Genomic DNA, 1,075,071 nt, shown 5'->3' with positions numbered 1-1,075,071 from the left:
CGGGCATGCGAGGTAGGGGTAATGATGGAGTTGTCGACAGTTATAGAGATATTAGGGGTGGAGATTTTGGAAGAAGGGGGGAAAATGAGGAGCTCAGTTTTGGAGAGATTTAGCTTGAGGTAGTGAGAGGACATCCAGGAAGAGATGTGAGAAAGACAGTTAGTGACACGGGTTAGCAAGGAAGGAGATAGTTCTGGTGCAGAGAAGTAGATTTGGGTGTCATCGGCATACAAATGATATTGGAAACCGTGGGACTTAATTAGGGAACCTAGTGATGACGTATAGATTGAGAAGAGAAGGGGACCGAGGACAGAGCCTTGCGGTACTCCGACAGAGTGCAATCATAAGACAAATGCTTTAAATCAGGGGTCACTAACCTTTCGGACCTCAGGGACCACTAAACTCACAATTTTGAATCCCCTGGCCCACTAACATGATTTTTTTTTAAAAAAAGGTACACATAATGTGTAATCTGAGAGAATACTTCCAAATGACAGCTGAAGGGTGAGTGCCAACTTTTAAGCTGCAAACAGAGAGGCAGAAAGTGGGACAAAAAGAATTATGTTTAAAAGAACCACAAGACTTCCAAGTCACCTCCCTAGTTAGGAATTATTCAAAACTACTTATGATCATGGACAGACATCGGATCATAAATTAAGTTTATATCAGAAAGCTCCTAATATGGATGTGAGCTAACCAGGACTGATGTTAATGTAAATTACTATAAAACTGGTGGGATATGGCTGATCTGCTGGATGGCAATTACTGGAATTCAGGTGGAATGGCTTTGTGTGCGGGACAATTATTACAATGAAAAATAATTCATATTTAATAAATAAAAAAGAAGATGGAGGGGAGGAAGACAAACAGTGATGTAAGTCCATCTGAAGGAATTAGGAAAACTACTACAAAGAGACAGGTAAAGGGAAGAAAATAAATTAAATATGAGAAAAACATTTTTTAAGATTTTCTTTTTATATATACTTTAATTCCACTATTTCAAGCCAAGACTATACTAACCTCTGCTGGCTTTAGAATAGAATCATCTTCCTCTGAGCAGCGCGCCGGGCGTGAGGCGTTAAAAATACAATCTAGCTACGCAAGTTGCGCAGTACTACGCAACATGCGTAGGGAGATTGTAATTTAACTCCTCCTCCGTTTTTTTTTACTGATGTCCAGCCAGGCACTGTAGGGAGTTGCGGCACGACAGGGGTGACACCATCAGAGGAGATTAATTCCTGCATGATGGTGTCAAGGATGACCAACATCTTCTCGTGGACCACTGGTTGGTGACCGCTGCTTTAAATGCTTCTCTAGGATCCCTGTGTTTAGAATTAGCAGACATGTAGGGGTTTAGCGTTGCTTATGGTGATCAGAAGGCCGCTAATTGCACCTGCGCACCACACTTCTGAAAGAGAATTTATGTTATGGCAAAGGGTGCAGGGTTAAATTTGAATGACATGACGGCTGCAATTCTCAAAAATGGCCCTCAAAACTATATATATATATATATATATATATATATATATATATATATATATATATATATATATATATATATATAATATATATATATTTATAAAATAGACAGCCCAAGGTGTTGATCTAGGCACATTTTGGCATATTCTATGTGACCAGTTGGCAGTCAGATGTGTGCCAAATTCCATCATATATAAAAATAATAATGCCAAGAGCAGGTAGTCAGATAAATGCCAAATGCAATAATTTAGGGGACAAAAAGTAACTTTTTTACAAACTTTCGGCTAGATTACGAGTTTTTGTCGGTAATGGTGTGCGTGGCTAACGCACAGTTTTCCCTCACCGTTCACCTAAAGTAACGCTGGTATTACGGGGTTTTTTAAACCCGGCGTTAGCCGCAAAAAGGTGAGCATAGAGCAGAATTTAGCTACACATCTCAACTCAATACCGGCGCTGCTTATGGTAGCGGTGAGCTGACTAAATGTGCTTGTGCACGATTTCCCCATAGGAATCAATGGGGCAGAGCCGGCTGAAAAAAACCTAACACCTGCAAAAAAGCAGTGTTCAGCTCCTAACGCAGCCCCATTGATTCTTATGGGGAAAGAAAATTTACGTTTGCACCTAACACCCTAACATGAACCCCGAGTCTAAACACCCCTAATCTTACACTTATTAACCCCTAATCTGCCACCCCCGACATCGCCGACACATACATTATAATTATTAACCCCTAATCTGCCGCTCCGGAGACCGCCGGCACCTACATTATACTTATGAACCCATAATCTGCTGCCCCCAACATCGCCGACACCTACATTATATTTATTAACCCCTAATCTGCCGCCCCCGACATCGCCGACACCTGCATTTTATTATTAACCCCTAATCTGCCGCTCCGGACACCACCGCCACCTACATTATCCCTATGAACCCCTAATCTGCTGCCCCCAACATCGCCGACACCTACTTTTTATTTATTAACCCCTACTCTGCCGCCCCCAATGTCGCCGCCACCTAACTACACTTATTAACCCCTAATCTGCCACCGCCAACGTCGCCGCCACTATAATAAAGTTATTAACCCCTAAATCTAAGTCTAACCCTAACCCTAACACCCCCCTAACTTAAATATAATTTAAATACATCTAATTACTATTACTAAATAAATTATTCCTATTTAAAACTAAATACTTACCTATAAAATAAACCCTAAGCTAGCTACACTATAACTAATAGGATTTATTTTTATTTTACAGGCAACTTTGTATTTATTTTAACTAGGTAGAATAGTTATTAAATAGTTATTAACTATTTAATAACTTAATAGTTAAAATAAGTACAAATATACCTGTAAAATAAACCCTAACCTAAGTTACAATTACACCTAACACTACACTATAATTAAATAAATTACCTAAATTAACTACAATTAATTACAATTAAATTAAATAAACTAAAGTACGAAAAAAACAAACACTAAATTACAGAAAACAATAAAATAATTACAAGAATTTTAAACTAATGACACCTAATCTAATCCCTCTAATAAAATAAAAAAGTCCCCCAAAATAATAAAAACCCCTACCCTATACTAAATTAAAAATATCCCTTAGCTCTTTTACCTGAAAAAAAATACAATACCCCAACATTAAAACCCACCACCCACACACATAAACCTACTCTAAAACACACCCAATCCCCCCTTAATAAAACCTAACACTACCACCTTGAAGATCACCCTACCTTGAGACGTCTTCACCCAACCGGGCAGAAGTGGTCCTCCAGACGGCAGAAGTCTTCATCCAGGCGGCATCTTCTATCTTCATCCATCCGGAGTGGAGCGGGTCCATCTTCAAGCCATCCGATGCGGAGCATCCTCTTCCATCCGACGACTAACACTAAATGACGGTACCTTTAAAGGGACAGTCAACCATAGAATTGTTATTGTTTAAAAAGATAGACAATCCCTTTATTACTCATTCCCCAGTTTTGCATAACCAACACAGTTATATTAATGTACTTTTTACCTCTGTGATTACCTTGTATCTAGGAACCTTCTTCCAGCCCCCTGATCACATGACTGTGACTGTTTATTATCTATTGTCTTAAATTTAGCATTGTATTGTGCTAGATCTTAAATAACTTTCTGTGCCTGAACACAGTGTTATCTATATAGCCCACGTGTACTTTCTGTCTCTTTGTGTTGAAAAGAGATTTAAAAAGCATGTGATAAAAGACAGCCCTCAAAGGCTTAGAAATTAGCATATGAGCCTACCTATGTTTAGTTTAAACTAAGAATACTAAGAGAAAAAAGCATATTTGATGATAAAAGTAAATTGGAAAGTCAATTAAAATTAAAAGTCCTATCTGAATAATGAAAGTTTAATTTACACTTGACTGTCCCTTTAAGTGACATCATCCAAGATGGTGTCCCTTCAATTCCGATTGGCTGATAGAATTCTATCAGCCAATCGGAATTAAGGTAGAAAATCGGAATCAGCCAATAGAATTCGAGCTCAATCCTATTGGCTGATTGGATCAGCCAATAGGATTGAAATTCAATCCTATTGGGTGATTGCATCAGGCAATAGGATTGAACTTCAATCCTATTGGGTGATTGCATCAGCCAATAGGATTTTTTCTACCTTAATTCCGATTGGCTGATAGAATTCTATCAGCCAATCGGAATTGAAGGGATGCCATCTTGGATGACGTCACTTAAAGGTACCGTCATTTAGTGTTAGTCGTTGGATGGAAGAGGATGCTCTGCGTCGTATGGCTTGAAGATGGACCTGCTCCGCTCCGGATGGATGAAGATAGAAGATGCCACCTGGATGAAGACTTCTGCCCATCTGGAGGTCCTCTTCTGCCCGGATCGGATGAAGACTTCTGCCCATCTGGAGGACCACTTCTGCCCGGTTGGGTGAAGATGTCTCAAGGTAGGGTGATCTTCAAGGGGGTAGTGTTAGGTTTTATTTAGGGGGGATTGGGTGGGTTTTAGAGTAGGTTTGGGTGTGTGGGTGGTGGATTTTAATGTTGGGGTGGTATTGTATTCTTTTTCAGGTAAAAGAGCTGATTACTTTGGGGCAATGCCCCGCAAAAGGCCTTTTAAGGGCTATTTGTAATTTAGTATAGGGTAGGGATTTTTATTATTTTGGGGGGCTTTTTTATTTTATTAGGGGGATTAGATTAGGTGTAATTAGTTTAAAATTCTTGTAATTATTTTATTATTTTCTGTAATTTAGTGTTTTTTTTCGTACTTTAGTTTATTTAATTTAATTGTAATTAATTGTAGTTAATTTAGGTAATTTATTTAATTATAGTGAAGTGTTAGGTGTAATTGTAACTTAGGTTAGGGTTTATTTTACAGGTAAATTTGTACTTATTTTAACTAGGAAGTTATTAAATAGTTAATAACTATTTAATAACTATTTTACCTAGTTAAAATAAATACAAAGTTGCCTGTAAAATAAAAATAAACCCTGAGATAGCTACAATGTAATTATTAGTTATATTGTAGCTAGCTTAGAGTTTATTTTATAGGTAAGTATTTAGTTTAAATAGGAATAATTTATTTAATTGTAGTAATTTTTTTTTTATTATTTTAAATTATATTTAAGTTAGGGGGGTTAGGGTTAGGGTTAGACTTAGGTTTAGGGGTTAATACATTTAATATAGTGGCGGCGACGTTGGGGGTGTCAGATTAGGGGTTAATAAATGTAGGTAGGTGTCGGCGATGTTAGGGACGGCAGATTAGGAGTTAATAAAATTTAATGTGTGTTTGCGATGTGGGAGTACGGCGGTTTAGGGGTTAATATATTTATTGCAAACTTTCAGGGATAATTATCATGTCCATATATATGAACCAAGAGAGATGTCTCATAAACTTATTTTGCTAATGGTTTGGGATTGCAGTTTGCGACTCCCATACAAATTGTACCTTATCGTATACGTGAGCTACAGCAGGGTATCCTGTGCATCCTACAGCTCGGTTCCTCCGATAGTGTCCTCGTGTTGTTGGCGTCTGACGTCGCATCCAATGTGTGGGGGCCTGCCCTGCGTCCACCAATCAATGCTTAGCCAGTTTCAGGACACCTTTTTGCATTCGATACAAAGTGTACAATTTTCTTCTTATTTCTGATACTTGCTTGTACCGGTCAGCAGAGGTGTGTTTGAATGAAATAAATTTACCTGCACTTAGTGCTTTTACGCACGCAGGTTCCGATGATATATAATTTCAATGTCTTTTGTTAACAATCAACCCGGGTTGGTTCATTCGGTTCAAACGATAGTTGAGTCAAGGATACAGTCTTTAGCTTCTACGCGTTTCACTCCCTCTAGGAGCTTTATTAAGAATGATTCTGACTGTTTGACTCCTCTCTTTAATAGGTGTATCCAGTGTCTCATTGGTTCAAAGAAATCTCGTAGTTAAGGTGGTATCCATGGTTTGCACTTGCTCCTAATACATTGCTCCATCATAATATTTATCACAAATTTGACCAAACATATTTCAGACCAATTTATTTTAAAACAATTTCATTGTCGTGTTACCTTAAGACAATTTAATTTATTTAAACCTATTATGTTAAGGATAGGTGGATATGTGGAGAAACATATAATAGGATTGTTAGGTTAAGCATGCACTAAAAAATACGTTCTTTAATCTAGAAGAAATGGTGAGATGTCCAATTCTGAATTTAACCCTTTGGGGAATAGCGTGTCAAATTTAAAGATGTACTCTGCCTCTTTAAGGAGCAGTTTCTTCTGTATATCCCCGCCTCTCCAGTGTTTTTCTACTTTGTATATACCCCAATAGGATAGATCTTTTGTGTTGCCCTTATGTATGGTTTTGAAATGTTGATAGAGGTGTGTGTCTTCCATTCCATTCTCTATATTATTGAGATGTTCCCTGATTCTATCTCTCAGAGTTCTCTTAGTTTCACCAAAATAAAAAAGATTGCAAGTGCATTTTAGGACATAGATAATACCTTTGTGTGAGCATCTTATAAGTTCTTTGATTGGTATGGTATTGTTAGGACCTATCTGTATCATTTTGGATTTATTGCTGTGTTTACATGACTTACATGTGTAACATGGGAAGAAACCTGTTAATTTTTGTCCATGGAGGTCTTTTTGTATTAATTTGTTTTTATTGGTTTTTTTTAGGTCACTAGGTGCAAGGGTTGATTTTAAATTACTAGCTTTTTTGAAAACAAAACTGGGGTTATCTGTAACTTTTTCTCCCAGGATATTGTCTTCCTTGATGAGATGCCAATGCTTTTTTATGATTTTTTTCACCATATTATGATCAATGTGATAGTCTGTTATAAATGGAATTTTTATTTTATTTTCATCTATATTTGTTTTTTCTTTGTATGTTAATAATGATTCCCTATCGGTGTTTTTAGCCCTTTCTAATGCTTTTTTGGTATGTGTTGTGTTATAGCCTCTTGAGTTAAATCTTTCTATTAGTGTTCCGGCCTGAATTTCAAAGTCTGCCATCCTAGAGCAGTTTTTTCGAACTCTAAGACACTGCCCTATTGGTATGTTATCCTTCCAAGCATCCAGATGACAACTTTTAGCGTGCAAATAATTATTACAGTCAACTTGTTGAAAGTATGTTTTTGTCTCTATCTTATTGCCCAATACCATCATTTCTAAATCAAGGAAGGTAATTCCTTCTTTACTTTGGTTATGTGTGAAGTGTAGACCTAAAGTATTTTGGTTCATTTTTTCAAACATTTTGATTAGATCAGTCTCCTGCCCTTTCCAAATTATTAACAGGTCATCTATGTACCTTTTGTAGAGTACAAGGTTTGCACCATAGCCGCCAGACCCAAAGAAATTCTCTTCCCAAAGGCCCATAAAAAGATTGGCATAGCTAGGTGCAAACCTTGTACCCATTGCTGTATTAAATGATAAAGAATTTCAATTCTTAACTCCGCACAATCCAAGAATACCGATCTTTTACTTTCTACCAAAAATTCACAAGAGCCTAATCGATCCCCCTGGTAGGCCCATCATATCAGGGATCGATTCCATCTCCTCCAATCTTTCACAATATGTAGACGGATACTTACAAAAATATGTAACAAATCTAAACTCTTATTTGAGGGATTCCACTCAAGTACTCAACATCCTAAATACCTTTCAGTGGGAAGATGATATGTACCTAGCCACATGTGATGTAACGTCACTTTACACTATAATAGACCATAAAAAGGGAATGGAGGCAATTAACCACTATCTATCAAAAGACACAGATATGCCAGAAATACATAAGGAATTCATTTTAATGAGCATCAAATTCATTTTAGAGAACAACTATTTCTCCTTTGATAATAAGTTCTATCTCCAAACAGAAGGAACAGCAATGGGTACAAGGTTTGCACCTAGCTATGCCAATCTTTTTATGGGCCTTTGGGAAGAGAATTTCTTTGGGTCTGGCGGCTATGGTGCAAACCTTGTACTCTACAAAAGGTACATAGATGACCTGTTAATAATTTGGAAAGGGCAGGAGACTGATCTAATCAAAATGTTTGAAAAAATGAACCAAAATACTTTAGGTCTACACTTCACACATAACCAAAGTAAAGAAGGAATTACCTTCCTTGATTTAGAAATGATGGTATTGGGCAATAAGATAGAGACAAAAACATACTTTAAACAAGTTGACTGTAATAATTATTTGCACGCTAAAAGTTGTCATCTGGATGCTTGGAAGGATAACATACCAATAGGGCAGTGTCTTAGAGTTCGAAAAAACTGCTCTAGGATGGCAGACTTTGAAATTCAGGCCGGAACACTAATAGAAAGATTTAACTCAAGAGGCTATAACACAACACATACCAAAAAAGCATTAGAAAGGGCTAAAAACACCGATAGGGAATCATTATTAACATACAAAGAAAAAACAAATATAGATGAAAATAAAATAAAAATTCCATTTATAACAGACTATCACATTGATCATAATATGGTGAAAAAAATCATAAAAAAGCATTGGCATCTCATCAAGGAAGACAATATCCTGGGAGAAAAAGTTACAGATAACCCCAGTTTTGTTTTCAAAAAAGCTAGTAATTTAAAATCAACCCTTGCACCTAGTGACCTAAAAAAACCCAATAAAAACAAATTAATACAAAAAGACCTCCATGGACAAAAATTAACAGGTTTCTTCCCATGTTACACATGTAAGTCATGTAAACACAGCAATAAATCCAAAATGATACAGATAGGTCCTAACAATACCATACCAATCAAAGAACTTATAAGATGCTCACACAAAGGTATTATCTATGTCCTAAAATGCACTTGCAATCTTTTTTATTTTGGTGAAACTAAGAGAACTCTGAGAGATAGAATCAGGGAACATCTCAATAATATAGAGAATGGAATGGAAGACACACACCTCTATCAACATTTCAAAACCATACATAAGGGCAACACAAAAGATCTATCCTATTGGGGTATATACAAAGTAGAAAAACACTGGAGAGGCGGGGATATACAGAAGAAACTGCTCCTTAAAGAGGCAGAGTACATCTTTAAATTTGACACGCTATTCCCCAAAGGGTTAAATTCAGAATTGGACATCTCACCATTTCTTCTAGATTAAAGAACGTATTTTTTAGTGCATGCTTAACCTAACAATCCTATTATATGTTTCTCCACATATCCACCTATCCTTAACATAATAGGTTTAAATAAATTAAATTGTCTTAAGGTAACACGACAATGAAATTGTTTTAAAATAAATTGGTCTGAAATATGTTTGGTCAAATTTGTGATAAATATTATGATGGAGCAATGTATTAGGAGCAAGTGCAAACCATGGATACCACCTTAACTACGAGATTTCTTTGAACCAATGAGACACTGGATACACCTATTAAAGAGAGGAGTCAAACAGTCAGAATCATTCTTGATAAAGCTCCTAGAGGGAGTGAAACGCGTAGAAGCTAAAGACTGTATCCTTGACTCCACTATCGTTTGAACCGAATGAACCAACCCGGGTTGATTGTTAACAAAAGACATTGAAATTATATATCATCGGAACCTGCGTGCGTAAAAGCACTAAGTGCAGGTAAATTTATTTCATTCAAACACACCTCTGCTGACCGGTACAAGCAAGTATCAGAAATAAGAAGAAAATTGTACACTTTGTATCGGATGCAAAAAGGTGTCCTGAAACTGGCTAAGCATTGATTGGTGGACGCAGGGCAGGCCCCCACACATTGGATGCGACGTCAGACGCCAACAACACGAGGACACTATCGGAGGAACCGAGCTGTAGGATGCACAGGATACCCTGCTGTAGCTCACGTATACGATAAGGTACAATTTGTATGGGAGTCGCAAACTGCAATCCCAAACCATTAGCAAAATAAGTTTATGAGACATCTCTCTTGGTTCATATATATGGACATGATAATTATCCCTGAAAGTTTGCTGTGAAACTAATACAAAGGTCTGGTATATCTCGACAGAAAGATACAACTCGATACAAACATTTTTTATGCACAGCTCTGCTTTAAGCTCCATCTTTTTTCAAAGTTTTATCCAGATGGTAAACGAATTTTAAATGGAAGTATGTATGAAATTTTATGAACTTTAAAATACTCACGGAAAATTTGGCAAATTGCCTAGTCACATTACATGTGATATTTCTGAGTGACCAACATAACTAGTAGCATACGAATATTCTCAAATAGTACTACTTGCTCTTTTATCTTATCTTTTATTTATCTTTTCTGTAATTCTGTCAGTTTTTAAATTTTATTGATTTATACTAGAGACGTCTCTATAAGCTCTTTAATCATATTGTAACTAAAGAAACTGTATGTCCTTTACACATAAATAAACTGTATGTTTTTTACACATTTTTTAGATCTGACTTTATTAATACTTTAAACTTTTATCACAGATATACACTTAATAAATCCACATAGTATCTTTAGCTATTAGCGCCCTTACAAACCTCCTTTCTTTTCTCTACATATTACTTTTAGATTGAAGGATCTAAAAACACTGTAAGGAGTTTGATACTTTATTTCACCAGCGCACTATTTACCCACACTTCTGCACATTAATATATTTATTACAGTGGCGGTGATGTCCGGTCGGCAGATTAGGGGTTAAAAAATGTATTTAAGTGTTTGAAATGTGCGGGGGGCCTCGGTTTAGGGGTTAATAGGTAGTTTATGGGCGTTAGTGTACTTTTTAGCACTTTAGTTAAGAGTTTTATGTTACAGCGTTAGCCCATAAAACTCTTAACTACTGACTTTTAAATGCGGTAGGAGTCTTGACAGGAGAGGGTCTACCGCTCACTTTTTCCAAGACTCGTAATACCAGCGTTAGGAAAATCCCATTGAAAAGATAGGATACACAATTGACATAAGGGGATTTGCGGTATGTTCGAGTCGCAGAAAAAAAGTGAGCGGTACACCTGTACCTGCCAGACTCGTAATACCAGCGGGCGTTAAAAAGCAGCGTTGGGACCTCTCAACGCTGCTTTTTAAGGCTAACGCATGACGTAATCTAGGCGTTTGGATTTTTTACTGAAATTATTTACACACAACTTGTGCGTTCATAAGACAAAAGCTTGCAAAATCTTCCCTGGGATCTTTATTAACAACAAAATTAAAGTTTCCAGCGCCTAGGATAGAAATTAATACCTGCTGCACTATAAAGAAGATCCCCTAATTGATCTGGTGGAAAAGGTACAGTATGGAATATATAGGAGCACCAAACCAAGGTTAAGGTATGTCACAGGACTAATACTAATAATATTAACAGGATGGTTACAAATAAACCAGCTGAAGGATAATTCTTACAATAGGTATATGTAAAAAACAATTTATTAAAATACAGACAATTAAGGTTGTAAAAAATGCTAAATAACAACACAAAAACACAAAAAGTTATAAATTACCAATACAATGCAAGAACCTGTATACTCGATTCTATATCATACCTATAATGAACGATATTGAGGATGATGAATTCTTACTAAAACTTTACCTTAAACTGTGAGAAATTACCACTTGTTCCCAATATGTAGTGGACAATGCCTAAACGTACAATGTCCTAACCATTGAATTTTTGTTCTCCTATTGACTTTTACTTCTAAAATTCAACAATAAAAGTGATTATAGTGATCAAGTAACTTCAAGTAAAAAAAGGAGGTGATATAAGACCAAAATACGAAAAAATGTGAAAAAATGTGAGATCCAAACTCGTGGTTATAAGACAGTGCCAAAAGCTATCCTAATTGAACAATACCGGTATGTTCTAATTAGAAAAATATAAAAAATCAAATTAAACCAAAAACGTGTGTCAAAAATTGGGGTGAATAGTGATGGAAAAAAATTGATACTAAACAACAGTGCTAGCTTAGAGATGACATATTGGTCTTATCACTAAACAGCTGTGATATCAACAACTTATGAAATAAACAAAGTGTACAAGGTATGAAATAAACAAAGTGTACAAGGTACCCTCCTCCGCTGACTCAGCGGTTTGTGATCTTATCAGTAAATATACATTCAAATTAAAACATGGCTAACATAGTAATATACACTAACAACAATAATCTAAAAGAAAAAATTAAATAAAATCAAATTAAAGAAAGTCCCGATTTCCAATTTCCCTCGATAGGGTCCAACGCGGTAAAATAATCCTGGGGGTTGTTTGAGATCCAATATCCTAATCTGTGAAGACTAAGACCTGGAGATCCCCTTTGTTCAGAAATAGCAGACATGTATGGACTTGTCATTGGTTTTGGCTATTAGAAGGCCGCTAATTGCAGCTGTGACTCACAGTTCTGAAAGATTATTTCTATGTTCAAGCAAAGGGTTAATTGTATATTTGATATGGTATTATGTCATTTTAGAACCTTTATTATAACATTAATTTAAAAAAATGGGGTTGTTACTAAATATATTTGCACACAGCATAGGGCCAGATTACGAGTGGAGTGCAAACGTTTGCACATGAGTGATAAGGGGTTTATTGCGGGTATTTGCATTTGTTGGTTTTACCGCTGGTATTACGAGTTGAAAGTAAATGGGATTGCTTGAGCAGTATTGCAATTTAGGCTAGAATGATTACCGCGTCCTCAGAGCTCTGATTAACTGTTTTACGAAACAAAAAAGTTGCACAAAACACATCAAAATTACATTACACTTAAAGGATGAAAGTTTTGTGGTGTCATGTGAAAAAAAAGGCAGACAAAGGGCTTTAACATTGAGATAGATACATATACAGGTAGCCCTCAGTTTACGCCGGGGTTAGGTTCCAGAAGGAATGGTTGTAACCGAAACCGTTGTAAATTGAAACACAGTTTATAATGTAAGTCAATGGGAAGTGAGGGAGATAGGTTCCAGGCCCCTCTCAAAATTGTCATAAGTAACATCTAATACATTATTTTTAAAGCTTTGAAATGAAGACTTTAAATGCTAAACAGCATTATATACCTAATAAAATAATCACACAACACAGAATATATAATTAAACTAAGTTAAATGAACAAAAACATTTGCTAAACAGCATTATAAACTTAATAAAATAATCACACAACACAGAATTCACTTGCATTTTTCTGTAAACAGTTATTTCTATGCATTCCAATCTGGACTGATTTATAGACAGGAAGATCTTGTTCTTTTGAAATCTGCTAGGTAGCTCAGGTCTGGTTAAACTGATTCATTTCAGCTTGCTTGGCTTTGCTGAAACACAAGCGGACAGCTCCCCCTACTGGCTATTTTAATAAATGCACTGCTTCTCAATGCTTTTCAATAGCAGTCACATGACTGGAAAAAAAGGTTGTTATTCTGAAAAGGTGTAAATTTAACCGTTGTAAAACGAGGGCCTCCTGTACATGTCTAAATATGTATTTGTATGTATATATATATATATATATATATATATATATATATATATATATATATGTGTGGGTACGTATTTATGTTTAACAAAGGGGTGGGATAGCGTTGGTAGAGGCTGTACCTGATGCGAAGGCCCAAAAATGCACAATTTGTTTGTTGTCAATGAGCAGCAATTATCAACAATTTAAATGTGAGCAGATGACAATAGAAACAAAATTATTCCCAGAGAAAATATGTGCAAATGAGTCTATTGCTTGTCAAAACAGAAGGTGGGAGTTACAGGTCCCAAGATAGATAAATGTGCAGTCTGTTTCTTTAAATGTGGAAAAATAAATCCAATGAATGTAATTCCTAATTACAGGAATTTACCTCAATCAATATGAGGTAAGTGGAAAGTGTTCTTAGAGAACCTCAGTCTGTGCTTGCAAGATATTTGCTGCTGGAGACGTGTTGGGGCTCTTTAGGCTGCCTTTTTGCTTCCTTGAGTTTAGATGGTAGCCCTAGAATCTTTCCTCCACAAAGTAGTAATTGATATGTAAAGAGACAAAAGAAAAAAACAATAGTGCAATACTGAATGTACAATGTGGGTATTGTGCTTACATTTGCCACCCTCAATAAAATATGAGATAATTATGTATGGATATGAAATGTGTCTGTTTAATAACAGTATAACAAATCCAATGTAAGCAATTCCTACTTACAGGGGTTTACCTCAATCAATATGAGGTAAGTGGGGAGCGTTGTTGGAGAGCCTCAGATTGGCTTATGGAATATCCGCTGCTGGACATATGTTGAGAAACTCTATGTACTGCCTTCTGTGTTCCCTGGATTGGAATGATAGCACTAGAAACTTTTCGTCTGCACAATAGAGGTGTGTATGTGAAGAAAGCAGAAACATAGAAAATAGTGCAATATTGTATGTTAACAAACACATCTTAACAAAAGTTTTTTTTTTAAATACAATAAGAGCTTTTAAAAAAGCTCTTTTGTGGTATTTATATATTATACAGGAAGATCTATAGATAGTTCTATAGATCTAACATTGAAAACTCTGCTCCCTCTTTCCCCCTGCAGGCGTCTCACTGGGCAGCAAATAAATCTGAACAGAAAGGCATTGTTTTTTTTTTTTTAACTAAAATAAAAGCTTTTTAAAAAAAGCTGTTGTGTGATATGAATATATATATATATATATATATATATATATATATATACACACACACACACATATATATATATATATATATATATATATATATATATATATATATATATATATATATATATATATATATATATATATATATATATATATATATATATATATATATATATATATATGTTTTATATGGGCAGATAGGTGAGCAGATCCATAGATTGATCTATAGATCTAATACTGAAAATACAAAGTTGCCTACTTAAAAGCTCCTCTTCATGCAATCGTCCACCGCACACTGAAGATTGAATGTGAGGTACCCGTTTTTTATTTGAGGTACCTTGCATTCCTAATGGCTGAATATGTAAAATCAGCCAATAGTATGAAAGCTGCTTAAATCATATTGACTGTTCAAGTCAGCCGATAGGATTTAAGCAGCTCTCATCCTATTGGCTGATTTAAAATTTTCAGCCAATAGGAATGAAAGGTACCCCAAGATAAAACGGGTACCTCGCATTCAATCTTCAGTGTGTGGCGGACAATCGCATGAAGATGAGCGTCCACTTCGGATAACCACGCCGCTGCTCCCTCTCTGCCCCGCCTCAGCTCCACGACACCTGGATGAAGATTGAATATGGCACCACCTCCTCTCTGCGACAATGGAATGAAGATTGATGATGGAGCTGCCTGGAAGAAGACCTTCACTGCTGACTTCAGGAATAGTGAGTACCTATTTTGTGGGTTAGTGTTCAGTTTTTTTTTTTTTTTTTAGATTAGTGCTTTTTATTTTTTTTAATGGGCACTAAAAGAGCTGATTGCCCTTTTAAGGGCAATGCCCTTACAAATGCCCCTTTAGGGGCAATGGGTAGATTTATATTTTATAGTTAGGTCTTTTTTATTTTGGGGGTTTGGGTGGGTGGGGGTTGTACTGTTATTGGGGCTTAGTATTTTGTTAAGTAAAAGAGCTAAAAACTTATTTTTAGGTGATATTTTTTTGTAATGTTAGTTTTTGTGTTTTTTTCCGTAGTTTTATGATTTTTTAAGTTTGTAATTTAGTTTTTTTAACTTTTGGTATCTTTTATTTTTTTTAAATAGTAATGTTAGGATTATTTATTTAGGCTTTTTTTTATTTCACATGTAAGTTTTATTTATTTTAAGGTAGTTATATTGTAACTTTAATTTAAAGTTAGCTGGTGTTAGGTTTAGGGATTAATAGTTTAATTTAGATTGCTGTGATGGGGGGGCAGTTTAGGGGTTAATAGGTTTATTTAGGAAGTTGTGATGTGGGGGGACGGCAGTTTAAGGGTTAATAGGTTATCTTAGGCAGTCGCAATGTGGGCGGTCGGCTGTTTAGATGTCAATAGCTTTATTTAGTGTTGGCGATGTGGGGGACAGCGGTTTAGGGGTAAATAGATTGATTAGGTGTTAGCGATGTGGGGGGATGGTGGATTAGGGGTTAATACTTTAATTTTGGTAGTGGCAATGTGGGTGGACGGCAGATTAGGGGTTAATAGGTTTATTATAGTATTTGTGATGGGGTGGAGGTTTAGGGGTTAATAGGTAGTTTATGGGTGTTAGTCTACTTTGTATTGTATTTTTTGAGTTTTGTGAAACATTTTTGTTTCGCAAAATCCATAACTACTGGTCTTTGATTGCAGAATGGATAGTTGTGGCATAGGCTATAACACTAGTGGAATAGCCGTACCGCACAACTTGTAATATCGAGTAGCTGACCATTCCACACTCAAAGCCGTACCGCACAACTTGTAATCTGGGTAATTGAAAACTGAGGACCACATTAATAAAAATAAATGAAATAAAACAGTTTCTTAGAAACTAAAGCCAAAGCTAGAATATAAGACACGGGAGATACATATAACTACTCATCCTAGGCAAATATTTAAAGCTATAAGAGACACTTGAAATATGAAAACATATGAAAACGGCAATCATTGCAGATATATGAAAAGACCAAGTGGACTCTCACACTAACTACCAACAGTGATAAAAAGTCACCCTATCTCAGTTTTCCAGCTTAATCCAATTATTATTATTTTAATTTATTTGGATAGCGCTACAAACTTCTGTATTTTGGGTAGGATGACAAACAGAGCAGAGATGATAAGCCTTTCTGAATAGGTGGGTTTTCAAAGAGAGTCTGAAGCAATACATGGTAGAGAGAGTGGGGTAGGGTGTTCCAGAGGATAGGAGCAGCACAAGAGAAGGCAAGAGAGGGACATAGAGATAATAGGAGGGGAAAGACATAGGTGAAAGGTTGATCGAAGAGGACGGTTTGGAGAATATTTTGAGATGAGAGAGAAAATTTAGTTGAGAGTGAGGTTGATGAGTGCTTTATAGGTTTGGGTTAATACTTTGACTTGTATTCTAGAGTATATGGGGAGGCAGTGTAGAGGCAGGCGTAGTAGCTGATGTAGATTGGAGACTTGGAGGTGGATGAGTATAGCTGAAACATTCATGATTGTTTGGGAGGGTAATGTTTAGGAAGGGCATTTAGAAGTAGATTGCAGTAGTCAATGCATGACAATATGAGGGAATTAATTCAAATTTTTGTTTCTTGAGTAAGGAAAGGTTGAATTCTGGATGTTGCGTACGGCAGAATTTGGTAATAACTTGAATATATGGAGTGAATGTGAGTTCAGAGTCAAGTGTTAAACCAAGACAGCAGACCTTGGGTGAATTGCTGAGAATAGAGTCTCCAACTGTAAGATAAATGTCAGAGTTAGAATATCTTGGAGAATGAAGAATAAGAAGCTTCTCAGTTTTAAACTGATTGAGTTAGAGGTAGTGTAAAGACATCTAAGAGGAAATTTCTGAGACACAGTTGGCAATCTGGTTGAATAAAGAGGGAGAGATGTCCGGAAAGGAAAGATAGATTCAGTTATTATCAGTATATAATGGTATTGGAACTCAAAGGAGGATACATGTTTTCCAAGGGAGGACGCATAGATTGAAAGAAGTAAGGGACCCAAGAGCCTTGCAATACTCCTACTGAGAGAGATAAAAGATCAGAGGAGACTGTAAACAAGTGTTATGAGAGATAGGAACCAGGAGAGGGCTGTTTCTCAGATGCCAAAAGAATGTAGGATTTGTTAGAGGAGGGGATGGTCAACAGTGTCGAAAGCAGCAGATAGATCCAGAAGAATTAGTAAGGAGTAGTTTCCCTTTGTTTTGGTTGATATCAGATAATCTGTTAGTTTAGTAATAGCAGTTTCTTTTGAGTGTTTAGGGCAGAAACTAGATTGTAGGGGATCAATTAATGAAGAAGTTGAGAGAAATTGAGTTGAGCGATTAAAAACCAGTCATTACAGTAATTTGGAGGCAAAGGGAAGTAAGGAGATCGGATGATAGTTAGAAGGGGTGGTGGGGTTGAGCAAGGCCTTTTTTAGGATTGGTGTTATTGATGCATGCTTGAATGTATCAGGAAATTTGCCAGTGGTTAAAGAGATGAGTTAGGACAGGGGTTAAATAAGAAGAGTGAGAGACGGAAGAGGTCATGAAGGAATAGGGTCATGTGGACAGGTTGTGAGATGAGCATAAAATAAAAGTATTATGACTTCTTCCTCTGTTACAGAAGAAAAGTAACAGAGAGTTTTGTTAATTAAAGGGGTGGGTAGGAGGGCTGGGTTTAATGGGTGTGAAGGATAGGACTTCCTAATTGTGTCAACTTTGTTTTTGAAATGGTCAGCAATAATCTGTGCAGTGAGTTTGGTAGAGGGCGGAGGTGCAGGAAGATGTAGAAGTGAGTTAAAGGTTGAAAACAGCTTTCTTGAGTTGGATACATGAGTTGACACAAGGCTGAGAGCAGAGTTGTATGATCTAATAATTCATTTATAAAGCAGAAAATCAGCATGGGTGTATGATTTTTTTTCACAGATGTTCAGCAGTTAACATCACTACAGGGAGTGCAGAATTATTAGGCAAGTTGTATTTTTGAGGATTAATTTTATTATTGAACAACAACCATGTTCTCAATGAACCCAAAAAACTCATTAATATCAAAGCTGAATAGTTTTGGAAGTAGTTTTTAGTTTGTTTTTAGTTATAGCTATTTTAGGGGGATATCTGTGTGTGCAGGTGACTATTACTGTGCATAATTATTAGGCAACTTAACAAAAAACAAATATATACCCATTTCAATTATTTATTTTTACCAGTGAAACCAATATAACATCTCAACATTCACAAATATACATTTCTGACATTCAAAAACAAAACAAAAACAAATCAGTGACCAATATAGCCACCTTTCTTTGCAAGGACACTCAAAATCCTGCCATCCATGGATTCTGTCAGTGTTTTGATCTGTTCACCATCAACATTGCGTGCAGCAGCAACCACAGCCTCCGAGACAGTGTTCAGAGAGGTGTACTGTTTTCCCTCCTTGTAAATCTCACATTTGATGATGGACTACAGGTTCTCAATGGGGTTCAGATCAGGTGAACAAGGAGGCCATGTCATTAGATTTTCTTCTTTTATACCCTTTCTTGCCAGTCACGCTGTGGAGTACTTGGACGCGTGTGATGGAGCATTGTCCTGCATGAAAATCATGTTTTTCTTGAAGGATGCAGACTTCTTCCTGTACCACTGCTTGAAGAAGGTGTCTTCCAGAAACTGGCAGTAGGACTGGGAGTTGAGCTTGACTCCATCCTCAACCCGAAAAGGCCCCACAAGCTCATCTTTGATGATACCAGCCCAAACCAGTACTCGACCTCCACCTTGCTGGCGTCTGAGTCGGACTGGAGCTCTCTGCCCTTTACCAATCCAGCCACGGGCCCATCCATCTGGCCCATCAAGACTCACTCTCATTTCATCAGTCCATAAAACCTTAGAAAAATCAGTCTTGAGATATTTCTTGGCCCAGTCTTGACGTTTCAGCTTGTGTGTCTTGTTCAGTGGTGGTCGTCTTTCAGCCTTTCTTACCTTGGCCATGTCTCTGAGTATTGCACACCTTGTGCTTTTGGGCACTCCAGTGATGTTGCAGCTCTGAAATATGGCCAAACTGGTGGCAAGTGGCATCTTGTCAGCTGCACGCTTGACTTTTCTCAGTTCATGGGCAGTTATTTTGCGCCTTGGTTTTTCCACACGCTTCTACGACCCTGTTGACTATTTTGAATGAAACGCTTGATTGTTCGATGATCACGCTTCAGAAGCTTTGCAATTTTAAGAGTGCTGCATCCCTCTGCAAGATATCTCACTATTTTTGACTTTTCTGAGCCTGTCAAGTCCTTCTTTTGACCCATTTTGCCAAAGGAAAGGAAGTTGCCTAATAATTATGCACACCTGATATAGGGTGTTGATGTCATTAGACCACACCACTTCTCATTACAGAGATGCACATCACCTAATATCCTTAATTGGTAGTAGGCTTTCGAGCCTATACAGCTTGGAGTAAGACAACATGCATAAAGAGGATGATGTGGTCAAAATACTCATTTGCCTAATAATTCTGCACTCCCTGTAAAGATAGCGGATCTGTTTGGTGTGCCATGGATGTCGTTGAGTGCGAGATGCACAGCTAACAGTGGAGGGTGCAGCTTTGTTAAGTGTTGATTTAAATGCTGAATTATACTGTAAGGAAACAAGGTCTGGGCAAAAGTTGGATGAAATGTTGGAGAGAAGATGTTTCAAGTGAGCAGAAATGTCTGTGAGATCCAAGTCATTTAAATTCCTGTAAGGCAGCAGTTCTTTGGGTCCTGGGAAAATGCTGTAATTAAAGCAAGAGAAAAAGTTAGTAGAAAATCTGTAGAATGAGTCTTGTAAAGGAGGCTTCAGGGAGCATAAACCTTACCTTTCCATTTCAAATGTGTCAGTCACAGTAGCATTGTAGGTGAAAAACAAGCTAAGCCACTTAGCTAGAGAGGCCTTATCCTCTTGTATCCCCCTTGGGAATCTATCAAGTGGCCAAAATCCTTTATGCCGTGACCATCCGTATTCTCTGAAAACATACCATAAGAGCTCTCAGAGACTATGGAAAACCAACCGGTTAAAGGGGATAACCATGTTACTCCAAAGCAGTTATCTGTGGTTCAGTCCATTGCGAAAGTGATTCATCTCCCTTTAGCTTAACAATTTCAGCCAAGCACCAAGAGCTTTACTTATCAATGCAGGTTAGGGCTCCCATGCACTGGTAACACTGAAAGGGGAGATGAAAATATGTCCATTATGTTATTATTATCTTTAAGCCAGTAGACATCTGAGTTATCCCAAGGTGGAGTGTAATGTGGGGCACAGAGTCCAAAATGCCTGTCTCATCAGATAATACAGGGGAGGGCGCTGCAAAGCGCTTTTCCAAAGTTAAGACAATCTTTTCAAAATGATCTTCCAGCAGATGTATGATAACTTCCTCTAAGCCTTGTGTGTTAGACACCAATTTAATGTGTTGCTACAGGTAGAATAGTAGTACAAATAAGTCCCAAATGAAAGAGCAGGAAACATTCTTAGCTTATCCCATATACCAGGGATGTTGTTAAGACCTAACCTGTGGCCACTGCAGGTTCTTAATGGTCCTTCAGATCAGCACCAAGAAGATGCTCTTCAGAATAGCATTAATTGGTTATGTGTAGTTTATATATTCACAGCATATACGTTTCTCGAGATGATGATGATAGAAACAACTAGGAATCGATGGATAATGTGTTTCACTTCTCTGAAGTTGATATTGTTGCCAGCCATGACAGCTGCCCAGACCCCCATCCCACAGTTATTACTTTTACTAGAAGCATTGTTGCTATTATAAGTATATTGCAAAAAATGATTTTCCTTTAAATTGAAATGCACCCATGTTCATTTGAATTTTGACATTTCTACCCCTTTAAGCTCCTTAAAGGGTAGATAAATTCCTGCTTGGGAGCAACAAGGGCTTCTGGTCCAGAGCAAGAAACAGATACTAATCCCACTAGCAGTGGCATTCGCACAACTCCACCAGCTGTGCTTGCAAGTCCTAATTCAACTGTGCTTGCGGGTCTTGAATGGGAATTTATCCATGTAAAGCATGTCAGTTTTCCCTTTAATGAGGATCTTGCTATGTTCTGTTGCTTGTATTTTGGTTTGTAGATAATTTAGACAGACAGATTAAAGGGATACTAAACCCAATTTTTTTCTTTAATGATTCAGATAAAGCATGCAATTTTAAGCAACTTTCTAATTTACTCCTATTATAAATTTTAATTAATTCACTTACTCGTTCTCTTGCTATCTTTATTTTTTTTTTTTTTTTTATAATTTTTTTATTGAGGTAATATATCAGTCAGTACAAGATAAACATTGACATAGGCCCTCAACCCGTAAGGGCCAACAACAGTGATATGCAGCACTATACATAAACCACAAATTATCTCCAAATTATAAAGCATAGAAAAAAACAAAAAACATACAGTTCAAAGTCTAAGATCAAAGAAAATGCTGACATTAAAATTCTACCTATGTGGTTATTAAAGCCTAAGAAAGAGACCTCAAATTTTCTAAGTTAACATATAGGGCCATTGTAAAGCCCTTGGGTCTATATTCATCCATGTGTATATAAAATTATCAAGTAGAGAACCTATAGGGCCATAATTTTAGCCCTTATATAAAGCACACTCCTTAAACTAAAGAGACCACACTCTGATCTCTAACTACTAGAAAATGTATAGTAAAAAAGGAGAGGAGTAAGACTAACAATATATAATATATAGATAGGAATATTTCTAGCCGCTATATTATGGTGGCCATTTGTTAAATGGCAGGATAATTCAAGGGAATCTGTGTTCCTGAGTTTAGTTACTAAACAAATACTGGGGAGAAACCCCCAAGGGGGGAATCGAGGCCAACCAACCATTAGTTCAAAACTATTTAAATAGGACTGTGAAGACAAAATATTCACAACTAACCTGAATAACTTAACTAATGGGTGCTCAGGTATAGACAATTAAGGACTATCTGTGTTGCTTTGGCAAAATATATACGCATATAGTAGTCATTGAGAAATTCGTACCTAGATACATCTTAAAGAGAGCAGCAAGTTTTTATATAGTATGTTGGAATATAAACTTTTTAAAGTTAACTTTAACTTCTATAAGCACAAGGGTTAAGATATGCCACCCCGGCCGTAGGCAGCACACCAGTCCCATGTCGAACAATGATATAACATATGAAGCGCATTAACTATTACACAAAAATTGACAGCCTAGCAGTACTAAATTATACTTAACTATAGGCTTATTATTACAGTATAGGTACACATCAGATGCAATATTAACATATTACTAATAATCTGAGCCTACTGATTAAAAATGGTAAATGGTTCACATATATACATACGGCAACAAAACATAGTACAAAAGGCTCTGCCAACACAATATCGCTAAAAGAAAGATATGTCTTTAAATGACAAGGAGGGTATTAACATTTCTATAAATAACAGCGAACCTTCAGGCAGAAGTCTAGAGTATGCGTTCAGGTTCCTATATTAAATAATGCTTGGCGGTGGGAGACACGAAGAATGTAGCAAGAGTATAGGTACAAATTAAATCCTTGTTGGGAGTCACCATCTAAGCATAAGAAAGGGTCTATAGCACACTAGGATATCAGGACAGGGATAGTGAAACACATAGCAAAACCATTAGTACATTAAATTATAAGCTTATAACTTATTATTTCAAAGGAACCTTTGACAAAACATAATATCCATGTCACAGTATAGGCGTTGTTAATCAGCAAAAGTCAGAGCGGTAAAGACTTGCTCAGTCCGTATCTGCCATTGTCTCTGAATAAATTAACAACTGTGGCGGGAAAGTCTAGCGTATTATATATGACTGCGGTCAGTACATGAATTATTTAAGGGACAAAGGAGATGTTAATTTAAAGTAAGGCTCCATGTTGGAGGGCAAATAATAATAGAAAAAAAATATATAACATTAGGGAAGTGCCTTTCCCATGGAATATTAAGTTTATCTCGTTATCCAATGCCATGCCTGACTTGTGGTGTAGTATCAAACTGGACTCGCACTTTACAGATGGGAGAGATCCTGTGTCCGCACGTCCCCGCAGCAGCCAGGAAACCCTGGGCATGCTCAGTGAGACAGTACCTCTGTATGGCTTTATTCTCTTTAATTTGAGCACAACCGGCAGTAAAAACGATGTAAATGGGGCCAGTAGAACTCCCCTCAGGGGTTACCTCTCCCACGTGGCTGTATTGCATATCATCCAGACAGCTGCTATGGCTGATAGGACCGGTGTCTGGGGTCTTGCAGTCTCCGGCTTCAGAAAATATCTCCAGCGTCATTTCAGCTCTTTCCCCTGCCCATGCTGTGGTTAGTAGAGGTAAAGAATCACATCCGGTGGGTGCTGCTCTGGAGGGCAACTGCCGAGTCATGATAACTCCCTGTGGCCCATACTCCATTGCTCGTTTCATCTCTAGGGCTCTATCTTTTAGTAGTGAGACCCGCGGCTCCTCCTGGCGTAGCAACACACATATTTCAGAGTCGGTATGCTCAGCATCCGCCCAAGGGTCTAGGGACTGGGCCTGAATAGGGTATGTGTCCCACTCACAAAAATCACCTGCCTGTCTTGTAGGGTGCGCTGTTATAAGCCCACAGCGGGCAGCCGGTTCCCCACCTTGGGTCAAATGTGGCTCACTTTTCCATGTGGTCGTCTTCACACAATCTGTAGGGACCCAGTTAAACCACCTAATTATGTCATTTTCAATGTCCCGTAGGAAGGACTGCATTATCGCAGCAATGTCTCCCATGGTGTCGACTGTCACTCTCTCAGAGTTGAGACGGCTTTACACAGTGTCCTAATGGAGACACTGATGCCGCAATCTCTGCTGCTGTAGCTGTGGTAGGCGTCCACACGGTCAGTCTTTAGGACTTAAGTCAGGCTGAATTCATGCCTTAGGTTTGAAAGTTCTTTCAAATGAAATCTAGAGTGCTGTTGCTTATGTGATGCATATGAAAAATCTCAAACAATGCCAAACTCCATTTATAAGCCTCCATTAAAATGGATATTAACAGGAGCTCCTGACATACACGTCCTGCCGCTTCGGTAGCTGGCTCCGCCCCCCTTGCTATCTTTATTTTAAAAAGCAGGAATGCAAGCTTTATGAGCCTGTCTATTTTTGGTTCAGCACCTGTGTAGTGCTTGCTTGGAACTAGTGATGTCCAGATATGTGCGTAAATACAAATTTCTGGAGTCGCCAATTAAAATAAAAAAGCTAACATTATTTAAAAATAAAAAAACCTAAATTTAAATTAATCTAAGATTACAAAAAAATAAAAAAGTCTAACATTACATAAAATAATAAACCAAATTAAAACCTAATTATAAAAAATTAAACCTAATCCCTATGAAAATAAAAAAGCCCCCCCAAAATAAAAATACCCCCTAATCTAATACTAAACTACCAATAGCCCTTAAAAGGGCCTTTTGTAGGGCATTGCTATAAGTTAAACAGCTATTTTCCTTAATAAAATACTAAGTCCCCCTTCTAACAGTAAAACCCCCACCCAGCAAAACCCCAAAATAAAAAAAACCTAACACTAAAAAAATCCTAAACTACCCATTGCCCCTAAAGGGGTATTTGTATGGGCATTACCCTTAAAAGGGCATTCCGCTCTTTTAAGAGTGCCCAGAAATCCCTAATCTAAAAAGATCCCAAACCCCCCAAAAATAAAAAAAAGCCTAAGTTTAACCCCCCAAATAGGTACTCACCGTTCCTGAAGTCCAGCGGAGAAGGTCCTGTTCCATGTGGTGAAGTCTTCTTCCAAGCAGCCGACATCTTCTTCCAAGCGGGGACGTCTTCCTTCTTCATCCAGGACTAAACTGACACAGAGCGGAGATGAGCACGGAGCAGAACTGGCGACCACGGAGTCATGGAGCGTGGAAGATCCTCTTTATACGATCGCCGCCATACACTGAATAGTGAATTCAAGGAATGCGTTTAAATATAGCGTCCCTTACATTCTTATTGGCTGATTTTATTCTTCAAATTCAAATCAGCCAATAGGATGAGAGCTACTGTTTTTTACTCCTAAATCTAAACATAATGACAAGCATAAATCTGAAAAGTTGTTTAAAATTGCATGCCCTATCTGATTTATGAAAGTTTAATGTTGACTAGATTGTTCCTTTAACTCAGTCTTCTGAGGTAAATGTGCAGAATATGCTGATAACTTATAGGTTCAGATTTGATAACATCCTCTATATAGTTATATTTTGCAAGGACGTTTAGGCAGCTGTACACCACAGCACATTCATATGTGATCTACAGTGTACCCAATTTGTTGTGCAATTTTATATTGTACTGAACTTGACATATGGTGCTATTACCATTTATTATAAGCATTTGCGCCATTAATACTTATTTATAAGTCAATTAAGCATTGTATTCACACCATTGCTAGTGGAGGTAAACTGATAGTGTTCTTTTATTTCAGTCTATATTTTATATACTGTTGTACTTTTCATGCTTTTAAATATTATTTTCCGTATGTACATTATGGAAGTTTATTGTACACTATTGGGACATACAAATTGTTATGAGCTGTCTATGTACATTGCATGTCCAGCAGCACAAATACATATTTTTACATAGATAGAACTATATAACTTTACTTAATTCTATAGTATATACCCTTTAGGGATATAACTTTCATGCATTGTACTCTGCAGGTTTATTTCTTAATGCAGTTCTGTATGAACTATCCATATTTTAATACAACAGTGGATATCCTTTAGAGATAAAAATCTATTGGTAACTTTTTTTTGTCTATGTTATGTGTCATTTATATCTATGCACATAGGTTCTATCATGCAGATATTGAACATTGATCATTAATATTTTCATTAACAATGGAGATCTTTTAAGATAAGTTCTATTGGTTTCTCCTATTATGTATTATGTATGGGTCATTTATATATATGCACATCTGTTTATCATGCAGACACAACCAGACTCCGCAGGACTTGGTATGTGTATATAGTGCAGATGTTTCTTGCTCTCCATGGCTTCTTCCTCTGAGACAAGACTTGTTGTCTCAAGGTTCTATTTTCATCAGGAGTTCTAATCTTTACATGTAGTGGCGTGGAGCTTGAACGGCCTAGTTTTGAGGCATAGATTTTTCTCTTATTCGGTTATTGAATCTTTGATGCAGGCCAGAAAGCCTGCAACACAAATAATTTATTACTGGATTTGGAAGGCATTTTCTGAATGGTGTTCTTCCAGAAGGTTTTCTGGGTATTCCCTTCTTAGATTCCTTTAATTTTTCTCAGGATGGCCTTGACAAGGTTTTGTCCGTTAATTTCTAAGAGCTCAAATTTCTGCTTTATATATTCTTTTTTCATATAAAGTTGGGCTAAGATTCCTGAGGATCAGACTTTTGTCCAGGTGTTCTTTAGAATGAGGCTAACCAAGAAATCTTTCAGCCAATAGGAATGTAAGGGACGCCATCTTGGATGACGTCACTTAAAGGGAAACTTCATTTTCCAGCGACGATCGGAAGAAGAGGATGCTCCGCACTGGGTGTCTTGAAGATGGACCCGGATGGATGAAGATAGAAGATGCAGTCTGGATGAAGACTTCTTGCCGCCTGGATGATGACTTTGCTGGCTGGATGAGGATGGATGTCCGGACTCCGATAACTGTATGTGGATCGTCGGGGGTTAGTGTTAGGTTTTTTAAGGTTAAGGTTGGGTGGGGTTTTTTTTTAGCTTAGGGTTTGAGCAATGTAAAAGAGCTGAATGCCCATCCAAATGCCCTTTTCAGGCAATGGTTAGCTTAGGTTTATTTAGATAGGTTTTTATTTGGGGGGGTTAGTTGGGGGGTGAATTTTACTGTTGGGGGTGTTTGTATTTTTATTTTACAGGTAAAAGAGCTGATTGATTTCTTTGGGGCAATGCCACACAAAAGGCCCTTTTAAGGGCCATTGGCAGTTTAGTATAGGCTATGTTTTTATTTTTTTATTTGGGGGGGGGCTTTTTTATTTTGATATTGCTATTAGATTAGGACTAATTCGTTTTTATTTTTGATAATTTTGTTTTTTATTTTTTGTTATTTAGTGTTTAAAATTGTATTTTAATCATTTATTTTATTGTAATGTTAGTTTTTAGTGTAAGGCAGGTTAGGTTTTATTTTACAGGTAACTTTTGGCTAGATTACGAGTTGTGCGTTAGGGTTAAAAAGCAGCGTTGAGAGGTCCCAACACTGCTTTTTAACGCCCACTGGTATTACGAGTCTTGCAGGTACAGGTGTACCGCTCACTTATTTGGCCAGGCTCGGATATACCGCAAATCCACTTACGTCAATTGCGTATCCTATATTTTCAATGGGACTTGCATAACGCCGGTATTACGAGTCTAACCAAAAGTGAGTGGTAGACCCTCTCCTGTCAAGACTGATACCGCATTTAAAAGTAGTTAAGAGTTTTACACTACAACGCCGTAGGCTAAAACTCTTAACTAAAGTGCTAAAAAGTACACTAACACCCATAAACTACCTATTAACCCCTAAACCGAGCCCCCCCCCCCACATCTCAAACACTAAAATTATTAACCCCTAATCTGCCGAACTGGACATCGCCGCTACTATAATAAACGTATTAACCCCTAAACATCGTAGCCACTATAATAAACCTATTAACCCCTAAACAGCCGCACTCCCGCATTGCAAAGACTAATTAAATATTATTAACCCCTAATCTGCCTGCCCTAACATCGCTGACACCTACCTACATTTATTAACCCTTAAATCTGCCGCCCCCAACGTCGCCGCCACTATATTAAATGTATTAACCCCTAAACCTAAGTCTAACCCTAAACCTAACCCCCCCAACTGAAATATAATTTTAATAAATCTAAATAAAATTACTATCATTAACTAAATAATTCCTATTTAAAACTAAATACTAACCTGTAAAAAAAAAAAACTAAGATAGCTACAATATAACTAATAGTTACATTGTATCTAGCTTAGGGTTTATTTTTATTTTACAGGCAACTTTGTATTTATTTTAACTAGGTACAATAGTTATTAAATAGTTATTAACTATTTAATAACTACCTAGTTAAAATAAAGACAAATAAAACCTAACCTATGTTACAATTACACCTAACACTACACTATAATTAAATTAATTACCTAAACTAAATACAATTAATTACAATTTAAATAAATTATGTAAAGTACGAAACCCCCCCACACTAAATTACAGAAAATAATAAAATAATTGCAAGAATTTTAAACTAATTACACCTACTCTAATCCCCCTAACAAAATAAAAAAGCCCATCTGGAGGACCTCTTCTGCCCGTCTGGAGGACCACTTCTGCCGGCTTTGTGGAGGACTTCGGCCCGGTTGGGTCAAGACTTCTCAAGGTAGGGTGATCTTCAAGGGGTTAGTGTTAGGTTTTTTTAAGGGGGGATTGGGTGGGTTTTAGAGTAGGGTTGGTTGTGTGGGTGATGGGTGTTAATGTTGGGGGGGTGTAATTTTTTTTACAGGTAAAAGAGCTGATTACTTTGGAGCAATGCCCCGCAAAAGGCCCTTTTAATGGCTATTTGTAATTTAGTGTAGGGTAGGTTTTTTTTTATTTTAGGGGGCTTTTTTATTTTGTTAGGGGGATTAGAGTAGGTGTAATTAGTTTAAAATTCTTGTAATTATTTTATTATTTTATGTAATTTAGTGTTTTTTTCATACTTTAGATAATTTATTTAAATTGTAATTAATTGTATTTAGTTTAGGTTATTAATTTAATTATAGTGTAGTGTTAGGTGTAATTGTAACATAGGTTAGGTTTTATTTTACAGGTAAATTTGTCTTTATTTTAACTAGGTAGTTATTAAATAGTTAATAACTATTTAATAACTATTATACCTAGTTAAAATAAATACAAAGTTGCCTGTAAAATAAAAATAAACCCTAAGCTAGCTACAATGTAACTATTAGTTATATTGTAGCTAGCTTATGGTTTATTTTATAGGTATGTATTTAGTTTTAAATGGGAATAATTTAGTTAATGATAATAATTTTATTTAGATTTATTAAAATTATATTTCAGTTAGGGGGTGTTAGGTTTAGGGTTAGATTTAGGTTTACGGGTTAATAACTTTATTATAGTGGCGGCGACGTTGTGGGCGGCCGATTAGGGGATAATAAATGTAGTTAGGTTGCGGCGACATTGGGGGCGGCAGATTAGGGGTTAATAAATATAATGTAGGTTCGGCGATGTTGGGGGCATCAGATTTGGGGTTCATAAATATAATGTAGTTGGCGGCAGTGTCCGGAGCAGCAGATTAGGGGTTAATAATATAATGTAGGTGTCGGGGGCGTTAGATTAGGGGTTAATAAGTGTAAGATTAGGGGTGTTTAGACTCGGGGTTCATGTTAGGGTGTTAGGTGTAGACATAAAATGTGTTTCCCCATAGGAATCAATGGGGCTGCATTAAGAGCTTTACGCTGTTTTTTTTCAGCCGACTCTCCCCCATTGATTCCTATGGGGAAATCATGCACGAGCACGTTTAGCCAGCTCACCGCTACCTTAAGCAGCGCTGGTATTAAGGTGAGATGTGGAGATAAATTTTGCTCTTCACTCACTTTTTTGCGGTTAACGCCGGGTTTGTAAAAACCCGTAATACTAGCGTTGTCTGCAAGTGAGCAGTGAGCATAAACTGCTCGTTAGCACAGCACCCCTGTTAACGCAAAACTCGTAATCTAGGTGTTTGTATTTATTTTAACTAGATAGTAAATAGTTAATAACTATTTACTAACTAGTCTACCTAGTTAAAATAAATACAAACTTACCTGTGAAATAAAAATAAAACCTAAGATAGATACAATATAACTATTAGTTATATTGTAGCTAGCTTAGTGTTTGTTTGTTTTTTACAGGTATGTATTTAGTTTTAAATAGGAATTATTTAGGTAATAATTGTAAGGTTTATTTAGATTTATTTTAGGGTTAATAATTTATTTTAGTATATTTCATTGTGGGGGGCTTGCGATTTAGTGGTTAATAGGTTTATTATAGCGGCGGTGTGGGAGGACGGCAGATTAGGGGTTAATAATCTTTAAATAGTGTTTGCGATGCGGAAGGGCGGCAATTTAGGGTTAATAGGTTTATTATAGTGGCTACGATGTCCGGAGTGGCAGATTAGGGTTTAATAATTTTATTATAGTGTTTGCAATGCGGGAGGGCCTCGGTTTAGGGGTTAATAGGTAGTTTATGGGTGTTAGTGCACTTTGTAACACTTTAGTTATGAGTTTAATGCTACAGCTTTGTAACGTAAATCTCATAACTACTGACTTTAGATGGCGGTACCAATCTTGTCAGTATAGTGTGTACTGCTCACTTTTTGGCCTCCCAGGCAAACTCGTAATACCGGCGCTATGGAAGTCCCATTGAAAAAGAACTTTTTTAAAAGTGCGGTACTGATGTTGCGTGACGGCCAAAAAAGGTGTGCGGTACACCTATACCTGCAAGACTTGTAATAGCGGCGTTAGGGAAAAAGCAGCGTTATGAAGCATAACAATGCTTTTTCACTCATAACGCAAAACTCGTAATCTAGCTGAGTATGTGAAGACGTATTTCTATGATTGTGGCTGTCTAATTGTGCTTGTTTGCATGTGTGTTTGAGTGTGCATGTGAATGTCCTTAAATTTCCCCATGCTGATGCCTTTGGTTTACCTGTGTGTCTGTAGATGCTATGAATGTCTGCGGGTGTCTAGGGTGACTGTACATAGGGTAACCTATGTGTGTCTGTGTGTGTTTGCTTCTTGAGCATGGGTCTGATCTGACATCTGGTGTGGGCATATAACTGACAAGTGTTTAGGTCTGGTCTGAGGTCTCATGTGTGCATATAACGTGCAGGTACTTGAGTACCACAGGTATGATGTTCTGGGTTTATTTAGAGAAAATGTAGGTATTTTTTCTCTTTCAACCTTATTTAATTTCCCCCTCTTTTTTATAGCGCCCTCTATTGGTTGTAAGTTATATGCAGCACTCTCTATTGGTTGTTAGTTACATACAGCGCCCTCTATTGGTTGTTAGTTACATACAGCGCCCTCTATTGGTTGTCAGTGATATACAGTCCCCTCTTGGTTACAAACACGATTATAGTATAGATAAGGAAAACAAATTGCTTTGAATTTTGTACTTATAAATACAAATTTAACAATGTTTTGGGCACGTTATATTATGATTTGTACAGGTACTTACACATTTTTTTTTTCTGCATAATTTAATTCCTAATAAATTTTCCAGAAAAGTACGACTTTCACAAAACAATTTCATTATGATTTTAAATGTGATATAGCAATAAAATTTTGCACAGCATCTTTTTGTAATAATAATAATTCACTTATTTTTTTCATATGATTTTTAAATTACAATTATTGTTTGTAAAAATTGCCTTTAGAGAATTCTACCAGGGGTTTCATAGTACTGGCGAGATTTATTAGAAAATCTATTTCTTAGAAATATTTTTTGTTTTGTTCCCAGGGCCTTGTATAAAAAACTCAAAATACTTAATATGTCCATAATTCTTGGTCGGATTTTAATACTTCAGAATTAGAAAAAAAGTTGCACCTACAATAGGCACCTTCAAACAAGCAATTTACTCCCAAATTATTTTTGAACAATGCAATACTGTTATATCGTCTCCTAAACAGATCCAAGCTTTTTTTGATAAATGGCTGGAAATTATTTTGGCATCTCCCCTGAACATTCAATTTCCCCCATCATGCTGCTAAGGGATGGATAGGTGGGAGGTGGTTTTCTTTCCAATTTTTTCTTCTTTTTTTCTTTTTTCTTTTCTTTTTCTTTCCATGTTACTAGTTATAGGTAATCTAAAAACACTCCAACAGTGTATTCCGATTCAATATATTGCTGTTTTATTTTTTATTGATATATTGTCATTTTCTTTTTTTTTTTTTTTTAATTATTTTTTTTTTTTACATTTTTTATTGAGAACATAAGAAAATACATACAGATAAGCAGCGAGGGTTTATGTTACACTTTACAACAATATGTTAGCTCTGACACAAACCCTCAGAAATAATAAAGTCATAATTTTTCTCCCCAAAATATAACAGTATTGGTCGCTCTTGGACCAGAGATAAATTCAATACACAAACATGGGGTATTATGGAGAACAAACAAACGAAAAAAGAAAGGGTAACAAAAAGCTGTAACAATCTGAGTGGTATGAGAGTTTATTACCCTTGGCCCTAATTGTACTGGATATTGTTTAGCTAGGTCAAACAGGATATCAAATATGGAGAAAAGAAAAAAGAAAAGGTGTACATGGGATTATAAAATTAAATCTAAAGTTGTGAGGTCAGGGTAGTATAATTAATCTCCGGGTCATTGCGGGATAAGTAGCATGCTTTATTAAATTAATGTACTCATCTTGCTGTTATGCTGTAGCAGAAATGTACATGTATGGATTTGGAAAGAGTATGCCTGTGTTAATGACCTAGAAGCAGAGCAGGCCAACTATTACTTGTTTGTGTCCCACCCGAAGTCCCGGCCGTTAGACCCAGGGAGGGAACCCACAATATGTCCTAATTCTACACACTGCAATTCCATCAGTTTAATAATCGCTATGTTATTTTATAAGATAGGAGGTAACTCTCTAGGGCCCCCTACACACTCTATCAATCTTCCCTTTGAATTATAAAAATGCGATATGAAACAAACAATATATTTACAGTAGAAAGGCATGTATCAGTTACATTACAGTGCTGAGCATTACAAACCTCTAATTATCAAATTAATAAAGTTAATGTAAGTGGGAAAAGGTGTTCGTGGTATGCCTAGTCAGATAGAGCCGGCTACGCTTAGTTTTTTTATTATTTCTGTCCCGGTATTTTGGCGTCACTCCTTATACCGCTATACTTAATTTGGCTAAAAGCGTGCATTAAAATACAGGCATACTATTTCAATAGGTGACATTACTTTCGCTAACTAATACAGAGTAAATGAGACTGTGTCACCACTTTCCTTCAGGCTATGAAGAGGGGGTACATCTTATTGAACAGGTGAACAGACGTTATCATGCAACAATATTAAACCCATCTACTCAAAAAACAAACAAACTGTCTCAACTGGGGTTCCGGTCGACGAGCGGAAGCCATGAAAAACTCCAGGGAATGTCTTTTTTGTGACTGAGTATGGCTAAAAAATTGAGGTAATAGTCTCATTTGCGAGTCCATTTGCCATATGACTCTGTTACTCCCATCCATTAGTGTACCATGTGCAATGGAGAGATCACTGCTGTGGGTATCCAGCAGCCTGGAAGTGTCCTTCTTTTTGTCACCTTTCAGACCAGTGATCGCAGCCATTCGGGAGCTCCCACCTAGCACCCCCATAAACGCAGCTTGTGCTGGGGTCTGGTCCGGATTTGGTGGCCAGGCTGAAGTTGTCGTTGGTGCTGGTAAGTAAGTGGGGTTGATCATCGGGTGACTTTTTCCCGTATCAGAGCATTTAAGGGCTATGCTGCTTATTGCTGTGTCCAGCATATTACCCTGGTCCGGTATAAATGCCTTTGTGTGCCATAACTTTCCTTATGCTTGGATGCTGCTCTGCTGCATTACAGGGATCTTACAATTTCCATCCTCTGTTATGTGCGTCATAGGATTGGCGCCATTTTGCGTGCAGGGGTCTGTAGATTCTTCCCGGAGAGGGCAAAACATCTTGCTGGCACAAAGTTTGTTCATCAGGTAATCAAATGGGGCTTTTTCCATTAGTTTCTCGAACAGTCTCTCTATTTTCTCAAGCAGTGATGTAGATTGATTTTGCCGCTCCATTTCTACCATGTCTCGGTATTAGGTGCTCAATCCCACAAATAGTTATCTCCCTCTTCAAGCGTAGGCTTCTTAGTATGTGCTAGTTAGGTAAGTATGGGTGCTATGACCTGTTGTCTTTCTAGTATATGCAATTAGGGCTAAACACCTTGGCACACCAAGGGGGGATGCGCTACCTTCATGATAGCCGCTGCAGGTCTTCTTAGTCCGATCTCCGAGCAAAAACTTCAAAAATACAGTTCAAATTTTGATATAGTTTGCACTGCAGAGCTATGCAATTGTATAACAAGCAGAATCTGCGATAAAACTGTAAAAAGCCTCCTGATTTCGGCGGTATATCCAGAGATCAGTTAGAACTCTTGAGAGTTGCGACCGCTCAGGATCGCTGTAGGGACACGCCCCCTGTTGTTTTCTTTTTTTATCTAATCAATATGAAACCTCTCTATTTATAGTGTACTAATTCTTCTCAAATATGAAATTATCTGATGTTCAATGTTTTTGTATATTTTATGATTATGTCTTCAGATATCATTATTTTCTTTTCGTCTTCCAAGGCCACCTGTGTGGTGAGCTGGAGAAGCAAAATGTAATTTCTGTTTACCATTTGCACTGTTGGATTATAAATAAAGAAATAAAAAATAAAAAATATTGCAAGCTCAGAGACATTTAGATAATTGGGCCGAGAATATTAAAAAAAAAAATATGAAAATTATGTGTGACGGACACCGGCTACCCCGACTGGGTAGCTCTGCCAAGAGGGTCCTTCCTGTACCTGGAACTTGTAGCTATAGAGCGGAGAGAAGTGATTATAGCCAGAGCCCACCCAAATAACCAGACAAGACCAGTATTCAGGTAAAACACGAACAGACTTTATTGTGAAACACACACTGCTTATATACACACTGCTCATCATGATAAGGGTCTTATCTGACCCCAGATCTCCCGCAATTCCCACCCCTCCAGACAGACTGGCGCCACATAGGAGCCACAGGCCCATAGAGTCCCGGTAATACAGAGTTGGTGGTTTCGGGGTGATCCTAAGAGAGAGGCGGCTGTTCCCGGGTACCAATGGAGAGATCCAGAACCCAAGGTGTCCCAGTACAAAAAGCGACATGATCCGTCGCTGGTGCCCTAGAGCGGCCTAGGGTAAAAAGTACACCGGGTAAGCTAGGGGGAGTAGGTGTTGTAGGGGGGTCCAAAACCCCAAGTTCCCAAGGGAGCTCCCTTCTGGCAATCACCCCACCTTTTGCTCTCCCCAGGGGGTATTAATCCCCAAAAGAGCGGAGCTCTGGGACAAAGGGCCACTGAAGCGACCTAGGGTAAAGTTCCGTGGGGTGCCAGGGTAGCTCGGACAGTTAGTAGTTCCATGAGCCCAGCCAGCCCGGAAAGGGTCAGGCTGTAAGCAATCAGTTCTTTCATGAGGAGGTACAAACAGTGAGAACACAAGACAGAGAAAGTTTGGGACATCCCGTAAGCCACAAGGAGCCAGAAAATGAAGTAATAAACAGTGAACCAGGTATGGGGGGGGGTGGGGGTAGCCTTGGCACCCCGGTATCATTGACAGTATGAATGGTGGCCTCCATACAAAGCATAGGAAATGTTATTGTGCACGAGCAATAAGTGTTAGTTTTTTTTCCTGTTTGCGCTCTCTATTGAACTCTATGGGGACAAACAGGGTGTTAACGATATCTGAAGTCCTGAAGTTAGTGTGTCACATCTTTTACTCGTGAGTAGTAAGAAGCTACACATGTTGTCAAACTTAATTTGACAGGTACCATGCCCCTGTTATGTAAATCCCCACACCTTTTCTGCCCAAGTCTCCGCTCATATACCTCCCCTTTTTAATATTGATAATGATTTTGATATGGTAATGATATAGTTGCATAATAAATAAAATGTATTTTTATTGATTAAATAATTGTTTTATGAATGAACAAAATGTTTTCACTTTTGCTGTGGTATATGTAATATCCAATAGGTTTTGTAGTTAGTGAATATTTTTAATATCCTTTAAATTATTTATGTTTAAGGATATGGGCAAGACAAAGCGGTAATAAACATGTTCGGACTTGCCCGCAGTACAGAATTCCGTCCTAGGGGCAAGTCAGAACATGTCGAAGCCAGTAGAGTCATGTTCTGTCTTTTCGCTAGTAAAGGAATTTTGCTTTGCGGGCAAATTCAAACATGATTATTACCACTTTGCGTTCCCCCCATAGTAAGTAATTTTGTGCGCATGCTTTTATTTAGACTCATGTATTTAAGAGAGTCCAACTGTGTGGTGTATTACTACAGATTATTAGTTTAAATAATAGCATAATTTAACAGTCACAAATACAAATTTCAATAGTTTTATTATGGAGAAAAAAAACATTCAAAACAATAACAAGCTTACAAAGATAATACAAAGTAGGAAAAAAACATTTAAAACTCAATCATTTATTTACATGTTCAACCAAGTGGTCGGTTGTATAAGTCTACCAGTTCTTTTTTTAGGTAGTAAATAACCAAGAGGACTTGTTAGACCAGGGGGACTTAGTGAGCTGGTCCTTAAAAAGAAGGCTCCCTCATCTCTTTCTTGTGAAGGGTTTTGAACATTAGTTGCTGAATTCTTTAAACCATCAAGGTTTTCCCTGATTGTTGTATTACCAACAACACTCGATGGGATGTTCAGTTCAGCCATTGCACTCAAAAATGTATTCCAACCTTGGGGTCTCTTCCTAATTGTAACATTATTATTTTGTGTAACACCATGAACCAGATCGAGTATATTCTACCCAGGCACAACACGCTCTTTGTATACAAATTATCCTTTGTCATTCCACCCAGCAACGTGTTTAGCCTGAACCATTTTACTGAGTAGAAGTTCAGCATTCTTTTTAAAGCGGTCATTTACACTCAGGGGTGTAACTAGAAACCACAAGGCCCAGGTGAAAGAATCTAAGAAGGGCCCCCCCACACCCCAAAAAATGTGAATTTGACACATACATTTTTTTTTTTAATAATAAAACTGACATTAAAGCTACTACTTAAAGGGATATTCCAGCCAAAATTGGAAACCACATGGGTGTATTTCAGTATTGAACAGAAGAAATTTTGTCTAATAAAAGCTATAGCTGTTACAAAAGTGTATTTAAGTATGCACCGTGCACCAGCATATTAAACATAGCACTTGCTCGGAGAGCATAGGTGCTTGTACCATCTGTTAATGACTCAATGTGTTAATTGCTGACATGATATAAGCCACAGTGATGATCTGAGCAGCTGCAGTATTTAAAATGAGGTGACAATATCTAGATATGCTTCACATGCACGTGCAGAGAAAAATGTTAACACTAAAACAGTGATAACTTTTACTAGAAGCATTTTTCCCAGTACATGTATATTGTAAATGTTTCTATTCAAAGATGTAATTCATCTATGTGCATTTAATTTTGACTGGAATGTCCCCTTTAAGGTAAAAAATAACATGTGCATGGGTGCATTTCAGTTTGAAAAAGAAGCATTTTTGCATTATACTTCTATTAGCAAAAATGCTTCTAGTAAAAAATATTACTGTTTTTTCTGCGGTATACGCACATATCCTGCGAGAGCCAGTGCACCTGTATTCAAACACCACACCTACTCATATATGCACACCACAATCAATTCTCTGAGCATGCATAGTGTTTGAATACTGGTGCACGGGCCCTTACAGGATATATGCATTTGTCACTGAAAAACAGTAATAGCATTTATTAGAAGCATTTTTATAATGGAAGTATATTGCAAAAATGCTTATATTTCAAATTGAAATGCACCCACACGTATTTCTATACCTTTCTATCCCTTTAAGACAGACCTAGTCAAATACCGCCTTAGGATTTTATAAATGGCCAGCACAGCTCAGACCATAAACAGATTGATAACCCAGACCATCAGGCCCATTTATCAAGCTCCGTACGAAGCTTGAAGGGCCGTGTTTCTGGCGAGTCTTCAGACTCGCCAGAAACACAACTTATGAAGCAGCGGTCTAAAGACCTCTGCTCCATAACCCTGTCCGCCTGCTCTGAACAGGCGGACAGGAATCGCCGGACATCAACCCGATCGAATACGATCGGGTTGATTGACAGCTCCCTGCTGGCGGCCGATTGGCCGTGAGTCAGCAGGGGGCGGCGTTGCACCAGCAGCTCTTGTGAGCTGCTGGTGCAATGTTAAATGCGGAGAGCGTATTGCTCTCCGCATTTAGCGAGGTCTTGCGGACCTGATCCGCAGTGTCGGATCAGGTCCGCAAGCCCTTTGATAAATGGGCCTGCATGACTGTGATGTTCCAAAACACATCACCAAGTTTAATTAGAAGCTACAGGAAATTTCATTTTGTTTTTATAATAAAAAGGTCATTTTTTTAAATAAAGTCTGTGACATGTGATTAAAAGGTTTGCTTAAATCAAGTTTTTTTCCATAGAGGCACAGCTTTTATACCCAACAGATCTCTCTCTGTGGAGCTCCTGGATAATGTAAAATGTCTATTGCAGCACTTGATGTAATTATATATATATATATATATAATATAATATATATTTACACACACACACACATTTCACCATAATCACTAAGTTGTATTGAATCAGATTTTGTGATTGCTGAAAAGTATTGTCATACACCCCACTGACAGAACAGACGTGTATGTAGATCTATATATGTACTGTATGTATTATAACATCTACTGATTATAGAGTTTTGTGAAATATTTTGTGGCATCTTAAATCCCCCCCCCCGGCTACTTCATAATGCCTCCCATCTGCTAAAATGTTCTATCTGGAACAGTATATATACTGCAAGACCGAAATTAGCAACATGACAAAATACCCACAGCAAAGTAAACCAAGATCCTAGTTTCAAGGATTCACAAAATGAAAGCAGCCAGTCAGGTGCGCCCCAGGGACCTAAAACACAGACAGAAATTTTCAGCGTCAGACCCCTGGCTGGGTGAGGCCGGGTCAATAAAGAAAGTTTGTGCTGGAATTGGAAAAAATAAAAAATAAAATAATTAAAACCATAAACAACTTTCTCACATGCTGAACTTGGGCTCCCTCTGACGGAGGGGCCTTCTGGGCCCGGTCACAATTACGACGGCTGCACCACCGGTAGTTCTGCCCCTTTTTACACTACTAACCACTTCACAAATTATAGTATTAGTTTCTGTATCTGTTGTATGTAAAGCCTTTTCTTCTGGTGGTGGATTAACAGGCGGCATTCACAGCTTTAAACTCATTTTTCCCCCTCATTTTGTTTAGCACTCACCAAGTATTTCTGCAACACAGTTGTATACCTCTTTATTTTTTCCCCATCAGATAAATAATTTTTGCATCCAAGTTTTGCACCATTGACTCCTGAGAATTTGCTACAGAATTTGTTATATTTTGTAAACGGTCCATATCTTTTTTAGGAACAAGATACATTTACTCTCTATAATCCATTAGCGGTTAGTCAAAAGACCAGTTAGCAATGGTATAGCAAAGCCAAGCAGTGACCCAATAAATCCTCCAGACTGTCTCACTGATCGTTTCTTTTTAACAATAGATATTTTTTTGTTGCTCAAAGCTTTTATAATTTTGTGCCACTTTTTAAGTGCTCCTATTTGTCTAGTCGATAAGGGTATTTTACCTTTTAGAGTATTGAGCGCAATCTCACATATTGTAGTGACTAGATCATTAGACGCTGAACCCAAAATCTTTTTTCTTTTAGCTGCTGATGCACTCAATCAAGCTTTTAAAGCTGGCCAATTGTTATGGAGTCTTTTAGACATGTCTGCACCTCGTCAGTTGTTACAATAAATGACTAAAGGCGTCAATTCTATCTCTTTTTAGTGTTTTTTTTAAAGATATACACAGCTGGTAATTCAGGGGAAAAGGTACCGGTTCTTAAACGGTATTCATCAGGTGTAGTAGATCTTAAATCAACTAATAAGTAACCGTAACTCTAAAAAAAATTGTGATTTACCAGGATACATTTGGCGGGCTAATAATGTAATTTGTAACTTATACCTAGGATTTTTAAAAAGGGCCATATATTTAGTATTTAAATGAATTGTTCTGCTTTTTTTACCCTGACAAAACACGTTCTGTACAAGGTACATTATACTCAGATTTCTGTGATGTACATACTTGGTGAATGCCTTTTCAGTTACAGAACTATCACTCGCAGCATCATCAAATCATCAACCGCCAGATTAATTTTTCCAATGGGGAAAAGTGTATCATCATTAAAAGTGTCTGGCAAACCTTCTATAAATCTGATATGAGGCACTGTGAGTAATAGTTTGTCATACATTTTTTGCCAACATGTATAACCACACAATATTGTCAACCCGATGGGATAAAAGTGTACCAGCATTTTGTAGTAATTTTTTTTACAAAAAAAACTTTTTCCTGAATTAGATGGACCTGCCAAACTGCATGAAAATGGATGTTGTAGTCTGACGTCCATAGCTTAATAACCAAACGGAAGAGTTGTGAAGACGTCTGTCAGTTGTCTCTTAGGGGCATATGTATCAAGCTCCGAAAGGAGCTTGATGCCCCGTGTTTCTGGCGAGTCATCAGACTCGCCAGAAACAGCAGTTATGAAGCAGCGGTCACAAAGACCACTGCTCCATAACCTGTCCGCCTGCTCTGAGCAGGCAGACACACATCGCAACAATACAACTTGATCGAGTACGATCAGGTTGATTGACACCCTCCTGCTGACGGCCTATTGGCCGTGAGTCTGCAGGGGGCGGCGTTGCACCAGCAGGTCTTGTGAGCTGCTGGTGCAATGATGAATATGGCGAGCGTATTGCTTGCCGTATTCAGCGAGGTCTGGCGAACCTGATCCGCACTGGAGGATCAAGTCCGCCAGACTTTCATAACTAGAGGCCTTAGTGTATACACACTTTTGAGTTTTCTGTAATTGTCTTGTCTCAATTTGCCAGTACCTTTTGTTTCGCACAATACCGTTGTGTTGAACTATAATTTTTTTCTGTTCCTCAGGGTGCAAGGGATAGTCCAATACTAATTCTTTTAAACTATCAAAGTTTACTAATTGTACATTAGCAGCATCTAGAGTGATTCCTTTAACTTTTATACATGTTTTACCCATTGTCATTCAATAGCCATAAGGTTTTGAACCTGCAGAAACAAATTCTGTGATGTGTGTTTCAGGGGGTAATTCACTAGTCAGGTCCCCTAAATAGTCACCCAAAGGAGGAGTCCAGTCACCGGGTCTGCTGACAAAAATGACAGTCAGTGTTGTGGTAAAGACAACGGTCTTGCAGTCTGTCTAAAGGTTTTTATAGTTCCAGTTGTGCATAGGCGGTGGTGAAACAAGCTATGAAAATGTTTGTGTTACGTGCTAATATATGAGAGTCCTTAGTGTATTTCCAACTGACCATAGCAGGAAATACACTAAGGACTCTCACACATTGGCATGTAACACAATCATTTACTTAGCTTGTTTCACCACCACCTATGCACGACTGCGACTATACAAGCTTTTAGACAGACTGCAAGACCGTTGTCTCTACCACGACACTGACTCATTTTTGTCAGCAGACCTGGTGACTGGACTCCTCCTTCGGGTGACTATTTAGGGGAACTGACTAGTGAATTATCCTCTGAAACACACATCACAGAATTTGTTTAGGCAGGCCCAAAAACTTATGGCTATAGACTGACAACGGGTAAATCATGTATAAAAGTTAAAGGAATCACTCTAAATGCTGCTAATGTACAATTAGTAAACTTTGACAGTTTAAAAGAATTAGTATTGGACTATCCCTTGCACCCTGACAAACAGAAAAAAATTATAGTTCGACACAACGGTATTGTGAGAAATAAAAGGTACTGTTAAATAGAGACAAGACAATTACAGAAAACTCTAAAGTGTGTATACACTAAGAGACAACTGACAGACGTCTTCACAACTCTACCGTTTGGTTATTAAGCTATGGCCGTCAGACTACAACATCCATTTTCATGCATTTTGGCAGGTCCTTCTAATTCAGCAAAAAAGTTTTTTTTGTAAAAAAAAAAAAACTACAAAATGCTGGTACACTTTTATTACATCGGGTTGACAATATTGTGTGGTTTTATGCATGTTGGCAAAAAATGTATGACAAACTATTACTCACAGTGCCTCATATCAGATTTATAGAAGGTTTGCAAGACACTTTTAATGACGATACACTTTTCCCCATTGGAAAAATTAATCTGGCGGTTGTTGATGATTTGATGGATGCTGCGATTAATAGTTCTGAAATTGAAAATGCATTCACCAAGTATGTACATCACAGAAATCTGAGTATCATGTACCTTGTACAGAACGTGATTTGTCAGGGTAAAAAAGCTGAACATTTAATTCAAATACTAAATATATGGTCCTTTTTAAAAATTTTAGGGATAAGTTACAAATTACATTAGCCCGCCAAATGTATCCTGTTAAATCACATTTTTTTTAGAGTCTTTTAAAGATGCCACAAGTAAACCTTACGGTTATTTATTAGTTGATTTAAGATCTACTACACCTGATGAATACCGTTTAAGAACAGGCATCTTTTCCCCTGAATTACCAGCTGTGTATATCTTTAAAAAAAACACTAAAAGGAGATAGAATTGACTCCTTTAGTCATTTATTGTAACAACTGACGAGGTGCAGACATGTCTAAAAGACTCTATTGCAATTGGCCTGCTTTAAAAGCTTTATTGAGTGCATCAGCAGCTAAAAGAAAAAAGATTTTGGGTTCAGCGTCTAATGATCTAGTCATTACAATATGTGAGATTGCGCTCAATACTCTAAAAGGTAAAATACCCTTATTGACTAGACAAATAGGAGCACTTAAAAAGTGGCGCAAAATTATAAAAGCTTTGAGCAACAAAAAAATATCTATTGTTAAAAAGAAACGATCAGTGAGACAGTCTGGAGGATTTTATTGGATCGCTGCTTGGCTTTGCTATACCATTGCTAACTGGTCTTTTGACTAACCGCTAATGGATTATAGTGAGTAAATGTATCTTGATTCAAAAAAAGATATATCAGTGGACAGTGAAACAGTCTGGAGGATTTATTGGGTCGCTGCTTGGCTTTGCTATACCATTGCTAACTGGTCTTTTGACTAACCGCTAATGGATTATAGTGAAAAAATTTATCTTGATCCAAAAAAAGATATGGACCGTTTACAAAATATAACAAATTCTGTAGCAAATTCTCAGGAGTCAGTGGTGCAAAACTTGGATGCAGAAATGACTTCTATTTTACAGAGTGATTTATCTGATGGGGAAAAAATAAAGAGGTATACAACTGTGTTGCAGAAATATTTGATGAGTGCTAAACAAAATGAGGGGGAAAAATGAGTTTAAAGCTGTGAATGCTGCCTGCTAATCCACCACCAGAAGAAAAGCCTTTACATACAACAGATACAGAAACTAATACTATAATTTGTGAAGTGGTTAGTAGTGTAAATGACCGCTTCCAAAAGAATGCTGAACTTCTACTCAGTAAAATGGTTCAGGCTAAACACGTTGCTGGGTGGAATGACAAAGGATAATTTGTATACAAAGAGCGTGTTGTGCCTGGGTCAAATATACTGGATCTGGTGCGTGGTGTTACACAAAATAATAATGTTACAATTAGGAAGATAAACCAAGGTTGGAATACATTTCTGAGTGCAATGGCTGAACTGAACATCCCATTGAGTGTTGTTGGTAATACAACAGTCAGGGAAAACCTTGATGGTTTAAAGATGTTAAATGAGAATTCAGCAACTAATGTTCAAAACCCTTCACAAGAAAGAGATGAGGGAGCCTTCTTTTTAAGGACCAGCTCACTAAGTCCCTCTGGTCTAACAAGTCCTCTTGGTTATTTACTACCTAAAAAAAGAACTGGTAGACTTATACAACCGACTACTTGGTTGAATATGTAAATAAATTATTTAGTTTTAACAGTTTTTTTCTTATTTTGTATTATCTTTGTAAGCTTGTTATTGTTTAAATGTTTTTTTCTCCATAATAAAACTATTGAAATTTGTATTTGTGTCTGTGTTAAATTATTCTTATTATTTAAACTATTAATCTATAGTAATACACCACACTATTGGTCTCTCTTAAATACAGGAGCCTAAATAAAACATGTGCACAAAATTACTTACTAAAGGGGGCACAGTAAGCGGTAATAATCATGTTCGGACTTGCCTGCAAAACAAAATTCCTTTACTAGCGACAAGACAGAACATGACTCTACTGGCTTCTATATGTTCTGACTTGCCCCTAGTATGGAATTCTGTACTGCGGGCAAGTCCGAACATGTTTATTACCTCTTTGTCTTGCCCATATCCTTAAATATAAATAATTTAAAGCGTATTAAAAATATTCACTACAATACCTATTGGATATTACATATACCACAGCAAAGTAAACACATTGCACTCATTCATAAAACAATTATTCAATCAATAAAAATACATTTTTTTTATTACACAACTATATAATTATCATATTAAAATCATTGCAATCAATAAAAGTACATTTTATTTATTACGCAACTATATCATTACCATATCAAAATCATTATCATTATTAAAAAGGGGCGGATTCTAAGGGCGGGTATATGTTCGGAGACTTTGGCAAAAAAGGTCAGATATTTACATAAAAGGGGGCGTGGTACATGTCATATTAAGTTTGACGACATGTGTAGCTTCTTACTACTCTTGTGTGTAAACAATTTGCTTTTAACTTGTAATACACATGCATTAAAAGTTTACTTTTTGCTGTGTTTGTGCGCAAGGGAAAGCGCTAAATAGTGTGCCCCTTTTAATCCGGCCCTTAGTGAGATAAACAGCTTTCCAGCTAAATTTTCCCTAACTAAAATTCTTTAAGGGATTTTGCAGTACTGATGAGACATCTTAGACAATCTTGTCATAACAGAGATCTGCTCTCACTCCATTACAAACGTTAAAAAATTATTTTGCTGTTTTTATTTTTTTGTAAATACCTGAAGAGTGTTGACTTCCCCTTTTCATGATGATTTTTAAGAGACAGCAAAGATAGCATTAAACTTTCATGATACAGAGAATGTAATTTGAAACATCATTCCAATTTACTGCTATCATCTACTTTGCTTCATTCTTTTGGTATCCTTGAATAGCATACCTAGGTAGGTTTAGGTACAGCAATGCAGTACTGGAAACTAGCTACTGATTGGTGGCTGCACATATATGCTTCTTGTCACTGGATTACCTGATATTTTCAGCTAGCTTCCAGTAGTGCATTGCTACTCCTTCAACAAAGGATGCTAATAGAATGAAGCTAATTTTATTTTAGAAGTAAATTGGAAAGTTATTTTATTTCTTCTATATATGAATCATGAGAAAAAAATAGGTATCATATTCCTTTAATGATCACAACATTCTTCTTTTCTGTTTGGTTTATTTCCATGTAGAAATCTTTATCACTGACATTATTTTGATCATTTGCTTTTTAAATTGTTAACATTCAGATTTTAGACCTTTTCCATACAAGTTTTTTAATGTGTGGCCCTCAACAAGGCTGAGCGGAAAACAGACAATAGTAATTTATTATTTAAAAAATAGTTCCCTACTTATTATTAGGCAATTAAGAATGTGTATTTTTAGCAAGTGTTGAAAATGTGGGTATTATATACAATGAATATTTTTCCTATGTAGTTTTGAACTAAAATGTGATAAAAATGTAATTTTATTTTGAGGTTTTAGCATTGGCATAAGTTTGAATAAAATAATAATTTGCCACCTGGCTAATCTCACCATTAGGGACAGGCCCACCCATCCAGAAAATAAATAAATCAATTATTCTCTAAAATTCACTGTTGTCCTGTAACCATTTCAGATCACTAGCCAATTTTTAATGTTGAATTAAATTGATAATTATTTTTCAGAATCAACAAAAGAAAGCCTAATATTACCACAGAGTTGCAGAGAGTCATTTAGCATAATTGTCAAATATTAAATTAAAAAAGTAAAAAGAAAAAAATCCATGGACTAATCCACATTTGATCTATAAAGCCAACTCTGATTAGACCACAAATACATCCTCTGGGTAAAAACCACATTCTAGGAGAATATTAATGTATTCATATTGATAGATATTTTTGCAATGGGTGGGCTTAGAATAACATTAAAGCGGGAGTATGGAATGTTAAATGACTGAAAGTACAGATAACTAAAGAATATATACTTAAAGTGACACTGTACCCAAAAATTTTCTTTTGTGATTCAGATAGATCATGCAATTTTAAGCAACTTTCTAATTTACTCCTATTATCAATTTTTCTTTGTTCTCTTGCTATCTTTATATGAAAAAGAAGGCATCTAAGCTTTTTTCTTGGTTCAGAATTCTGGACAGCAGTTTTTGATTGGTGGATGAATTTATCCACCAATCAGCAAGGACAACCTAGGTTGTTCACCAAAAATGGGCCGGCATCTAAACTTACATTCTTGCATTTCAAATAAAGATACCAAGAGAATAAAGAAGATTTGATAATAGGAGTAAATTAGAAAGTTGCTTAAAATTGCATGCTCTATCTGAATCATGAAAGAATTTTTTTGGGTACAGTGTCCCTTTAAAAGTAAAATGTACAAAGAAAATAAAAAGAGAGGGGAAAATGCAAAGATTTTACCAATATAATGAAAAATAAACTTTTCAACTACTAATATCTCGGAAAAAAAAAGAAAATCTAGATGCACCATTAAAAACAAAAACAAGCAAACATATATACATAAAATAAACACAACTTCATGACACAGATATATTTTGATTTTCTAAATAAGCTTTGAAGACCTCTTGAAGGTTGTTATAGGGCAATCACAGTAGAGTTAAATATCACATGATGTTTCCTAATTGCATGCACATTTTACTGTAATGTGTGTGATATTATGTGAGGGTTAACAGGATATAAAAGTCAAATCTAAACGTTTATTGTTCAGATAGAGCATCCGAACAGAGCTGGACTGGGATGAAAAAGCAGCCCTAGAAAATTTTGAAGTCCGTACTCGCCCCATTTTTTTCAAGGAGATTACGAGGATACTCTTTCCACTATTAGTTTCTAAAAACCAAAATGCCAGATTGTTGTTATGTAGGTATTCTACAACTCAATTTCATCCATGACTCCGTTCCTCAGTGGAAAATATTATTAATCCAGAGTGTTATCTGGAGAATGCACTCAAAACTATATCATATGTGTGTTGACTAGACACTTGAAACCATTCAAAGGAGGAAAGGAGGGCTACTAAAATTGCACAGGGTGTAGAAAATAAAACTTACCCAGAATCACTCTGTGACCTTAATACGTATAGTTCAAAGGAGTAAAGAAGGTGATACAGCAGCACCCCCCCCCTCAGAATGTACCGGGCCAGCCCACCAGGACATCTCCTGGTATTCTGGTAGGCCAATACGGCCTTGCATCCAGTTTTAAGACACTTTTCAATTTACATCTATTATCAAATTAACTTTGCTCTTTCACAACCCTATAATTTAAAGCTTGTTGTAGCACTGTAATGTTGTTAAGCTATCTGCTTTGCAATTGGAAAGTGCATGTGTAATGTTCAAAATTGTGTGTGAGGCATGTTAGTATTTTTTGCTGTGTGATGTGTGTGTTCTGTTATATTTGCAGAGTGTTCTATACAATCCCCCTTAATTAACTCTTTAACAACAGTTACGTAACCTGTATATCGATTGTCGTGTGGGTCTTCCAGGGTTTTAACAGCGAGGATTTCACTGAAAGTTTACTTCATCATTCTCCCCAGGACCTTTATAATGGGCACACCACATGGATAATTTACTAACCACCATGCTAAAATTGAAGCCAATATTAAGCTAAAATTACTTAATAATATGCTTTTTTTAATGTTTGTTGTATAAATTATCATTGAACCAATGGTTAAATTATGCCTTTAATTTGTGCTTTAAATACCTTAAGTAATACAGTATGTATAAATGCCAGAAAATGTTTAAATATTGCAAAGTATCAATCTGCCCCACACAGCCACTTCATAATGCCACCGTTTTGGCAACATTTTCTGTGGAGAACACGCACACACATACAGAAAAAGAGAGAGGCATTCTTCTTCAAAATATTAATATCCTGTATTGTTAATATTCATTCAAGGGAAAGTCTTGCAAAATATATATTTTTTTTTAAATCACATTCTACACACAAGCCCAGTATACCCACATTGCCCTAGCTCAAATATATTAATTCATAATGTGACAATTTTTTAAATTTTTTATTTTATTTTTATTACCAATAGTCATTCCAATAAATAGCAAAGATATAGATGTTCCATGGGTGTAACTTGTATTACAATGAGAAAGCATTGCAGGAATATTTGAGTGATCTAATCAAAATACGACAGCAAAGTTAAATATCTTTACATATACATATACACCACTGCTTCATTGGTGAGATGAGTATTTTTAAGAAATATGTGTAATTTACTTATGTAGCAAGGCCTATACTTTCTATTAAAAGCCACATCCATTATCATCTGTACAGTAAGGGAAAGACCACTTTTAGTACATTTCACGGAGTGTAAACAGCAAAACTGGGGAGAATCAAAGCTTTCTCTCTGGATGGCGGATGCAACAATATTTTTAATATCGGGCCCTTAGTATCCTTTGTTAAAAAGCTTATCTAGGTAGAATCAGGAACAGCAATAGACCACTGAGAGCTGGTTGGTGATTGGTGGCTACTCACATATGCCTCTTGTTATTGGCTTACCAGTTGTGTTCAGTAAGCTTTCAGTAGTGAATTTCTACCATGGAGCTGACTTTAAAGGGACATGAAACCTAAATATTTTCTTTCATGGTTAAGATAGAGAATACAATAGAAATAACTTTCCAATTTATTTCTATTATCTAATTTGTTTAGTTCTCCTTGTATCCATTGATTAAAAGTATACTTAAAGGGACACTAAACACAACATTTTTCATTCATGATTCAAGTAGAGAATACAATTTTAAACAACATTCCAATTTACTTCTATTGTCTAATTTGCTTCATTCTTTAGATATTCTTTGTTGAAGAAATAGCAAAGCACATGGGTGAGCCAATCATATGAGGCATCTATGTGCAGCCACCAATCAACAGCTACTAGGCCTATCTAGATATGCTTTTCAGCAAAGTATATCAAGAGAATGAAGAAAATTAGACAATACAAGTCAATTAGAAAGTTGTTTAAAATTGCATGCTCTTTCTAAATCATGAAAGAAAAAATTTGGGTTTCATGTCCCTTTAAGAAGGCCCAGAAGCTGCTAATTATTCGCTGCACACACCTGCTTCTTGTCATTGACTTTCAGCTAACTCCCAGTAGTTCATTTCTGTTCCTTCAACAAAGGATATCAAGAGAATGAAGAAAATTTGAAAATAGCACTGAAATGTAGAGTTGTTTAAAATGATATGCTATCTGAATCATGAAAGAAATTTTGTGTTTCATGTCCCTTTAACTATGTTTTAACCACTGTGCAGTTGTATGCAATTTATATGCTATTTTTGCACTTTTTAAGTATACAAATCATTGTAATAAAACGTTACTTCCAGAAATATTTTACTTTTGATTGCATTCATCAACTACAGATGAATCTTTCTTATAAAAAAGGAAATTAGGAGAAATTCTTCTGCATAATACACAGCCAGATATTATAGTTCTGTCAAAGTAATTCCCTATTGGTTGCCATTCTCCTCATCAGACAACAATGCACTGCACATCTAATTAAAAGTAACTATATATATATAAAATTGTAGAAATCGCACTCCCACTCACTGTAAAGACAAATACCACGGTGCAAAATAACGAAGTATAAAAGATCCAATTATTGCACTCTCTGGATTAAAACCACAGCGCAACTTAAATGTGTGACGTTTTGGGGAATTCACTATTTTAATTGCAGGGCTCTCTTTTTGTCTTTCAATATGCAGACTATAAAAATGTTCTGTCAGTGACAACACTTTACATCATTTGCACCTCAATGTATGCTTTGGCTACAGGATATATTGTCAACAATTGTTTCAGCTTCCTTGCTCCATAGTATCAAACTGTGAAATATGGTTTTCAGTTCACTTGCTCAGTGTAGGTAGATTTCAGAAGCTGTGTTCTGTACTAAATATGCTCTGGACAACACAGCAAGAATTATTTTAACCTTTCACTGCGCCACGGAGTAACCTTGACATGCAATAATTAAAGCAGTGAACAAAAAACAATAAGAAAATTGTTTTCATGCATCTTAATTCATGTTACAATTTGGCTACAGATTAGAGTGAAATTTTTAACTTTTTATGAATGTGCATCAAATGCTGCCTTTTATTAATGTTCATCATTATATTTTAAATAACGTTTATACTGCCTTAAACAGTGGGTATCAGGGGTCAAGTCCTACAAAAAAAGTGTGGAATCTCACCAAGACTTTCACCCCCCCTCAAAATGAATACTGTTTTATATATATATACACACACCCACACTGTATTTATACATATATAATCTATACACTTTTTTTAATGAAAGCAAATTAAATCCAAAGAAGGGTTGAATCCTCCTCTGTCACAGAGTCTTGCCCACTTAGGTGTAATAGTCCTATTTCTGCTGATGGAAGCTAAATAACCCCCGAGCAAGCCACACAGAAATGTAAGCACCATGTGTTATACACATTAGAGGGTGATCACACAGCAGGACCGCTGACAGTAATACATTTAGTGTATTGTAAGTGTTACTCTCCATTACTAGAGGATCTCACTATCCCTCTTACCAGACTGTGCTCCAGCTCCTCCCACCAGCAGCAGCAGTCTTTATTGAAGGAAGTGCTTCTGTTCTATGTCCAGAGGGAATTTAGTTCCACTTGCAAAAATAGTGCAGGAACTCTGTTCCCATGAGTTCCCGCTCGGCTTGACCCCTGGTGGGTATATGTGTAATTTCAGCATTTGCCGTTCATTATTGAGATGAAATCAGTAGTGGCATTGCTAGGGGGGGGGGGGGCAGTGGGGCACTAGCTTAATGTGGGCCCATCCTATGTGTACAAACCAATAGTGGCTTACCACCATCACTCTCCCCAGGCACTGAGGCAGCTCCAGCTGGTCCCCCTGCAGCACGCCCAATGCCACCACTTGAAACACCCCAAATCCTGCTAACACATGCATGGTGCCACAACACACCCAGTCTATGCCCCGCCCATAAATCATTAGTTGGCCTCTATTCCGAAAATGGCTTATTTCTGTGCTGGATTTATTAGAGTAATAGTGCAATACACAAATATCTGTATTTGCACAGATATTTTTGGTTATTACTTTCACTCTAATAAATCCATCTCCAAAATGAGCTGAATGCTGCAGTGGCCATTTTCAGCATGGTAGCGCTATGGGCTCATCGCTACAGCGCAAACCATAGAGCTTCCATTTTTACTTCCACATTACAAATGGAAAGTAAAATATTAGATCTTGAGAGTCAGGCTAGAGAGCACTAACATCTGGAGGTTGGATAGTGCAGCCTTGATAAATCCCTCACATAATACACTTACAGTAGGTCCTGGCTATCACTCGAGCACTAATCTGAAGGTGCACTAAAACAAAGGAAAGATAGTGTCGTTTTTCAAAATTTTAATTTATACTTTTAAATTTATATATGTCTGTGTGTATGTGAATTACTTTATTTTAATATATTATACATGTGTTTTGGTTTAATTCTGATTTTCATGTCTCTTTAACTATAGAAATCAAATACTAGGAAATGTTTTTGTAAAAAATAAAATAATAATAAATAAATAAAAATGCAACAAATTAAAATAGGGTTCATATCTATACAATATTTGCGGTTGTAACTTGTCTGTCGCCAGCTGCACACACATCCTCAAAGGAATGTTGGCTGCGCGAGGCAGCCAAAAGAATGTTGGCTGCACGCGCAGCCAAAATAATGCACCTAGATGTAGTGTAGGCAAACCCGAAGCCTTAAAAAAAACACGTAACCGCCTGCACGAAGTATAACAAACAAAACTAACCTCCCGCATAAAGTATTAACAAACACCTAAACCGCTAACCCCCACATCGCAAAACAATAAAGTAATTAACCCCAAATCCGCAAATAACATAATTAAAATATGAACCCCTAAACCCCCAACCCCCCACATTGCAATAAACCTAATTAACCTATTAACCCCTGAACCACCAAACCCCCCATCGCAATAAACCTAATTAACCTATTAACCCCTAAACCGCCAAAACCCCACATCACAATAAACCTTATTAACCTATTAACACCTAAACCACCAAACCCCCACATCGCAATAAACCTAATTAACCTATTAACCACTAAACCGCCAAAACCCCACATCACAATAAACCTAATTAACCTATTAACTCCTAAACCACCGCTATGAAAATAAAAAAGCCCCCCAAAATAAAAGAACCCCCTAATCTAAACTTAACTACCAATAGCCCTTAAAAGGGTCTTTTGTAGGGCATTGCCCTAAGTTAAACAGCTCTTTTACGTTTAAAAAAATACTAAGTCCCCCCTAACAGTAAAAAAACCCCACCCACCAAACCCCCCAAAATAAAAAACCTAACACTAAAAAAAACTAAACTACCCATTGCCCGTAAAGGGGCATTTGTATGGGCATTGCCCTTAAAAGGGCATTCAGCTCTTTTACAGCCCATTAAATCCCTAATCTTAAAAAAAAAAAAAACTAAAAAAAAACTAAGCCCCAAATAGGTACTCACCATTCATGAAGTCCTGCAGAGAATGTCTTCTTCCAGACAGCTCCATCATCTTCTAGCTTCATCTGTGGCGAAGGCAGCGCAGCGCAGAGGTGCAGAGCTGGCTTCCCAGATGCACGGATCCTCAGTGGCGGTTCTGAGCGGCGGTCCTCAGTGGCGGTCTTCAGTGGCAGTGGTTCTCAGTGGCGTAAAGGTTCCTCTTCATGCAATCGTCCGTCGCACACTGAAGATTGAATGCAATGTACCCCATATTTAGTGGGGTACCTTGCATTCCTATTGGCTGAGATTTTGAAATTAGCCAATAGGATGAGAGCTATTGAAATCTTATTGGCTGATTTGAACAGCCAATAGGATTTCAGCAGCTCTAATCCTATTGGCTGATTTCAAAATTTCAACCAATAGGAATGCAAAGTACCCCAAATTGAATGCGGTACCTTGCATTCAATTTTCAGTGTGCGACGGACATCGGATGAAGAGGAGCCTCCAGGCCACTGAAGACCGCCGCTGAGGACCGCCACTCCGGATCTGCACATCGGAGAAGACCGCTCCGCACCTCTGCTCCGCGCCACCTTCGCACAGGATGAAGTTAGAAGATGATGGAGCCGCCTGGAAGAAGACCTTCTCCACTGGACTTCAGGAATGGTGAGTACCTATTTAGGGCTTAAACTTATTTTTATTTTTTTTATTATTTTTTAGATCAGGGATTTAAGGGGCTGTAAAAGAGCTGATTGCCCTTTTAAGGACAATGCCCATACAAATGCCCCTTTAGGGGCAATGGGTAGTTTAGTTTTTTTTAGTGTTAGTTTTTTTTTATTTTGGGGGGTTGGTTGGGGGGGGTTACTGTTAGGGGGTAATTTGTCATTTCTGTAGGTAAAAGAGCTGTTTAACTTAGGGCAATGCCATACAAAAGGCCCTTTTAAGGGCTATTGGTAGTTTAGTATTAGATTAGAAGGTGTTTTTATTTTGGGGGGATTTTTATTTTTATAGGGGTATTAGTTTAGGTTTACATTTTTTATTTTGGATAGCTTTGTTTATTTTTTTTCTGTAATTTTACTTTTTTATTTTTTGTAACTTTAGCTTGGAGGGTTTGTATTTTTAAAACATAGACTGCCCTCTGGGCAGGCTTATCACCTAGTTAATATAGAGAGCAATTTTTATGACAACGGGTTATTACAACTTTTTGATTGATATCCGGTAAACTCTCCAACATCCGCACTCCTAACTTCTCCATGTACAAGTGGGAAACAGCACAGTCTATAGTTTATTTAGACCATTAAAAACAGGCAATAAAAAATATGAATGAAAGGGGTGAACGATAACTCAACACATGCACTTTTCATGTGGATACCCACACTGCACTTTTTAAATTGACGTTTTATTATCAAATGTACTTTGTTCTCTTGACATCCTTGGTTGAAAAGCATATGTGCATACGCTCAGCAACAGCCATGCATTACTGGAAGCTAGCTGGTGACTACACGTTTGACTTTTTTCATGGGTTCACCTGATGCATTCAGTAGTGAATTGTTGCTCTGGAGCTGGGTTTAAACACATAGGCCCTGATGATTAAAGGGACAGTCTAGTAAAAATAAAACTTTCATGATTCAGATAGGGAATGCAATTTTAAACAACTCTCCAATTTACTTTTATCATCAACTTTGCATTGCTTTTTTGGTATTCTTTGTTGAAAGCTAAACCTAGGTAGGCTCATATGCTAATTTCTAAGCCATTGAATTGCCTCTTATCTTAGTGCATTTTGACAGTTTTTCACAGTTAGACACTGTTAGTTCATGTGTGTCATATAGATACCATTGTGGTCACTCCCGTGTAGTTATTTATGAGTCTGCACTGATTGCCTAAAATGCATGCCTGTCAAAAGAACTGAGATAATGGGCAGTCTGCAGAGGCTTAGAAACAATGTAATCAGAGAGGTAAAAAGTATATTAATATAACTGTGTTGGTTACGCAAAACTGGGGAATGGGTAATACAGGGATTATCTATCTTTTAAAACAATAACAATTCTGGAGTAGACTGTCCCTTAAAAGCATTGTGGTAATGGTGATATTTTAAAAAGAAATCCAATATGCGATCAAGATTGCCTATAAAATTTTAAAAAGGGCTCAAATCAGTTTTTGAAGGCAGTGTCGCCAAGGGGCGTTTTACTATAAATCTCTGTAGGTGTAATGTAAATGATCCATTTACAGAATATTGAATGGCAATGCAATTTACTTGTCTCAACAAAAACTCAACTCCTTTTGTTACAACACAATAGTAAAACTAGAACATCAATAACACAAGTACAGAAGCTGGGGGATTGTGGGTATATTATACTTGTATATACATTGCTTTATGTATATGTATTTTATTGTATAATGCTATAATATGTATTTTAATTAGCGGTGGGCGAATGTGCTAAAAGTACAATTTGTTTGGTACAATGAATAATCCTGTGGAGAATCGAATGTTGATAAGAATAAAAATCCATTAAGATTCTGTAATTGAATGTTATTTCCAGTTTTTAAATGTTACTTTTGTTTTTGAATGTTCGTAATTAGATTGAATATCAACATTCAACATTTCAAATGTAACATTCGATTTGACAAATATTATTCAGACGTTCAATAGTTCATGTGGTAGGGAATTTAGCAAATTAATACTTAACAAATAAATCAGTTCAAATGTTTATTTTTAGAATATTGCATTATTTGAATATTACTTTTTTTTTTAAAAAAAATGTCAAAAAATGCTTTATTGAAAATTGTATAAACAGTACAAACCATAAATGAAAATTTACAAATGGCGTAGAGTCCAGGTTATGTATGAGTCACAAGGCTGTATAGGTCTTCTTATACATATAAGTTGAGACAGGATTACAAATAAATAATTTGTTCATTGATAAGTAAAATTATAGTTAAACATAAATAACATAAGGTATAAAGCTTAGTGAGCAATATGTCTTCGCTGTGGATGAAGATGATGGACCTGCCTGGAAGAAGACCTTCTCTGCCGTACTTCTGAAACCTTGAGTACCTATTTGGGGCTTTAGTGTTTGGTTTTTTTAAACATTTTTTGTGGGTTTTGTTTTTTTAGATAAGGGTTTTTTTGGGCAAATTTTAAAAGAGCTTAATGCCCTTTTAAGGGCAGTGAAAAAGAGCTGAATGCCCTTTTAAAGGCAATGCCCATACAAATGCCCCTTTAGGGGCAATGGGTAGTTTAAGTTTATTAGTGTTAGTTTTTTATTTTATTTTGGGGGGTTTGGTGGGTGGGGTTTTTTACTGTTAGGGGGGACTTAGTATTTTTTAATCTTAAAAAAGCTGTTTAACTTATGACAATGCCCTACAAAAGGCCCTTTTAAGGGCTATTGGTAGTTAATTCTTAGATTAGGGGGTGTTTTTATTTTGGGTGGGCTTTTTTATTTTCATAGGGATTAGGTTTAATTTTTTAATGTTTGATAATTTGGTTTATTATATTCTGTAATGTTAGCATTTTTTATTTTTTGTAATTATAGATTAATATAATGTGATCTTTTTTTTTAAGTAATGTAGTTTTTTATTATGTTATGTAATTAAGAGGTTTATTTAGGGGGTTGTTAGGTTAGGGGGTTTAGTCTTTAACTTATGTATTTGCGTTGTGGGGTTGGCGGTGTAGGAGTTAATAGTTAAATTAGTTTATTGTGTTGATGGTGGATGGCAGTTTAGGGGTTAATAATTTTATTAGTTAGTTGTGGTTTTTTTCTTAATACTCCGTGCTGGCGGTTAGTTTTTTTTTAAAATACTTATTGCGGCACTTAGTTTTCTTTTTTAAAATACTTATGGGCGTTTTTTTTAATACTTATTGCGTGCGGTTCTTTTTTTTTTTAATACTTATTGCGGGCGTTTTTTTTTTTGTAATGCTCTGTTTGCCTTCGCTGCATCCCGGTGGATTCCGAAAATGACAGGGTTGTACCCTGCCATTTTCGGAATCCACCAGTATGTAGCTTCACTGAATCCAGGTGAATTCTAATGGCTGCCTCACGCTGCCAACATTCCTTTGAGGATGCGTGCGCAACTGCCGGCAGCGATAGACATTAAAATCGCAATTATAGTATAGGTGGTACTTTAAGGGGAAAACATATAACTACACATTTAAACCTTGTGGAGGATTATCTTAACATTTTAAAGTAGAATTGAAGGGTGAACTTTTATAAAATTTAGTTAACTCAAAAAAAAAAAAGATTTCAGGGTCATCAGAAATTCATTGATCCCGGTAGTAAATTATACAAAACAGTGCAAATGGTAATATATATGTAAACCATTGGTTTAAACATTATGGGCTAGATTACTAGTCGCGCTGTATTTTTTTTCCCGCAATCGCAAAAACTCAGGTAGAGTTAAGCTTTTTGCAATAGTTGGGTTGCGTTCGTATTACAAGTTACAAAACAAAATTATTTTGCGCAAGCAGTAACCCAAATAGCGCAAAAATCCTAGCTTAAGTTTTTGCATTTGCGTGCATGTATCCCCCGTATAAATCAATGGAGAAAAAGAGGAGAAAAAAAAACCTAACGCCCGAGACATGTTCGCATTTTTGCATTCCCCATAGAATTCAATGGAGAAAAAAAATGATGAAAAAAAACACATTGCGCAAACAACATAGCGTATTCGCAATAGCAAATGTGAAAGATTTACAGTAAATGCATTAAAATCTTTATTAAATATGAATATTGCATATATATATATATTTTTACTTCTTTCATCTACTTAATAGCAAAGGCCTCTAATTTCATTTATATATATGTCTAAATATGTGTACATACCTGTATATATCTATGTGTTTATATGTGTATATATGTCTGTCAATACATATTTACACATATAAATACATTAATATTTATTCACATATATAGACATATCTATATATATATACAAATACATATTTAGCAATGTATATGTATGTATCTTTGTGATAAAGTCCTTTTGTGTTTTTTTCTAACACCCGAGATCTCATATCTTTGAGCCTTTATAATTTTTTTGTGCAATCATTTTTTGAAATATTTTTTATTAGACTGTTTTAATATGAGTTTAACTGTACTTTGTAATGTATTTTTGAAGTGTTTTGTGCAAGTTTTTTGTTTTTGGAAAACAGTTAACCAAAGCTCTGAGATCACAGTAATGATTAATCGCAATTTCGCTCAAATTGTAATATCAGCGCAATTAGAAAGGCTTGCAAAAAGACGATATTGCTTGCGCAAAACAGTTTGCACCTCACTTGTAATCTAGCCCTTTATTTCTATCTGGATCTGCTGTAGCCTTCCTCAATATCTGAAGCTTCTGAAATAACATAAGTACTCCTGAGGAAGCTATTGTCAAACTGAAGATTGTAGAACTGTTGTGTGAAGCTTTTTATTTCTGTATTTCCTTTTGATGGAAATTACTTTAGTATTTTTACACTCATCAGTGAGTGGGTGGCTTTATACCTAGATCCTCTGATATTGAGAGGTTTATATTGAGGAGTTCATATTGATGGTCACATCATATCTTGGAATCTGTGAGTTTTTATATTATTGTGACTCATTGGAGGTGCTTTGTTTCTTGTTTTGGACTCTTATTATGCTCCTTTTGTAGTTTTTGTCCATAGTAAATTACAAATGCACATTTGTGCTTAGATACACAATAAAACATTTCACTTCCCAACATTTGTATTCTTCACCCAAGAACTGGAGGTAGGGGGCCAAATCTTAGCAAACTGTGGAAAAGTCTGGATTATTGGGGTGGGATAAGGGCAAATCCGTAAGCAGGAGTGGCGCCACTAGAGTTTGTAGGAGTGTCTGGGGGTGTGGTTACATATTTTTGGTGGTGTTTAGCTGGTTCCTGGTTTCACTTTGTGAAACCAGCACCTATAAAGCTTGGAGAAATAGGTGAGAAGGACAGAGAGGTACATCTCCTAAACTATGATAATCCTGCAAAATATCTGACATTTGGGAGGCTGGAGCTCTGTAATAAATAAAAGTTTAAGTACTTAGAACAGCACAACTTCCTCAAAGCCTATTGCCTTTGTAACTAGCTCAAGTAATTAGTCATCTATAATCCACTCCAAAAAACAAAACATCCTATTTTATCTGTACAAATGTGAGCACCAGTTTATCTGAGTAAATGTGAACACTCAGCCACATAAAAAAGCAATCATAAGATGTATCTTGAAATTGAAATAATTTAACATTCTTATATTGTGCATCCAAGAGAAACTGGTTGAGCTAAAGCAAGCTTAATTTTGTTTACCAGTGAGAGTTTGCTACATGTACTGAAACACAACAATTGAAATTTCAACATAATTTGTTCCAAAAGGGTCATTTACAATTCAAGCACATATTTTTATTCTCTTCACCTGAAATGATTTGGCTGTGTTTTTATCTGCGTCCCAACTGGAAAACACTTCGGCTTAAATTATACTTAGTACAAAAATATGTACTTTTAATGGTCTGTGGTCTTTCCATTTGTTATTGACTTAAATAGCTTTTTGCAGCCCAGCTGTTTCCAGGCGATACAAAGAAATGTATTGATTGATTTAATTTATTAAATACTGCTACTGGGAAACATTTGCGCTAACCCACTGCGCTGGCAAATAGCTCCTGGTGAGCGAACAGGAGAGGGCAATAAGATATTTGTTACACAAAATATCCTAAGTAACCAGCTTAGATCCTACGGTTTGTACACAAATAAATAGGAAATACAAATATTAGTCAGACATTACAAACCAAGGCCTTTTCATATATGTGTATTCTTTAGTGTTTGAATTTGTTTCCTTTTTTCTATGGCAATGGTGAATTTATAATAATTCATTTATACAACATAAAGGGGTATATGTATACACAAAGTGTATTATTTACTGTAGTTTAAAAATACTGCTGTACTTCTATGTAGTATGTCTATTGTTGCAAATGATACTTTTATAGCAAGCAGTATGGGGTTTATTAAAGGGATATGAAAAACATTGAGATTGTGCTGTAAAATGTTTAATTATATATGGTTACAACAGACTTTGCAGTATACTTTAATTTACTTATTTTGGCCCCTCTTACTATAATTTACCTCTGCAAAATGTTGGGCTTCCTATTCCTGGACGTACAGACTTTAGACTTAACACTGCTGGAACCTTTATCTATCTACAGGTTAATGTGGAATTCTAAGTGCTTGTTTAGCAAGACAAAAAGCAAATTGCTGTTTTTAATGCAATCTGTTTCTTTTTGTTTACTTTGATTTAACATATGTATTTGTTTCCTAAAGGAGCACTGTTTCATATTCCTTTGCGTTCTTGTTATCAAGATCAAAAACCAAATAAAAATGACAAATACACTGACGACTTGGCAGCTTTAATATGACAATTGAAGTTTTTGGATTATACAGTGTGTCATGTTAATAATAAATTACATGTATAAAATTAACCTTTTCTGATCCCCAACCATAGCAATGTTTCTAAACCATTAGTAAAGTAATTTGAATTGGGACATGATAGGCTTGTGTGGTAAAATACTTATTTATATTGATGATAATTCTGTAAATGTGCTTTTTATACATTTGTATATTCATTGAGAACATTCTAACTGTACAGAATGGGCTTTCCTTTAAATAATGGCCATGAAAAACAAATTAACATTTTTTTAATTTAAAAAAGTGTACTTTAATAAAGTAGATATAGTTTTTAAAAAAAATCTTGATATTCAGAATCTTGCTAAAGAACAAGACATACCCCCCCCACCAAAATAAATAAATAAACATTGTATTTATGTCGATATTTAAAGAATAAAAGTGCTGTTACTTAACATTACAGAAATGTGGGTTTAACTAAAATTTAAGGTTGTGGAAGCCAAATTGGTTTTCTAGATGCTATGATAAAAAAAAAGTTCTGCATTTCCAGCAGTTTTTGTCTGCTCTACAAACTATTATGGTTAATAAATACAATTACATATGTACATTTCTGGAATGACAACTAGTGATGTACTATACAAGACCATACGTTTTCATAAACGAATGCAATATGGCATCAATGGCAGCGTCATGGAATACTCGCTAATAACTTAAAATAGTCACTTTGGCATATTATCAAGACCCTTTAGCTGTCAAATTTGAAAAGTGAAAATGGTACAAAAAATCTGTTTAATAGGATCAGGCAATTGGATTGTGATCACCTTAAACAGGACTGTCCCATACTATTTATAGGGCCTTTTTATGCAAACTGTCAATGAGTTTTGGAGCTAAAAACAATGGACAATAGATTGCGATTGATACCTATGTTTTATATAAATAAAAAACAACAATTACATGGTTCCTTAGAATATTTATTTTACTTCTATCTGGGAAAAAGTACTTCTTTTATTTGCTTTTTACAGAAATAATTTAGAATAAATTAACTAGAAAGGGTTTGTAACCCTGCATTATATGCACACAACAACTACAGCTATCAGTATTTGAGTATTCTTCTGCAATGTTGTCTATATATATGAGCACCATTGTCATTGTAACAAGCTTTCGTAGTGTTTTTATGTGTTGTAGTTATGCTGACTGTTAGGTAGATGGCGCTATCTAAGCAAGCTTCAGTCTAGCTAGTTTACATACAGTGTCACACATTGATTATCTTGGAAAAACATTTTTTACTTTTTCAAATAAAGTGCCACATTTCTGCTTCGCAGAGAGAAAACTTAACAAATACAATACAATTGACTGAAACATATACTTCACTAACAATATTTCCTTGCTATGGGAAAAATAATAATTTGCAATAAAAAAATCTACATGTAAAAATGTATTATATTATATACAATGTTTTTATTTTCTCACTCTCTCATCCACTTAAATTTTCTTGTGCTTCTGTTTTTCATGCACTTCATTCTAATTTGCTTTTTCCTATTTCTAATTTGCTCTTCTCTCGAACTTGCTCTAAACATTAATTTGGATGAGACTTTTGTCACTTGCTGTGTGTCCCCTCTCTTTAAACAGGTTCCACTCTGACCCCAACTTAATCACCCCTGTCTGCCACCTGGTACCCCATTTAGGTCTCCTCTTTTGTCTTTCAATTAAAGCGATGGTAACGTTTATACTATATAGAAGTAAATGCTAAACCTGTGTTTTATTTAATTTTTTATAAACATTTTTTAAAGATGGGCAAAACATTTTTTTCATCATCTATAAGTTTGATAATTTTCTGTCCAGCCGCCCTCTACAACTGTTATTTTTTTCTCCAGGTGATGTTTTCACCTCTTATCCAATCTGCTTTGCAGCCATACGGCACGGATGTGCTCTGAGCTCTCTTAGTATGTGTCTCTTTGTTTTTTTTATTTCCATACCATCTTTAATTTTTTTTTTTTTTTATAAATGAAAGTACTTTTAAAATAAAAGGTAGATTTGGAATTTAATTTTATGTAGTATAAACGTTACCACCTCATTCAGTTTAAGGAATGTCTGAACATTGGAATTTTAAAGGGACATAAAACTCAAATTTTGTCTTTCTTGATTCAGAATATGTAAGTTTAAACAATTTTCCAATTTATTCTACTATCAAATTTGCTTTATTCTTTTGGTAATCTTTGTTGAAAGAATATCTAGGTAGGCTCACAAGCAGAAATGTGCCACTGGAAGCTAGCTGCTAAATGGTGGCTGCACATATATGCCTCTTATGATTGGCTCACCCAATATGTTCAGCTAGCTCCCAGCAGTGCATTACTGCTCCTTCAACAAAGCATACCAGGAGAACTAAGCACATTTGATAATAGGAGTAAATTGGAAAGCTGTTTAAAATGTCATGCTCTGTCTGAATCATAAAGAAAACAAAAATTGGGTTTCATATCCTTTTAAAAATTGGTAGTTTCTGCCACGCTAATATTTCTACAAAATGAATATGTGCCATAAAACTGTCTTGCTTGGCATTTCATGGGTTTTCAAAACTTAGGGTATTCTTCAACATTAGAAAATCATTAGAAATCCCAGTTACCATAATGTTTTCCAGGAGCTTCACACTGCATTAACGTCACTAAAAGGGGCAGTTTTTCTAATGTAAATTTACTGTTGGGCACTAAGATTAATATTATTACTCCAAATGTTGAAATAAGAAATTTCAAATATTTTTTTTTTTTTTTTTATATATAAGTAGTTAGTTTTGTCAAGCTTTATAATGCCATAGAATGGGCATTTATGTTCTTCATCTTTGAAGCAGTAATTATTTACTTTTACAAAAACTCTGTGCTGCTCTACTGTTTGTCAAGACCTTCTAAGCAGACACAGGAAGATGTTTGATGTTTGTCAGGGATAAGGGTGAATCATGCACATACATAGGGCAGCACAGCTGTCCATTATCCGTTGACCCTCTTACTCATACACAGCTCCTGCACTCAGGGCCCGCCTTAGCATTTGCAGGGCCCTGGGCAATACAAATTTGTGAGGGCACCTCAGCCCAGTACCCTTATTCCCATCACCCTTTATGCCCCACCATTGTGTCAACATTTCTTTATAAACTAAATACAGGATGTACATTGCTCTTTCTTATTCCCTCACCCCTGACATTGAGGGGCCCCCCAAAATGCGAGGTCCTGGGGGTGCTCCTCTTTCCCTACCTAAAGAGCAGGCCAGTCTGCTATACATATACTGGGATTTCAAACTACACATGCGCTTTAGCTCATGGAAATCGTAAATATGCTACAGACTAATGGTGAATAAAACGAATGCTACAGACTAGATGAATATAAATCATACTTTAAAACCATGAAACTCGAACACAACTTTAAGAAACATAAATTGCAAAACAAAAATGCTCTAATATGCTGGAACATTTTATTATTTCTTGGCTGCTTTTTACAAATCTATGGAAACATAATAGCAACCCACAAGTATTAACAATTATAAAAGGCAATACATAAAACAATATTCCTTGACAATAAACCACCAATGTAATATGAGTAGCTATGCAAAATGGAAATAGATAGTCCAAAAGTCACATGAAGTTCCAAAGCAGATTTGTTGAATGCATCTCATAGGTAGTGTTCTCTCTAAGGCCAGTTTTGTGAACAGCCTGGCAGTGAAACAGTTAATTAGAGCAATTAGCAAGCACATGCTGGCTGAGCATCATGGGAAATGTAGTTAAAAAAACCTCTGGAGGGCCAAGTGTGAGGCTGTCTGCACTATGCAATGCAGAAGCCAAGGTTTGGTGTCCATATTAACTGTTTCACTTCTGGGCTAGTCATAAAACTGGCCTTAGAGGACATACAGTAAATGTTGTCGCTTTTCCACTGACCAGTGCTAGTCCCTTTACAATGGAACAATGGTTTAAAGTAATAGTTCTCCTTCTGAAAAACAAAAAGCGTGGCACCACATAACGTATCCTGTGTACACATAATAATGTCCTATGTCTTTCCAGTTACCCCCAAATTTCTATACTTATGTCTGTAGGCACCAAAACAACAGTGCCTATATGCAGACTGGAACTTCTGAGTTTCCCAGCTAACTCACCCCTGACAGACAGAAACAAATTTTCAAGTAACTAAAATGGAATCAAATATTTATTAAAATGTTTATATAAAACATATATTTAACATAAAATATGATCAATAAAAAGCTCTGCAACTCATTTCTCCCTGAGGCAAATATTGTCTGTTCTTAAATGGCCATAATACCCAAATGTTTAAACACTTGAAAGTGATGCAGCATAGCTGTAAAAAGCTGACTAGAAAATATCACCTAAACATCTCTATGTAAAAAAGAAAGATATTTTACCTCAAATGTTCCTGAGTAGCCACATCCCATTGTAAAGGATTTCTAAGCAGCATATTAGTATGTCTGTCCTGGGACAGCTAAGGGGATGAGCCTCGTGCACTCTCATATTATTTCCCTATTCAGTTTACTATGAAATCTCACAAGAGTTAAGTCAAATCTCATGAGATCACAGTAAAAGAGTTCATGACCTCAGCATTGCTGATGCTGATTGGCTGCTGTTCATTTCTTCATTATTATTTTTTTTACCTGCAGCTGGGAGCAGCTGAGTATAACTTTTTACACAGAACTTACTCTGCTGAGCTGAGGAGATTGTGAAGTAAAATATCTTCCTTTTTTACATAGAGATGCTCAGGTGATATTTTCCTGTTAGCTTTTTACAGTTATACTGCATCAGTTTCAAGTGATTTAGCATATGAGTATTATGTCCCTTTAAGGGATCTCTTTCTTGTTCTTTGTTTGTCATCACTATATTTGCACTAACACTACGTTAGTTTACTATCTCTGATTCATGATTCTGTCTACTTATACCAGTTTTAAGCCTTTCATTCCCCTGTCTTTCAGACTCTAAAGCTCTTCATTTAGGTGAGATTATCTAAAAAGATCCATCAGAACTATGCAATGCCTCACCGGCTTCTGTACTGAAACACTACATTGTATCTCACTTAGACCCGATTATCTAAATCTCCCTGTCATGGAAATAAATCATGCAAAAATGTAATGTAGTTTCTCCTTCACATCCAGAACTCCACTTAGTGACATAACCAACACTAAGCTAAAATTTGACATTATAAAATTATTTAAGGGACCTCACAGTACTGAGACTTCTTTGATAATCCATAATTAATAACACACTGACAAAGAAATAGGTGAAAAGGCCGCAGCCCGTATTTATTAATTCTTTAACATCAAAACATGTAAACCATATAACTTCAAGTTTTAGAAAGGTGCTTGCCCCCTAACAATCATGTGCCCTCCACTGGCTACAAGCCAGGCACACACACCAGGAGTTAATCTCTCCCCCTAAACAGGGAGGTACCAGCTCTCAACTTAAATTAAAGCCACACCCAAGGCTAGCACCCTGCCACAGCTGCACCAGCCACAAAATAAAGGGCGGGAGGGCAGCTCCTTTTCCTGCATAAAATGGTGCCAGCTTCCGCTGTCTACCTTCTTTTAAAGTCTCCCCTCCTAACACCACCCCTTTATAAACCCTCCTCACTCAATAGCTACAGTGGGGTCAAAAAAAACCTTTACTAATTCTTTATTCCGGGGTAACATTTACAATCATTTGTGTTATGATTGCACTGTGCACAAGTGGTATGTATATAATTGCCTTCAATTTTCACATTGTCAGACTGTCTGCCAGTACCTAAGATGGGAGTGACCAGTGGGGGTGAGGGAGGAAAGATAGCTGTTTGGGAGGGATCAGGTAGGGATCAGGTGGGAGGGTAATCTCTACACTAAAGCTAACATTAAAGGGACAGTATACACTAATTTTCATATAACTGCATGTAATAGATACTACTATAAAGAATAAGATGCACAGATACTGATATAAAAATCCAGTATAAAACTGTTTAAAAACTGAATTAGAAGCTCTCAGTTTAGCTCTGTTGAATATGTAGCTGGAAAGCCCACTGTAAGTGGGAAATAAGACACTCCCCCCTCCACCTTCTTTTGTATATGAAAAGACCCTTTACACAAACAGGAGCAAGCTGGAGAAGGTAGCTGACAGTATTCTCATAAAACTTTGGGGCTTGGTTAGGAGTCTGAAAATCAGAGCAATGTTATTTAAAAATAAGCAAAACTATACATTTAAAAAAAAAAACAAAAAAAAACTTTATTGGCTATAAAAAAAGATCATCTACAAAACATTTATGCAAAGAAAAAATAAGTGTATAATGTCCCTTTAACCTTACAAACTACCTGATTAACCCCTTCACTGCAGGGAATAATAGAAGTGTTATGCGCGGCTGTAGTTAACAACCTTCTAATTACCAAAAAACAATGGCAAAACCATATATATGTACTATTTCTGAACAGAGGGGGTCCCAGGGAAGCTTTTACAATCATCTATGTCATGATTGCACAATCTGTTTGTAAATAATTTCAGTGAGAACCCCAAAGTTTGTGAAAAAGTTAACAATTTATTTTAATATGATCGCATTTTGCAGCAGAATGTTGGCATGAAATACACCAAAATGGGCCTAGATCGATACCTTGGATAGTCTTACATATATATATATATATATATATATACTAGTCCTAAAGCCGTGTACACGGGACATTTTTTGAAGTACAGCGGTCCCACCCCTTGCTCTCTCTCTATCCCTCTCTCTCTTTTGTGCTCTCTCACCCTCTCTTTTGTGCTGTCTCTCTCCCCCTCTCTTTTGTGCTGTCTCTCGCCCCCCCCTCTTTTGTGCTCTCTCCCCCATCTCTTTTGTGCTCTCTCACCATCTCTTTTGGGCTGTCTCTCTCCCCCTCTTTTTTGTGCTCTCTCCCCCTCTCTTTTTTGCCCTCTCCCCCTCTCTTTTGTGCTCTCCCCCCTCTCTTTTGTGCTGTCTCTCTCCCCTCTCTTTTGTGCTGTCTCTCTCCCCCTCTCTTTTGTGCTGTCTCTCTCCCCCTATCTTTTGTGCTGTCTCTCTCCCCCATCTCTTTTGTGCTGTCTCTCTCCCCCATCTCTTTTGTGCTGTCTCTCCCCCTCTCTTTTGTGCTGTCTCTCCCCCTCTCTTTTGTGCTTTCTCTCTCTCCCTCTCTTTTGTGCTGTCTCTCTCCCCCATCTCTTTTGTTCTGTCTCTCGTCCCTCTCTTGTGTGCTGTTTCTCCCCCTCTCTTTTGTGCTGTCTCTCCCCCATCTCTTTTGTGCTGTTTCTCTCCCCTTCTCTGTTGTGCTGTCTCTCTCCCCCTCTCTTTTGTGCTGTCTCTCTCCCCCATCTCTTTTGTGCTGTCTCTCCCCCTCTCTTTTGTGCTGTCTCTCTCCCCCTCTCTTTTGTGCTGTCTCTCTCCCCCTCTCTTTTGTGCTGTCTCTCTCCCCCATCTATTTTGTGCTGTCTCTCCCCCTCTCTTGTGTGCTGTTTCTCTCCCCTCTCTTTTGTGCTGTGTCTACCCCCTCTCTTTTGTGCTGTTTCTCTCCCCTTCTCTTTTGTGCTGTCTCTCCCCCCTCTCTTTTGTGCTGTCTCTCTCCCCCTCTCTTTTGGGCTGTCTCTCTCCCCCATCTCTTTTGTGCTGTTTCTCTCCCCTTCTCTGTTGTGCTGTCTCTCTCCCCCTCTCTTTTGTGCTGTCTCTCTCCCCCATCTCTTTTGTGCTGTCTCTCACCCTCTCTTTTGTGCTGTCTCTCTCCCCCTCTCTTTTGTGCTGTCTCTCGCCCCCCCCCCCTCTTTTGTGCTCTCTCCCCCATCTCTTTTGTGCTCTCTCCCCATCTCTTTTGGGCTGTCTCTCTCCCCCTCTTTTTTGTGCTCTCTCCCCCTCTCTTTTTTGCTCTCTCCCCCTCTCTTTTGTGCTCTCCCCCCTCTCTTTTGTGCTGTCTCTCTCCCCTCTCTTTTGTGCTGTCTCTCTCCCCCTCTCTTTTGTGCTGTCTCTCTCCCCCTCTCTTTTGTGCTGTCTCTCTCCCCCATCTCTTTTGTGCTGTCTCTCTCCACCATCTCTTTTGTGCTCTCTCTCCCCCTCTCTTTTGTGCTGTCTCTCCCCCTCTCTTTTGTGCTGTCTCTCCCCCATCTCTTTTGTTCTGTCTCTCGTCCCTCTCTTGTGTGCTGTTTCTCCCCCTCTCTTTTGTGCTGTCTCTCCCCCATCTCTTTTGTGCTGTTTCTCTCCCCTTCTCTGTTGTGCTGTCTCTCTCCCCCTCTCTTTTGTGCTGTCTCTCTCCCCCATCTCTTTTGTGCTGTCTCTCCCCCTCTCTTTTGTGCTGTCTCTCTCCCCCTCTCTTTTGTGCTGTCTCTCTCCCCCTCTCTTTTGTGCTGTCTCTCTCCCCCATCTCTTTTGTGCTGTCTCTCCCCCTCTCTTGTGTGCGGTTTCTCTCCCCTCTCTTTTGTGCTGCGTCTACCCCCTCTCTTTTGTGCTGTTTCTCTCCCCTTCTCTTTTGTGCTGTCTCTCCCCCCTCTCTTTTGTGCTGTCTCTCTCCCCCTCTCTTTTGGGCTGTCTCTCTCCCCCATCTCTTTTGTGCTGTCTCTCCCCCTCTCTTTTGTGCTGTCTCTCCCCCTCTCTTTTGTGCTGTCTCTCTCCCCCTCTCTTTTGTGCTATCTCCCCCCCTCTCTTTTATGCTGTCTCTCTCCCCCTCTCTTTTGTGCTGCCTCTTTCCCCATCTCTTTTGTGCTGCCTCTTTCCCCCATCTCTTTTGTGCTGTGTCTCCCCCTCTCTTGTGTGCTGTTTCTCTCCCTCTCTCTTTTGTGCTGTCTCTCCCCCTCTCTTTTGTGCTGTTTCTCTCCCCTTCTCTTTTGCGCTGTCTCCCCCCTCTCTTTTGTGCTGTCTTTCTCCCCCTCTCTTTTGTGCTGCCTCTATCCCCCATCGCTTTTGTGCTGTTTCTCTCCCCCTCTCTTGTGTGCTGTTTCTCTCCCCCTCTCTTTTGTGCTGTCTCTCCCCGCCCTCTCTTTTGTGCTGTTTCTCTCCCCTTCTCTTTTGTGCTGTCTCCCCCCTCTCTTTTGTGCTGTCTCTCTCCCCCTCTCTTTTTGTGCTGCTTCTCTCCCCCATCTCTTTTGTGCTGTCTCTCTCTCCCATCTCTTTTGTGCTGCCTCTCTCCCCCATCTCTTTTGTGCTGTCTCTCTCCCCATATTGTTTGTGCTGTCTCTCTCCCCCATCTCGTTTGTGCTGTGTCTCTCCCCCTCTCTTTATCCCCCTCTTCTGCTCTCTGTCTCCGATGTCTCGGCAGTCGGCCCCGCATGACCACGCCCACGCCACACCCACGTTGCGTCCGACCGCACCTGGTCGTGCCCACGCCACGCCTGACCACGCCCACGCCGCACCCAGCCACGCCCACTCCCCCACACGCTGACTATGACACCAGATGCTAGGTCAGTCGGAAGGCCAGGTGTGTTTGTCCTCGCGCGCAGTTTCTACTGCGCATGACAGCTTCGGACAAACACACTTGGCCTTTTATTATATAGGATATATATATATATATATATATATATATATATATATATATATATATATATATATATATATATAGTTTTGATAGGTAAATACAAAAAAACAAGGCTCTTTTTCTGTTTAAATGAAGTAATAGCAAAAATGCTCTGGTCTTTTGAGTACGTTTTAGTCTGAAATGCCCAGTCCTTAAGGGGTTAAAACTGATTAAATAATTTCATTACATTGTTATCTATCGCATAGTGATGAGAAAAGAAAGATGATATGATCAAATCTTTAAGAATATTAAGGTATTTAATAAAGTTTAAAACATTTTTCACAATAATAATGACCCATCAAAACAAAGGGTCATGATCTCAAGTTGGTGGGTAGTAGGTTTTGGAATAATTTTCTTAGGCACTTCTTTAGAAGAACTGTGGTTTATTCATAGAATAGTCTTCCAGTAGAGTTGGTAAGAACAAAGATTTTTAGCAAATTCATATCTGTGATAATTATAGTGCTATCCTAAAAATGTATTAAGCATGATATATTGGCAGATTCAATGGGGCTTTTGCCATCATTATATATGCTTCCATGTTTCTTTATATCTTATTTTCTAAACCTATCCTGATTGGTTAAGGGATTAGACAGAATGCATAAAAGCAGGCAGCAGAAATTGTACCTCTGTAATATTTTATGCCCAGGATATATAATTCTTCTTAAAAAAATATAATTTTAAAGTGCATTTCCATTCCATAGATAAAACTCATGTCTGCCACTAAACATATCAAGCAAAGGCAGAAATGAAATGTTAATAAATAACCAGCAATTTAGTCTGACAATGATAGACCGATCACATTGATTACATTGATTATCTTTCATAAATTCAGAATATATACGCAGACAAGGCCAATTTACTGCATAGAGCTCAAAATAGTGATCATTAAAGAAAGAAAAGCAAATAGAAAGGGTCTTAATATTTTTTAGTTCTAGTTGAAGTGATTAAAACTATATTCTTTACTAAATTTTATAGAAAACAAAACAGTAAATGTTCAGGTCACTTAAAAAGATGACCCTTTCTTGAACAAAATAAAGCAGTACTTATCTATTACATAAAAGGCTGCTTATTTGTGTCAAATACATATAGACAAAGCACATAGGAATGAATCATCTATCTCTAATTTTGTCAGTGTTACAGAGTAAGGTATTTGTAAATCCCTTATCACATTAGTAGGTCAATCCATTTATTGCACTTAAAGGGACATTCTAAAGTGACATGTTCAAGCTTATTAGAGCATGTCATTTGTGGGTCACTGGTCCTATTTGTTTAAAGGTATATGAAACCCCAAATTTTTCTTTCATGATTCAGACAGAGCATACAATTTCCAATTTATTGTATTTCTCCCTCTCTCACACCTTCTGATTTCCCTTGCTTCTCACATTCTCCCTCGCTTACACTCTCTTATTCCCCCTGCACTTTGAGATTCTCCCTCTCTCATACCCTCTAACATTCTCCCTCTCTCACACCCTCTGATTCCCCCTGCCCTCTCACATTCTCTCTCTCACACCCTCTGAATCCCCTTCCCTCTCACATTCTTCCTCTCTCACACCCTCTGAATCCGCCTGCCCTCTCACATTCTCCCTCACACCCTCTGATTCCCCTTTCAGTCTCACATTCTCTCTCACACCCTCTGATTCCCCCTTCCCTCTCACATTCTCTCTCCCACACCCTCTGATTCCCTCTTCCCTCTCACATTCTCCCTCTTTCACACCCTCTGATTCCCCCTTCCCTCTCACATTTTCTCTCTCACACTCTCTGATTCCCCCTGCCCTCTCACATTCTCTCTCACACCCTCTGATTCCCCCTTTCCTCTCACATTCTCTCTCTCACACCCTCTGATTCTCCCTTCCCTCTCACATTCTCTCTCACACCCTCTGATTCCCCCTGCCTTCTCACATTCTCTCCCCCACACCCTCTGATCCCCCCTTCCCTCTCACATTCTCCCTCTCTCACACCTTCTGATTCCCCCTTCCCTCTCACATTTTCTCTCTCACACTCTCTGATTCCCCCTGCAATCTCACATTATCTCTCTGACACCCTCGGATTCCCCCTTCCCTCTCACATTCTCCCTCTCTCACACCCTCTAAATCCCCCTTCCCTCTCACATTTTCTCTCTCACACTCTCTGATCCCCCCTGCCCTCTCACATTCTCCCTCACACCCTCTGATTCCCCCTGCCCTCTCACATTTTCTCTCTCACACTCTCTGATTCCACCTGCCCTCTCAAATTATCTCTCTGACACCCTCGGATTCCTCCTTCCCTCTCACATTCTCCCTCTCTCACACCCTCGGATTCTCCATTCCCTCTCACATTCTCCCTCTCTCACACCCTCTAAATCCGCCTGCCCTCTCACATTCTCTCTCTCACCCTCTGATTCCCCCTTCCCTCTCACATTCTCCCTCTCTAACACCCTCTGATCCCCCATGCCCTCTCACATTCTCTCTCTCACACCCTCTGATTCCCCCTGCCCTCTCACAGTCTTTCTAACACCCTCTTATTCCCCTTTCCCTCTCACATTCTCTCTCTCACACCCTCTTATTCCCCCTTCCCTCTAAAATTCTCTCTCTCACACCCTCTGATCGCCCCCTGCCCTCTCACATTCTTTCTCTCACACCCTCTGATCCCCCTGCCCTCTCACATTCTCTCTCTCACACTCTGATTCCCCCTTCCCTCTCACATGCTCTCTCTCACCCTCCGCTTCCCCCCTGCTCTCTCACATTCTCTCTCTCACACTCTCTGATCCCCCCTGCCCTCTCAAATTCTCTCTCTCACACCCTCTGATCCCCCTGCCCTCTCACATTCACACTCACACCCTCTGATCCCCCCCTTCCCTTTCACATTCTCTCTCTCACACCCTCTGATCCCCCCTGCCCTCTCACATTCTCCCACTCTCATACCCTCTGATTCCCCTTCCCTCTCACATTTTCTCTCTCACACTCTCTGATTCCCCCTTCCCTCTCACATTTTCTCTCTCACACTCTCTGATTCCCCCTTCCCTCTCACATTATCTCTCTGACACCCTCTGATTCCCCCTTCCCTCTAACATTCTCTCTTTCACCCTCTGATTCCCCCTTCCCTCTCACATGTTCTCTCTCACACTCTCTGATTCCCCCCTGCTCTCTCACATTCTCTCTATCACACCCTCTGATTCCCCCTGCCCTCTTACATTCTCTCTCTCACACTCTGATTCCCCCTTCCCTCTCACATGTTCTCACTCTCACCCTCTGGTTCCCCCTTCCCTCTCACATGTTCTCTCTCTCACTCTCTGATTCCCCCTGCTCTCTCACATTCTCTCTGTCACACCCTCTGATTCCCCCTTCCCTCTCACATTCTCTCTCTCACACTCTGATTCCCCCTGCTCTCTCACATTCTCTCTCTCACACCCTCTGATTCCCCCTGCTCTCTCACATTCTCTCTCTCACACTCTCTGATTCCCCCTTCCTTCTCACATTCTCTCTCTCACCCTCTGATTCCCCCTGCTCTCTCACATTCTCTCTCTCACACCCTCTGATTCCCCCTTCCCTCTCACATGTTCTCTCTCTCACTCTCTGATTCCCCCCTCCCTCTCACATGTTCTCTCTCTCACCCTCTGATTCCCCCTTCCCTCTCACATGTTCTCTCTCTCACCCTCTGATTCCCCCTTCCCTCTCACATGTTCTCTCTCTCACCCTCTGATTCCCCCCTGCTCTCTCACATTCTCTCTGTCACGCCCTCTGATTCCCCCTTCCCGCTCACATTCTCTCTCTCACACTCTCTAATTCCCCCTTCCTTCTCACATTCTCTCTCTCACCCTCTGATTCCCCCCTGCCCTCTCACATTCTCTCTCTCTCACACCCTCTGATTCCCCCTTCCCTCTCACATGTTCTCTCTCTCACCCTCTGATTCCCCCCTGCTCTCTCACATTCTCTCTGTCACACCCTCTGATTCCCCCCTGGCCTCTCGCATTCTCTCTCTCACACTCTGATTCCCCCTTACTTCTCACATGTTCTCTCTCTCACTCTCTGATTCCCCCTTCCCTCTCACATTCTCTCTCTCTCACTCTCTGATTCCCCCTTCCCTCTCACATGTTCTCTCTCTCACTCTCTGATTCCCCCTTCCCTCTCACATGTTCTCTCTCTCACCCTCTGATTCCCCCTTCCCTCTCACATGTTCTCTCTCTCACCCTCTAATTCCCCCCTGCTCTCTCACATTCTCTCTGTCACACCCTCTGATTCCCCCTTCCCTCTCACATTCTCTCTCTCACCCTCTGATTCCCCCTTCCCTCGCACATTCTCTCTCACACCCTCTGATTCCCCCTTCCCTCTCACATTCTCTCTCACACCCTCTGATTCCCCCTGCCCTCTCACATTCTCTCTCTCACACTCTCTGATTCCCCCTGCCCTCTCACATTCTCTCTCTCACACTCTCCGATTCCCCCTTCCTTCTCACATTCTCTCTCTCACCCTCTGATTCCCCCTTCCCTCTCACATGTTCTCTCTCTCACTCTCTGATTCCCCCTTCCCTCTCACATGTTCTCTCTCTCACCCTCTGATTCCCCTTCCCTCTCACATGTTCTCTCTTTCAACCTCTGATTCCCCCCTGCCCTCTCACATTCTCTCTCTCACACTCTCTGATCCCCCTTCCCTCTCACATTCTCTCTCTCACACTCTCTGATTCCCCCCTGCTCTCTCACATTCTCTCTCTCTCTCACACTCTCTGATTCCCCCTTCCCTCTCACATTCTCTCTCTCACTCTCTGATTCCCCCTGCCCTCTCACATTCTCTCTCTCACACTCTCTGATTCCCCCCTGCTCTCTCACATTCTCTCTCTCACACTCTCTGATTCCCCCTTCCCTCTCACATTCTCTCTCTCACTCTCTGATTCCCCCTGCCCTCTCACATTCTCTCTCTCACACCCTCTGATCCCCCCTGCCCTCTCACATTCTCTCTCTCACACCCTCTGATCCCCCCTTCCTTCTCACATTCTCTCTCTCACCCTCTGATTCCCCCTTCCCTCTCACATGTTCTCTCTATCACCCTCTGATTCCCCCCTGCTCTCTCACATTCTCTCTCTCTCACACCCTCAGATTCCCCCTGCCCACTCACATTCTCTCTCTCACACCCTCTGATCCCCCCTTCCTTCTCACATGTTCTCTCTCTCACCCTCTGATTCCCCTTCCCTCTCACATGTTCTCTCTCTCACCCTCTGATTCCCCCCTGCCCTCTCACATTCTCTCTCTCACACTCTCTGATCCCCCCTTCCCTCTTACATTCTCTCTCTCACACTCTCTGATTCCCCCCTGCTCTCTCACATTCTCTCTCTCACACTCTCTGATTCCCCCTTCCCTCTCACATTCTCTCTCTCACTCTCTGCTTCCCCCTGCCCTCTCACAGTCTCTCTCTCACACTCTCTGATTCCCCATTCCCTCTCACATGCTCCCTCTCTCACACCCTCTAAATCCGCCTGCCCTCTCACATTCTCTCGCTCACCCTCTTATTCCCCCTTCCCTCTCACATTCTCCCTCTCTCACACCCTCTGATCCCCCTGCCCTCTCACATTCTCTCTCACACCCTCTGATCCCCCCTGCCCTCTCACATTCTCTCTCTCACACCCTCCGATCCCCCCTTCCTTCACACATTCTCTCTCTCACCCTCTGATTTCCCCTTCCCTCTCACATGTTCTCTCTATCACCCTCTTATTCCCCCCTGCTCTCTCACATTCTCTCTCTCACACCCTCTGATTCCCCCTTCCCTCTCACATGTTCTCTCTCTCACCCTCTGATTCCCCCCTGCTCTCTCACATTCTCTCTGTCACAACCTCTGATTCCCCCTTCCCTCTCACATGTTCTCTCTCTCACTCTCTGATTCCCCCTTCCCTCTCACATGTTCTCTCTCTCACCCTCTGATTCCCCCTTCCCTCTCACATGTTCTCTCTCTCACCCTCTAATTCCCCCCTGCTCTCTCACATTCTCTCTGTCACACCCTCTGATTCCCCCTTCCCTATCACATTCTCTCTCACACCCTCTGATTCCCCCTTCTCTCTCACATTCTCTCTCACACCCTCTGATTCCCCCTGCCCTCTCACATTCTCTCTCTCACACTCTCTGATTCCCCCTGCCCTCTAACATTCTCTCTCTCACACTCTCTGATTCCCCCTTCCTTCTCACATTCTCTCTCTCACCCTCTGATTCCCCCTTCCCTCTCACATGTTCTCTCTCTCACCCTCTGATTCCCCTTCCCTCTCACATGTTCTCTCTCTCACTCTCTGATTCCCCCTTCCCTCTCACATGTTCTCTCTCTCACCCTCTGATTCCCCTTCCCTCTCACATGTTCTCTCTTTCAACCTCTGATTCCCCCCTGCCCTCTCACATTCTCTCTCTCACACTCTCTGATCCCCTTTCCCTCTCACATTCTCTCTCTCACACTCTCTGATTTCCCCCTGCTCTCTCGCATTTTCTCTCTCACACTCTCTGATTCCCCCTTCCCTCTCACATTATCTCTCTGACACCCTCTGATTCCCCCTTCCCTCTCACATTCTCTCTTTCACCCTCTGATTCCCCCTTCCCTCTCACATGTTCTCTCTCACACTCTCTGATTCCCCCCTGCTCTCTCACATTCTCTCTATCACACCCTCTGATTCCCCCTGCCCTCTTACATTCTCTCTCTCACACTCTGATTCCCCCTTCCCTCTCACATGTTCTCACTCTCACCCTCTGGTTCCCCCTTCCCTCTCACATGTTCTCTCTCTCACTCTCTGATTCCCCCTGCTCTCTCACATTCTCTCTGTCACACCCTCTGATTCCCCCTTCCCTCTCACATTCTCTCTCTCACACTCTCTGATTCCCCCTTCCTTCTCACATTCTCTCTCTCACCCTCTGATTCCCCCTGCTCTCTCACATTCTCTCTCTCACACCCTCTGATTCCCCCTGCCCTTTCACATTCTCTCTCTCACACTCTGATTCCCCCTTCCCTCTCACATGTTCTCTCTCTCACTCTCTGATTCCCCCCTCCCTCTCACATGTTCTCTCTCTCACCCTCTGATTCCCCCTTCCCTCTCACATGTTCTCTCTCTCACCCTCTGATTCCCCCTTCCCTCTCACATGTTCTCTCTCTCACCCTCTGATTCCCCCCTGCTCTCTCACATTCTCTCTGTCACGCCCTCTGATTCCCCCTTCCCGCTCACATTCTCTCTCTCACACTCTCTAATTCCCCCTTCCTTCTCACATTCTCTCTCTCACCCTCTGATTCCCCCCTGCCCTCTCACATTCTCTCTCTCTCACACCCTCTGATTCCCCCTTCCCTCTCACATGTTCTCTCTCTCACCCTCTGATTCCCCCCTGCTCTCTCACATTCTCTCTGTCACACCCTCTGATTCCCCCCTGGCCTCTCGCATTCTCTCTCTCACACTCTGATTCCCCCTTACTTCTCACATGTTCTCTCTCTCACTCTCTGATTCCCCCTTCCCTCTCACATTCTCTCTCTCTCACTCTCTGATTCCCCCTTCCCTCTCACATGTTCTCTCTCTCACTCTCTGATTCCCCCTTCCCTCTCACATGTTCTCTCTCTCACCCTCTGATTCCCCCTTCCCTCTCACATGTTCTCTCTCTCACCCTCTAATTCCCCCCTGCTCTCTCACATTCTCTCTGTCACACCCTCTGATTCCCCCTTCCCTCTCACATTCTCTCTCTCACCCTCTGATTCCCCCTTCCCTCGCACATTCTCTCTCACACCCTCTGATTCCCCCTTCCCTCTCACATTCTCTCTCACACCCTCTGATTCCCCCTGCCCTCTCACATTCTCTCTCTCACACTCTCTGATTCCCCCTGCCCTCTCACATTCTCTCTCTCACACTCTCCGATTCCCCCTTCCTTCTCACATTCTCTCTCTCACCCTCTGATTCCCCCTTCCCTCTCACATGTTCTCTCTCTCACTCTCTGATTCCCCCTTCCCTCTCACATGTTCTCTCTCTCACCCTCTGATTCCCCTTCCCTCTCACATGTTCTCTCTTTCAACCTCTGATTCCCCCCTGCCCTCTCACATTCTCTCTCTCACACTCTCTGATCCCCCTTCCCTCTCACATTCTCTCTCTCACACTCTCTGATTCCCCCCTGCTCTCTCACATTCTCTCTCTCTCTCACACTCTCTGATTCCCCCTTCCCTCTCACATTCTCTCTCTCACTCTCTGATTCCCCCTGCCCTCTCACATTCTCTCTCTCACACTCTCTGATTCCCCCCTGCTCTCTCACATTCTCTCTCTCACACTCTCTGATTCCCCCTTCCCTCTCACATTCTCTCTCTCACTCTCTGATTCCCCCTGCCCTCTCACATTCTCTCTCTCACACCCTCTGATCCCCCCTGCCCTCTCACATTCTCTCTCTCACACCCTCTGATCCCCCCTTCCTTCTCACATTCTCTCTCTCACCCTCTGATTCCCCCTTCCCTCTCACATGTTCTCTCTATCACCCTCTGATTCCCCCCTGCTCTCTCACATTCTCTCTCTCTCACACCCTCAGATTCCCCCTGCCCACTCACATTCTCTCTCTCACACCCTCTGATCCCCCCTTCCTTCTCACATGTTCTCTCTCTCACCCTCTGATTCCCCTTCCCTCTCACATGTTCTCTCTCTCACCCTCTGATTCCCCCCTGCCCTCTCACATTCTCTCTCTCACACTCTCTGATCCCCCCTTCCCTCTCACATTCTCTCTCTCACACTCTCTGATTCCCCCCTGCTCTCTCACATTCTCTCTCTCACACTCTCTGATTCCCCCTTCCCTCTCACATTCTCTCTCTCACTCTCTGCTTCCCCCTGCCCTCTCACATTCTCTCTCTCACACTCTCTGATTCCCCATTCCCTCTCACATGCTCCCTCTCTCACACCCTCTAAATCCGCCTGCCCTCTCACATTCTCTCGCTCACCCTCTTATTCCCCCTTCCCTCTCACATTCTCCCTCTCTCACACCCTCTGATCCCCCTGCCCTCTCACATTCTCTCTCACACCCTCTGATCCCCCCTGCCCTCTCACATTCTCTCTCTCACACCCTCCGATCCCCCCTTCCTTCACACATTCTCTCTCTCACCCTCTGATTTCCCCTTCCCTCTCACATGTTCTCTCTATCACCCTCTGATTCCCCCCTGCTCTCTCACATTCTCTCTCTCACACCCTTTGATTCCCCCTTCCCTCTCACATGTTCTCTCTCTCACCCTCTGATTCCCCCCTGCTCTCTCACATTCTCTCTGTCACAACCTCTGATTCCCCCTTCCCTCTCACATGTTCTCTCTCTCACTCTCTGATTCCCCCTTCCCTCTCACATGTTCTCTCTCTCACCCTCTGATTCCCCCTTCCCTCTCACATGTTCTCTCTCTCACCCTCTAATTCCCCCCTGCTCTCTCACATTCTCTCTGTCACACCCTCTGATTCCCCCTTCCCTATCACATTCTCTCTCACACCCTCTGATTCCCCCTTCTCTCTCACATTCTCTCTCTCACACTCTCTGATTCCCCCTGCCCTCTAACATTCTCTCTCTCACACTCTCTGATTCCCCCTTCCTTCTCACATTCTCTCTCTCACCCTCTGATTCCCCCTTCCCTCTCACATGTTCTCTCTCTCACCCTCTGATTCCCCTTCCCTCTCACATGTTCTCTCTCTCACTCTCTGATTCCCCCTTCCCTCTCACATGTTCTCTCTCTCACCCTCTGATTCCCCTTCCCTCTCACATGTTCTCTCTTTCAACCTCTGATTCCCCCCTGCCCTCTCACATTCTCTCTCTCACACTCTCTGATCCCCTTTCCCTCTCACATTCTCTCTCTCACACTCTCTGATTTCCCCCTGCTCTCTCACATTCTCTCTCTCACACTCTCTGATTCCCCCTTCCCTCTCACATTCTCTCTCTCACTCTCTGATTCCCCCTGCCCTCTCACATTCTCTCTCTCACACTCTCTGATTCCCCCCTGCTCTCTCACATTCTCTCTCTCACACTCTCTGATTCCCCCTTCCCTCTCACATTCTCTCTCTCACTCTCTGATTCCCCCTGCCCTCTCACATTCTCTCTCTCACACCCTCTGATCCCACCTGCCCTCTCACATTCTCTCTCTCACACCCTCTGATCCCCCCTTCCTTCTCACATTCTCTCTCTCACCCTCTGATTCCCCCTTCCCTCTCACATGTTCTCTCTATCACCCTCTGATTCCCCCCTGCTCTCTCACATTCTCTCTCTCACACCCTCTGATTCCCCCTGCCCACTCACATTCTCTCTCTCACACCCTCTGATCCCCCCTTCCTTCTCACATGTTCTCTCTCTCACCCTCTGATTCCCCTTCCCTCTCACATGTTCTCTCTCTCACCCTCTGATTCCCCCCTGCCCTCTCACATTCTCTCTCTCACACTCTCTGATCCCCCTTCCCTCTCACATTCTCTCTCTCACACTCTCTGATTCCCCCCTGCTCTCTCACACTCTCTCTCTCACACTCTCTGATTCCCCCTTCCCTCTCACATTCTCTCTCTCACTCTCTGATTCCCCCTGCCCTCTCACATTCTCTCTCTCACACTCTCTGATTCCCCATTCCCTCTCACATGCTCCCTCTCTCAACCCTCTAAATCCGCCTGCCCTATCACATTCTCTCTCTCACCCTCTGATTCCACCTTCCCTCTCACATTCTCCCTCTCTCACACCCTCTGACCCCCCTGCCCTCTCACATTCTCTCTCTCACACCCTCTGATCCCCCCTGCCCTCTCACATTCTCTCTCTCACCCCCTCCGATCCCCCCTTTCTTCTCACATTCTCTCTCTCACCCTCTGATTTCCCCTTCCCTCTCACATGTTCTCTCTATCACCCTCTGATTCCCCCCTGCTCTCTCACATTCTCTCTCTCACACCCTCTGATTCCCCCTTTCCTAGTTTTCAGGGACACCTGGCTCCACCCCCCAAAAAAAGCTAGTGGATCACTGCCCACATGTTCTCCTCAGCTCTCTATCCTGGAAAACCTAAAGAAAATGGGAGGTATGCAAAACTGTGTCAAGTGTTTTCACACAATTTTCCTTTAGTTGCTTATTATATCCACCCATAAATGTCTACAGAAAGCCTAGGGAAATTATTTTTTTAATGTGCATAAAAATATTCAGTAATTCACTTATATAAACATATTTACTTGTAATATATTGCAGTCCTAATAACCCCAGTCAGTGAAACTGCTTAATTCATTTAGAGAGACAGATTGTTACAATATATCCAGGTTTCTGGTATTTTATTTGTTCATTTGTACATAAAACAAAAAAACTATAAGGATCAGAGGTATCACATGATTTTAAAGTAGGCTATTACATGGAAATTCAAATATCTTAAAGGCAGTAAAAGATATGCCACCCAAACAAAAGTAAAACATGATATCTATTTAAGTCAAAATTGATGATTAGATTTACTATATGGCTAAAAGTATGTGGACACCACTACTTATTACTGAGTTCAGGTAATTCAGCCACACCCATTAGAAACAGGTGCATAAAATCAAGCACCTAGCTTTAAAGGACCAGTAAATACAGTAGATTTGCATAATCAACATATGCATGATAAAAAGACAATGCAATAGCACTTAGAGGCCCATTTATCAAGCTCCGTATGGAGCTTGTGGGCCCGTGTTTCTGGTGAGTCTTCAGACTTGCCAGAAACAGCAGTTATGAAGCAGCGGTCTAAAGACTGTTGCTCCATAACCCTGTCTGCCTGCTCTGAGCAGGCAGACAGGAATCATAGTAACATAGTAACATAGTAGATAAGGTTGAAAAAAGACTGAAGTCCATCGAGTTCAACCTATACAAATCTAAAATACTTACAAAAAGCTCCAGTTAAGCTTAAATAACCCCATTAAAATGTGACCCATTTAATACTAGCAATCATATCCATGAATTTTGTTTATATACAGAAATTTATCCAGACTATTTATATGTATCTATGGTATTGGCATTCACTACCTCCTTTGGTAATGAGTCACCACAATTCAACCCGATTGAGTACGATCAGGTTGATTGACACCTCCCTGCTGGCGGGCAATTGGCCGCGAGTCTGCAGGGGACGGCGTTGCACCAGCAGCTCTTGTGAGCTGTTGGTGCAATGCTGAATATGGAGAGCGTATTGCTCTCCGCATTCAGCAAGGTCTTGCGGACCTGATCCGCAATGTCGGATCAGGTCAGCAAGACCTTTGATAAGTAGGCCTCTTTGTCTGAACTTCATATGAGTAGTAGATTTTTTTCTGACAAATTCCAAAGTTATGTATATTTCGACTCCCCCTGTATCATGTGACAGCCATCAGCCAATCACAAATGCATATACATATATTCTGTGAATTCTTGCACATGCTCAGTAGGAGCTGATGCCTCAAAAAGTGTGCACATTTTGTTAATGGAAGTAAATTGAAATGTTGTTTAAAATTGCATGCTCTATCTGAATCATGAAGGTTTAATTTTGACTTGAGTGTCCCTTTAAAGTCTCCATAGGCATACACTAGCAGTACAAAGGGCCATTGTTAGGCTAGCTATAGTGTTTGTGCGGCACAAGCTATTGAGGCTCAGATGCACTGTGTCTTATAGTAGAGATGTACTTTGAAAAATAAGTTGCGCTACAATGTTCAGGTGCGCTATGAGAATCAAGCACTCTACTAGTCTGATAATATTTAGTAGGAGCACTGTTTATATTTTGTGGTCCGTTATAGTTTTAGTATAGGTGCTCTGTTTAGATTTATGAAGGTACTTCTGGGTGTTATACAGCTGCTGTGATTTAGTTTTGCTAGATGCAATGTGATATTTTGTGCGGGCGCACTGTATATTTTTAGGATACATGTCTGCTATACTCATACGTCCAATGTCTCCATTTGGTGAGCATGCTTTTACTGGCATGGTGTTTTATATTGTATATTGTTTTGTCAGATGTGCTGTCAGTGGTCAGGAGTGCTAATTCTTTTTCCTGCTGCTGAAGCAAACATCCTTGATCTCTGCCGGGGACAACAATCTATGGCTCTATACACTATAGAGTTCCACACATTAGCGGCAGAGACATCCTGGGATAACAGCACTCTCTAGGTTGCCTTACATAGGGGCCTTGCTGATCATATCAAAGGCGAGCTAACCTTTTGTCCCAGAAAACTTGGAAGATTTAATCAATTTGTGTATTCAACTAGACGCCCGTTACTCTAAACACCTAGAAGAAAAATAATTCCAGAGGTGGTATGTCCCTCACAAGCCTGCTTACACACCAGTTTCTTGACAATCACCGCTTCCAGTCACTTCTTCTTCTGTTATTCCAGAGGAGGAACCAAGGAATGTAAAAGCTGTCTGTTTGTCTGCTACTGAGAGTGCTAGAAGCAGAATTTAGGGGCTCTGCCTCTATTGTGGTAAAAAGGGACCCTTCCTACTCCAATGTGTTGGACATGCAGAGAAACTATCAGGCTTAATAAGTGAGGGAGGAGCCCTATTAAGCCACTCTACTCAAGGATCTCCTCATTATGGACTTTTAGTTTGAGTTACTTCGTCTTGGAAAAACAAATCCTTTTCTACTGTGGCTTTTGTAGATTCTGGTGTTAGAGGTGTGTTCCTAGACATTGCACTTGTACAAAGACTCCAGATTCCTAGGGTAATGAAGAATTCTTCACTATGTGTTGCCATCTTAGGAGGAGATCCTTTGGGCACTGGGCTCATTACTCATTAGACCAAACCTCTCAGTCCTGGCAGGTACCCTTCACCAAGAGATTCTGTCCTTCAATGTCATCTTGTCCCCTAGACATCCAATGATATTGGGGTATCCTCGGTTACGTAAACATAACCCCTCTATTGATTGTTCCTCTGCAGAAGTCTCAACTTGGTGTTTTTTTCTGTGAAGTTCAATGTCTCCAAAAAATTATATGTAATGCCGTACTTTTCCTTTTTGTTTCTACTGAACCCAGAATACCTGCTGCTTACACAGATTTTGCTGATGAGTTCTCTGAAAAAGAGGCTGAAGGGCTTCCTCCACATCACCCTTATGATTTTACCATTTAATTACTTCCAGGAGCTCCTCTACCTAAAGAAAGAACATACCCCCTCAACCTTGCAGAGACAAAGGCGATGGAAGAATGCATTTAGGACAGTCTCAACAAGGGTTTCATTCTTACTTCCTCCTCACCTGCAGGAGTGGAGTTTTCTTTCGTAGGAAAAAAGGACAGAGGACTCAGACGCAATATGCTATCTCTAACAGTACAGGAACATAATTCTCTATGCATTTTGCTTAAAATGTTCTCCTTTCTAAGCTGCTCTTGGGTATCAACCTAAAGTGTTACAATTCCACTCTTCTATGGTTGAGGTGCTATTATGGTATCTTATCCATCTAAGCATTGGAAAACCATAAGGAGTGTTTTACTTCAGTCTTCTTGTAGACATAAAAAGTGCTGATAGTCATTGGAGACCTGCTTTCAGATATTGCTGGAATCAGCTTGTATGGTTATCCACAAACAATATTAAACTTAAGCAATCCTCTACAAATCTAGGTCCAAGATTTATAGGTCCCTTCCATGTCTTGAGTCAAGTAAACCCTGTAACTTTTACATTGAGTCTACCTAAACATCTTCATATTCTAAATACCTTTAATGTGTCCTTACTCAAACCCTTTTGCAAGAACTGATCTTTTAAACCATCAGGACATTATCCTCCTTCTGTGTTTGTAGAGGGTCATCCAGAGTATGAGATTCACAAACTATTGGATTCCAGATGTAAGAGCAGACAGTTGCAGTATCTTGTAGACATGAAAAAAACTGTATACCAGCATGTGATGCACATGCCCCTCAACCTATCGAAGCATTCCACAAAAGTATCCTACTAAGCGCAAATAACCGTCACCATCCTTGTGAGGGGGGATGGGTAATGTTAGTCTTGCTGCAGTGTTTGTGTGGCATGTTGCCTCCCTTTTGGCTAGAAGTTTGTCCCTGTCTCCACCCCTTGCCTTACAAGTTACTTGTTCAATGATTGTCCACCTCAAAAAAGGAAAAACATTGGCTAATATTTTAACTCCCACACAAATAAGCACCACAAAACCTGATCAATCATCATGGTTAAGATTTAAAGGAGTCTTTAAATGTAGCTACACATCATGTATAGCCTGTGGATTCCTACAGTGTGGGGAAGGTTTTTCAAGCTCAGTAACAGGGGAACAATTCAGGCACTATTCATGCATGAACTGTCGAGCCACTTATGTGGTTTACCTGCTGACCTGTGTACAATGTGGGGTTCAATACATAGGACTCATATCCAGAGAAACGCGGGACAGAATACGTGAACATGTAAATAATATCAAAGCAGGGAAATTGACAACGCCATTAGTGCTACATTTTAAAATGACACATAATAAAAATGCAGAAACACTGAGGTGGACAATCATTGAACAAGTAACTTGTAAGGCAAGGGGTGGAGACAGGGACAAACTTCTAGCCAAAAGGGAGGCCTTCTGGATACACAGACTCAGGACTAGAATCCCCACAGGTTTAAATTCAGAATTTGATATAATCAATTTTTGGGAGTAATAGTTCTTGGATCTGTGTGCCCGGGGGCATCCCCTGAGTCTGGCTAGAATTTAATATACATTTAAAATACATTCAGAATATATCTAAAGCACATTAAAAAAGTTTATTTAATTAAATACTTAATTTTTGGCAACAATAGTCTTTAGCAAAGAGATAAGAAAATAATTTTCTGCAAAATGTTTTTTTGTAATTCTTTGCAAAGTTGTGTGGCTTCTTCAGTTTTCAAATGACTCAATTATTAAAACAGCTTGGAAAGGGATTTAAAAGCAAAAGCAAACATTAAGTTAGAGTAGTTTAGAGCTTAAAGAATGACAGGGATATGTTGGCAAACTATGTAATTAAGACAAAAGAAGTTTTGAAATCGTAAAGTCTAGAAATATACTATTCCAGCTTTAAGTCTACTGCAAGTCCTTACCAAGAGTTCATCTGAAAATAAGCAATTGCATAATGTTTACATTACTTATTATTATTTATTAAACATTCAGGAATAATGTTTCATATTGGTGAATATATATAAGAGGTGTGTTTTTAGAAAACGCCCAGGATAATTCTTTTATCCAATCACAATTTAGCACAATGTATTTAAAGGTGGATTGGGATTATGAGCATTATGCTACGATTACGGCCAGTAAGGCTGAAATGCGTCAACGATAAGCTCTTTGGGCGATTTCTACACACACCACGATGTCCTTTGTTGTTGTGTAGCAATGCTTCTTGAGGGGAGTTTTCTGTGACCTGCAATAAAAGTTTTTTAACAAGTACCCTGGTGCAGCTCATCACTTTTTGTCTTGGAATTAACTGAAACGGAGCGTGCACAGTGGTAGCTTGTATCCGCTATCTATCCAGCCAGCACCCATCGGACAGATCTGACAGCTGATCGAACAGCTGAGGAGAAGGAAGCCGGATGTGGAGATTCCGGTGACGTCAGACGCCAAGTTACCGCGAGTGGAGAGGGGCCCAGGAGGAGAGCGGAGGATAAGCCAGAGGCAGAAAGAGGGGCTCTGATTGATACCATCCCATTGCCCCCGGAGTATGAGTAAGCTCTCTGTGGACGGGCCAGACTCTGCGAGTAGCGGAAAGCGGCAAGAACCCGGGAATATTCTCCAAGCAGGGGTGAGTCTATTTACAAGACATCTCTACCTTGGTGTATTACAAGATTGGGATTGCCTATTATAACAAGTAAAAAGACTGGGCAGTTACATTAGGTGCTCACACAACTTATGACTTTTGTTCACTGTGTCTTATAGTAGAGGCGCATTGTAGAGAATTAGTTGCACTAAAGTGTTCAGGCACACTATTAGAATTAGGCATGCTACTAGTCTCTCACACCCTCTGATTCCCCCTATCCTCTCACATTCTCTCTCTCACACCCTCTGATTCCCCTGCCCTCTCACATTCTCCACCACACCCTCTGATTCCCTCTTCCCTCTCACACCCTCTCTCACACCCTCTGAATCCGCCTGCCCTTTCACATTCTCCCTCACACCCTCTGATTCCCCCTGCCCTCTCACATTTTCTCTCTCACACTCTCTGATTCTCCCTGCCCTCTCACATTCTCTCTCCAACACCCTGGAATTCCCCCTTCCCTCTCACATTCTCTCTAACACCCTCTTATTCCCCCTTCCCTCTCACATTCTCTCTCTCTCACACCCTCTGATTCCCCCTTCCCTCTCTCATTCTCTCTCTCACACATTCTCTCTCTCACACCTGAATCCCCTTGCTTCTCACATTCTCTCTCTCACAACCTGATTCCCCCTTCCCTCTCACATTCTCTCTCACACCCTCTGATCCCCCCTGACCTCTCACATTCTCTCTCACACCCTCTTATTCCCCCTTCCCTCTCACATTCTCTCTCTCACATCTGATTCCACCTTCCCTCTCACATTCTCCCTCTCTCACACCCTCTGACCCCCCTGCCCTCTCACATTCTCTCTCTCACACCCTCTGATCCCCCCTGCCCTCTCACATTCTCTCTCTCACACCCTCCGATCCCCCCTTCCTTCTCACATTCTCTCACATTCTCTCTCTCACCCCCCTTGCTTCTCACATTCTCTCTCTCACAACCTGATTCCCCCTTCCCTCTCACATTTTCTCTCACACCCTCTGATCCCCCTGCCCTCTCACATTCTCTCTCACACCCTCTGATTCCCCCTTCCCTCTCTCATTCTCTCTCACACCCTCTGATTCCCCCTTCTCTCTCACATTCTCTCTCTCACACCTGATTCCCCTTCCCTCTCACATTCTCTCTCACACCCTCTGATCCCCCCTGCCCTCTCACATTCTCTCTCTCTCTCTCTCTCTCTCTCTCTCTCTCTCTCTCTCTCTCTCTCTCTCTCTCTCTCTCTCTCTCTCACATCCTCTGATTCCCCCTTCCCTCTCACATTCTCTCTCTCACACGCTCTCTGATTCCCCTTGCGTCTCACATTCTCTCTCTCACAATCTCTGATTCCCCCTGCCCTCTCACATTCTCTCTCTCACACCCTGAGATCCCCCCTGCCCTCTCACATTCTCTCTCTTATACCCTCTGATTCCTCTGGCCCTCTCACATTCTCTCTCTCACACTCTCTGATTTCCCCTTCCTTCTCACATTCTCTCTCTCACCCTCTGATTCCCCCTTCCCTCTCACATTTTCTCTCTCTCACTCTCTGATTCCCCCATGCTCTCTCACATTCTCTCTCTCATATCCCCTGATTCCCCCCTGCCCTCTCACATTCTCTCTCTCACACTCTCTGATTCCCCCTGCCCTCTCACATTCTCTCTCTCACACTCTCTGATTCCCCCTTCCCGCTAAACACCTAGAAGAAAAAGAATACCAGAGGTGGTATGTCCCTCACAAGCCTGCTTACAAACCAGTTTCTTGACAATCACCACTTCCAGTCACTTCTTCTTCTGTTACTCCAGAGGAGGAACAGAGGAATGTAAAAGCTGTCCGTTTGTCTGCTACTGAGAGTGCTAGAAGCAGATTTTAGGGGCTCTGCCTCTACTGTGTTAAAAAGGGACCCTTCTTACTCCAATGTATCGGACATGCCAAGAAACTATCAGGCTTAATAAGTGAGGGAGGAGCCCTATTAAGCCACTCTACTCAAGGTTCTCCTTATGATGGACTTTTAGTTAGAGTTACTTTGTCTTGGAAAAACAAATCCTTTTCTACTGTGGCTTTTGTAGATTCTGGTGTTGGAGGTGTGTTCCTAGACATAGTACATGTACAAAGACTCCAGATTCCTTTAGTAATGAAGAATTCTTCACTATGTGTTGCCATCTTAGGAGGAGATCCTTTGGGTACTTGGCTCATTACTCATGAGACCAAACCTCTCAGTTCTGGCAGGTACCCTTCACCACGAGATTCTGTCCTTCAATATCATCTTGTCCCCTAGACATCCAATGATATTGGGGTATCCTTGGTTATGTAAACATAACCCCTCTATTGATTGTTCCTTTGCAGAAGTCTCAACTTGGTGTTTTTTTTCTGTGAAGTTCAATGTCTCTCCAAAAAATTATATCTAATGCCGTACTTTTCCTTTTTGTTTCTACTGAACCCAAAATACCTGCTGCTTACACAGATTTTGCTGACGTGTTCTCTGAGAAAGAGGCTGAAGGGCTTCCTCCACATCACCCCTATGATTTTACCATTTAATTACTTCCAGGAGCTCCTCTACCTAAAGAAAGAACATACCCCCTCAACCTTGCAGAGACAAAGGCGATGGAAGAATGCATTTAGGACAGTCTCAACAAGGGTTTCATTCTTCCTTCCTCCTCACCTGCAGGAGTGGAGTTTTCTTTCGTAGGAAAAAAGGACAGAGGACTCAGGCGCTGTATTGATTACAGAGCTCTGAATCATATTACAGTAAAAAACATTATCCTCTTCCTCTAATTCTTGAATTATTTAATTTTGTCCATGGGTCCACAACGTTTACCAAATTGGAGCTTCAAGGAGCATACAACCTAATCAGAATCATAGCTGGAGACAAATTGAAAATTGCTTTTAAAGTAATGGTGAACTTGATCAATTATATGACCAATATTTATAATCACAAACGGCGAGATCACGAGTTTTGCGGTAACAGGGGTGCGTTGCTAACGAGCCTTTTTTCTTACCGCTCACTTAAGCCAACGCTGGTATGATGAGTTTTCTGCAAGCCAGTGTTAGCCTCAGAAAAGTGAGCGTTGAGCAAAATTTAGCTCCACATCTCACCTCAATACCAGCGTTGCTTAAGTCAGTGGTAAGCTGGCAAAACATGCTTGTGCACGATTTCCCCATAGGAAACACTGGGGCTGAGCTGGCTGAAAAAAACCTAACACCTGCAAAAAAGCAGCGTTCAGCTCCTAACGCAGCCCCATTGTTTCCTATGGGAAAATGAATTTTATGTCTGCACCTAACACCCTAACATGAACCCCGAGTCTAAACACCCCTAATATTACACTTATCAACCCCTAATCTGCCGCCCCCACTATCGCTGACACCTACATTATATTATTAACCTCTAATCTGCTGCTCCGGACACCGCCGCCACCTACATTATACTTATGAACTCCTAATCTACTGCTCCCAACATCGCCGACACCTACATTATATTTATTAACCCCTAATCTACCCCCCCAACGTCACTGCAACTATATTAAATTTATTAACCTCTAATCTGTCGCCGCCACTATTATAAATTTATTAACCCCTAATCCTAAGTCTAACCCTTACCCTAACACTCCCCTAACTTAAATATAATTTAAATACATCTAAATAAATTTACTACAATTAAATAAATTATTCCTATTTAAAACTAAATACTTACCTATAAAATAAACCCTAAGCTAGCTACAATATAACTAATAGTTACATTGTAGCTAGCTTAGGGTTTATATCTATTTTTCAGGCAACTTTGTATTTTTTTTAACTTGGTACAATATTTATTAAATAGTTATTAACTATTTAATAACTACTTAGCTAAAATAAGTACAAAAGTACCTGTAAAATAAACCCTAACCTAAGTTACAATTACACCTAACACTACACTATAATTAAACTAATTACCTAAACTACCTACAATTAATTACAATTAAATTAAATAAACTAAATTATCCAAAAAAAAAGCAAACACTAAATTACAGAGAGAAAAAAAAGAATTACAAGAATTTTAAACTAATTACACCTAATCTAATCCCCCTAATAAAATAAAAATTGCCCCCAAAATAATAAAATTCCCTACCCTATACTAAATTACAAATAGTCCTTAAAAGGGCCTTTTACAGGGCATTGCCCCAAAGTAATCAGCTCTTTCACCTGTAAAAAAAATACAGTACCCCCCAACATTAAAACCCACCACCCACACACCCAACCCTACTCTAAAACCCACCCAATCTCCCCTTAAAAAACCTAACACTACCCCCCTTGAAGATCACCCTACCTTGAGCCGTCTTCACCCAGCCGGGCACAAGTGTTCATCCAGAGGGGCAAAAGTCTTCATCCTATCCGGCCAGAAGAGGACATCCAGACTGGCAGAAGGCTTCATCTTGGCGGCATCTTCTATCTTCATCCTTCCGGAGCGGAGCGGGTCCATCTTCAAGACATCCGACGCGGAGCATCCTCTTCATCCGACGGCCGACGACTGAATGACTGGTCCTTTAAGTGATGTCATCCAAGATGGCGTCCCTTGAATTCCGATTGGCTGATAGAATCCTATCAGCCAATCGGAATTAAGGTAGGAAAAATCCTATTGGCTGATGCAATCAGCCAATAGGATTGAAGTTCAATATGATTGGCTGATCCAATCAGCCAATAGGATTGAATTTGCATTCTATTGGCTGTTCCAATCAGCCAATAGAATGCAAGGTCAATCCTATTGGCTGATTGGGTAGGTTTTAGAGTAGGGTCGGGTGTGTGGGTGGTGGGTTTTAATGTTGGGGGGGTATTATATTTTTTTTACAGGTGAAAGAGCTGATTACTTTGGGGCAATACCCCGCAAAAGGCCCTTTTAAGGGCTATTTATAATTTAGTAAAGGGTAGGGAATTTTATTATTTTGGGGGGCTTTTTTTATTTTATTAGGGGGATTAGATTAGGTATAATTAGTTTAAAATTCTTGTAATTCTTTTTTTTCTGTAATTTAGTGGGTTTTTTTTTTTTAGTAATTTAGTTTATTTAATTTAATTGTAATTAATTGTAGGTAGTTTAGGTAATTAGTTTAATGATAGTGTAGTGTTAGGTGTAATTGTAACTTAGATTAGGGTTTATTTTACAGGTACTTTTGTACTTATTTTAGCTAGGTAGTTATTAAATAGTTAATAACTATTTAATAACTATTGTACCTAGTTAAAATAAATACAAAGTTACCTGTAAAATAAATCTAAATCCTAAGGTAAAGTATTTCGTTTATAATAGGATTAATTTATTTAATTATGGTAAATTTATTTTGTTTAATTTAAATTATATTTAAGTTAGGGGGGTTAAACTTAGGTTTAGGGGTTAATAAATTTAATATAGTAGCAGCGACGTTGGGGGCGGATGATTAGGGGTTAATAAATGTAGGTAGGTGTTGGTGATGTTAGGGATGGCAGATTAGGGGTTAATAAAATTTAACTAGTGTTTGCAAGGCGGTTTAGGGGTTAATACATTTATTAAAGTGGTGGCGATGTCCGGTCGGCAGATTAGGGGTTAAACATTTTATTTAAGTGTTTCCGATGTGGGGGGGGGCTCGGTTTAGGGGTTAATAGGTAGTTTATGGGTGTTAGTGTACTTTTAGCACTTTAGTTAAGAGCTTTATGTTCCGACGTTAGCCCATAAAACTCTTAAATACTGATTTTTTATATGCGGTAAGAGTCTTGCCAGGAGACGGTCTACCGCTCACTTTTTTAGACTATCGTTATACCGGCGTTAGGAAAATCCCATTAAAAAGATAGGATACGCAATTGACATAAGGGGATTTGCGGTAAGCTAAAATCACGGAAAAAAAGTGAGCGGTAGACCCTTTCCTGCCTGACTCGTAATACCAGCGGGTGTTAAAAAGCAGCGTTGGGACCCCTCAACGCTGCTTTTTAAGGCTAACGCAAGACTCGTAATCTCGCCGAAAGTAAATGATGGGCACTTTCATTCATGAAATGCATTATAAACACTAAATTATTTAAATAATTAACCTTTCATGTTTTTAGAAATTGCGCCATTCCTCCACCCGTAATGTATACTCTATTTCTGTGTTCAATGACGATTCAGGCTGTAACCAATTGTATCGCACCCCCCTTGGTGTCCAGCTAAATAATAACAATGCCTCTGGTTTTGTTTGTTCATGTGTTGTTATTATTATAACTTGCTGTACGCCAAATTTGATGATATATTCAGAGATCTACTCCAGTCCTATGTTATAGTCTATTTAGATGATATTCTGATCCATTCAAAAGATTTAAAGGACCACCGTCTTCATGTATGTTCTGTTTTCTAATGGCTAAACTTTCCAAATTCTCTTTTAAACAGAAAGAAATCCCTTTTCTGGGATACATAACTTTTATGCAATTTTACAGTGGCCCAGACTCTCTATTTTAAAGGAGATTATGAGATTTAGCGCTTTATTGGTTTCTCTTACTATTATAGATTTTTTTTTTAGGAATTTTTCCAAGGTGTATGCTCCTATTGCAGCTTATACTAGGATGGGGAAAATTGCTCTGAGTGGCCTCCAGAAACTTTGGAGAAATTTAATTGTTTAAAAAAGTACATCCAGTCACCTGCTTTTACAAACAATTTTCTGATGCTGAACAAAATTATGACATTGGAAATAGAGAGCTTCTGGCTATAAAATTACTTTGAGACATCTTGCGCTTCCTGTAGTGGCTCAAATGACTATAAAAACCTGACCTATCTACAGACAGCCCAAAGACTTCACGCAAGACAGGCCTATGGGCATTCTTTTTTAAACAAATTTTTTTGTAACATATATTCCCAGAACTAAAAATACCAAGGCTGATGCCTTGTCACGCAAATTACCTTGTGAGGATCTATGTTACACTCCTACTCATATTATGCTTCCTGAACATATTATAGTTAAACTTTCTACTGATTTGCAAAGACATGTATTGGCCACTCAAACATAGATCCCCTCTAATTTACAAGTTCCTGCTAATACTTTGTATTCAAAAAGCTTCGTAAAGGCCTTTTGGAATGGACTCAAGAACATAAGGTGTCTGTACACCTGGGGTGACACAGACAACTTTACGGTTAGAACCTTTTGTTTAGTGGCCTACTTTGAAAAAATATATCTTTGCCTTTGTTAACGCCTGTTCTGTCTGTGCCATAATTAAGAAACCTTGTTTAGTCTCTCAAGGTTTACTTCAACTATTATCAGTCCCACATTCTCCTTGGTCTCATATTAGTATGGACTTTGTTGTTGATCCGCCTGCTTCTAAGAGCAATATGATCATCTAGGTGATTGTTGACCGGTTTTCTAAGCAGGCACAATTTCTATGACAACACTTACCATGGCTCCAAGTTTGTTATCCTTTATTGAGAATGTAATTTGGTTGCACGGTATCCCAGAACATATTTTCTCAGATAGGGACCCTCAATTTGTATCTGCTTTCTGGAGAGCGATCTGCAAACATCTGGGCATTAAAAACTCTCTTCTGGGTATCATCCTTAATCTAACGGCCTGATTGACAGAGGTAACTAGGATTTAGAGACCTACCTAAGTGCTTATGTTAATGCTCAACATGACAACAGGAGCAATATGCTATCTCTAGCAGTACAGGAACATAATTCTCTATGCATTTTGCTTAAAATGTTCTCCTTTCTAAGCTGCTCTTGGGTATCAACCTAAAGTGTTACCATTCCACCCTTCTATGGTTGAGGTGCTATTATGGTATCTTATCCATCTAAGCATTGGAAAACCATAAGGAGTGTTTTACTTCAGTCTTCTTGTAGACATAAAAAGTATGCTGATAGTCATTGGAGACCTGCTTTCAGATATTGCTGGAATCAGCTTGTATGGTTATCCACAAACAATATTAAACTTAAGCAAACCTCTCCAAATCTAGGTCCAAGATTTATAGGTCCCTTCCATGTCTTGAGTCAAGTAAACCCTGTAACTTTTAAATTGAGTCTACCTAAACATCTTCATATTCCAAATACTTTTAATGTGTCCTTACTCAAACCCTTTCGCAAGAACCAATTTTTTTTAAACCATCAAGACATCCTCCTTCTGTGTTTGTAGAGGATCATCCGGAGTATGAGATTCAACAACTTTTGGATTCCATTTGTAAGAGCAGAGAGTTGCAGTATTTTGTAGACATGAAAAAACTGTATACCAGCATGTGATGCACATGCCCCTCAACCTTTCAAAGCATTCCACAAAAGTATCCTTCTAAGCCCAAATAACCGTAAAAGCATCCTTGAGAGGGGGGAAGGGTAATGTTAGTCTTGCTGCGGTGTTTGTGTGGCATGTGCTATTAAGACTCAAGCACTGTGTCTTATAGTAGAGGCGAATTGTAGAGAATTAGTTGCACTACAATGTTCAGGCACACAATTAGAATCAGGCATACTACTAGTCTGGTAACATTTAGTAGGAGCACTGCTTAATTTTTTGTGGTGTGTTTTAGTACAGGCGTAATTTTTTGATTTATATAGGTGCTTTGGGATGTTATACAGGCACGCTGAATTAGTTTTGCCAGATGCACTATGATATTTAGTGTGGGGGTATTGAATATTTTTATAAATGCACTATTCTTATTTAACTAAGATAATATTTTAATTTGGTGAGCGTGCTTTTACTGCGCTGTTAGTGTTCATTTTGAGCGCACTATATTTTATTTCAGGTGTGCTATACTATGTACCAAATTAATTTACACCTTAATACAGACACACTATCGTCTTGCTTTATGTGCTCCATGCATCGCTTCTGTTTAGCACCTTAAATCCTTTATAAGGTGCTACATGTTTCCTTTTGTTTTCCCATGTATACATTTTGCTTCTTGCTTCCTGGGTCCACTATTCTGGTATTTGGATTAATAGCTTGGCTTGTCTTTTCATCTGTTCTTGGATTTTCCCCTAGTACCTCTCCTTTCTGATATTTTTGCTGACCCAGTTTGGACATTGGGCTTGGTTTGTTTATCCCTTGGTACTGCAAAACTCTGCCTTTCTGTTGCTGACCCTGGCTTTGTACCCAACCATGAGTTTGTCTAAACCTTTTCCTGTGCTTAGCAAGACTTTGGCCTTGTATAGACTGTCTGCAACCTCCTTATCTGGGTACTTTTTTTCTTCGCTATGGGATTTCCTACCTTTCACTTCAACTGATGCTGGGATAAAAAGACTATTGGTGGAATTTCTCAGCTGGCCTGATAGTCATACTAGAAATGCCTTGGACAACTTTAATTGCTATTATTGTGATGTGGATGTCTCTAGTGACAACAACACCTCAGCCACAAAGTGGTAGACAACACAAATTTTTGGAGCAGGGTTGCTGAGTATTTAGACGCATAGTATGGCAAAAGTGTATTTTATCTGTTGCATCACTCTCTAAATAGTTGGAAACTAATACTGGAAATAGCAACATCAACTGGAAACAACAACAACATCAGCAAAAGAACTGTGTGTTGGGAGCTTCATGTAATGGGCTTCCATGGCCGAACAGCTGTACACAAGCTTCACATCAGCAAGCACAATGAAAAGCATCAGCTGGAGTGGTGTAACACATGCTGCCTTTGGACTCTGGAAGAATGGAAACATTCTCTGGAGTAATGAATCACACATCACCATTTAGCATTCTGATGGAAGAATCTGGATGTGGTGGATGCCAGGATAACTCTACACACTGAAATACATAGTTCCTACTGTAAAGATTTGTGGAGGATGGATAATGATCTGGGTTTTTTTCAGGGTTTGGCAAGACCTCTTAGTTCCAGTTATTGTTCATCTTAATGCTATAATATACAAAGACATTTTAGACAGTTGGGTGCTTCCATCCACAGTTTGGGGAAGGCTCTTTCCGGTTTTAGCAAGACTGTGCCTCTGTGAACAAAGCAAGGTCCATGAAGACATTATTTGATGAGTTTGGTGTGGAGGAACCCAAGTGGCCTGAACTGAGCCCTGACCTCAACCCCATTAAACATCTTTGGTATGAATCGGAATGCGGAATGTGATACCGTCAAATTCCCACAGACACACTCCAAAATCTTGTGAAAAGCCGCAAATTCCAACTCCATATAAATGCCCATGGTTTTGGAATGTGATGTCCAACAAGCTCATATAGGTTTGATGATCAGGTGTCCACATACATTTGGTGTATGTTGTTTTATTTTTTATTAATTATTTTTTTATTAATGTTTATTGAAGTATTAAAAAGAAAAAATACAAACATTTAAACTTAGAGGTTATCCAAGCATGATATTTAATATACAGTTGCTTGAGAAACATCCATAAAAGCAAAATATATTTAACATCTAATCTATATCTCTCTTATACAGAGGAGTGTGGAAAAACTAATAAAACTCTATTTTATTATAATAATGTATGATATTAAAGGGATAATAAAAGTGCAAAATGTATGCTTACCTGATAAATGTTTTTCTTTCCAGATATGGAGAGTCCACTACGTCATTCAATTACTAGTATAAATATCACTCCTGGCCAGCAGGAGGAGGCAAAGAGCACCACAGCAAAGCTGTTAAGTGTCACTCCCATACCCAGTCATTCGACCGAAGGGAAATGGAAAAATAATAACACAAAGGTGTAGAGGTACCTGAGGCTTAGTAAAACATAACTGTCTTAATAAAGGGTTGGGTCGTGGACTCTCCATATCCGGAAAGAAAGAAATTTATCAGGTAAACATAAATTTTGTTTTCTTTCCTAAGATATGGAGAGTCCACAACGTTATTCAATTACTTGTGGGAACCAATACCCAAGCTAGAGGACACAGAATGAACAGGGACGGAGAACAAGAAAGTCAGACCTAAACAGAAGGCACCACCGCTTGAAGAACCTTTCTCCCAAAAGAGGCCTCAGCTGAGGCAAAAGTATCCAATTTGTAAAATTTGGAGAAAGTATGCAGAGAGGACCAAGTTGCAGCCTTGCAAAGCTGTTCTACAGAAGCTTCATCTTTGAAAGCCCAAGAAGAGAAGACTGCCCTGGTGGAATGAGCTGTATTTCTCTTAGGAGGCTGCTGTCCAGCAGTCTTATAAGCAAAAAAATCATACTTCTCAACCAGAGGGAAAGAGAATCAGAAGTAGCCTTATGACCCTTACGCTTTTCTGAGAAAAAAACAAACAGGGCAGAAGACTGGTGAAAATGATAAGTCATCTGTAGGTAGAATTCTAGAACATGAACAACATCCAAGTTGTGCAACAGTCGTTCTTTATGAGAAGAACGATTGGGACAACAATTTCCTAATTAATATTTCTATCCGAAACCACTTTAGGAAGAAACCCCAAATTAGTACGAAGAACCATCTTATCCACATGAAAGATAAGGTAAGGTGAATCAGACTGCAAAGCCGAGAGTTCCGAAACTCTCCGAGCAGAAGAGATAGCAATAAGAAACAAAACCTTCCAAGATAGCAACTTAATATCCAGTGGCGTCACTAGGCTTGGTGTCACCCGGTGCGGAAACTCATGGTGTCACCCCCCTCCCATTGTAATTTAAAAAAAAAAAAAAATTATATATATATATATATATATATATATAGATATATATTTACATACACACACACATATATATATATATATATAGATATATATTTACATACACACACACACACATATATATATTTTCACTCACACAAACACACACATATGCACATACTCACACAAACATGTACATATGCACATACTCACACAGACACACATATACACACATATACATATGCACATACTCACACAAACATGTACATATGCACATACTCACACAGACACACATATACACACATATACATATGCACATACTCACACAAACATGTACATATGCACATACTCACACAGACACACATATACACACATATACATATGCACATACTCACGCAAACATGTACATATGCACATACTCACACAGACACACATATACACATGCACATACTCCCACAGTGACAGACACACATATAAATATGCATGCTCACACACACATACATATGTACATACTCACAAACACATACGCACACAAACACATACATATGCACACACTCACACAAACACATATACACACACAAGCACATAGTTTTAAGGGCAGAAGTAGTTTGCTCCGTTGATGCTCTTAGGTTAGAGTGTAAACGTATAGGATTAATGAGTGAACCTTTTTAAATTAATTTAATTAATATCAACTTCTCTATAAACATGTTATTACCGATGCACCACTCAAAAAAAATACCAAGCTGACAAAGGAGATACATGTTTAATACTGACCATTGCTATATAATTATTTACAATCTGTTGGAAAAACCACCATCTTTCTTTTTATTTTGCCCTAAATAAATTATTTAAGTGGAAGTTTTAAAAAAAAAAATATTATTTAAGACCCATTTTTCTCTCAGCTTTTATTTTTAATTATTGATAACAAAGTTGACTATTTTAACAAGTGTGCAATTATATAGTTACCCTTACTCTTGTTATTGCTTCATTTTACTCAAAAGGCCAATGCTTAAATGCTTGAAATTAATCTGTGAAATTGATTCCTATGTAGAAATGTCTTTTTACGCCACCAAAAGTTTTACTTATATTTTTTTTAATGCACCTCTAGCAAGTAGCTTTCAAAAGAACATTGATGAAAATTAGAGATGAAAAATGATGAATCTTAATAACAAATAATTGTTTTAAAGGCACACATAGTTTATATTGTGGTATTTATTTTTCATTAAAAGGTAAAACTAATCAATTGTGCTGAATCCTGTCAGAGGGAATCTTAAATAACCCTATTTGATAGGAGGCAATAATGTCTGGTTTTAATAGCCCATACTATGTCAAGGACAGTACCCCTTAGCAAAGAAAATGGCAGTCTTTCATTATTTTAAGAAATTAAGGTCACTGGTCAATAAATAAAGAAAAAATCAAGAACTTTGAAACACTCATTCAATTGCAGTGGCAAATACTAAAAGTATATCTTCTATTATATCCATAATCCATACAGTATGTAAGTATCATAGATTCAGTGACAGACTCAGAGAATCAGAGTCAGACAGTGTGATGCTGCAGTCACAGACAGAGTGAAAAGTGACTCTCTAGTCTGACTCTGAGTGGCAGTGCATTGTAGTTTACTTTAAGTACTTACAAGTAAGGTAACAGATCCGGATTCCTGTCCCCAGTCCACTGTCCAGATGATCAGAAAACTTCACACAGAGTCACACGCTTATTGCTGCAACTCTGTTGTCCCGCTCTCTCTCGCTCTTCCTCCTCACTTGCGCGCGCAGTCAGTGTTGCTGTCTTGCTCCTCCCCCCTTAGCTAGCCTGTTCGACCGGTCTAAAGGGGAGGGTAACTGAGGTGATGGCTGCTGCTCTGACTCTGAGATCATCATGGTGGGTTCACGGTGGGGCCATGCCATGATGAGATGAGACCCGAGAGTGATTGATCCAGCTTATCGCGCACATGCATGGTGCACTCTGACTACTCCTGTGGCTTCCCCAGACTGAGGCCATCACTGACTGTCAGTCATGTGTACTGTGTGTCAGACTGTTGTATTTGGGGCCATGCCACTTGCCTTGCTGGCGGTGCTGCACTGCGCAAACACTAGTACCGTCTACTAAATAAATTACCTAACAGCTTAGCCTGCGCACAGTGCAGTGCACGCGTCAACACTGACTGCCTCACTATAATAAATAATAAAAAACGTATTACACACAATTACAGCTGCCTGATGGTGTGGTGTCATCCCCCCTTAGGGTGTCACCCGGGTGCGGTCCGCCCCCCCGCCCCCCCCCTAGTGACGCCACTGTTAATATCTATGGAATGCATTTTGCTCAAACGGAGTCTGCTGCAAAACTTTAAGAACAAGATTAAGGCTCCAAGGAGGAGCAACAGGTTTAAACACAGATTTTAAATACATTAAAAGAGAGAAGCGCTCAACCTGGGAACGAACAATAGCATAATAGCTTGTTCTATGGCTAGTTACCACCCTAGAAGAAGCCTCTTTTTGCTCAATGTGTGCCTTTCACAGAAAAGAACTTTCCTGTAGCATATCAGTCTGATCCTGACTTCACAGTACAGTCCAGCCCCGAAATACCAGGCAATCCCTTTCTGAACAAGAGAAACAGCAAAACCCCAGACGTACGTTTCGGCCTATTGTGGGCCTCGTCAGTGAGGTGCAGCCATATCCCTCTAGGCACACTGAGCAACGGGTCCACGTCTGGATTCCTGCATCACACTTAGGGAGACTTCCCTAAGTGTCATAATTTGCATACATTAAAAGAGAGAAGCGCTCAACCTGGGAACGAACAATAGCATAATAGCTTGTTCTATGGCTAGTTACCACCCTAGAAGCAGCCTCTTTTTGCTCAATGTGTGCCTTTCACAGAAAAGAACTTTCCTGTAGCATATCAGTCTGATCCTGACTTCACAGTACAGTCCAGCCCCGAAATACCAGGCAATCCCTTTCTGAACAAGAGAAACAGCAAAACCCCAGACGTACGTTTCGGCCTATTGTGGGCCTCGTCAGTGAGGTGCAGCCATATCCCTCTAGGCACACTGAGCAACGGGTCCACGTCTGGATTCCCGCATCACACTTAGGGAGACTTCCCTAAGTGTCATAATTTGCATACATTAAAAGAGAGAAGCGCTCAACCTGGGAACGAACAATAGCATAATAGCTTGTTCTATGGCTAGTTACCACCCTAGAAGCAGCCTCTTTTTGCTCAATGTGTGCCTTTCACAGAAAATAACTTTCCTGTAGCTTATCAGTCTGATCCTGACTTCACAGTACAGTCCAGCCCCGAAATACAAGGCAATCCCTTTCTGAACAAGAGAAACAGCAAAACCCCAGACGTACGTTTCGGCCTATTGTGGGCCTCGTCAGTGAGGTGCAGCCATATCCCTCTAGGCACACTGAGCAACGGGTCCACGTCTGGATTCCCGCATCACACTTAGGGAGACTTCCCTAAGTGTCATAATTTGCATACATTAAAAGAGAGAAGCGCTCAACCTGGAAACGAACAATAGCATAATAGCTTGTTCTATGCCTAGTTACCACCCTAGAAGCAGCCTCTTTTTGCTCAATGTGTGCCTTTCACAGAAAAGAACTTTCCTGTAGCATATCAGTCTGATCCTGACTTCACAGTACAGTCCAGCCCCGAAATACCAGGCAATCCCTTTCTGAACAAGAGAAACAGCAAAACCCCAGACGTACGTTTCGGCCTATTGTGGGCCTCGTCAGTGAGGTGCAGCCATATCCCTCTAGGCACACTGAGCAACGGGTCCACGTCTGGATTCCCGCATCACACTTAGGGAGACTTCCCTAAGTGTCATAATTTGCATACATTAAAAGAGAGAAGCGCTCAACCTGGGAACGAACAATAGCATAATAGCTTGTTCTATGGCTAGTTACCACCCTAGAAGCAGCCTCTTTTTGCTCAATGTGTGCCTTTCACAGAAAAGAACATTCCTGTAGCATATCAGTCTGATCCTGACTTCACAGTACAGTCCAGCCCCGAAATACCAGGCAATCCCTTTCTGAACAAGAGAAACAGCAAAACCCCAGACGTACGTTTCGGCCTATTGTGGGCCTTGTCAGTGAGGTGCAGCCATATCCCTCTAGGCACACTGAGCAACGGGTCCACGTCTGGATTCCCGCATCACACTTAGGGAGACTTCCCTAAGTGTCATAATTTGCATACATTAAAAGAGAGAAGCGCTCAACCTGGGAACGAACAATAGCATAATAGCTTGTTCTATGGCTAGTTACCACCCTAGAAGCAGCCTCTTTTTGCTCAATGTGTGCCTTTCACAGAAAAGAACTTTCCTGTAGCATATCAGTCTGATCCTGACTTCACAGTACAGTCCAGCCCCGAAATACCAGGCAATCCCTTTCTGAACAAGAGAAACAGCAAAACCCCAGACGTACGTTTCGGCCTATTGTGGGCCTCGTCAGTGAGGTGCAGCCATATCCCTCTAGGCACACTGAGCAACGGGTCCACGTCTGGATTCCCGCATCACACTTAGGGAGACTTCCCTAAGTGTCATAATTTGCATACATTAAAAGAGAGAAGCGCTCAACCTGGGAACGAACAATAGCATAATAGCTTGTTCTATGGCTAGTTACCACCCTAGAAGCAGCCTCTTTTTGCTCAATGTGTGCCTTTCACAGAAAAGAACTTTCCTGTAGCATATCAGTCTGATCCTGACTTCACAGTACAGTCCAGCCCCGAAATACCAGGCAATCCCTTTCTGAACAAGAGAAACAGCAAAACCCCAGACGTACGTTTCGGCCTATTGTGGGCCTCGTCAGTGAGGTGCAGCCATATCCCTCTAGGCACACTGAGCAATGGGTCCACGTCTGGATTCCCGCATCACACTTAGGGAGACTTCCCTAAGTGTCATAATTTGCATACATTAAAAGAGAGAAGCGCTCAACCTGGGAACGAACAATAGCATAATAGCTTGTTCTATGGCTAGTTACCACCCTAGAAGCAGCCTCTTTTTGCTCAATGTGTGCCTTTCACAGAAAAGAACTTTCCTGTAGCATATCAGTCTGATCCTGACTTCACAGTACAGTCCAGCCCCGAAATACCAGGCAATCCCTTTCTGAACAAGAGAAACAGCAAAACCCCAGACGTACGTTTCGGCCTATTGTGGGCCTCGTCAGTGAGGTGCAGCCATATCCCTCTAGGCACACTGAGCAACGGGTCCACATCTGGATTCCCGCATCACACTTAGGGAGACTTCCCTAAGTGTCATAATTTGCATACATTAAAAGAGAGAAGCGCTCAACCTGGGAACGAACAATAGCATAATAGCTTGTTCTATGGCTAGTTACCACCCTAGAAGCAGCCTCTTTTTGCTCAATGTGTGCCTTTCACAGAAAAGAACTTTCCTGTAGCATATCAGTCTGATCCTGACTTCACAGTACAGTCCAGCCCCGAAATACCAGGCAATCCCTTTCTGAACAAGAGAAACTGATTCTGGCCTGGACCTAACAAAAAGAACTGTCTGACAATCCTTTCTCCAGACCTTCCTAGAGAAAAGACAAAATTCTAGGAATCCTGACTCTTCTCCAAGAGTAGCCCTTAGATTCACACCAATAAAGGTGTTTATGCCATACCTTATGGTAATTTTTTTTGAGTAACAGGCTTGCGAACCTTGATCATGGTCTCAATGACCGACTCAGAATATCCCCGCTTAGAGTGAACTAAGCGTTCAATCTCCAAGCAGTCAGCTTCAGAGAAACAAGATTTGGATGGAGGAATGGACCCTAAGTTAGAGGGTCCTTCCTCAGAGGCAACCTCCAAGGTGGCAGAGAAGACATCTTCACTAGGTCTGCATACCAGATACTGCGAGACCATGCAGGAGCTATTAGAATTACAGATGCTCTCTCTTGTTTGATACAAGCAATAACTCATGAAAGGAGCGCAAACTGAGGAAACAGGTATGCTAGACCGAAATCCCAAGGAACCGCCAGAGCATCTATCAGAGTGGCCTGAGGATCTCTTGACCTTGAACCGTACCTTGGAAGCTTGGCATTTTGCCAAGACGCCATCAGATCCAACTCCGGCACCCCCCATTTGAGGGTTAACCTGGAGAACACCTCTGGATGGAGAGCCCACTCCCCGGGATGAAATGTCTCTCTGCTCAGGAAATCCGCTTCCCAGTTGTCCACTCCAGGAATGTGGATGGCAGATAGACAACAATCTTGAACTTCCGCCCACTGAATAATCCGTGTCACCTCCTTAATGGCTAAGGAACTCTGAGTTTCTCCCTGGTGGTTGATGTAAGCCACTGAGGTGATGTTGTCCAACTGAAACCTGATAAACTGGGGTAAGAATTGAGGCCAAGCCATCAGAGCATTGTAAGTCGCTCTCAACTCCAAGATGTTTATGGGGAGAGTAGACTCCTCCCAAGTCCATAGTCCCTGCGCCTTTAACGAGTCCCAGACTGCTCCCCAGCCTAGCAGGCTGGCGTCCGTGGTCACAATCACCCAAAAATGTCTCTTGATACAGATGGTCCTGAGAAAGCCACCACGGGAGAGAGTCTCTTGTCGGCTGGTCTAGATCTTTCCTCTGAAACCGATCTAAATGGTATCCGTTACATTGTCTGAGCATGCCTAATTGCAGACCTCTCAAATGGAATCGAGCAAAGGGAATGATATCCATGGAAGCGACCATCAGACCAATTACCTCCATACATTGAGCCACTGATGGCAGAACAGTAGACTGAAGAGAGGCAAGAGGAGAGAATTTTGGAATTTTTGACCTCTGTAGGGAATCTTTTATGGTCCCTAAGAAAACCACCCTTTTAGCTGGAACAAGGGAACTCTTTTCCAGGTTCAATTTCCAACCGTGGGAATGTAGAAAAGACAACAAGATCTCTGAATGAGAGTTTTCTTGTTGAAAAGATGGTGCCTGAACTAATATGTCCGTTGAATTCTATTTTGTAACCCTGAGATACTATGTCCACAGCCCAAGGATCTGGGACATTTCATCTCCACACTTGACAAAACAGGGAAAGTCTGTCGCCCACTTGATCCGAACCCTGACCGGGGCCGACCCTTCATGCTGACTTAGACTGAGCTGAGGGTTTATTTGATTGCTTTCCCTTATTCCAAGACTGATTGGGCTTCCAAAAAGACTTAGAATGTTCCTGTTTGGAAGCGGGAGACAAAGACTTTTTGCCTTTGAAGTTACGAAAGGAATGAAAATTACTTTGATGTCCTTTGAGTCTGTTCTTTTTGTCTTGCTGTAGAAAAGACCCTTTTCCACCCGTAATATCAGAAATTATTTCTGCCTAGACCAGGTCCGAACAAGGTCTTCCCCTTGTAAGAAAGCTCCAGAAGCTTGGACTTAGAGGTAACATCAGCTGACCAAGATTTTAGCCACAATGCCCTGCGGACTAGGACAGTGAAGCCAGACATCTTGGCTTCCAGTCTAATAACTTGCATGTTAGCATCAGAAATAAAGCAATTGGCTAGTTTGAGAGCCTTAATCCCATCTTGTATCTCCTCCAATGGAGTCTCTACTAAAATTGATTCAGAAAAGGTGTTGAGCCAATAAGATGCCGCACTTGCTACTGTGTCAATGCAAACTGCAGGTTGCCATTGAAGACCTTGATGAACATAAATCTTCTTCAAATAAGCTTCCAGCTTTTTGTCCATGGGATCCTTAAAGGAGCAGCTATCAGAGGTATCATAGTTCTCTTAGCCAGAGTAGAAATAGCCCCATCTATGTTAGGCACTGTGCGCCAAGAATCTTTAATGGAGTCAGCAACAGGAAACTTTTCTTTTTAAATACGGGTGACAGGGAGAAAGGAATCCCTGGCTTCTCCCATTCCTGTAAAAAATAATCTCTGTCACATGGTCTGGGGCAGGAAAAACTTCCACAGAGGAATAAATAGTATTTATTAAGTTTACTAGACTTCTTAGGGTTGACAATGACAGAAGTATTGGAGTTGTCCAAAGTAGCCAATACCTCCTTTAACAGTACACAAAGGTGTTCAAGCTTAAATCTGAAGTTTACTTCTTCAGTATCAGATGAAGGAATAATACTGTCCGAATCTGAGATTTCACCCACAGAGGCCACAGACCGGCAGAGAGAGGAAACTATGCAGCAGTTAAAAGGCGCGCGTTTTCCCTCTGTCTACAACATAAGATGCAAGTAGCTGCAGCTGGTTTCAAACTCAAGCAGTTTGTCAGTTAGCCTGTTCTAGCTAAGCAAGCAAAGAAAACCAACTTCTAAATTTTAAGTTTATAAATAAATCCTTGTATAAAACATAAGCCATTCACATACTAATAAAGCATTTCAACAAAATTAGCTCAAAGAGGAAAAACGTCCCAATAAAGGGAAGATTAACCCCTAGTCTCAACATACATAATGTGCCTGCCCACTGCCAAAGAAAATCCTGTTAAAGGATTTCAAAAATGTATCCATCTACTGCATATGACGTATTCTTCTGCAGTTCAAATCTCCAATACCTAGAAGACAAAAGCACTTACCTGCAATCTAGCTGTCTGGCAGGAAGACAGCTCACAAAGGACACATACTCCTTACAGAGACCTGAAGAAAAAAAAAGAACAGAGTAACCATGGGAGTACCATGGGCAGCAATGTGTTAGGAAAAACTTCCTAACTGCTTAAAAACCACCACTACTCTACTGAAGAGATTGACATGGACTCAGCTAAACCCAAATCCTTGCTTGCAGGGAAAAGTATCCGAAAAAGGAATTAATTTCTTCAGACACCAAACTTCAAAGGCAAAGAGAATGACTGGGGATTATGGGTAGGGGAGTGACACTTAACAGCTTTGCTGTGGTGGTGTTTGCTTTCTCCTGCTGGCCAGGAGTGATATTCCCACTAGTAATTGAATGACATTGTGGACTCTCCATATTTTAGGAAAGAAATAGAAATCTACAAATTACACATACATCACATTCATATACTACGTTTCAACTTGAAAGCAAAAAAGCAAATATAATCTCTTAATCAGTTTTTATTTTAGTGAAATATATTGGCATAATTCTCTCATCAGGTGTAGAGAGAGGGAAAAAAATAAAAAAAAAAGACAAAAAAGAAAGAATTAATAGTAAATAGGTGAAAAGATATATCTGTAGGGGAGGCATACTGATTCTAACTGTAAATAGGGCCACATTCCCAAATTAAGAAATGGAGCTCCTCAGTGTTATGTACTCGAGAGACATATGATTCCATTGATTTAACATATAGCAGAATGTCTACTACTTGTTCTCAGGTTGGTGGAGTTTGTTTTAACCACAACCTAACCAAGGTCAGTTTCACAGCCAAGAATAGATAGATGCAAAATAATTTCTGCGGGAGTGGTAGGAGCTTAGGTAATATATGGAAAAGTCCTATACTTGGTGAAAGTGTAATGGGTATATCTAATGTAGTGCAATAATGAAAGGCCTTCTGCCAAATCGAAGTAATTTGGAGACAACTCCACCAAATATGTAGAGTACCTAAGGCATCACAACCTCCCCAACATGAAGGCGTATTAGTGTGTGAAATTTTGAAAAGCCTAACAGGTGTCAAGTGCTATTGTAACAACACCTTCAAGAATAGCTCATATAAGCTTATACAATGGATCGCTTTTTTAGTTAATCTTATGACTAACCTCCAAGAGAGTGGGCTATGAATAATTTCTAATTAAGTTTCCCATTGTCGGCTGGGGGGAGATTTGAAGAAAAGTTGGGGGTTTAGAATATCCTGATAGGAAAGTGAAAGTAGTTTCTTCAAAGAATCCCATCTTGTATCCCATCTAGTTTTATCTCGTAGAGGATCGTTTGCAAAACCCCAAGATCTCAAAAAACCAAGAAGTCTCCAATACTCAAAGAGTAATGGTATTGGTGGGTCAAACTTTTAGAGAAATCAATTATGTTATCTCCCTCGTATATATCTGTTATAGTTATGATTTTTTTTTTTCAATCCAGAGTACAGTGTGTGTATCTGGAAGAGTCGCTAGCAATCCCTTTATCATGTGTGAAGGGGAAGGATGAGGTGCTACTGTGGGTAAACTGCAAACTTTATCCCAAAATTTGAGATTCAAAGCGATTATGTAATTAGAGAAAAGAGATTTTGGTCTAGTGTGCTTAGGTATCCAGATAAAGGCCTCTAGTTATCAAGCTCCGTAAGGAGCTTGATGGCCCCTGTTTCTGGCGAGTCTTCAGACTCGCCAGAAACAGCAGTTATGAAGCAGCGGTCACAAAGACCGCTGCTCCATAACCTGTCCACCTGCTCGCCGGAAATCAACCCGATCGAATACGATCGGGTTGATTGACAGCCCCCTGCTAGCGGCCTATTGGCCGCGAGTCTGCAGGGGGCGGCGTTGCACCAGCAGCTCTTGTGAGCTGCTGGTGCAATGCTGAATACGGCGAGCGTATTGCTTGCTGTATTCAACGAGGTCTGTCGGACCTGATCCGCACTGTCGGATCAGGTCCGACAGACCTTGATAACTTGGGGCCACTGACTCTTAAGCAGAATCCTATTGGTAGGAATGCTTGTTCCAATTCTAGCCACTTACTCTGAGTAGTGGTTCCCCATTGGGATATTTGCGATAGCTTTGCAACTTCATGGTAGTGAAGTATTTTAGGAGCTGCTGCTCCATCAAATTTCTCATGGACTGCAAACATATATGTCCAGTTTACCCTTTCGAAGGCTTTCTCTGCGTCTAACAACAGGGTAACACACAGCAAATTCAGTCTCTTAGTATCAAGATAAATAGTAAGGAGTCTCCAGGTATTATCCGGTCCCTGACGGCCCATAGTAAAGCCTACTTGATCTTTATCAATTAAGGATGGTAGAATAGAATTAAGACGTGAAATAATGATTTTAGCATATAACTTAACATCCAAGTTCAATAGTGAAATTGGTCTATAGTTAGTACGATCCATAGTATCCTTTCCTGGTTTTGGAATGGTAATAATAGTCGCTTGTAGAAATTATTTAGGGAAATATCCCTGTTTGCTTGCTTTTGTAAATAACCTCGAACGAAGGGGAATAAGTTGCTTCTAAAAATTTTTTTATAAAAAAGATCTGAGTAGCCATCTGGTCCTGGTGATTTAAAGGGTTTAAGAGTTTTAATATCTGATTTTATATCTGTTACAGTTATAGGACTATCTGTTTGTGTCTGTGATATGGAGGGGAGATTTAATGTAGAGAGGAGGTTATGGATTATTTCATGGGTAGGAGGTATTTGTGCGGGATCTTCAGCGAGATTATAGAGAGATGAGTAATACTCTGCAAAAGACTTTCCTATATCTTTTGGCTTAGTAATTATTTGCTCTTTAATTTTTAGTGAATGTATGTGTGCTGCTGCTGTTCTCTGGCGTGGCATGTTGGTTAAAAGTCTATTGGCTTTGTTGCTTTTATAGTAATATATTTCCTTTAATCTAAACAATCTTTCTGCTGTTCTCTCATTCTCTAATTGTGTTATATGTCTCTTAAGCTCTAACAACTGAGTGAGGAGATCAGAAGTAGGGTTAGCTTTATGGGCTTTAGAGAGTTTATGGAGTTGCACTTACAATTGTGCTAGGGTCATTCCTTTCCAGGCTTTTTTTTTATTAGCGGCTATTTTTATAAATAATAACCTAATATATGCTTTTAGGGAGGCCCACAAAATGAAATCATCTACCTGGCCATTGTCATTTAATCTTAGGAAGATCTTTGGTGATTAAATCATTTGTCCCAGGAGCCGAAAACAGATTGGATGAAAGATACCATGATAGGTATTTTTGTAGTTCAAGAGAAGATCGTAAAGTAAGAAGGACAGGATCATGATCTGACCACGTACACTGAGAAATCCAGGATCTGGAGATATTGTCTAGAAATCGTGGGTCACAAAAAAGGAAATCTATTTGTGAATAAGCATGGTGAACAGTAGAAAAATAAATATAGACTCTTGACGAGGAGTTGAGGGCACACCAAACATTAAAAAGATTGAATTGGGACATTAATTTTTGAAATTTATGGGAAAGTTTGATTTTCAGTTTATCAGGCTTGTGGTTATTATCAGATTTTTTTGTCTAAATAGGGGTCCCAAACTAAGTTGAAATCCCCAGCGATGAGAAGATAGGCCTGGTGTAAGGTCTCTAATCGTAAGAGAAATTTGCAAAGAGTCAGAATATGTTGTTTATTAGGTCCATAATAGGAAGACAGAGTATAAAGGACATCATCTAGTTTGCAGATAAGAATAAGATATCTGCCTTGAGTATCAGCTTCCACATGAATATTTTCATAAGGAATGTTTTTGTGTAGTAGAATAGCAACCCCTCTTGATTTTTTAAATACCAAGCTGTTTCAAGAATTGTTAACAATTTAGAATGGAGTGGAATATTAGCGTCCTTTATCCAATAATTTGAGCTGTACTCTTGTAGAAATACACTACTTTTTGTTGGGGAATTAGGTCCCCTTACATTTTGGGATATACAGATTTATATACTCCATCACGAAATAAGAAATAAAACCAATATAGATAGTAAGAAAAAGTAAAAACAAGAGAAAAAGCGCAAAGAGAGAAAGAGAAAGGGAGAAGATGAAGAGAAAAAAAGACATCTAACGGAGACAATTAATTGATCATCTCAGATAATGAAGATAAAATAATCGTGCAGTATAAGAAAAAAGAAAAAACCCATACGTAGTCTCTGAACTTATAATCAGAGTTCTTTATAAGGGAGAGTGAGGGCTAAAAATATCTACAAACAACAAAACTATAAATAAAGTGAATAATTAAGGGAGTACCCCAACACTAAGGGGGGGGAGAAGGGGGGGGAAAGAGAAAGAGGGGATTGGTGTTCCACCCATACAACCTACATAAGTGGAGGGAAAAAAAAAGACAGTATTTATATGAAAAAATAACATAATTTGGTGTATGTTTTAATGCAGGCATGTGTGCTTAAAGGAACGGACTACACCAAAATTTGTATTGTTTAAAAAGATAGATAATCCCTTTATTACCCGTTCCTAAGTTTTGCATACCCAACACTGTTATATTAATACACTTTTTACATCTGTTATTACCTTGTATCTAAGCCTCTGTTTTTGACAGACTTGCATTTTAGCCAATTAGTACTAATATGACACACATTAACTAGTAGTGTCTAACTGTGAAAAACTGTCAAAATGTACCGAGATAAGAGGTGGCCTTCAAAGGCTTAGAAATAAGCATATGAGCCTACTTAGGTTTAGCTTTCAACAAAGAATACCAAGAGAACAAACCAAATTTGATGATACAGTTAAAGTTGTTTAAAATTGCATGTCCTATCTAAATCATGAAAGTTTATATTTGACTTGACTGTCCCTTTAATAGATTTAATTTAGTTGAGCACTTGTCTTATGTATTTGAGTCTCGCTAATGGGAGCAACCAGACTTGGACCCCTTGCTCACTGTACCTAGAGGGATAGCCCTGCACCTCCACTGACGTCTGGGGTTAGCTGTACAAATCCTTTGTTAAGATGAGAATTGCCTGGTATTTTGGGGCTATTTAGAATATAGCAGTTTAAAGTCTGGAGTCTGCAGCTCATAATTTTCAGAATTACATTATAGGGAAAAGGGACAAAATAAATAATAAAATTATAATGCAAATGTGTATTTCTTATAGGAAGTACCCACAAAAGAGAAAGGATACATACAAAAGATTTGCTTTTCTGTAGCATCACAATCCAGGTACAAATAATGATTTGCAGTCAGTTTAAACTATATTAGCTCTAATGTGAATTGGTACTGCAGAGCTCTTACACCACCCCCACCCCCCTTGTGCCCTGCTATTGCCCCATTCAAGTCACTACTTCATAAGTGAAACTGGGAACTACGTAAGCTTTGCTCCCTGATTTACCTTGGATCACCCTAAATCATTTGAATGGACATAAAATTGCAAAAAGAAAATGATCTAAAATGTTACAGTATTTTATTATTTTGTTTTCATAGTATTGTTTGTTTAACCCCGGCAAAAGGATTCAACACATAGATAAATTCAGTGTAAGAGCAACAATGCACTGCCGGGACTTAGCTGAACATATGTGGTGAACCAATGACAAGAGTCATATGTCTGTAGCCATATCTAGCCTCCACTATGCACTGCTGCTCCCAAGCCTATCTATGTATGTTTTTCAGCAAAGAATACAAAGAAAACAAAGTAAATTTGATTGTATAAGTAAATTTAAAAGACTCTTATTATTGAATGCTCTATCTGAACCAAAAAAGTTAATTTTGAGATATCACTTTAACTGCTGCTCTTTTATATTCAACTTAAAGTAAAAATGTGCCCTTTATGTGAAAAAAAATCTACATAAATAAAATATATGAGGCAGTTATTATCAACACTGAATAATTTAGCTGTCATGTTTAACGTTTGCTTTGACAGTGAAAACCACTGTAAGACCTTTGAAATTTCTGGTTCTTATAGGTTTTCATGTGTTTAACCAGATTTTCCTATTATATAGTGAACATAAATTCAGCAGTTTTATTAATTAAAGTGATAGTTTATGCAACTGATTGTAATGGTTTAAAAAAAGGTTGTAAATAAAATAAAAAAATCATCCAAACTCACATACAATTGCTGATGGATTGAAAATGGGACTACACTTAGGATAACAAAATAAAAGAGGCCCTTAGATAGGCTGACCATATTGCCGCTTTAAGAAGGAACACATATGAAAAATACATATGTCAGGGTTCTTATACAAAACATTTCTTTAAACAGCCCTGAAACCAGCCCTGACATATGTATTTTTCATATGTGTCCCTTTTTAAAGCGGCAATATGGTCAGCCTACCCTTAGAGAATAAACCAGCAGTTATATATCAACAACTTTACTCATTAGAAACTCTTGCTTTGAGGTTTATTGATGTTCATTTGCATTTGATCTGTGATTTCTCTGCCAGATCCATAACGTAATGTTATCATGTGATCTTTGCCATATTTGAAGAATATTTAAATTGCACTGGTTTGCACTTTTTTTCTCTCTCTTGATAATGTTTATTGAATTCAATGTATAGCTGAGTTGTTCCTATAAATTGACAGCAAAGTCATTTTATGTTTTCAGTTGAAGCAATTAAAAGATCATGGAAATCAGGTATTAACTTTAATGTGTCACTTTAATTCCAAAACCAAATTGTAGTTAAAAAGAAATAAAAATAGAATGTTTTCAGTTTGTTGAATAAACTTGTAATATTCCACTCTGCTGGATAATCTGGGATTTAGCACATTTATAAGCAAATCTCACAGCTGTTTGGCTAGATGGTATTTCTAATTCCATTATTTTGCAGAAGTGAGCAAAAGGCAAGTCCCAAACATGCAAAGGTGGAAACCCAGTTAGAGGTTCAACAAGTTGCAGTAAAGAAATTCTCTCTGATATTAAAGGGACTGTACAGTCAAAATTAGACTTTCATGATTAAGAAAGAGCCTACAATTTTAACCACTTTCCAATTTACTTTTATTATTAGATTTGCTAAAAAAAAAGTCAGCTCCAGATCAACGATGCACTATGCAATACATAGAACAGAACAAGATAGAAAATTAGGAGATTTAAAAAAGTACTGGTTCTGTATATTTATATATATAGTAGTACAAGCAGGGACTGCACTCACTGGATTTGGATAAATAAATTGTTATTTATACATGCAATAAATAACACTTTATTTATCCAAACCCAGTGAGTGCAGTCCCTGCTTGTAATACTATTGAAAATGTCACTCTGCACCCTGGTTGATGTCCAAAGGGAATTGTGAGTGCAAACACATGAGGAGAATATACAGTATATATATAAATATATATATGATAATGCTAATGTAAAATATATATATATATATATATATATATATATACGTATAGAAATAGATATAAAGGTATAGGTATATATATATATATATATATATATATATATATATATACTATAATCGCGTTTGTAACATGTCCGTCGCCTCAAAGGACTGTTGGATGCGCAAGGCAGCCGAAAGAATGTTGGCTGCGCGTGCAGCCAAAATAATCCACCTGGATGCAGCAAAGCTGCATCCCGGTGGATTCCAAAAATAGCAGGGTGGTGAAAGAAGGTGGATTCTATCGCCACCCTGCCTTTTTCAGAATTCACCTGGATGCAGCGTAGGCAAACGAAGCCTTAAAAAAAAAAAACGCAACCGCCCGCATGAAATAACTAAAAAACACACGCAACCGTCTGATTGAAAAAAAAATGAACTGCCCGCACGAAGTAATAAGAAAAAAAAACTTAACCGACCGCACGAAGTATAAAAAAAAATTAAACTTACCGCCCGCACGAAGTATTAAAAAAAAATAACCACCCACACGCGTGTATTAAGAAAAAAAATAAACATAACCGCCCGTACTAAGTATTAAAAAAACCCTAACCCACAAAACCCCCACAATGCCAACTAAATAAATTACAATATTAACCCCTAAACCGACAAACCCTATAACGCCAACTAACACAAATTATACTATTAACCCCTAAACCGACAAACCCCCACATCACAATAAACCAAATTAACCCCTAAACTGTCAACCCCCACATCGCAATAAACCTATTTAACCTATTAACTTCTAAACCGCCAACCCCCCCACAACACAAATAACTAATTTCATTACTAAGCCTCCTAACCTAACACCCCCTAAATTAGCCCCAATTACTGCTAAATTACAATTAAAATAAAAAATCCTAACATTAAATTACAAAAAAATAATCTAACTTTACAAAAAATAAAAAAGTCTAACATTACAGAAAAAAATAAACAAAATTATCAAAAATTAAAAAAATTAAACCTAATCCTTATGAAAATAAAAAAGCCCCCAAAATAAAAACACCCCCTAATCTAAACTAAACTACCAATAGCCCTTAAAAGGGCCTTTTGTAGGTCTTTGCCCTAAGTTAAACAGCTCTTTTATGTTTAAAAAATACTAAGTCCCCCCCTAACAATTGAAACCCCCCACCCACCAAACCCTTAAAAATAAAAAAGCCTAACACTAAAAAAAACTAAACTACCCATTGCCCCTCAGCGGCGGTCTTCAGTGTCGGCGGTCCAAAGCACCTTGGAGCTCCTCTTCATGCGATCGTGCGCCTCTAAATGCAAGGAACCCCATATTTATTGATGTACCATGCATTCCTATTGGCTGAAATTTTGAAATCAGCCAATAGGATGAAAAATACTGAAATCATATTGGCTGATTTGAACAGCCAATAGGATTTCAGTAGCTCTAATCCTATTGGCTGATTTAAAAATGTCAGCCAATAGGAATGCAAGGTACCCCAAATTGAATGCGGTACCTTGCATTCAATCTTCAGTGTACGACGGACATCGGAAGAAGAGGAGTCTCCACGCCGCAGAGGAATGCCACCGCCACCTAGGACCGCCGCTGTTGAGGACCGCCGTTCAGGATCCACACATCGGGGGAAGACAGCTTCGCACCTCCCCTCTGTGCCGCCTTCGTTCCGGATGAAGCTAGAAGAAGATGGAGCTGCCTAGAAGAAGACCTTCTCTGCCGGACTTCAAGAATGGTGAGTACCTATTTGGGGCTTAGTCTTAGGCTGTTTTTTTTTTTTTGGGAGGGTGGCTTTTTTTTTAGATTAGGGTTTTTTAAGATGGAAAAGAGCTGATTGTCCTTTTAAGGGCAGTAAAAGAGCTGAATGCCCTTTTAAGGGCATTGCCCATACAAATGCCCCTTTATGGGCAATGGGTAGTTTAGTTTTTTTTTAGTGTTAGGTTTTTTTCTTTTGGGGGTTTGGTGGGAGGGGGGTTTACTGTTAGGGGGTAATTAGTAATGTGTTTAGGTAAAAGAGCCATTAAGGGCTATTGGAAGTTTAGTATTAGATTAGGGGGTATTTTTATTTTTGGGGGGATTTTTTTAGGGGTATTAGTTTATGTTTAAATTTTTTATTTTGGGTCGCATTGTTTATTTTTTCTGTAATTTTACATTTTTTATTTTGTGTAATTTTAGCTTTGGGGTTTGTATTTTAGGTGTTTTTTTCTTCTGCGCTCTCCATTAACTTCAAAGTTCTTTCATTAGTGCGCATCGAACAATGCACTTTTCAGTATTATAACATCATAAGATCTATATTCATCAGCATTACTGTATAGAAATGTCTTAATTCAACATTTCAATAGCAAGAGTCCCCATTATATATAGCTATCAATATTCAGTGTTCAACATTACAATAGAAATACTTATATTGTCAGAACCAAAATACTCTAACTTTGCAATACCGGAAAGGGACAGTCTACTCCAGAATTGTTATTGTTTAAAAAGATAGATAATTCCTTTATTACCCATTACCCAGTTTTGCATAAGCAACACAGTTATATAAATATACTTTTTACTTTTGTGATTACCTTGTATCTAAGCCTCTGCAGACTGCCCCTTATTTCAGTTCTTTTGACAGACTTGCATTTTAGCCAGTAAGTCCCCTCTCATGAGTAACTCCACAGGAGTGAGCACAATGTTATCTACATGGCACACATGAACTAGCTTTGTCTAGCTGTGAACAATCTCAGAATGTTCTGAGAAAAGTTGTTTAAGATTGCATGCCCTATCTTAAGCATGAAAGTTTAATTTTAACTAGACTGTCCCGTCCCTTTAAAATTGTATGGAGTAATTTTATGTAGAAGTAATTAAACTTAGGTTGACAGGTATAATTGTAATGTGACCTAAGAAAGTTATGATTATAGTAAGAAAACACTACTATATTTTTATTATCAATTTAAACTGAAAGGGTCAATTACCACATTTTCTTTCTTTCATGACTCAGATAGAGCATGCAATTTTAAGCAACTTTCTAATTTACTCCTATTATCATTTTTCTTCATTCTCTTGCTATCTTTATTTGAAAAGGCAGGAATCTACCCTTAGAAGCCGGCCCATTTTTGGTTCAGACCTGGGTAGCTCTTGCTGATTGGTGGCTAAATGTAACAGCAATCAGCAAGCCCTATCCAGGGTGCTGGAACAAAAATGGGTCAGCTCATAAGTTTAGATTCCTGCTGTTGCAAATAAAGATAGCAAGAGAACAAAGAAAAATTGACATTAGGAGTAAATTAGAAAGTTGCTTAAAAGTGCATGCTCTATCTGAATCATGAAAGAATAAATTTGGGTTTAGTGTCCCTTTAAAAATCTATTGCTCTGATTAACAGATATAACATTTAGAATATTTTACCTTTGTCTGGACCATAAATCTCAAGAAATCTGTTTAGGAGGTTTGCTGTATACACTCCACCATGCAGGAAACATATACTTGTTTGTGATATAGCTTTATCTGAAAGTCATAAGCACTCAAAACTGTGTTAACATGCTACAAACTTTCAAATCTAATAAACAAATATAATGATGCATGGCTTACAAAAATGCAAAAATAAAAAGCCAACAAGAAAAGATATTTGCAAGATTAATATAAACAATACCAAAAAAGAAGAGATGATATCATAAGTAATAAGACAGAAAAAACAATTAACAAAGTGTCATTTGAAGCTGGTGGATTTTAGATTTATTTAATATGAGAAACTATCACTTCTGAAAGGGTGGTCGATACATAGAATAGCTTTACAGACTGTCTGGTAATATTTTTTTTTTATAATATATATGAATAAATAACCTTAAATTTTTGGTACATATGAATTTAAGTAAAAATATGTGCATATTAAATTTGCTGTGTGCATGTGTTTGGCTTTGTGTGTGTGTTTATGTGTGCATATTTTGTGTGATATTTGTGTGTATGTATGCACATATATGTGTGTCTTTATGATCATATATGTATGTATGGCATTGTGTGTGGTTGTGTGCATGTATGTATATTTGTGTGTGTCTTGTGTATGTATGTCTTTGTGTGTGGTTGTGAGAGTGTATGTATGTTTTATGTGTGCCTGTTTGCATGTATGTATGGCGTTGTGTTTGTGTGCATGTATGTATGTTTTTGCATGTCTTTGAGCATGTAAATATATTTTTGTGTGTGTCTGTGTGTATGGTGTATGCCTTTGTGTGTCTGTGAGCATGTATGTATTTGTTTGTGTGTGTTTGTATGCATGCATGTATGGTTTTGTGTGTGTCTGTGTGCATGTATGTATGTTTTGTGTGTGTTTGTGTGCATGTATGTATGTTTTGTGTGCCTGGTGTATGTATGTATGTTTTGTGTGTGTTTGCATGCATGCATGTATGTATGGGTTTGCGTGTGTTTGTATGCATGCATGTATGTATGTGTTTGTGTGTGTTTGTATGCATGCATGTATGGTTTTGTGTGTGTCTGTGTGCATGTATGTATGTTTTGTGTGTCTGGTGTATGTATGTTTTGTGTGTGCATGTATGTATGTTTTGTGTGTCTGTATATATGTATGTATGTTTTGTGTGTGTCTGTGTGCATGTATGTATGTTTTGTGTTTGTCTGTGTGCATGTACACATGGCTTTGTGTGTGTCTGTGTGCATTTATGTATGCTTTGTGTGCCCGTGTGCATGTATGTATATTGTGAGTGTGCATGTGCACACGTATGTTTTTGTGTGTCTGTGAAACTTGATGTGTATATATGCTAATAAACTGTTGATAATAAATATTTAGGCACAAAATGATTAGTTTTATTCATACAATAGTAAAACATATTCTGTTCTGAATTTGCATTACTGTAACTGTGCAGTAAAGTTGATTTTGTTTTATCTATAGTTTCCTTTTCTCACTAATGGCATGTCATATTTTGATCTTTTTCTACTTTTAGATTTTAAACAGCAATAACTTTTTCATGTGCTCATGATACTTTTCTGTGTTAAAGAGGAACAGGAAACGACTAACCCCGGATAATCTATAAGTTGCATGTAACATCACAACAATATACCACGGATAATCTATAAGTTGCATGTAACATCACAACAATATTTTGGATGGTGTGTTATACAGTACACACAAGTGTTTTCACGTGATCTCTGCATATTATATAGGTCTTGTTCTTCACTAGATTTGCTGAGACTGAGGACCTATTTCAAATTGGTCTCATGAGAATTTTCTTTGTCCAGTGCATTATTGTCTCCTCTTTATTATTTTCTGACCCTTTGATCTCTCGCCAAAAGCAAATTTTTTAAGAACCACTTTGCCTCCTGTATAGTCACCCCCAGTTTTTTTGTTATGGTCTGACACCCTCAGTAGCAGAGAAGTGTTTTATTTAGTAATTAACAGTGTAAAGAGGAGAAAAGCTGTCATGTTGGTTCTTAAGCTAGGGAATGTGATGAAAGATGATATCAGCGATCCCATCCTTTCCACTTGTTTAGGATTGTCAGGATGAGAAATGTCAGCATTATGAAAGCTCAGCTCTGCTCTTGATATGATAAAACCCTTCAAAAGCTCACTCCTACCTCTCTCTCTCCCTTTCTCCCTCTCTCTCATATGTTTTATCCCCTCCCCCTTCTTTCTCTTTCCAACCACATTACCTTTTTTTTTTCTTCTTCTTTATTTATCTTGTTTTATTAGATGGCAGAAATATATTTCTTTTCTCTCTTCCTATTAAAAGCTACCATTTTTGTTTTATTATATGTTTCACAACCTCTAATGCTGCACTGAAAATTACCTTGTTAAATGACAGTGTTTCAAAGCCATGAATCCTTTCCAGCGTCCCCTCAGAGGTTTGAAACAGTCAACAGACTGTAAAGAATAAATAATAAAAAAGTATTGATTATTTTGATGACTGTGAGATTCAATTAAGTATTAATTTTGCCCTCCAGTGGACCTATCAAGGTATTCAAACAGGAGGATTCGACTCAGCTAAATGCATGCTGAGTGCTCTAGCCTTAAATAGGGAGAAAATGTGTTTACCTACAGTATTTGAAGGAGAGCATTGATGCAGTGTCCCATATTTAAGTGCTGTGCAAATGAAGCCTCTATGACAGTGGCATTGTTTGCAGCTATATGAGTATTGACTAAAAAAGTGCATTTGATGACAGCTTAAACTATTTGTATTGATTAACATTTTCATAGATTATCATGTGTCATATCAAATTCACTTTTCAGACATGAATACATTAAAAAAAAAGCCACAGGCACGCATCGACCAATATAATCATGGGGCATTAGGAAGATCAAGCCAGCCTCCAAGTAGGTTGGTCACCTGTTCTCTACACAGGAATCATTTAGGCATGAACTTTGCAATATAAAGCTGACAGATAACGCCACAGGGTCATATGTTCTATCATCTGTAGTTAGATTTTTTTTTGTGTGTGTGTCTATGTGAGACCCACGATCCCGCACAATCAGAAAACTCATATGATTGTGCTAACGGAACATAGATTTTTTTTAGGAAGTGACCTTGACCTTACAGTGACCTCTGACTGAGATGAAGATAACGTAGATCCTATCGCCAAGAAAAAAAAATATTAATATTATTTTTTTTGGGGGCCCTTTATGCATCCTAAAATAAGAACAATTGCTGTAGTTTTGTAAGTATCATTACTAATTTCATTTTGTTCCTCTCATTGTTATCATATGTCTTTTTTATGTGCTTAAGAGGCGAATGAAAATAGCGTACAAGAGGTTTTGTAAATATCTTTATTGAATTTATAATCTAAATATGTTATGGCTCGCTTTTTTAGAAACATAAACTTTTTTTGTAACTGTTTTGGTCGTGGAGTAAAGTGGATTATATGATGAATACAAAATGCTTTATGAGACAGATATAAAAAAAATTACTATTATAAAATCATGAACGTAAACTTTTAACATTGTACATGTGACTTTATTTTTTTTTTATTTTTTTAGCTAGATCATGTTTTAGACATTTTAGACATTTTAGATGCCTTGATTAGGTTTTATTTTCTTTGCAACTGCTATGCCAATTTACACATTAAATTGTGTTATTTTATGTTATAGCTGCCAAACGAGTAGCACAGAAAAGTAGGTTTGTTTGTTTCAAAGGCTTGGTGTTAAATTAGTTTTAAATTGGCTTGTTGCTGCTGTTTTCGTAGCACTTACAGAGCTAAGAAATAAAAGAAAAGTGTATCAATACTAATATTTAATATACATTTCCATTTTCTTTTAAATTTTTAAATTGGGGTAATAGAAATATAAATAATAATCATAACATTATTATTATTATTATTATTTTCACCTATTTTATAAAGTGAAAATACACTGGAAATCCAATCTTATTAATATTATTATTAATAACAATAGTAGTAATAATAATAATAATAATACAATAATAATAATAGTGATAATAAAAATGGAATTGCTAAATAAAAAACAATTGCTTAATACACTTTTTCTACACAAACATATTGCCATTTATTAGCATTATACGATTGTTATGGTAATAAAAAAATGGGGCATCCACACACTAATGTGACAAGAATAGATCCATATTTAAAGTTGAAGGTGCCTTATTGCATCACAAGGAGCATGGCATATCTCACATTTAAAGAAATGCTACTAAAACATGCTTTCAAAGAAGTTTGCACTCCCGTAAGCATTCTGAATTTCTAACATGCTAGTTGAGCTTTAATAGGGTGGGGAGTAATGGAAAACTCATTGTATCTGTAATAGCTCTTCACTTGACTGCAGCTAGCAATAACAACAGGAGCAGCTGGGGAGATAAGAGAGAGAGAAGAGAGTGTGTTTGTAAGAGAGAGACAGGGAGAGGGGGGAAGGTGTTGGAGAGAGTATTCCAACACCAAAATCTTCCACTTTAGTTTTTTCTTTCCCTCACTCTATATTTCCCCCCCCATTCCTAGGATCCAATGATAGCCGGAAAAGTCAGTAAGCCCTTGCTGCTGCTGCGGAGTGAGATGAATGCAGAGTCGAGAGGTGAGGACAAGGCAGCTACTTCAGACAGTGAGCTGAACGAGCCCCTGCTTGCTCCTGTGGAATCAAATGATGGTGAGGACACTCCCAGCAAGCTTTTCGGTAAGTCTGTCTAGGTATTTAATTTCACTTCTACCCTATTGTCCAGAAGAGCAATGTCCCTTGATCTTTATTATTATTAGGCTACGATTTTCTTTTTCCCTTTAACCTTTACACTTTCCAATTCATTCTATGTGAGCTGTCTATAAGAAGGAGCTTGCGGCAGCAAAGCCTTAATATTGTGATCTTACAGAAACTGCAATAGACTTACATTTAACTCTTAGAGTCATGGAGTGGCCTGTAGTGCTTATATTTGTAATTCCCTCCAGCATAGAAAAAGATTCAAATTGGAGGACGTACGGTTAAAGCCTAGTTTCTTTATTTATGGATTTTCTGTTCCTGTAACTATTTTGAGTGTTTTATTTGTGTGCGTCTAGTTGGTTAGGTGCTGAAAAAATAATTTATCCTTAAAATTCCCCTAAAGTATGCCAGATATAGATAACTTATCCACAAAGAGGAAAGTGCTTATAAATTGTGGCTGAGATTTGCCTGTCCTGATTTTAATAAAATATCCTAAATACTTCTGGTCATCATGTAAATAAATGAGTATTACCACTGTCAAAGGTATAAGCAGTGTGGAAGAACAGCAGGCAGTGTATTGCACTTTTACACAGGCATTTGTCATTCAAATGGATAGCACCCTGGAAGTCCACTCTGGCACCTGTGATCTCCAATTACAAAGAAGATCTAAGCCTAGGGTGACTGATATTACTCATAGAAGATACATCAGGCTTCAAAGTCTCATTTTCGTGTTGAGATGAGGTAATCAAGAAATGCTTTCTGATCATTTATTTTCTCACCAGATCAATTCTTTTTTTTTCTTTCTTTTTTTTCTAAGTAAGGCAACTCCAAACTATTTCGGATTATATAAAATAATATTGTATATGAAATTCTGCATGTTGACTTTATCCTGATGTAATCTTAAAATAAATTCCTAACCTTTAGAGCATATTTTTCTACTAAAATGCATTTAGGATGTATAGGGGTGGTATCCAAATATTTTGTTTTACAAATAGCGTAAATAAATTGTTTTTTTTTTTAAATTTTTTATTATCTTGTACAGAGTTTATCTTATAGCTGTGCTTTTCATAAATACTCTTATTTAACATGATTTGAATCTACTTTTATCTAATTGCTTTTCTAATAGAAAAGCTAGGTGCAATACAGAACTGATATGGTGTCTGGACAAGTGGTGTCTGGAAAATTCTGAAGTACTGTATACTTTTGAGTATTATTGTGCTTTTTTAATAGGATATGTATACATATGTATACACATTGCCTTACAAAAAAACGTATACTTGTGTATTCAAATGTCTAAATATATAAATATGTTCAGCTATATATTTAGATAAAGCAATAGATTGATAGATAGATTATAGATAGATAAATAGATATTAACCACATGGCTACCTAAAATGTTAATCTTTATTCATAAATGTCATACTTTTTTGTTATTCAAATATCTATATGCTATCATTTGTTTTTTGATTTGGCCATTCATAAAAGTTTCATAAAACACAAAGAAGTTAAGCTCATGTAATACAATTTATGTATTTTCACAAACTTTTTAATTGTATTTAAGTGTTTTGTCCTTCCTAGTCATGGATATTTAAAAAAAAAATATTATAAAGACTAAAAAGAAATAGGTCTGTGTAATGTTACTATTGATGATTATTCATTTAGTGAAAGAAAACTTGTGTATTTATACATAAGGAAACTTTTTATGACTTTTCAGAATGAGACAAATGTCATATTGTGTTCTTTATATTTAAAGAGTTTCTCTATAACAATATGTATGTAGAATTTTGTAAAATTAAATCTATTGCATATTACTTATTGTTTCATTTTGATGTTAGCACAGGTAGAAAATGAAATATTCCTAATTTATTTTAATCACTTAGCTCATATATCTCATTGTTTACTTTAATATTTTAAAAAATTAAAAATAAACAGAAAGTAAAAAAACAGATGACAAATTTCTTACATAATTGTAGATTTTAGTTAGAAAATAACAATGTCCTACATTGATTAAAAAAAAAAAAATCTCAGTAAAATAAATAATAATTGTAATACAAATTTGAATATAAAGCCTGTGGTTAAAAGATTTACAAGTAAATTGTAAAAGAATTTTAAGCTTATGAACCCAATAAAAGCATTTTTTTAAAATATTTTAGATGCCTCAGTATATAAATACACGTGAATGAGTGCACGTTCAATTTTTATTAAAATTAAAATGTAATATGCTCTCTTTGCTTTTATTTGAACTAGACTTGAGGCGAATAATTATTTAAAGATGTTTCAAAATTAAAATAACATTCTAAGTTAAATTACATTCTTTTCTATGACTGGTAAAGCACATAAGCTACTATTCAAGAAAGATACAGGGTGATATTTTTGAATGTAACTAGCTTTATTTGAGATAGGGCACTTAGAGTGTGTCATGTCTCATAGTTCCTTTTGCATTTAATTGGAATACTAGTAATGTTGCTTTCTAACAAATGTATTTTAAAATTATAATACACAACAAAAAGGTTAATTTTGTTTAAACATATTTCAGCATTTTAGATGTTATAATCGCAGATAAGCATATTAACTTTGCAGCATTTGAAAAAAATATATATTTATTTTATCAAATTTGTTTTTATATATTTACAAATAAAAATATTTTTACTGTGTTTGTGAGTGCATATTCAGAGTATGTAATCTTTCATATTATTTTAGAAAGTAACGGTCTTCTTTTTCTACTGTCTAGTATGCAACATCTCATAAATATATTTTAATAATTTATTTTTTACTTATCATTAGCTTAATGTTTATGGTAGCAATAATACTGCATTTTGTTTATCTCAAAAAGTTATATTTTTTGTAAGTGAGCATTTTCTGTCAATTTCAAATGCTATAAATTCACTTTTTAAAACACAATTTAAAATGTTTTAAAAGGACATTGTTTGGTTTATAACAAATTCTATACCAGGTTGACATTTCTGTCATTTGGCCACTCTCTGATTGGAATTTCAAAGAATTAAAGATTTTTGGCAACAAAAAAGGCTGAATTTTGAAGTGCTGATTTCAATGAGATTTGAGCTTTTCAACAATACAGTATATTTTACAGTCATACCATGCAAAAAGTGAAACGTCACTAACTTTATAGTACTGTTTTTTTTGGAACCAAAATGATGTACTAAATATCCCTTGCCTAAACTTTTATAACACGTATCAGGTGCTTGAGATGAAAGAAGAATTAATTAGTCCAAAGTGTGTGTCCTTTATTTTCTAATTTTTACTGTATCAACAATATAACCAATACGTATTTGAGATTTATTGGCCAAAATAAGATGAAGTCGATCAAAAGATGGGAAAAAAAACATTTTAAGAAGGTAACATTGTGTGATTTATGTAATTATGTTGTGAAGAAAACTGCACACAATGTTGGCCTATATTTAAAACATATGGTACCTCTAGATATGAACATATTAGAATTTAATTCAGTCTTCGTAATTTATTCAATTTTGAGAGTTATGGGCATACCTGTATCCTCCTGGATGTCAAAGTTGGTTTGAGAATACTGCTGTGAAAGGCTTTTTAGCCTTCTCTGGCAGCCAATGGGTTAAGCCATGTTATTATCTAATCATTTGTACATGTTAAAAATTTTATTACACAAGTGACAAGTAATGTATTTGTTAGGGCACTAAAAAAAGCAATGATGCAGATGGATATATTAGAAGATAATGTGGCATCTATTCATATTGACATAACACAGATATACATTGTGCTAATTTGTATAGACCTTCAACATTATCATCATGGGCTTCTTCAGAAAATAATGAAAGTTGTTTATTTTAAAGTAGGGCTAGTAATGGTAATTTACTTTATATATCCTGTATGATATTAATGTTAGACACAAATATCCTCAATATGATCTCTCTGGACAAGTCAGAGTGTAGATAAAGGATAATTATATGTATGGTTAACAAAACTTAATATAAAAGCGTTTTAACTGCTGAGCTGCCAGTGAGGTTTGCAGTGCATCTTTCTCTATATGTCAAGAGCTGAAAATAAAATAATCGTTTCGCATTTCTGAACTTTTACCTTGTGTGCATTGTCTAATTTAGCATTATCTCCCTGTTTTTGGTTGGCGCTAAAATGTTAACAAAGGTGACATAGATATTAAAAGGTATTTGCAGATAGTTTTATTGCATGTATTTTGACTTCTTACAGCTGGAGAAGTGCAATTGCAATAGCATCAGTATATACAAAGATATATGCCCCCTTATTCACATTAATGTACTAATATTATAACTTTTATTATGTAGGGCCCTTGCAAAGTAGCCAGGTAATACTTTTGTTTTGCAGCAAACATTCATTACAACTTCTCATGCAACCACACCAGTAGCTCATTTTATTTCTGTTTTTTTCCAATGTTAAACTAAGTATTATTTTGAGATCTACATCAATGGATGTCACATTTTTAACTATCCATAAAAATCACCATATTATGCTCATAAGAATAACTAAATAGTAAATGTTCAGCAAGGGCTGCCTCAAGGAACTGCAATAATATTGTGCTTCCTGGGTCCAAGAACAAAATTATGTTCCCACAACTATCTTTCCACTACCGCAGGGGTCAGCAACCTTGGCACCCCAGATGTTTCAGAACTACATTTCCCATGATGCTCAGCAAGCCTAAAGAATGTCTGAGCATCAAGAGACATGTAGTTCCAAAACATCTGGGGTGCCAAGGTTGCTGACCCCTGCACTACAGTATAACCACAACCATTGCACAGCATCCTAAAGGTAAAAGAGATACATAAATATATACAAGTGACTGGGGCATTTTTATATTGTTTAACACAACCATATTCTTCCCATGTTCTGCCCCTATTAAGTACTTACTGGTCCCATTGTCCCACCAGGACCCATTATAGAGCTGGCTCTGCATTCAGCTCTACTTGTAGGAGTCTCTGTAAATATTTTTACTTATTGAACAAAGTTCAAATGCCAAAATAACTAGAGTAGTGATATATTTTATTGGGTTAACAATACATTACAGTCCAATAAAAATATATTCCTGCTTACTTCACTACTTTTGGCGTCTGAATCACTAACACGGTTGCTCCAATCTGCTTGAACAAAATTAAAAGCTGAATTTGTAAGACTACAATTTCTGGGTTATATTATGTTATGCTGGTTATTCATCATATATATATCACTATACCAGAGGTGTGTAATTTATCCACCATGAATGAACACTTTGTACATTTTTATTACAGTCGGTATAGGCGACTGCAGACATTTTTGCCAGGGGAGGGGCAAAAGAATAAAATGCCCTAAGCAAAAAAATATTAATGGCAAATTGTATCTTATTGACATAACAATGTGTCTCAAGTGAGCTCTTCTGCTAGGATATGAAGAGGGATTGGCATTTGCCCCCTCCTGCCCCCCCCCCTTCATCCAGACACCCATGTAAGAAACATTATTTCTTAAAAGAAAAAAATATGCACTGCACTTATGTAACTGTTATCATACAGATCCAGAAAGGCGCACATAGAGGATCTCTCTCCTTCACTCATATCCTGGATTTTTTTTTTGTACAAAGTTAATGCTTGAAAAATAATGTAATTATATTTTCATAGTACTAAAAATTCTTTGGTTCAGACACTTACAGTCTTATAGTTGGAGATATAAAGGGCGAGATGAAATAGATTAGATGCCAGCACTGTGGCTCATGAGTCGGTCAAGCCTGCTTTATACATTAACATAAAATGACAATGAAATTGGAGTTGACGTCACAATGTAAACCCATTTTTATCTTTTGTTGACAAATAGATTTGAGAAATAATTTATTGTATTCCAGAAAAATAAATGTATATAAATAGCAATAAATGTTACTACGGTCTATAGTTATCAGGGCATTACAATAAAAATACACTATTTCATAAGAATTTTAATCACAATTATTCTCCTTTCTTGGGACCCTATTTACTAACAAGTGGGCAGACAAGGTTCTCAGCTGTGGAACCCCTTAGACCCCTGCTTCTTAACTTGCGGTTTACGGGCTAGCATGAGCAAGGCTACGTATGCAGCTTGAAGCTCTATGCGTTTAACCCCTATAAAGTTTTATGCACATAGTTAAAGGGACATGAAGCTCAAATGTTTTCCTTCATGGTCCAAATAGAGCATACAATTTTAAACAACTTTCCAGTTTGCTTCTATTATCAACTTTGATTAGTTTGCTTGGTATCCTTTGTTGGAAATCATACCTAGGTAGGCTAAGGAGCTGGGAGCTAGCTGCTGGTTGGTGGCTGCACATACAGTATATGTCTCTTGTACTGAAAGAAAAAAAGTGTGTTTATGTCCCTTCAAGTAACGCTAGGGTATTCCAGGAATATGATTTCAACATGAGGATGCAACAGTTATTAGAGCATGCTTACATATACAGACTCCTGATTGGCTAACTGTAGTGTATACATATTTGGAGTTAGTAGAATTGCCTGACTTTAATTGTCTGTAAAGTATTTTTTTTTATTTCAAGGGAATTTCAGGTTGTTAAAAGTGCTATAAAAATGATTTGTGAACTGACTTAAGGCTAGATTACGTGTGGCGCACTAACTGTAGAGCGGTAACGATATGGGGATTTTGCACCTTTTTGATCACAATAGAAATTGTGTGCGTATTATGAGTTGATAGTAAAGACGTTTGCTTGGCATAATCAAATTTAACGCATGTCGGGTTAGCGCAACTTCAGAGCTCTGGATAACTGTTAATGAGAGACAAAAATAGTTGTACAAAAAACATCAAAAATATATTTAAAAGTAAAGTTACACTCATAATAATACTGTCTGATAAAAAAAATATTTAAAAAAATATTGTTTAAAAAGGTTATAAGGGCTCAAAGATATGAGATCTCAGGTGTTAGAAAAAAAAGTAAGCAAAGGGCTTTAACATAGATTTACAAACATATACATGTCTAAATATGTGTATCTATCTATCTATCTATCTATCTATCTATCTATCTATCTATATGTCTGTGTGTGTATCTGTGTGTACATATGTATTTATGTATTTATATGTGTATTTACAGACATATATAGACATATAAACACATAAATACAATCTTATATATATATATATATATATATATATATATAATCACATACACTCATACATATATATATATATATTTATATATATATATATAATTTTTTTGTAAAATATAATCTATCTGACTATCTATCTTTCTATAGTTATAGGTATATATTTCCCAAAAATCATATATATGAATATTTATATATATATATATATATATATATATATATATATATATATATATATATATATATATACATATACACAATCACCCGCCACTTTATTAGGTACACCTTGCTGAAGTTCAAACCGAGTATCAGAGTGGGGAAGAAAGTGTATTTAAGTGACTTTGAAAGTGGCATGGTTGTCGGTGCGAGACGGGTTTGTCTGAGTATTTCAAAAACTGCTGATCTACTGGGATTTTCATGCTCAACCATTTCTAGGGTTTACAGAGAATGGCCCAAAAAAGAGAAAATATCCAGTGAGCAACAGTTGTGTGGATGAAAATGATTTGTTGATGTTAGAGGTCAGAGGAGAATGGGCAGACTGGTTCGAGATGATAGAAAGGCAACAGTAACTCAAATAGCCACTCATTACAACCAAGGTATGCAGAATACCATCTCTGAACGCACAACACGTCGAACCTTAAAGCAGATGGGCTACAGCAGCAGAAGCTTTCACCTGGTGCCACTCCTGTCAGCTAAGAACAGGAAACTGAGGCTACAATTCACGACAGGCTCACCAAAAGTGGACAATAGAAGATTGGTAAAACGCTGCCTGGTTTGATGAGTCTCGATTTCAGCTGTGACATTCAGATGGTAGGGTCCGAATTTGGCATAAACAACATGAAAACATGGATCCATCCTGCCTTGAATTAACGGTTCAGGCTGGTGGTGTAATGGTGTGGTGGATATTTTCTTGTCACATTTTGGGCCCCTTAGTACCAATTGAGCATTGTTTAAATGCCACGGCCTACCTAAATATTGTTGCTGACCCTGTTCATCCCTTTATGACTAAAGTGTACCTATCTTCTGACGGCTACTTCCAGCAGGATAATGCACCATGTCACAAAGCTCAAATCATCTCAAACTGGTTTCTTGAACATGACAATGAGTTCACTGTACTCCAATGGCCTCCACAGTCACCAGATTTCAATCCAATAGAGCATCTTTGGGATGTGATGGAATGGGAGATTCACATCATGGATGTGCAACCAACAAATCTGCAGCAACTGCGTGATGCTATCATGTCAATATGGACCAAAATGTCTAAGGAATGTTTCCAACACCTTGTTAAATCTCCATTCCATGAAGAATTAAGGCATTTCTGAAGGCAAAAGGGGTTCCAACACGGTACTAGCAAGGTGTACCTAATAAAGTGGCCGGTGAGTTTATATGTATATTGAAATATTCATTTAAGAATAAATAGAATATATTCTTCTATGTGTAGAACTTTGGAATGTGAAATATTCATAATTCATGTCTGGTTTCAAGTTTTTTACAGTTTTCGGGCTCCATTGAAGTCTATGGGAGAATATGTTAAAGGGATATGAAACCCAAATAATTTATTTTGTGATTCAGAACATACCATTTTGTTTGTTTGTGTTTTACTATGAATTGTGACACAATTTATGGGGGGTACATTTTGAGTTTATTAGGCTTTTGAAGGGACAGTCATATATATGTAAAAAATAAACTTTCATGATTTAGATAAAGAGAAAAACAAAGAAAGCAATATGGTAGATAAAGATATTACTCCCCTCTGGAACGTAGAACCGCTGCCGTTCAACAGTCTCTCCCAATGCCATTCCAAGAATGTGTGCTTGAAAGGAGTCGCTGGTTCACAAAGGGCAAAACACTTGCTGGAATGTAGTGTCACATGGTATCCCCAGATACTGGCTTCTCTTCAATCACTATAGGAAGATTTCACAATAGTGTAGCATACCCAGACATCATAGACATCAAAAGGAAGATACTCACAGATACAAAAGGAAGATACTCGAGTTCAGCTTTTTTCTTACAAATATAAAAAGCAGCTTTATTTTGCTCAAAGCGTTTCAACGGTCTGTGCCGTCTTTTTCAAGAGCTTGTATGAAGTATTTTTAATTTTATAAGCTCTTGAGAAAGATGGCACAATCGCTGAAATGCAGTGAGCAAATAAAAGTTGCTTTTTTATGTTTGTAAGCAAAAAAAGGCGCACTCGTGTTTTTAAAGAGGCTGAATATTCGACTTTATCCTGTGAGTATCTTCCTTTTGATATCTATGATATCTGGATATACTACACTAGTGTGAAATCTTCCTATAGTGATTGAAGAAAATCCAGCATGTGGGGATACCGCGGAACACTACACTACAGCAATTTTTTTCACCCTTTATTAATGAGCGCCTTCTTTCAAACACATGATTTAGATAAAGCATATGATTTTCAACAACTTTCCGATTTACATTCTCAAGTTATCCTTTGCTGAAGCCTAAACCTTGGTATGCTCATAATAGCTCAGCAAAACTCTATGGCAGCAGTGTTTGTAACAATGTTTGTAGCAATATTTTACATTGTTGCAAAAACTGCTGCCATAGAGTGCTGAAGACACATGCACATTCCTAAGCGCCTAGGAATCTACCTAGGTTTATTATTTAACAACGGACACCTTGAGGACACAGCAAATTTCATAATATAAGTAAATGTCAATGTTGTTTAAAACTTCATGCACTATCCAAACCATGAAAGTTTATTTTTGATTTTACTGTCCCTTTAAGTCCTAACTTTTGGCCACATTGGCTGCATCTCTGTGCCTTATGGGTAGTCAACCTACTAAATTTGTGCTAACTAGTCAGTTATATGTAGACCTGTATCACAGACACTAATAATTTGTTAGTATAACATTTCAACTTTCTGATATTTGTTTGCTAAAAATTTCTATAATGTGTAGAGTATTAGATAATATTTTGCTTTTTTTAAATAGCTATCAACAGACTGTGTACATTGTATTTTTATTAACACATTAGAATTAGCACTCAAAACAAATCACAAGGTGTTTCTCTTTAAGGCCGTTCTTGAACTAGACTAGGGGGCATATTTAACAATGTGTGAGCGGACATGATACGAAGTAGCGCATCATATCCGCTGCACATCGATAAATGCCGACAGCACGCGCTGTCGGCATTTATCATTGCACCAGCAGTTTTTGTGAACTGCTGGTGCAATGTCACCCCCTGCAGATTTGAGGCCAATCAGCCGCTAGCAGGGGGTATCAATCAACCCTATCGTATTCAATCTGGTTGATTTCTGTCCTCGGCCTCAGAGCAGGCGGACAAGTTATGGAGCAGCGGTAGAATGCTGCTTCATAAATTCTGACATATAGTTCCATACGGAGCTTGATAAATATGCTCATACGGGTTAATTATATGCTTGATTTATATTGGTGTACTTTCCTTTATAAGGCCAACACCTTGATCCCTCAGATCCCTCAGATTGATTAGTAATCAAGTGCTTACCCAGCATGAAACGCGTCTGATGTTAAGGGGCCTGGTCACCCCATCTCAGTCTTGTTCTTTACTTTATATGTATCCGTGTGTTGGTTCTATGCATGCTTTTAATCATTGGATGAAATAAATGTTTTTTGAATTTTATCCCCTCTGTTTGGGAGTGTTCATTCAGAGGTGCCAGGGCCTTTGGGTATTTCTTCTACTCTTAGGCCTTACAGGGGCCTTTCCTGGAGCACCTGGAATCTCACTATCCCCATTAGTGTGTACTTTTGGGGCACAGAAAAAACGCCATGGTAAGAGAGCTTGGCTTGAGCATCCCGTACCTTTGTTTGTGACTCTATTTTATGACTACACCTGATAAAAAAAATACACCTTTAGCAAATTTGTTAAACATGAAATTTAACAGTAAACTTGATTAAATGGATATTAAACAGTGCACCTTTGGTAAAAGCAAATATGTTAAATCAAAGTAAATCTAAAAAGAAAAAGATTGTGTATTAAACAGCAAATAACTTGTTTTCCTGCAAAATTCTCAGTGTAGCCCTGACCCAAGTGTTTTAAGAGCAGATGATTTTCAAAACCTAAATTTGTATTCTGTCAGTTCTGGGCATGAGCAAATCTGACTCCTCCTTATCTAGTCTACTCACTAGCCTTGACGTTTTGTGACATCAGGCTAAGATAAAACTTCCTGCAAAGGCCTCGTCCTCCATGTAGAGGTGTGACAGGAAGCACAAATGTAGTGTAAACAATAAAAATAAAAGGTAAAATCAAGTTAAATAGATTAATAATAGATATTGCAATGATTTACATTAAATATAAGCAACTGCTTAGTGCTTTTTTTATTACAACAATGAAACAGACTATTAAACAGACTATTTAACGTTCATTTAACTAAACAGTATTCATAAAAAGTCAAATCTAGCATAGGAAAGGCAGTGAAAAGTACTGGTTAAGCAACACACACGTCAGGGGTGTAACTACAGTGGTCTCAATTGCAACGCTAGGGGACCATCTTGGCCCTAAAAACAGTAGTGGCATCACTCCACCTGCATCATGTCTGGCCCCTCTTTGTGCCCCCTGTAAAACAGGACTCACAGTGTAAGTAAAGTGTATGCATTTGCCCTTTAAATATGGTGGCAGGGTTTCCAAGATGGCCCCCAGAGTGTTGCTGTATAGAAAACCCGGCCACAATATTTGTAAAGAAAGGCTGTGCATATCCTCTGGAACAGACAAGGGAAATGATGGACATTCTTAATGAAGGGTGCTGTTGAAATGAGGGGCCCTGCCACAACTTTTAACCCAGAGCCCAGCAAGCTCTAGTTACACCCCTGACCCACATTTACAATATACACCAGTGTTGTTCCTTTTATGAGATAAAAACAACCTTTATTACTAATACAACTGGGTCATGTACAAGGCAACGTTTCAGGCACCTGGCCCTTAATCATTGATGATTAAGGGCCAGGTGCCCAAAACGTTGCCTTATACATGACTCAGTTGTACTGGTAATAAAGGTAATTTTTATCTTCAAAAGTGCTGCTGTGTGTGAATGCATATATAACTCTACGGGAGTGAGCACAGTGTTATCTATATGGTACACATGAACTAGCACAGTCTAGCTGTGAAAAGCTAACACAATACACTGAGATGGCCTTAAAGGGCTTAGAAATTAGCATATAAGCCTACATAGGTTTAGCCTTCAACAAAGAATACCAAGAGAACAAAGCTAATTTGTCTAAAAATAAATTTGAAAGTTGTTTAAAATTGCATATCCAATCTGAATCATGAAAAATTAATTTTGACTTTACTGTCCCTTTAACTCTGTATAACTGAAAACATTCCCCAACATACTTTAATGCTTGTGTTTTGCTATGTGGTGCATGAGAGACATTATACAATGTAAGTGGAATATAGAATCTCTTAAAATCTCTCAAATGGTTTTATGGATGATAAAGAAAAAGTTGAAAGGGTCCCACAGGAGGGAAAAAATATTGATGTATTTATAAGGATTTATTCAGATGTTTGGAATCTTGCAGATGGTAGTTCTTACGTGATTCTTCACTTGATATAAACTCATGTCTCTGCTGTTGATTATTTTTAAGTAATAATTAGTCTTGGCCTAAATTAATATATACATGTTTATTGGACAATATTATAATTATATCAACTGCTTTTTTTTAGGGTTCAGTCAATGATGCCATTCTAAATATCGAGTCTGAATTAAAGATACACTAAAGTCAAAATTAAACTTTTATGATTCAGATAGAGCACTCAATTGTAAACAACTTTGTGCACAATTGTTTTATATGCACACATTTTGAGGCTCCAGCTCTTACTGACATTGTGCAAGAATTAACTGTGTTTTGTGATTGTCTGATGGCTGTCACCTGATGTAGAGGGAAGGAAAATTGAGCTAACTTTGAAATTTGTCAGAAAGAAATCTACTAATCGTTTGACTTTCAGAAAAAGTGCTTTTGCATTGTCTTTTGTTATGTATCTTTTGGTTATGCATTTCTACTAAATGAAATGTTTTTTTAATTCACTTTTGTTTAAACAGAAAAAAATGTTAAGTACCAACCTATTAGGAGCCCTTAGGGACAGGCTTTTGACAACCCTGTGATGTATATTTGAAGTCAGAATAGAGTAGTGACAAGTATTATAACACTTTTCTGTGGGTTGTTGATCTACGTTATTATTGTTTTTTGTTTATTCTGATTGAGATTTATTAAATAAAAACATTGAAATAATGTATATTATTTAAGACCTGACATAATAGCATGATTTTCAAGATTTACTTATGTTTGCTTACTACCGAGTTACCTTTAGTGGCCCAAAAAATGTTTTTGCATTAGGGCCCTCTGTTGAGTATGTCTGTTACGGTGCTGATTGGTGACTGCACACATAGGCCTTTTATCATTGGTTCACCCAATGGGGTAGATTTATGAAACGTTGGACGGACATGATTCGCTGTGTGAACATGTCCACCTGACATCACTAAATGCCGACATTGCACAAGCATTTCTAGTGCAATGCCGCCCAATCGGCCGCTAGCAGGGGGTGCCAATCATTACAATGGTGTCTGATCGGGATGATTGCTGTCCGCCACCTCAGAGGTGGTGTTTAGTTAAGGAGCAGCGGTCTTAAGATTGTTGCTCCTTCAACAAATGATACCAAGAGAATGAAACAAATTTGATAATAGAAGTAAGTTGGAAAGTAGTTTACTAGAAATGATGTAGTACTTGCTAATAAATATGTCTGCACTTTACAATGTTGTCCTAGGTTGTTCAGTTAAACATTTTTTTTTAAAATTGACAACTGTCAATTCCTGGAATATTCTGAACTGCTCTTTATGATGGAGTCTGACTAAAATACGCCAGAGAAGATTCTCCTCTGTGAAAGGCACAATAAGGGGCCTATTTATCAAACTCTGTATGGAGCTTGATGCCCCACGTGTTTCTGGCGAGCCTTCAGGCTCTCCAGAAACACAAGTTATGGAGCAGCGGTCTAAAGACCGCTGCTCTATAACCTGTCTGCCTGCTCTGAGGACAGACATCGCTGGAAATCAGCCCCATCCAATACGACCGGGTTGATTGACACCTCCTGCTAGCGGCCAAAAAGATTGGCCGCAAATCTGCAGGGGGTGGTATTGCAACAGCAGTTCACTAGAACTGCTGGTGCAATGATAAATGCAGAGAGCGTATGCTGTCGGCATTTATCGATGTGAAGCGGACATGATCTGCAATATCGGATCATGTCCGCTAGCACATTCTTAAATAGGCCCCTAAGTGTAAAAGAGGCTACACCCTGGTTGGGCACTATCCCTTAAAACATTGTTTCACAACTCCAGTCCTCAAGTACACCGAACAGGCCAGGTTTTTATGATATCTTAACTACATCTATATCTTAAGTGATATAATCAGCCGGTGGGTGAGAGCTGGTTAATAACTCCTATTAATAACTCCTACTATCAATTTTTCTTTATTCTCTTGATATCTTTAATTGAAAAAGCAAGAATGTATGCATAGGAGCTGGCCCATTTTTGGTTTAGCACCTGGGTAGAGCTTGCGGAATGGGCCGGTTCCTAAGCTTACATTCTTGCTTTTTCAAATAAAGATACCAAGAGAATAAAAAAAATTGATAATAGGAGTAAAATAGAAAGTTGATTAAAATTGCATGCTCTATCTGAATACTGAAAGAAAAAAAAATGTGTTTCATATCCCTTTAAAACAAGGAGTTCACAGAAGCTTTGTTAAGATACATCCCTGCATAATAGGACATTTAGGTCAGAGGTTTTCATTTTAGTGTTGACTGGTACTGTCCTCCAACTCTTGTTGATGGTGTTTTCCTATGAGCATAATATACTCAACACAGCTCGCTGGAACAGTATGGGTTAAGTTAAAACGTTACTTTATAAAATACAAATATAAAAATTAAAATACATGGTGGAATTGAGTGTGTATGTAATTCATTTCAGTCTCAAAAGACCTCACTCACTCAATTGGTACTCTCTCTTTTTCACTAATCCTATTGGTCAAACTATTAAATGGCCGCTTGTAAAGTTAATATCTAATAACACAACCTAACAAAACAATCCTAAAAATATAATTAAATTTATTCTCAAAAAAGAGTTACTCTCTCTTGGGATTTGAATGTCTAATTTAAAAAGCCTTAAACTAGTCAATAATCTTCCATATCCTGTTCATTTTTTCCTGTCTCAAGTCTACCAATACTGATTTTGGATTGTCTCCAGTTGTATAACTAAGATATTTTCTAATATAGGACTTGGAGTCTCGTGCTGTCATGCAAGAAGGACATTGGTTACAGAATATTAAAGCAGCCTCTTGGTTCAAATGTTGACAAGTCACCTATGATGTAAATTGACCACTCAATGATAAATGGTTGCAAGAAACATATATATGGTTTCCATAACAGTACATTATTTTAGTTTGATAATAAGATGTTATTAAAGGGCCATTAAATACAATAGATCTGCATATTCAACAAGTACTTAATAAAAAATACAATGCAATAGAATTTACTCTGAATTTTAAATGAGTAGTATTTTTTTTCTGATTAATTTTAACATTTATTAAAATATTTCCTCCCCCTGTATGATGTGACAGGCATCAGCCAATCACAGACTCATAAATGTATACACTGTGAACTTTTGCTACTTGCTCAGTAGTAGCTGGAGCGGCAGATATTGTGCATAGAAAAAGACTGTGTACAATTTGATAATGGAAGTAAACTGGAAAGTTGTTTAAAATTGCTTGCTCTATCTAAATTAGGATTGTAGGGCCCCTTTAAAGATCCCTTTATAACACAAAACAAAGATAACTTAGAAACAACATTCCAAATGTACTTCTGTCTATTTTGCTTCATTCTTTAGATATCCTTTGTTAAGGAAATAGCAATACACATAGTTGAGCCAATCACTCAAGGCAACTATGTGCAGCCACCAATCAGCAGCGTCTGAGCAAATGTAGGTATGCTTTTCAACAAAGGATATCAAGAAAATGAAGCAAATTAGATAATAGAAGTAAATCGGAAAGCTGTTTAAAATTGCAAGCTCTTTCTAAATCATGATTGAAAAAAATTGGGTTTAATGCCCCTTTAAATAAACAATACAACAATAATATACATTGTGCAAAGAATTTAACATGCTCATTACCAAATTGCATCACAAACACAGTTATCATGATGTCATTTTGAGAAAAACTTCTCCTGCACTCAGTTGTTTAGTATGTCCTCCTCATACTTTTAACTTGCTAATAAGATTTAGTTATCAGTCTTCTAGCGGGTCTCAATGAAATAATCCATCCTTCAGTGTTTTACTTTCTACTCAGAAATTTACCTTATTTGAGCAATTAAGCCTAATGCTAATAAATTCCACATCCCAGAAAGGCCCATGTCTAACATGGCTACTCTTAGGGGCCGAATTATTAAGCTCCGAATGGAGCTTGATGCCCCGGTTTCCGTGCAAGCCTTCAGGCTCGCCGGAAACAGCAGTTATGAAGCAGCGGTCTAAAGACCGCTGCTCCATAATTTGTCCGTCTGTTCTGAGGTTGCGGACATCAATCCGCCAGATCCTATACGTTCGGGCTGATTGACATCCCCTGCTGGCTGCGAATTTGCAGGGGTCAGCATTGCTGTCGGCATTTATCGATGTGTGGCGGATATGATACCCTACATCGTATCATGTCCATCCGCACTTTAATAAATCGGCACCTTAGAATGTAATTAAAGGGACATGAAACCCAATTTTTTTTCTTTTGCAATTTAGAAAGAGCGTGCAATTTTAAAATCCTTTCCAATTTACTTCTATTATCTAATTTGCTTTATTCTCTTGATATCCTTTGTTGAAAAACATGTCTAAATAGGCTAAGTAGCTGCTGATTGGTGGCTGCACATAGATGCCTCATGTGATTGGCTCACCCATGTGCATTGCTATTTCTTCAACAAAGGATATCTAAAGAATTAAGCAAATTAGATAATAGAAGTAAACTGGAATGTTGTTTAAAATTGTATTCTCTATCTGAATCATGAAATAAATATTTTAGATTTCATGTTTTTGCACATGACAGGCTTACGATATAGGTAAGTATGGTTGGGACGATCAGTGGAATTTCATACAAATGTCACATTCAAATAATTTATTCATGGAAACCAAATTTGAATGGAAAACTCAATCCCTAAATGGTTATTAAGACACTAACATAGTTCTTAGAGCATTTGAAATCACTATGCCAAGTGAAAAACTAATCTCTTATATAGGCTGTGTAAGGTAGCTAATGAAATCAAGTAGTAGTCCAGAACCAAAGTGCCAGCACACCTTGGACACCTGCACTATAGATACACCACATCTAGCTCTTTAAATGGATACTAAACCCAATTTTTTTTCTTTCATATTTCAGATGGAGCATGCCATTTTAAGCAACTTTCTCATTTACTTATATTATTGATTTTTCTTCCTTCTTTTGGTATCTTTATTTGAAAAAGCAGGAATGAAAGCCTTGGAGTCGGTTCATTGTAGGTTCAGCACCTGGGTTACGCTTGCTGATTGGATGGCAAAATGTAGCCACCAATCAGCAAGCACTATCCAGGGTTCTGAACCAAAAATAGGTTGGCTCCAAAGCTTTCATTCCTGCTTATTTAAATAAAGATACCAAGAAAACAAAGAAAAAATAATAATAGTAAATGAGAAAGTTGCTTAAAATTGCATGCTCTATCTGAATTATGAAAGAAAAACATTTGGGTTTAGTATCCCTTTAAGAATAAAGGCAGTGACTTACCTTATGTTAACCATTCAAACTCTTAATAGTAAAACATCTTGACTATGTGAAACAGTCAATGGCTATAGTAGTCCATTGTATAATATTGTTTGAAAAAAGTATATCAGGGTTTTTAAAAAGGGTTAAAAGCCAGTCTATAGACTAAAGAATGAATATCCACGTTCACACAATAACACATCAGCTGGATACAGATATATCTCCTCCTGTCTCTTTCTACTGTGTTTTATCATCTATATGTAAAAAATAACTTGCTGTGATAATGGGGAAAAATACATTTCAGCATATCATGACTGTGTGCTAGTTCAGCTGTAGTTTAAGGTCAAACAAGCTTTCCATGTTTAAAGATTGAACTGAAAATTTTAAGAAAATTAGTTCTTTGCTTTTCAAGATATGTAGATTAAAAACTGACATTTTTTAAAATCTGACACATGAAAAAGTTTATGAAAAGCTACAGCAAGAAATAATATACTTATCTTCATGAAATTTTGCATGATGGTAAAGCTCATAGGTAGTAAGTACTGAATCCAAATGTTTTATTTCCCAAATCAGATAGAGCATGCAATTTTAAGCAACTTTCTAATTTACTCCTATTATCCATTTTTCTTCGTTCTCTTGCTATCTTTATTTGAAAAAGCGTTTTTTTGTTTTGTTTCAGTACTCTGGACAGCACTTTTTTATTGGTGGATGAATTTATCCACCAAAAAAATGGGCCGGCATCTAAACTTACATTCTTGCATTTCAAATAAAGATACCAAGAGAATGAAGAAAATTTGATAATAGTAAATTAGAAAGTTGCTTAAAATTTCATGTTCTATCTGAATCACAAAAGAAAAAAAATTGGGTTCAGTGTCCCTTTAAGGTAAAAACTGATTCATTGGTATTGGTGAAAAACCCAAGAGAATCTTGCAAGCTCAGAGACATTTAGATATTCTGGTCCTTGGAGCTGAGAGACTGTAGAGGGTTGATAGTTAATCTCTCCCACTTTGAGTTTATGTTAGCGCAGATAGTACAACTACAGCTAATTAACAGCAAACACATGAGGATCTCCCTTGTTTTTATGACTTACACACAATCACATATATTATTAAATGTCACTTTTTTGTGATTTTTCAATCTGAAGTTCTTATCTATATACTTAAAGGGACATGAAATCCATGATTCAGATAGAGCATACATTTGTAAATAACTTTTCAATTTAATTATATTATCTTTTTTTATTCTCTTGTTATCCTTAGTTGAAGGTGCAGCAATGCACTACTGGGAGCTAGCTGAACACACCAGTAAACCAATCACAAGAGGCATATATGTGCATCCACTAATTAGCAGCTAACTCCCAGCTCCTCAGTATAAATATGTACATTTTTCAACAAAGGATACCAAGAGAACAAAGCAAATTAGATAAAATACGTGAATTGGAAAGTTTTTTTTAAATTGTATGCTCTATGTGAATCATGAATGAAAATTTTTTGGTTTCATGAGCTTCTAATTCCCTGTTTGTCAATCATGGAGTTTGGTCTACTAATTAAAGGGATATGAAACCCACATTTTTTCTTTCATGATTCGGATAGAGCATGCAATTTAAAGCAACTTTCTAATTTACTTCTATTATCACATTTTCCTTGTTCTCTTGGTATGCTTTGTTGAATGAACAGCAATGCACTACTGGTTTCTAACTGACTACATGGGTGAGCCAATGACAATCGGTGTATATACAGCCACCAATTAGCAGCTAGAACCTAGGTTCTTTGATGCTCCTGAGTTTTCCTAGATACACCTTTCACCAAAGGTTAACAAGAGAAAGAAGCCAATTAAATAATAGGAGTAAATTGGAAAGTTGTTTAAAATTGTATGCTCTGTCTAAATCATGAAAGAAAATTTTTAGGTTTCATGTTCCTTTAACTCAAGCATTTATATCCTAATCATCTACTATCATATAATCTAAATCAGTGATGGCCAGCTTCCTAACACATGGGGGCCGCAGGTAAGGTGACCACGTGTCCCGTATTGCCCGGGACAGTCCCGCATTTTAAAGGTCTGTTCCGGGTCCCGGGCACCTTCATACTTGTCCCGGACTCCTGAAACTGACACTCTGACAGCATTGACAGCACTGACAGCAGCGCGCGCGGATTGACTCAGTGAGAGGTCTGACAGCATTAAGACTCTAGGGCGGCAAGGTGCAGACTTCCCGCAGCGCACGTAAGAGTGGTGGTGACTGGTGAGACTCCTCCAGGCTCCTAGAGTCTAGACTACATCATCACAGGGGGCCAAATTCCAGAGCAGGCTGCAGACAGAGGCGCCGGCGCCGCCCGCCAGTGGCTACCTGGCCAGTAAGTTGAGAGGGCTGCTTCCTTCCGGATATTAATTTAATTGTGTATTAATTTATTATGTATATATCCCCACGATTCCCTGGACCCCGATCCGCCCCCTCTAGTTGCCGCCACGTGCGGCTCTGTGTAGTCTAGCTCTAGCCTCTATCTGTACGCTACTCTATACACTACCTGTCTATATAATGCGAGTGCAACAATGTGTGTGGAGTGGACGGAGTCGAGACTCGAGAGAGACCGGTGGAGGAGTGCTGTCACTGACACTGCCGTGCTGCCCTAGAGATTTTGGACTGGAGCCCAGATGAGCCGGCCCGACAAGGAGGAGAGCGTGCAGTCAGACTGTCACATCTATCTGCATTCAATTCACCACAATCGCCAGGTGTGTGTGTATGTGACATATCATGATTATCACAGGGCTTGTTAGTTACTGTTTGTAGTTGTTTATTTTACACATAGCGTAGGTATCCAAGGCAGATCGTTTTACAGCCTGTGGTTTATATAAATAGTTTGTTGCTCCTTGCAGTATACCTTTCTCAGTGTGTTAGCAATTGCATTTGATATTTTTTTTGTGTATATTCATCATCAGGCACTGTGCATGTATGTGTAACTGCATGTGCCTCCCTGGTATGTACATCGCAATGTCCAGTCTGTGTGTAAGCAGTAGCACATACATTTTTGTCACAACGTGCCCTGCTTTATTGCATACACTCAATTTTGCATGTAGTATTTCTAGCAGGACAAAGGGTTATAGTGCAAAAGGTGTGTTTAAATACGGAAGAAATGTGTTTATACAAATGTTGAACCCCTACAATACTTGTAGGGGTTCAAAATGTGTATAAACACATTTCTTCCTTATTTAAACACTGACATATGGCACATTGGCACTATGTATGTTATGTTGTAATGTAGTCTGTTAGTTGAAATTGCCATTGCCAAGGGGGGCTTTAAAAAAAAAAAGTTATTTGTTTAGAGATAGTTGAGATAACAAGGATTGCTCTCCCTGCAAGCTCAGCCCTTTAGATTGGATTGCTGTTTGTTTCATATTCAAACTAAACCTAAAGGAGCAATTTCTCTTCCTCTTTAAACTAGAGCTGATATAGTTTAGCTGTTTTGTTAACTTATTACTTAATATACATCTGTCATAATAACAGTTGATTGTGTATATGTATAAAACACACTTTTGATTTTGGAACTTGTAATATAAACATTTTTGTGTGTTTATATAGTTGCTGTAAAGGAAGCAGTTATTGCAAGAACCCCAGTAATGGAAGTTTAACATAAAAGGTATTAAGCAGGTTGTGGAAAGTATGAGAACTCATTAAAAACAATGTATTAATAGCATAGCCCATCATTTAATCACATTGTTAAAGGGACACTAAACCCAATGTTTTTCTTTCATGATTCAGTTAGAGCATGCCATTTTAGGCAACTTTCTAAATTACTCCTATTATAAATTTTTCTTTGTTCTCTTGCTATCTTTATTTTAAAAGCAGGAATGTAAATCTTAGCAGCCAGCCCATTTTAGGTTCAGCACCATGGATAGTTCTTGCTTATTGGAGGCTTACATTTACCCATCTATAAGCAATCGTAACCCGGTTATGGCCGGTTCCTATACATCACATTCCTGGGGGTTGCGGTCCAGGGGGGGGGGGGGGGGGCGGCCCAAGGGGGGGGGCGTCCCTGAATGGCAGTTTGAATATGTGGTCACCCCCGCAGGTCAATATGGTAGAAGCCTTAATGGGGCATTAAGCCCACCTCCTTTTCTTTCATGATCCAGATAGAGCATACAATTTTAAACAACTTTCCCGTTTACTTCTATTATCTAATATGTTTTGTTCTTTTGCTATCCTTTGTTGAAAAGCAGATATGGTGGCTGCACATATATGCCGTTAATCATTGATTCACCTGATTTGTTCAGCTAGCTTCCAAAAGTGCATTGCTGCTCTTTCAACAAAGGATAACAAGACAATTAAGCAAATTTGGTAGTAGAAGTAAATTGATAATATGATGAAAGAAAATGTCTGGGTTTCAGGCACCTTTAAGGGCCACATATAAATTTATGGCTATTAAACACACAAATAATAATATATTCCTAAAAATGTCCAGTTGTATAAGGTCACATTTAGATAAGTTTGCATGGTACCCTATATCGGCTGTTTTGAGCTGTAGCCACCTTATTTGCTTACCTAACAGAAGCCCCCAAAGAACACATTTTTAGTTTCACTTGAACTAGTTTCCTGGATCTAAATAATGCAGTGTTAACACTACCTGTGAACTGATGTTGGAAGAATAAAAAGGTGTAGAGCAGAAGTAAGCTAAAACGACTGCAGTATTATTAGACACAATCTCATAAAATAGAAGTAGTAGGATCATGAACAAATAAATGAAACTTCCAATATTTAGATAGAGCATGCCATTTTAATTGTCTTCAATTTAATTCTCTTATCAAACTGACTTTGTTCTCTTGGTATCCTCTGTTAAAAAGGAAACCTATGTTGGTTCATGGAGAGCAATGCACTACTCAGAGCTAGCTGTTGATTGGTGACTACATATATATGCTTCTTGTCATTGATTCACAACTTTAACTATATTTTAACCCCTTTTCTGGGGGGGTTAAAAGCATATTGTTATTCAAGCAACAATGCATCAGTAAAATGCTCTAACATATTAGACCAATTTGTTTGTGCACTTGTGCGTCCCTTAAAGTCTGTTCACTTAGAATTTCACTCATACATTGTTATGCTTGCATTCAAATGATCTTTATAGATTTGTCTCCCTGAGGAATGTATGTGTTATGGGTTGCTGGCTACCTGTACCTAGAGTCACAGATTAAAGGGACACTGAACCCACATTTTTTTCTTTCGTGGTTCAGATAGAGCATGCAATTTAAGCAACTTTCTAATTTACTCCTATTATCAAATTTTCTTCATTCTCTTGGTATGTTTATTTGAAAAGCAAGAATGTAAGTTTAGATGCCGGCCCATTTTTGGTAAACAACCTGGGTTGTCCTTGCTGATTGGACAGCACCAATAAACAAGTGCTGTCCATCATGCTGAACCAAAAATGTGCTGGCTCCCTAGCTTAGATGCCTTCTTTTTCAAATAAAGATAGAAAGAGAACAAAGAAAAATTTATAATAGGAGTAAATTAGAAAGTTGCTTAAAATTGCATTCATGAAAGACAAAATTTGGGTTTAGTGTTCCTTTAAGCTCTTAGACATGGCCTAACAAGACAGTGATATACATTTGTTTATAAACTGTTTGTATGAATCAGAGTAATGATGCTTAGAATTTCAGTGCTGGACTGTTCTTTAAGTATACTTTTCACAGATTAAGATATAAATAAGAAAGCATAAGTAAGCTAAGAGAGGCTCTCAAAAGTAAGGACCATCCTATACATGAAATCTGCCATGTACTTAGCTTTGCTCTCAGTTGAACATCTTTAAAACTATTAAAACTCCCGAAAGAGTCAGGTTGTCTTATAAATAGAAAATCATCAAATAATATGTTAGTATACTGTTAGAATGTCTGCATATCATTTAAAGACACTGTGTCTGCTTTCAGTGCATAAATTAGTGAAAGTTTGTTCATCTTTACAAAATAGTTTAAGATGTTTAATTTAATATGTCTGAAGTGCCTGGTAAACACCTACAAATTTACAGCTATAATTAGGACTCAGATTGATAGGGAACAGCAATTTAAACAAGTTGTATTTATTTGAATTATAGAGTTTCCATTGATTTCAGATGCAATCCTTGTAAGTAATGTGTCACTAATGATAAGTAACCAAAGCAACACAACGCATTTTACTTTGAAGTACTTGGCATACACATAGAGATATCAGCTTTCTCCTAATTATCAGACTTCAGTTGAGAGGAAAAAAATTTCTGCTTTATATCCGCAAACGCTAAAGATTTGAGCTTGTTTTCAAGTTGATTCCTTGTAGGAAAATAATAAACTGATAATTTGTATGAAAACTAGTGCTTTCAGTTGATTGGTATCTTTGCCGGCGCATGTCTTGAGATAAATAATACATCAGACGTTCTTACGTTAAAAGGCAGAAAACATGAAGAAGAAAAAAAAGATAAGTTGAATTTCTTCACAGGAGGCTTATGATTACTTAGAGCTCTCCTAGGAAATGAGCAGAATAGAGAATGATCATGCAGACCTCTTTGTGTAGATATGTTTATTGAAAGTAGAATTCTGTTGAGGAGCAAGACTTTCTATTAGGAACCTCTCAGTGAGAAACTATGTCGCCTGGTGACTTCAAACCATCAGTGTTACAGTGTCCAATGACTTGAACTGTAAACCTTTTTAATCTTGATTTGAAAACTGATTTAACAGGACCCTGGATAAAACCAAATAATTATTGGGGCATCCCTGTGGCACCCTAAGTAAGTTGATTGATTATATCACAAAATTGATGTATACAAGTTGATGACACTAAGATTATTAATTTAAGAGAAAGACAAATAACTGTATGGAGTCTCTTTTTTTGTCCTATTTGATACCAGATCATTTTACCCACCCTTAAGATGATTAACTTTTCTTTGTTAATAACTCAATAGTAATGTACCCATCTCCCACTTTATATGCTATCACGATGAACACTGTGGATTTATGTACTTCAATTCTTCAACTTTCTCATTTACTTCTATTATTGAACTGACCTTAACCGTATCCCTACAGAGATTTCTTAATATTTGTCATTTGAGGCCCGGATCAGGTTGTATTACTGCTGTTTTAACTTTAACATTTAGAGCTCAATTTACCAAGCTGCAGATACAGCTTGGCAGTTGCCACTGTGCTTCGTAACCTCTCTGCCACCTCAGAGGTGACAGAGTTTAAACATCCCTGACTCAATTGTCCACTCAGCTTTTGCACAGTTGGTTACATGAGAGTAGGGAGCAGGGCACTAAATTCTGTCAGTGGATGCTGCGTCTCTTGCCCCAAACATGACACAGGAGTAAGGAGTCAGCCACCCCTCCATATCAGCAAATCTTGTAACTCCAGCCTTGGCAGGTTTAATAAAAGAAAGACCTTTATTGTACCTTGGTCCACACAAAAGCAACAGTGTTTCAGACCTGTGCTAGGTCCTTAGACATGACTAAGGACCTAGCACAGGTCTGAAACGCTGTTGCTTTTGTGTGAACCAAGGTACAGTAAAGGATATTCTTTTATGAAACATGCCAAGGCTGGAGTTACTTTTTTAAAGATGTCCCAAACATGGGCAGACAGGTTCCCTGCATGGAAACATTGCACACCCACAATATAATAAATATGGGTCTTAGATGGATGCAGAGTTTTTATATTTTTAAAGATAGTGATATTTTGATGTTGCTCTTTCAATTACAATATTTTCTTGTTGACTTTTGAATAGAATAACATGCAAAAGACAATGAAGTAATAAATTAGAGTACCGATAGAAGATTACATGGACATAAAATAAATAAATAAATAAATAAATGACCAAGGTGGGATGCAACATAATGGTATAGGAAAGCATAACATCTAATGTATCTCTCTCAAATATGCTATGACAATGGCAGTTTATGAAACAAAGCATTGGCTCCACAGAAAGTCTAAACCAGATAGCGATCTTATAGTATAGATTTTTATTAGCAAGTAGGGCCTGAACTAATGCAGAATTAAATAAACACTGAAACAAGATATAGAAATTTGTTATGGTGTTTATAAAGGTGATTGCAAACTCTCTCCTCTGTACATATCACATTGAAATAAAAAAAACATTTCCTTGCAGCATTTAAGTAAAAGGCTTTTCCATTATTTTGTAGCCAACCATAACTAATTTGATATATTTTTGTGTTGTACTTGGTATTACCTGTAAGTTTTCTTGTTTACTATTGTGTTTGGTCGATTGAGAAACTGGGATTTATGCCGTGTATTATAAAAAATAATCACATTTATTCTTTCACATAAATTTTGTTAATTTGTTTTTATATATAACATTTAAAATTAAAAAAGGACATTATTTTTGTGTTGTGTTCTAGAGATGAAAAACAAACATGTCTTATAAAAATTATATAAACAGTCATACGATTTTGAGCTTTCAGTTAGATGAGTGTCAATGGCTTATTTTGTTGTATAAAGGTGACAATGTAAAAGGAAACTGTACTCCAAAATTCAAATGAAAGTAAAGTATCTAAAGTTGGATTTTTTTAATGTGCAGTAACTTTGTAAATTGAAACAAATATAGCTGTATCAGTTATGCACTTCCTGCTAATGCGTATTGGCTAATAAGCACTTTATACTAATACTCATTGGCTGATAGGTACTTTCTGTTAATATTCATTGGCTGATACGTACTTCCTGTTAATACTCACTTTATGATAGGTACTTCTCGCTAATCCTCATTGCCCCCTGAGAGCATTTAAATTTGCAGTTAAACAGCTGTTGCTTTAAGTTTTTTATTAGACAAAAAGAATGTCACCAAGTTTAAATTTTGTACTTTTATATGGATAACTAAAAAAAATTGAGTGCAATGTCCTTCTAAAATAACAAATTACAAATTGTCTATGTATATGAAAAAGTTAAACATATTAAATATATGTTACGTAATAAAAGGTTAAGAAAAACTGTTTGAATTTAAGAGGAAACTAACGGAAATGCAGCTGAATCTGAGGATTCTACTGCTCACTGAAGGCCAAAACATGCCTGCATGGCGAGTAATGCCATCACACTTCCTGGTCCCTGACACATTTTGAAATATTCTCTTTTAGATGGAACATTGAACATTTTTTTATGTATGTTGTCCCTTTAAGTATTTTTTTTTTTTTTAAGTCCAGAGACTACAATATATACTGATATGAAGCAGGACATGAAACCTCTTTCTTAATATATGGGTGAAACCCCAATATCTAAATATAACTAAACTAATTTTGTCTATGGTGCATTTGCTAATACTTGGGGGTCGATTTATGAAAGTGCAATTGGACATGATCCGCTGTAGCGATCATGTCCGCCGCACATCGATAAATGCCAACAGCATACGCTGTTGGCATTTATCATTGCACAAACATTTCACTAGAAAAGCTTGTGCAATCCCTCCCCCTGCACATTCGTGGCCAATTGGCCACTAGCAGGGGGTGTAAATCAACACGATCGTATGCGTTTGGGCGAATTGCTGTCCGCCACCTGAGAGCAGGTGGACAAGTTAAGGAGCAGAAACAGGTGTATATGGCCCCATTCGGGCAGTGATAAATTGGCCCCTTGGTGTTCTAAATTTTAAAGGGAAATACAACATATTGGAAATAGGGGCTTCATTTAATAGGGGCGAGATTATCTAAAAAGTCTTTTCAATGCTGTAAAATTTAAGAATGTAAAATTTTAGCTTGAGAGAAAGATTTTTCATGATTTCTACCCAAGCTGGCAGGTTTTTGAGAATGTAAGCTAAAAAGTGTCCATATATGTGCAAATAAAATAAAAAGGATTCTTAGTGTCCCGAAAGTTTCCAATAAAGGTCCCGAATATAAATGGGTTACTATAGATTCCTCAAAGAAAATAGAAAAAAGGAAACATAGCGTAACTCTGTATTAACAAATATCAGAAATCCATACTAGTCGTATTCACACACGCCAGAGCTACTTTAGCACTAAGATATGCACTTTGTAACAGAAATACCACTGGATAACAGGATTTCTTCAAATGTTTTTTTTTTTTTTTAAATAAAACATACTTCATTAACACTTATGAAATACTTATAGCACTTCAAATATCTCAGGGTACAAGAGTTAACATCCGCAGCAGGTTATAGTAAACCAAACTTCTAGATTATTATCTCTTCCTCACCAAGCATGTGTACATTACAATGCATTTCCTAGACAAGGAATGGAACACTGCAAAGAAAAAGCAGATTCTCTGCCAGCCCTGGCACGTCACCAGATATTTGTCTGACTATAACCTGCTGCCTGAGTGACTTGAAGAGCTATATGTATTTTATAAGGGTTTTTGAAGTATGTTCTATTAAAAAAACATTTGAAGAGATCCTGTAATCCAGTGGGATTCTGTTATAAAGTGCATATTTTAGGGCTAAAGTAGCTCTGATGAGAGTGAGTGTGAACAGTATGGATGCCTGATATTTGTTAATACAGAGTTACGCTTTGTTTCCTTTTTTCTATTTTCTTTCAGAAATCTACAGGGACTTAGATTTGGCACCTTTTTTTCAAACTTTTGGGATGCTAAGCATTATTTTTATTTAATTTGCACATTTTTGGACACTTTAGTTTATATTTATTTACCTTTTTGGTGTCACTTGTGTCACATTGTGTTATAGGGGTAAATTTACCAATGTCTGTCCGACATGACATGTTGTAGCATATCATGTCCGACAGACATCGCTGAATGCCGACAGCATAAGCGGTCACCATTTATCATTGCACAAGTAGTTCACCAGAACTGCTTGGGCAATGCTGCACCCTGCAGATTCATGGCCGCTAGCAGGGGGTGTCAGTCAGCCCGATCATATAGGATCTAGCAGATTGAAGACCGCAGCCTCAGAGGAAGCGGACCAGTTATGGAGCATTCGGCCCTTGTTTAATCTACCCCAAAGTGTTTTATATAGATTTAAAGGGACGGTAAAGTAAAAATGAAATGTTCATATTTCAGGTAGATCATGCAATTTTAAACAACTTTTCAATTAACTTCTATTATCAGTTTTGCTTAGTTCTCTTGGTATTTTTCCATCTGACTAACAGATAGTGAATTGTGATTCATCACTCCAAAGAACACATTTCCACTGCTTCAAAGTCTAGTGGCAGCATCCTTTATGCAAATTCAGCCGGAGCTTGGCGTTGCCCAGGTTGATTTGAATCCTTTGTATAGGTGCTCGGCCTAGGAAATCCTTTTAATGAAGCTCCTGGTGCACAGTTATTGTGCAAGTGTTGCTTCCAGAGGCAGTTTGGAACTCTGTAGTGAGTGATGCAACAGATGATAGGCGATATTTACGCGCTACTCGCTTCAGCACTCAACGAACCAAATTTGAGTTTGCATGGTATACTGATTTGTGACCGGACTGTTGTTGCACCTAGGCACTTCCACATCACAGTAATAGCACTTACAGTTGACCGGGACAGAAATTTCACTACCTGGCTTGTGGAGAAGGTGGCATCCTATGAAAGTGCCACATTTAAAGTTACTGACTTCTTCAGTACTACCCATTGTACTGCCAATGTTTTTTTTACGGAGATGTCAAGGCTATGTGCTGGATGTTATACATCTGTTAGCAATGGGTGTGGCTGAAATTCCCAAACTCAATGATTAGTAGGGGTGTTTATATACTTTTGAGATATATATATCTATATATCTATATATATATATACACATTCATACATTCATACATACACTCAGAGAGGATTGTGTGGATGGATTTTAAACTAGGAATTTTCTGTATTTTAAGCATTGGAATGAGAACTAAGGAGCTAAATGGACACAAAGATTCCTTGACCTCACGTACAAATTATTAAAGGGATGAAAAGGACAAAATTTAAATGTGCATGGGTGCATTTAAATTTTAAAGTTATTGCTGTTTTTCTGCAGCATACACACATATCCTATGAGGGCCTGTGCACTAGTATTCAAACACCACACCTTCACAGAGAGTCAGCAGTGGGTTGTATGACACAAATTATGTCACAAGAAATACACACTGGTAGCTCTTTGAGCAGGCATGGTGTTTGAATACTGGTGCACGGCCCTCACAAGATATATTGGGGCATATGTATCAAGCTCCGAAAGGAGCTTGATGCCCCGTGTTTCTGGCGAGTCATCAGACTCGCCAGAAACAGCAGTTATGAAGCAGCGGTCACAAAGACCGCTGCTCCATAACCTGTCCGCCTGCTCTGAGCAGGCGGACACACATCTCAACAATACAGCCCGATCGAGTCCGATCGGGTTGATTGACACCCTCCTGCTGGTGGCCCATTGGCCGCGAGTCTGCAGGGGGCGGCGTTGCACCAGCAGCTCTTGTGAGCTGCTGGTGCAATGATGAATACGGCGAGCGTATTGCTCGCCGTATTCAGCGAGGTCTGGCGGACCTGATCCGCACTGGTGGATCAGGTCCGCCAGACTTTCATAACTAGAGGCCATAGTACCAACATACTATTAGATATATGTAGAAATATGTATTTATCAATAAATAGTACATATTCTACCATGTGAAGAACATTGGAATGTGAAATATTCATATTTTCATGTCGGGTTAGTGCACTTGAGGGTATCAGGTTTGCACGAGAGTGGGGTGTTAGGTTTTTTTTTACTTTTTTTCTATATTGACTTGTATGGGGGAATAGGTTATTGTGTGCGCGATACTGGAAGTTCAGCTTTTTGGGTTAGTTGCAAGATCAATAACATTTTACTTTCAACTTGTAATACGACCGCAACCCGACGCATGCAAAAAACTCACTTCTAGCGCAAATAGCATTCCACTCATAATCTGGCCCATAGTGTTTTGTAAAGACAGTCCTATAAACTGTATACGCAGCAGTAAAACATTTGCACTTGTAGTTTGCAAGCAGTGATGAGCAAATGTACTTGTTTTCAAATTACTGTATGATTATTATTATTATCATCACTTTTTGTAATGTGAAATTTTGAATGTTTTGGAATCATTCAACAGTCTTTAATGAACGGTGACTACATTTATTCTTTCGTATTTTTAACAAACTTTAGAAAACATTCACCATTCTTGTTTAAAGGGACAGTCTACCATAGAATTGTTATTGTTTTAAAAGATTGATAATCCCTTTATTACCCATTCCCCAATTTTGCTTAACCAACACAGTTATATTAATGTACTTTTTACCTCTGTGATTACCTTGTATCTAGGAACCTTCTTCCAGCCCCCTGATCACATGACTGTGACTGTTTACTATCTATTGTCTTAAATTTAGCATTGTTTTGTGCTAAATCTTAAATAACCCCCTGTGCCTGAACACAGTGTTATCTATATGGCCCACGTGTACTTTCTGTCTCTTTGTGTTGAAAAGAGATTAAAAAGCTTGTGATAAGAGGCAGCCCTCAAAGGCTTAGAAATCAGCATATGAGCCTACCTATGTTTAGTTTAAACTAAGAATACCAAGAGAAAAAAGCAAATTTGATGATAAAAGTAAAGTGGAAAGTTGATTAAAATTAAAAGTCCTATCTGAATAATGAAAGTTTAATTCATACTAGACTGTCCCTTTAACAGACATAAGCATAAACTTTAACTTTTAGGTCTAATGAAGTGAAAACTAAAGACTGAACATTTTATTTCCATTCAAATTTCTTCATTTTATGATATAAAATTGATTGTAACATCTGGTTGAGAAAAATGTAATAAAATTATACATAGACAGACAGGGAGACAGATAGACTAGAGATATAGATAGATAGAGAGATAGATAGAAAGACTGACAGACAAGCACAGGCAGACAGACAGACAGATAGATAGATAGATAGATAGATAGATAGATAGATAGATAGATAGATAGATAGATAGATAGATAGATAGATAGATAAAGAAAATGTAATTGAACAGACATAGTGCAACAGTAACTTTTTATTGTCAAAATAGTAATGCTGATTTATATAAGAACTACACAATTTAAATAACTGTATTTTTAATTAAGCATATTTTAAGGCTCAGTTGCTATTTTCAAGCAAATACAAAATATATATATGCAGCAGCATTTAAGAATACACCTACATTGAATATTGAGAACTCCTGATATGTGATGTTTTAAGTGCTGAGAAGTTATTTAACATGGAGATTTAATTCAATGACTTACAGATGATGAATTATTTGCAATAGCATATTATGGCTAATAAATGATGGATGAAATCTAAGTTTGACTTGCTACTTAACAGCGCACCTCTTCCTAGTAATGACAAATACGTTCTTACATTAATATACTTAGAAGAAAAAAAAAGAAATGAATGAATATGATCCATTTAATGATTGAAGGAAACTCTACCTTTTGAGGTAAAGAAACAAACTCACAGGAATGAACAGTAATGAGTAATCACTTGACTAATATCTGCATAACGATTTCAACCATTTTAACTTTTTTGAAATGGTGCTAATTTCCAGTGCTTTTTAGAAACTTGCTTCCACATGAACTCTCACAACACATAAAAAGCCTGGCATGTAAAGCAAATTGTTTGTCCCTTACTGACGGCCTGACATATTTATTGTCAGAAAAAAATGGACATTAGTGGGAAAAGCAGTTGTTAAAGGCCAAACAGATTTTATTTTCTTTCTAAACGCCGCAAAGATGTGCAACGGTTCTCGGGGTTTTTTTTTCCCTCCCCAACAATGAACCACCCCTTCAGACATCAAAAGACAAGATAATAAGACACTTCAAGCACAATTCAAGATTATATTCAACATCTAAAGGCTCATCTCTTGTCAGTTTGCATTTACTCTCCCAGGGATGTGATGCTTCTATCATCATTCTGTCAAAAGGAGTCTGGCAAAAGTGATGAGGCCTCTCATTTCACACACTTAATGTTTTATCAAATAGCCCACGCTCTTTCTGATTCAGCCAAAATGGAGGGATAATTTGAGGAAGGTCATGCACAAGTACAAAAATCTTGTATTGATTTGTGTGATTAGAAGGCATTAAAATTGCACGTTTATGTTAGTTTCCAAAGATGTTTTGTCACTTTATTTAGTAATACACTTTTTTTCAAGTATGGAAGAAAAATGGAAATTTTCTTTTAGTCTATTTGAGGTGTGATGTTAAGATTAAATAAAAAAAAAACAGGTTTATCGCTGACGCAAACCTTTAATTTATTTTCCTATATCTTAGATGTTTACTAACAAACAAAGCAAAAACAGCAATAAAGAATTTTTATAGGATAACAGCAAAATATAGACAATGATAGATAGATAGATAGATAGATAGATAGATAGATAGATAAACAGACAGACAGACAGATCGATAGATAGATAGATAGATAGATTGATAGATAGATTGATTCAATATAGATGTCTCCATAATATGTTTGAAATAAATATTTTTTCATGCAATTTTTTTTAATTAACATCCCTTAAAGGGACATAAAACCCACATTTTTCCTTTTTTGATTCAGACATAGGGGCATATTTATCAATGTGAGAGCGGACATGTTACAAAGTAGCGTATCATGTCCACCGCACATCGATAAATGCCGACAGCATACGCTGTCGGCATTTATCATTGCACCAGCAGTTCTTGTGAACTGCTGGTGCAATGCTGCCCCCTGTAGATTTGCGGCCAATCGGCCGCTAGCAGGGGGTGTCAATCAACCCGATCTTATTTAATTGGGTTGATTTCTGTCCGCAGCCTCAGAACAGGCAGACAGGTTATGGAGCCGCGGTCTTTAGACCACGGCTTCATAAATTCTGTTTCCGGCGAGTCTGAAGGCTCACCGGAAACAAGGGGCATCAAGCTCCATACAGAGCTTGAGATAAATATGCCCCATAGCATTCAATTTAAAAAAAAAAAAAATCTTCAATGTGCTTCTATTAGCAAATGCAATTCATTATTCTTTGTTGAAGAGATATCTAGATAGGTAGCGTGCACATTTGTGGAGCATTACATGACAGGAAACACTGCTGCCACCTATTGTTTTTGCAAATGTATAACATTTTTTATAAAAGACACAGAGTACAAAGTCAATTTAATAATTCAAATAAATTGGAGAATTTTTTAGAATCATGAAAGAAATGATTGGGGTTTTATGTCCCTTTAATGTCTTAAGAATTTATCGTCTGACTGGGGAGACTGACGGCTCCTGCCTGCGCGTGTTTGGCTGTGCATGGGCAGGGGACAGCATTGCACATGAGCGCAAAATAGCACTTGTGTGCAATGTTGAATTCCACCAGCGGATTGCTGCCCACCAGAGGCGAGCTGGGGCGGAGAGGGGCGAATATGTCCGCCCTTGCTTGATAAATCTAGGCAGATATATCAGCAATTAATAAGATTTGAAACCCCAAATTGTGAATCAAATAATTTTAAAAATGTCTTCAATGTTATCCTGTTATTACATTTGCTTTGTTTTCATAGTATTCTTTGTGGAAGAGCGTAGTTAGTGTTCACATGTCTGGACACATTATGGCAGCAAACACTGGTGCTATCTAGTGCTCTTGCAAATGTATAACATTGTTAAAGGTAGTCTTTATAAAACTACTGCCATATAGTGCTCCTGAGCCAACCCTCATGCTTTTCAACAAAGGATACCACAAGAAATAAAGTGAATTTTACACTAGAAGTAAATTGTATTGTTTTCTTTAATTGTATGCTCTATCTGAAACATGAAAAAAAAAATGTCATGTACATTTAAGCTTTAATTGGCTTAGATTTATAATAAAAATAACGTTAATATTTCCTTAAAGGGACATTAAGCACTAAATACATGCTAGATAGAATGATGCATTCAAAGAAAAGATTAGTCCATGACTAACCTGTAGATGTATTTTTTAAAGTTTCATTAGTTGTTTAAAAAGTGACAAAATAAGTGTAAAGTTTTAGTGTCTATAAAACACTGGGAGCTGCCATGTTGTAAATTGTGTTACCTTCTCTGCTGTGGCCAATTAAGGACAGTTATAAATAGGTCACTAGAGTGTGCAGCCAATGGTTGTGCTGGATTTAACAGTGTTCTGCACTTCAATTTCTAACAGGAACTGAAAAGCTCACAATTTCAGAATGGAATTACAGGCAAAGAGGACAAAATAAATAATGAAAGTATATTGCAGAGTTGTTTTATTATATACAATTTATCATTTTATATTACCATCTCAAAGTGTTTAATGTCCCTTTAAGGGACTAGGGGAACTCAAGAGAATTTTTTTTTTTTTATTGCGTATGGGTATGCTGCCCCTCTCAGACACCTTTGCAACACCTATAGGAATATTATTGCGCATTTAATAAATTTCAAAAGCTTATTATGAGTAAATTTTTATGGCTTTTGTAGTGGATTGGAATGACAATTTTAGAGAATTTTTTGGACAATAAGCAGTGTGAGTTAAAAATAAGGGTTACATATGGTGTAAGTAGCTACAAAAGTAAAAAGCTCTTCATAAACCTGCAGCCAATCTTTACATTGTTTTTTTAAAAAGTTTACTGTCCCTTTAATATATCAGCAGACTATGACCGGATATCTGTGTTAAAGAAATAGTCTAGTCAAAATTAAACTTTTGTGATTCAGATAGAGAATGCAATTTTAAGCAACTTTCTAATTTACTCCTATTATCAATTTTCTTTGCTCTCTTGGTATCTTTATTTGAAAAAGCTTTACGTTGTAAATTGTAAGCTGCAATTTTAAGAGTTGGCCCATTTTGGGTTCAGACCCCGGGTAGCATTTGCAAAAAAAATGGGCCAGCTCGTAAGCTTGCATTCCTGCTTTTTCAAATAAAGATACCAAGAGAACTAAGAAAAATTGAAAATAGGAGTAAAAAAGAAAGTTGCTTAAAATTGTATGCTCTATCTGAATCATGAAAGTTTAATTTTGACTAGACTATCCCTTTAAGAGACATTAAAAATGTGCCTGCTACAGGATAAATTAGTCGCTCTGTAACTATAGATTTATAATATTAATACTGAAGTGCTTAGAAGACATGCAAGCGTTTATTCATTAGCCATGTAAAAGAAACAGTTACTTTGTGAGAGATGCTCACATTTGCTCTCATTATTCCATCTGTCTGTGATGTCTTGGAAGTGACTGGTAACAGAGTAAATTTTGTGCCCCAGGAAAATTAACACAATGTACTCATGCATAAAAAAAAAATGTTAGCAGACATTTACATAATGCTGCTTGCATCTGCTTGAATGAGCTGTAAGATTATTGTACTGACTCAGTTCAAATGTTTCCGCTTGCACCAATCTCAATGGATTAGTAAAAAATAATTGTGTATCTTGACAGCAGCATTTAGATTGTTATTCAGTTTTTTTTGAGCAAACACCAGAGAGTTAAAATGCATTATAGACTCTGAGAACTCAACAAGATAAAGAAATGATGCATACATTTTTTTTTAATTGTTGATGTTGTCCTTGAAATATATAAATGTATTTGTAATCATGTGTGGCACTTTTTCTTTCAAATTGTTTTACTAAATTTTAGCGGTTTGTCTTATGTCATGCTTTGTAATATAATTTCTGATATTTCTTCAAAAGTAGTTTTCAAAGACGCTTTCAATTCAGTAAATAAAAAATTAAATTTTTTGTTACTAACTCAAACGTAGTAATTATTCGATACCTAACCCAAATTTTTTTCTTTCATGATTCAGATAGAGCATGCAATTGTAAACAACTTTCTAATTTACTAAAATTATCAATTTTTCTCCGTACTCTTGGTATTTTTATTTGAAAAAGCAGGAATGTAAGCATAGGAGATGGACGATTTTTGGTTTAGAACCCTGGATAGCACTTACAATGCTGTTAAAAACTGTAAAATGTAGCCACCAATTAGCAAGCGCTACCCAGGTGCTGAACCAAAGATGGGCCAGCTCGTAAGCTTACATTCCTGCTTTTTCAAATAAAGATACCAAGAGAACGAAGAACATTTGATAATAGGAGTAAATTAGAAAGTCGCTTAAAATTGCCTGCTCTATCTAAATCATGAAAGAATTGCATATTTACATAATTACAAGGTGTTTTCTGGTTGGCAGCTATCCAGTCTGGATTGTTGAAGTCTTGGCGGCCCTGCGAGGGAACACTATCAACCCCCAGTAATACAGGGTTCAAATAAGAAGTTGTATGCACACAGGACATGCAAGACATTGGCGAGATATTACAAGTCCTATTGAAGAATAGAAATATTAACCAGCTATTTGATAAATGTTTAGCTGCAATATCACACGCACAAAGTAATAGAGGAAAAAAAAAAATGGGCTCCCTATTCTACCGCAGAAGGAGGATATGGATTATAGGGACAAGATAACTAGGATTGCTGAGCAGAGAGATAAGGGAGATATGTGTTGAGACAGAGTTAACTACTATTACACCACAAACAGTGAGCGGAGACTACATGCAAAGCATCTCTTTTACTGCTCATCAGATTAGATGAGAACAGTCTATGGAAAGAGATGTTGAGTTAGAGACCCCTGTTGAAGATCACTTATATGTGACTGATATGCGGTGGCCACTGAGCTAGCAGGGCAACACCTTATTAGTCAACGGCACCTCAAAGAGCAGCATTAGATGACCCATGTTTTACAGATTGACGCTTGCAGAAGAGTGGCCTTCGGCATAAACAGCAACAATTCTCCTTAAACCTACTTGTTCAGGACAGTGCCAGTTTTGAGTTAAAGTTCTCTCCTTTATTTATCTTTGGGGGATGCTCCAAAAGACCCTTGTATGTGCAGGGTATTCTGGATGATATTACTTCTATCTCTGGGCAGAAAAGTGAGAAGAGCCGTTTGCAACAGACTTATAAGCGGGACTTGACACTTCTTCAAAGGACTTTTCCTGTTATCTCATATCCTTAGAAATATTTTTGCATAGTATTGAGTTACTTATACTTCGGTTAGAGGTAAAAATGCTTATGTTAAAGGGACACTCAAGTCAAAATTAAACTTTCATTATTCAGACAGAGCATGCAATTTTAAATTTTTTTTTTTCCAATTTACTTCCATTAAAAAAGAGTGCACAGTCTTTTTATATTTGAACTTTTTGAGTCACCAGCTCCTACTGAGCATGTGCAAGAATTCACAGAATAAGCGTATATGCATTTGTAATTGGCTGATGGGTGTCACATGGTACTTGTATGCATTTGTGATTGGCTGATGGCTGTCACATAATACAGGGGGAGTGGAAATAGACATCACTTTTAAAATTGTTCTAAAAAAAATCTACTATTTATTTGAAGTTCAGACTAAGTGCTATTGCATTGTCTTGTTATCTTGCATTTGTTGATTATGCAAATCTACTGTGTTGACTGGTCCTTTAATGTCTCATTGTTTTGCTGTACAATTATTTACCCATGTTGTGATGTTTAATACAAAACCTGGCTCTGGTTAATTGGGGCTATAATATAACTAACTATTATGTTCTAAGTAATACTGTATGTCAGAGAGATAAGCATGTGAATATTAACGCTTGAAGTAAAATGTATTACCTTGTCTGTTTTATATGTTGCTTTGTAAATGGGACTGTTATTTATTATTTTTTGTTTACAGATTTACACACTCCCCCTATTATGGTGTGTTTGGTTTTCCTGTCTAGTATATAAATAATTTTTCCTTGCTAACTTGTGCGCATTTTTTATAGACAAAGCCAGAGCTTGCTTTTATCACACTTGCAATAGCCAACCTGACAATAAGTACAGCTTCTGTCTTGTTACCAGCGGCTGGGCATCTTTAGCCTAAAGTCACATATTGTAAACTTTAAACTATTAACTGGTGGATATTTTCAATGAATGGTAGATTTGATGGGTGATAAGATGTCATTGGCTCATATCACTAAACATATATCTTTATTATTAAGGGCAGGTGTTAATAGGTATATAGATCTACTAATTCATTCCTATTACATAATTATACATAGGTGTATTAGCTAGAAGGGGCCTTACATATAATCCCTCCTGCTAATTTATTCATTTGAGTAAAGGTGAGGCTTCCCTTAGTCGAGGGAGGCAAAAACAACGTTTTATTCAGCTTTTTTTCCCTAGAAATCTCTTTTCAGATATTACTCTATAGTCTATGTTTTAACAATGCAATAGGTTTAGATGATTGTTACAGTCTTGCATGGATTTGTGCATTAATGTGTATCTGTTGACATGTTTAACAGATATAGGGGCCGATAAATCAATGTCTATCTGACCTGATACGATGTAGCGTATCATGTCTGACAGACATCGCTGAATGCCGACAGCATACGCTGTCAGCATTTAACACTGCACAAGCAGATTCGTGGCCGCTAGCAGAGGGTGTCAATCCTATATTATAGCTGTCCTTGGTTGGCCTCAGCAGAGAAATTAAAAAAAGGAAACCTAGATTACAACATGGTGGATCCCATCTGCATTATGTCTAGTGTTTGTTTAGCATCTAATATTCTTTTAACTGTTTAAATAACTTTAAAGGGACATTAAATACATTTTATAAACATAGTATTGAGGTTATTCCCTGCCTCCCTCTAGTCATGGGTGCTGCCATGTTGAAATCCGTATTTTACTACATTCCAGTGCTGATCTGTTTGCATATGTGCAGTAACTCTCCTGCAGTGTAACCCAAGTTCCAAAGTGGCACCATCCATCATTAGAGGGAGGTGCATGAAAACGGATAGCAAAGAAATTACAAATTGTATTCTACCGTACTGTAGATGTCCTATACAGAACTATTTTGTTGTGTCCTCTAATGACCTTAAAGGGACATTAAAACCAAATTTTTTCTTTCATGATTTAGAAAAAGCAAACAATTTTAAACAACTTTCTAATTTACTTCTATTATCTAATTTGCTTCATTCTATTGATATACTTTGCTGAAAAGCATATCTAGATAGGCTCAGTAGCTGCTGATTGGTTGCTGCACATAGATGCCTTGTGTGATTGGCTCCCCCATGTGCATTGCTGTTTCTTTAACAAAGGATATTTAAAGAATGAAGCAAATTAGATAATAGAAGTACATTGGAATGTTGTTTAAAATTGTATTCTCTATCTGAATAATGAAAGAAAGTTTTTGGGTTTAGTGTCCCTTTAACCTTTTGTCCATTCTACATGGTAATTACAATTATTTCACATACAGTATTTTTTTAAATGATTCCAAGTAGGATGAAATATCATATCAATCATTTAGAAAGCCCTGCAAACACCCAGTTGTCATACTGTTTTACCGGAACTCTGCACCATGTTAACTTCATTAATACTTGATGAGATTGAGATAGTTCTGTAACTGCATTCCAATCTATGATAAAATAATTTTCGAGCAGATTTTTAAAGAATTATTGGACTTTTTTTATTTTAACAACATTAAGCTCTCGAAAAGCCATTTTTGCTTGTTTTGAACATTTTTAAAATGGAAGGTAAATGTAGTATAATAGAAAGACCCCTCTATCAATACAGTTACTTCAGATGAGCTGTTTAAACAAGACCACACATGCAAATATATAATTTTTACATCTAAAACCGCAGTGTTTATCTCCAAACGTAGTATTGTTTGCTAATCATCAGACTTTACATTTTTTAATATGCCATCTGACAATACGACCTTTCAGAATGAGTACTGCCCTAACACAATGAGGCCCATTTATCAAGCTCCGAATGGAGCTTGAGGGCCCGTGTTTCTGGCGAGTCTTCAGACCGCTGCTCCATAACCCTGTCCGCCTGCTCTGATGAGGTGGACAGAGATCGCCACAATTTAACCCGATCGAATATGATCGGGATGATTGACACCTCCCTGCTGGCGGCCAAAAAATCTGCAGGGGGCGGCGTTACACCAGCAGTTCACAAGAGCTGCTGGTGCAATGCTGAATACGGAGAGCGTATTGCTCTCCGCATTCAGCGAGGTCTGTCGGACCTGAGCCGCACTGTTGGATCAGGTCCGGCAGACCTTTGATAAATAGACCTCATGGTGCGCTATATTCTGCCCTCCGAGCACTATTAAGAAATTGCAAGTATGGGCTCTTAAGCTGCAGTTCAAACATGCTATAGAAACAGTGAATTGCAATGATTTTGCTTTTATAATTTCACTGTTTACATTACTGTGTTTTAAACTGCAGCTTCAGAGCTGTGTGCAGTTTCTTTAAAGCAGTTGGTGGGGACACAAGACTATGTACTGTTTTGGCTAAAAGGGACAGTAAAGTAAAAAAAAAACTTTCATGATTTAAATAGGACATGTCATTTTAAACCACTTTCCAATTTACTTTTATTATCAATTTTGCTTTGTTCTCTTGGTATTCTTAGTTGAAAGTTAAACCTAGGAGGTTCATATGCTAATTTCTTAGACCTTGAAGACTGCCTCTAATCTGAAATCATTTTGACAGTTTTCACCACGAGAGGGCGTTAGTTCATGTGTTTCATATAGATAACATTGAGCTCAGGCACGTGAAGCTCCTAGGAGTCAGCACTGATTGGCTAAAAATGCAAGTCTGTCAAAAGAACTGAAATAAGGGGCCAGTTTGCAGAGGCATAGATACAAGGTAATCACAGAGGTAAAAAGTATATTATTATAACTGTGTTGGTTATGTAAAATTGGGGAATTGGTAAAAGCTATTATCTACCTTTTTAAACAACAAAAATGCTGGTGTTTAATGTCCCTTTAATGACATAGGTATTATGGATTCTGATAGGCTGTTGCCCAGTGATGTATTAGATAAAAAAATAGCAAAGACAGATGGGCGGTCAAACAATACTAAATATGGAGATAAACAATGCTGTTTTAAATGTTTCATGTGGTGTATTGTTCAAACAACTTATCTAGGGCAAGTGTTCTAATGGGATTTCTATTATGTGTTTACTGTTAAAGTTTTTGTCACCGTTTAGTTCACATGTTAAAGGGAAAGTTAAAAGGATGCTCATATCACAGTTTTTAGATTTGTACACTTTAATACATTCATCTTTAGCTTTTATGAGTGTCTGTGAAAACCTTTTCAAAAGTCTGTTTCTCATAGTTTTGTGTGTTTATCTAGTGTTTCCTCTGATCTTATATGCATAATGCAGGTAGTTTTAATAATTCCTATAGCTTTGCTTCAACTGGATTGAAATGGCTTAGAAATTTAAACCCGTAATACGTGTATATAATGTTCTATTTGGAGTGGTTTGTGTTTATCTGTAAGGCCAGAAACTTGTGCAGTCATGCGGCTTATTTATCTTATCCAACACAATATACCCACAAACACACTCACCATACACACATATACACACTCAAACACCATATAAACACACACACACCATACATACACACATATACATACACACACATATATACACACACTCAAACACCATATAAACACACACATATACACACGCACACCATACATAAACACACTCACCATATACACACACACACATGTACCCACAAACACACTCACCATACACACACACACACACATATACACACTCAAACACCATATAAAAACACACACACACCATACATACACACATATACATACACACATATACACACACTCAAACACCATATAAACACACACATATACACACGCACACCATACATACACACACTCACCATCTACACACACACATGTACCCACAAACACACTCACCATACACACACACACATATACACATACATACACACTCACCACACACACACACACACATATACACACTCAAACACCATATAAACACAAACACACCATACATACACACATATACACACACACACACACATATATACACACACTCAAACACCATATAAACACACACACATATACACACGCACACCATACATACACACACTCACCATATACACACACACACATACACACACACACAAACACACCACACACACACACACACACATTTACACACACTTGCACTTGAACATGAACATTTACTTTGGGAATGCCATGAAAAAAAGCCAATTTACACCCTCACCAAAAAGTATTAGGGACAAAAACTGCAGAATTTTAAGTGCCTAGGGCAGCACAAAATCTATATACACCCCTGCACCTAAGGTTTATGTTCTACAAAGCATACCTAGAGAACTAAGCAAAATTGACGATAGAAGTGAATCGGAAAGTTGTTTCAAATTGTATGTTGTATCCAATATATTTAAGTTAAATTGTGAGTTTACTGTCCCTTTGAGTTAAAAGAAATGTAATATTGTGTTTTACACAGATATATTCTACACTGTTACTAAGCTGTGTGTTGTAAGTACAATAAGCAATATTTTGAAGCCCAATTACACACATCTTGAAAAGCTTTTTGAATATGTTTATCTTATCACTTTCGCTGTGACCAGAATAAGGATGGATATGAATGAGTACTTGCACTTATCAAAAAACTGTAGCATGTTGAAGAGTCAGGGTTCTCAGTTTTGCAAGTTTTCAAAAGTAAATTGCAGGAAAAGCAGACATATTAAAGTATGTTGCATTTTTCTTACACATAATTAGAAATGTTAAGTTTATAGTAGTTCAGCACCTGAGTTGATGGGTATGTCATAATACTGGATTAGTAAGAGTAGTATCATAGACAAGAGTTTCTTAATTGCATTTCTCAGGGAATACTAACAGGGCAGATTTTCAGGATATATGAACTAGAGCACAGGTGAAATAATCAGCTGATCTGTACCCATGTTTATTAATTGACTCTCACCCAATGTAATCCTGAAAATCAGACCTGTTAGTGTGTCCTGAGCATTGGAAACACTGTCATAATTTATTTAATTTTTTTTAATAAAATGACTGTTTGAAAAAGTCTATGAGGCCCATTTATCAAGCTCCGAATGGAGCTTAAGGGCCCGTGTTTCTGGCGAACTCGCCAGAAACAGCAGTTATGAAGCAGCAGTCTAAAGACCACTGCTCCATAACCCTGTCCGCCTGCTTTGATGAGGTGGACAGAGATCGCCACAATTCAACCCGATTGAGTACTTGGCCGCGAGTCTGCAGGGGGCGGCAATGCTGAATACGGAGAGCGTATTGCTCTCCGCATTCAGCGATGTCTGTCGGACCTGATCCGCACTGCCGGATCAGGTCCCACAGACATTTGATAACTAGGCCTCTATGAGTGGCATTGGATCAATGATCAATGAAGCTCCTCCATCTGGTATTGGTGAGAGAAGACGAGTATAAAATTACATCAATATGTTAACTGTCATAGACTTTTTAGCTGATGGCATCCTTAAATAAATCAAATCTTTATTTGCTTCCATTCATTGTCATTTTTTAATTGGCTTTACACACTTTCATATATTTTCAACCTTAGAGAACACTGAGTGGAAAAGTATTTTAATTAGAAAAATGAAAGCGTATAATCTTTTAATACACAATTAACTGTAAGATGAAGTATATGTTTCATGGGTACTTCTAACAAATGTTGGGTGGTTTCAGTAGCATTGCATTATGGGTATTAGGCTAATTACACAGTTGTTCAAATATCAGGCATGCAAAACAAGGAAGCTGGCTGCTTATTTCTGTTACTGAAATTAGAAAATATTACCGCTGTGTTTTTTTTAATCTCCCTATTTGTTCTAGTGATCAGAAATATAAATAGTTTTACCTTTCAATGTTTTGAATGTTCTATATATATATATATATATATATATATATATATATATATATATATATATATATATTGAAAACAGATATATTCATAAATATTGTAATTTTCCTCCTGTACGGGAACACTTAAGAGCACATATTGTCTAGGTAATAGCGAAGAATAATGTTATATGTCCTTGCTTGGCTGCCTAAAAGCCTTATTTTCACGCTGACATCTGTCTAAATAAGCAAGATTATTTCACATTTCTGTCACTACAAATACAGTCTTTTAGCATGATAGCCAGAGCAAAAATATACAGATAACACCTGTCTCTATGAAGGTGTCATCTCATTTGTATTTTTCAGTGGAACAATTGCATATTTTATTTAAAGATTCCTTTGTGACTTACACTTACTGAACTATTTGCTGGATCTGAAAATCTCAGATTTTTACATCTCAAAATAAATTAGCTGTATTATTTGGGCAGTAAAAGACTATGGGCTAAATTACAAGTTGAGCGCAAATCAGTGTTCCCGTTCTCGCATTAACTTTCCTAAACTGAAGCTTTTTGAGCTTGTCGGGTTGTGCTCGTATTACAAGTTGAAAGTTTGCACACGAGCACTAACCTGACACGTGCAAAAAGCCAAACTTCATATATACCTCATGGACTTCAATGGAGCGCAAAAAGTGGAAAAAAAATCTTACCCGCATGATAATCTGATCGCATTTACACAAGTGTGCTAAACCGACATGAAATATGAATAACACATTCCAATGTTCTTCATATAGCAGAATATGTTCTATTTATTCTTAAATACATATTTCTATATATATTTCTATTCGGTATTGAAGAAAAAGTTTTATAGAATGCCGGTGTGCATTCTTGCTTTGGATTATTACTGCACGGTGTGGGGTATAAATATTTAATAAAGACTTACACTTTATTAAATATAATATTCCATAAATATTTTTTTTTTCTTCATGTTTTCAGCTACTTGACTGCAAAGGGCTCCAATGCGCACACACACACACACACACACACACACACACACATATATATATATATATATATATATATATATATATATATATATATATATATATATATATATATATATATATGTGTGTGTGTACGTATGTATGTGTTTATATGTTTGTAAGCAAGCAAAAAGAGGCAGTTGCACTCTCACAAACAGTTCTCCAAGGGCCAGGGTGCTAGAGTAGGTGAAATGTAGCAAGCAGGAAACAGCACTCTCTGGACTTAAGTTTAAACAAATAGTTTATTCAGTAACGTTTCGGGGAATGCTCCCCTTCATCAGACGTTTATATGTTTGTAAATATATGCACATAAATACATATGTACACACATATAAACACACACACACACACACATATATATATATATATATATATATATATATATATATATATATATATATATATATATATATATATATATATAAAAATATATAGATATACATCCATATACATATTTAGACATGTGTATGTATGCCCTTTGAAAAAAGAGAACTCAAAAATTCCCCTGGCATATCAGCGAGCAATCACATGTATAACGAATATATTAATTCGTCACAGTAACATCCGAGCCATTACAAAAATCGCAACATGTAGTGTGCAATGTGCAATACTATGCAATGAACATAAATCAGGTCAGGAAACAGAGGGAAATGAGACCATAGCCTCTACAAACCCTAATATGTATCCAATGTCCCAGTTCAAAAGAGTAAGATATTTGTAGAAACGAAGGAGGCAAACAATCCAATCAAATTAAATTTAGCAAATCACCAAGTCCCAGTCTTAGCTATATAAGGACGATCCGGGAAGGGAATGTCCGCCTAGAGCAGCAAACAAACTCCAACTCACTGACCACTAGTCCACAGTGCTGGTCCCTTGGCTGCAGAAAAACCTCTGTAGATGAACTTTAGTGCGATCAAGGAAGTCCAAGTCGGTAATTCACCCCGCACTTTTAGACAGACGGAACGTAAGGCAGGCAACCTCCGTAATCCCAAAGCACACTACTCAGCTCAGAAGTGACATCACAGGCTCTGGAAGGAAAGGTCAGTGTGAACAGCAACTCCCACAGGTAACAGGTCTGTTAGAAAAATAGGAGTCCCACTACTCCAGATAAAGATATACAAATATATTAAAAAAAATGGATAACAGTCCAAGTTAAAAAAAATCCAAAAAGTATTTATTGAGACATCAAATAAAAACAATAGGCAGACTACCTAAACAGGGGTAAGGAGAATAAAGTCTGACCGGTTTCGGTCTCACAGACCGTAGTCATAGACATAAAAAAAGGAACACAGGTGTACAATATTTAAAAACCAAGCAACCACTCCAATTGGGGGTACCTTAACAATCTCATTAACCCTATAGTTATCCTAATATTGACAAAGAGAACAAATGTAAATTGAGATACTGGAGGAGACCATGTGAAGAAAAAACAACAATAATAAGGCAATATTAAGACAATCTTAACAAAGATGGCAATGAGAAATTATATAATATAAGGCATGTTTTATATTAATCATAAAGTTTATCCTAGATAGATAATTATATTATATATACATGAGACATAAGATACACATAATTAGTGAATATAATACAAATAAGAAAGATATGTATATTGTCCTATATTAAAAATATATAACATGAACAATACTGCATGTAAGTATACACACAAATTAGATATCCTCACTTAACTTATCTTGTCAATGAATCTATCATATTAACCCCAATATTATAGAAGAGTGGTATAAAGAAAAAATACTACACATGATAATTCACACAAGTTAGGTTTCCCCACTTATCTTATCTTATCTTATCAGTAAATATATCAAAATAAAAAACTAACCTTATCGCAGCCAGTAATTAATAATGTCAAATTCAGAGTTGAATCCGACAGGAGACAGGCTATTCAATCTATGTATCCAATAAATCTCTTGTCTACATAATATCTAGAACTTTTTGCCACCCCTCGGTGGCTTGGTAATTTGTTCAATAGCCTGCCACCTGAAGTAATTCACACTACCCCATGGACCTCCAAAAAATGCCTGGACAGTGCTGACACTGCTCTATCATTAGTGATATATGAGAGATGCTCCTTTATGCGTGTACCCACCTCTCTAGTGGTTCTACCAACATACTACCTGGAACAATGTACACATTCTACCAAGTTAAGTAGACTAGGAGATAAAATGTTACCTAAGGACAAATTCTTCCTATATACAAAACCACAACCCCCCTCTATTGTATTACGCAATTGTTTGTCTCCCATAAGAATAGGTAAGTTCTTTATTATAATAAAGCATACTTGATTGTATTGGTTAGAGTAAGCAGTAATAAATAATGGTTTTTGCTTACTCTCAGAAAGAGAACCCTGATCCGTTCTCACTTTAGGGACAAACAAAGTGCTCCTGTCCAACTTATTGACCTCATGAAAGGCTCTATCAACCGATTTTTTTGGATATCCCCTATTTACGAGACATCTAGTAAGTTCCATACTTTCACTAAGGAATTCACTGTTCATGGTACAATTGCGCTTAATCTGCATAAATTGCCCTTTTGCAATCCCTTTAAAAACATGTTGTGGATGATTACTATTAGCATGCAAAAGGGAATTGCCAGCAATAGGTTTCCTATATAAAGTTGAAATAACTTTTTTCTTACAGGTGTCTGCAGATAAAGTTACATCTAGATAGTGTATATGATTTTTATTCCACTCAAAGGTAAATTGAAGACCACATTGATTGTTATTAAGATAGTTAACAAACTCTTGATCTTCAACAAAGTTGCCAGACCAGATGATCAATAGATCATCTATAAATCTTATATATTTAAAAAGATTGCTAGAAAAAATACTACTACCTCCATAGATGTGGAACCGTTCCCACCACCCCATAAAGAGTTTGGCGTAGGATGGGGAAAACTTAGCTCCCATCGCGGTTCCATGCCTCTGGAGGTAGAAAATGTCTGAAAACATGAAAAAGTTGTGTTCAAGGAGAAATCTTACTACCCTGATTATATACTTCTTGTAATACATAGGAAGATCAGTAAATAAATCAAGAAAAAAGGCAATCGCTTCCAAGCCCAAATCATGGGGGATCGAGGAATACAGAGAGACGACATCAATTGTCACCCAACTTTATTCCTCTTCCCATACTGTCTTCTCTAATTTTGTTAGAGTATGTGAGGTGTCCCTAAATAGCTAGGCAATCTCTGAACCAGAGGTTGTAGAAATTGGTCGATCCACTTGGAGAGCGGCTCCATCATTGAGCCGATGCCTGCCACAATAGGCCTGCCCTTAACCTCACTCAGGCTTTTATGGACCATAGGAAGGTGGTGAAAGATGGGCATCACGGGGTTATCCACCAAGAGGCAGTCAAAAGTCTGCCTATCCATGATGCCCATCTCCAAACCATCATCCAAAAGGTCTCATAATAATATATTATTATTAATATATATATATATATATATATATATATATATATATATATATATATATATATATATACGTATATATATATATATATATATATATATATATATATATATATAAAAATATATTTTACTACACTCATTAGTTGGATCACTTCTCAAAGGCAAATAAGTATCAAGATCTTGTAGTTGTCTTTGGGCTTCATTAACATACATAGATCTGTCCAAGACAACCACACTACCACCTTTATCAGATGGACGAATGACTATATGTAGGTTATCTTGCAAACTTTGGATGGCCTCCCTCTCCCTCCTTAACAGGTTAGAAGCACTTCTAGAGTCAGATTTTGAGAGAGCAGTTAGATCTTCTACCACTCTCTTATGAAACACCTCTAGACTCTTGCCTCTAACCTGTAAGGGATAGAAATTAGATTTAGACATCAGTCTGCATGGAACAGTTTCACTATTCACTTAGTCCAAGTCAGTCTCCGCCTGAATAGACAGGTCTTCCAAATCATTGAGCGCACAAATATCAGCAAAGGATGTCAGGTCAAAATCATCCCCAGCTACAGTATCACTTAAAATAACATTAGTGGTTGAGATCTTGTCCTTAGGTAACATTTTATCTCCTAGTCTACTTAAGAAGGAGGGTTCTAGGAGCTCTTGGCTACACTTTAAAGTGACATTTAGATGTGGCAAAAGGAATTGATGGTGATATGATCACATGAATGTGTCTACATCTTTTAGGTATACCACTCTGTCTGAGATTTTTGAGACTGAGTTAAGTGCAGAAACAATTTTTTTTCTACTTGGTAGAATGTGTACATTGTTCTAGGCAGTATGTTGGTAGAACCACTAGAGAGGTGGGTACATGCATAAAGGAGTATGTCTTATATATCACTAACGATAGAGCAGTGTCAGCACTGTCCAGGCATTTTTTGGAGGTCCATGGGGGTAGTGTGAATTACTTAAGAGTGAATTAAGAGTTTTATGGGCTAACGCCGTAACATAAAGCTCTTAACTAAAGTGCTACAAAGTACACTAACACCCATAAACTACCTATTAACCCCTAAACCGAGGCCCCCCCCACATCACAAACACTATAATAAAATTATTTAACCCCTAATCTGCCGACTGGACATCGCCGCCAGTTTAATAAATGTATTAACCCCTAAACCGCCGCACTCCCGCCTCACAAACACTAGTTACATTTTATTAACCCCTAATCTGCCATCCCTAACATCGCCGACACCTTCCTACATTTATTAACCTCTAATCTGCCACCCCCAATGTCGCCGCTACTATATTAAATTTATTAACCCCTAAATCTATATCTAACCATAACCCTAACTTAAATATAATTTAAATTAAACGACATTAAATTACTACTATTAAATACATTAATCCTATTTAAAACTAAATACTTACCTATAAAATAATCCCTAAGGCCTAGATTTGGAGTTCGGCGGTAGCCGTCAAAACCAGCGTTAGAGGCTCCTAACGCTGGTTTTGGCCGCCCGCTGGTATTTGGAGTCAGTGATTAAAGGGTCTAACGCTCACTTTTCAGCCGCGACTTTTCCATACCGCAGATCCCCCTACGCCATTTGCGTAGCCTATCTTTTCAATGGGATCTTTCTAACGCTGGTATTTAGAGTCGTTTCTGAAGTGAGCGTTAGAGCTCTAACGACAAAATTCCAGCCGCCTGAAAATAGCAGGAGTTAAGAGCTTTCTGGCTAACGCCGGTTCATAAAGCTCTTAACTACTGTACCCTAAAGTACACTAACACCCATAAACTACCTATGTACCCCTAAACCGAGGCCCCCCCACATCGCCGACACTCGATTAAAATTTTTAACCCCTAATCTGCCGACCGCCACCTACGTTATATTTATGTACCCCTAATCTGCTGCCCCTAACCCCGCCGACCCCTGTATTATATTTATTAACCCCTAACCTGCCCCCCACAACATCGCCGCCAGCTACTTAAAATAATTAACCCCTAATCTTCCGACCGCAAAGCGCCGCCACCTACGTTATCCCTATGTACCCCTAATCTGCTACCCCTAACACCGCCGACCCCTATATTATATTTATTAACCCCTAATCTGCCCCCCACAACGTCGCCGACACCTGCCTACACTTATTAACTCCTAATCTGCCGAGCGGACCTGAGCGCTACTATAATAAAGTTATTAACCCCTAATCCGCCTCACTAACCCTATCATAAATAGTATTAACCCCTAATCTGCCCTCCCTAACATCGCCGACACCTACCTTCAATTATTAACCCCTAATCTTCCGATCGGAGCTCACCGCTATTCTAATAAATGGATTAACCCCTAAAGCTAAGTCTAACCCTAACACTAACACCCCCCTAAGTTAAATATAATTTACATCTAACGAAATAAATTAACTCTTATTAAATAAATGATTCCTATTTAAAGCTAAATATTTACCTGTAAAATAAATCCTAATATAGCTACAATATAAATTATAATTATATTATAGCTATTTTAGGATTAATATTTATTTTACAGGCAACTTTGTAATTATTTTAACCAGGTACAATAGCTATTAAATAGTTAAGAACTATTTAATAGTTACCAAGTTAAAATAATAACAAATTTACCTGTAAAATAAATCCTAACCTAAGATATAATTAAACCTAACACTACCCTATCAATAAAATAATTAAATAAACTACCTACAATTACCTACAATTAACCTAACACTACACTATCAATAAATTAATTAAACACAATTCCTACAAATAAATACAATTAAATAAACTAGCTAAAGTACAAAAAATAAAAAAGAACTAAGTTACAGAAAATAAAAAAATATTTACAAACATAAGAAAAATATTACAACAATTTTAAACTAATTACACCTAGTCTAAGCCCCCTAATAAAATAACAAAGCCCCCCAAAATAAAAAATTCCCTACCCTATTCTAAATTAAAAAAGTTACAAGCTCTTTTACCTTACCAGCCCTGAACAGGGCCCTTTGCGGGGCATGCCCCAAGAAGTTCAGCTCTTTTGCCTGTAAAAAAAAACATACAATACCCCCCCCCCAACATTACAACCCACCACCCACATACCCCTAATCTAACCCAAACCCCCCTTAAATAAACCTAACACTAATCCCCTGAAGATCTTCCTACCTTGTCTTCACCATCCAGGTATCACTGATCCGTCCTGGCTCCAAGATCTTCATCCAACCCAAGTGGGGGTTGGCCATCCATAATCCGGTGCTGAAGAGGTCCAGAAGAGGCTCCAAAGTCTTCCTCCTATCCGGCAAGAAGAGGACATCCGGACCGGCAAACATCTTCTCCAAGCGGCATCTTCGATCTTCTTCCATCCGGAGCGAAGCGGCAGGATCCTGAAGACCTCCAGCGCGGAACATCCATCCGGACCGACGACTGAACGACGAATGACTGTTCCTTTAAGGGACGTCATCCAAGATGGCGTCCCTCGAATTCCGATTGGCTGATAGGATTCTATCAGCCAATCGGAATTAAGGTAGGAATTTTCTGATTGGCTGATGGAATCAGCCAATCAGAATCTAGTTCAATCCGATTGGCCGATCCAATCAGCCAATCAGATTGAGCTTGCATTCTATTGGCTGATCGGAACAGCCAATAGAATGCGAGCTCAATCTGATTGGCTGATTGGATCAGCCAATCGGATTGAACTTGATTCTGATTGGCTGATTCCATCAGCCAATCAGAAAATTCCTACCTTAATTCCGATTGGCTGATAGAATCCTATCAGCCAATCGGAATTCGAGGGACGCCATCTTGGATGACGTCCCTTAAAGGAACAGTCATTCGTCGTTCAGTCGTCGGTCCGGATGGATGTTCCTCGCTGGAGGTCTTCAGGATCCTGCCGCTTCGCTCCGGATGGAAGAAGATCGAAGATGCCGCTTGGGGAAGATGTTTGCCGGTCCGGATGTCCTCTTCTTGCCGGATAGGAGGAAGACTTTGGAGCCTCTTCTGGACCTCTTCAGCACTGGATTATGGATCGCCAACCCCCGCTTGGGTTGGATGAAGATCTTGGAGCCAGGACGGATCGGTGATACCTGGATGGTGAAGACAAGGTAGGAAGATCTTCAGGGGATTAGTGTTAGGTTTATTTAAGGGGGGTTTGGGTTAGATTAGGGGTATGTGGGTGGTGGGTTGTAATGTTGGGGGGGGGGTATTGTATGTTTTTTTTTACAGGCAAAAGAGCTGAACTTCTTGGGGCATGCCCCGCAAAGGGCCCTGTTCAGGGCTGGTAAGGTAAAAGAGCTTGTAACTTTTTTAATTTAGAATAGGGTAGGGAATTTTTTATTTTGGGGGGCTTTGTTATTTTATTAGGGGGCTTAGAGTAGGTGTAATTAGTTTAAAATTGTTGTAATATTTTTCTTATGTTTGTAAATATTTTTTTATTTTCTGTAACTTAGTTCTTTTTTATTTTTTGTACTTTAGCTAGTTTATTTAATTGTATTTATTTGTAGGAATTGTGTTTAATTAATTTATTGATAGTGTAGTGTTAGGTTAATTGTAGGTAATTGTAGGTAGTTTATTTAATTATTTTATTGATAGGGTAGTGTTAGGTTTAATTATATCTTAGGTTAGGATTTATTTTACAGGTAAATTTGTAATTATTTTAACTAGGTAACTATTAAATAGTTCTTAACTATTTAATAGCTATTGTACCTGGTTAAAATAATTACAAAGTTGCCTGTAAAATAAATATTAATCCTAAAATAGCTATAATATAATTATAATTTATATTGTAGCTATATTAGGATGTATTTTACAGGTAAGTATTTAGCTTTAAATAGGAATCATTTATTTAATAAGAGTTAATTTATTTCGTTATATAAAAATTATATTTAACTTAGGGGGGTGTTAGTGTTAGGGTTAGACTTAGCTTTAGGGGTTAATCCATTTATTAGAATAGCGGTGAGCTCCGATCGGAAGATTAGGGGTTAATAATTGAAGGTAGGTGTCGGCGATGTTAGGGAGGGCAGAGTAGGGGTTAATACTATTTATGATAGGGTTAGTGAGGCGGATTAGGGGTTAATAACTTTATTATAGTAGCGCTCAGGTCCGCTCGGCAGATTAGGGGTTAATAAGTGTAGGCAGGTGTCGGCGACGTTGAGGGGGGCAGATTAGGGGTTAATAAATATAATATAGGGGTCGGCGATGTTAGGGCAGCAGATTAGGGGTACATAGGGATAACGTAGGTTGCGGCGGTTTACGGAGCGGCAGATTAGGGGTTAAAAATAATATGCAGGGGTCAGCGATAGCGGGGGCGGCAGATTAGGGGTTAATAAGTGTAAGGTTAGGGGTGTTTAGACTCGGGGTACATGTTAGAGTGTTAGGTGCAGACGTAGGAAGTGTTTCCCCATAGGAAACAATGGGGCTGCGTTAGGAGCTGAACGCTGCTTTTTTGCAGGTGTTAGGTTTTTTTTCAGCTCAAACAGCCCCATTGTTTCCTATGGGAGAATCGTGCACGAGCACGTTTTTGAGGCCGGCCGCGTCCGTAAGCAACTCTGGTATCGAGAGTTGCATTTGCGGTGAAAATGCTCTACGCTCCTTTTTTGGAGCCTAACGCAGCATTTGTTTGAACTCTCGATACCAGAGTTAATTTTATGGTGCGGCCAGAAAAAAGCCTGCGGAGCGTTAACAGACCTTTTACCGCCGAACTCCAAATCTAGGCCTAAGATAGCTACAATATAAATAATAATTACATTGTAGCCATCTTAGGGTTTATTTTTATTTTACAGGCAACTTTTTATTTATTTTAACTAGGTACAATAGTTATTAAATAGTTATTAACTATTTCATAACTTCCTAGTTAAAATAAAGACAAATATACCTGTAAAATAAACCCTAACCTAAGTTACAATTACACCTAACACTACACTATATTTAAACTAATTACCTACGCTACCTACAATTAAATTAAATAAACTAAATTACGAAAAAAAAACCCACTAAATTACAGAAAATAAAAAAAGAATTCCAAGAATTTTAAACTAATTACACCTAATCTAATCCCCCTAATAAAATAAAAAAGCCCCCCAAAATAATAAAATTCCCTACGCTATACTAAATTACAAATAGCCCTTAAAAGGGCCTTTGGCAGGGCATTGCCCCAAAGTAATCAGCTCTTTCACCTGTAAAAAAAAAATACAATACCCCCCAACATTAAAACCCACCACCCACACACCCAACCCTACTCTAAAACTCACCCAATCCCCCCTTTAAAAAACCTAGCACTACCCCTTTAAGATCTCCATACCTTGAGCCGTCTTCACCCAGCAGGGGAACAAGTGGTCCTCCAGAGGGTCTGAAGTCTTCATCCTATCTGGCCAGAAGAGGACATCCAGACCGGCAGAAGGCTTCATCCTGGCGGCATCTTCTATCTTCATCCTTCCGGAGCGGAGCGGGTCCATCTTCAAGACATCCGACGCGGAGCATCCTCTTCATCCGACGGCCGACGACTGAATGACTGGTCCTTTAAGTGGAGTCATCCACTTGCATCAGCCAATAGGATTTTTTTTCTACCTTAATTCCGATTGGCTGATAGGATTCTATCAGCCAATTGGAATTCAAGGGACGCCATCTTGGATGACGTCACTTAAAGGACCAGTCATTCAGTCGTCGGCCGTCGGATGAAGAGGATGCTCCACGTCGGATGTCTTGAAGATGGACCCGCTCCGGAAGGATGAAGATAGAAGATGCCACCAGGATGAAGCCTTCTGCCGGTCTGGATGTTCTCTTCTGGCCGGATAGGATGAAGACTTCAGACCCTCTAGTGGACCAATTGTGCCCGGCTGGGTGAAGACTGCTCAAGGTAGGGAGATCTTCAAAGCGGTAGTGTTAGGTTTTTTAAAGGGGGGATTGGGTGGGTTTTAGAGTCGGGTTGGGTGTGTGGGTGGTGGGTTTTAATGTTGGGGGGGTATTGTATTTTTTTTTACAGGTAAATGAGCTGATAACTTTGGGGCAATGCACCACCAAAGGCCCTTTTAAGGGCGATTTGTAATTTAGTATAAGGTAGGGAATTTTATTATTTTGGGGGGCTTTTTTATTTTATTAGGGGGATTAGATTAGGTGTAATTAGTTTAAAATTCTTGTAATTCTTTTTTTATTTTCTGTAATTTAGTGGGGTTTTTTCCGTAATTTAGTTTATTTAATTTAATTGTAATTAATTGTAGGTAGTTTAGGTAATTAGTTTAATTATAGTGTAGTGTTAGTTGTAATACACTGCTCAAAAAAATAAAGGGAACACTAAAATAACACATCCTAGATCTGAATGAATAAAATATTCTAATTAAATACTTTGTTCTTTACATAGTTGAATGTGCTGACAACAAAATCACACAAAAATTAAAAAATGGAAATCAAAATTTTCAACCCATGGAGGTCTGGATTTGGAGTCACACTCAAAATTAAAGTGGAAAAACACACTACAGGCAGATCCAAATTTGATGTAATGTCCTTAAAACAAGTCAAAATGAGGCTCAGTAGTGTGTGTGGCCTCCACGTGCCTGTATGACCTCCCTACAACGCCTGTGCATGCTCCTGATGAGGTGGCGGATGGTCTCCTGAGGGATCTCCTCCCAGACCTGGACTAAAGCATCCACCAACTCCTGGACAGTCTGTGGTGCAAAGTGAAGTTGGTGGATGGAGCGAGACATGATGTCCCAGATGTGCTCAATTGGATTTAGTTCTGGGGAACGGGAGGGCCAGTCCATAGCATCAATGCCTTCATCTTGCAGGAACTGCTGACACACTCCAGCCACATGAGGTCTAGCATTGTCTTGCATTAGGAGGAACCCAGGGCCAACCGCACCAGCATATGGTCTCACAAGGGGTCTGAGGATCTCTTCTTGATACCTAATGGCAGTCAGGCTACCTCTGGCAAGCACATGGAGGGCTGTTCGGCCCCTCAAAGAAATGCCACCCCACACCATTACTGACCCACTGCCAAACTGGCCATGCTGGAGGATGTTGCAGGCAGCAGAACGTTCTCCACGGCGTCTCCAGACTGTCACGTCTGTCAAATGTGCTCCTTGTGCCCCTGCTTTCATCTGTGAAGAGCACAGGGCGCCAGTGGCGAATTTGCCAATCTTGGTGTTCTCTGGCAAATGTCAAACATCCTGCACGGTGTTGGACTGTAAGCACAACCCCCACCTGTTGACGTTGGGTCCTCATACCACCCTCATGGAGTCTGTTTCTGACCGAGCAGACACATGCACATTTGTGGCCTGCTGGAGGTCATTTTGCAGGGCTCTGGCAGTGCTCCTCCTGTTCCTCCTTGCACAAAGGCGGAGGTAGCGGTCCTGCTGCTGGGTTGTTGCCCTCCTATGGCCTCCACCACGTCTCCTGATGTGCTGGCCTGTCTCCTGGTAGCGCCTCCATGCTCTGGACACTACGCTGACAGACACAGCAATCCTTCTTGCCACAGCTCGCACTGATGTGCCATCCTGGATGAGCTGCACTACCTGAGCCACTTGTGTGGGTTGTAGACTCCGTCTCATGCTACCACTAGAGTGCAAGCACCACCAGCATTCAAAAGTGACCATAACATCAGCCAGAAAGCATAGGAACTGAGAAGTGGTCTGTGGTCACCACCTGCAGAACCACTCCTTTATTGGGGGTGTCTTGCTAATTGCCTATAATTTCCACCTGTTGTCTATCCCATTTGCACAACAGCATGTGAAATTGATTGTCACTCAGTGTTGCTTCCTAAGTGGACAGTTTGATTTCACAGAAGTGTGATTGACTTGGAGATACATTGTGTTGTTTAAGTGTTCCCTTTATTTTTTTGAGCAGTGTAGTAACTTAGGTTAGGGTTTATTTTACAGGTATATTTGTCTTTATTTTAACTAGGAAGTTATTAAATAGTTATTAACTATTTAATAACTATTGTACCTATTTAAAATAAATACAAAGTTGCCTGTAAAATAAATATAAATCCTAAGCTAGCTACAATGTAACTATTAGTTATATTGTAGCTAGCTGAGGCCTAGATTTGGAGTTCGGCGGTAAAAGGGCTGTTAACGCTCCGCGGGCTTTTTTCTGGCCGCACCATAAATTTAACTCTGGTATCGAGAGTTCAAACAAATGCTGCGTTAGGCTCCAAAAAAGGAGCGTAGAGCATTTTTACCGCAAATGCAACTCTCGATACCAGAGTTGCTTACGGACGCGGCCGGCCTCAAAAACGTGCTCGTGCACGATTCTCCCATAGGAAACAATGGGACTGTTTGAGCTGAAAAAAAACCTAACACCTGCAAAAAAGCAGCGTTCAGCTCCTAACGCAGTCCCATTGTTTCCTATGGGGAAACACTTCCTACGTCTGCACCTAACACTCTAACATGTACCCCGAGTCTAAACACCCCTACCTTTACACTTATTAACCCCTAATCTGCTGCCCCCGCTATCGCTGACCCCTGCATTACACTTTTAACCCCTAATCTGCCGCTCCGTAAAACGCCGCAACCTACGTTATCCCTATGTACCCCTAATCTGCTACCCCTAACACCGCCGACCCCTATATTATATTTATTAACCCCTAATCTGCCCCCCACAACGTCGCCGACACCTACCTACACTTATTAACCCCTAATCTGCCGAGCGGACCTGAGCGCTACTATAATAAAGTTATTAACCCCTAATCCGCCTCACTAACCCTATCATAAATAGTATTAACCCCTAATCTGCCCTCCCTAACATCGCCGACACCTACCTTCAATTATTAACCCCTAAACTTCCGATCGGAGCTCACCGCTATTCTAATAAATGTATTAACCCCTAAAGCTAAGTCTAACCCTAACACTAACACCCCCCTAACTTAAATATAATTTACATCTAACGAAATAAATTAACTCTTATTAAATAAATTAATCCTATTTAAAGCTAAAGACTTACCTGTAAAATAAACCCTAATATAGCTACAATATAAATTATAATTATATTATAGCTATTTTAGGATTAATATTTATTTTACAGGCAACTTTGTATTTATTTTAACCAGGTACAATAGCTATTAAATAGTTAAGAACTATTTAATAGTTACCTAGTTAAAATAATAACAAATTTACCTGTAAAATAAATCCTAACCTAAGATATAATTAAACCTAACACTACCCTATCAATAAAATAATTAAATAAACTACCTACAATTACCTACAATTAACCTAACACTACACTATCAATAAATTAATTAAACACAATTGCTACAAATAAATACAATTAAATAAACTAGCTAAAGTACAAAAAATAAAAAAGAACTAAGTTACAGAAAATAAAAAAATATTTACAAACATAAGAAAAATATTACAACAATTTTAAACTAATTACACCTACTCTAAGCCCCCTAATAAAATAACAAAGCCCCCCAAAATAAAAAATTCCCTACCCTATTCTAAATTAAAAAAGTTACAAGCTCTTTTACCTTACCAGCCCTGAACAGGGCCCTTTGCGGGGCATGCCCCAAGAAGTTCAGCTCTTTTGCCTGTAAAAAAAAACATACAATACCCCCCCCCCAACATTACAACCCACCACCCACATACCCCTAATCTAACCCAAACCCCCCTTAAATAAACCTAACACTAATCCCCTGAAGATCTTCCTACCTTGTCTTCACCATCCAGGTATCACCGATCCGTCCTGGCTCCAAGATCTTCATCCAACCCAAGCGGGGGTTGGCGATCCATAATCCGGTGCTGAAGAGGTCCAGAAGAGGCTCCAAAGTCTTCCTCCTATCCGGCAAGAAGAGGACATCCGGACCGGCAAACATCTTCTCCAAGCGGCATCTTCGATCTTCTTCCATCCGGTGCGGAGCGGGTCCATCTTGAAGCAGGCGACGCGGATCCATCCTCTTCTTCCGATGTCTCCCGACTAATGACGGTTCCTTTAAGGGACGTCATCCAAGATGGCGTCCCTCGAATTCCGATTGGCTGATAGGATTCTATCAGCCAATCGGAATTAAGGTAGGAATTTTCTGATTGGCTGATGGAATCAGCCAATCAGAATCAAGTTCAATCCGATTGGCCGATCCAATCAGCCAATCAGATTGAGCTCGCATTCTATTGGCTGATCGGAACAGCCAATAGAATGCAAGCTCAATCTGATTGGCTGATCGGATCAGCCAATCGGATTGAACTTGATTCTGATTGGCTGATTCCATCAGCCAATCAGAAAATTCCTACCTTAATTCCGATTGGCTGATAGAATCCTATCAGCCAATCGGAATTCGAGGGACGCCATCTTGGATGACGTCCCTTAAAGGAACAGTCATTCGTCGTTCAGTCGTCGGTCCGGATGGATGTTCCGCGCTGGATGTCTTCAGGATCCTGCCGCTTCGCTCCGGATGGAAGAAGATCGAAGATGCCGCTTGGAGAAGATGTTTGCCGGTCCGGATGTCCTCTTCTTGCCGGATAGGAGGAAGACTTTGGAGCCTCTTCTGGACCGGATTATGGATCGCCAACCCCCGCTTGGGTTGGATGAAGATGTTGGAGCCAGGACGGATCGGTGAACCTGGTATGGTGAAGACAAGGTAGGAAGATCTTCAGGGGCTTAGTGTTAGGTTTCTTTAAGGGGGTTTGGGTTAGATTAGGGGTATGTGGGTGGTGGGTTGTAATGTTGGGGGGGGGGGGGTATTGTATGTTTTTTTTTACAGGCAAAAGAGCTGAAATTCTTGGGGCATGCCCCGCAAAGGGCCCTGTTCAGGGCTGGTAAGGTAAAAGAGCTTGTAACTTTTTTAATTTAGAATAGGGTAGGGAATTTTTTATTTTGGGGGGCTTTGTTATTTTATTAGGGGGCTTAGAGTAGGTGTAATTAGTTTAAAATTGTTGTAATATTTTTCTTATGTTTGTAAATATTTTTTTATTTTCTGTAACTTAGTTCTTTTTTATTTTTTGTACTTTAGCTAGTTTATTTAATTGTATTTATTTGTAGCAATTGTGTTTAATTAATTTATTGATAGTGTAGTGTTAGGTTAATTGTAGGTAATTGTAGGTAGTTTATTTAATTATTTTATTGATAGGGTAGTGTTAGGTTTAATTATATCTTAGGTTAGGATTTATTTTACATGTAATTTTGTTATTATTTTAACTAGGTAACTATTAAATAGTTCTTAACTATTTAATAGCTATTGTACCTGGTTAAAATAAATACAAAGTTGCCTGTAAAATAAATATTAATCCTAAAATAGCTATAATATAATTATAATTTATATTGTAGCTATATTAGGGTTTATTTTACAGGTAAGTATTTAGCTTTAAATAGGATTAATTTATTTAATAAGAGTTAATTTATTTCGTTAGATGTAAATTATATTTAAGTTATTTAAGTTAGGGGGGTGTTAGTGTTAGGGTTAGACTTAGCTTTAGGGGTTAATACATTTATTAGAATAGCGGTGAGCTCCGGAAGTTTAGGGGTTAATAATTGAAGGTAGGTGTCGGCGATGTTAGGGAGGGCAGATTAGGGGTTAATACTATTTATGATAGGGTTAGTGAGGCGGATTAGGGGTTAATAACTTTATTATAGTAGCGCTCAGGTCCGCTCGGAAGATTAGGGGTTAATAAGTGTAGGCAGGTGTCGGCGACGTTGAGGGGGGCAGATTAGGGGTTAATAAATATAATATAGGGGTCGGCGGTGTTAGGGGTAGCAGATTAGGGGTACATAGGGATAACGTAGGTGGCGGCGCTTTGCGGTCGGAAGATTAGGGGTTAATTATTTTAAGTAGCTGGCGGCGACGTTGTGGGGGGCAAGTTAGGGGTTAATAAATGTAATACAGGGGTCGGCGGGGTTAGGGGCAGCAGATTAGGGGTACATAAATATAACGTAGGTGGCGGTCGGCAGATTAGGGGTTAAAAATTTTAATCGAGTGGCGGCGGTGTGGGGGGACCTCGGTTTAGGGGTACATAGGTAGTTTATGGGTGTTAGTGTACTTTAGGGTACAGTAGTTAAGAGCTTTATGAACCGGCGTTAGCCAGAAAGCTCTTAACTCCTGCTATTTTCAGGCGGCTGGATTCTTGTCGTTAGAGCTCTAACGCTCACTTCGGAAATGACTCTAAATACCAGCGTTAGAAAGATCCCATTGAAAAGATAGGCTACGCAAATGGCGTAGGGGGATCTGCGGTATGGAAAAGTCGCGGCTGAAAAGTGAGCGTTAGACCCTTTAATCACTGACTCCAAATACCAGCGGGCGGCCAAAACCAGCGTTAGGAGCCTCTAACGCTGGTTTTGACGGCTACCGCCGAACTCCAAATCTAGGCCTAAGTGTTTATTTTATAGGTAAGTATTTAGTTTTAAATAGGAATAATTTATTTAATTTTAGTAAATTTGTTTAGATGTATTTAAATTATATTTAAGTTAGAGGGGTGTTAGGGTTAGACTTAGTTTAGGGGTTATTAAATTTATTATAGTGGCGGCGACGTTGGTGGCGGCAGATTAGGGGTTAATAAATTTAATATAGTTGCGACGATGTTGGGGGTCAGATTAGGGGTTAATAGCTATAATGTAGGTGTCGGCAATGTTGGGGGCAGTAGATTAGGTGTTCATAAATATGATGTAGGTGGCGGCGGTGTCCGGAGCAGCAGATTAGGGGTTAATAATATAATGTAGGTGTCGGCGATGTCGGGGGCGGCAGATTAGGGGTTAATAAGTGTAATATTAGGGGTGTTTATACTCGGGGTTCATGTTAGGGTGTTAGGTGCAGACATAAAATTCCTTTCCCCATAGGAAACAATGGGGCTGCGTTAGGAGCTGAACGCTGCTTTTTTGCAAGTGTTAGTTTTTTTTTTCAGCCAGCTCAGCCCCATTGTTTCCTATGGGGAAATCGTGCACGAGCACGTTTTGCCAACTTACCGCTACCGTAAGCAACGCTGGTATTGAGGTGAGATGTGGAGCTAAATTCTGCTCTACGCTCACCTTTTTGCGGCTAATGCCAGGTTTAAAAAAAAACTGTAATACCAGCGTAACTTTAGGTGAGAGGTGAAGGAAAACTGTGCGTTAGCAACGCACCCCTGTTACCGCAAAACTCGTAATCTCGCCGTAAATGCATAAAGGAATATAAAACATCAACAGCTTCTATAATGCATTAAAATATCCTTTAAAACAGAAACAATGGAAAAAAGTACATGATCCAAAGTATTTATTTTGATTATAATTTCTATTCTTAATTTTTTAGTACAGTAATACAAACCGTCATCCTCCTGCACTCTCTGAAGATTGTTTTGATTTTCTCAGTCAGGTAGGAAGCCATGATTTCCTGGACAGCTAAGAATTACACATGCTGCAGGGTGTGCAGGGAGGAACATGTATAGTGCCCCTGAACAGCACACGAATAATGCCCCTGAACAGCTCTATCCATGTTCTTCCCTGCACACCCTACAGCATCTGTAACTTAAAACTGTCCAAAAAAACATTGTCAAGATGGCAACCCTATTTTCTACATTACAGTGTTGTACTAATGACTAATGTTCAAGTCCCTTTGATCTGTGGTTGGTAGAACTGGGGTAAAAATAAAGTATATTGGGGATACAAGGTAACAGCTGGTTACAAGAAGTTATACAGAAGGAAAAAGGATGCAAAGAGTAAATAATAAAGAAAGGAAAAATTATTAAAAGAGGGCCATTTTGACCAAGAATAAAAAAGATGCTATTAGACTGTTGCGTATCCCATCTATCTCTGGTTAATCTACCCGTCTTATAGTTCCAAAGAGTCTATAAATACGATTGACCTTAATGATTACGTAAGTCTGCTGACCCCTCATTAATAAAGTCTTAACTTAACTTTGTTAAAATATCACATGTATTGCCAACTCCCTCATTGTCTCTAAAATTATCTAAGATCAAATGTGTTTATGTATCTGTTTAGTGAAAAGATGTGAATATTAGTGCTTGAAAAGCTGGTGTTGATCACAATCAATTACGATTTTCTCCCAAAATTGCTTTTGACTTTCTAAATGAATTGGTTGTTTCTTGATTGACCACAATGAAATATTTTTTGTTTGTTTAAAGCCAGCAGCCACAAACAGTTTTTCAACAAAATTGCTATCTTTTCACGAAATAGAAACTGGAAGGTCACTCAAAACTGACTGATACAATAACCCATTAACACCAAGGTTTATTCATGTAATCTCTTTATTCATGTACAAGGTAAATACTCATTTACATATATGATATTAACCTACTGTAATCAGAAGCCATCTTCATCATTAATTAACCATATATATGCCATTAGTATCTTGGCATGATGGGCATAATTATATAGTCATTTCAGGACCCCAACGTCTACAAATGGTGTGTTCTTATTTTTTATTTTGTTAATATTTGATTAAAAAAATTAAAAGGGGATCATGCAATTGCGTCTTTCATCGGAACCTATTGTAATCCATTTCCATCCGCGCTACTACTAAACAATAAATGCATCTTTTATTTTGTCAGGATGAACTCAAGGTCACAAAGGCCTTTTCTAGTTTACAAGTTCAATAATTTAGGGTTTCCTAAGCAGATAATATGTTGCAAGACAGTGGGTTCAAACTTTACAGTTTTATTTATTTTAAAATTATTCCAGTATAAGAAGATATTGTAAGTCTTTTCAATAAAAAACAGTAGTTGTTTTCAGATAATGCCAAACAGAAATAGTTCTTTAACAAACAATAGAAAAATTATTATCAAAACAATACTTCCCAAAGTTTAAAAGTGACCAGATAGCGTTAGAAAAATAGTGCAAGTTTGCCCATCCTAACAACATGAAAGATGCATTCAGATGGTATAGCAGTGGTGTGGATGGAAACGGATTACAATAGGTTCCTAAGAAATTTGCGATTGCACAATCCCTTTTTAAAATTTGATTTTAAAGACCCCAGTATTGTTAGTGACAAGCACAACAGTGTAAGTCAAATATTAAAGGGACATGAAACCGATAATTTTCTATCATGATTCAGTTAGAGAATAACATTTTTTAAAAAAATGTTTCCAGTGTATTTTTATTATCCTATTTGCTTTGTTCTCTTGTTAATCTTTGTGGAAGAGGTATCTAGATAGGTAGGGTCACATGTCTGGAGCACTACATGATAGGAAATAGTGCTGCCATCTAGTGCTCTAGCTAATGTATAACAATGTTGCAAAACTGCTGCCATATAGTGCTGCTGACACTTGCACACTCCTAAATGTACCTTCCTGCTTTTCAACATAGGATAACCAGAAAATGAAATTTTGGGTTTTATGTCCCTTTGACATGAAAAATAACATAATGCCATTTGTAGATGTTGGGTCCTGAAGTGACTTTTCCTGTATCTCCCCTTAGCTGTACAGGATATCACATACTCAGTGCATATACATACATATTTGAACCTATACATATGTAAATGTTTGCCCTGCCCACTCTATATAGCTTCTAAAATAGGGTTGAATGGAGCTTTAATGAATTGATACCCTGTATGTTAATAGATCTCTAAGAAGAGTAGTTTATAGGAAAGGGTGCTCTAAATAGAGCCAATACCTTATGGAGATTTTATATAAAAAATGTAAATAGAAATCTATTCTATGACACCAGATAAGATTTTGTTCAGAATAAAAATGTATTTTTATTTTAGTAAAAACAATAAAACATAATTTATGTAAGAACTTGTCTGATGAATTCATTTATTTCATATTGGCAAGAGTCCATGAGCTAGTGACGTATGGGATATACAATCCTACCAGGAGGGGCAAAGTTTCCCAAACCTCAATATGCCTATAAATACACCCCTCACCACACCCACAATTCAGTTTAACGAATAACCAAGTAATGGGGTGATAAAGAAAGGAGTAAAAAGCATCAACAAAGGAATTTGGAAATAATTGTGCTTTATACAAAAAAACATAACTACCATAAAAAAATTATGGGCCTCATGGACTCTTGCCAATATGAAAGAAATGAATTTATCAGGTAAGTTCTTACATAAATTATGTTTTCTTTCATGCAATTGGCAAGAGTCCATGAGCTAGTGACGTATGGGATAGCAATAAAATACCCAAGATGTGGAACTCCACCCAAGAGTCACTAGAGAGGGAGGGATAAAAATAAAAACAGCAATTTTTCGCTGAAAAATTAATCCACAACCCACCCAAAATATAAGTTTATTCTCATGAATGAAAAGAAAAAACTTAAAACATAAGCAGAAGAATCAAACTGAAACAGTGCCTGAAGAACTCTTCTACCAAAAACTGCTTCCGAAGAAGCAAATACATCAAAACGGTAGAATTTAGTAAATGTATGCAAAGAAAACCAGGTTGCAGCTTTGCAAATCTGTTCAACCGAAGCTTCATTCTTAAAAGTGGAGACTGATCTTATAGAATGAGCTGTAATTCTCTGAGGCGGGGCTTAACCCGACCCCAAATAAGCTGAATGAATCAAAAGCTTTAACCACGAAGCCAAAGAAATGGCAGAAGCCTTCTGACCTTTCCTAGAACCAGAAATGATAACAAATAGACTAGAAGTCTTCCTGAAATCTTTAGTAGCTTCAACATAATATTTCAACTCTTACCACATCCAAAGAATGTAAGGATTTCTCCAAAGAATTCTTAGGATTAGGACATAAGGAAAGGACAACAATTTCACTATTAATGTTGTTAGAATTCACAACCTTAGGTAAGAATTTAAATGAAGTCCGCAAAACCACCTAATCCTGATGAAAAATCAGAAAAGGAGATTCACAAGAAAGAGCAGATAATTCAGAAACTCTTCTAGCAGAAGAGATGGCCAAAAGGAACAGCACTTTCCAAGAAAGTAGTTTAATGTCCAAAGAATGCATAGGCTCAAATGGAGGTTCCTGTAAAGACCAAATTAAGACTCCAAGGAGGAGAGAATGAATTAATGACAGACTTGATACAAGCCAAAACCTGTACAAAACAGTGAATATCAGGAAACTTTAGCAATCGTTCTGTGAAATAAGACAGAAAGAGCAGAGATGTGTCCCTTCAAGGAACTTGCAGACAAAACCTTATCCAAATCATCCTGAAGACACTGCAAAATTCTAGGAATTCTAAAAGAATGTCAAACAAATTTATGAGAAGAACACTATGAATATAAGTCTTCCAAATTCGATAATAAATCTTCCTAGAAACAGTTTTATGAGCCTGTAAAATAGTATTAATCACTGAGTCAGAGAAACCTCTATGACTAAGCAAGCTCTAGGCATTCAATTTCCATATCTTCAAATTTAAGGATATTAAATCATGATGGAAGATGCCAAGGTTGGCAACTGGACATCTGAACAAGATCCGCATACCAAAACCTGTGAGGCCATGCTGGAGCTGCCAGCAATACAAATGACTGTTCCATGATGATTTTGGATATCACTCTAGGAAGAAGAACTCGAGGCAGAAAAATATAAGCAGGTTGGCAACACCAAGGAAGTGTCAACGCATCCACTGCTTCCGCCTGAAGAACCCTGGACCTGGACAGGTACCTGGGAAGTTTCTTGTTCAGATGAGAAGCCACCAGATCTATTTCTGGAAGACCCCACATCTGAACAATCTGAGAAAACACATTTAGATGGAGAGACCACTCCCCCGGATGTAAAGTCTGATGGCTGAGATAATCCTCTTCCCAATTGTCTACACCTGGGATATGTTCCACAGAAATTAGAGCTGGATTCCACTCAAGAAAGTATTCAAGATACTTCTTTCATAGCTAGGGGACTGAGTCCCACCCTGATGATTGACATATGCCACAGCTGTGATATTGTCTGTCTGAGAACAAATGAACGGTTCTTTTATAACAGAGGCCAAGCCTGAAGAACCCTGAAAATTGCACGGAGTTCCAAAACTATTGATTGGTAATCTCGCCTCTTGAGATTTCCAAACCCCTTGTGCTGTCAGAAATCCCCAAACAGCTCCCCAACCTGAAAAGACTCGCATCTGTTGTGATCACAGTCCATTTTGGACGAACCAAAGAGGCCCCTAGAACTATACGATGGTGATCTAATCACCAAGTCAGAGATAATCGAACATTGGGATTTAAGGATATTAATTGTGATATTTTTGTATAATCCCAGGATCATTGATTCAGCATACAAAGCTGGAGAGGTCTCACATGAAAATGAGCAAAGGGAAGTACGTCCGATGCTGCAGTCATGAAACCTAAAACTTCCATGCACATGGCTACTGAAAGGAATAATAGAGACTGAAGGTTCCGACAAGCTGAAACCAAGACAGAGTCATGGATACTGAATCAATCTGGAAACCTAAAAAAAAAAGACTTAAAGACTGAGCAAGTACCAAGATATCGTCCAAATAAGGAAACACCGCAATACCCCACTCTCTGATAACAGAGAGTAGGACACCGAGAACCTTGAAAAGATTTCTAGAGCTGTCGCTAGGCCAAAAAGGAAGAGCAACAATTGGTAATGCTTGTCTAAAAAAGAGAATCTCAGAAACTGATAGCAATCTGGATGAATCAAAATATGAAGATATGCATCCTGTAAGTCTATTGTGGGCATATAATGCCCTTGCTGAACAAAAGGCAGAATAGACCTTATAATCACCATTTTGAAAATTGGTACTCTTACATATCGATTCAAAAATGTTTAGATCCAAAACTGGTCTGAATGAATTTTCTTTCTTTGGGACAATGAATAGATTTGAATAAAACCCCAGACCCTGTTCCTGAAATGGAACTGGCATGATTACCCCAGATAACTCCAGGGCTGAAACACACTTCAGGAAAGCCTGAGCCTTAACTGGGTTTGCTGGAATGCGTGAGAGAAAAAAACTTCTCACAAGCGGTCTTACTCTGAATCCTATTCTGTACCCCTGAGAGACAATTATCTGAATCCAATGATTTTGGACCGCCAAACATCTTAGAAAAATCTTAATCTGCCCCCTACCAGCTGAGCTGGAATAAGAGCCGTGCCTTCATGCGGACTTGGGGGCTGGCTTTGATCTGTTAAATGGCTTGGATTTATTCTAACTTGAATAAGGCTTCCAATTGGAAACAGATTCCTTGGGGAAGAATTAGATTTCTATTCCTTATTAAAGAACGAAAATGGTTAGAAGCTTTAAATTTACCCTTAGATCTTAATCTTGAGGCAAAAAAACTCCCTTCCCCCCAGTGACATTTGAAATTATTCAATCCAACTGTTGAACCAAATAATTTATTACCTTGGAAGGAAAAGAATAGCAACCTCGACTTAGAAGTCATATCAGCATTCCAAGATTTAAGCCACAAAGCTCTTCTAGCTAAAATAGCTAAAGACCTGGATTTAACATCAATTTTGGTAATATCAAAAAACGGCATAACAAATGAAATTATTAGCATGTTGAATCAAGTTAACAATGCTAGACAAATCAAAATACTTTGCTAGACAAATCCGATACTTGTTCCGCTAAAGTTTCCAACCAAAAGGTTGAAGCAGCTGCAACAACAGCCAAAGAAATTTCAGGCCTAAGAAAAAGACCTGAAAATAAATAAACTTTCCTTAGATAAGATACAAGTTTCCTATCTAAAGGATCTTAAAAGAAATACTATCTTCCATAGGAATAGTAGTAAGTTTAGCAAGAGTAGAGATAGCCCCAACTTTGAGGATTTTTTCCCAAAACTCCAATCTAACTGCTGGCAAAGGATACCATTTTTAAAACCTTAAAGAAGGAATAAAAGAAGTACCAGGTCTATTCCATTCCTTAGAAATCATATCAGAAATAGCATCAGGAACTGGAAAAGCCTCTGGAATAACCACAGGAGGTTTATAAACAGAATTTAAATGTTTACTAGTTTTAATATAAAGAGGACTAATCTCCTCAATATCCAATATAATCAACACTTCTTCAACAAAGAACAAATGTACTCCATTTTAAATAAATAAGTAGATTTGTCAGTGTCAATATCTGGGGAAGGATCTTCTGAATCAGATAGATCCTCATCAGAGGAGGATAATTCAGTATGTTGTCGGTCATTTGAAATTTCATCAACTTTATGAGAAGTTTTAAAAGACCTTTACATTTATTAGAAGGCGGGATAGCAGACAAAGCCTTCTGAATAGAAACAGCAATAAATTGTTATAATTTTGCAGGTATATCGTGTACATTAGATGTTAAAAGAACAGCAGCAGGCAATGTATTATTACTGATGGACATATTCTCTGCCTGTAAAAGTTTATCATGACAACTTATTACAAACCACAGCTGGAGATATAATCTCCACAAAATTACAACAAATCTACTTAGCTTTGGTAGAACTGTTATCAGTCAGCAGGATTCCAACAGTGATTCCTGAAACAGGATCAGATTGAGACATCTTGCAAATGTAAGAGAAAAAACAACATATAAAGCAAAATTATCAATTTCCTTACATGGCAGTTTCATGAATGGGGAAAAAAATGCAAACAGCATAGCCCTCTGATAGAGAAAAAAGGCAAGAGGCATTTAAAATAATGAAAATATTTGGCAACAAGTATGACGCACAAACAGAGAAAACATTTTTTAGTGCTAACAACATCCGGAAATGACACACTCGCATCATTGAAGACGCCACCTTGTGAAAGGACTCAGCATCAACAAAGACAAAGGAAATGACGAATTTGCGTCATCGAACGTAACTTTGCGCCAAAAAAATCTTGCGCCAAAAATGATGCAATATAGTTTGGCATTTTGCGCCCTTGCAAGCCTAATTCTGCCCGCGAATTTGAAATGACAGTAAATTGAAAAAAGACTATACCCCAGGTAAGAAATAAGTTTTCCAAAAAAATGCATTTCCCAAGTATGAAACTGACAGTCTGTAAAAGAAAATATACTGAAACCTGAATCATGGCAAATATAAGTACAATACATATTTTTAGAACTTTATATAAATACATAAAGTGCCAAACCATAGCTGAGAGTGTCTTAAGTAATGAAAACATACTTACCAGAAGACACCCATCCACACATAGCAGATAGCCAAACCAGTACTGAAACGGTAGGAGATGAATCTCTACGACCGATAACAAAGAACCTATGAAATAGATCCCCATGAGGAAAACCATTGCATTCATTAGGTGATACTCCCTTCACATCCCTCTGACATTCACTGTACTCTGAGAGGAATCAGGCTTCAAAATGCTGAGAAGCACATATCAACGTAGAAATCTTAGCACAAACTTACTTCACCACCTCCATAGGAGGCAAAGTTTGTAAAACTGAATTGTGGGTGTGGTGAGGGGTGTATTTATAGGCATTTTGAGGTTTGGGAAACTTTGCCCCTCCTGGTAGGATTGTATATCCCATAAGTCACTAGCTCATGGACTCTTGCCAATTACATGAAAGAGAGTTTTTTTTTTAAAAAACATGTGAGTTTGAAATTCTTATGTACAACTACAAATGAGTCTGATAGGTTGGCCAACCTTGTAATCTAAATAATCTTAAATTGATCTAATATTGATTTCTTGCGCATCAGTATCAATAGTATCAATATTTGACAAATTTCAACAAAGCAATTTTAAAACCCACAGTTATATGATAGGCTGTTGATCTAATCAGGAGTTTAAGACTGTATGCCTGAATTTTAATTGTATAAACAAAATTGCAATTTTCAAATGAAGTTTATAGAGTCTTTATAAAAAAGTCTGTTTTTTTTCAAGACTAAAAATCCATCTTGAGGTAACCCTTAGGTAATACCCAATATGAGAGTCTATGATGTTTCTAAGAAATTTTCTTGGCTGCAGCCTAAGTTTATAGAAGATATTTTTTAAGATACTATGTACCTATATCAAATGCGGTAAGGTAAGCAGGTGTGTAGATCTAACCTTATTATCCTTGCTGAGAGACGTTTTTGAGACCAGCTTTTCTTCCTTGATCTTTAAGTGGTGTGATACACAAAACCGCCTCCTATGTCTTATGGGGGCTGAGTCTTTGTATATTATGTTGCAGGTAAGGGACTTCCGCACTTCTACTGTTATTTCCAATAGTAACTTCGGATTGTCCGTAATAAAGAGTAGATGGATTAGTTCACTTCTACAGATGCCAGTCCTGGAGCGTTTTTGGCAGCATTTGGTGGCAGCGTTTGGTGGTATTCTTAGCTTACTCAGTCTGCTTATGCTTCCTCTGCTCTGCGGCTCCTGTGTGAACCAGGTGTTAGGGATGAAGGATCAGTGCAACGCGTTTCAGCTGTGATAACCAGCCTTTTTCAAGCATATGTCTTTTGACATATATTAATAGACCTCTACAATGTCTCCTGTGGCCATTTCAGATTGTTGTGCCCACATGCAAGATAATAGACTGTTTGCAAAAAGCCATGAAATAATTTTAAAGAGATCTAAAACGCACTTTTGAGGACTTATTAAGTTCCTAGAGGTGTCATATCTAAAAGTCAAAACTGGCCTAGAAAGTGTTGAAAAATGATTGTGGAGAAATAGAGATTTTAGCGAGGATCTGAAAACATGTTTGCTAGTTTGGGAAAGAGCTGAAAATGCACTACTGTGATTGGGACGAATCAAAAGTAGCCTTGACACCTACAAAAAGAACCAAAAAGCCTTCAGCCGATAGATTGTAATCAGGGCCACTTTATTAAAGGGACAATAAATGCGCTAAAATTGTGCAAGAACAAAGTGTAACAACTCAGTTTATTCAATGTACCATTCTCATAAACATGAGAGAATTCATTCAATGTGACTGTTAATAGCTAAAGGGTTTCATAATGGTTTGTCAAAAGATGATGATGACCTTCTAAAAAATAGTAAAGGTTCTAAAATATTTTATCAAGATATTATTGTACTACAACCTTTTCTTTGCCAGGCATTTATTAGCATTTAATTTTTCTAAATTAATACAACAAAAAACAGAAAAAATGTATACTTTTGTAAGCACTGTTTTTTCCACTACTTTTCCAGACTGATACGTTATAAAACTCCTTTTCATCATGTTTCGTCTACAAAATATTAAGTGCATGGCCAGATTACTATTACTTATACTGCTGAAATATCATAGGTTTATTAAACCTGATGTCTGTAGACCACAACAAGACCTTGTAATGTATTTTATCTGGCTTATGCAATTGCTTGCATATAACTATGTATCCCTCAACCACCAAACTCCACCACAGATCACAACCCAGTCTTTGCCCACAAAACACTCACAAATCTGATAAACAGTTGCTGGACCTGCCGCTATTGGGGTAGCCTAGCAACTGCAGCATCCCTTTGTAGATACATTTTTTTTTAAAGCACTTTATAGGTGAAATTAACTTACAACCAACGTTGCCTACAGTAACAACATACTGTCATCACACTCAGAGGTTCTAGGCTAAGCTAACATTGCAGTCAAGCAGTGCAAATCTACTAGCTCTGACTCTGTAAATAAAATGTGGACATCACGATCTAGTAAACTAGGTCATTTTAAAGAAACAAAAGACAGCCCTGCTAGGATTCTGTTCACAAAGTTCATTTGTAAAACATTGAAATGTTTATACTGAATTAAAGTTACTGTGTGTTTTAAGCTCTGAGCAATACCATTTAATTTGTATGGACACCTTACAATATGATCTGAAGGCTGTAGCTGAGATTTGTAAATAATAATTTATGTAAATAAAAAAAAATTTTTTTTGTTGTTTACCTTTGTTCTGAATTTGCCAAGATCACTGCTCATAATGTGGCTGAATTACATGCCCCTAACCAAAATGAAAATTTTTTTCCCAGTGAAAATATAGAAAAATATCTTATGAAATATAAACATAAGTAATTAAACTTCAAAATTACAGTTTTGGGCTGGAAAAGCACTTTATTTCTAGCTGGAAACTTTAACATTATTCCATAGACTTCTAGAAAAATGCTCCATAATAATACATTAGTTGATGCATTAATCGTAAAAAGCAGGATTCTACAGCTAAAAAAGAAATAGCCTGAAAAATACATGTTTTCTAACACACAAATTTATTTAATTCTGTATTAGATTAAAACAAATCTCTACTGTATCAATAAGATTTTTGCTTCACAGATCACTAAGTAATGTATTACTATAAAAGCACTGTGCATTTTCAAAAGTATATGCTTAGATCACAAATTATACCAAGAGATTTACCTTCTATTGAAATTCACTTTGCAGATATTTTTAAATACTTTATAACTTGTTGTACAAAAGTGATATCTGCTGTTATATGCAGTAAGATGCTATTAGGTAGAGATGTAGAAAATGTGTATTAGAAAAAAAGCATGCGGCTCATTTGTACATAAAAAGGATATACATTTCATGATAAATCTGCAGTGCTTTGCAGATTTATTCTGTATTACTTTATTAAGGTACATTGAGCTTATACACCTACATAATTTTAAATATTTAGCAATAACACTTTTTATCTATCTATCTATCTATCTATCTATCTATCTGTCTGTCTGTCTGTCTGTCTGTCTGTCTGTCTGTCTGTCTGTCTGTCTGTCTGTCTGTCTGTCTGTCTGTCTGTCTGTCTGTCTATCTATCTATCTATCCTGTATATCTCTATGTCTATGCTTTCTATCTATCTATCTATCTATCTATCTATCTATCTATCTATCTATCTGTCTGTCTGTCTGTCTGTCTGTCTGTCTGTCTGTCTGTCTGTCTGTCTGTCTGTCTGTCTGTCTGTCTGTCTGTCTGTCTGTCTGTCTGTCTGTCTGTATCTGTTGCTGTTATTTATATCAAGCTAAATTTCTGGATTGCTGTTATTTTCTTAGTTAACATCTAAGTTTGGAGAAAATAAATGAAAACTTTTTCTTTTTTTTCAATGCTCGAAAAAAGTATTGCTAAATAAAGTGACAAAACTTGAAAACAAACATAAACGTGCAATTTTAATACCTTCTAATCACAAAAATCAATACAAAATGTTTGCACTTGCGCATGACCTACCTCAAATTATTCATCCATTTTAGCTGAACACAAAATCATTATCTGCATCAATAAATCTCTTGATTTTGTAATCCAAAGATCAAACTTTAATTGATTTAGAGGATAGTGTTGGTATTTGTTTGGTGACGTTGCTTCCAATTGCCATCCAATATGGTGGGGATGATTTTACTGTTTTGCATATGTGCAAAACCAATGTTAAATTGCTATTTTTTTGGGGTCACTATTGGGAATGGCTTTAAATAAACCAATAGGGCACTATTGGGGTATTAAGTGAAAACATAAACATAAATTATGCTTACCTGATAATTTCCTTTCCATCTGTATGAGGAGAGACAACGGCTTCATTCCTTACTTGTGGGAATTCAGAACCTGGCCCCCAGGAGGAGGCAAAGACACCGCAGCCAAAGCCTTAAATACCTCCCCCACTCCCCTCATCCCCCAGCCATTCTGCCGAGGGAACAAAGAACAGTAGGAGAAATATCAGGGTACAAAAAGGTGCCAGAAGAGCAAAAAATGTAGGTCCGCACTACGGAGAAAATGGGCGGGGGCCGTGGACTCTCCTCATACAGATAGAAAGGAAATTATCAGGTAAGCATAATTTATGTTTTCCATATTAATATGAGGAGAGTCAACAGCTTCATTCCTTACTTGTGGGAAACATATATCCAAGCTCCAGAGGATACTGAATGAAAACGGGAGAGTAAAAGAGAGGCAGACCTTATAATGAGGGCACCACAGCCTGCAAAACCTTTCTCCCCAAATCTGCTTCAGCCAAAGCAAAAACGTCAAATTTGTAAAACTTTGAAAAAGTATGTAAGGAGGACCAGGTAGCCGCCCTGCAAATCTGCTCCACAGAAGCCTCATTCTTGAAGGTCCAAGATGAAGCCACATCTCTAGTTGAATGAGCCGTAATCCTCTGAGGAGGCTTATGTCCCGCTATTTCATATGCTAAGCGAATAATGCTCCTCAACCAGAAAGATAGGGAAGTGGAAGAAGCCTTATGCCCTCTGCGCTTCCCAAAATAGACAACAAGCAATACCGAAGTCTGTCTAAAATCCTTCATGGCCTGAAGATAGAATTTCAAAGCCCGAACCACATCCAGATTATGAAGTAATCGTTCCTTCGAAGAAGAAGGATTAGGACACAAGGAAGGAACCACAATCTCCTGATTGATGTTACGATCAGACACAACCTTAGGGAGCAAACCCAACCCAGTGCGAAGAACAGCCTTGTCAGCATGAAAAACTAGGTAAGGAGGCTCACATTGCAAGGACGCCATCTCAGAGACTCTGCGTGCTGACACAATAGCCAGTAGAAAAAGAACCTTCCAAAACAGTAACTTTATGTCAACTGAATGCATGGACTCAAACAGAGCACTCTGCAAAACCTTAAGAACCAGATTTAAACTCCAAGGAGGAGCGGAATGTCTAAACACAGGCCTGATTCTAGAAAGAGCCTGAATAAAAGACTGTATATCAGGAAATTTGTCCCTTTAAGGAACTAGCGGCAAGTCCCTTCTCCAAACCATTTTGTAAAAATTAAAGAATCCTGTAACACTGACCTTATGCCAGGGGAATCCCCGCTCTTCACACCAGAATAAGTTGGTCCTCCACACCTTATGATAGATGCGACAAGTGACCGGCTTCCTAGCTTGAATGAGAGTATTAATCATTCGCTCAGAAAAACCTCTCTTGGCTAGGACTAAGCATTCAATCTCCACGCAATCAGCCTCAGAGAATCTAGATTCTGATGAACAAAGGGACCAGCAGATCTCTGCAACAAGGCAAACCACATCCTTCGCAGCCACGATGGAGCAATTAGGATCACCAAAGCTTACTCCTGCTTGATGCGGGCCACTACACGAGGAAGAAGTGGTAGCGGTGTAAAAACGTAAACTAGTTTGAACCTCCACGGCACTGCTAATGCATCTATCAGCTCTGCCTGTAGATCCCTGCACCGCAACCTGTATCTGGGTAGCTTGGAATTGAGTCGGGACGTTATGAGATCTATCTCTGGTGTCCCCCATCTGTTGCAAATCTCCACAAACACCTCGGGATGGAGAGACCATTCCCCCGGATGAAGGGATTGTCTGCTGAGGAAATCCACTTCCCGGTTGTCCACACCCAGAATGTGGATCACTGACAGCGAGCAGTTGTGGGCCTCCGCCCATTCCAGAATACGGGATACTTCCCTCATTGCTAGGGAGATCCTTGTTCCCTACTGATGGTTGATGTAATCCACCAAGGTAATGTTGTCTGATTGGAATCTGATAAACTGGGACAAACCCAGAAGAGGCCAAGCCTTCAGAGCATTGAAGATCTCTCGAAGTTCCAAAATATTGATCAGGAGAAGAGATTCATCGTGAGTCCACTGGCCCTGTGCCTTGCTGGCACCCCATATGGCTCCCCATCCAGAGAGACTTGCGTCCATAGTCACAATCTCCCAGGATCGTCTCAAGAAGGATGTTCCTAGGGACAGGCGATCTGGATGGAGCCACCAAGAGAGCCATTCCATTGCCTCAGCATGCACAGCTGAATAGATCTGAGATGGAACCTGGCAAATGGAATGATATCTATGCTGGACACCATGAGCCCAATTACCTGCATACACCGGGCAACAGATGGCCCTGAGGAGGTCTGGAGGGCAAGACAATTGGAAGTAATTTTGCAACGTCTCTGGTCTGTAAGGAATATCCTCATGGATATGGAATCTATTATCATGCCCAGGAATTCCACCCTGGTACTGGGGACCAGAGAACTCTTTCCTAAGTTTATATTCCATCCATGAGATTGAAGAAAAAGAAGAAGAGCTCTTGAATGGCCTTCTGCCAGCCAGCAGGACGGAGCCTGGACCAGGATGTTGTCCAAGTATGGTGCTACTGCAATAACTCTGGACCTTGCCACCACAAGCAGAGCCCCCCAAAACTTTCTTAAAGCCTATTTGTGCAGTAGCCAGACCAAAAGGAAGAGCCACAAACTTGAAGCGCTGGTCCAGAAAAGCGAATCTTAAGAACATGAAGTGATCCTTGTGTATTGGCATATGAATGTAAGCATCCTTCAAGACTATCGTAGTCATGAACTGTCCCTCTTGAACTAAGGGCAGAATAGACCTTATCATCTCCATCTTAAACGATGGGACTGACAGAAACTTGTTTAGGCACTTTAGGTCTAGAATCTGGCAAAACGTACCTTCCTTCTTTGGGACCTCAAAAAGGTTTGAGTAGTACCCTAGACCTCTCTCTGATAGAGGTACTGACACAATTACTCCCAGGGAGGAGAGATCCCTCACACACCCTAGAAAAGCTTCTTGTTTTTTTTCTGGTCTTGAAGATAGGTTTAATAAGAAGAATCTGCCCCTGGGCGGATGAGATTTGAAACCTTTCCTGTAACCCTGAGCGATGACCTCTAGAACCCAAGGGTCTTGTACATCCCCCAACCAAGCCTCCAAAAAGAGAGATAGTCTGCCCCCAACACGATCCAATGTCAGATCGGGGGCCGCCCCTTCATGTCGACTTTGTTTCGGCAGGCTTCTTGTTCTGCTTGGATTTATTCCAAGATTGAGATGGTTTCCAAGTTTCCTTGTTTTGATCAGGCTTCATGGAGGGCTGCTGGCGTTGGGGTTTATTCTTCTTATCCTGCAGTAGGAAGGTCCGCTTGCCCCCTGTGACTGTGGATATGATAGAGTCCAGGCCAGGACCAAAAAGAATCTTCCCCTTAAATGGAAAGGAAAGTAATCTAGTTTTTAAGTCATGTCCGCAGACCAAGATTTTAGTCAGAGAGCCCTACAGACTAGAACAGAAAAACCTGATGTTTTGGCATTCAGGCGAATAATCTGCATGTTTGCATCACAGATGAAAGAATTAGCTACCCTCAAGGCCTTAATTCTTTCCTGGATCTCGTCAAGGGGGTTTCCACTTCGATCATCTCCAATAGAGAGTCACACCAATAGGTAGCGGCTCCAGCTACCGCAGCAACCGCCGCTGCAGGATGAAACAAGTACCCCGTGTGCTGAAACATTTTTTATCAATAGAGTTTCAAGCATCTTATCCATGGGCTCCTTAAATGACGAACTATCCTCCAGCGGGATAGTGGTGCACTTAGCAAGCGTGGATATAGCTCCATCCACCTTAGGAACAGACCCCCACAATTCTAATTGACAGTCTGGAATGGGGAACAATTTCTTAAAAGAAGAAGAAGGAGAAAAAGATGATCCAAGTGTCTCCCATTCATTCTTAATAATATTTGCCATCTTTACGGGAACCGGGAAAGTCTGTGGCACCACCCTGTCCTCATAAACTTTGTCAAGTTTAGGAATAGAAGGTTCCTTGGCTAATTTAGGTTCCGAAACATCTAACGTAGCCAAAACTTCCTTTAACAGAAAGAGTAAGTGCTCGATCCTAAATCTAAAGTTCTGATTCCTCTGCAGCTGGAGGTTTAGAGGCAGCAGATTCCAACCCAAAAAGAGCCTCCTCTGATCAGCAGATAATCTAGTATCAGATAAATCCAGCAAATTGGTAGATGACCCCTGGGAAGGATAGCAATATTTGACCTTTCACTTGCGCTTAGCAGGGCGAGGTAAAGCACTGAAGGCCGCAGACACTGCCGTTTGTAACTATTCAGAAAAGTCTGGCAGTAAGAGGGCCCCTCCCGAAGGAGGATTTGCAACACAATTATCATGTGAAATAAAATGAAACTATCTTACCAGAATCTCTGCCGTGGAACAGACACACAGCCTCTCAAGTTTGACAGTCTCTAACATTTGTCAATGCTCTCACTGAGAGGCTGACAAGACTACTTTTTTTCTCTCTGACAAAATTATTTTTTCTCTCATTTTCCAGCCTCCTGCATCATGTAACAGACATCAGCCAATCACAGACTAGTATACGTATACCCTGTGAGTTTGTGCACATGCTCAATAGGACTTTGTTTCCCTGAAAGTGTGTATATAAAAAGACTGTGGAAAATTTGATAATGGAAGTCAATTAGAAAGAGTCTTAAAACTGCATGCTCTTTCTAAATCATAAAAGTTTATTTTGACCTGAGTGTCCCTTTAACCTCTCTATAGGTATCTTTTCACATCGCATACACAGTAAAAAAGATAAATCTTAGTGTGAAATGACCCTCCAAAATAAGAAAAACACACAAGATATAAAAAAGGAGTACTCTCAAATATATATTTCAGATAATATGGGGGGGTTTTTAACCCACAGTGGGATTTACATTATTTAAAGTGAAGGTAAACTTACCTGTATATCGAAATAGAATTCAATTATCTGTCACAAATAAATATGAGTTTCATTCATCAACCTGTATGAAATCATCTTTGAAATAAAGTTATCGCTGTATAAAATCTCTATTTTAAGATGATAACAATCAACCCGTTTTTTTTGTTTTTTTTCCCCTCTTGATCACGTTCTTATAAGTACCAATTGAATTTCTGGCCGTTAGGTGGCCGTGGATCTACGTCACCCGCCTACTATTCCAAAAGCGCATGCGCTACTGTCCTATTCTATATTTTGTACTCCAGCGCGCGCTCCCGTTCGCGCATGCGTAGTAGCTTTAAATAGGACCACCTACACTAAATATTGTTACCAACTTGTCCGGTCTTAAACAAAAACTGCTAATCTCTCAATCGCACAACATAGCACTGAATGAACACTATATAGTTGTTCCTTCAGCGCTATGTTGCAAACGGCGATTAACGCATGCGCATTGTTGTTTGTGATTGAGGAGTATCGCATGCGCATTGGTGATAGACATCTGAGGTTTGCTCATGCGCAATGCTTACGCTCGTCGTGTACGAGCTTTGGAGATGCGCATAGAGCGGGTGGGGCCGCTCTATACGTAACAGCATCCAAAATCCAGAAGCTGAGGTGGGGTGGAGTTTAGACGCTAACGGTAGGCAGCTTAGTATAATAAAAAAAAAATGAAATATGTCATATAACATGGAATAAATTTAGCGAACAGCTTATTATATTAGCCAATGATGCATTAATGTCTTGAACACATGTAAACTTAACCTTCACTTTAAAGCAGATAGAATAATTGTAGCCTTGTCCTGCTGAGATGGTAAAGGTACCATTTTGTACTGTTTTGCTTTTATTATAACCATTTATGAATAACCATTAAATTCATAATTGAGCTTATTTTGAGAAAGACAACAATTTTTAATACAGAGAACAATGTGAGGCAAAAGGTTTCTTTAACAGCATGGGGACTATTAGTTTATTTAAAGTCATTCCAATCCATTAGAAGTGTTGTAGTCTATATTAGGAAAACTATTTATTTTTTTTTTAAATGAAATATCTGCAAAATCTAGTTAAAAACACAAAAAAGCAAAGGAAAAACTTTGAGAAAGCTTTTCAGAGAGATTTTTGCAAGGATCAAAGCAAACATATAATATGACAGTTTATTAATTCAGTGTTAAAAATATATTAAATGCCTCTGACTTTTGTAAAATGTTCTTTATCCCACATTCCCTAGAGAAGACAAAAAGCTAATTTTTCAACCAGGTTCAGACAATTTGCAGCATTCTGAAAATCTAGGTTACAGATTTTGCTTCTTAGGCCTCTTTAGGGAGCGTGGAACAAAGCACAATTTTACACAAAAGCATGATTTACTTTCACTTTAATGGCTACCTAATAGGTTTTACTGCAGTCTTCTTTTTTAACGTAACCTTAAATATAATTTTTGACTTGAACAATAATTATTTTCATATAATATTGAGCAATTTTAAAATGTAAAATTTTTTTAAAATGTCAAACACATCATTGTAATCATAAATGAAAATTGTGATGATCACTAGGCAAATGTTTTGCAACATTTGAAAAATAAAACAAACAGTAACACATTTATTAGTTTGTTTTGAATTTTGAATGTTTGTTTAACATTCTAACATTCATTTAATGTAATAGTATTTCTAATACTTTCTTTAAATGTAATATTTGATTAAAATTTTTCTAATAATTCAATATACAATATTCGAATTTGAAAAATTTGAATCAATATATTTGTAATAGTATTTCTAATTTATTCTTTAAATGTAATATTCAAATGATGTAATATTTGAAATAGTAACATAGTAGATGAGGTTGAAAAAAGACCGAAGTCCATCAAGTTCAGCCTATGCAAACATAAAGTAAAATACGTACAAAAAGCTCCAGTTAAGATTAAATAAAAGGTGACCCATTTAATACAAGCAATTATATCCATGAATTCTGTTTCTAGAAAGAAATGTATCCAAACAATTTTTAAATTTATCTATGGTATTAGCATACAGTGAAAAAACGTTTCCCAAATTTTTTCTTTCATGATTCAGATAGAGCATGCAATTTTAATCAACTTTCTAATTTACTCCTATTATTAATTTTTCTTTGTTCTCTTGTTATCTTTATTTAAAAAGCAGGAATGTGATGCATAGGAGCTGACCCATTTTTGGTTGAGAACCTGGGTTATGCTTGCTTATTGGTGGGTAAATGTAAGCCTCCAATAAGCAAGCGCTATCCATGGTGCTGAACCTAAAATGGGCTGGCTGCTAAGATTTACATTCCTGCTTTTAAAATAAAGATTGCAAGAGAACAAGTAAAAATTGATAATAGGAGTAAATTAGAAAGTTGCTTAAAATTTCATGCTCTATTTGAATCATGAAAGAAGAAATTTGGGTTCAGTGTCCCTTTAAATAAAGTAATCAGGTCACTTCTCAAGCGCCTTTTTTCTAAAGAAAACAGACCCAGTTTGGCTAGCCTCTCATCATAGCTTAAATTCTCCATTCCCCTTATTAGCTTTGTCGCCCTTCTCTGAACTTTTTCTAGTTCTGCTGTATCATTTTTGCGATTGTTCCCCAGAACTGCACTCCATTCTCAAGGTGAGGTCTTACCAGGGATTTATATAGTGACAGAATTATACTTTCCTCCCTTGAATCAATGCCTCTTTTAATACATGCTAGTATCTTATTAGCCTTTGAAGCGCTGCCCTGCATTGTGCACCCATCTTTAGCTTGTTATCTATTACTACTCCCAAATCCCTTTCCTCCTTTGTTTGGCTAAGTCTTGTCCCATTTAAATAATAAATGGCCTGCTTATTTTTACTTCCAAAATGTAGAACCTTGCATTTTCCCGTATTAAATCTCATTTTCCATTTACCTGCCCATAATTCTAATTTTTGCAGATCCCTTTGTAACGAAAGTTCATCCTGCTCTGACCTAATGACCTTACTTAACTTAGTATCATCTGCAAAAATAGAGATGTCGCTATTTAATCCTTGCTCCAAGTCATTTAAAAAAATATTAAAAAGAACAGGACCCAGTACTGATCCCTGGGGGACTCCACTGATTACCTTTGTCCAATCTGAGTATGATCCATTCACTACTACTCATTGCTCCCTATCATTTATCCAGTTATTTATCCATGAGCTAACATTTTCAGCTATTCCCAGTCCCTTAATTTTGTTCATTAATCTCTCATGTGGCACTGTATGAAACGCCTTTGCAAAATCTAAGTATATCACATCAACTGATTCCCCTCCATCTATATTTTCACTTGCTTCCTCATAGAATCTTATTGGATTATTTTGACATGATCTATTTCTCATAAAACCGTGCTGATTTGAATTTATAATCTTGTTTACACGAATATGCTCATCAATATAATCCTTTATAATCCCTTCAAATATCTTCCCCACTATTGATGTCAGACTAACCGGTCTATAGCTTCCTGGATCATCCCTGCTTCCCTTTTTGAAGAGTGGCACCACATCAGCTTCACGCCAATCCTTGGGTACTATGCCTGAGGATAATGAGTCTTGAAAAATTAAGAGTAGAGGTTTGTCTATAACAGTGCTAAATTTCCATAATACCCTTGGGTGAATTCCATCTGGGCCTGGAGTTTTATTTACTCTAATATTATTCAGTTTTTTCCTGATATCCTCTATGCATAACCCAGTTAATGGTATGTGCTGGCAATGTTCTAGTTTGTTCCAAAGTATCCTCCATTGGTTCCTCTCTTGTGTATACTGAAGAAAATAACTGGTTTAGTACCTCAGCCTTCTACCTATCACTATTAATTATGCTACCCTCCACACATTTTAATGTACCTATATCGTCCTTCTTAGATTTTTTGCTATTTATGTACTTAAAGAACCTTTTAGGGTTAGACTTAGAATCCTTTGCAATTAATGTTTCATTTTCATTTTTGGCTTAATTGATTGCTTTTTTGCATGCATTGTTACATTCCTTATAAATATTGTATGTTGAACCATTAACAGTCCAGTTCAGTCCTATCCATTTCCCTTTCAAGTGTCTGAATTTCATGCAGTGTTGCAATTCGTTCCTCCAAAACTCCAATACGAGTTTCTAAAGAGACAATATGCTCAAACTTGCCACAAACATATAATCCCTGAAGTGGATGCTCCAGTGATGCAAACATGTGGCAAGCTGTACACTGAATGAGATTCTCACACATTCTTGCTAAAAGGTTTAAATTGAAAATATAAAATAATTATATTTCCCGTTGGTTACTCCAAATCCTTGTTTGCCTAACTACCTTGTTTAGCTAACTGCTATACTTAAACAGACAATCTGACTTTAACAGATAATCAAGGCAGCAGACCCTCTCAGAGCAGGCTCCAAGAGTTACTGTGCTAAATTTATAGTCTAGGTAGGCCCAAACAGGTTAAAATAATCCCTCCTCTAATTACCCACACAGGAAACAAAAATAAAAAAAAAATAAACTTAAAAACAAAACAAAAAAGTTATTTTTTTAAAAAAATATTAAAATTTATATCTTTTTATCTATTATGTATCAGTTTACTAAATGCCCTACCACAAGAACTATTGAATTTCTGGTAATTTTTTGTTAAATCGAATGTTACATTTCAAATTTCAAATGTGGATATTCGATCTAATTATAAACATTTGAAAATGAAAGTAACATTAGAAAAGGGAATAACGTTTGATTAACAAATTTTAATGAATTTTCATTCTTACCAACATTCGATTGACTAAAACGAATGTCCACAGGACTATTTGTTCTACTAAACAAATTACACTTTCTGCACATTCGCCCATCTCTAGTTATCACATTTAATTTGAGTTCATTTTTCATAGTTGTTTTCAACAAATACTTTAAAATATGCTATAAAAAATGTCTTACATTTTCCTTCAAATAAATACTGAACTAAACAAGGAAACGCTCTGAACTTGTATATGAGAAAACCCTTTGACATGGTTGCATATAAGGATAAATATATATATATATATTGCTTTTCTTAAAATTGGCAACTCTCAGTAGGGAACATGTAAAGAAAAGTCTAAGCATCTGTTTCTTACCAGAGTCAGCATTTTCTCAAGGATGCATACATTGAGTGAAACAACTCTGATCATTATATAACCATTATTTGAGGCAGTGATTGGAACAAAGTGAGCAGGTAAGAGGAACTGTCATGCACATTATGACTATTCTTTTTAATTTATAAAGCACCAACAGGTTATGCATTGCTGAGTAGTGGGAATGCACATAGGTAACATTAGATGTCATTACATGACAGGAATGTCAGCTAGCGACTGAGAAGGCAGTGAGATATGAAAATACTGAGGGTCTTCCTTAGAAGTTAGCTTGCGATCTAAAGTAGTTACTACTGCAGTAAGAAAGGAAAAAACTGGGTTGTAGACAGTGACAGTTGGAGTATGGGAATTTAATGGGGAAATTTGAATAACCATAACTTTAATAGCTAACAGATAGGAAACACAATTGCAAATTGATCCAACTCCCTTCTATATGCAGTTAAAGGGATAGGAAAGTCAAAATTAAACTTGCATGATTCAGATAGAGCATATCATTTTAAGACACTTTTAAATTCACTTCTATTTTCAAATGTGCTTCGTTCTCTTGGTATCCTTAGTGGGAGATAGTTGCTGATTGGCGCCTGCACACATTTGTCTCTAGTGATTGGCTAACAAGACGTGTTCAGCTAGCTGCCTGTAGTGCAATGCTGTTTCTTCATCAAAGGATAACAAGATACATTTGATAATAGAAGTAAATTGGAAAGTTGTTTAGAATTGTATGTTCTTTCCAAATCATTAAAGAAAATGTTAGAATTTCCTGTCCCTTTAACTCATACATGATTAAAAGAGTAGATGTGTTTGGTAAAAAAAGAAATTGAAAATGAGAAAAGATAAGTTATTGGTGAGGGAAGTGCTATTAAAGGGACAGTAATCACTGTAATTACAAGACATTTCTGTTGTGTTGCTATAGAATAACATAGCAGCCAAGTCTAAACATATTTAAAACCAATTAACATCTTGTTTGCTGAAATTGTTTTTGAAGAGTCAAACTACCACTTGCCTTATTTGGAGGAGCCAATCTGGGCTTGATTTTGTAGACAATGCTACATTGTTTTGCTGTTGTTATTTGTTAAAGCCAATTAGGGACATATATGTAGATTAGCTTTGAGAAGTCAGCTAGGTTGCAATTCAAGGTCTGAGAATTAAAGTTTCTGAGCATTTTATATAGAAACCTCAAGGTGTTTATTGTCCCTTTAAAGGGACAGTCTACACCAGAATGTTTATTGTTTTAAAAGATAGATAATCCCTTTATTACCCATTCCCCAGTTTTGCATAACCAACACAGTTATATTAATATACTTTTAACCTCTGTGATTATCTTGTATCTAAGCCTCTGCAAACTGCCCCTTTATTTCAGTTCTTTTGACAGACTTGCAGTTTAGCCAATCAGTGCCTGCTCCCAGATAACTTCACGTGCATGAGCACAGTGTTATCTATATGAAACACATGAGCTAACTCCCTCTAGTGGTGAAAAACTGTTAAAATGCATTCTGAAAAGAGGTGGCCTTCAAGGTCTAAGAAATTAGCATATGAACCTCCTAGGTTAAGTTTTCAACTAAGAATACTAAGAACAAAGCAAAATTGGTGATAAAAGTAAATTGAAAAATTATTTAAAATTACATGCCCTATCTGAATCATGAAAGTTTATTTTGATCTAGACTGTCCCTTTAAGTGATTTAAAGGTCAAATCAAGCAGCTTAAAGGGATATATTAAAAAATGGCAAATATGAATTTGTTAACGCATGTAATATATGCATTACTCACCCAAACCAACTATGGGATCAGTTCCAATCTATCAGCCGATTTGTCTTCTGCAAAAAAAAGGGCACTTATTGTTTTAATGTGAATTCTTTAAGTTTAATAGCACGTTTTCAGCTCTGCAAAAAAGCCATATTTTTAACATGGAGCCAAGTATAATTAATTTTCTTAAAACTTTTCCATAGGTTTCCCAATACCATTTTACTGTGATTAAATTTAACACCTTAAAGGGATAGAAAGGTAAAAAATAAAATGTGCATGAGTGCATTTTTATTTGAAAAATAAGAATTTCTGCAATATACTTCCATTAGCAAAAATGTTTATAGTAAAAGTTATTGCTCTTTTTCTGCAGCATACGCACATATCCTGTGAGGGCCCGTGCACCAGTATTCAAACACCATACCTTCTCAGAGAGTCCACAATGGCTTATATGACACAAAAGACGTATTCACAAGCGATACACACCACTGCCAGGTCTTTGAGAAGGTGTGGTGTTTGAATACGGTGCACAGGCCGTCACAGGATATGTGTGTATGCTGCAGGAAAACAGTTCTTTTACTAGCAATTACTAGCACTTTTGCTAATGGAAGTATATTGGAATTTCATTGTTCCATTTCAATTTTGACATTTCTATTCCTTTAAGGCACTTTATAAAGTCCTGAACTGGCATTTTTGACATATTTGCAAGAGTTTCAAGAGAATTTGAAATCATTCTGTAATGTTGCTTTTGTACAAGACACTCTGAAATTGCCACAGAAGACATTTTAGAGGTGTATTTGTATATATTGTCTAGATTCATTAAAGTTTTATTCATCTCTAGTTTATTTAGAGTGCACAGGGCACACATTTACATATGTATATGTATTTAATGAGTGATATCCCATACAGCTAACTGGATTTGCAGGAAAAGTGAGAAAATGGAAATCACAACCTCAAAATTTAGAAATGGCGTGTAGCAACTGTGTTCTGTAAATGTTTGTTTCTAATTCACACTTCCATTGTAGTGATTGCCAGTTTCAGTGTAGTTTTTCTTCATAAATGGGATAATAAATGGGATTGCATCTTTGTGACCAGTATTTCAAAAAGGGTTGTGCATTTGTGAACGGGATTTGAAACGGAATTGTGCCTTTGTGAACGGAATTTGAAATGGGATTATGCCTTTGTGAACGGGATTTGAAACACGATTGTGCCTTTGTAAACGGATTTGAAACAGGATTGCATGTTTGTGACTAAGCTTTCACTGTTTGCCATTTCAGCTTGTTTGTTTGAGACTGAGATTAAAGTTTTCTTTTCTTTTTTTAAGAAATCGAAGGTAAAGCAATCTTGTTTTTTTTAAAAAGCAACTTACAATATGCAAAACATTGTGCCACAATCTAGTTACAATACTAGAAACAATAACAAAACTTGTTCATGACAGGGTGGTTTTTCAGTTTTGGTGAAATTTTTGCAGGAAGCAAACATTGCCAGTTAGCGGTTTCACAGTTTACAGCATGAGAATTGTTAAACCCGTAGGGCGCAATCAAATATACGGCGCAGGTTTCGGAGCAAGCGGGGGAAGCTGCGCCGCCTGTAATTTCACCTCACACATCGGGGTATTACATAAACCCCGCCGGCAGTTCATAAAGAGCCGTAAGTCGGATAAACTAGCGATGTCCAGAAATGAGCGTAAATTCAAATTTCTGGAGTTGCCAGTGACTTACGGCACTTTAGAGACTGCCGGCGCCTAAGAAAAGTAAAGAAAATAACAAATCTCCCGTAAAAGTCTAACACGCCTCCCAAAAATAAGCCCAACACGTAAAACCCCTATATCCGCAATCCCCCCTCTCATTACTAATATTAAATGTATTAACCCCTAGACCGACAACCCCCCACAAGGCAATATGCCTATTTAAACTATTACCCCTATATCCGCCATCAAACCCACACCACAAGTAATAAGTAAATTATTAACCCCTAAACTGCCATAGCCCACAATGCAATTAACCTATTCAAGTATTAACCCCTAAACTGCCATAGCCCACATAGCCTATTAAATGTATTAACCCCTAATCTGCCACCGCCAACGTTGCCACCACTATAATAAAGTTATTAACCCCTAAACCTAAGTCTAACCCTAACCCTAACACCCCCTAACTTAAATATTATTTAAATAAATCTAAATAAATTTACTATTATTAACGGAATTATTCCTATTTAAAACTAAATACTTACCTATAAAATAAACCCTACGATAGCTACAATATAATTAATAATTACATTGTAGCTATTTTAGGATTTATTTTTATTTTACAGGCAACTTTGTATTTATTTTAACTAGGTACAATAGTTATTAAATAGTTATTAAGTATTTAATAGCTACCTAGTTAAAATAAATACAAATTTACCTGTAAAATAAATCCTAACCTAAGTTACAATTACACCTAACACTACACTATCATTAAATAAATTAAATTAATTAACTACAATTACCTAAAATTAAATACAAATAAATAAAATAAACTAAAGTACAAAAAAAACAAAACACTAAATTACAGAAAATATTTTTTTTTTACAAGAAGTTTAAACTAATTACACCTAATCTAAGCCCCCTAATAAAATAAAAAAGCCCCCCAAAATAGTAAAATTCCCTACCCTATACTAAATTACAAATAGCCCTTAAAAGGGCTTTTTGCGGGGCATTGCCCCAAAGTAATCAGCTCTTTTACCTGTAAAAAAAGAAATACAACCCCCCCAACATTAAAACCCACCACCCAACCTTATTCTAAAACCCACCCAATCCCCCCTTTAAAAAACCTAACACTAACCCCTTGAAGATCACCCTACCTTGAGCTGTCTTCACCCAGCCGGGCAGAAGTCTTCATCGAATCCAGGCAGAAGAGGTCCTCCAGACAAGCAGAAGTCTTCATCCAAGCGGCATCTTCTATCTTCTTCCATCCGACGAGGAGCGGCTCCATCTTGAAGACATCCGACGTGGAGCATCCTCTTCGTTCGACGTCCAACTGAAGAATGAAGGTTCCTTTAAATGACGTCATCCATTGGCTGATAGAATTCTATCAGCCAATCGTAATTAAGGTAGGAAAAATTATTTTGGCTTATGCAATCAGCCAATAGGCTTGAGCTTGCATTCTATTGGCTGATTGGAACAGCCAATAGAATGCGAGGTCATTCCTATTGGCTGATTGGATCAGCCAATCGGATTGAACTTCAATCCTATTGGCTGATTGTATCAGCCAATAGTGTTTTTCCATCTTGGATGACGTAATTTAAAGGAACCTTCATTTTTCAGTTGGACATCGAACGAAGAGGATGCTCCGTATTGGATGTCTTCAAGATGGAGCCTCTCCTCGTCGGATGGAAGAAGATAGAAGATGCCACTTGGATGAAGACTTCTGCCCGTCTGGAGGACCTCTTCTGCCCGGATTCGATGAAGACTTCTGCCCGGATCGGATGAAGACTTCTGCCCGGATCGGATGAAGATGGCTCAAGGTAGGGTGATCTTCATTGGGTTAGTGTTAGGTTTTTTTTAAGGGAGGATTGGGTGGGTTTTAGAGTAAGGTTGGGTGTGTGGGTGGTGGGTTTTAATGTTGGGTGGATGTATTTCTTTTTTTACAGGTAAAAGAGCTGATTACTTTGGGGCAATGCCCTGCAAAAAGCCCTTTTAAGGGCTATTTGTAATTTAGTATAGGGTAGGGAATTTTATTATTTTGGGGGGATTTTTTATTTTATTAGGGGGGTTAGATTAGGTGTAATTAGTTTAAACTTCTTGTAATTTTTTTCATTTTCTGTAATTTAGTGTTTAATAACTATTGTACCTAGTTAAAATAAATACAAAGTTGCCTGTAAAATAAAACTAAATCCTTAAATAGCTACAATGTAATTATTAATTATATTGTAGCTATCTTAGGGTTTATTTTATAGGTAAGTATTTAGTTTTAAATATGAATAATTAAGTTAATAATAGTAAATTTATTTAGATTTATTTAAATAATATTTAAAATAGGGGGGTGTTAGGGTTAGGGTTAGACTGAGGTTTAGGGGTTAATAACTTTATTATAGTGACGGTGACGTTGGCAGCAGCAGATTAGGGTTAATACATTTAATAGGCTATGTGGGCTATGGCGGTTTAGGGGTTAATACTTGAATAGGTTAATTGCGTTGTGGGCTATGGTGGTTTAGGGGTTAATAATTTCATTATTACTTGCGGTGTGGGTTTGATGGCGGATATAGGGGTAATAGACTTTATTAGTTATTGCGGTGGGGGATTGCGGTTGACAGGTAGATAGACATTGCGCATGCGTTAGATGTTAGTTTATTTTTGCAGGCATTTTCGGGAGTTACGGTGCTCCCATACTCAGCGCAAGGCTTGCTGCGGCTGCCTTTTATAGCGAGGTAAAAATGGAGTAAGATTTCTCCATTTTCGCCACATAAGTCCTTGCGCTTGATATTGGATACTGATTTGCAACGTGGTTCTATGTCAGCTTATAGGAGTAATAATTGCGGGCGATGGGTGAAATATACGTGCGTAACTTGTATGCTACGCCGTATATGTAATACCAAAATCACGTAAAATCTGGCAGCGGAGGATTTTGCGGGCGACGCTGCATATGTAATGGAGGCCGTAGTGTTTTTTTTATTTGAAAGGTATATCTTGCCAGACTGGAAAGCAATGCTTTCTCAATCAATATTTGTAAATAATGAAAAAAATATATATTTTTGAAATATTAAAGTGTTAGTGTAATCACTGAGCAAGCATAGCCAGTATACCCATCATGCATATATACAAATGGAATTCATATTATTTACCAGTTATCAGGATAGATTCAGATTACAATAGTAATAATCTCACACACGTAAATAATAATTTCCCTTACACACTGTACAAAAGGCTTTACTTAAAACAACTGTAATGTAACCTAAAGAGGTGGGAAATGGATATTGTATAGGTCAGTTTCAGTTTAATTCCTAGTTTCATTCCTGATGACAAGTATTTAACAACCGAAAACACATTTTTCAGGAAATTATTTAATGAAAACTTGTTTGCAGTTGTGGAGTTTTAGCCGCCAAATCCATTTTGGATTGTATACACCTCTAGATAATGAGCCACGTCACAATGCATGTATGACCTCAAACTGCTTCCACAAGCACAATAGTGACTTTAAAGTGACATTACAACACTAAGGGCCAGATTACGAGTGGAGAGCTAACTGCGCTAGAAGTATACTTTTTTGGGTGCGACAGGTTACGCTGATATTACAAGTTGAAAGTAAAAAGTTATCGCACTCGTGCTAACCCGACACAGCTTACTTCTAGTGCAATTAGAATATCGCACATGCGATAACGTATTCCCCATAGAATTCAATCGAGCAAAAAAAGTAGAAAAAAACACCCATCTCCCGCGCTAACCCAAACTAATGTTCTCAAGGCGCTAACCCGACATGAAGAGAATTCAATGTTAAAGCCCTTTGCTGCCTTTTTTTCCCTAACAGTGCAATTTTTTTCAATATTTTTATTAGATGTTGTTATTATGAGAGGAACTGTACTTTGTAATGTATTTCTGATGTGTTTTGTGCGGTTTTGTTTTTCTCCAACATTATTTCAACCTCTAAGATTAACTCCATTAAATAAAGGCATTACTAGGAGAGTTACATTGGTCAAAAGGAATATTCTTCCAATTTTTGTATAACATCCAAATAGGATCCATTACAGATTATCATCACAAAGGCTTCTGTAAGATTATATTGGTAGTTTGTATGAAAGTATTACTTGCTACTAATTAACCCACAGCTTTTTAGCTCCATCTGATCACATTAAATTTTCCAGTACTATAACAACTACCTAGGAAGGAGGTAGTCTTTCCAGATAGGCTAGGTGGGTAAGGTTTTAGCGCTGCACTTATATTTAGTAATTAAAGCGGTTTTGTTTTTGCAAAACAGTTAACCACAGCTCAGAGTAAGCGCTAACCCGATGAGCTTTAACGTGAATTGTGCTCAATTGAAACCAATACCTCTTGCGCACAAACGTTAGCACTTCACTAGTAATCTAGCCCTAAATACATTTTATCAGCATAGTATTGAGGTAATTACCCGCCTTCCTCTAGTCATGGTTGCCGCCATGTTCAAATATATCTTTTACTACATTCTAGTGCTACTGCTGACCTGTTTGCGCATGTGCAGTAACTCTCCTACAGATACCTGCAGTGTAACTTAGGGTCCATAGTAGCTGCACCCAGGATTAGAGGGAGGTGCATGAAATGCATTTAGTGTCCCTTTAATTTACTCTACTGTCCGTCATAGTCACATGATCTCATGTGATTTGAGGTGGAATGATATGTTTGCATATAATGTTACGAAAATCCCTAGAGAATATTTCAGGCACCTTGTTGAATCCATATTGCAAAGAATTCAGGTTTGAGAGTGTTGTTTTGAACAAGACGTGTGACATAGAAATTTACATTAGTAATTTATTTTTTGTTCAGTTACATTTTTTAATAACATCATGATCATGTGATCATTATAATAGGGCATAGCCAATGTTTGATTTTTGTATAATAATGTTATGTATGACATATGCAGTGATAGCAGTGACAACTACTTATATGCAGGGATAAATAAGAACCAAAAGTATTTTGAACTGTATCAATGCCTCATTGAAAAAAAGTGCTGATCAAGAAACAAATTAATTTTAAATCATCCTTTCCTTCTTAGATTGTTGTCGGTTTTAATATAAGCAATAAAGTTTATTTCATTTTCAATACAGTGTTATGCTCAACTTCAGTTTTACATCACTGCACATTACTGTAAACAATAAGACCCCATGCTCTGTTAATTATTAGTTTATTTGTGCAGAATGAAATGAGTTCAAACTATTGTGAGCTCACTGATATTCTGTGTCAAGATCTACACAGCCATTTAAACATAATGACCTTTGCTGAAGTTTTTCTTTTGTTTTAATTTAAATAATGTGTGTGTGTAAAATATCACACTAAACATAATGAGTACTTCACAGAAGTGTTCCATTCAAATGACTTTATGCAGAAGGTTACAATTGATTTCTGTTATGGGTTGGATTCTATACCTAATAAAACATGACATTACCTATTTTATAATGCTTACAAGCATGGAAGTGCCAAGAGAAATATCTTGTTTTAATAAGAAAAAAAAACAGTTCTTGGATCATAGAGATCACTGCACAGTGTAAACCCTGCTTGTGACATAAGCCGTTCCCTCATTCTTCAAAACCCAATTTTGTACTCATTCTCTACAAGGCACAGGCTACTGTTCCCTCTGATGATTTGTCCAGCTAGGCGTTACTTTTCTTTCTTATGACTTGGATGACTGTTTATGGATCTTTGTAGGGCAAACTCTTCACTTGTCTATCATGCTTGTGTTGTACTGGGCAATTAAAATAAGGCATGCATCACAGCTAATAATTAATTCCTCTAATTTTAGGTTCTCAGGTCAGTTGGTAATAGTGTTGGCTGGACTGACCTTACTTGGCGGGATCAGACTGATATACTTCAGGAAAGTTTTCTTCTGTGAAAAGCACACTGGTCTAAAAGAGGCTGCTTCCAGGTGGTAAATCGCCATAGAACAAGCCACTGAGCTGTTGTTCGTTCCTGGTAGAGCGCTTCTCTCTTTGTATGCAAATTATTATGACCCTGGGGAAGTCTCCCTATGGGTGATGGGGAAACCAGACGTGGACTCCTTGCCCAGTGTGCTTAGAGGAATGTGGCTGAACCTCACTGACGAGGCCCATAGAAGGCCGAGGCGATCGTCTGGGGTTGTCATGTTCCTTGTTCAGAGGAGAATTGCCTGGTATTTCGGGGCTGGACTGACCTTACTTGGCGGGATCAGACTGATATACTTCAGGAAAGTTTTCTTCTGTGAAAAGCACACTGGTCTAAAAGAGGCTGCTTCCAGGTGGTAAATCGCCATAGAACAAGCCACTGAGCTGTTGTTCGTTCCTGGTAGAGCGCTTCTCTCTTTGTATGCAAATTATTATGACCCTGGGGAAGTCTCCCTATGGGTGATGGGGGAAACCAGACGTGGACTCCTTGCCCAGTGTGCTTAGAGGAATGTGGCTGCACCTCACTGACGAGGCCCATAGAAGGCCGAGGCGATCGTCTGGGGTTGTCATGTTCCTTGTTCAGAGGAGAATTGCCTGGTATTTCGGGGCTGGACTGACCTTACTTGGCGGGATCAGACTGATATACTTCAGGAAAGTTTTCTTCTGTGAAAAGCACACTGGTCTAAAAGAGGCTGCTTCCAGGTGGTAAATCGCCATAGAACAAGCCACTGAGCTGTTGTTCGTTCCTGGTAGAGCGCTTCTCTCTTTGTATGCAAATAGTGTTGGTGTACCTGTACTTTTTTTTAAAAACAGATACGGAATGTTAGTGATTTTGTAGGTGGAGTTTAATTAATCAGTTGTTATGAAGTTACGCTATAACTTACTTTTTAATATAGATATGAAATTTAAATACCCGCCCACTTCAAAAGTTCAATTATTCTGTGAGCTAACAGTTTAAATTGTTGTCCAATCAGATCTCTTCCCAAAAGCCACTTTTGTTGTAGCTATAGGGCTGATAGCCAACAATTCAAACTATTAGGTTGAAGAAAAATTGACTTTTGAAGTGGAAGGTGGAGCGCGGGTTATTTGAATTTCAGCGCTATGTAAAAAATAAATTATAGCACAACTTCATTACAACTGATTAATTAAACTCTATCCAAAATATCACTAACATTCTGGCTCTTTTTTTTTTTTTTTATAAAGGAAAGAGTTTACCATCACTTTAAATAAAGATTAAAGGGACATACATTATATTTTGTAATACAAGATTTTTAACTGTGCGTAGCAAACAAACTTTGCAATATACTTTCATTTTTGTCCCCCTTTCCCGTAATTTTATTGAGCTTCTATGCAGTAATTCATGTTGAAACTTGTCTTTCCTCTTATGTAATCTCTTCTGATGAGAACAATTAGAGATATCAAACAGCAATAAAAGAGAGTATACGCAATATTGCTTGTCAGGTTAGCATGACTGAAGACCTAGGAACCAGTTATCTAAACCTCACCAGATCAGACATAGTTTTTTATGTCGACCCTCGCAGGGACTGCCCAGATGGCATTATCTTAAAAAAGGGGCAGTTACTGCAAGTGGCGAGAAGTCTCCTATTGAAATTAAAGGTACAGTCAAGTCCAACATTTTTAATGTTTAAAAAGATAGATAATCCCTTTTTTTTTTTGCCCATTCCCCAGTTTTGCATAACCAACACGGTTATATTAGTATACTTTTTACCTCTATGATTACCTTGTATCTAAGCGTCTTCTGACAGCCCCTTGATCACATGACTTTTTATTTATTATCTATTGACTTACATTTTAGCCAATTAGCGCTGTGTTGTGCTGACTCTTAAATAACTCAACGGGCATGTGCACAATGTTATCCTTATAGTCCACATGAACTAGCAATCTCCTGTTGTGAAAAGCAAATAAAAAAGCATGGGATAAGAGGCTGTCTGTAGTGGCTTAGAAACAGGCAGAAATGTAGAAGTTTAAATATGATAAAGTATCTTAATATAACAATATTGGTTGTGCAAATCTGGGGAATGGGTAGTAAAGGCATAATCTATCTTTTAAACAATAACAATGTTAGTGTTGACTGTCCCTTTAATGGAGCTCGCTGGAAAGGGAAACTTTGCTGTGTAAGGCAAAATTAGTAGTAAGCAGGGGGTGCACTTTAAAAATGTAATCCTGCAGCAATATAAATCACCATATGCTGCTTTCTGCAAATAGCATCTTACAATAGCCTATATTTTCATATGCATGTGTTATTCTATTAGGGTATTAAGTATTTTGAGTACTTTGTCACAACCTTGCCCCCTTTTAATTTGCAAGAAAAAACTCTGAGAAATGAAGGGCGGAAATGTTAAGATAATTAAGATGATTTTAGATCATTATAATTTTAATTGATATATAAGTATGTATTTGTTTGTATATGTATATATATATATATATGTTTGTGCATACATACTTACACATATACACTGGCTGTAGCAGTGCATGGCAGGACAACATTCTTGCAAAACTGCTTCCATAAAATTCTCCAAGTCACATGCACACTCCTGAGCTTAGGTTCTTGCTCTTCAACAAAATATATCAAGAGAACAAAGGACATTTTATAATAACAGTAAATTAGAAAGTTGTTCAAAATTGCATGCGTTATCTGATTAATGAAAAAAAAATGTGTTTCATATCCCTTTAATGTGCAGAGAGGAATGTTGATTAAATAAAATCTCAAATATTATCCATATATTTTTTTCTAAATAATATCAAGGTGTCATTTTGTTTCTATAAATAAAATCTGTAGTTATATATATATATATATATATATATATATATATATATATATATAGGATATAATCTACCTCTTTGTTTAGGAATTCACCAAAACTTCAGATATCTATGATATATAGAGAATATTTACCTTATCTATATAGATGTTAAAGGGAAATTAAACCCTAAGTTTTTCTTATATTATTCAGATAGAGCATACAATTTAAAACAACTTTTTTATAATACTTCTGGTATCAAATTTGCTTCATTCTCTTGGTGTCCTTTGTTGAAAGAGCAGCAAACACTACTTGGAGCTAGTAGCTGACTGATGTATGCACATATCTGCCTCTTGTCATTGGCTCACCCAATGTGTTCAGCTAGCTCCCAGTAGTGTATTGCTGCTCTTTCAACAAAGGATAACAAGAGAATGAAGCAAATTTGATAATAGAAGAAACATTTTAAAAAAAAGTTGTTTTAAATACTATGCTCTATCTGAATCATAAAAGAAAAAAAAAAATGGGGTTTAATGTCCCTTTTATATTTAAATAGATTAGTTAAATATTCTGTATCTCGGTATCTAAATTACTTGGTAATTATATTGCTCATTTGCAGACATTGTTATTTCTCATGGGTCAATTATGTCATTTTTATGAAATAATATTTACATAAATTAGTAGCACGTTTATATTATACAAGATATGTACTAGAATGTCCTTTTCTATATGAGTGTGAAGGACAGATGTCTAAAAAGTCAGAATAATAAATGTGACAAGTGACATTTAACTGTTGTCAGTATGAACATATAATTATTTATTCATGACTAAGTACAAACAAATTACTTGTTTTGCAGTTGGTAACCTAAGTATATCTATTGCTTTTAGATAAATAGTATTAAACAATAACTCATGTTCACTGATTAGATTAATGGGGCATTCTAGTGTGAAAATAAGCTGCTTTATTTTGTTAGAGTATTTAAAAACGATTTTCTTTTATTGTGCTTTTAACACCTGCAAAATCAATGTCGTGATCTTGTGGCACTCCTGCTGAGGATACATCTGGTGAGCAAATGAGAATGAGGCATACGTGTATATGCGCAAGTTACTGGCCATATCCTAATATGGAGCAAAATGGGAATGTTCCAGGAGTGCAATGGGTTAAGTGTAGAGGAGGTTAAAAACCTTACTTGTTTTCTTGTTAAATTAGCTCTTAGAAATTCTCAGTGTAGCCACTGCCAGCAGCTAGAAAGGAGAGCTACCACCTCAGAAGTTAAAGGGACAGTCAAGGCCCAAAAAAACTTTTATTTTTCAAATAGGGCATGTAATTTTAAACAACTTTCCAATTTACTTTTATCAACAATTTTGCTTTGTTCTCTTGGTATTCTAGTTGAGAGCAAACCTAGAAAGGCTCATATGATAATTTCTAAGCCCTTGAAGGCCGCCTCTAATCACATGCTTTTGTATTTGCTTTTCACAGCAGGGGAGAGTAGTTCAGGTAAACCATATAGATAGCATTGTGATCACGCCCGTGAGTTGTGGCAGACACTGCACTAATTGGCTAAACTGCAAGTCAATAGATAATAACTAAAAGTCATGTGATTAGGGGCGGTCAGAAGATGCTTAGATACAAGATAGTCACAGCAGTAAAAAGTGTATTAATATAACAGTGTTGGTTATGCAAAACTGGGGAATGGGTAATAAAGGGATTATCTATCTTTTTAAACAACAAAAATTCTGGTGTTGACTGTCCCTTTAAGTTCTATTGTCACATTATTTCATTATTTTATAAAACTCCTCTACAGAGCATGTGCAATAAACAAACTGTAGCTATTTTTATGGTGTCTTTTAGAAACAATTCAAAGTAAAACCTGTCACTTTGCCTTCCTGTAAAGACCACAGCCCCTGATGGGGCTGTGACAGGAAATAATGGACCATTTGCAAATGAGGTTTAAATTGGAGTTAAAAAAAAAGAAAAGGTAAACTCATTTTAAAATGATGTGTAATGCATATTGCTATCATTATTAAGTATAAACCACTGGTTAGTGCTTTGTTATTACAATGAAACAGACTCTACTGCGTCTCTTTAAACACATAGCACAAGGAATGTGTTCAAAATAAGATGTTCTAATGAAAAAAACACCCTGTGTTTACACTACAATGCCTGTTAAATTACTGTAATAGTGTAATCATTTACACCAAAATATAGATGCCATTAAATACCAATGATATTTAAGAGACATTAAAGGTACAGTCTAGTCAAACATAAACTGTCATTATTCAAATAGGGCATGTAATTTTAAACAACATTCCAATTTACTTTTATCATCAATTTTGCTTTGTTCTATTGGTATTCTTAGTTGAAAGCTAAACCTATGAGGCTCATATGCACATTTATGATCCCTTGAAGGCCACCTCTTATCTAAATGCATTTTGACATCTTTCCACCACTAGAGGCCGTTAATTCATGTTTGCCATATAGATAACATTGCACTCACGCCTATGGAGTTACCTAGGAGTCAGCACTAATTGGCTTAAATGCAAGTCTGTAAAAAGTACTGAGAGGCTTAGATACAAGGTAATCACAGAGGTAAAATGTACATTAATATAACTGTGTTAGTTATGCAAAACATGGGAATGGGTAATAAAGGCATTATCTATCTGTTTAAACAATACAAATTCTGGTGTGGACTGTCCCTTTAATGTCAACATTTCATTCACCATAAAGAATTTAATTGTCCATAAATTGCACATTCATTATTTTTTTTTGTCTGCTTTTCCTGTAATTTAACTCTGCAAATTGTAGTGTTTTCACTCCCATAGAGGCTGGAGCTTATTTTTGTGGAATGCAGAAACCTGACACTCCTATATGTTGCATAGTGATTGGTTGTTATGTGCCAAAGTTAGTTTATATGTGTCCCTAATTGGCTACGTCAAATGAAGTACGACAACAAAAATATTGAAGAGGTTTTCCAAAGGGTGTCTCCCAGGCCTGGAAAGAAAGTGAAACTAATGATTTATTCATCTGAACCGTGAAAAAAAACTATGGTAAAATGATTAAAGGGTTATGAAACCCAAAAATGTTCTTTTGTGATACAGACAGAAAATACTATTTTTAAAAAGTTTCCAATTTTATTCTATTTTCAAATTTGCTAATTCTGTGTTGAAGAGATACCTAGGCGGGCACCTGGAGACTGGCAGTAAATAGTGCTGCAATCAATTGCAAATGGATAACATTCTTGAAAAACTGCTACCATATAGTTCTTCAGAAATGGGCCAGCTCCTAAGCATATGTCCCTGATTTTCAACAAAAAATACCAAGAGAACAAAGAAAATGTGATATTAGAAGTAAATTACAAAGTTGTTTAAAATCACATGCTATATCTAAATCACGAAAGAAAATTTTTTGGGCTTTATATCCCTTTAACCCCTTAATGACAAGTGACGTACCAGGTACGTCCTGCAAAAACTTGCAGTTAGTGACAATGGACGTACCTGGTACGTCACTTGTCTAAGAGAGTGCTGGAAGCGATCGCAATCGCTTCCAGCAGCTCTCAGGGTATTGCAGTGATGCCTCGATATTGAGGCATCCTGCAATACCCTTAGAAAGCATCCGATGCAGAGAGAGCCACTCTGTGGCCCTCTCTGCACCGGTAGCGATGCGGCCGGTTCGTTGGTGGGTGGGAGTGCAACAGGGAGGCGGGTGGGCGGCCCATCGCTACCCGGCATCCGGCTCCACGCGCGCGATTACCTACCCACACTGACACCAATGAGTGGGAAGAGGGGGGAAAATATATATATATGAGGATCTGGGAGGGGGAGGGGGTTGGGGTATTGTGGGGGGCTGCTACACTACAGAAAAAAATAAATTGGTAATAAAAAATAATAATAAAAACACTTTTTTGGGGGGCAAATTGGGTACTGGCAGACAGCTGCCAGTACCCAAGATGGCGGCAATTAGGTAGGGGAGAGGGTTAGATTGCTGGGGGGGGGGGATCATGGAGGTTGGGGCTAAGGCAGGAGTCCATCACAGCTAAAACATTTTATTTTTTTTTATTAAAAAAAATAAAAACTCCTTTTATTTAGTACTGGCAGACTTTCTGCCAGTACTTAAGATGGCGGGGACAATTGTGGGGTGGGGGAGGGAAGAGAACTGTTTGGGAGGGATCAGGGGGTGGGATGTGTCAGGTGGGAGGCTGATCTCTACCCTAAAGCTAAAATTAACCCTGCAAGCTCCCTACAAGCTACCTAATTTAACCCCTTAACTGCTGGGCATAATTTACGTGTGGTGCGCAGCAGCATTTAGCGGCCTTCTACTTACCAAAAAGCAACCCCAAAGCCATATAAGTCTGCTATTTCTGAACAAAGGGGATCCCAAAGAAGCATTTACAACCATTTGTGCCTTAATTGCAGAAGCTGTTTGTAAATAATTTCAGTGGGAAACCTAAAGTTTGTGACAAAATTTGTGAAAAAGTGAACTTTTTTTTTTATTTGATGACATTTGGCGGTGAAATGGTGGCATGAAATATACCAAAATGGGCCTAGATCAATACTTTGGGTTGTCTTCTAAAAAAAAATATATACATGTCAAGGGATATTCAGGTATTCCTGACAGATATCAGGGTTCCAATGTAACTAGCGCTAATTTTGAAAAAAAGTTGTTTGGAAATAGCAAAGTGCTACTTGTATTTATGGCCCTATAACTTGCAAAAAAAGTAAAGAACATGTAAACATTGGGTATTTCTAAACTCAGGACAAAATTTAGAAACTATTTAGCATAGGTGTTTTTTGGTGATTGTAGATGTGTAACAGATTTTGGGGGTCAAAGTTAGAAAAAGTGTGTTTTTTTCAATTTTTTCCTCATATTTTATATTTTTTTTATAGGAAATTATAAGATATGATGAAAATAATGGTATCCTTAGAAAGTCCATTTAATGGCGAGAAAAACGGTATATAATATGTATGGGTACAGTAAATGAGTAAGAGGAAAATTACAGCTAAACACAAACACTGCAGAAATGTAAAAATAGCCATTGTCATTAAGGGTAAGAAAATTGAAAAATGGTCCGGTCATTAAGGGGTTAACCCCTTAGTGACCAGAGCACTTTTCCATTTTCTGTCCGTTTGGGACCAAGGCTATTTTTACATTTCTGCAGTGTTTGTGTTTAGCTGTAATTTTACTCTTACTCATTTACTGTACCCACGCATATTATATACCGTTTTTCTCGCCATTAAATGGACTTGCTAAAGATACCATTATTTTCATCATATCTTATAATTTACTATAAAAAAATTTATAAAATATGAGGAAAAATTGTAAAAAACACACTTTTTCTAACTTTGAACCCCAAAATCTGTTACACATCTACAACCACCAAAAAACACCCATGCTAAATAGTTTCTAAATTTTGTCCTGAGTTTAGAAATACCCAATGTTTACATGTTCTTTGCTTATTTTGTTACTTATAGGGCCATAAATACAAGTAGCACTTTGCTATTTTCAAACCATTTTTTTTTTTAAATTAACGCTAGTTACATTCGAACACTGATATCTTTCAGGAATCTCTGAATATTCATTGACATGTATATATTTTTTTTTAGAAGACATCCCAAAGTATTGATCTAGGCCCATTTTGGTATATTTCATGCCACCATTTCACCGCCAAATTCGATCAAATACAAAAAATCGTTCACTTTTTCACAAATTTTTTCACAAACTTTCAGTTTCTCACTGAAATTATTTACAAACTGCTTGTGCAATTATGGCATAAATGGTTGTAAATTCTTCTCTGGGATCCCCTTTGTTCAGAAATAGCAGACAAATATGGCTTTGGCATTGCTTTTTGGTAATTAGAAGGCCGCTAAATGCCACTGCGCACCACACGTGTATTATGCCCAGCAGTGAAGGGGTTAATTAGGGAGCATGTAAGGAGCTTTTTTGGGTATTTTTAGCTTTAGTGTAGTGTAGTAGACAATCCCAAGTATTGATCTAGGCCCATTTTGGTATATTTCATGCCACCATTTCACCGCCAAATGCGATCAAATTAAAAAAAACGTTAAATTTTTCACAATTTTAGGTTTCTCACTGAAATCATTTACAAACAGCTTGTGCAATTATGGCACAAATGGTTGTAAATGCTTCTCTGGGATCCCCTTTGTTCAGAAATAGCAGACCGCGTTACCTTCTACACCCCTACCGGACAACTTTGATCGGCCAACCAAGCTCTCGCTGTCATCCCCCGCATCAGGAAAACCACAGCGGGAGGCAGATCCTTCTCTCACCTGGCAGCCACCAACGCCTTGAGACACTTACGGGTGAATAGCTGTGCTTTACAAGAACCAAATAGATAGATATATAGATAGATAGATAGATAGATAGATAGATAGATAGATAGAATGTATTTTATTGTTACTTTTAAACTTCATACTTTATTTTTTGTTTTTAATGCATTTAGATCTTGTATACAGTTTCTTGTAGAAAGTTTCAATGTATCTTTAGCATATTATAATCATACTTTACATTGTACTTTATAATTTTTCTGTAAAATTAGTCTGGCTATTTCAGACAGTGGGCTGGACAGGAAGTTTGGACTGGAAAGGAGTGTTCCTTGGGCGTAACTGAAGTTTTCTCACAACTATCAATATATTCTCTAAGCATTTTATACCTGAAGATGATACTGATTCATTTCACCACTGCATGCTGGGGTAATAATTTACACTGCTCTTATTTAGCTAACATAAGAGTAATGCATTCTAAACTGGGAGCAAATACAAGTTAAACTTTAGTGAGAACATTTCAGTTTTATTTTATTTGCTGCAAAAATATATTGTATATCAGTCTATGTGCTTCCCTATTAACCTCACTCTTTTATATGAAATGCGGTATCCCAATTTTTTTGAAATGCGGTATCCCAAGTCCTTGTTTCATTAATTAATGAGCTTTCATAACAAAACAAATGGACATATATAATATATATAAACACACATAACATGTTGTGCTGTTTTTAAAATAGAAACAGAGTTACTAAGTGTTAAGAGATACCTAATAAGCTCACAGAAAATGCATTTAAATTAGTAATTCTTGAGAGCTCAAGGTGATCAGACTGTTAATTTCTTATTTTAGCCATTGAATAATTAATAATCTGCTGTTGATTAATCTTCTGTAATAATACTTTACAAGAATGCAAGGCACTGTGTTGTATTCTCTTGAGAGGAAATACTTGATGTAGTCTTAATAATGTTTTTTTACAAAACTGCACAGCATGGGCTGATTCCACCTTTTTAAATATAAACTATTAAATGCTTGTTTTTGTAGCAATCCCTCCGCTAACAACAATGAGAGTAAAGGCTTTCAATTTATTTTTAAATCAAAAATATTAAAATAATTTAATGTATTCTAAACCGAATCCTTTATGATTTATTCAGTCTGGTCATTGTTGTTTTGTTTTTTTAAACTAAAATAGTATATAATTTATATGATATAACAGTAATTACAATGTATACATGTTTGTGTCCTTCATCAATACTGATATCAGTGAAAATTAAGACTGAATTTAAAGGGACAATATACTCTTATTTTTTAAACTTTAATTTAAATAAATAGATAATCCCTTTATTACCTATTCACCAGTTTTGTATAACTAACACAGTTATATTAATACATGTTTTACCTCTGTGATTACCTTGTATCTAAGCCTCTGCAGACTGCCCCCTTATCTCAGTTTTTTTGACAGACATGCACTTTAGCCAATCAGTTCTGACCCTTAAACAACTCCTTTGGAGTGAGCACAGTGTTATCTATATGACACACACAAACTAACAGTGTCTAACTGTGATGCCACACAGGGGCATAACTACATGGGACTCAGAGGTTTGAGTTGAGACAATGCCTTCACCCCTAGGGGGGCCCATGTGGTCTTGCAATCAATGGTGGTGTAACCACAGGAGGACTGATGAAGCCTGAGCCCCACCTTTCATCATGTCTGGCCCTTCTGTATGTATGAACAAGATCTCATAGTTTAAAGGACCACTCAATGCAGTAGAATAGCATAATTAACAAGTACATAATAACAAGACAATGCAATAGCACTTACTCTGAATTTCAAATAAGCAGTAGATTTGCTTCTGACAAATTTATTTTTTTCTCCCATTTTCCACCCCCCTGTATCATGTGACAGGTATCAGCCAATCACAGACTAGTATACGTATATCCTGTGAGCTTGTGCACATGCTCAGTATGATCTTGTTTCCCAGAAAGTGTGTATAAAAAATAGACTATGCAAAATGTGATAATGCAAGTTAATTGGAACGTGTCTTTAAAACTATATGATCTATCTGAATCATAAAAGTTTATTTTGACTTGAGTGTTTAAGGAAAGCATATGAATTTGTTTTCACAACATCTTGGCATAGTTTCCAAGATGGCCGTCCCAGTGTTGCTGTATAGAAAAACTTGCCACCATATTTGTTCAGGAAGACTGCACAAGTGCATATCCTCTAGAGCAGGCTAATGTGAGAATAATGATTAGGTCACAGAGAAGCAGCCACTCTTTCTCCTATGTGTAAACTGTTCATTTTGCTGCATTCTTTAGGAATATACATGTATTTAACATTTGCTAAGCATTGTCCTTTAAAGTGAATGTAAATTTTAGTGAATGAGTGCCCGTTTTTTAAAAATACTATTAAAAAACAAAAGGACTTTCATTCATTAAACTTTACATTGCAGTGTTGTTGGTTTTTTTTAAAAAAAAAAATACTTACCTTTTTCTTTAGGAAACCAAAACCGGCGATCCTCTGCCCGCAGCTCCTCTATACTTAGCATATCGATGATGAAACCGGCATCACGAGATGGACGCTCCGGGGTGCACGCCATGATTGGAGGAAGCCGGTTTCATCATTGCTGAGGTAAGTACAGAAGAGCTGCGGACAGAGGAACGCTGGTCTGGGTTTCCTAAAGAAAAAGGTAAGTATTTAAAAAAAAAAAAAAAAAGACGCTGCCATGTAAAGTTTAATAGTATTTTTAAAATCCGGGCACTCATTTATTCAACTTTACATTCACTTTAATGTATTTGAAACATAAAAAAAGGACTTCAGACTATTTTAAAGTATGTTGGTTTATTAATTGTATTAACATGATATGTAGTTTGACCTAAAAAACGTTCTGTCTGAGGTTTGCTGTCAATAAAAAACAACTTTTTGTTGTGATTTCTTGTTTTATACAGAGTGTGGGTTAAAAGATATGTTTAAAGAAGGTTTTATTACTGTAATAAGTATTCAATGTTCTAATATCTCTTTTATGGGAATGTTCAAGCTGCACAGTATTGCCAAGAACTGATCTGTAACTAAGCTTCAAAGTGACCAGGCTTTTTCAAGCCTAGAAATAAATTTCATTTCTTTTGATTATTTCCTTTCAGTCCCCCAAGTTATATTTTAGTTGTCCTTCACCTGCTCCTTTTTTATTATTTATAACAAACACACTTTGAGCAATGACCAGTATTAATTTGCGACCTTCTGTCCTTCTGCTTGATTCACTTCTTTTTGATATCCAAAGATTGAAGCGAATATTCTGAGACTTACTGTGAGAAAAAAAATTAAATAAATAAAATACAATTACTTTGCCAATGCTTTCATTTGGAGAAAATAGGTAACTTTTTTAAATGCACATATATATCTAGTTTTATCATGTGCTTGCTCAATAATGTCGGCATAAAAGAATAGAATTGTGATAATACATTGCTGAATGTTATCATTCTGGGAGACATATTCTTGTATTGTGGACACATGCTAACCCAAAGAAAAATAGGTTCAGACTGTAAGTACTAAGAACAATGTAGGTCCAACCACAGGAAATAACTAGACACTTGTATAGGATACCAGGCATTCAGCACTGCTAAATACTATGTTACAAAAAATCTTAAACTTAAAATAAGGAAAAATATTAAACTTTGCATAATTAAAATGTAAATATTGTTTCTTTATTTTTCACAGACATTATCTGTATTCATGAGTGTATGAATACTGCATGTATACATTGAATATGAATGATTTATTTATATATTTATCTATATACATATAATATATATATATATTATTTTTATTTTTTTACATATTTTGTATACATAAACATGCTCTGCAGTAAAAAAAATATATTGTTTTTTTATGCTTAAATATATTCTGGAATAAATTTGTTTTGCCATCAATTACTTTAAATGTTTACATATTTGTGTACCTAAAATGGCTGAATATTGTATATGCATTATTTGTGAATATCTTGTTTCAGAATGTACAACAGCCTATATATATATATATATATATATATATATATATATATATATATATATATATATATATATATATATATATATATATATATATATATATATATATATATATATATATATTGTATATATATATATTGGTTTGTAAGCATTATTTTAATGACAGATAACATTATATCAGATAGCTAAAGCTGTATAGAATATACTAAATAGCATTTTATAAAAAATGTTTTCTGGCACAAACAGGGACTTCACATTTTAAAAGGTATATTTTTTCCTATAAATACTAAAGACCAGATGATGAAAAGCTATAATATATTTTAGTGAGCTATTGCTTTAATTGCATAACTATACCAGATAAAATAATTCATTTGTTTATACAGCTCAACATAAAGAAATGGGGCATAAAACAGCATTAGAGGTGAATTCCCCTGAGGTCTAAATAACCAAACAGGGGTCTGGGCTTTTGACTGTTATCTGCCACATTCTCAAAGCTAATATCTGAAACAGGATCCAGAGACACTGGGAGCTTTTAATTTTCTTGTGTTGTGTTGATTGTCCTGATGCAATGTAAGTTGACAGCTTCCAATTCAGAAGTGCACTATAATAGCTGGTTTAAAACTGGTTTAAAGCTGGTTTAAAGCTATGGAAAAAGGGGAGCTGTGTAGGTGTTTTGTGAAAATCTGTCTGACATTTTCTATCATCTATCTATCTATCTATCTATCTATCTATCTATCTATCTATCTATCTATCTATCTGTCTGTCTATCATCTATCTTTCTATCATCTTCTATCAATTCTATCTTATATCTATCATCTATATGTCTGTCTATCTATTTATCTATCTATCTATCTACCCGTCTGCCTGTCTGTCTCTCTCTCTCTCTCTCTCTCTCTCTCTATGTATGTATGTATGTATGTATGTATGTATGTATGTATGTATGTATGTATGTATGTATGTATGTATGTATGTATGTATGTATATATATATATATATATATATATATATATATATATATATATATATATATATATATATATATATATATTGATCAGTTTTACTTTGTTTGATCTATTCCAAGGAAAAAAACTGGTATACAAATAGCAGTCTAATAGATAACAGTGGAACAATATGAGACAATTATTGGGGGGTAATTATGAGCTCTCCCTAGTCCTTAAAAAAGTGTAAATCAAAGAAGATTATTTAAACAAGTAAAAATATATTTGTGCAAGAGAAGGGGTCACGGGTACTGGACACACAAAAAAAAATGTTTTATTTGTTAGAGCTTGTCATTTTAGCACTACTACAATCAACTTTATTTGTTTAACCTGCACATTAGGGATTAAACAGATAGACCAAGTCTAACTCAGGAGGTGCACAGAAATAAGCTAATAGCCAGCAGCAGTTGCACTACCCATTCAGTGGATGTATTCAGCCTGGGAACTGCAGTGCTTTTAGCTCCTGAACGTGACATGGACTTTAACAATGTAGTAATTGTATTTTCTCTCCCTTCCTTTAATTCTGCTTTACTTTTAATTACACTTCACTACATCCAAACGAGAGATTCTAAACATCCATATTGTGAGTCTCAGATTGTGAGCTGAAAGAAGTTAAAGCGACACTGAACCCAAACATTTTCTTTCGTGATTCAGATAGAGCATGCAATTTTAAGCAACTTTCTAATTTACTCCTATTATCAATTTTTCTTCATTCTCTTGCTATCTTTATATGAAAAATAAGGCATCTAAGCTTTTTTCTTGGTTCAGTACTCTGGACAGCGGTTTTTTATTGGTGGATAAATTTATCCACCAATCAGCAAGGACAACCTAGGTTGTTCACCAAAAATGGGCCGGCATCTAAACTTACATTCTTGCATTTCAAATAAAGATACCAAGAGAAAAAAGAACATTTGATAATAGGTGTAAATTAGAAAGTTGCTTAAAATTTCATGATCTATCTGAATCACAAAAGAAAAAATTTGGGTTCAGTATCTCTTTAAGTGGAAAATCTATGCAGGGGTTTGGAAGCTCTGATACTTATGAATTACATCTCAATACAACTATAAAAGCACTAGAATGAGGTATGATTTTATGCAACAAGGTTTCAGTGACAGCCCATCTTGTTATGGCACAGTTTATGCCATTAACCCTTTGCTGCCAGGACTTATGTGTCCACATTGGAACAAAGTTCCAATGTCAACAAATAAGTCAAAATTTAAATAAACGATCATGTGATTTCAATGATGGGATCAGGTCAAGGGGTGAGTGCCTACGACGCTAGGCACCCCCTCTAGCCTGTGATCCCATTTAGGAAGCAGTTATAGCTTCAGGACAAACAAACATCTAGGCTGTTCCATGCCGTCCTAATGGCGCTAAAGCCCAGCGCAGCTAGGATAGCATGGAACATCCTTATGGCGGTAAAGGGTTAATGACTGCAGGTCATGGTTTTCCAACCTAAACTCCAGGGATCAAAATGCATCCTATCTCTTTGAGCAACACAGAAATTGCTCCTATTCTCTGCAGTCAGCTAATTACTGTTCTCACAAAAAAAAATTGTAAAATGGGCTGAACATCGATGTTCCATGGGCGTATATGAAATTGTCTGTCTAATGTCAGCGAAATGCTGTAAAGATTTTCACACTAGAGATCTCACAGTTTTTTCTCGCCAACTAAAATGTGGCGAGCTTTTCTCATAACACTCCAAATACTTAATACCCTAATAGAAAAACACATACATATGAAAATATAGGCAAATGTAAGATGTTACACGCAGAAAGCAGTGTAATGTGATTTATATTGGCTGCAGGCTTTACTTTTGAGAGTGCGCCCCCTGCTCGCTGCTAACGTTGCTCATGGAGTGCAGTGTCCCTATCCATTGAGCTCCATCACTTTCAATAGGAGCTATCTCTCCACTTGCAGGAACTGCCCCTTTTTTGCGATCATCCCACCAGGGCAGCCCCTGCGAGGGTGGGTCAGAAAAACCACATCTGATCTGGTGAGGTTTAGATAATTTAGTCCATAGTGTTTATATAGGTTGTTGTCTGTATATTTACCCTAATGAAATGTTGCTTGTTTGAAAATTGTTAACATAGACGTTTTCCTTTTAATTTAAAAAAAACCCTGTTTTTTGACCTTGTGATTAAAAAAAGAAAAATCTAGAGACTAAATTATAATAGTTGGACACCTCTTATCTAGTTTGATACAAATACAGAACTAGGGAGGCAAAGATGGCCACAGGGATAGACGGACAAGCTGCCTGAAAGACAGACAGACTTAGAGGGAGATTAATAAAGTTAACTCTTTTTGAATGACTTAACACCTGAATGGCTGCTTTGTATTTTGATATTAGTAACAGATGTTTAGGAGCTAATCCACTTTCCGAACACTGAGTTATTAATAAACATTTTATTCTTCTGTAAAGAGAAATTATTAAACCTCTCTAAATGGCAGCTTTATCAGTTATCTGGTAAAACAGAGAAGTTTCGCCTGTGGACAATACACAATGCGTAACTTGGTCACAGACAAAATAAATGCATCTTTGAGACAGAAAATATGTTTAAGATAATCAAGAGTTATTTCAAGCTTTTTTCTCGGGGCAAAAACAATTATGTCTTATAAAGTAAGAAAGATAAACCTTAACTTGCATTTTGCCTGACAAAATCTCTGGGTCAAAGGACATAGTATAGGAGTCCAGGGAGCAATGCTGTCGAGGACATACAGGAGATGTCACATTGATGGGGAATAAGGCAAGAAAATAATTGGAAAAACATTGGAATATTTAGATTCTCTGAGGGACAATACGCTATGATGGTTTGACCATCAAATGTTGACAGGATAACTGAGAGGCATCTTAATGTATGTACCGTATGTCTGCCTTCCACTCCCTCACTGCCTGTAGTGGATGGATAGTTTTCTGCAAGCAGATTCACATTCTCCATTCCCTTCCTCCCAGTGGCCGTACTTCAATGAGTATTGATTTTATCCTGCCTGCTGTGTCCAGCCTCACTCAGCATAAGAAGTCAGATATCATATTTTTTTTTGTTCTATGTCAGCCATGATTCTTACTTTACTGGAAGCTCTGCCAAAATTAACCAATTGTGTTTTTCACAACATGAGGGTGTAAACAATTGTTATTATTTAATTAGCATTTAGATCAAAGCAGATTTTTAGATTTGTTTTAAATTCTCTATATATTACACATTAATAATAAGTTAATGAATATAGATATGGGGAAAATGTCTGCATTTGATTTAAAGAACTGTTGTATTTTTTAGATATATAAATTATTGATGAATTTTGAATAAAACAGTATTATTCGGGATTTTTATTTTTTTTACAAGCAAAGGTTATTTGTGTATTATTCATTTAAAATTATAGAGGATTTTTTTGATGGCAGTGGTCACATATGGCTCTCAAATAAATCATATTGTAGATGTTATGTTGTCTAAGATATAGGGAGATTCTGGCATGCTAGCACAGCTTTGTGTCATGCTGTAACAGGTTTATGTATCATATACATGGGCATACTATGCCTTTTGTGAGAGATCTTGCATCCACTTTTTGTTAGTACACAATGTTCTAACATACTTTGATATAAATCATATTTTCAAGCAATTTCTTTTTAAAGGGATATACTGAATAAATAGACTGCGCAATTTGTTTAGAGTAATTTGCTTTTTCTCAAAAAAAAAAATGTTAACCTTGTGCTAAGAGGTTGTGCCTAAGATTTCTGGGGTGGGGCATGAGAGTACCTGGTATACTACATTTAATGCCCCTGTATCAAGAGATAAATACATACAGGCCCATTTATCAAAGGGCTTGCGGACCTGATCCGACACTGCGGATCAGGTCCGCAAGACCTAGCTAAATGCGGAGAGCAATACGCTCTCCGCATTTAACATTGCACCAGCAGCTCACAAGAGCTGCTGGTGCAACGCCGCCCCCTGCTGACTCGCGGCCAATCGGCCGCCAGCAGGGAGGTGTCAATCAACCCGATTGTATTCGATCGGGTTGATTTCCGGCGATTCCTGTCCGCCTGCTCAGAGCAGGCGGACAGGGTTATGGAGCAGCGGTCTTTGTGACCGCTGCTTCATAAGTTGTGTTTCTGGCGAGTCTGAAGACTCGCCAGCAACACGGCCCTTCAAGCTCTGTACGGAGCTTGATAAATGGGCCTGATAGTGCTTAGAAAACTAACAAATATTGTTAATATGTCCTTTTAAATAAAGCAATAATATTTCAAAAAAATTACATCATTGCATGTAATCCTGGTGAAATACACAATAAAAAAATATGTTTAGAATTCTACATTTGCCTTTTTTTGTAGTATCCGGGTTGATGAATCTGTCATCTCTGATTGACTAAGCTTCTTGTGCCCTAGGAGTGTAATTCCATAACCCTGGCCTGTCTGTGGTTCTCATGCATCAGATCTTAATATCCCTGAGCTATGCTATATGATAGATTTCAGCCTTGACCACCAACACTTTCTGTAATAAATTAAACAAAGAGGCTACTTAAAATGCCTAATTGATATTCTTATTATTATCAGTAATAATAATATTATTAATAATTATAATATAATAATAACTTATCAGCATAGTCCACAGTGCTATAAATGGTTCTTCGCCCTATGGGGGCTTCGAATCAAGAAGGTCTTTTAGTTAATTTTGTTTTGGCATTTTTGGCTGATACTGGACTGATAAGATAAATATTATTATGATATTCTGTAATATGCTTATTATTATTATTATTTTTACCTAGTTAGAGATGTATTTTGGTGAATAAGTGGGTTTTAATGAATCATTTAAAGATATGAAAAAAAAATAATGAACTGAGTTGCACAGAAAAGTTGCAGTAAAATCTTTTGCTATTGGGCATGAGAATCAGCCTGGGTATGTATTCTGTTACTACAAAACAGATATAAGGGGAAGTTATGTTAGGATCATGACTGGGCATATAGCAAACCATGGAATGTACTATTAACCATCAAGTTAAATATTCTAATTCGATGGTTGAACGTGTTCCCGTAAACTTAATATTTTCAGTAAAAGAGTCTAAGGGGGATATTTATCAATGGTCTGGCGGACCTGATCCGACAGTGCGGATCAGGTCCGCCAGACCTCGCTGAATGCGGAGAGCAATACACTCTCCATATTCAGCATTGGACCAGCAGCTCTTGTGAGCTGCTGGTGCAACGCCGCACCCTGCAGATTCGCGGCCAATCGGCTGCCAGCAGGGAGGTGTCAATCAACCCGATCGTACTCGATCGGGTTGATTTTCGGCGATGTCTGTCCACCTGCTCAGAGCAGGCGGACAGGTTCCATAACTGCTGTTTCTGGCGAGTCTGCAGGCTCGCCAGAAACACAGGCCCTCAAGCTCCGTATGGAGCTTGATAGATCGGCCCCTTAAACTTTGTGAATTTCTTACCTTCACATTTTTGGAGATCACTAAATGTAGAACATAAATATATTAGCACGTGCCAGAAGTTTTGTTCTGTTAAGTGTTGAAGAATATGCACTCATTCCAGTGAGAAGATTAAGGTAATTCATAGGTTGGCCTAGATTATTAGATGTTTGTGAAGTTGTGAACAAACCATGTTGTGAAGGTGCAATTCATTTTCCACTGTTTTGTTAGTGTTCCTAGTTCACTAAAAGATATTGTTGTATGAGTTGTCCATTACAGGATATATTGTACATCAAACAAGAACCACTGGCAACTAGTGTTGCTGGGTGTCCAGTATTCTACCAAATAGCCCAGTATTTTAGCAGGCTGTCCAGTAAAATCTTCACAAAAATACTGGGCACTTTAATTTTTTAAATCTTTGTTTATTAGCTAAATGTTAAAGAACTCATATGCCCCAATACATTACAAATATTGTGCAGAAAGAAGCTAGAGGCAGTCAAGGGTCAAATCACTTCTGTTTATGTGCGTTATTGGCAACCAAAGAGGTAAAATGATTGATTTATATGTTGCTGGCAACCAAGGGGTACAATGACTGCTCTGTTGTGAAAAATATGCATGGTGAGATCTTGAGTGGTGGCTAAGGTAAAACTTTTATTGGGGAAAAACAGTAATGAAAATTGGAACATATAGATAAAATAATAAAAAGTTTTATGTAATGATTTATTATTGTATAATAATCACATTGTTTGTGTTGTTAGGATATAGTAGCCTCACTGAATAGGACAAATAGAGGGCCATGACCCATGGGCTCTCTGGGGCCCTCTAAAGGTGTGACTGGAACTTGTCTCTTACACTTAGGCCCAACATGTGGAATTCATAAACGCTCTATTGGCTTTAAAAATTATCTTGCCTACTGGTTGTTTTGGGGGATTTCAAAACTAATAAGGGTATTTCCTTTCATTTTTCCTATATTTCTCTTTCAAAGTTTTAAAGTTTTCTTTTTTGCATATATTAGTGTAGACCAATTTATAGATGTAGTTTATTTTATTTATTTTTATTTGTTTTTGTGCCGCTTGTATTCATTACAGTGGAACTTGGTCTATGCATCAAAACGTAAACTGTTACAAGACAGATTTGTCTTCATTAATTATAATGGAGAGTTGCCGATGTAATGAGGGTCAGTTACAAATCTTTAAAAATTCTGCAAATGTTGATGTTGAGGTGAGTTTTTTCCACAATAGTTTTAGTTTAACAAAAAATGGGTTTTATTCAATCTGTCATTTTTTCATGTATGCAATTTATCACTACACTACAAAAGATCTGCATGGAAAAATAAATGTTTTCAAAGAATATACAACTATGCAAAATTTCAATTGTTTGCAGTCCAGGGAGATGCCTCTTGAAAAGTCTCTTGACTAAGGGCTAGCTTTATCAAAGCCATTCTCCTATAATTCCGTCCAAAATAGCGCATACAAACTGATCGTCATATTCATTAAAGCACTCTGCATCTATAATTGTGCAAATCTGAAAGAAACTTCTTCGAACTCCGCTTGCATTCCCCTAGGCGCATGGGCGCGCTCCCTAGTGCAACAATATACATTATTAATAGATGTAATTTAACAGCCCGACCTACAGATATGCCCAGTTTCTTATTTATCATTGCGGCGATAGGGAACAGAAATTTCGGCTTCAATTGCTTGTTGTATATTTCGCCATACAGAATGAGGCGAACACCATTCTAATACATGCTTTTACATCTTGTGATGCAGTACTTTCTTCTTTTAACTAATTTTTCAAAGGCTCAGCACCAAGAAGAGACTGTTATTGCCAGAAATGTGCGCTTCCACAGGCGCATATGGGTACCAACAATTATATATATATATCTCAATATATTAATATATTTATTTTTGTGATCTTAAATTATCAACATATGGCAAAAACAGGACAGAAACATTATATAATATAAATATAAGCTAAATAGTTACCTAAAAAAACGCTTTTTTAATAATCAAAACATGGTGGCGTAAATATTTATAGGGATGTACTGTGATAAATAGGGAGTAAATGCTTTTTCCGACAGGTAAAATTTATCATTATTACGCCCCAGCTCGCCTGCACAAAGTTACGTCTATTTTTTTGATTAATTCAGGCGCACGTGTGCGCTTCTCCGGAAGTGAGCTGAGGCGCAGTTACAGGCGAAGCACATACAGAGTTCGCCTATCCTTTGAAAAATCTAACCCTATGTTTATCGTATCTTCTTTGCTGTGGCAAGTAAAGGGCAGATATAAATGAGCACACTGATTTAACAATCACTGTGTAATAATTGGGTAGAACAAAAAGAAGACAAATTCTGTAACCAAGGTTTTCAAATTTCCAAAATAGCTATTTGATTTTCATCATTTTCTGGTTACATTTATGGGCTCTCTAGGGACTGTGGGAAAAATACAATATTACACAAACCTAAGAGGTGTTTAATGTGCTTTTAGGGACAGATATGGTGCAGGGTTAGGACTGTGGAGCCTACCAAGTGTACTATCAGTTATCATAATTTAAAAACTATTAATTTTAAATTTAAAGAAAAGTTGTCAAAATAAATGTCAACATTTTATAACAAAGCATTTTTACTACATGTAATTTAACATTTCATAAGTTGAAAGTAAAAAGTGTTTGCATGAGCATTAACCGGGCGCACGCAAAAAGCAGAACTTTGAATATCGCACTCACATTAATGCATTCCCCAATAGACTTCAATATAGTATGAAAAGTGGCAAAAAACTGACACACAATAAGTTGCGCAAAAAATATACTGTATATATATATATCTATATATATATATATATATATATATATACATATCTATTTATAAATACTTAGAACATATTTCCTTTTGTGAAGAACATTGGAATGTGAAATATTTATTGTACAAACACAGTTAAACACTTTATTAAATATTAATATATTTGCACTTATATATATATGTCTATATGGGTGTACATATGTATTTATGTGTGTACATATGTCTGTAAATACATATATACACACACACACACATATATATATATATATATATATATATATATATATATATATATATATATATATATATATATATATATATATATATATATATACATATTTAGACATGTATATGTATGTATCTCTATGTTAAAGCCCTTTGCAGCCTTTTAGTTTTCTATCACCTGAGACCTCTGGGTCAATTTATTAATGTGCGAGCGGATCACATATGCCGCTGCACATTGATAAATGCCGACAGCATACGCTGTCGGCATTTATCATTGCACCAGCAGTTCTTGAGAACTGCTGGTGCAATACCGCCCCTGCAGATTCACCGCTAGCAGGGGTATCAATCAACCCGATTGTATTTGATCGGGTTGATTTCTGTCCGCTATACGGAGCTTGTAAATTGACCCCCTCATATCTTTGTGCCCTTATAATTTTTTATTGAAATTTATTTAAAAAAAAAATATTATTAGATACTATTATTATGAGTGTAACTGTACTTTTAATTTTTTTTTTGTGCAACTTTTTAGTCGAGCATAACAGTTAACCAGAGCTCTGAAGTCGCTCTATCCCAAAGCGCAATAAATTCAATTGTGCTCGAGCGAACGCATTTACTTTCAACTCGTAAAATCACGCTACTACCAACGCGCGCAAAGAGACGCGATAAACCCCTTTTCACTTGCGTTCAACAGCGTGCCACTCGTTATCTAGCCCAAAATTGGAAAACTTACAATTTTAAGAGTTGTATTGCACAAGCCAGGTGGGGCAACATAATTAATAAAGGTATATTGCAATTATTTTTTTTAAACTGATACTTAAACATTTTATATTATTACCTCAAAGTATTATATGTTCCTTTATGAATAATTTGCTTTGGAAAGGAGTGATAATAGATAGTAACTTTTTTTGGGTGGGGATTAAGAGGGTACATTTTAAAACTGGAATCTACTTATCAAAACAGAAATAATAATCACAAAATTGCAACCTGCAATTTACAAGCATTTGGTAATGGCATAAATAATTTAACCTGGGCGACTCTTTATAAGAATGAAGTTTTTTGTTTTTTACAGCACAATATTCCTACTGCTGTGCCCTCAAGATTGATAGATGTTCCTTTAAATGGAAAAAATATAGATTTTCTGCACGTTTTTTTCTGTCCCTCTGGAAAATGAAATGAGTTACAGTGTACTATAGCACAATAATGTGTTATTTTGTACATACCATATGTTCTTTAGCTGACCTGATTTTTTTTTACTCCAGTAGATTTAATAACTTTCAGTCAGAAGATGAGTTTAATTCATTATTTTTAAACAAAACTGACATTGTAACATATTGTTTATTAGCATGACAATGTGTGCCTAAAAATTAGTTCATGGAACCGCAACTTAAATATGGTAAGTGACATTGGGGCATATTTATCAATCTCCTTATGGAGCTTGAGGCTCCTTGTTTCCACCGGAATTAGAAGTTATGAAGGCGGCCGACAGAAATCAACCCGATCGAATACGATCGGGTTGATTGACACCTCGTGCTAGTGGCCGATTGGCCGCAAATCTGGCGGGGGCTGCATTGCACCAGCAGTTCACAAGAACTGCTTGTGCAATGATAAATGCCAACATGATACGCCACTTTGTATCATGTCCGCTCGCACATTATTAAATATGCCCCATAGTGAAAATTTGAAGAAAATTTAATAATTACAGCTAATCATGATAATGCATCTTCTGTGTTCTGTCCAGTTCAATTAAAGTTAAAGGGCTACTGAACCCAAATTTGTTCTTTCACGATTCAGATAAAGCATGCAATTTTAAGCAACTTTCTAACTTACTCCTAATATCAATTTTTCTCCATTCGCTTGGTATCTTTATTTGGTATCTTTGAAGACCGCTGCTCATTAGCCTGTCTGCCTGCTCTGAGGCGGCGGACAGACATCGCCATAAATCAACCCGATCGAATACGATCGGGTTGATTGACACCACAGGCTGCAAATCTGCAGGGGGCGGCATTGCACCAGCAGTTCACAAGAACTGCTGGTGCAATGAAAAATGCCGAGAGCGTATGCTGTCAGCATTTATCGATGTGCAGCGGACATGATCCGCAATATCGGATCATGTCCGCTCGTACAATGATAATTCGGCCCCTCAGACTTTCAGAAAACTATACATTTAAGTGTCCAATATTTTTATGAAGATTTTACTGGACATCCTGCTAAAATGCTAGACTGTCAGGTTGAATAGTGGACACCTGGCAACCCTACCCGTTACTGATCTTGGAAGTAGCGTGCTGGGGAGGAACTGGAGAGAGTACTCCTCTGCAATGACAAGTGTTACATCCATGGAACATGCCTGCAGTGCCAAGCAGTGACTGGCTGCAGCAGATTGCGCTTCTCACATTCATCCCACTCACTGCATAACCACTGGTTTATTGTCTGTCTCCTACATCAAGGATAAGCCTGAGCTGTCAAATGTGGGGACCTGGTTGACACTTCCCCCTGGAATGGCCTAAGAAAAAAAAGAAATGTTTGTGTTATTGCCTAAATCAACACTATAACATGTGGAACACAGTTTAAATCTGTGACTCCTGGAAAGGAATGCAGTGCATTTCAGCCCTTTTGGGTATCCATGGGGTTAAATTGTGCTCCGCATGTTACAGTGTTGTTCTATGCATGCTGCAGGGCACAGGGTTATGTGGGAGGGGATGATCAATGCCTAGTTGTATCTGTAGGAAGCTGCCGGTTTAGATTTACAACTCTTTGCATGGCACTTCAAGCAGAAACCCTGTGATAGAAGTCAGTCTGTGTCAGTTGCTAGAAGTTCTAATTCTCTGACAAAAAATATATTCTGTGATAGTTTGTTTCAGAAGAAGGTTTAACTCAGAACGTCAATAAACTGTTTTTATTGAGTTATATCTATCATCAGTCTGCAGTGTTGTCTGTCAGTCACAGAAAACAAACTAGGTGCTAAAATGCTGAATATCAAGCAAATTCTATTCTCACAGGATTTAGGATATAAAATAATCCAGGCGATGTTTTGGGAATATTGATCTAATTTCTCAAAACCAGAGTGAGTGTAAATGGCAAAATACAAAACAAAAACTCAGTGTTTAACTGTTTACCCTCATTAATTGCACCAAAATAGTACAAATAGCACCAAGTTATGTCTTTAGGGCATAGTATTAGTAGCAATTCTCAAAAAATATAATAATCAACAATACATATATATGTTTAATTTATGCACATATATGTCTACTAGTACATCAGGTTGCTGAGGTAAAGACCATGTAACCTCACCTCAGCTTACCACAGGGGGAGTGATAAGGATGCATTTTTGTGTCTGTGTGTATATATATGTATGTATGTATATATATATATATATATATATATATATATATATATATATATATATATATATATATATATATATATATATACACAGTCACACACCATTTATAATGGTACAATGGTGAAATTGTTTTAGCAGTATTTGTTGAAAGCACATAATAAGATAAATTAATTTACACTAATTTATTTTGCAGATTTACAGTAAATAAAAAACATAAAAGATTAAAAAAAACACTATTTTCTTAATACACTGCATAATGTTTATGAAATTATATGGGTTATTTTTATCAAAATATATTGCCATTGAAAATTGAATGAATGAATATATACACTCACCGGCCACTTTATTATGTACACCTTGCTAGTACCGGGTTGGAACTCCTTTTGCCTTCAGAACTGCCTTAATTCTTCATGGCATAGATTCAGGGTGTTGGAAACATTCCTCAGAGATTTTGGTCCATATTGACATGATAGCATCACGCAGTTGCTGCAGATTTGTCGGCTGCATATCCATGATGCGAATCTCCCGTTCCACCACATGCCAAAGGGGCTCTACTGGATTGAGATCTGGTGACTGTGGAGGCCATTGGAGTACAGTGAACTCATTGGCATGTTCAAGAAACCAGTTTGAGTTGATTTGAGCTTTGTGACATGGTGCATTATCCTGCTGTAAGTAGCCATCAGAAGATGAAAACACTGTAGTCATAAAGGGATGGACATGGTCAGCAACAATACTTAGGTAGGTCTTGGCGTTTTTAAATGATGCTCAATTGGTATATAGGGGCCCATTACACCACCACCACCAGTCTGAATTGTTAATACAAGGCAGAATGGATCTATGCTTCCATGTTGTTTACGACAAATTCTGACTCTATCATCTGATTGTCGCAGCTGAAATTGAGACTCATCAGACCAGGCAACTTCTTTCCAATTTTAGTGAGCCTGTGCGAATTGTAGCCTCAGTTTCATGTTCTTAGCTGACAGGAGTGGCACCTGATGTGGTCTTCTGCTGCTGTAGCCCATCTGCTTCAAGGTTCGACGTGTTGTGCATTCAGAGATGGTATTCTGCATACCTTGATAACCAGTGGTTGTTTGAGTTACTGTTGCCTTTCTGTCATCTCAAACCAGTCTGCCCATTCTCCCCTGACCTCTGACATCAACAAGGCATTGCTGTCCACACAACTACTACTCACTGGATATTTTCTCTTTTTCAGACCATTCTCTATAAACCCTAGAGATGGTTGTGAGTGAAAATCCCAGTAGATCAGCCGTTTTTGAGCCCGTCTGGCACCAACAAACATGCCATGTTCAAAGTCACTTAAATCCCCTTTCTTCCCCATTTTGATGCTTGGTTTGAACTTCAGCAAGTCGTCTTCACCACCTCTAGATGTCTAAATGCATTGAGTTGCTTCCATGTGATTGGCTGATTAGAAATTTGTGTTACCAAGCAATTGAACAGGTTTACCTAATAAAGTGGCTGGTGAGTGTATATATATATATATATATATATATATATATATATATATATATATATATATATATATATATACACACACAACTTTATACCAGAGTAAATAGCAGAAGTACAAAAATACATCCTTCTCACCCCCCCCTTCTGTATTAGCTGAGGTCAAGTGGGGCCAATTTATTATGATGCGGGCGGACATGATCTGCTGTAGCATACGCTGTCGGCATTTAACATTGCACAAGCATTTCTAGGGGGGTGTCAATCATCCTGATCGTATCTGAGATGGCGGATCGAGTTAAGGAGCAGCGGTCTTAAGATCGCTGCTTCTTAACTTATGTTTCAGGCGAACCTGAAACTACAGTGGTAGATTGCAGCATCCACTTGTTAAATCTACCCCATGGTCTTTAACTCTGCAACCTGATATAGTAGTAGATGTATATCTGAATATGAAAGATATGAAAATACTGGCAATTTTTCTTCTTAAATGGAAAGAGTCCACAGCTGCATTCATTACATTTGGGAAATAAGAACCTGGCCACCAGGAGAAGGCAAAGACACCCTAGCCAAAGGCCTAAATACTTCTCCCACTTCCCTCATCCCCCCAGTCATTCTTTGCCTTTCGTCCCAGGAGGTTGGCAGAGAAATGTCAGAAGTTTTTTCTTTTTATTATTTTCTTTTTTCTATATTTATATATCAATATTATGTTTCTTATGGAGGATGCTACTCTTCAACAAGAAACTTGAGTTTTAAGTAGTCCTTTCAGTCTCTTGTGTGAAGGCTTGGGCAAAAGTGAGAGTCCGGAGATGAAGTGGGAGCTTCCCCTGTGACACCATCCCGAGTCATATTCATAGCTCCCTTTCAGCACTTGGCGTTGTCGAACTTTGCTTCGCTACCTGCTGTCCTCTCTCAAGTTCATGGCGGAGGCGATGCTACTATTCGTCACACTTGAAGGGCTGTGTTCCTGTTCCACGGCATGGATTCCGGTAAGATCGTTTTATTTACCTTCTCTGATTGCACTGTAACGCATTTGTTAGGTCAAATTCAGGGTCTTAATGGGACTCCTTTAGTGTCTTGGAATCAAGGGTTAATATCTCCTGAGGGGGGTTATTGAACAGGGTTTGTTTTTTTAAATCATGTTTTTATTATGTGATTTAATCTGCTTATGTGTAGTGTTTTTTTCTGGCTCTTGGCTTGGAAATTATAGGCTTTCAAAGTGACGCAACCTTACGGTTGGGCGGGCTTTTTATTTTGGACTGTATGGTTCACCTGGTGACCATGTGTTTTACATCTGTGTCTCCCATTTCCACATTCCTGTCTGTGTGGCGTCTGAGTAATAGTCTGCTGCAGTCTGGTTATCAATAGGGGTGAGTTCCCCAGTCATTGGGGTTGTCTGGTTCCGTTTTTATTTTTGTTTTATAGTCCACTTTAATTATCCAACTATGGAGGATACTGATGTTGAATCGGGTCAACTTTCGAAACTGGTCAGACTTCTCGTCCTGTGATGAGTGAGAATTGGACCCTTGGACACAGGTCCATCAGTTATGTTCCTAAGGCCATTCTAGAGCTCCTTGTTCCTTGAACTCGGGGATTCAAGTGACTGCTGAGCCTTCCACCTCTGAGTGCCCTGTCCTCCGGGAGGCAAGTTCCCTACCACTCCCTTCTAATACTACACATGTGGGCAACCAAAGTTATGTCTTTCCCTCCTCAGATGGGAGTCTGTTCCCCCCGGAGGTGGTGGCGCATTTTCGTTTCTACATCCTTTTGATGTTGGCTCAACTGCAGAGTCCGGATTTTTGTTTGCAATTGTGCTCGTGCCCGATTATCCCGGGTCTCTCGGCCCTGGGAGGACATATGCAGCTCCCTGAGGTAGTAACCTTTCCAGAGTGCTGTGTTTTTCATTACAGGTGGGCTCGCCTTAGTGTCTTCCTCAGACACGTTTTCGGGTTACTGGGGGACCCTACCCTTATGGGTTATGGGACTCTGTAGCTTTTTCTTTGAATGACACAACCTTGTTAGACATGAGGGGGTGGTATAATCTCCTCTACGTCTTGTTATCGAGATCCTTCCCAGTTGGGCGTGGTTGGGCGCGTTTTTTATTTTGGACTGTATGGTTCACCTGGTGACCGTGTGTTTTACATCCGTGTCTCCCATTTCCACATTCCTGTCTGTGTGGCGTCTTAGTAATAGTCTGCTGCAGTCTGGTTATCAATAGGTGGTGAGTGCCCCAGGATGATTTTTGGTCTCCTTATAATAGTTAATGTGGGAACTTTTTTTTCTGGGATCTATGCTCGTGGTTTGCTTCCATTGAAGTTGTTAGGAACATGTTAGTTCCATGTTAATCTGTTAAATATTTTCTGCCTCTCTCTGAGAGTAGACTAGTCTGCTTGGCAGTGGTAACCCTATTGCAGGCTGGCCCTGCTTGGATTCAGTTCTGCTGTCATGTGACTTTTCAGACACGTGGCGACTATCGGCCTAGCTGGTCTGGTAGGGGCACTAATTTCTCACAATAATGTTTGTGTTATTTTGCTTCTAGTTAAGCATTTACCAGGACTCTCGGGTCTGAGTGGTTCTTGGGAGTGTTTCGATTTTTTATAACTATCTCTCGGGGGACCGGTCAGCAAAAATGCTGCGTCTCTCTACGTTGTTCCTGCTTTTTGGGGAGCTGGAGCATTCCTTACACGTGGTGCGAAGGATAGAGGCCCTAGCACCTTTTTTTATGCCCATCAGGGTGGGTTTTAGCCTTTTGGAGGCCTTGGAATTTGTCCTTTTAGGACTTGTGCCATTGGGGGTCCTTCTGGACTATCTCTGTTTCTCCTTGGGGACGAGTCATCTTCGGGGATCTGGTTTCTCTTCAGGAGTTATTTTGTGACCTCTTAAGGACATCTGACAGTGTAGTCTGGCGATCTATAGGTCCTAATGTCCTTTCTCATGTGGTTTAGGGATTGCTGCTTAAGTGGCACCCACAACCACGTATTTCTGCCCTATGGTTTATCCTGAGGGGTATAGAGTCCTGCAGTGTTCTGTGGGTAGCTTGTCCTCACTGTCCCCTTGTTTCTGGGGTTCGTGACTAGCTGGAAAGCTAGATCAGAATGCTATTTTCTGAAGGTGCTCAGCATCGTGGTAACCTGATGGGATAGAGTTTCGATCCACAGTGAGGTGTGTTTAGCTTTTGTGGTAGTTTTACGAGGTGGCACTTGATCCCTGGTAGGTCAAGCACATTCGTGTTCATGTCGCTTAGTTGACTAATTATCGAACGTCTTTATACATCCTTGAGAGTCCTTGCTACTTTTATAGCATTGGTCTTTTGTGTGGAGGTCTCTTCCCTTTGGATTGGGACTTGCAGAGCTCTTGCTCTTGTTATCCGGCTTCGTCCGGATGTTTCTTGGGAGGTCTATCGGTCTCTCGGATCAGGGATTCCTGTTCCTGCATGATGGTTTAGTTTAATCTTTTTAGGACACAGGGGACTTATCCTGATCTTCCAGTTGTCGAGGAGTTGTTCTCGGCTCCTTCTTTTGGATCCCGCCATGGGATGTTACCGGATGTAAGATTCTAGGTCGGACCTGGGAGTTCAGCGGTCCGGGTTCCTTGGCCTTCTTCCTTGTTCTGGCTTTTTCTTTGGGCCAGCTTTTCTAGGAACCGGGTAGCTGTGGTTCCCTGGGGTCAGCCGCCTTTTGTCCCTTGTTGGTGGCAGTTCCGGCTTCACAGGGGACGGTTGCAAGGGCAAGGTTTTTATTTCCATGCCTGAAAGGTGCGCTGACTCGATTGGGTTTTCACTGAGGGACTCTGCTGTGATACAGTGGAGTGACCTTATTTCTCCCGGTTTCCACCTTGACATTCCTGTTCCTTGGGCAGGTGTCTCTCGATGCTCTCATTTCTGGGGTTTTCTATGTCTTTCTTTCCTCTCTTTAGAAGTGTAGTTCCTTTGTGGGAGCTCTCCGGTGGGTGGAAGGTTGAAGCAGGTTTTTTTCTTCAGTTCGAAAAATGGTCAACTTCTGTTGTTTTTTCCTAACTGGGCTCTTGTCCGACATTGAGACTTTAGTTGGTTGGCTCACAAGTTTTCTTTGGATCTCGTGCCTTCTCAAGTGTCTCTAGATGGAGTAGCTGTGTCTACTCTTTCGCTTTAGTGGGTCGTTCCTTGGTTACCTTGTTTCCCTGCTCAGATCTGCCATTGCTTGGGCTGGTCCGGCTGGGGGTACGATCTGAGATCGGTTCTTCATTTGCAGGTCTTTGGGCCAGTGGACTTTTGGTTAGTCCGGTGCCTTAGTTTGCTGGTGGGTACCCTCTGTCTGCAATTTGGTATTTGCCTTGTTGGAAGTTTTCCTTGCGGATGTCTAGGAATTGTACCAAGGATGGTGAGTTTCTGGACTCAGGCATTTTTTACTGGGTTCCTACCGTATCGTCATTGCTCAGTTTTTTCTGAGATCCGATGTCAAGGACTTGGTTTAAAGCTGTCATTTTTTATGCTTCTGTACGATCCTTGGGCTCTTATTGTCTACAGGAGATGGTTCCTTTAGGATCTTTATACCTTTTGGGTATAATGTTGGCTTCCCTTATCCTTTTCTTTTTGGGGGATTTGGGTATTTGTACTAGTACAGGGAGTGTGGGACTGCCTATGGGGCGATGGTCCTTTTGGTGGAGTGTTGGTTCAGTGAGTCTGCTTGGGATCTCTGGTTGGACGTTCGGACTATCTATGAGTCTGTGTCCTCAGGGGCCTTTTTCACTCTTAATTTTCTGCCCGGCTCTGAAGAAGCAGGGTTTAGGATGGTTTGTGTTTTTCTGGCTGGGTGCCCTCAGAATGGGCCGCCTATTGTACCCTCCCATTTTGGCATTCAGTGTCCTCTATAGCTTGGGTATTGTTTTCCCAAAAGTAATGAATGCAGCTGTGGACTCATTTCATTTAAGAAGAAAAACATAAACTATGCTTACCTGATAATTTTCTTTTCTTCTGATGGAAAGATTCCACAGCTCCCCACCCGTAATTTTATGTGGGGCATCCTTATTTTATTCTTCTGGCACCTTTCAGCCTGATATTTCTTCTACTGTTCCTTGATGTCACGCCGCGCCGCTCTAGCCATTGCTAGGGGTGCAGAGTCTCCTTCCCTGCTCATTGTCAGGGGCAGTGTCGTTGCCGCACGCTTCGGATGCCGGTCGGAGCTCAGTGGCATCAATCTGCGCCTATTTAAATGTTTTTAGTACGATCTGTCACTGCCCAAGTATAGTTGTTACTTTGTGTGCTCCTGGGTGTGACAGATTGTTCTTTCTTGTGCCTAATACCCTTACTAAACCTGCCTGCCTGACTACTCTACCTGCCTTAACCCTTAAACTGCTGGATTGATCACTGTTGCTGAACCTGCCTGTCTGACTACTCTACCTGCCTTAACCCTTAAACTGCTGGACTGCTCTACTGTTGCCAAACCCTGCCTGCCTTACCATTCTAGTGGCTTATCCTTGGACTGATGTGCTGTTGCCAAACCCTGCCTGCCTGACCATTCTAGTGGTTTATCCTTGGACTGCTTTGCTGTTGCCAGACCCTGCCTGCCTGCCTGACCATTCTAGTGGTTCACCTTTGGACTGCTCTGCTATTTCTGCTGGGGACTGTCCTGCCTGTGGTGAGTGCCGCTTTCCTCATCTCACTAACTTTCTCTGCTCTGGGATATTTCCTATCATTCCGGCTTGACACCGGGATAACAAGACTATTAGCCGAGTTTGGTCTGATAGAGGAGTATCCCACAAGCCTTACACTTGTTCCTCGGCAGAATGACTTGGGGATGAGGAAAGTGGGAGGAGTATTTAAGCCTTTGGCTGGGGTGTCTTTGCCTCCTCCTGATGGCCAGGTTCTTATTTCCCAAAAGTAATGAATGCAGCTGTGAACTCTTTCCATCAGAAGAAAATAAAATTATCAGGTAAGCATAATTTATGTTGGTTTTTTTTATAATTGCTTCTAGTACTATATTTCAATACAATTTGCATATATATGTAACTATGAAGCCTTCTAAAATGTTCTGGCTTTAAATAAAGCATTTTACATTACAATCTCAAAGTGTTTATTATCCATTTAAATTCTTAGCTGTACACAATCATACACTTCTTGTTCATTTGACTTATATCCCTAGTCAAAAGAATGATCTTTTTGGAGTAATTCTGAAGTAATTGATGACTCCAGACTAGTCATCAGAAGCCATCCTGAAGTCTGCCCACAGGCCGAAATATTTAAATGAGTTGACTCTAGAGCTATTCACTGGCTGTTCATGCTTGTGAAGTAATCAATAAAGTAATCTGCTAATTATACTGAAGTAATCACACAGATTTTTTTTCACCTTAGCTGATGACTTTACAAGACTGATGATATCTGATGATGCAAATGACTTCTAAAGTAGTTTGATGATTATCAAATGACTCCAAGATGGTCTCTAAAGTAATCCTGTTTCTCTTGGAATGTTTAACTGATGCTCTTTCATATGCATAATAGAAACATTTTGAGTGATATATAGGTATAAAAAAGTGTACAAAATGACATGATCTAATTTGTTACAGCATGTATTTTTTGTTCTACTTTCTGTGGAACTCCTGTCTTTAACCTTTGCAAAGGGTTAAACATATAGGTCTGACTCAGGAGCCACAGGCAGTGATTGGTGGGGTTGTGCGACTACAGCTGCTAATTAGCTCCTACTCAGTACCAGCTGACTTTATGGTACATAGAGTACCCCAGAGATTAGTGAAAAAGTACACAATCTAAAGAATTAAATAATGTAATTTTATTCACTACAATGTCTCTCTCTCTCTCTCTCTCTCTCTCTCTCTCTCTCTCTCTCTCTCTCTCTCTTTCTCTCTCTCTGTTGATTTCTGCTGTTGAATCTTGTTTACATAGCTTTTCTCTAGCCAATCTTGGAGTGTTTACTATATGTGGGGGTTTCAATAGGCTATTTAAAATGACAATAAATGTAAACAAGCTATTTGTAAGCAATTTAATACTCTCTAGCATGTAAAATGGACCATAAGGAACACATTAAACTGGATTATTTATTTTTTTACAATACACTGTCTCTTTAAGTTGTCCTCCAATCAGATAACTTATTTGGTCCCCTGTTGCTTCAGTTGCGATTTGACACCCTAAGCTAAGTAAAACTGCTTCTGATTATAATACACTTTTAACATTTCCAAGGAGTTGTGATTTCAGATTTTTTTTTTATCTTAATTCAGAGACACATGAAAACATCTGTGTATTTAATAAGAATCTAATTAAAGTGAAATGGCATCTAAAAAAACAAGCATCATTTTAACATTAAAATATGCAACAATATATAGAATCAAGCAGATATTTAATTAAAAGGCAGCACTGTAGATTCTATTAGGTTAGAATTTCAGCCTGCACCTGCCACCTGCTGCCAGGCTTAGCTTCCAGCATTCTTAGCACTGCTGCGGGTTACAGATGCAGGTTAGCTGAGTGCTGAATTATTTTCACAGCCCAAAAAGCATGTCATTCCTTCTTACCAGTGGGAGGAAAAAGCTAAGTGAGAACTGTGTATAAGAAACTGTAACGATGAGTAGAATTTACATTTATTGATTACAAGTAGTGCCCCCTTTTCTCATTTATCGCCACCAGCAGCTGTGAAATCTTTTCCTGTGGCTCATATTCCTGCATCTCTAGTTTATTTTTTTTATTTTTTTTTTCATTGCATTTTTTTTTCTTCCTGGTCCCTTTTATTTACCAGAATAGAGATGAGCCAGCTGGAATGGGTTTGTAATTACTCCAACACCTTCAGCACCTGCGGCAAACGCCAAACTGCTGGTGTGAAAAATTCCATCCGTTTTTTTTTTTCTTCCCAGTATTACCACCGCATAATCATAGTTGACGAATAATTAACCCAGGTTAATACTTCAGGGAGCCATTTGCAACTAAATTGGATAAGCGATATAGGTGTCTCTTTACACAATCAGATTGTTTAACCCCTAGAAAGTGAGAACGATTATTGTATTTTAGTCTGCAAGCTTAATTTATTTTCCTGTTATCAGCACTTAATTAATTACAATAGGGTACATGTACTAATATGACAGCTAATTGTAATGCCATTTCACACTATATAAAATAGAATATATTTACATAAAGAGTAGAACTGTGTTTTTATTCCTGTAAGATCAGAATTAAAGGGACACAAAACCCAAAAATGTTATTTAATTATTCAGATAGAGCATGCAATTTTAAACAAATTTCAAATTTACTTTGTTCTCTTGATATCTTTTGTAAAAAGCAGGAACATAAGCTCAAAAGTGTGCACATGTCTGGAACTTCTATTACATTTTCTTTATTCTCTGGAGCACTATATGGCAGCAGTTTTGCAAGAATATTTTCCATTTGCAAGAGCAGTAGATGGCAGCACTATGTCCTGCCATGTAGTGAACCAGACACCTACCTAGGTATCCGATCTTTAACAATGATTACCATAGGAACGAAGCAAATTTGATAACGGAAGTAAATTAGAAACTTTGTTAAAATTGTATGCGCTGTCTGAATCACGAAAGAAAATTTTTGGGTTTCGTATAACTTTAACCCCTTCATGACCAGAGCACTTTTCCTTTAGTTGACCGTCTGGGGCTATTTTTACATTTCTGCTGTGCCGGGTAGCGATGGGCCACCCACCTGCCTCCCTGCTAATGCTACCGGTGCAGAGAGGGCCACAGAGTGGCTCTCTCTGCATCAGTGTGTAAAAAAATGGTATTGCAGGATGCCTCAATATCGAGGCATTACTGCAATACCATAAAAGCATCTGGAAGCGATCAGGATCGCTTCCACCGCTTGAAACCCCAGAGGACGTGTCAGGAACATCCTTGGTCACAAAGGGTATTTTATTGTAGGACGTTCCTGGCACGTCCTCGGTCGCAAAGGGGTTAAAAAGTCCCTCTAGTGCAAAAATTGCATGATCTTATTTGTTCGACCATGGTGTTTTTCATTAGTGACTCTTACTATGGTCCAGATTATGAGTGGGGCAGCAACCGTTACGCACAAGCGAAAAGAAGTTTCTCGCGGGTGTCGGAGTTAGTGCTCGTATTACTAGTTGAAAGTAAATGCAAATGCATGAGCACAATCGTAATTTACGCTAGAAATATTACAGAGCCCTCTGAGCTCTGGTAAACTGTTTTGCAAAACAAAAAAGTATCACAAAACATCAAAAATACATTACAAAGTACAGTTAAACTCTTAACCCCTTAACGACCAACGACGTATGGGGTACGTCCTGCAAAAAAATGCAGTTAATGACCAAGGATGTACCCCGTACGTCGTTGGTCTTTGAAAGCAGTGGAAGCGATCCTGATCACTTCCAACTGCTTTCATGTTATAGCAGTGATGCCTCAATATTGAGGCATCCTGCTATAAAAAATTTTAGCCGTCTGATGCAGAGAGAGCCACCCTGTGGCCCTCTCTGCATCGGCCATCAATGGCCATGTTCGTTGGTGGGTGGGAGCTGATCCAGGGAGGCGGGTGGGCGGCCATCGGTGGGAAGGGGGGCGGGATCGAGTGCGCGCGCGTGCATGCACGTGAGCATGTGTGCGCGTGGGTGCACGGGAGCGGGTGCGCGCGCGGGGGGGGGGGTGGGAAACCTACACTGTGGTACTTGGTGGGAGAGAGGGTGGGAACATTAAACATTTTAACGATCTGGGAGGGTGGGAGGTTGGGGGTTGAGGGGGGGCAGCTACACTACAGAAAATAGTATTTTTAAAATAATAAAATAAAAAAAATTATAAAAAACATATTTGATTTCAAACTGGGTACTGGCAGACAGCTGCCAGTACCCAATATGGTGCATAATAAGGCAGAGAGGGGGGTTAGAGAGCTGTTTGTGGGGATCAGGGAGGTTGAGGGCTAAGGGGGGATCCTACAGAGCAGAATTATTATTGTTTTTTTTTTTTTTAAATCCCCCAAAAACTCTTATTTTAGTACTGGCAGTACTTAAGATGGAGGGGACAATTGTGGGGTGGGGGAGGGAAGAGAGCTGTTTGGGAGGGATCAGGGGGTGTGATGTGTCATGTGGGAGGTTGATACCTACACTAAAGCTAAAATTAACCCTACAAGCTCCCTACAAGCTCCCTAATTAACCCCTTCAATGCTGGGCATTATACACGTGTGGTGCGCAACGGTATTTAGCTGCCTTCTAATTACCAAAAAGCAAAGCCAAAGCCATATATGTCTGCTATTTCTGAACAAAGGGGATCCCAGAGAAGCTTTTACAACAATTTATGCCATAATTGCACAAGCTGTTTGTAAATAATTTAAGTGAGAAACTAAAAATGTGAAAAATGTAACGCTTTTTTTTTTATTTGTTTGCATTTGGCGGTGAAATGGTGGCATGAAATATACCAAAATGGACCTAGATCAATACTTTGGGTTGTCTACTACATTATACTAAAGCTAAAATTAACCCTACAAGCTCCCTACAAGCTCCCTAATTAACCCCTTCAATGCTGGGCATAATACACATGTGGTGCGCAGTGGCATTTAGCGGCCTTCTAAATACCAAAAAGCAATGCCAAAGCCATATATGTCTGCTATTTCTGAACAAAGGGGATCCCAGAGAAGCATTTACAACCATTTATGCCATAATTGCACAAGTTGTTTGTAAATAATTTCAGTGAGAAACCTAAAGTTTGTGAAACAATTTGTGAAAAAGTGAACAATTTTTTTTATTTGATCGCATTTGGTAGTGAAATGGTTGCATGAAATATACTAAAATGGGCCTAGATCAATACTTTGGGATGTCTTCTAAAAATAAATATATACATGTCAAGGGATATTCAGGTATTCCTGAAAGATATCAGTGTCCCAATGTAACTAGCGCTAATTTTGAAAAAAAGTGGTTTGGAAATAGCAAAGTGCTACTTGTATTCATTTCCCTATAACTTGCAAAAAAAGCAAAGAACATGTAAACATTGGGTATTTCTAAACTCAGGACAAAATTTAGAAACTATTTAGCATGGTTGTTTTTTGGTGGTTGTAGATGTGTAACAGATTTTGGGGTTCAAAGTTAGAAAAAGTGTGTTTTTTTCCATTTTTTCCTCATATTTTATATTTTTTTTTATAGTAAATTATAAGATATGATGAAAATAATGGTATCTTCAGAAAGTCCATTTAATGGCGAGAAAAACGGTATATAATATGTGTGTGTACAGTAAATGAGTAAGAGGAAAATTACAGCTAAACACAAACACTGCAGAAATGTAAAAATAGCCTTGGTCCCAAATGGACAGAAAATGGAAAAGTGCTGTGGTCCTTAAGGGGTTAATAATACCATCTGATAACAATTATACAAAAAAAATATATTGTTAGTTGGTGGTAGTTTCAAGTGCAGTATGAAAAGTCTTTTCAAAGCAAAGTTGAATGATAATCAAAAGCAGGCATGAAGTTCAAACCATATGTAACGCAATAACACATAATAAAATACAATTGAGTCTGCACAGGCAGAACAAATTCTCCAGCTTTTACATAGGTTGACTATTAAGTGATTCAATCATTATGTTTAACCCAACTTCTACTCAAGCAGGAAAATCTTTAAAATACAGCCTTATTGATCCTTGTAAAATTTTTTATAGTTGGGTCTTTTAATCCTTTAAAACTGTAATTTTGTTAGTAAAATTTGCTTGTTTGAAGTCCTTGGGCATGTCACTTGCATAGTTGTCAACTGTCCCGTTTTTTCTGGAACAATCCTGTTTTTTGGCTTCCTCTCCCTGCCTTTCCCTGTCCCTTGTTCAATTTAGTCTGCATTTAGTTTAATATTGTGTGCAGTGCAGTATTCCAACCACAGAGGGCGCTGTGGCTTTTAATTTACTCTATTGCAGTGGTTTTCATACCTGTCCTCCGGCCTACCTTAGGTGAGAGCTACATTTAGCCACCAATCAACAAGCACTACCCAAGTGCTGAACCAAAAATGGGCTGGCTCCTAAGCTTACATTCCTGCCTTTTCAAATAAAGGTACCAAGAGAATGAAGAAAAATTGATAATATGAGTAAATTAAAAAAATGAAAACCCCTGCTCTATTGTGATTACAAGTCTCATTGCTTCAAGTATGTTTTTACTGTAGTTTTCTTTATCTGTGGTCTTGATGAAGTAAGGAATCTCAATAGTGTTGCACAATTTGGAACATGCATAATTGCCCCCATTTATAGACTGAGGCTTTTTTTTAGCAAGGGCTTAAGACATCAGGCTCTTCATGTGCTGGGACTGGAATTCAGAGCACATAAAAAAAAATCCAAATTTACTTAGGCATTTCTAGGTCTATTATCCTAATGCTCACACTCACTGCAGCAGCAAATATGACAAATGAATAATTACCTCATAAAATGCCACCTACTTTTGAAACTTTTATTAGTGTTTTAGCAAAAGTAAAACATAAAGAAACAAATCCACAACATATCTACAAATACTGTTCTTCATTGCAGCAGCCCTAATGCAGTAATCAGCAGGTTAAACATATTCCGGTAACATCACTGCCTACATTTAGGCTGTATAACATCTATATAAACTAATTTGCTTTGTAGTGTCCTGTTATACAAATGATGAATGGTTAATGATTTAAACCTTGCTTGCTTCTTTTGGTACTTGCAGTAAAAATATTTTTCCTATGACAATTATGTGCTTAAGAGTAAGGAAGATGATGAGGAGCTTGATAATTTAACCTGCATTAAAGGGCTATAACAGTGCTAAAAAAAATGTTACAGCAACTATTGCACAATTGCTTGCATATAACCATGTGTTTAACCTCTGCAAAGTGATTAAACACATAATTAAAGTCATTGTCATAGTAGCAGTGCACTATTGGGAGCTACCTGAACACATCTGGTGACCCAGGGACAAAAGACAAGTGTTTGCAACCACCATTCAACAGCTAGTTTCCACTAGTGCATTGCTGCTGAGGATATGTACATATTATTTTCAACAAAGGTACTCAAGAGAACCAGAGTATATTGGACAATACAAGTAAATTTTAAAATGACATGTTATATCTGAACCATGAAAGTTTAATTTTAACTTTACTATCCCTTTAAGCAATCAGTATGGCTACATTTTACTACAAGTATGTTTGTAGTGGCCTGAGCTATGTATACCATGACATGCCACAAAATGCCCTTGGATTTTTTTTTAATGTGGGCAACTATGCACTTGTATATTAAGTAATCACTGTGCAGATTGTATAAGGGCTCAGAGTTCCCCAGAATGCTTGTCGACTACTTCCATAATGCTTAATTTTATTGCCTGAAATTATAATGTTTAATTTAGTATTTTTCTTATACATTTTTTTGTTAAAGCAACAATTGATGATATATATCTTATGGATTTAAAATTAAAATTAACTAGAGCATTTCTTTAATGACCAATTAAATTTAAAAAGGAATGTTGGGTAATTGAGTTTTTTTTGTGTGAAGATTATAGCCAAATTGGGCACATATTCTTGCAGAGGTTTACCACCCCTGTTCTAGTACAAACAAATTTCCTTTTAAAAAAAAAAAGTGGGTTGTTTTGCTGATATAGGAGCGTATATAGGGGCTGATTTATCATGCTGCAAATGCCGCAGTTTCCGCGTGAGCCTAACAAAAGTTAAGAAGCGGCGGTCGTAACTCAGGTGGAAGACAGCAATCATCCCAATCAGATACCATCGGGATTATTGACACCCCCTGCTAACGGCCCATGGGCCGCGAATGTGCAGTGGGCGGCATTGCACAAGCATTTCACACAAAATGCTTGTGCAATGATAAATGCAGACAGCGTATGCTGTCTGCATTTATCGATGTCGGGCGGACATGATCCACTACAATGGATCATGTGCACCCGACACTTGATAAATCAGCCCTCTGTTTATTGTGTGTGTATGTGTTCTGTGCACAAGCTTGATTGACAGGCAAGCACACACCAATCAGAAGACTGGAACATCATACACATGCCTGTTCTGAAATTGGATTTAGGTTTATGACAAGGGTAATAAAAAACATTCTGATGCTATAAAACCCAAGATTACAATGGGGTCGATTTATCAAAGGCTTCGCCAGCCTTCGACTCCCTACGACAGCAGGTTCTCACAAGAGAACCTGCGGTCCGTATTCAACAAGCAGCGGACATCAGACCGCTGATTCCCTAACCTCTTTGCCACCTTTTAGGGGAGATTGACAGCTCCTGCCTGTGCGTGATTGGCTGTGCGCGGGCAGGGGGTGGCATTGAGCAAGAGCGCAAAATTGCGTTCTTATGCAATGCTGAATTTCGGCAGCGGAATTCAGCCCGTCAGAGGCGAGCTTCGGCAGACAGGGGAGCGTATGTACGCCCCTGTCCACCGCAGCTTGATAAATCGACCCCTATGTGTTGAGTGTGCCTTTAAGAAATAAAATGGATAATTGTTAACACATTAAAGGGGAGAAAATGTTACAGTACAATGTCTCTTTAAGGACATAAGCTAGAAGACACTACCCTAAGCAACTGTGTGTATGGATCAGTCCAGTAATTACCTATGACTTTGCTAAATACATGAAACTGAGAGCTATGGAATGGCATTTAGATCATTACTCTTAACGAGTCTGTCTTTGAAGAAGTGTCACTGTCTGCTAATCTTTGATATTTTGTGACATTTGTGCTGTTAGCATTATTCTTATACTCTTGATCTTCTACACTGTAGGTGATTTTGCTCTTTTCATGAATCAAACACAATAAACTCACAAAATAATGAATAAACATAGAACTAAAAATATTGTACAACCTGATACCACAAAACAGTTGAACTTGTTTTGAAGTGCTATTTCCTACTAAATTGTTTAGTAATTAATGGGACCTTAAACACTAAATAAACACAAGATAGAATGAAGCAAACATTAGCCTGAGAATAATACACATAGGTATTCTTTTTAGGATTATATCAGTTGTATTAGTTGCTTAAATATTGAAAAAATAACTACTTTTTTGTGTTTAAAGCAATGAGCGCTGCCATTTTGTAATCTAGGTTTCCTTCTCTTTTGAAGCCAATTAGAGATAGTTATAAATGGTTCATTAGAGAGTGCAACCAATGACTGTGTGGAATATAGAAGTGTAAAGTCTGAAGTCTGCACTTTCAATTTTAACAGAAATTTTTACTACATACTATTAAACATTTAAAATTACAATCCCAAAGAGTTTACTGTCCCTTTTAATTACTGGGTTGTATGGAGTTAGAATAAGTAGCAATAAACACAGTGAATGAAGCCTTAAAGGGACACCGAACCCAAATTTTTTCTTTCGTGATTCATAGAGAGCATGCAATTTTAAGCAACTTTCTAATTTACTCCTATTATCAATTTTTCTTCGTTCTCTTGCTATCTTTATTTAAAAAAGTAGGCATCTAAGCTAAGGAGCCAGCCAATTGTTGTTTCAGAACCCTGGAGAGCAATTGTTTAGTGGTGCTGTCCAATCAGCAAGGACAACCCAGGTTGTTCACCAAAAATGGGCCGGCATCTAAACTTACATTCTTGCTTTTCAAATGAAGATTCCAAGAGAATGAAGAAAATTTGAAAGTAGGAGTAACTTAGAAAGTTGCTTAAAATTGCATGCTTTATCTAAATCACAAAAGAAAAAAATTGGGTACAGTGTCCCTTTAAGCAAAGATGTTTATTACCTAATAAAATTGGGTTCAAAGTGCTTAAATATAATGGGCTTGATTACAAGTGGTGCGCTAACTGTTGCGTGCAAGCAATATCGGGTTTTTCACGGCTCTATACACGCTTCGGAAGGAGAGCGTGCGTATTACAAGTTGATATTAAACGTGTTCACTTGAGAGCAATTGAATTTAACATGCACCAGGATAGAGATCTGAGTAACTGTTACACCCAAATAGAATTTAGCACAAAACACATGAAAATACATTGAAAAGTACAGTTACACTGACTAATAAAAATTATTTTAAAAAATATTGCATAAAAAAAACATATGAGGTCTCAGGTGTTAGAAAAAAAAGGTATGCAAATGGCTTTAAAGGGACAGTCTACTCAAAAAAATGTTTTTGTTTAAAAAGATAGATAACGCCTTTACTACCCATTCCCCAGCTTTGCATAACCAATATTGTTACATTAATATACTTTATAACATCTAAAACTCTAAATCTCTGGCTGTTTTTAAGCCCATTGCAGGCCGCCTTTGTCTCTGTTAATTTTATTAGATTTTCACAGCAAGACAGAGCTAGTTAATGTGCTCACTCCTGTGGAGTTTCAAATGAGAACGCACTGATTGGCTAAAATACAAGTTGTAAAAACAGCCCTGAGATAAGGGGGCATTCTGAAAAGGCTTAGATACAAGGTAATCATAGAGGTAAAAAGTATATTAATATAACAGTGTTGGTTTTGCAAAAAAGGGATTATCTATCTTTTTAAACAATCACAATTATGGAGTAGACTGTCCCTGTAACATAGAGATACATACATACACATGTCTATGTATATGTATGTGTGTGTATATATATATTATATATATATATATATATATATATATATATATATATATATATATATATATATATATATATATATATATATATATATATATATATATATACACACACATGTGTATGCAGGGCCGTCTTTAATATTGACTGGACCCTGGGCGAAAATTTTCTTGGGCCCCCCCCATGCAATTTTGCTCTCCACCCCAACATCCCAAATAACAACTAAATCAATTTTTTTTTAAATTATTAGCCCAGCAGTGGATTATCCACTGCTGAGCTAATCATTTAAAAATATGAAATAAATTGCAATATGTGAAACTGGACCTAAGCAGTACTAATAAGTAAATAAATATATAAATTCCTCCACTGTGGATTAATTTAATATTCTTTTGAATGTGATTCTGGTGTGAGGTTAGCTGGTTAAAGAGATTTAGGGCAGCCAACAGGAGCAAAGCAAGGTAAAGACTGAGGAGGAGCATGGAGGTGCAGTATAAGTTTACTGACTGGAACAGCAGAACTACTAAGGGAAGCTGTAAAATCTGAGACAGAGAGAAAACAAAAACTATAAAAATAAACCTTACATTAATGTGTGAAGTATCAGCATGACACTATACATCAGCCACAGCAGCACATGTCACTTCTATGCTAGGAACAAGTTCCCTCTCACCTTGCACTAGACAATGCTGCATGGGGAGGGGTGTGTGTGCACTCACTTATTCTTCCCACTGACACCTTTCTACAAAGCACTGTTCCCCTAACAAACTTCAGTTAGTTGATCTTAGGGCCACAGCAGTAAGAGCAGGGCTAAGGGGACCAGCAGACTGGATGCTGTCTGTCCAAGTCTGCATGGATACAGTGTGAGAGGAGTCACACAGCCTCAAGACTGAAGAGAGCAGTGTATGCAGCTGCACAGATGCTCAAATCCTCATGTGCTTGCTGCTCCAGCTTTCTGCTGCATGCGCTTACAGTCAGCCCTACCCAGAAACAATCCCTACCACCAGAGCAGTTACCTGGTAACAGTGGTAACCCCAGTAGGACCTTTTATGAGGCAGTGGGAATGGCTGGATGCCGAGTTAGGGCTTTGCATTCAGTGCTGCACAGTGCACATCTAAGACAGCACATGGCAATAGCTTGGCATATCACATGACACCGGCACGGTCTGGCACAGTTTAAAAAAATATATATATAAGCAGAGTACTTTTGACTGTCACAGTATTAGGACTGAATGTGTGTGTTCCCCATGTCAAATCAGCAGTCTGGTATGAACCATAAAAAAAAAAAAAAAAAAAAATAATTTTTTTTTTTTGGACTCTTGGGTCCCTCAACAGAAACTGGGCCCTGGGCAGCTGCCCCTTTTGCCCTGTGTTAAAGACGGTCCTGTGTGTATGTACATATGTATTTATGTATTTATATGTGTATATCTGTATTTACAGACTCGCAAGGCAGAACATGCTGTGATCTAAGATGGCATCATAGAAAATGCAGCATGTCTGCAGAAAGAATGGAACACATGCAGGAACTGTTAGCACTTTAGCTGTGCAATGCTGCTCCATATCAGACTGTACTCTTCAAAGAGCGCTGTGCTGTGGCGGCACTGTGTAAGTTTTCTTTAAAACTGTGCAGCTGGAGAGAAGCGCTGTTGGAAGAGAACAGTCAAATATGGAGCAGTGCCGCAAAGCAGCAGCACTTTGAAAGAATGACCCTCTCTGCCCCCTAGCCTTTCCCGTTCTGTAAATCTGTGACTCCTGAATGTATATTTATATTTTGTGATTGGGCTGGTGCTTTAGTGTAACTGCCTAATTTAAAATTTCATTTCATTTCAAAATGACCTGCAAAAATGTTTCACAAAAAAATCTCATCACAGAAAGTAAAAAAAAGTTGTGCTTCTGGGTTATAGACATATATACACATATATAAACACATGAATACATATGTATACACACACATATATATATATATATATATATATATATATATGCAGTCAAGTAGTGGAAAACATGAAAAAACATATTTATGCAATATTCATATTTAATAAAGTGTTTAATTATGTATTTACTGTAATTTCACATTCCACTGTTCTGCACATAAGGGAATATGTTCTAAGTAATTATAAATAGATATTCCTGTATAGAACCAAAATACCATTAGATATATGTAGAAATGTGTATTTATGAATAAATAGGACATCTTATACTATATGAAGAACATTGGAATGTGAAATATTCATATTTCATGTCAGGTTAGTGCACTTAAGAATATGCGATTGGGTTTGTGCATGAGTAGGGTGTTTCCCCCACCCCCCCTCATTTTCTTGCTTAATTGAAGTCTATGGGGGAATATATTAACGCGCTCGCAATATTCTAACTTTTTAACCTGACACGCGAGTGAAAACATTCTATTAAATTGTAATACATGCGCTGCCCGACACATGCTACAAAAAAACATATTTAACCCCTTTTCAGTGATTAAAGGGACAGCAAAGTCAAAATGAATTAAACTTTCATGATTCAGATAGATCATTCAATTTTAAACAACTTTCCAATACATTATTTGTAGCTTTGTATTACAATGTTGCAAAACACTGCTGCCATAGAGTACTAAAGACATGTGCACACTCCTGAGCTCTTATGATCCTACTTAGTTTTACTCTTTAATAAAAGATACCAAAAGAACAAAGCAAACGTGATAACACAAGTATATTGGTAAGTTGTTTAAAATGGCATGCTCTTTCGGAATAATACAAGTTTAATTTTGACTTTACTGTCCCTTTAAACATATAGTAAAAGAAATTACTCACTGCGCCTAGAGGGATATAGCTGCATATAGCTACTGTTGAGGCCCATATAGGCCAAAACATCCGTCTAGGGTTAGCTGTACAAATCCTTCATTTAGATGAGAATTGCCTGGTATTTCAGGGCTGGACTGTGTAGACTGATATACTACTGGAAATTCTCCTCTGTAGAAAGCACACATTGGGCAAAAAGAAGCTGCACCCTGGGTGGGTACCATCCCATAGGGTGGACTATTAAGCACCAACCGTCCCCAGTTGAGAACTTCTCTTATGTATTTTCATCCTCAATATAAGTTGATTTGTTTTAAAATACAAAGCTCTAATAAAACAGGACTTTTTTGTTTACAGTAGAATGTCCCTTTAAGTTAGTCACTACCAAACCTTGCCTCAGGGCCACATTAACAGGCCAAAAATTGCGGATATACCTACATGAGCACATGTGTCTTGATTAAAATGATTGAGCCATTAATTAAAGGGATATTGTACTGAGTTGTACCTGTTCCATCTCGAAGAGTGTATTATAATTTTCATTTTTATTATTTTTTTTAGAACTGAAATGCAGTGCTAAATAAAGCTACTTTTTGTTGTCAGAATTGTGGAGGCTTATACCTATCAACCAACAGAGAATTAGCATTAGATATCGTTGCACTGGTTTTACACAGTCATGTACTTTCTGTCAATTCCAGTTCAAATAACATTCATTTAAAGTGAAGGTAAACTTTGGTGAATGAAAGTCAGTTTTTTAAAAATACTATTAAAAACAGGGGCACTTTCATTCATGAAAGTTTACAAAGCAGCAGTTTTGTTAAAAAAAACTTACCTTTTTTTCTTTTCATAGCTAGAGCAGCTTCACCCACCTAGAGAACCTCTATTCACACATCAGCAATGACTAATCCTGCTTCCACCAATCACAGCTTTCCCCCCAGGGTAGTCATTGCCTGAGGCCATGCTGTGATTGGAGGAAACCGGATTAGTCATTGCTGACGTGTGAATAGAGGATCTCTAGGTGGGGGAAGCTGCTCTAGCTGTGAAAAGAAAAAAAGGTAATTTTTTTAACAAAACGACTGCTTTGTAAACTTTCATGAATGAAAGTGCCCCTGTTTTTAATAGTATTTTTAAAAAAACGGGCTTTCATTCACCAAAGTTTACCTTCACTTTAACCTTTTTTTCTGCAGAAAATATTATATATATATATATATATATATATATATATATATATATATTATTTGTAAATAAATAAAAATATTTGGCTACTCAAAATATTTAACTAATAAAAATAACACAACTTTGTAATATGCTTTCTTATTGATTTCACTCACTTTTCCGGTAGATTAAAGGTCAATAATAGTTGGAAAATGAAAATTACAGCCTTGGTTCCAAAACATTATAGACAGTGAACATTATATCTGTTTCTAACTGGCTATATTAAAGATTGAAGTAAAAGTACCCAAGAGCCTTTTCAAGGGGATTGTTCCAGAACTGAAAATATGCAAACAAAATTGTAGCCCTAAAATAAATTACAATTTCAAATGCTTTAAAATGTACCTTTTTCTATTCAGATAATTTACAATGCAGTGCTGATACGTACTGATTTATAAAATATTAACTCTTATGTCACTTTAATTAGAAGTCATAGGTTTATCTAGCATCAGCGTAGAACCTGTTAATAAGCACTTGATTATTGGGTTGGGATCTACTAATGTGAAGGGACATTATTATTATTTTTAAACTAGTATATCATTATTAGCATTATTAGTAATAGGTCCCACCTCATTTGAAGGGACATCCTAACAACATTTTATTTTTAAATTAAATCCCCAACCCAAATGAGTATGCTGCATTAGATTGGAGCATACATGTTTACCTGTTTCTGATTGGCTCATAAGTTGTATCCTGTGCAAGGGTTTAATAAAACTATAAAAATGCCATTTGTTTAAAAATAAAACGTTCAAACAAAAAACAGCAATTTATTTTTACACTAAAATTCCCCTTTAATTACTGACCCTTTAATGTTACAGGCACCTAAACAAAATGCATTGGTTACCTCAACAGCTTTATTGTGCAATACACTCAAAGGGGCCGAATTATCAAGCCCCGAATGGAGCTTGATGCCCCTGTTTCCGCGCGAGCCTCCAGGCTCACCGGAAACAGTAGTTATGAAGCAGAGGACTAAAGACCGCTGCTCCATAACTTGTCCTCCTGCTTTGAGGCTGCGGACATCAAATTGACCGATCCTATACGTCCGGGCTGATCGACACCCCCTGCAAGCGGCCGATTGGCCGCAAATCTGCCGGGCGGTATTGCACAAGCAGTTCACCAGAACCGCTTGTGTAATGATAAATGCTGACAGCGTATGCGGTCTGCATTTATCGATGTGCGGCGGACATATGCTACATCGTATCATGTCCGCTCGCACATTAATAAATTGGCCCCATAGCCTCATTTGTTTTGGGTGTAGTGAACAATAGTGATAAGTAAAATAAAAATAATAAATTATGAAGTAGAATAAAAAAAATATTATTTATCCGATCTTATAATTATTTATTAAAGGTCTATAGCACATTGATTAGATTGATAGATGCTTGTGAAGGTGAAATAAATCGAGAATCACTTCACCTACAATATATATGCTACAGTTTCATTAGTGTGTGTACCTCACATTTACATTTATTCATGGAGGATTTAATTTAAATCACTAGTCTGTAAGGGGGATATTTATCAAAGGTCTGGCGGACCTGATCGGATCAGGTCCGTCAGACCTCGCTGAATACGGAGAGCAATACGCTCTCCCTATTCTTGTGAGCTGCTGGTGCAATGACGCCCCCTGCAGATTCGCGGCCAACTGTGTTTCAATCAACCTGATCGTACTCGATCGGGTTGAATTGCAGCGATGTCTGTCCGCCTGCTCAGAGCAGGCGGTCAGGTTATGGAGCAGGTTATAGAGCAACCTGCCCGAAACACGGGCCCTCAAGCTCCTTCAATTTAAATCATGGTTTTCTACATAAAGGTTTCCTTAAAGGGACACTCAGGTTTTATTAAATTTTCATGATTCAGATACAGCATGTAATTTTAAACAACTTTCCAATTTACTTCCATTGAAAAAAATGTGCACAGTCTTTTATATTTACACTTTTTTTGAGTCACCTACTCCTACTGAGCATGTGCAAGGACTCAGACTATACGTATATGCATTTGTGATTGGCTGATTGCTATCACATGGTACAGGGGGAGTGGAAATATACATAACTTTGAAACTTGTTAGAATAAAATCTACTACTCATATGAAATTCAGAGTAAATGTTATTGTATTGTCTTGTTATCTTGCATTTGTTGATTATGCAAAATCTGCTGTGTTTACTGGTCCTTTAATAGTATCATAACTTTTCAGAATATTTTTCCAATTATATCAGAAAATGACTAATTTAGTGATATTCCATTAGAAATAGATAATTATAAAATTATTTGGAGGTGCTATCTTCAGTTTATTAACTTTTTAGCTGTACTTTATTGGAAGGAGAAAATAATCTTTACTTTAATAATGATGACTTAAATACTTTTACTTAACTAAAGGAAAGTAATTATTACCTTAATGATAACAATTAAATAGTTTATTTAAACTAAAACAATAACATTATAGGTTTCACTTTCATGTTTAATGCTTGCCCCCTCCCTACTCACACTTAGGTCCTTGTGCAGATCTATTCTACTCCAATCAATGTTCTATTCATTGAGCTTCTTGAAACTTAGTAAGGGGTTTATTCTGTGTACATATAATTGCAGGGAAACAATGGCATTAAAGGGACAGTAAAGTATTACATTTTCATTATTCCGGTAGAACAGGGGTCGCTAACCTTTCGGACCTCAGGGACCACTAAACTCACAATTTTGAATCCCGTGGACCACCAACATGAATTTTTAAAAAAATGTACAAACCTCTATAATGTGTGTGTGTATATATATATATATCTATATCTATATCTATATATATATATATATATATATATATATATATATATATATATATATATATATATATATATATATATATATATATATATATATATATATATATTTATATATATATATATATATATATATATATATATATATATATATATATACAAACACACATACTATATATAACTAGTATAACTAGTATAACCATAGCTAAGTTTACATTATGTATATATTTACACATTTTTAAGAATTATTTTTTGGAATTAACTAACTGAATTACAGAACTGAGAGAATACTTCCAAATGACAAATAAAGGGTGAGTGCCAACTTTTGAGCTGGAAACAGAGAGGCAGAAAGTGGGAAAACAAATAATTATTTTTAAAAAGACCACAAGACTTTCACGTGACCTCCCCAGTTAGGAATTATTCAAAACTACTTATGATCATGGACAGACATTGGAGTCATAAATTAAGTTTATATCAGAAAGCTCTCAGAAAGCTCTCAATATGGATGTGAGCTAACCATGACTGATATTACTGGCAATTACTATAATACTGGTGGGATATGGCTGATCTGCTGGATGGCAATTACTGGAATTCAGGTGGAATAAAATTATTACAATGAAAAATAATTAATATTTAATAAAAAAAAAGAAGATGGAGGGGAGGAAGACAAACAGTGATGTAAGTCCATCTGAAGGAATTAGGAAAACTACTACAAAGAGACAGGTAAAGGGAAGAAAATAAATGAAATATAAGAGAGAATTTTTTTAAAAAGATTCTCCTTTTTTATATACTTTAATTCCACTACTTTAAGCCAAGACTTTACCAACCTCTGCTGGCTTTAGAATGGAAGCATCTTCCTCTGAGCAGCGCGCCGGATGGGAGCAGTTAAAAATACAATCTAGTTACGCAAGTTGCGCAGTACTAAGCAACGTGCGTAGGTAGATTGTAATTTAACTCCTCCTCCGTCGTTTTTCACTGATGTCCATCTAGGCACTGTAGGGAGTTGCAGCGTGACGGGGGTGACACCATCAGAGAAGATTAATTCCTGCTTGATGGAGTCAAGGACCACCAACATCTTCTCCACGGACCACTGGTTGGCGACCGCTGCGATAGAACATGCTGTTTTAAACAACTTTTCAGTGTGCTTCTATTATCTCATTTGCTTCATTCTCTTGTTATACTTTGTTGAAAAACATACCTTGGTAGGCTCAGGAACAGCAATGTGCTACTGGGAGGTGGCTTTTGATTGGTGGCTGCACTTACAGTATATTCCTTTTGTCACTGGCTTACCCAATGTGTTCCGCTATCTCGCAGTATTGCATTGCTGCTCCTTCATCAAAGGATAAAAAGAGAATGAACACATCTGATAATAGAAGTAAACTTGAAAGTTGTTTAAAATTATGTTTATGCCCCTTTCTTTCTCAACTTTGTATGTTTATTTTAGTACATTTTTGCTGCGAAGAAAAGGTATATTATTTCTGCAGATGCAAATTCACAGTTGTGAGAACTGCAAAACCAAAAATCCCTCCCACCTCTCTGATATCCTAGTCTTATCTTTGCCTCCCACGATGAAAGTGAAGAATTGAGGTGCTCCAGATTCTTCATTGAGAGTGGAGAGTTGAGTACTGGGCAGTGACAAAATTACTCCCAGTGAGTTGTTAATCACAAGCCTGCACAGGTGTCGCTGGGGCCCAGTCCCTTAGCCTTTTCATGTTGGGTTGCCGATATACTCCTTGCATAGATTCTCTGAAAGAAAACATAAATCATGCTTACCAAATAAACTAATTTCTTCCATGTGGTGAGAGTCCATGAGACTTGCCCATTTTCATTAAATCTACGTAAATATTTCTAGCGGCAGTTCTAGTTTGCACCTCATTTTCCCTGCTCCGTCCTTTCCTACTTTTCTACTTCTTCTTGCTTGGCTATACATAAGACTAGCACACCAAAGAGGTCAGAGAGATTAAGTACTGTTGGAGTTTAAGGAATCTTTGCTTCCTCCTAGTGGCTAGGAGTTGAATCCAATGAGTATTGGATTGCGTACTCTCACCATCATGAAATAAATGAATTTATCAGTTATGCATAAATTATGTTTTTGTGAGTTTTATTACGTGAGCATACAATAAAAACACTTGCTTGGTAGAAGGTGCCTTTCGCCAGTTGCCTACATCACTGATAAGGAAATTCCAGACCAACTCATGTTAGGCCTTTGAGTTTCTTTATGATAATATGTACTGTATGTTTTATTTAATATCTCTTTGCATAGCCATTTTTTGCTAATGTTAAAAACAACAACACACTGTGGAAGCATTTTTTTCAGGATTTCGGTTTAAAAAACAGACAACAAATGAGACTTTCAACTAATTGACAAATTTAATAATTCACTAATCAACAAAAAATGTCTTTCATTGTTTATTAATTTGTTAAAGGGATAATCAAGTATAAAAAATGTTTATTTTGGTGAACAAATGCATCAGCTAATTTTCATTTATTTGTCGATTTGTGAATTTATTAATTTCCCTTAAAGGGACATGAAACCCAATTTTTTTTTCATGATCCAGACAGAACATACAATTTTAAACAACTTTTCAATTTACTTCTATTATATAATTTGCTCCCTTCTCTTGTTATCCTTTGCTGAAAGGTTTATCTAGGCAGGCTCAGGAGCAGCAAAGAACCTAGGTTCTAGCTGTTGATTGGTGGCACTGGCTGCATATATCTATCGATTGTCATTAGTTCATTGCTGCTCCTTCAACAAATGATACCAAGAGAATTAAACAAATTAGATAATAGAAGTAAATTAGAAAGTTGTTTAAAATTATATGTTCTACCTAAATCATGAAAGAAACTTTTTGGGTTTCATGTTCCTTTAATGTGCTCCCAATAACTACCAGCTGCATAGTATAAAATGGAAGGGGAAATTGTTTCTTTGGGTTTATTTCTGTATATGAAATTGCTAGTTTTGTTCTTTGAAACCACATTCCATTAAGATAGATTGAGCTTGCAGGGAAATCAGATCTTCTTATTTTATTGCACACATGCTTATTTATATTAACTCTGTATGTATAGCAAAGCCTAAAGGCTGTGACACACTGCAAGCGATGCGGTGCGCAGTGTGATGATGCAGCTGTGCACGCTCAGTGTGTCCTGCCTTTTCATCTCTGCGCACTCTGTCACGTCAGATCATGTAGCTAAGCACTCAGAGTTGAAATATTTGAACTTTAGAAGCGATACAATGCGGCACGAAGCAGGCTGTGAAACACTGCAAGCGATGCAGTGTGAGGCGAAGCAGCTGCTTCGCTCCGCTTTGCATCGCTTCTGAAGATCAAATATTTAATCTCTGAGCGCTCAGCTACGCGACCTGATGCAACTCAGTGCTCAGAGATGAAAAGGCAGGACACACTGAGCGCGCACAGCTGCAGCTACACGCTGCGCGTTGCTCCGCTTACAGTGTGTCACAGCCTTAATACTTAGAGAGTACAATTGAAAATTAACATTATATTACTTATCTATCCTTACCCCCTCTGGAAGTGTAATTTCTTACACTCAGTATAGGTAGAGATACCGCAGGCAACATTAGTTATTTATTATGCTGAAATAAAGGTAAAGGAGCTATTCATAAACAATTTAATATACTCCAGCAGTAAAAATGGATCATTGGGAACAAATTGAAAGGGAGAAAAAAATAAGGTACACTGTCCCTTTAAAATTTGCATTTGTTCAGTCTCCCTTATTTATCTGCTCTTATACATTTTTTTCTCCCTTATGTTTTTACAACATGTAAAATTGTAATTTCAAGCATTTTCATTGTGCTCTAATTTAGTTAATTATTTTGATGTATCTGATAGTTTAATATCTTTATTCCCACTGTGACTTATGGGAGAAATAGAATTCATGTATTTGCAGAAAGTTGTTAAATCTATTAAAGGGACATTCTGGTCAAAATTTAAATGCTTATAGATATACAGGTAGCCCTCAGTTTACGCCGGGGTTAGGTTCCAGAAGGAATGGTTGTAAATCGAAACCGTTGTAAATTGAAACCCAGTTTATAATGTAAGTCAATGGGAAGTGAGGGGGATAGGTTCCAGGCTCCTCTCAAAATTGTCATAAGTAACACCTAATACATTATTTTTAAAGCTTTAAAATTAAGACTTTAAATGCTAAACAGCATTATAAACCTAATAAAATAATAATCACACAACAAAGAATATATAATTAAACTAAGTTAAATGAACAAAAACATTTGCTAAATAGCATTATAAACCTAATAAAAAAGTCACACAACACAGACTTCACTTGCATTTTTCTGCAAACAGTTCTTTCTATGCATTCCAATCTGGACTGATATATAGACAGGAAGATCTTGTTCCTTTGAAATCTGCTTGATAGCTCAGGTCTGGTTAAACTGATTAATTTCAGCTTTCTTGGCTTTGCTGCAACACAAGCGGACAGCTCCACCTACTGGTCATTTTAATAAATGCACTGCTTCTCAATGCTTTTCAATAGCAGTCACATGACTGGAAAAAAAGGTTGTTATTCTGAAACGGTGTAAATTGAACCGTTGTAAAACGAGGGCCACCTGTATTACATATTTGAATTGAAACATATTTGCAATATACATTTATTGTCAAAATAGATTCTAGTAAAAGCTATCACTGTTTTAGTGTTAGCATTTATATCTTGACTGTGCATATTTTCAGTGCATCAGCATTTCAAATACTGTACTGCAGCTGCTCAGAGCACCAGTAGGGCTTGTGTCATGTCAGAAATTAACAAATTGAGTCATTACCAGATGATACACACATCTTGGGCTCCCTGAACCTGTGTTTAAAATGCTGGTGCACAGAAAATACTTAAAGGGACATGAAACCCAATTTTTTTTGTTATTTAAAAAGAGTATGCCATTTTAAACAACTTTCTAATTTACTTCTATTATCTCATTTGCTTAATTCTCTTGACATACTTTGCTGAAAAGCATATCTAGATAGGCTCAGTAGCTGATGATTGTTTGCTGCACATAGATGCATTGTGTGATTGGCTCCCCCATGTGCATTGCTATTTCTTCAATAAAGGATATATAAAGAATGAAGTAAATTAGATAATAGAAGTAAATTGGAATGTTGTTTAAAATTGTATTCTCTAATTGAATCATGAAAGAAAATATTTGGGTTTAGTGTCCCTTTAAATACACTTTAGAAACAGCTGTACCGTGTATTAAAAGCATTTTTGTTAATACATGTATATTACAAAAATACTTACATAACTGAAATGCTTCCATGTGGATTCCAATTATGTCTGGAATGTCCCTTTAAACTCGACTGTGTGAATGAAGATGATCTGTATGAAGAATGTTGTACCAAATTTTGAAATTTCTCAATTCCTTAGTTATATATATATATACACACACACACACACACATATATATATATATATATATATATATACATATACACACACACATATATACACACACACTTTTATATATATATATATATATATATATATATACACACACACACACATATATATATATATATATATATATATATATATATATATATATATATATATATATATATATATATATATGTACACTTTCCTTTGTTACTGTGTAAACCAACAACCAAAGTCTGTCACTAAACAAAATCAATGAGCAAACAATCTAATACAATTGGTAACATATTGATAGAATTAAACGCCATTGTTAATGTGACTTGTTATTGATCAAAAAAAAAAAAAAAGAAAAAGAAAAACAGCCCGGGTTAAAAGTCGCCTGCAGCCTTCAGAGACTTTTCTGTGCTCATAAAGCGAAGGTTACGGAATGATCTGCATTGATTGCAACAGACTTTATTATTGTAATATTGCATTAGCCTTTTTGCCATCATCAAACACAAAATCCATTCACCTTTTGAGTAATTTCTACCATTTAAATCTTGACCATACAGATAATATATCAGGAAACAAAACATTCTACTTCAGAGTTTTCTGCTCTTTACAGGAAAAGTCCAACTCAAATTAAATTGTTGCACATTTATATGTATAAACCAATGAACTGCTATGCACTATAGCTAGAATGTTTTAGTACGGTAATAGGGACACTATTAATTTAATCTACTCAAAATCAAGGCAATAACAACATTTGTTTATAAATGTTTTGGTGAAATAATAAATCTATAAAGGATAAACAGGTTTCAGTTTATGTCATTTAAAGGGACAGTGTATTGTAAAAATGTCTTCACGTTAATGAGTTCTCAATCATCTAGTTTACCTGCTGGGGTTTATTAAATTTTTTTACATATATATCTTTTACCTTTATTGTGTCATTTAAATTGTTTATTTTGCTTTTTGAATCCACGCCTATTCTTAAAATGTCAGTGCTAATGTACTAGTTATAGAAAAACTATGTAAACAGGGAAGGTGTAGAAGAAATTATGCTCCCATTGTGGGGGTGGAACAGGGAAGTACTTAAATGTTTATTTTCCATTGTTATCTCAGACAGAGATAAGATAAGATAAGGAAGCGTTTGTGTGTTTATATAGAGTGATACAATAATGAGATATGTTCTCCATGAAGCTCAGCCATGGGATGTGGTTTCAAAGAGTTAAAACAGCTATTTAATTTACAAAAAAAATGTTCCTTTAACAATAACTTTGCAGAGCAGGGTTGCAACTATCCCCTGGTGCTAAACCAATGCATTGCATTTAATCAAGCCAAACGTCTGTCATTGGAGATTTCCGTAGTAGTTTTCATTAGTAGGATACATAAAGAATTAAGCAAATTAGATGATAGAAGTAAATTGGAATGTTTTTTAAATTTAAATTCTCTGTTTAAATCTTGAAAGAAAATGTTTTGGGTTTCATGTCCCTTTAACTAGCCAGTAGGAGATTGACAGTAGTCCACCTCTTTATTGGGTGCCCACCTGGGTGATGGTCTGCCTGTAACATAAATAGGCAAGTCAAAAATGAACCTTTCATGGCTCTTAGGCTAGGGGCTTATGGGGGAACACATGCATGCACATGCGAAAACTCTGCTAGCATTTTTCAAGCGTCTTTTACTACCCCTAGCAAAAAATCTACATTTTTTCAACTTGTAATCAGAGAAGCGCAAAAAGCATAACGCTAGCGGTGTTTTCCCTAGCGAAAAATATAGATTTGCTGCGCCACTTGTAATCTAGCCCTTTATGTTTTAAAAACATAATTTTACTTTATTTTTTAACAGCCAAGCTCTACCCACCATTTGCCTTATTGTAGGAGCCAATCTGGGCTTTAGTCTGCAGACAACAAGGCTACTCTCACAGTTATAAAGTTAGTATAAAGTACATTGTTTTAGAGTTCTTAAGTTCTGAGAACTAGAAATGTTCAATTTTCAAAGCTAAAATACATGAAAGGGGAGCAAAATAAACAATGACCATATCTCTCAAAGTTGTTTCAATAAGCATAGTTAAACATTTTATATAAAAGTCTCAAGGTGTTACTGTCCCTTTAAGAACAGGGAGAATTAAGATGTCATTTTATTTGTAAGCATTGTCTCGCTTAAGGGACAGTAAAGTCCTGTATTTTGGCATGTCACTTTAAAAATCTTTCCAATTTATTTCGATGATCAAATTTGCTTTCTTCACTTGGTATCTTTTTTTAAAGAGTAAAACTAGGTAGGATTGTAAGGGCTCAGGAGCATGCACTTGTCTTTAGAACTCTATGGCAGCAGTGCTTGGCCACACAACACAAAAAGAAAACCAGACCGGCTCTATCTCCTGCACAATTTATTATTGAGTACAAAGTACCAACGTGGGCATAAGCATACAAAAAGACATTAAAAACACACAAAGCATAAGCACGACAACATCCCAGTTATAGGACTCCTGAGCTCTTATAATCCTACATAGTTTTACTTTTCCACAAAGGATACCAAGAGATCAAATCAAATGCTACAATAGAGCTAAATTGGAAAGCTGTAAGCAATTGCATGTTCAGTCTTCTAAACCATGAATGTTTCATTTTGACTTTACTGTCTCTTTAGTGATTAGTGTTATTAAAGTGAAGGTTAAGTTTGAGGCTTCTTCTTTCATTATTACACTTGTATGCATAAAAGATATACAGGCCCATTTATCAAGCTCCGTACGGAGCTTGAAGGGCCGTGTTTCTGGCGAGTCTTCAGACTCACCAGAAACACAACTTATGAAGCAGCGGTCTAAAGACCGCTGCTCCATAACCCTGTCCGCCAGCTCTGAGCAGGCGGACAGGAATCGCCGGACATCAACCCGATCGAATGCGATCGGGATGATTGACACCCCCCTGCTGGCGGCCGATTGGCCGCGAGTCAGCAGGGGGTGGCGTTGCACCAGCAGCTCTTGTGAGCTGCTGGTGCAATGCTGAATATGGAGAGCGTATTGCTCTCCGCATTTAGCGAGGTCTTGCGGACCTGATCCGCAGTGTCGGATCAGGTCCGCAAGCCCTTTGATAAATGGGCCTGCTAGAGTCGCTTTTTTTTTTGTTTTGGAATTGCATGTTATTTTTATTTTTTTATACTTAGTTTTTTCCTTACCGTTCACTCCTAATCTCCTCCCATTAGTTATTTCCTGGTTTTTGATGCATTGACGTATAGAGCGGTCCCACCCGCTCTATACGTGTCCAGTAGGCTTGTGCATGGAAAATAGCAAAAAAACTGCGCATGCGCATCTTTCTCTGACTCCCATCAATGCGCATGCGGTAATCACGTCCATTGCCCATTTGTAATGCGCATGCGCGAAACGGGGCCACGCTCGCTGTGACAATGTGAACAGAAACACTGACGCATGCGCATATCCTCACAGTAACTGCTGACGTCAATTGACGGCCGCCTAACGGCCAAATAGTCAATTGGATGTAGAAACAACGTGATCATCGTTTGCAAAAAGAAAAAAAAACAGGGCTGATTTACAGATAGCAAACTTGACAAGCAAGAAGGGATATATCTAAGGAACTAGGTAAAAGTATAACTATTGATGAATGAAACTCACATTTATTTCTAGTGATACATACAATATCTCATTAGAAACGATCAAAGTTAACCTTCACTTTAAGTCCAACAAACTCTTTTTAGTACAGTCTGTACAGCTTCTGTAGTCTCTCTCTGTCGTTCTCTCATGCAGCAAAAAATATAGAAAAAAAAAATAAAAAATTGACGCACCATCATTAATATTTGAATATTGATTTAAATGCAAATTCATGAAATTTAACATAAAAATTAATTTAACTTTATTTTAAATGTTTTAAACAAACGTTATTGAGAGTTAAAGGGACATGAAACCCATTTGTTTCATGGTTCAGAGCATACATTTTCAAACAATTTATCAATTTATTTCTGTTGTCAATTTTGCTTCATTCTCTTTGAATTCTTTGCTGAAGGAGCGGCAATGCACTACTGGGAGCTAGCTGAACACATTTTTAAGCCAATGGCAAGAGGCATATATGTGTAGTCACCAATCAGCAGCTTGTTCCCAACTCTTAAGCCTACCTAGGTATGCTTTTCAACAAAGAATACCAAGAGGCCTAAGCAAATTAAATAATGGAAATAAATTGGAAAGGTGTTTAAAATTGTATGCTCTATCTGAATAATGAAGGAATTGTTTTAAGTTTCATCAGGGGTGGAAATACCATTGGTGCAGCAGGTGCAGTGGCATCTGGGTCCAAGTGCTGGGGATCCCAAGGTAGCCAATCTACACACAAGCGTTTACAGAATATGTACAAACCGAATATAGGCGATGCTTTTATTTGTGCAGGTTGCAGGTACATCTAGCTATCCTCAAAATCATTATACAGAGCAGCATGTATATTATTACTATTAATAAACAAAAAAGCTACATCCTATATGTCTAAGCACTAATAATGCAATAAATACAGGCAGCTTCTAGGTTAGGCAGTGCAGCATACACTGGTAGTTGGAGCTCAATTAAAGTTCAATCAGAGTTTGGTTTAGATAAGCGCCAATGTCTGGCGAAGACGCTTACTGGTAATGCCTTTTACCAATCCGGTTATGCGGAGCAAACAAACAAAGGGTATTACAGTGAGTTCTGGTAGCTATGTTTGCGTGCAGCGGTGTATAGCTGCTGTGCTGTGAGTCAATCTCAGTGTAGCCCAGGAATGTTGCAAGTCCCTGTTGGTCCGTGCTAGGTAAATAGTCTGTCGGCAAGTAAGTAAAGTTGGCGTACCTCTAGGTGGTGTGTGAGATAAGCTGGATCCAACAGCAAAGTGGTGGATGTCCTCCTCAACTCGTCAGAGCCGCTCCCCTTCTGTTCCATGGTGACTGTTCAGGTTGGGTAGTGCGCCTCCGAAATCTTACTGTGCCGCCGCTGGAATCCTAACCATGGGTAGCCACTCCCTCATTTCCAGGAGGAGTATGGGTAACAAAGCAAGACAAAATCAGGGACTGTTCAGGTCAGCTGTGCACCGCAGGTTTGCTATCTGAATATGCATATTGAACCAGTCCTAAATGGCTGTCTCTAGCCAGAATCCAAGAAAGGGAAAAAAGCTGGGACTAATTCTTCAATGTAAGAGCGTTTTATTCAAATATCACAAAAAGTTTAATTTCCTGTTGTAAAAAAACATGGTAGAAAACATGAAGAAAATGAAAAGAAAAAAGAAAAAAAAAGAAATGAAAAATAAAAATGTTTAATTTTGAAAAATAAAACAGTTTCATCAGTAAACATTTTTACAACAACATGAAACTTTTTTAATTTCCTGTTGTTGTAACAAAACATGGTACAAAGCATATGAAAAATCCACTTATGAAATATAAAAATGTTTAATTTCCTGTTGTTGTAACAAAAACATTGTAAGAAACATAAGTGTTTGTGTAATCCAAAATAAAAATGGTTCATTTACTGTTGGTGTGGTGTGTTTTCCTAGCATTACCCAGGTAAACCACATTAATGATTTTATTAACTTTATCCAGAAGCATTTGGGTAATGCTAGGATTACCCAGGTAATGTCCAAAGTATGATCTTATTTCTGGCTTTATCCGTAACATATATACTAATAATTTTGCATTGAAGAATTAGTCCCAGCTTTTTTCCTTTTATTCTATTATTACTATTAGTTACTACTGAGATACCTTTGGGGGGTCCCAAATGTTTTTTGCACCAAGGCCCTCTAATGAGTAAGTCTGCCACTGGGTTTCATGTCTGGTTAATTTTCTAAAAGTGCCCCAAATGCCCTCAAAATAGAGGATATTATAGTTCTTTTAACTTGTAATACCATTAGCGCATGCTGGTATTACACAGTGGAGCGCTAATATAATTTTCTTGAAAGCATTATTTAGCTCTCCATTTGTAATCTGACCCTAAGTTAGAATCAGTTAGAAACAAACAGGCATACAGAAATCAAATGAGTTCACAATACATGCCATTCTAATGCCAAAACGACATATTCACCAGTCCCTAAGGGCTACATTATTAAGAATTATTGTTTTGAAACATCTGAAAATATAATGTATAGCAAGATTTAAATTGACATTCTTTTGGTATTCTAAAAAAATATATTAATCATTCTGACAGTTGGCAAAGTAGTGTCTGTTTTTGAACAATGAATATTATTTTTTGATAACTAGCTGGCAAGATCAAAATGAATATAAAAATAGACTGAATGGGACTCTGTGCAAAATTATTTTGAATTTTAAATAGTATTAGTCATTATACCTTAATAGCTACAGCACACAATTGGTTAACTTATTAAAAAAAAAAAAAGTGTGTAGAAATATTATGTCAGCTTAGCAACTGGTTTTCTTTTGACATTTCTCTGAATAACCAGAATTGGTAAATTACTTCAATGCTGGTGAATTGCATCTATTATATGATAAAGATTATGCAAATAGATTAATCTGCTTACACTTTTGCTATTTTATGAGAATTACTTTGGGGCCTATTTATTAATGTGCGAGCGGACATGATCCGATATTGCGTACGCTGTCGGCATTTATCATTGCAGCAGCAGTTCTTGTGAACTGCTGGTGCAAGGTCGCCCTTGCAGATTTGCGGCCAATCAGCCGCTAGCATGGGGTGTCAATCTGCACGATCGTATTGGATCGGGTTGATTTCCGGCGATGTCTGTCCGCAGCCTCAGAGCAGACGGACAGGTTATGGAGCAGCGGTCTTTAGACCGTTGCTTCATAACTTGTGTTTCTGGCGAGCGCTCGCCAGAAACACGAGGCATCAAGCTCCATACAGAGCTTGATAAATAGGCCCTTTTGTATCTAGACGTCTGCAGACTGCCCACTTATCTCAGTTCTTTTGACAGACTTGCATTTTAGCCAATTTAGCTGACTCATAAGTAACTTCACAGGAGTGAGCACAATGTTATCTATATAGCAAACATGAACTAGTATTGTCTAGCTGTGGAAAACAGTTAAAATGCACAAAGATAAGAGGCAATAAAAGTTTAAAGGGACAGTCTAGTCAAAATTAAACTTTCATGATTCAGATAGGGTATGCAATACATTTAAACAACTTTCCAATGTACTTTTATCATCTTTGTTGTTCCTTTGTTATTCTTTGTTGAAAGCTAAACCTAGGTAGGCTTATATGCAAATTTCTAAGCCCTTGAAGGTCGCCTCTTATCTCAGTAGATTTTGACAGTTTTTCACAACTAGACACTGCTAGAGCACTTGTCATATAGATAACATTGTGCTCACGTTTGTGCCGTTATTTATAAGTCAGCACTGATTGGCTTAAAAGGCAAGTCTGTCAAAAGAACTGAGATAAGGGGGCAATCTGCAGAGGCTTAGATACAAGGTAATCAAAGAGGTAAAAGGTGTATTAATATAACAGTGTTGGTTGAAACTAGGGAATAGGTAACAAAGGGATTATCTATCTTTTTAAACAATACAAAATTTCAAGTAGATTGTCCTATTAATTTTGACTAGACTGTCCCTTTAAGTGTTAGGATGTAGAATAATTATATGAATTATTTCATCACTTGAGAGTACTTACTATATACTGAGTTAGCGCTGCAGAATCTGTTGGCGCTCTACAAATAACCGATAATAATAATAATATTAATAACAAGAAGTGTTATTCATTGATTGTGATTGACTAGACATTTAGGTGTCAGTTTTGCATAATGTAGTTCTTATTTAATAAATATTGTACATATCCAGTACGCTACTGATTTATGTATATCTTTAAGACTTATACATTAGAATCAGTTGAATACTTGTATCCAATAAGCATTTGTTGATAGGGATAAAGCCCACAACTCTATTAATGGAGAAGGGCACGCTTCTGCAAGGCTAAGTATACAATTTTGTATATTAACGCCCGCTGGTATTACGAGTCTGACAGGTACAGGTGTAACGCTCACTTTTCTTCCGTGACTCGAGGCTACCGCAAATCCCCTTACGTCAATTGCGTATCCTATCTTTTTAATGGGATTTGCCTAACGCTGATATTACGAGTCTTGGAGACTCCTACCGCATAAAAAAGTCAGTAGTTAAGAGTTTTATGGGCTAACGCCGGAACATAAAGCTCTTAACTAACACCCATAAACTACCTATTAACCCCTAAACCCCGCCCACATCGGAAACACTTTAATAAATATATTAACCCCTAATCTGCCGATCGGACATCGCCGCCACTTTAATAAATATATTAATCCCTAAACCGCCGCACTCCCGCCGTCCCCCTAATCTGCCGTCCCTAACATAGCCAACACCTACTTACATTTATTAACCCCTAATCTGCCAGCCCCAACATCGCTGCTACTATATTAAAGGTATTAACCCCTAAACCTAAATCTAATCCTAACCCTAACCCCCCTAACTTAAATATAATTTAAATTAAACGAAATCAATTTAACATAATTAAATAAATTAATCCTATTTAAAACTAAATACCTATAAAATAAACCCTAAGCTAGCTACAATATAACTAATAGTTACATTGTAGCTAGCTTAGGATTTATATTTATTTTACAGGCAACTTTGTATTTATTTTAACTAGGTACAATAGTTATTAAATAGTTATTAACTATTTAATAACTACCTAGCTAAAATAAGTACAAAATTACCTGTAAAATAAATCCTAACCTAATTTACAATTACACCTAACACTACACTATCATTAAATAAATTACCTAAACTACCTACAATTAATTACAATTAAATTACATAAACTAAATTACGAAAAAAAAAAAAACCACTAAATTACAGAAAAAAAAGAATTACAAGAATTTTATACTAATTACACCTAATCTAATCCCCCTAATAAAATAAAAAATCCCCCCAAAATAATAAAATTCCCTACCCTATACTAAATTACAAATAGCCCTTAAAAGGGCCTTTTGCGGGGCATTGCCCGCCCCAAAGTAATCAGCTCTTTCACCTGTAAAAAAAATACAACCCCCCCCCTCCCCCCAACAGGTCCTCCAAGCGGCAGAAGTCTTCATCCAAGCGGCATCTTCTATCTTCATCCATCCGGAGCGGAGCGAGTCCATCTTCAATCCAGCTGACACGGAGCCATCCTCTTCAGACAACGTCCTAACACTGAATGAAGGTTCCTTTAAATGACGTAATCCAAGATGGCGTCCCTTGAATTCCGATTGGCTGATAGGATTCTATCAGCCAATCGGAATTAAGGTAGGAAAAATCCTATTGGCTGAAGTTCAATCCTATTGGCTGATTGGATCAGTCAATAGGATTGAGCTTGCATTTTATTGGCTGTTCCAATCAGCCAATAGAATGTGAGCTCAATCCTATTGGCTGATCCAATCAGCCAATAGGATTTTTCTTACCTTAATTCCGATTGGCTGATAGAATCCTATCAGCCAATCGGAATTCAAGGGACGCCATCTTGGATGACGTCATTTAAAGGAACCTTCATTCAGTGTTAGGACGTCGTTTGAAGAGGATGGCTCCGCGTTGGCTGGATTGAAGATGGACCCGCTCCGCTCCGGATGGATGAAGATAGAAGATGCCGCTTGGATGAAGACTTCTGCCGCTTGGAGGACCTCTTCTGCCCAGATCGGATGAAGACTTCTGCCCCTCTGGAGGTCCACTTGTGCCCGGCTGGGTGAAGACGGCTCAAGGTAGGGAGATCTTCAGGGGGGTAGTGTTAGGTTTTTTTAAGGGGGGATTGGGTGGGTTTTAGAGTAGGGTTGGGGGTGTGGGTGGTGGGTTTTAATGTTGGGGGGGTATTGTATTTTTTTTACAGGTGAAAGAGCTGATTACTTTGGGGCAATGCCCCGCAAAAGGCCCTTTTAAGGGCTATTTGTAATTTAGTATAGGGTAGGGAATTTTTTTATTTTGGGGGGATTTTTTATTTTATTAGGGGGATTAGATTAGGTGTAATTAGTTTAAAATTCTTGTAATTCTTTTTTTTCTGTAATTTAGTTTATTTAATTTAATTGAAATTAATTGTAGGTAGTTTAGCTAATTTATTTAATGATAGTGTAGTGTTAGATATAATTGTAACTTAGGTTAGGGTTTATTTTACAGGTAATTTTGTACTTATTTTAGCTAGGTAGTTATTAAATAGTTAATAACTATTTAATAACTATTGTACCTAGTTAAAATAAATACAAAGTTGCCTGTAAAATAAATATAAATCCTAAGCTAGCTACAATGTAACTATTAGTTATATTGTAGTTAGCTTAGGGTTTATTTTATAGGTAAGTATTTAGTTTTAAATAGGATTAATTTATTTAATTATGTTAAATTTATTTTGTTTAATTTAAATTATATTTAAGTTAGGGGGGGTTAGACTTAAGGTTAGACTTAGGTTTAGGGGTTAATAAATTTAATATAGTTGCGCCGACGTTGGGGTCAGAAGATTAGGGGTTAATAAACTTAATATAGTTGCGGCGACGTTGGGGGGAGCAGATTAGGGGTTAATAACTATAATGTAGGTGGCGGCGATGTTGGGGGCAGTAGATTAGGGGTTAATAAGTATAATGTAGGTGGCGGCGGTGCCCGGAGCGGCAGATTAGGGGTTAATAAGTGTAAGATTAGGGGTGTTTACACTCGGGGTTCATGTTAGGGTGTTAGGTGTAGACATAAAATTAAATTCCCCATAGGAAACAATGGGGCTGCGTTAGGAGCTAAGCGCTGCTTTTTTGCAGGTGTTAGTTTTTTTTCAGTCAGCTCAGCCCCATTGTTTCCTATGGGGAAATTGTGCACGAGCACGTTTAGCCAGCTCACCGCTGACTCAAGCAATGCTGGTATTGAGGTGTGATGTGGAGCTAAATTCTGCTCGTTGCTCACCTGTTTGTGGCTAACGCCAGGTTTAAAAAAAACCTGTAATACCAGCGTTGTCTTAAGGGAGCGGTGGGAAAAAAAGGCTTGTTAGCCCCTCAAGCCTTACCGACAAAAACTCGTAATCTAGCTGAATATGTTTTATTGTGATCTTTATTTTAAAACGTATGGGGCCAGATTACAAGTGGAGCACTATTTAGCGCGTTCGCTACAGCGCTAATTACGCTAGAAGTAAACTTTTTGTGTGCAACGGATTGCGCTCATATTTTGAGTTGAAAGTAAAAAGTTATCGATCTCATGCTAACCCGACACATGCAAAAAGCCAAATTTAGAATATTGAGAGTGCAATAACCTTTTCCCCCATAGAAGTGAATAGAGCAAAAAAAGTGGGAAAAAAAAACCTTAAACCCACTCGCGTGTTAACCCGATTGCATATTCTCAAATTCACTAATCTGACATCAAAATATGAATATATAACATATATTTGTATACCTATATGCCTACATGATTATATAGGTATAGATATATACAGATATACTGTATATAGGAATATGCACTTCTATATACAGGGAGTGCAGAATTATTAGGCAAATGAGTATTTTGACCACATCGTCCTCTTTATGCATGTTGTCTTACTCCAAGCTGTATAGGCTCAAAAGCCTACTACCAATTAAGCATATTACGTGATGTGCATCTCTGTAATGAGAAGGGATGTGGTCTAATGACATCAACACCCTATATCAGGCGTGCATAATTATTAGGCAACTTCCTTTCCTTTGGCAAAATGGGTCAAAAGAAGGACTTGACAGGCTCAGAAAAGTCAAAAATAGTGAGATATCTTGCAGAGGGATGCAGCACTCTTAAAATTGCAAAGCTTCTGAAGCGTGATCATCGAACAATCAAGCGTTTCATTCAAAATAGTCAACAGGGTCGCAAGAAGCGTGTGGAAAAACCAAGGCGCAAAATAACTGCCCATGAACTGAGAAAAGTCAAGCGTGCAGCTGCCAAGATGCCACTTGCCACCAGTTTGGCCATATTTCAGAGCTGCAACATCACTGGAGTGCCCAAAAGCACAAGGTGTGCAATACTCAGAGACATCGCCAAGGTAAGAAAGGCTGAAAGACGACCACCACTGAACAAGACACACAAGCTGAAACGTCAAGACTGGGCCAAGAAATATCTCAAGACTGATTTTTCTAAGGTTTTATGGACTGATGAAATGAGAGTGAGTCTTGATGGGCCAGATGGATGGGCCCGTGGCTGGATTGGTAAAGGGCAGAGAGCTCCCGTCCAACTCAGACGCCAGCAAGGTGGAGGTGGAGTACTGGTTTGGGCTGGTATCATCAAAGATGAGCTTGTGGGGCCTTTTCGGGTTGAGGATGGAGTCAAGCTCAACTCCCAGTCCTACTGCCAGTTTCTGGAAGACACCTTCTTCAAGCAGTGGTACAGGAAGAAGTCTGCATCCTTCAAGAAAAACATGATTTTCATGCAGGACAATGCTCCATCACACGCGTCCAAGTACTCCACAGCGTGGCTGGCAAGAAAGGGTATAAAAGAAGAAAATCTAATGACATGGCCTCCTTGTTCACCTGATCTGAACCCCATTGAGAACCTGTGGTCCATCATCAAATGTGAGATTTACAAGGAGGGAAAACAGTACACCTCTCTGAACAGTGTCTGGGAGGCTGTGGTTGCTGCTGCACGCAATGTTGATGGTGAAAAGATCAAAACACTGACAGAATCCATGGATGGCAGGCTTTTGAGTGTCCTTGCAAAGAAAGGTGGCTATATTGGTCACTGATTTGTTTTTGTTTTGTTTTTGAATGTCAGAAATGTATATTTGTCAATGTTGAGATGTTATATTGGTTTCACTGGTAAAAATAAATAATTGAAATGGGTATATATTTGTTTTTTGTTAAGTTGCCTAATAATTATGCACAGTAATAGTCACCTGCACACACAGATATCCCCCTAAAATAGCTATAACTAAAAACAAACTAAAAACTACTTCCAAAACTATTCAGCTTTGATATTAACCTCTTAAGGACATATGACGGAATTTTTCCATCATAAAACAATTGAGCAAACTGAAAGCTCTGTCCTTAAAGGGTTAGTGAGTTTTTTGGGTTCATTGAGAACATGGTTGTTGTTCAATAATAAAATTAATCCTCAAATATACAACTTGCCTAATAATTCTGCACTCCCTGTACAGTATGTCCTTTGTGTACATATGTATTTATGTGTTTATATGTGTATATATGTCAGTAAATACATATATACACAAATACATATCTGCACAGATATATAGACATATATATATATATATATATACATACATAGACATCTTTAGACATATATATGTATGTATCTCTATGTTAAAGCCCTTTGCCTGAGACCTCATATCTTTGAGCCCTTATAACTTCTGTGTGCAATTTTTGTTTAAATAATTTTTAATTAGATAGTATTAATATGAGTGCAACTTTATTGTGTAATGTATTTTTGATGAGTTTTGTGAAACCTTTTTTTTTTTTTTGCGCGAAACAGCTAACCACAACTCAGAGGACTAACCCAGCGAGCATTAATTTGAATTGCGCTCAAGAGATCGCATTTACTTTCAACTTCTATAATCGCAATTTAACTTGTGCGCAAGCAAACAGAAAAACGCAATATCACTCTTGCGCAAACGTAATCTGGCCAATAGCGAGGGATTTAACAAGAATATTAATTATAAACAACATAGGACAAGTATAGATTATTTCCAAAATAAAATGCCATACAATAACATAGATTCCATTTCTGCTATAGGGCTAGAATATTGCGCTAAAAACAAGTGTATAGTTAATTTGTTAAACCAAATTATTTTAAATGATAATTAAATATAGTAGAATCCCATAATGAACAGATGCATAATAAAAAGACAATGCAATAACACTTAGTTTGAATTTCAAATAAGTAGTAGATTTTGTCTGACAAATTTCAAAAAGTTCATTTTATTTTCCTTCCCCTTGCATCACGTGACAGCAATCAGCCAATCACAAAATGAATATACCTATACACTGTTAACTCTTGCACATGCTCAGTAGGATTTGGTGCCTCAGAAAGAGTGAATATAAAAAGATAGTGCATATTTTAATAATGGAATTTAATTAGAAAGTTCTTTACAATTGCATGCTCTATCTGACTCATGAAAGTCTAATTTTGACTTCAGTGTTCCCTTACCCCAGTTAAAACTTTTCTAGCGCACGCTATAGTTTTGGATAGCCCAGGAAGCGTTATTAGCAGGCTCATTGAGCTCGTATTGCAAGTGGTAAATTTAGTGTTAAGCTTGAGCACAATACAAATTACCACTGTAAAACTTAGTGCTTTTTAAGACCTGAAAGAAACCATTATTGTTAATAGTATAGCACAGAACTACAGGAAAAACTTCAATTACTTGTGCACTGTCGGCTTAGCACACCCTCGGCTTAATGTTCAAGTAATATTTAACATGAATTTTACTGCACACCCCCCATAGAAGTTTATTATGGTAGGGATTTAGAGCACCCGCGCTATACACCATACGCCATACGGATCATAATGCGCATAAGACTATCACTCAAACAATAAACAATAACTTTTGATGTTAATACACAATAGTGCTAATGTTTTTGCTCTCCACTTGTAATCTAGGCCATAATATTTAAAACATTTAGACAGTGTATTCCGTCTAAACCAGGTCTCTACAAACCAAGGAACCTGGGAGCCACTGGCTCCAATAAATTTTACCCCTGGCTCCTTACTTTTTGGGTTAGTCTCCATATATCTATATACAAATCCCACTGTCTGGCTCCTAAATATTCTTACTGGCTCCTAATTTTTAAACACATTTGTCAAGCACTGATGCTGGTACAATTAATATTAGATATTTATATGGATATCACAAATATAAATACAACTAATGGATTAGAAAATGTAGTAATTAAAGAGACATAAAACCCCAAATGTTCCTTTCATGATTAAGAAAGAGCACATAATTGTAAACAGCTTTCCAACAGCTTTCCAATTACTACTGGGAGCTAGCTGAATACATCAGTAAGCCAATAACTCCCAGCTCCGGGGCCTACCTAGGTATGCTTTTTAATAAAGGATACCAAGATAATGAGGTAATTTAGATGATACAAGTAATTTGGAAAGTTGTTTAAAATTGTATGCTCTATCTGAAACATAAAATAATTTTGGGGGGTTTCATGTCCCTTTAAGCTTGGATCAATTGATATCCAGTATGTGCAATAACCTTTAAGCTTGGATCAATTGATATCCAGTATGTGCAATAACCTTTAAGCTTGGATCAATTGATATCCAGTATGTGCAATAATGGTTGCAATGCTGAGCAACAAATAGATCTATGATCAAGCAACATTTTAGATAGGAAACATCATGAATTCAGATAGTATCATTGAAGCAGTAATCAACAATAGAGAAATAGATCACATAAAAAATAAATTTTGACAGCAGATAACCAGAAAACCTGTTTCTTCTGACTATATTTCCTCTTAAATGGTTAATGAATTTTTAGGATAGTCTTATGTATAACCCAGGCATTCATAAATTCCCCTTCAATATTTGTTCTTACCACCTCTATTAGGGGCGCGATCCGATATAGATCGCAGTTTGCGGCGCAAGCGAGGGAACCGGCGTCGCCCGCAGTTTCAGCTCGCAACTCGAGCTATCCCATATATGGCGCCGTCAGATGCTAACGTGCCGTAAGTCTGACAAACCAGCGATGTCCAGAAATCTGCGGAAGTACAAATTTCTGGCGTCGCCAGTGACTTGCGGCACGTTAGAAACTGCCGGCGCCTATAAAACCTGACTAAAGTCTAAATCACCCGCACTGTCTAACACGCCTCCCTAACATAGCCCGACACGTCTAACCCTCTATCCGCTATCCCCCCTCACTAGCCTAACAATAAAATATGTATTAACCCCTTAACCGCCGCTACCTAATAAAGTTATTAACCCCTAAACCGGCGCCAGCTATATTAAATCTATAACCCCCTAAAGTGAGCCCCTAACACCGCCGCCATCTACCTTACCTACCCCCTAAAGTGAGCCCCTACCCCGCCGCTATCTATTTTAAAATTATTAACCCCTAATCTAATCCCCCTACCCCGCCGCCATCTATATTAAATTATTCAACCCCTAAAATACTAAACTATCCCTACCACTAAACCTAAGTCTAACCCTACAAATAGCCCTGAAAAGGGCTTTTTGCGTGGCATTGCCCCAAAGTAACAGCTCTTTTGCCAGCCCTTAAAAGGGCTTTTTGCGGGGCATGCCCCAAAGTAACAGCTCTTTTGCCAGCCCTTAAAAGGGCTTTTGGCGGGGCTTTGTCACAAAGTAATCAGCTCTTTTGCCTCTAATCTAAATCCCCCTACACCGCCGCCACCTATAATAAATGTATTAACACCTAATCTAATCCCCCTACACCGCCGCCAGCTATATTAACTATATTAACCCTAATTATATTAGGGTTAATATAGTTAATATAGTTATTATATTATATATATTAACTATATTAACCCTAATTATATTAGGGTTCATATAGTTAATATCGTTATTATATTATATATATAATAAGTATAATAACCCTATCTAACTCTAACATCCTAACTAAACTCTTATTAAAATAAATCTAATATTAATATTATTAATTAAAATATTCCTATTTAAATCTAAATACTTACCTATAAAATAAACCCTAAGATAGCTACAATATAATTAATAATTACATTATAGCTATGTTAGGGTTTATATTTATTTTACAGGTAAATTGTTAATTATTTTAACTAGGTCTAATAGCTATTAAATAGTTATTACCTATTTAATATCTACCTAGTTAAAATAATTACCCAATTACCTGTAAAATAAATCCTAACCTAAGTTACAAATACACCTACACTATCAATAAATTAAATAAACTACAAATATCTATCTAAAAATACAATTAAATAAACTAAACTAAATTACCAAAAAAAACAAACACTAAATTACAAAAAATAAAAAAAAGATTACAAGACGTTTAAGCTAATTACACCTATTCTAAGCCCCCTAATAAAATAATAAAGCCCCCCAAAATAAAAAAAATTCCCTGCCCTATTCTAAATGAAAAAAAAGTTCAAAGCTCTTTACCTTACCAGCCCTTTAAAGGGCCTTTTGTGGGGCATGCCCCAAAGAATTCAGCTCTTTTGCATTTAAAAACATATACAATACCCCCCCCCCATTACAACCCACCACCCACATACCCCTATTCTAAACCCACCCAAACCCCCCTTAAAAAAGCCTAACACTACCCCCCTGAAGATCTCCCTACCTTGTCTTCACCACACCGGGCCGAACTCCTCATCCGATTCGGGCGATGTCTTGCTCCAAGCAGCAAAGAAGAATTCTTCCTCCGGCGACGTATTCCTCCAAGCAGCAAAGAAGAATTCTTCCTCCGGCGACGTCTTCCTCCAAGCGGCAGCAAAGTCTTTTTCCTTCCGGCAGCATCTTCCATGAAGCGGCATCTTCAATCTTCTTTCTTCGCTCCGCCACCGCGGAGCATCCATCCCGGGCGACGACTGAACGACAAATGAGGTACCTTTAAATGACGTCATCCAAGATGGCGTCCGCCGAATTCCGATTGGCTGATAGGATTCTATCAGCCAATCGGAATTAAGTTAGAAAAATCTGATTGGCTGATTGAATCAGCCAATCAGATTCAAGTTCAATCCGATTGGCTGAACCAATCAGCCAATCGGATTGAACTTGAATCTGATTGGCTGATTCAATCAGCCAATCAGATTTTTCTAACTTAATCCCGATTGGCTGATAGAATCCTATCAGCCAATCGGAATTCGGCGGACGCCATCTTGGATGACGTCATTTAAAGGTACCTCATTCGTCGTTCAGTCGTCGGCCGGGATGGATAGGGGTATGTGGGTGGTGGGTTGTAATGGGGGGGGGGGGTATTGTATATGTTTTTAAATGCAAAAGAGCTGAATTCTTTGGGGCCCTTTTAAGGGCTGGTAAGGTAAAGAGCTTTGAACTTTTTTTTCATTTAGAATAGGGCAGGGAATTTTTTTTATTTTGGGGGGCTTTATTATTTTATTAGGGGGCTTAGAATAGGTGTAATTAGCTTAAACATCTTGTAATCTTTTTTTTATTTTTTGTAATTTAGTTTTTTTTTTTTGTAATTTAGTTTAGTTTATTTAATTGTATTTTTAGATAGATATTTGTAGTTTATTTAATTTATTGATAGTGTAGGTGTATTTGTAACTTAGGTTAGGATTTATTTTACAGGTAATTGGGTAATTATTTTAGCTAGGTAGATATTAAATAGGTAATAACTATTTAATAGCTATTAGACCTAGTTAAAATAATTAACAATTTACCTGTAAAATAAATATTAACCCTAACATAGCTACAATGTAATTATTAATTATATTGTAGCTATCTTAGGGTTTATTTTATAGGTAAGTATTTAGATTTAAATAGGAATATTTTAGTTTATAATATGAATTAGATTAATTTAATATAAATTTAGTTAGGGGTGTTAGGGTTAGTTAGAGTTAATATAGTTAATATAAATACTATAGTAACTATATTAACTATATTAACCCTAATATAATTAGGGTTAATATAGTTAATATATATAATGTAATACCTATATTAACTATAATATACTTAGGGTTAATATAGATAATATAGCTGGCGGCGGGGTAGGTAGATTAAATTAGGGGTTAATAATTTTAATATAGATGGCGGCGGTGTAAGGGGCTTACATTAGGGGTTAATAATATTAATATAGCTGGCGGCGGTATAGGGGGATTAGATTAGTGGTTAATAATTTTTATATAGGTGGCGGCGGTGTAAGGGGTCAAATTAGGGGATAGATAAGGTAGATGGTGGCGGTTTTAGGGGTTCACATTAGGCGATAGATAAGGTAGATTGCGGCGGTTTTAGGGGCTCACAGTAGGGGGTTAGTTTATGTAGATGGCGGCGGGGTCCGGGAGCGGCGGTTTAGGGGTTAATAACTTTATTAGGGATTTCGGGGGGGGGGGAAAGCGGTTGACAGGTAGCTAGACATTGCGCATGCGTTAGGTGTTAGGTTTTATTTAGCAGATCGCGGTTGACAGGTAGAAAGACATTGCGCATGCGTTAGGTGTTAGGTTTCTTTTCTAGTTAGTTTAGGGAGTTACGGGGCTCCAATAGTCAGCGTAAGGCTTCTTACGGCTGCTTTTTGTGGCGAGGTGAAAACGGAGTAAGATTTCTCCATTTTCGCCACGTAAGTCCTTACGCTGCATATTGGATACCAAACTGCGCTGGTTTGGTATACCTGCCTATGGCCCAAAAAACTATGGGCGACGGCAGAAATATACGCGCGTAACTTCTAGGTTACGCCGTATATGTGATACCAAACCAGCGTAAATATTGGTGTCGCCGGCTTTTGCGGGCGACGATTTTTATCGGATCGACCCCTTGATGTCTATTCCATTAATTAACCACCCTTTCTGTAAAGAGGTGCTCACAGAAATAAAGTTTAAAACAAATCTCACCCAAGAAAGCACAAGCAGTACTGTATGGTTAAAGGGGAATTATACACTCATTTTTTCTTTGCATAAATGTTTTGTAGATGATCTATTTATATAGCCCATAAAGTTTTTAAAAAAAATAAATGTATAGTTTTGCTTATTTTTAAATAACATTGCTCTGATTTTCAGACTCCTAACCAAGCCCCAAAGTTTTATGAGAATACCGTCAGATACCTACTTCAGCTTGCTCCTGTTTGTGTAAAGGGTCTTTTCATATGCAAAAGAAGGGGGGGAGTGTCTTATTTACCACTTGCAGTGGGCTTTCCGGCTACCTTTTCAATAGAGCTAAACTGAGAGCTTCTAAGTAAGTTTTTAAACAGTTTTATACTGGATTTTTATATCAGTATCTGTGCATCTTATTCTTTATAGTAGAGTCTATTACATGCAGTTATATGAAAATGAGTGTATACTGTCCCTTTAAGTTCAAGTGACTGCTTTAGCATTGTTGGAATTAGCTTTAGGAATGAAGGAGCGGATCCCTAAATAAAAAGAATATATTACATGTTGACAGCTACTTTTGTACAATACATGTAATTGTTCAAGATATGTGGAGATCTCATCATTATCTGTAATCTGGATATCTTAACCTCAGCATTTTGGGTACACTTTTTTACGAAGATCATATATTTAAACTTTGCATACAAATTTCTGAAACTGCATTTTTATGCATAACTTGTAGATCACTATTTTAGGAGTTGAGAACAAAATGTATCCTTATACTCTTTAATAGTAATTTTCTATTGATAATCATTGATACGTTTTTCTAAAGGACTATGATCAAACCCTTAATTTCTGTGTGTTCAACCAATCATAATTCATACACTGGTACTGCATTTAGTTCTATATGAGAAATCACAGACTAGAAGTTTTCTCCTGACATTCTTCTTTTTATAATTTAAACTGTTATTTCTTTCTTATTTCCATTCTTGTAAATGTTACCAAAAGTCTATCTTGCCTTTTTTATGCTGACAGTCTATCAGCTTTCTTGGGCCTGGGGAGTTGTAGAAAATCTTACCTAAAGTTGTGAATAGATTCTTCATAAATTAACATGAACAAAGCTTTCACAAATCCCAAATTTGTATTCAACTGTGTTTGCTCCTTGTTCTACCGCTAATTTAAAGGACCAGTCAACATTGTAGATTTGCATAATCAACAAAGGTAAGGCGACAATGCAATAGCACTTAGTCTGAACTTCAAATGAGTAGTAGATTTTTGTTAAATAAATTGCAAAGTTATGTCTATTTCCACTCCCCCTGTATCATGTGACAGCCATCAGCCAATCACAAATGCATATATGTATATGCTGTGAATTCTTGCACATGCTCAGTAGGAGTTGGTGACTCAAAAAGTATAAATATAAAAAGACTGTGCACGTTTTGTTAATGGAAGTAAAATGGAAAGTGGTTTAAAATTGCCTGCTGTATCTGAATCATGAAGTTTAATTTTGACTTGAGTGTCCCTTTAAAAATCGCACTTATATTTTTGCGATCCACTCAGTAATACCAGGTAATATATATTCATAGAATATACGTATATTAATTTGAGATTGGCTGACGGCTGTCACATGATACAGAGGGAGTGAAAATAGACATAACATTGAAATCGGTCTTAATAAAATTCATTTGAAGTTCAGACTAAGTGCTATTGCATTTTCTTTTTAGCATGCATTTGTTGATTATACAAATCTATTGCATTTACTGGTTCTTTAATAGGTACCCTATATTACAGTACAGTACAATATTACAGTCAGCTTAATGATTAATTATTCAGATAATTTTATTGAAAATTGCACATTTTGAAATCCCATTTGTAAAGGGCATTTTAACACTTTACACCTAGGAAAGTGAGGAATAAAGTTGGAGACATAATTGGCCCTATTGGAGAAGCCAGAATCCATTGAAGAGCTCATTTTCACTGTGCACAGTACACAAATTATAATTGTATTGGCTTCTATAGGCTTGAATGGGAAATGAAAAAGCCTTCCACATCTGTAGTTTGGCTAGCACAAAAAAAAAAAAAAATCTGATAGCCTTGTGAACTGCCAAAATATGTTCGTTTTTTTACAGCTGTATAAAGACTTGCCCATAATTTATACAATTTGCAACTCCAGATAGGGAAAACTAACATAAATCTACTCAAAGGGACAGACTAGTCAAAATTAAACGTTCATGATTTAGATAGGGCATGCCATTTTAAACAACTTTCCAATTTAGTTTAAGCATCAAATTAGCTTTGTCCTCTTGCTATTCTTAGTTGAAAGCTAAGCCTAGGTAGGCTCATATGCTAATTTCTAAGCCCTTGAAGGCAGTTATGTCAGTACATTATGACAGTTTTCTTTACAGCTAAACATTGCTAATTCATGTGTGCCATATAGATAACATTATGCTTAATGCTCGTGGAATGCATGTCTGTCAAAAGAATTGAAATAAGGCAGAAGTCTGCAAAGACTTAGATACAGGGGTGAAACTACAGGGGGTGCAGAGGTTGCAATTACGACTGGGCCCCCAAGGGTGGGGGACCAGCTTAAAAAAAAAAAATGTTGACCTGCCACTGCCTGCACTGATATCATGTGAGTGTGACATGATGCTTCCCTGGTGTCTCTGACTACAGGGGTTAGTCTGTTTTACCCATTGGTGTACAGTGTCACTATACAGTACCACTATATACAGTATGTGGGGGCTGGATCATGTCACAGACTACTGTGGTCACTTTATAAAGTACTGGGGCGGGTAGGGTCAGGCCAGCCATCTCACCGGCACATTACAGACTGTGTCACTAACTCACTATATACAGTACTGGTGGGTTACAGTAATAAGGGGTCAGACCATCACACAGACTGTGGGCACAGGGTACCTCCTTTTGCAGACGTAATCTGATTCCTATTTTTTCTGTGTTAAATGTTAAAATAAAAAAAGTATCAAATTCACTTTTTTGGGGGGTGGGGGGGGGGACCCTTCTTAGATTCTTGCACCTGGGCCCTGTGGTTTCTACTCACACCTCTGCTTAGATACAACGTAATCACAGAGGCAAAAAGTATATTAATATAACCGTGTTGGTTACACAAAACTGAGGAATGGATAATGTCCCTTTAAAGAAGTATTATTGTCTTATTAATCAGAGTGAACACTTTCCAGGCTAAAAACAAATTATTATTTTTTTGTGATATGTCATATTGAAATCAGAGTTAATAAACTGATCTTTTTTTTTTTTTTTTTTTTTGCTAAGAACATTTTATCTTCAGTACATTTCTATAACTATTTGATTTTTTCTTGTTAACACAATGCAACTCCATTCTCTGTGTAGACATTAAAGGTGCACTAAATATTTAGTAATGTATTTTAAACATTGTATGACATTGATATGAAAAAAGAGATATGCAAAGTGTAATCTAATGTATAGATTATCCGCAGGTTGGGGCATTTATACCTCCATGACTGGTGCTCATAGGTCCAAAAGTTTTTCTATACTGTGTCGGTGGACAATGCATCTAATCAGATGACGTAGCTGATCAGATAGCTGACTGTGTCCCTTTAATTTCTACAAAAAGAATGGAGTTGCACTGTGGAAGAAAATACAATAACAAATAAAAAACAGAAATGTACTGAAGAAGTCAATAAAATGTACAGGTTTGCCAATAAACTCAGCTTTCAAGATGACACGTTAAAAAAAGAACATCTTTTAGCCTGAAATGCTTACATTCACTCTTTATACTGTAAGTAGATTTAAAGGGTCAGTTTACTGAAAAATTGTCCCTACTTTCATTTATTTAAAATTATTCCTTTCACCTGCTGTAATTTATCATTTTTTTTTATAAATTGACCATTTATGTTTATTTTGGGTATTAGAAACAGCTGTTTTTGCCTGTGGTATCCCCACCTACAACTGATAATTTTAATGGTTATAGAAAAGCTATGAAAAAACATAGGGCTCACTTTCATTGAGTCATTAAAAATTGAGTCATAAGCTACCAAAGTGGCCGACAACTAAAAGTAGTTTACTGCTCTATTTTAGCACCATGCTTCCATTTAAATATTTTGTGCATTGTGTGCAGTCGCTCTTTTCATGTAGGTGTAAGTTCTGTTAACGCTTCCATCTCACATCAGATTTCTTGAAATTCAATTAGTTGCTATAGTAACCCGACCTTATGTTTAATAACGTCTGTGCTCCTTACCTGTGATCACTTCTAAAGAGAAACAAAAAACAAAGATACACTTATTTATTACACATATTTTTTTAACTATACTATTTTTATTATAATTATAATTTCCACTTTATTAATATATGTTATATGTATTGCTGCCCTAGGCATAGGTATAGTTTGAATTCTGTAGATATGTGCTTGCATATATTTTTATATTTGAATATATGCTGATGTTTCCAAAAGAACATAAGTGCTACTATTCCTATACATGATGGGACAACAATAAATATTACATATTACAATTTTTTTCTACATTGAAACACTTACATTATTTGCAAGTTTTAAAATGTCAATGCAAAATAATGTCTCAAAAAGCTAAACTTTTCTATTTTACACCTACTTGAGCTGGGTGTAATTTTTCCTCAATGTATCAACAGACATCAGGGGGTCGATCCGATATAAAGCGTCGCCCGCAAAAGCCGGCGACGCCAATAATTGCGCGGATTTGGTATCCTATATACGGCGTAAGCTAGAAGTTACGCGCGTATATTTCTGCCGTCGCCCGCAGTTTTTTGGGCCATAGGCAGGTATACCAAACCCGCGCAGTTTGGTATCCAATATGCAGCGTAAGGACTTACGTGGCGAAAATGGAGAAAACTTACTCCATTTTCACCTCGCCACAAAAAGCAGCCGTAAGAAGCCTTACGCTGACTATTGGAGCCCCGTAACTCCCTAAACTAGCTGCTAAAATAAACCTAACACCTAACGCATGCGCAATGTCTATCTCCCTGTCAACCGCGATCTTCTAAAATAAACCTAACACCTAACGCATGCGCAATGTCTATCTCCCTGTCAACCACGATCTTCTAAAATAAACCTAACACCTAACGCATGCGCAATGTCTATCTCCCTGTCAACCGCGATCTTCTAAAATAAACCTAACACCTAACGCATGCGCAATGTCTATCTCCCTGTCAACCGCGATCTTCTAAAATAAACCTAACACCTAACGCATGCGCAATGTCTATCTCCCTGTCAACCGCGATCCCCCCCCCCCAAATCCCTAATAAAGTTATTACCCCCTAAAACGCCGCTCCCGGACCCCGCCGCCATCTACATAAACTAACCCCCTACTGTGAGCCCCTAAAACCGCCGCCATCTACCTTATCTATCCCGTAATCTGACCCCTTACACCGCCGCCACCTATATAAAAATTATTAACCCCTAATTTAATCTACCTTCCCCGCCGCCAGCTATGTTATCTATATTAACCCTAAGTATATTATAGTTAATATAGTTATTACATTATATATATTAACTATATTAACCCTAATTATATTAGGGTTAATATAGTTAATATAGTTACTATAGTATTTATATTAACTATATTAACTCTATCTAACCCTAACACCCCTAACTAAATTTATATTAAATTAATCTAATTAATTTATAAACTAAAATATTCCTATTTAAATCTAAATACTTACCTATAAAATAAACCCTAAGATAGCTACAATATAATTAATAATTACATTGTAGCTATGTTAGGGTTAATATTTATTTTACAGGTAAATAGTTAATTATTTTAACTAGGTATAATAGATATTAAATAGTTATTAACTATTTAATATCTACCTAGTTAAAATAATTACCTAATTACCTGTAAAATAAATCCTAACCTAAGTTACAAATACACCTACACTATCAATAAATTTAATAAACTACAAACATCTATCTAAAAATACAATTAAATTAACTAAACTAAATTACAAAAAAAAACAAACACTAAATTACAAAAAATAAAAAAAAGATTACAAGATTTTTAAGCTAATTACACCTATTCTAAGCCCCCTAATAAAATAATAAACCCCCAAAATAACAAAAATTCCCTGCCCTATTCTAAATTAAACAAATTTCAAAGCTCTTTACCTTACCAGCCCTTAAAAGGGCCTTTTGTGGGGCATGCCCCAAAGAATTCAGCTCTTTTGCATTCAACAAATACAATCCCCCCCCCCCCATTACAACCCACCACCCACATACCCCTATTCTAAAACCACCCAAACCCCCCTTAAAAAATCCTAACACTACCCCCCTGAAGATCTCCCTACCTTGTCTTCACCACACCGGGCCGAACTCCTGATCCGATCCGGGCGATGTCGTCCTCCAAGCGGCAAAGAAGAAATCTTCCTCCGGCGATGTCATCCTCCAAGCGGCAAAGAAGAATTCTTCCTCCGGCGACGTCTTCCTCCAAGCGGCAGCAAAGTCTTCATTCTTCCGGCGGCATCTTCAATCTTCTTTCTTCGCTCCGCCGCCGCGGAGCATCCATCCCGGCCGACTGCTAAACTTGGAATGAGGTACCTTTAAATGACATCATCCAAGATGGCGTCCGCCGAATTCCGATTGGCTGATAGGATTCTATCAGCCAATCGGAATTAAGTTAAAAAAATCTGATTGGCTGATTGAATCAGCCAATCAGATTCAAGTTCAATCCGATTGGCTGATCCAATCAGCCAATCAGATTGAGCTCGCATTCTATTGGCTGATCGGAACAGCCAATAGAATGCGAGCTCAATCTGATTGGCTGATTGGATCAGCCAATCGGATTGAACTTGAATCTGATTGGCTGATTCAATCAGCCAATCAGATTTTTTTAACTTAATTCCGATTGGCTGATAGAATCCTATCAGCCAATCGGAATTCGGCGGACGCCATCTTGGATGACGTCATTTAAAGGTACCTCATTCCAAGTTTAGCAGTCGGCCGGGATGGATGCTCCGCGGCGGCGGAGCGAAGAAAGAAGATTGAAGATGCCGCCGGAAGAATGAAGACTTTGCTGCCGCTTGGAGGAAGACGTCGCCGGAGGAAGAATTCTTCTTTGCCGCTTGGAGGATGACATCGCCGGAGGAAGATTTCTTCTTTGCCGCTTGGAGGACGACATCGCCCGGATCGGATCAGGAGTTCGGACCGGTGTGGTGAAGACAAGGTAGGGAGATCTTCAGGGGGGTAGTGTTAGGATTTTTTAAGGGGGGTTTGGGTGGTTTTAGAATAGGGGTATGTGGGTGGTGGGTTGTAATGGGGGGGGGGGGATTGTATTTGTTGAATGCAAAAGAGCTGAATTCTTTGGGGCATGCCCCACAAAAGGCCCTTTTAAGGGCTGGTAAGGTAAAGAGCTTTGAAATTTGTTTAATTTAGAATAGGGCAGGGAATTTTTGTTATTTTGAGGGTTTATTATTTTATTAGGGGGCTTAGAATAGGTGTAATTAGCTTAAAAATCTTGTAATCTTTTTTTTATTTTTTGTAATTTAGTGTTTGTTTTTTTTTGTAATTTAGTTTAGTTAATTTAATTGTATTTTTAGATAGATGTTTGTAGTTTATTAAATTTATTGATAGTGTAGGTGTATTTGTAACTTAGGTTAGGATTTATTTTACAGGTAATTGGGTAATTATTTTAACTAGGTAGATATTAAATAGTTAATAACTATTTAATATCTATTATACCTAGTTAAAATAATTAACTATTTACCTGTAAAATAAATATTAACCCTAACATAGCTACAATGTAATTATTAATTATATTGTAGCTATCTTAGGGTTTATTTTATAGGTAAGTATTTAGATTTAAATAGGAATATTTTAGTTTATAAATTAATTAGATTAATTTAATATAAATTTAGTTAGGGGTGTTAGGGTTAGATAGAGTTAATATAGTTAATATAAATACTATAGTAACTATATTAACTATATTAACCCTAATATAATTAGGGTTAATATATATAATGTAATACCTATATTAACTATAATATACTTAGGGTTAATATAGATAATATAGCTGGCGGCGGGGTAGGTAGATTAAATTAGGGGTTAATCATTTTAATAGAGATGGCGGCGGTGTTAGGGGCTCACTTTAGGGGGTTATAGATATAATATAGCTGGCGGCGGGGTACGGGAGCGGCGGTTTAGGGGTTAATAATTTTATTAGGTTGCGGCGGGGTAAAGGAGCGGCGGTTTAGGGGTTAATAGCATTTTTATTGTTAGGCTAGTGAGGGGGGATAGCGGATAGAGGGTTAGACAGTGCGGGCTATGTTAGGGAGGCGTGTTAGACAGTGCGGGTGTTTTAGACTTTAGTCAGGTTTTATAGGCGCCGGCAGATTCTAACGTGGCGCAAGTCACTGGCGACGCCAGAAATTTGTACTTACGCAGATTTCTGGACATCGCTGGTTTGTGAGACTTACGGCACGTTAGCATCTGACGGCGACCTATATGGGATGGCTCGAGTTGCGAGCTGAAACTGCGGGCGACGCCGGTTCCCTCGCTTGCGCCGCAAACTGCGATCGATATCGGATCGCGCCCCAGAAGCAGTCAAAAAACGAAATTGCTTCCAACAGCATTTTTATCATTTTGCAACCTCGCGCAAACCTAATTACGGCTCAATGGAAACAAGTCCATAGTCTTCTGGAAAAAAACTATACTACCACTGGGAGGTAGCAGTGATAAGTATTAAAGGGACAGTCTACTCCAAAATTGTTATTGTTTAAAAAGATAGATAATCCCTTTATTACCCATTCCCCTGTTTTGCATAACCAACACGGTTATACTAAAGGGACAGTATACACTCATTTTCATATAACTGCATGTAATAGACACTACTATAAAGAATAAGATGCACAGATACTGGTATAAAAATCCAGTATAAAACTGTTTAAAAACTTACTTAGAAGCTCTCAGTTTAGCTCTGTTGAAAAGGTAGCTGGAAAGCCCACTGCAAGTGGGAAATAAGACACTCCCCCCTCCTCCTTCTTTTCCATATGAAAAGACCCTTTACACAAACAGGAGCAAGCTGGAGTAGGTATCTGATGGTATTCTCATAAAACTTTGGGGCTTGGTTAGGAGTCTGAAAATCAGAGCAATGTTATTTAAAAATAAGCAAAATTATAAATTTTTTTAAAAAACAAACTTTATGGGCTATATAAATAGATCATCTTCAAAACATTTATGCAAAGAAAAAATATGAGTATATAATGTCCCTTTAATATACTTTTTACCTCTCTGATTACCTTGCATCTAAGCCTTTGCAGACTGCCCCCTTATTTCAGTTCTTTTGACAGACTTAAATTCAGCAAAGCAGTGCCCTCTCATTTGTAACTCGTGGTAACAATGCTATCCGTATGACACACATGAACTAACACCCTCTAGCTGTGAAAAACTGCCAAATTTATTGAAATAAGGAGCAGCCTTCAAGTGCTTATAGATTAGCATATGAGCCTACCTAGGTTTAGCTTTCAACCAAGAATACCAAGAGAACAAAGCAAATTTGATGATAAAAGTGAATTGGAAAGTTGTTTAAAATGGCATTCCTTATCTGAATTATGAAACTTTAATTTTGACCAGACTGTCCCTTTAAGTATTTTTTGGACACATGGATAAATAAGATAAGGAAGCATTTGTGTGTATAGAAAGTGATAAAATAAGGAGATCGAATTTCCCTTTAAGTTCAGCCCACTTTACTTGGTTTTGGTGTTAAAGAACAAAACATTTTTTTAAAATACAAAAATAAACCTGAAGCAGTTTTGCATACGTTTTATACTCTGCTGCTGGTATAACAAATCATTGAAAACACATTAAGGGTAAAACAATTTTACAGTACACTGTCCCTTTAAGTAAAGTTTTCTCTATATGAAACTGCCAGTTGTACAAATCATATTTGCTAATTGCACAGTCTCCTTCACCTTCCAGAAATATTTTTTTTTCTCTAATAGTGCTACATATTCTGATTCAAAACTACACAATTAGAACATGATATCCTATCCCCAACAGTTTTACTTACTACAGGATTGTCACAGTTTTGTCCCTCTTCCAGCCACCCCTTCTTTAGAGATATCATGATTTCCAAAATGAAACCTGCAGACACTTTCCAAGCCCTGCCCAGGACTTGCCCATGCTTCACCTGACACCACCCACAAACACCAATAATTCCACCCACATGTCTTTATCACTAAGTCAAGGTCTCCAAGATCTGGGAGTCATTGGGCAAATGTTCTGATGTATGGTTTATATTTCTTGGAAACACAAATTTCCCCATATTACATTTATATATATTTTTTTATTATTACTTGTGGTTAACAGTGAACTAAATTTATAGATACGTGTGAGATTTTCGAGGTAAATCATGTTTTAATTGTATTAAGGCTTAATTAGCCTATATTCTTCATTATTTCATGAGTGGGCCTTCCAGCTGTCAACATCTATAGTTGAGCAATGAGCCCAATACATGATATCTCACATAGCAAACAAGAAATGCTACCAATGTAAAAAAACCAATAATTACAACCGCAACACTTTCAAAACACTCTTGAAAAAAAGGTTCATGTAAATATTTGTGTTTGGTAAATATTTACGTCTTTTTTTGTTATGGCAAAATAGTCTTGCTGGATAGAACACAAGTTGTCTCATCAATCTCGCTTACAAGAGGCCAATCTGAGGGGGTGGTTAGGATTTTTCACTTAGGCCCGTCTTGTGAAATTCAGAGTCTATTGCCCCTGTCAGGTATCTTGTCTCATGGTCATGTTTCACTATTTCAAAACTGACAAGATTGTCTTGTTTTAAACATTTTTTTAATTCTTTGACTTTTTTCAAGGTTTAATTATCTTGTTATGTAACATTTTGAAGGTGGTGTTGTGATACAGGTATCTTTTCACAGTGGAGCCAAGAGGTGAATAGACGTTACACCATTGTTTTTAAAAGAGAGTGATTTGTGGATGAATTGTAGAGCGGGAACATATCTTTTATACATTCCACCATTTTTAAGTTGTGATGTTGTGCTGAGATATTGGATTCCCAAACATGTATGTTAAACATGTAATATAGGCCAGTGCATCTCTAAGCACAAGTTTTCCATTTTGTGTTTTAGTAAATTGGTAAAGTAAGTAAAATTCTCCGTCAAAACCGAAAAAAGGCAGGAAAACTTTTGAGCCATTTATTTACCACAACTAGATAATGGAAGCAACACCCACTGACGATTAGCTAGGAAAGATAAGGGAAATGAACCCCAAAAAGCTCCCAGAACAACAAGCCGCTAAATAAAATGATGTATCATTGAATCTAACCCAATGCCTCACAACCCCTCTTCAATACTTCCTGTGCTTTTTAAAAATGTATACTATATATATCTAGGACACACCACAACTAAAAAATATTTTGGCAAATTTAAAAAAACAACAACAATTACTCATACATTCTGAGGAAAAAAGTTACTTGTCTAGGAAAAAACATAAATATTTGCCCATAGACACCATAGATATTTTTTTTTTTTAAATAAACTTTCTTTGTTTGAAAAGCACAAACAAGAACAATAAAACACAAATCTATTTTAATATCTAGATGTTTGAATAATAATAGTAACAATAAAAAAATGAACAAGTTGTCTTTCTGCTTTACTTAATGTACCAAGGCATTGCTTGTCTCGCAAACAAATTTCTTGCTTTCAACTTTTGTTTTTTGTTATAATCTGTGGATATTGCATTTAATATCCTGTAAATTAAATATCGGATTTAATGTACTGGAAGAACATAGAGTGTTAAAATGCTTAATTCAAGTAGGTAAAAGCCTCAGGGCATTTAAAGCCTAGCTCATATCATGTTAATATTACATTAAGCATGCTCTTATTGTTCGGGATGCTTATTCGTAATGTCTTTGGGGAGAATTGTTTTCAGAGATTTCAATTTCAATAAACAGATTATGCAGTTGCACAATATACAATAAGGAAGGTAGTAATGAATTGGTTAGAAAGTCCCTTGTCAATCCTCTGGCATTTTTTAATTTTGTAAATAACATCAACAGTGTTCCGAGGGTAAGTGTTTGCGTATTTATTTATTATTGATTTTTTTTTTTTTTACTAAAATGCTTTTAACATGAGAACTTATTGAAAACCAAAAAAATAAAAAAATATGCAGCATCTGGTAGAAACTACTGTTTGCAAGAAGCAAAAGGAATTTAAAATATAAATATGTAATAGAAAGCATAGATAATTTAAAGCATGTATGCACCCATACATATATAAACACATACAGTACATATACACATTTCATATACGCACACAACCACACAGATACACATTAGACTTATGCATATGCACACGTCTACAAACAAATTATACAAATGTGCACAAACACTCTACACACACATTCTGCATATACACACACACTATAAATACAGGTATCCATACTACATACACACACTATACATACAGGCACCCATACTACATACACACACTATACATACAGGCATCCATACTACATACACACACTATATACATACAGACACACATACTACATACACACACTATACATACAGGCACCCATACTACATACACACACTATACATACAGGCATCCATACTACATACACACACTATATACATACAGACACACATACTACATACACACATTATACATACGGGCACCCATACTACATCCATACAAACAAAGTAGAAGCCCAGACCGGCTCATCCATTAAATAATTGAAATCCAGAAAACACACAAATCACACCGTAAAAAATCCCCCTAGGTGCACCTACAGGCTAGATAGGTTAGAAACAATGATCAGGCACTCGTCACATCTGACGTGTTTCGGTTGTACTCGTATTCATAGATAGTTGCTACTAGCACTATCTCTTCTGATTGGTTCCTACATTACACTCCCCTTTGCTTTTATTATACGCTTGTTCACCCATAGACTTAAATTCTGCAAAAACTAATTTTCAAGTGCAGATAAATGAGTTATACCTGAAATTGGGTAGAATGAATAAATAGTGATCAATTACTTTTTCACGGTTGTTATAAATTAACATCAACTCTAAGATCTATTAGTACTGTGTGAGAGATGATTAACTTCTTATTAAACTCTTTTTTACATGATTCTTTATGGCTTCATACCATGAGAACAAAATGCATATATATACTATTATACACTCTATCTCTATGCTGCAGTGAAGGCTTAGTTCTCATATCCATTATTTTTCTATTTTTCTATTTATAAGAGAGCTATATTACACCTCACATTAAACTTAAACTCAAGTGGTCTTTACCGCTCATACTCCATGCAGATAAAAAATGATCAAAACATTTTACACTTAGTGTTACATTACTGGTGAGCAAAACACTAATGAGTCCCTCAGTGTAATCCTCTTTATTATGTCTTTTATTTACTTGCATATTAATATTGCTCACCACAGAATTCAAAATCCGGAAAAGAGAATGTTAATTACTCCAAAATCAGTTTAGATGGAGCAAGGGATAGGACTGACACACCTCCTATTAACCTAAGAGAGATCAAAGACAACCACTCATACATATTTTGCTCTTAAATATGTGACTCATGTCATTAGTTATTATTATCTGTAGATAGAATAAATTACATTCTGTTATAACCTCTCCCATATATATATGAACTGCTCATTTTAAAGCTTGATATGAATTTGCCACTACGCATTGTACTCAAATTATTTTTCTCAAATTATTTTTTCCAATGTTTTATAAGATCCCATTCTGAATTGAAGCCTTTTGGTATCCTTGTACACAATTTAAAGATCCAAAAGGCCTCTCGCTTATAGAGTACTTTTTCTCTATCGCCTCCTCTTACTGGCTGTTTAACATGTTCCACTGCTTGCCATTTAAAAGTACTTACATTCTGATGATGTTCTCGTATAAAATGAGACGCCAAGGCTGAGCACTCTTTACCACATCTGATATTACTAAGATGCTCTCTTATCCGGGATCTCACCTCCAGAGTGGTCAAACCTACATATTCGCGTTTACATTCTACACATGAGATCAGATATATTATGAACCCCATGGCGCAGTTAATACATTGTGAAGTCTTAAACCTTTGACCTGTAACATATGATTCAAAGTGGCGAGTGACCAATATATGGTCACAAGCCTTACATAGCGCACTGCTACATTTAAAGGTGCCCTTATGTAACAACCAGGAACTTGCACTTTCCAATCTAGGCAGATGAGTTGGAGAGAGCATGTTCCCTAATGTCATACTCCTAGGGTATGAGTATCTGCATCCTTATCAACAATAGGCTTTAATTTTTCATCAGTTCTCAATATTGGCAGGTTCTTTTTGATAATCTCACATACTTTGCTATATTGGTTACTATAGTTTGTAACAAAAAATATCTCAGGGCTTCTTTCATTACTTTTCCTTTGGCCTTTCGCTACTTTCTCTAGCTCACTCTTATCTCTCAGAGTATCTTCTCTCGATATTCTATCAGTATGTTTTTTAGCATTTTGTTTGACATGTCTGGGATAACCCCTTTCTTTCAATTGTGACGATAACTTTCTGCATTCATCTTCATAATCTTCTTCCCAAGAACAATTCCTCTTCATTCTTAGGAATTGTCTTTTGGCTAGTGCCATTGGTACCTGTTTCAGGTGATTACTTGATGCATGCAGTAAATTATTCTTAGAGATAGGTCTCCTATACGTTTTAGAACTAATCTCCCCCTTAATAGCATCTCCCTGTAGTGTGATGTCTAAATAATTGATTACATAGGGGTCAAGTTCCATTGTAAAGCTTAAACCTATCTCATTAGAGTTAAGAAAACTCAAAAATCCTTGTGCTTCATCAGGCTGACCCCTCCAAATCAGGATAAGGTCATCTATAAACCTGCAGTATAAAACTATCTGTTCCTTAAAGGGATTTCTATCTCCAAAGATGTGGGTCTCCTCCCACCAACCTAAGAACTAGTTGGCATAGGAGGGGGCACATTTTGCCCCCATAGCTGTCCCACACCTCTGGAGATAGAAATTACCCTGGAATTCAAAATAATTATGTTCCAGTAAGAACTAAACAATGCATACCACAAAATTAACCTGTTCATCCACAAACCGGGTTCTGGTATCCAAAAAATACTTGATAGCTTCTAGCCCATATCTGTGGGGGATCCTAGAATATAGCGAGACTACATCAATAGTAACCCACATATATTCCATGTCCCATTTGAGCTTTGAACATAGTCCCAGTAAATGTTTGGTGTCTCGTAAGTAACTCCATAAGGTACTCACAATAGGTTGGAGAATCAAATCTACCCATTCGGATAGTGACTCCAAAAAAGAGCTTATACCTGACACAATCGGTCTTCCACTAATGTTCTCCAATGATTTGTGAACCTTAGGGAAACAATGAAAAAGTAGTGTCTGGGGGTGTTCAGTATATAAATTTTCTGCTGTTTTTCTGTAAAAAAAAAAAATCATTTTTCTACTCCATCATCTATTAAAGATTTTATTTTCTTTTGGAAACATTTCATGGGGTTTGATGAAAGTTGTTCGTATGTAGAGGGGTCTTAGAGTCGGTTAGCTTCTTGAATGTAATCTCTACGTTGCATTATGACTGTGCTACCTCCCTTATCTGATTTTCTTACAACAATATTTTTATTCTCTTTTAATTCCTTAAGATCCTTATTCTGCACAGTATTTAAATTAAAATCTCCTTTTCCCTCAGTATAGTACAGGCTTGTTAGATCATTTTCTATTGATTTCTGGAATTGTTCCAGAACAGTGCCTCTACTGTGGATAGGATAAAAGCTCGACCTTTTGGACATAATGGCAGTTATCACATTAGAGCTGCCAGTGTCAGTATTTGTCTCACTGATTAAATCTGATTATTTCAGGAGATCTTTCATATCTTGGACACTACACAGTTCACTGAAATCCATACCACTCTGACCATTTGAATTAGTCAAGGCTGCACCCAACATAGGTTCATCATTCATTTCTGTATTTATACATGAAAAATGTCTTCTCAATGTTAGGGTCCTAATTTAACCTGTTTACATCGATTAAGTTTCAAATAGGTTAAATTTACAGGACGAAGAAAAACCTAATCCTAAATTGAGTACCTCATACTGGGCCATACTTAAATCCTGTTCAGATAAATTGATGACATTCCCCACTTTATATACAAATGAGGTTGTCAGTAATTCTTTATTTAGTTGTCTATCCTTTGGGTTCTCAATTGATATCGCTCTCTCCCTCTCTGCTCTTTTTCTGACCCCCCCTTCGGGTTTTCCTTTGGGTATGTGAAAAACCTGTTGCATCATATCTGTGCTCTCTCTCTCTCCTCAGGGGGTTCCCTCTCTTTCACATAACCTGCCTTCTCCCATACTTGGCTGTTATATTTAAGGGCTGTATCTACTTTCTTGACAGACCCTTGCTGTTTAGGTATAGCGCCTGAATCTTTAAGATTGGAGCCACTATCTGCTTTTGACCCCCCATTTCTATGTGATTGCTCAACCCCATGTTGGTATTGGGCTTGGTTGTTCTTAAGTATAGAGGAATGGTAATATCCTTTCTCTGGCAAATATACGCCTAGATTACGAGTTTTGTCGGTAAAGACCTGCGGTGCTAACTAGCCTTTTTTCAAGTGCACCCTTAATACAACGCTGGTATTACGAGTTCTCTGAATGGCTACGTTAGCCTCAGAAAAGTGAGTGTTGAGCCAAATTTAGCTCCACTTCAACTCTCAATACCAGCGTTGCTTACGGTAGCGGTAAGATGGAAAAATGTGCTCGTGCACGATTTCCCCATAGGAAACAATGGGGCTGAGCTGGCTGAAAAAAAACCTAACACCTTTAAAAAAGCAGCGTTCAGCTTCTAACACCCTAAAATGAACCCTGAGTCTAAACACCCCTAATCTTACACTTATTAACCCCTAATCTGCCACCCCCGCTATCGCTGACACCTATATTATATTATTAACCCCTAATCTGCCGCTCCGGACACCGCCGCCACCTACATTATAGCTATGAACCCCTAATCTGCTGCCCCTAACATCGCCGACACCTACATTATATTTATTAACCCCTAATCTGCCCCCCCCAACGTCGCCACCACCTACCTACACTTATTAACCCCTAATCTGCCTACCGGACATCGTCGCCACTATAAAAAATGTATTAACCCCTAAACCGCCGCACTCCCACCTCACAAACACTATAATAAATTGTATTAACCCCTAATCTGCCCTCCCTAACATCGCCGCCACCTACCTACAATTATTAACCCCTAATCTCCCATCCCCAACGTTGCTGCTACTATAATAAAGTTATTAACCCCTAAACCTAAGTCTAAACCTAACACCCCCCTAAATTAAATATAATTTAAATAAAACGAAATAAATTTACTATCATTAAATAAATTAATCCTATTAAAAACTAAATACTTACCTATAAAATAAACCCTAATATAGCTACAATATAACTAATAGTTACATTGTAGCTATTTTAGGATTAATATTTATTTTACAGGCAACTTTGTATTTATTTTAACTAGGTACAATAGCTATTAAATAGTTAATAACTATTTAATAGCTACCTAGTTAAAATAATTACAAAATTACCTGTAAAATAAATCCTAACCTAAGTTACAAATACCCCTAACACTACACTATCAATAAATTAATTAAATAAATTAACTACAATGATCTAAACTAAAATATAATTAAATAAACTAAACTATAATACAAAAAAACCCACTGCATTACAAAAAATAAAAAAATTACAAGAATTTTAATCTAATTACACCTAATCTAAGCCCCCTAATAAAATAAAAAAGCCTCCAAAATTATAAAATTCCCTACCCTAAACTAAATTACAAAGTAATCAGCTCTTTTACCAGCCCTTAAAAGGGCTTTTTGCGGGGCATTGCCCCAAAGTAATCAGCTCTTTTACCTGTAAAAAAAAATACAATCCCCCCGCCAACATTACAACCCACCACCCACACACCCCTACTCTAAAACCCACCCGATCCCCCCTTAAATGTGTGAGGTCAATTCTATTGGCTCATCCAATCAGCCAATCGGATTGAACTTCAATCCGATTGGCTGATTAAATCAACCAATCAGATTTTTCCTACCTTAATTCAGATTGGATGATAGAATCCTATCAGCCAATCGGAATTAGAGGGACGCCATCTTGGATGTTGTCATTTAAAGGGCCCTTTATTCGGCCTTAGGATATTGGAAGAAGAGGATGGCTCCGCATCGGCTGGATAGAAGATGGCTCTGCTCCGCTCCGGAAGGATGAAGATAGAAGATGCTATAATATAGGTGGCGGCGGTGTCCGGTCGGCATATTAGGGGTTAAATAATTTTATTATAGGGTTTGCAATGCGGGGGGGCCACGGTTTAGGGGTTCATAGGTAGTTTATGGGTGTTAGTGTACTTTGTAGCACTGTAGTTAAGAGCTCTATGTTCCGGCGTTAGCCCACAAAACTCTTAACTACTGACTTTTAAATGCGGTAGGAGTCTTGGAGGTAGAGGCTCTACCGCTCACTTCTTCCAAGACTCGTAATACCGGCGTTAGGCAAATCCCATTAAAAAGATAGGATACGCAATTGACGTAGGGGATTTGCGGTAGCCTCGAGTTGCGGAAGAAAAGTGAGTGGTAGACCCTTTCCTGCCTGACTCGTAATACCAGCGTTAGATAAAAAGCAGCGTTAGGACCCCTTAACGCTGCTTTTTAAGACAAACACAGAACTCGTAATCTAGGCTTTTGATTCTTAGAGTTCTTGTTCTCTTTTGCTTCCCCTTTCTTTTAAACTGCACCTCTGTTTCCTTCATGTGAGTAGTTTGTGTCGTCTTCACAAGACTCTGCCTCTGTATCTGAGAAGGCGACTTTCTTCTTCTCTTCCCCTTTTTTGTCATCATGGTTCTGCAATGCTCTGGTATGTGATCTAGAGAGTGACCTGTTCCTCCTCCTTCTATTCCCGGTCAATTTAAACTGGGATGCTCTTTCTCTTCTATTCCAGATAAACACTTTATTATTTTGATAATCCTCATTATCTTGCAGGTACTTAGAGTGTTTAATAGCAATAATGTCCTTTTAAATTTCCTCTATTGTCGTTTTAAAGATAACATCCATCTCATAGTATCCATCCTCTACAGCATATTTGTCTAAATCTAGCTGTATCTCTTTAATCTTCTCCCTGGTTTTAGAGAGTTCTTTTGTTTTATATTTGATAATCAGAGCCAAGAGTCTAATTGAGGAGACAATCACCCACACTACAAACACACTATACATATGGGCACACATACTCCATACACACACACTATACATTCGGGCACCCATACTACATACACACACTATACATACAGGCACCTATGCTACATACACACACTATACATACAGGCACCCATACTACATACACACACTATGCATACAAACACACATTCTACATACACACACTATAAATACGGGCACACATGCTACATATACACACTATACATACGGGCACCCATACACTATACATACAGGCACACATACTACATACACACACTATACATACAAGCACCCATACTACATTCACACACTATATATACACGCCCACCCATACTACATACATACACTATACATACGGGCAACCAAATTACATACACACACTATACCTACGGGCACACATGCTACATACACACACTATACATATAGGCACTCATACTACATACACACACTATACATACGGGCGCCCATACACACACAATACATACGGGCACCCATACTACATACACACAGTATACATACAGGCACACATACTACATACACACACTACACATGCAAGCACACATACTACACACACACACTATACATACGGGCACCCATACTACATACACACACTATACACACAGTCACACATACTACATACACACACTATACATACAGGCACCCATGCTACAAATACACACTATACATACAGGCACCCATACTACAAATACACACTATACATACAGGCACCCATACTACAAACACACACTATACATACAGGCACCCATACTTCATACACACATTTGCAGAAAAAAAACGTGTTAATCTTATTTAATAATGTTCAGACTTTGCTGATATGTTAATCGATTAGAAAACTGCTGAAAAAAGTTGTTATTATCAGGTGTTTACTAGTCCTTTAAGAACTATATGACATCAATCTTTGCAGCAATGTTTCCTAGAATGTTATACTTAGAGTGCTTAAGACATACTCAGGCTTCTGAACTTACCTCATTATATTCTCATGGAAAGTATCAATAAATGATACCTAGAGAAAGAGGTCATTTTAAAATGTATATGTTTTTAAAACTGTAATAAATCTAACATAATTATGAAAGCTTAATTTTGACATTTCTAAAGTACTCTTTCTCTTACAGATTACATAGCTGCATTTTTATTTCAGATGTGATGTACCTTTAAATTTTCTGAAACCATTGTAACAACATATCCTTCATAAATATTATGGGCTCCATTTATTAAGAAGCGAATGCTGCTCCGGAGGCCCATCGTTTCATGTTCTTCACATAGAAAAAAATTGAATACACACACGTATATATATAATATATATATATATATATATATATATATATATATATATATATATATATATATATATATATATATATATATATATGTGTGTGTGTGTGTGTGGGGATATTAATGTAAAATATATATACCTCTATAGCTGTAGGAGTGGATATATATAGGTATATAAATATATATTGAAATTGGAAAAACTTAATTAGATAGACCATGCTATTTTAAACAGCTTTCCAATTTACTACTATTATCAAATAAGTGCTGTTCTTTTGGTATCCTTTGTTGAAGAGTATACCTAAGTATATTTGGGAGCAGCAATGGAATTAATTGGACAGTTGTTTAAAGTTGCATGCTCTGTCTGAATCTTGAAAGTTCAATTGTGACTGACTTTACTGCTTTACTGTGACTTTAAGCCTGCCATTCTATGAATATGTATATATACACACACCAAAAAATGACACTTTAGTGAATATACAGTGTATGCTAGAAATCAATATCTTAAATGCAAGTAATTCTATACCATGTAAGCATAAATAGAATAATCATGAATTATAATCAAACAAAAGGACCACATTTGTACTGAATGTGCTGTGTAGGCTATCATCAAACTCTCTTTATGTTGCTAGTCCATCACTGCTATTATAATATAAGGTTGTTTTTATTTTATAAACTCTTTACTAAACTGTAACAACACAAAGACAAAAACCAGCACAACCTAGATTCAAGGTAACTCTTAATAAATAAGCAATTACAAGCAAAAAACAATACACACTTATAAAACAGTAAATTTCAAATTAGAAAGCCTATATAAAAAGTCTGACAGGAAGTCAGATGAAACACACTGCAGGTCTGGCATTTCCTGGCTCTGTTTTTATATGAGGATACATACTTCCTTGAAAGCAAAATTTGAGGTTGACAATTCTTCCATCCAGGCTCCCATAGTTACTTTTACCTGCATGAGCTAACACAGAGATCCCAACGTGCAAAAACTCATTTCAGGGAGGTGGCTTCACCTGCTACTGCGCCGCCACCCCCCCACACACACACACACACTCACCGTTATATATTTGACACCTTGAAACCCTAAATAAGATAGAGACTTATCATTAAAGTAGCTTCCCACTAAAGTCACATTTAAAAAAAAAATGTAGCTTTATTGCACAACCACATACAATAAACCTATTTTCCAGTGAATGTATGCTTGTTGAATGCTTAAATATTTTATAATATAAATGTAATTACGTGCAGTAAATAAGGTAGCATTTGTGTTTTATTTTATTAGAATCAGTGGGGGCATTTTGGTTACTGATGTATGCTTTAAGGGTTCTATAACTTCCCAGCAACTAAAGGCATTCCTTAAAGAAACACTTTTCTGGATTTGGGCCACATTGGATCATGGTACTTGGAATTTCAGGGAGATTGCATTCCATTTGCAGGCATCAGAGAGCCGCTATTACAATCAGGGAGACTCCCTGAACTTCAGGGAGAGTTGGGATGTCTGGCTAACAGATAGGAGAGACATTACCTGGTATATGAACATCCCTTACAGTAATGTATTGTATTTTGTAAGTATGTATTTTTGTGTCAGTGTTTATTAAAAGAGTTACATTGAGTCCAGGTTGTGCTGAGCTCAGGGCTTCATTATGACTTTTGTGGACCTGACACTTTCTCCATTTAAAATAAATAAATATAATGATATTGTATGTCTGTGTTGGTATAATGATGACTTTAATCCAGGCTGGATTATATATGTCTTTATTTCAAGTATGTATTTCAGTTATTGTGTGAAGTAAACTGAGTTGGGGCTAAATGAGCTTCCTATGCTCTATCATTCAGTTGGCGCCTAGGGCCAAGAACTTGCATTGCTAAAGGTGTCAGAGCGCACTGCAGCACAGGCTCAGCCTCAGATCACGGAGTGAGGTTCATGGCTGGAGGAGCATAAGGGGGCGGGGCAAGACATTATGCAGATGGGGCCAGTTATTTAATCGATAATTTATCATTTATTAGAGTAGGGATTGTGAATGTGAAGGAAAAATAAATTTTCTCTACACTCATTTTTTTCTTCTGATTTTTATGTCTGAGGCACTGATCCTGTTGTGCCTAAGGGATCATTTTGCACTAGTTTGTTTCTGTTTTTAAGTAGAAATGCAAATATGACTTTAAGACATTTTTTTTGTTATGTTATACAATAACATGTCAGCCAAAAACAAATTAACATCCTTTTACTAATTATTGATCTATAGCCAAACAACACCCACCATTTGCCTTAATTGGCAGAACCAATCTGGGCTTTAGTCCACAGACAACAAGGCCATCCCTAGTAGTTGCTTTCTGATAAAGCCAATTAGGGATAAATATGTGTCAATGTTAGCCTTTTATAATTCAGCAAGGTGCGGTATAAATTCTGGGAATTAGAAATTACTCACTTTCAGAGCTATATTACATGAAAAGGGGACAACATAAATAATGAAAGTATGTTGCATAGCTGTTTCACTACACATAACTAAACATTGTATATATATAAATCTCTAGGCGTTTACTGTCCCTTTAAACAGTATGTTCTTCTGTATAAATTAAAAGCTTATACATGTGTTAAAGGGATAGTCTAGTCAAAAATAAACTTTCATGATTCAGATAGAACATGCAATTTTAAGCTATTTTCTAATTTACTCCTGTTATCACATTTTCTTTGTTCTCTTGGTATCTTCATTTGAAACAGCAGGGATGTAAGCATTGGAGCCGGCCTATTTTTGGTTCAGAACCTTGGTAGCACTTTCTGATTGGTGTCTAAATGTAGCCACCTATCAGCAAACGCTACCCAGGTGCTGAACCAAAAACGGGCCAACTTCTAAGCTTACATTCAAATAAAGATACCAAGAGAACAAATAAAAATTGATAATATGAGTAAATTAGAAAGTTGCTTTAAATTGCCTGCTGTATCTGAATCATGAAAGTTTAATTTTGACTAGACTGTCCCTTTAACCTGAAATCTGATACCATAAATTAAACATTAGTGATGCTCAGTTCAGGTTGTTCTGCTACAGTTGGAATCTTACCACCCAAACTAAACAAGTTGTTCTCAAGAATTCAATTTCCTCAAGGATAATATGAATGCAAGAGTATTGGGAAGTGAAATGATTTGTTGTGACACTTCAAGCAATATAAATATGAAGCACTGCAGCTGTATACATTTTAAATAAAATATACATTATTTTACATGTAGATGTTAGCAATATATTTCCCTGACGTGGTTTATTATTTTGTTTATACTTTTAGACTTGAACAATGTTTTTTTATGTTATTAAACAACCTGCTAACAAAATACACATAAAAAACAATAATAATAATATAATTTAACACTTAAACAAACGTGCATTTTCTTGGTAAAAGAGTGTAGTCTACAGATATTCTGTAGCAATAATCATTCAAACATTCATATAACTAAGCAACACATGAAATACAGACAACACCAATGAAAATGGATTTAGTTTGCAACTCAAACTTGAAATAAAAGCCGCAAAATTCATATTAATTTGAACTCATGCTATCTATCTATCTATCATATATCTATCTATCTATCATATATCTATCTATCTATCTATCTATCATATATCTATCTATCTATCTATCATATATCTATCTATCTATCATATATCTATCTATTTTCATTTGTCTGTTAAAGCTCAATATTACATTTATTTTGCTTTATTTATAACCAGAGTCCAGACTAAAGCATACTAAAACAATGAATCAGACATTAATTTACTTCCAGCAAATTTAGCTGTTTAATACTTTGCTTACATTTTTCAAGAAGGTTAAAAAATTGTAACCATCATCTATAATTGGTAGTGCATGAAGTTATATCTACATAGCCTTCATATTTTTGACATACACTTATATTACACATTTGGTATTCATATCATAATCCATCCAATAATTTAATTTTACTTTTTTTTTAAATAAATAAATAGATACATAAATAAATAGATAGATACATAAATAAATAGATAGATACATAAATAAATAGATAGATACATAAATAAATAGATACATAAATAAATAGATAGATACATAAATAAATAGATAGATACATAAATAAATAGATAGATACATAAATAAATAGATAGATACATAAATAAATAGATACATAAATAAATGAAGCGGCTTTTTGGTTCTTTATATAGAAACATTCTGGTTGGCTACTACTCTGGAAGAACAGAGCATTTATTTGTTTATTTATTTATTTGGAACATGTTAAATGTTTAGCCACTAGAATTTCTTCCATTTCACATTACAATGCAATAAGGTTTAGGTTATGTGGCATGCTCTAATGCTATTAGTCCTTGGAGTAATTTACACTGAAGCTTAATTTGACCAATGCCAAATAATGCTAATTGCATATCTCACATAAGTATGACAGTTGGTTAGATTCCCTATTTGCTATTTTTAAGTCATTTATTTTATACTTACAGTATTTGTCATAGAGCACACAAATCATTTATATTCAGTTCTTTCAATCACTGTGTCTGTGTTATAGTAAACATTTTAATAAAGATATTCTACTGTGCAATGTCAACAATAATAGACGTGTGGGGCGCTCAGATAAATGTTAAGGTCAATTACCTGTGGATATAGATTTAATTGAATATCTTTAAAATCATTACAGTAGTGAAAGTGAATATTTGGATGTCCTTTGCCTAACAGGGCACCTGGCAACAAATTTAAGTACTGGCTATTCAAGGTCAATGTAGCAGTGACAAGCTTAATATGACTAAACAATGTTACAGTCTTAAGTAATGAATCTCAATGTCAAAAATAAATGTAGGTAGGTTGTAAAAGGTCCAGAAAACTCTGGTAATTATAGATTTAAGTTCACCAGTATTCAACAATATGATTGTATTTCATGTATCAGAGTAGGCTTGCAAAAGTCTAATTTAGAGATTGGATTCAGTTAGTTGTGAATTCTTATGCATATTAACTAACATCATCAGCATTTTTATATAATTTACTGTTGCAGTCTTAATCAAATTGTTACTGAATTTCAAAATGGAGGTAGGAATGGGATGCAAGTCACATGACTCTATGAAATAGGTAATTATACACAGTGCATGCTAGTAACTTTGGATCTGCCTTCTTTGGGGTGTATGCAAAGGTATGAACTAGAGAAGCCCATTGCATTGTACTGCAACAAAGATGTTGCCCTTCAGGACAGGATTGCTGAACAATTTGGCATAGTTCCTTTGTCCTGATCATTTACAGTTGTCCTAATCAGTTGACTCTAACTAATGGAGGAAGATAGACCTTTACCTAGATGGCAGCACTATTTCCTGTCATGCAATGCTCCAGACACCTACCTAGCAAATTTGATAATATAAGTAAATTGGAAAAAAAAAATTGTATGATCTGTCTGAATCACAAAAGAACATGTTTGGGTTTTGTATCCCTTTAACCCAAGTGAACGGATATATACGTCATGCAGTACTTTGCCTATTGCACCGCATGACGTGTATATATATATATATATATGTATATAAATCAATGTAAATATTTGCATAGGAAATTATCTAGGCAAGAATCCCTGCTTGCTTTTTCCCCAGAAATAACTCATATACAATGTTACTAATGCACAAGAGAATTATGGGTAAGCTATGCAAATTAGATATGCAAATTCTGATTTCTGATTTGCTGCTATAATCCTGTTAAAAGGATAGCTGTGTTAAAACAGTATTTTTGAAGCAAACAAAATGAGAATTTGCAAATCTAATTTGCATAGCTTGCCCAGAATTCTCTTGTGCATTATTAACATTGTATATGAGTTATTTCTGGGGAAAAAGCAAGCAGGGATTCTTCCCTAGATGTGCTAATTTCCTATGCAAATATTTACATGGATTTAATTTTGAGATATGGAGGATTTTAATTTCAGTTTTTTATCTCCCCTCATAATTTTAATGAATGTATGAGTATATATATATATATGGAACAAGAAGTGAAAAAACTAGGGCGCTAGAAAATGTGAGTCTGAAAAAAATACTAGGAGGCAGAAATTCCTAATTAAACAAAAACCGAACCTTTAAGCTGCTATCCCTTTAAGGAGAATGGAGACTGAAAGGAAAGAAAAGTCTTCTTCCCTTCCAGTACACACCCTCCAAGGGAAAAATGGGAAAAGAAAAGAACAAGAAAAGGGGATCTAGTAGCGCTGGTTCTATAGTGTAGATTCTTAATAAAAAATGGATATATAGGTTAAAATTAAATATGCTCTAAGAGATACATGAATACAGATATCAACATAAATTCATGGGATACATATGCTGTTGTGTTCAAATTTGGAAAAAACAGTCTGTTTATATATAATTATGGTGAATGTGGCAGCAATTCAAACTTACAGAAAAAAACCTCAATCTTATGAGGTAAGGTGTTTGCACAGCACAAATCCACTCCTCTAGAAATCTGCTTCCCTCTTGGGGTAAGGTGAAATCTTCAAAGCACTGACAGCAGTCAGTGTTCCCTCCCTCTGCCTCTTTGTATCTGTTCCTTCTCAGAGTATGGTAAATCCCTCCAGGAACGAATATGCAAAGAAAGAAACCACAAATAGTGTGATACTGTTTTAAAAATATAATACACTTTATTCACAAAAACATTCACACTCTAAAAATGCCTGCTTACACTCAATAACCTCAAAGATGTGAGGTATTTAAAAGCTCTTGGGGGTCTGTATATACAGGTAATGATCACTCTCTGTACACACCGTACTCAATTTTTACCCTTAAGCCAAAAAAGTCCTCCGTAGCAGGAATACAAACAACCCGGGTCCTCCGGTATCTGGATGAAGTTTGACTTGTCTAATGCGTTTCAAAGGCTTTATAATAATGCCTTCTTCCTCATAGACTACTTCTTAAATGAACGGCTGTTCTTTTATTGCAAAAAAATATCTTGCAATCTTTGCGCAGTTTGATACATGCGCTTCTATTGGCTACAAAGCACACACCTCTCCAGCATCTAAACATCACAATGATTGGCTGATTTCGAGGGTGTGTGTGGCTATAATATTATTCGTGGCCGAAAAGTGATTTATAATCAAAATCAGAGAAACCTGAAATTTCTTGTATAGTTATTTACAAATTGCTGAATATTTTTTAACATCCTAAGAGTTCTAATATTCATTATTATATTATGTCTGAGTTTCAATTAAATAAACTTAAAACGGAAAAAAATGATTGCTTTAATATTCCATTCTATTCATACTGGGTATAATTCCTCTATATCTACACACATCTAGTACAATAATCTCATATATAATAAACAATTGATATAATTTATAAAGGACAATCAGCTTATCAAAAAATGCATCTTTTTATATATATATATATATATATATATATATATATATATATATATATATATATATATATATATATATATATATATATATATATATATATATAAAAATGTTATTTTAAAATTCATTATATATTTAAAATATGCTAAAAACATATTAAAATGTAAACATATATATAACAATACAAACACTACAGTACATGAGTAAGTATGAATTAACTAATACTTATAAATTAGTACTGTATCTGATGATAAAATTTGTATATACATTTTAAAAACCTTTCTAAGGATTGTCTATCCATCATTGATTTTCTAAAAATGCAGCAAGATCTATATCTTTATTAAGACCATTGGGTATAAGAGTATTCATAGTATGTATCCAGAATGTTTCTTTTTTTCTTAAGGCACTTGTTCTATTTCCCCCACGTTTGTGGGTTTTAACATGTTCAATTATAGTTCCCTTTAAACATTTTGGATCTTTATTATGGAATGTAGGGACAAATTGTGTGATGTCTCACCTGCAGTTATATTGGTTAGATGTTCAAGTAACCTCTTCTTATAGGGTCTAATGGTCCTGCCAATATACTGCAAATTACAACTGCATTGCAACATGTAAACTACATATTCAGTTTTGCAGTTACACAATGTTTTTATATCAAACGCCTTCCCAGTGCTGCAAGACTTACATTTTTTTGTTGGCTTAAAATAATGGATGCATGCTTCGCAATTCTTTCTATTGCATTTAAAAAAACCTTCAGATTGTTTCCCTAGTCAGTTAGAATTGTTAGTCATATTAGTTTTTAACTGACTAGGTGCAAGGATAGATTTTATATTTTTATTTTTATTATATATAACTTTCGGGTTATCTTTCATTATTTCCTTTAAAAATTAATATTTTTTCAAAATGTGCCAATGTTTTTTTAAAATTCTATTAATTTCTTGGGCACCCTCATTGTATGTAGTTACTAAACTACAAGATGTATTATTATGCAAATTGTCCCTATTTTTTTCTTTTAATAGAGTATCTCTTGGGATTATTCTTGTTTTGTTATCTGCCTGTTCTAAGATTTTGTAATTATAACATTTTTTCACAATTTTTTTCTTAAGATCTCTAGATTCTCGTTCATAATCCTCCATTTTTGAGCAGTTGCGACGAATCCTTTGAAACTGTCCAAAAGGGATATTTTCTATCCATTTTGGATTATGACCACTATTCGCATTTAAATAGCTATTACTATCCGTATTTTTCATGTATAGCTTTGACATAATATTATTACCTTCCTGAAAGAACACTAAATCTAAAAACTCAATTTCCATTTGGTTTGTTTTTTTCGTAAAAGACAGATTAAAATAATTTTTACTGATAAAAGAAATAAAATCCTCTAAAATTTAATTTGTTCCTGAACAGATTAAAATAATATCATCGATAAATCTGCCCCAGTAAACAATATGCACTAAAAAAAGATTATTTTCCCAGATTTGAGTTTCCTCCCATGCCCACATATACAAATTTGCGTAACTGGGGGCAAAGCGGGTACCCATTGCGGTACCACTTATTTGTAGAAAAAAATGATCTTTAAATATAAAATAATTTTTTTCCAAAATAAATTTAATTAATTCAATTAAAAATGTTTGTTTTTCAGGTTCTATATCCGTAAGTTTATTAAACCAAAATTTCATGGCCTCCATACCTTTATAATGTGGTATACTAGTATAAAGTGCACTAACATCTAAAGTTGTCCACAAGTAATTTGATTTCTATTTAATATTGGTTATTTTATTTATTGTATCTGTAGAATCTTTTAAATATGACTTTAATAACGAGACCAATGGTTGTAAAAAAGTGTCTATAAATTCTGATAGATTTGATGTTAAACAATTTATACCAGACACTATAGGTCTAGCTGGTGGGTTTTCCTTGTTTTTGTGCACTTTAGGCAAATGATAGAAAATAGCTATTGAAGGATTTTCATTTTTTTTAAAAATAATATTAATTTTCATTTATAAAGTTACTTGTTTTTGCCATAAAAATTAGTTCTAGATATTCATTTAGAAAAATCTTTGTTGGATCTCCTTTGATTTTTTTTTATAAGTCGCCTGATCCTCCAATAAACGTAATGCTTCTATCACATAATCTGTTTTTTCTTGTATAACCAGACCCACCCCCTTATCAGCCACTCTAAAGACAATTGAGGGGTCTTCCTGTAAATCTTTTAGAATCGATTTTTCTCTTGTATTTAAATTGTCTTTTTTGATTCTATAATTTTTGTAGAATTTATCTAAGTCTTCCTTTACTAGATTGTAAAATACTGGTATAAAATTCCCCTTTGATTGTACTGGGAAATAAGTTGAAACTGGTTTGAACATAATATGTGCAGCATATTATAATGTTATGTTATCATCACTATTTTTCTCTGTATACATGTTTAATTCCTGGAGGGTGATTAATGCCTCAAGGTCCGAATCTGTCAATGATTTTGTATTATAATCATTTAAAGTTTTTTGAACATCTTTTCTATGTTTTTCAAAATGGCATTTTAAAGTGAGTTTTCTAATGTATTTATTTAGATCAATAAACATTTCAAACGGATTTGACCCTTTAGTTGGGGCAAAAGATAACCCTTTATCTAGAATATTAATTTCCTCAGTTGAAAGAATTCTATTTGAAAGATTAAATTTTTTTGTCCTCAAATCAATATCTTTTTCAGCATCTAGATGTTGCGATCTAGGGATCTTATCCTTTGCCTTCCTTTTTCCCTTTCCTCCTCTACATCCTCTCTGCCTCTTTTTGTTTTTATTGAATCCCTCTGATTCCATTCTAGGAATGGGGGAATTATTTGTTAATTTTCGGTTAGTATACTGCCCTCTTTTTGGGGTTTTCTTTGTGGTGGCACCAGAAAATTTATATTATCATCAGTATATTGATTTCTATTTATGTGAACAGGAGTCATTCTTTCCCTATTGTATTGATCCTGAGAATTACTTTCCTAATTTTGATAGTTCCAGTTGGGCTTATATCTACTTCCATTTTGTTGGAAATTACTGCTATTTCCTGTTCTATATTGATTATGGTACGGTCTTGTACCTTGGTAATTTCTATTAAAACCTCTTCCCTTATTATTAAACCTCTTTCCTTATTATTAAATGATCCATCTTCTCTATAACTATCCGATGACTTATTATTGAAGTGTATATAATCATATGCATTACTATAATGATTCCACTTTTTTACCTGATTTCTATGATCATAATTATTTGTTGTGTCGATTGTTTCCTATATGTACTGTTATGATTATACTGTCTTACTGTACTGCTGTATCTCTTATTCTGTAAAGGAGTGGGATCAGCTTTCCTATTAAAAGAATCCTCCTTCAGCGATTCAATCCTATTCCTAGTTTTCTGTTGGAAATTTCTATAGGTATGGTTAACGGAGAAATCTGGGGAATGGGAATTGGACCAATAATTACATTGCTCCACTTGGCTTGTGTCCTCTCCTAGGTCTTTCCATATCTCCTTATCTTCCTTCTCCATATCTATTTTAGTTAACCTTTCTTTTTCCTTTTTTTCCTTTTGATATTTAAATCCCTTAAGAATGTTTTATTCTGTTCAAATTTCTCTATCTTTTTTTTATTTTCTTTGTCTAATTCTATATAATAGACATCCCCTTTAAACATATTAAGCTTAGCTCTAATATCTTTAATTTGGTCAGTACATTGCTCTATCTTTTTGGTTCTAAACTTAATCAGAATATTCATTAACTTTATAGATATTTCCTCCAAAGTTGAATCCCATTCAGAGAGCAATTCAATTTCTGTACTGTCAATAATAGTGTTTTTTTCAAACTGTAAACCTTTGGAGATTATTTTGTATTTCAAATATCTCTCCAGACTATTGATGTCATACCAATGGATTAACTGTTTTTTATATAAATTTTCCAATTTCTCAAATAAGGTTTCTGGATCAGTTAATTTATAATTATCCAAAAGATTAATCGGGTCCTCATATATATACTGTCTAGTTGCAGGAAGCTCCTGGAGTTCCTGAGCTCCAGGCATCTACCTGCATATGGAACTGGAGCATGATCGGTTCTCGGGTTCCATATGAAGTCAGATGCCAGTGTCACTGTCTATGACAATAATCTGCTGTTGCTGGTGGGAGGTGTGGAAGGGAAAGTAGTCGGTGGTGGGCGGTTCAGCAGCGGAGGGAGGAGGAATGGGAAGTAAGTTGGATGGGCCCTACACTTCTATAAAAAAAATGAGGGGAGAGGGTGGGATGGGGAGCAGCACTAAAGAAAAAAAGGTGGGGTTGGGGAACATAGCTAAAGATTGCCAGAGCCCCCCACTGGCGATCGTTAGCTATGTTCCCCAACCCCACTACACTACAGAAAACTACAAAAATAGTATTTTAAAAAAATATATGTATGTATAGGTACTGGGAGACAGCTGCCAGTACTAAAGATGGCTACAATTAGGAGGGGGGGTTAGAGAGCTATTTGGGGGGACCAGGGAGAGTTAAGGAGGATCACTACACTGCGGAAAAAGCATATATATATAAAAAAAAAATAATAATTAAAAAAAAAACTAAACTGCATACTGGCAGACTGTCTGCCAGTACCTATGATGGAAAGCTAAAATTAACCTTACAACCTGATTAAAAACGTCACTGCCAGGAATAATACAAGTGTTGTGCGCAGCTGCAATTAAATGCATTCTAATTACCAAAAAACAATGGCACAGCCATGCATGTCTGCTATTTCTGGACAAAGTTGATCCCAGAGAAGCTTTTACAATCATTTGTGTCATGATTGCAGAAGTGGTATGTAAATAATTTAAGTGAGAACCCCAAAGTTTGTGAAAACAATTTTCTTGATATAATCGCATTTGACAGTAAAATGGTGGCATGAAATATACCAAAATGGGCCTAGATCAATACTTTGGGTTGTCTACTTAAAAACAATATATAGTTATGACAGGTAAATATGAAAAAACAAGACTCTATTTCTGTTTAAATGGAGTGAAAGCAAAAATGCTAAAAATTCTCTGGTATTTTGGGCAAGTTCTTCTCCTGGTAGTGAAAAGGTTAAGCTGTCCTAAAGGGGCAGTAAAGACATAATTAGACATGTTTCAGACAGCGCATAGAATTTTAAACAACTTTCAATTTTACTTCTATTGTTTTATTTGCTTCCTTCTTTTGTAATCCTTTGTTAAAGGGTTTACCTAGGTAAGCTCAGGAGCAGCAAAGTACCTGGGTATTTGCTGCTGATTGGTTGCTGTATATATATGCCTATTGTCATTGACTCACCCCATGGGGCCAAATTATCAAGCTCCAAATGGAGCTTGATGCCCCTGTTTCCGCTGCTCCATAACTAGTCACCTCCTGCTAATGGCCAATTGGCAGCGAATCTGCAGGGGGCGGCATTGCAAAAGCAGTTCACAAGAACTGCTTGTGCAATGATAAATGCTGACAGCGTATGCTGACGGCATTTATCAATGTGCGGCGGACATCGCACTTTCATACTTTGGCCCCATAAGTTAAATTAGCAATCAGTAGTGCATTGCTGCTCCTTCAACAAATTATACCAACAGAATGAAGCAAATTTAATAATAGAAGTAAACTGGAAAATTGTTGAAAATTGTATGCTCTACCTAATCATGAAAGAAACATTTGGGGTTTTAATGTCCCTTTAAGAAAGGCAAATGTAAATGAATATACAAAATGTAAAGCAGACTATAAGAAATTCAAATAAAAAAATAAAAAAAAAACATTCACACAAAAAATCTATAGACAAGCAAGTTTAATGAACAGAACAAGTATGTGTCATTTAATGCGCCATTAACAGTCTATCAAAGCAAACAAGGAGCGCTGAAAAGAGAGACATACATGCCCAACAGTATACTATTGATTGTATTGACTGGCCTGTTAGCCTCTGACAGCACAACATTACTTATATGGTCCCAGAATTCTCAGTTACATTGATACATATCATTTTATCAATAGGAGTATTTACAAGAAAATTACAGCTCATTGACTATGTGGCTTCGTATAATCTTATTTTGGTCTTGATCTCCCGATGGCGAATGGACTGTACTCAGATGCAATGAACAACAGGGGAGTTATACCACATGGTTTGAGAGAAATCAGATCATTGTATAAAGTGGTACCGTTTTCTTAGAGTGGGAATTCTGTTATTATTTTTAAAGGGACATAAAACCCACATTTTTGTCTTTCATGATTCAGATAGAACAAACTATTTTGAAATTGTCTTTGTTTTCTCGTTGTCCTTTGTTGAAAAAGCAGGGACGTAAGCTCAGGAGCGTGCACGTGACTGCAGTACTATATGGCAACAGTTTTTCAACAATGTTATACATCAACAAGAGCACTAGATGGCAGCACTATTTCCTGTCATGTAGTATTCCAGACATGTGCACACTACCTATCTAGATATCTCTTCAACAAAGAATAACAGGAGAATTAAGCAAATGTGATACTAGAAGTATTAAAATTGTATTCTCTATCTGAATCATGAAAGAAAAATGTTGGGTTTCATTTCCCTTTAATAATAGAAATCATAATACAAATCATAGCTTGAAGAAAATCCCATATTATGAACATTCACAATATTCCTAGGAAACAAGTTTGGTTTGCATGCTTAACTTTTTGTTCTTTTAATGTTATTGAAGAACAAAATCTTGTTGGTAGTTTATTGTATTTTGATATTGGTGGATCCTATCCATAACTATGTGTCTCCTGTTATTTTTTTTATCTTAAAAAAGATTAAAAAAATGGCTATGTAAAGGGCTAGATTACGAGTGGCACACTAACTGTTGCGAGCAAATGAAAAGTGGTTTACCACGGGTCTTTACGTGCGCAGGAAATATAAACACATAAATACATATACTGTATATATATATATATATATATATATATATATATATATATATATATATATATATATATATATATATATAGACATCTTTATATTTATATTTGATTGGAGCCCATTGCAGTCAAGTAGCTGAAAGCTTGAGAAATCATATTTATGCAATATTCATATGCAATAAATGGTTTAAAGGGACAATCTAGTCGAAATTAAATTTTCATGATTCAAATAGGGCATGCAATTTTAAACAAATTTGCTTTGTTCTGTTGGTATTTTTTGTTGAAAGCTAAACCTTGGTAGGCTCATATGCTAATTTCTAAGCCCTTGAAGGCCGCCTCTTATCTCAGTGCATTCTGGCAGTTTTTCCACAGTTAGACAGTGCTATTTCATGTGTGCCATATAGATAGCATTGTGCTCACTCCTGTGAAGTTACCTTGGATACAGCACTGATTGGGTAAAATGCAATTCTTTCAAGATAACTGAAATAATTGGCCAATCTGCAGAGGCTAAAATATAAGGTAATCACAGAGGTAAAAAGTATATTAATATAACAGTGTTGGTTATGCAAAACTGAGGAATTGGGTAAAAAAGGGATTATCTATCTTTTTCAACAATACAAATTCTGGAGAAAACTGTCCCTTTAACTATGCATTTACTCTAAATATTTCATATTCCAATGTTCTTCACATAGGGGGATATGTTCTAAGTATTTTTATATAGATATTCCTATTTACAGCTGTATATATCTATACCTATATAAAATCATATATAAAAATAAATAGGTATTGATATATATTTTTCCCCAAAATATTTCTATATCTATATATAAATATGTATTTAATAAATTAAACATATTCTGCTATGTGAAGAACATTGGAATGTGAAATTAATATATCATGTTGAATTAGCGCACTTGAGAAAACGTGATTGTTTTGCACGACTTGATTGGGTGTCCCATTGAAGTCTTTGGGGGAATAAGTTAACGCGGTCGCTATATTCCAAGTTCGGCTTTTTCTGTGCGTCAAATTAGCACTTGTGTGAAAACGTTTTACACACACGCACACACATGTATATATATATATATGTCCCGGTAGGTACTGTAGGTAGGCCAGGAACAGTGCTCATAGAAAGGGAGAGATAAAGAAAACAAAAACGACTTACGGTGTTCACAGTAAATTGTTACGAAGCATGTAATTGAAGACTTGCTCACCCTTTTCAACCTCAAACATGTGAGGTATAGGGGCAGATTTATGAAAGTGTCAATCTCTGTGCATTCGTTGGCGTCAATACGCTTTCCAGACATCGCTAGACATTGCTGCCACAAATCTACATACACCGCCCTTATTTATTAAAAACTCTGTCAAAAACACGTCCATCAAGTACGGCGCAATGAATATCGGACTATTGATAAATAAGAGTCATCGATGTTGCGGATATTCTGTTTTTTCCAACTTTATTTATACCATTTCATTAATGTCCATGAACAAGCACATTTCTCTAAAGCTAATCTTTTAATTTTCATCTGTTAATGTCCAAGAAATAGCTAGATTTATACCTGAACAAACAATAATATATCATAGATAGTTATTTTCTATGTATTTGTTATAAAAAAATCTGATATACGATATTTTCACATAAATTAATGTATATTTATATTTCTAGAAATCATGAATGATATGCCTATCTCATGTTTATTTTTTTTAAATGATTACTAAGGCTAGAATTTGTACATATATCTTTGCACATACTTGTGTATATATATATATATATATATATATATATATATATATATATATATATATATATATATATATATATATATATATATATATATATATATGCAGATATCTAAAAAGACAAGCGCACAAAAACACCTCTCATAGTGCAGATCAGTTTAATTAAAACAAACAAACACATATAAAAGAACCTTCCCCTAGGGTATTCCCTACTCACAAAAAGAGACCTCAATCATATGAGGTAAGGAAAGGCAGATGGATATATGAGTGTCCCCACTCATAATGATCTTAAAGATTGGCCAGCTGTGTCTCAAAGGACATTTGGAGAAAACCGGAGCTCTAGCGTGTTTAGGAACTCCTGGCGATATCGATTGTGGAAAAAGTGGGGACACTCATATATCCATCTGCCTTTCCTTACCTCATATGATTGAGGTCTCTTTTTGTGAGTAGGGAATACCCTAGGGGAAGGTTCTTTTATATGTGTTTGTTTGTTTTAATTAAACTGATCTGCACTATGAGAGGTGTTTTTGTGCGCTTGTCTTTTTAGATATCTGCAGCTGTACCTCTTTACTCAATCTGAACCTTGAGTTTATTTTGGATGAGCAGCACTGAAGTGAACACCTCTTCTTGATACTACAATACTTCACCAACAGAAGGATAAGATTTTTTTTATATTTATTGTAATTTATTTATATTTAAAGGGACACTGAATTCAATTTTTTTCTTTTGTAATTCAAAAAGAGCATGCAATTTTAACTTTCTAATTTACTCCTATTATCAATTTTTCTTTGTTCTCTTGCTATCATTATTTGAAAAAGAAGGCATCTAAGCTTTTTTTTTTGGTTTCAGTACTCTGGACAGCTCTTTTTTATTGGTGGATGAATTTATCCACCAATCAGCAAGGACAACCCAGGTTGTTCACCAAAAATGGGCCGGCATCTAAACTTACATTCTTGCATTTCAAATAAAGATACCAAGAGAATGAAGAAAATTTGATAATAGGAGTAAATTAGAAAGTTGTTAAAATTTCATGCTCAACCTGAATCACGAAAGAAAAATTTTGGGTACAGTGTCCCTTTAATGTTATTAGTTTTATTATTGTAATATACTGTATTTACAGATTTTATTTTGTTTAAAACTAATCAAATTGATTTTATATACCAAATCATTTGAATAATTATTAATACACATTGGGAGTGTGTGCAACTCTTTCTGTATTAGTGGAAACATCTAGGTGTACATACATCTATAGTTCTTTCTAACACACATATATATATATATACAGTATATAATTACAAAATGATGGGGAGAGACCTTTTGCATCTTAATTATCTTTATTGTTGTAGACCCCTTAAATACTTTCCAAATTGAAGAAAATATTGGTGTAGACCCTTAGAATAATTATTTAATTAATTTTAAAAGAGAGGTATGGATGAAAGTAATAATCCTCCTCCTGTTGTCCAAAAGTAAGGGGATTCAGCACTCTTTAAATTTGAAAAAAAATTGGCTTTTTATTTCATAACATTTCTCACAGTCATCCACCTGATGCGAAGACTCCTCTTGGCAGAGGTTGCTACAAACTCATCACAATATACAAAGTAGCGAATGTTTACATATCTAACATTATCCTAATTCACTAAAAGTAGCAAGTAATTCTACATCTAACTTGATACTGATAAATATAGTGCCCTTTAAGGTGTACAGATATAGATACAAAATGATCTTGCAAAATTGCAAGCAAAATACATTACTACTGCATTCACATAAAGAGGAGAAATATCTTAAAGGGACATGACACCCACATTTTTTCTTTCATGATTTAGAAAGAGAATGCAATTTTAAACATCTTTCTAATTTACTTATATTATCTAATTTGTTTTATTCTCTTGATATTCTTTGCTGAAAAGCATATCTAGATATGCTCAGCAGCTGCTGATTGGTTGCTGCACATAGAAGCCTCGTGTGATTGGCTTACCATGTGCATTGCTTTTACTTCAACTAAGGATATCTAAAAAATGAAGCAAAATAAATAATAGAAGTAAATTGTAATGTTGTTTAAATTTCTATTCTCTATCTGAATCATGAAAGAAAGATTTTTGGTTTAGTGGCCCTTTAAGCTTTATAAATATTATGGTTTCACATATGTTGAAATTTATAAGTGTTCTTTTCATTAAAGATAGTCCCACAGATTATGGAAAGGGGTGAACCTCATAATATTAAAGCTCACATAGGGAACTTAAGGGGTCCACCGCATTTAAGGTCTATAGGCTTCTTCTTTTTTGTAAATCACTTATATGTCTAGTTTCCCACAGTTCTGAGCGATTCATTCACAACAGATCATAAAGCAAGCCACAGTAAGTAACACATACCACCTCCACGGAACACCTTTTACGTTGTGTATTCCTCAAAGACTCATCCGTGATACTGTTGGTAACTTGATCCACGCTGATTCAACACACAGCTTTGCAACATATGCTGCAAAGCTGTGTGTTTACTTTTATTATCTAATATGCTTCATTGTCTTGCAGCATCGAACATAACCTTTATGTGTTTTCAGACTCCCATTGATTCCTATGGCATTCGTGGCCTCAAGGGTGGCGGTTTGAATGATAGGTATGCTGCATCGGAATAGACACGAGCGTACCTGTTGAATGTTTGATAAATTGGGAAGAGGGTCAAATAGAGTTGAATGTGAATTTGAAACATCTGGAATGATGCAAGCATCGGTCTGCGACGTATTGATATCGCGGGAGTGTATATTACGTCACATATTTCAACATTATCATTTAAAGCTTTGCTAAATCGGCCCCATGGAATGCACACTGTGGGGATGTATATCCCAATCTGTGGTAAAGTTGACAGTCTCCTACCTCCCGCTTCTTGGAGTATGGTATTCTCGGCTCACTGGAATATGGTAGCTTCCATGTCTTAATAAGACAATTGAATTTGTGGTTGGATAAAAGAGTCACAAGTTTATTTGACTCACACAATGAATCTAAAAAGGTTAATATCGTTTAAAGTGCTAATGCTGGAACAATGTCCATATTTCACTGTTAGGTGTCTATAACACTCTAGTAATCCTTTCCTGCTGAAGTAAAATGTCAGTTTCTCTAGGTGTAGTTGATTCCTAAACACCAAGTAATGGGAGCGGTGTGATGCTAAAAGTCCTCCTTGAGACGCAAACATGGCTAGTCTGTGTTATCTCTGCCATATATTGTGTGTATGTGTATAGTTTGTGTGTGTGTGTGTGTGCTAACACGTGTGTCTATGGTACAGACAACTGTTGTTTTGAATAAAGTTTTTTTCAAGTGATCTAATATAAATAACAATGATGCTAAGTATTGGTAATTACTTTGCCACCTGGCACATACAAAATATATGTGCAAAATGTTACTTCTTTCATTCTAAGTATACAGACATCTGATAGACTTAGTAATATTTCTTCAGTCATTATAGGGTTACCCATTTGTGCATTTTGCTGTGATACAATGACATTTGCCATGTAATTACATATGATAGAAGTGAGCTTTGGGGGCTTTTTCTTGGGAACTGACAGTCCAAGTTTAGTCAGCTACAGTGCTGCATATGGATATTACATGCTATTGTTTTTTTTTATAGGCACTTAAAGCAAAATAACAGCAAAATATTATTAACTCATTAAAAACTCTACATGCTCCGTTACTCAAACCCAATATATTTGTTTCTTAAGTCTAGATAACCCTGCCAATGCCACCACTAGTAACCACATCTACACAGGACTACTAAAGTATGTTCATGACCCTTGTTGTCACATGTGCCTTTTTCACAGTGGTGTTGAATTTTTTTATTTTATTTTTTTAAACGTTAATATTTTATTTTTGTTTTATCTATCTATCCATCTATCTGTCATCTATCTATCTATCTATCTATCTATCTATCTATCTATCCATCTATAATCTATGTATCTAGCTATCGGTTTATCTATCTATCCATCTATCTTAGGACATACATTTTTATGAGAAATAATAATTTACTATTATACCCCTTTATCATTAAAGGGGACATAAAAGGGCAAAACAAATGTGTTTGAGCATTTTATTTTTACATTATTGGTTGCATTTAACTACATTTAACCCTGCAAAGAGAATAAACACATACGGCTAGATTTAGAGTTTTGCGGCCAAAGGGGTGCGTTAGCTACGCCTGTATTTTTCCCCCCGCACCTTTTAAATACTGCTGGTATTTAGAGTTCACAGAAGGGCTGCGTTACGCTCCAAAAAGGGAGCTACAGCATAATTTACCGCCACTGCAACTCTCAATACCAGCGGTGCTTACGGACGCGGCCAGCTTCAAAAACGTGCTCGTGCACGATTCCCCCATAGGAAACAATGGGGCAGTTTGAGCTGAAAAAAAACCTAACACCTGCAAAAAAGCAGCGTTCAGCTCCTAACGCAGCCCCATTGTTTCCTAAGGGGAAACACTTTCTATGTCTGCACCTAACACCCTAACATGCACCCTGAGTCTAAACACCCCTAACCTTACACTTATTAACCCCTAATCTGCCTCCCCCGCTATCACTGATCCCTGCATATTATTTTTAACCCCCTAATCTGCCGCTCCGTACACCGCCGCAACCTATGTTATCCCTATGAACCCCTAATCTGATGCCCCTAACCCCCGCCGACCCCTATATTATATTTATTACCCCTAATCTGCTCCCCTCAATGTCGCCGCTACCTACCTACAATTATTAACCCCTAATCTGCTGACCGGACCTCACCGCTACTCTAATAAATGTATTAACCCCTAAAGCTAAGTCTAACCCTAACCCTAACACCCCCTTAAGTTAAATATAATTTTTATCTAACGAAATAAAATAAATCTTATTAAATAAATTATTCCTATTTAAAGCTAAATACTTACCTGTAAAATAAACCCTAATAATTATATTGTAGCTATTTTAGGATTAATATTTATTTTACAGGCAACTTTGTATTTATTTTAACCAGGTTCAATAGCTATTAAATAGTTAATAACTATTTAATAGCTACCTAGTTAAAATAATTACCAAATTACCTGTACAATAAATCCTAACCTAAGTTACAATTAAACCTAACACTACACTATCAATAAATTAATTAAATAAACTACCTACAATTACCTACAATTATATCAACTAAACTAAATTACAAAAACAAACACTAAATTACAAAAACAAACACTAAATTACAAAAAATAAAAAAGATTACAAGAATTTTAAACTAATTACACCTACTCTAAGCCCCCTAAAAAACATAACAAAGCCCCCCAAAAGAAAAAAATGCCCTACCCTATTCTACAATAAAAATTGTAAAGCTCTTTTACCTTACCAGCCCTTAAAAGGGCCTTTTGCGGGGCATGCCCCAAAGAATTCTGCTCTTTTGCCTGTAAAAAAAAAACATACAATACCTCCCCAACATTACAACCCATCACCAACATACCCCTAATCTAACCCAAACCCCCCTTAAATAAACCTAACACTACCCCCCTGAAGATCTTCCTACCTTGATTCGTCTTCACTCAGCCGAGCCGAATTCTTCATCCAATCCGGGCGATGTCTTCATCTAAGCGGGGGCTGAAGAGGTCCATCATCCGGCTGAAGTCTTCATCCAAGCGGGGGCTGAAGAGGTCCATCATCCGTCTGAAGTCTTCTATCAAGCGGCATCTTCAATCTTCTTTCTTCCGGCTCCATCTTCATCCCGCCGATGTGGAACATCCTTCCTCCACGACGAATTCCCAACGAATGAAGGTTCCTTTAAGGGACGTCATCCAAGATGGCGTCCCTCGAATTCCGATTGGCTGATAGGATTCTATCAGCCAATTGGAATTAAGGTAGGAAAATTCTGATTGGCTGATTGAATCAGCCAATCAGATTCAAGTTCAATCTGACTGGCTGATTGAATCAGCCAATCAGATTGAGCTTGCATTCTATTGGCTGATCGGAACAGCCAATAGAATGCGAGCTCAATCTGATTGGCTGATCGGATCAGCCAATCGGATTGAACTTGAATCTGATTGGCTGATTCCATCAGCCAATCAGATTATTCCTACCTTAATTCTGATTGGCTGATAGAATCCTATCAGCCAATCAGAATTCGAGGGACGCCATCTTGGATGATGTCCCTTAAAGGAACCTTCATTCGTCGGGAGTTCGTCGTGGAGGAAGGATGTTCCGCGTCGGTGGGATAAAGATGGAGCCGGAAGAAAGAAGATTGAAGATGTCGCTTCATAGAAGACTTCAGCCGGATGGAAGACCTCTTCAGCCCCCGCTTGGATGAAGACTTCAGCCGGATGATGGACCTCTTCAGCCCCCACTTGGATGAAGACATCGCCCGGATTGGATGAAGAATTCGGCTCGGCTGAGTGAAGACGACTCAAGGTAGGAAGATCTTCAGGGGGGTAGTGTTAGGTTTATTTAAGGGGGGTTTGGGTTAGAGTAGGGGTGTGTGGGTGGTGGGTTTTAATGTTGGGGGGTTGTATTTTTATTTTATAGGCAAAAGAGCTGTTTACTTTGGGGCATGCCCCGCAAAAGGCCCTTTTAAGGGCTGGTAAGGTAATAGAGCTGGTATCTTTTAAATGTAGAATAGGGTAGGAAATTTTTTTTATTTTGGGGGGCTTTGATATTTTATTAGGGGGCTTAGAGTAGGTGTAATTAGCTTAAAATTGTTGTAATATTTTTATAATGTTTGTAAATTATTTTTTTATTTTTTGTAACTTAGCTCTTTTTTTATTTTTTGTACTTTAGTTAGTGTATTTATTTGTATTTATTTGTAGGTATTTGTATTTAATTTATTTAATGATAGTGTAGTGTTAGGTTTAATTGTAACTTAGGTTAGGATTTATTTTACTGGTAATTTTGTATTTCTTTTAGCTAGGTAGTTATTAAATAGTTAATAACTATTTAGTAGCTATTGTACCTAGTTAAAATAAATACAAAGTTGCCTGTAAAATAAATATTAATCCTAAAATAGCTACAATATAATTATTATTTATATTGTAGCTATATTAGGGTTTATTTTACAGGTAAGTATTTAGCTTTAAATAGGATTAATTTATTTAATAAGATTTATTTTATCGTTAGATAAAAATTATATATAACTTAGGGGGGTGTTAGGGTTAGGGTTAGACTTAGCTTTAGGGGTTAATACACTTATTATAGTAGCAGTGAGGTCCGGTCGGCAGATTAGGGGTTAATAATTGAAGGTAGTTAGCGGCGACGTTGGGGGGGGGTCAGATTAGGGGTTAATAAATATTATGTAGGTGTCGGCGGTGTTAGGGGCAGCAGATTAGGGGTACATAGGGATAATGTAGGTGGCGGCGGTGTGTGCGGTCGGCAGATTAGGGGTTAAAAAAATTTAATAGAGTGGCGGCGATGTGGGGGGACCTCGGTTTAGGGGTACATAGGTAGTTTATGGGTGTTAATAGAGCACAGTAGTTAGGAGCTTTATGAACCGGCGTTAGCCCATAAAGCTCTTAGCTCCTGGCGTTTCTCTGCGGCTGGAGTCTTGTCGTTAGATTTCTAACGCTCACTTCAGCCAAGACTCTAAATACCAGCGTTAGAAAGATCCCATTGAAAAGATAGGATACGCAATTGGCATTGTGGGATCTGTGGTATGGAAAAGTCGCGGCTGGAAAGTGAGCGTTAGACCCTTTCCTGACTGACTCTAAATACCAGCGGGCGGTAAAAACCAGCGTTAGGACCCCCTAACGCTGGTTTTGATGGCTAATGCAGAACTCTAAATCTAGGCGATAGTTAAACCCAGCTAAATATGTACAATTTACTTCTGGGACCTAGCAAAACACATATTGTGAGCCAAAGACAAGAGGCATACATATGTGCATATCCACCAATCACCAGCTAGTTTGCAGTAGTGCATTGCTGTTTCTAAACCTATCTAGGTATGATTTTCAGTAAATACCAGGAGAGCAAAGTTAATTTAATAATAGAAGTAAATTGAAACATCTCTTAAACTTGCATGCTCTATCTGAATAATGAAAGTTTATTGATAAATGTGATATAGCTTTAAATGTATGGCTGTTCATTTATGCAACCATAACAGCAACACTAAAGGCCAGATTTATCATGAGCGAACTGGCAGCCGAGAGTTAAGAAGCAGCGTTCATCAGACCGCTGCTACTTAACTCACTTAACCACCAGTTATGTGGCGTATCTCAAACCCCCCAGACTTTTCTGACCGCGGAAATAGACAGCCCTTGCTCATGCGTGATTGGCTGCGCGCAAGTAGGGGGCGGCAATGCACAATAGCTGTTATGTGCAATAATAAATGTGGGGACATGATGCCAGGCAGACAGGGTGGAAGATGTACGCCCCTATCTGCTGGACTTTAATAAATCTTACCCTAACTAGAGTTTAATCTAAGGACATGACATTGCCTTCTTTATTTAAACTTGAGATATGCAGTGTCTTCTTGTGTCTTGCTCATAAGTTAATACCTCTATATTTGTTCCGGGTCTTTGCTTTTTTCTGGTGCATTATGTTATGTTTATGTTAAATTTTGTCAAAAATGTTCTTATCACTTTGCTCATTCTCTTGCACAAACTGTCCACTTCTAAGGCCAAGCAGTGCTTGTTTATTTGCTGCAGGGTCAAACTCAATATCATTAACTGTAATGATTTCAAGCAATAATGGTAAGTGTTTTCAAATCACAGCTAAACAAAAGGAACAGGGTGATTTAGACTGACTACAAATTATGTCTACTTGGCACATACTGACAGTCTGAAAACTGACATAATCCTCAAGAATAAATAATATGACAAATGGAAGTTGATGCCAATTTTATATTGTATAATGTAGTTAAAGTAATGACAGGGCAATAACATAATAGAATTCAGTGAAGCTTTCACTCTGCTTTTCCTTAAGTGGAGTAAAAGTCTTACAAATGAAAGGACAATAAAATAATGATTTGTAAAAAGGATAGAGGAATATTGTTAGCTAAGTCTATTAGTGACATAGCGCACTACAAATGCACTTAAATTAATAGCATCTTTTTACCACTAGATAGTTTTCAATTACTTGTAATGCTTAAAATAAAAAAAAAAATATTTTCATGATGGAAAACACTAAAAGCTGAGATATAACCATTTACTTTTCTATTTATGTGATGTGGAAGGTTTTGTCTATTGTGTATTTTCATTATGTTTAAATCTTATTATGTTCATCAGGGTTCACCTTCATTTTTTTAGACGCTGTTTTTTGTTCATCCTAACATCACTATTATATACGGAAAATGGATAACACGTAATTGTTTTCAAATCTCTTTTTTATTCCTAATATTCGTTTGAAGCAAAACATCTTAACAAAAAAGATAAAATAAAAAAAATAACAGTTACCTTCAATGTACATCTGACTTTTATAGAATTAAAATGCTTTAATAAACAATTGAGAGAATAAACTTTCTTTTAGATGCCCGTTCACTTAACACCATAAATGAGGGGTTTTGTTTATAGAAATATGAATATAATTTAATTACTATGGACCATGTCCATAATATTTATATAATTATGAACTATTATGCAGCTAAATTTAAGTTTTCCTTTGCTTTAATATGGAAATGTAGAAACAGTATAATGCATGCTAATAAATGTTATAATGCATTATAACAAATACTTACTGAATATATTTCACCTGACTGATGCTGAATTTGATGTGTAAAATATTTAACTGAAATCCTAGGGAGTATTGTAAAAGACTTTTGTCTTGCAGGCAACGCACCTATTTTTTTCCTCATTAATAATAATGAGAGCTCCCCATTTTTGCATCATATTATTCACTGCTACATAATTCAGTTGTTTACAAATAGTAATTGTACCTTTATTTTGTCATTTGAAACAGCTGATTATGCCTTTTGCTTCTGCACTTACAAAGGGACATGAAACCCATTTTTTTCTTTCTTTCATGATTTAGAAAGAGCATGTCATTTTAAACAACTTTCTAATTTACATCTATTATCTAATTTGCTTCATTCTCTTGATATCACTTGCTGAAAAGCATATCTAGATATGCTCAGTAGCTGCTGATTGGTTTCTGCACATAAAGGCCTTGTGTGATTGGCTCACACATGTACATTGCTATTTCTTCAACAAAGGATATCTAAACAATTGAGCAAATTAGATAATAGAAGTAAATTGGAAAGTTGTTTAAAATTACATGCCCTATCTGAATCATGAAAGTTTAATTTTGACTAGACTGTCTCTTTAAGTACTGGATCTAGAAAAACTATGTAAACAGGAAGGTTTAAATTAAATCATGCTTTCTGCTGTTCTCTCTAAAAGCCCAATTATCTAAACCTCTCTGCTCATTTGAGATGATCTAAAATGATCTTTCAGTACTGCAAGATCTCTCACAAGATCTGGAAAGAAAAATGTTGCTATACTCTTAGGGGCGATCCCTGCATTTCTGTATGTGAAGAAGAGACAAGTCTAGTGCAGTATAGAATTGCATGACATGACAGTTCTGCTGCATTTACACTTTGTGCTTTGTATTTTATATTTTAGACTTCAGATTTTGTCCTGTGTATCTTTTACAAATTACATTGCACTTTGAGTTTGCTCTATGTGAAATGAGCCTCACCGTTTTGAAAAGTGGGAGGGAAAGTGGAGTTACCTGGGCTGAACAGAGGAGTTCCCAGAGTGTGATTGAATCTCTCTTACAACTCCCATGATATTCCATGAAAAAAAAACATAAAGCTCCCTTACATATAAATATAGGCCTAGATTACCACTGGAGAGGTATTTTGCCCAAGATTTCTACCATAAATTTAGATAGAGTGAAATTCATATGGTGAGTACATAAAGATCATCTTTGCACTCCTATTTGAAGTTGAAAAAACTTTTCTCACTCACGCTTTAGTATTGTTCAAATGCAGGTTACCAGAGCTGAAAGTAACCTGTGATTCCCATTGTGAAGTTATGAAAAACGTATACGAATCACTATACTATGACCGTTCAGCAGGTCTATTCTTTACAATGCAGGGGTTTACATTGATACTGTTTCACAGTGTGAAATGACAATAGCAATTTACCATGTGTGAAATTAACCTTTTCACTTCTAAAATGATAACTTGTAAATTAATTAGCCATACATTTGAACTGGGTCTTTATGAGTATACAGTACATGTGTGAAGGATGTGTAATTTATACACATTATATTCTTAATTATACATTTTTCACACTTTAATGTGTTCCCAATGATCCATTTTACCTGCAAGAGTGTATAACATTTTTTACATCTATTTTGTCAGTTGAAATAAATAATTTTGCCTCTTGTATTCACACCTACACTGTAATTTTAAATACTCAAGTACTGGTTATATTACTTAAAGTTTGGGATGTGGAACAGAAAGATAATGAACTGTTCATTTTTCCATTGCTCCCTCCAAGTACTTGTCTTACTGTGTATACAGTTAGAGTAAAGAGAAGGAGGATTTTGTGTAAATATAGAGATAAGATAATGAGATCTGCTCTCCTGGCAAGCTCAGCCAATCTGACTGGGTTATGGTTTAAATTAGCAGAAACAGGTGTTTCAAATATAAAATATACCTTAAAAAAAGCAGTACACTGTCCCTTTAAGTATATCTTAAAATGGCATAGGTGTATGAGCAGTCACAATGATTTTAACAGAGGTTTTCACTTTGGTTAATATATCCAGCATTCATGTTATTATTGCTCGAGTACAAGGGTTAACCATGGAGTTATAATACAAGCGAGTTTCCACTTTGCACTCATCATTGAAAGTGTTGAGAGTGTCAGTTACCGCAAGATTACAGTATTTTTATCATGTCGGACTTGTGATCACGTTTTTGCTTCTAATGCTTCACTTAAACTAATATTTGTAAATCATGAACATTTTATTGAGTTATACAAAAGTTAAAAGTTCAATACATTAAAATGTGGTGAATCGAAGCTAAATGAATTTGGAACAGGATCTCACCTTTACAATGAGGCTCCTCAGGGGCCTCACAACCTTGTTATTATTTCATTTGAGTCCGTTTTATAGTAAAAAAAAGTGTGAACTGAGCTAAAACGAAAAAATATTATTATGTAAAAAAATTGCTATTTAATAAATTGTTAGCTGTGAAAAATCTTAAACCCTGAAAAAACAAACAGCAAGCGTAGTCGTGCCCTTTAAAATATGCCAAAATGTGTTCTAAAGAGATCAAGGCTGTTCAGTTTGAAAAGTTAAAAAATCCGGAAAATATGCTGTGTAGATTATACCAGTGATTTGTGGTATTTTCCTGCGGCCAAGCAGTTAAGAAGTTTAAGGTAAACATTTTATTGTGGGGTTTTCAAATGGATTGGAGTTGGAATGAATTTGGAAAAACCCAAGAAAACCAATGGGCAGAAATCTGGTGCATTCAAATAGACCTTGTTCAGTCTTAAAGGTAATTAAACACTAAATAAATGCTAGATAGAATGAAGCATTCAAAGAAAAGATTAGTCTGAGAATAATTTGTAGATGTATTTTTTAAAATTTCATTAGCTGCTTAAATATTGACAAAATAAGTGTAAAGTTTTAGTGTCTATAAAACAATGGGAGCTGCCATGTTGTAACTTAGGTTACCTTCTGTGCTGTGGCCAATTAGGGACAGTTATAAATAGGTCACTAGAGTGTTCAGCCAATGGCTGTGTGGAATATAACAGTGTTCTGAACTTTCATTTCTATTAGGAGCTGAAAAGCCCACAATTTCAGAATGTATTTACAGGAAAAGGGGACAAAATAAATAATCAAAGTATATTGCAGTTTTTTTTATAAATACAATTGTATTATATATGGCATTTTAATTTAATAATTGTATTAAATTAAATAGTGTATTCAAAATACAAAATCAGATGTAAAATATAATATCAAATTGTGAATTAAATAAAAGAAAGTTGAAATTAGTTACAATTAAAATAGATGCTTAAAGTGAATGTAAAGTTAACCCTATTTGTTTAGGGCATTGGGTAGAGTTTCAAAAATGAGGCAGAGTTTAAGTCATCAATTTTTTTATATTTATTTATTTACTCACATGTTAACCTTTTTAAACCTCTGACGATAAGCGCAGCTCTCCTGTGCGCAATATTGTCAAATTGATTGACAGATGACGATATTTAAAAAACTAACTTCCCATTCACAAATAGGGTTAACTTTACATTCACTTTAATTCAGTAATATGTTTTCATAAATGTATTATTTGACATTATAACATTTTGAAATCAATATTATTGTATTGTTAAGTTGCTGCTATTTTATTTTACATTTGATTTAATACATGCATTTGGGTTTGCTGATTAGTTTTCAAATTACAGTTTCAAAGGACTTTGCAAAAGTTTAAAATTCTTTGAAACCATGCATATTTATAACAAAACAAAAGTAAACTTACTTCACTTGGACGTTATACGGTATACTTTTCTCCACTTTAATTTTTTACCTATTATCAGTTTTACATTCTGGAATGTATTAAATTGTTTATAAATAGCTTATTTAAAGGGACAGGCAATTTGAAAATGTTTATTTAAAAGATAGATAATCCCTATTTCCTTTATTACCCATTTCCTAGTTTTGCATAACCAATACTGTTATTAATACACCTTTTTACCTCTGAGATTACCTTGCATCTAAGCCTTTGCAGACTGCCCCCTTATCTCAGTTCTTTTGGCATTTTAGTCAACCAATGCTAACTCTATATGGCACACAGGAACTAGCGCTATCTAAAGACCGCTGCTTCATAACCTGTTGGCCTGCTCTGAGGCGGCGGACAGACATCGCTAGAAATCAACCCAATCGAATACGATCGGGTTAATTGACACTCTCTGCTAGCGGCCAAATGGCCGCAAATATGCAAGGGGCGGCATTGCACCATAAGTTCACAAGAACTGCTGGTGAAATGATAAATGCAGAGAGTGTATGCTGTCGGAATTTATCGATGTGCAGCGGACATGATCCGCAATATCCGATTGTGTCCGCTCGCACAATGATAATTCGGCCTCTTAATGTCTATAAAACAATGGGAGCTGCCATGTTGTAACTTACTAAGGTTACCTTCTCTGCTATGGCCAGTTAGAAACAGTTATAAATAGGTCACTAGAGTGTGCAGCCAAGGGTTGTGTGAATATAATAGTGTTCTTTTAGCAAATTTGCTTTTGTTAAAGAGTAAGCTCAGTAACAGCAATGTACTACTGGGAGCTAGCTGGTGATTAGTGGCAACACACATTTGTTTCTTGTCATTGACTCACCAGTTGTGTTTAGCTAGCTCCCAGTAGTGCATTGCTGCTACTGAGCTTGCTCTTTAACAAAAGCAAATTTGCTAAAAGAAATACATTGGAAAGTTGTTTAAAATGGTTCACTGTGGGCTAGATTACAAGTGGAGTGCTAATTTATTGCACATTACAAGTGGCTGGTTATTGCTACCCCAAGCTCGTAAGATTAACCAGACATCAGACCTCTGGTTAATTTTAAAATGTCCTTCAATTGCCCCCAAAATAAAGTATAGTGTGCCTTAATAAACTAAAAAATTAGTAGCATCTTTATTTTTATTAAAAATAACTAAACAATGTGGGGTGTTAGAAAAAAAAGGCACTGAAAAGTGCCTTTACATTGCGGCCTTTGGGAACTGTGTGTTCTCTATAAATATATATGTATATGCTTATAGTCATATATATTTATGTGTTAATATGTGTATATATACACATAAATATATATGTATATACATTCATATACATATATATTTAATATTTGCTTCCCATCGCTTTGTGACTTACCCCCTTCGCTGCACTAGGTTCTCAGCCATGTCTGACGGTATAAGAACGAGGCTTCCTTTGGAACTTATGGAAGCGTGCTCTCGTGAGTTCAAAGCTTCCATGCAATGCCAACAAGTGCGATGGTATTACTGAGTAGAGCGAAAATATTTTGCTCGTAAGCGATATTTTGCGCTCCACTCCACTGGCCCTGTATCTGAATCATAAAAGTTTAATTTTGACTTTACCGTGAATCAGAGCAGAAACAGTTAACTTAAGATGTTATTTCTTAAAATTGTGTTTGATTTGATTTAGTGACAAATACATTATCTTGTCATTCCTCAGAACATAGATCATTATTTGTATGCTTGTTTAAATTTTTGTTGAGAAAAATAAAGACTTATAATTGACATCATTTATATCTGCTACAATTTTAGGATTTCAAAATGTGAAAAAGAACATTTTCTCTCAATAAAATAAAAAATGCATAAAAAAAGCAAGAGTAATATTTTCAGATGAAGAATGCATTTTCATGCATGTTCCTAAAAGATTACCATTTAATTAATCAGAGTCAGATTACAGTAAAAAATTAAATCTGTGATATATTGCGTTTAGGAGTAACCACTATTTTTATTTGATATTTATTTTGATTGACGAAATTAAAAAAAAAAAGTTTAATTTAGAAATTAATTTTGTTTCTCCCAGCTAAAGATTAGCTTTCTGACATTAAATAATAGTGTGTCAAACCATTGCTAAAAATTCACTTTTATTACCATCATAGTCTGCCCCAGTGAGTGTAAATTTTTTCTTAAATACCTTGGGAGTTGCTGGGATGTTTGTGACTCTAATATGATTATGAAGGTGTTAATACATTTGGTAGAGAATATAGCAGAGTCAAAGGGGACTTTTTTTCCCTTTATGCCTAGAATGAAAACTTTTGGTTGTACATCTAGATGTTATTTTCCCCCTAAAAATGTGTTTATGCTTAAGACATTTGTGCATCCCTGGTTTTCAATCAAGAGTTATTAGTTGGTGCAAAATAAAACAGATCATAACTAATAGTCTCTCTTAAATATATTATTTTATTATATCAGTACATATAGGAAGTTAGGCTGATGTGGTCTCCCGTGGACTCATGGTTTGCAGCCTTTTGCCTTGCCTTTGAGCCACTGGAGGACTCTGTCTTGGACTGATGTTCTTGAAGACCTCCTGCCTGCACTGGCTGTGCTCTTTAGCTCCACCTGTCTGCCAGCTGCAGGTAGTTTTCTAATCAGTCACTATAAAATGCTGCTTCACAGTCTCCTCCCTGCCCTGACATTGTGGTTAAACCCCTTTGCTTAGTAATAACAACAAAGATTATAGGGTCGTGTGCATCAAATACATACCACCCAAATAAACATAAGGAGGCGCTCCCTATGTAACAAAGTAAATCTAATCAAAAAAGCATTGAATGGAACGCATACATCACCTACTGAGTGAATATATACTACAAAGTAAAGTAAGAAAGTCCCAATAGTCTGATATGGTGTATATTCTCTGTGGGGCACTTGTGACTCTGACAGCTCTTTGTCTTGAAGATGGTCAGCTCCTCTGGTAGCAAACTGTCAGTGGCAGATGACAACTCGCAGTGAGCTCACAGTCTCCTATGTAGGAAAGGCACATATGAACATGGCCCAGCACAGAAATGAAACGGTGATATATAGTGGTGTACAGGATACTTACAGGATGTATAGCACCTAAAGGGTGCTAATCATAGCAGGCCAGAACTTCACAGCCGTCCGGCAGACTGTCCTCCAGGAATATGCTGAAACTTGTCTCATAGGGTAAAAAATCCAAAAGATATGTGGCAAAAATATATACGCAAGGTAGTGGTATATGAATAAAGTTAAACTTTATTAAAAATAGCAACGCAATTCTCAGTCATACAAAGAAACAGTTTAATATATTTTCTGGCCTGCTGTGATTGGCACCCTTTAGGTGCTATACATCCTGTAAGTATCCTGTACACCACTATATATCACCGGTTCATTGCTCTGCTGGGCCATGTTCTTTTGTGCCTTTCTTACATAGGGAACTGTGAGCTCACCGCGAGTTGTCATCTGCCACTGACAGTTTGCTGGACAACGAAGATGCTCCAGCTTTTGTTTTCAGCACCTGTCAGGTGCATTTCTCTTGTGAGTTGACCTACTTCTTACTAATTCATCTGATTGTCATAGCTGTGGTAGGCCATTTGGTGCCTTTGTGTTGTTGTTTTTCTAGACCCCTTTGTTTATGCCTCTGCTCTGTATCTGCATTCTGCTGCTATTTTATTTCCTGGCTCCTCAACTTGGCTTATCCTTTGACCATCCTTGTGATTTTCTCCTGTGTAAGATGAAAGATTGGACTGATACCTGGTTTCCTGACCTCTGGCTTGAACTTTGCTGTTGGGTTTCTGTTTTATAACTTCTGACTGTGGATCCCGCAGACCATCGCTATCAATGAAGCACAGACCCTGTTCCAGTGTATGCTCTCTTGCCAAGGCACAGACCCTGTTCCAATGTATTCTTTCCTGTCAAGGCACAGACCCTGTTTCAGTGTATGCTCTCCTGCCAAGGCACAGGCAATGTTCCAGTAAATGATTTCCTGCCAAGGCACAGACACTGTTACGGTGTATAATTTCCTGCCAATGCACAGACACTGTTCCAGTGTATGATTTCCACCCAAGGTACAGACACTGTTCCAGTGTATGCTCACCTGCCAAAGGCACAGACCCTGTTCCAGTGGGCATTCGTCCTGTCTAGTGCCCTGGCACAGGCATTCCTCCTGTCCAGGGTCCCTATGCAGGCATTCCCCCTGTCCAAAGCCCTCTGTGGGTCCTGCCAAGCCCTTTGTCTCCTGCCAAGTCCGGGGACCTGTACAGCCTCCAAGTCCTGTCCTCTGTGCACAGTCTCCAAAACCTGTTTCTCTTTAAGACTTCAATAAACTTGTTTTCATAAGTGTTTGCCATAATGCATAAAAGGGGAATTAGCTCAAAGAAACACATCCCACTGGCCCCTTTATACTCACAAGTGACACCTAAGTCTGACACCTCAACCATTGGGCTCCCAACACCAAACAATGCTCCAGTGAGCGTGACAGATATTTAATTTCATAGTTTGTGAATCAGTCAGCTTTCTGTCTGATCATCCCCTGGAACTATATATAAGCAAGGCCTCTTAGTTAAACATTAAACCAAATTGTTTTACTACATTTTACTGCTTTAAGCAAATATATTCAGGCATGTGCACAAAAATATTGCATCGTTTTGATTTTTGACCAACCATCTATATTTCTTTTAACACTTCTAATATTCATCTTCCTGGAATGTTTTAGGTTGAACTGTTCAGCCATTTAGGCTGTAAGTATGACTAAGCATTTCTCACAACATCCCATGAAGAAACAAAAAAATGGACTTATTTTTGTAGTCCACAAAGAGATACCAAAATGTGTTTATGTTGTTCATGAGATGTAAGCAGATACGTATCAGAATTGGGAGATTTATGCATTTGATCACAAACAGGAGGCTCATTACCTGTGGAAACCTAGAACGTTTACTTCCATGTTCCTGTATTAGAACTGTGTTTGTGTTATTTTCAGCTTGATAGGGGGGTACAAATACTTTTTATTGTGACTGACAAACAGCCAAAGGGGTATAAAATGACTGATCTGTTTGTGTTACTGTCAACCAAAAGAGGGCTAAAATTACTGATCTGTGTGTTACTGACAAACAGTAAAGGGTGCAGATGACTGATTTGTGTATTACGAACAGCAAAAATGGGGAAAATGACTGATAGGTGTCTTACTGACAGACAAATCAATAAAAGGGAGGAATTTATGGATTTGAATGTTAGTGACAAAAAATGGGGGGAATTACTGGCTTGCTTCTTACTGATAGCCAAATGGAAAAGGGAGGGAATTACTGATTTGTGTGTTACTGACAGCAAAAATGTTAACATCTGTGTGTGTTACTGACACAGCCAATTAGAGATGTGTTTTACTTATAGTTAAAAAACGTGGGGTAAAATTATTTAAATTATAGACAAATATCAGTTTTTGTAACATAAAAATGTAGGCATGGGTAAGTATATACAAGGTGGACATTTTTTGTTTTGGGCACTGTCAAGAAAAACTGCTGACCTTCTTTTGCCCGGGTACCCTGTAAACTATCATTCTAACCCTAGATAAAGGGGCCAATTTATCAACTGTCTGGCAGACATGATCCTCTGTAGCGATCATGTCCGTCAGACATCGATAAATGCAGACAGCATAAGCTGTCAGCATTTATCATTGCACAAGCACTTCTGGTGAACTGCTTGTGCAATTCCGCCCCTTGCAGATTCGCGGCCAATCGGCCTCTAGCAGGGGTGTCAATCAACCCGATCATATTAGATCGGGTGGATTGATGTCCGCAGCCTCAGAGGCGGTGGACGAGTTAATGAGCAGCGGTCTTAAGACTGCTGCTTCTTAACTCCTGTTTCCGTCGAGCCTCAAGGCTCGCGCGGAAACAGGGGTATACGGCCCCATTCGGGCCGTGATAAATCGGCCCCTTAGTAACAGATATTTTAATTTATTTATTTTAATTTCTTTATTGTGTGAATTGCATAAAGAGTCAAAGGTGCAATATACAAATGTGTGAAGCGCAGATCACCAAAAGTTTCATATTCATTCAAGTGCATGAATATCGCAGATCACCAATAGCAATAGTTTTCATACCTCACATATATCAATATAAATAATATAAACACAAGAAAACATATCAGAACATAGAAACCTAAAATTCAAACATAACAACTGAGTCCTTATAATAGAGAAAAAATATATCTAGAATAGTATCAGATTTTATTATAATTTGGCCAAGGATGCCTTCCTTCTCCTTGTTAAATCCGAACCACAAATAACATTTTGCATGATGAAGGCCTATGAGGCAGAAACATTGCATGTTTTCTGTTGAATAAAGGTAATATCCTTTGAAGATATTTGTGATTCTGTGGCTTTATTATTTGAATTGATGCTCTATATAAGAATGTAGGGGAATGTAGTAACCCCTGCTACGTGCACCTACCACAAAATTGGAACTAAGAAAGATTGTGTTCAGTGGGCCTACTTATTATTCTTAATCTGAAATGTGCTGTACATATTACAATTGTAATAACCCAAAATATAAACCCCAGTGCAGAAGAGAGGGCTCTTCTGTGACTTCCAGGAATCATAACTTTAAATGTTGCCAAGAAAATGCTGTGTGCAAATCTAGTTTAAATCAGCACAGTGGGCACCATGTACGAAGCAGCGAAAGCTGCTCCGGAGCCTTTGCGGGGCAGGTTCGCATATGCGAGCCTGCTTCCCGCAATGTAAGAAGCAGCGGTAATTAGACCGCTGCTTCCTACACCCTACGCCACCTCTTAGGTGGCGAGGCAAAATCACAGAGAGGACGTGATTGACAGCCCCTTCAGTCGCGTGATTGGTCGCGCGTTTGAAGGGGCGGGCATTATACACTCCGATGAGTGTGTAATGATACATACCGGCAAGTGGATCAACAGATCCGCTGCCCGTGTGTAGCGAAGGCGGGCGGACAGCTTTGCGAGTTGAGAAGCTGTCCACCTGCCATTTATTACATGGAGCCCAGTGCCCCTACATTTACAGAGGAAGTCCAGTCATTGATGGTCTGTGTTAAAATCCTATTTATAACTAAATTTTAAAATTTATTTTATAGTGGCTAACTAGATCACACATAAAAAATGCAAAGCTTTTGCCTTTTCGTGTTTCTTTATGATTGAGTTTTTTTTAACCAATTATGATAGGTCATCTTCTTTAGGTTACTGAATGACAGTGGTCATTTAAATGCCAGACGTAGTTTGACAAAATTCACTTTATAAAAATGTCAGCAAGGCTGTTTTTATTAGTTTGTTCCAAAATCAATTTAGAAATTTCAGCTGAGTGCTTGTAAATATTCCCAAAGCAATGTCCATTTCTGACTTTCTGTACAAAGGATATTACAGATTAATCAGATTTTTCAAATTTGCGCATAATAGCCTTGCACATTTATTACTTAATCCTATTACGTACTGCTGCTGTGATTGACATAACGCCACAGAGATACAAACGCTATTGAATAATATGTAGCAGTCAATTTTATTGGCACTTTAATGTGCTCTACTGATTTTACATTATTTATAAGTCTATCCCTTCTCAGCATATATATTAAGAATGTGTTTAATGGCAGGTTTGTCTTTAATAATTAATAAATGTGTTTACTTTTACTTTTCTGCTTTTATTGCAATAATATTTTGTTAATATGCTAGTGGGTAAATGCTATAGAGTTTTATTTATAGTGGTCACCATAAAGTCTCCTAAATATGTATTTTTTAAGGGACAGTTGCACTTTTGAAAACAAAACCATCATACAATTGCCTTCATTTCCTTTAAAATGCAATAAACATTGATATAGACTAGGGGCTTGGTATTCAAAACCTTGCCGCTCATAAGTATCGTCGGTATTCTAAGAATTTAGAAACACAAATTTTTATCTTGAGAAATGTTTATGTTGTTATGTAGTGTTCTGAGACTCCTACATTACTATACAAGGTCTAAAAAAATCCCAAAGATTTTGTGTAATTTCTCTCTATGGCGGCAAGGTTTTGAATATCAGGCCCTAGACGTCAAAGTGTGTCTGACTGTAGTATTTGTGAGCATACAGCAATTTTTGTGTGCATACTTTAACACCAGTCTCTAAACCCAGCCCTAACTCAAATCACTAACCCAAGTCCTTAACACCAACCCTAGCCCTAAACCCAGCCATAACCCCAATCCCTAACCCTAGCCTTAACTTTACTCCCTAACACTAACCCTAGAAATAACACCACTCCCTAAACCCAGTCCTAACCCAAATCACTAGCCCTAGCCTTAACTCCACTCCCCAACACTAACCCTAGAACTAACACCAATACTTAACACCAATCCTAGCCCTAAACCCAGCCCTAACCCAAATCACTAGCCCTAGCCTTAATTCCACTTTCCAACACTAACCCTAGGACTAACACCAATCCTTAACACCAACCCTAGCCCTAAACCCAGCCTGTAAACTAAATCCCTAACCCTAGCCTTAACTTCACTCCCCAACACTAACCCTAGAACTAACACCAGTCCCTAAACCCAGCCCATAACCCAAATCCCTAACCCTAGCCTTAACTGCATTTCCCAACACTAACCCTTGAACTAACACCCATCCCTAAACCCAGCCCCAAACCAAATTCCTAACCCTAGCCTTAACCGCACTCCCCAACACTAACCCTCGAACTAACACCAATCCAAAAACCCCAACCCAAGCCCTAAACCCAGCCCTAACCCAAATCACTAGCACTAAATCTAGTCCTAACCTTTAAACCCTAATACTAACTCTAGCCCATTATTACCCATTGCCTGATTTTTCATAACCAACACTATTATATTAATACACTTTTTACTACTGTGATTACCTTGTATCTAAGCCTCTGCAGACTGCCCCCTTATCTCAGTTCTTTTGACAGACTTGTATTTTAGTCATTCAGTGCTGACAGTTAAATAACTCCACGGGAGTGAGCACAATGCTATCTATATGACACACATGAACTAGCACTGTCTAACTATGAAAAACTGTCAAAATGCACTGAGAAAAGAGGCAGCTCTCAACAGCTTAGAAATCATTTTGAGCCTACCTAGTATTAGCTTTCAACAAAGAATCCCAAGAGAACAAAGCAAATTTGATGATAAAAGTAAATTGGAAAGTTTTTTAAAATTGCATGCCCTATCTAAATCATGGAAGTTTAATTTTGACTAGACTGTCCCTTTAACTACATTTAGTACATACATTAAATATAATAAAGTTAGAGCAATTTTACTCAACTTTTCACCAATCTTTGACAAGCAGTCATTTTTTATTATATAGAAAATTTTATGTAATGCCTTTACTTTGACTGGCATTTCAGGTCACATCAGACTGCAACGTTGTCCTTTATGAATCTGACACAAAGGCCAAGACTTATATTATAGAAATAGTTTCAATGCTCACCATTTCGGCATTTAAAAAGTTCTGGTTAGGCTTTAAAAATAAATACCTAATTTCAAAATACAGCTTGCAGTTATTCTTATTCAACACACTATATATATATATATATTTACTGTAAATACAGGCAGTCCCAAGGTTACGAACAAGAAGGTTCGGTACGTTTGTTCTTAAGTTGGAACAGGCTTTTTTTTAGGTGAAACTCTAGCTAAATATTTTTTTAGTTTTGGATAGCATAGGGAAAAGCTTGTTTTGCTATCTGTGCCCCTGTTCAGAAAATTTTACATCACTTTCTGTCCTTGTGACAATTGGATTTTTGAGTATTTTGGGTTATCCTGGAAAGAAGGATTGGCGATAAAGTTGTACTTAAAGGGACACAGAACCCAATTTTTTTCTTTTGTGATTCAGATAGAGCATGTAATTTTAAACAACTTTCTAATTTACTCCTATTATCAATTTTTCTTTGTTCTCTTGCTTTCTTTATTTGAAAAAGAAGGCATCTAAGCTATTTGTTTGGTTCAGAACCATGGAAAGCACTTGTTTGTTTGTAGGTGAATTTACCCACCAATCAGCAAGAACAACACAGTGTGTTCACCAAAAAATGGGCCGGCATCTAAACTTACATTCTTGCATTTCAAATAAAGATACCAAGAGAATGAAAATAATTTGATAATAGGAGTAAATTAGAAAGTTGCTTAAAATTGCATCCTCTATCTGAATCACGATAGAAAAAATTTGGGTTCAGTGTCCCTTTAAGTTGGATGTCTGTAACCCGGGGACTGTATATATATATATATATATATATATATATATATATATATATATTATATATATATATATATGCTGTATATATAAGCTGTTGTTGTTTTTCTCAAATACATGTATTGATTTTGCTTGATTGCCACCAGCTGTATCATTAAACTACAGGAGTCCTTAATATATTTATAAACTCTGTAATTTCACAATTCATCAAATATTTAATAGGTATAGTCCCATTGGAAACAAAAATATGCACAATTTGCAAAATAAATGCATGACAATTGCTAGTGATTATTATATTAACTATTTGCCTTCCTTTTATACTTATAGAGACAGAGAGTAATGCATAACCAGCATGCAATGATGTGTATTTTTAGAATCAATATTTTAAATCATACCAAAAAAAAGTCTGTTTTTGTGTTCTCTAGACATATTTTTCTTTATTTTGTAAAATAAAAAATAAAAGCTATAATACGGTTGGAACTGCGCTGTGTGTTAGCAAGATAAAGTATGTGCCAAATATTTAGGAGGAAAAAAAAAGTATCTTTATGTTTGCCTTGTTTTGTAAATAGTATGAGGCGCTCACATTATATATATATATAAGTATATTAGAGCATAGATCAAAACATGTAGTGGGAGAGTGATATGTGTTTTAATACTACAGGAATACAGCAGGGACATCTTATGACTTTAACACTGTCACTGGAAATAAAACAGTAAAGCACTCAGTAGCAGATCAAACAGATATGTGAGACAAATATTTCAAAGGTATTGGCAGAGTAAAAGGTGATAGGTGTTGGTGTATATACTGTAGCTGTTGGAACTACTGAACAAGGGATCCTACATCTGGTACACAGAGTCAGGGACTAGAACCTGTAAATATATTTATTTCCTTGCTCACAAGGAAGTTCTTAAAAATGTAATACATTTATTATTTACCATTACAGAAACTAAATATAGTGAAAAGACATTTCTATATGATAAAAATACCATCGTTTTGCTCTATTTTTATATAGGGTAAGGGCTTTTCTAACCTTTACAAAAGTAATTAATGGATTAATTTAAATGTGTCTAAAGTTTGACGAATATGGGCCACAGTTTATGTTGGGATTTTGAAGGTTATAATGTGACACTTTTAAACCGTGTAATTAAAGGAACAAAAAACACCAATAATAATAATATCCTTTAAAGGGACACTCAATCAGAATTAAACTTTCATTATTCAGATAGAGCATGCCATTTTAAACAGCTTTCCAATTTACTTCCATTAACTAAATGTGCACAGTCTTTTTATATTTAAACTTTTTGAGTCACCGGCTTCTACTGAGCATGTCCAAGGATAAGTGTGTATGCATTTGTGAATGGCTGATGACTGTCACATGGTACGTGTATGCATTTGTGATTGGCTGATGGCTGTCACATGGTACAGGGGGAGTGGAAAAAAGACATAACTTTTAAAAATGTCAGAAAAAAATCTACTACTCATTTGAAGTACAGACTAAGTGCTATTGCATTGTCTTGTTATTTTGCATTTGTTGATTATGCAAATCTACTGTGTTGACTGGTCCTTCAATGTGCTAGAGCATTTTATAATTTCAGTGCTGTATTCACAGAATTAAATTCTGCAACATGATATAAAGTCAACTCCAGTGCACTACTGGCAAAACACAGCTGGTGATTGGTGGCTATGTAAATATGCCATTGTATTTTTTGCGTAAGAGATACCTAGGTAGCTGTCTGGAGCTCTACATGACAGGAAATAGTGCTGCCCTCTAGTGCTCTTGCAAATGGATAACATTCTTACAAAACTGCTGCCATATAGTGCTTCAGAAACCTGCGCTGCACACTCCTAAATTTACATCCCTGCTATTCAACAGAAGATCCCAAGATAACAAAGAAAATTTGATAATAGAAGTAAATTAGAAAGTTGTATAAAATTGCAAGCTCTATCCGAATCATGAAAGAAAAAATGTTGGGTTTCATGTCCCTTAACCCCTTAAGGACCACAGCACGTTTCCATTTTCTGTCCATTTGGGACCAGGGCTATTTTTACATTTCTGCTGTGTTTGTGTTTAGCTGTAATTTTCCTCTTACTCATTTACTGTACCCACACATATTATATATCGTTTTTCTCGCCATTAAATGGACTTTCTAAAGATACCATTATTTTCATCATATCTTATAATTTACTATAAAACAAATTATAAAATATGAGGAAAAAATTGAAAAAAACACACCTTTTCTAACTTTGACCCCCAAAATCTGTTGCACATCTACAACCACCAAAAAACACCCGTGCTATAAATAGTTTCTAAATTTAGTCCTTAGTTTAGAAATACCCAATGTTTACATGTTCTTTGCTTTTTTTGCAAGTTATAGGGAAATAAATACAAGTAGCACTTTTCTATTTCCAAACCACTTTTTTTCAAAATTAGCGCTAGTTACATTGGGACTCTGATATCTTTCAGGAATACCTGAATATCCCTTGACATGTATATATTTTTTTTAGAAGACATCCCAAAGTATTGATCTAGGCCCATTTTAGTATATTTCATGCAACCATTTCACTACCAAATGCGATCAAATAAAAAAAATTGTTCACTTTTTCACAAATTGTTTCACAAACTTTAGGTTTCTCACTGAAATTATTTACAAACAACTTGTGCAATTATGGCATAAATGGTTGTAAATGCTTCTCTGGGATCCCCTTTGTTCAGAAATAGCAGACATTTATGGCTTTGGCATTGCTTTTTGGTATTTAGAAGGCCGCTAAATGCCACTGCGCACCACACGTCTATTATGCCCAGCATTGAAGGGGTTAATTAGGGAGCTTGTAGGGAGCTTGTAGGGTTAATTTTAGCTTTAGTATAATGTAGTAGACAACCCAAAGTATTGATCTAGGTCCATTTTGGTATATTTCATGCCACCATTTCACCGCCAAATGCGAACAAATAAAAAAAAGCGTTACATTTTTCACAATTTTAGGTTTCTCACTAAAATTATTTACAAACAGCTTGTGCAATTATGGCATACATTGTTGTAAAAGCTTCTCTGGGATCCCCTTTGTTCAGAAATAGCAGACATATATGGCTTTGGCTTTGCTTTTTGGTAATTAGAAGGCAGCTAAATGCCGTTGCGCACCACACGTGTATAATGCCCAGCATTGAAGGGGTTAATTAGGGAGCTTGTAGGGAGCTTGTAGGGTTAATTTTAGCTTTAGTGTAGGTATCAACCTCCCACATGACACATCACACCCCCTGATCCCTCCCAAACAGCTCTCTTCCCTCCCCCACCCCACAATTGTCCCCGCCATCTTAAGTACTGGCAGTAAGTCTGCCAGTACTAAAATAAGAGTTTTTTGGGGATTTAAAAAAAAAAAAACAATAATAATTCTGCTCTGTAGGATCCCCCCTTAGCCCCCAACCTCCCTGACCCCCCCCAAACAGCTCTCTAACCCCCCCTCTCTGCCTTATTATGCGCCATATTGGGTACTGGCAGCTGTCTGCCAGTACCCAGTTTGAACTCAAATGTTTTTTTATCAATTTTTTTTTATTTTATTATTTAGCTGCCCCCCCTCAATTATGTAGCTGCCCCCCCTCAACCCCCAACCTCCCACCCTCCCAGATCGTTAAAATGTTTTATGATGCCACCCTCTCTCCCACCAAGTACCCCTGTTGTTCCATAGTGTAGGTTTCCCACCCCCCGCGCGCGGCGCACGCCGCACGCGCACGCCGCACCCGCGCGCGCACACCCGCTCCCGCGCGCGCACCCGCGCACGCGCGCGCACTCGATCCCGCCCCCCCTTCCCACCAATGGCCGCCCACCCGCCTCCCTAGATCAGCTCCCCACCCACCAACGAACATGGCCATTGATGGCCGATGCAGAGAGGGCCACAGGGTGGCTCTCTCTGCATCGGACGGCTAAAAAATGTTATAGCAGGATGCCTCAATATCGAGGCATCACTGCTATAACATGAAAGCAGTTGGAAGTGATCAGGATCGCTTCCACTGCTTTCAAAGACCAACGACGTACGGGGTACGTCCTTGGTCATTAACTGCATTTTTTGCAGGACGTACCCCATACGTCGTTGGTCGTTAAGGGGTTAAAGGGACAGTATACACTCATTTTCATATAACTGCATGTAATAGACACTACTATAAAGAATAAGATGCACAGATACTGATATAAAAATCCAGTATAAAACTGTTTAAAAAACGTACTTAGAAGCTCTCAGTTTAGCTCTATTGAAAAGGCAGCTGGAAAGCCCACTGCAAGTGGGAAATAAGACCCTCCCCCTTCTTTTGCATATGAAAAGACCCTTTACACAAACAGGAGCAAGCTGGAGAAGGTAGCTGACGGTATTCACATAAAACGTTGGGGCTTGGTTAGGAGTCTGAAAATCAGAGCAATGTTATTTAAAAATAAGCAAAACTATACATTTTTTTAAAAACAAAACAACTTAATGGGCTATATAAATAGATCATCTACAAAACATTTATGCAAAGAAAAAATTAGTGTATAATGTCCCTTTAACTGCTTATAAGAGAAAGTACTTGCTAGGCATTTCATTATTTGAAATGCAAGTTTTTTAAACTTTATTTAAAAAGAGACATTCTAATGTAAAAAAAAAATATGAAATAAAAAATGTCATGCTCTAATTGGTCACCAAAACATAACTATCAATTGGCTAGCTGGTCATGCAATTGCTGCTCCAGATTGGCTGATTGACTGTGCACTGAAGGAGCTGCAGGCATTATAGGGCTTAAATGGAAAGTAAACACATGTTTAGTTATGTGTATTAAAACTACTTTACAATATAGTTTTGTTATTTTTTTCCCTTTTTCGTGTAATTTAGCTCTGAAAATTGTATATTTTTTTAATTCTGAGAGCTGGAAATGCACACTGCTGACTTCACAAGGCTAAACCCTGCTACATATATTGCCTAATTGATTTTAATAGATAACAACTGCAAAACAATGCAGTTTATATATGGCTAGGCGTGTTCTCTGCAGAAAATAAGAAATCTCCCAAATAAGACAAATGGTGGCTTTTGTTTTAAACAAATATTTACATTTGGCTGATATGTTTTTCTATAGAAAGACAACAGAAATATCCTGTGATTATGAGGTGTTTACTATCCCTTTAACACTCATTGTACTCATTGTACTTATGGCAGCAGTACTGACCCTAGATAAGTAACAAATTAGAGCATGTCAGTTTAATGAGAATAGTACCAACCAGAAAAAATAGTTGATCGTATTTGCTACAACCAAATTGCAAACAGTATGGAATAAGTGATAATTATGAGGTCCTGAATGGCTAAATGTAGCCACTATTCAGAAAGTGCTAGCCAGGGTACTGAACCCAAAATGGTCTGACTCCTAAGCTTAGATTCCTGTTTTTCAAATAAAGAGAACGAGAGAAAAAAAATGATAATAGGAGTAAGTAGAAAGTTGCTTAAAATTGCATGCTCTATCTGAATCATGAAAGAACAAATTTGAGTTTAGTATCCCTTTAAGTTACTTTAACATAACAAAAGGACATTCTATAAACATTAAAGATTCTTTAGTTTAAATCACCTAACGCTGCTTAGCAACGGACATAAACTACCGTTACCCTCTTTTTATTTTTTATCTCTATAACCTGTAATCATAGAAACATATCTCCTGTATTTCTCTATGGAATGTGCCGACTAGAATTTGCTGATCAGAGGGTTAGTTTAGATTACATGTGTGAAATACATTAAAAGGATATAAAACAGTCTGCCTAATTGTTGTAATAAAAAAGGCACTGAGCAGTAATTAGCAATATAGTATTAATAATTTTAAAAGGATTTTGCCTTTTATTTCATTTTTTAACTTCATTTGTGAAGGTTCTATTACTTCCTTTTCACAAAGGGGTTGGGGTCTCAGTAGGAGGACACAATAACATATTTTCCTTTGAAGTGTTGCTAGGAGACACCATAAAGTAGCCACATTCAGTTTATTGCCCATGCTTAGTAGAGGGCATTTGCTGCTAAAATATTGTGACAGTAGAACTTAAGTTTTGTAATGGTAGGACCCTGATCTAACTGTAGGTAGTCGAGACACTGAGAGTTTCTAAGTGCTCAATTTGCAAAAAAAAACTAATAAGTTGTTTGCTGTTTTAAATGCTATCTGTTTCTTTTTATGTTTACTTTGATTTGACATATATATATATATATATATATATATATATATATATATATATATATATATATATATATATATATAAAAGACCACTGTTTCACATCCCTTTAAATAACCAGTGTATAGAATGAATGAGTTCAAACGGTTGGTATTATCATAGAAAGGACATCAGGTTTTGTGGAGGATAGCAACATTTTAAGGAGTAAAAGTTGATTCTATGGGCCCTATTTAAGAACGTGTGAGCGGACATGATCCGATATTGCCGATCATGTCCGCTGCACATCGATAGAGGCCGACAGCATACGCTCTCTGCATAATACCGCCCCCTATTCATGGCCAATCGGCCGCTAGCAGGGGGTGTCAATCAACCTGATCGTATTGGATCGGGTTGATTTCCGGCAATGTCTGTCCGCCGCCTCAGAGCAGGCGGACAGGTTATGGAGCAGCGCTGCTTCATAACTTGTGTTTTTGGCGAGCCTGAAGGCCTGCCAGAAACACGGGGCATCAAGCTCCTTACGGAACTTGATAAATAGGCCCCTATATATTCCCATTATCTCTATATATTTTATTAATTTATTGTAAATTCATAATCTATGGTTGTCTATTGGGGCGCATCAGTCCCTCAATGCATTCTTGGCCTTAGGTTAGGAGAAATATATGAAACATTATCTAATAGTTATGTTGTACGGAGGTTTGGGGGAAGCATATTTTCCAGTGCCTAAAACAGAGTGAAAACTAAATACTTTGTTGAATGGCATTTAAATCAGTGTTTCTCAATTCCAGTTACCATGTTCCTTTAACAAGTGAGGCCCTAGAATATACTGTGATTCAGTGAATCCCAGTGATTGACTCATCTGTAAAGAAATATATAATAGCTGACTCATTAGGAGTATGTGAGGACAAGAGTTACTGTAATAAGTCCCTCCTGATCTGCTGAAAAGAGGGACATCTTTGCTTCTATAAAAAAGGTATTTTTTAGTTATTATGGATAGAAAATATATCAGTCTCAGTTATGGTGCAAGTTTGTGTCACAAAAGCCATAGGAAACAATTATTATATATTGAGATTTTTTTTAAAACAATTGAACAGAATGTAATTGTTTAAAAAAGAAAATTTCTCCAAATATTTACAGTTAAAAAAGAAACATCAATTAAGCGCAGTATACATCAAAATAATTATACACACGCACAAACACACACATATATATATATATGTGTGTGTGCGTGTGTGTCTATATATATATATATATATATATATATATATATATATATATATATATAACACACACACTATATTTATATATATATATATATATATATACAGGTACAGTATATATAACACACACATACTATATATATATATATATATATATATATAGGTACAGTATATATAACACACACATACTATATATATATATATATATATATATATATATATATATACAGGTACAGTATATATAACACACACTATATATATATATATATATATATATATATATATATATATATATATATATATATATATATATATATATATATATACAGGTACAGTATATATAACACACAGATACTATGTATATATATATATATTTATCAGATTTTGAGGCTCACACTTAATGGACATTTGTCAATATACTGTACTGTATATGTTTATTGACAAATTTCATTGTGTTCAAGCCTCAATCAGATATTATTACATTTCCTTTCCCTGATGCTGGTTGAAAATGAATAAAGAGAGTCTATATCTCATGCACATATATTATAAGTATATATTAATTATAGCTTTATACAACATATATTATGTGTGTATATATATTAATTGAAGCTTTGTACTAAATATACAGTATATATATATATATATATATATATATATATATATATATATATATATATTATATATATATATATATGTATATATATGTAGGATAGCACAATACATAATAAATAAAAAAAGAGATTTTGTGATTGTGCTATAATTTTAATTTGCTTTTGTAAATAATAAAATAACTACGATTTATAATGCATAAGCTCAGGATCATATTTCATCCAAGTGATGCTGATGTTACATTCATTTGATGTCTTAAATAATAAAAAACAAAAAAACTTGTTTTGCTCTACACAGCATCAGATTACAATTCCAAATTTAAGATAATTATCCACAAGAACATTTTCTATTATGCATCAGTAAATGTGAAGAACATTCTCACACTTTAATGCATTTTTTTTATTTGTTTCATGTTGAGAAATTACCCCAGCTCTTATTCATCTGAGCATGAAAATAAATTATGGTACCCAGTCACACTGGGAAGTCATGTATGTAAATTGATGTATAATGCGACCCACATTAGCCTTGCTGATGATAGGTTCAGTTTCTCTGCTGTCAGATCTCTGTATCTCCTTGAATGAGCTGGCTCTGCTGAATGGATGTTAACATAATTTATGCAGCTGATAAGTGATTTGAGCTCCCCAGTTATTGATAAACCATTTAAGCATATCATTTTCAGCCTGATACTGTGTGACATCACGAGAGCAATGGAACATGCTGATCTCTGGTCTAGATAATAAGACAGATCTTCTGTTTGCATTTCAGGGGCCAGAGGCAACTCTGTACCGGGTGAATCAAACGATTCGCATCAACCCAGCCAGTCACATCCAGGATTCCCTGTTGGGCCTCAAGTAAGTAAAATATTTTCATATATTTTGATATATTAAAAAAAAATACAAAATAGAATTTTGTTCTAAGGAATGAAACACATTTTGTTAGTCTCCTGACTTGTCAGTTTTACATTTGATGCATTTTTTAGAGTTTTTTTTTTTGTTTGAATAATTATTGAAAAAAAAATCAACTTTATCAAAAAACCAATGTGTTCTCACAAAACAGTATCCTTGCAAGTTCATTTTCATGTTTGATGTACAAAAAGATAAAACAATGATTTTTGTTTTTTTCTCAACCAATAAATGTTTTAATACAATCAAACTACCTATTTGATATGTATAAAGGGACAAAACATGTTTTTTATTGAGGTCTGGGATATGTATTACTATGATTGTAACCTTCACTTTTTGTTAAATAAAATTCATTATGACATTTTGTAATGAACACTAAATCTAATTTGAGAAAATATTGTTCAGTTTACTTAATTATTGGAAGGATTTTTGTTATTAAGTATTTGTTTTCCATTCAAATGCATGGAAAAAAGGTGATTGTTTTCTTTATATACAGATGTAAATAGAGATGTGTCACATTAATATAATTTTGTATCAAAATTATTAATTTGGCTATTTTATAAATCACAAAAACATTAATTGTCTTTGGAAAAAAAACAATTTAAAAAATCAAATACTGAGGCAGAATATTAATTACTAATTCTCTTTCTTGTTCTTTCTGGTTTATCATTACTAAGCCCTTGTAAATAAGAGTTATATATGTAGTGCTTCTGTCAATTTCAGTACCAGGCAGACTTCCTAAATGTATATTTGCAAAACATCATTTAAAATGTTTAAGACCGTTTTTACTTGTGTTTCATTTGAATACACCTCAAATAGTCTGTGACTTTACAGACTCCAATCCAGTCAATTAGAAATCCATTGCAAAGTGATTTTTTTATGAACTTTCAATCTCAATTCATACTTATTCCAAATCATTTGAAAACCTGAGATAGAACAATTATTATGTACTACTGTTCAAATGCATTTGTCCCATAAAAATCTGCTTTACGTTATATGAGGACAGTTTATCACAGTTAGAAAATACTGTTAGTACTTTTGAATGATTTTTGGATTTTTAGAATTCAGCACCTTGGATACTAGCACATATATTTGACTTTTTCAAGTGGTATTTCTTGACTGCTTTCGTGTTTTTTTCCTCTCAGTTAAAGGGACATAAAAGCCAAATGTGTTCTGTAATGATTTAGAAAGAGCATGCCATTTTAAACAACTATCCATTTTACTTATATTACCTAATTTGCTTAATTCTCTTGATACACTTTGTTGAAAAGCATATCTACATAAACTCGGTAGCTGCTGATTGGTGGCTGCACATAGATGCCTCGTGTGATTGGCTCGCCCTTGTGCATTGCTATTTCTTCAACAAAAGGATATCTAAAGAATGAAGCAAATTATATAATAGAAGTAACTTGGAATTTTTGTGTGCACTGGTATTACTAACTTGAGTGCAAATATTGTTTTTGTGGAAGCGATATTTTGTGCTCAACTTGTAATCTAGCCCTTTGTAATGAAATATTTCTATTGTCTTTCTATAGAATAACATTTCCACCTCGTCTAAACATTTTTAAAGCAAATTAACATATTGTTTGCTGTAATTGTTTTTCAATAGCCAAATTTCACCCACTACTTGCCTCATTTGGAGGAGCCAATGTGGGATTGAGTATGCAGACAACAAAGCTAGCCACTGTCATTATGTTAATATAAAGGACATTGTTTTGCAGCTCTTGTCTCTTAAAGTGACAGTTATGTAGCAGGGTTAGCCTTCATATGTCTGCAGTGTGCCTTTTCAGTTCTAAGATTTAGAAAAAAAAAATACAATTTCTGAACTAATTACATGAACATGGGGCAAAATAAACAATGAACACATATTGTAAAGTTGTTTTACTACTCCTAACTAAACCTTTTATATTAACATCTTGTGCTTACTTTATTTAATTTTTTTACTTTTACTTTGGGTACATTTTTATCTTCCATGGTGATCTCTAAAAATCCTTGCTACAACCTCAATCTTGCAATACCACGGTTTCCTCTAGTTTTATTATGAGTTAATCAAGATTTTGCTGTTACAACATTTTCTAAATTAAACATTTCTACTAATTCAATTGGCTGCTCTTAGTATTGATTGACGATCAATAACAAAAAATTGTAATTCAAACTGATTGTATGGAGCCTAGTAATGTGATTGTCTTTTTTGGTGTGATTAAAAAGAACAAGTTTAAATTATTAACTTAAAGGGACAGAAAAAAACAAAATTAAACTTAAATGGACTGGATAGAGCACGGCATTTAGACAGCGTTTTAATTTACTTCTATGATCAATTTTGCTTAATTCTCTTTGTATCCTTATTTAAGGAGTAATCCTAGGTGAGCTCAGGAGCGTGCACATGTCTTTAGTGATCTGGCAGCAGTGTTTGCAACAATGTTTATAACAATATTAGAAATAATTTCAACAACTACTACCATAGACTTGTGAAGACACTTGGATGTTCCCAAGCTTCTATCAACCTCTTTAGGTTTGTATTCAACAAAGGATACCAAGAGAACAAAACAAATTTGATAAAACAAGTAAATTGGAAAGTTGTTTAAAACTTCATGTTCTATCTGAATCATGACTGCTTAATTTTGACTTTACTTTCCCTTTAATATTAAAAATAAATTCTGATATAGTGATCTTACTGATAACCTGCAGCACAGAGATCTCCTTTAGGGATCATCCTACAATGTTTTAGTTTTGCACAGTTCATTTACAAACATATTTGGCTTCATATCCACTTTCAATGAGCGATTAAATATTTCTCTATCAGCCTGGAAGAGCTTAAAGGGATATGGAAAAAAGTCACAATTAAGCACACATGGTTCAGACAGAACATGCATTTTAAAATTGCTTATTTTATCAAATTTACTTTGTTCGTTTGGTGTCCTTTATTGAAAATCATACCTATTTAGACCCATGGGCAGCAATGCACAAATGGAGGCTAGTTGTTTATTGGCTGCTACCCACAATTGCCTCTTGCCACTGGCGCACAAGGGACCCAGTTCTATAAAGCTCTCCAGTCTGGCAAGATAGCTAAGAAGATTAATCAGCACTGCTTTTTTGAAAGGAAATTTTTATCTGTTTCTCTCTATCGGCTAGATTATGAGTGGCACGCTAACCACGTCATGCAAGGGAAAAGGGGTCTAGCGCGGCTCTTTGTGCACGTCGGAAGTTGTGTGTGTATTACAAGTTGAAAAAACGCAATTAAATTTAACTTGCGTTGGGATAGCGCGACTTCAGGGCTCTGGTTAACTGTCACACAAGTCAAAAAAGTTGCACGAAATGTATGTTTATATGTGTATACATATGTATTTATGTATTTATATGTGCATAAATTTATTTACAGAGATATATAAACATATGAACACATAAATTCATATACATATTTATATACACATATAAACATATACATACGTACATTGGAGCCCTTTGCAGTCAAGTAGCTGAAAACATAAAAAAAAATATTTATACAATATTTATACGAAATAGAGTGCTTAACTGTGTTTATACTGTAAATATTTCACATTCCAATGTTCTTCACACAAATTGCGGAATCAAGCACTCACGTTTCTCCAGTATGGCCAGGGTGCAGGTACATAAATATCATATACAACCTTCAAATAGAGACCGCACACTCCGGACTTGTTTAAACCAGTGATTGTTATTTGAATACAAGTCCGGAGTGTGCGGTCTCTATTTGAAGGATATATATATATATATATATATATATATAGATAGATAGATAGATAGATAGATAGATAGATAGATAGATAGATATACTGTATATACTGTATATATATATATATACACACATGTATATTTTACCAAACAATCATTAGATATATTTATATATAAAAATATGTATTTAAGAATAAATAGAACATATTTTGCTATGTGAAGAACATTGGAATGTGAAATATTAATAATACATGTTGGGTTAGTGCACTTAACAAAATACGAAATAGGTTTGCGCACAAGTAATGGATGGTGTTTGTTTTTTGTTCCACTTTTTGGTGCTCCATTGAAGTCTATGGGGAATACGTTAACGATATTCCAAGTTCGGCTTTTTGTGTGTGTCAAGTTATCGCTTGTGTGTTTCAACTAGTAATACGCACACTATCCAATGCGTGCAAAAAGCTTACTTCTAGTGAAGTTAATGCACAAGCGAGAGCGATAAATAATGTTCCACTCATAGAGGCATATTTATTAAATGTCTGTCGGACCTGATCTGACAGTGCGGATCAGGTCCGACAGACATCGATGAATGAGGAGAGCAATATGCTCTCCGTATTCAGCATTGCACCAGCAGCTCACAAAAGCTGCTGGTGTAAAGCTACCCCCTGCAGTCTAGCGGCCGATCGTCCACCAGCAGGGAGGTGTCAATCAACCCGATCGTACTCGATCGGGTTGAATTGTGGCGATTTCTGTCCGCCTCATCAGAGCAGGCGTACAGGGTTATGGAGCAGCGGTCTTTAGACCGCTGCTTCATAACAAGTGTTTCTGGTGAGTCTGAAGACTCGCCAGAAACACGGGCCCTCAAGCTCCATCCAGAGCTTGATAAATGGGCCTCATTATCTAGCCCTATGTAGGGATCTGTATATCAGAGACACTTACATTACAATATAATGCTAAAAAAAAAAAGAACATCAGGCCGCAGATATTTTTAGCTAGGTCCCAGTAGTGTATTTTTGGTCTAGAGACGACATTAATTTCATCATATACAAACAATAGTGCAGTAATAAAGTGATCTAACACAGTAGAGCAGTTCCTTACTGCAATTTCTTTTGCAATGAACTACATTTGAGTGTGTTGCAAGGTCAGTTTAATTTATTATATGTGGAAACATGATCAAAACCAAACTATTATGTATTCAAATACACATTTCTTATAATACAAAGTATTTAATAAACTAAACATTCCTTAAATGGACAGGGTACTGTAATTTATATAAATATATATATATATACCTTTAAATGGGCTGAGTCTGCAAAATAAAAACACACACACACACACACACAAAAACTCCACAAACAGAGCAGCAGATCCCGTTATCTTATGTCTCTCTCGCTTTACACAGAGGCGATACTTTTTAAAAAAATGTTATTTATAGGTTATGGTTTCTCTAAGCAAAAGCAGCTTTTTTAAGAGCAAAAATTAAGCTAAATTAGCTATTCCCAATACATTTAATACTATGCAGCTGGTTTGCTCTTACTGTATATACACACACATACACAACTCTCTCTCACATATTGTACACATACACACACTCATACACTGTTCCTTGCTCTCAAATACTGTATACATACCTCCCTGCAAAAAAATTTAAATGTGGTGGGCAGGAGCAGGTACGGGGCTTAAAAAAAATCATAAGACCAAAAAGTAATATGAATAAAATTCTAAATAAAGTCATATATTTTAATACTCTTAGGCTACAAATCAAACACAAGCTCAAACCACTGGTATAGCTATATGAGCTCTGTATTTAATTAGCCTTTGCAGAGACAGTGCTAAATATTGTTATCTTAATTGGACATTTAATAAAAGATTCTTTAAAACTGCTCTATGCATTCCCCATTAATATTCTAGATTCTGGCCTTTAAAGTCAGCAAAAATGCACAGTAACACACTACATAGCATACACTTATACATGTAGATATATACACACTACATAGCTTATACTTACACTTGCACATACACTACAAAGCATACACTTACACATGTAGATACACATACACACACACACACACACACACTACATAGCATATACTTATACATTCAGATACACACACACACTTTTGCATACATTTACACATGCAGATACACACACACTACATAGCATACACTTATACATGCAGATACACACTTATACATACAGATACACACACTTCATAGCTTACATTTATACATGCGGATACACACACTTATACATAGCTTACATTTATACATGCAGACACACAAACACACTACATAGCACACACTTATACATGCAGATACACACACACACACTTATACATACAGATACACACCCACACTACATAGCTTACACTTATACATGCAGATACACACACACTACATAGCATACACTTATACATGCAGATACACACACACTTATAGATACAGATAGACACACACACTACATCATGTATGGGTATCTGTAAGATATATGCTAGTATTATCACCAGGGGTTAGACGTCATCACTACCAGAGGTAGGTTAGAGGTTACCATTACCTGAGGTCAGAGGGTATACAGCCTTCTTACTCCTGCTTAACCCACACACCATTCCTTTTCCACAGGGAATCTAACGGGTATCTAACCCTGGAAGAGAAAAGCCAGCTGCTTCTGAGTATGGGCCCAATGTAATAAAAAAAAAAAAAATCAATGCATGGGGCAATGTGGGACAGATGGCTATCAACCCGGGACAGCGGGGCAGAACCCTAAAATTGTGACTGTCACGCGAAAATAGGTACAGTTGGGGGGTATGTTCAGACTTTCACTCTCTCACATACTGTACACACACACACACATACACACACTTTCATACTGTATACGTGCACACACAATTTTTCTCTCACATACTGTATACACACACACTTCCTCTCTCTCACATACTGTATACACACACATACGCACTCTCTCTTACATACTGTATACACGCACATACACAATTTTTCTCTCACATATTGTATACACACACACTTCCTCTCACATACTGTACACACACACATATACACTTTTCCTTGCTCTCAATATACTGTATACATACACACTTCCACTCTCACATACTGTATACACACACACTTACACACTTTCTCTCTCTTACATACTGTATACACGCACATACACTCTTTCTCTCTCACATACTGTATACACACACACAATTCCTCTCTCTCATACTATATTCACAAACACACATGTGATGATAGCAGGATGTGATGTCACTAGCATGTGGGCGGGGCTTAGGTCCGGTGTCTGTGTCGCAGTTAGTTTAGTACAATCAACCTGTCTGGATGTGTATTGTTATGCTCTGTAATAAAATAGAGTTGTACCATCATTGCTGTGTCCTGCATATGTCCTGCATCTCATGACATGGTGTCAGAAGTTCTGGACTGCGCTTCTGTTCCTGATCGATTGCAATGTCAAAGTTTACCCCACCTGAGCCTTTTGACTTTTCTCAGCCTGCAGCTTGGCCCACATGGCGTCAGCGGTTTCAGCGCTTCAGGATTGCATCCAAACTGAACAAGGAGAGTGGTGAAGTACAAGTTAATTCTCTTTTATACTCCATGGGGGAAAGATGTAGAGCCAGTGTTCAATGCTTTTACTTTTCAAGAAGGGGAAGAAGTTAACTTTGATATAGTTATGGATAAACTCAGTGCCCACTTTGTGCCCAAAAGAAATGTGATTCATGAGAGAGCTTGTTTTCACAAACGTAATCAGCGTGTGGGAGAATCTGTGGAGTCATTTGTGCGCAGCCTGTATGAATTAGCTGAATTCTGTGAGTTTGGTGTTGCTAAAGAAGAGCAAATCAGAGACAGAATAGTTATTGGAATTGCAGATGCTGAAGTCTCCCTGAAGCTGCAGTTAGAACCTGATTTAACGTTAGAAGGGGCTATTAGGATGGCCCGCCAGAGTGAACTGGTGAAAAAGCAAAGTGCTGATCTGAGGTCTGAGAGTATTGTGGATGAAGTGCAACAGTCTAGAAAAATTACTAGTGAAAGGCACAGTGTGAGCGGTAGATCAAAAGTATTGGAAAGGCCTAGAAGTGGATGGGTGCAACATGGCCGATGCACACGGTGCTACCGGGCTCATGATCAGAGTGCTATATGCCCGGCCAGAGATAAAAGATGCAGAAAATGTAACAGAATAGGCCATTTTGAAGTGGTGTGTAAAACTGAATACATTAAGGAGATGCAGGTGGACAGTGACCAGGAGGGTCAGGAAGTGTCTTTTGTGGGGTCTGTTGTGGAACGGACAAGCTCAGAGGAAGATTGGAAAGTTACTTTTACTGTAATGGGAGCCAAAGTTGATTTTAAGATTGACACAGGAGCTGATATCACTGTAATGTCTTTTGCTGAATTTATGAAACTGCCTAGACAGCCCCAGCTGGCGAAGGTTACTACAAATGTTCATAGTCCTGGTGGCCGCATTGATTGTGTGGGGAAATTTCTTGCCAGCTGTGAGTACAAACAAAAAAAGTTCACCATGTGGGTGCATGTGATCCGAGGTCAGTGTGTTAACAGTTTATTGAGCAGAAAAGCAGCCTGTGACTTGGGCCTCGTGGCCAGAGTGAATGAGATCTCTGAAGATATGTTTGGCGAGTTGGGCCTACTGAGCTGCAAACCTGTCCGTATAGCACTTAAAAGTGACGCAGTCCCGTACAGTATTTCTACTCCTCGTAGAATTCCGTTCCCGCTCATGCCTCAAGTGGAGAAAGAGCTCATGCGCATGAAGTCTATGGGGGTTATTGAAGAGGTTGTTGAAGCAACTGATTGGTGTGCCCCCATTGTTCCTGTTGCAAAGAAAAAACGGAAAGGTGCGCATCTGTGTGGACCTGAAAAGGTTGAATGAGGCAGTGAAGAGGGAGAGATTTGTGCTGCCGACATTGGAAGATATAGCCCCGAAGTTGGCTGGGGCGAAGTTCTTTTCCACATTAGACGCTTCTAGCGGCTTTTGGCAGATCCCCCTGGATCCAAAGTGCCGCAAACTGACTACCTTCATCACTCCGGTAGGTCGGTTCTGCTTCTGCAGACTTCCCTTTGGGATATCCTCCGCTCCTGAGATCTTTCAGAGGGAAATGAGTTCTCTCCTGAGTGGCCACGTGGGCACAGCAGTCGTCATGGACGACATTCTAGTGTATGGGTCTACAGTGGAAGAGCATGATCAGCGTTTGAGTTGTGTGCTGCAGGCTATCAAAGAGTCTGGGCTGAAGCTGAATAAAGAAAAATGTCATTTTAGGAAAACTGAATTATGCTACTTTGGGCATATCATCAACGGGGATGGCATCAAGCCGGACCCCGAGAAAATTCGGGCTATCGAACAGATGAAAAGCCCTTCGGATGTACATGAGCTGAGACAGATATTGGGCCTTGTAAATTACGTGGGCAAGTTTCTTCCAGATTTATCTACAGTTTTGCACCCTATCACAGAGTTGCTTAAGAAAGATGTTGCCTGGGTCTGGGGACCCTCACAAGAAAAAGCGTTCCTGCATGCTAAGTCCCTGCTGGGGTCTGCCCCAGTGCTGGGGTTCTACGACCCTTCAAAAAAGACTGTGGTTAGTGCTGATGCAAGCAGTTATGGGTTGGGGGCTGCACTCCTGCAGCTGAATGACAACAAACTACAGCCCATCGCCTACTGTTCCCGCACACTGACGGCTGCGGAGTCAAAATACGCTCAAATTGAGAAAGAGTGCCTGGCTGCAGTTTGGGCCTGTGAACGCTTTCAGCGTTATCTAGTGGGTTTGGAGAAATTTAGTCTGGAAACTGACCACAAACCGCTAGTCCCTCTTATCAATTCTTATGACATCGACAAAACACCCTTGAGATGCCAGAGACTTTTAATGAGACTACTCAGGTTTCAATGTTCAGGCAGTGCATGTGCCGGGGAAGCAGCTGGTTGTGGCAGATACACTGTCCAGGCTCCCGCTGGCTGCTGCTGAAGAATCCTCCACAGAATCGGATGTAAAAGTGTATGTTGATTCAGTTCTGGCCTCTAAGTCCATTTCTTCAAGGAAACTGGAAGAGATAAAGAAAGAGACATATTTGGACACAGATCTGCAAGAAGTTATAAGGTACATAAGAGATGGCTGGCCCGAGAGCCGGGCAGCCTGGATGTCTTTAAATGCTTACCAGCCAGAGAGGTCGCAGCTCACGGAGCTGGAGGGGTTGGTGCTGTTCCAAGACCGTATTGTAATTCCTGTCAGCATGAGGAAGGAGATGTTAAACAGGATTCACGATGGCCACTTAGGCATTACAAAGTGCAGAGAAAGAGCAGCTACAGCTGTGTGGTGGCCTGGGATCAGCTCCGACATTGCAAATCACGTGTCTAAATGTGCCTTTTGCCGGGAACGCCGGCCTACTCAGAGAAGGGAGCCCTTAATGTCTACTCCGCTGCCTGCGGGGCCGTGGCAGAAAATAGCTGCTGATTTGTGCGAACTGCACGGGAAAAAGTTTCTTGTTGTTATCGACTACTATTCCAGGTATTTGGAAATAGCACCCCTGAATGATATCACAAGTCAGGCCGTTATCATTCGCCTGAAGAGCTTGTTCGCCCGCTGGGGCATTCCAATGGAGCTAGTGAGTGATAATGGCATGCAGTTCGCTTCTACAGAGTTCAGTGCTTTCAGCAGGGAATATGATTTTGTACATTCCACGTCAAGTCCACATTATCCGCAGGCCAACGGAATGGCTGAAAGGGCAGTTCAAACAACAAAATTCATTCTAAAGCAATCTGAACCGTACCTAGCCCTCTTGTCATACAGGGCGACGCCCATTCAAGCCACCGGGTTTAGCCCGGCACAGCTGATGCTAGGACGCCAGATTCGCACTACTTTACCCTCAGTGGGTGTCTTCAAGCCGCCTGGCCCTGTTCCTCGGGACGAAGTCCTTAGGAGGGATGAAGAGGCCAAAAAGGGTTATCGTTTCTTCTACGACAGGAGACATTCTGTCAGGCCTTTACAGGAACTGAAAGCGGGCCAAAGTGTCAGAATTAAACTGGATGATGAGAAGAAATGGAAGACGCCTGCTACGGTAGTGGGCCGCTCTCCAGAACCAAGGTCTTACACAGTCCTTACAGAGGGAGGGACGGTTACACGCCGTAACCGAAGACATCTTCAGCCTGTACCTGAGAGTCTGGAACCGGATACCTCAATACCACCGCCGGTGGGATCCCCTGTTCTAAGAGAGGTGCCTTCCCCTCAGCAAGATCATAGCGGGGATATATCTTTGCCTCCAGCAGACTCTTGTTCACCATCTTCTGTATCAGAGGACAGTTCATGCAAAGTTACATCAAGCGGAAGAGTGGTGAGGCTTCCGGCCCGATACAGGGACTGACTTTAGCTAGAACAGTGACCGGAAGTATGGGCAGAATAATCCCATGGTCACTGTGGACTAGGGTAGTCTACCCCGATGTCCAAGTCAGGATGTAATTTATTTGTTCATGTTTTCTAATCTATCTGTTTTTATAATGTTCTAAAACAAAATGTTGTTGTATACCCTGTTGGTGTACCTTGTTAGTTAATATATGCGAATGTATGCTTTGTCTTTGAAAAAGGGGAAGATGTGATGATAGCAGGATGTGATGTCACTAGCATGTGGGCGGGGCTTAGGTCCGGTGTCTGTGTCGCAGTTAGTTTAGTACAATCAACCTGTCTGGATGTGTATTGTTATGCTCTGTAATAAAATAGAGTTGTACCATCATTGCTGTGTCCTGCATATGTCCTGCATCTCATGACAACACACATATGCGCTTCCTCTCACATACTGTACACATACACACTTCCTCTCTCTCACATACTGTATATACACATACACACTTCCTCTTTCTCACATACTGTACACATACACACACACACATTCACTTTTCCTTGCTCTCATATACTGTATACATACACACTTCCACTCTCTTGCATACTGTATACACACGCACACATACACTTTCTCTCTCTTACATACTGTATACACCCACATACACATTTTCTCTCTCACATACTGTATATACACACACACACACAATTCCTCTCTCTCACATACTGTATATACCCATACACACTTCCTCTCTCACACATACTGTATATACACATACACATTTCCTCTCTCTCATATATACACACACACACTTCCTCTCTCTCACATACTGTATATACACACACACTTCCTCTCTCTCACATATTGTACACACACACACTTCCTCTCTCTTACATACTGTATATACACATACACACTTTCTCTCTCTCACATACTGTATATACACACACACTTCCTCTCTCTCACATATTGTACACACACACACTTCCTCTCTCTTACATACTGTATATACACATACACACTTTCTCTCACATACTTTATATACACACACACTTCTTCTCTCTCACATATTGTACACACACACACTTCCTCTCTCTCACATATTGTACACACACACACTTCCTCTCTCTCACATACTGTATATACACACACACTTCCTCTCTCTCACATATTGTACACACACACACTTTCTCTCTCTCACATACTGTATGCACACACACACACTCAAAAATCAGCAAATGACTATAGAAACAAAAATCTCCATTAAACTTGTTATAATCTGTTGCTGAATTTACAGTTGGTATATTATATATCTCTCAACCTTAAAAAAAATATTATTTTTAAAAAGTCATTATCTATAAACAGGCAGCAATAAAAAATAAAACTGTCCTGAATCAACCTGAATCAATTTAAAATTGACTTATAGGGACAGTGAACTGTAAAATTGTCTCCCCTTTAATATGTTCCCAATGATCATTTATTTTCCTGCAGTAGTTTATGTAATTGTTTACAAATAGCTCCTTTACTTACTTTTGTAATTTAAAATATTTTATTTTGACTGTTAAAACCACCATTTATACTGAAAATATGAATACTTTTGTTCTCTCTAAAGAAAATCTATGTAAATAAGATTCAGCAGCAGCAGCCCAGTAGAGAGTGAGATACATAGGTTCTGAAATGTTCTTTCTCAATTGCTTTTTCTAAGTAGCAGTTTGTGTGTATAGAGAAATAGATACAATAAGGATGTCTGCTCTTTCTTAGAGTTTAGTCTATTTAAATGGGTTGTGTTTTTAATGAGGAAAATAGCTATTTCATATACAAAAATAAACCTAAATAACAATTGTCCATACATATAATACTCTGCGGCTTGTACAATAAGTCATTGGAAATATATTCAAGGGCCACTAAACACAGTAGATTAGCATAATAAATAAATGTATAATAAATAGACAATGCAAAATCAAATGAGTAGTCAAATGTCAATGTTAGTTACAATTTCCTTCCTAATGCATTATGTAAGAGCCATCAGCCAATCAAAAATGATATATATATATATATATTCTGTGAATCTTGCGCATGCTCGGTATGAGCTGGGGCCTCAGGAAGTGTGCATATAAAAAGATTGTGCACATTTAGATTATATAAGTGAATTGGAAAGTTGTTTAAAATTGTTTGATTTACTGTATCTGAATCATGAAAGTTGAATTTTGACTTGACTTTCCCTTTAAGGGGAAACTAATTTCCTTTAACCTGACCTGTCTGTGTTAAATTTATTCTGATTAGTTGTACAGCATTTGCTCAGCTTGAATAGTTCAATGTTTCATTGACTTAGAAAGCAATTCATTAAAAGTAGGCTGAACCCTTTCTATTAAATGGTCTTACTTGCAAGCTCACAGCTGAAATGCAAAAAATAAAAAAGTCTAAATTGTATTTAAAGGGACAAAATTAACATTAAACTTTAATGAATTAGACTGACTATGCAATTTTAAACAGCTTTCCAATTTAATGTTAATTTAGACGTTAATGTCCCTTTAATTGCCGTTGAGTAACACAAAGTTGTTGTAGATAAAGAGACACTGTATTGTAATTTTCCGATTTAATGTGTTCCCAGTGACCTGTTATAGCAGCTGCATAACACTAAACATATTGAAAATTGGTCTTTTATGTTTATTCATGCAATTAATATTGGTGGTTTTCTTAATACCATTCATACTAAAATGTCAATAAATGAGCATTAGCCTATGTGTATATAAAGACAGATAAAAATAACTAGGACTGCTTTTCCGACTGGTTCGGCCCATTTGAATGGCATCATCTTGAGAATAATGGATGTTGGTGTCATTAAGCAAAAAAACAACTATTCCAAATATATAAATACAAAACTAAATGTAAAGGATGAATTTCCTATACACCTGAAACTCTGTAGCTGGTAGAATAAATGATTGTAAACAAAACAAAGTCTAAATATTTTACAGTAAAGTGTCCCTTTATTACCTAAATATGCAAGTTTGTAAGACAATAGCCAGATTTCACTGTTTGAACACAGTACCACCCAGAAGTCTTCCATGTTTGACACAGACTACAGGCACTTTGCTTCCACAAATATCAGTTCAGTCAAACTTTTTTAATTAAAACTGACCTATATTTTTATAAAATAGGATCCGACATTAAAATGTGAACAATAAGATCTCACAATGAGATCTTAGTTCAATTTCATTGTGAGATTAAATCATTTAATGTCGGACCCTGTTGTATCCAAATGAAGGTCAGTTTCAATTAAAAAGTTTGTCTGGAGTGATATTCATGTATGCAGCAATCAACAGCTGGTGAATAGAAATCGTGATCTTAGACTTCACAAGCCAGTATCAAGTTTGTTCTTTGTCAACCGATTATTTGCTTAGCTTTTACAAAGCAAAGTCCTCTTAATTTAGCTTGGGCAGGTTGACTTTTAACATAATTGCATTTGGTAAATAGCTGACTTATTTCACCTGACTTGAAAGAAGTCAGTATCTAGTCACTTCTAGTTCGAATCTCTGTGAATAGGCCCCATAACATTTAGCTATCATGTTATTTGTAAATTAAAGGGACATGAAACCCAAATTTTTTCTTTCTTGATTTAGAAAGAGCATGTCATTTTAAACAACTTTCTAATTTACTTCTATTATCTCATTTGCTTCATTCTCTTGATATCAATTGCTGAAAAACATATCTAGATATGCTCAGTAGCTGCTGATTGGTTGCTGCACATAGAGACCTTGTGTGATTGGCTCACACATGTGCATTGCTATTTCTTCAACAAAGGATATATAAAGAATTGAGAAAATTAGATAATAGAAGTAAATTGTAAAGTTGTTTAAAATTGCATGCCCTATCTGAATCATGAAAGTTTAATTTTGACTAGACTGCCCCTTTAATGAATGAGGAGGGTATAGCCAATTTATGTCTTGCAAATTACTTTTTTTTTTTTTCAAGGGCACCACTTTCTGTAATAACACATTCTTTGATGTCAAAGGCTATGAAAATTAGTGCATACTGCAAAATATTTTTAGACAGCTAGATGTGGAGTATTACAGCTCAAGTATATTAAGATGTCTAGTGGGATTTTTTAAATCATATTGCTTTTGGCAATCATTAAATTTGTATTATTAGTGGCTGTTGAGATAGACTTCGGCAAACATGTTCAAGTGTAGAAGAAAAAAAAAAGGATGCAAGTAGCATAAAAGCTTTGATGAAATGTTGTGTTTTTAAAGTGCAGTCCCCCCAGAGTTTAAAGTTAAGTTTGCTAAGAAACAGAAAGCAAATATTATACTTGAAAAATGATGGGCTTAGTAAGTAACAGACGCTGACTTATGAGAAATTGAAGAGTGTACTATGAAAACAAAAAGTCATTAATCAAAAAAGAAAGAAAGAAAACAGGTATTGGCATACTGGTATATATATATATATATATATATATATATATATGCAAAGAAATTGATAAGTATATATATATATATATATATATATATATATATATATATATATATATATATAAAATTATATATATACTTTATACATACTGTATATGTAAGTGTGTGTGTATTTTAACCATTCTGCATCACTCTGGCTGTCAAGCAATTTAATAATTTGTAGAAATTTTACATTAGTTGTTTAGATATTGAAAAATAATCATAAAGTTTTAGTATCTGTAAAATATTGGGGCCCACCATGCGGAAAACTAGGTTTTCTTTTCTGCTAACCCCATGAGAAGGGATAGTTTTAAATGGGTCTCTAGAATGTGCAACCAATGAATTTGCAGAATATAACTGGAGTCTACACTTCCCCTTTTTACAGGAAGCTCAACATTTTCACTTTTAAACTGCTGAAGAAGAGGATAAAACTAAATATTGAAAGTATATTGCAAATTTGTTTTTGTTTTGATTTTTTACTAGATGTAATTGAAATTTTATATAACAAGATTCAATGTCCCTTTAATGGTGTAGTACAGGGAATACTTTAATTGGAACCTTATTAAAGCTTTCTGCACCAATATGCTGAGCTTTTACCTAATGGGATATGAAAATGCTTTGTGAAGGGATAAATGACTTCACTGTCTTCTGTCCAGAGTTAATGGGAGCATAATCTATTTTATGGCCTTCAAATCAAATACAATATTAGCTTAAGTTTTCAAATAAACCTTTTTTTCCCTGAAATGTAATAAACTAAATGTAGTTTTGTTTATATAAAACATAATGGATTCATGCAAAACAATTTGGATGTGGTTCAAAGTGCAGCTTGCTGGTTTGTAGGGGAATATATTATGCCTACAATTGTGCTTCGGTCTGGACTGGGAATAAAATGGGAACACCAGCCCTATTTTTTGTTGAGTCCGTAGAATGTACAACCTTCCCCAAATTCCCCCCCCAGAATTTAATTATATCAGTTTGTAAAAAAAAAGTACCAGATTGTTGTTATAAAGATATCCTACAACCCGAATTTCACCCATGATTCCATTTTACAGTGTGAAAATGTTTATCCATAGTGTGATCTTTAGAAGACAATTAAAAACAGTGGGGCTGATTTATCAATGTCTGGCGGACATGATACGCTGTTGTGTATTATGTTCGCCAGATATCGCTGAATGCCAACAGCATACGCTGTCAGCATTTAACATTGCACAAGCAGTTCTCGTGAACTGCTTGTACATTGCCGCCCCCTGCAGATTCTTAGCCAATCGGCCGCTAGCAGGGGTTGTCAATCAACCCAATTGTATGAAATTGGGCGGATTTATGTCCGCAGCCTCAGAGGCAGCGGACGAGTTAAGGAGCAGCGGTCTTAAGACCACTGCATCTTAACTGCTGTTTCCAGCAAGCCTGAAGGCGCAAGCGGAAACAGCTGCTTTGGGACTTATTGACAGCTTGTTAAATCGGCCCCAGTGTGTCAATCTGTATCATACTGTGACTAGACTAGACAATAGAAAGCATACAACGGAGGGCTACTAAAATAGCATATGGTCTAGAACAGGGTTCTTCAAACTTTTTCCCCAAGACCCAGTGGCATGATATTTACATACCTTCCCGACCCTATTTTTATACTTGGTCTGAACATTTCTGAAGTAATATTCAACAGGATAGCTGCAATTCTTGGCAAAGTGACTAAAATATGTGTGTACTTTTATTCCTATATGTAGTCAAACTTTAAAGTGCTGTAAATGGTAATAACAAACACTCTTAAACAACACACAAACTCCACACACTTAACACACACACACTTATACAACACACACACCACACACTCTCATATTATACATACCCCACACACAGTAAACATGGTGTTGCGACCCAGTAATAGGTCCCGACCTGTGGTTTGAAGAACCCTGGTCTATAAAATAAAATGTACAAAGAAATGCTTTATTACCTTAAAGGACAGTCTAGTCAAAATTAAACTTTCATGATTCAGATAGGGAATGCAATTTGCTTTGTTCTCTTGGTATTCTTTGTTGAAAGCTAAACCTAGGTAGGCTCATATGCTTATTTCAAAGCCCTTGAAGGCTGTCCCTTATTGCAATGCATTTGGCAGTTTTTCACAGCTAAAGGGCGTTATTTCAAGTGTGCCATACAGATAACATTGTGACCACGCCCATGGAGATACAAATGAGAGGGCACTGATTGGCTAATTGCAAGTCTGTCAAAATAACTGAAATAAGGGGGCGGTCTTCAAAGGCTCAGGTACAAGGTAATCACAGAGGTAAAAAGTATATTAATATAACAGTGTTAGTTATGCAAAACAGGGGAATGGGTAATACAGGGATTATCTATCTTTTTAAACAATAACAATTCTGGAATAGCCTGTCCCTTTAATATGTATAGCTCAGAGGAGGTGATACAGTTGCATAACCTCACCACCAAATTGTAGATGGCCAGGCCCAGCTGCTCTGGCCTACCGGGAAATCTCCTGGCTAATCCAGTTTAGTTTGTGATAATGGAGAGTCATATTTTGTGTTTGCCTTTACTTATGAACCATAGCACTGTTCATGTTGAGCAATGAATATATGAGATTTAAAAGGACACTGAACACTAAATACATTTTATGCACTTACCTCTAATAGGCGTGTCACCTTTTAAGGAAAAAAAATATAGGCCATGCTCATTAACATACATTTGCATAAATAATTATCTAATATAACTAAGGAACTAAAGTTGCTAGGACTTTTATTTAATAACCACTGGGTTTTGGACATAAAAACAATCTTGTACAGAGACATATTTTGGCCTAAGGATTTTGGGGCAGCAATTTTTGAGGGATTCTTCTATGGCAAATATTTTATTTATTAATTGTATTACAAATCAGTGGTTTGTCTAGTGGGGGTTCCTGTGCCCCTGTCCCCTGGTTGTGAGAAATATATGAGGTAAGTATGAGCTAATATTTCTGGGGGTGGGGGACAGCAGAATTGCTAGTGTGCTGGGCAGGAATAAAACATAGTAACAGTAGCTTTTGCATGCCAGAATATGATTTTAGGATGTTTTGACTGCAGGATTTTAAATAAAAATTAACTGAACGAAGAGGCTATTGGGTATCTCTGCTTCCCTCCTTTCTCTCTTTTTTGTCTCTCTTTAAAGGGACATTCCAGTCAAAATGTAAATGCACATATATGAATTACATGTGTGAATAGAAACATATTTGCAATATACATGTATTAGCAAAATGCTTCTAGTAAAAGTTATCACTGTTTTAGTGTTAACATTTTTCTCTGCACGTGCATGTGAAGCATAGCTAGATATTGTCACTGCACCCAGATTTTAAATACTGCAGCTGCTCAGATTATCAGTGGGTCTTGTATCATGTCAGCAGTTAACAAATTGAGCCATTATCAGATGGTACAAGCACCTTAGGCTCTCTAAGCAAGTGCTTAGTTTAAAATGCACGGTGCATACTTAAATACACTTTTGAAACAGCTATAGCTTTTATTAGAAGCATTTTTGCTCATGCATGTATAGTACGCAATTGCTTCTGTTAAATACCGAAATGCACCCATGGGGTTTCCAAATTTGGCTGGAATATCCCTTTAACTCTCCATTCTGGAGCCTCTTTCATCCTTTCCCCCTCTTAATGCTGTGACAAACTTCAAGCGAAGCGGTGCGCAGCGTGTAGATGTGGCTGTGCGTGCTCAGTGTGTCCTGCCTTTTCATCTCTGAGCACTCTGCTGCGTCAGGTTGCGTAGCTGAGCTCTTAGAGATGAAATATCTGAACTTCGGAAGCGAAGCGAAGCAGCTGCTTTGCCTCGTGCGGCATCGCTTGCAGTGTGTCACAGCCTTTACTCTCTTCCTTGTCACTATCACTCCCTTCTCTCTCACTAACTTGTTTCTCTTTCTAATACTTCACCTCTAACTCTTTCTCCTTACTTCAGCCCCTTCTCCCTCAATCTCCTACCCCTATGCCACCTTTTTCTCCCTCTTCAATCTCGCTCCCCATTCAATTCTCTATGTTTGTTTTCCTTCTCTATCCCGTTCTGGTTTTCCTGAGGAAAGCTGAAAAACCTGATCAATTTCTGCCTGATCAGTTCTCATTGTTGTATAGTGGTTTTTAACAGAACATGGGACTGACGCATATTTAAAAGTCCTACCTCTATCTCTGCAATTTCCTATATTGCCACTAGAGGCCGAATTAGACATTGTACTGTTATAATACACTACTGGACTATTTATTCTGTGAGGAAGATTTTAAAATAGATTTGAGACCACTTCATTGTTGTTTTACTAAATAATTACTGGCCCTTCCTTCTCTGCTTGTAATTCACTTTCTGATTCAACTTCAGAATTAGTAAATGACACATTTTTATCAATTACCCTTCTTCTGCTTCTACCACTAGAATTGTTTCTACGTTCACGTCAACCTGATCTACTCCTGGACGTGGTAACCCAATTGCAAACAGTACCAGTTGTGTAATCTGTCTGGTCACGTACATATTTAAAGTGTTTAATCTATGTTAGCTCTTTTTTTGCCTATAGTGTCTTTAAGAATCGTATCAAATTCCCTATAATTGCTCTCAGACTTATAAATGTCCAATTACAAGTACAAAGCTGCTCTACATTCTCTTACTAAACTTAATTGTTTGTCCTTAAATTCTATGATCAGTGACATCAATTTTAATGACCAGTACAAAAGTGCATTGGTCTAGTGATGAAGTCTTTATCTTCAGTCATAAATGTCAGAAATGTCTTAATCCTTAGTCCCCTTGGTATAATCTGTAGTTTTATATGCCATTTTAGTGTCCATTTATCCCTTTTTAGTTTGGTCTCTTTTTTCATTAATTCCTTTAATTCCTGGAATGTGTCACCTAAGTGGTTAATTTCGCTTTCATCACTAAAGATCTTTTCCGAGTCAGTTGTTAATTGATCCAACTCGTTTATAGATGTTAGTGAGTAACATTCCCTGTTGTGATTCAATAGGTATAGGTAGGAAATATTTATACAAACAGTTCCTCGGGTCACAATAACACTATATGAGTATAGGGAAAATCCACATATAAAGATCCTGTGAGCACCAAGCTTGCAGCATGTAGAGTTCCACACTTTGCGGATAAAACAGAACAAAAGGAAAATCAGCTGTACTCCAAAACATGGACATAAAGGATATCCACAACCGTGACATCACTTTTTTAGGGCTTGAATATCTCTCAGATGCCCATGTACACTGTCATTATTTTATTCAGAGCTTTATGTGTTTACTTATAGAGAGATGAGGAATCTGAAATCCAAATGTAATTTTGTGAATTTTCTTATCTTTATAATACAAAGTAAGCAGAATAATTGATTAGTAGTGATCCATTTATCCTTAGAGATAAGTTGTACACAAACATCTATTTCCTGTTAGTTTGTATATGAAAGGGACCGTAAAACATTACAATTAACTTTAGCTCAATAGATTCATTTGGGCGTAAAATATATAATAGCTCTGCATATGTTAATCTAAACCAAAGGATTTTATGTTTAATTTACCTCCTAATATCTTATTTTAACGATCCCCCTGTTTACCCCCATTTTCTCCGGCTTTTTAATTGTAATCAGGCACAATCGGTTCATCTTAACTGATTTTATACAGTAGCGCAGCGGAATCTGTTGGCGCTCTACAAATAACCGATCATAATAATACAGCGCATATAGTCCTGCCGTGTTTGTGATCTCTATATAAAACCAGCTGGGGTAAGTGGGCACCTTCTGAGTGGCTGGACCACTCTTACCTGATTATAATAATAATACAAAAAAAAATAATATATATATATATATATATATATATATATATATATATATATATATATATATTTTAAATGAAGCCATTAAGATGTGTAAGAAATGCATGTATTTACATTATATATATTAATGTGTTGCCTCTTTAGTAAAACATATTCTATTTATTCCATATACTTTCCCCATAATCTAAAGCATTTAACGTTGATTAGTTTGTAGCCACTTTTATTATAATTACAAAAAAAGTGAGAATATCACTAACACAGTATAATATGTAAAAAATAAAAATAAAGGATATAGTCTAAAATAAATTATTTTGAACTATATTCTTTTTTTCACATATTGCACCGTGTTGTTGATATTCTCACTTTTTGTTGGATTTATATTATTTTTTTGTGGATTCACATATTTAAGTGAACACTAGTTATTGTACACATTTTTATTATCATTTTTTTAATTCTACAAATAAGCATAAAATATTATGCCAAAACTAGTGTCCATAGTAGGCAGACACTTGGACCTACAGTATATGCCAATAATAAAATAAAAACCGGTCAAGCATTGTTAAACTGTAATCAACACCTCACTTTATATAATGTTAAATAAAATATAGGCAGCTAAAATTGCTTAAGATGTTAGCTAAGCATTATGCTATTGAATATAAAACAATTTGAGTGATTTAAGTGTCCTGTGGGATGTTATTGAGTGTTAGAATATGCTTGTTTCTCTGTATATGCAGCATTTGGTAAATGACAGTGGTTACCACAAATAGGCTGCAAAATGGAAAAGTAGAATCATAATTTGCTTTAATACAGTCGTAGGCATGTGAGTGATTTTAAATAAATATGATTTTGTCATCTCTCTTGTCCTTGCATACCCCTCTGCATATTCATGTCGTTGCATATGCTTTGCATACTTCTAAAACACACAATTGCAGGCCATAATGTAATGATCAAAACAGAGGTGTAAAATGACCAAAGCTTTAATCATCTGTATACACCTTAAATAGTGGCATTGACATCAGCCAACATGTCATATTACAAACAAGTGAGCCAATAAGGTGTGGTATATGTTAATATTCACCAATCACAGGCCTAAGCATGCAAAGTGCACAACATTTAACCCAGAACTATATTTAGTTTTTGTGCTACACTAGTCACTAGAAAATCTACTGCCCCAAACCCGATGTCACAAAAATTTGTGACCCATTTTGCCTCGTTTCACAACCGTAGTTGAATAAATAGGTCATGCACCCCCTTTTAGACAACAAGGGATCATTGATCAATATTTACATTTGGATAATGTAGGAGTAGGTAGCTACTGTGCTATAGAACTATCCCTCAAAAATTTACAGCACCCCCTAAACCGAACTGTTGTAAGCAGTGGCCTAGTTATCCTACACCAGAAAACACAGCTGGTTTAACGCCGTTTCAGTTCTTAAACCCATAACAAATAAAAGAACTAGTTAAAAAAAAAAGAAAAGAAAATGTTATCAAAATTATTGTTTCTGTTTACTGTTGTTCAGGTGAAGCTTCATTAAAGGAAATTAAACACTTAAAAACATTTTGGGCCAGATTACAAGTTGAGCGCAAAGTTATTACGAGTTAGGTGCAAAGCATGGAAGCAGTGTGCTCACGAGAGCGCTTCCATAGGCTCCAATTGGAGCCTCGTTCTCATGCCGTCAGACAGGGTATGAGAACAAGTGCAGCGAAGGGGTTAAGTCGCTCAGCAATGGGCCGCAATGTGTAAATATATATGTGTATGCTTATATACATATATATTTACTGGGAACACACAGTTCCTATAGACCACTATGTAAAGGCACTTTTGAGTGCCGTTTTTTTCCCCAAACACCCCACAGTCGCCAACTTTAACCCCCAAAACTGCCTAGTGCAGTTATATATTTTTTTTAAATAAAACTACTATCTGTTATTTTAAAAAAAAAAGCATTACACACTGTATTTTGGGGGCATTTGGGGCACATTTAAAAAATTGAGATTAGTCCTTACCTCCCTCTAGTGATAGATGTCACCATATTGAAATCTAGCTTTCACTGCATTCCAGATATCTGCAGTAAAACCCAAGTCCCAAAATGGCAGCACCCATTAGTAGAAGGAGGTGTATGAAATGAATTTAGTGTTTAAGTTCCTTTAACTTCACATTAAGTAGTATATATTATAAATATGGTTGATGTAATTGTTTGATAGAGAAAATAACTTTAATATCTAAGCATCTTTTGGAAGGATTTTACCTGATGGTGTATAATAGGAAGGATTTTACCTGATGGTGTATAATGAGAAGGATTTTGCCTGATGGTGTATCATGGGAAGGATTTTACCTGATGGTGTATCATGGGAAGGATTTTACCTGATGGTGTATAATGAGAAGGATTTTACCTGATGGCGTATAATGGGAAGGATTTTACCTGATGGTGTATAATGAGAAGGATTTTACCTGATGGTGTATCATGGGAAGGATTTTACCTGATGGTGTATAATGAGAAGGATTTTACCTGATGGCGTATAATGGGAAGGATTTTACCTGATGGTGTATAATGAGAAGGATTTTACCTGATGGTGTATCATGGGAAGGATTTTACCTGATGGTGTATAATGAGAAGGATTTTACCTGATGGCGTATCATGGGAAGGATTTTAACTGATGGTGTATCATGGGAAGGATTTTACCTCATGGTGTATCATGGGAAGGATTTTACCTCATGGTGTATCATGGGAAGGATTTTACCTCATGGTGTATCATGGGAAGGATTTTACCTCATGGTGTATCATGGGAAGGATTTTACCTCATGGTGTATCATGGGAAGGAGTTTGGGAAATGAACATAATGCTTTAATTAGAAATTATGTAAACTTGTATGAGAATGAGACAACAGCTGGACAATGTAGCACAGTGGGATAGAGTAGACTATAGTATGGCACAAAGCCAAAATCTAAACAACATAAACTGCTAAAGTGAGTATATAGGTGGGGAGAGTCAGGAAATAAGTTTATGGATATCAGAGAAATGAAACTGTTCTTAATGATATGTACTTAAAGGGAAAGTAAATACCTTGAGATTTTTATGAAACATGTTTCGCTATTCATAGTTAAAGTGCAATACACTATTTCATTATTTATTTAGCTCATTCTCATGTAATTTAGTCCTGAAATTGTGACTTTTCTAATTCTTAGAGCTGTAAATGCTCAAGGCTAACCCTCCCCTAATTAGATTTAGCAGATAACATCTGTAAAACAATGCACTTTATACTGACAATATGACTGTGTCTAGCCTTGTCAGCTGCAGAATCAAGTTCGGATTGGTTCCTGCAAATCAGACAAGTGATGTTAATCATTTTAAAAATGTTTAGATTTGGCTGATTTTTTATTCTATAGCAAAACAATAGAAATGTCTTTAAATTACAAGGTGTTTACTGTTCTTTAAACTGATATTAAAGACACTTTTCATATTCTTAGCACGGGGTATATGTCAACAAAAGATCTGCATACACAGTATAAATCAACAAAATGTCTGCATATAAAATAAGTTTTAAGAACAGTTAAAATTATGATTTGTTAGCAAACTTTGAACTGTCTGCAGTCTAGGGGCAAGCTACTTGGAAAGAGGCAAACCAACTTAAAAGGCCTTGATTATTGTTTATCTAATCTTCTATGCCAGTTATGGCTGACCTTGGCACCCCTGATGTTTTGGAAACTACATTTCCAATGATGCTCAACTGCAGGGTGCCTAAGAATGATGGGAAATGTAGTTCTAAAACATCTGGGGTGCCAAGGTTAGCGATTACTGTCATATGCTGCGCTCAATTAGGGACAGAATATTTCAAGAAATAGCTGTGCAGTATATACAGTAGCAGGGTCAGAGCTCTGGGTAGCATTATAAACTCTCTGGAAGCAGTAAAAAAAAAAAAAAAAGCATAATAATAATCTTTACTATAATCTCGTTTGTAACGTGTCCGTCGCTGTTGCCAGTAGCGCACGCATCCTCAAAGGAATGTTGGCTGCGCAAGGCAGCCAAAAGAATGTTGGCTGCGCGCAGCAAAAAGAATTCACCTGGATGCAAGAAAGCTGCATCCCGATGGATTCCGAAAATGGCAGGGTGGTGAAAGAATCCACCGCAGTGTTGGCAAACCTGAAGTCTTAAAAAAAAAAAAAAACATGCACCTGCCCGCAAGAAAAAAATAAAAAACAAGTAACCGCCCGCACAAAGTATAACAAAAAAAACCTAACCTCCCGCATGTATTAACAAACACCTAAACCACAAACCCCCACATCACAAAATAATAAAGTAATTAACCCCTAATCCGCAAATAACATAATTAAAATATTAACCCCTTAACCGTTAACCTCTCACATCGCAATAAATCTAATGAACCTATTAACCCCTAAACCGACAAACCCTCACATCGCAATAAACCTAATTTACCCATTAACCCCTAAACCACCAACCCCCAAAATAGGAATACACCTAATTAACCTATTAACCCCTAAACCGCCAAACCCCCACCTCACCATAAACCAAATTAACCTATTAACTCCTAAACCGCCAACCCCCCACAACGCAAATAACTAATTTAATTACTAAGCCCCCTAACCTAACACCCCCTAAATTAACCCTAATACTAAGTTACACTTAAATAAAACCTAACATTAAATTACAAAAAAATAATAAAAAATTACAAAAAATAAAAAACTCTAAATTACAGAAAAAAATAAACAAAATTATCAAAAATAACAAAAATTAAACCTAATCCCTATAAAAATAAAAAATCCCCCCCAAAGTAAAAACACCCCTTAAACTAAACTACCAATAACCCTTAAAAGGGCCTTTTGTAGGGCATTGCCCTAAGTTAAACAGCTCTTTTACATTTAAAAATTACTAAATCCCCCCTAACAGTAAAACCCCTCACCCACCAAACCCCCCAAAATAAAAAAAAAACTAACACTAAAAAAACCTAAAGTACCAATTGCCCCTAAAGGGGCATTTGTATCGGCATTGCCCCTAAAAGGGCATTCAGCTCTTTTACTGCCCTTACAAGCTCAATCAGCTCTTTTTCCGCCCATTAAATCCCTAATCTTCAAAATAAAACCCCCCCCGCAAAAATAAAAAAAAAATCTTAACACTAAGCCCCCAAATAGGTACTCACCGTTCCTGAAGTCCGGCGGAGAAGGTCATCCAGGCGGTTCCATCATCCATTGAGGACCGCCGCTGAGGATACACGTGTCAGGGAAAACAGCTCCGCACCTCCGCTCCGCACCGCCGGTGAGGACCACCACTGAGGATCCACAGCTCCACACCTCCACTACGCGCCGCTTTTGTTCTGGATGAAGATAGAAGATGATGGAGCTGTCTGGAAGAGACCTTCTTTGCAGGACTTCAGGAACGGTGAGTACCTATTTGGGGCTTAGTGTTAGGCTTTTTTAATTTTTTTTTTTAATTTTTAAGATTAGGGATTTAATTGGCTGAAAAAGAGCTGATTGCCCTTTTAAGGGCAGTAAAAGAGCTGAATGCCCTTTTAAGGGCAATGCCCATACAAATAAATGCCCATTTAGTGGCAATAGGTAGTTTAGGTTTTTTTAGTGTTAGTTTTTTTATTTTGGGAGGTTTGGTGGGGGGCTTACTGTTGGGGGATAATTGTTCATTTGTTTAGGTAAAAGGGCTGTTTAACTTAGGGCAATGCTCTTCTAAAGCCCTTTTAAGGGCTATTGGTAGTTTAGTATTAGATTAGGGGGTGTTTTTATTTTGGGGGGATTTTTTATTTTTAAAGGGGTATTAGTTTAGGTTTACATTTTTTATTTTGTTTATTTTTTTCTGTAATTTTACAGCATTGGGGGTTGTAGTTTTTTTTTTTTTTTTTAAATAGACTTCCCTCTGGGCAGGCTTATCGCCTAGTAATAATAATAAATACTTTTTTCAGAGTTAAATTACATGAAAGGCAGATAAAATAACTAATGTAGAGTACAACGTTTTTTTTTTAAACTATTAATAATTTACCATTTTTTTCAGAATTACATTTTTGAATGTATTGTCCTATCTAGAAGCGCTGAACAATCTATCCCATCTGGTTGTACTACTTGAATTGTGCAGAAATGCCTAAAACCACTCTAGAAAGTCACCCAAAACTGCTTGTTTAATTAGGACTGATCATCACTTAATTAATCTATTTATTAATAGAACAAGAAAACTATTACCCTTCAACCTATGTATAGGTGTGCTATTTATTATTGCAAAGGTTTAATGTGTAAGGCTGTCATCTATTCATATTTAACAGAAAATCTAATTTGTTAAATGGACAGTAAAGTCAAAATGAAACATTTATTATCAGATAATTTGAAATTTGCTTTGTTCTTTTGTTATCCTTTATTGAAAAGCATGTCTAAGTAGGCTCAGGAGCAGCAATGAACTACTGGGAGCTGGTGATTTTTGGCTGCACATATATGTCTCTTGTCATTGGTTTACAAGATGTGTTCAGCTAGCTCCCAGTAGTGTATTGCTGCTCCTTGGTTTTTCCTCTTCACCAAAGAATACCAAGAGAACAAAGAAATCAATAATAAAGTTGTTAATAATTGCATGCTCTATCTGAATCATGAAAGTTTAATTTTGACTTTATATACTCTTTAAAGGGACTGTCTACACCAGAATTGTTATTGTTTAAAAAGATAGATAATCCCTTTATTACCCATTCCCTAGTTTTGCATAACCAACACAGTTATAATAATATACATTTTACCTCTGTGATTATCTTGTATCTAAGCCTCTGCAGACTGCCCCCTTATTTTGACAGACGCATTTTAGCCAATCAGTGCTGACTGACTCCTAGGTAACTCCAAGGGCGTGAGCACAATGTTATCTATATGGCACACATGAAGTAACGCCTTTGTGAAAAAATGTCAAAATTAATTCAGATAATAGGGGGCCTTCAAGGGCTAAGAGATTAGCATATAAGCCTACCTAGGTTTAGCTGTCCATTAAGAATACTAAGAGAGGAAATCAAAATTGATGATAAAAGTACATTGGAAAGTTGTTTAACATTACATGCCCTATCTGAATCAAAAAAGTACATTTTTGACTAGACTGTCCCTTTAACCCCTTAACGATGCATGTCGTACAGGGTACGTCGCACACAACCTGGTCTTAAAAGACCAGCGACGTACCCTGTACGACATTAGGGGTTTAAAACGGCTGGAAGCAATCCTGCTCGCTTCCAGCCGCTTTCCGGTTATTGCAGGATGCCTCGATATCGAGGCATCCTGCAATAACACTCCTGGGCCATCCGATGCAGAGAGAGCCACTCTGTGGCCCTCTCTGCACCGGACATTGATGGCCGGTATCGTTGGTGGGTGGGAGCCGACTTGGGAGGCGGGTGGGCGGCCATCGATGGGCCGGGAAATGTAGAGGGGGGCGGGATCGGGGCGTGGCCGAAGGGGGGCACGCACGGGGGGCGGCGGGCGCGCGCGTGCACGGGGCAGGAGTGGGTGGGAACCGCTACACTACAGAAAAGTTTTGTTTGTATAAGTGGGAGAAAGGGGTATTTTAATGTTTAAAAAAAAAAAATCGAAGGTATCTAGGAGGAAACAATCGAAGGTATCTAGGAGGGGGTGGGGGCATGGTCTTTGGTGGGGGGGGGGAGCTACACTACAGAAAATGGGAACATTTTTAAAAAACAACAATTTTATTCTAAACTGGGTACTGGCAGACAGCTGCCAGTACCCAAGATGGCGCCCATTAAGGCAGAGGGGGAGGGTTAGAGAGCTGTTTGGTGGGGGATTGGCTGAAAAAGAGCTGATTGCCCTTTTAAGGGCAGTAAAAGAGCTGAATGCCCTTTTAAGGGCAATGCCCATACAAATAAATGCCCATTTAGTGGCAATAGGTAGTTTAGGTTTTTTTAGTGTTAGTTTTTTTTATTTTGGGAGGTTTGGTGGGGGGCTTACTGTTGGGGGATAATTGTTCATTTGTTTAGGTAAAAGGGCTGTTTAACTTAGGGCAATGCTCTTCTAAAGCCCTTTTAAGGGCTATTGGTAGTTTAGTATTAGATTAGGGGGTGTTTTTATTTTGGGGGGATTTTTTATTTTTAAAGGGGTATTAGTTTAGGTTTACATTTTTTATTTTGTTTATTTTTTTTCTGTAATTTTACAGCATTGGGGGTTGTAGTTTTTTTTTTTTTTAAATAGACTTCCCTCTGGGCAGGCTTATCGCCTAGTAATAATAATAAATACTTTTTTTCAGAGTTAAATTACATGAAAGGCAGATAAAATAACTAATGTAGAGTACAACGTTTTTTTTTTTAAACTATTAATAATTTACCATTTTTTTCAGAATTACATTTTTGAATGTATTGTCCTATCTAGAAGCGCTGAACAATCTATCCCATCTGGTTGTACTACTTGTATTGTGCAGAAATGCCTAAAACCACTCTAGAAAGTCACCCAAAACTGCTTGTTTAATTAGGACTGATCATCACTTAATTAATCTATTTATTAATAGAACAAGAAAACTATTACCCTTCAACCTATGTATAGGTGTGCTATTTATTATTGCAAAGGTTTAATGTGTAAGGCTGTTATCTATTCATATTTAACAGAAAATCAAATTTGTTAAATGGACAGTAAAGTCAAAATGAAACATTTATTATCAGATAATTTGAAATTTGCTTTGTTCTTTTGTTATCCTTTATTGAAAAGCATGTCTAAGTAGGCTCAGGAGCAGCAATGAACTACTGGGAGCTGGTGATTTTTGGCTGCACATATATGTCTCTTGTCATTGGTTTACAAGATGTGTTCAGCTAGCTCCCAGTAGTGTATTGCTGCTCCTTGGTTTTTCCTCTTCACCAAAGAATACCAAGAGAACAAAGAAGTCAATTATAAAGTTGTTAATAATTGCATGCTCTATCTGAATCATGAAAGTTTAATTTTGACTTTATATACTCTTTAAAGGGACTGTCTACACCAGAATTGTTATTGTTTAAAAAGATAGATAATCCCTTTATTACCCATTCCCCAGTTTTGCATAACCAACACAGTTATAATAATATACATTTTACCTCTGTGATTATCTTGTATCTAAGCCTCTGCAGACTGCCCCCTTATTTTGACAGACGCATTTTAGCCAATCAGTGCTGACTGACTCCTAGGTAACTCCAAGGGCGTGAGCACAATGTTATCTATATGGCACACATGAAGTAACGCCTTTGTGAAAAAATGTCAAAATTAATTCAGATAATAGGGGGCCTTCAAGGGCTAAGAGATTAGCATATAAGCCTACCTAGGTTTAGCTTTCAATTAAGAATACTAAGAGAGGAAATCAAAATTGATGATAAAAGTACATTGGAAAGTTGTTTAACATTACATGCCCTATTTGAATCAAAAAAGTAAATTTTTGACTAGACTATCCCTTTAACCCCTTAACGACGCATGTCGTACAGGGTACGTCGCACACACCCTGGTCTTAAAAGACCAGCGACGTACCCTGTACGACATTAGGGGTTTAAAACGGCTGGAAGCAATCCTGCTCGCTTCCAGCCGCTTTCCGGTTATTGCAGGATGCCTCGATATTGAGGCATCCTGCAATAACACTCCTGGGCCATCCGATGCAGAGAGAGCCACTCTGTGGCCCTCTCTGCACCGGACATTGATGGCCGGTATCGTTGGTGGGTGGGAGCCGACTTGGGAGGCGGGTGGGCGGCCATCGATGGGCCGGGTAATATAGAGGGGGGCGGGATCGGGGCGTGGTCGAAGGGGGGCGCGCACGGGGGGCGGCGGGCGCGCGCGTGCACGGGGCAGGAGTGGGTGGGAACCGCTACACTACAGAAAAGTTTTGTTTGTATAAGTGGGAGAAAGGGGTATTTTAATGTTTAAAAAAAAAAAAATCGAAGGTATCTAGGAGGAAACAATCGAAGGTATCTAGGAGGGGGTGGGGGGTTGGTCTTTGGTGGGGGGGGGGAGCTACACTACAGAAAATGGGAACATTTTTAAAAAAACAACAATTTTATTCTAAACTGGGTACTGGCAGACAGCTGCCAGTACCCAAGATGGCGCCCATTAAGGCAGAGGGGGAGGGTTAGAGAGCTGTTTGGTGGGGGATCAGTCAGGTTGGGGGCTAAGGGGGGGTCCTACACATCAGCATATGTAAATATGCTTTAAAAAAAAAAAGCCTAAATATACCTTTTATTTTAGTACTGGCAGAGTTGCTGCCAGTACTAAAGATGGCGGGGACAATTGTGGGGTGGGGGAGGGAAGAGAGCTGTTTGGGAGGGATCAGGGGGTCTGATGTTTCAGGTGGGAGGCTGAGCTCTACACTAAAGCTAAAATTAACCCTGCAAGCTCCCTACAAGCTACCTAATTAACCCCTTCACTGCAAGCCATAATACACGTGTGATGCGCAGCGGCATTTAGCGGCCTTCTAAGTACCAAAAAGCAACGCCAAAGCCATATATGTCTTCTATTTCTGAACAAAGGGGATCCCAGAGAAGCATTTACAACCATGTGTGCCATAATTGCACAAGCTGTTTGTAAATGATTTCAGTGAGAAACCTAAAATTCTGAAAAATTTAAAGTTTTTTTTAATTTGATTGCATTTGGCGGTGAAATGGTGGCATGAAATATACCAAAATGGGCCTAGATCAATACTTGGGGTTGTCTACTACACTACACTAAAGCTAAAATTACCCCAAAAAGCTCCCTACATGCTCCCTAATTAACCCCTTCACTGCTTGGCATAATACACGTGTGGTGCACAGTGGCATTTAGCGGCCTTCTAATTACCAAAAAGCAACGCCAAAGCCATATATGTCTACTATTTCTGAACAAAGGGGATCCCAGAGAAAAAATTACAACCATTTATGCCATAATTGCACAAGCTGTTTGTAAATAATTTCAGTGAGAAACTGAAAGTTTGTGAAAAAATTTGTGAAAAAGTTAACTATTTTTTGTATTTGATCGCATTTTGGCGGTGACATGGTGGCATGAAATATACCAAAATTGGCCTAGATCAATACTTTGGGATGTCTACTAAAAAAAAATATATACATGTGAATGGATATTCAGGGATTCCTGAAAGATATTAGTGTTCTAATGTAACTAGCGCTAATTTTGAAAAAAAATGGTTTGGAAATAGCAAAGTTCTACTTGTATTTATGGCCCTATAACTTGCAAAAAAAGCAAAGAACATGTAAACATTTGGTATTTCTAAACTCAGGACAAAATTTAGAAACTATTTAGCATGGTTTTTTTTTGGTGGTTGTAGATGTGTAACAGATTTTGGGGTCAAAGTTAGAAAAAGTGTGTTTTTTTCCATTTTTTTCTCATATTTTATATGATATGATGAAAATAATGGTATCTCTAGAAAGTCCATTTAATGGCGAGAAAAACGGTATATAATATGTGTGGGTACAGTAAATGAGTAAGAGGAAAATTACAGCTAAACACAAACCCCGCAAAAATTTAAAAATAGCCTTGGTCCCAAATGGACAGAAAATGGAAAAAGGGCTGTGGTCATTAAGGGGTTAAAGGGACACTGAACCCAAATTTTTTCTTTTATGATTTAGATAGAGCATGCAATTTTAAGCAACTGTCTAATTTACTCCTATTATCATTTTTTCTTCGTTCTCTTGCAATCTTTATTTGAAAAAGAAGACATCTAAGCTTTTTTATTAGTTCAGAACTCTGGACAGCACTTTTTTATTGGTGAATGAATTTATCCACCAATCAGCAAGAACAACCCAGGTTGTTCACCAAAAATGGGCCGGCATCTAAACTTACATTCTTGCATTTCAAATAAAGATACCAAGAGAATGAAGAAAATTTGATAATAGGAGTAAATTAGAAAGTTGCTTAAAATGTCATGCTCTATCTGAATCACGAAAGAAAGTTTTTGGGTTCAGTGTCCCTTTAAATACACAGACAATTGCAGTTAGTAAAATTGTTTTAAAAAATGTAACTGTGTTTTTTCTTAAAAAATAACATGCTAAACACATTTATTTTTCATTGTTACTTTTCAGTCATTACTGGCAGCACAGCAGCTGGCTTCAGCGGTGGCAGGAGTGATGCCAGGTGGCGCTCCGGCCCTCAACCAACCAATTCTTATTCCATTTAACATGGCTGGGCAGCTTGGAGGGCAACAAGGACTGGTCTTGACGCTGCCTACAGCCAACCTTACCAACATTCAAGGTCTGGTGGCAGCTGCTGCTGCAGGAGGAATCATGACGCTACCACTGCAAAATTTACAAGGTAAGACACAGAGTAGGGCGGTCATAGAACTTGTCAATATGTATGTAACCTTTTTAATGCTTTACCAAGATGAATTCAAAATCTCCACATCTCAACAAAACAGATTGAGTGTTACCCAGCTCAGCTGTCACCAGTTTTCTTTCTTTTTATCCAATATTAATTATTAACAAATATTGGTCTCATTGGGACAATTATGTCCACATTTCAATATTTAATTGTTTTGTAAGAATTTGTTTAGTAACTTACTGCTATAAAAAAAATGTTTTGTTACCAAAAATATTGTTTTTCCTCAAAAGAATTTTCACATTATGTATCAATTTCAATTTCTGTATTACACAATAAAGCATGTCATAATTAAATCATAATTAAAGGGATGTATAGTCAAAATTATACGTTCGTGATTCAGACAGAGCATGCAATTTTAAGCAACTTTCTAATTTACTCCTATTATCAATTTTTTTTCATTCTCTTGGTATCTTTATTTTAAAAAGCTGGAATGTAAACTTAGAAGCTTATTTTTGGTTCAGCACCTGGGTAGCGCTTGCTGATTGGTGTTTAAATGTAGCCATGTAATCAGCAAGCACTACCCAGGTTCTGAACCAAAAATGGGCCGGCTCCTAAGCTTACTTTGCAGCTTTTTTAAATAAAGATACCAAGAGAACGAAGAAACATTGATAACAGGAGTAAATTAGAAAGTTGCTTAAAATTGCATGCTCTATCTGAATCATGAAAGTTTATTTTTGACTAGACTATCCCTTTAAGTCATTTCTATATATAAAAATTGCAATTTACATATGTTGATCTTTAATTATAAGTGAAAAAAAAAGTGTAGAAATAAGTGTCTAAATTTGAACTGGAAAGAGTGCATCAGTTATATATGTGCACTTTCTATTAAAGCTCATTGGCTGATAGGTCTTTACTACTGTTGCTTATTTACTGATAGTTATAAAGTGCTTAATCACTGATAGTTGTAAAGAACATTTGTACATATCAGCCAATGAGCATTAGCCGCAGTTATCTATTGGCAAATAAAAATTAGTAGGAAATGCCTTTTTCAGAAAAAAAAAAATTGGTATGTTTATATAGTGCTCATTTTTACCTCTGAGAGTGATTTTTTTAAGTACTATGTTCCTTTTAATGAATAGCACACCTCAGTTTGTTTTTTAATTATCTGCTTTAATTGGTACTTCCACAAATCTCAAGCAAATCCAAAGTACAAAAAATAAAATGGTGATTGTTACTAAGGGGACGATTTATTAAGCCCCTGTTTTCGCGCGAGCCTTCAGGCTCGTTGGAAACAGAAGTTATGAAGCAGCGGTCTAAAGACCGCTGCTCCATAACTTGTCCGCCTGCTCTGAGGCTGCAGAGAGAAATCAACCCGATCGAATACGATCAGGCTGATTGACACCCCCTGCTAGCGGCCAATTGGCCGCAAATCTGCAGGGGGCGGCATTGCACCAGCAGTTCACAAGAACTGCTGGTGCAATGATAAATTCCGACAGTGTATGCTGTCGGCATTTATCGATGTGCAGCAGACATGATACGCCACATCAAGAGTTCATATAATTCATGTGAAGGAAAACAGTTTTCTTTGTAGCAGACGAGAGGAAACTCCCATCTGCTGAACTGGACCCACTGTGTGGAGTGAATGAGAAAATTCTGGTAGATAAAAAATATGTGTAGGTAAATATACCCATATTTAGCTTTTATGGGTCAGTTTGATAGATCTTGGGGCCGATTTATCAAGGGCCGAATGGCCCCTGATGCCCCTGATTCCGCGCAAGCCTTCAGGCTCGCCGCAAACAGCAGTTATGAAGCTGTGGTCTTAAGACCGCTGCTCCTTAACTCGTCCGCTACCTTTGAGGCGAATCTGCAGGGGGCGGCATTGCACAAGCAGTTCATTAGAACTGCTTGTGCAATGTTAAATGCCGACAGCGTATGCTGTCGGCATTCAGCGATATTTGTTGGACATGATCCACTGAGCGGATCATGTCAGACAGACACTTGGTAAATCGGCCCACTTGTTTCTGATGAGTGCTCAAGCAAATACACTTGTCACAGTTCCCTCCACAAATAGCACTGATTGAATTCTTAAAATTGTGAGTGGTACCTTAGTTTTTGCTTGCATGAGTGTGCATACTCACATATCTTTAAAGTAAGATGATTTATTACCTCAAATTAATGACAGAACATCAATCTCAGACTGGTAAATAAATTGTAGTTTTGATAAGCAGATTTTTGAAAAACATTTTTTTATAGTTACAAACGTGGGTTTAGACATTAATAATTTGGGGTACTAAGGTGGCCACTAAACAACATATTAAGGAGGAAGTATGGTTTTGGGTTGGGTGTTATTTTCTACTGCTTTTTTTCCCTCTGTTCCTCTTTGCCCTGAGAACAGAAGAACTAAAATAGACTGAATGGCAGATTTTTGACTGTTCAAACCTTAGAGATGTGGTTGCTAAAATAAGGATGGGTGGTGCTTAGCATTCCCCAGTATTCCCTACTACCACCCCTGTATACAACTAATGCAGAGGCAAGGTTTTGCTCACCTTAACTAACATCCAATTTAAAGGGACATTAAAGTCATTGTTTATGCTTCAGAAATTATTTAAAGAATTGCAAAATATCTATATGATGTCATATTTTAGAAACATTTAAAACTGTATTTTTGTTAGAAAAATATACATTTTTTTGCAGGCCCAGGACACACCCCTTTAATGTTATTTCTGTTATTTAATTTACTTAATTTTGCGATGGCCAATTAGGGGCAGACATAAATGAACTTATATAAATTAGCATATATTAAACAAATATTGTGCTTTGTGGTAGGAGTGGAAACAATACAATTTTTAGTCTTAGAGGCCCATTTATCAAGCTCCAAACGGAGCTTGAGGGCCCGTGTTTCTAAAGACCGCTGCTCCATAACCCTGTCCGCCTGCTCTGAGCAGGTGGACAGAGATCGCCACAATTCAACCCAATTGAGTACGATCGGGTTGATTGACACCTCCCTGCTGGCGGCCGATTGGCTGCGAATCTGCAGGGGGCGACGTTGCACCAGCAGCTCACAAGAGCTGCTGGTGCAATGCTGAATATGGAGAGCGTATTGCTCTCCGCATTCAGCAAAGTCTGTCGGACCTGATCTGCACAGTCGGACCAGGTCCGACAGATCTTTGATAAATAGGCCTCAGACTACAGGCAAAAATAAATAATAAATATACAGTATATTGCAAGTTTTTTTTCCGTTTTTTTTTTTAACTATGCATAATTAAGCATTCATGGGTAACAACATCTGTGAGTCCCTTTAATTAATCATGACAAGTTGTCCTTATCCATGGTGCTGAATTCTGGGCGGTGTATCAGTAACATTGTACATAGTATGCTGCTATGGTGATAACATAAAGAGAACAACTAAATTCAGGGAAAATAAGCAAACTACCAAAACCATTATCAGCACTGATGTTTCTAGGGTCTCAGCTACAATTTCTCTAAAGAAAGAACATAATGCTTATCAATGAAACCCCTTTGTCACTTGGGTTATATCCTCTTTGTCCCTTGGGCCCACCTGTTGTCGGAGTACAGCTTGGCTTTACCTTGTGGCTATTTTAAACTTTAATGTCAACAGACCTTTCTTATCATACTTGTAAATGCTTTTCACTTTAATGTTTAAAATAATGTCTCTCTCATACCATTAACTTGCAGCACGGAACCTGTCAGTCATAAATCATAAATGAAAAAGGGCAGCTAATGCACAAATTTTACTTGTTTAAAATTTGAGAGTGCATGTAAAGTAGGAAGCCAGAGATTAAAATAATGCAGAAACAGCATTGAGTAAAAAGCAGATTTAACAAAGTGAAGGAAGAGGCTTTTTAGTGGAGGTGGATGATAAAATCTTAATGAAGAAACAAGCATTATAAAAATGCGTTCCTCCGCTTGTTTTTGCTTATGTGTAAATATAGCATTATAAATAAACATAAAGTGAGGGAACTTGATATGTCATGAATTCATTCTGCTTATCTATTCTAGATTCCATACTGGGTATACTAAAAGCACGGTTGGCTTGCTTCAGTGAACTGCTTAGTGCAGAGTATTTGCCTGATTTCTTTGATGCATTTTTTTTATGTGACCTCTTTATATTTTCAATAAACCCTGCAGAAATTATTTAAACAGGTTATTAGTGTGTGTGTGGGGGGGGGATCTCAACAGTAAAACTGTGAAAAACAATACCGTTTATTTTATTTTGATAAAAAAAAAAATCTTGGGCTATGGGTCAACACTCACTAAACCTTTAGATTTATTATGCTAAAGAATATATTTATCAGTATATTTCTGTATAAATTAAGGTCTTTCTTACTACTGTGAGCTTAGGGAATTCTCTCCAAAAATAACAAGAATAGATTTCTCTTCCTAGAAAGTCTTTTAGTGGACATAGGCACTCATTTTAAAATTGGTTATATTATCATGCATTTTATATGAAACATAAACATGTGTCTAAAGTGGTAACATCTTAATTTCATTACAGACAAGGTGGATTAAATACATTTGTTAGCAATCACTATCACTGAGACATGGTATTACAAATAAAGCTTTATAAATTCAAGTTAGAACGTACAAAGATAATTTAAAAGGTTACGTTTTGTGTATTATCATTTACAGTATTTATTCTGCTACTTGAAAACTTCTAAAAACATGTAAATATATAGGAGAAAGCTAGTAGCAGAAAGTCAGATAAATCAGGTAGATACACCAAAACAAAACTGAAGACCTTTTTTAACAGAAACTTTTAGAATAATTTAAACAGCGTTTACAAAACTTAGTAATTTTATACAAATGCAATGGAACTCATGTACATATGGATCCACAGTATATCAAGTACATTGGATCTATTAAAATAAAATATTCAATAAAATATTGTATGTTCAGCCAATATTCAGCATTCACATTGAGCAAACTAATGCAACCAATATTTAATATTTTTTAACCAATGTGCAGAAACATTCACCTATAGCTGAAGTCCTTAGTCAACAGATTTTACACCATAAACAATTTTTATATACAAAATATCATAGCGATATATGAATGCTAAACAAACAAAAGATCCTACTAATTCTCTATTGGCTGGTACCATCTTACCAATAAAATAATTATTATAAAAACAAGTTTTGTGACCTAACAACTATATTCTTCATGCACCATGCTATAGATTAAAACGCGTTCGATTTAAGCACTGAAATCTTTATGACCCGTCTGAGATAATGTACTTAAAGTGCATTACAACCATCTTCTGAAAGGAATTACTGACTGATTGATTGATGTAGCTAATTATATATTGTCTAGTCATACATGTAATTATAGTACTTGCCTAGTCGTACTTATTATGCTTTGTATTATAAAACAGTAAAAAAAAAAATCTATACTAAGCAATTCGTTCTTCCACAGCATCAAAAAAGAAATAGCCTTGCAGTAGCAGCGAGTGAGTTAATGTAGTTTAATATTTTTTACTCAGGGAAAAAATGTACAGTAAGGATATTTGCAAAGCTTTTAAAAGTGGGTACAAGAGAACTGTGTTACTGTAATAATGTTCATTACTACAATTTAACACAAATTACAATGAGTGGGCCATTGTTTAAAATTGGCTGCAAATATCACTCCGGGGCTTTACAGTTGTAATGCAGACAATAACAGTGAATTGAAATAAATTGTCTTCTTTAAGTCTTAGGCACTATTAGTTTAGAGTAATAAAGAAAAGAAAAAGAAAAAAGGTGAGAGTGGTTTAATTTAAACATTGTTTCTTCACTTTTTCAGCTTCTCAATTACAGCACTTCCAGGTAGTTGATAAAGTTTAATTTATATTTCACATTTGTACTTTCCTGAGAAAGGAAAATAGTAAAACTAGAAGTTTACCACAGCATTTATCGATCACATTTAATCAAGCACACTTTCTATCCTCAGCTTCAAGAAAGGTCCTTACTGTACAAGTATTTGTTAGCTTTTTAATAGGGTGCTCTTCTGGATCCCATAATGCTTTGCTGTTGACTGGGACATCTACCTATAAGAATTAAGTGTACGTGAGGAGAAGGGAAAGTCAAAAATATAAGTAGTGTGTTTCCTTTTTTTTTTGTAAACCAACAATGTCTTACAGCGTATGAGCTTTTGATCTTTGCAGGGTGCTTTTTAGGTTGGATGCTATCGCTACAGCAGGTCAAAGAGTGTAGCGGTTTGTTTTACAATGGCTTTCAATGGAAGTTAGAAAAAGGAACATGGTGCGCTATAAATTGCAAATAGTAGTTAAAAGATGCAGGCTGTCTTCTGTCTTGTTTTATAAAGATTTAGGGAGAATATGAAGGAAGCTTTTAAATACACCATGGGATCCAACATAGGAAAAATAATGTAATGGTTAAAATATAAATATGGTTTGGTGGGGATGCAGGTGAAATTCACATAATCTATCTAGAAGCATTCATAAATAAGTAATGTGAATAATTCTACTATTGCAGCCATAATTTATAGCAATACAATGTAACCTTTGTTGACTTTCAAATCTGTTTAATAAATGATAGATAATAATTATTATAATATTCCTCTTTTTGGGATGACATTCAAAACTCATTGGTTAAATGGAATATGCTCATATTACAAAACCTTTGAAAAGACTTTCCTCAAAGTTTTCCAAAATGTTTCTATAGATATAGACACAAATACCAGTAAAATCATTTTATGCCCCAAAATAGATATTAATAGAGAATTCAGTTAACTACATTTTTAAGTTTTAGCTAGCATACCTTACTGAACTGACTGTTATCACATTTATAATTGTCCAGCTTTCCATAGGTTGAATGATGGATCTTACTGAGCTGTGCCAAGATCCATCTATCAGTCTATGCTAATTGTGAAAGAGGATGCGGGGCATTACTCTGCTGCTTTACAGTATAGAAGGTGAAGTAAAATGCATTCATTTGCAGGTCCCAGACAGGGTCAAAAAAAGGTTGCTTACATTTTTTTAAAACATTGCTATAGTAAAGGGGAGTTTAGTGTACCTTTAAACTGTGACATTTTAAGTTCCCAATTAATTTTATATATATGCAAAATTATACTTTGAAAGTTAAAAGGACAATGTACACAATGTTCATATAACTGCATGTAATAGACACTACTATAAAGAAAAATATGCACAGATACTGATATACAAAATCCAGTATAAAACCTTTTAAAAACTTACTTAGAAGCTCCCAGTTTAGCACTGTTGATGAGGTTAGGCTGGGACACCCAGTGAAAGGGGCTGGGAAAGATGAAAGAATAGACACTTCCTCTTCCCCTTAATATGAAAAGACAGGATACACAAGCAGTAGCAGCAAGAATTTGTATACCTGGGTCTACATCTGATACTTTGGAACTTAGTTAAGAGTCTGAAAATCAGCTCAATGTTATTTAAAAAATAAACAAAACTATACTTTGTTACAAAAACACTCCCAGACGAGATATATAAATGGATTATCTACAAAACATTAATACAAAGAAAAATCTAGTGTACAATGTCCCTTTAAGAAAATGTGGAACTTATCAAAATAATAAGTTAAGATTAAAATGTATGTGGTTTTTGTTTATTGTTTTCTTTCCTAAGATATGGTGAGTCCACAACTTGAGTAATTACTGTTGGGAAATAACACTCCTGGCCAGCAAGAGGAGGCAAAGAGCACCACAGTTAAACTGCTAAGTATCATTCCCTTACCTACAACCCCCAGTCATTCTCTTTGCCTTCGGTGCATGGAGGAGGTGAAGTTTAGGTGTCTGAAGAAAAATTTTGATTTCATCTACAAGCAAGTTTTGGGCTATAGCCATATTCCGCGTCATTCCTTTGAGTCAGGTAGTGGTGGCTTTAAAGCAGTTAGGAACTTGTAAAGAGGTACTTACTGCATTTTCATAACAATTGCTGCCCTAGTTTAGAAATCCAGAGTTGGCTACTCTGTTCTTTCTTTTTCTAAGGTCTCTGTGAAGAACTGTGTCTTCTCATACCTTGTAACTGTCTACATGCCGGAACAGTGGAGCAGGTAAGTGTTTTTTTCTGCCAGTTGGAGAGACCATGCACTTAACAAATTAAAAGACACTGCTTTTTTTATTGGCACATAGATAATCCCGTTGTATGGGTTACACTGGGGCATGAAGCAGGCACTGTAGCATGTGTGAGACTAACATTTAAACTCTTTTAAAAAGAAAGGGTTTATTTTCTGACACATTAACTTGATAAAACAATAGAAGTTTAAACTATTTCAGCAGCTTATTCTTTTCCTCTTTGATTTAAAATAAAACAATGCAACATTTTAAACTGTCCGGTTTGAAAAAACTGACATTCCTGGTACTCAGTGTACCAGGAAGGTATTTTTAGTGCCTCTCTGTGTCGCAGAAGTAATTTGAGCTCAGCAGTTAGTCACATGACTTTACTTCATAACGTTTCTGAGGAAAAAGTTGTTTTTCTCCATTTCTGGGTGATCCGGTCTTAATTGGTAGTGGTAAGGAACCTCAGTAATTGAGGTGTAGGGTTGCCTGAGCGGTATTTTAGAAGTTTATTTGAAATTTATTAAATGTTTTTTTCTTAACTTTTCTCACATATTTTTAGCAGGGTATCGATCCTAAATTGGGAGAAAATTTAAAGTGTATTTTTTCCTTGGCTTTTTTAAATTGAATATTAAAATCTTTGAAACTTATCTGTACAAGTTTATTTACTGTTTCACAACATGTCTATATATGGAGCAAGAGCCTGTTCTCAAGAATTCATGTTTATTATGTTTAGATGTACAAATTGCAGCTCTTATGCAATTTTGTTCTTTATGTGTCAAGAAAACCTTGCAAAATAAAGGTAACATTTTTGAGCCTAATGTCTCTCAGGATGATACTGTTAAAATAATACCTCAGCTTTCTCCTGCTACGTCCCAAGCCTCAATGGCGTCACATGCAGTGTCCTGCAGTTCCTAGTGGAGTTTATTTAAAAGCACAAATTGCTGCCCAGGTATATTCAGCGATATCTGCAGCATTAGCTGCCATTCCCAGATTACAGGGAAAAAGCAAGAGGAAATCTAGAATTCTGAAAGTAAGGTGCCTGTCCTCAGTTGTGCTTCCCAAGTTGCCCTTTCTCATAAGTCTGATGAGGAAGATACGGGTCTTTCTGAGGGGGAAATCTCAGATTCGTACATTATAATTCCTTCTTCTGAGACTGAGGTGGTATCCTTCAGATTTAAGCTTGAACACCTTTGTGTTGTTAAAGGATGTTTTATCTACTTTAGATGACTTTGATACCCCTGTCATTGTCACTCCTAAGAAATCTAGTAAATTTAATAGTTTCTTTGATGAACCTTCCACTTCGGAGGTTTTCCCTGTGTTGGACCGTGCTAGGGAGATTATCTCACAGGAATGGGAGAAACCAGGTGTGTCTTTTTCCCTGTCTCCCATTTTTAATAAAATGTTTCCTGTTGAGGACTCCATTAAAGACCCTTGGTATACTGTACCCAAAGCTGAGGGGGCCATTTCCACTCTGGCTAAGAGAACCACTAGGATAGTTGCTCTTTTAAGGATCTGATGGACAAGAAGCTGGAGGCTTATTTGAAAAAGATATATGTTCGTCAAGCTGTGGTGTGTATTGCCACCGTGACTAGTGCAGCATCTTATTGGTTTGATGCCTTGTCTGATTCTCTTTTCTAGTAGAGACTTCACTGGATGAAATTCAAGATAGGATTAAAGCTCTTTAGTTTTACAGGTTGTTAGACTAGGAGCTAAAACTTCTAGTTTTGCTGTCCTAGCCCGCAGGGCGTTATGGTTGAAACCCTCGTCTGCAGACGTTTCCTCTAAAGTCAAGCTTCTGGTGATTCTTTACAAGGGCAAAACCTTGTTTGGACCTGGTTTGGCAGAAATTATCTCTGATATTACAGGTGGAAAAGGGGTTTTTCCACCTCCAGATAAGAAGAATAGGCCTAAAGGACGTCAAAGTAATTTTCATTCCTTTCGTAACTTCAGAAGAAAGTCTTCCCCTTCTTCTTCCAAGCAGGAACAATCCAAGTCTTCTTGGAAACCCAATCAGTCTTGACACAAAGGGGAAACAATCAAATAAACCTGCAGCTGATTCCAAATCAGCATGAGGGGTTTTCCCCCAATCTGGGATCGGATCAGGTGGGGGGCAGACTTTCTCAGTTCTCTCAAGCCTGGATATGAGATGTCCCAGATCCCTGGACTGTGGACATAGTATCCCAAAGTTACAAATTAGAATTCAAGACTTTTCCCCCAGAGGCAGATTCCATCTCTCAAGATTATCTGCAGACCAGATAGAGAGAGAGAGAGGCGTTCTTGAAATGTATACATCTTTCCTGGGAGTGATAGTTCCAGTTCCAGTGTAGGAACAGGGTCTCGGGTTCTACTCGAGCCTATTTGTGGTTCCCAAAAAAGAGGGAATGTTCTGTCCCATTCTAGACTTGAAGTGTCTAAACAAGTTTCTCAAAGTTCCATCCTTTAAGATAGAGATATGCTCCATTCTTCCTTAAGTACAAAAGGGTCAGTTCATGACAACCATAAACCTAAAGGATGTGTATCTTCATGTTCCTATTCACAGGGACCATCACAGATTCCTGAGATTTGCCTTTCTGGACAAACATTTCCAGTTCGTGGCCCTTCCATTTGGTCTAGTCAGCCAATTTTTTCAAACGTTCTGGGGGCTCTTTTGGCAGTGATCTGTTCTTGTGGAATTGCTGTAGCACCCTACCTTGATGACAGAGTTGTCAAGGTCCTCTCTCCCATGGTGGATTTCTCAGGAACATCTGTCTCAGGGTACATGCTTTCAGAGATTTACCTAGGTGATCATGACTACGGACGCCAGCTTGCTGGGCTGGGGAACTCATTAAAAGCTCAGGGTCTTTGGAATCAGGAGAAGTCTGCTCTTCCTATCAACATCTTGGAGTTGAGGGCGATTTACAATGCTCTATTGGCTTGGCTTCAGTTGTACTCAGCCCAATTTATCCAGTCAGACAAGATAACCTCTGTGGCTTACATCAATCATCAGGGAGGAACTCGGAGTTCCTTAGCCATGAAGGAGGTTACTCGGATTCTTCAGTGGGCAGAGACCCACAATTGCTGTCTATCTGCCATCCACATTCCAGGAGTAGACAACTGGGAAGCGGATTTTCTGAGCAGACAGACTTTTCATCCCGGGGAGTGGGAACTCCATCTGGAAGTGTTTTCCAGCTTAGTCCTCAAATGGGGGGTGCCAGAGTTAGATCTGATGGCATCCCATCAGAACGCCAAGTTTCCAAGATACGATTCAAGGTCAAGAAATCTGCAGACCGTTCTGATAGATGCTCTGGCGGTTCCTTGGGTTTTCAGGTTGGCATACCTGTTTCCTCTGTTTGCTCTCTTTCCATAAGTCATTGCTCTATCGAACAGGAGAGGGCGTCAGTGATTCTAATAGCCCCCGCGTGGCCTCTCAGGATCTGGTTTGCAGACCTAGTGGAGATGTCATCTCTCCCACCTTGGAGACTACCTCTGAGGAAGGACCTCCTGATTCAGGGTCCCTCCCTTCATCCAAATCTCATTTCTCTGAAGCTGACTGCTGGAGATGGAACGCTTAATTCTGTCTAAGCGTGGTTTTTCTGAGTCGGTCATTGAGACCATGATTCAGGCTCACAAACCTGTTACTAGAAAGATTTACCATAAGATATGGAATAAATATCTTTATTGGTGTGAATCCCTGGGCTACTCTTGGAGTAGAATTAGAATTCCTAGAATTTTATCTTTTCTTCAGGAAGGCCTGGAGAAGGGATTGTCAGTCAATACCCTGAAGGGTCAAATGTCTGCTTTATCAGTTTTACTACATAAAAGTTTGGCGGATGTGCCAGATGTGCAATCAAAATCAGGCCTGTCTTTAAGTCTGTTGCTCCTCCTTGGAGCCTTAACCTTGTTCTTAAAATTTTACAGCTGGCTCTGTTTGAGCCGTTGTATTGCATAGATATTAAGTTCTTATCTTGGAAGGTTTTGTTTCTTGTTGCTATCTCTTCTGCTCAAAGAGTCTTGGAATTCTCAGCTCTGCAGTGCGATTCCACTTATCTTATTTTTCATGCCAATAAGGTGGTTCTTTGTAGTAAGTTAGGTTGAGTTCCCTTCCTAAGGTTGTTTTTAATAGAAATATCAATCAGGAAATTATTGTTCCCTCTCTGTGTCCTAATCCTTTTTCTTCGAAAGAATGTTTGTTACACAATTTGGATGTTGTACGTGCTCTTAAATTCTACTTACAGGCAACTAAGGATTTTCGCCAGTCCTCTGCCCTCTTTGTCTGTTTCTCTGGGAAACATAAAGGTCAGAAAGCTACTGCTACTACTCTTTCTTTTTGGTTACGAATTATAATTAGTTTGGCTTATGAGACTGCTGGTCAGAGAATTACGGCTCATTCCACAAGAGCTTTTTTCTCTTCTTGAGCTTTCAAAAATGAAGCTTCTGTGGAACAAATTTGCAAGGCTGCAACTTGGTGCAAGGTTCTTCAAGTGGTGGTGCCTTCTGTTTAGGACTGCCTGTCTTGTCCCTCCCTATTTATCCGTGTCCTCTAGCTTGGGTATTGGTTGCCAACAGTAATTACTCAAGCCGTGGACTCACCATATCTTAGGAAAGAAAAACAAAATTTATGCTTACCTGATAAATGTATTTATTTCCGGATATGGTGAGTCCACAGCCCCACCATTTATTTTAAGACAGTTGTTCTTTTTGACTATAACCTCAGGCACCTCTACACCTTGTGTTACTCCTTTTTCTCCATTTCCCTTCGGTCGAATGACTGGGGGTTGTGGGTAAGAGAGTGATACTTATCAGTTTAACTGTGGTGCTCTTTGCCTCCTCCTGTTGGCCAGGAGTGATATTCCCAACAGTAAATACTCAAGCCGTGGACTCACTCACTCAGGTAAGCATAAATTTTGTTTTTTTTGTGAGATAACAAAAATGCTAATAATATATCTGATACATTGTTACGTTGTTAAAGGATGTAACAACGAGAGTTGAATTTGTCAGCAGGTTTATAGATAACAAGCACATATCAACTAGAAACAGAAATGTCAGCTACTCACATTGTACTTTATGCTTGTCACTGTGTCAGCTTTTAAGGTAGGTGCACTTAAGTCCTATAAATAAACCAAGGATTTAATAGAAAGAATATGATGAACAGGAGACAAGAAGAAGGTTAGAAACTGGGAATATTGTAAGAAATAAGCCTTAAAATACAAACAACTAATACAACTAAAAAACTCTTCAATAATAGGAAGTATTGTTTTTTTATGGCTGTTTCAGTTTGAAGTTTTAGCTATGCCTTTATGAAGTTGCATTCATAGCTTTAAAGCCCTTATGATGAGCCTGCATTTAAGGAGCAAGACTGCTACTTCTTCACCTCTCCACCACCTCAGCGGTAACAAGCGCTGCCCTTGTGTGGCTGCTTGTGCAAGAGCAATGGACGATATTGCACAAAAGAGTTTGTATTAAATTTTAAATTTAGCCAGCTGAAGCTGCATCACCAGTGGCAATTGTGGCTGGACAGGTTTCCTCTCTGGGAACTTGCCTGCCCATACCTTCTTAAATATACCTGTTAGTCTGATTTATATAAATAACATATGCATACTTTCTACATGTTACTTCAGTTCTAATACTATATAGCGTGTTAATCTTTGATATTGAAAGGCAAACCAGCTATGAGTTTATCAGAGAATTTGAGATGACTGCAGTCGTCATGAATTTCAATATCATTATTTGCCTTATATTATCACATGATATGGACTTTGTATAAAATAATTAAATACTATACATTTTAAAAAGGGTCAAATTACAATATTTAAATATACAATACATTCAGTGTTAAATTATGTTTTAATTTATTTTGTAGATAATTTGAATGACTAGCCTGGTTGTAATAAAAATAGATAAATATATATAATAAACAACTGTCCATATTGGAATCACTAGGTATCGTTTCTATGTTTATAGTATTTCAATATGAAGATATATATTCTGTGAGGAAAGAAGAGGATGAATGGGTATGTAGTTATCATAAAATACATTATCAAACAAAAAAATATATATTTAGGAATCAGGTTAAATCACACCCAAGCTTTTTTTTTTAAAGAAAAGTGAAAAAGCTAAATTTCTCTAATGTCTTAGAACATTTTATTATTACTTAAATATAACTGTATGTTTAACCCTTTCAATCAGGTTGATTGACAGTCCCTGCTCGTACATGACTAATAGGAGCCGGTGCTGCACAAGAAAATGCTTGTGCAATGTTAAATACAGGGCAGTGGACATAGAGTTCGCTGCCCACTCCCTCCAAACAAGGAAACCTGTCTGTCAGTGATTTGATAAATGGGGCCCATCATTTAAGTCTGCTCCAGTGCAGCAATACACTACTGCAACCTACCTGAATACGTCTAGTGAGCAAATGACAAGAAGCATATATGTATAGTTATCAATCAGCAGGTGGCTCTGAAGAAATGCATTGCTGCTTATGAGCTTACATAGATATGCTTTTCAACCAAGAGACTAAAGTAAATTTGATAATAGAAATACATTTAAAAGCCTCTTAAATTTGCATGCTCTGTCAGAACCATTTATATTTAATATTTCATTTAATGTCCCTTTAACTTACAGTTTTAACTCATTATCTTATACTACATTCTTCTGTTTCCTCATAACCTTCAGAAATATTGAATGCTTTAAACAATAAATAAGGATTATCTTAAAGCAAAATGTAACTTAATATTATAATTTACTGCTGCTTTTTTACTAATGTAAGTCGTGTTGCTGTCTTCTAATTAAATGACAGATTCTTTGTAATGTAAGTGTATATACACAGTGTTAAAGATTACGGTAGGCTGCTGTAATGTCTGAATCCTAATTACCATATACCTTGTATATGTTATGATAAGGAAATCGTTCTTTGAAATTACTGCATGAATGCACAGCACTTACCTTGTCAAAGGTTTCCATGTAATTATAGAATTATCACCAGCCTCTGTTTGCCCTGTAATGTAATTTGAAAGAAAGTTTGTCAAATATGACATGTTAATGTACGTAAAACGCTTTGCCCTTAGCAGTCTGAAACAGATGGTTTTTAACCTGTAGAAAACGGGGATCCATCGCTAGTGCAGGCACCTTAGGGGCATGTAGCAAATGAGATATGCACAAGTTATACTTTGACAAGCCAGGAACGTGACACACAAACTTAATAAGCCTTGAAAAGTCATAGGTACCCACTGTAAATTGCAAATATAAAAATGACTGACAATCATTCTGCAATTTCTTGCATGTGTTTTAGCTGTTCCCAAGTGATTTCGTGCAAGCAAAGCAGCTGCGAGCGCACTTAGATGGGCTCATTCTATTGCAAGTCTTTGAGAATCATGGCAGCTATTTGTAAATTCTGCTTTAAGTTGTACAGTGGAAGCATTCAATCCCAAAAGCTAAAATGTATTACTGTCCCCCCCCCCCCCCCCCAGAAATAACAAGTATTGTAAACCTGAGTCTGCATGTGTGTTTGTTTTTTGCGGTGCATGTTGGACGGGGGGATACTTTGTTTATGTGTGCTTATGATTGCATGGGGCTATTCCTGTGTTTTGTACATGTGTGTGTGTGTATATATATATATATATATATATATATATATATATATATATATATATATATATATATATATATATATATATATATATATATATATATGTATATTTGTGTGTATGTTTGTGTCTTATATATGTGTGTGTGTGTATATATATTTATATATATGTGTGTGTGTGATGTGTGCATACATATATATATGTGTGTGTGTGTGTGTGTTTTGTATTATATATATGTGTGTTTATATTTATATTTCAATATTGTGTGTCTGTCTTTGGGATATGTGTATGTTATATTCATTAGTTGTAAGATTGTATGTATGTGTTCATATGCATACATGTGTGCAGATTGTAATGCATTCAATGTCACATTAAACTGTCATATCCCATGAAAATTGGCAATATTACTTTATGTGTAAGGAATCGGATATACAGTATATGTATCTATATATGTATCTATATGTATATGAATGTGTGTGCATAAGATAGTATATTATGTTTATTTTAGCGTCTATTTCATAAGCATGTATTCTTTATTGTAATATGTATATTATTTTATTTTTATTTTTTAAAGTTTTTTTTGCAATCTGTAGGTGAATACGACATAATATACATACGCTTCCTAGAGCGTCTTCAGCCTCTCTAGTCTAAACAATCCTTATTTTATTAAATAGTATTTAAAAACATAAGGGCTGGTGAGGCTAGAGAGGCTAAAGACGATCTAGGGAGCCTTAAAAAAATGATATTGCACTTGCGCTACAGTTAGCGCACTACTCGTAATGTAGGGATAGAGAGCAGCGCACTTTCAGGAACAAACAACTAGCTCAATAACTTGTTAACTTCTATGGCGATTTGCCATCTGCAGCTTCTTTTTATCTCAGTTATGCTTTTCACAGAAAAGAACTTTGCGGTAGTATATCAGTCTGATCCCGCCTATTACGATCAGTCCAGCGCCAAAATACCAGGCAATTCCTCTCTGAACAAGCAACACTGCAACCCCACACAATTGTTTCGGCCTTCATTAGGCCTCGTCAGTGAGGTGTAGACATATTCTTATAAGACAAATATTTGAATAATACAAACATCTGACTATTATGTCTGTTTTCTGTTCAGTGGTCCTGAGCAGCACACAGAAACCATTGGGGGCTGGATCTGGCTAATGGGTGGTAGGTTGGACAGCCCTGTGCTAAAAGAAATAATATATAAGGTTCAGGTCAGGTAACATATTTTATTTGTATATTTCTTTTTTATATTTAAAGTTTTTGCATGGCACAGAATGAAGGAAGGGGGATATAGCTTGGTCATTGCATGGTACGTTGGACTGACTCTTTTGTAATGAGAATCTGACCACTACTAAAATACAGTTTTATAATAAAAAATAATAATAATACAAACCGTATTGGAGATTAACAGGGAAATTCCAGAAACTATATTTATGAGTTGACTGATTCCAGCTTGTCTGTGGATGTATTTAAGAAAATAGCTCTGGCTTACTGTAAATATTATACTGTGCTTTCTGCAAACTCAAACCCAATTTGTGATTTATTTATTTATTTGTCTGCTGTGATAGAAGTAAAAAGATGATTTTATTAAAAAAAAAATGTATTTGTTTTGCGTATTAGAGCTTAGTTTGCATTGATTTCCCTATGTGATGGTGCATAGGAAGACTATTTATTTTTTAGCTCTTTGATTGTGGTAAATATCTTTGAACAATGGCAGCTTCAGAAAAACGTAGGACACAGGGGTGTACTAACAAATCATGGGTTACCCAAGCCAGTTTACTGAGTAATATTCAGAATTAAAGGGACATGATTCAGATAGAGCAATTTTAAATAACTTTCCAATTTACTATTATCAAAATGGCTTCATTCTCATGGTATCCTTTATTAAAGAAGCAGCTATGCACTAGTGAGAGCTAGCTGAACATTTCTGGAGAAACAGTGATAAGAGACATTTTTGTGCAGCCACCAATCGGCAGTTAGTTCCCTTTAGTGTATTGCTAAGCCTAAGCCAACCTAGGTATGCTTTTCAACAAACAATATCAAGAGAATGAAGCAAATTAGATAGTTGTGTAAAATTACATGCGGTATCTGAATCATGAAAGAAAAAATGATGTTTCCTATTCCTTTAACCCTAAAGAGAAGGCTAAAGTAAGCAATTTCAGGACAGAACTCAGTAGCTTAGTTCTGCAGCCATTAATTAACTGGCCCTGTGAAAATATTTTTTTTGTGAGTGTCAAATGGTTGTAATTTTGTTTCACAATCTGCTGTTTTAAAAGTAAGCACATTAAATAAAGAATGTATATTGCATACATATTTGCAGTCACATATTTATATTTACTTACTTATATATGTACACACACACATACACATCTATGCATATATAAATATACACACATACATAAACACCCTTCCCATTACAGCATCTTGCCATATACCATATCACTTTAAATCACTGTGAAACAATTTATTTCAATAATAAAGCTTTATTTTATATGCAATATATAATAATATGAGTGAAACACTTTATTTTAATATATTAAACATGGTTTTTGCTATACATATTTTCAAGCGGTAATACTTTACTTCAGGCCTTCAAAGGTGTTACATTTTCCAGCACTATTTTGTTTTGTGCACAAAACTTAACTCACCACTTGCAAAGTGAGGGATAATAGCGCACCCTGTGCTATCAAAGTATAGGGCATACTAAATAAATGCTGACTGCTAAGGATAACATATACTGAAATGTGCTATGCAGGTGCATAAGGCTCGTACTGTGAGTCGTGACATCCCTGATGAAGTTTGTAGCCTTACTTTGACGGCATTGCACCGGCCCATTGGGAAAAGTCCCGAGAAACTTGCACTGCTCTGCGCCATCTGCCCCAATATCATTCTGCCAGAAGATCTGTGCCTTAATTTACGCTGATTCATTATAATTTGGATGAGTTACTACACACCTACGGCTAGATTTAGAGTTCTGCGGCCAAAGGGGTGCGTTAACTACGCATGCTTTTTTTCCCCCGCACCTTTTAAATACCGCTGGTATTTAGAGTTCACAGAATGGCTGCGTTAGGCTCCAAAAAAGGGAGCGTAGAGCATATATACCGCCACTGCAACTCTAAATACCAGCGTTGCTTACGGACGCGGCCAGCTTCAAAAACGTGCTCGTGCACGATTCCCCCATAGAAAACAATGGGGCAGTTTGAGCTGAAAAAAAACCTAACACCTGCAAAAAAGCAGCGTTCAGCTCCTAACGCAGCCCGATTGTTTACTATGGTGAAACACTTCCTAAGTCTGCACCTAACACCCTAACATGTACCCCGAGTCTAAACACCCCTAACCTTACACTTATTAACCCCTAATCTGCCGCCCCCGCTATCGCTGACACCTGCATATTTTTTTTAACCCCTAATCTGCTGCTCCGTATACCGCCGCAACCTACATTATACCTATGTACCCCTAATCTGCTGCCCCTAACACCGCCGACCCCTATATTATATTTATTAACCCCTAATCTGCCCCCCACAAAGTCGCCACCAGCTACCTACAATAATTAACCCCTAATCTGCCGATCGGATCTCGCCGCTAGTCTAATAAATGGATTAACCCCTAAAGCTAAGTCTAACCCTAACACTAACACCCCCCTAAATTAAATATAATTTAAATCTAACGAAATAAATTAACTCTTATTATATAAATTATTCCTATTTAAAGCTAAATACTTATCTGTAAAATAAACCCTAATATAGCTACAATATAAATTATAATTATATTGTAGCTATTTTAGGATTAATATTTATTTTACAGGCAACTTTGTAATTATTTTAAACAGGTACAATAGCTATTAAATAGTTAATAACTATTTAATAGCTAAAATAGTTAAAATAATTACAAAATTACCTGTAAAATAAATCCTAACCTAAGTTACAATTAAACCTAACACTACACTATCAATAAATTAATTAAATAAACTACCTACAATTACCTACAATTAAACCTAACACTACACTATCAATAAATTAATTAAATAAAATACCTACAAATAACTACAATGAAATAAACTAACTAAAGTACAAAAAATAAAAAAGAACTAAGTTACAAAAAATAAAAAAATATTTACAAACATTAGAAATATATTACAACAATTTTAAACTAATTACACCTACTCTAAGCCCCCTAATAAAATAACAAAGACCCCCAAAATAAAAAAATGCCCTAACCTATTCTAAATTAAAAAAGTTCAAAGCTCTTTTACCTTACCAGCCCTGAAAAGGGCCCTTTGCGGGGCATGCCCCAAAGAATTCAGCTCTTTTGCCTGTAAAAATAAAACATACAATACCCCCCCCAACATTACAACCCACCATCCACATACCCCTAATCTAACCCAAACCCCCCCTTAAATAAACCTAACACTAAGCCCCTGAAGATCTCCCTACCTTGTCTACACCTCACCGGGTTCAGCGATCGGTCCAGAAGAGGGTCCGAAGTCTTGATCCAAACGGTGGCTGAAGAACTCCATCATCGGGCTGAAGTCGGAAGTCCATCATCGGGATGAAGTCTTCTATCAAGCCGCATCTTCAATCTTCTTTCTTCCGGAGCGGAGCTATCTTCTTCCCAGCCGACGCGGATCCAACCTCTTCAAGCGACGCCTACTCGCCGAATGACGGTTCCTTTAAATGACGTCATCCAAGATGGCGTCCCTCGAATTCCGATTGGCTGATAGGATTCTATCAGCCAATCGGAATTAAGGTAGGAATATTCTGATTGACTGATGGAATCAGCCAATCAGATTCAAGTTCAATCCGATTGGCTGATCCAATCAGCCAATCAGATTGAGCTTGCATTCTATTGGCTGATCGGAACAGCCAATAGAATGCGAGCTCAATCTGATTGGCTGATTGGATCAGCTAATCGGATTGAACTTGAATCTGATTGGCTATTAAATAGTTATTAACTATTTAATAGCTATTGTACCTGGTTAAAATAATTACAAAGTTGCCTGTAAAATAAATATTAATCCTAAAATAGCTACAATATAATTATAATTTATATTGTAGCTATATTAGGGTTTATTTTACAGGTAAGTATTTTGTTTTAAATAGGAATAATTTATTTAATAAGAGTTAATTTATTTCGTTAGATAAAAATTATATTTAACTTAGGGGGGTGTTAGTGTTAGGGTTAGACTTAGCTTTAGGGGTTAATACATTTATTAGAATAGCGGTGAGCTCCGGTCGGCAGATTAGGGGTTAATGTTTGAAGTTAGGTGTCCGCGATGTTAGGGAGGGCAGATTAGGGGTTAATACTATTTATTATAGGGTTATTGAGGCGGGAGTGAGGCGGATTAGGGGTTAATAACTTTATTATAGTATTGGTGCGGTCCGGTCGGCAGATTATGGGTTAATAAGTGTAGGTTGGTGGCGGCGACGTTGGGGGGGCAGATTAGGGGGTAATAAATATTATGTAGGTGTCGGCGATGTTAGGGGCAGCAGATTAGGGGTACATAGGGATAACGTAGGTGGCAGCGGTGTGCGGTCAGCAGATAAGGGGTTAAAAATTTTTAATAGAGTGGCGGCGATGTGGGGGGACCTCAGTTTAGGGGTACATAGGTAGTTTATGGGTGTTAGTGTACTTTAGAGCACAGTAGTTAAGAGCTTTATAAACCGGCGTTAGCCCAGAAAGCTCTTAACTCCTGTTTTTTTTCTGCGGCTGGAGTTTTGTCGTTAGATTTCTAACGCTCACTTCAGCCAAGACTCTAAATACCGGCGTTAGGAAGATCCCATTGAAAAGATAGGCTACGCAAATGGCGTAGGGGGATCTGGGGTATGGAAAAGTCGCGGCTGCAAAGTGAGCGTTAGACCCTTTCCTGACTGACTCCAAATACCAGAGGACAGTAAAAACCAGCGTTAGGAGCCTCTAACGCTGGTTTTGACGGCTACCGCCCAACTCTAAATCTAGCCGCAAGTGAATCAATTCCATAGGATAACAATAGGAATTGAAGAGATTTTCATCTCATGAAAGTTCTTCAAATTCTTGATGTGCAATCTGGTACCCAGGTAACTGGAAGAGATGATATTTCTTCAAGCACAATCTAAAACAGCAAAATCAAACATTATTACATTGCAAAGACCTTGCCATGGTATTGAACGTGCGGGCGGTCAGTGACCAATATCCTATTTGCTTCAGTTCAGTAGCAAGAAAAAATTGTTCCATTTTAATGTAAAACTAGGCATTGTCCTCTGAAATTTAAAAGGATGCAGTCAAAGGTATAAGTTTAACAGTATAGTGAGAAAGTTTACCGCAGCATTCCCATATTTCTATCTGAATTTTACAGTAAAAAATAATGCTGAATTAATACTTGCGTTTTTATTTTTCATTATGCTGGAATAACAATAAGTTTTTACAGTACACTTTCATTATTTATTTTGTCCTGTATGTAAATGAACTCTGAAAATTTTATTGTGAAATGCAGATCCCTGATACTCCTAAATGCTGCACAGTGATTGGTTGAAACGTGAAGGAGATTATATCTGTCCTTAATTGACCAAAGCAGAGGATATAAGATAATCAGATTTTAAGGGTGTGCCCTGGGCTTTCAACACAATGCATATTTTTCTAGCAAAATTACAGTTTTAAATGCTTTTATAGAATGTATTTGCATGTAGATCATTTGCAATGCAGTGAATAATTTCTAATTCTGTTTTTTTTTTTTTTACTATAATGTCCTTTTAATTCATCTTGCTAAATCATGCTACCACAATTGAAAAAAGCAATACAATGTAGCTGAAATACTCTAGAGTCTTTCAAGAGCCGTCATCCCCTGGCTCTTGAGTTAGTAAACACCATTTAATGTGACACAAACACACCACAAATTTGTAAACCAGACATTAGTACTGCTACCCTGCATTGTAAGGGGAATCCCATTTAAATTTTGGACTAGAGATGTACCAAATCTAGTCATCCATCAGATATCTTCTATTATCTAACAAAGAACAAATTATAAGCAATATGTATGGAAAAAAAAAAGAAAAAGCAGCCCTTGGAGCAGATCTCTTAAACAAACCATAATTCTGTATTATGTTTACAGAAGATAATCATGGGTTTCAAAGACCAGGCTTCTCTAAGCAATTATTACATGAACATTATCAAACAACTGTCATCAATGGTTATACATGTTAAAATATATATTTTAAATTAAAACAGATTTAATAAAAACTCTTTAAATATAACTTAAAACTATCAGGAAATGCATGTGTGATGTATCTGATACCTATGTAATGATTCTCCCTTGCTGATAACAACAACTCACACAGCTGTATTGGTGGAGAAAGGACACATCTGCTCAGGGTTAAAGGAATATCATTTTTGCAATGGGAGCCTTTAGATGGAACAAAGAATGTTTTCTGAATACAGCACTCTAAAGAGTCTGGGGGCATGCCCTACACTATTTGTGAGTAGCTACTAACTATGTCTCCTTTGAATTTCTATTTAAGTTGCTACTTGGAAGATGAATCATTTCTGTTTATTTATGTTGTTATAACCAGGGGAACAAGAAGCTTCTGTGTCTAAGGCTTATTAGCTGTTCCTTACAGGCCAGGTTCACAATTAGGGAATCTTTCTGCTCTATGATAGTGGGCAGCAATGTAAGACTGTGTCTCCTACCCCTGGTTTTATTTTATTTAATTGTTGTATTTGTCTTCATTAATGACCTTAATAAATATTCACTCTTATTTTCCTTACATCTGTGTCCGCTCCTTCCTCTTGAGTAGTTGGCAGTATTTTTCTGCCTGTATTTATCAATGAATGAACTGTTGCTCATGCAACACTACCCTCTGCTCTCGTGTGGCCATCAATCACACAAAGCTGAACTAGTCCAGGGTGAGTTTAAACCGCCAGTTTTTTGCTGGATGAGACGCTAAGAAAAAGCAGTCTGATGGCCGCTACTTCTTAATTGCCTTAAAACCTGCACCAAAGGAGCTCAAAAGCTGCATTCACTGTGTGTCAGTAGAATGGAATGGTAGGAGGACAGTGTTTTCCCCAGGACCCTTTCAATGGGTGCACCACCTGGCTGATTTTACTGACCACTCAGGTAAACTTTTAGCCAAATATAAGCTTTCTGTGGAGAACACTGGAGCTAAAGTATGGCTATGGCCAGACCTATACAAGTGGGCACCACATGAAGTTTGTGTTTTTAGCTAAGTTAACAAAAGAGATAAATATTAAGGATGGATGATGATTTTGGTAGGAACAACATTGTTTTCTAACCAGGCCCATATTTTTATTTAGTTCTCCTTTCTTTTTTCATGTCTTATTTCAATATGAAATGTCCTCCCTTTCACTCTTCATTTACCTATAACATGTTATTCTGAGGTTGAACATGGTGTGCTAATTTACCAGCAAACAGCAGTCACTTAGCAAGCTGAGCATAGCTCAATATAGGTAGGCAGCGTGTCCAGTTTACAATCAGACAATCTAGTATTTCAGCAGGCTGTCCAGTAAAATGTATACAAACATACTAGCTACTTTAGCAGCCTCTGTGTATTACAAACATGGACCAGATAGAAGTGATACTGCACGTGCGCTATTTAATGTTGCTAGAAGCCAAGAAGAGTAAACAAAAACCATTGTCTTATGTGTTACTGTTAATCATTGGCGTATTAAAAAAACACTTTGTGTGTATGTTATGTGTAGCCACTGAGTGTTCTTTTGGCAGTCAGGAGAGGACCAACTCACTAACTGGCAGTTAAAAAGGTACAATTATTGATTTCATTTAAACTGCCAGCCAAGGGATAAAATCACTGCTCAGTTGTCAAAATATGTATAATGGGTGTCAAGGATGGGGCTTGAGGTAGAGCTTTGGGGAGGTGCCATTTTTTTAACCCTACCTACCCCCTGTGCCAAGTCACCTACAGTTCACTTACATGTCCTCCAGTATTTTTGTGGAGGACATCTGGCAACACTAGCTGTGGCAAAGTAAAAAAGTTGTATCTGACAAATACAGGGCTGCTACAATAAAGTCTATAAGAGCTAAATCATCTCTAAGACAATACCTAGAATTGCTACTAACTGCAGGTGAGAAGAATCCGTACGTCCTCCATCTTTTCTAATCATAAAAAATAATATAACCAAAAATATCAATCAAAAAATGTATTACTTTGTTTTAAATATAAGTAATTTCCGCATTCTATATATTACATTTAATTTATAATGAGGGAAAATAATATGGCAATGATGTAATATGAAGTTATTGTGGTTATTCATAAATAGCCTTATAAAGATGTAAATTGTATTTCTGTCATATTTATTGCTCTTATAGCTCCATACTTTATACAATAGAGTTTTCTTCTCACATTCTGCATGTCTGAGTGACATGTGGCGACTCAGTTTGTTAAGAATATACCTGTTCTTGCAGAAAAAGCTGAAAGTATACTTCAGTGAAGTCTCTGTGTTTCAACAGCATCTTGTTTTTCTTCCCCCTTTAATTATAATCTTCCTCCGTGGGTCACATGTCCATATTTCAAATTTTCTTTTAAGCAAAGGGAAGACGTCTCTATTCATTTGTATACCCCTTCAAGGAACATGAAATAGCTTTCAGAGCCTACAGAAATTCAGTGTCTAACTTATGTATTTTAATGAGCACCAATGTCAGTAATAATAAAAATGATGTTTCACTTAGAGGAATAGTTTATGCCCAGGTACTGCTCTGTGCTAACATAGCCAGAACGTGAATGACAAGGGCCAATAAAAGCTACATTTGGTAACGATCACGCGGATGCTTCTAGTGCTGCAGCCACTATCACAAGCTGTAGAGCTTTTGTATTCATCTGTTGTGTTAAATTGAATCTGCCAGCTTTATTAAACTCATACAACATGCAGACTTGCTTCTGAAACAGCCAGAAGCAATGAAGTAGTATTTTTTTTTAAATAACCTGAAGAGAACTTTCCTGTTACATTTATATTTTAAAGAGGTTAATTATGTAAGCATGAATAAGAGATTGTTCTTCGGACTAAATGCACTGAGGAAGAGAATTTTGTACAATTATTTCAGAGGCTCCATAGCATAACATATTAACCTAAGAAAATTTTCTCACTTAAAGGGACACTAAACCCACCTTTTTTCTTTCATCAATCAGGTAGAGAATACAATTTTAAACAACATTCCAATTTACTTCTATTATCTAATTTGCTTCATTCTTTAGATATCCTTTATTGAAGAAATAGTGATGCACATGGGTGAGCCAATCACAAAAGGAATCTTTGTGCAGCCACCAATCAGTAGCTACTTAGCCTATCTAGATATGCTTTTCAGCAAAGGATATCAAGAGAATCAAGCAAATTAGATAATAAAAGTAAATTAGAAAGTTGTTTAAAATTGCACGTTCTTTCTAATTCATGAAAGAAAAAAATTGGGGTTTCATGTCCCTTTAAGTGCATTTGTTTTTTAAAGGCCTGTCTAGGTTCTTATGTTTTTTGTGATCTGCTAATAAGTAGTTTTCAAAGTTATTTCCGAAAATATGGTCTGTTGAGCCCTTTTAGTGAAGTTATATAGTTATATAAAGTGTGTGAGTTACATAGGGTAAATAGGGAGTACCTGGGGTTGTAAAGTACCAGTTGTGTGGCATTGAGGCAGAAATATATAAGAAAATATATTCTTTATGCTTAGGAGAACTTACTGGGTCTAGGTACTGCATCAATACATTAAAAGTAAACAAAGAAAGGCTCCATGGCTGAATTTGCTAGGGAAATACTGTTATGTAAAGTTGCTCAGTTTACCCATGATGCTCTCAGGCCAGAACAATATAAGCACCATGGAAGGAACCAAAAACAAGACAAAAGAAACTCAAGTTAATATAATAATAGAAAAAAATCCTTTAAGCCCATGTTTTCACCTTCACTTCTTTTTCATCTGTATTTCTGAACCACCTTTAGCTTCACCAAACATTCCTAAAGATATATAATTGCAAGATGTTTTCTTACTCTTGTTAGCTAACACAATAAACCTTCATTTTAAAGACAGAGACAGTATTTATTTATTTTAATTTTTAAAGGTGTTTTAGTAGATTTTAGGCATGATACTTCAAATTATGAAAAAACAAAAATCATTTACAAACCCTCAAATCCATGACATTTTGGATAAAAAAAATTCAATATCTTTAACTTATTTTTGATAACGTTTTGAATAATGTTGTTTAAACACGTTTTATTAATATAAAGATTTCATCTGATTTACCACAATGTGTATGTGGTGTAGTTGAATTATTTTACTACCCATTAAATGATTATTTTACACATTGAGCTTCAAATATTGAAGAAAACCTATATTTGTAATTGCAAAGAGCCTCTTAAACATGTATGCACTAGACATTGGCATTCATCAGCTTTGTTCGCTGCCGAATGCAGAAGCAGGTGTCTACTCGTTGACTTTGGCACTTTTCAGAGCTGAATTTAAGCTTATGGAAGATCACTACACTAAGATCTATGCAAATCCAGATCTCGTTGACTTCAGCTCTTTTCAGAGATGGATTTAAGCTTATGAAAGATCACCATACTAAGGCTTGTGCAACTCCAAATCTTAGTGTGGTGATTTTTCACAAGCATAAAGCCAGCTCTGAAAAGAGTGGAAGTTAACGAGGGGCTGCCTACTTCTGCATTTGGCAGCTGCCAAAGCTGCCAAATGCCCATGTCTAGTGTTTTCCCTCACTTTACATAAATTGGCTCATTAGCTTAATGTAATGGTGGTCAGTCGAAAAGAACCTTCATAAATCTTTTAAAATATAATTTCTTTTAATGAATAGTCCAGATATTGTGCTTGTATCATGCAGCATTTGGTGCAGATATGAATGCACATATCTACCCATATGGTGAATGTTGTTTGTATGTGTTCATTACACCTGGTAGCTATCTTGGAGTGCACAAACCACTCTATAAACAACAGGGTTAAAAGATTAAATGTTGTTAAACTGTAGCCAATGTTGAGATGATTTGTGATACTACCCTAGTTTCTAACAGTACCAACAAAATAAAAATAATGCAACCTTACCTCATACAATGTGAGGTCTCAACACCCTTTTTCCCTCTATGTACTTGTGTCTTTGTCAAAATCTTAGTCAGTTCCTATACATATTTGAGAATTTGCAATAGTGATGCAAATTTTTTTACAAATAATTTTAATAGTATTACACCATGTCATCAACTATTTGAAAGGACAGCAGACATGTACAAAATGTTTCTTGGTTGCCATGGTGCCAGTGGGTACCATTTTGCAAATCTTAATCAACAGATTTATGTTGATAACATAACTCACACTGCATACATTATTACAAAGCTTGTATGTTTTTGGTTTACAAAATGTAAATACAATAAAGAACAGTACAATTTGTTAGAGGAAACATTTATATCAAGCTCTAGGTGAGTGAAGATCAGGGAGCAAAACAGATTATGAATGGTCTATGGAGAGAAAAGACAAGACAGTCTATAGATAGATGGAGAAAGCGCCATATGCTTGAACAGCTCCTATATCTTCTGACAGAAAGATTGAAAATGATGCTTCAGGCTGGGTCAGTTTGTCATTGTTATATATAACACTGACTGCATCATTATTGCTATGGAAAACAAAACAAAACTACCCAGAATCTTGAGAGTTTTTTTTCACTCTGTTTTATTTTAGTTGAGAAAAAGCCCCAGTGGTACCCTATAGTGCCTCAGAATTTGACATCTAATACATAACAAGTATTTTCCCCCTTGAATTGATATCCCTTAGAGCAAAATAGTTGTTTAAACTACCTTTCTATGTGATGTAAACTATTTAAAATGATGAGAGGTTGAAGGCTTTGCATGTATTATTTATAAAATGAATGCAAAATGCCAAATAAGGTTATTGGATATGCAGTACAGGCATAATATTGTATGTAGGGCACTGCTTTTTGGGTTTTGAAAGCATTACGTGTTTGTTAACAGCTGTAAAAACTTCATAGACAATCATAATAATAATAAAGCATCTCCGAAAGCTTCTGTTTTTAGAACTTGAAGGGCACCTCATCTTATTTGGTTTACTTAAATAAAAAAATGCTCTTGTGTATTTAAATCATTTATTTAGCATCAGATTCCTAGCTCAGAGTTTGCTTTTTGGCTGTCAAGAGAACTTATGCAGCTTTTAGACTGATTAGCACTCAGGAACCTTTTTCTATTAGGGACTACATGCACATTTTGACCTGTCTGTTTCTTATAATGGTATTATATGTTTTAAAGAACATGATATATATGGATAGATAGAAAGACAGACAAATAGATTGATAGACAGACAGGCAATAGATAGATAGATAGATAGATAGATAGATAGATAGATAGATAGATAGATCGACAGATTCATAGATAGATAGATAGATAGATAGATAGATAGATAGATAGATAGATAGATAGATAGACAGACAACAAATAGATAGATTGATAGACAGACAACAGATAGATAGATAGATAGATAGACAGACAGACAGATTAAAAGATAGACAGACAACAGATAGATAGATAGACAGATAGACTGATAGATAGATAGACAAATAGATTGATAGATAGATAGATAGATAGACTGCTTTATACACACACACTACACAGAATCCTCTTTATCCACTCTTTTATTTTATTTTATTATCGGTTATTTGTAGAGCGCCAACAGGAAGTTCTTATGCAGCGCTTGTGCAATCAATCATGCGAGAACAGGACTTGCCAATCAACCCATACAAACAAGGGTTAATTTAACTCCTCCACCTCTTAATTTGTGGTAAGCAGGGCTTGATAAATGGAGCATATATTATATAAAAGCAGTTAAGCACTATATTGTAGATCTGCATTTAAAACAATTGAACACTAAATTACAGAAAATCTGAAACTAAAACTATCATTTTGTTAGTAAGATATGAATTGTTTAGTAGACCAGGGACATATCACTGAAAAATCATCTTAAAGGGACAGTTTACTAAAAAATGTTCTCCCCTTTAATTTGTATTTTCCTTACCCTTATATTGGCATATGAAATAGTTTATTTAGCCTGTGGTAGCCCCACCCATCCTGAAAGTTTGTGGCCTCAAGGCCAAGTTGTGTTAACATAGCCAGTAGAAGAAATTACAGTTCCAGTGAGTTATAGAAGAGATAAGGTAATAAAATGTTAATTTTCCATTGTTCTCTCCAATATTGGTGATTGGTTTATGGACAGATATAAGATAAAGAAGCAGGTATATGTACACAATGTGATAAAGTAATGTGATCTGATTATACCTACAAGCTCAACCCAGTTTATTAGGTTGTGGCTTCAAAGCACAAAATCATCTAATTCATAAACACAAATAAGCCTTAAAGAGCAAATTCATACATTTTATACTCTGCAGCTGGTAAAAAAAGTAATTGGAAACGCATTAAGGGATAAACAATTTTACAGTATACTGTCCATTTAAAGGGATATGAAACCCACATTTCTAATTTTCTCATATTATCAATTTTTCTTTGTTCTCTTGATATCTTTATTTGACAAAGCAGGAATATAAGCTAAGGAGGTTCAGCTTGCTTATTGGTGACTACATTTAGCATATGAGCCTAGAAAGCAAATCTTTGTGTGCCATAAACCTCCCATAGCAATACAGGTAGCCCTCAGTTTATGCCAGGGTGTTGTTCCTGAAGAAACAGTTGTAAAAAATAATAATGTTTTTTTAGTTTTAAAGGTACAGTCTAGTCAAAATGAAACTTTCATGATTCAGATAGGGCATGCACTTTTTATCAACTTTTTAATTTACTGTTATCATCACATTTTTCTTTGTTCACTTGGTATTCTTTGTTGAAAGCTAAACCTAGGTAGGTTCATATGCTAATTTGTAAGCCCTTAAAGGCCGCCTCTTATCTCAGTGTAAGGGTTGAGGAAGGATCCCTACACTGCAGAAGAAAAATAATTCAAAACATTATTTAAAAAAAAAAGGTGCTAGACTGCATGCTGGCAGACTGTCTGCCAGTACCTAAGATGGTAGTGAGTAGTTTGTGTTCAGGGAAGGGGGGAGGGGTGCACATTTTGCCCCTCCACTATAGGTGACTTTGTATAACCTACCATTACTGCTTCTTAACAAAATGTTCTAGAGATGAATTAAGCAGATATAGATAACTATTTTATTTATAATGACAGAGAAAATAGATTTCCGATAATTTTCAATTAATCACATTTATTATAATTATACTAGCTGTATTAGTAAAAATGGACAGCCTAGTCCAAATTAAACTTTCATGATTCAGATAGGGTATGCAATTTTAAATAAACAACTTTCCAATGCACTTTTATCATCAACTTTGCTTTGTTCTCTTGGTATTCTATGTTGAAAACTAAACCTAGGTAGGGTCATATGCTAATTTCTAAGCCTTTGAAGGCCACCTCTTATCTCATGCATTCTGACAGTTTTTCACAGCAAGACACAGCTAGGTAACATTGTGCTCACTCCCGTGGAGTTATATATGAGTAATCACTGATTGGCTAAAATGCAAGTCTGTCAAAAGAACTGAGTTAAGGGGCAGTCTGCAGAGGCTCAGATACAAGGTAATCACAGAGGTAAAAAGTATATTTGCTTATGCAAAACTGGGGAATGGGTAATAAAGGGATTATCTATCTTTTTTAAACAATACAAATTCTGGAGTAGACTGTCCCTTTAATTGCAGTTCTGTTTTTTTTTATTAAAATCGAACATAAATGGAAACAAAAAGCTCCATTACACTCAGTGCAGCTCAGACAGAGCAGGAGCGAGCTGCACTGAGTGTAATGGCGTGGTCGGGCCGGGCTGTGACTAGAATGCTGGCCAGATGCGCTCAGTGTAAAAAACAGACCCACTCAGTAGAGCACAGAGAGCGGGTCTGGAAAACACTGTTTTTAAATAAAAGTTCACAGGGAATATTAGATTACATAAAGTTAGCACTAATATAATGCTATATAATTCTGCACTATGTGCAGAATTATATAACATTATTTTCTATGTTTACTGGCCCTTTAATTGTCTATTTAAACTTGGAAATGTTGTAAAGGTAGTAACATACACACACACAGACACACTCATACACTGAAACACACAAACACACACTCACACATAAGGATTCACATATAGACACTCTAGCAGACACGCAAAGAAACACACTCAGACACAGACACCCAAACAGACACTTAGCACTAGTTTACATTGACCTGACAAGTAATGAGGCAAACTACAGTTTTGTAAAAAAAAAAGGAGATTTAGAAAACAAAATATGGAGTTCTGATTATCTTTTTGTAAAGGAAGATTCTAACTAAATGATGACATTAGTATGCATTGGCTGAAAGGAAGGGCCCTGAACTGCCTAAACAATAATTTAAAGGTTAAATGGTAGATTGGTGACTTCTGGAAAGGTCTTGTTATTCTCAAAGTCTGTAGAAAGATGTGAATAATCAGTAGTAAGGTCAAAATGTCCTAAAAAGGAACAGACAATGGACATACACACACACACACAAACTCAAACTTGCACATACACCCAAAGAAACATCGACAGAGACAGCCTCAGAAAACACACAAAGACACACCCTCACTGAGACATCCACAGAAAACACACAAAGACATACACACACCCTCACAGAGACACCCACAGAAAAGACACACCCTCACAGAGACATCCACAGAAAACACAGACATACATACATACACACACACCCTCACAGAGACATCCACAGAAAACACAGACATACACACCCACCCTCACAGAGGCATCCAGAGAAAATACACAAAGACAAACATACACACACCCTCACAGAGACACCCATAGATAAAGCTCAAATACATATGCACACACCCTCACAGATATCCACAGAAAATGCACAAAGACATACACACCCACCCTCACAGAGAGACCACAGAAAAAAAAACATACACACTCATAGAGACACAAACCAAAGCACAAAGACATAAACACAGACACCCACAGAAACACTCACAGGAGGAAACATTTATGCACCTTGCATCCCCTAAATCAACAGTGTGTGACATTAATGATAAAAAAAAAAAATCACTTTATAAAGAATCATATTTGTAAATGTGCAAACAAAAATAATTCTGTGAATTCAAAATTGTACATTAATGATCTGGGTAGATGGCTAGATGAAGAAAAGTACGTTTAAAAGGTTTGTTTTTTCCCCATTTTCCCCAACCAAGAGCACCACTTCAAATATAGTGTACAAATGTTCCCATCTGTCAGCTGTACTTAAGGATTTTGAAAATGCTGTACTCTATATGGTCTTGGTGGAACCATAAGCTGTGGTACTCATACCATTAGATCTGGTTAAATGCAGACTTTAGGCTTGTTGGTATGTATTTCAAAATTAAGTCAGCTGTAGTGTAAACTGAACAGTTTTAAGTTAACCTGTCTCATTTCAAACACTGAGCAATCTTAGTCTGAGAGTATAACATTTTATACAGATGTATCAATCTTAGATAAAATGCCTCCTTGCATCTGGAAAGTCCTTGCATAAAGGGGCAGTAAACTGGAATGTAATATATATATATATATATATATATATATATATATATATATATATATATATATATATATATATATATATATATATATATATATATATATATAAATTAAAAAAATGCATATCTGCCAAAAGGGTACATACTATTTGTGTGTTGAGGAGGAAACATTTCTGCATGGTTTTAAATATAGAATTTCTACAGCATTGTCAAATAATCATAAATACACTGCTGCTAAATAAATGTGTTTTTATGGACCCCTGGCCCCACCATACAACTGCTACCACACTGAAGTTACAATCTGAAATTGCACAAAGAAATAAAAAACATTTGCTAAGTAAGTCCTACCTCCTCTGCAAATGAAAGTGATCTGCCATCTGACTGCACACTGTACAAATGAAAGTGTGCATTGTGGTTTAGTGCACACTCAGAAATTCTCTCAAATGCTAATACTTTACTCCTTGTAATAACATTTCCCATGCTCAATTAGCACTCTGCTGTAATACCCACTGGTGGCTGCCAAAATTAAAAAAATAATAATTTTTTTTTAGTTCTTGACTCATGGGGCCCCCCTGGCCCATTGGGCCCCTGACAGGAGTCACCCCTGTCACCCCCTGATGGCGGCCCTGGTTGCACGGTATACATCATTGGACAGTTTATCTTTGCTAGACAGGAAAGCCAACTGTGGTCAAAATCCAAAATGGTGGATTTCTTCTAGCAGAGCAAAAAACTTTCTCAGTATGTGAGAACTCATTATATGGAGAATTGTATTACCAAGTGCTGTCATGCATGGCTCACTTTCTGTAGTTACACTGCATAGTTTTCCAATTTAAAGGCACAGTCTACCATAGAATTGTTATTGTTTTAAAAGATAGCTAATCCCTTTAGTACCCATTCCCCAGTTTTGCATAACCAACACAGTTATATTAATACACTTTTTACCTCTGTGATTACCTTGTATCTAGGAACCTTCTTCCAGCCCCCTGATCACATGACTGTGACTGTTTATTATCTATTGTCTTAAATTTAGCATTGTTTTGTGCTAAATCTTAAATAACCTTTTGTGCTTTCTGTCTCTTTGTGCTGAAAATAAATTTAAAAAGCCTGTGATAAGAGGCAGCCATCAAAGGCTTAGGAATTAGCATATGAGCCTACCTAGGTTTAGTTTAAACTAAGAATACCAGAAGAACAAAGCAAATTTGATGATAAAAGTGATTTGGAAAGTTGATTAAAATTACATGTCCTATCTGAATAATGAAAGTTTAATTTTGACTAGACTGTCCCTTAGGCATCTACTTATCAAGCCGTCAACTTACTTGCATTCGACGGCACCAATACGCTCGCCTAAGATCGCCTAACATTGCTGCCGCACACCTGAATACGCTCTCCAAAGTTACCAAAAAAGCTGTCAAAAAGCCGCGCACCAAGTACGGGGCGATGAGCAGCGGACTGTTGTTAACTAACAGTCATCGATCTTGCTGCTCTTCGGCTTTTTCACAGCTTTATTGGTATACTGTCACTAAACACCCACACTATACTACACTGTTTTACCCCTATACCACCGCTTCCGGACCCCAACGCAACTCTAATAAACTTATTAACCCCTAAACCGCCGCTCACGGACCCCGGCGCAACTAAATAAAGTGTTTAATCCCTAAACCGCCGCTCCCGGATCCCACCGCCACCTACATTATACTTATTAACCCCTAATCTGCCGCCCCCTACACCGCCGCCACCAACATTATGTTATTAACCCCAAATCTGCCCTCCCTACACCGCCGCCATTTACATAACACTTATTAACCCCTAATCTGCCGTCCCCAACGTCGCCACCACTATATTAAATTTATTAACCCCTAAACCTAAGTCTAACCCTAACACCCCCTAACTTAAATATAATTTAAATAAATACAAATAAAATTACTATCAGTAACTAAATTATTCCTATTTAAAACTAAATACTTACCTTATAAAATAAACCCTAAAATAGCTACAATATACCTAATAGTTACATTGTATCCAGCTTAGGGTTTATTTTTATTTCACAGGCAAGTTTGTATTTATTTTAACTAGGTAGAATAGTTACTAAATAGTTATTAACTATTTAATAAACTACCTAGCTAAAATAAATACAAAAGTACCTGTTTAATAAAACCTAACCTAAGTTACAATTACACCTAACCTAACCCTAAAATGAAATACAATTAAATAAATTACATACAATTAATTAAATTATAAACAATTATCTAAAGTACAAAAAAAACAAAACACTAAATTACAGAAAATAATAAACAAATTACAGAAATTGAAACTAATTACACCTAATCTAATAGCCCTATCAAAATAAAAAAAGCCCCCCAAAATAAAAATAGAATTCTATCAGCCAATCGGAATCTAAGGGAAGCCATCTTGGATGACGTCACTTAAAGGAACCTTCATTCGTCGGGTAGTCGTCGGCCGAAGAGGATGCTCCACGTCGGATGTCTTGAAGATGGACCCGCTCCGCGCCGGATGGATGAAGGTAGAAGATGCCGTCTGGATGAAGACTTTTGCCCGTCTGGAGGACCTCTTCTGCCCGGTTTGGATGAAGACTTCTCTCAGCTTCGTTGAGGACTTCAGCCCGGCTTGGATGAAGACATCTCCCAGTAAGTCGATCTTCAGGGGGTTAGTGTTAGGTTTTTTTAAGGGTGTATTGGGTGGTTTTATTTTTAGGTTAGGGACTTTGGGCAGCAAAAGAGCTAACTGCCCTTTTAAGGGCAATGCCCATCCAAATGCCCTTTTCAGGGCAATGGGGAGCTTAGGTTTTTATAGTTAGTTATTTTTTGTGAGGGTTGGTTGTGTGGGTGGTGGGTTTTACTGTTGGGGGGTTGTTTGTATTTTTTTTTTCCAGGTAAAAGAGCTGATTACTTTGGGGCTATGACCCGCAAAAGGCCCTTTTAAGGGCTATTGGTAGTTTAGTTTAGGCTAGGGTTTTTTTTTATTTGGGGGGGGCTTTTTTTATTTTGATAGGGCTATTAGATTAGGTGTAATTAGTTTAAATTTCTGTAATTTGTTTATTATTTTCTGTAATTTAGGGTTTGTTTGTTTTTTGTACTTGTTTTTTGTAGATAATTGTATATAATTTAATTAATTGTATGTAATTTATTTAATTGTATTTAATTGTAGGGTTAGGTTAGGTGTAATTGTAACTTAGGTTAGGTTTTATTTTACAGGTACTTTTGTATTTATTTTAACTAGGTAGTTATTAAATAGTTAATAACTATTTAATAACTATTATACCTAGTTAAAATAAATACAAACTTGCCTGTAAAATAAAAATAAACCCTAAGCTAGATACAATGTAACTATTAGTTATATTGTAGCTATCTTAGGGTTTATTTTATAGGTAAGTATTTAGTTTTAAATAGGAATAATTTAGTTAATGATAGTTATATTTATTTAGATTTATTTAAATTATATTTATGTTAGGGGTGTTAGGGTTAAGGATAGACTTTAGGTTTAGGGGTTAATAAATGTAATATAGTGGCGGCGACGTTGGGGATGGCAGATTAGGGGTTAATAAGTATAATGTAGGTGGCGGTGGACTCCGGGAGCGGCGGTTTAGGGGTTAATAATATAATGTAGGTGGCGGCAGTGTAGGGGGCGGCAGATTAGGGGTGTTTAGACTCAGGGTACATGTTAGGGTGTTAGGTGTAAACTTTACCATAGGAATCAATGGGATATCAGGCAGCAGCGAACATAAGCTTTCACTGCTTTCAGACTCACATTGATTCCTATGGCATCCGCCGCCTCCAGGGCGGCGGATTGAAAACCAGGTTCGCTGGGCCGGAATAGTGGCGAGCGTACCTGGTAGATTTTTGTTAACTAGCAAAAGTAGTCAGATAGTGCCGAACTTGCATTCGGAACATCTGTAGTGACGTAAGCATCGATCTGTGTTGGACTGAGACTGACAGATCGTATGTTACGTTACAAAATTCTACTTTTGCCGGACTGTAGGCTTTGATAACTAAGGGGAATCAGGCTTGCCACAAATACGCTGCGGAATTCCAGTGTATTTGCAGTTGACGGCTTGATAAGTAGATGCTTTTAAGTTCAACATTTCTGCCACTTCCTCAAGTATGTAGGTTTTGTTGTACAATGGACACTGCTCAGTCTTAGTTATTTTGTTGTTGAGAAGTTGCATTCTTATAAATTTCAGTAGCTGGACAGTATCAATGAAAGGGACATGAAACTAAAAATAATTCTTTCATGATTCAGATAAGAGCATGCAGGGCTAGATTACGAATATCGCAAGCGATATTGGGTTTATCGCACCTGCTTGCGCGTGCCAGAAGTAGTGCGCGTATTACAGGTTGAAAGTAAATGCGATCACTTGAGCGCAGTTTAATTTAATGCACATGTATTTATGTGTTTATATTTATTTACAGATATATATATATATATATATATATATATATATATATATATACACACACATATAGACACATAAACACATATGTATACATATATAGACATATATATATAAGTGCATTGGAGCCCTTTGCAGTCAAGTAGATGAAAACATGTAGAATCATATGTATACAATATTCATAGTTTTTGAAGTCTTTAACTATGTTTTTACTGTATATATTTCACATTCCAATGTTCTTCACACATGGGAATATGTTCTAAGTTTTTTAAATAGACATTCCAATATATATCGATAACTTTATATAATCATCTATACATACTTTAGGTATAGATATATATTGTACAAAAATACCTTCAGATATATGTAGAAGAAATATGTATTTATTAATAAAATTAACATATCCTGCTATGTAAAGAACATTGGAATATGAAATATTAATATTTTCATGTCTAGTTAGGGCACTTGAGAAAATGTGATTGGGTTTGTGCAGAAGTTTTTTCCACTTTTTCCACTCCATTGAAGTCTATGGGGGAATAAGTTAACGTGGTCGCAATATTCTAACTGACTTTTTGTGCGCATCGAGTTAGTGCGCAAGCAAAAACTTTTTAATTTCAAATTTTAATATGTGCGCAACCAGCTTACCTCTAGCGAAAGATATTATCTTTTTTAAAAATACATTATTTTAAAGGGATAGCAAACCCCAAATTTTCTTTTATGATTCAGATAGAACATACAATTTTAAACAACTTTCCAATTTAATTCTATTATCAAATTTTCTTCATTCTCTTGTTATCCATTGCTGAAGGGACAGCATTGCACTACTGACAAGAAGCTGAAAATATCTATTTAGCCAATCACAAGAGACAAATGTGTGCAGGCACCAATTAGCAGCAGCTCCCACTAGTGTGTGTTTTCATTTTTTAACAAGGGATACCAAGAGAAAGAAGCACATTTGAAAATAGAAATGAATTTAAAAGTGTCTTAAAATGACATGCTCTGTCTGAATCATGCAAGTTTAATTTTGACTTTCCTTTCCCTTTAACCCCTTAACGACCGACGACGTGCAGGGTACGTCCTCTAAAAAAATACAGTTAACAACCGAGGACGTACCCTGTACGTCGTCGGTCTGGAAAGCAGTGGAAGCGATCCTGCTCACTTCCAGCCGCTTTCCGGTTATTGCAGGGATGCCTCGATATCGAGGCATCCCTGCAATAACCTTCCTTGGCCATCCGATGCAGAGAGAGACACTCTGTGGCCCTCTCTGCACCGGACATCGATGGCCGGTATTATTGGTGGGTGGGAGCCGCTCTGGGAGGCGGGTGGTGGCCATTAATGCATCGGATGATGCAAGAGGGGGGCGGGATCGCCGGGGTGCACACGGGCGCTCGCGCGCACGGGGGCGGGGGCTTGCACGGAGCAAGAGCGGGTGGGAACTGCTACACTACAGCAAATTTGTTATAGAAAAGTGGGCTAGAGTGGGGTAATAATTTAATTTTAAAAAAAGGATGTAAGGGATCTGGGAGGGGGTGGGGGTTTGGTCTTGGGGGGGGAAAGCTACACTACAGGAAAAAAAAATTAAAGTAAAAAAAAAGCATTTTTTGATAAACTGGGTACTGACAGACAGATAAGGCAGAGGGGGAGGGTTAGAGAGCTGTTTGGGGAGGGATCAGGGAGGTTGGGGGCTAAGGGGGGATCCTACACAGCAGCATATGTAAATACGCTAAAAAAAAATTAAGCTTCCTTTTATTTTAGTACTGGCAGACTTTCTGCCAGTACTTAAGATGGAGGGGACAATTGTGGGTGGGGGAGGAAAGAGAGCTGTTTGGGAGGGATCAGGGGGTCTGATGTGTCAGGTGGGAGGTTGATCTATACACTAAAGCTAAAACTAACCTTGCAAGCTCCCTACAAGCTACCTAATTAACCCCTTCACTGCTGGGCATAATACACGTGTGATGCGCAGAGGAATTTAGCGCCCTTCTAATTACCAAAAAGTTACGCCAAAGCCATATATGTCTGCTATTTCTGAACAAAGGGGATCCCAGAGAAGCATTTACAACCATTTGTGCCGTAATTGCACAAGCTGTTTGTAAATAATTTCAGTGAGAAACCTAAAGTTTGTAAAAAAGTGAACTTTTTTTTTTATTTGATCGCATTTGGCAGTGAAATGGTGGCATGAAATATACCAAAATGGGGCTAGATCAATACTTTGGGTTGTCTACTAAAATACACTAAAGCTAAAATTAACCCTAGAAGCTCCCTACATGCTCCCTAATTAACCCCTTCACTGCTGGGCATAATACATGTGTGGTGCGCAGTGACATTTAACGGCCTTCTAATTACCAAAAAGCAATGCCAAAGCCATATATATCTGCTATTTTCGAACAAAGGGGATCAAAAAAAAGCATTTACAATAATTTATGCCATAATTGCACAAGTTGTTTGTAAATAATTTCAGTGAGAAACCTAAAGTTTGTATAAAATTTGTGAAAAAGTGAACATTTTTTTTTTTAATTTGATCTCATATGGCAGTGAAATGGTGGCATTAAATATACCAAAATGGGCCTAGATCGATACTTTGGGTTGTCTTCTAAAAAAAAATATATACATGTCAAGGGATATTCAGGGATTCCTGAAAGATATCAGTGTTCTAATGTAACTAGCGCTAATTTTGAAAAAAAGTGGTTTGGAAATAGAAAAGTGCTACTTGTATTTATTTCCCTATAACTTGCAAAAAAAGCAAAGAACATGTAAACATTGGGTATTTCTAAACTAAGGACTAAATTTAGAAACTATTTATAGCATGGGTGTTTTTTGGTGGTTGTAGATATGATGAAAATAATGGTATCTTTAGAAAGTCCATTTAATGGCGAGAAAAACGGTATATAATATGTGTGGGTACAGTAAATGAGTAAGAGGAAAATTACAGCTAAACACAAACACTGCAAAAATGTAAAAATAGCCTTGGTCCCAAACGGATGGAAAATGGAAAAGTGCTGTGGTCATTAAGGGGTTAAGAAGACTGTCCCTTTTATGCTTTGTCATTTTCAGCAATCAACCTTGAAACTTCATAACTTGCTCTCTTTATTTCTTGGTTTTAACTTCCACCTTGAAGTAACAGTTCTTGTTGTTCAAAAAGGTTTATTTGCCTTCACCACAAATCCATGTCCCATAAATTTATCAAAAGCAGCAGTTTTGTCTCTTAATATCTTTAAATGTATATTTTTCATCAATAGCATTGTTGCAAATAGCACACATCACTTGGTTTTCACATACTTTCACACAATAACTACCAAGCTAACGTTCATTAAACTTCCTATATTCACTATCAGTTTTGAGACATATAACCCCTATTTCTCCATCTCCCATTGCCACAGAGAGGCAACCGCATTGCACTTTTTCTCCCATATTGTCAAAGTGTAAAGCAGGTTTTTTATGAAAGTATGGTATTATAAACTGATGTTGTATTGTCTTCATCTTTGCTGATATCATGCTGTCATATGCTACCAAACTAAAACAAAAATAATCAGGTTCCACATTGTTGTTAATAATTTCAAGTATTCATTTTTTATTTATTTTTTTAAGATCAGAAGTGGATCCCATAGCAAATTTTATTGGACCAGCTGTGGTCCAGGTCCATAGCCTGGTGTGATTGTTCACTGGTCAAGAGGAAAATATTTCGTTTTATAGTATCTAAAAAGTCAATGACAATATTTTGGACTATTCTATTCATATTCTTATTGTTAAAAGCTTTTTTTAAAAAAAATATATTATGATATAGTAGATATATTTAGCTGATTATTTTGGCTTAGGCAAACTAGGCCTGTGCTTAGGCTGTAGCAGGATTTGGGGGAGCATCATATTTTGAGGAACAGCTTGTTTTCATGATACCGTGCTACTCTAATGCTCTCTAAGGAGATAGAAAGGGTTTATAACTGGTCTAATGGTGACTTACAGAAGGGCTAAACACGTTCACTCGATTGTATATGCAATTCTGTCAGGAATGGGTGAATAATGATGTGCACAGGGAGTTTGTCAGAAACGCATATGAGGGACATATAAACTAAAATAGCTGGATGGACAGAATTGGGGGTGGCAGAAGATTTAGATAGTGCCTAGGGCAGCACTAAACCTAAATACATTCCCTGGTTATAGTACAACTGTACCATAATACAGGCAGTAATGCATGTGGTTAAAATATATCTTGTAATACATATTATATTATAAAAAGATGATCCTGAGATAATTAATGTTTTAAATGAATGAGATAAATAAACCGATATGTGGCAAATAATTACAATATCTATTTCTGCATTAATAAAAAGTGAATACTTTCTTTTTTTCTGCTTACATAAGCAAATTTTACAATATAAAAGTAGATATTCTGAATAGAACCGAATACAATAAAAATGGATGCGTTGCATTTTACAATTCTTCCCTGATCAGTCATATTTCAGTGAGCGGTATTAAATTTGGTTGCGATCATCCATGTATGTACATAATAAAGCATACAACATTGGACACTAGTGGTAATAATGCAATAAAATATATTTTTTTCCCATCATACAATGATTTTTTTTCCAATGGCACATTCCCCGGTGTGCTGTGATTGAAAAAGCACATTTTGTAGCAGAACTATATTCAGTATTTGACATAAGATAATTTAAATTTGCCATGCTTGTGAGGTAACTCATCGGGGAGAAAGCAGTGTTAAATAAATAATACAGATAAAAATGTATACTTCCTTCTATTTTAAAGCTAATGTAGCTAACTTACAATGGAACTGTAACGTGAAGACACAGCACTATAATTTGATGGATTTATTTTGACAGGAACCAAATAATTCAGAGTGAAAGGTGTCAGCATAGATGATATATTGTATAAGCCACATTCAGGAGGCTACCCCAGCAGCAACTGCAACTAGAGTATTATTTCCTTTGATATCCCACTGTTACTCACTTCCAGTGAAAGGTATGCGGTTTTACAGATCAAGAAGGCGTATCCAAGGAGAGGATAACATGCAAGTAATCTTAGAATTAGGACAATGCATCTTGACAAATGGATCCGTTCTAGATAAGCAGAAGAATTGCAGGGATCTACTAGATGGCAAAGCAACACTACCATCAAGAAATATTTATTAAAGGGATGTTAAACTCAAATTTTGTTTCATGATTCAGACAGAGCATGCAATTTGAAATAACTTTCCAATAGTTTTGTTCTCTTTGTATGCTGTGTTGTAATGTATGCTTAGGAAGGCTTAGAAGCTGCTGATTGGTGGCTGCATATATATATATGCTTCTTGTCATTGACTTTTAGCTAGCTACAGTAGTGCATTACTGCTCCCTCAGCAAAGTATACCAAGATGACGAAGCAAATTAAATAATAGAAGTAAAGTGAAAGTTGTTGAAAATTGTAAGCTCTATTTGAATCATGAAAGAAAAATGTGGGTTTCATGTCCCTTTAAGCAATATTTTTCCAAATAAAACTATATTGAAATATACACAGTATATATATATATATATATATATATATATATACAGAGAGAGAGAGAGAGAGAGAGAGAGAGAGCAGCTATGTAGATGGAGGGCACTCACAGGACTTTTTATAGTTTATGTTCTTTATTTATGTTTATCAATTTCACATATTAAAGAATGTCGACTTTTCGGCCTATCCAGAGGCCTTCTTCAAGACAATTCATATTCTTAAATAGTGCGTACCGCACTGTCAGACGAACTCCCAACAATGAAAACGTTTTCATTGTTGGGAGTTCGTCTTACAGTGCAGTTTTATGACGGAAAAATTCCGTCATATGTCCTTAAGAGGTTAGGCTGGTCTCTCTCTTTCACACCCCTCAATATGATATTGACTAAGTTCTTCTGATGTCTTTTTGTTTATATGGTTTTTGTGTAGCCATTACTGCAGTGTTGCTATTTTTAGTTTAGGTGGAGGTTTCAACAAGTAAAAGACAAAATAAATGTAACAGAAAATGTAATACATTCCAGCAGGTAAAATGGATTAATGGGAACTCTTTAAAGGGGAGAACATTTTACAGTATACTGTCTCTTTAAAGGGGCACAAAACCCACAAAACAATTGACTTCCAATAGCCAGATCACTATAAATAAGTTTAGTTTTTAATTACAATAGCGCATCATATATTTACCGTCTAGTAGTATTTGTCTTCAGAATTTTTCTAATCCTCCAATCTTTATCGATAACCCCAGTTATCAACATGGCAAATTTTCGCCGCTATGCGCATGCTCGATTTAACCTTCACATCATAACAGACGTCACCGCAGGAAAACATGCAGACCAGATTAATGATATTTAGGAATTGTATGCATGTAACAACACTAAATGGATTTTTAACAATTATATATCTATATTTATATATTTAAAAAACAAACTATTATTAATTAATTTTAGGAACCGTATTAATACAAATTAGGAGACAGGTATTACCTGTTATAGGATGTTGAGTTAAAATCACGAGATTTAGTGTTAATCTGAGAAATGTATGTTAGACATTCCTTTTACTAATTTACTAACGGCTAGATTACGAGGTTTTTACAAACCCGGCGTTAACCGCAAAAAAGTGATCGTAGAGCAAAATTTTGCTCCACATCTCACCTCAATACCAGCGCTGCTTAAGTCAGCGGTGAGCTGGTGTAACGTGCTTGTGCATGATTTCCCCATAGGAATCAATGGGGGAGAGCCGGCTGAAAAAAAACCTAACACCTGCAAAAAAGCAGCGTTTAGCTCCTAACGCAGCCCCATTGATTCCTATGGGGAAAATACATTTATGTCTACACCTAACACCCTAACATGAACCCCGAGTCTAAACACCCCTAATCTTACACTTATTAACCCCTAATCTGCCACTCCCGACATCGCCAACACCTGCATTATATATATTAATTCTTAAATCTGCCGCTCCGGATACCGCCGCCACCTACATTATACTTATTAACTCCTAATCTGCTGCCCCAAACATCGCTGCCACCTACATTATATTTATTAACCCCTAATCTGCCGCCCCCAATGTCGCCGCCACCTACCTATACTTATTAACCCCTAATCTGCCACCCCCAACTTCGCCGCCACTATATTAAAGTTATTAACCCCTAAACCTAAGTCTAACCCTAACACCCCCTAACTTAAATATAATTTAAATAAATCTAAATAAAAATAACTATCATTAACTAAATTATTCCTATTTAAAACTAAATACTTACCTATAAAATAAACCCTAAGCTAGCTACAATATAGCTAATAGTTACATTGTATCTATCTAAGGTTTTATTTTTATTTTACAGGCAAGTTTGTATTTATTTTAACTAGGTAGAAAAGTTATTAAATAGTTATTAACTATTTAATAACCACCTAGCTAAAATAAATACAAATTTACCTGTAAAATTAAACCTAACCTAAGTTACAATTACACCTAGCACTACACTATAATTAAATTAATTTCCTAAATTAAATACAATTAAATAAAATTATCTAAAGTACAAAAAAAAAAAACACTAAATTACAGAAAACAATAAAAAAAATTCCAAGATTTTTAAACTAATTACACCTAATCTAATCCCCCTAACAAAATAAAAAAGCCCCCCAAAATAAAAAAACGCCCTACCCTACACTAAATTACAAATAGCCTTTAAAAGGGCCCTTTGCAGGGCATTGCCCCAAAGTAATCAGCTCTTTTAACTGTAAAAAAAAATTACAAATCCCCCCAACATTAAAACCCACCACCCACACAACTAACCCTACTCTAAAACCCACCCAATCCCCCCTTAAAAATCCTAACACTAACCCCTTGAAGATCACCTTACCAGGAGACATCTTCATCCAACCGGGCAGAAGTCTTCATCCAAGCCGGGCAGAAGTGGTCCTCCAGACGGGCAGAAGTCTTCATCCAGACGGCATCTTCTATCTTCATCCATCCGGCGCGGAGCGGGTCCATCTTCAAGACATCCGACGCGGAGCATCCTCTTCTTCTGACGGCTACGACTGAATGAAGGTTCCTTTAAATGACGTCATCCAAGATGACGTCCCTTCAACTCCAATTGGCTGATAGAATTCTATCAGCCAATCGGAATTAAGGTAGAAAAAATTGCATCAGCCAATAGGATTGAGCTCGCATTCTATTGTCTGATTGGAACAGCCAATAGAATGCCAGCTCAATCCTATTGGCTGATTGGATCAGCCAATAAGATTGAACTTCAATCCTATTGGCTGATCCAATCAGCCAATAGGATTTTTTCTACCTTAATTCATTCAGTCGTAGCAGTCGGAAGAAGAGGATGTTCCGCGTCGGATGTCTTAAAGATGGACCCACAGGTAAAAGAGGTGATTACTTTGCCTTGCAAAAGGCCCTTTTAAGGGCTATTTGTAATTTAGTGTAGGGTAGGGCATTTTATTATTTTGGGGGGGCTTTTTTATTTTGTTAGGGGGATTTTTTTTATTATTTTCTGTAATTTAGTGTTTGTTTTTTTTGTACTTTAGATAATTTTATTTAATTTAGGGAATTAATGCAATTATAGTGTAGTGTTAGGTGTAATTGTAACTTAGGTTAGGTTTTATTTGACAGGTAAATCTGTATTTATTTTAACTAGGTAGTTATTAAATAGTTAATAACTATTTAATAACTATTCTACCTAGTTAAAATAAATACAAACTTGCCTGTAAAATAAAAATAAACCCTAATCTAGATACAATGTAACTATTAGATTTAGGGGTTAATAACTTTAATATAGTGGCGGCAACGTTGGGAGCGGCAGATTAGGGGTTAATAAATGTAGGTAGGTGTCGGTGATATTAGGGATGGAAGATTAGGGGTTAATAATATTTAACTAGTGTTTGCGATGCGGGAGTGCGGCGGTTTAAGGGTTAATAAATTTATTATAGTGGCGGCGATGTCCGGTTCGGCAGATTAGGGGTTAAAATTTTTATTTTAGTGTTAGCGATGTGGGAGGTCCTCGGTATAGGGGTTAATAGGTAGTTTATGGGTGTTAGTGTACTTTTTAGCACTTTAGTTAAGAGTTTTATGCTACGGTGTTGTAGTGTAAAACTCTTAACTACTGACTTTAAAATTCGTTACCAGTCTTGACAGCAGGGGGTGTACCGCTCACTTTTTGTCAGACTCGTAATACCGGCGCTATGCAAGTCCCATTGAAAAAAGAGGATACGCAATTTACGTAATTTTGCGGTATTTCAAAGTCTGGCCAAAAAAGTGAGCGGTACACCTGTACCTGCAAGACTCATAATACCAGCGGGCGTTAAAAAGCAGTGTTGGGACCGGCCAACGCTGCTTTTTCAGTTATCGCAAAACTCGTAATCTAGCCATAAGTGAAGTCCTGATTTAAAAATCTACACCGTAAACAGCCATAAATCACTGATATAGATAAGGAGCAAAGAAAGCTTATGGACTTTTTATTCACAAGGAGCCCAATTCAGTTAGAACAGGACAACCTATGCCATCGATTGTCCTGTTCAAAGCGCTTGCGTTATTCCCATAACATTGTATGGGTAAATGAGGAGTCATTGTACGCATATGCGCATGCGTGGGTAGACAAATCGATATGCACATGCACATGGTCAGAAGATCGCACAATAATGAGATGCAAAAATTGTAATTTCTATTGTTAAATTTGTCGGATCGTGTGCCTCCCATATTTGAGGGTTGTCTGATATGACGTAATACCCGAAAATTTTAATTAATTTTTCTCAAGTTTAGAAGCTTTGTTACAGGCAGCAAATAGGTATTTTATAATATTTATACATGCAAAATTGAATATTTATGGTGTGTTGGTGCAAAAAATGAGAAAGTTTTGGAATCCTTTAAGCACTGCATTAGACAACATCTTCATTCAAAATAAATGTTTTAAAAGTATTTAAAACTGTACTTTAGTTAGTAAGTCTAACATTCTTTTGCAAATGAAATTGCCCTTGAATAGCCTTTTGAGTATTTTTCTATCATATCTTCTTGTGACCAAGGACAGATATAAATAAGCTCCTGCAGTGATCGAGCAAACATAATATAGCAATTTGCAGGGTCAGTATTCTTAATCCTGCAGGATGCACAGGACAAGGTAAACGCTATAATTTTCATAGTTAAACTACAGGAAATACAAGTAAAAGAAACTATTACATTGCTGTGATTTTTTTTTGTAGCTGCACATAATTAAAATGTTATGGGAAAGTACAATTGTAGTTTAATGTCTCTAACTAACTGTTGCTGATGTTTGAATTTGTCCTCTCTGTTTGTAGTACAGCACTGTAAACACAAAACAATTATAGGTTATATGTACCATAATGAAAAACAGATGACAATTTGCATTCAAAAGTCTCTAGTGACTACATGCTGCCGCTTCACATTTTGACTTCTTAAGGAACCAAAAAAGTAAAAGAATAAATGTCACTATTTAAAAATTTTCAAAAAATAGATTTTGTATTTGTACACAGGAAGTGCATGCCTGTGTGCAACTGGTCCTTAAGGACTGCTTGCTCACAGGCTGATAAGCTCACTGCTTTATTGGTGAAAACACCTCACAATATTAAAAACATCTGTTTTAATAAACAGGCTATAATACATTTTAACATGCTCTCTATTAGATACAACAAAGAAAATATGACTTGTTACCCAGCCTAGGTTTGTGTTGCATACACATAAATAAACTTCTACTTTGAGTATTTAAAGCAGTGGTTCCCAACGTAGGTGGTACTAACCCCTGGGGTTGGTGGGATGACTGAGAGTTGCACTAATAGGTATAAGAGGTGGAAGGGGGGCAGTGGGATTACCATACGGAACGCTAGTAGGAAAGAAGTGAAAGAGGATGCTAGTGAGCCCCTCCAAGAATTTCTTACTTTGTGTTTGAAGTTTTACTGCTTTTTACCAAGCAGCTTACACTTTCTCTCACTACAATAAATTGCAGCCACTTGTAATGTACACTTGCATTTTTTGTTTTGCCAGTGTTGTACATTAGCACAAATTATTAACATTAACTGCACAGTATAGAATAATTGTGTAGTAGCAGGAAACACAGCAAATGCCAGTTTTGCTTGTCTGAGTAGCGATGTACACAGTCAGCCATCTACGGTTTTTAAGTCTTCTGGTGGTACACTACATTAAATTACATTAAATGGATGTTAAACAGTCAGCTTTATTGTTGCATTAAAAAGCATCGAATATGATCGGGTTGATTGACACCCCCTGCTAGCGGCCGTTTGGCCCCGAATCTGCAGGGGGCGGCATTGCACAAGCAGTTCACTAGAACTACTTGTGCAATGCTAAATGCAGACAGCGTATGCTGTCGGCATTCAGTGATGTCTGACGGACATGATATGCTACACCATTATTTTTTTTATTTCAAAATTCTTTATTGGTGAAATAATATTCATACAATATTAGAAGAAACAGCATAAATACTGCAGGATTTGTACATTAGAGCTGCCCTTTACATAACCTATGTCCATTTATAACATATTAAGCGAAAGTGCTCAGTAAGGCTGAGTCCTGGACATTTGTGTATAGTGTAGTCCTTTTGTTTTTCTCATTCAGGGTTTTATGGAGTGTTCCAATATAAAAGTCCAATAAGATGCAATACTGAGATTTGAATAGCTAGTGCAAAAAATGAGCAATGATTATTCCTATTCTGTATTCTGACTGTTCATAAAACAATTCAATATCTATTTTGAGTGTCATTATTGCTATATTGCCGTATTATAAGATCCTGAAAATCAGAGAAACTGATTATCAAAGATAAATTGAGGTCATAGGGAGAGCAAATGAAGGACAAAGAAGAGAAATAAATGGAAAAGAGTAGGAATAATGCCAAAATATGGGAGGGGAAGGGGGAAGCAGGGAGAGAGAGGAAAACGTGAACCCGGCAGGCCCTTTTGGGGGGGAGGAAGGGAGGTCCAGTTCAGTGTTTTGATGTTTTATGGAAGGGTGGTATGCATAAGAGATTCCCAATAAAATATGACCTCCTGGAAGGAAGCCATATTTCCTGTTTCAAAGTATGAGTACTCCTCATAACTGAGGAATTCCGATGTGTTGAGTATCAATTCTTGTATAGTGGTTATGTGTGGGGTTTTCCATTATCTGGCTATTAATCATCTTGCACTGTTGAGACCAAACTGTAATAATTCCTATCTAATCCTGCAATGTGTTCCCACTTTGTGATTAAAAAGTGAAGTTGTTGGTTTTAATGTAAAGGAGACCCCAATCGCTCTTTAAAGTGTGCTTCTATTTTTTCCCAGAATGGGGCAATGTATTTGCATTGCCACCAAATGTGAGTCATGGTTCCTAGTTCACCGCATCCTCTCCAACATGAGGCTTTAGCGTTTTGGTATATTTGTTTAATCCTGTTCGGGGTAAGATACCAGCGGAACAGGATTTTGTGGTTCAGCTCGAGTACTCTGAGGGAGTGCGATGATTTGTGTGTGTGATAAAATATTTTATTGTGCCTCTGTTAGTGTAATTCCAAATTCCCTATGCCATTGAGGTGCAAATGATGGAAGGGGATGTGTGGAAGAGTCATCTAAAAGTTTCTTAGCTAGCGACAAGGATCCTCAGGTTAGTGTGTCCATCAGACATAGACGTTCAAAATTAGTGTGTTCCCTGAGCAAGTCTTGTTTATGTGTTGATGTTCCTATCAGGTGTGTTAGCTGGGCATATTTGAGCCATGGTGTGAAAGAGCCGCCCGCAATGTCTGCTAAATAAGTGCGTTCCTTTGGTTTTCCCTTGTCTGTTAACCGCGCGAGTAGGATGGTTGGTCCTAGTCCCTTGTCTAGTAATTCATTAGGTATGATCCCGCCGGTGAATTCCACATTAATGGGTATCGGGGTCAAAAATAGATGTTATCCCTTTCCGTCTAGCTTGGATCTGGTCCCAAGTCTTAAAGAGATGGGAGTACAATGAGGATTGTCTCGCTAGCGTTGGTCTATTTGAGTGTTTAATCCAACATAGTGGACCTATTTCCTGAGTATTTAATAGAAAGGCATCTATGGTCATCCATATTTTTGAGTAAGGTTGATCATGCCATTCTAACACTCTTTGAAGGACAATCGCATAGTAGTTTTGTTAAATAGATGGTAGGTCCAATTTATAGATGTTTTATTAGACAGCAGTATACATTTTAGATACATCTACACTAACTTTAAGCAGAACATATAGTTAAGTTAATATTAATTTGAGTGTAGACAATAATGTAGACAGATATGATGAAAGCAGGTGCCTGACACTTCTACCATGTGGCACCAGAACTATCCCTATCTGCAAGTACAGAACTGATAAATTCCCAAAACCCAAAAAATGTCAGAAGGGTGGGAAAATAACAAAAGCAGAGACACATTCATGCTACTATAATGACAACAGGCAGATCTCATTTTGCTGGTAGATAGGTACATTTCACTTGTTCCATCCTTAGCACTTGAATTACAAAAGAGCTATGTAACTTTTCAAGCAGAAAATCTTAGAAATCATGGAGAAATACAATTTATGAACTGGTGGGTAGTTGAGATACAATGTGTAGACGAATCTACCTGACATGCAGTTTAAGTGTGCTTGAAAAACTCATAGATCATTGGTGATGTAATGAATATCAAGTGTAATGTCTAATTTACAGAGAGATGCAGTGATGGCTGCAGTGCATTTGCCTGTGAAAAAGGAGGCATCCTATCTGAAATAAGATCTAACATTGCCCATTTTATTCCCATTTACATCAAACCTTATAGATAGGTTATTGTGCACAAATGACTCATGTGCGCAAATTGCTGTTCCTACTCATTTATATATATGCACAGGGTTGGAAGGGTCCACTATTTATGTCCTCTTTTTTTTAAAGGGTGGCCAATATCATTGAACAGTTATGTTCAATCAAACATATCTTAGCTCTTGCCCCCTTGAAATGAGCTGTAATGGTGTATACATTTGTTGTTGTTTTTTCCTTTAAAATGATAATATATAACATTGGTTATAACCTACTCCACATATTTTTTTAAGTAACAGTTGTAAACATGAACACATGAAGCGTGATAAAGTTCTAAGTGTTTTGATTCTAAAAGAAAAAAATATGTTATGGTTGGTTTAGTCAAAGTTGATCATTTTTTGTTGAACTTTTTTTTTTTTTTTGGTTAGTAATGTCTACGTAAAATAAAATAAAAACAAAACTATTTTTACTAGCTACTAAAGGGTTGATGCAACTTCTAGTGGGATATTAATAGCTTTAGATAAGTGGATATAACACAGTTCAAGGAAAGCTAATAGACTGGAATAAATAAAAATGAAAACACTATACAATATCATATAGGTTCTATTCTCGCAAGTGATATAAAATGTGGGTGCACAATATGCTGGCGGGTCCTCCCAGTCTCCCTGTTTATCCAGGATCAAGGAGATGATAAATACATTGTTAACATTCTCACAAAGGACATTTTCAACAAGTGGACAATATAGAACTTTTTTTGATAGTAATTAAAATATCTTTATTAATAATTCTAGACAAGCTTGAGATTGAAAAGGATTTTATCTGGCATACAAACACAATATAAATAAAACAAAGTTATGGAATTTGCTTCATATATTTTTGATATTGTATTTGTTTTCCAAATAAAAGCCTTTTTGATCTTAATTTGGCAAACATTTTATAACACGTGCTGCTTAACATGAATAATCTGTAGCATGCTATGTGAATGTAGCCAAAAATGAGCAACCTCATGAAACACAATATTTAATGTTAAGAGACTTTTCAGTTTACTTATGTTTTCAATTTTACTTTGTTCTCATGGTATCCTTTGTTGATGCTCTATTGGATTAGCTGGCAATTGGTGGCAACACACATATGTCTCCTTTCATTGGCTCACGAGATATGTTCAAATAGTTTTCAGTAATGCATTGCTGCTCTGGGGCTGATTTTAACCATGTGTTTAACTGTCCAACACAGTTTTATGTAAGCATCAGTGCAATAATAAAATGCTCTAACACATAAAATCCTTATCTTTTTGCACTTTTATGCCTCTTTAAGACAAAAGTGAAGACTGCAAATGTAAAAAAAAACACTGCTCTCACAAGAAGCTGTTTAATGAGCTATATTTAAAGAGACAGTATACACTCAGTTTCATATAACTGCATATAATAGACACTACTATAAAGAATAAGATGAACAGATACTGATATAAAAATCCAGTATAAAACTGTTTAAAAACTTACTTAGAAGCTCTCAGTTTAGCTCTGTTGAAAAGGCAGCTGGAAAGCCCACTGCAAGTGGGAAATAAGACACTCACCCCTCCCCCTTCTTTTGCATATGAAAAGACCCTTTACACAAACAGGAGGAAGCTGGAGTAGGTAGCTGACGGTATTCTCATAAAACTTTGGGGCTTGGTTAGGAGTCTGAAAATCAGAGCAATGTTATTTAAAAATAAGCAAAACTCTACATTTAAAAAAAAAAAAAAAAAAACTTTATGGGCTATATAAATAGATCATCTACAAAACATTTATGCAAAGAACAAAATGAGTGTATAATGTCCCTTTAAGTGACCTATTAACATGTCATTAGTTCTATCACTCCCAGCACACAGTAAGACTCAACAGTCATCACTCAAACTAGCTTTACTTCAATGCATTTCCTAAATCTTCTTCAGTGTAGGTTACAGTAGGTAGTAATCTGTCAAAGCATCACAGTAATTAGAAACAAGCTCTGAATATTTAAATTGTAAGCATGTCCATTTGTTAAAATGTAACTTACATGTCAGTGCACTGCTAGAGGCCAATCTATATAGATGTAGGGCATGTATCATATATACCTCTGTTTTCTCAAAGAAATAATTATGAAAAATGTACACTTCACCGGGATAAGTAAGTTGGGGTCTAGATTCAGAGTCAAAGTTCCAAGACAAAACTGTGTATTGTTTTTGATTGCAAGCGTGTTGGGGTAAGTGACCAGAACCAAATACTCAATTGGGTATAGAATAAAGATTAATTTAGACTTAATTAGAGTTATAGATAGAATATTAAAATTGAAAAATAAGATGTTAATTGGACAATTAGATAATTGAGAGTTAACAAATATTTAAAATCAGTTTACACAACAGTAGATCATTGTCTTACAACAACAAGGCGACCCTTAGGACTTTGGCTCGCTCAGGGGCTAGGCATAACATGGACACTAGCACAACATTTTTAGCAAATATGAGAAAGTAACATGCATGTATATCAGTAACAGCTTTCAGAAAATTACAACAATGAACAAAAATGCCCTTTGTCATTACCTCACCAGATGTGTTCAGCTAGGTCGCAGTAGGTCAGACCGTCAAACTGCCCTGAATCTTGTGGGATTGTCATGGGTTGAAGGCCTGTTTCACTTCCCGCCTACAGCTTCTTTGTCAGGGCAAATGTCCTAGTTTTCAGGGAGTGTGAGGCTCCGCCCAGGAAAAACCATCTCCCAACCATGATACGTTTCCACCCATACCTATGAAACACCTCAGCCCCACGCAAGCACATCATTTTATGTAAGCAATAGTGCAATAATTAAATGCTGTAACAAATTAGACCAATTTCTTTGTATTCCTTTGACTCAGCCATGTGATGCGGAGACTGTGTGATAACAGTCTTTTATACTGATAGTAGGTAGGAGATAGATACTTCTTATCATTGTTTATGCTGATGCTCATTTTCAAGTTGCTTTGCAGAACAGAGGCCTAAGCAAGAAATATAGATCCGTTTTACAGATGACCAAATAATATTGTTTATTAAATTTGAGTAATCGAACCCTTTATGTGATATAAAAGAAAAAAACTTAAAATATGCATGAATGCCTTTCATTTTTGATAGAATGTTTTTGCAATATACTTGTGAAAGCAAAAATGCTTCTAATTAAAGGTATTACTCTTCCAGGTGCATATGTTGTGCATGCCCAGTGCTTCCACGCCACAGGTGCAGGTGCAGTGTTTAAATTTGGATGCATTGGGCATGCACAGCATATATCCAAATACCCTAAAACAGTATTCATTATACTAAAATCATTTCAGTTTTAACTATTATGTCGCTTTACGTTTCTAATCTCTATCCTATAGAAATAAAAACAAACCTATATTGATAGAGACAGATTTCTGGCCTTCTACTCTGTTCATATATATTTCTAGGTTTTAATCTTTATTAGACTACAATGGTAATTAATTACCAAGTAGCTCCCACACCTGCTGAAAGGCTCTTCTGTGTATCTACTACACATGTGCACTCAGCAACTTCTTTAACTGTCGAATGCGTAAGAAGGCGGCTGATTATGGTATTCGGCTCTTTCCGAGGGCCAAATTACTTCTTGTGAAGTGTAACTCACTAAGACCTGTGCAAATCCAGATCTTAGTGTGTTGCGCTTTCACAATAAGAAATTAGACTCTGAAAAAAAGCCGAAAGCTTCTTCCTCACATGTCTACCAACCTTTGCTTCCCTTGTTCAGAAAGACTTCTGCTCTCTCAGTTTACAAAGTAGAACAAATGAAAACTGACTTTTCCTGACCTTGCAGTCCGCTTAAAGGGACAGTAAACACTTTCAGATTGTAATATAAAATGATTAATTAAGCACAGTAAAACAACTTTGCAGTATACTGTACTTATTTATTTTAATCTCTTTTCCTGTAATTTAAATCTGGAAATTGGGGTTTTTCCAGTCATGAAAGAATGTAGGAGAGGCCTCACAAGCCTAAACGTATCTTAACACACAAAAAAATTTTAATAAAAAATTTAAAATATATATATATATTTTTAAACATTAATAAAAATCTTAAAAACTGTAATTGCACTCATAGGACAGGGGAGGCGCTGCCTCACCTGCCTCCTATGACTGCACATCACTGTTGGTATCTCATCATTTCTGCTGAGGCCAAATAATGAATATATTGTTAACACAATAGCAGTGGCAAGCCCTGTCCTCTCCAGAGGTAAGACCAGATTGTCTCCTCCAAATAAGGAAACTTTTAGGTAGAGTTTGATCTTTGATACACAACTGCAGCAAACACATGGCTAGATTACGAGTTTTGCGTTATGAGTGAAAAAGCAGTGTTATGCTTCTTTTTCACTAACCGCTGCTATTACGAGTCTTGTAGGTATAGCTGTACCACACACCTTTTTGGCCGTAACGCAACGTAACTAGCGCACCTTTCACCGGTATTACGAGTTTGCCTGTCCGGCCAAAAAGTGAGCGGTACAGCCCATATCTTCAAGATCTGTACGCCACCTGAAAGTCAGTAGTTATGAGTTTTACGCTACAAAGCTGTAGCATAAAACTCATAATTAAAGTGTTACAAAGTACACTAACACCCATAAACTACATATTAACCCCTAAACTTATTTTTATTTCACAGGTAAGTTTGTATTTATTTTATCTAGGTTGATTAGTTAGTAAATAGTTATTAACTATTTACTAAATACCTAGTAAAAATGAATACAAATTTACCTGTGAAATAAAACCTAACCTGAGTTACACTAACACCTAACATTACACTAAAATTAAATACATTACATTAATTAATGATTGGAACAGCCAATAGAATGGGAGCTCAATCCTATTGGCTGATTTGATTAGCCAATAGGATTAAAGCTCAATCCTATTGGCTTATTGCATTTGCCAATATGATTTTTTCCCTTTAATTCTGATTGGCTGATAGAATTCTATCAGCCAATCGGAATTCAAGGGACACCATCTTGTATGGCTGGGAACGTATGAAGAGGATGCTCCGCGCCGGATGTCTTGAAGATGGAGCCGCTCCCCGTCGGAAGGATAAAGATAGAAGATGCCGTCTGGATGAAGACTTCTGCCCGCCTGGAGGACGACTTCTTTCTGCTTGGATGAAGACTTCTCCCGGCTTCGTTGAGGACTTCTGCCCGCTTGAATGAAGACTTCTCCCGGCTGGATGAGAATGGATGTCCAGTCTTCAAAAACTGTAAGTGGATCTTCGGGGGTTAGTGTTAGGTTTTATTAAGGGTTTATTGGGTGGGTTTTATTTTTAGCTTAGGGTTTTGGGCACCGTAAAAGATCTAAATGCCCTTTTAAGGGCAATGCCCATCCAAATGCCCTTTTCAGGGCAATGGGGAGCTTAGTTTTTTTTAGATAGGATTTTATTTGGGGGGTTGGTAGTGTGGGTGTTGGGTTTTACTGTTGGGGGGGGTGTTCGTATTTTTTTTTTACAGGTAAAAGAGCTGATTTATTTGCGGCAATGCCCTGCAAAAGGCCCTTTTAAGGGCTATTGGCAGTTTAGTGTAAGCTAGGTTGTTGTTGTTTTTTTTTGGGGGGGGGCTTTTTTATTTTGATAGGGCTATAAGATTAGGTGTAATTAGTTTAAATATTTGATCATTTATTTTTTATTTTGTGCAATTTAGTGTTTATTTTTTTGTCATTTAGTTAATTGAATTTAATTTATGTAATTTATTTAATTTTAATGTTAAATTAGGTGTTAGTGTAACTCAGGTTAGGTTTTATTTTACAGGTAAATTTGTATTTATTTTAACTAGGTAGCTAGTAAATCGTTAATAACTATTTACTGACTAGTCTACCTAGTTAAAATAATTACAAACTTAACTGTGAAATAAAAATTAAATCTAAGATAGCTAAAATAACTATTAGTTATATTGTAGCTAGCTTAGGGTTTATTTTATAGGTAAGGAATTATTTAGGTAATGATAGTAAGTTTTATTTAGATTTATTTTAATTATATTAAAGTTAGGTGTGTTAGGGTTAGACTTAGGTTTATGGTTAGGTTTAGGGATTAATATATTTATTTAGTGTTAGTGATGTGGGAGGCCAGAGGTTTAAGGGTTAATAACTTTAGTATAGTGGCGGCGGGGACGACGTTGGGGGCGGCAGATTAGGGGTTAATAAGTGTAATGTAGGTGTCTGCGATATCGGGGGTGGCAGATTAGGGGTGTTTAGTATCTGGGTTTATGTTAGGGTGTTAGGTGTAAACATAGATTTTGTTTCCCCATAGACATCAATGGGGCTGCGTTACGGAGCTTTACGCTCCATTATTGCAGGTGTAAGGCTTTTTTTTTTAGCCGGCTCTCCCCATTGATGTCTATGGGGAAATCGTGCACGAGCACGTAACAGCAGCTCAAAGCAGCGCTGGTATTTGTGTGCGGTATGGAACTCAATGCAACCATATCGCCGGGTTTTTGCAAACCTGTAATAGCAGCGCTATTAAAGGTGAGCAGTGACAATAACTTGCAAGTTATTACCGAGCCACTCATAACGCAAAACTCGTAATCTGGCCGACAGTGTTAATAAAGTCTAATAACACACAGACTCTTCTAATATGTTAAAGAGACATGAAACCCAAACAGTTTTCTTTCATGATTCAGAAAGAACATACAATTTTAGAATCTTTCCAATTGACTTCTATGATCTATTTTGCGTTGTTTTCTTGGTATCCTATGTTCAAAAGCATACCTAGGCAGGCTCAGGAGCTGGGAGATAGCTGCTGCACATATATGCCTCTTTCAATCGGCTTACCCAATGTGTTCAGCTAAGTCCCAGAAATGTATTGCTGCTCCTTAAATAAAGGATACCAGGAGAATGAAGCAAAATTAGTATAGAAGTAAATTGGAATGTTGTTTAAAATTGTATCTTCTATCTGAATCATGAAACAAAAATTTGGGTTTTATGTCCCTTTAATTTATCGGAAGACTGGAGAAAATGTTGTAATTACAATCCCTTTAAAATATGTACTTGCTAGGGTTGCCAGGTGTCCAGTATTTTAGTAGCCTGTCCAGTAAAATCTTCACATAAATATTGGACACTTTAAATGTCCAGTTTTGTTTAAAGGGATGTGAAACCCAAATCTTTTCTTTCATGATTCTGATAGAGAATACAATTTTAAACAACTTTCCAATTTACTTCTAATGTTTAATTTGCTTTCTTCTCTTGTTATCCTTTGCTGAAAGGTTTATCTATGAAAGCTCAGAAGCAGCAAAGAACCTAGGTTCTAGCTGCTGATTGTTGGATGCATATATATACCGATTGTTATTGGCTCACACGTGTTCAGTCAGCAACCAGTAGTGCATTGCTGCTGATTCAACAAAGCAATGCAAAATGCCTTCTATGCTTCAATGAATTACAAATATGGAGCAGAAAGAAGCGACGCGTAGCCAATGGGTCAGATCTCTACTGTTTGTGTGTTATTGGCAACCAAAGAGTTAAAATAATTGATTTTTATGTTAGTGGCAGCCAAGGGGTAAAATGATTGCTAAAAAGTGAAAAATATAAATGGTAGGACTAAGAGTGGCATCTAAATTAGTGCTTTGGCTGAAAAAACATTGTGTGACCAACAGACCATCGCACCTGGCCACTTACATGTTATCCAGTTTTTTTATGGAGGGCTTCTGGCAACCTTTGTACTTGCGGAAGTTAATTTTATGTTTAACAGAAAAGCTGTTCATTGTAATAGACATTTGTATTGTATATTAACACACACACAAATATATATATATATATATATATATATATATATATATATATATATATATATATATATATATATATATATATATATATATATGTATATAATTGTATTATCCCATAATAAATAAAATATATACTGTATATATATTTTTTAATTAAAAAGAAAAAAAAAAATTTTTTAATGCATATTACAGATGCCTTGGAGTTCATTCATGCGTATGGTCTGAGCTTTCAAGAACAATCCGTAGTCAGGCATTTTAAATGAAAATTGATTTGTGATTTACATGGTCACTAGAAAGAAAATTAACTTATGGAAGCCTGTAATGAAATATTAGACAAGTAAAAAAAAGTGCATGATGATCTAGTGGAACTAAAAGCCCCATCTGGAAGAATTCTGTGACATTTTTACATTTATCTGCGTTCTGCATGAGTTGTAATGTTAGTAGTAATTTTATAGGACTGAATTGAAATGAAAATGGTGTTATCATAGATTGCGTACATTACAATATGAGAATGTGTTCAGTGGAGAATCCTGTATCCTTTTCTCCATATTCCTTTAATATGACTCACTGCACTTTTTTTTCTGCTACTGTTGTTAAATCTACTCAGCCTTTTAGTGGGTGTTATTAAGCAGAATATCAAATATGCTCTAGTACAATTTAACTGCTGACTGAATTTGCTTCAGCAGTTCGAAAAGCAATGTCCAGAATGTGAACTTGTAGTGTCAAGCGTTTTCTCGACAGATTTTGCTTCCATTTTTCTTAATGCTATTATTTTAGTGGTTTATGCTTATTATAATTGTAACAACTAACCTTGAATTTCCAGGACATTAAAGCTTATTTCTGATTCGCTGCATCTTCAAACTGATCACCCGTAAAGTAAGTAACTATAAAGATTATATACTAACAATGGTTAATGGACCAAAGAGAGAGTATTAAAGAACAAAAAATCTATGTCCATTAAAAGACTTTATCTCTATAAATATCTATTTTAGAATTTTAATAATCCTTAGTGTCTCTCTTAAAGGGATAGTACACTCTACAATTAAAGGGACACTCAAATCAAAATAAACTTTTATGATTCAGATAGAACAGGCAGTTTTAAGACACTTTCCAATTTTTACTTCCATTTTCAAATTTTGCACTTTTTATATTTACACCTTTTGGGGAAGAAGCTCCTACTGAGCATGTGCACAAGCTCACAGGGTATACGTATACTAGTCTGTGATTAGCTGATGTCTGTCACATGATACACGGGGCCGGCAAAATGGGAGGAAAAATAAATTTGTCAGAAAAAAATCTACTGCTTATTTAAAATTTAGAGTAAATGCTATTGCCTTGCCTTTTTATTATGCACGTGTTAATTATGTAATTCTACGGCATTGAGTGGTCCTTTAGTCGCCGTTTAAAATGTTTAATGAACCACTTAACAGGTATGTTGGCAAGAACGCTCTATGGGGTAGATTTAGCAATGTCCGCCCGACATCGCTAAATGCCGACAGCATACGCTGTCGGTATTTAACATTGCACAAGCATTTCTAGTGAAATGCTTATGCAATGTCGTCCCCTGCACATTCGTGCCCAATCGGACGAAAGCAGTGGGTGTCAATCATCCCGATCGTATCTAATCGGAATGATTGCTGTCCTTCAGCTCAGAGGTGGCGGATGAGTTAAAGAGCAGTGGTCTTAGACCGCTGCTTCTTAACTTTTGCTTCCGGCAAGCCTGAAGGCTCGTGCGGGAAACAGCTACATCTGCAGCATAATAAATTGGCCCCTGTATCTGCATGCTTCCGGAAGTGAAGCGTGCAATCCTAAGTGGCGAAGCTAGTAAACCCCTTAATGACCGCGCAGCAAACAAGGTACGTCAGTCGTTAATGAAAATGTCCTGCCTGAAAATTGTCCTTGTTACACTTCTTCCCATTAAGACTAGAGTGTTTTTCATGATTAAAGGGACATTAAAACAGTTCTTGTTTTCTTGTTTTTGTGCTTTTTCACTCGCTCCCTAGAGAAGCCAAAAAACAAATTCTGTAACATATGTTTTTAAAATGCTGCAAGTTGTCTAAACCAGTTATTTTATTTGCCTCCTTTGCAGGTTACACACTTTGCTTTTAGGTCTCTCTAGGGAGCACAGGACAAATAACATTTTGGCAAACCCCCCCCCCAATTGGACGTAGATCGAAGTAATGCGGTACAAAGTCCATCGTACCACATAATGTAGATCTATGTCCAACATGCTGGATGTACAAGCAGTCTTGGTTGTCAAGTGACAACTGATGCTTTCTGTTTGTGGGCAGCAGGCATCTGCCTTCATATGACACCTCCATTCCACACATGAAGCCAGATTGCAAAATTGTTACAGACAGTGACACTGTCTGTGTCATTGTTTGTAGCGTTCATCCATTGGTGCTTGTCGGAGGTGTGGGGGTGAAGGCAGGAGGCGGGTGGGCAGCACAGCGGCGGAGGAGGAAGGAGGGGCGGGACCCTACATTAAGCAAATATGCTTTTGAAGGCAGAGTAAAGTATGAGTTGCTACACTATAGAAAAAGATAGAAAAGTGGGGTTCCTACCTAATGATCATGGGGAGGTGCCTTTAAGGATTTTAGAAACACACATTTTAGCTTGAGAGATGTTTATCTCGCTGTGCAGGGTTATGAATGTGAAGGAGAGACTCCTATATTACAATAAAAGGTGTAAAAAAATCATAGATTTTGCATGATTTCTTTCTATGCCGGAGAGTATGCAAACAGACATAAGATAAGGAAGAATTTCTGTGTGCAGAAGATATGGAGGTCTAATCTCCCTACAAGCTTTTTGTGGGTTGTGGTTTCAGAGAGCAACGCAGCTATTTAATATACAAAACATAAACCTAAAGGAGCAATTTACCATACATGTTTTACTCTGCAGCTAGTATAACAAGTCATTGTAAGCACATTAATGAAAATCTGATTATACAGCACACTGTCTCCGTAATGTCATTTTAAAGGGACATTAAACACTTTGAGATTGTAATGTAAAATGTTTAATTATATGTAAAACCAATATATTTGCTATATACTTTCATTATTTATTTTGTCACCTATTCCTCTAATATGTAATATTGTGGTCTTTCCGATTCCTGTTGAAAAAACAAGTGCAGTTTCCAGGCTTAACCCCTTAACGACACATGTCGTACAGGGTACGTCGCACACAATCTGGTCTTTAAAGACCAGCGACGTACCCTGTACGACATCAGGGTTTAAAGCGGCTGGAAGCGATCCTGATCGCTTCCAGCCGCTTTCAAGGTATTGCTGTGATGCCTCAACATTGAGGCATCACTGCAATACCTTTTTTCCCAAACCGATGCAGAGAGAGCCACTCTGTGGCCCTCTCTGCACCGGTAGCGATGGGCCCGATCGTTGGTGGGTGGGAGCAGTTTCAGGGAGGCGGGTGGGCGGCCCATCGCTACCCGGCATCCGGTTCCTGAATGTGCAATGTGCACGCCGGGTGCCGGGAGCGCGCGGGGGCCTGCAGGGAGCGCGCGTGCGCGCGCATATGTGCGCGCGATCGCGTAACAGCCACTGCCACCAATGAATTTATGAATGGGAGAGAGGGAGAGGGAGGGGGGGAGAGAGGGAGAGGGAGGGGGGGAGAGAGGGAGAGGGAGGGGGGGAAATAATTTTCAAAAGGATCTGGGAGGGGGAGAGGGAGGAGGGTATTAGGGGGGGCAGCTACACTACAGAAAACATTTAATTACATGAAAAAAAATAAAAATAAACATTTTTTGGAGGCAAATTGGGTACTGGCAGACAGCTGCCAGTACCCAAGATGGCAGCAAATAGGATGTGGGCAAGTGTTATAGAGCTGTTTGGGGGGGATCAGAGAGGTTAGGGGCTAAGGGGGGGTCCATCACAGCTAAACATATATTTTTTTTTAAAAAAAAATTCATAAAAAAAAAAAAAAGCCTTTTATTTTAGTACTGGCAGAGTTTCTGCCAGTACTTAAGATGGCGGGGACAATTGTGGGGTGGGGGAGGGAAGAGAGATGTTTGGGAGGGATCAGGGGGTGGGATCTTTCAGGTGGGAGGCTGATCTCTACACTAAAGCTAAAATTAACCCTGCAAGCTCCCTACAAGCTATCTAATTAACCCCTGCACTGCTGGGCATAATACACGTGTGATGCGCAGCAGCATTTAGCAGCCTTCTAATTACCAAAAAGCAACACAAAAGCCATATATGTCTGCTATTTCTGAACAAAGGGGATCCCAGAGAAGCATTTACAACCATTTATGCCATAATTGCACAAGTTGTTTGTAAATAATTTCAGTGAGAAACCTAAAATTGTAAAAAAAATTAACATTTTTTTTTATTTGATCGCATTTGGCGGTGACATGGTGGCATGAAATATACCAAGATGGGCCTAGATCAATACTTGGGGTTGTCTACTACACTACACTAAAGCTAAAATTAACCCTAGAAGCTCCCTACATGCTCCCTAATTAACCCCTTCACTGCTGGGCATAATACATGTGTGGTGCGCAGAGGCATTTAGCGGCCTTCTAATTACCAAAAAGCAATGCCAAAGCCATATATGTCTGCTATTTATGAACAAAGGGGATCCCAGAGAAGCATTTACAACCATTTATGCCATAATTGCACAAGTTGTTTGCAAATAATTTCAGTGAGAAACCTAAAGTTTGTGAAAAAAAATTATGAAAAAGTGAATTTTTTCTTTATTTGATCTCATTTGGCGGTGAAATGGTGGCATGAAATATACCAAAATGGGCCTAGATCATTACTTTGGGATGTCTTCTAAAAAAATATATACATGTCAAGGGATATTCAGGGATTCCTGAAAAATATCAGTGTTCCAATGTAACTAGCGCTAATTTTGAAAAAAAGTGGTTTGGAAATAGCAAAGTGCTACTTGTACTTATTGCCCTATAACTTGCGAAAAACGCAAAGAACATGTAAATATTGGGTATTTCTAAACTCAGGACAAAATTTAGAAACTATTTAGCATGGGTGTTTTTTGGTGGTTGTAGATGTGTAACAGATTTTGGGGGTCAAAGTTAGAAAAAGTGTGTTTTTTTCCATTTTTTCCTCATATTTTATAAAATTTTTTATAGTAAATTATAAGATATGATGAAAATAATGGTATCTTTAGAAAGTCCATTTAATGGCGAGAAAAACGGTATATAATATGTGTGGGTACAGTAAATGAGTAAGAGGAAAATTACAGCTAAACACAAACACAGCAGAAATGTAAAAATAGCCCTGGTCCTTAAGCGAAAGAAATTGAAAAATGGCTGTGTCCTTAAGGGGTTAATACTTCTACATTCCACACAGTCATTTGCATATTATTTTGAGGTTAATCTTTAAATTGACTATGTCATCCTGTCTTGCACTTATTTAGTATGTAAGGTGACATTTACCTGAGCCTGCACTATTCTTTGCAGTGATTGGTTAGGGATACAGTACTGTAAATGTATATCTCCTTTAATGTTTATCCAACGAGTCATTGCACCTGCTGAAGGATACTGCCTTTTATTTTACAAATAGCATCTTTGCCATTATTTTGTAATTTGAATTAGCTGACTTTGCCAGTTAAACTGCCAGCTATATGGGAAATATAAATACTTGTATAATCTATAAAAGGTAATGTAGCAGTAGCCCAGAGGGGTGGTAGAGATAAGTACAAAATGTTAATTTTATTTTTTTTCTCTTGAAGTACTAAGATACGACAAGGATCATTGTGTACATAAAGAGATAAACTAATGTGGCCTACTCTTTCTGAAAGCTCAGTCCATTTAAATGGGTTGTGTCTTTAATAAGCAAACATTTATTGTATATACAAAAAAATGACCACAGCAAAGGACAGCAGGTACATGAATACCACTAGACTTTTAACTCGGTATGTCATTTTCATTTGCAAAACCTTGTAAATTGTGTGCTAATAAAGCAATGTAGTGTTTGTTTTATGCTGTTCTTTAATGTCTGTTTAACAAATGGGATACATTTATTTGGAATTTATTCTTTGTGTTGGTGTTATTATAGGTCTGTAAACAATGTTTAGCACTCATAGTGTAATTGTATATGTTTATAAAAAAATCTTAAAATTACAGTAATATCAATAATTCAGATTATGTTTTGTTTATATATATTTTTGGAAACTTGTTTTTAAGAGATAACTTTTTTCTGTATTATATTTATTAACAATCTAGGCACACTTGTCTAAATAAGGGGTAAGTCATAATCCTTTAGAAAAACTTATCAAATGATTTATCTATAACTCTATAGCAATTAATGGTCATTTTCTGTAGGAAAAAAATTAGATATGTTATTCTAAGGATGGTGATCGACACCTAAGTGTTTAAATATTTTAGTCTTTCCTTTGCAACCAATCTACTTGAGTTGCACAAAGATTTCTCTGTTAAACATTCACAATGAATCCTTATTGTTTTCTGTGTCTTCCAATATTTATTTGTATATGTTTTGTTCTGCTATAAGTAGCATTTACATTTTGTATACTTTATCCTGTAATACTGAACATACATGATTTCTAATTAACTTTTTCAACCTCAAAAAAGCATACATTTTCTAGATTTAAAAAAAAATACTTTTTTGTTTCAATATGCATAGTACTTAGTGTTAAAAAGATGTTAAAGTTACTTAGTGGCCCCTTGAAAATGTTGGCAGCAACCTAGTAAATGTAACTGTAATCTAAGTTTGGTGTCCCAAATTCTATGCTACAGAAAACAAGTTTGGAAGGGATAGGGAGGGATGGGGGACATCAGGGTGTGGGGCCTACATTATTAATGATCACTGGAAGGGGGAGGTTGAGGTGGACTCCTACACCACAGAAAAGATATTAAAGGACCAGTCAACACAGTAGATTTGCATAATCAACAAATGCAAGATAACAAGACAATACAATAGCACTTAGGGGCCGAATTATCAAGCTCGCCGGAAACAGAAGTTATGAAGCAGCGGTCTGCTCCATAACTTGCCTGCCTGCTCTGAGGCCGCGGACAGAAATCAACCCAATCGAATAAGATCGGGTTGATTGACACCCCCTGCAATCTGCCTGCTAGATTGGCAGGGAATCTGCAGGGGGCGGTATTGCACCAGCAGTTCACAAGAACTGCTGGTGCAATGATAAATGCCGACAGCGTATGCTGTCAGCATTTATTGATGTGCACCGGACATGATATGCTACATTGTATCATGTCCGTTCGCACTATGTTAAATATACCCCTAGGTCTGAACTTCAAATGAGTAGTAGATTTTTTTCTGACAATTTTTAAAGTTAAGTCTATTTCCACTCCTCCTGTACCATGTGACAGCCATCAGCCAACCACAAATGCATACACGTACCATGTGACAGCCATCAGCCAACCACAAATGCATACAAGTTTATTCTGTGGATTCTTGCCCATGCTCAGTAGGAGCAGGAGACTCAAAAAGTTTAAATATAAAAAGACTATGCAAATGTTGTTAATGGAAGTAAATTGGAAAGTTGATTAAAATTGCCTCTCTATCTGAATAATGAAAGTTTAATTTTGACTTAAGTGTCCCTTTAATAAATAAATAAAATGAAAAAATAACTAAAAACTGGGTGCTGGCAGACAGCAGCATGTACCCAAGATGGCTGCCACTAGAGAGCTGTTTGGGAGGAATCAGGGAGGTGGAAGGATCCCTTCACTGCAGAAAAAAAAAAAAAAAAAGATTAAGAGAAAAAAAGCCCTAAATTGCATACTGGCAGACTGTCTGCTAGTACCTAAGATGGTAATTGTAACCCTACCATTACTGCTTCTTAGCAAAATGTTCTAGTGATTAATTAAGCAGGTATAGATAACTATTTTATTCATAAAGACAGTGAAAATAGATTTCTGTTATCTCATAAAATTCTATTAATCTTGGGCTAGATTATAAGTGGAGCGTTAATGTTTCGCACAAACAAGCAAGTAATTGGTTATTGCTACCGCGAGCTTGCGGTAGCAATTAGCGCTTATAAAATTAAACAACATGTCATATAAATAACATTCGCTAGATTACGAGTTTTGTGGTAAGAGCTGCTCAGTGCTAACTTGCAAGTTATTGCCACAGTTCACCTCCCTATAGTGTTGCTATTACAGGTTTGCAACCCGGTGTTAGCAGTCAATAAGTAAGCGTTGAACAAAATTGAGCTCCATACCGCACTCCAATGCCAGTGCTGCTTTGAGCTGGTTTTATGTGCTCGTGCACGATTTCCCCATAGACATCAATGGGGAGAGCCGGCTAAAAAAAAGCCTAACACCTGCAATAAAGCAGCGTAAAGCTCCGTAACGCAGTCCCATTGATTCCTATGGGGAAACAAAATTTATGTTTACACCTAACACCCTTAACATAAACCCCGAGTCTAAACACCCCAAATCTGCTGCCCCCGACATCGCCGACACCTACATTACAGTTATTAACCCCTAATCTGCCGCCCCCAACATCGCCGCCACCTACATTACAGTTATTAACCCCTAATCTGCCGCGCCCAACATCGCCGCCACCTACATTACACTTATTAACCTCTAATCTGCCGCCCCCAATGTCGCTGCCACCTACCTACACTTATTAATCCCTAATCTGCCACCCCCAACGTCAGCGCCACTATACTAAAGTTATTAACCCCTAACCCTAAGTCTAACCCTAACACCCATAACTTAAATATAATTAAAATAAATCTAAATAAAAATTACTATTATTACCAAAATAATTTCTATTTAAAACTAAATACTTACCCGTAAAATAAACCCTAAGATAGCTACAATATAACTAATAGTTACATTGTAGCTATCTTAGGTTTTATTTTTATTTCACAACTAAGTTTGTATTTATTTTAACTAGGTAGAATAGTTACTAAATAGTTATTAACTATTTACTTACTACCTAGCTAAAATAAATACAAATTTACCTGTAAAATGAAACCTAACCTGTCTTACACTAACACCTAACCTTACACTACAATTAAATAAATTACATTAATTAAATACAATTAACTAAATTACAAAAAAAAACCCCCACTAAATTACACAAAATAAAAAAGAAATGATCAAATATTTAAACTAATTACACCTAATCTAATAGCCCTATAAAATAAAAAAGCCCCCCCCCCAAAATAAAAAAACCCTAGCCTAAACTAAACTGCCAATAGTCCTTAAAAGGGCCTTTTGCGGGGCATTGCCCCAAAGAAATCAGCTCTTTTACCTGTAAAAAAAAATACAAACAACCCCCCAACAGTAAAACCCACCACCCACACACCCAAACCACCCAAATAAAAACCTATCTAAAAAACCTAAGCTCCCCATTGCCCTGAAAAGGGCATTTGGATGGGCATTGCCCTTAAAAGGGCATTTAGCTTTTTTTCAGCCTAAACCCTAATCTAAAAATAAAACCCACCCAATAAACCCTTAAAAAAAACCTAACACTAACCCTCGAAGAACCACTTACAGTTTTTGAAGACCGGACATCCATCCTCAATGAAGCGGCAGAAGTCTTCATCCAAGCGGCAAGAAGTCCTGAACGAAGCCGGGAGAAGTCTTCATTCAAGCGGGCCAAAGTCTTCATCCAAGCCGGCAGAAGTCTTAACTCAGACGGCATCTTCTATCTTCATCCATCCGGCGTGGAGCGGCTCCATCTTCAAGACATCCAGCGGGGAGCATCCTCTTCTTTCTACGGCGACTGAAGAATGAAGGTTCCTATAAGGGACGTCATCCAAGAAGGCGTCCCTTGAATTCCGATTGACTGATAGAATTCTATCAGCCAATCGGAATTAAAGGTGAAAAAATCCTATTGGCTTATGCAATCAGCCAGTAGAATTGAGCTCACGTTCTATTGGCTGTTCCAATCAGCCAATAGAATGCAAGCTCAATCCTATTGGCTGATTGGATCAGCCAATAGGATTGAAGCTCAATCCTATTGGCTGATTGCATCAGCCAATAGGATTTTTTCACCTTTAATTCCGATTGGCTGATAGAATTCTATCAGCCAATCGGAATTCAAGTGACGCCATCTTGGATGATGTCCCTTAAAGGAACCTTCATTCTTCAGTCGCCGTGGAAAGAAGAGGATGCTCCGCGCTGAATGTCTTGCAAATGGAGCTGCTCCGCGCCGGATGAATGAAGATAGAAGATGCCGTCTGGATGAAGACTTCTGCCAGCTTGGATGAAGACTTCGGCCTGCTTGGAATGAAGACTTCTCCCAGCTTCGTTAAGAACTTCTTGCCGCTTGGATGAAGACTTCTGCCGCTTCGTTGAGGATGGATGTCCGGTCTTCAAAAACTGTAAGTGGATCTTCGGGGGTTAGTGTTAGTTTTTTTTAGGGTTTATTGGGTGGGTTTTATTTTTAGATTAGGGTTTGGGCTGAAAAAGAGCTAAATGCCCTTTTAAGGGCAATGCCCATCCAAATGCCCTTTTCAGGGCAATGGGGAGCTTAGGTTTTTTTAGATAGGTTTTTATTTGGGGGGTTTGGTTGTGTGGGTGGTGGGTTTTACTGTTGTGGGGCCCTTTTAAGGGCTATTGGCAGCTTAGTTTAGGCTAGGGTTTTTTTTTATTATTTTGATAGGGCTATAAGATTAGGCGTAATTAGTTTAAATATTTAATCATTTCTTTTTTATTTTTTTATTTTGTGTAATTTAGTGTTTGTTTTTTTGTAATTTAGTTAATTGTATTTAATTAATGTAATTTATTTAATTGTAGTGTAAGGTTAGGTGTTAGTGTAACTCAGGTTAGGTTTTATTTTACAGGTAAATTTGAATTTATTTTAGCTAGGTAACTAGTAAATATTTAATAACTATTTACTAACTAGTCTACATAGTTAAAATAAATACAAACTTGCCTGTGGAATAAAAATAAAACCTAAGATAGATACAATATAACTATTAGTTATATTGTAGCTAGCTTAGGGTTTATTTTACAGGTAAGTATTTAGTTTTAAAAAGGAATTATTTAGTTATTAATAGTAGGTTTTATTTAGATTTACTTTAATTACATTAAAGTTAGGGGTTGTTAGTGTTAGACTTAGGGTTAGGTTTAGGGGTTAATAACTTTAGTATAGTGATTTTGGGGGCAGCAGATTAGGAGTTAATAACAGTAATGTAGGTTGCGGCGATGTTAGGGACAGCAGATTAGGGGTTAATAATATTTAACTAGTGTTTGCGATGCGGGAGTACGGCGGTTTAGGGGTTAATATGTTTATTATAGTGGCAGTGAGGTCCAGAGCGGCAGATTAGGGGTTAATAATTTTATTTTGGTGTTTGCGATGCGGGAGGGCCTCGGTTTAGGGGTTAATAGGTAGTTTATGGGTGTTAGTGTACTTTTTAGCACTTTAGTTATGAGTTTTATGTTATGGCGTTGTAGCATAAAACCCAAAACTACTGACTTTCAGTTTACGGTATGGATCATGATGGTATAGGGTGTACCGCTCACTTTTTGGCCTCCCAGGCAGACTCATAATACCAGCGCAAAGGAAGTCCCATTGAAAAAGGACTTTTGGAAAGCTGTGGTAGTTACGTTGCATTACGGCCAAAAAAGTGTGCGGTACAGATATACCCGCAATACTAGCGGTAGTGAAAAAGAGCCTTAACGCTGCTTTTTGACTCATTCCGCAAAACTCGTAATCTAGCCGATTGTGCGCTCCCGTGGAGTCAGAACTGATTGGCTAAAATGCAAGTCTGTCAAAAGAACTCAAATGAAGGGGAAGTCTGCAGAGTCTTATATACAACGTAATATAAGGTAAACATTGTATTAATATAACCATGTTGGTTAAGCAAAACTGGGGAATGGGTAATAAAGGGATTATCTATCTTTTTCTACATTAAAAATTCTGGAGTAGACTGTCCCTTTAATTTCTGCATGACATAACATACCAACGTGGTGGCTCTGCACAGCATAGTAAATCAATGGTGTCTCTGCAAAATTAATCAAACAGTGTTGACAATATATAAAACACCAAATTTATCAAGCTGCAGGCAGAAAAGTTCTCAAGCAGAGAACCCATACACCTGAAATCACCACAATTGCAAGAGCAGGGCCTGTCAATCACCCAGAACAAGGAAGTTTGAGTGGTTTTCTGCTAGGATAAGTAGCAGAGACTGATTCTTAAATTTGTGATTGCAGATTCACTCTTGCAAACCTGAAGTTCTCAGAATCTGTAATTGCATTGTGATAAACTTTCACATAATTAAAAATTTTCAAGCCCTACAATATATCACATAAACCTGCAGGTCACACTTATTTTGGACAAGTTTTACTGTATATTGATAATAATGAACACTGATACACTAGTAAACACAACACTCTGCACTATATAATAATGCAAGGCATCTATACACTAATAAACATGCTGCACTGTATAATTAGTGCAGAGTACCCATACACTGATTGCATTTATGCTGCACTGTATAATGGTGTTGAGGATTCCTACACTATAAAACCCTGCCCTTTAAAATGATGATGAGTGCCTTACACTGATGATGAGCACTCTGTGCTGCATTATGATGCTGAATATTTATACATTGAAAATGAAAACACAGCACTGTATAATTATGCAAGAATCGAAAAACTGAAATAGAACGTTTTGTGCTGAATGATTATGGCAATCTATACACTTTAATGTAAATGCATGCATGTAACGTAGACAGATAATAGACTTTAGATAGATAAACAGGCTATATATATACACATTATCTATCTATTTATCTATCTATCTATCTATCATCTATCTATCAGACACCATGCAGGAGAAGATAGTGCACTGATATCTTCCTTGTATATCAAAAGTTGGAGGAATGTCAGTTCTTCTGCAAGTGCCCATCAGCCCCAGTAATAGCCATAAGGCTGTTGGTGAAGGCGATTCCCACTGCTGTCATCAACTCCACCAACTTTTATGAAGATGCTTCAAGCTGTTCTGGCTTACCTGAAATCTCAGCCTCCCTATGTTTCAGTGGAGTCCACTCCCAGCCCATATAGCCCCAATTATGAAGCCCAAGTTATGCAGCAAAAAAATAAATATGTACATTAAAATAATGGTCATGCCCCTACCTGTAGGGGTGCCCTTAGGCAGTTGCCTAGGCTGCCTCTATTGTAGTACAATCCCTGGGGGACGGTAATCCCTACATTGCAATACTATTACCCTTACCAGCTAACTAATTAACCCATTCACTGCTGGGGATTTCAGAAGTGGGGTGCACAGAAGCAGTTAGCCCCCTTCTGATTACAAAAAAGGTAATAGCAAAGCCATGCATGTCTAATATTTTCTACAACCATTTGTGTTATGACTGCACAAGCGGTATGTAAATAAATTCAGTGAGAAACCCAAAGTTTGTAAAAAAGTTAAGGATTTTTTTTTTATATATGATTGAATCTGGCAGTGAAATGGTGGTATGAAATATACAAATATTGGCCTAGATCAATACCTTGGGTTGTCTACTGTAAAAATATATAATTTTGATAGATTAAAAAAACAGAAAAACAACAAAGCTTTAATTCTGTTTAAATGGAATGATAGCAAAAATGCTAAAAATGTTCTAGTATTTTGGCCAAGTTTTTCTCTGCAATTGCCGGTAGCAAAGGGTTTAATACTGACATTACTGTTCCTTTAATACACTACATGGTGCACTTTATCTTGGTTGTTTCATTGGAGCAATTAAATTGTCAGAGGCCATGGCTATTTGAGAAGAATATTACCCCATGCAATGGGAGCATATTTGTAAAACTACTATAACTTTTGGTACAGTGATGACTATTTCTTTAACAATTTGGGAAAATATGGTTTTGAGATTACATTAGATGAGAACAGGTTAAATAATCACAGCTACCACGAATATTGCCTGTTAAATTGATATTAAACACCTCCTGCACACACTTTCTTTCTTTTTTTTAAAACTCTGTTATATTTTACAAAAGAGTCAGCGCTCTAACTTTAGTCTGATGAGTAATTACTCCTGTAAGATCATAGCAAAAAAGTAAAAAAAAAAAAAATCTTCATAAACATACCTGCAAAATCTGTTTTTATTCAGCACAGTTGTGGTTAAATGGGAAGACAGTCACATGACTCATAATGGCTGGACATGCTCTCATAACCACTATACCCGGTATTGGTTTTCAGTTATGCCCTTTTTGTAACAATATACTACAGTTTATTTAATCAGTAAATGGTGGTAAATGAACCTTTCAGAAGCATTAGCATTGCAGAAAGACAAGACCTGAGAATAGATGCTAAGTGGGCCTTGTGGTTTGTAATTGCAGCCCTGGGCCTAATCATCCTAATTAATAGCTGCTAACTCAGGACCTTTGCTCTTCTACTTATGTGCAAATTAATGATCCCAGCCTAAAAGTGTATATTTCTGGCAGATTTGCAAAAGAATGTCAGAAGGGTAAAAAGGCTCTGGGGAAGAGCAATGGGTCTCAAATGATCCTTGGAGTCCCCTCCGTTTACAAACCACAAGCACATCAGTGCATGATCAGATAGCATCTACACAGACCACAAAAAAGGGAGTCGTGGTTGCTGAGATGAAGAAAGAGATTGATTCATTTTCTTCCTGATTATGGCAGAAAACATTAAACACTTTATTCTTAGACTACATAAAATGCTAAATCCTGTGAGATTAAATTACTGTGTTACTACCTCAATAATTTAATAGTTTTAGTCTCAAATCATATTTTACTGCATAATCTTTCCTTCACAATATTTCATGGTCTTATAGAAACAAGGGGTAATGTGGCCTTAATTATTATTACTTATTAAAATGTTTAAGTAGATTTTTTTTACCTCATTAAATACAAAATTGATTAGATGTTGATGTTATATATATATATATATATATATATATATATATATATATATATATATAAATATATATATGACACTTAGTGAGTTTTTATACAAAAGAAAATAACATTACTATTGATAACTTACAAAGATATGCAAGCATGACATATTAAAGGGACATTCTATGGCAAAATTATATTTACATTACTTACCATAGGTAGCTAAAGGTTGATCATAATGTCAGTTCTTGTCTGCTAAAAATGATCTCAACATTGATATTTTTAACCTGTTATTCTCCAAATCATAGCTTTATGTGTGTAAGACTCTCTAAGGGATTTGAACAGGAGCATTATGGGTAAAGTGGGCACGTGTATTTGTTGGATTACTTATTTACTTTCATTAGTTTAAAGGGTTTATTTTTTTATTGTTTTTAACTTAAAGTCAAGCGTTTATATTTATTTAATGAAGTCATCCAAAATGATGGGGTAATGCTAGTGTATTTTGTTCATGCACAAAACCAATGTTTTGATCAGTAAATTTTTGTGGTTCCCAATAACAAGGCAAAAAATTATGTACGTAAGTTTATCAAGTATTTTTTTGCTGTGGAATTATACAAGTTGACTATGTCTCTAAACAATCTGATATTTAATTGTGATCAGAAAAATTGCGACTTACTCATGTTAAGTATAGAGACATTTTTCTGCAAACCAATAATGAAATTGTGATGCCAAAACAAAATGGAAAATGTTTTTTAATAAGCATCAAAAAGGGCTCATCTGCAGCCGTTAACATGTAGATAATTATCAAAGATAGATCAACCCTTATGTGTTTAACTCCAGGAAAATGGTTTGGGACCATAAGCATAGCAGATTATGATCCAAAAGAAAAAAAAATAGTAAACAAAACTCTATTTTTTGGGGTTTTCCAATAGTTTAAACTGACCATTAATATGTATATAGGGAAATTAGAACTTTGAATTAAAATATGATTTTGCAGCCTCTATCATTTATAGAAACATAGATCTTGAAGCAGACAAGAACAAAATGTCCATCAAGTATGCCCATATTTTCCATAAAGTATTAGCTTAATTCATTTTCATATTTATGTGCATCCTAGGCATTCTTGAAGTTCCCCCACAGTGTTAGTCTTTACCACCTTTAATGGAAGTTTATTCAATTAATCAGATTCTGTAAATGCACACTTAATGCTAAAGTCTAAGATCTGATTTAACACTCAAATTTTAATCCTAACTTCCCAACCATCTTAGAGATGTTTTGTGTGATATCATCAATGATATCTCTAATGACATCATAAATTACACAAATTCTGAACTGACATATTACCACCTTCAACATTACTAATTATATAATGTATTACATTACATGCCATGACTAAAGCTGTCATGTACAGTCAGGTTAATAATATTACCAATGATATTACAAAAAAATTCCAAGGTCTCGTTAAACAAAAAAAAACTCTTTACCGTGATATTCATCATTTCCTTATATGATTCATATTTTGCTGTTATACCATGTTTTCTTTGCAGTAGACTGTTATTGTACAGTGTTTCAAGTTCCCTTTCAGAGAAAACTGAGTGACACAGGTGAACTGAACAAGTAAGCCAGTTGAATCACCAAGTATAATAGGTATAGACTACTTGGTTTCAAATAATTACAGGTCAAAAAGCACAGATCATAGTCTGCAAAATGCTGGTAACATGAACAATATGGTAAATATGCATTCTGCTGTGAAGTAATCTCAGGCTTGTGTCTGAATATAGGAGATTTCCTCTGAGGATGTCCAGAATTTCTTGCTCAGTCAATATGGCTAGACAATTCCTTCAACACCTGAGCTCAAGCAGATAGAATCTTAAATAGTGACCTCTTGTTGTGCACTTAAAGGGACATGAAACCCAACATTTTTCTTTCATGATTCAGATAGAGAATACAATATCAAACAACTTTTCAATTTACTTCTATTATTTAACTTGCTTCCTTCTCTTGTTATCCTTTGCTGAAAGGTTTATCTAGGTAAGCTCAGGATCAGCAAAGAACCTAGGTTCTAGCTGCTGATTGGTGGAAGCATATATATATATATATATATATATATATATATATATATATATATATATATATATATATATACTGATTGTCATTGGCTCACCCATAATGTCAGTCAGCAACCAGTAGTGCATTGCTGCTCATTCAACAAAGCATAACAAGAGAACATAGAAAAATTGATAATAGGAGTAAATTAGAAAGTTGCTTAAAATTGCATGCGCTAAATGAATCAAAAAAGAAACAAAATTTGGTATCATATCCATTTAAATGTGATGTTTAGAACACTCCTCTACTGTTTAATTATGTATGGGTAATATACAGATGTTTGTAGCAGGTTACACTTGTATCTTAGGTGAGGAATCAAAATCTTGCATTGACAGAAATGATTTAATTATTAGTTTAGACTAAAAACATATTTATCAGACTCACTTTAAAGGGACCACAACACTTTCTTTTGTAATTCAGAGAGACATACAATTTATTTATTTTTTCCTAATTACTTCTCTTATCAGATTTGCTTCTTTCCGTGGTATTCTTTGTTAAAGAGATACCTAGGTAGCTGTCTGTAGCACTACATGGCTGGAAATAATGCTGCCGCCTAGTGCTCTTGCGAAAGGGATAACATTCTTGAAAAACTGCTGCCATATAGTGCTACAAACATGTGCACGCTCCTAAGCTTGCATCCCTGCTTTTAAAACAAAAGTTACCAAGAGCAGCGTATCCTTTGTTACTTAACGCAACCTTATTTTCTTTTTGTGGAGTGAGACTTTACACACCCATGCTACTGAGACATTCTCACATTAATCTTTTTCTTATTTATGCCAGCTGCTGCGACAGCTTCATTGTCCTCAGGTTCATAGCCTGAGGTGGAGTGTGATTCTATATTGCTGCCTTAATCATACATCTTTCTCCCACAGGTTTTTGGGTGTTTCATGATAAGTACTAGTGTAACTTTTCTCTTGCATGAGGTGCTGACAGTGAGGCTAAGAAATACTGGTCTCTCACAAAAGGCTCTCGTGACCTAACCTGACATATATATTTACCTAAACCTACCAAGTAGTTTCACCAACACTTACTCCCTGGGGCGCATACACATAGACACACATATTGACACGCCCCCCTAGCCACACACACACTGACACGTTGCTGCACCCACACTCACTACACATAGCCTGATCTTCCCACATAGTACCACCCCTACTGAAACACACCTTTTGAAACCCTATATCTTGAAGAACATCATCTACACCTGCACTCCTGACCCAACAGCTTAAGGTCTTAATAGCAGGGTATCTTAAACACCCCTATTCAGTATTCTGCTGAGTCACACTGTCTGTTAATCCTCTCTGGCACCTCTCCCTTTCCGGCCCAGCCAGTCTGGGTTGGTCACTTCCCTTTTCCTTTTTCCCTTCTGCACAGTCGTATCCCATCACTCCCTGGGGTGCCAGTGACACATCTATTTACATTTGTATGTTGGGACCGAAAGGTTCAATTTCTACCCATTATGTGATGCTGCAACAAAATGTCATAAATATAGAAGGTGTTATTGACCTCTGCTCCGCAGTCTAGCAATACATGTCAGAATTAGTAAACTTTACTATACGGTGCTTTATGCTTTTTAGATTGTTTTCAGAGTGCTCTATAATAGAAGGTTGGTGTTAATTTTTAACTTACAGGCATACCTAACAGTCTTAACAAAATGCCCCATGGGTCCAGACGACAGGGGAAACCCTCCACTAACACTCAGAAGACTGTTTATGATCATTTTACTCAATCAGGAAAGGAATCTAACCCTATCACCAATGAGGAGATGAGCGACCCTGAATCGATAGATGCTGAATCTCAATCTAGTGTGCGCTCAGAAGCGCCATCACATCACTACATTACTAAAGCTACCCTACAACATATGTTGGCCAGTCAAACACGCTCTATCACCCAGGAAATTCAACGATCCTCTGCGGAACTGAAAAAGGAAATCTCAGAGATTGGAGAAAGGGTCGAAGCACTAGAGCGGAAACAGGATGATTTAGCAGTAGACCAATCAAACCTGCTCAATTACTCTGAAACCCTAGCAGATCAGATGACTCAACTTGAGTTTAAAATGGCAGACATTGAAGACAGATCTCACAGAAACAACATCCGGTTTAGGGGCATCCCAGAAACTATAGAGAATGCCCAACTCCAACCCTACCTAAAGGAGCTATTTACAGAACTCGTGGGCACCCCAGATGGACACACTGATACAATGGAAAGAGCCCATAGAGCCTTAAGATCACGACTTACTCCCGCCGACAAACCAAGGGATGTAATTGTCTGCTTTCACAGCTACATATATAAAGATAAACTTATACAAGCAGCCTTCAAAAGACCGCCTATGCCTGAAAAATTCAAGGATGTTCAACTCCTGCCTGACCTTTCAACTCATACACTACAGTACCGTAAAACCTTTCAACAAATCACTCTGACACTCAGGAAGGCTAATATTAAGTACAGGTGGGGCCATCCTACAAATCTAGTAGTCACCAGAAATAACCAGAGCCACACAATCAACTCCATACCTCAAGGTATGGCTCTCCTGGCCACGTGGGGCTTACACGAGGAGCAACCTCCACCGGTACAGCCGACCTACCCAAAGCTAAGAGCTTCGGCTCCCGAATGGACTATCAAAGAGCAAAGAGCTAAGAAACCTAAAACTAACCCACCGTAAACACACGTCTGGTAACCTTTAATGGAACTTATCTAGACTTCATTTAATCTGGAAGTTTGACCTGTCTTCAACAGATCATAACTGAGATTGAGTTAAAGTTTAAAAAGTTTACTATTAGATAGTACAATTAAGTTATGTGTTTGATTGTTATTTTAAGGTTGTTGTCTTAATCTAAGTATTGCTCATATGTAATAGCAAGTTAATTTACAATGTTTACTGCGGAGCAGGGTCCACTTCAAAGACCCCTGTTTTTGTTCGCTTCTCGCCCCCCCACAGGCAGCCCACACTAGGGCTCCACCATAGCGAACTATTTTCGCTAACTCTCCCTCACTTTATCTGTTGCATATTCCCCTCCCCTTATCCTCCCCACCTACACTGACTCTTATTATTAAAAGACTTGACCTGCTCCCCACACCTCCCTATGCCACCCCTCAAAATACTAACCCATAATGTAAGAGGCCTAAATTCCCCACATAAGCGAAGCCTTTTAGCTAGATCACTCAAATTTCATAACCCTGACGTAGCATTCCTTCAGGAGACACATTGGTCATCAGACAACCCTCCCTACACAATATCTAAAGATTACACTGTCCTCGAACACACCTCTTTTTCAAAAAAAGCCAGAGGTACGGCAATTTTAATCCATAAAAGAATAGCTTATGAACCAATCCAAGTCCTAAAAGATCCCCAATCTAGATTTCTCATTCTAACATGTAAGCTAGACCACACTGATCATACCTTAGTCTCTATCTATCTACCTAACTCACATCAGCCTAGATACCTCAAGCGGATCCTACACACAGTTGACCGGATAAAAATAGGCAGAGTCTTACTAGCTGGGGACTTCAATATGACTTGGGACCCAATACTAGACAGAAAAAGAACTTCCCGGACAAAACACACTACCCCTCCTGCTCAACTCTCCCAAAAGTTCAGACAAATCATTACTCACTTCTGCTACTTCGATGTATGGCGTTCACTTCATGCTAGGGATAGAGACTACACTCACTTCTCATTTCCTCATAAAACATACTCCAGACTCGACTATGTTTTTTGCTCAGCAGAAACCCTTGACCAAGTCAAACACTCTACCATCTCCCTATGCCCATGGTCTGATCACGACCTAGTCACAGTAACCCTCCGCTCAGCGGAACGACATAATGTTAAGCCTTCATGGCGCCTCCCGCATGACATCCTACAGGATGCTGCATTTAAGGAAACCTTGAGAAAAGACATAGCCTTCTACTGCCAAACTAATGACAATAATCAGGTTAGAGACGACACACTATGGGGGGCGGCAAAGGCCACCTTTAGGGGTCTCATAATTAAAAAACAAGCTCATCTCAAAAAACTATCTGGCCTACCCCTTTCCAAATCTCATATCGAATTACGTTGTCTAGAACTCCTAAACAGAAATACTCCCTCAGATGAAAACACAGCTCAAATTATACAGATTAAAAATCATATTAACCAACTAGAGCTAAAACGCACTCAGGCTAATTTATTTAAACTGAAACAGATTACTTACCACAAGAGTAACAAAGCAGATACACTATTAGCAAATAAACTTAAAAATAGGGCGAGCACCTCAAGAATACATCAGATTCAATTTGAGAACCAGACATACCGCAAACCCTTAGACATTGGTACTTGCTTTGAGAGATTTTACTCAAACCTATACAATCTAGAAAAAAATGCAAGCGACAAACTAACTCCTGTTGACAAGATTAGCTCCTTCCTTCGCAACTTAAATCTCCCCTCATTGTCGCCTGACGACCAAGAAACACTCTCATCCCCCTTCACCTCTAAGGAAATCAAATACGTAATAAAGCATCTAAAACCTTTCAAAACTCCGGGCCCAGATGGCTACTCGGCAGCCTTTTACAAAACATACACAAACGAACTAACCCCACTACTCTTAAGATTTTTTAACTATGCTAGAGAACAGGGTAGGTTTAGTCAGGAATTCCTGGAAGCAACGGTGATTACTATTACTAAGCCCCAAAAAGACCCATCTTTATGCTCCAATTACAGGCCAATCTCCCTAATTAATTTAGACATTAAAATTTACGCTAAATTATTTGCTACACGCATATCTAAATTACTCCCGAAACTCATAAACCTAGACCAAGTAGGATTTATCCCTCATCGCGAAGGACCAGACAATACTAGACGTCTCTTAAACATCTGCACTGAATCCACCAGACTAAATAGGCCATTCTCTGTAATCTCATTAGATGCAGAGAAGGCTTTCGACCGCGTTAGATGGTCCTACTTATGGGAAACCCTTAAAATCTTTGGTTTCCCAGATCAAATTATCAAAGCGATACAGGCCCTTTACTCCACTCCCACAGCAGTAGTTAGAGGCCTAGGCTTTGCCTCACCCCCCTTCCCAATATCTAATGGCACCAGACAAGGGTGTCCGCTCTCACCCCTTCTTTTTGCCCTGGCAATTGAACCACTAGCAGAACAAATCAGACAAGATATAAAAATTGATGGCATCCGCCTACATGGCACTATCCACAAAATTGCACTCTTTGCAGACGACATCACAATATTCTCATCAGACCCCCTATCTTCATTCCCGAGACTGATAGAAATCTTAGACTCCTTTGGAGATATGTCACATTACAAGTTAAATCTAGATAAAACAGAAATCTTTACTTGGGGAATCCCACAGAACACAGTTGACACCCTCAGAGTCCGATATAGAGTCCACTGCGTCAATAATTTTATCTCCCATTTAGGCGTTAAGATATCGAATAATATCCCTCAGATGATCAAAGACAACTACCTGCCCCTTTTAACCGAACTGCGTACCCTGAAAGACAAATGGGACTACACTTATATCTCATGGATAGGTAGGTTAACAGCCCTTAAAATGTCTTTTCTACCTAAAATTACTTATTTATTTAGATGTCTACCTCTCCGTATCCCGGGATATCTCCTTCGTCAATTTCAGAGTGAATTTACAAAATATATATGGCAACACAAACCCCCCAGAGTGGCGCATAAAATCCTTCAAAGCCCCCTTAGTAGAGGAGGTATAGCCTCCCCATCAATAACTAGGTACTATGAAGGAGCCATGCTCACCCATATCTCGCAATGGGGTGCGAAAGATTCCCCTAGCAAATGGAAAACCATAGAACAAGCCTCCCTCCCAAGCCATATATTTTTACCCGATTTATTTTGGATCCCTGCCCATCTAAGACGTACCACAGACATTAGCAATAACATAATACGAGAATGCCTCACCATATGGGATAAGCTAAGACACTACCCACACATCGCCCCACATCCTTCACCTATTACCCCCTTGACAGGTCTCCTACGAGGCTTACCTGACTCTCATCCTAATACTTGGACAAGAATTGGAATACAAACAGTAGCTGACCTCTGGGTTACTTCACCTTCCCCGCACTTCGTGACACTCTCAGAAATAAAAGCTAGCTCCAACTTACCCAGGTACATGACATATGAATACACAAGACTAAAGAGCTTTCTTATTAGCTGGGGATTTCGACCTGAGTTACACCGACCCCGTACACTCTGGGAAACGACTTGGCAACAAGGTAACAAACTTCACAGACCATTGTCAATGCATTATACCTTAATAGGAAACACAGACTCTGAGAATAAACTTCCTCACTTGCTCGCATGGGAATCAGTGCTGAATTTGACCCTGCCCCCACAAATATGGCATCATGTAATTTCCCTCACTAAAAAAGCACTACACTGTGTCACACTCTTCGAAACATATTATAAACTCTTAACGAACTGGTACCTTACCCCTGCGAGACTTAACAAAATGTTTGTCTCTACCTCTCCTTTATGCTGGCGTAATTGTGGCAAAAAAGGAGACTCTCTACACATATGGTGGGAATGCCCCAAGTTAAAACCCTTATGGAGTACCTGCTTCCGTACGCTAGGGAGACTAGGCATAACACTTCCTATAACTCCTTCTAGTGCCCTCTTACACATAGGCATTACTAAACTACCTAAACATCAAGCATACCTAACAATCTATTTGCTAACAGCTACTAAAGCGACAATAGCCAAGGCTTGGAAAACCGAGACGCCCCCAAAATGGTCATGCATCCTAAACTATATGGCATACATCTACAATATGGAGAAACCTATCTTTTACTCTCTGAATAATTCAGACCTATTTGAACTAGTGTGGGCAGACTGGCAATCTAACCACTCCATTACTTGGACCCCGAACCCTAGAGTAAACGCACACTAGGCAACCTTCTCCATGTACCATCCGCATATGAACTAAACCTCTGCCTCTAATAACAACCCCTCCTTTCCTCCCTCCCCAGTCCCTCCCCCCACCCCAGTCAACTCACCTCATCTGACTCGAACTATACTTTGTTCATTTTCCTCATTTTATGAACACACTCTGACCTGGCACATTTTTAGTGTATCATTTTTTCTGTTCATACTTTCTGTAGGAGCCTGCGAGCTCCAAATTGTTTATTATGTCACTATCATATTTGAGAAATCTTCACTAATAAAAATTTTGAAACTAAAAAAAAAAAAAAAAAAAAAGTTACCAAGAGATCAAAGAAAATTTGATAATAGAACTAAATTTAGAAAGTTGTTTAACCCCTTAACGACCGAGGACGTGCAGGGTACGTCCTCAAAAAAAAGGCAGTTAATGCCTGAGAACGTACCCTGCACGTCCTCGGTGTGGAAAGCAGCTGGAAGCGATCCTGCTCGCTTCCAGCTGCTTTCCGGTTATTGCAGTGATGCCTCGATATGGAGGCATCCTGCAATAACCTTTGGTAGCCATCCGGTGCAGAGAGAGCCACTCTGTGGCCCTCTCTGCACCGGAGATCGGTGGCTCCCTGCGCTGTTGGGTGGGAGCCGGACCGGGAGGCGGGTGGCGGCCATCGATGGCCCTGGTTATGTGCAGGGGGGGCGGGATCGTGGGCGGGGACGAGCAGGGGCGCGCACGGACGCGCGCGCGTGCACGGGAGGGCGGGGGCGGGCGCGTGCACGGGGAGGGAGCGGGTGGGAACCGCTACACTACAGAAAATGAATTAATAAAAAATGTATAAATTTCGAAATATTTAAAAAAAAAAAAGATCAGCAAGGTGGTGGGGGTTTGTCTGTGTGGGGGGGGAAGCTACACTACAGAAAAAAGCCCCCAAAAAATAAAAAAAGCACTTTTTTTTGCAAACTAGGTACTGGCAGACAGCTGCCAGTACCCAAGATGGCCCCCAATGAGGCAGAGGGGAGGGTTAGAGAGCGGTTTTGGGGGGGATCAGGGAGGTTGGGGGCTAAGGGGGGGATCCTACACCCTAGCATATGTAAATATGCTAAAAAAATTTTTTTTTTTTTTAAAAAACCCTTTTATTTTAGTACTGGCAGACTTTCTGCCAGTACTTAAGATGGCGGGGACAATTGTGGGGTGGGGGAGGGAAAGGAGCTGTTTGGGAGGGATCAGGGGGTGGGGTGTGTCAGGTGGGAGGCTGATCTCTACACTAAAGCTAAAATTAACCCTGCAAGCTCCCTACAAACTCCCTAATTAACCCCTTCACTGCTAGCCATAATACACGTGTGAGGCGCAGCAGGATTTAGCGGCCTTCTAATTACCAGAAAGCAACGCCAAAGTCATATATGTCTGCTATTTCTGAACAAAGGGGATCCCAGACAAGTATTTACAACCATTTGTGCCATAATTGCACAAGCTGTTTGTAAATTATTTCAGTGAGAAACCTAAAATTGTGAAAAATTTAACTTTTTTTTCAATTTGATCGCATTTGGCGGTGAAATGGTGGCATGAAATATACCAAAATGTGCCTAGATCAATACTTGGGGTTGTCTACTATACTACACTAAAGCTAAAATTAACCCTACAAGCTCCCTAAAAGCTCCCTAATTAACCCCTTAACTGCTGGGCATAATACACTTGTGGTGCGCAGTGGCATTTAGCGGCCTTCTAATTACCAAAAAGCAACGCCAAAGCCATATATGTCTGCTATTTCTGAACAAAGGGGATCCCAGAGAAGAATTTACAACCATGTATGCCATAATTGCACAAGTTGTTTGTAAATAATTTCAGTGAGAAACCAAAAGTTTGTGAAAAATTTGTGAAAAAGTGAACGATTTTTTGTATTTGATCGCATTTGGCGGTGAAATGGTGGTATGAAATATACCAAAATTGTCCTAGATCAATACTTTGGGATGTCTACTAAAAAAAAATATATACATGTCAAGGGATATTCAGGGATTCCTGAAAGATATTAGTGTTCTAATGTAACTAGCGCTAATTTTGGAAAAAAGTGGTTTGGAAATAGCAAAGTGCTACTTGTATTTATGGCCCTATAACTTGCACAAAAAGCAAAGAACATGTAAACATTGGGTATTTCTAAACTCAGGACAAAATTTTGAAACTATTTAGCATGGGTGTTTTTTGGTGGTTGTAGATATGTAACAGATTTTGGGGGTCAAAGTTAGAAAAAGTGTGTTTTTTTCAATTTTTCCTCATATTTTATATTTTTTTTATAGTAAATTATAAGATATGATGAAAATAATGGTATCTTTAGAAAGTCCATTTAGTGGCGAGAAAAACGGTATATAATATGTGTGGGTACAGTAAATGAGTAAGAAGAAAATTACAGCTAAACACAAACACCGCAAAAATGTAAAAATAGCCTTGGTCCCAAACGGACAGAAAATGGAAAAGTGCTGTGGTCATTAAGGGGTTAAAATTACATGTTCTATCTGAATCATGAAAGAACAATTTTGTGTTTCATGTCCCTTTAACAAGTAAGGATGGACAAATATTGTCACACATAAACAAGGTTGATAAAGCTTTGTTAATTCTAAACAAATGTTAACTTTTTACTGAACATTTCATGTTTATTTATTGCAATTTGTTGCAAACAGATGTTACCTTTCCCTTGAATAAATTTAACATTTGAATTTTCAAATTTTTAAAAATGTACATTGAAATTTTGATACGTCAAAGCAAGTCTATGAGATTCAATATTCAAATGTGATATTCAAATATGGCACATTAATATTCTGTTACATCATTTATAATGTTAACATTTGATATTTGAATGTTACATTTGTTTCCAAAAAAATGTTTGAATTGTAAAACAAATTGAATGAACAAGTGTTCTGTCCTTAAGAAGTTGAAATACAGCCAATTGCTAACCCCAACAGCATATTTAGTGATTTAAAACTACATATAAATTGTTTCATGCACTCAATAGAGCTTTTATGTATCTTATAAATATAAATATATCATATGTGAAATAATTAAATAACTTTTTTTCACATTGCTTTGATATTTGCTATTCTATAAGGAAACATATAACCAGCATATTCTTCAAACCATTTAAGAGAAGTGCATTCAAATTACATGCAGGCTGCTACCTTTCCCTATCTATTAATGATACGGAGATAACATAGCAGTTCCCATACAACATGCAGGGAGTTGCTGCTATTTTTTTTTTTTTAACTATTGAAACTTTTGCAACATCTCTGTGGTTGATACTAAATGGACTGAACTCTCCAGACCATACCCCAAAATGTGTTCCAGATTTTTGTAGAGTGTGGGGCTGGGGGCTGGGGTGGAGAAAGAAGATTTGAGAATGACAGCAAATTAAAATTGCTGCCTGTTGACACAAAGGGATATATTTATTAACTGTCGGGCAGACATGATCCGCTACAGCATACGCAGTCGGCATTTAACATTGCACAAGCATTTCTATTTCTAGTGAAATGCTTGTGCAATGCCGCCCCCTGCACATTCGCCGCTAGCAGGAGTTGTCAATCATCCCGATCGTATCTGATCGGGATGATTGCTGTCCGCCATTTCAGAGGTGGCGAACAAGTTAAGGAGCAGCGGTCTTAAGACTGCTGCTTCTTAACTTACATTTCCGGCGAGCCTGAAGGCTCGTGCGGAATAAGCAGCATCCACTGCTTCATAAATATACCCCTTAGAATGAACAAAAGGGTTAAAGGGACCTTATAGAAGATGAGATCCTGCACTGAATGATACAGGGCAGGTTGCAGGCATTTGCAGGATGCACCTCTCTGAAGGCAGTGAAAAAATAAAACTATTTTCAGATTTGTTTCAGCAAAAGAAATTAAAATAAATAGTGATAGTACAATGCAATTTTTTTATTGCACATAAATATATGTTATAGGGAATTAAATGTTGGGTTTAAAGCCCTTTAATAGAATCAGGAAAAACACAAGATTGGGATAACATGATCCAGGTATAGCCTGCAATTTTAACAACTTTCCAACTTACTTCTGTTGTCCAATATACTTTGTTCCCTTGTATTTATTTGTTGTTGAAAATCATACCTGTATTTTAAGCACTATATGGTAGCAGTGTTTGAAACAATGCCTGTAACAATGTTATACATTGTTGTAAATGCTGATGTCTTTTCATGCTCAATGATGTATCATTTTGTTAAAACATTTTTACAAACACTGCTGCCATATATTGCCTTAGGACGTGTACATTCCTGAACCTACCTATCTAGACTCATCAACAAATAACTCCAAGAGAACAAGGTACATTTTCTAATAGTAGTAAATTGCAATTATTATTTTTTTTTAAATTGCATAGTCTTTCTAAATCACAAAAAATGTAATTTTGACTTTAAAGGGACATAATACTCATATGCTAAATCACTTGAAACTGATGCAGTATAACTGTAAAAAGCTGACAGGAAAATATCACCTGAGCATCTCTATGTAAAAAAGGAAGATATTTTACCTCACAATCTCCTCAGCTCAGCAGAGTTAGTTCTGTGTAAAAAGTTATACTCAGCTGCTTCCAGCTGCAGGTAAAAAAAAATGAAGAAATGAACAGCAGCCAATCAGCATCAGCAGTGCTGAGGTCATGAACTCTTTTACTGTGATCTCATGAGATTTCACTTAACTCTCATGTGATTTCATAGTAAGCTGAGAGTGCATGAGGCTCATCCCCTTAGCTGTCCCAGGACAGACATACTAAAATGCTTCTTAAAAATCCTTTACAATGGGATGTGGCTACTGAGAAACTTTTGAGGTAAAATATCTTTATTTTTTACATAGAGATGTTCAGGTGATATTTTCTAGTCAGCTTTTTACGGCTATGCTGCATCACTTTCAAGTGTTTAAACATTTGGGTATTATGGCCCTTTAATGTCCCTTTACGTTATCACAAGGGTATAAAATTGTAAGCTAATTATTATACATCATAAGTATTATTCATACTTATTTTAAAGCACATAATAAATGTATTAATTATTTAGCAATTGTTGTTTCATACAATAACAATCTCCATACTTAAAGGTCTTGCAAGTCCCAGGACTAACATCTTGATTGGATGCTGAAAGTCCCTTTTTAATGGGATGTGTCTACTGCACAAATTTAGAGGTAAAATATATTCTATTTTTACAAAAAGATATTCAAGTGATATTTTCAAGTCAGCTTCTTACAGAAATGCTGCATCACTTTCAAGTGCTTTAACATTTGGGTATCATGTCCCTTTAAATAACTGTTGCAAATAAAAATTAAAATATGACATGCCCTCCAGGATCTGTTGGCGCTCTACAAATAACCGATAATAATGATAATAATAACGTATATATCTGTACTGTAGCAGCAACAACTATATATAATTATTTGTGTACTACTTATTTAACAATTGTTATACACAAATATATATATATATGTATTTTCATTGTTTTGTGTGAACTAGACACAGTAAAGTTTTTTTTTATTATTTCAAGAAAGCAGCATATACATAGTTAATATAAAATAAAATTAGAAAAAAAAGGTAAAAATGAATTATTTCTTCAACCAATTGCTGAGGGGAAAAAAGGTAGAAGCCCTGTTGCTCTACAAATGGTAATATATTAAAAATATTGAACTTCAGCCTTTGAAGCTCTCTTTTAATATAAGCATTTAGATTCTCACAGTCTCAATATTTTAAAGATTCCCAACAGAGATGCAAAAGAAATATTTGCTTTTACAAAAAAAATAAAAATGTTTTCAGGGACCTAAAAATATCTGTTTACCTTTTATTTATTGTCTTGTATCTGCCACACACAGCATCAGAAAAAGGTAACTGCAACCTATATGAAAATATGGCTGCATTTGAAATCACCAGTATTCCATTTTCTGCTGATCATTTTTTACCATTTCACACCTTTACTCGCATCCAGAACGAGCTTGTAAGTTTTCAGTGCATACATTTCTTCTGATGATATATTGTCCTGGTGGAAAATTTCATTTACTGAATGTGCCCTTTGCTGAACCTGTTGCTAGTCAGAGACCATGATAAGCGTATAAGTAGCATGCTACTTCATTTATCATAGATCGTTTGAGACACTCAAATATCTCATATGCAATTCTGCATTTTGCACAGGGGGAATCTACTAAACTAGCAGCGGTAAAAAAGAACCTAAAAAGTAATTTGCCGTTTTATAATATATGAATCATTCATCCAAAAAAATATATTAATCATAGTTTATACCAAACTACAATTTTATTTTATTTATTTGTGTAGCTTTTCCATCCACTTACTATCTGAAGTCTGTTGCAATACTGCATAAAGAGATAAAAAGCATTTATGATAATTGAATGAATTTATTAAATAAATCATAAAGATTTGAAAATATTTTACTGTGCTTTGTTCATGCAATTCTTCTTTAAAGGGACAGTTTACAATAGAATTTGTATTGTTTTAAAAGATAGATGATCCCTTTATTACAAATTTCCCAGTTTTGCATTACCAACATATTATATTATTATACTTTTTACCTCTGTGATTACTTTGTATCTAAGCATCTTCTGACAGCCCCCTGATCATATGACTTTTTATTTATTATCTATTGACTTGCATTTAATACTGTGTTGTGCTAACTCTTAAATAACTACCCTGGCGTGAACACAATGTTTTCTATATGGCCCAGATGAACTAGCAGTCCCCTGTTGTAAAAAGCTAATAAAAAAAGCATGTGATCACTGATAACAGGCTTAGAAACAGGTAGCAATTTAGAGGTTTAAATGCTATAAAGTATATTAATATAACAATGTTGGTTGTGCAAAGCTGGGGAAGGGTAGTAAAGGCGTTATATATATTTTTAAACAATAATAATTTTAGTGTAGACTGTCCCTTTAATATTTATGTTTATCTGAAACCACAATTAAGACTTTGAGGCTGAATTATCAGTGCGGATCAGGTCCGCAAGACCTCGCTGAATGCGGAGAGCAATACGCTCTCTGTATTCAGCATTGCACCAGCAGCTCACAAGAGCTGCTGGTGCAGCGCCGCCCCTTCAGACTCGCGGCCAATGGGCCGCCAGCAGGGAGGTGTCAATCAACCCGATCGTACTCGATTGGGCTGAATTGTGACGATTCCTGTCCGCCTCATCAGAGCAGTCGGACAGGGTTATGGAGCAGCGGTCTTTAGACCGCTGCTTCATAACAGCTGTTTCTGGCGAGTCTGAAGACTCGCCAGAAACACGGGCCCTCAAGCTCCATACGGAGCTTGTTAAATGGGCCTCTTTGGGGCCTATCTATCAAGCTCCGTATGGAGCTTGAGGGTCCGTGTTTCTGGTGAACCTTCAGGCTCACCAGAAACACCAGTTATGAAGCAGCGGTCTAAAGACTGCTGCTCTATAACCTGTCCTCCTGCTCTGAGGAGGTGGACAGATATTGCTGCAATTCTATCCCAATCCAATACGATCGGGTTGATTGACACCCCCTGCTAGCGGCCGTTCACAAGAGCTGCTGGTGCAATGCTGAATGTGGAGAACGTATTGCTCTCCGCATTCAGCAAGGTCTGTCGGACATGATCCGCAATGTCGTAAATAGTTGACTTCATTTTTCATTGTAGTAAACCAATTTTTTTTTTTATTAGAATATAGACAGGTCAAAAGTATTTCTGTCTAGAGAAAAAAGAAAGAGTTGAACCAATTAGGAAAAAATGCACTTACTGCTGTCTGAATAAGCAATGTTAAACTATGTGGGACACCATCTCTTGGAGGGATGTCTAACTGACTGTATTCATTCATTTATTTATATTTGTACACTTGACTGTCTAGTACAGTAGTACAGTAAATCAGAAACAGTAATGGGAAATGTTAGGATTCTCTTAAAGGGACACTAAATTTCTGTCATTTTATCATTGCACTATAATTAACACAAAGCAGCATTCTCAGCAAGGTCCTAGTAGTAACATCCCTTCTCTGGAGCTGACTGATGCAGTTATATGCAAGAAACAGTTCATTAATAAAATACTATAGAACATTTTCTTTTTGCACTGTTATCTCCCTTTAAAATAATCATTTCCTATAAATTAGTGTGACTTTAAGTTATTATATAATTGATGAGTTATTAGAAATAGCAAAGGTAATCAAATGTGACCTTTTTTCTGTGCAGAGTTAAAATCTGTGTGCACAATAGAAACAAGCATCCACAAGCTCTACATCTGTGGAGCAATAGAAACAAGCATTATATTTTATGGATTGATACATTCTTTAATGGATGAGATTTAGACTTCATGGATGTCCCACAGCAGCCTCTCTTATAATAACCAAGACGTTCAGTATGAGTCACAGACAGACAAACTATTGTCTGGGTTTTACTACCTTGTCTCTAAGGCCCTTTGTAGGTCAAATAATTATGTGTCAGGAATAAAGGACAAATATATGCATATGCTGATATTGTTTGTTTTATTGGATAATATACACTTCTAGTCTCTGTGTATAATCATAGTGAGTTCGGTTCTACATAATTTTGGTTATGAGTTATGAATAGCTAATGTTTCAGAATCTGGATCAAAGCCATGTTATTGAATTTTAATCAAGACTAGGTGCAGTTTTTTAATGAATAATGTGTATGAGTGTGTGTGTGTATATATAGTGTGTGTATATATATATATATATATATATATATATATATATATATATTGAGAATTTAAAGAGAAAAAGAGAAATACCCTTATTCCAGCACTAACTCATGAACCAAAATAGAAATTACCCCTGGTGAAATATGCAAGCCAGTGATAGACACAAGAACCAGTAGTCTCAGCAAATTAGAAAGATAACCATTTATTAGAACAAATCTAATACAAATGTAAATGCGTTAACCCTCCTAGTTGGTTCATCATCAAATTGAACCACTTTGAAGTATGATATCAAATTAAAGACATATACAGCTGGTAAAATTTCTTTATATATATATATATATATATATATATATATATATATATATATATATATATATATAGATAGATAGATAGATAGATAGATAGATAGATAGATAGATAGATAATAGATAGATCGATAGATAGATATACATACAGCGTGTGTATGTGTGTATATATATATATATATATATATATATATATATATATATATATATATATATGTATATAGATAGATAGATAGATAGATAGATAGATAGATAGATAGATAGATAGATATACAGTGTATTTATATTATTTTTATTTTCTTGGGTGAGAAACAATATAATGCATGGGTGTGAATGTATGCATATATATATATTTGTAGTAGATTCTTGCTCTAACTATACTGCAACATCCATATACCAGGGAGGCAGGAAAGTCATCATAGTAGTTAACAAATAATCTGATTTACACTCATCAGTTATTTGCTAGCAACTCTCTCTGTAATATTTACATGTAAGCTCAGCCCATTTAGCTGGGTTGTGGTTTCACTAAGCTGAAACAGATATTTTAAATACGCAAATAAAACTAAAGGGGCATTCTCCTGTGCATTTTAAACTCTGCAGCTGCTATTTTTTGGAAACAAAATAAGCTTTTCTTTCTGGTCCTCAAGCTTGTTGTTTTGATAATTATTCAATAAATCTTCTAACCTTTTGTTAGCAAAACTTAAACGGCCAATAAACCTAGAAAATAATGTTATATAATTCTGCACATAGTGCAGAATTATATAACATTATATTAGTGCTAGCTTTATGTAACATAATATTGCCGCTGCAATTTTTATTAAAAAAGAGGGTTTTTCAGACCCGCCCTCTATTGAGGGGGTCTGGTTTTCCCTCTGAGCGCATCTGCACAGCTGTCTAGTCACAGCCCGGTCCGATCGCGCCATTACACTCAATCTAGCTTTCTCCTGCTCTGTCTGACAGCGGGAGCGAGCTACATTGAGTGTAATGGTGCGATCAGGCCGGGCTGTGACTAGACAGCTGCCCAGATGCGCTTAGAGGGAAAACCAGACCCGCTCAATAGAGCACAGAGGGCGGGTCTGAAAAACCCTCCTTTTTAATAAAAATTGCAGCTGCAATATTATGTTACATAAAGCTAGCACTAATATAATGTATGTGCAGAATTATATAACATTGTTTTCTAGGTTTACTGCCCCTTTAAGATTGTCATTGTTTTGCAGTACTTTATTTTATCACTACTGCTTAAGCCAATTAGGTAGAGACATGTGAAGGCTGCAGTGTTCCAGTTCAATTACAGGAAAAGGGGAAAAATGAACAATTTTTTATAACTTCACATAATTAAAATTTTTATATTACAACAATCATGTGGTGTTTCAAATCCCTTTAGTGAGCTTTTATTTGTTGCTGTCATGGTGGCACTTTGTCTGAAAGTTGGATACATTTAGGACTACACGAGTGCAGCGATAACTTAACACGCAAACAATATCAGCTTTTTGCGCACAAAGGAAGTAGTGTGTGTATTACGAGTTAAAAGTAAACTTGTTTTCTTGAGCGCAATTGCAATTTATGTGACGTGAGAGTTTGCATAAATTGTAGGGGAGGAAACAAGTTGCATTAAACTCAACATAAATACATGTAAAAGTATAGTTATAATTAATAAACACTATTTGATATATATACGTACATATACATATTTAGACGTCTATTATTATTATTATTATTATATATATATATATTTATATATTTGTGTGTACAGATGTATTTATATGTATGTATATATATATATATATATATATATATATATATATGTATATGTGCATCGGAGCCCTTTGCAGTTAAATACCTGAAAACATAATAAATATAAAAAAAAAATATTTATTCAATATTAATATTATAAAATGGTTTTTAATGTAAATATTTCACATTCCAATGTTCTTCAAATAGGGGAATATGTTCTATGTGTTTTTAAATAGATATTCCTATATATATATCTGTATTTATCTATACCAATTTATAATAGATATACAGTATATATAAATAAATATATATATATATATATATATATATATATATATATATATATATACATAAACAGTGTTAGAGATTCAATGCTGGTTACCTTTATTTGCACTAAAGAGAGTAACGCTGTCGGCCTGCAGTGTAAAAGGAGTTACACAAGGAGTTATACAAAATTGCAAACTGGATGCACAGGGGAAAACTTCCGTAAGTAGAAGGGAACAAAGAACAGTCTCCTTGCAGGCAGTCATAAGTTAATAATCCTTATACTTGAACGATGGACAGTATGCACAAGCCTTATTTAAAAATTTGAAACATTTATTAGGTATGCTTTAAAAGTTTGTAACTCACATGAAATCACAAAAGACACAAACAAGATACGTCACTTGACGCATTTCACGCCCCACTTGAGCTTTCTCAAAGATAGCCTGGGAGTGTCAACACACAGGTATATGTGGCTACGTAAATGCCATACCCCCAGACTACTGACGTATAGGAAGATCTCTTTTTACACTACCATGAGTAATGGACAAACTAATTAATTCTCTATGGACAGCCCTAAATTAGTCACGGGAGTGATAACAGAGTTGTAAATACATGTAATAGACAATCATTACAATAAAACAATACAAAACAACGTAACAGTAGCACTGACTTTAGTAACTTACTACTGATGTTACATATTTTATTTTATATTGTAAATTAATTTGCAAATTTATTTGTAAATAAATTTATCCTTGAAAAGAGAGCAATTAGTAATGGCTAGTATCTATTAATATGAAAATTCAAAACTTCAAAAATTCATAAGCCAAATGCGATCTAGGTTAACAAACCATGTAAATGTGGGGGGAAATGGTAGTATATACGTACAGGAAAAAGTGTATTATTATAGACCCTGGTTCAGGTCCAAGTCCCATCTTAGATTAATACCTTTCGGTTCTCTGGTCTCTAGTTTAAAAATCCATTGGACTTCTCGATCCAGCAGTTTCCTATATGTATCCCATCCTTTCTTGTTTGGAGGGATATAGTCTTGCTTGAAACATTAGTGCACTTTTTCCTTCTTTATGAAGGTTAAAATGTTTGCCTACTGGTGTCTTGGGAGGATCTTTATCTATTGACGTGAAATGTTCACATATCCTGTCCTTCAGATTTCTACTAGTTGAACCTGTATATTGTTTTCCACAAATTTTACATGTGATCAAATAGATCACATATTTCGAACAGCAGTCTAATCTGTACTTGATATTATATGTAGAGTTGGCAGTTCATTACCAATCTTACAGTGAATGCACACGTTACAGTGTCTACCACAGCAAAAAAAAACTTTTCTTGTGAGCCAAGTTTCTCTGGTGGGGGTTTCTATACTATATACATATTTGATTACATGGCTCCCTATAGTAGCTGCTTTTTGGAATAAATGTAATTCCTTTGTCCAGAATATTTTTACATTAATGGTCCAAGGTTAGAATCTTGGTTACTAAATTGGGTTATAAATCTAATATCATCCTTACTCTGTATCTTAGTCATATTTTTTTGCTCTTTATTTTGTAAGAGATTCGATCTATTCATATTCCTTATCTTTTGTCTTAGTTGTAATAAGGACTCTTTATTATAACCTCTCTTTTCTAGTCTATAAACTAGGTCCAACGAGTGTTTATCACAGCTATCTGTGTCTGTACAGATCACCCTGATATGAATGAGTTGGCCCTTAGGAATTCCAATATTTAAGTGTTTAGAGTGACAGTAGTCTGCTCTTAGGATAGTATTCCCTGCAATTTCCTTTCTATATAACTCTGATGTTATCTTCCCATTTTCACCTTGTAACAAGATATCTAGATATTCTATAGTATGATTACTCATATTGTGGGTAAATTTCAAGTTCATAGAATTAGAAGTTCATAGATAAGTTAAAAAACTCTCTGCTTGTTCATGTGTACCTGACCAAATTATTATCAAGTCATCGATATATCTTATATATGACTTAATAAAATTATTATAAATGTATGCAGATTCGAACCACCCCAAGAATAAATTAGCATATGCGGAGGCAAATTTTGCCCTCATTGCCTTACCACATATTTGTAGGTAGTAGTTTGAGTCAAACATAAAAAAATTATGAGTGAGCAGAAATCTCAATACTTCCAGTACAAACTCAATCAATTTATTTGCGAAGACACTTCTAAGTTATAAATGATACTCGACTGACTTGATCCCCAAATCCTGTATGTACATACTACCATTTTTCCCTACCTTTCGCAATCTCTTTTCTCTTTTGGAAAAATATGGAAAAAGAATTTGCGGATAACATAAGAGCGACTGAGTTCAAATGTAGGGTCATACTTATTGAACATAATGCGCTTTCTCTTTCCTTTACCCTATTTGTGGTATATAGTTTCAAATGTGAGCAATCTTTACAATATAGTTAACTATATAGTACAAATAACATATACACATTAAGGAAAAATTAACAATAAACCAGTTCATGTTATGTTCAAAATACACATTTACATGGTTTATTAACCTAGATCGCAGTTGACTTATGAATTTTTGAAGTTTTGAATTTTCATATTAATAAATTCTAGCCATTACTAAGTACTCTCTTTTCAAGGATAAATTAATTTACAAATTAATTTACAATATAAAATAAAATAAAATATGTAACATCAAGAAGGATTGCTATCCACCGTTACCTTTTGTCTGTTTAGTTTTTTAAATACATGCTTTTACAATGTTCTTCGATTAATTAGTAGTAAGTTACTGTATTGACTAAAGTCAGTGCTACTGTTATGTTGTTTTGTATTGTTTTATTGTAACGATAGTCTATTACATGTATGTACAACTCTGTTATCACTCCCGTGACTAATTTAGGGCTGTCCGTAGAGAATCAATAAGTTTTTAGCACCAAAGTGTCTTGCTGATTCACGCAAAGGTGTTTGTGGAAGTAGGACGGTCCATTACTCACGGTAGTGTAAAAAGAGATCTTCCTATATGTCAGAAGTCTGGGGGTATGGCATTTACGTAGCCACATATACCTGTGTATAGACACTCCCAGGCTATCTTTGAGAAAGCACCAGTGGCTGGGGTGTGAAACACATCAGATGACGTATCTCGTTTGTTTCTTTTGTGATTTCATTTGAGTTATGAACTTTTAAAGCATAGCTAATAAATGTTTCAACCAGAAATCACTCACTAGACAAGCCTGTTTCGTTCTTTTTGGAACTCATCTGTAGGATCAGTAGTTACCAAGGCAGCAACCAGAAATCTATCTCCTACTGATGAGTTCCAAAAAAGAACGAAACAGGCTTGTCTAGTGAGTGATTTCTGATTTGCTGTAATAATCCTGTTAAAAGGATTGCTGTGTCAAAACAGTATTTTGAAGCAAAAATACTGAGAATTTGCATATCTAATTTGCATATCTTACCCACAATTCTCTTGTGGATTGGTAACGTATATTAAGAATTTCTGGGGAAAAGCAAGCGGGGATACTTGCTTAGATGTGCTAATTTCCTATGTAAATATTTACATTGATTTAATTTTGAGACATGGAGGATTTTAATTTCAGTTTTTTATCTCCCCCCCATAATTTTAATGAATTTTGGTTTAACCATGAAAATAGCTTTACCAATGGAGCAACCAGAAATGTATCTCCTACTGATGAGTTCCAAAAAGAACGAAACAGGCTTGTCTAGTGAGTGATTTCTGGTTTGCTGTAATAATCCTGTTAAAAGGTTCGCTGTGTCAAAACAGTATTTTGAAGCAAAAAAACTGAGAATTTGCATATCTAATTTGCATATCTTACCCACAATTCTCTTGTGCATTGGTAACATTGTATATTAAGAATTTCTGAGGGAAAACAAGCGGGGATACTTGCCTAGATGTGCTAATTTCCTATGCAAATATTTACATTGATATATATATATATATATATATATATATATATATATATATATATATATATATATATATAGTTATAGATATATACTTTACCAAAATATATAGAAATATGTATATAAGAATAAAAATAACATATTCTTCTATGTGAAGAACATTGGAACGTGACATATTCATATTTCACGTCAGGATTAGCACTCTGGAATAAACGATATCGTGTAAGCGCACAAGTATGGGTGTTAGTTTTTTTTTCCAGTTTGCGCTCTCCTTTGGAGTCTATCGGAGAAAATGTTAATGTGGTTGCGATATTCAAAGTTCAACTGTTTGCGCATTTCGAGTTTTAGCTTGCGTCTTAAATTTTTACTTTCAACTTGTAATAAAGGTACAACCCGACGTGCACAAAAAGTTTACTTCTAGCGAAGTTAAAGCTCGAACGGGAACACTAAATAGTGCTCCACTCATAATCTATCCCTTAGGTGGGTACCCAAACATCTTGTTTTAATAATTATTAATTAAATCTTGTGGCCTGTTTACACCACAATCTTTGCATTATTGTTTACTGATGGGTTATTTTTCTACTGGGGGTTTGGCAGTGAGAAAGGGTACACTGTCATCTCACATTCTAATAAACCATCAATCTCTGTCTGCAGTGGAACATTTATGTTGTTCTTTGTGACCTCCCACAATGCAATGCTGTGTTTACCAAAGCTTACATATTGTGTGCTCCTGCTCCCACTTAAAAAGACACAGAAGATTTTAAGATGGGAATGACTATTAAATGAGTTAGTCATTTAACAAGTTGCTTATAGAGATATATAATGAGAAATACAAATTTATTAGTACATGATACAGAGCTGTTTCCCCACCGTTCTAATAAAACAATGGTTAGCTGATTTAATTGTGACCATAGCAAGATTTTTAAAATGACATTAAAAATACTTACACTGAGGATAGACAATTAGTAATTACTCAAACAATATATATATATATATATATATATATATATATATATATATATATATATATACAGTATGCATACATTTATAGTGTAGCAAGTTATATACAGAAGTAAAGTGGAATGTTGTTTAAGATTACATGCTCATGATTCAGATAGAGCATGCAATTTTAAAAGACTTTCTAATTTATGTCTATTATCAATATTTCTTCATTCTCTTTGTAACTTTTGTTGAAAAGCAGGGACGTATGCTTAGGAGCCAGCCTATTTCTGGAGCACTATATGGCAGCAGTTTTACAAGAATGTTATACATTTGCAAGAGCACTAGTTGGCAGCGCTATTCCCTGTCATGTAGAGCTTCAGATGCCTACCTAGGTATCTCTTCAGCACAGAATATCATCAGAACGAAAAAAAATTGATAATGGAAATTTTTTTAAATTGTATGCTCTGTCTGAACCACAAAATACATTTTTTGGGTTTGATATCCCTTTAATTATACAGATTTGCAGCACAGAAGTATTGAGAAGTTACAGCATTAATTAAGCCCATTCCAAGGCCCGAATTTAATAAGCAGTGGATGCTGCTTTATCGGCCCGAACTTTCCGGCTCACCGGAAACAGCAGTTAAGAAGCAGTGGTCATAAGACCGCTGCTTCTGTAACTTGTCCCCCACCTTTTAGGTGGCGTATTGCACTCATCCCGATCAGATATGGTTGGTATGATTGACACCCCCTGCTAGCGGCCGATTGGCCACGAATGTGCAGGGGGCAGAATTGCACAAGCATTTCACAGCGTATGGTGTCAGCATTTAGCGATGTCAGGCGTTCCTGGTTTGCTATAGTGAATCATGTCCGTCCGACATTTGTTAAATGGAACCCCAAGGCTTAATGGTCCACCAAGAGGTGTAGAACAGGGTAGAGAAGCAGTAGTCTGATGACCACTGCTTGATAAATCCTGACTGCAGGTTCTCTTGTGCAAACCTGCAGTCAAAGTGAGGAGAAGGGCTTGATAAATCGAGCCCTAAGAGGTCATTCAGGGAATGCTCTCATGGCAATATCATTAGGGGGGTTTAGTCATTTACTCTATTTAAAGGAGAGACACGTACATACAATAAAATGCTGATTATTTCTTTATTTCCCAGCAAGTTTTTGAGAATCAAACCCATTATCTACAGCTTTCTGGTCTGGTGAGATTATATAAGAAGTTTAGTCAGTACTGCTTAGGATCCTGAAAGATTTTTAGAAAGGCAAATTTATAAAAAACATTTTTATTTTTTTTTCCCTTTAAATATATATATTTTCTTATTGAGGTTTATTGCAAGGCATACAAATAACCAAAGTAGCAAGGAATTTACAATACAAAATATCGTCTGATAATCAACAATTCGATTGACAGATAACAATAAGATTTCAAATGATGATTTGCAATAAAATGTCCTGAAAAGGAAAAAAAAATATGCATATATTGAAACAACAATCTTCTTGCCATTAACTCTCCACTTCCTAAATTACTCATAAGGCCACTTTTGGACCTTCACCCAATACAGAATGGTGAAAGTGACAGGAAGTACAATAAAATAAACTCATGGGTCTCTATACATAAACCTCATTTTTTTCATTTTAAGTTTAGTTAATTTTAACCTGTGGAATTCTTTTTCTGCCTTTTTAATGTGGGATTACTCATATTAACAACAGTAAATAAACAGACCAGAGTAAAACAAAACATACACACTACTACCCTATTGGATGGCTGCTATATGCAAAAGTATGTTAACATGAAAATAATATTGTGTTCTGCAAGTCCTTGCGGAGTATAAGTGCACCAGAGTTTACCTTAAGGGTTATAAGGTACATATGGAGAGGATAATCAATTAGATTAGTATTTGTCTGCCTTGGTAAATAACAAGCTAAGACTCTCAATAATAAATGTGATGGTTGCTACAAAATAAGGACATTTAATGTAACTAAAGCTTCCCAATCCCGGCAGCAGACAGGGAACCAGAAATGAACACAAATATCCCTATTATCTAGATAAAGCTATGAAGTGTTGTTAGTCACATTAGTGAGGCAGCCTGTCAGAATAATTTTGAGCTGTTCAGAAACTATATATTGGTAAACCTGGTCAAACAAAACAATCATATGAGAGTAAATGTGTAAGCAGCGTCTGTGGGGGAGAACAATGCTAGACACATATAGTAAACATGCTAAACAACTATAACCTAGAAGAGAGAGGGAAGAAGAAAAAAAAAAATAACAGTGTAATCTTAACTCTAAAATAAGTATGAGAATTAGAAGCTTCCAACATAAATTGCAATTTAGGGCACCATAATATTATAGTGGAACTACTGCCAGCTAGACTTATATTATAGTTTGTTTACCCCACTCCAGTCCTCATAATAACTTGGAAGATGTTTTTGTACATTAAAGTGTGGTGATGAAGAATCAGACTAAGTCCAAGCCTGTAGAGTTCCTTCTTTAGCGGCAGGTCAAGAGCTGGAATTGCCACTGATTCTCTTTTAAAGACCGGATCCCCCACGCTCTCTATGTTATCTTTGAAGTGCAGAACAGTCTCAAAGGGTATCAGAGTTCCATTGGTGGGCGACATTAGAAGTTTGGGAATAGGAGCTTTTGGATCTTCTAGCCCAGGCGTATGATCCATTGATCCATGCAGCTGTTCGCTCACAGAATAGAGTGGGTCACTTTGGAGAACCAAAGCATCATCTGTATCTTGCAGGACAACAAAAGTGTTCGTGATGACAGCTATAGGAGGCGGCTTATCAATTGCAGCTTGCAACGTGGCATCAAAGGCTAGCAAGTACTCATCCAACAGGGCCCGGATTGTGAAAATTATTTCCATGAGAGATCCCTAGTTAGATTTTTCGATAAGCAGGCAGAAATGCTGAGTATAATTTTGTAGCAATACTGGAGCAGTTATATGCACTCAGTGCTATGTAACGACAGGGGCCATGCAGCTCCCTGCCGGGGGGTATATTAAAGGCCGAAACCTCTAAGATTGTTCCAGGTTCTGATGCCAGCAGCAATCTTGATAGTAATAAGCTCCTTCAACAGATTTTCCTAAGAAGATTTCAGTACTGTTGTTTTCTGTCATAGTGATATTTATCAGGATGAGATATTTAGCAGGTATCTCTGGGAAGCTGGAGCAGCATGCAGTTGTGCGACTTATCATGGCCGCAACACGGTTCCCCGCAAATTTACAATTTAAGAGCTGTTTATGTCAATATGTAGAGTTCTGATGTAAAAGGGATACACCTACATAATAATATAATGCTTAACAGATGTTTGATTTATCCCCATGCCGGCGAGTTTTTGATCAGCACGCCCTTAGAAACAGAATTGAATACTGATGGAAGCTGAACAAAAATAGAATACAAGATTAACATGAAAAAGGGCAGAAATTATAGGGAGTGGGTGGAAATGGGACCAAATCCATGTTGTAAAACAAGTTGAAAACAGGACAGTGATCAGGACATGGTGCCAGGTGGAAAAAAGGTAGGGACAGTTACAATCAGGACAAGAAAACAAATCACACAACTTCCCAAAATCAGCACAGAATTCATAAAAAGAACTTAAAGAATACAGAACAGATATCCAGGGGAAAAAGGTTTGCAGGTCACAAAGCATAGGGTAAAAACTGTCTGTGTCTGGCAAAGACTATAGAATAAATTCACAGTAGGGTGACTGCACTTATTATGGAAACGAGTTAGTCTGCATTGACTGAGCTGAGTTTGAGAAACAAATTTCCAAGACTGCTTGTAAAGTCTGAGGAAAATACACAGAAAGAGGTTTTTTTCCTGTAATTTTGTGCAGAAGATTTGCAGCCCTCTCATATATATTTTATTGTATGTTACTATTCTTGCCAGCAACTTAGGGAGTGACATCTTCCCTGTCCTTAGTCAGAGATAATACAGATTAAAACCTCTAATTAACACTTATTGTGTCCTGCTTTAACTTCTGGAACTCCTTGCCCTTTGGTCTTTCTGCTGCCCAGCTGCTATCACTTTATTTCAGCTTGAATGGAAATGTCAAGCTCAGCCACCTAACCTGCCACTCAATATCTTGTCTATTTTTCACTAATTTCATCCTAACCCTATTGTTTTAAGCATTTTCTATTAAGTCCTGGATAGTGCATGTTTTTTCCAACAATAATATTCGTTGCTCTTTTGGTTTCTTCATGGTTACAGACTAATATGTTTTAGAAAGTGATTGTTAGGTAAAATTACATGATTAAGGGGAAAAAAAAGTAAAATGTATGGCACTACTAAAAAAGACAACAATTAAGATTGGTACGGATTATAGTGTTATATCTCAATCCTGATGAAAAATGTGGTGCTATTGTATGACACTCTAGTCACTAATATTGAGTATTAGATTACAACAGTGTCTACTAGAATTGATGAGCAGTCTTTCAAAAAAGTGGAGGATCTTTCCTCACTTATGCTGTTTTTATATAGGTACTAGTGTTTCTGCCATTTAACAATAAATCATAACCTCTTAACTCTTTATAGATCTTCATTGCGACAACCCTGCAGCACCTAGGATGCCCACCTCAATTAACCCTAACTGGAGGCCCTCATATTAACCCTAACCCAAACTTCCTCCATCCATGGTAAAACCCATGCTTCATGACTCCCCACTGAAAACCCTTATACAAATAACTACTCCCCAAGGAAAATGTATGTGGTTGGAAATTAAAAAAACCTTTACTAAATTACCCTATAACTGATTAGCTGTCCTCCAGTTACATACCATTTGTTCTTCCTGATCATCAGCAACAGGTTCAATGTAGGTAATTTCCATGTCTTCTTATTTACCTTATCAACCAATTAGGATTGTTCATATTAGCTTAGAGATGAGATATTGAAGCCTTTATGTATATTAAGAGATTTATTAAAGCTGAGACTGAAAGCATGTTTGACCAAAAAGAGAAAGGCTAGTTGGTTCAGATGTAATTTGCATTAGCATTTATTTACATAAAGAGTGGTTGATTCAAGGAATAGACTTCCAATAAAAGTAGTAAGGAATACATGAATGCCTTGGATATGCACAAGGCTTTCCAAATAATTAAACTAACACATAGTTGCCAACTATTCCCCGGCATGTTTTTTGTTATTCTGTCCCTGCCTGTCTCTCTTTCATCATTCAGATAGAACATACCATTTCAAACAACTTTCCAATTTACCTCTTTTTTTGCTTCATTCTCTTGGTATCCATTATTGAAGGAGCAACAGTACACTACTGGGAGATAACTAAATACATCAGTAATCCAAAAAAGTATTTGACTTCATTTTACTCCTATTAACTAAGCAAATGAGATAATATAAGTAAAATGGAAAGGTGTTTAAAATTGTAGGCTTTATCTGAATCATGAAAGAAAATTGTTGTGTTTTATTTCCCTTTAATAATTTTTGGTGCAGTGCAATACTCCCACCACAGAGATCACTGTTTCTTTTGATTTTACTCTTTTACTATTGTTTCATTGCTTACAGCATGTTTTTTTTTATTTTCTGTATTCTTCTTTGTCTCTGAAGGTTAGTAGTGTGTGGATTGGTGTCAGGTAAGCCGGAAGCCATGAGATGCAATATATAATACCAGAGAGGGTAAGAGGCAAAGGGGCGAGTTAGCAAGGTATTTCAATACTGTTGCACAGTTTGGGACATGTGCATATGCCTCTATTTACAATATATACTGAAGCTTTGATTAGCAGTGAATTAAAACATTCACAGAACAGATTTACTAGAATTCACAGAACAGATTTACTAGAATTCACAGAACAGATTTACTAGAATTCACAGAACAGATTTACTAGAATTCACAGAAAAGATTTACTGGAATTCACAGAACAGATTTACTAGAATTCACAGAACATATTTACTAGAATTCACAGAACAGATTTACTAGAATTCAAAGAACAGATTTACTAGAATTCACAGAACATATTTACTAGAATTCACAGAACAGATTTACTAGAATTCACAGAACAGATTTACTAGAATTCACAGAACTGATTTACTAGGATATTTCTGGGTCTATTGAAGGAGCAGCAGTACACTACTGGGAGATAGCTGACCACATCAGTAATTCAAAAAGGTATATATGTGCAGCCAAATGAGCAGAATAAAAACAGTGCTAAGGTCCTATTATATAAGGAACAATAAGTAATAGATGCCAATTGTAGCAGTGTCGCTACAAGAAATATCAATGTATAAAAAATAACTTAATTATTAAATCATAAATTCATGACACTACTATATAGCTCAAGACAGTCCATATAAAATCAATATGCTGCTTGAATTTTCCGGTGCAGCTCTTTTTCACTTGTTTTTCTTCCTTTTGATGCAGTAAACAGTTCTGATAAAATAAAAATGTATTATATCACATGCAGCATGAAAACATATGAAGATTTACATCTGAGGTAAGAAGTAATAGATGTCCGGATGTAGTCTTATGTACTGGTAAAGTCTTACAGACCATTCATCTAAAGTTTGTTACTTTTGTAACACGCAACAGGGCTATCCGATGCAGGAGTAACCCTAAGTGTATCTATATTCGCTCGTCAAGAAGCCATGGGACTGGGGCTACAGATGTCAAGTCAGGACACCACACCTCAGAAACCCTCTACGCATTTCATTTGGGCTACGGAGCCTTTCACATTTAAATCAGTATGTAAATACGCATCACTATAATAATTAACTCATTTTGCTTGTGGTAAGGTTTTTATGAAATCTGTGGTCTTTATGAAATCTGTGTTTTTATGAAGCCGGTTTTTATAAGATTGTTATTGTATTTTTATTGATGTAAAAATGTTATTATGTAAATTTCATTTTATATTTTGTTCTTCCCTGGTTTGTTTATCACAAAACTCCTATTTAGGGGCATACACATTATTGTATTTAAGGGATCGGCAAGTGCTAACTTGCACTTGATTCCCAGATTCCTCTTGAGAAAGTCTGATTGTAGCACAGACGAAAAACGTAAAGGGTTTCTGAGGTGTGGTGTCCTAACTTGCCATCCGTAGCCCTAGTAACAAGGCTTCTCGACGAGTGAATGTGGAAACGCTTAGGATTAGTCCTGCATTGGATAGTCACGTTGTGTGTTAATAAAGTAGCAAACTTTGCCGGACGGCCTGTCAGACTTTACCAGTGCATAAGTCTACTTCTGGATGCCTATTACTTCTTACCTCAGATATAAGTCTGCATATGTTTTTATGCTGCATGTGATGTAATACATTTAGCTGAATTGGAGCTGCGCTCTCTGGGGCCTATTTAACAAATGTCTTGCGGACTTGATCTGACAGTGCAGATCAGGTCCACAAGACATCTCTGAATGTGGAGAGCAATACGCTCTCCGTATTCAGCATTGCACCAGCAGCTCACAAGAGCTGCCGGTGCAATGCCACCCCTGCAGACTCGCGGCCAATCAGCCGCCAGCAGGGGGGTGTCAATCAACCCGATCATACTCAATCAGGTTGAATTCCAGTGGTTCCTGTCCGCCTGCTCAGAGCAGGCAGACAGGGTTATGGAGCAGCGGTCTTTGTGACCGCTGCTCCATAACTTGTGTTTCCGGCATGTCTAAAGACTCACCAGAAACACAGGCCGTCAAGCTCCATTCGGAGCTTGATAGACAGGCCCCCTCTTAATTTTTATTTTATCATATATATGCCACACCCAATCAGTAGCTAGCTTCCAGATCCGTAGCTTACCTAAGTATGCTTTTCTACATAAAATACCAACAGAACAAAGCAAATTAGATAATAGAAATGAAATGGAAAGTTATTTAAAATCGTATGCTCTATCTGAATCATGAAAGAAAAATGTGGGGTTTCATGTCCCAAATAATATTGGGTGCAGTGCAGTACTCCCACTACAGAGGTCACTGTTGCTTTTGATTTTACTCTATTGTTTCATTGCTTACAGTATACAGTGTCAGGTAAGGGGGAAGCCATGAGTTGCAATATATAATACTAGGGAGGGTAAGAGGCAAGGGGTGAGGAAGCAAGGTATCTCAATAGTGTTACACAGTCTGGAACATGTGTATATTCCTCCATGTACAATATATACTGAAGTTTTGCTTAACAGGGGATTAAAACATCAGGCTTTTCAATACTGGGACTGAAATTCACAGAACATACAAAATATCCAGATTTACTAGGATATTTCTGGGTCTATTAACCTATTGCCTACAATCACTGAAACAACAAACATAAAAAAAAATGAATCTTTACCTCATATGATGCCACCTACTTGTAAAACTCTTAATAGTGTTTTAGGGTAATTAAAACATAAATAGACTAATCCTCAACATATCTATATATACTGTTCTCTATTCCAGCGGTTCAAAGACAGTAGTTAGCAGGTTAAACATTATGAGGTAATATCACTAATTGTGGGTTGTGTAACAGCTATATAAACCAAGGTGCTTTGTGGTATCTTGCTATAGAACGAGGTTCCCATAGGAGCCTATGGAAACGTGCTGAGGATATGTACATATGCTTTTCAGCAAATGTACTCAAGAGAACAAAGCTAATTTGATAATAGAAGTGAATTTAAAAATGAAATGCTCTATCATAGTTTTTAATTTGAACTCTCCAATCCATTTAAACAATCATTATGGCTAAATGATACTAATAATATTTGTTGTATCTCCCATAAAAATATTCTGTATGTTTCTATTTTTCTGCTATACATTTTTTTGGGTTACATAAATTATATATACATTACCATCTCTACAACTTATCTTTAGTTTTTTTCTTCATAATAGTATTGAGGTAGCCCTTTTTAACAAAAAATGTATAACACTTATATATCAGATACACCATTCTTCCTAGTAGAAGAGAAACATAATTGGAAGGCTGTTGTAGTGAGAAATATATGACAGCTTTACACGGATATAAAAAGCAGCTTTTTTCTTTTGCAATAGTGTAATTGCTTTAAACCCCACAATCATAATTGTTATCAAAACATAATCCCACAGCAAGGCTAATATAGGGGGAAAAGGCTATTATAAAACTCTCATACATTGGATTTCTTGAACAAAAAATGCCGCCTCTCAATCTTTCTGTGCTTTTAGTGTCAGTCAGAGAGCACTCACTCAATTCTGTGCATCAAGTCTGCAGTATTGATTTTCCCACTGACTGAAACAGCCATATAAGCATAAATTTTGCATGAAGCTTTCACTTTGTACGCTAGCCTTTGGTTAGATGACACATGATGTGAACATACAGTCTGTATAATAACAGTGCATGGTCAACCTGCAGGCATTAAAGTCTCTACAGCTTTAAAGGACAATAGATTGCAGATAAAAGAAAGCAGTCTTGTCTCTAGAAGTATATTTTTATCTGTGATCATTTTTAAAAATGAAAATGACACAACTTTTCAAATGAAGACAAAAGACACTTAAATATGTTGCATCATTTTCTAAAGAAATTCTGTTTTGGGTAATCTTTGACATGTGCATAATTTTACATAACAGAAAATGTTGATAACATTTGATGTTTGTATTGGAAATACGTCAATTTACAATAATAATACCGGTAATTACAGGCGAGCAATAGGAATGCATAATTTCACAGATGTAGAACAGCATAAATCCTGAAAAAATCGTGCAGTGTTTCCCATGTGAACATGAACAGATCAGAGGACCTCATATACGACTAGATTACAAGTGGCGCGTTAACATTAGCATGCAATATTGAAATATGGTGCCCGCTTGCACACATATTACAAGTTGAAATAAAATGCAACCGCGTGAGCACAAACTAAATTTGCGCTCATCGGGTTAGTACGACTAAACTCCTTGTGTAAAGGGTTAGAGCTAAAAAAAAAATGTTGTATTAAACACAACATAAATACATTAAAATAATGTGATAGGGGTAGATTTATGAACGTGCGAGCGGACATGATACGATGTAGCGTATCATGCCCGCCGCACATCGATAAATGCAGACAGCATATGCTGTCGGTATTTATTATTGCACAAGCAGTTCTTGTGAACTGCGAGTGCAATTCCACCCCCTGCAGATTCGCGGCTAATCGGCCGCTAGCAGGGGGTGTCAATCAGCCCGATCATATAGGATCGGGAGGATTGAAGACCGCGGCCTAAGTGGCAGCGGACAAGTTATGGAGCAGGGGTCTTTAGACCACTGCTTCATAACTGCTGTTTCCGGCGAGCCTGAAGGCTCGCACGGATATAAGGGTAACAAGGGCCACTTGTTATCTGGCCTTTACTATATAAAGATGCTAGTATAACCATAGAATTTGAAGCTGACAGATCCTATCAGTTTATGAAGGACCCCAACTTATGCAGTAAGTCATTTAACTATGGATTTTTTTTTTGTTTATGTTTTTTTAACCATATTTTACTGTATTAACTATAACTTGAGGCGTTTTCCTTTCTATTTTATACTGTACAGTATTCTTTACTTAAATTAATGTATATTACAGCTTTTTGGAGCCGCAATAGTTCTATAAAACTGTCCATTTCATTTCCTAAATGGCTTTAAAAGAAAACATTTTGGCGTCTCTCCTGTTAAAGTTGACTTGAATGGGGCCTATTTATTATAGTCAATGGGGCCTATTTATTATGGCTCCTAGCGGACATGATCTGATATAGTGGATCATGTCCGCTGCACATCGATAAATGCAGACAGCATACACTGTCGGCATTTATCATTGCACCAGCAATTCTTGTGAACTGCTGGAGCAATTCTGCCCCCTGCAGATTCACAGCCAATCGTCCGTTAGCAGGGGGCATCAATCAACCCGATCGTATTCGATCGGGTTGATTTCTGTCCGCCGCCTCAGAGCAGGCGGACAGGTTATGGAGCAGCGGTCTTTAGACCGCTGCTTCATAATTTCTGTTCCTGGCGAGCCTGAAAGCTCCCCGGAAACAGAAGTTATGAAGCAGCGGTCTAATGACCGCTGCTCCATAACCTGTCCGCCTGCTCTGAGGCGGGGGACAGAATCAACCAGATCAAATACGATTGGGTTGATTGACGCCCCCTGCTAGCGGCCAATTTGCTTCATTCTCTTGGTATCCTTTTTTGAAGGAGCAGCAATGCACTAATGGGAGCTAGCTGAACACATGGAGTGAGCCAATGATTTCTTGCACAATGAGAAGAGGCATTTATGTGTAGTCACTAATTAGCAACTATCTCTCAGTAGTGAATTGGTGCTCTTAAACCTATCTAGGTATGCTTTTCAACAAAGTCTACCAAAGGAAAGAAGCAGATACTAGATGTAGATTGAAAAGTTGTTTCAAATTGTATGCTCTATCCGAATCATGCAAGAATATCTTTTTGGTTTCATCTCCCTTTAACACGAAGCAGGTCCCTTGAAAATGTACTATATGGACAAAAGTATGTGGATACCTAATTATTACACCAATATGAAATTATTGAACATCCTCTTTCAAAACCATGGGTATTAATATGGATTTGGCTCCTCTTTGTGGCTAAAACAGCCATCACTTTTCTGGGACGGTTTTCTACAATTATTTTGGTTATGTCTGTGGGAATATTTGCCCATTCAGCCAAAATTGAGGTCAGGGACCAATTCATTCTAAAGGTGTTCAGAGAGGTTGAGGTCAGGGCTCCGTGCAGACCACTTGAGTGTCTCTACACTAAACTCATTAAACCATGTTTTCATGGACCTCGCTTTGTGTACAGAGGCACAGTCATGCTGTAAAAGGAAAGTGCCTTCCCAAAGCTGTTACCCCACATTTGGAAGCCCCCCAAAGCTGTTGCCCCACATTTGGAAGCCCCCCAAAGCTGTTACCCCACATTTGGAAGCCCCCATTTGTGTAAAATGTCCTTGTATCCTTTAGCATTAAAGTGACAGTCTTCTCCAGCATTTGTATTGTTTACAATGATAGATAATACCTTTATTACCCATTCCCCAGTTATGCATAACTAGCACACGGCTAGATTACGAGTTTTGCGTTATGAGCGGCTCGGTAATAACTTGCAAGTTATTTCCACTGCTCACCATTAATAGCGCTGCTATTACACGTTTTAAAAAAACCTGCGTTTGTGGGCAATATGGTTGCGTTGAGCTCCATACCGCACACAAATACCAGTGCTGCATTGAGCTGGTTTTACGTGCTCGTGCACAATTTTCCCATTGACATTAATGGGGAGAGCCGGCTAAAAAAAGCCTAACACCTGCAATAAAGGAGCATAAAGCTTTGTAACGCAGACCCATCGATTCCTATGGGGAAAGAAAATGTATGTTTAAACCTAACACCCTAACATAAACCCTGAGTCTAAACACCCCTAATCTGCTGCCCCTGACATTGCCGACACCTTCATTACACTTATTAATCCCTTATATGCCACCCCAGACATCGCTGACACCTACATTACACTTTCTAACCCCTAATCTGCCGCTCCCGACGTCGCCGACACCTACATTACACTTATTAACCCCTAATCTGCCGCCCCCAAAGTCGCCGCCACCACTATACTAAAGTTAATAACCCCTAAACCTCTGGCCTCTCACATCACTAACACTAAATAAATATATTAACCCCTAAACCTAACCCTAAGTCTAACCCTAACACCCCTAACTTTAATATAATTAAAATAAATCTAAATAAAAATTACTATCATTAACCAAATAATTCCTATTTAAAGCTAAATACTTACCTATCAAATAAACCCTAAGCTAGCTACAATATAACTAATAGTTACATTGTAGCTAACTTGGGGTTTATTTTTATTTCACAGCTAATTTTGTATTTATTTTAACTAGGTAGACTAGTTACTAAATAGTTATTAACTATTTAGTAACTACCTAGTTAAAATAAATACAAAGTTACCTGTAAAATAAAGCCTAACCTGCCTCACACTAACACCTAATATTACACTAAAATTAAATAAATTACATTAATTAAATACAATTAACTAAATTACAAAAAAAAATAAACACTAAATTACACAAAATAAAAAAGAAATGATCAAATATTTAAACTAATTACACCTTATCTAATAGCCCTATCAAAATAAAAAAGCCCCCCCCCCCCAAAATAAAAAAACCCCTAGCCTAAACTAAACTGCCAATAGCCCTTAAAAGGGCCCCAAAGAAATCAGCTCTTTTACCTGTAAAAAAAAAAAATACAAACAACCCCCCAACAGTAAAACCCACCACCCACACAACCAAACCCCCCCAAATAAAATCCTATCTAAAAAACCTAAGCTCCCCATTGTCCTGAAAAGGGCATTTGGATGGACATTGCCCTTAAAAAGGCATTTAGCTCTTTTTCTTTGCCCAAAGTCCCTAATCTAAAAATAAAACCCACCCAATAAACCCTTAATAAAACCTAACACTAACCCCCGAAGATACACTTACAGTTTTTGAAGACCGGACATCCATCCTCATCCAGCCGGGAGAAGTCTTCATCCAAGCTGCAAGAAGTCCTCAACGAAGCCTGGAGAAGTCTTCATCCAATCTTCTATCTTCATCCTTCCGACGCGGAGCGGCTCCATCTTCAAGACATCCGGTGCAGAGCATCCTCTTCATACAATCCCAGCTGTACACTGAAGGTTCCCTTTAAAGGGACACTCAAGTCAAAATTAAACTTCATGATTCAGATAGAGCAGCAATTTTAAACAACTTTCCATTTTACTTCCATTAACAAAATGTGCACAGTCTTTATATTTACACTTCTCCTACTGAGCATGTGCAAGAATTCACAGCATATATGTATATGTATTTGTGATTGGTTGATGGCTGTCACATGATACAGGGGGAGTGGAAATAGACATAACTTTGCAATTTATTTAACAAAAATCTACTACTCATTTGAAGTTCAGACTAAGTGCTATTGCATTGTCTTCTTATCATGCATTTGTTGATTATGCAAATCTACAGTGTTGACTGGTCCTTTAAGGGACGTCATCCAAGATGGCGTCCCTTGAATTCCGTTTGGCTGATAGAATTCTATCAGCCAACCGGAATTCAAGGGACGCCATCTTGGATGACGTCCCTTAAAGGGAACCTTCAGTGTACGGCTGGGACCGCATGAAGAAGATGCTCCACGCCAGATGTCTTGAAGATGGAGCCGCTCTGCCTCGGAAGGATGAAGATAGAAGATGCCGTCTGGATGAAGACTTCTGCCGGCCTGGAGAACGACTGTTGGCATAGTGCATTGTGTACAGCTGCTCAGCCATGGAAACCTACTTCATGAACTTGTGCTGATGTTGCTTCCAGAGACAGTTTGGAGCTCTGTGAAGTGATTCAACAGACAGGAGATATTTATGTGCTACACGCTTTAGCAATCGATCTGTGAATTTGCATGGTCTCCCACTTCATGGCTGGGCTGTTGTTGCTCTTAGATGATTTCACTTCACAATAATGGCACTTGACTGGATCATATCTAGTAGGGTAGAAATTTCACAAACTGACTTGGGACAAAGATGGCATCCTATGACAGTACCATGTTTAAAGTACTGAGCTCTTCTCTTAGAGCCTCTGTTTTTTTGATTTACCTATAAAAACTATATATTTTTTGGCATAAAAAAAAGCTTTCAGTGGATGACAATTTAAACTACCTATTTATTCACAGAATTAAGACATTACTGTAAAATTACTACAAAAAAGTAAAAATACACAAAGAGATTAATTATTACATTCCACAAAATCCTGCAAATTTCTAACTGAAGAAAAGAAAATCTTAAAATGTGTTTATTGGCATCCTCTGATTCAACAAAAACTAAACATTTATATATTGTTCATTATTTTTGATTATTTTAAGGTCTTAATCTGCAGCTACAGTATGTCTAAAAGTATCCAATGGGATTACTCTCATTTGGTATAGTAGAGCTTCCCAAAATTCCTTAAATTGACCCCCCAAAACTATATATAGTTTTAAAGTTGACAAACCAATTTATTTACCTGGCTATTTTGGTAAATTTCATGCCACTATTGAGTCACAAAAGGAGATCATATTTTTTAAAAAATCTAATTATTTACACACAACTACTGCAGTCATAAGACAAATGGTTGTAAAAGTTTCTATGGGATCCCTTTTGTTCAGAAATAGCAGACATGCCTGGCTTTGCCATTGGTTTAGAAGGCTGCTAATTGTAGCTGTGCACCACACTTTTGAAATTCACGGCAATGAAGGGGTTAAATAGTTAGCTTGTAAGGTTAATATTTGCTGTAGTGTAGAACTTACCCTCCCGCCTGGCACCTCTCACCCCCTGATCTCTCTCAAACAGCTCTCTTCCCCCCCCCCACTTGTCACCATCTTAGGTATTGGCATACTGTCTGCCAGTATGCAATTCTCACCCTCCCACCTCCCTGATCCCCCCAAACAGCTCTCTCACCCTCCAGCCTTCAAATGTTCCCCATCATCATTGTTACTGGCAGCCAGTCTACTAGTAACAAATTATTATTTTTTTAAATGTATTTATAAATACTGTATTAATTATATTGTTTTTTTCTGTAGTGTAATACTTATAGTACAGGTAATAATAATTATAATGTTTTTTGATATAACATTTTAGTCTTAATTTTCCTTGTGAGTCTATTGCTTTTTTTTATTTTTATTCTTAGTATTTTAACAATTTTTATAATAATTTCCTGTACCTGATTGAATGTAGGACGATTGCTTTATTCTATACTAGTGCACTGGGAATTCAATATGGCTGCCTGACAATATACACACAATGGTCCTCATACAGATTGACTGTCTGAGACAGCAAATATATTTGGGGATCTCTCAGAGGTATAAATACTTTGTTACTTTTCCAATATTTATATAGAATTTTTTCTATGAATTCTTTGGCCAAAACCCCCCCAATATTAACAAATAGAGATACAAACAAAAGCTTTTACTGCAACAATTTCTTCCCCTCAGAGCCCATGAGACTAACAATGGCACAGCCGCCTCCGATAAATATCTTGTATTGCACTATAAAAAAATCCTCTTATCGTATCACCATGTACAGTGACAGACAAGCAGTAGTGAAATTGCTCATTAGCTGAACAATTCTTTGCTATCCACGCTGTACTCCAGCTCACTGCTGTTCATTAACATTCAGCCAGCTTGGGTTTTTATTATCTCTTAAATGTTGCTCTTTAAACATAATCTTGTAACGTTGTGATTTATTCCGTTGATCTGGATACTAGACACAAGGGTAAACTTAACAAAGATGAGTCTTGAATAGGCACATCGTTTTGTAGAGTGATTTAGCACAACCATTACTTGACTGAATGCCTTGCATGCTTCAAACACAATAAGTACACATGTTTAGATGCTTTTCCCTACTATTCACAGCAAGGAAGGAAAATGGACACTTAGAAATGCATAAACCTCCATTAATTTAAATACAGTTTATTTGCCTTATAAATTGAATTTTCATTTGTTCATCATATGGTGATGAGTCTTGTTTATAAATCTCAGTGCACTTCCAGATGCTGATGGAAAAATGTTTAATAAAAAGGGATCATAATCACTGTTGAGAAATAAATATTTTTGCTACACGGTATAGATGTATGTGTGTGTGTGTGATATATATAAATATATATATATATATATATATACTGTATAAACAGTATATATATATATATATATATATATATATATATATTATTTTTTTTAACAATAGGGATGTGCATAAGTTTTCATAAGAATTAAAGAAAATAACGTAAATGTAATTTGTTATTTTCTTTGCATACTCAAAACAAAAACATCTGAAAATGAAAATAAATCTATTCTGCTGCTCCTTCCTGGTTTGGACTCATTGGATAATGCGTGCTTGCTTCATAAAAAAAGCATACACCAACCGAAAAACGAAAATTTTAAAAGAAAATAAAGAGTTTTTTTTTATTTTTTTATTTTTTTCATTTTCGATCAGTTTAGTTCTCAGTAAAGCAATGAAAATAGCAAAAATGCAATTTTTGTTATTTTCTTTGATTTCTTTGAAAACAAATGCACGTCTAATATATATACAATTCACTGGGAAAGTCTATCAGCTAGATTACTAGTTTTGCGTTATGAGGGGTGCGGTGCTAACTTGCACGTTATTGTTATCGCTCACTTTCCTACAGCGCTGGTATTACAGGTTTTTACAAACCCGGTGTTAAAAGACAAAAAGTGAGCGTAGAGCAAAATTGTGCTCCATACCACACTCCAATACCAGAATGCGAGCTCAATCCTATTGGCTGATTGGATCAGCCAATAGGATTGAAGTTCAATCCTATTTGCTGATTGCATCAGCCAATAGGATCTTTTCAACCTTAATTCCGATTGGCTGATAGAATTCTATCAGCCAATCAGAATCTAAGGGATGCCATCTTGGATGACGTCATTTAAAGGAACCTTTATTCCGAAAGAAGCCGTCGATTGAAGAGGATGCTCCGCGCCGGATGTCTTGAAGATGGACCCGCTCCGCGTTGGAAGGATGAAGATAGAAGATGTCATCTGGGTGAAGACTTCTGCCCGTCTGGAGGACCACTTCTGCCAGCTTCATTGAGGACATCTTGCCGCTTGGATAAAGAATTCTCCCGGCTTCGTTGAGGATGGATGTCGGCTCTTCAAAACTGTAAGTGGATCTTCAGGGGGTTAATGTTAGGATTTTTTAAGGGTGTAGTGGATGGGTTTTATTTTTAGATTAGGGGTTTGGGCCACAATAGAGCTAAATGTCCTTTTAAGGGCAATGCCCATCAAAATGCCCTTTTCAGGGCAATGGGGAGCTTAGGTTTTTTTAGTTAGGGTTTTATTTGGGGGGTTGGTTGTGTGGGTGGTGGGTTTTACTGTTGGGGGGTTGTTTGTATTTTTTTTTCAGGTAAAAGAGCTGATTTCTTTGGGGAAATGCCCTGCAAAAGGCCCTTTTAAGGGCTATTGGTAGTTTAGTTTAGGCTAGGTTTTTTTTTATTTTGGGTGGGCTTTTTTTATTTTGATTGGGCTATTAGATTTGGTGTAATTAGTTTAAAGATCTTGTAATTTGTTTTTTATTTTCTGTAATTTAGTGTTTTTTTTTTGTAATTTAGCTAATTGTATTGAATTTAGTTAATTGTATTTAATTTAGGGAATTTATTTAATTGTAGTGTAAGGTTAGGTGTTAGTGTAACTTAGGTTAGGTTTTATTTTACAGGTAACTTTGTATTTATTTTAGCTAGGTAGTTAGTAAATAGTTAATAACTATTTAGTAACTATTCTACCTAGTTAAAATAAATACAAACTTGCCTGTAAAATAAAAATAAACCATAAGCTAGATACAATGTAACTATTAGTTATAATATAGCTAGCTTAGGGTTTATTTTATAGGTAAGTATTTAGTTTTAAATAGGAATTATTTAGTTATTAATTGTAGGTTTGATTTAGATTTAATTTAATTATATTTAAGTTAGGGGCGGTTAGGGTTAGGGTTAGATTTAGGGGTTAAAAATTTAGTATAGTGGCGGCGGCGTTGAGGGCGGCAGATTATGGGGAAAATAAATGTAGGTAGGTGGCAGCGATGTTAGGGGCGGCAGATTAGGGGTTAATAATATTTAACTAGTGTTTGTGAGGCGGGAGTACAGCGGTTTAGGGGTTAATATGTTTATTCTAGTGGCGGCGATGTCCGGAGCGGCAGATTAGGGGTTAATAATTTTATTTTAGTGTTTGCAATGCGGGAGGGCCTCGGTTTAGGGGTTAATAGGTAGTTTATGGGTGTTAGTGTACTTTTTAGCACTTTAGTTATGAGTTTTATGCTACAGCGTTGTAGTGTAAAACTCATAACTACTGACTTTAAAATGCGGAACGAATCTTGACGGTATAGGTTGTATCGCTCACTTTTTGGCCTCCCAGGACAAGCTTGTAATACCAGCGCTATGGAAGTCCCATAGAAAAAAGACTTTACGCAATTTGCGTAAGTTGATTTGCAGTAAGGCCAAAAAAGTGTGCGGTGCCCCTAAATCTGCAAGACTCGTAATACCAGCGGTAGTAAAAAAGCAGCGTTATGAGGTTTAAGGCTGGTTTTTCACCATAACGCAAAACTCGTAATCTAGCCGTATGTTTTTAAACCCCCTGCAAAGGGTTTAAATGTAGATGTCTAAAGGTGTGTATATAAATGTAAGAGAAGAGTGCCACAACAAAACAGGGCTAAAGTGTACATAAACAGCAAATACGGTGATTATATAAAATCGTGTTTAATATGCATACAAAAAATAATCACAATTTTATATAATCAGTACCTTATTTGCTGTTTATGTACACTTTAGCCCTGTTTTGTGGCGCTCTTCTCTTACATTTACTTTCTTTTGAATCTGATTAGGAGATTTTAGAGCAGCTTGTGTATATATGTCTCATGGCACTATAATATATATTTTTTTATAGATTCTTTCATAAAGTTGAATATATATGAAAGTTGTTGTCATAGAAAGAACTTGACATTAATAACAGATATTGTCATTATACTATAACAGGGATGGAAACCGGTGGTAAAATAAGTGACCTCAATGCCACCAGCAAGAAGAAGCTAACAACAAGAGCTTCATGAGGTTGGTATCTACAAGTGTGAGGGATTAATATTCTGTATAGAGTACAACGTATCTTAAAATGTTGTACATTAGGTACATTTTATGGCGAAAAACAACAGTTCAAGTGCCTCATCTATACAATATACCATCAAAGGTTTGGATCTTAAAGAAGGTCTCCAGTCTCCCAACCACTGTCACTAGACAGTAGCTGGGGCATAACTAGACCTCACTGGGTCCTAGATCAAAAAACAGTGGCAGAGCACCTCAAAATAATAGTTCTGGTTGTTTGCAAAAAACTGAGCGAGCAGCCATATGGAGGAGCTGCTTCTCTGTGACAGTGAGTCATCCTTTCCCATTGGTTAGTTGGCACCAGGGAATATGCACGTTTGCAGCCTTCCTCTGCAAATATGGGGACAGGTTTTTCTGTATAACATCACTATGGCAGCCATCTTGGAAACACAGTTGTTATATTTGTAAATGCAGAGCCATACACTGTGAGCACTGTTTTGTAGGAACGGGAGGCACACATAGGGGCCCAACATGATACAGGTGGAGTCCAGGACCTCTGTAGCAATGCCACTACTGATTGCAGGGCCAGATGGGTTTCTTTTGAGACCTGGCCTGCACCTCTAGGGGATGGCCTTGCAACAAATTGGTGGCAGTGTTTCTTTAAAGAAAAACCTGCCCCACATATTCGTACATGAAGGCTCCAGAAGTGCATACCCCATGGCAGGTTTCTTCAAACCTTTTTTTGCCAATACCCAGTGCAATGCTACCACATACCTTCACAACCCTATTTTTATGCTTGGTCTGAAAATGTCTGAAGTAATATACAACAAGATAGCTGCAATTTTTGGCAAAGTGAGTAAAATGTCTGTATATAAAATAAGGGTTGTAAAAGGTAATAAGATACACACCACTCTCTCATACAACACACATACTACAGACTCTCATACAACACACACACACACAAACTCTCATTTAACACGCACACACCACACACACACTCTCATATAACACACACACACACTATACACTCTCTCATACAACACACATACTACAGACTTTCATACAACACACACACACTCTCATATAACACACACACACACACACACTATACACACTCTCATACAGTACACATGCCCAGCATGATCTTGTTACACCTCTTTCTCACACATCAAACCACACATCAAACCCAAACAGCTAGCAACGCAGAAAACCAGTAAGTCCAACTGCAAATACTTATGAAATACAATGGGTTATGCAAATATTTGTAATTCCTAAAATATTCTCATGTCTGGTTTTCTTATGATATTCCCACTGAATAGACTGATGGCTCCAAGGGATGGCTGTGAGCATTCCTAGGCATTCTATACATGTGGTCAGTCTTTATCACTTACACCTCGGCCCAGCATGTGGAATTCATAAAAAAATCTATTGTCCTTGTGAAGTATCTCATCTCGCTGCTCATGGGATATTTCCCGATCAGCCCAATCCTGGCCAGTAGTCTTCTTACCCGGCGTCAAGTGGCAAGATTAGGAAATATCCCAGAACAAAAAAGAAATAATAAATGAGGATGCAATCCAATACTCACAGAAGAGATGAGAAAACAGGGAAGTGGTCCCAGACAGGGTGAGTAAGGCACCAGGAAGACAGTCCAATCCTTCAGGGTACCAAAGGATAATGCAGAGAGTGCGCTCCATTGATGTCTATGGGGAGAAGAAGTTAGTACGGTTGTGGAATCCAAAGTCCTGAAGTTTGCATGTGGCAGGTTTGGTCGCGCACAGAAAAATTACTTTCAACTTTTTTACTTTCAGTGGTATTAGCACAAGAGTATTTTTGGGTTTATCAATATAGATTTCTGCCGCACGCAAGAGGTTTTACTTGCATACTATCAGCGGTATTAGCTCTCGAACGGGAGCCTTAAATACCGCTCAACTTGTAACCTAGCCCATAGTGTTTAAAAACATAGGAGGTTCTACAGACATCTTAGAAACATATCACACCACATCAAAAATGTACATAATAAGCTTATTTGTGATATCATAGTCTCAGGACTATGGGGAACATTAGTTTGGCTATTTTTTCCTTTTATAGTCAGATACAGAAACAATATATGTTTTGAGTCATTTAAATGAAAATTGTGTTTTGGCTTTGTTTTTTTTCTATTTAAATAATTTAATGATTGTTTCTTTATAAATTGGGTTGGTGATGGAATAAAATGGCTAGGGTTGTTTTATTTTTCATGTAGTGATTTAGGATAACATTTAGCTGTGTATCTGTTAATCTACTGACTGTATCATTTTATTTTCTTTGAGTAGTGTGGAACTCATAGTAAAATATGTACATTCCAAGCTGTTTCTTTAACATGGGAAATAATTACTTTGCTTACCAAAATACAGTATACTAAATAAATAATATGTTTGCAGTAAAATTAAATATAAAATAGATAGGTGATAGCACTTAGGAAAGTATATTATTTTACTTTAGCATTGAATTACTTCTGTTTAGGACATTATTTGGGTTGATACCAATAGCTTGTGTTATGACATTAAGGAACCAAGTCGGGCTAGTTTCCATTGAGTTGTTAAAGTTTGGAAACTGGTGGTAACATAAAAGTTCCCCATAGACTTTAATAGAGATAAACGTTTTTATCACCAGTTTCCAAATTTTACCACCTCAATGGAAACTAGCCCTTATGCCTAGTTTCAATTGAAGTGGTTAAGTTTGGAAACTAATGGTAACATAAAAATTCTCCATAGACTTTAATGGAGATAAATGTTTTTAGCACCAGTTTCCACAATTTACCACCTCAATGGAAAGTAGGCCCTAGTCAAGGCTAGTAACCATTGAAGTGGTAAAGTTTGGAAACAAATGGTAACATAAAAATTCTCCTTAGACTTTAATAGAGATAAATTGTTTTATTACCAGTTTCTATACTTTACCACCTCATTGGAAACTAGGCCCATATTTGAGCTAGTTTCCTTTGAGGTGATAATGTTTGGAAATTGCTGGTAAAAACATTTCTCTCCATTAAAGTCTATGGAGAATTTTAATATTACCACCAATTTCCAAACTTTATAACCCCAATGGAAAGAAGGCCTCTGTGATTAAAGTGATGGTTAACTAAGCATCATTCAAATAGAAATATGAAATCCTGCTTGAATAAAATGTATAGCGGTACCTATAATTCATTGTTAAATCGTTCCTGAAGGGGTTTAAAATTCTCCTTAGTTAATTATCCTTGCCCACACTACTGATGGCCAACTTTGAACAAAGCTTTTTTCAAGTGTTGATGTATTAGCCACTCATCCAATGTTTGTGCATTGTTACTGATTTAACCCCTTCAGTAACAATTTTACAATGAATTAAAGGTACCGCTATACATGTGATTCAACCAGGATTTCACATATCTATTTAAATGAAGCTTAGTTTGCTGTCACATTAATTTTAGGATTTGCTTAAAGTGGTGGAATCTGGATATTATTAATTTACCAAATATCCTGTTATCAACCAATTCTTTCAAGAGAACGCTACAATGCATTTCTGCCATTGATGGCATCTAATGAACTCTGAACCCTGAATGTTGTTTTTAAGACACTATGAAGCATTGAGTTGCTGACTTTTCTGGAAACAATGGGTTTTGTTTTGATTATAAAACTTATAGAATTGAAAAGCAATGGGGTAAATTTTCCACAGCATAAATATAATGTTGTTTTGATGGCTGCTTCTTCCAATTTTAAATTTTAAATGATGAAAATTCAAAGCTTTTATTATATTTTGCCCTCCATTCATTTGTTCATATAATAAAAAATGGAAGTATATGATTTGTAAAATAGTATGACAATTAAGCATATAATATTTAAATAATATTAGTTCATAGACCTTGGAAAGGTGAAAAGTCAAACTACAATATCCTGTAACATATTCTTTTTAAATGGGTATTTTTGCAACGATTTGTTTTAAGTTTCATTACATTTTGTTGTTGTCCACCATGGTTTAGAGGACATATTCATTTTTCACAGTAATTGCACAAAAAGCACAGGGACTCAAAACTTATTTAACCATGATAGTTCTTTGATAGTGTTACCTAGTAATCACTTTATCAATAGAGGTTGATGGCACACAAGACACATTGGATAGAGACACAGAGAGCACTGCTGATTGATAAAGATACATCTAGGGAATTATTGTATGAAACTCCATCAATTTATTATTCTACAACAAATACTGGAAATCTAATGCCTAATGTTGCACAACTTTATAATATACATTGATGCCTGAACTTAGGTAAGTGCTGTTTTTTTTTACTTTCTATGGTGGCAGGATATATATGCTTAGCAAAGGGATTTACAACAATTGGAAGAATGGGCTGATAAATGGCAAATGAGATTTAATGCTGGTAAATATAAGGTTGTACATTATGGAAGTAAATCAAATTGAACTAGACTTAGGAGGAAAGGAATTATGGAGTACTTATTGATAAACTAAAAATAGGTGCACAATGCAGAGCAGTGGCTTCTAAGGCTGATACGATACTAGCATATATTAAAAGAGGCATTGATGAAAGGGAAGAATGAATTCTGTTGCTAAATAAATTCCTGTTAACCTTACCTTGAGTATGGAATGCAGTTCTGGGGACTTAAAAAAAGACATTGCAGAAATAGAAAAAGTTAAAAGAAGGACCACAAAATGAATAATGGGAAGGGAGGGTTTAGACTATGAGGAGAGGTTAGCTAAACTGAGTCTGTTTAATCTGGAAAAAAGGGCACTTGGCAGGTGATTTGATCACTTTATACAAATATATTCAAGGCCCATTTAGAGAGTTGGCAGAAGCTCTGTTGACTTCAAGGCAAAAGGTCACAATTAAGGTTAGTGAAAAGGACATTTAGGAGCATATTTATCAATGTGTGAGCGGACATGATAAAAAGTAGCGCATCATGTCTGCCGCACATCGATAAATGCTGACAGCATATGCTGTCGGCATTTATCATTGCACCAGCAGTTCTTGTGAACTGCTAGTGCAATGCCGCCTCCTGCAGCCGCTAGCAGGGGGTGTCAATCAACCCGATCATATTCGATTGTGTTGAGTTCTGTCCACGGCCTCAGAGCAGGTGGACAAGTTATGGAGCAGTGGTCTTTAGACCTCTGCTTCATAACTTCTGTTTCTGGCGAGCCTGAAGGCTTGCCGGAAACAAGAGGCATCAAGCTCCATATGGAGCTTGATAAATATGCCCCATTATCTCCAGCAACATAAACAATATTAAGCAATCAAATTGTGGAACTCATTGCCTAAAGGAGTTAGTGACTGCTGATACCATAGATATGTTTAAAAAGGGCTCAGATACAGATATAATTGCTTGTGTTAATTGGGTCCACGCAGAGAGCTGGCGGTGGTGTGTTTTGCTTCTAAAGACATAATTTGTGTTATAACAGACACTGCTGACAGGATATGTGTGTATGCTACTGAAAAAGAGTTATACATTTACTAGAAGCATTTTTGCTAATAAAAGTATATTGCAAAAATGCTTCTATTTCAAATGGAAATGCACCCATGCACATTTCATCTTTGACCTATATCACTTTAACGAGAAAATTAACTTTTTTTTTTCTTTTTTTCTTTTTTTTAATAATAATAAGCAAATATAATAAGCAGTGTTTGTAATGACATAGGATCATATCTTACAGCTAAAGTTATCCATTAAGCATCATAATCACTCAACAAAATCTGCAGTAAGTAAAACCAGCATTCCATAATTCTTTGATATAGTTAAACGTTTTGATAAACAACATTGATGAGTAATGCAACATCTAGGGTTCCCTCTTCCAACACTGAAAATGGGTGATAAGGATTTTAGAATAATTAACCTTAAAGATATTGAATTTGCTGATAGAACTAATGGTTTACATGTCCTCCAGATACTGGCTTAAAGCACCATTAAATACAGTTTAATTGCATAACCAACAAGTACAAAAAAAAGATAATGCAATAGCATAGAATTTTAAATTGTCAGATTTTTTTCCTGACAAATTTAAAAATCTACTTTAATTTGCTGGCTCCCTGTATCATGTGACAGCCATCAGCCAATAAAAGACTCGTATGTATATACATTGTGAACTCACATACCCAGTAGGAGCTGGTGCCTTAGAAAGTGTCTATATAAAAAGACTGGGCACCTTTCGATAATGGAAAGTCTCTTAAAACTGCATGCTGTTTCTGAATCATTAAAGTTTTTTTCCCATAAAAATTGTAACAGAATCAATATATTTAATTTATGTGGGTCACTCACTGAAACTTGACTTGTTAAAATAGTAATTAAATGCAAGTAGCAAAGAAGCTCAATATTGGCTTGGCACAGGGGTATTAAAAATGCATAGCATCAAAAGGGTTAAAATGAAAGTAAACATATTGAGATTTTGACCCCTTAAAGTGAATGTAAATTTTGATGCTAAAGTGCCGGGTTTTTACAAATTTTGATTAAAAACAGGGGCACTTTAATTCATCAAAATTTACATTTCACTCCTGTTGTGAAAAAATACTTACCTTTTAAACTTCACAGCATCTCCAGCTTCCTCCGGTCTCACAAGCCATTTCTGATGTCAGAAATGATTGATAGGTCATCCTCCAATCACAGCTTTCCCCCACGGGGGAATCAGTGTCTGATTCAACGCTGTGATTGGAGGAAGCCGGATGCCTCAGGCTTTGAAATGGGTGGAGGAAGCTGGAGCTGCGGTGAAGTTTAAAAGGTAAATTTTTTTTCACAACAGGAGTGAAATGTAAATTTTGATGAATTAATTGAAGTTTGAAAAACCGGGCACTTTAGCATCAAAATTTACATTCACTTTAAGGACTGAGGATTTTCCCAGTTTCTGTTCTTAAATGACAAAAGTAATTTTGGCATTTTTCTCACTGTTGGTTTCACCTTAATTATCTGCGTTCTTGTTAATTGCACCCATACGTATTATATACTGTTACAGACAAACAGGGCTTTCTTATGATACCTTATATGGGTATAAAAAAAAATTAGGAATTAGGAAAACACCTGCATATAAATTCATTATGTTGTCTTGATTTTAGGACTACCCCATATACCTAGGTTTCAAAGTTATTTATAGCAAATATTGGCCAAATACTACAAAGATGGAATTATTGGTTTAAAGGGGCAGTATACACCAATTTTCATTTAACTGCATGTAATAGACACTACTATAAAGAATAATATGCACAGATACTGATATAAAAATCCAGTATAAAACGGTTTAAAAACTTACTTAGAAGCTCCCAGTTTAGCTCTGTTAAAAAGGTTATCTGGAACACCCACTGAAAGTGGTTCTATAGCAAAAAAGCAGACACTCCTCCTTCCCCCTTCCTCTGCATATGAAAAGACTCTTTACACTAACAGAAGCAAGCTGTAGTAGGTATACATCAGTATTCTCCTAAAACTGTGGATCAGCGCAATGTTATTTAAAAATAAGAAAAACTATACATTTAAAAAAAAAACCAAAAAAAAAAAACCTGTATAGACTATATAAATGGATCATCTACAAAACATTTATGCTAAGAAAAATCTAGTGTATAATGTCCCTTTAACGCTAAAATTTAATTCTATTTACAGAATTTAGACACCTAGAGCTATTTTGATACTTTAAATGTAACCCCTTCATTGCCAGGGGTAGAAAATAAAATTATGGGGCAAAAAAAAACTATTAAAAAAAAATGGTAACAAAAAATACATTTTTTCAATATATATAGAAAAGAAAGAAAAGCCATAAAAAATAGTAGAAAAATACTGCGGTCTTGTAGAAAAGAGTGCCAAACATGTTTCGGGTCTATCCCTGGCCCTTTATCACTGGCATCATATATTCATCATCAGATACTCAGTAATATATCTGCTGGCGAGTCACCCAGGCTGTTCAGGAGTTAACTGCCTGGGTTGCTGGGAACTGTGCAGCTGTCTGTCAGTGTTCAGGGCTGTGGAGTTTGCTGTGGCTTAGGATGTGTACCCAGTCCAGTCTGTGAGTGCGGTCCATTTCTGTGTTTTGTATTTACATAGGGGAGGTTACAAAAGCATGTGACATCCTGGGAGGTTGCCAGTTGGATTGTTTGAAAGTATGCATTGTGTGGGTGCTGGTTTAGGGTCCCAGGAAGGGGGAGACCTTGACGTGGTCCTGAGATTGATCCTTTGGCGCCAAATGTAACTGACTTCCCCCAATTATGCTTTTAAACATTACTGAGTATCTGCTGGCGAGTGCCAGGTTTTCTATGTGTTGTATATATATATACTTTACTAAAATAAATTTTACCTTTTTTACTGTATGTTTTCAATGGGACAGAAGGGGAAGGTCCAAGACAAGCCATTGTTAACAAATATTGATATGTGATCGCTGTGACTGTTTGTCACAGTGATCACATGGCCATGGGACACTTTTTTGGGCATTACTGGGCTGCCTCCAGTGATTGTCCACTGAGCCTGATACCAGCATGCATTGCAGCATGCTGGCATCCAGGCTGCTTTTACAGTATGCAATCACTGTGACTGGCTGTCACAGTGATTGTATGCAGTAGCAATCAAACTTGCTGTTTCTGCACTGTTGCTGGATGCCTTGCTATGTTATGGAGGCACCCCACATCTGAGCACAAACAGGCATGCGATCACAGGGACATGCTGTGATTGGTAGCCTGAGGTGGCCTCCATACTGCTATTTCTGCACTACATCACTAGTGGGGCATGCAGAAATAGCACAGTCTCGCTACTGTCAGCAAAACTCCTGCTTTAAGAACCCAAGACCTCAGCGCCGTACAGGGTAGGCCACTGGTCCCTAAGGGCTAAACGACCAGTGCCCTAAACTATATGATGCTGGTCATTAAAGGGTTAATATACATTTTGTAGTTATGCCCAGTGAAGAAAATTTGAAATACTAATTCCATTACTTATTTTGACACCTTTTCATCTACCTTAGCTCTGACAATTCTGTTTTTTCTAATTCTCAGAACTGACACTGCGGGCATAACAAGGCTAACCCTGCTACATATATTTCACTAATTTACTTTAACAGATTAAGTACTGCAAAACAAATGTATGCTAATTTTTGTTTTTAAAAAAAAAAAGGCTTTTGATTTGGACAATATGTTACTCTATAGCAAGTAACACAACATAATCGTCTTGTAATTACAAAGCATTTATTGTCTTTTTTTTAAATAGCATTTGATATGTGTTTTTACAACTAGATTTGGACTTAACAAAAGTATGTGTATGCTTGGTGTTTATTTAATCAAGTAGTTGTCTTCATTCTATTCCAACAAATGGAAGTATAGTCAGAATTATCAATAACCTGCCTTTTCACTGTCCTTTTGTTTGGCTGAAAACCAATCCACTTCACCAGTGGTTTCTAAACGTATATTGTTCAACTCATCGCCTACAGATCGGATTAAAGACGATAGCAGCAATTTGAATCATCTTGTCATTAATGCGCATAGAGTTAGTAGAAATAAAGCGTGTAATGTGGGGATAAAAGATTTCTAGGGATCATGAAAATAGCAACTAAAAATCATATTGTAACATAAAGGCACAGCATATATCTATTTGCTTTGTAGCTTACCCTGTAATGGCTGGGCTCAGAGGTGAAATTTCAAGATTCCTAAGGACTGAGAGTTGTAATAGCTCTGAAGTCAAAGCCAAGTATGTTGTGCTTGTCAATAGCTGCATTATCTGTATACTAGGTGGTGTAATAAGTGGATGTACTGAGGAGACCTATTTATATTTATCTCTTTGCAAGTTATTTTTTTTTTCCAGTTATGATTTTATACTAAACTGAATGCACCATATATGAAAATGGTATCTGTGCTAACTATGGTAAGTCTGTATGTCCTGATGTTTCTGGTGAAATGTTTTGGTTTAAAAGTTAAAGGGATACTAAACCCAATTTTTTTCTATCATGATTCAGATAAAGTATGCAATTTTAAGCAACTTTCTAATTTACTCCTATTATCTTTTTTAATTCTCTTGGTATCTTTCTTTGAAAAAGCAGGAATTTAAGCTTAGGAGTCAGCCTATTTTTGGTTCAGCACCATGGGTAGTGCTTGCTGATTAGTGGCTTCATTTAGACTCCAATCAGCAAGTGCTACCCAGGTTCTGAACCAATAGAGTGCAGTCACTTTTTTTCTTAGTAACTGTTAGGTGTTAAAGGGACAGTCAACACCAGAATTTTTGTTGTTTTAAAATATAGATAATCATTTTATTACCCATTCCCCAGTTTTGCATAACCAACACAGTTATATTAATATACCTTTTAGCTCTGTGATTACCTTGTATCTAAACATCTTCTGACAGCCCCTTGATCACATGACATTTTATTTATTATCTATTGACTTTCATTTTAGCCAATTAGTGCAGTGACTGCCACAATTCACAGGCGTGCTCACAATGTTATCTATGTGGCTTACAGGAACTAGCTCTCCCCTGTTGTGAAAAGCAAATACAAAAGCATGTGATTAGAGGCGGCCTTCAAGGGCTTAGAAATTATCATATGAGCCTTCCTAGGTTTAGTTTTCAACTAAGAATACCAAGGGAACAAAGCAAATTGGTGATAAAAGTAAATTGGAAAGTTGTTTCAAATTGCATGCCTTATTTGAAACATGAAAGTTTTTTTTGGACTTGACTGTCCCTTTAAAGCTGAAGTCCCACTGCATTTTGGTAGTTGTAGTCCCTTCCTCTTTCCATTTTTAGTGAAGTAATTTGTGGAAGGTCTAGCAGCAGCAGCAGTGTTTTTGCATTATAGATGTATTATACTCAGGTATATAGAATATTTTTTACACTAAAATAGGAATAAATGTAAGATAGTGTAGTTTAATACTATTGAACACCTTTTATTAAAAATGTTAACATCTGAATTACAACAACAAATCATTCTCCCCTTAGAAACTCAGATAACATATTAGCAGAAAGGTCACTGGCTATTTGAGTTAGGGAATATTATAACATTTGATTTTAGCTTAAAAAATGAATGAAGATAAAATTGCAAATGGCTCTATAGATATTAACTCTTGTGGAGTTTCCAAAGCTCATTAAAAAGTATAGAATTCATTGAAAAATGTAATTCATTGAATGTTTTTTTCATAACAATTATGTATTATTAAAAGGAATTGTAGTTGAATACTGTACATTTAAATCAATCTAACTTATAAAAAGAAACCTTTAGAAAATAAATGTAAGCATAGGTCTTTGACTAGGATATCACAAATTAACACTAACACTTTGCATAAATTATGACCTACATATAGACAATTAGCTTGAGTAAAGTATTTCTAAGTAGCTCATTAGATCCTATGATAATACGTTTTAAAGACAGTCATGGTGCTTGATAGATAGACAAACAGATAATCGCAGAAAATCTGCACTCACTAGTATTAAAGAGAATAGACAGTATTTATTGTAGTTACTACCTGGGGACAGAACTTCATTGCTCATAAGTAGGCAGTTATTTGAGACATTGGTTTGAATATGAATCATCTGGACTGATATGTGTGTGTGTGTGTGTGTGTGTATATATATATATATATATATATATATATATATATATATTAGACATGTGCATGGCAAAAAAATTTGGTTCGGTTCGGTTTAGATCGATTCGTATTTTTTCGAATTTCGTAGCGATTCGAATTCGGAAAAATTTGAATCAATTCAGTTCGGATTTGTTTTGGATTCATTCGGATTCGAGTAAATTCGGCTGGATTCGGTTCGATTCGGTTCGGAAATTCGGAATTTCGGTAAGTGTTAGGTGGGATTAGACTAGTATTATGTACTGTACATTAGGTGTAACCCATAGCAGAGTGATATAACCTAATATACTGTACAATACTAGTGTAATCCATGGCCATCTGAATCTACCGAATAAATCCGAATAAATCCGAAGTAATTCGGATTTATTCGGTAGATTCGGCACTATTTTAATTCGGAGATTCGGTTCGATCCGAATCTCAGAATTTGCAGAATTTGCAGAATTTCCTAACAGAACCGAACTGAATCGCACATGTCTAATATATATATATATGCGCATACATAGAAATCTATATAGCTTTCCCTCTCAATCTCGCTCTGTGAATTTCTGTTAGATCTCAATATAAAGCTTCTTCTGCACTATTGAAGCGAAAAAGTTTGCTTCAAATGTGCAGATGATAAAAAAACGAATAGGGTATATTGAGTATTTCAATGTATGGTGTACTAAAACAGCATTTTGGTGAATTAGCAGTACTTAATCTTATTTTCCTTATAACCACCTTCTAATTTGTTTGCTGCTACAAGTACTTTAAGTAAAAATCAATGTAAAGTACTTTGATAAATCGATGTGAAAAAAGGATAACACTAAATTACTCTTTTGCCAGTCAGCAAACTTGACACATAGCTGGACACTGCAGCGATTACAATAAACTATGCCTACACAAATAGACAGAACAGAAACATAAAAACAACTGTGTTCTTTTTTTTGCTGAAATCTCCGTTGTATTGTTTGCCAGCAAGGCTTATATTTATGTATCCATCACATACAGTAGAAAGTCTACTTCTAACACAGCCATTTGATAAGAAGTATATATCACAGTTGCATTGTATAAAAATAGCACACCTCTAAACTATATACACACTAGCTACATTAGAAAACATAAAAATTGATGATAGATAGGGAAATCTTTGCAGATTTTGAATGATATTTCCTATTTCCTAGTTTCCATTGCTGTTCCCTAAATTGATGTTAACAAGAAGTATATCAGTTAAAGGGACATGCCAGCCACATTTTTTCTTTTATGATTTAGAAAGAGAATGCAATGTTAAACATCTTTCTAGTTTACTTATATTATCTAATTTGTTTTATTCTCTTGATATTCTTTGATGAAAAGCATATCTAGATATGCTCACTAGCTGCTGATTGGTTGCTGTACATAGAGGCATCATGTGATTGGCTTACCATATGCATTGCGTTTTCTTCAAATAAGGATATTAAAAAAATTAAGCAAAATAAATTATGGAAGTAAATTGTAATGTTGTTTAAATTTCTATTCTCTATCTGAATCATGAAAGAAAGATTTTGGGTTTAGTGGCCCTTTAAAGTCTATGGAGATATGTTATAGCTAGTTTGCACAGTTTGCAACTGACATGGAAACTAAGCTTACATATGCTAAATAAAATTACATTTAATAAATAACCTTTTTGCATTCTGAATTTCTGAGTGGATCACTTTTTCTGTGTATATGTTTAGGGTTGCCAGCTGTCCCCCACAAAAATACTGCACAATCTATTGGTGAGTGGGCACAATGATAGGTGCGGTCACACAATGCCCCCCAAAAAGCTTTACCCCCGCTTTCGATCCCATAATATATATATGTTTCACAACTGAGCAGTCGTTTTACCCCTTGGCTGCAAGTAACATACAAATAAATCATTTAAAGGGACAGTAAACCTTAAAAATAATGTTATATAATTCTGCACATAGTGCAGAATTATATAACATTATTTAGGTGCTATAGCCATAAAAGCATTTTTTCCTTTTATATTTTGCTAAAATACGGCGCTTTTACAGACCCGCTCTCTGCTCTCTGCTGAGCGGGTCTGTAATATTCAGTCAGCGCATCGGGCCAGCTGTATAGTCACAGCCTGGCCCGACCGCGCCATAAGACTAAGTGCAGCTCGCTCCTGTGACAGGAGTGAGCTGCACTTAGTCTTATGGCGCGGTCGGGCCAGGCTGTGACTATACAGCTGGCCCGATGCGCTGACTGAATATTACAGACCCGCTCAGCAGAGAGCGGGTCTGTAAAAGCGCCGTATTTTAGCAAAATATAAAAGGAAAAAATGCTTTTATGGCTATAGCACCTAAATAATGTTATATAATTCTGCACTATGTGCAGAATTATATAACATTATTTTTAAGGTTTACTGTCCCTTTAAGCTCTTTGGCTGCCAGTAACATATGTAAACAGAAGTGATTTCACCCCCTTGAGTGTCCTCACATCTTTCTACTTCATATTTGCAAAACATTTAGGCATAAGAGGCCTTTTATATTTAGCTAATACTCATGGACTGGACATTTCAGTGTTAAGTATTTTTTGTGACGACTTGATTGGACAGCCTGCTAAAATACTGAACTGTCCGATTGAATACTGGACACCTGGGAACCCTATGTATGTTAGAGGTTCTAAAAAACACTTATAATTTGCATGGGGAATTCTATGACACATAAAAACAGTGGAATCAATATTTAAGTAAATTAGACTATCGTTTAAGTGTGGCTTCACCACAGGGTATAAAAGGGCTCTATAATCATACAGACAAACTATATGAGACACCCATTGCCCATGCCTAGAAGTTATTTGACTGTATACTGGGAACTACTGCCTTCCAAAAAATGGCAGAGAGCAAATAATATTTTGAAGCCAAATTTCTAAACGTAATACAGACTGCAGACCAAAATGATCAGTTATTGATGAACAGCAAGTAATGCATTATCGCTAGCTATTTTAATTTGACTATCTCCTGAGACCGATGTTCGTAATATTAACACACTTTATTCCCTTGAGCTGGAGTATTTGAGAGCAGTCTCTACAGAAGTGCTAATTCACAAAGAGACATCAATTACAAACCATTCTAAAGGTTTTAAAGAGTAATCCTGCAGCGCTGCTTAACTAAATGATTCCTGAGAAATGATCTCCAGTGAATTAATAGAGCTATATGAGGAGAGCTCACTAGGAATCTGACTCATTGACGGAAGAAGATCAAATTAATTACAAGCATCCATAGGGAGTTTAGCGGAATTGCCTCTTTATTATCTGCTTAACTTAATTTAAGACAGAAAAAGAACAAAGCCAAGTGCAATTCATGATGTAGAGTATTAGAAACAGCAACTAGAAAATATAAATGTTATAATTATCTTTGCGTTTTTCTTATTATTATTTGTTTTCGTTGGGGCATTGCTATAACTGTTGTTAATATGGCTTCAAATGCATTGTTACATTGAACTTTGATAAATATTTAGTTATATTATGTATCATTTATTTTAACTGTTATGTCTAATCGACTACACAATAACATATATTAAAAAGACCATCAAAAGATAATTTACAAATCTATACAAAGGCAATTTTTTCTATATTCTTTACATGCAGTAGAAACAAAGCCCTTAGAAAAATGTAGCCTTACAGGGACATGAAACTTAAAATATTTATTTTGTGATTTAGGCAGAGCATACAATTTTAAACAACTTTCCAATTTACTTCTATTATCTAATTTGCTTCATTCTCTTGGAATCCTTTGTTGAAAATAAAATACATCGGTAGGCCCAGAAGCTGGGAGCTAGTTCCCAATTGGTGGCTGTCATATATACCTGTCATTAGCTTACAGATGTGTTCAGGTAGCTCCCAGTAGTGCAGTGCTGTTCATGCCTTAAAGGATACCAAGAAGATGAAGCAAAATTGATAATAGAAGTTTATTAGCAAGTTGTTTAAAATGTCTGAATCTTGAAAGGAAAATGTTGGGTTTCATATCCCTTTAACATCCTCTGTTTTCAATGGTTGATAGTGACAGGGTCACTGCATAGCAACCGCCCTTTTGTTATTAGTGCAGCTTGTGTGATAAAACTTCAGTTGACAATTAATTAGACAACAACCATATTGTAACAGCTTCCAAATAATAGTGTTAACTACAGGGATAGGCAAGGTGTCCGTACACGAACGCTGGTGTCCGTGACTAGCCCTTGCAGTGTCCGCCATAACCTTAGTATATCTTTTCTTTCTGATTAAATAATAGGAATAAAAAAAAAATGTAGTGTGAATAAAGTTAGTGGCTTGTCAAGAGACTGCTAGCGATATTGGGTGATAAGTTATGGAATAAATAAAGCCTGAGTGAAATACTGGATGTGCATCTGCATCTGTATAATAACACACAGCTCTATACAAAGACACAGTAGTGACACTGGCACATGCGTATAGCCAGACAAGGGCTGGTTATAGGATCAGTGGTATCTGCATCAGTATAATAACACCCAGTACTATACAAAGACACAGAAGTGACACTGGCACATGTGTATAGCCAGACAAGGGCTGGTTATAGGATCAGTGGTATCTGCATCAGTATAATAACACCCAGCGCTACATAATGATACAGTAGTGACACTGGGACATGCGTATAGCCAGAGGAGGGCTGGTTATAGGGTCAGTGGTATCTGCATCAGTATAATAACACCAAGCACTATACAAAGACAAAGTAGTGACACTAGCTCATGGGTACAGCCAGAGGAGGGCTGGTTATAGAATCAGTGGTATCTGCATCAGTATAATAACACCAATCACTATAAAATAATGTTTTTAATTTTAAATGTACCTTGGTGTCCTTTACTAAGGTCTGTACTTTGGAAAATGTCCACCACATCCTTTGTCTGTGCTTATCCCTGGTTACCTATAGATTTCTATAGGAGCCACTAAACAATAATACCTACAGTATCGTATGCATTTTATAAAAATGGTAAATTATCAGATTTCTGGATTTCCTTGCACACTTCTAAAGGTATTTATTTTTTATTATCTTGTGTAATAAAGAATTGTCTCCAAATAATTGTATTTCAAGAACTGGAGCATGCACAAAACATGACTTTTTATATTTTTTAGCATGTAAGCAGTGGATATTTCATATGCAAATTTATGAGTCAGCTAATATAATTAATTTTGATTAGTTTGGTTTTAAATTTGCCATTAATAGGCCTGGATGATGTATAGTTACATGAACTTGGCCAGACCTAGTTGACCTCACTGGGTGATTATCAACATTAGAGAGAGTTTTGTTTCTATGTTAATGAAAACCTCTTTAAAAAAAAGTGATTAGATCCAAAATAGATTTTGTAATTAACTTTTTTTGGGGTATGGTTTATACTTAAAAAGATCTATAGGGAATATAATTTGCATAGAGAGTTGAATCGATAATTAATCATGTAATACAACAGGAAATGGAGTACTGCTGTCAAAAATGAGTGCCTAAAAACAACAGGTTATTTCATGAAAAAACATTACATTAATGCCAGTATTGAATTACTATATATCATGTAAATTCTTGATTTTATGTTTTTATTTCATGGAAATTTGAAACTTAAATAATGAGCGCCCTAATAAACCATTAGGACTTCTTATTAAATTAAGTGGCTGTAAGTATTGAGGTATAGTAAATTCATTGTTTCGGGGAAGCAGAGTCTAACATTAACATTTTGCATATATTAAATCAAAGTTAACATACAAAGAAACAGATTGTGTTTTTTTAAAAAAAAAGCAATTAGTTTTCTTGCTAAGGGCTAGATTACACGTGGAGAGCTATGTATAGTCCCGCTCTTTGTGCGTGTTGGGTAGTGCATGCATCACAAGTTGAAAGTAAAAGTGTTTTGCTTGTGCGATAACCTGATGCCTAAGTTACAATATTGCGACCGTGTTAACATACCCCCATATAGACTTCAATGAAGCAAGAAAATCAGAAAAAACACCCTTACTCGCTCTCTATCACGAATGAGCATAAGCCTATTCTAATAACCCCTAAACCACTACATAGCCCACCGCAAGTCCCCACTGCACTATTAACCCCTAAACAGCCACATAGACCACCACAGAGTCCCCACATTACACTATTACCCCTAAACCGTCACACCTCAACATTGCCCTCTACACTATTAACCCCTAAAACACCACACCCCCACATCACAAACTACCCTGCAACACTATTAACACCTAAACTACAACACCCCCACATCATAAACTACCCCACTACACTATTAACCCCTAAACTGCCACAAACCCCATCACTAACTACCCACTAACCTCTAACCACCCAAACCGGCTAACAACCCTAATCTAATACCCTCTAAGTTACCAAAGCAAAAAAACAACAACATTACATTAAAAATAAAAAAAAATAAGATTACATTTATATAAAAACTAATATTACATTAAAAAAATAAAGCTTTTTATTACAGAAAAAAACTAACATTAAAGAAAAAAAAATAACATTACCGAAAAAATAAAAATAAAACAACATTTAGAAAAAACAAAAACAAATTACCAATAATAAAAAACCCAGTTACGCCTATTCTAAAACTAAAGGCCCACTTGGAAAAAAAAAAACCTATACTATCACTAAAATAAACTATAGCAATAGCTCTTAGAAGAGCTTTTTGTAATGCCCTAAAGTGATTTAGCTCTTTTTCACACAAAAATATAAGCCCATTCTATGATACAATTTACCCCCCACCCCCCAAAAACAAGACAATCTAAAAAAAACTACTCCAAAAAATGTCCTATGACTAAACCCCAAAATTGGTACTTACCAAACTTGAATCTGGTTCCTACATGATCACCAACTGCAGTGCTCCTTTTCTATCCTTGCGGCGGTGGTCTTCTATCTTCATCCTGGCGGCAGCGGTGGTCTTTGTTTTCACCCTGGTGGTGGCGGAGGTCTTCTATCTTCATCCATCTTCTTATTTTTGGATCTTCGGTCCCTGACATCCACTTCATGTGGTCAACAATCACACGCTTTCAATCTATTGGCTGATTTGAATTTGAAAATGAAAAACAGCTAATATGAATGCAAGGGTAACCCTGTATAAAGGGGGTACCTCAAATTCAAAATTCAGTGTGCGGCGGGTGACCGCATGAAGAGGACGTCTGGGATGGAAGATTAGTAGATAAGAAGAAAAGATTATGGATGAAGATGGATAAAGATAGAAGACCTCAGTTGCCACCACTGGAATCAAAATAGAAGACTACTGCTGCCAGAATAGAAGAGGAGCACCACAGTCAACGATAGCGTAGGAGCCAGATTCAAGTTTGGTGAGTACCATTTTTGGGGTTTAGTGATAGGCTTTTTTTTTTTAAGAATTAAGGTTTTGGGGCAGCAAAAGAGCTTTAGGGCACTACCCTAACAAATGCCTTTCTAAGGGCAATGCCCAACCAAATGCCCTTTTCAGGGCAATGTTTAGAGTAGGTTTTTTTTTAGATAGTCTTTTTTTGGGGGGTTACTTATATTGTAGAATGGGCTTGTATTTTTTTTGTGAAAAAAGAGCTAAATGCCCTACAAAAAGTCACTCTAAGGGCTCTTGCTATAGTTTATTTTAGTGTTAGTATAGTTTTTGCTTTATTTTGGGTTGTTTTTTTTTTTAAGTGGTGCTTTAGTTTTAGAATAGACATAACTGTTTTTTTAATGTTAGTTTTTTATTTTTCTGTAATGTTAGGTTTTTTAATGAATTTATTTTTTATTTTTAATGTAACGCTAGTTTTTTTTGCGATGGGGGTTGTGGAGGTTTAGGGACCAATCGTGTAGCATTCTAGTTTGCGAAGTGGGGGTGTGGCAGTTTAGGGGTTAATAGTGTAGTGGGTTAGTTTGCGATGTGGGGGTGCAGCAGTTTAGGGGTTAATAGTACAGCTGGGTAGTTTGCAATGTGGAGGTATGGCGATTTAAGGGTTACTTTGAGCAATAAATGCTATTGCGTTCGAGCGATTGCATTTACTTTCAACTTGTAATATGACCAAACATTGCCGCTCCATGCTGCCCATAGAAAATATGGAGAGTGTAAATTACTGCAAGTTCACATAAACGAATTTGCGGTAATTTAAACAGCGCACTACTTTTAATATGGATTAAAGCGTAAAAAACACAGCAACCTCACAAAAACGATAAAGCACCACTGATAATCTGTCCCTAAATATTTTCCATCAGCACAATATAAGAGAAAATGTTTTGACAGTTTTCCTATAGATATTGTACCACAGATCACATCATATTTCAGTATTTATTTTTTGTGAATGAAAATGTAAGTTAGGACATATGATTATAAATATAATGTAGATCACATTACATTGTTTAATACATATGTAATGTAAAGATTGGTTTGTTTTGTTTTGAAATATTACATCAGATGCTGGAGATAATGGCATCTACATGACCCTTTTGTTAAACAGCAGACTCTGATCAGCAATCTCTGCCACAAGAAGCTGACATTTGTCAGTACACTGCAAGCTATGTTGGCACTAATCTGCAATGTATTCATTTTTATGAATATAAAATGTGCCTAAGTGGCAATCCTCTCCAGTATCATGACTTTGTTTTTACTGCTGAGCTAAATGACATCTATTAATATTTCAGTAAACAAGGTCCTCTGCAGAACCCAGCTGTGAATGTACGATCGTTCATTTTATGGATGGAGATAAGGAACTCTATAAGCTCATCTGATTTGTGTTTCTTTCATGTGAGCTGAGCACTTTGTCAAACACCACTGTGATTTGCCTGAACTGATGCACAGCATTATTTTCAACATGCTTTATAGTCTTTATTCGGAAAAGGAATTTCCTATGTAAACAACCAACATGTTTGTTTGGAAGCTCCAGTGGTTACAATAATGGGGAACAAGTCTATTTTAACTTTTCCCGAATGCTCGGTTGTTTGTATGATCTGTGACCTACAGTTTTTGAAATGTCATTTTTTTTAACTGAGGTTTATTAGCTATATATAACCTAAATAGCTTATTGGTAAGACTAAAAGGACCACTCAGTGCAGTAGAATTGCATAATTAACAAGTGCATATTAAAAAGACAATGCAATAACACAGAGTTTGAATTTCAAATGAGCAGTAGATTTTTTTTTCTGACAAATCTATTTTTTCTCCCATTTTCCGGCTCCCTGTATCATGTGACAGCCATCAGCCAGTCACAAACTAGTATACATATACCCTGTGAGCTTGTGCACATGCTCAGTAGGATCTTGTTCTCCAGGAAGTGTGTGTATAAACAGACTGATAATCTGATAATGGAAGTAAATTGGAAAGTGTCTAAAACTGCATGCTCTTTCTGAATCGTAAATGTTTGTTTTGACTTGAGTGTCCCTTTAAATTATGGAACTTGTAGTATGGCTCTGGGCTAGATCCTATGATTGCAGAAGATGATATTGACACAGTTGCTGCAAAACAAATGCCATTTTATTATCTATTATCAGTTGTGACTTGTGTGTGATTAAACTACAGACAACAACCACATTGTTACAGCTTCCAAAAAAAAATCGTTACTGCTCTAGATTTCTGTGGGAGCACTTTACAACAATTGCAGTGTTTTATGCCTTTTGCAGTTAATTGCGGCAGGTGGTAGGGCACATAACCCCCTCTGTCTAAGCAGTTGTATTACCCTTGTGTAAAGTAATTGAAATGTGGACCGATCACATAATATATTGCTTTATACTAATACCTATATTAAAAAGGCAGGTTTCCTCCTACATGCACCTTCCTAAAGCTAACCCACAAAGCATAGAAACATATGCTTTGCATTAAACAAAAATATATCTTCAGCCAGCAGCAACAGGCTCCCTCACTGTCCTCTTACTTGCTGGCCATTTCCCTCTCTATTTATTTTAATTTTTATAGTCAGGATTACAGGTACTTTAAGTTTTTATACTCTTCCAATTGGTTATCAATTCTTAATATTCTAACCAATCAGGATTGCTTGAAAAAAAGATGATAGATAGGAGGTAACCCCAGACAAACTATGAAGATAAAGTCATTGAAGGAACCTAATGCTGATGAAGAGGCTCATCATAAGAATGGAATATTTATGTATTTGACGGTCCCTGGGTGTTGGGGGAAGACTGTTGTGAGTTTATTGCATTGGGGTCATGTAAATGGTGGGGTATTAAGGTAGAGGGAGGTTTCATAATGGTTCTAAGAAAGGCTAGTGAATCTGGATCAATATTATGACAGGGTGTCAGATCATGTCAGATGATGTAACATCAATTGCAGTTGTAGAAGGTCATTTTTAAGGTTAAATGCAGCGAGAACACTGCACAGTAACTTGTGTTGGGGAAAAGAAAATTAATATCCAAAGCTTTTTCTAGAATAGTTTTTAAAAAACAATGATATGACAAAAGCTCAAATGTGTGTTTGAATTAACTAAACACATCATATGACATATAAAACAAACAAACATATAAATAACTACAGGCATATGAGTTGTTTCCAATCCAATAGAACAATTATGCAAGTGTTTCACATGATTTAGAGAAAGAAGCAAAAACATTTCCTTAGTTTGCATACAATGTTTTCTCAAGCCAGTTCAAACAAATTGAAATGGGGGCCATAGACAGGCACACCCAGTGCTGGATATACAATTCTATGTTGAGTGACATGACTATGACATCCATTCAATACTCATGCATAAAGTCTTCATAGAATGTCACAGAACTGATCCCATTTCAAATTCAATTCCTGTAACACCTGTTTATCTAAGGTTCTCTGGTCTGGCAAGGTCCCTCAAATAATTTTACAAAGGCTGTTTATCCCACTATGCGGGTTTGATGTGAAGGAGAGAAATCTAAATTAATATATAATTCTAAAAAGAAAAAAACTAAAGACTCTCCCCCCCCCATACTGACAAGTTTTTGAAAATCAGAACATAACAACTTTAGAGAGTAAATACTCTCCCTCCCATCCGCTTTGCTCTGCTCATGACCTCCTTCTCTCTTCCTCTCTTGTTACCTCCTCACAGTCCCATATACAAAACTTCTCCAGACTGGTCCCTATTTTGTGGAACCCTCTGCCTTGCTCCACAAGACTTTTCCTTCATTTTCAGACTTTAAAGCGCTCCCTAAAGACTCTACTGTTCAGGGATGCGTACAATGTAAACTAACATTTTCTTATCTTAGTTCCTCTCCTCCTTTAGTTATCCCCTTGAACCCCCTTAGCATGTAAGCCTACAAGCCTAGCTGCTCTGTAGATCACTTTCATGAGAGATGATTTACAACAGTGCAACTCCTGACAGGGACCTCTATCCCTTTGTCTACCATAATTGTTACCTTGCATATTAGTCCCATGTTTTTAGCGCTGCAGAATCTGTTAATAACTAAAAATAAAAATAATATTAATCCTTCTGTTCCAGCTTGTTTATCCATTCCTTGGAACCCCTGTACATCACTATAGAATATTACAATGAAATCCTAATGATGATGTTTATATTATTTTTATTATTAATAATAATAATAATAATAATAATTTCACATATCTTATCTATAAATAATGTCTTTAGATTTCATAAAATTTCAGTTTAGTGCAAATTTAATGAGGAACATATAACTAATTATCAAATCTATTAAATAAAAGTACAGATTTCTTAATGAGTCAAGGAGAAAAAAATATATAATTTTATTAAGTGATTCCTTTCAGAGGAGCCAGTGACAGTTCTTCATAAAACACAATACATTTTGTATAAAGTAATAGAATGAACTTGATTTATTTGGTTGCTAATTTCTTAAAACCTAGTGATACAGATGTTGTGGAAATCACAAATATCTTGTGAAAATGCAAGATATGAATAATGCATTTCATTGATTTGTTATAAGGAACAAACATAGACAGAAAGGAATAAAAGGGGATTTTGAAAGTCCCAGAGGATAGTCATCACCTCCATATACATGGAAATTTGGCAAAGAAAATCACTTTATTTTATTATTCACAAAAACCCATGGGATTCCTTAACAACTCTGAAATCTCTCAGGATCCTTCTATTTGTATTATTATCTTTTACTTATTTTTCTATATTTTGCAAAATTGCTCTTACATGTTAAAAGTAAAAAAAAAAATACTTGGTTTCATGCTGAATATTTTATATTTGTCATTTTCAATTATATTTATTAAAAAGTAATAAAGTGATAACTGACAAATTAATGGGCATGCATAGGGTATTCACATATAGACACTCTTGCAGAAAGGATATAGCTACTATCTATCTATCTATCTACCTATCATCTATCTGTCTATCTATCAAATATCTGTCTGTCTATCTGTCTGTCTGTGTATCCTAACCTCCAATGTATTTGGTATTATTTATAACTAGATGAAAACAATGGATCTGATAATCCACACTCCTTACATTAATATATGTCCAGCAAATGAAACTGTTTGCTTTACTAATAAGAATTCAGCACTGCAGTTTAGAACGTCTGTCTAATTTGTCTGTCTAATACAGAGCTTTCCAAACTTTTCATGTTGGTGACACACTTTTTAGACATACATCATTTCCCGACACAGTAATTCAGTTGTACTGGCAAACAGGAGGTTAAACTAACTTGTTTTTAGAGATACGGACGCACACATAAAATATATATAAAATTTATTTACAAGTAACAGTATGTAAGTATGTGCAAGAATTAAAAAAAAAAGTTTAATAACAATAACACCAATAGCTACTTACTATTTTAATAGGATGTATGAGGTTGATGGGATGAACAATTTCTGAATATTTGGTGGAATATTAGATAAAGACACTCGCATTTTATTATCAAGCATTTTTAAGCTTCCACTTCCTATCCATATATCAAGAGCAGGAGCAGCAATGCACTACTGGGAGCTTCAGCTGCTGCCCTCAGAGCTCTGCGAGTCCAACTGACTACTGCCCGCACTGCAAACACACTGCTGTCCCACTCACTGACTACACATGCAGTCACGAGCCATTTGAGGAGACTACACGTGCAGTCAGTAGCCAATGTGCCGCCAATGGGAATAGTTTCAGTTCCCACTGAGCTGCGCCAATAGGTTAAGATGATCTGTGACCCACTAGGTATCAATCACGTGATAATCATGTGATATGCGTAGAAGGCAGGCGGAAAGTCGAAACCCCCCCAAAAAAAATTAAAAAAATTAAAACTTAAAAGAAATAAGTACTGAAGCAGGGACACACCTACACACTGCCGCCGACACACTAACGTGTCACGACACACAGTTTGGAAAGCACTGGTCTAATGGCTCCATTAATCAACTGGCAGGCAGACGAGATTCGTTATCATGAACCTTGTCTACCTGGTCTTGCACAAGCAGGCAGCATTCACTAACCGCAATGAACTATGCACAAGCTGATGCTTTGCAATGCTGCCCCTTCTTGCTCTCAGCCAATCGCACGAGCGGGGGCTGTCAATCATCCCAATTAGATCTGATCAGGATGATTGAAATCCGCCACTTAGAGTAAGAGGTTAAGTAGCAGCAATCTTAACAAGGTTTCATGCTATCTCACACGAACATGAAAACACTAGGGCTCTTAAGCTGCTCTTGCAACTTGATAAATGAAGACCTATCTGTCTATTTGTCTGTCTATCTATGAATTTATTATTTAATTTAAAATGTCTAAACATACACACATGCATACCCACACACACATATGTATGTCATGGGCAGTGCTCTCATAATGCCCTGGGTGAATTTCTCTCTAAAGTGGTTGTACAACCTCATTTATACAGGCAGCCGTATTGGTAGCAAAAGCCACAAGGATTGATTTTTTTTTTGTCAAGAACAAAATTAGCTTTGTGAGGATAGAAGTTAAAATAAAAGCAAGATGCATTAGTAACAATGGAAAACTTAAATAATATATAATACATTAAAAGTAAGGATTTATTTTAACAAAAATTTACTAACATAATATTTTAAAAGCTGTGTAACAGAAGCTAATAAGAAGCATTCTGGGTTCCCATTTCTAAAATACAGCCATACTTTAATATGAAGGGAAATTACTTTCTAGAAATATACTAGTGTAATGTTCATTTACCTAATTTCCTTGTATGGACACTCTGTAAAACCAAAATGGGCAGTGACCTCTTTTGTTTGAATTATAATGTTAGTAATGTTCTTCCAATTCACCTTTATGGTAAGTGTTATGAAAAGAACTTGATAATATTTTTAAGTAAATGTGAGAGATGGACATATTTAAAAAAACAAAAACAAACAAAAAAAAAACCCTTAAAGCCGAAGGCCAACTCTAAAGCACAATTTCATTAATTCTGGATGGCAGGAGAGAAGCCACGACTAAGTTAATGAGGAAGGAGTTGATTTTTTTTTTCTAACGCTATCTACTGACAGGGAAAACAAAAATGACATTCAGCTGACGAATAAGCAGAGCCTGACCTAGCCTTACGACCCCTGACAATCAATCTTACCTGCAACTTCATAAAGAATTATAGCTGTGCCAGTCACATTTGACTCCAGAACATTAGAGTTCCCATTCTGTGCTTCTTTATCCTATTCAATACATGGGCTAAAATGATAAACACCTGTAAACATGAGATTATGCAAGACATGGTACATTTTTTAAAGTAAGACAAATCTGTGCTTTAAATATTCTATTGTCTGAAATAATTTGGGTTCTCTGACAATTATATATAAATAAGGTTTGTTTTTACACGATTTTACCTACTAACTGAAAGAGAATGTTTTCTAATAAATACTTTCTTAGCCAAAAATGTATGTCCTTTCAGATGTAAACTATCAAGTTAATTGAATCTGTAAAACATAGATATACATGCAAAATTGCTTTGTGAAATGTTTATATATCACTGCACTGCATTTATGCTCATCAAATGCCTGATACTTTTGAAATAAAAATTTACAGCTATGCAATTTGAAGTTGCATGGGCATAATTAGGAGGTTGACATATGATGGAATGGCACATTAGGGAAGGGCCTAATGACAGTGTCACTTATTTGGATTTGCTATGTGGGACTCTTGGACTCGTACAAAGACCCTCTTTCTCTGACCTTGTAATATTTGCATGAATATTTTAGCCTACAGTTAAAATGAGGGGTAATTGAATCCCCCCACCATGCAAGTGATTGCTATAGAGAAGGATGATCTCCTGCACTACAGGACCTTAGGTGTTTATTTTTTTTTTTATGAAGGCAGGAGAATATTTTGGTGACTTTATCCTAAATTTACCTTGAGTGGCATAAGTGAAGTCCAAGATGTAGTTATCCATTACAGAAAAGTCCCAAGCATAGCTTGGAACCATGGAGATGTTGGAAAATTTAAGGGTGGCTTTTATGAAGACTGTCTTTTTCCCCAGTACCACATAAAGGGAAAATCGACTTTTAATTTGAAAATGGGAAATATTTCTCTTGATTGATGGAATAATTTTTTCCCCTGCGATGCAGTAGTTTTCTATATGACTAGACAACAGGTATTTTTTAATGGAAAGGATGACTCTTATGAAGGATACAACATTTTATTGTTCACCTATATAAGCAGTAAAAATGGCAATAATGATGTGGACAAAGAAAAATTGTGTGGGATTTTCTAAAGGAGCATTATCTTCTGGGTTACTAGCTTTGACCAGTAAAATTAAAACTAGGTCATTATAAGATAGTAGGGTTATCTTTAATTATTATATGCTCCTCTGTAATACACATGAAGAGGCTATAAAGAGGAAACCTAGTCAGCTGCTTAGCGAGAGGTGTATTTGAGTGTATTGTCATACAATTGGTTGGCCAACTATCTGCTTGTTGAATACATCACAGTGTCCCAAAAGCTTGAAATCTAAAACTTTTTTTAGTCATTAAAAGTTATCACCTTTGGTCAACTTGCCTCTTGCTAAAGGTAGATAATTGATGGGAGACGTTTAACGAATACACCAAGGTGAATCCCCCTCAATCATCTTGTCATTACTTTGAGATTAGTAAATCCCAATTTGTTAAGAAAATGTAAATATATCAGAATAAATATAAAAATTATAACTGAATTAAGATTAATAATGTACACTATATCACTCTTTAAAGGGACAGTAAAGTAAAAATTAACTTAAATAATTAAGATATAGTACACAATGTTAAGTAACTTTCCAATTCATTTCCATTATCTAAAAGTGCACAAACTTTTTATATGCACATTTTCTGAAGCACCATCTCCTACTGAGCATGTGCAAGATTCACAGAATATACGTAGATGAATTTTGTGTTTGGCTGATGGCTGTCACATGATGCATTGGGAAGGAAAATGTAACTATGAAATTCAAACTAAGTGCTATATCTTTTTTATTATGTATTTATTGATAATTCTACAGTGTTTAGTGGTCCTTTAATACATACGGCTAGATTTAGAGTTTTGCGTTAGAAGGGGTGCGTTAGCTACGCATGCTTTTTTCCCCCCCGCACCTTTTAAATACCGCTGGTATTTAGAGTTCACAGAAGGGCTGCGTTAGGCTCCAAAAAAGGAGCGTAGAGCATAATTTACCGCCACTGCAACTCTCAATACCAGCAGTGCTTACGGACGCTGCCAGCTTAAAAAATGTGCTCATGCACGATTCACCCATAGGAAACAATGGGGTAGTTTGAGCTGAAAAAAAACCTAACACCTGCAAAAAAGCAGCGTTCAGCTCCTAACGCAGCCCCATTGTTTCCTATGGGGAAACACTTCCTAAGTCTGCACCTAACACCCTAACATGTCCCCCGAGTCTAAACACCCCTAACCTTACACTTATTAACCCCTAATCTGCTGCCCCCGCTATCGCTGACACCTGCATATTTTTTTAACCCCTAATCTGCCGCTCCGTACACCGCCGCAACCTACATTATACCTATGTACCCCTAATCTGCTGCCCCTAACACCACCGACCTCTATATTATATTTATTAACCCCTAATCTGCCCCCCACAACGTCGCCGCCAGCTACCTACAATAATTAACCCCTAATTTGCCGACCGGACCTCACCGCTACTATAATAAATGTATTAACCCCTAATCCGCCTCACTCCCGCCTCAATAACCCTATAATAAATAGTATTAACCCCTAATCTGCCCTCCCTAACATCACCGACACCTAACTTCAAGTATTAACCCCTAATCTGCCGACCGGACCTCGCCGCTACTCTAATAAATTTATTAACCCCTAAAGCTAAGTCTAACCCTAACACTAACACCCCCCTAAGTTAAATATAATTTTTATCTAACTAAATAAATTAACTCTTATTAAATAAATTATTCCTATTTAAAGCTAAATACTTACCTGTAAAATAAACCCTAATATAGCTACAATATAACGAATAATTATATTGTAGCTATTTTAGGATTAATATTTATTTTACAGGCAACTTTGTAATTATTTTAACCATGTACAATAGCTATTAAATAGTTAATAACTATTTAATAGCTACCTAGTTAAAATAATTACAAAATTACCTGTAAAATAAATCCTAACCTAAGTTACAATTAAACCTAACACTACACTATCAATAAATTAATTACATAAAATACCTACAAATAAATACAATTAAATAAACTAACTAAAGTACAAAAAATAAAAAAAGAACTAAGTTACAAAAAATAAAAAAATAATTTACAAACATTAGAAAAATATTACAACAATTTTAAGCTAATTACACCTACTCTAAGCCCCCTAATAAAATAACAAAGCCCCCCAAAATAAAAAAATGCCCTACCCTATTCTAAAATTAAAATAGAAAAGCTCTTTTACCTTACCAGCCCTTAAAAGGGCCTTTTGCGGGGCATGCCCCAAAGAAAACAGCTCTTTTGCCTGTAAAAAATAAAATACAATACCCCCCCCCAACATTACAACCCACCACCCACATACCCCTAATCTAACCCAAACCCCCCTTAAATAAACCTAACACTAAGCCCCTGAAGATCATCCTACCTTATCTTCACCACGCCGGGTATCACCGATTGGTCCAGGCTCCGAAGTCTTCATCCAAGCCCAAGTGGGGGCTGAAGATGTCCATGATACGGCTGAAGTCTTGGCCCAAGCGGGGGCTGAAGATGTCCATGATCCAGCTGAAGTCTTGGCCCAAGCGGGGGCTGAAGATGTCCATGATGCGGCTGAAGTCTTGATCCAAGCGGGAGCTGAAGAGGTCCATGATCCGGATGAAGTCTTCTATCAAGCAGCATCTTCAATCTTCTTTCTTCCGGATCCATCTTCATCCCGCCGACGCGGAACATCCTTCTTCACCGACGACTTCCCGACGAATGACGGTTCCTTTAAGGGACGTCATCCAAGATGGCGTCCCTCGAATTCCGATTGGCTGATAGGACTCTATCAGCCAATCGGAATTAAGGTAGGAAAATTCTGATTGGCTGATGGAATCAGCCAATCAGATTCAAGTTCAATCCGATTGGCTGATTGGATCAGCCAATCGGATTGAACTTGAATCTGATTGGCTGATTCCATCAGCCAATCAGATTTTTCCTACCTTAATTCCGATGGGCTGATAGAATCCTATCAGCCAATCGGAATTCGAGGGACGCCATCTTGGATGACGTCCCTTAAAGGAACCGTCATTCTGTGTTAGGATATCGGAAGAAGAGGATGGATCCGCGCCGGAGGTCTTGAAGATGGAGCCGCTCGTCGTTGGATGGATGAAGATAGAAGATGCCTCTTGGATGAAGATGTTTGCCAGTCCAGATCTCCTCTTCTGCCCGGATAGGATGAAGACTTTGGAGCCTCTTCTGGACTTCTTGCCGGATAGGATGAAGACTTCGGGACCCTCTGGAGGACCGATCGGTGATACGCGGCATGGTGAAGACAAAGTAGGAAGATCTTCAGGGGCTTAGTGTTAGGTTTATTTAAGGGGGGTTTGGGTTAGATTAGGGGTATGTGGGTGGTGGGTTGTAATGTTGGGGGGGGGTATTGTATATTTTTTTTTACAGGCAAAAGAGCTGTTTTCTTTGGAGCATGCCCCGCAAAAGGCCCTTTTAAGGGCTGGTAAGGTAAAAGAGCTTTCTCCAACATCGGTGTGTCCGGTCCACGGCGTCATCCTTACTTGTGGGATATTCTCTTCCCCAACAGGAAATGGCAAAGAGTCCCAGCAAAGCTGGTCACATGATCCCTCCTAGGCTCCGCCCACCCCAGTCATTCTCTTTGCCGTTGCACAGGCAACATCTCCACGGAGATGGTTAAGAGTTTTTTGGTGTTTAAATGTAGTTTTTATTCTTCTATCAAGTGTTTGTTATTTTAAAATAGTGCTGGTATGTACTATTTACTCTGAAACAGAAAAGGATGAAGATTTCTGTTTGTAAGAGGAAGATGATTTTAGCAGACAGTAACTAAAATCGGTTGCTGTTTCCACATAGGACTGTTGAGATGAAGTAACTTCAGTTGGGGGAAACAGTTAGCAGACTTTTCTGCTTAAGGTATGACTAGCCATATTTCTAACAAGACTGTGTAATGCTGGAAGGCTGTCATTTCCCCTCATGGGGACCGGTAAGCCATTTTCTTATTCAAAAACAAACAGAATATAGGGCTTATTATGGGCTAAAAAACTGGTAGACATTTTTATGGGCTAAATCGATTGCTTTATTTGTGCATATTATTCAAATTTAGGCTAACAATTGACATTTATAATCTTGGGGAACGTTTATAAAACGGCAGGCACTGTATTGGACACCTTTTTCAGTCAGGGGGCCTTTCTAGTCATAGACTGAGCCTCATTTTCGCGCCATTAATGCGCAGTTGTTTTTTGAGAACAGGGCATGCAGATGCATGTGTGTGGATCTAAGAATCTCTGAAAAAGCTTTTAGAAGGCGTCATTTGGTATTGTATTCCCCTCAGGGCTTGGTTGGGTCTTAGCAAAGACTGTATCTGGGACTGTATATGGGTTAAATTGAAAAACGGCTCCGGTTCCGTTATTTTAAGGGTTAAAGCTCTGAAATTTGGTGTGCAATACTTTTAAGGCTTTAAGACACTGTGGTGAAAATGTGGTAATTTTTGAACAATTCCTTCATACTTTTTCACATATTCAGTAATAAAGTGTTTTCTGTTTGAAATTTAAAGTGACAGTAACAGTTTTATTTTAAAACGTTTTTTGTGCATTGTTGACAAGTTTAAGCCTGTTTAACATGTCTATACCTTCAGATAAGCTATGTTCTATATGTATGAAAGCCAATGTGTCTCCCCATTTAAATTTATGTGATAATTGTGCCATAGCGTCCAAACAAAGTAAGGACAGTACTGCCACAAATAATGATATTGCCCAAGATGATTCCTCAAATGAGGGGAGTAAACATGATACTACATCATCTCCTACTGTGTCTACACCAGTTTTGCCCATGCAGGAGGCCCCTAGTACATCTAGTGCGCCAATACTTATTACCATGCAACAATTAACGGCTGTAATGGATAACTCCATAGCAAATCTTTTATCCAAAATGCCTACTTATCAGAGAAAGCGCGATTGCTCTGTTTTAAACACTGAAGAGCAAGAGGACGCTGATGATAATTGTTCTGTCATACCCTCACACCAATCTGAAGGGGCCATGAGGGAGGTTTTGTCTGAGGGAGAAATTTCAGATTCAGGAAAAATTTCTCATCAAGCTGAACCTGATGTTGTGACATTTAAATTTAAATTAGAACATCTCCGCGCACTGCTTAAGGAGGTGTTATCTACTCTGGATGATTGTGACAATTTGGTCATTCCAGAGAAATTATGCAAGATGGACAGGTTCCTAGAGGTTCCGGTGTCCCCCGACGTTTTTCCTATACCCAAGCGGGTGGCGGACATAGTAAATAAAGAGTGGGAAAAGCCCGGCATACCTTTTGTTCCTCCCCCTATATTTAAGAAATTATTTCCTATGGTCGACCCCAGAAAGGACTTATGGCAGACAGTCCCCAAGGTCGAGGGGGCAGTTTCTACTCTAAACAAACGCACTACTATTCCTATCGAAGATAGTTGTGCTTTCAAAGATCCTATGGATAAAAAATTGGAAGGTTTGCTTAAAAAGATTTTTGTACAGCAAGGCTACCTTCTACAACCAATTTCATGCATTGTTCCTGTCACTACGGCAGCGTGGTTCTGGTTCGAGGAACTAGAAAAGTCGCTCAGTAGAGAAACTCCATATGAGGAGGTTATGGACAGAGTTCACACACTTAAATTGGCTAACTCTTTTATTTTAGATGCCGCTTTGCAATTAGCAAAATTAGCGGCGAAAAATTCAGGGTTTGCTATTGTGGCGCGCAGAGCGCTTTGGCTAAAGTCTTGGTCAGCGGATGTGTCATCCAAGACAAAATTACTTAACATTCCTTTCAAAGGTAAAACTTTATTTGGACCTGATTTGAAAGAGATTATTTCAGGGGGAAAGGGCCACGCCCTTCCACAGGATAGGTCTTTTAAGGCTAAAAATAAGCCTAATTTTCATCCCTTTCGCAGAAATGGACCAGCCTCTAATTCTGCATCCTCTAAGCAAGAGGGTAATGCCTCACAACCCAAACCAGCCTGGAAACCAATGCAAGGCTGGAACAAAGGTAAGCAGGCCAAGAAGCCTGCCACTGCTAACAAGACAGCATGAAGGAGTAGCCCCCGATCCGGGACCGGATCTGGTGGGGGGCAGACTCTCTCTCTTTGCTCAGGCTTGGGCAAGAGATGTTCAGGATCCTTGGGCGCTAGAAATAGTTTCTCAAGGTTATCTCCTGGAATTCAAGGAACTACCCCCAAGGGGAAGGTTCCACAAGTCTCACTTATCCTCAAACCAAATAAAGAGACAGGCATTCTTACATTGTGTAGAAGACCTGTTAAAGATGGGAGTGATACACCCAGTTCCAATAAAGGAACAAGGAATGGGATTTTATTCCAATCTGTTCGTAGTTCCCAAAAAAGAGGGAACGTTCAGACCAATTTTGGATTTGAAGATCCTAAACAAATTTCTCAGGGTACCATCGTTCAAAATGGAAACTATTCGAACGATTCTACCCACCATCCAGGAAAGTCAATTTATGACTACCGTGGATCTAAAGGATGCGTACCTACATATCCCTATCCACAAGGAACATCATCAGTTCCTAAGGTTCGCTTTTCTGGACAAACATTACCAGTTTGTGGCTCTTCCATTCGGATTAGCCACTGCTCCAAGGATTTTCACAAAGGTGCTAGGGTCCCTTCTAGCGGTTCTAAGACCAAGGGGCATTGCAGTAGTACCTTACTTGGACGACATTCTAATACAAGCGTCGTCCCTGTCAAAGGCAAAGGCTCATATGGACATCGTTCTAGCCTTTCTCACATCTCACGGATGGAAAGTGAACAAAGAAAAGAGTTCTCTATCCCCGTCAACAAGAGTTCCCTTCTTGGGAACAATAATAGATTCCTTAGAAATGAGGATTTTTCTGACAGAGGTCAGAAAATCAAAACTTCTAAGCTCTTGTCAAGTGCTTCATTCTGTTCCTCGTCCTTCCATAGCGCAGTGCATGGAAGTAATAGGATTGATGGTTGCAACAATGGACATAGTTCCTTTTGCACGAATTCATCTAAGACCATTACAACTGTGCATGCTCAAACAGTGGAATGGGGATTATACAGACTTGTCTCCAATGATTCAAGTAGATCAAAAGACCAGAGATTCACTCCGTTGGTGGCTGACCCTGGACCATCTGTCCCAGGGAATGAGCTTCCGCAGGCCAGAGTGGGTCATTGTCACGACCGACGCCAGTCTAGTGGGCTGGGGAGCGGTCTGGGAATCCCTGAAAGCTCAGGGTCTATGGTCTCGGGAAGAGTCTCTTCTCCCGATAAACATTCTGGAACTGAGAGCGATATTCAATGCTCTCAGAGCTTGGCCTCAACTAGCAAAGGCCAAATTCATAAGGTTCCAATCAGACAACATGACGACTGTAGCTTATATCAATCATCAAGGGGGAACAAAGAGTTCCCTAGCGATGAAAGAAGTGACCAAAATAATTCAATGGGTGGAGGATCACTCCTGCCACTTGTCTGCGATCCACATCCCAGGAGTGGAAAATTGGGAAGCGGATTTTCTGAGTCGTCAGACATTTCATCCGGGGGAGTGGGAACTCCATCCGGAAATCTTTGCCCTAATAACTCAATTATGGGGCATTCCAGACATGGATCTGATGGCGTCTCGTCAGAACTTCAAGGTTCCTTGCTATGGGTCCAGATCCAGGGATCCCAAGGCGACTCTAGTAGATGCACTAGTAGCACCTTGGACTTTCAACCTAGCTTACGTATTCCCACCGTTTCTTCTCATTCCCAGGCTGGTAGCCAGGATCAATCAGGAGAGGGCCTCGGTGATCTTGATAGCTCCTGCGTGGCCATGCAGGACTTGGTATGCAGACCTGGTGAATATGTCATCGGCTCCACCATGGAAGCTACCTTTGAGACAGGACCTTCTTGTTCAAGGTCCATTCGAACACCCAAATCTGGTCTCCCTCCAACTGACGGCTTGGAGATTGAACGCTTGATTCTATCAAAGCGTGGGTTTTCAGATTCGGTGATAGATACTCTGGTTCAGGCCAGAAAACCTGTAACTAGAAAAATTTACCATAAAATATGGAAAAAATATATCTGTTGGTGTGAATCCAAAGGATTCCCATGGAATAAGATAAAAATTCCTAAGATTCTCTCCTTTCTTCAAGAAGGTTTGGCGAAAGGATTATCTGCAAGTTCCCTAAAGGGACAGATCTCTGCTTTATCTGTCTTACTACACAAAAGACTGGCAGCTGTGCCAGATGTTCAAGCATTTGTTCAGGCTCTGGTTAGGATCAAGCCTGTTTACAGACCTTTGACTCCTGCCTGGAGTCTAAATCTAGTTCTTTCAGTTCTTCAAGGGGTTCCGTTTGAACCCTTACATTCCATAGATATTAAGTTACTATCTTGGAAAGTTTTGTTTTTGGTTGCAATTTCTTCTGCTAGAAGAGTTTCAGAGTTATCTGCTCTGCAGTGTTCTCCTCCTTATCTGGTGTTCCATGCAGATAAGGTGGTTTTGCGTACTAAGCCTGGTTTTCTTCCTAAAGTTGTTTCTAACAAAAATATTAACCAGGAGATAGTTGTACCTTCTTTGTGTCCGAATCCAGTTTCAAAGAAGGAACGTTTGTTACACAATTTGGACGTTGTCCGTGCTCTAAAGTTCTATTTAGAGGCTACTAAAGATTTCAGACAAACATCTTCCTTGTTTGTTGTTTATTCTGGTAAAAGGAGAGGTCAAAAAGCGACTTCTACCTCTCTTTCCTTTTGGCTTAAAAGCATCATCCGATTGGCTTATGAGACTGCCGGACGGCAGCCTCCTGAAAGAATCACAGCTCACTCCACTAGGGCTGTGGCTTCCACATGGGCCTTCAAGAACGAGGCTTCTGTTGATCAGATATGTAAGGCAGCGACTTGGTCTTCACTGCACACTTTTGCCAAATTTTACAAATTTGATACTTTTGCTTCTTCGGAGGCTATTTTTGGGAGAAAGGTTTTGCAAGCTGTGGTTCCTTCCGTTTAGGTGACCTGATTTGCTCCCTCCCTTCATCCGTGTCCTAAAGCTTTGGTATTGGTTCCCACAAGTAAGGATGACGCCGTGGACCGGACACACCAATGTTGGAGAAAACAGAATTTATGCTTACCTGATAAATTACTTTCTCCAACGGTGTGTCCGGTCCACGGCCCGCCCTGGTTTTTTAATCAGGTCTGATGAATTATTTTCTCTAACTACAGTCACCACGGTATCATATGGTTTCTCCTATATATATTTCCTCCTGTCCGTCGGTCGAATGACTGGGGTGGGCGGAGCCTAGGAAGGATCATGTGACCAGCTTTGCTGGGACTCTTTGCCATTTCCTGTTGGGGAAGAGAATATCCCACAAGTAAGGATGACGCCGTGGACCGGACACACCGTTGGAGAAAGTAATTTATCAGGTAAGCATAAATTCTGTTTTTCAATTTTAATTTTAGAATAGGGTAGGGCATTTTTTTATTTTGGGGGGCTTTGTTATTTTATTAGGGGGCTTAGAGTAGGTGTAATTAGTTTAAAATTGTTGTAATATTTTTATTATGTTTGTAAATTATTTTTTTATTTTTTGTAACTTAGCTTTTTTTATTTTTTGTACTTTAGTTAGTTTATTTAATTGTATTTATTTGTAGGTATTTGTAGGTAATTTATTTAATTAATTTAATGATAGTGTAGTGTTAGGTTTAATTGTAGATATTTGTAGGTAATTTATTTAATTAATTTATTGATAGTGTAGTGTTAGGTTTAATTGTAACTTAGGTTAGGATTTATTTTACAGGTAATTTGGTAATTATTTTAATTGGTAGCTATTAAATAGTTATTAACTATTTAATAGCTATTGTACCTGGTTAAAATAAATACAAGGTTGCCTGTAAAATAAATATTAATCCTAAAATAGCTACAATATAATTATAATTTATATTGTAGCTATATTAGGGTTTATTTTACAGGTAAATATTTAGCTTTAATTAGGATTCATTTATTTAATAAGAGTTAATTTATTTCGTTAGATAAAAATTATATTTAACTTAGGGGGGTGTTAGTGTTAGGGTTAGACTTGGCTTTAGGGGTTAATAAATTTAATAGAGTAGCGGCGAGGTCCAGTCGGCAGATTAGGGGTTAATACTTGAGTTAGGTGTCGGTGATGTTAGGGAGGGCAGATTAGGGGTTAATACTATTTATTATAGTAGCGGTGAGGTCCGGTCGGCAGATTAGGGGTTAATTATTGTAGGTAGGGTTATTGAGGCGGGAGTGAGGCGGATTAGGGGTTAATACATTTATTATAGTAGCGGTGAGGTCCGGTCGGCAGATTAGGGGTTAATTATTGTAGGTAGCTGGCGGCGACGTTGTGGGGGGCAGATTAGGGGTTAATAAATATAATATAGGGGTAGGCGGTGTTATTGGCAGCAGATTAGGGGTACATAGGGATAATGTAGGTGGCGGCGGTTTGCGGTCGGAAGATTAGGGGTTAAAAAAATTTAATAGAGTGGCGGCGATGTGGGGGGACCTCGGTTTAGGGGTGCATAGGTAGTTTATGGGTGTTAGTGTACTTTAGAGCACAATAGTTAAGAGCTTTATGAACCGGCGTTAGCCCAGAAAGCTCTTAACTCCTGGCTTTTTTCTGCGGCTGGAGTTTTGTCGTTAGATTTCTAACGCTCACTTCAGCCAAGACTCTAAATTCTGGCATTAGAAAGATCCCATTGAAAAGATAGGATACGCAAATGGCGTAGGGGGATCTGCGGTATGGAAAAGTCGCAGCTGGAAAGTGAGCGTTAGACCCTTTCCTGACTGACTCTAAATACCAGCGGGCGGTAAAAACCAGCATTAGGGCCTCCTAACGCTGGTTTTGACGGCTAACGCAGAACTCCAAATCTAGGCGATAGTTTCCTGAATTAAATATCAATGTTTTAATTTTATTTTTAAGTTAGCAAAATGTTTAAAGGACATGAAATTCATTTTTTTTTTTAAATTTGCTTCATTCTCTTGGTATACTTTGTTGAAAAGCATACCTAAGTTTGCTCACCCGATGTGTTCAGCTAGCTGCCAATAATTCAATGCTGCTCCTTCAACAAAGAATACAAAGAAAATAAAGCAAATTTGATAATAGAAATAAATTGGAAAGTTGTTTAAAATTGTATGTTCTGGGCTCCATGTACTAACAGACGGACAGCTTCTCGACTTGCGAAGCTGTCCGCCCGCCTTCACTACATGTGGGCAGCGGATCAGTTAGTCGGCTGGCCCTTATGTATTATTACACACTCATTCGAGCGACTGAAGGGACTGTCAATCACTGAGAGCGAGCAAGCTCTCTGTGATTTTCCTTCACCACTTCAGTGGTGGCGTAGGGTGTAAGAAGCAGCAGTGTAATGATCGCTGCTTGTTACATTGCAGGAAGCAGCCTCGCATACGTGAACCTGCCCCGCAAGGGCTCCAGAGCAGCTCTCACTGCTTCGTACATGGAGCCCTCTATCTGAAAGAAAAAAAAAATGGCATTTATGTCCCTTTAATCTCTTTCAAATAATCCATAGAATATATCTATATTTTTACAGTATGTAAAATAATTTAAAATAATTTTTAATATTTTCTTTTAATATTTAATATTTCAATCACGTGCATTGAAGATAGCCATTCTTCATGTGCGCTAACTTGACAGTGTTAGTCATAAATTGCGGACCCTGATCCACTCTACACATATTTTACATTCCTATGTTCTTTACATATATTTTTTTTTAATTTTTATTATTATATATTGTTTTTTACATATATATCTAATACTGTTCATGTAAAATACATATCTATACCTTTATATCTATAGGAATAGATATACAGGTATAGGTAGTTATATATATACAGTATCTCACAAAAGTGAGTACACCCCTCACATTTTTGTAAATATTTTATTATATCTTTTCATGTGACAACACTGAAGAAATGGCACTTTGCTACAATGTAAAGTAGTGAGTGTACAGCCTTTATAACAGTGTAAATTTGCTGTCCCCTCAAAATAACTCAACACACAGCCATTAAGGTCTAAACCATTGGCAACAAAAGTGAGTACACCCCTAAGTGGAAATGTCCAAATTGGGCCCAAAGTGTCAATATTTTATGTGGCCACCATTATTTTCCAGCACTGCCTTAACCCTCTTGGGCATGGAGTTCACCAGAGCTTCACAGGTTGCCACTGGAGCCCTCTTCCACTCCTCCATGATGACATCACAGAGCTGGTGGATGTTAGAGACCTTGCGCTCCCCCACCTTCCATTTGAGGATGCCCCACAGATTCTCAATAGGGTTTAGGTCTGGAGACATGCTTGGCCAGTCCATCACCTTTACCCTCAGCTACTTTAGCAAGGCAGTGCTCGTTTTGGAGGTGTGTTTTGGGTCCTTATCATGTTGAAATACTGCCCTGGGGCCCAGTCTCCGAAGTGAGGGGATCATGCTATGCTTCAGTATGTCACAGTACATGTTGGCATTCATGGTTCCCTCAATGAACTGTAGCTCCCCAGTGTCGGCAGCACTCATGCAGGCCCAGACCATGACACTCCCACCACCATGCTTGACTGTAGGCAAGACACACTTGTCTTTGTACTTCTCACCTGGTTGCCGCCACACACGCTTGACACCATCTGAACCAAATAAGTTCATCTTGGTCTCATCGAACCACAGGACATGGTTCCAGTAATTCATGTCCTTAGTCTGCTTGTCTTCAGAAAACTGTTTGCAGGCTTTCTTGTGCATCATCTTTAGAAGAGGCTTCCTTCTGGGACGACAGCCATGAAGACCAATTTGATGCAGTGTGCAGCGTTTGGTCTGAGCACTGACAGACTGACCCCCCACCCTTTCAACCTTTGCCTCATTGCTGACAGCACTCATACATCTATTTACCAAAGACAATCTCTGGATATGACGCTGAGCACGTGCACTCAACTTCTTTGGTCGACCCTGGCAAGGTCTGTTCTGAGTAGAACCTGTCCTGTGAAACCACTGTATGGTCTTTCCCCCCGTGCTGCAGCTCAGTTTCAGGGTCTTGGCAATCTTCTTATAGCCTAGGCCATCTTCCTGTAGAGCAACAATTCTTTTTTTCAGATCCTCAGAGAGTTCTTTGCCATGAGGTGCCATATTGAACTTGAACAGTGACAAGTATGAGAGAGTATGAGAGCAATAACACCAAATTTAACACACCTGCTCCCCATTCACACCTGAGACCTTGTAATACTAACGAGTCACATGACACCGGGGAGGGAGGGAAAATGGCTCATTGGGCCCAATTTGGACATTTCCACTTAGGGGTGTACTCACTTTTGTTGCCAACTGTTTAGACATTAATGGCTGTATGTTGAGTTATTTTGAGGGGACAGCAAAAGTACACTGTTATACAGGCTGTACACTCACTACTTTACATTGTAGCAAAGTGTCATTTCTTTAGTGTTGTCACATGAAAAGTTATAATACAATATTTACAAAAATGTAAGGGGTGTACTCACTTTTGTGAGATACTGTATATTTCATGTGCAGTGAATACGAAACAGTCTTGACAAAGGTCCCTGTGAGGACCGAAACGTTGAATGAACCTTTGTTGATGAATTACTAATAAAAATAATGTACATTAAGACCTATGAGTGCCTCTTCTTTTTTTGAAATTTATATATATATATATATATATATATATATATATATATATATATATATATATATATATGTATATATATATATATATATATATATATATATATATATATCAAGTACAGTATCCTGTATGGAAAGAACATTGTAATGTGAAATAAGTACAGCACATATACTGTAAAACACATAAAGAAATAGATATATATGTATACGTATATATATATATATATATATATATACATACAGTATATATCATTTTATCTATATCTACATATAATCATATAGATATATATGTATAGATATACATTTTGCCAAAAAATCTTCAGATATTTTTAGAAATATTTAAGAATAAATAGAATATATACTTCTATGTGAAGGACATTGGAATGGAAAATATTCATAATTCATGTGAGTGCACTTGAATAAGCATGGTCGGGATAGCGCATGAGTATGGGTGAAAGTTTTTTTGCAGTTTTCGTGCTCGGTTGAAGGCTAAGGGAGAAGAAGTTAACATGCTCACAATATTTTTTAAGTCCGCGTCAGGTTTTCCCTTGCACTCAAACTTTAACTTTCAACTTGTAATACGTGTGCAACCAGACGCATGCAAAAAGCATCTAGCCGTTAATTTAAAATTGGCATCAGTGATGTGAAAATTAGCCTATGCATCCTTCAGCATGTATTACACCCAAAAGCACCCATAAAGGAAATGCACGTTTGGTTTATCATTATAGAAAAGGAGAACACATGCATTGACAGGTGAAGAAAATATTTTTTTCAAAACTTCATATTATGCTTGCTGCCTTTAAACATTGTTGGATTTTTAGTCATTATTTCATATTTTGAGAGTTGCACAGATTGTTTACATTTTTCATTCTAAGGGGCCGATTTATCATGGCCTGAATGGGGCCATATACATCTGTTTCCACGCGAGCCTTCAGGCTCGCCGGAAACAGGAGTTAAGAAGCAGCGGTCCTAGGACAGCAATCCGGCCGATCGCATACAATCGGGTTGATTGACACCCCCTGCTAGCGGCCGCGAATCTGCAGGGGACGGTATTGCACAAGCAGTTCACCAGAAGCAGGCCAATGTATGTTTGATTGTCGACCTGAATGCCAGATGCTTGTTCCCTCCAGCTTTCTGTATCACCAGATATTATCACTTGGATAAATTGCATTTCCATTAAATCCCCAAGTACTGCCAATTCTCAGCCCTCAAGCTGGGTGCAAAACCCTGTATGGTCAGTTGCTATCATCTGCAGCATCCTGTTTCTTATTACCCCTGTTTGTCTAACTTGGTGTCCTTTGTCCAGGTCCACACCCCCTACACACTCCATTTATATCAATTTTTTTTTATTTGGCCAGGTACATGACCTCTGCACCCATTGTATATGGCCAGTGTTCTTCCTTTAGGCCATGTGCATCTCCCTTATGTGGCTAATTATCAACCTTTAGGTGAAGTGCCTGTAACAACTCCTTTGGTGCTTCCGCTGCTGCTTTCCCTGGATCTGATTTTACTTAGCACAATATTCAAAGATGCAAACTTTTGAATGAAAGGAAAATGAAGGGAGGATGCAGGGACTGGCTACCTCAGTGATAAATCAGCCTGGATGTTACACTAAAACAAAGTCAATTTCGGCACATAGTCCAAAAGAAAAAAGTTCCACTACTGAGTCTGTAGCCCTGCTGCAGTATGGGTTTTGTAGTTCCCTTTCCATTCCAGTTCCGGATTGAGAATGTAAAGTCCCCTTGCATCACTATTCAAGTTCAAAGGGTGAAGACTTAAAGGGACATGATACCCAAATGTTAAAACACTTTAAAGTGATGCAGCATAGCTGTAAAAGGCTGACTTCAAAATATCACCTGAACATCTCTATGTAAAAAAGAAAGGTATTTTACCCCATTGTAAAAGACTTTAAGCAGCAAACCAGTGTGCCTGTCCCGGGACTTGCAAGGGAGCATGCCTAATGCACACTCATGTTATTTCCCTATTCAGTTTAAGGACGTTTACTATGAAATCTCATGAGATCACAGTTCAAGACCTCAGCACTGCTGATGCTAAACTTTCAAGTGATTTAGCATATAAATATTATATCCTTTTAATATGCGTCATTCAAGCCACTGCTGACTCTTGGTGGTGTTAAAATACATTAATAACTTTTACTAGAAGTTTATTGCAAACATGCTTTTTGTTTAAAATTGAAATGCACATTTCAATGTTGACCTTTCTATCCCTGTAAAGAATTTAAATTATAGATTTTTGGAGGGATTTCACACCAAATTAATTATCAGTAACAGTAACAGTACAGCACTATTTATATGTTTTTGTGATATTTCTAGCTACAATGCCTATAACCATATCAGGTTTATATGGTACACTGTTATGTTATCTAAGTTTTTAAAACTGAAGACAAGATCAGTTCAGCCTTGAAACATTTGCAATAAAATAATGTGGTAATTGGATTTGTTGATCTGCCAGCAATGTACACTATTTACTGTGACATTGTGCAGTTTATACTGAAAGATTTTAGGATTATTACTCTTTGAGGCTTCTGATGGCTAGTGTTTTTTTTTTTTTCTTTTTATTGTCTTGGACAGTTTGCTTTAAAACCTTAAAGCTGACAATATTGTGCTGCAGTTCACAAGCTTTTGAGCTGACCACAGGGAGTTCTCTTAACCTTTATAGAGAAAATATTTTTAGTGGCTGTACTTCAGTCTTGGCAACTGCCGCAGTGTTGTACAACGAAAAGAAATAAACTAGAAACATATTGCCAGAAAAGATGTTTTTCAATTTCAGAATATATATAAGGACTGTAGGTATTGAAGGATACTCCAGGCTTGTCTTTCCAGCAGGATGTGATGAATATTGTATGTTTTGGCTAACATATTGTCTCGTTTTGGTTGTAGTTTGTTACTCCAATAACAGAAAATTATTCCATTTTATTTTTAAAAGTAAATAAAAATTAAACTAGCTAACTGATTCTAACTTTCCATTTAAAGGGACACTAAACTCAGTTTTTTTCATGATTCAGATAGAGCATGCAATTTTAAGCAACTTTCTAATTTACTCTTATTATCAATTTTTCTTTATCTCTTGCTATCTTTATTTGAAAAGCTTGAATCTAAGGAGCCGGCCCTTTTTTTGTTTCAGCACCCTGGATAGCGCTTGCTGATTGGTGGATACATTTAGCTACCAATCAGGAAGCGAAAACCAGGTACTGAATAAAAAATGGGCTGGCTCCTTAGCTTAGATGCCTGCTTTTTCAAATAAAGATAGCAAGAGAATGAAGAAAAACTGATAAAAAGAAAGTTGCTTAAAATTGCATGCTCTATCTGAATCATGAAATAAACATTTGCGTTCAGTATCCCTTTAAGGAAAATAAATTCATGTTCAATAATTGGGGAATGATTTATTAAAGGGTGAGTGAGCCTCCTTTCCCAGCTGCAGTGGAGGGGGTACCCATAGGGCTGTCCTTGTGAAATTTTCTGTCCTTGCAAGTTACAAGATGCCTCCTGCATAAAATAATGGAGTTGGCAGGGAACGGGGGGGCACACATTAAAAATTGTATTGTGGGGGGCGGAGCCAACTGAGGAAGGGAGAAGACGTACATTACAGGAGCTCTTCTACTAAATAATTTAATTGGGTACTATTCTGCTAAAAATTACACTAAACAGCCTAAAAACAATGATCGCTTTAAAAAGACTTAATGCAGCAGCACAGTAGACAACTAAGGGGGTCATTAACATCACTTTGAGATTGCACTCATATGGCGCGAATCGCCATTTTGGCTTGAATCTGTGCTGTATATCACTCCTGGCACCTACATTGAATTATACAACAGTGGCGACACCTATACTGTGCAACCAGTGTCAGCTACAAGTGAGACCTCAAACCATGGAGCTGGAGATCTCTCTCCTGAGAGCGCTATTGGATCGGCTGGACGAATGCCGGGCGGATCTGGTAGACACTTTACACACCGTTATGGCATCCTCCTCTGGCACAGGCCCTGTCACAATTCCCTATGGTAGCAGCACCGGAGCCATGATATTAGATGCACCAGGTGAAATTGCCGCTAAGCCCACTTCACAAAGAGAGCAGGAGTCGGATGACACGCCGCAGCCTACGGGTTCAGTGTTCACAGAAGGCCTTCTACCCGGTCGCTTTGCAGATTCACCCACAGACTGTGAGTACATGCAGAGAGATGCAACTCGCTCCTCAGGGACCCGTTGCGATCTTACTTTAAATGGCCTGCTTGCTGAAGGGGAGACACGGGGAGCAACCCAAACGAAAGAGCCTGCAGTACTACCAACCTCGAAATCACCTAGGTGCTGGGATTCAGCTTTAGGCTTATGCCTCCACATTGCCCTCTTAGACTCTGTGTCCAGCTACGCAGCGGCTCTCAAGAACAGCCATCTAGCTCAATTTGTCCCATTTACTAAGCGTGTACAGATCTCCACAATTTGTCATAAACGTGGGATTGGTTAGCCCAGCAGTTATTAAGACCATCACATTACTGGATACCTGGTTACCTGTTTGTCGAACATGAGCCCTGACTGACTGAACATTATGTGACATCCCTTATTATAGGGTTAACTTTAGCAATTGCTGTCTAATTACGATGCTTCAAAGTGCATTACACTGTGATATACCCCAGGACTGGGGATATAAGCCCAATTTAAAGATTTATTGAGAATAGTATGTTCTTCTGATATGTTTCAGTCTCATAAACTAAGGCTGAGATACATTTATTTTATTGTTGTAATACCAGGAATGTCTATCCCTCATAGATCAGGCTTCAAAGTTTACCAATATTACATTAGCACATAGATAAGGTGAAGTAAATATTTATGCATTGCATAGTCAGAGTTGAAAGATAGGTGCAGCTCTCATACATTTGAGTCCTATGCATATTATATGTGTCCCACATGTTTTTCTAAATGACAGAATTGATGCTCTGTATATATGCACAAATTCATATGTTAAATAATTGTTATACACTCTTATTTCACCCCTATATGAGTCTCTCTTCTAACAGTAGATTAAGGGTTATGTATTAGACTCTGATGCACACCTTGCATACTTTAACTAGCAGAGTTGCAGCTTACTAAAGTCATGTAGAACCTACGCAGGGAGTCAGCATAGTATACCTAATAAGCCCAATTTAAAGATTTATTGAGAATAGTTTGTTCTTTTGAAATGTTTCAGTCTCATGAACTAAAGTTGAGATACATTTATTTTATTATTGTAATATCAGGAGTGTCTATCCCTTATAGTTCAGGTTTAATGCTTACAAATATTACATTAGCTCATAGATAAGCTGAGGTAAACTTATCTGCATTATATAGTCAGAGTTAAAAGATAGGTGCAGCTTTCATGCATTTGAGTCATATGCATGTCATATGTGTCCTACATGTTTATCTTAATGGCAGAATAGATGCTCTGTATATACGCACAAATCCATATGTTAAACAATTGCTTTACACTCTTACTTCACCCCTATATGAGTCTCTCTTCTAACAGTGGAATAAGGGTTATGTACTAGACTCTGATGCATACCTTGCATACTTTAACTAGTAGAGTTGCAGCTTACTAAAGTCATGTAGAACCTAAGCAGGGAGTCTAAGTTGGTAAGTTTGCTTTAGACACCCTAATTGTGAGTCAGGATGTAGCAGTATATATGGATAATGTATGTTTACTTAGAAGGGTTCGGTATACCAATCTAGGCTTGTTCTGCTGGTCGCGGCCGGGCCAGTGGAATTGGCATTATACGTAACTAATACAGAAGTGACTCCTCTCCTCCCTTTCCCGTCGGTACTTGTTGCCTATGGGTCATACCCCTACTCCCTTTTCCCTTGTCGCCGGTAGATGGCACCTCCCCAGGAGAGGAGTCCCTCTAGAAGCCCTTTATATCTCGTTTTATACTATGTTTCATATTATCTACCTCATATTTCATGTTACATACATCCTGATACTTTGCTATGAGAATAATTGTTCCAGAATATAATCTGACCCGTATTATACACAAAAACCTAGGATATTTGGACAGGTCTCTACGTAAGAGTATGTATAGAGTTCAGCTTTAATGATGACAGCCTGGAAAGTTTGTAAACTCCAATTGAATCTATAACTCCGTCCTCCCCGCTCCCATAGCTATAATCCACTTTTACAGCCATTGCTGCAGATCTTAGCTGGTCATTGGCTTGCAGCTCAAAGTGATTTTTGGGTTATCTCACCTAGAATTAAGGATCTTCCTTCTCTTTTGGATGTGCACATCTCCCCCCCCCCCCCCCCCCCCTCTCCCTACCTCAATTTTAAGAGTAACTTCACTAATGTTGAATGTAGTGCTCCAAGGTGGTAAAACCTACTTAGTTATTTCATATCTATACATTCACTTCCTGGAGGGGGTGACTCTATATTATTTCATTATTGTTCACCCAATATGGTGAATTCTATTGCGGTATTAATCCGCTACTTTCCATATATTTAAGCCAATTTTCCTCTTATGTGCCATGAATATGAATAGGTTCTAGAGTAACCTTATTTGTTAAGTGAAGAAACATGGTTTATGGTGTTAACTATATTGTGTATTCTATCTTTTTATTATTACTACTATAATTTAATTAGTATTTTGCACCCTACGGGGTAAAAATGTATCTCTCATTTATAATCTTTATTCTACATATAACAGTTGAAAATATCATACTAACGGGCAGAATGCTTTGCTAATGAGGTACTATAGTACTATTATGTAAAAAAATAAAAATATAAGGTATCACGGTAAATCTTACAATATATATATCCGAAATATACAGGTGATATAGTAGGATATGCATGTTCTCAATATGTCTAACATGATTTACTATTGATATTAGCCATGTTCATTTTGTAATAACTTGTTTTATTGTCAATATGTGGCTCTTGTTTGTTTTGCTAATTACCTTAATAAAAATTTTTGATTTAAAAAAAAAAATTGTATTGTGGCCAATACAAATTAGGGTATATGATCTTACGACTGCCTCTGTTTCCATATACATGTTTTTATTATAGGGTATTAAAGGGGTATGAACCCCAAAAAAATATTTTGTGATTCAGAGCGAACATACAAGCAAATAAAATATTCCAGGTTACTTCTATTAATTTTCTTCATTCCCATGATATTCTGTGTTTGAAGAGATACCTAGGTAGATTTATGGAGCACTATATGGCAGGAAATAGTGCTGCCATCTAGTGCTCTGGCAAATGGTTTACATTCAGTACTGCTTTCTGTCACCAGTACTATAAAGCACCTTATGGAATCCTCTAAATTACATTTTTACCTTGAGATGTTCCCTGTATATTTAGTATTAAAAGGAGATGCATTCATTAAAAAAGGGGCTCACAATAAAAACGCAATTTAAAATTGTATGGAACGAATAAATGAAATATAAAAATATTAAGATGCAGTAAGAAATTTTGGGCCAGATTGGTTTGCAAACGTTTGCGCGCAAACAATATCAGGTTTTTGTGTTTGGTAAATTAAGATTATAATTAAAATTAAACGCGATCACATGAGCACAATTTAAGTTAGCACTAGTCGGGTTAGCGCATCCTCGGAGCTGTGTTTAACTGTTTTGCAAAACAAAAAATTGCCACAAAACACATCAAAAATACATTACACAATACAGTTACACTCATAATAACACTATCTAGTAAACATTATTTAAAAAAATATTGCACAAAAAAGTTACAAGGAGAAAAAGTACGTTTGGCATCTAGAGCTTTATACATCCGCTTCTCATCAGAATCTGATTATCTCTTTTCCCAATACAGAAATAGTGTTATTGTTTGCATTGAAAGCTCGCCAAGCGTAAAACATATGTATCAGGAGCTGATAAACAGCCAATAAATACGATCAGAAAGATTAGAATTGTCCTTAAAGGGACCTTAAACACTAAGGGCCAGATTATAAGTGGAGAGCAAAATATCACTTTTGCTACAGCGATATATGTGCTCCAATTTGTAATACCAGCGCACGCAAATGTGCGCTGGTATTCCTGGTGAGGTGTAATGTGAACACATACTGCATAGATTGCATAGAAGCATTGCTCTCCTGAGTTGACAAAATACGTGTAAAGTTTTAGTGTCTTTAAAACAATGGTAGCTACCATATTGTAACTAAGGATAACTTCTCTGCTGTGGCCAATTAGGGAATGTTATAAATAGGTCACTAGAGTGTGCATCCATTGGCTGTGTGGAATATAACAGTTTTCTGCACTTCCATTTCTAACAGGAACGGAAATGCTCAAAATTTAAGAATGGAATTACAGGAAAAGGGGAAAAAATAAACAGAGAAAGTATATTGCTTTTTGTTTATATATACAATTTTTCATTTTATATTACCATCTCAAAGTGTTTAATGTCCCTTTAAAGTGTTGAAAAGCTTTCCTCAATAATTTCTTTTCTACCATCTTTTGGATTCAGTTTTCTTTCACTTGATGTGACTGTCATTGCAAATATTTTATGAAATTATGCTCCATATTAAGTAGAGTCCAAATTAATTATTTCTAAATTTGATTTTGATATATTTCTCATAGTCTCAGCCTTGATATTGGCAGGTTTTCTTGTTGCTCTGTCACTCTCCAAACTCAACTGTTTTTTTTTTTGTCAACTTGATGTGTAGAGTAAGGGATAAAATGACATATAATTTATAGGGAGGTTTTACAGCAGGGCTTAATACTGGTGCCTAGACCATGCCACAAAAATATAGTTCTTATGTGTTATTGTACGGAGTGTACTTAATTTGCTTTAACTGCAAGGGACACGTTATTGATGTCCAGGATATAACTGTACCTAAAAGTATAATTGACCCAAGAATACAATAATAATTCTATAACACGTATCATTTTTGATATTGCAGTGTACCGTGTGATTTTTCTTTGTACAAATTCATATTCGATGTTATAAAACAACAGAACACATTCAGTTATTTATTTAAAAGTAATGTTATACAATTTTAAGTTTAAGATCTTATAATGGTACATCATGGTTATTTTCAGTTGTGTATTTAGCTTGCTTTACCGAGATAAGCTTTGGTGTGTTGTAAATGTAGCTAAATGGGCCACACATATTAGCATTTAAATAGTGGTACAACAAAATTGTGTTTCATTTAGAACTCCATGAACAACTGTATTGTTTCCCAACTCTATTCCTCAAGTAACCCTAACAGCCAGGTTAGATATTCATGATCAATGTAGAAATCTAGCGGCAGCACAACAGTGGATATAAAAAAAATATATATTGGGACATATTAAAAGTACAAGCAATGGACAAAAGTCTGACGTGTTTCGCGCCCCCTAGTGATGATTAATGATAGACTATAGACACTGTTGTGTTGCCGCAAGATTTCTACATTGAGCACTTTATTGCAGTAGAGTTTGTTGCTTTTGTCCAGTATTGCACCCTGCCTGTGTGATTTTGTTGCCGTTGTCATTTGCTTGGGCGTCTGACGTCATCAGCTGGAGCCGAGAATCGCATGCTGCTGGTGAGTTTAGAGTGGCAGTGTAGAAACGTTATCTTAGATATTCATGATATCTGATCTAGAACACGGGAAATAATCATCTGATCAGTCACCATGGTTACTAACCTGCTCTTACTCACCAGCTGATTATTTCACTTGTGCTAAAGTTAAGATAGCATGAAAATCTGGCCAGGCTGATGGGGGGTACTTGAAGACTGGAGTTGAGAAACACTAAACTACTGGATCTTCTCTGATGTAAGATATCTCGGAGCTAGATAATAATAGAGGTAGTACTGTTGTACATTATCTAATTATTAGATGTAAGGTTACCCGATGTAAGGTTATAGAGGTTATTTGCAATCTTTCATTTGATAATTATTGTCATGTTAGCGGCTGCAGATGAGCCCTTTTGGATCACAATCAGCTATTTTTTTTCATCAGCAATACTTTTTATTGTTTTGGCGAAAAATGTTCCTATACTTAACTTGTGCCAGTCCAGTTTGCCTGATCATAATCTATATTTTCAAAACATCAATATTCTCGAAACATTTAAAAAGCCATTTTTTCACTTTTTACATTTTACAAGTGAAAGAACTTGCTAATTAGGTATGTGCAAAATTCATTATTTGGATTTTCGTTTGGCAAACAAATTCCAAATATGGTTGCAAGTAGCATAATTGGGCTATTTTCATTGCCAGATATGTTAGTGTTAAAGTGCAACACAATTTTGCACATACCTATTGTTAACCTCCCAGACAATACTTTCAAATGATTAAACTTTGCAAATGTAACATTGGGTTTGTGTGTGGGCAAAACACGCAAAAGTTGCCAAATAGTTGCTATATACAGAGAAAATGATTCTTATATGTGTGCGCCTGTGTATAAAACACTGGCCAAAGATCTACCAGAAACAAATGGTAATAAATGGGTAACGTACTAATATACCGTTATAAGTGAAAATATATATATTATATATATATATATATATATATATATATATATACTAATAATATATAATTTGTAAACTTGCACTGATAATGCTGTTTTAAAATTACATAATATTTATTCACATTGAAATTTAAATTTATGTCTATCTAAGTTGGTACCAACAGTATAAATATATGTTAAAAAATAATATTATAAAATAAAACTAATTCAGAATCTTATATACAAACTTAATGCAGCTCTAGAAACTCATATTATACAGTTTCGTTTAAAATTTCACATTAGAAAATAGTATATCACTTTCCAACAGAATGTGTTATAGTTACAAGTATATAACACAATTTGATCTTATAGATGCGTCAGTGTTGTGGTTATAGAGGTCTTGGTTGTAGCTATTTAATTAAAGATGGTATAGCTAGCATGCATATGCCACAATATTTCAAACCAACTTCTTTTGGCAACTTAGTATTTACAGTCAGTGTAGAGTTGCAAATAATCTTTTGTGGTTATCACCCCCTCTTTTTTGTTCCTGCAATTTGGCTATGCCCATATAGTTAAAAAAAATTAAATTACCTTTTATTACAAAGTTTAAAATGTTTTGGGACCGGTAGGTCCTTATTCCTATCCCTGTTCATATTTTCAATTGACAGGATATGTTCATGAATTCTCTCTCGTAAGGGTCTTTCTGATTCGCCCACGTACTGCATTCCACATTTGCATTGGATCATATATACAATATTGTTATCTGTGCATCTAATACAGTCATGGATCTTAAATTCTTTTTTGTTTACATTTGAGATGACAGACTTACTTTTTCTGGAGTGTCTACACGATTTACATATAACACAGGGAAAGAAACCTTTTAGATCCCTTCCTGTCAGATCTTTATCTATCTTCTTTTGTTTCTTAATTAGGGTGGGTGCAAGTATATTTTTTAAATTGTTCGCTTTTCTATATATAAAATCGGGTTTTTCAGTATGGGCAAAACACACAGAACTTACCTACCACTATATTGGGTGACATTAAGAAGCAATGTCACCCAAGCAGATACAAACATTACCTGCTCAAAAAATTAAAATTAAAAAATTAATTAAAATAAAACACTTGTTCACTAATAAAAATGTGAAATTGATAACCTAGCAAACATGCCACTAAGGGTTCCATTTATCAAAGCCTTGACTATCAATCTGCCTGTGTTCATGCGTCAAATACGAGTGTAATCAAGCTCTCAGATTTATCAAGGTACAGACACTATTCAAAACAGTGTTTTTTACCTGGAGCCAGTTTCAATTATGATGTGGATTCGCGACAGACCGATTTAACGTATTTTCCGCCCGTACAAAGCCAAATCCAATCAAGTTCTCTAAGTTATCACACTGTTTTGTCTGCAACTCCCATCTACAAAAATATGCCCATATAGCAAATGTGTATTCTGCACCTTTCTTGCCATAAACACATTAGTCTGGAAGTCTGTCTGAAATTAGTCAATTTAGATCAAAATGTCACATAACTAGTGCATACCAAAATGTGTATTCGGCACCAGTTTTCCTTCAATTACCATAGACAACAATATGTATATAAGTGGGATCTAAAAAATAAATCACATAACTTATATAGCTTTGAGAACAGTTGCAGTAATATTACTACTACTAATGTGCTGTAGACCATGTCTCTACAGCAAAGGAAAAAAGTTATCAGTCAAAGATAGCACATAAAAGTGCCATGATTATTTTTGCCCCATTGTGGTCTGGAAGCTCTTACAGACAATGAAATATTGCAGCAGTTTAGACTGTGAAGGCAATTAATCATGATGATTTTTTTTATGTAATTCAGGACTATTGTCTGGTCATCTTCAGAACAAGGGTTATTCCTGATATGCTAAATTTTTTGGCCATCCTTCATTTCATGGCAACAGGGTCTTTTCAATCTGTGTCCATTGTTGTGGTCGGTATGAGTCAACCGACGCATAGGCACCTAAGAACTGTTTCATCATCTTTGTCTCCCAAAAACCACAGAGGAATGGAAGTCAGTAAAATTATTTTTTTGTATTGCCGGTATCCCAAATGTGTTAGGATAGATAGACTGCACACATATTGCATTGCACTTATCCACCTGTAGATTGGCTTCTAATTTTTCATCTCAATTATCACTCCTGAATGGACGCAAATACATCTGACTATTTTTTATAAGTTTTGAGGTCAGACTGCAATTCTTGGCACTCTAACTGACACAGAGATTTTCATACAGATTTAATTATACTTATAGTAATTTTAATAACTGTAGTCCTATACTGATAATGCTCCTGTTCTTAAAGAGGCAAACACACATCTTAATGGTATTGAAGCACAACAGGTTAATTGCACACATGTCATCTATTAGCATCATTACTGACTCCTTAACCTGTTATATAACTGGAAAAACTAGCCATTTTTGTTTGTCCTTAATCATGCCCATTAAGCTTTTGGATTACAAAATCAAGCAATTAAGTATAATGATAAAAATGTGTTGTTTTTGAGAGGTAAAAATGTTAAAGTGCAGACTCTGTATTTAAAGAAGAAACATTTTAGGATTGTGATTACAGGAAAACACACTGACAAGGTTCAGAAATTGTTATCTTCCATAAGCGCAAGATTGGAGCAATGGTGGAGTAAAGATTTAAGATAAAGTACATAACTGATCAAATACTTTATTTATTTTTGACCCTGTTCTTGCTCTCTAACTCTGACACTTAACACACCTATATTCCAAACACTCATTGGTTGCACACTCTATAACTACACCATTTATAACTGTCCCTAATTGGCCTCACTAGAGTCAGAAACCTAGGTTACAATATGGTGGTGTCCATTGCTTTACAGACACTACAATTTTACACTTATTGTTTCAATACTTAAACAACTAATACCATTTTAATACATACATCGGCATATTCTTCTCAGGCTAACATTTGCTAATCATTCTATCTAGCACTTATCTAGTATTTAATACATACAAACTTCACCTATAGCTTGTATTTTTGGAACAGTCTCCCTGTGTATCAGTGTGTTCATTTATTTAATTATCTAATGTTACATATAATTGCAAATTCTTGACCTTCCCTATGAAATATGTTGACCTTTTATAACTATCTAACAAAATTGTTGTTGAATTTGACATTTAGGAAGAATGGTTTAGTATTTGATAATAGATTAAATCATTGTATTTGTTTCAACACAGCTACCTCATCTCTGAATACACAGCTTCAGCAGCTACAACACCTTCAGCAACTGCAACACCACCACCATCATCATCACCATCAACAGCAAGGACAGCATCAGCAACAGCAATCACTTCAGCCGCAACCGCAGTCTACAAGCCAGCATCCACAGCCATCTCAGCAGCCATCACATCCGCCACAACAGCCATCACAGCAACAGAACCAACATCAACAACAGCAGCAAAACCAAACACAAACACAGAGTCAGAACCAACATGCTATAAGCCAGCAGCCCTCCAGCTCTCCTCAAAAACCCAATCAATCACCAGGACATGGCCTTCCTTCACCAATGACACCACCAAATCCATTACAGGTATGTTTTTCCTTTCACACACACATACATACATATATATGAAGACACAACTTTGGATTAATGATAACAGTAGTAAAAACATTTTTTGTGTTATTTTTATACCTGTAATTTGTTTTTTGTGTGTGATACAACAGAAAAATACATGAAAAATACAAATATGCAGACTAGGTCATGGGTATGCAACACAAATTAATTATGGCTAGTCACAGAACTTACCATAAAGGAACATTTAATACACATTTTTCTTTCATGATTCATATAGAGCATGTGATTTTAAACAACTCTCCAAATACTTCTATAATCTAATATTTGTTGTTCTCTTAGAAAAAGACACCTAGGTAGGCTCAGGAGCTGACAATTGGTGGCTGGATATTTATGCTTCATGTTATTGGCTCACTCAATGTGTTCAGCTAACTCCCATTGCAGCTTCTTCAACAAAGGATGCCAAGAGAATGAAGCAAATTAGATAAAAGGAAATGGGAAAGTTGTTAAAAAATGTATTCTCTATATGAATCGTGAAATAACATTTTTGGGTTTCATGTCCCTTTAAGTAGATATTTTGTGTGAGACGGAAAGATAATCTATTTACCCCACTTTTTCTCTACCCAGCACTTGCCTGATCAGTGAAACAAATAGGTGTATTGTGATCCAAATAATCACAGTCCTTCATTCCTTGGTTGCATATGAGTGCGCATACACATTGTTCAGGTTGTTTACTAGCCATGTGCAATTTTTCTTTATTTAGAGTTTTCATTTGCAAAAAAAAGGCACTTTCAACTAATTAATAAATCAATTATTTGTTAAAAGGGTGATGTAATATAAAAAAATATGTTTGATTATCTCTTTAATGAATGAAAAAACAAATTAACAAAATAACAAATCAGCAGTAATTAGTTGATTAGTTAAAAGTGTAGTTTGTTATTTATTTATGAATGCAAACTCAGAATAATGGAAAATGCCATATTTTTCAAGATAAAACTTATATTTATTTACTTCATGTTGAGCTAAATATTCAAGTGTTACTTTGGCTTTCGCTCAAGCGCAACCTATAACTTTCAACTTGCAATATAAGTGATTAGGGACAGTCAACCATAGAATTGTTATTGTTTTAAAAGATAGATAATCCCTTTATTGCCCATTCCCCAGTTTTGCATAACGAACACAGTTATATTAATATACTTTTTACCTCTGTGATTACCTTGTATCTAGGAACCTTCTTCCAGCCCCCTGATCACATGACTGTGACTGTTTACTATCTATTGTCTTCAATTTAGCATTGTGTTGTGCTAAATCTTAAATAACCCCCTGTGCCTGAACACAGTGTTATCTATATGGCCCACGTGTACTTTCTGTCTCTTTGTGTTGAAAAGAGATTTAAAAAGCTTGTGATAAGAGGCAGCACTCAAAGGCTTAGAAATTAGCATATGAGCCTACCTATGTTTAGTTTAAACTAAGAATACCAAGAGAAAAAAAGCAAATTTGATGATAAAAGTAAATTGGAAAGTTGATTAAAATTACAAGTCCTATCTGAATAATGAAAGTTTAATTTATACTTGACTGTCCCTTTAATTTGATGTGGCAAATTAGGGACAGTGCTATATAAAATACTGCATTTCATGTAATTAATGATTCAAAGGAAGTGTGTATAGACAGAGAGACAGACAGATAGATATATAGATATATAGAGATATTTTTTTATATAAAATGATAGCATAATGAGTAGTAACCATACTGTTAAAATAGTGCCCAGAAGTGTTATGCCCCTTTATAGGCTTGCATGAAAATCCACCCTTTTTTATAGCTCTACCCTGCAAGTTAAAATTCAACTGATTATTCTGAGCTTTCATAGAATAACATTTCCTAAATTCATAAAAGGTTATTTCGGTAAACTTGCTGAAAAAAATGCAGCAATATCACCTCTAGAAAACAACAATATTCAAAGTAATTTGCAACCGCCCCTTGTCAAACTGACAAGTGGTAGGATCAGCTCCATTGAAATAAATGGAGCCACTTATATCTTGCAGACGTTAACTTCTTACTTTATAGAATACGTTTTACTGTGCCAAATACCGGCATCACAAAAATGTATTAAAAACATTTCTAAACAAATTACTTAAAACAACATAAAATAACCCTCTAGAAAACAGTCCACTCTAGCAAGTGAAAGTCCCGAAATCCCCTGGAAAGCCCACTGTCATATATTTTTTTTTTTTTTGCATCTGTGGGATTGGCTAAACAAATACTGTTTAGTCTAAATCCATAAATATTTTCCTTAATTTACATATGTTTTTGTGCTTACCTAACCATATGCAAATATGACACATAAAGTAGTCAATTTCAAATGGTTTGTGTTGGCTTAGCAAATAAAAATAAAAGCTCTTCTGATCAAATGGATTAATAGTTTATCCATTTATATACATACATATATATATATATATATATATATATATATTTATATATATATATATATATATACAGTATCTTACAAAAGTGAGTACACCCCTCACATTTTTGTAAATATTTTATTATATTGTTTCATGTGACAACACTGAAGAAATGACACTTTTCTACAATGTAAAGAAGTGAGTGTACAACACACAGCCATTAATGTCTAAACCGTTGGCAACACAAGTGAGTACACCCCTAAGTGGAAATGTCCAAATTGGGCCCAAAGTGTCAATATTTTGTGTGGCCACCATTATTTTCTAGCACTGCCTTAACCCTCTTGGGCATGGAGTTCACCAGAGCTTCACAGGTTGCTACTGGAGTCCTCTTCCACTCCTCCATGACGACATCCCAGAGCTGGTGGTTGTTAGAGACCTTGTGCTCCCCCACCTTCTTTTTGAGGATGCCCCACAGATGCTCAATAGGGTTTAGGTCTGGAGACATGCTTGGCCAGTCCACCACATTTACCCTCAGCATCTTTAGCAAGGCAATGGTTGTCTTGGAGGTGTATTTGGGGTCGTTATCATGTTGGAATACTGCCCTGTGGGCCAGTCTCAGAAGGGAGGGGATTATGCTCTGCTTCAGTATGTCACAGTACATGTTGGCATTCATGGTTCCCTCAATGAACTGTAGCTCCCCAGTGCCGGCAGCAATCTTGCAGGCCCAGACCATGACACTTCCACCACCATGCTTGACTGTAGGCAAGACACACTTGTACTCATTTCCTAGCTGCCGCATGCTTGACACCATCTGAACCAAATAAGTTTATCTTGGTCTAATCGGACCACAGGACATGGTTCCAGTAATCCATGTCCTTAGTCTGCTTGTCTTCAGCAAACTGTTTGCGGGCTTCCTTGTGCATCTTTAGAAGAGGCTTCCTTCTGGGATGACAGCCATGCAGACAAATTTAATGAGCACTGACAGGCTGACCCCCTACCCCTTCAACCTCGACAGAAATGCTGGCAGTACTCATACGTCTTTTTCCCAAAGACAACCTCTGGATATGACGCTGAGCAGATGCACTCAACGTATTTGATCGACCATGGTGAGGCCTGTTCTGAGTGGAACCTGTCCTGTGAAACCGCTGTATGGTCTTGCCCACCATGCTGCAGCTCAGTTTCAGGGTCTTGGCAATCTTCTTATAGCCTAGGCCATCTTTATGTAGAGCAACAATTCTTTTTTTCAGATCCTCAGAGTTCTTTGCCATGAGGTGCCATGTTGAACTTCTAGTGACCAGTGTCAGAGAGTGTGAGAGCGATAACACAAAATTTAACATGCCTGCTCCCCATTCCCACCTGAGACCTTGTAACACTAATGAGTCACATGACACCGGAGAGGGAAAATGGCTAATTGGGCCCAATTTGGGCATTTCCACTTAGGTGTGTACTCACTTTTGTTACCAAAGGTTTAGACATTACTGGCTGTGTGTTGAATTATTTTGAGGGGACAACAAATTTACACTGTTATACAGGCTGTACACTCACTACTTTTACATTGTAGCAAAGTGTCATTTCTTCAGTGTTTTCACATGAAAATATATTTATATATTTATATATATATATATATATATATATATATACTAGGCATTAAATCTATAGTTGTAGAGTGAGGTTCCTCTTGGGGAAGCAAGGGATCTCACCACCCTGCCATTTTCGGAATCCACCTGGATGCAGATCAGGGGGGGCGATTACATATGTGGCGTAGGTTTTAGGGCAACTGCTGAAACCCACACCGCCCGTAAGTTCACCTCGCACATCTGGTGAATCACATTTACGGTGCCGGCAGATCATATACTGCAGTAAGTCGGATAAACTGGTGATGTTCAGAAATGTGCGGAAATACACATTTCTGGAGTTGCTAGTGACTTATGGCAGTTTATGAACTGTCGGCACGTGAGAAAAAAGCATAAATGTTGTATTGCCTGTAAAAGTCTTACCTGCCTCCCAAAAATTAACGTGGCACGTTAAAACCCCTATATCCGCCATCCCCCCCCACATCGCAACTAATAATAAAATGTATTAACCTCTAAATCGCCATCCCCTCACATCTCAACTGTATTAACATCTAATCCGCCACATCGTTATCTACCTAATACAGTTATTAACCACTAAATCACTAACCCCCCACATCGCATTCCACCTAATAAAGTGATTAACCCCTAATCTGCCATTCACCCACAACGCAAATAGCCTAATTAAAATATTAACCCCTAAACCACCAACCCCCCACAACGCAATCTACCTAATTTTAAACCCTAAGCCGCCATCCCCCAACAAGCAAAGTATTAATCTAATCACTTAGCCCCCTAACCTAACAACCCCTAAATTAACCCCAATTACATAAAATAAAAAAGACTACCTTACCAATAAATTAATTAAAAAGTACCAAAATAAAAAAAATCCTAACTTAAAATTAAAATAAAAAAACCTTACATTACATAAAAAACTAATATTAAATTAAAATAATAAAATCTAATATTACAAAAAATTAAAAAATCTAAAATTACAGAAAAAAAATAAATGAAAGTATCGAAAATATTTTTTTTAAACCTAATATAATACCCCTATCAAAATAAAAAAGCCACCCAACATAAAATCACCCCCTAATCTAACACTAAACTACCAATAGCCCTTAAAAGGACCTTTTGTAGGGCAAACAGCTCTTTTACATTGTAAAACTACAAATTACCCCTTAAAAGTAAAAACGCCCATCTATCCAACCCCCAAAATAAAAATAAAAACTAACGCAAAAAAAAAAAATAAGCTTCCCATTGTCCCTAAAGGGGCATTTGTATGGGTATTGCCCTTAAAAGGGCAATCAGCTCTTTTGCTGTCCATTAAAATCTAAAAAAAAACCCAAGAAAAAACCTCTAACCCCGAAATAAGAACTCACAATTCCTGAAGTCCGGCGGGGAAAGTCTTCTTCCAGACGGCTCCTTCTTCATCCAGGGTGGGGACATCTTCTTTCTTCAGCCAGAGCAAAGACAGCATGGAGCAGGACCGGTGGCCGTGGAAAAGGACTGGTGGCCACGGATCAGGACTGGCGACCGCGGAGACATCCAGCATGGAGGATCCTCTTTATGCAATCGCAACCGCACACTGAAGATTGAATGCAAGGTACCCATTTTATAGTGAGGTAGCTTGCAGTCCTATTGGCTGAAATTTTCAAATCAGCCAATAGGATGAGAGCTACTGAAATCCTATGAGAGCTACTGGTAGTTTAGTGTTAGAATAGGGGGTGCTTTTATTTTGGGGTGGCTTTTTTATTTAAATAGGGTATTAAATTAGGTTTAATTTTTTTTTATTTTGAAAAATGTATTTTATTTTTTTTCTGTAATTTTAGAATTTTTTTAATGTAATGTTAGGTTTTTTATTTTAATTTTAAGTAAGATTTTTTTTTGTTGGTACTTTTTAATTAATTTATTAAGAAGATAGTCTTTTTAATTTTATGTAATTGGGGTTAACTTAGGGGGTGTTAGGTTAGGTGTCTTAGTGATTAGATTAATTCTTTGTGTTGTGGGGGTTGGCGGTTTAGGGGTTAATAGTGTATTAGGTAGTTGGCGTTGTGGGGGGTTGGCGGTTTAGGGGTTAATAGTGTAATTAGGTTATTTGTGTTCTGGGTGAATGTCAGATTAGGGGTTAATAATTTTATTAGGTAGATTGCTATTTGGGTGAACGGCGGATTAGGGGTTAATCACTTTATTAGTTAGATTGCGATGTGGGTGAATGGCAGATTAGGGGTTAATAACTTTTTTATGTACTTTGCGATGTGAGAGTTGGCGGATTATGGGTTAATACATTTTATTTAGTTATTGCGGTGGGAGGATGGCGGTTGAGAGGTACATATTGCGAATGTGTTTGGTGTTTTGTTAATACTTCTAGGCAGTTCATATTAAGTCTCGGCCCAGGTGGGTTTGTTTGGCTGTGCGTGCAGCCGACATTCTTTTGGCTGCAGGCGCAGTTGGTGATGGATGCGTTACAAACGCAATTATAGTATAGATATGTAATAGTTAATAGAATGGTAACCAACTTTTAAAACTGACACCCTCAATTTAATTCTAGAAATTTGTATTCCTTTTTCCTGTTATCTGCACGTTTTATCCTGTTACATTATGCAGAATCTGTCTGAAAGATATTAGTTTAGAACGATGCAAGTATTGTCAAGAAAAGACAGTAATTCAGAACAATGATATTGTTTGTCTCAAAATTCTGAAGGCTAACAACAATTATTTGTAGAATGATGTAAACAATTCTCTTTCTACCAAAAGAAAATTAAATAAAAGTGACTTGCCTACATGCTATGACTTAGTTTCAGTAGGTGAGCAAATATTAATAATGTAGAGTCATCTTATAATATACTGAAATTCAGTGTTTTTCATAAAATGTTTTTATTAAACCAAACATATTATAAGAGCCTACATTCCATTGAATGAAACATGTTTAATTTAAGAAGAGACTTTGCTTTTACATGTAGTGGTGGTTTATTGATTTACTTTGACATTTCTTATCCATTATGGCAATAACAGTGTCAATTTGTACATATAACTTCTTAGCAAGATAGAGTCTTAAAAGCTGTGAAATGCGTGAGTTTATTGTATGTGCTTACTCAGATGTCTGAAAGCCAACAAATACATGGGAGAATTTATTTATGCAAATGGAAACAAAAGTGGAATTGAAGAATTTAGCTTTTTGATGGTCTTAAGTGTGACATTATTATTAACATGCATTATATTACATAAAACAGGACTTGACCAATCCCAGAATTTAGGAGAGAATGTTCTATGAATTTTATATCTTACCCTAAATTTCTGAATTATATCTACCCTTATCTGGCTCTAAAAATAGCCTGTCTGGTTCCTGTGTATTCTTACTGGCTCCTGCATTTGATATAGGTTTGCCAACTATTAATATAAGGTTATCACATGACACATGACATCACAAGAACATAAGTGATGATATAAAATATTATGTGAACTAACAATATATCATTGGAAACGGAATCCTACAGGGACTATATTTTATCAAATTAGTCCTGGAAAACACTTTTACCAACAATTTATAAATGATCAAACACTGAAACTTTAGTGGAATATGTACATAATGAACTGTATTTTAACTATACCTAATGATACCTTCCTTGACCTTCAGACTGTGGTCCTGATGACATAAAGCTCTGTTCTCAAATGGGATGATATAAAATCATCCTCCAGCACTGCAAGATCTCTCACAAGACTCTAAAAAGGCAGATTTTTATATATTTATATATATATATATATATATATATATATATATATATATATATATATATATATACACTTTGTACTTTGTATTTTATACTACTTTAGATTACAGATTATGTTTTATTACATTTAAACTTTGCATTTTCCATTTTGTATTTTAATGCTTATATATTCTGTATACAACATTGTATTTAGAATTGGGGTCTAATAAATTTGTATTATGCTTTTACAGTTTCTATATAACTTTGATAAATTAAGGTCATACTTTGCATATATATGTTTATCTTTTAAAAATTACATTGCACTTCATATTTCTTCTATTTAACCCCTTCTAGAGAAACTTTTACAATTATTTGTGCCATGATTGCACAAGCAGTATGTAAATAATTTCAGTCAGAAACCCAAAGTTTGTGATTTTTTTTTTTTTTTTTTTTTTAGTTTAGTGGTGAAATGGTGGCATGAAATATAACAAAATGGGCCTAGATCAATACCTTGGGTTGTCTACATTAAAAATATATATAGTTTTGACAGGTAAATAAAAAAAAACAAGGCTATTTCTGTTTAAATGGAGTGATAGCAAAAATGCTAAAAAATTTCCGGTATTTTGGACAAGTTTTTATCTGAAAGTCCAGGTAGTGAAGGGGTTAAAATAAAATAAGAGCTTCCATTTTCCATAGAGTTTTGTTACCTTCTATGGGTACAATGAGCATAGATTCTCTATTTTAGGGAGAAATTATAGTGCAAACTTCACAAGGGCTGAACTAACTGAATTCTATAAGCAAAAGGACAGAACTTGGAAGTCCAAGAGAGATAAGAAATACCTACTATAAAAAGTAATGAGGCTCTCTGGGATACAGAATTTTATAGGAGAGCATGAAGTTAATAGGAGAACAAACGTAACTTCCAGGCTGAGTTTGCAGCAACTACAAATTAAGCTGAAATGTTTTCACTGAAATGTAACTAACTTTTGCCTTAAGTATAGTATATATAAGTTAATTGTATTGTGAATGTGGGGCAAACCACACCTGCATACAGCTGGCTAGATAATTCAGTAAGACCAAAAGAAAAAGGGCACCTCTTGGTACAGACTTAATTACAGACTCCTCCACCATATACACCTGACAGAAAAATACTCACAAATAAATAGCACTGATATGTGCTAAATGGAGCATCTCCCAGTGTCTCAGCTCACTGTCCGGCTTCTCCCTGGATTCTCTGCATACAGACCAGCAATCACCCAGGTAGTATAATCTGGCACAAATCTCTGAATGATATTCCTATCATGATTCATTACTCGTCCCTAGATTCACTTGCCAGTGAGGTGGTCCTGGTAACAGGTCTGCTCTCATAGGCTATAGACTCCAAGGCGTATGTTTAAAAAGCTATAAAATCTTCAATATATAGTTAAAAACAAATAGAAGCATTTCACAACATGCTATGCATTTCTCAGCGTATACTCACTGATTCATCAGGCATGTGTTTAAATTACAGTTGGAGTCTAATTAAAATGTTTAACCACCAATCAAAATCCTACCACACTATGCTATTGACCATTCTCATTGCTTCGCTATAATTATGTCAATCACAATCCTTCCTATCGATGCTGGATTGTGTGTCGCATAAGGGTGTATTCCCCTCCCCTAAAGTTTTGTGTCTCTCACATTCACAATAATTGAATATCTCAAACAATTATTTATGGTCACTTGACATTACCGCATCCCCAATTCGCAGTCCACATTCTTCACAGACTACACACCTTCCATAGATGTATACTTAATCTCCTTGTGTCTGTATCTCTTCGCAGTTTCTAAAGTGCTGCCTAATATTCGCTATTTACTGCAACCTAATAACAATCATGTGACCCTCTCCTGTTACCTATACACTATTCTATTGTAATGCCAATATAAATGATCTGCCATTAGCTATCAGATCAACACAATTACCATCATACATCTACTCACCCAATACAAAATCTATTATGTGTGGCCTTCTCTTTTGTGAAATTACCAATGCTCCACTAACTCTTGTCCCCAAATAAGTGATGTTATAAGCATGTTATAAGCATATCGGTGCTAATTGCTTTGTGAGTATTTTTCTGTCATTTGTATATGGTGGAGGATTATGTGATTGTCTGCAGAAAGAGGCGCCCTTTTTCTTTTTCTTTCAGTGATATTTGAAGACATGAAGGTCACGTAAATGAGTTGCCTACGTACCATGATTGTAGCATCGCAAGAGGATTCACTCACACAAACCCTAGTTTATTTAAGACCAACTTTATGTCTTAGCCTATAATGGTGTATTTCTGACCTAGTCAGTATCATTATCATTTTAATATATGTGGTTCATTGTCGGTAACTAATATTGGGTGTTGATACATATACATTGTAGAAAATAACGGTGGATGCATATAAATATATCACAGTTGGTCTGAAATAGGCAACTTTTAGCTGTGAGTGTCACATTTGTAGGTTTGTGACATTGTTCCATCTTTAAAATGCTTACAGTTATTCATGAGAATTGTGAGAGAGTTTCAGTCATTCCTTGGTAACTCCCCTGTTCAGCCCAGGGAATTCCCCTGTCTCTCCCACTTTCTGAAGCTGTCATTTTTATTTTATATTTTAAAATATGGCAAATACAAAGTGCAATGCAATTTGTAAAAGATACACAGAAATATAAAAAGTATGATCCTAATTTGTTAAAATAACACAGAAACTTTCAAAACATAATCAGAATTTATTAAATCACTGCTGTATCTAAATGCACTAAAATACAAAAGAGTCCAAAGCTTAAATATAATAATAGTGAAATAAACTAATCTGAAGTGTAAAATAATATAACATACAAAGCACACAATGTATGTGTGACAAAACTCTCATGTCATGCAGATCTATATTGCACTGACTGGGCTTGTCTCTCCTTCACATACAGAAATGCAAGGAACAACCCTTAGAGAATTATGGCAACATTTACCTGTCTAGAATCTTGTGAGAGATCTTGCAGAGCTGGAAGATCATTTAGATCATTTCATCTGAGTGGAGAGCTTTATGGGTGACATCTCAGATCTCTGTGAGACTTCCAATTTTCGCCTTTTTTCTTATAGCATCCAGTGAGTTCAGCCATTTTGAAGTCTACACTATAATTTCTCTCCAAGCAGGAGAATCTTTTATCATGAAGTCCTGTATCTGACTACTGAGTCTGTTCTGCTACCCCTATCTTCAGCCTGTATCTGACCACTGAATCTGTTCTGCCACCCTTACCTTCAGCCTGTTTGAGACCACTGAATCTGTTCTGCCACCCCTACCTTCAGCCTGTATCTGACCACTGAATCTGTTCTGCCACCCTTACCTTCAGCCTGTATCTAACCACTGAATCTGTTCTGCCACGACTACCTTTAGCCTGTATCTGACTACAGAATCTGTTCTGCCACCCTTACCTTCAGCCTGTATCATTCCACTGAATTTGTTCTGCCACCCTTACCTTCAACCTGTATCTGACCACTGAATCTGTTCTGCCACCCCTAACCTCAGCTTGTATCTGTATCTGACCATTGAACCTGTAATACTTGCCTTGACCTTAACATTAAGTGCATTGGAAGTGCGTTTACAAACAAAAGTTGTATTCAAACAGTTTGTCAGGCCTTAGAATGATTGTCACAGGAATTAGATAGTATTAGGTATCTTTGATATTGTATGTTAATCAAAAGAGGAACTGTTACTGTTGAGTTAATACAAGTGATTTCTGGACAAAATAAAGATATTCCCAGCTATTTACAAAAACAAAATACCATGTCACACCACCATAGGCAAATATTAAATATTACAAATTTCAATAATATTTTTTTAGTGAAAGTGTATAGGGTTTAGGGAAGTTAGTAGCAAGATAATGATCTGGATAACAATTCAAGGGTTCAAGGTAGTCATCATCCTTGATAAGCAATAAATTCATTCAAAATCAGGGCAAGAAGGAAACAGACCAATACTCAGGGTCATTATCATAAGTAAAAAGGTAGTAAGAAAACACTAGAGAAACTAACACTAATCATCAAGTCATCATCTAAAGTTGATAAATAGTTGTTGATATATTAATTGGTTGAAGATTTTATTTTGCATAAAAAGCAGTATATATGCGGCAGCCTTTTAGAAGAAGTGGTTAATACAATGAAAACAAAGGAATTTAAAAAATACCTGAAATATGCATAATTGTATTCTTAAGACATTACTGGAACCATAGTAAGGCAACTCAATTAAACTGTACTGTACCAAATCTCTAAAGCAGAGCTTGTATTGGTTGTAACTCGTTACTGATATATTTTACTTATTTTACGGTAAGGATAATATATATCTAGTACAGACCACCTACAGACCTAGTTGTGTTCCTTAGTTCTTAAATCGAAAGCAGTTTACTACAATTATTTGGTAATTGAGTTCATGCACTGTATAGATTGTATTAGTACATATATTGTCCTTTGCTGGTAATCCCATATTAGACATCTATCCCCCAGGTCCTATTACTACCAGAAATGATTCTTCAGCAGCTCCAATTCCCATTTTATTTTCTCCAGCCAGCAAACTAAAACATGAACTGTCAAGTGAATTTTACTGGATAGGCTACAAACCATAGCTTGCAATTAGACCACATAGTCTGGTCCAGTCTTAGTGAAGCCAAGGGAATGTTAGTCATTTTATGATTGACCAATAAAACTGAGCTTTGGACAATGCTAACTAATTGCATGCATAGAGCTCTAGCTAAGGGTTTATGGAAATTAAAAGTTGACATGTAAAGAATGCACATGTGTAGTTCTTAAACTTACAACTTTTTGTTCCATTCATCCAACTATTGTATCTCAGAAACATCAAGTTGATGTAGATTTATTGAGTTTCAACTATGTGGTGAAGCTGGCCCAATCATAGGGGTCGATTTATTAAGAGTCGGAAGGACATGATCCGCTGTAGCGATCATGTACGCCCAACATTGTTGAATAACATTGCACAAGCAGTTCTCGTGAACTGCTTGTGCAATGCACCCCCCTGCAGATTTGCGGCCAATCAGCCACTAGCAAGGGGTGTCAATCAACCCGATTGTATAGAATCGTGCGGATTGCTGTACGCCGCCTCAGAGGTGGCGTACGAGTAATAGAGCAGTGGTCTTAAGGTAATCATAGCAGAGAGGTTAAAAAAAGTACTGGGGGAGATCATACATACAGATCAGGCAGGATTTATGCCAGGAAGGAATGTTGTGATAAACATTAGATGGGTTCTTTTAACTCTGGATTATTACCATAACAGAGATCAGCGAAATAAGAAACAAAAAAGGGGAGATATGGCACTGTTAGCGATAGATGCGGAGAAAGCATTTGTCGCTATTAATTGGGACCATCTATTCACTGCATTACCTAAGTTCGGCATTAAAGGTAACTTACTTAATATGATTAAACTTATATATAACAAGCCTAAAACACAACTGCTGTCTAGAAATTATAAATAACTATAGTAAGTTTTCTGGATATAAAATGAATATGAAAAAGTCTGAATTATTATGGATTTCTAAAAACTATAACAGTTTTAGTAATCATGGATTTAAAGAAGTCCATTACATAAAATACCTAGGTCTTAACTTAAGTAAAAATCCCAGTGAATGGTACCTTCTTAACTATAAAGAGGTATTGGGTAGGCTGCCGGAGGAGCTAGCAAGATGGAACGGGTATAATCTTTCATTGTCAGCAAAGATTATGCTCAGAGGAAAATCGTCCCAATAAAGGGAAGATTAACCCTCTCGGACTTCCGGTGGGAGGAGCAGGAAGCGCAGGTGTACTACGCGCTCCTCTGACTAAGGCAGCACGAACACGCCGACACACCAAGTTGCCATAGGCCGTGGTTTCATACACCACAGCCAGGACCTGGGCGCTGTAATCCGCCTGAGTGTGTGGAAGTCGCGGAGCAGCCAGAGGCCGGTTTGCTACGGCCGTTTGCCAAGTTTTGTTAGCTGACGGCGGGGTGAGATCTGAGGTGAGATCTAAGGCAGAAACCCAGTAACTAGGCTGAGTGACAAGACAAGAGCCGTGATTGCAGCAGAAAGATTGGGAAGCCCCCAATGAGGAAGTTATGTTCTGAGTAGCATTGGAAACATTGAAGGGGCACTGGCTTGACCCAAGACAACACCGCCACCGCTAGCTGCCTAACCTGGCATTTCTGGAAGGTAGGATGCCCCCCGCATTTGACAAGTAAGAAGTCCCTGACCTGGTACAGGGTGAAGGTAAGAGGCGGGCTGGCCGGGACTGTATATTGGGGATTGAAAAATAATGGAAGTAAGTCCCTGACCTGGTACAGGGTGAAGATAGTAAGGTATAGCAAGATGTGCAGCGGAAACATATACCTAAAGCCAGTCAGCGGATGACCCGTGACTATAAAAGTTTATGGTTGAAAGAGTTGGCGCTGTTAGCCTTTCTTGCCCCTCATATTACAGCTATTGGATTAGATTGCTTATAGGGGCGCTTTTTCTAGTACTCCTGGCTCGCTAATATAATCCCATGATTATGTGTTCCAAGGACATACCTAAAGTTTATTATTAACCGCTATACATATGCCGTAAGGTCACTAACATCAACAAAAGAACTGAGACATAAGGAGAAATTACTTGTGTTTGGGTGTGAATAATATCTAAGACATAAATGACTAAAATTTATTCGGTGGCTTGCTCTGGCCAATAGCAAAATGTAACACTCCTACAACTGATCGTTTCTCAGTGATCGAAACAGAATGGCGCACTTAGGATCTGAGTGACATTTACTGAAATTTAATGAAAAGGGGAGAGAACGGAAAGGAACTTTTTTTCCATTTTTTTTCTTTTTTCCCTGCCTATCTTTTTTTATTTTCTTGTTTTATTCTGGCCTCCTGTTTTTCTTTTTTTGTAGTCCTATTATTTCCCTACTTTTTTGACTAGCAATTTAAAGGCGGGTGTTGCACCCTTATATAGCTGGTGAAATAATGTGCTCTGATGGATATATAGATTATAACAAAGGTTGAGAAAAAAAAAGAGAAAAAAAAAAAAAAAAAAAAAAAGCTGTTGTAAATTGTTATGGTTTGATAGATGTGCAGCACATACCAAATGTTGAAAAATGTTTCTTTTTCTCTGTTTTGCTCTGATGAAAATATAGTATATATTAATTGGTTTACTAGAATATTAGAGTGTTAGGCCTACTGATATATTGGAAAAAGTATTTTTTTTTTTTTTTTTTTGAATTTAGAGTATAGTAGAGGAAGGAGAGAGGAGCAGTTGAGTTACAAATTTTACTGAAGTAGATGACAAATTGTTGACCATTGCATATTCACAAACTCATACAGGAGAACACTCCCTAACACGTAACATAATCACCTATACTAGAAACACCTATGCACTTTTTTTTATCTATTTTTACTTTCCTCCTCTTTCTTTTTTTCTCTTTTCCCTCTTTCTTTCTAGGTCACTATTAAACACAGGCTCGACACTTTACACACTCTGTCACTCTCACATATTCTATTTCTTACTTCTGTAAACACCCTAATTTTTTTTTTTTCTGACACATGGACAAATATTTTGCACCTAAATCACACGCAATGCCAGCAAAACCCAAGGATAGAAAGCCCAGACATAGTATTGAAAGTATTAGTGATATTAGACCTGAAATGACCACTGTAAATATTTCTAAAGATGATATAGAAGAAATTTCTAAACAGGTAGCACTATCTCTATCACCTCAACTTGACCATATCAAAACAGAACTATTTACACTCTCAGTAGAAATGAAAAACTTTACATCTAGACTTACAGAAATTGAATCAAGAATTTCAGATACTGAAGACTCTGTGACTAAGCAAAGCCTCTCTATACAACAACATGATATAAAAATCTCAGAAATTACTGACAAAATAGAAGATTTAGAAAATAGATCACGTAGGAACAACTTAAAAATAGTAGGCCTTCCAGAAACCACCAATTTTCAGGATTTAATATATTTTGCCTCAGTGACTTTGCCACAAAGTCTAGAGATTGATACTAAACTACATAATTTTACGGTTGAAAGAGCACATCGTGTAGGTTTTATTAGAAACACATCAGAAAATACTATTCAGAAACGAGCTATCCTAATCAAATACCTGAACTTTCAGGACAAAGTACTAATACTTAGAGCATTCAGAAAAATGAAAAACCTAGAGATTGACAATAATAGAATTTTAATCTTTCAAGATTACTCAGCCCAGACAGCAACAAAACGCAAAAGTATGGCTCCATTCTGTACAAACATGATAAACTTGGGCCTAGCCGCACACTTAATTTATCCCGCTAAAATTAAGATCTATATGGATAATGAGACAACTACACTAGAAACAATTGCAGAGGCCAAGGCATTTTTGAATAAGTTCCAACCTAGGTAATCACTAAAAAATAAGGAAAATGCTCCTCCTTTTCTCTCCTTTCTTTTTTCATTTTTGTGCTCTCTGCTTATTGATGTATGGGCAGTTAATATTATGGCAAGCTGGATAATTTTATTTTACCTTCATATAATAAACGAGATAACTAAGGCTAAGAATTGTATAAAAATGAAAGAATGGTCGAAAACAAGGACAGTCTACTTTTCCTTAAATACTTTAAACACTTATGTTTTATTAAAGATAAAGGTTCGGGTTAGAGGGAGGGGCAAGGAGGTTAGAATTTATTTTGATCCCCCTTTTTTTTTTTTTTTTTTTTTTCTGTTGTTGGTTTGTTATCTTAAAATAAAGTATAAATGGCAACACTAAAACTAATCTCGTGGAATGTGGGAGGGGTCACTAACCCGATTAAGAGAAAGAGGATCCTGACATATCTCAGAAATAAAAGAGTGGATATTGCACTCTTACAAGAAACACATCTGACTGAAATAGAACATAAAAAACTTAAAGTTAACTGGGTTAGTGAGGTTGTCTATACCCCATGTGCAACACGTAAAAGGGGGGTCGCAGTTTTAATCAGCAAAAATTTAGATTATCGAATTATAGGGCAAGAGATAGACCCAGGGGAACGATTTATTATTCTGAAAATTATTATAAATTCACGTATGTTCACGTTATGTAATGTCTATGGCCCAAATGTGCCAGATATAAAATTTTGGGAAAAATTAAAATTAAAATTACATGATTCTATAAATACGAATCTTATAGTTGCAGGAGACTTCAATATGGTTTTTAACAATATTGATAGATCACAGGCAACTGGAAATAAAACTAAACAGATCCCAAAAAAATCCTCCAGGATTCTTAAAGTATTTGCTAGCGCATTAAACATCAAAGACATCTGGAGATTGCTATATCCTAATTGTAGAGATTTTACGTGTGAATCTAAAAAGTACCGGACATTTTCACGGATAGACTTTTTTCTGGGGTCAGACAAAATCATTAACTCAGATATAAAAGCACAAATAGATAACTTCACCATTTCAGACCATGCCCCGATATCATTAGAGACACGGTGGGATACAGACAGATATGATCCAGTTAAGAGTTACGGCTTCCCACGTTACTTAGCAAACAATTTAGAATTTAGAAACCGACTTATTGCTATTTGGCACGAATATGTTCAACAGAACAAAGACTATATACATAAGAAAGAGATCTTCTGGGAAACTGCTAAGGCAGTAGCCAGAGGAGAAATTAAAAAATTTACTATTAGGTTTAAGAAAAAGCTATATTTAAGAGAGACTGAAATTTCTAACTATCTAAAAAACAAATATAACGCATACATTGCATCCCATACACAGACTAACTGGCAAAATTACATGAAGGCTAAGCAAGAATGGGAAGTTTTTCTATCACAAAAATTTGCTATCCAAGAACTGAAGAATAAAAGTAGATTTTACTGATGGCAAAAAAATATTGAACCTTGACACAATCAAAGCAGAATTTTATAAATACTTCAGGGATCTATACTCAGTAGCGGATATTAATGTAAAAAATAAACAAGATTTTTGGGAAAAAATTACATTACCTAAGCTTTCGGCGGAAGATTTAGAGAAACTTAATGCACCAATTAAAGAATTGGAAGTCTTAAACGCAATAAATAATTTGAAGTTGGATAAAGCCGCCGGACCTGACCTGCTACCAGCAGAATTTTATAAAATTCTCAAAAACGAAGTAATAGGTGTACTTACGGAATTATTTAATGACTATTTAATTAACTATAAGATTCCATCTCCTAACTTTGCAGTCTCAAAAATAATATTACTCCTAAAAAAAGGGAAAGATCCTGAATCAATAGACTCATATCGTCCAATCTCATTACTAAACTCCGATTACAAACTATTTACTGCAATTTTGGCAGATAGACTGAAGTTAATTATGAGTCCATTAATACATCAAGATCAGGTTGGCTTTATGTCTAAGAGAAATTTGTCAGCAAACATACGCAAAATCTTTCTATTAATAGACTTCTTAGCAGATGTTAAAAATAAAAGTGAACAAAACTCCGCCATTCTTGCAGTTGATGCCCACAAAGCATTTGACTCTATTATCTGGGACCATTTATTCTGCTCTATGAAGAATTTTGGGTTCAAAGATCAGTTCCTTGAATGTATTCGTGCCTTATATTCCAATGCAACCTCTATTTTGATGGTTAATGGCTCAAACACTATATCTTTCCCTATTTTATCTGGAACACGACAGGGATGTCCAATTTCACCGCTTTTGTTTAATTTAGCAATTGAACCCCTTGCAGTTACCTTAAGAGATAATTTAGGGGGGATTAAGATAGGCAAAATCCCTGTTAAACTTCTACTTTACGCAGATGACTTGATTTTACTTTTAAAGGATGCCCAGATTGAAATTCCCAAAATTTTGGAAATTATAAAAAATTTTGGTTCTTTTTCAGGTTACACAATTAATATATCTAAATCAGAACTTCTCTGGTTGAGTAAACATCACCAAAACCAATATACACCCCCTTTTAAAGTAGCCCCGCAATACATTACATATTTAGGAATCCAGATCAGTGCCAATCCAGAAGATTGGTTTAGTTTAAATTACCCACCCCTATTTGCGAAAATCAGATTTGAGATGATGAAATGGGATAATCTTCCACTCTCAATTACCGCAAGAATCAATGTAATTAAGATGATCGTCTTACCTAAAATATTATACTTAATGCAAAATATCTCTCTAATCATACCAAAAAAATATCTTAGCAGGTTAGACCAACTAATGAGACGATTTATATGGGGGAGGGGTGCGAACCGAATATCATTATATAAACTGTCACAACTAAGGCAATATGGTGGATTGGCACTACCCAACTTTGCTATTTACAATAGTGTAAGTCTTGCAAAAATCGCAATGGACTGGATTACGGGCGGGAACTATATTGCATTTACAGAAGCAGAACAAAATTTAGTATACCCTCTCTCATTAAAAGCGCTTCTGCACTGCCCTAAAAAAGTAATTCCAAAGGGTATTAAAAATAGACAATCATTATATCATATTATAATTGCATGGCAAGACATACGACGCAGAGTAGATAGTGACCCTCATTTTTCAGATTTACTTCCTATTAGAGGTGACCCACGCTTTCCGCCTGGTATTAGCAGTCAAGTATTTAGGAAATGGGCCACAGTAGTACTTATTTATTTAACACAACTTAGAGAACCTAATCTACAGAGTATAATGCCATTTGAGACTCTTAAAGAGTCTTATAATGTACAGAATGTGGATTTTTTCGCATACCTTCAAGTGAGACACTGGTTCTTTAAAGCTATGGAAGATAATAAGCTTCCATGGACCCATTCAGGAATGAAAATGGGGCTAGCATTATTTAAGGCAGGTAAACGCTCTATTAAATACTGGTATAATATGATCATTACTAAGACAGGGGAACTAAATATTGTACAGATCTGTTCAAAATGGCAAACAACGATTGTAGATCTAAAAAGGGAACAAGTAAAACAAAGTATAATTCTCTTGGACGAGGCCACACTCGCGGCAAGCTGGCGAGAAATGCATATAAAACTTTTACATAGAATATACTTCACGCCTGCTAAAATAAATAAATGGTCGACACAAGGTTTAAGGGTATGTCCACGTTGCTCTTTAGTCGATGCTGACTTAACCCATATGTTTTGGAGTTGCCCAAAAATCAACCAGTTTTGGAAACGGGTACAATTTTGGTTAAATAAGGTGACAGCTACAAATCACATATTAGAACTACAACACATAATTTTCCTACTAGACACATCAGACAGACTGGTAAATAGAGCTTTCTGTAATACGGTAATTCTGGGTGGAAGATATCTCATTCTTAAAAATTGCCATCAAAAAAATTCACCGACTATAAATAATTTAACATTTTTATTACAAAGACAATATACAATAGAACAATTTGATAACGCAAATAACTCTGAACAGCAACATAATAGATTTAATTTAAAGTGGTTAGATTTTGTTAAACACTACAAAAACATCAATTTACAGAATCAGTTACTATCACCATTAGAGAATATAAGTTAAGATGCAAACCTCTTTTTTTTTTCCCCTTTTTCCCCTTTTTCCCCCCCCCTTTTTTTTTTTTTTTTTTTTTTTCTCTCTTCCCCCCTCCTTTGCCCCCCCTAGAAAAATTCAAAAGCCAAAAACTTTTCCTTGAAGCCGGTCAGGAATTTGATAATTAATTTGTAGGTGGCTCCACCTTTCTTAATAATTTAAAGGCTGAAATTATTTAAAATTTACACTGGACTACCCGAATTTATCATTTATTACTGTAAAGACTTGTTTTCTTGTTTTTGTTTTTTTTTCTTTGTTTTTTAAGGCTTATAATAATGAAGTTAGGGTAAATCCCGTGTTAATGACTATTGTGATAAAGGAAGAAAAGTGAAATATTCAATATCTGAAAAGGTTATGATTTTATTTTCATGTATATCTTATCTGTATGTCTGCTCCATGTTTTCTGGTTCCAAATGACATAAGTGTACCATTGATTATGTAATTTTTTGCCTTTTCCTTTTCTTTCTTATTTCTGTATATTCTTTTTTTTGACCTTTAATAACAATAAAAACATTATATCAAAAAAAAAAAGATTATGCTAATTAAAACAATCATTTTTCCCAAAATTCTGTTTTTATTACAAAACTTACCTCTAAGGCAGATCTGCTTAAATACAATAAAATTATAGCACAATTTTTATGGAATAATAAGAAACTCTGGCTAGCAGTAGATAAGTTAATACAGAGTAAGAAAGAAGGAGGCCTAGCGCTCCCGTGTCTTAAATATTACAACTGGATAATGATGGTAAAATTTGCAGTAGATTGGCTAATGGAAGGAGAATATGTAACATATCACAACTTAGAATCAGAAATAATTGCCCCATTCGATCTTAAGGCAGTTTTACATTTGGAACGAAAGAAAATCCCAAGTAATATTAGTGAGATGTTGACCTTTACTAACATTATTACGGCTTGGCAAAAATACTGTACCATAATGAATTGTCAATTTCAAGTATCACAATATTGTCCAATAGTTGGCATGGTGGATTTTGTACCAGGTATCTATGAGCATGTCTTTAAAGAGTGGAAAAGGAAGGGTCTAATCTATTTAACACAGCTCAAACAAGAGGGTATACAGGGTATACAATCATTTACAGAGATAGCAGCGAAATTTCAGTTGCCGAGAAGAAATTTTTATGCATATCTGCAGATTAGGAGTTATGTTAATCAGCAATACCATTTATATGGTAGGGACTGGAACCTACAGGGAATAGAAGCAGGATTTGTACTATATAGAGGTGGGGTAAGATCAATTGCAGTTTGGTATAACTTACTAATGGCCAAATTGGGGGTCAACCATCTAGACAATATTAAAGAACATTTGAATAAGTTTTTTCCCCAGGTTCAGGAACAGGACATACAAAAATGTCTTTGTAATATGGAAGTAACTTCGGGTGTTTGTAGCTGGAAGGAATCTCAGTTTAAATTACTAAATAACTTCTATTTAACTCCCGATAGAATAAATAAATGGGCATATATAGCACAGCACTATAAATGTTATAAATGTAAGGCAGATAAGGCAGACATCATACATTGCTTATGGGATTGCCCAAAAATTAAACAGTTTTGGGGGAAAGTGAATTATTGGCTTAATAAATTTATGGAGATAAACAACTGATAAACATGACTATCATGGCAGGGAGCAATATAATATTTAGAAACCGGAAGGCTGCAGAAGCCCCCAGATTAAATGAATTGGTAAATACTATGGCCTAGATTTAGAGTTCGGCGGTAGCCGTGAAAACCAGCGTTAGAGGCTCCTAACGCTGGTTTTAGGCTACCGCCGGTATTTGGAGTCACTCAAAATAGGGTCTAACGCTCACTTTTCAGCCGCGACTTTTCCATACCGCAGATCCCCTTACGTCAATTGCGTATCCTATCTTTTCAATGGGATCTTTCTAACGCCGGTATTTAGAGTCGTTTCTGAAGTGAGCGTTAGAGCTCTAACGACAAAACTCCAGCCGCCGGAAAATAGCAGGAGTTAAGAGCTTTCTGGGCTAACGCCGGTTCATAAAGCTCTTAACTACTGTACCCTAAAGTACACTAACACCCATAAACTACCTATGTACCCCTAAACCGAGGTCCCCCCACATCGCCGCCACTCGATTAAATTTTTTTAACCCCTAATCTGCCGACCGCCACCTACGTTATACTTATGTACCCCTAATCTGCTGCCCCTAACACCGCCGACCCCTGTATTATATTTATTAACCCCTAACCTGCCCCCCACAACGTCGCCGCCAGCTACCTACAATAATTAACCCCTAATCTGCCGACCGCAAAGCGCCGCCACCTACGTTATCCTTATGTACCCCTAATCTGCTGCCCCTAACACCGCCGACCCCTATATTATATTTATTAACCCCTAATCTGCCCCCCACAATGTCGCCGACACCTGCCTACACTTATTAACCCCTAATCTGCCGAGCGGACCTGAGCGCTACTATAATAAAGTTATTAACCCCTAATCCGCCTCACTAACCCTATCATAAATAGTATTAACCCCTAATCTGCCCTCCCTAACATCGCCGACACCTAACTTCAATTATTAACCCCTAATCTGACGACCGGAGCTCACCGCTACTATAATAAATGGATTAACCCCTAAAGCTAAGTCTAACCCTAACACTAACACCCCCCTAAGTTAAATATAATTTACATCTAACGAAATTAATTAACTCTTATTAAATAAATTATTCCTATTTAAAGCTAAATACTTACCTGTAAAATAAACCCTAATATAGCTACAATATAAATTATAATTACATTGTAGCTATTTTAGGATTAATATTTATTTTACAGGCAACTTTGTAATTATTTTAACCAGGTACAATAGCTATTAAATAGTTAAGAACTATTTAATAGTTACCTAGTTAAAATAATAACAAAATTACCTGTAAAATAAATCCTAACCTAAGTTATAATTAAACCTAACACTACACTATCAATAAATTAATTAAATAAAATACCTACAATTACCTACAATTAACCTAACACTACACTATCAATAAATAAATTAAATACAATTTCTACAAATAACTACAATTACATAAACTAACTAAAGTACAAAAAATAAAAAAGAACTAAGTTACAAAAAATAAAAAAATATTTACAAACATAAGAAAAATATTACAACAATTTTAAACTAATTACACCTACTCTAAGCCCCCTAATAAAATAACAAAGACCCCCAAAATAAAAAATTCCCTACCCTATTCTAAATTAATAAATGTAAAAGCTCTTTTACCTTACCAGCCCTGAACAGGGCCCTTTGCGGGGCATGCCCCAAGAAAATCAGCTCTTTTGCCTGTAAAAAAAAACATACAATACCCCCCCCCAACATTACAACCCACCACCCACATACCCCTAATCTAACCCAAACCCCCCTTAAATAAACCTAACACTAAGCCCCTGAAGATCTTCCTACCTTGTCCTCACCATCCAGGTATCATCGATCCGTCCTGGCATCCGGTGCTGAAGAGGTCCAGAAGAGGCTCCAAAGTCTTCCTCCTATCTGGCAAGAAGAGGACATCCGGACCGGCAAACATCTTCTCCAAGCGGCATCTTCGATCTTCTTCCATCCGGTGCGGAGCGGGTCCATCTTGAATCAGCCGACGCGGATCCATCCTCTTCTTCCGGCGTCTCCCGACGAATGACGGTTCCTTTAAGGGACGTCATCCAAGATGGCGTCCCTCGAATTCCGATTGGCTTATAGGATTCTATCAGCCAATCAGAATTAAGGTAGGAATATTCTGATTGGCTGATGGAATCAGCCAATCAGAATCAAGTTAAATCCGATTGGCTGATCCAATCAGCCAATCAGATTGAGCTCGCATTCTATTGGCTATTCCTACCTTAATTCTGATTGGCTGATAGAATCCTATCAGCCAATCGGAATTCGAGGGACGCCATCTTGGATGACGTCCCTTAAAGGAACCGTCATTCGTCGGGAGACGCCGGAAGAAGAGGATGGATCCGCGTCGGCTGATTCAAGATGGACCCGCTCCGCACCGGATGTAAGAAGATCGAAGATGCCGCTTGGAGAAGATGTTTGCCGGTCCGGATGTCCTCTTCTTGCAGGATAGGAGGAAGACTTTGGAGCCTCTTCTGGACCTCTTCAGCACCGGATGCCAGGACGGATCGGTGATACCTGGATGGTGAAGACAAGGTAGGAAGATCTTCAGGGGCTTAGTGTTAGGTTTATTTAAGGGGGGTTTGGGTTAGATTAGGGGTATGTGGGTGGTGGGTTGTAATGTTGGGGGGGGGGGTATTGTATGTTTTTTTTTACAGGCAAAAGAGCTGATTTTCTTGGGGCATGCCCCGCAAAGGGCCCTGTTCAGGGCTGGTAAGGTAAAAGAGCTTTTACATTTATTAATTTAGAATAGGGTAGGGAATTTTTTATTTTGGGGGTCTTTGTTATTTTATTAGGGGGCTTAGAGTAGGTGTAATTAGTTTAAAATTGTTGTAATATTTTTCTTATGTTTGTAAATATTTTTTTATTTTTTGTAACTTAGTTCTTTTTTATTTTTTGTACTTTAGTTAGTTTATGTAATTGTAGTTATTTGTAGAAATTGTATTTAATTTATTTATTGATAGTGTAGTGTTAGGTTAATTGTAGGTAATTGTAGGTATTTTATTTAATTAATTTATTGATAGTGTAGTGTTAGGTTTAATTATAACTTAGGTTAGGATTTATTTTACAGGTAATTTTGTTATTATTTTAACTAGGTAACTATTAAATAGTTCTTAACTATTTAATAGCTATTGTACATGGTTAAAATAATTACAAAGTTGCCTGTAAAATAAATATTAATCCTAAAATAGCTATAATATAATTATAATTTATATTGTAGCTATATTAGGGTTTATTTTACAGGTAAGTATTTAGCTTTAAATAGGAATAATTTATTTAATAAGAGTTAATTAATTTCGTTAGATGTAAATTATATTTAACTTAGGGGGGTGTTAGTGTTAGGGTTAGACTTAGCTTTAGGGGTTAATCCATTTATTATAGTAGCGATGAGCTCCGGTCGTCAGATTAGGGGTTAATAATTGAAGTTAGGTGTCGGCGATGTTAGGGAGGGCAGATTAGGGGTTAATACTATTTATGATAGGGTTAGTGAGGCGGGTTAGGGGTTAATAACTTTATTATAGTAGCGCTCAGGTCCGCTCGGCAGATTAGGGGTTAATAAGTGTAGGCAGGTGTTGGCGACGTTGAGGGGGGCAGATTAGGGGTTAATAAATATAATATAGGGGTCGGCGGTGTTAGGGGCAGCAGATTAGGGGTACATAGGGATAACGTAGGTTGCGGCGGTGTACGGAGCGGAAGATTAGGGTTTAAAAATAATATGCAGGGGTCAGCGATAGCGGGGGCGGCAGATTAGGGGTTAATAAGTGTAAGGTTAGGGGTGTTTAGACTCGGGGTACATGTTAGAGTGTTAGGTGCAGACGTAGGAAGTGTTTCCCCATAGGAAACAATGGGGCTGCGTTAGGAGCTGAACGCTGCTTTTTTGCAGGTGTTTGGTTTTTTTACAGCTCAAACAGCCCCATTGTTTCCTATGGGAGAATCGTGCACGAGCACGTTTTTGAGGCTGGCCGCGTCCGTAAGCAACTCTGGTATCGAGAGTTGCATTTGCGGTAAAAATGCTCTACGCTCCTTTTTTGGAGCCTAACGCAGCATTTTTTTGAACTCTCGATACCAGAGTTAATTTTATGCTGCGGCCAGAAAAAAGCCCGCGGAGCGTTAACAGCCCATCTACCGCCAAACTCCAAATCTAGGCCTATGAAAACACAGATGTCCATTGAGTTACTTGAGGTCAAACCTTGTACAGAGAAACGATTAATAATCTTTTTTTCCAAGTGGATAAATATAATTAACATGGCCCCTTACAGCGCAGATTCAATTTATCCTTTGCGGAATACCCCTGAATTTATACTTTTGTTTGATATTAAAAAGATTTCTCCCACAACAATGGGGATCCAGGGATTACTATCAATAAGACAGGGTTTTTTTTTGGGGGGGGGGGTTCTCACTGTTATGTTTTTGTCGTGTTATATGATGTTTGGTTGTTCATATTCATTCAGGGATAAAGAAGATATTATGGTAAATTGTAATTTAATACAGCATGTGTAATGCTGTTTTTTTGTTGTTGTTGGAAACTGCATGGAATTCATCTTACGCTTGTGGGTTTATAATGGGGGAATCTGGTTAGGGTTGATTTTTAGCCATGTAATATATGCCAAATTTGGAGCTACTTTTTATTTTCTCTGTTTCTTTTTTTCTTTATAAAATTTGATGTGCAAATGATCCCCAAGTATGTAAATAGTGTAAATATTGTGATAACAACCTATTCTTTTCTTCTGTACGCTGATTTGGATTATCAATAAAAAAAAAAAAGACTGCTGCTTCTTAACTCCTGTTTGCGACGACTCTTAAGGCTCGTGCAGAAACAGATGTATCTGGCCCAATTCGGACCATGATAAATCGGCTACAGTTAGGTACTTCGGAAGCCTTGAAGCATTGAACATATCAAAACTTCTTGGTTCTCAGCAGTAAGGGATCCATACTCTCATGTAGTGGAATGTATAAATTAAAGGGATATTCGGATAGAGCATACAATTTTAAGCAACTTTCTAATTTACTCCTATAATCAATTTTTCTTTGCTCTCTTGCTATAAAAAGCAGGAATGATGTAATGTTAGAAGCCTGCCCATTTTTGGTTTAGAACCTGGGTAGAGCTTCCTGATTGTTTTTCTACATTTAGCCTCCAATAAGCAAGCGCTATCTAGGTGCTGAACCAAAAATGGGCTGGCTTTTAAGCTTACATTCCTACTTTTTTTAAATAATGAAAACATGAGAACGAAGAAAAACTGATGATAAAAGTAAATTTGAAAGTTGTTTAAAATTGTATGCTCTTCTGAATCACGAAAGAAAAAAATGTGGGTTTAGTATTCCTTTAAGATTATGGCATTATTTAATAGTCTATTCCACCAGATTGTGAGGGTATGCTGAGAGAGAATACTGAACAGTGATTTATGGATCAGGCTTAGGACCCCACTCAGAGGAGAAGGCCTTAAAACAAATTTGACTGTGTGAGATTAATATTCTACCTAATGTGTATATTTGGCACTTTAAAAGTGAGTTAATTTACAGTAAATAGATCTTAATATATTTTTAACACTAGTATGCTTTAAAATATTGAATGCAGAATTTTGTGGTTTGGAAAATTATTTATTTTTTATTTTTTTGCATGGTTTAAGAACAAACACATTAGTTATAAAGATATTTTGTATATAAATATCTTCTTTTTTATGTGACCGTATTATAAAATACAAAAATGTTGTAAGATATATTAAGGATCTAGAAAGCAAAAGAGATAGAGCACCGTAAATACCCCTTAAAGCAGTTTGTATTTTCATCTTTTTGTATTTGTTTTATTTATTTTAATGTAAAAGAGCACAGACTGGCATGTCCTATACAAAGGGATTAAGAACTCCTTCTCTGCATGGTTTGAGAACAAACAAAACTGTCTACTGAAGATGCTTTGCATTGAGAACTTGTTTGTTGTCCATCGGAGTGAATGATATGGCACTGGCACACACAATTCAAAATATAATAGGATCCCCTTTCCTTTAAACAAGTATATATAGCACTAGAGTAATGAACTAGGTTCTTGTCACATACCTTATGTGTCTATGATGGGACTAAAGCTGACTTTCTAAATTATGTCATTTTAAAATTGAACACACCAAAAGGAATTGCTGTGTGTCCAAATGTCCTTCCTGTCCATCCTTGTAAATGAATCTTCAGTCTGTATTGTATGGTAATGTAACGGAGCTCAGACTGAAAAGTCCCACATTTACAAGACTTACAGCTCATTAAAAAAAAAATATAATATCAAAATAATTTACACATATAGTTTATTGTAATCATAATTAACCTCTCTAAATGAGTATCTAATGTGAATGCATTATAGAATGTTAAACTACTATCAAGGTCGTTATAGCTCATAGCAGCTCTAACTTTTTTCTATAAAGTTCTTGATTTGAGCAACTATATATGCACAGCTACAAATAGATGCAAATAATTTTTTTTGTCTCATATTGTAGTGAGGCCTAGGAATTAAAGGTATGACAAAGCATACAAGGGACATTCTACTTGAAAACTGTTATTGTTTTAAAAGATAGATGATCCCTTTATTAACCATTCCTCAGTTTTTCATAACCAACACTGTTATATTAATATACTTTTTACCTCTATGATTACCTTGTATCTAAGACACTGCAGACTGCCCCTTATTTCAGTGCTTTTTACAATCTTGCATTTTAGCCAATCAGTGCTGGTTCTTGAATAACCATTATCATTCACCACGGGAGTGAGCATAATGTTATCTATACGGTATTTAGTGTAACCTCCCCTTAAACTTGAGCATTAGCAGGAACCTGGCTTTCATAAACCTAAATGGAATGGAACCCTAATTAATGTAATTGCTAACACCTGTATTTGTCATACTATTTCTTTTCAAAATGACTGCTGTGAAAAAGGTCTATTACACCAGGTTTGTGCAAGAAATGCTTGAGCATTACATACACGTGTGGTATGAGTTTAATTCATTGGAAGCTTGCTAATAAGACCAACATTCAATCACATCATTCGATTCAAAATGCCAAAGATCACAGAATTTGATAGACATAAAATCATACTTTTGCATCAGCAAGGCCACTCTCAAAGGGAAGTCAGCAAGCATACTCAAGATGTGGTATTCAAGCTGTCTGAAGAAGCTTGATCAGGAATGGTGTTTGTGGAAGTATAGCAGCCAAGAAACCACTTTTTTTGGAAGGGGAACAGGGCGAAAAGACTAAGATATGCTAAAGCTTACAAAGATTGGAATGAAGATCAGTGGACAAGAGTATTATGTAGTGACAAATCTAAGTTTGGGTCCAATCGTTGACAATATGTGAGAAGAAGAGTTGGAGAGAGATGAGAGAATGAGTGTTTGCGGCCTTCAGTGAGTGCTTGCGGCCTTCATGGTGGAGGATCTGTCCTGGTTAGGGACTGCATTTCTGCCAGTGATGTTGGCAATATTGTCCAAATTGATGGGATCATGAATGTTGAAAAGTACAGACAGGTTCTAATTCATCATGCCATTCCTTCTGGAAAGCTCCTGATTGGAAATGGTTTTATTTTACAGCATAATAATAATCCCAGGCACACAGCAAATGCAGTGACATCATATTTGGAGAGAAAAACAGCTGATAAAACACTGACAGTTATAGACTGGCCTCCACAGAGTCCAGACCTGCATATCCTAGAGGCAGTATGAGATCGCCTGGACAGAGAAAGAAATAAAAGATGACCTAAATCTAAAGAGGAACTCTGGGAAGTGCTGAAAGAAGCCTGGTATAATATACACGAAGATTACTTCAGAAAACTGCAGGACAATCTCCCCAAAAGAGTTCAAGATGTTCTTAGCGCCAAGGGAGGTAAACACTATTCACTGACTTTTCCCTGAAGAAGCCATTTTGTTTTGAAAATTGCGTTTTTTTTAATATTTTGTGTACATATTCCCTGTATTTTCTGTTTGTATCTTAATAAAGAGACCCAAAAAATAACTATGGATGGTCATTAAAACTTTGCTAAAACAACAAATCTAATACGACTTTTGCACAGTACTGTATATTATTTATATTCCTTGTGCTTCTGTTCTGTGTAATGTATTTTATGTATTCTAGCTTAGTTCAGAGTACAGATCCCCTGATACAATTTTAAATACAAGTTTGGAAACTTGGCTAGGCAAGCTATTTGAATTTTCCTGTTCACTTGCTAAATCTGAGCACCATGTTTTGCAGACCAAACCGCCCTCATTATAAGCATCAGTAGCTAGGGACAACTTGCTGATAACTCTTGTTTAGTTTCAAGACAAATCAATTGGAAAGGTACTGCATAATATATATATTTTTCATCATTGAAGTCTAAGGGCTGCTAGAATAGTCATGGAAGCTTATGGCTATTTGCTCTTGCAGCTGAACAGTGATCATACAAATAAAGTAGTATTTTTCTCTTGCCAGAATGTTTTAGGTGAATGGCTAAACAGTACCAGAGAATGGGAAATTTGCTTAGGTATTAATGGGTTGATTGCTGAGTTAAAGTCCTGCATATTTTCTTTCCAGAATTTGATTGATTAGTGCCTCTGGTCTTCACACTTGAAGCTCGGATTTGACTCGAAAATTCTGCCAAGTCTTTTACTCTGAAATTTATCTTAATTAGATCTGAAAGACCTGTCACAGCAGAACAGTCGCACCGATTAAAATGAAAAACAGGAGAAATTACTGATCAAATTAATCATAATGTCGGGTTACAGCTGTAGGTTTGATGTAATTTGCCACTCCAGTGAGTTACATCAGCACAGGCGGAGAGAAGGAAGCTGAAGTCTGGTTGATCCGTAACACAAGCCAGCTTTTGGGCAGCTCATCAAGAAGCTTATTCCATCTTTTTTGGGGCTTTTTTCCAGTGGTTGAGGACTAATAACATTATACTTATGGACTATATAAACTGCAACTATACTTTCTTTAACTTAATGTTTTTTTAATTTTTATAAATTAGTATCTATTTATTTATGGCCTTATATAAGCTAAACATAGCAGTAAATGCAAAATGAAACAAAAAATGAAATATGAAAATTAGAGAAAATAAGAACATTATCTAATAATATTTAAATGAAACAAAGTATATAATAAATATTACATTATTATTTATTCTGCATCGTATTCATTTTATTTCCAGTAAATTATACATTCCCAGAGAGCAAGCATATTTTTAACATTGTGCTGCAAGTCTATTTTGTTTATGGGCCAGATTTAAAGTGGAGTGCTATTTAGCGATTTTGTTAGAGCTCTAATTGCGCTATAAGTAAACTTTTTTACGTTCCTATTACAAGTTGAAACAAGTAAAAAGTTATTGTGCTTGCACTAACCTGACGCGCACAAACAACTTTCTTCTAGCGCAATTAGAATATCGCACGTGCAATAGCGTTTTTCCCGTAGAAGTCAATGGAGAGAAAAAGGTGGAAAAAAACCCCACCCTATTCGCGCTCTAACCCAAACTCATTTTCTCAAGGGCGCTAACTTGACATGAAAAGATCTCAATGTTAAAGCCCTTTGCCTGCCTTTTTTTTCTAACACCTGAGAGTAGACCTCATATCTTTGAGCACATATAACTTTTGTGTAAAACATTTTTTTTAAAATAATTTTTATTAGATGGTGTTATTATGAGTGTAACTGTACTTTGTAATGTATTTTTGATGTTTTGTAAAACCTTTTTGTTTCGCAAAACAGTTAACTACAGCTCTGAGTACACGCTAACCCGACTAGTGTTAACTCGAATTGTGCTCAAGCAACCACATTTACTTTCAACTTGTAATACTAACACAATTTAACCTGCGCACAAATTATTGAAAAACACAATATTACTTGCGCGCAAACATTTGCCCGCCACTTGTAATCTGGCCCTATATGTGTTATGCAATAAAGATAGCAAAAAAATATTTTAAAATAATTCAAATTCAATCATTAAAAGTCAAATAAAGCACTGATAAAAGCTTATATTTATTTGTAACCAACATAGGTCACAAACTATAAATAATGTAAATGATTATTTTTACTCACTTAACTGAAAACTCACTACATGCCTAAACTATATCACAGTATAATCCACTCACCTATTGTATCTTCACTGAAATTACCTTCATATTGTACCACAATTACTTACAACTGAATTTTTTTCAGAAAGAAAAAATATCACACAATAGACCAATCCCTATTTCTACCCTATTTCTTATCTGCTTCTTATCATTCTTAATCTTTATCTCTTCTTCTGTATTTTAACTCATCCATCTCAACATAACTATTCCCCTGTGTAATATCATGTCTTTCCCCTGCATTTATTAGCTACTCTTACCCCAATGTCTCTTATTACGTACATCCTCAATTATCTCCCTGATTATCCCATTGTCTCTTTTCTACCCTACATTTCCTTATCTGATGACAATATCACTTTCTGATTCCCTCCCCATTGAACCACTGTTACAAGCTGCCTGTCTAGTCATCCCTTTATCTATTATCTTCCATTTGAGCTTTTGTTTTCCATCATTCTCTTCATCTTTTCTTCACTTCTTGCCTTTAACCCCTAGATCTCATAACTTCTAAATATCTCCACCCCCAACATTACTCTAAAACTGGCATTCCCCTCCGTACTACTTTTATCTCCAAAAGATGTATGTTTTTCCTTCTTCTCCATGTCTTCTCCAACCCCTCTATTTCCTTTTTTACTTAGAATCTCATCATCTTATTCCTACCATCTCCTTGCTTTTTCCACAGTACTTAATATTTTCCCATCAGCTGTTTCCATCTCTTTATTACCTCTTTCCAACATGTATTATCATTATTATCACCTGCATGTCATATTTACCCTTTAGTCAGTCATCTTCTCTCTACTTTAATATCCATCCTCTCATTTCCTATCTCTTGTCCTCCCTCCACTTCTTCCACTACATTCAACTTCTTACTCCAAACTCTAGTCCACTACATCTCTTTCTCACCTCTTTGGTTTTCCTCCTACCATCATCTCCAGCTCTTCCACCCTTGAAAGCATTTATTTCACCCACTATAAGCACCATCTCTCTCCCCAATGACTAATATATTTGCCATTTCTTCATTTACATTTAAAAGTTAAAGCATTTCCAATAGTTCTTCATCATCGCCAATTCTGCTGCTTATTAACAGAAAAGTAAGCTGCTTAATTTTTATAAATATGTCCTTAAACAAAACTAGCTTATAAGGAAGTTATAAAGTATTTGCAAAGCAAAGAAATGTGGTTGTTGTGTTTGTTGACAAAAGTAAATAGACATTCAACACCAGAATTGTTGTTGTGTAAAAAGATAGATAATCCCGTTATTACCCATTCACCAGTTTTGCATAACCAATGCTGTTATAATAATACATGTTTTACCTCTGTAATTACCTTGTATCTAAGCCTCTGCAAACTGCCCCTTTATTTCAGTTCTTTTTATGGACCTGCATTTTAGCCAATCAGTGCTCACTCCTTGGTAACTTCATGTGCATGAGCTCAATGTTATCTATATAAAACACATGAAAAAACACCCTCTAGTGGTGAAAAACTGTCAAAATGCATTTAGATTAGAGGTTGCCTTCAAGGTCTAAGAAATTAGCATATGAACTTCCTAGGTTTAGCTTTCTCACTAAGAATACCAAGAGAACAAAGCAAAATTGGTGATGAAAGTAAACTGGAAAGTTGTTAAAAACGACATGCCCTATTTGAATCTTGAAAGTTTATTTTAGACTTGACTGTCCCTTTAATGTGTCTTCAGTAAGGAAACGCAGCAATTTTGCATGTTTGCCTTTTGGTAGCTTGAACATAAGCTGGCTACTTTATTGATAATAGTTTTATTATCACATACGTGTATTTCTTAAAACATATTTATTGGTAGCATTAAACACAGTAAAAAAACAGTTCACAATTTCAGAAGATCTAGGCCATAATATTGCAAGATGAAAAAAAAAAGTTAGGACCTATTCCCCTCAAGAAAGATTTTATTTGTGCTATACTTCATTTTTTTTTAAGTAAAAATAGTTTAAAAATATTATCAGTCTTACAGTATTAAATAAATAAATCTATCTTATGTGTAGGCCTTTATAGCAGTGAAAGAGTTGAACAGAAGATGAGTTCAAACGTATAAAACTAAGAGAGAGGATCTTAGCTGATAAGTCTAGCAGAAGATCAATAGTAAAGCAGTTTTTTCATGATTTATTTTCTCTCGTCCTTAGCTGTAATTTCTTGACTTTATAAAACAAATTGCCCAACTAGGAAAAGCACAATCTTTTTCTACAGTTCTTCTTCTATCTGAATTATGAGTTATCAAGCTTAATTGGACTAATCCATCATGTTTTTTGGACTATGAAGGCTTCCTAAGTCATCACAAAGGCGATATTCTAAGGTTGTCAAACCTGTCTTTAAAAAAACATCCCTAAATGAACATCTTTGCTTATTTTGCGGCCATTTTTATGTTCCTCTTTGATGTATTTTGAAATGTCTCACTGATAAAATCCACCTTTCATTTGACTTCCGTCAGTAAGGGGATCATAGTTTGATATAGATTTTGTTTAAACCTATGCTTCAATTGTACAACGTTATCTTCATTAATGCAATTGTATCTACTAATCAAATCCAGAGTGACGTTAAACTGACTTTTCATTTATAAGAAAACATATTTAGGCACTCTTAAATATTTTCTACAATACTAATTTTTAAATGATCTTATGAAAGTTAAAAAATATTGTCAATGCCGATGTTATTTTTAAATGGGAAAAGGGGCAGTGGAAATGTGGGTCTAACTTTTCTTTCTCCCATTGCTCTTATATTCTCTACAGCCAAGTTGCTCTGTTTTTGAGGATTACAGTATAAACATGACAGTACTCTATTAGAATAAAGAGTTTGACAGGTACTGATTAAAAGCTGTAAAGCGTTGTTGATGATAAAGATTTACAACCCCAATTCTGAAAAAGTTGGGACAGTATGGAAAATGCAAAAAAAAAACAAACAAACAAAAACCAAAAAATTTAATTCACCCTGTACTATATTGAAAACACATTATTTCATATTTTACTTTGTGAATTGAATCTATTTTTGAAAATATACACTCATTTCACACTCCAAAAAAGTTGGGACAGGGGCAATTTAGGACTAATAGCGACGCGACAAGTTGAAATAAGAAGGTGATGTGCAATGGGTGAGGCAATCGTGTAATCATAGTATAGAAGGAGCCTCCAAAAAAGGCCTAGTCCTTCAAGAGCAAGGATGGGTCGAGGCTCGCCAATCTGCCAACAGATGAGTCAGCGAATAATTTAACACTTTGAGGACAACATTCCCCAAAGCCAAATCAGTAGGATTTTGGGCAATTCACCTTCTATCTACACAATATAATCAAACGTTTCAAGTAATCCCATGGTATAATTGTCCTGGGAGTCTGCACTGAGGTGTAGGTTTGACATTAATGTCTGTGGCTGTGGGAATCAGATATGTATATATATATATACTGTATAGTGCTTGACAAATGCGTTTCAAATTTAGGGGCCAGTAAGAATATTTAGGAGCCAGACAGTGGGATTTGTATACAGATATATGAAGAATAATCCAAAAAGTTAGGGACCAGGGGAAAAATTCTAGGAAAAATTCTAGGAACCAGTGGTCGAGCCCTATATATATAAACAAATGCTGTAAAGTAAGAATGCTTTCACAAACAGAAATGTTAATAGTTTATTTTTATCAATTAACAAAATGCAAAGTGAGTGAACAGAAAAAAAATCTAAATCAAATCAATATTTGGTGTGACCACCCTTTGCCTTCAAAACAGCTTCACTTCTTCTAGGTACACTTGAGCAAAGTAGGGGATATAGTCAGGTACATGATTAAACGATTATACGAAACAGGTGCTAATAATCATCAAGTTAATATGTAGGTTGAAACACAATAATTAACTGAAACATAAACAGCTGTGTAAGAGGACTTCAACTATGTGAAAAACAGTCAAACTCTGTTAACAAGCTGATGTTGCTGAAGACAAATTAATGTCAAAAGACATACACCATGGCAAGACTAAGCACAACAACAAAACACAGAGTAGTTACACTGTATCAGCAAGGTCTCTCCCAGGCAGAACATTTAAGGCAGACAGGGGTTTCCAGATGTGCTGTCCAAGCTCTTCTGAAGATGCACAAAGAAACGGGCAACACTGAGGACTGTAGACACAGTGGTCGGCCAAGGAAACTTAGTGTAACAGATGAAGGAAACAACATGCTTCCAGTCCAGCAGTGCAATTAGCTAAAAATAGACAGAAACCAGTGGGACCCTAATACACCCATCTACTGTCTGTAGAAGCCTGGTCATACATGTCCATCAGGGAAGATGTGTGCCCAAAAATCCATACCTCCAATGTGGAAACAAGGACAATTGACTCAACTATGCATAAAAACATGAGCTGGGGTATAGAAAAATGGTTTCAAATTTTTTAAATATTTTGCTGTAGCAGAATGCAATTTATTCAGCAAAGTGCCGAGAAGAGTACATGAATTAGTGTCTGTAGGCAACAGTGATGCATCGTAAACGTTTGGAAGGCTCCAAACATACAGTCATTAAGAGCTATCTGCAGTGTAAAGAAGAACAAGGAATCTTGGAATTGATTGTATGGCCCCCACAGAGTCCTTCCCTCTACATCATTGAGTCTGTCTGGGATAACATGAAGAGACAGAAGCAAATGAGGCTGCCTAAATCCGCAGAAGAACTGTGGTTAGTTCTCCAAGATGTTTGGAACAACCTACCTGTTGAGTTATTAAAAAAAAAAAAAATGTGTTCAAGTGTACCTAGAAGAATTGATGCATTTTTGATGGCAAAGGGTGGTCACACCAAATATTGATTTGATTTAGATTTTTCTTTTGGTAATTGATAAAAATAAACTATTAATATTTCTAGTTTATAAAGTATTTTTAATTTACAGCATTTTCTACTTGCCTAAAATGTTTGCATAGTGGTGTGTATGTATGTATGCATATATATATATATATATATATATATATATATAAAATATCCCGCAGACTAAAGTTTTGATCGATTAATACAATATTTCCTATTTTGTGCATATTAGTACCGTGAAGAGAAAAAGAGTGGGTGGAGCTATTGAAACTAATGGTGGCCATGACAACAGTCCCATAACCTGCTTACTTGATTGCTCTGCTCCAGAGTGTCTCTGGAAATACATTTTAAAATGTTGCCGTCTTTGGAAAATTAAAGGGACAGTATACACCAATTTTCATATAACTGCATGTAATAGACACTAGTATAAAGGATCATATGCACAGATGCTGATGTAAAAATCCAGTATAAAACCTTTTTAAAATGTACTTAGAAGCTCCCAGTTTAGCACTGCTGGTGAGGTTAGACTGGAACACCCATTGAAAGGGGCTGGAAAAGCATGAAAGGCAGATACTCCCCACCCTCCCCCCTTCCCTGCATATGAAAATACTATTACACAAACAAGAGTCTGTAAACATCAGTATACATCTAAATCTTTTTAGGCTTTATTAGGCATCTGAAAATCAGCACAATGTTATTTAAAATTAAGCAAAACTATACATTGTTACAAACACACTGCCAGATAGGCTATATGACTGGATCATCTACAAAACATTAATGCAATAAAAAGGTACAAGGTCCCTTTAAATATTTTCACAGCTCATTTTAGTTAAAACCATGTTGCCCCATAATTAGGCACTCACAAATAAATACAACACATAGCTTATTGTAGGAATGATTACAAGTTGCGCAGCAAATCAATTGCAAAAACTCTGCGCGCTATGGCTTTTTCGCATTTTGGGTTGCACAGCCATTACAAGTTGAGAAATAACTTATTTTGCTCGCGCGTTAAACCATGTAATGCAAACTGCAAAATCGCGTTGGTGTATTCCCCATAGAAGTTAAAGGAGAAGAGGAATAGAAAACCCCCTCACAAAAACCCTAATGTGTTGCGCAAAACCCATGACATATTTTCCTTGAACAGTGTACATGAAAATGCGAATATTTCATATTGCGAAAATGTTTTCTCAATGGAATATGTTCTATCTAATTAAAAATAAATATTTTTCTATATATGTGATGATTTTTGGACAGATATATCTATTTATTGCGAGATATGTATATGAATATTTATATGTCTACAGTAGATATCTCGAGATCTATATGTGAAAATCTCTTTGAAAATAAATCTGAGATATTGTTTAATGTGCATAAGATTGTAAAATTTCTGCGTCAGCTTTTTTTTCTAACGAGATGTATATTTTAGCTCTTATAACTTTTGTGTGCAATATTTTAAAATAATTTTTATTAGACAGTGTTAATATGAGTGTAACTGTACTTTGTAATGTATTTTTGAAGTGTTTTGTGAAACTTTTTTGTTGCGCAAAGATGTTAACTACAGCTCTTCGAGCGCGGAAAGGATTGTTGCGTAAAAGGCAAATGTGCGCAATATCGCCATTTTTTCAAGACTTGTAATACCTGTGCAATGGAAATTAATTGTGAAAAGACCACATTGTGGGCCGAAAACTCATAACGCACTACTCGTAATCTTGCCCTGTGGGTTTTAAAGGCTACAGCTTGTGTATTACAAATTAACATAAACAGTTAACAGGACATAAGATAACATACATAAATAATAACCACCTGTATGGTGCTTGTCTGATGATCATCAGTTTCTCAGGACTACAAAACCCAACCACATCATAACTTCTCCTGACCCACAGGAGGTACCCCCATAATTAGGGTTACCATATTGCCGCTTTAAAAAGGGACACATATGAAAAATGCATATGTCAGGGCTGTTTAAAGAAATGTTTTGTATAAGAACCCTGACATATGTATTTTTCATATCTGTCCCTTTTTAAAGCAGCAATATGGTCACCCTACCCATAATATGCCTCCATACTGCCAAAGTCAAGCATCCTACCAGCCGTGACTAACTCTAGCTAACCTAAAGCAGGGAGGGTGGGCAGGAGCGTCTCATGTGCTGGGTCTGGAAAAGAGGATACCCTTCCATTTTCTCTTTTTCTTAAGCCTTCTCACTCTCCAATCTTCCACCTTTAGAAAATGAGCCCCCCTCCCAGCCTTTCCTACATGGGGGTCAAATGCCTCTCCCTAATAATCATTGCATCTGGAGCACTACATGGCAGGAAATAGTGCTGCGATCTAGTGCTCTTGCAAATGGATAACATTGTTGCAAAACCGCTGCCATATAGTGCTGTAGAAATTGGCCAGCTCCTAAGCTTACATCACTGCTGTTCAACAAAAGATACCAAGAGAACGAATAAACATTTATAATAGAAATAAATTAGAAAGTTGTCTATAATCACATGCTCTATATAAATCATGAAAGAAAAATCACAATGGTCAGTATGTCCAGATTTATTAGTAGAGCAGTACTTGATTCTAAATAGGGTTGCTTTAAGAGTTATTTCCATAATTATGGCTCATAATAATTGCTTCTATATCAGTCATGATTAAAGGGATATGAAACCCAATTTTTTTCTTTCATGATTTGGATAGAGCATGCAATTTTAAGCAACTTTCGAATTTACTCCTATTATCAATTTTCTTCATTCTTTTGGAATCTTTGTTTGATAAAGCAGGAATGAAAGCTTAACCCCTTAATGACCACAGCACTTTTCCATTTTCTGTCCGTTTGGGACCAAGGCTATTTTTACATTTTTGCGGTGTTTGTGTTTAGCTGTAATTTTCCTCTTGCTCATTTACTGTACCCACACATATTATATACCGTTTTTCTCGCCATTAAATGGAATTTCCAAAGATACCATTATTTTCATCATATCTTATAATTTATTATAAAAAAAATTATAAAATATGAGAAAAAAATGGAAAAAAACACACTTTTTCTAACTTTGACCCCCAAAATCTGTTACACATCTACAACCACTAAAAAACACCCATGCTAAATATTTTCTAAATTTTGTCCTGATTTTAGAAATACCCAAGGTTTACACGTTCTTTGCTTTTTTTGCAAGTTATAGAGCCATAAATACAAGTAGCACTTTGCTATTTCCAAACCATTTTAGTCAAGATTAGCGCTAGTTACATTGGGACACTGATATCTTTCAGGAATCCCTGAATATCCCTTGACATGTATATATTTTTTTTTAGAAGACATCCCAAAGTATTGATCTAGGCCAATTTTGGTATATTTCATGCCACCATTTCACCGCCAAATGCGATCAAATACAAAAAATTGTTCACTTTTTCACAAACTTTCGGTTTCTCACTGAAATTATTTACAAACAGCTTGTGCAATTATGGCATAAATGGTTGTAAATTTTTCTCTGGGATCCCCTTTTTTCAGAAATAGCAGACATATATGGCTTTGGCATTGCTTTTTGGTAATTAGAAAGCCGCTAAATGCCGCTGCGCACCACACGTGTATTATGCCCAGCAGTGCAGGGGTTAATTAGGGAGCTTGTAGGGAGGTTGTAGGGTTAATTTTAGCTTTAGTCTAGTGTAGCAGACAACCCAAAGTATTGATCTAGGCCCATTTTGGTATATTGCATGCCCCCATTTCACCACCAAATGCGATCAAATAAAAAAAAAGTTCCCTTTTTCACAAACTTTTTGTTTCTCACTGAAATTATTTACAAACAATTATGGCATAAATGGTTGTAATTTTTTCTCTGTGATCCCCTTTGTTCAGAAATAGCAGACACATATGGCTTTGGCGTTGCTTTTTGGTACTTAGGCCGCTAAATGCGCAACACACGCATTATGGGTAGCAGTGAAGGGGTTAATTAGGTAGCTTGTAGGGAGCTTGCAGGGTTAATTTTAGCTTTAGTGTAGATCTTAGCCTCCCACCTGAAACATCAGACCCCCTGATCCCTCCAAAACAGCTCTCTTCCCTCCCCCACCCCACAATTGTCCCCGCCATCTTAAGTACTGGCAGAAACTCTGCCAGTACTAAAATAAAAGCTATATTTGGGCTTTTTTTTTTAAAAAAAGGCATATTTACATATGCTGCTCTGTAGGACCCCCCTTTAGCCCCCAACCTGACTGATCCCCCACCAAACAGCTCTCTAACTCTCCCCTCTGTCTTAATGGCCGCCATCTTGGGTACTGGCAGCTGTCTGCCAGTACCCAGTTTAGAATAAAATTGCTGATATTTTTTAATCTTTCCCCTTTTCTGTAGTGTAGCTCCCTGCCCCACCAAAGACCAACCCCCCACCCCCTCCTAGATATGTTCGATTTATATTTTTTTAAATTAAAATACCCCTTATTCAAACTTTTTAAAACTTATATTTTCTGTAGTGTAGCGTTCCCACCCGCTCCCGCCCCGTGCACGCGCCCGCCCGCCGCCCCCTCGTGCACACGCGCGCTCCCGTGCGCGCCCCCATCGGCCCTGCCCCCGATCCCGCCCCCCTCTACATTACCCGGCCCATCGATGGCCGCCCACCCGCCTCCCAAGTCGGCTCCCAGCCACCAACGATACCGGCCATCGATGTCCGGTGCAGAGAGGGCCACAGAGTGGCTCTCTCTGCATCGGATGGCCATCTAGAGTTATTGCAGGATGCCTCCATATCGAGGCATCACTGCAATAACCGGAAAGCAGCTGGAAGTGAGCAGGATCGCTTCCAGCTGCTTTCCACACCGAGGACGTGCAGGGTACGTTCTCAGGCGTTAACTGCCTTTTTTTTGAGGACGTACCCTGCACGTCCTCGGTCGTTAAGGGGTTAAGGGACACTGAACCCAACATTTTTATTTTGTGATTCAGATAGAAGATGCAATTTTAAGCAACTTTCTAATTTACTCCTATTATCAATTTTTCTTCGTTCTCTTGCTATCTTTATTTGAAAAAAAAAGTCACAGAAGCATTTTGTTTAGTTCAGACCTCTGGACAGCACTTTTTTATTGGTGGATGAATTTATTCACCAATCAGCAAGGACAACCCAGGTTGTTCAACAAAAATGGGCCGGCATCTAAACTTACATTCTTGCATTTCAAATGAAGAAAATTTGATAATAGGAGTAAATTAGAAAGTTGCTTAAAAGTGCATGCTCTGTCTGAATCACAAAATAAAAAATTTAGGTTCAGTGTCCCTTTAGGAGCCAGCCCATTTTTTGGTTCAGCACCTGGGTAGTGCTTGCTAATTGCTGGCTACATTTAGCCACCAATCAGCAAACGCTACCCAGGTGCTGAACCAAAAATGGACCGACTCCTAAGCTTACATTCCTGCTTTTCAAATAAACATACTAAGAGAACGAACAAAAAATTGATAATTGGAATAAATTAGAAAGTTGCTTAAAATTGCATGTTCTATCTAAATCATGAAAGAAAGAAATGGGTTTCATATCTCTTTAATGCGCTAATATATTATTAGGGATGTACTTTGAAATCTGCAAACATAAGGTCTTATTCCCCTCATCAAACAGCATAAACAAATTTGCTTAAGCGCATGAAAAATTCCATCCAGAGCAAGTGGGATCAGTTGCTTAATCCTAAAAATGAAAGGCTATAGCATGCAATGGAAAATAATTACATGTTAATATTAAATAAAAAAATACACTTTTTTTTCAGTTGTAATGTGTAGGCATTTATGTAATTAAAGTCTGATGAAGCATGAATGCTGCTGACTAAACCATAAAATTAGTTGGTTAGAGACTCATATTGTGATGTAAATACCATTTGTGTTTAATTAGTATACAGCTAGCGAAAAGATACCATACACAGATTAAAAAGCAAATAGTACTGATAATAAATATGTATCAGATTGAGTGTGCAGGACAAGAACAAATTTAATATGTCATAGCCACCACATCTTCCTATTAAATTATGTTTTTTTGCATGATTTCTTCTAATTGTAAATCATTTTCTTTTCTTCTTTAAAAAAATACATTGGAGTTATTTTATTTCCATAATATAATGCATTTTACAAGCTGCTATGCCACTCCAAGTTCCCCAAAACTTTTACAAAGAACCTCTTCTGCTTCCATTTTCTTAGAGAAACGTTGAATACTTCAGGCAGAACTACTCGCTCTACAGATGATTTTTAAAACATAATTTTATATTTTGTTTTTTTAAAGAAACACCATTTTGTTCTGTACATTTTTGTTTTGTTTGTATACTATGGGGCTGAATTATCAAGCTCCGAATGGAGCTTGATTCCTCTGTTTCCGCACAAGCCTTCAGGTCTAAAGACCGCTGCGCCATAACTTGTCCGCCTGCTGTGATTCTTTACGATAGGGCTGATTGACACCCCCTTCTAGCAGCCGATTCGCTGCAAATCTACATGGGGCGACATTGCCCAAGCATTTCAAAAGAACTGCTTGTGCAATGATAAATGCCGACAGCATATGCTGTCGGCATTTATCGATGTGCGGCGGACATAATACACTACATTGTATCATGTCCGCTCGCACTTTTATAAATCGGCGCCTTTGAATGAACTAGAAAAGTATTACATATTATCAACATTAGGCCTATTTTAACATATTTGTTTCTTTTCTTCACCTCATACCATTCTTTTAAATTTGAATAACAGGTTGCCTTGTTACTTTACGTATTATATTCTAGTCTGAGGGTTCCAAAAAATCTAAGATGTTACAGAACCATAAAATGAATCAAAAAGCTTTATTCACATACACTTAGATTTCAAGTTTTGCGCTATAGAGGGTGCGTAACAAATGCAACAAAAGTTGCGTTATTTCACCCTCCATAGCGCTGCCATTAAGTCAATCAATGGGGAGAGATTGTTAGAAAAAAAAATAACACCTGCGATCACGGAATGAAAAGCTCTGTAACGCAACACCCTAACATAAACCCCAAGTCTAAACACCCTAATCTGCCAACATCGCCAACACCTAAATAAAGTTATTAACCCCTAATCCGCCGCTCCCCGACATTGTCGCCACTATAATAAAGTTATTAACCCATATTCCCCCACACCCCAACGTCTCCCACACTATAATAAATATATTAACTCCTATTCTGCCGCTCCAAGACATCGCCGCCACTAAATAAAGTTATTAACCCCTAAACCTCTGGCCTCCCACATCACTGCCACTAAATAAACCTATTAACCCCTAAGCCGACAGCCCCCCACATTGCAAAAAAATAAATTAAATTATTAACCCCTAAACCTAACATCCACCTAACTTTAAATTAAAATTACAAGATCCCTATCTTAAAATAAATAAAAACTTATCTGGGGAATTAAAAAAGCCTAAGTTTAAACTATAAATTATCTAACATTACTATTAAACTAAAATTAAAATAACTATCAGTTAAATAAATTAAATTACGCATTAAAAAAACCTAACACTACTAAAAAAAATTAAATCTACAATTACAAAAAATAAAAATACTAAATTAAAAAAAAATAAAAAATACTAAATTACAAAAAATAACAAATACTAAATTATGAAAAATAACAAACGAAATTGTCCGAAATAAAAACAATTATACCTAATCTAATAGCCCTATAAATAAATAAAAAATATAAAAAATAAATAAAAAAGACCCCCAAAATAAAAAACAAACTAGCCTACAATAAACTTAAAATGGCCTTTTGTAGGGCATTGCCCTAAAGAAATCAGCTCTTTTACCTGAAAAAAAATACAAAGACCCCCCAACAGTAAAACACACCATCCAACCAACCCCCCAAAATAAAAAGCCTTCATCGCCGCCTGGATGAAGACTTCGCCACCTGGATGTCCGGACTTCAGAAACTGTAAGTGGATCGTCAGGGGTTAGTGTTAGGTTTTTTTAAATTTTTTTTTGGATGGTTTTTTTTTTTAGATTAGGGTTTGGGCTATCTTAAAAGAGCTGAATGCCCTTTTAAGAGCAATATCCATACAAATGCCCTTTTCAGGGCAATGGGTAGCTTAGGTTTTTGTTAAAGTTAGGTTTTTTATTTTGGGGGGTTGGTTGGGTGGTGGGTTTTACTGTTGGGGGTCTTTGTATTTTTTTCAGGTAAAAGAGGTGATTTCTTTAGGGCAATGCCCTACAAAAGGCCCTTTTAAGGGCTATTTGTAGCTTATTGTAGGCTATGTTTTTTTTTTATTTTGGGAGGTCTTTTTATTTTTATAGATAGATTACGTGTAATTGTTTTTATTTTGGATAATTTTGTTTATTTTTCGTAATTTAGTCTTTGTTATATTTTGTAATTAAGTATTTTTTAATTTTGGTAATTTAGTATTTTTTATTTTTTGTAATTGTAGATTTAATTTTTTTTAGTAGTGTTAGGTTTTTTTAATGTGTAATTTAATTTATTTAATTGATAGTTATTTTAATTTTAGTATTAAAGTAAAGTTAGTTTAATTTATAGTTTAAACAGTTTTTTTTAATTTCCCAGGTAAGTTTTTATTTATTTTAAGATAGGGATCTTGTAATTTTATTTTAAAGTTAGGGGGTTGTTAGGTTTAAGGGTTAATAGTTTAATTTAGTTTTTTGCGATATGGGTGGCTGGCGGTTTAGTGGTTAATAGGTTTATTTAGTGGCAGTGATGTGGGAGGCCAGAGGTTTAGGGGTTAATAACTTTATTTAGTGGCGGCAATGTCAGGTAGTGGCAGAATAGGGGTTAATATCTTTATTATAGTGTGGGCGACATTGGGGTGTGGGGGAATAGGGGTTAATAACTTTATTATTGTGGCGGCGATGTTGGGGAGTAGCGGAATAGGGGTTAATAAATGTTTTTAGTGGCGGCGATGTCGGAAACGGCAGATTAGGGGTTAATAACTTTAATATAGTGTTTGCGATGCAGGAGGGCCTTGGTTTAGGGGATAATAGGTAGTTTATGGGTGTTAGTGTATTTTGTAACGCTTTAGTTATGAGTTTTGTGTAACAGATTTGTTGCGTAAAACTCATAACTACTGATCTCAGATTGCGGAACGGATCGTGTCGGTATAGGCTGTAACGCAAGCTTTTTAGCCTCACCGCAAAACTTGTAATGGCAGCACTAGGGAAATCCCACGCAAAAAGTCATGTTTTTGTGTGCGGGACTGACGTTGCGTTACAGGCTAAAATGCTTGCGGTACAGATATACCGACAAGACTCGTAATGGCTGCGTTACTGTTTTAACGTTGAAATCTAGGAGGTGATAGCTACAAAAATATAATGTTCCACTATTACTCCCTTAACGTGAAAAGTGATCCTAAAACGTCAATGTTATTCTACTTTTGAATCATGTATGTATTCCTGCGCAAATATTAGAAGTTGAAAGTAAAAAGTTTGTGAGCAAGCTAAAGACTCAGGTGCGCTATCCTCTGGAGGTCGGATAGCACAACCCTGCTAATTCTCTTTCACCAAATACTTTTATGAGAATGGAACCTGCTACAAAAAGCCTTTTCTGTCTTTCGCTTGTGCACTAACTCAAAGGTGCGCTAGACCAACTGCACTAAAGCCTATATGGTTAGATAAAGAAAATAAAAATAATAATAATAAAATAAATATATATATATATATATATATATATACACTGTATATTATATATATATATATATATATATATATATATACTGTATAGAAAGTAGTGTATATACAGTATTTGTATATATTTGTGTATGTACAGTATATACATATTCTTTTATGTTTTAAAGAAAGAAACCCTTAAAAAATTAAATTCTAAGAAAACAGATATAAAATTAGATTACAAGACTTGAAGTAAATATTTATGGCTTTCTAGTTTGAAATAAAAAAAAAACATGAAAACTTTGGAAATAAAGGATTTAAGTTATATTAAATGTTTAATAAAGAAAAGATGGTTTTGTGACAGAATTAAAGATATATGGTATATAACAAGGGTGTTGCTGCAAAGTATTCAAAGGTATAAGTGTGTGTGTGAGGTGCTTTATGCCTGTTACATTAAAATAGTATAGCTTAGCACTCGAGCATTATCTGACATATATATTTACTGCTTGTCCCCATAGAAGTCTATTATGTGAGTGATTAACTCATCAGCCCTATTGCACATATTAGTTAGCAATAGACTTTGTAATATGAGAGCAAAAATGAAAATGGAATGCATTGCATTCTATAGTTATTTCTGGACCTTACCGCTTGCATTTATGTGCTCCACTTGTAATCTAAGCCATAATGTGAAATGTAATCATAAATATGGGTGTAATTTTTTATGGTAGCTCTATGGTTACAATTAAAGGAGAGTGCACAATTCTACAAGCCAAAGTTTAAAAAATATAGCATATAATTTATATAACCATGAGTTACTAACAATAACATACAGAAAGAGAAGTCTTCCCTCGGGAACAAACAACAGCTCAGTAGCTTGTTCTATGGAGATTTACCACCTGGGAGCAGCCTCTTTTAGCCCAATTGTGATTTTCACAGAAAATAACTTTTCCTGAAGTTCAGTCTGGTCCAGCATAACAAGGTCAGTCCAGCCCAGAAATACCAGGCAAATCTTCTCTGAACAACGAACATGTTAACCCTAAACAATAATTTCAGGCTTTCTGGGTACTTGTTAGGGAGGTATAGCCATAGTCCTCTAAGCACATTAGGCAAAGAGTCCACGTCTGGTTTCCCCCATCACAATTAGGGAGACTTCCCTTGGGTCATATAACAAATACATTCATACTTACAATAATGCTTATTAAACTAAAATGAATCACATCACAAGGCACCGATTTAATATGATCTAAAGGAGGATATTCCAATTTTAAACACTATGATATACAAATCTATAGCAATGAGCACAGCCAGAAAGATATTTTGTCTGTTTTATTTTTTTTAATAAATAAAAAAAAATTGGTTAAATATAAAGTGACATTATTTGTATATATTTATTTATTTTAAAAAGTTCCTATTTTTATGTCATTTTTTTATATATTTTTTATATTTTAATGTTTATTTTAAAAAAAATATGTTTAAAAATGTTTTTTATATATATATATATATATATATATAAATGTACTGTGTGTATATATATATAAATGTACTGTGTGTATATATATATATATATAAATATATATATATATATATATATATATATATATATATATATATATGTATATATATATATTTCAGTAACATATTAGTAGCTGATAATTTTGTTATTGATTGATCATTTTTTTTTCTTTTTTTTTTTCTTTTCTTGGTGCAGCATGAAGGTTCAGAAATGTTATTCAAGCATATTTTCATATGGTAAATAAATAATGTGACCAGGGATGACTGGTGAATATGCAACAAAAGACATTTCTGCATCATGGCTTCATAATACAAAAAGGTACAAAGGCTTTGGCCCCTACTTATCAAGCCGTCAACCGCAAATACACTGGAATTCCCCTTAGTTATCAAACCGGCAAAAGTGGAAATTTGTGACGTAACATACGATCCGCCGGTCTCAGTCAGACACAGATCGATGCTTACGTCACTACAAATGTTCCGAATGCAAATTCGGCACTATTTGACTACTTTTGCTAGTTAACAAATACCTACCAGGTACACTCGCTACTATTCCGGCCCAGCGTACCTGGTTTTCAATCCACCGCCTTGGAGGCGGCGGATGCCATAGGAATCAATGGGAGTCTGAAAGCAGTGAAAGCTCATGTTCGCTGCTGCCGTGCCCAATATTCCATTGATTCCTATGGTAACGTTTACACCAAACACCCTAACATAAGCCCCGAGTCTAAACACCCCTAATCTGCCGCCCCGACACCACCGCCACCTACATTATACTTATTAACTCTTATTCCGCTGCTCCCCGACACCGCTGCCACCTACATTATACTTATTAACCTCAATGGGAGTCTGAAAGCAGTGAAAGCTCATGTTCGCTGCTGCCCAATATCCCATTGATTCCTATGGTAACGTTTACACTAAACACCCTAACATAAACCCTGAGTCTAAACACCCCTAATCTGCCGCCCGCCACCGCCGCCACCTACATTATACTTATTAACTCCTATTCCGCTGCTCCCCGACACCGCTGCCACCTACATTATACTTAATAACCCCTAATCTGCCACTACCTACACCGCCGCCGCCTACATTATACTTATTAACCCCTAATCTGCCGCCCGACACCGCCGACACCTACATTATACTTATTAACCCCTAATCTGCCGTCCTGACACTGCCGCCACCTAAATAAAAGTTATTTACCCCTATCCCGCAACTAACTAAATGTATTAACCCCTAAATCCCTGGCTTCCCACATCAGTACCACTTACTAAACCTATTAACCCCTAAACCGCCAGCCCCCCACATCACCATAAACTAAATCAAACTAACAACCGGCTAGCTTTATATTAAATATTAACTCATCCCTATCTTATAATAAATTTTAACTTACCTTTAGATTTAAATTAAACTATATTAAACTATTATTTAATCTACCCTAACTATTATACTAAAATTACATTAAATTATATTAAACTAATAATTAATCTACCCTAACTGTTAGACTAAATTACATAAAACTACAAATTAAATTAACTATATTATATATTTAAACACCTAACCCTACTCAAATAATTTAAATCTACACTAAAAAATTATAAAGTTACAAAAAACTAACAACTAAGTTACAAAAAAATAACAAACACTAAGTTACAAAAAATAAAATAAAACACTAAGTTACACAAAATAAAAACGAAATTATCAAAGATTTAAACTAATTACACCTAATCTAAGGGCCCTATAAAAAATAAAAAGCCCCCCCAAAATAAAAAAAAAACCCTAGCCTACACTAAACTACCAATAGCCCTTAAAAGGGCTTTTTGCGGGGCATTGCCCCAAAAAAATCAGATCTTACCTGTAAAAAAAAATACAAATGCCCCCCCAACAGTAAAACCCACCACCCACACAACCAACCCCCCAAATAAAAACCTAAGTAAAAAAACCTAAGCTCCCCATTGCCCTGAAAAGGGCATTTGGGTGGGCATTGCCCTTAAAAGGGCATTTAGCTCTATTGCAGACCAAAACCCTAATCTAAAAATAAAACCCACCCAAAAAACCCTTAAAAAATCCTAACACTAACCCCTGAAGATTCACTTACAGTTCTGAAGATCCGACATCCATCCTCCAAGAAGCCAGGAGAAGTCCTCATCGAAGCTTGGAGAAGTCTTCATCCAAGCGGCCGCAGTCTTCATCCAAGCCGGCAGAAGTTTTCACCCAGATGGCATCTTCTATCTTCATCCATCCGGCGAGGAGCGGGTCCATCTTCAAGACATCCAGCGTGGAGCATCCTCTTCTTCCGACGACTCCCGATGAATGAAGGTTCCTTTAAGTGATGTCATCCAAGATGGCGTCCCTTAGATTCTGATTGGCTGATAGAATTCTATCAGCCAATCGGAATTAAGGTTGAAAAAATCATATTGGCCAATAGGATTAATCTTGCATTCTATTGGCTGATTGGATCAGCCAATAGAATATAGGCTGATAGGGTTTTTTATTTTGGGTGGGGCTTTTTTATTTTCATAGGGCCCTTAGATTAGGTGTAATTAGTTTAAAGGTTTGATAATTTCTTTTTTATTTTGTGTAACTTAGTGTTTTATTTTTTTTTGTAACTTAGTCTTTGTTATTTTTTGTAACTTAATTGTTAGTTTTTTGTAACTTTGTAATTTTTTAGTGTAGATTTAAATTATTTGAGTAGTGTTAGGTGTTTAAATATATAATATAGTTAATTTAATTTGTAGTTTTATGTAATTTAGTCTAACAGTTAGGGTAGATTAATTATTAGCTTAATATAGTTTAATGTAATTTTAGTATAATAGGGTAGATTAATTATTAGTTTAATATAGTTTAATTTAAATCTAAAGGTAAGTTTAAATTTATTATAAGATAGGGATGAGTTAATATTTAATGTAAAGTTAGCGAGTTGTTCGGTTTAGGGGTTAATAGGTTAATTTAGTTTATGGCGATGTGGTGGGCTGACAGTTTAGGGGTTAATATGTTTAGTAAGTGGTAGTGATGTGTGAGGCCAGGGGTTTTGGGGTTAATACATTTAGTTAGTTGCGGTGGGCTCCGGGAGTGGTGGGATAGGGGTTAATAACTTTTATTTAGGCGGTGGCGGGACAGCAGAATAGAGGCTAACAAGTATAATGTAGGTGGCGGTGGGCTCCAGGAGTGGTGGTTTAGGGGTTAATAACTTTATTTAGTTGTGGCGGGGTCCGGGAGCGGCGGGATAGGGGTTAAACATTTTAGTATAATGGCTGTGTTTAGTGACAGTATTCAAATAAAGCTGGGAAAAAGCCGAATAGCATCGAGATCGATGACTGTTTAGTTAACAACAGTCCACGGCTCATCGCCCCGTACTTGGTGCGCAGCTTTTTGACAGCTTTTTTGTTAACTTTGGAGAATGTATTCAGGTCTACGGCAGCGATGTTAGGCTAACGTATTGGTGCCGTCGAATGCAAGTAAATGGACGGCTTGATAAGTAGACCTCTTTATGTTATCCCAAATAGCCTAGGCGGTTGGAATAAAAATGGAAATGCATTCCCAGATTCCTTATTCTTGATCTGGACACTTCCCCCAGAAGTATCAAGTTGTGTAATAGGGTATGTTAATACAAAACATCAAGAAAAATCTCACAAAAACGTCAGAAAAATAAGACATAAACATTTCTAATGCTTTATGATAAATTCTAATAAAATTCTAAAAAAATCTATTTTGTGCTTTCTGAATGTCATAAATTCTACATGTCCATTGCCAATTACACTAACTTTTGTATAGATCTTTATTTTTCAAATAAAACATTTTTCAACTGGATATTGAAAACCAACTAATTAAACATTCTGGAAATTGAATGATTGGTTCTTATTGCTTTAATAAGTTTTTGCATCCCATGACCCTTAAAATATTGAATTTACACAGCAAAAATACCACTTGTTATTGATTAAATGGTCATGAATGTCAGTCAAGTGCAAAATTTATATGTCAAATATGTGTACTTTTTCCTGTAAGGAAAATAACAGAAAAGAAGATAAATGTTAATAAAATTACAATTTGAAACATAGATTTTTATAATTTACTTACTGTATAACTTATGTATACAGTATATAAATAATATCATGCACATATTACGCTATTCTGTATTAAAGATATATTAAAGGGTAAGTTGTACCTCAACTTTGTCCTGGACCTCTTTGGTCTGGTTTTAAAGGGACATTATACACTAGATTTTTAGTTGCATAAATGTCTTGTAAATGATCCATTTATATAGCCCATACAGTATGTTTGCTTTTAACAAAAATGGATAGTTTTGCTTATTTTTAAATAACATTGCTCTGATTTCCAGACTCCTAACTAAGCCCCAATGTTTTAGGAGAATACTGACATATACCTACTCCAGCTTACTTCTGTTTGTGTAAAGGGTCTTTTCATATGCAAAGGAAGTGAGAGGGGGAGTGTCTGCTATTTCCCACTTGCAGTGGGTGTTCCAGCTAACCTTTTCAATAGTGCTAAACTGTGAAATTCTCAGTACGTTTTTAAACAGGTTTTATACTGGATTTTTAGATCAGTATCTGTGCATATTATTCTTTATAGTAGTGTCTATTGCATGCAGTTATATGAAATTTGGTGTTTACTGTCCCTTTAATAACATTTGATTGTAAACCTATAACCTCTCTGAAAAAAATTGACCCAATATTGCAACTTAAAAATTAAACAATTCAAGGGCAGCTATATTATAATTAACCTTTTTACTGCTGAGCCATTTTCACACACACCCCTGTGCTATTTTGTTATGAAAGTAAATTATACCTATTTTTTTCAGCAGACCAATCAATTTTAGATAATACATTTGTAGAAGTATCATAAAATGAGAAAAAAATCAAAATATGAAGAGCAAAAAATTAACAAAATTGTGTATTTTTCTCTGGAGAACATAGTAAATAGCAGCACAAGAGGATTATTTCCTAAATATTGCAAACTCACATTTTACTGCCCCACATTCATCATTCGTTCACATCTAGGATTTTATACAGATATTGATCAATTAAAATTAACAATCAAAGAATCAGAAGGAAAAAAAAAATGTTGTTTCTATTCACCATCTTGCAATATATTCAGAAAATTAGTAGGTATAAATATTTAACCATACTAATATGAAATACATTTAAAATGACACAAAATTCAATTTTTACAATGTATGCATTTTTCTACCCCTGTCTGAAATCTCTCAGCATTGCAAAAATATGTAAATAAAAAACCCCAAAAAAACATAAAATAGTTCTACCAAAAGTCATCTTAAATAGAATTTGCACAAAGTATCAGATATTTTCCATCCACACTGTTTATTTTCAATCCTATTTTTTTTTTTTTTTTATTAGTTCAGAAAAACATGATTCTTTGAGCCATAACTTCAACAACATAATAAAGGAGGCACGCAGTTACTGTTAGGTTCTCATTCCTACTATGGTGATCATTTCATAGCTATAAAGACATGAAAACCCTTATTTAAATTATGAAACTTCACTCTTTCAAATGTGGGGTTTTATAATATATGATTATGGTGAGGGAAATAAACATCTCTTAAAAAGTGCCAGGACCCCCAAAATGGAAAACTGAGAGGTATTTGTCATTGTTATGACAATCAGCTCTCAGTGTGCGAACAAAGGACCACTTCTTTAAAAAAACAGGACTGCTGCTTTCATATTACAGTTTTCAAGTTTGTTTATGTATAGTGGAAGGTGTAACATAGGGGATAATCCATCCCCCTTGTTATTATTCCATATGATCATGGTTCTGTCAGGTAATCACTGTTAACACATTGGTCATTGGACAGCAACATGCGACCCCTCCTTTGAAAGTGCAGCCTTTCATCTTTCAAAATGGTCACTTGGCCTGGTCCCTTTTATAGCCCATAGGACTGTTAAAGCCATCCAGTACACAGGTGATTGCTATATATATGGCAATCACCTGCTAAAGGGGCATGAAACTCCTCATTTCCTTATGGGTAATCCCCTCTTTTATTTGAGGGGTATTGTGTGTGTATAATGTGTTGTATGCTGTATTTAGGGGCCACTGCCCCATACTGTAAATACATGAAGAAGGTGATTGCCATGTTTATGCTAGTCACCTACTAATTACCACAATATAATATTATAGAACTAAGTCTATGGTGCAATAATATAAAGAGGGGCGCCTAACATACAACAATATAACAATATATATATATATATATATATATATATATATATATATAATCCAAAAATAATGGTCGCACTCTCAGGTCTTTTAGTGAAAAAAACGTAGTAAATTTTAATGAAACGTTTTCGGGGTAATCTACCCCATCATCAGCATAAACAAACAGTGCATCAAACAAACTTAAATAGAAGCATGTTGCTCATTAAACAAATCAAAAGTAAATCAGAAATACCTGTGTGTATAAATTTCTCAGTGTGGTGTCTCCAAACAGTGTGTGTGTGGACCGCTTACTTTGCGTTCCACTGTGAGGACCGGAAGTGTAAAGTGTAGTATTGTATCCGGTGTCCTCGATTTTATAAAAGACTTATATTGTTATTATATACATGTAAAGATCCTGTGTTGCTTGTTCTAAGCTACTAAATATGTGATAATGTTTCAAACTCTGTGTCTTTCTTGACAGTGTATCACACTCTAAGTGTATTGTAGCATTTGCGTACATTTATTTAGCCAGTGCCTAATATATTACACCTAAGCTCTTATATACATATATACATTACTTCCTGTCATCTGGATTACATCTCCCTTATTCGCATGTTACTGCTGCCTGTTGCGATGATCTGCGTGACAGGTTCGATAGAACTTGCTGTCATATTGTAGTTGTCATGGTGACCATTTGTTGTGCCGGTTCTACTTAGGCGGATTGATCTATTGGTTTACCTGTCTCAGTTTACGTTATCCTATAGCCGGTACATATTGCCTTCATGCCTCACTGTTAGCCTGGTTTTCATACATCTATATATCTCTTTTGCCTGTCCTAAAGTGTGTTAGTTAAAGGCATATATAGGGGCTGAACAGTATGCTCTGGCTCTTATTGTATATAGTGTCTGTATATTATCTCGAGTATGGGACATGTATTTCTAGAGCTGGCTATGTGGATTATGTGGTAGGTCCCCACCACTGAACTTTGATAACAGAGAAATAAAAGCATCAAACCATATAGCATGGATAGAAAATACAAGAATCCAGAAATAACTAGTAAATAAACAAATAAATAAACAGCAGCCTCTTTGTTGCTGCTGCATTGCACACTTAACTTTAGTAATGTATAGTTGGTTTTTGATCTTGTTGTAAATTATACTGTATCTATCTCTATTATGTCTGTATACACTTTACATCTAATACACACATCTTAGCTCTCTTAATGTATAATAAAGAAAGCTATTGTTGCCTTATAAGTCCATTTAGTTGCTCCGTATCATGTTGCTTATATAGTGATGTCCATCCTTAATGCAACCATTGGTTTCATCGTAGTTAGACAATCCTAGTGCAGTGTCCCTATTTCGTGATGTAGGCACAACCTGACCCTAGGGTGTATGGGGTATCATCCTTAGTTCCATGGTTGATGTCATCTCTTGTCATGGTTATATGCCCATGGTTCCTCGGCCTATGGCTTTTCTGATGTTCCTATCGGTTGTTCTCCGCACCTTGATGTTGTCACCTTAGATTGGTGTTAATGGATAATCTCTATGTGATTGCCATGGATGTAAAAGAAGCTCAGTGTTTTAAGACTACATGAGAACTTGTTGGCTATAGGCATTAATATACCGAGTATTATTGCATTGGAGGAATCATTACCATGGCTCCCCCAACACCAGATAGTGCACCCTGCCCTGCGTGGTCTACCCCCCACGAGGCCTGACCCTCAGTGCATTGTCACCAATTACTCCAGGTGTATCTGCCATGGCCCAGTATGTATCTCAGCTTAAATGAGCGTTCTAAAATCTGGGGGTGAGTTTAACCCTCCTGGGGCCACCGTGCCCAATCTATAGATCCATTCAGCTTCTCTTCTAAGCAGGGCCTTGTTTCTGTCCCCACCCCTATCGAGGGGGGGGATATGGTCAATCAGGATATATCTGATGGTGGACACCTGGTGCCCCATTTTGGCACAGTGTCTGGCCACTGGTTGATCCGATCCTCCTTGTTCTAAGGCCAATCGTATTGCCCGTCTGTGGTTAGCCATCCTATCGCGGAGTGTTCCGCTCGTCTTGCCCACATAGAACCGGGCACATGGACAGAATAATAGGTAGACTACAAATGTTGTAGTACAGGATATTGAGTGCTTGATCTTAAATACTTTATTCGTATGAGGATGGTGGAAGGTTTTAGTTGTTATGAGTCCATTACATGTTGTGCACCCTAGGCATCTGTATGAGCCTTTGATGTTAATATGGGCAGTATCCATGTAGCTTGATTTAGGGTCTGTGCGTACCAAGCTGTCCTTGAGGTTACTTCCCCTCCGGTATGCTACCATTGGTGTCAGGTTGTGCGTGAAGGTCAATTTAGGGTCAGACTGTACTATTGGCCAGTGATCTCTTAATATGTTACCAGTTTGTGTGGTGTTTGGTGAAAACGTTGTTGCCATTATCAATTTATTCAGCTTCTCTGTCGGATTCCCCTTATATATCAGACTGTCCTGTGTATATGGAAGGACTTCTCTTAGGGTACTATCCAGTATCTGTTGCTTGTATCCCCGCTGTAAGAATTTGTCCCGCATGAGCTGTAATTGTGAGACCCCTGTGGCTCTGTTTGAATTATTGCGCATTACTCTAGTCATCTGTGATTTGACTATCCCTTTTAGTAGGGCTGGGGGGTGACAGCTTGTTGCACTTAAAATGGAATTTTTATCAGTAGGCTTACTGTAGAGTGTGGTGCCTAGGGAGTTTCCATCTATGTAAATTGTGAGGTCGAGGAACTGTATCTCCTTATGGTGGTGCGTGATCTTAAATCTCACTGGTGTAGGGGTATTGTTCCATTTCATAAACCATTCTAGTAGCGCCTGTTGTCCGCCACGCCACACCATGAACACGTCATCGATGTATCTTGCGTAGTAAACAACCTGCGATGTGTCAGTGCTCCATAGGAATTGGTTCTCAAATTGAGACATATATATGTTGGCGTACGATGGGGCCATATTGGACCCCATCGCAGTGCCTGTGAGTTGCAAATAGAAAGTTGTCTCAAAGCGAAAATAGTTCCTAGTGAGGCAGTATTCCATTAGTGTCAACAAGTAGTCAATAGGCGGTCCCTCATATAGTGTACTATCTATGAGGTGTTGTTTAGTAGCCAAGAGTCCTGTATCGTGTGGGATGATAGTGTAGAGACTGTTGACATCCAGGGTGACCAGGATGTCACCAGTCTCCACACGCACATCCCTCATCTTTCTAATGAGGTCGTTGGTGTCTGAAATGAATGATCTGACAGTCTTGACAATGGGTTGAAGAAATATGTCTATTACCTGTGCCACTGGCTGTGTGAGTGATTGTACCGCGGAGACTATGGGCCGCCCTGGTGGGTGGTGTAAGGTTTTGTGTATTTTTGGGGTGGTGTATAGTATTGGGATTCTTGGATGTGTTGTAGTGCAGTATTCAAAGAGTTGTTCCGTTAGGTATCCTTGTTCAAATCCTAATTTAAGGATACTATCCAGTTCTTGCTTGTATTTGACCGTAGGGTCACCTAGTAGCTTACTATAGGTGTTGTTGTCAGTCAATTGCATAAGTATGTCCTCTTTATAATCCTCATAATTCATTAGGACTATTGCCCCGCCTTTGTCCGCAGGGCGGATGACCAGAGCATGGTCATTTTGTAAAGTTTTGATAGCTGCTCTTTCTGTGTCTGTGAGGTTGTGTCTCCATTTATTGGACTTGATCTGTGTTTCCATATCCTGTGCTACTAGCCTCATAAAGGTCTTGGTGCTAGCACTACTGTTTGTTGGCTCAAATGTACTGGGCTTTTTGCACTTATGGATAGGATCAGTAAATTCTGGTCTAATTGGGGCGTTTTGAAAATATTCTTTAATTTTCATTGTACGGTTTAACTTATACAAGTCTAGTTTAAGGTCCATTTCATTGGTCGTGTGACTAGGTATGAATGATAGACCTTTATTCAGCATGGAACTCTCTGCTGCTGTGAGAGCATGCCTACTAAGATTGATGACTATGTCCTCTGTCTGTTGCGGCGCGTGGGTCTGTGTCTGCCCCTTAGCCCTCCTGATGTGTGGTCTATAATGCCTCCCCCTCCTCTGCGTGACCTCGTGGTAACCCCTAAAAAATGATGGTCTGGGGTGGATTGTCCCCTATGTGTGTATGGGGGGTGGTATGGGGGTTGCGTCTGGTATGTATTTGGTGATGTGGGTGTATGTCTTGTAATGCTAGTGTCTGTTTCAGATGAATCAGCACCGCTGGTGTCAACCGTTGTGAATTGTACTCTCCTAGGTCGGAAGGGTCTCCTGGCTCTACCTTCTGAGGAACTAGTTAACCACTTATAGACTCTACCATTACTGTAGTCTGCTTTCACTGACTCAAGTTTTCTATTTTTGAATACTGCTAATTCGGTTTTATATTTATCAACTTGTTGCTGTAATTTGGTGAGCCAGTTCTCTTGCTGATCTGCTGCAAGTGTTTCATTATGTATTAGTTCAAATGCCACTATCTCATTTTTAACCTTATTGAGTATTGTGGTGACTTCCTCTATTACTAGTAAGATAAGATCTAGGGAGCACTTATTTAATATATGACACCATTTCCTTCTAAATTCAGGATTATCACGGCCTATTGTGGGGATATTTTTTACCCTGAACCCCCTAGGGATATGATTCAACCTGTGATATTCTGAGAGATAGCTACCGTGTAGTGTTAGGTCTGTTTCTCGTTTTTTAAGTTTCAATAGGTTATGGTATATATTAACAGGGGTCTCACCAGTCGTTGCTCTGCTGATAGGGGCGAACAGGATTCTTGCCGCATCATCTGGGGTGTACGTGACTGTGCCGATCTGGGCCCCACGGGCTTGTGCTCCTGCAACCGGGTCGTGTTCAATGGTATTTGTCCCAGTGGGAGGAAGGGTCAAAGAAGTAAGGGGAACTGGTTCCATATCTGCACTTGCTGTAAACAATAACAATGTTCAGCGTGAATCCCAATATATTATAGTGTATGCACTGACAGCGAGGATCAAATGCCAACTCCAAAACTATAGTTCACCGAGTGAAAAAATCAGGCTGAGGGGGTCACTTGTATAAAAATATCAAAACCCATCAGTTACACAGTGTTACCCTCCAATGGTCATCCGCCTGGGTGCCAACATGTAATCAATAATCCAAAAATAATGGTCGCACTCTCAGGTCTTTTAGTGAAAAAAACGTAGTAAATTTTAATGAAACGTTTTCGGGGTAATCTACCCCATCATCAGCATAAACAAACAGTGCATCAAACAAACTTAAATAGAAGCATGTTGCTCATTAAACAAATCAAAAGTAAATCAGAAATACCTGTGTGTATAAATTTCTCAGTGTGGTGTCTCCAAACAGTGTGTGTGTGGACCGCTTACTTTGCGTTCCACTGTGAGGACCGGAAGTGTAAAGTGTAGTATTGTATCCGGTGTCCTCGATTTTATAAAAGACTTATATTGTTATTATATACATGTAAAGATCCTGTGTTGCTTGTTCTAAGCTACTAAATATGTGATAATGTTTCAAACTCTGTGTCTTTCTTGACAGTGTATCACACTCTAAGTGTATTGTAGCATTTGCGTACATTTATTTAGCCAGTGCCTAATATATTACACCTAAGCTCTTATATACATATATACATTACTTCCTGTCATCTGGATTACATCTCCCTTATTCGCATGTTACTGCTGCCCGATAGGATGGCTAACCACAGACGGGCAATACGATTGGCCTTAGAACAAGGAGGATCGGATCAACCAGTGGCCAGACACTGTGCCAACATGGGGCACCAGGTGTCCACCATCAGATATATCCTGATTGACCATATCCCCCCCCTCGATAGGGGTGGGGACAGAAACAAGGCCCTGCTTAGAAGAGAAGCTGAATGGATCTATAGATTGGGCACGGTGGCCCCAGGAGGGTTAAACTCACCCCCAGATTTTAGAACGCTCATTTAAGCTGAGATACATACTGGGCCATGGCAGATACACCTGGAGTAATTGGTGACAATGCACTGAGGGTCAGGCCTCGTGGGGGGTAGACCACGCAGGGCAGGGTGCACTATCTGGTGTTGGGGGAGCCATGGTAATGATTCCTCCAATGCAATAATACTCGGTATATTAATGCCTATAGCCAACAAGTTCTCATGTAGTCTTAAAACACTGAGCTTCTTTTACATCCATGGCAATCACATAGAGATTATCCATTAACACCAATCTAAGGTGACAACATCAAGGTGCGGAGAACAACCGATAGGAACATCAGAAAAGCCATAGGCCGAGGAACCATGGGCATATAACCATGACAAGAGATGACATCAACCATGGAACTAAGGATGATACCCCATACACCCTAGGGTCAGGTTGTGCCTACATCACGAAATAGGGACACTGCACTAGGATTGTCTAACTACGATGAAACCAATGGTTGCATTAAGGATGGACATCACTATATAAGCAACATGATACGGAGCAACTAAATGGACTTATAAGGCAACAATAGCTTTCTTTATTATACATTAAGAGAGCTAAGATGTGTGTATTAGATGTAAAGTGTATACAGACATAATAGAGATAGATACAGTATAATTTACAACAAGATCAAAAACCAACTATACATTACTAAAGTTAAGTGTGCAATGCAGCAGCAACAAAGAGGCTGCTGTTTATTTATTTGTTTATTTACTAGTTATTTCTGGATTCTTGTATTTTCTATCCATGCTATATGGTTTGATGCTTTTATTTTTCTGTTATCAAAGTTCAGTGGTGGGGACCTACCACATAATCCACATAGCCAGCTCTAGAAATACATGTCCCATACTCGAGATAATATACAGACACTATATACAATAAGAGCCAGAGCATACTGTTCAGCCCCTATATATGCCTTTAACTAACACACTTTAGGACAGGCAAAAGAGATATATAGATGTATGAAAACCAGGCTAACAGTGAGGCATGAAGGCAATATGTACCGGCTATAGGATAACGTAAACTGAGACAGGTAAACCAATAGATCAATCCGCCTAAGTAGAACCGGCACAACAAATGGTCACCATGACAACTACAATATGACAGCAAGTTCTATCGAACCTGTCACGCAGATCATCGCAACAGGCAGCAGTAACATGCGAATAAGGGAGATGTAATCCAGATGACAGGAAGTAATGTATATATGTATATAAGAGCTTAGGTGTAATATATTAGGCACTGGCTAAATAAATGTACGCAAATGCTACAATACACTTAGAGTGTGATACACTGTCAAGAAAGACACAGAGTTTGAAACATTATCACATATTTAGTAGCTTAGAACAAGCAACACAGGATCTTTACATGTATATAATAACAATATAAGTCTTTTATAAAATCGAGGACACCGGATACAATACTACACTTTACACTTCCGGTCCTCACAGTGGAACGCAAAGTAAGCGGTCCACACACACACTGTTTGGAGACACCACACTGAGAAATTTATACACACAGGTATTTCTGATTTACTTTTGATTTGTTTAATGAGCAACATGCTTCTATTTAAGTTTGTTTGATGCACTGTTTGTTTATGCTGATGATGGGGTAGATTACCCCGAAAACGTTTCATTAAAATTTACTACGTTTTTTTCACTAAAAGACCTGAGAGTGCGACCATTATTTTTGGATTATTGATTACATGTTGGCACCCAGGCGGATGACCATTGGAGGGTAACACTGTGTAACTGATGGGTTTTGATATTTTTATACAAGTGACCCCCTCAGCCTGATTTTTTCACTCGGTGAACTATAGTTTTGGAGTTGGCATTTGATCCTCGCTGTCAGTGCATACACTATAATATATTGGGATTCACGCTGAACATTGTTATTGTTTACAGCAAGTGCAGATATGGAACCAGTTCCCCTTACTTCTTTGACCCTTCCTCCCACTGGGACAAATACCATTGAACACGACCCGGTTGCAGGAGCACAAGCCCGTGGGGCCCAGATCGGCACAGTCACGTACACCCCAGATGATGCGGCAAGAATCCTGTTCGCCCCTATCAGCAGAGCAACGACTGGTGAGACCCCTGTTAATATATACCATAACCTATTGAAACTTAAAAAACGAGAAACAGACCTAACACTACACGGTAGCTATCTCTCAGAATATCACAGGTTGAATCATATCCCTAGGGGGTTCAGGGTAAAAAATATCCCCACAATAGGCCGTGATAATCCTGAATTTAGAAGGAAATGGTGTCATATATTAAATAAGTGCTCCCTAGATCTTATCTTACTAGTAATAGAGGAAGTCACCACAATACTCAATAAGGTTAAAAATGAGATAGTGGCATTTGAACTAATACATAATGAAACACTTGCAGCAGATCAGCAAGAGAACTGGCTCACCAAATTACAGCAACAAGTTGATAAATATAAAACCGAATTAGCAGTATTCAAAAATAGAAAACTTGAGTCAGTGAAAGCAGACTACAGTAATGGTAGAGTCTATAAGTGGTTAACTAGTTCCTCAGAAGGTAGAGCCAGGAGACCCTTCCGACCTAGGAGAGTACAATTCACAACGGTTGACACCAGCGGTGCTGATTCATCTGAAACAGACACTAGCATTACAAGACATACACCCACATCACCAAATACATACCAGACGCAACCCCCATACCACCCCCCATACACACATAGGGGACAATCCACCCCAGACCATCATTTTTTAGGGGTTACCACGAGGTCACGCAGAGGAGGGGGAGGCATTATAGACCACACATCAGGAGGGCTAAGGGGCAGACACAGACCCACGCGCCGCAACAGACAGAGGACATAGTCATCAATCTTAGTAGGCATGCTCTCACAGCAGCAGAGAGTTCCATGCTGAATAAAGGTCTATCATTCATACCTAGTCACACGACCAATGAAATGGACCTTAAACTAGACTTGTATAAGTTAAACCGTACAATGAAAATTAAAGAATATTTTCAAAACGCCCCAATTAGACCAGAATTTACTGATCCTATCCATAAGTGCAAAAAGCCCAGTACATTTGAGCCAACAAACAGTAGTGCTAGCACCAAGACCTTTATGAGGCTAGTAGCACAGGATATGGAAACACAGATCAAGTCCAATAAATGGAGACACAACCTCACAGACACAGAAAGAGCAGCTATCAAAACTTTACAAAATGACCATGCTCTGGTCATCCGCCCTGCGGACAAAGGCGGGGCAATAGTCCTAATGAATTATGAGGATTATAAAGAGGACATACTTATGCAATTGACTGACAACAACACCTATAGTAAGCTACTAGGTGACCCTACGGTCAAATACAAGCAAGAACTGGATAGTATCCTTAAATTAGGATTTGAACAAGGATACCTAACGGAACAACTCTTTGAATACTGCACTACAACACATCCAAGAATCCCAATACTATACACCACCCCAAAAATACACAAAACCTTACACCACCCACCAGGGCGGCCCATAGTCTCCGCGGTACAATCACTCACACAGCCAGTGGCACAGGTAATAGACATATTTCTTCAACCCATTGTCAAGACTGTCAGATCATTCATTTCAGACACCAACGACCTCATTAGAAAGATGAGGGATGTGCGTGTGGAGACTGGTGACATCCTGGTCACCCTGGATGTCAACAGTCTCTACACTATCATCCCACACGATACAGGACTCTTGGCTACTAAACAACACCTCATAGATAGTACACTATATGAGGGACCGCCTATTGACTACTTGTTGACACTAATGGAATACTGCCTCACTAGGAACTATTTTCGCTTTGAGACAACTTTCTATTTGCAACTCACAGGCACTGCGATGGGGTCCAATATGGCCCCATCGTACGCCAACATATATATGTCTCAATTTGAGAACCAATTCCTATGGAGCACTGACACATCGCAGGTTGTTTACTACGCAAGATACATCGATGACGTGTTCATGGTGTGGCGTGGCGGACAACAGGCGCTACTAGAATGGTTTATGAAATGGAACAATACCCCTACACCAGTGAGATTTAAGATCACGCACCACCATAAGGAGATACAGTTCCTCGACCTCACAATTTACATAGATGGAAACTCCCTAGGCACCACACTCTACAGTAAGCCTACTGATAAAAATTCCATTTTAAGTGCAACAAGCTGTCACCCCCCAGCCCTACTAAAAGGGATAGTCAAATCACAGATGACTAGAGTAATGCGCAATAATTCAAACAGAGCCACAGGGGTCTCACAATTACAGCTCATGCGGGACAAATTCTTACAGCGGGGATACAAGCAACAGATACTGGATAGTACCCTAAGAGAAGTCCTTCCATATACACAGGACAGTCTGATATATAAGGGGAATCCGACAGAGAAGCTGAATAAATTGATAATGGCAACAACGTTTTCACCAAACACCACACAAACTGGTAACATATTAAGAGATCACTGGCCAATAGTACAGTCTGACCCTAAATTGACCTTCACGCACAACCTGACACCAATGGTAGCATACCGGAGGGGAAGTAACCTCAAGGACAGCTTGGTACGCACAGACCCTAAATCAAGCTACATGGATACTGCCCATATTAACATCAAAGGCTCATACAGATGCCTAGGGTGCACAACATGTAATGGACTCATAACAACTAAAACCTTCCACCATCCTCATACGAATAAAGTATTTAAGATCAAGCACTCAATATCCTGTACTACAACATTTGTAGTCTACCTATTATTCTGTCCATGTGCCCGGTTCTATGTGGGCAAGACGAGCGGAACACTCCGCGATAGGATGGCTAACCACAGACGGGCAATACGATTGGCCTTAGAACAAGGAGGATCGGATCAACCAGTGGCCAGACACTGTGCCAACATGGGGCACCAGGTGTCCACCATCAGATATATCCTGATTGACCATATCCCCCCCCTCGATAGGGGTGGGGACAGAAACAAGGCCCTGCTTAGAAGAGAAGCTGAATGGATCTATAGATTGGGCACGGTGGCCCCAGGAGGGTTAAACTCACCCCCAGATTTTAGAACGCTCATTTAAGCTGAGATACATACTGGGCCATGGCAGATACACCTGGAGTAATTGGTGACAATGCACTGAGGGTCAGGCCTCGTGGGGGGTAGACCACGCAGGGCAGGGTGCACTATCTGGTGTTGGGGGAGCCATGGTAATGATTCCTCCAATGCAATAATACTCGGTATATTAATGCCTATAGCCAACAAGTTCTCATGTAGTCTTAAAACACTGAGCTTCTTTTACATCCATGGCAATCACATAGAGATTATCCATTAACACCAATCTAAGGTGACAACATAAAGGTGCGGAGAACAACCGATAGGAACATCAGAAAAGCCATAGGCCGAGGAACCATGGGCATATAACCATGACAAGAGATGACATCAACCATGGAACTAAGGATGATACCCCATACACCCTAGGGTCAGGTTGTGCCTACATCACGAAATAGGGACACTGCACTAGGATTGTCTAACTACGATGAAACCAATGGTTGCATTAAGGATGGACATCACTATATAAGCAACATGATACGGAGCAACTAAATGGACTTATAAGGCAACAATAGCTTTCTTTATTATACATTAAGAGAGCTAAGATGTGTGTATTAGATGTAAAGTGTATACAGACATAATAGAGATAGATACAGTATAATTTACAACAAGATCAAAAACCAACTATACATTACTAAAGTTAAGTGTGCAATGCAGCAGCAACAAAGAGGCTGCTGTTTATTTATTTGTTTATTTACTAGTTATTTCTGGATTCTTGTATTTTCTATCCATGCTATATGGTTTGATGCTTTTATTTTTCTGTTATCAAAGTTCAGTGGTGGGGACCTACCACATAATCCACATAGCCAGCTCTAGAAATACATGTCCCATACTCGAGATAATATACAGACACTATATACAATAAGAGCCAGAGCATACTGTTCAGCCCCTATATATGCCTTTAACTAACACACTTTAGGACAGGCAAAAGAGATATATAGATGTATGAAAACCAGGCTAACAGTGAGGCATGAAGGCAATATGTACCGGCTATAGGATAACGTAAACTGAGACAGGTAAACCAATAGATCAATCCGCCTAAGTAGAACCGGCACAACAAATGGTCACCATGACAACTACAATATGACAGCAAGTTCTATCGAACCTGTCACGCAGATCATCGCAACAGGCAGCAGTAACATGCGAATAAGGGAGATGTAATCCAGATGACAGGAAGTAATGTATATATGTATATAAGAGCTTAGGTGTAATATATTAGGCACTGGCTAAATAAATGTACGCAAATGCTACAATACACTTAGAGTGTGATACACTGTCAAGAAAGACACAGAGTTTGAAACATTATCACATATTTAGTAGCTTAGAACAAGCAACACAGGATCTTTACATGTATATAATAACAATATAAGTCTTTTATAAAATCGAGGACACCGGATACAATACTACACTTTACACTTCCGGTCCTCACAGTGGAACGCAAAGTAAGCGGTCCACACACACACTGTTTGGAGACACCACACTGAGAAATTTATACACACAGGTATTTCTGATTTACTTTTGATTTGTTTAATGAGCAACATGCTTCTATTTAAGTTTGTTTGATGCACTGTTTGTTTATGCTGATGATGGGGTAGATTACCCCGAAAACGTTTCATTAAAATTTACTACGTTTTTTTCACTAAAAGACCTGAGAGTGCGACCATTATTTTTGGATTATTGATTACATGTTGGCACCCAGGCGGATGACCATTGGAGGGTAACACTGTGTAACTGATGGGTTTTTATATATATATATATATATATATATATATATATATATATATATATATATATATATATATATGGAAATCAGGAGACAGCACTCACTGGTCTTGACAATACTGGATTTATTCAGTGACGTTTCGGGGAATACACACATCAGTGAGTGCTGTCTCCTGATTTCCATATTCTACACCATATTCTAGCACCCTGGCATTTGGAACTAAAGTGTTAGTGAGAGTGCACCTGCCAATACCTGCTGTATATATATATATATATATATATATACTGTATATATATATATATATATATATATATATATATACATATATACTGTATATATATATATATATATATCCTATATTATAAAAGACAAGAGTTTGTCTGAAGCCGTCATGCGCAGTTCAGACAAACTCTTGCCGCTGCACGCGCACCCTTGGCCAGCTGTTCGCACGCGCAACCCACTTAGCATTGTTTGTTAGCACCCCGCACGCGCACGCGCCTTACCGCACACTCTCAAAACTGATTTGAGCCCCATTGTTTGTGAACCTTACCGCACACTCACACTCACAAACTGATTTGAGCCCCATTGTTTCACACTCACAAACTGATTTGAGCCCCATTGTTTCACACTCACAAACTGATTTGAGCCCATTGACCCCCCTTGCTGCGCACGCACACTTTGAGCCCCCCGCACGCGCACGCGCACGCGAACCCGTGAAGCCCTAGCCATTGACAACCCCTTAGCCGTTAGACTACTAGCAATGCGCACGCGCACGCGCATGCGAAACAACCCACTTAGCCTCAATGCGCATGCGCACGCGCACGCGAACCCACGCGCACGCAACAGAGACCGGGAGGTACGGGGGGAAGTGCAGGAGCGCCATAAAACATAAGATTTTCTCTTCGGAGTCGCTCACACTTCTTGGCCCTCCTGCATAAATTCTACATAGCCGGTCCACGTGGTACATTGGGGCCTGGGCTGCCGGGCCTGTGGGAGACTTCTTATAAAGTTAGCTTGGCCTCCTTAGCCCCTGCCATACATCTGAACCTCCCTGAGGACCCCTTAACCCCTTAACCCCTCAAGTAATTGCAGAAAGTGAAGAAGGCCTTAGGCAACCCTATAGGCCCCTTACATAGAGAGAGGGGGGGAAAAGAGGGGGAGAGAGAGAGGGGGGGAAAAGAGGGAGAGGGGGAAAAGAGGGAGAGAGAGGGGGGAAAAGAGGGAGAGGGGGAAAAGAGGGAGAGAGAGGGGGGGAAAGAGAGAGGGAGGGAGAGAGAGGGGGGAGGGGGGAAAAGAGGGAGGGAGAGAGAGGGGGATAGAGGGGGGGAAAAGAGGGAGGGAGAGGAAGGGAAAAGAGGGAGGGAGAGAGAGGGAGGGAAAAGAGGGAGAGAGAGAGAGGGGGGGGAAGAGGGAGAGAGAGAGAGGGGGAAAAGAGGGAGAGAGAGAGAGGGGGGAAAAGAGGGAGAGAGAGACAGGGGGGGAAAAGAGGGAGAGAGAGAGAGGGGGGGGGAAGAGGGAGAGAGAGAGAGGGGTGGGGAAGAGGGAGAGAGAGAGAGGGGGAAAAGAGGGAGAGAGAGAGAGGGGGGAAAAGAGGGAGAGAGAGACAGGGGGGGAAAAGAGGGAGAGAGAGAGAGGGGGGGGGGAAGAGGGAGAGAGAGAGGGGGGGGGAAGAGGGAGAGAGAGAGAGGGGGGGGGAAAGAGGGAGAGGGGGAAAAGAGAGAGAGAGGGGGGGGAAAGAGGGAGGGAGAGAGAGGGGGGGAGGGATGGAACCGCGGTACATAAAAAATTGGCCCGTGTACACGGGCTTTAAGACTAGTATATATATAATATACAAGTGCTGGAATAGTATAGACCATAGAGATATAAGCCTAGAAGGATGTAAAGTCTGACCAAGATTCACAGGCAGCTCTTCAGTATTGCTGGGCCATTAACAACAAAGTAGTCCTGAAATACAAATCAAAGAAGGTTTCTCATGGTGCAAACCTTCTCTAGCCAAAAGCACAACACATACAGAGATAAACTCACATGTGTAGATGCACCACACGTGAGCGACGAGAAACTTGTCTATTGCAACATTGTATTCTTGTTTAACATATTTTTATTGAAACAGCTACTGTTACCATTCACATTTGCCATTGAGCAATCCACAGTGTGTTATGGGATAACAGACAGCACTTGCTACACTGAAGTGTTTAAAGATGTGTGATTGGAGCCTGGGGCGAGAGGCAAGTCTACTGGGCGACTCTGAGGATCCAGTTTGCCTGATCTGTACTTGTTGGTGCATCTATACATGTAATTTCATCTCTGTATGTGTTGTCCTTTAGGATAGAGATTGTTTGCACTATGAGGCACCTTCTTTGATTTGTATTTTACCTACTAATAACAATGCCTGCTATAGCCCTACTTAACATACAGCACAATGTAAAGCCATAAAATTATATTTGCAGGTAAAAGTGATATATTCCCAGGAGTATAGTCTGTAAGAATACTAAGTTCTAAAGTTCTTGGTTACTCTGCATTTATACATAATCATATACCATTTTCCCAAATTGTTGCAGGAAACACTATGGCCTATCACCTTTTACTCCTCTGTCAGGTATATTGTGTAAAACAGCTATTCAAAAACCCGGTGGACATTTCATGGCCACACAAAATTATGCTGCGAAAGTTGTTTTTGTAGCAATAAAAAAAAGGTAAGACAGTGGTACAAACAGAAATATTTATTCTTTTTATGGCACATATTTTTCATCTGAGGGTCTTGTAAAAAAAACCTACATAGAACTGTAGCAGATATTTGTTGTTAACTTAAAAACTAAAAATAAACAGAATACATCGTAAAATGTAAACTTATGTATGGTTTTTACACAAAGACATGAACATTTACATGGTTTTGACACAAATATACGAGTTTTAGTTGTTTTCTTTGGAAAGCACTGAGTTTTGTACAATAGGATTCCATAATAATGAATTACAACTTGAGTGTATTTGTTGTACATCTTTTTTGAATATACATGCAAACATACATATGGTTTGACCCGCATGGATGCATATTGTAGGAAAATACTGAACAGTGTATCTCTTTGAATCTAGGCGACTGTATTTACATGGTAGCTATTCATCCATGAGATATAACATATGCAATGGTAACAATATTTCTTTCAAATTACCTCATGCACAAACAAGGCCAGATTGGCCTACCAGGACACCAGGAAATTTCCCAGTGGACTGCAGCAGCTGGGGCTGGTCAGCTATAATTTAAGGGAGTGGTGCAGTTATTTTTTTTCTCCTTTGAGCTATACGTGTTAAGTCCACAAAGCATTTCCTTGTAAGTTTTATTTCCTAGACCATGTACCATTTTAGTAGCCCTCTTTTAAATGGCTTATAGTGTCTAATCGATTCACACTGTGAGACAAAGTGACAGTATAATAATTTTTTCATACTGTGAAAGGGAATCATAGATGAAATTGGGTTGTATGGTGCCTATATAACAACAATCTGGCATTTTGTTTAACAAACAAATAATTTAATTCTGAATAAAAAAATATTGGGAAGGAGTATCCAATAATCCCCTTGAGAAAAATGGGGCATGTGCATTCTACTGAATCAACAGAAAAAATGGCTGGTCTTTAAAATTTCCCAGGGCTGCTTTTTATTTTCAATCTGGCCCTGTGCACAACCAATATATAAGGTACTTTAAAGGGCTCTGCCAGCAGTTATTCTTCAGCTACTTTTTACGGTCATTTGCATGGTGAAAACAACCCAGCTTCCATAGTACTGAGTTCATAGTTTGCTTCACTGTGATCTTGTAAGATTTCCCCATAAACTTGTGAGATTTCCTAATAAACTTCCTTAAACTAAGGAGGAAAATCAAGTGACTGTGTCTTCACATGCCAGATGCTCGCTGTCTTGTAATTTCTGTCAATGGCTTACTGAGGAAATTTAAGATGTCCCTTTCAATATGTGGTGTTATCTTCAAATGATTGATTACCCTTTTTTGGGGCAATTATTTGACATCAACTGGCACATTATAGCTGTAGTTTGAAAAATATACTCACTTCTTTTTTCTTTTTAATAAATAGGCCTCCCATTTGTAAGACTGAGTCAGAATTACAGACTGTTTTAAATGCCCTCTCACCAAAAAAGTCCCAAATTCCATGGTTATCAAAATAAATATGAATTTGATTGGGCCGGAGGATAACAATAACACAAGATATATACAAATAAAATGTATAAAAACATATCTATAAAGAAGAAAATAAATGAATAAAAATACACATATGATATCAATGGATAGTTAATCAAATATATTAGAATGATCTTCAGGGCTTAAACAAAGTTTATAATACATTAAAACCTGTTGTGAAATAATTATGGAAAAGCTCAGTTCACATCCATTCCACTACATTAATGTAATATATGCTGAAACACTGTGTTCTTCACCATGTACTTCAATTAGTGCATACCATTAATTTCAGTATAGAATAGGATTTGGTAGGTCGATGAATAATATTGAATAATTTTGAAAGGATTTACAGAGCATTGAGTATAACGATATTGCCTCTAATGACATTCTGGCATGCAGAGTCTTAGATCTCTGAAGACTTCTCTCCATTAGCAAGTGCTTTCAAATTAGTAAACGAAAGAAACCTTTAGCCAACCACTGGGGAGTCTTTATAGTCGAGTTTCGATTGGAGATAGAGTAAGACTGTGAACAGGAGGTGTTTGTAAGCATTTCTAATGGCTTTTTGATGTACATGTATAAAATTGATGTTGGAAGGATCACTGTAGCGCCCCAAACAGGGGAATATTGAGGATATTTTCAGGTGGCAGTCAGATTCTGGCTGGATGAGCCCAGTATATTTTCTCATGTCACAGTTGATTAGGTTCACAGGGAAGTGGAAAGAGTAAAAAAATTCTCTTATTATAGCAGCCTGCCGTATCAGCCTCTTTTCCTTTTCAATGCAACATTAGTTTTTGTCCAGAACTCTAACTGCTTTCTACAGTTTGGGGAATTGTAAAGCAGAAACAATTTTCCCAGCAAGGTTGACCTTCACAGTAATGAGAAATGACTGGAATTTCTCTGTTTCTCTAAAAAAAAAAAAAAAAAAAAAAAATTTTTAGGTTACATTCTGCAAATGGGATAATATGCTTGTTTTACCGAATATTATGACCTGAGTGTCTATTTCGTACTTTCAACCTAATTCCTTTCCATTCTCAAGATTACACGGACTGTTGCACCCACTGACCAGGTAGTCAGATGCCAAATGTATTGGGAAATGACAGTAATACATTTTCAATCTCTTATTACAGTTGTAGATATGGTCCTCTTAGTTTTACCATTAGATAAATACATATCTTTTTTTTATTTGGAAATAGCTTTTATTTGCTCTCATTTTATGTAAAGACATTCGCACGCTGAGCAGTGGTGCCAGGAAATTTAAAGTTTTGATATAAATAATAAACTTAGCTGCTGCACATACCTATACCATTCAATAGTATGGTGCATATGTTGTTTTTTTTCTTCTTCAATATTTAGTCTTATGGGCACATTAAACTCAAAATTAAAGGAATATAAAAGTGCAAAAAGAAAATGCTCTAATATGTTAGAACATTTGTTATTATTGCACTATTGCTTTCATAAAACTGTGTCTTTAACCTCTGCAAAGGGATTAAACACATAGTTAAAGTCAGCTCCAGAGCAGCAATGCACTACTGGGAACTAGCTGAACACATCTAATGAGCCAATGACAAGAAACATGTTTGTAGTAACCAGTCATCAGCTAGGTCCCAGTACTGCAGTGCTGCTCCTAAGCCTGCCTATGTACGTTTTTCAGCAAAGGACACCAAGTGACGTAAATTTGATAATAGAAATAAATAGAAAATTCCCTTTAATCATGTATATAAAAAAAATGTACTTTCATTATTTATTCTGTCCACTTTTCCTGCTATTTAACTTTTGTGAGTATTCTACTGTACCTGGGTAATACATTTACAGTTTTATTTTCCTTTTATGACAATAATTTAATGTTCAGATCTTCTGCAATGTAATGCTGAATTGTATACATAGGTAATGCATGTATAAAGATTATCTTAAAGGGATATGAAACCCAAATATTTTATTTTTTGATTGAGACAGAGCATACAATTTTTAAAAAGTTTCCAGTTTACTTCTATTATCAAATATGCTTCGATCCCATGATATTCTTTGTTGAAGAGATACCTAGGTAGGCATCTGAAGCACTACATGACAGGGAATAGTGCTGCCCTCTAGTGCTCTTGCAAAGGAATAACATTATTGCAAAACTTCTGCCTTATATAATTGGCTGACTCCTAAGCTTACTTTCTGCTTTTAAACCAATCATGCAAAGATAACAAAGAAAATTTGATAATAAACGTAAATAAGAAAGTTGTCTATAATCAGATGCTCTGTCTGAATCAAAAAAATTTGGGTTTCATATCTATTTAATGTCCCTTCTTTTTTACAGTCATTATTAAACATAATTTATATAGTTTATGTATTTTTTTTCTTTTAATTACATTATACTTTTAAATAAACTTTTTATGAATTTTCTATTCATTTTGGTAGAGAGTTTTCATTTAAATTATTCATAACATTTATGGTATAGTTTGTAAAGGTTTTAAGTTTTATATCTCTTAAAAGGCATGATATTATAATGCTGTTCAAGTTAATATTGCTGATGTAAAAACACGGAGGTGGGGGGCGTGGCCAAGCATCCGTTGTGGCAGGCAGCAAAGTCCTGGAGCTCCACTATCACTACAGACAATCCTTTCAATATCTATAAATAACCCATGCATCTGAAGAAACAAGCTTTAGAAATACGCACAGGAACTCTTGCTGAGTTAATTAAAGCTTTTATTTGTGTTCCAAAACCAACAAGGATTGTAAAACTATCTTATTTAAAGCAGAGGTGGCTGCCATCCTTTTGAAACATCTACCCCCCCCCCGGCTCTTCCAGGTAAAGCACCCAGCAATGGAGAAGGACCATGGGAGGCTGCTCAGTACCCTTCTTAGAAATCTGGGGCAGCAGATGGATAGCAGATTTGAGGAACTCATGTATACTTTGAGAGCGGAGTACACTTCTAGTTGCAGCCCCACCATCAAGATGTCGGATGACTCAGCGCAAAAAGTAAATCTCAGAGAGAGTGAATACTCCCAACACAAGAGTGAGACACAGAGTCCTACCCCTCACAAAGCGACACTTGAGAACTCGGGTGGAGCGCTTCATCCCTGCACAGATACGAGGGATAATGGATCGGATGAGTTATTGAGTACAGCTACATTTCGACATGGCGAGGCCGGCCTTCCGGCGCGTAGCAGCACAGCCAGAGCCCCGAGCAGAAGAAAACAGAGCGTGGAAACCTAGAAGAGACGCAGGGACATACGATCTCCCACTGGAAGTAATATGAGGCAGCTTTCCGCAAAGTACAGATTACCTATCTCTGTCAGCTTCTTGATCCGGTGGCAAGAACTCGTTCTTAATATATGGGAGTTTTTCATTAAATTAATTTGGCTTTTTAAGGTTCCTACTTCCGGTCTGGCCCTGCTACTGGAGTGTAGAGTGGATCGTCTGCATGGCTGCTATACAAATACAAGGTCTGGAGTGGGGTAGAAGGTGCTAATATGACAGTGCAATTTTGTGGAGGGTGATGTGAGTTATCATGGGCTTGCTAATCTATGTTTTGAAGAAAGATCCAGCCCTATTCACCCCCTTTAACATTGACAGTACAGAACCTTCAAGAACTAGATTCAATATACAATGTTTAACTAAAGTTCATGCACCAGAACTGTATTGTTTTACTCCCAATATTATTCACTGCTAAATTATAAAAGGATGTTATAGGTTGCATGGGAGTTACCGTATGTTCTCACTTATATTTCTTCTTTCTCCCTCAGCTGGCAGGGGAGAGGGTAACCCTGTAGCAGCCAGTAGCAATAGTTACTAATATTGACTGCCTAGCTGCTCGATAATATTGAATATTTCTACCTTATTGAGCTAAGATTTCCTTTGTAGTCCTCTATAGTACACTTTATTACACTCACTAATTTCATGTTGACTTATTTTATATATGAGCCTTAATGCTATTTCATACTCTCTAAAATACCTTTGTCCTTGTACAAGAGTTGCCATGGGGTAATTACCCTCTGTATCAGCTTTTTATATGTCCTGTTTAGATACTGGTGGCCCTTTTGTCAGCGGCCGAGACATTGGGGTCCACTATGCTTAACCCTGAGTAGTCTCTAACACAGGATTTTCCTTTAATCACCTCACAAGCAAAGGTCATGGTCTACTCCTTTTCACAAGAATACTTAATATAACCTATACATACTCTCAGGCTCTTATGTCCTATTGCTAATCCTGCTCACCCTCCACTTTTAGCTTTTGCATCAGACCCCTTACAGGTTGTTTATGCTCAACGTAAAATTAGTCCTGCAGTAATAGAAAGTCACAAAGTCTACCCGGTGCGTTTCTATTCTTCACACCTAAGCTTGTTTTATGTTAATAGATGATAATGGGCACTCAGGTTTATTGTTGGCCCCCACAGTCTCAATAATTGCATATCATTCTCTGTTTTAATTTATATATACAGTCTCATTATATATCCGCATATTGTATAGCCTATTACATCTATTTGTATACTAATTATTCGCTTTGTTTAATTGCTAAATTTCTTTTTATTTTTATCATATCAGTTAATACAACACTCCATTAATATTCAACCATAAGCGGTGATTAACCACTGTATCCCATCAGCTATTATGTTTATCAGAAAAAACACAAATAATCCAAGAGCGCCAACTATAAGGCAAAGGAAAAATCTAACAAATACATCAGTGATTATAAAACATTATCAAACATTTAATTCAAAAACATATAGTTAAAAACATGGATCCATGTAACAGAATATACTTGAAAAATGGAATTTCACAGTACTAGCAGATAAATACTAAAAACACAATGGTAGCTAAAAACGATAAAGGGTATAAGGGTATGTCACCAATTACGTAATTGGTGACATACCCTTATACCCTTTATCGTTTTTAGCTACCATTGTGTTTTTAGTATTTATCTGCTAGTACTGTGAAATTCCATTTTTCAAGTATATTCTGTTACATGGATCCATGTTTTTAACTATATGTTTTTGAATTAAATGTTTGATAATGTTTTATAATCACTGATGTATTTGTTAGATTTTTCCTTTGCCTTATAGTTGGCGCTCTTGGATTATTTGTGTTTTTTCTGATGTTCTTACTAGGGTAAGCTAGATACCCTCTATCCAGGAGCTATAAGGAACCGGGCTGAGCGCTGTTAGATATCTTGTAAGCTATTATGTTTATACCAGGTCTCTTGAAGCCTAGAAGTTATTTTGTTATAGCCCAGCCCTTTATCTAAACTTTGCTGTTTCAGAATTTTTGTAACCTTTATAACGCAGCCCACGCCCCCCCCATTCAGATATTAAGCGGTGTTTATCCGCTGAGAATCCAACTAGCACCTAACATAAGTTTGTATTCCAACAGTCAACTATGACCTTGCTTTATTTCAATGTGTATCTTGATCAATGTTCCCTCTAAGGCCAGTTTTGTGAGCAGCCCAGCAGAGAAACAGTTAATAAAGGAACCACACCTTGCCGTCTGCATTGTGTAGTGTTTGCTGATTGCTCTAATTAACTGTTTCACTGCTGAGCTGCTCACAAAACTGGCCTTAGAGGGAACACTGATCTTGATATTGTCATTAAGCCTCCGTGGGTCCTTAATATGTCACTATCTTACTCCTCCCCTTTCCTAAATCACTTGGTCCATAAGTGGCCGGCTAAATAGTCACTCAATTATGCAATTAATATAGAAAAAATAGAGGTTTCAATAGCCCACTCTGTTTATTTTCTCTTTTTTGTCAGCCATTACCTGTATGGCTGTTATTGTTGTTACATGGCATTCGTTGTATGTTTTATTTTCTGTACTTTCACAACCTCAATAAAAGAATATTCAAGAAAAAAAAAAAAAACAGGGAGGCAAAGAGTTAAAAAAAGCAGTTATGTTATCAGCTTTGTTTTGTATTTTCTAGTAAGTTTACATACTTCATCTGGTTTGCAAGTGCATGAAAATGTTGTCAAGTGTTAAGCTTAACCCTACCTTTATTTTTATTTAATGTTCAGCAATGCATATGTAGAACAAAATAGCGTCTTACAGTATGTTGCCTAGCAATGTTTAAGAATATTGGAATGATCATGTATATGTCAAATCACATTGTTCATAAACTGTAATGCTCTTACATACATAAACAACTTCATTATTTGTAGGCAATGATATGTGCATGTGTCTTAAGTATTTTTAGTCCCATATTAGATAGATAGATAGATAGATAGATAGATAGATAGATAGATAGGATGGGACAAATAGACAGATAGATACAAGACAGATCGATAGATAGATAATAGACAGATCGATAGACAGATAGATAGATAAATAGATAGATAAATATATAGATACAGGTAGATAATAGACAGATTGATAGACAGATAGATGATAGATAGATAGATAGATAGATAGATAGATAGATAGATAGATAGATAGATAAAGGTAGATAATAGACAGATAGAAAAAAACTGAGCTAAGTAGGCCAAAAAGACAAATGCAATTTTAGAAATTACAATTTTAATTGTACTGAATTGTACAAAACACTAAATTTGTCTAATACTAAGTCTAAATATTAAGTTTTTCAACATGTGGGTGTTGTGGCCCTTTAAGGTGCATAGAATATTTATATATATATATATATATATATATATATATATATATATATATATATATATATATATACAGGGAGTGCAGAATTATTAGGCAAATTAGTATTTTGACCACATCATCCTCTTTATGCATGTTGTCTTACTCCAAGCTGTATAGGCTCGAAAGCCTACTACCAATTAAGCATATTAGGTGATGTGCATCTCTGTAATGAGAAGGGGTGTGGTCTAATGACATCAACACCCTATATCAGGTGTGCATAATTATTAGGCAACTTCCTTTCCTTTGGCAAAATGGGTCAAAAGAAGGACTTGACAGGCTCAGAAAAGTCAAAAATAGTGAGATATCTTGCAGAGGGAGGCAGCACTCTTAAAATTGCAAAGCTTCTGAAGCGTGATCATCGAACAATCAAGCGTTTCATTCAAAATAGTCAACAGGGTCGCAACAAGCGTGTGGAAAAACCAAGGCACAAAATAACTGCCCATGAACTGAGAAAAGTCAAGCGTGCAGCTGCCAAGATGCTACTTGCCACCAGTTTGGCCATATTTCAGAGCTGCAACATCACTGGAGTGCCCAAAAGCACAAGGTGTGCAATACTCAGAGACATCGCCAAGGTAAGAATGGCTGAAAGACGACCACCACTGAACAAGACACACAAGCTGAAACGTCAAGACTGGGCCAAGAAATATCTCAAGACTGATTTTTCATGGTTTTATGGACTGATGAAATGAGAGTGAGTCTTGATGGGCCAGATGGATGGGCCCATGGCTGGATTGGTAAAGGGCAGAGAGCTCCAGTCTGATTCAGACGCCAGCAAGGTGGAGGTGGAGTACTGGTTTGGGCTGGTATCATCAAAGATGAGCTTGTGGGGCCTTTTCAGGTTGAGGATGGAGTCAAGCTCAACTCCCAGTCCTACTGCCAGTTTCTGGAAGACACCTTCTTCAAGCAGTGGTACAGGAAGAAGTCTGCATCCTTCAAGAAAAACATGATTTTCATGCAGGACAATGCTCCATCACACGCGTCCAAGTACTCCACAGCGTGGCTGGCAAGAAAGGGTATAAAAGAAGAAAATCTAATGACATGGCCTCCTAGTTCACCTGATCTGAACCCCATTGAGAACCCGTGGTCCATCATTAAATGGGAGATTTACAAGGAGGGAAAACAGTACACCTCTCTGAACAGTGTCTGGGAGGCTGTGGTTGCTGCTGCACGCAATGTTGATGGTGAACAGATCAAAACACTGACAGAATCCATGGATGGCAGGCTTTTGAGTGTCCTTGCAAAGAAAGGTGGCTATATTGGTCAATGATTTGTTTTTGTTTTGTTTTTGAATGTCAGAAATGTATATTTGTGAATGTTGAGATGTTATATTGGTTTCACTGGTAAAAATAAATAATTGAAATGGGTATATATTTGTTTTTTGTTAAGTTGCCTAATAATTATGCACAGTAATAGTCACCTGCACACACAGATACCCCCCTAAAATAGCTAAAACTAAAAACAAACTAAAAACTACTTCCAAAACTATTCAGCTTTGATATTAATGAGTTTTTTGGGTTCATTGAGAACATGGTTGTTGTTCAATAATAAAATTAATCCTCAAAAATACAACTTGCCTAATAATTCTGCACTCCCTGTATATATATATATATATATATATATTTATGTATACATATCTATTTACATCTATGTCTATCTATCTATCTATCTATCTATCTATCTATCTATCTATCTATATATATATATATATACATATATACACACACACATACATATACCGTATATACACATACATATATACGCACACACACATTTTAAACCCACACACAAAAAGAACAACCCAACAATAAAAAAATTGTAATATATTTTAAAATGCCCTGCGTAAATGCAACCCTTTAATAGCCACGGTTCTTTGGACTACCAGCCACATTTTAATGGAGCAATTTAGTATATATTATAATTTATCAATTGCTCTGTGAAATGGGATTTATTTTTTTACCTGAAACCTCTCAAAATCAAAGCAAGAATTTGAACAAAACAAAAAAGTACAAAGCAAAATGTGAAACCAGCGGCAAATATAATACATTATTAGAAAGACTCGTAGAAATCTATTTATTTATTTTTAGAACTGATTAAACAAACATGCATTAACAACAAAAAAAGATCATGTTAATTTATTTTGTCAATGACATTGATTTACAAAAATCTTGAAAAGGTCAGAGAAAATGTTCAATACTAGAGTCTATACTCATGTTTGTAACAAAATCTACATTCTTTATAGTAAGTTTGGAAAACATTAGTAAGTGCTTACTGTGGTATTTTTTTTTTTCTAAAATAATTTAGTGTGGGGCAAAAAAAAAAGCTTTAAAAAATAAGAAACATCAGTATTTTTATTCCTGTGATCCCTTAGGTAACAGCTCACAGTATGTGTCAATGGGAGTGCTATGCTGTTCTATAGATGTCCCCTTATTAGATCCTGCTGTGAGTTATTTGCCATAGTAAATTGTGCTTGCACGTGATTTTCAAATCTAACATTATCAAGATAGAAAAATGTGATAGTGAAGAGAGACAGAGGCAGCAGAATAGATTGGGGATAATAGTCACTGATAACACAAGCAAGTTAAAAAAAAAATAGCAAGTTTGAAAAGAAAGCGGAGATGAAAAGTGTTGTAAATTTTCTATGATGGCAAAGGATAATTCAATGCCTAGGAATTGTGTGTGTATCAATACTGGAAACAAGTGTAATCTTGCATTTAACAAATACACACAAAGGTCTATATTCACTAACGGAAGAGAGAATCTTAAAGGGACAGTTAAGTCAGAATTATACTTTTATGATTCATATTGATGGAAGCAAATTAATTGCATACAAAGCGACTGCCTGAAATGTTTCAGCACAATTTTTCATTTGAAGAGATATTAAAAGCAAAATTAAACTTTCAGGATTCAGACAGAAGATGCCATCTTAAACAGTTTTCCAATTTACTTCTATTACTAAATTTGTTTTGTTTTTTCTCGTGGTATCTTTTGTTGAAAAGCATACCTAGGTAGGTTCAGGAACAGCAATCCACTGTTCAAAAAGCCACTGATTGGTGGCTGCACATATAGGACTGTTGACAAAGGCTCACACATTGGGGCCGATCTATTAACCACCAAATTGTGCCTAATGCACCTGTTTCTGCACGAGCCTTCAGGCTCTTAAGACCAGAACTGCTTGTGCAATTTTAAATGCACATTTAGCGATGCTATAGCGAATCATGTCCGCCCGGGGTATGATAAATCTACCCCATTGTGTTCAGCTAGCTACTTGTAGTGCATGGCTGTAGTGATGTCGCAAACCTAAAATTTTGCGTTTGCGAACGGCGGACGCGAACTTCCACAACTGTTCGCGAAAGGGCGAACCGGGCGTACCGCCATAGACTTCAATAGGCAGGCGAATTTTAAAACCCACAGGGACTCTTTCTGGCCACAATAGTGATGGAAAAGTTGTTTCAAGGGTACTAACACCTGGACTGTGGCATGCCGGAGGGGAATCCATGGCAAAACTCCCATGGAAAATTACATAGTTGATGTAGAGTCTGGTTTTAATACATAAAGGGAATAAATCACCTAACATTGCTAAATTGTTTGGAACAACGTGCTTTAAAACATCAGGTATGATGTTGTATCGATAAGGTAGTGTAAGGGTTACGCCCGCTTCACAGTGACAGACCAAACTCCCCGTTTAAAGGGACAGTCTACACCAGAATTGTTATTGTTTTAAAAGATAGATAATCCCTTTATTACCCATTTCCCAGTTTTGCATAACTAACACATTTATAATAATATACTTTTAACCTCTGTGATTATCTTGTATCTAAGCCTCTGCAAACTGCCCCTTTTTTCAGTTCTTTTGACAGACTTGCAGTCTAGCCAATCAGTGCCTGCTCCCAGATAACTTCTCTTGCACGAGCAGTGTTATCTATATGAAATACGTGAACTAACACCCTCTAGTGGTGAAAAACTGTTAAAATGCAATCTGAAAGAGGTGGGCTTCAAGGTCTAAGAAATTAGCATATGAACCTCCTAGGTTAAGCTTTCAACTAAGAATACCAAGAGAACAAAGCAAAATTGGTGATAAAAGTAAATTGGAAAATTGTTTAAAATTACATGCTCTATCTGAATCATGAAAGTTTATTTAATCTACACTACTGTTACACCAGATATGAGTTGCACTGGGGTGACACTGTGCCCTGGCAGGCATGCACTTAAACGCACACGTGTGAAGGAAACTGACTGCTATTATTTAACACAGTCAAAAAAGTGTTTGTTTTTTTTTAAATCTACACTACTGTTACACCAGATATGAGTTGCACTGGGGTGACACTGTGCCCTGGCAGGCAGGCACTGAAACGCACACGTGTGAAGGAAACTGACTGCTATTATTTAACACAGTCAAAAAAGTGTTTGTTTTTTTAAATCTACACTACTGTTACACCAGATATGAGTTGCACTGGGGTGACACTGTGCCCTGGTAGGCAGGCACTGAGACGCACACGTGTGAAGGAAACTGACTGCTATTATTTAACACAGTCAAAAAAGTGTTGTTTTTTTAAAAATCTACACTACTGTTACACCAGATATGAGTTGCACTTTGGTGACACTGTGCCCTGGCAGACAGGCACTTAAACGCACAAGTGTGAAGGAAACTGACTGCTATTATTTAACACAGTCAAAAAAGTGGTTTTTTTTTTAAATGTACACTACTGTTACACCAGATATGAATGGTGGCACTGGGCAAGTGGGCACAGTATACGCTGTGAGCCTGACACACACGCTGGCAGGCAGGCAACTGCAATTAGATTACACAGGAAAAAAAAAAAGTAGCCCTTAAAAGGGCTTTCTGGGGTGCTGTCCTTACATCAGAGATCAGATGAGTCCTTCAGGACTGTAGTGGACACTGAATACACTAGCCTAGCTATAGATTTCCCTACTAAATCAGCAGCAGCTACACTGTCCCTCCTCTCACTAACAATGCAGCTTCCAAATGAATCTAAAATGGATGCTGTCCAGGAGGTAGGAGGGTCTGTGAGGGAGGGTCTGCTGCTGATTGGCTGGAATGTGCCTGCTGACTGTGAGGTACAGGGTCAAAGTATTACTCAATGATGACGAATAGGGGGCGGATCGAACATCGCATATGTTTGCCCGCCGCGGCGAACGCGAACATGCTATGTTCGCTGGGAACTATTTGCCGGCGAACAATTTGCGACATCACTACATGGCTGCTATTTAAACAAAAGACAACAAAAGAATAAAGCAAATTTGATAATAGAAGTACACTGGAAAATTGTTTAAAACTGCATTCTCTATCTGCATATAATACACCAGTATAATTTGTCTTCCTTCTTCTGATGTTCATTGGCTGATAGGCACTTTCTAATATTAGCCATTAGCTTGATAGGCAACAAGTTTCATAGTAGAAATTACAAAACTGAAGTTTAAATTTAAAATTAAATAACTTTTATTTATGTTATTATTAAAAAAAATTATATATTTTGAACAAACTTTACAAATGAGCATCATACCAAAGATTTATTTTTACATGCTAGAACATATTTAATACAATGTATCTGGAGTGGCTAGCTCTTTGGGTGTCAGAAAGGGGGAGCACACATTGCGCAGTAATATACAGCAGCTATCTTTCAATGAAGGATAAACTCTTACCTTAGGTGTAGAAATTAAAACTTGATTTTCAATGTGAAGCTGATATTTCTGTTACAAGTATATCTACGCATCAATGTCGTTTTTTTGTCATTGGCTGTCTCAATATATTCTGCCCTTTATTCATTTGTTAAGTTTGGTTGCTTTAGCATCATACAGGGCTAGATTGCAAGTGGAGTGGTATTTTGCGCTCCCGCTTATGCATTAACTGCACTAGAAGTAAGCTTTTTGCTTGTGTCGGGTAGCATGCGTATTACAAGTTGAACGTTTTCACCAAAGCAATAACCCGTCAAACGACAAAAGCTGAAGTTATAATATTGTGACCGAGTTATCGTATTCCCCATAGAAGTTAATGGAGAAAGAACAATGGGGGTGGTGAAAACCAAATACCCTACTTGCACGCAAACCTGATTACATTTTCTCAAGTGCGCTAACCCGACATGAAAATATGTCACATTCCATTGTTCTTCACATAGAAGAATATGTTCTATTTATTCATAGGGCTTGAAATTTCCAATGGTCCCGGACAAATTAGAAATTTTACTTTTTCCTATCATTAACATTGAATTGACTACTAACTTTTTCCTCTGGGCTACTAGGTTTTAACCCCTGACTAGTAAACCATAGTGATATTTTTCAACCCCCTCGTGATTTTTTGGTAAAAATAAATATATCTATACCTATTTATATATAGATGATTATATATAGGTATAAATATACTGTATACACACACACACACACACACAGTATATGTGTGTGTGTATACATAGGGATATGTATACACACACACAATAGGAATATCTATTTAAATATATAGAACATATTATGCTATCTGCAAAACATTGGAATGTGAAATATTTACAGTAAATAAACAGAATATTTCATAAATATGCTTTAACATGTTTTGAGCTACTTGATTGCAAAGGACTCCAATGCTCTTTTATATACTGCATATGCATTTGTATTTATGCTGCTGCATTTATATGTGTGTATATGTCTGTTAATACATATATACACATATAAATAGGTAAATACATATGTACACTCATATAAACACACAGACACACAATATATTCTTTTTTTATTGTTTAAAAAGATAGACAATGACTTTAATACCCATTCCCCAGCTTTGCACAACCAAAATTGTTATATAAATATACTTTCTAATCGCTAAACCACTAAACATCTGCCTGTTTCTAAGCCTCTACAGGCCACCTCTTATCGTAGTGAATTTTAATAGCTTTTCATAGCAAGACAGTGCTTGTTCATATGTGTCATATAGCTAACATTGTGCCCACTCCTGTGGAGTTATTCATGAGTCAGCACTAATTGTTGGTTATGCAATACTGGGGAACACAGGTCATTCTTAAGATGTAGATTTAGATGTAGATGCACTTTAAATTATATCAAAGTTTGATCTTATAAGAATACGTCTGTATTTTTTTTTTAATGTCTTTGAATACAATGAGAAGATACTTTTGTGTCTTGGAGATGAAAGGGCAATAATTTCAGCTACTGCAAAAGCAATATGTCCTGCTCACTTACAATGGAAACCAGATCACTTTCCACACCTTGATCACAGCAGTAGTTTTCTATGAAAAATCAGCAGTTTAATAGTATATTTATGTTCTTCTACAAACATTAGATATTGTTTTTATGGTGTGCTTCTCTTTTAATATTTGTTCCAATGAACAAGAGAATATTGTGCTAGGTTACTTTTTGCTGTGAAAATAATGGTAGGTGCTTATAGATAACATTCAATATTTTTCAGTATTTGCTGTTTATCTTTTCTTAGACGTATAAAAGGACATTCCAGTCAAATTTCAAATGCACTTAGAAGAATTACTTTTTTTTTTAAAGAAACAAATTTACAATATACATGTATTGGCAAAAATGCTTCTAGTAAAAGTTATCACTGTTTAAGAGTTAAAAATTTTCTCTGCATGTGCAGCATAGCTAGATATTTTCAGTGCTCCATCATTTTAAAAACTGCAGCTGCTCAGAGCACTAGTGGGGCTTGCATCATGTCAGCAATGAACAAATTAAGTCATTACCAGATGTTACAAGCACATTAGGCTCTCTGTGCAAGTGCTGTTAAAAACTACTATATCAAGGATATTTAGGGACATAATGGATGTAGCTGGCACGTCCATTTTGAGTTTTAAGTAGTGGTGCAACGCTTAGAAACAGATAACAGACAGGTAGCTAGTAACCCACGGCGCAAGCTATAGAGTTATGTGAGGCGAAGTTGTATAGATTTAATGTATAGATTTATGTATCATCAGCATAGAGGGAATACTAAAAGCCATATTAGTGGACTATGATTGCCAATTATCAGATGTATAAAAAGTACAAAAGGTGGAAAAAAAGGGCTTTGTGAAATAACTGACAAAAGAAGTGGAGATATGATATTAATTCCCATTAACTTGTTACTGATAAGATACAGTGTTGTGAAATATTTATATTTGGTCAACTTTACTACTGAAGTTTATGCTCATTTAATTATTTTAGGCATTAAAATTATTTCTTTCTGCTCTGTAGCCCTTTAAAAAGTTGTTGTTTTTTTTGTTATTTAAAGGAAAATTAAACTCATCATTTAATCTCAGTGTAAAATGATTAATAACGGAAAATAAAACACTAAACATTCATTATTTATTTTGCTTGCTTTTCCTGTGAAATTGGTCTGAATCTGTAATTCTCCCTCCACAGAGGCTAGAGATCCCCATCATACATAAATAACCATGCTTAAAGGGACATTAAAATATTTTATAACCATAGAGCACATGAGTAGTCAACTACTGATTTTCAAAAGATCTGGCTACAAAATAAATTATTTAAAAACATTTAAAACTGTTATTTTGTTAGCAATATGTAAATTGTTTTGCATTTTGAGAACTAACCCCTTAAAGGGACATTAAACCCAATTTTTTTCTTTTATGGTTTAGAAAGGGCATGCAATTTAAACAACTTTCTAAGTTACTTCTAGTATCTAATTTGCTTCATTCTCTTGATATTCTTTGCTAAAAAGCATATCTTGATAGGCTCAGAAGCTGCTGATTGGTGGCTGCACATAGATGCCTTGTGTGATTGGCTCACCCATATGCATTGCTATTTCTTAAACAAATGATATCTAAAGAATGAAGGAAAGATAATAGAAGTACATTGAAATGTTGTTTAAAATGTTATTTTCTATCTGAATAATGAAAGAAAAAAATGTGGGTTTAATGTCCCTTTAAGAAGCCACTAAAGTATGCTAATCTTAACTCTTCTGCTGTGACAGGACAAATACAAATGAGCCCCTACACTGATTAAGCAATCACTGTGCAGAAATTTACAGGTTCAGGGTTCTGGATCTTGCAGAATGCATGCAAGCAGGCAGAATAAATAAGTAACACAAATTGCAAATTTGTACTATCCATAATAAGCATTTTTGCTGGAAATTAAATTTGTATTATAGTGATACTCATTCATTTGCATAAAAGGTTGTTTTATTTTTTTTAATTAATGTACTTATATTTTTTAGAAGATGTAACTTTAAATGGACATTTTTGTCTCTCTATAAAATAACATACCAGCCAAGTCTAAACATTTCTAAAACACATTAACAACTAATTTGTTGTATTTATTTTTCCCACACCACTTGTCTCATTTGGAGGAGCTGTGGTCAGTATAAAGTGTATTGCTATGCAGTATATTTATCTGCTGAAACAAGAAAGAAAAATATATGTAGCAAGTTTAGCCTTGATTAGTCATCATGATGCACTTCCAGATCTGAGAATTAGAAAATCCACAATATTCAGAGCTAAATTACATAAAACTTGGGGAAAATAAGTAATAAAAGTATACTGTAAACTTGTGTTACTATACATAACTAAACATTAACGTGAATCTTACTGGAAGGATTGATAATTAATTTATATAATTTACACTTACATAAAAGTTCCCCAGGGAGGCGATGCAGGTTCAATCACTTTGACTTCTCTTAAAGTTATTGATTTATGGGCAATAAAAAGGTTCAATTATGTACTTATAAATCAAAGTATTTGTTTTTTTTTCAATAGCCTAGATTCATACGTGCTTGTGAAGAGACCAAGAGGCCTTATTGTAAGGGTGAGATTATGTTAAAAGTTTATTGAGCATCACTTTACCTATCTTTTCCATTGTTTTGTTAATGGGGGTAACTTCCATTAACATCAATAGTTGTGTTATCTCGCACATCAAATAAGAACCACTAGCAATGTGAGAAAACAATAATTACAACTGTTCCATTTAGTAAACACACTTGCAAATGGTTTATGTAAATGTTTTGTAATTGTAGAAGATTCTATTTCGTTAACGTAAGGTAGTCTCACTGGATAGAACCTTGCAAATGGTTTATGTAAATGTTTTGTAATTGTAGAAGATTCTATTTCGTTAACGTAAGGTAGTCTCACTGGATAGAACCTTGCAAATGGTTTATGTAAATGTTTTGTAATTGTAGAAGATTCTATTTCGTTAACGTAAGGTAGTCTCACTGGATAGAACCTTGCAAATGGTTTATGAAAATGTATTGTAATTGTAGAAGATTCTATTTCGTTAACGTAAGGTAGTCTCACTGGATAGAACACAATGTGTCGCCAGGGGCTGACCATGAGCATTCTGGGTACTCTAGAGGCATGGTCTGGATTTTTCACCCACACCTCGGCTCATCCTACAAAAGACTCTTGTGCCACCTGTGAAGTGTTTTGTGTCACAATTATGTCTCACAGTTTCAAAGACGACAGTTTTTAACTTTTCTATACCTGTCCTTTTTTGCATATGTTAGAGTGGGCTAATTTATAGAGTAGGGTTTGCACCTTGACCATGTTAACCTGGACAGTTATGGATTACACATGCTGCAGGGTGCTGCAGAGTGGAAGATGAATGTACTGTCCAGCAGCTGTATTTATCTGCTACCCAGAGGCACAATACATGTTCCTCCCTGCACACCCTGCAGCATGTGTAACTCATAACTGTTCAGGTTAACATGGCTAGGGGGCTTTGTGTGTTTTAATTAGCTTGTTCTGTAATGTTGTGAGGGTATTTGTGTAAATCATGTATCCTTCACAGTGGAACTTGTTCTATCTGCCAAAAAGTGACCATGTGAAAAATAGACGCGGCTCCATTGTTTATAACTGAGAGTGACTGTTGTCTGTGATGAGGAGCTGTAACAAATCTTTATGAATTCTGTAATTGTCCAGTTGATATGTAGCAGCAAATATTTCTATAAGATATTCATTTCATGAATGGATTTTATTAAATCTAGACCATTCAAAATATCTTTCACTGGTATTACAATAGGGCTAAAGGGACACTAAAGTCAAAATTAAACTTTCATGATTCAGATAGAGTATGCAACTTTAAGACACTTTCTAATATACTCATATTATCAATTTTTCTTCCTTCTCTTGTTATCTTTATTTGAAAAGCAGGAATTAAAGCATAGGAGCCGGCCCATTTTTGGTTCAGAACCTGGGTTGCATTTGCTTATTGGTGGCTTAATGTAGCCACCAATCAGCAAGCGCTAGCCAGGGTGCTGAACCTAAAATGGGCTGGCTCCTTAGCTTACATTCCTACTTTTTAAAATAAAGATACCAAGAGAACAAAGAAAAATGATAATAGGAGTAAATTAGAAAGTTGCTTAAAATAACATGCTCTATCTGAATCATGAAAGAAAATAAATGGGGTTACTATCCCTTTAACTGATAATTTAAGTTTTCATTATATATAAAAACATAGGGATACAAGGCTTATTCACAAGATACAATTTAAGCCTGTTGAGATAAATAGGAACCTAATGAACTAGAGCACACTGTTTTAACAATAGAATAACACTAGTGCAAAGAGCAGTCTTCTGCTTCCTGTCTATTACATAAGAAGCATGACCTCTGCTGAAGAAAAAGTTCTATTCTTCATATTTAAAAAAAGAAGAAGAAAAAAAAAGATCAAAAGGTTTACTGAAAATAGGAAAAGTGTTCAAAGTAGGTAGTTATATCCTGAGGGAAATGAAACATATTCCCACTGTGCAGAATGGATGCCCATTAGTTGGACATCAAACTAGATATGACAGTTCTTCCTGAAAGGCAAACAAATAATTCTGTGTTTTTTTTCCATAAAAGAATGGTTAAAATTTATTCTTAGAATTTTTTTAGCAAGTATTTAAGATGCCATAATCCACCGATTTTACATTGCAAGCCATAAATAAAAAACTGAAAATTTAGATTATACAGCATATTCCCACTGTCAATATCCCTTTTATTTTATGTCTAAAAAGAAGAGAAAATAATTGGCTCCTATATACATTTGCTAGAAAATAAGTGGTAAAAAATGTACACAGTACATATGGTTAAACATTATTAGGAAGCATGGCCCTTTAAATGAACCATCTCTAGCAAAATAAAATCTTCCAACAAATACTCAGCTCTCAAACGATGAGCTATAAGATCTGGATTAGAGTAGTATAATTTGATAGCTCTGTCCTTCACCTTTTAATGTCCCAGATTTACTTGGTAAAAATGGAGGCCATATAAAAAACATCTAGAAATACCCACTCTGCCTCAAATCCTGCTCATGGACCACCTATAAATGATATGGATTGCCCAATCCCATCAGTGCTATCATGACTCCGCCCTGCTTGCCAAAACTCCACCCCTTCCCCCCAGTCCCACATTTAAATACTGGAAATAAATGCTGGAAATTATGTTTGATTTATATGTTCATATTACTATAATAATAAAATGTAAGATTGTAGATACTGTGCTAGATTCATAGATGTTCGTAAGATTGCTGAAGGCTCTTGTAAAGGCAAATCATATTCTAAATTAATTGAGCATCACTTCACCCTATATTTTGTTACTGAGTCCTCCGGTCATTCACATCTATAGTTGCATGAGATGCCCAACATGTCCAAGATATCTTACAAATCAAACGCAAACTGCTAGCAAATTGGTAAAAACAATAATTACAGCACTTAGGACCACTAAATACAATAGAGTTGCATAATTAATAGATGCACAATGAAAATACAAGGCAATAGAACTTACTCTGAATTTTAAATAAGAAGTAGTTTTATTTCTGACAAATGTATTTTTTCCCATATCCAAGACCCCCTGTATCATGTGACAGCCATCAGCCAATCAAATACGTATACTCTGTGAACTTGTACACATGCCCAGTAGGAGCCAATGCTGCAGAAACTGTGCATATAAAAAGTTTGTGTAAAAATTGGTAATGGAAGTAAATTTGAAATGTCTCTTAAAACTGCATGCTCTATCTGAATCTGAAAGTTTAATTTTGATTTTAGTGTTCCTTTAAAATTTGGCTGTAAAATGGTCATCCCTTTATTACCCATCCCCAAGTTATGCATAACCAACACTGTAATATTAATATACTTTTTATCACTGTGATTACCTTGTATCTAATCATCTGAAGACTGCACCATATCTCAGTTCTTATGACATACTTACATTTTAGCCAATCACTGCTGAATCATAAATAACTCCACAATGTTATCTATATGACACACATGAAAAAGAGCTGTCTAACTGTGAAAAGAATGTCAAAATGCACTGAGATAAGAGGAAGCCTTTAAGGGTTTAGAAATTAGCATATGAGCCTATCTAGGTTTAGCTTTCAACAAAGAAGCGAACATAGCAAATTTGATGATAAAAGTGAATTGGAAAGTTTTTAAAATTGCATACCATTTTTTAATCATGAAAGTTTAATTCTGACTAGACTGTCCCTTTAATGTAGTTTATGTAGCTGTGTTTTTTTTTTTAACTAAGATGAATTATAAGAAATAAAGCATTAGCAGGCTTCCCAGCATTATCTAATAATGTTGTGCACCTGACTCATAAGCACTCAGGAGCATACATATGTATTTAGCACTTAATGGCATTGGTGTTTGCAACAATGTTTGTATTAATGTTATACAATGTTGCAAACACTACTGCCATAGAATGCTAAAGACTTGTGCAGGCTCCGAAGCTTCTATATGCATACCTAGGTATATTATTTAACAAAATATAACAACAGGACAAAGCTAATTTGATAACAGAATTACATTGGAAATTTTTTAAATCACATGTTCTATCTAGATTCATGTAAATTAAATTTGACTTCACTGTGCCTTTAAGCTCTGTCCTGTCCCCTCTTAGGTGGGATTGGTTTATAGATTATTTATAGTAATAGTAATACATTTTGTAAAATGACTGATTAATCCAGAGTTCTGTATATTTTAAAAAACAGTAGTTTATTATTCTTAGACATTCCAATTTATGGACCAGATTGCGAGTGGTGAGCTAATAGTTGCGTCTGAGTGATACCGGGTTTATTGCACCTGTTTGCACACATTGGTTATAACGCACATATTACAAGTTGAAAGTAAACGCGTTTGCTTGACTGCAATTGAATTTAACGCACGTCGGGTTAGCGCAATTTTAGAGCTCTGGATAACTGCTACTCTTGTATACAAAGTTGCACAAAAAACATCAAAAATACATTTAAATATATAGTTACACTCATAATTTGCATACAAAGAGAGAAGCGCTCTACTGCTCTATGAGACAGTGTTACTCATAATAACACAGTCTCATAAAAAAATATTGAAAAAAAACTACAATAAAAAGTTATAAGGATGTCGGATTAAAGGACTTGAAAGGGCTTTAACATAGGGATACATACATATGCCTGTCTAAATATATATATATATATATATATATATATATATATATATATATATATATATATATATGTGTGTGTACATATGTATTCATGTGTTTTACTGTATATTTACTGTACATATTTCACATTCCAATGTTTACTTACAGGATAATGTTATTTTTAATTCTTAAATACATATTTATATATATATATATATATATATATATATATATATACACATGTCTCTCAATGCGAATCTGCCCTCCTTGAGTCAACCACCTGAAGGTTCTGTGCAATAGACAATCCTCACCAAAAACAGGAACCAGACAGGATTTTTTCAAAAACAGGGGTCAAATTTATTGACGATGTTCTGAGGAAGGGGAGGTTTACTCCCCGAAACGTCAATAAATTTGACCCCTGAAAAAAATCCTGTTTGGTTCCTGTTTTTTGTGAGGATTATATATATATATATGTGTGTATATAACTATACCTGCATATCTATTCCTACAGATAAATAGATATGAATTTTACTTGACCAGTATCAGATATATATAGAAATATATATTTAATAATAAAAAGTACATTATTTTCTATGTGAAGAAGATATAAATGGAAAATATGTGTTTTGCTCATCGTTTTTCTCGATTTGTATCTTAAAGAGGTCAGGTAAGCGCACATGAAAACTTTTCTTAAGGCGTGATATTGAAATATTAATAAGAAAATAATTAAAACAATTAAAAATTATTAAACATACTTTAAAATGTATAAATATATTCTATGGATTATTTAGAATATTTTACAGTATGTAACTTTGGGTTTTTGCTTAAAAGTCGAGCGCAGTTAGAGCACGAGCAGGAGCGACACATAGAGCTCCACTCGTAATCTATCACTATATGTGCAATAATTTGACCCCTAAACATCTCCATAGTTTAGGATAGACTTTCGTCTAATGAGGTGGTTTTAATCTGATATTTTTGGAATATATGAAAATACATTAAACACCTCTTGGGAGTGGTGACATCTCACTTTTCACTGAGCTAATAATGTCACATTCACTTTATTGCAGTATCAATATCATAATCTTCAATTACCACTGCTTTCTTAGTGTTTACTGTAAATCTTCTAGTATAAGATTTCAGATAAGAGTAATTAAGTTTAGCTGCATGAAGAAATTATGTACTTATCCTGCACTAATAGAGTCAATACCATACATTTTCCCCCAAGTTTTTGTAGAGTATATTTAAACTCATAGAGAATTTAAAATTATAGGATTTTTGTGGCATCAAAAATTCCCTCAAGAAATACAATTTATATATGTTTTGTGAAATGTTTTGAGCTTAAATACCATGAGTGTTTTTTATTATACACAATCACTCCTAAGTTTAATTAATGTAACATATTATATGGAATTTTATAAATACAATTAGGCTAATATTTTTGTTTTTGCATGTCCCTCTCCATAAATAGAGGTGTGGATGGTTTTTCTATCAGCAAGCAGGAAATTGACCCCTGAGTACCATGTGTGCACGAACATTCATTTCATGTTTGTTTCAATATCCATTTGAACAGCTTTAACATAATCTTTATTATGCAAAAATATGTAATATTTAAATACTAATGTTTTATATATGTATGATGGAATTTCTTTTAGTAAAGCCCTTTAAGACTTTTTTGAGTGACTGTGGTATAATTTGTATATAGGTAGCAAAATTAAGGGGATACATGCATTAAAAGGGACATAAAACACTGAGATGATAATATAAAATGATAAATCATATATATATATATATATATATATATATATATATATATATATATATATATATATATATATATATATATATATATATATATATATATATATATATATATATATATATATATATACAAGTTATAACACAAGCACTCACTGGACTTGATACAGGTGAAATAAAAAGTGTTTTATTCCATATAAATAAGCAATGTTTCGGGGTGTTCACCCCTTCATCAGACCAACGTTGGTCTGATAAAGGGGTGAAAACCCAGAAATGTCACTTGTTTATATGGAATAAAACACTTTTTATTTCACCTGTATCAAGTCCAGTGAATACTTGTGTTATAACTTGGATATTTGAACTTTCTATAGCACCCCGGCAGAATTTAAACTTACTGTTCGTGGGAGTGCACTTATTTCAGTGAATTATATATATATATATATATATATATATATACATATATATATATAGTTTGCAATATACGTTCATTATTTATTTTGGCCCCTTTTTCTGTAATTACATTCTGTGAGCTTTTCAGTTCCTTTTAGAAATGGAAGTGCAGAACACTTATATTCCACACAGCCATTGGCTGTTCACTCTAGTGACCTATTTATAACTATCTCTAATTAGCCACAGCGAAGAAGCTAACCTTAGTTACAACCTGGCAGCTCCCATTGTTTTATAGACACTAACATTTTACACTTAATTTGTCAATATTTATACAGCTAATGAAACTTTTAAAAAAAAAATATTCTCAGACTAATCTTTTCTTTGACTGCATCATTCTATCTAGCATTTATTTAGGGCCAGATTACAAGTGGAGCGCTAAATATCGCTTTCGAGAAAGTGATATTAGAGCTCCACTGAGTAATACCAGCACACGCTAATGTGCACTGGTATTACAAGTTGAGCGCAATACGAATGCGAGCTTGAATTTGCATTGCTAGGAAGGATTGCACTCATGAAAGCGTGCTTCCATAGGCATATATGGGAGCCTCGTTCTCATGCCGTGAGACACAGCATAAGAACTAGCGCAGCTATGGGCAGCAATTTTAAATACACATATTAACACATAAATATATATGCATATAAACATATACATATATATTTACAGGGAACACACAGTTCCCATAGACCGCAATGTAAAGGTACTTTTCACCCCACACCTGCCACTTTTAACTCCTAAAAACTGCCTGTGGAGAGATAAGTATTAAATGTTAATTTAAGTTGCTTGTGCTAAGTGCACATTTTTTGCAGTACCAAAGAGATAGGAAAATGAGGATTTTGTGTAGAGGGAAAAATAAGATAAAAGAGCATACGTTTTCTGCAAGCTCAAACCATTGAAATGGGTTGTGGATTTAATTATCAAAATAATATATTTCATATGCAAAAATAAACATAAAGGATCAATTTCCCATGTATTTTAGGCTCCGCAGCTAGTATAACAAGTTATTTCAAGCACATTAAGGGGAAGCCAATTTTACAGCAAAGTATCCCCTTTAGGGTTTAATTTGGAAAGTGACACAGGGAATTACACCTATTACTTACCATAGTGAATGCAAAGGGATGCAATTAAATTTGTTTATCAAAACAAACATAACACTTCTTGCCAATAAAAACAAGTGAAAGCATTATATACTTTATGATGACAGACTTTATTAATGGAATAGGCAGAAGGAGATATTGTAGAGCTCCTGTGAGATTTACTTGATCATTACTGCTGTTCCTGCTGTTTAGTTGATGTCCAGGGGATTCTCAAAACCAGTATGTTCTATTTGTACCACAATATAGTGCTGAGGAATGCTGTGGGGACTTGCTAAGTGTATTACTACAAAGATACAAAGAGAGAAAAGCGTTTAACCAGGAACAAACAACGGCTCAGTAGCTTGTTCTTTGGTGGGTCACCACTTGGGAGCAGCCTTTTGTAGCCCAGATGTGCCTTTTTACAGAAGATATAATTCCTGAAATATATCAGTCTGATCCCACCTAAAAAGGACAGTTCATCCCCAAAATTAGAAGCAATCCTCCATTAAATGAGGAACATGGCAACCCTACACTCTCGTTTCGGCCTTAGAGACTGCTCGCAGGTGGTGACCCTCCAAATAACAAGCTACTGAGAAATTGTTCCTTCCAGGTTGATCTCTCTGTGCATTATTGAAAAGCCTTGGTCAAGAGTTGCAGATAATTATCAAGGGCTAACTGTAGCATCATATTTGTACAGAGTTAAAGGGTTACTAAACCCAATTTGTTTCTTTCATGATTCAGATAGAAGGGTATATTTATTACAGTGCGAGCGGACATGATACGATGTAGCGTATCATGTCCCCTGCACATCAATAAATGCCGACAGCAAAAAAATGGTCTGGCTGCTTAGCTTACATTCCTGCTTTTCAAATAAAGATACCAAGAGAATGAAGAGAAATTGATAATAGGAGTAAATTAGAAAGTTGCTTAAAATTGCACGCTCTATCTGAATCATGAAAGAAATAAAAATTGGGTTTAGTAACCCTTTAACAGCATGATTTTGATATAATCTTAGTACTTTGTGCTGATGAAGTATGAGTCCATTTATTATTATTATTATTGGTTATTTGTAGAGCGTCAACAGATTTCGGAGCGCTATATTTAGAAGAGAGTTCAATGTAATTTCATGAATGATAATGATATACATCGAATGTATTTATACATCTAATGAAACTTTAAAAAAAAATACATCTACATGTTAGTCTCAGACTAATCTTTTCTTTGACTGCATCATTTAATACCTTTAAAACCTTCCCAAAGCCTAAAATCCTTTAACCCCTTAATGACCAAGGACGTACGCCACACGTCCTCAAAAAAAATACAGTTAATGACCGAGGACGTGTGGCGTACGTCCTTGGTCTGGAAAGCAGCTGGAAGCGATCCTGCTCGCTTCCAGCTGCTTTCCGGTTATCGAGGCATCCTGCAATAACCCCCCTTGGACACTCTGTGGCCCTCTCTGCACCGGACATCGGTGGCCGGTATCGTTGGTGGGTGGGAGCAAGTCTGGGAGGCGGGTGGGCGGCCATCGATGTGCCGAGAAGAGTGGAGGGGGGCGGGATCGGGGGCGGGATCGGGGGCGGGAGCGCGCGCGTGCACGGGGGGCGGCGGGCGGGCGCGTGCACGGGGCGGGAGCGGGAGGGAACCGCTACACTACAGAAAAATAAAGCTGTCAAAAGTAAAAATATTAAAACTTTTGATAGTTGTAAATTAAAAGCTAAGGGATCTGGAAGGGGTGGGGGGTTGATCTTGGGGGGGGGAAGCTACACTACAAAAAAGGGCATTTTTGTTTTAAAAAAGGCAAATTTTTTTACTAAACTGGGTACTGGCAGACAGCTGCCAGTACCCAAGATGGCGCCCATTAAGGCAGAGGGGGAGGGTTAGAGAGCTGTTTGGTGGGGGATCAGTGAGGCTGGGGGCTAAGGGGGGATCCTACACAGCAGCATATGTAAATATGCTAAAAAAAACACACAAAAAAAGCCCAAATATAGCTTTTATTTTAGTACTGGCAGAGTTTCTGCCAGTACTTAAGATGACGGGGACAATTGTGGGGTGGGGGAGGGAAGAGAGCTGTTTGGGAGGGATCAGGGGGTCTCATGTTACAGGTGGGAGGCAGAGCTCTACACTAAAGCTAAAATTAACCCTGCAAGCTCCCTACAAGCTACATAATTAACCCCTTCACTGCTAGCCATAATACATGTGTGAAATGCAGCGGCATTTGGCGGCCTTCTAATTACCAAAAAGCAACGCCAAAGCCATATATGTCTGCTATTTCTGAACAAAGGGGATCCCAGAGAAGCATTTACAACCATTTGTGCCATAATTGCACAAGCTGTTTGTAAATGATTTCAGTGAGAAACCTAAAATTGTGAAAAATTTAACGTTTTTTTAATTTGATCGCATTTGGCGGTGAAATGGTGGCATGAAATATACCAAAATTGGCCTAGATCAATACTTGGGGTTGTCTACTACACTACACTAAAGCTAAAATTATCCCTAAAAGCTCCCTATATGCTCCATAATTAACCCCTTCACTGCTGGGCATAATACACGTGTAGTGCGCAGTGGCACTTAGCAGCCTTCTAATTACTAAAAAGCAACGCCAAAGCCATATATGTCTGCTATTTCCGAACAAAGGGGATCCCAGAGAAGAATTTACAACCATTTAAGCCATAATTGCACAAGCTGTTTGTAAATAATTTCAGTGAGAAACCAAAAGTTTGTGTGTGAAAAAATTAGTAAAAAAGTGAACGATTTTTTGTATTTAATTGCATTTGGCGGTGAAATGGTGGCATGAAATATACCAAAATGGGCCTAGATGAATACTTTGGGATGTCTACTAAAAAAAAATATATACATGTCAATGGATATTCAGAGATTCCTGAAAGATAATGTAACTAGCGCTAATTTTGAAAAATAATGGTTTGGAAATAGCAAAGTGCTACTTGTATTTATGGCCCTATAACTTGTAAACATTGAGTATTTCTAAACTCAGGACAAAATTTAGAAACTATTTAGCACGGGTGTTTTTTGGTGGTTGTAGATGTGTAACAGATTTTGGGGGTCATAGTTAGAAAAAGTGTGTTTTTTTCAATTTTTTCCTCATATTTTATAATTTTTTTTATAGTAAATTATTAGATATGATAAAAATAATTGTATCTTTAGAAAGTCCATTTAATGGCGAGAAAAACGGTATATAATATGTGTGGGTACAGTAAATGAGTAAGAAGAAAATTACAGCTAAACACAAACACTGCAAAAATGTAAAAATAGCCTTGGTCCCAAACGGACAGAAAATGGAAAAGTGCTGTGGTCATTAAGGGGTTAAGAGATCCCTCTCTACATATCTCAAAACAGAATGCACCTGTCATGGTTGATTATATATTTCCTACCTGTTCTATGTTAAATTTTGCCTATATTATATATTAATATTGTTTTTGTATTTTATTGTACCCTATTGTATCAATGCAATGTTTTGTGGACCCAGGACATACTTGAAAACGAGAGAAATCTCAATGTATCCTTCCTTGTAAAATATTTTATAAATAAATGTATATATATATATATATATCAGGGCTCACAATTTCCACTCTTTACTAGTCATTGGCGAGTGGAAATGTAATGGTTGGCGAGGGAAAGTTAGTGAGTGAATGTTCAATCAACATTCACTCATGATCCAAAGTATGGTGGCATGTTGTAAGTAGCAAAGTTAGCACATTTTTAAAATGTACACTCCTATTGCAGCATTGACAAACACACATGGGCTATGTACTAAAAATATTATCTGAAGGTATATTGTATATCCTAGAACGGGCAAGGATATGCTATTCCTCTAGGGCTGTAGGAGCACCATTAGTGCTCAGACTGTTACTTCCGAGAGGATAAACTGGGGCAGAGAGAGAGAGATTGGAGAGGAAAAGTTAAAGTGTAGAGGAAGATAGCTTTACGAGAGAGTAGAGAAAAAAAAGAAAGTTAAAAGATATGAGAGAGGGGAAAGAAATAGTGTAAAGAGAAGATATGGCCTGATAGATAAGGGAGAGGGTAAAAAGAGAGATTGAAGAGAGGAGGGAAGGGAGAAAAATAGTTAAGAGAGAGAAAGGAGAGATGATAATTATTAAAGAAAATCTCCAGGTCTGCTATGACCTTCCATTAAGGTTAGCACTATCTTTATCCACTCTCTCACTTTAACAGCTTCCTATTTCTATCCAGCTGTTTTCTTACACAGAACCACCAAGTTGATGTTGCTAACTGTTATGCACTTATTTTTGTTAATCTATTACTGTATGTGGCATTATTTAGTTTGTTAAGGTATAAAATAAAAAACATTTAAAATGACTGCACAATAATGTGTTTCACAATGGCTAAAAATATGCAAGGAGGGAATGGAGTAGTGGGTGTGGTGTGGGCAGGTAGTGGGTAGAATCAGAGCTAGTAGCTAGTAGCTTACGACCTGAAATTTTGAGCCCTGTAATATATATATATATATATATATATATATATATATATATATATATATATATATATATATATAAATATATATATATATATATATATATATATATATATATATATATATATATATATAAATATATATATATATATATATATATATATATATATATATATAGCAGCCAGCTTGTTTCAAGTGCACTCACTATTCCAATAGTCGAATACCGGGGTGCTGTTTATTATAGCATAAGCGTTCTATTCCATTCATTCCAGAATAGACACTGCACTTACCAGATTTTCCAATATAAAACGTCACTTTTATTGCATTCACATTAAAATGGCATATCCCCAAACGTTTCGGTACCAACCAGGCAGCTTTTTCAATGGGACACCAAGTGTGCAAAAGCGTTCTGTGTTGAAACATATCACTCGCCTCTATTTAAACTCCTTGTGTCTCCTATTTCCGGTCTGCTGAGCCAATGGTCAGAAATCTGCTTTTAGCTTGTACCCTGCCCTCTTAACAGCAAAAGCGCATAGCTTACGTCTTTGGTACTTCAAGCCATTCAGAGACTCAGGTGATCAGTCTAAAACCTGTGTATATATTAAAACAAAACAACCCAATACAAACTCCTACCAATGTTAAAAACATAGTATTGACAATAAAAAACAATTATTACTGACCTAAGCTTATTCACGACAGACTTCTTGCCTCCCATAGTATGGTAGATAACTGTGGCAATCTTTTATATGTATAAGACACTTCTTTTATTGTGGCACTTCTTATTATATTTTTATCATGACCATTTTTTGTCCTACAGCAACAGGGCAATATTTCTTATAATAGAAAAAATGAATCCTAGACCGCCCAGTCATAGAAACACTCTTCTTCACAGAAAAACACTGAAATTCAGCAGTGTATTCAGTCCTTTCAGGGCCACAGTATACAGCCGATAGATCCATTGGGTCTCAATCTGCAATAGCCTTTTGTGTCTATCCCCACCTATCTTGAGAGGGGGCACATGATCAATTAGCATAATCCTTAGGCTCACCGCTGTCTGTCCCTCCTGTAGAAAGTGCCGTGCCACCAGCTGATCCGAAGTACGTTCTTAATTGCTTCACGAATGGCACAGCGATGGTTCGCCATTCTCTCCCGAAACATTGTAGAGGTTTTTCCAACGTACACCAGGGAACACGGACATAAGAGTGTATAGATCACATATTCGTTCATGCATGATAACCTGCAGTGAATTTTATATTTTTTCCCAGTGTAGGGATGATGAAACATTGGTCCTGTAATCATACTGTTACAGGTGGTGCAGTCACCACATTTGTAGCACTCTAATTTTCTTTTCCCATCCAACCAAGACCCCTTTTGGTAGCATCTCACTGGGTCATTGTGAACTAGTTTGTCTCTTAAATTAGGCTCCTTTCCATCTATACTATCATGGGAGCTTCTATGTGTGTGAATGGCAGGATTTGTCTGATTTTACAATTTCCCAATTCGATCTTACTGATTGTTCCATCACTTTGTGTAGGGGGGTGAACGTGGTTTTAAAGTTTACTTTCTCAGTAGCCACTTTATTAATATGTGCCTTGTTTAATAAGGAGAGTTGATCATGCTGTGTCACCTTGTTGTAAGCCCTATTTATACCCAGTCTCCTGTAGGCCCTTTGCTTCCATTTGGCTGTCATGTCATCTTCCTGGTTAATTTTTGTATCATCCAGCGTATTGTTTTGTGCCACCCTCATGAGCTGAGAGGAGCTCACACTCCTTTTTTGATGTATGGGATGGAAACTCTGTGCAGACAGTAGAGAATTTTTATCTGTGGGCTTCAAATAAAGTGAGGTGGCAAACCTCCTGGCAGACATATTGTTTCTGCCAGGGGATCTCTCTGTTCCCATGTAGCCGAATTCATTGACTTTCATCTACAACCGGTTGTAAAGGAGTCCTTTTCCCATCTACTGGACTCCTCCACCATTATCAGAAAACTTGCCGATATTACCTGGTTGAAACATGACCTATTGGTCACTATGGACATAGACAGTCTGTACACGGTTATCCCTCATGTTGAGGATGTACAGGCTGTCAAATCCATCTTATGTACCTCTTTGACATATGCAAGACCTCCCATTGAGTTCCTATTAGATCTATTAACTTTTTGTTTGGAAAGGAATTATTTCAAATTCGAAAAAGAGTTTGGGACTGCTATGGGTTCCAACATGACTCCCACATATGCCAATCTCTATTTGCTATGGTACAAGACTCATGTCATGAAAACATTGTTGGTACCCAACATTAAGTTCTATTTAAGATATATAGAATATGTGTTTCTGGTATTAAGGGCTTTGGAGGATACACTCACTTCATGGATAGATATGCTTAAAAATCTTGATTCACCTATTAGGTTTAAATTTAAATATATTAATGGTAGAATTCCTTTTTTGGACTTAAATATATTTAAATGTGAAAGTGATGGTATCTCGAGGTTTGCCACCTCGTTTTATTCAAAGCCCACAAATAAAAATTCTCTACTGTCTGCACAGAGTTTCCACCCCATACATCAAAAAAGGAGTGTGATCTCCTCTCAGCTCATGAGGGTGGCACGTAACAATATGCTGGATGATACAAGAATTAACCAGGAAGATGACATGATAGCCAAATTAAAGCAAAGGGGCTACAGGAGACTGAGTATTAATAGGGCATACAACAAGGTGACACAGCATGATCAACTATCCTTATTGAACAAGGTACATATTGATAAATTGGCTACTGAGAAAGTAAACTTTATAACCACATTTACCCCCCCTACACAAAGTGATGGAGCAATCAGTCAAATTGAATTGTAAAATCAGACAAATCGCTGCCATTCACACACATAGAAGCTCACTGGATGGTATACAGGAAAGTGCCTAATTTAAGATGCATACTAGTCCACAATGACCCAGTGAGATGCTATCAAAAGGGTTCTTGGATGGATGGGAAAAGAAAATTAGGGTGCTACAAATGTGGTGACTGCATCACCTGTAACAGTATGATTACAGGACCAATGATTCATCATCCCTACACTGGGAAGAAATATAAAATTCACCACAGGTTATCATGCATGAATGAATATGTGATCTATACACTCTCATGTCCATGTTCCCTGGTGTACGTTGGAAAAACCTCTACAACATTCAGGGATAGAATGGCGAACCATCGCTGTGCCATTCTTGAAGCAATTAAGAACCGTACTTCGGATCAGCCGGTGGCACAGCACTTTCTACAGGCGGGACACACCACGGTGAGCCTAAGGACCATGTTAATTGATCATGTGCCCCCTCTCAAGAGAGGTGGGGATAGACACAAAAGGCTATTGCACATTTAGACCAAATGGATCTATTGGCTGGATACTGTGGCCCTGAAGCTGGATTTCAGTGTTTTTCTGTGAAGAAGAGTGTTTCTATGACTGGACGGTCTAGGTTTCATTTTTTCTGTCATAAGAAATATTTCCCTGTTGCTGGGTGGACAGAAAATGGTCATGATAAAAATATAATAAGAAGTGCCACAATAAAAGAAGTGTCTTATACATATAAAAGATTGCCACAGTTATCTACCATACTATAGGAGGCAAGATGTCTTTTGTGAATCAGCTTAGTTCAGTAATGATTGTTTTTAACATTGGTAGGAGTTTGTATTGGGTTGTTTTGTTTTAATATATACACAGGTTTTAGACCGATCATCTGAGTCAAATTGAGCAGTCTCTGAATGGCTTTAAGTACCAAAGACGTAAGCAATATGTGATGCGCATTGATAGGCTATGCTAATTAGCAATGCGATTTTGTTGTTAATAGGGCGGGTACAAGCCGAACACAGATTTCTGACAATTGGCTCAGCAGACCGGAAATAGGAGACACAGAGAGTTTAAATAGAGGCGGGTGATATGTTTCAACTTTTCCACACTTGCAGTGTCCCATTAAAAAAGATACCTGCTTGGTACCGAAACATTTGGGGATATGCCATTTTAATGTGAATGCAATAAAAGTGACGTTTTATATTGGAAAATCCGGTGAGTGCAGTGTCTATTCTGGGATGGAATGGATCACACATATATTATTATTTTTTTTTTTTTAAAGTATTGAAGATCAGGGGTCATTTATCTGATTTTTATCTTTTATACAACAAGGCATAAAGTCACTAAGGATTTAATTAAGCTTTTGCCAATATAATAAAGTGATGATACAAAATTATTATTATTATTATTATTATTATTATTATTTTAGCTAAAAAATATACATTAGTACACTATTATTTTTTTGGTTGTGGAAAACACTTTCCTACAATTCACCCAAGCATTAATTATTATGGGCTAGATTATGAGTGGAGTGGTATCTTACGCACCCGTTCACGTGTTACCTTCTGCTAGAAGTAAGCTTTTTGCATAAAAAGCCGAACTTCGAATAGAGCGATTGTTTTAAGTATTCCCCCATAGACTTCAATGGAGCGTGAAAAGTGGGGAAAAAACTAACACCCAACAAATCGCACAAAGCTGAATGCCTTTTAAAAGTATATATACAGTATATATATATATATATATATATATATATATATAGGATATATATATAGGAATATCTATTTAAAAATACTTAGAACATATTCCACTATGTGAAAAACACTGGAATTTGAACTATTTATTGTAAATGCATAGTTTTCAGCTTCTTGACTGCATGTATTTATATGTTTCTATGTGTATATAAATACATATATACACATATAAATATATGTGCACACACACATATATATATATATATATATATATAGATATACATACATATACTTATTTTAGACATGTATAAGTATGTATCTCAATGTTAAATCCCTTTGCATGCACCTGAGACCTCATATCTTTGAGTCCTTATAACTTTGTATTGCAATGTTTTTATAAATATTTTTTATTACATAACTGTACTGTTAAATGTATTTTTGATGTTTTTTCAACTTCTTAGTCGAGCGTAACTTTTTTAGTCAAGCTCTGAAGTCGTGCTATTCCGACATGTGTTAAATTAAATTGCGCTCAAGCAAACATGTTTACTTTCTACTTGTAATCTGCACGCTATTTCCAACGTGCGCAAAGAGCTGCGATTAATCCCTTTTCGCTTGTGCGCAACAGTAAGAGCGCCACTCCTAATCTAGCCCTATATGTATTGTTACGAACCAGCTTTAACTTGTTTTCCCGCTTACATTTTCTAGATGGTAAATAATCCATTAGCAAACCAAGCGGCGGCAGCAGCAGCGGCAGCAGCAGCAATGGGCTCAATAGCTAGTTCACAAGCCTTTGGAAATGCACTCTCCAGTCTTCAAGGGGTTTCAGGCCAATTAGTCACAAATGCACAGGGACAGGTAAGTAAAACATTGCATTCTAATATATTTTATACATATGCAAATGTTTTGGGTTGAATCATTTGCTTTCATGTTCTCTAATTTACTATAGAGTTTCACCATAGAGTGAATACTGTGCTCTAAAGCTCCCTCTGCAGGTTGTTTGTATAACAATGATACACCAAATGCTCAAAACGTGCACACTCCTGAGCCTACTTTAGTACGCTATCATGTAAAGAGGCTAAGTTTAAACCAAAGAGACTGAGAGTTAGTGGTACATTTGATAAAATAAGTAAACTGGAAACTTTTTATGCTTGATCTAAATTATGAACCTTTCATTTTGACTTCCATGGCCCTTTTAGTATGGGATACAAGAACGATTGACATTGTAGGTAGGAAGCAGAAAAGAGGGGAATGCTATAAGGAGGAATGCATGAGATAAACAGAGAGAATGATGTCATGGGAAGATGGGAATGAAATGTAAGAAGAATAGAGGGTAACTCTATTCTTTCGTTTGTACACTGATACACTGTATCACTATATTTATTGGTTTTCCAAAATCCACTTAATGTTACTATTGCTTTATTAGATGCCCTCCTAGTGGATGTACTAGTCTCACAGATATCATGAGATATTTTTAAATTGCGTTTTAGGTTTTTTAAATTGTATGTTGCGCATAAAAGGGACATGCACAGATGTTTTTCTAATTTGTGTTTCTAATTTGTGTTTGTTAACCTGATAATATATATATATATATATATATATATATATATATATATATATATATATATTATCTTTATCTGAACCCATCGATTATTGTATCAAATATATTTTCAAAACATATTTTTGAGTGATTTATTTTCTATCCAACTAGTGGCTAATCCATTAACTATACATTATCATCTTTAAACTACATTATAAGTACTATAGCCTCCTTGTTTGGTGCTCCTTCTAAATTCTTTCCATTCCTTGCCATAGACATAATTAAATATAGGTCACACTATACTATAGTATTATTTTGAGTGTTAGATTATATTTCATTTTTTAATGTAACATTATGTATTAAATTCTATGCAAGATTCAATTCTGAAACATTAACAGATTCTCCCTACTGCTCATTCTACTTAAATCAAACTCAGGTTAATTCCAATGTCAAGTTACAGAGTGTAATAAGCTCATATGTCTGCAAACTGCATATTTATAGAGTAATATACATATAATTACGCCCATGTGTCATCTTTAATCCAGTCTTTTCTTATAAAAGCATATTTGGCCAATGCAAATGATGATATGCGTGTATCATTACTAACCAAAAACTGGTAGCCATCATTCTTGTTTTAACTAATAAATTTGTATGCTCTAATTATACAACATCCTGTTGTCTGCAAGTTACACGCACAGTCTCTAATTACTATGCCGATAAGATATTTAAAAAAAAAAAAAATATTTTAAATATAAATCAATTAATATATTATTATTATTGTTGTTTCTAGAAGATATTTCAGGGTAAAAACTTACCTCAACATCGTAACTAAAAAATAATGGGAATTCCAAAAGATTTGTATCCGTTCCAACTCACTGGCAAAAGTTTAGACACATGCCCCATTTTTCTCAAGGGGTTACTGGGAAACTCCTTCCCCCAATTTCTTTTTTAGAATTAAGTTATATTAGTTTGAAGTAAAAAAAAAATCAAGATTGTTGTTATTATATAGGCACCCTTCAATCCATTTTCATCCATGATTATTTCACAGAGTGAAAATTATTATCCGTACTGTAATCTGGAAAAGACACCCAAAACAGTGTGTCATTAGACACTAGAAACTATTCAAAAGAGGGCTACTAAAATGGTACATGGTCTAAGAAATAAAACTTACAAGGAAATACTTTGTGACCTTAATACGTATAGTTCAGAGAAGAAAAGAGATACAGCGGCATCCCCTCACCAGAAGCCCCATCCCTTTAAATATTATCTGGCTAGCCCCAGCTGCTGCGGCCCAAGGAATATCCATGTAGAAAAATCTGGCCCTATCCATTACAATGAGTGGAACAGCATCTGTATTGTACCCAGGCATAGAATGAGTTCCACTGTGAAGATCACTGCAACACAAAAAAAAACAGCCTTCAAAATGTTATAGAATACATTTAAATAAAAAATAGCCACTCCCTCTATGAAACAGTTCACAGTAAATGATGCAAAAAAATTAAATTAAATTAAAACAGGGGGAATAAAATAAAAATGAGACAACCTCATCAGCTTTGAAATAGTGAGATACAAAATACAACAAAAAAGTTAATCTTAATCACACCCTATCACGATAACTATACCTCCAGTGCGGTTTAACTTCACAGATACCCAAGATGGGGATAAGTGGAAAACTGCGCCTTGCACAGTGTTAGTAAAACTGGTGACCTTCCCTTGTCACTTGGCTGAGTTGAGTGACAACTTCCACAAACAGGTACAAACAGCAATATTAGGCCTAGATTTAGAGTTTGGCGGTAGCCGTGAAAACCAGCGTTAGAGGCTCCTAACGCTGGTTTTAGGCTACCGCCGGTATTTAGAGTCAGTCAGGAAAGGATCTAACGCTCACTTTTCAGCCACGACTTTTCCATACCGCAGATCCCCTTACGTCAATTGCGTATCCTATCTTTTCAATGGGATCTTTCTAACTCCGGTATTTAGAGTCGTGTCTGAAGTGAGCGTTAGAAATCTAACGACAAAACTCCAGCCGTAGAAAAAAGTCAGTAGTTAAGAGCTTTTTGGGCTAACGCCGGTTTATAAAGCTCTTAACTACTGTGCTCTAAAGTACACTAACACCCATAAACTACCTATGTACCCCTAAACCGAGGTCCCCCCACATCGCCGCCACTCGATTAAATTTTTTTAACCCCTAATCTGCCGACCGCCACCTACGTTATCCTTATGTACCCCTAATCTGCTGCCCCTAACACCGCCGACCCCTGTATTATATTTATTAACCCCTAACCTGCCCCCCACAACGTCGCCGCCAGCTACCTACAATAATTAACCCCTAATATGCCAACCGCAAAGCGCCGCTACTTACGTTATCCTTATGTACCCCTAATCTGCTGCCCCTAACACCACCAACCCCTATATTATATTTATTAACCCCTAATCTGCCCCCCACAACGTCGCCTCCACCTGCCTACACTTATTAACCCCTAATCTGCCGAGCGGACCGCACCGCTATTATAATAAAGTTATTAACTCCTAATCCGCCTCACTAACCCTATAATAAATAGTATTAATCCCTAATCTGCCCTCCCTAACATCGCCGACACCTAACTTCAAACATTAACCCCTAATCTGCCGACTGGAGCTCACCGCTTTTCTAATAAATGTATTAACCCTAAAGCTAAGTCTAACCCTAACACTAACACCCCACCTAACCAGGTACAATAGCTAAAATAGTTAAAATAATTACAAAATTACCTGTAAAATAAATCCTAACCTAAGTTACAATTAAACCTAACACTACACTATCAATAAATTAATTAAATAAAATACCTACAATTACCTACAATTAAACCTAACACTACACTATAAATAAATTAATTAAATACAATATCTACAAATAAATACAATGAAATAAACTAACTAAAGTACAAAAAATAAAAAAGAATTAAGTTACAAAAAATAAAAAAATATTTACAAACATCAGAAAAATATTACAACAATTTTAAACTAATTACACCTACTCTAAGCCCCCTAATAAAATAACAAAGACCCCCAAAATAAAAAAATGCCCTACCCTATTCTAAATTACTAAAGTTCAAAGCTCTTTTACCTTACCAGCCCTGAGCAGGGCCCTTTGCGGGGCATGCCCCAAAGAATTCAGCTCTTTTGCCTGTAAAAAAAAACACATACAATACCCCCCCAACATTACAACCCACCACCCACATACCCCTAATCTAACCCAAACCCCCCTTAAATAAACCTAACACTAAGCCCCTGAAGATCTTCCTACCTTATCTTCACCATACCAGGTTCACCGATCGATCCAGAAGAGCTCCTCCGATGTCCTGATCCAAGCCCAAGCGGGGGGCTGAAGATGTCCATGATCCGGCTGAAGTCATCATCCAAGCGGGAGCTGAAGAGGTCCATGATCCGGCTGAAGTCTTCTATCAACGGCATCTTCAATCTTCTTTCTTCTAGATCCATCTTGCAGACCTCCGACGTGGAACATCCTGCTTGCCCGACGGACTACCAACGAATGAAGGCTCCTTTAAGGGACGTCATCCAAGATGGCGTCCCTCGAATTCCGATTGGCTGATAGGATTCCTACCTTAATTCCGATTGGCTGATAGAATCCTATCAGCCAATCGGAATTCGAGGGATGCCATCTTGGATGACGTCCCTTAAAGGAGCCTTCATTTGTCGGTAGTCCGTCGGGCCAGCAGGATGTTCCGCGTCGGAGGTCTGCAAGATGGATCCGGAAGAAAGAAGATTGAAGATGCCGTTGATAGAAGACTTCAGCCGGATCATGGACCTCTTCAGCTCCCGCTTGGATGATGACTTCAGCCGGATCATGGACCTCTTCAGCTCCCGCTTGGATGATGACTTCAGCCCGGATCATGGACATCTTCAGCCCCCCGCTTGGGCTTGGATCAGGACATCGGAGGAGCTCTTCTGGATCGATCGGTGAACCTGGTATGGTGAAGATAAGGTAGGAAGATCTTCAGGGGCTTAGTGTTAGGTTTATTTAAGGGGGGTTTGGGTTAGATTAGGGGTATGTGGGTGGTGGGTTGTAATGTTGGGGGGGAGTATTGTTTTTTTTCAGCTCAAACAGCCCCATTGTTTTCTATGGGGGAATCGTGCACAAGCACGTTTTTGAGGCTGGCCGCGTCCGTAAGCAACTCTGGTATCGAGAGTTGCAGTGGCGTTAAATATGCCTGTACGCTCCCTTTTTGGAGCCTAAAGCAGCCATTCTGTGAACTCTCAATACCAGAGTTATTTAAAAGGTGCGGCCAGAAAAAAGCCAGCGTTAGCTACGCGGGTCGTTACCGACAAAACTCTAAATCTAGCCGTTAGTTTGTGTGGGAGTGAGTATTAAAATCAAAATGGACTCATACACAGTCAATATCGGACTCAATACACTGCAATGTTTCGATACAAAAAAAAATATATATATATACTTTAACTGGACAAACATCCATCCGGCTTACCTTAGATTGCTCCGAATCAGCTTGTTAGCTCAAGCGGTATCTCCATACCTGTAATGTATATTCTAGAGTCCTCCATATTGCTTTCTCTCGTGGCTCACCTCAGTGACGTCACTCCGGATCGGCCAAATCCTTTAACCACTTATCCCCTTAAGAAATCCGCATTGGCTATGAAAACTGAAAACTTGGTGCATTCTAACATCCAACCGCCAACCACAAAATACTTCCAAGAAAGTGATGATGGAGCTCAGGATCAAAAGTTAAAAACCAAACTTCTTGAAAACTTCTTAAAACACTGTAAACCACATGACAGAAAATTTCCAGAATAGGCTATTCATCATCACTTCATTGGAAGTTTTTTTAAATAGACACATCATTGTGACAGGATACTTTACAAGGGCAATATAATCTTTATGAGTATAGGAGAAGCATCCCACTCACGCCTCTAGAGGGCCCCATTAGCGAAGGGCCAGCCCCTTGTTTGAGTCTACATGATCACCAAGACACCTTCTATCCAGTAAGACTACTTTCCATGACCAAACAGACATGAGAATATTTTGCAGTTACTAACATTGATATAAACTGTTCTACAACTGTGTGTTTCTGTAGTTATTGTTTTTAATGTGTTGCTAGCAGTTTACATTTGGTGTGCGTGATATAATGTACTGGACACCTCCTGCAACCATAGATGTCAATGGCAGGAATGCTCACTGACGAAAATATGGAAAATTTAGGTGAAGTGATGTTCAATGAATTGTTGAGCATGATCTTGCATTTACATCTAGGCCCCTTTGCAACCTTACACACCTTTATTTATCTAGCATGATATATTGCATACATATTCCTAGTTTTCAGGTCACTGTGTTGTACACCACAAAAGACCTATTGTCATATTGTAACAAATGTATGCAGTCAATTTACTAAAGTTCTCTCACCTTTCAATTATTTAGTGAAATATCTTATTGCATAACAAAGAAACTGATAAAGCTGGAGAGGTTGATGAAGCTGGATAGACTGAAGATACTTCTTAGGGACATTTGGCCAGCAACAAGGTGAATTACCTCTGATTCACTAAAGTACTAGTTGCTCTCCAAAGTTTTTGAATTGTCTCCAAAGGGCAATTTGTAGAACATAATTTTTCACACAGAAGAATATTTTCAGCAAGTAATGAACCAAGGCTCTATGACATGTATTTTTGTGACTTTTTGTATATATTTATAAAGTTCTGTAGTATTATAGAAAACATTGTACACATTTTGCAGATGTAGCCTGTTTAGCTGAACACATGCATTAATTGATGATTTAATTTCATTAACAAGTACAAAGTGCTGTAAAAATATAAGTTTGTGTACCAAATTTTCTGTTTAAAAAATTCACCAGTAGAGAATTCTGAAAAAAATTTGCATATTCAAATAATTTAAAATATACTTTTGTCTATCATCTATCTGTCTATATCTATATAATTCTATCTATCTATCATCTATCTATCAACTATCTATAATATATATATATATATATATATAGAAAAGAAAAAAAAGAAGCACTCACTGGATTTTCATCAAAAAGTGACCAGAAATTTAATGTAGTTTGTGACGTTTCGGGACAACAACAGTCCCTTCCTCTGACAAATAAACACTGAACAAAAGCTGCCTTAAATAGGCTCCCAAATACACTCCCCTCAGGTTCAGCCAATCAGGCTGAATAATTACACACACCCATTAAGTGACCAATGAAAAAACATAATCCAAATTGTGCATGTGACTGTTATAACGTTATTGGATCCATCCTCAAATAACCCTACTATCAGCACCTTCACTGGTTTTCTTTCTAATAACATCAAAGACAGACCAGACATGTCAATAAGAGACAATCTAACAAAAGACGAGAGATTGGCCCTTAAATCCTTAAGTGAAGATTCTTCAATCGTGATTCGCCCTGCAGATAAGGGTGGGGCTATTGTGATCATGGACGTGTCATACTACAAATCCGAGATTCTCAGCCAGTTGAGAGATACAAATACCTATCTAGCTTTGGATAGGGATCCCACTTCAAGATTAAAGAGGAGAATTGACACAACTTTGATTGAGTATAAAAATAAGGGTCTGATCACACAAGATGACTACAACTTCTTACGTCGAGAACATCCACTTATTCCCCTATTATACACCTTACCTAAGGTTCATAAAAATGCACAACAACCACCGGGGAGACCCATTGTTTCGGCTAGAGGGTCTTTACTTCAGCCTTTAGCCCAGTTTGTGGATTTCTATTTACAACCTCTTGTTAAATTAACTCCATCCTATATACGGGACTCTCAGGATTTCATCACGAAGATTACTAATTTAAGAGACATCACTGATCAAGATTTATTGGTCACCTTAGACGTGTCAAGCCTATACACTGTAATTCCCCACCATGAAGGCACCAAGGCAGTTATACAGACCTTAAGAAAAGCGGTATATATTGGTCCATCTGAAGAAGTACTTGTTGGCCTGCTCACTCTATGCTTAACAGAGAACTATTTTTTGTTTGATACTACATTCTACAAACAAATTTTCGGGGACAGCAATGGGGTCAAATGTGGCCCCATCTTTTGCCAATTTGTTCATGGCTCAACATGAGTCAATCCTGATGAAAGTATATGATGACAATCGCATCAGACACTATTGTCGCTACATCGACGATCTGTTCTTAATATGGAGTGAGAGCGAGAACAGTCTACTAGAATGGATTAACCATCTTAATTCATTGGCAAGTCCAATTAAATTTACACACACAGTTAACAACAACAGTGTGGACTACCTGGACGTGAGAGTGTTCAAAGTAGAAGACAGACTGGGAACAACGCTATTCCGTAAAGAAACTGACCGCAATTCATTATTACATGCGAAAAGCTGCCATCAACCTAGCCTCATCCGTAACATTCCCAAGGCTCAATACCAACGTGTAATTAGAAACAACACGGATGAAACAACATGTGAACAACAACTACAGGAGATGACAAAACGTTTTATCCAGAGGGGATACAAAGCAAATGAGTTAAGAGATATGAAAACTCAAGCATTAAACACGGGAGACACAACAGTCATTACATCATCTGACAACACCAATCAATTGACTTTTGTGACCACATATTCCCCTGGAGTAGTACCACTAACGAGAATGGTTAAGGAAGAATGGAAACTAATAGAAGCAGACAACACCTTACCATTCAAAGATTGGAAACCACCAAGAATAGGTTTCAGACGGGGCAAAAACCTTAGAGATATCTTGGTAAAGGCCGACATCAACCCAGATGGTGGTTCACAAACGTGGTTAAAAACAAAGAAAAAGGGCTGTTATCGATGCATCAGCTGCGTGACCTGTAGTGGGATGCTCACCGGCTCCCAGTTCCACCATCCAGAAAGTAACAAAATCTATAACATCAGATATTTCCTGACTTGCACCACGAAATATGTCGTGTATTTATTAAACTGCCCGTGTGGCAAGTTTTATGTCGGTAAGACGACAGATGATGCCAAAACCAGGATGGCCAATCATAGATCTAGTATCAGACTGGCAATACGAAATGGAAAGGCGGACCAACCGGTGGCGAGACACTTTTTGGAGGCGGGGCATTCAGTCAACGACTTGAGATTTAGACTCATTGACCATGTACCAGTCCCTAGGAGAGGGGGCAATAGGGGTAATCTCCTACTACGCAAGGAATCAAGATGGATCTATGAATTGGGGACTATACACCCTAGAGGACTCAATACCCACACTGGATGGCAATGTTTTCTGTGATCTTTGATTTTGACTTTTTTGGTCTTTTTGATTCTTTAGGAATCCATAAGAGATTCTATGCCTCTGAGAGAGTCCATGATATCCCACTGTTACGTATATGAGAGTCCATGAGTCCATTATCAGCAGATTTTTTTCAAAAATTTTTCAATTTTTTTGATTTTTAATTGTTTTGGATTCTATTTCTGATCCATTGTTATAAATTTTGGCCTGTTTTTTGATTCTATGCATATATTTTCAGTTTTTGGTCATCATTATTATGATTTATTTTTATTATTATTATTATTTTTTTGATTTTTTTGATTTTTTCTATAGATTCTATTTTTGACTTATTTTTATACTTTTTTGGCCTTTTTTATCTATTTTTCATTTATTTTTATTTTTTATTTTTGATTATTTAGGAATCCCCATGTGATTCCATGCTTTGGTGAGAGTCCATGATAATCCGCTGTAACATATTTGCTTTTTCTAGAATAATTGTCCTTTTTTTGATTAGATTATATTGATATTTTTTCAATAGGTAATATTTGTTCTTTGTCAGTTCTCCATGTGCAAATTTTTGTTTTTAACTGTTTTATTTTAATTGTACTGTCCGTGTGGTGTATCACTCCAATGGAGTGATTACACGATTCCTATTGGATCCTTCTGCAGTTTTGTCATGCCCTACATGATGCAGCCCCTTTTTGTCTTTCCTTCCCCCCCCCCCTTGTTTCCCTTTGGGGGTACAGTTGGATGCCCGAGATTGGGGCAAAGACATGGTGTGGTTGACATGTGGGGATATATGTTTTTATCTTCTAGATTCACTTATTTTCTAGATTCACTTATTTTTTAGGTTTATGCACTCTTTAGGTGATAATTTTTTAGGTTCAAACATTTAGACAGATGTGTTAATATCCTTTAAATAAATTTTTGCAATTTTTTCAGTCCCCTTTTTTCCTAGACAGGGATTGTATAATCTTTAAGTGACAATAGTTCTTGTTAGGATTTGAGCAATAGACTCACTTTTTAGGCACTATGAGTTAATAAACACGCCCTAGTAGGGCTAGTCTTTTAGTGATTGGCTTGATTTGTTTCACTGATTTATAGATGGCAATATTTGAGAAAACATATTAAATATGCGGGACACTAAATAGGTGTTCTAGAGGTAAATCATAGCTATAAGTTTAGTTGTGTGCACCCGGGGGTGTGTTGCACTGGATGTGGCTGATCTTTGCTTTATGTGCATCTTGACAATTTGGACATTGCAATTGCGCTGTGTATGATGCTGTCGCCGGTACACAGAGGGATTGGAGCGGTGTGCTTGTGTTGGCTTATGCATTGGTGCATTTTGTGTTGTTGTGATTTTTGTTTCCATTCATTTTGGGTTTTCGCTTGTGGTTGCGATGTATCGGACGTCAGTGTATTTACGTTTGAGAAAGGCAAGCCTCTATGTATACGCCTATTTTCTATCGTGGCTCCTTGCTATTGGCTTACTGGTAGATGATGCATTAGACATTAGCATATCTACTACTGAGGCATACACGCTCCTTTACATACGCCCATTTTTACATGGCATCTTGCCATTGGACGATTTTATGTTTACATGTTTGTTAGTTTTTCACAAGGCGATCGGGCACAGAGTATCTAGAAAGATGCAGACAATAAGGAATTTAGCAGTAGATGCGCTATTGTGTGTGATGATGCGCATTTGATTTTGAGGGTTAGAATTAGACCGAAGTCTGTGTGCCTAGTAATCAGGGGCTGATCTGTAACTTTAGTTGATGGCTATAGTCTTACAGCTGATTGCGTCCCTGGCAACAAGGGGCGGATCAGGAGCTAGAGGAATGACGAATTGGAATCTATTACAAGTTGAGTTTTTGTAATCCAATGTTTGATTGGATGTTTAATAATAGATGATTTTATGATCTTTTGCATTGATTTAGACGATTGATAATTACATATGATGTTTATTTTCACTAGAGGGCATGACTAATAGCATTGGGATCCAAAGGGAATGTGTTTTTAAAGTTTTTTTCCAATAACGTTATAACAGTCACATGCACAATTTGGATTATGTTTTTTCATTGGTCACTTAATGGGTGTGTGTAATTATTCAGCCTGATTGGCTGAACCTGAGGGGAGTGTATTTGGGAGCCTATTTAAGGCAGCTTTTGTTCAGTGTTTATTTGTCAGAGGAAGGGACTGTTGTTGTCCCGAAACGTCACAAACTACATTAAATTTCTGGTCACTTTTTGATGAAAATCCAGTGAGTGCTTCTTTTTTTTCTTTTCTATCATACACCGTATAGCACCCTGGTAGTTGCTGAACGTTGGTGAGAGTGCGCATACACCAATTTTTTGCCTATATATATATATATGTATGAAAATTAAATGTGAGTGTGTGTATATATATATGTATATATATATATATATATATATATATATATATATATATATATATATACTGTATATATATTTATATATATATATAATATATATATATATATATATATATATATATATATATATATATATATATATATATATATATATATATATATATATATATATATATATATATACAGGTAGCCCTCAGTTTACGCCGGGGTTAGGTTCCAGAAAGAATGGTTGTAAATCGAAACCGTTGTAAATTGAAACCCAGTTTATAATGTAAGTCAATGGGAAGTGAGGGAGATAGGTTCTAGGCCCCTCTCAAAATTGTCAAAGCTTTGAACTGAAGACTTTGAATGCTAAACAGCATTATAAACCTAATAAAATAATCACACAACACAGACTTCACTTGCATTTTTCTGCAAACAGTTCTTTCTATGCATTTCAATCTGGACTGATTTATAGACAGGAAGATCTTGTTCCTTCGAAATCTTCTCGATAGCTCAGGCCTGGTTAAACTGATTAATTTAAGCTTGCTTGGCTTTGCTGCAACACAAGCGGACAGCTCTACCTACTGGCTATTTTAATAAATGCACTGCTTCTCAATGCTTTTCAATAGCAGTCACATGACTGGAAAAAAAGGTTGTTATTCTAAAACGGTGTAAATTGAACCGTTGTAAAACGAGGGCCACCTGTATATATTTATGTACAAGCAAGTAGAATGTCCAAAAAAGCAGAACACAAAGTGGACTGAATCCTAGAGCAAGCAGCACTGCAGAACATGTGCTAGTAAATGTAGAAAAATCAGCAGCTGTAAAAAAGACAAATAGGTGTGTAGTATAATAAAAGTGAAAACTTCTATTATCACCTATAAGTAAAAGACCATGTAACAGAGAGGGAAACCGCGCTAAAAAATCTATACTAAGTCAGAAAGAACAATTCAATCTTCCAAATATTAATTGTGGTAGTTCATAATGAATCCGGAATGATGAGAAAAAGTGAAGGTATTCCCCTTACCAGAAATTACCTCAAGCTAATGAGGTAAGTTGCTGCATCTGTTAGGGAGAGACCTCCACCGTGCTTATTCCTTTTAGACAGTTTGAAGTAGTTTTCATCCACCTCCTGAGTAATGGTTCTCCTTCTGTCCTATTCTTCAGCCAAAGGTACTCAGAATAATAGAAGGAGAAAGCCAATAGTGTAATACTGTAACTTTAATATGACAGATATATACAAGTAAAAGAAATACACTCACATTGTGGACCTCAAACAATATGAGGTATGAATAGTGCATAAAACAGTCACTGGAGCCAATATAACAGGTAACAACAAAAGTGCTGAAAAGATCCCAGTCGGCTACAAGCAATAAAATAGTTCAAATACAAGAAACACCAACAGGTGCTCAGCTCCAAAAGGTAAATGTATGCCCTGACGTGTTTCAAAGGTTCACTCTTTATTCCTTCTTCCTCAGAGGGATAGAGTAAGTAAGCTTTCTAAACGTCTGTTCAAATAGAGGGAGCGGCAGCACGCCCCCTTTCCCATTGGACGGATTGCGAATCACCTGCCATATACGTAAAACTCGTTATTCAGATCGGCACTGATTCTGAAGGCTAGTAGTATTCATCTCCTCACGCTCGTGAATCAGATATAGTATTTTCCAGTCTTTCTAGTGGTAAGTGTGGGCAATAACGTTTCAATGTACCATCATAGATAAATAGTATAAGAATATGTCATGTACCAGCTATATTGATACATAAATCCGGTAAAACTAACATTAGAAAAAAAGAGATAACACTATAATTCATAAATGCATTACAAATAATTAAATAGTATAAAATCACAATACATTAATCACAGTTTAAGAAAAAATATATATGTATAATAAAGGAATTCATACTAAATTTAAGAAATCCTAATTACTTAAAAATATATATTTTTAATAAATATAGCATATCATAAAATTCATATAAAATAGTTCATAAGGGATATGTATATAAAAATATCATACTAGGGATAATAAAACAGGGTGAGCATCGACTAATTATAGATCCTCAAAAGACAAAGTGATATTAAAATGTATGTTATTATTTGGACTGATCACCAAAACATATCCAAACATATATTAAAAAGGAATCCTAATGGGAATGGGAGGATTAAAAATTAAAATTCCTGAAATATTATTTCAATATATTTTAAACAAGAGTGGGGACTCTAGCTTATTGTATCAGAAAGGCTGCTATTGCTATATCTTTATTGAGGCCTCTAGGGGTCATAGTGCCCATTTTATGTATCCATGAGGTTTCCATTCTTCTTAAGTAGAGTTCCCTATCTATACCTGCAGGTGGTGCTTTTATGTGTTACAAGATAGTCCCCCTAAGACCACTAGGATCTTTGTTGTGGTGTGTTCTAAAATGATTTGATAAACTGTGTTTCTTGAAACCCATCTCAATAGTGCTATCAGTAGGTTTTCTATACAATGTGGTTTTTATCTCATCATTGTCTTTATAGAGGATCAGATCTAAAAATTCTATTTCAATACAGTCTATTTTCTCAGTAAAAGTCAGGTTAATTTCATTTTTGTTTAAATAAGTTAAAAAGTCTTTAAAAATGTCCATACCCTCCCCAAATTAATATTATATCATCGATAAAACGGAAGAATGTTTTAATGTGTTCACAGAAGGGATTATTATTCCATATGAACACTTCCTCCCAAAGGCCCATGTAGAGGTTGGTGTAGCTGGGGGCGAATTTTGTCCCCATAGCTGTGCCCCCCACTTGTATGTAAAAATCCTCATTAAAAATAAAATAATTATTTTCAAGAATGAATTTAATAGATTCTTCAATTAACCTTATTTTAAAATCTCCAAGATTCGTAAGTCTGGTGAGCCAATATTTAACTGCCTCCATACCCTTCGCATGAGGGATGTTGGTATACAATGAATTTACGTCAAAAAAAAAAAATCAACAAAATTGTAGACCCTGTCCCCGATAATTCTAATGTAAAAATTAAGATATTTAATTTATCTACAAAGGAATTGTCAATAGAATAATCTAATGTTTTAACCTCTTAAGGACATATGACGGAATTTTTCCGTCATAAAACAATTGAGCAAACTGAAAGCTGTGTCCTTAAAGGGTTAAGGAAGGGATTAGCATTTGCCCCAGTAAGAGGGCCAAATTCATTTAATCTTTTTAGCAATTTACATAAATATATAAGAAAACTGACCTTGAATAGACATTATCAAAAATTGAAAAAGGACAGCATTAATGAAATAAATAGGGTCAATACTGAACTACTAGATGATAAGAATCTAGAAGCCCCTATCAATCTAGAACACCTCCTTATAGAGAATCATATGGAGTATCAGATAATAAGTGACACGATTGAGATAACAGGAGGTAGTTAGGACTCGCTTGTTAAGTTTACTAACCATACCAGTTTTAAACCCACCTCTACCTTCTTTCCTACTCAATCTAAGGGCTATTATATACCTGTATTTGCTAAACTAGTACAGGAAGATTTACTTGATATGTGCACAAAGTATAAGATTAAGAAGGATAACCTTACTAAAAAAGAAAAAATCCTATTGAAAAAACTTGAAGATGCTAAACATCAGGGAATTTTAAATGATCATGAATTTCATTTTTTAATTCAAAACACAGCAAAAACAGCTACTTTTTACCACCTCCCAAAGATCCACAAAGATCAGACTAACCCTCCAGGAAGACCCATTATTTCGGGTATAGGGTAACTTACAACTAAATTATTTGAATTTTTGGATCACTTTCTCCAACCAGTGGTACCTAAATTGAAGTCATATATTAGGGATACTCCAGATGTCATTCAAAAACTTTCAGGGATTAAGTGGCAGGAAAACTATAGATGGGCTACCCTAGAAGTAAGTTAATTGTAGACCAACATTCCTCATGCGAAAGGTATGGAGGCAGTTAAATATTGGCTCACCAGACTTACGAATCTTGGAGATTTGAAAATAAGGTTAATTGAAGAATCGATTAAATTCATTCTCAAATTTTATTTTTTTATTTTTAATGAGGACTTTTTCTTACAAGTGGGGGGCACAGCTATGGGGACAAAATTCGCCCCCGCTACACCAACCTCTACATGGGCCTCTTGGAGGAAGTGTTCATATGGAATAATAATAACCTTCCGTGAACACATTAAAACATTCTTCCGTTTTCTCGATGATAATATATTAATTTGGGAAGGGGAGGATATGGAAATTTTTAAAGACTTTTTAAGTTATTTAAACAAAAATTATTTTAACCTGACTTTTACTGAGAAAATAGACTGTACTGAAATATAATTTTTAGATCTGATTCTCTATAAAGACAATAATGAGATAAAAACTACATTGTATAGAAAACCTACTGATAGCAATAGTTATCTGAATGCCCATAGCGGTCATCATCCAGATTGCATACGCAGTATCCCATATGGACAATTTCAGAGAATTAAAAGAATTTGCTCTAAAACAGAGGATTTTCTTAAAGAATCAAAAATCTTGGCAGAAAAATTAATTAACAAAGGATATGATAAGGATAATATAAAGAAGGTATTCTTGAAAGTGAATAAGATGAGTAGACAAGATCTCCTTAAACCTAAAATAACAAAAAAAAGTGAGAAATCTAATTCCCACTATGATCTTAACTTATAATGAGTGAGCCCATGATATTAAAAAAATCTTAAACAGGGGGGGCGGAGCTAGCTCTGTTGCCGAGCGGTCGCATATCACTGTGGCTCCGGCAATATTTTGCTGTGTTATACTAAATTGATCATTTAACCATCGGTGAATTGCTTTTAAAAATGTGACTGGAAACTTGGAGACTTGTCCTGGACAATTAAGTATCCAGAGGACTGGATGCACTTTACCAGCGGGGCATTTAATGCAGAAGCCAGTGTGTAGCGGCCATTTCCTCACCCTCGTGGCGTACCATCGCCCTGCTAAGCTAAAGCCTACGCAACTACTGTCTATATAGATTTTTGAGACACACCAAAAGAGACACTATTGCATCTACTTGGCCCTCACCTGCAGCGGCACACCGGTTTGGCCGGGGTAAAACGCTCCAAATACCTACCGTTATGGAAGACCTCTGCACTATAGTGGAAGTAGAGCTGCAGGACCTTAGGAGGGAACTTAGTCTCTTGATAATGGAGCTTGTTCCTCCTCGAAATCCTTACAGCGTGGAACCAATGAACCAGATAGAAGAACCTTCCTATACTAGTGTCCCCTCTTTGAAGATTGACCGGAGCAGCAATATACTTCACAGTGAACAGCACCAAAGAGTAAAATTGAAGATGGGGCCATCGGGAACGGATATTTACTTAAGACTCTGATACTCTGGAGAGTACCATCAGTGATACATACCCATGGAACGATCAAAGACAGAGGCTTCATGAGGGATATTGCCCCAAACCTGCAGGGGAGATACAACAATTGGACTGCCCAGGACAGTCCCCTGAACGAACATTTTTACAAACCTGGAGGGGGACACGCATTTAAAAAAGGAGTTGGCTAGGTACCCGGTTACACTCACAACCCCACCAAACGGATCCATATTGATTTTTTGTGGGGACTTATAATCACTGTTTTTTCATATATGTATTGTATTTATGCTGACATTTATAGTTAAATATGCCAACTTAGGTTACCATATTTTGCCTCTAAATATGTTTATATGTTACTTCAGCATTAAGGGTGATTACTATATTGGAGCTAAGTTACAAATAGCTCCCTATTGTAAGATCTATAGATAGAATGTTAGTTGTTTTAATATAACGCATTCCAGCAGGTTTCTTTCTTTTCACATAGGATTGTTTTATATGATATATTACCTTATCTGTCTTAGGTAGTGGTTACATAGATATTTTCCATGCAGCCAAAATTATAATTGTTTTGATAGCTCCAATATAATACATGCGATCAGACGCAGCAGTGCTTCCCTATATATAGTTTGCTCCCTGGTGGATGCGTGCTAGCTTATGTTTACTCTATTGTAGACTTGGTAACAATATAAGGTTTCTACAGCTTTATAGCACTGTGAAATGATAAAAATAGTCAAAAACTAATAGGTATTGCTGTTGTTATTGATAATAATAATAATGATTATAATTGGTCATTTCTTAGCATTTATTCCCCTAGAACTGGTTCATGTCCAAGTCTAATTTATCTTTTGTTTTGCTTCTAGATTAATTTTTTATATTAATAGACCCCGCCCGCCCCCCCAGGGAGCTTATTTTCTAAGCGTTTACATGCCTGCCTTCTAACTAGTACTGAGCTAAATAATTTACCTAGCGTCAGACTCTCCTGCTTGGGGGAGAATTAAATGTTAATATAGATGTAGTATAGATTTTAGATGAAATTCGCCCAGCCCTACATACACTCCTAGTACTAGTCCAGGTCCAACTCTACTATCTTATACTCTTTGTTTTTAGTTTGTTTTTATATTACTAGGCTCCGCCCCCCCTTTTTGGAGCTTATTTATTAAGCTAAGGGACACAGATCCCATCGATGACCCCCTAAAAACTACATAAGAGTCCTTCATTATAGTTATGGTTGATAAACTTTTCTAAAATATATGTATATGTTTATAGTCTGGAGGACCCAAAAAGGGCCCTATAGGTTGTTAATCTAAAAAACTTGAGGTCAGTTTTTCTGTTTTTTTAACCACACAGGAAGCATTACAATTTTATACATTATCTTTGACTATTTGTTCTGTAACACCTATTGTTTTTGAAATGTAAGTTTTCATTAATGATTCAAAATATGGCATGTCATGCTTACTGTATTGGCAGCGTTATATACTTTTGACAATTGCCCTTACGGGTTAAGGGCCTATGTCTGTGGTTACTATGCTCTGTACTATTTTATTATTTGCCTCAATAAAAATATTAAAAAAAAAAAAATCTTAAACAAACATTGGCACATATTAAAAAAGGATAGTTTATTGAAGGAAATCACAGACTCTAGACCTCAACTCATTTTCAGAAGAAACAGAAACCTAAAATCTATCCTAGCCCCAAGTAAACTCAAACAAAAGGATAGGGGTACTAAGGAAAAAAAACAAAAAAGTGGCTACATACCAGCACCAAAGGTTTTTTTAAATGCAATTGTCTGAAATGCGAATCATGCAAACATCATTTTAATAAAAAATAAACCAACAAGATCTATTACCTCAACCTCTAACAACAAAACCTTTGAAATTGAAACCCTCTCTAATTGTAAAACTGATCATGTTGTATACCTGTTAGAATGTAAAAGTAGGTTACAATATACAGGTCGTATGATTAGACCCAATAAGACTGGAATATTGGAACATATAAGAAATATTGAGATGGGTTTCAAGAAACACAGTTTATCAAATCATTTTTGAACACACCACAACAAGGATCCTAGTGGTCTTAGGGGGACTATCTTGGAACACATAAAAGTACCACCTGCAGGTATAGATAGGGAACTCTACTTAAGAAGAATGGAAACCTCATGGATACATACAATGGGCACTATGACACCTAGAGGCCTAAGTAAAGATATAGCTTTAGCAGCCTTTCTGATACAATAAGCTAGAGTCCCCACTCTTGTTTTAAATATATTGAAATAATTTTTCAGGAATATTATTTTTTAATCCTCCTCTTCCCATTAGGATTCCTTTTTAAATATGTTTGGATACGTTTTGGTGATCAGTCTAAATAATAACATATGTTTTAATATCACTTTGTCTTTGAGGATCTATAATTAGTCGATACTCACCCTGTTTTATTATCCCTAGTATGATATTTTTATATACATATCATTTATGAACTATTTTATATTAATTTTATTATATGCTATATTTATTATTAATATATATTTTTAAGAAATTAGGATTTCTTAAATTTAGTAAGAATTCCTTTTATTATACATATATATTTTTTCTAAAACTGTGATTAATGTATTGTGATTTTATACTATTTAATTATTTGTAATACATTTATGAATTATCTCTGATGGTACATTGAAACGTTATTGTCCACACTTACTACTAGAATGACTGGAAATACTAAATCTGATTCACGAGCGTTATGAGATGAGTACTACTAGTCTTCAGAATCAGTGCCGATCTGAATAACGAGTTTTACGTATATGTCACATGTGATTCACAATCCGTCCAATGGGAAAGGGGGCACGCCGCCGCTCCCCCTATTTGAACAGACGCTTAGATAGCTTACTTACTCTATCCCTCTGAGGAAGAAGGAATAAAGACTGAACCTTTGAAACGCATAAGGGTATAAATATACCTTTTGGAGCTGAGCACCTGTTGATGTTTCTTGTATTTGAACTATTTTATTGCTTGTAGCCGATTGGGATCTTTTCAGCACTTCTGTTGTTACCTGTTATATCTGCTCCAGTGTTTTATGCACTATTCATACCTCATATTGTTTGAGGGTCCACAATGTGAGTGTATTTATTTTGCTTGTATATATATCTGTCATATTAAAGTTACAGTATTACACTATTGGCTTTATCCTTCTATTATTCTGAGTACCTTTAGCTGAAGAATAGGACAGAAGGAGAACCATTGCTCAGGAGGTGGATGAAAACGACTTCAAACTGTCTAAAAGAAACAAGCACGGTGGAGGTCTCTCCCTAACAGATGCAGCAACTTACCTCATTAGCTTGAGGTAATTTCTGGTAAGGGGAATACCTTCACTTTTTCTCATCATTTTGGATTTATTATGAACTACCACAAATATTTTTTATAAGATTTAATTGTTCTTTATATATATATATATATATATATATATATATATATATATATATATATACTTAAAGAAGCTATCAAAAAGGTATTATTACCCTATTTATCTGTGTAAAAGTCTGTTTTGAATAGCTTTTTTTCTTCACACTTTCATGCTGCTTTTTTTTTGTCTAGTACTGATAGTAAACAAAGATACATTTTAAGCTGCTCTACCCCCATTCAAGACCCAGAAAATGTGCTGACCTTGTCATATTTCTAGGGTGGGTGCAGAATTGTTCCATCAACATGCTGGGTGTTGAACGATGGAGCTTGTCAAAGTGAGACCATATCTAATGAATCATCTTATCGCAGGTGCACACCACACATATTAAAAGAGGATTGTATGAACAATGTGCCCTCTGCAATAACCTTTCAATGTCTACTTTAACCCATCTTTCAATCCCTTTCATCAAACAAGTATCTTATACAGCAGATCTTAAACTGTGTCTCTTCAAAGATTTCTAAAACATAGTCAGAGAGAGTATAGCCTAAATATCCCATGATGCATTATGCCTGTAACTAGATTTTAACATTTGGAAACAAAATTACTCTGATCTGGCGCCGTGGTGTCGCATCAGAATATTGTAATTTTTTTTTATATATATATTATAACTTTAATAATGTATTGCTTTGTTACAATGCAATAGAATTTTAAACATGTATGTAAATAAAAGTTATTGAAGAGCAATGGAGAATGATAACAAAATCCTTGGTATATAATAGAGAGAGTTTGTCTTATTCCTTTATCTCCCATCACATTTTTCATCTTTAAAGGTAAAATTAATTTAACCTTTAATATTCATGTAAAATGTTGAATGAAGATATATAAAATAACATTGCAATATAATGTTCTTTATTCATGTGCCTTTGTTGTAAAATACCTCTGAAAAATGTATGTGTTTCACCTTTTCCCAGAGAAGCTGTAATTTGCCCATCATATTCAAAGGGACAGTCAAGTCAAATTAAAATTTTAATAATTTAGATAGAACATGCACTTTTAAACAGTTTTACTTTTACAATTAATTATCGGCTAGATTACGAGTTTTGCGTCATGGCTCATAATGCTGCTTTTTCACTACCGCTGCTATTACGAGTCTTGTAGGTATAGCTGTACCACACACTTTTTTGGCCGTAACGCAACGTAACTACCGCAACTTTAAAAAAGTCCTTTTCAATGGGACTTCTATAGCGCCGGGATTACGAGTTTTGTCTGGGAGGCCAAAAAGTGAGCGGTAAAGCCTATACCGACAAGATTCGTACCGCCATCTAAAGTCAGTAGTTATGGGTTTTGCGCTACAAAGCTGTAGCATAAAACTCATAACTAATGTGATAAAAAGTACACTAACACCCATAAACTACCTATTAACCCCTAAACCAAGGCTCTCCCGCATCGCAAACACTATAATAAAAAATATTAACCCCTAATCTGCCGCTCCAGACATCGCCGCCACTATAATAAACATATTAACCCCTAAACCGCCGCACTCCCGCATCGCAAACACTAGTTAAATATTATTAACCCCTAATTTTCCGCCCCAACGTCACCGCCGCCACTATACTAAAGTTATTAACCCCTAAACCTAACCCTAAGTCTAACCCTAACACCCCTAACTTTAATATAATTAAAATAAATCTAAATAAAAATTACTATCATTAACTAAATAATTCCTTTTTAAAACGAAATACTTACCTATAAAATAAACCCGAAGCTAGCTACAATATAACTAATAGTTAAATTGTAGCTATCTTAGGTTTTATTTTTATTTCACAGCTAAGTTTGTATTTATTTTATCTAGGTAGACTAGTTAGTAAATAGTTATTAACTATTTACTAACGATCTAGTTAAATAAATACAAATTTACCTGTAAAATAAAGCCTAACCTGAGTTACACTAACACCTAACATTAAACTAAAATTAAATCAATTACATTAATTAAATACAATTAAAATTACAAAAAAAATATTTAAACTAATTACACCTAATCTAATAGCCCTAGCAAAATAAAAAAGCCCCCCCAAAATAAAAAAACCCTAGCCTAAACTAAACTGTCAATAGCCCTTAAAAGGGCCTTTTGCGGGGCATTGAACCAAAGAAATCAGCTCTTTTACCTGTAAAAAAAAATACAAACAACCCCCCCAACAGTAAAACCCACACAACCAAAATAAAAAAAAAAACTAGCTCCCTGCTCAGGAGATGTTTTCAGTGATAGGCGCTTTGCTGTTAACCTCGCCCTCCCCTGTGAGATTCTCCTTGCCAGGCAGATTTATTACTTTCTTTGAGAGGCATCTCTCTGGGACTTCCAGGTTCCGCCCCTTAGATAATTCAGTGAGTTCTGCCCCTGTGAATTCGGCAAACTTATTTCAGTCCAAGCTGGAGAGTTTTTGAGAATGGAGGCACTAAGTAGTGTTCCTACATTTCTGGATACAAAATGGAGATAAATGCATGATAGCGTTATGGCTGCTTGCTAATTACATGTACGTTATTTTCACCGCTCACCTTTCATAGCGCTGCTATTACATGTTTGCAAAAAAACAGCTTGTGCGGGCTAATATGGTTGCGTTGAACTCCATGCTTCACCCAAATACAAGCAGTGTTTTGACGTGCTCGTGCACGATTTCCCCATAGACATCAATGGGGAGAGCCAGCTAAAAAAAAGCCTAACACCTGCTATTGCGGAATGAAACACCTAACACTACAATAAAATTAAATAAATTAAATTAATAAAATACAATTATCTAAATTACAAAAAAAATAAACACTAAATTACACACAAAAAAGAAAAAAATATTAAAAATAAAAATGAATTACTCCTAATCTAACAGCCCTATCAAAATAAAAAACACCTAGCCTACACTAAACTGCCAATGGCCCTTAAAAGGGCCTTTTGCGGGGCATTGCCCCAAAGAAATCAGCTCTTTTACCTGTAAAAAAAAAAATACAAAAACCCGCCCCAACAGTAAAACACACCACCCACACATTGGATTGGAACAGCCAATAGAATGCAAGCTCAATCCTATTGGCTGATTGGATCAGCAAATAGGATTTTTTCACCTTTAATTCCTATTATCTGATATGTCTATCAGCCAATAGGAATTCAAGGAACACCATCTTTGATGACGTCCCTTAAAGGGAACCTTCAGTGTACGGCTGAGACCGTATGAAGAGGATGCTCCGCACCGGATGTCTTGAAGATGGACCCACTCTGCTCTGAATGGATGAAGATAGAAGATGCCGTCTGGATGAAGACTTCTTCTGGCCGCTTCGATGAGGACTTCTGCCCGCTTGGATGAGGACTTTGCAGGCAGGATGAGAATGGATGTCTGGTCTTTCAAAACTGTAAGTGGATCGTCGGGGGTTAGTGTTAGGTTTTTTAAGGGATTTTTGGGTGGGTTTTATTTTTAGGTTAGGGTTTGGGCACTGAAAAAGAGCTAAATGCCTTTTTAAGGGCAATGCCCATCCAAATGCCCTTTTCAGGGCAATGGTTAGCTTAGGTTTATTTAGAGGGTGGGTGGTGGGTTTTACTGTAGGGGGTTTGTTTGTATTTTTTTTTTTACAGGTAAAAGAGCTGATTTCTTTGGGGCATTGGCAGTTTAGTGTAGGCTAGAGTTATTTTTATTTTGGGGGGGCTTTTTTATTTTGATAGGGCTATTAGATTAGGAGTAATTCATTTTTGAAAATATCTTTTTTTATTTTTTTTTATTTAGTGTTTATTTTTTTTGTAATTTAGATAATTGTATTTTATTAGTTTAATTTATTTAATTTTATTGTAGTGTTAGGTGTTAGTGTAACTCAGGTTAGTTTTTATTATACAGGTAAATTTGTATTTATTTTAACTAGGTGGCTAGTAAATAGTTAATAACTATGTATTAACTATAAAAAAAGAGGAAAAAATTAACTGATTCTCACACTAATATTAAACGAAATAAGCTTTAATCCATGTTGATTAAAAATAGGAGACAAAAAGCACAGGACAAACAGAACGCAGCCAAGCAGAAACGTCTGACCGGTTTCGGTCACACAGGACCGTAATCATAGACATAATTGTACACACATGTTGCTACCCCTAATAAGGGTTAAAAAACACACTGATTGGTTAATAACAAATGCTGCGTAATAAACACCTACAAAACATATAGATGTAATGCTTGTGATAAGATAAGAACCTATAGACAATATATAAAGACCTGAAATTTGTCAAAAACAGATATTAGATAACAAAGATAACATAAAAACAGTTATATAACAGTTGGGTATGTCAAGGAAAGGGAATAGACACAAAGGATTATGATCACATTGATATCATGGACACAGTCAAATAGCAGCAAAAAATGAAATAGATTTTACATTAAATAGTCAGTATATCCTAAATAAGAAACTACAAAAATAAATCATAAAGTACCTTATTCTATATTGCCTCTAACAGCAATGATGAGTAAAGTCAAAAAATGTGAATAAACTACATATGGTAATAGAAGTTACAAAGTAACCTGCAATTTCTAGAGGTATATAATTAGGTCTAAAAAAAAAAAAAAAACCCCACCAATTCATGGAAAAAATTCCAAATAATACTATTATACACTGTAATATTACACTTCACATCAAATACCATATAACTTATAATGCTGAAAATGGTACCAATATAAAGAACAAGTGTGTAGTCACTAACTTATCTGTGCCTACAGTACACAGTAGTGTGGATATAAAGACTATTGATAATTCAGCTTAAATCTTAAACTCGGATGGTGACTGACTTATCTGTGCCAAAAGTTTAGAATGTCATGTTCAGAATTGAAACCCACTGGCACCAAGCAATTTAACTTAAATATCCAGTAGGTTTCCTGTCTGCACAAAGATGTTAGTCTGTCACCTCCCCTGGGGGATTTAGGAATTTGCTCTATCGCTTGCCACTTGAGAGTTGTCACATCACCATGGTGCATATCCAAAAAATGCCTGGAAAGAGCCGAGCACGGCTTCTCACCAGAGATATAGGATAAATGCTCCCTGATCCTAGTGCCAACATCCCTAGTGGTTCTACCTACATAGGATTTCAAACAGCATGTACACTGTATGAGATAAACTATGTAAGTACTCTTACAATTGATACATCCCTTTGTATTAAATGTCTCACCAGACTGGCTTGATACAAATGATCTGCCCACACTGATGTGATCACAGGAGGTGCAAGTGCGTCTGCCACATCTATACGTACCCTCATGCGTTAACCATGAATTGTTGACAATTGGCTCTTTGAGCAAACTTGGAGACAGTATGTTTCCCAAAGTGGCAGCTCGTCTCGCTACAAACATACAGCCATCTTCAACCTTGCCCCTCAATTTTTTGTCACCCATCAGTATCGGAAGATTTTTTGCAATAATATTACAAACATCTCCGTACTGATTTGAAAACTGTGTGACAAATTTAGGTTTGGTGTCAGTAGATAGATGCTTCCTATTTTTTGGAGGACCTCTGAGCAAAGATGCCCTGTCCATTTTGTTTACCTCGGACTGGGCTTTATACACAACATCTCGCGGATAGCCTCTTTGTCTGAGTCTCTTGCTCAAGTCCTTACTCTCCTTCTGGAAATCACATTGCTGGGTACAATTGCGTCGCACCCTCATAAATTGGCCCTTGGCTATACCGTCAAAGACATGCTTCGGGTGACTACTTTTAGCGTGTAGCATGGTGTTACCAGCAATGGGTTTCCTATAGAGAGAAGAAACAACCTTATTCGCATCTGGAATACCCTTGAGGGTAATATCCAAAAAGCAGATATCCGTTCTATTCCACTCAAAGGTGAACTGGATACCTACTTCATTGGTATTCAAATATTCCACATATCTCATGGCAGAAACATAGTCACCCGACCAGATCAAAAGCAGGTTGTCAATATAACGTACATACTTAATAACCTGATCAGAGGGATTCATACCACTACCTCCATAGATGTAGGACCTCTCCCACCACCCCATAAAGAGGTTGGCGTAAGAGGGGGCAAATTTAGCCCCCATAGCGGTCCCACACCTCTGGAGGTAGTAACGACCCTGAAACATGAAAAAATTGTGTTCAAGCAAAAATTTGACTGACCCCACAATAAACTCCTTTGTTCTATCAGAAAGATCTGTATATAGATCTAGATAGAATTCAATAGCCTTTAAGCCATATGTATGAGGGATGGATGAGTACAGGGAAACAACGTCAATCGTCAACCAACTATATTCCTTTCTCCAGGCTACATCCTCCATCACACACATGGCCTGAGTGGTATCCCTGATATAGCTTGGCAGCCTTTTCACCATGGGTTGAAGAAAATGATCTACCCACTTAGAAAGTGGCTCAAGTAGGGAGCCAATACCGGCCACAATTGGCCTACCTTTCACATTTACTATACTCTTATGCACCTTGGGTAAGTGGTGGAAGATGGGAACAACTGGATTAGTAACCATCATAGTGTCTGCAGTTGTATGATCAATAATCCCATCTTCCACCGCTTCATCCACCCAATGTCGTAGTTCATTTGAGTATTTCAAAGTTGGATTACCTGGTAATTCAAAGTATGTGTCACTGTCATTTAGCTGGCGGAGGGCCTCTGTCACATAGTAGTCTTTGTCCATGACAACCACATTGCCACCCTTGTCGGATTGCTTGATCACAATCTGATCATTGTTTTTTAAATCAGTTAAAGCTGATTTCTCCTTTAAGGAAAGATTGTGGGGTCCCCCTGTGGCCGTCATGGACAATTTGGTGAGATCCTCCACTACTCTCTTGTGAAACACCTCAAGTGCTTTGCCCCTCACTTGCATGGGATAGAAGGTAGATGGTGACCTGAATTTGGGAACACTGGTTACAGAACCGATTGCTCCCATATCACTCTCATTGGACAAACTTTCGAGGGACATGAGTGTACAAGTATCAATAAAATCCAAATTGCCTGTTTCTTCAGTATCTGGCAAAATAGTTCCAATGTCCAGAGCTTCAGCGTTGTGCTCTGAACCTGAAAAATATTTATGAACTGTAAGGTCCCTAATCAATTTGTTAACATCAACAATTGTTTGAAAAAGATCAAACTTCTTGGCTGGCACAAAACCAAGACCATAATTGAGAACCTTACGTTCAAAGCCAGTCAGACAATATTTGGAGATATTTATAACAGCATCTAAACATACTTGTTTTGTTTCCTGGTTCTGGTGGTTCTCACAGGATATCTCTGTTGATCCTGATCTCGTATTTGGGGGTTTGAGTTTCTCACAATTTGTTTCCCCCTTCCCCCCCCTTCCGGTGGGTCCTGAGCCCCCTGAAAAACCTGTGGTTTAGAGAGCTGTAACTGATTAAGCCCTGATTTCGATTTTGATTTTGCTCCTTGCTGAACAGAGCTCTTTAATATACCTTTTGAGGGAACATTAGTGGAAACTGAGGCACATGCTATTTCTATTTGATTTTCAATTTCAGATGTCTGATCCTCACTAGAACCCCCCTCATAGCTTGAGGCAAATCTGTCCTCTTCAGAGGTATCACCTCCTGAATCTAGAAATGACACTCTCTTAGCACCATCCTGTCCTTTTTCCAACTCTGTTAATTTACTCTGTTTGTTATACCTCTGACCCTTTCTTTTATTCCTATTCCTATTCCTTCTCTTTTTTTTCTTATGTTTGTAGATATTTTTTTAGTTTTTGTAACTTAGTTCTTTTTTATTTTTTGTACTTTAGTTAGTTTATTTCATTGTAGTTATTTGTAGATATTAATTAATTAATTTATTGATAGTGTAGTGTTAGGTTTAATTGTAGGTAATTGTAGGTATTTTATTTAATTAATTTAATGATAGTATAGTGTTAGGTTTAATTGTAACTTAGGTTAGGATTTATTTTACAGGTAATTTTGTAATTATTTTAACTAGGTATCTATTAAATAGTTCTTAACTATTTAATAGCTATTGTACATGGTTAAAATAATTACAAAGTTGCCTGTAAAATAAATATTAATCCTAAAATAGCTACAATGTAATTATTATTTATATTGTAGCTATATTAGGATTTATTTTACAGGTAAGTATTTAGCTTTAAATAGGAATAATTTATTTAATAAGAGTTAATTAATTTCGTTAGATTAAAATTATTTTTAATTTAAGGGGGTGTTAGTGTTAGGGTTAGACTTAGCTTTAGGGGTTAATACATTTATTAGAATAGCGGTGAGCTCCGGTCGGCAGATTAGGGGTTAATGTTTGAAGTTAGGTGTCGGCGATGTTAGGGAGGGCAAATTAGGGGTTAATACTATTTATTATAGGGTTAGTGAGGCGGATTAGGGGTTAATAACTTTATTATAGTAGCAGTGCGGTCCGCTCGGCAGATTAGGGGTTAATAAGTGTAGGCAGGTGGAGGCGACATTGTGGGGGGCAGATTAGGGGTTAATAAATATAATATAGGGGTCGGCGGTGTTAGGGACAGCAGATTAGGGGTACATAGGGATAATGTAAGTAGCGGCGGTTTACGGAGCGGCAGATTAGGGGTTAAAAATAATATGCAGGGGTCAGCGATAGCGGGGGCGGCAGATTATGGGGTTAATAAGTGTAAGGTTAGGGGTGTTTAGACTCGGGGTACATGTTAGAGTGTTAGGTGCAGACGTAGGAAGTGTTTCCCCATAGGAAACAATGGGGCTGCGTTAGGAGCTGAACGCGGCTTTTTTGCAGGTGTTAGGTTTTTTTTCAGCTCAAACAGCCCCATTGTTTCCTATGGGGGAATCGTGCACGAGCACGTTTTTGAGGCTGGCCGCGTCCGTAAGCAACTCTGGTATCGAGAGTTGAAGTTGCGTTAAAAATGCTCTACGCTCCTTTTTTGGAGCCTAACGCAGCCTTTATGTGGACTCTCAATACCAGAGTTATTTTTATGGTGCGGCCAGAAAAAAGCCGGCGTTAGCTACGCGGGTCCTTACCGACAAAACTCTAAATCTAGCCGTTAGGGTTTATTTTACAGGTAAGTATTTAGTTTTAAATAGGAATTGTTTAGGTAATAATAGTAAGTTTTATTTAGATTTATTTTAATTATATTTAAGTTACGGGGTATTAGGGTTAGGATTACGTTAGGGTTAGGGTTAGTTTTAGGGGTTAATAGATTTATTATAGCGGCGGTGTGGGCGGACGGCTGATTAGGGGTTAATAATATTTAAATAGTGTTTGCAATGCGGGAGAGTGGCGGTTTAGGGTTTAATAGGTTTATTATAGTGGTGACGATGTCGGGAAGTGGCGGAATAGGGGCTAATACATTTTTTAAGTGGTGGCGATGTCCGGTGCGGCATGATAAGGGGTTAATAATTTTATTATAGTGTTTGCATTGCGGGAGGGACTCGGTTTAGGGGTTAATAGGTAGTTTATGGGTGTTAGTGTACTTTTTAACAGTTTAGTACAGATCTTGTCATTTTAGGCTGTACCACTCACTTTTTGGCCTCACAGCAAAACTCGTAATAACGGCGCTATGGAAGTCCCATTGAAAAAATGACTTTTCTTAAAGTGCGGTACTGATGTTGCGTGACAGCCAAAAAAGTGTGTGGTACAGCTATTCTGACAAGACTTGTAACAACAGCGGTAGGAAAAAAGCATCGTTATGGGCTAAAACGATGCTTTTTGAGTCATAACGCCAAACTCGTAATCTAGCTGTTTCACTATTCACTATTAGGAGATTATGTATTTTACGTTAAATTACATTTAAAGTAAATATTTTTTTGTTTGTTTTGTTTTTAATACTTTCAAATTTTGTAGACTTTGTGCCTAGCATTGTGTTTAGGATTGTGATGTGTACAAATAATAATTGTCCTTTTTAGTGGTCTGTGTATATTTTATAAATCATGATCATACTTTTTTCTGTGTACATTGGATCTTACTGTGTCATTCTGTGGGCTATAGTGTTGTTCCTTGGGCAGGTGTAAATCTCTGTCACAGTGCTCATAAAATCCTCTAAGCCAGTGCATTTTAACCAGTCCTCATGTCACACCAATGGGCTAGATTGTCACAATATTTGAACTAGAACACAGATGAAATAATCAGCTGATGGGTGAGAGCATGTTAGTTACCATGGTTACTAATCAGCTGATAATTTCTCCTGTGCTCTAGTTCAGATATTATAAAAATCTGGTCTGTTGGTGTGCCTTGGGGACTACAGTTTAAAACCCCTGCTCTAAGCATTACCCCTGTAGGTCTCAGTCTTTTATTTCACTATTTGCATGTTAACAAGTTTCACATTTAACTGAATAAGTTATGATTATAAAACTAGATGAGGACACAAGCTGTTCTGAAATGTTGTAGTATGATTTGTATTCACTTCAAACTAAGAGTTTGTATCAATGCCAGGTGCTCCTTTATTAATCTTACTGCTACCTACACTATGCTGTTTTCCTAGAGAGCCTCATTACTTTATATGGGAAACAGCTCACACCTTGTTGAAACTTTTATTAGAGAATTCAGTGGGACTACCCAGTAAGATCTGCGAGATGATTTTACTCCAAATGCATATACATTAGGCAATATTCGCTAAGAAATCTCTACAGCGTTTGCAGTAGTTATTATCAATATATAGGATCTTAAAGAGAAATATGAATGTATGTATAAATAATGTGTATATATATATATATATATATATATACATTATTTATACATACATATATACATTATTTATACATACATACATATTTCTCTTTAAGGTCCTATTAAATTTTACAAGGAAAAAAATACCTGATAATAAATTGTCTTTTTTCATCTCAGCAGTTTTTGCTTTGTAAGGGCTAAAATCCTTGACTGGTATTGCTGAATTTGAAATATGCTATAAAATATGATTAAAGGGACATTAAAGTAATTTTATTTCTTTGATGCATTGAAAATAGCTTTTTAAAAAAATATTATTATTTTTTTTAAAAAAAAAAGGAAAAAAAGGATATCACTTTACTGGAATAGAACACTTTCTGTTTTTATGCTTTTGAGCATGTGAATATTTACCAGCAGTTTACCTAACTACTACTGAGGTATCTAGCCATGTTTGTGAGTTGTGGTTTCAAAATAAACATAAATAGCTTAACCTCTTCATTAAAAAAAATAAAGCTTTTTAAAGAATATTCCACATGAGCATAGTTTGTAACATTTAAACATATTGGGGTTGATTTAGCAATTGTCATACACTGTCCGCATTTATCATTGCACAAGCATTTGCACAATGCCGCCCCCTGCTCATTGGCAGCCAATCTGCCGCTAGCAGGGGCTGTCAATCATCCCGATCGGATCAGATCGAGATGAGTTTAATCCTCCACCTTTTAGGTGGTGGAGAGGTTAAGGAGCTTTGGTCTTACGGCCGCTGCTTCTTAACTTCCGTTTCAGCAAGCCTAAAATGATGGGCCTCCGAAGCAGTATCCGCTGCTTAATAAATGGAGTAGAATGTATATGATTGCAGAATACAGAACTAAATCTTAAAATAGAACTGCATTTATGCTCTATTACTATCTAAATAGAGAAAAACAATATGCAGTAATGTTAATCAATAAACAAAGATGCTGAACAGCAATATCTATATGGTATATTAGAATAAAGTTTCTTATTCTGAAACTATCTTTAGTTTAGTTATACCAATAATGGGTTAAATTGCTAAGTAATTTGTAGTGCCACCAAGAAAAAAAAAGCTAAAATGACATTTACCCTGGACAAATTGAACCTGTGTAGGATACAGCCTGCAAAGCATTTTAATACGCAATTAGCTGGAAGGGCTAAATGCATGTGCCAGCCGTGTTGATCCAATTAGATAACAGAGCGAGTGCTTTTGTTCTCATTATTCTTATGAAGGGGGCATACATTTTGCTTTCTGAACATCTTGATGGTAAATGGTGCTAATAAGGCCTGATAAATTGTGGGCTTCTAATAAGATTTGCAGAAGAGCAGAGTGATTGCCCTGAAAATAGATTTGATGGGATGCAGTGCCTTTTGTAGTCTCTAGGGTTCTGACACTCTGTGACATAATCAGGTCACAAAGCTGGTCAAAGCCATCAAAGAGAGTTATCTCTTCCTCCCTCATTACAGAGATACATTAACTTAGTTTTATGCCCCAAACAAACTGCTAAGGGCTTTTTTTTTCTATCGGAAGCATTAACTCTAATGCACAGGGGTTAATGAAACACAAAGTTTGACTTTCTCAATAGGATCTTTAATTAATGGAAAATATACAGCAAGCTATTCAGAATCAGTGGAGGGTCACAATTAGACAAATGTGCTCAACAAAAAAATACATAAAGCATTCAAAGGAGATAGACATAAGAACATAGTAATAATAGTCTAATCCCCCCCCCCCCCCCATCTTCAGGGCATATGCAATGCAAAGTTTCATTCTAATGCTTTCTGTTTTGTCACTGGTGTTTTGCCTCAGGTCCATTTGACCAATTTCTAGTTATTAGGACTATTATACTACACAATGGCAGAGCCATAGAAATAATCAATTGATGCAAGTGTAGAGCAGACATTACGTTAATTTATCTGCATGACCCCTACATAGCTGCCAACATGTAGGTCAAATTGAATTGGAAATTGAAATATTCAAGGTTTTAAATTGTAATGTATTTTATAAGGTCAGCATAAAGCAACAGTGATCATGTTCTGGGGGGGGGGGGGGGATTGTTTGTTTGGTATTGTTGCGGGCAAATTTCCATTTCTTGCAAGACATATTTTTGAAAAAGTCATACATTAGCAGTTATAAGCAACCTTATAAGCATTAAATTTAAGGGGGGGTATGAAGGGTATTCATGTAGGAATAGGTACTACTAAAGGGTTAAAGACATAGTAAAAGTCAGCGCTGGAGCAAGAGTTCAATGTAAACTAAACATAGCCTGTGATTGATGGTTATGCACATATACCGCCCCTGATTGGCTTAGTGGCCATGTGTTTAACCCATTTGTGGGAGTTAAAAAATAGGTATTCGTAAGCAGTAATGCGATACAAAATGCACTGATATATTAGAGAATTTTATTTTGCTCCTTTTGTCCTTTTAAAAAAATTGGTCATATAATAAAATTATTATGTTAAAGGATAATTCTTTTTTTATATATATTTAGATAAAAAAAAAGCAAAAAGAAGAAAAAAACACTTGTTTCATGTATGTTCTCATTTCAGTAGCCAATAGTTATGAGGATTATGGGTAATTGCTCTCCATATCAATGCTTTTAATAAGGAAACAACAAGTGATTCTGAATGTTTCAGTTCTGGGTGAGGACTTCAGAATGATTAGCAGATTACTTTATTGATTACTTCACAAGCATGAACAGACAGTGAATGACTTTAGAGTCATCTCATTTAAATATTTCGGCCTGTGGGCATGCTTAAGTATGGCTTCTGATGACTAGTCTGGAGTCATTGATTACTTCAGAATTACTGCAGGAAGATCATCCTTTTTGACTAGGGCACACATTAGCTTCCAAGCAGACAAAAGGAGATACAGCCATAACATATAAACCTTCATTCTTGTGTTGAGATTGACAATTCAATGACTTGCATCAATTTAATTTAAACACAATCTCAAGTTGTTCTCAACCTAAAAACACTTCCTATTATCTAGACATGGGTATACTACCCTAATGAGGCCCTGAACATCAACTCCCAATTGCAACCTCTGAGGCTAAGCATTCCAAACGAAGATGCTGGATAGCGCTTGTTTATTGGTGGCTACATTTAGGCACCAATAAGCAAGCGTAACCCAGGTTCCGAACCAAAAATATGCCAGCTCCTAAGCTTTACATTCCTGCTTAAAATTGCATGCTCTATCTGAATCATTAAAGAAAAAACTTGGGTTTAGTATCCCTTTAAGTTATTTTTTTCGGGTGTACTAGAGGGTTTATCCTTTTCTCTTTTTTTTTGCATATTAAATCACTACGTTATATTTACCCAGGCACCCCCACACTCCTGGGAACTACAGGATTGTATGGGATACCAATAGATTTCATTAAATTGTTTGGTTCTCTACATTTTCTAATTAATTTGAAAACCCACAGTTGTCAGAGTGCAAGTTTTTAAATTGTTTTACCTATTTTAAAATGGTTATTCTAAATGAAAATGTAATATTGTATGTATTTGTTTTCATTTCAATAATCATCTGTCCCTAACTCATTAAATATATCATATTGATACATACTTTATAGACTTTGTTTTTGTGAAACTTACTTGTAACTAATACACTTTTATAAAAGTTCAAGAGAAAGTTAAAAATGCTCTCTCTACTCAGAAATAAATGTCTTAACTAGAAATAACAGAATCAGCATAATTCTTTTGCTTTGCAATAATGAGAAGCCTTAGACTGTCAAACCAAAGAATGTTTAAGAGATGGAAACAGGAAATTGAAAATAGTATACATATTCCTGAGAATGATAACTATTTTCTGATGAAACAAAAAGAAAAAAATGTCATGCAGCAATGCACTTGTATATCTAAATATTCACCTTAGAAATGTAGCCTTAAATTTTATTAGACAAAACTATTTAAGATATGCACCAGTGAAAACTGTCTTTGCATATTTGTATTTCACACAATAGAGTGAAAAGTATTACATATTTATTTTTACATGTAGTGTTCTAAACATAAAAAATATATTCTGTATTAAGAGGTCAGTTTGCATTGGTATCAGACAAACTGTTTTCATTTTCATGTAGAAGACAAGGAATTAGGATAAATTACTAATAATAATTAAAGGGACACTCAAGCCAAATTTAAACTTTCATGATTCAGATAGATCATGCAATTCTAAACAATTTTCCAATTTACTCGCATTAACAAATCGTTAAGTCTTTTTATATTTACAGTTTTTGAGTTACCAGCTCCTACTGAGCATGTGCAAGAATTCACAGACTATACGTATACATTTGTGATTGGCTGATGGCTGTCACATGATACAGGGGGAGTGGAAATAGACATAATTTGAAATTTGTCAGAAAAAAATCTACTACTTATTTGAAGTTCAGTGTAAGTGCTATTGAATTGTCTTTTTATCATGCATTTGTTGATTATGCAAATCTACTTTATTTACTGGCCCTTTATTAAAGGGACATGAAACCCATTTTTTTTTCTGTCATGATTCAGATAGAGCATACAATTTTAAACAATTTTCTTATTTACTTCTATTATGAAACTTGCTGCATTCTTTGGTATTCTTTGTTGAAGGAACAATAATACACTACTGGGAGCTAGCTGAACAGATCAGTTGAGCCAATAAAAGGAGGCATATATGTGGAGCCACCAATCAGAAGCTAGCTCCCAGTAGTGAAGTGCTGCTCCTTAGCCTATCCAGGTATGCTTTTCAATAAAGGATACCAAGGGAATAAGCTAAATTAGATAACAGAAGTAAATTGGAAAGTTGTTTAAAATTGTATGTATATTTGAAACATGAATGAAAAATATGGGGTTTCATGTCCCTTCTAAGTAATATGAAATGGTATCATCAGGTAGTTCAATTTGTACATTGCAACACCATCCTGTATTATACATGTAGTTCATTTCATTGTGTTTGAACTCTAAAAGAAAAAAGCGCAAAAAAGACTCAAGTGTAATAATAAACAACACCCAGTAGCGCACATTAAAGATTGCACTTACAATGTTTAATAAAATTAATGCAGTAAAACCGTTTTTATTAAACATTGTAAGTGCAATCTTTAATGTGCGCTACTGGTTGTTGTTTATTATTACACTTGAGTCTTTTTTGCTCTTTATTCTTTTAGAGTTCAAGCTTCTGCCCTACTCCATTTGGTGTGAAGGATACATTTGGCAAAAACAAGCAGCATTAGACTCCATGCATAAGCGGATCTTATAAACTGGACTTTGTGTTCTGGTAAAGTTGAAAACACTACACTACTTTTGTTAGGCTGACCATATTGCCGCTTTAAAAAGGGACACATATGAAAAATACATATGTCAGGGCTGTTTAAAGAAATGGTTTGGAATAATGTTCCATTATGAGAACCCTGCCTTATGTATTTTTCATATGTGTCCCTTTTTAAAGCGGCAATATGGTCAGCCTAACTTTTGTGCATAATTGTATATGAAGTATGTATGTATATAACACGGCATAGGGATTGTTTGTGCTTTGTTACAACGGATTAATTTATATATATATATTGTACATTTTAAGATCAAAGTAGTGCATTTTTAGATTATTTATAAGAATTTTATTTAGTGAGGGCTGTTAGCGCCAATTAGTCTTTGTGTGAGTGTGTCATTTCATTGTGTAATTACATTTTGTAGACATGTTAGATATAGTGAATTCTAGGTGGATCTGAATTGCATTCATTTACTCTTAATTTTTTGCCAAACACTCAACTTATATATTTTTTTGCAAATGGATATATAATTTCAGATGTTACATTTACCATACGCACTTTAAAAATATTACACTTAATATTTGAATGTTGATTACCTCAGACTGTGTGACAAATAACATTCAGTTGTTAATCCTTATATTGTGAATGGGATTTTCTCATAAAAGAAAAGTCCAATATTCAAATATTACGTTTGTTCCATAGAAACATTGTAACAGTAGAATGAATGTCATAGTGAACATTTGTTTTACTTGTCAACTTGTCAAAATAAAGACATCTGCTATGTCCCTACGGATATACTAACCGATAACGTATGTCGTAGGCAAATCATAGCAAAAAAAAAAAAAGTTCAATTATATGTTAAATCTTGACAATTTAAGTAATATGGTAACATGAAATACTTGGCTCATATAAACCTAATTGCTATGTTGACATATTTCATACACTTTGTGGTATGCCTTGAAATTACATAGAAAGCTTACATTTATGTTATGCATTTAAATATCAAAATGTAACATAATAAAGTGTGACTTTTTATTTATTTTTTTTAAACTTGTTAGTTTCCTATTTTAAGCTTACAGTACAAGTGGCATGTATAGCAATCAGTGATTTTTAGTGGCACTCAGAGTGCTACACTGACTGCAGATACAGCTTAATGTTAATGTTAATATTTGCCTGGCTGTTAAGGAGTATGGCAGCCAAGCCCAGTTATAGCCTCCTCTTCACTCCCCCTGTACAGGCCTTGCACAAAGTGATTGAATTTAAGATGGCTCATTACCTGTACAGGAAACTGAAGGAACATGCAAGACAGCAATTATTACCATTACGGTACAGTGTTGAGATACTAGTGAGAAAGTGGATTCTAGGGGGCCAATTTATCAAAGTGCAAACGGACATGATCCGCTGTATTTATCATTGCACAAGCATTTCACTAGAAATGCTTGTGCAATGCCGCCCCCTGCAGATTCACAGCCTATCAGCCGCTAGTAGGGGGTGTCAATAAACCCGATTGTATGTGATCGGGCGGATTGCTGTCCGCTGCCTCAGATATGGCGGACGAGTTAAGGAGCAGAGATCTTAAGTCTTAACTCCTGTTTCCGGCGAGCCTGAAGGCTCGCACAGAAACATCGGCACAATACGGGGCTTGTTAAATTGGTCACAATGTTAGAGTTAAGAGATCTGAGGTCTTATATGATTCACCATTTTGGATACATGATTTTCTATTAGGAAGATGTTTTACAAATGTGGCAATTGAATAGAACATATATATATAGAGGGCATATTGCCCTTTTTTGAAAATGGCAGCAATTAGATGATGACATCACCTTTGGAACTATAAACAAAGGAACATGAAGAACACAAAAGATCCTTGAAAAAGCTATACGTCTATGGTGAAATGTATGTTGGATAATCATATTGTAGACTCTGATAATGGTTTTAGATTTCTTTGGAGTGGCAAAGTATTGCAATCCGCATCCATTTCTCCACACACATAGCTGTTTCTGCCCACTAATTCAATATAGTGGTTTGGGATCTTGGTGACTAATAGTTGGTAGCAATATTGTGGCATTTTAATTTGTTTGAACTACTTTATTGTTATTTTAATAAATTTGTATTTACACCACGGAGCTGTTGCTGCATGAATACTGGGAACCTGGCAGTATAAAATCAGCTGTTCACTATCACAGGAGCCAGTCAGGCTCAGGAATAAGTGAGTAGCCTTGTAGCAACCTTGTTAAAGACGGATATAGTTATACAGTATTTCACTATGTTCTTTCTTTAAGGCATAAAGACTCCATAGGATTCTACATCAATTCCTTGTGGAAGATTCCTTGAATAATTCAGACTATACATACAACCTTACAAATATGCTCTAGTAGAAAACTGCTGTAATAATCCATTGTTATTTCTTTTGTTCAAAGGATATTCAAATTTAGTTAGAGACTTAGGGGCCGATTTATCATGCCTCGTATTCAGCTCTATGCATCTGTTTCCACCGGCGGTGTCTTAAAACCGCTGCTCCTTAACTCGTCCACCATCTCTGAGGCGGCGGGCAGCAATCATCCCGATCAGATACGATCAGGATGATTGGCAACCCCTGCTAGCGGCCGATTGGCCATGAATCTGCAGGGGACGGTATTGCACAAGCATTTCACGAGAAATGCTTGTGCAATGATAAATGCTGTTCATCCGCACAATGATAATTCGGCCCCTTATAACTTTTCTTAATGTATTTCTAAGTAACAGCCACAATTTTATGCATGTGTACTAAATTGGTATCTATCTATTTATCTATCTATCTATCTATCTATCTATCTATCTATCTATCTATCTATCATCTATCATCAAGTAATGATAATTGTTCTTAAAGATGATCCTTCTTGCTATCTATGATCATCTAAGTAATAAAAATACAAATCATTTCACACAATGGGGCCTATTTATCAAATGTCTTGCGGACCTGATCCGACAGTGCGGATCAGGTCCGCAAGACATCGCTGAATGTGGAGAGCAATACGCTCTCCGTATTCAGCATTGCACCAGCAGCTCACAAGAGCTGCTGGTGCAACGCCGCCCCCTGCAGACTCGCGGCCAATGGGCCACCAGCAGGGGGTGTCAATCAACCCGATCATACTCGATCGGGTTGAATGCTCAGAGCAGGCGGACAGGGTTATGGAGCAGCGGTCCGTTCAGAGCTTGATAGATAGGCCCCTATATTTTAAGTAACAGAATATTTTTTATTTAACTTTCACTCTGAGGTGGTGGAGAGGTTTTGGAAGCAGCATTCCTTTTAAAGGACCATTGAAGCATGCAATTTTCACACTAGTGACCCTGCTACTGTATGTGTTTTACCCCAAATGTGTTAAACACATGGTTAAAGTACCACTTGGGAACCACAAAGAACTACTGGTATCAAGTGTAAACTGCTGCTGAGGTTTATACACATAGAGTAGCAGGGTTGCTAGTGTAACAAAATAGAACAGGTAATCTTTTCTCTATAATGGCCCTTTAACTTGCGGTAAGCTGGCTTTTATGAGTGAGCCTACACGGCAGCAGCTCCAAAACAGCCTCTGATTCTTCATAAATGGAACCCTATAAGTCAATCTAGCCCAGCATATTGCTTTTTGCATTACACTTGAGTAAGTCATACTGAATATTTTTTTCTGCTTTAAATAAAGGGCAAGTCTGTTTTGTTGCAAACAACTATTTACAGCAATACAGCATTCAATACATAGATTTCAGAGTCAATATCCTGCTTTAACGATCTTCTGTTCCGAAACTCTAATGCATCTCAAGTGCCAATATTATAAAATCCTCAACTCAGACTTTTACGTTCACTCTTCAGTTTCGTAGTAAACAAATCTTTTATTTAATTTTGTTTTTTTATTTACAAAAGCAATTATTTCTTATGTCTGATTACACTAATCTATATTTATTAGTGTTCTTCCTTGTCCTCCCTTATTCCTCTTATTGTCTCTTACTTTCCAAGTTCTTCACACCTACTATAACTCTGGGATATCCTTTATAGTCACTTGTATGGGTAAAGATTCAGTGACTCTAGAGCAAGCTAAAGATTCAATATTCAACTTTTACCTATACAGTTAGGATTCCTACTATCGGCATTTGTCATTAAGAAGAGACTGAGTTTGAATAGACATTGGGAAGAAGGGACATTATGTGATTCTTTTAGAAGTTAAATCTACAAATTAGGAGTAAACCTGTAATTATATAACTTGTGGAACCAGGCAAAAACTTTTCTACATATTATTCAGTACATAGTGTGTCTACTGATGCGTCGGATCCGGGTCTAGACATGGATATAAAAAATTCTCCATGCTTTACTTGCTTGCATCTTTACCTTTTATGCATTTGGCATTTTTTAAAGATGTATTTTAATATAAAGTATCATTACATAATCACAAGCTGGACTCAGGGGCGGAGCTACCATTGGTGCAGCAGGTGCAGTGGCACCAAGGCCCAAGTGCTGGGGGGGGGGGGGCCATATCAGCCAGTCTATACATAGGCATGTGCATAATGGTAATGTTGTATATGTTTTGTGATAGAACAAGTATCCTGATTTTTCTTAATGAGTAAAATGTTACATAATCAATTGATTATTTGTATTTATTTTTTACATTGGAAAGGTTTTTGGTCACCTGTATTTAGTTAATCATAATCTCCTCTGTAACATATATTTGCATGCATGCAATCAAACATAGCATTGCAAGCAAACCCTTAAAACAGTATCTATTCAGGTTTTGAGATGTCAGCCTTTTTGTATTTTCATCCAGGATGTTGAGATACAATATTGTACCTTCCTGAGGTTGTCACACAGAATTACAGTTTGAAGGTACATATCTTGTTTGATAGAAGAAAGTCCTGGGGCTCCACTTGAGTTTACAAAATGAGTCAAGGATGTCACAAGGTTGAAGACCGCTGATATATAAATAGCTCTAATGATCAGAAAACAAATATTTTGTAAACCTAACAAAGTATATAACTAGTGGCTTTAAAAAAAAAAAAAAATATATATATATATATATATATTAATGGGGTAGTATAGTCAACATTAAACTTAAATGGATTGGATAGATCTTGACATTTTATACAACTTTCTGATTTACTTCTATTATCAATTTTATTTAATTCTCTTGGTATATTTTGTTAAAGAGTAATCCTAGGTGAGATCATGAGCATGTCTTTAGCTGTCTGGCTTCATTGTTTGCAACAATGTTTATAGCAATGTTATACATAGTTGCAAATACTGCTGCCGTAGACTGCTATAGATATGTGAACAGTCCTAAGCTCCTATCAGCTTACCTAGCTTTACTCTTTGATTGGAAAGTTGTTTTAAACAACATGCTCTATCTGAATCATTAAATTATTAAAGGAACATCAAACTCCTGGGCACAAATACAGTAGGATGGTTATTGGTGCAGATTGGTCAAGCTCCAAATCTTCATACTGGATGCCCAACAGGTACTCTTGTGATAGAAACTGTAAACAATGGCGGATCAGTGATGCTGTAGTGTGCCCTTCGGGTTAGCATGCTTGTGAAAGGGCGGGTGCTTAACGTTTTCCAGTGGTTGCATGGCTCTGGATTATTCATGCAATGTTTTTATATATATTATGTAACATTTAAACATTCTGCACCTAGTTACACTGCACTATATGTATATACACAAAAACATATGTTATACAGGTTGTCTTCTTTGTGTGGCCTGTTAAAGCTACACGTAAATAAACTTGTACATTTATCTAAATAATTTCTGTGGAGCTTATTGGACGGTCAAGTAAAATGCAGCATTCTTATATATATAGTGCTCTATTTATGAAGCTAAAGATGCAGTTTTGTGGGCCTTTGTGCAGCCGGCTCAGACATGGGAACATGGCACTTGTATATTTATTATATAAAATGTTATATATATATATATATATATATTAAAACAACTTTGCAATATATGTTCATTATGTATTTTGCCCCCTTTTCATGTAACCTTTGTCTAATAATTGTAGGTTTTTCATTTCTGAGAATTAGAAGTGCACCCCTCACTTTACAAGTCTAACCCTGCTATATGCCTAATGCATAATTGGCTTCAGTAAAAAATGATAATGTAACTGCAAAACAATGGAAATCGCTTTTAACTATCCTCAACTACAAAACAATGTATTTTATATTTAAAATTATGACCATGGCTAATCTTGTTGTTTGCAGACTCAAGCCAGAATGGATCCTCCAAATAAGGCAAATTTGGTGGGTGGAGACTTGGCTATCAAAAACTACTGCAATAAGAAGGATGTTAATTTGTTTTAAAATGTTAAGACTTAGATGTTGTTATTCTATAGAAACACAACAGAAATTACTTCTAATTGCTAGGAGTTTACGGTCCCTTTAAGAAGACTTCTTACCTCTTAAGACAGCTGGTTCTATACTTCAGAGGTGCTGGAGTTAAAACATCTTGGATTTATTCGTCCAGGATACTTGACAAGCACTGCTTTTGTGCAATTGGTTGCTCAAGACCAGGAGCGAAGGCTGCATAAGCAATTGTTTGTCCAATGATAAATTAAGGTGGTGGATGCCGTCTACTCCCCTAGAACAGGGATGAATAGGTTCTCTAGCTGGAAACTTTGTCCGCTTGTATTATGATAAATATAAGCCATAGTCAGGTTTCAGAGGTAGTAGCGAAAGCAGGCAAAGGAAATAATGAATGTACACTACATTTTTATTACCTTGCCTAAATAAATCTTTTAGAAGATTTAATTTTAAAGAGATGTGTAACTCAAAATGAAATAAAATAAGCTATTAAAACAAAAAAAGGAAAAAACATCTGATAATTGAAGTGCACTGAACTTTTTTTTTTAACTGAAGGACTTCTTTTTGACTAGGGATGGGTGAATGTGGTGAAAGTGCAATTCGCTTATTAGAATAAATAGTTTTATGGACATTTGTTTTGGACAAAAGAATGTTGATAAAAAGGAAAATCCATTAAAATTCGATAATTGGATGTTATTTCCGGTTTTCAAATGTTACTTTGGTTTTCAAATGTTTATAATTAGATCAAATATCCGCTTTTGAAATTTCTAATGTAGCATTCAATTTAGTAAATACTAAGCTGATTATGTCCCGCCAGACTGTTCGTCAAAGAACATGCTGCCTGGACATAATTAAGGCCAACACTAATATGCCCATGATAGAATTGAAAGAAGCAGTCAAAGATCGTAAAGCATAGAGAATATTGATCCATAAAGTGACCAAAAGTTGGCCTTGACTAAACAGTTAAATCATCATCATTGAGAAGTCCAATAGTTCATGTGGTAAAAAAGTTTGTAAATTAATTCATAATAAAAACAAATATATTTATTCAATTGTTTCCATTTTAAACATTGCATAATTTAAATATTACATTTAAAGAGAGTATTAGAAATATAATTACATATATCAATTCAAAATGTTCTTATTTGAATATTACATTTAAAGAAAGCATTAGAAAAACTAATGTAAAATAAGGTTTATTATCTGTCCTGATCAATGGGTGGAATCCTGCACACCTTTAATAAACTTTCCCACTAGTTTATAGAACTAAATATAAATATAAGGTGGCGCAAAAGGTTGCTGATTCCTATTGCACACAATTGAATATATATATATATATATATATATATATATATATATATATATATATATATATATATATATGTATGTATGTATGTCCCTTTCTCAATATTTATCAATACTTCTTAAATATAGATATTCCTTGTACTTGCACAACTTCAATATTAAGTATACAGGTGGTGGCGATTATATAAATACGTGTATGTGTGTATTTACCCCTTCTGTCCACCTTATAGATTTTTACTCTCTTTTCTTACCACTTTAATAGTATGGGTTAAATCCCCTGTTTAGGTTCTGCTTTATCTTCTTAACCACTTTACAATTCCAATCTTATACATAGACCACTATATTCCAGATTATTTAAATGGGTTTATTATACTAAACATTCGTAAAAACATATATTCCTCTTATGATTCTAAAATTACTAAAAAGACACCGGTGTCTGTTGATAATATGTCTTTGTAAGGCTGACTATTATAAGACCTCACAAATGCTTGCTTCTAATTCACTATAAATTATCCGAATATAATTATATTAAAATACAATGTTATACAATATAAAATATAAACCAGTGTTCTGTTTTGGAGTGTTTTCCCTTTGTACTTGTTAATCATATAACATCCCTTATATTAGTTTAAAAGGCCTTTTTCGACTACAAGTAAAAAAGTTAATGTGAAAAATATCCTTTTCCAAGGTTCCTTTAAAATGTAACTTTCCTGGCAAATTACTCAAAGTAACAATAGCAGTACTATATAGTTGCACTCGTTTGGTCCTGTAATACAGTTCAGTGTGGAGGAAGTTCATTTAAGAAAACCAATATTTCTGTGATAGCTGTTTAAGATGTTATAATCTTATTTACATACGTTTTTTTCAGCTGTTGTTTCTTCTCGTTGTTTTCCTCAGGTTTCTACGCGTTTCGGCTGTCAGCCTTTCTCAAGATACCTGAAAAGATCGATCTTCTGCCTTTTAAACTTTGCTTTTACAGCCTTCATATTAACTGTTTTGTTGCCAGTATTTTTACAAGTAACATTTTTGTCTTTTTTCATTTATCATGGCATTTTTCATGATGTTTTGATCTTAACAGTTTAAGACCTCATCTTTTTGGCACATCTTTGTTATTTTTAAAAGGTTTATAGATATTATCTATTATGTCTTTTTACTAAAAAATCTTTTGTTTAAAGAACACAATTCTACAAGTTATCTGGAAAATTAATCAGCTAGAATATTAACTCTCTTCTTTTTCCGAGAGGTGGATATGTTTGTTTATCCCTTATGATTGGATTGTTTCTAATATATTCTAAAGTATCTCTAAGGTGTAGTTGAATAGCTTTAAAAAAAGAAAAAAGCAAAAAAGAAATCAAAGTAAAACCAAAAGGGATTTTCAATTTAAGTCAAAAGGCCCTTAGTCAAGGACAAACAGAAATTCTAGGCAAAGGATAATCTTTTGCTCCTGCAAATAAAATAAACAAATTTGAGACACTAATAAATGTAAACCAATTCACTAGAAAACTAGCCCTCAAGAAATAGTTCATGAAAAATTTAACACTAAGCAGCTCTATGAGCGAATCTACCTATATACTTACCAGTTTTAAACAAAAATCTAGTTTTTTTCCAACACAAGAAAAAGTCAGTGCTATAGAAATGTTTGAAAAGAAAGTAAAAGAGGACATAGACAAGTTAGACACCACTAAATATATTAAATGGAACATGACAAAAAAAGGAAACCAGATCCTAAAAGAACTAAAAGAGAATAAAAACATTAAGATTAAACAAGCAGATAAAGGGGCGGGGTTGTAATTATGGATAGTGAGAAATACCTCAAGGAAGTTCATAGACTATTATGAGATTAGGAAACATATAAAAAACTATCAAGTAATCCTATTCAAAGGATGAAAAGTAATTTAGATAACATGATACTGGAGGCTAAAGAAAGGGGAATAATAAATAACCAAGAATCCAAATTCCTCACAGTAGTTTATCCTAGGACACCAATTTTGTTTTCTTCTGAAAATCCACAAAGATATAATAAACCCACCAGGCCGTCCCATAATACCATCACACATAAGAGATACAAAACATTTTCTGACCTTAATACAAAAAGTAGATTGACAAGAAAATGATATACTCGCAATGTGCAATGTAAGTTCTCTTTACACTTGCATAGAACATTTTAAAGGGTTAGAAGCCACAGAAAGATATATAGAAAAAGACGTAGATATGTCTAACATACAACAAGGATTTATTTTAGACTGTATGTCTTTTATTCTGCGGAATAACTATTTCAAATTTGATGGTAACTATTACCTACAAATGAGAGGAACAGCTATGGGCACGAGATTTGCACCCAGTTATGCGAATTTATTTGTTGGACATTTTAAGGAGAATTTTTTGTCCAAAACGCCATGGGGTGCGAATCTCATGCTCTATAAGCACTTTATAGATGATGTGTTTATCATCTGGAGAGGGGGTCAAGAATGATTTGACCAATTCATAGAAGACTTAAATAACAATGACTTATGGCTAAGGTTCACTCATGAATCATAACAAAAACAACATCAGTTTCCTAGATCTAGAGATAAAGATATTTGATAATAAAATCACAACCACTACTTTTAAAAAAAAGTAGATGCAAATAACTACATTGACTATAAGAGCTGTCACCGTGAAAAATGGAAATGAAATATAGCAAAAGGGCAATTTTTAGGATTCGGAGGAACTGTACAGATATTTTAAATTATGACAAACAATCATTAATCCTACAAGAGAGATTTGAGGAAAATGGTTATAATCCAACCAAAATAAAAGATATAAAAAAGATGGTGAGGGAAATAGACAGAAAATAATTGTTACAGGATGGTTATAAACAAATAAAACAAAATGGTGATTGGGACACATTTAATATTCCCTTTATAACAACCTTTTCAACCCAACATATACAAATCCAAAGTATTATTAAGAGACACTGGCACCTAGCAAAAAGTGACCAATTAATTGGTAAAAGATTGAAATATCAACCAGACAAAATTTTTAAAAAGCAAGACATTTAAACATTCTTTCACCAAATGAATATAAACCAAAACCATCAAACAGACAATGTAACCTAAGGGGTGAGAAAATAGCAGGTTTTTTTTGCTTGCCATGATTGCAAGTCCTGTAAATGTAGCACTAAAACCAATACAGTAAAAGCCACTGCCACAAATAGAATATTGAAAATTGATGATGTAATTAGATGTACGGATAGTAACATAATATACTTATTACAGTGCTCATGTAAATTACAGTACTTGGGACAAACGAGCAGGAGACTCAAAGACAGAATTAGGGAGCACATTAGGAGTATAGAATTAGAAAAAGATAACACCAGACTGTACACACACTTTAAGGAATATCACAAGGGTAACCCAAAAGAAATGGCTTATTGGGGTATTAAAAAAGTAAAGGAAGATGGGAGGGGTGGCAATATAGAGAAAACACTACTCCACCAAGAAGCTGAATTAATTTATAAAATGGGCACACTATTTCCAAAAGGACTAAATAGTGAACTGGACCTGAACTCAATAATTTAAAGATAACTGCAGCAAAAGAGATTTTACAAAAAACTAAAAGTGTATGTATAGCACAAAATATAGACTCATCTAAATAATCCATCATATTTGAATAGATCCAATATAAAATACCACTTATTCAGATTCCCCTAGAAACAAACAACTACTAGTTCTATAAACATAGATGAGTAAAGATAAAATATATATTGTTCTATATATAGACATAAAAGAAAAATGAATATAAATAATAACAAATAGGATTTGACACCAACCAAAAGGACATATGAAATTATGACTAAGAAAATATCCCATTGAAAGTTTCCCAAACTCCAATACAATAGATCATAAGAAAATGGGACCTATATATATAAAATAAGAAACTAATATTCAATAAGTAAGAAAGAACAAGGAATTAGATAAGGTAATGAATACAACATTCTCAAGAATTTATAGTTAATATTAGGCAATCAACCTATAGGGACTAAGGGTATAATTTCAAAAGAAGAATATCTATATATGTAGCGCATATTGCTAATTTAGGGGTACACCAGAAATTGTTATATTAGATAGGTTTAGTATAGAAAAGCTATTCAACTATACATTAGAGATACTTTAGAATATATATTAGGTACAATCCAATCATAAGGGATACAACAAACATATCCACCTCTCAGAAAAAGAAGAGCGTTAACATTCTAGCTGATTAATTTTCCAGATAACTTGTAGAATTGTGTTCTTTTAAACAAAAATTTTTTAAGAAAAAGACATAATAGATAATATCTATAAACCTTTTAAAAATAAAAAAGATGTGCCAAAAAGATGAGGTCTTAAACTGTTAAGATCAAAACATCATGAAAAATGCTATGAGAAATGAAAAAAGACAAAAATGTAACTTGTAAAAATACTGGCAACAAAACAGTTAATATGAAGGCGGTAAAAACAACGCTTTAAAAGGCAGAAGATCGATCTTTTCAGGTATCTTGAGAAAGGCTGACAGCCGAAACGCGTAGAAACCTGAAGGAAAGCCACCAGCTACACGCTGCCATCACGAGGAGAGCAAGAACCTGGTAAATCAAAGTCCCTGAAGAGGGAACAAAAGCCAGCTAGAACCAGGGTCCGGAAGAGCGGATCTTTTCCACCTACTATGGTTACCTTGCCAGCAAAAAGAAGCTAAAAACATCAAAGCTGCTGACAAGAAGTCTGTGAGTTTTACCAGCAAAGAGAAACCGGCAGACACAGACCGGCATCACTCGCATGAGAGATTGAAGCCTCCTTTACATTGTCCGGTTAACAGAGGCTGGATGACACAGTACTCCACCGGAACCATCTATTTAGGAGAAACATCTCATTGAAACAGAGCACTGTTTACACGGAGGAAAACAACGAGAAGTAACAACAGCTGAAAAAAACGTATGTAAATAAGATTATAACATCTTAAACAGTTATCACAGAAATATTGGTTTTCTTAAATGAACTTCCTTCACACTGAACTGTATTACAGGACCAAAAGATTGCAACTATATAGTACTGCTATTGTTACTTTGAGTAATTTGCCGGGAAAGTTACATTTTAAAGGAACCTTGGAAAAGGATATTTTTCACATTAACTTTTTTTCTTGTAGTCGAAAAAGGCCTTTTAAACTAATATAAGGGATGTTATATGATTAACAAGTACAAAGGGAAAACACTCCAAAACGGAACACTGGTTTATATTTTATATTGTATAACATTGTATTTTAATATAATTATATTCGGATAATGTATAGTGAATTAGAAGCAAGCATTTCTGAGGTCTTATAATAGTCAGCCTTACAAAGACATATTATCAACAGACACCGGTGTATTTTTAGTAATTTTAGAATCTTAAGAGGAATATATGTTTTTACGAATGTTTAGTATAATAAACCCATTTAAATTATCTGGAATATAGTGGTCTATTTATAAGATTGGAATTGTAAAGTGGTTAAGAAGATAGAGAAAGCAAAACCTAAACAGGGGATTTAACCCATACTATTAAAGTGGTAAGAAAAGAGAGTAAAAATCTATAAGGTGGACATAAGGGGTAAATACACACATACACATATTTATATAATCGCCACCACCTGTATACTGTATTCCAGTCATGTGACTGCTATTGAAAAACATTGAGAAGCAGTGCATTTATTAAAATAGCCAATAGGTGGAGCTGTCCGCTTCTGTTGCAGCAAAGCCAAGCAAGCTGAAATTAATCAGTTTAACCAGACCTGAGCTATCGAGCAGATTTCAAAGGAACAAGATCTTCCTGTCTATAAATCAGTCCAGACTGGAATGCATAGAAAGAACTGTTTGCAGAAAAATGCAAGTGAAGTCTGTGTTGTGTGATTATTTTATTAGGTTTATAATGCTGTTTAGCAAATGTTTTTGTTCATTTAACTTAGTTTAATTATATATTTAGTGTTGTGTGATTATTTTATTAGGTTTATAATGATGTCTAGCATTTAAAGTCTTCATTTCAAAGCTTTAAAAATAATGTATTAAGCGTTACTTATGACAATTTTGAGAGGGGACTGGAACCTACCTCCCTCACTTCCCATTAACTTACATTATAAACTGGGTTTCAATTTACAACAGTTTCGATTTACAACCATTCCTTCTGGAACCTAACCCCGGCGTAAACTGAGGGCTACCTGTATTTAAGAAGTATCGATAAATATTGAGAAAGGGACATACATACATATACAGTATATATATATATATATTCAATTGTGTGCAATAGGAATCAGCAGGCTTTTGCGCCACCTTATATTTATAATTAGAAAAACAAATACAAATATATCTATTCAATTTTTTCTGATTTGACTATTGCATAATTCGATTCAAAATATGCAATATTGGAATTAGAAAAAATGTAATTGAATATTACATCTATTACTATTAAATTAAACGAATCTTAGAATGTAGTAGAAACATTCAAAATTTAAAACGAACAAACAAATGTGTTAAAATTTGTTTCATTTTTTGAATTAAATATTCGCCCATCCCGAATTTTGACCTTCCATGTAATTTTATGTGGAAGGCTCCTTTAAGTGATAAATTCACATTTTCTTTCTCTATACTGGTACACTTTTATAGCAAGAAAAGCTAATATGTTTTACAGTAAGAAATAAACACTAAATGGTTTTAGAAGATAAGGAAATCTTTATTTGTTTAAGTGAATTAAAAAAATATATAATTGAAAAATCTGCAGAGCATTGAGTGACAATATTAAAAACAATATATTCAAATCAAATATTAATGAGTTGTTTTTTCAAATATTTGGTAATATTCTCAGCAAACACTAATAAACTACATAGTTTAACGTACTAAACCAGCAGAGGTTTTATGCAGTACATTAAATTTTCAATTTCTTATAAGTTACTAAAGTGCTTCAGTGCTGAACAAATGCGAGATCAGTCAAATATATAATTCTGCTCTACAGTGCTTGCATTAAATAAAACTAAATATATTAAAGGTAAAATAGATTACGTGCTAATTCTGCTATGCATTTTTATACTGTTTATTTCAGTATGAATGCTAGTAATATTTTATTCACTACCTATGAATTTAAGAGGTCCAGGCTATGCAATTTTTGAAGATACATTTATTTAGTAACTTATTACTATTATCTGAAATAGTACTTGAAAGGCAAAATATGTTATTTGTAACGTGTTGTTAATAAAATATACAATGCTGAAAACAATAGAATGTGTGTAATTATAGTCCTATGATAGTGCAAAAAACATTTAAAGGACATTACAATGTCTTATTTTTCTGTACAGAGTGTACTTTGTCATGTTAATGAGGGCCTGATATACAAAACCTCGCTGGCATGTAGAGCAATCATGCAAAATCTTTGGGATTTTTTTTAGATCTTGTATTGTAATGTATGAGTTTCTGTTTCACATGAAGAACACTACATATCACAATAAACATTTATTAAGATAACATTTACATTTGTGTTTCAATTTTTTTTTTTTTAAAGGGACATTAAACACTAAATAAATGCTAAATAAAATGATGCATTCAAAGAATAGATTAGTCTGAGAATAACATGTAGATGTATTTTTTAAAGTTTTATTAATTGTTTAAATATTGGCAAAATAAGTGTAAATTTTCAGTGTATATAAAACAATGGGAGCTTCCATGTTGTAACTTAGGTTACCTTCTCTGCTGTGGCCGATTAGGGACAGTTATAAATAGGTTACTAGAGTGTGCAGCCAATGGCTGTGTGGAATATAACAGTGTTCTGCACTTCCATTTCTAACAGGAACTAAAAAGCTCACAATTTCAAAATGGAATTAAAGGAAAAGGGGGGCAAAATAAATAATGAAAGTATATTGCAGAGGGTTTTTTTATATATATATGCAATTTAATATTTTATGTTACCATCTTAAAGTGTTTAATGTCCTTTTAAGGTCCTCACCTTACCAACAAGACCTCTTAGATCATCTCACCTGAGCAGCAAGGTTTTGAATATCAGGCCCCTAGAGAGGCCACAAAGCAAATTCTGAAACTTGTTTTTTTTTTCTCAAAATGCTAGGTTACTTTTGGTTTTTGGTCTCTCTAAGGAGTGTAGGGTATGCATCATTTCTACACACAGGCAAGAGATGTTTGTGTCACTCTTAAGTAGAATAGAATTCCACAATAAATTAATATAAACAAACTCTGGATCATTTAATTCTGCACTTAATAACTGGAGGTGAACTGGCTCAGTAAATTATTACCTATTAATGGGTAGATTACGTCACAATGACCATAGCAGTCACAACCTTACATAAGAATTTGCATTGAGTCTAAGGGGCATATTTATCAAAGTGCGAGCGGACATGATACAATGTAGCGTATCATGTCCGCTGCATATCGATAAATGCGAACAGCATACACTATCGGCATTTATCATTGCACAAGCAGTTCACCAGAACTGCTTGTGCAATACCGCCCCCTACAGATTTTCGGCCAATCGGCCGCTAGCAGGGGTGTCAATCAACCCGATCGTATTGATTTCTGTCCGCCACCTCAGAGCAGGCGGACAATTTATGGAGCAGTGGTCTTTAGACCTTCATAACCTGAAGGTTCGCCGGAAACAAAGGGCATCAAGATCCATTCGGAGCTTGATAATTCGGCCCCTCGGTATAGTGGTAACTTGTCATTCTTCATAGAGCACAGAGTAGTTAGCAAAGAATATTGCATTAATCTAGACAGTCTAGAGGTTGTGAATATTGTATCTCATTCTTAGAAATTGCTATTAATGTGATTTACTGTATTTTTAACCATTTAAGGTACATTAAACTTTGAGGTACAGCTATGGTAGCAAGGTTACTGCTTACCATGCTATTATTTTTCCTCCTGTGTCTGCAGCTCTCTTTAAAGCCTTCTCTTATTTTAATCTCTTACAGGTGCCGTTTGCAGAAGCTGCACATTTTCATACTCAGCACGGCCATTTTGAAGCTCACATATACTTGCACCTTGTGACAGAAGCAGTGCACATACAAAGATCAGTGATCATTTGTGCACAATACCAAGTGGAAGCTTTACAATTCAGGGGCTACATTTCTCTATATCACTGATTTTCAAACCTGTCCTCATGCCTCCCTACCAGGCCACATTTAGAGGATATCTAAACTGGAGCACAGGTGAAATAATCAGCTGATAAGTAAACATTGTTATTTTACCTGCTCTTATTCAAGGCAATCCTGAAAACCTTTCCTATTGGGTAAGGCTGAGGACAGGTTTGAAAACCAATGCTTTATATTATCCCTGAAGTTTTTTGCTTCTGTCAAAGGGAGTGAACATACGTAAGCTCCAAGATGGTGGCACCTAGAATGAAGCTGCAGTGCTTCATCAACCGGCACATTAAAGGGGTTCATTTAAGGGAACCACTTTGAAGAAAGCATCAGAAAGTTGAGGAAAAACAAAAGCATGGTAAATAGAAGTCATACTTCCTTTAATTAAAAAAAATCCATGGATTGACTTTACGAGCAATCTGGGAGGTGGATATATATTAAGATGTAAATGATTATTGAGTATTGGTTTTGCTAGCATATTGCTCTTTAAACAGTAGCATGGATTTAACCGAATGCCTTGCAGAGAGGATCAGGGCACAAAGTAATCACTTGCATATTCTAGTAATTGTAGTGATTGTTGTGGCAAGTTTTATTTCCAGGTACATTGTACATTTGTGCCTTAAAGGGTTATGAAACCCACAATTTTTCTTTCACGATTCAGATAAAGCATTCAAGTTTAAACAACTTTTTAATTTGCTTCTATTATTAATTTTTCTTTTGTTTTCTTGGTATATTTTGTTAAAAAGCAGGGACGTATGCTTAGGAACCGACCCATTTTTGGAGCACAATCAAAGTAAATTGGAAACTTTTTTTTAAATGGTTTGCTCTGTCTGAATCACAAAAGAAAAGTTTGGAGTTTTATATCCCTTTAATGTGAAAGTCTCTACTGTTTCAACATTGCAAACATACTCTTCATCATGATCATCATCATTATTATCAAACACAGTTTGAAACAACAAGTTCTTCTCCATGCAGATAATTGGAACTATTCCACTTATGCCAAATTCGGTATCATCTAATCAAGCTGGAGGAGGAGCTCAGGGACTTCAAGTACAGCCAATAACCCCACAACTACTGACCAATGCCCAGGGTCAGATTATTGCCACAGTAATCGGGAATCAAATCCTGCCCGTGATCAACACCCAGGGAATAACGCTGTCACCGCTCAAATCGGGACAACAGGTAATTCATTTTCTTCTTGTCTACAACTTCCTGGTTGGTAAAAAAAATAAAAATAAAGCATGAGGAAGCCAAAATTTTAGTCTATATTTTTGCTAATAGTGACCTTTTTAGAAGGCTTATCAGGTTCAACTGAATGCTGAATATTTGATAGATATATTAGTAAAGGGCAAGTTTAAAAAACTAGCTGACAAAAATGTAATTCACAAAAATGTGAAACAGTATAAGATATCAGCATATCTAGAAATCACACTGTTTGAGAGGTATGGCCTACTTCCTGCCTGCAGCCTATTTGGAGTTTTGTGTTACATCAACAAACAACAGTTTCTCATTATACATTTAAAATGGTTGTCTAGAACTGATAACATATAAATTAGCCATCTCTGGTAACCAAAACTTTCACCAAACAAAACAATTTAAAGTAATATACTATTGCAAACTTGACATGCTTTCCATTGTAAGATCATTTCATTTTTGAATTACTTATCCTAACTTGATCAAAATCCTTTAGAAAAGCTTATCAAATGATTTATCTACAAAAATCTCCATATACTTTAATGGTGTTTTTTTTCTACATTTTATTATATAGGATTTTCTAAAGAATTTTGAACAACCCCAAGTAACCTAGGATCAGTAATGCAAAAATGACACACTATAACAAAGTAAAAGAGGTCTCTGTTTCTTTAAATGTCATTTAAAGGGACATGTAATTTAAAGTTTTTCTTTCATAATTCAGAGAAAGCATAACATTTTTAAAAACATTTCCAGTTTGCTTCTATTTTCACATTTACTTTGTCCTCTTGATATTCTTTGCTGAAAAGCAGTTAGGTAGTCTCATGAGCATGAATGTGTCTGGAGCACTGTATAGTAGATATTGTGGCAAAATACTTTTTAAAATTTTTAAAAATGATATATATTGGCAAAATGTATATCATGAGTGTTTGCTGCCATATAGTGCTTTAGGCACATGCATGCTACCTACCTTGGTATCCTCTTCAACAAATAATAACTTGAGAGATAAGAAAATGCCATAATTAATAAAAAGCTAGATTACAAGCGGAGCGCAAAATTTTAGAGCTACTATGTGCTAACATTGCTTGAGTTAAATTAAATAGCGCTTTATTTTGATGCTCATGTTAAAAGTTCAAAGTAATATTTTATCACGAAAGCGAAAATATAGGGAGCACTAACATCCGGATATTAAATAGCATGGGTGCTCTAAATCATTTAGATAATAGACTTTTATGGATGTGCATTTAAATACCTCATGTTGGAAATCATGCAAGAGCAAAGCTGGAGGTGGGTTGACCTCCTCTCCGGTGGTAGAGTTCTTTACTTATTTTTATACTATGGTTTTATAATTAAATATAGTTAAAAACCCTGTGCACATACATGCATATACACCTTTGAACTTTTCCCAGTCTGTACCATGTAATATAACATATCCCTTTAAATGAGTGTTAAGCCATTTTTTTAATTAGAAAATTGAGGGGCCAATTTATCAAGGGCCGAATGGCCCCTAGGAATGGGCAAATGTGTTTATATTCGAATTTGAATGTTAGAACGCATGTTATTGTAGAAATTCGATTTACATAATAGAATGTTGATAAGAACGAATATTCTTAAAAATTCGATTTTTGAATGTTATTTACAGTTTTCAAATGTCACATTCGAATTCGAATGTCACATTCGAATTCGAATGTCACTTTCGAATTCGAATATTACATTTATAAAACACAATTGTAGACTAGAAACACTATTTCGAATTCGAATGTCACATTGAATCGAATATCACATTCGAATTTGAATATTACATTTATAAAACACAGTATTAGATTAGAAATACTATTTCGAATTCGAATGTCACATTCAAATCGAATATCCAATTCGAATCAAATATCACATTCTAATCGACTATCACATTTATTAAACACAGTTGTAAACTAGAAATACTATTTTGAATTTGAATGTCACATTCGAATTTGAATATCACATTCAAATTCGAATATTACATTTAAAAAACACAGTATTAGACTAGAAATACTATTTCAAATTCAAATGTGACATTCGAATGTAGCATTCGAATTAGAATATTATATTTATTAAACACAGTTGTAGACTAGAAATACTATTTCGAATTTGAATGTCACATTCGAATTCAAATATTACATTTTGAAATTGAATGAATACATAGCTAAACATTCTATTATTCTAACGAATATTTTAGAATTTTATTAAAAAATTCGAAAGTGAAAATTTGAAAATAGAATATTAGAATGTTATTTAAACATTTGAAATTCGATTCGAACGAACGTATAAAAATTTGTTTTAAATTTCGAATTTTTAGAAACTTTCGCCCATCCCTACCCCTGATGCCCCTGTTTCCGCACAGCATTAAGACCTCTTGGTTTTAAGGTTTGTAGCTTATTATTTCAGTACATTTCCCTGGCCTTAAGGAGGTGCTCCCTGTCGCCACCCCTCCTAGGGGTGTTTATACTTTCGATAATTTGAAAGCGCAACTGTCTGATGTTATGACCATGGAAGTGTGAGGAGACAGGGGCATCTTTTTTATTACACCTTATGTTAAATTTGTGTTCCGTGATGCGCTCCCTGGCTTCTCTACATGACTCGCCAATATAATAAAGGCCACACGGACATTTTATAAGGTATATTATATACTTTGATCTACATGTTAGAAATTGTTTTATTTTATATTTTGTACCTTGTATAGGATGATAAACATATTCTCCCTTAATCATGGAGTTGTAATAGCTGCAGCTTAAGCATGGATAGCAACCTGTCTTTCCTGGGCCTATAGTTTTTTGTATGCACTGCCCATTGGTTTATGGTCTTTTAAAATGTGCCAATGTTTTTTGAGGATTCGATTAATTTTGTTACTCATATCGTTATATTTACTTACAAAGATTAACCTCTCATTTTTCCCTTCCTTTTTCCCCCCTCCACCTGTGGGGAAATAGCATCCTGTTTTTGTTGATTTAATAGGTGATTTGGATAGCCCCTTTTTTTCAATTTATTTGCCATTTCTTCTAGTCTTTTGTCACACTGTTGAGGACCACAAACTATTCTCTTTACCCGTGTAAACTGACTTTTGGGCAATGCTTTAAACACATTTGGGGAGTGATAGCTATCGTACCTCAAAAGGCTATTTTTATCTGTTGGCTTAGTATATAAATCTGTTTTTAGGAAACCATTCTCTTTATAGACTATTGTGTCCAAAAAATTAACAGATGTTTCACTAGCCGTCAAAGTAAATTTTAATCCCAAGAGAGAAGTATTGAGATCATCAACAAAGGCTAATAGATTCTCAATGTCACCCCTCCACACACCAAAAATATCATCTATGTACCTCCACTAGGAGGCGCCATAGAGCACGAACAGTTTGTGAGTGTACACAAAGTGCTCCTCACAGCTGCCCATGAAAATCTTGGCGTATGTAGGGGCGACATTGGAGCCCATAGCTGGGCCCTGTTTCTGCAGGTAAACGGTATCTTTAAAGAGAAAGTAATTTTGATATGGAATGATGTCAAGTAACTATATAAGGAAGCTAATTTGATCCTCAGTGTAAACGCCCTCAGATCTTAATAAAGTTTGTACTGATGCTGCTCTATTCACATGTTTAATGATGTGTACAGGCTACATACATCTAGAGTATAGATAATACATTTATCACCCACATAGCTGCAGCATATCATGTCGGACAGACATTGATACGTCGGCCCCAATTTATGAAATATAAGTGAAATTCTTTATTTTTATTTATGTTCTTATGTTGTATTATGCATGTCACTGAAATGGTGTGTGCCAATTTGACAGTGATATCTCTCTCTCTCTCTCTCTCTCTCTCTCTCTCTCTCTCTCTCTCTCTATATATATATATATATATATATATATATACACAGTACATATATATATATATATATATATATATACTGTATATATATATATATATATATAGAGAGAGAGAGAGAGAGAGAGAGAGAGAGAGGGGATATATATATATATACATGTACTGTATATATACAATATATTTTACCTACCTTATCAAACAAGAAGCTGAAATTCTGCTTTGGTATGCAGTATGCAATACCATCTATTCTTCTATGCACAGTTGTGTGATTGTTTTTTTTTTTTTTTACTAACAGCAGAAGATCAAGTTCTTATTATATATGTTTAGTGGTATGGTTTTCATGGTTGTAGAAAATTCCTTAAAGCATCATTAAGTAGGTGATGAGATATGTGACATCCCTTGCAGCATGGACCAATTGGATTTAGTGTGTAAGACTTTATATAAAATATTCTTGCTGCATTAGTAGCCCTTAGGCAGTCATGGGGATAGCTGTTTACAGGTTATTGGCTTTGCATTTCATAATAAAAGAAATGAATTTTACTCATGCTGAGTACTGCTGAAAATACTTAGGCGCTCATTCATCAAAGTCCAAAAGAAGTCACACTGAATGACTCTGCATCGTTCCTGACTGGTGCAGGCAGTTCTTTATATTAGAGCCAATTCTTTGTCAAATATTGATATGAAATGTCTGGGATTTTATAAGCTGTGTCAAACTGGTATATTTTCTATGAATTAATTTACACAGCTTTTAAGGTAAGCGTATTATGTCATCCAATGAGAAAATAATGTTTATAGTTATATACAATAAAGTTTTCAAACAATGAAGAGCCAAATCCATCACGTTAAAGGGACAGTAGATGTTAAATAGTTGTGTCTTTGTTTCTAAAGTGTATACCTTTGACTGTATCCTTGATGTGTACATTATAAACTGAGGTGCATTTTAATATGAAAAAAGCCTCATTGTGAATTTGCTGTTTACAAAGTGAACTGGATTGAAGGGTGGATGTGGGCAGCAAGTCTGCAGAAGCTAGTCGGATACTCCCATTGCTGTGGTAATTAAATGGGATGATGGGTACATTTCTCACTAGCTTATCTGAAGGCTCGCTGGAAACAAGGGGCATCCAGCTCTATACGGAGCTTGATATATTGACCCCATTGTGGCAGCAGTGACTGTAACCGCACTGTAACAAACTTGTTCCATATTAATAACACGTTTGTTACAGTGCGGTCACAATATTAAAAGTATAACACGTTCAGACAGTGAGGAACTTATATTGACAATAAATAAATGAATGAAATTAGAAAGTCTTCTATGAAACAATATCACATACACTAAAACTTCTTGCTAAAAAAGACAATGCGCCAAAAGTAAAATACAAGATTTTTAAAATCAACATGACTTAGAATACGTATTATAGCATTATACAATAAAGTACATATAAATACCGCATTGTATATGCATGTATATGATACCCACAAACCCCCAGCTATTATAGGCTTATAATTGATGTCCTAGTTTCACTATTGTATTGTAACAAAAGGTATTGAGTTTCTGTTGACACATGTAAATTGTATTTCCATACAATACTGTGTAAAGGGATAATTTTACATTACATCTTTAATGTATACAAAGATGTATAGTAAAATGTCTGTCGGTGAGACTGCAGCAAACATTGATTTAGCCCTATTGAGAAATTTCACCGGCAATCTCAATCCTGTGAAAGATCCCTTCTAAATATATAGCCACTTCAATGATGCTTCCATCATCGGGTGCCCATAGCGAGCTAAAAATACGTGCATGCTCCTGAGCTAATATAAGCCTACCAAGGTTTATTCTTCAATAAAGGATACAAGAGAATAAAACAAATTGCTAACAGAAGTTAGCAAAAATTGGGGAAGTTGTTTTAAATTGCATGTTCCATCTGAACCATGAAACTTTAGTTTTGACTTTACTGTCCCTTTAAGGGTTTTGCTACATACCTTCTTGCAAGTGAGTTATTTTATTTATTTTAGCAAAGCCATTTTATATATAACAAGCTGACCAGCCATGAAGAACAGATTTGTAAATAACTTTAAACCAACATATAAAAGTTTGGTATTTATAAAACATTTTTAATTATTATATATATGTCTAATTTTTATCAGATAGTGTTTATATGAATATAACACTATATTTTAATGTTTGGTCAAACTTTTTTTTATTGTATCTCTTTATGTGAGGTCTTTAGTCCTGCTACCCTGACTCACATTAAATTCGATTGTGTAAATGTGTTTACTCACATTAAATTCGATTGTGTAAATGTGATTACTTTCAATTTGTGTACTGCGCAGATTAATGCGCCTGCGATATTCTGATGTTGCTTGTGCATAAACATTAGCATGCCATTTGTAATCTAGCCCTGTATAATTAAGAAACATGAAATCCATTTTTTTCTTGATTCCTGAAGAGTAAGAGTAAGAGTGCCAAACCCAATGCACGCAGAGTTGGACTTCAGATATCATGACCGCGTTAACATATTTTCCTCATAGACTTCAATGGAAAGCGCAAACTGGAAAAAACTAACACCTATACTCGTGCACTAACCCGACCGCGTTTAACCAAGTGTGCTAAACCCAACATGAATTATGAATATTTTACATTCCAATGTTCTTCACATCGAAGAATATGTTCTATTTATTGTTATATATTATATATATATATAATTATTATTTTGCAAAATATATATATATATATATATATATATATATATGTTAGAGTCCTTTTTTTGTCAAACACCTTATACCTCTTATACCATATATCTCTGAGGCTCTTATTAATTATTTTTTAAAAAATATTTGTTATCAGGTAGTCTTTATGTGAGGATAACTGTACATTTAAATGTATTTATGTTGTGTTTAATACAACTTATTTTACTCACTACCCTTTACGCTAGTTCTTCAGTCATGCTAACCCAAAGGGAACAAATAACTATTTTTTTTTTGTGATTCATAGAAAAGTTGATGATGCTATGCAGTTGAATATTTTATTTTTAAACATTTTAAAAATATTAATAATCTTTAAAATGCAAAAATAAGTGTTTATTTATTTGGCCTATTAATTAAGAAGGATTTTGTACAGCATATCTTTTTTTTTCTTTTTTTTTTACTGAAAATTCAACATTCAAATGAAATCACTGTTGACGGATGGTGAATATCTCTCTCAAATTACCATTTATTACTTAGAGGAAGCTTGACATCTGCTACATAAGTATCCATTATAATTTAGCATTTTTTTAAATTTGCTTTGTTAGGTGCTTAATGGTTGTGGTTTGTAAACTACTTTATAGAGAGTTTCTAATGAAACTTTGACATTATAGCAGGGGGAAAAATACATTTAGGCAACTGAGAAATGTCAAATAATGTGTTTTATTTTTGTACAATTTCCCCCTTGACTTTTTTCAGCAGGAAGTCCCAGATATGGCCCTTCTCAGCAAGAGATCGCCTCGCTTATTACCACTCTCAACGTAAACAAAGCCTTGTTGGCATGGCAACCCATTCTTTTGAAGTACTAAAAAAGAGCAAGATTAAAGTGTACTGGAAAAATATATATATATTTTTTTCTTTTGCCAAGTTACTCATCAGATATTGGCAAAGCACAAAATAAGTCTGAAAAACCTAGTTTGAAAGTACAGTAAATTGCTGATGATGCTAATTTACAGCAAATAACATGTTTAAAGGCTTTTAGTAGCTAAGTATCAAGTGTGATGTTGTAATGTAATTGATGATTTTTACTGTAGCGCTAGTTATTCCAAATATCAATAGAACGGAAACGCCAAATTAAATGTTTTAGTCTTTGGGGTCTATTTATGAAGCAGCGGATGCTGCTTCCAACCCACTCCACTTCAGTTTCACCTGAAGCGGAAGTAAAGAAGCAGCGGTCCTAAGACCAATGCTTCTTAACTCGTCCGCCACCTCTGAGGTGGCAGACAGAAATCCGCCTAATCGAATACGATCTGGCTGATTGACACCCCCTGCTAGCGACCAATTGGCAGCAAATTTGTAGGGGGTGGTATTGCACAAGAACTGCTGGTGCAATGATAAATGCCGACAGCGTATGCTGTCAGCATTTATCGATGTGCGGAGGACATGAGCCACTATATTGGATCATGTCCGTCTGCAAATTAATGAATGGACCCCTATATCTCATTATAGGTAGTATCAGAACTCTTCAAATGCTTTATAGTTGATTATTGTTGTCAATTCAAGTTTCTAAATCTGGAGCTATAAGTTACAGCTGTAATTATGTCTAGCTAGTGGTGTATTTAGTATTTATGCTGATATATATATATATATATATATATATAAATATATATATATATATATATATATATATAAAACACGGAAGAGGACTGCACTATCATACCAGACCGGGTGCACATCCCATGACCCTGCAACATGCTCAGCCCTGGGTGCTCACGGGCACTCACAGGAAGCTGTGCTGTCCCCCAGAGTCACAGGCAGTTAACCCCAGACAGGTCTGGGTGCAAGAACCATAGGGAAAATTACAAAACAAATTAATACAACACACAGAGAAAGTCCAGCACTCACTTACAAGCTCTCAGCTAAGATTTAAAAGCAAAAATGGAAAGGTTAGTTATCGCATTTGGCCAAATGGGACAAGCCCAGGTCCAGTCTTAGCTGAGAGCTTGTAAGTGAGTGTTGGACTTTCTCTGTGTGTTGTATTAATTTGTTTTGTAATTTTCCCTATGGTTCTTGCACCCAGACCTGTCTGGGGTTAACTGCCTGTGACTCTAGGGGCAGCACAGCTTCCTGTGAGTGCCCGTGAGCACCCTGGGCTGAGCATGTTGCAGGGTCATGGGATGTGTACCCGGTCCGGTATGAGAGTGCAGTCCCCTTCCGTGTTTTGTATATGTCAAGGCTAGGGTGCTTACATAAGCCTGTGCACCCTTCCCTTGTTCCCAGTTTGTTTGGATTTGAGAGCTTGCATTGTGTGGCTGTTTTAGGGTCCCAGGTATTGAAAGGACCTTGATGTGGTACCTGGGCTTGTCCCATTTAGCCAAATGCGGTAACTAACCTTTCCATTTTTGCTTTTAAATCTTAGCTGAGAGCTTGTAAGTGAGTGCTGGACTTTCTCTGTGTGTTATATTTATATATATATTCACAACTAAAGGTGCACCACACTAGATTGCAGTGGCTCAATTAATTATAATAAATTTAATAATTAGAGAGCATAGGAATGGGAACATAAATGCTTGTGCAATGCCGCCCCCTGCACATTTGCAGCCAATCGGTCGTTAGCAGGGGGTGTCAATCATCCTGATCGTATCTGACCACGATGGTTACAGTCCGCCCCCTCAGAGGTAGCAGGCGAGTTAAGGATCAGCATCCTTAAGACCGCTGCTTCTTAACTCGTTTCCATCGAGACGAAAGGCTCACACAGAATAAGCAGCATCCGCTGCTTCATAAATGTACCCCCTTGAATCTAGCCCATTGTATTTATTAATATTAGGTAAGAGGGAGGCAATATAGTTAGTCCACTTTAGTCCCCTGATGCACCTATAAAATAAATAGGCATTTGAATGTTTACATATTCTCTAAACAGGCAGTTTATGGCATTGTTGCTGACAGATGTTATTTAAACTATTTAACATTTATATTATCCAAATTAGAAGTTTACTGTTGGTTTTGATGTGTGTGCATGCAGGTGTGTGTATGTATCTCAATTGGACCAGGTATTCTCTTAGGGAATTATAGAGCACCTTATAGGCATTTTCATTCTTAGGGTCTCCTTCATGACCAATGAAAGGACCAGTAAATACTGCAGATTTACATAATTAACAAATGCATAATAAAAAGACAATACAATAGCACTTACAGGCCAAATTATCAAGCTCCGAATGGAGCTTGATGCCCCTGTTTCCACGCGTACCTTCAGGCTCGCCGGAAACAGCAGTTATGAAGCAGTGGTCTAAAGACCGCTGCTCCATAACTTGTCCGCCTGCCCTGAGGCTGCAGACATGAATCCGCCCGATCCTATACTATCGGGCTGATTGACACGCCCTGCTAGCGGCTGATTGGACATGATATGCTACATCGTATCATGTCCGCTCTTACTTTCTTAAATCGACCCCTTAGTCTGAACTTCCAATGAGTAGTAGATTTTTTTCTGATAAATTTCAGTTATGTCTATTGCCACTCCCCTTGTATCATGTAATAACCATCAGCCAATCACAAATTAGTATATGTATGTTCTGGGAATTCCTGGAAATGCTCAGTAGGAGCTGATGATTCATAAAGTGTAAATATTAAAAGACTGGCGCACTTTTGTTATAGAAAAATTATTGGAAAGTTGTTTAAAATTGTGTGCTCTGTCTGAATCATGAAAGTTAAATTTGGACTTGAGTGTCCCTTTAAGTGATATAGTTTCATACTCTGCTCTTGTTTTAAAATGAAAAGGACATAAAATACTTATTTCTATTTATTTATTTTTCTAAAAAACTAATGGTGAACTAAAACCTTTTTTTTTCTTTTCATCTCTGGTGGGCTTGCCCACTAACAGAGCTATAGGAACTGTACTTATCAGCCAGCAAACTATTGTCCCCAAGGATGAGTTGTACAAAAACATACACTTTCTGTTAATTTCATATACAGTACATTTAAACAACATTAACTTAATATTTTTTCTATGCAAACAATAATTTATAACATTTAAAAGAATAGAAAGGGGAATATTGAAATTTGATCATAGGGCATGGAAGAGAAAAGTATGAAGTTTTTTTTTTATACAGTGTTTTTATTAATATATATATTAATATATGTCTTAATATTTTATTTATATATATATTTATATATGTGTGTGTGTATGTATATAGATAGATAGAAATATAGCTATAGATATTTATAAATATATAGATATATATTTTATTATTTGTTTATTGTTTAAATTTTTGCAGTTCTGGTTTGCATCTTGCTTTCTTTTATTGTATGCTTCCAGAACGTTTCCCTTCTCTCACTCATCTGATATTGATGAATATTCCAGGGTAGAAAGCAGAGTATATGGGTCCTGTACAAATGCATGAAGAATGACAGAATACTTTCTCGTTTGGCAGTTGTAGCTATAGCGTTTATATGAGGGGATGCAAGCAGATTAATTAAAAGTGCCCTCTAGTGGTCAAAATTCTCTACCAGGCTCATTATTTTCGTTCATGTGCTATTCTGTGCAGATGATACAAATACATATAGAAAGAAAGCTACTAAGTTGTTGTTCATTCCTGGCTGAGGGCTTCTCATTCAGTATCTATGCAGATGATTAGTTAATACAGTATATCAATCAGCTATTCATTAGTGCCTGATTATTCAAAGATCTTACAGATTTAATGATTCTCTAGTAAATCTCACTACTACTATGAAGCTCCTGGTGGAATTTTCAAAAAACAGTTTTACCTTTAGAACAGTGTGTCTCAGAAATTGTTCTCTGCATTAAAGTATATGACAGAGATGCATATCTTACAATAATGCTCACAAACAGTAATTTAAAAATCATATACAACTAAGTATAACATTGAAATAAAAAGATATAAAGTAAAAGCGTTATGCTTAAATCCCATTAAGAACGTAACAAACTTGTTCCACAAAAATAATATTTTATGGAAAAATGAAAATTCAAATTGAAATTACACAGGAATTTTTTTTTAATGTACACAAAAAAAAAAAACACTTTAAAAATGTATATTTTTGTAACACACAATTAGAAGAATTAAAACGAGTTTCCCGGCCTCTACTAGTAGGAGTTGCATAGGCATAGCTGAAAGTTCTCATCCAAGTCTTCTGTATTCGCTAAACTTTTATACCTGGTGACCTTACTGTTTCATTTGTCTGATTATCTGAAAATACGCGAAACACTTATATATAAAAACACATGCATTAAAAAAATAGAGGCAATTATAAGATATTATTTGCTGAAAACAGGTAATCGAATTTGTATTGTCTGCCGTATTAAAATGCGCCTTCTGCTCTCTTTTTATAGGTAAATAATACATAAAAAAACAGCATTTTTTCTAGTTCTCAAATTTCTGCAATCCCTATTTTTTTTTTAAAAGAGATTTTATTGATGTAAAAATTCCTTTGGCTTTTGAGTCATTTAGGGGTCACATACATCAAGCAGAATGATTTGTAATTTTGTGGGATCTGTCCATCCTTTTAGTACTCAAAACTATAAATAAGACAGATCTCAAATATAAAAGTGACATCTATGTATAATACAATTTAATAAGCTTTTCAAAATCACAGTACCTTCTAAATGTATTATAACTGCGGAACAATGTAGTTGAATTATTATTATTATTTGTGTTTGACCTTCGGTCATCAAATATAAAATACTTCATGCTTAAAGTTCCTTTATTTGTCTGAAGCATTCGGCGTGCTGAGCGCCTCAAGCAGCCCACAGCAGAACGCTATTTTGCTGTGAGGTGATCTTAGCTGATAGCTATTCGGCATGTCGCCAGCTGGCCTGCACGGCTATTGGCTAAGAGGTGGAAACGTCACCTCTCAAGCAAAATAGCATTCTGCCGTGGGCTGCCGTAGGTGCTCAGTGCGGCAAACGCTTCAGACAAACACAGGAACTTTCAGCATGAAGTATTTTATACTTCATGACTGAAAGACCCCTTTATTTGTTCCACCGGTAAATACTAGCGTTTAAAAAAAACTAGGATTTACTATCACTTTAATGTCAGGTAGCCAGCTCATCTGCCTTTTTCTCCTTAGATCCTCTACTACAAATTTTTACTACCTCCTTATGTCTGTTTTTTTAGGTCCTGTTGGTGTTGGCTTTGAAAGCTTAATGGCTCCATTAGGGTTGCTGGTAGCTACTGTAGCTGGAGGTGGGGATAGGGTTATTTTATCTTATCTTAGTAAGTCCTCGGCCTGTAACATTTGCACTCCCAAGGTTGATAATTTTCTGTATGGCTCATTACATTGGTGTCTTATGGTTTAGAGTTTGCTGGTATATCTCCTAGCGGCAAGAGATCATGGCCCATTTTTCTGAGTACAAAGTCCTTAAGATTTACATTCAGGCTAATGGATGTCCCCAGGTGGTGCCCTGTGTGTCCTGCCCTGTCGTCTGCTGGCTGAAGATCCCCTGGTGGGTCTCAGTAGGCTCCGCACTGGGTAATGCAGTCCTTGACCTCTAGCTGAAGGGGTTTTGTTTAGCGCCTCAGTTGCTGCCACCAGTTAAATTGACTTCATGATAAGTCTTTACTCCTGTTATGCTATTTATTTAAATAAATGTGACCATGACATGGTCGTATGCCTAGCTCTGTGTCTGCCTTTATTTATTGACTTTGGTTAAGAGTTTGTAATGTAACAAATGGGGTCTTAGCTCTTATGCATTTAACCCCTAATGCTCATAATAAAAGCATGTAAACAACAATAAATGTGAGGTGGGGTAGATGTAGGGATATAACCCAAACATTTGATATTAAAGATAAGGAGATCCTGTATTTTAAAAAAAAAATCTGCCCATGAAATGATAGATTCATTTTTTTTTGCGTTGAATTAAAACAACTTTATAGTTTTTTATGTCTATAAAACTGAGTATTTTGTTTGCTATTTAAAGGTAGGAATACCATATGAACAGCCAGAACAAAAGTTCTCTTATCTCTCAATTTAAAACAATTTTCCACATATGAACCAGGACTATTAAGCTTTTCAAAAATTGGGTTTTAATTTGAAGCTTTGATAAAAGTAAAGAAGGGTTGATCTACCCTTCAAATGTTGGTCTATATTCATAGATGCTAGTGAGGTGCTGAAGGGCTTATCGTGTTCAAAATTAATTTTGCATTTCTTCAGCTATATTTTCTACAGATTAATTAATGGACATTCCAGCCATAAACAACTATAGTTGCATTAAAGGGACAGTAAACATCTTGAACTTTAGTTCAGCATACTAAAAACACTTTGTACTATACATTATTTATTTTGTCCCCCTTTTCATGTTCTTTAGCTCTGAAAAGTTTGCCTTTACTAATTCCCAGAAATGAAAAAGCACCTTGAAGACTTCTTAAGGACAACTCTGCTACATATGTTTCAATTATATGCCTTAACAGATAAAAATTGCAAAACAATTCACTATATACTAACAATATGACTGTGGCTAGCCTTGTTAGCTGCAGACTAAAGCCTTGATTGGCTCCTACAAATGAGGCAAATGGTGGGTAGAGTTTGGCTATTGACAATTGCAGAAAACATGATATTAATTTTTTTCCCCCTTTTTCCAAACCCCTCGCTGGCTGTCCAGTATGTTTGTGGAGGACAGTTAGTGAAACTAGCGGTTGTGTCTTGCTATTTCAAAGCTGACAAGGATTTCATTTTTTTTTAACTTTATTTCTTTTACTTCTTTTGCACATATTAAAGAGGACTGCTCTATTGAGAGGGTTTTATCCTGTTTTACTTCATTTGTTCTGTAAGGATCTGAAGGTGTTTTCACAATATCAGTTTGTTTCACAGTAGAGCTTGTTCTATGTGCTGAAAGGTGAAAGGTTTTGATAGTAGCATCTCCATTGATATTATAATGGAAAGTCACTTGCATTATGGGGACATGTAACCCGTATGCTATTTGTCTTGAAAGTGATGCAGCATATCTGTAAAAAGCTAGAAAATATCGATGAACATCTGTATTTAAATAGGGAAGACATTTTACTTCAAAATTTCTTCTACTCATCGGAGTAAATGCTTTTTGAACCAAGCAGTTGGCATCATCTATTCACACTTTGGGGCCGATTTATCAAGGGCCGAATGGCCCCTGATATCCCTGTTTCTGTGCGAGCCTACAGGCTCGCCGGAAACAAAAGTTATGAATCAGCGGTCTTAAAACCGCTGCTCCTTAACTGGTCCAATGTCTCTGAGGCTGCAGATATACGATCGAGTTGATTGACACCCCCTGCTAGCGGCTGATTGGCCCTGAATCTGCAGGGGGTGGCATTGCACAAGCAGTTCACCAGAACTACTTTTGCAATGTTAAATGCAGACAGTGTACACTGTCGGCATTTAGCGATGTCTGTTGGATATGATAGCCCCATTGGCTTACTGTGATGTTGTGAAAGTTCACCATAATCTCAAGACATTTCCTACTAAACTTCCTTAAACTGAGAAGGGAATTAATATTACTGTGCCTACACATGTCAGATGCATGCTCCTTTGCAAGTCCCAGGACAAACATTCTGATTGGATACTTAAAATTCCTTTACAATGAGATGTATTTACGAAGGAAAATTGAGGTAAAATATCTTCCTTTTCTACATAGAGATGTTCCTGGGATATTTTCTTGTCAGATTTTTACAGATTTGATGCATCATTTGATTTATCATTTGGGTACCATGTCCCTTTAAGTCTCTCCTTATAACAACATAGCCTTATTAACATTATACCAAATTCTTTGATATAGAAAAATTATCCATTTATTGCAAATTCAGACTAGTTAGCACAAATGCAAGATATATTTACTGTTGACAATAATATATTACTATCTACATCATGGAGACAGAACAAAGACGTTCACATATTTCAAATCTAATTCTATTATAATATTAAAGTAGAAAGCCTCTTTGTTACCATCTGTTATACATATATGCTGCCTTCACCACCCTCTGCAATGCTAGAATTCCCATAATTTCTTATGCATATAATCTATTTGCAACTCTCTTTCATTCCACATGTAGCTCCATCAACCAGCACAGACACAGGTGGGACAAATGGCATCACAAGCCAATCTTCTGCACTTGGGTCATAATCAAGGATCTATGTCTCAGAGCCCAGTCCGTCAAGCTTCCTCTTCTTCCTCCTCATCTTCGTCTTCTTCAGCTTTGAGTGTTGGTCAGTTAGTAAGCAGTAAGTATTTACTTTCTATTTAAACTTAACTTTTGGTTGAATTGGTTCTTGTCTTCTTTGCTTTACCTAAAGGGACACGGAACCCAATTTTTTTCTTTCATGAACCAGATAGAGCATGTCATTTTAAACAATTTCTATTATCTAATTTGATTAGTTCTCTTGGTATTATGTGGTGAAAAGTATACCTTGGTAGGCTCAGGGGATTGGAGCTTGCTGTTGATTTGTGGCTGAACATATATGCCTGTCTTCATTGGCTTACTTATGTGTTCAGCTAGCCCCCAGTAGTGCATTGCATACTCCTTCAATAAAGATACCAGAATAAAGCAAAATTGATAATAGATGTAAATTGGAAAGTTGTTTAAAAATGTATGCTCTATCAATGTATGCTCTATCAATGTATGCTCTATCTGAATCATAAAAGGAAAATGTTGGGTTTCATGCCACTTTAACTTGCATGCATCCTTTACACAATCAGCAAATTTTCTATTTTTTTTTCTTAAACAGATAGTTTAAAGAAATAGAGATATTTGACATAGTATGACTTTTCTAAAGGGGCAGTTTAACTTATAATTGTCTGTTGGGATGTATTATGTTATTTACACATATCTTAATCACCTTGATTTGGTTATTTTAAATTTCCTGTTGAAACCACCACCTATACTGAAAATTCCAATAATTCAGTATTGAAATAGAAATGATATGTAAACAAGAATCAGAAGTACAAATCAGCCAACCAGTTGAGGTGGGGAGAGGGCCCAGTCCATTTGAAAGGGTGTCAATGCAGCAACTTTGAATACAATAAACTCTAATCTGCTGATTGCTTGTGTTTATTGTCCTTTAAAAATAAACAATTCCAAATATGATTTACAGGATATATATATATATATATATGTTTTATTTTCCACTTTAATATGTTTTGATTTGCCTTAACTTGTATTTTCCTTTAAGATTCCAGCAGCTTCTTTAACCCCTTTGCGACGAGGACGTGTCAGGCACGTCCTACAAAAAAATACCCTTAAGGACCAGGACGTGCCTGACAGGTCCTCTGGGGTTTGAAGTGCTGGAAGCGATAATGATTGATTCCAGCTGCTTCCAGGGTATTGTAGTGATGCCTTGATATTGAGGCATCACTGCAATACCCTTTTTAAACCACTGATGCAGAGAGTGCCACTCTGTGGCCCTCCCTGCATCGGCCATTGATGGTCAATCGTTGGTGGGTGGGAGCAGCAGCAGGGAGGCGGTGAGCGGCCCATCAAGTGCTGGTTCCGGTTCCTGTGTACACTGATGTGTGTGTGTTCATATGCGGGCGTGGCGGGGTGTGTGTGTGTGGCGTGTGCCCGCGCGCCACATTTACACATGACAAATTTAAGAAGGCACATAAAGGAGGGAGAGGGAGGGAGAGGAAGGGGGGATATTAAATATTGGCCAAGGGATCTGAGAGGGAAGGGGGAGGGTATTGAGGGGAGGCAGCTACACTACAGAAAAAAAACTTTATTTTTAATATAAAATTAAAAAACCACACACTTTTTTGGGCAAACTGGGGTACTGGCAGACAGCTGCTAGTACCCAATATAGCGGCAAGTAGGTAGATGGTGGGGGGAGGGTTAGAAAGTTTGGGGAGGGAAGAGAGCTGTTTGGGAGGGATCAGGGGGTGGTATGTGTCAGGAGGGAGGTTGATCTCTACACTAAAGCTAAAATTAACCCTACAAGCTCCCTACAAGCTACCTAATTAACCCCGTCACTGCTGGGCATAATACAAGTGTGGTGCACAGCGGCATTTAGCGACCTTCTAATTACCAAAAAGCAAAGCCAAAGCCATATATGTCTGCTATTTCTGAACTAAGGGGTTCCCAGAGAAGTATTTACAACCATTTGTGCCATGATTGCACTAACTGTTTGTAAATAATTTCAGTGAGAAACCTAAAATTGTGAAAAAGTTAGCAATTTATTTATTTGATCGCATTTGCGGGTGAAATGGTGGCATGAAATATACCAAAATGAGCCTAGATCAATACTTTGGGTTGTCTACTACACTACACTAAAGCTAAAATTTAACCCTACAATCTCCCTACATGCTCCCTAATTAACCCCTTCACTGCTGGCATAATACACGTGTGGTGGCGCAGCGGCATTTAGCAGCCTTCTAATTACCAAAAAGCAATGCCAAAGCCATATAAGTCTGCTATTTCTGAACAAAGGGGATCCCAGAGAAACATTTACAACCATTTGTGCCATAATTGCACAAGTGGTTTGTAAATACTATCAATGAGAAAACCTAAAGTTTGTGAAATGTTTGTGAAAAAATGAACATTTTTTTTTATTTGATCGCATTTGGCGATAAAAATGGTGGCATTAAATATACCAAAATGGCCCTTGATCAATACTTTGGTTGTCTACTAAACAAAATATATATACATGTGAAGGGTTATTCAGGGACTCCTGACAAATATCAGTGTTCCAATGTAACTATCGCTAATTTTTGAAGAAAAAAATGGTTGGAATAGCAAAGAACATGTAAACATAAAGTATTTCTAACTCAGAAAAAAAATTAGAAACTATTTAGCATGGGTGTTTCTTGGTGGCTGTAGATGTGTAACAGATTTTAGGGGTCAAAGTTATAAAAAGGTGTGTTTTTTTCCATTTTTTATCATATTTTATAAAAAAAATTAGAGTAAATTATAAGATATGATGAAAATAATGGTATCTTTAGAAAGTCCATTTAATGGCAAGAAAAACGGTATATAATATGTGTTGGTACAGTAAATGAGTAAGAGGAAAATTAGAGCTAAACACAAACACTGCAGAAATGTAAAAATTAGCCCTGGTCCTAGACGGTCAACTAATGGAAAAGTGCTCTGGTCGACGAAGGGGTTAAAGAAGTTATCTGAAAAGTACAGATATAAACTGCATATTAAGATATAACCACTTCGCACTAAGCTTTTGACAACATAGCTTCTTACATAAAACAGAACACGTTAGTACCCAGCTAGGAGGTTGCTAATGCCTTTATAAAGCAGACAGTTTGTATGAGAACTAAATGCATTATAAAAATGCAATGCAATAGTACTTACTTTGAATTTCAAGTGAGCATAGATTTTTGTATGACAAATTTCAAAGTTTCCTTTTAATTCCCTGCCCCCGTATTATGTGAATCAATCAGAGACCCGTATACAAATATATTAATGAACTCTTCCACTTGTTAACTAGCAGCTGATACCTCAGAAAGTGTGCGATATAAAATATTTAGCAAAATGTAATGTTTAAAAGTTGTTTTTTATTGTATATTCTCTCTAAATCATAAAAGATGATTTTGACTTAAGTGTCTCTTTACAAATGATCAATTATTATGGTAGAAAATGTTTTTTTTTCAGCATTTTTTTTGCATGCAACTATTCTTCAGGGATAGATTATACATATACATTGCATTTACTTTCATAAACTCATACAAATTATTTGACCTATATTTAGGTGGCCAAGCAACGTAGTTGCTGGACAACCTATTGTTACTGTCAGGATTATTATTAGGTGGCCATGCAACGAAGTTGCTGGACAACCTATTGTTATTGTCAGGATTATTATTATTATTACGCCAAACTTTTTCTATTGTCCATAACTCTTGAACTGCTAATGCAAAGCTCTTGAAATCAGGTATGCTGGTCAGCCTATTGCGCTGCTACATCTCAAGCAACATTAAACTCATAGGTCACATGCTCTGGCAGCCATATTTACTTTTTGGCGACTAATTTTGACAAAAGGCTTAAAAATCTTTAGCTCTGGAACTGCTTTTGTTACTACTTTGAAACTTGCTGTGCTTATTGCTGTTATGATCTAGATTTGAGCATTGAACTCATAGGTCACATGCTCTGGCAGCCATATTGCTTTTTGCAACTAATTTGACAAACGCTTTAAAAATCTTTAGCCCTGGAAACTGCTTATGTTACAACTTTGAAAACTTGCTATGCTTAGTGCTGTTATGACCCTAGATTTGCTATTGCTCAAAAGAAGTGAGTCAGTCACATGCTGTAGCAGCCATCTTCAATTTTGCAAAAATATTCAAACATCTTCTTCTCTGAAACCACTAAGTGCAATGAAGCATAATTTTGCACATGTGCTCCTTGTACGGTCCTCTAAGAAGTTTGTTCAAACTAAGGCCTAGATTTGGAGTTTGGCGGTAGCCGTGAAAACCAGCGTTAGAGGCTCCTAACGCTGGTTTTAGGCTACCGCCGGTATTTGGAGTCAGTCAGGAAAGGGTCTAACGCTCACTTTTCAGCCGCGACTTTTCCATACCGCAGACCCCCTTACGTCAATTGCGTATCCTATCTTTTCAATGGGATCTTCCTAACTCCGGTATTTAGAGTCGTGTCTGAAGTGAGCGTTAGAAATCTAACGACAAAACTCCAGCCGCAGAAAAAAGTCAGTAGTTAAGAGCTTTCTGGGCTAACGCCAGTTCATAAAGCTCTTAACTACTGTGCTCTAAAGTACACTAACACCCATAAACTACCTATGTATCCCTAAACCGAGGTACCTCCACATCGCCGCCACTCGATTACATTTTTTTAACCCCTAATCTTCCGACCGCCACCTACGTTATCCTTATGTACCCCTAATCTGCTGCCCCTAACACCGCCGACCCCTATATTATATTTATTAACCCCTAACCTGCCCCCCTCAACGTCGCCGCCAGCTACCTACACTTATTAACCCCTAATCTGCCGTCCGCACACCACCGCCAGCTACATTATAGCTATGTACCCCTAATCTGCTGCCCCTAACACCGCCGACCCCATATTATATTTATTAACCCCTAACCTGCCCCCCTCAACGCCTCCACCTGCCTACACTTATTAACCCCTAATCTGCCGAGCGGATCTCACCGCTACTATAATAAAGTTATTAACCCCTAATCCACCTCACTCCTGCCTCAATAACCCTATAATAAATAGTATTAACCCCTAATCTGCCCTCCCTAACATCGCCGACACCTAACTTCAATTATTAACCCCTAATCTGCTGACCGAATCTCGCCGCTATTCTAATAAATGGATTAACCCCTAAAGCTAATTCTAACCCTAACACTAACACCCCCCTAAGTTAAATATAATTTAAATCTAACAAAATAAATTAACTCTAATTAAATAAATTATTCCTATTTAAAGCTAAATACTTACCTGTAAAATAAATCCTAATATAGCTACAATATAAATTATAATTATATTATAGCTATTTTAGGATTAATATTTATTTTACCAGGTAACTTTGTAATTATTTTAACCAGGTACAATAGCTATTAAGATAGTTAAGAACTATTTAATAGCTAAATTAGTTAAAATAATTACAAAATTACCTGTAAACATAAATCCCTAACCTAAGTTACAATTAAACCTAACACTACACTAGCAATAAATTAATTAAATAAAATACCTACAATTACCTACAATTAAACCTAACACAATATCTACAAATAAATACAATGAAATAAACTAACTAAAGTACAAAAAATAAAAAAGAACTAAGTTACAAAAAATAAAAAAATATTTACAAACATCAGAAAAATATTACAACAATTTTAAACTAATTACACCATACTCTCAGCCCCCTAATAAATAACAAAGACCCCCAAAATAAAAAAAATGCCCTACCCTATTCTAAATTTAAAAAGTTCAAAGCTCTTTTACTCTACCAGCCCTGAACAGGGCCTTTGCGGCGGCATGCCCCAAAGAATTCAGCTCTTTTGCCTGTAAAAAAACACATACAATACCCCCCCCAACATTACAACCCACTACCCACATACCCCTAATCTAACCCAAACCCCCTTAAATAAACCTAACACTAAGCCCCTGAAGATCTTCCTACCTTGTCTTCACCATGCCAGGTATGACCGATCGTTTCCAAGCTCCGAAATCTTCAATCTAAGCCCAAGCGGGTGCTAGACATCCATCATCCGACGGCTGAAGAAGTCCAGAAGAGGCTCCAAAGTCTTCATCCTATCCGGGAAGAAGAGTAGATCCGGACCGGCAACCATCTTCTTCCAAGCGGCATCTTCTATCTTCATCCGATGAGGATCGGCTCCATCTTGAAGACCTCCACCGCGGATACCGATCAGCCAATCAGATTGAGCCTCGCATTCTATTGGCTGATCGGAACAGCCAATAGAATGCGAGCTCAATCTGATTGGCTGATTGAATCAGCCAATCGGATTGAACTTGATTCTGATTGGCTGATTCCATCAGCCAATCAGAATTTTCCTACCTTAATTCCGATTGGCTGATAGAATCCTATCAGCCAATCGGCATTCCGAGGACGCCATCCTTGGATGACGTCCCTTAAAGGAACCGTCATTCGTCGGAAGTCGTCATCGGAAGAAGATGAGTCGCCGGTGGAGGTCTTCAAGATGGAGCCGGTCCCTCATCGGATGAAGATAGAAGATGCCCGCTTGGAAGAAGATGGTTGCCGGTCCGGATCTACTCTTCTTCCCGGATAGGATGAAGACTTTGGAGCCTCTTCTGGACTTCTTCAGCCCTCCGGATGATGGATGTCTAGCCCCCGCTTGGCTTAGATGAAGATATCGGAGCCAGGACGATCGGTGTGATACCCGGTGAGGTGAAGACAAGGTAGGAAGACCTTTCAGGGTGCTTGTGTTAGGTTATTTAATGGGGGTTTGGGTTAGATTAGGGGTATGTGGGTGGTGGGTTGTATTGTATGTGTTTTTTTTACAGGAAAAAAGAGCTGAATTTCTTGGGGCATGCCCCGCAAAGGGCCCTGTTCAGGGCTGGTAAGGTAAAAGAGCTTTGAACTTTTGTAATTTAGAATAGGGTAGGGCATTTTTTATTTGGGGGGTCTTTGTTATTTTATTAGGGGGCTGTAGAGTAGGTGTAATTAGTTTAAAATTGTTGTAATATTTTTCTTATGTTTGTAAATATTTTTTTATTTTTTGTAACTTAGTTCTTTTTTATTTTTTTGTACTTTAGTTAGTTTATTTCATTGTATTTATTTGTAGGAATTGTATTTAATTAATTTATTGATAGTGTAGTGTTAGGTTTAATTGTAGGTAATTGTAGGTATTGTATTTAATTAATTTATTGATAGTGTAGTGTTAGGTTTAATTGTAACTTAGGTTAGGATTTATTTTACAGGTAATTTTGTAATTATTTTAACTATTTTAGCTATTAAATAGTTCTTAACTATTTAATAGCTATTGTACCTGGTTAAAATAAATACAAAGTTACCTGTAAAATAAATATTAATCCTAAACTAGCTATAATATAATTATAATTTATATTGTAGCTATATTAGGATTTATTTTACAGGTAAGTATTTAGCTTTAAATAGGAATAATTTATTTAATAAGAGTTAATTAATTTCGTTAGATTTAAATTATATTTAAGTTAGGGGTGTGTTAGTGTTAGGGTTAGACTTAGCTTTAGGGGTTAATCCATTTATTAGCATAGCGGTGAGCTCCAGTCGGCAGATTAGGGGTTAATGTTTGAAGTTAGGTGTCGGCGATGTTAGGGAGGGCAGATTATGGGTTAATACTATTTATTATAGGGTTAGTGAGGCGGATTAGGGGTTAATAACTTTATTATAATAGCGGTGCAGTCCGGTCGGCAGATTAGGGGTTAATAAGTGTAGGCAGGTGGAGGCGACGTTGTGGGCGGCAGATTAGGGGTTAATAAATATAATATAGGGGGTCGGCGGTGTTAGGGACAGCAGATTAGGGGTACATAGGGATAATGTAAGTAGCGGCGGTTTACGGAGCGGCAGATTAGGGGTTAATAATAATATGCAGGGGTCAGCGATAGCGGGGGCGGCAGAATAGGGGTTAATAAGTGTAAGGTTAGGGGTGTTAGGTGCAGACGTAGGAAGTGTTTCCCCATAGCAAACAATGGGGCTGCGTTAGGAGCTGAACGCGGCTTTTTTGCAGGTGTTAGGTTTTTTTTCAGCTCAAACAGCCCCATTGTTTTCTATGGGGGAATCGTGCACGAGCACGTTTTTGAGGCTGGCCGCGTCCGTAAGCAACTCTGGTATCGAGAGTTGAAGTTGCGTTAAATATGCTCTACGCTCCTTTTTTGGAGCCTAACGCAGCCATTCTGTGGACTCTAAATACCAGAGTTATTTTAAAGGTGCGGCCAGAAAAAAAGCCAGCGCTAGCTACGCGGGTCGTTACCGACAAAACTCTAAATCTAGCCGTTAGATTTTTCCATAATCAACATAGCTGCTATGAGTCATTCGCCTTTTTATCGCTGTTTAATTGCATAAATTTGCACTTTATGCATTATGTTTACACTATTTAACTAATTAATTACAGTGTAGTAGACAAACAATTACACATAGTCATGACCCCTAAAGGCAATATTGCAGTTAAAATTCGCACTGCGCAGTCGTCTTCGTGAAATGAAACATTTGCAAATTTTCATGAAACTTTTGGAACTTGTAGAGGTCTATAGTGAGCATTAGTATGTGCAATTTGAAAGCCATACATTGCATAGTTTGGCGGCCATTTTTTTCTATGCACTGTTTTTAAAAACAACAAAATCTTCTCCGAAACCGCTTATGGGACAGACTTGAAGTTTTGTTTATAGAGTTATCTTATGACTAACATTCAGATTTGTTCAAGAGACGTTTATAGATCATGTGGTTTGGCAGCCATTTTGAATTGTTCAAAAATGCTTAACGATATTTTTTAATTAATAATAAAACTGTATTACAAAAATGCTTTATTTTCTCTGCAACCGCTTATTTTAGAACTGTGAAACTTGCTGTATAACCTTATATTGTGACCTACAGTCACAGTTGTTCATGTTGAAGGAATTGAGAACAAGCTGTGGCAGCCATATTGGTTTACACAAAACTTTAGAAAATGTATTTTCTTTGCAACCGCTTATGTTAAAGCTTTGAAATTTGCTGTATAACCATATTTTGCTATCTAGAGTTACATCTTTTCATGTTGAAAGTATTGGTCATATGGTGTGGCAGCCATCTTGAAAAACGCAAAATTTTAAAAATGTGTTTTCTTTGCAATTGCTTATGTTACAGCTGTAAAACTTGCTGTATAGCTTTATATTGTGAAGTAGCTGTGTGTATGCCATTGCAAAGGGAATGCACTTGGCCACCTCTATTGCTGCTTGCAGCTAATATATTTTTTAATTGATTTTAGCAATTAGATGTAAAAAGCAAAGTGAAGTGTGAAATTAATTATTTTAAGCATAGCTGCACGTTTTAAACAAATAGACCTTCAACATATTTAGCTTTTATGTCTTGGTTTCATTGGCTTAAGAATTATAGTTAACATACAAAATTCACTCATATTCTATCACTTTTGCTTTTATACATTATAAACATGGATTCCGTCAACATGTAAATAATAGTCTTTAGGGACATGTGATTAAAATGAGATTAAAAGGATACGAAACAGTGCTCCTTTAGTAAAAAAAAAAAATAATGTTATATGAAAGTAAAAATAAAAAAACTGTTGTTTTTTTTTAAAAAAAAATCCCAGTAAATAACTTGTTTTCTTGAAAAATTAGCACTTAAAAATTCTCATTGTAGCCACTGCCTTAAGTGAAATAAAGCTACAATTATAAAACTTTCTACTGTCACATGATTTTTGCAGCAATAGTCCTCTACAGCAGTGTTTCTCAACAGCCGGGCTACGGCCCACTACCGGGCCGCGACGGCCCTGCTGGTGGGCCGCGACCCGACATAGCCTCCAGACACTCACTCTGACAGGCCCGTCTTTACACATGTCCAAAATTTCGGACGGGCCTGTTAGAGTGCCACTGCGCATGTTTGTATGCGCCACTGCGCATGTCTGTATGGGCAGTGTGAACGGCTAGCGGCGCACTGTGAGGAGTGGTGGGCGGCGTGCAGAGCGGATCGGCTCCTAGGTAGGGAACTCCACTGTCCCCAATGTCAAATAATTATGGCCACTGACACTAACATGTATATTTAGGGCGGCCACTGGACACCAATGTGTATGTGTACACTATATATATATATATATATATATAAACCACTGACACCAATGTGTATGTGTATATATATATATATATATATATATATACCCACTCCCGATGCTTACCGGGCCCTGGACAGGTCCGGTTAAAACTTACCGGGCCTTGAGGTCACTTAGGTTGAGAACCACTGCTCTACAGTGCATGGGCAAGAAACTGACTAAAGCTAGTGCAGGTGTTACCTAGCAACTACTTCAAAGGTTAAGCTACTCCTTTGCCTTCCTGTAGATACCACAGGCCTTTGTGGGGCTGTGACAGGAAGTAATGGACCCATTTACAAATGAAGTTTAAAAAATAAAAGGTAAAATCCACTTGCGCTAATTTGCTATGCTCAAATTTAGTCTGCACTTGCGCAATCACTTTTACTTTCAATTTGTAATACGCACGCAAATTAGCGCAGGGTTTAATATTGCTTATCGTGACCCACGCTCACAATAGCACACCACTTATAATATAGCCCTATGTGTTGAATTGGAATATAAGTTAAAGCACTGCACACATACATACATACACATATATACATTCACAAACATATATGTTTACATGTAAAAATACACTCAGACATATACAGGTTTTGAGCCATTCACAGATCAGCACCTTGTAATAGACCATATACCTGTACCTGTAAGTCACTGTTAAAACATTTTTCAAGAATAAAACTTTATTTTACGTACAATATGCATATACTGTATATAGCTAAAACTACAATATTGTAATATGTAGTTTGTTATGCATAATTTTAACACTTTATGCCAGGCCTCCAAAAGGGCAACATTTTTTAGTGCTATTTTGAGTTGTGCTCGAGCTTAACACTTGACTCAACACTTGTAAAATGAGGGTTAAAGAGACATTCCAGCCAAAATTGGATTCAACATGGATGCATTTCATTTTTGAATAAAGGTTTTTTGTAATATACGTGTATTAGCAAAAATGCTTCTAATAAAAGCTATAGCTGCTTCAAATGTGTATTTATGTATGCAACGTGCACCAGCCTTTCAAACACAGCACTTGCCGAGAGTGCCTACGGTGCTTGTATCATCTATTAATGACTCAATTTGCTAATTGCTGACATGATACAAGCCCCACTGATGATCTGAGCATCTGCATATTTAAAATGCTGTTGTACTGAGAGTATATACTGTAGCTATGCTTCACATGCACGTGCAGAGACAAATGTTAACACTTAAACAGTAGTAACTTTTACTAGAAGCATTTTTGCCAATGCATGTATAGTGCAAATATGTTTCAATTTAAAGATGTAATTCATCTATGTGTATTTCAATTATGACTGGAATGTCCCTTTAATATTGTTCCCTGCGCTATCCATTAACCCCTGCGCTATCCATTAAAAGTATAAGGTAAGCTAAACAAAATGTCAACCGTGTACCACTTGTAATCTATCCACGGTATGCAAATCAGGGAATTTTTTTGTTTAATTTCCAATCACACATGGGTAGATTACAAGTTTTGCGCTAAACATGTGCAAAACTAACGCACTGACTTTTTTTTTTTATAGATTAGGGCTTTGGCTTTTTTAAAAGAGCTGAATGCCGTTTTAAGGGCAATGCCCATACAAATGCCCCTTTAGGGCAATGGGTAGCGTAGGTTTTTTTTTAGAGTTAGGTTTTTTTTAATTTGGGGGGTTGGTTGGGTGGTGGGTTTTACTGTTGGGGGGGACTTTATATTTTTTACAGGTAAAAGAGCTGTTTAACTTAGGGCAATGTCCTACAAAAGGCCCTTTTAAGGGCTATTGGTAGTTTATTGTAGGCTATTGTGTGTTTTTTTTATTTGTATAGGGCTAGAAGATTAGGTGTAATTGTTTTAATTTTTATGATTTCGTTTATTATTTTTTGTAATTTTAGATTTTTTTATTTTTTTGTAGTGTTAGATTTTTTTAAAATTTGTAATTTAGATTTTTTAATTGGTAGTTTTTTTTTATTTTATTAGAATAGTTATGTTAGGTTAATTTATAGTTTAAACTTAGTTTTTTTTTATTTCATAGGTAAGTTTTTATTTATTTTAAGATAGTTATATTGTAATTTTAATTTAAAGTTAGAGGAGTGTTAGGTTTAGGGGTTAATAGTTTAATTTAGTGTTTTGCGATGTGGGGGGATGGCGGTTTAGGGGTTAATGGGTTTATTTAGTGGTGGTGATGTGGGGGGGCAGAAGGTTTAGGGGTTAATAACGTTATTATAGTGTTGGCAATGTCCGGGTGCAGCGGATTAGGGGTTAATAGCTTTATAATAGTGTTGGCGATGTCTGGGAGTTTTAGGGGTAATTAGGTTTATTTAATAGTCGCGATGTGGGAGGCAGATTAGGGGTTAATAAGTTTAATATAGTGTTTGTGATGTGGGAGGGCGGCGGTTTAGGGGTTAATAGGTAGTTTATGGGTGTTAGTGTACTTTGTAATAGTTTAGTTATGAGGTTTTTTTTAAACTTTTTTGTTGTGCAAAATTCTTAACTACTGGTCTCAGATATCGGTATGGATTGTGTCTGTAACGCAAGCATTTTAGCCTCAAAGCACAACCTGTAATACCGGCGTTATGAAAACCCCACGCAAAAACGTCATCTTTTTGAGTGCGTAATTATTTTGCTTTACAGGCTAAAATGCTTGCGGTATAGCTATACCGACACGACTCGTAATATGCGTTCCTGGCTATTATGCTGGAATTGCCATTTTTCAGCATTAAAAGCCGTAATGTAAAACTCGTAATCTACCTGATAATTAGCAATTGTTGAAATTGAAACAGAATTTCAAAGTCTTCTCAACATGTTTTTTTTCTCTGATGTTTATTCATGAAAGTAAACAACTGGTGGACCAGGTTGGATAAAAAAAAAAAAAAAAAAAAATATTTATTTTTTATTAAGAATAAAAAAATATCTTTTTTTATTACAATCATTTTTTTTATTACAATCAGTTTTTTTATTTAAATAGGATCTGATATAAATAAAATTATTTTTGAGGTAAGATTTTAAGATAGTCTCTCTTGAAGATGCATTATAATACAAAGATTATTCGTCCTGAAATAAGGATTTATTTGTAATTATATAGAAAGATGCTGTATATTCATGGCTATAATGTTTATTTATTTTGTTGTAAATTAATTCCATTAATCCATTTACAATGTCCTGCTCTCCCAGAAGTTTCCGTAAGATTATTTGGGACATTTTTTTCTGCCTAAAAGATATTATCACATATTATTGGTTTTGTAGTTCTCAAAACTGTGAATTTGTGTCTGCAGAAATAATATGCCCCTCCTTCGCAGCAAAATGCTATAAAATAAACATAAAGACCTTAAAGGGGCATAAACCCAAACACTTTCTTTCATGATTCAGATAGAGCATACACTTTTCTGATTGGCTTATTTTATTATTTTATTTTGGTATTGTTTGCTGAAGGAGAGCAATGCTCCACTGGGAACTAGCTGAATACATTGGGTGACAAGTAGCTAGCTCGCAGTAGTGCATTGCTCCTGAGCGTTCCTATGTATACTTTTCAACAATGGATACCTAGAGAAAGAAGTATATTAGATAACAGAAGAATATTGGAAAGCTGTTTAAAATTGCATGTCCTATCTGAATAATCAAAGTTTAATATTAATTTACTGTCCCTTTAATGTTATTGCTCCCCTCTCTATACACATAATCAACCCCATACTAAGTTTTAATAAGCTCAATAAATAGAAGATGGTTTGAGGAAGGAAGGGCAAGCAGAAAAAAATATATAATCTTAAAGTTTTAGTTAAGTGAAACTATTTAAAATTGTTATTATTAATTAATCATACATTTTCACCTTCCACTAAAGTACAGCTGAAAAGCTGATCAAATATGAATGATTAACCTATTAAGGGCAAGATTACAATTTAACGATCCCGCTTGCACGCTAATTCTGCTAGAAGTAAGCTTTTTGCGTGTTGGGCAGCGCTCGTATTACAAGTTGAAAGTAAAAAGGGTTTTCTCATGCTCTAACCTGATGCACGCAACAAGCCGAATATTAGAATGTCTTGACCGCATTAACGTATGCCCCCATAGAAGTCAAAGGAGCAAAAAAAAGTGCACTAACCAGACATAAAAATATTTCACATTCCTGAATATGTTCTTTTTTATTAATAAATAAAATTTTCTACATATATCTGATGCTTTTTTTGCTAAAATATATATCTATACCTATATATATATATTCAGGTATAGATTTGGAAAGATATATATATGAATATCTACATAGAACATATTCTGCTAAGTGCAGAACATTGATATGTGAATTATTTACAGTAAATACACAGTATAGCACTTTATTAAATATGAATATTGCATAAATATGGTTTTTCATGTTTTCATCTACTTGACTGCAAAAAGCTCTAATGCACACACACACACACACACACACATATATATATATATATATATATATATATATATATATATATAATATCAATAGTAGCAAGGATGAATCCGGTGTAGATCCAGTGGATCCACACCGGATTCATCCTTGCTACTATTGATATCTATGGAGTTCTAGCCGTGCACTGAGTGGTTGATATGGTTGGTGAGTGCTGATTTATTACTTCATGTTATATATATATATATATATATATATATATATATATATATATATATATATATATACATATATAAACATATAAATACATATGTATATACACACACAAATACATATATTATATATACGTATATATACACATATTTAGAAATGTATATGTATGTATCTTTATGTTAAAGCCCTTTGGCTGCCCTTTTTTTCTTCTTATATCTTTGAGTCATTTTAATTTTTTTGTGCAATTTTTTAAAATAATTTTTATTAGATAGTGTTATTATGAGTGTAACTTTACTTTTCAATGTATTTTTGATGTATTTTGTGACACTTTTTTATTTTGCGAAACAGTTAACTAGAGCTCTGAGGACTTAATGGTCGCATTATCTTTCAACTTGTAATTCGAGCGCTACATAAGATGCGTGCAAACAGCCGTGATAAACCGGAAATTTGTTTAACTGTTTAGCACAACACTCATAATCTTGTCCTAAACTGGAGATAGTTCACCTCCCAATAATTTCATTCATTTTAATGATCTATCTATGTATTTCTATATATAGGTATAGATATATATATATATATATATATATATATATATATATATATATATACACATACATACAGGAATATCTATTTAAAGATACTTAGAACGTATTCCTCTTTGTAAAGAAGATTGGAATGAGAAATATTTACAGTAAATACATAGTTAAACACTTAACTAAATATAAATACTCCATAACAATTATTTTACAAGTTTTCAGCTACTTGAGTGCAAAGGGCTCCAATGCACTTATATATACAGTATGTCTATATATGTACACATATGTATTTATGTGTTTGTGTGTATATGTCTGTAAATACATATATACACATATAAATATGTAAAATAGATTTTTTAGATGGTGTTCTTATATGTGAAACTGTACTTTTGACTTTCACTTCCCTTTAAATTCTTTATCAAAAATTATTTTGTCCTCTTTAATGTTCACTATAGAATCATGTTAAATTTTCCTACTACATTTCCTATACACTCTTGTTGAGAGCCCTTTTTCAATGTGAGGCTTCAAAAATTAACGTCACTTCTAAGCACTTCAAATGGATTTAGCATAGTAAATTATTCTTAGCAGCATTCTATTATAACATTGATTTTTCAGATTGTCAAAATGTGCAGGAAAGTTCCACATAATATTTTACTCAAATGCAAATTGAATGCTGATGGGAGGTTTTCTTTAATAAAATACTTGGAATTATATAAAACAAGTGTTATTTTCCTAGGCTGTGCTTTTAATACAAATTTTGGAGATATAACACTTGAACAAACTAAATGTAATATTTGAATGTAATTGAAAGTGCTGAGAAAAAATAATCTTTTAAGCATATTGAACAGGTTTAGGGTAGTAAAACATCAATAGTTTACTCTAATATTATATTTTTTATGAGCAAACTTTTGTAAAGAAACATTTTACACAACATTGGTCCCATATACAAAAATGCTGATATAAATGTTTTACTACAAAACCACTGGAAATATGTCAATCAATCAAACATTCAAAATTTGAATTGACCAAATGAGAATGGACAATATTTGATATTAAACTAATGCTGTGAAGCCGCTATTCATTTTTAAATTGAAGTAAATAAATAAATTGAAGGCTCTTTAGTGTGTGAGGGCATTCATCTGACTTGAGATCTCATTTACGTATATAGCTGTTATATAGTGTGTGAGGGCATGCATCTCACTTGAGATCTCATTTACGTATATAGCTGTTATATAGTGTGTGAGGGCATGCATCTGACTTGAGGTCTCATTTACGTATATAGCTGGTATATAATTTGTGCAGGGGAATGCATTTCACTTGAGATCTCATTTACTTATATAGCTTTTATATAGTGTGTGAGGGCATGCATCTGACTTGAGATCTAATTTACGTATATAGCTGTTATATAGTGTGTGAGGGCATGCATCCGACTTGAGATCTCATTTACGTATATAGCTGTTATATAGTGTGCAGGGTCATGCATCTAACTTGAGATCTCATTTTCATATATAGCTGTTATATAGTTGTTGTTGTGGGGGCATGCATCTGACTTGAGATCTCATGTATGTATACAGCTGTTATATAGTTGCTGTGGGGGCATTCATCTGACTTAAGATCTCATTTACGTATATAGCTGTTATATAGTTGGTGTGGAGGACTGCATCTGACCCGAGGTCTCGTTTTTATGTATATAGCTGTTATAAAATGGTTGAGGAGGTATGATGCAACTGACCTGAGATCTTGATTATGTATATAGCTGGTATATAGTGGGTGCGGGGGCAAGCATGTGACCTGAGGTCTCATTTATGAATATAGCTGGTATATCATGTGTGTGGGGGTATGCATCTGACCTGATGTCTCATTTATGTATAAAGCTGGTATATTATGTGTACAGGGGCATGCATCTGACCCAAGGTCTCATTAATGTATATAGCTGTTATATAGTTGGTGTGGAGGAATGCATCTGACCCGAGGTCTTGTTTTTATGTATATAGCTGTTATAAAATGTTTGAGGAGGTATGATGCATCTGACCTGAGATCTTGATTATGTATATAGCTGGTATATAGTGGGTGCGGGGGCAAGCATGTGACCTGAGGTCTCATTTATGAATATAGCTGGTATATCATGTGTGGGGGGGGGCATGCATCTGACCTGATGTCTCATTTATGTATATAGCTGGTATATTATGTGTGCAGGGGCATGCATCTGACCTGAGGTCTCATTTATGTATTTTATGTATATAGCTGGTATATAATGTGTGCAGGTGCATGCATCTGACCTGAGGTCTCAATTATGTATATAGCTGGTATATAATGTGGGCAGGGGCATGCATCTGACCCAAGGTCTCATTTATGTATATAGATGGTAGGGCTGGGCGATATGGGTGGGAAAAAGAAAACGCGATTGCAATTTAATCGCGATTTTATTAACAATTACTATAACACCTTAATTTTTCAATAAAACGTTTATTTAACACTATAGAATCTTACTGTACATGTTTCTCAATGCCCAATACACTCTTGGAGAATAAAAATACAAACCACAAAATAGTTAAAATAAAATTAGCTAGTGCTACCTGTGCTGTGGTTACATAGATAGTATAAAGTCCCTTTATTTAACAGTACACTACAGAATCTTACTGTACATGTTTCTTAATGTCCAATGCACTCTTGGAGCATAAAAATACAAACCACAAAAGAAGTTAAAAAAAAAAGTCAGTAAGGCACTATAAAGTATTTGTACAATACTCACTTTATTGTTCACAACTTTTAGCTGTCCCACCGCCACACCACTGCTTGACCACCCCCACACTACTCCCAGATGACTCCCACACACTCTTCAATCTCTTCCAAAATGGCCATTTTGCGGACATTCTCAGGTCCGCCCACGGCCGCACACTGGTCTCCCACTCATCCTCCCTCTCTGCCTCTGTTTTCAGGACAATATGAGGATTTTTTTTTTAAACCACATCCGCGATTAATCGTGCAGCCCTAATAGATGGTATATAATGTGTGCAGGGGCATGCATCTGACCTGAGGTCTCATTTATGTATATAGCTGGTATAATAAAATAATGTGTCAGGGCATGTGTCTGATCTGAGGAATACTGTTTGTTTTGTTCAGTAGCTAAATATATTTCTATTTTGCTTTTTTATGAATCAAAGTTTCCAAATTTCTACTTTTATAATTACCAGAATAGTAAAAATGTCAGGTAAATCGCATCCTGTTTAATGCTGATCATGGAAAGCGTTGAAGGAAATAAGTAAAAAAAAACACTAAGCTGTAACCTGCACATTGCAGGAGTTTGATCCATAGCACTTGTTATGCTTTAATAGAGCATCCAGATTTCTGTTCTTGGGACCCCAGAGTTATTTTTATGTATAGTGTGTTTGCCTAATAAAGTGGAGCCCCTGAACACCATTCTCTATTATTACTGAGCACGTATCCTAAAGTAGCACTCTTCTGTGTGAGTACAGTTGCTTGACACAATATTGATACATATACGCTATGGGACTTTCCTTGATTAACATCAAATAGGACACTATATACCTGACAATTCTCCTATCTTGCAATATGTTCTTTCTGGCTGCTACACAGTCTTGAGTATATTTATAAGTAGTTTTTTTTTCTTTTCTTATTATTTGTTCAAATTTCCATCACTGAGGTGTATTTGATTAATATATTGCATTTGTCTCCTAAATATGTTGTTGTGCTGAGTCAGTATGGCAAATAGATGCTGATGATGTTTGGACTTTTAAAGTTGGGTGACAAATTTGCTTGAGTGACATTTTTATGGGGAGAAATATAGAATACTGGTGGATAATGCAAGGTGAGAAATATATACATAGACAGAGAAATCGAACAAACAAATGCATGCAACAAAAAATCTATCCTGACCTGACACCATTACAAAATAAATAAATATAAACATGTTAAAGAAAAAATAATTGTTTGTACTGCTGCTGGCTTGCATCAGTATCACTAGCTGCTATCTTAAAGGGGCACTAAACATCTTGTAATTACACATTTCTGTTGTCTTTCTATAGAATAAACCTATCAGCCAAGTGTAGACATTTTTAAAATAAATTAACATCTAAGGTGCAGCAATTCATTTTTCTAGCAAAATTCCACCTACTGCTTGCATTATTTGGAAGAACTAATCTGCTAGTCTGCAGAAAACAAGGCTAGTTTATTATTATGCTAGGATAAAGTGTATTGTTTTTAAGTTGTTATCTGATAAAGCTTACTAGGGAAAGATATGTAGCAGGCTTAGCCTTAAAAATGAGGCAGTGTACGTTTTCAGTACTGAGAATTAACAAAAAAACATAATTGTCAGAGTGAAAATGAAAAATAAATAATGAATGTATATTGCAAAGGGATTTTACTATGTATAACTAAATATTTCAAATAAAATCTCATTGATGCTGTCTAACTGCTCCTTTGCTACCCTGAAGATGTCCCCTATAGGAAATAGCAGGCAAACAAATTTACCTTTTCAAAACAAATTCAGAATTGACCCTATTTACAGATATGAGATAAATCAAATTATTTTTTTTTTGCTACAAACACTTTGCCCAAAATAATTGATAGATGGAAAGATTAGACAAATAGAGAGATAGAGACAAACAGACACAGGGGTGGAACTGGTGCTGCAGGTACAGTGGCACCAGGGCCCAGGTTCTGGGGGGGCCTGTAGCGGCCAGTCTATACACAGGCGTGTGCAGATTATTTGTAATCCTAATACAAGGGAGCCTTTAATTAGGGCAGGTTACAGCTCCATCTATCTATCATCTATCTCAAAATCATTTTACAGAGCAGCAGATAGGTAAAAAAATAGGTAATTAGATACAGATAGATAAATAGATATATCCCCTAATATTTAACATTATACCGCTTGTCTAGAAAGAGTACCATGATCGCGCATGCTGAAAAATGAACATGTACAATATGTGGTATTAAAAAAACAACATCCAACACTGGATTGAACCTATTTCTGGACACGTTATATGTATGATAAATGTGACATATGCCAGATCAATGTGAATGTTACTCATGATAGAGCATAGCAGAGGCAATCAAAAAGAATAAGGAATGTGTTTATTTAACTGTATGTAGGAAAATGTATGTCAGTCTTCATTTTTGATCTAAAGTGACTGCCTACAAAAGAACTGCATACAATGATAGGATCCCAATAGTCAGTCTTTCATATACTGCCAATTAAAGTAGAAGATACATTGATTTGTCCCTGGTATTATAGTTTTGTGTGTAAGTCATCCAATAAGTTTTCTGCATCACAGTGTTCTCTATTTAAATCAAATATATACACGATAGTGCATTAAAGGGACATTAAACACTTAGAGATGGTAATATAAAATGATAAATCGTATATATATAAAAAAAACTCATACTCATACATAAATATACTTTCAATATTTATTTTGTCCCCCTTTCCTGTAATTTCATTCTAAAATTGTGAGCTTTTCAGTTCCTGTTAGAAATGGAAGTGCAGAACACTGTTATATTACACACAGCTATTGGCTGCACTCTCTAGTGACCTATTTATAACTGTCCCTAATTGGCCACAGCAGAGAGGTAACCTAAGTTACAACATGGCAGCTCCCATTGCTTTATAGACACTAATATTTTACACTTATTTTGTCAATATTTAAATAGCTCATGAAACTTTAAAAAATATGTCTACATGTTATTCTCCTTTCTTTATTTACTGTAAATATTTAACATTCCAATGTTCTGCAAATAGCAGAATATGTTTTATGTATTTATAAATAGATATTCCTATATGTATCTGTATATATCTATACCTATAGATAATACAGAGACATGCAGTGAGGTCAGAGGCTGGTGAGGCACTTGCTATGATACGCCCAAGAAGCCCATATATGAACCTTATAGATGTAGCTTAAATATACGATTAAATTAGCAGGTTGCACAAGGACAATTAGCATTATTTGCAACACACGCATACAGGTACATTATTCAGATAAAGCAGCAAGTTTAATAAATTTTCAAATTTACTCCTATTATCAATTTCCCTCACCTGCCTTCTATGACTGCACCTCCCTGACATAATCATGTATATATACAGGTATAGATATACCGTCATATATATATAAAAAAATATTTATTTCTGAATAAATAGAACATATTCTGCTATGTGTAGAACATTGCAATGTGAAATATTCATATTTTCAGGTTGGGTTTAGCGAATATTAGAATATGAGTTTGGGTTATCGTGCGATTCTGGTGTTTTTACCCACTTTTTTTTCTCCATTTACTTCTATGGGGGAAGAGGTTATCTTTTGTACGACACTCTTGTTGCGCTAAAAGTAACCTCTGCGCCCGTCAGGTTAGTGCGAGTGCAATAAATATTTACTTTCAACTCATAATAGCAGCGCAACCTAATGTGCACAAAAATAAGCGATAAATACCGCTTGTAATCTGGCCCTATATGTTTAAATATGTGTTGTAAAAAAAATCTTGCAATAAACATTTTCATTATTTATTTTACCCCAAAGTAATGGGTGCTGCCATATTGAAAGACAGGTTTTCCTTATCTAACCTCTTCTGCTGTGTTGTGGACAATTATAAACACATAAAGTGTGCAAACAATGGCTGTCTGGAGGTTGTGTGGGATATAAGAATGGTAATAAGTAAAATTACTTTAATATTGGTATATTTCACACAGCCATTGTTTGCACTCATTAGCTATACCTAATCATCCTCTGCAATAGAAATTAGATAAGGAAACCTGGTGATATCTGCCCATTACTTTCTACAAACTAAAACTTTACCCTTATCTTTTAAATATTTAAGCAACTAACATAATTTTTTTTTTTAAACTACATATTTTCAGGCTAATCTTTGCTTTGAATATATATACCATTAAGGGATGTAAAACAATGCTCCTTTAGTAAAGAAAATATGTATGTTAAACACTAACACCCTACTCACGCACAAAGCGAATCGCATATTTTCAAGTGCACTAATTCGACATGAAAATATGAATATTTCACATTGTAATGTCCTTACATAGCAAACATTTACTTTTTATATGAATGATGCACTGGCAACTTCTGAATGTAGACTGACACTTTATTTACTGGATTACATAACAAGGTGGCTCCTGTAGATTTGCACATAGTAATATGGATATATACACATATATAGTCCTTTATAATGAAGGGCTGCTGCACTCCTTATATTATCAGTCCTGTACACTGTGTATGCAGCACTATAGTAATCTCAGTATCAGGTAGTATGCAAGATGACAAGGGAACTACCTGACCAGCTGTATAAAGTCTGTTCTGTAGACAGTAATCCAGGGTAATTTATAACTGTATAACTACAATATAACTTATAATGTGTAACTGACAGTTTTTACTCTTGACTAGCTGATGCTGTATCCTGCTGCAGTGATCTGTAGCTGACGTTACACTTCTTATTAGCAGTACTTGTCTGATCCTGAGGTTCAGTCCTTGTTACTTGTACTTAATAACTGCATCACAAAACTGTCACAAGATGGCTTCTGAACTGTTCTGATTCTAAGCACAGCTCACTTGATGACATCATCTTTGTAACTATGGAAGCTTCAATGGGCCATCTAACCAAACCAGGAAGTAAGCACAACACTACATCTCCTTTCCTACTTTTTTTTTTTTTTTTATAATTTTTATTGAGGTTGTGCAAACAGAATACAACTTATGAAGAATAAACAGACATGTACGACACAATATAATAATTCTGCATACATAAAGACAGATTACATTCCTATCAAAGGCAACGTTATACGAAAAACTGGAACCTCTTTTCATTTTTTCCATATTCAGGACAAGATGAGTTTCCTCACTTAATACTAAGGCCTCTTCTATATTAACAGTAGGAGAGGAAAGTGGGAAATGCGAATGATCTTACAAAAATAGAGTAAATACTTACATATGCTATTAGGTAATGTTAATGTTTAAAGAACATAGTAAAATAAAGGGATGTGGAACAAAATATAAAGCATGGCGACTGAGAATAGGATGGCAATTAGATTGTCAAACATTAAATACAGTAAAGGCGCCATTCTCTTGCTGACCTAATATGATATGCGATGTAGGTATGGAATTATATTAAAATGAAAGTTATGCTCCTGAGGACCTGAAGATTCTTATAGCAATAGACAGGGGGGGTATTAACTGGGAATAATATTGAATCTACAGGACTACCCATAGATTGTGTAGATTTCTAAAGCAGTGTAAGTCAGTAGATTAAGGTAATTAGTAGCTAATATTATAAACTATAAGTAGGTTGCGGCATGGACAAGAGAAGCCGCGTAGTTAGACCTCCTGAATTAGGAGGTTCATTATGGAAGTTGGGGGGGGGGGAGGAGGGAAATTGAATGCGATGAATAGGGTATGTAGCTAAGGAGGCATTTAAATTATAGAGTATCACAGGCAGGGCAGGTAAACCTCCAGGAAGGGCTCATCCAACATTTTAGGGGAATATCAAGGCTAGTAACCTGGAGTCTAATGGGGACGTTCTAACAGTACTAATGGTATATTATGGATTTTAAGTCTGTTATTACCTTAGTAGACAATCAGGACCCTTATGAATTGAAATATGAGTATGAGAACATGATAAACAACTTGTGGTGAAGCATTAAGAGAAGGAGCTGATGAAACGCTGGGCTGATGCTGTACTTGGCATATTGAGGCATAAGATCTAAACTTAAAGATTGGGCACTATACATGCATCTCAGCTAAAATAATGCGGATAAGGAAATTGTAGATAATACTAGGAGAGTAGGTCCAAAAAATAAGAGCGTTACTTATACTATGAAGTACATAACAGTGCAGAACTATGTCTGAAACTATGGAGCTATGTGTTTATAAAATATGATTATCCCGCCGCCCCGGCCGCTGGCAGCAAGATGCCATGTTTAGAAATCATAGTTAAACTCCAAATATATGTAAACACATAGGTGTTGTAAGATGAAGTGCTTAAATGCTATTTCTATAACAGTGGGTATAAATAGTCAGAGAGGGACCTGTAAGCATAAAGTAGTATCTATACATGCTAACTAGAGAGGTGATGGACTGGCCCCATTCAAATATACATCAATCACATAATACAGTAGACCACAAGTAGCTGGATTTATAACACATTAGGCAACACCTGAGTAATATATGCAACTTGTAGTGAGCTGCTACTTTGCAATAAGATAGTTCAACTGTGAGGGGTATAACTGAATTAGTAGCCTATAAATGGACTGGGATAACAATAAGCTCAGCTTCTGTTATGGGTAGGTGATTTCTCTATAGTGTATTATATCTCTTAACAAAGAAATGGAGTAGTGTATAGCATATAAGGTGCAGCTTTAAATAATATGGCATCAGCATAAAAATAGTTATCACAACTCATTGGTACTTTGTAAATCTTTCAACCTTCATTTGTAAGACTCCTACTGCACCATAATGGCAATCAAAATTTCAACCAAAAAATAAATAAAAATAAAGAGAAGTTATAGTATTGTATATACTCCACAGAGGTATAACATTGATAGATTATGGCTAAATATTAGTGAGGCAGTTCCGTATAGTCAGGGCAGGCTGACCATATTAAAAGACATGTTATGCTAAATTTCAGGCTGGGTGAGAGGGGTATTATGATGCGGTATGTCCATGTGAGAGCTCCCTTACCCCACACCAGCCCGGGAAGCTGAACAGCGTCTCTGTGTGACCATGCTGGAGCTCTGAATTGTGAGCATTAAGCCAAACTGAGTTAGGCAGTCCGGAGGCAAAGAAAGTTCTAGTAGTAGATTGAAATGTCCCCTCCAGCCTGCGCGGTCTTGCACTAGAGATGGTAAGGGAGGCTCTGAGGCATTGTGTAAAACATGCGGGACCGATGTGAAGATGAGGAGCTGTGCGCTATGCAGACTAAGGGTTATGTCGGTGCGGCCATGCGGTACGGCTAGACTGAGCGCTCCAGGCGTGATCATTTTGGCTTGAGGTATGGCTTCCAAGATTTCGGGATCAGTCCCCAATCCTCCGGTTGTCGCATAAGCGCGGTGGTCCTCTGCATCGTCGGGAACAGGTAGTTGCGCAGCCTGGATCGTGATTGCAATTGCTGTCTGTTTAGGCTCTGTTAGAAAATGGCGTCCAGATAGAGCACTGCACCTCTCCAGGAAATTGTGAATTTGCGCCATAATGCAATCCGCTTCCTCCATTTTTAGGTAGATTAGTGGTCCTCGGCTTAAAGATTTCAAGGCGATAGTCAGCAGGCAAGTGTTACTCACAGTTGGAGGTACTGAGTAGGCCCCAAGATGGCTGCTGCAAATAGTATGCTCAGCGTTGGACGTAACAGTATTTTAGTGGTCTATGATTGTAGTAGTGCTCCTTTTCAAGAAGGTTATTAAGAGCAGCCAAGGCTTCAAATCATCAGCAATAGGTAGTTGATTGAATATTGGAGCACAGACAGTCGCTAATTTTAGATTTTAAACACCGTATGGAGAGAGCTATAGAGATGTGCGACCGTCCGGCTTCACAGTTGGCTCCGCCCCCCCTACTTATTTTTTTAAACTTAACTGCACAACAACAACCGTAATTTAAATCAGTCTTCTCCAGCATCCTCTTGTATTGTGGAAGTGAAAGCTGCTTCTTGTTTCTTCTGTTGACTAAAGTTTTTCTGATATGTTGCATGTTGTTTCCGGCAAGTGTTTCTGAGATTCACTTCAGGAGACCAACGAACAACAGGTGTTCGTTGCCTGGGAGTACGAGCATGACTATTGTGGTACTGGATAGAATATCCTGACTCGTTATTACAAGGTTCTTCTATAGAGGCTGGTATTTCTGAGTCATCTTCTGTAGCTGAGTCAGAGCCTGTGTTTGGATCATGCCAAACACCATCCCAGATATCAAAGACATTGACTGATTGCTTTCGTATGTGATGGTCCTCACCAGCCTGTTCTCTCCTCTCAAGCCGTGGCAATAGTTGGTACACATGGCAGAGACACACACTTGATTGTGTAGTTATCACATACATCTTTGGGCCCTAAACCTGGGAAACTACACCTGGTGCCCACTTTTCCTCTGTATGGTACACCCTATACCCGAAAAAGTCTCCTTCTGTGTAGGTTCATGAAGGTTTTCCCACTCTCATTTTATCTTGCATGATGCGGACTGTTTCTGCTACATCTGGTGTGATTAAATCCAGATTTGTACGGATCTTTCTGCCAAACAATTGTTGAGCTCGGGCAAATCCCGTGGTGGGGTGTTAAGTAACCCTATATTAGTGATGTCGCAAATAGTTCGCCGGCGAATAGTTCCCGGCGAACATAGCATGTTCGTGTTCGCCGCAGCGGGCAAACATATGCGATGTTCGATCCACCCCCTATTCGTCATCATTGAGTACTAATTTGACCCTGTACCTCACAGTCAGCAGGCACATTCCAGCCAATCAGCAGCAGACCCTCCCTCCCAGACCCTCCTACCTCCTGGACAGCATCCATTTTAGATTCATTCGGAAGCTGCATTGTTAGTGAGAGGAGGGACAGTGTAGCTGCTGCTGATTGAATAGGGAAATATATAGCTAGGCTAGTGTATTCAGTGTCCACTACAGTCCTGAAGGACTCATCTGATCTCTGCTGTAAGGACAGCACCCCAAAAAGCCCTTTTTAGGGATAGAACACCAGTCTGCTTTTTTTTTTTTTCCTGTGTAATCTAATTGCAGTTGCCTGCCTGCCTGCCTGCCAGCGTGTGTGTCAGGCTCACAGCGTATACTGTGCCCACTTGCCCAGTGCCACCACTCATATCTGGTGTAACAGTAGTGTAGATTTAAAAAAAAAAAAAACACTTTTTTGACTGTGTTAAATAATAGCAGTCAGTTTCCTTCACATGTGTGCGTTTAAGTGCCTGCCTGCCAGGGCACAGTGTCACCCCAGTGCAACTCATATGTGGTGCAACAGTAGTGTAGATTTAAAAAAAAAAAACACTTTTTTGACTGTGTTAAATAATAGCAGTCAGTTTCCTTCACACGTGTGCATTTCAGTGCCTGCCTGCCAGGGCACAGTGTCACCCCAGTGCAACTCATATGTGGTGTAACAGTAGTGTAGATTTAAAAAAAAAAAAAAAACACTTTTTTGACTGTGTTAAATAATAGCAGTCAGTTTCCTTCACATGTGTGCATTTAAGTGCCTGCCTGCCAGGGCACAGTGTCACCCCAGTGCAACTCATATGTGGTGCAACAGTAGTGTAGATTTAAAAAAAAAAAACAACACTTTTTTGACTGTGTTAAATAATAGCAGTCAGTTTCCTTCACACGTGTGCGTTTCAGTGCCTGCCTGCCAGGGCGCAGTGTCACCCCAGTGCAACTCATATGTGGTGTAACAGTAGTGTAGATTTAAAAAAAAACATACACTTTTTTGACTGTGTTAAATAATAGCAGTCAGTTTCCTTCACACGTGTGCGTTTTAGTGCCTGCCTGCCAGGGCACAGTGTCACCCCAGTGCAACTCATATGTGGTGCAACAGTAGTGTAGATTTAAAAAAAAACAAAAAAAAAACACTTTTTTGACTGTGTTAAATAATAGCAGTCAGTTTCCTTCACACATGTGCATTTAAAAGCCTGCCTGCCAGGGCACAGTGTCACCCCAGTGCAACTCATATGTGGTGTAACAGTAGTGTAGATTTTAAAAAAAAAAAACACTTTTTTGACTGTGTTAAATAATAGCAGTCAGTTTCCTTCACACGTGTGCATTTCAGTGCCTGCCTGCCAGGGCACAGTGTCACCCCAGTGCAACTCATATGTGGTGCAACAGTAGTGTAGATTTAAAAAAAACAAACACTTTTTTGACTGTGTTAAATAATAGCAGTCAGTTTCCTTCACACGTGTGCGTTTCAGTGCCTGCCTGCCAGGGCGCAGTGTCACCCCAATGCAACTCATATGTGGTGTAACAGCAGTGTAGATTAAAAAAAAACAACACTTTTTTGACTGTGTTAAATAATAGCAGTCAGTTTCCTTCACACGTGTGCGTTTTAGTGCCTGCCTGCCAGGGCACAGTGTCACCCCAGTGCAACTCATATGTGGTGTAACAGTAATGTAGATTTAAAAAAACAACACTTTTATGACTGTGTTAAATAATAGCAGTCAGTTTCCTTCACACGTGTGCGTTTAAGTGCCTGCCTGCCAGGGCACAGTGTCACCCCAGTGCAACTCATATGTGGTGCAACAGTAGTGTAGATTTAAAAAAAAAAAACAACACTTTTTTGACTGTGTTAAATAATAGCAGTCAGTTTCCTTCACACGTGTGCGTTTCAGTGCCTGCCTGCCAGGGCGCAGTGTCACCCCAGTGCAACTCATATGTGGTGTAACAGTAGTGTAGATTTAAAAAAAAACATACACTTTTTTGACTGTGTTAAATAATAGCAGTCAGTTTCCTTCACACGTGTGCGTTTTAGTGCCTGCCTGCCAGGGCACAGTGTCACCCCAGTGCAACTCATATGTGGTGCAACAGTAGTGTAGATTTAAAAAAAAAAAAAAAAAAAACACTTTTTTGACTGTGTTAAATAATAGCAGTCAGTTTCCTTCACACATGTGCATTTAAAAGCCTGCCTGCCAGGGCACAGTGTCACCCCAGTGCAACTCATATGTGGTGTAACAGTAGTGTAGATTTAAAAAAAAAAAAACACTTTTTTGACTGTGTTAAATAATAGCAGTCAGTTTCCTTCACACGTGTGCATTTCAGTGCCTGCCTGCCAGGGCACAGTGTCACCCCAGTGCAACTCATATGTGGTGCAACAGTAGTGTAGATTTAAAAAAAACAAACACTTTTTTGACTGTGTTAAATAATAGCAGTCAGTTTCCTTCACACGTGTGCGTTTCAGTGCCTGCCTGCCAGGGCGCAGTGTCACCCCAATGCAACTCATATGTGGTGTAACAGCAGTGTAGATTAAAAAAAAACAACACTTTTTTGACTGTGTTAAATAATAGCAGTCAGTTTCCTTCACACGTGTGCGTTTTAGTGCCTGCCTGCCAGGGCACAGTGTCACCCCAGTGCAACTCATATGTGGTGTAACAGTAATGTAGATTTAAAAAAACAACACTTTTATGACTGTGTTAAATAATAGCAGTCAGTTTCCTTCACACGTGTGCGTTTAAGTGCCTGCCTGCCAGGGCACAGTGTCACCCCAGTGCAACTCATATGTGGTGCAACAGTAGTGTAGATTTAAAAAAAAAAAAAAAAAAAACTTTTTTGACTGTGTTAAATAATAGCAGTCAGTTTCCTTCACACATGTGCATTTAAAAGCCTGCCTGCCAGGGCACAGTGTCACCCCAGTGCAACTCATATGTGGTGTAACAGTAGTGTAATTTAAAAAAAAACAACACTTTTTTGACTGTGTTAAATAATAGCAGTCAGTTTCCTTCACACGTGTGCGTTTCAGTGCCTGCCTGCCAGGGCACAGTGTCACCCCAGTGCAACTCATATCTGGTGTAACAGTAGTGTAGATTTAAAAAAAACAACACTTTTTTGACTGTGTTAAATAATAGCAGTCAGTTTCCTTCACACGTGTGCGTTTCAGTGCCTGCCTGCCTGCCAGGGCACAGTGTCACCCCAGTGCAACTCATATCTGGTGTAACAGTAGTGTAGATTTTAAAAAATGGGGAGTTTGCGGTTGTGCAAATTGACTGTTTGCGGTTGTTTGCGGTGCGTTAAAGGTACAGTCTAGGCCAAAATAAACTTTCATGATTCAGATAGAGCATGTCATTTTAAACAATTTTCCAATTTACTTTTATCACCAATTTTGCTTTGTTCTTTTGGTATTCTTAGTTGAAAGCTTAACCTAGGAGGTTCATATGCAAATTTCTTAGACCTTGAAGCGCACCTCTTTCAGATTGCATTTTAACAGTTTTTCACCACTAGAGGGTGTTAGTTCACGTATTTCATATAGATAACACTGTGCTAGTGCACAAGAAGTTATCTGGGAGCAGGCATTGATTGGCTAGACTGCAAGTCTGTCAAAAGAACTGAAAAAAGGGGCAGTTTGCAGAGGCTTAGATACAAGATAATCACAGAGGTTAAAAGTATATTATTATAAATGTGTTAGTTATGCAAACCTGGGAAATGGGTAATAAAGGGATTATCTATCTTTTAAAACAATACAAATTCTGGTGTAGACTGTCCCTTTAAACAGGGAGTTTGGTCTCTCACTGTGAAGCGGGCGTAACCCTTACACTACCTGATCGATACAACATCATACCTGATGTTTTAAAGCACGTTATTCCAAACAATTTAGGAATGTTAGGTGATTTATGCCCTTTATGGATTAAAACCTGACTCTGCAGAGTTTTGCCATGGATCTCCCTCCGGCATGCCACAGTCCAGGTGTTAGTACCCTTGAAACAACTTTTCCATCACTATTGTGACCAGAAAGAGTCCCTGTGGGTTTTAAAATTCGCCTGCCTATTGAAGTCTATGGCAGTTCGCCCGGTTCACCTGTTCGCGAACAGTTGTGGAAGTTCGCGTTCGCCGTTTGCGAACGCAAAATTTTAGGTTTGCGACATCACTACCCTATATTGTTGCAAAAATTGTAAAATGTTTTTAGTACTCAGCTGCTTCTCTGCTTTTAGAGCTTTCAGTGCCCTTTTAAAGGTTTGGACAAATCTCTCTGCTTGTCCGTTGGTTGCTGGGTGATATGGTACCGTCTGATGATGGTGAATTCCATTCGTATGTAAAAAATTCTGGAAGTCTTGTGACACAAACTGGGGGCTGTTGTCTGTGACCAGTTTTCTTGGCATCCCAAATACTGAAAACAGTGTTTCTAATGCTGATATGACTTCAGTAGTTGTAGTCCTTGTCATTGGAATTACTTCTGGCCACTTAGAGTGTGCATCAATTATGATTAAGTATGAGATTCCATCAATAGGACTGGCAAAGTCCAAATGTAGTCTCTCCCAAGGAGTAGTAGACCAGTCCCATGGTTGTACAGCTCCTTGTGGAAGCTGACTTTGAGCTTTAACACACCCTTTGCATGTCATAACATAGTTCTCAATGGCCGGCCACCAAACATGACTCCTAGCCTTATGTTTCATTCTGACAATGCCTGGGTGTCCTCAGGGCCGCCATCAGGGGGTGACAGAGGTGACTCCTGTCAGGGGCCCAATGAGCCAGGGGGGGCCCATGAGTCAAGAACTAAAAAAAAAAAAAAATTTGGGCAGCCACCAGTGGGTACTACAGCAGAGTGCTAATTGAGCATGGGAAATGTTATTACAAGGAGTAAAGTATTATCATTTGAGAGGATTTCTTAGTGTGCACTAAACCACTATGCGCAGTGTGAGACAGACTTGGCACTTTGTACAGTGTGTGCCTGAGTCAGACGGCAGATCACTTTGATTTGCAGAGGAGGTAGGACTTACTTAGCAAATGTTTTTTATTTCTTTGTGCAATTTTGGATTGTTACTTCAGTGTGGTAGTAGTTGTTTGGTGGGGCTAGGGGTCCATGAAAACACATTTTTTTAGCAGCAGTGTATTTATTTGACAATGCTGTAGAAATTCTATATTTAAAACCATGCAGAAATGTTTCCTCCTCAATACACAAGTACAGCTGACAGATGGGAACATTTGTACACTATATTTGAAGTGGTGCTCTTGGTTGGGGAAAAAAACAAACATATGTCAACCTTTTAAAGGTACTTTTCTTCATCTAGCCATCTACCCAGCTCATTAATTTACAATTTTGAATTCACAGAATTATTTTTGTTTGCACATTTACAAATATGATTCTTCAAAAAGTGATCTCTTAATTTCTAATTTTTTTTATCATGCATGTCACACACTGTTGATTTAGGGGATGCAAGGTGCATAAATGTTTCCTCCTGTGAGTGTTTCTGTGGGTGTCTGTGTTTATGTATTTGTACTTTGGTTTGTTTCTCTAGGAGTGTGTATGCATTTTTTATCTGTGGGTCTCTCTGTGAGGGTGGGTGTGTATGTCTTTGTGCATTTTCTGTGGATGTCTGTGAGGGTGTGTGCATATGTCTTTGAGCTTTTTCTGTGGGTGTCTCTGTGAGGGTTTGTGTATGTTTGTCTTTGTGTATTTTCTCTGGATGCCTCTGTGAGGGTGGGTGTGTATGTCTGTGTTTTCTGTGGATGTCTCTGTGAGGGTGTGTGTGTGTGTATGTATGTATGTCTGTGTTTTCTGTGGATGTCTCTGTGAGGGTGTGTGTTTTATGTGGGTGTCTCTGTGAGGGTGTGTGTATGTATGTCTTTCTGTGTTTTTTATGTGGTTGTCTCTGTGTGTGTGTGTGTGTATGTCTTTGTGCGTTTTCTGTGGGTGTCTCTGTGTGTGTGTGTATGTCTTTGAGCGTTTTCTGAGGCTGTCTCTGTTGGTGTTTCCTTGGGTGTATGTGCAAGTTTGAGTTTGTGTGTGTGTGTCCATTGTCTGTTCCTTTTTAGGACATTTTGACCTTACTACTAATTATTCACATCTTTCTACAGACTTTGAGACTAACAAGACCTTTCCGGAAGTAACCAATCCACCATTTAACCTTTAAATTATTGTTTAGGCAGTTCAGGGCCCTTCCTTTCAGCCACTGCATGCTGTTGTCATAATTTAGTTGTCATCTTCCTTTACAAAAAGATAATCAGAACTTCATATATTGTTTTCTAAATCTCCATTTTTATTTTATTTTTACAAAACTGTAGTTTACCTCATTACTTGTCAGGTCAATGTAAACAAGTGCTAAGTGTCTGTTTGGGTGTCTGTGTCTGAGTGTGTTTCTTTGCGTGTCTGCTAGAGTGTCTATATGTGAATCCTTATGTGTGAGTGTGTTTGTGTGTTTCAGTGTATGAGTGTGTGTGTGTGTATGTGTGTGTCACTACCATTACAACATTTCCAAGTTTAAATAGACAATTAAAAATAAAGTGCATATACGTTTTAGTCACTTGGTCAAAAATTGCACATGTCAAAGGAAGGGGGGGGGGGCCCTCATCAATGGTTGAGTCAGGGGCCCCAAAATTTCTAGTGGCGGCCCTGGGTGTCCTTCATGAAGAAGTTTTAACATAGCTTGCTGTAGCCCGTTAGGAACCATAACTCTCTCACCCCATAAAATAGATCCATTTCTGAGTGTGAGTTCTTTTGCTCGTAGTATGTATGCTCGCTGTACATCACAGGCATCAGCATTACCATGGGAATTATGGGCCCGGTATTTGATGGAGTAATTATATTCTCCCAAAGTTAGAGCATACCTTTGCAATCTAGCTGCTGTAGTGGTTAAAATTCCTGTCCTTGGATTAAAGATAGTCAGCAGTGGCTTATGGTCAGTTAAAAGAGTACATTTTCTACCATAAATATAGTTATGGAACTTCTGAACAGCCCATACAATGGCCAATGCTTCCTTGTCTAATTTAGAATAGTTCTTCTCTGCCGTTGTTAGAGAATGAGAAGCAAAGGCTACCGGTCACTCTGTCCCAACTGGCATTGTGTGTGACAAGACAGCCCCTAAACCATAAGGGGAAGCATCACATGCTATCATGAGAGGTTTCTGAAGATCATAGTGCGTTAACATGCGGGAACACAGGAGTAGGATCTTGGATTTCTGGAAGGCTTTATTGCATTCACTGCTCCACAATCAGGGTTGATTTGTCTCAAGAAGCTAATGTAGTGGGTGTAACGTATGGGCTAACTGGAAGAAAACGATGGTAATAGTTAAGGAGACCAAGGTATGATCGTAGTTGTGATGCATTATGTAGTATAGGAGCTTATTGCAAGGCTTTGACTTTGTCATCAGCAGTGTGTAGACCATGACAATCTATAACATGGCCACAAAATTCTAATTTGAAAGCACACTTCTCCAAGTTGACTTTGAACCCATAAGTAGGTATTTAGCCGCTGCAGTACCCTCTCTACATTGTGTCGATGTTCTTCCTCGTCCTGCCTGGGATTAACATGTCATCTAAAAGGCATTGGGCATGGGGTAGTGCATTTAACAGTTCTTCCATGGTGCGTTGCCAGATGGTTGGTGCAGGAGCAATGCCAAAGACCATAAGATTATATTGAAATAAACCACAGTGAGTATTGATTGTGAGTAACTTGCGAGAATATGGATGTACTTCAAGCTGAAGGTTAGCATTTTTTAAACCAAGCTTTGTGAAATGTTGTCCCCCAGCTAAATTAACAAAAATCTATTCTGTCCTGGGTAATGGATACTTATCCACTGCTAACTGTTCATTCAACACCATCCTAAAGTCTCCACATATTCGGATCTGTCCATCTTTCTTCCTTACCGGTACAATAGTAGAAGCCCACTCACTACGATGCACTGGGGTTATAATCTTTAACTCTTCTAACCTCCTCAGTTTAGCATCAACTCCTGCCCTTAAAGCAAATGGCACAGTTTGTGATTTGAAAAACTTTGACCTAGCTCTAGGTTTTAACTGTAACTGTACCCTTTTGTTCTTAACTTTTCCCAGAACATTTTCAAACACCTGGGCATATTTGGTCTTAATGTTCTGAATCCACTGGGCACGATCAACTCCAATATGATGAACTTCACTATTTTTAAGGCTCTCAAGCATACCAAGGGCCCGTATCCAGTCCCTTCCATAAAGAGGTGGGCCACCTGATTTTAGTATATATAGTGTAAGATTGGCAGTTTTACTGTTTATACACACAGATACAGATGCACACTCCAGTGGCGTCAAGACTTCTTTGGAGTATGTTTGTAGCTTCAAGGTAGTGGGCTGCAGCAGTACTGGAATTTTCAGCTGTTTCCAATCTTTAATCGTCATAACTGAAACTGCAGCCTCAGTATCTAAGTCCATGGTCAAATCTTTTTCTTCAATATTAACATGAACTGTCAAAGGCTCGAACCCTGCTGCCATATTGTATACAGTCAAACTCTGAACTGTCATTTCCTCTTCTGAATCTGATGTGGCGCCACTATAAACCATGTGGGAATTTCCTTTCTTATGTGTTTTGCTTGAGACACTCTGCTGAGATCCTCTTCTTTAAGTGTCCTATTTTACCACATCCATGACAACGAGCATTTTGAAATCTGCATTCAGAAGCTACATGATTCTGTGCTCCACATGTGTAACAGTTAATAGGCGATGCTGCTTTTGCTGAATTTACTGGCTGGTTTAGTCTGTTGCTTTACATTGGAGAAAAATACATGGTCTTCCTTAGGCCTAGATTTGGAGTTTGGCGGTAAAAGGGCTGTTAACGCTCCGCGGGCTTTTTTCTGGCCGCACCATAAAATTAACTCTGGTATCGAGAGTTCAAACAAATGCTGCGTTAGGCTCCAAAAAAAGAGCGTAGAGCATTTTTACCGCAAATGCAACTCTCGATACCAGAGTTGCTTACGGATGCGGCCAGCCTCAAAAACGTGCTCGTGCACGATTCCCCCATAGGAAACAATGGGACTGTTTGAGCTGAAAAAAAACCTAACACCTGCAAAAAAGCAGCGTTCAGCTCCTAACGCAGCCCCATTGTTTCCTATGGGGAAACACTTCCTACGTCTGCACCTAACACTCTAACATGTACCCCGAGTCTAAACACCCCTAACCTTACACTTATTAACCCCTAATCTGCCGCCCCCGCTATCGCTGACCCCTGCATATTTTTTTTAACCACTAATCTGCCGCTCCGTAAACCGTCGCAACCTACGTTATCCCTATGTACCCCTAATCTGCTGCCCTAACATCGCCGACCCCTATATTATATTTATTAACCCCTAATCTGCCCCCCTCAACGTCGCCGACACCTAACTTCAATTATTAACCCCTAATCTGCCGAGCGGACCTGAGCGCTACTATAATAAAGTTATTAACCCCTAATCCGCCTCACTAACCCTATCATAAATAGTATTAACCCCTAATCTGCCCTCCCTAACATCGCCGACACCTAACTTCAATTATTAACCCCTAATCTGCCGAGCGGAGCTCACCGCTATTCTAATAAATTGATTAACCCCTAAAGCTAAGTCTAACCCTAACACTAACACCCCCCTAACTTAAATATAATTTACATCTAACGAAATTAATTAATTCTTATTAAATAAATGATTCCTATTTAAAGCTAAATACTTACCTGTAAAATAAATCCTAATATAGCTACAATATAAATTATGATTACATTGTAGCTATTTTAGGATTAATATTTATTTTACAGGCAACTTTGTAATTATTTTAACCAGGTACAATAGCTATTAAATAGTTAAGAACTATTTAATAGTTACCTAGTTAAAATAATAACAAATTTACCTGTAAAATAAATCCTAACCTAAGATATAATTAAACCTAACACTACCCTATCAATAAAATAATTAAATAAACTACCTACAATTACCTACAATTAACCTAACACTACACTATCAATAAATTAATTAAACACAATTGCTACAAATAAATACAATTAAATAAACTAACTAAAGTACAAAAAATAAAAAAGAACTAAGTTACAAAAAATAAAAAAATATTTACAAACATAAGAAAAATATTACAACAATTTTAAACTAATTACACCTACTCTAAGCCCCCTAATAAAATAACAAAGCCCCCCAAAATAAAAAATTCCCTACCCTATTCTAAATTAAAAAAGTTACAAGCTCTTTTACCTTACCAGCCCTGAACAGGGCCCTTTGCGGGGCATGCCCCAAGAATTTCAGCTCTTTTGCCTGTAAAAGAATAAATACAATACCCCCCCCAACATTACAACCCACCACCCACATACCCCTAATCTAACCCAAACCCCCCTTAAATAAACCTAACACTAAGCCCCTGAAGATCATCCTACCTTGTCTTCACCATACCAGGTTCACCGATCCGTCCTGGCTCCAACATCTTCATCCAACCCAAGCGGGGGTTGGCGATCCATCATCCGGTGCTGAAGAGGTCCAGAAGAGGCTCCAAAGTCTTCCTCCTATCCGGCAAGAAGAGGACATCCGGACCGGCAAACATCTTCTCCAAGCGGCATCTTCGATCTTCTTCCATCCGGTGCGGAGCGGGTCCATCTTGAAGCAGGCGACGCGGATCCATCCTCTTCTTCCGTTGTCTCCCGACTAATGACGGTTCCTTTAAGGGACGTCATCCAAGATGGCGTCCCTCGAATTCCGATTGGCTGATAGGATTCTATCAGCCAATCGGAATTAAGGTAGGAATTTTCTGATTGGCTGATGGAATCAGCCAATCAGAATCAAGTTCAATCCGATTGGCTGATCCAATCAGCCAATCAGATTGAGCTCGCATTCTATTGGCTGTTCCGATCAGCCAATAGAATGCGAGCTCAATCTGATTGGCTGATTGGATCAGCCAATTGGATTGAACTTGATTCTGATTGGCTGATTCCATCAGCCAATCAGAAAATTCCTACCTTAATTCCGATTGGCTGATAGAATCCTATCAGCCAATCGGAATTCGAGGGACGCCATCTTGGATGACGTCCCTTAAAGGAACCGTCATTAGTCGGGAGACAACGGAAGAAGAGGATGGATCCGCGTCGCCTGCTTCAAGATGGACCCGCTCCACACCGGATGGAAGAAGATCGAAGATGCCGCTTGGAGAAGATGTTTGCCGGTCCGGATGTCCTCTTCTTGCCGGATAGGAGGAAGACTTTGGAGCCTCTTCTGGACCTCTTCAGCACCGGATGATGGATCGCCAACCCCCGCTTGGGTTGGATGAAGATGTTGGAGCCAGGACGGATTGGTGAACCTGGTATGGTGAAGACAAGGTAGGAAGATCTTCAGGGGCTTAGTGTTAGGTTTATTTAAGGGGGGTTTGGGTTAGATTAGGGGTATGTGGGTGGTGGGTTGTAATGTTGGGGGGGGGGTATTGTATTTATTCTTTTACAGGCAAAAGAGCTGAAATTCTTGGGGCATGCCCCGCAAAGGGCCCTGTTCAGGGCTGGTAAGGTAAAAGAGCTTGTAACTTTTTTAATTTAGAATAGGGTAGGGAATTTTTTATTTTGGGGGGCTTTGTTATTTTATTAGGGGGCTTAGAGTAGGTGTAATTAGTTTAAAATTGTTGTAATATTTTTCTTATGTTTGTAAATATTTTTTTATTTTTTGTAACTTAGTTCTTTTTTATTTTTTGTACTTTAGCTAGTTTATTTAATTGTATTTATTTGTAGCAATTGTGTTTAATTAATTTATTGATAGTGTAGTGTTAGGTTAATTGTAGGTAATTGTAGGTAGTTTATTTAATTATTTTATTGATAGGGTAGTGTTAGGTTTAATTATATCTTAGGTTAGGATTTATTTTACAGGTAAATTTGTTATTATTTTAACTAGGTAACTATTAAATAGTTCTTAACTATTTAATAGCTATTGTACCTGGTTAAAATAATTACAAAGTTGCCTGTAAAATAAATATTAATCCTAAAATAGCTATAATATAATTATAATTTATATTGTAGCTATATTAGGATTTATTTTACAGGTAAGTATTTAGCTTTAAATAGGAATAATTTATTTAATAAGAGTTAATTTATTTAGTTAGATGTAAATTATATTTAAGTTAGGGGGGTGTTAGTGTTAGGGTTAGACTTAGCGTTAGGGGTTAATACATTTATTAGAATAGCGGTGAGCTCCGCTCGGAAGATTAGGGGTTAATAATTGAAGTTAGGTGTCGGCGATGTTAGGGAGGGCAGATTAGGGGGTTAATACTATTTATTATAGGGTTAGTGAGGCGGGTTAGGGGTTAATAACTTTATTATAGTAGCGTTCAGGTCCGCTCGGCAGATTAGGGGTTAATAAGTGTAGGCAGGTGTCGGCGACGTTGAGGGGGGCAGATTAGGGGTTAATAAATATAATATAGGGGTCGGCGGTGTTAGGGGTAGCAGATTAGGGGTACATAGGGATAACGTAGGTGGCGGCGCTTTGCGGTCGGAAGATTAGGGGTTAATTATTTTAAGTAGCTGGCGGCGACGTTGTGGGGGGCAGGTTAGGGGTTAATAAATGTAATACAGGGGTCGGCGGGGTTAGGGGCAGCAGATTAGGGGTACATAAGTATAACGTAGGTGGCGGTCGGCAGATTAGGGGTTAAAAATTTTAATCGAGTGGCGGCGATGTGGGGGGAGCTCGGTTTCGGGGTACATAGGTAGTTTATGGGTGTTAGTGTACTTTAGGGTACCGTAGTTAAGAGCTTTATGAACCGGCGTTAGCCAGAAAGCTCTTAACTCCTGCTATTTTCAGGCGGCTGGAATTTTGTCATTAGAGCTCTAACGCTCACTTCAGAAACGACTCTAAATACCGGCGTTAGAAAGATCCCATTGAAAAGATAGGATACGCAAATGGCGTAGGGGGATCTGCGGTATGGAAAAGTCGCGGCTGAAAAGTGAGCGTTAGACCCTGACTCCAAATACCAGCGGGCGGCCAAAACCAGCGTTAGGAGCCTCTAACGCTGGTTTTGACGGCTACCGCCGAACTCCAAATCTAGGCCTAAGTGTGGGAATGCGTCTGCAGTAAACTAGTGTCTCGTGTGGCCTGTTCCAAAACAGAAGCAATCTCTAGTGTTTTATGGAAGGTCAGGCTCTTCTCTGTCAAAAGTCGCCTTTGAATAGATTCTGTACTGATACCCATAACAAACTGGTCTCTAAGGGCCATATTCAGATAATCCCCAAAAGCACTAGCCAATTTCTTTAAACTGATTGCAAATGTAGATACAGTCTCTTGTGCCTCTTGACGCCTGCTATAAAACTTGAACCGTTTAGCAATCTCTAATGGCTGTGGTTGGAAATGTTGTGTTAAGATTTGTATTATTTCAGACAAAGACTTTGTGGCTGGCTTTTCTGGGTGTAGCAGGTCTTTTAGAATCTCATATGTTTTAGCACCAATAGTTGTCAGACAGACAGCAACAGACTAAGGGGCCTATTTATGAAAGGCCTGTCGGACATGATCCGACATTGCAGATCATGTCTGACAGACCTCGCTGAATGCGGAGAGCAATACGCTCTCCGCATTCAGCATTGCACCAGCAGCTCTTGTGAACTGCTGGTGCAACGTCGCCCCCTGCAGATGTGCGGCCAATCGGGGGTGTCAATCAACCTGATCGTATTCGATCGGGTTGAATTATGGCGATCTCTGTCTGCCTCCTCAGAGCAGACGGACAGGTTATGGAGCAGCTGTCTTTAGGCCGCTGCTCCATAACTTGTGTTACTGGCGAGCCTTCAAAAACACGGGGCCAGGGTGCTGCGTGTTCAAATACACAAATTTATTTTATCCTTCTAGAGAATAAAACGCTGCACTCACCGTTTTTTGAGAAAATATATTACAATTTAATCACATCTTATCACATGTTTATGAACAAATACCACCAGACGTTTTGGTTCTAGACTGGTAACTTTCTCAATGGGTAGTCAAACTGTATCCAAGTGTTCTTGGATACAGTTTGACTACCCATTGAGAAAGGTACCAGTCCGGTACCAAAACGTCTGGGGGTATTTGTTCATAAACATGTGATATGATGTGATTAATTTGGAATATATTTTCTCAAAAAAACGGTGAGTGCAGCGTTTTATTCTCTAGAAGGATAAAATACATTTGTATATATACATATATATATATATATATATATATATATATATATATATATGTTTATATATATATATATATATATATATATGTTTATATATACATACAAATACACATTTAGGCATGTATATGTATATATCACTATGTTAATGCCCGTTGCCTGCCTTTTTTTATTAGTGTTATTATGTAACTGCACTTTTCAATGTATTTTTATGTGGGGTTTTTTTTTTATACTTTTTGTATGTGTTTTCTGAAACAGTTAACCAGAGCTCTGAGGACACACTATCCCGATGCGCATTAACTTCAATTGCGCTCAAGTGATCACTTTTACTTTCAACTTGAAATACGATCCCTACATCCTACAAGCTCATAATAGAGCAGTGATGGCTAACCTTGGCACTCCAGATGGTTTGAAACTACATTTCCCATGATGCTTAGGCACTCTGCAGTCTAGTTGAGCATCATGGGAAATGTAGTTCTGAAATACCAGGGTTGCCAAGTTTAGCCATCACTGTAATAGAGCATAGAAACATTTAAGTGTTTGGGTAAATATAAGGAAACAGGTGTAAGCCCAGCTGTTTCCTAATTATAGTAAGTCAAAAGGCCTTTAATTTGTAATGAAATATTTGAATAGTGGTTCAAATGTATTTCCCAATTAATTAGTTCAATTGTTGTTATTTTTTATGCTTTGTGCTATGCTATGGCTGTAAGCAATACTCATTTTTAGTAAAAAAAATCATTGTTTAGAAAATATATAAAGCTAAGTCTCCTCCAGCAGCTATGTCATTTCCCTTGGTAAGTCTTAAATTGACTGTGTTATCCGACACCAAAGGAATCATCTTCACCTAGTGTGTGTGTTCAATTATTTGCTCTTTTTTATGGAAAATCTTTTTCTCCACGCGTTTCACTGCAAGATAAGCATTATAGGCAGATTTAATCTTGAAGCTTGTCTGGAATCTTGCATTGTTATTGCATTGTAAATCAATAATAACATTTAAAAGGATGTTCAATGAGATAATTGAACGGTTATTGCATTTTACTCACTTAAAGGAAAATTAACATGCTACAGGTTTACTTGCATTTGTTTAAAAGTGATAATAAACTTCTAAAAATGCTATTATGAAATGTTTACAGTTATTTTCACTTAAGTTCAATTTTTCAATTTAGCATATGATTTAATTGAACTGAAGACACAGTACAACGATGATCTGCAATTTTGCTAAATATTTAATAGTTGTAATTCAGAAGTAAAATTGGTAGCAGCATTTTTTTAAAGGCAGTGCTTTAGCAACTTTTAAACTGTCAATGAATGGTAACTTTAAATGGTAACTTTCGATTTAGCTAAAAGTTATCACTCCCTTCTCACAAACAAACAAGCAAGGTTAAACAAGGCTCCCAATAATGAAAGGAAAATGAAAGACACATTTGCTTCTTTCCTGATTCAGATAAATCTTGCAGTTTAAAATAATGTTCCAATTTATTTTTAATAACAAACAGCTAGATTACGAGTTTTGGGTTATGGCTCATAACGCTGCTTTTTCACTAACGCTGGTGTTACAGGTGTTGTAGGTATAGCTGTACCGCACACCTTTTTGGCCGTCACGCAACGTAACTACCGCACCTTTCAAAAAGTCCTTTTTCAATGGGACTTCCATAGCGCCAGTATTACGAGTTTTCCTGTCCGGTCAAAAAGTGAGCGGTACAGCCTATAACTACAAGATCTGTACCGCCACCTGAAAGTCAGTAGTTATGAGTTTTACGCTACAAAGCTGTACCATAAAGCTCCTAACTAAAGTGTTACAAAGTACACTAACACCCATAAACTACCTACCGAGGCCCTCCCGCATCGCAAACACTTAAATAAAATTATTAACCCCTAATCTACCGCTCGGGACATCGCCGCCACTTAAATAAACATATTAACTCCTAAACCGCTGCACTCCCGCATCGCAAACACTAGTTAAATATTATTAACCCCTAATCTGCTGCCCCTAATGTCGCCGCCACTATACTAAAGTTATTAACCCCTAAACCTAACCCTAAGTCTAACCATAACCCTAACGTAACCCTAGCTCTAACACCCACTAACTTTAACCTAATTAAAATAATTCCAAATAAATATTACAAGTAATACCTAAATTATTCCTATTTAAAGCTAAATAAATACTTACCTGTAAAATAAAACCTAAGCTATCTACAATATAACTAATAGTTATATTGTATCTAGCTTATGTTTTATTTTTATTTCACAGGTAAGTTTGTATTTATTTTAACTAGGTTGATTAGTTAGTAAATAGTTATTAACTATTTAATAACTAACTAGTTAAAATAAATACAAACTTACCTGTGAAATAAAACCTAACCTGTCTTACAGTTAAACTTAACATTACACTAAAATTAAATAAATTACATTAATGAAATACAATTAACTAAATTACAAAAAATAATAAACACTAAATTGCACAAAATAAAAAAGAAATTATCAAATATTTAAACTAATTACACCTAATCTAATAGCCCTATCAAAATAATAAAACCCCTAGCCTACACTAAACTGCCAATAGCCCTTAAAAGGGCCTTTTGCAGGGCATTGCCCCAAAGAAATCAGCTCTTTTACCTGTAAAAAAAATACAAACAACCCCCAACAGTAAAACCCACCAACCACACAACCAAATAAAATCCTATCTAAATAAACCTAAGCTCCCCATTGCTCTGAAAAAGGCATTTGGATGGGCAATAGAATTCTATCAGCCAATCGGAATTCAAGGGACGCCATCTTGGATGACGTACCTTAAAGGGAACCTTCAGTGTACGGCTGGAACCGTATGAAGAGGATGCTCCGCGCCGGATGTCTTGAAGATGGAGCTGCTCCGTGTCGGAAGGATGAAGATAGAAGATGCTGTCTGGATGAAGACTTCTGCCTGCCTGGAGGACGACTTCTTGCTGCTTGGATGAAGACTTCTCCCGGCTGGATGAGAATGGATGTCGGGTCTTCAAAAACTGTAAGTGGATCTTCGGGGGTTAGTGTTAGTTTTTTTTAAGGGTTTATTGGGTGGGTTTTATTTTTAGCTTAGGGTTTTGGGCAATGTAAAAAAGCTAAATGCCCTTTTAAGGGCAATGTCCATCCAAATGCCATTTTCAGGGCAATGGGGAGCTTAGATTTATTTAGATAGGATTTGATTTGGGGGGTAGGTTGTGTGGGTGGTGGGTTTTACTGTTGTGGGGTTGTTTGTATTTTTTTTTTAAAGGTAAAAGAGCTGATTTCTTTGGGGCAATGCCCAGCAAAAGGCACTTTTAAGGGCTATTGGCAGTTTAGTGTAGTCTAAGGTTTTTTTTTATTTTGGGGGGCTTTTTTATTTTGATAGGGCTATTAGATTAGGAGTAATTCGTTTTTATTTTTGATAATTTCTTTTTTTATTTTGTGTAATTTAGTGTTTATTATTTTTTGCAATTTAGATAAATGTATTTTTTTAATTGAATTTATTTAATTTTATTGTAATGTTAGGTGTTAGTGTAACTCAGGTTAGGTTTTATTTTACAGGTAACTTTGTATTTATTTTAGCTAGGTAGTTAGTTAATAGTTAATAACTATTTACTAACTAGTCTACCTAGTTAAAATAAATACAAACTTACCTGTGAAATAAAATTAAAACCTAAGATAGCTACAATGTAAATATTAGTTATATTGTAGCTAGCTTAGGGTTTATTTTACAGGTAAGTATTTAGTTTTAAATAGGAATTATTTAGTTATTAATAGTAGGTTTTGTTTAGAATTATTTTAATAATGTTAAAGTTAGGTGTGTTAGGGTTAGACTTAGGGTTAGGTTTAGGGGTTAATATATTTATTTAGTGTTAGTGATGTGGGAGGCCAGAGGTTTAGGGGTTAATAACTTTAGTATAGTGGCGGTGGCGACATTGGGGGCGGCAGATTAGGGGTTAATAAATTTATGTAGTTGGGGCGGCAGATTAGGGGTTAATAAGTGTAATGTAGGTGGCGGTGAACTGCTTGTGCAATGCCACCCCCCTGCAGATTGGCCGCTAGCATTTGAACGGGTTGATTTCTGTCCGCAGCCTCAGAGCAGGCAGACAAGTTATGGAGCAGTGATCTTTAGACCGCTGCTTTATAACTTCTGTTTCCGGCGAGCCTGAAGGCTCGTGCGGAAACAGGGGCATCAAGCTCCATACTGAGCTTGATAAATTGGCACCCATATAGAGTAGACTTGTGCAGCTGCGAAAAAAGTCGGGTGTTAGTTTTTTTTTTTTCCACTTTTTTTTCTCCATTGACTTCTATGGGGGAATATGTGAACACACACACAATGTTGTTCAGATTTTTGCACTAGTCGGGTTACCGCTTGTGCAAAATAATGTTTTTTTTTAACTAGTAATTAGAGTGCAACTCAGCTAGCACAAAAAGCTTAACTCTAGCGGAGTTTTGCATTTGTGAAAACGCAATATACCACGCCACTTGTAATCTAGCCCATTATCTTTATCACCCCCTAGTGTCCCAAAGCAAGCAGAGTTGCTTCTGTTCCCAACAAGTTTAAGGAAGTTTACTATGAATTCAGTGAAATCTCATGAGATCACAGTAAAGTGTGACTTCAACACTGATTAATAAACTGCACTGAATGTATATGAAGGGAGACAAATTAAGGTATGGGCTTCTGTGTCAGGAATAGGTTTAAATTTCTTTTTTGGCATCAGAGGTCACTCCCAAAGGTGTGGGAGTGACTTCTGGTGCAGCTAGCTGAATAAGGCAGTGATTTTTAACCTTTTTTTTGTCGTGGCACACTTTTTTACATTAAAAAATCCTGTGGCACACCACCATCCCAAAATTTTAAATAAAATCACACATTGTAGCCTAATACAGCATATATATATATATACACATACACACAAACACAAACATACTGTATGTATTGTGCTGTTATGCCATGCCTCCTACAAACTACCCCTGCATCGGGAGTAAAAAACAAGCAAAGTTTAAAAAATATGTCACACTGTTGTTAGTCTGCCGTGGCACACCTGAGGATCTCTCACGGGACACTAGTGTGCCACGGCACACTGGTTGAAAAACACTGGAATAAGGGTATGGTGTGAAAAGGGTATGGGATAAGAGTACAAATAAAGGGTAGTAAGCAATTAAGCTAATTGGCTGCTGTTTTTTTTTTTCCAACATGCAGCTGAAAGCAGCTAAAGTATAACTGTTCACAGAGCACTTACTATTGTGAGCTGAAGACATTTTAAGGCAAAAAAACCTTCCTTTTTTACATAAAGATGTTCAGGTGATATTTGCTTTTCAGATTTTTACAGTTATACTGCATCACATTCCAGTGATTTAGCAAATGGTTATTATGTCCCTTTAAATAAAATATTTTACCCTCTTCATGCTGTTAGGCTTTTCCATACTGCCGGGCTTTAAGGACGTTAGGACGGCATAGAACGGTCTAACGTGTGTGGCTCCCTGTTCCCCTCTTTGTTAAAAAAATCTGGTAGATCCAACGAAGGCAGTCCCCTCAGGAGTCAGTTAGCTCCATTGGAGTCATGTGATTGCAGCAACGAACATGTGACATCCTGTCTGCACTGTTCTTTACTTTATTAACTTGGACAATTGCATTTATCCTGAAGGGGTTAAAAGGGGTAATGGAAAATATTTCCTTTTAAAACTAAAATTCAAAGGTTGCTAGGAAAGCATTTTTTTAATATATTTGCTTTAATGTTAAAGGTACAGATCACTGGCTAAGATATTTTCATAGACTTAACCCGTTAAGGTCCAGGAATTTCAGACAAAAACATACTCAAAAGACCAGAGCATTTTTAGCATTTTTGTATTTTTTATTTTATTTACCAAAAACTATATCAAAACTATATATTTTTTTTTAGTAGAGAACATTTTGGTATATTTCATGCCACCATTTCTCTGCCAAATGCAATCAAATTAAAAACAATTGTTAACTTTTTCACAAACTTTGGGGTTCTCACTGAAATTATTTACATATCACGTATGCAGTCATAACACAAGTGGTTGAAAAAGCTTCTCTGGGATCCCCTTTATTTAGAAATAGCAAATATTCATAGCTTTGCTATTGGCTTTTGGTAATTAGAAGGCTGCTAATTGCAGCAGCGAACCACACATTTGAAATTCCTGGCAGTGAAGGGGTTATTAAGACAGCTTGTAAGTTTAGGTATAGTGTAGAGAATGAGATTACCCACCCACCTGATACCTCCCACCCCCTGATCCCTCCTAAACAGCTCTCTTCCAAACCTCACCCCCCACTGGTCACCACCATCTTAAGTACTATCAGACAGTCTGCCAATGTGAAGTTTTAGGGCATTTTTTTCCTGCAGTGTACCCTCATACAGTTACACCCATAATAACACTATCTAATAAAAATTATTACAAAAAAATATTACCCTCCCCTCCGTGATCCCCCAAACAGCACTCTTAACACACACCCCCTCTAACTAGTATCTGCCATCTTAGGTACTGGCAGCTTTCTGAAAGAACTCAGTTCATATACATTTTTACCTTTTTTTATGTATTTCAAAAAAATAAAAATAAATCAACAACATTTTTCTGTAGTGTAGCAGCCTCCCCTCCCCCCTCAAAGTGATGTTCTGTAGGGCCCCCTCTCCCAACACATTTTCTGTAGGTAGTGGATCCCTCTCTCTTTCCCTCCATCCCTCTCGCTGTGTAAATGTTTAACTGCAGTGTAGTGGTCCCACCTGCTCCCTCCCTCTCTTGCCCCCTCTAACGATGGGCTGCCCACCCACCTCTCACCTGACCCTCCCATACCACAAACTAATGCAGAGAGGGACATAGAAATAGCGCAATCTCGACGTTGTCAGCAAGATTGCTGCAGAAAGGGCCCAGGACAGCAGCACCATAGAAGGTATTGCATTGGTCCTTAAGAGCTAAACAACGGCACTGGTCATTAAGGGGTTAAAAACAAAAATAAGACACTTAAAGGTACACTGTAGTCAAACATTTGCTATCACAGCATATGAAACTGTAATTAAACAAATGAAGGTAGATAAAAGTGCTAATGTATTATAACATTTTAATATTACACTGTTGTTTAAACACTGCAAAAGGGTTAAACACATAGTTGAAGTCTGCTCCAGAGCATTATTAAGACAATAAGGATTGCTATAACTTTATATACTTTTTACAGATCCTCAAACTGCAAGTGGAGAGGTTGATGGAGTAAATCTTGAAGAAATACGAGAATTTGCTAAAGCTTTTAAAATACGACGCTTATCACTTGGCCTGACCCAAACTCAAGTGGGCCAAGCATTAAGTGCAACAGAAGGCCCAGCTTACAGCCAGTCTGCCATTTGCAGGTAACCTATAACATCATTTTCATTCCAATCTCTGCATGTTCTGCATGATACTGTTTGTTTGTTAATTGTCTTTTAGCTATTTTCTTCAAAATAAAAGGCTTAAAATATAAATGCCTTTTAATATGCTGCCCTTTAACTGTCTATGTAGTATTTAGTTTAATAAAAGTATTTTAGAAGAAAAAGATCACAAAACTATTTTTTAACAGTAAAGAGATCCAATTTGAGAAAAGTGCAAAGCTGAACAGAGGTTAGCTGACTAGAATTCTCTGTTTTTCCATGAGAGCTACATTTTGCCAAATATGAAAAGCAGGGTCAACTACCAAAAACAGAGACGGAGTACATATTTGCTCTATGAAACTTTATACGTCCAATTTACACTTATTGCAGCTAAATTTGTTTTAAGAAAAATATTTCAGTGAAAGACAAAAATAAACAAGTACAATTCTGATTTCACTCGCCTTTTAATAGAAATTTGTTATAACTGCAATAAAAGTTGAATAAAATAAAAATGTTATGCTTCCCCCCCAAAAAATTAACCTACTGAATAAGGTCGTTCAGCCATTTTTATAGTTGTAGAGTTTAAGTCCATTAACTCCTTTAGTGTAAATGACATTTCAGGACCGTTTTCTGCTTTACCTGCCTGGTGCAGAGGCTACGTTTATTCTCTAGAGGGACTGGAGATCCCTTATAGTTCACCTGTATTGCCACATTACTGGTAATGTGTGGTGATATCATCATATTATGCCCGATTTCACACACAATTTGGAAGTGTTCAGGGGCAGGGGCCACCTTCATTGTTTGTGATGTAGGGGTTCTCCTCTTACAGAAGTTATATCTCAGCCCCCATACTTTATAGAGTGACATGGAAACCCTCATTTGAAAGAGGATAATCTCCCTTTTCAAATGCATATCACCTTCAAAGGATCACCATAAACACAACAATAATTCACAGCAGAGAACACTGGTGGATTTTTGGTAAAAACAATCAACATTACGAGATCAAGTCAGTTCAGATCCATTATATTAATATTAAACAATTCTTTTAATTAATATTAAAAAATAAAGAAAAGAAAATAGTGGTATAGTATTAAGTATAGCAAGTCAGTCATCCACAAAGTCCTACTTGCCACTTCAAGTTGCATGATCTTCTACTGACTTTCTATAGGTAGGACTAAAGGCTGGATGATCTAAAGCTCTCTGCTCTGGCAAGATAATCTAAGATGAGATAAGAGGAGAGATACGTATATTACAAAATGATACGCAACCCCCCCCCCGAAAGATTTTGTGTGATTTCTTTCCGAGCCACAGATCATCAGGCCCTTAAAGAAGTAACTATAGCAAGCTTCATGTGTGAAGCTATTTAGAAAAAACAAGAGGCATCATAACAAAGAATGAGCTAATTAAATAAAGTTAATAAAACACCCCCTTGTAATTGTTTGCATTTAAAAAATAATATATTATACATTAAATTAAATATATAAAATTAATTAGATGTTTGATAACACAGTATTTGTTAGTGTATATTATAATTTAATGTATAATATAATAATGTTACATTTAAAATTGAATAGTGTTAATGTATTATATTTTACTTCAATAATTGAATTTGTCTTTTGCTGGCTAATGTCAATTTGGTAAGTTGGTTTCAGAATCACTTGAAACTGATCAGATTCTTTGCAGCCAATCAAAATCAGTCAGCTTAAAGGACCAGTAAACACAGCAGATTTGCATAATCAACAAATGCAAGATAACAAGACAATACAAAAGCATTTACTCTGAATTTCAAATGAGTAGTAGATTCTTTTCTAACACATTTTAAAGTTATGTATATTTCCACTCCCCCTGTACCATGTGATAGCAATCAGCCAATCACAAATGCATATATGTATAGTCTGAGTTCTTGCACATGCTCAGTAGGAGCTGGTGACTCAAAAAAAGTGTAAATATAAAAGACTGTGCACATTTTTTTAATGGAAGTGAATTGGAAAGTTGTTTAAAATTACATGCTGTATCTGAATCATGACAATTTAATAAAACCTGAGTGTCCCTTTAAGCACGTTGGATGAGATGTCAGTTAAAAGGACATGAAAATTTTTTTTTCTTTCTCTTCATCATTAGATAGATCATACCATTTTAAACAACTTTTTTTTTAACTTTTGGCCAACTCCACATTGCCAAGTTTAATCACCTTGACCCAACTTTTTTCCATTACATAGGTTGGGAAGTTCGTATTTAAAGCTTTGTTGCTTATTTAAACCAGCAATCAAATAACTCTTCTGTTTCAAGTGATTCTGATAACTTCACGAATAGTAATATATAGGGAAAGAAAAATTAGTGAGTAACAATAGGTAGAAAGAGACAGGTAGAGTTTGAAATATAGGAAGAGCACACAAAGAAACTGGAAAACTCAAAGCAACTTACTCAAAGTGAGAATATGGATAATTATACATAACACATGTGACGTGGAGGAGGAAAAGGTAACGAAATATGGGGGAAGGAGAAATATATTATTAGTCAAAAATGATGTAGAATATAAAAGAAATGAACAGCGTATTTTTACCATTGATTTTAATTACTGCCAATTACAAAGATGTTTAACCATATATTGTCCAGGTATAACACAACTTCATAAAACTAATGGCAGCATGTGTTTACCTGACATCTTCATTAACCCTTTGGTTGCCAGAGAGGGCTAACAACTATCATAATAAATGCAACCAGATGTAACCAATATAACTTCCCAAACAAAATTAAATAAATAAGAAAAAATATATATATTTTAAGACAGGCAGCTGCAGACATGTTGCGTATTTGCATGAATATGTGTTTATGCATGAAGACCCTGAGGTAAGATGTTTTTTTATCCTTTAACAAAACCTTGTTACCTCAGACCCCCCCCCCCTCCCCCCACTTTCCATAAGAAAACAGGCAACAGAATCTTAGCTCATTTAAGTGTTTTTTTTTTTTTATGGTGATCCATGGAATTCTCTGTCTTTTTATCAGCTTTTATATTTTTAATGTATTCCCTGTAGAACAGAAGTCTACTTTTCCCGCAGTTTAAGACTAAGGTTATAAATAACATCAGTATGGGGTACTGAGCTTGCCGCTCACATTTTGCTCAATGATTTTCCATAAAACCCATTGATTGTTGTTAAATACAAAACGCTCCATAGGATCCTCTCACTTCTATGACATCCCCTACTGTTTTTTCTTATAAGATACCTCCCTGTAGAAAATAACCTTTATTCAGTCTATACAAGGATACCACTGCTGGGAAATTTGTTTCATGACTTGTATATTGTTATACCAAATATCATGTAGTGAAGAATCAACACAGATAAAGACCTTCAATGATATGAATTTCTACTTTTCTTTTTGTTTGCCAATAATTTTGCACTTTATCTATATCATACTCACAGAAAAAAAAATCTTAAACGGAACTTTGATTGCTCTGTTAAGATGCTAATTTGAATTTAATTGCAAAGCATTAATTACTCAACCTATATTGATGATGAAATTACCCACCGTAAATCTATTGCAGTGCCTAGGAAGCGTCCATGTTATTCAAAAGATCAGATACTTGTTCCTTATTATACAGTTTTAAACTAATATCCTAGTTTGCACCAAATAATGCTTTGGATTTCTTCAACATTTAAACTAATAAACATTCTTCAAAACTAGTTATAACTATCAAGTATTAATCAATAATATATTGAAAAACTATTGATTTTGGTTTAAAATGTTCTCTTTTTTAAAAATTTACACTGCAATGACAAAAAAAAGGCATGGAACTTGTGGTCACTTCATACAGGATTTTTTTTTTCCATAATAAGGTTAATTTAAAGCATATAACTGTTTTAACCTGTGGCAAGGAGGTTAGAGTCAGATGATCAAGGTTGGAATCTCTATGTTTTAAGTTTTATTATGGAATGCAAAGCAGCAAGAGTGTTGTGTGTGTGTGTGTGTATGTGTGTGCTTGTATGGGTGTGTGTGTGTCTGTATATTTGAGTGTGTTGTCTGTATATGTGAGTGTGTGTGTATATGTTTGTATAGGTGTGTGTGTGTGTCTGTATATGTGTGTGTTTTTGTGTATGTGTGTTTGTGTGTCTGTGTGTGTATGTTTGTATGGGTGTGTGTCTGTATATGTGTTTGTTTTTGTGTATATGTGTGTGTGTGAGAGAGACAGAGCGAGAGCAATAAATACATAGGGGCCGATTTATAAAGCTTGATGCCCCTGTTTCCGTGCGAGCCTTCAGGCTCGCCGGAACTTCCCCCCTCCCCCCCGCCCCGCAGCAAAAATTTGAAATGTGGTGGGCGGGAGCAGGGCAGGGTTTAGAAAATCATAAGACCAAAGTAATATAAATAAAATTCTAAATAAAGTCATATCTTTTAATACTCTTAGGCAGCAAATCAAACACAAGCTCAAACCACTGGTATAGCTATGTGAGCTCTGTATTTAATTAACCTTTGCAGAGACAGTGCTAAATATTTTTTATCTTAATTGGACATTTAATAATAGATTCTTTAAAACTGCTCTCTGCTTTCCTCATTAATATTCTAGATTCTGGCCTTTAAAGTTAGCAAAAATGCACAGTAACACACTACATAGCATACACTTACACATGCACATACACACACACTACATAGCATACACTTACATATGCACATACACACACACTACATAGCATACACTTACACATGCAGATACACACACACTACATAGCATACACTTAAACATGCACATACACACACACTACATAGCATACACTTACACATGCAGACTAGGGATGAGCGAATGTGTAAATTTCCGAATTCGAATGTTAGAACGATTGTTTTTACCGAAATTCGAATTATAAATCCGAATGTTGATAAGAACGAATATTCTTAAAAATTCTATAATCAAATGCTATTTACAGTTTTCGAATGTCACTTTCGAATTCAAATGTTTATAATTATATCGAATGTCCACATTCGAAATTTTGAATTTAACATTCTATTTAACAAATACTATTCAGAAGTTCAATAGTTCATAATAGGGAGGGAATCTAGTAAATTGATACATAATAGATACAAATATATAATTTTGAATGTTTCTATATAGAATATTGCATAATTCGAATATTACATTTAAAGAAAGCATTAGAAATACTATTACAAACATATAAATTTGAATTTTTCGAATTCAAATATTGCATAATTTGAATATTACATTTAAAGAAAGCATTAGAAATACTATTACAAATATAAATTCGAATTTTTCGAAACATATATTTTCGGATGTAATTGTAAAATTCGAAACCGAACATTCAAAAATCGAATGTTAGAATGTTATGTAAACATTCGAAATTCGATTCGAACAAACAAATGTATTAAAATTCGTTTCATTTTTCGAATATTGCGAAACATTTGCCCATCCCTAATGCAGACACACACTACATATCATACACTTATACAGGCAGATACACAAACACTACATAGCTTACACTTATACAGGCAGATACACACACACTACATAGCTTACACTTATACAGGCAGATACACACACACTACATAGCTTACACTTATACAGGCAGATACACACACACACGCACTGCTCAACTTATAAAACTGAAGGCCTGCTAGTATTATCACCAGGGGTAGACGTCATCACTACCAGGGGTTAGAGGTCATCATTACCTGAGGTGAGAGGGTATGCATCCTTCCTACTCCTGCTTAACCCACACACTATTACTTTCCCACAAGGAATCTAACAGGTATCTAACCCATTATTTTTAAATGCATGGGGCAATGCGGGACAGATGGCTAGCAACCCGGGACAGTGGGACAGACCCCTAAAATCGGGATTGTTGGGGGGGGTATGTATTTATACAATCAGCAGCTTGTTCCCAGTAGTACATTGTTGCTCCCGTGCCTACCAAGGTATTCTTTTTTTTTTTTTTTTTATTCCAGGAGAACAAAGTAAATTAGATAATAGAATTACATTGAAAGTTGCTTGAAACTGTAAGTTTTATCTCATTCATGAAAGAACATTTTTGGCTTTCCTGTCCCTTTTAAACATACACTTTTCTGTATTAGCTTTAAAAAGTGTGTTTGAAAAAACATTAACAATTGCATTTAAAGTGACAGTAAGAACAAATATGTTCCTGCTTTAATTAAATATATACAACCCATCTCCTCTCACTGACTGATGAAGGTATTGTTTCACGGTAGTAGACAGCTGGAGGGGGCAGTTTGGCTTCAGACTGGCTGTATGGCAGATTACAACAAAACAGTTTGTGATCACTTTAACTTCTCATGTCACCAGCCATAAATTAGCAAGGCAGTCCTGTTTTTAAATATATTTTGCTCTACCCAGGGGAAGGAGAGGGGTAAAAAGGGAAAGGAAACACTGTGGTAAGTAGTAGAACATTATGATCCCCCCATCAGTAACACCCATCAGCCCTGTAGTAAAGTTAATTTGTACCCCCAATTTCCATGGTCTAGAACTATCACCATGGTAACGTAATGAAGGGCTTCAGTTTTGTAGTCTAATGCTGCAAGTGTTTGTGGGTAATGTTAGTACCCATGGAGACAAATGGTAGTACAGTCATGTTTTAATGCATAATGCCAGTGATAGAACAGTTTTTTGTTTAAAGGGATATGAAACACCAAATTTTTCTTTCATTATTCAGTTACAGCATATAATTTTAAACAACTTTCCATATTTGTATTATCAAATCTGCTTCATTCGCTTTGTATCATTTGTTGAAGGAGCAGCACTGCACTTCTTGAAGATAGCGGAATATATCAGCTGAACCAATAAGAAGAGACATATATGTGCAACCACAGCTGCTAGCACCCAGTAATTCAATGCTGCTCCTGAGCCTACATAGGTATTCTTTCAACAAAGTATACTAAGAGATCAAATCAGATAATAGAAGTACATTGAAAAGTTGTTAAAAATTGCACGCTCTATCGAAATCATGAAAGAACAAAAATTGAATTTCATGTCCCTTTAAAACTTAATAAAACCTTGACTATGTAATTGAGGATGACCTCTTCACCAATAAGGCCTGTACCTTTAATTTTAAACTTTGTTATCAGCCTTTGACACCCCCCCACATTTTATGGCGTAGACAGAGTAGAGCCATGCCTGGTCCCATATACTGCACCATAATATCTTATTGGTACCACTGTCCCAGATAAGGTTGCCACCTGTCCCTTAAAATACAGAACACTTATAAGTTAAATATGCCGCAGGGTGTGCAGGGAGGAATGCACACCCTGCAGCATGTGTAACTCATAAGTGTCCAGGAAACATGGCTGAGGTGGCAACCCTAGCCAGAGCTTCTAGTGTTCAACCCATTACACAAAACCCAACCCAGACTGTGTTCCCATTTTACAAGCTCAGAATGTTGTGAGTTTGGCTTAAGTAAGCACAGTAAACACTGTATTCCCCACCCTTACCTACACTTTCTTAAAGCTTTTTTTTTCTTTTGAATACAGAGGTAAACACTAGATAATCTGCCTCCATAAATGATTAATTTGTTGAACTATATACACTTCAATCTCCAAATGCTATAGTTAATAACACACACACACACATATATATATATATATATATATATATATATATATATATATATATTTACATTTATTGATTAGTTACACCTGTAGATGTATTCTACATTATTATAAAAATATTATTATTCTGTGGCACCAAATATTTATTTTGCTCTGCATACAAATGATCAGAATACAGAATTTGAATAAATATACAAACACAGGAATTGGGCAGCATCAATTTAAATTTATATTTGAAAATTTAATTTATGGATTGTGTGAGTATTTGCATGTAAGAAATCATACAGAGGAGCTGGATAATTATTATGTTTTAGTTTACAGCATTTCCACAGTTATAAACCATTGTAAATGATCTCTGTCAGTACAGTAGTTAGGCAAGCAGGAAGTCCCTCCCTGGCAGAGCATCAGTGTAAGATTGTTCTTTTTCAATTTTCCCCTCAGACACACCATCCTGAGAAGCCACTTTTTCCTACCACAGGAAGCCCAAGAGAACACTATAGCTAGCAGTCTGACAGCCAAACTGAACCCTGGCCTTTTGTATCCTGCCAGGTTTGAAAAGCTGGACATCACCCCTAAAAGTGCCCAGAAGATAAAGCCTGTCCTTGAGCGGTGGATGGCAGAGGCTGAGGCCCGCCATCGAGCAGGTATGCAGAACCTGACAGAGTTTATCGGCAGCGAACCATCAAAAAAGCGCAAGAGACGCACTTCGTTCACTCCACAAGCCCTAGAGATCTTGAATGCCCATTTTGAAAAGAACACACATCCTTCTGGCCAGGAAATGACAGAAATTGCAGAGAAGCTGAACTATGACCGGGAAGTTGTTAGAGTTTGGTTCTGCAATAAGCGGCAAGCTCTCAAGAACACAATTAAACGGATAAAACAGCACGAGCCAGGCACAGCCGTTCCTATGGAGTCTTTAACGGACTCAATGGAAGAAAACTCCTAAAACTTTGAACTTGAACTCTGTGAATTGCCTGTTCATCACCTTGTAAGTAAAAAAAGACTGAAAAGCAAACAAAGACAAATGGACAGAAAATGATTATTAATGTATTCATGAGTTTTCCAAATACAATGCACAGCACTTAGTGTGTATGTGTGTTCGTGATAGATGTAGTCCTAGAAAATATAAAAAAAGGATAAAAAAAAAAATTACTTTTTATATGGACTTCACAAAAACCAAATAACTGCGTACGTTCTTTTTTTCCCTGTATATTATGACAATGTGAACAATAATCTTAAAGCAAAGAACCTTTTATCTATTTAAAGAAAAAGCAAGCCTGCCACCTGGAGGATCAGTTGTAGACTTTCAGGGACTAAGTGCTTATTCAATAGGAAAACTTCAGTATTAACCAAAGTCTGAAACATGGCATTGCAAAACCAATTTGTTGGTCCTCTCTTTATTAAATGTGATGTTTTGTTACAAATTTTATTATTTATTATATGATTTTTTTTAGCACAAATTTTTTTGGTCTCAATATTATGTTATTGTACAAAAAAAAAATATGGTTAAATAAGTATTGATTTTAAAATATATTTTAATTATTTCCTTGTCCGGCAATTTTAATATGAATTTTTTTTTATGTCGGGGCACATGTTCATATTTAAAGTCATCCAAAAGAAAAAAAAATAAGGGCATCTGGTATATACCAATCACTGCCAATGATTTAAATAATATTATAAAACGTTAACTGTGTTTCTCCAACCATGTTCTGCAACCATGTTTTGGTTCTCTGATTTCTCTCCAAAGTCTTATAGCCAAAGAAAAATTCAGAGATTTTGATGAAAAATAAGCAGAGAAAGAAAAACAAACCAAATCAAATATTTGAACGGTTTACAAATTTTACTTAAATGGCTGTATATTGATATAACATAACGTTTATGTTTTCTATTTTTGTTTTTTGTTTTATTTTGGAAAATGTATGTAGTTGATCTGATGTGATTAGTTTTCACACTGTTGTTGGTCACAAACCTTAGTTATGGTATCACACAATATGACACTTATGACCTAATATACCAAAATAGTATTAGTCTACTATATGTAAAGTCCCCATAGTCTAAGTGGTTTACAATTTATAAGGGTTTAGAACTTTGAAAAGTAATGTGACATTTATTAACTGTTCCAAATGTTTTCTTTAAACCAAAAATAGAAAATATAAGTAATACATACATTTATGACCAACCATTTATTTTTTGTTTCCTAAAAATATTAAATAGCACAGTAAAGTGTCTTGCTATTTGGGAGACATATCTAACAGTAATTGCCCATGGGTTTATGTCCTCCAGATGAGCTATTTGTCTTAATTGATATTAATGTTGACGAATATCTTTAATACCAAATCAAACGTAATACAGGGACAATGGAGCAAAGATCTTACCATAGTACCCAAAGTAATTGTACCCATTTATTGTTAAAAAACAATTTGTATCTTTTTCATAACATTTTAATTTAGTTCAAAGGAAGTTGAATGTCAAACCATGTACATAGCTTAAATTGTAAGCTTATTATACAGCTGTGTAGGTCATATTTTTTTCTAGGGCTACCTAGGTTCAGTTGTCTTCATATTTAACCAAGTTATATCATATTTTTAGAACTTATGAAATTACCATACAAGTGTGGTGTTGGATAGTATAGTAGTTTTAATGGAAATGCGGATAGTTAGATAGCATCATAATGATTTGTCAAAGTCAAGTAATTATGACTTATCATTATCAAAAGCAAGATGTTGAGGCAGAATATACATTTTAGAGGAGTGTTGTCCAACCTAAGGTACAAGGCACAACCTGTCCTTCTTCCCCATCCTACATTACCCCTTAAAATAGCTATTTTTTCAAGATTTTGTTTAATTGAACTATATAATTTATTTTTGATGGCTAATATTTACATTTTTAAATCAGCAAACACTGTTGGCTAACAATCTTTTTTTCATTTCCAATCAACAGAGCTGTGGAAAATGTCTTAAGGATGAAATAGTTAGGGTTATAAATACTTAAATAAATAATTATACTTTATCTATTAATATTTTTTAATTTATTCTGTTAAAAGTTTCATTTGCTTCAACCAACTTACTTAAAGGGAAAAAAAACAGATTTCAGAGAAAGTGAATGCAGCTAACTTTAAAAAGTTATACTTGCTTAATATAGATGTATTTAATTAACAAATAAGGACAAACTGGCACAACAAACCAAAAAAGTGTGAAAAACGTATCAAATAAAAATATTTCTATGAGATAAGGTGCTAATCCTCAAAAAATAACAATTAAATTACACAAAAGAGAGAAACTATGGGGGCTTACAGCACTGTTTTCTACTTATAAAACAAAGCCTTTATTTATAAATTAAAATAATTGACAGATGGTAATATCACATCTCATCAATCTGCTCACATACCACCCTCCTACTGGGTAAGGTTACATAATACTGAAAAAAGCAGAGTGAATAAGAAAATAAACAGAAAATGTAAAAAAAAAAAAAAAAAAAAGCATTACACTAATCCCAAAGACTCCTGGCCGATATACTGGAACCTCTGCATCAGGTGGGATAGTGGAGAGGCAAGTTAGAAAAGATAGTGCAGCAAACAAGTTTCGGCACAACACAGCCTTTTTCAATGCAAAAATCCTTTTTAGCATTGAAAAAGGCGGTGTAGGTCCTTTTTTTAGTACTATATAACCTTACCCAGTGGGACTGCAGTATGTGGGCAGGGTGATTAGATGTGATATTAACTTCAGTTAATGATTTTAATTTATAAATAAAGGCTTTGTTTTATCAGTAGGGAATAGTGTTGTAAGCCCCCCTACTTTCTATCTTTTGTATAATTTAATATAGATGTAGTAAACTAACTGAACATGCTTCCAGTACCATTAATACAAACTGTAACACTAACAGTCAGGTGTACCAAAAAAGTAAATCAGGATGTACCAGTAGATTTCATAAGGTTTGACCAGTAGCCCACTAGACCATTATGTTAATTCCTTTTTCCCTCTCAGCATGTAGTAATAACATGGGCTCAAGTATGTTCTGCTCAACTTCACTATTGGGTCAGTCTCTGCCATTTCTTCCTTTGTCATCTATCTATCTATCTATCTATCTATCTATCTATCTATCTATCTATCTATCTATCTATCTATCTGTCTGTCTATCATCTATCTATCTAATAATTTCAAGTTCCTAATTTTCTTTAAAGCCAAAACTTTAGAGTATCCCTCAAATAGAAAAAACTACAACAATTTTGTATACAAAGGTATGGCTAATTCTTTGTGAGGACACAACACATGTTTTTAGTGTAGATTGTGCAAAACAACACTATGTAATTGTAAATATTCTAAATACAAAAGCTGACTCATACACAGAACAAATATTATTTGTTTTCATTAATTTTTTCACATAAAATGCCTAAACAAATATATTAAGTAGTTTATATCTGCCAAATTCAATTAGGGCAATATTCTAATGAATAACCTAAAAATACAACCATATTTTTTGTAGTTATTAAAGTTAGGTTAATTGAATTTATTTTGAAAAGAACTAACAAAATGGACAATAAAATATATTAATCATTTTTTAATAAACCAAAGCATTCTTGAGATGCAGAGGTTTGTTTTCAAGTGGTCACTAATGCTAATTATTTGCTTTTATAGAAGTAATAAATAATTAAATGAACTCCTTTACGTTGCCAAAGTTCAAGCAGATTAGCAAATCATCAACAAAAGTGTGTTCTGCTGCATCTTTTTATTGGCTGATCTGTCCATATTATTTTGTAGGCGCAACATTAGTAATGTGTTGAACATGTTCCTTTTGAATTTTAATATATGCAATCTATTATATAAAGCAGATTATTTTTATTTTTATTATGTTTAGGTCCCTCTAAGTTGCAAGTTTTTTTTAACAACTATCTGTTTTATGCAGTTTAGAACCCAAACTCTCTGGGGTTTGGAGGTCTGCTTGTTGTGCCTCTTGGAACTTACCCCCTTAGAACAAATGTCCTGGTTTCTTGGTGCTGACCTTGCTTCACTCAAACGCGCCCATGATATGCCCAACCCTACCCATAACACACCTAGTGTACTACTCCACCTACCACTGCTCCACCAACAAAACACAAGTGGATAACTTTCCACAAGTCCCTTTCAACTCCCTGTCCTGGAGATATTGAACCATATGAAACCATGAGAATTCTATGCAGAACATTAGCACACAGTACACACAGTGTAAATATATATCTCAAGAATGGTTTAGTTCATTAAAAATGGCTACATCTTTTCATTTGCTTCCAAATGTATTGATTTCTTAATTTCTTCCTTCTTTCCTTCCTCCCATAGATGTCATTTAAGACACAACAATTCTGCTAATGTGTTTGTGTTCAAGGATAGAGAAACATTAATTTACACCATTCTCTCCTCTAGTGTAGTTCATAGCTAAATTAATGGCTAATTTTAAATTTATTATGCAGTTTAATATAAGGAATAAAAATTAGTGGTACATAGGGGTAAATTTATTAAATGTCGAGCAGACATGATTCGCTATAGCGAATCATGTCCGCTCAACATCGTTAAATGCCATTGATAGGTCAATCACATAGTTTACATATAAAACCTGATAAATAAATATCTGTTATCACAATCTTAATGGGACACTGAACTCAAACTTTACTTCCATATTAAATATAATAATAAACAAACACTTTGCAATGTAGTTTCATTATTTATTTTGTCTGCTTTTCCTGTATTCTTTTTAAGACTCACTTAGAGGTAGGAGTTAACCCTGCAAAATTCAGATCCCTCCCCTCATGGGGTTTGCTTGATCAGAGCAAAGGCTCATTTATATAAAAATTACTTTAGTGTCCCTTTAAGAATATTTTTTATTTCTGGTCTACAAATTTATTTTTTGAAAAAATAAATCTTGCTTAATTTAGCTTTAATTAAATGGTATATGTTATGGTAATTTCAATTGTTTTAATTTTTTCAACTATTCTCTAGCTATAGTTGACCCTAAAAGGTCCATAATCTTTAAAGGTAATTTATATTTATTGTTTAATATATTTAAATCAGCTGTTAGTGAACAATATATATATATATATATATATATATATATATATATATATATATATATATATATATATATATATACCGTATATATATATATATATATATATATATATATATATAAAAAAAATAATATTAATGAAGAAATTGAATAATTTAGAATTGAATGCATTTTCTCTTATTTATATACTAAGATCTTATTAAAATTTGTTACCACAGCCTCTGTTCCAAATACAAGTTTACATTTACCAACAGTTGTAATAAATGCCAAACCACAAACTTTTCAATATCGTGTCCTTGTGACACCGGTGGCCAAAAACTAAACTTAAAAGGGTATTACATACCTCTTGTTTTTTTTAAAGTTGTGTTTGTCCCACTTTCCCTAGAGAGGCCAAAAAGTAAATAATGTTACCTGCAAATGCTGTAAATCAAGTAACTGGCTTAGGCAATTTGCAGAATTTTGAAAACCTTAGTTACAGATTTTGCACGAGGCAAAGTCATTATTTTACACAAATGCAAAAGATGTGTAATGTCTCTTTAATTTTGCAACCCCTGACACACTAAGGCATTTTTGTAGTTTAATAATTTTGTATTATGTTTTTTTTGTATTTTTTGAAAATGTTATGTAATGCTTCCTAAATTCTTTTTTTTACTGATTTAGACAGTTTGCAAATAATTACCAACTAAAAAAAAAATCTTTGAAAATGTACATATGTAAACCATGCATCTTTGTTATCACTAAATTCCTTTTTCTCATAAGTATATAAATATCTGTATACTTCAATTTTGTAAAAATGTATAAAAACAGCACATTTTTAATGCATTTTTGGCTGTGTTAGGTTTATGGGGTAGATTCTTTTCCAGTTGAAAACCTTATTGTATAATTTGTCTACAAAAATTCCCATATGTTGGCAGACATTTCAATTGAAAAAGAATCCCCTCTTATGTAAGGTGCTGTAGATTGAATGAATACAAGCATTTTGCATCAGTGTTTATTGTTTCACTGTGAAAATATGTTTATAGCAGCAGGTCCGCTTGTTTGTTGGCAAATGAAATATAAGCACAATCTTAAAAAACTGGCATTTATTTTTTACACGTTTTATTTATTTATTTATTTGCCGGTATTCATATAGTAAATGCCACTGGGATGTTGCATATCTCTGTTTTCTATTAGCATTTGTCTGTCACATGAGATTAATATCTAGTTATATTTTTTCTGTACAATTTCAAGAGAATGAGGTAGTTTATTGCACTTTACCCCATTCTTAGACACTCAATGTTCCCAAATTACGACAAGTACATAAAGATGAGTTATAAAGGCTCCAGCTTATGTTATTATTCATTTAATATCAGTTAACATAGTCGTCACTAAATAACTGATAAATAATACCCACCCACAGTGCTTGATTGATGAGAACCTTTTATCAGAACTACAAAACCAGGACCTTTTTTGAGCTCCAAGAAGTACATCGATTGTTAGGCCACCAGTCCGCCAAATACAAGCACAATCCAGCTGTAAGAAATCAACCCCTACCACTTAAAAACAGGGAGGGAAAGAAGGAGCTTCTCCTCACACTTCCAATCTGGAAAAGAGATTCCTCCTTCTTCTCTCTCCCATCTTTAGGTCATTGCATCAAGGCCTGCAAACCTTCTTCCAGACCTGCTCTCCAACTTCTCCCCACGGCCTGCCTTGGAGTCAAAAGTCCCTCCTTCATATTCATTGCTACAGGGCTGCCTGTATTGGTCATATTGATAAGCAAATGGGGTTGTAAGTGGAAAGGCATTTTAACAATACATATAAAGTTACAGTTTTCCATAGTTGACAGCCACTAGAATGCATTGAGGTATATGATTCTAGCATTCTTTTAAAACAACTTTAATCCTGAATTTTATTCACTAGTTGAAAGTTTTGATCTTATATAAGATATACCAATATTAGTCTAGCTTAAGAGTTTAAAGGGGCATTATAGTTATATACAGAGGTGGAAAAATATCACTATAGTTTACCATTCAGAGAGAAAAGTTACTTATCAAAAGGGAAAAAAAGTTACTGGTCCTCTCAGTGTTAAAAAAAAATAGGCAAAGGCAAAAAATTGTACTCATCCTCTGCAATTTCTCACTAGCCCAGGACAACCATCATACATATCTAAGATATCTCAGTTTCCATAGAGAAAACCAGAGGCTGGACCTGACTCTGCTCATGGCCCTTACTTAATCCGCCCCAAATCAAAACATATGACCTCACTGTGGACATACTTGCCTGACCTCACTGTGCACGTACTTGCCTAACCTCATTCTGGGGTTCCCTGCTGCACAAACAAGGTGCCTATGAATAAATCTCACTCAAGACTGGTTCTATAGTTTTCCTGTACAATATTAACCTATTTAATGTCAGATAATATCCCATCTATGAACTTAATTGGTAGTAACAATATAAATCTATAGAGACGTTCATGGACACATTTGTTTCCACTGACAGTTGTTAAATTTACCATGCCTTGACTCAATCTACCTAAACCTCTAATTTAAAGAACAAAATAATCAAATTTATGGGTTAATTTGTTATTTTAACATTATTTAAGATTAAATCAGCAATGCAGACAGTTTTTGGACTGGTAATAAAGCAAATCTATCATGAATTAAATTTCAAACTTTCTGGTTAAAACTCATGCATTTGTATCATTTTCTCTACAAGCAATTTGGATCTGCTGCTTTAAAACAGTTGCCACGTTATCTTTATTTTTTTTAACAAATTAGTACAATTTAGCAGTCCTGTTTTACACAATCCTATTTTTGTCAAATAAGATTACAAAGAAAAACAAAAAAGTTTTGGTTTCTCAACAATGATACAAAGTGGAGCGCTAAAAGAACAAGTAAAGGTTTTTCAAAGAACTCAAGCTATTACCAAAAAGAAAATATGTACAAATGCCTTTGCTTGTCTTAATGCTGGACCAAAGCTCAGTGTATGTAGGTATATGCACATGTATAAATATGGCAAAATGTTGCTGACAATCTTGCAATAGTAAATTGTTAATAAAGTCAAACACACATGATTATCTTTGTTTTGCCTCTGAAGTCTATATTAAAAGATGGATGTGATCAGTGCTGGAATAGGCTCTAATGATGTGATTCTATGTTGTCAGAAATACATTAGAACATTCTACAATACACAAAAAAGTGATTTATAATTATAAAATACGAGCAAGACATTTAAAGGGATATTCCGTAAAAAAAATGTACTAGAAGCAAATTCTGAAATATGCCTGTATTAAGAAATATACTTCTAGAAAATATTACTATTTTCAGTAAGAACTTTTATAGTGCATGGTCAATGCACCAGTATTTTTAAACAGTTTCTCACTATGTTCAGACAGCCACCAGTTCCATGTATAATATACATGCAGTCATTACTTACCAGATACAAGGTATTGCCAGCTCTCTGAACGGAAATGCTTTTTAAAATGCTGGTGAGTGGAGCATATCTGGATATGTTCCACATGGCCATGCACAATATAAAATCTCACTGACAGTGATCACTTTAACTAGAACACTGGTTTTCAAACCTGTCCTCAAACCTCTCTAACAGGCCAGGTTTTTTAGGATTACCCTGGATGAGAGCAGGTAAAATAACCATGGTTACTAATCAGCTGATTATTTCAGCTGTGCTCCAATTCAGATATCCTCAAAATGTGGCCTGTTAGGGAGGCCTGGGGACAGGTTTGAGAACCAGTGCACTAGAAGATTTGTGTTAATCCATATGTAGTGCAAAAATACTTCTCAAAACTGAAATATACGCAAGTGCATTTCTGTTTCATCTGGACTGTACCTTTAAGATGTGTATTATATATTACACAGATACATTGTGGTAAATGTATCATGGTGAGGACAGACATGATCCGCTATAGCGAATCATGCCCGCTGCACATCGATAAATGCCAAGAGCATACGCTGTTGGCATTTATCATTGCACCAACAGTTCTTGTGAACTGCTGGTGCAATACCGCCCCCTGCAGATTCGCGGTCAATTGCCCACTAGTAGGGGGTGTAAATCAACCCGATCGTATTCGATCGGACTGATTGCTCTCCGCCACCTCAGAGGTGGGGGACGAGTTAAGGAGCAGCCTCTTTGAACCGCTGCTTCTTAACTTCCTATTCAGGCGGAACTGAAGCAGAGTAGGTCGGAAGCAGCATCCGCGACTTCATAAATCGACCCCATTGTCTCTATATTAAAACAACATGTTCTTAGGCTGCATTAAATGTACAAGTTTGACACAAGAACTGTTTACTTTCTATGATTTCTAAGAACCTCACAATATATTTGATCTAATGCGTATTATTTATACTTGATTGAATTAAAATGTAAACAGCAATGCAACTTTAACCCAGCACTGATCAGTTCAATTACAAATTAAAAGCAAACAACTTTACTTTTCACTGCAAGATATTTTTTCTTTTCTTTTTCTTTTTTTTTCCTTTATTGTTTTGTGTGTAACACGTGCATTTTTTCACTGTTTAAACCAAAGTTGCTATACGTGTTGATGTGCTTATTAGCTGCAGAATGGTCATACTAATACAAATAAAAATAAAAATCAATAAAAAAGCAAAACAGTTTATGTTCCCAGCATTGAGTGTGGTAATAAGACAGCAATAAGGGATATTTGATGTTTCCACTGCAGTTGGATTTTGATGGTGTGGAATGGAGGAACAAAAAAAAACAACAACAAAAAAATAATGGAAATTTAAAAGCTCCTTACTGCTCTGAAACTGAAACCAAAGCTAATTTACCTGCACAGTTTGCTTTAAATTTTAAAGACTGAAATAAAAAAAAAAAATACTATAATTAATATAGAGCAATATCTGTATGGTCAGTATAAGCTGCACTAAGTGTATTTCTAAACAGCTTGGAACCTGTCACTTTTCATTTGTACCATAAAAATAAAGAATTGTTTGACATGAAAACATAAAGAGTTTTGTGAAATGTTATTACATTTAATAAGAATTTATTTAGATTTTTACTGAGCTGAGCTTTAAGTATTTTAAAGGTCATTATATATTTTTTCTTTTACTGTTTCAAGATCTACATCAGCATGAGTGTTCTATAAAAATAATCAAGAGGGCAGAATATTTGTTATGGAATATCCTTAATTTAGTGTAATTTCGGCTTCCTCTAAAGAACGGCCATATTCTTAAAGGGACCACCCCAGGTTCTACTGTGATTAAGCTGCATTTAATAAAAGGCTACATGTGTACATAGTGCAGATCTCTCTGCTTGCTCCACTGCAGAATGGTAAGTGTGCTCCTTGGACTTTGCGCAGAGCATCACGACTAATAAGTGACAGTGCCTGTGCATAGGGCGGGTGTTTCTCCCATTGATAAAATTATTAGCAGCATTTTTTGTAACTGTACTTTCATGTATACTGTATCTATCAAACATACAGGGGAAGGAACTAAAGTCAAAATTAAACTTTCATGAATAAAATGTGCGCAATCTTTTTTATATACACACTTTCTGAGGAACCAGTTCCTACTGAGCATGTGCAAGAATTCACAGTATATGCATTTTGTGATTGGCTGATGGGTGTCATGTGATGCAGGGGAATAAAAAAATAACTAAATTTGAATTTGTTAGAAACAAATCTACTACTCACTACACATACTGAAATGCAGACCAACTGCCAGATTACTAGTAACGCGATATTGTTAGCGCGGGTCTGGATAACTAATATCATGCCAGCGCTAACTTACACGTATTACAAGTCGAAAGTAAATGGATTCGCTCAAGAGCAAAATAAATTAGCATGCGTCAGGTTTGTAAGCATAAAGGGTAAGAGTTAACTAAAAAGTGCACCAAACACAACATAATTACATTGAAATAAAGTGTTACACTCATGCATACACTATCTAATAAAAAATAGTCATAGGACTGCTAATAACAGTGCTGTAGTCATAGGTAAGGCTGCTAATAACAGTGCTGTAATTATGGGAGATTTTAACTACCCTGATATAAACTGGGCCAATGAAACTAGTAATTCAGCTAAGGGGGATAGATTGTTAAATGTTCTCAGGGATAACTTCTTGTCACAATTAATAGAGGAGCCAACTAGGAGTAAAGCTATATTGGATTTAGTGCTATCAAACAATACAGATATAATATCAAACATAGAAGTTAAAGAACATTTGGGTAACAGTGATCATAACATGGTCACATTTGAAATCTCTTTTCATATGCAGTGTTTTAAAGGCTTAACTAAGACTTTTAATTTCAAGAAAGCAAAATTCAACGATTTAAGGAAATCATTAAATAATATAAATTGGGACAATGTATTTTCTAATAAAAATACAGAGGATAAATGGATAATATTTAAAAAATTGTTAAATAAATATACATATCAATACATACCATATGGTTATAAAAATAAAAATAAAAAATACTAAGCCGTTATGGCTAAATAAAAATGTGTTAAAAGAAATTAGGAAAAAACGTAGGGCATTTAAATTATTAAAAGAAAATAGTACAGACTCAGCATACAATATTTATAAGGAATGTAACAAAGCATGCAAAAAAGCAATCAAATTAGCCAAAATTGAAAATGAAAAATTAATTGCCAAGGATTCTAAGTCTAACCCTAAAAGGTTCTTTAAGTACATAAATAGCAAAAAATCTAAGAAGGATAATATAGGTACATTAAAATGTGTGGAGGGTAGCATGATAAATAATGACAGGGAGAAGGCTGAGGTACTAAACCAGTTTTTTTCTTCAGTATACACAAGAGAGGAACCATTGAATGATACTTTGGAACAGAATAGAACATGCCAGTCCATACCACTAACTGGGTTTTGTTTCGAAGATATCAGGAAAAAACTAAAAAATATTAAGGTAAATAAAACTCCAGGCCCAGATGGAATACACCCAAGGGTGTTAAGTGAATTTAGCACTGTTATAGACAAACCTTTACTCTTAATTTTTCAAGACTCATTATCCTCAGGCATGGTACCCCAGGATTGGCGTAAAGCTGATGTGGTGCCACTCTTCAAAAAGGGAAGCAGGGATGATCCAGGAAGCTATAGACCAGTTAGTCTGACATCAATAGTGGGAAGATATTTGAAGGGATTATAAGGGATTATATTGATGAGCATATTCATGTAAACAAGATTATGAGTTCTAATCAGCATGGCTTTAGGAGAAATAGATCATGTCAAACTAATCTAATTAGATTCTACGAGGAAGTAAGTAAAAATATAGATAAAGGGGAATCAGTTGATGTGATATACTTAGATTTTGCAAAGGCATTTGATACAGTGCCACATGAGAGATTAATGCACAAAATTAAGGGACTGGGAATAGCTGAAAATGTTAGCTCATGGATAAATAACTGGATAAAAGATAGGGAGCAACGAGTAGCAGTAAATGGATCATACTCAGATTGGACAAAGGTAATCAGTGGCGTCCCCCAGGGATCAGTACTGGGCCCTGTTCTTTTTAATATTTTTATAAATGACTTGGAGCAAGGATTAAATAGCGACATCTCTATTTTTGCAGATGATACTAAGTTAAGTAAGGTCATTAGGTCAGAGCAGGATGAACTCTCTTTGCAAAGGGATTTGCTAAAATTAGAACTATGGGCAAGTGAATGGAAAATGAGATTTAATACGGAAAAATGTAAGGTTCTACATTTTGGAAGTAAAAATAAGCAGGCTATGTATTTTTTAAATGGGACAAGACTTAGCCAAACACAGGAGGAAAGGGATTTGGGAGTAGTAATAGATAACAAGCTAAAGATGAGTGCACAATGCAGGGCAGTGGCTTCAAAGGCTAATAAGATACTAGCATGTATTAAAAGAGGCATTGATTCAAGGGAGGAAAGCATAATTCTGTCATTATATAAAGCCCTGGTAAGACCTCACCTTGAGTTTGGAGTGCAGTTCTGGGGACCGATTGCTAAAAAAGATATTGCAGAACTAGAAAAAGTTCAGAGAAGGGCCACAAAGCTAATAAGGGGATTGGAGAAATTAACCTATGAGGAGAGGCTAGCCAAACTGGGTCTGTTCTCTTTAGAAAAAAGGCGCTTGAGAGGTGACATGATTACTTTATATAAATATATTCAAGGCCCATATACAGAGATGGCAGAAGCTCTTTTTATTCCAAGAAAATTGGTTCTGACAAGAGGTCATAATTTAAGGTTGGAGGAAAGGAGATTTAATCTCCTGCAATGGAAACGTTTTTTCACTGTAAGAGCAATAAAATTGTGGAACTCATTACCAAAGGAGGTAGTGAATGCCAATACCATAGATACATTTAAAAATAGTCTGGATAAATTTCTGTATATAAACAAAATTCATGGATATGATTGCTAGTATTAAATGGGTCACATTTTAATGGGGTTATGTAAGCTTAACTGGAGCTTTTTGTAAGTATTTTAGATTTGTATAGGTTGAACTCGATGGACTTCAGTCTTTTTTCAACCTTATCTACTATGTATGTTACTATGAATATTAATAAACACATTTTATATGGGTTAAAAGGTATATGACAAGGTGCTTGAATAGAAAGGGCTATAATGCTTGTATGTATGTATATATAAATATATATATATATATATATATATATATATATATATATATATATATATATATATATATATATATATATATATATAAAGGTGTTTGGGTGTATATATATGTGTATATATTTCTAAATACATTTGTATTTATATATGTAAATACATACTGTATATACACATATAAACACAAATATTTATATATATATATATATATATATATATATATATATATATATATATATATATATATATATATATATATATATATATACAGATACATACACTTTGGAGCCCTTTCCACTGAAAAAGCATTTTTAATCAATTTTAATATTTTATAATATGTTTTACTGTGTATTTACTGAAAATATTTTACATTCCAATGTTCTTTGTATTTTTAAATATGTATCCTTTATAGTTCTGTATATATATCAATGCAATTAATCATATATAAATATAAATATATATATATATATATATATATATATATATATATATATATATATATATATATATATATATATATATATATAAATAAAAAGAACATTTTCTTCTATGTGTAGAACATAGGAATTTAAAATATTCATAACTACCTTCCGGTGGGAAAGAGAGAAAATAACTCATTGTGTAGTTCATTAACAAATCTAGACAGGCCAGAAGGCTTGTTTTTCCCACAGAAAACCTCTGGAATACATTCGGCTAGATTACGAGTTGTGAGTTAGGCTTAAAAAGCATCGTTGGCCGGTCCTAACGCTGCTTTTTAATGCCCGCTGGTATTACGAGTCTTGCAGGTACAGGTGTACCGCTCACTTTTTTGGCCAGACTTGGAAATACCGCAAATCCACTTACGTAAATTGCGTATCCTCTTTTTTCAATGGGACTTGCATAGCGCCGGTATTACTAGTCTGCTAAAACGTGAGCGGTAGACCCTCTCCTGTCAAGACTGATACTGCATTTTAAAGTCAGTAGTTAAGAGTTTTACACTACAACGCCGTAGCATAAAACTCATAACTAAAGTGCTAAAAAGTACACTAACACCCATAAACTACCTATTAACCCCTAAACTGAGGCCCTCCCGCATCGCAAACACTAAAAAAACTTTTTAACTCCTAATCTGCCGAACCGGACATCGCCGCCACTATAATAAATATATTAACCCCTAAACCGCCGCACAACATTAGTCAAATATTATTAACCCCTAATCTGCCGGCCCTAACATTGCCGCCATCTACCTACATTTATCAACCCCTAATCTGCCACCCCCAACGTCGCCGCCACTATATTAAAGTTATTAACCCCTAAACGTAAGTCTAACCCTAAACCTAACACCTCCTAACTTAAATATAATTTAACGAAATCTAAATAAATATTCCTATCATTAACTAAATAATTCCTATTTAAAACTAAATACTTACCTATAAAATAAACCCTAAGCTAGCTACAATATAAATAATAGTTACATTGTATCTAGCCTAAAAAGGGCCTTTTGCAGGTCATTGCCCCAAAGTTATCAGCTCTTTTACCTGTAAAACATTTTTTACAAATCGCCCCCAACATTAAAACCCACCACCCACACAACCAACCCTACTCTAAAACCCACCCAATACCCCCTTAAAAAAACCTAACACTAACCCCTTGAAGATCACCTTACCAGGAGAAGTCTTCATCCAACCGGGCCGAAGTCCTCAACGAAGCCGGGAGAAGTCTTCATCCAAGCCGGGCGAAGTGGTCCTTCAGACGGGCAAAAGTCTTCATCCAGACGGCATCTTCTATCTTCATCCATCGTGGAGCGGGTCCATCTTCAACACATCCTACGTGGAGCATCCTCTTCATCCGACGGCTAACACTGAATGAAGGTTCCTTTAAATGACGTCATCAGAGATGGCGTCCCTTCAATTCCAATTGGCTGATAGAATTCTATCAGCATTAAGGTAGGAAAAATCCTATTGGCTGATGCTATCAGCCAATAGGATTGAGCTGGCATTCTATAGGCTGATTGGAACAGCCAATAGAATACCAGCTCAATCCTATTGGCTGATTGGATCAGCCAATAGGATTGAACTTCAATCCTATTGGCTGATTGCATCAGCCAATAGGATTTTTTCTACCTTAATTCCAATTGGCTGATAGAATTCTATCAGCCAATCGGAATTGAAGGGATGCCATCTTGGATGACGTCATTTAAAGGAACCTTCATTCAGTCTTAGCCATCGGATGAAGAGGATGTTCCGCGTCGGATGTCTTGAAGATGGACCCGCTCCACGATGGATGAAGATAGAAGATGCCGTCTGGATGAAGACTTCTGCCCGTCTGGAGGACCACTTCTGCCGGCTTGGATGAAGACTTCTCCCGGCTTCGTTGAGAACTTCGGCCCAGTTGGATGAAGACTTCTCCCGGTAAGGTGATCTTCAAGGTGTTAGTATTAGGTTTTTTAAGGGGGTATTGGGTGGGTTTTAGAGTAGGGTTGGTTAAGTGGGTGGTGGGTTTTAATGTTGGGGGGGATTTGTATTTTTTTTTACAGGTAAAAGAGCTGATTACTTTGGGGCAATGCCCCGCAAAAGGCCCTTTTAAGGGCTATTTGTAATTTAGGGTAGGGCTTTTTTATTTTGGGGAGGCTTTTTTATTTAGTTAGGGGGATTAGTTAGGTGTAATTAGTTTAAAAATCTTGTAATTTGTTTATTATTTTCTGTAATTTAGTGTTTTTTTTTTTTTGTACTTTAGCTAATTTTATTTAATTGTATTTAATATAGGGAATTCATTTAATTATAGTGTAGTGTTAGGTGTAATTGTAACTTAGGTCATGTTTTATTTTACAGGTTCTTTTGTATTTATTTTAGCTAGGTAGCTAGTAAATAGTTAATAACTATTTACTAATTATTCTACCTAGTTAAAATAAATACAAACTTGCCTGTAAAATAAAAATAAACCCTAAGCTAGCTACAATGTAACTATTAGTTATATTGTAGCTAGCCTAGGGTTTATTTTATAGGTAAGTATTTAGTTTTAAATAGGAATAATTTAGTTACTGATAGGAATATTTATTTTGATTCTTTTAATTATATTTAAGTTAGGGGGTTTTAAGTTTAGGGTTAGACTTACAGTAGGTTTAGGGGTTAATAACTTTAATATAGTGGCGGCGACGTTGGGGGTGGCAGATTAGGGGTTAATAAATGTAGGTAGGTGGCGGCGATGTTAGGGCCGGCAGATTAGGGGTTAATAATATTTAACTAATGTTTGCGAGGCGGCAGTGAGGCGGTTTAGGGGTAAATATGTTTATTATAGTGGCGGTGATGAGGGGTGCGGCAGATTAGGGGTTAATAAGTGTAGGTAGGTGGCTGAGACATTGGGGGCGGCAGAGTAGAGGTTAATAAATATAATGTAAGTGTTGGCGATGTCGGGGGCGGCAGATTAGGGGTTAATAAGTGTAAGATTAGGGGTGTTTAGACTCGGGTTCATGTTAGGGTGTTAGGTGTAGACATAACATGTATTTCCCCATAGGAATCAATGGGGCTGCGTTAAGGAGTTTTACGCTGCTTTTTTGCATTTGTTAGACTTTTTTTCAGCCGGCTCTCCCCTTTAATTCCTATGGGGAAATCGTGCACGAGCACGTTACACCAGCTCACCGCTAACGTAAGCAGCCCTGGTATTGGAGTGCGGTAATGAGCAAAATTTTGCTCAACACTCACTTCTTGTCTAGTTTGTAAAAACTCGTAATACCAGCGCTGTCTATAAGTGAGCAGTGAGCATAAACTGCTCGTTAGCACTGCACAGTCTCTAACGCAAAACTCGTAATCTAGGTGATAGTTTCCAATGCAGCAAAGGATTCTGGGTAAGATATGCAAATTAGGTACACAATTACACACCTTTTTACTTCAAGTCTGCTTTTCAGCAGATTCCCTTAACGCCAAAGTATTGCTGTTCACACAGCTTATAAACTTAGCTAGGGTTAGTGCAGTTATTCATAACTATCCCAGGACAGACTGTTTCGTAGTTGTTGGTACTCATCAGCTGGGGGAAAGTTTGAATCACTGCTGGGTGAAGTTGATTCCGGGCAAAATACAACAACATTTTAAATTAGGGGGAGGTAAAAGGTGAGTTTAAAATCCTCCACTACGCACAAAATAGAGAAAATAACTCATTGTGTAGTTCATTAACAAATCTAGACAGGCCAGAAGGCTTGTTTTTCCCACAGAAAACCTCTAGAATACATTGTTTCCAATGCAGCAAAGGATTCATTGTGAACCTAATTTGCATATCTTACCCAGAATCCTTTGCTGCTTTGGAAACAATGTATTCCAGAGGTTTTTTTGTGGGAAAAACAAGCTTTCTGGCTTGTATTATGCCCGGAATCAACTTCACCCAGCAGTGATTCAAACTTTCCCCCAGCTAATGAGTAGCAACAACTACGAAATAGTATGTCCTGGGATAGTTATGAATCACTGCACTAATCCTAGCTAAGTTTATAAGCTGTGTGAACAGCGATACTTTGGCGTTAAGGGAATCTGCTGAAAAGCAGACTTGAAGTAAAAACAAAAGGTGTGTCATTGTGAGCCTAATTTGCATATCTTACCCAGAATCCTTTGCTGCATTGGAAACAATGTATTCCATAGGTTTTCTGTGGGAAAAACAAGCCTTCTGGCCTGTCTAGATTTGTTAATGAACTACACAATGAGTTATTTTCTCTATATTTTGTGCATAGTGGAGGATTTTAAACTCACCTTTTACCTCCCCCTAATTTAAAATGTTGTTGTGTATATATATATATATATATATATATATATATATAAATCACTTCACACACCTGGCATCATGGCTTGTAACTCAAACACCAAGTAGAAACCTTGCGGCACCCGGAAGTGACGTTAGCAATGCTTTTGGTCCGGAGCTAAAATACAAAAAACCTATTAAAAAAAAATCTTGTCCCCAGTATAAAACTTATCATTTGGGGCATTGCCAATCAGTGGGCCATGCAAGTCCCAACATCTAAGTTAAATTAGATCACTGAAAACCGGCAAAAAATTGTTGCCATGGAAACACACCACAACAGCTTAACAGAAGGCCCTGACGTCACTTGCGGTATGTTTTTACAAACATATTTGTTATCATCGCATTATCTTCCCACAAAATTATTTACATTACAGAACATTAGAGGGTATTATTTAAGTCCTAATATAACACATAATCATTTCATACTGCTCCAGTGTCAAGTGGGGCTCTAGTTAATCGCAAGTTATGCATAACAATGTATCACAATGTAATGTAGACACCTGCATAATCCCAGGTCAGACCCCCCACCCCCACCCACATAGGATGCACTATCTTTCAGTAAGGAAGCAGGATAGTATCGTCTGCTTATTCAGAGCATTAGGAGACGAAGTCCCTAGCTTGTAAATCCATTGTATCTCCCTCTGAAGTAACTAATTCATGTCACCTCCTCTTGGTGGCCTCATAATCCTGTCAATTGGCATACATCTAAAGTCTACCCCTGCTGTGTGTCTTGATCTCAGAAAATGTAGTGCAACAGGGTGTTCACTACTGCTCTCCTTCAGGGATGCTTTTTATTGTTAAGGGGATGCTGCCTACTTGCCACAAGGCTGGATGGATAAGGTTCATGACGTGAACCTTGGTCACCAACCAGTTAATAAACGGAGCCCTAGGGGTGTGTACAAAGTTGCAGAGGTAAAAAATAGGGTAAGGTGTAATTTTCACATATTTTATTATAATTTAATATTTATTATGGTCTCCTTCATACATTTGCTGCCTAGGATAACATAACTTTAAAGGAATACTAAACCCAATTTTTTTCTTTCATGATTTAGATACAGAATGCCATTTTAAGCAACTCCTATTAGGAGACTGGTAGTATGTTGAGAGATGATTTCGTTTCTGATGGAGTCAATTTTGTTATTGAAGTGGCTGGCAAAATTTTGACCTGAGAGAGAAGTTGTATTAGGAGGAGGTGGTGGTGGGCGGAGAATAGTATTGAAAGTGGAGAACAGACATTTTGGGTTTAAAGATTAGAGATAAGAGTAGAGAAGTAATGTTGCTTAGAGAGATTAAGGGCAGAATAGTAGGAGTTCAAGATGAACTTGTAGTGAAGAAAGTCATCTTAACTCCGAGATTTTTTTCTAGTGTCGCTCAGCAGTACGGGAACATCTGCATAGGTACCGTGTCAGAGGAGTATGCCAGGGCTGAGGATGAGTGTGTGATTTCCGACCTATGGTAGGAGGGGCCAGATTGTCAAGGACCGAAGTAAGGATGGAATTATAGCGACAGATAGATTGGTCAGGGCAGGAAAAGGTGGAAATGAAAGAGAGGAGAGGTTCGAGAGAACTAGCGAGCAGTTGCTAATCAAATGGCATAATGCTTGTGTGAAGTTTGGTGTGAGGGGTAGAAGTAGGGAGAGTTGTAGGGAGGGATGTGATGTTGTAAGTGAGTAGATGATGGTCAGAAAGAGAAAAAGGGGGAGACTGTGAAGTTTGAAATAGAGCATTGATAGCTAAAGATCAGATCAAGGGAGTGACCATCTTTGTGAGTGGGAGAGTCAGTCCATTGTGACAGACCGAAAGAGAAAGTAAGTTGCAGCAGTTGTTTTGCCGAGCAGGCAGTGGGATTGTCAAGAGGGATGTTAAAGTCGCCAAGTAGGAGGGCAGGGGTGTCTGAGGAAAGGAAATAAGGTATTCAGGCAGCAAAGTGATCTATAAATTGAGTTGAGGAGCCAGGGGGGGGCGGTATATGACTGCAACATGTATAGAGAGCAGAGAGAATAAACAAATTATGTGGGTTTCGAATAAAGAAAATGTGAGGGGAGAGAAGGACAGTATTGGTTGAAAGGTGCAAGGAAAGGAAAGTAAAATACCTATACCACCTCCTTGTCCATTACCAGACCTAGGAGTATGGCTTAAGTGGAGACTCCCATGTGACAGTGCAGCAGTGGATGCTGTGTCTAAAGGAGAGAGCCAGGTTTCTGTGAGAGCCAGAAGGTTGAGGGAGTGGGAGATAAAGAGGTCATGGATAGAAGTGAGCTTTTTGCAAACAGAGCGAGAGTTCCAGAGTGCACAAATGAAGGGGTAGTGGTTTTAGATACAAGAGGAATGTTAGTAAGGTTACCAGAGTTTTGTTTTATGAGTCTATGGAAAGGCACACATGGATGTGCACCGCTAGAAAGTTGTTTGGGACCATAATTAGAGGAGATGTCACCAGCAGCTAGTATGAGCAAGAGGGAGAGTGACATGAGATGAGATGCAGATTTGCAGTAATGAGACAGTTTTTGGGATGAGGTGCAGAGGGAAGAGAGAGTGTTTAGAAATGTGTAAAGTTCATGAGTACAAAAGTAAGGTGAGGTTAAGAGAGATGGGCTAATGAACAGTGCAGGTGGTGAGGGGGTAGGGGTAATTAAGTAAAGTAGTGTGTTACAGAGACAAGAGGTAGCAAAAAGGAATATGAAGATATCGAGCATTTTTACAAAAGAGGGAACCAATGAAACACATAAAACACAGTATTATGGCAGCACTTGCCTAGTGTTCTGTCCCTTGTCCAATTCTTGTTCTGTTCTTGTATAATTATTTTGCCCAATTGTTAATTCCTCACTTATAAATGTTCACGTAAGAGATGTGAACATATGATGTTACAATAATGCTAACAAAACCAGCAATGCAATACCCCAGCCCATATCTCAGTATAGGAGCATAGCAGAGCTGAATCTACTATAATACATATAGTGCACTGACACATTTCTGCTAATCACATGAAAGTTAAAAGGCAGACTAATAATAGGTGCATCTGGATGGAGAAAGCTAGTCATAGATGGTGAATGTGAAGTATGAACTTAATTAGCAAGAGCTATCTATCCTGTACGCTTAAAGCAATAAAGAATTGAAATGTGGGTTATAAGAAAACAGAGGTTGCAGCAAGCAACTTAAACAATATTCATATAACCGCGCATAACACTATCCAATTATATAGGAATCAAGGTAAATTGAAAGCAGACAGGTCTATGGGAAATGTCCCCTAGGTCAGTTCAGAGAGTGTGGCAAGAAAAAAGGGAAAAACAATAATAATTGAGGAAGATTCACCTTTACAGAAAGTGAAATAGGACATAGGAGTGCTATCTCAGTGAAACAGGCTGCCACTCAATGACCATCTCTATAGCCTCACCACAGAAAAGCTGTCTGCCAAAATTTTAGAGCATTATGTATGAAAATGATGACTATTAATTAACGTCTGATTTCCAGTTCAGATGAGGAACATGTAATTAAGAGAAGAACCTCAGTAATTTTCAAGCCTAAGGCTGTCATAAATAGAGGCATTAACACATCCAGTATAAATTAAAGTTATAGAAATCACCTGCATCATGTAGTCATCTAGCATGATGTCTATCTGGGCAGGAACAAATGAGAGAGATGTTGAGATCTATAGTGAATGTTCTGTAGGTACCAGTCCAACTGGCCAAAGTCAGTATGGTCTTTAGCCTCTGTACCATTTTTTCTGTATTGTCCCATTGTAAGGTGACTAATCATGTTGATTGATTGAGATTTTATTCCTAGTAATGACTTCTGGCATTTTCTTTGTATGGACAGTCCAGATAGGTATCCCATGGAGGCTAGTGAGAGTGGGTAAGGATGAAGAACTCAAAGTGATTAAGGAGCTCAAGCATGGAGATAGAGTGTATGCTTCACCATTACACTGCTATACTGTCCCCTTTTTTGACACAGGGTCAATAACCCTTTATCTCTCCATTTCTCTACCAGGGTAACTGAACTGGTCCCACGCCTGCACCTGGATTATCTTCTCTGGAATTGTGTTGGCAGCAGATATGTGTGCCACACAAGCTTTATATGAGGGCTTCCTTGAATCAGCATACATCTTGTGTGACATAAGATCTTGAGACTTGCAGAGTCACTGGCTTTGTTTGAGACTTGCAGAGTCACTGGCTGAGAATCTGCTGGTTTCCTTTGCAGCCAAGTACACTTGCTGGCCTGCCATGATCTTTGGACATAGAATATCCTTAATGTGTGCTAGTCAGTTACCTAATATTGATGTCGCGAACCTAAAAATTTCGGTTCGCCAACGGCGGACTCGAACTTCCGCTACTGTTCGAGAACCGCACAAACTCCCATTGACTTCAATAGGCAGGCGAACTTTAAAACCCACAAGGACTCTTTCTGGCCACAATAGTGATGGAAAAGTTGTTTCAAGGGGACTAACACCTGGACTGTGGCATGCCGGATGGGGATCCATGGCAAAACTCCCACGGAAAATTACATAGTTGATGGAGAGTCTGGTTTTAAGCCATAAAGTGCCTTAATCACCTAACATTCCTACATTTTTTTTGAATAACGTGCTTTAAAATATCAGGTATGATGTAGTATCGATCAGGTAGTGTAAGGGTTACGCCCGCTTCACAGTGACAGACCAAACTCCCTGTGTAACGCACCGCAAACAACTGCAAACAGTCCATTTGCACAACCACGAGTTAGATAGATTTGATAGTTAGATGGGGGGCGGAGCTCGGCCAAGATGGCGATCGGTCACATGTAGGAGAAGCTCCGGGTGTAAAGACACTGACACCTTCCTATATGCGCTACGAAGGAACTTAAGCTGGCTCAATCTCATGTGAGAAAGCACCCAACAAGCAGCCGCAACCCAGATAGGGGCAATAACAAGCACCAGAGGCAATTAAAACTGGCGTTCCCACAACCCGCAGCTGCGGCCTAGTAACGGCTGGTACCTACGCATCTGGAGTACCCTCGCACGGGACCCCAGCACAGTGCAGCCTGCCCATGTCGGACAATCAAGCTTAATACCGTGACTCACAGAGGAGACAGGTAACCAAAACTTATTCTACAAAAGACTGTAAAACTAAGTATAGGCACTTAGCACTTGGGCCCTGCTCACACACACGCAACTGCGTCATTTATTTTTTCAGTGAACTTTCAAGTCGCTCCCTTGTGCACACTCTCTGAAATGGCTTTAACAGCTTTTCCATGAATATACCCATGTCTAAGCTCATAGCATGGTGCTAAATAGCTCTCTTTTTATATTATCATATGCACTGTACTAAGCAGCGAACACTGCCAACATACCAAATGCATTTAATTATTAAGGACTCGGAGTAAGAAGAACACAAAGGCCTCACATTGCAGCTGAGATCTCCTACACATATGCACTTAATGTGACCCATCCCTGCTCTCACACATACTAATACAATCTCTTGAGACCAGAACCTATCAGCATAAGATTTGCACATAACTAACCATGGCTTCTAAAAGGAATCAGAAACTGGACAAAATAAATAAATCTCAACCCAGTCAGCAAGCCACTGTCAGTAGTTTCTTTCAAGCAGCGTGTAATGACTCTCAAGAGACTGAGGAACATAACTCTCCAGAACATTTAGCACAATATCCCTCTGATACTCCAGTGTCTATCACAGCGGACTATGCATGCCAATTAAAAGCAGACATTGCCAACCTGCCTACTAAGGCAGATTTTGAAGCTCTAAAATCGATAATAACCACAGAAATTTCTAACATGAAGAAAGATATTAAAGATATTGGCAACAGATTGGAATACGTAGAGGAGGGACAGGATTCTTTAAATACCCTCTTTGACAGTATAACGACTCAAACTAATGTTCAGGCCTCACAAATAGAAAGCCTCCAAGATAAAATCAAAGATCTCGATAACAGAGGCCGGCGTAACAATTTGCGGATCAGAGGCGTCCCAGAAGCAGTGTCTGCATCAGATCTCCACGGATACATACAAGATTTATTCAGATTCATCCAAAAAGTTCAGCAAGCTGAAGATATGGAGTTAGAAAGAGCCCACAGGGCCCTCCGTCCTCCACCTGCACAGAATGCCCCTCCCAGGGATGTAATATTAAGATTTCGCAGATTCACAGATAAAGAAATCATATGGAAGGAGGCGAGATCTTCCCAATCCATTCATTTTTTGGACCATGACATTCAAATTTATCTTGATTTGAGCCCTACAACTATCCAAAAGCGGAAAGATATCAGATTTATCACAAGAACTCTCCAAGAAAAAAACATACGATACAGATGGGGATTCCCTTTTTGCCTACAAGTAATGCATAAAGGCCGTACATATACATATAGATCAGAACAGGACCTTAAACCACTCTCAGAGGCACTACAAGTTCCTTTTAAGCAACCGCATCCTGCTGATGTTCCCCTTGATAGTGACCATTCTTCATCACCTGGTCTCCCGCAAAGAATCCGCCACCCTGGCTGGACAAAAGTGCCTTTAAAAAAGAAAAAGAGCAACCAACCTGCATCGGCAGATGACAGAGATATCACACATAAAACCTGAACTACCTAGTGATCTGCCTCATAGGCGCTTACATAGCACCCGTGGGCCCCAGTGTTCCTTGTACTAATACGGTATGTTTGTGTAGTGTTTGTTAATTGTTCTCTTTTAAGTTAAACTGTTCAATACAGGTTTACCATTGGACATGTTAAAATAAGTTATACAGGTTAAGTCTGACACCTATTTCAAACTGTTGACAATAAGTTCCTAAATGTTGTGTACTTAATATTGGTGTTGGTGTCTTACACACAATCTCCCTTATATTTGTGTCTTTCCCAGACACAGTTACTATGCAAATGTTTATGTTTATTGTTACATACATGTGGCGTACTCTATTAATTTTTTTTGTACCAGGCGTATACTCTCTCAGATTTTACACATACATCCTCAATCACACTCCCTACCGCATATTAGTAATATACATTCAACTACTACTCCACGTATCCCCCAGACTTATCTCCATGTGCACCCACAGACACTCGGCCGCCTTTAAGAACATTTCTCACACATGATTGCCTCAAATAATGATCTTTTAACCCTCCTCACAGTTAACTCACAAGGCCTAAATAGCTCCTATAAGAGGAATATTGCTCTGCGTGATTTTAAAAAAAAGAAAGCAGATATTATATTCATCCAGGAGACCCATTTCCTAAAAGGGTGTGAACCCAAAACTTTTTTATGCCTCTAATTCCAACAAAACCAATGGGGTGGGGATACTCCTGAAAAGCAGTGTTCCATTCCAGCTAGTTAAAAAGCTCTCCGACAAAGAAGGGAGGTATATAATACTGATAGGTAAACTGTATAACACCATGGTAACCCTAGTGAACCTGTAAGCCCCCAATTCCAAGCAAGGCTCCTGTCATGAATTACCGTTCATCGCCGTGTCGCCGCGGCTCCCGGATCTCTTCTGGGGTTCTACGTCACGTTGCTAGGCAACGTGACGCATTCTCTGACAACCCCTATGACGTGGCGGCCTCTCTCTGCCTTTAAAATCTCGGCGGGAGATTTACTCGGTGCCCGTTTGTTTTTCTCTCTCTCTCTTCTGCCGGTCCCTGTCTGAGTGAGTACAATTTTGAAACCTGACCCTATCCTCCTCAACTTTGTTTTGCCAATGCCTCTTGCTTCCAAATCTTGATTGCCTGCTAACCTGCCTAAAAGGACATTATCATTTGTTTGCTGACACCTGCTTAAAGGGACATAATCTTTGTTTGCTTTAATCCTGCTAATAAGGACCTTATCATTTGTTTGCTTACAATCTTGCTTTAAAGGACATTATCATTTGTTTGCTGACACCTGCTTAAAGGGACATTATCTTTGTTTGCTTTAATCCTGCCAATAAGGACATTATCATTTGTTTGCTGACACCTGCTTAAAGGGACATAATCTTTGTTTGCTTTAATCCTGCTAAAAAGGACATTATCATTTGTTTGCTGACACCTGCTTAAAGGGACATTATCTTTGTTTGCTTTAATCCTGCCAATAAGGACATTATCATTTCTTTGCTGACAATCCTGTTTAAAAGGACATTAACATTTGTTTGCGGACACCTGCTTAAAGGGACTTTATTTTTTGTTTGCTTTATTTCTGCTAAAAGGACATTATTATTTTTTGTTTGCTATAAACCTGCTTAAAGGGACATTCTTAGTTTGTTGCAAACCTGCAAGAAAGAAGCATATTCATTTATCCACTATCAACCTGCTTAAAGGGACATAAGCTTTGTTTGTTTCTATTTTCCTGAGAAAGGAACACTATCTCCTGTAAAATAATTCTATCCTCAAGAAGATATTTTGAATTAATATTCTTTTGGGAAGTTCTGATACCTTCTTATTTTGTTTCCTGAGTGGGTCACGTCCTGGATATTTCTCAGTGTGTTAGCGTGTGTTTTAATATCCACGCTAGCAGTTGGGTTAAATCCTGAACTGACCAAATACGGCTGACATTACAAACGGGCCATAAATGGACCCCACTGAATTATCCATGGCCGTGACTCACCAGGGACAGTTACTGGGATCTCATGCTACCCACTTGCAATCCTTGGATACTAAGCTGGATCAAATCACTACATTATTACAGAGCTTGGTTGCTCCTATCCCTCCCAATCCTAACATTGAGGCATCCTCTCCTCCTATTCCCAACAACCAATCACAAGGACATTTGAGTCCTAGGATTCCTCTTCCAGATAAATATGATGGGAATCCTGAAGATTGTAGGGGTTTTTTGAATCAATGTCGACTTCACTTTCGTAACAGTCCTACCCTTTTTTCTACTCCCTCATCTCGGATTACATTCCTTATTTCCTTAATGAAAGGAAGAGCTTTGGCCTGGGTATCACCTCTGTTAGAAAAAGATGATCTTATACTTCAGGATGTGGATGCTTTTCTTTCTGTTTTTTCTAACGTGTTTGACAAACCTGGAAGGACTTCCGCTGCTGAAGCTTCTCTATTAGACCTACGTCAGGGTGGTCAATCAGTGTCTCAATATGCCATTGAGTTCCGCACTCTTGCATCTGAAACTAATTGGAATCAGGGAGCTCTTAGAGCAGCTTTTCGCAAAGGACTTTCAGAACGTCTCAAAGATGAATTGGTGTATCGGGAACTTCCAGACTCCCTAGAAGCCTTAATAAATCTTTGCATCAGTCTTGATTCTAGATACCGTGAACGCCAACAAGAAAGAGAAAGAAATCAGAGGTCCTCAACTCGAACTCCTTTTCGTCTGGCTCCTCGTTTTTCTAACCCGGTAACAACTGCCTCTCCTTCTCCTGATCAAGCTGAACCTATGGAAGTAGGAACCATAAAATTAACCGAAACTGAGCGGTTGAGAAGACGTTCTCTTGGCCTGTGTCTATACTGTGGCCTTAAAGGGCATTTATTAAGGGATTGTCCTACCAGGCCAGTAAAAGCCAGGGCTTAACTTCTGTCCAGGGAACTAAGTTAAGCCAAAAACATGTTCATTCCCTCTTTAATAAACTCTTTGTTCCTGTAACCCTTCAATTGGGTGATAACAAGATTCATACCCAAGCTCTTATTGATTCTGGTGCTGGAGGAGTGTTCATTGACTCCACTTTTGTGTCCACTCACACTATTCCCTTACTAAGAAAGAAGTTTTCAGTTTCCGTCTCTACTGTTAGTGGAGATCCTTTGGGTTCCGGACTCATCCAGTTTACTACTATACCCATACTTTTTTCTGTCGGAGTACTTCATTGTGAGAGGATATGTTTTGATGTGATTACTACTCCTCAATTTCCCATAATCCTGGGTCTTCCGTGGCTTCAGTTACATAATCCTACCTTTTCTTGGACCCATGGTGAACTCACCTCCTGGGGATTATCTTGCCATACTAACTGTCTTCAACCACTTACTAAAATACCACTCACTATTGCTCTTACTACCGATACTTCTGGTCCTCTACCTACGCAGTATCAAGATTTTGTCGATGTCTTTTCTAAAAAAGAAGCAGAACGCCTTCCTCCTCACCGTTCATTTGATTGCCCTATTGATCTTCTCCCTGGAGCTCCTTATCCTCGAGGCAAAACTTACCCACTTTCTAGGCCTGAAAATGTAGCCTTGGAAGAATATATCAAAGATAATTTGGCCAGAGGATTCATTCGACCCTCCTCTTCTCCTGTAGGGGCTGGGTTCTTCTTTGTGGGAAAGAAGGATGGCGGACTGCGACCTTGTATCGATTACAGAGGCTTAAATCAAATCACCATCAAGAACAGTTATCCTTTACCCCTAATACCTGAATTATTCACATATCTTCAAGGTTCCACCATTTTTACCAAGCTCGATCTCCGTGGAGCATACAATCTTATCCGTATGCGCAAGGGTGATGAGTGGAAGACAGCCTTTAACACTAGATTTGGGCATTATGAGTATCTTGTCATGCCGTTTGGGCTGTGTAATGCCCCTGCTGTTTTTCAACACTTCGTGAATGAGATTTTTTCGGGATTTCTTGAATATTTTTGTTATCATTTACCTTGACGATATATTAATTTTTTCTCAGAACTACCAAGATCATATACATCACGTCAGGAAAGTACTTCAACGTTTAAGAGATAACCATCTATTTGCCAAACTGGAGAAATGTTCTTTTCATCAAAGGTCCATTCCCTTTTTGGGATATGTAATCTCTGAATCAGGATTTGAAATGGATCCAACTAAACTCTCTGCCATTTTGGAGTGGCCTAAACCTGATTCTCTTAAGGCTCTGCAACGTTTCCTGGGATTTGCCAGTTATTACAGGAAATTCATCAAAGGTTTTGCTACTATAACGTCACCTCTTTCGTCTCTCACTAGGAAAGGACAAAACTGTAAAGATTGGCCTCCTGAAGCTGTTGAAGCTTTTGATTCTCTCAAAAAAGCTTTCTCTTCTGCACCTATCCTGCGTCACCCGAATCCGGATTTTCAATTTATTCTTGAAGTGGATGCTTCATCAGTTGCTGCTGGGGCTGTTCTTTCCCAACGTATACCCGACACAGGAAAGATCCACCCTGTGGGATTCTTCTCCAAGAAATTTTCTCCTTCTGAATTAAATTATGATGTAGGTAATAAGGAGTTACTTGCTATTAAAATGGCACTGGATGAATGGAGGCATTGGTTGGAAGGCACTTCTTTGCCGTTTACTATACTCACAGATCATAAAAACCTTCTCTATCTTCAAACGGCCAAACGACTGAACTCCAGACAAGCACGTTGGTCTCTGTTCTTCTCACGTTTTCATTACAATCTGTCTTATATTCCCGGTTCTAAGAACATCAAGGCTGACGCCCTTTCCAGACAATTTCAAGACACTTCAACTCCTGAAACTGGTACCATACTTCAACCTCATAAAGTCTTAGCCCAGTTATCAACCTCGTGGTTGCATGACTTACAATCTGCTCAAAAGGATCTTCCTTTGTCTTGCAAACCTCCTGATGGCCTACTCTTTGTTCCTAAACGTCTTCGTTCCAAGATTCTATATTGGGCTCATGACAGTCCTCTCTCTGGACATCCTGGCATCAGTAACACCGCTCGAAAGCTCAAGCAACATGTCTGGTGGCCTACTCTGTCTCAAGATGTTACAGATTATGTCTCAGTATGTACACAGTGTGCCAGCAATAAGACTCCTCGTCAACTTCCCTCCGGTTTGCTTCAACCGTTACCCATTCCTCATCAGCCTTGGACCCATTTATCCATGGATTTTATTACCGATCTTCCTCTTTCAGCTGGAAACAACACTATCTGGGTGGTTGTTGACAGGTTCACTAAGACAGCTCACTTCATTCCTTTACCTGGTTTACCATCTGCCAAAAGACTTTCCGAACTTTTTCTCTTACACATTGTGAGATTACATGGCTTCCCTCTGAACATTGTTTCGGATAGAGGAGTACAGTTTGTTTCTCGGTTTTGGAGATCACTCTGCAAACACTTTGGAACAACTATCTCTTTGTCTACGTCACATCATCCGGAGTCTAATGGCCAAACCGAAAGGGTTAACCAGTGCCTTGAAACTTATTTGAGGCATTATGTGGATCATCATCATTCTAATTGGACTGGTTACCTTCCACTAGCAGAATTGGCTCATAACACACGTTACAACTCCTCTCTTCGGACCTCTCCTTTTCATGCAGCCTATGGATTTCAACCCAGAACGTTTCCTCTACACACCTCTTCCACTGAAAATCCTGCTTCTGATCTATCCGCCAGGAGGTTAACTCGTCATTGGAAGAAAATACACCTTCTTCTTTCCAAGGCTTCTGAACGTTATAAGTTCTATTCTGATCTTCGGCGACGGAGGGCTCCCAAATATCGGCCTGGCGATAAGGTTTGGGTTTCTTCACGTCATCTTCGCCTCAAACAGCCTTCCACCAAATTGGGGCCACGATATGTGGGTCCTTTCCGAATACTGGGTCAAGTATGTCCTACTGCTTACCGAATTGCTCTGCCCAAGACCCTCAAAGCCCATCCGGTATTTCACGTATCTCTTTTGAAACCTGTATTATCTAATAGGTATTCTAAACCTCTGCTCAAACCTCCACCTCTTTTGGTTCAAGGCCTACCTGAATTTGAGGTCAGTCACATCCTGGATTCCAAACTTCGTGGGAAGAAACTGTATTATCTCGTTCATTGGAAAGGTTATCCTGTTACTGAACGATCTTGGGAACCTGCCCGGCAGGTGCATGCCCCTGCCTTAATTAAGGCCTTTCACAAGTTCCACCCTACTAGGCCTGGTCCTGTCCCCCGGAGGGGTCCTTGAGGGGGGGGTGATGTCATGAATTACCGTTCATCGCCGTGTCGCCGCGGCTCCCGGATCTCTTCTGGGGTTCTACGTCACTTTGCTAGGCAACGTGACGCATTCTCTGACAACCCCTATGACGTGGCGGCCTCTCTCTGCCTTTAAAATCTCGGCGGGAGATTTACTCGGTGCCCGTTTGTTTTTCTCTCTCTCTCTTCTGCCGGTCCCTGTCTGAGTGAGTACAATTTTGAAACCTGACCCTATCCTCCTCAACTTTGTTTTGCCAATGCCTCTTGCTTCCAAATCTTGATTGCCTGCTAACCTGCCTAAAAGGACATTATCATTTGTTTGCTGACACCTGCTTAAAGGGACATAATCTTTGTTTGCTTTAATCCTGCTAATAAGGACCTTATCATTTGTTTGCTTACAATCTTGCTTTAAAGGACATTATCATTTGTTTGCTGACACCTGCTTAAAGGGACATTATCTTTGTTTGCTTTAATCCTGCCAATAAGGACATTATCATTTGTTTGCTGACACCTGCTTAAAGGGACATAATCTTTGTTTGCTTTAATCCTGCTAAAAAGGACATTATCATTTGTTTGCTGACACCTGCTTAAAGGGACATTATCTTTGTTTGCTTTAATCCTGCCAATAAGGACATTATCATTTCTTTGCTGACAATCCTGCTTAAAAGGACATTAACATTTGTTTGCGGACACCTGCTTAAAGGGACTTTATTTTTTGTTTGCTTTATTTCTGCTAAAAGGACATTATTATTTTTTGTTTGCTATAAACCTGCTTAAAGGGACATTCTTAGTTTGTTGCAAACCTGCAAGAAAGAAGCATATTCATTTATCCACTATCAACCTGCTTAAAGGGACATAAGCTTTGTTTGTTTCTATTTTCCTGAGAAAGGAACACTATCTCCTGTAAAATAATTCTATCCTCAAGAAGATATTTTGAATTAATATTCTTTTGGGAAGTTCTGATACCTTCTTATTTTGTTTCCTGAGTGGGTCACGTCCTGGATATTTCTCAGTGTGTTAGCGTGTGTTTTAATATCCACGCTAGCAGTTGGGTTAAATCCTGAACTGACCAAATACGGCTGACAGCTCCTTTTTTAAATCATTAACTAACTTACTCTTAGAGACCACTAAGGGCACCTTGATAATTGGAGGAGACATTAACCTCACCCTCAACCCTCTCTTAGATAATTCGAACAAACTGTCATCTGTCCCACATAGAACCATCTCTAAAGTAAAGCATTGTTTAAAAGAACTAACTGTGCACGATATCTGGAGAATTCGTAACCCAGACTGTCTGGACTACACATTTTATTCCCATCCCCACCGTAAATTTTCTCGTTTAGACTATCTCATGACAGATGTTAACAGCCTGGCTAAGGTAGATCGCATAGATATCATCCCCAATTCTTGGTCGGACCACTCTATACTACAATGCTCATTTAAGTGGCCGCACAGACCCCTCTCCTCCTACACCTGGCGGTTAGATGATTCCTTATTGGCAGATCCCATAATACTTCAGTGATTAGAAAAAGCTCTGGAGGAATATTTTTCCTTTAATGAACCATCAGTTAGCGACCCAAAAACCCTGTGGGAGGCCCATAAATCGGTCATTTGTGGAGACTTAATTAGCATTAAAGCACGCCAACATAGACAGACAAACAGAATTCTTAATGACGCGCTAGTAAATCTCCCCAACCTAGAAGACCTACTTAAAACCCAACTGTTAGGAATTATCCCGGGGCAATATTGGAAGATGAGTCTTGGAGGAAAGCAGTGACCTTCGCGGACGTCCGGGGAAACAATTACCAAAATAACACACACAGGCAGGTTATCATTAGCAAATGTTCCGTTTATTGTGGGACCCAAAAGCACAATATATAGACGTGGATACACGTGGGCATTTCTGGTGCGTAGCATCATCTTATTGGCTAAGCATAACACAGTAATATATTTCCTAATGGCCTTATTGGCATGCAGCATAACATATATGAAAAAAAAGAACTGACATGAAGAAGAGAAAAAAAATATATATTTTGCAGCTTACAGGAAATAATGTAGGTGGGTGCTGCTCTGTAACAGTTGTGGTTTTGGCTTACAAAAAGTCCCTAGGTTTGTTTGGCTTTGAAAAAAAGTACCTTATTTCCTGTTGAAATACAGACAGATCAGCACTGAAATTTGCAAGTGTCTCAGAGAAATGATATTACGAATGGAGTGCAGAAAAAATACATCAGTGCATAACATTATAGATAATGTAAAATAAGTACATAGGTAAAGTGTGCAACACAAATAAGTGATGTTCCCTGACAATTCCCCTCTTTAGTCATAACAATGACTACTACTGGACTAACGTCTGGAGTGGAATGGGACATTTTTGTATGTGGTATTAGCAGGATGGTATCGACGATGTTGTGGATTTCGATTAGGTTGGTGTGGTAGAACCTGTAGGTATTGTGCACACTGGGAGATAGGGGTTGGGGGTGGCAGGCGTGTATGTTTAGCAATGCAGAAAACAACTATCTTAAAACAACAATAACAGAATTGTTACAAACTGCTATTTGTGACTGGCCCTTTAAATGGAAGGTTGCCCTGCTTCCCTGGATTTTGGAGAAGCCTATTTGCCAGCCTCCTTCCTCATGACTATGGCCCCTGGAAGATTGTGCCCCTGAGAGTATATTGACTTTTGTTGGGTGTGTGTGGCCCTTTGGGAACCGTCTGGGGACATATTGTGACTTTGGTGAACAATGCCCCCTTTAAGACTATGTCCCCAGACCTGTGAAATGACTTGTCCCTGGCTTTCTCCCACTTGGTTCAGTTTCATTGTGTGCCATTAAGAGTTAAATTTTGTTCAGCTTCAAGAAACCTATTCTAAATACAAGTCTGCTGGGATTAGCTCTAATTAGGTTTAGTGATCAACTTTCCCATTGTCTAATCAGACTAGTATTGATAAGGTGGACTGCATTGTTTTATTGTGTGTTATGTTATCTGCTGAAGTAAATGTTGTGGCATGTCAAAGGGAGTGTCTCTCTATCTAATATCAAATGTGTGATGGGGGATTTTATGCCTCCCCCTGAGAGTGTCCTGTTTGCATGTAACCTCAATAAAAAGGAGGCTGTGTGCTCCAGCACATCAGACCTATTTTTGACCCTCTAACTTGCAGCTTTGACTCATGTTTGTAGGGGACAGCTTATAATCACTACAGGGATTGCTATGCTCTTCATACTCCCTTAGCTACAGGGATTGCTACAGAAGGAAGAGGTTCACCTACTGGAGCCTGGTCATAGGTCCAGGGCGCAGAGCAGACGGCGAGATACCAGCCCAGCAGCGGTGGTTCATAGAGTCTGCATTACTTATGGTGGCTACGCAGCAGTTATAGAGTGTCCACGGTGCTGCTGCTCCTTTGGTGAGCGCTAGGAGCATCCTTTTCTACGGTCCAACTTCCAGCCAGCCTGGAGGCAACCGTAACATTTGGCGGCAGCGGTGGGATTGGCGTCCTAGTGCAAGGAGCAGCACCACAACAGCACTGGTATTGTAGGAGAGTAATTGAGGGCAACGCTAGCCACTGCGCAGCGTCCCTACCTACAGCAGCATGGAGCTGACAAGATACTGGTCAGAACCATGTGAAGAGCACCTCAACCGGATCCGTCGCTATGAGGGCGCGGATTTTGTTCCAGAGGTAAAGAGGCGGCTAGTCCGATATGGTCCAGACCCTGCGCAGGAGGTAGTCAGTCGCATCATCCGGGAATTGGATACGGAGAACAAAGCGGCACGAGCCTTTGAGCGCCAACTGTGGAGTTTGAGGGTATGGACACCTGGTCTCTCTCCCCAGCCGCAGCATGTTCCACAGGGAGAGGAGAGCAGCGACCTCCCTCCCCAGCGGCAGTATACTGTGCAGAGGGAAGAGACAACCGGTCTCCTTCCCCAACCCCAACCAGAGATACCAGAGGCAGCAGGCCTCATAGACTGGTCCTGGGAGGACCCCCAGCAGGCAGGTGGAGATGGGACTGCAGTCTCTCTACCGGCCCTACAGGGATGCTGGGCAGGCGGCCCAGATCCCCAGCGACAGACCCAGCTACAGGGAGGGGAGAGCATCGACCTCCCTCCCCAGCCGGAGTGTGCCTTCCAGGGAGAGGAGACAACCGGTCTCTCTCCCCAGCCGCAGCATGTTCCACAGGAAGAGGAGAGCATCGACCTCCCTTCCCAACGGCCGCCGGAGTATCAGGAGGAGGAGGTAAGCCAATCTCCCCCTCCCCAGCTAACTCCTAACTTGGGCCCAGGGTTTACAGTGGAGATGTTAACCCCCACTGACCCCCACGTTCCCTTTGCCACCGGGCAGGACTATGCCCCAATTCCCCCAGCAGAAGAGCTGGCATCTGGACAGAGCGCTGCTGGCCTCTGCCCTACAGACCCCCTTGTTACAGGACTGGCCTGCAAACCCCTCACCCCAGCAGAAGCGCTGGCACCAGGGCAGAGTGCCGCTGGCCTCTGCGCCCCAAGTACCATCAGCTATTTGCCCAGCTGCGCCAGGAAGGCAGAGGATGCTACACTTTCATGCTATAACCTGGAACCTACAGGCCAGTGCTACTTGTTGTGGGGGGGCTGCTTTGCTGCTAGTGTTTATTTGTGGGTGGGTTGCGAGACTAACTTAGGCACTGACCGACAGAAGGTCAGGTGCCTTGTTAGTCTCCCTCCAAAAGGGGAGATATGTTACAAACTGCTATTTGTGACTGGCCCTTTAAATGGAAGGTTGCCCTGCTTCCCTGGATTTTGGAGAAGCCTATTTGCCAGCCTCCTTCCTCATGACTATGGCCCCTGGAAGATTGTGCCCCTGAGAGTATATTGACTTTTGTTGGGTGTGTGTGGCCCTTTGGGAACCGTCTGGGGACATATTGTGACTTTGGTGAACAATGCCCCCTTTAAGACTATGTCCCCAGACCTGTGAAATGACTTGTCCCTGGCTTTCTCCCACTTGGTTCAGTTTCATTGTGTGCCATTAAGAGTTAAATTTTGTTCAGCTTCAAGAAACCTATTCTAAATACAAGTCTGCTGGGATTAGCTCTAATTAGGTTTAGTGATCAACTTTCCCATTGTCTAATCAGACTAGTATTGATAAGGTGGACTGCATTGTTTTATTGTGTGTAATGTTATCTGCTGAAGTAAATGTTGTGGCCTGTCAAAGGGAGTGTCTCTCTATCTAATATCAAATGTGTGATGGGGGATTTTATGCCTCCCCCTGAGAGTGTCCTGTTTGCATGTAACCTCAATAAAAAGGAGGCTGTGTGCTCCAGCACATCAGACCTATTTTTGACCCTCTAACTTGCAGCTTTGACTCATGTTTGTAGGGGACAGCTTATAATCACTACAGGGATTGCTATGTTCTTCATACTCCCTTAGCTACAGGGATTGCTACAGAAGGAAGAGGTTCACCTACTGGAGCCTGGTCATAGGTCCAGGGCGCAGAGCAGACGGCGAGATACCAACCCAGCAGCGGTGGTTCATAGAGTCTGCATTACTTATGGTGGCTACGCAGCAGTTATAGAGTGTCCACGGTGCTGCTGCTCCTTTGGTGAGCGCTAGGAGCATCCTTTTCTACGGTCCAACTTCCAGCCAGCCTGGAGGCAACCGTAACAAGAATAGTATAAACAAAGCAATGAAAACAATAAAGGTACCAATATTTTTTAGCCACTCTAGGAAGCCTAAGCCAGTGAAGAATTTATCCCAGGGGTTATCAATGCCTGAGTTTTTCTTTAATTCAATGGATAATTCTTCCAATTTCTTAATAGCAAGCGTTACTTTTCCAGTGGGACCTGTATTATCTGGTATGAATGTACAGCAAGACCCACCAGTTTGATCATCAATAACTTTACACACCCCTCCTTTCTCTGCTAAAAGCATGTCTAAGGCCATGCGGTTTTGGAATGTCATGTAAGAGGTTGGGCCGAGTTGCTCAGCAATGCCTTTAAGGGCATCTCTGGTATAATTAACAAAACGTTGTTGATTATAAAATATATAGTTTATCCAGTCTACATTTTTATTGGCAGTTATGATGGGGAAGACGGATTCAAATCCAGCTTTAACCTGGTCACGGGCCTTAAATTCATTTGGGACCCCCCCTTGGGACCCCTATAGCGTCTATGTATACATGGGGGTCAAAACTACCTGGGATAGCCTTAGTCTGTCTCCGTGTACGATGAGAGGAGGTGCGGTGAGTGTGTATGTGTATGTCATCTACACCTAAAATGTGGAGAGGCATGATTACTTTTGCTAGAGCACATTCCCCAGACCATTGTCCCTCTAGCCTAATGCGGATTTTCATATTCCCGCAAATCCAATATATGTCACTGTGGATATAGATGTTACAGAAGGGACTGTGTGACCAACTTCACCCCTCTTTGGACTGGCAGTCGAGAATGCTACAGGTGTTACAGAAGGGACTTTGTGAACACTTCACCCCTCTTTAGGCACAACTGTTGTCTGAGATGTCCTGGACTGGTGGTACAGATGTTTCAGAAGGGACTAGACAGCCAGCTTCACCCCTCTTTGGACAGAGTTTTACCCTAGATGCGTGGATCCAGATGGGCTCCTGGGCTGTGAGGATGGCAGTACGAGTGATGGCCACAACTTCGGTAGGTGGACCGTATGGGAAACCTCCCTTCTTTGCTTTATTCAGCTGTCTGATGCACACTGTGTCTCCGACCTTGAAGCTGTGGGTTGGTTCCTGTGAGGGAAGAGGAAAACGAGAAGCCACATCACCATAGTTGCCATTCAAAACAGAGATTAATTCATGTACATATCGTTCCCTGATTAAATCTAAATCACCAGTGACTATGTGTGGGTTCCTGACCCAGGGAGTGGGGAACGGTCTACCCATTAAAATCTCAAAAGGAGACAGCTGAGTGGATTTGCTTGGGGACATCCGTACCTCAGCTAAGACTGCAGGTAAATGATCCTGCCATTTGACCCAATTCCCTCCCGTGGCCTTAAGGAGTTTTTCCTTAATGGTCCGGTTCATCCTTTCTACCACCCCTGAGCTCTGGGGGTGATATGGTATGTGAAACTTCCATTTTATCTGTAAGTGAGTTACCAATTCCTGCAATACCTTACTAACAAAAGCTGGGCCATTGTCTGAGTTAATCTGCAGGGGGCAACCAAATCTGGGAATGACATCAGTGCAAAGGTGTTTCACTACTGTTTTTGCGTCTTCCCTAGTGGTAGGAAAGGCCTCAGGCCAGCGAGAAAATTGGTCAACTATGACCAGCAGGTAAAACTGTTTGGTTCCTGTTTTAGGTATGTGTGTGAAATCTATCTGCAGGTGGGTGAAAGGTGCGGATGGTGGTGTTAGGTGTTCATGTTTTGCAGGTTTATTGTTGTGTTTGGTTTGCAGACAAGTGATGCAACAGTTAATGTAAGATTGTACATGTAACTGTAGATTTTGTATGCAGAAGTAAGGTTTGATTAACTGTAAAGTGTTGTGGATGCTCAGGTGACTGACACCGTGGGCTTGTGAAATAAAAATGGGTGCACTAGTTTCAGGGATACCAATGATTGTCCCATCTTTCCCCTCTTTTGAATAAAACCCTTGAGGGTTTAATTCGAGCTTCTGAGAGACCCAGTATTTGATATCAGTGACAGTGGCAAACTGCTGTAGTGACGATGTGAGCACATCATCAACCAGAGAGGGTGCCACAAGTATGGGATAAACACTGTCTTGCAATGGAGAGATCTTAGCTGCTTGTTTGGCTACTGTGTCAGCTAATGCATTACCCCTAGCAATAGGATTGTTAAGGTTAGTATGTGCTCTGCAGTGTATGACAGCTATTTCTTTTGGGAGCAGGATGGCTTGTAAGAGTTCTGTGATAAGTGTGGTCTGACTGATGCTTTTACCGTCGGCAGACTTGAAACCTCTTTGTTTCCAAATCATGCCAAAATCATGTACCACTCCAAAGGCATATCTGGAGTCGGTATAGATATTTACAGAGGCATCAGCAAAAAGTTCACAGGCTCGAGTGAGAGCTATTAATTCAGCTGCCTGAGCAGAATTATGCATGACACAGGAAGATTCAATAACAATGTCGGGAAGCTGGACCACTGCATATCCTGCAAGGTACGTGTGGTCATCTGGGCGGCGACATGAGCCATCCACAAAGACGTCAGGGACCCCCGGAATAGGGGTGTCCCGGAGGTCAGGGCGTGGTGTTGTGCTGGAGTGAATGAGTGCAATGCAGTCGTGAAGGGGGAGGTCAGATTGTGGTACGTCAGAGGATAACAAGGCCTTGAGAATAGACGCAGGGCCTGAGTTAGTTGCACAGTTCTTAATGGTTAACTCAGAAGTACTGGTAAGCAGTATTTCATAACCACTAAGTCTCTGGGCAGTCATGTGTTGTGTTTGCAGATTGTTAAGGAGGTGCAAAACCTGATGGGAGGTATGTAAAACAAGTGAATGTCCCAGTGTGATAGGTTCGCACATCTCAACGGCCATGGCACACGCTGCGAGGGATCGCAGGCATGAAGGCATACCCTGCACAGGGATGGGCAGCTTTTTAGATAAAAAGGCTACAGGACGGAAAGAGTTACTACCATGCTCTTGGGCACAGACAGCCGCCATGGTTTTACAATTTTCCCTTGCGTACAAATGAAAAGGCTTTGTGTAGTCAGGGAGGCCGAGGGCAGGGGAAGTGGTGATGGACCTGGCAAGTTCATTGTATGCATGGGTCAGAGTCTCTGTCCAGTGAATTGTGGGTGGAGAGTCACTGTGGCAAACGGTGCGGAGGATTGAGTCGTAGTGGGAGCAGTCTGGTATCCACTGTCGACAATAGTTTATTATCCCAAGAAAGGTCAGCATTTCTTTGGGAGTGGCAGGCTTTGGCAGTTTAGAGAGGGCTTTTACTCTTTTTGCACTGAGTTCTCGTTTGCCTTTGGACAGGACAAAGCCTAAGTACTCAACTTGTGGCTGACAGATTTGCAGTTTCTGTTTAGACACCTTGAGCCCTTCATGGGCGAGGAACAACAAAAGGTCCACTAGGTCCTTTTCCCCTGCCTCGCTACTACACAATAACAGGTCATCAACATATTGCAAAAGGACGGAACCACAGGGGCTGGTCCAGCTCTTGAGCATGGTATTGAGGACTAGGCCGAATGCGGCCGGGCTGTCCGTAAATCCTTGGGGCATTTTTGACCAGGTCATTTGAAGCCCTCTGTACGTGAAACTGAACAACTGCTGAGTGTCCACATCAACGGGTACAGAGAAGAAAGCATTAGCCAAATCAATGGTAGAAAAAATTTCTGCATTGTGTGGAATGGCCGTAAGTAGTGCGGTCACATCCGGGACTAAGGGAGGGAGAGGTATAATTAATTTATTCACGGCCCTTAGGTCTTGAATAAAACGGTAACCGCCCGCCGGCTTAGGCAAGGGGTTAATGGGCGTGTTATACGGGGAGATGGTATGTTTCAGAATACCTTTCTCCAGAAATACCTTAATCATGGGGCCTATGCCCTCCAGCTTGTCGTCACTAATAGGGTATTGTTTGATGAAAACTGGGGAGCAGTCTTCACGCAACGTTGCCCTATATGGGGTGCAGTCGATGGTCCCTGTATCATATGGTCCTGTTGACCATAAGGTAGGGGGAACACCGTCAAAGAGAGTGTCAAAATCTGTGGTTGAAGGCAGATTACGGACATGGTCAGTAACCTGATGTATCTGATTGCTTAACATGGCCGTCTCCGACGACAGTGATTCCTCGGGCGATTCGCCTGATTCACTGAGGTCAAAGTCGACCGTCATGCCACCGTTCCGTGATATTGTCATCATTATTCCCAGTTTACCCATCAAGTCTCGACCAAGGAGACTAAAGGGGCAACCCCGGATAATGTGGAATGAGTGGGACAAAGTTTTGGGAGAGTCGGGTATTTGAACTGTGAGGAGTGGAGTGCGGAAGGTAGGAATTGGCACACCTGTGATTCCCACAGAGGGATTAGACTCTCGCAAGGGTCCATCGTATAATTCGCCCGAGATAGTGGAGCAAGTAGCTCCCGTATCTACGAGGAATTGTAATTCGGAGCCCTCTATGTTAAGAGTAACGAAGGGCTCACGATTATAATACGATGTAACCTTGGGTAAGAGTAGGGTGCCTCCCTCCGGGCAGCCCTATGGCCATTGTATTCTGTGTTGTGGTGGTCGGTTGTCACGTCTAGGTGGTGAGTATGAGTGTGATCGGTGGTTGTCCCTGGGATAAAAGTTATCCCTGCCCTTACGGGGCGGATGGGGACATTCATTTTTCCAGTGCCCTGTTTCCCCACAATTAAAACACATGTTGCGTCTGTGGTCCTGATTAACTCTACCCCCCCTTTGCCTATGGCGTGGAAGTGTGTTATCATTAACCTGAACATATGCACCCTTAACACTTTTATCAAAACATCCTGCAGCATGACGGGACTCAATAGCTGATAATAATTCCTTTGAGGTCATTTTGGGCCAATCGGGTATGAGTTGTTTTAACAAAAGACTGTCTGTTGGTGTCATACACCCTAACATAGTCTGATTCTTTAATACAGCCATTCCATCCCCGGAGGATAAGCCTCCTTCCTCTGCCCAACATTTAAAAAATCTTTTAGCAAAGTCTAAAATTGCCTCGCCAGGTTTCTGCTTGCATGCTAAAACTGCACTCATAGATTGCTGTGTCTTACTACAGCGTTTTATTTCAGTTTCTAATTCTGTCCACATGATTGCCCTAGTCACTGGGTTTGCTAAACCATATGAAGTGACTGAGGTGCTTGTGTCATTTGTGTGTATTGTAGGAACTTTAGTCCAATCCCATTCATCATTTTCGTGATAATTATACAATTTATCAATTATCATTTTAATGTCAGTTTGTGTATACATGGCTCCCTGTAAATATTCTTTAAGGTGAAGGATACAGGCAGCAGGTTGTCTTAAAGGGTCGGGGCAGTCCCTGGTAATATCACTTAATTCACCTGCCGTGAGGGGTTTGATAATCATTTGGTCCCCAGCAATTAAATATGGCATAGTACTTATGACACTGGTGCCAGAGATGCAGCGGGGGTCTGCCCAATTTGCATCTTCATGTTTTTGAATAGGTTGTGGTACCCAAGGCATTAATTGTTGTTTGGTCTCATTGCGGACAGAGACGTCCGGAGACTCGGGAGTGTGAATTCCATGGACTGGCAAAGTTACATTCGGACGTGGGCGGTAGTCGGAGTCACTATATCTCCTTGGGCGAGTACTAACACGGCCACTAGATGTAACTACAAAATTTGGTGCTTCTCTTGCAGGCTCAATTCTATGAGGCTCCTGGACACTTAAGTCATCAGGTGCCTCAGCCCCCTGTACATCTCCATGAAGTGGAGGGGGTGGACGTGTTCTGGTTGTATTGTAAGCCACAATTAAATCATCGTCATTATAATTAGTAACACTTGGATATATTCCTGCATATGGCGGTGGCGCAGCCATAGGGGCAGTGGCTATTGTATCTGGGACATTTTTCGCATAGACTATTGGAGGAGGACGTAAAATAATTCTAGAAAGTTTAGATTTATCTATTTTACTGTGTCTATTATTACCACTGGATTTATATCCGTCACAATATTTTAACCAATACTCAGCAGCTTGTCTCATGTATTGCATGTCCCAATCGGGATCTCCTGTATACAAATCAAATGCTTTTTCATTTCCCAAACACAAACCTCTTAACATGTCTTTATGAAATTTACAATTACAACCACCCCTAGGAAATGCATTTCTTGGATCTATATACTCTGTATAGCCACTGACGTCATCTACGAATGGGATGACCATTGCCCACCCTACATCCTCCTGTCTAGCCACAAATTGTTTACATGTTTCTCCCTCAGTTTGGCTTTGTTTACGTTGACTGGTCCCCATGACCCCTGACCAGTAATAGCCTTACACACACACACACAATCAAAGGGATTTAGCGTCTAATGGAGGCAAGTTCTGACTAATCCGTCACTAACAACAGCTGTTTCATACACTGTTACATGTAGTCTTCAAAACTGCTAGCCAGGACGGAGTATCTTAGTACTTAAAGTCAGTTGTTGTCTCCACTAACTCATGCAATAGTAGACACAAGATGAACCTTATGTTCTTATAATAAAATAGCAGCAATAAAATATACAATGAAAATACAATAAGAAATGGTGAGCGATAGTGAACACAGGACACGAGTTGTGTCTATGTCCTCATAATAGAATCGCAATATTAAAATACAAACAGTATACAATATGAGTAGTACACAACATATAAGACAAATAATTTCATGATACATATGACTCAAATAACAGAACAATTACAATATGAAGCAAAAGTGCACATTCTATACAGGTGTCACCGTGCTATCGTTTATCCGTGCATCATTAGGCAGTGACTTTCGACACGGTAAACGGTGCGTCTTACACCTGCGTATATGTACTTATAATAGAGTTGCAATAACAAGACAAAACATAAATAGCAGCAATAAGGTACTGGTCTCAACCAAGACTACAGAGGGCCAAATTAAACCTTAAACCTAACCTTAAATTCCGCGGAGGTCTCCCTAGACACTTTTTACCCACCCGGGTTCTACCAAAGACAAAAAAATTCCCCAAATAACTGGATATCGATCTTAATGGGCCTTCTACAGGGCACAGAAATCAAGTCACAATATATAGACAAAATTACTCACCCTGTTGAAGGCTCCCGAGATTGATCCCACTTCTGATCACCAGACTGTTAGGAATTATCCCGGGGCAATATTGGAAGATGAGTCTTGGAGGAAAGCAGTGACCTTCGCGGACGTCCGGGGAAACAATTACCAAAATAACACACACAGGCAGGTTATCATTAGCAAATGTTCCGTTTATTGTGGGACCCAAAAGCACAATATATAGACGTGGATACAGGCATTTCTGGTGCGTAGCATCATCTTATTGGCTAAGCATAACACAGTAATATATTTCCTAATGGCCTTATTGGCATGCAGCATAACATATATGAAAAAAAAGAACTGACATGAAGAAGAGAAAAAAAAAATATATTTTGCAGCTTACAGGAAATAATGTAGGTGGGTGCTGCTCTGTAACAGTTGTGGTTTTGGCTTACAAAAAGTCCCTAGGTTTGATTGGCTTTGAAAAAAAGTACCTTATTTCCTGTTGAAATACAGACAGATCAGCACTGAAATTTGCAAGTGTCTCAGAGAAATGATATTACGACTGGAGTGCAGAAAAAATACATCAGTGCATAACATTATAGATAATGTAAAATAAGTACATAGGTAAAGTGTGCAACACAAATAAGTGATGTTCCTTGACACCAACCAGACAACACCAAACTGGCACAACAAGTTGCAGATTGTAAGTCACAAATAAATCAGTTATTAGGTAAAGAATGCAAAAAGAATGCCCTCAAACTAAAACAAAAATATTATGAAGGTGGAAACAAGAGCGGTCCCCTCCTTGCCAGAAAACTGAAAAGAAGGCTACATAAAGGCTACATTATGACATTAAAAAATAGTCGAGGTAAAGAATTAGCTACATCAGAAGAAATAGCTGAGGAGTTTAGACTATACTACTCACAGTTATATAACCTCTCCAACACACCCCACAGCCATGCACAAATAATTCAAGATAACAAAATCACCTTGATAAGAAAGTACCTTTCAAACATATCATTACCAACAATCTCCTCAGACCAACAAAAAGCCCTTAATAACCCGATCTCGCAAGAAGAGCTGTTAGAAGTGATTAAATCTCTCCCCAATAATAAAGCCCCAGGCCCGGATGGTTTTTCTGGCCAGTATTACAAAACGTTTAGGGACATACTTACCCCCCACATGCTTACCATGTTCAACTCAATAAATGAAGAAAACCAGTTTTCAAATTCCTCTCTAGAAGCTCACATAGTATTACTCCCAAAACCTGGCAAATCCCCAGACTCAGCCCCAAATTTTCGACCTATATCATTGCTCTATGTGGACTTGAAAATTTACGCAAAAATACTGGCCAATAGGCTCAACAAGATCCTTCCACACATCATTGATAATGATCAGGTGGGCTTTATCCCATCCAGGGAGGCCAAGAATGACACGGTCAGAGCAATACAAATCATTCATCATGCCAATTCCACACAAATCCCCCTCGCGGTGGTGTCGGCAGACGCAGAGAAAGCCTTCGACCGCGTCTGTTGGTGCTTCCTCCGTGAAGTATTACACAGATATAATTTGGGTGAATCCTTCGTCTCTAAAATAATGGCCCTTTATACCTCCCCTTCCGCTAAAGTAAGAGTTAACGGGATAACCTCAAATTTTTTCCCAATATCAAATGGCACTAGACAGGGATGCCCCTTATCCCCACTCCTGTTCGCATGTGTGGTCGAGGCACTTGCCACAGCGGTACGCACCAACCCTAGCATAAAGGGACTACATATACAAGACACTGACCACAAGATACTACTATATGCAGATGACATCCTTTTCTGCCTAACTGACCCAATAAACTCTATTCCCCCCTTAATGACTGCACTGGAGGCATTCTTAGAGGTCTCTAACTATCTAATAAACACTTAAAAATCTGAACTCTTATTAGTCCACTGTAACAAGTCTATCTCCTCCCGGATTACTGAATTATGCCCCCTTCGTATTCTATTGCCCAAGGTTCACAAGTCCTTGGACAATGTGACTGGTCGACCAATTGTCAGCGGTATAGGTTCGCTCCTTGAACATACCTCAGAGTGGTTAGATAAAATTCTACAACCGATGGTATTAGAACTTTGGAGCTACCTAAGGAACACTATGCATGTCCTAAAATTGTTGGAAGACTTAGAGTGGAAGGAGGAATATATTTGGCTCACGGTAGACGTGAAATCATTATACTCATCTATACCCCATAACAAAGGGTTACAAGCAGTAAGGTACTATTTAAACAAGTACTTTGGTGAAGATCCAGATTACTGCGAGTATGTGACACAAGTGACCGAGTTCTTGCTTTCACATAACTATTTCGAGTTTGAGGGGGTGTTCTACCTCCAGATTTGTGGGACTGCAATGGGGGCCAAGTTTGCCCCCTCCTACGCAAACCTTTTCATGGGTTGGTGGGAGCAGGACCACATATTTGGAGGTGGGAACCCCCTCTGCTCGAATATAGTTTTTTACAGGAGGTTCATTGATGACCTCCTGTTTATTTGGAGGGGCACTGATAGTGAACTGTTGGATTTTGTGGAGCTTCTGAACATCAATGATTTGGGACTGAGTTTCACCTCAGAATCCAATCGGACAACCATTAACTACCTGGATGTCACTCTTTCAGGTGTTGCAGGGGAGAGGGTGTGCACCACAGTATACATAAAGCCAATTTCAGGCAACACCCTGTTACATGCCAACAGTTGCCACCCCAAAGCCGTATTTAGAGGCATTATCAAGGGCCAATTCATTCGTTTAAAACGAAACTGTTCAGAACCGGCACTCTTTGAGAAGGAAGCCGCTCAACTCTCTCAAAGACTCTTATGCAGGGGGTATAAGAAAGATCTGATAGCCTCAGCATTTGAAGAGGTAAAAACCATAGATAGAAAAAATCTTTTGAAACCAAAAGGTAAAAATAAATGTAACAACAAGGGAGCCATAAAGGATGATCTTTTTTTTGTTACTGATCATTCGGAACAATACCCACAGGTTTGTGAAATCATCAAAAAACACTTTGACATGCTGAAGGTGGATGAGGATTTAGCCAATCTATCCGTGAAATCATGCCATTTCACATACCGGCGCAGTAAAACCATAGGGAATATGGTAGCCCCTACCAGAATTTCCACTAACAGGGTTCTAGAGACGTCCTCCTTGCTGACCCAGAAGGGCATGTTTAAATGTCATTTCAGAGACTGTGTGGCTTGTGAAAAGGTGGAGTTGGGGAGCACTTTTTGCTCCACGGTAACAGGACAGGTATTCACGAAAAACATGTGTCTTAATTGTAGGTCCACCTACACTATCTACCTTGCCACTTGCACTTCATGTGCAAAACAATACGTAGGCCTCACGACCAGAGAGGTCAGGTCAAGAATTAGAGAGCATCTCTCTAATATTAGGACAGGCACAGCTACCACCCCCTTGATCCAACATTTTACCAATTTACATGGTAAAAGTTCTGACACTTTTCGTTGGACCTGCATTGAACAAATCACCAAATCACCAAGAGGGGTGGACAGGGACAAAATCTTGTCCAAACGTGAGATCTTTTGGATATTTAAATTGGGAACTAGATACCCCTCAGGTCTTAACTCCATGTATGATTTAATTAACCATTGGGAGTAAATTGGACCTGATAAACAATCCCTCCCACCCTTCCATTTGTACATTCTCCCTTTTGCAATTATAAATACAAATTTACTGAGCACATAATTTGTGCTCACCACAGAGGGACTCTGCACTTTAGCTTTTCTGCTTCAAATTAACCCTTCATTCTAACATTTAAAATTTAGTAAAGACTTTAATTAATTTGGTTTTCCCAGATCATATGAACTTTTTGTCTAAATTTTTTTAAATATAATTGTAATGTATTCCTTTCTGCTTGAAATCGCAGTTAACCTTGAATTATCATATAGTTGTCTGAAATCATAGTCACTTTCTGCTCTGCAATAATAGTAAGAGTTAAAAACAAGAAATAAAAGGCTCTTTGCTGCACATTTCTGTTTTGGTTTTTGTCTCTGCCAATTAGATGCACACATAGTGTTTCCATATTTTATCTTCAGGGACACGTTTAACCCATAAGTATGTGGAAACTTTCCCAGTTATTGATGCTTACTATCATCTATATGTTTAATATTTGGTTTCCCTGCACTCTCCCAGACTTGTGTCAGTACATTATAGAAGTCTCATAGAGCTCATTGTATATTTAGACAATTGCATAATTAAACACTTAAGGCTCTTTTTCTATTATGTTTATTTAGAGACTCATGCATCTATAAGTAGTATATATATATTTTGTTCAGATTTGTCTTAGTCACAGGGCATTGTTATTGTCATTATATCCTGAAGTAAGGAACTGGTTAATTTTCAATTGTGTAATTAACCACTATCCAATAGGAGTCAATGTTCATTTCTTTTAAAGGGCAGGTTTACACCTGCACAGACAAGCAGCTTTGATAACGGCAACAGCCGAAACATGTCAGCAGCTGTAGGAGCTGACTCCTTTTGGATAATGGCACCCTGTCGTTTTTCTGTTTTATCCTGATGTCAAATAAAGATTATTTTTATTTTACTATATTGGATTGGTGCTCCGCTACCCTTTTTTGTCTTTTCCCTTCGTATCCAACCTGTGTCCCTGAAATACTTGGGAATTTACCTCACCCCTAATACACAAGACCTGTTCCAGGCCAATTACCTACCTCTTCAACACTCACTGATAGCAGATATGTCATCCTGGAGATCCAAAAACATTTCGTGGTTAGGCAGAATCAATTCAATTAAAATGAATGTCCTCCCCAGGATCCTGTACTTACTCCAGACCCTCCCAATTCCTCTGCCCCCTAAATATTTACCAAATCTCCAGAACAAGATATTAGACTTCATATGGGACAAACGCAAAGCTAGGATTAATAAACATCTCATGAGCAAACATATAAAAGATGGGGGGGTTAGGGGTCCCAAATTTACAAAACTACAGGAAGGCAACATTCCTCCAACAAAAAGTGTGTAAAAATGGAACATGACATCACACATTCCCAACACTTAGGGTCTCTCTGCTGGCAAAGCAAGGTAGGACTACTCCAATTAAATAATAATCATTTTATAATTCAGGAAACCTTTTGCATCTGGGAAAAAAACACTAGCAGAAAATCCTCTTCTCTCCTCTAGATTTTCCCCCCTAACGCCCCTCACAGATAATGTAGATTTCCCCCCTGGACAAAACTGGGGGGGCGTTAAAACACAGAGCTCAGCACAGAGCGGTCATGTCTCATCAATTAGGAAATGAACAAGCCTTTTTCTTACTAGATAGACTAATTGATAATGGCCTTCATATGTATTCGAATTGGCTCTTCCTGCATCAATGCCACTCTTATATCATCAAACACCCTGACAGGAACAACATCATACGACCATCAACCCCCTTCGAATCCTTATGTAAGTCCCCCAATCCGATGAAACACACCCTTTCTTTGACATATTCCCTCTTACAGGCTCCTCCACCAGGTTATATTCCCCACTACATTAATAGGTGGGCAGAGGAACTCAATGTAGAAATCTCTCAGTTTGATATGCTATGTATGTTTAATAACATTACTAAAGTATCTTCATCGAGCAGACTCATAGAGACCAACATAAAAATTATCCAGAGGTGGTATTTAACTCCTAGCAGAATACATAAGCTTTTCCCCTCTGCCAGCAATAAATGTTGGAGATGCGAACACTCATTAGGTACTATGGGCCACATCTGGTGGTCCTGCCCTCTCATTCAGGCATGTTGGAATTCTATTATAGAGATTACATCTAGAATGCTAAAAACAAACCTGTCACCAGACCCCTTGATGTGGCTGCTTAACAACCTGCCGCGTAAATTTCCCACCCATCAGAAAAAAATTATATTCATGGCCAGCAATAGCATGAAATCCCTCATTGCCCAAAGATGGAAAAGTAAGGAGGTGCCAAGCCTGTCTTTATGGTACAATAAATTTAGTCAGATACTTGAGCTGGAGGAGTAGGCTTATATGCTACGTAGACAAGACTCCCTATATGTGGAGTTGAAAGTGTCTTGGGAGTCTTTCGTACAAGAAGAGTTTCAATATACACCTACGAATTCTTAGGCCTCTAGACAGAGTGTGTAGTGTGATGAGATACTCTCTCAGCCATTTTTATTTTTGCATTACTTGATGTACGCCACAATAATTTCATAATTTCATACATGTATGTTTTATTAATACCCCTTTGTTTCCTGTTTTCTGTATATCTTGAATATGCGTTTTTTCCCCATTGTTTTATATCAGCGATGTCATGAAAGCACAGATTGTCAAGTACATTTATTTTCTATCTTTGTAACACTGATCACATTCTGTACTGCTTCGTTTTAATCTATTAATAAAGCTGATTTAAAAAAAAAAAGATTTTATAGTTAGATACATATATTACATAGATCAATAGATGCAATATACATATGATGGATACGAATTACATAGATCAATCGATGCAATATACATTTGATAGATACGAATTACATCGATCAATAGATGCAATTTATATTTGATACATACGATTGATAGTTAGATAGATTTGATAGATAAATAGATAGATTTGATAGATAGATATACATAGATTGATAGTTAGATAGAATTGATAGAAGATAAATAGATCGATTTGATAGATATATAAATACCCTTACAAAGCATAATAATAAAACATGCGTTCTGGGAGTGATGGTAACTAGGTTGTGTTACGTAGTACTATTCTTAGCAGTTTAATCCCTGTAACTCCCCCTATCGGGGGAGGTCTATATGGCCTGCATGATCACCCTGACAAATTAAATAACAACAAGACATGCGGTCTGACACCCATGGTAACTAAGTTTTGTTTATATTAGTACTATTCTTAGCACTTTAATCCATGTTACTCCCCCTATCTGTGTAGGTCTATATGGCCTGCATGATTACCCTGAGAAAGTATAACAACAAGACATGCGGTCTGGGACCCATGGTAATTAGGTTGTGTTTAGTAGTACTATTCTTAGCACTTTAATCCCTTTTACTCCCCCTATTAGGGGAGGTCTATATGGCCCGCATGATTACCCTGACAAAGTATAACAACAAAACATGTTGCCTGGGACCCATGGTAACTAGGTTGTGTTAAGTAGTACTGTTCTTAGCACTTTAATACCTGTTAGTCCCGATATCGGGGGAGGTCTATATGGCCTGCATGATTACCCTCACCAAATATAACAACAAGACATGCGGTCTGGGACCCATGGTAACCTGGTTGTGTTTATATTAGTACTATTCTTAGCACTTTAATCCCTTTTACTCCCCCTATCGAGGGAGGTCTATACGGCCTGCCTGATTAGCCTCACCAAATATAACAACAAGACATGCGGTCTGGGACCCATGGTAACTAGGTTGTGTTAAGTTGTACTATTCTTAGCACTTTAATCCCTTTAACTCCCCCTATCGGGGGAGGTCTATACGGCCTGCCTGATTACCCTCACCAAATATAACAACAAGACATGCGGTCTGGGACCCATCGTAACAAGGTTGTGTTAAGTTGTACTATTCATAGCACTATAATCCCTGTAACTCCCCCTATTGGGGGAGGTCTATATGGCCTGCCTGATTAGCCTCACCAAATATAACAAGACATGCGGTCTGGGACCCATGGTAACTAGGTTGTGTTAAGTTGTACTATTCTTAGCACTTTAATCCCTTTTACTCCCCCTATCGGGGGAGGTCTATACGGCCTGCCTGATTACCCTCACGAAATATAACAACAAGACATGCTGTCTGGGACCCATGGTAACTAGGTTGTGTTAAGTAGTACTGTTTTTATTAGTTTAATACCTGTTACTCACCCTATCGGGGGAGGTCTATATGGCCTGCCTGATTACCCTCACCAAATATAACAACAAGACATGCTGTCTGGGACCCATGGTAACTAGGTTGTGTTAAGTATTATTGTTCTTATTAGTTTAATACCTGTTACTCACCCTATCGGGGGAGGTCTATACGGCGTGCCTGATTACCCTCACCAAATATAACAACAAGACCTGCTGTCTGGGACCCATGGTAACTAGGTTGTGGTAAGTAGTACTGTTTTTATTAGTTTAATACCTGTTACTCCCCCTATCGGGGGAGGTCTATACGGCCTGCCTGATTACCCTCACCAAATATAACAACAAGATGCGCGGTCAGGGAACCATGGTAAGGTTACTTCCTTTTGCACAATCAAGTATACCAGTTACAGAGGTTCTGACCCTGCATTATGGCTGCACCTGTCCCTAAAAGAGGGATCAGTTACAGAGTCTGTGGGCCTGTATGCAAAGAGCTGTCCTGCCTGAAAGGAGCAGCAAGGCAGATCAAAAGATGCAATATACATTTGATAGATAAGAAATACAGAGATCGATAGATGCAATATATATTTGATAGATACGATTGATAGTTAGATAGATTAGATAGATTGATAGATTAGATAGATAAATAGATAGATAGATTTGATAGCTATATTATTTCAATGACAGAGTATTACAAGACGTGTGGTCAGGGAACCATGGTAAGGTTACTTCCTTTTGCATAATGGAGTACAGGTTGGGGTCCGGGATTGCCTTTTTGTGCTGTTTGATTCTTTCAGGTATACCATTTGCAGAGGTTCTGACCCTGCATTCTGGCTGCACCTCTCCTTGCAAGAGAGATCTGTTACAGAGTCTGTGGGCCTGTATGCAAAGAGCTGGCCTGCCTAAAAGGAGCAGCAAGGCAGAGGGATTGATTCATGCCTATAAGAAACCAGAGGGCATGATACCTGCTGGAAGTGTGCAGTGAGGCAGAGGGATCTATTCCTGCCTAGAAGCAGACAGGCAGAGGGGACACTACCTGCCTGGGAACCCACTGAGACCAGCCCAACTGGGGGAGATACAGCCGCTGGCTTGACCCCAGTCTCAGCCACTATAGCCCTGGTCCCACTATTTGGAGGCAGAGGGATCAATTCCTGCCAAGAAGCAGCCTGGCAGGTGGATTTATTCCTGCATAGAAGCAGACAGGCAGAGGGGACGATACCTGCCAAGAAAGAGCTGCAGTGCAGAGAGGATGCTACCTGACTGGGAGTCCACTGAGACCAGACCAGCTGCGGGAGAGACACCTGCTGGCTTGACCCCGGTCTCAGCAACTATATCTCTGGTCCCACTGTACGGTGGCCACCCCTGGGTTTGGACAGAGGAAGGGAGACCCCCTAGTGGAGTAACGCTACATCCCGGAGATGCAAAAAGATGTTTGGACACCCAGTATAGGTCGTTCTCCTTCAGCCTTTTTAGACGAGGGTCCAGGACCCTCAACAGAAACTACAGTAGGAAACAGCACATATACCATCCTTTTGAACAATAGAGTACAGGTATGGCATCGATTATAGAAACCCGGAGATAATTTTTAGGAACCGGGAAATTGAACAAAAAACATGATTGGACACCCAGTACACTTTGTTTTCCTTCAGCCTTTTTATACGAGGGTCCCGGACCCTCAACAGAAACAACAGCAGGAAACAGCACATATGCCATCCTTTTGAATAACCCAGTACAGGTATGGCATCGATTTTAGAAACCCAGGGATAATTTTTAGGAACCAGGAAATTGAACAAAAAACATGATTGGACACCCAGTACACTTCGTTCTCCTTCAGCCTTTTTATACGAGGGTCCCGGACCCTCAACAGAAACAACAGCAGGAAACACCACATATGCCATGCTTTTGAATAATCCAGTACAGTTATGGCATCCATTTTAGGAACCCGGAGATAATTTTTAGGAACCGGGAGATGGAAAAAGATGCTTGGACAGTACACCCAGTACAGGTCGTTCTCCTTCAGCCTTTTTAGATGAGGGTCCAGGACCCTCAACAGAAACCACAGCAGGAAACAGCACATATGCCATCCTTTTGAACAATAGAGTACAGGTATGGCATCGATTTTAGAAACCCGGAGATAATTTTTAGGAACCGGGAAATTGAACAAAAAACCATGCTTGGACACCCAGTACAGGTCGTTATCCTTCAGCCTTTTTATACGATGGCCCACGACCCTCAACAGGCACAACAGCATGAAACACCACATATGCCATCCTTTTGCACAATAGATTACAGATATGGCATTGATTTTAGGAACCCGGAGATAATTTTTAGGAACCGTGAAATTGAACAAAAAACATGCTTGGACACCCAGTACAGGTCGTTCTCCTTCAGCCTTTTTATATGATGGCCCACGACCCTCAACAGGCACAACAGCATGAAACACCACATATGACATCCTTTTGCACAATCGAGTACAGGTATGGCATCGTTTTTAGGAACCCATAGATAATTTTTCGGAACCGTGAGATGGAAAAAGATGCTTGGTCGGTCCTCCTACTTCAAATTTGGGGCACTGCACATGCAATCTACTGTGCCACCAGATATGAGTGGTGTGTTAATGACTGAGTACTATTCTTAACAGTTTCATCACTGTTATGTGCCGTTTTTTTGGTTTGGGTTTTGTAGCCACAGTGCAGCACCAGAGGCCAGAAAAATTAGGCATGTCCAAATGCCTGAAAAATTTGGTATTGTTGCAGCCGCTGCTGTAGCAGCGGCCAGAAAAAATTATGTTTGCAAAACAGTTAGAAAGTGCCCTAAAACCTTGCGGGTTGAACAATAGTTGTTGGCGGATAAGTCACGCAAGTCATCCTGCATTCTAAGAAAAAATACGAAAGCGTGTGTACCATTTGTAGCCCAAGGCAGCTCATCTCATCATCAGGCCTTTTTTACTCATATGTATCGTCCAATGTCAGTCCCTTCGGCATCCATCCCTCATTCATTTTAATAAAGGTGAGATAATCAAGACTCAGTGACAAAACCTCCTGCTGCACAGAAGGTCCTTTCTGACAGGACACTTGAAGCTGGGCAGGCCAGAAGTTTGATTGCAAATTGGGATAGCTCAGGCCACAGGTTAAACCTGCACACCCAGTAGTCAAGGGGTCCATCGCTCCTCAGAGTGTCGAGATCCGCAGTTAATGCTAGGTAGTCTGCTACCTGTCGGTTGAGTCTTTCTCTGAGGCTGGATCCCGAAAGGCTCTGGCGATGCATAGGAGTTAAAAAGGTCCGCATGTTCTCAATCAACAACACGTCAGGAAAGCATCCTGTCCTTGCCACCGTGGTCGTGGGAGGAGGATTCATTTCATCTCTTCCCCTGTTAGATTCCCGTTGTGCTGTGACATCACCCTTATACGCTGTGTAAAGCATATTTTTTTATTTATTTTGAACTGCTCCATCCTTTCCGACTTGCGGGAATTTGGTAACATTTCAGTCACTTTATGCTTATACCGGGGGTCTAGGAGTGTGGACACCCAGTACAGGTCGTTCTCCTTCAGCTTTTTTATACGAGGGTCCCTCAACAGGCACGACAGCATGAAAGACCCCATTTGCACAAGGTTGGATGCCGAGCTAATCATGTCCCGTTCCTCATCCTCACTGATGTCACTGAAGGTATCTTCTTCCCCCCAGCCACGTACAACACCACGGGTACCAGATAGGTGACAACAACGAGCACCCTGGGATGCCTGTTGTGCTTGGTCTTCCTCCTCCTCCTCCTCAAAGCCACATTCCTCATCTGACTCCTCTTCCTCACAATCCTCTTCCTGCGTTGCCGCAGGTCCAGCAAGCGATGCTGATAAGGCTGTTTCTGGTGGTGATGGACACCACAACTCTTCCTCTTCCTCTTCACGCTCATCTACGGCCTGATCCAGCACTCTTCGCAGGGCACGCTCCAGGAACAAAAAAATGGTATGATGTCCCTGATGGTGCCTTCAGTGCGACTGACAAGGTTTGTCACCTCCTCAAAAGGACGCATGAGCCTACAGGCATTGCGCATGAGCGTCCAGTAATTTGGAAAAAAAATCCCCAGCTCCCAAGAGGGTGTCCTAGCACCCCGGTCATACAAATACTCATTAACAGCTTTTTCTTGTTGGAGCAGGCTGTCGAACATTAGGAGTGTTGAATTCCACCGTGTCGGGCTGTCGCAAATCAAGCGCCTCACTGGCAGGTTGTTTCGACGTTGGATATCGGACAAGTGCGCCATGGCCGTGTAGGAATGCCTGAAATGGCCACACACCTTCCTGGCCTGCTTCAGGACGTCCTGTAAGCCTGGGTACTTATGCACAAAGCATTGTACAATCAGATTACACACATGTGCCATGCACGGCACATGTGTCAACTTGCCCAATTTCAATGCCGCCACCAAATTACTTCCATTGTCAGAAACAACCTTGCCAATCTCCAGTTGGTGCGGAGTCAGCCACTGATCCACCTGTGCATTCAGGGCGGACAGGAGTGCTGGTGCGGTGTGACTCTCGGCTTTCAGGCAAGTCAACCCCAAGACAGCGTGACCCTGCTGTATCCGGGATGTTGAATAGTACCGGGGAGCTGGGGGGGTGCCGTTGATGTGGAGCAAGACGCAGCAGCAGAAGAGGACTCAGCCGAGGAAGAGGTTATGGAAGAGGATGGAGTAGGAGGAGTAGCGGAGGTAGCAGCAGGCCTGCCTGCAAGTCGTGGTGTTGTCACCAACTCCTCTGCAGAGCCACGCATTCCATGCTTGTCATATGTCAGCAGGTTTACCCAATGCGCAGTGTAGGTGATATACCTGCCCTGACCACGCTTTGCAGACCAGCTATCAGTGGTCATATGGATCCTTGCCCCAACGCTGTGTGCCAAACATGCTATTACTTCCTTTCGCACAATCGAGTACAGGTTTGGGATTGCCTTTTGTGAAAAGAAATTTCGGCCAGGTACCTTCCACTGCGGTGTCCCAATAGATACAAATTTTTTGAAAGCCTCAGACTCCACCAGCTTGTATGGTAAAAGCTGGCGGGCTAAGAGTTCAGACAAGCCAGCTGTCAGACGCCGGGAAAGGGGGTGACTTTGGGAAATTGGCTTCTTACTCTCAAACATGTCCTTGACAGACACCTGACTGTGGGCAGATGACCAGGAACTGCTACGTAAGAGAGACTGAGTGGAGGATGGTTGAGTGGGGGCAAGGTTGATGTGGCTGAAGATACTGGACCAGGAGGAGGAGGGCGGCTTTGAGTTTGTGTGCTGCTTCTACTCATGTGTTCTTCCCATCGGTGTTTGTGATGTGAGACCATGTGCCTTCGCAAAACAGTTGTACCTAGGTGGGTGTTGGACTTCCCACGACTCAGTTTCTTTTGGCACAGGTTGCAAATGGCATCGCTGTTGTCAGAGGCAGACACACACAAAAAATGCCACACTGCTGAGCTCTGCGATGACGGCATTCTGGTGGTGTCAACAGCATGCGTTGATTGGCGTCGGCGTGCTGTCTAGATGACCCCGGGTGCTAATGCATGCTGTCTGACTGTGCCACTAGCTGCTTGCGACGACCTCCCGCTGCTTCCAACTCATCTCCTCCTCCTCCTCTCTGTCTCCCCATCTGAACTTTCCCCCTCTTCTTCTTCTCTTCTAGCAGGCACCCACGTGAGATCCACGGACACATCATCATCAACCGCTTCACTTGTATCTGACACATCAACAAAGGAAGCAGCAGCGGGTACAACATCATCATCATCATCATCACACCGTACCTCCATGTCTGTAATGCTGCCTGACTGAGACATATCACTGTTATCTACATCCTCTGTCAATGATGGTTGCGCATCACTCATTTCTTCCAACTGATGTGTCAATAACTCCTCTGACAGATCAAGTGAAGAGGCTGTGGTGCTAGTGTTGGTGGTGGCGACAGGCGGGCGAGTGGCACTGTTCACTTGAGAAGAGGTGCCCAAAGCACAGCAGGAGGTGGATGATGCGTCAAGGTTAGGACTAGGAGCGGAAGCTGTAGAAGATTGGGTGTCCTGTGTTAGCCATTCAACTAGGTCCTCCTCAGAACTTTTCGCGTCCCTGGCACCTGGCCTCTGAACAATGTGCATAGTTGTAGGGTCTAAAGGAATCACAGCACCACGACCACAATGGCACCTGCGGGGTGGCCTGCCTCTGCCTGTCATTTTTTTTAAAATGTACTCTTACAATACTATTAAACAAATTATGAGTGGTGGCACTGGGCAAGTGGGCACAGTATACGCTGTGAGCCTGACACAAATAAACAGACTGATGTTTCAAAGTCAAAAATGTTTATTTTTTAAATATTAAAAGTACTGTGACAACAAATATGATTGGTGGCACTAGTTGGCAAGTGGGCCTGGCACACACGCTGGGAGGAAGGCAACTGCAATTAGATTACACTAGCTGACTGATGCTTCACAGTCAAAAAAGTTTATTTTTTAAATATTTAAAATACTGTTATAACAAATATGATTGGTGGCACTCGTTGGCACTTGGCAAGTGGGCCTGGCACACACGCTTGCAGGCAGGCAACTGCAATTCAATTGCACTAGCAGACTGATGATTCACAGTCAAAAAAGTTTTTATTGTAAATATTTACAACACTGTTATAACAAATATGATTGGTGGCAGTAGTTGGCAAGTTGGCTTGGCACACACGCTGGCAGGCAAGCAACTGCAATTCAATGGCACTAGCAGACTGATGATTCACAGTCAAAAAGTTTTTATTTAAAATATTTACAATACTGTTATAACAAATATGATTGGTGGCACTAGTTGGCTAGTGGGCCTGGCACACACGCTGGCAGGCAGGAAACTGCAATTCAATTGCACTAGCAGACTGATGATTCACAGTCTAAAAAATGTTTATTTTAAATATTTACAATACTGTTAGAACAAATATGATTGGTGGCACTAGTTGGCAAGTGGGCCTGGCACACACGCTGGCAGGCAGGCAACTGCAATTCAATTGCACTAGCAGACTGATGATTCACAGTCAAAAAAGTTTTGATTTTAAATATTTTCAAAACTGTTATAACAAATATGATTGGTGGCAATAGTTGGCAGCAAGTGGGCCTGGCACACACGCTGGCAGGCAGGCAGGCAGGCAACTTCAATTAGATTACACTAGCAGACTGATCTTTCACAGTCAAAAAATATTTTTTTAAAATATTTACACTACTTTTATAACAAATATGATTGGTGGCACTAGTTGGCAAGTGGGCCTGGCACACACGCTGGCAGGCAGGCAGGCAACTTCAATTAGATTACACTAGCAGACTGATCTTTCACAGTCAAAAAATATTTTTTTAAAATATTTACACTACTTTTATAACAAATATGATTGGTGGCACTAGTTGGCAAGTGGGCCTGGCACACACGCTGGGAGGAAGGCAACTGCAATTAGATTACACTAGATGACTGATGTTTCTCAGTCAAAAAAGTTTTTATTTTATATATTTACAATACTGTTAGAACAAATATGATTGGTGGCACTAGTTGGCAAGTGAGCCTGGCACACACGCTGGCAGGCAGGCAACTGCAATTCAATTGCACTAGCAGACTGATGATTCACAGTCAAAAAAGTTTTTATTTTAAATATTTACACTACTGTTATAACAAATATGATTCGTGGCACTAGTTGGAAAGTGGACATGGCACACACGCTGGCAGACAGGCAACTGCAATTAAATAACAATAGCAGACTGATGTAAAAGTTTTTTTGGCACTCAGGATAGAAGTAGACACAGTATGTGCTGGCAGCCTGACACACAGGCTGGCACTAGTGGCAGGCTGGCCTGGCAACTAAAATTAAATAACACTAGAAGACTGATGTAAAAGTTTTGTTTTACAAAATTTAAACTAATGTTACACCAGATATAAGTGGTGGAAAAAAGAGCTATTAATCACACTATATGATGTGGGCCTGACACACAGGCCTGATGGAAAATGAAATTAGATTACACTAGCAAAATGATTTAAATTTTTTTTTTTAAATTTACAATAATGTTAAGCAGATATGAGTGGTGGCTGGCACAGCAATTAACCACAGTATATGCTGTGTGAGACTGACACACAGGCCTGATAGAAAATGAAATTAGATTACACTAGCAAAATGATTTTTATTTTTTTTTTAAATAATTTTTATTTGAGGAAAAACACAAGATACAAAAAATACGATGCAGTTGTGACATTTTCAAAGAAAAAAAGAAAAAAAGAAAACACAGAGGCGCCAAACATGGCCTAGTATAGCCAGATACCAGATATAACAATTAACAGGGTAGCAATTGGATACTCACAAAGGAGACGCACCCAATGGTGCTATTGAAGCAGACTGGAGCCTCTCAGTGGTCCAGCTCACTGATGTGTCTCACGTATCAGTTGTGGTCCTTGGTGATGGTGATTAACAGGTTCCTGAGTGAACAAAAAATATGCAAACCATAGCCCAGTAACGTTTGTACAAGTGAATGGCAATCTGAGCAATCCTACTTACAAGATCCAAAGCACCTGCAGGTGCATACACTGCAAACTGGAACCAAACAGTCGCCCAGTAGACTGATCCCTCCAGGTGAAAGCAGATTAACTCTCAGGTGCCAATCAAAGTTTGAGCAGCATGTAAATGATATAAAGATTGTCCAAAAAGCAAGTGTATTTCTGTAAAAATCTTTATTAAAATGCGACGCGTTTCTCAGCTATAACAAGCTGTTTCATCAGGCTAAAAAATTATAAAAACACATTCAGAATACACTTGCTTTATACAAAACTAGACCTACTAATTAGCCAATCAGATGGCTCCAACCTTGATGGTCATTAAGTGTTAGCACCTGTCTGCTAGAAGGTTGGTATGGCAACCAACAGCCCAAACATAATTTAGTACAGATACCAAACTTCAGCAGACCATACTAGTGACCAAATCATCGTTTGTGTGCATCAAAATAAATCATCATTGTGTATTGATGATAATAAAAAACATAAGCAAAACACTGTTAAGAACAGGAACACATTTCCTATAAAATTGTACTTCATGAAATATAAATAAACAAACTAATACATATAATGATATGTTTCCCATACCTATTCAGTCTACATAAATCGTGCTTTTATAATTTCAGCCTTAACTTCCTCTTAAAAAATGTTAAATTAAATATGCGACTTAATAACAAGTTAAGGACAGGCAAAGCAATGCTGTCAAACTTATTGTTAAACTAATGTTGCAAACCCAAGTGTTCGTTAATACGACTCCTGCTTCCTGATGTCAAATAGCACAATAGCTGATTCTTCAAAAATAAATGGGTGGAATTTGTTTGACGAAAATCTTGTGAGACCTTGATGACAGGTGTATATTAACAGCCGCTGGGTATAAGGCTATTTTATGTGCGATCCTTGTATGTCAGTGTGTTTACCACTGATCCGGTGGCTTGTCGGTGTTTAACCGGGTTTATCTCTATATGCGGTATTGCCTAAACATTTGGGTGTAAACTATTTGTATAGCATAGAATCCTACACCAATGGCTGCTTTGGCCTGTGTGGGTGGGTGTGAACTATTCCTATAACGTATAAACATGTACCAATGATTGCATAGGCATGTGCAGATGGGATTGGCTTAACCTGACAACGTCAGCATACTGTGTGTCAAGCGTACAACCTCAATCTTGCGTGTAGAGGTGTCAACCCACGCAATCTCCGTGAACGACAGTTCAAATAACATTATGCGATCCTATCTATTTGGCAGGGGATGTTATATCCAAAGTATATCTAGGCTGCCTGCACTCATAAATAGAGCGTGGCCGCTATATTGATGATCTCCTTTTCATCTTTAAAGGCACTGAGGAAAATATCCATAACTTTGTCACACATTTGAATAATAACAACTTCGGGATATCTTTCACATATAACATTCAAAAGGAACAAATTGAATTTCTTGATTTAGTCCTTGGTAGTTCTCCAAATGGACACGTATCATCAAAAACCTTTTTCAAGACAGTTGATTGCAACAGTTTTCTCCACTTTGAGAGCAACCACTATAAATGTTGGAAAACGAATGTCCCTTACGGACAATTTAGACGGATTAGGAGAAATTGTTCATCAATTGATGATTATGACACACAGGCCAAAATTATTGGCGAGAGATTTCTTGAAAAAGGCTATCCACCAGACCTGATATCCAGGGAGATGGATAGGGTCAGGAAAGAAGATAGGTCGAATTACTTCATTAATAAAGCTGGAAACCAGACTGTCTTCAAGGATACTAATCCCCCCCTCTTCATTACCAGATATAATTCTAACCACCTTGCAGTAAATAAAATTCTCAAGAAACATTGGTCTATCCTCACCAATGATCCTACCCTTAAGCAACTTTTGGGTGACAAACCCAAGGTAGTTTATAGGAGGGCACCAACCCTAAAAACAGCTCTAGCGCCGAGCAAAATTGTCAGGGACAAATACACCAACAATAATTTATTCCCAGGCATTCCACGGGACATTAATAAACAGAAACTTATGGTATCAAAATGTTTTAGAAAACGTTGTGGTATGTGCAGTTTCATAACACACAGAGTATCATCGTTCACATCTTTTGTTACAGGAGAATCATTTGTGATTCAGAATCGTATAACATGTGAAACATCTTTTGTAATATATTTGCTTAGCTGCAAATGTGGGGTGCAATATGTGGGCCGCACTTGCCGCAGGGTCAAAAAAAGATGGGGGGAACACTCATATAACATCAAAAAATTATCTAAATCTCACAGTGTCTCAAGACACTGTCTGAATCTCCATAAAACACTCAAAGACCCCATGAGGATAACACCCATAGAGATGATATCCAGATCCAATAAGGATGCTTTTATAACTCTCAGGAGAAGAGAATCCTTTTGGATCAAGAAATTAGTCACATTACAGCCTTATGGCTTGAATGAAAATCTAGACATGGCTTCTTTTTGATCTGACCTATTACCAGCGTAATCATCTCTAAGGCAGATCTAACAAGTTATGGTTACTCAGAATATATAGGGAACAATCCTGTCTCCGTTCAACGGTTAGGGAACTCACTTGCCTCTGCCTAATTTCTATTGGCACAGGAAGAGTCCCTTCCATTATCCCTTCACGTTCACCTTAGGGTGTCCCGACAAGGCAGACTGCTCCCTTGTATCATGTACCATATAGGGTCCTATATCAACCATTCTCAAATAATGGTTAGTTAACCCAGGTATTATTCTTTCAGATGTGTAATTCTTTATATATGGCCTCCACGACTATGCTGATGCATGGACCGAGAAAGCAGACCTAAGCTGTGCCTATCCCTATCCAATGGATTTAGAAAGCAGACATATGCTGCGCCTACCTCTATTTACTAGAAGACGGTATCCCCTTACACTAGTGAAATGACCAGTGCCTTAACTTATTATTAGTTTTTTATAAATAACATTGACTGCTTATACGTCACAAATATGGTTTTAATACCCACTTAGACCAATAAGGTGATGGTATAGGTACCTTAATTCCTGCACCTGAACCCCTTTGTTTTAGCCCTATAGCCAGGGCTAATATCTGGTTTAGAAAGTTCTTTTATTTTAACTTTTATATTCTGGTATGAGAGAGTCCTCCTTTTCTCTTCATATTTTCCTTCCCCTATATCTCTAGCAGTATGTTATTCATACACCACGTAGAGAATATCACTATTAGAAGTGCCCGTTGGATTGGGCCATCACTCACACGTTTGCACAGCACATTACATTCTCCTTAAAGTATGATCCACACACCATTCACAGTAGAATACACACTAACACCATACACATCACACTTATAATATTCACTAAGAACGATCTAACACTACATGTTGTTAATCACATATTAATATCATACACTTCCCACTCATAACCATGATGATGGCAGATCATTATAGCACAATCTGCACATCACCCTATCTCACATCACTAATCTCACTATATCATCACATCATGGATAAACACAATTTGATATTTTATTATCAGCATATGATTACAAAGGTCGGATAAATTCAACATAATAATACTATATGTTTTGATTAGAACCGAGTGCCTACTAGATGTCTATGACAGTATTACATTTGGTGCTCAGAGTTGTGACACAACGCTCTATTTATGAGTGCAGGCAGCCTAGATATACTTTGGATATAACATCCCCTGCCAAATAGATAGGATCGCATAATGTTATTTGAACTGTCGTTCACGGAGATTGCGTGGGTTGACACCTCTACACGCAAGATTGAGGTTGTACGCTTGACACACAGTATGCTGACGTTGTCAGGTTAAGCCAATCCCATCTGCACATGCCTATGCAATCATTGGTACATGTTTATACGTTATAGGAATAGTTCACACCCACCCACACAGGCCAAAGCAGCCATTGGTGTAGGATTCTATGCTATACAAATAGTTTACACCCAAATGTTTAGGCAATACCGCATATAGAGATAAACCCGGTTAAACACCGACAAGCCACCGGATCAGTGGTAAACACACTGACATACAAGGATCGCACATAAAATAGCCTTATACCCAGCGGCTGTTAATATACACCTGTCATCAAGGTCTCACAAGATTTTCGTCAAACAAATTCCACCCATTTATTTTTGAAGAATCAGCTATTGTGCTATTTGACATCAGGAAGCAGGAGTCGTATTAACGAACACTTGGGTTTGCAACATTAGTTTAACAATAAGTTTGACAGCATTGCTTTGCCTGTCCTTAACTTGTTATTAAGTCGCATATTTAATTTAACATTTTTTAAGAGGAAGTTAAGGCTGAAATTATAAAAGCACGATTTATGTAGACTGAATAGGTATGGGAAACATATCATTATATGTATTAGTTTGTTTATTTATATTTCATGAAGTACAATTTTATAGGAAATGTGTTCCTGTTCTTAACAGTGTTTTGCTTATGTTTTTTATTATCATCAATACACAATGATGATTTATTTTGATGCACACAAACGATGATTTGGTCACTAGTATGGTCTGCTGAAGTTTGGTATCTGTACTAAATTATGTTTGGGCTGTTGGTTGCCATACCAACCTTCTAGCAGACAGGTGCTAACACTTAATGACCATCAAGGTTGGAGCCATCTGATTGGCTAATTAGTAGGTCTAGTTTTGTATAAAGCAAGTGTATTCTGAATGTGTTTTTATAATTTTTTAGCCTGATGAAACAGCTTGTTATAGCTGAGAAACGCGTCGCATTTTAATAAAGATTTTTACAGAAATACACTTGCTTTTTGGACAATCTTTATATCATTTACATGCTGCTCAAACTTTGATTGGCACCTGAGAGTTAATCTGCTTTCACCTGGAGGGATCAGTCTACTGGGCGACTGTTTGGTTCCAGTTTGCAGTGTATGCACCTGCAGGTGCTTTGGATCTTGTAAGTAGGATTGCTCAGATTGCCATTCACTTGTACAAACGTTACTGGGCTATGGTTTGCATATTTTTTGTTCACTCAGGAACCTGTTAATCACCATCACCAAGGACCACAACTGATACGTGAGACACATCAGTGAGCTGGACCACTGAGAGGCTCCAGTCTGCTTCAATAGCACCATTGGGTGCGTCTCCTTTGTGAGTATCCAATTGCTACCCTGTTAATTGTTATATCTGGTATCTGGCTATACTAGGCCATGTTTGGCGCCTCTGTGTTTTCTTTTTTTCTAGTTACCCATCTTTCAGGAAGACCATCCTAAGACCGAGAGCTGCCTACTACTGTTTTTTTTGGACTTACCACTGATTGGGACTATATCTATATCACTTACTGGACTTTATGTTGGTACACTTTTATATATATGTATGTTTCTGTATATATATATCTCTTATAAGTATTAATTTAGTTAACTGATATTGTTTGAACATATGTTTAGTTGTTAGGCTATAGGAGGCGCCCCCTAAGGGCAGTAATACACATTGATGTGTATTACACCCTCATTTCATCCTCTATACATTTTCAAAGATACAATCAGCAGGTGATAGTGGTAACAACTAATGTAGAGTCAAGAGTATCTTTATAAGCAATATTCTAATGTAGCATAATATGTCAGATAACCTTTTCCTCATTTTATATTAATAAAGAACATTACGATAACAGTAAAGGTAAGTGGGGATATATGCTCTCATAAGGTAGTCTCAAATAGTGCAGTAGGGTAGCAAATGTAGAAACATAAACACAGAAGAGAGGTGACGCTAGAAGAAAATAAATAAATAAATGGATGAATAGATAAGTAGGATATTGAGTCAGAAAGGAAGGTGATAAATAGTATATAGTAGGAGAGCATTAGTTAGATGTTGCATTGGTGGGAAGTTTTCTCAGAAGGAAGCGGCCAGGATTAAATTAATGTTAGACTGGATTAGTTGGAAACTTTTTCCCACAAAGGGGCCCAAGTAGCTTGGTAAAAATCTAGCTTATCAAGTGCTGAATGAGAGTAAGCTTCCATTTTTGATACGTAGTTGACTGTAGCTATAATCTGCGAGGTGTTAGGAGGAGAAAGTTGTTTCCATGCTTTAGCAATTTCTAACTTAGTAGCCATCAGGAGATAGATGGATAAAGCTTTATGTATGGGCGAGAGTGGTGGGAAGTTGAGGTGAAGCAGGCCAGTTTGGGGACTAAGTTGAAAAATTATGCCCAGGGAGTGTAGTAGGTTAGTTACCCAGAGCCAAACAGAGGAGAGCCGGGGGCAAAACCACCAGATATGTGCCTGGGTTCCAAGTTGACCACAGCCTCTCCAGCAGGCAGGAGAGTGGGAGGTAAATATCCTGTGAAGGGTTGCTGGGACTAGGTGCCAACGGACTGTGATTTTGTAATGGAGTTCCCAAAGGGAAGTGCAATGTAACAACTTTCTAGTGGACTTCAGTTCTCTATACCAGGAGTCGGCGTCGGCTGTGAAGTTGAGTTCAGTTTCCCAGGCTATAAATTGAGATACTTTTGGTTGAGAGGAGGGGTCTAGTAATATCTCATAGTGGAATGACAAGGTGCCTTTAGTCTTGTGAGATAAGGACCATCGCTGTTCCCATTTTGTAACCGTTCTGATGTGTTCTCTAGGGAATCCCCAAGACCTGACTATGGAAGAGAGTCGGAAGGCCTCAAATTGTAACTGAGCTAGAATTCGGAATTTATTACATATTAACGTATGAGAAATACCACTAGAATGATCATAGAGATCCATAATACGGTCAGCTCCAAAGGAGGACCAGGAATGGACATGAGGGTCAGGTAAACAAAAGAGAACACTAGCTATAGTTTGGCACGGGGAAGGGTGAGGAGCAATCAAGGTCGAGTGTCTAGTCTGATCCCAAAACTTAAGGGTGTCCAGAATCACAGGGTGTGTGGTAACGAGATGTTCCCAATAATGAGAAGGAATCCAAGGAAGGTCTATTAATCTCACTCCCGAAGGGAGAAGAGACTGTTCAATATCCCTCCACCGGGCAGAGCTATGAGTGCAACCCCATTCGATCAAGTGGGCTAAGCGTGCAGCTTGGTAGTTAAGAATGATATTAGGCATACCTAGGCCTCCCCTGTCACAAGGTCTTTGAAGGGTTTGTCTCTACGTACGAGGTCTCTTGCCTTTCCAAACATAGTTTGTGATAAGGCTCTGGAGTTTATTTAGTAGCGGGCGGGGAAGGTTAAGTGGGATCATGCAAAATAGGTAGATAAGCTTTGGAATATAAGACATTTTAATGGCCGCGATTCTACCAGTCCAGGAGATATCTCAAAGATCCCATGAGTCTAATAACTTTTTCCAGTCAGGAAGTCTTTCTGTAAAATTCTTAAGGATAACTGTGGAGACATTGGAAGAAAGATGGATACCTAGTAATTTTAGGGAATAGGGGGACCACTGGAACCTATATCTTTCGCATAGAGTGATGAGATCCTGCGGTTCAACATTAATGTATAGAGCTTGGGTTTTAGCTAGGTTAAGTTTGTAATAGCTTAGGGCCCTGAACTTAGAGATGAGTTTGAAAACAGCTGGGAGTGACCTAAGTGGATCAGTGAGTAAGAGAGTGGCATCGTCCGCATATAGAGAGATGGTGTGTTGACTGGAACTAACAGGAAAGCCGGAGATATTCGGATCAGTTCTTATGGCTTGTGCTAGGGGCTCGATGGAGAAGGCGAACAGGAGCGGGGAGAGGGGGCAGCCCTGTCTCGTCCCGTTGGTAATGTCAAAACTATTGGATTGAAAACCTATTCCCTTAACCCTGGCAGACGGACAAGAGTATAATTTTTCCGGTATTCCAAAGGCGCGTAGGGTTTCCCATAAGTACTCCCACCTCACCCTGTCAAAGGCTTTCTCAGCGTCCAATGACAGGGCTAACGTGGGGGCATCCCAATTAGCGCTTTCCAGAAGTATGTCTAATATGCGCTGTGTGGCGTCAGGGCCTTCTCTTCGGTAGATAAAACCCACTTGATCCGGGTGTATCAGAGTGGGTGTAATTTGGGCAAGCCGATTTGCTAATATCTTGGCGTAGAGTTTAGTATCGATATTAAGCAAGGAGATTGGGTGGTAGCTCCCACAGTCTTGGGGGTCCTTACCCGTTTTTAGAATAGTGGTAATTGAGGCCTCAAGGAACTCCTTTCGGAAATTTCCTTTGTTGAACACCTCTTTGAAAACCTTGCAAAGAATCAGAGAAATTTGAGGGGAAAAAGATTTATAAAATTGACTCGTGAAACCATCTGGGCCCGGGGACTTGGCAGTTTTAAGATCTCTAACAGCCAAGGTGACTTCTTCAAGAGAAACAGGAGAAATAAGAGCCGCTGTATCCGCATGGTCTAATTGGGGAAGGTCTAGGGAGGCTAGATATCTGCGTATGTCAGCTGGGTCGAGAATTTTTGTAGAGTCTAAGGAGTCTAAATTATACAGTTGGTAATAATAAAGTCTAAAGGCATCTCCTATATCAGCTGGAGACGTAACACAGCCAGAAGGGGTGTTTATGGAGGTGATTTTGGCTTGCGCTGTCCTATTTCTCAGTTTCCTGGCTAATAAGGTAGAGACCTTGTTATTATTATGGTAATAAACTTGTTTGAGTTTATCCAACAGACGTTTCATCAATCTCCAAATCTTTTATCTGTTTGGAGATCTCCAAGAGTTGATCACTTACTATAGAGGAGTAGGAGTTAGAAAGTTCAAGTTTCAGGGTTCTGTGTTGACAGTTAAGAGATGCAAGTGGGGCTCCTCGCGCTTTCTTAATCTGGTTATGCTTGCTAATAAAGAAACCTCTAAGATATGCCTTGAGAGTGGCCCAAAGCACCTCCTCCGAGAGAAGAGGAGTGCGATTGATACTCAAAAAGGTAGTGAGTGTTGATAAAGTCTCCACCTTGATCCAAGGGATGGTGACTAAGAAGTCTCTGAGATGCCATGTCATACCCAAAGCAGGCGCAGGTGGGTTACCTATTTAGATGGTCAGGGAGTCGTGGTCCGACCACGAGATGACTGAAATTGTTGCGTCCGATACCGTATACAAGAGACGTGAGCTTAAGAAAAAGAAATCAATCCGGGTGTGTGATTTATGGGGAGCTGAATAAAAGGTGTACTCTCGTCTATTCGGGTGTGTCGCTCTTCAGACGTCATAGAGGTCATACTGTTTAATTAGGTTTTGGAAGGCATTAGCAAGCGGCCGTAGCGTCCTCTCCGAGGTGGAGATTGGGGGGCCCATCCTATCAACTAGAGGATTCCAAATAAGGTTAAAATCTCCACCCAAGATCAGTTCCCCCTGGGTCACAGCCGAGACCGACTCCAGAAGTAATCTAAGAAAACGAATTTGTCCTGAATTGGGTGCATAGATATTTACCAGTGTAAATAATTTGTTATTGAGTTTACAAATTGAAATTAAAAAGCGTGCTTGGGTGTCTTTTTCTACATAAATCTCTTCATACGTAATAGAAGAGCCTATCAAAATAGCAACCCCTCTAGATTTGGAGTGAAAGGACGAGGTGATTACCGTAGGAAATTTCCTGTATGTATGTGTGAAATCTGTGCTATTTAGCCAATGTGTCTCCTGAATAAAGGCTACGTCAATTTTGTTACGTGCAAGCATGTTAATCATTAAACTACGTTTGGTCGGGGAGTTAAGCCCTTGGGAATTAAGGGTAATAAACTTCAATTCTGACATTGTGGAAGTTAGATTATGTTTCTTCAGGTTAAAGTTTAGGAGACTACTGGAGAGTGATATTAAAAAGAATTAATTCTTATTAGTTACGAAGAGCCCACTTAAATGAGTTAAGGGAAAGGGATGCAGCGGGCAAAAGCCGCTCGAATTGGGGGATAAAAGGGAAGTGGGGGGGAGAGCAACGGGAGGCAAGAGTTGCTAAGCTTATAGACTTTTGATGAGAATGTTACGTGGCGAAGAAAGAGAGATGCAGACCTTAGAGTATGAGAGAGGAGTAAGGAGAAAGATAAAGAGAAATCTGGAGGGGAGGGTTAACAGAAAGAGGGGGCTTAGAGTTAATTACTGTGAGATAAGATTAGTGGAGGCTATAATTGGAAAAGGTCTAGTGTTATAAAGTCTCTAGCGAGAGCACTATGCGCCCACGAGAGGGAGGTAAGGTGATGCAATTAGTATATGTGGAGTATAGTGAAACTGAAACAAAAATAGCTAAGAGAGGTGCCTGACTGAGGCTCTACTAGACTTGAAAGGTTGAAGTGAGGAAGAAAAAGAATGATCTAAGGATAACAATGTTGAGTAGAGACTAACTATGAATGGGAGTATACCTGCACATTACTAACAGAGTGTGATACAGTAACCATAAATAACGTTTCAAACATTGCAATCATTTTAAAAATAACATACAAAACAGGGTAAGAATACACCAAAACAAAAATGTCAGAAGGAGGACTTCATGAGAGAATTCACTGCATTTCTGTATTAAACAAATAAGGATTGAGAAAATAGGATTACTGTGATGTATAGATCAGGAGAGTAGCTTTACCTGGTGTGTAACAGTGAAGATGGAATAAAAACTTAGGAGGTTAGAACCACTATGTGGAGAATGAGGCGTGTATTAGCTTATTGGATGGAATTTGGTTTATCTTAATGTGGTAAAGGTGTAGTGAAGAAATGTAAGTGGGGTAAGAGGGTATAAGGGCAATGTGTAGGGATAAACCACTTTTCAGATAGTTCAAAATAATAAGTACAGATATGTTTTCTATAGTAAATGGTGGTCGATGTTAGTTAGATGATTAGAGACTAGGGGAACACCGCTATAGATATGGTTGCCTGCTAATGTTATAAGGGGAAAAAAAAAACCCTCTAGAGATTAAAATAGAGTGTCTATAACTGGTGGGTTGTTAGAGCTAGAGGATGTGACATGTAGGAAGTATTAACGGTGTTTTCTCAAAACAAAAAAAAAAAAAGGGTAAGTTAAGTGAATGAGTACATGCGATCTGTAAGCGTACTCGGGTCTGAGCTGAGAGAGAGCTCTAAAAGTAGAGGTAGGGATTGAATAAGCAGATTGTATGTAGTGTAGAGTGGTTAGGTGTAACCATGTAATATGAACTACGAAACAATAAGAATCAGGAGATATAAGCTAGGGGAGGAATTCCAAACATTAATCATTATGAAGTACATTTACATTACCCATCTATCCACTTCAAGTCTCTGTAGGCTGAGAGTCCAGGGAAATAGACAGAGTCTTTGAGAGGGGAACCTCCGAAGGGAGGGAGGGGCAAGAATAACATATGGAAATGGTAAATGAAAGGGGGGCAGTCCAGTAGCTAGAGTACTTTGTAGGATTCAGCAAGGTGAGTTACAGCATATTGCGGATTGAGAGTTCCTCTTCACATCTGGGATCTCTTCAGGGGTGGAGGTGGTGAGAGTCCGCCCCTGGAGGGACGAAAACTGAAAGCTCGTTGTTGAGATCGCCAGGGGGCAGCTGTGGGGTTGAGCTCCTTTGAGGTATCCTGGGGGACAGAAGGAAGGTTGTCAGCTGTAAGAAGTTTCAGGGACTGTAGAACCTGGAAGCCTTGTTCAAGAGTAGTGATGGTGTAGGAGGAATCATTGAATTGAAAGAATATGTGAACAGGGAAGCCCCATCTGTATTTGATGCCATTATTACGAAGACATTGAGTAACTTGGTGAAAGAGTCTTCTTCTAGACAGAGTATGGGTAGAGAGATCTGGAAAAATCTTTATGTCCTGAAATGGCTCTTTCAAAATCTTATTCTGGAATGAAGCCCTGAGGATCCTTTCTTTAAATGTAAAATAATGTAACCTCACAATTACATCTCTAGGGGAACCCATGGGGGCGTTCCGTGGTCTAAGACCTCTATGAGCTCTGTCAATAAGGCTTTCCTGAAGGGGAGTGGGACCCAAAAGCTCTGTAAAGAGGGATTGTAGATGAGTAGGTAGGTCCGATGGATTAACTTCCTCAGAAATACCTCGTATTCTGAGGTTGTTGCGGCGCGATCTGTCCTCCTGATCTGCCAGTTTGGTCTCCAGACCAGATATCATTTCAGCAAGTGACTGGGCGTAAGTTAACAGATTGGAATGGTCGACATGAAGATCCTCTTGCTTCTTTTCCAGAGAATCTTTTCTCTCCCCTAATTGGGAGATATCCCTCTTCAGCTCAGACACTGATGCTTTAAGCTCTTGCTTCAGAGAGGTGTAGTGTGAGTCCATTTTGGTTGAGAGATCTTTAATGGATTCAAGAATTGAAGAGGAGGAGTGGGACACCCTTTCTGCAGAGAGGGAGAGAGGACGAGATGAATCCTTGGTAGAAATGATGGAATCTCTTGAGTCGTCATCCGATAGATCTTGGTCAAATGTATTCTTGTGTGAGAAATTATCTGAGAGAGTCCTTTTTGGCATGTCCCCATGTTTCTGTTTCTTTTTCTGTGAGTGGGCCATCTTACTCATAATAAATCCAGTAAATTGGAAGTGCTGTTGAGAGGTTCTAATTATGAGATCAGTAACGTGTCGTGAAGCAGAGAGTAAATGTCAGTCACCCCTCCAGGCAGTGATGCCTAGCCCAACATGGGAAAGTGAGCTGCTAGTGAAAAATTAGGTGTGCAGGCTAGTAGTAATCTCTCACTGACACAGATTTATTCCTTCCCTGACTTCATGCAGATGTTGATTGAAGGCGTGCTGTGAGGGGTTAGTTTGTCAGATGACTCTCTCCCTGGGGAAATGCTCTCTGCCGAGCGAGTAAGGAAAGGGAAGTATGGGGTATGACCCGTGGGCACAGTGGGCCAACGGGAAAGGGGGGGGAGAGAGGTCTGATGTGTATAGCAGCGGTTAGCTTCACCTTATGGGACAAAGGAGCAACAAAAGTCAATATAAGGAAATAAGTGGCTGTGGAGGGTAGAAAAGGATCAAAGGGGGACCAGTTAGGATTTAGGAGTTTCCACAAGTGATATAACAGGTAGAGTTCAAGTTACTGCGTGAGGCTTAGAAGAGCAAACAGTACTCAAGGAGCCAAATACTGTGGTGACCTCTGAGTAAGAGCCGTACGAATAAAAGAGGCAGCAGGTATACTTCTGTGAATGTTGCACTTCCAGAACAAGTGAAGTACTTGCAGTAGTAAAAAAAAAATGAAAAAGAGAATAATATCTCTCCTAATTTGGTGCTGAAGGGTGATGATCAAGCCAGCTATCTGTATAAATGCCAAAGGTGTTTGAGGTGTGGAGTTTCCTGGCCCTAGACCTGTGGTACTGTGTGCTAATATTAGTGGCTGATGGAGGTGGTTAGAACACAGAGAGGTAGGGTAGATATAAATAATGCACAAAGCCCCACTCTGATTTATTTATTAGTTAATAAAGTGTCAGCAGCTCTTATAACAGAGATTCCAGGAAGGAGCTATAGTTGTAGCCTGATCTTATGAAGCAGGGTAAAAGATCTGTTGTCTGTTATGTATAGGATGTAAGTTTATCCCATGTGGGAGCTACTTTTCATATTGGCTGGATCTGCCACCGTTTCTGTAGTCTTGCTGGTCTGGATAATGAATGGGGCCACACTATAGTTAATTTGTCAGGTAGTGGAGCGTCAGGGAATTTTACAGGGGATTATATAGCAATGTTTTCAGCCAAAGTTCAGCAGTTATTGTAGCCTGTTTTTATCTAGCAATAGTCTGTTAGGTCCAAGGCAGTAACACCGGAGAGCTGGATATAGGCTGCGGACATAAAAGTTATAAGTCCGGAAGTTTGTAGTGCAGAGTGAAGAGCGCCACAGGGACGTGTGGCGCAGTAAAAATTTCCCAAATAAATTAGGATATCTGGGGGTTTAAGCGAAATCTGAGTTCGCAAATCACAGGGTGATAGTCTTTAAGCAGTTAGAGAAGTAGGGTGGGATAAATAAACAACTTTTAAAGGGTAAAAGGAATAAAAAAACAAGATTGGTCTGCAGAGCTCTTCTTTAGTGCGACCACTTCCTAGAACGGCAAACTCCGCCTCCTAGCAAAATGATTTTAAAGTTTTTTTTTTAAAATTTACACTAATGATTGTTAAGCAGATATCAGTGGTGGCACAGAGCAATTAACCACAGTCTATGCTGTGTGAGCCTGAGACACAGGCCTGATAGAAAATGAAATTAGATTACACTAGCAAAATGATTTAAAAGTTTTTTGGTTTAAATTTACACTAATGTTAAGCAGATATGAGTGGTGGCTGGCACAGAGCAATTAACCACAGTATATGCTGTGTGAGCCTGAGACACAGGCCTGATAGAAAATGAAATTAGATTACACTAGCAAAATGATTTAAAAGTTTTTTTTTTTAATTTACAATAATGTTAAGCAGATATGAGTGGTGGCTGCTGGCACAGCAATTAACCACAGTATATGCTGTGTAAGCCTGACACACAGGCCTGATAGAAAATAAAATTAGATTACACTAGCAAAATGATTTAAAAGTTTTTTGGTTTAAATTTACACAAATGTTAAGCAGATATGAGTGGTGGCTGGCACAGAGCAATTGACCACAGTATATGCTGTGTGAGCCTGAGACACAGGCCTGATAGAAAATGAAATTAGATTACACTAGCAAAATGATTTAAAAGTTTTTTTTTTTAATTTACAATAATGTTAAGCAGATATGAGTGGTGGCTGCTGGCACAGCAATTAACCACAGTATATGCTGTGTAAGCCTGACACACAGGCCTGATAGAAAATGAAATTAGATTAAACTAGCAACATGATTTAAAGGTTTTGTTGTTTAAATTTACAATAATGTTAAGCAGATATGAGTGGTGGCTGGCACAGAGCAATTAACCACAGTATATGCTGTGTGAGTCTGAGACACAGGCCTGATAGAAAATGAAATTAGATTACACTAGCAAAATGATTTAAATTTTTTTTTTTTTTATTTAAAATAATGTTAAGCAGATATGAGTGGTGGCTGCTGGCACAGCAATTAACCACAGTCTATGCTGTGTAAGCCTGACACACAGGCCTGATAGAAAATTAAATTTGATTACACTAGCAAAATGATTTAAAAGTTTTTGTTTTTAAATTTACAATAATGTTAAGCAGATATGAGTGGTGGCTGCCTGGCTGGCACAGAGCAATTAACCACAGTATATGCTGTGTGAGCCTGAGACACAAGCCTGATAGAAAATGAAATAAGATTACACTAGCAAAATGATTTAAACATTTTTGTTTTTAAATTTACAATAATGTTAAGCAGATATGAGTGGTGGCTGCTGGCACAGCAATTAACCACAGTCTATGCTGTGTAAGCCTGACACACAGGCCTGATAGAAAATGAAATTAGATTACACTAGAAAAATGATTTAAAAGTTTTGTTGTTTAAATTTACAATAATGTTAAGCAGATATGAGTGGTGGCTGGCACAGAGCAATTAACCACAGTATATGCTGTGTGAGCCTGAGACACAGGCCTGATAGAAAATGAAATTAGATTACACTAGCAAAATGATTTAAAGTTTTATTGTTTAAATGTACAATAATGTTAAGCAGATATGAGTGGTGGCTGCTGGCACAGCAATTAACCACAGTCTATGCTGTGTGAGCCTGAGACACAGGCCTGATAGAAAATTAAATTAGATTACACTAGCAAAATGATTTAAAAAGTTTTTTTTTTTTAATTTAAAATAATGTTAAGCAGATATGAGTGGTGGCTGCTGGCACAGCAATTAACCACAGTATATGCTGTGTAAGCCTGACACACAGGCCTGATAGAAAATAAAATTAGATTACACTAGCAAAATGATTTAAAAGTTTTGTTGTTTAAATGTACACTAATGTTAAGCAGATATCAGTGGTGGCACTAATCACAGTATATGCTGTGAGCCTCACACACAGGCTGAAAGCCAGGCAAATGCAAATAAAATTACAAATAAAAAAAAATAAAAAAAACGACTGAAGTTCTGGCCCTAAAAAGGGCGTTTTGGGGTGCTGTCCTTACAGCAGAGATTAGATGAGTCCTTCAGGACTGTAATGGACACTAAATACACTAGCCTAGCTATCTATTTCCCTATAATGTCAGCAGCAGCAACACTAAACCTCCTCTCAATAAGAAAGCAAGATCGTAATGAATCTAAAATGGCTGCTGCCCAGGAGCTGGGAGGGTCTGTGAGGGAGTGTCTGCTGCTGATTGGCTCAAATGTGTCTGAAGGCTGTGAGATACAGGGTCAAAGTTTCCTCAATGATGACGAATAGGGGGCGGATTGAACATCGCATATGTTCGCCCGCAACGGCGAACGTGAACAAGCTATGTTCGACAGGAACTGTTCTCCGGCGAACTGTTCGCGACATCACTATTACCTAATGCTAGGGTCATAAACCGCCATTACAGGCTTTCTGTCAGGTAGCTTAGAGATAGGCAGTGTCCTAACAGATAAACCGAGGATGGTTTAAGGGAAGGCCAATTATTTGACTCTGCAGACCTTCTGATTAGTTCCGGAATGCTGCAGATATTCACAGGATAATATATTAATTATTTGATTCGCTGGTGTGTATGTGAGAAGTATATATAAAATTATAAAGTCATTGCATAAGATATTTAAGAAATTGTATATCTCACACGCTCAACAAGCAGCATTGCTGCTGCACTGGCCCCCTTCCCCATTTTGCTTCTTTTATTAAATGTACCTATTTTTCTTGCTCAAAACTTAGTTCCTTCCAACAAAAAGCACTCTGTGGCAGGCTCAGGAGCATGCACAATTCATACAGAAGTAGGCTTAAAAGCTTGTCATGATGCCCGTGAAAGTTGTTTACCTATTATGCATTTCATTGAAAGGGCAGCTAAAACTCAGTGCAGACAATGAAAAATAAAGCTAATGTTAAGTAGATCCTATGATTTCCCATAACCCCAACATTAATAAACCTTAACACTTCCCCCAGTGTACCACATGCATTGCATACCCCCACCATAATTATCCTAACAAAATTATCCTATCAAAATTATTCCAACACCAAAAATAAAATCAATTAATAGAGTAGAAAAGATCAATTTTGATGACTTCACCATAATAATGTGTGAATCTGATAACCAATCGTCTTTGCTTAAAAATAGATTGGAAGAAACCCAGAACACAATAACTGTGGTAGAAAGAAGCACTGGGAGAACAGTGTTTCTGCTAAATGGAAGAGGCTGAAAATAGACAGTGCTGCATTATTGCATAACATTTATATTTTATTAGGATTTTTGTTGCTACAAGGGTGTTGCAGTAGGGAGATAATGTAGAGCAATCCCTTGGTAATGGGTTCATTGTTTTAGGTAAGGCTGTGTAGGGCTGGATCGGGGGCGCGATTACATATATGGCGCAGGCTTCAGCGCAAGCGCTGCCACCGGCGCCTCCCGTAATTTCACCTCGCACATCCAGGTATTACATAAACCCCGCTGGCAGTTCATAAAGTACCGTAAGTCGGATAAACTAGCGATGTCCAGAAATAAGCGTAAAAATACAAATTTCTGGAGTCGCCAGTAGCTTACGGCACTTTAGAAACTGCCGGCGCCTAAGAAAAGTAAAGAAAATAACAAATCTCCCGTAAAAGTCTAACACGCCTCCCAAAAATAAGCCAGACAGGTAAAAACCCCTATATCTGCAATCCCCCCTCTCACTACTAATAATAAATGTATTAACCCCTAAACCAACAACCCCCCACGCAATAAGCCTAATTAAACTATTAACCCCTATATCCGCCATCAAACTGATTTGAATAGCGAATAGAATTTCAGTAGCTCTTAACCTATTGGCTGATTTGAATTTGAAGGCTTAAATCAGCCAATAGGAATTCAAGGGACCCCATTTTTAATCGTGTACCTTTAATTCCTATTCAGTGTTTGGCGGAGATCGTATGAAGAGGTTCCTCCACGCTCCATGGTTCGCCGGTCTTCAGTTCCAGGCTCACCGGTCTTCAGTTCCAGGGTCGCCGGTATTCAGCTCCGTGGTCATCGGTCTTCAACTCCACCCTCCGCTCTGCGCCGGCTGGTTCCTGGAAAGAAGAGGTCGCCGCTTGGAAGAAGACTTCATCGCCTGGAACAGGACCTTCTCCGCCGGACTTCAGGTCAAGTGAGGACCACTTGGGGGTTAGACTTAGGGTTTTTTAAGGGGTTTTTGGGGGGTTTATTTTATTTAGATAGGGTGCACAGAAAAAGAGATGAATGCCCTTTTAAAGGCAATGCACAACAAATGCCATTTTCAGGGCAATGGGTAGTTTAGGGTTTTTAGTGTTAGGTTATTTTATTTTGGGGGGTTTGGTGGGTGGGGGGGGGTTACTGTTAGGGGGGTGTGTATTTTCTTGAAAAAGAGCTGATTATCTTGGGGCAATGCCCTGCAAAAAGCCCTTTTAAGGGCTACTGGTAGTTTATTAGATTAGGGGGTGTTTTTATTTTGGGTGGGGGCTTTTTTATTTTATAGGGATTAGGTATAATTTTTGTAAAATTTGGTAATTTTCTTTATTATTTTCTGTAATATTAGATTTTTTCATTTTCTGTAATTGTAGCTTAAAGGGACAGTCTACGCCAGAATTTTGATTAGACTGTCCCTTTAATTTATACTTAGTTTATTTGTATTTTTAAAGTAGTGTTATTTTTTTTTTTATTTAATAGTAACTTTAGTATTTTGTTAATTAGGTAATTTGGATTCATTTAGGGGGTGTTAGGTTGGCGGGGTTAGGTTAGGGGGGGTTAGGGGTTAGGTTTATTGTGTTATGGGCTTTGGCGGTTTAGGGGTTAATACTTTAATAGGTTTATTGCATTGTGGGCTTTGGCGGTTTAGGGGTTAATACTTTAATAGGTTTATTGCGTTGTGGGCTATGGCAGTTTAGGGGTTAATACTTTAATAGGTTTATTGCATTGTGGGTTAATGGCGGTTTAAGGGTTAATAGGTTTAATAGGTAGTTTGCGATGTTGGGGTTGGCGGATTTAGGGGTTAATAATTTAGTTATTACTTGCGGTGTGGGTTTGATGGCGGATATAGGGGTTAATACCATTCATTAGTTATTGCGGTGGGGTATTGCAGTTGACAGGTAGATAGACATTGCGCATGCGTTAGGTGTAAGTTTATTTTTGCAGGCATTTTCGGGAGTTACGGTGCTCCCATACTCAGCGCAAGGCTTGCTACGGCTGCCTTTTATGGCGAGGTAAAAATGGAGAAAGATTTCTCCATTTTCGGCACGTAAGTCCTTGCGCTGGATATTGGATACCGATTTACAACGCGGTCCCATGTTAGCCTATGGGAGTAAAACTTGCATGCGACGTCTGAAATATACGTGCCGCATTTATATGTGGTGCTGTATATAGGATACCAAACCCGCGCAAAAACCTGCGTTGCCGGCTTTTGCGGGCGACGCCGCATATGTAATGGGGCCCCAGGTATTGATCATTGTAGTGGGGGGCAAAGACACAGTTATAGCTAATAGAGGATAGGGGGGCCGGGTGATTGTTTATTATGGTGGGTATAAGACTTTGGCTAGGTATATTGTCAAATGGGACAACAGGTAAGCAATAGGCTTTATGGAAGTGGGGATTTACTCAATGTGGAGGATCATTTTATTTTTTTTATCAATGAGCACTGTACAGCAGGTCACTGCAAACATAATGAAAAAAAAACTGTGCATATTGTGACCGGCTTCCCATAATAGCATAGGATACTGTCACTATTAAATAAAGGCTCCCATAGCAAGTAACAACTGCCTCAATTAGCTGGGAGCTGTAGCAATATGTCTATCACTATAATTGTGTACAGCTCGATGTTTGACTACATGTGAACTGCAATTGATAATGACGCGGATGTCAGTATGTAGTCACCCTGTCACTATAAAGTGCAGCTCAATTGTGATCCAGCCCTTTTTGTCTTTTTTGGCAGCTTTGGGTTTCCACAGCTGCTTCATGAGTTTTCTATGTTATTGTATCTTTGTTCTTCTCAATGGCTTTATATTTTTTGACAGCTTTTGGTTTTAGCTTCTATTTGCTTTTTGTCTTTTTGCCATTACAGCATCTTCTTTATGACATTATTTCTTTACTTAACACCATCTTTGTATCTTATCAGTTGCTTCTAACCAATCTGTGTTTGCTCATCGCAGTTTATGATCTTGTCAATGGCTTGTTTATCTCAGGCTGTTGGGTCTTTTCTGATGCTTCTGTTGATTGTATTCAGCTACTTTCAATTCTGCGTCACTAATCTTCAAAGTATTAGTTTGCTGAAATTTAAGTTTCAAATGTTAGTGCATCTTACATAGTCGCATCTTATATGGCAAAAATATGGTATTAATATGCAGGTCTTTAAAGGGACATAAAACCCAAATCTTTTCTTTCATGACTCTTATAGAGCATGTGATTTCAAACAAATTTCCAATTTACTTCTGTAATCTAATTTGTTTTGTCCTTTTGGTTTCCTTTGTTGAAAAGGATACCTAGGTAGTCTCAGATCTGCCGATTGGTGGCTGCACATATATATAGATAATGTTATTGGCTCACACAATGTGTTCAGTTAGCATCTGGTAGTGTATTTCTGCTTCTTCAACAAAGGATACCAAGAGAATAAAGCAAATTAGATAATAGAAGTAAATTGGAAATGTGTTAAAAATTGTATTCTTTATCTGAATCCTGAACTACAAATGTGGGGTCTTGTGACCCTTTAGGCATAAATAAACCTCAACATTTAACACTGAAACATTTTTTGTGGAGAGGTGTAATCTAAATGCACTTTATTACTTTGGCTACGTCAGCAGAAATGCTTAGAAATGATTTTGAAGGTTTAATGGTGTGTCCATAGTTTCATATAGAAAGATATAAGTGCTCATAAAATTAAAGAGACATGAAAGTAAAAATCAAACTTTCATGATTCCAACAGAGCATGTTATTTTAGGACACTATCATATTTTCTCCTATTATCAAATTGACTTTGTTCTTTGGTATTCTTTATTGAACAGCATAGGTATACATGCTCAGCAGCAACAATGCACAACTGGGAACTAGCTAGTGATTAGTGGCTACACACATTTGTCTCATCATATGTGTTCAGCTAGCGCCCAGTAGTGTATTGCTACTCTGTAAATGACTTTAACTATGTGTTTATATTTTTTTGCAGTAGCTAATAATAAATGCATAGTTATATACAAGCAAAAGTGTAATAATAAAAAGCTTTTATGTTGCACTTTTATGTCCCTTTAACCAGACTTACTGAAATAACACTGGCACTGAATTTCCCTTTATTGCAGGATAGTTGTGAGAAAAGGATGACATCATCCTGGCAAAACCAATTAACTTGATACCCAAGTGATTGGTAAATGAAATAAAAATTGAAATCCAAGATTCTTTCCTTAAAGTTGTTGACCCTTTAATATTTATAACAGACAAATCACTAACATATAACATTAGTATTGATTAGCTTTGTCTTTAAGCTAATCAAGAAAATCGCATCTGTTAAAGATGGCCATAAAAACACCAAAAAGTATCCTAAGCAAATGCAGTTAAGTGAAATTTTTCATTTGCAGCTAAGAACGGTTTGGTTTAAAATTCTTTACTATTGTAAAATAAATAAATACTTCTTGGGCTAGATGACGAGCGGAGCGCAAAATTACGCTTTCACAAGCGCAATATTTGCGCTCTACTCATAATACCAGCACATGCAACTGAGTGCTGGTATTTGAAGTTAAGTCATGTGAGCGTGACCTCGCAATCTTATTCCATGGAAGCTTTGCGCTCACAAGAGCGTACTTCCATTTTCTCCAATGGGAGCCTCGTTCTCATGCCGATAGTCACGGCATGAGAACCTAGCGCAGTGAAGGAGGTAAGTTGCTCAGCGATGGGCAGCAAAGTGTAAATATATATGTATATCAATATATACTGTACATATATATTTATGTGTTAATATGTGTATATAGACATATTAACACATAAATATATATGTATATAACCATATACATATATATTTTGAGAAATAACAGTCCCCATAGACCGCAATGTAAAGGCACATATTAGTACCACATCTGCACACTTTAACCCCTTAAAACTGCTTCGTGGAGATATGTTAAAAAAATGCACAGATATTTTATAATAATAAAATTACAATACTCTCTATTTTGGGGGCAATTGGGGTACATTTTTAAAATTAACCAGAGATCTGATTTCTGGTTAATTTTCAGAGCAAATTACTATTGCGAGCTTGTAGCAGCATTAACCAGCCACTTGTAATGGCTGGTTATTTAACATGCACCCATAAATGGGCAAAGTTGCCCATTTAAAGGGGCACATTAAACTAGTGCTCCACTTGTAATCTAGCCCTATATAAGTAAAAAATAATATTAAAGGGACAGTTTACTCAAAAATGTTCTCTCTAATTTGTTCCAATGCTCCACTTTACCTGCTGGAGTCTATTAAATTGTTTACAAGTGTTTCCATTACCCTTATATTGGCATTTGAAATAGTTGATTTAGCCTGTCGTATCCCCACCTATTCTGAAATTTTTTGGCCTTAAGGCCAAGCTATAGATAAGCTGTGTTAACACAGCCAGTAGAAGAAATTACACTCACAGTGGGGTATAGAAGAGATAAGGTAATAAAATGTTAATTTTCTTCAAAATTGTTTATGTAAATTAATGTTAATTGGTATCACATATTTTTAATTTGTTTTATTTTTTTGTTTTGTTTTTTTGTCTACTGGTATATTAAAAGGACAGTCTACACCAGAATTTGTATTGTTTAAAAAGATAGATAATCCCTTTGTTACCCATTCCCCAGTTTTGCATAACCAACACGGCTATATTAATATACTTTTTACCTCTGTAATTACCTTGTATCTAAGTCTCTGCAGACTTCCCCCTTATTTCAGTTCTTTCGACAGACTAGCATTTTAGCAAATCAGTGCTGACTCCTAGGTAACTTCATGTGCGTGAGCACAATGTTATCTATATGGCACACATTAACTAATGCCTTCCAGTTGTAAAATAAATGTCAAAATGCATTCAGATAAGAGGCAGCCTTCAGGGGCTAAGAAATTAGCATATGAGCCTACTTAGGTTTAGCTTTCAACTAAGAATACCAAGAAAACAAAGTAAAATTGATTATATAAGTAAATTGGAAAGTTGTTTAAAATTGCATGCCCTATCTGAATCATGAACGTTTATTTTTGACTAGACTGTCCCTTTAACCCTAATTCAGACCAGATTTATTATCTCATTTCTGCTGTTTCTAGAGATATATATTGATAAATTGATGCATTAAGGATGTGCTTTTAGCCTTTTCTTAATGTATTATTACAGTTGAGAGCAAACATATTTGCCAACATTTGAAAAAAAAAATTCCAGGGGCACTTTGCAGCAGAGTCATGGTCAGGAATAATTTGCATAGCTCTGCCTATTTCAATTCACCCCAAACAAGCACATAGAATTCTAGTATAATGTATTCATACTGATTGCTTAAAAGGATACAAAATGTAAAAATGTAACTTTCAAGATTCAGATAGAGAATGTAAATTTAAAGGATTACTTTATTTTAAACAATGAACTTATTAAAAGTAATAAACAATAATTAAAACCCACTGACCTATATTTTCTCCAAAACAAAGCTTCTGAACATTATAAAAGTTATATCTTTTTATCTATTTGCCGATGATGTCACGTTATCCTGCCCACTATTTTCGGTACTGAGTGTTCAAAATACTTAAAACAATTAAATTTCTTTTATTTGCATCTCATTATATACCTAATCGTTCCCACTACGCATGGGCTTAATGGCAGCTCTAATGCGCATGCGCCATATCACTGGTTGAAGACAAGGTTACCCACAAACAATTACAAGTGACAATTGCGCATTTGTCCATAAAAACGATGTAATCGGTTATCCAGACTTTCTACGTCCAATACAAAAACTATTCGCTTTATAGCATCAAGATTTAAAAATCAAACAAGGATATCAGTAGAATATAATTATTAAAATTGCTCGTTATTACTAGGGAAATTCTATGAGCAGACACGATTTACCTGTCAAAGTGGAGATAAATCTTGTGATGTCCGTTCGATAGAGCAGGTCTACTATGTTCCAGGCAGTCTTCCAGGGAGTGACGTTAGCGCTGATGTTTGCAGTGACGTTTCACTAACTTGTGCATGCGCAGACCAAAGTTTAAGCGCCATTTTGAAACCTAGGTATTGAAGACGGATTGGTACTGTGCGAAGGGTACCCACGGAGGTGGTTTGGAAAACAATTAAATTATCACACAAAATTGCTGTTATACGGTAAATATATGGTAATGATATGCTATTGATAAAAAGTGTATTTGGGGTAGTTAGTTAGTAACAGGCATAGAAAATATTTACTTACAGTGGCCCTTTAAAAATTCACTTCTACTTTCTTCTCTTGGGTCTAACCCCTTCTGATTGCAATCTATTTTTTAAAAAAACACCCCTTCACAGGTGTTAGAAAACAGGCTGGAATATAAAATGACATTTCTTACTGAAAAAAAATTCAAGAGAAGTAAAAAATACACTAAAAAAAACATGCCAGTAAAGAGGGGATTTTAATTTCTGCTGTATCTGATTCATGACAGTTTAAAGTTAGGTGGGCTATCCCTTTGAGCTATCAATTTAAGATTATATTGAATCAAACATCAATTCAAATTTTAAAATCCTTGTCTAATATATTACACTGTGTGTCTTAATGTCAGCATCAATGTTTATCTTTAATAATAATTTCACACATACATTCTTTCAAAGTATAATACACAATGTAACAAATGGCGCTTACTAGTTCTGATGAGTGATCGGATCAATGACAGAAGTATTGAGCAATTTGATTCGTTAGTGATAGTTTATAATGTGTATTTGAATCAGATTGGCTGATGCCATAAATCATGTGACTATGCATATTCCAATCAAAAGTGGTGGAAAAATTCACTAGTGTGGGTTATTTAGGATTTTGCGTCATAATTGGTGCGAAAAGTGTTGCGTCAAATATGAAGCGAAGTGGAGAGTGGCACATGTATTACATAAACATGGTGCACATAGATTTTTCCAAAAAAATAAAAAAGAAGTTAGCTATATTATGTTGTGCATTTATTTCATTTTTATCTCTATATCTATTAGTGTGCCAAGTTTGGGGCAAAACTTTGCACCAAATATGTAAAAATAATATTGTCCCCTTGTTTTGTAATGAGCGACAAAGTTGTAGCATAATCCATCAGTAGTAATGTATTTTTCATTTTTATCCCTAAATCTACTAGTGCACCAAATGTGGAGCAATAATATTATTTGATTTAGAAAGGGTATACAATTTTAATAAAGTTTCTAATTTACTTTTATTATGTAATATACTTCATTCTCTTGCTGTCTTGCAGCATCGAATACAAGCTTTCTGTGTTTTCAGGAACCCATTGAGTTCTATGGCATCCGGGACCTGAAGGGTGGCGGATTGAAAACCAGGTACGCTGAGTCGGAAAAGACGCTAGTGTAACTGGAGAAATTTTGATAAATTCATGAGAGGTTCAAATAGTGTTGAATAGGAGGGCAAATGAACACGATTCCGCTCGAATTCCACGGGTTTTCAACTCGCATTGATGTGCGTCGGATTAAGATCGTGGGATCATATGTTACGTCACAAATTTTAACGTTTGCCGATGTTGACGCTTTGAGAACTACGGCAGATCAATCTTGCGACAATTACGACGTGGAATTCCAGCGTATTTTCAGTTGACGCTTTGATAAATATCCCTCAATGCGTGGGTACAGAAAATGAGTAAGAGGAAAAATTACAGCTAAACACAAACACTGCAGAAATGTAAAAATATCCCTGGTCCCTAACGGTAAGAAAATAAAAAAATGGCCTGGTCACTAAGGGGTTAAAATTTCATGCTCTTTCAAAATCATGAAAGAAAAAAAAAGAAGGGGTTTTTATGTCCCTTTAAAGACATGCCAATATTAAAGCAAAAACTTTTGCTAATATTACTCAATAATACCAGATTAATTATCTAGTTCTGGAGAAATATGCATGTCTCTTACATGCCATAATTGAGTAATGTGAGTATTTTAAATTCACTCATCAGAAATTACACAGTTAGGTTATAATATGGATGGATGTTCCTATTTCATTGCACCCTTGCTTATCGCTTTTGGACTATGCTCCTCCTAATGGACCGCTTGCTGTGCATAACCTCTGCACCGTTACTTGTTCTACGAGTGGGCTTTGATATCATTATATGCCAGTAGGGTGGTTTATACCCTTTTCTGCATTGTGGCCAGAAACTGCATTTTTATATTCTCTCCTTTTTTATTTCAAAATTGGTAGCATCTGCAGGGCATTGCTTAATGTGGTAGCAATATAATGTGAAGGCCAGGGAGCTGTATTAAAGGGACAGTCTAGTCCAAAATAAACTTTCATGATTTAGATAGAGAATGTAATTTTAAACAATTTTCCAATTTACTTTTATCACCAATTTTGCTTTGTTCTCTTAGTATTCTTATTTGAAAGCTAAACCTAGGAGCTTCAAATGCTAATTTCTAAGCCCTTGAAGGCCGCCTCTTCTCTCATGGCATTTTAACAGTTTTTCACCACTAGAGGGTGTTAGTTCATGTGTGTCATATAGATAACACTGTGCTCATGCACGTGGAGTTCCAGTGAGCCAGCTCTGATTGGCTAAAATGGATGTCTGTCAAAAGAACTGAAATAAGAGGGCAGTTTGCAGAGGCTTAGATAAAAGGTAATCACAGAGGTAAAAGGTGTATTTATATAACTGTGTTGGTTATGCAAAACTAGGTAATGGGTAATAAAGGGATTATCTATCTTTTTAAACAATAAAAATTCTGGTGTAGACTGTCCCTTTAAACATGCATTACTGTGTGAGGTATAGGGTGCAGGAGATCGGCAAAGGCCTACCTTTTAAACTTCTTCACTTTCCCTATCCAGGATATATTTTCTTTGTTTTGAGGGCCTAATCATTTTCCAGAATATGTTATCTTTCACCATTTCATTTTTTATTTATTCACACAGTTTACCACAGTTCCATCATACATTTACTTTACATCACGCATTACTTTTCATGTCTGTGTATCCTACAGAATGCAACTGGTTTCTGAATTCCCATATAACATAGCCTAAATGTTATGAATAGCGTAGAGCCCTTAATGGGCAAGAAGCTGCTTTAAAGGGACAGTTTAGGCCAAAATAAACGTTTACGATTCAGATAGAGAATGTAATTTTAAATAATTTTCCAATTTACTTTTATCACCAATTTTGCTTTGCTCTCTTGGTATTCTTAGTTGATAGCTAAACCTAGGAGGTTCATATGCTAATTTCTAAGCCAGGGGTGAGCAAGAGGTAGATCGGGGTCTACCAGTGGACCGTGAGGGAAATTTGAGGTGACCGCCTGGAAGATTTCAAAAGTCTGCATAATAAGAGAAACATTTCTCACACATCTAGATTCTGAGTGAAGAGCCTCGCCACCGTAGATGTATGAGAAATGCTTCTCTTATACAGACTTTTGAAATTGGCTATGAGTCTATGACGGTGGTATGTGTACTCAAGCATACGCGACACGGCTGTAGCTGAACTCGCTGCCCCAGCTTATTGCTTGTCCCAAATTCTCCTACTTTTTTGTCTCAAGAGTGGTCAGTCAATAGTGCAGACTCTTCATGAGCCAGGCTGAGATGCTGCTTGGTTTCCCTGGGTTTGGGAGTTCCAGGTCCTGCTCTGTCTGATATTCTGCTGCTACTTTCTAGTTCTTTCCTCCATTACTTGTCACCAGGCTCTGCTGGGTGAATGGTCTGGTAGTGTTTTTATTCCCAGGGTCTGTTACTCCCCCTCAGGTTCATTTACTTACTCTGTACCAGGTTTTGATGCTGCTCTCTGATACTTTCTCTGACACACTAATATTAGCTATACTGTGCAAGTATCTGCAGCTTTCTGTCCCCAGAATTTGTTGTCACCAAATTGTGCAGGTCACTGCTGTTGCTGCTATATCAGTCTCTGGTTGCTGTGTAAGGCGGTACAGAGCCTGCAGGTCCTGCCGCTGTCACTGTCCCAACTATTTGCAGTAGTCTTCAGCTAGTAGCGGACTGATGGAAAGCAGCCAACAGGACCTGACCCGTAATCAACCTGACATGGCGTCCAGCCAATAAAATTACTTTGTAGAATGAGTCTATGATTGGCTGAGAATAGTTCATTGTCATAATTGTACCTGAGCTGTGGGGTTCTCATGTGTTCCAGGCTTGACTACTCCGCTAGCCCTAGACTCGAGCCGTCTTTATTGTGAGACTACTTATTCATATGCAGGCGCGGTACACAGATAAGGTTGCTTGATTGTCCCAGCGTGACGTAAAGAGAGAGCTCTCGCAGTAAGTAAAGAGCGCGGCTTTATTTATTATTAAAGAGCGCGGCTGATTTTTAAAGCTGTATTATTTGTGGCAAAAATACAATTTTCAGCCAGCAGTTCCTATCTGTGGCAAAAATAAAATTTTCAGCTAGCAACTGGTGTTTTTTTTTTTTTTAGTTAGGTGACCATGTCACTTGGAATAAAATTAGAGGTAGTCCTTGCCTTACAAAAGTCTGTCGACCCCTGCTCTAAGCCATTGAAGGCCGTCTCTTCTCTCAGGGCATTTTGACAGTTTTTCACCACTAGAGGGTGTTCATGTGTTTCACATAGATAACACTGACTCACGCACAGGGAGATCAGGGGCGAGATCCGATATACGGCGTCGTTTTTGGCACAAGCGAGGGAACCTACGCCGCCTGTAATTTCACCTCGCACATCAGGGTATTACATATACTGCGCCGTCAGGTGCTAAAGTGGCGTAAGTAGGACAAACTGGGATTCTTCCGAAAAGTGCGCAAATACACATTTTACTCGTCGCAAGTAACTTACGCCTGTATTTTGTTCACGTAAAGTCTCAATAAAGAGTAGTTTTATGCAAATTAGGCTAACACTCGTAAAAATCACCCGTGACTCCATCTAAAAATGCGCAACGTAATTACGCTATTCAAAAGTCATATATAAACCCATGCGCAGCCGCCATTTTCTTCAGTTTGGATGGTTTGTTGAGCTACAGCACACTACAGTGGAGTGGAGGATTAGTCAGAGTAGAGAGAGAGGCGCAAACAGAGGAGTTAGTTAGGTCGCATTGTTGGTTGGTTAAGCTTGTACACTTACACATATTTTTACATATTGTATACATACATATACAAAATACATAACACTTTTTTTTCTAACACCTCACACATTTTTTTTCAATTTTACAGTGTGATAGGCTGGGTGTTTGGTTTGTGATTGTGTGTGATTAAACTGGGAGTGAGTGTGAGTGTGTGAGTGTGTGTAGTGTGAGGATGGCAGGGAGAGGGTAGGGCGGAGGGGAGGAGGGGAGAAGAGTGGCAGGGAGAGGAGTATTGTAGAGGACAGGAGGAGCAGCGGGGTACACGTCAGGGAGTAAGTGGAATGGGGAGAGGGAGAGCTAGAAGGGATGATGGTAGGGGAGATGCCCGAGAGCCCCAGAGACCAGGCACATCAAGGAGAGGGACAGAGGGTGCACATGGGGACAGAAGGGGGGAGGAGGGAGAGGATAGGGAGGAACTCACACCAGGGACATTGCAGGGAGCAACCCAGGTGTCCACAGAGGATGAGAGGATGAGATGTCCTAACTTCTCATTCGATAAGAATGTTGCCCTAGTCCAGGCCATCATGGACAACCACAGTACCCTCTTTGGCCAGGAGAAGGGCAAAAGTGTTGCCAGAAGGCGTGAAATGGCATGGTTGGTGGTAGAGGATGCCGTCAACAGTGTGGCCCCACAGAGGAGGGAGGACTGTTGAGGGCCTTAAAAAAAGGTGGAATGACTGTAAGAGGCGGGTGAAAGAGAAGATGGGGCAGGAAGCCATGCACCAGAGGGGAAGAGGCGGTGGTCCACCCCTGGACACAGAATACAACACCTGGCAGGAGATGATATGCAGGTCCCTGAGTATCACAGCAGTCCGTGGACTTCCAGGGGCTCGTGACTCAAGGGCTGCAACCACAGCACATCATGCTGGTGAGTAACATCCCACACACCAGTATGATATGTATTTGAGATATAACATCCTTTAATGTCACACATTCATGTACACAATGAGGAGAATGGTATTTGGCCTACTAACAAAAACATCTCCAATTATATTTGACATTAATGCTACTTAACACAATGCAATTCATGATATGAGATGGAATAGTGCAATACTAACATGTCTCAGAGTAACACAGGCCACAAGCCACATGTAGAGTTTTCTTTAAATGAACACTATAGCCATCACAATACTTTTAGCTCAAGAAAGCAGGTTCTGTGCCTACATCAGGCTAAAGTGACCATAGTGTGTGTCACTTAAAGAACACATTTCTTCCATCATTGACATGTACACATAACTATTGTATGAAACACATACCTGTATAATGCGCATATTAAAATCCCTCATATCACAAATCACAATGTGCACATGCATGTTATAGAGTTTGACATGAGAATCAGTATAGGCCCTAGCATGTATCAATGTACATTGTATGCCCACATGGACATATATATGACTGTACTAATCCCTATCATCATTTGACTCCTCCACAGAACCTCCTGTCACCAGACTGCAAACAGGCATGCCGCCACCTCCACCACCAACACCAGTCACAGGCATGCAGCCACCTCCACCACCACCACCAGTCACAGGCATGCAGCCACCACCACCAGTCTTCAGGCAACAATGTGAACATTATGCTCCCAGGCATAAGCAGGGATGGAAGGCTTCAGTAGAGGACCCGGAAGTTATGCCACCACCATTGACATATGACCCCTGGCCAGAGGAATATTCTTCTTTTGGCTTTGAGGGGGAGCCAAGTCAGCCACAAAGGGTCCATGTCTTTACCCCCCCCCCCCAACACAATATCAGGGCAGTCATGGATTTTACACACAAGGTATGTCCCAAGAAGTGCAAACTGGACAGGCTGAGTGGTCACACACTGCTCATCAATGGGACTACCAATCCACCCTGAGAGCTCCACCATCCTCTTCCCTTGGGAGAGCTCCACCATCTGCAGATGAGCATATAGCTGGAATTACTCAAGTACCAGCAGATGCAGCTGAGGATGTCCCACCAGCAGATGCCGCTGAGGATGTCCTACCAGCACCAGCAGATGAGGATGTCCCACCAGCACCAGCAGATGCAGCTGAGGATGTCCCACCAGCACCAGCAGATGCAGCTGAGGATGTCCCACCAGCACCAGCAGATGCAGCTGAGGATGTCCCACCAGCACCAGCAGATGCAGCTGAGGATGTCCCACCAGCACCAGCAGAATCAGCTGGACCTGCACCTGAAGCACCTAGAATCCCTGCTGCTAAAGAGCCTGTGGATGCTCTGTATTCTCCCCTGGGTGAGGAATACATTTCACTACAGAGGAGGCTCATAACAAGCTGCGAGAGCATGCAAAGAGGCCAACAGAGGTTTCACAGGAGCCAAGAGAGGTTACTCAAGCGTAGCATAGACCTGCAGAGGGACATTGCAGCATCATTAAATGGAATTGTACAAAACCAGTCGCAGATGATGAGAATTCAATCTGATATGCAGATGCAGATGGACAATAGATGGCGGGAACAAAATCAACTCTTGGGTGTGTTGGTTGAGCACTTTACACACCAGCAGGACACTGCCTCCAGCCTATCATCTGTGGTCAGCACACCAGCAGAAACTGAAGAATCCTCTCAAACCAGGAGAACAAGGAAATCCACTACAGCCACCTCAGCTCCCTCATACAAGAAGCCAAAAAAGAAATAAATATTCTTATCGTTCACCATAAATCTTGTCCTCTGTTATTTACCATATAATTGTCATCCACATCCATGTGAGGTGTGTTTTAGTACACTAATATTGTTAAAACATATAATATGACCTGTGTGGAAATGGCAAACAAAGGTAATATTATCATGTTTATGCAATATGCATGTTCTATAAAACCCATCACATAGTTGTGTATGAAGGGTACATATAGTAATATTCACTTCTAACATGTAAATCAAGGTTTCTCACATCCAATATAAATTGACACATGGGTTTATATATAAATAATAATGTATTTACAGAAGGTGTGAACATAAGGTATAAACATCCATTTTCATTCTTCTTAATGATAGTCAATAAATCCTAGTGACATAAACATAAATTAAACAAATGAGACATTTTCAGTAATTAGGGTGGTTAAGGGAAGGGGGGTGGGATGTAGTAGTTTCACTTACATGCAGTGGAAATCCGCAGTATGTAATTCTGCTAGACATGATATATACACATGCAATGGTTGGTGAGGTACAGTCAAACATCATAATAAATGTGAATGTTATGGTTTACTGTACTTATGAACAAGTAACTTACAGGTGAAGTATTGACGGATGACAAGGTCCCTCACTTCATTCCCCCTCAGTGTCCCCCTGTCCACATCCTCAGGTACAGGAACCAGCTGCTGATCTTGTTCTGGTTCCATGTCCCCCAATATACGTGTGTCCACAGCAATGTTATGTAGAATACAACATGCATTGACAATGGAACACACTTTGTTGGGGTTATACTGTAAAGCTCCACCTGTCAAATCCAGACACCTGAATCTGGTTTTGAGTAGGCCAAAGCTCCTTTCTATCACATTTCTGGTCCGTATGTGGGCCTCCTGGTACCTGTGTTGTGGCTCTGTAAGGGGGTGTACCAAGGGGGTTAATAGCCATGGTCTGCAGCCGTACCCTGCGTCGCCTGTCATGTAACATATGTATTCTGATTACTACAGGTTCATCATGTGCTTAAAGGGACATAACATGGATTTAATTCAAAAGATATATTTTTCAAATACATTAAATTGGTGCATTGTAAGCAATCTACTTTTATGCCAGGATTAGTCTAGACAAAATTCTATTTTCATGATTCAGATAGAACATTCCATTTTAAGAAAATGTCCTTTTAAGTGAAAAACTATTTATAGTATACTGTCCCTTTAAAGAGACATGAAACACACATTTATTCTTTCATGAGTTAAAAAGAACCTGCAATTTTATTCAACTTTATAATTTACTTCTATTATGTAATTTGCTCCATTCTCTTGATATCATTTGCTGACAAGCATATTAGATATGCTCATTAGCTGCTGATTGGTGGCTGCACATAGATGCCTCATATGATTGGCTCATCTATGTGCATTGCTATTTCTTAAACAAAGGATATCTAAAGAATAAATCAAATGAGATAATAGAGGTAAATTGCAATGTTGTTTAACATTGTATTCTCTATCTGAAACATGAGAAAATTATTTTGTGTTTAGTGTCCCTTTAGTAGAAATATACAGATAGAATGAAGGTAGTGCATACTCACCAAGCAGCCAACCTCCCAAGAGTGTGCCAGATTCAAAAAGTTGGAATAAGGAGGTCTGGCGCAGGATGTAGGAATCATGTACACTACCTGGAAAGCCTGCATAAATATGTGTGAATTTGAGAGTGGTATTGCAGACCATCTGGAAATTCAAGGAGTAAAACCCTTTCCTGTTAATATAGAGGAATGGCTCCTCATGTGGGGCCACGATACGCACATGTGTGCAATCAATTGTCCCCATGACATTGGGAATACCCCCCAGTCGATAGAAGCCTTGTTTAAGACTGTTTCATTCCTGGGGGGTACTGGGGAAATGAATGTATCGCTGTGTCTGGTTATCTAGAGCAGTCAAAACCTCCCCTAGAATCCTGGAGAAGGTGGACTGCACTAGGCCAGACACAAGCCCATCTGTTGACACAGCTTCTGCATACCAGTCAGAGCTTGGTTCCTATTCGCTTGAGGGTCAATATCATCCTTCAAGACCTCATATAGGTCAATGAGGCTTGCAGAAGTCAAGCGATACTTTTCCCTGACCTCCCCTTCTGTCATCCCAAACAGGGTGACCCTAACCCTGTGTACCCTTGCTGCCCTTGCTCTTCCCCTCTGCTGATGTCAACGTCTTATAGGCCCTGCTGGCCTATGACCAGCTGCAGCAACAACAGCAGCAGGGGCAGCACCAGGAACAGGGACAACAGCGTGAGGAGCAGGGACAGCAGCAGCAGGAGCAGGGACGGCTACAGCACCATGACCAGGGACCTCAGCAGCAACTATATCCTCCACAACAGGGGCTTGTAGGGCTTCCAGCACCCCTTGTGCTCCACGATTCTGTCTCTGTATGTATTGCAGATAATGCAGGGGAAACATGGTGGCTAATGAGGGTGTGCATTGCCAGGTGTTTTAAGGCTGCAGGTGAGAGGTTGTGCTGTTTGTGATTGGTTTGACACACTTGCAGGGGCAGGAATTCTGAATGCTTAGAAGAGGTTTAACTGTTTGAGATCTGCTGCTGATATGTATGTGATTGAGCATGCGTTTGTTAGGCCTTCAGGGAGTTACGTTGTTTTTTTAGTCAGTGCAAGGGTTCCTGCGCCTGCAATTTGTGGCGAGACGAGAATGGAGTAGATTTTCTGAATTCTGCGCACGTAAGTCCTTACGCTGTATATTGGATACCAAATTGCTCGTTTTCTATGTCAGTCTATGGGTAAAAAAATACGGGCGAAGGTTGAAATATACGCGTGTAACTTGTATGCTATACCGTATATGTGATACCAAACCCGAGCAAAAAACGGCGTCGCCGGCTTTTGCGGGCGACGCTGCATGTCGGATGGGGCCCCAGGTGAGCCAGCTCTGATTTGACAGACATCCATTTTAGCCAAAGACCGGAAATAAGAAGGCAGTTTGCAGAGGCTTAGATACAAGGTAATCACAGAGGTAAAAATTGTATTTATATATCTGTGTTGGTTGTGCAAAACTAAGCAATGAATAATAAAGGCATTATCTAACTTTTTAAACAATAAAAATTGTGGTGGAGACTGTCCCTTTAAGGATTAAGGCATGGAGGGAGGTTCAGAAAGAAGTTTGGTTTGTAACTATGTTGCAGGTTGTGGGGAGTGTCAAATTTACCTTTAAAAAAGGCTGCTGCAGAAAGTTCTGGGCTGCTGTAGCTAAAGATCCTGTTTGCCCCCAAACACAGGGCTCCAGTTCAGATTCTGCTTGAGTGGGCCTTGACCTCTTTCTTACTTGAGCTATTGGGGACTTATTTGCTGCCATCCCTATTTAATTTAATATGTTTTTATGCATTTAATTTTTGTGGTGATGATTTAATACATTTAACCAATATGGTCATTCTCTCCAGTTGTTGTCTGCTTGTCTTTATTATTATTCTGAGGATGTTGTATTACGGTTGCACTACACTGAGAACTCCTTTACTTGGGCTTTTAATCCCAAGAGTTTTCATAGACTGACATTTTTAAAATGACTAATCTTTTCAATAAAGTTTTTTTTTTTTTTTAAATACTCAACTCCTGGATCCATGAAAAAATGTCCAGCCAGGATATCAAGGCATCAAAAAGTACTCAAAAACAAATACAAAAACATACAAGGGACTCATTGATCCCCTGGAAATAGTGGTCTTAAAATAAAATTAAAAAAAAATGTATGCTTACCTGATAAATTTCTTTCTCTGTGGTGTATCCAGTCCACGGGTTCATCCATTACTTGTGGGATATTCTCCTTCCCAACAGGAAGTTGCAAGAGGACACCCACAGCAGAGTTGTCTATATAGCTCCTCCCCTAACTGCCACCCCAATCATTCGACCGAAGACAAGCAAGAAAAAGGAGAAACTATAGGGTGCAGTGGTGACTGCAGGTTAAAAATAAAAAACACCTGCCTTAAAGTGACAGGGCGGGCCGTGGACTGGATACACCACAAGAGAAAGAAATTTATCAGGTAAGCATAAATTTTGTTTTCTCTTGTAAGGTGTATCCAGTCCACGGGTTCATCCATTACTTGTGGGATACCAATACCAAAGCTTTAGGACACGGATGAAGGGAGGGACAAGGCAGGAACTTAAACGGAAGGCACCACTGCCTGCAAGACCTTTCTCCCAAAAATAGCCTCTGAGGAAGCAAAAGTATCAAATTTGTAGAAATTAGAAAAGGTATGAAGCGAAGACCAAGTCGCCGCCTTACAAATCTGTTCAACAGAGGCCTCATTTTTAAAAGCCCATGTGGAAGCTACTGCTCTAGTGGAATGAGCTGTAATTCTAAGAGGAGGTTCCACAATGGCTTCCAAACATATTGAACAAGGAGTTTCCTCTATGTCAAACATGTTTAACAGACTAGTAATGAGACAAGCAAGCTTGGAAAACACTTTAATAAAGGTGAAACAGCAATTAAACAAAAACGTTACTGTGCCTTTAAGAGAAAAAAACTAGCACTTAAACTGCAAAACAGTGAAAAAATACAGTAACATTTTTACAGTGTGAATAAGGGACTAAAGCAGCATTGCACCCACTTGCAAATGGATGATTAACCCCTTAGGCCCCAAACCGGATTGAAAAACATTAAAAAAACGTTAAAAATCAATTGAGCACCATGCCACAGCTCTTCTGAGGCTCCTACCTGCCCTTAAATACGATTTTGTGCAGAAATAACCCCTTTGAAATGGTTCTCAGATGCCAGAGGACTCTTCTAGGGAAGCTGGATGTCTCAGTCTGTATTAAAACTGTGCAGTTAGAGTGCTAAAATAGGCCCCTCCCACCATGTACTGGATGTCAGAGGGGCCTTAAGAAAATACTCCTAGGAGTATCTGACTAGCCATGTGGAAACTAGGCCCCAAATAAAGACTTATCTCCCTCAGAGAAAAAACATCCTATTTATGAAATCATGTAAACGTTTTGTCACTAAGCAATATGAATATTAACATGAGTATTACCCTGTTATGTAAGCATGATCCCAGTCGATGTTAAATCACTGCATCAGGCTTACCTCAAATACACAAGGCTCTATCAGCATTTTCTAGAACTTCCTCTCTCTAGAAATAAAAATACTGAACATACCTCAAAGCAGGTAATCTCCAGGCCGTTCCCCCAACTGAAGTTTTCCCATATTCATCAGTTATGTGTGAGAACAGCAATGGACCTTAATTACAAACCGCTAAGATCATCAAATCTCCAGGCAGAATTTTTCTTCTAATTTCTGCCTGAGAGAAAAACAGTACAACGCCGGTACCGTTTAAAAATAACAAACTCTTGATTGAAGGTAAAACTACACTAAGTCACCACATATCTCTTGATACTTCCTTTCTTGTCGAGAGTTGCAAGAGAATGACTAGGGGTGGCAGTTAGGGGAGGAGCTATATAGACAGCTCTGCTGTGGGTGTCCTCTTGCAACTTCCTGTTGGGAAGGAGAATATCCCACAAGTAATGGATGAACCCATGGACTGGATACACCTTACAAGAGAAATCACATTTTTTCCTATGATCTCTAGTTCTGGTAATCTTTAATTCACACTGGAATCCAATTTTCCAATGAGATCAGCCTTGCCTTCAATCTAATGCAACACCTGCTCCAGAAACTTTGAAAGAACCACTCATGCTCTATATAGGCATTCTTTTAGTTCCTTCACTTAAGGTCAAATTGTAAGAGAGACACTTTCTTCTTTGCTAGTTTAAAATGTTCAGTTTTCTAAATTGTAGATATTATTTTTCTGTCCCTCGTTCATTGTGTGGTTTTGTGTGACACATATTATACTATAGATTTATTTCTGGTGCTCACTTTTTTCAATATATGTATATTGTACAGAGCAATTGGGGAACCTGTGTGCAAATGTTATTTTTTTTTCTGAGTGATAAACCAGAAATGTGTTCAGTCACAGCTGAGAGTATTTGAAGTGTATGCGTTCGAATGGGCATATTTTGATCAAGTAAATAGCCTGACATTGCTCTTGGATTTTTATGTATATTTTTTTGGTCACCATCCCAATCTGTAAAAAAGAAACTGTTTTAACTCAGATTGCTGATAAGCGTGATTCCCAGCACAGCCCTCTAGCTATTTTGCCCTTGGGAGAAAATATCTTTAGAATGGTATGGGATGACTGCCAGAAAAATCCTTCAGGTTGGTTTTGATTAGGCCTTTACATAGATTATATTATATTACAATTATGAACTGTGGACTTTTTGTTGGTATGGAAACTAAACAGAGGTACATCTGACAGAATTGAGATCTCTATATATCAGATGATCTATTTAGACAGAGTTACTATTAAGGGATTAAATGCTTATCAGATCCTTCCCATCAGAGAAGGGGAAATTAACACTCATACTTAACTTAAATAACTTTATACATATGAATGCTGTGCATAAATAACAACAGACAACTTTATGTGGGAAAATTTTTACCGTCACAGTTAAGAAATTTTTATTAAACTTTAACTTATTATTAAAGAGAACCGATAGAACAACCAAATATGGCAGCATAGAGACCAACTAACCCAGTACAGCAAGGAGATCAACCGGTCCAACGGAAACAGCAGCAGAGGGGTCTCTGCTTTAACGGAGATGACGCTGAGGGGTTGCAGAGATCACGTGACCATCCCTCAAGAGGGAGGGAGAATGGTTACCGTCACGTGCACGTAAGGCCTACCGCTCTTCCCTGGAAGTCTGGTCATCACTCACCCCTAGCGACCTTCTCCTGCGCAACAGGACCAGGATCTCCCGCCGTCAGAGTGCATGAAGATCTCCACCTAAGGATCAGGAATCTATGCTACCAAGCTGCTCGAACCGCATAGACAGAGATAGGAGATCCATACCTTACTACAATGGGCTTATAGAGGCCTAGGGTGAGTAGCCATAGCCCTGCCATTGCGTGCCGTCAGTTAACAAGAAAATAAAATAAATAAGGGGATGGGAGGGAGGGAAAACTGCCTCAGCCAGGATCCGATGGAGAAGAGGAAGTTGCTTGGGAGGAATCAGCTTTTCTACTGGTAAGGAGGGGCCTTCTCTGATCTGCAACAATGTTGCACCCCAATACCAACCCTCTCTCTTCTAACCCACTCTCCTACAGCCTTAACCCTTAGTCTGCTCCAGGCTCATGCTGAGCCATACACTGTTTTAAGGGATTAAATGCTTATCGGATCCTTCCCATCAGAGAAGGGGAAATTAACACCCATACTTAACTTAAATAACTTTATACATGTGAATGCTGTGAATAAATAAAGACAGACAACTTTATGTGGGAAAATTTTGGCTGCCACAGATCAGAAATTTTTATTAAACTTTAACTTATTATTAAAGAGAACCGATAGAACAATATGGTGGCATAGAGACCAACTAACCCAGTACAGCAAGGAGATCACCGGTCCAACGGAAACAGCAGCAGAGGGGTCTCTGCTCTAACAGAGATGGCGCTGAGGGGTTGTAGAGATCACGTGACCATCCCTCAAGAGGAAGGGAGAAGGGTTACCATCACTCACCACTAGCGACCTTCTCCTGCGCAACAGGACCGGGAACTCCCGCCACAAGGAAGCATTTTAATGGTGCACTTGCCGCACAGACTGATTTAGAGGAGGGGTGAAATGGCCCTTTGAATATCCCCTATGAATAAATCCAGCCCTAGATCGGAGAGGTGTACTTTATCCCTTCTGTAAAGCTCAGTTCTATCAGCCGAGATGGCCTTGTGCTGTATCACAAAGCCACCAGACTCTGTGACGGTTTTTGCTAAAGAGGCATTCATTTTTTTCCTGATTCTATATGCTGCCGTATGGGCAGACATATGTCTCCAGTGGAGGTGGGGAACTATGTTTGACCACCCTATAGTGACCCCAGGAACACGGACTTTCAACCACTTAATGTCCGACTGCATAATTTTTACCAGCTGGAGCACCGGAATGGTACCCACATCATTACCCCCTAAGTGAAGGATTAGAATATGAGGTTTCCCCCAACGTACAAGGGCCTCAGAGATTTTTCCTGCTAGTTGTGGCCAGCACATCCCCCTGTCACCTAACCACCTAATGGAGGCTTTGTGGGAAGGGAAACCTAAGGATAAGGGATGCACAGCGGAGGGAGGCCCAGTGGACGAAGGAATGGCCCACAATCCAGATTCTCTTCACTCCGGGGTTAGCTTCTGTGGAAACAAAGAATTTAGTATTTGGGAAAAACAGTTGAAAATTATACTATTGGGCGGACATAGGTTTTGAAACAATTGGAGCGCCAACGCCCCATGCGTTTAATGTCCTCGCTCGAGGAACCTGCTTGCACCACATTCGTAGCTGCCCCGATACGAAAAGAGTGCGGAGCGAGTTTGCTAGCATCCAACCCAGCCTTCACTGCTGCTAGCTTTAAGACCCTACTGAATTGAAATTTGGAAAGGGACCTGCCGTCTGCATAAATCAAAAACTGGCCTAGAACTTGCGGCCTATGCACCAAATACAAGTTTACACACTGAACGGGGCAGCAAGCACTGTATACCTTTGGTGGGATGGGGATCCAAGTTCCTTTCCCTGACTGGTCCGTCTTAGAACGTGGGATAAAAAGTAAGAGTGAGTCAGCTGCCACCCTAACATGATCAAGTTGAACCCCCCTTCCGGACTCCTGCTTAGAGGGGGCTACTCACTCGCTGACTCTAAGCGCACCCGCGAAGGCTAAAATGAAGGCTGTTTTAAAAAGCAAAGCCTCAAACGCCAAAGTACAAATGCTGTCAAGCGCCTGCACCAACTGTTCAAGGCGCTCGGTAGTAATGGGCTCGCGAGTATCGCTTTTCATCGGCTGGATTCTACCCCAACCGTTAACCATGTGTCTAATAAAGAAGGAATTCGTTGGGTCAGGAATGGATAAAGTCCTGTAAAAAAATGAAAGTGCGGCTAGCTTGGACTTAATTGCGCCCTGGCGAACCCCCGAGGTGTGCAAACTCACCAGCCAATCACACAACGTTTCCTGAGATCCCTGAGCAGCTTCGACTCCCCTGGACAGACAGTAATTGTCCCTATCGGTCCACATTCGTACATAAGCATGCCATGTGGATGGGGCCAAGGAGGAGCAAACCAGAGGAAGCAAAGCTATCCAGGAACTACCAGCTGCCAAAGGAAATCAGGACAACGTAAGCCTACTGTGGATGCCCTGGGAAATAGCTGTCTAAAAGTCACCCATTCAAATCGTGACAAAGCGTCCGCCACTACGTAGTTCACCCCGGGGACGTGCCGTGCCTGGAACTGAATGTTAAGTTCTAAACAGCGCAACACCAAGTGACGCAACAAAGTTATTACCTTTGCGGAAGTGGCAGATAAGTTGTTAATTGCGTATATGACACTGATGTTGTCTGTCCAGAACACAACAGTCCTGTCAGCCAATTTTTTACCCCACAGCTCAACCAACAAGACCACGGGGAATAGCTCCAGGAGGGTTAAATTACGAGTAAGGCCCGCCGGGGCCCAGGAGCTCGGCCATGGCTCTGTGCTCCACTCCCCCTGAAAGTAAGCCCTGTAGCCGTGCAATCCAGCTGCATCCGTAAAAAGGTGCAATAACTGACTCGAAATGGATCTGAGCGCCAAACCCGTACGCATTAAACTGAATGAGTAATTTTTCCCAGACTTTGAGATCCGCTAGCAAATCTCCCCCTAGTGTAAAATTGGAGTTGGGGTTGGACATACCGCTAAGCTGCCTTTCTAGCCTACGGTTAAAAATCCATCCCATAGGGCAAAGTTAAGCAGACCTAATAGCATTTGCAGCTGCCTAAGTGAAATAATTCTATTGGAAACAGCCGCTCTAACCGCCTCCAGCATGGTAGCCTACAGAGCATTGCAATAGTGTCAATTTCAATACCTAGAAAAACTAAGCATGAAGTGAGACCCTGGGATTTTTCTTCAGCTAAAGGCACCCCAAAGTGGTTCATGATGCAGAATTATGCATTCATTCGATCCTGCCCTCCCCACAATAAGAAAATCGTCAAGGTAATGTGCTATGGAATCACTGCCCACGTCAGAGGCAACTACCCAGTGCAGGAAAGTGCTAAACGCCTCAAACAAGGCGCACGACAGAGAGCAGCCCATGGGCAGGCAACGATCCACATAATACAACCCCAAAAACTTACAACACATGAGGTTAAAAGCTGAAGGATGAAGTAGCAAAAGCCGGAATGACGACTCAATGTCCAACTTCACCAATAGAGCCCCTACCAAAGGATTGGTAGCGCACTGAACTGAGTTGTGGGTTGATAGCATCATTAACTGAGCTACCTTTTGGGTGCAACAGGTGCTGAATAAGGCAAAATTTTCCAGAGTCTTTCTTGGGAACCACCCCCAGTGGGGAAATAACCAAATTGATTAAGGGGGGTGAAGGAAAAGGTCCAGCCATTCGGCCCATGGCCAATTCCATATTAATTTTTTTTTCTCTCACTACATCAGAGTGTTGATAGGCCAAAATAAGGTTTCTATGAAACGGCTAGATTTGGAGTTTTGTCGGTAATGACCCGAAAAACTAACGCCGGCTTTTTTCTGGCCGCACCATAAAAATAACTCTGGTATTGAGAGTCCACATAAAGGCTGCGTTAGGCTCCAAAAAAGGAGCGTAGAGCATTTTTAACGCAGCTTCAACTCTCAATACCAGAGTTGCTTACGCAAGCGGCCAGCCTCAAAAACGTGCTCGTGCACGATTCCCCCATAGGAAACAATGGGGCTGTTTGAGCTGAAAAAAAACCTAACACCTGCAAAAAAGCTGCGTTCAGCTCTTAACGCAGCCCCATTGTTTGCTTTGGGGAAACACTTCCTACGTCTGCACCTAACACCCCTAACCTTACACTTATTAACCCCTAATCTGCCGCCCCCGCTATCGCTGACACCTGCATTTTATTTTTAACCCCTAATCTGCCGCTCCGTAAACCGCCGCTACTTACATTATCCCTATGTACCCCTAATCTGCTGTCCCTAACACCGCCGACCCCTATGTTATATTTATTAACCCCTAATCTGCCCCCCTCAACGTCGCCTCCATCTGCCTACACTTATTAACCCCTAATCTGCCGACCGCAAAGCGCCGCCACCTACGTTATCCTTATGTACCCCTAATCTGCTGCCCCTAACACCGCCGACCCCTATATTATATTTATTAACCCCTAATCTGCCGAGCGGACCTGAGCGCTACTATAATAAAGTTATTAACCCCTAATCCGCCTCACTAACCCTATAATAAATAGTATTAACCCCTAATCTGCCCTCCCTAACATCGCCGACACCTAACTTCAATTATTAACCCCTAATCTGCCAACTGGAGCTCACCGCTACTCTAATAAATGTATTAACCCCTAAAGCTAAGTCTAATCCTAACACTAACACCCCCCTAAGTTAAATATAATTTAAATCTAACTAAATTAATTAACTCTTATTAAATAAATTATTCCTATTTAAAGCTAAATACTTACCTGTAAAATAAATCCTAATATAGCTACAATATAAATTATAATTATATTATAGCTATTTTAGGATTTATATTTATTTTACAGGTAACTTTGTATTTATTTTAACCAGGTACAATAGCTATTAAATAGTTAAGAACTATTTAATAGCTAAAATAGTTAAAATAATTACAAATTTACCTGTAAAAGAAATCCTAACCTAAGTTACAATTAAACCTAACACTAGACTATCAATAAATTAATTAAATAAACTACCTACAATTACCTACAATTAACCTAACACTACACTATCAATAAATTAATTAAATACAATTGCTACAAATAAATACAATTAAATAAACTAGCTAAAGTACAAAAAATAAAAAAGAACTAAGTTACAAAAAATAAAAAAATATTTACAAACATAAGAAAAATATTACAACAATTTTAAACTAATTACACCTACTCTAAGCCCCCTAATAAAATAACAAAGCCCCCCAAAATAAAAAAATGCCCTACCCTATTCTAAATTACTAAAGTTCAAAGCTCTTTTACCTTACCAGCCCTGAACAGGGCCCTTTGCGGGGTATGCCCCAAGAAATACAGCTCTTTTGCCTGTAAAAAAAAACATACAATACCCAAGCCCCCCAACATTACAACCCACCACCCACATACCCCTAATCTAACCCAAACCCCCCTTAAATAAACCTAACACTAAGCCCCTGAAGATCATCCTACCTTGTCTTCACCTCACCGGGTATCACACCGATCCATCCAGAAGAGCTCCTCCGATGTCCTGATCCAAGCCCAAGCGGGGGGCTGAAGAGGTCCATGATCCGGCTGAAGTCTTCATCCAAGCGGGGCAGAAGAGGTCTTCCATCCGATTGAAGTCTTCATCCAAGCGGCATCCATCCGGAGCGAAGCGGCAGCATCCTGAAGACCTCCACCGCGGAACATCCATCCTGGCCGACGACTGAACGACGAATGACGGTTCCTTTAAATGACGTCATCCAAGATGGCGTCCCTCGAATTCCGATTGGCTGATAGGATTCTATCAGCCAATCGGAATTAAGGTAGGAATATTCTGATTGGCTGATGGAATCAGCCAATCAGAATCAAGTTCAATCCGATTGGCTGATCCAATCAGCCAATCAGATTGAGCTTGCATTCTATTGGCTGATCGGCCATCAGCCAATCAGAATATTCCTACCTTAATTCCGATTGGCTGATAGAATCCTATCAGCCAATCGGAATTCGAGGGACGCCATCTTGGATGACGTCATTTAAAGGAACCGTCATTCGTCGTTCAGTCGTCGGCCAGGATGGATGTTCCGCGGTGGAGGTCTTCAGGATGCTGCCGCTTCGCTCCAGATGGATGCCGCTTGGATGAAGACTTCAATCGGATGGAAGACCTCTTCTGCCCCGCTTGGATGAAGACTTCAGCCGGATCATGGACCTCTTCAGCCCCCCGCTTGGGCTTGGATCAGGACATCGGAGGAGCTCTTCTGGACGGATCGGTGTGATACCCGGTGAGGTGAAGACAAGGTAGGATGATCTTCAGGGGCTTAGTGTTAGGTTTATTTAAGGGGGTTTTGGGTTAGATTAGGGGTATGTGGGTGGTGGGTTGTAATGTTGGGGGGCTTGGGTATTGTATGTTTTTTTTTACAGGCAAAAGAGCTGTATTTCTTGGGGCATGCCCCGCAAAGGGCCCTGTTCAGGGCTGGTAAGGTAAAAGAGCTTTGAACTTTAGTAATTTAGAATAGGGTAGGGCATTTTTTTATTTTGGGGGGCTTTGTTATTTTATTAGGGGGCTTAGAGTAGGTGTAATTAGTTTAAAATTGTTGTAATATTTTTCTTATGTTTGTAAATATTTTTTTATTTTTTGTATCTTAGTTCTTTCTTATTTTTTGTACTTTAGCTAGTTTATTTAATTGTATTTATTTGTAGCAATTGTATTTAATTAATTTATTGATAGTGTAGTGTTAGGTTAATTGTAGGTAATTGTAGGTAGTTTATTTAATTAATTTATTGATAGTCTAGTGTTAGGTTTAATTGTAACTTAGGTTAGGATTTCTTTTACAGGTAAATTTGTAATTATTTTAACTATTTTAGCTATTAAATAGTTCTTAACTATTTAATAGCTATTGTACCTGGTTAAAATAAATACAAAGTTACCTGTAAAATAAATATTAATCCTAAAATAGCTATAATATAATTATAATTTATATTGTAGCTATATTAGGAGTTATTTTACAGGTAAGTATTTAGCTTTAAATAGGAATAATTTATTTAATAAGAGTTAATTAATTTCGTTAGATGTAAATTATATTTAACTTAGGGGGGTGTTAGTGTTAGGGTTAGACTTAGCTTTAGGGGTTAATACATTTATTAGAATAGCGGTGAGCTCCGGTCGGCAGATTAGGGGTTAATAATTGAAGTTAGGTGTCTGCAATGTTAGGGAGGGCAGATTAGGGGTTAATACTATTTATTATAGGGTTAGTGAGGCGGATTAGGGGTTAATAACTTTATTATAGTAGCGCTCAGGTCCGGTCGGCAGATTAGGGGTTAATAAGTGTAGGCAGGTGGAGGCGACGTTGAGGGGGGCAGATTAGGGGTTAATAAATATAATATAGGGGTCGGCGGTGTTAGGGGCAGCAGATTAGGGGTACATAAGGATAACGTAGGAGGCGGCGCTTTGCGGTCGGCAGATTAGGGGTTAATAAGTGTAGGTAGGTGGAGGCGACGTTGTGGAGGGCAGGTTAGGGGTTAATAAATATAATACAGGGGTCGGCGGTGTTAGGGGCAGCAGATTAGGGGTACATAAGGATAACATAGGTGGCGGTCGGAAGATTAGGGGTTAAAAAAATGTATTTGAGTGTCGGCGATGTGGGGGGACCTCGGTTTAGGGGTACATAGGTAGTTTATGGGTGTTAGTGTACTTTAGAGTACAGTAGTTTAGAGCTTTATGAACCGGCGTTAGCCCAGAAAGCTCTTAACTACTGACTTTTTTCCTGCGGCTGGAGTTTTGTCGTTAGATGTCTAACGCTCACTTCAGAAACGACTCTAAATACCGGAGTTAGAAAGATCCCATTGAAAAGATAGGATACGCAATTTACGTAAGGGGATCTGCGGTATGGAAAAGTCGTGGCTGAAAAGTGAGCGTTAGACCCTATTTTGAGTGACTCCAAATACCGGCGGTAGCCTAAAACCAGCGTTAGGAGCCTCTAACACTGGTTTTCACGGCTAACGCCAAACTCCAAATCTAGGTGATAGTTTTTTTCCCTTAATGTTTCTGACTGTTGGGATTTTAAAACCAAAGGAAAACCCTTCCCATAATATTTTTGCGGTAGCTTGATCGGGGTAGGCCCACAACCAGGGTTCCATCGCGCGGACCCTAGCTGGTGTTTTTTGCCTTTTTGCCAGTCGCTGCCTGGGTGGGGACCTGAGCAGAATCTACAGACATGTCTAAAGGGGCATGCGCTACCCTTGTCACACTTCTTGTCCTGAAAGGGCCAACATGTCCCTCCCCTTTTCCTAATTCTATTTGGACGAAATGGCTGCGGCGTAGTGTTTAATGAAGAGGTGGATCCCCCTCTGGGGTCCATCCGCTGCCACAGTTGATTGTCAGTGAAGTCAAATGTTAAGGTTGGGTTACCCGCCATTTTCCTTCTAAACTCTGCATCATATTATCTCCAAACCCCCTCACTATGGTTATGCTGAATCCAATGAATTGTGTATTTTAAGATGGCCAAGATGGTACTTTTCTATATAACAGGAAGAGTATACTCTAAAGCACTGAAGCCACTCATCGAAAGTGTCAGGGCGTTTATATTTTTTAGGGCCTGTTGCATCTGCACTCTTCTCCCTCTGCCTATAAGCCTACACGGAGAGATCGAATATGTTAACATACTTTCCTCGGTGAATCCTGTTTACCACTTTTCTGCGCAAGTGCCTATGTAATGAATACATTTTACCCGGACTGGTGTCCCCATACAGAGTTGCCCGTCTTTCCAAAATAGCCCTAGCTGGAGGGTGTTCTGATATAGCCTCTGCGGAGGAGATGGGAAGGGGTAATGTTGGATGTTTTGAAGTGTCTTGTTTCTTATCTGCCCCAGTTCCTCTCTTTAAAATCTTTTTTATAATTTTAAACATTCTCTTCTGCCCTGTCCCCTGTGGACCCAATGAAAAGTCACTGCCTGATTCTATGTCAGTGGTAGAAGAGTCAGAGGAATGATCAGAGTGTGTAAAAAGATTTGTCTCACCGTGGGTGCCGGATGGCAAAACCTGCTCTGCGGAGGTCACATCCTGGTGCCGGGTCTGATGAGGCAGAGCCACAGTGTTTGATGCCCTCGGCTGTCCTTTAGATGGACCTGCGGCTACGACGCTGGCTTCAGTATTCATTGTTGTGGTGTTGGATTGCTGAGCCTTTGATTTTTCTGTGGAACACAGCACTCCTTGTAAAAGAGATAATAACTCGCGAGGACTTTGTACATTGATGTGGCTGGGTTATCAATAGTAAACAGGGAGGCATTTACATTCTCTTAATTCACAACATTCACAGCATCAGTGGTATAGTTAATGTGGGAATGGGGAGTATGATTTCCCTGACTCTCAGCATGCACACCTGCACCGTGCACACCTGCATTCACAGTAATGGAGGATGAATCATGTAATTCAGGGCTTTCATTCACAATCACATTACTATTAGACATTTGGGGGTTAATGACAGAAGCAACTTGCTTTGAGCCCGTTTGACTCAGTAATGAACTATCTCTATTCCCCCCACATACAAATTCAAGTGGTCTCTTGGCCCTGGTTATATTTGATGCTTGACGAACACCCCTCCAGCTGGTGTTAGGCTAAGGCTTTCAATAGTTCTGCTGTGCAAGAAAGTCATTGGATATCTATCTCACCTTTTATAGGGTTCTGTTGACTTCCATTAGACTGAGGTATTTGGTACACGAATCATGTGCACATCTGAAGGTAACTTGAATGCTGGAAATGATTATTAGGTTCAATTCAGCAACACAGAAATGTAGTCTATGTATAAGCCAAGGTCAGGAGCCAGAAGAACAGAGGTAATCAGGCAACAAAGCAAGAGGAGCAGGCAGAAGGATAATGATAGTGGAGGGCCCTCTAGTGGGCCTGTAACAACATTAAGAGACAACTAACTCGAAGTCTGGAGTGCTCTAATGTGGGGTTTGTTACATTGTTGCAAGTGGGGAGGCGGGTGTTTGTGCTTACCTTTATAGGTCTCTGCAGCAGAGATCCTGGCCTCTTCCTGTTCCAGACTTCAAGGAGAAATCTCCTGCCCACCCTTCCCATTGGTTGAAGAAGGTGGCGGCAACGATGTGGCTTGGTGAGATAGTACAATGCCCCGACTGGGGTAGGTTTAGTTGAGCCAGCCTTTTGTAAGCCCAGGTCTTAATATAGCTTCCACCTTTTGCAGGGGGGTTTTACGACTCGCCAGTAGAAGGTCGCCCTAGAGGGCTGGGAGAGATTTGCCCTAGCTGGCAGTCGGGCAAGGCTCTAGGTGCAGGCATTGAGAGAGAAGAGTCTATGGTCTAGAAAAAAGGGGGGGTTATGTCCACTAGGTGCTGGCCTAGGGATCCTCTCCCTTACGAATGCAGGCCGAAGATCTGTCTTCACAGCTCTCTCTAATGCTATGGGGTGTGAACAGCCGGGTGTCCCGCTGCCAACCTCAAAGGTGCCTTGGCCGTCTGTCAGTAGGGGTTAATTTTAGGGTTTAGATGCCGCCACCATTTAGTTACAAACTTGTTACAAGTTCTAGTTATGTTTATATATATTGAAATGTGAGTGCCTAATCTTGGATAATATTACCCAGCAGTTAAATAATTTATTGAATAAACGTAACCGTGACCGGTCTTTCTCCCACTAAAAGTTGTTGTGTGTTATTTCTTAGAGTTTAAAGTAAATTAGATAACGTTTGACGGAATAGGTGGTTTGTCTCTTATTCAGTAAACAGTTCAATAAGTTATTAGTCAGAGACAAGCAACAAAGCAGAGGAGCAGGTAGGCAGCATAATCTAAGTAACAATCCAGGGTCAAACAAGGATAAACAGCAGGGACAGGAATGTCAAGTTCTCATGACAGAATAACCAAGCACCAAATGGTACCAACACATGCCTTTTAAACTACCCACACAAAGTAACAAGGGCACTATTCAGGCAAACTTCTCACCAATTCAAATTTTTCTTTGGATACTCTTTATATCAGTATCTCTATTAAGTTTCTCCTGTGAGAAGTGGTGCTAGCATTAATTTACACACACATTAGCAAACAAATGGGATTGAGGATCCCTGAAAGAATAATGCACTAATAGCACTCTATGCCCAGACTTATTGGTAGGGGCAAAAAAAGATTTTAAAATTTAACTTTTATTATTTATTTAAAACATGGGTAAACACACACATTTAAAATTGTAGTCTAACCTTGGTAGCTGTATCTTAAGAGCACTATTATCAATCAATCTGGCCTTTAAACCATTATTATTATCTAGTCTCTTCAGTGTAAATGGTACTATTGGTCTCGGTTGCTCTATACCTTGGTAAGTGTGATTTTGCTTAATTCACACCTTACCCGGACAGTAAATTAATATGTTATCTGGTCTCTAGGGTGTCAATATAGTTGAGTGGATATATGTGCTCTTATTTGAATAATTCTGGCTGACGTCACTTGTTACCAAACATAATATAATATGCTTCCCGGACTATTGGACTGTAGAATATGCCAGTGGCTAATTTAAGGTATAATTCTGATTGTGATTCAATATTAATAAAGCTTATATCCAACCTAGGTTGTGGTTGCTTTAAGGGATATGCGCTATTATAATTTGTATTCTGGGGTAATCATGCAGTTCTGCATTATGTAGTTACAACTGTCGTTATTTTGTCATAGACTCCTGTGATTTTAAATCACTCGTAACATCAGTTGCTGAGTTTACTATACCCTCATTGGTGTGCACATCATCCTGTATTTGTATTACTTGAACCACTTCATTTATTATTTGTTCTACACTCAGTAGTTGCAGTTCTCTTATTGGCTGTATATATCGTTCTTTTATGTAATCGTGTGTTTTGCATATACGTTCTGTATTTGTTATCTTAACTTTGTTTTTGAGCCCCCTCAAGCATTTGCATTTAAATGTATTTTGCGCTCATTAGATATGCGCACCATTCATTTTCTTGTTTTGTGATAACTATCGATCTGGATCTATGATATCTCTGATGTGATCGATGTAATTCTATCTCTTTATTTGGCAAGTATGTTCTATTTGGGTTGACTCTTAATCAATTTCAATGTTAAGATAAAATGGTAAACTGTGTCTACAATCAACAAATGTGATTTGAATAGTATTACTAAGTAATCTGTTCTGGTATCCACAGAAAGACCGATACTGTTCTTACTCTTGTAACTGTGATTCTATATTAAGTTACAACGTATCATGCACTCAATTCATACACACCTCATTCGTTTTTCTTACATACTAAATTATAAAATATATATACAGCTGTCTATATTTCCATAAGCATATATATTTGAGTATTGTTGAACTTTTTTATTTTTTATTTTTCCTGTTTGGTTTATATCAAGTGGTTTCAGTCGAGTTTGTCACTCTTTATATCCACAGTTTGTCTATCTCTGTATAGAATTGAAGCTGTGAGGTTTATATCAAGTGGTTTCAGTCGAGTTTGTCACTCTTTATATCCACAGTTTGTCTATCTCTGTATAGAATTGAAGCTGCGAGCTATATATTTATACTTTCTTTCTATAATTAAATCTTTAGCTCGCTTCAATTAGTTGTAACAAACTGTGCTGTTTGTTATCGTAATCGTCAGCACATTGTTTATCAGGCTGAGTCTTTATGCTAGGCTCCTATATCCCCTCACAGTTCTCCACTATTTACCGGTATTACCGTCAAACATTATTAAATACTATTATCTTAGTACACTTAGCTAGGTTAAACTTTTTTTAAAAAACATAACAATTGAGGGACCCCATTGTCCCACACAACCCCCCTGACGCGTTTCGCCTGTTTAGGCTTTATCAAAGGCCAACTTTTTTAAAAAAACATAACAATTGAGGGACCCCATTGTCCCACACAACCCCCCTGACGCGTTTCTAATTATAGAAAGAAAGTATAAATATATAGCTCGCAGCTTCAATTCTATACAGAGATAGACAAACTGTGGATATAAAGAGTGACAAACTCGACTGAAACCACTTGATATAAACCTCACAGCTTCAATTCTATACAGAGATAGACAAACTGTGGATATAAAGAGTGACAAACTCGACTGAAACCACTTGATATAAACCAAACAGGAAAAATAAAAAATAAAAAAGTTCAACAATACTCAAATATATATGCTTATGGAAATATAGACAGCTGTATATATATTTTATAATTTAGTATGTAAGAAAAACGAATGAGGTGTGTATGAATTGAGTGCATGATACGTTGTAACTTAATATAGAATCACAGTTACAAGAGTAAGAACAGTATCGGTCTTTCTGTGGATACCAGAACAGATTACTTAGTAATACTATTCAAATCACATTTGTTGATTGTAGACACAGTTTACCATTTTATCTTAACATTGAAATTGATTAAGAGTCAACCCAAATAGAACATACTTGCCAAATAAAGAGATAGAATTACATCGATCACATCAGAGATATCATAGATCCAGATCGATAGTTATCACAAAACAAGAAAATGAATGGTGCGCATATCTAATGAGCGCAAAATACATTTAAATGCAAATGCTTGAGGGGGCTCAAAAACAAAGTTAAGATAACAAATACAGAACGTATATGCAAAACACACGATTACATAAAAGAACGATATATACAGCCAATAAGAGAACTGCAACTACTGAGTGTAGAACAAATAATAAATGAAGTGGTTCAAGTAATACAAATACAGGATGATGTGCACACCAATGAGGGTATAGTAAACTCAGCAACTGATGTTACGAGTGATTTAAAATCACAGGAGTCTATGACAAAATAACGACAGTTGTAACTACATAATGCAGAACTGCATGATTACCCCAGAATACAAATTATAATAGCGCATATCCCTTAAAGCAACCACAACCTAGGTTGGATATAAGCTTTATTAATATTGAATCACAATCAGAATTATACCTTAAATTAGCCACTGGCATATTCTACAGTCCAATAGTCCGGGAAGCATATTATATTATGTTTGGTAACAAGTGACGTCAGCCAGAATTATTCAAATAAGAGCACATATATCCACTCAACTATATTGACACCCTAGAGACCAGATAACATATTAATTTACTGTCCGGGTAAGGTGTGAATTAAGCAAAATCACACTTACCAAGGTATAGAGCAACCGAGACCAATAGTACCATTTACACTGAAGAGACTAGATAATAATAATGGTTTAAAGGCCAGATTGATTGATAATAGTGCTCTTAAGATACAGCTACCAAGGTTAGACTACAATTTTAAATGTGTGTGTTTACCCATGTTTTAAATAAATAATAAAAGTTAAATTTTAAAATCTTTTTTTGCCCCTACCAATAAGTCTGGGCATAGAGTGCTATTAGTGCATTATTCTTTCAGGGATCCTCAATCCCATTTGTTTGCTAACATGCCTTTTAAAGCCTACTGTGCCACTTCTGGCTCCAGTTCTGCTGCAAGGCTATGCTGTCACCACAAATAGTGCACAGTCACACAGTTACCACAGTCACATAGATAATTGTGTAATATAATTTCAGCATGGATATGAATTTGAAATGGATATGAAATTTAGTGCACTTAGTCTCCATGGTAGCAATAACTTTAGAACTCTTAGCAAGAATCAGACCAGCAATAGTGCACTACACTGACCACAGACTCATAGTGAACCTGGGTCATTTCAGAAATTAAAAGATATGATAGTGCTTTAATAATACATCTCTAAAATCACTGGTCTATAAGGCTCATTACTGATAGCTACAATTTCACAACAGTGCTTTAAGCACTGAACTGGGGTTGGGCTCCATTTTGAGAATAAGCCTGCCCATTCACAATCCTGATTTTATTGTTATGTGACTTACATAATGTTTAAATGTTCAGGGGAAATCTTAGGATCCAATTTATTCTGGGGCTTAATTGTAGGTGGAATGTTCATTTTAAGGCTAGGGTTAATTATATGTGGCAGGTTAATTTTAGAAGAAGTTAAGAGTTCATTTTAGTAGGATTTATTTTAGGGTTGAATATTATGGGTGTGGGTTAAATTATGAAAGGGAAAATTGGGATAGAGATGTTTCAGGTGGAAGGGTTAGTTGCAGTTGTGGTAGGGAGGACCCTATGGTTGAAAGAAAAGAAAAATAAAATTAATTAAAGATTCAGATAGATCATGTAATTTAAAAAAATCATATTTACTGTTATCTTCTCTTAGTATCTTTTGTTGAAAAGTATACCTAGATAGACTAAGGAGCAGCAATGTACTAATGGGAGCTCTTGTCATTGGTTTACCTGATGTATCCCACCTAGCTCAGAATAGTCCATTGCTGCTCCTTCAACAAAGAATACCAAGATAATTACGCAAATGTAATAATAGAAGTAAATCTGTTATATAGATAGATATATTGGTTGTCTAATATTTTGTGAGGCCTAGTCAGAGGAATATCAGGGTTAGAGAAGGTGGAGGTAGGGGTGGTTGTGGCTAGGGTCAGCTTGAGGTGGGTGGTTGTAGTTTTGGTTAACTAATGGTAGAGATTCATAGTTGAGGTTAACTTATGGTCATGGACAGTAGGAGGGGTTGGTTAGGTTTATTACTGTCATGGAGTGACATTTATTTTTCAGTTACCTGCCAGTAGCAAGCTCTCATTAAGTAGTGGCAGCCCATGTATGATCTGGCCACTAAAGGTTTTGTAGTGGCTCTACTGAAGTAATCACTTCATAGGATGTACTTAATTGTTTCTAAAATGTTTACACTTGTGTGTGAGATATAAAGATAACTGGTTATGTAAATATTTTGTATTGATTTTGTCTACTAAATTTAGTAACAACTCCCTCCAGCTTCCTGAGAATCACCAGCATCTACAGCAGTTGTTGTTATTCTTTGCGGCAGATTCACTAATGGTCACTCATTTTTTCTATTCATTGGTAAATTAGTTGCATAAAATTTTTAATTTTATTTATTTGGGGGTCCTAAGCCTTCAGTTTGTATGGCTTTGGCTGAGCCTTCTCAGTTGTGCAGCATCTATATGCCGGCTGGACAACTGCAGACTCTCTTCAGTGATTCACATGATTGATAAACAGAGGAACAGAGAAGTCAGCAAGTACTTCCATGCAGATGATCTGTGTATAGCGCAGTAAGTTAAAAGAAAACTACATGGATGCTTTTAGATTGCAGCCCGCCTGTCAGTGTCAACGACAGCATGAGAGAGGAAGCCAGCCAGGACAGCAATATCACAATGATGGCATAGTAAAGACTTTACAGTGGGGGAATAATGTCATAGCCTTTAAATTGCTGTATTGGATTTTTTGTTGGTGGTGATATATTTTGTATGTATGTATGTACTGTATGTGTGTGTGTATATATATATATATATATATATATATATATATATATATATATATATATATATAAAATATATATATATATATATATATACACACATATATACATAGCTGTTATATAGATAGATATATTGGTTGTCTAGTATTTTGTAAGGCCTAGTCAGAGGAATATCAGGATTAGAGAAGGCACAGAGACATCCCAATCGTTAGACCAAAAAGGTGACCAACTTGTGCCAGGGAATAAGAATATTATTTTAATTTCTCTCTCAAACTTTCTCTCCCCTTTTCCCTCCACTCTTTATCTTCTATCTCTCTCTCTTCTTCTTCTCCAGTCTTATCTCTATCTTTTTATCTCTCTCCACTCTTTATACCTGCTCAATCTCCCATCTTTTTCTCCAGTATATCGTCTTGTTCCACCACAAATCTACTCTCTCTCTATCCCTTCTACATGTCTCTATCCCCTCTATCTCATCGCGCCCTCATCCTCTTTCCATGCTCTCCACTCTCTTTCCTCTATGATTTCTCCTCTTGCTTTTCATTCTCTCTCTTCACTCTCGTTTCCCCCTATGACTCCCCTGTATTTCTTTATTACCCCCTCTCTATCTCTACCACATTCCCTCTTCTTCCTCCCTCTAATTTTCTATTCTCTCTCTCTCTCTCTCTCTCTCTCTCTCTCTCTCTCTCTCTCTCTCTCTCAATAAAGGGGCTAATCCTCTACATGACTGTTACAGAAGCATTAGTTATTTTGTTGTGAAGAGCTTATTTCCCAGCAGCAATGCCTGAACCAGCCAAGCCAGCGCCTAAGAAGGGCTCCAAGAAAACCGTAACAAGTATCATTTCATAAAGAGTTAACTTTTTTTCAGCTTTTAGAAACTATTGTCTAATCACCTCTGGAGCCAGACTGCTAATTGATAAGATGAACTTGTAAACTTGTTATCTTAAGTACTGTAATCCTATTGTGGCCTGTCAAAGGACATTGCTCTCTATCTAACTGTGTGATGGGGGATTTTGTGCTTTCCCCCCCCCCCCCCCTGGGAGTGCCCTGTGTGCATGTAACCTTAATAAAAAGTAGGCTGGGCATCCCAGTCCTGAGTTCTTGTTTGACCCTCAATCGCAGCGTTGACTCGTTTTTGTGGGCAGAAGGGTATCCTAGCTGTACTGCAGCTAAGGGAGATTATTCTATATTTGCGAGACTCATATAGAATACTATGGAAAGCAGCTTCTCCCCTCTTTAGCAATAGGGATCCAGGCTACTAAGCGGTCCATCTCTCAGCGAGACTAAGGGTAACCGTAACATTTGGCGGCAGCGGCGGGATTTTCCTGGATTTCCTAGGAGAGGTACAGAACGGATGGAGAGCGCTTACGAAAAATTGAAGCGTACAACCCTAAAGGATTTACTTGAAAGCAGAGGGGGGTACGCCAGCAACCGGCCGAGGAGAGAGCTGATCGCAGAATTGACCGAACTGGATCAGAGCTTCACAATGGCGGAAACACCGACCACGATTAGTGACGAAAAAACCAGGATTGTTCGGGAAAGGCTCTCATTATACGGGCCGAACCCCTCCATGGAATTGGTACAGCAGTTGATGGCGGAGGCGGACGAGGATATACGAGAGACTCGAGCCCACGAACTCAACCTAGCGAACGCACACCGCAATGCTGAAGCCCCGCAGGTAATCATCCCTGTCGAAAATGCTGGGAGGCCCAAGATACCCTATGCGGCATTTCGACCCTTCCTAGAGAGCGAGACAGGGATTGATGAATATTTGGCGGACTTCGAAAGGCAATGTGCCCTGCACCAGATTCCCAACAGAGAGTGGCCCACGATATTGTCTGGGAAACTATCCGGGCGAGCCCTGGAAGCCTTTCGTACTCTGGGTGCTGAGGAAGTGACACAGTATGAGCTAGTTAAGGAGACACTGTTGCGACGGTACGCTGTAACTCCGGACACGTATCGCCGACAGTTTCGGGGCACGGAAAAGAAGCCTAACGATACCCATATGGAATGGGCGCACCGAATGCGGAGAGCGGCAAATCACTGGCTGAGCGGAAGTAAAGCGGTGACTGGTGAGGAAATTTTACAATTGTTTCTCTTAGAACATTTTTATAATGGCATGGAACAGCAAGGGAAGGAATGGCTGCGAGACAGGCGGCCTTCTACCTTAGAAGAAGCAGCCAAATTGGCTGATGAACATTATGACTCCCGTCTTCACGAACCCATGAACTACCGAGCTCCAGCACGGGTCGAACCCAGAGAGGTTTACCGTGCACCCCCTCGTGCTGAATTCCGAGCCCCGGTGCCCACAGGGCCCGTCCGACACTCAGGACCACACAATAACAGCTCTGAGCGTCCCAGACCGACTTGCCACCGATGCAAGCAACCAGGGCATTTCATGGCTAGCTGCCCCCTTAATACGCACCAGACACCCAGGAATTACAATTACCCCTCTGGGTCCTATCGTCCGGCCCGGGCCCTCTGTGTTAACCAAGAGGCCCCTATGGAGGGATATGTGGGGCCGCTTCACGAGGTGGACCCTGTATATGCTGCCTCAGATAACCGCCAGCACCATCGGCAGAAGGTATGGCTCGAGGGGCGATCTACAGAGGGATTGAGAGACACAGGGGCTACTATCACGCTGGTACAGAGTCATTTGGTGCCAGAGCACAAGCGATCCGGACAGACTGTGGCCGTTAGAGTGGCGGGCGGGGATGTGTACAAAATTCCAACAGCTCAAGTGCATCTTGATTGGGGAGCGGGAAAGGGGGCTGTGAACGTGGGCATGATGGATAATTTACCTGCCGAAGTACTACTGGGCAACGATTTGGGCCCCATGACTTCTGCCTATGCTCCAGTATGCAACAACGAGGCGGACCCAGTGACTACACGGGCCCAAGCCCGGATGGAGCGAGAGCTTTCACCAGTGCGGGAGACACAGGTAAGACCTACCCCGACCTTGCCTGACATGTTAGGCCCCATACCCTGGGACACCCCAGATGCTTTCGAGACAGAGTCTAAGACTGACCCGACTTTACAAAAGTACCGGGAACGAGCAGAGACCGGAGGGGGCGGGGCAGATAACGAAACATTCTTATGGGAAAAAGGGAAAATATACCGCTGGACAGAGAAAAGGGGACAGCGTAGGCGACAGCTGGTAGTGCCCCACAAATACCGTCAAGAAATCCTCAAGATAGGCCACGACATCCCCTTAGCAGGCCACCTAGCCGTAACCCGTACCCTACACCGCATTACTCACACGTTCTTTTGGCCAGGGGTGCACGCTGACGTTAGAACTTACTGTAACACCTGCGATGTGTGTCAACGAGTAGGAAGGCGAGGCGATCACCCTAAAGCCCATCTAGTAAATATGCCCATTGTAGAGGAACCCTTCAGCCGGGTTGCTATTGACCTAGTGGGACCACTGGCTACCCCTAGTCCCTCCGGTAAGCGCTACATTCTTACCGTAGTGGACTACGCTACCAGGTACCCAGAGGCTGTCGCCCTATCCAACATACAAGCGGATACGGTAGCAAATGCACTAGTACAGGTGTTCTCCCGGGTAGGATTTCCAAAAGAAACCCTATCCGACCGAGGCACCCAATTTACGGCTGAATTGACCCAACAACTCTGGCAGGTTTGCAAAATTAAGTCCCTCCTGAGCTCCCCATACCACCCCCAGACGAACGGGCTGTGTGAGAGGTTCAATGGGACCCTCAAGCAAATGCTCAAGACGTTCACTCAGGAATACCGAGACTGGGAACGCTTCCTGCCGCACCTCCTATTTGCTTATCGGGAGGTGCCCCAGGAAACGACAGGGTTCTCTCCCTTCGAGTTGCTCTACGGAAGAAAGGTACGGGGACCCCTAAACCTGATCCGGGAGCACTGGGAGGGAGAGATGGAGGCTGACGGTGTCCCCATTGTGCCATACGTGCTGGAACTCAGGGACCGAATGGAGCAATTAGCCAAATCCGTGCGGGCTAATCTCCAGTTGGCCCAGAGAAGACAGAAAGTATGGTACGATCGGGGGGCCCGAAAGAGAATCTTCACCATAGGACAAAAGGTGTTAGTACTTAAGCCGGTGAAGACAGACAAATTGCAGGCGTCCTGGCAGGGTCCCTACCAGATCGTAGAGAAAAGGGGAGACACCACTTATGTGATAGCTAGCTGCCATGACAACAATCTTAGAAAGACATTCCATGTAAACATGCTCAAGGAATATTTTGAGCGACCAGAGAACGTGACGGCCGTATGTTGTTCCCCTCAGGAAGACCCCGACAGTCTACCCATTCCAGACCTATTAGAAAAGAGTTTCCCCACAGGTATAGTGGCTCAGGTTCAGATAGGAGACCGACTTAGCCCCACTGAAAGGGAGCAGCTCCGCCAACTCCTCCAGTCCAAACACCTCACCTTCTCCCCGAAGCCAGGGTACACTACTTTAACCACCCACCAGGTAGATACTCCGGGACAAGCTCCCTTGCGCCAGGCTCCGTACCGAATCCCCGAAGCAGTTAGGACAGGAATGAAGAAGGAGATCGATGAGATGCTCCAGCTCAGGGTAATTGAGCCCTCCGATAGTCCCTGGGCCTCCCCAGTTGTCTTGGTGCCCAAGAAAGATGGGACCACCCGGTTCTGCGTAGACTATCGGAGGCTCAATGAAAAAACCGTGACGGACGCTTACCCTATGCCCAGGGTAGACGAGCTACTCGATCGTATAGCCAGGGGAAATTACCTGACCACTATTGACCTCTGCAAAGGTTACTGGCAGATTCCCCTGGCCCCGGAGGCTATCCCCAAGTCGGCATTCGTCACCCCATTCGGCTTATATCAGTTTAGGGTAATGCCGTTTGGGATGAAGAATGCCCCAGCTACATTCCAGCGCTTGGTGGATAGGCTCCTGGATGGCTTCCAGAGTTTTGCTTGCGCCTACCTGGACGACATAGCGATCCACAGTGAGTCCTGGGAGGACCACTTAGCTCATGTAGGAATGGTTCTGGATCAGATCCGGGCTGCTGGCCTGACTCTGAAGCCAGAAAAATGCCACTTTGGGATGGCCGAGGTACAGTACCTGGGTCACCGGGTGGGGTGTGGAAAGCAGCGACCAGAGCCGGCCAAGATAGAAGCTGTCGCCAATTGGCCCACCCCCATCACTAAGACTCAGGTCCTAGCCTTCCTGGGCACGGCAGGGTACTATAGACGGTTCGTACCAAACTACAGCACACTTGCCAAACCCCTGACTGACTTGACCAAGAAGAACTTACCTCGACAGGTCCTGTGGTCTCCCCACTGTGAAACGGCTTTCCAGGCTCTCAAAAATGCTCTAATTAACGCTCCTGTCTTGGCGGCCCCAGCCCTTAACAAACGTTTTATCGTCCATACAGATGCTTCCATGTTCGGGCTGGGAGCCGTCCTCAGCCAAGTAGGCGAAGATGGAGGGGAGCATCCAGTTGCCTACATCAGCCGGAAGCTCCTGCCCCGCGAAGTCAGCTATGCAGCGGTCGAAAAGGAGTGTTTGGCTTTGGTGTGGGCATTAAAGAAATTGACTCCCTATTTATATGGTCAGGAGTTCACCCTGGTCACCGACCATAACCCGTTGGTGTGGCTGAACCGGGTCTCTGGAGATAACGGCAGGCTATTACGTTGGAGCTTATCGTTGCAACCCTTCAATTTCACCATTACTTACAGACCTGGGAAACAGAATGGCAACGCCGACGGGTTGTCCAGACAAACCGACCTCAGCCCCGCATAACCAGCGGTCTGGACAGCCTTAGTCTGCCCCGAAAAGGGGTCAGACCGTGTCTGCCAGAGTGTTCCACAGAAAGGGAGCACTGTTACAGAAGCATTAGTTATTTTGTTGTGAAGAGCTTATTTCCCAGCAGCAATGCCTGAACCAGCCAAGCCAGCGCCTAAGAAGGGCTCCAAGAAAACCGTAACAAGTATCATTTCATAAAGAGTTAACTTTTTTTCAGCTTTTAGAAACTATTGTCTAATCACCTCTGGAGCCAGACTGCTAATTGATAAGATGAACTTGTAAACTTGTTATCTTAAGTACTGTAATCCTATTGTGGCCTGTCAAAGGACATTGCTCTCTATCTAACTGTGTGATGGGGGATTTTGTGCTTTCCCCCCCCCCCCCTGGGAGTGCCCTGTGTGCATGTAACCTTAATAAAAAGCAGGCTGGGCATCCCAGTCCTGAGTTCTTGTTTGACCCTCAATCGCAGCGTTGACTCGTTTTTGTGGGCAGAAGGGTATCCTAGCTGTACTGCAGCTAAGGGAGATTATTCTATATTTGCGAGACTCATATAGAATACTATGGAAAGCAGCTTCTCCCCTCTTTAGCAATAGGGATCCAGGCTACTAAGCGGTCCATCTCTCAGCGAGACTAAGGGTAACCGTAACAATGACTAGGCATGAAATGCAGTAATATGACTGAGAACCAAACTGTTATGCTGCTATTTTTTTTCTTTCTTTTAATCTTATGTTATTACAGTAGGGCAGGTTGTTGCATTGTTTTCTGGCACCCCTACTACTTACAATAATAATTTGTTAACCTCCTCTTCCCTGTGTTTAGTGTTCTCATTGACAGCTTGATTATCACAAATTGTCAGCATGGATAAAAATCACACAAAATTTTTTTTAGAGCATCATATTGTAATGTGTGTGCATCTCCTTCATATCTAGAACCTGCATAGCTAAATAAATAGCTCTCAAGCTAAAATGTGCTTTTCTAAAATCATTTGAGGGAGCTTGCAGTACTGATGAGATCTTAGATCAGACATCCTCAAACCCTGATATGCTGGCTGAGCATCATGGGAAATGTAGTTCCAAAACCTCTGGAGGGCCAAGTTTGATGATGTCTGTCTTAGATAATCTCGCTAGAGGATTGATTTTTTAGAGAACAGTGCTTTCAGTGAGACATGAAAGGCCAAAGGAGAGGGAAGTCTTCAAATAAAAACTTGCATCACTCCAGATAAAATCTTTCATTACGGCTAGATTACGAGTTTTGTCAGTAAAAACTAGCTCCTTTTTTTTCCAGCGCTCATTTTAAACAACGCAGGTATTACACGTTTTCTGAATGGCTGCGTTAGCCTCAGAAAAGTGAGCGTTGAGCAAAATTTAGCTCCACTTCTCACCTCAATACCAGCAATGCTTATGGTAGCGGTAAGCTGGAAAAACGTGCTTGTGCATGATTTCCCCATAGGATACAATGGGGCTTAGCTGGCTGAAAAAAGAACCTGCAAAAAAGCAGCGTTCAGCTCATAACGCAGCCCCATTGTTTCCTATGGGAAACACCCTAACATGAACCCCGAGTCTAAACACCCCTAATATTACACTTATTAACCCCTAATCTGCCGCTCCGGACACCGCCACCACCTACATTATACCTATGAGTCCCTAATCTGCTGCCCCTAACATCGCCGACACCTACATTATAGTTATTAACCCCTAATCTGCCACCCCCAACGTCGCCGCCACCTACCTACAATTATTAACCCCTAATCTGCCGACCGGACATTGCCGCCACTATAATAAATGTATTAACCCCTAAACCGCCGCACTCCCGCTTCGCAAACACTATAATACATTTTATTAACCCCTAATCTGCCCTCCCTAATATCGCCGCCACCTACCTACAATTATTAACCCCTAATCTCCTGCCCCCAACATCGCTGCTACTATAATAAAGTTATTAACCCCTAAACCTAAGTCTAACCCTAACCCTAACACCCCCTAACAAATATAATTTAAATAAAACAAAATAAAATTACTATAATTAAATAAATTAATCCTATTTAAAACTAAATACTTACCTATAAACCCTAATATAGCTACAATATAACTAATAGTTACATTGTAGCTATTTTAGGATTTATATTTATTTTACAGGCAACTTTGTATTTATTTTAACTAGGTACAATAGCTATTAAATAGTTAATAACTATTGAATAGCTACCTAGTTAAAATAATTACAAAATTACCTGTAAAATAAATCCTAACCTAAGTTACAAATACACCTAACACTACACTATCAATAAATGAATTAAATAAATTAACTGCAATTATCTAAACTAAAATACAATTAAATAAACTAAACTATAGTACAAAAAACAAACACTAAATTACAAAAAATAAAAAAATATTACAAGAATTTTAATCTAATTACACCTAATCTAAGCCCCCTAATAAAATAAAAAAGCCCCCCAAAATAATAAAATTCCCTACCCTATACTAAATTACAAAAGTAATAAGCTCTTTTACCAGCCTTTAAAAGGGCTTTTTGCGGGGCATTGCCCCAAAGTAATCAGCTCTTTTACCTGTAAAAAAAAAATACAAGACCCCCCCCAATATTAAAACCCACCACCCACACACCCTTACTCTAAAACCCACCCGATCCCCCCTTAAAAAAAACTAACACTGTAGTTAAGAGCTTTATATTCCGGCATTATCCCATAAAACTCTTAACTACTGACTTTTTTATGCGGTAGGAGTCTTGGAGGTAGAGGCTGTACCGCTCACTTTTTCCAAGACTTGTAATACCAACGTTAGCCAAATACCAAATTCCAAAAAGATAGGATACGCAATTGACGTAAAGGAATTTGCAGTAGCCAAAAGTGGCGGAAGAAAAGTGAGCGGTACACCTGTACCTGCCATACTCATAATACCAGCGGGCGTTAAAAAGCAGCGTTAGGACCCCTTAACACTGCTTTTTAAGGCTAACACAGAACTCGTAATCTAGGCTTTAGACTGGTAAAACCATAACAGTTGCAAACACCTTAAAAGGACAGTAAAGTCAAAATTAAACTTTCATGTTTCAGATAGAGCATGCAATTTTTAACACCTTTCCAATTTGGGTCTGTTATCAAATTTGCTTCATTCTCATGGTATCGTATATTGAATAGTAAAACTAGTAAGGCTCATAAGAGCTCAGGAGCATGCACGTGTCTTTAGTACTCTACAGCCTAGATTTAGAGTTTTGTCGGTAACGACCCGCGTAGCTAGCGCTGGCTTTTTCTGGCCGCACCTTTTAAATACCTCTGGTATTGAGAGTTCACAGAATGGCTGCGTTAGGCTCCAAAAAGGGAGCGTACAGGCATATTTAACGCCACTGCAACTCTCGATACCAGAGTTGCTTACGGACGCGGCCAGCATCAAAAACGTGCTAGTGCACGATTCCCCCATAGGAAACAATGGGGCTGTTTGAGCTGAAAAAAAACCTAACACCTGCAAAAAAGCCGCGTTCAGCTCCTAACGCAGCCCCATTGTTTGCTATGGGGAAACACTTCCTACGTCTGCACCTAACACTCTAACATGTACCCCGAGTCTAAACACCCCTAACCTTACACTTATTAACCCCTAATCTGCCGCCCCCGCTATCGCTGACCCCTGCATATTATTATTAACCCCTAATCTGCCGCTCCGTAAACCGCCGCTACTTACATTATCCCTATGTACCCCTAATCTGCTGCCCCTAACACCGCCGACCCCTATATTATATTTATTAACCCCTAATCTGCCCCCCACAACGTCGCCTCCACCTGCCTACACTTATTAACCCCTAATATGCCGAGCGGACCGCACCGCTATTATAATAAAGTTATTAACCCCTAATTCGCCTCACTAACCCTATAATAAATAATATTAACCCCTAATCTGCCCTCCCTAACATCGCCGACACCTAACTTCAAACATTAACCCCTAATCTGCCGACTGGAGCTCACCGCTATTATAATAAATGTATTAACCACTAAAGCTAAGTCTAACCCTAACACTAACACCCCTCTAAGTTACATATAATTTAAATCTAACGAAATTAATTAACTCTTATTAAATAAATTATTCCTATTTAAAGATAAATACTTACCTGTAAAATAAATCCTAATATAGCTACAATATAAATTATAATTATATTATAGCTATTTTAGGATTTATATTTATTTTACAGGTAACTTTGTATTTATTTTAACCAGGTACAATAGCTATTAAATAGTTAAGAACTATTTAATAGCTAAAATAGTTAAAATAATTACAAAATTACCTGTAAAATAAATCCTAACCTAAGTTACAATTAAACCTAACACTACACTATCAATAAATTAATTAAATAAAATACCTACAATTACCTACAATTAAACCTAACACTACACTATCAATAAATTAATTAAATACAATATCTACAAATAAATACAATTAAATAAACTAACTAAAGTACAAAAAATAAAAAAGAACTAAGTTACAAAAAATAAAAAAATATTTACAAACATTAGAAAAATATTACAACAATTTTAAACTAATTACACCTACTCTAAGCCCCCTAATAAAATAACAAAGCCCCCCAAAATAATAAAATGCCCTACCCTATTCTAAATTACAAAAGTTCAAAGCTTTTTTACCGTACCAGCCCTGAACAGGGCCCTTTGCAGGGCATGCCCCAAGAAATTCAGCTCTTTTGCCTGTAAAAAAACACATACAATACCCCCCCACATTACAACCCACCACCCACATACCCCTAATCTAACCCAAGCCCCCCTTAAATAAACCTAACACTAAGCCCCTAAAGATCTTCCTACCTTGTCTTCACCTCACCGGGTATCACACCGATCCGTCCTGGCTCCAATATCTTCATCCAGCCCAAGCGGGGGCTAGACATCCATCATCCGACGGCTGAAGAAGTCCAGAAGAGGGTCCAAAGTCTTCATCCTATACGGGAAGAAGAGTAGATCCGGACCGGCAACCATCTTCTTCCAAGCGGCATCTTCTATCTTCATCCGAAGAGGACCAGCTCCATCGTGAAGACCTCCAGCACGGACCCATCTTCTTCCGACGACGTCCAACTGAAGAATGACGATTCCTTTAAGGGACGTCATCCAAGATGGCGTCCCTCGAATTCCGATTGGGTGATAGGATTCTATCAGCCAATCGGAATTAAGGTAGGAAAATTCTGATTGGCTGATGGAATCAGCCAATCAGAATCAAGTTCAATCCGATTGGCTGATCCGATCAGCCAATCAGATTCAGCTCGCATTCTGAATCCGATTGGCTGATCCGATCAGCCAATCGGATTGAACTTGATTCTGATTGGCTGATTCCATCAGCCAATCAGAATTTTCCTACCTTAATTCCGATTGGCTGATAGAATCCTATCAGCCAATCGGAATTCGAGGGATGCCATCTTGGATGACGTCCCTTAAAGGAACCGTCATTCTTCAGTTGGACGTCGTCGGAAGAAGATGGGTCCGCGCTGGAGGTCTTCAAGATGGAGCCGGTCCTCATCGGATGAAGATAGAAGATGCCGCTTGGAAGAAGATGGTTGCCGGTCCGGATCTACTCTTCTTCCCGGATAGGATGAAGACTTTGGACCCTCTTCTGGACTTCTTCAGCCGTCAGATGATGGATGTCTAGCCCCCGCTTGGGTTGGATGAAGATATCGGAGCCAGGACGGATCGGTGTGATACCCGGTGAGGTGAAGACAAGGTAGGAAGATCTTCAGGGGCTTAGTGTTAGGTTTATTTAAAGGCACACTGTAAGCAAAATTTAATGATGCTTGTTACAATATAACTATCCAAAATAAGCATCTTCTCAATAGGATCTCATTAGCAGTTCTTTACCGTATCGCCGTAATCTTCTTTCCAAAAAATATTTTTTTCCAAACCCACTCCGTGGGTATCTTTTGCTCATTATCCAATCCTGGCTGCAAACTGCAGTTTGAATATGGCGCCTAAAATTATCACTGCGCATGCCCAAGATTGCGCAACGTCACCACAAACGTCACTCCCTGCAAGACTGGCTGCAACATAGAAGACTTGCTCTATCGAGCGTACATAAGATCCAGCAGCGCTTTGACAGGTAAGTGGTGTAGGCTTCTCCCTAGTAATAACGAGCAGTCTTAATAAATATTTGAAATGAAATAGAAAATTTCGGCATCAATATTTGCAAATGCGCATGCGCTATTTCACTCGATTTTGTGCGCATGCGAATGAGGAGTAATTCATGTTATAATGACATGCATAAACTGCTAATCTGATTGGTTTTAGATGTGGGCTGGATATCATGACGTAATCGTCAAAAAACAAAGATGCCTTTTCTAAGGTTATGCGGCTTCAATTTGCAAAAGTAATAGGTCAGTAAGTTTTATTTTATATATGTAACTTATGATGTGTTTTTTTTTTACTGAATTTGGTAAAAGTTAGTATTCCTTTAATTAAGGGGGTTTGGGTTAGATTAGGGGTATGTGGGTGGTGGGTTGTAATGTTGGAGGGGGGTATTGTATGTTTTTTTACAGGCAAAAGAGCTGAATTTCTTGGGGCATGCCCCGCAAAGGGCCCTGTTCAGGGCTGGTAAGGTAAAAGAGCTTTGAACTTTTGTAATTTAGAATAGGGTAGGGCATTTTTTTATTTTGGGGGGGCTTTGTTATTTTATTAGGGGGCTTAGAGTAGGTGTAATTAGTTTAAAATTGTTGTAATATTTTTCTAATGTTTGTAAATATTTTTTTATTTTTTGTAACTTAGTTGTTTTTTATTTTTTGTACTTTAGTTAGTTTATTTAATTTTATTTATTTGTAGATATTGTATTTAATTAATTTATTGATAGTGTAGTGTTAGGTTTAATTGTAGGTAATTGTAGGTATTTTATTTAATTTATTTATTGATAGTGTAGTGTTAGGTTTAATTGTAGGTAATTGTAGGCATTTTATTTATTTTATTTATTGATAGTGTAGTGTTAGGTTTAATTGTAACTTAGGTTAGGATTTATTTTACAGGTAAATTTGTAATTATTTTAACTATTTTAGCTATTAAATAGTTCTTAACTATTTAATAGCTATTGTACCTGGTTTAAATAAATACAAAGTTACCTGTAAAATAAATATAAAACCTAAAATAGCTATAATATAATTATAATTTATATTGTAGCTATATTAGGGTTTATTTTACAGGTAAGTATTTAGATTTAAATAGGAATAATTTATTTAATAAGAGTTAATTTATTTCGTTAGATTTAAATTATATTTAACTTAGGGGGGTGTTAGGGTTAGGGTTAGACTTAGCTTTAGGGGTTAATCCATTTATTACAGTAGCGGCGAAATTCGGTCGGCAGATTAGGGGTTAATAATTGAAGTTAGGTGTCGGCGATGTTAGGGAGGGCAGATTAGGGGTTAATACTATTTATATATAGGGGTCGGCGGTGTTAGGGGCAGCAGATTAGGGGTACATAAGTATAACGTAGGTGGCGGTCGGCAGATTAGGGGTTAATTATTGTAGGTAGCTGGCGGCGACGTTGTGGGGGGCAGGTTAGGGGTTAATAAATATAATATAGGGGTCGGCGGTGTTAGGGGCAGCAGATTAGGGGTACATAAGTATAACGTAGGTGGTGGTCGGCAGATTAGGGGTTAAAAATATTTAATCGAGTGGCGGCGATGTGGGGGGACCTCGGTTTAGGGGTACATAGGTAGTTTATGGCTGTTAGTGTACTTTAGAGCACAGTAGTTAAGAGCTTTATAAACCGGCGTTAGCCCAGAAAGCTCTTAACTACTGACTTTTTTCTGCGGCTGGAGTTTTGTCGTTAGATTTCTAACGCTCACTTCAGACACGACTCTAAATACCGGCGTTAGAAAGATCCCATTGAAAAGATAGGATACGCAATTGACGTAAGGGGATCTGCGGTATGGAAAAGTCGCGGCTGAAAAGTGAGCGTTAGACCCTTTCCTGGCTGACTCCAAATACCGGCGGTAGCCTAAAACCAGCGTTAGGAGCCTCTAACGCTGGTTTTCACGGCTACCGCCAAACTCTAAATCTAGGCCTATGGCAGCAGTGTTTTGCAACATTGTATAACAAAGCTACAAATAATGCTGCAAAACACTGCTGCCATAGAGTGCTAAAGACATGTGCACGCTGCTGAGCTCTTATGAGACTACCTAGTTTTACTCTTCAATAAAAGATACAAAAAGAACAAAGAAAAATTAATAACAAATACATTGGAAAGTTGTTTTAAATTACATGCTCTATCCAAATTATTAAAGTTTAATTTAGACTTTACTGTCACTTTATGCACTCTGAAGCATGTCAGCTGCAATGAACCATAGTGATAGATGGGAAAAGATGCCCATAATATTTGGTTGTTTTTTTTTGGGGGGGGGGGGGGGCAAATTTTGGAATTTTGCACTGGGAGCAAGATTCCATAGAAATGGCCCTGTTGGTAACATTCTATAGACTGGTGAAGCCAGTGAATATAGACAGGCTTGAGAGAACCGTTAGTGATTTTTTTGTGACATTTATATTTCTTCCAGTAAAAATAACGAAACAGGAAAATGTAATTTATAATTAGTAGTCATAAACATTTTACAGATATATTATGTGCAAACAAAAAGATGAATATAAAAAAAAGTCAACATTTTACATGCTCAGAAAATGACATAAAAGATGAGAAATAGATAAATGGGTTTTGCTTTTCTCCGGAGACCAATTTAGCCGTGTAACAGTCCATTTAAGCATTTTGCCAAGAAAATGTTACTGTGTGGTTTAAGCTGTTATCTGTGTTGCCAATAGTTAACCTAACTTTCAGTGCATGGGGAAATATTTATCTAAAATGCTTAAGACAGCAGAGTACTCTAAAATGTAGGACATTGAGGTTGTAAATCTACATTATACCAAGCTGAGAGGCATCTGGCCAATCAACAGTGAGAAGTGGAAGACAGTAACATACGGTATTGTCTGCATTTAATGCCCTCTAGAGATCTTTATGCCTGCATGAAAAAAACAACAAAAGAATCATTTTTCCCAACTTCTCTTAGTTCAAGGGACTTGAACGATTTATTACTGAATCCAACAAGCAGATATTAAAGTGAAAATCAACCATAGCGTTTTTTGAAACGCTAGGGTTGACTGTTGAAATAAATAAATGGCATTTTCATTCATGAAGTATAAGATACTTCACGCAGAAAGTGCCTTTATTCGTTTCAACCGTTCGCCATTCTTAGCTGCTACGGCAGCCCACGGCCAAAACATTTTTTTGCTAGGAGGTGAAGTTTTCACCTCTTAGCCAATAGCCGTGCGGTAAATCCGGTTTGGCGCCCATGGGAGCCGGATTTACCACACGGAATTGTTCCTGGAGTTCAATATTGTAAAATGCCAAGTACAACTAATCTGTCTGTCTGTCGGAGAGATTACATATGCGGCGCAGGATTCAGCGTAACGCCCGTAATTTTACCTTGCACATTGGGGAATCACATAAACCCCGCCGGCAGTTCATAAAGTGCCGTAAGTCGCATAAACTAGTGATGTCCAGAAATGTGCGTAAATACACATTTCTGGAGTCGCCAGTGACTTACAGCACTTTAGAAACTGCTGGCGGTTAAAAAAAACCCACAAAAAAGTTAAATATTCCGTAAAAGTCTAACACGCCTCCCAAAAATAAACCTGACACGTCAAAACCCCTATATCCGCCATCACCCCCATATCGGAACTATTAATAAATGTAATAATATAACCCCTAAACCGACAACCCCCACAACGCAATATGTCTAATTAAACTATTAACCTCTAATCCAACATTCACCCACATCACAATCTACCTATTAAAAGTATTAACCCCTAAACCGCCAAACACCCACATCGCAATCAACCTAATTAATCTATTAACCCCTAAACCACCAAACCCCCACATAACAATACATCTAATTTAATTACTAAGCTCCCTAACCTAACACCCCCTAAATTAACCCTAAATTACATAAAATAATAAAATACAAAATTTAAATTAAAATAAAAAATCGTAACAGTACTTCAAAAAACAAACTAAAATTAAATTAAAATAATCCAAAATGACAAAAAATAAAAAAGTTTAACATTACAGAAAATAAAAAACCAAATTATCAAAAATAAAAAAAATAAACCTAATCCCTATGAAAATAGAAAAGCCCCCCCAAAATAAAAACACCCCTAAAATAATACTAAACTACCAATAGCCCTTAAAATGGCTTTTTGTAGGGCATTGCCCTAAGTTAAACAGCTCTTTTACATTAAAAACAATTTGAAGTCCCCCTAACAGTAACCTCCCCACCCACCAAACCCCCCAAAATAAATTAGCTCTTTTCCTGCCCTTAAAGGGACATTAAACCCAAAAGTTTTCTTTTATAATTCAGACAGATAATACAATTTTAAAAAACATTCCAATTTACTTCTATTATCTAATTTGCTTCATTCTTTAGATATCCTTTGTTAAAGAAATAGCAATGCACATGGGTGAGCCAATCACAGGAGGCATCTATGTGCAGCCACCAATCAGCAGCTACGGAGCCTATCTAGATATGCTTTTCAGGAAAGAATATCAAGAGAATGAAGCAAATTAGATAATAGAAGTAAATTAGAAAGTTGTTTAAAATGGTATTCTCTATCTGAATCATGAAAGAGAAAAATTGGGTTTAATGTCCCTTTAAAAAGGCATTCATCTTTTTTTCAGTACCCAAAATCCCTATTCTAAAAAAAAAAAAATATATCATAACTCTAACCCCCAAATAGGTACTCACCGTTCCTGAAGTCCGGCGGAGAAAGTCTTCTTCCAAGTGGTGAAGTCTTCTTCCAAGTGGCGATATCTTCTTCCATCACGGCAATGTCTTCTATGTTCATCCAGGACCAATCCGATGTGGAGCAGAGATGAGCGCGGAACAGAAGACCGGCAACCGCGGAGCCATCGAGCGTGGAGATCCTCTTCATATGATTACCGCCGCGCACTGAGGATTGAATTCAAGGTACCCATTTAAATATGGGGTACCTTGCATTCCTATTGGCTGATTTTATTCTCTAAATTCAAATCAGCCAATAGGATGAGAGCTACCTATTTGGGGGATAGAGTTAGGAGTTTTTAATGCAAAAGAGCTGTTTAACTTAGAACAATGCCCTACAAAAAGCCAATAGGATTTTAGAAGCTCTAATCCTATTGGCTGATTTGAATTTGAAGAATCAAATCAGCCAATAGGAATGCAAGGTACGCCATTTTGAAATGGCTACCTTGTATTGAAGCTTCAGTGTACAGCGGGGATCATATGAAGAGAACGTTCCGCGCTGGATTTCTTCGCCGCTCCGCCGGGATCAAGATAGAAGACGCTCCCGCGATGGATGAAGAGGTCGCCGCCTGGATGAAGACTTCTCACTGCCTGGATGTCCAGACTTCAACAACCGTGAGTAGATATTCTGGGGTTAGTGTTAGGTATTTTTTTTTTTTTTTTTCAGATTAGGGTTTGGGCTTTTGAAAAAGAGATAAATGCCCTTTTAAGGGCAATGAAAAAGAGCTGAATACCCTTTATAAGGAATTGCCCATACAAATGCCCCTTTAGTGGCAATGGGTAGCTTAGGTTTTTTTTAGACTTAGGTTTTATTATTTTGGGGGGTTGGTTGGGTGGTGGGTTTTACTGTTGGGGGACTTTGTATTTTTTTACAGGTAAAAAAACTGTTTAACTTAGGGCAACGTCCTACAAAAGACCCTTTTAAGGGCTATTGGTAGTTTATTGTAGGCTATGGTGTGTTTTTATTTTGTTGGGGCTTAGGTTAGGTTTTTTTAAATTTGTAATTTAGATTTTTTAATTGGTAGTATTTTTTATTTTATTAAAATAGTAAGGTTATGTTAATTTATAGTTTAATGGTGTCTGCAAATGGTGTCTGCGTTAGTAGCAGCCCCTATACGGAATGAATGAGGGGCTATCTTAGACACATCCAAACCAGCGGGGGAGGCTGCCCTGGCTAGAATTCTGTGGAACTGGAACAGTGATAGCGAAGTTCCATTGGCGTGCATTAAAAGGGGGGCTTGCTTTGCTGACCTATGCTCTAGAAACTGGTTAATGGAAAGCACTGGGCAGCATTGCCCATCGGATTTTGGTATAGGAATCCACGCGCCCTTGCCATCCTGATCCGTTTTTGATCTTGGTAGGTAAAGCAATAGAGAATATGCAGCGGTTCTAACATGGCTGAATTGAACACCCTTATCTAACCTAGTCTTGGATGGCGACACAAGCTCACTTATCGGGAGGGCTGCCGAATAAGCTAACACGAATGCAGCTATAAAAAATAAAAACTCATAGTTGGTAGAGCAAACATGCCTCAAAGCCTCTACCAGCCGCTCAAGCCAGTCATGCGTGATGGGCTCCCTAGAGTCCTTATGTTGTGGTTGCAGCCTGCCCCAACCTTTCACAACTTGACGCACAAACTTAGAGTTAGCCGGATCCGGCAAGGCGAGTGTGCGGTAGAAAAAGGATAAAGCCGCTAAGCGTGAGTGAACGGCTCCCTGACGGGTGTCTGCATACCAAAGACTCACCAGCCAGTCACACAGAGTGACCTGTGACGCCTCTGCTGCCTCAATGTTCTGATGATGGCAAAATACTTCCCATTCCTGCCACAGTCTCACGTAGGAGCACCAGGTGTTAGGGGCTAGGAATGCCTGCACTAAAGGGAGCAGGGATATCCAGGATGGAGGAGCTGCCAAAGGAAACTGGGACAGGGTAAGCCTTCAGCGGCAGCCTGAGGGGCTAAACGTTGAAATGTCACCCAATCAAACCTCGATAGAGCGTCCACTAGGACATTATTAACCCCAGGGACATGCTTTGCTTGAAACTGGATGTTGAGTTCTAGACAGCGTAATACCAGATGTCGCAACAGACAAACTACAGCGGCTGATGTGGTCGAGAGACCATTAATGGCGTGTACAATGCTAAGATTATCTGTCCAGAAGATAACTGTCCTGTTAGCAAATTGAGTTCCCCAGAGTTCAATGGCCAATACTATCGGGAAGAGTTCTAAAAGGGTAAGGTTACGGGTTAAACCCCTGATTCTCCAATCCTCAGGCCACAGTCCCGCACTCCAATGACCTCTGAAATATGCCCCATATCCCTTGGATCCCGCTGCATCTGTAAACAGGTGCAAAAGTTGATGTGAAATGGGTTCAGACTGCCATAATCGAATCCCATTGAACTACTGGAGAAAGGTTTCCCAAATTTGTAAATCAGCTCTCATACCCTCAGTTACCCAAATTTTGTCGGATGGCTTAACTTTGCCTTTGAGTTTAGCCTCCAATCTATGGTTAAAGACCCTTCCCATCGGGATGACTCTACCCACAAATTTTAGAAGACCAAGAAGGGACTGCAACTGCCTAATTGTTAATGTTAATTTAGAAACGGCCGCTTTAACCGCCTCCAGCATATTTTGAACTTTATCGGAGGATAACCTGCAAAGCCTGTATATGGTATCAATTTCGATAACCCAGGAATGTAATGCAAGTTCCTGGGCCCTCAGACTTATCCTCCGCTAAAGGCACCCCAAATTGCAACATTAATCTATGCATGGACTCCATTAATTGCTGACACTCATCGGTACCATGTCCTCCTACCAAGAGGAAGTCATCAATGTAGTGAGCTATATGATCAGTGCCCGCTTGATGAGCTACTGCCCAGTGCAAAAATGTACTAAATCTTTCAAACAAGGCACATGAGATGGCACAGCCCATGGGCAGGCACCTGTCTACATAGAAACCACCCTCAAACTTGCAACCCATAAGATGAAATGATGAGGGATGCAGTAGCAACAAACGGAAGGCAGATTCAATGTCCAGTTTCGCCAACAAAGCATCTGGTCCCACCCTACACACCAATTCTACTGCGCTATCAAAGGATTGGTAATGCACCGAGCTAAGCTCCGGGTCAATTGCATCATTGACTGAATTGCCTCTAGGGTGGGAGAGGTGCTGTATTAGACAAAATTTACCTGACTCTTTTTTAGGCACTACACCCAAGGGTGATATTATGAAACTCGGCAATGTGGGGGGAAGGGGCCTATAACACGCCCCAAGGTAATTTCCTTTCTAAGCTTTTCCCTGACCACCTTCGAGTATTGGTAAGCTGATTTCAAATTACGAGCACATGAAAAACCTTTAATGCCAGTTGTTACTGGGATATGGAAACCACTAGAGAAACCGTTGGATAGCAGTGTTGCTGCTTGACGGTCCAGATACACCCTGAGCCAAGGCTCAAGGGCGTGTACCTTCACCAGTGTTGGAGCTCTTTGGAACAAGAGCAGGTTTATTTTGTGGTCTGCTGGATGCAAAGTCATGCTTCTTTGCACATTCGAGCCCTGCATGGGCTCCGCCACAATACCTGCATGCGTGTCTAAATGCGCAAGAACTACCTCTGTCATATTTATTTTCTTGGAATGCCCAGCAAGTACCCCCCCTACGCTTAGCCTTAGAGGAGCGAAAGGACTGATTAGAAGAATTGTTGGAGGAGGAGGGAGACCCATAAGAGCCAAGGCGTTGCCACAGATGTGTATCTGTTGTATCAAAGGTGAGAACTGGGTTCCCAACCATCTTCTGCCTAAATTCAGCATCATACTCTCTCCATGCTCCTTCATCAAATTTCCTCTGAATCCAGTGTATATTGACTGTATATTTGAGAATGGCATGGCACTGGCTAGGGTATTTTTTCCAAGTAGCATGATGTAAAAACTCTAAAGCATATCAGCCACTCCTCAAAGGTTTCAGGGTGCTTAAATCTCTTGGGCCCAGTACCATCTGCACTCTTTTCCCTCTGTCTACAGGCCTCTGCTGATAACTCAAATATATTTACCCTGTTGTATTTTCCTAATTGTCTTAGGTTTTAAGTGAACGTGTAAAGAGGGGGTATAAGATGGCAAAGAATCGCCATGAAGAGCAACTTTTCACTCTGAAATTAAGCTAACCGGTAGGCGCTGCTCAACCTGGGCATTTTGGACTTGGGAGGATTCTGGTGCTGCAATTGCCAGTTGTAGCTGATTTGTTTTCCTGACTGAACCTGATTGGAATTCCTGCCACATTCTTTTAACCATGGAAAACATGCGTTTTTGACCCTTACCCCTCAACCCCAGGGAAGCGTCACTGTCACATTCTGAGTCTGAGAATTACAAGTCATCTAAATCAGGTCTGTCATGAGTAAATGTGCTTGACCGACACTGTATTGTCTTGCAATGGTGTAGATGATGTAGAATCCCCGGGCAAAGGACCACCATCTTGCTGGTTTGAAGTAGTAGGAACACCCTGCTGCAGGCATGGCCTTAACTGCATGTCAGCTGATGCTCTGGGCGGGATACCGGGGGCTATAGAAGAGACAGATGTACCAGGCTTGTCAAGCATTTGTGCCTCCGGCTGAGCTGCATTCTGTAAAAGAGAAAACAAATTGCGAGCACTACAGACAGAGGGAAAGGAAGGATTAGTAGCCCCTAAACCTGTCAAATTCTGCACACTCGCACTCACATGCTCAATGCCTGACTCACTCCTAGTGCCCGTGTTAGGGACTTGAAAAATTGCTGCCTGTTGAGCTCCCCCAACTGCCTGGTGTATGTTAGTGTCCCTTGCAGAATCACTCCTAATTTGGGCATTAATAACATTAACAGGCCCTGTTTGAAATTGCGATGGAACAGACACATTCACACCTCCATTATCAACATATGCTCCTGATGCATCATTCATATTGTGCACATTCAAATTCCCCCTATTCGTGGCTGATGCTTCGTTCACAGTTTGTGTGATTGTGCCAAACTGAATTGTACCTTCGTGCAAGTTAGCAATGTGCTGTGCTTGCATTTGCATCACACTTAATTGCCCCTGTGCTTGCGTCTGCATCGCACTTATTTGCCCCTGTGCTTGCGTTTGCATCGAACTTATTTGCCCCTCATTATCCTGTCCAGTAACCTGATTCGTAAGCCTGGCTCCCCTTCCCATAGGGTTTGAGATATGGGCCAGAGTTGTATTGCCCCTTTGCCTTTTTAGCCCTTTATTGAGATTTCTGACTGCCCCTGCTGTATTCTTAAGTCCCCGGGCGTTATCGCGAAGAGCCCCACCCCCTCTTAACATGGATGCTGAGGAACCCCTATCGGAAGCCTTCTGCCACCATACATTGGACCCCCTTCTACCTACTAATCCTCCCCTGGCCGGCATTCTCTTTTGGCGCTCAACTGCAGAGACATTCAGAGGACCCGACCACTCGCTGCCGCTCCCGACGCTGAAATGACAGACGGACCAGAAACCGGAAGTTGGAGCCCACGTGACGGCCACTTCCGGTTGCGCAGTTGCGGCCTGTACTGGAGGACTCACCGTGGAGGAGGCCTGGATTGGGACCCGAGGACCCACCGAAGACATCACCGCCACGATGGATGCCAGGAGCGAGGATACAGCCGACGCAGCAGAAGGAGGGATCGCGGCAAACATTGAGGATACTGCCAATTCAGGTAAGGCTACCGTAGGCATAAGGGCTGCTGCTGGGGGTATACCGGGACCTGCATGGGCAACATCTGAGGTACTGGGGGTGGACAGTGGTGGCACCATCATTCCCCCACCAACCGGAGGAGGGCCTAATAGCAGTGAAACAGGCCCTGGGGACGCCATGTGGGGGGCCTGTTGGATTGAGGCCTGGAACCATCCGAGTAGGCCGGAGCCTCATTTGGAGTTAGTATATGTATAAGGGGCCTAGCAACCAGATAGGCCATTGCATTGTTTGGATTACCCCCAGGACCGCCCTGATTGACTGAAGTTTCTGGGGGCATATGGGAGCTAACAATCTGGCCTTCATTTTGGGGATAGGCCGATTCCTGATCAGGCCTAGCCATTGCAGTGATTGCATAGGACGAATGATCCCCCTCACTAAGGGCATGAATGTCAGCCCTACTAACTGTATGCACTACTTGCTTTGCCAATGCAGGGGGTTTAATCAATTGAGCTTGTGTGTATTGTGTAAGAGGTATGATATCATCTAGCTCTTCAATGGTATCTAATGCACTTATCTGTTTTTTCTGCTTCTCTGTTCCAGGTTTCCTGAACTCCAACTCGTGGAAACGCTGTGGAGGGAGTGTGGATCATCTGGAACGCTGCATTGTCAAGAGAAATTGGAAATTTCCCTGAACAATCACAGAAAAAAACGTCTCTGCACCGGATTCCAGGAAGAAGAGGGCCAGGAAGCTGAATTTTCCACTTTTTAAGGTGAGCAAGGGGGCTCCTCCCTCCTAAGCAACATTGTTGCCACTAACCTCCCTAGCCAGCCCTCTTCTCCTATCACTCCCTACGGCCTTAACCCTTAGCTTGCTACAAGCCCAATTGTGCCCTACACTACCTTTTCCCTCAGTGTTTGTTGCGGGCAGAACTTCCTGTGAGGTCAACATGTCAGTACATGATGAGCACACAGGGCTGTGGGTCTTGCTAGTGGCATAGGATGTGTACTCATTCCACTTTGAGCATTCAGTCCATTTCTGGGACAGATATAGTGGTGCACTAAATAACTTTTGCTTGCATGCACATTTTTAACACGGGCGGGTTAGCATGCACATTGCAAGTCGAAAGTAAAAAGTTAGCGCTTAAGGGATAGTCTGTTGAGCGCTAACTTCGGCATTTTGGATATTACAACGAGTTAACTTCTTCTTCCCCCAGACTTTAATGGGTTATGCTGTTAAAAAAAATAACTTTTTTGCTCGCCCAACACTGCATAAAACCAACAGTGCTAAAGTCGAAGGTAGTTATGAATACTTTATATTTCAATGTTATTCACATAAAATGTTCTTTTTATTTTTAAACAGATATTTCTATATATCTGATTCTTTTTTTTGTAAAATATATATCTATACCTTTATATCTACATATATGTATACAGGTATAGATATACAGAATATACAAATATATATTTAGAAATATATGCTTAAGAATAAAAAAAAAAACATTAAAGTGAAGAACATTGGAATGTAAAGTATTTCTATATTAAATATGAATACAAATATTTAATGTTTCAAGGTATTTAACTGGAAAGGGCTCAAACGTGTTTCTAAATATATATGTGTGTGTTCATATGTATATACATGCGCATATATGTGTTTATATTGTAGATATGTTTTTTTTTATTAATATGTACTTATTTTTATCAGAAAGTGTATATATGTGTGCAATAGATTATTTTAATGTGTTTGTGATGTGTTTTGTGCAATTTTTTTTTTTTTACTCTTACACTTTACGCTAGGGGTAAATTTACCAAAGGTCGAGCAGACATGATTTGCTGTTCCTCGCTGAAATGGTGAAATGCTTGTGCAATGCCGCCCCCCTGCTCATTTTTGGCCAATCGGTCGCTAGCAGGGGGGTGTCAATCACCCCGATCATACCAAAAAATTTGGTGGAGAAGTTAAGGGGCAGCAGTCTTACGACCTCTGCTTCTTAACTGATGTTTCAGGTGAGCCTGAGATGATGGGCATAGAAAGCAGCTCCGCTGCTTAATATATCCACCCCTAGGTCTGAAGTCGGGCTAATGCTTTGAGTTCAATTTCTGCTTGCGCTGGAGTGCAACCATTTTTTAAACTTCTAATATGCACATTAGTTAGCATGGTCGCAATATTGCTTATAGTGAGGAGCACTAACATTAGTGTGCAACTTGTAATTTAGCCCTCTGTGTTTTGCATGTGTCTAGGTAGAGTGCATAGGCATTTGTCACCCTTGTTTGCATCTCAGATTATTAGGTTGGAAGTTAGCATGTGTGGCTGCAGGACCCATGGAGGAGACCTTGATGCAGTCTTGGGCCTATCACCATTTGGCCAAATGCTGCAACTGTTCTGGTTTGCTTTTAATCTAGCTGTGTGTACACAGGGCTGTGAGTTGTACTAGTGGCAGGGGATGTGTACCCATAGTGGTTTGAGAGTGCATTTACATGTATTATAGATGGATATATAGATAAAAAAGCCAGTACCAGGCTTTCAGTGATAAGCCCCGGAACCACTTCACAACCTCTTCTTAGGTTGGCACTAACCAATAGCCAACACAAAGTTTGCATTCTCCCACTTAAATTTGGTCTGTGGGATATGTTAGCTCTCATCATTAAAGGATGGCATTTATTAGTTTTGTTGTCTTAAGCAGGGTTCTTCAAACGCTTTTTTCATGAGACCCAGTGCCATGATACCACATACTTTCACAACCCTATTTTTATGCTTGGTCTGAAAATTCTGAAGTAATATACAAAAGGATATCTGCAATTTTTGGCAAAGTGACTAAAATGTGTGCATACTTTATGTCTGATTGTAGTCAAACTTGAAAGTGTTGTAAAAGCTAATAAAATACACAACAATCTCATGCAACACACACCACACACACTTTAATACAACACACACACATAGTCGCAATCCAGTAAACATGATGTTGCGACTCAGTAATGTGTTCCATGGTTTGAAGAACCCTGGTCTAAAGTATAGCATGCTGAAAATTTATGGGCAGTGTTAGCCATGAAGTTAAAAAATCATTTGATATCTGTGTATGTTCAGGAGACATTGGGTATTTTCTTTAAGAGATAAACCCCCAATTACGTCCTATCACGTATTATTTATTAGGCACTCTTAAATATAACATAACCCAAACTTGAAATCAAGTTCGCCATAACTGGTGGCTGCATCTAACCCTAACCAAACCCGTACCAACAGACGGACAAGGGCCCTTTCGGTGTTTGCAGCTCGACACCCAGCTGTTCACGCTCAATGACACAGAGAGAGAGCTGTAATGTGTAGAGATCTTAGGTCTGCATCTGCAAGGGAGAGGACCCCTAGGCCGGCACCTAGTGGGCGTATTCCTTCCCTTTTTCGAGACCGTCACACTTCTGTCCCGTGCCCGCTCCCAGGTCCTTGCCTGCACACTAGCTAGGGCATATCCCTACCAGCCCAATAAGGCAAACCCCACAGATGAATCGTACAACCCTCCTGAAAGGGGTGAAAGGCTATATTAAAAACCTGGGCTTACCAAGACTAGCTCAATTAAACCTACCCCAGCCAGGCTACTCTCTCACCACATACTGCCGCATAGTTGCCGCCACCATCTTCTTCTCAGGGATGGGTGGGCGTGGAAACATTCTCGTTGAAGTCTGGAACAGGAAGAGGTTGGTATCACTGCTGCTGGACCCTATAAAGGTAAGCACAAACACCCGCCTCCAAACATGCAACATTGTAACAACACAACTTGGCACACTCCAGACTTCAAGTTGGTTATCTCTTAATGTTGCTACAGGCCCACTAGAGGGCCTTCCACTGTCATAAGAGATAAACCCCCTATTACATCCTCCGTACTCTAATACTAAACTTAACATAAATAAGACATGACAACTTAGTTGGGAGAAAGACCAGTCACGTTTATTCAATAAACGATTAACTTATGGCTAATATTATTTATTAAGCACTCTTAAATATAACATAACCCAAACTTGAAATCAAGTTAGTCATAACTGGTGGCAGCATCTAACCCTAACCTAACCCCTACCAACAGATGGACAAGGCCCCTTTTTGTGTTTGCAGCGCGACACCCGTCTGTTCATGCTCAATGGCACAGAGAGAGAGCTGTGATGTGTAGAGATCTTGGGTCTGCATCCGCAAGGAAGAGGACCCCTAGGACGGCACCTAGTGAGCGTATCCCTTTCCTTTTTCTAGACCGTCACTCTTCTCTCCCATTTCCACTCCCAGGGCCTTGCCCGCCCGCCACAAGAGCAAGGATCAAATTACTCTTGCCGCTACCACAGCCAACAGGTACCTATTACTAACATAACAAAAGTAGCAATTTCAAAACTCTCTCTTATTTTTTTTTTTTTTTAAACAACTGTATATATTTTTTTTATATTATCTTTAACAGTGCACTCCTGATGTCCTTCATAAATAAATCCAACCCAGCATCCGTTAGGTGGACCACATCAGGGCAATATAGTTTCTTTTTGTCGGCTGTAATCATATCGTGCCTGATAATGAAGCCCCCCCAGGGCTGTGACCGTTCTTCTTATCTCCCTATTAACCTTTTCAATGCAGCCGAGCAACCACATTGGACCATCCTAACCGCACATCACAGAGCTAAGCACGCACCCACTTCAAATCAGCTGCCATCCTCCTAATGAGATCCAAAGTGGGTACGGATCCCAAATCATTCCCCCCTAAAAACAGCACAATAATGTGTGGCTGCCCCCACCTCCTGTGTTCTTCTGGCAGCAGGGCTGGCAATTCCTCCTATGTTAAGCCCCTATGCCCTAACCATCGAAAGTTGGCCATGGAGATCAGAAATCCAAGCTGCTGACCTTCTGGGGAACGCAGCGCCCTGATGGACGCCCAGTGGATAAAAGAATGCCCTATTATCCACACCCGAACTGGAGGGGAATTCAAACCTAACGTACCTGTCAAAACAATATTAAACCACATTAAACCTTTTTGCCCACCATCAGATGACAGTCCCTGACTGTCACTTTCCCCAACTATCGCTTAAACTTTAAACCCCAACTGTTATAAGTTTCCAGCTCACAACATTGTATCTACCATTTTTACATTTTTTTATACATTGTGCGTTGGCCTGATGTATGTTTTATAACTTCCAGCGCCCTTTTAATCTTGGACGTGGAAGCCCTTCGCACCGCCAGCCTAGTAGCCGCTCCTATGCGAAAGGAATGTGGATCTATTCTCGCAGGATCTAACCCCATCCTCTCTGCTGCCCTCACAAGCACCCTGCGGAACTGAAAAACTAACAATGAACTGCCATCCTTGTGTACCAGGAATTGGTGACCGCCCACAGGCCTCACTTTGCTAAATTCCCCGACGCATTGCAAATTCCCTGACGCATCGCACCGGACAACATTCCCGGAATTTGTGTCTTGCCAGGCCAAAAAAGTCCCTCTACAGTCTTGGTCGGTCTTTGACCTCGGTACTAGCAGAAACAGCTCCTCTTCTGACATTCTTATATGACTCGCTTGAATCCCCCCTGAATCTGGATGATGCTACCAGCTCACCCAAACGTAATGCCCCTGCAAAAGCTAATGTTAACGCTGTACGGAAAAGCAACACTTTGTACAAACTGACTCCCAGCTCCAACACCGGCTGCCTCAGGCGAAGCAGTGTGATGGGTTCCCTTCGATCGTTTGGGGCGAGGGTCCAGCCTACCCCAACACTTCAAGACCTGCCAGACTAGAAAAGATTTAGAGTGATCATCATTCCCTAACGCTCTATTAAAGAAAGCTACTGCAGCCAATCTTCTCCCCTCTCCTGATCCTAATCTGGTGATCCCCTCCTGTCTCAAAGCTGCTAAATCAAGCACCAGTACCTGCGATTCCTGCTGCACCTGGAACCCTCTCTGGTGACAAAATTACTCCCATCTTTTACAATGGTCCTTGTAAGCTGTCCAAGTCTTCGGTGCCAGTGATGCCCGGACTAGGGGAAGGACGGCTTCCCATCCTGTATAAGCTGCCAAAGAAAAGGAGGGCACGTTAATCCATCTGCTGCCACCCTGGGTGTTGCTTTTCTAAACTGCTCCCAATTAAATCGAGAGAGTGCATCCGCAATTACGTTGTGCACCCCCGGGGCGTGTCTGGCCGTGAAGCAAATGTTAGGCTACAAGCAGTGTAACACCCAATGCTGTAAGTAAGTCACTACCCCCGGGGAGGAAGCATACAATCTGTAAACTACACTCATATTGTCCTTCCAGAACCCCATCGACTTGTTCGCTAGCCGCTTCCCCCAAATTTCCACGGCCACTATGATCGGGAAAAGCTCCAACAAGGTCAGGTTTTTTGCCCATCCCGCGGCTGCTTACTCCATAAGCCATGGAGCAGTGCTCCATCACCGATTTAGGTATGCCCCATACCCAAAGCCACCAGCTGCATCTGTGAATAGATGCAACGTCTGGTTCGAAATGGGCGGGGCTCTCCATATGCAGACTCCGTTAAAGTGGACCAAAAATCTTTCCCACACTCCCAGGTCTTCCCTCAACTCAGGGGTGAGCCTAATCCACTTAAGCTGACGCCTAGGCTTAGGAGATGGCCCTTCCCGTGAAGTTAAGGAGGCAGAGCAAGGACTGAATATCCTTAATGGACACCCTGTCCTCCCTGCACACCCTTTGCACGACCTGCAAAAGGTGGGACACCTTGTCCTGCAGCAATCTGCATACTGATTGTACAGTATCTATCTCTATTTCTCGAAATGTGAAACAGGTGCAAGGGCCTTGCATTTTATTGTCCGCCAGTGGCACACCAAATTTTGCCATCATGTCCTGCATTACACCAATTAGCAGTTCACATTCTGCGGAACCCGCTTCCCCTCTAACAAAAAGTCATCTAGGTAATGGGCCAATGCCCCGCCCCCGACACCTTCTGCACCACCCAGTGAAGGAATGAGCTGAAGTACTCAAATAGGGAACAGGGCAGGGAACACCCCATGGGTAAGCATCTGTCCCCATCAAACTTCATCCCGTCAGCTGAAATGATAATGGGTGGAGGGGCAGAAGCCGAAAAGCCAATTCAATATCCGGCTTCGCCATCAGCACCCCCGGGCCTCTAGCTCTCACTATTGCCAATGCTTCATTGAAAGATTGGTAGTGCACTGAGCTCAGCTCCGGATCAAGGGCGGATTTGTGGAATGACAGATGGTGAATCAATCTGAACTTCCCTGTCTCCTTTTTTGACACCACTCCCACTAGGTCCTGGAAAGGTGGGGCCCCAAAAGGACCAGCCACCCTGCCCAACGCCACCTCTTTTGCCAACTTCTCCCTGACCACCTGTGGGAATTCGTACGCCGTTTTAAATTGCGATAAACCGATGACCCCAACACCTGGCTTAGCACCGTAATCCTAAAACCCTCTTCCAACCCTGACCGAAGTAACTTTGCAGCTCCCTGATCAGGGTAATGTGCCATGGTCCCATGGCCACCAGCCTAAGTAGGGTTGGAGCCCTTGACACCAACTCCCGGCATGGAGACGGGCCATTCGGGCCCCTGTTCCTTCTTCTTGTTACACTCAATTCCCGGGTGTGGGCAACTACAGTGTTTTCAGATGTGTCAAAAGGAACAGCTGCTCCCCCTGTCACGCTGCCGATCCTGAAATTTCCAGCAGTCCCTGCCTCACCTCTTCTGGCGAAGTCCGGAACGTACCTTTAAGTCCTGACACCGGAGGAGGGGAATCCCCCTCCAACCCCAATTTAGACCACAGGTGCATGTCCTGCATCCCAAAATGCAACAATGGGTTTCTCACCATCTTCCTGAGGAAGGCCATGTCGCAATCACGCCATGCCCCCTCCTTAAATCTGTTATGGATATCCTCTATGGTATCCTGAAATTTAAATAGGTTGTGCCCCTGAATAGGTTATTTGTCCACGTAGCATGCCGCCAGGACCCTGAAGCATTTTTGCCATTCCTCATAAGTCTCTGGTCGGCGAACTTTCTTAGGGCCAGTGCTGTCAGACGCGTTTTCCTTAGCCCTGTAAGCGTCTAACAGCTAAAATACATTCACGTAGTACCCTTCGTAAATCTTCTTTATAATTTTCACCTTAAGGGGAGACTGTACAAAGAGTGAGCCAAACAAGGATATGTATCCCCCTGGGCTGCCACCTTTCTCGATACCGGCCCTTGAAGCTGCACAACGCTCCCTACTGGTTAAGCCCCTGCAGGGGCCTCCACCAACCCAGTAACTGCTACCTTTGCTTTTGCATGCCCTGCTGCCATCTTCTTAATCCACCTGAACATCTGCTGCTGCCCTTTACCCACCAGCCCCAGATTCTCTCCACTCTCTGAACTTGACTCACTAGTAGATGACCCTGTGTCAGTGTGTGTGATGTCTGGTGCGCAGTGCTCACTGTTTGTGGCCTAGGCTCCCTTCTTCTCTGCCTGAGGTTCTGATACCGTTTCTGCCAGCTGTTCCCTGCTGGGTCCCGTGACCACCAGTGCACTAGACGGTCCTGCTTCCATAGTTGTTGATCCTATCTCTCGTACCTTTGGGTCAAAACATTTTGGGGAGTACTCTGAACCACGAAAGAGGCCCCAGAGGGACCGCTCATATTCACTGCCCCCTGCCCTCGCCCTTCATTCATCCCCAGTGCTGCTAATACCGCCCTTCTTATCATTTCCTCTTGTCCCATCCCCTCCTGGGCATGCATATAAAACCCAGGAGAGGGCTGCGGCCTATTACCCTCACCGCCCTCTTGATAATTTCCTTAGTCATTCCCAAGGGTTGTACATTCACATTTGTATCTGCTAGCAATTGACGCCCTGCATACACATGTCTCCCATGCGCACCGTGCCCCACCGACCCATCCTGTGCACCAGTCAGACCAAAATGCGTTATCCCCACACCAAAATGCATTATTTGGCTTGACGCTCATAATCCCCCCCTGCACCTGGACCCATGCTTCCCATGTTAACAGTCGCCGTGTGGGGCAGACCACGCATCTCAAGTGACCTCTCCTGTGACCATCCGCTCACATTCATGCCCCTGGCACCCTGACCATCATTCACTCTGCCATGCCCATTGGGTCCCCCATCCACGCTCATCATTGGAGTAGCCTCCACATCACAAACATCTGTCTCCTGCCAGTTGCTGCTAACCGGCTGCACACCACCCCTGCCCTTTGAGGCCGCATCCGCGACCCAGAGATTCCCCAACCTACCTTGGGTGCTCCAGTTGCGTGTGCTGAGTGTGCCTCTCTGACTCCTCCCCCCAAGAGGGCGGCCGCACTCCTCCCCACTCAAAGATCCAGAGGGGGAAGCCGCCCAAGACGCGCCATGCAAGGGGGTGTGGCTAACTACCGCTGGTGGGCCTGCAGGCCCTCCCAACCCTGTACAACCCCCACTGGGCTCATCACCACGGCCAGGGACTGAGCAAGGGCCAAGACGGTAAGGCGGGCAATGGCTGTGCCACGATCCCCCCCGCTTGCCACACCTGTCCTATGCTCATATCAGCTGCTTGTGCTGGCCCTGGGAACTGATTAGCCGCTGGGGTGGGAGGGGGGATCTTATGCACTGCACTTGTCTGTTCACTAAGGATGGGAGCTGCCTGCTGGGGACCCACATTAGGGCCTTGGCCTACATCTACTACCCTAGTACTCCTCTCCTGGACTGCTGGGCCTAGCTTCTACCCTCCCCACCCTCCTTCCCATATTAAAAGATCTACTTGGGGGGTCTGGGGTGTGGGGTGTACCACCGCCTCATCAGATTACTGTTCCTCTCAGTCTCCTGCAGGTTCACTCTTCCCGGCTGTCATCTCCACCACCTCCCAATATCTCTTTGGTGGCATTGACTTCCTCCTGGCTCTATCCATAATCCACACGCTTCTCAGGACACAAAGAAACTTTCTCCTTGAAGTCTGGAACAGGAAGAGGCTGGTATCACTGCTGCAGGACCCTGTAAGAGTAAGCACAAACACCCTCCTCCAAACATGCAACTTAGCACACTCCAGACTTCAAGTTGGTTATCTCTTAATGTTGCTACAGGCCCACTAGAGGGCCTTCCACTGCCATTCTTTCTCCCTACCAATATCTGCTCATAAAAAAATAATATCGCTGATTTTACAGTTGATCTTTTAAATCCAATTCCTGGGAAAGTATTTACATGGATATAAAAAAATGTATATTCCTTAAGATGCTCAGTCTTATGAAACATATACACACATACATTTAAAAGGTTAAAATGTATATGTAACATTGCTTAGTTTTGGTAACTAAAAGATTGTATGTTTTAGTTTGGTAATGAAAAACTAGGCCTAGGACCTGTAGCAAGTTTGTGGACAATGCTAGCCATGGGGATAAGAAAACATATAAATATTTGAAATCTATGTGCTCAGGAGTCATAGAGCATTCTCATTAGGCCCCCTTTGTATTTTTACCTAGCACTTTGTGCTCAAATAGCTGCAAAGACTCTAAAGGAGGAAATCTTATATAAATAAATCTAGAACACCAATCTTTGTAGCCAATTTTTGAGTAAGTGTTTCTGTGGATCAAGACCTACTGTGGAATTTAAATTCCTTCAGGTGAGCATTTTTACATACTTTTTTGGGTTAAATAGGGCATATAGGATAGTTTACCCCTCCCTCATAGCGGCTGCAAAATTGTGGATTGTGCTAATCATGTGATGAAGAAACATGCATGTCTGGTATCTATGTTCCCGCAGAGACATAGAATTCGTTTAGCCCACTACCCATACCTGTATCAACATCAAGGAGCTAAATAAATAAGTGTGCAGGTTAAACATAATATTTATACATTGCATGACCACTGTTTATATAGTAAATGCGACAAGGTATTACCTTACACTGCTATTATCTGGAGACCAGTAGTTAAATTTATCTCCAGGAGTTACTACTGACAGTACTGGCTGTATTATGCTGTGCTTGTGTCTGCTTCTTCTTCATCACTGGGCTTTTCTGCATACCATGTGACATATACCTCCATTCCTCCCACTTCCTGTTCCTCCCATGCAGCAACTCAGGCAGGTAGAGATGGTGGATCACAAGTTTAGTTTTCTGGCTTCTGCTTAAGGTTTGTTCATCGCTACTTCACCTGCCATCTGTCACTCAAGGTGCCTGGGTATTCTAAACCTATGCATGCGCGGGAGATTGAGGACCAGGAAGAGGCATAAAACAGAAGCTGGAAGACAGGGGGAAAAAAATCTGTAAATACGGGTTGAACCTGGGAAATACGAGAGGGTTGGCAAACCTAATTTGTGGGTAAAAGAAATGGGGCATTCTAAATAGACATGTGCAATTCGTTAAGAATACTACATTTGGACGAATTTTGGCTGATTCAGAGATTTGGACGAAAATCCCCAAAATACTGAAAATTAATAAATTAATTTCTTAATTCTCGGATCCAGTCTTTATTCATATTCATTCTAATCTAAACCGCTGTCCCCCCACATCGCCAACACTAAATAAACCTATTAAACGCTAAACCGCTGTCCCCCACATCGACAACAACTAAATAAATCTATTAACCCATAATCCGCCATCCCCCACATCGCCAACACTAAATAAACATATTAACCCCTAAACCGCTGTTCCCCCACATCACCAACACTAAATAAACCTATTAACCCCTAAACCGCCATCCCCCACATCCGGACTCCCTAAATACAACTATTAACACCTACACATCACAAACATATTTTTTATTTTTTGTAATTCTAGTGTTTACTATTTTCTGGTTTATTTAGTGTTGGCGATGTGGGGGGATGGCGGTTTAAAGGTTAATAGGTTTATTTAGTGTTAGCGATGTGGGGGGGGGCGGCGATTTAGAGGTTAATAGGTTTTTATTTAGTGTTGACAATGTGGGGGGACTGCCATTTGATAATTTTGTTTCTATATATTCCTTATGTTAAGTTAAATTGTTTTTCGGATCCATTCGAAATATAGGATCCATTCTTTATTCATATTAATTATTCTGTTCTAAACTTTAGAATAGAATAATGAAAATATGAATAAAAAATAGATCCGAAATAATGAATGGATTCGAAAAACCATTTAACTTCAGATAACGAATATGCCGAAACAAAATTATTTATTTAAATTAACATAATGAATATGCGGAAATTAAATGATTTATTAAACTAATGAAAACTAAACATTTTTTTTTGGTGTGTACATGTCTAATTATAAATTATTATTTTTTCCTTTTTATGATATATCCACTAATATATCAGGAATGAACATGATAGAAAGTTTTTGTAAAAAAGAAAAAAAGTATGCAATGTTTAAAGCAGATTCCTGGTTAAGTATTTCTATGGATAAAGAAAATAAATACTTTTTACAAGGTGTAATAATTTATCTTTTTAACCCAAGTATTGGTGTTTTTTTGGGGTTATTTGGCCTTGTAACCAAAGTAGTAGTGATTTTGTATTTAGCAAAAGTAACTTTGCACTCATAGAAATTTTGAGATAAAGGAGAAAGCAGATGTCTGAGTAAATTGTATCTTTTTTAATATTTTATAATCGCACAGCTCAACTTGCCTGTCTGGGTATCTGGTACCCACCTTTATCATTGTTCAGGCAAAATTGTATGCACCCCTAGGGGTCGATCCGATAAAAATCGTCGCCCGCAAAAGTCGGCGACGCCAATATTTGCGCGGGTTTGCTATCACATATATGGCGTAACTTAGAAGTTACACGCGTAGATTTCTGCCTTCGCCCGTAGTTTTTTGCCCCATAGACTGACATACAAAACACGCGCAGTTTGGTATCCAATATACGGCGTAAGGACTTACGCGCGCAGATTTCAGAAAATCTACTCCATTCTCAGCTCGCCACAAATTGAAGGCGCAGCAACCCTTGCACTGACTTAGAAACCAACGTAACTCTATGAAGGCCTTACAAATGCATGCTTAACAATATACATAGCAGCAGCTTGATCACAAATAGTTATCCTCTTAAAAGCATTTATTATTCCTGCCCCTGCAAGTGTGTCAAACCAATCACAAACAGCACAACCTCTCACCTGCAGCCTTAAAACACATGCCAATGCACACCCTCATTAGCCACCATGTTTCCCTTGCAGTATATTGCATTTAGAGTGAGACAGTGTCGTGGGGCACAAGGGGTGCTGGATCCCCTACAAGCCCCTGTTTTGGATGGTATCCCTGCTGCTGAGGTCCCTGGTCATGGTGCTGTAGCTGTCCCTGCTCCAGCTGCTGCTGCTGCCCTCCCTGCTCCTCCTGCTGTTGTCCCTGTTCCTGGTGCTCCCCATGCTGCTGTTGCTGCAGCTGGCCATAGGCCAGCAGGGCCTATAAGACGAAGGCATCAGCAGAGGGGAAGAGCACCAAGGGTACACAGGGTTAGGGTCACCCTGTTTGGGATGACAGAAGTGGAGGTCAGGGAAAAGTATCGCTTGACTTCTGCAAGCCTCATTAACCTATATGAGGTCTTGAAGGATGATATTGACCCTCAAGCGTAGAGGAACCAAGCTCTGACTGGTATGCAGAAGCTGTTGTGTGTTGTACACTTCCTGGCAACCGGCTCATACCAGTCAACAGAGGGGCTTGTGTCTGGCCTAGCGCAGTCTACCTTCTCCAGGATTCTAGGGGAGGTTTTGACTGCTCTAGATAACCAGACACAACGATACATTCATTTCCCCCGTACCCCCCAGGAATGGAACCGTCTTAAACAAGGCTTCTATCGACTGGGGGGGTATTCCCAATGTCATGGGGGCAATTGATTGCACACATATGCGTATCGTGGCCCCACATGAGGAGACAATCCTCTATATTAACAGGAAAGGGTTTCACTCATTGAATTGCCAGATGGTCTGCGATACCAATCTGAAATTCTTACATGTGTATGCAGGCTTCCCGGGGAGTGCACATGATTCCTACATCCTGCGCCAGACCTCCTTATTCAATATGTTTGAAAATGGAACACTCTCTGGAGGATGGCTGCTTGGTGAGTACCTTAATTCTGTCTGTATATTTCTACTAAAGGGACACTAAACACAAATTATAATCTCATGTTTCAGATAGAGAATACAATGTTAAACAGCATTACAATTCACTTCTATTATCTCATTTTATTTATTCTTTAGATATCTTTTTTTTAAAAAATAGCAATGCACATAGATGAGCCAATCATATGAGGCTTCTATGTGCAGCCACCAATCAGCAGCTAATGAGCATATCTAATATGCTTGTCAGCAAATGTTATCTAGAGAATGGAGAAAATGATCTAATAGAAGTAAATTATAAAGCTGATAAAAATTGCAGGTTCTTATTAAAGGGACAGTCTAGTATAAATTGCACTTTCATTATTCAGATAGGACTTTTAATTTTAATCAACTCTCCAATTTACTTCCATTAACAAAATGTGCACAGTATTTGTATCTTTTATATTTTGGAGTCACCAGCTCCTACTGAGCATGTGCAAGAATAAGTGTGTATGCATTTGTGAATGGCTGATGGATGTCACATGGTACAGGGGGAGTTTAAAAATACATAACTTTTTAAATTGTCATAAAAAATAAATTGGATTTTAGACTAAGTGCTATTGCATTGTCTTGTTATCTTGCATTTGTTGATAATGAAAATCTACTGTGTTGACTGGTCCTTTAAAATAGATTTTTGGTCTAGACTAATACTGGCATAAAAGTAGATTGCTTATAATGCACAAATTTAATGTTTTGATTAAATCTATCTTTTAAATGAAATTCATGTTATGTCCCTTTAAATTACATGATGTACCTGTAGTAATCAGAATACATATGTTACATGACAGGTGACGCAGGGTACGGCTGCAGACCATGGCTATTAACCCTCTTGGTGCACCCCATTACAGAGCCACAACTCAGGTACCAGGAGGCACACATAAGAACAAGGAATGTCATTGAAAGGAGCTTTGGCCTATTAAAAACCAGGTTCAGGTGTCTGGATGTTACAGGCGGAGCACTACAGTATAACCCCAACAAAGTGTGTTCCATTGTCAATGCTTGCTGTATTCTACACAACATTGCTGTGGACACACATTTGTTGGGGGACATTGACCCAGAGCAGCAGCAGCAGCTGGTTCCTGTACCTGAGGATGTGGACAGAGGGACACTGAGGGGGAATGAAGTGAGGGATTATGTCATCCGGGCATACTTCACCTGTAAGTTACTTATTCATAAGTACAGTAAACCATAACATTCACATGTATTATGATGTTTGACAGTACCTCACCAACCATTGCATGTGTATATATCATGTCTTGCAGAATTACACACTTCGGATTTCCACTGCATGTAAGTGAAACTACTACATCTCAACCCCCTTCCCTTAAAGGGACACTATACCCAAACATTTTCTTTCATGATTAAGGTAGAGAATATAATTTTAAACAACATTCCAATTTACTTCTATTACCTATTTTGATTTATTCTTTAGATATAATTTAATGAAGACATAGCAATGCACACAGTGAACCAATCACAGGAGGCATCTATATCCAGCTACTAATCAGCAGCTACCAAGCATATCTAGATATGCTTTTCAGCAAAGAATATCAAGAGAATGAAGCAAAATAAATAATAGAAGAAAATTAGAAAGATGTTTATAATTGTATGCTCTTTACAAATCATGAAAGAAAACATTTGGCTTTCATGTCCCTTTAACAACCCTAATTACTGTATATTTCTCATTTGTTTCATTCATGTTTAGTTCACTATGATTTATTGACTATCATTAAGAATGAGGATAATGGATATTTATACCTTATGTTCACACCTTCTGTAAATACATTATTAGTTATATATACCCACGTGTCAATTTATATTGGATGTGAGAAACCTTGATTTACATCTTAGAAGTGAATATTACTATATGTACCGTTCATACACAACTATGTGATGTGGTTTATCGAACAGGAATATGTCAGAAACATGATAATAATACATTTTGGGCCATTTCAACACTCATATTATTATATGTTTTAACAATATTACTGTACTAAAACACACCTCACATGGATGTGGATGACAATTATATGGTAAATAACAGAGGACAAGATTTAGGATGAAATATAACAAGATTTATTTTCTTTTAGGCCTCTTAGATGAGGGGGCTGAGGGGCCTGGAGTGGGTCTCCTGCCTCTCCTGGGTTGTGTGGATCCAGTGGATCCTGCAGGAGTGCTGGTCACAGATGAGATGCTGGAGGCAATGTCCTGCTGGTGGGTGAAATGCTCCACCAACACACCCAACAGTTGGTTCTGTTCCCTCCATCTGTTGTCACTCTGGATTTGCATGTCAGAAATGACTCTCAGCATTTGCGATTGGTTTTGTACCATAGCAGTTAGAGATGCTTTGCAGCTCAATGGAACACTGTTGTAATGTCTGTTGGCTCCTATAGAACCTGCGTTGGTCCCTCTGCATTCTCTCGCAGGTTGACGTGAGACTCTCGCAGGTCACTGTTTGCCTCCTCTGTAAGGAAATGTATTCATCGCCCATGGCGGAAGTCAGTGGATCCATGGGCTCTTCCCCAGCAGGGACTCTAGGCACCGGTTCCATTTCTCGATCCTCAGCTGGTGATGCAGGCTGTGTAATCTCAGCTGGGGGTGCAGGCCGAGGAATCTCAGCTGGGGGTGCAGGCTGTGTAATCTCAGCTGGGGGTGCAGGCCCCGGAATCTCAGCTGGCAGTGCAGGCCCCGGAATCTCAGCTGGGGGTGCAGGCAGAGGAATCTCAGCTGGGGGTACAGGCCCCGGAATCTCAGCTGGGGGTGCAGGCCGAGGAATCTTAGCTGGGGGTGCAGGCCCCGGAATCTCAGCTGGTGCCGATGGTGCAGATATCCGGATGGACTGATAGTCCCATTGCCTGCTGGTGTGCATCCACTCAGCCTGCTGGTAGAATCCCTGAGTGGCATGAAATTGTTGGGGGGGGTAAAGACATCTACCCTTCGGGGCTGGCTTGGCTCCCCCTCCAAGCCAAAGGAATAGTCCTCCGGCCAGGGCTCCTGCCAGGTATCCTCCTGTAATGCTGGCGGCATAACATTGGGATTATCAATTGAGGCAGTCCAACCCAGGTCATGCCTGGCATACTCCTGCTGGACTCTCCGGACCGGTGGTCGAGGTGGAGAAATACTTTGTTCCGGTGTTGGAGGGGGATGCATCGGCGTTGGCACCCTGGTGACTGGAGGTTCTGTGGAGGAGTCAAATGATGAGAGGGATTAGTACAGTCAGATATATATCCATGTGGGCATACAATGTACATGCTAGGGCCTATCCACATTCTCATGTCAAACTCTATAACATCCATGTGCATATTGAGATTTGTGATATGATGGTTTTTAATATGCAAAGTATACATGTATGTGCTTCATACAATAGGTCTGTGTACATGTCAGTGATGGAGAAAATGTGTTCTTTAAGTGACACTATGGTTGTGATGACTATAGTGTCCATTTACTGAAAACTCTACATGTGGCTTTTGGCCTGTGTTACTCTGAGATATGTTAGTATTTCACTATTCCACCTAATATCATGAATTTCAATGTGTTAAGTAGCATTAAATGGACATTAAACCCATTTTGATTCTTTCATGATTCAGCTAGAGCATGCAATTGTAAACAACTTTGTAATTTACTTCCATTACCTAATTTGCTTCATTCTCTTGATATTCTTAGCTGAAAAGCATTTCTAGATAGGCTCAGAAGCTGATGACTGGTGGCTGCACATCAATGCCTCGTGTGATTGCCTCACCCATGTGCATTGATATTTAATAAACTAAGATTATGAAAATAATGATGAAAAATAGATAATAGAAGTAAATTGGGATGTTTTTGAAAACTGTATTCTCTATCTGAATAATGAACTAAAATTATTTGGTTTCATGTCCCTTTAATGTTAAATCTCATTGTAGATTTTGTTGTTAGTAGGAAAAATACCATGCTCCTCATTGTGTACATGAATGTGTGACAATATACGATGTTATAACTCAAATACATATAATACTGGTGTGTGGGATGTTACTCACCAGCATGCTGCGCTGATGTTGCAATCCCTGAGTCACGAGCCCCTGGAAGTCCACGGACTGCTGTGACGCTCAGGGACCTACGAATCAGCTCCTGCCACTCGTTGTATTCCGCCTCATAGTGAGGCCCACCTCCTGTTGCCCTCTGGGACATTGCTTCTTGGCCCATCTTCTCCTTAACTCTCCTCTTGCAGTCATTCCACCTCTTCTTTAGGCCATCCACATTACTCCTCTGCTGGGACACACCATTAACGGCCTCCACCACCTTCTGCCAGCCATCTTTACGCCTATGGGCAACTCCTTTGCCCTTCTCTTGGCCAAAGAGGGCAGTATGGTTCTCCAGGACAGCCTGGACTAGAGCGAGGTTTTCTGCGAATGTGAAGTTAGGGCACCTCATACGCTCCTCGTCCTGGGCCGCCTGGCTCCCTCCCTGGGATGTCCCTGGTGTGGGTTCCTCCCTATCCTCTCCCTCCTCCCCCCTTCTATCCCCATGTGCACCCTCTATCCCTCTTCTGAGTGTGCCTGGCCTTGGGGCAACCCCACTCCCATCCTCCCTTCTGGCTCTCCCTCTCCCCACTCCGCTCACTCCCTGACGGGGACCCTGCTGCTCCTCCTGTCCATAATCCTCTCCCTGCAACTCCCCTTCCCTCCTCCCCCCAGCCCTAGCTCTCCCTGACATCCTCACACTACACACACTCACACACTCACACTCACTCCCACTTCAATCACACACAATCACAACCAAACACTCAGCCTTTCAAACTGTAAAAGATAAATAAAATGTGTAAGGTGTTATAAAATAAAAGTGTTGTGTATTTTGTATATGTGTGTATGCAAAATGTGTGCAATATGTAAAAAAGTGACAGTAAATGTGCAAGCTTAACAAATCCACCAAATCCGACCTAACTAAATATTATGCAATGCGCCTCTCTCTCTACTCTAACGACTTTCTCCTACTCACTGTAGTGTGCTGTAGCTCCAAGAACTGACCAAACACACTAAAGAAAATGGCGGCTGCGCAGGGGTTTAAGTATGAATTTTGAATCTTGTCATTACGTGGCGCATCTCTTAGAACTGGCGTAATTTTTTACGAGTTGTAGGCTAATTTGCATAAAACTACACTTTATTGAGAGTTGACGCGAACAAAATACTGGCGCAAGTACTTGCGACGACTAAAATGTGTATTTGCGCACATTTTGCCTGCTCGCCGGTTTTTCCTACTTACGCCAGTTTAGCATCTGATGGAGCTGGATATTGGATAGCTCGAGTTGCGAGCTGAAACTGCGGGCGACGCGGGTTCCCTCGCTTGCGCCGCAAACTACGCCGTTTATCGGATCGCGCCCCTATTCTTTTTTTCTTGGATTAAACACATAGTTAAAGTACGTTTAAGTACAGAAATGCACTACAGAGAGCTAGCTGATGACTGGTAACTACATATATATCACTATTGTCATTAGTAAAGCATTTCTGCTTTGGAAATTCCTTTAACTATGTGTATAACCGAAAAAAAAAATAATAGGGGTGTATAAGATTTTGCTTGAACAATGATATATGTGGGTACCAGATACACAGGCAGGCAAGTTGGGGTGTGTAATTTTAAAATATATATAAAAAATACAATTTACTTATGCATCAGCTTTCTCCTTTATCCTAAAATTTCTATGAGTGCAAAGTTACCTATTCTAAACCACTGGTTTTCAAACCTGTTCTCAGGCCTCCCTGACAGGACAGGTTTTCAGGATTACCTTTTTAGGATGACTGCAGGTATAATAAGCACGTTTACTAATCAGCTGATTATTTCAGCTGTGCTCCAGTTCAGATATCTTTAAAAGGTTGCCTGTTAGGGAGGCCTGCGGACAGGTTTGAAAACCAGTGCTCTAAAAAAACCAATGAAGTTTATTTTCATGTCCCTTTAAGTAATTAATTGCCAATTAAAAACAACTTTGAAAACTTCTAAAGAAATAAAAAAGTTGTGTCATAAGTTTTGCATGTTGATGCTTTAATATAGCTAAAAAAATATTGACAAAGAGATTACAGTTATTGCCATCTCACTAAAGTCAAATGAATAATTACAGCAGAGAGTTGTTAGCAAATCATCTCTACTATCTCCAATATCTTTCTGTACACAAAAATGCACCATTGGCATCTTGCCTAGCTGTTGCTGAATTTATTTCTTTTGGTTTACAGGACTGAGCTTTAATGTTTCAAGTACATTACGCCACGTTATTTTTCTATTATGTAGTTACAGAGCCTTTCAAAAAAATGCATTGGATTCCTGATTACATCTTCCCATGTGGTCAGCAAATATATCTTCTTTCTATAAATTATGGATTCTTCAGTATTTCCATCCTTTTCTTGTCTACATAAAATGTTTCACCAACAAGGTCCTTTGTCTGCCCCTCAAATCTGCAAATACACTTGTATCATAAATCAAAATGTATGCAGCAGGATTTTACAGCTATTTTACAGTGTTCTCATTTTGATAAACCTAACTTTATTTTATAACTTGCTTAAAAATAAATAAAAGTATAAATAATATAAGAATGTTAGCCTTGGTATTCATTGGTTTAATATTATTGTGTTGCACAGGGTGGGCTTAAGATTCATGATATTTATAATAGTTTCATAGTATATTATTACTTCACTCTGTGGTTTATATGAGATGTCAGGGCATACGTGTCAGGCTGCCAGCTCCAATTCATATGCTATTTATTTAAAGGGTAAGATTGCTAGAATCTCCTGACATTATTCTCTTTGTGCTATTTCAAGAATTGAATGCAAAACAATCATCATCTCATAAATATTATGATTACGTTGAAGCTCTTCACTCAGGAGATCCCAGTGTTTGTAATATACACATAAGGGCACAATGTTATTTTACAAGTTTGCAGCAAAAAAATATCCAAAAAATTATTTCCACAATGTTTTGTTTTCATTGGAAAAAAAAAACAGACAAAGGCCACAGTACTTACATAAAATGTAAATGTGTCAGTTCCTGTGTGACCTTCCAGTCATTAAAGGGACACTGAACCCAATTTTTTTCTTTCGTAAATCGGATAGAGCATGCACATTTAAGCAACTTTCTAATTTACTCCTATTATCAAATTTTCTTTGATCTCTTGCTATCTTTATTTGAAAAAGAAGACATTTGCTAATAGGAGTAAATTAGAAAGTTGCTTAAAATGTCATGCTCTATCTGAATCACGAAAGAAAAAAATTGGGTTCAGTGTCCCTTTAAATTTAAACTAAAGTCAAAGTTAAACTTTCATGATTCAGAAAGAGCATGACATTTTAGGAGGCTTTCCAATTTACAATTTCTTTCCTATGACATGGAGAGTCCACAACATCATTTCAATTATTTGTGGGATATTTAACTCCTGGCCAGCAGGAGGAGGCAAAGAGCACCCCAGAAAAGCTGTTAAGTGTAACTTCCCTTACCCATAATCCCCAGTCATTCTCTTTGCCTTTGTCAATGGAGGATGTGCGAAGATGGTGTCTGAAGATATTTAATCCTATAATGGGTACTTTTTCCTATAAACAAGGATTAGGGGCTATGCTGTGTCCCTGTCAATCTCTTTAGTAAGAGTAATGGTGGCTATTAGCAGTTAGAAAGAGGCAAGGTTGTCTTTGCTTTATTTCTAACATTATTGCTACCTCTTCATAGAAAGCCAGGATTGGTTACTCTGCTCTTTCTTTTTCTTCAGGTCTCTGATAGATAGTGGAGTGTCTATTACACCTAAGAAGCTGTCCCTGCCCTGCAGCTGGATCCACAGGTAAGTGCATTTGCCTTCTAGGTAGTGAAGGATAGTACTTGGGAGGTTAATCCCTCTTATGGATCTTCATAAGGGACATGTTATAACTCTTAGGGGTTAATAATTGGGCAGTCTGGCAGGCACTGATTTAATGAGACTTTAAGGGGTTAATTTTCCACCTTTTTTTACTAAGGAGACCGGCTGAAGGGTTATTTTAGTTTATGGGGCATATTTATCAAGCTCCGTATGGAGCTTGATGCCCCCTGTTTCTGGCGAGCCTACAGGCTCGCCAGAAACAGCAGTTATGAAGCAGCGGTCACAAAGACCGCTGCTCCATAAGCTCTCCGCCTGCTCTGAGCAGGTGGACAAATATTTCCGGAAATCAACCCGATCGAATACGATCGGGTTGATTGACACCCCCCTGCTGGCGACCCATTGGCCGCGAGTCTGCAGGGGGCGGCTTTGCACCAGCAGCTCTTGTGAGCTGCTGGTGCAATGCTGAATACAGTGAGCGTATTTCTCGCCGTATTCAGCGAGGTCTGGCTAACCTGATCCGCACTGTTGGATCATGTCCGCCAGACTTTCATAAATAGGGGCCTATAGCTCAAATTGTGAGTCTTTTCTATTTATTTAAGGCTAATAGTGGATAAGAGTATTACAGTGTGCAACGTTAGTTTATTTTGTCGGACAGAAATGTGCGCTTTTTCAGTGGCACAGTTTCTTTTCTCAGTCCGATCACTTGTCCTCCACTCTTCCGCTTGTATTCAATGAGAGCGGAGTGATAATCCAGTGCGGGCGTTTTCCTCTGTGGTTAAGATGATCGTATATTCTGGCTATATTAACTGTTTTACTGATCCGGATAACAGTTGTCAGAGCTAACAGCATATCTGACAGCTAATTGAGCGAATCTGCATGTGAGAGTTCTTACCTTTACTATTGTCAACTCCACTCGGTGCGGTAAGATCTCCTCAGCTAGTCTGAACTTTAGCATAATTTGTTTTTTCCTGCACAGTTAAGGTTTTTCTTAAAGTGACATAACAGTTCTTTTATTTTTAGCTTTTTATTGAGGACCTTTCTCAGCTATGGACACAGACCAAGATTCTGTTTCTATGGATAAGTGTTTATTATGCTTAGAGGCCCACATTTTTTTACCTATGCAATTTTGTTCCTAATGTTTAGCTAAGACTATACAATTCAAAGATAAATTACTCCCTTCTGAGCAAATTTTCTCTCAGGATAATGCTGTTCAGTAGACATGTGCACCGCTAAAAAATTCGGTTCGTTTTCGGTTCGGATCGATTCGGACTTTTAGAATTTCGTTTCGGATCGAATCTGATTCGGCAAAATTTGAATAAATTCGTTTCGGATTTATTCGGATCCGAATAAATTCGTTTCGGATTTATTCGGATTCGGCTGAATTCAGTTCTATTCCGTTCCGAAATTCGGTATGTTTTTACTACACTAACACCCATTTAGTACACTAAGTCACTAACACCCATAAACTACCTATGAACCACTAAACCGAGGCCCCCCCACATCGCAAACCCTATAATAACATTATTTAACCCCTAATCTGCCGATCGGATATCGCCGCCGCCTACATTATAGCTATTAACCCCTAATCTGCTGTCCCTAACACCGCCGACCCCTACATTATAGTTATTAACCCCTAATCTGCCTCCCCCAACGTCGCCGCAATCTAACTATAAGTATTAACCCCTAATCTGCCGACCCGATATCGCCGCCGCCTACATTATAGCTATTAACCCCTAATCTGCTGTCCCTAACACCGCCGACCCCTACATTATAGTTATTAACCCCTAATCTGCCTCCCCCCAACGTCGCCGCAATCTAACTACAAGTATTAACCCCTAATCTGCCGACCGCAAATCGCCGCCACTATAATAAATGTATTAACCCCTAATCTGCCCTCCCTAACATCGCCGCCACCTACCTACAATTATTAACCCCTAATCTCCCGCCCCCATCGTCGCCGCTACTATAATAAGGTTATTAACCCCTAAACCTAAGTCTAACCCTAACCCTAACACCCCCTAACTTAAATATAATTTAAATAAAACGAAATAAGTTTACTATAGTTAAATAAATGAATCCTATTTAAAACTAAAGACTTACCTGTAAAATAAACCCTAAGATAGCTGCAATATAACTAATAGTTACTTTGTAGCTATTTTAGGATTTATTTTTATTTTACAGGCAACTTTGTATTTATTTTAACTAGGTACAATAGTTATTAAATAGTTAATAACTATTTAATAACTACCTAGCTAAAATAAATACAAATTTACCTGTAAAATAAATCCTAACCTAAGTTACACTAACACCTAACACTACACTATCATTAAATTAACTAAATAAATGAATCATATTTAAAACAAAATACTTACCTGTAAAATAAACCCTAATATAGCTGCAATATAACTAATAGTTACATTGTAGCTATTTTAGCATTTATATTTATTTTACAGGCAACTTTGTATTTATTTTAACTAGGTACAATAGCTATTACATAGTTATTGACTAATTAATAGCTACCTAGTTAAAATAATTACAAAATTACCTGTAAAATAAATCCTAACCTAAGTTACAATTAAACCTAATTAACTACAAGTACCTACAATTATCTACAATTAAATAAACTAAAGTACAAAACCCCCCCACTAAATTACAAAAAAAAACAAACACTAAATTACAAAAAATAAAAAAATATTACAAGAATTTTAAACTAATTACACCTAATCTAAGCCCCCTAATTAAATAACAAAGCCCCCCAAAATAAAAAAAATGCCCTACCCTATACTAAATTACAAAAGTTAACAGCTATATTACCTTACCAGCCCTGAACAGGGCCCTTTGCGGGGCATGCCCCAAAGAAAACAGCTCTTTTGCCTGTAAAAAAAAAAACACAACCCCCCCCCCACATTACAACCCACCACCCACATACCCCTACTCTAACCCAAACCCCCTTAAATAAACCTAACACTACCCCCCTGAAGATCTCCCTACCTTGAGTCGTGTTCACCCAGCCGGGCCGAAGTCTTCATCCGATGGGGCAGAAGAGGACATCCAGACCGGCAGAAGTCTTCATCCAAGCGGGGCAAGAAGAGGTCTTCCATCCATCATACAAGTACCAAAATACAAACAAACACTAAATTACAAAAAATAATAAAATATTACAATAATTTTAAACTAATTACACCTAATCTAAGCCCCCTACTAGCTATTAATATAGCTTCAATATAACTAATAGTTACATTGTAGCTATTTTAGGATTTATATTTATTTTACAGGCAACTTTGTATTTATTTTAACTAGGTACAATAGCTATTAAATAGTTAATAACTATTTAATAACTACCTAGCTAAAATAAATACAAATTTACCTGTAAAATAAATCATAACCTAAGTTACAATTACACCTAACACTACACTATCATTAAATTAACTAAATAAATGAATCCTATATAAAACTAAAGACTTACCTGTAAAATAAACCCTAATATAGCTGCAATATAACTAATAGTTACATTGTAGCTATTTTAGCATTTATATTTATTGTACAGGCAACTTTGTATTTATTTTAACTAGGTACAATAGCTATTAAATAGATATTTACTGTTTAATAGCTACCTAGTTAAAATAATTACAAAATTACCTGTAAAATAAATCCTAACCTAAGTTACAATTAAACCTAACACTACACTATCATTAAATAAATTAACTACAAGTACCTACAATTAAATACAATTAAAAAACTAAACTAAAGTACAACCCCCCCCCACTAAATTACAAAAAATAAAAAAATATTACAAGAATTTTAAACTAATTACACCTAATCTAAGCCCCCTAATAAAATAACAAAGCCCCCCAAAATAAAAAAAATGCCCTACCCTATACAAAATTACAAAAGTTAACAGCTCTATTACCTTACCAGCCCTGAACAGGGCCTTTTGCGGGGCATGCCCCAAAGAAAACAGCTCTTTTGCCTGTAAAAAAAAACACAACCCCCCCCCCACATTACAACCCACCACCCACATACCCCTACTCTAACCCAAACCCCCCTTAAATAAACCTAACACTACCCCCCTGAAGATCTCCCTACCTTGAGTCGTGTTCACCCAGCCGGGCCGAAGTCTTCATCCGATGGGGCAGAAGAGGACATCCAGACTGGCAGAAGTCTTCATCCAAGCGGGGCAAGAAGAGGTCTTCCATCCATCAGAAAAGTACAAAAAAACAAACAAACACTAAATTAGCAAAAATAATAAAATATTACAATAATTTTAAACTAATTACACCTAATCTAAGCCCCCTACTAGCTATTAATATAGCTACAATATAACTAATAGTTACATTGTAGCTATTTTAGGATTTATATTTATTTTACAGGCAACTTTGTATTTATTTTAACTAGGTACAATAGCTATTAAATAGTTAATAACTACCTAGCTAAAATAAATACAAATTTACCTGTAAAATAAACCCTAACCTAAGTTACAATTACACCTAACACTACACTGTCATTAAATTAACTAAATAAATTAATCCTATATAAAACTAAATACTTACCTGTAAAATAAACCCTAATATAGCTACAATATAACTAATAGTTACATTGTAGCTATTTTAGCATTTATATTTATTTTACAGGCAACTTTGTATTTATTTTAACTAGGTACAATAGCTATTAAATAGTTATTGACTAATTAATAGCTACCTAGTTAAAATAATTACAAAATTACCTGTAAAATAAATCCTAACCTAAGTTACTATTAAACCTAACACTACACTATCATTAAATAAATTAACTACAAGTACCTACAATTAAATACAATGAAATAAACTAAACTAAAGTACAAAAAAAACAAACACTAAATTACAAAAAATAAAAAAAATTACAAGAATTTTAAACTAATTACACCTAATCTAAGCCCCCTAATAAAATAACAAAGCCCCCCAAAATAAAAAAATGCCCTACCCTATACTAAATTACAAAAGTAATCAGCTCTATTACCTTACCAGCCCTGAACAGGGCCTTTTGCGGGGGCATGCCCCATAGAAAACAGCTCTTTTGCCTGTAAAAAAAAACACAATACCCCCCCCCCACATTACAACCCACCACCCACATACCCCTACTCTAACCCAAACCCCCCTTAAATAAACCTAACACTACCCCCCTGAAGATCTCTCTACCGTGTCTTCACCCAGCGGGCCGAAGTCTTCATCCGATCGGGCAGAAGAGGACATCCAGACCGGCAGAAGTCTTCATCCAAGCGGGGCAAGAAGAGGTCTTCCATCCATCAGAAGTCTTGATCCAGGCGGCATCTTCTCTGTTCATCCATCCGGAGCGGAGCGGCAGCATCCTGAAGACATCCCACGCAGAGCATCCTCTTCTTTCTTGATCCGACGACTAGGTGACTGTACCTTTAAGTGACGTCATCCAAGATGGCGTCCCTTGAATTCCGATTGGCTGATAGGATTCTATCAGCCAATCGGAATTAAGGTAGGAAAAATCTGATTGGCTGATTCAATCAGCCAATCAGATTCAAGTTCAATCCGATTGGCTGATCCAATCAGCCAATCAGATTGAGCTCGCATTCTATTGGCTGATCGGAACAGCCAATAGAATGCAAGGTCAATCTGATTGGCTGATTCCATCAGCCAATCGGATTGAACTTGAATCTGATTGGCTGATTAAATCAGCCAATCAGATTTTTCCTACCTTAATTCCGATTGGCTGATAGAATCCTATCAGCCAATCGGAATTCAAGGGACGCCATCTTGGATGACGTCACTTAAAGGTACAGTCACCTAGTCGTCGGATCAAGAAAGAAGAGGATGCTCTGCGTGGGATGTCTTCAGGATGCTGCCGCTCCGCTCCGGATGGATGAACAGAGAAGATGCCGCCTGGATCAAGACTTCTGATGGATGGAAGACCTCTTCTTGCCCCGCTTGGATGAAGACTTCTGCCGGTCTGGATGTCCTCTTCTGCCCGATCGGATGAAGACTTCGGCCCGCCGGGTGAAGACACGGTAGAGAGATCTTCAGGGGGGTAGTGTTAGGTTTATTTAAGGGGGGTTTGGGTTAGAGTAGGGGTATGTGGGTGGTGGGTTGTAATGTGGGGGGGGGTATTGTGTTTTTTTTTACAGGCAAAAGAGCTGTTTTCTTTGGGGCATGCCCCGCAAAAGGCCCTGTTCAGGGCTGGTAAGGTAATAGAGCTGATTACTTTTGTAATTTAGTATAGGGTAGGGCATTTTTTTATTTTGGGGGGCTTTGTTATTTTATTAGGGGGCTTAGATTAGGTGTAATTAGTTTAAAATTCTTGTAATTTTTTTTATTTTTTGTAATTTAGTGTTTGTTTTTTTTGTACTTTAGTTTAGTTTATTTCATTGTATTTAATTGTAGGTACTTGTAGTTAATTTATTTAATGATAGTGTAGTGTTAGGTTTAATAGTAACTTAGGTTAGGATTTATTTTACAGGTAATTTTGTAATTATTTTAACTAGGTAGCTATTAAACAGTAAATATCTATTTAATAGCTATTGTACCTAGTTAAAATAAATACAAAGTTGCCTGTAAAATAAATATAAATGCTAAAATAGCTACAATGTAACTATTAGTTATATTGTAGCTATATTAGGGTTTATTTTACAGGTAAGTATTTAGTTTTATATAGGATTAATTTATTTAGTTAATTTAATGACAGTGTAGTGTTAGGTGTAATTGTAACTTAGGTTAGGGTTTATTTTACAGGTAAATTTGTATTTATTTTAGCTAGGTAGTTATTAACTATTTAATAGCTATTGTACCTAGTTAAAATAAATACAAAGTTGCCTGTAAAATAAATATAAATCCTAAAATAGCTACAATGTAACTATTAGTTATATTGTAGCTATATTAATAGCTAGTAGGGGGCTTAGATTAGGTGTAATTAGTTTAAAATTATTGTAATATTTTATTATTTTTGCTAATTTAGTGTTTGTTTGTTTTTTTGTACTTTTCTGATGGATGGAAGACCTCTTCTTGCCCCGCTTGGATGAAGACTTCTGCCAGTCTGGATGTCCTCTTCTGCCCCATCGGATGAAGACTTCGGCCCGGCTGGGTGAACACGACTCAAGGTAGGGAGATCTTCAGGGGGGTAGTGTTAGGTTTATTTAAGGGGGGTTTGGGTTAGAGTAGGGGTATGTGGGTGGTGGGTTGTAATGTGGGGGGAGGGATTGTGTTTTTTTTTTACAGGCAAAAGAGCTGTTTTCTTTGGGGCATGCCCCGCAAAGGGCCCTGTTCAGGGCTGGTAAGGTAATAGAGCTGTTAACTTTTGTAATTTAGTATAGGTTAGGGCATTTTTTTTATTTTGGGGGGCTTTGTTATTTTATTAGGGGGCTTAGATTAGGTGTAATTAGTTTAAAATTCTTGTAATATTTTTTTATTTTTTGTAATTTAGTGGGGGGGGGTTTGTACTTTAGTTTAGTTTTTTTAATTGCATTTAATTGTAGGTACTTGTAGTTAATTTATTTAATGATAGTGTAGTGTTAGGTTTAATTGTAACTTAGGTTAGGATTTATTTTACAGGTAATTTTGTAATTATTTTAACTAGGTAGCTATTAAATAGTCAATATCTATTTAATAGCTATTGAACCTAGTTAAAATGAATACAAAGTTGCCTGTACAATAAATATAAATGCTAAAATAGCTACAATGTAACTATTAGTTATATTGCAGCTATATTAGGGTTTATTTTACAGGTAAGTATTTAGTTTTATATAGGATTCATTTATTTAGTTAATTTAATGACAGTGTAGTGTTAGGTGTAATTGTAACTTAGGTTATGATTTATTTTACAGGTAAATTTGTATTTATTTTAGCTAGGTAGTTATTAAATAGTTATTAACTATTTAATAACTATTGTACCTAGTTAAAATAAATACAAAGTTGCCTGTAAAATACATATAAATCCTAAAATAGCTACAATGTAACTATTAGTTATATTGAAGCTATATTAATAGCTAGTAGGGGGCTTAGATTAGGTGTAATTAGTTTAAAATTATTGTAATATTTTATTATTTTTGGTAATTTAGTGTTTGTTTGTATTTTGGTACTTGTATGATGGATGGAAGACCTCTTCTTGCCCCGCTTGGATGAAGACTTCTGCCGGTCTGGATGTCCTCTTCTGCCCCATCGGATGAAGACTTCGGCCCGGCTGGGTGAACACGACTCAAGGTAGGGAGATCTTCAGGGGGGTAGTGTTAGGTTTATTTAAGGGGGGTTTGGGTTAGAGTAGGGGTATGTGGGTGGTGGGTTGTAATGTGGGGGGGGGGATTGTGTTTTTTTTTTACAGGCAAAAGAGCTGTTTTCTTTGGGGCATGCCCCGCAAATGGCCCTGTTCAGGGCTGGTAAGGTAATAGAGCTGTTAACTTTTGTAATTTAGTATAGGGTAGGGCATTTTTTTTTATTTTGGGGGGCTTTGTTATTTTATTAGGGGGCTTAGATTAGGTGTAATTAGTTTAAAATTCTTGTAATATTTTTTTATTTTTTGTAATTTAGTGTTTGTTTTTTTTTGTAATTTAGTGGGGGGGTTTTGTACTTTAGTTTATTTAATTGTAGATAATTGTAGGTACTTGTAGTTAATTTATTTAATGACAGTGTAGTGTTAGGTTTAATTGTAACTTAGGTTAGGATTTATTTTACAGGTAATTTTGTAATTATTTTAACTAGGTAGCTATTAATTAGTCAATAACTATGTAATAGCTATTGTACCTAGTTAAAATAAATACAAAGTTGTCTGTAAAATAAATATAAATGCTAAAATAGCTACAATGTAACTATTAGTTATATTGCAGCTATATTAGGGTTTATTTTACAGGTAAGTATTTTGTTTTAAATATGATTCATTTATTTAGTTAATTTAATGATAGTGTAGTGTTAGGTGTTAGTGTAACTTAGGTTAGGATTTATTTTACAGGTAAATTTGTATTTATTTTAGCTAGGTAGTTATTAAATAGTTATTAACTATTTAATAACTATTGTACCTAGTTAAAATAAATACAAAGTTGCCTGTAAAATAAAAATAAATCCTAAAATAGCTACAAAGTAACTATTAGTTATATTGCAGCTATCTTAGGGTTTATTTTACAGGTAAGTCTTTAGTTTTAAATAGGATTCATTTATTTAACTATAGTAAACTTATTTCGTTTTATTTAAATTATATTTAAGTTAGGGGGTGTTAGGGTTAGGGTTAGACTTAGGTTTAGGGGTTAATAACCTTATTATAGTAGCGGCGACGATGGGGGCGGGAGATTAGGGGTTAATAATTGTAGGTAGGTGGCGGCGATGTTAGGGAGGGCAGATTAGGGGTTAATAAAATGTATTATAGTGTTTGCGAGGCGGGAGTGCGGCGGTTTAGGGGTTAATACATTTATTATAGTGGCGGCGATTTGCGGTCGGCAGATTAGGGGTTAATACTTGTAGTTAGATTGCGGCGACGTTGGGGGGAGGCAGATTAGGGGTTAATAACTATAATGTAGGGGTCGGCGGTGTTAGGGACAGCAGATTAGGGGTTAATAGCTATAATGTAGGTGGCGGCGATATCGGGTCGGCAGATTAGGGGTTAATACTTGTAGTTAGATTGCGGCGACGTTGGGGGAGGCAGATTAGGGGTTAATAACTATAATGTAGGGGTCGGCGGTGTTAGGGACAGCAGATTAGGGGTTAATAGCTATAATGTAGGCGGCGGCGATATCGGGTCGGCAGATTAGGGGTTAATACTTATAGTTAGATTGCGGCGACGTTGGGGGAGGCAGATTAGGGGTTAATAACTATAATGTAGGGGTCGGCGGTGTTAGGGACAGCAGATTAGGGGTTAATAGTTATAATGTAGGCGGCGGCGATATCGGGTCGGCAGATTAGGGGTTAATACTTGTAGTTAGATTGCGGCGACGTTGGGGGAGGCAGATTAGGGGTTAATAACTATAATGTAGGGGTCGGCGGTGTTAGGGACAGCAGATTAGGGGTTAATAGCTATAATGTAGGTGGCGGCGATATTCGGTCGGCAAATTAGGGGTTAATAAAATAATGCAGGTGTCAGCGATAGCAGGGGCGGCAGATTAGGGGTTAATAAGTGTTAGATTAGGGGTGTTTAGAGACTCGGGGTACATGTTAGGGTGTTAGGTGCAGACTTAGTGTTTCCCCATAGGAAACAATGGGGCTGCGGTGTTAGTTTTTTTTCAGCCGAAACTCCCATTGTTTCCTATGGGGAAATGCCGAATCTTAACGAGCTAATTCGGATTTATTCGGAGATACGGCAGCTATTTCGGATTCATTCGGTAGATTCGGAAGTATTTTAATTCGGAAATCCGAATCGATCCGAATCTCCGAATTTACCGAATTTACCGAATTTCCGAATTAATCCGAAACGAACCGCACATGTCTACTGTTCAGGATATGCCACAACTTTCTCCTCAAATGTCCCAAGCCTTAGTGGTTTCACATACAGTGCCCTGCGGTTTCTCTCAACATCAGGTGTTTATTTGCCAGGAGATTTTGCTGCACAGATAACTTCTGCAATGTCTGCAACTTTATCTGCTTTCCCTACTGCCGGTAAACGTAAGAGGAAATTGAAACATATTTCTGCTGGTAAGGTTTCTGACCCCTCTAAATCTGCGTTGGTCAACGTTTCCCAAATGTCTGAGGAGGAGGATACTTCAGTAGCTTCTGAAGGTGAAATCTCAGACTCGGACATGATGAGAGAAATTTCTTCAGAATCTGAAGAAGTTAATTTCAGATGTAAGCTTTAACATCTCCGGTTGCTACTGAAGGAGGTTCTAGCTACTTTGGACCACTCTGAACCTTTGGTTGCTGTCAACCCTTAAAAGTCTGCTAAACTTCAGAGAGTTTATGATTCTTCATCTTCTGTGGATGTTTTTCCTGTTCCAGACAAGATGTCTGAAATTATAGCATGAGATAAGCCAGGGGTTCCTTTTTCCCCTTCCCCTGTTTTTAAAAAGATGTTTCCTGTTGCTGACTCCATTCGTGACTCATGGTGCACTGTGCCTAAAGTAGAAGGAGCTATTTCTACTCTAGCTAAAAGAACTACCATTCCTATAGAGGATAGTTGTTCCTTTAAGGATCCCATGGATAAGAAGCTAGAGGCTCACTTAAAAAAACATGTAACCTGTGGCAAGTATTGCTATGGTTGGGGGTTCAACATCTTACTGGTGCGATGCCCTGTCTGATCTGATATCATAAGAGACTATGATTGAGGAGAGCCAAGATAGTATCAAGGCTCTTAAATTAGCCAATACCTTTATCTGCAATGCCAACATGCAGGTAAATAGACTGGGAGTTAAGCTGTCTAACTTCACTGTCCTAAGTTGTAGAGCTCTGTGGTTAAAATCTTGGTTGGCTGATGTATCTTCAAAGGCCAAGCTTTTGGCTTTACCTTATAAAGGTAAAACCCTATTCAGTCCTGGTCTGGCAGAAATCATTTCAGAGATTACGGGGGTCTACCTCAGGACAAGAAGAATAGACCTAAGGGTCGACAAACTTTTAATTTTTGTTCCTTTTGCAACTTTAAGGGACAGAAGTCTTCCTCCTTTTATTCCAAACCAGACCAATCTAGGTCCTCTTGGAAGACCAGCCAGCTTTGGAATAAGGGAAAGCAAAACAAGAAGCCTTCCGCTTACTCTAAATCAGCGTGAAGGGTCTGCCCCCGGTCCGATTTTGGATCAAGTGGGGTGGAGGCTTTCCTTCTTTTGACAGGCTTGTATATGCAATCTCCCAGATCCATGGGCTGTGGACATAGTATCCCAGGGTTACAAAATAGGATTCAAGTCTTGCCCTCCAAGGGGCAGATTTCTCCTATCAAGACTATCCTCAAACCAGGTAAAGAGGGAGGTCTTCTTAAATTGCGTAGAGGACCTATCCTATCCTTGTTCTAGAGGAACAAGGTCAAGGATTCTATTCAAACCTATTTGTGGTTCCCAAAAAGGAGGGAACTTTCTGTCCCATCCTAGACTTAAAGTGCCTCAACAAATTCCTCAGGGTTCCATCCTTTAAGATGGAAACTATTTGTTCCATTCTTCCATTGGTTCAGGAAGGTCAGTTCCTGATGACTGTAGACCAGAAGGACGCGCATTTACACGTTCCCATTCACAGAGATCATCACCAGTTTCTAAGCATTGCTTTTCTGGAGAAGCATTTCCAGTTTGTTGCACTTCTGTTTGGTCTTGCCATGGCTCCCAGAATATTCACAAAGGTTCTGGGGGCTCTATTGGCAGTGATCAGATCTAAGGGAACATCTTGTTTCAGACATCTTCTTTTCATCTAGCAAAATATCATACAGAGATGAAACGGTCGGTGTAAGACCGTGAAACGTTGTGTTTTAACATTGTTTTAATAAAAGTCTTTTTACATTTATGACACTTTCCACGGATATAATTTGAACATATTGCTCTAATACCAGATCTAGCTGAAGCTTGGGGAAATCACTTTGAAACGGCTAAACACAGTATTGGTTTGGTCTGACTCTGTAAGCACCCTCTTGTTTCCATGTACACTGGTTTGTGGATAAAGACATCAACATTATACAGAGGCATCCAGGAAAACCGAGGAGTAGTCTGCTGGGTGACTATAAGAGCTCAGACTGTCGTTGTGGCACTTATCAAGTGCTTTAGTTCTTGTAAGTACAACTGTGTGGAGTGGGGGATTGTGTATACACCACTGATGTTGCACTATTGTGGCGCCTTCTTTTCTTTTTATATTTAATCATACAGAGATGTTGTTGTCTTTTCTACGTTCCCACGGGTGGAAAGTGAATCTGGAAAAGTTCCAGCTACAAGCTTGTGTTTCCTAGGAACAATCATAGATTCCCTGTCCAGGAAGATTTTCCTGATGGACATCATAAAATCCAAACTTCTTGCTTCTTGCTGTTCTCTCCAGTCTGCAATTCATCCATCAGTGGCTCAATGAATGGAGGTGATTGTTCTAATGGTGGCTTCCATGGAAATCATTCCTTTTGCTTGGTTCCATCTACGACCTCTGCAGCTTTGCATGCTCAGTCAATGGAACGGACGGAGACCACTCAGATTTATCGCAGAGGATAAATCTGGATCCCCTAACAAGAAGCTCTCTCTCGTGGTGGATTTCACAGGAACATCTATCTCGGGGCACTTGCTTCCTGAGACCTTCCTGGGTGATTGTGACTATGGACGCCAGCCTGTTAGGCTGGGGAATTGTTTGGGGTTCTCTAAAAGCTCAGGGCCTGTGGTCTTGGGAAGAGTCTTCTCTTCCCATAAACATCTTAGAGTTGAGAGCAATCTTCAATGCCTTGACAGCTTGGCCTCAATTATCCTTAGTTCGGTTTATCAGATTCCAGTCAGACAACATCACCTCAGTGGCTTACATCAACCACCAGGGAGGAACTCAGAGTTCCTTGGCGATGAAGGAGGTGACTTGCATTCTGCAGTGGGCGGACGCTCATGATTGTCTCCTATCTGCCATCCACATTCCAGGAGTGGACAATTGGGAGGTGGATTTTCTGAGCAGAGACTTTTCATCCTAGGGAGTGGGCTCTTCATCCAGAAGTGTTCTCAAGGATAAGTTAACAGCTCTTTTGCAAAAAAAGAAAAACAAACACCCCTAACATTACAAACCCCCACCCCCCAAACCCACAAAATAAAAATAAACCTAATCTACCCATTGCCCCGAAAAGGGCATTTGTATGGGCATTTAGATTAGGGCTTTTTGCCTAAAAAGAGCTGAATGCCCTTTTAAGGGCAGTAAAAGAGCTGAATGCCCTTTTAAGGTTAATGCCCATACAAATGCCCTTTTCAGGGCAATGGGTTGATTATTTTTTATTAGTTAGGTTTTTTTTAATTTTGTGGGTTTGGGGGGTGAGGTTTGTAATGTTAGGGGGTGTTTGTTTTATTTGTTTGCAAAAGAGCTGTTTAACTTTAGGGCAATGTCCTACAAAAGGCCCTTTTAAGGGCCCTTGGTAGTTTATTATAGATTAGGTTTTTTTTATTTTGAGGTGTTTTTGTTTTTTTTTTAAACGGGGTATTAGAATAGGAATCATTTGTATTATTTTGGATAATTTCGTTTGTTATATATTTTTTATAATGGTAGTTTTTTTTTATATATATAATTTTAGTGTTTATTATTTTTTGTAATTGTAGTTTTAATTTTTTTTGTAATGTTAGATTTTTTTATTTTTGTAATGTTAGGTTTTATCAGTGTAAGCTTAGGTTTTATTTTTATTTCACAGGTAAGTTTGTATTTATTTTTAAATAGGTAATTAGTTAATAATTTTAACTTTAATTTAGGCCTATTTTAATTATGTTAAAGTTGGGGGGTGTTAGGTTTAGTGGTTAATATATTTTAATTTAGGTTGTTGCGATGTGGGTGTACGGCAATTTAGGGGTTAATAGGTTTAGTTAGTGCGACGTTTGGGAACTGCGGTTTAGGGGTTAATAGGTTTAGTTAGTGTCAGCAATGTTTGGGAACTGCAGTTTAGGGGTTAATAGGTTTAGTTAGTGTCGTCAATGTCAGGGAACTGCGGTTTAGGGGTTAATAGATTTATTTAGGGATTTAGTTAGTATCAGCAATGTCAGAGAACTGCGGTTAAGGGTTTGATAGGTTTAGTTAGTGTCGGCGATTTTTGGGAACTGCGGTTTTGAGATTAATAGCTTTATTTAGTGATTTACTTAGTGTCGGCGATGTTGGCGAACTGAGGTTTAGGGGTTAATAGCTTTATTTAGTGATTTAGTTAGTGCCAGAGATGTCGGGGAACTGCGGTTTATATTAGAACAATTAAAAATTCTGAATATGAATGGATCCGAAAAATTCGGAAACTGATTTATTCATTTTTGTAATTTTTCGGGATTTTCTGATTCGGAAATTCGGATGCATTCCAATCTCTGAATCGGCCGAAAACTAAATTCGAACGAAACGAAACACACATGTCTACTAACAATACAACTGTTATCGTCTGGATCTGTTGTGAAGGACGCTGCTGCTATGTCGCATCATATTTTTGACATGTTGCGTCATTTTCTTGACATGTTGCTATGACACGGTTACTAACTTGCCTCATGTTTCACGCCATTTTATTTAATCTGTTCTGCGTCGGACGCTTGTGGCATCTTTGGTGCCTTTTAGCCTTTAAATACTTCCAGTTTTATATTTCTTTATTATTAAGTATTGAGTCTATCTCGTGGTTATGCTTGTGATTTTTTGGCGGCAAATAGGTAGAGGGGGGAGGGTTAGAGAGCTGTTTGGGGGGGATCTGGGAGGTTGGGGGTAAAAGGGGATCCTACACTGCAAAAAATATTATATATATATATATATATATATATATATATATATATATATATATTGGTATTAGAAGAGAAAAGGATAATTCAGCGCTAGGTGTGTCCCCCGAGAGGAATATAGTTAGTGATGTAATAGGATGAACTGGCTGCCCCTATACCTGAAATAAGGGCAATTGTAGGGTCCCCACCCTGCACTGTCCTATTTCAAATGCTAGAGAGAACTATTGTTAGAAAGAGTGGTATTAGGGAGCACTGTTCATTTAATTAGTAGCCAATATATTATTAATAGTGGTATTATAGTAATAGGTGTAGAGTAAAGATTAAAATGTTGTTTAAAATAGATTGTTCTATATAATATATCTAGTAGGAGTATTTATACCAGCGGCGTATGAAACAGTTGTGTCAGAACATATTTGCAAGTTATGTATTTGAGAAGGATGGTGTACCAATCAGATCAATTAGATATCCTGAAAGGAAAAATAGTTTCCCTTTCTATTACAGATAAAGGTACTAGAAATTCACTTAATATGATGTTATAGAATACACAAAGTTCACAGGTTTTCGTAGTCCCAAAGTTCAAGTAGATAATGTAGAATAAACAATGCAGAAAAAATAGTAGTTTTATATCTGATCCTTATGCTGTAAATAAATGCCCACTTACTAGATGTGACCTCAATCCTATGAGGTAAGTGGGAAGCGTCTTTAATAAATACAGTTGTCCCCCAGCAATCTGGAAACGCTGCTTCTCTGCCTCTTTGGTGTTGTTAGAAACACTGCTTTCCTGCTTCCTTAGTATGGTAGAGATTTCTTTCTCCCTCCTTTTGAATTTGCTTAGTTTTTCCCTCAGCTCCCAGTGATCCGTAATGTGGAATATATAGATTAGGGAACCAAAGGAATGGAAAGGATAGTGCAACACTGTTGTACAAGTTTAAAACATATATTTATTTCATATGTAAAATATGCTCACATTCTATCACCTCAATCCAATATGAGGTATCAGTTAGGCATAGTGTTGCATTATAACAGGTACAAAATTCCAAGGTGAATCATCAGAAGTGCAGAAAAACGGCATACAAGCAGTTTGTGAAATACAGTTCAATATATTTTTGTTCAAATCTCTCCTTACGCGTTTCAAAGGTATAAAATAATGGGTTACCTTCTTCTTCAGAGGAAAATTTTAGAGTGTTTTAGACTCTAAAATTTTCCTCTGAAGAAGGTAACCCATTATTTTATACCTTTGAAACGCGTAAGGAGAGATTTGAACAAAAATATATTGAACTGTATTTCACAAACTGCTTGTATGCCGTTTTTCTGCACTTCTGATGATTCACCTTGGAATTTTGTACCTGTTATAATGCAACACTATGCCTAACTGATACCTCATATTGGATTGAGGTGATAGAATGTGAGCATATTTTACATATGAAATAAATATATGTTTTAAACTTGTACAACAGTGTTGCACTATCCTTTCCATACCTTTGGTTCCCTAATCTATATATTCCACATTACGGATCACTGGGAGCTGAGGGAAAAACTAAGCAAATTCAAAAGGAGGGAGAAAGAAATCTCTACCATACTAAGGAAGCAGGAAAGCAGTGTTTCTAACAACACCAAAGAGGCAGAGAAGCAGCATTTCCAGATTGCTGGGGGACAACTGTATTTATTAAAGACGCTTCCCACTTACCTCATAGGATTGAGGTCACATCTAGTAAGTGGGCATTTATTTACAGCATAAGGATCAGATATAAAACTACTATTTTTTCTACATTGTTTATTCTACATTATCTACTTGAACTTTGGGACTACGAAAACCTGTGAACTTTGTGTATTCTATAACATCATATTAAGTGAATTTCTAGTACCTTTATCTGTAATAGAAAGGGAAACTATTTTTCCTTTCAGGATATCTAATTGATTTGATTGGTACACCATCCTTCTCAAATACATAGCTTGCAAATATGTTCTGACACAACTATTTCATACGCCGCTGGTATAAATACTCCTACTAGATATATTATATAGAACAATCTATTTTAAACAACATTTTAATCTTTACTCTACACCTATTACTATAATACCACTATTAATAATATATTGGCTACTAATTTCATGAACAGTGCGCCCTAATACCACTCTTTCTAACAATATATATATATATATATATATATATATATATATATATATATATATATATATATATATATATATATATATATATATATATATATATATATATATATAAATAAAAGAAGCCTTTTATTTTAGTACTGGCAGACTTTCTGCCAGTACTTAAGATGGGGGTGACAATTGTGGGGTGGGGAGGGAAGGAGCTTTTTGAGAGGGGTCAGGGAGGGATCGGGGATCAGCCAAAGCCATATATGTCTGCTATTTCTAAACAAAGGAAATCCCAGAGAAGAATTTACAACCATATGTGTAATGATTGCACAAGCTGTTTGTAAATCATTTCAGTGAGAAACGTAAAATTGTAAAAAGTTAACGATTATTTTTATTTGATCGCATTTGGCAGTGAAATGGTGGCATGAAATATACCAAAATGGGCCTAGATCAATACTTTGGGTTGTCTGCAAAAAAATATATATAGTTTTGATAGGTAAATATATAAAAAGCTCTATTTATGTGGCAGGGTTTTTTCCTGTTTTGTTTGCCGTGTGCTGATGGCAGCCATTTTACTCAACTCTCTTGCTGACTCTGGTGCATACTGTGTGATGCTGCTCAGTTCCTACACTTCCTTTTATGGTCAGACTGGTGTACATCATCAGTGTGAGACAGGATGCAGTCTCAGACCTGGCTGTCTGACGTCCCTCCTGGTTCCTGATCCTTGGTTTGTTCCTGACTCTGCTGTTCTCCTTGTTCCTGATTCTGGCTCGTCTGACTACTCGCTTTGGCTCCTGACTCGGCTCGTCTGACTACCAGCTCTGGTTTTGATTCCTGGCTTGTGGACTTTTTATTATTTTTTGCTATTAATAAAGGTGTGATTATTTTTGCACTTCTCGTCTCAGTCTGACTCCTGGCACCCTGACATTATGTTTAAATGTAGTGATGGCAAAAATGCTAAAAATGCTCTGGTCTTTTGGGGAAGTTTTTGTCTGAAGTGCCTTATGGGGTTAAGGTATCATTTACATTAGACCATCACCACAGCTGTTGATACTGCTTTTAACATTCCATCAGTGGCGGAGAACCATTGCCTCTCACAGTGAAGTGGAGCAAAATGCCTCTTGGCAAGACTATCTTCTAACACTGATTTCATCCCTTTATAAAATTCACTAGCACCGCATTGGAATTGCGGACCCCTTTATAACATAGTGCTATTGTAAAAATGCTTTTAGCATTAAGCCCTTTGTGAGCTGTGCATATTTTGTTGTATGACAAAATACTGTGCAGTAGGGATAGACAGTGTAGTCTTAATAATAATAATAATAACAGACTAATATAATGACGTGTGCTATATGCAAGAAAGTGTGCCAGTAAGACCATCTAATTTAAATAGGGTGCACAGCAGTCCACTATGAAAATTACAATCCTAGAGCCTTTAGGAGTTATGCTTAAATACATCTGATAAGGAACCATTAGTCTAAACATCAATTAATTTGACCACTGCACATAGTTTTTTTCTACTTAATATTGATCCCCAATACAATCCATTTGAATTGGTGTATGAAAAAACTCCAAATTGGTTCAATATTTGCTTAGCTTTGAGGCCTTTCAGTCCATTGGAGTAGCTGTCAAAGAAAATTGGTAAATCTCTATTCTACATACATGTAATTTCTATGGGGACGAATTTTCATTGTCTGTTGGACATGATACACTGTAGCCTATCATGTCCGCCAGACATTGCTAAATGCCCAAAGCAAACATCGTTGAATGCTTGTGCAATGCTGTCCCCTGTAGATCCAGTAGCAGGGTGTGTCAGAGGCGGCGGACCAGTTAAGACCACTGCTTCATAACTGATGTTTCCGGGGAGCCTGAAGGCTTGCGCGGAAACAGGGGCATCAGGGGCCGTTCAGGCCCTTGATAAATTGGCCCCTATGTCATAACTTTAAAAAATATCATCCATAGATAGGTTGGACTATGGTTAGACTTATTTATCGAATGAAACAAACTTTTATGGCAAAAGATATCTTTGATTTTTATTATTATTATTTTTGTTTATTTGTAAAGTGGCACCAAGTTCTGCAGCGCGGGTACCTAAGTAGTGGTATATAATGCAAATGTTTCATGTTAAAAGAATACACATACATAAAGCAGACTAAGCAAGACAAACTAATGCAAGAGGATGCTGGTCCTGCTCCATAGAGGTCATCATTTACAGGCTGAAAGGGGGGTAGACATAAGGTTTTTGATGTATTTTGACACACCTATATTACGAGTTTTGTGTTAAACAGGGTGATTAACTAAAGCAAAAAAATAAGCGGTACCGCTTTTTCCATAGCGCTGCCATTACGTTACTAAAAAACCTCCTTGTGCTGTGCGTTATGGTGCGTTAAGCTCCATACCGCACAAAAAGCCAAGGGTTGAGTTTACATGCTCATGCATTCTTTCCCCCATAGACATCAATAGGGAGAGAGTGTTAGAAAAAAACCTAACACCTGCGATTGCGGAATAGCAAATCGCCGTAAGGCAACACCATTGATGTCTATAGGGGAAAGAAAGTTACATTTAAACCTTACACCCTAACATAAACCCTTAATCTGCCATTCCCTGACATCGCCGACACTAATAAAAGTTATTAACCCCTAATCCGCGGCTCCTCGACATCGCCGACACTAATAAAAGTTATAAACCCCTAATCCGCCACTCCCCGACATTGCAGACACTATTAAAAGTTATTAACCCTTAATACGCTGCTCCCCGACATCGCCAGCACTAAATAAACCTATTAACCCCCGAAACCGCTGGCCCCCCACACCACAAAACACTAAATTAAACTATTAACCCCTAAACCTAACACCCCCCTAACCTTAAATTAAAAGTTACCATATAACTACTATCTTAATATAAGTAAAAACTTACATGTAAAATAAAAAAAAAAACTAAGATTAAACTAATAAAATAAAAAAACTACCAATTAAAATTCCTAAATTACAAATTTAAAAAAAAACTAAAATTACGAAAAAATAAAAAACCTAAATGACAAATTTTAAAAATCCTAATGCTACAAAAAAAAATTTAAACTCTAACATTACAAAAAATAATAAACACTAAAAATACGAAAAATAAAAACTCTAAGACTACAAAAAATAATAAACAAAATTATAAAAAATAAAAACAATTACAGCTAATCTAATAGCCTTATAAAAATAAAAAGCCGCTCTAACCTACAATAAATTACCAATAGCCCTTAAAAGGGCCTTTTGTAGGGCATTGCCCTAAGTTAAACAGCTCCTTTACATACAAAAAATGACAATGTCTCCCCAACAATAAAACCCACTACCCAACCAACCCCCCCAAAATAAAAAACCCTGTCTAAAAAAAACCTAAGCTACCCATTGCCCCTAAAGGGGCATTTGTATGGGCATTGCAGTTAAAAGGGCATTCAGCTCTTTTACTGCCCTTAAAAGGGAATTCAGCTCTTTTACTGCCCTTAAAAGGGCATTCAGCTCTTTAACACTGCCCAAACCCAAATCTTAAAAAAAAAACACCCCAAAAAAAAAAAAAAAACTAACACTAACCCCAGAATATCTACTCACGGTTCCTGAAGTCTGTAAATCCATCTCCATCCAGGCGGCGAGAACTCTTCATCCAGGCGGCAACATCTCTATCCATCGCGGGGTGTCTTCTATCTTCATCACGGCGGCGCAGAGCTATTCAGGACCGGCGATGACATTCTGCGCGGAGCATCCTCTTCATACGATCACCACCGTAGACTTGAATGCAAGGAACCTGTTTAAAAATGGCATACCTTGCATACCTATTGGCTGATTTGATTCTTCTAATAAGCCAATAGGATGAGAGCTACTGAAATCCTATTGGCTATTTGAACAACCTGTCAAAGAGCTCTGTAGTATCTGCATGTGATAGTTAGCAAACATGTACATAGGTAACGGCTATAGTGGTAGGACTCAGACCAACTACAGCCAACTGCACACAGAACCCCCCAGAAATAGCTGGGAGATATAACCTGGTCAGAGAGAAGAACCGGGATCTAAGTTGTCATGAGAACGCCAAATATAGCATGCTGCATGCAGGTCATACACGCAGTAATTGTAAAAGTGAAACAGCGTATTCAAAGATGCATGTACATGATCATGTTGAAATACAAATCAGGCAGTTTGTATGCTCTAGCAGTAGTCAGTTACATGCGAGTATCCATTTACATGCAAAACGGACATTCAAAGCAGTGTTAGCCAAATAGCTGGAGCTGCCAGTGAGCAAAAGCAGCAAGCGTAGGAAGCAAGGATGCGGGCATAGAAAGTTTATCAGAGACTGTAAAGCCAATGGTTTTTTCAAAGAATCACAGAGAGCAGTCAAACTGGGCATAGAGCACATACATGCACATAAAAGTATTGCAGCCAATCACTCACGGTCCTCCTCAGGAACACATGTAAGGATATAGATGGCACTTTGAAAGCTTCCAGCGTCTGCAGCAGTGCTTATGCTCTCATGGACCCTTGCTTCTGATGTCGTAAATGTCTGTTAACTCGCCAGTTAGGCCGATACCATTAGAGCGTTGGAACACTCAGCATGAGCCTGTAATCAAGTCATGTGACCCAGTCAGCCAATGCTGACGAGCCTTTCACCCCCTCATCAATTGGGATAAAAAAACATACATACACACACATACATACTACAGGGCCCTGAACACATCTGGCTAAAATTGAAAGGGCCTTGAGATCACTTGGGTTGAAAACCACTGTTCTAGAGCATCTTAACAAAGAGGAGCAGCCAACATGGATCAGCAACTTAGGTGGATGGGTCTAGCTGAAGTATTTGTGATAGATTAGGGAACAGGTTAACTTTCAGAAGGCCATTTAGAAGTGTTACAGTAGTCAACACAAGACTAAATACGTGAATACATTTTTTTTTGGTTGTGTCTTAGGTAAGGAAATGGTAAACCTCAAACTTTACTTCTCCTAATACTGCACTATGCTTAAAAATATTCAAAAACTTTTATTATAACTGAATTATTTAAATCTGTGACACACTTGACACACTGTATATTGAATCTCCCATTACAAGTGTGTTAAAGGGACAGTATACACCAAACTTTTTAGTGTTTAAAAAGATAGATTATCCCTTTATTACCCATTCCCCAGTTTTGCATAACCAACACAGTTATATTAATATAATTTTTACCTCTGTGATTACCTTATATCTAAACATCTGCAGACTGCCCCTTATTTCAATTCTTTGACAGACTTGCATTTTAGCCAATCAGTGCTGACTCCTAGGTAACTCCACATGCGTGAGCACAATGTTCTCTATATGGCACACATGAACTAACACCCTCTAGTTTTGAAAAACTCTCAAAATGCATTCAGATAAGAGGCGGCCTTCAAGGGATAAGAAATTAGCATATGAGCCTACCTATGTTTCGCTTTCAACTAAGAATACTAAGAGAACAAAGCAAAATTGATGATAAAAGTAACTTGGAAAGTTGTTAAAAATTGCATGCCCTATCTGAATCACAAAGGTTTATTTTTTACTAGACTGTCCCTTTAAATATACATGCATGTAAAAACAAAAATGAAACTGAGAACTTCAAAATGATAGTGACAACACTTGAACTTTTCTTGAAATATATGTCTTTTCCCTCTACTCCTGAGGGATTGAGCAATGTGAATAAGGTATTTTATACACAGAAAGGAATACCCAATGTGCTGGGAGCGACAGATGCACCCAATGGTATACTCATGACTCACAAATCCTTAGTTACGTTTTCCTCTTTGACAGGTTTAAGAAGGGTGAATTCCCTTGAGGAAGGTTGTTATTGTAAGTAAGTGTCATTTATTTGTATTATTAATTTATCAGTCTGAGCTGCATTCCTAGTTACGTAAAGAGTGCTACTCCATTTTTTTTTTCATTCAAAACAAAATTACAGTATTGCATAAACAGTAATGTTTTAACCATGTAGGACTAAATCATAGTAGCATGTTTGGTAAATAAATGTTTTAAAATAGAATATATTCTTATAAAAAATAAATTCTCAAATAATAGTGGCACACTAGCATCTGCATTTTTCGTTTATCAACTTAAAGGGATATTAAACCCAATTTTTTTCTTTTATTATTCAGCTAGAGCATGCAATTTTTAGCAACTATATAATTTTTTTACTCCTATTATCATTTTTTCTATTTTTCTTAGGGGCTGATCCTTAGCTTACATTTCTGCTTTTTCAAATAAAGATACCAAGAGAATGAAGAAAATTCATAATAGGAGTAAATTAGAAAGTTGCTTAAAATTGCATGCTCTATCTGAATCCTAAAAGAAAACATTTTGGTTTAATATCCCTTTAAAAGCTATGTATATCTATACTATAATTGCGTTTCTAATGTCCATCGCCGTCGGCAGTTGCTCACGCATCCTCAAAGGAATGTTGGCAGCGCGAGGCAGCCAAAAGAATTCACCTGCATCCAGGTGGAAAGCATCCAGGTGGATTCCGAAAATGGCAGGGTGATGAAAGAATCTACCGCAATGCAGCAAAGGTAAACGGAACATTAAAAACAAAACAAATAAAAACATGCTTTAGGTATTAAAAAACAAAAAACAAACCGCACGCAATAAGTATGAAAAAAACACCTAACCGCCCGCAATAAGTATTTACAAAAAAAACCTAAGCGCCCGCAATAACGGCTAGATTACAAATTTTGTCGGTAAAAACTTGCGATGCTAACAATCCTTTTTTTTCCAGCGTACACTTTAAACAACGCTGGTATTACAAGTTTTCTGAATGGCTGCGTTAGCCTCAGAAAAGTGAGCGTTGAGCAAATTTAGCGCCACTTCTACCTGTAATACCAGCGTTGCTTACGGTAGCGGTAAGCTGGCAAAACGTGCTTGTGCACGATTTCCCCATAGGATACAATGGGGCTGAGCTGTCTGAAAAAAAAACTAACACCTGCAAAAAAGCAGTGTTCAGCTCCTAACGCAGCCCCATTGTTTCCTATGGGAAAATACTTTCTAAGTCTACACCTAACACCCTAACATGAACCCCGAGTCTAAACACCCCTAACCTTACACTTATTAACCCCTAATCTGCCCTCCTAACATCCTCGCCACCTGCATAATATTATTAACCCCTAACCTGCCGCTTCGGACACCGCTGCCACCTACATTATAGCTATGAACCCCTAATCTGCTGCCCCTAACATCGCCGACACCTACCTACAATTATAAACCCCTAATCTGCCGACCGGACATCGCCGCCACTATAATAAATGTATTAACCCCTAAACCGCCGCACTCCCGCCTCACAAACTCTAGCTAAATTTTATTAACCACGCCCTAATCTGCCCCCTCCCAACGTCGCCGACACCTACCTACAATTATTAACCCCTAATCTGCCGACCCCAACGTCGCTGCTACTATAATAAATGTATTAACCCCTAAACCAAGTCTAACCCTAACCCTAACAACCCCCCTAACTTAAATCTATTTTTAATAAAGCTAAATAAAATTACTATAATTAAATAAATTATTCCTATTTAAAACTAAATACTTACCTGTAAAATAAACCCTAATATAGCTACAATATAACTAATAATTACATTGTAGCTATTTTAGGATTTATTTTAATTTTACAGGCAACTTTGTATTTATTTTAACTAGGCACAATAGTTATTAAATAGTTATTAACTATTTAATAAATACCTAGATAAAATAAATACAAATATAGCTGTAAAATAAACCCTAACCTAAGTTACAATTACACCTAACACTACATTATAATTAAATTAATTACCTAAACTGCCTACAATTAAATACAATTAAATTAAATAAACTAAATTACGAAAAAATAAAAACACTAAATTACAGAAAATAAAAAAGAAATTACAATATCTTAAACTAATGACACCTAATCTAATTCCCCTAATAAAATAAAAAAGCCCCCCAAAATAATAAAATTCCCTAGCCTACACTAAATTACAAATAGCCCTTAAAAGGGCTTTTTGAGGGGCATTGCCCCAAAGTAATCAGCTCTTTTACCTGTAAAAAAAAGAAATACAATACCCCCCCAACATTACAACCCACCACCCACATACCCCTACTCTAAAACCCACCCAATCCCCTCTTAAAAAAACCTAACACTAACCCCCTGAAGATCACCCTACCTTGAGCCGTCTTCACCCAGCGATGTGGGGGGGCCTCGGTTTAGGGATTTATAGGTAGTTTATGGGTGTTAGTATACTTTTTAGCACTTTAGTTAAGAGCTTTATGTTCCGGCGTTAGCCCATAAAACTCTTATCTACTGACTTTTATATGCGATAGGAGTCTTGGAGGTAGAGGCTGTACCGCTCACTTCTTCCAAGACTTGTAATACCAGCGTTAGGAAAATCCCATTAAAAAGATAGGATACGCAATTGACATAAGGGGATTTACGGTATGGAAAAGTCGCGGAAGAAAAGTGAGCGGTACACCTGTACCTGCCAGACTTGTAATACCAGTGGGCGTTAAAAAGCAGCGTTAGGATCCCTAATCTAATCTAGCCGTAAGTATTTACAAGAAAAACCTTACCGCCCGTACGAAGTATTAAGAAAAAAATAAACTAACCGCCTGCACGAATTATTAAGAAAAAAACAATTACCTAATAAAATTAATAACCCCTAAATCTGCAAACCCCAACATCGCAAACTACCTAATACATCTATTAACCCCTAATCCGCCAACCCCCCACAATGCATTAAACCTAATTTACCTATTAACTCCTACACCGCCAATCCCCACAACACAAAAAACTAATTTAATGAGTAAGCCCCCTAATTTAACACCCCTTAAATTAACCCCTTAATTACAATGAAAATAAATTACTACATTACAATAAAAAATACAAGAAACTTACATTAATATAATTACAGAAAATAAAAAAACGCTAACATTATAAAAAATAATAAACAACACTATCCAAAATAAAAAAATTAAACCTAATCCCTGAAAATAAAAAAGCCCCCCAAAATAAAAAAACACTAATCTAATGCTAAACTACCAATAGCCCTTAAAATGGCTTTTTGTAGGGCATTGTCCTAAGTTAAACAGCTCTTTTACATTACAAATAAACTAAGTCCCCCCTAACAGTAAAACCCCCATCCATCAAACCCCCCAAAATAAAAAACCTAACACTAATAAACCTAATTTACCCATTGCCCTGAAAAGGGCATTTGTATGGGCATTGCTCTTAAAAGGGCATTCAGCTCTTTTGAAATTTACCCCCCAAAAAACCCTAATCTAAAAAACAAGCCCCCTCAAAAGAAAAAGAAAAAAACTAACACTAAAGCCCCAAATAGGTATTCACGGTTTCAGAAGTCCGGAGGAGAAGTTCTTCTTCTAGACAGGTCCATCATCTTCATCCACAGAAAAGGCGGTGCGGAGGTCTGGAGCAGTCTTCCCAGGAGTGGCGATCTTCGGTGGCAGCCATCTGCAGCGGTGGAGCTCCTCGGTGGCGGTCGTCGGCGAAGGCGTTAAGGTTTCTCTTCATGCGATCGTCCGCCTCATACTGAAGAAAGGATTCAAGGTACCCCATATTTATGGGGTTAATTTGGATTCCTACTGGCTGAAATTTTAAAAATCAGCCAATTGGATTAGAGCTACTGAAATCTTATTGGCTGATTTGAAAAGCCAATAGGATTTCAGAAGCTCTTATTCTATTGGCTGTTTTGAAAAATGTAGCCAATAGGAATGCAAGGTACACCAAATTGGTTCAATAATCAGTATACCAGGGACATCAGATGAAGAGGAGCCTCCATGTCGCCGAGGACCGTCACCACCCCTGCCGAGGACCGCCGACGCCGCCACAGATGACCACCGCCGAGGATCACCACATCTGGGAAGACTCCTCCGGACCTCCGCTCTGCGCCACCTTCGATGTGGCTAAAGTTTTTTAAGGGCAGTGAAAAAGAGCTGAATGCCCTTTAAAGGGCAATGTGTAGATTAGGTTTATTAGTGTTAGTTTTTTTTATTTTGGGGAGTTTGGTGGGTGGGTTTTTTTTTTACTGCTAGTGGCACTTTGTTTATTTTTAATGTAAAAGAGCTGTTAATCTTAGGGCAGTACCCTACAAAATGTCATTTTAAGGGCTATTGGTAGTTTAGTATTAGATTAGGGGGTGTTTTTATTTCGGGCAGATTTTTTTATCTTTATAAGGGTATTAGTTTAGGTTTAATTTTATTATTTTTAATAGCTTTGTTTATTTTTTATTTCTATTTTTTATTTTTTGTAGCTTAGGGGGTTGTATATCCAACACATAGACTGCCCTCTGGGCAGGCTTATCAACTAGTGCTATCATAAAAAGTTTTTTCAACAATAAATGCTTTGTAATTTAAATGTATTTAGAATTAAGACCCACTAGTTTTCTCTAATAATGAATCCATTAATATATAATATTTAGAAGATATGTTAATAAATTGATATATTTGTTATGAAGAACATCAGCAGCAGGGGTCAAGTCCAGCGGGAACACATGGGAACGGAGCTCCTGCACTATTTTTACTGGAGGAACTTAGTTCCCCCTGGACAGAGAACAGAAATGCTTCAGTAAACACTGCTGCTGCTGGGAGAAGCTGGAGCACATTTTGGTTAGAGGGATAGTGAGATGCTCTAGTAATTGGCAGTAACACCCTGTCCTCTAAAGAAAGGAGAAGGAAGGAAGGAGGGTGCGAGGAACTGAAGCTAAGCTGGCTATGCACCATGTGGGTTAAAAACAAAGTATGGACACCCTGGATCGTGACATAAAACAAGGGTTAATGTGTGTCTAGTTTAGTTATTTTAAAGTTGTTTTAAAAACAGTTCAGTGTTTCACCAAAGAAACACATTTGCTCATCAAGCAGGGAATAGTCATGTCCTTCCAGATTCCTGATGTCTCTCTGATTGGGATTAATTTTAGTTTAGTTTATTTCTTCCAGAGATAGCTGGGATGATGTTTGCAAGGGAAATACATGTGTACACACAAAGGAAAATAGTCCTTGCAATTAAAGGTGTTTGTGAAACATCTTAAAGTAGGATAAACCCAATTACTTTATATAATACACCAATAGTATGTGCAGTCTATATATGCTGGTGTATATATGTCTATCAATTTATTGTCAGCAGGCCAAATTCTCTGCAGAATGTTGACCTGTGCAATATAATGTATTTGCTGCTGATTCAACCTTACCAGTTTCTTCCCAAAGTAAAAGGTGACCTATTTGCTTTCAATGTTACTGTGCCCTCATGTCTCCTGCTTCCTCAGCCAGTGTTACTTGATTCACATTTACTTGGTATACGTGTTAATGGTTAAAGAAAATGACACTCCTTGTTACCATAATTTTACTTTACGTCACATTATCATTTTTTTTTACCGCAGAATGAGTGCACACACAAACCTTATCCATACCATGATACCAGATGTTTACATTACAGAGCTTTACACATCCTGAGAGCCAGGGAGTAATATCTCCTAAAATTTTACTAAGGCACTAAGCATCTTGGATTATTCAACATCATCTATATACAAATGTCCCTTCATGTGTTCTAAAAAGTGTGTGTCTGGCTTCTCAGTATTCAGTATCATGTGAATCTTAAATTACAAATAAAAAGTTCACCCCTGCCATGTAAAAATTGAATCATGATGTCCATCCTTAGGCCCAAAGGCAACCATTCAGCCCTTCATTGGTTTCAATTAACTTTCTTAACCAGAGTGTATACAATATATATATACAGTGTGTGTGTGTGTGTGTGTATGAATGTGTTTAAAACAATATTCATTGTAAGGGGGTAGAAGTCTTGGTGAGTTCCCACACTTTATTTTTTGTAGGACTTGACCCCTGATCTGCAGGAAGATCATTTTGTGATCCAGTAAGTATCTTTAGTACTGGAAGGTCCCTTAAAGAACTCTAGAAAGGAATATTTTACATTGAGAGCTGTTTATCTCTCTATGCACGGATCTGAATAACTTAAAAGGCCACTAAAGTAAAAATAAAAGTTTCATGATTCAGATCATGCAAGTTAATTCCCCCCCCCCCAATACATTATACTTGCATCATCAAAACGTGCACATTCTTTTTATATGCACAGTTTCTGAGGTTGCAGCTCCTACTGAGCATGTGCAAAAGTGCACATTAAGGGCCAGATTACAAATGGAGAGCTAAATATTACAAGTTCATCGCAATGCAAACACATTGCTAGGAAGCATTATGCTCATGAGAGCGCTGTTTCATAGGCTCCTATGGGAGCCTCGTTCTGATGCCTTCACAGACACCTATGTAGGGATGAAAAGCAAACAGCCATGGCCCAGTACAGTTTGACAAAAGCAAAGTTGTAAGGAGTGATTGCACTTATAGAAACATGGATATTGACGGCAGATAAGAGCCATAGCCCCAGCAAGTCTGCGCGATATTACCTAACAGTATAAACTTATCTAGTTAGTAGGATAGCCTTATGCTTGTCCCGTGCATTTTTAAAGTCCCCCACAGTGTTTGTTGCTACTACCTCTTGAGGAAGTTTATTCCATAAATCAATCACTCTTTCTGTAAAGAAGTGCTTCCTCAAATTACTCCTGAATCTACTACCCTTTAGCTTGAGCTCATGACCCCTTGTTCTTGAATTTTCCATTTTATGTAAAATACCCACAGCTTCAGTTTTACAAAACCCTTTAATGTACTTGAAAGTTGCTATCATATCACCTCTTTCCCTTCTCTCCTCTAAGCTATACATATTTAGGTCATTGAGCCTATCTTGGTAAGTTTCATTTTTTAGACCATGTACCATTTTGGTAGCCCTCCTTTCACAGATTCAAGTTTGTTAATATTCTTCTGAAGATATGGCCTCCAGAACTGCACACAATACTCAAGATGAGGCCTAACTAATGATCTATAAAGTGGCATAAGTACCTTACTATTTCTGCTGCAAATACCTTTACCAATACATCCAAGCATTCTGCTAGCCTTACTCGCTGGATTACTATATTGTTTACTAAGTTTTAAATCATCTGAAATAATAATTCCCAAGTCCTGTTCCTCATCTGTAACAGTCAGTAAAGTGTCATTGAGTCTGTAATTAACGTTTGGATTCTTCTTCACTAAATGCATTATTTTAAACTTTGCTGTGTTAAACTTTAGATCCCAGTTGTTTGTCCAATCCTCCAATTGTTGTATATCACATCTCATTTTGTCTCCCCCCCTGGAACATCCACTCTGTTACAAATTATTGTATCATCTGCAAACAGACATACTTTCCCCTGTTGCCCTTTGCTGATATTGCAGATAAATATGTTAAACAAAACAGGCCCCAGAACTTACCCCTGAGGAACAACACTAGTAACAGCCCCCTCTGCTGAATGAACTCCATTTACTAAGACACTTTGTTTTCTGTCCTTAAGCCAGCATTCCACCCAGTTCACAATTTTTGAATCTAAACCAAGGAGATACAGTTTGTGAATTAGTTTATTGTGTGGGACAGTGTCAAATGCTTTGCTGAAATCTAGATATGCTACATCAACTGCTCCACCCTTGTCTAATACTTTTGTAACATAATCAAAGAAGTCTTTGATTATGATGGATAGCACGTCCAGGTGCAATACAGAGAGACTGGGACTTCACAGGTGCCCAGCAGACTGAGCTCCACTGCAAAAAAATGGTTGTGCTCCAAATCCCCAGGAGTAAGATGACAAAGTCCACAGCAACAGCAAGTGTATATATAAAAACAATATCTTTATTAAAAAGCAACGCATTTCTCAGCCTCTGTAGGGTTGTTTCCTCAGGCTGTTTCCTCAGGCTGTTCTTAAAAACATTAAAAATACACTTTTTTTTTTTAGCTGGGCCCCCACCCTCAGGGGCCCAGTCGAGTTACGACCTCTGTACCACCTGTAGTTCCGCCCCTGCTTTGTTCATAAGTATATAGAGCTGTGACTACATTCATAAATACATATTGATACTCCTAATGACAATCTTGCAGCTTTAGGCTACAAAAACCTGAAGGCCACAATGGTTTGTTCGATCGATTCATCCTAACAAAATATCAAAATAACAAAATAAACCAATAAATGTTTTTTAAAAACAACATGATCAACAGTGTTACCTGTAGATAAACGATAGAGTTAGGATCACATGTGTCACCCACTTACTAGTGTTGTAAATTTTTAATAATTGTGATAATGATGTTGAAACTAGACAATAAGTAGTCCTATCGTGATTATTATGTGTGAGGGGTGGACAAAAAAATTCCCCTTAGTGATAGGTGTAAATCTAGTGCACATCAAAACATGGATATGCGAATATGCCCACATAAGGCTAGTGTCTATCAGATATTCAGCTTTTCTTTTTGCTATGTTGTATCCATCATGACCGACATGTGTAATCAAATAAATGCCGCCATATCAAAATTCTTATTGAGGCCATCAGGTTGGAGTGTTTTTAATTTTGTGAATCAATAGGATTCTCTCCTTCTGAGGGTTGTGAATGTATCACTATGTGATCTAGGGATGAGTTCAATGGGTGTAATGCTCATATGATTTTTTTGGCCTTTATGGGAATATACACAGTGTGTTGATACACTATGAGCTTTGGAATTAATTGTAATGTTGTGTATGTCGCGTCGCCCTAGCTGTTGCGGCGCTTGCTGCTCGTTGCCTAGGGGGGAGTCAGCTCCTGTCTGAGTGCAGCGGTGACATCATAGCCGCACACTCTCCCTCCCTTCCTGATGCCGCGAACCCTGTAGCTATATAAGTACTTCACTTACATTCACCTGTGCCCAAGTATAGGTGTTACTTTCTGTTCTCCTGGGTGTTATTGTTGCTATATACTGACTGTTATATTGTTGCTGAACTCTGCCTGTTTGACCACTCTGCCTGTTTACCCCTTAACTGCTGCATTGATATACTGCTGCTGAACTCTGCTTGTCTGACCACTCTGCCTGTTTACCCCTTAACTGCTGGATTGATTTACTGCTGCTGAACTGCCTGTCTGACTACTCTGCTTGTTTAACCCCTATTGCTCTGGAGTGCCTTACTGTTGCCAAACCCTGCCTGCCTGACCATCCTAGTGGTTTACCTCTGGACTGCCTTGCTGTTGCTGAACCCTGATGCCTGACCGTTCTGGTGGTCTATCCCTGATTTCCTGCCTGTTACCGCCGAGTACTATCCTGCCTATGGTGAGTGCCACTTACCTCATCTTGCGAACTTTCTCTGCTCCGGGATATTCCCTATCATTCCGGCTCGATGCCGGGATAACAAGACTACTGCCCGAGTTCGGTCTGTTAGTGGAATATCCCACGAGCATTACATTATACTTGGGCCATGGAGCCAAATGAGGTAGCAAGAGCGGTTTATCTTCAGGGACAGATGTTGGGAACCCATACCACACAGTTGCAGAGTGTGGATTCCAAACTAGAGGCTATAACCGCTCAACTCTCTGCACTAGTTGCAGCAAGCAATACCACTCCTGTTGTTGTACCGCCAATCTCTGCTCTTAGTACTGTGGCTTTTTCCCCTGCTTCTGGACGCATTTCCTGGATACCATTGCCTGACAAATATAAAGGTACCAGACTGCACTTCCGTAACGATCCTCGCACCTTTCAGTCTCACCAGTCAATGGTTACCTTTATCATTTCCTTACTGAAAGACAAGGACCTAACCTGGGTCTCTCCCCTTTTGGAACAGAACGCTCTGCTCCTGCATGTTGCTGATGCTTTCATTTCTGCATTATCTTCTGTGTTTGTGACTTCTGGCCGAACCTCTGTTGCAGAACTTTCTCTCCTGGATCTCTGCCAGGGCAACAGATCTGTGCCACAATTCGCCATTGAGTTTTGCACCTTGGCACTTGAAACCACTTGGGATGGCAGTGCTCTCAAGGCAGCCATTAGGAGGGGTCTGCATGAACGCATCAAAGATGAACTCACTTATTGTGATATTCCTTCTTCTTTAGATGACTTTTCCAGGAGAAACAAGCCGAGAGAGACAGAACCGTCCTTCTATTCATCCGGTTTTTGCAGTCTCCTCTACCCCTTCAATCGCTCCAGTTACCCCAACAGAGGAACCCATGGATCTCTCCTCCTTCAAACCCTAAGAGTCTGAAAGACAGAAAAGGAGATTAAGACTATGCTTTTATTGTGGATCAAACACCCACCAACAAATGAATTGTGACATTCAGCCGAGAAAAGCCAATGCTTAGGGGAATACACTGGGGTACCTTTAAGCATGATCACTACTAAATTCCCTCATTCTTCTCAGATTCTGGTACCTGTAACGCTTACCTTTCTTCAGAATACTGTCCACACTCATACCTTTATTGATTCAGGGGCAGCTGGAAACTTTCTGGATCACCATTTTATGATTCAAGCTGGCTTGCCTGTTCTGCAGAAAAGACATTGTCTCAAAATAACTACTCTGGATAGCACCTCCCTTGGTTCGGGGTTAATCCATTTTGAGTCAGAACCCCTGACACTGACTTTGGGAGTACTTCATAACGAACAGCTGCAGTTCGAGGTCATTCATTCCCCAGCACAGCCTGTCATCCTTGGTCTTCCTTGGCTTCGTATACACAATCCACAGTTTGACTGTGCTGAAGGACAACTGGCCTCCTGGGGTACCTCCTGTTTCCACTCCTGCCTTGCTAAAGTCACTCCTCTGCTCTGCATCCCCATAACCAGTATACAGACTCCTCCAAACCTTCCCTCATTATATGCAGACTTCACAGATGTGTTTGAGAAAAAAACAGCCAACGTGCTGCCACCCCACCGTCCTTATGACTGCAAAATTGACCTCTTTCCCTTAACCTCACTTCCTAAAGGGAGGACTTATCCATTCTCCAAAGCTGAAACCAAATACATGGAGAAGTATATCCAAGAGAACCTAGCTAAAGGTTTCATTCGCCCTTCCTCCTCTCCTGCTGGGGCAGGCTTCTTTTTTGTCAGTAAGAAGGATAGTGGGCTCAGACCCTGCATCGACTACAGGGCCTTGAACAACATCACTATCAAGAATCGCTATCCCATTGATTTGATCACCGAACTCTATGACTCACTCCAGAATGCTTGCTTCTTCAGAAAGCTGGACTTACGTGGGGCATACAATCTGATCCATATCTTCCCAGGCCACGAATGGCAGACCCCCTTCAACACAAGATCACGGCATTATGAAAACCTTGTAATGCCCTTTGGGCTGTGTAACGCCCCTGTAGTCTTTAAGGCATTTGTCAACGATGTCTTCCATGACCTCCTCAATTGCACTGTCATTGTCTGCCTGGATGACATCCTTATTTTTTTTCCCACTCTGGAGGAGCATCATAAGCACTTCAACATCTCAGAGACAATTCCTTGGTAGCCAAACTAGAAAAATGTGAGTTTGACCAAGTTCAAATCCAGTTCCTTGGTTATGTCATGTAGAAAGAAGGTTTTGCCATGGATCCTGCTAAACTCACTACATTTTTAGAATGGCCTCAACCTACTTCATTAACCCCTTAACGACCGGACCATTTTTCAATTTTCTTACCCTTAATGACAATGGCTATTTTTACATTTCTGCAGTGTTTGTCTTTAGCTGTAATTTTCCTCTTACTCATTTACTGTACCCACACATATTATATACCGTTTTTCTCGCCATTAAATGGACTTTCTAAAGATACCATTATTTTCATCATATCTTATAATTTACTATAAAAAAAATTATAAAATATGAGGAAAAAATTGAAAAAAACACACTTTTTCTAACTTTGACCCCAAAAATCTGTTACACATCTACGACCACCAAAAAACACCCATGCTAAATAGTTTCTAAATTTTGTCCTGAGTTTAGAAATACCCAATGTTTACATGATCTTTGCTTTTTTTGCAAGTTATAGGGCAATAAATACAAGTAGCACTTTGCTATTTCCAAACCACTTTTTTTCAAAATTAGCGCTAGTTACATTGGAACACTGATATCTGTCCAGAATCTCTGAATATCCCTTGACATGTATATATTAATTTTTAGAATACAACCCAAAGTATTGATTTATACCCATTTTGGTATATTTCATGCCACCATTTCACTGCCAAATGCGAGCAAATAAAAAAAAATCGTTCACTTTTTCCCAAATTTTGTCACAAACTTTAGGTTTCTCACTGAAATTATTTACAAACAGTTTGTGCAATTATGGCACAAATGGTTGTAAATGCTTCTCTGGGATCCTCTTTGTTCAGAAATAGCAGACATATATGGCTTTGGCATTGCTTTTTGATAATTAGAAGGCCACTAAATGCCGCTGTGCACCACACGTGTATTATGCCCAGCAGTGAAGGGGTTAATTAGGGAGCTTGTAGAGACCTTGAAGGGTTAATTATATCTTTAGTGTATTGTAGTAGACAACCCAAAGTATTGATCTAGGCCCATTTTGGTACATTTGATGCCACCATTTCACCGCCAAATGCGAGCAAATAAAAAAAAAAGTTAAAATTTTCACAAACAGTTTGTGCAATTATGGCACAAATGGTTGTAAATGCTTCTCTGGGATCTCCTTTGTTCAGAAATAGCAGACATATATGGCTTTGGCGTTGCTTTTTGGCAATTAGGAGGCCACTAAATGCTGCTGCGCACCACACTTGTATTATGCCCAGCAGTTAAGGGGTTAATTAGGTAGCTTGTAGAGAGCTTGCAGGGATAATTTTAGCTTTAGTGTAGAGATCAGCCTCCCACCTGACACATCCCACCCCCTGATCCCTCCCAAACAGCTCTCTTCCCTCCCCCACCCCACAATTGTCCCCGCCATCTTAAGTACTGGCAGAAAGTCTGCCAGTACTAAAATAAAAGGTGTTTTTTTTTTTTTTTCATTATTCATCTGTGATGGACACCTGCCTTAGCCCCCAACCTCCCTGATCCCCCCCAAACAGCTCTCTAACCCTCCCAACCTACCTATTTGCCACCATCTTGGGTACTGGCAGCTGTCTGCCAGTACCCAGTTTTCCCAAAAAAAGAGAGGTTGTTTTTTGTTTTTGTTTTATTTCTTAAATACATAGTTTTCTGTAGTGTAGCTTCCCCCCCCCCAATAACCCCATCCCCCTACCCTAGCAGATCCTATTAGTATTTAAAAAAAAAAAAAATGTTTTCTGCCCCCCTCTCTCTTCTTTAATCATTGGTGGCAGTGGTTGCTGCGCGTGCGCGCCCCGCAGGCCCCCCTCCGCACGCTCCCAGCATCCGGCGTGCACATAGCACTTGCAGGAACCGGATGCCGGGTAGCGATGGGCCGCCCACCCACCTCCCTTGAAAGCTCCCACCCACCAACGAACGGCACCATCGCTACCGGTGCAGAGAGGGCCACAGAGTGGCTCTCTCTGCATCAGATGCTTGTTAAAGGGTATTGCAGGATGCCTCAATATCGAGGCATCACTGCAATACCCTGAGAGCTGCTGGAAGCAATTGCGATCGCTTCCAGCACTCTCTTAAAAAACTGACGTACCAGGTACGTCCATTGTCACTAACTGACAGTTTTTGCAGGACGTACCTGGTACGTCAGTTGTCATTAAGGGGTTAAAGGAATTAGAGATTCTTGGAGTTCTTCAATTATTACTGCAAGTTTATAAAGAACTTTTCGCTCCTCTCACGGAATTGACAAAACGGAACAAAGACTGTAAACATTGGTCCCCTGAGGCCATATGTCTTCACTCATCTTCATGGCATTCCTGTGAATATTGTTTTTGACAGAGGTCCACAGTTCATCACTACCTTTTGGAGAGCCTTCTGTAAGTTGATTGGAACCACTGTTTCCTTATCTTCTGGCTACTATCCTCAGACCAATGGACTAACTGAGAGAGTAAACCAGGATCTTGAAGCCTACCTTAGAGCCTTTGTCAACGCTCTCCATACCAACTTGTCTCAGTTGTTACCCCTAGCTGAGCTGGCAAGAAACACTCATTAGAACTCTTCTCTTTGATGTTCTCCATTTCAAGCCACAGCAGGGTATTAACCTTGTGTCTTCCCTCTTTCTGTTCAGTCCACTGGGGTTCCTGCTGCAGACCGACACGTTACTGAAATCACCACTCATTGGCAATGTATTCGCTCCCAGCTACGTTCAGCTGTCTCTAGATATAAAAAGTTTGCTGATCGCCATAGAGATTCTGTACATGCCATCTCAGGAGGTGAACGTGTTTGGTTCTCTACTCAACATATTCGTCTACGTCAACTCTGTCACAAATTGGGGCCTAGGTTAATCGGTCCTTACAAAGTCCTGAAAAGTCTGTCTCATGTTGCCTACAAAGTGGCCTTGCCCAAAACCCTGTGCATACACCCAGTCTTCCACATCTCACTACTCAAGCCATACATCAAGAATAGATAAACCCGGCTCCGAGCTCCTCCTCCTCCGCTCCTGGTTCGTGGTGACCCTGAATATGAGGTTGCTAAGATCCTGGACTCCAGATACAGGTGCAGACAACTGTAGTATCTGGTACATTGGAAGGGTTACTCTATGGCAGATTGTTCCTAGGTTCCTGCCCATGATGTGCATGCTCCATCTTTGGTCTTCAGATTCCATGCTGCTCGTCCTTTGAGACCGACTCAGGTTCCCTGAATTAACCCTTGAGAGGGGGGCTATGTGGCGCTGCTCTAGCTGTAGCTAGGGATGCGGCGCTTGCTGCTCGTTGCCTAGGGGGGAGTCAGTTCCTGTCTGCATGTGGCAGTGACGTCATCGCTGCATGCTCCCTCACTTCCTCATGCTGGTCTGGATTCCTCCTGCAGCTATGTAAGTACTTCACTTACATTCACCTGTGCCCAAGTATAGGTGTTACTTTCTGTTCTCCTGGGTGTTATTGTTGCTATATGCTGACTGTTATATTGTTGCTGAACTCTGCCTGTTTGACCACTCTGCCTGTTTACCCCTTAACTGCTGGATGGATATACTGCTGCTGAACTCTGCTTGTCTGACCACTCTGCCTGTTTACCCCTTAACTGCTGGATTGATTTACTACTGCTAAACTCTGCCTGTCTGACCACTATGCCTGTTTACCCCTTAACTGCTGGATTGATTTACTGTTGCCAAACCCTGCTTGCCTAACCATCCTAGTGGTTTATCTCTGGACTGCCTTTCTGTTGCCGAACCCTGCCTGTCTGACCGTTCTGGTGGTCTATCCCTGATTTCCTACCTGTTACCACAGAGTACTATCCTGCCTGTGGTGAGTGCCACTTACCTCATCTTGCAAACTTTCTCTGCTCTAGGATATTCCCTATCATTCCGGCTCGACGCCGGGATAACAAGACTACTGCCCGAGTTCAGTCTGTTAGTGGAATAGCCCACGAGCATTACAGTGTGCATGTTCACCCCATCTTTTTTTGATCTTACGGCAGGTGTCGCCGATCTATTGAACCCCACATTTGCAGCTCAAAAGGTATATAACAAATGAGGATTCACAGGTCATAAACCCTTTGATGTTAAACATTTCACCAGTAATATGTGATGTGAAAGTTGATACTTTATGTGTGATGGAACTACATATTCCACACCGTTTCCTGCAACAATTTTATTTCTGTGGAAACTACTCCCTAGGGGTTTGATGTGTGATGCAATAGCTCCTTTATATTTGTCCCTTACCACTTTGCTAGGTGCCAAAGTGGTTTTAAGAGTAGGGGCTCTTTTATATACCATCTTGGGTTTGGGACCAAGTATGTTCTTCAAGATAGGATCATTAGTATTAGTGGTGATCTTTCTGGAATCCCTGGTTCTGAACTACAGTCGGTTTGATTCAGTGAGCTGGACTACTGTGAAGTTCCAGCCTGTCCCAATAGCACCATTGGCTGTTATACGTCTCTGAGTAACCATTTGTTTCATTTGTATTAACACTTGGTTTGGTGGTACTAGGCCATTGTGGCACCTCTGTCTTCTTTCTACATTTATATTTACATTGCGGTCTATGGGAACACTCAATTCCCATAGACTGCAATGTAAAGGCGGTTTTCAGTTCTTTTTTTTTTTTATTGTAACACCGCACTCCAACCAACTTGAAATAAACAATTATAATGCCTTCTTTTTTGAGGGCTTTTGGGGCACTTTTAGAAAATTAACCAGAGAGCTAATTGCTAATTTGGACATTTCCACTTAGGGGTGTACTCACTTTTGTTGCCAACAGTTTAGACATTAATGGCTGTGTGTTGAGTTATTTTGGGGGGACAGCAAATTTACACTGTTATACAGGCTGTACACTCACTACTTTACATTGTAGCAAAGTGTCATTTCTTCAGTTTTGCTACATGAAAAGATATAATAAAATATTTACAAAAATGTGAGTGGTGTACTCACTTTTGTGAGATACTGTGTATATATATATATATATATATATATATATATATATGCACTACTGGGAGCTAGATGAACACATTGGTAAACAAATGACAAGGGGCATATAGGTGCAGCAGCTAGCCTGAGCCTACCTATGTATCATTTTAAACAAAGGATACCAAGAGAAAAAAGAAAATTAGATAATAGAAATACATTGGAAAGTTGTTTAAAATTGTATGCTCTATCTGAATTTTTTCCTTTCATGTCCCTTTAATTTTCCTATCCACAATCTGTCTCTCAATCTGAGGAATCTATTACCATGCCACACTGTAGTTTTGCCAATTAAGCACCAAGAATAAGCTTTTAATAGTAGATACGTTATATAGTAATTCAATTAACAGCATGTACTTACTTTTCTAAAGGAATAATATATGCAGGGACTGAAAATAATCTGAATAATCTTTCCATTTTCTAATGAGATTAAAAAACAAATAGAATATATTTTTAAAAGTAGTTGACAATGAACAAATTATAATTATAACAATAATTTTATCTGATGAACCTATACAGCAATTTGCTAACAAGGAAGTAACAGTTTTTCTATCATATAATCTAAACAATATTTCCTCATAAAAAATTTGATCAATAGAATGGAATGCTTAAATTATACAATAATTAAATTATTACAACAGAATTGTAAGATGTTTCTTTTACATGCTGAAATATATGGAAACCCAGGCTCATATCCAGTTTTATTACATACTTGAGAAAGCCTACACCTTGAATTTCCTCCACAATGTGTACTTTTCTATATGCACACTTACTGCTGTACTTAACAGGCAATAGCAAGGGAGGGCAGACCGTGGTTTCAGTTAGGGGACTGAACTTTGTTCCTGCTTGCTCCCCCATGCTACTTTCCTCATTACTGTGTCATTAATCTTTTAGAAAATCTTTTATAGTGTGCAGGGCCAGGTGGTGCAGCAGTGGGTCTGCATATTTGATTACATGAACACTGCTGTTCACCGCCTGGTCCTGCACACTCTAAAAGATTTTCTAAAATATTAATGGCACGGTAAGTCGGAACGTTCCATGATGAGAGCAAACAGGGAAGAAGTTCCTGCCCCTCACTAAAACCACTGTTCAGTGAACCAGAGAATAAGCTCTGTATCATTGTTTACAAAGCTGCTGACAGCATTGTGGTAATGTGCTGCTGAGCTCCCCATTTCAGTGCTTTTGCTCATAGCCTTTGCAGCACTGCTAAAATACATTAAAAAGAGCTTTGTGAGCAGAAGAACTGAGAGGGAAATGTTTGAAAACTCAAAGCACAATGTGATGTCCAGGTGTCTGGGAGGTCTGAGACATAAAATTCAAGCGCTAACTGTAATTTTTGGGGAGTAAGTCTCATACTTACCGCTCTGCTCTGCATTGTGTTCTCCTGGCCCATGTGGAGAAGGTGGCAAGGCCCTGCCAGTCCTCTGCATGGCACAAAGTCATCTTAGGAATCAGCAATCTGTTCTTCTTCACTCCACTTTGCGCTTCTTCATTCTATAAAACATGGATCATGTCCTTTGATGAAAGCTCGCCCCCATGCTGTGTCAGCCAATGGGAATTTATGACCCCATTATTTATTTTTTACGGACATCTGTGCTTAAATGCCTCTCATAGAAGTAAAAGAGGTGACATCAGAACTATGTTAAAGGGACCCACTGTACATGGGTAAAGTGCTCTCAAATAGAGCACATTGAAAAAAACGCCCCTCCTTTAGATCTTGATGCTCTTAGCCTCTTCTAATATTCTTCAATTATTTTCTTAGATTTGGAAATATTTATAGAAAATTATTCCATTAAAACTAAAACATCATTTTAATCCAGTAAGCATTTATAGTTATATAGTACCTAACAGTTGTCATCTAATAAATTGCCTTTATAACAGTCCAAAGAGTCAACTCTGTAGACTTAGAAGAAACTATGTAGACAAGGAAGTCTTTTTACAACAAGCGGAGGTTTTAAAATCCAAATTTGTAGAGAAAAAGTATAAAGAAAGCTCTATGAATAGTGCTATGGATAGGAAAGAACTTTAAAGTATAAATCAAAAAAATCGAAAAATACCAATTCAGAAGGCATAATGGGGCCCATTTATCAAGCTCCGAAAGGAGCTTGAGGGCCCGTGTTTGGCTCGCCAGAAACACCAGTTCTGAAACACCAGTTACTCCATAACACTGCTGCTCCATAACCTGTCCGCCTGCTCAGACAGACATCGCCGCAATTCAACCCGACCGAGTACGATCGGGTTGATTGACACCCCCCTGCTGGTGACCGATTGGCCACGAATCTGCAGGGGGCGGCGTTGCACCAGCAGCTCACAAGAGCTGCTGGTGCAATGCTGAATAGGGAGAGTGTATTGCTCTCCGCATTCAGTAAGGTTTGTTGGACCTGATCCGCACTGTCGGATCAGGTCCGACAGACCTTTGTTAAATAGGCCCCAATAAATCCAATAGTATTTGACTATTGTGTACAAAATAAGGAAATAATAGATATTATTAACCAACTTTGGAATATCTAAAAAAGGGACTAGTTTAATTAACATCTTACCAGATAAACCTAAAATACTGTGTAAAAAATTTCCTAATTTAAAGGATAAACGTATGCACAGTTTTTTTTAGACATTTCAAGAAAAACATGGTTGGAGGGTGAAGAAAAAGGTTTTTTATAAATGTGGTTTTTACAAGGGGTGCAAATGTTTTTCTAAACAAAATAGAATTATCAAAAAATTTCAATCTACAAGTATAAAGAACAGTAAGAAGAAGTCAATAAATCAGCTTATTACATGTCACTCCAGGAATGTGGTGAATCTTTTGGAGTATTCATGTAATTTACAGTACATTGGTCGCACCTCCCGCAAACTTTCCATGAGATTTTATGAACATGTCTATAACATTAAAAGAGAATTTAGGGATCACTCACTATCGAATCATTTTAAAATAAACATCAGTGTAACCCGCAACATATTATTAAATATATGGGAATAAAAACAATAAATAAACATTGGAGGGGAGGAGATGTAGCAAATGACTTAGGGAAAACAGAAATGAGATATATATTTAATCCTAATACCCAAATTCCAAATGGTTTAAATAAAGATTTCGAACTTTATCACTTTTTATAGCTAGATGTCTTTAAGTCAGATCCTAAATAGCCAAATGGGATAACACTATGAAGCCTATTTATCAAAGGTCTGTCGGACCTGATCCGACAGTGCAGATCAGGTCCTACAGACATCGCTGAATGCGGAGAGCAATACGCTCTCCGTATTCAGCATTGCACCAGCAGCTCTTGTGAGCAGCTCTTTAGACCGCTGCTCCATAACTTGCATTTCTGGCGAGTCTGAAGACTTCGGAGCTTGATAAATGGGCCTCTATAAGTTAGAACATATGTTGCTTATTTTTGTACAAGGGTTCAAACCCCCACAAGTTTTTCATTAGATTTTTCACAACAAAATATTTTTCACTACATTATCAAATTAGTATGTTCTATCTATATTAAAGCTTTTTCCCAAAAAGCACAAGTATGTAATATAAATATATAAAGAATGTATTGATAACAGATAGACAAGAAGGTTTGTAACACTAATCTAATGCATGTATTATTTCTAAAAAACTTTTCATTCCCAAATTATTTTTCTTGATTGATTAAAGAGTATGAATCCCCCTTTTAAGCGTACTAAGCGAAATATAAACCTTATATATTGCATGATTTTTTTCAGATATATAAATACAGAAGGGAAAACAGAAATGAGACACATTTCATCCTAACTTCTAAATTCCAATTGGTTTAAATAAGGATTTTGAACTGCATCACTTAGCTTAGAGGGCTAATACTATAAGTAAGAAAATATTTTGCTTACTACTGTATGTATAAGGGTTAGAACCCTCATTTTTCCATTAAATTATTATAATAAACAAGATTTCTTTATTATTAAATTTAAAAAAAATGACAAAGGTTTTTTCATACAAACATAATTATGTAATATCAATATTTAAACAATTTACTGATAACTATTAGGTAAAAAAAAGGTTTGGTGCATTAGTCAAATTCTTTAGTCTAATGTATTTTTTATTATTATTTAAAAAAAATTGACTGATAAAAATGAGAGTTTGAATCCCTTTCAAGCTTACTAGGCGATATATAAATCTTATGTATTTTTGTTTAAATAATTTTTATTGGTTTTACAAACAGTATTAACATGCTTATAGATTGACAAATTGTTGATCAGTAACTGAAAACAATAATTACACATAGCATCCCTGAGTGGCAAAAGTTACCAACATGTAACCGGTTCTTCCATTGGGTTCTTAACATAAACTGTATAGTCCTTAATTCCAAAAGTCTTTGGTCTTTTCTTTCTTTCAGGGAACTCTTTGTAGGCCACAATGCGTATATTTTAATTATTACCCCGAAGAGATACAAATGTTACAATCCTATCATATAAGCTGGGTAACCATATTTAAAAATTTATCCATATCAATGATAAGCAAGTAGAATATGCTATACAATTTGCTGCATCTAGTTTGTGTCTTTCGTTGTGGTGTATTGGGTTTGAAATGTTAAGTATAAATATAAGGGTAGGGGTCCGTCCTACCCTTCTGGTTTATTATGACCATTATATCAGTGTTTGAGTGTGTTCTATTTTCTTTGGAAGTTTAATCCTAGTAGTGTAGGTATAAGTATTTACTACATATAAGTCTTATTCCTAACTAAATACGGTTGGTACGACTTTTCCTTTCTGTCTCTAACCTGGCACTACGTCCTAAGCTCTAACCCTATAGAGTTATGTTCTGGCGGCTTCCGAGCCCTGGCATTCCTTCCATTGCATTAGCATATACTCGTGTATGTCTAATGTGTTTGCCTGCATGTGGTGGTATCTTTCTAAGTGCAATAAGGTATCTACCTGTCTCTTCCATTCCTCGACCGATGGCACTGTTTTGCTTTTCCAGTTTTTCGGAATTAATATTTTTGCCCCGTTCAACATAACTAATCTGAGTGCGGTCGCGGCCTTATTTTCCAGATTGGGCAGTGAGAGAAATAGAAGGGTTTTAGGGCTATTCTTTAGTGCTTTCCCTGTCGCTAGCCTAATATGTTCCAGTATCTCCATCCAATAACGGTCTAGACCTGGGCAATCCCACCATATATGTGTAAGTGTACCTTCACCCCCACATTCCCTCCAGCACTTCCCTGTGGTAGTCTTATATATTTGCTTTAGCCTGACAGGGGTGAGATACCACCTTGATAGGAATTTATAACTTGACTCCTGAACCCTGGCAGATATAAAGGATTTCTTTGTGGTCGGAAATGCTGCTAGCCAGTCCTGCGACTCAATTTCCAGGTTTAATTCCTTTTCCCAAGCTTTGGCAAAGGTTGGCAATGTTTGGGCGTCCTCAACTGTAAGTAACTTATATAGGATTGATATTGCGTGGTCAGTCGGTGTATCTTTTAAGCATAGTTTCTCAAATGTGGTGGTTTGTCTGGTTAGGTTGTGCTTTTGGTTATGTGTTGTCAGGAAATGGTTTAACTGTGAGTGTGTCAGCCAGTTCATATTACGACCTACCTCGGTTTCTTTTATTTTTTCGAGTGTTTCCAGTCTACCTCCCTCCATTAAAGCTGTGAGTGCCCTTGCCCTGTATGAAATGTTTATTGTCATATCAGGTTCCTTATAATTCCAAGGCAATGTGGGATTCTGGCATATGGGTGTCAGGGGCGAGAGCTGTGAGGATATGTTTACCGATGTGTTCAGAAGTTTGTCCCAGTTAAGAAAGAAGTCCACATACAATGGGTGCTGCTCTGTTACATGTGGTCTGTCCTTTCTAGCCAGCCAAGCCATGCTTCCTGCATTACCCGTGCCTAATAAGGCTCGGTCCAGTTGTATAAATAAAAAGAGAGAAGCGCTAAACCTGGGAACGAACAATAGCATAAAAGCTTGTTCTATGGCTAGTTACCACCCTAGAAGCAACCTCTTTTTGCTCAATATGTGCCTTTCACAGAAAATAACTTTCCTGTAGCATATCAGTCTGATCCTGACTTCACAGTACAGTCCAGCCCCGAAATACCAGGCAATCCCTCTCTGAACAGGAGAAACAGCAAAACCCCAGACGTACGTTTCGGCCTATTGTGGGCCTCGTCAGTGAGATTCCTGCATCACACTTAGGGAGACTTCCCTAAGTGTCATAATTTGCATAAATAAAAAGAGAGAAGCGCTCAACCTGGGGATGAACAATAGCATAATAGCTTGTTCTATGGCTAGTTACCACCCTAGAAGCAGCCTCTTTTTGCTCAATATGTGCCTTTCACAGAAAAGAACTTTCCTGTAGCATGTTGTCAGGAAATGGTTTAACTGTGAGTGTGTCAGCCAGTTCATATTACGACCTACCTCGGTTTCTTTTATTTTTTCGAGTGTTTCCAGTCTACCTCCCTCCATTAAAGCTGTGAGTGCCCTTGCCCTGTATGAAATGTTTATTGTCATATCAGGTTCCTTATAATTCCAAGGCAATGTGGGATTCTGGCATATGGGTGTCAGGGGCGAGAGCTGTGAGGATATGTTTACCGATGTTTTCAGAAGTTTGTCCCAGTTAAGAAAGAAGTCCACATACAATGGGTGCTGCTCTGTTACATGTGGTCTGTCCTTTCTAGCCAGCCAAGCCATGCTTCCTGCATTACCCGTGCCTAATAAGGCTCGGTCCAGTTGTATAAATAAAAAGAGAGAAGTGCTAAACCTGGGAACGAACAATAGCATAATAGCTTGTTCTATGGCTAGTTACCACCCTAGAAGCAGCCTCTTTTTGCTCAATATGTGCCTTTCACAGAAAAGAACTTTCCTGTAGCATATCAGTCTGATCCTGACTTCACAGTACAGTCCAGCCCCGAAATACCAGGCAATCCCTCTCTGAACAAGAGAAACAGCAAAACCCCAGACGTACGTTTCGGCCTATTGTGGGCCTCGTCAGTGAGGTGCAGCCATATCCCTCTAGGCACACTGAGCAACGGGTCCACGTCTGGATTCCCGCATCACACTTAGGGAGACTTCCCTAAGTGTCATAATTTGCATAAATAAAAAGAGAGAAGCGCTCAACCTGGGAACGAACAATAGCATAATAGCTTGTTCTATGGCTAGTTACCACCCTAGAAGCAGCCTCTTTTTGCTCAATATGTGCCTTTCACAGAAAAGAACTTTCCTGTAGCATATCAGTCTGATCCTGACTTCACAGTACAGTCCAGCCCCGAAATACCAGGCAATCCCTCTCTGAACAAGAGAAACAGCAAAACCCCAGACGTACATTTCGGCCTATTGTGGGCCTCGTCAGTGAGGTGCAGCCATATCCCTCTAGGCACACTGAGCAACGGGTCCACGTCTGGATTCCCGCATCACACTTAGGGAGACTTCCCTAAGTGTCATAATTTGCATTAATAAAAAGAGAGAAGGGCTCAACCTGGGAACGAACAATAGCATAATAGCTTGTTCTATGGCTAGTTACCACCCTAGAAGCAGCCTCTTTTTGCTCAATATGTGCCTTTCACAGAAAAGAACTTTCCTGTAGCATATCAGTCTGATCCTGACTTCACAGTACAGTCCAGCCCCGAAATACCAGGCAATCCCTCTCTGAACAAGAGAAACAGCAAAACCCCAGACGTACGTTTCGGCCTATTGTGGGCCTCGTCAGTGAGGTGCAGCCATATCCCTCTAGGCACACTGAGCAACGGGTCCACGTCTGGATTCCCGCATCACACTTAGGGAGACTTCCCTAAGTGTCATAATTTGCATAAATAAAAAGAGAGAAGCGCTCAACCTGGGAACGAACAATAGCATAATAGCTTGTTCTATGGCTAGTTACCACCCTAGAAGCAGCCTCTTTTTGCTCAATATGTGCCTTTCACAGAAAAGAACTTTCCTGTAGCATATCAGTCTGATCCTGACTTCACAGTACAGTCCAGCCCCGAAATACCAGGCAATCCCTCTCTGAACAAGAGAAACAGCAAAACCCCAGACGTACGTTTCGGCCTATTGTGGGCCTCGTCAGTGAGGTGCAGCCATATCCCTCTAGGCACACTGAGCAACGGGTCCACGTCTGGATTCCCGCATCACACTTAGGGAGACTTCCCTAAGTGTCATAATTTGCATAAATAAAAAGAGAGAAGCGCTCAACCTGGGAACGAACAATAGCATAATAGCTTGTTCTATGGCTAGTTACCACCCTAGAAGCAGCCTCTTTTTGCTCAATATGTGCCTTTCACAGAAAAGAACTTTCCTGTAGCATATCAGTCTGATCCTGACTTCACAGTACAGTCCAGCCCCGAAATACCAGGCAATCCCTCTCTGAACAAGAGAAACAGCAAAACCCCAGACGTACATTTCGGCCTATTGTGGGCCTCGTCAGTGAGGTGCAGCCATATCCCTCTAGGCACACTGAGCAACGGGTCCACGTCTGGATTCCCGCATCACACTTAGGGAGACTTCCCTAAGTGTCATAATTTGCATTAATAAAAAGAGAGAAGGGCTCAACCTGGGAACGAACAATAGCATAATAGCTTGTTCTATGGCTAGTTACCACCCTAGAAGCAGCCTCTTTTTGCTCAATATGTGCCTTTCACAGAAAAGAACTTTCCTGTAGCATATCAGTCTGATCCTGACTTCACAGTACAGTCCAGCCCCGAAATACCAGGCAATCCCTCTCTGAACAAGAGAAACAGCAAAACCCCAGACGTACGTTTCGGCCTATTGTGGGCCTCGTCAGTGAGGTGCAGCCATATCCCTCTAGGCACACTGAGCAACGGGTCCACGTCTGGATTCCCGCATCACACTTAGGGAGACTTCCCTAAGTGTCATAATTTGCATAAATAAAAAGAGAGAAGCGCTCAACCTGGGAACGAACAATAGCATAATAGCTTGTTCTATGGCTAGTTACCACCCTAGAAGCAGCCTCTTTTTGCTCAATATGTGCCTTTCACAGAAAAGAACTTTCCTGTAGCATATAAGTCTGATCCTGACTTCACAGTACAGTCCAGCCCCGAAATACCAGGCAATCCCTCTCTGAACAAGAGAAACAGCAAAACCCCAGACGTACGTTTCGGCCTATTGTGGGCCTCGTCAGTGAGGTGCAGCCATATCCCTCTAGGCACACTGAGCAACGGGTCCACGTCTGGATTCCCGCATCACACTTAGGGAGACTTCCCTAAGTGTCATAATTTGCATAAATAAAAAGAGAGAAGCGCTCAACCTGGGAACGAACAATAGCATAATAGCTTGTTCTATGGCTAGTTACCACCCTAGAAGCAGCCTCTTTTTGCTCAATATGTGCCTTTCACAGAAAAGAACTTTCCTGTAGCATATCAGTCTGATCCTGACTTCACAGTACAGTCCAGCCCCGAAATACCAGGCAATCCCTCTCTGAACAAGAGAAACAGCAAAACCCCAGACGTACGTTTCGGCCTATTGTGGGCCTCGTCAGTGAGGTGCAGCCATATCCCTCTAGGCACACTGAGCAACGGGTCCACGTCTGGATTCCCGCATCACACTTAGGGAGACTTCCCTAAGTGTCATAATTTGCATAAATAAAAAGAGAGAAGCGCTCAACCTGGGAACGAACAATAGCATAATAGCTTGTTCTAGGGCTAGTTACCACCCTAGAAGCAGCCTCTTTTTGCTCAATATGTGCCTTTCACAGAAAAGAACTTTCCTGTAGCATATCAGTCTGATCCTGACTTCACAGTACAGTCCAGCCCCGAAATACCAGGCAATCCCTCTCTGAACAAGAGAAACAGCAAAACCCCAGACGTACGTTTCGGCCTATTGTGGGCCTCGTCAGTGAGGTGCAGCCATATCCCTCTAGGCACACTGAGCAACGGGTCCACGTCTGGATTCCCGCATCACACTTAGGGAGACTTCCCTAAGTGTCATAATTTGCATAACTAAAAAGAGAGAAGCGCTCAACCTGGGAACGAACAATAGCATAATAGCTTGTTCTATGGCTAGTTACCACCCTAGAAGCAGCCTCTTTTTGCTCAATATGTGCCTTTCACAGAAAAGAACTTTCCTGTAGCATATCAGTCTGATCCTGACTTCACAGTACAGTCCAGCCCCGAAATACCAGGCAATCCCTCTCTGAACAAGAGAAACAGCAAAACCCCAGACGTACGTTTCAGCCTATTGTGGGCCTCGTCAGTGAGGTGCAGCCATATCCCTCTAGGCACACTGAGCAACGGGTCCACGTCTGGATTCCCGCATCACACTTAGGGAGACTTCCCTAAGTGTCATAATTTGCATAAATAAAAAGAGAGAAGCGCTCAACCTGGGAACGAACAATAGCATAATAGCTTGTTCTATGGCTAGTTACCACCCTAGAAGCAGCCTCTTTTTGCTCAATATGTGCCTTTCACAGAAAAGAACTTTCCTGTAGCATATCAGTCTGATCCTGACTTCACAGTACAGTCCAGCCCCGAAATACCAGGCAATCCCTCTCTGAACAAGAGAAACAGCAAAACCCCAGACGTACGTTTCGGCCTATTGTGGGCCTCGTCAGTGAGGTGCAGCCATATCCCTCTAGGCACACTGAGCAACGGGTCCACGTCTGGATTCCCGCATCACACTTAGGGAGACTTCCCTAAGTGTCATAATTTGCATAAATAAAAAGAGAGAAGCGCTCAACCTGGGGACGAACAATAGCATAATAGCTTGTTCTATGGCTAGTTACCACCCTAGAAGCAGCCTCTTTTTGCTCAATATGTGCCTTTCACAGAAAAGAACTTTCCTGTAGCATATCAGTCTGATCCTGACTTCACAGTACAGTCCAGCCCCGAAATACCAGGCAATCCCTCTCTGAACAAGAGAAACAGCAAAACCCCAGACGTACGTTTCGGCCTATTGTGGGCCTCATCACTGAGGTGCAGCCATATCCCTCTAGGCACACTGAGCAACGGGTCCACGTCTGGATTCCCGCATCACACTTAGGGAGACTTCCCTAAGTGTCATAATTTGCATAAATAAAAAGAGAGAAGCGCTCAACCTGGGAACGAACAATAGCATAATAGCTTGTTCTATGGCTAGTTACCACCCTAGAAGCAGCCTCTTTTTGCTCAATATGTGCCTTTCACAGAAAAGAACTTTCCTGTAGCATATCAGTCTGATCCTGACTTCACAGTACAGTCCAGCCCCGAAATACCAGGCAATCCCTCTCTGAACAAGAGAAACAGCAAAACCCCAGACGTACGTTTCAGCCTATTGTGGGCCTCGTCAGTGAGGTGCAGCCATATCCCTCTAGGCACACTGAGCAACGGGTCCACGTCTGGATTCCCGCATCACACTTAGGGAGACTTCCCTAAGTGTCATAATTTGCATAAATAAAAAGAGAGAAGTGCTAAACCTGGGAACGAACAATAGCATAATAGCTTGTTCTATGGCTAGTTACCACCCTAGAAGCAGCCTCTTTTTGCTCAATATGTGCCTTTCACAGAAAAGAACTTTCCTGTAGCATATCAGTCTGATCCTGACTTCACAGTACAGTCCAGCCCCGAAATACCAGGCAATCCCTCTCTGAACAAGAGAAACAGCAAAACCCCAGACGTACGTTTCGGCCTATTGTGGGCCTCGTCAGTGAGGTGCAGCCATATCCCTCTAGGCACACTGAGCAACGGGTCCACGTCTGGATTCCCGCATCACACTTAGGGAGACTTCCCTAAGTGTCATAATTTGCATAAATAAAAAGAGAGAAGCGCTCAACCTGGGAACGAACAATAGCATAATAGCTTGTTCTATGGCTAGTTACCACCCTAGAAGCAGCCTCTTTTTGCTCAATATGTGCCTTTCACAGAAAAGAACTTTCCTGTAGCATATCAGTCTGATCCTGACTTCACAGTACAGTCCAGCCCCGAAATACCAGGCAATCCCTCTCTGAACAAGAGAAACAGCAAAACCCCAGACGTACATTTCGGCCTATTGTGGGCCTCGTCAGTGAGGTGCAGCCATATCCCTCTAGGCACACTGAGCAACGGGTCCACGTCTGGATTCCCGCATCACACTTAGGGAGACTTCCCTAAGTGTCATAATTTGCATTAATAAAAAGAGAGAAGGGCTCAACCTGGGAACGAACAATAGCATAATAGCTTGTTCTATGGCTAGTTACCACCCTAGAAGCAGCCTCTTTTTGCTCAATATGTGCCTTTCACAGAAAAGAACTTTCCTGTAGCATATCAGTCTGATCCTGACTTCACAGTACAGTCCAGCCCGAAATACCAGGCAATCCCTCTCTGAACAAGAGAAACAGCAAAACCCCAGACGTACGTTTCGGCCTATTGTGGGCCTCGTCAGTGAGGTGCAGCCATATCCCTCTAGGCACACTGAGCAACGGGTCCACGTCTGGATTCCCGCATCACACTTAGGGAGACTTCCCTAAGTGTCATAATTTGCATAAATAAAAAGAGAGAAGCGCTCAACCTGGGAACGAACAATAGCATAATAGCTTGTTCTATGGCTAGTTACCACCCTAGAAGCAGCCTCTTTTTGCTCAATATGTGCCTTTCACAGAAAAGAACTTTCCTGTAGCATATCAGTCTGATCCTGACTTCACAGTACAGTCCAGCCCCGAAATACCAGGCAATCCCTCTCTGAACAAGAGAAACAGCAAAACCCCAGACGTACGTTTCGGCCTATTGTGGGCCTCGTCAGTGAGGTGCAGCCATATCCCTCTAGGCACACTGAGCAACGGGTCCACGTCTGGATTCCCGCATCACACTTAGGGAGACTTCCCTAAGTGTCATAATTTGCATAACTAAAAAGAGAGAAGCGCTCAACCTGGGAACGAACAATAGCATAATAGCTTGTTCTATGGCTAGTTACCACCCTAGAAGCAGCCTCTTTTTGCTCAATATGTGCCTTTCACAGAAAAGAACTTTCCTGTAGCATATCAGTCTGATCCTGACTTCACAGTACAGTCCAGCCCCGAAATACCAGGCAATCCCTCTCTGAACAAGAGAAACAGCAAAACCCCAGACGTACGTTTCGGCCTATTGTGGGCCTCGTCAGTGAGGTGCAGCCATATCCCTCTAGGCACACTGAGCAACGGGTCCACGTCTGGATTCCCGCATCACACTTAGGGAGAATTCCCTAAGTGTCATAATTTGCATAAATAAAAAGAGAGAAGCGCTCAACCTGGGAACGAACAATAGCATAATAGCTTATTCTATGGCTAGTTACCACCCTAGAAGCAGCCTCTTTTTGCTCAATATGTGCCTTTCACAGAAAAGAACTTTCCTGTAGCATATCAGTCTGATCCTGACTTCACAGTACAGTCCAGCCCCGAAATACCAGGCAATCCCTCTCTGAACAAGAGAAACAGCAAAACCCCAGACGTACGTTTCGGCCTATTGTGGGCCTCGTCAGTGAGGTGCAGCCATATCCCTCTAGGCACACTGAGCAACGGGTCCACGTCTGGATTCCCGCATCACACTTAGGGAGACTTCCCTAAGTGTCATAATTTGCATAAATAAAAAGAGAGAAGCGCTCAACCTGGGAACGAACAATAGCATAATAGCTTGTTCTATGGCTAGTTACCACCCTAGAAGCAGCCTCTTTTTGCTCAATATGTGCCTTTCACAGAAAAGAACTTTCCTGTAGCATATCAGTCTGATCCTGACTTCACAGTACAGTCCAGCCCCGAAATACCAGGCAATCCCTCTCTGAACAAGAGAAACAGCAAAACCCCAGACGTACGTTTCGGCCTATTGTGGGCCTCGTCAGTGAGGTGCAGCCATATCCCTCTAGGCACACTGAGCAACGGGTCCACGTCTGGATTCCCGCATCACACTTAGGGAGACTTCCCTAAGTGTCATAATTTGCATAAATAAAAAGAGAGAAGCGCTCAACCTGGGAACGAACAATAGCATAATAGCTTGTTCTATGGCTAGTTACCACCCTAGAAGCAGCCTCTTTTTGCTCAATATGTGCCTTTCACAGAAAAGAACTTTCCAGTAGCATATCAGTCTGATCCTGACTTCACAGTACAGTCCAGCCCCGAAATACCAGGCAATCCCTCTCTGAACAAGAGAAACAGCAAAACCCCAGACGTACGTTTCGGCCTATTGTGGGCCTCGTCAGTGAGGTGCAGCCATATCCCTCTAGGCACACTGAGCAACGGGTCCACGTCTGGATTCCCGCATCACACTTAGGGAGACTTCCCTAAGTGTCATAATTTGCATAACTAAAAAGAGAGAAGCGCTCAACCTGGGAACGAACAATAGCATAATAGCTTGTTCTATGGCTAGTTACCACCCTAGAAGCAGCCTCTTTTTGCTCAATATGTGCCTTTCACAGAAAAGAACTTTCCTGTAGCATATCAGTCTGATCCTGACTTCACAGTACAGTCCAGCCCCGAAATACCAGGCAATCCCTCTCTGAACAAGAGAAACAGCAAAACCCCAGACGTACGTTTCAGCCTATTGTGGGCCTCGTCAGTGAGGTGCAGCCATATCCCTCTAGGCACACTGAGCAACGGGTCCACGTCTGGATTCCCGCATCACACTTAGGGAGACTTCCCTAAGTGTCATAATTTGCATAAATAAAAAGAGAGAAGCGCTCAACCTGGGAACGAACAATAGCATAATAGCTTGTTCTATGGCTAGTTACCACCCTAGAAGCAGCCTCTTTTTGCTCAATATGTGCCTTTCACAGAAAAGAACTTTCCTGTAGCATATCAGTCTGATCCTGACTTCACAGTACAGTCCAGCCCCGAAATACCAGGCAATCCCTCTCTGAACAAGAGAAACAGCAAAACCCCAGACGTACGTTTCGGCCTATTGTGGGCCTCGTCAGTGAGGTGCAGCCATATCCCTCTAGGCACACTGAGCAACGGGTCCACGTCTGGATTCCCGCATCACACTTAGGGAGACTTCCCTAAGTGTCATAATTTGCATAAATAAAAAGAGAGAAGCGCTCAACCTGGGGACGAACAATAGCATAATAGCTTGTTCTATGGCTAGTTACCACCCTAGAAGCAGCCTCTTTTTGCTCAATATGTGCCTTTCACAGAAAAGAACTTTCCTGTAGCATATCAGTCTGATCCTGACTTCACAGTACAGTCCAGCCCCGAAATACCAGGCAATCCCTCTCTGAACAAGAGAAACAGCAAAACCCCAGACGTACGTTTCGGCCTATTGTGGGCCTCATCACTGAGGTGCAGCCATATCCCTCTAGGCACACTGAGCAACGGGTCCACGTCTGGATTCCCGCATCACACTTAGGGAGACTTCCCTAAGTGTCATAATTTGCATAAATAAAAAGAGAGAAGCGCTCAACCTGGGAACGAACAATAGCATAATAGCTTGTTCTATGGCTAGTTACCACCCTAGAAGCAGCCTCTTTTTGCTCAATATGTGCCTTTCACAGAAAAGAACTTTCCTGTAGCATATCAGTCTGATCCTGACTTCACAGTACAGTCCAGCCCCGAAATACCAGGCAATCCCTCTCTGAACAAGAGAAACAGCAAAACCCCAGACGTACGTTTCGGCCTATTGTGGGCCTCGTCAGTGAGGTGCAGCCATATCCCTCTAGGCACACTGAGCAACGGGTCCACGTCTGGATTCCCGCATCACACTTAGGGAGACTTCCCTAAGTGTCATAATTTGCATAAATAAAAAGAGAGAAGCGCTCAACCTGGGGACGAACAATAGCATAATAGCTTGTTCTATGGCTAGTTACCACCCTAGAAGCAGCCTCTTTTTGCTCAATATGTGCCTTTCACAGAAAAGAACTTTCCTGTAGCATATCAGTCTGATCCTGACTTCACAGTACAGTCCAGCCCCGAAATACCAGGCAATCCCTCTCTGAACAAGAGAAACAGCAAAACCCCAGACGTACGTTTCGGCCTATTGTGGGCCTCGTCAGTGAGGTGCAGCCATATCCCTCTAGGCACACTGAGCAACGGGTCCACGTCTGGATTCCCGCATCACACTTAGGGAGACTTCCCTAAGTGTCATAATTTGCATAAATAAAAAGAGAGAAGCGCTCAACCTGGGAACGAACAATAGCATAATAGCTTGTTCTATGGCTAGTTACCACCCTAGAAGCAGCCTCTTTTTGCTCAATATGTGCCTTTCACAGAAAAGAACTTTCCTGTAGCATATCAGTCTGATCCTGACTTCACAGTACAGTCCAGCCCCGAAATACCAGGCAATCCCTCTCTGAACAAGAGAAACAGCAAAACCCCAGACGTACGTTTCGGCCTATTGTGGGCCTCGTCAGTGAGGTGCAGCCATATCCCTCTAGGCACACTGAGCAACGGGTCCATGTCTGGATTCCCGCATCATACTTAGGGAGACTTCCCTAAGTGTCATAATTTGCATAAATAAAAAGAGAGAAGCGCTCAACCTGGGAATGAACAATAGCATAATAGCTTGTTCTATGGCTAGTTACCACCCTAGAAGCAGCCTCTTTTTGCTCAATATGTGCCTTTCACAGAAAAGAACTTTCCTGTAGCATATCAGTCTGATCCTGACTTGTACCCATGCTTTGTTCTGGTCATTACAACACCAATCTAACAGAATGCGTAGAGTGATTGCCTGTTTGTATCTCTCCAAGTTTGGTAGGCCCAGCCCTCCCCTGTCCTTTGGAAGATAGAGTGTCCTCTTGGGGATGCGTGGTCTGATGCCTCCCCATACATACTGTTCTATTAGATTTTGTATTTTATTTAAGTAATTGTGTGGAAGGGGTATGGGTGTTGTTTGTAGGAGATATAGGATTCTTGGCATGACGTTCATCTTGATGACGTTTATCCTCCCTAACCACGAAATTGTTTTGGATTTCCAGTTAGACATGTCAGCTACTAGGTCTCTTTCCAGTTGTCTATAGTTTGCCTGGAAGACCTCTTGTTGGTTTGGTGACATGAAGATACCTAAGTACCTCATTTTTGTGTCTTGCTGTCTGAGGTGGCATTTCTGTAGTGTGTTGTCTATGATTTCCTTGGTGCACGATATGTTTAATAGTTCGGACTTAGTGAGGTTTAATTGAAAGTTCGATACCTTTCCATATGCTTTGAAAAGTTCTAAAGCCCTGGGCCGAGATGTGTCTATATTTGTCAGTGTGAGTAAGACGTCATCTGCATAAAGCGCCAGTTTGTAGTGTCTGGGGGTTATGTTAAGTCCCGTAATCAGTCCGTCATCCCTGACTCTCTGGGCAAGAACTTCTATTGTGAGTGCAAAAAGTATCGGGGAAAGTGGGCATCCCTGCCTGGTACCATTTCTGATCCTGAACTTCTCCGAGAGAAGTCCATTTACTTTTATTTTTGCAGTGGGTGTTCTATATAGGGTGAAGATCAATCGGATAAACCTATCGCTAAATTTCATTTTGTGAAGCACTGATTTGAGGAATTGCCAATTTACCCTATCAAACGCTTTCTCCACGTCTGTTGAAATAAGGGCCATTGGTATGTTGTTTAATTGCGCGAATGAGATCAACTGAAAAGTCCTGAGTGTGTTGTCACGTGCTTCTCGTCCGGGTAGGAACCCCAACTGGTCAGTATGGACCAGGTCAGGAAGGTATTTATTTATTCTTGTGGCTAGTATTTTGGCAAATATTTGTATATCTGAGTTAAGGAGTGAAATGGGTCTGTAACTTTCTGGCTTGTCCGGTGGTTTCCCTGGCTTGGGGAGGACTGTTATGTGTGCTTCTAACATATGATCTGTGAAACCTCTTCCGTCAAGTAGAGAGTTAAATAGTTTGGTAAGTGGAGTTAGTAATTGATGTATGAATGTTTGTAGTATTTTATACTTAAACCGTCCGGGCCTGGGCTTTTGCCATTTGGCATGTGTTTGATTGCTGTTTTTATTTCTTCAGGTGTTATTGGGGATTCTAATGATTCCTCGCTACTCAATTCCTTAAGCTGTGGGTCGGCTAGAAATCTATCTATTTCGTCTTGTGTACTCTCGGTCTGTATATTGTATAGGCTCTCGTAATATTGCTTGAAAATATCTGCTATTTGTACGCTATCTTTTTGTATGTGACCTGAAGTGTCTGTCATTTTGTATACTTGTGAGTCTAGTTGCCATCTTCTGAGAGCTTTCGCTAAGGAGGATCCTGTTTTGTCGTTTACATTGAAGTATCTTTGCTGCAACCTGGTTGCTTTTCTCTGATAATCCTTTATTAGGTAATTGTTAAATTCTGCTTTAGTTTTGTTTAAGTTACCTAATGTATTAGTGTCTGTGGGTTGTCTCTTTAGTTCGGTTTCCCAATATCTGATTTGGGAGGTCATGGAGTTCACATACTGTCTTTTGTTTTTGTTTTCTCTAGCTTTATGTCTTATGAATTCCCCCCTTAGTACGCATTTATGTGCTTCCCACACTACTGTCATATTTGTGTCTTCATTAGTGTTTTCCCAAAAATAGTGGCCTAAGGTTTTGTCTAGTTCTATTCGAGTTAATGGGCTGTCCAGTATGTGTTCGTCCAGTCTCCAAAGGAATGGCATGGGTGGTATACTTGGCCATCTGATTGTGCATTGCACCGGGGCGTGATCTGACCATGTGGTCGGCATGATTGTGGAGTCTTCTATTAGTGCTAGCCCTATTTGGTCTGTGATAATATAGTCTATTCTAGTGAATAGACTGTGGGGGTATGAATAGAATGTATAGTCCCTTTTATGTGGGTGTATTGCCCTCCATACGTTGTGTAGTTTGAGTTGTTGTAGTTGAGAGTTTATGGTTTTTATCACTCTATGTGATGTGCTGGTTCTGCCCAATGACGTGTCTTGTGTCGGGTCTAGTGGTATATTAAATTCCCGCAAAGCAGGATAAGCCCCTTAGAGTGTTCCATTATTAGTTGGGTAATTTGTTTGAACAAAATTTGTTGTCCTATATTTGGCAGGTAAACATTGACTAATGTAACCTGTGTGTTGTAGAGTAAGCCTGTCACTAGTAAATATGCTCCTTTAGGGTCTTTGATGACATTAGTTGGGTTAAATTGAATGTTGTTTCTCAGGAATATGCCTACCCCTCCTTTTTTTGTAGGTCCTGACGCTGTGAAAGCCATTTTATACCTGCTGCTAATGAACTTAGGCTCCCTTCCCTTTTTAAAGTGGGTCTCCTGGATGAATAATATGCCCCCTAGGTCTCTATACATCTGGTTGAATGCTATGGAGCATTTCTCTGTGCTGTTTAAGCCCTTTGCATTTATGGATAGTATTTTAAGTCTTCTAGGCTGCATATTGACGTATGTGTTTTGTTATTTATGCACTGTCTTTATGTCGGCCCACTGCGCCACCAAGCTCCGGTGTCTCACACCTACCTGTCTCTTATTGATATGTATATTGGCTATTTGCTACAGCTTTTACGACTGACTGTTTATCTGATGGCATTGGTTTATGCGTTAAGGAATCAGCAACTCGGTGTCGCCGTTGTTGCTTAGCACTATCTTATGTTAAAGAGCAATGTTTGTGTTATGTTGGAGAAATGTACCTATGTGCTTTGTTATACTGTAATTACCAGAATACAAGATAACCTTTCCTATGTCCTTCTCTTCCCTGCTATGTCTGTCGTTAACTTCGTTGATGTATCTGAACTAACACAGGTTCTAACTTGCGCTAAAACTCTAAATAGCAATAAACATGAAAATTTGGTGTGGAACAAAACAATACAATTGAGGCAATATCCCTGCCCCCAAACCCAACCTGCAAAAAAGAATCATAAAAAAGATTAAACATTGTTAGCATACGACCTTATTTCTTCTGCTCAGAGTCAATGTTCATACTGTTATAGTCTTTTCAAATGTCAATGATGGTGTCAGGCGGTCGATACGGAATCTTCCTCCTCTGATACTTCAAGCTGAACAGATTTCTCTGAATGGTGTGGAGCCTTCTTCTGGGGTGTGCGTGGTCTGTTCCCACGCTCTGGATCTCTTGTTTCATCATATTCTGCGTTTTCCAGCTGTTGGATGTTGAGTTTCAGGACTTCACAGAAGTGAGGGAGATCTTCCTTGTGTTTAAAAATCACTGTTGAGTTATCTTTGCTTGCTATGATGCTGACTGGGAAGCCCCATCTGTAAGCAATCTTGTGATCTCTCAGGGTCTTTGTGATGTAGCTCAACTCTCTCCTTTTTTGAAGGGTGGTTGGGCTGAGGTCTTGAAAAATCTGTATGCGGTTTCCCGCGTGGGTGATATTTTGTTTCAGTCTAGCATGTCTCATTATTTCTTCTTTGTCCTTAAAATTTAGTAATTTGAGTATTACATCTCTCTGGGGCGCTTTAGGGGGAGGTTTAGCCTGTAAAGCTCTGTGTGCTCTTTCAATTGTCAGATCTGGGGCACAGTTGTCACCCTTAACTGTTCTAAACAAATCTTGTAGGCAGCCCTCGAGCGCTGCTGGCTGGACTGTTTCAGGAATACCTCTTATCCTCAAATTATTTCTCCTTCCTCTGTTGTCCATGTCTTCAACTTTTTCTATGAGATGGCCTATAGTCTCTTCTTGATCATATACCATCCGTGACATATGTTGGATGTCTGTGTCCATGTTGTTGTGGCTTTCTTCCAGATTTGTAACTCTCTGTGTCACTCTTGATAGATCTCTCTTTAGTTCACCATACCAATTTTTCACTTCTGCTACCATTTCTTTGAGATCACTCTTGGTGCACAGTGGTAAAATGTCCTCTCTTGTGAGTGTAGTGTTGTCTTGCGGACTAGATGTGTCTTCCACCATTATCTCCATTTGTGGTCCTTTGTTAAGGGTAGCCTGCAAGTTATCTTGTGATGGTTCAATGGGTTTCAGATATTGCTGTAGCATTCTGGAACGTGGTGTATTTTCAGCTTTATTAGGTTTGCGGCCTGGCATTTCACAAGGGCAGTGTGAATAAAGGCGGAATTATGTGGTATATGCACTCAGAGTTGCTGTTGTGTTGTCTTCCTTTTCTCTACTGTTTTGTTGTGTGTTTCTCTGTTTGCACTGTCTAGAATCCAGTTATCTCCCACCTCTATGTGCACAATGTCTCTTTTCTGTTTGCGGCGGGGTGTTTTTTGCTTTTTTTTTTTTCCCCTTTGTTTGTAAAGGATTTCTTCTCCTAAAGCCTCTGTGCTGTTGAGTTTGCTCAGTATAGTAAATGTGCCTGACTGTTGTGTTGGGGAATGGCAGTTTATATGACTGCTTTTTGCCCTGCTTTTTTTTCTCTTCCTCCTTTCTTGTCTGTCTAGCCTGTAATGTCTCTTCGGAAGTGTGGGCTATCTACTCTCTTATGGTGGCCTTGTTTAACAGTGGTATTAGTGGGTAGGAACTAATAACCTTGTTTACCTTGGGCTCTGCCTTGTGCGCTGCTATTTTATTTGGGCTTTGATATAGTTTGCTCTGTCCCTTTATTAAGGGCCTATTCCCAAGAAGTGCACTTTCTACTGTTCGTGCAGTCTTACCCCGTTCAGTAGCGCTGTGTCCCTTTCATTATCGGGAGACCACGTGGCATCGCGGCTCCGTTTTTCAATGCCGGGACTTCCTTACTGCCTCTGTCTCCTCTCCCTCCGTGTGTCCCGTTGCGTCGGTTGTCTGCCTTATTCCGTTGTGGGGGATTTAGTCCACTATTCCGTGGGTGTGAGTGTATTCTGTCAGCGGTTTGTTCCCCTGTGTTTGCGGCCTTCCGGTCCGTAGGTCACTTGCTGCAGCACGATGTCTCCCTGTAGTTTCCTTTTTTTTTCTTTTTCTGGCCCCACTGTTGGTATCCTTATTGCTGCGTATGATGTGGCTCATTAGTTTTTGGTTGTTAGGTGTCGTTGCTTGCTATTTTGGCTGGGTTTGGGGTGTCAGGGCATGGGAGCTGCTAAGTCACACAGCCATCTTCCAGACCGGCCAAGCCCCGCCTCCAAATCTTATGTATTTTATGCGTTTTTTACAAATATATTCTGTATTCTATATGCTATTAGATGTATGATGTAGTATTTTAAAGTATAGGATACCCTTTTAGTTACCAATCCTTAAATCAATGAGTAAGATACTTCTTAAATGCTGAAGTGTACTGTTTCCATTGACAACAAAACAGTTACAACATGTGACATCACATGATGGACCTTGCAACACATGATTGGCAAATTACCCAATTGGACACAAGGACTGGATATGTAAGAAGGGCTGAGGGCACAGCTAATTATCCTTGAAAAAGCTGGAGGACATCTGGCAAAACGGTTGTTGGATATTTGTTTTTAATGTTTGAAAGACTGATTCACTGAAAATAATACAGTGCAAGATTACAGCCTAGTAACCACCTTGATAGCCTGCTAAGTATAGCTCTGTTTGCTAACTTATACAACTTAGCGGTAAGACGATCTTGTTAACAGTGTATATTGTCTTTATATCCTATCTATTTTAATAAACCCTTTAAATATACATCTGGAAGCAATGTTCCTATAATTACTGGAGCAGCCAAGGGGCTTTACAACCAATCTGATAGGAATCTTAGAGCTGAGTTATAAGCTCTGTAAAGTGTAAGTAAGACTCAATGAATAATCAATTTGTTTTCCTGACAATATTCACTATTGCGTGTGTCTTTTCCTTGTGAGATATAGTGCTGGAGGAATTACCCCATTGGCCTTAAAGGAACAGACTACTCTTATGCAAATAATCTACATATCCTTTTTGGAAAATTATAAAATATATTCACTTATATTGTTTCACACTATTGTTGTTTCTTATTAATATTCTTTTTTATTATATAAAGATGGCGAGATTTTTTTAACCCACTCCCCATTAAAAATTATTACTTAACTGTACAATCAACTTTAGGAGCCGCCACTGCATATTATATGTGTACTCGTGAAGAAAAAAATTAAACTGTAAGAAACGTTGTTTACTTAATCAATTCTAATGTGATCTTTTTGCCTGTAATTGTGAAAACATTCTTCATATCAATACCCTTTTGGATTCCGACAAAAGTTACTTCATTCCTTGGATAGTTTGGATACATGCCCAATTTGACCCCATAAATTAGGCACTAACATTCCCTAATAAATACAAGGTACCATTGTGTCTTGTGTTATAAAGGTCGCACATTTTATTAATCATATGAGCCTACCTAGGTTTAGCTTCCAACAAAGAATACCAAGAAAACAATGCAAATGTAATTATAAAAGTAAAATGGAAATTTGTTTAAAATTGCATGCCCTATCTGAATCCTGAAAGTTTAATTTTGACTAGACTGTCCCTTTAACTGTCATGCCCTGACTCTGCCAAAACTCATCTGTGGCAAGTCCTTTTGACATATGCTCATATTACAAGTTGAAAACCTTTCATAGATACATTAAAAAAAACTGTACACTATCTGATAAAAAATATTCATATAATTATGAATTTTACAAAAGGTTATAAGGGTTCAAATGTATATGGAATATGACAAGGTGTTTGAATGGATAGGGCTATAACATGTATGTGTATATATATATATATATATATATATATATATATATAGTTGAGTTTCAGAGTTCAGCGCACATAGAATGGAGAAAAACAAAAACAAAACCAAATTATGGTGCAGTATGTCAGTACTAGGCAATCAAAAACTAAACGTGAGATTTAAATGTGCTCACCTTGTTTAACCTCAAACATGTGAGGTATGTTGGAAGCATGGAGGGGATGTAATCCCTATCTGTGGTAAAGATGTTTCCAGCTGGTATGCAGAAACTTTTAGCAGGTGGAAATCTTGATATCCCTGGAGTAGAAATATGTTGGTATTTCAGACAAACTTCTCCTCTCTGGAGTTAGGTAGAGACACTTTAATTCTTTTTGCTGGATTTCTTTCCTTGTTCCTGTTTATTTCTTTTCCCCTTCTTTATACTTGAAAGGCTTCTCTTCTCTGGAGTATGGTATAAACTTTATGTATGCAAACCAATTAGTGCTCAGTTTACAACATACTATGCGATCAATTGTGGATATTAATTGCAGCACTCATGAGATTTGTATAAATGATGCTTGCAAGGACACAAAGTGAAATTTAAAATAAAAACACTTATTTTCTAATGTCCAATAAAAAATGATAAACAGAAATCCTCTTTGATAATAGTCCTGATCAGGGACAGAAATAGGTGAGCAGATGAAATATAGTATATTTCTTTAAATCCGGTAGTGAGTTTTTTTTTATCAGGGCTGGTGTAAAAACAGCTTGCTGATAAAAATTAGTGATATTGTGGTATAGGATGCTGTAAGTACAGCTGGAGGTAAATTCCTTGCGGTGGTTTTGAGCTCTGAAAAGCTCCCAGAGTTCAGGTGGATAAGTTGGTGTTTATGATGGAAAACCGTAATAAATAGTTACATGAACTGCTGTAAATACAGCTAGATGATGATTCCTTGTGGTTTTTTGAGCTCTAGATAGCTCACAATATCCGGATGGATCTAGAGCTCAAAAAACCACAAGGAATCATCATCTAGCTGTATTTACAGCAGTTCATGTAACTATTTATTACGGTTTTCCATCATAAACACCAACTTATCCACCTGAACTCTGGGAGCTTTTCAGAGCTCAAAACCACCGCAAGGAATTTACCTCCAGCTGTACTTACAGCATCCTATACCACAATATCACTAATTTTTATCAGCAAGCTGTTTTTGCACCAGCCCTGATAAAAAAACTCACTACCGGATTTAAAGAAATATACTATATTTCATCTGCTCACCTATTTCTGTCCCTGATCTGGACTATTATCAAAGAGGATTTCTGTTTATCATTTTTTATTGGATATTAGAAAATAAAAGTGTTTTTATTTTAAATTTCACTTTGTGTCCTTGTAAGCATCATTTATACAAATCTCATGAGTGCTGCAATTAATATCCACAATTGATCTCATAGTATGTAAACTGAGCACTAATTGGTTTGCATACATAAAGTTTATACCATACTCCAGAGAAGAGAAGCCTTTCAAGTATAAAGAAGGGGAAAAGAAATAAACAGCAACAAGGAAAGAAATCCAGCAAAAAGAATTAAAGTGTCTCTACCTAACTCCAGAGAGGAGAAGTTTGTCTGAAATACCAACATATTTCTACTCCAGGGATATCAAGATTTCCACCTGCTAAAAGTTTCTGCATACCAGCTGGAAACATCTTTACCACAGATAGGGATTACATCCCCTCCATGCTTCCAACATACCTCACATGTTTGAGGTTAAACAAGGTGAGCACATTTAAATCTCACGTTTAGTTTTTGATTACCTAGTACTGACATACTGCACCATAATTTGGTTTTGTTTTTGTTTTTCTCCATTCTATGTGCGCTGAACTCTGAAACTCAACTCCATACCTTTTTCCTTCACATTCCATTTGATGATAGTGGAATATTCAGAAACTAGCTGCCATTGAAATATATCAGGAGGAACTAATTAGAGCAAAATAACCATTTGCAACATACACAGCGCAGATCAAGAAACACCCAAGCAACAATATATATATATATATATATATATATATATATATATATATATATATATATATATATATATATATATATATATATATATATATATATATATATTGGTGGGATCAGCCTGATATACTACAGGAACGTTTTCCTCTGTGAAAAGCACACTGGTCTAAAAGAGGCTGCTCCTGGGTGGTATTTTGCAATAGAACTAGCTGATGAGCTGTTGTTCGTTCCTGGTAGAGCGCTTCTCTCTTCCTATGCAAATTAATATGACACTAGGAAGGTCTTCCTATGGGTGATGGGGGAAACCAGACGTGGACTCCTTGCCCAATGTGCTTAGAGGAATGTGGCTGCACCTCACTGACAAGGCCCATAGGAGGCCGAAACGATCGTCTGGGGTTGTCTTGTTCCTTGTTCAGAGGGGAATTTCCTGGTATTTCAGGGCTGGACTGACCTTACTTGGCGGAAAGTTTTCCTCTGTGAAAAGCACACTGGTCTAAAAGAGGCTGCTCCTGGGTAATAAATTGCCATAGAACTAGCTGATGAACTGTTGTTTGTTCTTGGCAGAGTGCTTCTCTCTTTGTATGCAAATATATACAGTATATATATATAATGTGTATTTATATATTTACATACATTTATATGCATATAAACACACATATATGCACAAACACACACACACACACACATATATATATATATATATATTCTTTGCAGCCCTTTCCACTCAAATACCTTCACATATTACAAATCATAATTGTCATTCACTTTTAATATTTAATAGTGTGTTTTACTGTTTATTCCCTGTAAATATTTTACATCCTTCACATAGGGGAACATGTTCTTAGTATTTTAAATAGATATTCCTATTTATATCTGTATGCAGTATATCTATACCTTTATATATTCATATATATAGATATATAATTTACAAAAAAATAATTATATATATATAATATATATATTTTTTTAAATATCATTTACTTTTGATTACTGGGTGATTACATAAGTTTGTGAACCCTGACCTGTTCCCAGTTTGTTTGATTATTAGCTTGCATTTGTGTGCATGGCTGCAGTTGTGTGGCTGTATTAGGGACCCAGGTATGTGGAAGAGACCTTGACGTGGTACCTGGGCTTGTCCCATTTGGCCAAATGCGATAACTAACTCTTCCGGTTTTGCTTTTTAATCCTAGCTGAGAGCTTGTGAGTTAGTACTGTACTTTATGTGTGTTGTATTGTCTGATTTTGTAATTCTCCCTAAGGACTTGCACCCTGGCAGGCCCGGGGTTAACTGCCTGTGACTCTGTAAATAGAGGAGCTTTATGTGAGTGCAATAGCAACCAAAGCCGGGCCTGTTTATGAGTCATGGAATGTGTTCCCGGTCCAGTCTGGATGTGCATTCCTTTCTCCTGATTTTGCTTATGCCCAGGGTGATTACATAAGTCTGTGGACCCTGACCTGTTCCCAGTTTGTTTGATTATTATCTTGCATTTGTGTGCATAGCTGCATTTGTGTGGCTGTATTAGGGACCCAGGTATGTGGAAAAGACCTTGACGTGGTACCTGGGCTTGTCCCATTTGGACAAATGCGGTAAATAACTCTTCCGGGTTTGCTTTTTAATCCTAGCTGAGAGCTTGTGAGTGAGTACTGTACTTTATGTGTGTTGTGTGTATATATATATATATATATATATATATATATATATATATATATATATATATATCAATGTAATTATTTGCATAGGAAATTAGCACATCTAGGCAAGATTCCCCGCTTGCTTTTTCCCAGAAATACTCAATATAAAATGTTACCAATGCACAAGAGAATTTTGGGTAAGATATGCAAATTAGATATGCAAATTCTCAGTTGAACGAAACAGGCTGTCTAGTGAGTGATTTCTGGATTGCTGCAATAATCCTGTTAAAAGGATCGCTGTGTTAAAACAATATTTGAAGCAAAAAAATGAGAATTTGCATATCTAATTTGCATATCTTACCCAGAAATCTCTTGTGCATTGGTAACATTGAATATGGAGTATTTCTGGGGGAAAAGCAAGCGGGGAATCTTGCCTAGATGTGCTAATTTCCAATGCAAATATTTCCATTGATTTAATTTTGAGACATGGAGGATTTTAATCTCAGTTTTTTATCTCCCCCATAAGTTTAATGAATTTTGATTTAACCCTGAAAGTAGCTTTACCAATGCAGCAACCAGAAATCTATCTTCTACTGATGAGTTCCAAAAAGAATGAAACAGGCTATCTAGTGAGTGATTTCTGGATTGCTGCAATAATCCTGTTAAAAGGATCGCTGTGTTAAAACAGTATTTGAAGCAAAAAAAATGAGAATTTGCATATCTAATTTGCATATCTTACCCAGAATTCTCTTGTACATTGGTAACATTGTATATGGAGTATTTTTTTATCTCCCCCATAATTTTAATGAATATATATATATATATATATATATATATATATATATATATATATATATATATATATATATATATATATATATATATATATACTTTGCAGTCCTTTTCACTCAAATACCTTTACATATTACAAATTATAATTTTCATTCACTTTTAATATTTAATAGTGTGTTTTACTAATTATTTCCTGTAAATATTTTACATTCTTCACGTAGGGGAAAATGTTCTTAGTATTTTAAATAGATATTCCTATTTATATCTGTATAAAGTATATCTATACCTTTATATATTCATATATATAGATATATATTTTACCAAAAAATAATTATATATAATATATATATTTTTTTTAAAAAGATAATTTTCTTTGTTTGAAGAACATTGGAATGTAAAATATTAATAACTCACGTTGAGTTTAGTGTATTTGGTTAAACGCAGATGGGTTAGCACGCAAGCAATAGGTGTTAGATTTTTTTTTTTTTTAAATAGTGCTCTATTGAAGTCTATGGGGTGAAGAAGTTAACGCGATTGCAGTATCTGAAGTCAGAGAGCATCAGGTTTCACTCGCGAACAAATGTACTTTCAACTTGTAATAGAGGCGCTAAACCACCCGCGATGCAAGTTTACTTTCATCGGTATTAGCTTTCAAGCATCAGTGCTAAATACGGCTCAACCTGTAATCTAGCTCTAAATGTTTTAAAAAAAAAAAAATTTTGTAGATTTTTTTGCAACATGATAATTGTTTCCTAATGCGCTTATATAAAATGATTTTAAAGGCATATTAGTGTAAATATAGTTCCCCATAGCATGGTTAATTATACATAATTAAATTCTGTGAAATGAAGAATATTGAGGTTCCTACATGTTGCACTGTGATTGTTTGATTAGTGCAAGAGCCTGTTTATATCTTTCCATAATTGGCCAGAGTAAAGGAAATAAAATAAGCAATCTCCAATATGTTTGTGTACAGGTATACTCCCAAACAATGCACGTTTTTCTAACAAAATGGCAGGTTTTAAATGCTTTTTAAATATTTATATTGTATAAAGACCTGCTGCAATGCAGTTAAAGGGACATTAAACCCAAATGTTTCTTTCATGATCCAGACAGAGAATAGAATTTTTAACAACATTCCAATTTACCTCTATTATCAAATTTCCTTCTTTCTTTAGATATCCTTTTTTGAAGAAATAGCAATGCACATGGGTCAGCCAATCACAAGAGGCATCTATGTGCAGCCACCAATCAGCAGCTACTGAGCCTATCTAGATATGCTTTTCAGGAAAGAATATCAATAGAATTAAGAAAATTAGATAATAGAAGTAAATTAGAAAGTTGTTTAAAATTGTATTCTCTATCTGAATCGTGAAAGAAAAAATTTGGGTTTAATGTCCCTTTAATCATTTCTAAATAAAAAAATGACTTTAATGTTCTTTTAAAGGATTACTTTCTGTTATAATTTTTAAGCTAAACACCTAACATATTAAAGTTAATAAACATTAATTAAAACCTACTGACCTATATTTTCTCCAAAACGAAGTTTCATAACGTTCTAAAAGTTATATCTTTTATTCGCCGATGATGTCACGTTATCCTGCCCACTATTTTCAGCACTGAGTGTTCAAAATACTTGAACCAATAACTTTGTGTTTAAAGCGCCATTTTGAAACCTAGGTATTGTAAACGGATTGGTACAGAGCAAAGGATACCCACAGAGTGGGTTTGGAAAACAATTAAATTTGCAGACAAGATTTCTGATATACGGTAGAGATATGTTAATGAAATGCTATTGATAAAAAGCGTATTTGGGGTAGTTAGTTAGTAACAGGCATAGAAAATATTTACTTACAGTGGCCCTTTAATGTCTTCCTTTAGGCATATCTTTCTATATATAAACGATCTCTTTCCTTAAAGGGACAGTCTACACCAGAATATTTATTGTTTTAAAAGATAGATAATCCATTTATTACCCATTCCCTAGTTTTGCATAACCAACACAGTTATATTAATACACTTTTTACCTCTGTGATTATCTTGTATCTAAGCCTCTGCAAACTGCCCCTTAATTCATTTCTTTTGACAGACTTGAATTTTAGCCAATCAGAGTGGGCTCCTAGGAACTCCACGTGCGTGAGCACAGTGTTATCTATATGAAACACATGAACTAACACCCTCTAGTGGTGAAAAACTGTAAAAATGCCCTGAGCTAAGAGGCGGCCTTCAAGGGCTTAGAAATTAGCATATGAACCTCATAGATTTAGCTTTCAACTAAGAATACCAAGAGAACAAAGCAAAATTGGTAATAGAACTAAATTGGAAAATTGTTTAAAATTACATGTCCTATCTGAATAAAGAAAGTTTGTTTTGGACTAGACTGTCCCTTTAAGCAAATGTTATAACGCATATAGCTGAAACCATCCACAAAAGAGTAGCATTCTGCACTTTGTCAAAAGGGTCTTTTAGTTCATGCTGAACATGTTCAGATAATTGCCATAGAATGTATCCGACAGGTATTACTAGGTTCACAAGGTGAAATGCTGCTTATCCCCATCACCTACTCATAAGCTTGACCTGAATCTTGACTTCATAATTTAATGTGACAGCATTTAGAGTAGAGAGGTACAACTAACACATTTGAAGCACTTAACAATCCATTATCAAGGTTTGAAAATAAAGGAGGAGGAATCTTTTTAACGATCATAGGATACTTGTGGAGTAAAATGTCTCTATTCTTGCAAAGACTGTTTTATATTTAGTCAGCTGCACTTTGTTGAATCCTGTAGAATTCTTTACATTGTCTAAATATCCTTAATGGTACCATACACTTAAGTGGCTACATTTCCTCTGTAAGCTTCAGGTTATAAAATATTGTAGAAATAATAAGACCATCTTATTTTGTTTAGTTTGTTTAATCCTTGGTGACTTGTCTGCATGCACTGTTTATATTTAATTTTTTTATTTTATTATTATTTTATTCTGCAGAAAGAAATAACTGTAAAAGTTCTTCTGAGGTTTGCCAAGGTACTCCCAGCCCATTGTACAGATTCATTGTCAGGTTAAATTAGGGAGTACAAACTCCATGAGTGTAAAAAAATCAATACTTGATGGAAGATTGCTCCCTGGAAAATCTGTTTTGATTCTAGAATTAATTTGCGACCAAAAGCTTCAGTGAAATGACATGCCATTAGTCAGAAAATGAACACATTGTACACTTGAAATTGGATGGAAATCTGGCAGGTGCCTGACCTATTCATTTTTGTTTGCTCTCTCAGAAGCAGTGGGTGTGGCTTAATATCCATATCGGCCCCATTTTTAAAGCAAGATAGGAAAAAAAAGGTCCATAGTGAATTCATAGTATTCTCCTGACCATTGTTTTAAAGCAATTTCAGATGCATTCCTTCAAGGTAAATGCATTTGTTTGCAAGGCTACACTCTCTTGTGTTTTCTAAATCTTGGATTAAAGCATAATAACAATCTTAAAATAAAGCAGAGATTTTAGTAACATCAAAAAGCATTTGCAATATTAATGAGAATGTAATGTGTTTGTCATAGGCAAAGCACCCGCTCCCCAACTTCACTGTATTGATTCAAGAAGAAAACTTTTTTTTATATAATAATAATGTTTAAGCAAAGTTGCTCATCTAAAATTATTGTTTGTTCACTTGCTCTTGTCTAATAATATGGAGATTTTTTTTTTTTTAAAGAGCAATATTATTCATTTACTAGATAGATTCCTGTATTGTTAAAAGCACAGTAGTATTAAAAATATTTAACTGCAAATTAAGTGTACATTTTTTTAAAAAAATGCACAGAACTTACAAATATTTTTTCTTTTGTCTTCTATTTAAAAGTGCATTATTTTTTATGGGTGATGCTCCTGTGCTGAATAAATCTGCTTTATATTTTTAGATTGTGGAGGCTTGTATCTTTAAGCCAATAGAACTGTAGGATTTATCTATCAGAAACTGGTTTTCTTAAGAAAAAATTTTCATTTAACTTTTCCATGCAATATATATATATATATATATATATATATATATATATATATATATATATATATATATATATATATATATATATATATATATATACATATACATATACACACACACATAATACCATTTTGAGACTTTTGAAACTCAAAACACTTCTCTACTCTATCTAAAAGGAAATGATTTACAAAATATATCAGCACTCATATTTGAAAAATGAATGCTCCTGAACTACTTAAACTATTTTATTTTTTAAGTTGTCCCTATCATCCAGTAAGGAGTGGGGTCCTGGGACTCAACTGTGCACAATTATGCACTTTATGTTAGTTTTATCTTAAATTTATACAGCTTTTATCAAGCATGTTTCATGTCTCTGTAAAGGGACAGTAAAGGTGTACAATTCAACTTTTATGATTCAGCTAGAGCATACAATTTTAATAAACATTCCAAATTACTTTTGTTATCTAATTTGCTTCTTTCTCTCTGTATCATTTGTTGAAAAATATACCTAGGTATGCTCAGGAACAGCAGTATACTACTGGCAGCTAGCTGGTAATTGGTGGCTATGCATATATACCTCATGTTATTGTCTCACTACATGTGTTAAACTAGCTCACAGTAATGCATTGGGATGTATAAAAGTGTATATGCCCTATCTGAATGATGAAGGAAAACTTTTGGGTTTCATTTCCCTTTAATTAAATATAGTATATATATATATATATATATATATATATATATATATATATATATATATATATATATATAAATTGATAAAATGGGACATTATTTAAAAAGATTTAGGGGACTTATGAGTCTTCAAAATATGCATAATTTAGTGTGTATTATTATTAATATTATTATTATTATTGGTTATTTGTAGAACACCAACAGATTCCGCAGCGCTATAAACAAATGCGGAGGACAACAAAACAGTTATAGGGATCAGACGGTTAGAGGGCCCTGCCAAGAGTTGCACTGTTGTAGTCAGCTCTTAAGAAGGCAATCTACAAACAGCTGGACTATTAGGCTTACATGCTAAGGGGGTTCAGGGGATAGTAATAGAGGAGAAGAACTGGTATAAAGAAACGTTAGTGTAGGTTGTATGCATCCCTGAACAGTAGAGTCTTTAGGGAGCACTTGAAGCTTTCAAAACTAGGGGAGAGAGTTCCACAAGATAGGAGCCGGTCTGGAGAAGTCCTGTAAACGGGAGTGTGATGAGGTAACAAGAGAGGAGGAGAGTAGGAGGTCATAAGCAGAGCGCAGGGGACGGGAGGGAGAGTATATGGAGACAAGGTCTGAGATATAGGGGGGAGCAGTGCAGTTTAGGGCTTTGTATGTCAGAGTGAGAATTTTGTGTTTAATCCTAGAGGCAAGAGGAAGCCAGGGAAAGGATTGGCAGAGAGGTTCAGCAGATGAAGAGTGACGTGTAAGGAAGATGAGTCTGGCAGAGGCATTCATTATGGATTGTAAAGGAGCTAGGCGGCAGGTGGGGAGACCAGAGAGGACAGAGTTGCAGTAATCGAGGCAGGAAAGAATGAAAGAGTGTATTAAAATCTTAGTTGTGTCTTGTGTAAAGAAGTGTCTAATTTTAGAGATGTTTTTAAGGTGGCAGGCTTTAGCCAAGGACTGAATGTGAGGAGTGAAAGAAAGGTCTAAGTCAAATGTGACCCTGAGACATCGGGCATGCGGGGTAGGGGAAATGATGAAGTTATAGAGAGATTGGGGGAGGAGATTTTGGAAGAAGGGGGGAAAATTAGGTGCTCAGTTTTGGAGATATTTAGCTTGAGGTAGTGAGAGGACATCCAGGAAGAGATGTGAGAAGGACAGTTAGTGACACGGGTTAGCAAGGAAGGAGATAAATCTGGTGCAGAGAAGTAGATTTGGGTGTCGTCGGCATACAAATGATATTGGAAACCATGGGACTTTATTAGGGAACCTAATGATGACGTGTAGATTGAGAAGAGAAGGGGACCGAGCCTTGTGGTTCTCCGACAGAAAGTTGTGACGGGGCAGAGGAGGCCCCAGAGAAGGCTACACTAAAGGTACAGTTTGACAGGTAGGTAGAGAGCCACGAGAGGGCTGTGTCACAGATGCCGAAGGATTGTAGGGTTTGGAGCAAAAGAGGGTGGTCAACAGTGTCAAGGCTGCAGACCGATCAAGGAGGATAAGCAGAGAGAAGTGGCCTTTTGATTTTGCGTCGTTGGTAACCTTAACAATTGCTGTCTCTGTGGAGTGATGGGGACGAAATCCAGATTGCAGTGGGTTAAGAAGGGAGTTTAACGTAAGGAAATGGGATAGGCATGCATATACTAGTTTTTCAAGAAGCTTTGAGGCAAGAGGGAGGAGGGAAATAGGGCGGTAGTTGGATGGGGAGTTAGGATCAAGGGAAGGTTTTTTGAGGATAGGTGTGACCAGTGCATGTTTCAGCAATGAGGGAAATATACCGGTGCTGAGGGAGAGGTTGAAAATGTGTTTGAGTATATTATTAAGGGTAGTAGAAAGGGAGGGGAGTAGCTGTGAGGGGATAGGGTCAAAGGGACATGTAGTGAGGTGAGAGCGCAGTATAAGTGCAAAAACGTCTGCATGAGTAACAGGGGAGAATGAGCTAAGTTTAAGGTTATGTGGGTTGTGGTTGATTGAGAGCATGTGAGGGGGTGAGAGAATTGAATTATGTTGAGAGCTGATTTCATTTCTGATGGAGTCTATTTTTTTATTGAAATGACTGGCAAAGTCTTGAGCTGACAGGGAAGTTGTATTAGGAGGTGGGGGAGGGCGGAGAAGAGTATTCAAAGTGGAGAATAGATGTTTTGGGTTTGAAGAAAGATTAGAGATAAGAGTAGAGAAGTAGTACTGCTTATGGAGATTAAGGGCAGAATAGTAGGAGTTCAAGATGAATTTGTAAGGAAGAAAATCAGCTGAACTCCAAGATTTTCTCCAGTGCCGCTTCAGCAGTATGGGAACATCTGGGTAGGTACCGTGTCAGAGGAGTATGCCAGGGCTGAGGATGAGTGTGTGATTTGCAAGCTATGGTAAGAGGGGCCAGATTGTCAAGGACGGAAGTAAGGGTGGAATTATAGTGGCAGATAGATTGTTCAGAGCAGGAAAAGGAGGAGAAAGATGAGAGGAGAGGTTCGAGAGAATTAGCAAGCTGTTGCTGATCTGATGATATAATGCTTCTTTGAAGTTTGGCGTGAGGAGTAGAAGGAGGGAGAGTTGTAGGGAGGGATGATATGTTGCAAGTAAGGAGATGGTGGTCAGAAAGAGGAAAGGGGGAGTTTGTGAAGTTTAAGAGAGTGCATCAATAGCTAAAGATCAGGTCAAGAGAGTGGCTGTCTTTGTGAGTGGGAGAATCAGTTCATTGTGACAAACCGAAAGAGGAAGTGAGTTGCAGAAGTTGTTTTGCAGAGGAGGGAGTGGGATTGTCAAGAGGGATGTTAAAGTCTCCAAGAATGAGGGCAGGGGTGTCTGAGGAAAGAAAATAAGGTAGCCAGGCAGCCAAGTGATCTAGAAATTGAGTTGAGGAGCCAGGGGGTCGGTATATAACTGCAACACGTATAGAGAGAGGAGAGAATAAGTGAATCATGTGGGTTTTGAATGAGGGAAATGTGAGGGAAGAGATGGGATGAATTTGTTGAAAGGTGCAGTGAGAGGAAAGTAAAATACCTACACCACCTACTTGTCTATTACCAGACCTAGGAGTGTGGCTGAAGTGGAGACCCCCATGTGACAGAGCTGCAGTGGATGCTGTGTCTAGGGGAGAGAGCCAGGTTTCTGTTAGGGCCAGAAGGTTGAGGGAGCGGGAGATAAAGAGGTCATGTATAGAAGTGAGTTTGTTGCAAACAGAGCGAGAGTTCCAGAGTGAGCAAGTTAAAGGGGTAGTGGCTTTTGATGCAAGAGGAATGTGAGTAAGGTTTGCAGATTTTTGTTTTCTGAGTCTATGGGATGGTACACATGGATGTGCATGGCTAGGCAGTTGTTGGGGACTAGGATTAGGAGAGATGTAAAAGTAGACCTACACTTAAGGACATTTTTAACCCTGATAATGAAGTTAAAGACATCTCTGAAGTTTTTCTATTGATGGAAAAAGCACTCATAAAGGAATATCAAATATGGTGGGACAAGAAGTCCCTTGAGAAATATATTGACCTTAATATTATACCCCGGGGTCTTAGGCTTAAGAAAAGGCCAACATTCCTCATGATTGATGATGCTTTTCTAAGGGAGTGGAATGATATTTTAACAGAATGCTCAATTAGACTTATGCACCTGATCATAAGACATAAGGAGCAGAGGCTAATTGAGGCCAGACAACAAATACAGCATGTACAAAAAGATCTTAACCAGTTTGTGGATCATAGTCAATATGAAAAACTTGACAATTTGCTAAAACAGACTGTAGACAGTATGAAGAGGGACATAGACAAACTCAAGTTCCGCAAATACACTAGAGATTCAGAGGATTACACCTTTAATAGGGTCTATCCTAATAATTTACAAACAGGAAAAAGGAATAGACGACAACGAAAGCATAAGAAAGGGGGCGACCTATTACCCAAGGACACTAAGAGTCAACAACCACCCACAACTAAAAAACAGGTGACTTTTTCTGACACAGATCCTGAGTCCAATGATGAGGTGGAGGTACAGGACTTTGTGGATTTCATGACCAGTGGACCCTCTTCTGATGAGGGGGAACAGTATAATGACTCTGATATAGGGGGATTGTCAGCCCCAAACCTTGACACTGTGCCCCTTTCCCTGCCTGTCAATTCCAATGCGGGTATACTTAAACCTAAAAATAAAACACATAGGAATAGATATGTGAGAGCAATAGAAGGTGAGAAACAATCTAAACCAAGCGGACATGTAGATCAGCCGCAGGTTTTTCACGAGGTAAGGGCAGGACAGGGAGGGGGAGGGGGGAGGGGAAGAGGTATGCTAACCAGAACACAAATAGCTCAAGGGGTACCGCAGTCCCTAGAACAGAGAGAAAGATATACTCCCAGAAGAGGCAGACAGAACAGATACAAAATCTAAAAATAATTAATTTGTCATTCACGGTACTAACCGAAAAAGAATTGGATGTTTTGAAACTTGGGTTAAACTTTGTTCCCTCAATTGATTTTGATATTTTTGAAACATTACTTGATGTTAATAAATTCATTCGTAACCTGACACTTAAAAAGTTTTATGCCACAGAGAACACTCAGCACGATGATGGCACACAAGCACATGATCTAGTGGAGAGAACAATAATAAATGATTATTTTCAGGTCAATGATGCTGTTGACTTTCTATCACTATACCAACTAGAACGAGATAGTAATCAACCTGTAAGTGTTAAGAGCTCACATACTGGCTTTAGGCCCAAGTCCATATTCTACCCCACACATAGTCGTGGTAAAATCCTTGAACAATTTCATAGAAGGGTAGAGGAGGACTTGATAAGGCTAAAAGAACAGAGTAGAAACTCTAGGGACAATCTTACAATTAAACAAAAGGATGGTCTCAGACAGTTGAAAGCAAGAGATAACATAGTGATTAAAAACTCGGACAAAGGTGGATCGATAGTAGTGATGGATAGATCAGCCTACATCAAAGAAGCACTGAGGCAGTTGGAGAATCAGGAAGTCTATTCTGTTTTACCAGGTAATCCTGTGTTTGCTTTTCAGGAGGAATTGAGGGACCTTCTAGATGACGGGCTGGAGCTGGGAGTTATTGATTCTGTCACCTTTGAGTATCTAATGGTGGAGGAACCGGTTACCCCGATCTTCCACCATTTGCCGAAGGTGCATAAGTCTATCGAGGATGTCAAGGGACGTCCGATAGTGTCCGGCATAGGCTCTTTGTTTGAAAATTTGTCAAACTGGGTCGAGACACTACTCCAGCCCATTGTCTGGAAGCTTCCCTCCTTCCTTCAAGACACTAAACACTTGCTCAATTTAGTGGACGGACTAACCTGGAAGGAAAGCTTAGGATGGCTCACCGTGGATGTGGTGGGCCTGTATTCAGCCATACCTCACAGGGAAGGGCTGGAGGCAGTCAGGTTTATGCTAGAAGGATTCAGTGACTATGACTCTAACCTTAAAGCTTACATATTGCAGGTTCTCCTCTTCCTGCTGACACACAACTATTTTGAATTCAATGGAGTATTTTATCTGCAGAGACGTGGGACAGCCATGGGGGCAAAATTTGCCCCGGCATTTGCCAACATTTACATTGGTTGGTGGGAGCTGTCCCACGTCTATGCAGATACTAATCCATATAGACATTCAGTGGTAGCATACAAGCGCTACATTGATGACCTGTTAATGGTCTGGTCAGGCTCTGAGGAGGAGGGTCAGCAATTTGTTGAGTATCTAAATAATAATAGGGCAGGTCTGGAGTTTACATATAATTTCAGCAAAAACAAAGTGCCCTATTTAGATGTTGAGCTAGAGGGAGATGGAGACCATCAATTGGTTAACTCAGCATTATATACCAAGCCTATCTCTGCAAATGCCCTGCTCCATGCCAAGATCTGCCACCCACGCCATATGAATTATGGCGTGGCTAAAGGGCAGTTCATCCGGATTAAGCGCAATTGCTCTAGAGAGGAAGATTTCCGGACGGAGAGTAGGGCCCTGTGGAAAAGACTTAAGGCAAGGGGTTATTCGGAGGGACCCATAAGAAAAGCCTTTTTAGAGGTTGAGAGCATTTCCAGAGCAAATTTACTTACAACTAAAACATCTACTAAATCTAGAGAGAAAAGTGGAATAACCTTTGTCACCACTTATTCTAATCAGTACAGGGAAGTATGCGAGATCATTAGGAGGAACCTTCCAATTTTGAAGGCTGATGATGCCCTCAAAATGTGGTTGACAAGGGTTGTCTATTTGTTTCTAAGAGGAATGTGACTATTGGAAATCTTGTCTCACCCAGTGCCCTTAGGAAGCCACCTAGGCAGAGTAGTTGGCTCAGCTGTAAAGGACACTATAAGTGTGGCCTGCACAGCTGTATTGCTTGTAGTCATACTACAAGTAGCAAAGTATTTCAGTCTAATTACACACAAAGTCTTTGATTGTAATTACTGTACAAACTGCCAATCAGAATTTGCAATTTATGTCATAACATGTACCTCCTGTGAGAAGCAATATGTAGGGTGTACTACACGTGAGACTAGAGAACGTATACGTGAACACCTTAATGATATTGAGAGAGGGAGGACAGCGACAGGTGCATCTAAGCATTTCATACATGAGCATGACAGAAGTGTCAAGACATTCACCTGGATGATCATAGATTTAATTAAGAATAAACCAAGGGGAGGAAGTAGGACTATGGAGTTGTATAAAAAGGAAGCCTTCTGGATTTTCAAATTGTATACACGCAGTCCGAATGGCATGAATATAGAGGGAGATTTGATTAACTTTTGGTATTAGATATCACCCCAAATACTATTCTATAACTTCACATACTTAGATTGCCTTAGTATTACATCTAAAAAACTAAAAAACAAAAACCTTAAAAGTATGGTCTACAATGTCGGTTTATTAAGAAAGAGTATTAAGCTTAGATCTAGTTGGGATAATAATCCTTGGACTACATTTATTTAGAGTACATTGTAATATTTACTTTTTACCCAAGCTTATGGTGTATTAGTCAAATAAGTGGAGACACAGCAATATCATGCTAGATGGCATGATTGGATGGTGTCTGTTTAAATATACCATTCAAGCAGGGTCCGTAGTGCTTAAGATATGTTATTATATGACTTTTATGATTACACATTTAGCACATTGGGGGTAGTAAACTATGTATGTACACACTAAGTTCAGACAGAGGTACCTAACAATGCTAACAAAAATCTCACTTATTAAGCAATTATCTTACACATACCCAGCATACAGGATAGCAGGTGTAACAATTCAATTCTAGCTCAGACAGCCAATGAAATCAAGGTGGGTGGTATAATAGCCGCCCCATTTACTGTGACTAAAGTGTCTATGATTAAGGCCAGTCAAGGCCGAAACATGTCAGACTAGTCTCCCTTGTCTGTGCTATATGTTTTTAATAGCGTGTTGCCTATTTTAAAATGAAGAAATAAAGTTCCAGATTGTTTTACTCACCCGGGTTTGTTTGGTTGAATTTGGAGAGATGTCACCAGCCGTTAGTAAAAGCAAGAGGGAGAGTGACATGAGATGAGATACAGATTTGCAGTAATGAGACTGCTTTTGAGACGAGGTGCAGGGGGGAGAGAGAGTGTTTAGTAATAGGTAAAGTTCATGAGTACAAAAGAAATTTGAGATGGGCTAATGGACAGTGCAGGTGGAGAGGGAGAAGGAGTAATCGAATAATGTAGTTTGTTATAGAGACAAGAGGCAGCAAAAAGGAATATGATGATAGTGAGCATTTTTACAAAAGTGGGAACCAGTTAAACAAATAAGACACAGTATTACAGTGGCAATTGCATATGGAAACAATAAGGTAAATAAAACATAATATTACAAAAGTACTTGCCTTGTGTCTTGCCCCTTGCCAAATGTCAGGGTGCCAGGAATCAGACTGAGACGAGAAGTGCAAAAATAATCACATCTTTATTAATAGCAAAAAATAATAAAAAGTCCACAAGTCAAATAACAAGCCAGGAGACAAAACCAGAGCTGGTAGTCAGACGAGCCGAAATCAGGAACAAGGAAAACAGCAGAGTCAGGAACAAGCCAGGGATCAGGAACCAGGAGGGACATCAGGCAGCCAGGTAATACACAGGAGCTCTCGCAAACAGGTCTGAGACAACGCAAAAGGCAAAGCATACTGAACAGAGGCCCTTTAAATAATAAGTGATGACATCACAATTCTGAGACTGCATCCTGTCTCACATGGATGATGCACACCAGTCTGGCCATAAAAGGAAGTGGAGGAAATGAGCAGCATCCCCCACAATGCACCATAGTCAGGAAGAGAGGTGAGTAAAATGGCTACCAGCAGCACATGGCAAACAAACAGGGAAAAACCCTGACACCAAATCCTTGTTCAATTCTTGTATAGTTCTATTGTTAATGCCTCACTTATAAAATGTTCACTGAAAAAATGTGAACATATACTATTGTTACAATGTCCACTGCCCAGGCAATGCACCCCCTGTGCAATGCACCTCCCAAACAAGTGTGAAATATATGCAGGCAGGGCAGTCAGCTGAGTCCACTCAATTTAGTTGATTGCTAATCAAAGACAATTTGAAAGGCCAATTGGAAAGTTAGATTCTGGTCTAGTCAGGGTGAGATGTTAAGTAGACAGACTATAACATTTGGAGGAGGATTGAACATCACATGGCAATTAACAAAATATTAGAAGTAAGACATTGGATAACAGTACAACAAATGTAGGACTAAATTAACAACCTAAAATCATTTGCTCAATATACATACACACATATCAGGAGAGAGTTGCAGGAGAGGAAAAGACACCAGAGTGCAGTGAATAGTGTGCAGATTGACAGGGAATCTATTCACGTACCTGAAAGTAGAAGAAAGAGGGTTAACTTGATGTAGTGTGCATTTCTTCAGCATGTTTGTGTATGTTTGATATCAGGTATTTAGTATACTTGCATTAAATCATGACTTTAAAATAATTTTATTTTTTAAACTATTGTTGGATAGAAAAACAACTAACTGAAAAGGCTTTTACTGTATTAGAAATCAAAAGTAAAATGTTAGTGCTCAAGAAAAAGTCTAAAAGTGTGCTAACATCTAAATGTTGGATAGGACAGGTATGCTAAATCCTTCACATAATAGACTTCTATGTCGACATGCTGAAAAACTCATGTTGTCTATCACTCACCACAACTATTAAGCCAAAGGTCCGCTAAGCTAAAGGTGCCGATGGTAAAATAGTGTTGTTTTTCACTTACTCTTAAACTATAATTTTCTAATAAAATATATATATATTTTTTTAAAGTCTTTATTTATATCCAACATGATAAGCTAACAAACAATAGCAAGGAAAAAAGAAGAAAATCAAAAGTCAAACAAAAACAATCCGCTCTGGGTTCCAAATATATAAATTTTAGGTAATGGACCTATATTTAAACATCATAATAGAAAACATAAAATATACATGGCCATAAAAACCTCAGGCGTTTACAGCTTAACACAAGAAAACAAAGTAAATATATAACATTCATTAGCTGAAGCTTGCCCAGAAATAGAATAATTTTCCTTCATTACAATGGTACTCAATCCCTTGTTGGATGATTTTATATTATTTTACCCCTGACATAACTACCCACACACATTACGACAAACAAAAAAAACAAAAAAAAAAAAAACACAGAAACAATCTAGGTCAACACATATTGAATCAGGATGGAAAAAAAAAAAAAAAAAAATTCAGACCCCCTTCACCACCTCCCTAAGAGGACTAATTCAGAGTTACGTAAAGGATATATCAAACATTCCCTTTCAGCAGGGGGAAATGTTTTTAGAAATGCTGACCATTTAAAAAAAAAACCTAGAGATATCATTATCATTATCAATATTAACATTATATTGTTCAAGAATACATTGCTTTTTTAAGCAGTTTTTAATTTCAGAAACACTGGGACCGGTGTTCATTTTCCATTTTTTAAAAATGAGGTATCTAACAGCCAGTATAGTTATATTAATAAATTTAGTATTAAGCTGCTTATCTTCTGGGTTGGAAAAGAGAAAGACTACATTCATATCAATCAGATTTATCGAGGGGAGACCTAGTATTTTACAGAGCCAAAATTGGACTTTAAACCAAACGTTCCTGATTTTTGGACAAGTCCATAGCATATGCAAGAGATCTGCAGAAGGAAGTGAGCACTTGGGACAGATAGTAAAATTTGTTTTCCCACATCTTATTCCCTTTTCTGGTGTAAAATATGTCCTACGTAACAGCTTAACATGGGATTCTCTCCATGTAGACGAGAGAGTTGTCCGAGCAACCTCTTGAATTGAGATAGAAGGTATTTTAGAATCGACTTCTTTATCTAAGAGTTTAGCTCAGTTACCCGCAATTTTATCAAGATTAATTGTACCTCTATCCGACACCAGTATCATATAACATGGGGAGATTGACGTAATTCCATTCTTTGCCAAAATAAGCCACTTGTCCAACTGCCCTAGTGACCAGTTCCACCCGTGCTCATTCACTAATTTCATGACATAGTGTCTGGCTTGGAGATAAGCATAGAAATTTCTATGTGGGAGATTAAATTTCAATCTAAGTGCATCAAATGATTGGATACAGCCTTCTTCTATATCAAGCAACTGGAAGACATTAACAAGCCCTCGAGTATTCCATTTTGAAAAAATTAATGAAGGTGAACCGTCCTGAAATTGTGGATTCCCTACAAATGGCAAATATCGTGATACATGATATTCTGCTCCAAGCAGATTACATACTTTTTTCCAGGCCAGGATTATGTTATGTATAGTTTTATATCTTCTAATATGGGGTGGAATATCGGGCGTGTCCATATGTATAAGTGCCACCGGTGCGAAGGGGTACATGATGCTAATCTCAAGATCAGTATTTGTAACATAGTTGCGCTGGAATAACCAGTCCGCTACAATGCGAATTAGAAAAACATAGTTATATGCCCTCAAATCGGGTAAAGCCAGACCTCCAGCTCCTATTGGGAGAGAGAGTTTTGCAAGTGACATTCTGGGCTTCCTTTCCTGCCATAAGAAGGATCGAAGATATGAATTAAATAAAGTAATATCCTTTTTCTTCAATAACAAAGGGATGTTCTGTAGAACATACAATATTTTAGGTAGTAGGATCATTTTATATAATGCTATGCGTCCAGATAATGAGAGAGGTAGACTCTGCCAATTTTTGAGAGCTGCTCTAACTTTATTTAAAACAGGCGGGATATTCAGCGAATACCAGGTATCAGGGTTACTAGAGATATTTATACCCAGGTATTTAAACGAGTCCTTCACTATAGAAAAAGGTATATTTGAAGGAGAGTTACTTGTCTGCCTAACCCATAGAAATTCAGATTTACTTATATTTACCTTATATCCTGAGAAGGATCCAAACTGTTGTATAATAGCCACCAAAATTGGCAGATTCCTACGTATATTAGCTAAATACAGAAGAATATCATCCGCATATAATGCTATTCTTAATTCCCGTCCAGCGACTACAATCCCCTCAAGCCTCTGTCTTATCATTAATGCAAGAGGTTCAATAGCGATATTAAAAAGGAGCGGGGACAGGGGACACCCCTGCCTCGTTCCCCTCTGAAGAATTATCTCCGAAGACAACTGACCATTAACTATTAGTCTAGTAGAGGCTGTGTGATATAATTTTTCTATAAAATTCGTGTAATTGCCTTTTAAACCAAACTTCTCTAAAGATAATAAAAGATGGTCATGATGAATTGAATCAAAGGCCTTTTCGGCATCTATGGCTAATATTGCCAGATCTGCTTCATTTTCTCGTCCCATTTGATCGGAGATTGTAGTATTGGAAAAAAAGTCTAAGTTAAGCAGAAGTTCCCTTATCTTGGCAGCGGAATTCCTATTTTTCATGAACCCGGCCTGGTCCGAGTTGATAATAGAAGGAAGAAGGGACTGCAGCCGCTGTGCAAGGATTGTAGTTAACAATTTATAATCCGTATTCATGAGGGCGATTGGTCTATAAGATTCTATTGCTTTTGGATCTTTTCCCTTCTTTAAAATCAGGGACGTAAATGATGCGGTAAAACTAGACGTAGGTGCAGTACCCTCTATATATATGTGATTAAATAGATCCAGTAGAGAGGCGCACCACAGAGTCAATCACTCCAAAGTAAAAATAACTGTTAGTTTATTTCGGCACATCGTTAAAAGCATATAACAGGGCACACAGGCCCAACAGGCTCACAGGTAAAAACACAACACAGGTGTGTCAGATAGTTACGCAACTATCTGACACACCTGTGTTGTGTTTTTACCTGTGAGCCTGTTGGGCCTGTGTGCCCTGTTATATGCTTTTAACGATGTGCCGAAATAAACTAACAGTTATTTTTACTTTTGAGTGATTGACTCTGTGGTGCGCCTCTCTACTGGATCTATTTGTATTTACTATTAAGTTGGCAGACTTAATTTGGGGCCGCATAACAGGACTTTCCATATTTGCACCCACTCTCCATTGAGCCGACAGGAGGATTTGTTTCTCCACCCCCTGCAGCAATTACGCTGGGAGTGAACCGAGCGCTACACACACAGAACCCCTTGTGTACTTTATATGTGATTAAATAATGAAGTTAGATGCGGTGTTATAATAGCTGATACCGATCTATAGAATTCATTAGGTATTGCATCCGGTCCCGGTGCTTTATTGTATCCCAGCTTATTAATCGCTTTAGCCACTTCTGCTTCAGTAATAGGAGATTCAAGATCTTCAATTGATGATGCTAGTAATGATGGGAATGTGATGCCTGACCAAAACCTCTGGCGTTCCAAAACATCAGATGGTTTAGCCGAGTATATAGATTTATAATAGTCAAAAACAATTTGAAGAAGGTCCTCTGCAGAGCTGGCTATTTGCCCATTACTATGGAGTACGTCAATTAGCTGGGATCCTAGATCATGCTTAACTAATCTAGCTAAGAGTTTTCCCATCTTATTCCCATACTTATAAAATTTTGCGGAAAACCGTATATCCTTTTGAGTGGCTTTATATATTAGCAGTGAGTCTCTCGCCTCTAGTGCAGTAATATATTTGGCCCACTTCTGGGGTGTCTTTTCCATTAAATATAGATTATAAGAATTTGTGACTGCCCGAAGAAGTTCATTCTCACGCTTTTTAAGACTCTTTGGGCGCCTGATAGTATAAGCAAGAATCTCCCCTCTCATCACTGCTTTGGCCGTTTCCCAGAACAGGGAAGGCCGACTCATGGCCTCTGCATTAAACATAGCGAAGTCCGCAAATTTAGTTTCCAGAAAATTTTTAAACTTAACGTCAGAAGACAAAAACTTAGGATAAGAGAAACGATTATTGGCCTGAGAGGATGTACCCATTTGAGATTCAAAACATATTGGGGCATGATCAGATACCGCGATAGGCAATATTTGAGCTGATACTTTGTTTTTACATAGTCTTTCGTCAATCAAAAATAAATCAATCCGGGACAATGATTTATGTGCTTTTGAAAGACACGTAAAATCCTGCGTATCTGGGTTTTGAAGCCTCCAGATATCCCTTACTCTCAAGTTAGAAAAGATCCTAGAGAACAGTTTTGCCTCAAGATTATCCCTTTTAGTTTTTTTAGAAAACTCCTGCTGCCTCATTCTATCTATTGGGTACTGCAGAGCCATGTTAAAGTCGCCAGCTAAAATGAGGAAACCTTCTGCAGATGTCATAAGCCTGGCCTGCAGCGCATCCCAAAAAGACAAATCAAAAACGTTTGGAGCATAAACATTGCATAACGTATACAGAATACTCGCGATCTTGATTTTCAAAATAATATATCTCCCCTCTTCATCTGACTGACTCTGAATTACCTCATAATTGAATTTTTTCCCCAAAAGAATAGCAACTCCACCTCTGCGACTACGACTAGGGGAAAAAAAAACCTCCTTAACCCATGAAGATTTAAGTTTAAGAATTTCTTGTGTTTTCAAATGTGTTTCTTGTAAAAAAGCAATAGAAGAGCCTATTTTTTTAAGATAAGAAATAATCGTTTTTCTCTTAATAGGGGAAGTAAGACCTCCTACATTCCAAGAGATAAATTTAATCCTGTTCATTTTAGACGATATCTATAATTCGAGACGGGAGGTGGTAGCGGGAGGGGAAAAAAAAAAAAACACACCACGTAAAACAGAAACAAAACAAAATCACGATTATACACCCCAAACAAGAACAAACAACCAAGAAACATAAACCAGACGTCTAGAGGATCTAGGCCGTCTGTTGCCCTAACCTGAAAAGAGCCCATCATGGTGATAAAACAGTAGATCTATTCATACTCAGAGACCAATCTACTGAGCTATGTTGTTTTTAGTAAAAAAAAGCTTCTGAGGCTTTGGCAGACTCAAAAAAATATGAAGTATTATCATAGACCAATCGAAGCCTAGCAGGATGGACAATTGTTGCACGCAGTCCCTGCCGTATAAGTTTGGTGCAAACTGGTGCTAACTCCTTTCTTTTTGAAGCAGTATCTGCTGCATAATCCTGGAACAACAATATTTTTGTTCCTTCCAGAAGTATGGGCTGATTCTTGCGAAAGGCTTGCAAAAAAATCATTTTGTCTTGATAGTTCAAAAATTTGGCTAGGATTGGTCTTGGCCTCATATTGTTTCTTGAGGGAGATACTACTCCTAACCTATGTACCCGTTCTATGACAATATCATGATAGGTCTCAGGGATATTCAACAGTGCTGGGAGTGTTTTAGTGATCAATTTATTTAGATCTTCGAACTGCTTCCCCTCGGGAACCCCTATTATTCTTAAATTATTTCGTCTAGCCCAATTTTCCAGGTCTTCTACTTTGTTTTGTAATTTAGAAAGGGCTGAGGAGGTAGCTTCTAATTTAGTGTTTTGAGCTATGGTAAGATCTTCAAGATCAGATACTCTTTGTTCTACCTCAGAGAATCTCTCTGAGAATTGTTTAATTTTTGTGCTTAGCTGAGCAATATCATATTTTATCTCTGCTTTAAGTGACTCAAACTTAGGCGCAAGGGCCATAGATATATCTGAGACTGGAGACTGTAGGTCAATAGACTCGTGAGCACTAAGGGAATCACGTGCGGCCAGCTGTACGTCGCCAGCCGCCTCTGTGTTAGGCTTAGTTCTTTTATCCCTTTGTCTAGCTGACATGGCTGAAGGTGAGGTTTTGGATTGTGAGTGTAAAAACTTATCCATATACTTGTGAGGAAAGGAAGTGGGGGAGAACAAACAACAAGAAAAACAAGCCGAGGTGATAAAGGGGGGAGGAGACCCCAGAGGGAAAAAAATAAAACAAAAGAGGAAAGGGAGTGAGGAAAAGTGCTTGTTTTTTTTTCCCTTTTTTTTTTTTTCTACTTTCTTTTATGTACAAATCAACCGTGAAATAAGATCAGTCCTGCCTCTGACTGAAGGGAATAATCAGTAGATGTCCCTGTGACTTAGCTAAATATACTCACAGCCTAAAATTTATGTGAGCTCCTAGAGCAGTTCCAGGTTTTCACAATTGCATTAGTTCTATACAATCATCACCCTAGATATGTTTTCAAGCAAATTGTGTCAGTTTTTTATACTTAGATAGCTTTATATGTAAAAACCTGTAGACACACCAATAAACAGGAAAACACAAAAAAAAAAGACAAAAAAAAACAATATAGAAATAAAATAAAACACTGTGTTATGACGAAAATTTTTAGCTTGCAATGACCAGTGAGAACATAAAACGGAGATAAACAGCAAGCTTATATGTTTAAAAGTCATTAAAGTCCGTTGGGCTCAGAGCAATGATCATAGCCTTTAGATAGTAGCTTGCTTTGCCCTTGTTGTTTTATCAGGGTAACAGACCCTTCCATTCTTCCATGTGTTTAGCCAGTGGACAATGTACCCTTGACTGCAGCAGCCCCCCCTCACGCAGCTCCGGTGGGAGGGGGAGCGCCTCTCCAAAGTAAGAAAGCAAAGGTAGCAAGATATGGAGCCGCGCTCCAAAAAGTGGGGGCTCCGTTGGGAAATCCTCAGATAAAGTGGGAGCAGCCCCAGGGGGTACCGGTATCTGTCACCGCTCACAGGATGACAATGTAGGAGCTGAAGACTATGGAGACACAAGCTTTTCACCGGGACTGCACCGGCACTTCGATCGCAGCTCTCACTCCGTTGACAACACAGATCACAGAGAGACCCGGCTCCCTGTGATACTCACAGCTGCTTATAAATCCGTGAGGAAGACAAGAAGAGGACGAAAAGCAGCTTCGAAACCGACTGCCCCACCACTTGCGGCTCTCCACTGCCAACAAAGGATACAAAGAGTCCCGGCTCCCTGCGGCACACACAGCCGTTCACAAGGCAGTAGGGAAGAAACACAAAGCTCCGAGGGCAGACTTCACACACACTGTACCGGGTTTTCAAGCGCAGCTCTCCCTCCGCTGCCGCCCGGTGATGCAAGAATTCTCGGCTCGCTTATAGTACTCACTGCCGCTTATAGATCAGAAAATAAGGGAGCAGGGATCTGAAGAAGTAGATCTTCTCCCTCAGGTACAGCGGTGTCTCAGCCACAACTCTCCCTCCGCTGTCGTTGAAGGATGCAGGGAATCACGGGTCCCCACGGTACTCACAGTTCAGAGGTGAAACAGATGGCAGCTCGCTGTACGAAGAGTTGGAGGTGGTACAGCTCCAGTAACAGTCACATCAGCCTCAGTCCTCTGGCTCAGAGTGAGCCCACAGTTTCCAGGTAACAAGCGAGTGACTGAAGCACCTGTTAGTAGTTTATATTTTTCCCAGCAAAAGCCTCCTCTGCATGGGAACACTGTATCGTAGCACCGGCTTTATTTTTTAAAATAGGTTAAGGTTTACCGCCAGAGTGGGACCTCTCTCAGGGCTGCTATGAGCAGCTTTAGTGCGATGATAAGGCACTATGGGGTTTCCAGCAGCGGTGGTATAGAGCAATACAAGCCACCCCAGACACCAGGGTTTAGGCGCGGATTTCGCCAAGAGCTTGCAGGTAGGTGAAATCAGATCAGAACAGGTGCATCACCTGAGCTCACACCTGTGCTCCTCCTCTGGAAACCATAGACTCGACAATAAACTATATTTTTAAAAGACTGCACACATACATATTTTATATACAGTCATGGCCACAAATATTGGCACCACTTTGCCCAGAAAATTGCTGCAATTACAAATGTTTAGGTATTCTCATGTTTATTTATTTTGTTTGTATTGGTATGACACAAAAATTGTAGAAAAAAAAGCCAAATCTGACACATTCCACACAAAAAAAAACTCCAAAAATGGACTGGACAAAATTATTGGCACCTTCTCAAAATTTCAAGAAATAATTGCATTCCAAGTTTGTGATGCTCCTGTAATTTGTTATTAAACTTACCTGTATCGATCAAAAGGTGCTGACAATATAGAAATCACATCAGCAACCAATTGAAAGGGTGAAAAATTGACTCAACCTTTCTGTTGTGTGTCTCAGTGTGCCACACTGAGCATGGACAAGAAAAAGAGCAGCAAAAAAATTGTCTGATGATTTGAGAACAAAAATTTTGGAAAAGCATGGACAATCTCAAGGTTACAAGTCCATCTCCAGAGACCTTAATGTTTATGTGTCTGCTGTGCGCAACATTGTCAAGAAGTTTACAGCCCATGGCACTGTAGCTAATCTCCCTGGACGTGGATGAAAGAGAAAAATTGATCAAAGATTGCAACAAAGGATTGTTCGAAAGGTGGATAAAGAACCTTGATCAACTTCCAGACAAATTCAAGCTGATCTTCAGGCACAGGGTACAAATGTGTCAGCTCGCACTATACGTCTCCATCTAAATGAAAAGGGACGCTATGGTAGGAGACCCAGGAGGACCCTACTGCTAACACAGAAACATGAAAAATCCAGATTTGAGTTTGCTAAAACTTAACTGAGGAAGCCAAGATCCTTTTGGGATAATGTGCTGTGGACAGAGAAAACAAAAGTACAGCTTTTTGGTAAAGCCCATCATTCTACTGTTTTCAGAAAAATAAATGAGGCTTTTAAAGAAAAGAAGACAGTCCCTTCAGTCAACCATGGTGAAGGTTTACTGATGTTTTGGGATTATTTTGCTGATTCAGGCACTGGATGTCTTGACTGTGTACATGGCATTATGAAATCTGAAGACTACCAAAGAATTCTGTGGTGCAATGTAGTGCTCAGAGTCAGAAAGTTCTGTCTCCATCAGAGGTCATGGGTCTTACAGCAGGACAATAACCCAAAGCACACGTCAAAAAGCACCCAGAAATTGTTTTAGACAAAGTGCTGGAGAGTACTGAACTGGCCAGCAATGAGTCCAGATCTCAATCCCATAGAGCACCTGTGGAGAGATCTCAAAACAGCAGTTGGGAAAAGGATCCCTTCCAACCTGAAAGACCTGGATCAGTTGTCGAAACAATAGTGGTCAAAAATTCCAGTAGAGAGGTGTAAGAAACTTATTGATGGTTACAGGAAGCAACTGATTTCAGTTATTTTTTCCATAGGGTGTGCTACCAAATATTAAATTGAGGGTGCCAATAATTTTGTCGTCATTTTTTGGAATTTTGAGTGGAATGTGTCAGATTAGGCTTTTCTTTCTCCACCTTTTTGTGCCATACCAATACAAACAAAAGAAATAAACATGAGAATGCCTAAACATTTGTAATTGCAACAATTTTGGGTGAAGTGGTGCATTATCTGACAGAAAAGCAGAGGTGCCAATATTTTTGGCCATGACTGTATGTACACACCACCAAACACACCGATACATATGTACACACACACACAGAGACCACACATACATAAGCTTACCATAATTTCTAGAGGTGAAACTGGGACCACCTGGTGCGGTGCCAGTGGGGGTGTGGTCAGGAGCATGGTCAAGGGGGCGTGGTGATTAACGGTCCTTTTAAAGTAGTAGCTTTTATGTGTGTAATGTTTCATGGATACTCTCCCCTTCCTGAGTCAAACAACAAGTGAATCACACAGTTTAAATAGACCATAACACCACCCTCTAGTGAAAAAGGCACCATTATGTTGTCATGGCAAATAAATCATTCATCTAAATCTCAGATTCTAAATAATGCCAAACATCAAGCATAATTATCAATTTCATCATTATCAATTTCACAATTTAATATCTGCAGTGTAATATGTGTTTTATGTGTTTAATTAAGGAACAGAGCCAAATACTGATAAGGCATAAATACAACATTGAATGAAAGTAAATAGTAAACAGGAGGAAGAGGGGTGAGTGAATTCACTCGAAACTGTCTCCATAAGGCGAGTGTTCGTTTTATTCTTCTTCAATCCACTCATCTTTGAAGCAGGTTCTATGTGGCATACTTACTGTATGAACTTTTAATAGAGGTCACTTATATGACAAAATGACTTGTATCTATCTTGTATCAGGAAAATATGACACACAGTTTTCATTGCTCAATCGCTACAGTGTGTTGTCGGGTGGTTAATCTGCAGAGCAGTCTTTATATGTGCTTTAACTGCTTAAAATACGTGTTTTAATTGCATGAACTTTGAAGAAGTAACTTATGTATATGACTATAAGGGCAATACTGACACATTATTTACCCTGCTAAGATTTGTTTAATTGCTGCAACACTCTATAACACTGGAAAATTATACAGCAAATTTGATTGGATACAATACAGGAATTACGTCCAAGGACAATTTTTTAATCAAAGAAACCAATTGGGACCCAATCTTATTGCAATACCATTTTTATATTTTTTTGCATTCATTTTTGTTCCTTTTAAGGTGGTACAACATAAACATTTTTCCACATTTTTTCATTGTATTATTTATATTTTTATTATATTTTTAGTGTTTAAATAATTTTTTACTGCAAGGGAGATGTCCCTTTTTATTATTCCACAAAAATAAATTCAATATTATATGAATCATCTATAATTAATGTTTTTATTGCGTTTCAAATATTTGACTATTAGTCCTGAATTAGTGTGTTTGTTACATCTAGCTTTTAGCGTCATCCCTTGTAGTCATTGTAAATTTCCATATCTGTATCCACTTTGAGGGAGGTGGTTTGGGAGTGGCCAATGTGTACTTTGGGCTCAGCACAGTTCTTAATCTGTTTCTATCTGTTATAAATATAAACTTCAGACTAAAACTTTACAACTTTACATTAACACTAACACATTAACTGTTGGCCCAATTATTAAGCAGCAGAACACATTTTTATAATTAAGCAAAACAAACCACAAACTGTTGAAAAGAGGTAGAACTAGTAAGAGGTAGACTACCATTGTTTATACCATTCTGTTATTCACTCTTTCAGTAAAAATGTCAACATGTCCACATGCTCCTGGATGAGGCTGGTTCTCTTTTTTGCAAGCTGTTTTGTCTGCAGCAGAGAAGAGGCACTCAGATGGTGTTGAGGTGCCTGAGATGCATAAGTAGGGTTTTGCCAATATCACCAAGGTGGGATATTTCTCTTTGTTAGCTCTACACCAATGCAAGGGGCCTCTTAACAAAGTAAGCCTGGACTTCATTCTGACATAAAAAACATCTTGAATATCTATATGCAATAGGGATGGACGAATATTTCTAAACATTCTAAATTTAAAACAAATTTTTATACATTTGTTCGTATCGAGTTTCGAATGTTTACATAACATTCTAATATTTGACTTTCGAATGTTCGTTTTTGAATTTTTCGATTACATTAGAAAATATTAATTCTAATAATAGAATGGTTGGCTTTGTATTATATTCAATATTCGAATCCGATATCTTTATTTCACATTCGATTGTCAAATGTAATATTCAAATTTAATTCAATATATCACATTCGATTTCGAAATGTAATATTTGAATTCGATTCCAATATATCAAATTTGATTTTGTTATGTTATATTTAAATTCGATTTTAATTTCAAAATAGTATTTCTAAGCTACGATTTTCTTTTGTAATGTAATTAGGTGGCCATGCAACGAAGTTGCAGGACAACCTATTGTTATTGTCAGGATTATTATTATTATTATTAGGTGGCCATGCAACGAAGTTGCAGGACAACCTATTGTTATTGTCAAGATTATTATTATTTATTATTATTATTATTATTATTATTATTATTATTATTTTTATTATTATTATTCCGCCACTTTTTTCAAGTGCTTATAAAAACAACAGCATAACTCAAAAACTCATGAAACTTGGCACAATGCTAAAGATCCATGCTGTGCATAATCCTATGCAACATAAATCTCATAGGTCATGTGATCTAGCAGCCATATTGCTTTTTGCGACAAATTTCGACAACCGCTTGAAAATCTTCTTCTCCAGAACCTTCTTCTCCAGAACCGCTTATGCTACAGCTGTGGAATTTGCTGTGTGTACTGCTGTATTGACCTAGAATAAAGTTTGTTCAAGAGAAGTGATTTAGTCACATGACCTAGCTGCCATTTTGAAATGTGCGAAAATCTTTTAACATCTTCTTCTCTGCAACCGCTAAGTGCAATGAAGCACAATTTTGCACATGTGCTCCTTGCAAGTTCCTCTACCAAGTTTGTTCAAACTGCGAATTTTCCAACATGGCTGCTATGAGCCATTCGCCTTTTTATCGCTGTTTAATTGCGTAAATTTGCACTTTATGCATTATGTTTACACTATTTAACTATATTACAGTGTAGCAGACACATGAGTACACATAGTCATGACCCCTAAAGGCAATATTGCAGTAAAAATTCGCACTGCGCAGTCGCCTTCATGAAATAAAACATTTGCAAATTTTCATAAAACTTCTGCAAACTATAGAGGTCTATAGTGAGCATTACTATGTGCAATTTGAAAGCCCTACAATGCATAGCTTGACGGCCATTTTGTTTCGTATGCGCGGTTTTTAAAAACTACAAAAATCTTCTTCTCCGAAACCCTTATGGCACAGACTTGAAATTTTGTTTATAGAGTTATCTTATGACTAACATTCAGATTTGTTCAAGAGAAGTTTATAGGTCATGTGGTTTGGCGGCCATTTTTAATTGTTCAAAAATGCTTAACGATATTTTTAAATTAATAATAAAACAAAAACCGTTTTACAAAAATGCTTTATTTTTGTCATGTTTATTGACATCTATGGTAAGAACAATTGTGCATAATATGGAGGCTGTATATCATATGATTAGGCAGCCATTTTGTTTTGCGCAAAAATGTCAAAAATCTATTTTCTCTGCAACCGCTTATGTTAGAACTGTGAAACTAGCTAAGTAACCTTATATTGTGTCCTAGAATCACAGTTGTTCATGTTAAAGGAATTGGTCACAAGCTGTGGCAGCCATATTGGTTTACGCAAAAATTTCGAAAATGTGTTAGCTTTGCAACCGCTTATGTTAAAGCTGTGAAATTTGCTGTAAAACAATATCTTATGACCTAGAGTTACCTCTGATCGTGATGAATGTATTGGTCATATGGCAGGGCAGCCATCTTGAAAAACGCAAAATTTTCGAAAATGTGTTTTTTTTCCAAATGCTAATGTTAGAATTTTAAAAATTTCTATAAAGCTTTATATTGTGACTTAGCTGCTTGTATGCCATTGCAAAGTCGATGCGCATGGCCACCTCTATCGCTGCTTGCAGCTATATTTAGGTGGCCATGCAACGAAGTTGCAGGACAACCTATTGTTATTGTCAAGATTATTAGGTGGCCAGCAACAAAGTTGCAGGACAACCTATTGTTATTGTTCTGATTATTATTATTATTATTATTATTATTATTATTATTATTATTATTCTTTTTATTCCGCCAAGCTTTGTATTCAATTGCCCATAACTGCTTAACTGTTTTTGCAAAGCACTTAAAATCAGGTATGCTGGTAAAGCCTATTGCTGTGCTACATCTCATGCAAAATTGAACTCATTGGTCACATGCTCTGGCAGCCATATTGCTTTTTGCGACAAATTTCGACAAACGATTAAAAATCATTAGCTCTGGAACTGCTTATGTTACAACTTTGAAACTCGCTCTGCTTAGTGCTACTATGACCTGAAATTGCTATTGCTCAAGAGAAGTGCCTAGGTCACATGATGTGGCAGCCATCTTGCATTTTGCGAAAATATTCAAACATCTTCTTCTCCTAAACCGCTTAGTGCAATGACGCGCAATTTTGCACATATGCTCCTTGCAAGGTCCTCTACCAAGTTTGTTCAAACTGCGATTTTTCCATAATCAACATGGCTGCTGTGAGACATTAACCTTTTTATCGCCATTTAATTGCGTAATTTTGCACTTTATACATTAGTTTTACAATATTTAACAATATTACAGTATAATAGACACATGATTACACATAGTCATAACCCTTAAAGACAATATTGCAGTTAAAATTCGCATTGCGCAATTGCCTTCGTGAAATAAAACATTTGCAAATTTTCATGAAACTTCTGCAAATTGTAGAGGTCTATAGTGAGCATTAGTATGTGCAATTTGAAAGCCATACATTGCATAGCTTGGCGGCCATTTTGTTTCGTATGCGCCATTTTTAAAAACTATAAAAATCTTCTTCTCCGAAACCGCTTATGGGACAGACTTGAAATTTTGTTTATAGAGTTATCTTATGACTAATATTCAGATTTGTTCAAGAGAAGTTGATACATCATGTGGTTTGGCAGCCATTTTGAATTGTTCAAAATTGCTTAACGATATATTTAAATTTATAATAAAACAAAAACCGTTTTACAAAAATGCTTTATTTTTGCCATGTTTATTGACATCTATAGTGAGCACTATTGTGCGTAATATGGAGGCTGTATATCTTACGATCGGGCAGCCATCTTGGTTTGCGCAAAAAATTCGAAAGTCTATTTTCCCTGCAACCGCTTATGTAAGAACTGTGAAATTTGCTGTACAGTCTTATATTGTTACCTAGATTCACAATTGCTCATTAGGAGAGAATCAGTCACATGATGCGGCAGCAATATCGGTTTTATGTTTATCGTAATTATTTGTAATTCAATACTTCCTCTTTTGAGTCAATTGCTCACAAAACACAAATTACTTATGCTAAACTCTTGAAATCAGGTATGCTGGTACAGCCTATTGCAATGCTACATATCATGCAATATTGAACTCATAGGTCATAAGGTTATGCAGCCATTTTGTTTTTTGCGACAAATTTCGAGAACTGCTTAATAATCTTTAGCTCTGGAACTGCTTATGTTGCAACTTTGAAACTTGCTGTGCTTAGTGATACTATGACCTAGATTTTCCATTGCTCCACAGAAGTGATTTAGTCACATGATGTAGCAACCATCTTGCATTTTGCGAAAATCTTTAAACATCTTCTTCTCTTAAACCGCTTAGTGCAATAAAGCGCAATTTTGCACGTATGCTCGTTGCAAGGTCCTCTACCAACATTGTTAAACTTGCGATTTTTCCATAATCAACATGACTGCTGTGAGACATTAACCTTTCTATCGCCATTTAATTGCGTAATTTTGCACTTTATACATTAGTTTTACAATATTTAACAATATTACAGTGTAATAGACACATGATTACACATAGTCATAACCCTTAAAGACAATATTGCAGTTAAAATTCGCATTGCGCAGTCGCCTTCGTGAAATAAAACATTTGCAAATTTTCATGAAACTTCTGCAAATTGTAGAGGTCTATAGTGAGCATTAGTATGTGCAATTTGAAAGCCATACATTGCATAGCTTGGCGGCTAGTTTGTTTCGTATGCGCCATTTTTAAAAACTATAAAAATCTTCTTCTCCGAAACCGCTTATGGGACAGACTTGAAATTTTGTTTATAGAGTTATCTTATGACTAACATTCAGATTTGTTCAAGAGAAGTTGATACGTCATGTGGTTTGACAGCCATTTTGAATTGTTCAAAATTGCTTAACGATATATTTAAATTCATAATAAAACAAAAACCGTTTTACAAAAATGCTTTATTTTTGCCATGTTTATTGACATCTATAGTGAGCACTATTGTGCATAATATAGAGGCTGTATATCTTACGATCGGGCAGTCATCTTGGTTTACGCGAAAATTTCGAAAGTCTATTTTCTCTGCAACCGCTTATGTAAGAACTGTGAAATTTGCTGTACAGTCTTATATTGTGACCTAGAGTCACAGTTGTTCATGTTGAAGGAATTAGTCACAAGCTGTGGCAGCCATATTGGTTTACGCAAAAATTTTGAAACTGTGTTTTCTTTCCAACCACTTATGTTAAAACTGTGAAATTTGCTGTATAACCATATATTGTCACCTAGAGTTAAATTTGTTCATGTTGAAAGTATAGGTCATATGGTGTGGCAGCCATTTTAAAAAACGCAAACATTTCGAAAATGTGTTTATTTTCCAAATGCTTATGTTAGAACTGTAAACAGTTGTTATATAGCTTTATTTTGTGACATAACTACTTATATGGCATTGCAAAAATAATGCGCTGGCCACCTCTATTGCTGCTTGCAGCTATATTTATTATTATTTTTTTTATTATTATTATTCCGCCACTTTTTCAATTGCTTATAAAAACAACAGCATAACTCAAAAACTCATTAAACTTGGCACTATGCTAAAGATCTATACTGTGCATAATCCTATGCAAAACAAATCTCATAGGTCATGTGATCTAGCAGCCATATTGATTTTTGCGACAAATTTCGACAACCGCTTGAAAATCTTCTTCTCCAGAACCGCTTATGTTACAGCTGTGAAACTTGCTGTGTGTACTGCTGTACTGACCTAGAATAAAGTTTGTTCAAGAGAAGTGATTTAGTCACATGACCTAGCTGCCATTTTGAATTGTGCGAAAATCTATAAACATCTTCTTCTCTGCAACCGCTAAGTGAAATGAAGCGCAATTTTGTACATGTGCTCCTTGCAAGGTCCTCTACCAAGTTTGTTCAAACTGCAAATTTTCCATAATCAACATGGCTGCTATGAGCCATTCGCCTTTTTATCGCTGTTTAATTGCGTAAATTTGCACTTTATGCATTATGTTTACACTATTTAACTATATTACAGTGTAGTAGACACATGAGTACACATAGTCATGACCCCTAAAGGCAATATTGCAGTAAAAATTTGCACTGCGCAGTCGCCTTCGTGAAATAAAACATTTGCAAATTTTCATAAAACTTCTGCAAATTGTAGAGGTCTATAGTGAGCATTAGTATTTTCAATTTGAAAGCCATACAATTCATAGATTGGCGGCCATTTTGTTTCATATGCGCGTTTTTTAAAAACTACAAAAATCTTCTTCTCCGAAACCGCTTATGGCACAGACTTGAAATTTTGTTTACAGAATTATCTGATGACTAATATTCAGATTTGTTCAAGAAAAGTTGATAGGTCATGTGGTTTGGCAGCCATTTTGAATTGTTCAAAAACGCTTAACGATATTTTTAAATTAATAATAAAACAAAAACCGTTTTACAAAAATGCTTTATTTTTGCCATGTTTATTGACATCTATGGTGACAATTATTGTGCATAATATGGAGGCTGTATATCATATGATCTGGCAGCCATTTTGTTTTATGCGAATATTTCGAAAATCTATTTTCTCTGCAACTGCTTATGTTAGAACTGTGAAACTTGCTGTATAACCTTATATTGTGACCTAGAGTCACAGTTGTTCATGTTGAAGGAATTGGTCCCAAGCTGTGGCAGCCATATTGGTTTACGCGAAAATTTCGAAAATGTGTTTTCTTTCCAACCGCTTATGTTAAAGCTGTGAAATTTGCTGTATAACCATATATTGTCACCTAGAGTTACATCTGATCTTGATGAAAGTATTGGTCATATGGTGGGGCAGCCATCTTGAAAAACGCAAAAATTTCGAAAATGTATTTTCTTTCCAACTGCTAATGTTAGAATAGTAAAAACTTCTATAAAGCTTTATATTGTCACTTAGCTGCTTGTATGTCATTGCAATGTCGATGCGCATGGCCACCTCTATCGCTGCTTGCAGCTATATTTAGGTGGCCAGCAACAAAGTTGCAGGACAACCTATTGTTATTGTTCGGATTATTATTATTATTATTATTATTATTCTTTTTATTCCGCCAAGCTTTGTATTCAATTGCCCATAGCTGCTTAACTGTTTTTGCAAAGCTCTTAAAATCAGGTATGCTGGTACAGCCTATTGCTGTGCTAAATCTCATGCAAAATTGAACTCATAGGTCACATGCTCTGGCAGCCATATTGCTTTTTGCGACAAATTTCGACAAACGCTTAAAAATCTTTAGCTCTGGAACTGCTTATGTTACAACTTTGAAACTCGCTCTGCTTAGTGCTACTATGACCTGAAATTGCTATTGCTCAAGAGAAGTGCCTAGGTCACATGATGTGGCAGCCATCTTGCATTTTGCGAAAATATTCAAACATCTTCTTCTCCTAAACCGCTTAGTGCAATGACGCGCAATTTTGCACATATGCTCCTTGCAAGGTCCTCTACCAAGTTTGTTCAAACTGCGATTTTTCCATTATCAACATGGCTGCTGTGAGACATTAACCTTTTTATCGCCATTTAATTGCGTAATTTTGCACTTTATACATTAGTTTTACAATATTTAACAATATTACAGTGTAATAGACACATGATTACACATAGTCATAACCCTTAAAGACAATATTGCAGTTAAAATTCACATTGCGCAATCGCCTTCGTGAAATAAAACATTTGCAAATTTTCATGAAACTTCTGCAAATTGTAGAGGTCTATAGTGAGCATTAGTATGTGCAATTTGAAAGCCATACATTGCATAGCTTGGCGGCCATTTTGTTTCGTATGCGCCATTTTTAAAAACTATAAAAATCTTCTTCTCGGAAACCGCTTATGGGACAGACTTGAAATTTTGTTTATAGAGTTATCTTATGACTAACATTCAGATTTGTTCAAGAGAAGTTGATACGTCATGTGGTTTGGCAGCCATTTTGAATTGTTCAAAATTGCTTAACGATATATTTAAATTCATAATAAAACAAAAACCGTTTTACAAAAATGCTTTATTTTTGCCATGTTTATTGACATCTATAGTGAGCACTATTGTGCGTAATATGGAGGCTGTATATCTTACGATCGGGCAGCCATCTTGGTTTACGCGAAAATTTCGAAAGTCTATTTTCTCTGCAACCGCTTATGTAAGAACTGTGAAATTTGCTGTATAGTCTTATATTGTTACCTAGATTCACAATTGCTCAGTAGGAGAGAATCAGTCACATGATGCGGCAGCAATATCGGTTTTATGTTTATCGTAATTATTTGTAATTCAATACTTCCTCTTTTGAGTCAATTGCTCACAAAACACAAATTACTTATGCTAAACTCTTGAAATCAGGTATGCTGGTACAGCCTATTGCAATGCTACATCTCATGCAATATTGAACTCATAGGTCATAAGGTTACGCAGCCATTTTGTTTTTTGCGACAAATTTTGAGAACTGCTTAATAATCTTTAGCTCTGGAACTGCTTATGTTGCAACTTTGAAACTTGCTGTGCTTAGTGATGCTATGACCTAGATTTTCCATTGCTCCACAGAAGTGATTTAGTCACATGATGTAGCAACCATCTTCCATTTTGCGAAAATATTTAAACATCTTCTTCTCTTAAACTGCTTAGTGCAATAAAGCGCAATTTTGCACGTATGCTCGTTGCAAGGTCCTCTACCAACATTGTTAAACTTGCGATTTTTCCATAATCAACATGACTGCTGTGAGACATTAACCTTTCTATCGCCATTTAATTGCGTAATTTTGCACTTTATACATTAGTTTTACAATATTTAACAATATTACAGTGTAATAGACACATGATTACACATAGTCATAACCCTTAAAGACAATATTGCAGTTAAAATTCGCATTGCGCAGTCGCCTTCGTGAAATAAAACATTTGCAAATTTTCATGAAACTTCTGCAAATTGTAGAGGTCTATAGTGAGCATTAGTATGTGCAATTTGAAAGCCATACATTGCATAGCTTGGCGGCTAGTTTGTTTCGTATGCGCCATTTTTAAAAACTATAAAAATCTTCTTCTCCGAAACCGCTTATGGGACAGACTTGAAATTTTGTTTATAGAGTTATCTTATGACTAACATTCAGATTTGTTCAAGAGAAGTTGATACGTCATGTGGTTTGACAGCCATTTTGAATTGTTTAAAATTGCTTAACGATATATTTAAATTCATAATAAAACAAAAACCGTTTTACAAAAATGCTTTATTTTTGCCATGTTTATTGACATCTATAGTGAGCACTATTGTGCATAATATAGAGGCTGTATATCTTACGATCGGGCAGCCATCTTGGTTTACGCGAAAATTTCGAAAGTCTATTTTCTCTGCAACCGCTTATGTAAGAACTGTGAAATTTGCTGTACAGTCTTATATTGTAACCTAGAGTCACAGTTGTTCATGTTGAAGGAATTAGTCACAAGCTGTGGCAGCCATATTGGTTTACGCAAAAATGTTGAAACTGTGTTTTCTTTCCAACCGCTTATGTTAAAACTGTGAAATTTGCTGTATAACCATATATTGTCACCTAGAGTTAAATTTGTTCATGTTGAAAGTATAGGTCATATGGTGTGGCAGCCATTTTAAAAAACGCAAAGATTTTGAAAATGTGTTTATTTTCCAAATGCTTATGTTAGAACTGTAAACAGTTGTTATATAGCTTTATTTTGTGACATAACTACTTATATGGCATTGCAAAAATAATGCGCTGGCCACCTCTATTGCTGCTTGCAGCTATATTTATTATTATTATTATTATTATTAGGTGGCCATGCAACGAAGTTGCAGGACAACCTATTGTTATTGTTAGGATTATTAGGTGGCCAGCAACAAAGTTGCAGGACAACCTATTGTTATTGTACAGATTATTATTATTATTATTATTATTATTATTATTATTATTATTATTATTATTATTCTTTTTATTCCGCCAAGCTTTGTATTCAATTGCCCATAACTGCTTAACTGTTTTTGCAAAGCTCTTAAAATCAGGTATGCTGGTACAGCTTATTGCTGTGCTACATCTCATGCAAAATTGAACTCATAGGTCACATGCTCTGGCAGCCATATTGCTTTTTGCGACAAATTTCGACAAACGCTTAAAAATCTTTAGCTCTTGAACTGCTTATGTTACAACTTTGAAACTCGCTGTGCTTAGTGCTACTATGACCTGAAATTGCTATTTCTCAAGAGAATTGCCTTGGTCACATGATGTGGCAGCCATCTTGCATTTTGCGAAAATATTCAAACATCTTCTTCTCCTAAACCGCTTAGTGCAATGACGCGCAATTTTGCACATATGCTCCTTGCAAGGTCCTCTACCAAGTTTGTTCAAACTGTGATTTTTCCATAATCAACATGGCTGCTGTGAGACATTAACCTTTTTATCGCCATTTAATTGCGTAATTTTGCACTTTATACATTAGTTTTACAATATTTAACAATATTACAGTGTAATAGACACATGATTACACATAGTCATAACCCTCAAAGACAATATTGCAATTAAAATTCGCATTGCGCAATCGCCTTCGTGAAATAAAACATTTGCAAATTTTCATGAAACTTCTGCAAATTGTAGAGGTCTATAGTGAGCATTAGTATGTGCAATTTGAAAGCCATACATTGCATAGCTTTGCGGCCATTTTGTTTCGTATGCGCCATTTTTAAAAACTATAAAAATCTTCTTCTCCGAAACCGCTTATGGGACAGAATTGAAATTTTGTTTATAGAGTTATCTTATGACTAACATTCAGATTTGTTCAAGAGAAGTTGATACGTCATGTGGTTTGGCAGCCATTTTGAATTGTTCAAAATTGCTTAACGATATATTTAAATTAATAATAAAACAAAAACCATTTTACAAAAATGCTTTATTTTTGCCGTGTTTATTGACATCCATAGTGAGCACTATTGTGCGTAATATGGAGGCTGTATATCTTACGATCGGGCAGCCATCTTGGTTTACGCGAAAATTTCGAAAGTCTATTTTCTCAGCAACCGCTTATGTAAGAACTGTGAAATTTGCTGTACAGTCTTATATTGTTACCTAGATTCATAATTGCTCATTAGGAGAGAATCAGTCACATGATGCGGCAGCAATATCGGTTTTATGTTTATCGTAATTATTTGTAATTCAATGCTTCCTCTTTTGAGTCAATTGCTCACAAAACACAAATTACTTATGCTAAACTCTTGAAATCAGGTATGTTGGTACAGCCTATTGCTATGCTACATCTCATGCAATATTGAACTCATAGGTCATAAGGTTACACAGCCATATTGTTTTTTGCGACAAATTTCGAGAACTGCTTAATAATCTTTAGCTCTGGAACTGCTTATGTTGCAACTTTGAAACTTGCTGAGCTTAGTGATGCTATGACCTAGATTTTCCATTGCTCAACAGAAGTGACTTGGTCACATGATGTAGTAACCATCTTGCATTTTGTGAAAATCTTTAAACATCTTCTTATCTTAAACCGCTTAGTGCAATAAAGCGCAATTTTGCAGGTATGCTCCTTGCAAGGTCCTCTACCAAGATTGTTAAAATTGCAATTTTTCCATAATCAACATTGCTGCTGTGAGACATTAACCTTTTTTATCGCCATTTAATTGCGTAATTTTGCACTTTATACATTAGTTTTACAATATTTAACAATATTACAGTGTAATAGACACATGATTACACATAGTCATAACCCTTAAAGACAATATTGCAGTTAAAATTTGCATTGTGCAGTCGCCTTCGTGAAATAAAACATCTGCAAATTTTCATGAAACTTCTGCAAATTGTAGAGGTCTATAGTGAGCATTAGTATGTGCAATTTGAAAGCCATACATTGCATAACTTGGCGGCCATTTTGTTTCGTATGCGCCATTTTTAAAAACTATAAAAATCTTCTTCTCCGAAACCGCTTATGGGACACACTTGAAATTTTGTTTATAGAGTTATCTTATGACTAACATTCAGATTTGTTCAAGAGAAGTTGATACGTCATGTGGTTTGGCAGCCATTTTGAATTGTTCAAAATTGCTTAACGATATATTTAAATTCATAATAAACCAAAAACCGTTTTACAAAAATGCTTTATTTTTGCCATGTTTATTGACATCTACAGTGAGCACTATTGTGCATAATATAGAGGCTGTATATCTTACGATCGGGCAGCCATCTTGGTTTACGCGAAAATTTTGAAAGTCTATTTTCTCTGCAACCGCTTATGTAAGATCTGTGAAATTTGCTGTACAGTCTTTTTTTTTTTTTTTTTTTTTTTAAACTTTAAGTTTTTTTATTGATAGAAAGTAGAAGAATGTACAAATACTGTGGAGACGCAGCTCCTATCTGACAAGATGAAGTTTACAGATATAACAAGTAGAGGGTCCGCGCCCCACAAATTAAGACATATTTTCAGCATTTACATAACACTATGAACAGAGTCGACTTATCGAGCCTTGATTCATGGCTGACAAGTCTGAGATCAAAGAAGAACAGACAAAAAGAAAGTAAAGATGGAAAAGAAAGGGGGGGGGACTTAGTATCTAATCAGGTAATAGATTTACTGAGCATAAGAAAGGAGACTGGTAAAAAGGAGGTGTGGTAGAAGTGAAGGGGAGGGGAAGTATAGAGAAAGGCGTCAGGAGGGGGGCCTGGGCCGACTTATTGAGGTAGTGTATGTGTTAGGAGGGCTACCGTCATAGAGGAGATATAGGCATGGAACTATGTGTCTTGGGCAGTTACATTGGGCCTCCAGTCTGTATATTGGAGCTCCTTCCAGTCAGCCCAAATTAACTCGAACAGGTCAGACTTATTCAGTTTGTAAAATATGTCCTTTTCCATTGTGTAAATGTATGCCATATTGTTACAGATCGTTGCCCAACTTGGTGCCCGTTCTTTCTTCCAGGAGCATGCAACAGAGTACTTTATAGTCATGAACAGGTAGATGCAAAGATACGCGTGATTTTTAGGTAAAGAGTGTAAGTTTAGGTGGAGGAGGGCTGAGTCAGCCAGACTGGGAAGCCCGATGCCCAAACTCTGTAGCACCGAGAAGCACCTTGTCCACAGGGGCCGGATCACGGGACAGTCCCACCAGATATGTAGTGCATTCCCCCTGTGGCCACAATTCCTCCAGCAATTGGGGGACACTGTCGGGAAAATTTTCGCTAATCTAGTGGGTACATAGTACCAATGAGTGAGAAGTTTAAAGTAAGTTTCGTATAGTGTTGTGCAATGTATAGCTTTCTGGGTCAAGGAGAGAGCTCGCTCCCACTCCTCCAAGGAAGCATGTCTACCTGTCAGTGTCTCCCAGCGGGAGAGATGGGGAGGGGTCTCAAGGTCTAGGGACCCCCCAAGCAGTTTGTAATGAACTGAAAGTGGCCTACACAGCCTATCTCCCCTTGCCCAGATGTACTCCCAAAGGGTCCGAGGTCTGTCTAAGGAAGGCTTGAAGCCCCAACTGTTTAAAAAGCTCTTCATTCTCTGGTATTCAAAGGGTAGATACGATGGAATCTGGTCCTCGGCACTGATCTGGGATAATTGTTTAAATGTGTTTCGAGGAGACGTGGACCAGAGATCCGCTATATTGTTAATTCCCAGTTGGACCCACTTATTAGGATGAGAGTCTTGGAGGCCCGATAAGAGGCCTACTATGGAGGCGACTGGGGAGGGATGCGGAGCCACGAGGGGATGATGACGTATTCTGTCCCAAAAGCTGAGGCATTCACGAACCACTGGGTTCGTTAGGGCAAGCTCCCTACGACAGTGTGGAGGGGACCAAATTAAGTCGCGTAAGGCGATTTGGAAGGGCAGCGAAGCCTGTTCAATGGATTTCCACTTGGCTTCCGATGACTTTACCCCCCATTGAGATATATGGGTAAGCATTGCAGCCTCATAGTACCGTATCACCGACGGTGAAGCTATTCCCCCCGTGGTTTTGGGAAGTTGAAGCACTCTATGTGCGACTCTGGGAGGTTTATCCAGCCAGATATATTTGGTGAACCCACTTTGAAATTGAAGGAGCAGGTGCCTCGGAATTTTAATCGGCAGGCAGCGGAACAGGTATGTCAGCTTGGGAAGAAAAGACATTTTCAGAGCCGCGATCCTACCCACCCAGGAGACATGCTGGAGGTTCCAGTCCTTTCGTAGAGAGCGAAGAGAGGTTAGGAGAGGGAGATAGTTGTCTTTTATTGTTTGGGGAAAGCTGCTAGATATCCTGACACCCAAGTGTAGGACAGAGTGTTCGGTCCAGGTAAATTTATAGGACTCTGTAAGAGGAGCTAATTGAGCCTTCGTAAATCCCTGCGTATATACTTGTGTTTTTGCTAAGTTCAACTTATAATAAGAGTGGGCCCCGAACGTGGTGAGAATGTCGAGAAGCCTAGGCATCCCTTGATCAGGGTGTGATAGAAACAAAGTTATGTCGTCAGCAAAGAGTGCAATTTTGTGCACAGTGCCCGACAAGGTGACTCCTTTAATAAGGGGGTCAGATCTGATCTGCTCAGCCAAAGGTTCTATGGACAGGGCGAACAGGAGTGGCGAAAGGGGGCACCCCTGTCTGGTGCCGTTAGTGATAGGAAAGAAAGAGGAGCAAAAACCTAGGCCACACACAGAGGCAGTAGGAGTTGAGTACAAGGCTTGAGCCGCCGTAATGAAGTCGGGGGGAAAATGGAATTTCTTAAGGACTGCCCAGAGGTATTGCCATCTAACCCGGTCAAACGCCTTCTCGGCGTCGAGTGAGATGACCGCCAGCGACCTTCGAAGATGTGAGGCTGAAGTGAGGATGTTAAGGAGGCGTCTCGTATTGTCTGGACCCTCCCGAAGGGGGACAAATCCCACCTGGTCCGAATCAATAAGAGAGGGGAGTAAATTAGCAAGACGGTTGGCGAGTATCTTTGAATAGAACTTGATGTCCGTATTTATCAAAGAGATGGGCCTGTAGCTCGCACACAGCGATGGGTCCTTATCTGGTTTGAGGATGGTGACAATGTTAGCTTCTAGGAATTCGCTCTTAAAGTGGCCCTCTTCTCTAGCCAGATTATAGAATTTTAGAAGCAGCGGGGCTAATTCTTTAGCATAAGTCTTGAAGAAATGCGCAGGGTAACCGTCAGGTCCCGGGGATTTAAAGGGCTTTGCATGCCTTATAACTCTTAAGACCTCTTGGAGAGAAAAGGGAGCACTCAAAGCATCTCTCTGTTCAGGGGCAAGCATAGGGAGCGTCATTGTCTTAAGGTAAGTGTCCAGAACCGCCTGGGAGGAGGGCTTAAGAGGCTCGGCAGTAGCTATGTTATAAAGCTTGGCATAGTAATCGGCAAACGCCGTACCTATCTGGGACGGGATCTGAAGAAGGGAGCCTGAAGCTCGTATGGAGTGAATTCGGGAGGCCCCTAGTCTGTTTCTAATTTTGTTTGCCAACAGAGTATCAGCTTTGTTGCCTTTGCAGTAAAATAATTGCTTAAGCTTTGTGAGGTTAATTTGGGTTCTGCGCAGTTCAATCCTAGAGATGTGATCTTTGATTTCGGCAATTTGGGATGTGGTCTCTGCTGTGACTACTCTTCTGTTGCATGCTTCTAGTTGCCGTAACTTAATATGGGCTTGTGAAAGGGTGAGACCCGCCTGCTTCCTCATATGCGCTTGTTTAGTAATAAGGAGGCCTCTAAATGTAGCTTTAGCCGCGCCCCATAATGTATCTTCCCTGACCGTGAAATTGTCGTTAGTTTGAATAAAGTGGGTTATGTCTTTGCGTAGTTCCTCTCTAAAGGGTATATCCTGTAATATCTGATGAGGCAATCTCCATTTGGGTCTGATATGGGTGGAGTTAGAGGAAACTATGTCGGCCTGAACTAGGTCGTGATCAGACCAGGAACAAAGGGAAATTTTGGTTCTCTGAACTAAGTCAAGGGAGTCAGCTGTAGAGAAGATATAGTCAAGCCTTGAGTAAAGCTTATGGGGGTGCGAGAAGTGGGTGTAGTCGTGGTCCTTAGGATGTAGGGCTCTCCATATGTCATACAGACCTGAGGCTGACATCATTTGCCTGAATTTGTGTGAGAGTTGTTTTGCTGGGGTAGGTGCTAAGTCGAGAGATTTGGATCTTCTGTCTAATATATGGTCCCAGACCATGTTAAAGTCACCCGCTATGAGGACTCTCCCTTGTTGAACTTGGGATAGGGCATGGAGAATGTGTTTGAGGTATAGCGGTTGCCTGGAATTCGGGAGATATACGGATGCCAGGGTGTAGGTGACGTGATTTATTTTACATATAAGGATAATAAATCTGGCCTGAGGGTCTCTGATGACTTGTATGCTTTCGAAAGCCAATCGCTTGTGTAACAATATCGCTACTCCCCTAGCTTTTTTGTTAAAAGAAGCGGTTTCGATATGTGTATAGGACTTTGAGATGAGCCTTAAGGGCTCCCCGTCTAGCCAGTGGGTCTCCTGTAGGAATACTACATCTGGGTTGTGGTGTTTCAGCGTCCTGATTAAAAGGTTGCGTTTATGGGGTGAGTTGAGGCCCCTAACATTATGTGTCAGAAGCCTGATGGTGGACATGGCCAGTAGGAGAGGTGCTGTAGTGAGTCCCTTGTGGAGGGCTTGGGTTGTATTGTAGGTCAGGGGGAGGACAGAGGGGAAGTAAGGTTAGGGGGGGTAGGAATGGGGTGGAAGAGGAAAGAAGAGCACTTAGATAAGCGCTCAAAAGTGTGGTGGAAATAGTCCACCTCGAGGAGTCCTGGAATGGACTTCTAAGTGGGGGCGGAGTAGGGGGAAAAGTTAAGCTAAAGTACACAAAGTTTGGGGCATCGTAAACAACAGCCCCGCTCTGCTAAAATTAAATACTAAGACATTAACTGAGATTTATTATACTCTAAGTATGTTGCTATGTGATGAAGATATAGTAACCTGCAGAATAACCTCAATCAAAACATATTCAAAAGGTATTGCAAACATAAAACAACACATCAAACAAACAGATAACCATTAAGTAACTATAGAGAGAAGTAATATTTGCTCTAGAGCAGGTCTGTATAGGGCAAGACCCAGCAGTTAAGAAACAGTTGAGGGCTGTGGTAATTTTGCCCTCTTGGCTCTCTGATCGTTGACAGTCCATTCTGGGGCAGAAGCCCGCAGCTTAGGGTAGGGAGGTTTCCTTTGTGGGGGCGATTCCGGCCTAAGACCCCAGTTAGTTAGAAGTGTTAGACCTTGATTCAGAGTTGTGGCCACAAAATTTTGATTGTCTTTGGTGATGATAAGGCGAGTTGGGAACCCCCATCTATACTTAATGTTGTTCTTCCTCAGAGTTATAGTGATAGATTGGTAATGACGTCTCTGCTGTAAGGTGTGAACCGAAAGGTCAGGTAAAAGCTGGATATCTTGAAATCTCTCGCACAAAGTTGGTTTCTTAAAGGCTGCCTGCATCAACCTATCCTTAAACAAAAAACTGTGGAAGCACACTATTACATCCCGTGGTTTATCTTGAGCCACATTTCTAGAGCGCAGTGCCCTGTGCGCCCGCTCCATAGTGGCGGTCAGGCCCTCTGGGCTACCAATCAATGCGTGGAACAGTTCTCTCAAAAAGTCTTGAAGGTCGGATGGCGCTACCAATTCCGGAATGCCTCGGAATCTGATGTTATTACGCCTAGATCTGTCCTCTACCTCTGCCACCTTCAGTTCCAGTTGAGAAATTTGGTCAGCCAAGCTCTCCGAGTAGGCCAGTAGGTTGGATTGATCCACCACCACATCATCTTGTTTCCTTTCCAGGGCATCTACTCTTTCCCCGATCTCTGAGATCTCTTTTTTAAGCTCTGCTGAGCTGCGCTGGATTTCCTGAGTGATGAATTTGGTCTGAGAGGCCAGGAGTTTCTTTAAGGACTTCTCGGTGATGTAGTGTTGTGATGCAGACGCAGAGTGGACACTAGATTGGGACTCGTCATCTTGTGAATCCGGATCACTCAACTCTCCTTGTGGTTCCATGTCTAGGCCCTTAGGCTGCTGTGTGAAGTGGTCATAGACTGTCTTTTTTGATTTTGAGGCAGACTTAAGGGGTTTTCTCCCCAGGTGCGGCATAGTGCTGTGATTGTATAGTGACAAGGCACTCTGGACCTAAGAATTCAGATGTGTTTGCAAAGGGTTATAGTTATTCTGCTGAGGAAAAGTAAGGTTAATGGGTCATAGCACGTACATACGTTAATACATTACTCTAAAGAGTGCAGAGCGGGGCTGATTACCACAGGGATAATAACACTCACATTTCGGACATGAATACGTATATACCTTGGCTTATCTCTGGTCCCTCACCTCAGGGAAGAGGAGGATACGACCCGAAGGAAGGGAAAGGGTAAGTGGAAGTGACCCACACGGACAAGCCGTGCGGGAGCGGAGAGGTGAGGGAGCGGCAACCAGTGGAAATTAGGTTAAAAGGACAGATCAGAGGTGCAGTCAAAATTAGTCAGATGATGGACCGATAAAGTGGCGGATCTAGCGCCCAATAACCTGCTACAGTCTCGTTATGCTGTACAGTCTTATATTGTGACCTAGAGTCACAGTTGTTCATGTTGAAGGAATTAGTCACAAGCTGTGGCAGCCATATTGGTTTACGCAAACATTTTGAAACTGTGTTTTCTTTCCAACCGCTTATGTTAAAACTGTGAAATTTGCTGTATAACCATATATTGTCACTTAGAGTTACATTTGCTCATGTTGAAAGTATAGGTCATATGGTGTGGCAGCCATTTTAAAAAATGCAAACATTTCGAAAATGTGTTTTTTTTCCAAATGCTTATGTTAGAACTGTAAACAGTTGTTATATAGCTTTATTTTGTGACATAACTACTTATATGGCATTGCAAAAATAATGCGCTGGCCACCTCTATTTATTATTATTATTTTTCCCTAGAGATGCTAGAGATCTATGCTGTGCATAATCCTATGCAACATAAATCTCGTAGGTCATGTGATCTAGCAGCCATATTGCTTTTGGCAACACATTTCGACAAACGCTTGAAAATCTTCTTCTCCGGAACCGCTTATGTTACAGTTGTGAATCTTGCTATGTGCATTGCTGTACTGACCTAGAATAAAGTTTGTTCAAGAGAAGTGATTTAGTCACATGATCTAACTGCCATTTTGAAATGTGCGAAAATCTTTAAACATCTTCTTCTCTGCAACCGCTAAGTGCAATGAAGCGCAAATTTGCACATGTGCTCCTTGCAAGGTCCTCTACCAAGTTTGTTCAAACTGCGAATTTTCCATAATCAACATGGCTGCTATGAGCCATTCGCCTTTTTATTGCTGTTTAATTGTGTAAATTTGCACTATTTAACTATATTACAGTGTAGCAGACACATTAGTACACATAGTCATGACCCCTAAAGGCAATATTGCAGTAAAAATTTGCACTGCGCAGTCGCCTTTGTGAAATAAAACATTTGCAAATATTCATAAAACTTCTGCAAATTGTAGAGGTCTATAGTGAGCATTACTTTGTGTAATTTGAAAACCATACAACGCATAGCTTGGCAGCCATTTTGTTTCGTATGCTCTATTTTTAAAAACTACAAAAATCTTCTTCTCCGAAACCGCTTATGGCACAGACTTGAAATTTTGTTTACAGAGTTATCTTATGACTAACATTCAGATTTGTTCAAGAGAAGTTGATAGGTCATGTGGTTTGGCAGCCATTTTGATTGTTCAAACACACTTAACGATATTTTTTAATTAATAATAAAACAAAAACCCTTTTACAAAAATACTTTATTTTTGCCATGTTTATTGACATCTATGGTGAGAATTATTGTGCATAATGTGGAGGCAGTATATCATATGATCTGGCAGCCATTTTGTTTTAATGCAAAAATTTCGATAATCTAATTTCTCTGCAACTGTTTCTGTTAGAACTGTAAAACAAGCTGTATAACCTTATATTATGACATAGACTCACATTTGTTCATGTTGAAGGAATTAGTAACAAGCTATGGCAGCCATATTGGTTTACGCAATAATTTTGAAAATGTGATATCTTTCCAACCGCTTATGTTAAAGCTGTCAAATTGCAGCTTGTATGCCATTACAAAGGCGATGCGCATGGCCACCTCTATTGCTGCTTGCAGCTATATTTATTATTATTATTCTTTTTATTCCGCCAAGCTTTTTATTCAATTGCCCATAACTGCTTAACTGCTTGTGCAAAGCTCTTGAAATCAGGTATGCTGGTACATCCTATTGCTCTGCTACATCTCATGCAAAATTGAACTCATAGGTCACATGCTTTGGCAGCCATATTGCTTTTTGCGACAAATTTCAACAAACGCTTAAAAATCTTTAGCTCTGGAACTGCTTATGTTACAACTTTGAAACTTGCTGTGCTTAGTGCTACTATGACCTAGATTTGCTGTTGCTCAAGAGAAGTGCCTCGGTCACATGATGTGGCAGCCATCCTGCATTTTGCGAAAATCTTCAAACATCTTCTTCTCTTAAACCGCTTAGTGCAATGATGCACAATTTTGCACAAATGCTCCTTGCAAGTTCCTCTACCAAGTTTGTTCAAACTGCGATTTTTCCATAATCAACATGGCTGCCGTGAGACATTAACCTTTTTATCGACATTTAATTGCGTAAATTTGCACTTTATACATTAGTTTTTCAATATTTAACAATATTACAGTGTAATAGACACATGATTACACATAGTCATAACCCTTAAAGACAATATTGCAGTTAAAATTCGCACTGCGCAGTCGCCTTCGTGAAATAAAACATTTGCAAATTTTCATGAAACTTCTGCAAATTGTAGAGGTCTATGGTGAGCATTAGTGTGTCCAATTTGAAAGCCATACATTGCACAGTGTGGCGGCCATTTTGTTTCATATGCGCTGTTTTTAAAAACTACAAAAATCTTCTTCTCCGAAACCGCTTATTAGACAGACGTGAAACTTGGTTTGTAGAGTTATCTTATGACCAATATTCAGATTTGTTCAAGAGACGTCAATTGGTCATATGGTTTGGCAGCCATTTTGAATTGTTCAAAATTGCTTAACGATATATTTAAATCAATAATAAAACAAAAACCGTTTTACAAAAATGCTTTATTTTTGCCATGTTTATTGACATCTATAGTGAGCACTATTGTGCGTAATATGGAGGCTGTATATCTTACGATCGGGCAGCCATATTGGTTTACGCGAAAATACCGAAAGTCTATTTTCTTTGCAACCGCTTATGTAAGAACTGTGAAATTTGCTGTACTCTCTTATATTGCGACCTAGATTCACAATTGCTCATTAGGAGAGAATCAGTCACATGATGCGGCAGCAATATCGGTTTTAAGTTTATGGTAATTATTTGTAATTCAATTCTGCCTCTTTTGAGTCAATTGCTCACAGAACACAAATTACTTATGCTAAACTCTTGAAATAAGGTATGCTGGTACAGCCTATTGCAATGCTACATCTCATGCAATATTGAACTCATAGGTCATAAGGTTACGCAGCCATATTGTTTTCTGCGACAAATTTTGAGAACTGCTTAATAATCTTTAGCTCTGGAACTGCTTATGTTACAGTTTTGAAAATTGCTGTGCTCAGTGCTGCTATGACCTCGATTTGCCATTGCTCAACAGAAGTGCATTAGTCACATGATGTAGCAGCCATCTTGGATTTTGCGAAAATTTTTAAACATCTTCTTCTCTTAAACCGCTTAGTGCAATAAAGTGCAATTTTGCACATATGCTCATTGCAAGGTCCTCTACCAAGTTTGTTAAAATTGCGATTTTTCCATAATCAACATGGCTGCTGTGAGACATTAACTTTTTTATCGCCATTTAATTGCGTAAATTTTGCACTTTATACATTAGTTTTACAATATTTAACAATATTACAGTGTAATAGACACATGATTACGCATAGTCATAACCCTTAAAGACAATATTGCAGTTGAAATTCGCATTGCGCAGTCGCCTTCGTGAAATAAAACATTTGCAAATTTTCATGAAACTTATGCACATTGTAGAGGTCTATAGTGAGCATAAGTATGTGCAATTTGAAAGCCATACATTGCATAGCTTGGCGGCCATTTTGTTTTCGTATGCTCCATTTTTAAAAACTAAAAAAATCTTCTTCTCCGAAACCGCTTATGGGACAGACTTGAAATTTCGTTTATAGAGTTATCTTATGGTTAACATTCAGATTTGTTCAAGAGAAGTTGATATGTCATGTGGTTTGGCAGCCATTTTGAATTGTTCAAAAACGCTTAACGATATTATTAAACTAATAATAAAATAAAAACCATTTTACAAAAATGCTTTATTTTTGCCATGTTTATTGACATCTATGGTGACAATTATTGTGCATAATATGGAGGCTGTATATCATATGATCTGGCAGCCATTTTGTTTTATGCGAATATTTTGAAAATCTATTTTCTCTGCAACTGCTTATGTTAGAACTGTGAAGCTTGCTGTATAACCTTATATTGTGACCTACAGTCACAGTTGTTCATGTTGAAGAAATTGGTCACAAGCTGTGGCAGCCATATTGGTTTACGCGAAAATTTCAAAAACGTGTTTTCTTTCCAACCGCTTATGTTAAAGCTGTGAAATTTGCTGTATAACCATATATTGTCACCTAGAGTTACATCTGATCGTGATGAAAGTATTGGTCATATAGTGGGGCAGCCATCTTGAAAAACGTATTATTATTATTTTTATTATTATTATTCCGCCAAACTTATTCTATTGCCTATAACTCTTGAACTGCTAAAGAAAAGCTCTTGAAATCAGGTATGCTGATACAGCCTATTGCTCTGCTACATCTCATGCAATATTGAACTCATAGGTCAAAAGGTTACGCAGCCATATTGTTTTTTGTGACAAATTTCGAGAACTGCTTAATAATCTTTATCTCTGGAACTGCTTATGTTACAGTTTTGAAACTTGCTGTGCTCAGTGCTGCTATGACCTAGATTTGCCATTGCTCAACAGAAGTGCATTAGTCACATGATGTAGCAGCCATCTTGGATTTTGCGAAAATCTTTAAACATCTTCTTCTCTTAAACCGCTTAGTGCAATAAAGCGTAAATTTGCACATATGCTCATTGCAAGGTCCCTTACCAAGTTTGTTAAAATTGTGATTTTTCTATAATCAACATGGCTGCTGTGAGACATTAACCTTTTTATCGCCATTTAATTGCGTAATTTTGCACTTTATACATTAGTTTTACAATATTTAACAATATTACAGTGTAATAGACACATGATTACACATAGTCATAACCCTTAAAGACAATATTGCAGTTAAAATTCGCATTGCGCAGTCGCCCTCGTGAAATAAAACATTTGCAAATTTTCATGAAACTTATGCTCACTATAGACCTCTACAATGTGCATAAGTATGTGCAATTTGAAAGCCATACATTGTATAGCTTGGCGGCCATTTTGTTTCGTATGCGCCATTTTTAAAAACTAAAAAAATCTTCTTCTCCGAAACCGCTTATGGGACAGACTTGAAATTTTGTTTACAGAGTTATCTTATGACTAACATTCAGATTTGTTCAAGAGAAGTTGATACGTCATGTGGTTTGGCAGCCATTTTGAATTGTTCAAAAACGCTTAACGATATTATTAAACTAATAATAAAATATAAACCATTTTACAAAAATGCTTTATTTTTGCCATGTTTATTGACATCTATGATGACAATTATTGTGCATAATATGGAGGCTGTATATCATATGATCTGGCAGACATTTTGTTTTATGCGAATATTTTGAAAATCTATTTTCTCTGCAACTGCTTATGTTAGAACTGTGAAACTTGCTGTATAACCTTATATTGTGACATAGAGTCACAGTTGTTCATGTTGAAGGAATTGGTCACAAGCTGTGGCAGCCATATTGGTTTACGCGAAAATTTCGAAAAGGTGTTTGCTTTCCAACCGCTTATGTTAAAGCTGTGAAATTTGCTGTATAACCATATATTGTCACCTAGAGTTACATCTGATCGTGATGAAAGTATTGGTCATATAGTGGGGCAGCCATCTTGAAAAACGCAAAAATTTTGAAAACGTGTTATCTTTGCAACTGCTAATGTTAGAATTGTAAAAACTTCTATAAAGCTTTATATTGTGACTTAGCTGCTTGTTTGTCATTGCAATGTCGATGCGCATGGCCACCTCTATCGCTGCTTGCAGCTATATTTAGGTGGCCAGCAACAAAGTTGCAGGACAACCTATTGTTATTGTTCGGATTATTATTATTATTATTATTATTCTTTTTATTCCGCCAAGCTTTGTTTTCAATTGCCCATACCTGCTTAACTGTTTTTGCAAAGCTCTTAAAATCAGGTATGCTGGTACAGCCTATTGCTGTGCTACATCTCATGCAAAATTTAACTCGTAGGTCACATGCTCTGGCAGCCATATTGCTTTTTGCGACAAATTTCGACAAACGCTTAAAAATCTTTAGCTCTGGAACTGCTTATGTTACAACTTTGAAACTCACTGTGCTTAGTGCTACTATGACCTGAAATTGCTATTGCTCAAGAGAAGTGCCTTGGTCACATGATGTGGCAGCTATCTTGCATTTTGCGAAAATATTCAAACATCTTCTTCTCCTAAATGACTTAGTGCAATGAAGTGCAATTTTGCACATGTACTCTTTGCAAGGTCGTCTACCAAGTTTGTTAAAACTGTGAATTTTCCATAATCAACATGGCTGCTATGAGCCATTCGCCATTTAATCGTTGTTAAATTGCGTACATTTGCACTTTATGCATTATCTTTACACTATTTAACTATATTACAGTGCAGCAGATACATGATTACACACAGTTATGACCCCTAAAGGCAATATTGCAGGTAAAATTCGCACTGCGCAGTTGCCTTCGTGAAATAAAACATTTGCAAATTTTCATGAAACTTCTGCAAATTGTAGAGGTCTATAGTGAGCATTAGTATGTGCAATTTGAAAGCCATACATTGCATAGCTTGTCGGCCATTTTGTTTCGTAGGCGCCATTTTTACAAACTATAAAAATCTTCTTCTCCGAAACCGCTTATAGGAGAGACTTGAAATGTTGTTTATAGAGTTATTGTATGACTAACATTCAGATTTGTTCAAGAGAAGTTGATACGTCATGTGGTTTGGCAGCTATTTTGAATTGTTCAAAAACGCTTAACGATATTTTTAAATTATTAATAAAACAATAACCGATTTACAAAAATGCTTTATTTTTGCCATGTGTATTGACATCTATATTGAGAACTATTGTGCATAATATGGAGGCTTTATATTATATGATCTGGCAGCCATTTTGTTTTACGCGACAATTTCGAAAATCTATTTTCTCTGCAACCACTTATGTTAGAACTGTGAAACTTGCTGTATAACCTTACATTGTGACCTAGATACACCATTGTTGTTGTTGTTGATGGAATTAGTTACAAGCTGTGGCAGCCATATTGATTTACGCGAAAATTTTGAAAATGTGATTTCTTTGCAACCGTTTTTTTTAAATCTTTGAAATTTGCTGTATAGCTATATATTGTGACTTAGCAGCTTGTATGCCATTGCAAAGTCGATGCGCATGGCCACCTCTATCGCTGCTTGCAGCTATATTATTATTTGTTATTGCTTGTATTATTAAAATTATTTTTCCGCCGTTTTTTTCAAATGCTAATAATAACCACAGCATAACTCAAAAACTCATGAAACTTGGCACAGTGGTAGAGATCTATGCTGTGCATAATCCTATGCAACATAAATCTCATAGTTCATGTGACCTAGCAGCCATATTGCTTTTTGCGTCAAATTTCGACAAACGTTTGAAAATCTTCTTCTAAGGAACCGCTTATGTTACAGCTGTGAAACTTGTTGTGTGTACTGCTGTACTGACCTAGAATACAGTTTGTTCAAGAGAAATGATTTAGTCACATGATCTAGCTGCGATTTTGAAATGTGCGAAAATCTTTAAACATCTTCTTCTCTGAAACCGCTAAGTGCAATGAAGCGCAATTTTGCACATGTGCTCTTTGCAAGGCCCTCTACCAAGATTGTTAAAACTGTGAATTTTCCATAATCAACATGGCTGCTTTGAGCCATTCGCCTTTTAATCCTTGTTAAATTGCGTACATTTGCACTTTATGCATTATATTCACATTATTTAACTATATTACAGTGCAGCAGACACATGATTACACATAGTCATGACCCCTAAAGGCAATATTGCAGTCAAAATTCGCACTGCGCAGTCGCCTTCGTGAAATAAAACATTTGCAAATTTTCATAAAACTTCTGCAAATTCTAGAGGTCTATAGTGAGCATTAG

The 1,075,071-nt window shown here is 37.7% G+C and overlaps 1 protein-coding gene across 1 annotated transcript; it reads left to right on the top strand.

Moving 5' to 3' along the window:
• The first annotated feature begins 121,717 nt into the window (after positions 1-121,717).
• POU6F2 (POU class 6 homeobox 2) lies at positions 121,718-797,628 on the top strand. Its single transcript, XM_053714422.1, has 9 exons — positions 121,718-121,883; positions 360,216-360,301; positions 393,639-393,867; positions 566,242-566,594; positions 671,421-671,570; positions 725,206-725,412; positions 740,992-741,160; positions 788,951-789,119; positions 797,124-797,628. The coding sequence occupies exons 1-9, from the start codon at positions 121,718-121,720 to the stop codon at positions 797,626-797,628; spliced, it is 2,034 nt and encodes a 677-aa protein (XP_053570397.1).
• The last annotated feature ends 277,443 nt before the right edge of the window (positions 797,629-1,075,071 follow it).

This window comes from Bombina bombina, chromosome 5, assembly GCF_027579735.1.
Source record: "Bombina bombina isolate aBomBom1 chromosome 5, aBomBom1.pri, whole genome shotgun sequence".
In the NCBI taxonomy this organism is placed as follows: Eukaryota; Metazoa; Chordata; class Amphibia; order Anura; family Bombinatoridae; genus Bombina; species Bombina bombina.
This window is presented reverse-complemented; position numbering and strand designations above follow the sequence as displayed.

Excerpts from the sequence above, each read along its gene's own strand:
- POU6F2 (XM_053714422.1), top strand. The coding sequence starts at position 121,718 with ATGATAGCCGGAAAAGTCAGTAAGCCCTTGCTGCTGCTGCGGAGTGAG. Across the intron at positions 121,884-360,215 it reads CACTCCCAGCAAGCTTTTCG|GGGCCAGAGGCAACTCTGTA; the intron begins GTAAGTCTGTCT and ends TTTGCATTTCAG. Across the intron at positions 789,120-797,123 it reads AGCCAGTCTGCCATTTGCAG|ACACACCATCCTGAGAAGCC; the intron begins GTAACCTATAAC and ends TTTTCCCCTCAG.